This window comes from Callithrix jacchus, chromosome 8 (genome assembly GCF_049354715.1).
Source record: "Callithrix jacchus isolate 240 chromosome 8, calJac240_pri, whole genome shotgun sequence".
Lineage (NCBI taxonomy): Eukaryota > Metazoa > Chordata > Mammalia > Primates > Cebidae > Callithrix > Callithrix jacchus.
In genome coordinates, this window is record NC_133509.1 from 79108512 (window position 1) to 80261944 (window position 1153433).

The window sequence follows — 1153433 nt, forward strand, 5'->3', positions numbered from 1 at the left end:
ATTTATTTCCTGTCTCTCACTGTGATTTGATGTCCCACCACCAGCTTTTCCCATTCTAATTTACCAAACAGAAATTCCAAAGAAAGAAAATACCTGCATCTGGAACCGAGTTTTAGACTCACCTAAGCGGCTCACCTGCAGGTTAATTGTTTTATAATCACCACATGAAGAATACATAATAAATAAAACCATATACCCTCTTACAGAGATACACGCTCACATGAGACAGCACACAGCATCTGCTGCTTTTTCACATATATATTCTCAGACATTCCTCTGCTTTCCCTCAGTGAGTCTATCAAAGGCTCAAATTTTCTGCAAAGAAACAATTCTCTAGACACACATACATAGGAATATTATTTTGAATACAAAGTATAAAAATTGGAAAAAGGTACATAGCTCTTCATGTGTAACATTTAGGTAAATTTTAAAATATGCACAACACAATAAATCATACTTTTTAAGGATACATACATACTCAAGGGCATACAAAAAACACATCAGAACGAGTGCCTACAGGGAAGAATGTATTGGAAACATGAATCAGAAATTAAAAGAAAAAAATAAAACAGAAGAGTAGACTTGCATAGATGAATTATGGCAAATTCCATTAAGTGGAACTATTTTAACTACAGGGACTTAAGAAAGATAATTCAAGCAAATGTATTATTGTATTAGAAACGTTAGGCTAAGCTCTGCTGTCATAAGACACAAACTCTGAAGATAAAAGTATTACTTTTATTATTATTACAAAGCCAATATTCTTGAATATGATTTAACTCTGAAAGCTTTCAGGCTCCTTAAAACCTGAACCAGAGAACTAGATAGGCTTAGTCATTGATAGCATTGAATCCATCAGACTTTCTGACATTAGAGACTACAACTATAAAACAATGCAGAGGAGTAGGTCTGAATGTGTGCCTCCTTTCTGTGGGCAGCTAGCTCCCAAAGAGAACGGGGAGAGAAAGAGGGTTTAATCTTTATACGTTGTTTGCCCTTCCACATTCAACAAATTGCCATTTGTTTCCCTTTATGGAAGGGAGGAAGGGAGTGTGGACAGGACAAAAATGTTATTTAGTGGAACTCTCTTTACATGGGACGAAGCATCAAGAATAGAGAAGTTTCCCATCGTACCCTCAGCACTGACTAAACCACAGTGAAAGTTTAAATAAATCTTTTGCCACATTTTTGGTCAGCGTAAAAAATCATACTACCACTATTGAATTAAGACCCTTAAATACAGTCAGGCATTGTTTAGCAACAGTGATATATTCTGAGAAATGCATCATTAGGCAGCTTCGCCACTGTGTGGGCATCCCAGAGTGTACTCACACAAATCTAAATGGTCTACCTACTGCACGTTTAGGCTATATGATACAGCCTATGGCTCCTAACTACAAAGCTATATGCATGTTACCGTACTGAGTGCTGTAGGTAAGTGCAACACAATGTTAAGCAATTGCATATCTAATCATATCTAAACATAGAAAGTACAGTAAAAATACGACTTAGGAGATTTTTTAAAGTTACACCTGTTTAGGGCATTTACCATAAATGGGGCTTGCAAGGCTGGAAGTTGCTTTGTATGAGTCAGTGAGTGAGTAAGCGGTGAGTGAATGCAATGGCTTAGGATACCACTGTCTGCAGCTGCAGACTACAAGCGCTGTACACATACTCTACACTGAATTTATTTATTTAAAATTCTTCCCTCAGTACTAAATTAATCTTAGCTTGCTGTAACTATTTTACTTTACAAACTTTTGACTTTATTTAACTTTTTGACTCTTTTGTAATAACACTTAGCTTAAAACACAAACGCATCCTAAAAATGTGCAAAAATATTTTCTTTCTTCACATCCTTATTCCATCAGCTTTTTTCTATTTAATTTTTGTTTGATTTTTTTTTTTTGCTTTTTAATTTTTTATTGGATTATAGGTTTTGGGGTACATGAGCAGAGCATGCAAGACAGTTGCGTAGGTACACACATGGCAGTGTGCTTTCTTCTCTTCTCCCCTTCACCCACATTTGGCATTTCTCCCCAGGCTATCCCTCCCCACCTCCCCCTCCCACTGGCCCTCCCCTTTTCCCCCCAATAGACCCCAGTGTTTAGTACTCCCCTTTCTGTGTCCATGTGTTCTCATTTTTCATCACCCACCTATGAGTGAGGATATGCGGTGTTTCATTTTCTGTTCTTGTGTCAGTTTGCTGAGGATGATGTTCTCCAGATTCATCCATGTCCCTACAAACGACACAAACTCATCATTTCTGATTGCTGCATAATATTCCATGGTGTATATGTGCCACATTTTTCCAATCCAGTCTATTATCAATGGGCATTTGGGTTGATTCCAGGTCTTTGCTATTGTAAACAGTGCTGCAATGAACATTCGTGTACATGTGTCCTTATAGTAGAACGATTTATAGTCTTTTGGATATATACCCAGTAATGGGATTGCTGGGTCAAATGGAATTTCTATTTCTAAGTTTGATTTTTTAAATCTTATTGTTAAAAACTAAAACACGGCCGGCGCGGTGCTCAAGCCTGTAATCCCAGCACTTTGGGAGGCCAAGGCGGGTGGATGACGAGGTCAAAAGATCGAGACCATCCTGGTCAACATGGTGAAACCCCGTCTCTACTAAAAATACAAAAAATTTGCTGGGCGTGGTGGTGCGTGCCTGTAATCCCAGCTACTCAGGAGGCTGAGGCAGGAGAATTGAACCCAGGAGGCGGAGGTTGCAGTGAGCCAAGATTGCACCATTGCACTCCAGCCTGGGTAACAAGAGCGAAACTCTGTCTCAAAAAAAAAAAAAAAAAACTAAAACACAGGCCAGGTGCAGTGGCTTATGCCTGTAATCCTAGCACTGTGGGAGGCCAACAAGGATAGATCATTTGAGGCAAGAGTTCAAGAGCATGCTGTAAACTAACAATTAAAAATATGATACAGTACATGTACCGGTAACATATTAAGAATATTTATGGTCATTATCAAGTATTATGTCCTATACAGTAATTGCACCTGCTATACTCTTGCATGCCTGACAGCACATATTTGTTTACACCAGCATCACCCCAAACATGTGAGTAATGTCTTGCACTATGATGTCATTACAGCTACTGTGTCACTAGCCAATAGGAATTTTTCAGTTCCATTATAATTTTATAAGACTGCCATCATATACACAGTCCATCATTGACTGGAATACTGTTGTATAGTATCTGGTTATAGCTAATTTTATGTGAACAAACTTCAGATTTTCTTGCTTCTAAATAACATTCTTTGTATTCTACCAATATTATAGCTTATATGAAATTAATTTTTTCTCTTGTTTACTGAAATGTGAAAACCAGTTCAGGACACCATTACTAGTCCTCTAATAGCTTACTAAGTCATGTAATTCATTCCTGTATGATGAAATAGAAAATAATTTAGGCTATCATGAGGTCAATAATTGGTTACTTCTAATGCTGTTTTAAGCTATACCAGATTCAACACATCTTATGGAAAATATTGAACAATATCCTAAATTCAGACATCTTTTTGAACTATTTTGATTTCTATTCACTTGTCTTTTCAAAAAAGAAATTGAATCTCTTCTCATAGGGCATATTATCTAAAGGAATAACTAATAAAAACATTTTTAGATATGTTTTGGGCAAGAAATATAGGATGTGAATTAAAATAAAACCCTTTAGACAGTATACAGCATACATTTTCTGACCACTATATAGTTTAGATTGCTTAAATTCACAAACATCTTTTTAAAAATCTGTACGTACTCTGCTACATATATCAAACCATCTTTTATCATTAGTTCTTGTTCTCTTTAAGAAAGATACTATGACAAATTTGGCATTATTGTCAGGTACTTCTGAAGCTGAAGAAGCCAATGATTATAGTGCGAATTTGATGTGTTATGAATGCACAATTTATATTTAAAAGGGAGAATTCTGTTCCTTTACATTTATTTAGTGGGTATCACCATGGTAACCGAGCACTTTCACAAAGCCTAATTTATGACACAAAAAAAAACATAAAGAAGAAAAAGAGCTTATACTTTCCGTATTTTGCATATTGACAGAAAAACTTTTTGGTTGACACATATTTGGGGAGGAAAGAAAGAGATGCAGAAAATGATATGGACAAAAGCAATCTCTTACTATATGTAAAGATTCTGGCTTCTCAAACCTATGTTATAAGGGAAATTACTGCAGGAAAAAGCTTTTTCACAAAGAATAATTCAATCTCACAACAAAAATGGCCACAGAAATAATCTCCCCTAACCCTCTTGTTTTAAAGATGAGATCCCTGAAGCTTAGTCTATTGGTGTGAACTCTTCAAGATCACACACCCAATTTGTAACAGAACTCAGTTTCAACCACAGGCCAGTTGCCTTCCAGTCTATGTTCTCTCTATACAATTGCATTTCACATATTCCATTTCTACCACTTGTCATTAAAACACAACTACTTAGAGAAGTCTGATCTGATCAGAACACATTATTATTTTCTTTAATAGCTAGTTTTTAAAAAGCTTATGTTGCCAATCAAAAAAGTGATAAATTATAGTATAAAAACACATAGAAAGTTAGGACGTATTCTTTTTAAAATTTGTTTATGATAAACGTCAAGAACCATGAAGTGTCAGATTTTATCCTAGTTGCAAGCTAACAAATTAGCTCATTAGAGACAAAAGATAGATTTCTCACAGCAATAGCAGTAGCTAGAGTATCAGTATTGCAACATGTTTCCAAACCTCAATTCCCAAGAGTGATGCAAAGAGGGCCAGTGATGTCCTAAACTTAAGAGAGTAGAAATTTTTTATTACAGATGGTGAGCCTACCTGATCTTTCCATAGAAGGAAGACTACTGTTATACTGGATAGTAAGCAAATATGACCTTTACTCTAGAGAAAAATATTATCTCTATTTTTCAAGGCTATTTTTATATAAATATCCTTAAATAAATAGTCCAGAAAAAAAAATCAGCCTCTATTTGCAGAAGCACAAGAGATCTTTTGAGAATTGTTTTACACTAACCCCCTCTCATTCTTATATTTTCTTAGCCTCTGAAAATTTTTCACATGAGTACAACACTCCATCAGTTATAATGATTAATCTGAACAATGGAGGTCAAATCCTGCCTGCCACCAATTCTTTAAAAAGTGTTATTAAAACACAGCCATTCATGTATGTATTGTCTATGGCTGTTTTCACTCTTTAATAGGAGAGTTCACTATACCTTGACTATCAGCCTATTGTTGAGTGCCTTTTGTGATGAAAAGCACATCACTGTCAGACTTCAAATGGTCTAGAAAAACACATATTAATATATAACACAAAATGTTTTCAAAGGCCACAATAGTATGACCAGAGTCAGCTAATCAGACAGGAAAAGCAATTTTATAATCTGAAAAAGTATTAACAGCAGGAGGCAACATTATATACCTTCAAGATGCAGTCAGCCTGCCAGACATGGGTGAGGGCTCTAATCCCATGTGATGTGTCTTCCCTTACTAAAGGACAAATTGGTTTCTTTTGGCAGGAGTTACACATCTTCTATGCAGAAATAGCCTCTGCATCAGAAGCACAGGGTTCTTTACTTTGTGCCCAATATATGATGGTGAATGTGTTGCCATGCCCAGGGTAATGATGGATCCAGGAAACACTGAAAACAATCTGGGCAGAGCAAACTTGATCAATAGTGTATTCCAGCTGTTCATATCAGAGAATGAGCCCTTATCATGGGCAGCTAGTGAGTGATCCAGACAGTTTTATCAGCAGCTACAATTTGTTTCCATAATTTCCCAGGCCCAAAGAGGTGTGTCTTGAATTTACCAGCCATAATTTTTCCATACCAGCAGCTGGGACATTGATTACAACCTACAGCTGATAAATATATAACAAGGTTAGTCAAAGGGAGTATTAGCCAGAGGCAAGAGAAAAGCCTTGAGTTCTGCCCACTGTGCAGAATATTCACGTCCATTTCCAGTTCTATTTTAGCTGGTGCTCAGGCTGAGCAGCTGAGGGTCCATCCCAAAAAGGGATAGCTGGCACTCTTTCACATAAAGCCAAGATGTTATTCAGACCGCTCTGACTGCAGTCTTGAAAATACAACTTCCTTTAGACAAATTAGACTCATGAAACCCTTCTCACCTTAATATTGTTGAATCTGAGTTCATTCACTCCAAAATAAGAGTATCAGGATAGCAAGTCAAAAGTCCTCCAAGGGTCAGACCTTCAGTTTCAATAAGAGCCTAGTAGCAAGCCAATAAGTGCTTTCAAAAAGAGTGTTCATGGTGTCAATATAAGGGAAGTGATGCACCTGAAGTAAAGCCCCGAGTTGCCTCAGGTGGAAGCTGCCTCCCTTTGCCAGAGGCTGAAGATGAAAAAGTCATTAGTCACTGAGACTATAGTTTGAGGAGGTCATCCAGTTTGTGGGATCCCAAAAGTATTATTACCTTCCAACGGATAGCTCTTTCTGATCAGAATTCCCTTTGGTACTGATGGAATGGAAGGTACCAGCATATTGACATCAATTTCAACTGTATATTCAAATATAGAAGCAACAAAAGCAGTTCACTGAATTTTTCCAAAGGGCTCTACCAACTACAAACTTACATTAGTGTCTCTTCCCCACTGTGAAATTTGCCCAATCAGATAAGTTTAACCTGGGCTTCCTTCCCAACTCAAGATCAGGTGGGGTAATAGTATGGACACCCGCATACAATAGGGTCATACAAGTTAGAGTCTTTCTTCCTGAAGTTCTCCAGCATACTTCACTGGGTAAGCCCTTTGATCCCTCTTAAGGATGGGGAGACCTCAGCCTCACTCCTATTCATCTTTCTTCATAAAGAAGCTATGGAGGAGGCAGCTATGGAGGGGGCAAGGAGTGAAGTAGTGACTTTATGAAAGATGCAAAGGGAAAAAGTGGAGTAGCACAGCTCATAGCTCATGACTCAACCAAATGAACTTCTAATGTTTTCAATCTGACTAATATTCTATATTGATTGGCAAGATTTAGATGGCTAGCAGCATCAATTTCAGTATTAGAGACCCCTGGATCTAACAGCCACAGCCACACTGCATTCTCACTAAGGGTGCAAGGGTTATGCCTTTTGTCCAACTCAAGCCTGACACGACGGCAACTTCTTTAAGGAATTCACCTAAATCCAGAGCATCTGCAGAACCCCTACCAAAATAACATTCTCTTAAATTCTTTCAAGTTTCAATATAAAAACTAGGGGGTGTTCCAGGGTTGCAGGACTAACCATAAAATTTATCTAAGAATTTGGTTTAGTTTCTCATTCTCCAGTGGGTCACCTTTATCAGCATCTTAAACCCAATTTAAATCAGTAAAATCCTTAAATACTTGTTAATCCCTCATCTATGATTTTCCACAGGAGTCTGTCTCCAAATAATCTCTCAAAGAAGCTCAAGAATCTCTTATAATAACCATGAATCACTTTTTAAAAAAGAAAGAAAAGTCGGAAGACTTTATTTTCATCTCTAAATGGGTCTAAGATTCACATCATAGACTGCAGGAGGCATGAAGTCATATGATGGCATTTTTATTTTCATTCTTTTTAAAAAAGTGTTTTATATATATACCCTAGCCCCTCATCTCTTGAGTAAATCAAGCAAATGCCAGCCATTTGCCTGGTTTCTGTCCATGGGGTTTCCAATTTTCCTCCTTGACACTCAATAGTAGTGTTTTTCTATAAATATTATCAAAGAGAGGTAAGAACCTTCTGGTCTCCCCAGGGCAAATTTTAATATTTGTTACAATGGAATGAATGTGGGCCTGACCACCAGATTGACAAGACAGTCCTCCTGCCCAGAGGAGAATTAGATACAAACAGGGCACCATTCAGACAGCTGCCTTTGAACCTACTTCTGAATTCTCAGGCTGTAACACCCTCCCAAATTCCTCTTCATTAACAGCCATTAAAGTGGAAGATTATTAATTGTCCTGTTGACCATCTGGTTTGGTCAAATGTGTCTGCTATCAATGCATGACGTTGCCTTAAATCGGCCATAAGGACCTCATTCTTCCTCTTCCAGAAAGTCATGTCTCTTTCAGCATCCCATTCTCATCATCAAAACTATCAAGAACTTAAAATGGTCTGAAATTTTACCATATATAAAAGCTAACAAGAAAGACAGCCATAGTTCTATGGACACTGATGAAAGACATGAGACTCCTGCCTCAGAGACAAAGGTCAATCTATTCCTCAAAGCTATTGCAGCTATTGAAGTATGTAGAGTATAAGCATTTGTATCACATTCCTAAATCTCAGTTCTTAAGGATATTGTCAAGAAGGCACATGCTATGAGTTTCATTTTGCGTTATAGGAGAGAAACACAAGCTTAGGAAACCCAGATCTTTTAAAATGGGTAAGCCTGTCCCAAAAACAGACATTATCTTTTTCATACCAGACAGTAAATAAATCTCTATCTTCCAAGGCTTTTCACTATATAATGATCATTGATAAGATAGCCCGGAATAAAGGCAGTTAGGGCCTCTGCTCAGAAAATGTGCAGAAATGTGAAAGACCCATCAACTGTACCCCAATTATGTAAACAATGAGTGATGTAGTATTAAAAGATATATCTCTATATAAGCTTGCTATTGTTATGCTAATATTTTTATTCTTAACACATTTATTGAGGTATTACTGTCATGTAAGAAACTGCACATATTTAGGGTAGAAATTTTGCTAAGTTTTCATGTGTATATGTATGTATATATCCATGAAACAACGGGGTGGACCTGAGCCTGACCACCGGATTGACAGGATAGTCTTTCTGCTCAAAAGAGAGTTAGCAACTAGGGCACTAGGAGCATAATCAAGTTAATGAACATAGCCATCATCTTAAAGAGTTTCCTTATGTCCCTTTTTTAAAAATTCTTTTTCTAAAGACATCAGATGACTTTTATCTAAAGCAGATGAAACTAGTTGAATTACCAATATCTCCTTTAAGGTAAAAATTATATTTCTGCCAGACAAGGTGTGATAAATGATTCCTGGTGGAGGTAAGGATATGTTTTAGGGCATAGTTGAAGCTAAATTATTGCACTAAAAGAAATCATGAAAGTTTTCTATCATTACTCTCAATGTCATGCAGATAAGACATTTAAAATTGTCACTGAGTTTCACTTTAGTCAATGGAGATTTTCATTCTGAAAACTTATCCATCAAGCATGAACTTCTTGCAGGATTTAAAAAATTGCTGAAATATAATGCTTTGATTTTCTTTCAACAGGTTTCCTGCCTACTTCTTTCCTTAGAGTTAAAATCTAAAAAAGATAAGTGCTTCCATTATATTATTCTGGATGTAAATGAGGATAATTTAAATGTTCTTCTCATCTTTTAAAGAAAGATGCCCTCATGTTTTTGAGTTTTCCAAAGTAAAGATTTTATTTCCATAGTCTTTGGAATATGGAAATAAATTATATGGAGCATTATTACAGTTATATGTTACATTAAGATAGTATGAAACCATAGATAAACAAAATAAATTTTTTATATGCATGTTTCATCATATTATAAATCAAGTTTTACTTTACTTAAATGTAAAGAACTAATAGGCTATACCTTGGATCATTCACCATGAAGTAAAGCAGATCTTACCAAAAAATGGATGCCTAAAAATTATTTGAAGTGGAATTTCATTTGCAATCATCCTTGAAATAAATTACTATATAAGAGAAAAACTTCAGTAGCAATATGTAAACATCTTCATCCTGGTGCCCCGATGGGAATCAATAGGATAATAATTAGAGAATAATAAAGATCACACAAATTATATATTGTAACATCTCATTTTCTGTAACATGTAAACCACATGGCAAATAAAATCTATTTCTTACATTCATATTTATCACAGAGTTAATATTTTGTTGGTATTTTGGAGGAATCATAAAACAAGGTAATTTTAAAACATTAGATGTTTTTTAAGTATACCTTAAAAGTTAGAGATATATTCTAGGAACTTGGACCTCACTGCCCTTGAAATATACCACAAAGATGCATTACAAAAGGTGAGGGATAACATGGGGAGAAATGCCAGATGTAGGTGACGGGGGGATGGAAGCAGCAAACCACATTGCCATGTGTGTACCTATACAACAATCCTGAATGATCTGCACATGTACACCAAAACCTAAAGCACAATTTAAAAATAAAGAAACAATACATTTTTACACAGTGGCCTGAAAAAAAGGTTGGAAATGCAGGAAATAAATGATAAATATTCATTATTTTGCTATCTTAAGCAATGAAAGTTTGATAAGAAAAACTGAAAGATTTTCTGAAATTAGAATAATATTTCAATATGTTAGATGAATATCACTATCCAGAATGTGTCTGAGCAGGCATAAAAATATTTTATTGGCCATAGAAAATTTAATGAAATTCACATGCTTAAAAACTAGCAATTTGTAAGCAGGTCATCATGGAAGAGGATATTGGGGATAACCAAAATCTTCCCATAATACTCTGGCATTCTGAGCACCTTTTAAATCACATGCTTTTTCCTCTCCTCTTTCTTTGCTATCTGTATTAATCCATTTTCACACACTTTTAGAAAGAACTACCTGAGACTGGGTAATTTATAAATAAAAGAGGTTTAGTTGATGCACAGTTCCTCATGGCCAGGAAGACCTCAGGAAACTTACAATCATGGCAGAAGGTGAAAGGAAACAAGGTGGCAGGAGAGAGAAAATGAGGAGGGAACTGCCAACCACTTTTAAACCATCAACCATCAGATCTCCTGAGAACTCACTCACTATCATGAGACCAGCATGGCGGAAACCACCCCCATGATTCAATCACCTCCAACCAGGTTCCTCCCTCAACACCTGGGGATTACAACTCAAAATGTGATTTGGGTGGGGTCACAGAGCCAAACCATATCACTCTCTTAATTAAGAGCAGTACATGTTAATTAAACACTATGAGAAATTTTTAAACTTCTTGGTGCAATTTGTGCCATTACTCACTCTATGCCCATGTATTTTGTGGGTCTGCCCATACATTACATTCTTCTGACATCTCTATTACCATTATTGTTCTACTTATAAATTCTCAGCAGACACTAATATAATCATGAGAGTTGGGCTTATTCCCCCAATCAGTCCTTTTCCATCCTCTTATTTATCCCACCCAATTTAAGTCCCACAGTTTGATCTTTAAACTAGGACTCAGCACAGAATGTTGAACCAGTAAAATACTCCTTTAAGGAAATAAGTCTGGAGATACATTTCCCTACCTGTATCCTGACTATGAATTTGGAAATCAGAGAGATAAAAAGGGACTGAAACAGGAAGTAGACAGTGGTGATGGTTATATAACATTATAAATATATTTAATACCTCTGAACTATACACTTAAAATATTTAATATAGTAAATTTTATGTTATATATATATATCACCACAATAAAAATAAATTGAAAAAATTATGGCAGGGACATTGGATTTGTATTCAATCAGAATTTAATACAAATTCTTGGCTCTATCCATTTCTGATTTATATAGCAAATTACTTAACTTCACTGGGCACAATATTTCTCAACTATAAAATAGAGATAATAATTGTATCTACCCCACATGGTTCTTGTGGGAATTAAATTATAAAATGCAAGTTATGAAACTCGTTCATAGTAAATATCAAATAAATGTTAGTTATTAATCCAAACTTAAATCCATATTATTGATCATTAATTGTTGCCTATGTTTGGTGAGTTTTGGGATTTTGAAAGCTTTTTTTCTTAATCTGAGGACAAGGTTTCTCTAGCATGCAAATGTTATACAGTTGTAAAGGTGGTCTTTCTAAACCAGAATCATTACCACATTCAAAGCTCTTTAGTGGTTTTCTGTTTCCATCCTTTCTAACCTCATTTCCCAGCTCCCAGTGTTACATGTATGCTAGGCTCCAACAAAGCCAGACTGGGACTAAGATCAACAAGCAATATCCTGAAAAAGCCTCATCTTTCTCCCCTCCCCATTTTGAGGCAGTGTCGTCCCTGATCAGACTGCCTCCTTGGCCCTCTTTCTTTTCTACTTGAACAAGTCTTATTCATCCCCCAAGCTTCAGCTCAATGACCCTACCTTAGAAAGCCTTCCAGGACCTCTGCAAATGTCAGTGTTCCTGTAGCATTCAATTCACAGGGCTCTTACAGGGTCAGTCTAGTTGTATTTCTTTAAGTGTCTGCATGTACACTGGGCTGTGGTCCACTGGTAGACAAAAAGCTATTGATTTCTTTGTTTCCATACTACCTGACATATATTTGGCATTCAACAAATGAAAAATGAAAGAGTGAAAGGATTGGATTCTATTGGGAACATGAACAAATAAACCTGTAAGTGATAACCACAACCACACATAGAAGATATTGCCCAACAAATTTTCCACTTTTGAACTGACATAGATTAAGACACATTCTCCAAAAAACCTCCATTCAAAGGTAAATGCCTTACATTGGAGGAAAAATATACTAAACTATTACTATATTTAAATGAATTTGTTTAACCAACCAGCGAGTCTTAGAATAGGATTCTAAGGGTTTGAAACAAAACTTTTTATGGGACATATGTTGCCACAGAAGAATCCAAAGCAGACACTGGTGCTGAGGGAGAGAAAGAAGAAACGCAGGTGGACAATTATAATGGGTGGCTCTAGATAGGTTCTATCTGATTGGATGTAAAATTAGAAATGACAAGAGGGGAAATCTGAGAAAAAACTGTTCAGTCAACAATTTGTCATGGAACAGACCTGCACCTACAACAGCACACAGCCTCCTCTGGAAAGACAAACTAATTTTAACTCTAGTAACATCAAATTTTATTAAGAAAGTAAATGCACTAAAGATAAAAATCATTTGGAAGATTAAATATAAATGATGCTTTGGATTTTCCATGCTATTGCCTCCCATATGTAGTGTGAATAGCTCAGAGCTAGTACAGAACCTATCACACAAAATAAAAAGCTGAGATTCTCAGCAAACTGACACAAGAACAGAAAATCAAACACCACACGTTCTCACTCATAGGCGGGTGTTGAACAATGAGAACACATGGACCCAGGGAGGGGAGCATCACACACTGGGGTCTGTTGGGGGGAAATAGGGGAGGGACAGCGGGGAGTGGGGAGTTGGGGAGAGATAGCATGGGGAGAAATGCCAGATATAGGTGAAGGGGAGGAAAGCAGCAAATCACACTGCATGTGTGTACCTATGCAACAATCTAGCATGTTCTTCACATGTACCCCAAAACCTAAAATGCAATTAAAACAAAAAAAGAAAGAAAAACTAAGAAACCAGCCAAGTCCTGAGAGAACCGCAGCTAAGTAATGTGTCAAGCACTCTTTCACTGCTCTTACTGAAAACACATACAAAAAAAGGTTAGTCCCATATGTAAAAAGAGAATTCTTACAGAAAGAAAACTGCATGAAAAGTGGACTATTTTACATTAAACCAGTGTTATTCATCTTCATTGCTCACAGTAAGAGCTGGGTTAGGACAAAGGAACTGAGACGAATAAGACCCAGTGACCTCACAGGCAGAGATATATTGGCACTGCTACCCCGCAGCACTCAGGGAGGGAGGCTGGGAAGTTAACTCTGACACCAGTGCAAAAAGGGAGTCACTGAGAGGAGCAGACCCAGACAAGCAGTAAGGAATTACACTGCTCCCACAACCATACGTGAGGGAAATCGCTTTACAAAAGAGTGCAGACATATTTCTCAGAGCATGGGTTTCTTTTCCATCATTGTTTTGATATAACTTTATGTAAGTAAAATGCCTGACTCTCAGCTTTAAAATATTCCTCCAAAGAATGTTTATGAAAAATGTAACAGTTTTGATGCTGTGGTAGATTGTATAACCTCACAAAAAGGTACGGCCCTTCCTGTAGGGAATTAAACATTCTCACCCTGTTAAATGAATGGGCAGCATGAGACATGCTTTGGGCAATGAAACATGGGAAGGAAAAGGTATTCAAGCCGAACCTTTAGGAGCAATGCATGCTTTGGCATTCTGTCTCTCCTGTTCCCTCAACAATTGCCAATTTTCAAGTGAAAAGTTTCTCCATTAGCCTAAGTCCTGGGGTGAAGGTGACACAGAACAGAGCTGTGGCCAACTAATAATGACATGCAGCATGAATAAGAGATACGTTTTTGGTTTTTCTTTAAGATGCTGAGACTTGGAGGATTGAGATTACTGCATAACCCAGCTCATCCTGTCTAGTAGAGCCATTTCTCAGACTGCAATGTGGCAGGTCAAAGGGAAGACTGCTTGGTTTATAAGTTTGTAATACTCTACTGCCATATGGGTGACAGTACTATCAGGCAATGGAATCATTAAGAATGGAGAGATGTGTACTTTGTCCTGAAATAGCTAGAATTCCTAAAACTAAAGCTGATACCTATTTAAATTCTCAAAATAAAAACAAGTTGTATACTGAAAGATAATTTTAGGTCAGAATGCCTCTCACCAAGGAACCTGTTATAAATGGAAATTAAAATCCTATGCTAGTCCTTTATTACTTAGTTTCTAAAAGTTAATATTATTTCAGTTGCTTTATGTATTAAAAATATAAGTCTAAGTCTTAGTCTCCATAATCATGTGAGCCAATTCCTTACATCTCTTTATTATATAAAGAGATTACTATATAATAAATAAAGATTATTTATAATAATTTCTTTATAATAGATTATATAATATATAAGAAATTATTATATAATAATTACACAAGGTTTATATCATGTTTAACCAAATAATTATGATATATTATTATGTAATAATTTTTTTTATTATAAAGATCTCTTTATTACAATAAAGAGATGTATTGTAAGGAATTAGGAACATGATTATAGAAGCTAAGTCTAAGGCCCACAATCAGCAAGCTGGAAACGTAGGAATACTGATGGTATAAGTTCCAGTCTAAGTCTGAGTTCAAGTTTGAAGACAGGAGATCTATGTTCCAGCTCAAACACAGTCAGGCAAAGAAAAAGAATTCTTTCTTACTCAGCCTTTTACTCTATTCAGGCCTTCAATAGATTGGCTCAGGCCACTCACATTGGAGAGGGCTATCTGTTTTACTCAGTCTACGAATTCAAATGTTAATCTCACTCAGAAAAGTGCTCACTACAACCCAAAAATCATGTTTAACCAAATATCTGGGCACCCCATGGCTCAGCCAAGTCAACATATAAAATGAACCTTCACGACTTGTAACATTGTTTCTTGAGATCAACTAGAAATTACAGCTTAAAGGCCAGAACACCCACGCGTACCTCCCAAATGTCACCAGGCCAGTAACAGGAAACATGTTTTTGTTTGTTTGTTTATAGGTCTTATTTTATATTGTTATAGGTATTTATACTGTTTATGTATTTCATTTTATATTCTATTCTGTCTGCCCTGGAACAAGAGCAGAGACTCCTTGTGTACAAATCATCACCTGCTCATGGGACTATCAACAGTTTTGGTTTCATGGATTCTAATAGTGTCAGCAAGCAGTGACAATTTAATTGGAAAAGTAAAGAGGAATAGAAAGTATCTCTGATAACACTGCATTAGTTATCTATTTCTATATAACAAATTACCCCAAAACTTAACAGCATACAATGATAAACATGTATTATCTCACACAGTTTCCTGAGTCAATAATCCATTTTATCTGGGTGGTTTTTTGCTCAGAATCTTTCATGAAGTTGCAGTCAACTTGTCAGCCCAGGTTACTATCATGTGAAGGATTGACTGGGCTGGCGGATCCACTTTCAAGGGAATTCACTCACATGCCTGACAAATTAGTGCTGGTCATTTGATCCTTTTTTTTTTTTTTGGTCACATGGTTCTCTTCACAGGGATCCTTGAGTGTCCTCACTCAAGCTGGCTTGAGTAGCTGGCTTTCCTCACAAGTAATACAAGATCAAGCCATGATTTTTATGACTTTGCCTCTAAACTCACATACTGTCATTCCCACATTGTCTTGTTAATTACACAGCTCAGAGCCGTTTAGTATGGACTAGATGACACCAAATGTGAATATCAGGATGCAGAGATTCTTAGAAGTCATCTTGAAGGGTAGCTACCATATTTATATTTTCCCCACAACTTATGGAATATCCTAGTCACTGGCTTTCATCGTTTATTAAATTCAAGTGTATAAGCTTTAGCTCATATAAAATTCTGACCAACATAATTCCATATTTTACAGATGTGAAGAGACATCTGCAAAATCAAATAGAGAGATCATATTTTAAAATTCAGTAACATTTAAAAGACAGGTAATAGAATAATTACTATAATTTATCTAATATATTTAGCTTTGTCATTTTCCCTGTGGTATGAATCACTTAGTACCAAAAATAAATATCCAAAAGGTATTATCATCATGTAAATCTTCTCTTCTTAATTTCAATATATTGTTCTTATTTGTATCTAGTAGGATCATACAGGTAAGGCTTAAGAGTAACACAAGGGCAGTGTAAAAAAAAGTCTATTAGTTTAATGCCAACAAAACAGATGTTATTACATTGAAAATGTGATCCTAGAAAAATTTTAAGAATAAGCTCTTGTTCAAAAGTCTAAAGAAAACTTTCAAATATTTAATTCCAAGTGCTAAGGTTTATTTGCAGATTTTCACATTGTCTTTTATATTAATTGTTTCAAGTCTTGACAAACCTAATTGAGAAGTATTTGCTAACATCCTTCACACCATTCTTTCAGTCAACAAGTACTACCAACCATGTCAAGTAAGATATAGTCTCTACATTCAGGATTGTACAGTCTAATAGACGGAGACAGATATATAAGTAAATATGCTTCAAATGCATCCCAAGCATGATCAAAAGTTTGAGTGTCACACTAGCATTAATATATAAATCTTGCTAGTTCCAAGTCCCACTTGTTCACAAAGAAAATCTAGTTCCTTCAGAATCCCTTCCTCCATCCTCACCAGCAACAAAACTTGCTGTTGAAACCTGGGAGTTTGCTTCATGTGCTAATGAGTATGTGGAGGTTCTTCCTGTCACAGGACTCTGCTACTCTTAGCTATTTCATCTGGGTTGTCCTTAAGTGCTACAAATTCTGATCTGCCACTTCCTCTAGCCTTCCCTCTTCTGAGTTTCACCCACCACCCCATGTTCACTCAGAGCTCTCACTCCTCACAGATCTCTGTGCCTAAGGCATAGATCCATCTCAATTTACCCCAGTCCCCATGGTATCCAACCTTTTGGCAATTTCATGTAAAGCGGGGGGTAGTTTGCAACTTGTGTTACTCTGTATTATTCTTAATAAAAGACTCCATTTCCAAGTCCCTCTAGTCCAAAGCACCACAGGCCTCTTCTCAGGACCTTGCTATGTCACGCCTCAGTCTGTGCTACCTCAGCCCACCTTTTGAACCTTTCCACCACTCCCTCTATACCAGCCCCTTTCATTCGCATATAGGCAGCCAAAGCCTCTTCAGTGTTTCCTGCACCTGACACTGTATGGGAGAAGCATAGTCTATATTTCTTGAGAAAGATATCTACACTCAGTATGCCTAGCTCCTCCTTTTACCCTCAGTTACCCTCCCATTCTATTCTGGTACTTGCATCTGCAATTCCATGAAACTATCTAAGGTTAAGTTTATCAATAGACTCCTTGTTGTTAAATCCAATGGAAACATACTTCTCATTGTCCAGTGATTCTGCGTCCAGCGCTTTCTCACCCACTCAATGCCCTGGGCCTCTGTTCCAAACCAAGTCTTCCAATGACCTATTGTGATATGGAGATATGGCCATGCAGTCAGGAAAGCTGTGGGGGACTTGGTTTAGTTGCTTGCTGCAAAGCAGGAATTTTGATCATTTTCTCATAAGGCATCCTGCTTGTATCATAAGCCATAGATTCAAGCAGCAATTGAAGTCTTTTGGGTTTTTTGGCCATCTGCATATTTTAGCTTCTGTGAGCAGAATGCTGTACTCCAGTCCCTGGTTTTATGCTGTGAGCCTGCTTTTAGTCCTCTATCTCACATGAAAACATGTAACACTATTCTCAACAGAGGCCAAGTCCCTGCTGCCGCTTCTCTGTTACTGGGTTCATAGCCCAGCAACCCTATGGCATTTTCCCCATGTTGTATATGCAGTCTGTGCTGGTCTGTAAAAATATCCATCTCCTTTTTGACCTGAGCCTTGGCTTTTTGGTATTGTCCTTTAATCTATCATTAGCATTAGTGGATAATTTTATCAGAAAGGGGGTGGAAGCATGATATATTGTGAACACATCTCTCACCATTTCTTAACGTCACAGGCCTGTAGGGTGGATAAAACCCTACAAAGAAGGAGAAATTGTTTGTGAGCAGTAAGGTCTATACAGATGTTATTTAGTCATAATAAGCACAAATACTCAAGGAAGCAGGAAGACAGTTTATTAAAATATACTGGTTTCTCCCTTTCACACCTGATTTAAGAACCACGAAGGAGATCCTAGAGGAAGGGGTACCCTGGCACTGAGAGGCTGCCTAAGGGAAAGCCTGATGGAGAATCATCAGAGTTCACCTAGTATCAGATATTTTTAAAGCTCTTTACAAATAATACCTCATTTAATTCATTATTATTCTTCCCATTTTACAGATTATACAGAATAGTTAAGCTATTTGCTCAGGATGCCCTAGCTAATAAGAATCAGATTGCTGGAATGTGGCGTCCTAGCTCATACAAGAAGTTGCTTCTGCAGCAAGAAGGAGTAGGCCTTAGGTAATCATGGGTGGGGAATTAAACACTGTATTTTCTTTTCAAAGAGCCCTTTCAATTGGCCCCTTCTCTTAAAATATCCCTGGGTGCTTGAGAAGCAAGCAGAATCAGCTTACTTGGCAAACTTTTGTTATCAGCGAAGAAGGTAAGTTTGATGGTAATTCTATAGTGATGGGGATCAAAAGAGTTTCCTTTGTTTTTAATAATTGCTAATTTACCCTAGTACAGATAACTGAGTCAACCATTCTCATTTGCTCGAACTCCTTTAAAACATCCTATGAGCTGTTTTTGAATGAAAAAGAGAATACTGAAAAGTAAACCATTCTCTTTCCTACTTAAAGAGCTGAAGCCTAGAGTATAGTCGGGGAAAATGAAAACTGTGAAATCACACGACGGTTTGAACAGCCACTCCAATTAAAAAGCACCCTGGGATGGGTGCAGATCTGGTCAGCATGCACGGCGGACATAAGAGCTCTGCTGGGAGTGCCTATAGAGTCATTTTGGCAAGGCCTCCTCCCACAGCCAACTGATCAATAGGCATTTCTCACCTTTTTCAAAGTACGGCGGGAACTGAAGACACTGAAAAACAGCATCCTCCTCAACAAGACCACATTAACCCAAACCGCAGCACTACAGGTGCCAGCTCCAAGGAAGGAGGCCCTCCTGAGGGGACATCAGTGATGAGCAGTGTGATGGAGAGGTTTATTGCCTCAGCCACAATCTAGAGGTGCACTTCAGGGGCCTGTCGGCCCAGCCATTGTCTCTGTTTTTCAGAGATCCTTTATGTGGCTCAGTGGGTCATCAGACACATCTCATGCCCAGGTATAAACAAAAGGAGCAGAAGTATAAGGGAGGAAGAGACTTTACAAAGTGCCCAGCATTACATCAAAGCTCAGTCCTCCGGTAGAGGGCTAAATCAAATGCTTTCGAGTAAAGCTAATATGTGAAACCTTCATTTAACAAAAGTGCAAAATTGAAAGAAAAAAGCTAGAAAAGAATCAAAAGTTAAACACAGAGAGTAGAGGGAGGAATAATGAGGGGGCATACGCCACTCAAAAGTAGTGGCTGTCAATATAAGACATGACTTAGTAGCTCCCTCTTTTTTTTTTTTTTTTTCTGAGCTAGCTGAGATTTTATTTTGGACCAAAAAAAAAAAAAGCAATTGAATTGTTTTGCAACTGGCGGCATGGGCAAGGGGGGTCCCCAGGCAGTAAACTCCCCGCCGGTGGGCTGAGGGCTAGGGCTGAGCGTCAGGTGGGTCTCCTGTTCCCTGCGCTCCCCTGCACAGCAACCTCCCTCCTGGGCTCTGGGGCAGCCTCAGGAGGGGCAGGCTGGGAGGGGCTGTTGCAGCTGTTCACTTGGGCAGGATGTCAGAGGACTCGGACACCAGCCTCCCATCGCGGATCTCAATCTTCTTCACACCCACAGCCTTGGTGGAGCTGGTGCGGCTGATGGAGCTGGAGCCCGTGACAGAGCCAAAGCTGGAGCCCAGGCCGTAGCTGAGGCCAGGGCTTGTGAGGCCCCCATAGGCAGAGCTCAGACCACCTGCATAGCCGCTGGTGGTCTTCGTGTGGATACTCATGTTCTGCATCCCGGACTCCAGCCGGCTCTCCTCGCCCTCCAGTAGCTTGCGGTAGGTGGAGATCTCGATGTCCAGGGCCAGTTTGACATTCATCAGCTCCTGGTACTCACGCAGCTGCTTTGCCATGTCCTGCTTGGCCCGCTGCAGGGCGGACTCCAGCTCCTGCTGCTTGGTATGAGCATCCTTGCGTGCCTGCTCCCCGCAATGCTTAGCATCGCTAATGGCGGCCTCCAGGGAAGCCATCTGGCCTTTGAGGCCCTCGATCTCAGCCTGGAGCTGGCTGATGTTCCGGTTCATCTCGGAGATCTCAGTCCTCGTACGCCGCAGGTCATCCCCGTGCTTCCCAGCCAGCATCTGCAACTCCTCATACTTGATCTGGTATATGCTCTCCGCCTCAGCCCGGCTGCGGTTGGCGATCTCCTCGTACTGCGCCTTGACCTTGGCAATGATGCTGTCCATGTCCAGAGAGCGGCTGTTGTCCATGGACAGCACCACAGACGTGTCGGAGATCTGGGACTGCAACTCCTAGATCTCCTCTTCATACAGCTGCCTCCCTCTTAAGAAGAGATTAAACTTTGCCTCCTCTCAAACCATGGAGAGAATGACATTCCCCTACCTCCATTCTCTGTCCTGTTCTTTTCTCCTCCTCATTCCACATCATTTCTAAGCTACAAGTCCCCCACATTTCCACCTGCAACACATTCAAGCACCACATTTTTTAAAGGGTAGTAACCTTCACATTCACTTACTAAGTGCTTGAAGTATCCCAACACCAACCAACCAACATAAAAAATACTAACGCCATGTAAGATGTTGGTGGGAAGAGAGGGTAGTCTGTATTTACAACAGTTCCTAGACAAGTGGGGCTAAGTAAATATTTACCAAATTCACTTTAATTTGTTTGCTCTCTCATACACATACCCCCACAATGCCCACTTGGCCGGAATAATGTTTTGAATTACTGATCTGCTACTACTTTTTCTTCCTGTACTTTTCTCTTTGTTCTCTCCTGAATTCAAGCAGGCAACTAGACTGTGCCCTTTACTAGAGATAAATATGGAACAAAAAGGAAAGTAGCTTACAATTTTTCTATTATCTTCCAAAGCCTGATCTCGGGAGTTTTATAGAGGGGATTAAAAGTAGAGGATCCCCAAACATTGACAGTGTTTCTGACAGTCAGAAATGTAAAAAAGAAAAAGATTTCCTCCCTGGGGTTAAAAACACAACGGATTTCTTCCAGGTGAAGAAAAGAGAGACAGAGAGAGGGAAATGAAGAAAGAGAGAAAATTCTGTGGGTCTACAAAATATGGAGGGCCAACAACTAAAACCAACAGGTTAGGCAGCAAAGCCCCCGAGAAGTAAGAACCATGTACAGTAGGGAGGCAGACAGGAACATAGAGAGACTTGCTGAAGATCATGGAGGCTCATCTAAGGCTCCGGACTGACAAGCCCTGTAAACAAGGATGATAAATATCTCATTGACAAGCAAGGTAAGAAAAGGCTGCGGATCCTGGAGGCTCACTCCTTCCTACCCTCTGTGATGTGGCTGGAACTATGGCAGACACTGGAGGACTCTCTCTGTCTCTCTACTTTGAAGTGAACTCCTGCTCTCCTTCTTCTTGGATAAGACACTTTGTCTATATCTGCAAATCCTCTCTGCACTCCAGGATTAAATCTTGAGGAACTAAGTGAAAGGAAATGTTAGGCATGTGACTTTCTGCTGATTGTTCTGCTACATCCATCCCCTGAGACTGTAAACACAAAAGAGCATATTATCCATTTGACACCTTGGAAAGAAAAATGGAAAATATAAGAAGAATAAAAGATAAATATCTCCTGTGTTATCTCAGCCATATTCTTTTCTAAATAAATATCTTACGTCTTTCCACATCAAATGTGCTTTTCCTAAATGTTACTCCTGCCAGCTCCAGTAATCTAAGCCTCTGCTTCCTGCATCCTCAGTATCTGGGGTAGGGGAATATCTGCTCCAGGCTCCCTAAGATCAGGTAGGTGAGTCTAATGTAGCACACTTCTCTCCTTTCGAGAATGTGTATGCATATGTGTGTGTGTGTGTGTGTGTGTGTGTGTGTTGGGGATGGAGAGGGGACCCTGTGACCCCTACTCTGGAGATTCTTCTCCCTGCCAGTACTGATTCCATACAACAGAGAGTTCAGTCACAGGTAATGGAGGCCAAGATCCTGACTGCATATTCCTCTCATGGATAAATTAAGCACTGAGCAGCTATCTTTGGCAAAAGCCTGTTCAGATTGGTCAGAGACGGGGAGCTGATTCCCGAACTCAAGTATCTTCTTTACCACTGGGGCCATCTTCCCCTCTACTTTTGCCTCTATGATGTGGTAGAGTGGTAATAAATAAATGAAGAAAATCTTCCCCTATCTAACCTCACCACCCTACTAAAAATGCTGGAGGTCTCTGTAGGAAGTAATCCCCTTAGGTTCATTTGGAATCTCACCGGGTGTCAGAGGAGGAAATTCCTGACTAATTCAGATTCCTTCAAAGTCCAAAATATACCCATTTCTTCAATGCCTGCCTTAATAGAAAAATTATCCATCTTCTCCAGTGTCTCTTATAACAAATCTCATGCAATTAAATGTATGATTAACATTAAATTCACCCACTATTAAGTTCAAAAGACATCAGAATCATAAATATGCTATCTAGAGTGTTTAGTTGTCATTAATCTTTATGATTATAAAGGAAAAATATTCTTAAGTGATATTTTAGACTCAGACTGCCAGATAGTTTCAAACTAGTGCTTTAAAGTCAAAAAAGTCTGATTTAGAGCTAAAGCTGAAAAGGCGGAAAAAAGAAAAAGGAAAATCTTCCTCAGACATTCCCCAACCTTCTCTCCCCAAGCTTCTACTTTAATTGCAAACACTGCTGTGAGAACTATCAATTTTAAACTTTCTTTCTCAACCAAAAACACTTTTAAGCCAAAGTAAAGTTAACTCAAGGGAGGGGGGGAAAGGTTAAAAACATTCCTTCTAATATTAAGAGTCGTGTTGAGGACATACTTTCAAAACAACTCCTACCCAAATTCACTTGTCTCAACCAACAGAAAAAAAAATAACGTTTGATTCTGAAGTGCTACAAGCAAAATGCACTTCCTCTCATGTTTCTTGTTTGTATGTGTGCACACATACCCTGCCTTATACCAGCACAAATGTGGAGACGTTCCACAAAAATTTATTCAGTTCAAGTCCACAAAATGTAGTAAAACCAAATTCCAAAATAGGAATAAATTGAGGGGAAAAGAAACATGAAAGTAAGAAATATAAGATGGATCCATGAATGAGATTAGCCTTAAAAGAAAAAAAGGCATATCAAAAGCCTGTTCATTTGTAAAAAATAAGCCAAACATTGGGAATTATAAAAGTCACACCAAATGGGAAAGCATGAACAATTACTGTACATGTTTCTCAGTGTTCAGAAGATGAAATGCACCAATTCCACAGAAGAACAAAAAAGATACTTTCATGTAGAGCTGAGAGATAGTAAATTGTGTGAGATAGTAAACAGCACCGTTAACAGCAGCCTAAGAATAGACTTGGCAATGTGTCGCATAGGACTATTTCCTTTAACACCTTCAATGTAGTCCAGTGATGTAATATCAAAGTGTAACTTAGCAAAAGCATTCCTACAGGGGCGACCAGAAACAGAATGAGGTTCCTGGCTCTCTGCTTACCTGGTATGAGCCAGTGACTGATTTTTGGAATAAACAGTAAATTGTTTGGCCAAACCTGCATATATACTCTTCCTCTCAACCAAGTTTTCACTAGGTATTGAGCAACGGTGAGCTCAGATAATGCCTCTTTCAAGTACCCATATTGTTATTTTTCTATGTTACAGGCTAAATACAGCTCCTTCTGCTTTAACAGCCAGTCTCCTAATGGAATTGAGGTGCTTAAAGCAGACTTGACCCGAAGGCAATGCCACATCTGCACAGATGCTGCCAAAGGAGTAGCTAAGTGACCTCTGTTTCAACCAGGAGTATTGGAGCCTCTAATGATATCATAACTAAATTATCCTACAGCAAAGTTGAACTATCATCTTTATTTATAAGTTTGAAGAAAACAAAATCCTTTTAGAAATATAAACATATATAAAAAGGAGGAGGAAGGGGGAAGATGGCACTATAGGAGCAACTCAGGATTGCAGCTCTCAGTGAAAGCACAGAGGGTGAGTGTACACTGCATTTACAGATGGATCTTTATTTCCCACAGACCAGGAAATTCCCAGCTGTAGGAGTCCCACGGGATACCAGCACAGCTGTTTCAGCTGGCGCGGCCATTTTGGCTGGAGCCGCAGCGCAGTGGCACTCCGTGCAAAATACACTGGTCTGGTTGCCCTGTTAAACCAGCAATTTGAGATTTGGGAAGGCAATTTAGCACATTTGTCTGATTAAACGGGACTTAAACAGTAAGCCAGGACATGAGATTCCTGGGCAGTGATGTTTGAGCCGGCGCAGTGGGTCACTGCATGGGAAATCAAACAGACCCTGGTGCCCTTTCAGCAGGCGACGAAAACACCTGGGAGAGAGTCAACCATTCAACTTAAAAAAAAAACAAAAGGGCTCTGGGGCAGGGAGCCAGTGGATCAGGCTTGGCGGGTCCCACCCCCACAAAAACAAAGAAGACAGCCATTGGAAACGCTTGGGGTTGAGAGTTTCACAGCAAGCACAGCTGAACCCAGGACAGTGCAGCTCGGTGGGGGAGGGGCGTCTGCCATTACCGAGGCATTCTGCCCCTATGGAGGTACTCTCCAATTGCTGACATAGCCTGCCATTGGTGAGGCAACCCGCCATAACAGAGAGAGTATGCCAATACAGAGGTGGGCAACAATCACCATGCTAGTTCCAACCACACCCATAGAAACAGGACTACAAGGAAATACACTTGGCAGCAGGGCAGAGCCCATGGCAACAGGGCAGAGCCATAGCAGCAGGGCGAAGCCCATGGCAGAAGGGCAGAGCCTCAGCAGGTAGGTAGTGACTAGACTGCCTCTTGCTGGGCAGGACAGTGCAATGAATACTCATAAATAAAGCCCTAACCCCCCGAGACAGAGCACCTGAGGAAAAAAAAGGGGCTTTATGAGGACTTAAACATACCTGCCTAGCAGCGCTGAATGAACAACGGAGCTCACAGCTCAGCACTTGAGCTCCTATAAAGTACAGACCGTCTCCTCAAGCAGCTCCCTGACCCCTGTATATCCAAAGAGTCACCTCAAAAAGGACTGATCAGACTGACATTTGGCGGGCATCATTCTGGGACAAAGATAGCAGAAGAAGAAACTGGTAGCATCCCTCACTGTTCCGCAGCTGCTACAGGTATACCCCAGGCAAGCAATGCCTGGAGTGGACCTCAGCAGTCCTACAGCAGAGGGGCTAGACTGTTAGAAGAAAAACTAAGAAACAGAAATAATTCATCATCAACAATCTGGGTGTCCACTCAGAGACCCAATTGAAAAGTCAGCAACTACTCAGACGACAGGAGGATAAATCCACAAAGATGGGACGAAACCAGCACAAAAAAGGAGGAAAACACCCGAAACTGAAACACCTCGCCTCCTACAAAGGACCACAATCCCTCACAAGCAAGGAACAAAGCTGGACAAAGAATGAGTGTGATGAAAGGTCAGAATCAGACTTCAGAAGGTGGGTAAACTTGTGTGAGCTAAAAGAACATGCCCTAACTCAATGTAAAGAAATTAAGAACCTTGAAAAAATATTTGAGGAAATGATAACAAGAATGGACAATGTAGAGAGAAATGAGAGTGAATTGATGGAGCTAAAAATCACAACAAGAGAACTTGGTGAAGCGTGCACAAGTCTCAACAGCGGAATTAACCAAGCAGAAGAAAGGATATCAGAGGTCGAAGATCAACTCAATGAAATAAAATGAGAAGCCAAGATTAGAGAAAAAAGTGCAAAAAAGAATGAACAAAGTCTACAAGAAATGTGGGACTATGTGAAGAGACTTAATCTACATTTGATAGGTGTACCTGAATGTGATGAAGAGAATGAAGCCAAGCTGGAAAATACTCTTCAGGATATTATCCAGGAAAATTTCCCCAACCTAGCAAGGCAGGCCATATTCAAGTCCAGGAAATACAGAGAACACCACAAAGATATTCTGCATGAACAGCAAACCCAAGGCACATAATCAACAGATTCACCAGGGTTGAAATGAGGAGAAAATGCTAAGGGCAGCCAGAGAGAAAGGTCGAGTCACCCACAAAGGGAAGCCCATCAGACTCACAGCAGATCTCTTGGCAGAAATCCTACAAGCCAGAAGAGAGTGGGGGCCAATATTCAACATCCTTAAAGAAGAAACTTTCAACCCAGAATTTCATATCCAGCCTAACTGAGCTTCATAAGTGAAGGAAAAATAAAATCCTTTGCAAACAAGCAAGTACTCAGAGATTTTGTCACCACCAGGCCTGCTTTACAAGAGCTCCTGAAAGAGGCACTACACATAGAAAGGAATAACCAGTACCAGGCATTCCAAAAACATACCAAATGCGAAAAAGCATAAACAAAATGAAGAATCTGCATCAACTAATGGGCAAAACAGCCAGCTAGCATCAAAATGGCAGTATCAAATTCACACATAACAATATTAACCCTAAATGTAAATGGGCTAAATGCATCAATCAAAAGACATAGACTGGCAAATTGGATAAAAAACTAAAACCCATCAGTGTGCTCTATCCAGGAAACCCATCACACATGCAAACATACATAAAGGCTCAAAATAAAGGGATGGAGTAAGATTTACCAAGCAAATGGAGAGCAAAAAAAGCAGGAGTTGCAATTCTCGTCTCTGATAAAATAGACTTTAAAGCAACAAAGATCAAAAGAGACAAAGAAGGACATTACATAATGGTAAAAGGATCGATACAACAAGAAGAGCTAATGATCCTAAATATATATGGACCCAATACAGGAGCACCCAGATACATAAGGCAAGTTCTTAAAGACTTACAAAGAGACTTAGACTCCCACACAATAATAGTGGGAGACTTTAACACTCCACGGTCAATATTAGACAGATCGACCAGACAAAAAATTAACAAGGATATTCAGGACTTGAACTCAGACCTGGAATGAGCAAATCTGATAGACATTTACAGAACTCTCCACCCCAAATCCACAGAATATACATTCTTCTCAGCACCACATCACACCTACTCTAAAATTGACAACATAATTGGAAGTAAATCACTCTTCAGCAAATGCAAAACAACTGAAATCATAAGAAACAGTCTCTCAGACCACAGTGCAATCAAGTTAGAACTCAGAATTCAGAACCTAAGTCAGAACCACACAGCTTCATGGAAACTGAACAACTAGCTCTTGAATGTTGACTGGATAAACAATGAAATGAAGGTAGAAATAAAGTAGTTCTTCGAAACTTATGAGAAAAAAGACACAACATACCAGAATCTCTGGGACACATTTAAAGCAGTCTCTAGAGGAAAATATATAGCAATAAGTGCCCACATGAGAAGAGTGGAGAGTTCCAAAATTGACACCCTATCATCAAAATTGAAAGAGCTAGAGGAGCAAGATCAAAAAAACTCAAAACCTAGCAGAAGACAAGAAATAACTAAGATCAGAGCAAAACTGAAGGAGATAGAGACACGAAAAACCCTTCAAATAATCAATAAATCCAAGAGCTGGTTTTTTGAAAAGATCGACAAAATAGACAGACCACTAGCCAGACTGATCAAAAAGATAAGAGAAAATAACCAAATAACACAATAAAAAACGATATAGGGGAAATTACCAAAAATTGCACAGAAATTCAAACCATCATCAGAGAATATTACAAACAACTCTATGCACATAAACTAGTAAACCTGGAAGAAATGGATAAATTCCTGGACTCCTGTGTCCTCCCAAGCCTAAACCAGGAGGAAGCTGAAACTATGAATAGACCAATAACAAGGTCAGAAGTCAAGGCAGCAATTAAGAGCCTACCACACAAAAAAAAAGCCCAGGTCAAGACAGGTTCACAGCCGAATTCTACCAGACACACAAAGAGGAGCTGGTACCATTCCTTCTGAAACTATTCCAAATAATTCAAAAAGAGGGAATCCTTCCCAAATCATTTTGTGAGACCAACATCATCCTGATACCAAAACCCGGCAGAGACTCAACAAGAAAAGAAAACTTCAGGCCAATATCCATGATGAACATAGACGCAAAAATCTTCAATAAAATACTGGCAGGCATTTTGCAACAGCACATCAACAAGCTTATCCACCATGATCAAGTAGGATTCATCCCAGGGATGCAAGGCTGGTTCAACATACGCAACTCTATAAACGTAATTCACCACATAAACAAAAACAAAAACAAAAACCACATGATTATCTCAATTGATGCAGAGAAGGCCTTTGACAAAATTCAACAGCCCTTTATGCTAAAAACCCTCAACAAACTCAGTTTTGATGGAATGTATCTCAAAATAATAAAAGCTCTTTATGACAAACCAACAGCCAATATCATACTGAATGGGCAAAAACTGGAAGCATTCCCTTTGAAATCTGGCACTAGACAAGGATGCCCTCTCTCACCACTCCTATTCAATATAGTACTGGAAGTCCTAGCCAGAGCAATCAGGCAAGAAAAAGAAATAAAGGGTATTCAAATAGGAAAGGGGGAAACCAAATTATCTCTATTTGCAGATGACATGATAGTATACCTAGAAGACCCCATTGCCTCAGCCCAAAAACTCCTGAAACTGATAAGCAACTTCAGCAAAGTCTCAGGATATAAATTCAACGTGCAAAAATCACAAGCATTCCTATACACCAATAACAGACTTAAAAAGAGTCAAATCAAGAACGAACTGCCATTCACAATTGCTACAAAAAGAATAAAATACCTAGGAATACAACTCACAAGGAACGTAAGGGACCTCTTCAAGGAAAACTACAAATCACTGCTCAACAAAATCAGAGAGGACACAAACAGATGGAGAAACATTCCATGTTCATGGTTAGGAAGAATTATTATCGTGAAAATGGCTATACTGCCCAAAGTAATTTACAGAATCAGCGCTATCCCCATTAAGCTATCATTGACTTTCTTCACAGAACTGGAAAAAACCACCATGAACTTCATATGGAACCAAAAGAGAGCCTGCATAGCCAAGTCAATTCTAAGCAAAAAGAACACATCAGGAGGCATCACACTACCGGACTTCAAACTATACTACAAGGCTACAGTAATCAAAACAGCATGGTACTGGTACCAAAACAGAGATATAGACCAATGGAACAGTACAGAGGCATTGGAGGCAACACAACATACCTACTACCATATAATCTTTGATAAACCTGACAAAAACAAGCAATGGTGAAAGAACTCCCTGTTTAACAAATGGTGTTGGAAAAACTGGCTAGCCATGTGCATAAAGCAGAAACTGGACCCCTTCCTGAGACCTTACACTAAAATTAACTCCAGATGGACTAAAGACTTAAACATAAGACCTGGCACCATAAAAACCCTAGAAGAAAATCTAGGCAAAACCATTCAGGACATAGGAGTAGGCAAGGACTTCATGACCAAAACACCAAAAGCATTGGCAACAGAAGCCCAAATAAACAAATGGGACCTGATCAAACTCCACAGCTTCTGCACAGCAAAAGAAACAGTCATTAAGGTGAATCAGCAACCACAGAATGGGAAAAAATTTTTGTAGTTTTCCCATCTGACAAAGGGCTGATATCCAGAATTTACAAAGAACTAAAACAGATTTACAAGAAAAAAACAAACAAGCCCATTTAAAAATGGGCAAAGGATATGAACAGACACTTTACAAAAGAAGACATACATGAGGCCAACAAACATATCAAAAAATGCTCATCATCACTGGTCCTTGGAGAAATGCAAATCAAAACTACATTGAGATACCATCTCATGCCAGTTAGAATGGCGATCATTAAAAAATCTGGAGACAACAGATGCTGGAGAGGATGTGGAGACATAAGAACACTTTTACACTGCTGGTGGGAGTGTAAATTAGTTCAACCATTGTGGAAGACAGTGTGGTGATTCCTCAAGGACCTAGCAATAGAAATTCAATTTGACCCAGCAATCCCATTACTGGGTATATATCCAAAGGGCTATAAATCGTTCTAGTATAAGGACACATGCACATGAATGTTCATTGCAGCACTATTTACAATAGCAAAGACCTGGAACCAACCCAAATGCCCATCGATGATAGACCGGATTGGGAAAATGTGGCACATATACACCATGGAATATTATGCAGCAATAAAAAACGATGAGTTCATGTCGTTTGTAGGGACATGGATGAATCTGGAGAACATCATTCTCAGCAAACTGACACAAGAACCGAAAATGAAATACCACATGTTCTCACTCATAGACGGGTGGTGAACAGCGAGAACACATGGACACAGGGAGGGGAGCACTACACACTGGGGTCTATTGGGGGGAATAGGGGAGGGACAGCGGGGGGAGGCTGGGGAGGGATAGCAGGGGGAGAAATGCCAGATGTGGGTGAAGGGGAGGAAGACAGCAAATCACACTGCCATGTGTGTACCTATGCAACTATCTTGCATGTCCTGCACATGTACCCCAAAACTTAAAATGCAATAAAAAGGGAAAAAAATGAACACTGCTGTCCATCTACAAAGAAAGAAGTTAACACACATATACAAAAATTATGAAATACTTAGTGAATATCACGATTCCAATATCGATGACTCAGTGCAATGAACTGGCCAGGGAGCCTAAATTAAACTGAGGATCATCTTAGGTGTCAGTCTTCCAAAAAGCCTGCTCTGAACCCAAATGGCAAGACTATCCTAAGATGTTCAAAATAGCACTTGTAAATACCCTATCACAGCATTTATTACCCTGTACATAATTGCCCACTTACTCTTTGTAACAGTTAGGATGCATTCAACTTGAAGTAACAAAGACTTTAACCAATAGTGATTCAAGTAACAGAGTTTATTTTTCTCACATAAAAGTCAGTTTGCAGATAAGAGACTGCAGGTATTAGTTCAGTAACTCTGTGGTGTCTCCAATTCCTTGGCCATTTCCTCCATGGTCACTAGGTGCCTGCCAATGATTTATGACTACATTGAAGACAAAAACAAATGGATAAAAGAGAGGAGAATGGATGGTGCTATCAATGCCTGTTTAATTTACCAGTGCAACAAAATGTTTCCACCAATCCTCCCAGAAATTCATTTCATCTTATTTCTTATTGGCCATTATTGAGTCAGGTGGCCAGCACTCACTTCAAGGAAGGCTGGAGAAGTAGGTGACAACATGACCATAAATGGCTTACAGTCTCAGTCTTACACTAATCATGATACACCATCTGGGACTGGGCACACTACAGGGCAAGAAAGAAGTGTAAATACTGACTTTAAAAGATTTATTATGTTTATTTCTTAAATGTAAGCTTCTTGGGATTTTATCTATTGCACTATATTATTCCCTCAGAGCCTGGCATAGTGCCTAGCTCACAGCAAGCACTCAGTGAGTAATAAAAGAGAAAAAGAAGGAAGGGACAGAGGAATGAAATTTTAACTTCCTAACTATCTGTCAACACAGTTCACAGTTGTATAAGGATATGAGATCAATATTTATGCAGTCTGAACACAGCTACATTCTGAAATAGAAAATATTCTATTCCTCTTTATGCCCAATTTAGGCATTCAGTAAACAGTGATGATGATATTGCTAAAGTCTCTACAAGGCACTTTTTTTGCAGAAAATAACAATGTTGGCACCAAAATATTAATAAATGTTAAAAGTACATAGATTTATTGGCTCCATGAATACACAAAGGCTTATCCATTAAGCAGGAAACTAACAAGAAGAACCTTGTCTTCTGAACCTAAAGAGGCATATGATAATTAAGGTTCATGTAAACAGGCCTTATAAACTCAATTCTCTAAATAAATTGTTTAGGAAAAACTCCAAACAGAAGAATGATCATTTGTCTCAGAAAAAGTGGAGGAAAAAAAAAAGTACGACTGTGAGGCACATAATTTGTAGAAGCAATCAACAAATGCAAGCTTTATATTGGATTTAAACAAGAGCTTGCATCAAAGTTAAAGAAGCGTTCTTTATGGATTTAATTAAAATGCTGCATTTGAGACCTTTCTAATCTTAGTGTGCTGCAACTGTATTAAGACACTCACATCAAAATATTTACATTTAAATATTTTATAATGTCATGCTTTAAAATATTAATGATGCCACAAATAATCAGTGACATTTCTATAGCCTTTTCTGTAGTAACTTTGCAAGAAAATAGCAGTCTAACCGTGTTATATCTAGTCAGCCATTTGAAATTCAGCTTAGCGAAAACACCAGCTTGCCCATTTCTACAATTCTAATGAAAACTCCTCTAAGAACTTAACTTCTTGCTATTACAATTTGTTCTTATTCTGGTCTAGATAGTGGCACCAAAGGGAAGAAAAAGGACTGTTCTTGCGCTGTTAAGTGCCACTACTGGGTTTAAATGCACTCCTTTTCAAAGAGATAGTTTAATTGAAAGATTTCATTAAAAATATGAGAAAGGTAACTATAAAACATAACAAGTGAACCAGTCAATGTTATTGGTGTGTTCTTTACAGAGAAGAGATCTTTACAGAGACCTAAGAGCTATTTGGAGACAGATGTGTTGCAAAATATTGCATTTGTATATAATAATAGCCTTTGTCATTATAAGATTCATTTCTTAATTTTTTTTTTACTTGAAGGTATCAGAGAACTGCTACTGTTCTGCACTCACAGCTATAACCCTTTTTCTCTGCTTTCTTTTTTTCTTGTCACTGGCCAAAAAAGGCAACTGAGGAAGATATGACTCAAACTCTCATCTCTATAAAAAGTCAAGCACAAGTCTTGCAGTGATGATAAATATAGTGCAGACAGTAAATGTTGGCAGCATCACCTTCAAATATGAAAGATGATTATTTCATTCTTTGTTCCTTAGAGAAGCTAATTATTAGGGCTAATCATAAAGGAAGTTAATGACTAGAGGGATGGCAGCCAGGTGACAGAGACTCCAAAACCTGCCAACTCCAGCATAAATTTGCTAAGGAATTTCAGATGCATCCAGCTATCAATTTCTCTACTGAAAAAAAATCATATAATACTTTGAGAAGTACTGAAAACACATTTTGCTGCCCTAATTTGGAGTTAATTAGGGAGGGTTAAAATAGTGATAGTCCTAGGTTTGGGGTTGAGATAGGAAACATACAGTTACGTGATGAAATAAATTCCTTGTGGCAGGGGATTTTCTGACTTGCAAATAAAGATCATAGAAAATAATGATGACTCACTCAGAGATACTTTTTTAAAAACTGTAATCTCAGGAGAATCACTTGAACCCAGGAGGCAGTGGTTGCAGTGAGCCAAGATCACTCATTGCATACCAGCCTAGTGACAGAGTGAGACCCTGTCTCAAAAAGAAAAATTAAAATCTCTTCTGAACAATTTATACCAATGATGGAGCAGAACATTATCTTTCTGATCATTCTAAGTCAGTTCTCAATGCTGTTTCTAATTGCTTACTGAATTAACCCTTCTGATACTTCTGTTCATGTACTATAAGTTTTTTCTCTTTTTCTTCTTGAAGAATATGTTTCTTAAAGAAAATTTCTTTTTCCTTTCTTGGAATTCAATACTTTTATCATGCAGCTAACCTTCCTGATACCAGAGGTCAGGTCAGCATTCATTCACATGTTCCTTCCTGTAGAAGAAAAATGTCTACTGTATTTCTTTAAAATATACTTAATTCATATTTAATATATTTCATATGGTTTGGCTCTGTGTCCCCACCCAAATCTCAGGCCAAATTGTAATTTCCAGTGTTGGAGGAGGGGCTTGGCAGGAGGTGATTAGATCATGGGGGCAGTTTCTATTGTTTTAGCGCCATCCCCCTAGTGCTGCATGTTTAAAAGTGTATAGCACCTCCCCCTTCTCTGTCTCTTCCTCCTTCTCTGGCCATGAGAAGATATGTTTTGCTTCCCCTTCATCTTCAGCCACAGCTGTAGGTTACCTGAGGCCTCCTCAGTCATGTAGAACCATGAGACAATTAAGCTTCTTTTCTTCATAAATTTCCCAGTCTCAGGTAGTTCTTTATAGCAATGTGAGAATGAACTGATACAATATTTGAAGTGTATTAAAACATATTTTACTGTACTTAAAGTAGCATGATTTTTAGCTTTTTTCTAAACATTTATATCATTCAAAAAAATTGGAAAGATAGGGTTGACTTTTTGAATTAGATAGTATAGACTAGTAAGATAAAAGGTAGAGACACCAATATGATCAAACACATAAACATGAGATCTTTTACCCCAATCCACCTTTATTCATTGAACCCAACAGTAGATGACATTTTACAAAACATGTATGACTTTCTTCTCTGGATTTCAGAAATTTGCATTCTAAAGCCCAATGTCCCACAGCAATCGCTGTCAAAGCACTAAAGCAAATTGCCTGAAATAACTGGACAGGTTAGCTGCATCAGTGTGAATGCTTCTAGACAGTTGAGTGACATTTCACTTAGCTTTAGATCTGGAGATCCAAATTTAATAAATAAAAAGCTTTCAAGACAACAGCCACATTTTATTCTTCTCCTTCCACCAAAAAGCAATTTAATTCAAGAAGTATTTAACGAAAATGTACTCTTATAAATGCAGTGGGGAGCTTTAACAAAGTAGGAGATGACATCCTATCTTCAAGTGGCTTACAATCAATTTGTATGGAGAAAGTATACCTATTCATGAAATCGCTAAATAACAATAATGGCAGTTTGATAGGCAGACTTCTGAGATGACCTCTCTTACCTCCCATACCTGATTAAGAAGGAGATAAGTTTAGCAATTAGTGTGACAGGGAAATAAATAACCTTCATTTGGTTTAAGTAAGGTGAATACAAAAATTCACAAATTTCATGCAACTGTTTCTCTACAGAGTATTCAAGGCATATTTTAATCAGTCAGATGTTTGATATTAATTTGCACTTGGGGAAGACAAATAGAGAATTGAGATTATAGGCTTAGACGTTGAGAGGGGAGAATACATAAAACAATGAAATTACTGAGAAAATTTTCAGAAATAACCCCTATAATGCTATCTCTTGTCAATAGTAGTTCACTGACAAGAGATATATAAAGTAAGGATGTTAAGAAAGCTTCTGTGAAGATGTGGGTCTTGTTTAAATTCATTGTTAATAGAGAAAGTGAAGGCAAGAAGAATAGAATGTCTGAAGGCACTGGAGGTAAGTACAACACTTGCTGCAAACTAGGACGGCCCTGCCCATTTTAGCCATATTCATCTTTCCTTCCTTTAAGTTTTCATATGCTTTCTCATTCCTGTTACTAATTTGAAGCTAATTATACACTGTTATACTGGTTTTCTATTGCTGTGTAACAAATAACCACAAATTTAGCAGCTTCAAACAACATCACTTAAAACAAAATAGTTCTGTAGTTCAGAAGTCCAAGTGGGCTCAATAGTGTTCTCTAGTTACAGTTGAACTATAGCAGGGTGCTATTTTTAGCACTGCTATTATTACTCCTTGGGAATTATTTCAGCAGCCCTTAGGTCTCAGAATATAAAGGCCTTAATGTAAAAATATTAAATTTATATACTGCTGACATGCTGCTGGTTGGGCAGCAATCCGTTTCTTTGTGGTCATCTGAAATTGTTGCTTGCCCTGAAAAACATTTTTGCTTCTCCCTTCGCTGCAGCTCTGTCCTGAAATGATTATTTGGTTTTCCCTTTTAGTTCTTCACAAGATAAATATCTGCAGAAAACAATTGTCTCAAAAGAATGGTTGTTGCTACAAAGCAAAGAATAGTTAAAATATAACAATTAATATTCTTTCAAAAATCTTCAGAAGTTTAGACTTATATGACATAAATACATTCTTGAAAATTTGGGTGTGCCTCCGAAAGACCTCTACTCATTTCCCTAAAAGTTCTTTTTAAGGCTATTTTTTCTGTTTTATTTCTTTGCTATCCTCTGCCATCTTTCTTCTAGGAAGTTAAGGCTACTCCAAAAGAATTTTCAGTAGTTGACATATTCATAACTATAAATCAGTAAGAACAATCAGGAATAGGCGACTTCAGTGTATATTTACAGAGGGAAACCATGGCTCATTAAAAATTTAGGTTTTAGTTCAATTCTTCCACTTCCTGACAGTTCCATCTTTTCTCTTTCCTAATCCCCAATTACCATATCTATCAAATGGAGGTAATCACCTACCCAGCAAAGTCAAAGAATCAAATTATGCAAAATGCATTAAAGTTACTTTAAAAGCAGCAACGTGCTTTATAAATGCAATGCACTTAACTATTAGCAAGTTGAGATGATAAATTATATACTATAGGCCGGGCGTGGTGGCTGAAGCCTGTAATCCCAGCACTTTGGGAGGCCGAGGCAGGTGGATCACAAGGTCAAGAGATCGAGACCACACTGGTCAACATGGTGCAACCCCATCTCTATTAAAAAAATACAAAAAATTAGCTGGGCATGGTGGTGTGTGCCTGTAATCCCAGCTACTTAGGAGGCTGAGGCAGGAGAATTGCCTGAACCCAGGAGGCGGAGGTTGCGGTGAGCCAGATCACGCCATTGCACTCCAGCCTGGGTAACAAGAGCGAAACTCTGTCTCAAAAAAAGTAAAATAAAATAAAATAAATTATATACTATATGGTTGAATAACAGGAGCTCAAAATCTTATATTACTGCAGAGTCTAAGTCAAAGTTGATTTCAAATCAATAAGCATTTATTGACTAACCAAATATAATGTATCTGACTCAATATGATTAGCCTAAGATAAAAATTTACTTTTTCACTTTAAATCTATTATGATTAATTGCATATAGTATTAATAATATATGTGCTAATTAGCATTAAGTCGCTATGATAGGGGCTTCAAATGTACTATGTCATTTAATTCCCAAACAACATAACCATAAGAGCTAGAAATCATTATCTTCATTCTACAGATGAGTCAGGAATCCAAGGTTCAGAGAATGCCAATTATCTGTCAAAGTTACACAACTTATAAGTAGAGAGTCCGAGATTCACACATAGTTGTACGGTCTCCAAAGTCCCTGTAATTTACTCCCTAGATACATTAGAATACAATAAAGAATAGTATATAACAAAACAAAGTGATGTGGTGCCTTACCAACTGCAATAAGAGAAAGGATCTGGACCAAGAAGGAAAGGCTACATGGAAGCAGTGATGTCAAGTTGAAATATGAAATGTGAACTTTTAGCCTGATGATTATTCCATGAAGCACTGAGTATAGACAATGTACAGAATGAACACTTAATAAATGCTTTTGAATAAATAAAATAAAAGCATTTTCCTAGCCCCGATACAAAGCATTTAATTTCAGAAGTCTACCTTCTAAGTTCATTGTTCTACCTTTTCCTTGATGAAATAAACTATCTTCTTCTCTAATTTACGTGCTCTGCTTGACATTTAGTTTGCATCACCTAGACATACATAGGGACAGACACTCTGAGGTCTTATTGATGTTATCATCACCCTGAACCATGTTCGTATCGAGAATCCATTTGAAAATCAGCCATGTAAAACTCTCTAAATGAAGATTTATTAAATAGTTACAAGTTCCTAAAATACTCAGAATATGCAAAAGGATTTACTCTAAAGGAATACTTTCAAAACAAGACTTCATAAATAATAAAGAGAAGTTTCAAACTGGTTAAATGACAAACAATTAGCCCTTTAATGTTGACTATTATATTCTTCCATCTGGCAAGCTATTCATTTTTGCCTTTTAATTTGAACTAAAAGACCATTGGGCAAGATTTTATTTCCTTCATTCAGTGTATTGTTGAGGTTATCATGCAAAATGAAAGTTTTATATTTTATTCTTTGCTAAATATTAAAATTGAGCAATAAAAATAATTAAAGCCATTACTTTCTACAATCCTTCCAAAACTACCATTCTGTATCAGCCTAGACTCCTAATTTTATAAGTAATGGGAAACTCAATTCAAACTGGTTTGGAACTATAAAGAGGATTTATTGACTCTTGTAACTGGATGGTTCAGAGGAATGGAAGACATCAGTGTGGTTTGATTTATCAACTTGAAAATAATATCAAAGCCCTGATTTCTTTCCCTTTCCCCTGCCTTTATTTCAATCAGCACCATCCAATGTCTTTTATTCTCTGGCGGTGACAAAAAAATACTTTCTGTATCATTTCCACATATTGAAATCACACTATCTGGAAGGAGTGAAAGTACTGATTTTTCAGATCCCAGCATGCATCCTTTTCCAGCAAATACCCCAAATTTCCTAAGCCATTGTAGAAAGCACTGACTGATTAGCTTACACTTTTATTCTCTGAACACAGGGGCAAGATGATGGGGTTCACATGTTAGGGTTTAAAAAATTAGAACGCACTCTGGAATTCTTGATACAGTCATTCTCTAGCCCTCTCACTACTATTCTACTGCCCTTAACTGCACGAATAATACAAAATGAGAGCAAGAAATAAGAGATAGTGAGGACACAACCACAATATCCACTATACAAGCCTGTCTGGTCATTTCAACAAACTGTTCTAAGTCTACATCATTCTTTCATCCACAAAATGTTCTAGAATCTTCTCAGCAGCTACTGCCCCAGATTCCTCCTTTACATTCCATGAACATAAGCAGACTTGTATTCCTTTCTCATGTTTCATGGAGTAAGCAGACTGGGAAAGCAGGCTTCAAACTGTAAATCAAAGTTAAAGTAAGAAAAGGCACCACCAATTATAACCAAGTATTTCATATACTGGCTTGTCAAACGTAGATTCCTGGACTCACACACTGACGTGCTACGACACTGGCATTCCAAAAGGGAAACACAGATAGCAAGAGAGGTAAAAATAAGTGGCTCCACACTTCTGAGCACAGCAACCTGTCTAGCCCTGTGAGCACTTTCCTCAGGGGCAGGAACCTAAGTATCAGGACATAATCCCACCTTCGTCATAAACTGGTAGTAATATTGATCTGTATGGTACCGACCTGTCCAGATAACATGCTCAGTGGAAGACTATGACCCTAATGATTATCACATTAATCAACACAACAAAATGCTTTGGCTCAATCCCTCAAGGAGACATTATTTTCCAGAAAAGGACAAATTAATAGTATATATTTTAGTTGCTATGTATCTAAGGTACATTTTGCCAACTAAAACAAACTGCATAAAAACCCTACCCTCAAAACAAAAAGATCTGTAAAGGAAGAAAACAAAGAAAAAATGCCTATGCAAGAACAGAATATGGTTCAGTTTGAGCAATTTATTTTGAAGAGAGAAAATCAGCATCAAAATAAGCAGTCGTCTTACACACATAAACATGACAAACATTCAACTAAATATCCTTTAATCTCTGTTTATGTGACAACACTTGTTATCACTTTCAAATGGACTTCTGTGTTCTGAACCCTGATTTAGAAATGATATACACAGCAAAGTTTCATAAAATTCATTAAACAGAAAAGCAAAGCTTTTAAAATCTCATTTAAACATGATTTGTTTATCTAGTAACCAAAATACATTTTGTAATTTAAACTCAAAAAAGCTTAATTAATTTAAATGCCACCTTGATTACCTCTACTATTGATCCAATGAAAGAATTTACTAACATGCTGAAACAGTTGAATGCTAGTCTCTTTGCTTTTTCTTTATTTAGCACACTATAAAAATCACAGGATAATGTAAGAATCGTGGTTTTCTGCTCCAAGTTAGGAAATTTCTCACACAGCCATTATTACTGGGTAGAACTATAGAATCTTGTCTACTTTCATTCACAAATTTTACTAACAAATATGTTGTCTTTTAAGAAGAAATTGTTTTCACTCCCAACTATGTTCCCTATCGTCTCCCTTGCAAAGGACAAAGAAAAGTCTTAAATGAAAGAGGCAACAGCTTGGAAGTCTTAGTATATTATCTCTAGCAAACCTCTTTCTTTGTTCTCGTTTCTTACGAGAACCTATACTTTCAGTGAAAACATGCTTTTCAAAAATGAATTTTGCTAAATGGTGCAAAGTCATAGTTTGAGTAAATTTGTTTTCTAATTACGAAAGGCAACTGAGGCTTTTTATTAATAGAGGTTTTTTTATTAATCTTGCTATTACTATTAGCACTTTAGTAAACATATTTCTTTGAGAAATGAAAATGTGTTTTAATTACCATAAATAATGGCTGATATTTCAAGTACTTGATTGTTAATCTGAGTTGGAGACTGGAGGCCTAGGCCAGCCTGAAAGTAGAGTGTACTGACCAGAGGACCAGAGTGCAGTCACAAGGTTTTTCAAGACACTATGTCTAGGCAGTCTAGTGGAGGCATTACAACATGGGGACTAGGCATAGAGACAGAGGCCAAGTGTGAGCTGGAAATGTTAGACCAGAATATATGGCAGACTTGAAGAGAATCTGAAATGGAATGGTCCCCTAAGCCTCATTACAATACCAAGATGCCCTTTTAAGAACACCTGAGACTGCTGGCAGTAGATAGGGAAGGCCTATTTAGAGTGACAAGCTGCCACAGACATACATGAGGAGCTCACAGGAGTCTCTGCTTGGATTACTGGTTGAGTATCTGTTGTTCAAAATGCTTGGGGCCAAAGGTGTTTTGAATTTCAGATTTTTTGGGAATTTTGGAATATGTCCATTATACTTACTGGATCAGCATCCCTAATCCAAAAATCTGAAATCTGAAATGCTCCTGTGAGCATTTCCTTTGAGTGGCATATCAACACTCAAAACGTTTTGGATTTTGGAGCATTTGGAATTTGGGATTTTGAGAATGTGATGGCTGTAGGGTGTCTTGACTAGAGAGAGAGAGAGTCTAGGAACAGTTACTGGAATCCCAATCCCTATCTGCAAATTCAGAAATAGGTGCTTTCAGTTTGAATCTCTTTAAAAAGAAAAAAAAAAAAAAACTTAGATTGGTCACGTTCATCCTCTGGGAAAGGTGCTTTTCATGATCTCATAAGGAAGCCTCTAACAAAGTTCACTTTCCTCTTATCAGATCTTTGGAAAAACATATTGAGCATATAACAATAAAGACTTATTCTTTAAAGAAAATTTATCATTTTGACAAAGGTTTTCAACTCTTTCAGTGAAAACAAAGTTGCCTTAGGCATGGATTCACAAGATTGGGAAAAAAAAATTCAAAGTTCAGGTTGAGTATCCCTACTTTATGGTTTTTCTACAGATTCAAGCAAAAATGACTCTACCCTTTTAAATAGAACCAACTCTTTCCCTGTAGCCCCAAGTAGGTAAATAAATAATAATAGTTTATCATCATTATTTCTTTTTTAAAAAATATAACCTAGGACGATCCAAGATGGCCGAATAGAACAGCTCTGGATTGCAGTTCCCAGAGAAAATGCAGAGGGTGAGTGATCACTGCATTACCAAATGAATTTTTACTGCCCATAGACCAGCAGATTCCCTGGCAAAAAAGCACCAAGAGTCTCCAGTGCTGCTGTTTCAGCTGGCTCAGCAGGTCTCTGCACAAAAACTCACACAAATCCAGGCACCACTTCAACCAGCAACCAGAATGCCTGGGAGACAGAGTTACCCATTCAAATGAAAACAAAGGGGACTGAAACAGGGAGCCAGGTGATTCTGGCTCAGCCAGTCCCATGCCCACAAAGACCAGCAATCCGAAACACTCTGGATTGAGAGTTTCACAGCAAACACAGCTGGACCCAGGACAGTCCAGCTCTGTGGGAGAAGGGCATCTGCCATTACCAAGGCAGTCTGCCATTACAGAGACAATCCACCATTACTGAGACAGACTGCCATTACCGAGGCAGATCTAACTATATCCCTATAAAGAGAACTGCAAGGAAGTTCACACAACAGCAGAGTAGAGCCCACAGCAGCTTAGCAACACCTCTGCTGGCAGACTGTGCCTAGGTTACCTTCTCACTGCACAAGCCATCTCTGAAAAAAGGCAGAAGCATGACAGAAACTTATAAATAAAGCCCCACCTTCCCAGGACAGAGCACCTTGGTAAAAAAGGCAGTTATGAGTTCCACTACAACAGACTTAAACATAGGTGCCCAGCAGCTCTAAATGGAACAATGGAGCTCACAGCTCAGTACTTGACCTCCTATAAGGCACAGACTGTCTCCTCAAGCAGCTCCCTGACCCCCATATATCCAGAGATACCTCATAAAGGAGAGCTCAGGCTCACATCTTGTGGGTATCCTTCTGGGAAAAAGATAACAGAATAAGACACTGCCAGCAACCCTTACAGTTTTGCAGCCCCTGCAGGTGATCCCCAGGCAAGCAGGGTCTGGAGTAGACATCCAGCAGTCCTACAGCAGAGGGGCCTGACTGTTAGAAGGAAAACTAAAAAACAGAAAGAAATAACTTCAACATCAACAAAAAGGATGTCCACTCAGAGACCCCATCCAAAAGTCACCAACTACAAAGACCACAGGTAGATAAAGCCACTAAGATGGGAAGAAACCAGTGCAAAAAGGATGAAAACACCAAAAACCAGAACGCCTCTCCTCCTCCAAAGGGTCACAACTCCTTACCAGCTAGGGATCAAAGATGGATGGAGAAAGAATCTGATGAGTTGACAGAAACAGGCCTCAGAAGTTGGGTAATAATGAACTTTCCAGAGCTAAAAGAATGTGTGCTAACCCAATACAAAGAAACTAAGCACTTAGAAAAAAAGGTTAGATGAGATGCTAACTAGAATAAACAGCTTAGAGAAGAATACAAATGACCTGATGGAGCTGAAAAACACAGCATGAGAACTTTGCGAGGCATACACAAGTTTCAATAGCCAAATCAACCAAACAGACAAAACGACATCAGAGATTGAAGAGCAACTCAATGAAGTAAAACAAGAAGGCAAGAATAAAGAGCAAAGAGTGAAAAGAAATGAACAAAACCTCCAAGAAATATGGCATTATGTGAAAAGACCTAATCTATGTTTGATAGGTGTACCTGAATGTGACAGAGAGAATGAATCCAAACTGGAAAACACTCTTCAGGATATTATCCAGGAAAACATCCCCAGCCTAGCAAGCCAGGCCACCATTCAAGTCCAGGAAATACAGAGAACACCAAAAAGATATTCCTCATAACCCCAAGGCACATAATCATCAGATTCACCAGGGTTGAAATGAAAGAGAAAATGCTAAGGGCAGCCAGAGAGAAAGGTCAGGTTACCCACAAAGGGAAGCCCATCAGACTCACAGAGGATCTCTTGGCAGAAACCCTACATGCCAGAAGAGAGTGGGAACCAATATTAAACATCCTTAAAGAAAGAACTTTCAATGTAGAATTTCATATCAAGCCAAACTAAGCTTCATAAGCAAAGAAGAAAGAAAATTCTTTATGGGCAAGCAATTGCTGAGAGATTTTATCACCAACAGGCCTGACTCACAGGAGCTCTTGAAAGAAGCACTAAACAAGGTAAGGAATAACCAGTACCAGCCACTCCAAGAACATACCAAATAGTAAACAGCATTGACAGAATGAAGAAACTGCATCAACTAGCAGGCAAAACACCCACCTACCAACAAAATGGCAGGATCAAATTCACACATAACAATATTAACCTTAAATGTAAATGGGCTAAATGCCCCAATCAAAAGACACAGATTGGCAAATTGGATAAAAAGTCAAACCCATCAGTGTGCTGTATTCAGAAAACCTATCTCACATGCAAGGATACACATAGGCTCAAAATAAAGGCATGGAGGAGGATTTACCAAGCGAATGGAGAGCAAAAAAAAAGGAATTGCAATCCTAGTCTCTGATAAAATAGACTCTAAAACAACAAAGATCAAAAGAGACAAAGAAGGCCATTACATAATCGTAAAAGGATCAATGCAACAAGAAGAGTTAACGATCCTAAATATATACTCACCCAATACAGGAGGACCCAGATACATAAAAGCAAGTTCTTAACGACTTACAAAGAGACTTAGACTCCCACACAATATTAGTGGGAGACTTTAACACTCCACTGTCAATATTAGACAGATGAATGAGACAGAAAATTAACAAGGATATCCGGGACTTGAACTCAGACCTGGACCAAGCAAACCTAATAGACATTTATAGACCTTTCCACCCCAAATCAACGGAATATACATTCTTTTCAGCGCCACATCGCACCTACTCTAAAATTGACCGCATAATTGGAAATAAATCACTCCTCAGCAAATGCAAAATAACGGATATCAAAACAGTCTCTCAGATCACAGTGCAATCAAATTAGAACTCAGAATTCAGAAACTAACTCAGTACCAAACAGCTTCATGGAAACTGAACAATTGGCTCTTGAATGTTGACTGAATAAACAATGAAATCAAGGCAGAAATAAAGATGTTCTTCAAAACCAATGGGAATGAAGACACAACATACCAGAATCTCTGGGACACATTAGAACAGTGTCTAGAGGAAAATTTACAGCAATAAACGCCCACATGAGAAGCAAGGAAACATCTAAAATCGACATCCTATCATCATAATTGAAAGAACTAGGAAAGCAAGATCAAAAAAACTCAAAACCTAGCAGAAGACAAGAAATAATGAAGATCAGAGCAGAGCTAAAGGAGATAGAGACACAAAAACCCTTCAAAAAATTAATAAATCCAGGAGTTGGTTTTTTGAAAAGTTCAACAAAAGAGACCACTAGCCAGATTAATAAAAAAGAAAAAAAAATCAAATAGATGCAATAAAAAAAGGTAAAGGGGATATCACCACAGATTCCACAGAAATACAAACCACCATGAGAGATTCCTACAAACAACTTTATGCACATAAACTAATAAGACTGGAAAAAATAGATAAATTCCTGGACACTTGCATCCTCCCAAGCCTAAACCAGGAAGAGGTTGAAACCTTGAATAGATCAATAACAAGGGCTGAAGTTGAGGCAGTAACTAATAGCCTACCAACCAAAAAAAGCCCAGGTTCAGATGCGGTCACAACTGAATTCTACCAGACATACAAAGAGGAGCTGGTACCAATTCTTTTTAAACTATTCCAAACAATCCAAAAAGAGGGAATGTTCCCAAATCATTTTATGAAACCAGCATAATCCTAACACCAAAACCCGGCAGAGACTCAACAAGAAAAGAAAACTTCAGGCCAATATCCGTGATGAACATAGACGCAAAAATCTTCAATAAAATACTGGCAAACAGATTGCAACAGCACATAAAAAAGCATATTTATCCATCACGATCAAGTAGGCTTCATGTCAGGGATGCAAGGCTGGTTCAACAAATGCAAGTCTACAAACATAATTCACCACATAAACAGAACGAAGACAAAAAACACATAATTATCTCAATAGATGCATAGAAGGCCTTTGAAAAAATTCAACAGCCATTTATGCTAAAAACTCTGAATAAACTAGGTATCAACAGAAGATATCTCAAAATAATAAAAGCTATTTATGACAAACCCACAGCTAATATCATACTGAATGGGCAAAAATTGGAAGCATTCCCTTTGAAATCTGGCACTAGACAAGGATGCCCTCTCTCACCCCTCCTGTTCAATATAGGATTGAAAGTTATAGCCAGAGCAATCAGGCAAGAAAAAGAAACAAAGGGTATCCACTTAGGAAAGGAGGAAGTCAAATTGTCTCCATTTACAGAGGACATGATTGTATATTTGGAAGACCTCATCATCTCGGCCCAAAATCTCCTAAAACTGATAAGCAACTTCAGCAAAGTCTCAGGATACAAAATCAATGTGCAAATATCACAGGCATTCTTATACTCCAATAACAGACTTAAAGAGAGCCAAATCAAGAACGAACTGCCATTCACAATTGCTACAAAGAGAATAAAATACCTAGGAATACAACTAACAAGGTATGTAAAGGACTTCTTCAAGGAGAACCACAAACCACTGCTCAATGAAATAAGAGAGGACACAAACAGATAAACATTCCATGTTCATGGTTAGGAAGAAGCAATATTATGAAAATGGCCATACTGCCCAAAGTAATTCATAGATTCAATGCTATCCCCATCAAGCTACCAATGACCTTCTTCACAGAACTGGAAAAAAACACCTTAAACTTCATATAGAACCAAAAGAGAGCCCACATAGCCAAGTCAATTCTAAACAAAAAGAACAAAGATGGAGGCATCATGCTACCTGACTTCAAATTATACTACAAGGATACAGTAATCAAAACAGCATGATACTGGTACCAAAACAGAGACATAGACCAATGGAACAGAACAGAGGCATCAGAGGCAACACCACAAATCTACAACCATCTGATCTCGACAAACCTGACAAAAACTAGCAATGGGGAAAGGATTCCCTGTTTCATAAATGGTGTTGGGAAAATTGGCTAGCCATGGGCAGAAAGCAGAAACTGGACCCCTTCCTGACACCTTACACTAAAATTAACACCAGATGGATCGAAGACTTAAACATAAGACCCAAGAGCATAAAAACCCTAGAAGAAAACCTAGGCAAAACCATTGAGAACATAGGCATAGGCAAGGACTTTATGACTAAAACACAAAAAGCATTGGCAACAAAAGCCAAAATAGACAAATGGCATCTAATTAAACTCCAGAGCTTCTACACAGCAAAAGAAACAATCATTAGAGTGAACTGGCAACCAACATAATGGGAAAAAATTTTTGCAATCTACCCATTTCACAAAGGACTTATATCCAAAATCTACAAAGAACTGAAACACATTTACAAGAAAACAAAACAAACAAACCCATTCAAAAGTGGGCGAAGGATATGAACAGATACTTTTGAAAGAAGACATATATGAGGCCAACAAACATATGAAAAAAATGCTCATCATCACTGGTCCTTGGAGAAATGCAAATCAAAACTACATTGAGATACCATCTCACACCAGTTAGAATGGTGATCATTAAAAAATCTGGAGACAACAGATGCTGGAGAGGATGTGGAGAAATAGGAACACTTTTACACTGTTGTTTGGAGTGTAAATTAGTTCAACCATTGTGGAAGACAGTGTGGTGATTCCTCAGGGATCTAGAAATAGAAATTCCATTTGACCCAGAAATCCCATTACTGGGTATATATCCCAAGGATTATAAATTGTTCTATTATAAAGACACACGTACACATATGTTCATTGCAGCACCATTTACAATAGCAAAGACCTGGAACCAACCCAAATGCCCATCGATGATAGACTGGACAGGGAAAATGTGGCACGTATACACCATAGAATACTATGCGGCCATAAAAAACGATGAGTTCGTGTCCTTTGTAGGGACATGGATGAACCTGGAAACCAACGTTCTCAGCAAACTGACACAAGAACAGAAAATCAAACACCGCATGTTCTCACTCATAAGCAGGTGTTGAACAATGAGAACACATGGACACAGGGAGTGGAGCATCACACACTGAAGTCTGTGGGTGGGGACAGACTAGGGGAGGGACAGTGTGGGGTAAAAACGATGAGTTCGTGTCCTTTGTAGGGACATGGATGAACCTGGAAACCAACGTTCTCAGCAAACTGACACAAGAACAGAAAATCAAACACCGCATGTTCTCACTCATAAGCGGGTGTTGAACAATGAGAACACATGGACACAGGGAGTGGAGCATCACACACTGAAGTCTGTGGGTGGGGACAGACTAGGGGAGGGACAGTGTGGGGTAGGGAGTTGGGGAGGGATGTAATGGGGAGTAATGCCAAATATAGGTGATGGGGATGGAGGCAGCAAACCACATTGCCATGTATGTACCTATGTAACAATCCTGTATATTCTTCACATGTACCCCAGATCCTAAAGTACAATTATATATATATATATATAAAACATAGTATTTATGAAATCAAATAGCTTTTTCTTCAAGTTTCAAAGACCTTTGAAAACATAGTTACGCTTGATGATCACATTCTCTTTGAAATACAAACCAGCTTTTTAAAATCCCTTCCTTTTGAAATGCAATAAAAATCTGAAAATGAATTTTTCATCAGAAAGAAATTTTCATTAAAAGTACAGAACATTAGCATTTCTGGAAAAAATCTAGGAAATACAGACATCTATGCTGACTGACTTTATTCATAAAATTCAAAGACGTAGAACATTGAGGTGATCCTAGATCTTTCAGCTAAAAGGGAAGAAATGATTTACTCAGATTCCTGACTTTAGCAAATTAGTTACTATCCCAATTTAGAGATGAGCAACGGAGAACTAAAGAAATGGACTCTCTCAAGGTCACAGTTAGTAAATTGAGAAAATACCATTCGAATCCAAAGTCTATGCCTCCTATCAATTTCTTCTAAAATGTTACTTTTAAATTGGTTGATGAATGAAAATAAAGTTTATGATCACCACAAGTACTTTTGAATTATTTATTTTAGAGAGTTGTCTGTTTCAAATCAAATAATATTTATTATACTCAAAAAAAGTTGTAATTATATCTGTGGGACTTCCAAAATTAAAGAAAAAGGGGTTGCTAAGGAGTCATTCTACTTATATCACATCCCCTTTCTGCTACTTTCCTGCAGAATGAAATGCATATCAATGAAATGTGTATCAGTAGACCAAAATGAATTAAATTCAAAAATTTAAGATAAAAGATGGCTGAGGCAAAAGAAAAAAGAAGACAAGGAAAAAAATTGGAAAGTAGAATGAATACAAGAAATGGCCACCTCCATGATGTAAGATAGCAAGAATTAACAACACAGGCATACCTAGGAGATACTGCAGGTTGGGTTCCAGATCACTGCAGTGAAGTGAATATCACAGTGAAATAATTTGCATGAATTTTCTGCCTTCCCAGTACATATAAAATTTATGTTTACTCTCTGTAATATGAAATAGCATAATGTCTAAAAAATATACACATACCTTAATTTAAAAATGTGTTATTCCTTAAAAATGCTAACAATCACCTGAGTCTTCAGCAAGTCATCTATTTGCTTGTAGAGGATCCTGTCTCCATGTTGATGACTGCTGACTGATGAGAATGGTAGTTGCTAAAGATTGCTGTGGCAATTTTAAAAAATAAGACAAAACTAATAGGTAAAATATTTCAAGGTGTCAACTCGAGATATGAAAGAATTATCAGGGCCTCCTTTTGACTACTCCTAAATATCTATTTTTGTCGTTTCTCTGGGAAACTATCAAAACTGCTGCCTCATCCATCTCTTCCTGAATAACCGAAGGCCCCTTAGGGGGAAAGTTGCCCCAGATCACTTACTTGCCTATCTGGGTTTCCATCTTCCTGCAGTTCTTAGTCTCGTAATTAATTCTTCACAATCTCTGTTAGCTATTAAGTATACATATAAAACTGGGGAGCAGGGCAGATACTTTACTATTCCCCAGTGGGTGGGCTCTTTCAGAGAACCAGGTCTACCATAACTGGAACTAGAAGTCAACAGAAAAATTTCTTAAAATTTCATTTCCCTAGACCTCATGCCCTCCTGGCTACAAACAGCAGTTTCCCTCAAAGTCTCTTTCCCATCCACCCTGTAAACTTTTCAGCAAAACATTTTCAAATTCTTCTGGAAACAGGCTAGTTTTCCCTTCTTTCACAAATCATATTTTTCCTTACCAACATCTCTGTTTGTTTAAATAAACTAGCCTCTCTATTTCCTTGAGATCATCCTCTCAACCATCACTCTGATTTTCATGGAAAACAAGAACAAGAAGCAGATTCTGTGGTTGATGGGAATATGGGTAGTTTTTATATCTTTAGTGTTATCCATATTTTCTAAAGTTTCTACAACAAATGTGATTTTTAAAAATAATCATTTTTAATGTTGTAATGCCTAACAGATCTCAGAGCATATGCTAGTATTTCATACCTAAGCATCATTTGATATTTACCTCTGCAAAATCAAATCACCATGATCTATTTGCACCAGTGAATTCCCTGTTCCTTAGGACTTTAAAACTTTGCAGCTGCTATCATGCAGAAAATGAATTCCCACACAGGTATCCTTGCTTTAACAACAGACTCACAATTCTGTTTCCAGGCTTCCCTTTCAGCTTTCAGTTTTATTTATTTGGCATTCCTTTCCCCTTTTCTCAGTAGTATAATGGGGATACCATTTTTTGAAATATTTTCAGATGCATTTTCTTATCATGTAAATAACTTTGTCCTATGATTCACTGACCACTCCTTACCCAAGAAAGGACTGACAGCAACTAGAACAGTATAATTACTGCTCAGTACTGACTGAGAAATTAGATTTTTTTAAATCCCTAACAAGATAATGGTCTAGAAAGCAAGCCCTGATAGAAAAAGAAACTTTTTTTTTGAGACAGTGTCCTGCTCTGTTGCCCAGGCTGAAGTGCATCATGGCTCCCCACAGCCTATAACTCCTGAACTCATGCAATCTGTCTGCCTCAGCCTCCCCAGTAACTGAGATTAGATGCAGGTCCCACCACACCTGGCTAATTTTTAAATTTTTCTTCTCTAGAGATGGGGCCATGATATCTTGCCCAGGATGGTCTCAAACTCTTGGCCTCATGCAGTCCTCCTACTTAGGCATCCCAAGTGCTGGGATTACAGGCATGATCCACTCTGCACCTGGCTTTTTACACTTATTTACTTTTAGAGACAGCCTCTCACTCTGTCACCCAGAAGTACAGTGGTACGATTATGATTCAGTACAGCCTTGAACTTCTGGGCTCAAGTGATCCTCCTACTTCAGCCTCCTGAGCAGCTACAACTAAAGGTGTGCACTACATAGCCATGCTAGCTTTTATAAGTTTTTTAGAGACGAAGTCTTGCTCTATTATCCAGGCTGGTCACAAATTCCCAGCCTCAAACGATCCTCCTGCCTAGGCCTCCTAAAATGCTGGGATTATTGTCATAAGCCACCCCACCTGGACTGTCTTATAAATTCTTAAAGCTACAATTAATATATCAAGAGCTAAGCCTCAGTCTCTGGACATCAGGAGAGAGAGCTCAGGCTGTGATATAAAGCTCTCCCTGCCATGCCAAAAGCAGGAAACCCTGCCCATTGAGGCCCCATAGACTGCAGAAGGGAGAGGGAGACAGAAACAAAACATAAAGACATACACCTGGTATAAAATTCCAGGGAGGAGATATATAAAAGAAATTGAGGGATCTTGTGTGATGTACCTAAACTCTAGGAAACTAGAATACAGGATAGCCCATCACAAATGCAAAATGCTACATGAAAGCGCTGTCAGCAATATGACATAAACAGATAGAGAGAGGACTAGAGTAAGCACTCCTTAGCCTCCCTTGGATGCTAAGATAAGGTGGTGTAGAAGGATCCTTAAAGTCACTGAAAGCCTGGGGAAAGGAGCTGAGCTGAAGGCATGGAACTCTTATAGAACCATACTGATGATGAGCAGCAGTAAACTTGATAGCCACAGGCTAGGTGAAGAGCATGGTTCAGACTCACAGAGGACTATAGTTCAGTGAGAACTATTGTAAGGTACATGGATGTGCTTTGTTCAAAGAATAGGCCCACATAAACATCCTACATGACTCAGCAAGTTTGTAACACAGGCACACAATTCCAAGTATAATGTAAACACAGCTATCTAGCTATAACATGGGAAGGCCATCACTTGGCTCTATACCATTATTGTCTATAAAAGGTATGAGTGCCCTGCTGACACTGTATAGACATGCTCACACCCAAAGAGAGAAAGAGAGAGAAACAAAACTGCCATCTTTGCTGACCTTTGCAGCTGACCCTGAAGGCAAGGAAAAGCCAGCTGTGCAGTTGTGCATGGGAGCAGCTGGAGCAGGTAGCAACAGAGACAGGGACAGAGAGTGTAAAAGAGCTACTGAATAAAGCCATGGTTCACCTACCTATGGACCCCTGAGTGTTCTTTCAGCTAGCAGTCATTCATCTACCCACTCCCTTCAGACCTCAGCATGAGCTGAAACCTGACCCTGGGCCTGACAACCGTGGCGGTGCCAAATCTACGAGGGTGACCAAGCTCTGCCTGATGCAAGAAAATAAAGTGCAATTTTGTGCGCCACACATTGGCAGACAAGTGGCCAAAACCTATATCATGATGTGTATACTGCAGTAGGAATCAAAAGGCACAAAGAAAAACAGAGGACCTCCTGGCAGATTCAAGGTCCTTTACCCAGCTCCACAAAGTGCTTTCATTGTCACCATATACCAGGCACCATCCATCTCAAAGTGGTATCTACACCCCCATGTTAATTACAGCATTATTCATGATAGCCAAGATGTGGAAACAACCTAAATGACTGTTGAATGAAAGAATAAAGAAAATGTGGTATATACATACAATGGAATATTATTCAGCCTTAAAGGAGGGAGAAAAGAGGAATAAGAATATGAATCTCTGAGCCTTTACTAAAAGAGAATGGATTTTCTGAAAGACACTATTTAAATAGGCAGACTCAGACTCAGTTGATTCAAAAGTTGGTTTCTTCCTTTTTATCTCCGCCAGCCAGGATAATGGGATTCATGAGAAAAACTAGATACATTATAGAAAATAAGCATTTATTAAACCCAGAAATATACCTACTCATAAACATTTGATTTATGACAAAGATGGCACTGCAGAGCGGTAGAAAAAGATCTTCTTTTCAATTTATATAGCTGAAACAATTAGATTATCATATGGGGAAAAACAAAACTTGACTTCTACATTGCTCCATACACACATATCAATTTTAGATGGTGAAAAAAGATGTCTTTTAGAAATGGCCTGCTCAATTTGATAGCCGCTAGACCCACGTGGCTATTGAACACTTGAAATTGACAGGTATGAATACTACTGCAGCTGTGTCAAATCCACACCAGATTTCAAAGTCTTAGTATGATTTATAAAATGTAAAATACAGATAATTTTTACATTGAATAAATAATTGAAATGCTTATATTTAGGGTACATTGGGTAAAATGAAATATATTGTTAATATTAAATTCACTTGCTTTTACTTTTTTAAATATGGAAAATTTTCAGTTAAATATGTGGCTCTCTTTATATTTCTTTTGGACAGCTCTAAGATAGAAGATATTATTAGAGAATATCTTCTTAACCCAAGTTAGGAAAAGATTATTTAAATGGAACAGATAATTACTAATCATAAAGAAAAAGAATGATAAATTGTACCACACTAAAATTAAAACTTCTGTTCATCAAGATGCACTATTAGGAAAATTAAAGGTAAGCCACAGAGTGGCAGAATATTTTGGCAGCACAAAAAACTAACAAAGGGTCAGTAGACAAAACATGTTTTTTAAAAAGTCTGGGGCTGAGCGCGGTGGCTCACGCCTATAATCCCAGCACTTTGGGAGGCCGAGGTGGGTGGATCATGAGGTCAAGAGATCGAGACCATCCTGGTCAACATGGTCAAACCCCGTCTCTACTAAAAATACAAAAAATTAGCTGGGCATGGTGTCCCGTGCCTGTAATCCCAGCTACTCAGGAGGCTGAGGCAGGAGAATTGCCTGAACTCAGGAGGTGAAGGTTGCGGTGAGCCGAGATCGCAATGTTTGCAATCCAGCAACATTCCAGCCTGGGTAACAAGAGCACTCCAGCCTGGGTAACAAGAGCGAAACTCCGTCTCAAAAAAACAAAAAAAAAAGTCTGCTACAATTCAATAAGAAAAAGAAAGACAACACAATTTTTTAATGGACAAGAGAATTTAATAGAAAATTTATAAAGAGGAAATCTAAATAGCCAATAAGCATATGGAAAAAAATACTCAGCCATATTATAATCATAAGAATACAAATGTAAACCACAGTGAAATATAACTACACATCTACCAGATATACATAAAATGGAAAAGCTTAACAATGCCACATTTTGGCCAAGATATTAAATCACAGGAAGTCTTCATACAAATTTCAGATTGGTGCAACCAATTCAAAAATTAATTGGACATTATCAACCAAAAGTTGAAGAAAAACACTAAGCAATTTCCTCACCTAAGTATACACTGTTGGTGAGAATGTTGAATAGTGTAGTCACTATGGAAAATAGTATGGAAATTTCTAAGAATGTTGAAAATAAAACTACTACATGATCCAGCATTCCACTTCTGAATATATATCCAAGAAAATTGAAATCAGGATCCCAAAGAGCTGTCTACACCCCATGTTCATCACAGCATTATTCACAATAGCCAAATTAGGGAAACAACCTGAGTGTCTATTGGATGAATGGATAAAGCAAACTTACATATACTTACAATGAAATATTACTTAGACTTAAGAAAGAAAGTTCTGCCATTTCTGGAGGACATTACAATAAATGAGATAAGCCAGGCCAGTCGCCGAAGGACAAATATTCATGATTCCACTTTTAGGACGTCTCAGAAATAGTCAAAGTTAGAGGAAGAAAATATGATGGTGATTTCCAGGGACTGAAGAAAGGAGAAATGTGGAATTTCTGCTCAATGAGTATAAAGTTTTAGTTATATACAATACAGTGCCTAAAGTTAAAAATATGGTACTGGGTACTTTAACAGACATTAAAAGGATAGATCTCACGTCAGCTGTTCTTACCACAAACACACACACACACACACACATACACGAAAAGTTTTGGAATTGACAGACATGTTTAGTGCCGTGATTGTGGCAATGGCATCACATGTGCATGCATATGTCCAAATGCATCAAAATGTGTACACCAAATGTGTGCAGTTTTATGTAAACCAATTATATTTCAATAAAGCTTTAAAATGCTATTGCATACTTACTAGATTTGGAAGTTTTCTTTACAGCAAGAATTTTTTTACAAATTTTATTTGTCTTAACCATTACTTAAAGGCTATTCCACAGTCATATTTATAAAGTTTCTCTCTAGTTTTATTTTCTAATGAGAAATAAGAATTTAGTATTTGCTAAAGGACCTCCCAAATTTATTCCATTTTAAAATTTTCTATTAAATATGAATCTTAAGATGTTGAATAAGGCTTGAACTATCCAGAGTACTTGTTAGTCTTATAAGATTTACCTCTGGTATGATTTTCTGCTGTTTGATATATAAGTATTGCTTAAAGTTCATGACAATGCTAACCTAATTTGTTAAGCTGTTATCTACATTTACTACATTTTTCTGTATTTGTTATAGTTTATAACTAAAACCATGAGAAAAAAAGAGTTACCAGTTTCCTTGCATATTTAAGTAATCGCGTGTTAATTTTGCCACCCTGCTGTAAGTAATTTATTACATTGCCTACTTCTTTCTTGTGACCATTTCAGCTATGACATCCTGCTCCTTTTACTCTAGAACAAGCTTTCAAGAGATACAAATTTTTGTTATCACTATGTCCATCCAAGTATTTCTCAATAATCTAGCGCAACTGTATGTTAATATTTAAATACCTAGATATAACCATAATGTTATCAATTAATTTTTAGTGTCTGCATATACAAGCAGTATTTTCTCTCCATTCAGGTTGAATATTGCTAATTGAAAGAATAAAATTAAAATACTACCTTGAGAATGCCATTAAAAAAAGAAGTTTTAAACTCTCTAAAACTCATACAAATGTTTGGCATTCGGTTAAATTTTGTATCAGTAAAATATATCACAGAGGAATTACTGTCAACCAAAAACCTTAGATTAGGCTCTCACCTGTTGTATTACCGTCCTAAGGCTGCATTAAAACAGTACTACAAACTTAGTGACTTAAAGTAGCAGAAACTTATTCTCTCACAGTTCTGGAGGCCAGAAGTCCAAAAGCAAGGTGTTGGCAGAACCACAATCCCTCCAGAGGATCTAGAGGAGAAAACTTCCTTGCCTCTTCCGGGTTCTAGTGGCCATGGCAATTCTTGGCTTTTTTGGTTTGTGGCCACATCACTGCAATCTCTGCCTTCATCTTTACATAGTATTTTCCTTTATATGGCTATGGTTTCTCCTCACCTGTCTCTTATAAGGACATTTGTCATTAGAATTAGGGCCCACTCGAGTCATCTAAGATGATTTCATCACAAAATCTTTAACTTAATTACATCTGCAAAGACATTTTTTCCAAATAAGGTCAAATTCACAGTTCGAGAAGGAGGTCACTGATTCAATGCTGTTATGCCTGTTATGAAGGAAAAAAGAAAAAGAAGGAAAGAAGGGAAAAGGGAGGGAAGGAGGGAAAAAGGAAAGAAAGACTATAGGAAATTAAAGGGATACAAGTATAATAGGAGTAATGACATCGTTTTGCATGGGCATCCATAGTTAAGTTTCTAACAAAACTATATTATGTATATATATATGTACATACACATTGTCATATCCTACACACATTACCAACTCTTAGGAGAACAGTATCTAGGTTTTAATTAACTTTGAATCCCAACCCCTAACCTAGTTATGCTTGACATAGTAAACAAGCAGGAAATAATGCAAAAACACTTAATACATATTATATAAAATAAGTCAATAGCTACTTACGAATATAAAATCATTCTGTAGCTACTTACCACTAGTTTTGTCTGGGCTCAGAACTGGCTTCAGCAACATCAGTCTTAATTAGTTACAACTGGGCTCAGACTGGCTTCTGTAATTCGTTTGCCTGGGCTCAGAACTGGCTTCAGTGACATCAGTTGTAATTAGTTACAACTGATGTTGCTGACTGACGTTCCTGCTTTATTTTGCTCAGCTGCCTGATGTTTTTAAAAATATATTATTTTCCTATAAGATACCTGAAAACCAATCATTGTGTTAAGCACTGACAACAAAAACAACAGAAAATGCAAAGCTGGGGAGAGAAAGGAAAAACTGAAGTAAATGATAAAATAGATGTGGGTGTTTTTGCCATGGGAAATGTAAAGGAAAATCAGAAAGGTAAAGAGAGAAATTGACACAGTGCTAGTCAAAGCATTCTGACACATCCTAGAGGATTTTATAGAAATCCACATGAATAGCACAAAGCCATGAATGGTAGAGAAAAGAGAAGAGACCCTCAAGGAATTGACCACAAGACGGAAAAAAAAATTCTCTTACATAAAGGTAGAATTGGAATGGTTTATCTTAGAAAGAGAAAAAATAGTCCACCTTAAGACAATATCTCAATGGAAAAAGAAATTGTAATGTCAGAAATACAAAATCAGGCCAGCCCAGTGGCTCACGCCCGCAATCCCCACACTTTGGGAGGCTGCAGCCGGTTTCGAGACCAGCCTGGCCAACACGATGAAACCCCCGTCTCTACCAAAAATATAAAAAGTAGCTGGGCTTGGGCACACCTGTAATCCCAGCTACTCAAGAGGCTAAGGCAGGAGAATCCCTTGAACCCGGGAGGCAGAGGTTGCAGTGAGCTGAGATCGTGCCACTGCCCTCCAGCCTATCAACCGAGCGAGAATTAGTCCCAAAAAAACAAAAAAAATGCCCTCGTGGTGGCTCACACCTGTAATCCCAGCACTTTGGGATGCCAAGGTGGGCAGATCTCCTGATGTCTGGAGTTTAAGACCAGCCTGGTCAACATGGTGAAACACCATTTCTACTAAAAAATACAAAATATTAGCTGGGTGTGGTGGCGTGCAAGAGTAATCCAAGCTACTTGGGAGGCTGAGGCAGGAGAATAGCTTGAACACAGGAGGTGGAAGTTGCTGTGAGCCAAGATCGTGCCATTGCACTCCAGCCTGGGTGATAGAGCAACTCTGTCTCAAAAAAATTAAAGAAATATAAAATCACTATCAAAGGTATGTAAAGCCAAAGCCAACTCTGTAAGTTGTAACATAAGTCATAAATCTATCCTTAGACATGATAAAAAGTACACTTCTTTGAATAAAAATTTAAAACATGATCATTTTGTTATCACTCAAGTGCCAATAACTATCCAGCTAGTATTATGCCTGCTCATTTGTTCCCAGAAATGTGTGTTTGTGCATGTGTACATATGTGTGGGTAGTGAGTGAACAAAATGATTTCACTCTGTTTCAGTTGAGATTTCAGTCAGGAACAACTGTAGTTTCTTTCTTGGGGTGCGTGATTATCTGTAAAGTATATCAATACACAACTTATCATTTTTGGAAAAATTCCTGAGCGATTATCCAGTGAGTTAAGAAGGATAAAATTTGCATAAGAATATTGTCACCATTAAAATATTTAATATTCTGGTAACAATCAAAAGCCAAATGTACTTAACTACCTCCTAATAGCCAAAATTCCTAGCGAAGAGGTAGCAAAAAACGTAAAAGCAGTAATTACAGGAAAAGGAACATTCACTGAGCAGAGGCCTTCATGATATTTTCAGAAAGGTGGAAAGGAAGCAGCAAACTATTATATAAAACTCCCAGCAAGGCCTGATGTGTAGGTCATGGCTGGTCCATCTAATTGGCCCAGAAGAAGCCCAAGAGTCAAGATAGGAGTTAGAAAGAATAGTAATGGAAAGAGGAGCTGAAATCGGTAAGACTTATAAAAGTCTGCCTATGGAATTATACCCTTCCCATTTCCCCTCTTTGCCCCCACTCTGGCTCTCCACTAAGAGGCACTGTGTTTACTTCCTTTCACAAGTCATGCCTTCTGCTTTGAAGAAATTGATCTTCTACCTCTGGCCCATCAGATTAAACCCCTTATCCTTTTAAAAATGATTCCTGCAGCTTCCCTGAAGGCTGCTCCTCCCTGCCTAATACAAAAAGTTCATAGTCCGCACTTCTAGATGCAACACCTTCTCCAGGAATATGAATAGAAAATTGAAACTCTTTAATATTTCGGAGAAAGACACACAAAATTGAAAAACTAAGGCAAACAAATGGGATGCACCCACAAACATTGATAATTCAGAAAAAGAGAGAACAATAATTTTTGTCTTAATGAGGATGTTTAGTATGGAAAATATACTGTAACAATAAATTACAAGAGGATTCTATGCCAATGGAGCAGTTACAGAACTTTTAATATTGCCTTGGAAGGTTAAAATGTGTTTGCTGAAAATTAGGAGATAAAAAACAGAAAAGCTAAAAAGAAAGTTGAAAAAATGAGAATTAAAATGTGAAGGAAAAAATGGGAGACAGACCAGTGCTTCTCAAATATTAATGTGAATACAAATTACCTAGAGATCATGTTAAAATGCGAATTCTGATTTCATAGATGTGAGATGCTGCATTTCTAACAAGCTCCCGAGTGATGCCATTTCTGTCGGTCCACCGGCCACATTTCAAGTAGTAAAGGCTTCAAAGATAGGTGCTTGTGAAATTTCAGAACAGTCAAAGAAAATTTTTAAAAAGAAGGAAATACTAAGAGTAGAGTCCAGTATCAGTCTCAAACCATTATTTGAAGGAATTAAAAAGGAACTCAAAGTGGTCCCATCAGTGACCTAGGTTCAGTCTTCATAATGCATTCCCTCCTGGCCTCTCTCCAGCAACTACAAGCCTATAGCATTTCAAAACAGGATTTGTTCCTATTCAGCTTGTTTGCTCTTCAGACCAATTTGGAGAATCATGATTAATTCAGTGCTTTGTCTTTTAGAAAGACAAAATTTAATAATGGTAGAATTAAGACTAGGTCATATTAACCTGTACCAAATTACCTCTAATTTATTATTCAATTTAGACAAGGGAATACTTGGTTTCTACACCTAAACCTCTTGAATATAGTTCTCATATTAAAACAGAGACAATCGTAGCAATATTCTGATACATATAGTCCTTTCCTTGTTCTCAAGGTAATATAATCACAAGCAAATTTTTTAAATCTTCTAAACAAGAGCAAAGTCACTCTATGTATGAAGCTACATAGGTTGAATTTATAGATTTTGAACTATATCTTGTGCGTTAGCTGTGATTTTAAAAGTTAGGAAGAGTAAGGAACCATTACATACTTTAGTAAATGATACTTAAATACATTCAGGTAGCAGAAGAATAAAGAGACTTGCTAACCTTGTTTTCCAAATTTGAATTTATCTTTTGTTTAAAACATCTTTATTACATACTAATTGCTTCAGGAATTTGAATTTATCTCTTATTTAAAAGTCCTTTATCACATACTAATTGTTCAAAGAAATTATTTCTTGAGAGCTTCAAAGGGAAACTACTATTTTCTTTTTCTTCTACTGTAAAATCAGTGTAATACTTTCATTTATCATTGAGAGAAACAATTAGTGTTTATAAGACCATTTGGGAAAGAATGTTGGATTTAAGTCAAAAATTGTCTCTAACTATTTCTAAGGTTTTTTTGTTGCCATCTTTTTGGAGGAAAATATAAATTTTGATCCTCAAAATAGTTCCTGGCAGCTCTAAACATAGATCATATAAACAATATTTATGAGATGAACACTATGATATTAGAAATGCTTAGAGGTAATTATAGCAGTTTGTATAATACAATAGTAAATTTAAAGTCACACTTTTGGGAGTTTGGCTAACAAACAGCAAAGTGAGAGGAAATCCAGAAATTTTTAAATGGAGTGAACCACTATATGGAGGAATAGCCTAACATGTGGAAAGTTTTAAAGACTTGACATAAACTTTTGCTAGAATTTTTATTTTAGTAGAAATAGTGAAAAATTCAAGGTTCTCTATGATCCTATCAACTTCATCCATCTTAGCTACTCATTTATCCAGCATGCTATTACAATACTGCCTCTTGTTTAACAGAACAGTATATGTCTATACTACATAGTTCTTTCATCTAGTCACTCACTATAGTAAGTGCTGAAAGTTTCTTATCTATTTTAAAACAAAAAGGAACCACAGTGGCCTAAGAGCCTATGAAGAATTCAGAAATATTTGTGGATTATTTTTACATTAGCTAAAAAATGGACACTGCCTTACTGATTGAATCTTACCTATTAGAATATCATAGTTTGATGAATGTGATATCTTTTGCCCTTTTAAATATACAGGCACTAAATCTTTTTGCTAAAGATATAACTGGACATTGTAGCAGACATTGTCAGTGCATTGGTCATATCTCTTTGCCCTTCCTACTTAAGCACACATCAATGCAATTTCCAACTGAAGACCTAAAGTCTTCTCCTGACATGAATGTCTACTCTGCCAACCCATGCAGCAGGCCAGAAATGCTGAAAAATTTATTATCAACTGTCTCTGGAAACTCTCAATCAATGACTGAAAGCATTGGGTTTAGCTCCTCCGGTGAAATAATCCAGATGTATGTGCCAACACTGGCCCCAGAGTTTCCCCAAGGGAGTTAAGTTCAGTTACCCCACTGGTAACTGGCTTGCTGATGTGCACTTTATTGGCAGCTGTCCCTTTCCTGTTTCAGTATTTCCTTCATCTTCCAAATAAATCACCTACACAAGGATTCCTGTCTTGGCATGTGCTTCTGATAGAACCCAATCAAGAAAATGGTCCTAGGAAGCAATCTTCAGGATGTCATTCTGGAATCCAGCTGCTTGCCTGCCTAATGGCAACAACGACTGCATTTCTAAGCCTAAGTAAGGTGGCGATAATCTTTGACATAACCACATCTGTGGTTCTAGAGCAAGGCTATGTCATGTGCAACAGAAAATATTTCTCTATTTGAAAGGTAGTTCCCAGCATGATAAAGAACCCTCATATACTCTGAGTGTCTGAGTAGCATATATCAAGCCACTATGCAATTAGAGATGCTTATAATAAACCAGATGGATATTGTCAGCCACCAAGTGATCAGGCTGCAACATAACCTTTACTGGGGCTCTGACTCCTGTTGAATTGGAAGGAAGAAGGTAAAAAGGAAGACCAGTCCCAACACTTTGGGAGGCGGAGTCGGGTGGATCACAAAGTCAGGAGTTTAAGACCAGCCTCACCAACATGGTGAAACCTCATCTCTGCTAAAAAAAAAAACAAAAAAAAAAACAAAAAAAGACAAACAAAAAAAAACTAGCTGGGCATGGTGGCACACGCCTGTAAGTAATCCCAGCTACTCAGGAGGCTGAGGCAGGAGAATTGCCTGAACCTCAGAGGCAGAGGTTGCAGTGAGCCAAGATCATACCACTGCACTCCAGGCTGGGAGAGACTTTGTCTCCAGAATGAGACTTTGTCTGAAAAAAAAAAGGAAGACCAGGTCCATTTGAGGAAGAACCCTGAACAAGTATACAAGAAATACATAAAATGGCAAAGGATAAGTAACAAAGCAATTAGTTATAGCATCTTTCTTCCTTGTCACTAAGAAAGAAGCACAGAATTTAGTATATATTATATATCTTTAGATTTTTTTTTTTTTTTTTAGCTACTGGGGATCTCACTATGTTACTCAGGCTGGACTTTGACTTCTGGGCTCCAGGGATCCTCCCAAATCAGCCTCCTTAGTAGTTGGGATTACAGGCACGTACCATTGCACCTGGTTTATATCTTTAGCATTTAGAGACTACATCACACACTTAACAGAATTGTTCCAAATACTTATCTAGGAGGGAGCCAATTTTGAGTAGTCCCAAAGCAATAGTTGGCTCTGTTGTAGATTCAAATTATGGTACAAGCAGCCCTGCTGCTTGGGCTATGTTACTCAGAAGAGCCAAAAGTGCTAGAGCTATCCATGATCTACGAAGATGCCCTGTGGATTTCTGGTCAATTTCAAAAAGAGAAACACAGTGCAGACACCTTGGTTCTAGAGCAAGCTTATGATCTCTGCAGCAGAAAATCATTCTCTATTTGAAAGATAATTCCCAGCGTAATGAACCATAATATACTGCAAGTGCCTGAGTAGCGTACATCAAGCCACTACACAATTGGAGTTGTTCATGATAAACTGGATATTGTCAGCCACCAAGTGATCAGGTTGAAATGTCACAGCAACAGTCATATGAAAAAAACCCGTTTCTCAATAGCAGACCTGAGCAGGCCCAAAAGGCACGAGTAAGTTATACAGATAGGCCCAGACCTTCCTGTTGCCTAGCTCCACCGCCGTGATTACAACTGCTCAACTCATTCCTGTGGCTTTTTAGGGGTTCTTTAGATGAGATTATAAAGAAGGGAAAAACCTGAGCCTGATTCAAAAATTTAATCAATCCTGATTCATTAGTTTTTGCTGAAGACATTGCTGCCGTAATACAGTCTCACTCAAGAATAATTCTGAAAAGAGTGGTGAGGGGAAATCCCTGCAGCTGGCTCAAATTGGTGGATGGGTTTTCACAAAAATACCAGGAAGATTTGGTTTCAGTGAGAGGAACACCGGGAAGGCTGAAAAACTGAAAATAAACTGTAGCTCTTTATAATTTCTCCTACAGCCAGGCCAAACTGTCTAACCCAAGAACTATGGATCTAAGAGACACATTACAAAAACTAGGATCTGAACACAGACATTTTCTAGGGGCCACAACATTCCATCACCTATTCAGGAAAATACTTATCAGAGACTTAATTACAAACAGCAAAGAGTATAAAATTAGGTCTCTCTTAAAAACACAATCCTTGCCCATGAAGAACTCCCTTGTCCTCCATTATCTAACACTAAGTATGAATGCATTATTCTGGAAAAGCTTGTTTTCTGGATTCACTTTAGGGACTGGAACTTTCAGAACTATAAGGTGTAGGTAGATGTAAACACACACATACAGACAAGCACACACATCCATATACAGAAAACCTGTTCAAACTTCCAGCTTAGCATTTCTGGATTTCTCCTAAAAGGTCCAGAATTTAGATTTTAGAGACTCCATCACACACTTAACAAAATTGTTTAAATACTTATCTAGGAGGCTGCTAGGCTCCAATCTTCTAAGACATCTAAGACGATTGGAGTACATGACGTAAAATCCTTGCCACTGTCATTGTTATCACCACCCTTACTTATGGTTTATTCCCTACTTTTCTTACCTCTTTCTTTTCTTCTACCTCCTGTCACTTCTCCTGTGACAGATTTCACACAGGGAAATCTGCACTGTCTATTAATATCTTTATGCTCTATAGTCCCCCTCGCTTTCTGTTTAGACGGAGAATGGACTAATCATTAGAGTGGCAAGGTTTCAGTTTCCTTACTCATTGCATAAATGGGTTTAGAATATTTTTCCAAACAAAGACACATTCATCTTTTATTTTTCTTACTTCTGGGCTCAGTGCCACTCAGATGCTTGAGAGTACAAGATAACAAAAGTTGTTTATAAGTGAATGTAATAATTCCAAATGTGTTTATCATAGTTCCAACACTGATACATTTGCAAATCTTTGCTTTTATTTAGAGTAGATATAAGAAATGGTTTTTGATGAACATGTCCTACTTCTGCAGAATCATTTTTCTAGACACTGCTGCTATTCGTGTTGCTAATAAGACACTTTGATTTACTCATATATTTAATGAGCATTTGCCAAGTTCCTATTACCTTTGGATAATAGGAAATATAAAGGTAAGTAAGCTATAGTTTTGTCTCCTCAGGAAACCCACAGTCTGTGGAGGAAAGATACAAGTACACAAGTAATTTTTACATGATTCAGCAAATGCTATAGCAGAAACAAACAGAAAGACCAATTGAAACAGCGGAAGGCAGATCTAACTCTCCCTTGTCAGGTCTGGAAAGTTCTCAGAAATGTGACATCTGAGCCACATCTTGAAGAATGAATATAAGTTTGCCAAGCTGAAAATCTATGAAATAGAGAGAAAAACTATGTGTACCATGGCATGGAAGTACAGCTTAGCAATATATCTAGAGAACAAGGTGCACATAATTAAGTGAAGGAAATAAGGTTCAGAAGAAGTGCAAGAATGCAAACCATAATGATCTTGTATGCCATACTAGAGATTGGCCTTTAGCCTGAGGGGTAAATGGAAATCACTGAAGCATGAGAATACACATGCTTCAGTGATTCTTAGGCATGAGAGTAGCATGATCAGATTTGCACTTAACAAAATCACTTTGATCATACTAGAGGAAAAATTGGGAAAAGATAACATAAGAAACCAGATGATCAACTAAAAGAAATAAGGAGAACCTAATCCTAGTAGAGGCCAGAGGGTGATGGTAGAGGAAACAGACTAGAGAGACATTTAGGAGATAAGATAAATAGAATCAGGTGATTGATTTGTATGTGAAGGAGGAGGAAGAGCAGAGGGGAAGGTAACATAAAAGGAAAGAGTCAAGCATAATGCCCAGATTTCCAACATGAAAAGCTGGATGATGGCTTTGGCTTCACTGAGTTAAACAATTTAGGGGTAGGAGAGTTTGGAGGTCAAGATGAAGAGTTGTTTTGGAAATGCTGAATTTGAATAGTCTATGAGCTAGCCTGATACAGATAAACAGATGGTTGTTATACATGAGTCAGGATCTCAGGAGAAAGGCTAGACAGGTAAGACATCAGGGCTGGACAGACAAGACATATGGGTAGCACTTTTTTGTTTGTTTTACTTTTTATTGTATACATTTAAGGTGTTTAGCAGAATGTTTTAATATATAAAAACACCTAGTAAAGTGGTTACTACAATCAAGTTAATTATATAGGGTGAAATGGAAACCAAACCCAAAAGGATAAGACCTAGAAATTAATATGCAGAAACCCTGCCCAAATAGACCAACGTTAAAAATCACTTAGTTGGTCAGGAGTGGCTCACTCCTGTAATCCCAGCACTTTGGGAGGCCGAGGCAGGTGGATCACAAGGTCAGGAGTTCAAAGACCAGCCTGGCCAACATGGTAAAACCCTGTCTCTAAAAAAAAAGAAAAAAAATCACTTAGTCACTCAGGCAGTTGGCTTTACCTTCTAAGACTAACCAATACAATTCCTTCAAGAAAAACTGTATTTGTGATTTTTGCACATTGATTTTGTATTCTGAGACTTTGCTGAAGTTGCTTATCAGCTCAAGGAGATTTGGGGCTGAGATGATGGGGTCTGCAAATAGAGACAATTTGACTTCCTCTTTTCCTAATTGAATACTTTTATTTCTTTTTCTTGCCTGATTGTCCTGGCCAGAACCTCCAATACAAACATATGAAAAAAAGCTCATCACGGTTATTAGAGAAATGAAAATCAAAACCACATTGAGGCCACTTGGTCCATTAGCTGGTGCAGCCAAGACCACTACTCAGCATTTTCATACTGTCACAAGATTGCTCCTGTAATGGAATAATGCCCTAGTTTCTCTTGAGATGCGGTAAGTGGCATGTTACCTAAGGCATAGGCTTAGCTTGATTGCTGGGCTCACTGTGTTCTTAAGATGCCAACCTGTTGCTCTTTTTTCCCCCCCATTTAAAAAGATAGTACCTGTTCCCTCTAACCACCTCACCCCATTCCTGAATGACATTTTATCATTTGGAAAGAACAAGGCTGTGATGAACTGACTATTGTCTGTGTCTCCTGTGTGTGTCTGTTCTTGTCACAAATGTATTTGGAGACGTTGGATGCATTCATTTTTCTGTAATAAAGTTTCTTAATCACTCTTCCAAAAAAAAAAAAAAAACACATTGAGATACCATCTCACGCCAGTTAGGATGGCGATCATTAAAAAATCAGGAGAGAGAGGAGGACTCAAGATGGCGCTGTGAGAACAACCCAGGATTGGAGCTCTTCTTGTTGAATCCGCAAATGGTGAGTCAGAGCGGCATTTCCAGACTGATCTTTGTTGCCCACAGAACGGGGAAACTCCCAAGTATAAAAAAGACACGGGACACCAGGCAGTAGGTCTGCCTGGCGAAGCCGGCAGCCGGGGCGGCGGCGGCTGGCCCTACCCAGCAATCCCCACAGGGCGCGCTTGTCTGGGTGCCCTGTTGAACCGGCAACCTGAGACTTGAGAGGGCTGGACTTGAGACTGAACGAGACTTGGACAGTAGGCCAGCCCAGGGGATTGCAGGGACTGGGATACCCAGTGGGACGAACAAAACCGCGATTTCAAACTATCCCGAGCAGACGGTCCGAGACGCTCTGTGGGGGAGGGGCGTCCACCACTACAGAGGCAACCTGCCCCAACTGAGATACACGCCCACTGCTGACGCAGCCAGCCATTGCCGAGGCAACCCGCCCCAACTGAGATACACGCCCACTGCTGATGCAGCCAGCCGTTGCCGAGGCAACCCGCCCCAACTGAGATACACGCCCACTGCTGACGCAGCCAGCCGTTGCCGAGGCAACCTGCCCCAACTGAGATACACGCCCATTGCTGACACAGCCAGCCATTGCCGAGGCAACCCGTCCCTACTGAGATACACGCCCACTGCTGACGCAGCCTGCCGTTGCTGAGGCAACACGCTACAACTAAGAGACTCCGCCGCAGGGCGTGGCGGAGACCACAGCAGAGCTGGCAAGAACAGCATGAATCACACAATAGCAGGGCGGAGCCTCGGCAGCCAAACAGTGGCTAGTCTGCCTTCTAGCTGGGCAGGAATCACCTGATCGGACATCCAAAAATAAAGCCCAAACCCCTCAACACAGAGCATTTGAGAAAAAAAAAAAGGGTTTTTTAATGAGCTCTGTTGCAGCAGAATCAAACATAGCAGCCTAACAGCCCTGAATGAACAACAGAGTGCACAGCTCAGCAATTAAACCCCTATAAAGTACAAACTGTCTCCTCAAGCAGCTCCCTGACCCCTCTATATCCAAAAGACTGACATTAGGCAGGCATCATCCTGGGACAAAGAGAGCAGAAAAAGAAACTGGTAGCATCCCTCGCTGTGCCACAGCTAGTAGAGGTGCACCCCAGATAAGCAGGGTCTGGAGCGGACCTCAGCAGTCGTACAGCGAAGGGGCTAGACTGGTAGAAGGAAAACCAAGCAACAGAAATACTTCATCATCAACATTCTGGGTGTCCACTCAGAGGCCCAAACGAAAAGTCAGCAACTACGCAGACGACCAGCAGACAAATCCACAAAGATGGGAAGAAACCAGCGCAAAAAGGAGGAAAACACCCAAAACCAGAACACCTCGCCTCCTAGAAAGGACCAAAACTCCTCACCAGCAAGGGAGCAAAGCTGGACGGAGAATGACTGTGACGAAATGACGGAATTAGACTTCAGAAGATGGATAATGAGAAACTTCTGTGAGCTAAAAGATCATGTATTAAATCCATGGAAAGAAACTAAGAACCTTGAAAAAAGATTTGAAAAAAGATTCGAGGAAATGATAACAAGAATGGATACCTTAGAGAGGAATATGAATGAATTAAAGGAGCTGAAAAACACAATACGAGAACTTCGCGAAACAAATGCAAGTTTCAATAGCCGAATTGACCAAGCAGAAGAAAGAATATCTGAAGTCGAAGACCAACTCAATGAAATAAAACGAGAAACCAAGATCAGAGAAAAAAGCGCAAAAAGGAATGAACAAAGTCTCCAAGAAATGTGGGACTATGTGAAAAGACCTAACCTACGTTTGATAGGTGTACCAGAAGGGGACGAAGAGAATGAATCCAAGCTGGAAAATACTCTTCAGGACATCATCCAGGAAAATTTCCCCCACCTAGCAAGACAAGCCAACACTCAATTGCAGGAAATACAGAGAACACCACAAAGATATTCCGCAAGAAGAGCAACCCCAAGGCACATAATCGTCAGATTCAACAGGGTTGAAATAAAGGAGAGAATACTAAGGGCAGCCAGAGAGAAAGTTCGGGTCACCCACAAAGGGAAGCCCATCAGACTCACAGCAGATCTCTCGGCAGAAACACTACAAGCCAGAAGAGAGTGGGGGCCAATATTCAACATTCTTAAAGAAAAGAACTTTCAACCCAGAATTTCATATCCAGCCAAACTGAGCTTCAGAAGTAAAGGAAGAATAAAATCCTTTGCGAACAAGCAAGTACTCAGAGATTTTGTCACCACCAGGCCTGCTTTACAAGAGCTCCTAAAAGAGGCACTACACATAAAAAGGATCAATCAGTACCAGCCATTCCAAAATCACACTGAATGCTAAAGAGCTTCAACATAATGAAGAATCTACAACAACTAACAGGCAAAACAGCCACTTAGCATCAAAATGGCAGTATCAAATTCACACATAACAATATTAACCCTAAATGTAAATGGACTAAATGCACCAATCAAAAGACACAGACTGGCAAATTGGATAAAAATCCAAAACCCATCAGTGTGCTGTATCCAGGAAACCCATCTCACATGCAAGGATACACAAAGGCTCAAAATAAAGGGATGGAGGAAGATTTACCAAGCTAATGGAAAGCAAAAAAAAGCAGGAGTTGCAATTCTCATCTCTGATAAAATAGACTTAAAGCAACAAAGATCAAAAGAGACAAAGAAGGCCATTACATAATGATAAAAGGATCGATACAACAGGAAGAGCTAACGATCCTAAACATATATGAACCCAACACAGGAGCACCCAGATACATAAGGCAAGTTCTTAATGACTTACAAAAGGACTTAGACTCCCACACAATAATAGTGGGAGACTTTAACACTCCACTGTCAATACTAGACAGATCAACCAGACAGAAAATCAACAAGGATACCCAGGGCTTGAACTCAGACCTGGAGCAAGCCAACCTGGTGGACATTTACAGAACTCTCCACCCCAAATCCACAGAATACACATTCTTCTCAGCACCACATCACACCTACTCTAAAATTGACCACATAATTGGAAGTAAAGCACTGCTCAACAAATGCAAAACAACTGAAATCATAACAAACAGCCTCTCAGACCATAGTGCAATCAAGTTAGAACTCAGAATTCAGAAACCGACCCAGAACCACACAGCTTCATGGAAACTGAACAACTGGCTCTTGAATGTTGACTGGGTAAACAACGAAATGAAGGCAGAAATAAAGAAGTTCTTCGAAACCAATGAGAACGAAGACACAACGTGCCAGAACCTCTGGGACACATTTAAAGCAGTCTCTAGAGGAAAGTATATAGCAATAAGTGCCCATATGAGGAGAACGGAGAGATCCAAAATTGACACCCTATCGTCAAAATTGAAAGAGCTAGAGGAGCATGATCAAAAAAACTCAAAACCCAGCAGAAGACAAGAAATTACTAAGATCAGAGCTGAGCTGAAGGAGATTGAGACACAAAAAACCCTTCAAAAAATCAATAAATCCAAGAGCTGGTTTTTTGAAAAGATCAACAAAATAGACAGACCACTAGCCAGATTGATTAAAAATAAAAGAGAGAACAACCAAATAGATGCAATAAAAAATGATAAAGGGGAAATCACCACAGATTCCACAGAAATTCAAACCATCATCAGAGAATATTACAAACAACTCTATGCGCATAAACTAGTAAACCTGGAAGAAATGGATAAATTCCTGGACTCCTGTGTCCTCCCAAGCCTAAACCAGGAGGAAGCTGAAACTATGAATAGACCAATAACAAGGTCTGAAGTCGAGGCAGCAATTAAGAGCCTACCTCACAAAAAAAGCCCAGGTCCAGACGGGTTCACAGCCAAATTCTACCAGACACACAAGGAGGAGCTGGTACCATTCCTTCTAAAACTATTTCAAACAATCCAAAAAGAGGGAATCCTTCCCAAATCATTTTATGAGACCAACATCATCCTGATACCAAAACCCGGCAGAGACCCAACGAGAAAAGAAAACTTCAGGCCAATATTCATGATGAACATAGATGCAAAAATCTTCAATAAAATATTGGCAAGCCGATTGCAACAGCAAATCAAAAAACTTATTCATCATGATCAAGTAGGATTCATCCTGGGGATGCAAGGCTGGTTCAACATACGCAAGTCTATCAACGTAATTCACCACATAAACAGAACCAAAAACAAAAATCACATGATTATCTCAATTGACGCAGAGAAGGCATTTGACAAAATTCAACAGCCCTTTATGCTAAAAACCCTCAATAAACTCGGTATCGATGGAACATATCTCAAAGTAATAAAAGCTATTTATGACAAACCAACAGCCAATATCATACTGAATGGGCAAAAACTGGAAGCATTCCCTTTGAAATCTGGCACTAGACAAGGATGCCCTCTCTCACCACTCCTATTCAATATAGTACTGGAAGTTCTAGCCAGAGCAATCAGGCAAGAAAAAGAAATAAAGGGTATTCAAATAGGAAAGGTGGAAGCCAAATTGTCTCTATTTGCAGACGACATCATAGTATACCTAGAAGACCCCATTGCCTCAGCCCAAAAACTCCTGAAACTGATAAACAACTTCAGCAAAGTCTCAGGATATAAAATCAATGTGCAAAAATCACAAGCATTCGTCTACACCAATAACAGACTTAAAGAAAGCCAAATCAAGAGTGAACTGCCATTCGCAATTGCTACAAAAAGAATAAAATACCTTGGAATACAACTCACAAGGAACGTAAGGGACCTCTTCAAGGAGAACTACAAACCACTGCTCAACGAAATCAGAGAGGACACAAACAGATGGAGAAACATTCCATGTTCATGGTTAGGAAGAATTAATATCATGAAAATGGCTATACTGCCCAAAGTAATTTACAGAATAAACGCTATCCCCATCAAGCTACCATTGACTTTCTTCACAGAACTGGAAAAAACCACCATGAACTTCATATGGAACCAAAAGAGAGCCCGCATAGCCAAGTCAATTCTAAGCAAAAAGAACACAGCAGGGGGCATCACACTACTGGATTTCAAACTATACTCCAAGGCTACAGTAATCAAAACAGCATGGTACTGGTACCAAAACAGAGATATAGACCAATGGAACAAAACAGAGGCACCGGAGGCAACACAACATACATACAACTATACAATCTTTGATAAACCTGACAAAAACAAGCAATGGGGCAAGGATTCCATGTTTAACAAATGGTGTTGGGAAAACTGGCTAGCCATGTGCAGAAAGCAGAAACTGGACCCCTTCCTGACACCTTACACTAAAATTAACTCCAGATGGATTAAAGACTTAAACATAAGACCTGGCACCATAAAAACCCTAGAAGGAAATCTAGGCAAAACTATCCAGGACATAGGAGTAGGCAAGGACTTCATGAACAAAACACCAAAAGCATTGGCAACAAAAGCCAAAATAGACAAATGGGACCTAATCAAACTCCACAGCTTCTGCACGGCAAAACAAACAGTCACTAGAGTGGATCGGCAACCAACAGAATGGGAAAAAATTTTCGCAGTCTACCCATCTGACAAAGGGCTGATATCCAGAATTTACAAAGAACTCAAGCAGATTAACAGGAAAAAAACAAACAAGCCCATTCAAAAGTGGGCAAAGGATATGAACAGACACTTTACGAAAGAAGACATATATGAGGCCAACAATCATATGAAAAAATGCTCATCGTCACTGGTCATCAGAGAGATGCAAATCAAAACCACATTGAGATACCATCTCACGCCAGTTAGAATGGCGATCATTAAAAAATCTGGAGACAACAGATGCTGGAGAGGATGTGGAGAAAAAGGAACACTTTTACACTGTTGGTGGGAGTGTAAATTAGTTCAACCATTGTGGAAGACAGTGTGGAGATTCCTCAAGGCCTTAGAAATAGAAATTCCATTTGACCCAGCAATCCCATTACTGGGTATATATCCAAAAGACTATAAATCATTCTACTATAAGGACACATGTACACGAATGTTCATTGCAGCACTGTTTACAATAGCAAAGACCTGGAATCAACCCAAATGCCCATTGATAATAGACTGGATTGGAAAAATGTGGCACATATACACCATGGAATATTATGCAGCAATCAGAAATGATGAGTTCGTGTCGTTTGTAGGGACATGGATAAATCTGGAGAACATCATCCTCAGCAAACTGACACAAGAACAGAAAATGAAACACCTCATATTCTCACTCATAGGTGGGTGATGAAAAATGAGAACACATGGACACAGAAAGGGGAGTACTAAACACTGGGGTCTATTGGGGGGAAAAGGGGAGGGCCAGTGGGAGGGGGAGGTGGGGAGGGATAGCCTGGGGAGAAATGCCAAATGTGGGTGAAGGGGAGAAGAAAAGCAAAGCACACTGCCATGTGTGTACCTACGCAACTGTCTTGCATGCTCTGCTCATGTACCCCAAAACCTATAATCCAATAAAAAATTAAAAAAAAAAATTGGGCTAACAAAAAAAAAAAAAAAAATCAGGAGAGAACAGATAGTGGAGAGGATGTGGAGAAACAAGAGAGCTTTTACACTGTTGGTGGGAGTGTAAATTAGTTCAACCATTCTGAAAGACAGTGTGGCAATTCCTCAAGGATCTAGAAATAGAAATACCATTTGATACAACAATCCCATTACTGGATATATAATCAAAATCTATAAATCATTCTATTATAAAGACACATGCACACATGTTTATTGCAGCACTGTTTACAATAGCAAAGACCTGGAACTAACCCAAATGCCCATCAGTGATAGACTGAATAAAGAAAATGTGGCACATATACACCATGGAATACTATGCAACCATTAAAAAGGATGAGTTCATGTCCTTTGCAGGGACATAGATGAAGCTGGAAACCATAATTCTCAGCAAACTAACACAGGAACAGAAAACCAAACACTGCATGTTCTCACTCATAAGTGGATGTTGAACAATGAGAACACAGGGAGGGGAACATCACACACCAGGGCCTGTCAGGAGGTGGGGGGCTAGGGGAGGGATAGCAGGGAATGGGGGGACTGGGGAGGAATAGCATTAGGAGAAATATCTAATGTAGATGACCGGGGGATGAATGCAGCAAACCACCATGGCACGTGTATACCTATGTAACAAGCCTGCACAACCCACACATGTACCCCAGAACTTAAAGTACAATTTAAAAAAAAAAGAAAAACTCTGTTATCTTTCTTAACCTTGCCATTTATCAAAACCAAACTCTCTTCTCTTAGGTTTTAGAATTTGTGCATTATACTTACTGTGTATTTTCAAATTAATGTAATCAATGGCCTCATGTATTTATTTCTAACCTTACTCTTGGGATGCTGCACAAGAGAGATCTTGCACAGATCTGAGGTATCTCTTTTCAGTCTAATGTGTGTTGTTCTAGTCCAGATTTGTTTTAATTGCTTACTAGAAATGAAAGAATTATGTCAAGCATTGAAAGAAATAATATTAAAACTTTATAGTCATTCCAACTTTTAAAGTATTCTAAATATTTCCTTCAAACAATAAATTCTGACCTCTTAAAAAATCAGCACAGTGGCCTCCTGATATGGTCAGCTTCCTACTTCATAAGGTAGTCATCATCATCTCATTCAAATTCTGTGGTTCAAAGAATTCCTTTTAAAAGCAAGAACAAAAAATAATTTAGTAAAAGTTAAACATTATTCCTGAATCTCACTTCAGTATAGTCAGATTTTGCAGCATAATAAGGTTCTAATCACACCCTGATTGGTACAGATTTATGCAAAGAGTTTATACAAGAATTAGCGGACATTAAGAAAATCACTCCATGCATACTGATATGTGATTATGCCTGAAGACATGTAAAGCCACCCACAGCTGGAAACATGCTAAAATAATAAGGCTACAGTTAGAAATGCTATTTTAATTATGAATTTCTTTTCTATTTTTAAATAGTACTGATCTCCACTTATATTAGAAATACATTATTTTTGCTTAAAATTTTGTTCCTTACAGGTCCTATATATAGAAAATTTAAAAATATATATTACTGACATATATCCAGAAAATTCCTGAGGAGTTTTTATGTTCAGTTTAAAGAGAAAAAAATAATAATAAATTCACAAATAAATATATGAACCTAATTAAATTAGAGAAGTGAGGTTTAAGATAAGTTTGTATGATACAAGTATTGCTATCATGAACATAGGAAGGAAAAAGACATACTTCAAGGCCACTCAAAAGAATTACACTTTCCTGTTATTCATCTCTTAGCTTTGCGATTATCTCTGAATTAACGAGGAAGAGAATTATTATTTATTGAGCAGTCACCTAACCATTATATATTAATGCACACTTTACCAAATTTACTTTTCAATGTATAACTTCTTTTTCTTTTATGAAATGGAGCCAATATTACTGGAAAGTATTATCATTTCCATATCATAAAGGAAAAAGAAGTTTATATAAAGCCCTTGTGATGGTTTTAAATATGGTCAAATCCATTGCAAAGGTGAAGTCTAATTGTTTTCTCCTTAACTGTGGGTGGATTTAATGACCTGGAATATGGCAGAAGTATCAGCTTGTGTCTCCTGAGACTGAATCATAAAAGACACTGAGCCCTCCTACTTGTTCCCTCTCTTTCATGGATGGCTCATTCAGAGGAACACTAACTGCCACGTCATGAAAATACTCAAGCAGCCTGTATTAATCAGCTTGGTCTCTCACACCATAGACTGTTTGACTTAAACAACAAATTGATTTCTCACAGTTCTGGAGACCGGCAAGTTCAAGATCAAGGTGCTAACCTATTCAGTTCCTGGCGAGAGCTCTTTTCCTGGCTTACAGGTAGCCACCTTCTTGCTGTGTCCTCTCATGGCAGAAAGACAGAGCTCTAGTGTTTCTTTCTTTTTTTATAAGTGCACCAGCCTGATCAGATTAGGGACCCACCCATAAGACTTCATTTAACTTTTTTTAACCTCCTCACAGGCCCTGTCTCTAAATAGTCATATTTGGGGTTATAATTTCAACATACAAATTTTGGGAGAACACAAACATGCAGTCTATAACACAGCCCTGTGGAAGGGTTAATGTGGTAAGAAACTAAGGCCCCCTGCCAACAGCCATATGAGTGAGCTAGCTTGCAGGCACTTCTTCTAGCTCCAGTCAAGCTTTCAGATTACTGAATCCATGGTCAATATCTTGAATGCAACTCCATAAGAAATCTTGGGGCAGAGTCATCCAGTTAAGGTGATCCCATGTATCTTACTCTAAGTATGTAAATATCTTACAGTGTGAGAAAATAAACATTTATTGTTTAAGTTGCTATTTGGGGGGACAATCTGGCAGCAATAGATAGTAAGTGGTAAAACCGGAATTAGAAACCAGGTTTTTCTAATTGTTGAAGTGTTTATGCTCTTTCCACTACCCATACTTCTTCTCCAATATTTATTTAAAAAAGCTTATTCATGTATTGTGAGAGTTCACACATACTAATTCAGTTAATCCTTATAACAACTTTGAGATAATGTTTTATAATACTACACAAAAAGTATATTTTTATAATTAAAAATAATTTTTAAATAAAGTAAATTACTGTGATATTATGAAATTGTTTGTACCTCTAAAGAATGTTCCAATCAATCTACTTCTCTCCATCTCCACTATGACTACTCTGATCTATGCCACATCATCTATAGCCTGGATGACCTCAGTGGCCTAACTAGTTCCTTGCTTTTATGATTTTCTTCCCCAAATTGTTCTTTACACAGCAGGAGTGAATACTAAAGATGTAAATCAAACTATGATAATCTCCTACTTAAAATCTTTCCATAACTTCATGTGATTCGTTTTGCTGGTTACACGTAAAATATCTAAATAACAGTGAATAGTACTAATATGGTTACTTAATACCATGGTAACCATAATGATGGCAAATCATTGCAACTACAACGTAATACATATGCGTGATGTTTCCTCATTCATTTCTTTTCATTTCCCCACACTGATCTTTCTTCTGTCCCATGACCCATTCAGTCCTCAATCTGGATTCATGATCTTTGCAACTTACAACCAAGAAAGAAGATGAGCTCATTCTCCTTGGGGAAAGTGAAGAGAACTTTGTCTTGCAACTTGATACCAGCTCATTTACAGTAGAATAGTGCACTATGCAGAGACCCCTTTCTAGGCCCTACCACCCAGGAAACATTTCTAGACACAGCCTGGGGTAAGAGGGAACCTGCTGCCTTGAAGGGAAAGACCCAGTTTGGGCAGGATTCATCACCTGTTGACTAAAGAGCCTGTGGGCCTTGCATAAAAACAAGTGGTACCCAGGGAATACACACATGGGCCTTGGACGAGACCCAGGCCAGTGTTGCCTTCACGTGTGACCCAGTGCATTTCCAGCTGAGATAGCCACAAGGAGAGACTCCTGCTTGAGGAAAGGAGAGGGAAGAATAAAGGGACTTTATCTTGCAGCTTAGGCACCAGCTGAGTCAGAGAGCGATAGACAATTCTGTTCCTTAGCTCCATATAGCATTTACGGACCCACCCTTGGCCAGAGGGGAGCTTGTTGCTCTGAAGAGAGAGACCTATGCCTGGCAGAATTCACCACAAGCGGACTGAAATGCCCTTGGACCTTGAGTGAACATCAATGGAGGTCAAGATTCACCACAGGTATCACGTGGTGGTGGCCACAGGGAGAGACTTCTTCTGCATGAGGAAAGGAGAGATAAGAGTGGGGAGAAATTTGTCTTGGGGCTTGGGTGCCAGGTCAGCTGCAGTAAAATACAGACCCAGACAAATTCCTAAGGTTTCTGACTCCAGGCCCTGGCTCCTGGATGACATTTGTGGACCTGCCTGGGGCTGAGGTGTGGCTCACTGTCCTGAAGGGAAGGGCATAAGCCTGGCTGAATTCATCACCTGCTCTCTGAAGAGCCCTTGGGCACTGGGCCAGGCAGTGGTCACTGTGGGACTCAGATGAGACCCAGGGCTACACTGATTTCAGGCCTTACCCAGTATAGTCCCAGTGGTGGTGGCCAGAGGGGTGCTTGTGTCCTCTATCCCCAAGTTCCAAGCAGCTTAGCACAGAGCTACTCTGGTATTTTGGAGGAAAGTAAAGGAAGAGAACAAGAGTCTCTGCCTGGTAATCCAGCAAATTCTCTTGGATCTTACCCAGGACCACAAAGCAGTACCTCTACAAGTCTGAAAGAGCCATAGTGTTACTGGGCTCGGGGTGCCCACTAATGTATACATGACCTCAGTGATCAATGATTTAGATCACAACACTCAATTCCTTTTGAAAACTCAGAAGGCCTTCCCAAGAAATATAGATACAAACAAACTCACACTGGAAAGACCCACAATAAATACTTAACTCTTCAATGCCCAGACATCAAATGAACATCACAAGCATTTAGACCATTTGGGAAAACGTGACTTCACCAAACAAACTAAATAAAGCACAGTGACCAATCTCAAAGTGATAGGGATAGGTGACATTTCATATAGAAAATTCAAAATAGCTGTTTTGTGGAAGCTCAGTGAAACCACAAAAGACCCATAATAGCCAAAGCTATCCTAAGCAAAAAGCACAAAACTGAAAGAAACACATTATCTGACTTCAAATTATACTACAGAGCTCTAGTAACCAAAACAGCATGGTACTGGAATAAAAACAGACCCACAGAAGAATGGAACAGAATAAGGAATCCAGAGATAAATCTATACATCAACAGTGAACTCATTTTCAACAAAGGTGCCAAGAACATACATTTGGGAAATACCAGTCTCTTCAATAAATGGTGCTGTGAAAACTGGATTTCCATGAAGAATAAAAGTAGATTCCTCTCTCTCACTATATACAAAAATCAAATCAAAATGGATTAAAGACTTAAATCTAAGACCTCAAACTATGAAACTACTAAACAAAAACATTGAGGAAACTCTCTGGGACATTGGTCTGAGCAAAGATTTATTGAATAACACCCCAAAGACACAAGTAACCAAAACAAAAATGCACAAATATGATTATATCAAGTTAAAAACCTTCTGCACAAAAAAGAAAACAATCAACAATGTGAAGACAAAATCCACAAGTGGGGAGAAAATATTTGCAAACTAACCATCTGACAAGGAATTAATAACCAGAACAATTTAATAGGAAAAAAATCTAACAATCTGATTTTAAAATGGGCAAAATGTCTGAATTGTCATTTCTCAAGAGAAAACATATGAATAACAAACATATAAAAAGGTGCTCTTCATCACTGATGATCAGAGAAATGCAAATCAAGACTACAATGAGATATCATCTCACCCTAGTAAAAAATAGTTTATGTCCAAAAAAACAGGCAATAACAAATGCTGGTAAGGAGGTAGAGGAAAGAGAATCCTCATGCACTGTTGAAAGGAATGTAAATTAGTACAACCACTTTGGAGAACAGCATGGAGGTTTCTCAAAAAATTAAAATAGAACTACCATATGATCCAGCAATCGCACTGCTGGGTATGTTCCCAAAAGAAAGGACATCAGTATGTTGAAGCAATATCTGAACTCTATGTTTACTGTAGCACTAGTCCTAATAGCCACGATTTGGAAGCAACCTAAGGGTTCATCAACAGATGAATGGATAAAGAAAATGTGGTAAACCATATAAAAAAATGAGATCCTGTCATTTGCAACAACATAGAAGGAACTGGAGTCAGTATATTAAATGAAATAATCCAGGCATAGAAAGACAAGCATCACATGTTCTCACTTACTTGTAGGAGCTAAATATCAAGATAATTGAACTAATGGAGATAGACAGTAGAAGGATGGTTACCAGAGACTGAGAAGGATGGGGTGGGGGAAGGTAGGAATGGCTAACAGGTATAATAATATAGTCAGATGGAATGATTAAGATCTAGCATTTATAGCACATCAGTGTGACTACAGTCAACAATAATGTATTACACATTTAAAAATAACTAAAAGTGGTCAGGTGCGGTGGCTCATGCCTGTAATCCCAGCACTTGGAAGCTGAGGCAGGCAGATCACAAGGTCAAGAGATCAAGACCATCCTGGCCAATATGATAAAACCCCATCTCTACTAAAAATGCAAAAAGTAGCTGGGTGTGGTGGCACACACCTTTAGTCCCAGCTACTCAGTAGGCTGAGGCAGGAGAATTGCTTGCACCCAGGAGACAGAGGTTGCAGTGAACCAAGATCCGCCACTGCACTCCAGACTGGGCGACAGAGCAAGACTCCATCTCAAAAAAAAAAAAAAAGAACTAAAAGTATAAATCAATCGTTTATAACAGAAAAATGATAAATGCTTGAGGTGATGTATTCTACAAATTTGGCCTAAATTAAATCCCAGATGATGTGACTCCAGAGCATTTATATAAGACCACTACCTGCCCTGGCTGAATGATGGCTGCCAGGAGATGTGGGGAAACACCCTGTCCTTGCTTTTAGCCATATCTCGTCCCTACACACGCCTTACTCTAGGTTACAAAGGGTGACCACTGAATCAGAAAACACAAATACAGAATAAATAGTTTATTAACAACACACTATAATATACATTAAAATAATAGTATCTGTATTCCCGAATGCTGTGGCCACCCTATACACAAAACAGTGTGAACAATTATAGTCCCTACTCTCTGAGAGTTGATAAACTAAAATAAACAAATAAATGCTACTGATAAAAGCACAAAATTGGCAAGAAAATTTAGCCAAAATAACCATGTCAAACTCATAACTAAAAATTTAAAAGAAAAAGTTATGCGTCAGCAAACATGTCCAGTTTTTCTTCAACTGGTAAGGAAGAAGATATTCTCATGACACAGAATTTTGTCTTGGTTTCTGTCCTTAAAACTGTTGCATTACACTTACACACCCAGCCAATCAAGAAATTAAAAATACATGATTGAATCATTTACCCACTACTTAGTAGATTTTTGAACAAAACCTTTCTATTTTCTTAGTTTTTTTAATTGACAAACAACAATTATATATATATATTTATTTATTGTGTACAACATATTTTGAAATATGTATACATGGTGTATTGACTAAATTGAGCTAATCAACATATGAATTATCTCACACAGTTATCATATTCGTGGTGAGAACACATAAAATCTACTCCCTTAGCATTTTTCAATACATCATACAAAACCTTTCTTTACAAACTCCAAGCCAATGTCTAAAAAGTAAAATTTGGATAAACTTTCTACCTGTTAGTTTTAGCAAACTTCACTTTCTCCTTGGAAGAAAAGCAAATATATGTTAATTGGAAGGTTAGAAGGAAAGCCTGCTGACTTCCAGGCAAACTGGATGTATTGGATGAGAAAAATGATTGATTTAGATTGGATACCTGGTAAGTCCTTTAGAAGAATCTGTACCTTTCTCAGAAAAGAGCAATATGGGCCCAAAATGACCAACCAGATATACAGAATCATGTTCATTTCATTTTCTGCCAAGAGTTTTGTAAAAACTACAGGCATATAAAATAAAAGGTTTTATTGCAGGACAGATGGGCATGCATGCTGGGAAGCCACATAGCTGGCCCACACAAAACGGATGAACAATCCCTGATTTTCATAACACTTCACTTGAAGACACAGCATATTTCCTGCCTGAGCAATGAAGCCAAGGGAATAAGAAAGACTCCTTTCTAATATTTTTCCAGATAGTTAAATGTGATTGTCTAGAGAATTTCCATTTGCAGTTAACTTGGCATGCATTTTACCAGAATTCATTATTCCACTCAGTTTTAGAAGCCTAGGGGTGGTGGGGAAGAAGGGTTCTGTCCACATGGTCTTGATCTCTGCTATCTGTTAATCCTACCTAACTAGGGCAGCTGCTGAGTTACATGATTTCTTCTCTGGGGCTATTTATATTTAACACAAGATTCAAGTAATGGTCTCCAAACCCTAGTCTGGGAAACATTAAAAAGACAGATTCTTTTATACAATTTAGCAAGTTTGGATGGGAGGAGGTGTTGTTAGAAAACAGTATTTTGACCAGTATTCCCAACAAACAGACTCCCATTTGCTAATCACTACTTACAAGATCAAAAACTATTAGAACTCAAACTAATAAATCTCTAAAGTAGAATTTAATGCATGCGCAATGGAAATACACATTTTGAAAGGAAATCATACACTAGCAGCTGCCTATTAACCTTTGCATAAATTTAACTGGATTGAGCTGTTCTAAGTTTTCATCTAGCCAATATCTGAATACAGAAAGTTTAGATGAAATGACTTCCACTTCAGTTCAAGAACTGTATGCAGTGATGAGCTTCTAAATGTGTAATCACATCTCTAGGAAAAGATGTATGCATATATATATATATCTATATATATGTCTATATATGTCTATATATATATAGATATATCATATACATAATATGTGCACACGTTTATTAGAAATTCTGCTGATGTAAAACATGTAACATAGAATTCATAAAAATAATAAAATATACAATATTTATTGTAAACTTCATATATATTTAACTTCATTGTGACTTGCTATTTCTTACAAATCCATTATCAATTTTTATAATTATATGCCAACAATAGTGTCACAAAATTAGACGATGAATATATGCTTGATTAGATCCAATTCAGCACAGAAATCACTCACATCATTAAGAAATGAGTGTAGTTATTACAAAATGTTGGTTGATAATTTTGTTTACATTAAGGAATAAGATGAAAGTGAAATAAGGAAGCTGTGTGCTGGAACTTCACTCATTCATCAATAAAGTGAGTGACTTCTTTGCTAAATTAGGTAACAGTTTGTAAATACTGGCAGAAATTTCTTCATGTTTTTTTATGCTAGTCACAATACCAGAACCACAGACAAGACACACTTTAAGTTTATTCAGCATTTAACATTTTCTCCATCACTTCTAAAATTTAGGCAATCAACAAAACATTAAATCAAGCCCTGATTTGCATCATTTGTTGATTGCTGTAGTATGAAGACTCCCACCTGGCCAATTTCAAGCTACCGACATGAAGTCTCTGAGGGCCAACTTTGGAAGAGATACAAAGAAGTGTCTCTTTCACCAGACAATTTATATATAACCTCAAGAGCAGAGATAATAGCTAAAAGTGATAAAGGAATTAGGAAGTAATTAGTTTTGAATATTGAATTATTTTAATATAAATTAATCGTGTTTATATAATTTAATTTTTAATAATGATTGTGTTGGCCAGGCACGGTGGCTTACACCTGTAATCCCAGCACTTTGGGAGGCTGAGGGAGGTGGATCACCTGAGGTCGAGAGTTCGAGACCAGCCTGACCAACATGGAGAAACCCCAACCCAACTAAAAATATAAAATTATCCAGGTGTGGTGGTGCATGCCTGTAATCCCAACTAGTCGAGAGGCTGAGGCAGGAGAATTGCTTGAACCCAGGAGGCGGAGGTTACAATGAGCCAAGATCATGCCATTGCACTCCAGCCTGGGCAACAAGAGTGAAACTCTGTCTCAAAAAAAAAAAAAAAAAAATAGTAACAACAGTAATGATTGTGTTTAACAACTGAAATTCTGAAAATTTTACCATTGTTTCTCTCAAGCCAGTTAGCACCACTTAGAGCCATTGTTGTATGTTTGCTTGCAAATAAATATACAGATGGGAAGAGGCAAGGCTAAATAGATCAGTTAGCCAGTGTTATGGGAGGAGGTTAGAAGAGGAAGAATATAAAAAATACAGAAAAAAATGTTTTTACCTATTTGCAGCTTTAACTCCTACATATTACCATTTCAATTATGTAATAGCAACTCACCAGCAGGATCCTCCACAGAAGAATGGAAATCAACCAATGGATAGTGGACCATCATCTCTGGCCATGGCACAGTCTCTAAAAGCAATGGTTCAGTAGTTTTCAATTCTGGTGCCCATCAGAATCACCTATGTTGTTGTTGTTGTTTTTAAACAGGCATCAGGGCCACCTAAACCAGAATTTCCTACAGTGATTCCACATTCCAGTCTACTTTGAAATTTTAACCTAGAATGTTCACTGTTAATGCCATCTATTTGGCTTAAGTTTACAGTGGGGAGAGTCCATTTCTAAAAGCTCATCCTGAAACTAGGTAACTACCAATGTCAGTTTCAACAATTACATCAAATAATTAATTTGTGTTTAAATGGGAAATTATATGCAGTGTGTTCTTTTTAGAATCAGCTATAATAAAAAGAGACATCTCATTTATAAAATTTCTTACAATTTTTTTCTAATAACCAGTCATAAATTCCCCACGAGTGAAAAGTTTCAGTTCACAATATTCTGTTGCCTTTCTGTATTTTCAAAATTGAAAGATGAAGAAGCAACAAACTTTAATCTGACTGACATTATGATGACAGGAACAGAGAGAGACATTTTTAGAACATATTTTCAAAACTGTGCACATGAAATGACATTTAAAGTTTGGGAAATCGTATTACTTTAAATGGGATTTACATGGTTGCATTCCAAAGTACTTTGAAATTTTAACAAAGAATGTTCACTTTTGATGGTGTCTATTTGACTTAAGCTCATGCTGGATAACTTAAAAGTTGCCATTTCAACACTCAAGTATTTCACATTTTTGAAATAGCCATCTAACATTTGTAAGCTTCTAACCAACTTTAACAAAAAATAATTAGCAAGCTAGGTAAAAATTATTTTAAAAACAAAATTTAGAAATATTTCCACGAAAATGTTTATGTAATCAAAACAGTATAGAGACGAGATTTAAAAGGATTGCAGTTCTGAACGCGAATTTAGAAATATTAGTAATCATCCGATGTTCTAACGCTTAGCATTAAAACAAAAGCATCATACCTAGCTATTTATTTTCACTGCTTACATTGCTAACCTCAAATGTTGTCGTATTTTAAACATTTTTCTGGACGATGCTCTCTCATTTAGAAGTCAGTATTCTCCTAACATAGAGGCAGTTTGCCAAAACCCCTCCCTAAGTCTCTATTTTTTCCATTTACATTTGTCTTCTCCTCCACCTCCACACCTCACAGTAGTAGTGTCAGTATTGGTAACAGTGTTTCCAAGAATATGAATCATTTTGCATGATAATCACTTAAAGTTAGTAACACAACTACAAGCTAATAAATGAGCCAGTTTGGAATTCAATTATCCATTTGCCCCTAAATTAACACCAAATTTTACAGATTAATTCATCGTCAGAGTATAGGTAGAAAATTCTGGTTGCAAACCATAAAGTATCTCTATCCACAGTGCTAACTTTCCAAGTCATTTCATCTTTGTTCATTTTTCTCCATGTTTATTGCTGACAAACTCTTCTAGTGTATGTATTAGTCAGATACCACCTAATGTTCTTTGGCATTTATTACATTTCCCATTAAGCTAAAATCCTAAAATAGCTTTTTAAATACTGAATTTGTATCTCTGCCAACGAATGTGAAATTGTGAAACCTTCCTTATCCATTTACTGCATCAAATACTTGATTTCCCCAGATGCTAAATCATTAATCTTGTCTGGATGTATTTGAAGATCGAAGCTCCCATTTTAATAAATTTACATGACAACCAAAAATAAATCTTCAGAGGCCCATCTTTCTGGCTCATGACCTGTCTAAATCCTCTCTCTGAAGCTGATACCTATACTGCTTCTAGACTGGGAAACAAAGAACATATTTAGGAGATTACATTTAGACAGAGGCAGCAAGAATCTTCCTTTTATACATTTTTCTCCTTTCCAAGCACATGCAATAAATGTAAACCTCTGCAGGTTAACAGAAAACATGGATGTTATTATACATACTGCTTTGTTCCCTCCAGCTTTCTTCAAAATATCTAAGACCAGGGCCTCAAACAATTTTCTGTAACAGAACTTTGCTGCCACCAACTGAACACATTCACCCAATGCAAGTAGGTTTTGTTTTTTTGGTTTTGGGGTTTTTTGACAAATTAGTGATGGAAAAGGAGATAAAGGGAAGACACATATTCTCTTGGCCCACATCCCAAACCCTAGCCATAACTCCATTTCTAATTAGTAATACAATGCAAGAATGGAAAGAGAACTAAGAATTCATATCTTGACATTAGCAATGGCAGCCCTCCCTTTGCAACTCTAACCCACCTTATATTAATAGAAAATTCCTCCTTTATTTGTAAGCAAAGGGCACCTGTTTTATTCATACAAAGAAGCATAAATCAAAGACGTTGTGCCAGGAGTGGCATGTCATGAAATGGTAATGTTGACCTGGCCATTGAGCTGGGCTAAGTGAAAGTCTTTGAATCAATAATAGTTACCAGGTCAGAAAAGCAAACTCCTCTAATCTCATTCTCACCAGGTAATTCTTGCAAAAAAATTCAAAGTAGTCTTCACAGGTGGCCCTCATTTTTTATTCCCAGTCCAAATCCACTTCGATCTTTTAAAGGGGTAAGAGACCAGTTAGTCAGTTTGTCGTAGACCTTTGCAGCACATTAGAATCACCTGGTAAAATACAAACTTTAAGTCCCTTCCTCAGAACTCTCAATTACAGCCTCTCAGAAGTGGATTTGGACAACAGCATATTTTTTAGTCCACAAGAAATCCTGAAACACAGTCAGAGTTGAGGAGCACTAGCTTAGCCCTATTCTCTCATTTCCTAAATGCGGAAACATGCTCAGAAGAGTAAAGGCAATCTATAAAAATGTATGCACACACCCTTACAGAACACCTTGAAAAGGCCTAGAACGTTGGGTTTGGAAAATGTGATGCCTGGCTTCACTAGGGAGGCCGAACCAAAAGGAAGCACATCCTAGCATGTTGATCTTTGTCACATTCCTTTGTTCTCTTGAACAATTCAACATAAGTAGGATAAAATGCTCAAGTGGTCAAAAAAAAAAAAAAAAACAGTCTTTGGAAGATACTAAGAAAAAATAACCTCACTATATTTTCATTTCATACTTGCCCCATTTAGCTTGAAATTGTTGCCCTCTTGTACCTTATGAGTGCCGAAAATATCTTTACTGTGAGTCACATATGACCTAACTTGTTAATTCTCATGACCCTGATATTTTTCTTTAACATAGACAGCCCAAACATGAAAAGTTTTAAGTAAAATTAACATATACTTGAAGTTTTTTATTTTTTCAACTTAATGTTTACAGTATATAGAAGGAAACAATTTAATACATGGTATGCTGATTTTTTTTCTACAATTTTCTAATTTTCTTACCTCCTTCTTTGGAACATTCATTTTAGATTTCTTCTAGTGCCTTATCAAAAAGATCTACCCACCATCACTACCAAGAAAGCAAGATAATGCTTAATGTTTCTCTCAATTCTTAGACTTTCCCAATACTCCCAGCTCCAGCCCCATCCAAACATAGCCCCGGCTCACCCAGTGGTAACTTTGCTGCAAGTCAAACTCTGATTCATCTACCTTTTTGCTTAGTAGTGTCTTTAACTTGCTCTCCTAGTAAGCACTCAAGAATCTTTGACATTAAATTGATACTGCACCCTCAGCTGATTGAAATGGCTTTGATCTTGACAATAAAAAGCTGATTTCACCCAATAGGGCTCCCTATTTTTGGAAATTCAATTCACATTGACTTGTTGGTGGTGAAGGGGAGAGAAGCAAGCAAGACAGAGGTTGGTGGTGGAATTAACTTCAGTTCAAGACAGAGAGTTATAGCTCTATACAGGGCAAGACACCTACTAGAAATCTGTTGGGATGAAGAAATGATACACCTTCTGTGAGTAGTTAGGCCAAAGTAATAAAGTGGTCAGGCAAGCAAGCTTCTTTCAGCTCCAAATCCTCAGTAGTTGGAGCAGCATAGGGGCACAAGCAAGACCGCGTTTGTACCCCATGTGGGAAAGTGTAAAGCTAAAAGCAAGAGCATGTTTTCTTCCTGCTTGTTAACAACACAGAATGAAATTGGGAGTTCTGAGGACACTGGAGAAAACAAATATGATTTTGACCCCCAAGGACTTGAGATTATCAATGAAAGACAGAGAAATCCAACGAATATGGTTACCCAAATGCCAGAGGGCAGATCAAAAGAAAGAGGCCAAATCAAGGAGGAGGAGGAGGAAGAGGAGGAGGAGTAGAAAAAGAAAGAAAGAGAAAGGAAGGAAGGGAAGAAAAGAGAGGAAAGAAAGGAAGAAGGAAGGAAGAGAGGAAGGAAGGAAAATGAAAGAAAATAAAAATATTGGGGTTTATGCTGTCTATGCTGTCATTGGAAGAAGTGCTCAGTAGTATACTCAAAATATTTCTGCAAGTTTCCAATAACTAACTTAGGATCCATTTTATAGGGGGATAAAGGTGCTGAAATCACAGAAGAAACTACTACTGACCACCTCCTAGGTTTCACGTGCTAGTGATAGAAATTAGCCGGTTCTACCCCTAAGATGTTCACTTCCCCATGTCCCACCTGTCCAGATATTGCTTGTCTTGGAAATAACTCTATGCCTTCTCCTCAGTACTGATGTATTCTTATCCCAAATGAGAAGTTCCCAGAAGTGGCTAGCTGGGGAATGGCAGAGGGAAGGGGGGTAGGCAATATCTTGGCGAATTATTGTCATAAAATAAACAAACTAAACCTAAATGTATTACATTTGTCAGACATTATCCTCTAATTAAATAAACACAACCAAAATAATTATATCCAATAATTCTACTCTTACAAGAACTAATTTCACAGTTAACTCATTCTAGTAGTGCCAATGATATAGAATTTTTATAAAAATTCAATCATCTACAGAGATCATACTAAAGTTCTACTATGGCAAGGCAATTCTTGACCTTGAATATTTTCAGGCTGAGATAATACATCTGATGCTCTAAGGTGTAAAAATTCTGTGCTCACAACCAAAAACTTATCTAAGTTCTGAAAGATATAAAACTTCTTTTTTATATAAAAACGTTGTTCTTCTCATCAGTGCCTTAGAGCTGACACTTGAAAAGGTTAACAATTACATTCCATCGAAAAATAGCACTAAGAAATATTTAGTCATGTTCATATGGACAGTAAATGACTATATGTAACATCAGCAATGACTCCTCAGAGTCTCTCAAGTCCCGTGGTGATATACTTGGCCAACAGACCCTGATGGCAGCGGTCTGCCTAAAGTGGGTCTTGATGAATCTGTGAGACCTGCCATTGTAGCTCTCCTACCCTATCTTTTATAGTCGGCTGCCATTTGTTATTATGTGGGAAAGTCTGCTGGCCACAGACTACTGTATCATTGTACCAGGGCACTTCTCTGCTGTTTTAAAAATTCTCATGCACCTTTGCTCTGGAAAGGAAGTACATTGGAAGTGTCTTAGAAGTACTTATTCTGGACCTCCACTATGTGTCCCTAGGACCAACTCTCAGGGTCCCTATGACCCACCCTCACAGTAAAATGAGAAATCTCACAGTAGGAAAAAAATATAATCACCAAAATGTTCGAAGTGAAATGCCAGTTTTACTATCTGAAATATTTTAATTACAAATTTATTATCAAAGTTTTGAGAATTTTATGGAAACTATTTGATATAATCTAACACTACCACACAGGACTGGTGGTATACAGTTACACCCGTTCCACAAAGATAAAGAACATAAAACTCAAACTCAAAGCATTCACATTCAGTGATTGTCAATGATTCACTGCTACATAAAAGCTACTTTAAATTACATGGGGTATATACCAAGTAATGGCGCAGTGGAGGAGACTCTTCATCATACTCCCACTGTTGTATTCCTACTATTGTAAAATATATCCCACAGTCCCAACATCTGAGATATATTCCAGTGAAAGACTAGTGGCCACAGACATTTAGCTGTATCATTTATATTCTTATAAACATATGATATGCCAGCTGGTAGCTGCTGAATGGTGAGCTAGCCTTTTGTGTAAAGAGTGGTAATCACCTGTTTTGAGATTTGAGGTCTCCAGAAAATTCTTAGTATCAAAAACTGTCTCTCTGACTTAAAAACCTCAATCTCTGGGAATTCACCCTCTTGAACATTTTTAAATGGAAAATATTTCCCCCAAATGCAATCTGTCATTATGCCATACTAAAAAGGTAACTATTTATCAGAGCTAACTTTTCAGTTAGACTTGAGACACCATGGCCTGAAACAGGAAAGACCATTATAAAAGAGGGAACTAGCAAAGAAATGGCAGGTAGAGCCCTGAAAAGAACTTGCCTGCTTTCTAAGCTGAGTAGTTTCCATACCAATATACTTCTTTGATCTCAAAGGTGGCAGAAATGGAAAGCTGGCACTGGAGGTGAGACAGAACCATGGGAAAACCTGGCAATAATAGATGCTATTTCATATGAAGTGTCAACAATGAGAAGACAGAAAATTGTAATAGAAAGGGAGACAAATAGATTACATTGCTGAACCTCAGTTTCCTTACCTGTAAAGTGCTGGAAATACACCAACCACAGCCCACCTTGATCCCAGTGAGGCTTAGATGAGAAAATGAAAACAAAAGCACTTTAAATATCCTAAGTATTATACAGAGGTAAAATATATTGCACATATCAGATCTTTTTCACATTTAACAACAAATAAGGGAAATTTTTCTGAATTTCTGATTGGTTGTCAAAATGTGAGCACCTGTTGAGTTTTTGTGGCCCAAAGACTGACTTGAACAAATTCTTAGTATCTCCTCTTCTTCTTCCCTTCAGGTTGGTATAAAGAAGAAAAATGGGGAAGAAAGGATGCTGCCTATTTCTGATTTCTCAGTTTCTCTGAAGCTGCCATTATAGAGATTGCTTTTGTTTCTGAGATGAAGCAAGAAACCCACTTAGGGGCCTGTGCCTCATCGCCAAAGCATGGAAATAAAGAAAAATCTTGAGTTCTTTCAAGGGAAACTCCAGGTACCTAGATAGCTATGAGAAGTAAATGATCAACTTGATGTGTCATAAGCAAGAATGTACTAGTAGCTTAAAACAATAGCTAAGAAAGAGTCGTGAGATGTATGATTCCTATGGAAACTATAAATAATATGTTAACATATGTCCCTGAGTTGTTTTTCAAAACTCAGACCCCCACCAAACAAATCTGCTGGCTCATAGACCTCAGATAAGGAGGAACTGAGGGCTACACTGTGACCAATGTTCGTTGTTCTGAAGTTCTTCCTTGGAGGCATAGAGGAAGTCATACCCATAAGCCAGAACTAACGTTATTTTCTACTGATCCCAAATTTTCAACCAAGTTTCTCTTCCTTAACCAACTATAACTCAAAAAACAAGTTTAATCTACCTATGACCTGAAAGCCCCTGGTTTAAGATATCTTGTCTTTTTAAGCCAAACCAATGTATAACTTTCATGTACTGATTTACAATTTTGCCTATAACTTCTGGTTTCCTAAAATTTTCTTCTGCCTTTAAAAACTCTTATTTACAAGCTGTCAGAGAGGTCAGGACTTAAGTGTGAGCTGCCTGATTCTCCTTGGTTGGTGCCTTACAAATAAACATACTCCTTTCTCCCACTACAAGCTTCTATGTGGCTGTTTTCCCTTACTACACCAGACAAGTGGACCCCAGTTCAGTTCAGTGACATGTTTTGATTGTTGTTCCTGTCTCTTCTATCAGCACATCTTTAATTGAAACTGCAGAAGCTCTGGATACCAAAATACTATGTGAAGAAAATGAATTCAGAGAGAAAACATCCATAGAAAAATAATCCTTAACATGAAAGTTGCTAGAAGCTGCATTTAAAAATAACTTTTGGCCGGGAGCGGTGGCTCAAGCCTGTAATCCCAGCACTTTGGGAGGCCAAGGCGGGTGGATCACGAGGTCAAGAGATCGAGACCATCCTGGTCAACATGGTGAAACCCCGTCTCTACTAAAAATACAAAAAAAAAATCAGCTGGGCATGGTGGCGAGTGCCTGTAATCCCAGCTACTCAGGAGGCTGAGGCAGGAGAATTGCCCGAACCCAGGAGATGGCAGTTGCGGTGAGCCGAGATCACGGCATTGCACTCCAGCCTGGGTAACGAGCAAAACTCTGTCTCAAAAAAAAAAAAACAATAACTTTCATAGAGCAACTGTTAACCATTCATTTAACAGAGTAATACACTATATTGAATAGACTAGTGAGTGCAGACAACAAACAACTCTATGAATATGCAAAGAATCTGAGGAACTTATTCTGGGAAGTGGTTGGTATGATAAAGCAAAATGAGGAAGGCAGACCCTTAAAAAAAATAGGTAAGATAGACAAAAATCCTATTGAATCCACACCATTTCCTTTAGGAACATTGACTATTAAATTAGTGGTCATGATAGACACTAAATTTGTTCTAGGGTACAAGTTCTGGAAGTGAATATTGACCAAGGCTTCTAAGTGATTTTTATTTTCTTTCAAATGTAGATCAATGGAGTAGAATAGTTATTTTATTCCATCTCTTTGACTAATAATGGACATAGATTCTGATAATCACCACCACGTTAGTCAATAATTACAGTGAAACTGAAATATGGCTCCAGGTTTATATAGTGTAGCATAAATTTGAAAACAATATGAAGTAAGACATTCAGAAGAAGAAAGGCAGAATACAATAAACCAGGAAAAGGAATCATTAAAAAAAAGAATTAAAGAAATATTTAGGGAACACTTACTATATTCAAAAGCTAAATGATAACATTTTAAGTATATTACTTACATTATTCCTTTCAACATTGTAAGAGAGGTGGCATTAGTCTTACCTCATTGGAAGAAAAAAAAAAGCTTAGAGACATTTTCCATTGTTATTCAGCTAGAAAATTAGGTACTAGGCAATTAAACTGACTCTAATTTCAAGTTCTTTTAATATAACAACTTACCTTTAATGTATTAGTTTTCTTATTCTATTTAATATAGAAACAATGGGTTCAACAATTATAGCCCAGAGTTCCTGTGATGGTTAATACTGAGTACAATTTGATTGAATTGAAGGATGATGGTTAATACTGAGTAAAATTTGATTGAATTGAAGGATGCAAAGCATTGTTCCTGGATGTGTCTGTAAGGGTATTGCCAAAGGAGGTTAACATTTGAGTCAGTGGAGTAGAAGAGGCAGACCTACCTGCAATCTGGGTGGTCAGCGGGACCTAGACCAAACTCCTGGTGTTTCAGTAACATCCTCTTGCTCTCTTGTTTTCGCACTCTCTTGTCCTTATGCTTCCTGCCATGGGATGATGCAACATGAAGGCCTTCTTCAGATGCTAGTGTCATGCTCTTGGACTTCTCAGCCTCCAGACTGTGAGCCAAAAAAATTCTATCCATTATAAATTGTTGAATTTGTGGTATTCTGTTATAGCAGTACAAAATGGACTAATATAACTGCCTTTAGTCTTGAGAAACTGTGAAACTGGGAAGTCAAGTGACTTCAAATTGGACGGACACTAATACCCAGTCACTATCAGAGAATAAGATAATTTAATTTGTTTTTTACTGAGTGCTTCTGTTTATCAGTGCCGAGTTGAATATTAATATTAAGGAAAATAATTTTATATTAAAAGAGAGCACCATGGATCTCTGACTGCTTTGTTAATATGAAGGATCACAGATACTTAGATTTGGCTCTTCTCCTTGACACTTTAAATAGTTTTCAATTTTCTCCATGGCAGCATTCAAACTGATTCCTATTTCACTGCTTTTATAATATTCTTATTTCATATTCCAGACAAAATTAAGTGCAGACACTATAAACCTTAATAACTCACCAAGAGAAAGATAAAGGGAGGGAGTAAAGGAATCAAAGGATTGTCTTTAATCCTGCAATCCCTACATTGTGTGCTTAAAGGGTGAAGGGTATAGGCCTTCTTGACCCATAGACAGCTGACAATCAGGTTTCCCTCCTTTGCTCAGGACTAAAAGCCAGAGACAGAAAGATGAATAATATTTTATGTACATTTTGAAATATTTTAAATTATCCATTCTCTTTACTATTTTTTTCCTTCTATACAATGCGCTATTAGAAAATGTGCTCACCGCACAGAAAGCCAATCACTGAGGCAACAAATATTGCCCAGGAAGAAGGCTTTAATCGGGTGCTGCCACTGAGGAGATGGGAGTTCAGTCTCAAATTCATATTCCTGACTGACTAAAATTAGTGGTTTACATGGCAGGGAAGAAATGTCACAATGTGTAAGAAGACAGGAACTAGAGAGGGGCAATGAGACATCTGGTACCATGATCTGGTGAGTTTCAGTTCTTTGGAACTTTTTTTGAGAGGCTTTGAAGGTCATTCCCTGAGAAAGGAGCTCAGATAAAACAAATACAAGTTTTGATCTTTAACAGTAGAATTGTCAGAATAGTCTCTGGGACTATTTCTAGACCTGTTTCAAGGGGACTGAACTATCTTTTTATTTTTTGAGTATCACTCTTTTGTTGTGGCTGGAGTGCAGTGGTTCAATCTTGGCTCACTGTAAGCTCCTCCTCCTTTGTTCAAGTGATCCTCCCATCTCAGCCTCCCAGGTAGCTGGAACTATATGTGCATGCCACCATGCCCAGCATATTTTTTTATTTTTTGTAGAAACTGGGTTTTGCCATGTTGGCCAGGCTGGTCTCAAACCCCTGGCCTCAAGTGATCCTCCTGCCTCAGCCTCTCAAAATGCTAGGATTACAGGTATGAGCCATCATGCCTGGCCTAAACTACCTTTTATAACAAATCTACTAACAATAACTAATTCATTCTTGTAATAACAATATTAATCCATTCATGAGAGTAGAGTCCTCATGATCTGATCACCTCTTACTAGGACCTACCTCCCAACATTGCTGCATTGGAGATTAGGTTTCCAACACATGAACTTGTGGGTGACACATTCAAACCATAGCAGTAGTGTTACAATATACTTCTCACAGAAAGCATGCCTGATTCTTCCAATTAATGGATGTGAAGAGACTAAATCAACATATTTATCCCAGAATCAAATTTGATATGTCACCAGCACATTTTATTAAAATAGAGTATTTTATTTTTATCCATTTAAGTAATAATTTTTGACAATTTTTAGTATTTATACTATTCCAAACTTGTTCCCCAGTTAATAGCTTAAGAGATGCAAATGCTTAATTTGGACATTAATATTCTATGATATAATGCTTTAAAAGGCAAAATATTGTGGTCAGGGAAGAAGAAAGATTTACATCACTGAACCTTAAAGGGTACTCTCAATTTATTCTCTCCATTTCTCATCTTCTGCTTGAGCTGTTCACTCACAATTCCCAAATCATTGAAATTATAATAGAATCAATTCCATTTATAATTCTATAGTTGTTCTGTAAGAAATTCTCCTATCATTTTTTTAAAGTAAGTCCTCTTAAGAGTATAATTGAAAAAAACAGAGACTATTTCAGCAATGATACTTAAAAGACACATTGGTTCATAAAGTCTTAGGAAAAAAAGCAATGGTTAATCTCAAAGCATTAGATTTTGTTAGGGAGACCCCACACGTCTTCCCTTTGATTTCTTTCTTTTTTTCTTTATGATGTGGCATCCACCTATTTATTCAAGTTCACTTTCTTTCCACAAGCTCTGAAGGTGGGTTATCATAATACTCTCTTTGCTTTGCCTATTGAACATGGTAGAGAAAGGGTAGAGAAAGGAGAAAACAAATTTATATTATCTTATTTGATCTCAACAGCAGAACTCTGAGGAAAGAACGGAAGGAAGGAGAGCATTGTGATCACTTCCTTTTCACATGAGAGGAGAGTTTAGAGATCAAGAGACTTGCCCAGAGCTAGAAAGTTTCTGTCAGAGCCAAGACTAGATTCAGTATTTTCTGAGCTGTAGTTTTTGTTCTTTCCACATCACCATGGATCTTCTCTATTTCCAGGATGATTAACGTATTTCCAGGAGGATTAATGTCCATTACTAAATTTCTTATCCTTCTTCTCATCACAAAGAAAGGGGAAAATATTGTTTGAATAGAAATATGCAGAAATTGAAATATTTCCTAAAATTTGAGGGCACACACTTTCTGTAAGTTTCCAAAATTAGTTATGTTAGAATAATTTGTATATGCAAGAGAGGTCAATCTACTTTCACTGTTATTACTTAAATTTGTACAAAATTATTTTTTATTTTCTGCTCAGATATCTTTTAAAACATTTGGGTTAATGATATTTTAGTAGTTATGTTGTGTTCTTCACCCAAAACTGGCCATTCCTAACACAACACCACCCAGTTTTCTTTGTCTTATCATTTATCTCATGATTGTGAACAATGCATCATGAGCTAACCCTGGATATAATGTTGTCTTTTATGTTTCACGTAAAGTAGCTACTACATTGTGAAGCATTCTTTACTTATTCAACATTATTCAATAATATTAAAGGTTTATGTGCATACAGGTCTTTATTTGGGTGCATATCAAGCATTTGAAGTACACGTGAAATTTACTTTATTTTTAATAATGATAAGCATGAACAACCTAAAGCCATGAAATCCTTGAGAAATTTAATCTGTGGCACTGAACAGACACATTTACATGCTGGCACTACCACCAATAAGCAGAGTCTCAAACCCATAACATCAAGTATTTCTTCTTTTTATTGTAATTCACGGCTTGCTCATCCAGAGAAATGTTATGTGCACATTATTATTCAGCACAATTTCATCAACTTTATCCTTTAGCAGTGACCTTATGAAAAGAAATTAAGCCATTTTGATATAGCATTTGTAATTATTCTATTTTCATAAGATTAACATGTCAAATATCACAAGAATACATGTAACAGTCTTTTGAAGCTTAAAACCCCCGTTCAGATTTCACTTAAAACCATGAAAAGCATTACCACAATGTAATCAGTAGAATATAAATTGCTAGGTGGCCCCTGTATTTGGTGTTCATTCCTTTATTCATTCATTCAACAAATATGTATTAATATGTCAGTTTTCCAGGCATTACAGTGACAGGGCTAAAAGAAACAGAGAAATAAGGTTAAGTCCTGGTTCTGAAGGCATTGACAATCTAGAGGGCAAGACAGACTTATTTGAAAAATAAATAAATAAAAGTTATTCTGATAGACTATAAGAGACATGATTAGCATTAGAAGTCTTAAAAGCATAGCATGAGGAACACCACCATAACACAAAAAACAAAGAAGATTTCAATAAAGGATATAATGTGCCCCACACAGTGGCATTAAAAAAAATGATGGCATGTTCTAAGACTTATGAACAATTCAGGTGAAACCTGTGAAACACTATCTAACATTTCATCCCTTCTTCTAAAGTAATGGCAAAGGTGAGACTTTGTTCAAGAGGTCGGCAGAAAAGAGGTTAGAAAAGCAGATCTGGCACAGATTATGTAGGGCCTTGTAACTACACCAAGGAGTTTGGAGGAGATTTGGGCTTTATCCAGATGATGAGAAGACACTCAAAGTTTCTAAGCAGAGAAGGCACATGATAAGGCTCATGTTTAGAAAGAGGAATATTGTGACTGATGTGGAAAATGGACTGTATGAAAAGATACTGGAGCTAGAGAAACAATTAAACTAGCCCTAATAAAGCCTTGAATAAAAATAGCAGTTGTTGCCAAGACAATGTAGGAGGAAAACTGGGGACAAATTCAAAAGACATTTCAGTATAGATTTCAAAGTAATAATGAGTTAGTGAGTAACTAAGCATAGATAACAAGGGAGAGAATGATACCATGCTTTTCGACTTAAACAGCTACATGAATGAACTACCTTTTAGATGGGGATGCCAGAAGCAAAATTGGAAAAAATTGTATATCTTGAAGGATAGTAATTGTAGAGACATCAGTTGATGAAACATCAGGATATTCAATGAAGGAATTGTAAACTCAGGGGATAGATGTGGAAAGCTGAAAAAATGGAGGGAGTATGGCTAGAAATAGAGATCGTGGAGACCCTGGCAAATACAGGACACTTGCAGTCACATAACTGAATAACATAGCCTAGGAAGAGCATTTAAAGGATAAATCAAATATTAAATAATCTTTTAGTTTCTCTTAAAATATCTAGGATACTTGCCATGTGAAAGATGTGAATCAAACAGGAAGATATCCAATATTAATACCTTCCCCTGGCTAAAGCAATGGCAAAATTAAGTAAAAATGTATAAAATGCTACTGACATTAGCCACTTTACTATTTAATTCATTTATTGTTGAGGTAGGTAGTGGAGAATAAGATACCAAAAGAAGAAGATTATTAATATAAATAAGTAAACAAAAGTCCCCAGGACAGGATAATTCTAGAAAATATAGAAAGATGATATTGTTAATACCTTGATTGTTTTCAGAAGTTATATAGTAGGATAATAATAATAGTGGATTACATTTATTTAATGATTGGAGTAACATTAGACACTCTGCTAAACACTTAATATATATTAGTTCACTGAAATCTGTGAGGTAGATATTATTATAATTCCCTTATTATACATGAGATAAGTAAGGTTTATAGCAATAAGTAGCTTCTCTTAACCACTGCACTATACTGCCCAGTGTGTCTGTATCAAATACTTCCTGATTGTAGATTCAGTTTTTCTCACTGAACAAAAGAGGCTAACTCCACTATCACCACTTCTATTCAATATTGTACTAGAACTTGAAGTCAGAGCAATTAAACAAATAAAAGATAAAAGCCATCCAGATTTGAAAGAAAGAAGTAAACCTCTTTATTCAAAGACAATATGGTTTGTATATAGAAAATCCTGTCAACGTGTGGTACACACACTTGTAATCCCAGCTACTCAGAGACTGAGATGGAAGGACAGCCTGAGGCCAGGAGTTCAAGAATAGTCTGGGCAACTTAGTGAGACCCACATCTCTTAAAAAAAGTTTTTTTAAAAACAAGCATGATGGCACACACCTATAGTTCAGCTACTTGGGAGGCTGAGGTGGGAAAATCACTTGAGCCAGAAGTTGAGTGCTGCAGTGAGCTATGATTGCACCACTGCACTCTAGCCTGGATGACAGAGCAAGACCCTATCTCCAAAAAGAGAGAGAAGAAGAAAAATCCTAATGAATTCACTAGAATTAGTAAATGACTTGATCAAAATCACAGTGCATAACCACACAAAAATCAGTTGCATTTCTATACACTGCCAATGAAGAATCTGAAAATGAAACTAAGGAAATAATTCCATTCTCAATAGCATCAGAAAGAACATAATGCTTAGTATTAAATTTAACCAAAAATATGTAAGACTTGTACATCAAAAAACATAAAACAACATTGAACAACATTTTTTAAATCCTAAACAAATGGAAAGACAACTTTTGTTCATGACTCAGGAAACACATTGTTAGAATATCAATACTCTTTACCGATTCAACACAATTTATCAAATCCCTGCTGGCTTACATGCAGATATTGACAAACTGATCCAAAAATTCATGTGGAAATACAAAGAACCCAAAATAAACAATCTTGAAAAATAAGAACAAAGTTGGAAGACTCATACTTCTGATTTCAAAACTTACTATAAAGTAGCCAAGAAAGTGTGGTACTGGCAGAAGGACAGACATATAGATCAATGTAATATGATTGAGAACCCAGAAATAAACCCTTACTTCTTTGGTTAATTGTTTTTTAACAAAGATACCAAAAATTCAATGAAAAAAGGACAGTCTTTTCAATACATGGTGCTTGGACAATTGGATATGCATATGCAAAATAATAATAGTGATAACTTAAACTTCTAACTCACACCATGTGCAAAAATTACTAAAATGAATTGTAGAACTAAATGTAAGTGCTAATACTTTGTAAGTCCTAGACGAAAACATTGGAGTACATATTTGCGACCTAGCATTAGATAATGGTTTCTTAGATATGACAAATGGCAAAATCATTAAGAAAATGAGAAGACAACCCAAAAAAATTGTAGAAAATACTTGCAAGTCACACATATATCCAATAAAAGTCATACACCTAGAATATGAGAATATATAAAGAATACTAACAACTTAATAAGAAAAAAGGGTCAAACTATTTGAATAACATTTCTCCGAAGAAGTTATACAACTAACCAAGAAGCAAATTACAAAATGTTCAAGATAATTATTCATTATGGAAATGCAAACAAAAAAACGTTAAGATACTACTTCACACACAGTAGAAGTGAAAACACCCACACAAAGACTTGTACAGAGATGTTCATAGCAACATTATTCACAATCAAGAAAAAGTAGAAACAACTTAAGTGTTCATCAGCTGATAGATAAACAAAATAAGACACATTTGTATAAAATAAATTATTTATCCTAAAAAGGAATAAGTACTGAGGGCTAGAGGGTAGGGCCAAATGCCCTTCCTCAAAAAAAAAAAAGGAATAAAGTATTGATTCATGGTGCAACATGAATGAATCTTGAAAACCTGCTAAGTGAAAGAAGCCAAGCATAAATGGTCACATAGTGAATGATTCCATTTATATGAAATGCGTAGAATAGGCAAACCTTTAGAGATAGAAAGTAGATTAGTGGCTGCCAGAGGCTGAAGAAAGAGACAATGGAGAGTGACTGCCAATGTGTATAGACAAAGGTTCTTTTTTATTATTGCAATAAAATATAAGTATATAAAATTTACCATCTTAACCATTTTCAAGTCTACAGTTCAATAGTATTAAATATATTTACATTGTTGTGCAGGCATCACCAACATCCACCTCAGAACTCATTTGGTCTTAAAAAACTAAAACTCCATGTACAACTTATAGATCTGTGAGCCAATTAAACCCCTTTTCTTCATAAAAAAAAAAAACTAAACTAAAACTCTGATCCCATTTAATGCTAACTTCCAACTTCTGCCTCTCATCAGCCCCTGGCAACCACCATTGAACTTTTTGTCCCTATGAATTTATTCTTCCTACCTGATATAAGTGAGATCTCAGTGTATTTTTTGTGAGATGTCTTATTTCATTTGGCATAATTTCCTCAAAGTTCATCTGTGCTTTAGCATATGTGAGAAATTCCTTCCTTTCTAAGGTGGAATAATATTTTACTGTATTATATACCACATTTAGCATATCCATTCATCTAACAATGGACACTTGGGTGGCTTCCATCTTTTGGCTATTGTGAATAATGCTACTGTAAATAAGGGTACACAAATATTTCTTCAAGACCCTGTTTTCAGTTATGTTGGATATGACCTGAAGTGAAATTACTGAATATCAGACAGAATTTCTTTTTAAGGTGATGAAAATGTTCAGGAATTAAATAATGGCAATGGTTGCACAACTCTGTAAATACACAAAAATCCACTGAACTACACAGTCTTTTAGAAAGAGAAATTACATTTTTCTTTTGAGAAAGACAAATAGGTCTTCATGAATTTTCTGTTTAACTATAATTCAATAGTTAATTCAATATAATTCAATTATAATTCAATAGTGAGGCAGTTTATCCATTAAATTGATTAACAAAAAAAGTTTTAGTTTGTAAGTAATAGGATAGAGGGAAGAAGAAAATTGAGACAAAAAGAACAGAGTAAAAAATAAAGGAAGGACAAGAAAAACAATTTGATAGGTTAAAAACAATGAAAATGGACTTGGACCCATATAAATATTTGCATTAATGTGTAAACAATCAAAATCCTCTCAACCTTTTCTGAATCTCATCTCATTAAGATACCTTTACCCTAACTACATTAACCCTCTTTCTCATCTCAAATTTCCTACTAACATGAGCATATAAATGTGAGCTAACATGTTCATGCTATAACCTCCAAATCACTTAACTTATGGGGATCAAAGTAAATTATCATCTATTAAGTAGAACTGTTCGCTGGAATGAAACCTGATTTAGGAGTCAGAAAACTTGGGTTTAATTCAATTCATCTATTTTCTAATCTCACATGCTGTCAAGTTGAAGTTCTGAGTATAGTAGTTGTGGTTGAAAACTCGGAATTTCTCATCATATCAGTAGCAATTGATTTAAAGATCTAATAAAATGCACTGAGAATTCAAAATACCCTCTATGGTTCATGTCAAGATGTGCCAGTTGCAAAATGCTATGAAATCAATATAACCTTGGAAGTAAAACTGCAATTTGCTAAGTAAATTTCAAGAGATTTTCACAACAGAGGTCACAAATTTAGTGACGTTTTTGACACAAAATAAAAGACATGAACCACTTTTCCTTAATACACGATGGATTTTAAACTCATTGTTTGGAAATATCATGAATACTTCATCTGTATTGATATTTTCATTAAACAAACATGGAACTTTCTGAGTTTTATTGTTTACATTCTAAGCATATTCCTAAAGACTGGAAAGAAATGTGAGGAATATATTAACCAAAACAATTGTTTAAAATTTCTTTAAATATGTTCTAATAATTGAAGATCTTCATATGCTATTGTTATTGATTCTGTAGAATTTATGTGGCTTTTACACACATCAAAAAAAGGAAAAAAAAATAAGCGAATGAAAATGAATAACTGGCCAGACACTCCTGATTTTCCTTTCTCTCATAAGTTTTCATTCTTATAATCATTATCACTCAGTATTCACATTTCAACATTTCCAGAGAAACTCTATGCAAAAAGCTGACTAGTTTTGGGGATTCATTTAAGAATTCAAAATCTTACTTTTGAATCTGAGAAGATGATATTGCTTCCCAGAAAGCATTAATTCGTGGCATATACAGTGATTATTTAAGATCATTATTATCTGTGATAGTTGAAGTACTTTGTGAAAGAGGTGGTCCTTGGAGGTTAAAACTTAAATAAACTGAAAAAATTAGGGAATGAATTCCAAATTGCATGAATAGTATGAGCAAAGGAAAAATTGCACGTGGCATGTCCAGAAATGGCAACATTTATACAAGTGCATTTAGAGCTGAGATTTCCTAAAATGATGTTTCAGTGCGTGGTCTCACTGGTTTGAGTTCAGCTCAATCTCTGCCATCTTCGGTGATTTCTAATCTTACTGAGCCTCAGAATTCTTATCTGTGCTTTCATCAAAACATAATGAATAGTAAACTAGATCACTTAGCAAAATGCCTTGCATAAAATGTGTTCTCAATAAGTATTAACTATGATTGTCTCATGAGGGAAGTGTCAGCCAAGATTGGAGACATGGTTAAGAGGCATATTGCAGAAGATCTGAAGGTGGAAGCATGCCTGGAATAAGCAAAGTCACCCTCAATAAATCTGTATTCATATAACCTCTAATTCCACAATGTAAATAAACAACCACTGTCTTATATGTAGCAATTAAATATACAGCTTCTTGTACTCAAACAGATATTTAATGAATCAGATTCTCCAGAGCTAGGACATGAGAAATTTATCTTTGTTTAAATGATTATAATGAATAGCCAGGTTTGGAAAATACTGCCTCAGATCACAAAGCCCAAGACAAATGTAGCCAAGACATGAAAATGAAGAACTAGAGGGGGAAAGCCTTTAGTAATAGCCACAGATATTTTATTCTACTAAATTCTGAATATTAATAGAACCAGTCCTCCCCACAGTCACGCCTTGTATCATGTCATCACAGAAACTGCACTACTTCTACAAGCAAATCAAATGTCCCTATTGCTCACCATGACTCCCTCCCATCCATTGTGCATGTCCATCTACTATGACTGTTTGGGAGTTATATATGTGTGCTCAGGCTGTTGTAACAAAAATGTCACAGTCTGGTTGGCCTAAACAATAGACATTATTTTCCCACAGGTCTGGAGTTTTTCATCCACAATCCCCTCTCCAAACTTATTTCCGTAATTAACCCTTCTCATTTATGGATTTTGGCTTAAGCACCATACACTCAGTAGGCCTTCAAGACCCAGTCTAGGTCTTTGCTGTTGCTCTAACAAAAATACATGTCCTCACTTATAAATACTTTTTGGAGTGGTTGTGTGGTTAATGTCAACCTCCTGTGCTAAGCAAAAGTTCCATCTATTTAACAGTATTAACTCCTTGACAGCAGGGATGAAGTATATTTTTGATCACCCTTGATTTCTGTTAACTAGTTTCTGGCACTTTTTAGGCACTCAGTGCGTATTTATTGAATACATGAAAGCAAACATGGATTTCTAAATAAAATGGCCTTGCCCATAGCCACTGAGAAACTGGCAACCATATTTTACACCATAATGCCAGCAAAATACTTAGCATGGCTGATTTAACCAAAAGTAGTAGATTAGTGCCTTAAAACTTAGTGCTTTAAGACAGCAGCCATTAATTTAGCTCACGATTATACGGGGCAGCAATTATTCGTGCTGGACTAACAGGTTGACCTGACTGATCTGGGACAGAGTTAACTGATCTTGGTTAGGTTCACTCATGCATTTTACAATCAGCTGCCAGGTGTCTAGGGGCTACCTAGTCTAAGACGGCTCAGCAGGGACTGCTTAGCTCTGTTCATTTGGTCTCTCCAAGAAGCCTAGCCCAAGCATATTCACATAGCCTGTTTCCAAGTGCTCAAAGCCTCCAGAGGACCAAGCAACAACTGCACATCACCTCTGCTCCATTACATTGACCAAAGTGAGTCATTAAGCTGGCCCAGATTCAAGGATAGAAAAATAGACTCCATCTCTTGGTGAGAAGAGCTGCAAAGTCACATTGCAAAGATGTGGCTACAGGGAGGGATGGGGAATTGTGACTCTTTGCAATCTACCATACCATGAACTGGAAAGCCAATGACTTATGGCATGATATGAAATACAAAGGTGAGCTCAGAAAGATTCTTACTCTCCAGAATCTGAAGAACGCAGAAACGCGAGGAGATGGCACAACCTGTGAGAGCTGAAGCTAAAAGCAGGCAGGCAGGATGACGTCAATGAGCTCTATGTCATCCAGAATGATAAAGGAATTCAAGATCTGAATATGCAAAGGAAATTGGCAGAGAAAGAATGGCTCAGACACAGAACCAATTCGGAGATGCTATGGGAGACACCCTGAAAAAGATGGAGAAAGCAACTGGAAATTTGAGCTGTTTAGTTCCTCCTCACCTTTCAGTCTGATACACAGTTCCCATAATTGATCCCAATTTTATTCAGGCTGAATTTTTCACAACCATAAGTCTAACCAAATCAGTATATGATAAGTATATATGCAATCTTCTCTTTTTCCTTTTCATTCCTTCTAAATGGAACTATCTCATACACACACACACACACACACACACACACACAAAGCTGTTTTATTGAAAGCATAAATTGTATGACTAGGAGAAGCAAAAGTTTAACAGCACAACCTTCAAAACAACACAGTACAGTAAATAGAAGCAAGTGACAAAATAAGGTTAATTTCCATGAAAGAAAATATTCAACTTTCACACTGGAAAAGGTCAACGTTCATACATAGGTGTGCCAGAGATACCCCTTTTAAGTTCATCTGGCATTTCTCCAATGTTTTCCACTTGAGAATTGCTGATATAAAGAAACATGGGTTTCACTACAAGATGTAAACACTGCAATCTGCATGAAGAAAATCATATTACAAGCTAAATATTACCCATTTGGATTTGCAGCCAAGTTACAGTCCACTAAATCCTAAGTACATTTTTTCTCAACCAAAGCTATATTGCATTCCAACTCTCTTGTTAGAAACTGATGCTAGGAATTGACAAGATAATAGGATGGAGAAAGTTTTCAGATCTCATTTATAGGAGATCGGAGAAGGGTCAGTTTCTCAGGTAATGAAGCATTGTCTGGTTGCCCCTAAATCACTCTATACTATTCCCAGTCCCCAGAGCCTTAGACATCACCTGCATTATCACTGTCCTTCAGAGAATTATTCTAATACCACAAAAAAGAAAAGGTTTAATAAATGATCTGGTATTTGAGAGACACAAATGCCAGACTTCAGATTTGAATTAAAAAATAATAATCTACAATCCTTCTAAGAGAGCAGAAGACACTTAAAATTTATAGAAACAGCTTTTAATTCATATCTGACACTAAAGCTTTTTGTCTGGTTTGTTCTTTCTAAAACTAATATTTCTTGAAAGCTCCCCTTGACAACTTGTTGCTAACAAAACGCAGAGAAAAATAAAGGTTCACTACCTCTGCCTCGCATTGCAATTTTATTCTCATGACTCCAGGCCCCAATCCGTACATATTTTCCACTACTCTTACCTTATAAAATAGTGCCTGACCCTGTGAGGGATGTGTTTGGCTTCCCTGAGAATGCAGGGAACACGATATTGAAGATTAATAAAGGAGAAAAATAGTCCTTAATATTTCTGTCAATTTTAGTATCAAATAGGTGTCTTTAGCCTCATGTTTAATTCAGTTAATCCCACACAGAATCTCCTGACATTTTGAGGGACATAAGACTTTTATAGAGCCCCCCCGGATTTCAAGAATGACATTTGGAATACTATGATAGGTACATAGATAAGGGACTCACTTGTCAGGCTCACTAGCATTCACAAATGGAAGGAGAAGCAGTATTTATCTGCAAACATCATTATATTCCAGAAAGAATGTTCTAGTAGAAGCCATTATGAATTAGTCCAGAAACTTCCACTCAGCAAAAATTCATGCAGGTTCAAACCTCTTTACCCAGCCCTTCCAGGCCTTTATATCATAAAATCATGATATAAAATCAGGATCCAAACAAATATCATACATACTACCATTGTGGACTATATTTTATATGCTATTAAATTTCTGATTATATCAGCTTGATTTATTTGAGTCCTAGTCTATGAGCCTGTGCTAACTTACAGTAATCAATTCATCATTTATTTCCTCATTGATTCCAAAAACCTATCACCACTTCCTGATACTTTACTCCACACCAGCTTGCATGAACTTCTCTTCAGACAAGTGTTCTTTCAGATTTCTGTGCAGATTTGTGTGCACGATCAGAGGAAAGGAAAATAATTTTAAGACAGAATGATCATGATAAGGTTGTGAAAAAGACATATATATTCATACATACAGGTAAGGTATTTTATAAAAGGTATTCAGCACACAAGGGAGAATATTCATTCTCTCTTTCTTTCTTAAAAGAAATAGTTTAGGCCAAGCCACTGTGATGCATGCCTGTAATCCCAGCACTTTTGGAAGACGAAGATGGGAGAATTGCTTCAAGCTAGGAACTTAAGACCAGCCTAAGCAACATAGCAAGACCCTGTCTCTACCAAAAATAATATATAAAAATTAGCCAGATGGGGTGGCATGCCTGTAGTCCCAGCTATTCTGGAGCCTAAGATGGAAGGATCCCTTACAGTCAGGAGTTGGAGGCTGTGTCATCAAGCCACTGCACTCCAGCCCAGGCAACCGAGCAAGACCCTGTCTCAAAAAAAAAAGAAAAATCTGTGAATCAGATTCCAATTTAACTCTTTAAAATTATTGCTATTTTACAATAGAATAGAATTAGTGGCATTACTATTACTAGGAACATCTGGAGCCTGACCAGGAGGACCCACGATGGGGCAGAGAAGGGGCTCTGGGACTAAAATAGAAAGGTCTGTGGGATGTTCACTTGATATTTACAACCTTCTTTTCACAATTATATTAGAACCAAAAACACTGTTCAGAGGTTCTTCTGAGAAGAAAACTATAATGAATGTATTCTATAGATGGACAGTAACAATTAGAATGGTTCAATTGAGGATTATTTATTTTGTTTGGCTTTTGATTTTGGCTTAATTTGGTTTGGGCAGCTTTAATTCTGTCCTTCTGCTTCAAATAATGTACAAGCAACTCTATGATATAGCTTCCAATTTTTCTGCAATCTTATCTATATTTTCCTTTTTTTTTTTAAGATTGAGTCCTATTCTGTCACTCAGGCTGGAATGCAGTGGCTCAATCTCAAGTCACTGCAATCTCTATTTCCCGGGTTCAAGTGATGCTCCTGCCTCAGCCTCCCAAGTAGCTGAGACTATAGACATGTGCCACCACACTTGGCTAATTTTGTACTTTTAGTAGAGACAGGGTTTCACCATGTTGGCCAGGCTGGTCTTGAACTCCTGACCTCAAGTGATCTGCCCTCCTCAGCCTCCCAAACTGCTGGAATTACAGGTGTGAACCACTGTGCCCAGCCTTTTTCTTTACTTTTACTTGCCTATCGTCTTCAATAAACTCTGAAAATCTGCTATGATTATAAATATACCTTATATTTATGTATCATTTAGTATACAAGTACTCATATATCATATTAATATAACTCTTATAAGTCCATGCAGTGTATATTACTGTTACTACTCTAAAAATAAAGAAAAGGGGATTAAAATAAATGATTTCTTTTTAGTCCTAGTAACAGCTAACATTTATTGACTACCTGTAATGAGCAAGGCTTTGTGCTAGGTGCTATATCAGCACTGTTTCTTAGTTCTCACAATAACCCAGTGAGGTAGATATTATTAACCTTCCTTATGCTACAGATGAGAAAACACAAGCTCTAGCAAGCTTAAGTAACTTACCCACCATCACACAGCTAGTAATTGGCATAGTCAAGATTTTCCTGAGGTTATATAACCACCAAACAGCAGGCCCGGCACTAGAACCTAGGTTTTCTGATTCTGAATCTGGGGCAAATCTATTACTGGTCTTTTCTTTCCACTTCAAGCTCTGTATTATGGCAAAAAACATTTGGTTGCCTTCTTTGGTTCAAACAGTCTAAATAAAAAGTGTTGGAAGGCATCCTAATAAATGGAAGTATTTTCTCTAGCAGTTATGCGTCACACACAAGAAGGCCGAGCAGAAAGAGTTAAAAGACACCACTGAACGGATTTATCCTGCAATTTATCTGGTGCTATAAAAATGAACGACTTCTTCAGTTTCCTGACGGCTTTGCTGTCTTAAAGGTGAAATGCCCTCTGGGTTCATAAATAGGTTTTGTTCTTTTAAAGTGCTCAATGTTCCAAAGCGTTTTTTATCTTTAAAATATTAAGTAAACACTGCATAGTACTTAAATGGGCTCTGGGGATATTTCTGGTTTGATTCTGGCCCTTCAGCAAAGCTACTCAAGTATAGATCTGGAGAACTAATCAAAAGAAAACTAAATTCACAGCTGTCTCTAAATATTTTATAGCATAACGTTTCAGTGTTTCACCTGCCTGCCGCCTCTGCTGATTTGTGAGCAGCTGCCCTGTGACCATGGACTGTGCTGCCTGCATGGATACTGCATCCACAGAAGTGAGACCCAGCAGCTAGAGACTGGCTAAAGAGATGAACGTGTCAGCACCTGTCTGCTGCAGCCTCCTTTTTCTTTTTTGACTTCTCCTCTGTAGGAAAGCACATTAGGAGCTGCTTGAGATGAACAATAATTTGCCAGGTTTTCGTAATTCCTGTGGCAGCAGCGTCCACAAGGAGCACTTAACATTGCACAGAGAAAATGGTTCCCAGCCATTGACTTCCTCCCCGGAAGCAGCCAACCATTTCACAAATGGGGACCTGGAAAGTAGCAGGTTTGCTCTGGCTCAAACCCTACCCTACTGCTGAGAAGAACAAAAACAGCCACTAAACAGTTTGCCCACAGAATGTGTCAATAGCATCAGCCTCTATACACAAAGGCCTTTTAATAGCAATTCTAGATGAAACTCCAACACATTTCCCGCCTATCTGAACTCTCAAAGTTCCAAGAGCAACATCAGTCAGGGGATTTATTTTTAAGGCATGTCCTACAGTCAGTAAAAGAAAAAAAACCTGAAAACCTTTTTCGAGACTAGCAAGCAGTCATGCATGTGTGCACACACACACACCTCTAAAGACAGACATTGTAATTTTTTTTTCTGGGCCCCAGCTATACATGCCATCAATTTAAGCCACTAAAGTGGGTTCTTGTGGTGGTTTAGAGCAGCAGTTTCCAACCTTTTTGGCACCAGTGACTAGTTCCATGGAAGGCAATTTTTCCATGGACTAGGGGTGGGAGGATGATTTTGAAATGATTCGAGCACATTATATTTATTGTGCACTTTATTTCTATTATTATTATATTATAATATGTAATGAAATAATTCTAAAACTCACCGAAATGTAGAATCAGTGGGAGCCCTGAGCTAATTTTCATGCAACCAGATGGTCCCATCTGAGGGTGATGGGAGACAGTGGTCAATCATCAGGCACTAGATTCTCATAAGGAGCATGCAACCTAGATCCCTCATGTGTGCAGTTCACAGTAGAGTTCGCATTCGTATGAGCATCTCATGCTGCCACTGATCTGACAGGAGGTGGAGCTCAGGCGGGAATGCAAGCGACGGGGAGCAGCTGTAAAGACAGATGAAGCTTCTCTTACTTGCCGGCCACTCACCTCCTGCTGTGCATCCTGGTTGCTAGCAGGCCACAGACCAGTGTCTGTCTGTGGCCCAGGGGTTGGGTACCCCTGGTTTAGAGAATGTGAACTTCATTTCTCTACCTGTTTCTCCAAAGACCTGAGCTACTAAAGCATAGATAAAGGGGAAAAAAACACAGAGACCTCATATTCCCAGCATTTCTTCTTTTCTCCAAAATCCAAATATGCACTATCCATCTGACATGTGCAGTTGAGCCACACCCACTAGGATTTCTTTATATTCAGACTTACAGAAAGAATGAGACACCTCAGAAGCAAGGAACTCAAATGTGGCTCAGGATTGGAATCCAGACATAAATGGCATATGCAACATTAAAAGGGGATGCGGGTAGCGGGTGGGGAGAGAGGAGGAGAAGAATGTGGTAAATTGCCTGGGAGCTAGGCAGTGTCCTTGTGAAAGAGATTATTCCAAGTGAAAAGGTATCTGACATGATGAACCAGACTCAGCAACAGAGTCTACCGTTTAGAGGAAAGTGGCAATTGTGGGTACTTAGAAGGAGCTGTTTAACCCCACCCCTACCCAGAAGAAAGGTGAGACTTGGCCACCTAGAGTTGCAGCAGAGTGTCATGGCCATCTAGGGCAGCGTAGATGGAGTGGCACCCAGTAGAGCAGTGACAGCAGCCACTTACCCATGCGTATGTGTGGACACCTCCTAGAAATGCACTGAGAAGCTGAGTCTGAGGGAACTCCAGGGAATAAAGTCATCATCCTGCCTTGAGGTCTCTGTTTTGAGAGGCATTCAGCCAGAAAAACCATGGAACGACATATGAGTGGATCATATTTATACCTTCAGGATGCCTCAGGTTACCAAAGCACAATTATTCAATTTTCAGATATGTATTTTTAAGAGGTTATAAGCTACCCACTCTACAGGTCTACCAGCTGTTTGTATTCCCAGTATAAATTTCATACGGGAGCCTTGCTATATGTTTAGTTAGCTTCTCTATGTTCTCATTGAATCTCAATAGCCATCATTTCAGACAGGTGGTGTCTGAATATCAATACATACAAATAATATCCGAAGCCCAAGTTAGTATATGCCAAGGCATCTACACAGACATCTCCACTTAGAGTACTGTGGAGATTTCTAATGTATGAAGTGGTCAAAACTTTTGGAACCTATATTTGCAATTCTTTTACTTTTATCTTCAATGTTATCCTAATTTTCAGAAATCAATGTAAATTATAAAGAACACATGGTTTTTGCTTTGAATAGAAAGTATATTTGGCCCAGTGTGGTGGCTCATGCCTGTAATCCCAACACTTTGGAAGGCCAAGGCAGGCAGATTGCCTGAGCTTAGGAGTTCGAAACCAGCCTGGGCAACATGGTGAAACCCTGTCTCTACTAAAAATACAAAAAAATAGCTAGGCATGGTGGTGTGTGCCTGTAATCCCAGCTACTCAGGAGGCTGAGGCACGAGAATCACTTGAACCCGGGGTCAGATGTTGCAGCAACCCAAGATCATGCCACTGCACTCCAGCCTGGGTGGCAGAGCAAGGCTCTGTCTCAAAAAAACAAAATAAAACAAAAGTGTATTTGAGCTGACTTCTTTCTTGACAAAGTCTTTTGAGATGTGATAGTGGAGAATTTTAATGTAACTTGCAGTCCAAATATTTTATTGCTATATCTTTCAAATGAATTATTTTTAAAGTAATTGAAAAAGGTTTCAAACTTATATGAAAAAGTAGCAGTCATCCTGTTTTTCTGGCCCTCTTTACAGCAAAACTCCTTGAAAGAACTGCCTTCACTTTTTCTCCTCTCATTCTTTCCTGAATGCATTCCAATCTGTTCTGTCTCACAAGCACTATGTTGACAAATGCAATGTCAACACTTAGTCTTTATTTTACTCAATCTATGAACAGCAGTTGACACTTCTGTACACTCCCTTTTTTTTAACTCTCAAATATATTTCTCTGGTCTGGACCTCTCTTTTGAACTCCAGACTTATATATCCAACTGCTTATTTCACTTCTTCACTCAATAGCTATTTCAAACCTAACATAGAAAACCTAAGTCTTCATTTCTTCTCACTCTACCCAGTTCTTCCTCCTAATTCAGTAAATGACAATTCCATTCCTTCATAGCCAAAAACCCCTGAGGTCACCCTTAACTACCCTCTTTCACTCTCACTCCATGATCAAATTTGTCACAAATTGTGTAAGATTAATCTTCAAAATATATCCCAGTTCTAACTACTCACCACCTCCATCACTGCTACCCTCGTCTGAGTTTCCATCATTTCTCATCTGGATAATTGTAATGGTCTCCTAACTGGTCTTCCTGTTTCCACCCCCTTGTTTCCAACAGTCTTTCTGCACACAGCAGTCAGTCACAATGTCTCTGTTAAAACATAATCAGATTGTCTGCTCTAATACCTTGCTATCTGTCACATAGTGAAATCTAAATTTCCTACCAGGTCTACAAGACCTGACCTAATTTAAAGCTCACCACCTCTTTAATGTCATCTCCTACTACTCACCACCTAGTTTCTTCCACACAGCCAGGCTGACCTACTTGCTCTTCCTTCAACACCTTAAACGTGTTTCCATCTAAAAGCCTCTGCACTCGCTGTCCCCAGTGCCTGGAGTTATCTTCTCCCATCTTAATAGCTCATTCCTTCCCTTCCCTGTGGTCTCTGCTTAAACACACCTTTACCAGAGAAGCCATCCCTGTTGCCCCGACTGCTCTATATAAAGAGAACACTTCCCACTTCCACTCATCACTCTTCTTCCTCTTTCCTGAATTTGTTTCCCCTTAAGAGCATTAATGGTTACTTGACATAATCATTTACCCCCTGCCATTAGAATATGAGTTCCATGAGAAGAGAGACATATCTGCTTTGATCCCTGCTGCAACCTTCGTCACCCAGAACATTATCTTACACATCTAATATGTTAGCTCTTCCAAGAAGTATTTTTATATGTTTTAACATCTCTAAATTGGGCTCCATCTTATAACATGCAACATTTTGTCTTTCTTGGTAGTCCATAAAACAGTGGTCTGTATCATAATTGAGATCTTAGACACGACAAAATATGGCAGTTTGCATTCAAAACATATTTCAAAAGACCAAATAAATCCCATTTATTATATTTTAAGAAGTATGGGGCTCCGGTTCTTGTGAGAGAGCCCAATCATGATCAATCAATACATTAATTACCCCAGGCAAGACAAAAGGAAACACCAAGTTCTTGCCACTAAATTATAATGCAATATACAATTAGTCTACTGGTTTTTAACGTTTATCTGATTGATATTTAAATAGCAGTTGTAGAACAAAATATAGATTAAAAGTCTCAAGAAAAGGGCACTGTTAAATGAAAGAACCTAGAGTAAGGAAGACATAATAAAGACAAGAGAATCACCAGAACTTATTTAAAAATCTAAGGTAATTACTGAAGCAGACCTATATCACTCTGTAGCCCCTTTGAGAAATATTGGATTAACATATAAAACAAAAATTATTCATAATGAAAACCAGAGACCTAGTCAGCAAAAAAGGAATAAAATATGTAGTATGCTTAGTTCAAAAGGCATGAAAGTAGCACATTTGTGTTAGGTTTCCTTCAAAGAAATGGTTAAGACATACATAATTAACTTGGCTTTTAAAAGTGATAACATTTAATAATCTGGAACATCCATTTCTGTGGCACACTTTTGGCTCTTTTAATAGTGACATCCTCATCACAGTGGTTCTCAGAGAAGTTCTATTGGTATTCACAGTGCATTTGAACCAAATTTCATTAAGACCCAAGACGATCTCATATAAGAAGAAAACATGGGGAATCATAGCATTATAAAACCGTTTTATAGGAATTCTAATCTTACTTCTTATTTTGGTAGATGCTCTGAATTGAAATGTGTTGGAATATCACTGATCATTTTCTTGTGCTTTTATATTTTATGCTTCCACAAATGAACTTAATTTTTACCCACCTTGTATACTTCCTGCAAGATGATTAAAAAATTTTCATAATTTTCCAATTATAATCTTGTTACTGTGTTGTTTTTACACACTTTTAAGTTCTGCATACCATCATAAATTAAGAAAATTTTGTATCAAAATAAGAAAAAATGTGAAAATAAAGTCAACAGGCAAACCATGTGGTAAAGGGGATGGAGGTTGTAATGGGGGCAGAGTTAGAATATCTGTTTTCAGCTCCAAATACATCCAGTCTGTTAATGTAAGCTTGTTTTGTTCGTGTAAAGGCATTATCAATAAAGCAAATTTCCCACGTCTCAGTTATTAAAATGTTACATTCTTTTAACTTTAATTCCCCAGCTGTTACATAGGAATAGCAATTTCTAAAAAAGTAATTATGAGGACTAAATAATACCATAATTCTGGTGAAGAAATCTGAATGATGTGTGTTACATAGAAAGAATTTAATCATTATTATTACCATGAATCATTTTATTGTTGTAATTACTAAGGAATTAGAAATTTAGGCTAAAACTTACTCAATCTAGGGATCAAATCTAGATTCAACAAATGTCCCTCTTTGGGTTGTTTCTGTGAAGACTGTGGGTGTGAAAATGGGGTGAAAGGTAACCCCTCACTTAAGTACTCCAGGAAATGAGAAGAAAAGACTGTGGAGGGTTGCCTGCGTTAATTCTTCACCTTCTTATACGCATGCCTTTGTCCTGCAACTTTGTAGACCTCTCCCTCTCTGGGCATGGCACTCTATCCCACTCCTGGTTTCCTAGCTCAACCAAGTGACTTGCTTCAGCCAACGGGATGTTAGCAAGCAAATGCATAAAAAAACACTCACACAATTTCACTTATTCTTTCTCTCATCTGTCTGTGCCACAAAAATAAGGTCAGGCTAGACTGCTGGGGAATGAGATCTAGAAGACAGTCAAGAGACCCCAGTCGTCGCTGCCAAGGCTTTTCTAAACTACACAACCACAATCCAATACCCAAATAATGTGAGAGAGCCCAATCATGATCAATCAATAAATTAATTACCCCAGCCAAGACCAAAGGAAACACCCAACTCTCCTGAAAACTCAAGAGGTACATAGATTGTCTTTTGCCACAGAGTATTGGATGGTTTTCACACAGCATTGTGTGGCAATAGGCAACTGATAGGAAAACTGACATAGGGCTGAATGGAGACAGCCCAAAGAATGATGCATCAGCTCCTTGGTGAAAAAGACTACAGCAATATTCAGTAAAACTGTTACAAATATCAAGGGCTTGGTGTTTGCTTTCCAAGGCAGTAAAAAACTAAAAACTCTGTCCCACTCCAAGTCAATCTTGGAAAATCAAAGGGTAGAATTGAGTGGTGTCAGCTTGAAAGAGGAAAGGAAACTGGGCAGAAGTCTTAGGTGTGCAAAAAGTCGGAGACAATGGGAGAAGCTGGCCTGGCCCTGAGGAGGACCGTGCAACCTAACCACCTTCTCGCTTACTCTTTTCCACAGGTGAGAGCTCCTGTAATAACAGTAAGAGAAAGGGTGATAATTTAGCTGCCACTAGGAGAAAATTGTTGGTGCCCATGTGGCTTGCAATGGGAGAAAGCTTAAAAAAAGAAAATTGATTGGATGGAGAAGGCCAACCTACCTCAGTCATATGAAAATGACTTACTTAGCACATCCAGGAGCTATCTGTCCACACAGACCATATTTTGGTTGCCCCTATTATTGCTTCATGCAAATACTGCAAATTTGAGCATCAACATAAGCAGCTGAATTCTACTTAAAGATACATCTTAAAACATGATTTCTCAGTGATTTTAATGACAACCTGTGGTTTCTGATTAGATAATAAGCAACTTTTCACAGGAAAAGACTATCCATTCTTTCCCCAGACCATGTCATCCCCCAAAGGGATAAACTTCAACAATTGAATAGTTATTACAAGCACTGGCTCCAGTTTTGTGCGGAATCTTTGTCCTGCAACTTTGTAGTCTGATCTGTTTGTCTTGTGTGGTTTTTTAAATTCAATTTATCCATTCAATTTTCCCACCAGACCCACCTGGCATTAACCCCAATTCTTTTTGCAAAGGAATTGGATCGTACTATCATAATCATTGTGTAGACACTGAGTGAACGTTATGTGGACACTGTGTGGACATGGTGTGGAAATTGTGGTTTGTTAGTCCCTCACCTCTAATGCTTCATGTGGCCCTGTGAAGCTCAGGCTGCTGCTGTCTGAGCCAACCTTTTTGTACAGCTGCCAAAGGTATCTGCTTTGTTGGAAGTTTATTGTATCTTCTATCTCTAATGGATGACAGAAAAGATTATTTTTTCAACTAATTATAGATGGCCTTTGATCTATGTGATTACAGACCCTTTTGTCCTAAAAGACAGCCCTGCTCTTATAATTTCTATAAAACCTTCTGTGCAAGAACTAACAACACCAAGTTCCTAGGAGGCTGGGCCAAGGGTTGAGTCAGGTGATGCTCCCACTGTGTCACACTCTCAACCCTCCTATAGTTGTAAACTCACTCCTTCAAATCTTTTCATACCTCAAAGTGGATGAGGTTTGTTTCCCGGGATGCTCCATCAATATTTAGAGCAACCTCTTTTTTTCCTTTCTTATTAAACAATTATAAATCTAGTGCCTAGGAGCAAAATCATCAGGTCCAAGATCCCCACAGCCACCTCTTAGGATTCTTTGGAGCCCTCCAGGAATTGGAATACCTAATGCCTAACAGAGTGCCCAGAATTTATGAGATGGTTAGGCAAATTCATGTGTACCTGAACCTCATGCTGTAACCATCGGTTTCAAGATTATATGAACAATTAGTCAACTGTAGGTTAATATGATCATACACATACATTTAAAACTATTTTGATACTGTGATGTTTAGTCTTCTTTGTTCTAAATATTTGACCCATGACATCTTTGACCTTTTCTTAAGCTGAAACACTCACATAGATTTTTTTTGTACAGTTTACAATTTCCTCTAGGACATTCAAGTTTACTGTGCTATGTAGAGTAGTCCTAACAAAATAGAAAAGAGACGAAAAAAGACCCACAACAAGACAGTCCTTTATTACAGTAACACAATTCTGATTTCAACCTATTCTTTTAAAAAATCACTGCAGTTTGCCACTGGAAAGCACCAGCGAAGCATAAAATGTTAACTGTAACTCACAGTGCCCCTAGGCATACATAGCAGTCCTCCTTCCCCATAACAGTGTTGTGAGCCAATTCCTTCCTAACAGACTTCTGAATCATTCTGATAAATAAGAACATCTCCCTGGAGGAGTCACCCAAAGTATTCACTAGACAGCTCTAGTTATCACCTATGTTGTTCTTGCACCTTGAAAAAAGTACAGTCAGCTCAACTTCCTCAGTGAAAAAACTGTGGAAAGAGCTTTACTAATTACTGCTGAGTTGCAACCAGAATTACCTTTCATTTTGTATACATATTTTTTTATTTAAAGTATCACTGTTAATACCACAGCATCTCATGCCACTTTTGTGGAAACTTCTGAATATCCTATAGCTCCTAAATTTACCATTGTGAATGATATGGTTTGGCTGTGTCCCCACTCAAATCTCATATTGAATTCTCATGTGTTGTGGGAGGGGCCCAGTAGGAGGTAATTGAATCATGGGGAAAAGTCTTTCCTGTGCTGTTCTCATGATACTGAGTAAGTCTAATGAGATGTGATGGTTGTTCTGACAGGGGTAGTTTTCCTGCACAAGCTCTCTCTTTGCCTGCTGTCATTTATGTAAGATGTGACTGGTTACTCCTTGCCTTTTGCCATAATTGTGCAACTTCCCCAGCCATGTGGAACTGTAAGTCCAATTAAACCTCTTTCTTTTGTAAACTGCCCAGTCTCAGGTATGCCTTTATCAGCAGCATGAAAACAAACTAATACAGTAAATTCATACCAGGAGTGGGGTGTTACTGAAAAGATACCTGAAAATATGGAAGTGACTTTGGAACTGGGTAACAGACAGAGGTTGGAACAGTTTGGAGGGCTCAGAAGACAGAAAACTGTGGGAAACTTTAGAACTCTCTAGAGACTAGTTGAATGGCTTTGACCAAAATCCTAGTAATGTTATGGACAATGAAATCTGGGCTGAGGTATTCTCAGAGGGAGATGAAGAACTTGTTTGGGCACTGGAGTAAAGGTGACTCTTGCTATGTTTTAGCAAAAAGACTGGCAGTGTTTTGCCCCTGCCCTAGGGATTGTGGGACTTTGAACTTGAGATTATTTAGGGTATCTGGTGAAGGAAATTTCTCCACCAGATAAAGCATTCAAGAGGTGACTTGGTGCTGTTAAAGGCATTCAGTTTTATAAGGGAAACAGAGCATAAAAGTTCAAAAAATTTGCAGCTTGACAATGTGATAGAAAAGAAAAAAACCCATGGGGAGGACGGCAGCACATCACACTGCCATGTGTGTACCTATGCAACAATCTTGCATGTTCTTCACATGTACCCCAAAACCTAAAATGCAATTTTAAAAAATCGAAGAAAGAAAAGAAAAAGCCTATTTTCAAGGAAAAATTGAAGCAGGCTGCAGAAATTTGCATAATTAACAAGGAGCCAAATGTTAATCCCCAAGACAATGGGGAAAATATCTCCAGGGTGTGTCAGAGGTCTTCACAGCAGCCCCTCCCATCACAGGCCCAGAGGCTTAGGAGAAAATAGTTTTGTGTGAGGCCCAGGGTCTCCATGTTGTGTGCAGTCTAGGGACTTGGTACCCTGCATCCCAGCCACTCCAGCTGTGACTAAAAGAGACTAAGATACAACTTGGGCTGTTGCTTCAGAGGGTGGAAGTCCCAAACCTTGGCAGCTTTCACGTGGTGCTGAGCCTGCAGGTGCACAGAAGTCAGGAATTGATGTTTGGGAATCTTCACCCAGATTTCAGAAACTGTATGGAAATGCCTAGATGCCCAGGCAGAAGTTTGCTAAGGGGCAGGGCCCTCATGAAGAACCTCTGCTAGGACAGTACAGAAGGGAAATGTGGGGTTGGAGCCCCCACACAGAGTCCCTACTGGAGCACCACCTCATGGAGCTGTGAGAAAAGGGCCACCATCCTCCAGACCCCAGAAAGATAGGTCCACTGACAGCTTTCACTGTGCACCTGGAAAAGCCACAGGCACTCAACACCAGCCTGTGAAAGCAGCCAGGAGGGAGGTTGAACCCTGCAAAGCCACAGAGGTGGAGCTGCCCAAGACCATGGGAACCCACTTCTTGCATCAATGTGATGTGGATGTGAGACATGGAGTCAAATGAGATCATTTTGGGGCTTTAAGATTTGACTGTTCTGCTGGATTTTGGACTTGCATGGGGCATGTAGTCCCTTTGTTTTGGCCAGTGTCTCCCATTTGGAATGGCTGTATTTATCCAATGTCTGTACCCCCATTGTATCTAGGAAGTAACTAATTTTCTTTCAATTTTACAGGCTTATGGATGGAAGGGACTTGCCTTGTCTCAGATGAGACTTTGGACTGTGGATGTTTGAATTAATGCTGACATGAGTTAAGACTTAGGGGGACGGTTGGGAAGGCATGATTGGTTTTGAAACGTGAGGACATGATATTTGGGAGAGGTCAGGGGTGAAATAATATGGTTTGGATGAATTGGAGCCATATTAGAAGTTGACTACCCCTGTCTGCCCTCTGATCCACTATGATTCATGTCTTCCCCACAGGCAAAATTTCCTCATCCTCTCTCAAGGCCCCAAGAGTTTCAACTCATTATAGCATCAGCTCAAGGAATCCTGTCATCTAAATTAGCATTGATGAAGTTTCTCAGGTGAAGTTCCTTAAGCATACCTCTCAAATACAATTCCTCTTGATCTATAGACCTGAAATTTAAAAAAAAAAAAACTTTTACCTATCCCACCCCTACACACACACACACACACACACACACACACACACACACACATGCTTATACACACTCAACAAACAATGGAGACAGGCATTGGAACATGTCTGTGTACAACCTTGTTAAAAAAAAAGAGAGAGAAAATTGAGTACAAAAAGGAGTCACTGATCCATGGCAGTTCTGAAATTCAGCTGGGTAAATGATGAAAGTTCCTTGATTAGGTTTCTGTGTCTTAGAATAATTTTTCCTCACTTAACTCTACCTTCTCAAATTCATGTTTCTACCCTCTGTGTTTTCCTTCCTTGTTGTATAGGGCAGCATGTGCTGATGGCTAAAGAGCTATCACAGTCTCATTCCCTAGCAGGTCCAAAGGTCACTGCTAATGCTGTACTGTCTGCTTCCCTGGGTCTAAGCTGGGAGTATTCCTGCATATATAACTCTTTTAAGAATGTCAAACTAGAGAAAACAAGATGGCGCAGTAGGAACAACTCAGAATTGCGGCTCTCAGTGAAGGCACAGAGGGTGAGTGCAAGCTGCATTTCCAGACAGATCTTTGTTGCCCACAGAACGGGAAAATTCCCAGATGTGGGAGAGACATGGGACACCAGCACAGCCCTTTCGGCTGGCGCAGCCATTTTGGCTGGCGCCACAGCACAGCGGCACTCCGCACAAAACACACTGGTCTGGGTGCCCTGTTAAACCGGCAATCTGAGATTTGGGAGGGCAGATTAGCATATCCATCTGATTAAACGGGACTTGGACAGTGAGCCAGACCAGGAGATTCACAGGAAGCGACATTTGAGCTGGCGCAGTGGGTCGCTGCACGAGAAATCACACAGATCCTGGTGCCCTATCAGCAGGTGACTGAAACACCTGGGAGAGAGTCAACCATTCAACTTTAAAAAAAAAAAAGAGAAAAAGGGCTCTGAGGCAGGGAGCCAGGTGATCAGGCTCAGCAGGTCCCACCCCCACAGGGACAAACAAAATGGTGATTCGAAATGCTTGGGGTTGAGAGTTTCACTGCAGGCACAGCTGAATCCAGGATGGTGCAGCTCAGTGGGGGAGGGGCATCCGCCATTACCGAGGCATTCGGCCCTTACTGAGGTACACTCCCATTACTGATGCAGCCTGCTGTTGCCAAGGTAACCCACCATAACAGAGAGACTCTGCCAACAGGGCGGAGCTCACAACAGCAGGGCGGAGCCCATGGCAACAGGGCAGACCCCACGGTAGCAGGACAGAGCCTTGGCAGGCAAATAGTGACTAGACTGCCTCCTAGCTGGGCAGGACAGTGCAACAGACACTCATAAAGAAAGCCTTAACTCCCCGAGACAGAGCATCTGAGGAAAAAAAGGGGTTTTATAAGTTCTGCTACAGTAGACTTAAACACACCTGCCTAACAGCCTTAAATGAACAATGGAGCTCACAGCTCAGCACTTGAGCTCCTATAAAGTACAGACTGTCTCCTCAAGCAGCTCGCTGACCCCTGTATATCCAAAGAGTCACCTCAAAAAGGACTGATCAGACTGACATTTGGCAGGCATCATTCTGGGACAAAGATAGCAGAAGAAGAAACTGGTAGCATCCCTCACTGTTCCGCAGCTGCTCCAGGTGTACCCCAGACAAGCAGGGCCTGGAGTGGACCTCAGCAGTCGTACAGCAGAGGGGCTAGACTGTTAGAAGGAAAACTAAGTAACAGAAATACTTCATCATCAACAATCCGGGCATCCATTCAGAGACCCAATCGAAAACTTAGCAACTACTCAGATGACAGGTGGATAAATCCACAAAGATGGGAAGAAACTAGCGCATAAAAGGAGGAAAACACCCGAAACCAAAACACCTCACCTCCTACAAAGGACCAAAACTCCTCACCAGCAAGGGAACAAAGCTGGATGGAGAATGAGTGTGACAAAATGACGGAATCAGACGTTAGAAGGTGGATAATAAGAAACTTCCATGAGCTAAAAGAACATGTGCTAAATCAATGCAAAGAAACTAAGTACCTTGAAAAAATATTTGAGGAAATGATAACAAGAATGGACAACATAGAGAGGAATATCAATGAATTGAAGGAGCTGAAAAACACAACACGAGAACTTCACGAAGCATGCACAAGTTTCAACGGCCGAATTGACCAAGCAGAAGAAAGAATATCAGAGGTCAAAGATCAACTCAATGAAATAAAACGAGAAGGCAAGATTAGAGAAAAAAAGAACAAAAAGGAATGAACAAAGTCTCCAAGAAATGTGGGACTATGTGAAGAGACCTAACCTACATTTGATAGGCGTACCAGAATGTGACAAAGAGAATGAAGCCAAGCTGGAAAATACTCTTCAGGATATTATCCAGGAAAATCTCCCCCACCTAGCAAGGCAGGCCAATATTCAAGTCCAGGAAATACAGAGAACACCACAAAGATATTCTGCAAGAAGAGCAACCCCAAGGCACATAATCGTCAGATTCAACAAGGTTGAAATGAAGGAGAAAATACTAAGGGCAGCCAGAGAGAAAGGTCGGGTCACCCACAAAGGGAAGCCCATCTGACTCACAGCAGATCTCTCGGCAGAAAAACTACAAGCCAGAAGAGAGTGGGGACCAATATTCAACATCCTTAAAGAAAAGAACTTTCAACGCAGAATTTCATATCCAGCCAAACTGAGCTTCAGAAGTGAAGGAAGAATAAAATCCTTTGCGAACAAGCAAGTACTCAGAGATTTTGTCACCACCAGGCCTGCTTTACAAGAGCTCCTGAAAGAGGCGCTACACATAGAAAGGAACAACCAGTACCAGCCATTCCAAAAACATACCAAATGCAAAAGAGCATCAACAAAATGAAGAATCTGCATCAACTAACGGGCAAAACAGCCAGCTAGCATCAAAATGGCAATATCAAATTCACACATAACAATATTAACCCTAAATGTAAATGGGCTAAATGCACCAATCAAAAGACACAGACTGGCAAATTGGATAAAAAGCCAAAACCCATCAGTGTGCTGTATCCAGGAAATCCATCTCACAGGCAAGGATACACAAAAGCTCAAAAGAAAGGGCTGGAGGAAGATTTACCAAGCAAATGGAGAGCAAAAAAAAAGCAGGAGTTGCAATTCTCATCTCTGATAAACTAGACGTTAAAGCAACAAAGATCAAAAGAGACAAAGAAGGTCATTACATGATGGTAAAATGATCGATACAACAAGAAGAGCTAATGATCCTAAATATATATGGACCCAATAAAGGAGCACCCAGATACATAAGGCAAGTTCTTAACGACTTACAAAGAGACTTAGACTCCCATACAATAATAGTGGGAGACTTTAACACTCCACTCTCAATATTAGACAGATCAACCAGACAGAAAATTAACAAGGATATCCAGGACTTGAACTCAGACCTGGAACAAGCAAACCTGATAGGCGTTTACAGAACTCTCCACCCCAACTCCACAGAATATACATTCTTCTCAGCACCACATCAAACCTACTCTAAAATTGACCACATAATTGGAAGTAAAGCAGTCCTCAGCAAATGCAAAACAATGGAAATCATAACAAACAGTCTCTCAGACCATAGTGCAATCAAGTTAGAACTCAGAATTCAGAAACTAACTCAGAACCACACAGCTTCATGGAAACTGAACAACTGGCTCTTGAATGTTGATTGGATAAACAATGAAATAAAAGCAGAAATAAGAAGTTCTTCCAAACTAACAAGAATGAAGTCACAACATGCCAGAATCTCTGGGACACATTTAAAGCAGTCTCTAGAGGAAAATATATAGAAATAAGTGCCCACATGAGAAGAGTGGAGAGATCCAAAATTGACACCCTATCATCAAAATAGAAAGAGCTAGAGGAGCAAGATAAAAAAAAACTCAAAACCTAGCAGAAGACAAGAAATAACTAATATTATAACAGAACTGAAGAAGATAGAGACACAAAAAAATCCTTCAAAAAAATCAATAAATCGAAGAGCTGGTTTTTTGAAAAGATCAACAAAATAGACCACTAGCCAGACTGATAAAAAAGAAAAGAGAGAACAACCAAATAGATGCAATAAAAAGCAATAAAGGGGAAATCACCACAGATTCCACAGAAATTCAAACCAGCATCACAGAATATTACAAACAATTCTATGCACATAAACTAGTAAACCTGGAAGAAATGGATAAATTCCTGGACACCTGTGTCCTCCCAAGCCTAAACCAGGAGGAAGCTGAAACTATGAATAGACCAATAACAAGGTCTGAAGTTGAGGCAGCAATTAAGTGCCTACCACACAAAAAAAGCCCAGGTCCAGATGGGTTCACAGCCAAATTCTACAAGACACTCAAAAAGGAGCTGGTACCATTCCTTCTGAAACTATTCCAAATAATCCAAAAAGCGAGAATCCTTCCCAAATCATTTTATGAGACCAACATCATCCTGATACCAAAACCTGGCAGAGACTCAACAAGAAAAGAAAACTTCAGGCCAATAACCATGATGAAGGTAGATGCAAAAATCTTCAATGAAATACTGGGAAATCGATTGCAATAGCACATCAAAAAACTTATCCATCATGATCAAGTAGGATTCATCCCGGGGATGCAAGGCTGGTCAACATACACAAGTCTATAAATGTAATTCACCACATAAACAGAACCAAAAACAAAACCACATGATTATCTCAATTGACGCAAAGAAGGCATTTGACAAAATTCAACAGCCCTTTATGCTAAAAACCCTCAATAAACTCGGTATTGATGGAACATATCTCAAAGTAATAAAAGCTATTTATGACAAACCAACAGCCAATATCATACTGAATGGGCAAAAACTGGAAACATTCCCTTTGAAGTCCGGCACCAGACAAGGATGCCCTCTTTCACCACTCCTATTCAATATAGTACTGGAAGTTCTAGCCACAGCAATCAGGCAAGAAAAAGAAATAAAGGGTATTCAAATAGGAAAGGTGGAAGCCAAATTTTCTCTATTTGCAGACGACATGATAGTATAGCTACAAGACCCCATCGCCTCAGCCCAAAAAATCCTGAAACTGATAAGCAACTTCAGCAAAGTCTCAGGATATAAAATCAATGTGCAAAAATCACAAGCACTCCTATACACCAATAATAGACTTAAAGAGAGCCAAATCAAGAACGAACTGCCATTCACAATTGCTACAAAAACAATAAAATACCTAGGAATACAATTTACAAGGAATGTAAGGAACCTCTTCAAGGAGAACTACAAACCACTGCTCAACGAAATCAGAGAGGACACAAACAGATGGAGAAACATTCCATGTTCCTGGTTAGGAAGAATCAATATCGTGAAAATGGCTATACTGCCCAAAGTAATTTACAGAATCAACGCTATTCCCATCAAGCTACCATTGACTTTCTTCACAGAACTGGAAAAAACCACCATGAACTTCATATGAAACCAAAAGAGAGCCCGCATAGCCAAGTCAATTCTAAGCAAAAAGAACACAGCGGGAGGCATCACACTACACAATAGCAAAGACCTGGAACCAACCCAAATACCCATCGATGATAGACTGGACTGGGAAAACGTGGCACATAAACACCATGGAATATTATGCAGCAATCAAAAATGATGAGTTCGTGTCCTTTGTAGGGACATGGATGAATCTAGAGAACATCATTCTCAGCAAATTGACACAAGAACAGAAAATGAAATACCACATATTCTCACTCATAGGCAGGTGAGGAAAAATGAGAACAAATGGACACAGGGATGGGAGTACTACACACTGTGGTTTATTGGGGGGAATAGGGGAGGGACAGCAGGGGGCAGAGCTGGGGAGAGATAGCCTGGGGAGAAATGCCAAATGTGGGTGAAGGGGAGGAAGGCAGCAAATCACACTGTCATATGTGTACCTATGCAACTATCTTGCATGTTCTGCACATGTACCCCAAAACATAAAATGCAATAATAAATAAATAAATAAAGAATTTCACAGACCTCCTATAAATCATCTTGGGGTTGACTTCATTTAACAAAAGCCACACTTGCAAATCACAAGATAAGCTCTTCTCTCTCTTGAGCCTTGGCTGAGATAGCTGAGACAGAACTTATTAAAACAAACAGACAAAAGAGCACTAAAGCTTTCTAGAAGCAGTATTGTTTTATTCATAGGATCTGTGAGACATACCATTTATGTTTATAAGGGACTCTTTGGATGACTGAAAGTATCCTGGGGCATGAAGTGGATCCTTCTATAATCTTAACAGAAGTGTTGATAGTCACATCCCTTGCTTCATCTTGAGACTGTGATTCTCCTATAAGTGCACTGGATCTGATCTTTAGTCAAAAGCTTTTTTTAAAAATGTGGCACCATTTTCCATCTGGAAAGACTGAAAAGTTTCAAAACTAGCACATTTTGATCCCTTTTTAATTATCAGTTCTTATATCAATTCCTTCTTTCCTCTCCTATTTTACTATAAGCAGCAAGAAGAAACCAGGCAGCACTTTCAACACTGCATTTGGAAATCTCCTAAGTTAGATCACTCCATCCATGAAGCACATTTTCTACTTTCCAAATTACTATAGGCAAAGTGTTGCTAAGTGTTTTGCTACTACCAAGGACTCCTCCTTCCTTGACTGCCGGTATTTACCCTAAGCCTTATAGAAGACCAAATGGCTTCTATTTAGAGCTTCTTAAAGACATTTTATAGTTTCAATAACACTTTGCTGAAAACCCAGGGCCCAGTTCCAAAGCCATTTCTACATTTTAGGTATTCATCATGACAGCACCCTACTTCCAGGCCCTAAAATCCGTATTCATTATCTTTTGATGCACAATAAATTACAACAAAAAATAGCGGTTTAAAACAATAAATATTATTATCACTCTGTTTCTGTGAGTCAGGAATCAAAAGCATTTTGGCTAGGTAATTTTGGCTCAGGATGTCTTATAAGGTTATAGTCCCAACTCTCAGCTGGGACTGTAACCATCTCAAAGCTCAACAACTCAGCTATGAATGACAGATACACTTCCAAGTTCACATGTTTATTGGCAGGCTATAATTACTCAGGGGCTTTCAGATTGAGGATCTTAGTTTCTCAGAGGCTGCTGGACTAAGAACCTCAGTTCTTCCCCACACGATGTAGCCCTCTGCATATTGCTGCTCAAAACATGGCATCATGCTTCCTGAAACACAGGTGTTCTGAGACAGTCAAAGTGCACACACTCAAGATTGAAGTCACAATCTTTTTTAACATAATCTCAAAAGTGACATCTCATTGCATCCACCTTTAAAAATGGTTCGATAAATACAACCAACACTGAAAGCAAGAATATTATATAAGGACATGAATACCAGGAGTGGTTGGTCATTATGGACCATCTTAGAAGACCCTGAGATGATAGGTAAAGATCACGCAGCAGGACAGAAAAAAAAAGACTACCTGATGAACCTCCAGTCTCAGGAGACCTGGCTATTTCCTTGATTGTATTCTATAATACTGTGAGGTTTCTCTGAACAATGAAAATAAATGCACCCATTCTTAAGTAAGCTTGAGAAAATTTCTGCTCCTTATGAAAAAATTATTCCTAAAACTATATTCCATCTTCCTCCTGAGTCTGTACTCCACCTTCATGAGACAGAAAGCAAATACAATGTTCCTCTCTGCAACCTAAAGAAGACTGAGGAGAGTATCTGAGCTGACCTGCAGATATTGTAGAGCAAGCATGTTCTGTATTCTGCTGACCCTGTCAGCAAAAATTTCTCTGCCAGCACATTAAGGACAGCACATTTCTATTAGAAGCTGTGCTTTAATTTCTGTGACATGTAATGAGGCGGTCTCACTAGCCAGAATATTTTATTAGGTTATAATGTGTTAAATGTGGTTTAATCAAGAGGTCCCAGTAGATAGCTTCCAAATGAACTTCAGATGTAAGGTGATCACACAACAAATCATCTATGGAACCCCTCTGAACTAATGTTAACAAAGATGAGTCAGCTCTACAATATAAGTATTTATATCCTCATAACTAATAATAATAATTAAAATAGCTAACATTTATTAAGTGCACACATAAGATTCTCTTATAACTCAAGATGGCTATACTAGGAATGCTTATGTTTTTTACTTTCCATACACCATACACCCTTTTTTAGAAAACTTACAATGAGAAAAGAGAGCCTGCCTATATTGGTTATCTGAAATAAAACACTTAACATTTACAACTCTAAAAGGCAATTGTCATTATTATCTGCATTTCAAAGCTAAAGGAGGTAAAGTTTAGCAGTATTAAGCAACCAGTCCAAAATCAAATATCTTGCCTCCAAATCGTCATACCCTTGGGTAGTTCCTTCTCACATTATATTAGAGATGGTCTGTGTCATCAGTCATCATGGCAAACATGACGGTGTGTGACTTCTGGTGCTAGGTCACAGAAAAGCACTGTAGCTTCTCTTGTATCACTCATTCTGAAGGAAGCCAGATGCCATACTCTGAGAATATTCAAGAAGTCATAGAAAGAGGGCCATGTGGCAAATAACTAAGACTCATACTATCAACTTGCTAGCAATATCAGGGAGCTGTTTTGGAAGTGAATCCTCCAACTCTGGTCAACTCCTGAGGTGACAGTAGCCCCAACTAGCATCTTGACTGTACCTCATGAGAGACCCCAAGCCAGAATCATCCAGGTAAAGCGCCTTCAAATTCCTGTCACCTGGAAACTGTAAGATAATAAATATTATTGTTTTTTCAAGCCATTAAATTTCTAGGTAGTTTATTACTCAGCAATACACAGATGATGTAGCAATAAAGTTCAGTGCCTCTGCCCTAAGTTCTCTTATAGACTGTAGTCAGGATGTTGGCCAAATGCTATAGTTTGTATGTTTGTCACCCTCAAACCTCATGTTGAAACTTGATCCCCAGTGTTGGAGATGGGGCCTAATTGGGGATATTTGGTTCATGGAGTTGGATCCATCATAAATAGTTTGATGATGTCCTTGTGGTAATGAGTGATTTCTCACTTTATTAGTTCTCAAGAGAGCTGGTTGTTAAAAAGAGCCTGGCACCTCCCCCACCCTCACTGCCTCTCTCACCATGCAATCTCTGTAGATTCTGTCTCCCCTTCACCTTCTGCCATGAATGGAAACAGAGTGAGGTTTTCACCAGATGCCCAGTCTTCTACCCAGCAGACTAGAAGAGCCAAATAAACCTCCTTTTTTTAACGTAACTTCAGATATTCCTTTATAGCAACACGAAAGGCCGCTCTTCATGTAGCTGTTGGCAGGATTCTGTTACTGGCTGTTTATTTGTCAGAGATCTCCCTCAGTTTCTTGCCTTGTGGGCCTCTCCATAAAGCAACTCAAAACATGGCAGCTATCTGACTTACTTAGAGCAATCAAAAGAGAGAAAATAGGGAGCATCCAAGAAGAAAGTCGTTGTTTTTTGGAACCTACTCTCAGAAGTAACAGTATATCAAATATGCTGTATTCTATTTCCTAGAAGGAAGTCACTATACCACTTCACACTCAAGGGGAGAAGATTACACTGGGGATAATTAGAGGCTATCAAGAATGTCATATACCACACTGGGATATGACTTCAGTGGTCTGAATTAGTACTCTTCATCATTATACTCTAGGCCTCCCTTGAGTATATCTACATATATTATGAATTCTATTTTATATAAATCTAACCCAATAATTACTCTTCCCTGTAATCAAAGCACACCTCTCCAGGATATTTGGGGAGAAGGTGGTTAGTCTCAAGACCATTCCTGAGTCATCCCCATGTTACAGCTTTCTCCACGTTCCCAGTCATATTTCTACCACAGATTACTGTTTGATCAACTGTCCTCAAACTCAATTTCTTTATTTCTCAAAGTACCACCAACTCAAGAATTCATTCATAGACAAATTTACTGATGGTTCCAGAGAAACTGAAATGATTATGTTGTCTCTCAGCAGATGACTTTAAAATTAGGCATTAGCCAGTCCTGTCTACAATTATTCCAGCACCATAGGAATCGGTAACTTCTCAGAGATCATCTTTCAGAAAGGCCCCATCTGCTATATTATTCAGCCCTCCTCAGGGTTGCCACATAGAGCTGTGCAGGTTGTTTACTGCACATGGATGTTTGGCTAAAGGGGTGAGTGAGAAGCTGATATTCAGCTCATGCTCTGCTTCACAGTCTTAGGAGGCACATGTCCTAGGACTACTACCATATGGGTTAGTTGAAGTTCTGTGCCCTTTTCATACTGCTTTTCAGGGCCCCCCCCCTCTCATTTCTAAGACATTTGGGAAACTCCTAAGATTAAAAAAAAAAAGGAAGAAAACTCTCTTATTATTTATAATTTATTCATCTAAAAGATGAATCCTAGGAATTAAAAGAACTCTATGCTTATTGAGCACAGTATTTTAATGTAATAACCTACATACTTGAAGATGAGTTCAGTGAAGATGCAAAATTAGAAAAACCTAAGCAAAGCTAAAGTGTTTTACTTATGAAAAGGGATATGGGGGAGATGCCATCATCAAGATGGTAGTATAGAAAGCTGTAGATACTCTTTCCTTCGTGAATTAACAACAATACACAGACCAATTGCCTTTGTGAAAAATTCAGGAAGCAGTTCAGGTCCGTAAGAAACCCTGAACCCCTGTTTTTTGTCTCTGGGGAGGGAAGGGATTAAAATGTACATTCAGTGTTCTGACTTTTCAAACAGACTATCAGGAGATAGGTCTTGCCTAATGCAAGCACTAACAAGAACATGATGCCACCAGGTTGGGGGCATGCTCCCATGTCAGCAGTACCAAAGGTACAAGATATATCTTCGCAAAAGATTTGAAATGTCTTTAGAATATCTCGCCAAGATGAGTGGAGAAAGTCCTTGCTGTATAAAACCAGACCGTAAAGTATAGGAGAGTTGGCTGATTTTTAAATTGCCAAAATCCCAACAGAAGATAACAAGATACACAAAGAAAGAGAAACAAGGTTAATTTAAAGGATTAAATTAAATCACCAGAAACTTACACCAAAGAAACAGGAACATATGAAAAGCTCACAGACAACTTCATACTGAATGAAATCTTTTCCTGTAAGATCAGGAACAAGAGAGGGATGCCTAGTTCCACCACTACTGTTCAACATAGTACGAAAATTCTGCCCAGAACTGTCAGACCAAAAACAAGGGGAAAAGGTGGCATCCAAATTAGAAAAGAAGTCAAATTATCTCTGTTTGCAGATGATATGCTGTTACATGTAGAAAACTCTGAAGACAACACAAACACACAAAATATACAACTAATAAATTATTTCTGCAATGTTGAAGAATACAAAAGCAATAAACAAAAATCAATTGTGTTTATATACACTAACAATAATCAATCTGAAAATAAAATTAAGAAAAGCATCCCATTTACTATAGCATCATTCTTAAATTCATATGGAATCTTAAAGGACCCTGAAATAGCCAAAACAATCTGGAAAAATAACAAAGTTGGAGATCTCACACTTTCCTGATTTCAAAACATATGGCAAAGCAAAAGTAATTAAGACAGTGTTGTACTTGCATGAAGACATATATACAGACTAATTGAGCAGAAAAGGAGCCCAAAAATAAACTCTTGCATATATGACCAAATGGTTTTTGACAAAGGTGTCAAGATTACATCATGAGGAAAAGACAGCATCTTCAACAAATTGTCTCGGGAAGACTAGATACTACATGTAAAAGAATGAAGTTGGAACCTGATTTTATAGGACATGCAAAAATAACTCAAAATAGATTAAAGACCTGAATGTAAGTAAGACCTAAAACTATAAAACTCCTAGAAGAAAACACAGAGAAAAAGATTCAGGACATTAGATTTGGCAGTGATTTCTTGATTATGACACCAAAAGTACAGGCAACAAAAGGAAAAATAGGCAAATGGGACTACATTACATTTTTAAACTTCTGCACATCAAAGGAAACAATCAACAGAGTGAAAAGGTAGCCTACAGAATGGGAGAAAATATTTGCAAATCATATATGTGATAAGGTATTAATATCTCAAATGTATAAGGAATTTTAAAACTCTATGACTTAAAAAAAGCAAATAACCTGACTTACACATGGACGAAGAACTTGAATACTCCAAAGAAGACATACAGATGGCCAAGAAGAATATGAAAAGATGCTGAACATCACTAATCATCAGGGAAATGCAAATCAAAACCACCACAAAATACCACTTTATACACAGCAGGATGGCCACTATCAAAAGAAGCGAAAACAAGTGTTGAGGAGGATGTAGAGAAATTGGAGCCCTGTACCCTCTCAGGGGAAATGTAAAATGCTGCAGCCATTATGGAAAACAGTATGAGACTCCCTACAAAGTAAAAAATAAAATTACCATTTCATCCAGCAATCTCACTTCTGCATATATATATATTCAAAATAATTGAAAATAGTATCTCAAAAAGATATCTAGACACTTCAGTTCATCATAGATTGTTCACAATAGCCAAACGATGGAAACGCCCCCCATATCGAGTGACAGATGAACAAACAAAATGTGGTATACAATGGAATAATATGCAGCCTTGAGAAAGAAGAAAATCCTGTCACACACTACAACATAGAAGGAACTTGAAAACATTAAACATTATACTAAGCAAAAGAACCCAGTCACAAAAGACAAATAATATATTACTTCACTCACATGAAGTAACTAAAGTATCAAAATCATAAGAACAGAAAGTAGAAAGGTGGTTGCCAAGGCTAAGAGTAGAAAACAGGCAGAATTAGTGTTTAGTGGGTATAGAGTTTCAGTGTTGCAAGATGAGAATTTAAAGTTCAGAAAGGTCAGGTAACTGCCACAAGGTAATAAAGTAAAAAGCAAACAGAAATTTTATCCATATCTCTCTGATATTGGAGCCCTGTTTTTGTTCCCTACAGCATATTATCTCCATACAGGTAGTTTGGTCTCAGGTAAAGTAATATAAAATGCTTAAACTCCTGAAACCAACATGTAATAAGCATACTTTTGATCAACGTCCCTATTTATGTGCTTGAAAATAGAGTGAAAGCTTAGAAGAATATTATCAAGAAGCACTCATCGGCATCCAAATTCTGTTCGCCTCTTAGGGAACTCAAAAAGACCAATATTTTAACACACTCAATCCCTGTGCCCCATGGCATTAGCACTCACTATGATAATTTACTTGAAACAGAACGTTTAATTTGGGTATTTCAGCTAAGGTGCTAAGATAGGAAAGATATCAGATATCAAGTGATTTTTGAGAAAAAAAAAAAGCATGTGTTGATTTTCAAGACGTTATCCAAAGACCAGATCAAAATCTGAAATTGGTTTGTACCCATAGAGAGGTACAAAAGACTTGAGAAAGTAGATCTATGAAGCAAGGCACAGTGGCTCACACCTGTAATCCCACCACTTTGGGAGGCCAAGGTGGGCAGATCACCTGAGGTCAGGAGTTCAAGACCAACCTGGCTAACTTGGTGAAACCCTGTTTCTACTACAAAACTTAGCTGGGCATGGTGGTGGCCACCTGTAATCCCAACTACTTGGGAGGCTGAGGCAGGAGAATCACTTGAACCTGGGAGGCAGAGGTTGAAGTGAGCCAAGATCACACCACTGCACTCCAGCCTGGGCAATAGAGCGAGACTGTAAAAAAAAAAAAAAAAAAGGAAATAAAGAAGAAAGAACAAAAGAATGAAAGAAAGAAAGATCTAGGGAGAGGACTTAGGAATATGAGGATACTGTGTTGTGACCTTCTCTAACTATGAGATTTCAAAGAAAATAATTGAAAGCTTGCTGCTTTTTCACCTCCAGCCTAGAGGCAGGCTGCTTCATTGGGACCATCTAGAGAGCCAACAAAAATTGGCTGTCTCTGCAGGAAAACTGGGGAGCTTCTCTGATGGCAAAGCAAGTACTGGTAGTTTCTCCATGAAGGAAGTAGCTGCATTTGCAGCAAACCATGCATGATGAGAATAGACTATAGACCAGATGTGGACCTCACAGGAGTCAACTAAACGTCTGGCTAATTCATCCCCCTGGAGGGATCAACAGGACTCCAAATTGCATTCAAGATCAGCATGCAACCTGTGCAGTGTCATGGAACTCTGCACTCAGAAGGGCCCACCCCGACCTGATGCTTGGTTTAATGTTCTGGGTATTAAAATTCTTAATAACTGTATGAACTTGTGTTCTGTAAGTCCAATATAACAATGTGTGCCGGCCATTACTTGTTGCCCCATTTGCATACAGCATTTGTGATGTCCCATGACACTGAATTCTAGCAGGCCTGCAATGCCTGGGAGTTCAGCAAGACTCAAAGCGAGTATGAGGCAAATACATCATATCTTTAACCTGGTAAGCAGTGCCTGCTTACAGGACCCACAGGACACATTATGCATGTGAATCAGAATTTGCTTTCAATAAAAAGAAGACAATAGCATTCTAAAAAACACAAATAACCAAGGAACTCTATCATATGTGTTGTAATTGTTCCTTCTTACTCATTTCACTTTTCTGAATCAGCTAACCATTTACACTAAAAATGATAACACAGAAGGAAAAAGAAAGACAGAGTAAGTCATAATTCCTTTTTCTTTCAATCTTTCCTTACTCATTAGTAAGCCCAAGGTACAGAGTGTTGGTAGGATGTACATATATCAAGAAGTGAAATAAAACAGTAAAGTTAGTTTTGGACACTGTTTCCAAGGTTCTGTACATGTATGTCCCAGATGTAAAATGCAAGCTGTATAGTTTCAGTAACTGTGCATACAAGTCAAATGCTTTTCTATTTGCTTTGAAAAGAGGCAGTACAAAATATAAAGATGAACAGTAAAATAACACTAATTTAACTTTTTCTCAGGATGACATTAAATAGCAAATAAAAATACCATATCGTTGAGGCATAATGTGATACACAGGAAAAAGCTTTATATTTGAGTACTTTTAGGAATCTATTTTTCCTGCTTTTTGAACAAAGGACCCTACATTTCATGTTTGTACTGGGCCTGAAAATTATGTAGCCAGTTCTGACTGCGTGCACCACTTAAAACTGTATTCCTTCCTCTTAATTCCCTCTAACCCTGGAAAGGTCAACACACAGCAAGCTGGGAAAAGAGAAGAAGTATCATGGGGTGGAAGGACAAGGCCCTTCCCATCCCAAAAAACAGGACCCAATGGGAAAGAAGAGAAAATTTAACATTTATGTTTTGATGGCTGAGAAATGGACATTCTAACATTTGAATTGAGGCTGGTTTTGACCTAAAGTGATATTGGTACGGTCTCTTACCTAAATGTGAGCAAAATATTAATGGAACCAGCCCTCCACCCAGGGGAAAAGGGATTTATTCCACTAAATAAATTTTAAAGGAGCAATAGGGGACAAAAGTAAAGTTGCCTTTTTAGCATATCTCATGAGTCATGCTTGTTCAATACCTTAGTTACAAATGAAACATAAAGTTCAAAGAAGTCTGATCAGACTTTTGTATTTGGGGAAAAAAAAAAGAAAACTTATCTTGGTTTCAAATGCTCCAGTCACAAAAATCACATTGAAAATGATTAGATTCCATAGCTGACTTTACCTCACAAATTACCCATATGTTCCAGCTCATGTTACAATTTCTTTCGGGAGCATTAAAATGATTTTTCAATTTTCTCACTCAATTTCTTCTATCTCTGCTGAAAATAAGAGACGACATTGTATGATAAGAGCAAGTCTCTTTAAATTAGACCAACTTGACTTTTGTCTTGCAGTCAAAGAGAGATCAAATGTGTTTTTCTCCAAACCCCCAAACGTGAAAAATTCATAAAGTGCTTCTGGGAGGATCCAAGATGGCCGAATAGGAACAGCTCCAGCGTGCAGTTCCCAGCAAGAACAACACAGAGGGTGAGTGCCTACCACATTTCCAAACAAATTTTCACTGCCCATAGACCAGCAGATTCCTGGGCTGAAAAGCACCATGAGTTTTCAGCACAGTGGTTTCAGCTGGTGCCAGGTTGGTGCACAGAAACTCACACAAATCTGGTTGGCCATTTCAATTGGCACCTGGAATGCTAGGGAGACACAGCTGCCCATTAAACTGAAAGGGAGGGGGCAGAGACAGGGAGCCAGGGGATCTGGCTTGGCAGGTACCAGCCCCACAAAACAAGCAATCTGAAAGACTCTGAAATGAGAGTTTTGCAGCAAGTGCAGCTGGATCCAGGACAGTCCAGCTCAGTACGGGGAAGGGCAACCACCACTACAGAGGCAGTTCACACAGCAGCTGGGCAGAGCCTGTGGCAGCTCAGCAACACCTCTGCTGGCAGACTGTGACTACACTACTCCATGTGGGGGAAGGGCATCTATGAAAAAAGGCAGCAGCATGACAGGAACTTATAAATAAAGCAGACCTTCCTAGGACAGAGCACCCGGGAAAAGAGGCGGTTATGAGTTCCACTGCAGCAGACTTAAAAGTACCTGCCCAGCATCTCTGCATGGAAGAACAGAACTCCCAGAACAGCACTTGAGCTCCTATAAGGAACAGACTGTCTCCTCAAGCAGCTCCCCAACCCCAGTATACCCAAAGAGACACCTCATAATGGAGAGCTCAGGTCGACATCTGGCAGGTATCCTTCTGGGACGAAGATAACAAAAGAAGAAACAGACATGTTTTGCAGCCCCACAGGTGATCCCTAGGCAAGCGGGGTCTGGAATGGACCTCCAGCAGTCCTGCAGCAGAGGGGCCTGACTGTTAGAAGGAAAACTAAGAAACAGAAATAACTTCATCAGCAACAAAAAGGACATCCACTCAGAAACTCCATTTGAAAGCCACCAACTACAACGACCACAGGTAGATAAAGCCACTAAGATGGGAAGAAACCAGTGCAAAAAGGATGAAAACACCAAAAACCAGAACGCTTCTCCTCCTCCAAAGGATCACTCCTCATCAGCTAGGGATCAAAGATGGATGGAGAATGAATCTGATAAACTGACAGAAACAGACTTCAGAAGGTGGGTAATAACAAACTTCTCAGTGCTAAAAGAACATGTGCTAACCCAATGCAAAGAAACTAAGAACCTAGAAAAAAGGTTAGATGAAATGCTAACTAGAATAAACAGCTTAGAGAAGAATATAAATGACTTGGTGGTGCGGAAAAACACAGCATGAGAACTTTGTGAAGCACACACAAGTTTCTTTTTTTTTTTTATTTAAAAGGAAACTTTATTTCTACAATAAATGGGAAACAAGCATCTCTTATAATGAAAATAAGATCATTTCAAAAACATATACAAAAGAAAGAAAATATTATAACATTAAAGCCAGATACTATTACCTGCTGAGGCCCTCTCTTTGTTCAAAATGGAGATTAGAAAACCTTGGAGATGTGTTAAAAATATAATACAGCTGGCGAAGTAGCTTACGCCTGTAATTCCAGCACTTTGAGGGGTTGAGGTGGGTGGATCACCTGAGGTCAGGAGTTCGAGACCAGCCTGGCCAACATGACAAAACCTCAACTCTACTAAAAATACAAAAATGAACAAGGTATGATGGCTTGCACCTGTAATCCCAGCTACTTAGAAGGCTGAGGCAGTAGGATCACTTGAACTTGGGAGATGGAGGTCACAGTGGGCTGGAGTACCCACAGCACTTCAGTCTGAGTAACAGAGGAGACTTTGTCTCAAAAACAAAACAAAATATGTTCAAAAGAAACAAAATACATTTAGGCCAGATATTATTACCTACTTAGGCCCTCTGTGTTCAAAATGAAAATTAGAAAATCTTGGAGATGTGTTAAAGATATAATAGACAATGAGATGGCTTGTGCCTGTAGTCCCAGCTACTTGAAAGCCTGAGGCAGTGAGCTATGATGGCACCACTGTACTCCAGCCTAGGGAACATAGTGAGATCCTGTTTCACAAATAAATAAATAAGCAGGATGCAGTAGCTCACATCTGCAATCTCAGCACTTTGGGAAACTGGGGTGCGTGGATCACTTGAGGCCAGGAGTTTGAGACCAGCCTAACCACCAAGGTAAAACCCCATCTCTACTAAAAATACAAAAAAAAAAACAGCCAGATGCAGTGATGTCTGCCTGCAATCCCTGCTACTCAGGAGGCTGAAGCAGGAGAATCACTTGAACCCAGGAGGTGGATGCTTCAGTGAGCCAAGATCACTCCAATGCACTCCAGCCTGGGTGACAGAGTGAGACTCTCTCTCAGACAAACAAACAAATGAAAACTGGAATCCTGCAGAGCACAGGGAATGCAAAAGGCCCTAGACTGAGATAGCCTGAGGGGGAAGGGCAGCTATGCCCTCTCCTCCTTCCACTCAGCCCATGGGTTCTGTGGTCTTACAAAGTGGAGGGCAGAAACCCATGCATTATTTAAAGGGTTTTTCTCTCTATCTAATTTCTGTCTCTTTATTTCTTTCTCTGCCTCTCTCATATTCAAACATTCATAGTTGCATTTACCAAGTTAAATACAGGGATACTCTGACTCCACTGTGGCATACACAAGTTTCAATAGACAAATCTACCAAGCAGAACAAAGGATATCAGAGATTAAAGATCAACTCAACAAAATGAAATGATAAGGCAAGAATAGAGAGAAAAGAGTGAAAAGAAATGAACAAAGCCTACGAGAAATATGGGACTATGTGAAAAGATCTAATCTACACCTGAACGTGACGAAGAGAATGAATCCAAGCTGGAAAACACTCTTCAGGATATTATCCAGGAAAACGTCCCCAACCTAGCAAGGCAAGCCACCATTCAAGTCCAGGAAACACAGAGAACACCACAAAGGTATTCCTCAAGAAGAGCAACCCCAAGGCACAGAATCGTCAGATTCACCAGGGTTGAAATGAAGGAAAAAATGCTTAAGGGCATCCAGAGAGAAAGGTCAGGTTACCCACAAAGAGAAGCCCATCAGACTCACAGCAGATCTCTCAGCAGAAACCTTACAAGTCAGAAGAGAGTGGGGGCCAATATTCAACATCGTTAAAGAAAAGAACATTCAACCTAGAATTTCATATCCAGCCAAACTAAGCTTCATAAGCAAAGGAGAAAGAAAAACCTTTATGGAAAAGCAAATGCTGAGAGATTTTGTCACCATCAGGCCTGCCTTACAAGAGCTCCTGAAAGAAGCACTAAACAAGGAAAGGAACAACCAGTACCAACCACTCCAAAAATGTACCAAATGGTAAATACCAACAATGCAATCAAAAAAATGCGTCAACTAACAGGTAAAACATCCAGCTAGCATGAAAATGGCAGGAGCAAACTCACACATAACAACACCAACCTTAAATGCAAATGGGCTAAATGCCCCAATCAAAAGACACAGACTGGCAAATTGGATAAAAAGTCAAGCCCCATCGATGTGCTGTATTCAGGAAACCCATCTCAAATGCAAGGACACATACAGGCTCAAAATTAAGGGATGGAGGAAGATTTATCAAGCAAATGGAGAGCTTAAAAAGGCCAGAGTTGCAAACCTAGTCTCTGATAAAATGGGCTTTAAACCAACAAAGATCAAAAGAGACAAAGAAGGGCATTACATAATGGTAAAAGGATCAAATGCATCAAGAAGAGCTAACAATCCTAAATATATATCCACCCAATAGAGGAGATACATAAAGCAAGTTCTTAATGACCTACAATGAGACTTAGACTCCCACACAATATTAATGGGAGACTTTAACATTTCACTGTCAATATTAGACAGATCAACGAGACAGAAAATTAACAAGGATATCTAGAACTTGACCTCAAATCTGGACCAAGCAAACCTAATAGACATTTACAGAAATCTCCACCCCAAATCCACAGAATATACATCCTTCTCAGCATCCCATTGCACCTACTCTAAAATTGACCACATAATCAGATGTAAATCACTCCTCAGCAAATGCAGAAGAATGGAAACCATAACATACAGTCTCTCAGACCACAGGGCAATGAAATTAGAACTCAGAATTAAGAAACTAACTCAGAACTGCACAGCTTCATGGAAACTGAACAACTGGTTTCTTAATGTCGACTGGATAAACAATTAAATGAAGGCAGAAACAAAGATGTTCTTTGAAACCAATGAGAATGAAGGCACAGTGTACCAGAATTTCTGGGACAAATTTAAAACAGTGTCTAGAGGGAAATCTATAGCAATAAATGCCCACCAGAGAAGCCAGAAGGATCTAAAATTGACGTCGTATCATCAAAATTGAAAGAGCTAGAAGAACAAGATCAAAAAATCTCAAAAGCTAGCAGAAGACAAGAAGTAACTAAGATCAGAGCACAACTGAAGGAGATAGAGACACAAAAACCCTTCAAAAAAATCAATAAATCCAGTAGCTGGTTTGTTGAAAAGATCAACAAAATAGAACGACGGCCAGATTAATGAAAAAGAAAAGGGAGAATAATCAAATAGATGCAATTAAAAAAAAACCATAAAGGGGATATCACCACTGATTCCACAGAAATACAAAATACCATCAGAGATTATTACAAACAGCTCTATGCACATAAACCAGTAAACCTTGAAGAAATGGATAAATTCCTGGACACTTGCACCCTCCCATGCCTAAACCAGGAAGAAGTTGAAACCTTGAATAGACCAATAACAAGGGCTGAAGTTGAGGCAGCAATTAATAGTCTACCATTCAAAAAGAGTCCAGGTCCAGACAGGTTCACAGCTGAATTCTACCAGATGTACAAAGAGGAGCTGGTACCATTGCTTCTAAAACTATTCCATACAATCCAAAAAGAGGGAATCCTTCCCAAATCATTTTATGAGACCAACATCATCCTGATAACAAAATCCAACAGAGACTCAACAAAAAAAGAAAGCTTCAGGCCAATATTCATGATGAACATAGATGCAAAAATCTTCAATAAAATACTGGCAAACCGATTGCAACAGCACATCGAAAAACTTATCCATCATGATCAAGTAGGCTTCATTCCAGGGATGCAAAGCTGGTTCAACATACACAAGTCTATAAATGTAATACAACACATAAACAGAACCAAAGACCAAAACCACACGATTATCTCAATAGATGCAGAGAAGGTCTTTAACAAAATTCAACAGCCATTTATGCTAAAAACCCTCAATAAACTAGGTATCGAAGGAACATATCTCAAAACAATAAAAGCTATTTACAGCAAACCAACAGCCAATTTTGAATGGGCAAAAAACAGTTTTGAATGGGCAAAAACTGGAAGCATTCCCTTTGAAATCTGGCACCAAACAAGGATGCCTCTCTCACCACTCCTATTCAGTATAGTATTGGATGTTCTAGCCAGAGCAATTAGGCAAGAAAAAAAAAATAAAGCATATTCATTTAGGAAAAGAGGTAGTCAAATTGTCTTTATTTGCAGACAACATGGCTGTATATTTAGAAGACCCCATCGTCTCAGCCCAAAATCTCCTTAAACTGATAAGCAACTTCAGCAAAGTCTCAGGATACAAAATAAATGTGCAGAAATCACAAGCATTTCTATACACCAATAACAGACTAACAGAGAGCTAAATCATGAGTGAACTCCCATTCACAATTGCTACAAAGAGAATAAAATACCTAGGAATACAACTAACAAAGGATGTAAAGGACCTCTTGAAGGAGAACTATAAACCACTGCTCAAGGAAATAAGAGAGGACACAAACAGATGGAGAGACATTCCATGCTCATGGTTGGGAAAAATTAATATTGTGAAAATGGCCATACTGCCCAAAGTTATTTATAGACTCAATGCTATCCCCATCAAGCTACCAATGACCCTCTTCATAGAACTGGAAAAAAACACTTTAAACTTCACATGAAACCAAAAGAGAGCCCACATAGTCAAGACAATCCTAAAAAAAAACAAAGCCAGAGGCATCATGCTACCTATTTCAAACTGTACTGCAAGGCTACAGTAATCAAAACAGCATGGTACTGGTACAAAAACAGAAATATAGACCAATGGAACAGACCAGAGGCCTCAGAGGCAATGCCACACATCTATAACTATCTGATATTTGACAAACCTAACAAGAACAAGCAATGGGGAAAGAATTCCCTGTTTAATAAATGGTGTTGGGGAAACTGGCTAGCAGTGTGCAGAAAGCAGAAACTGGACCCCTTCCTGACACCTTACACTAAAATTAACTCCAGATGGGTTAAAGACTTAAACATAAGACCTAACACCATAAAAATGCTAGAAGAAAACCTAGGCAAAACCATTTAGGACATAGGCATAGGCAAGGATTTCATGACTAAAACACCAAAAGCATTGGCAACAAAAGCCAAAATAGACAAATGGGACCTAATCAAACTCCACAGCTTCTGTACAGCAAAAGAAATAATCCTTAGAGTGAACTGGCAACCCACAGAATGGGAAAAAATTTTTGCAGTTTACCCATCTGACAAAGGGCTACTATCCAGAATCTACAAAGAACTTTAACAGATTTACAAGAAAGAAAACAAGCAAACCCATCCAAAAGTGGGCGAAGGATATGAACAGACTTTTTCAAAGGAAGACATATATGAGGCCAACAAATATATGAAAAAATGCTCGTCATCACTGGTTATTAGAGACATGCAAATCAAAACCACATTTAGATATCACCTCAGGCCAGTTAAAATGGTGATCATTAAAAAACCTGGAGACAACAGATGCTGGAGAGGATGTGGAGAAATAGGAACACTTTTACACTATTGGTGGGAGGGTAAACTAGTTCAACCATTGTGGAAGACAGTGTGGCACTTCCTCAAGGACCTAGAAATAGAAATTCCATTTGACCCAGCAATCCCATTACTGGGTATATACCCAAAGGATTGTAAATTATTCTATTATAAAGACACATGCACACGTATGTTCATAGCAGCACTGTTTACAATAGCAACAAGAAGAGCTAACGATCCTAAATATGTACACACCCAATACAGGAACACCCAGATACATAAGACCTATAAAGAGACTTAGACTCTCTAGACTCCCACACAATAATAGTGGGAGACTTCAACATCAATATAAGATAGATCAATGAGACAGAAAATTAATAAAGATATTCAAGACTTGAACTCAGATCTGGAACAAGTAAAGTTAATTAACATTTATAGAACTCTCCACTTTGAATACATAAACTATACATTCTTATCAGTATCACATCATATTAACTCATAGCTTTAAATGAAATATTTATCAGCCATTATTAAGCACAATTATTGGCATAAAAGAGGTTTTCAATACCCATTTTTAGAATAAAACAACATTCCTGTCCTCTCTCCCTCTTCTTCCTCTGTCTTCCTCTTTCTTTCTCTAACTTCCAAATCCAATAGCAAACTTTTCAATGGCAAAGCACAAATGCTTTTAAATTATTTTGAGAAAACTAATCAATACAGGAAATTCTATTTTCAACTGAAATTCTAAAAATAAAATTCAATTTTACAAAATTATAAAACATAACCATTAGAGTTAGACCAAATAATGAACACAACAGATTATGGACTCAGTGTGTTGAAGGATTTGCTGATGAAGTAAAATGTCATGAATAAACAAATATGAAGTTTATGAGATCTGTCAAATCATGCTCTGTTTCTGAAATTAGACAGAAGCAAGAAACGGTTAGAAATTCTGAGTCCCATCTATGGGCATACCATCCTGAACGTGACCGATCTTGTCTGATCTCCGAAGCAAAGCAGGGTCGGGCCTGGTTAGTACTTGGATGGGAGAAATTCTGAGTCCCTCAAGAGTGCGTTAAAGTTTCTTGATTTGGGATATTTTTCTTAATTCTTTATCATCCTTACAGGGCAGAAGTATTCTGGATGATATTTCACTAACTACTTAAAGACTTCCTCTTATGTGCCAGGTATTGTGCCAGGTGCTAAGAAACACAAAAATCCGTGCCTTCAGACTAACTGGGGTTGTCAGATAGAGTGTAGCGCTCCCTCTTTGAATTTCAGATAGAAATTTTTTTAGTGTAAGCATGTCTCAAATGTTTTATGGGATATATTTTTATTTGTCGAAGCTGGCGAGACTAGACTAGGGGAACTAAAGGTTTTGTTTCTGTGCTACCAAATTAGTACTTGACAATCCATACATTGCCAGCTGAGCTTTGACCCTGCTGACCCTCTACTGGTGCCCTCCCTTCATCTCTCTCCTAGTTTTATAAAAAATGTAGCCTATTTTTCCTAAGGTTTATCTCTTCCTCCTTTTTGGAATAACACTTTTCTTTCATGAAATATATTTTCAAATAACTTCCATAAGTAATGATGTGTGGGAGGTAAAACTTTCTGAGCTCGTAGAGGTTTGACAGTGCCTTTATTCTGCCATCACATTTGATTGATACTTAATCTGAGTACAGAATTCAGGATTAAAAATGATTTTTCCTCAGACTTGAAAACATCACTCTGTTGTCTTACAGCACCCAGTATCTCTAATGAGAAATCCAAGGTCAGCCTGATTCTCCTTCTTTTGTAGGTAATTTGCTTTGTTCCTGTTTTCTGTAAGTATTTAAGAATTTCTCTTCCTTCTTGGTTGTATTTGTTTGCTAGGGCTGCCATAACAAAATATCACAGACTGGGTGGTTTAAGCAGTACAAATCTATTTTCTTACAATTCTGGATGCCCAAAGCCCAAGAGCAAGATGTCAGCAGGTTGACAGTTTCTCCTGAGGCCTCTCTCCTTGGCTTGCCGACAGCCACCACCTCACTGTGTTCTTGCAAGGTTATCTTTATGTCTGCATTTTCTGTGTTTTGATTTCCTCTTCTTTTAAGAACACCAGTCATATTGGATTGGGTCCCAACCCAGTGACTCTATTTTAACTTAATTACCTCTTTAAAAGCCTTTTCTTCAAATACAGTCACATTCTGAGGTACTAGGTGTTAAGACTTCAACATATGAAGTTTCGGGGACACCGTTCAGCCTGTGACATTGGTATTTTGAAAGTTCACAGTGGTATCTCTGGGCATGAGCCGTAGTTTTCATTTACGTTGTTGGTATCTCACTAGACTCTCTCAATATAAAGATTTGTGACTTTCAACTCTGGAAAATTCTCTCCTATTATCTGTTTAAAATTTTTCCCTGTCTTTTTGGAACTCATTTATCAGTAGCTGTACTAGCAAGATAGGCTAAATGCTATAGCAAGCAATGTCAAAATCTTAGTAATGTAATAATACAAAGGATTTTTTTCTCACAGATAAAACAATGTAATGTGTGTGTTGGTGAAGGTTATCTCCTCCATGCTACAGGGGAGGGTCTGCCCCAGTTCGTGACTCAAGGACTATTTTTGATAGCCCTAATAATTTTCAATCCAACCAGTAGTGGTTACTTTGACCTAGTGGCTGTGTGTCACGCAGAGCCTTGGAGTCATTTTACTGTGTTCTCTGCACGCACCTACTATATGGAAGAGGATGAAGGATTTCACAGAACATGTTTGGGTTCCATTATAAGAAGGAGCCTGTATCACTTCTACCAGAACTCAGAACAGTAATGAAGGCTGGGAAATATAGTAGTGCAATAAGCCAAGGGAGGAGAGGACTTTACAGTTATTGGTGAGAACTACCAATCTCTGCCACAGCCAACCATATGGAGCCTTTCTGCCTCTTCTTTCCAATCATTTGTTTTCTTTTGAGAGGAAGTCTCACTCTGCTGCCCAGGCTGAAGTGCAATGGCACAATCTCAGCTCACTGTAACCTCCACCTCCCGGGTTCAAGCGATTCTCCCACCTCAGCTTCTTGAGTAGCTGGAACTACAGGCAAATGTCACCACGCCCGGCTAATTTTGTGCCCGGCTAATTTTAGTAGAGATGGGGTTTCACCATGTTGGCCAGGTTGGTCTCGATCTCCTGACCTCAGGTGATATGCCCACCTCATCCTCCCAAAGTGCTGGAATTACAGGCATGAGTCACCGCGCCTGGTCCTCTCTAATAGTTTCTATCCCTTTGTCTTTTGTTCCATTATTTAGGAGATTCCTTCCATTTCATATTCTAATTGTATATTTTATGTTTTTATTTTTTATTTTTTCTTTTCTTTTCCTTGAGATGGAATTTTGCTCTTCTTACCCAGGCTGGAGTGCAATGGCGCGATCTCAACTCACCGCAACCTCCGCCTCCTGGGTTCAGGCAATTCTCCTGCCTCAGCCTCCCGAGCAGCTGGGACCACAGGCGCATGCCACCATGCCCAGCCAATTTTTGCATTTCTAGTAGAGACAGGGTTTCACCATGCTGACCAGGATGGTCTCGACCTCCTGACCTCGTGATCCACCCGCCTCGGCCTCCCAAAGTGCTGGGATTACAGGCGTGATCCACCGCGCCCGGCCTATGTTTTTATTTTTATGTATCATTTTCAACTTCCAGGGTTTCCCCTACTCTATTGTTTCTTACTAGCATCCTCTTCCTGTTTGATGGGAGGGTCATTTTTCCAAGTCTTCAGCAATACTAACTGTAGTGTATTATATACTTTTTTAAAAAAAAATTTCAGTGCCTTGCTCTGTTTCCTTCAAAATATGTTGCTATTTATATGCCCTGGTAATTTCCCCTCAGTTTGCCAGCTTCCCATAAATTTCTGGTGATCCTTAGATACCCATAGTTATTTATGAATGGGTCAAGAGAAAAGCTGGCTGTGAGCACTGAGTAGCCAGAGAGTGTGAATATGGGGGGCCTTGCTAACTGCCTTAATTTTTCTCCAATGTGTTCAATTTCTATAAATAAATAAGGAAAAAAGATCTCCTTGTTTTTCGCAGTATGCTGGACTGGAGAGAAGCATCTATTCTGCTGGTAGAGTTTCAGTCAAGCCTCTTGTTTTAAATTCTGCATTGCAATTCCACCCTCTATTGAACTTGGCATTTCTAGGTCCCTGGTCTCTCAGTTCTGGGAGCAAATCTTTCCCTCCTTGGCTGCACTTCCTTTTATCTAATGTCTGGGTGGAGCTTCCTCATCTCTGCTCAGCAGGCAGTGTGGTCAGTCTGCCTTCATTGAATTCTCTTACCACTAATCGCCCCTCCTCTCCTAACCCTTTTGTTTTTGTGGCTTGTACATTTTCTTCTTTCTTTTCTATTACCTTAATGTAGTCCAAGGAAGGACTCAAAAAGAAATTTAACAATTTCACTTTAGGGTAAAAGAACAATGAAATAATGTCTTGCTAAAGTGCCAGAAAATCCTTAATAATCTTTATTTTATTTTTGCTGTTGTTGAATTCTATATTTGAAGTTAATCTATGGCAGTGAACATTGGGGGATTATATATAGATTTGGTACTGTAAGAGTTAACCGAAGTTCTTATCAAAAAAAAAACTAGGTAACTAGGAACTAGCCGAATTTTTTAAAGTACTGATATGGTTGCAGAAGTGTGTTTTGCATGTAGAAATATGAATCACAACAGTGAAAATATGAAAAAAAGTGTTGATTGTTAACGAATGTTTCCATGAGGAATACTGAACCTAAGAACATTTTTCTTTCTTTTCATTTGGCTTCCTCCTTGGATGATTTTTTAGGATTTCTGTTAGTAGGCTCATTCCACTTCAGCAAAATGCAGCAACTTCTTCCAAATCAGTTTTCTCAACCAGAGAGTACATCAGATCACCAGGAAAGCTCATTCAAAATACACATCCCCACCATAGCCCACCAAGGCTTATCAGGCTTTCTCAGAAGGGGTGCCAAGCACGTATATTTGAAAAGGCTTTTAAAGGGATCACAGTATTCTCTTTTTCATGTCCCATCAAGCCCCCACCTTTTACATACTGTACACACATGTAACTACAAACCACTGTTCTAGAGGGCAGATTGTTCCCAGCAGAATCATTCAAAACATTCATCCTACATAAAATGAATAATGTGATCATTAAAAACTGAGGTTCTGGAGTAAAGTCGGGCTTGCACTCAAGATTTTGTATGTGTGACCTCGGCCAATTCACTCTAATTCTACTGGGTATAGTAGTAGATACAAGTAACACTGAGTATTTCCTATGTTCCAGGCACTCTGCTAAACACTACACATGGATTAACTCACCTAATTCTGCAACAAACCTATGAAGTAGGTGCTGTTCAAGGAAATTAAGGCTTAGAGAGGGAATAAGTAATCGTTAACTTGGTTAAAATTATACAGCCAATCAGCAGTGCAGCTAGAGTAACACCTAGGTCATCTAATTCTGAAGACTATGCACTTGGCTACTCTCTGAGAAATACAAAGAGAGGGAAAGAGAAGAATCTACAAAGAAAAAACAGGAATTAATGCATCTAAGATAGAAATGATTCAAAATGAAAATCTGTGAAAGGTATTAGCCTGACAATGTGCTAGAAACTAGCAATCAACTGAAAAACAGGAACGGGGATAATGTTCCAAGGAAGACCACAAGGGGGCAGCCCATAAAAGCGCTGTGTAGCTACAAAAGGGATTCCCATAGATCAGCTTTTCCCCAACAACCAACTTGTTAAATGAAGAATAACAGATATGATGTCATTGTCACACTGGCCTTTTAATAAACTTCTCCTGAAAGCACCTAATGGAAGCCTCGGTATGCCAGCTGTTCAGCAGGAATAGAAACTTTCAGGTTCAGCTTTTGCACAGTCAGTGGGAATGTGAATTAGCTCAACCATTGTGGCAACAGTGTGGCAATTCCTCAAGGATCTAGAAATAGAGGTGCCATTTGACCTAGCAATCCCATTATTGGGTACATACCCAAAGGATTGTAAATCGTTCTATTATAAAGACACATGCACACGTATATTCATTGCAGCACTGTTTACAGTAACAAAGACTTGGAACCAACCGAAATGCCCATCAATGATAGACTGGTTAAAGAAAATATGGCACATATACACCATGGAATACTATGCAGCCATAAAAAAGAATGAGTTCATGTCCTTTGCGGGGACATGGATGAATCTGGAATGAAAACTGACCCAAGAACAGAAAACCAAACACCTCATGTTCTCACTCATAAGTGGGTATTGAACAATTAGAACACATGAACACAGGAAGGGGAACATCCCACATTGGGGCCTGTTGGGGAGTGGGGGGGCTAGGAGAGGGATAGCAGGGGGTGGTGAGATTGGGGATGGATAACATTAGGAGAAATACTTAATGTAGATGATGGGGGGATGGATGCAGCAAACCACCATGGCATATGTATATCTATGTAACAATCCTGCAAGATCTGCACATGGACCCCAGAACTTAAAGTAAAATAAAATTTAAAAAAAAAAAAAAGAAACTTTCAGGTTCAAACTGGAACAGGAAGACACAGGGCTCTACAAGGAAAGCTTCCAGAGGAGATGAAACAAAGGGGGACTAACAAAACATCATGTTTTTGGAGAATTTGGGGGTAAGATTGAGACAAAATATATAGACTAATTTTGAAGATAATACACAAAGGAAAGTATATCTTCTTGGCTTTGTGGTGAACAATATTTGCCCAATTATAATCATGTGAACACTATTGATGGCTTCCAGCTTTTCCAGTCAACCTGTAGACTAAGCATAGAAGACCTAATTTTTGTTGCAATTGCTCTTGTTGCAATAACTATTATTTTAGATTTGGTTTAACTGTAAAACCAAATAACTTTCCCTTAGACATGACAGAAGCATATTGCCCTTTGATGTGAACAGAGTCTGCAGTAAGTGGTCTGGGGCTGGTGTACTGCCTCTCATCCAAAAGCATCTAAGCTGCTTCCCGACAAGACGTCCACCTCAGGACCCAGGATGGCTGTTCAAGCACTAGCTATAACATCGCATTGCAGACAGCAGGAAAGAGGAAGATATGGAGAAAAATGTGTCCTCTCCCTTTAGGGACATTTTCTGGAATTTATACTCAACACTTTGCTTACATCCTCTTGGCCAACCACACAGCCACGTCTAGTCACAGAAACATTGGGAAAGGTAGATTTTATCCTGGGCAACTATATGTCCAACTAAAATAGAGATTCTATTACTACGGAAGAGGGAGGAATGAATGTTGAATGACAACAATCAGTCTTTGCCACAGTTATCATCCTTAACAATGTAAAAGAATAGATAGCAGAAATCGAAGATGAAAATAAGGAATAGCGCTGAAGAAAAGAGTATAAGCCATTACAAAGCAAGGAGTTAAGAAATACTATGTTTACAAAAAAATTAAAGTGCAAGTAAGAAATTTAAAATACAGTAGTGATACAGCTATTTGGCAGAGAAAACAATGGAGAACTAGTACAAGGAAAGTTTAATGACAACTGTCTTGCTTGCCCAGGAAAACAGATCTAGGGAGGGAAGAAAAGGGAGGGAAAGGGGGTATAGGATAAAGATAAAGAGATACAATGAGATTCAACTTACGGAGATAAAAGAGTCCATGGATACAAAATATAATGAATCCAAAAATTAATAGAGAAAACTTCCTTTAGGGTTATAGGGAATGTCATTGGTTTCTGACTTAGAGACTTGGGGGTTTATTCCATTTATGAACACCTCACCTCTCACCAAAAAAGTTCATTTAGCCATGGTTCATATTCATAGAAGAAGTAATAATGATATATATTAAGAAGTGAAAATTGAAGTTGAATTATACATAGAAAAGATGTGGTACATTTTACCTCTAAATTTTTTAAAACTGCCAAAAAAGTCCCTTTCCGAATCTCCTCAGGCTTCTTTATCCATCTCTTCATCTTCTTGTCAAACCTGCTTTTCCATAGGAAGTACTATTTGGAAAAAAGTTTAAACTACTTTTTTCCTTTTACATATCTACTTCACTTTCAGTATTAAAGTATTATCCCAATTTAACATATAAATTTTATGAGTATGTACAATCTATGATACTTAAAAAGTGATGTCACAATGTTGTCTTGTATTTTATTTAATATTCTTGGAATTTCAGCTGCATTATAGGTTAATGTAATTTTGGCCAATGAAATTTTAGGTTTACAAAAGCACCTGAAAAGTTGATGTCATGGTGATGAAAGTGTGAACTGATAAATAAGATGACAACTCACGCCAAATGTGACTGTTTTATTGGATAACTTTGACGTACATGTATTTCTAAGAAAAATAGCATGTATTTCTGGAACAATGCCATGTCTGAAATCCTTTTGTTTTGTGTAACATCAGCAGAATATAGCCTAATGTCAGCAATGTTTTCTTAGGCTAGTCATATCTCATGGAGGGAGGATGTCAGCTTGCCAAAGAGAATATTATATGCCAAGCACTGAAATATAATCTACTGAATCTTGCCATTCAACAATATGGTACAACATTCATTCATGAGAGGTGTTGACAAAAAGAAGTTATCAATCTCATGGGTGATCTAACAAAGTTTATCTGTTAATTATGAAAGATTGGCTTTCTGTGGAATTAATTTAGCAAATAGCTTTTGTCCATCCAACAGACCTCTAAACTTTAAGCATGAATATTAAAATATATGAAAACATGCATATACCCTATTGCACTGAGTTTCCCAAAAAATTAAATTTTTTTCCCAGTTAAAATGCCCTGTGTGACAGATGCCTCTAAGTGAGAAATTCTAGAAAACTCAGGATTACAGTAGCAAAGCTTTTAGTTGACTCTTGACTTGGTAATGACTAAACTTCTTTGTTCACGCAAAAGGTCAGACTTCTTCAGTAAGTACAGACATGCAAAGTGTTTACTTCGGGAAAGGATTTCTCTTTTTCCTGGGTGACAGAGCACAGACAGGAAGTTGCTCTGTCACCCAGGCTAAAGTACAGTGGAGTGATCATAGCTCAATATAACCTCAAACTCCTGGGCCCAAACAGTCTTCCACCTCCGCCTCCTGAGTATGAATAACTGAGACTATAGGCACATGCCACCATGCCTGGCCAGCTTTTAAATTTTTTGTAGTGGCCAGGCACAGTGGCTGGCCCAGACCTGTAATCCCAACACTATAAGAGGCCAAAGTGGGCAAATTGCTTGAGCCCAGGAGTTCAAGATGACCCTGGGCAACATGGCAAAACCCCTTCTCTGCAAAAAAAATGCAAAAATTAGCCAGACGTGGTGGCACTGCTTGTAGTCCTGGCTACTGGGGAAGCTGAGGTGAGAGGACACTTGAGCCAAGGAAGTGGAAGTTGCAGTGAGTCATGATCATACCACTGTGTCTAGCCTGGGTGACAGAGGCAGATTCTGTCTCAAGTAAATAAATAAACACACACATACATACACACTTTTTTTGTACAGCTATATTGCCCAGTCTGGTCTTGAACTCCTGACCTCAAAAGTTCCTCCCACCTCAGCTTTCCAAAGTGTTGGGATTACCGTGAGCCGCTGTGCCCAGGCAGAAGAATTTTTATCAAACAGCAAAGGACTAAAGAGAATTTCCACAAACAACTCTCCTAAGGAAAACTTTGTTATTTTTAGTTTCTCTTCATTATATATACTTTGTTCTGCTATAATCAACGGGAAGAAGTCTGCCCTTCAGAATAGCTAGGCTTATTCAGAATTGCTGACTTTAGAATATTTCATGATATCCCTTGATTGTTAGAACAAAACATTTTAAGGAGTGAGTTTATTCTGTAGAATTCTCTGAACTTTGACTGTTCCTCTTTGGTATATTTATCTACAATTTAGACATTTATCTACAGTTTAGAATTGTTCTGACTCTACTGGGTAAAATTGCTCTCAAAAGAAACATGGTCCTTGAAGAGACTTATATATTTATATTACACCTAATTCATTACTTTTTGCTTTTTCCTTATTTCTAAGTTGCAATTTATAGATCATGTGTGAGGTCAAAGTAAGCCCAGTATTGTGTGTATATATAGTCTCTTCTATAAGAAATCAAGACTGTCTTGTGGTTTTGTTTGTTTGTTTTTGTTTTTGTTTTGTTTTTTGTTTGTTTGTTTTTTGAGATGGAGTTTCGCTCTTGTTACCCAGGCTGGAGTGCAATGGCGCGATATTGACTCACCGCAATCTCCGCCTCCTGGGTTCAGGCAATTCTCCTGCCTCAGCCTCCTGAGTAGCTGGGATTACAGGCACACGCCACCGTGCCCAGCTAATTTTTTGTACTTTTAGTAGAGACGGGATTTCACCATGTTGACTGGGATGGTCTCGAACTCTCGACCTCGTGATCCACCCACCTCAGCCTCCCAAAGTGCTGGGATTACTGAGCCACCGTGCCCGGCCTTGTTTTTGTTTTTTTGAGACTGTCTTGGTCTGCCACTCATGCTGGAGTGTAGCAGCACAATCTCAGCTCACTGCAACCTCCATCCCCTGAGGTTCAAGCAATTCTCATGCCTCAGCCTCCCGAGTAGCTGGGATTACAGACATGCACTACCACACCTGGCTAACTTTCACCCACATTTGGCATTTCTCCCCAGGCTATCCATCCCCAGCTCCGCCCCCTGCTGGCCCTCCCCTCTTCCCCCCAATAGACCCCAGTGTTTGGTACTCCCCTCCCTGTGTCCATATGTTCTCTTTTTTCATCACTCATCTATGAGTGAGAATATGCGGTATTTCATTTTCTGTTCTTGTGTCAGTTTGCTGAGAATGATGTTCTCCAGATTCATCCATGTTCCTACAAATGACATGAACTCATCATTTCTGATTGCTGCATAATATTCCATGGTGTATATGTGCCACATTTTCCCAACCCAGTCTATCATCGATGGGCATTTGGGTTGGTTCCAGGTCTTTGCTATTGTGAACAGTGCTGCAATGAACATTCATTTGTGCATGTGTCCTTATAGTAGAATGATTTATAGTCCTTTGGATATACCCAGTAATAGGATTGCTGGGTCAATTGGAATTTCTATTTCTAAGGCCTTGAGGAATTGCCACACAGTCTTCCACAATGATCGAACTAATTTACACTCCCACCAACAGTGTAAAAGTGTTCCTATTTCTCCACGTCCTCTCCAGTGTCTGTTGTCTCCAGATTTTTTAATGATCACCATTCTAACTGCTGTGAGATGGTATCTCAATGTCGTTTTGATTTGCATCTCTCTAATGACCAGTGATGATGAGCGCTTTTTCATATGTTTGTTGGCCTCATGTATGTCTTCTTTTGTAAAGTGTCTGTTCATGTCCTTTGCCCATTTTTGAATGGGCTTGTTTGTTTTTTTACTGTAAATCTGTTTGAGTTCTTTGTAAATTCTGGATATCAGCCCTTTGTCAGATGGGTAGACTGCAAAAATTTTTTCCCATTCTGTTGGTTGCTGATTCACGCTAGTGACTGTTTCTTTTGCCGTGCAGAAGCTGTGGAGTTTGATTAGGTCCCATTTGTCTATTTTGGCTTTTGTTTTTAAATGAGCAAAGATGTGCATAAACATTTCTCAAAAGAAGACATATAAATAGCCTGGGGAGAAATGCCAAATGTGGGTGAAGGAGAGGAAGGCAGTAAAACACACTGCCATGTGTGTATCTATGCAACTATCTTGCATGTTCTGCACATGTACCCCAAAACCTAAAATGCAATAAAAAAAGGAAGGTAATAAAGAGCAGGAATCGCTGAAGTAAAACAGAAAAGCATTAGAAAATGTAAATAAATCAATGAACTTGTTCCTTGAAAAGATCAATGAAATTGACAAATTCATAGCAAAAAAAAAAAAAGAAGAAGACATATAAATAGCAAACGGGCATGTGAAAAGGGGCCCAAGATCATTGACCATTAGAGAAATTCAAATTGAAACTTCAATGAGATATCATCTCACCTTAGTTAAAATGGCTTATATCAAAAAGTCAGACATTAACAAGTGTTGGCAGGGATGTGGAGAAAAGGAAACCCTTGTACACTGTTGGTGGGAATGAATTAGTACAACCACTCTAGAGAACAGTTTGGAGATTCCTTCAAGAAACTAAAAATTGAACTACCATATGATCCAGCAATTCCATTGCTGGGTATAAACCCAAAAGAAAAGAAATTAGTATATTGAAGAGATATCTGCACTCCCATGTTTGTTGCAGTGCTGTTCACAACAGCCAAACATTGGAAGCAACCTAAGTGTCCATCGATAGATAAATAGATAAAGAAAATGTGGTAGTTACATACAATGGAGTACTATTCAGCCATAAAAGAAAGAATGAGATCTTGTCATTTGCTACAACATAGATGGAACTGGAGGTCATTATGTTAAATGAAATAAGCCAGGCACAGAAAAGCAAACAGCATGTTCTCACTTATTTGTAGTATCTAAAAATCAAAACATTTGAACCCATGGACACAGAGAATTAGAAGTATGGATACCAGAGGCTGAGAAGGGTAGTGGAGGAGGTGGTGTGGGATGAGGATCAACACTCTGTTAACAAAAAAATAATTAGAAAGAATAAGACCTCATATTTGATAGCACAGCAGGGTGACTTTAGTCAATAATAATTTAATTGTACATTTTAAAATAACTAAAGGAGTATAACTGAATTGTTTGCAACACAAAGGATAAATGCTTGAGGTGATGGATATCCCATTTTCTATGATGTGATTATTATGGATTGCATGCCTAGATCAAAACATCTCATGTACTCCATAAATATATGCACCTAGTATGTACCCAGAGAAATTAAAAATTAAAAAAGAGTAACTTCCAAAGAAAAAGAAAGGCTTATCCTAATGTTGCAGTTTGTCTCATTCCCCAAACATCCAAGCAGAAAATGAATCTTGTGCATTTGTTATATAATAATGGCCCCAGCAGAACCCAGAGGAAATATGATATGAGGAGCTGAAGATGTCTTCAATCACATCTCCATTGTCTCACCTCCTACACATAGGGGAATCTATTTTTCTTAAGCTTCAGAGAGGGTTTTGACTGACAGAGGGAGGACGCGGGTCCCAGGACTCACAAGAGATAGTGAGGTAGTCTGCAAATGAGGGAGGTATCTATTTGTCACCCAATTCAAAGAGCTAATCCAGAATCTTGATAGAGAATGGGATACAAGCAAAAGCCAAAAAGCAGGTGCTGTTTTGATGAGGGTGATAATAAGACATTCAATAGTTCTGATCTCATCCCTTCACCCCTGGATAACCTGCATTTGCCGATTACCTGGTTTTTCTCTATCTCATGACACCCCTTCAACTGACCCTCCACAAAGCTACCAGAGTAGTCTTTCCAAAGAATCAATTTAATAATTTCAGTCTCCTGTTTATGAGACGTCAAACGCTGTCCATACCTTTCCTGGCATATCCAATTTACCATCCTACTCTTCCTGTCAGTCCCAATGCTTGACTACAACAAATAGTAGTTACTTGAATATACTCTACTATTTCATGCCACCATCATTTCACATAGCTATCCCGTTTTCTGGAGTCCCACCATTTTTTCTTTCCTACATACCAATATGCTAACATTTATTTGTTCTTTAAAATTATTCAGGCATTGCCCTGCAAGGAAAGCTTCTCCTGTTCCCTAGAATGATTTATATATCCACCATCTGTGTCCCCAAAGCACTCTGCATTTACTTCCACCATTCATCCACTGTTACCTTGCTCTCACTCCCATGAGAATGTAAGACTGTCGAGGTCTTTGAGAAAGTATTAGTCATCTTTCTTTAATCCCTATACTGTCTGCTACATAACAGATACACAATAAATTTTTCTGCATAAACAATATAACATTGTTTTCATAGAAACATATTTTCCTAGTTCCAAACAAATTGATATACAAATATATTTTGTGAACTCAATCTGTTCATAAGTTTTATGGGCTCTATTATGGGAAATTGAAAGTCACTTCATACACCACACATGAATAATCAGTTGTCAAACAGAATACAATCAAATACACCAACCCCAAAACTGAGGCAAATATAATTTAACTTTTATTAATTTGGCATTTTCTTCATAACTTGGGATGCCTCATAGGCATAATCATGAATATCAATTTCTATTGTATTATACATAAAATATGCTTACATAATGATAAAGATTTTTAGCTTTGATGCCAGACATTTGGTGTATTAACATTTATTATTTTTCCAAAATTAATGCTAAGTTGCATGCTGTACATTTCACCAGGAATGATCTTAGCTATCTATAGCTGCTACCAAAGTAAACTTCCAAGAATCTTAAAACAAATGCATGGTGATATCACCGACACCAACACAAACTCATTGGAACTGCAGTGAAAGTCACCTTTCTTTGTCAACTTTTAATTTTGATAAATATGTGTCCAATGTGAAAAACGTCTGTGCTATAAAGCACATAGGAATTTCATAAAACACCCTCCAGGTCTAAACTTTCTAAAAGTGCACAACATATCTACTTGTTGAAGATTATTTGTTCAACTTGCTAATGGCTAATTATTTTTAAAAATTAATATGCAGCTCCAAAGGGAAAAAATAGCCCTTTCTCTGCCTTGCTAGGCATCTCCTATTTTCAGAAATATTTTATATGTATTTTTCCAAATAGGTGTAAAAGGGTTCTTCCTAAACATTGTGCTAGACACACAACATCTAGTAAAAAAAATTATAATTATAGAAAAATCCTTTATTTCAATAAATTGTGTGTGCCCTGTGCACGATCAACTGTCTCTTCAAATTATGATTTGAAATGCCTTTCACATTAAGGCATGTGTTATTTTTGTGTATGAAAATGAGGCTATTGAGCTGCCAACAGTGTGACTTGCATTTTGAGCTACTTTTCTAAACAAGAATAATAGGTTTTCTCTTAGCCACCCATGTTTTCGTCAATGACAAGTATGTGTGAGATGGCTACCTGGAATTCTAGTATTGTTTATAGCCACATAATTGAGATTTATTCTGCATAATACAATGGATTTGAGAAGACAGAATATTTTCAAAGAACAGATCTCAGGAGAACTCACTCACTATCCAAGGACAGTACCAAGGGGAACGGTGCTAAACAATTCAAACTGGATCTCAGGAGATCCAGGAAGTCCTTTCAAAGCAGACCTCAACCAAGAGAGCTGACCTTAGAGATACACTAACTGTCTTAGTCCATTTCGGCTGTTATAACAAAAATACCATAGATTTGGTGGCTTACACAACAAACATTTATTTCTTACATTTCTGGAGGCTGTGCTGACAGATTGGGCATCTGGTGAGAGCTCTATTCCTGGTTCATAGACAGCAGTCTTCTTGCCGCATCCTCACATAGTGGGAGGGATGAGGGAGCTATCTGGGGTCTCTTTTATAAGGACACTAATATGGTTGTGATCTGTGTCCCCACCAAACCTCATGTTGAATTGTAATTCCCAGTGTTGGAGGTGGGGCCTGATGGGAGGTGATGGGGTCATGGGGGCAGAATTCTCATGAATGATTGAGCACCATTCTCCTTGGTATTGTCCTCAGATAGTGAGTTCTCCTGAGACCTGGGCCTTTAGAAGTATGTCACGAAAGTATGCCTGGTCCTCCACCCTCTCTTGCTCCTGCTTCGCCCACATAAGATGTGCCATGCAAGACTTCCCCTTCTCCTTCCACCATTATTGTAAGTTTCCTGATGCCTCCCCAGAAGCAGAAACCACTTTGCTTCCTGTACAGCCTGCTGAACCATGAGCCAATGAAAACCTCTTTTGTTTGTAAATTACCCAGTCTCAGACATTTCTTTGTAGCAATGTAAGAATGAACAAATATAGTCACTAATCCCAGTCACAAGAGCTTGACCTTCATGATTTAATCACTTCTAAAGGTCCTACCTCTAAATACCATAACACCAGGAATTCAGTTTCAGTATGTGAATTTTGGGGAGGACATACACATTCAATCTATAGCACTAACCATAACTCAACAAAGCAAATTGTGCATTGAAAATGTACACTTCTGAATATGATATGAATCCCATATCACAGTGATGTCAGTATCATGATCATGGTTGTTCTTACCTAAAACTTAAATTCCAAAGCTCTAGTCATTGGTAAATGCTGACAACTTCTAAAAGAGCAAAGCCAAAAGAACCATTAAATTAGCACATACTTCTATAATATGAACACTAGCCCTTTGATACATATAAAAACTTGGACAATATTTGTCACCATTTAACATTATTTCCTCCCTTTTCAGGCTGTTTTTTCCAGATAAGCCTTTTTTCACACTCCAAAATTTTTTTATTAGCGCTTCTCCATGAAATGGGCCTTTTTATTTTTAGCTTTGCCTAGATTAAATTCCCTTTGATGTATATTTCAAGCTTCCCCTTTTGACTAGCTCAGCATTATAGACCTCACTAAATCCTTATTCAAATGGCAGGCACGACACTGCTCCCTTCTCTAATCACAGCGGCCATCCTCTAACAGAAGCTATTCCAAGACTCCTGGGAAAAATATTATGTTTAATCTGTGAGGAGAAATTTAAGGTGGCAGGATTTCATTTCTCTAATGCACATACATGTGTATAAGATACAAGAAACACAAAAAGTGCTGTTTGAAGCTTTTTGTTTTGTTACAAAAGCAATACATAGAACCTATGTATTGAATTACAATTGTTTCTGGCTTAATTTGACTACTATGGGACATTGAATGTAATGTCTAAGGAACACCTACAAAATGAAGTTCGAATGAAGGACTCAGATCTCAGACAAACACAAATTGGGAGGTAATGATATAGCAAAATTGGTAAGATTACCCCAGCCTTCATCCTCTCTATCAATAGAGAGACCTTTATTTACTTAACTTGCTATTTTCAAAGGAAGCATTATGAGAGAAAATTAAAGAGCTATAAATCTATAAAAAAGGAATTTTCATCCAGATAAAGGAAATAGAAGCACCTAAGCCCCAGGAGTTTGAATAAGCATTTCTTCAAACATATGCTTTATGCATAGCTGATAATAAAAACTCAGTCTAATATATTTACCAAAAAAATGTTTTCTTAGTCCTCTTCATGCTATGTCTTATTTCCAAGTCGAAAATTAGTAGTTCTACTGGGGGCTTAGGTTTTACCTCAGCTCATCTCTAATGTATCCAAATTTACTCTTCAATTAAACATTATAAACTTAGCCCTCAACTATCTCAAGGGCTGGCAATAGATGCCTTAGGGAGAATGAGTATGTATAAAATAGTGGTTGCTGACTGTTAGATCCTATGACTTAGATAGCAGTCACTGATTTCATTTATAGCTTAATGAATGAATGAGACGTATACATCAGTATACATAAAGGCAGAAGAATAGGAGCTAGATTGGAGGTATAAAGGGCTGTAAGAGCCAAAGTCGAAAGAAATTTCAACAGATTAGGGAAATGTTAAGATTTTCCTGAAAAAAAACAGAGTAATTGAGATGTATCTTAAAAGGTGACTATGAATTGTAAAGACAGGCAGACAGACATAAGGAATCTATAAGATATAAGGAAGTTGAACTAAAAAGAAAAGAATTTCAGTGGCATGAGGTACAGAGAGACCAATAATAGCAATCTGATTTGATTGAACTGTAAAGTTCAGGAGAAAATAGAGAATGGGAAAATAAGTTAGAAAGAGGTAAGCCAAGGTAATTTCATGGGAAGCAAAAGAAGGAATTTGTACTTTGATAGAAGTATGGAATTTTATAGTTGAAAGGAACTATGGAGCCATCTAGAACAACCTGCTGATTTTTCAGTGGTAAAAACGGAGACCCAGACAGAGAACATGAATGACACCACTCAATAGTGGCAAAGCCATGATATGAATAAATGTGTCCAGACTCCCGATCCAATGTTCCTTCTACTCCCGCTTCTGGGTAGACAGGAGACAGGCTTAGAAATATGTTAGGCAAAGATCACCCCAGCAGCATCTGAAGAAGAGATTTAAAATGAGAAGGAAAAGAAGCAGAGATTCTATTCAGAAGACTCTAATAGGCTAGTCTAGGTGGGAGATAATAAGAGCCTGAGCCAAAGTGAGAGTAATGAAAATAGAAAGGAGCAGACGGATTTGAGTAGCATTTCTCAAGCCGATAATTATGTGGGGTTAATGAGTGACGAGAGGGGGAAAAATAGTTCTTGTTCATTTAATTTTGAAAGTGCTAGGTTAAGCCAAGATAAATATCTTCACAATAGGATTTCGAAAAGCCTTTACTATGCTAACATGGACTAAGAACCTGCCACAGTGAGAGAAAACAGTGTTGCCCAAAGTGTTTTAAAAAGAATTTTTAATCAAATAACTATTAACATGAGTTTTCAGTGACAACCCAGTTTGTGAAATACCATCAATATATGATAAATATGGAGGGTTTTGTGAATGATCATACCATTGTGGAAAAAAAAAGCAGTCAGAATTGACTCTTCAGATTCAAAAGCCTAAGTGCAGAAGGGAGCTGGTTTGTTTTAACATCTCTCTTATTGACTATAAATCAAAGGAATATATCCCACCAGTGTCTACAACAAGAACCCAGTTTGTCTTAGCCAAAATTTCTTGTTGTTATACAATTTCATAATGTAGTTACACAATTGTTATACAAATTCTTGTTGTTACACAGTTGGAAGGTAGGCTTTCAAAATTGTCTGGGAAAACAGTTGTTTCCTAAATGCGTGAATGGTTTTTGGTCCCAGAAAGATTTTAATATTAGTATGGAAATATTGAAAAGAACTAAGACTGTAGTATTAATATTTGTTTGCACATTGGTTTATATACACTTGTCATTGAAGAATATTTGGTCTATTTAAATAACAGTTAAGACTTGTAATCCCAACTTAAAATATTGAGATAAATAATTACAGACTGGTGGTTTTAGTTGGCATAAACTCAAGAGAAATTAAATTTCACTGTATTAATGTCTACTAGGTTTTTTTTTAATTTATAAGCATTAAGAGCCTGAGAACCTTTTTATAGAAATGAATGATTGTAGTGTTTGAGACAAATCAAAAATATTAAATTTCTAAATACCAGTTGAAATGTTTAAGTGAGTTCAATTAACTGAATTTGTAAATGTTCCCAAATATTTAATACTGATTAAAAGCTCCTTAAGTAACTAAAATGTGTTGATTTATAAACAGAATAAAACTTGTGAGCTGAACCTGAGAGGTAAAGAAAGAATTGTTGTTTTGTTTGTTGTTTGTATTTTTTATTTGTAACTTCAACAAATTCTATAGTAATTTTAAATATCAAAGTTCATACTGATGAACTTTGCATAGTGTTTTCTGCAGAGAAAGCTCCCTAAAGACAGTAAATCTCACATTAAACACAATTACAAAGAAGTCAGTGAATTGTCGGCTGATGGGCAGATTACACCTTTGAGAGAGCAGGTTGGGCTCAGCTGTCAGAGCAGAGGGTGAAAGATGCTGATGGTGAACATATGGAGACAGAGTCACAGACCATTGTGTTAGTTTCCTAATGGCTGCTATACAAGTTACTGCAAACTTAGTGGCTTAAAATGACACAATTTTATTCTCCTATAGTTCTGGAGTTCAAATATCCAAAATGGGCTTATAGGGCTAAAATCAAGGAGACAGAGTTCGGTATCTCCTAGTCTGTACAGGCTGCTTTAACAAAATACCATAAACTAGGTGACCAATAACAGAAATTTATTTCTCCCAGTTCTGGAGGCTGGGAAGATCAAGGTGATAGTAGATTCATGTCTGGTGAGGGCCTGCTTCCTCATAGATGGCCAACCGCTCCCTGTGTTTAGCCACTACTGTTCTCTACCTTCTGCCACGGCAATGTTCCACATAGTGACCACCAGTCAGCCTGGGTCCCAGACGAAGTGATACAAAGTCCCCAAAGCTGCCCCATGATATACACATACTGTGAGTGAGAAATAAACGTTGGTGATTTTAAGCCACTGAGATTTGGAAGTTGTTGAAGGAGCATGAAGCAGCCTCTTGTTACAAGGGTACTAAAGAGTTTCTACACATCCAGAAAACATTTCGCCTAAACTATAGGTCTTAAACTCCTACGTGGAAGATGCAGATTACGTATTCAGAAACATTTTCTCAGTGACACAAAAATCACAGAATGTGGTGCAAAGCTGTAGAATTGTCTTTGCAGGCAGTGTTTGAGAAAAGGGTCTAATCTGGTTTAGGTTTCAAGCTGCCTAATGATAAGGCAGTAGATTATATAACCACTCAAATTTCCTCTGAGCCTTATGGCTTTACACTCTTTTGTATAATACCATGCTGGCAAGAAGTAGGTCACAGAAAAGAAACAATGTGGTTCATATTCTAGGTTAGTCAGCAGTTTCTATAGAATATGTCAGTTATTTTAAGATTCTCAGTGAATTCAATGCTAACACTAATGAACTGCAATAAGGCCTTATATACATTACTTGGGAAAATGAAAGACCACAGCAGTGGCCAAAATGTACACGGTCAGAGTAAATTAAACACTTTTTACTTCACTCAAAAACATATATTTATCACTACCCCATGTACTAGGCTAGACCCACAGAGAGAAAGATAAATAGGAAATAGTCCCTGTCCTTCAGGGCTTACAGAGGTGCAGTAAAAAACTAATCACAGGGCAGTGTGTTAAGTGCTATAATAGAGGGATAAATAAAGCTTTCAGTGATCACAGAGGAGTAAGTAGTAATTAACAAAATATGTCAGAGAAAGCCTCTAGGAAGAAAAAAAATTCCATGCTATTAATTGTTGCTGAAATTACATATACATACATAGTAACAGAGTTAGGATATACATACATACACACATATATATGTATATACATATACAGATTTTAGCTACTTTAAATGCATTATTTATGCCCCCATTTACCTAAAACATGAAAATAAATTGAATATTTTGGAACAGAAATAGTAAGGCGTAGGTAAAATACTTAGGTTTATCCACTTTTAAAAGCCATTCTAAATATAATGACCTCTATCTTTGATGATTCAAAGAGACTTACAGGATATTAAAAGGCCTTGAGTTGTTACCTATGGCAATTGACCTTAACCTCTCAGCCTCAATTTCTCATCTATGAATGGGGATAAAGCCTTCCTGCAGAACTATTCTGAAGACCAGAAATAACACAAAAATAGCACCTGCCACGTAGCCGGCAAATAATTTGTCTGCAATAAATAGTAGTTGTTACGGTTAAAACGTATTTGTTAGCACTAGAATTAGGAAGCTAAACAGAACCTGCTCTGACCCTAAAACATGCTGTGGAAGTTATGCTTTTGATGTCCTATTAAGATTTTGTTATGCATTGTTTTTCTGTTTTGATTTTTTTTTTGTAAAATTGTAATATAACCCTAACTCCCCCAAAAAAATATCAGCAGATGGGCTTTTTGATTATTTGAATTCAGAATCAATAGGAGTCCATAGGTTTTGAGGAAATGAAAGGAAGAGAAACAAAAACATTTTAAAGTGGAAAATGTATAAGGGAATAAAGGATTTAAAGATATCTGGCAACCCCAGTTATCAAAGCAAAATATTCATTAAGCTATAGTTGCTGCTGGAGGATTATTTCAGGCCTAAAATATTACCAGTCATCTTTAACATTTCTTCTATACCATACAAGCAAAGCGAACTATGCCATAGCTAAATACATGCCTGGGTGGTAATTATTTACCTCTTGGTTACATAAATTACTCAAAAACAGTGCCCATGTTTGCTAAATATCTATGCAATACTTTAAATAGTAGGCATATAATATAATATGAAGAAACAAGATCAGATATAATGTCTAACAAACTCTTACATGCATTTCTTTCTGGAGAGTAAACAAATAATACAGTCAAATGATAAAAATAAACTTTCTTTAGTCTGTGATCACAACTGTCTGGGAAATGAAGATTTAGCAATTAGATAACTAATGTTACACATAAAACTACATTTAAACTTAGAAACTCAAATCTATATTACATAAACATTTTGGGAGAAAACTTTTCATGGATCTCTCATGTTTTTGCATGTCTTACAAGCAGTAGCACTGAGAGTTTTGGTCCAGATTCCTTTCTTTTACAGTTTTCTGTAAAATGATTTATCTCTTTTGCGATACTTTCTCTCTTTTTCCATCTTTATTGTGGCATAATTAACAACTAAAAATTATATGTACTTGAGGCAGACAAGTTAATGTTTTGATATACATATAAATTGTGAAATAATACCACAATCAAGTTAATTAACATATCTATCATCGGACATGGTTACTTTTTTTTTTTTGGTATGTGTGGTGAAAACACTGAAAATCTACACTCTTAGCAAATTTCAAGTATACAATACAGTATTGGTAACTATATTCCCATTGCTGTCCATTAGATTTTCAGAACTTACTCATCATGGGTAACAGTTTCACTTTTGGATACATCCAAATAAATGAAAGCATTATCTAAAGGAGATATCTACATGCCCCTGTTCATTACAATATTACTTACAATAGTCAAAAGACCAAAATAACCTAAATGCCCACTGATAGATGAAAGGATAAAGAAAATGTGGTATATATACATAGTGGGATATTATTCAGTCTTTTAAAAAATTTCTGCTGCTGGCGACAATGTGAATGAAACTGGAGGGCATTATGCTAAATGAAATAAGCCAGACACAGAAATACAAATACCGCATGATCTCACTTATATGTAAAACCTAAAATAGTCAAACATAGAAATGGAAAGTAGAACAGTGGTTGCCAGGAACTAGGGGGAGGCGGAAATGGGAAGATACTGATTAAGTGGTGCAGTTTCAGTTATGCAGACTACTTTTTCAAGGCTATTTTTATTACAGCTTTGATAAATGGATGTAAGTCTCCCTTGGGAACAGTGGACAGATTTATTTGCGTCCAATATAAGAATGTCTCCTTCCAAGGTAAAGACTGGGCAGTTTTGTTTGCAGCTCATTGCGAAAGACTGGCATTCCCTAAGCTCAGAGTTCCTTAGCTGAGATGCACACTGTGATAGTTAATTTTATATATCAACTTGACTGGGATAATGGATGCCCAGATAGCTGGAAAAACAGTATTGCTGTGTACATCTGTGAGGTGTTTCAGGAAGACGTTAGCATTTGAACTGGTAGACTAAGTAAAAAATATCTCACTCACCAGTGTGGGTAACCATCATCCAATCCATTAAGGGCCCAAACAGAACAAAATTATGGAGTACGGGAAAATTTATTCTCCTTCCTGACATCTTCCTATCCATCTTCTTCTGCCCCTGGACAGTGGCCTTCGTTGGTTGTCAGGCCTTCAAACTCAGATTGGAACTTACACTACCGGCTCCCCTAGTCGTCAGGTCTTTGGGCTTGGGCTGGAACAGTACCACCAGCTTTCCTGGGCTCCCAGCTTGCGGATATAGGATAGCAGAACTTCTCAGCCTCCATAATCCCATGAGAAAACTCTTTATAATAACACTCTTATAATATATCTGTCTATTTTCTACAGGTTCCTATTGTGCCATGAGTAATAGTTGTTTTGTTTTGTTTTGTTTTGTTTTGTTTTGTTTTCTGGCCCAGAAGTTTCATGACTTTGGTCAGCATCCGTGAAACTACGACAGGTTAACTTGTCAACTTGTTAGTAAGGTCAGCTCTCAAACCCTTCACAGTTCTTGATAAGGCATAGCTTAAAGGTTAATCATTCAGTGACTTATGAACACACTTTAGAAAAAGGGTAACTTTCAACTCAACAGATATTTATTGAGAACCTAGAGTGTACAAGGTCTGCTGCCTCAATTCTCAAGTTCCAAATTATATTTATGTCAATATGAGCATTGAGCAGGAATGCAGACATCAGGTTCTTTCAGCAAAAATAAAAGTTGTTTTTTCTTTTTTTTTTTTGAGACGGAGTTTCGCTCTTGTTACCCAGGCTGGAGTGCAATGGCGCGATCTCGGCTCACTGCAACCTCCGCCTCCTGGGTTCAGGCAATTCTTCTGCCTCAGCCTCCTGAGTAGCTGGGATTACAGGCACGTGCCACCATGCCCAGCTAATTTTTTGTATCTTTAGTAGAGACGGGGTTTCACCATGTTGACCAGGATGGTCTCGATATCTTGACCTCGTGATCCACCCGCCTCGGCCTCCCAGAGTGCTGGGATTACAGGCTTGAGCCACCGCGCCCGGCCAAAAATAAAAGTTTTTAAGACTTCAAGAGACTTAAGTAATAACAAAATTCCATTGACATGTAATTGCAGTGCAGTGGGCCTAAAGCAGCCCTGTTCTAGGTGTGTCTCACAAAAACTTTAAATCCTTACATGCGTGGATCTTCAAATGTCAAGTCTATAAAAATCTAAAGTCTAAGTTCTTACTGATAGACTTGAACCCTGCCCTCAGGATTCAGAGGGAGGAACTGGCTCAATATTTCATGTCCCTTAACCAGTACTAAACCTAATAGTATTACAGCTAATCTATCCTAAGCTTATCTAAGAACACGTACTTTTTTAAAGAGAGAAATATCTTTAACTTCAGGGTTCACTGTCGTTAACAGGACCATATAATTGTCATTCAACCAGGGACACTTTTGGGAAGTAAAAAGGGATGCTATTAATAATTATACTGAGGCAACAGACGTAAACCAGGACTGACTGAGGCAAACTGAGACATATCATTAGGCTGAATATACCACCTACATTCCAAGGAGTCCAAAAAACCATTCCATTAGCAAAGCCATTCAGTGAGTTTGGAAGGAAATGCTTTTGTATGCAGCTCTAGACACTAAGCTTCTCTCACTTTCAGGTTGGTTATAAACTTATAATTAGAGCAAAGCTAACCAAAATCTAACACATGCAAACAAGGGAGCTTTGCAAGCTATTTTTTAAAGCAGTTTCTGTGACTGGTACTCAGCACACATTTACTTCTCACAGAGAGTTATTTTATTTTGAAATGACTTGCAAGATTTCATTCAGTGTCATCCCTGCAGGGGACACAAACTCCAACTAGCATCAAGAGTTGTACTCCTAATTCCCTGAATACCACACTGTTAATTAATCTCGGTGAATAAAAGGATTTCTAATGTTAATTATTCTGATGTCATCCATTGCCTAAAGGTGTTTCTGATTATGAGAAGTGTCAAAAGATATGCTTTAGTCACCATGTGATAGAGAATTTGGACAAACAAGCAAGAAAATTTGGTTGAACTGAAGTCAGTGGTAGCTAGGTCAACAGAAGCCTGTTAAAGAACTTGAAAGAATTTCATTTTCCCAGGAGTCGTTTTCTCTTCCTAAAGAGCAACTACAACGAAATCAGAACATGAAACTTCATTAGGAAGTGACTATGAGGGACGATGAGTAATGTAAAACAACTCAGGCCATTTCCCTTCAAGGCACATTTCCAGAGAGATTCAATTTCTTGTTTCTTAATCATCGCAGGTAGTTGCTGAGGAATTCATGTTGGTGTTGTCTTTGCCATTTGAGCATTCTGAAGAAAATGACTTGTACTGTATATAATCAATATTTAACGATCAAGACATTGCTGTTATTGCCTCTCAATTTTCTGCTTTCTTTCCATGTTGTCCGTCATTGCTATATAGAAACTATAAATCAAAAACTTACAACAGTGGGCAAGATGCTTATATCCTCCTCATCTGGTTGATTCTTCCAGGAAAGAATGTCAAGTTCTTTGACATTCTTTGATTTCTTCAATTCTCAACATCTATTTACTTTAAAAAGTGCAGTCTAGAAATCAACATAAAACTTTGGTGGCTTTGAAGCTACATATTTGTGATAAAGACAGTTAATTGCCCTTCAATATCCATTATCCCTTTCTTTCTTTCTCTTTCTTCTTTTTCTTTCTTTCTTCCTTCCTTCCTTCCCTTTCTTCCTTTCTTTCTTTTTTTTTTAAATTTTTTTTTTTTAATTTTTTATTGAATTTTAGGTTTTGGGGTACATGAGCAGAGCATGTAAGACAGTTGCGTAGGAACACACATGGCAGTGTGCTTTTCTTTCCTTCTCCCCTTCACCCACATTTGGCATTTCTCCCCAGGCTATCCCTCCCCACCTCCCCCTCCCACTGGCCCTCCCCTTTTCCCCCCAATAGACCCCAGTGTTTAGTACTCCCCTTTCTGTGTCCATGTGTTCTCATTTTTCATCACCCGCCTATGAGTGAGGATATGCGGTGTTTCATTTTCTGTTCTTGTGTCAGTTTGCTGAAGATGACGTTCTCCAGATTCATCCATGTCCCTACAAACGACACAAACTCATCATTTCTGATTGCTGCATAATATTCCATGGTGTATATGTGCCATATTTTTCCAATCCAGTCTGTTATCAATGGGCATTTTGGTTGATTCCAGGTCTTTGCTATTGTAAACAGTGCTGCAATGAACATTCTTGTACATGTGTCCTTATAGTAGAACGATTTATAGTCTTTTGGATATATACCCAGTAATGGGATTGCTGGGCCAAATGGGATTTCTATTTCTAAGGCCTTGAGGAATCGCCACACTGTCTTCCACAATGGTTGAACTAATTTATACTCCCACCAACAGTGTAAAAGTGTTCCTTTTTCTCCACATCCTCTCCAGCATCTGTTGTCTCCAGATTTTTTAATGATCGCCATTCTAACTGGCGTGAGATGGTATCTCAGTGTGGTTTTGATTTGCATCTCTCTGATGACCAGTGACGATGAGCATTTTTTCATATGATTGTTGGCCTCATATATGTCTTCTTTCGTAAAGTGTCTGTTCATATCCTTTGCCCACTTTTGAATGGGCTTGTTTGTTTTTTTTCCTGTAAATCTGTTTGAGTTCTTTGTAAATTCTGGATATCAGCCCTTTGTCAGATGGGTAAACTGCAAAAATTTTTTCCCATTCTGTTGGTTGCCGATCCACTCTAGTGACTGTTTCTTTTGCCGTGCAGAAGCTGTGGAGTTTGATTAGGTCCCATTTGTCTATTTTGGCTTTTGTTGCCAATGCTTTTGGTGTTTTGTTCATGAAGTCCTTGCCTACTCCTATGTCCTGGATGGTTTTGCCTAGATTTTCTTCTAGGGTTTTTATGGTGCCGGGTCTTATGTTTAAGTCTTTAATCCATCTGGAGTTAATTTTGGTGTAAGGTGTCAGGAAGGGGTCCAGTTTCTGCTTTCTACACATGGCTAGCCAGTTTTCCCAGCACCATTTGTTGAACAGGGAATCCTTTCCCCATTGCTTGTTTTTGTCAGGTTTATCAAAGATTGTATGGTTGTAGCTATGTTGTGTTGCCTCTGATGCCTCTGTTCTGTTCCATTGATCTATATCTCTGTTTTGGTACCAGTACCATGCTGTTTTGATTACTGTAGCCTTATAGTATAGTTTGAAATCCAGTAGTGTGATGCCCCCCGCTGTGTTCTTTTTGCTTAGAATTGACTTGGCTATGCAGGCTCTCTTTTGGTTCCATATTAAGTTCAAGGTGGTTTTTTCCAGTTCTGTGAAGAAAGTCAATGGTAGCTTGAAGGGGATAGCGTTGATTCTGTAAATTACTTTGGGCAGTATAGCCATTTTCACGATATTAATTCTTCCTAACCATGAACATGGAATGTTTCTCCATCTGTTTGTGTCCTCTCTTATTTTGTTGAGCAGTGGTTTGCAGTTCTCCTTAAAGAGGTCCTTTACATTCCTTGTGAGTTGTATTCCAAGGTATTTTATTCTTTTTGTAGCAATTGTGAATGGCAGTTCGTTCTTGATTTGGCTCTCTTTAAGTCTGTTATTGGTGTAGAGGAAGGCTTGTGATTTTTGCACATTAATTTTATATCCTGAGACTTTGCTGAAGTTGTTTATCAGTTTCAGGAGTTTTTGGGCTGAGGCGATGGGGTCTTCTAGGTATACTATCATGTCGTCTGCAAATAGAGACAATTTGGCTTCCACCTTTCCTATTTGAATACCCTTTATTTCTTTTTCTTGCCTGATTGCTCTGGCTAGAACTTCCAGTACTATATTGAATAGGAGTGGTGACAGAGGGCATCCTTGTCTAGTGCCGGATTTCAAAGGGAATGCTTCCAGTTTTTGCCCATTCAGTATGATATTGGCTGTTGGTTTGTCATAAATAGCTTTTATTGCTTTGAGATACGTTCCATTGATACCGAGTTTATTGAGGGTTTTTGGCATAAAGGGCTGTTGAATTTTGTCAAATGCCTTCTCTGCATCAATTGAGATAATCATGTGGTTTTTGATTTTGTTTCTGTTTATGTGGTGAATTATGTTGATAGACTTGCGTATGTTGAACCAGCCTTGCATCCCTGGGATGAATCCTACTTGATCATGATGAATAAGTTTTTTGATTTGCTGTTGCAATCGGCTTGCCAATATTTTATTGAAGATTTTTGCATCTATGTTCATCATGGATATTGGCCTGAAGTTTTCTTTTGTGTTGGGTCTCTGCCAGGTTTTGGTATCAGGATGATATTGGTCTCGTAGAATGACTTGGGTAGGATTCCTTCTTTTTGGATTATTTGGAATAGTTTCAGAAGGAATGGTACCAGCTCCTCTTTGTGTGTCTGGTAGAATTCGGCTGTGAACCCGTCTGGACCTGGGCTTTTTTTGTGTGGTAGGCTCTTAATTGCTGCCTCGACTTCTACCCTTGTTATTGGTCTATTCATAGTTTCAGCTTCCTCCTGGTTTAGGCTTGGGAGGACACAGGAGTCCAGGAATTTATCCATTTCTTCCAGGTTTACTAGTTGATGTGCATGGAGTTGTTTGTAATATTCTCTGATGATGGTTTGAATTTCTGTGGAATCTGTGGTGATTTCCCCTTTATCATTTTTTATTGCATCTATTTGATTGTTCTCTCTTTTATTTTTAATCAATCTGGCTAGCAGTCTGTCTATTTTGCTGATCTTTTCAAAAAACCAGCTCTTGGATTTATTGATTTTTTGAAGGGTTTTTCGTGTCTCAATCTCCTTCAGTTCAGCTCTGATCTTAGTTATTTCTTGTCTTCTGCTGGGTTTTGAGTTTTTTTGATCTTGCTCCTCTAGCTCTTTCAATTTTGACGATAGGGTGTCAATTTTGGATCTCTCCATTCTTCTCATATGGGCACTTATTGCTATATCCTTTCCTCTAGAGAATGCTTTAAATGTGTCCCAGAGATTCTGGTATGTTGTGTCTTCGTTCTCATTGGTTTTGAAGAACTTCTTGATTTCTGCCTTCATTTCGTTTTTTATCCAGTCAACATTCAGGAGCCAGTTGTTCATTTTCCATGAAGCTGTGCGGTTCTGGGTTGGTTTCTGAATTCTGAGTTCTAACTTGATTGCACTATGGTCTGAGAGGCTGTTTGTTATGATTTCAGTTGTTTTGCATTTGCTGAGCAGTGCTTTACTTCCAATTATGTGATCAATTTTAGAGTAGTTATGATGTGGTGCTGAGAAGAATGTATATTCTGTGGATTTGGTGTGGAGAGTTCTGTAAATGTTTATCAGGTTTGCTTGCTCCAGGTCTGAGTTCAAGCCCTGGATATCCTTGTTGATTTTCTGTCTGGTTGATCTGTCTAATATTGACAGTGCAGTGTTAAAGTCTCCCACTATTATTGTGTGGGAGTCTAAGTCTCTTTGTAAGTCATTAAGAACTTGCCTTATGTATCTGGGTGCTCCTGCATTGGGTCCATATATGTTTAGGATCGTTAGCTCTTCTTGTTGTATCGATCCTTTTACCATTATGTAATGGCCTTCTTTGTCTCTTTTGATCTTTGTTGCTTTAAAGTCTATTTTATCAGAGATGAGAATTGCAACTCCTGCTTTCTTTTGCTCTCAATTTGCTTGATAAATCTTCCTCCATCCATTTATTTTGAACCTTTGTGTATCCTTGCATGTGAGATGGGTTTCCTGGATACAGCACACTGATGGGTTTTGGATTTTTATCCAATTTGCCAGTCTGTGTCTTTTGATTGGTGCATTTAGTCCATTTACATTTAGGGTTAATATTGTTATGTGTGAATTTGATACTGCCATTTTGATGCTAGCTGGCTGTTTTGCCAGTTAGTTGTTGTAGATTCTTCATTATGTTGATGCTCTTTAGCATTTAGTGTGATTTTGGAATGGCTGGTACTGGTTGTTCCTTTCTATGTGTAGTGCCTCTTTCAGGAGCTCTTGTAAAGCAGGGCTGGTGGTGACAAAAATCTCTGAGTCCTTGCTTGTTCGCAAAGGATTTTATTTTTCCTTCACTTCTGAAGCTCAGTTTGGCTGGATATGAAATTCTGGGTTGAAAGTTCTTTTCTTTAAGGATGTTGAATATTGGCCCCCACTCTCTTCTGGCTTGTAGAGTTTCTGCCGAGAGATCTGCTGTGACTCTGATGGGCTTCGCTTTGTGGGTGACCCGACCTTTCTCTCTGGCTGCCCTTAGTATTTTCTCCTTTATTTCAACCTTGTTGAATCTGATGATTATGTGCCTTGGGGTTGCTTTTCTTGCGGAATATCTCTGTGGTGTTCTCTGTATTTTCTGCAATAGAGTGTTGGCCTGTCTTGCTAGGTGGGGGAAATTTTCCTGGATAATGTCCTGAAGAGTATTTGCCAGCTTGGATTCATTCTCTTCATCACATTCTGGTACGCCTATCAAACGTAGGTTCGGTCTCTTCACATAGTCCCACATTTCTTGGAGACTTTGTTCATTCCTTTTTGCGCTTTTTTCTCTGATCTTGGTTTCTCGTTTTATTTCATTCAGTTGATCCTCGACTTCTGATATTCTTTCTTCTGCTTGGTCAATTCGGCTATTGAAACTTGTGCATGTTTCGCAAAGTTCCCGTATTGTGTTTTTCAGCTCCTTTAATTCATTCATATTCCTCTCTAAGGTATCCATTCTTATCATTTCCTCAAATCTTTTTTCAAGGTTCTTAGTTTCTTTGCATTGATTTAATACATGATCTTTTAGCTCACAAAAGTTTCTCATTATCCATCTTCTCAAGTCTAATTCCGTCATTTTCGTCACAGTCATTCTCCGTCCAGCTTTGCTCCCTTGCTGGTGAGGAGTTTTGGTCCTTTCTAGGAGGTGAGGTGTTCTGGTTTCGGGTGTTTTCCTCCTTTTTGCGCTGGTTTCTTCCCATCTTTGTGGATTTATCCACCTGTCGTCTGTGTAGTTGCTGACTTTTTGATTGGATCTCTGAGTGGACACCCAGATTGTTGATGATGGAGTATTTCTGTTACTTAGTTTTCCTTCTACCAGTCTAGCCCCTTCGCTGTACGACTGCTGAGGTCCACTCCAGGCCCTGCTTGTCTGGGGTGCACCTTTAGTGGCTGCGGAACAGCGAGGGATGCTACCAGTTTCTTTCTCTGCTATCTTTGTCCCAGGATGATGTCTGCCGAATGTCAGTCTTATGGATATAGAGGGGTCAGGGAGTTGCTTGAGGAGACAGTCTGTAGGAGCTCAAGTGCTGAGCTGTGAGCTCTGTTGTTCATTCAGGGCTGCTAGGCTGCTATGTTTAGTTCTGCTGCAACCTAACTCGTAAGAAAACCCCTTTTTTTTCCTCAGATGCTCTGTCTGGTGGAGGGTTGGGGCTTTCCTTGTGAGTGTCCGCCTCACTGTCCTGCCCAGCTAGGAGGCAGTCTAGTCACTTTTTGCCTGCCGAGGCTCCACCCTACTGGTGTGAGGTTCACCCTTTTCCTGCAGGCTCCGCCCTTCTGCTGTGGTCTCCACCCTGTTGCCTTGGGCTACGCCCTGCGGTGGAGTCTCTCTGTTGTAGCGGGTTGCCTCAGCAGCGGCAGGCTGCATCAGCAATGGGCGTGTACCTCAGTAGGGGCTGATTGCCTCGGTAATGGCTGACGCCCCTCCCCCGCGGAGCTGCACTTTAAAAAAAAACCTATTCACCGGGAGCATTTGGAATCCCCATTTTGTTTGTCGCACTGCGCTCCCCCAAACGCTGAGTCCCTGGGATTTCCTGGGCTGGGTCACAGTTCAAGACCCGTTCAGTCTCAAGTTCAGCCCTCTCGGGTCTTAGTTTGCCGGTTCAACAGGGCACCCGTAACAGTGCGCTTTTGTATGGAGCGCTGTGGAGCGCCTCTGCGCTCCGGCGCGGGCCGGAGCCGCACCGGCTGCCGGCTACCGGCTACGCCAGCGGAGACCTCTGCCTGGCATCCCGCGTCTCTTTTTTACCTGGGAATTTCCCCGTTCTGTGGGCAACTAAGATCCGTCTGGAAATGCTTCCCTGACTCACCCTCCCCGTGCGTCCAGCGAGAGCTTCAATCCTGGGTTGTTCTCACAGCGCCATCTTGAGTCCTCCCCCCAGCCTTTTTTTAAATTTTTTATTGAATTTTAGGTTTTGGGGTACATGAGCAGAGTCTTTTTTTTTTTTTTTTGACAGAGTTTTGCTCTGTGGCCAGTCAGGAGTGCAGTGGCCAGGGTGACATGCAGTGGTGCAATCTCGGCTCACTGCAACCTCCACCTCTCAGGTTCAAGTGATTCTCCTGCCTCAGCATCCTGAGTAGCTAGGGCTACAGGCACATGCCACCATGCCCAGCTAATTTAGTAGAGATGGGGTTTCATCATGTTGGCCTGGATGGTCTTGATCTCTTGAACTTGTGATCCCCCCACCTCAGCCTCCCAAAATACTGGGATTACAGGCATGAGCCATGACGCCCAGCCTTCCCTTTCTTTCTTTTAGCATTACCATTCCTCAAATGTTAGGGCAGTTGTGTACTGCTACCCACCTTGCAGCTAGGTGTAGGGTACGTTCCCCACCATCTCCTGCAGTCAATAGGAGGACCTAAAGTAATGTGAGAGCCACTTAAGCCAGTTGCCTTCTTCTTTCCTCCTTTCGTAGGTCTGAAACTCAGGTATGTTGGTGATGAACCAGCTTAGAACAGGCAGCCAAGGTTAACACTCTCTACATTGTGGAACAGTGAGTCAGAAGATGCCTGAGTCCCTGAGATGTCCTGTGGAGTGGTCCCACCTTGACACACTAGACTGCCTTCCAACTCAGACTTTTATATCAGAGAACAATTTCCAATCTTATTTAAGCCATTTGTAATTTGATGTCAAAGTAGCCAACTAATATCCTAATCAGCAAAATATTACAAACTGATTTATTTTAAGACCGTCCTGCTTTTTATTTACCTCAGATCACTTAAAATGTCAGCATGTGACTGGTAAATGTCTCTGTTAAAATATAAAATCTACTTCAGGGATACATCAGAGAAAAATTTTGGAAAACTCATTTGGTAATTGCATTTCCACTGCCCATCAGTTAACCTGCTTATAAATTCATGTATCCTGAGAGACAATTTACTGAATTAAATCCTTGAAGCTCAAATTCAGTTATTTAAAAACAAAATGTAATTTTTTCTAAGCAACAACTTGAAATTAAAATTTTAGGCCTCCCAATTTTGACTTTATCTATTTATTGTTAGTGTTACATAAAAAATAAAATTATTTTATTAACACAATAGTATAGCAAGCATACAAGGTATTGATCAGCTATAAACACTAATGAAACAGCAAAATGTCTATTTGTTGGGAATTTTACCTCAACCATGTCAAGAACTCACAGTGCATGGCATGATTCCTTTAGTCTTCATTATTCAGTGTTCACTATAACGTCATCAGTGAAGTACAAGCAAGGCTTATAACTCTATACTAGGAAGATTCACTTTATTGACTAGTTTTTGTTGTTTATTTTTCTCTTGTGTTTCTCACTGGGAGTGAAATAAAAAAGAAATTTCACAGGAACCCCTGGAAAACAAATGTGGTTACCAGTGTTCAAAGTGGGGTTGGGGGTGAAACAAGATGATGTTGGTCAGAGTACAAATTTGCAGATGAGGTAAGTTCTAGAGACTTACTGTACAGCATGATGACTAAGTTAATCATAATGTATTGTATACTTAAAATTTGCTGAGAAAGGAAATCTTAAGTATTCTCAACACACACAAAAAAGGTAATTATGTGAGGTAAGGACATGCTAATTAGTTCAATTGTGGTAATCATTTAACAATGTGTATGTATATCAAAACATCTTGTTGGACACCTTGAATATATATAATTTTTATATGTCAGTTATACGTCAATAAAGCTGGAGGGGAAAAAATAGAAAAAAATGATCTTGAATTATGACATAACATTGTCATTTTCCTCGTGGCTTTTCTTTGTTCATTTAATCTTGCATCTATTTATTGTTTCATTAAACAAATCTTTATTGAGCGATGTGTGAGCCTGGAAGATATAATAATAAACATTTTGCATTCCCTCCACCCACAAGGATGCTAATAGACTCAGAGAAATAGATAAAGAAGTGGACAAAGAAAATGCTAATCCCCAGAATTTCTTTGGGGAAGGGCAGTGTTTTGGGGGGAAGAAAAACATTGTTATGCCACATTTGGGTGATGGGTATGACTCCCAAATTTCATGCTTCAATTTTTTTTTGGTCATAAAGAGTATGTGTCCTGCTTACTGATTAAATTAGTAAAGCAAATATGGAACTGCCAGCAGGGCTGGTTTTTTATGTGTAACAGAGAGGACAAGCAAAAAAGTGGTTGCTTTGGACTATCAGATCTCTTTAGCAGGCCTCTTCTGGAATATAGTGAAGTTCACACTGGAAGGTAGAAATCAAAGTGAGGGGCAGGGAGTAAAAAGAAATCAAGAAGTCCGGTAGGTTGGGCCTAAATTGTGAAGAGTCTTCTGTGCTATGTCCAGCAGTTTACTTTTATCCTAGAGAGAATAGAATTTTGAGAATGTTACAGGGTTTTCTGCAGTGACAGCAATCAAATGAGATTACAAAGTAGACTAAACGTAAGCAGCACACTTTGGATGTCACTGTCTCCCATCACCCTCAGATGGGACTGTCTAGTTGCAGGAAAACAAGCTCAGGGCTCCTACTGATTCTACTTATGGAGTTGTATAACTATTTTGTTACATATTACCATGCAATAATAATAATGGAAGTAAAGTGCACAATAAATGTAATGTGCTTGATTTATCCCCAATCCATTCCTCCAACCCCCCACCCACCCTGGTCTGTGGAAAAACTGTCTTCCGTGAAACTGGTCCCTGGTGCCAAAAAGGCTGGGGACTGCTGCTCTGAATCACTGTGGTGTATTACCTCATATATAATACGTAAACACAAGCTTTTCCTGAAACTCTTCCATGAAAGATTTAGAGTGAAATAATTTAGAATTGGTAACAGAAAAAATGAAAATTATAAATAAACAAACTAAATTGATTTATTTGTCAGAGTCAGATGAGTTTCAATCTTGTTAGCCACGACACAGTTTTAGTCTTATCTAGGAAAATCATTTTCATTTGTCACAGGTTCTAAAATACAAACAATATGCATATATAATTGAGTAGTATTATTGCTACCAATATTAATTTTGCTTAAAATACCTTTTACGGATTCTATCATAATTACAACTTAATTTTTTAGTATAAAAGAACTTTATAATTACTATAAATTTTGCTTTATGTTGGAAGTCATTTATGTATTTGCAATTGTTTTATTTATGGAATTGTTTAAATTTTAAAGAAGTAGTAGGTAGTATGGATATCTTTTAGCAATAAGGATACAATTGTAACTATAATGCATAAAAATGGGAATTTTTAATTAGTGAAAGCAATATTTTCAAGTTAAACTCTGAAATACAGCATGATTTTTTTTTTAGCTGCAGAATCTTATAAAATGAGTCATAAAAACCTTGTAAAACATGAGGAAGGACAATGGTGTTTCCAAATCATATTCAGTTACTAGTGAGCTGTTCCAATTTTATAATTCCAGTCTCAAGAAATGAGCTCATCAGTCTGAAGTTACCAGATTAGCTATATGCACATCAGGTACCTGTGAAAACAGGATTCAATGCAGCTTCCCTGAGCATGCTCCCATCCTAAGCAGGGAGGAAAAAAAAAACTAACATGATAAGTTATGTTGATTCAGATTACCTACAGAAAAAAAAAAAAAATGCTTCATTTTGTTTTGAGAGGCCCCTGCATCAGGCAGATCTCCCAGACTTCTCCATTCCTATTGGTTTTCTCCCCCTTAATTTCTTGTTTTTGCCTTTTTTTCTGACTGGCTCATCTCTCTTCACAAGCAAAAGTAGCAGAAAAAGGACATCAAAAGCATTCACTAACAGCCTGATCTTTGAGGTGCACTGTGCCCCCAGCTTCAGAAATCCAGAGACCTGGTAAATCCATTTTCCCTGACACCCACCTCCTCTAGAGTTGCCAGGTGATAGCTTTTAGACCATCTCCTGGCAGAAATCAGTGGGACAGGGCAACCAAAGAGAGCTGAAAATAAAAAAGAGCAAAAGGCCTTCACTTAAGTGAAGGATTACATTTTACCAAATCCCTTTTTGTTAGCTTTTTATGGCATTTTTGTGTCATGGAATGGGTGCTCAAATGCTGTGAAGTCCAACAGTATCCCACCTTCTTTCCATGCTCCCTCTTTCTCTTGGCAGCTACTGTCCTTGGCTGTCACTCCAAGGGCTTTGTTTTAGACCTGGGGTGCAAAGACACACTTGCTGACTTGGAATTGGGGAAAACTGGAAAAGAAATTCCTTGACACTTGCACCCTCCCACGCCTAAACCAGGAAGAAGTTGAAACCCTGAATAGACCAATAACAAGGACTAAAGTTGAGGCAGCAATTAATAGCCTACCACCCAAAAAAGCTCAGGTCCAGATGGGTTCACAGCCGAATTCTACCAGACATACAAAGAGGAGCTGGTACCACTCCTTCTGAAACTATTCTAAACAATTCAAAAAGAGGGAATCCTTCCCAAATCATTTTATGAGACCAACATCATCCTGATACCAAAACCTGGCAGAGACTCAACAGGAAAAGAAAACTTCATGCCTTCATGCCAATATCCACGATGAGCATAGGTACAAAAATCTTCAATAAAAAACTGGCAAACTTATTGCAACAGCACATCAAAAAACCTTATCCGTCATGATCCAGTACTCTTCATCCCAGGGATGCAAGGTTGGTTCATCCAGCAAGTCTATAAACATAATTTTTTATAACAACATAAAAAATATGCTAGTCTATAAACATAATTCACCACAAAAACAGAAACAAAGACAAAAAACACATGATTATCTCAATAGATGCAGAGAAGGCCTTTGACAAAATTCAGCAGCCATTTATGCTAAAAACTCAATAAACTAGGTATCAATGGAACATATCTCAGAATATAAAGGCTATTTATGACAAACCCACAGCCAATGTCATACAAAATGGGCAAAAACTGGTAGTATTCCCTTTGAAATCTGGCACTAGACAAGGATGCCCTCTCTCACCACTCCTATTCAATATACTTTTGTAAGTTCTAGCCGGAGCAATCAGGCAAGAAAAAGAAATAAAGGGTATTCAATTAGGAAAGGAGGAAGTCAAATTGTCTCTATTTGCAGATGACATGATTGTATATTTAGAAGACTCTATCAACTCAGTCCAAAATCTCCTGAAACTGATAAGCAACTTCAGCAAAGTCTCAGGATACAACATCAATGTGCAGAAATCACAAGCATTCCTATACACCAATAACAGACTTAAAGAGAGTCAAACCAAGAACGAACTGCCATTCACAATTGCTACAAAGAGAATAAAATGCCTAGGAATACAACTAACAAAGGATGCAAAGGACCTCTTCAAGGAGAACTACAAACCACTGCTCAAAGAAATAAGAGAGGACACAAACAGATGGAGAAAAATTCCATGCTCATGGTTAGGAAGAATCAATATTGTGAAAATGGCCATACTGTCCAAAGTAACTTATAAATTCAATGCTATCCCCATCAAGCTACCAATGACCTTCTTCACAGAACTGGAACAAACTACCTTAAACTTCATATGGAACCACAAGACAGCCCACATAGCCAAGTCAATTCTAAGCAAAAAGAGCAAAGCTGGAGGCATCATGCTACTTGACTTCAAACTATACTACAAGGCTACAGTAATCAAAACAGCATGGTACTGGTACCAAAACAGAGACATGGACTAATGGAAAAGAACAGAGACCTCAGAAGCAACCCGACACATCTACAATCATCTGACCTTTGACAAACCTGACAACAAGCAATGGGGAAAGGATTCCCTGTTTAATAAATGGTGTTGGGAAAACTGGCTAGCCATGGGCAGAAAGCAGAAACTGGATCCCTTCCTCACAAGTTACACTAAACTTAACTCCAGTGGGTTAAAGACTTAAACATAAGACCTAACACCATAAAAACCCTAGAAGAAAACCTAGGCAAAACCATTCAGGACATAGGCATAGGCAAGAACTTCATGACTAAAACACCAAAAGCATTGGCAACAAAAGCCAAAATAGGCAAATGGGATCTAATCAAACTCAAGAGCTTCTGCACAGCAAAAGAAACAAGCATTAGAGTGAACCAGCAACCAACATAATAGAAAAAAATTTTGCAATCTACCCATCTGAGAAAGGACTTATATCCAAAATCTTCAAAGAACTAAAACAGATGTGCAAGAAGAAAACAAACAAACCCATTCAAAAGTGGGCAAAGGATATGAACAGACACTTTTCAAATAAGACATATATGAGGCCAACAAACATATGAAAAAATACTCACCATCATCGGTCATTAGAGAAATGCAAATCAAAGCTACATTGAGATACCATCTCATGCCAATTAGAATGGCAACCATTAAAAAATCTGGAGACAACAGATGCTGGAGAGGATGTGGATAAATAGGAACACTTTCACACTGTTGGTGGGAGTGTAAATTAGTTCAACCATTGTGGAAGACAGTGTAGCGATTCCTCAAGGACCTAGAAATAGAAATTCCATTTGACCCAGCCATCCTATTACTGGGTATATATCCAAAGGATTATAAATCATTCTATTATAAGGACATATGCACAAGAATGTTCATTGTATCACTGTGTACAATAGCAAAGGCCTGGAACCAACCCAAATGCCCATCAATGATAGATTGGACAGGGAAAATATGGCATATATACACCATGGAATACTATGCAGCCATAAAAAACAATGACTTCATGTCCTTTGTAGGGACACGGATGAACCTGGAAACCATCATTCTCACCAAACTGATACAAGAAAAGAAAATCAAACACCACATGTTCTCACTCGTAGACAAGTGTTGAACAATTAGAACACATGAATATAGGGAGGGGAGCATCACTCACTGAGGTCTGTTGAGGGGGTCTAGGGAAGGGATAGTGGGGGTTAGGGAGTTGGAGAGGGATAACATGGGGATAAATGCCAGATATTGGTGATGGGGATGGAGGCAGCCAACCACACTGCCACATATGTACCTATGCAACAATGCTGCATGTTCTTCACATGTACCCCAGAACCTAAAATGCAATAATATATACGTGTGTGTTTATATATACATATATATGTATATATGTGTGTGTATATATATATATGTGTGTGTGTGTATATATATATATATATATATATGTATATATATATGAAGAAGAAATACCTAATATAGATGATGAGGAATGGATGCAGCAAACCACCATGGCATGTGTATACCTATGTAACAATCCTACACAACCTGCACATATACCCAGAACTTAAAGTATAATTTTAAAAAAGAATACATTTTATCAGACACCTATTAGAATAGCTTAAAACCATTGCCTTTTACTTGAGAGTTTGTGTCTCCTGATCCTTGTGACTAAGGACCGTATGTACCCTTGACTAGTTTCATAAGGATGCTGCTTACTACACTGTGTAACTTAAAGACATGTTCAGCTTGGTTCCCTGACCCAAAATATCAGTCCTATCAAGGAAAAGCAAGTGGTTAGTGATTATCAGCCAAGACCCTCGTTCTTTGAGATGAGCAGTCACTACTGCTCTCTGAAACAATGAAACTTAATATTAACTGACTCTGAAGGAAAGACCAGATCAATATCTTAAAGTTTTGTAGGCAGTGAGCTGTGACTCTGCACTGGGAACCAGAGAAGTCAGTGGCAGATACCCTCTGTAAAAGGCATAAGGCCATTCTTAGGACAAAACTATATCAGGAATGAAATATGCCACCAAATATCAAAAGTAAGGGAAGGGGATCAAGTTCAGAACAGAGCAGAAGCTGCCACTACTGGTTTTGTTGACTCAGCTCTGCAAGGAGAGGCTTTCACCCCGGGAAGTTGATTGTAATCTGGAAACCAAAGAGAGGGATATGCTGATAGGAAAGAAGTATGCTCCATGATTTTGCCTAGGGTTGACCTTCAAATTACATATTTTCTTTAAAGAGGGAGAAGAGCAGAGCCTTAGCCCCTAAATAACACTTCGAGCTTTTAAAAGTGATCTAATAAATTATGTCTGGCCTTGGTGACTCATGCCTGTAATCCCAGCACTTTGGAAAACTGAGGCAGGCAGATCCCTTGAGCCTGGGATTTCAAGATCGGCTTGGGCAACATGGCAAAACCTCATCTCTAAAATGGTTTAAAAAAAAAAGTGATCTAATTGTGACACAGAGTCAAAACTAGGTAAACCAAATGCACAAACTTTCCATTCTTAAAATATATCCAAACAGATCTGTAGATCTTAAAATATATCCAAACTGTAGAAGTTAAAAATAAAGTCAGAGAGATTATCCAGGATCAACTGTAAAAAAAAAATTGTACTGAGCCACTTAAACAGTCAAGGAAGATGATTGCAGTAGGAGAGAGACTATTCAAACAGGGGAGAAAAATTGGACTCAACTCCACTGAAACAAAAGGCAGGAGGATTGTAAATGCTGGAGTAAGCTAATGGAAAATTCCGACAGACATTAGTGGAACTGTTGGTCAACATGATTAGGCCATCTGTGTTTACTAATTGTTGCTTATAAAAGTTAGGCTCCTACCCTCCCACAGCTAGACAAGAATTCTAGCTTTCTTAATGATAATATTTCAAAGGGTCGGTCCTAGGTACTTGAGAAAAATATATCCAGATTGTAGATTTACGTCTCAAAGGGACAGAGAAAGAATTTACAGTTAGAAGTTTTCTAAGTCAATGTTTTAAGAATAAAGAGATCAGCAAAGACTTGGAACCAACCCAAATGCCCATCGATGATAGACTGGACAGGGAAAATGTGGCACATATACACCATGGAATACTATGCAGCCATAAAAAACAGTGAGTTCATGTCCTTTGTAGGGACATGGATAAACCTGGAAACCATCATCTCAGCAAACTGACACAAGAACAGAAAATCAAACACCACATGTTCTCACTCTTAGGTGGATGTTGAACAATGAGAACACATGGACCCAGGGAGGGGAGCATCACACACTGAGGTTTGTAGGGGGGAACTAGGGGAGGGACAGCGCGGGGAGGGGTGTTGGAGAGGGATAACATGGGGAGAAATGCCAGATATCGGTGATGGGGATGGAGGCAGGACACCACATTGCCATGTATGTACCTGTGCAACAATGCTGCATGTTCTTCACATATACCCCAGAACCTAAAATGCAATAAAAAATATATATAAATAATTAAAAATAAAAAAAAGAATAGAGAGATCAAGAACCTATAGTAAGAAGCCTGTTTAAAGTTTAGTCAAGCTGAGGGAATGTTAAGGTAGGGAAGGAACATGCTTAGAACTATTTGCATCTGATGTAATAAAGGTCACCCCTCTTTTTCCTGGTTCAGATTCTATTTTGCAGGTTAATTGCTTCAATGAAAGGTTATTCATAAGGCAAACGGCAATCATATAAAACTCCTCTTAGCAAATGCTATTTTCCACTTTCAATCTAAATCTTCCCTGGGGGCTTGCTGCTCCCCAAACACACATTTGATGTTTAAACTGATAGTACTCTCCCACCTAAGTTAATCTTTCACAAGCAGAAGATTCCAAGTTTAATTGTCCACAATTGGTCACTGAAAAGTCTTTTCTTCAAAAGATATTATATGTAAGAAGCTTTTGACTCAACTGGCATCTCAACTTAAAACTTACACTTCCTTCACATGTGTATCAGTCACTTGTCACGCAATGGGTCTAGAAAGAAGGAGTGAAAGATTTCTGACAACTGTTCTAACAAAAACTTAATGAAATTCTTCTGATGAATTCCATTTTAACAGGTCATGGCATCAGATTGACGGGTCCAGCAATGCATTTGACTACTGGAGCTTTGCAGGGGAAAATGAGGTCTGAGAAAACCAGCTGATAAAAAAGCACAGCAAAGGTCAAACAAATCAGAGAAATCATCAGCCAAATGAGCCGCAAAATTATTTATTTGCTTGTAAAAAAGAAATTAGCCATACTTCACCATATATAACCAATACCTGTCCTACTTGACGGAAGACATGATTGCTCAGACAAAAAGAAACAGGGTAGGGGTATTCATGTGTGCAGCTTCTGGGGGGACTATTGGATTTTTAACAATTTGAAAACATTGGAGACATATGGAGAGTCAAAATAATTAGGAAATCATTGTTGATTGAATCCATTATCTTGTCTTCTTGTCTGATGGGGCTTCCAGCTTGTTAAGGTGGTTACTACATAACAGGGAATGAAAGAACTCAGTCCAAGTTCATTTGGTTATTAGGCTTCTACTTATAGTTCATGTCCATCAGAATGTGCCTATGCTTACCTTGTTATTTCATCCTCCTGCTTTCAGAATAATCCCTTTTCCCCTCTAAAATAAAATATTCTGACAACGAACGTTAAAGACCTGCTTGTTTCTCTTGGTTAACTATTTTCTTACATGTTTCCTTCCCCTACAATACAGATTGCCATTTAGACTCTTGTTCTTTTTCTATGCACAAATCACCAATGTTCTAAACACAGGACATTAATATTCTATGTGCTGTGTTCCATCCACAGAACAAAAGAGTACATATACCTACTCCTTCCACTAATCCAGTATGGTACAGATGCAAGATGCAGCTTTATAGAGCCTAGTGAAGAGATATGCTTCACCTCCTCTCCTCGGTGTGGTGCTTACCCTATGTTTCAGTTCAGCATCCTTGTGACATCTTGAGTTGGTGCTGTTAACCAGTGGCATTTTTCTCACATAATTACAAGTGACTATAATCCTCCAAAAGAGGGCAAAATACATTGTAAATGACCAAAGACATACTAAGTGTGTATACTATAGACAGAGGGAGACCTTAGGCAAGCATCATTAAAACAGAAACAAACCGGGTTTTTTTGTTTTTTACTTTTCATGTTAAAATAACAAAAAGGAAGTTATAAAACTTGTACATAAGCTCCCTTGCACCCTTAACCTAATTTCCCCCAAAAGTGACATCTTATAAAACTGTACTTATGAAAACCAGGAAACTGACATTGGTAAAATGCTGTCTGTTACACTATTAACTAGACTACAGAATTTATTTTATTTTCACCATTTTTACATGCATGTTTATATGTGTTTGTGTGAGTATATATAATTCTATATAACTTTATCCGACATATACATTCATGAAACCACTGCTGCAATCAAGATACAAATCTGTTCCATCAGCACAAAGGAACTGCTTCTTGATACCCCTTTATATCCATCACACTCTCCCAATCCTATTCCCTGAAACAACTAGTCTGTTCTCCATCTCCATAGTTATATAAATTGTAATTATATCATATGTAACCTTTTGAGATTGGCCTTTTTCACTAAGAATAATACCCTTGATAGCCATGCAGATTTTTCCCTGTATCCGTAGTCTGTTCCTTTCATTGCTGAGTGGTATTCCATTGTATGGATATGCCTGAGTTTGCTTAACCATTCAATCACTGAAGGATATTTGGATCGTTTCCATTTTTTACTATTACAAATAAAACTGCTATGAAAATTCATCAATACATTTTTGTGTAAACATAGGTTTTCATTTCCCTGGGACAAATGCCCAAAAGTGGAATTGCTGGACCATACGGTAACGGAATGTGTAGCTTTGTAAGAAACTGTCATATTATTTTCCAGAGTGAATGTACTATTTTACATTCCACCAACAATATATGAGAGATCTAGTTTCTCCACATTATTACCTATATTTGGTAGTATCACTATTTTTTATTTTTGCTGTTCTAATAGGTTTATAGTGCCATCCCATGTGGTCATAATGTATTTTTATACAATATGTTCCCATTAATAAGTTACAGCCTTCTAAATTTCTCCATTTCTCATCGTTATAGATGCACTTCACATCTATAAGCCTAAGTTTTCTCTTCTCTCTCCTACACAACCTTCTCACTTCTATAGACACACAACTTAACACATACTCTATAAAATAGCCTTCGATTTTGTTCTTACCTTTAATCTAAACTCTAGAATGTTGTTAGACTAACTAGAAAAGTGAAACTGGGTTGGCTTGCATTTAGGAATGAGAAAGCAAAATTAAGTGCCTGAAGACTCCATAAAATATGCACCTTATGGGTCTGATTTCTTTACTGAAATACAGGATTTCAGATGAATCTTTTTTTAATGAAATACAGGATTTCAAAGAAACTGTAGAGACTCATTTCCATAGTCAGGCTAGTAGCTATGAATTCTATGTCCTATCAAAAAAGTGAGGGTCATTATGTTTCAGGAGCTAATTTGGAACTGAGAAATTGAACTAATTTGATTTGTTCAGATAAAGGACTAATGAAAATATGAGATCTAGCTGTGGTGAAATCAAAGCAGACACAAAGAGTTGATTCTCATGGCTCCTGAGTAACCCAGGAAATCAATTACCTGCTGTGCTATCAAGGAGAACTTTGTAGCTACAGCAGACCCAATTACTGGTACTTGAGCTCATACCATATATCTTAAATGAGAAGTCTTCAGTACAATCTAACCATTTGTTTATACTGTCTTAACTATGTATCATCACGGGATCAGTAAGGTTGCAGAACTAGTTTTGATTGAAAAAATAATTTTAACATACAGAAGAACTGGCATCTATTTTCCATATCATATATAAATACTTTTATAATATTCAACACACTGCTCAAAATTCCAGATAAATCTATCCAGTTTAAAAAAATTTGTAAATCTGTGCTGAATTTCCTCAAGGTTTTATTATTCAGAAAGAAGGCAGGGAAAAGAGCACATCCATAAGTGGTTATAAGTCAGAAAAGTAATGACTCTTATGCTGAGTGCCACCCTAGCCAAATTAAAAAGAAAAAAAAAAGGCATGAAGAAAAGGTGATAAGGAAGGTACCACTTCAAATCAGGAACAACTAAAAGAAAGATTTTTAGATCTGAAAAAAACAAAACTGGATCAAAATATTTACATCAAAGAAAAATTCTTAGGTCAATGAGTTAATATCTGCTTGTCTAAGAATAGAGCTTAAAACTTACGGGTTGTCAATATAGAGTTTGCTGTGTAACAAACAGCAACATGATCTCATTTGAAACTTGATAGTCAAAATCAATTCAAACAGATTGAGAACAATTTTGTTACTTTTTAAATTATGTGTGAGTGTTTGCATATGCACTCATTACTGATCTTACAGCCAATCTCAAGTCTTACTTGACACATCACATCTGGCAACGAGGAAACTTGTGAAGTGTATTACCCTGTATCACTATATTATAAACAAGCAAGGATAAACTTTAGAACTTCAAGAATATAATTGTTAGAGAAGGAGAAATTTTGCGCATTGGTGGGAGAGTAGGAGACAGTTTCAAAAAATAAGAAAAAACATTGTGTCTTCAAGGAAGATATGCTCTTTTCTCCAAAGTTATAAAATATGCTGATCCCAAGAGGGTAAACTCCAAAGTTATTATATGATCCCATCTTAACTAACCAACATCATCCATCTTGCTGTTATTAGACTATCACCATGCTCAAGCTGAGGTCTTTTCAATAGCATTTAATAGTCTTAAAATTACAGAATTAAGAATTAAAGCTCAGTGACACTTAAAAATTGGAGCTCATTTACATTTTAATACAAATTCTAAAAAGAGACTTTTGATATATATCTTAAGATATTTGGTTACAATTATAAAACATGATTTGAGTACTGACATATTTCCCTAAAGTATAAAGTTAGGAAAAACCAAATTTCATAGAGAAAGAAAAGAAAATTTCCTTCAGTGGCTTGGCTGAATTCTACTATTCATGTGTCTAAGGCAGCATGACACCACTTGGATCATTTTTCTTCCAGTAGTAGAGTTGTGAAAGTTTGAAGATAAGAAGAAAGCCATAGAGGCCCTCAAGACCCAAATGTTTCACATTGTTCATTGACAGTAAACTTCAGAGATACACAATATCACTGATAACTCTGGGAAAAGAGTGGTTCAGTTATCTATTTCTGGTTTGTTTGGCCTTTCTGAGGAATGTGCAGAAAGATTCAATGTGATCATGTGCTCGGACTTATTAAAGTGGAAATTCATGCTTCCTATTTCTATACATTTTGTTACTCTGAAGCGATGGGTTTCTATATCGACTGAAAAGTTTCTTCACATAATTATCCTAAACCATAAGTGACACCTTAACCTTTACAGTCAGAATGTTAAGAGATATTGAAAACTTGTCCTAAAAAATAGTGCTGGTGAGGCAAGTAGAACAGCTTGCAATTAATGTGATTTTTCACTCCCTTCAGATAGGATGTTAATAGTAAAATTAAGAGAACCATTAACTTGTTATGATGATGACTTTATTAGAAAAGAAAAATGGCATTAAACTGATATTTAAAGCATTATCATAGAAGACGACTTTATTACAAATATATATACCCCTTTAGGCGTTGTTCTTTTAGCTGTCCTAGGCTATTGCTCAGCCAAACTAATAAGTCTGAACTGTTTACTAATTCCTGTGTAAAGATGAAGGTATTAAAAACTTAGCATGAATACTAAAGAAGAAATATATGCACTAGGGAAAATGCACCTGTGCATTGCTATTCTCTGTCTGACTCTCTAACTGCCACCATTAATATTTTTTGTGTTTCTCACAGCTGTCAGGACGTGCTGGCTTCTGCTTTATTCTCAGCTCTTAAACACATCTTTGTAAGTTACATGGTTTGCATGCTAATGCTTAACCAAAGCATATTATTCACTCGAATTTTGAACTTATCAAACATAGGACAAGGATTTTAAATGTAAGAACCATTTATACTAATTAAAAGAACTATTTAACAGCCAGTCTTAGGCTTCTGAAAGACTCAGGCAAAAATTAAAAATGAGCCTCAAAATTAAAATAACAGCAATAGCATAGAAATTCTTTAAATGTTCACGTGTTTGTTTTTTGTTTTAAATCCAATTGAGTGCTATTTTCAAATAATCAGAAATCTGAGGATATACGATTTATACAAGATAAGATCAAAGAGTTTCAAATCAAATACTATCTTTGAAATCATTTGGCATAACTCCATAATTTCATGAATGAAGAATCCTGGAGAGCATGAAGAAGTTTGCGATCTTACCCAAAGTCACATTGCGACCTAACGACAGAGTCAAGACTTAAAATCATACTGCTCTGTCTCCCAGCATAAAAGATAAGCTGAGATCAAACAGAAAAAAAAATGCCAAAGCATTTTTAGAATCGAACACTTAAGAGATATTTTTAAATTGCTTGTTTGATGTAAAATTTCTATTCAAGACAAAATGATCAAATTTCCTTACAAGTCTTTTAGTTCTACTTTTTAATCAGAGGTGATCCCATCACCTCTCCTAGATGCTACAGTGGGAGCTGTAACATTTATGCTGTCAGAAGAGCTGCCATTGATCAACATGCCACTTCTCAAAATCTTACACTATTCTGATGTGGCCTTTTACCACTTTATTTGGAATATTGATTGACTCAATGCATAAGAGGCATAGCTTTCCAAACCAACCCTCCTCAGGAGACACAGCTTGACTCACTCAAATGAATATTTGGACTATTAATTAGCTCACCACTATTTAAATGATTTAGCCTACCCATAGGCTATTCAAAGAAAGTACATATTCAGGCTGGGCATGGTTGCTCATGCCTATAATCCCAGCACTTTGGGAGGCCAAATTGGGGTGGATCGCCTGAGGTCGGGAGCTCAAGGCCAGCCTGGCCAACATGGTGAAACCTTGTCTCTACTAAAAATACAAAAATTAGCTGGGCATGGTGGCCAGTGCCTGTAATCTCAGCTACTAGAGAGGCTGAGGCAGGAGAGTCACTTGAACCTGGGAGGCAGAGGCTGCAGTGAGCCGAGATTGCACCACTGCACTCCATCGTGGGTGACAGAGCAAGATCCTTTCTCAAAAAAGGACTCTATAAAGTACACATTTGGGTTTCCAAGTGCACAGTCCTCTACAATCTTGAAACCCATTTCTCACTTACAAGTGGGAGCTAAATAATATGTACACATGGACATAGAAAGTGGGATAATAGACTCTAGAGATTTGAAAACGTGGGGGGAGGAGAAAAGTGAGGGATGAGAAAGTACCAAATACAGTGTACACAATTCAGGTGATGGTTACACTAAAAGCCCAGACTTTGCCCCTAAGCATATATCCATGTAACAAATCTGAACTTGCACCACCTAAATCTATAAAAACTATGTAAATTTTAAAATAATCAAATCTGAAGGCTGTACTGAGCATACCTGCTGCTTTCATCATATGGAAGAGTCTGTATGCACAAGAGAAGGGAACAGATGAGGTAGAACTGCTTTGAAAAAGTTCCCAAAGATGTTCAAATTCGTGATTTTATGTGTTGAATATGCTAAGTAGATTGTTAGTAAGACAGACTGATGAGAATTTGTGAATTTTCCACAAGATATGGAGAAAATGTATAACTAAGTATTGTTAACCAGAAATTTTTTCAGCTATGAAGACAGAGTGAACCTGTCAAACTAAAGGGATAAATTTTTAATTACTCATACCTTATATTAACTGGAAGTCTGAAGTTAGTAAAACACTGTCAAATTAGTAGAAGTCACAAGATGTCTTATGTTAGTAAACTGGTGCATGACACGATTTTTGAGACTATGTCACTAACTTCACTATATCAAACTACTTAGAGTTAGTTATATATGAAAATATAGGAATGTGGTAGAGAAAAATAAAACTTGGGGGGAAAATACAGAAAAGAGGAAGGACAGTGAGTAAAATACTCATTGGGTAATTGACCATCATATACCTAATAGATATGAGAATCAATATATTTTGTGTTTGCCTTTTGGTCTGATACCTGTGAAGCATGAAAAGAAGTAGAACTTTCACCTGCATTTCAAAGGAAACGTAGAGAAACAGAAGGGGTATAATTTTCCTGTTCTTAGACTAAATTGTATTCTCAGATATCAAGCTTCTTGAGAAACAGAATGAAAATATCTTGAGAACCTTTTATATTATACATTCACCCCTATAATCTCTGTTTCTTAATAGTCAATAAACAGCAAAAATCAACACAGTCTCCTGTTTGGGGAAAGAAGGCAATATGTAGATATCTTTAATTGGGAGAGAACCATGGCCTACACATTCAAACATCTTTTGTACATTAATCTCTCCCTTCTTAATCATCACACTAATCTTGTAAAGAATCACACAGATCTAGAAATGTCAAAAGATTTAATTGCCATATTTTGTAATTGTTGAGGATTATATCCTGAACACAAAGACAGATGGGAAAAGGCTTCTGGCTCCATTTCTATTGGGTGCTTGGGGGACAATCATAAGATAAGCAGAAGCCTGTTTGCAAATAGAGTAGCAAAGAATAACATACCCTTTGAATGAAATGCTCATTTAATGATATGGCATTTCCTTTAGTGATCTGGAAATCAATTAGTTTTAACCCATTTCACTGTACTGACTACTAAAATGAACACAAAAGACTCAATGAGACTTCTTTGGCTTATACCAATGTCCCCTCCCTTCAAAAAAATTCAGTTGGAGAAACTCAAGATGCTATAATGTGAAATTTTACAAAAGACTTTTTTTCTCATATAATGGAAACCGTTTGTTGTATTATGCAGTGCACTTTATGTTTTCCGAGGCATATTTCCGTGGTTCTGCTTCACAGCACCCACATCTCCGTGGCAAGCAATGAAGTCTGTGTTTCTGTTATGACTGTCACTGTTATTTTGACTGCCTTTAACCTGCTTGGCAACTTGAGAATCATTTTGTCAAGATCTGCACCCATAAAGTGGCCATGGCATGGCCTTTGTTGATAAACTGTTCTCGCTTCACTGGCAGATATTTTCTGATGTCTTGAATATAGCCACAGTGATCCCACAGTGACAGCTAACACTAGAAAAATTCTACAATGCAATTTTAACTACAAGATGTAGAAGAAAACACAGAAGACATAGGTGAATGGAATTGGACAGGTCAAAGGGTACAAAAACAAACTCCTTCCAGGAATGTTTCAGAGTGCCTGGTTATGTACATCCTTGCCAATATTAGGTATTATGATGCTTCAAAATCTTTGTCGATTGATTTAATTAAAAATAATATCTTGTTACAATTTGTATTTTTCTTATGAATGCAGCTTAATATTTTCACATCTTAATTTGCCATTGCTGTCTTTCCCTGTTCACTTTGTCTGCCTGTTTTTTCAATCGAGGGCATTGTCTTTACTGAATTGGAAGACCACTTTATGTACAGAATACCAATTCTAAAATTGAGAATATATTATAGCTAAATGACCAATATCTCTTTGATCTGAAATGGCTGCAACAGGATAGTGAAAATGTTATTCATTGAAATTCCAGAAGAGTTGGTGGGGAGGAAGTATATTTCTTTGCAGTCTCTACATGAAGAAAGAGTTGTTTTTGGAGCTTTGATTTTCAGAAGCTTGAGGCATACAAGAGGCATGAGAAAGGCAGTGGGAAGTGTGGGTGTATGATGTGAATGGAAGCAATCTGAATGTCAGCAATAGAAGATTATTAAGTAAATTATAATATGATACACATAATGAGATGCTATGCAATTGTGGTAGGCAGCTTCTAAAATCATTCACAGTGATACCCAGCCCCTGATATGTATGTCTTTGTATTAGCTCTTGAATGGATCTAGTGACTTGCTTCTAACAAACAGTATATGACAAGAGCCATGGGATATTGCCTCTGAGATGAGGTTACAAAAAGACTCTTGCTTCTGTCTCGGTCATCCTTTCTTGCTCTCTCACTTCCTCTGATTGTATCCAGCTGCTCTGCTATGAGCTGTCCTATCAAGAGGCTCATGTGGCAAGGAATTAAGGGAGATTCAGTCCAGTGACATACAAGGAATGCAGTTCTCGCAGCACCATATGTGTGAGGTTGTAAGCAAACCCTCCCCCAGTTGTGCCCTGAGATTTCTACAGCCCCAACCCACATAAATGTTTATTGTTTTAAGACCCTAATCTTCAGGGTAATTTGCTATGCAACAATAAATAATGAATGCAGCAGCCATTAAAAATGATCATGCCGATGTCTGGTTGTATGTACAATGGGGGGATGGATGTGTGAGTATGTGCACATGTTGTCTGTTCTGCTGAAACACGTTTCTGTATATACACAATTAGTAAATAGGGGAATTACGGCAGTATAAGTTGGAGTTGTGCTGGTTTATATGTGACATTTTCTGAATGAGCAAAGCCGGAATAGGAGGACTGGACTTTTAGCCATAAGCAGGAAAGGAAAAACCCTCTGCTCAGCAGCTGCTCTGACAGTAGGAGCCCCTTGCCTGTTTTAAGAAATTTATAACAAGTACTTAAGAATATAAAATATGGACAAGGCTATTTATTAAAGCACGACTTGCAAGATTCATAGTAAGAAAAGACTGAAAAAAGAAACCCCCAATTCCATCCAGTATAAGAAATCAGAAATCTGTTTCTATCTGTATTGTGATTATGTAAACTATGGTATACCGACCAATGCAGGACCATGCAGATATAATAGCTGATGAAAATTCATTATGGTAATGTAGAGTGATCTACAGGATTTAGCTATTAACTGAAAGACAGCAAGGAACTGAACAATGAACCTTATAAAAGAGGAGAAATATCAAAATGTATAATGTTTGCTAAGATTTTCAAAAAGAAACTTAGATACCCAAAAAATAGTTAAAAACATAACACCAAATTCAACTAACACATTTTCCTTGAATTCTGATTTGAAGAAAGGAATGACAAAAAGATTTCTTTTTTAAGACAGAGTCTCGCTCTATCACCAGGCTGGAGTGCAGTGGCACAATCCCAGCTCACTGCAACCTCTGCCTCCGGGTTCAAGTGATTGTTCTACCTCAGCATCCCGAGTAGCTGGGACTACAGGCACTCCATACTCAGCTAATTTCTTTGTGTGTGTGTATTTTTAGTATACACTGGGTTTCACCATGTTGGCAAGGATGGTCTCAATCTCTTGACCTCATGATCTGTCCACCTCGGCCTCCAAAGTACTGAGATTACAGCCATGAGCCACCACACCCAGCTGATTTTTTAACTGGAAAAACTTGAACATGAATTTGGTATTAGATGATATCAAAAATTTTGATGAATTTTGTTAGGTGGGAAAGTGGCATTATGTTTACAGGTTTTTAAAGTTTTTATCTGGTAGGAATATATACTGAGTTATTAGCAGGTAAAAATATAGATAGATGCAACAGGATTGGAAAAATATAATTTTTGAAGCTAGATTTTGAATGCATTATATATTTTTTTACCTCAAGATATGCTTAAAATTTATCATAATAAAAAGTTGAAAAACAAAAAAATTTTTTAAAAAGGTTTGTTCACAGACCTTTTTACTTAGGGAGACACAGCCCCAGAGAGGTGAGAAAGGTACGGCTCTCAGCTTATGGCAGATTCCACAGCTGCCAATGCCTACCTTGACGGTAGCCCCAGTGGCTCAGAAATCTTTCTATCTATACTGTGTATACTTTCGCAGAGCATGCTCCTTTCTGTTCTGATTAAAGGGTTGATGGCATTACCACTCTATTGTCCTGGCATTTTTTAAATCTCTCACATACCAGCCTGCAGTAATGTTGAATTGTCTGTCTGGCAGTCTATATTATCTACCCAGGTACTAGTAATTGTTTTTGCTGGTTCCCTGGCTGCAAGTTCACTTGGACTTTGAATACTCTGCCCTAACCTTATTTTCCAATTAATCCCTGTCATTTTTAGTGTACAATTTTGCCAAATATAAGGTTTCTTGGAAATGTATACACTCCATTTTAGCAGAAATACCTATACCTGCAAAAAAATGTACAGATAAGAGCAACTTCACAAGTAATTTTTATATAGTGCAATTTGAATTGTGTTGAAACACATACATATATATGCATAAAAAAAGAATTTTGTAGTTGTTTCTATGAGTTCTCTAACTTTTCTAGAAGCATTTTTGTAGGTTTATAAAAGAAATGATAACAGTTTTTTAAATAAAACAAGCAACTGATAGCCCAGAGCCTGACCATTTATACAACTAGAAAGGTCAGATTCAAGGGCAAAGAAGTGGAGGTGGAGTAAATTTTGTAATTGCCTGTGGCTTAGAGAAGTCTCAACACTCTGTTCTGAGTGTCTCTGGAAGAGATCACTTCACAAACCTCACACCAGCAAACGTTTAATTGTCCTGTGCCACGGTGAAAAACAGAATGGGCTGGGGGATTTGGAAGGATGGGGTTGACGATTCCGAATCTTATTTTGGCAAAGGCTGCTGAAAAGCCAAAAATCTGACAGTTACAAAGATGACATCTTAAATTGAAAGATATTTTTGAAACTCACTTTATCAAAAACCACCTTCTACTGTGATAGTCTTCTTTAATGTATCATCTTCACAAAATTTTTGATATATGTATAGCTCTCTTCACTTTACAGAGTAGGAAACAGAGACTTAACTAATATGATGAGGTTATGAACATGGTAAGAATAGAGAAGGGAATTCATTCTTACCTCTCTCCTGAATGTTTGTATTTCAGAGAAAATCACACATATTGTTACTAATCAACTTACTTTATGAGCAAGTTAGTTTCTCAAGATTGGACTAACTGGATGACTTTCCAAAATATCAGTTAATATTATCATGGTAAAGTAATCCCTAATATCATAATTCAGTTCCATCATTCTGATTACAACTAAATGCAAACATTTGCCCAGAGATATGTAGTTAATTGTTGATTATCTTTGTCCCTAGAACTGGAGGAAGGGGAGTTTATGTGAATAAGGAAGCCCACTTGCCCAAAGGCACACACAAAACTGGAAGCCAGGAGTTAAGTGTTCCTGTCCCTTCCTGAGAATGGACACTGGGGCAGTGCCTCTTAGCCCAGGCTCTCTGCAGGATCCCATAGAGCATAGCACATACCGTGGCCTGTCTTCCAATCTTTCTCTGTCCCTCTTCTTTCTCACCTGGGCCATAAATATAGTTAGCATATCCTCCTGAATAAATCCATACAAATTATGCCATCAATAGAATAATTTTTAGTTCAGGTTTAATTTTTCTTTAACTTGTTAGAAATCTTAATCAATGTCTTATATGGCGTTGCAAAGGTAACACTCTAAGGACCTCATAAGAGCCCTTTCTCCAGCCTTTTTATTGTTTTCACTTTCTATCTCTTCCAAATTGCCAACTTTCACATTTGCATCCCCTTCTGATCCTTGGAACACTCCGGTGAATACACCCTGATTTGCTGTAGCTGCTGAACTACTTTCTGCTCTTTTGATTCTGCTCCAAACATTCATTCCCCTTGAAACTCTCCTTGCTGTCTATTTCACCTTCTCCTAAGGTCAGTCTTGAGCACTCGAGAGAAGTAAGGGGCACTGAAAACACTAGAATTCTGTCTACCAGCCCTTTCAAATACCTATAACACAGATCACTGGCATTCCTGATGGAAGCTCTGAAGTCCTCCCATCACCGAATACCTACTAGATTATCCAAAAAAATCTGTTATGGAAAGATAATTTTAATATTGAGTAATGTGATTCTATTCAGGCATTTACAAATTAATAATACTCACCTCAGACCAGGATTTCGAGACTAGTCTGGGCAACATAGCGAGACCCACATCTCTACAAAAGATTTTTAAAAAATAGCCAGGCATGGTGGTGCACACCTGTAGTTTCAGCTACTCGGAAGACTGAGGAGGAGGACACTTGAGCCTAGGAGTTCAAGGCTACAGTGAGCTATGACCGCCACTGCTCTCCAGCCTGGCTAGCAGAACAACATCCTATGTCTAAATATATATATATATATATATATATATATATATATATATATATATATATATATATATATGTATGTATACACAGACACACACATATAATACTGGCATAAGTGTTAAATCTCAGCACTTCTTTTGCATTTTTTATTGTACTTTAGGTTCTGGGGTACATGTGCAGATTATGCAGGATTGTTGCATAGCTACATACATGGCAATGTGGTCTGTTGCTTCCATCTGCCCATCACCTACATCTGGCATTTCTCCCCATTTATTCCTCACCGACCTCCCCAATCCCTGCCACCTATCCCTCCCTTGGCACCCCCCAACAAACCCCAGTGTGTGATGCTCCCCTCCCTGTGCCCATGTGTTCTCATTGTTCATCACCCGCCTATGAGTGAGAACATGCAGTGTTTGATTTTCTGTTCTTGTGTCAGTTTGCTGTGAATGATGGCTTCCAGATTCATCTATGTCCCTACAAAGGACGCAAACTCATCAATTTTATGGCTGCATACTATTCCATGGTGTATATATGCCACATTTTCCTTGTCCAGTCTATAGTTGATGGGCATTTGGGTTGGTTGAAGGTCTTTACTATTGTAAACAGTGCCGTTATGAACATACATGTGCATGTGTCTTTATAATAGAAGGATTTATAATCCTTTGGGTATATACCCAGTAATGGGATTGCTAGGTAAAATGGAATATCTATTTCTAGATCCTTGAGGAAGCACCACACTGTCTTCCACAATGGCTGAACTAGTTTACACTCCCACCAACAGTGTAAAAGTGTTCCTATTTCTCCACATCCTCTCCAGCATGCGTTGTCTCCAGATTTTTTAATGATCACCATTCTAACTGGCATGAAATGGCATCTCAATATGGTTTTGATTTGCATTTCTCTCATGATCAATGATGACGAGAATTTTTTTCATATGTTTGTTGGCCTCATATATATTTTCTTTTAAAAAGTCTCTGTTTATACCCTTTGCCGACTTTTGGTTGGGTTTGTTTGTTTTTTTCTTGTAAATCTGTTTTAGTTCTTTGTAGATTCTGGATATTAGCCCTTTGTCAAATGGGGAGATTGCAAAATTTTTTTCCCATTCTGTTGGTTTCCAGTTCATTCTAATGATTGTTTCTTTTGCTGTACAGAAGCTCTGGAGTTTAGTTAGATCCCATTTGCCTATTTTGTTTTTGTTGCCAATGCTTTTGGCATTTTAGTCATGAAGTCCTTGCCTATGCCTATGTCCTGAATGGTTTTGCCTAGGTTTTCTTCTAGCATTTTTATGGTGTTAGGTCTTATGTTTAAGTCTTTAATCCATCTGAGTTAATTTTAGTGTAAGGTGTCAGGAAGGGTTCTAGTTTCTGCTTTCTGCACACTGCTAGCCAGTTTTCCCAACACCATTTATTAAACAAGGAATCCTTTCCCCATTGCTTGTGTTTGTCAGGTTTGTCAAAGATCAGATGGTTGTAGATGTGTGGCATTGCCTCTGAGGCCTCTGTTCTGTTCCATTGGTCCATGTCTCTGTTTTGGTACAAGTACCATGCTGTTTTGATTACTGTAACCTTGTATTATAGTTTGAAATCAGGTAGCATGATGCCACTGGCTTTGTTCTTTTTGCTTAGGATTGTCTTGGCTATGCAGGCTCTCTTTTGGTTCCATATGAAGTTTAAGGTAGTTTGTTCCAGTTCTGTGAAGAAGGCCATTGGTAGCTTGATGGGGATAGCATTGAATCTATAAATTACTTTGGCAGTGTGGCCACTTTCTCAATATTGATTCTTCCTAACCATGAGCATGAATGTTTCTCTATCTGTTTGTGTCCTTCCTTATTTCCTTGAGCAGTGGTTTGTAGTTCTCCTTCAAGAGGTCCTTTATATCCTTTGTTAGTTGTATTCCTAGGAATTTTATTCTCTTTGTAGCAATTGTGAATGGGAGTTCACTCATGATTTGGCACTCTGTTAGTCTGTTAGTGGTGTATAGAAATGCCTGTGATTTCTGAACATTGATTTTGTATCCTGAGACTTTGCTGAAGTTGCTTATCAGTTTAAGGAGATTTTGGGTTGAGATGGTAGGGTCTTCTAAATACACAATCATGTCATCTACTAATAGAGATAATTTGACTTCCTCTTTTCCTAATTGAATATGCTTTTTTCTTTTTCTTTTTTTTTTTTTTTTTTTTTTGCCTAATTGCTATGTCTAGAACTTCCAATACTATACTGAATAGGAGTGGTGAGAGAGGGCATTCTTGTCTAGTGCCAGATTTCAAAGGGAATGCTTCCAGTTTTTGCCCATTCAGTATGATACTGGCTTTAGGTTTGCTGTGAATAGCTTTTATTGTTTGGAGATATGTTCCTTCGATATCTAGTTTATTGAAAGTTTTTAGCACAAATGGCTGTTGAATTTTGTTGAAGGCCTTCTCTGCATCTATTGAAATAATCGTGTGGTTTTGGTCTTTGGTTCTGTTTATATGCTCTATTACGTTTATAGACTTGCATATGTTGGACCAGCCTTGCATCCCTGGAATGAAGCCTATTTGATCATGATGCATAAGCTTTTTGATGTGCTGTTGCAATCAGTTTGCTAGTATTTTATTGAAGATTTTTGCATCTATGTACACCATGGATATTGGCCTGAAGTTTTCTGTTTTTGTTGAGTCTTTGCCAGGTTTTGGTATCAGGATGATGTTGGTCTCATAAAATGATTTGGAAAGGATTCCCGTTTTTTTGATTGCTTGGAATAGTTTCAGAAGTAATGGTACAAACTCCTCTTTGTATGTCTGGTAGATTTCTGCTATGAACCCATCTGGACCCTGACTTTCTTTGGATGGTAGGCTATTAATTGCTGCCTCAACTTCAGCCCTTGTTATTGGTCTATTCAAGGTTTCAACTTCTTCCTGGTTTAGGCTTGGGAGGGTGCAACTGTCCAGGAATTTATCCATTTCTTCCAGGTTTACTGGTTTATGTGAATAGAGTTGTTTGTTGTAATCTCTGACTGTAGTCGTATTTCTGCGGAATCAGTGGTTATACCCCTTTATCATTTTTTATTACATCTATTTGTTTCTTCTCCCTTTTCTTTTTTATTAATCTGGCTAGCAGTCTGTCTATTTTGTTGATCTTTTCAAAAAACCAACTCCTGAATTTATAGATTTTTTTGAAGGGTTTTTGTGTCTCTGTCTCCTTCAGTTCTGCTCTGATCTTAGTTATTCCTTGTCTTCTGCTAGCTTTTGTTTTTTTGATCTTGCTGCTCTAGCTCTTTCAATTTTGATAATATGATGTTGATTTTAGATCTTTTCTTGCTTCTCATATGGGCATTTATTGCTATAAATTTTCCTCTAGACACTGCTTTAAATTTGTCCCAGAGATTCTGGTACCTTGTGTCTTCATTCTCGTTGGTTTCAAAGAACATCTTTATTTCTGCCTTCATTTCATTGTTTATCCAGTTGACATTCAGGAGTCAGTTGCTTAGTTTCCATGAAGTTGTGTGGTTCTGAGTTAGTTTCTTAATTCTGTGTTCTAATTTCATTGCCCTGTGGTCTAAGAGACTGTTATAATTTCTGTTCTTTTGCATTTGCTGAGGGGTGACTTACTTCCAATTATGTGGTCAATTTTAGAGTACGTGCAAGGTGGTGCTGAGAAGAATGTCTATTCTGTGGATCTGGGGTTGAGATTTCTGTAAATGTCTATTAGGTTTGCTTGGTCCAGGTTTGGGTTCAAGTCCTAGATATTCTTGTTAATTTTCTGTCTGGTTGATCTATCTAATATTGATGATAGAGTGTTAAAGTCTCCCACTATTATTGTGTGGGAGTCTAAGTATCTTTGTAGTTCATTAAGAACTTGCTTTATGTACCTGGGTGGTTCTGTACTGAGTGCATATATATTTAGGATCGTTAGCTCTTCCTGATGCATTGATCCTTTTACCATTATGTAATGCCCTTCTTTGTCTGTTTTGATCTTTGTTGGTTTAAAATCCATTTTATCAGAGACTAGGATTGAAACTCCTGCTTGTTTTTGCTCTGCATTTGCTTGATAAATCTTCCTCCATCCCTTTATTTTGAGCCTATATGTGTCCTTGCATGTGAGCTGGGTTTCCAGAGTACAGCACACCCGTGGGTCTTGACTTTTTATCCAATTTGTCAGTCTGTGTCTTTTGATTGGGGCATTTAGCCCATTTACATTGAAGGTGAATATTGTTGTGTGTAAATTTGCTCCTGCCATTTTTATGCTAGCTGGATGTTTGACTCGTTAGTTGATATATTTTTTTCATTGTGTCAATGGTCTTTATCATTTGGTACATTTTTTGAGTGGCTGGTACTGATTCTTCCTTTCCTTGTTTAGTGCTTCTTTCAGGAGCTCTTGTAAAACAGGCCTGGTGGTGACAAAATCTCTCAGCATTTGCTTGCCTATAAAGGATTTTCTTTCTCCTTCACTTATGAAGCTTAGTTTGGCTGGATATGAAATTCTCTGTTGAAAATTCTTTTCTTTAAGGATGTTGAATATTGGCCCCCACCCTCTTCTGGCTTGTAGGGTTTCTGCTGAGAGATCTGCTGTGAGTCTGATGGGCTTCCCTTTGTGGGTAACCCGACCTTTCTCTCTGGCTGCTCTTAGGATTTTTTCCTTCATTTCAACCCTGGTGAATCTGATGATTATGTGCCTTGGGCTTGCCCTTCTTGAGGAATATCTTTGTGGTGTTCTCTGTATTTCCTGGACTTGAATGGTGGCCTGCCTTGCTAGGTTGGGGAAGTTTTCCTGGATAATATCCTGAAGAGTATTTTCCAGCGTGGATTCATTCTCTCTGTCACATTCAGGTACGCCTATCAAACTTAGATTAGGTCTTTTCACATAATCCCATATTTCTTAGAGGCTTTGTTCATTTCTTTTCACTCTTTTCTCTCTATTCTTGCCTTATCCTTTTACTTCATTGAGTTGATCTTTGATCTCTGATATCCTTTCTTCTGCTTGGTCGATTTGGCTATTGAAACTTGTGTATGCTTTGGGAAGTCCTCGTGCTGTGTTTTTTCACTCCATCAAGTCATTTATATTCTTCTCTAAGCTGTTTATTCTAGTTAGCATCTCATCTAATATTTTTCCTAGGTGCTTAGTTTCTTTGCATTGGGTTAGCACATGTTATTTTAGCTCTGAGAAGTTTGTTATTATCGACCTTTTGAAGCCTGTTTCTGTCAATTCATCAGGTTCATTCTCCATCCATCTTTGATCCCTAGCTGGTGAGAAGTTGTGATCCTTCAGAGGAGGAGAGGCATTCTGGTTTTTGGTGTTTTCATCCTTTTTGCACTGGTACTGGTTCTTACTTTCCTTGTTTAGTGCTTCTTTCAGGATCTCTTGTAAGGCAGGCCTGCTGGTAACAAAATCTCTCAGCATTTGCTTGCCTATAAAGGTTTCTTCCCATCTTACTGGCTTTATCTACCTGTGGTCTTTGTAGTTGGTGACTTTCAGATGGGGTCTCTGAGTGGACATCCTTTTTGTTGCTGATGAAATTATTTATTTCTGTTTCTTAGTTTTCCTTCTAACAGTAGCCCCTCTGCTGCAGGACTGCTGGAGGTCCACTCCAGACCTGCTCACCTGAGGATCACCCGCAGGGGCTGCAGAACAGTAAGGGTTGCTGCCGGTTTCTTCTTCTGTTATCTTTATCCCAGAAGGGTACCTGCCAGATGTCAGCCTGAGCTCTCCTTTATGAAGTGTCTCTTTGGATCTACAGGGGTTGGGAGCCCCTTGAAGAAACAGTCTGTCCCTTATAGGAGCTCAAGTGCTGCGCTGGGAGCTCCATTTTCTGTGCAGAGATGCTGGGCAGGTACATTTAGGTCTGCTACAGCAGAACTCATAACCTCCTCTTTTCCCAGGTGCTCTGTCCTAGGAAGGTTGGCTTTATTTATAAGTTCCTGCAGTGTTGCTGGCTTTTTTCATAGATGCACTGCCCCACACAGAGTAGTATAGTCACAGTCTGCCAGCAGAGGTGTTGCTGAGCTGCCACAGGTTCTGCCCAGCTGCTATGTGAACTGCCTTGGTAGTGGTGGTCACCCTTCCCGCACTGAGCTGGACCGTCCTGGGTCCAGCTGCTCTTGCTGTGAAACTCTCAATCCAGGGTGTTTCAGATAGCTTGTTTTGTGGGGTTGGTACCCACCAAGCCAGATCGCCTGGCTCCCTGTCTCTGCCCCCTCCCTTTCAGTTGAATGGGTGGCTCTGTCTCCTAGGCATTCCAGGCGCCAGTTGTAATGGCTGCCCAGATTTGTGTGAGTTTCTGTGCACCAAGCCAGCACAGGCTGAAACTGGCAGGCTGAACCCTCATGGCACTTTTCAGCCCAGGAATCTCCTGGTCTGTGGGCTGTGAAAATTTGTTTGGAAATGCAGTGGGCACTCACCCTCTGCATTGTTTTTGCTGGGAACTGCACTCCAGAGCTGTTCCTATTCAGCCATCTTGGATCAAATCTCAGCTTTTCATAATTACATAATCCATTTCCCCAGCAGGCCATCTAGAACAATGGTCTTCATTGCACTGAGTTGAAAATATGCTTATGGAACAACATAGCCAAGCTCTATCCCCTGCAGAGTATGTGTATAAGATTCCATGGTAGCCAAAAAGGCTTCACATGGAGCCAAAAAGCATTTAACTTGTTAAAAGCATTACCGGGAAAGAAAAAATTCTCATCCTGTGGAATTAGTCAGATCACTTTAACACCTGCTTCTCCTATTCTTATTTCCCACAATCTTGGCTATATCCCCAGTTGCCAGGCTGTCTTGCAACTACAGCTCTGGCTTGATTGTTCAGCTTTCCCTATTTTCTGATGACTCATACCTTCAACCTTGACTGCTCACACAATCCTATCTATTGTCTCCCAGCTTCAATCTGATGCCTACTTGGTGCTTTCTGGTTTTGACCCATGTTTGAACTCTGAGCCCTGGGTAGTAAGGGTGTCATACTAGACATATAGAAAGCTGTCTAATTACTGAACCTCTTAGAATATTAATAGGTACAGTCATATTCAGGTCCTGTTAAAGAAAAACAATTATTTTAACACTTTTTGAAATGGTAAAGAAGACTTTATTCAAGACTATTACAATAGGTGTCAAGACTATTACAATAAAAGAGAGAAATTACGCTCAATTCCAAACATAGTAAAAGTAGTTGGGAATTTATAGCCGAGGATCAGGAAGTGAGGGGTGTCAATGGATAGAAAATTACTAAGAAGAAGCATCAAGTGTAGGGGAATTCTTGCTAAACCATCTTAACACAATTTCTGCTGAAGTTAGTTCAGGATGATCAGATATCAAGGGTAGCAGATGAGGAATGTGATCAGATATCAAGAGCGATCAGATACCAAGAGTGGAGGTAAACTGCCTTAACAGGACTCTTGCTAAGACCAGACTTAGCAGGCTGGAAGAGAGAACCCCAGTTGAAAGGTGGTTCAGAAAAGCCTGTCTAAAGTGTGGTCAAAGAGACACTTTGTCAACACAGAACAGCATTTGTAAACAAAAAAAGGAAAGGGGGAGGAAAATTAACACTCTTTTAATAACTGTCTGATTGTGACCCTGTGTCACTGCATGGTACTGCATATACATATTAGATTATTTAATTATAAGTATTATGAGGAAATATCATTATCCTCATTTTACATGTAAAGAAACTGAGGGTCAAAAAAATTAAATAACTGGCCAGGGTATCAGAGGACCCGGATTAGATGTTGACTTTTTAACCTATTATCTCTGGTGACCTTAAACAAGTCTCTAACCTCTCTCAGTCTCACTTTATGTGCAAAACTGAGATAAGACACCTTCCTCCCAGAGCTTTAAAAATTACCTTTGTGAGAATAACTCCAGAATCTCTCTCTCTCTCTCAACTCTTATTTCCAAATTCATATCTCCAACTGTCTCCTATACAGATACTTCTAAAAAATAATGTTACAAATTGGACTTATTATCTTGCTTCAAAATAACTGCATTTCTTTCTAAATTCTTAAACTCATTAGATAATACCTATATCATTTTCCAAGCTAGAAACATCAGGGTTATACTCAACTCTAAGTACTCATGACCCCCGCACCCAAACACACATACTTCCACAAGCAGATACCTAGTTCTAAGAGAAATATTGCCCAAAACCACCTTCTCAATTATGTCTTTATGACTATTTCTTCTGTTTGTGCTCCAATCATCACATCTGGGCTGCTACAAAAGCCTCCTGGTGGTCTCCTTATCAGCAATCATATCTGTCCCAGTACACCCTCTTTTTTTTTCTTTTCTTTTTTTTTTTTTGAGACGAAGTTTTGCTCTTGTTACCCAGGCTGGAGTGCAATGGCGCGATCTCGGCTCACGGCAACCTCTGCCTCCTGGGTTCAGGCAATTCTTCTGTCTCAGCCTCCTGAGCAGCTGGGGTTACAGGCATGCGCCACCATGCCCAGCTAACTTTTTGTATTTTTAGTAGAGACGGGGTTTCACCATGTTGACCAGGATGGTCTCGATCTCTTGATGTCGTGATCCACCCGCCTCGGCCTCCTAAAGTGCTGGGATTGTAGACATGAGCCACCACGCCCGGCGCCACTCTCTTAATTGTCGTTAGAATTATATCCATGAAAACAGAATTTGGTCCTATCATTGTGCCACCTAAAAACCTCTGTAAGTCCTTCACTGCCTATGAGTAAGATCCAAAATCCATAGCAAGACAAACAAGGCCCTTCACAGTCAGCCTCAACTTATTTTCAAGCACCACCTTTAACTGTCCCTCCCCACTGAGGGTCCATTCAGGGAACTCTCCCTCTGTATTACTTGTTCCCTCCCCAAATGTCTATCCCTTAATTTTTAATCTGGTAAAACATCTTCAAGATCCGGGTCAAGTGTCCTCTTCTTCCCTCAATCTCCTTGGCACCATCTGCCCTCCTCTAGACCCCCACAGCTCTTTGTTCATACCTCTAGCATAAACCCTATGGTCTTAATGTTTGTGTCCCCCTAAAATGTTTATGTTAAAATCTTAACCTCCAAAGTGATGGTTTTAGGAGTTGGGGCTTTTGGGATGTGGTCAGGGCTCTGTCCTCATAAATGGGATCAATGTCCTTATAAAAGAGAGCCCAGAGAACTCCCTTGCCGCTTCTGCCATGCAACGACACAGCAAGATTACAGCAGTCTATGAAAAAAGAAGTGAGCCCTCACTAGACATAGAATCTACCAGCACCTTGATCTTGGACTTCTCAGCCTTCAGAACTGTGAGAAATGAATGTTTGTGGTTTACATGCTACCCAGTTTATGATATTCTGTAGCTTTACAGAAAGGAGCTCTCTTTGTCCGGAAAGGACGAAGACAGCCCTTAGCTACTAAGGAAGTAAATGTCTCAGACATGTTTCTCCTGTCAAACTAGATGCTTCTTGAACACAAAAACGATGTGTGAGTCACACTTATGTCCCCTGAGCCTTACTTAATCTAAAATATCATTATACATACAATTCGTTTTCTAAACCACAAGATTATAGAAAATAAGACAGCTCTCTTTAACCATCATTTAAAATAAAGAAAAATGAAGACAACTGCAATTCAATGCGCAATGTTAATTTAAACTCAGTAAGGTTCCCATTCATTTAAAATTAAGGAAGAATAAGATCCAAAATACTTTTCCCCTAGGATTAAAACACATTATTGTATAATTATAGACAATATTTTTAAAACTGAAGTGTGTTGCTTCTTTAGGGACTTGATTTATTTCATTCCATTTACTATTTTTATGCCTTATGATAAGCCCCCTAAAGTCATTTCCTAACTTGTTACAAGAATAAAAGAAACTTAAATTAAATACCTTAAAGTTTTTCCTAAAAAATAATTCATCCCTGCCAATGACTTCCCAACCAATTTCCTGAGTTACTACAATTTTAAATTAAAGAATTAAATTCTGAGATAGAAAAAAATTTTAAATTACTCTGCCTTTAAGTAATTATAAATGAATCAATAACAACTTAAGGCATATAAGCTCATTATTTCAGATATTTTTATCTGTTTTAGTTATCAAACAGATGAGCTACAAATATTCTAAATTGTTCATGTTTACAAAATATAATTGTTTCAATTACTACAGAATCTACCTTTCCAAATACTAATTGTAAATATTAAATAACAAAGCTTAAATAATTATATTTCTAAATAATTATTATATATGATCATATTTTATAGTCTATATGATCCACACTGACCTGTCTAGAATTACTGTGAATTATAATTTAAATCTTACAGTTAGAACTATTTCTGGGCAATGTCTTTCAACAGATAGAACCACATGGATGTCATATAAATTGTCTTTAGTGTAGAACTTAAGCTGTCTTCTTTGCTTTACCCTATATTTGCACAATATTATAAAGAACATTTTACATCCACGCTTTCTAAAAACTTGAAACATAATTTTCTGTAGATAATTTTCCAAACACTACCTCCAGGTGATGTGGCCTAGTCAATTTCATTTCTAAAAAAGGCAGATAAAAATTTTATTCACCTTTTAGGTATATTTTACTCTGTCAGAGACCGCTGGTTGCCTCCTCTATATCTATTCTACCCTTCTACACTAATGGAATTCCAATTTTGTTGGCTCCAAAGGAAGAAAAAGCAACCTCCCTTGCAGATAGGGGTGGCCCTGGGATATGGAGCAGGCCAATGCTTAGAAGTGAAAGTTAGGGTGTTTGGAGAAACTTCAGAGAAAGGGAATTTGACTCAGCTGACAGTCATTTTTGTCCTTTTTTTCCCCTCCACTTTCCTTCTTTAATCTTAAGAAAAGGGCTGAAAGAATTGCAGAAATCACAGTCCTGACACCCTCAGCCATCAAGCTAATACCAGCAACTTTTCATTACATAAGAAAAATAAGCCCCTACCTTGTTTAAGCCACTATTATTTGGGTTTTCTGTTTCATGCAGCAGAACTGAGTACCTAACAGAAATTTGTACCAACACAGTAGTGTCTTTTACTACAATCACTCAGTGTACCTAACTGCATAAAAGAACAGCATGCTTTCAACACATGGATTTTGTTAAATTTTAAATTACAGCACCCTATTAAAAGTCATTAAACAAATCCAATTTTATCTATATATGAAAACCTTTCGAGAGACTGAGTCCCAAAGGAAGAGCACAGTGTAAAATAAAAAGCAAGACAATGATGGAAAAGAAGGTCAGCATCCTCAAAGACAGATTCCTGTACAATAGAGCCCTGAACAAAAATTAGGCAGAGTCCAACAGAGCTGTTTCTGAAAATAATGGCTATGTTAAAATTAAAAAAAAGAAAGAAAAAAAGCCTAAAGAAGGAAAAAACCAGAACAGCATAGCCTTTGAAATGCACAGAATGTTATAAAAATAATGATTTGTTCTATATATCTGTTATTTAAATGGTGGCTTCATTAATTTTTTTGAAATGCATTTATTTCCAGGATATCAGACATACTCATAAGTACAAAGACATATACAAAAGTTTTTGGACTCATTTTCTCGTTCACTGAGTATTTACTAAATGCCTACTATGTGCCAGACACTATTCTAGGCCCTATAGATATGGCTGTTAACTAGATCTTCAAAGCTTCTGTCCTTAAGGAACTTACAGTTTGAAGGGGAGGAAGACCCATGTAAACAAGTTTAAGAGTCACAAGCACTGAAGAAAAGGAGGGAAAGAATGTGAGGTGAAAGGAATAGGTGCAATTTTAGAAAGGATAGTGAGGAAGCCTCACTGAGAAGATGACGTTTAGTTAAGGTCTAAAGGAGAGAAGGAAACAACTATTTTGGTATTTAAGGGAAGAACTTCCCAGGTAGGTGGGAGTGGGGTAGCAGGAGGGAGATGACAAAGTATAACTGTGGGACTGGGGCACTTCCCTAGCGTGCAGTTGGAGTGATTTGGAACAAACAGTTTAGGCACCACTTGTCCATTTGTTCATCAACATTCATCTATAACATAAAAACTTATATTTGACCCTCATAGTTTCTAATGACATTTGGTGGAGAGCAGAGTGAAAATTGTTTCAAATAAAATATAAACATCCAATTTTCTTGCCAAATAACTGAAAGACTAAAGTTCTCAGCTATGTATGTTTTTTAAGACAAAAGTTATCTATTGAGTAATAGTCTGGTTATCACAGAGTCAGCTACTACAGATCATTACATTAAATGTGGTTACTCAGCATAAACTCTTTTCACAATGCTTACTTACATTTTAAAACCTATATTTACCAAGCTTCTAAATGGGCAGTGTAACAACATTTTTAGAAGGAAGTTTCTTATATGTAATGTTTTCTAAAACAATAGCAATAGAAGTATTGACATAACATAAGAAAGTTTGCTTTTAAATAATTGATTATAAGGAACTGTGTTTTCATGTTGTTACTAATTTCTTCAAGTGATACCAGTCATATATTTCCAGCACTTTTTAAATCTCACATTTTCAAAAATGTGCTACACATATAAAGTACCAGTTTCAACTTTTAGAAGATTTTTATCCTGTAATGTGAGTAATCTTCTGAAAGAGTATTGCTTATGTAAAGAAAATTAAGCACCTGTCTCAATTTCAGAGTATGTCTGAAAGAGCATACCTTAAAAGGGTTATATTCTTAGGGGTCAGAAATAGTGGATTGAGGTTTGTAATGTGTATCAAAATGGAAATTTTATTTTGATAGACTTTATATCACTCCAATTGCCCCACTGAAATGTCTATACGAAAACACTAAAATCTACTGAATTAAAATGTTAAACTTGTTGCTCTAAAACGAATGTATCTTGACTACCTATGAGCTTGGGGTGAGTTATTTATCCTCTTATCTTCCCACAGGGAATTTGATTGCATTCAAACTACCCAGTTGGAGAATTCAGCTGCCTTTGGGAAAGTTACTAACAAAGAAGGAAAAGGAGCTCTCCTATCCTGCACAGGAGTTTGAATATGCTCTGCAGTGACCATCATCAACTCCTCACAGTCAAGAATGCCAGAGTAGATGTGGTGCAAACCTTCTTCAGATACTTTTAGCATTTGTGAATTTACCATTGCAGAAGATGAAAGAATGGATTTTAGCATGTTCACGTTTGTTTTCAAAGTAAAACCATTTGATTTAACCTACTTTATAGGTCCACAGTATTTTAAGTAAGTAAATGATAACAGTTATCTCTTTTATAGACCTTTATCTAAAAAAAAATATGTGTCTACCATATATATATATATATATATATATATATATATATATATATATAGCAGATACTGTTTCAAATACCCTAAAACTATTAATTAATTCAATCTTCCCACCAATCCTATCAGGTAATTGCCATTATCACTTTACAAGAAAACTAAGCAACACGAAGCTAAGTAACTTGTCCAGCATCACATAACTGGTAAGTAGTAAGGCCAAGATTCAGACTTGACACTGTGGGGTCCAGACCCTGGACTTTTAACCATGATGTTATGCTGTTTAACCCAAGTTCTCCATGCTATAATCTCTTCAAATGAATCATGGCTACAAAATGTGAATCTGTTATTCTACAGATACGTAACTGTACATAAGCAAGGCACTGCCGATGACAGGTAACCAAGGTACTTACCCCATGATAGGAAATGAAAGACATAAATCTACAGAAACCATATTTAGCACTACTGACTTGTAAACAATAGTTAAATATGCCAAATGTATAGAACAAAAACTCCATGAATTAAAAAGAAAAACTTCTAAACTAAGGTTATTATCAAAGTATTCAAAGTGAGAGGGACATTTGAGGTATCCACGAAAAAAGATGAATAGGATTTGAGAAAAAGAAAAGCACAGAAGGGTCAGCTTGAACCAGGCATGTGAAGAAAGAAAGCAAAGTTTTGTAAACAGAACAGCCAATCACATCAACTGCTGTAGAAGCAGATTCACCAGCATCAACAGATGGTCTAAGCATTTATTTCTTTAAATATATAATGTTCTCAGAATATCATGGAAAAAGTAAGTATTTAAATTAAGCCTGAAAACAGAGTAAAATGGAAATCCATCCTACTTTTATTTTTCATTTGCCTCATCAGATATCAAGGCTTTTCCTGGTCCTTTTAATTCTATAATCTCCAAAATTTTACACAAGCAGTCTCTGTATAACAAAGGATATCTGCATTATTATTTTGGTTCCCTTTATGTACTTAAACATTAAAATGAAAGCTTATAGTTTTAATCCTCTGTTTTGTTTTATAAGCGATTATTATACAAGTGTCATTTTCAGATGAGTACTGGGCTTATTCCATCAGAAGTGGCTCAGAAAGTATCAAAATGTGGTTATCCTAAATTTGTAATTTAAGATAACAACTAAGAAAACTAAATGAATTTAGATGGCTAAGAAGTTTTTGCCTATGAACAAGCTGTGCAATCACATGCTACAGACTAAAAAATCTAGTAATATTTTGTGGCAAACTCCCTCTTCTCACGTATGTATAGATATTATAACCCCTGTGCAGGAAATGGGAGTCACTGTAACTGTAGATGTGCTAGTATCCATGCTGAGTGAGAGGTACTAATATCCATGGTGAGTGAGAATACTATCAGTTAGATAGGCACATGTCAAGCATGTGGGACCCTGATGTGTGTGAGCTGAGTCGTTGATAGGCTATAAAGGGAAGAGGAAGCTTTAAGAAAGGCTGGAAGTTGAGAAAAATAAGAATATTAAGGTCTCCAAAACCTATTTTGCACAAAACGTGAAAGCAAAGAAAATACTTTAGAGGCATTGGGTGGCTTCAGCATGAGCCTTGAGTCACTTTTGTCTGTATCGGCTTGGGCACTTTAATTAGGGACAAGCAGAAGTGCTATGCTAAACTTTATGCACTACACACAGAATTCAGAAGTCAAACAGTCTTGGCTCTGTCCCTTAGCTGTGCAGGTTATTTAATTGCCTTACTCTCAATTTCCTAATCTATAAGAAATTGGAGGATATATCTCAGATTAAAAAGGCAACTAAGTGCTCAATGTTAGGAACAAGCCATACACATACACCCCAAGACTCATCATTGTGAAATTCAAAACACTGATGGAAAGATTATAAAAGGACAGAAAGAGAAATATAGATATACATATCACAGGAGAGATGATGGCTCCATGCATGTTATTGTCCCTGAAGACAGACCTTCCAGTGGGACAAGATGTGAGGGTGGAAGACATTGGTGTTGATTATTGTGATCCTGTGTATGTGTATTAGTCCATTTTCATACTGCTATGAAGAAATACATGAGACTTGGTAATTTATAAAGAAAAAGGGGTTTAATGGACTCACAGTTCCACATGGCTGGGGAGGCCTCACAATCATGGCAGAAGTTGAAGGAGGACCAAAGGCACATCTTACATAGCAGCAGGCAAGGGAGCATGTGCAAGGGAACTGCCCTTTATAAAGCCATCAGATCTCATGAAATTAATTCACTATCACAAGAACAATATGGGGAAAACCCAACCCTGGGGTTCAATTACCTCCCATAGAGTCCTGCCATGACACCTGAGGATTATGGAAGCTACAATTCAAGATGAGATTTGTGTGGGGACACAGCTGAACCTTATCAGAATGCCAAGTCTAATGTGTGTGTTTGTATTATTTTTGTTTTAATTTTTAACAAAAAAGAAAGTTTTTTTAAAAAGTAGTTAATAAGGGGAGAGAGATCCAAGATGGTCGTCTAGCAGCAGCTCAGGGTTGCAGCTCCCAGTGAAGGCGCAGAGAGTGAGTGAACGCCAGAATTCCAGATGAATTTTGTTGCTTACGGACCAGGAGATTCCCAGTGGAGGAGCCCCACGGGTCACCAGTGTGACTCTTTTGGCCGGCACGGCTGTTTTGCCAGCATCCCAGCATGGCGGTTCTCAGTGCAGAGTATGTGGGACTGGGTGCCCTTTTAGTTGACATTTGGAGCTCCAAGAAGGCAGAGTCACCCATTCAGCTGATTGAGAGGGGGACTGAAGCCGGGGGCCAAACCGGGAGATTCCCTAGCAGAAAAGCGCCATGAATCTCAGCACCAGTTTCAGCTTGCGTGGTCGCCACATGGGAAATTGTATAGATCGTGGTGCCTTTTCAGCGGGCGACTGGGGCACCTGGGAGAGAATCAACCATTCAATTAGAAAAAGAGAAAAAGGGGGCTCTGAGGCAGGGAGCCAGGTGATCGGGCTCGGCTGGTCCCACCCCCACAAAAAAAAAAGCAATTGGAAACGCTGATGGTTGAGAGCTTCACAGCAAGCACAGCTGAACCTGGGAAGGTCCAGCTCTGTTGGGGAGGGGCATCTGCTGAAGGAAAACAAAGAAACAGAAATAACATCACCACCAACAAAATGGACGTCCACTCAGAGACCCAAACTAAAAGTCAGCAATTACAAAGACGACAGGTGAATAAATCCACAAAGATGGGAAGAAACCAGCACAAAAAGGCTGAAAACATCTGAAATCAGAATGACTCTCCTTCAGGGGAGAGTCATCAGCAAGGGAACAAGGCCTGATGGAGAATGACTGTCAGGAATTGTCAGAATCAGGCTTCAGAAGGTGGATAATAAGAAATTTCGGTGATCTAAAAGAACATGTTCTAACCCAATACAAATAAACTAAGAACCTTGAAAAAAGGTTTGACAAAATGCTAATGAGAATAGACAATTTAGAAAGGAATATTAGTGAATTAATGGAGCTGAAAAACACAACACTAGAACTTCATGAAGTATGCACAAGTTTTAGCAGTCAAATTGATCAAGCAGAAGAAAGGATATCAGAGGTCGAAGACCAACTCAATGAAATAAAACGAGAAGACAAGATTAGAGAAAAAAGGATAAAAAGGAATGAGCAAAGTCTCCAAGAAATACGGGACTATGTGAAAAGACCTAATCTACATTTGATAGGTGTACCTGAATGTGACAAAGAGAATGAATCCAAGCTGAAAAATATTCTTCAGGATATTATTCAGGAAAACTTTCCCAACCTAGCAAGGCAGGACAATATTCAATTCCAGGAAATACAGAGAACACCACAAAGATATTCCTCAAGAACAGCAACCCCAAGGCACATAATCATCAGATTCACCAGGGTTGAAACGAAGGAGAAAATGCTAAGGGCAGCCAGAGAGAAAGGTCAGGTTACCCACAAAGGGAAGCCTACTAGACTCACAGCAGATCTCTCAGCAGAAACTCTACAAGCCAGAAGAGAGTGGGGGCCAATATTCAACATCCTTAAAGAAAAGAACTTTCAACCCAGAATTTTATATCCAGCCAAACTAAGCCTCATAAGTGAAGGAAAAATAAAATCTTTTGTGAACAAGCAAGTACTCAGAGATTTCATCACCACCAGGCCTGCTTTACAAGAACTTCTGAAAGAAGCACTACACATAGAAAGGAACAACCAGTATCAGCCTTTCCAAAAATATACCAAAAGTTAAAGAGCATCAACATAATGAAGAATTTACATCAACTAATGGGCAAAAGAGCCAGCTAGCAACAAATGGCAGTATTAAACTCACATATATTATTATTAATCCCAAACTTAAATTGACTAAATCCCCCAATGAAAAGACACAGGCAAATTGGATAAAAAGCCAAAACCCATCGGTATGCTGCATCCAGACCCATCTCACATGCAAGGATACACCAAGACTCAAAACAAAGGGCTGGAGGAAGATTTACCAACCAAATGGACAGCAAAAATAAATAAATAAATAAATAAATAAAAAGCAGGAGTTGCAATTCTCACCTCTGATGAAATAGACTTTAAAGTAACAAAGATCAAAAGAGGCAAAGAAGGACATTACATAATGGTAAAAGGATCAATGCAACAAGAAGAGCTAACTAACCTAAATATATATGCACCCAACACAGGAGCACCCAGATACATAAGACAAGTTTTTTATGACTTATAAAGAGACTCAGACTCCCACACAATAATAGTGGGAGACTTTAACATCACATTGTCAATATTAGATCAACAAGACAGAAAATTAACAAGGATATCCAGGACTTGAACTCAGACTCGGAACAAGTAAACTTAATAAACATTTATAGAACTGTCCACCCCAAATACACAAAACATACATTCTTATCAGTATCACACCACACCTACTCTAAAAGTGACTATATAATTGGAAGTAAATCACTCCTCAGCAATTGCATAGCATTTCACAGGTTTAAATGAAATATTGGTTGGCTGCTTGTTTGTTATTTTCCTCCCTTATTCCTTCCTGTCTCCATTGTTAAGCACAATTATTGGCATAAAAGAGGTTTTCAGTACCCATTTTTAGACTGCATTCTAGCCTGGGCAATAAAGCAAGACTCCCGTTCTCTCTCCCTCTTTCTCTTCCTCTTTTTCTATTTTATTCTTTTTTTTATTTTTCTTTCTTTCTTTTCTTTTTTCTTTTTTCTTAAAAAAAGTAGCAAATGATGTTAAAATGGAAAAAGCTTATGAATAAGCATATAAAGAAAATATTTTTGTATAGCTGTACAGTATTTCTGTATACCTGAACAATGTGTTTTAAACTGTTATTACAAAACAGTCAAAAAGGTTTTTTTTAATATTTTAAATTTTTTAATGTAAAAAAGTTATATTAAGCTAAGGTTAATTTATTGTTGACGAGAGAAATTTTTTCTGTAAATTTAGAATAGCCTAACTGTACAGTATTTATAAATTCCACAGACATGCACAGTAATGTCCTAGGCCTTTACATTCATTCACCACCCACGGACTCACCCAGAGAAACTTCTAATCCTGCAAGCACCATTCATAAGTGTCCTATACAGAGGTACCATTTTTTATCTTTTCTACCATATGTTTACTATACCTTTCCTATGTGTAAATGTACAGATACTTACCATTGTCTTCCAATTGCTTATGATATTCAGTATAGTAACATGTTATATAGGTTTGTAGTCTAGGAGCACTAGGCATCATATTGCCTACATGTGTAGTAGGCTATGCCATCTAGGCTTGTGTACTATGTACACCCTATGATCACATATGAAAAAATCATCTAACGATTAATTTCTCAGAAGGCAACACATGACTGCATGGATATGTCACATATAAGGCATAGGAAACAGAATGACATGTTTCACCAGCAATGCTGGAATCTATAAGGAATCAATGTCTTCAATATTCTGAGGGAGATACATTTTTAATACAGAATGCTACATTGAACAAAACTATTAACCAAATTGAGGGTGAAAGAAATTTTCAGACATGCAAAGAAGCATAAAAACTTATTTCGCAAATATCCTTTCTTAAGCAGCTACTGAAGAAGTTTTTCTCTTCAGAAATGCAAACAATACCACCAAAGGAAGTCATGGGATCCAGAATCATCAGAATGGCAGCAACAGAAAGTAATTTCCAAGCCATAATTCAGAAATTTTTATTTAAAAATAGAAAAGATATATACACTAAGTATAAAATAATTCATTCAAAAAAAGTCTTTGTCAAAGTTGGAGAAATCAAAACAATTTACCTATTTCTTATTCTCTATTTCCTCCACTAAAACATCTTTGTCTTGTCAACCCTTCTTGAAGGCAGTTGAATAATAGACAATACAAAATGTGTTTTCAAATATGAAAGAATCTTGGAATCTCTGAACAAGAAAAATTGATGGCTTATTGTTTGCTCCAATAATTTGAACTTTTTAAAATTCATCTTTCACATATTTTCTGGCTTCTAAAATTGGTATGTGAGACCAGGGATTCTAATTCATTATTCACTGTAATTTCAAAAGTCCTCAACATCTGGTAAGTGCTCAATAAATAGCTGTATAACCTAAATGATATTACATGCATAACAATTAAAGTGTAATTAATCTACATGAACTGCCACTTCAGGTATGAAGATTGTTAATGGTGCTACAGAAGAAGCTATTTTTAAAAACTGCACAATAAAGACAAAAGAAGAGTAAATGAATTAAGTAGGGCACCAGCATTTTGAAGAAAGCAGACCCTCCCTAAATATGCAGTGACAGAGACTCTTTACTATACTGTGAGCAAATACTAAGCAAAGACTATAAAAGGTCTGTGATTCTTATTAGGGTTCTAAAACAAGAAACTGACAATCCAGAACAGGTGGCATGAGAAATGTAGAAGTGTGTCCCTGGAATGAACAGAATAATGTGAAATTATAGGAAAGAAAGGTCATTTGAAGAGAGGAAAGGAGGGAGAACTAAAGAAGGGAAGGAAGGGAAGAGGAAGGCAGGGGAGGCGAAGGGAGAGAAGGAAAGGGAAGGGAAGACAGGTAAGGGAAAGAGGGAAGGGAGGGAGAGTGGAGGGAGATTCAAATGAAATAAACTCAAAACTATTCTCTTAGCGATAGCAAATTAAAGTCATTATTAGGACTCACAGAAATTTTCAGACTTCACTTTTTCATTCATTTATTTAACAAACATTTAACCCCATGTCAAATATTCTGCTAAGAATTAAGGATTCAACAGTATACAATATACCCTGTTAACTCTTTACGTGGAGGTTACAATTTGTGTATAGACATATGTATGCCTAACAAAATGTATACTTCTCATGTTATTGTCTTTATAACTCTCAACATATCCTTTTATGTTTTCATTAAAATTCAGAATAAATAAACCATTAGGCCCTAACTGGATTGGTCTCATCTAACCACAGTCAGTATTTGGGGGAGAGGAAGATGTTAGAGCTATAAATAAGCAACACTCTACAGAATCATATTTTACTGAGACTCATTTTTTCCTGGGTATACGACATAATACAGTTGCTGATTTGTTTGTATTGCAGCTGTTGATGCTAAAGGGGACATTCGGAAACTAGGGATTAAAAGTCTTTAGCTCCACATGAGCTCAGGGTTATAGCCCAGACCTTACACAAGTAACCCTAATCAGTTTTGCCAAGATTCTCATTAATAGAGTCCATAGGATCAAGACGTGTGTCAAGGGTCTCGTGTACTAAGATATATTTTTAAAGCTACAGTCTTTGGCATTCTCCCCCGCAGCCCACTAAACCACTGGGATACACTGAAGCAGAATTTCAATAAAGAATACCTTTGTATTTTACATGCAGAATTGAAACCAGACAGAAAAGACCTGGAATTCAGTCATAAGCAAGTGTTCAGACAAGTTACTTTATGCGTCTTTTCTACACACAGACTACAATCTATATCTCTAAAATGAATCCCACTGGGGTCTGAGGCAAAACATTTTTCAGGGCGAATACATTACGCTAATTGCTTTACTCTATCCATTGGTTCCTCATCCTTTCCTGGTTTCCACTTTTCTCCTTACCTTTGCCCTTCAATAATCTCTCATGAGAGGGAAGTTATCTTTTTTTTTCCTTTACAGTATGTAAAGGAAATACTCATAAGCAAGTGGTCATCTGAAGTAAGAACTAAGACAAAGAATACATTCAAGAACAGAATCCTTTTCTTAAAAATTCTTTGTATTTTTCATTCACTAGCTTATGCAGCTGAATCCTTGTAGGGGATCAGAAAAAGAAGCACCCCAGTTCTTCTACAGAAGGCCAAGCATAAATAAGGTCATTCACCCCTTTGCCTCTCCCTCTCTGTTACTTAAGCCATTCTAATAAAGAAGTGAATTTCCCTCTCCTCTATTTTCACAGTGTGTGTCACAGCCTCAGATGCACATTTTGTTATTCTGTAGTCCTTATGGACAAAGATATTTGAGATGTGAGGGGCATGTTCAGAAACCATTTATAGCTTTTACAACAGAGCTTTAAAAAGCCCAGGGTCAGCACAGCAGTGCCCATTTCACCTTAAAGCCAAATTTTTAAGCCAAGGGAAAAAGAGAAATAGTGCTTTGAGTTTTATTTACCACATACTGATAATTCAAAAAAAAAACAAACAAAAACAGAAATAGCAGAGACTACTATTGATTCTTTAATACAGAACAAATGATTTTTAAATGTACAAAATGAAAAAATTTTAAATTATAATGCTTAGAAATTATTCTTTGACAATATTTTTGTGTCCTGTCCTCAATTTAGAAACATCTCTGGAGCCAGAACTTTTCCAAAATAATATACACTTCTTTATCCTGAAGAACTGGGTTTCTAAACATCTTAATGATTATTATAAAAATTTACTTTCAAAAGTTTTAATCTTTAGCCAAAGGACAACAGAATGAAAAAAACAGCATTTGGTTGTTACTAACTTGAGGTGCAATGCTGTAGGTTGCCTACACAATCTTTGATACTCAGCCTTTAAGAGATTGAAACAGCGGTTTAAGGGCTTAAAAACATTCTCTTACATTCTATTAATCCTTACCTTAAAAGAATCTGTTTACTGGCTGCCTTTGGGCAAACTAGGAACCCAAAAGCTAACCAATTGTAAAAGTTTCCATAGAATCACATTCAAAAATAGGTAGCTAAGTAAGTGATGTGCCAGAGTATGGCATCTGGGTGGGAACTAATGCATAACCAGGTTTGAGGAAGGAAGACAAAAAGATCAGAGTGGAAGAGGGAAACTGATTGGCAGTAGAATAAGGATGAGTCAGAGTAGGACAGGTGGATTTCTAGGAGACTGAGTGACTGACGAAGCCACTTCTGTAACTGGTAAATACAGCTTCAGTCCCTTTTCAAAGAAACATTTTGTGCCTTCCAAGGAAATTGGGGTCAGAAAAAGAGAGAAAACCCACCACATATGAAATATTGCCACGCTTTTATTCACTTCTTTAACTTCCACTCCTCCATCTATTTTGGAAGAAATCCTCCCCATGCTGCTCCCAAGACATAAAGAGTTCTTTTGGGCCTAGCATGGTGGCTCACACCTGTAATCCCAGCACTCTGGGAGGCCAAGGTGGGTGGATCACATGGTCAGGAGTTCGAGACCAGCCTGACCAACATGGTGAAACACTGTCTCTACTAAAAACACACACACAAAAAAAATAGCTGCACCTGGTGGCACGTGCCTGTAATCCCAGCTACTCAGGAGGCTGAAGCAGGAGAATTGCTTGAACCCAAAAGAAGGTTACAGTGAGCCAAGATCGCACCACTGCACTCCAGCCTGAGTGACAGAGTGAGACTCCATCTCAAAAAAAAAAGTTATATTGTTGAATTAACCTAAAAGAATCTTCTTCCTAGAAGAGCTGCTGACCACAGTGGCCATTAGGTTTGGGAGTGCAGTCATCCTATTTTGCAACCTCTGAGCCAAGTCTAGTGAGCAGCACCTGTAGGCTCCTCCTCCTCCAAACAGGGGCTCTGGCAACAGTCACCAGTACTAGAGAGGCAAAGGGATGGCTGGCGGACTTGAGTCACCTTGCTGGGCTTGAATTCCAGCTCTGCTAACTGCTAGCTATTTCAACATGAGCAAGTACCCATCTGTAAAATGGGGTTGCTGATAATATCAGTATTCAGTATTATTATGAGGTTTAAGTAAGTGAATATTCATAAAATGCCAAAGTGCCTAATTAGTGCCTGGCTTGCAGGCTATGATAAATAGCTTGTCAAATAAAGCTTAGGCATATTAAAATGAATTCATTTTAAAATTTTTATTGTGATTGTGTATCACCTCCATACTTTACTTTTTTGATTTTTACATTTCTAGAATTGAAATCCCTGGGCCCCCATTCTTCTACTTTATACAACATAAAAAAAAACTCAAAATTGTGTTTTAGGTAAGCATCTTGTCTCTTTTTTTTCCCCTAAACACTATAGTACCTATCAATAGAACTTAAACTTGAGTGAATTATTACAAAAATCAACACTTTCTTAATAACATCCTTTCTTGTTCTCAATGACATAGGGAAGCCTGTACAGTAAAGGTTATTCCCTTATGGTTTTGTCACTTGCAGGCAGTGCTTTCCAAGCATGAATACAACAAAGCAGAAAAAGAAAGAAGAAAAAAATACATTTCAGTCACTGAATCCTGTAAGCCAGTACAAAAAGATGCAGCTAAAGGTGTCATTTTCCATCCAAACAGGTATCTTGAATGCAGTTCTTTGTGATACTTCCAATTTTGGTTGGTATTTTAATGGAAGAAAATGGAAAATAAGGCCAGTCTGAGCAGCACTATATTATATGCTACTGCCATGACTCAGTGTAATTTGATTTAACCACGTTCAATACTAGTTTCACAATGCATTCCATCATGAACTTCCAATTTTTCTTTGCAGTAAAACTCTTCTGAATCTTGATATCCGGCCAACATTCACATCACCTGTTGTTATTCTTAATTAGAGCAGTTTGACAAAAATGCTAAGGGCCTAAATTTTATACCTATTCAGAAGAAAGTCAGTCCAGTGCTCTCACTTAGGAAGGAAGTACAGAGCAAGCACTCAAAAGGGAAAAAAATGTGTATTATTTACTGATACCAAAAATGAAGACTCCTGGAAACAAGACATTTAAATTTTTCAGCTCAATATGAGTTTAGAGTCAGAGTTGCAAAACTCAGGACAGAAACTAATCTATTTAGCCACAACTGTCATCAGCAGCATTTGTAAGTTTGAGACCGGAAGATCAAAGGTTTGCCACAACAGATTTATCACTTCTTAAGTCATGTTTCTGTCCATCATCCTCTGCTCAAATTCAAGCTGTGATCAATAAAAGGATGTCCACCTACAGCCCTGAGATTTGATATATGGATGCTCTATAAAATTCAGCACTTTAAAGACATGTATTGACTGATATAATTCCAATATAAAGGAATAATTTGATGGTAGAGCCTTCACAAAACTTGAAAGCTACTTTAAAGGCAGATGAATATATTTATAAAGAAATCACTAGGTAAAATCTTCAAAAGAAAACTTTGAGATTATAATGTAGAAATTGTTTAATTGAATATTCACTGTCTAATTAGAATTATGTGATTTCGGTAATGTTTAACATTTATAAAATAAACCAGAATCCTTGGACTATGCAACCTCACATTAAAAAAAGATAAACAAATCTAAAAGAATGAATCAAAATGGTAAAGATGAAGATGTAGAATTAAAAGCAGCAGCAGATTCTACAATATTCCATATGCCACTTTGCTTTCATGGTTAACAAGAAAACAGATTAAATATGAACAAAACCTGACAAGCTGTTTTCAACTATGAAGAGGGTAAAGACAGTGCCTCCAAATATGTTGACCCATACAAAACTCAATGCCCTTTTTTAGAAACACTAAGTCAGAACTCTTTTGAGAAACACTTGGCCAAAGCCTTACTGATCATCCTCAAATTGCATAAGACAGTAACCAAGATTTCTTTTAATCATCTTACCTTTCCTTTAGAGATAAAACTTTATCTTTTCAGCTCCCTCCTGCCCCTGACACAGATACAGACACCATGAATTCTTAACAAAACTGAAGATATGTGAAAACAGATGGCAATAATTAGATTTCCTTAATAATAAACATAAGCATTGAACCTAGTTTTTAAAATAATGTGTAAAATTCTTAAAAATATAAATGGCTTGTGAGATTTTTTCTAATTTATAAATAATATACAATACTGACATGTTAAAAAAGAAAAATAAAAGCACAAAGAAAGAAAACAAAAGTCATCTATTACCCTATCACCTAAAAAAGAAACTACTAACTTTTTGATGTATTCTTCAGTCATATATAACAAAAGAAATCATTGCAGTTAGTTTTATAATGCAGCTATTCTAAATAAAATGTGGTATATTGATTACTTTTAGACGTTAAAAAATAAAACAGAACTACCTACCCAGAAATCTCATTAAAGGGTATATGTTCAAAAGAAAATAAATCATTCCACCAAGAAGACACATATAGTCCTATATTCATTGCAACACTATTTACAATCGTGAATGTAATGCAAAGACATTAGGTGTCCATCAACCTAGGTGCCCATGGACAGTAGATTAGATAAAGAAAATGTGGTATATGAAAAAGTGTCAGAGAGGACTCAAGATGGCGCTGTGAGAACAACCCAGGATTGGAGCTCTTCTCATTGAATCCGCAAACGGTGAGTCAGAGCGGTATTTCCAGACTGATCTTTGTTGCCCACAGAATGGGGAAACTCCCAAGTATAAAAAAGACACAGGACGCCAGGCAGTAGGTCTGCCTGGCGAAGCCGGCAGCCGGGGCGGCGGCGGCCGGCCCTACCCAGCAATCCCCACAGGGTGCGCTTGTCCGGGTGCCCTGTTGAACCGGCAACCTGAGACTTGAGAGGGCTGGACTTGAGACTGAACGAGACTTGGACAGTAGGCCAGCCCAGGGGATTGCAGGGATTGGGATACCCAGTGGGACAAACAAAACCGCGATTTCAAACTATCCCGAGTAGACGGTCCGAGATGCTCTGTGGGGGAGGGGCGTCCACCACTACCGAGGCAACCCGCCCCAACTGAGATACACGCCCACTGCTGACGCAGCCAGCCGTTGCCGAGGCAACCCGCCCCAACTGAGATACATGCCCACTGCTGACGCAGCCAGCCGTTGCCGAGGCAACCCATCCCTATTGAGATACACGCCCACTGCTGACGCAGCCTGCCGTTGCCGAGGCAACACGCTACAACGAAGAGACTCCGCCGCAGGGCGTGGCGGAGACCACAGCAGAGCTGGCAGGAACAGCGCGAATCACACAACAGCAGGGTGGAGCCTCGACAGCCAAACAGTGGCTAGTCTGCCTCCTAGCTGGGCAGGACACCTGATCGGACATCCAAAAATAAAGCCCAAACCCCTCAACACAGAGCATTTGAGGAAAAAAAAAAAAGGGTTTTTTAATGAGCTCTGTTGCAGCAGAATCAAACATAGCAGCCTAACAGCCCTGAATGAACAACAGAGTGACCAACTCAGCAATTAAACCCCTATAAAGTACAAACTGTCTCCTCAAGCAGTGCCCTGACCCCTCTATATCCAAAAGACTGACATTAGGCAGGCATCATCATGGGACAAAGAGAGCAGAAAAAGAAACTGGTAGCATCCCTCGCTGTGCCACAGCTAGTAGAGGTGCACCCCAGACAAGCAGGGTCTGGAGCGGACCTCAGCAGTCGTACAGCGAAGGGGCTAGACTGGTAGAAGGAAAACCAAGCAACAGAAATACTTCATCATCAACATTCTGGGTGTCCACTCAGAGACCCAAACGAAAAGTCAGCAACTACGCAGACGACCAGCGGACAAATCCACAAAGATGGGAAGAAACCAGCGCAAAAAGGAGGAAAACACCCGAAACCAGAACACCTCGCCTCCTAGAAAGGACCAAAACTCCTCACCAGCAAGGGAGCAAAGCTGGACGGAGAATGACTGTGACGAAATGACGGAATTAGACTTCAGAAGATGGATAATGAGAAACTTTTGTGAGCTAAAAGATCATGTATTAAATCAATGCAAAGAAACTAAGAACCTTGAAAAAAGATTTGAAAAAAGATTCGAGGAAATGATAACAAGAATGGATACCTTAGAGAGGAATATGAATGAATTAAAGGAGCTGAAAAACACAATACGAGAACTTTGCGAAGCAAACACAAGTTTCAATAGCCGAATTGACCAAGCAGAAGAAAGAATATCTGAAGTCGAAGACCAACTCAATGAAATAAAACGAGAAACCAAGATCAGAGAAAAAAGCGCAAAAAGGAATGAACGAAGTCTCCAAGAAATGTGGGACTATGTGAAAAGACCGAACCTACGTTTGATAGGTGTACCAGAAGGGGACGAAGAGAATGAATCCAAGCTGGAAAATACTCTTCAGGACATCATCCAGGAAAATTTCCCCCACCTAGCAAGACAAGCAAACACTCAATTGCAGGAAATACAGAGAACACCACAAAGATATTCCGCAAGAAGAGCAACCCCAAGGCACATAATCGTCAGATTCAACAGGGTTGAAATAAAGGAGAGAATACTAAGGGCAGCCAGAGAGAAAGGTTGGGTCACCCACAGAGGGAAGCCCATCAGACTCACAGCAGATCTCTCGGCAGAAACTCTACAAGCCAGAAGAGAGTGGGGGCCAATATTCAACATTCTTAAAGAAAAGAACTTTCAACCCAGAATTTCATATCCAGCCAAACTGAGCTTCAGAAGTGAAGGAAGAATAAAATCCTTTGCGAACAAGCAAGTACTCAGAGAATTTGTCACCACCAGGCCTGCTTTACAAGAGCTCCTAAATGAGGCACTACACATAGAAGGGATCAATCAGTACCAGCCATTCCAAAATCACACTGAATGCTAAAGAGCTTCAACATAATGAAGAATCTACAACAACTAACAGGCAAAACATCCACTTAGCATCAAAATGGCAGTATCAAATTCACACATAACAATATTAACCCTAAATGTAAATGGACTAAATGCACCAATCAAAAGACACAGACTGGCAAATTGGATAAAAATCCAAAACCCATCAGTGTGCTGTAGCCAGGAAACCCATCTCACATGCAAGGATACACAAAGGCTCAAAATAAAGGGATGGAGGAAGATTTACCAAGCTAATGGAAAGCAAAAAAAAGCAGGAGTTGCAATTCTCATCTCTGATAAAATAGACTTTAAAGCAACAAAGATCAAAAGAGACAAAGAAGGCCATTACATAATGGTAAAAGGATCGATACAACAAGAAGAGCTAACGATCCTAAACATATATGGACCCAACACAGGAGCACCCAGATACATAAGGCAAGTTCTTAATGACTTACAAAAGGACTTAGACTCCCACACAATAATAGTGGGAGACTTTAACACTCCACTGTCAATACTAGACAGATCAACCAGACAGAAAATCAACAAGAATATCCAGGGCTTGAACTCAGACCTGGAGCAAGCAAAGCTGGTGGACATTTACAGAACTCTCCACCCCAAATCCACAGAATACACATTCTTCTCAGCACCACATCACACCTACTCTAAAATTGACCACATAATTGGAAGTAAAGCACTGCTCAACAAATGCAAAACAACTGAAATCATAACAAACAGCCTCTCAGACCATAGTGCAATCAAGTTAGAACTCAGAATTCAGAAACCGACCCAGAACCGTACAGCTTCATGGAAACTGAACAACTGGCTCTTGAATGTTGACTGGGTAAACAACGAAATGAAGGCAGAAATCAAGAAGTTCTTCGAAACCAATGAGAACGAAGACACAACGTGCCAGAACCTCTGGGACACATTTAAAGCAGTCTCTAGAGGAAAGTATATAGCAATAAGTGCCCATATGAGGAGAATGGAGAGATCCAAAATTGACACCCTATCATCAAAATTGAAAGAGCTAGAGGAGCAAGATCAAAAAAACTCAAAACCCAGCAGAAGACAAGAAATTACTAAGATCAGAGCTGAGCTGAAGGAGATTGAGACACGAAAAACCCTTCAAAAAATCAATAAATCCAAGAGCTGGTTTTTTGAAAAGATCAACAAAATAGACAGACCACTAGCCAGATTGATTAAAAATAAAAGAGAGAACAACCAAATAGATGCAATAAAAAATGATAAAGGGGAAATCACCACAGATTCCACAGAAATTCAAACCATCATCAGAGAATATTACAAACAACTCTATGCGCATAAACTAGTAAACCTGGAAGAAATGGATAAATTCCTGGACTCCTGTGTCCTCCCAAGCCTAAACCAGGAGGAAGCTGAAACTATGAATAGACCAATAACAAGGTCCGAAGTCGAGGCAGCAATTAAGAGCCTACCTCACAAAAAAAGCCCAGGTCCAGACGGGTTCACAGCCGAATTCTACCAGACACACAAGGAGGAGCTGGTACCATTCCTTCTAAAACTATTTCAAACAATCCAAAAAGAGGGAATCCTTCCCAAATCATTTTATGAGACCAACATCATCCTGATACCAAAACCCGGCAGAGACCCAACGAGAAAAGAAAACTTCAGGCCAATATCCATGATGAACATAGATGCAAAAATCTTCAATAAAATATTGGCAAGCCGATTGCAACAGCAAATCAAAAAACTTATTCATCATGATCAAGTAGGATTCATCCCGGGGATGCAAGGCTGGTTCAACATACGCAAGTCTATAAACGTAATTCACCACATAAACAGAACCAAAAACAAAAACCACATGATTATCTCAATTGACGCAGAGAAGGCATTTGACAAAATTCAACAGCCCTTTATGCTAAAAACCCTCAATAAACTCGGTATCGATGGAACGTATCTCAAAGTAATAAAAGCTATTTACGACAAACCAACAGCCAATATCATACTGAATGGGCAAAAACTGGAAGCATTCCCTTTGAAATCTGGCACTAGACAAGGATGTCCTCTCTCACCACTCCTATTCAATATAGTACTGGAAGTTCTAGCCAGAGCAATCAGGCAAGAAAAAGAAATAAAGGGTATTCAAATAGGAAAGGTGGAAGCCAAATTGTCTCTATTTGCAGACGACATGATAGTATACCTAGAAGACCCCATTGCCTCAGCCCAAAAACTCCTGAAACTGATAAACAACTTCAGCAAAGTCTCAGGATATAAAATCAATGTGCAAAAATCACAAGCATTCGTCTACACCAATAACAGACTTAAAGAAAGCCAAATCAAGAGCAAACTGCCATTCGCAATTGCTACAAAAAGAATAAAATACCTTGGAATACAACTCACAAGGAACGTAAGGGACCTCTTCAAGGAGAACTACAAACCACTGCTCAACGAAATCAGAGAGGACACAAACAGATGGAGAAACATTCCATGTTCATGGTTAGGAAGAATTAATATCGTGAAAATGGCTATACTGCCCAAAGTAATTTACAGAATCAACGCTATCCCCATCAAGCTACCGTTGACTTTCTTCACAGAACTGGAAAAAACCACCATGAACTTCATATGGAACCAAAAGAGAGCCCGCATAGCCAAGTCAATTCTAAGCAAAAAGAACACAGCGGGGGGCATCACACTACCGGATTTCAAACTATACTACAAGGCTACAGTAATCAAAACAGCATGGTACTGGTACCAAAACAGAGATATAGACCAATGGAACAAAACAGAGGCACCGGAGGCAACACAACATACATACAACTATACAATCTTTGATAAACCTGACAAAAACAAGCAATGGGGCAAGGATTCCATGTTTAACAAATGGTGTTGGGAAAACTGGCTAGCCATGTGCAGAAAGCAGAAACTGGACCCCTTCCTGACACCTTACACTAAAATTAACTCCAGATGGATTAAAGACTTAAACATAAGACCTGGCACCATAAAAACCCTAGAAGGAAATCTAGGCAAAACTATCCAGGACATAGGAGTAGGCAAGGACTTCATGAACAAAACACCAAGAGCATTGGCAACAAAAGCCAAAATAGACAAGTGGGACCTAATGAAACTCCACAGCTTCTGCACGGCAAAAGAAACAGTCACTAGAGTGGATCGGCAACCAACAGAATGGGAAAAAATTTTCGCAGTCTACCCATCTGACAAAGGGCTGATATCCAGAATTTACAATGAACTCAAGCAGATTTACAGGAAAAAAACAAACAAGCCCATTCAAAAGTGGGCAAAGGATATGAACAGATACTTTACGAAAGAAGACATATATGAGGCCAACAATCATATGAAAAAATGCTCATCGTCACTGGTCATCAGAGAGATGCAAATCAAAACCACATTGAGATACCATCTCACGCCAGTTAGAATGGCGATCATTAAAAAATCTGGAGACAACAGATGCTGGAGAGGATGTGGAGAAAAAGGAACACTTTTACACTGTTGGTGGGAGTGTAAATTAGTTCAACCATTGTGGAAGACAGTGTGGTGATTCCTCAAGGCCTTAGAAATAGAAATTCCATTTGACCCAGCAATCCCATTACTGGGTATATATCCAAAAGACTATAAATCGTTCTACTATAAGGACACATGTACACGAATGTTCATTGCAGCACTGTTTACAATAGCAAAGACATGGAATCAACCCAAATGCCCATTGATAATAGACTGGATTGGAAAAATGTGGCACATATACACCATGGAGTATTATGCAGCAATCAGAAATGATGAGTTCGTGTCGTTTGTAGGGACATGGATGAATCTGGAGAACATCATCCTCAGCAAACTGACACAAGAACAGAAAATGAAACACCGCATATTCTCACTCATAGGTGGGTGATGAAAAATGAGAACACATGGACACAGAAAGGGGAGTACTAAACACTGGGGTCTATTGGGGGGAAAAGGGGAGGGCCAGTGGGAGGGGGAGGTGGGGAGGGATAACCTGGGAAAAATGCCAAATGTGGGTGAAGGGGAGAAGAAAAGCAAAGCACACTGCCATGTGTGTACCTATGCAACTGTCTTGCATGCTCTGCTCATGTACCCCAAAACCTATAATCCAATAAAAAATTTAAAAAAATAAAAAATAAAAAGTGTCAAAAAAAAAAAGAAAGAAAATGTGGTATATATATATATACAATGGGACATTATATAGCCATTAAAAAGAATGAAATTGTCCTTTACAGCATCATGAATGCATCTGGAGGCCATTATCCTCAGTGAATTAATTGCAAGAACAGAAAGCCAAATACCACATGTTCTCAATTATAGGTGAGAGAGCTAAATGTTGGGTTCTCACAGACATAAAGATGGCAACAATAGACAATGGGGACTACTAGAGTGGGGAGAGAGGGAAGGAGACAAGGGATGAAAAATTAACTATTGGGTACTATGCTCAATATCTGAGTGATGGAATCATTCATATCAAAACCTCAGCATCACACAATATACCTATATAACAAACCTGAAAATGTACCCCTGAATCTAAAATAAAAGTTAAATTATTTTTAAAGGTTTATGGAAACATGTATTATGAAAAAACCATGCTGGAGTTTGAATACTTTCGCACCAAAATAAACTTAGAGCAACTTCTTATAACATGTCTGAACAGGATGTAGTTTGAGGCACTAAAAAGGATAAGACATCAGTTTGAATAGAGCCCCTATCATAGCAACATGAATTCTGCTAAAATTAAAGTAAGAACAGACATCAAATTTATGGTGAACTTTGTGTGGAAAATAAGTGAAATCATTGTTGCTGTATAAAAACTTTATGGGGATAATGCTCCAAAGAAATCAGCAGTTTGCAAATGGATAATTAATTTCAAAATGGGATGAGATCATGTTGAAGATAAAACCCACAGTCACAGATTACCCACATCAATTTGTGAGAAAAAAAAATCTTGTTCACGTCTTTCTTTTTTTTTTTTTTTTTTTTTTGGAAACAGGTCTCAGTGTGTCACCCAGGCTAGAGTATAATGGTGTTATCCTACTCAGTGCATCCTCAGTCTCCCAGGCTCAAGCAATCCTCCCACCTCGGCCTCCTGAGTAGCTGGGACTCCTGGCTAATTCTTTTTGTTTTGTTTTAAGTAGAGACTGGGTCTCACTCTGTTGCCCAGGCTCTTCTTTTTGTTTTAATTGAAGAGGACTGATGATGAAAAGCAGAAACAACAGCCAATGCTATCAACATTTCAACTTGTCCAGCTTATATAATTCTGACTGACAAACTAAAGTTGAGCAAACTTTCTACCTGATGGATGCCAAAATTATTGCACCCAGATCAGCTGCAGACAATAGCAGAGCTTTCAAAGGAAATTTTAAGTAAGTGGTATCAAGACCCCGGAGCATTGCTTGGAAGAACTGTAACGGAAGATGAAACATGGCTTTACCAGTACAGTCCTGAAGATAAAACATGATCAAAGCAATAGCTACAAAGAGGTAGAAATGGACCAGCCAAAGCAGAAACAGACAAGTCAAGAGCAAATATTATGGCAACAGTTTTTAAGGTTGCTTAAGGTATTTTGCTTGTTGACTTTCTGGAGGGCCAATGAATAATAATAACTGCTTAGTTTAAGAACGTTATCGGATGTTAGCCAAAGCTTTAGCATAAAAACAGCCAAGAAATCTTCACCAGAGTTCTTCTCCACCATGACAATACTCCTGCTCATCCTTCTCATCAAACGGTAATTTTGGAAGAGTTTTGATGGGAAATCACTAGACATCTACCTTATAATCTAGATTTGACTCTTTCTAACATCTTTTTGTTTCATAATCCTAAAAAATCTTAAATGGCATGCATTTTTCTTCAGTTAATAATGTAAAAAAAACTGCATCGACATGGTTAAATTCCTATGACTCAGTTCTTTAGGGATGCTCTAAATGGCTGGTGTCATCACTTACAAAAGTATCTTGAACTTTATATAGCATATGTTGAGAAATACAGTTTATAATTTTTACTATTATCTTTTAATTCTATTTTTCCATGAACTTTTTGAAATCTCTACATGTGTGTGTGTGTATGAGTTTTTACGAAATTGGGATCCTACTAAAAATAGTTTTGCAAACTTAACATTTTCTAAACTTAACAATACATTATCAACATTTTCACATCATTAATAGTCTACTAATTACTTTAGTAACTATATTTTATTTAGCCATTTTATTCCTCTACATTTAATTTCCTTGATTTGAAATTACAGGTGGTTTAATTTTTTCATTATTATAAATGCTGCTTTGATAAATATACAAGTTGATACATCTAAAACTGTTTTCTTGGGAAATACTTCTAGAAGCAAATTATGTTAAATTATACATATTTTTTTATGTTTTGACTCATACTGCCAGACTACCTTCTAAGAGGAACTTTTTAAAGTGTTCTATATTTTATTTAATTGACTGCGTCATTAGCTAGATTAGCAAAAATTCATAGTCACCTAGACTCTTTTCAAGGTTCATTCAACAGGGCTTTATAATGCTGTCCTCCATTATACCAAAGAGGCATCAGTTAGAGCTCCGCCATCACTGCCTGTAGCTAGAGAGGCCGCCATGAAGGAAAGTCTGGGCAAATATCTCTAACATCAGCCACAACTTCCTCAAGTGGTTGTTTAGTTAACATCCTCTCTTTGTGATTGGGCAGCAGTAAAAAAGAAAATAAAAGTGCCTACATTTTTTCAAAATGTTCAGAAATTAGGATTTCATATTTCAGGAAATTTTATACTAAGTCACAATATACAATTTATACTTATAGTAATTCCTAAATGAGTTTCAAAATAACTGTTTTATGCAGTTTTTAACAGATTCTTCTTTTTGTGATTAAAGGCCACATAGTACTACTGTATTGTAGTTAAAGGCAAAGGTAAGCTCAGCAATTGGCTTCATTGTGTTTGAATCATTTTTTCATCACTTGCTGGTTCTGTAGTCCTGAGCAAATTATTTAACCTCTCTGAACCTCAATTTCTTCACATGTGACATGTGAGTAAAATAAGAATAAAATGTTTTCTGCAGTTATTCTAAGCAAGCATTAAATAAGAGGGTCTGTGTAAAATACTTAACACCATGCCTCACACACAATGAGCATTCAATATATCTTGGTAGTTGTTATTGTTAAGCAAAAATTACCTTTGGCTCTTGAAACTTGTTGTCCTTCATTCTTCATTCGCCTAATACAATAATATACATTCTGTGCAGCTTGTACAGAAGTAAGGTCTCTTTCTGCTCTGTGATGCTATAAGAACTTTGGTAACTCTTAGAAGCCACCCAGTAAACGTGCGGAGTGTTGATTAGTAATCATACAAAATCCTCTTGGGCTCCTCCAGAGCCACAATCTGTTTGCAGTGAAACAACACTGACATCTCGTGATTAAAAAGATGAACTACATATTCTGACAAATATAAAAGCCTGTGTTCTTGGCCCAACTAGTTTTCCTATGGTTTCAGGGAAAATCCTAGGTAGATTTATGCATATGCTTTTTATGTTAGCTATATCTAATCCTTGGGTTGTCTGAATAACTGATGTCCATATTGCCATATCTATTACATCAACCTTCCCTTTCAATTGACTTGTGTACCTTAAAAATGTGAAAAAGAGAAATGTGGTTGAAAAGAAATATTAAAGTTTGTTCATTTCGCTTTCAAGACAAGAATAAAAGTCTAGGAAACTAATGTAAATTATTTCAATGTGATATAGCAGGGATAAAAATACAATAATGGGCCTTGAATATTATATATTAATTTATGAACGACATTTTACACAATTTTATAATGCAGATTACAGAACTGAAATGATGGTGTCAGATAAAATATAACCAGTCAAGGGTTTTTCTGTTTTGTGTATTTTTTTAAGAGCAAAAAGGAGTCGAAAAATATTTCAGAAACGAGTTTACATGTTCAATCACAAAACAAGCTTCAAGAGAATTTCTTTTTTTATTATTTTTGAGACAGAATTTTGCTCTGTTGCCCAGGCTGGAGTGCAGTGGAATGATCTCGGCTCAGTGCAATCTTGGCCTCCCAGGTTCAAGTGATTCTCCTGTCTCAGCCTCCAAAGCAGCTGGGATTACAGGTGTGCACCACCACATTGGACTAATTTTTGTATTTTTAGTAGAGACAGGGTTTTGCCATGTTGGCCAAGCTGGTCTCAAACTCCTGACCTCAAGTGATCTGCCTGCCTCAGCTTCCCAAAGTGCTGGGATTACAGGTGTGAGCCACAGTGCCCAGTCCGATCAGGAGAATTTCTTACATGAAGGTTAGACAGTAACAGAAAATCCACAATTATTAGTCTATATTTACTGAAGCTGTGCTAGTTCTGGTTTGCCTTGTGTTCTAGTCATATGATTAAGCCCTTACAAGGAAACCTAAAGATTCAAACCAGCTGCTCAGAAGTAAATGCTAACAGCAGCAACTACATCATGAGAACAAAATTGAGAGAGATCCCCTGAGTCAGCTGAACCTTCTGTTTATCGCCATCATTATTAATACCATCTAACATTTGCAGAACATTTATTATGTATTACACTCTGCGAGGCTCTTCTAATTCGTAATTGTTCATTTATGCAACAAACAGACCACCTGCAGTCCTGCCAGACCATATAATAACTATGGTGGTTCACACCAGACAAAATCACTATCCTTGTTGAGATTCTAAGCTACTGGAGAAGGCAGTAATAATTACAAAATGGAATATAAACTATAAGTGTATGTTATGGATTGAGTTGTGTTCCCCCACTCCACTGCAAAAAAAAATTATATGTTACAGCTTCTAGTATCTCAGAATGCAAGTGTATTTGGTGATACAGTCTTTAGAGAGGTAATTAAGTTAACGGAGGCCAAACAGGATGGGCCCTAATACAATCTAACTGTTGTCCTTATAAAAAGAGGAAATTTGGACATGCAAAGAAACATCCGGGAAGCATGCACACAAAGAAAAGATCATGTGAAGACTAGCAGGCAGGTAGCCACCAGTAAGCCAAGAAGAGAAGCCTTAGAAAAAAAATCAAACCTGCCAACACCTTGACCTTGGACTTCCAGCTTCAGAATTTTGAGAAGAAAATTTCCTAATCTTAAGCCACCCAGTCTGTGGTGTTTTGTTATGGGAGACAGCAAATAATAAACTGTGATAAAATGACAAAGAGAGTTCACATAATTAAGAGCTCATGTGAGAGAGCATTAGGCCTAATCAAAGCATTAGAGAAGAATGAACTCTAAAGAATAAGTCAGAAAGAGAGAAGCAGTGTGTTTCAGGCTGAAGGGAGAGTTCATGCAGAGCCCTGTAGGAGGAGGAAGCAGGGCATATTTCCAGGAACTGAAGGAAAATCGATATGGCTGGAAGACAGACTGTGAGGGGGAGCATGCTGTGGAACAAAGCTGGAAAAGGAAGCAGACACCAAATCATGCAGATTCTTGCAGGCCAAGAGTTAAATATTTTGGTCTTTATCCTGAGAAAATTGGATGTCATTGGTGTGTTTTAAGCAGGAAATAATATGTTTGAATTTTAAGAGCATTCCAGCTGAAGTAGGGAGAACGGATTGGAGGGCAGCAAGAAAAATGGGGAGACCAGTTAGGAAGCTATTTCAGTTGTCTAGGGTAGAAAAGTGATATCCTAAACGTGGGTGATAGCAGTGAAGGTGGAAAGATGTAGATATTTAAGAGTGTGACTATTATAGCTTCCTCATACAAATGGAATCATTCAGCATTTGTCCTTCCGTGACTGGATTATTTCCCTTGGCATAATATCCTCCATGTTCATCTATGTTGTCACAAATGATAGGATTTCCTTTTTTAAGGGTGAATAATATTCTATTACATGTATATATACCACACTTCCTTTAACCATTCATCTATCAATGGACACAACAGTTGGCCATATCTTGGCTATTGTGAATAATGCTTTAATGAACATGGGACTGCAGATATCCCTTTGAGATCCTGATTTCAATTTTTTAAATATATTCCATAAGATAATAGTGGACATCATGAGCTGGAGGTAAAATGAGGCACTGTTTTTCCATGGGGATAAAGTTTCAGTTTTGCTAGATAAATAAATTCTAGAGATCTACTCTGCAACAGAGTAGAATACATATAGTTAACAATAAGGTATTGTGCATGTCAAAATTTCTTAATAGGGAACACCTTTTGTTATGTGCTCTTACCACACACACACACAAAGGAGCAAAAGAAAACGTTGGGAGTTGTTAGATATGTCTAACACTTTGATTGTAGTGATGGTATCACAGATGTTTGCATATGTCCAAACTCATCTAATTGTATACATTAAATATCTGTAGTTCTTTGTCAATTATACTTCAATAAAGCTGTTTTTAAAAGAGAGATTTAAGAGATTAGGGTAAAGAGACATGGCAATGATTTGGCTATGCAGAGTGACAAAGTTCTTTCCAGATTCCTGCCTTGTAAAGTGGATAGATAAAAACATTATCATGGCCAGGCACAGTGGCTCACATCTGTAATCCCAGCAGTTTGGGAGGCCAAGGCAGGTGGATCATTTGAGGTCAGGAGTCCAATACCAGCCTGGCCAACATGGTGAAACCCTGTCTCTACTAAAAAAACAAAAATTAGCCAGGTGTGGTGGTGGGTGCCTATAATTCCAGCTACTTGGGAAGCTGAGGCAGGAGAATAGCTTGAGCCTAGGAGGCCAAGGTGCAGTGAGCCAAGATTGTGCCACTGCATCCTAGTCTGAACGACAGAGTGAGACCCTGTCTCAAAAGAAAAAAAGGAAAGAAGGAAAAAAGAAAAGAAAAGAAAAATGCTACTATACTCTAAGAGAGGGAAACAAATGTGAGCAAGATTTGGGGAAGAAAAATTTTAGCTCTATGTCGAATTCTTTTAGTCTGATGTTGAGTCTGAATTTGCCTTTTGAGACTTCCAAGAAGAAATGTCAACAAATTCATTAGACAGGTGTGAAGCCCAGATAAAAGATCTGGGCTACAGATAAGTCTGGGAGTCATTCGCACTTAAGTAAGAAATGAAGCCAAGGATATAAGTGAGAAGATCTAGGGGATGAATGCAAAGTGAGAAGAGGACAGCCTAGAACTAAGTCTTAGAAACTCCAAAGGCAAAGAAATTGACATGAGAGGCAGAATGAAACTGAGGGGAGTGCAGTGTCACAGAGTCTAGGAAAGAGGGGCATTATCACCAAAGTAGAATGCTGCTAAGACATTAGGATCAATTTAGGAATATGTGAGAGTTGTTTCAAGATTGATCTGAGAAGTGCATGCAAGGTGAGAAAATGGAAGCAGTGAAAATAGATAAGTATTTTAAGATAGTTCTCTAGGAGAGAAATAGCTGTAAGGTTGACAAAAAGTATGGGATATAGATTTGGGGATTTTGTGGGTATTACAGACTGAATATTTGCATACCCCTAAAATTTATATGTTAAAGTCCTAACCCCCAATGTGATGGTATTAGGAGATTGTATTGGAAGATAACATTTTACAATAGAAAATATCCCCCTGAGAATCCCCTCATGCCTGGGAAGTAATTGGGTTTGGAGAAGGTCATGAGGGTGGAGCGCAAATTATAGGATTAGTTCTCTTATAGGAAGAGGAACAGACAGAGCTTCCTCTCTGCCATGTGGGTGGCCGTATACAAGCAGGAAGAGGGCTTTCATCCAGAGCCAAATACACAGATACGTTGATCTTGTACTTCCCAGCCTCCAGGACTGCAAGAAATAAATATTGTTTAAGCCACTAGGTGTATAGTATTTTGTTATGGTAGCCCTGTCAGAATAAAACCATTGCAGGGTCAGGGGAGAGGCTGTTATGTTTTATTGGGTTGGGTTGGGTTGGGTTGGGTTTGGTGAGAGAAAATAGAAATATGTTTTGAAGCTGATGGGAATCACACCATCTTTGAGGGAAAGATATTTTGGTACACAGGTTATAGATCAGAAACCAGAGAATCATAAGGATTTAATAACTAGTCCTAAATAATATAGCTAAGAAGTGGTTGAATGAGGTCCCAAATATAGATCTGTCTGACTCCACCTAGCCATTTTGCTCTCAATAAATATTTACTGCACACCCACTATATATAAGACCAGATGATATCAATTCAAATTCAGCTAGGACTGGGGACAGATTCAGTACATAATGTGATGATCACACTCCATAGAAAAAGAATCTGTTCTCGAGTCTGGTACGTACCAGAAAGACTCTCACCCCTAGAATTGCTAACTTTGTATAGTGACAACACAAAATTTTAGAGTTGTCTAAAAACTTAGAGCTGCCTAGGACAATTAGGAATCAAGGAAAAGGATGGAAAGATGGTGTGTAAGAGAGTAGAAAAGAGGGAATAAAGGCATGATTTGAGCCTAAGTTATATAATTATCCCATTTTTGGCAATCTATGAAGAAAAAAAATGGGATCTCTATGCATTATCATAAATACTTCTATAGTACTGATGGTGTCATCTCATTTCATTTCTAATACACATATACCTCTCTTAGGGGATTTTTAATAGGTTGGCATGGATGATTGTCAAGATCGAATAGTTTCAAGGAACACACTGTCTTTCTTGGAGAGGGAATCCCTAACTGCTGCCCAAATTCCAGGAAGAAATATCCCCCCTGAGAATCCTAACCACCAACCATTCTTAAGACCTAACACCACTGGATATTTTCTCCATGTTTTTTGTACTTCCCCAGGAAATATTTTTAAAAGAAAAAGAATTGAGAAAGTTCTCAACTTGGGCTGTACACTGTAATTACCTGAAAAGTTTTTTAAATTCTGCTTTTGAAAGCACTGGTGCCTGGGTGCTTACCCAGAGATTCAGATATAACAAGTCTTGAGTGTGGCCTATGCAATGGAATTTTTAAATTTCCCCCAGGGGAACCAAATGGGGATCCCTGGCCCCTACCACCCATACAAGTGCACTCTGGGGAAGTTCATTCTTGCATCCTTGCAACAGCCAATGTTCACTTCAAAATAGATACCATGCTAGACACAGGGGCACAAAGATAAGTAAGACAAGATCCCTGTCCTAAAGGAGTTTGCTTCCTCATGGAGGGGTCAGATATAAAACAATTACAGTATCTTCAATACATCCTCAGATACCAACCCCACCACCACCCCTTCTACTTTGGAGAATTTCATTTGTTAATTGGCAGAGTATTCAGAACATTTGTTTTATTTTTCTACATAGCAGGGGAATTTTTCTTCAGGACATCCAGAGTTGTGGTTCTCTAGACTATGCTGCCACTGAAAGCAAACAGACACTGTCCTTTACAGTCCACTCTAAAGGTGAGTGCCCCCTTCCTTCCTGGGATCAAGGAAGAAAAGAGAAACAGCAAAACATCTTGTAGCAGATGTTGTTCTTTACCTACCACAGACATACTCCCACCCACCATCACCATATCTTCCCTCTGTGCAACAAGAATACCAATTTTGTGTTCAGTCAGATAGGGAAGCTGGGCTTCCCCTTAGGTTCAGGAATTGATCAGGATCAACTGGAACCAGTTATGGCAGTGCCTTTCCACTTTGCCAGATATGTTACTTCCCAGCCTCCTTTGCTACTAAAGGTGTCATAAAACACAATTTCAGCCAATAAAGTAAAAATAGAAGTTTGAGTATGAGTTTCAGGGAAAATTTCTCCACAATAGGACAAAGCCCTTTTTTTTCTGTATTCAAACAGATGTAATGTCTGATGCTGGAACAGATATCTCGAGACCATGAAGCAAAGCACAACAAACCAACATGCTGAGAACCAGTAGTTAGAAAGAGAAAAGAAACCTGAGTCCTCTAGGACCTTATTGAGCCCCTGCTCCAGCCTTAGACTTCATTCAGACTTCTTACCCTGTACAAAAAGTTAATCCCTATTTGGTTAAGTTACTCTTGGTCAGGTCTGCTGCTACTAAAAACATCATAACTAATACACAGCCCTTCTTCCCTGCTACTTTGCCCACCTGGCCTCCAGAAGACTAACATATTAGATGGCAATGTAATGATGAAGTTATTTTGGAGGGAAGTTCAGAAGAGAAATAGAATATGAGATGGACAAAGTTAATATTCTGGCTAATCTGGACTTTTCCATCCACTATTTAAGCAAAGCATCTCCAGACTTTGGTCTTCATCCTTCACAACGAAGGTGACCACCTCAAAGCTTTCTCTATTTTGGATCCGACCCGTTTCTCTCCAGTTCACAGCTGTGCTGTGGAGGTTTTCAGTGTCAAATTAGGGAACCACATTTCCTAGGATCTCCTTTCCTGGATGGCCTGAGGCAGATTGACCAAAAGAAGAATTTGCACGAGATTTGAAAGACAGAAGTAAAGCAGGGACCATTCTTCTCTGGAGTTCATTGTTGACAGACATAGAGATGGACAGATGCAAAAATAACCAGCAGGTTTCATTTCATCCTCAATTTCCACTGTTCTTCTTCCCAAAAGCTGACCTAGTTGACCCCAGGCTCACCACAGGTAGTAACCACATAGAGGCAAGAACTTGCCACGATCTTTCCATGTGCTTCACCTTTGCAGCCCCATTTTACTGGTTGGACAGGCTTGGCTTCTCAGATAGACTGTTAGTACAGCCATTATGGAAAATAATATGGAGTTATCTCAAAAAGTCATTTATTTTCTGATCCTAAAACTCCCCTTTCAGATCACCACTTTCCCAGCACCTCAACTGTGTAAGATCTAGTTCCGATAATAAACCCCTTATCTCATAACATTCATATATACTCTGTCCCCCTGACTGATACACCTGCTCACCCACTCCCTTCCTTGCTATACTCCACCCAACAGGTGAAAAGACCATATTCTCAATTTCTTCCTCAGATCAGATGGCGAGCAGTGATATTATCCCCACCCTATTGCAGTTTATTAATCAGAGTGAACATGTGTCCCCCAGTCTAATTCCAGCTTTCCTCCTGCGATAGTGACAAGCCTGCTGATTCTTTTACTAGGAGACCAATTAAATAGGCACTTTTCTCAGTGACAAACATTAGCTTTCCTTGGAGATAAATAAGTCTCCATGTAGAAGAAAGAACATTTTCCCAGTAACAGGGCTCTGTCTTGCCATGGAGAAATAATGGGCAACACATTTCAGCTCAGAAACACTGGGGTTTCATTCAACTGGGCAGAGACCAGACAGGTACACAAGAATCGCACAGTGGCATCGTGTTTCCCAGGTAATGGCCCCCGCTCAGGTCATATCATGTTGAGTTTTATCTCCTTTGATGAAAAGGTTAGGGAGTTGGGGTTATTTGGCAATTCCTCCCACCATGGACTGTGAAGTAAGAGCTATGAAAACACCAAATATGAAGTGATAATGGAGCTGGAGAGCAAAGAGCTTTCCATTTTGGCTGGAACCTCTCTTGTTAGAAAAGGGGGAGATTATTTTTCTAAGCTGAGTATCCCTCACTATCTGAATATATTCTATTCCTGGGTCCACACATTAAGAGCTGGAATAAAAAGGAGACAGAGCATTAACAGAGCCTATTCCAGTTCCTCAAACAAACTGAAACACGTTAGCACCTCCTCGCAAGGAAAGAGGAGGGAGAAAAGTTTTCACAGCATTTCAGTAAAATATCACCCTTGTTTTATTAGCAATATTTCTAGTCACAGGTTTTTAAACACAGAATCCAATGAATCATAACCCATAATCATTTTGGTAAAATAGCAAATGTTAGCACAGAAACCTCTTTGCAACCATTTTTTCTGAGAGGGAGACAAGAATTGTCATTTCGACCTTTCTTTCTCAGATTTCAAAGCTGCCAAAAAATGAGTATACCTTGACCTCCTAGAATAAGAAATGTCATCAGTAGCACTCTATCTCTCCATAGTCTTTTCAAAAGAAGCAGTAATTGCTTAAAAGTTAAGCCTTAAATTTAGATTTCCTTAAAGACAGGTAGCACTTTAACATGTAAAATAGATCATAAAGTTCATCTGTAAAATTAACTTTTACCCCAGTGAACTTTTCTTAAGCTGCTGAAATATTGCCATAAAAGGTCAAATTCCTGGTAAACTCCAGAGAGCAAGATTGCTCAAATAATGTTCAGACTGAAGCAGGCAAATAAATGTGCTAATCATTTGAGCAGGATGAGACTGGAGTACGTAGAAGTAGATGATTTGCAGCTTGGAAAAGTCTTTTAAATACAGCCAATACGAATTTTAGTCAACAAACTCACATATGAAATAAAAATTGCTTTTATTTACTATAAATCAGTACTTTGGGCCAGCAGAAAATTCAACCTGAGGCATTCTTGGTGCTCCCACATACCCTCCCCAGGGTTAAACCAGGATTCCAGGGTTTGCCTAACAAGAATTCAAATGGAAAACCACTCTGGCCACTGGCCTGTCCAAACAGACCATGCCTGTAAGCTGGTCTTCAAAGTACACTTCAAAGCCAACAGCCCTCTTCAGCTTCCTTGCCACCAGTGGTACATGAGAGTCTGCAGAGGCTGGAAACCCAGCTTTGGGGAAGCTGCATTCCTGGTCAGACAAACTCCCCTTGGGAGTCTGGCTGCTTCTATGGGATGCAGCCACAGGCAGTACACCTACATGCAGTGCCCACAGATCTCCTTCTCCTTTCAGACCCGGAAGGTGCCCACATATTCCTCCCAGCTTCCCCAGGACTCTGCCTGTAATCTCAAATCTTGTCATTCTTCTTTTTTAGCAAAACCCTTTGGTGGCTGAGTAAACCCATTATCTGAAATAGTCTCCTCCTCCTCTTCCTTCTCCTCCTCCTCCTCCTCCCAGGAACCTTTATTTCCTTACTTGTTTTATTTTTTTGTCTTACCACTTTTTTGAAATCAGATACTTGCATTTTTAATTGTATTGCTCTATATATATAAACGTTTCTCTCTCTACATCTCCCTATACATTTACATAAAAAGCAAACTAGTACCCAGAATAATGGGTACTAGTAATAGATGCTCAATAAAGCATTACTGAATAATAAGTGTTGAACACACAATTTAGCCACCAACTAGTTACGCTGTCCTCATGATCAGGGAGGGTTTCATCATCAGACCTTCCTAGGAAGCAGGTGAAAATATTTGTCTCACATCCATCTAGTACAATGAATTCAAGAAAAAAAAAGTTATGTTTCTATATTTCAACGAGTCTGAATGTTCTTATCTTGCCATATATGTTTTCAAGTTAAATGACTATTATGCTGCCTTGGGTCTCCCCAAGGCAGCCACGTTGTCCAGAAGCTAATCTGTGCTGGGACTGGTGACCTACAGTTTTCTCCACATGCAGTGCAGTGAGAGAAACCTGTGACACCTGAGAGGAAGAAAGAGAAGGAGGGCAGAATGGACTCCTGATCCTGCTGTTTGTGCTCTACTTCTGTGGCATTTCAATCATTAAATTATATCATGAGGTTCTAGGAAATTGTATGAAACCTTTTTATTCAGAACAATGAAAACTAGTCACCTAACGGGAGAAAATGTATAGGAATTAAATAAAACATTGTAACTGGCTAATGAAAAAGTAATTGTTAAAAGGAAGATGCCTGTTAATACAGCCTCCTCAGTTTAGTTTCATCTAACTATAGAAGAAAAAAACAAAAATCAAATTCACAAAAAAAAAAAGCCAGGTGTCACATCTCTTTACCACTGTGCAATTGCACTTATAATGCATTCACAGGACCTGTTGACTCAAGTTATTACATTCTAATATAGATTAGCTAAATTGTTGAAACACAGATAGACACTCAAAGAGAACATGAACTTTAAAATCCAATTTTATATTACATTTCTTGAGAAGTTTTAGTATGGTTTGAAATCCATCCTGGAAGAGCTTAGTAGAATATTCTGCCCATTTGTATTTTATGTGAGAAAACCAAGAGGTTCACCATTTATTTCTAACTAAAATTGAATTGTCTGAGGATTGCAATAACTGTCAGCCTCTAAAGAGCTTATCTCACATCTCACAGTTTAATTGGATTGTTTTCTGAGGCAGCCTTTCCTTTTCAATTTCATAAAGACCATAAATGCTTCTAGTATTGTTCTTTTGTTCTCTTTCTTCAGAATTTTGCTCATTTTAATTTTTAGTTACAGTGGCCTAAAATGACCCTGTTTTCTCTTCTAACTCAAAACTCAAGTGAACTGCAGCGATGGGTCCATTTGACATCTTTCACTCTATAATTACATTGATAAGATAACTAGGAGCTTACTAAGGAAGGCGATGAGTCATTTATAATATTTGCAAGTGATCAAAATCATAAAGGAGCAATGCAAATTTCATTCTACAAATGAATAATTTTTAAGTCATGTACCCAGAGATAGTCCAGTTATCAAGAAATCAAACCAGAAAATGACAGAAGACATTATTTTGTCATGCCAAATTTCCAGCTGTGAGTTCTCTAATAAGAGATAGCCCTTGGGTAACAAGGTACTCAACAAAACGTACTACAAAGCAAATTTGCAAAACAATATAAAAGTTTGTTGGCATTAAAAACTGAAATAGAGGCCGGGCATGGTGGTTCACACCTATAATCCCAACACTTTAGGATATTGAGGCAGGAGGATTGCTAAGGAGTTGGAGACCAGACTGGGCAATAAAAGGAGACCCCATCTTGACAAAGAAAAATTAAAAAATTAGCCAGGCATGGTGGCACCTGTATTTCCAGCTACTTGGGAGGCTGAGATGGGGGGATCAATTGAGCCCAGGAGACAGAGGTTGCAGTGAGCTAAGATCATGCCAGTACACTCCAGCCCAGATGACGGAGTAAGACACCATCTCAAAGAAAAAAAAAAAACTAAAATAGGATTATACTGAAAAAAATGTCACCCATAAATACATCACAATGTATTGAACTCCTAACCATTCTTAGCACTATATTAGGCACTAGAGTAATATAAAAATTTTACATCTCAATTTAAAATATAATTATAGCACAGATGTAAAAATAAAGCAAAATGGCAAGAAATTTTTTTTAATTCTTGGATAATTTTTTTAAAGTAAAATACAGAAGGAAATCTAGGCAGTACTCCACAGCCTCTTCTAGACACATACATAGCTACATATATGATTTCAATTATATATATAAATAAACATACACACACACCACTCCACACCCCCATACACATACACACATTAATTAATAGCAGCTATCTCTTGGTGGTGGATTAATAAATAATTTTTTCTTCTTTAGATATTGAAAAAAGTTTTATAATAACTAACTGTATATTACCTTGGTAATCAAATACTGAATGACCTTGGTAATTATACATGCATATTTGAAATCAACTTGGCTCCCTAAATGATACTTACTTGCTCCAATATACTTATATTTTAAGTACAAAAGAATGCTCTATATATGTTGAATAAATAGTGAATCAGGGACATGAACAATATAATCCTATCACAGCTTCTTTGGAAATACAGTCTATCCCCTACTCTATTATAGTAGTCTGTTTTCACACTGCTATAAAGATACTACCCAAGATTGGGTAATTTATAAAAGAAAGAGGTTTTATTGACCCACAGTTCTGCATGGCTTACAACCATGGTGGAAGGAAACTTACAAGCATGGCAGAAGGCAAAGGGGAAGCAAGGCACCTTCTTCATGAGACTGCAGGAGAGTGAAAAGCCCCAGTCCAGGGCAAGTGCCCTTTATAAAACCAACAGATATCATGAGACTTACTCACTGTCATGAGAAGACCATGGAAAAACTGCCCCATGATCCAATCACCTCCCACTAGTTTCCTCCCTCTACATGTGGGGATTATAGAGATTACAATTCAAGATGGGATTTGGATGGGAACATAGAGCCAAACCGTATTATCTGTTTATATTCTCATAAGAATCAGAACTTCCCCGCCCAATCTCCCATGCCCTCCTCCACACACACACACACACACCAGAACCATGGTATATAAACCCTCCATTTCTTACTTGCATGTCACAGAGAATTTTGGAAGACAATGTTTGAGCCTTGAAGTCTTTATTAGATATTTTCAGGTAGGATACTGTTGAGATCCCTTCATATTTCACTATGTGGGACTACATCTATCAATCAAGGGCCAGATTAGACACTTCAGAGGCCTAGACATGGAAAAGATGAAACCCTTCATATGGAATTTTTCAAAGTGACACCAAAAAATTACATACCTACTAAAATCAAAATAGCCTCTGTCTAACTGTTGTACCTTCAAAGTTCAGGTTTAGAATTCCCTTTTCAGTAGTGGAGGCAGGTGGTTCTTTGCTGGTCCCCTAGGCTTGCCAATATTCCATTCACTGACTAATCCAGCCATGCACCTAGACGGACAACTCCGCCCACCTCCGCGGTTCTGCAGTAAATCTTTGACTGCAGAGGGAATTGAATTACCAGCACATACTCTATTTGAATAAATTTCCCACTTCACAAAATCAAGACCTTTCCAAATTAACAATAATAACATAATTTCTAAACTGCTGCTTTCTATCTTTTGAGTTTCTTTTTCTTCCTGTCTGAAGCACACAAAGCCATGCCTACAAGATCAGATATCAGTTCATACCTCACTCCTCTCATCTCCATCTCTTACCAAACCATTCTTCTCTTCACAAAGCAAGCTAAACAAAAGACTAAGTTGAGTGCAGTGCAGTTAGAATAATTTATTCCTATCTAGCTATATAAACACATAAGTAATGAAATTCAAATATATATGTATGTATACATTTTGACATTTTAAGACTTGACTTTGAATTAAGAAAGATGCTGTCAAAAGAGAGCTTGTGTACTGCAGGAAGCAGTTTGGTCAATACTCAAACTCCACAGAATGAAAATGAAGACTGAATCCAGCTGTCCAAGTAATCAGTTATCAACAGCTAGCAGTGGGTTTGTGTTTTGCTCAGAGTTTAAGTGTTAGCAATTATAAATTCACAAGTGTCACTAGCATCTAAAGTGAAAAAGAGAGCTTTTAATGCTACTATTCAAACTTAGTTGACAATAAAGAAAAGGGGGAAAGAAGCTTCATTTGTAGTCTGAAAAACCACACATGCACAAAAGAATACATTTCTACTATTATTCTTCAATAGTAGCAGTAAGCGAAGAATTCAGAACCAAATGATTCAGGAATTTAAGTGTCCACTAAACAGAGGGAAGAATTAGATCTCCAGTGCACTGTCTTCCCTTCCATTTCAAGTGGGTGTTTGTTACTTGTTCTATTTGATATGAAGTGACTAAGACCCAATAATGCTTCAGGTCACCCAGGGAGTGTCCCCAGCTGACACTCTCAATTGTCTGACCTTAGCAATGAGGCAGGACTGCCAGGCAATTTTTACTTTATGGCTCTAAGAGATTTCTAAGCTGTACCTCCAGAAGGAACTGATGGGAAAATTGCCTCTAACCCAATTCTCTTTCATCATCAAATGCATTTCAGAATATAGTTCAGGCTTTTCTTTTAATTTAATCCAACAAAACCACTTGCAGAAAAGCATTAGTATACAACATAAATGTACCTTATTAATGTTTAATTGTGACAGCTCAGCCTTTCATGCATATGTTTATATAGTTGCTATTAGATTGAGTCCATAAAGAGGTTGATTTTATACTTAGGTAAAAATCCAGGGTCACCACCTGGCATAAAGTTAGCTGCATGCTAAACAGCTCAGCCTTTCAAAATTACTCCTCTTGCCATGAGGGTTGGAAATTTCCACCATTTAAAACTCACTGATTCTAGCAACCTCTTTGGAATACCCTTGGATACTATTATAATTATTTAATAATGAATTAACAAGAATTAGTAATTAAACAATATAAAGTCAGTCATTTATAAAAATAATGTCCCACATAGAAGTTCTAAAATATTTGATTTGATTATGTAATGAAACCATAACAGACTATATCTTAGCAGGTTACTACTATGGTTTGAATGGTTGTGCCCCTCCAAATTTATGTTGGAACTTAATCCCAAATGCAACAATATTAAGAGGCAAGGCCTTTAAAAGGTGTTTAGGCCATGAGGGCTCTGCCCTCTGGATTTGTGCATTATAAAGGGGCTTGAGGGATTGAGCTTGCCCCTTTCATCAAGCGAGCCAGAGGTTGCACAACTGGTTCACAGTTCCTTTCTTTCGGCCCTGGCTGCTGACTGGCTTCTGGTGCTGGTGCATCCAGCTGCTGGTTCCATTTTATGGCAAATTGGGTAGTCTTTGAGCATCCTGCTGGTCAGTTTTTCCATAACCTCTTTGTGTCAGGAGAAAAGTGGAACAGACCATTACCTGGGAGTTTGTCACCACAACTCCCAGGTAATGGTCTGTTCCATAGCCTGTGCAGGGTCTCAAAGCCTTGGAGGTAGCAAACCAGTCTTAAGCACAGATGCTTTCTAAAGCCCACTCTGTACCTTGAGGAAACCTGTTAATATCAACTATGACAGGCTCAGCTCCACAGGACACTAGGGCATATCTTTGCCTTCTTCTGACAGGTTATGGACTCTGCTCATTTTCTGCTGCCCTCCTACCAATTCCTGGGATCGATTATGCCTATAAGTTCTGCCTTTCAGAGAGCTCCAAACAAGAAACTAGCACCAGGGCCTATATTAAATACCTCCAATTCCAAAAGAGAATTTCTTTGCAACCCTAACTTCAGGACAGGATGAGGCACATAGAACATTTCTCTCTCTGTGCATGAGGTGGTGGAAAGGCACAAGGCACCTACAACTAATATTCCATAACCTCTTCTGCCCCACAGAAAATTCCCTCTTCCATCCAGCTTGCCTTATATATCCGCTTTTTATTTGCTCTGTCATATTTTCTTACACCTGTCAAGATCTATATTCCACCTAGACACTGCTAATCTACTGCCTTTGTTCTCAGGCATGCTAAGTGGAAAGTGACTCTAAAGAAAGGAGAAACAAGCTCTTATTTTACTTTCTAAAGTTAGCATCTTGAGTAAATACTTTATGCCTTCCTTATTCTACAGTCCTTCAGTGATCCTATGAGTGCACTTGTCTCATGTCCCTTGTCAAAGATTGAGACCACATTTAAGCACACAGATGAACCTGATGCTTAAGTCATAAAGAGCTATGCAGTCAGGAAGAGCAAACTTCTTATCTTTTAGAGGATTCTTGGGAAATATTTATTGATTACAGAGGTAAAAAAGGGTTGAGATCAGCTTGAAGAGCACATTTTGTGTTGATTACACAGACAGACATTTTTAATGTCAGCTTGAGAAGCAGGTTCATTGGAATGAGAACACTGCCCATTACTGATCATTATTACTAATTAGACAATTAAACAAGTTGAAAATCGGTGCTAACCCTAACACTAACCATGGCTGTGCAATTATCAATATTTTTCTAGTAGTCTGAAGACTATTATTCTCTACCCTCAATCATGTTTTTTATATTCTCTCAGCCAAAGTTGCAGGAAATATCATCAGTATTGTCCAGATCTTCCCCTTCGATTCTATTGGAAGCTCACTATGCTCTTGGAAGTTCATTTGCAGAGGCCTCGTTTCAAGTCTGAGTGTTCTTCAGCCTATTTTTACCTCTTTTATTTTGGATCATCTGTCAGGAGAGTGGCATTGTAGAAACATTTAAGACTCTTGATAATAAACATGATATGACTGAAGAAAACAGGAACAACTAAGGTACCAAAATAAGGCACTGCAGGGGAGGGGCCAAGGTGGCCAACTAGAAATGGCTGCGGTCAGAGGCTCCCACTGAGAAGAATGAAAACGGCAAGTGAATCCTGCACTGGCAACTGAGGTATCCAGGTTCTCTCATTGGGACTGACTAGGCAGTTGGTGTGACCCATGGAGAGCAAAGAAAAGCAGGGTGATGGAACGGCCTATCTGGAAGCCACACAGGGCAAGGGGAGCTCCCACCTTCAGGCAAGGGAGGCAATGAGTGATCGTGCTACCCTGATCAGGAAATTACACTTTTTATATGAATCTGTGCAACTTGCAGATCAGGAGATATCCTTCATGAGCCCACACCACCAGTGCCTTGGGTCTCAAGCACAGAGCAGTGCAGATTCCCAGCAGCCACTCAGCTGGAGACTGCCTCAGACTGCAGGGTTTCCGTGGGGAAGGACAGCCACCATTACCAAGGCTGCCTGCTGCCAAAGATGACTGAGCTCCTCAGGGGACAGGCAGCAGCCAGCACTGCAACTCCAGTTTGCCATTTTTCTCCTGCCAGTGCTGGGGAGACTGGACAGTTTGGACCTAGGAGGAATTCCCCACAGCACAGCACAGCAACTGGGGCAGATTGTGGCCAGACTGCCTCGTTAGGCCAGACCCTGACCTATCCCTCCTCACTGGGCAGGGCCTCCCTGCAAGGATTTCAGCAACTCCAGCCAGGGGTTTAGGAACGATCTCTGATCTCCCTGGGACTGAGCCCCTGTAGGGAGGGACGGCCAGGGTCTCTGTAGATCAGCAGACTTAGTCTTTCCCCCTGCTGGCTCTGAGGAATCGGGCAGTCAGAACAAGTGGGATTCCCACCCAGCACAGCACACCTGCTCTGCCAAGGGGCAGCCAGAGTGCTTTGCTAAGCAGGTCCCAGATCCTGTACCTCTTGACTGGGTAAGACCCCCTAACAGAGGTCACCAGATACGTTATACAGGACTGTTTCCACTGGCCTGTTCCCGCTGGCATTAGGTTGGTGCCTCTCTGGGACAGAGATCCCAGAGGAAGGAGCAGACAGCCATCTTTGCTGTTCTGCAGCCTCCACTGGTGATACCTCCAAGCTTGGGAGGGACCCAGGTAAATACAGTCTGGAGTGAACCCCCAGCAAAACAGAGCAGCCCTGAGGAAGAGGGGCCTGACTGTTAAAAGAAAAACAGAAAACAACAACACCATCAACCAAAAATGTCCCCACAAAAACCCCATCCAAAGGTCAGCAGCCTCAAAGATCAAAGCTAGATAAACTCACAAAAATGAGAAGGAATCAATGAAAAAACACAGAAAATTCAAAAAGCCAGAGTGCCTCTTCTCCAAATGATCACAACACGTCTCCAGCAAGGGCACAGTACTGAGTGGAGGCTAAGATGGATTTATTGACAGAAGTAGGCTGCAGAAGGTGAGTAATAACAAATTTAGCTAAAGGAGCACATTCTAACCCAATTCAAAGAAGCAAAGGACCATTATAAATCATTAAAGCATCCGTTAACCAGAATAGCCAGTTTAGAGAAGAACACAAATGACCGGATGGAGCTGAAAAGTACAACCCAAGAACTTCACAATGCAACCACAAGTATCAATAATCGAAGAGACCAAGCAAGAAAAGCCTTCAGAGCTTGAAGACTATCTTGCTGAAATAAGACAGGCAGACAAGATTAGAGAAAAAAAGAATTAAAAGAAATGAGCAAAATCTCCAAGAACTAGGGAATTATGTAAAAAGACCAAACCTATGACTGATTGGGGCACCTGAAAGATACAGGGAGAATGGGACCAAGTTGAAAAACGTACTGCAGTATATCATCCAGGAGATATAGGTCCTTCCCAAACCTAGCAAGACAGGCCAACATTCAAATTCAGAAACTGCAGAGAACCCCAGTAAGATATTCCATGAGAAGATCAGCCCCAAGACACATAATCATCAGATTCTCCAAGGACAAAATAAAGGAAAAAATATTAAGGGCAGCCAGACAGAAGGACCAGGTCACCTACAAAGGAAAGCTCATCAGACTTACAGCGGACCTCTAAGCAGAAACCCTGCAAGCCCGAAGAGACTGAAAGCCAATATTCAACTCTATTTTTAAAAAACAAAAGCAATTTCAACTCAGAATTTCATATCCAGCCAAACTAAGCTTCATAAATGAAGGAGAAATAAAAATTTTTTCAGATAAGCAAATGTTGGGGAATTTGTCACCACCAAGCCTGCCTCACAAGAGCTCCTGAAGGAAGCACTAAATATGGAAAGGGAAAACCGTTACCAGCTACCACAAAAAAAACACTGAAGTACAAAGAGCAGTGACATCAACAAGTCTGCAAAATAACCAGCTAGCATCATGATGACAGGATCAAATTCACACATAATAATATTAACCTTAAATGTAAATGGGCTAGATGTCACAATTAAAAGACCCAGAATGGCAAGCTGGATAGAGTCAAGACCTATTGGTGTGCTATATTCGAGAGACCTATCTCACATGCAAAGACACATATAGGCTCAAAATAAATGAATGGAGAAAAACTTACTAAGCAAATGCAAAGCAGAAAAAAGCTGGATTATCCAAGAGCTTATGTGATACTTATGAAACCTTTGTTGAACTGTAGGCTTATTTCCTTTGTTTGTCACAACAGTTGCTATTATATTCCAAGAATATCTACAGTCCCCTATGCTAGCATAAGCACAGTTTTCTTTATTTACATATTGTCTTAAAAAGAGGATAATTATTGGTAACACACCTTTCTATCATTCTTTAAATTGGCTTCACTAGCAATAGCTTAGGAGAGCTGAGTTACAGTTATGGTAATAATCACCCCTACATTTCTACACATCATCATTATTGTAAGAGAATTATAATAAATTAAGTTAGAAATGTGTAAACATAAACCAGCAAAGGAGAAATAGCATGACAGAATTGATCAAATAGAAGTAACAACAGAAATGCATATAATCTCTGTGCCAGCTCCGCCCTTGGCAATTTATACTGTACTCAGCAACAAAGGGGAAAAAATTTAGAATGCTCAAGGGGAAACAAGTTAGAATGTTTCAAGATAAGGTAGTGTGACTGACAGCCTGAGCCACGACCATGCTAAGCTTTATCCTCAGCAGCCATGAACTGTGTAAAACCAAAATGCCATCCTTGCCTCATATGTGAAGGGAGCAATTCTCATTGGAAAGAACCTTAATGGTTAAAGCCTTTCTGCAAAGGCATTTGGGCTCATCTCCAGAAATAGCAAATATTATCATGAATGAATGGAAGAAATCATTGAGTATTTTGAATATATGTTAATGAATGGACTATAAAACATTTGGTCCTGCCTCAGAAACACCAACCCAGTGTACATTCGTATCTGCATAGATTCTCTCCCTCTTCTACTACTCTTTTCCACCAGAGGCATTATTTAACCAAAAGTAGAAAAACTCTGAAAATGTGTTTTCAAATCATTCCTGCTTAGGCCATCAACTTTTCTTTAGCCTAATAATGATGTGTTTACAGCCTGTGTTTCTGGGTGACCCATGTCTGTCTGAGAGGACCAGGGGAGGGAAAAGATCTTTAGGTCACAAGTGAAATAATTTGATGGATGATCCTGGGGTGCATTGATTAATACCTTGAAATGCTTTCCCATCACACACACACTGCCACTTCACTCTATTTCCTGATGTTATACTCAATGACCTCTGTTTCAGAAAATGTGTCAAAGAGCCAGAGCAGTGCAACCTCATGCAAGCAGCTTATAAGACAGCTATCACAGCAGCTCAATATAAATATGAGAGAGAAAAAAATGGCACCTAGGAGCAGGACTAAGAGATGAAGACTAGAAATTGGTTCTTGCCGCAGGATTAGATAAAATGGATTAGGATATTGAGTGAGGACCTGACATTTGGAGGTTCATCAGTTGGAATCCCTTCCAGTTTCCAAAGTACAGCCAAAAGTGTGGGCCAGTCTGTCAAGGTTATGCTTTGCAATACTCTTCTAACCTTTGCGGAGCTGATGTAAATGATTTTACTCCATAAAATTGGGTTCTCGGTTTACATAGCAAGAGGCACAGAAACTAAGCTGAATCAAGGCGATGAAGCAGAGAAACACAACTATAACTTCCCAAGGCCCACCAAAGTTCAAAACTGGGACACAGGACCTTCTTTCCCACAATACCCAATACAGGATTAATTAGTCTGCTTTAAACTGAATGTTTGTGTCCCTCTAAAATTTGTATGTTGAAACCTAATCCCTAATATGATGGTATTTGGAGGCAAGGCCTTCAGGAGGTGCTTAAGTCATAAGAGTAGAACTCATAAACAGGATTACTGCCTATATAAAAGAGACCCCAGAGAGCTCCCTTACCCCTTCTGTCATGTGAGAATACAGTGATAAGAGGGGCATTTATGAACCAGCAAGGGTGCCCTCACCAGACACAGAATCAACCAGTGCCTTAATCTTGGACTTCCCAGCCTCAGAACTGTGAGAAATAAGTGTTTGTTATTGTTAAGTGATCCAATCCATGATATTCTGTTATAGCAACCAAGAAGGACTAAGACAGTCAAAATCTAAGGATGATCAAAGGAGACACATTCAAGCTCACATTCGGGAATAAAAAGTAAGAAGGAAAGGTGTGAAAGAATAACAGACCCTTTGAAATGGAAGACCAGATCTATATGGGCATGTATAATCTCTTTATAAAGAGACGGTGGGCACCCCTCAACAGTCCCTAATCCAGTGCAGCAGTGGCATTTGCACACAGACCCAGCCAAGAGCACCAGGGGAAAGCGAGAAGACTAAGTCTGCAATAAGTACTGCCCAGCACAAAGAGGAATAGCTTTTAAAATGAAAGAGAAGGGTCCAGGAGAAGACATTTCTGCCAAATTTCAGGGTTGGCCCCAGGCCCTCAAACAAGTTACATAACACAGAGAAGCTATATTCTCAGAAAAAACAGCTAATGCCTCCTGGGCTTAATACCTAGGTATTGGGTCAATAGTTGCAGCAAATCACCATGGCACACATTTACCTATGTAACAAACCTGCACATCTTGCACATGTACCCCAGAACTTAAAATAAAAAATAAAGAGAGAAGCTATGCTCTTTCTGCCACACACTGACCTGTGAATGGTATGGAATATACTGCCTTAGCCTGAACTGAATGTGATTCCAGGTGTCCTTGAACCACTCTCAGCGAATCTGCCTCTTGCACAGCACACTCCCTTCCCTGGACATGAAGGTGGTGCGTGGCCATTACAGACAAGAAAAGATACTAAAAACTACAATAAGTAAAAACAAGGGCATTTTTTTATCCCTTATAGACTGGAGCCTTGACAAGCTTTCTTACTTCTTGAGTACACTATAAAGCACATTTTCTTCTTTCCATAAACAACAATCAAAGAGAAAGAGAGAGAAAGTAAGTACTTTGTTTATAAAAGTCGATTTTTTTTTTAATTTAACAAACACTGAGCACCTATTTTTGCCAGGCATTTTAGGAAACATCTTAAAAAATAGCATAAATCTAAAAATCAGATGGTACTTCCAGCTAAAGCCTTCCAGAATTTTGTTGTTTTCGAATTGGAAGTGCTAGAGAATGTTAGGAACAGATGGTCTCCAAAGGATATCAGAAAATGGGAGCCCCAGGAATGAGAATGTGATTGCTCTTACCGTCTCTTGCCTAAAACATCACAGTAAATTCCACATTGGTGCCTCTGCATCCTTTCCATTATCTCCTCTCAAATCCATTCTTCTCATGCTATCAAATCTCTCTCTCAAAAAAAAAAAAATCAGTCTTAGCATTTCATTTCCTCCTCTTTTCTTTTCTGAATAATCCCACATAAAGCCCAAATTTCTTGTCATTCCATCCCAACCCATTTCTCATCTGGCTTTGACTCATCTTTTCAGTTTCATCCCCTCCTCTGCAGAGGCCAACAGATCTCCCCCAGTCTACAAACTAGAAGTCTGAAAGATGCTATTAATATTGTTATAACTTCATAATGTCTGTAGCAGCTGAGACAATAATATAGTTGCCTTTTCCCAAAAACGTCCTGTCAAAACCCCAAAGGAACCAATAGCTGAACTCATCCAAAATATCGTCCTTAAATTAAGAAGCATTCTCACCACTATGAGCAGTGGGATTTTTAGGAAAGCTACTTAGAATATTATTTGTGCTGCAATGAAGGAGATTAAGGCCAGGAGTTTAATGAGCATCATAAAATCTGCTGAGAATAAGCAGTGACCCAAATCCCTAACCTATTCCTACTCTGGGTTGTGACAATGCAATGGTTCAAAACAGACCCCAGGGTCTTAAACCACCATTGTTCTCTCTGAGTGTCCCCCTTCATTGCTGGGATAGCCTTAAATAAAGTTGCAAAATAGACAGTCCTCCTTGGGCTCAGAAAAAAGGAGTGAGAGAAAAGTTGCTTTCCTTTGTAGCTTGCCCACCCTCTGACCTGAGCCCCTCATGCCTCTGTCCCAGACTTTTCACACTACGTACCACGCATCATAGTTAATTTTCTCTCTCAACGTACCCTCCCCTCCACCAATACAATTCACATTCTTTCAGCGTCCCACTCACATCTAGAAGTTGATTGAACGTTGGCCCCAAACGTTCCCCATAATAGGATTAAACACCCATGCCCTTTGCTATGTCACTTGCTAGTGCCCTCCCACTGTGATTGAAAAATACTTTCCTGCCCCTTTGATATTGGCTGTTTTGACATTGAATGTCAGCAAATGTGAAATAAGCAGATATCTTAAATGTACTTTTGTAGTTTGGCTTGTGCTTTTGTGCTGCTGTGATTTGTCATGAGAAAAATAACACCCCTAGGTAGCTGCTGGTCCAAGGAGAAATGAGAAAATGGAAGATAGCAGACATAAACACAACTAATCCCAGCCAAGCGCATCAGAGCCACAGCCTACCCACAGTTCCATGACCAAAAAGATATAAATGCTTGGCTTTGGAAGACACTGAGTTTTTAAGATGGTTTATTACACAGAATTATTGTACAATAACTGAATTATACACTTAATAAATTAATTTGTATCAAGGCAATAATAATCAATACCACCCTCTATATGCCAGGTTTTGGGGTTTTTTTCATTCTTTCTCATACCTGTTCATCTGACATATGCCAGTTAATCTGTGAAATGAAAATAAGAATAACCTAACTCAAATAGTTATAGCAAGAAATAAGTAAGATAACAATTACAAAGCTCTTGGACAGGAGTTGGCCCACAGAAAAACACAATATAGTTATTTTGAGATTGTGGTCATTATTTTTTAAAGACCTTATTTTTTGGAGTAGTTTTAGTTCACAGCAAAGTTGAGAGGAAAGTAGAGAGATACCCAACATACCCTCTGCCTCAAACATTTATAGCCTTCCCTATTCCATTATCAACATCCCCCACCAGTGGGACATTAGTTGCACTTGATGAGCCTACCTTGACACATTATTATTGCCCAGAGTCCATAGTTTGCATTAGGGTTCACTCTTAGAGTCTACAGGTTTGGACAAATACAAAATGTATCCGCCACTAGATTATTGTACAGAGTATTTTCTATGTTCTAAAAATCCTCTGCTGCACCTATTTGTCCCTCCCCACTGCTGGTAACCACTGACCTTACTGTCTCCATAGTTTTTATTTTCCAGAATGTTATATAGCTGAGATTACAGTACATAGCCTTCTCAGTCTGATTTCCTTCACTTAGTGATATGTATTTCTTTTCCTCTATGTCTTTTCATAGCTTCATAGCTCATCTTTTTTATTGCAGAATAAAATTCTATTGTCTAAATGTACCTCAGTTTATTTATTCCCTACTAAAAAAGATCTTGATTACATCCAAGTTTGGCAATTATTAATTAAGTTTCTGTAAACATTCATGTGCAGGATTTTGTGTGAACATAAGTTTTCAACTCCTTTGGATAAATACCAAGGAGTATGATTGCTGGCTCATATGGTAAGAGTATGTTTAGTTTCACAGGAAACTGCCAATGTGTCTTCCAAACTGACTGTACCATCTTGCATTCTCACCAGCAGTGAAGCTTCTGTTGTTCCACATTCCCACCAGCATTTGGTGTTGTCAGTGTTCTGGATTTTGGTCATTCTAATAGGTATATAGTGGTAACTCATTTTAATTTGCATTTCCCTAATGATTATGATATGGAGCAGGTTTTTACATGCGTATTTTCCATCCATATGTCTTCCTTGATGAGGTGTCTATTAAGGTCTTTGACCCATTTTTATTCATATTTGTTTTCTTACTATTGAGTTTTAAGATTTATTTGTATATTTTGAATAACAGTCCTTGATATGTTTTTTGCAAATATTTTCTCCCAGCCTGTGGCTTGTCTTTTCGTTCTCTTGACAGTAGCTTTCACAGAGTAGAAATTTGTTTTAAAGAAGTTCAGTATGCCAATTCTTCTTTTATGGAAAATACATTTAATGTCATATCTAAAAAGTCATTGCCAAACCCAAGGTCATCTAAAATTTTTCCTATGTTAACTTCTAGTTTTATAGTTTCGTGCTTTACGTTTAGGTTTATGATCTGTCTTGATTAATTTTTGTGAAGGGTATAAGATTTGTCTGTATTCATTTTTTGCACATGGATGTCCAGTGATCATTATTTAACCTATTGTCTTTCCAAGTTTATTTGTATTTTCAGATGTTTTTCCTAAATCGTATGATTGAATTTACAAGTATGGCTTCTAGTTGAGACCTTCTAGGTACTCTCTAATCAATAATAACCTGCTATGCAGTGGGGCCTGTTTGAGAAGGCTCAAAAAGTAGAAAAATGTAGAGATGAATAACTGAAAGAAAGGAGAGAAAACACAAGAGAATTTACACTGAGAATTCAGAAGAAGATAAGAATAAGTTGACCGGCCAATATCTTATAACTGGTAGGCTCCTTTCTAACCTCCCTTGACTTACATAACAAAAAGAAGACTTAATAAATTCTTCCTGGCATTAACCCTTTGCCTTCAACAATGTCTCTGACTCACAAATCCTCAAAGTTGACCTTTGAGGGAAGAATTACTCCATCCTAGGAAGACAGAGGGACTCGGTCAGAATTATCACTGATTTCTCCAAGTCATTTCCTAAAGGAATCTATTTATTTGACTAAATGCTGACTAAATATGACTGTCAAAGCTGAAACGATTCCCAAAGGAACCTTGCCCTTTTCTTTTTCTAAACACTTTAAGTGACTGGACTGAAACCACTTCATGCTCAGTTACACAGTAGTTTTATTTGCAGTGTTTTAAAATAGGACAGCGCTTTCATCCAAAGAAATAAATTTCTAATGGTGAACTTGGAAGCAGTGTGGCAAATGAATAATGGAGAGACATTTGAGGGGGAGAGGAAGCTTTATAAGGCCCTGAAAACCACAAAAACATCCATCCTCTTATTTCATCTGCTCACCAAACCAATCATGGTGGCTACATTAGAACAAAAGTACAAAAAGATTTAAATTGGTCTCTGATGAACCTGAAAAGCTGTAATTGCTTCTCTTAGAAAAAGTAATAGGTCAATGTGAATAGTTTTCATCACTCCTTGGGCCTCAAGATTCAGTCCTACCCTCATGTATGTCTACTCCAAAGGAATCTAATGTTTTCTGAAAGAAAATGGAAGGACATTGAAAATAATCACCTATCATGTCCTCTGCTAGGAGATTTACAGTGTTATAAAGTAGGCACAGGGCCAGCTTCATGGGCAGGTGACAAGTGCAATCACATTAAAACCCTGCTCTCAAAAGGGTCCTGAACTTGGTTGAAAGCTCTGCTGTTAATAATCGTGAATCTGAGTGTGTGTTTTTTAAGTAAATTTCCATAAAGCAATAGACCATGCATACCGCACAGTAGGTGTTATATACTCTGCTCATGCCAGCTATAACTTGCCACCCCATCTGCATATAGATTTCATGGCTTCCATAACATGCTTCTTTCACTTCCAGTCTCACTTAAATACAGTGCGTAGTGGATCCACCACAATTCTGTTCACGTTCCATACTTCACATCTAAAACTGAGTAAGTGATGTCACTGACAGATCGGAGAGTTTATGCTTTTCCTTTGAACAGAGACTTTGCTTGGAATGTAGAAGAGGGTAACGGTGTTCTAAGAAACACAAATGACCAAGGAACCCTATTACATCCTTTTTTATTCATGTCACTTCCGAGTACCACTACTGCTGAAAATGATGACTTAGAAAAAAAGAGAAAGATAAAACAACCAACAGCTCCTTTTCATTTCAATCTTTCCTTACACGACAGTAAGCTGAAGTAAAGAGTATTGGTAGAATATGTGCATATAAAGAAGTAAAATAAAAGTTAGTTTTGTGCCATTTTTTTTCCTACTGTTCTGTTAAGAATGAAATATATATGCATGTATGACCTATAAAATGTTGTTCATTCCATATGAGTTAAATGCCCTTATATTTACACTTATAATATATATTATAAACATATATTGGCACTATACAGTATAGAGAATGGTGAAATTCATGCCAATAATTTGACATTTTAATTTTTCTCTACTTAACAATTATACCATTAGGCTTTAAAATATTTTTAAATTTTCACTTAAAATATATCTAAAAGCTTTATAAATTTAATGCATCTAAAATATATTTTAAAACTTTATACATCAGTACTTTTAACAGCACTTTCTTCCTGCTTTTTGAACAAGAGGGCTAGCATTTTCTTTTTGCTCTCAGTCCCACAAATTATATAGCCAACCCTGAGTAGATACTACTATTCCTTATTTGTAGATAAGAAAACTGTGACTCACTGAGATTAAGTAGCTTTCCTGAGATAATAGAACTAGCAAGAGGTAGACACCAGATTCAAACATAAATTGACACCAAAGATATTTCTCCTCTACTATCCAATACTGCATCCAATCTGCAGTTGGGAAAAGGTCCAAAGGAAACTATAACACATGCTTGGGACTGAATCTGTTGCTTCAACTCCTCCCTAAGTACACTTAATTCAACTAAAGATTTGGGTTAAGACCCATCCCAGATATTGCAATGTGGCTGTTAAGAAGCCTATTTTAGGAAATTTCTACTAATACTATTTTCACTACTCTGTGAGCTGGTTTCTCAGCTTTGCCATCCATAAAGTTGAGGTCATCAACTAAAATATAAGTTTATTATGCTTAGTTGTCAGTTGTCAAGACTTTCAATTCTCTCTCAAACCCTCTTTTTTCCTAAATTCTAAGTATTTCTTTCTCTTTTTTTTTCAGATAGGGTCTTGGTCTTGTTGCCCAGGATGGAGTGTAGTGGCATAATCATATAACTTTCTCGTTTTTTGTTATTATAATTTAAGTTCTGGGGTACATGTACAGAATGTGCAGGTTTGTTACACAGGTATACACGTGTCATGGTGGTTTGCTGCATCCATCACCCGTCATCTCCATTAGGTATTTCTCCTAATGCTATCCCTCCCCTATCCTCCCACCCCCTGCTATCCCTCTTCTAGCCCCCCACCCCCTGGCAGGCCCCGGTGTGTGATGTTCCCCTCCCAGTGTCCATGTGTTCTCATTGTTCAACTCCCACTTGAGTGAGAACATGTGGTGTTTGGTTTTCTGTTCTTATGTCAGTTTGCTGAGAATGATGATTTCCAGCTTTATTCATGTCCCTGCAAAGGACATGAACTCATCCTTTTTATGGCTGCATAGTATTCCATGATGATGTATATGTGCCACATTTTCTTTATCTAGTCTATCACTGATGGGCATTTGTGTTGATTCCAAGTCTTTGCTATTATGAACAGAATCATTGTAACTTTCTACTCCCTGAGCTGAAGGAATCTGCCTACTTCAGCCTTTCAAAGGGCTGGGATTACAGGCATGAGCCATTGCACCTGGCCAAATATTACATATTTCTAAATACCAAAGATTGAGTCACATGAAAGTATTCATTTAATTTTCTTATGCTATATCATAATAATCAACTAGATGGGTACAAGGAATTGTGCTAATATGACTTCAATCCCCATTCTTCTAATGACTTTTGCCAAGTTCTTTTTACCTGGTACTTCGTAAGCATCCTGTTGTTGATGGAACAATTTATCTTCTGGTTTCAGAAGGCATTTTCCTAAATCCATAGCAATAGCTTCTAAGGCCCTCTCTCTAAACTTTCCCAGCCACATCTGTAAAATCGAAGTCAGCAATCTTATAGACTGATAGTTAAGGGAACATAATTTTTTGTAACCTGTAAATGGTTAGTGAAAAAGTTATACTGTCACCACAACTGCAGGGGGAAATGCTTTTCTTTTTTTTTTTTTTTTTAATTTTTTATTGGATTATAGGTTTTGGGGTACATGAGCAGAGCATGCAAGACAGTTGCGTAGGTACACACATAGCAGTGTGCTTTGCTTTTCTTCTCCCCTTCACCCACATTTGGCATTTCTCCCCAGGCTATCCCTCCCCACCTCCCCCTCCCACTGGCCCTCCCCTTTTCCCCCCAATAGACCCCAGTGTTTAGTACTCCCCTTTCTGTGTCCATGTGTTCTCATTTTTCATCACCCACCTATGAGTGAGAATATGCGGTGTTTCATTTTCTGTTCTTGTGTCAGTTTGCTGAGGATGATGTTTTCCAGATTCATCCATGTCCCTACAAACGACACGAACTCATCATTTCTGATTGCTGCATAATATTCCATGGTGTATATGTGCCACATTTTTCCAATCCAGTCTATTATCAATGGGCATTTGGGTTGATTCCAGGTCTTTGCTATTGTAAACAGTGCTGCAATGAACATTCGTGTACATGTGTCCTTATAGTAGAACGATTTATAGTCTTTTGGATATATACCCAGTAATGGGATTGCTGGGTCAAATGGAATTTCTATTTCTAAGGCCTTGAGGAATCGCCACACTGTCTTCCACAATGGTTGAACTAATTTACACTCCCACCAACAGTGTAAAAGTGTTCCTTTTTCTCCACATCCTCTCCAGCATCTGTTGTCTCCAGATTTTTTAATGATCGCCATTCTAACTGGCGTGAGATGGTATCTCAATGTGGTTTTGATTTGCATCTCTCTGATGACCAGTGACGATGAGCATTTTTTCATATGATTGTTGGCCTCATATATGTCTTCTTTCGTAAAGTATCTGTTCATATCCTTTGCCCACTTTTGAATGGGCTTGTTTGTTTTTTTCCTGTAAATCTGCTTGAGTTGTTTGTAAATTCTGGATATCAGCCCTTTGTCAGATGGGTAGACTGCGAAAATTTTTTCCCATTCTGTTGGTTGCCGATCCACTCTAGTGACTGTTTCTTTTGCCGTGCAGAAGCTGTGGAGTTTCATTAGGTCCCACTTGTCTATTTTGGCTTTTGTTGCCAATGCTCTTGGTGTTTTGTTCATGAAGTCCTTGCCTACTCCTATGTCCTGGATAGTTTTGCCTAGATTTCCTTCTAGGGTTTTTATGGTGCCAGGTCTTATGTTTAAGTCTTTAATCCATCTGGAGTTAATTTTAGTGTAAGGTGTCAGGAAGGGGTCCAGTTTCTGCTTTCTGCACATGGCTAGCCAGTTTTCCCAACACCATTTGTTAAACATGGAATCCTTGCCCCATTGCTTGTTTTTGTCAGGTTTATCAAAGATTGTATAGTTGTATGTATGTTGTGTTGCCTCCGGTGCCTCTGTTTTGTTCCATTGGTCTATATCTCTGTTTTGGTACCAGTACCATGCTGTTTTGATTACTGTAGCCTTGTAGTATAGTTTGAAATCCGGTAGTGTGATGCCCCCCGCTGTGTTCTTTTTGCTTAGAATTGACTTGGCTATGCGGGCTCTCTTTTGGTTCCATATGAAGTTCATGGTGGTTTTTTCCAGTTCTGTGAAGAAAGTCAATGGTAGCTTGATGGGGATAGCGTTGATTCTGTAAATTACTTTGGGCAGTATAGCCATTTTCACGATATTAATTCTTCCTAACCATGAACATGGAATGTTTCTCCATCTGTTTGTGTCCTCTCTGATTTCGTTGAGCAGTGGTTTGTAGTTCTCCTTGAAGAGGTCCCTTACGTTCCTTGTGAGTTGTATTCCAAGGTATTTTATTCTTTTTGTAGCAATTGCGAATGGCAGTTCGCTCTTGATTTGGCTTTCTTTAAGTCTGTTATTTGTGTAGACGAATGCTTGTGATTTTTGCACATTGATTTTATATCCTGAGACTTTGCTGAAGTTGTTTATCAGTTTCAGGAGTTTTTGGGCTGAGGCGATGGGGTCTTCTAGGTATACTATCATGTCGTCTGCAAATAGAGACAATTTGGCTTCCACCTTTCCTATTTGAATACACTTTATTTCTTTTTCTTGCCTGATTGCTCTGGCTAGAACTTCCAGTACTATATTGAATAGGAGTGGTGAGAGAGGGCATCCTTGTCTACTACCAGATTTCAAAGGGAATGCTTCCAGTTTTTGCCCATTCAGTATGATATTGGCTGTTGGTTTGTCATAAATAGCTTTTATTACTTTGAGATACGTTCCATCGATACCGAGTTTATTGAGGGTTTTTAGCATAAAGGGCTGTTGAATTTTGTCAAATGCCTTCTCTGCGTCAATTGAGATAATCATGTGGTTTTTGTTTTTGGTTCTGTTTATGTGGTGAATTACGTTGATAGACTTGCGTATGTTGAACCAGCCTCGCATCCCCAGGATGAATCCTACTTGATCATGATGAATAAGTTTTTTGATTTGCTGTTGCAATCGACTTGCCAATATTTTATTGAAGATTTTTGCATCTATGTTCATCATGGATATTGGCCTGAAGTTTTCTTTTCTCGTTGGGTCTCTGCCGGGTTTTGGTATCAGGATGATGTTGGTCTCGTAAAATGATTTGGGAAGTATTCCCTCTTTTTGGATTGTTTGAAATAGTTTTAGAAGGAATGGTACCAGCTCCTCCTTGTGTGTCTGGTAGAATTTGGCTGTGAACCCATCTGGACCTGGGCTTTTTTTGTTAGGTAGGCTCTTAATTGCTGCCTCAACTTCAGACCTTGTTATTGGTCTATTCATAGTTTCAGCTTCCTCCTGGTTTAGGCTTGGGAGGACACAGGAGTCCAGGAATTTATCCATTTCTTCCAGGTTTACTAGTTTATGTGCATAGAGTTGTTTGTAATATTCTCTGATGATGGTTTGAATTTCTGTGGAATCTGTGGTGATTTCCCCTTTATCATTTTTTATTGCATCTATTTGGTTGTTCTCTCTTTGATTTTTAATCAATCTGGCTAGTTGTCTGTCTATTTTGTTGATCTTTTCAAAAAACCAGCTCTTGGATTTATTGATTTTTTGAAGGGTTTTTCGTGTCTCAATCTCCTTTAGCTCAGCTCTGATCTTAGTAATTTCTTGTCTTCTGCTGGGTTTTGAGTTTTTTTGAGCTTGCTCCTCTAGCTCTTTCAATTTTGACGATAGGGTGTCAATTTTGGATCTCTCCATTCTCCTCATATGGGCACTTATTGCTATATACTTTCCTCTAGAGACTGCTTTAAATGTGTCCCAGAGGTTCTGGCACGTTGTGTCTTCGTTCTCATTGGTTTCGAAGAACTTCTTTATTTCTGCCTTCATTTCGTTGTTTACCCAGTCAACATTCAAGAGCCAGTTGTTCAGTTTCCATGAAGCTGTGCGGTTCTGGGTCGGTTTCTGAATTCTGAGTTCTAACTTGATTGCACTATGGTCTGAGAGGCTGTTTGTTATGATTTCAGTTGTTTTGCATTTGTAGAGCAGTGCTTTACTTCCAATTATGTGGTCAATTTTAGAGTAGGTGTGATGTGGTGCTGAGAAGAATGTGTATTCTGTGGATTTGGGGTGGAGAGTTCTGTAAATGTCCACCAGCTTTGCTTGCTCCAGGTCTGAGTTCAAGCCCTGGGTATCCTTGTTGATTTTCTGTCTGGTTGATCTGTCTAGTATTGACAGTGGAGTGTTAAAGTCTCCCACTATTATTGTGTGGGAGTCTAAGTCCTTCTGTAAGTCATTAAGAACTTGCCTTATGTATCTGGGTGCTCCTGTGTTGGGTCCATATATGTTTAGGATCGTTAGCTCTTCTTGTTGTATCGATCCTTTTACCATTATGTAATGGCCTTCTTTGTCTCTTTTGATCTTTGTTGCTTTAAAGTCTATTTTATCAGAGATGAGAATTGCAACTCCTGCTTTTTTTTGCTTTCCATTAGCTTGGTAAATCTTCCTCCATCCCTTTATTTTGAGCCTTTGTGTATCCTTGCATGTGAGATGGGTTTCCTGGATACAGCACACTGATGGGTTTTGGATTTTTATCCAATTTGCCAGTCTGTGTCTTTTGATTGGTGCATTTAGTCCATTTACATTTAGGGTTAATATTGTTATGTGTGAATTTGATACTGCCATTTTGATGCTAAGTGGCTGTTTTGCCTGTTAGTTGTTGTAGATTCTTCATTATGTTGAAGCTCTTTAGCATTCAGTGTGATTTTGGAATGGCTGGTACTGGTTGATCCTTTCTATGTGTAGTGCCTCTTTTAGGAGCTCTTGTAAAGCAGGCCTGGTGGTGACAAAATCTCTGAGTACTTGCTTGTTCGCAAAGGATTTTATTCTTCCTTCACTTCTGAAGCTCAGTTTGGCTGGATATGAAATTCTGGGTTGAAAGTTCTTTTCTTTAAGAATGTTGAATATTGGCCCCCACTCTCTTCTGGCTTGTAGAGTTTCTGCCGAGAGATCTGCTGTGAGTCTGATGGGCTTCCCTTTGTGGGTGACCCGACCTTTCTCTCTGGCTGCCCTTAGTATTCTCTCCTTTATTTCAACCCTGTTGAATCTGACGATTATGTGCCTTGGGGTTGCTCTTCTTGCGGAATATCTTTGTGGTGTTCTCTGTATTTCCTGCAATTGAGTGTTGGCTTGTCTTGCTAGGTGGGGGAAATTTTCCTGGATGATGTCCTGAAGAGTATTTTCCAGCTGACTTTTCGTTTGGGTCTCTGAGTGGACACCCAGAATGTTGATGATGAAGTATTTCTGTTGCTTGGTTTTCCTTCTACCAGTCTAGCCCCTTCGCTGTACGACTGTTGAGGTCCGCTCCAGACCCTGCTTGTCTGGGGTGCACCTCTAGTAGCCGTGGCACAGCGAGGGATGCTACCAGTTTCTTTTTCTGCTCTCTTTGTCCCAGGATGATGCCTGCCTAATGACAGTCTTTTGGATATAGAGGGGTCAGGGAGCTGCTTGAGGAGACAGTTTGTACTTTATAGGGGTTTAATTACTGAGCTGTGCACTCTGTTGTTCATTCAGGGCTGTTAGGCTGCTATGATTGATTCTGCTGCAACACAGCTCATTAAACAACCCTTTTTTTTTTTCTCAAATGCTCTGTGTTGAGGGGTTTGGGCTTTATTTTTGGATGTCCGATCAGGTGTCCTGCCCAGCTCAAAGGCAGACTAGCCACTGTTTGGCTGCCGAGGCTCCGCCCTGCTGTTGTGTGATTCGCGCTGTTCCTGCCGGCTCTGCTGTGGTCTCCGCCACGCCCTGCGGCGGAGTCTCTTCGTTGTAGCGTGTTGCCTCAGCAATGGCAGGCTGCGTCAGCAGTGGGCGTGTATCTCAGTAGGGACGGGTTGCCTCGGCAACGGCTGGCTGCATCAGCAGTGGGCGTGTATCTCAGTTGGGGCGGGTTGCCTCGGCAACGGCTGGCTGCCTCAGCAGTGGGCGTGTATATCAGTTGGGGCGGGTTGCCTCCGTAGTGGTGGACGCCCCTCCCCCACAGAGCGTCTCGGACCATCTGCCCGCGATAGTTTGAAATCGCGGTTTTGTTCGTCCCACTGGGTATCCCAAACGATCTGTCCCTGCAATCCCCTGGGCTGGGCTACTGTGCAAGTCTCGTTCAGTCTCAAGTCCAGCCCTCTCAAGTCTCAGGTTGCCAGTTCAACAAGGCACCCGGACAAGCGCGCCCTGTGGGGATTGCTGGGTAGGGCCGGCCGCCGCCGCCCCGGCTGCTGGCTTCGCCAGGCAGACCTACTGCCTGGCGTCCCGTGTCTTTTTATACTTGGGAGTTTCCCCGTTCTGTGGGCAACAAAGATCAGTCTGGAAATGCAGCACTGACTCACCGTTTGCGAATTCAACGCGGGCTCCAATCCTGGGTTGTTCTCACAGCGCCATCTTGAGTCCCCCTCGGGAAATGCTTTTCTAAAGCCAGAATAGATCTTGCCTTTTGCCTTCTAGAAAGAGAAATCATCAACTATATATACAAATACATACATACACGTGCACACACACACACACACACACACACCCTATCTAGAGAGAGGTATATAATATATGTGATGTACTTTTTAATATATATGTGTGCTTCTATTTGCTTCCTCCCCTAGAATTATGGAGTTACTGCCAAAGCCAAAAATGTGAAATATTTGAATCAAAAATTTTATTACAGCAACTCTTCCTTTGAGATCTTCAGAGAATTGAATATATTTTATAGATATTTCCAGACATAAAACACAAATACTGCTGTCAAGAAAATTCCCCATAAGAATGATGCGACAAAGATGCTACTGTCAGAAATACAATGAATTTTTCAATGATAATAATTTCTGTAATACATTCCTGAGAGTGTAGGAATAACATTGCATAAATATTCTTATTCGAACAACTTGAGAAGACATGCATAAACATAAACTGTATTTATAGGTTTAAAAATTATACTACATGAAGTCCTAAAAATATTCCTTTTGGTTTTTTAAATCCATGGATTCTTACTGCTACAAAGAAAGAATAAATTGACAAATGGAAGATGGAAAGACACACAACCAGGGACAGGGACTTTTAGACAAAACCCAAGGGTACTATATCATCACAAAATGTTTTTAAATACGAGAGAAATTATAATTCTCCTTATACCAAAAACTTATTTATCTGGTCTCAATAGCACAAGAGCCAGAAAAGAAATTCCTATAGGGAAATAAATTAAAAGCCACTGTATAAGAAGACACTAAAAACAAATGATGTTCTTATTTAGAAGATGGAACCTGAGAAACGATGATTCCAACTTAGAGTAAAACATACTTATTCAATATAAAGAATATAAGTATAGTTATACAAAAAAATTGATTGTGATATCCAGCCTTCCAAGATTGCCCCCATAATCACTGCCTCCTGGTCCTCCTCATATCTATGTCCTTAGGTAATCTTCTCCCATGTTGAATCATGGCTCACTTGTGTAATAAAAAGAATACTGCAGAAAGAAAAAATATCACCATTTCCGAGTTATTCTGTCCAGATTACTAGCTATGGGGGATGTCATTTTCCATGTCATGAGGTTATTGTTGAAAGTCCCAAGTGAGAAGGAACTAAGTCCCACCATGAGTTATCAGGACCAACTTGCCAGCATGTGAGCAAACTCCTTTGGAAGCAAATCCTCCAGACTCCATCAAGCTTTTCAATGACTGTAGCCCTGGCTTACATTTTGATTGCAACCTCTTGAGAGACCTCAAGATAGAATCACTCAGCCAAACTGCTTTGGAATTTCTGACCCACCGAAACTGTAATCTAATAAATGTTTATTGTTTAAAGTGAATGTTTGGAGTCACTTATTACACAGCAGTAGATAACTAATACAATGGCCTCCTCAACCTGATAGGTAGATGTCCTGACATGATATTTACATCTTGGTGAGACTGAAAGGAATATATCCTTTGCTTTCCAAGTTAATAAACTCAATTTTATCAGGTCACCCAGAAGTGATGAGTCTCTAGGAAGTCAATCACCCCACTAGATGTCAAACTCAGAACTGCATTACTTTTAACCCAAAAAGTCAATTTATTAATTTAAAATGGGAAGTAGACCTGCCACTGCTCAGAGTGTTAAGTGCTTTCAAGAGACTAAGTTAAAATCCAACCATAGTTTCATGAGAGTAGAATCAGATGGCATGTCACTAGATATTCTTACAGAATATGTCCATAAAACATTAAGAGCTAAATTTAAAAATCTTTCTCCTTTCTAGGAATATTTCTGCCAAAAGAACTAGTCACTAGAAAAAGAGCACACTCTACTTAGGCCATGCTACATAGACTAAAAAATTCTTTGCCATTAAACTCCTCTGTTCTAATATTTATGGTATCAAGAAAAATTTTAGTCGTTAAAATTTTATCTCAAGACAAATGTTACAGTCAATCAGCATGCAATTTAATTTACAAATTCTTCCCTGTGAAATATTAGGTCAAATCCTTATATGTCAGCTATTTGCCAAATCTTATGGTAACAACCGCACAAATAATTGATTCTTCAGGTTTATACTAATTTCTTCAACTTTAAAGAGGAACATTCCTACTGGCACAAAATTCTGGGAATATAAGCTCTCGGGATATTTCAAACTTCTGCAGATTCCCTGGTAATAAGTGACTTCATCAAATTGTAGCAAGATTATCTAGAGGTCACACTTTTAAGAGAGACACAAGGAAGAGATGCTTTCTGTAGCTAGTGACTTGTAGGAATCCATTTTCACATTGCTAATAGACATACCTGAGACTGGACAATTTACAAAAGAAAGAGGTTTAATGGACTTACAGTTATACATGACTGGGGAGGGCTCACAATCATGGCAGAATGTAAAAGCCACATCTCACGTGGTGGCAGACAAGAGAAGAGAGTTTGTTCAGGGAAATTCCCTTTTTTAAAACCATCAGGTCTCACAAGAATTCATTCACTATCATGAGCAGCAAAGGAAATACCCATCCCCATGATTCAATCACCTTCCACATGGTTCCTTCCACAACACATGCATATTGTGGGAGTTACAGTTCAAGATGAGATTTGGGTGGGAACACAGCCAAACCATATCATTCTGTCCCTGGCCCCTCCCAAATCTCATGTCCTCACATTTCAAAACCAGTCATGCATTTCCAAATGTCTGCCAAAGTCTTAACTCATTTTTCAGCATTAATTCAAAAGTCCACAGTCCAACACCTCATCTGAGACAAGACAAGTTACTTTTGCTTATGAGCCTGTAAAATCAAAAGCAAGTTTGTTACTTCCTAGATACAATAGGGGTACAGGCATTAGGTAAATATAACCATTCCAAATGGAAGGAATTGGCCAAAACAAATGGGATACACGTCGCATGGAAGTCCAAAATCCAGCAGAACAGTCAAATTTTAAAACTCCAAAATGATCTCCTTTGACTCCCTGTCTTATATCCAGGTTACACTGATATAAGAGGTGGGTTCTCATAGTCTTGGGCAGCTCTAACCCTGTGGGTCAGCAGGGTACAGCCTCCCTCCTGGCTGCTTTCACAGGCTGGTGTTGAGTGTCTGCAGCTTTTCCAGACACACAGTGCAAGCTGTAGGTGAATCTATCATTCTGGGGTCTGGAGGACAGTGGCCCTCTTCTCACAGCTCCACTAGGTGATGCCATAGTAGAGACTCTGCGTGGGCACTTGAACCCCACAATTCTCTTCTGCACTGCCCTAGCAGAGGTTCTTCATGAGAGCCCTGCCCCTGCAGCAAACTTCAAGTCCCTAGGCTACACAGAGCATGTGGACCAAAGGTCCAGTCTATAAAACCACTTTTTCCTTCTAGGCCTTCTAGCCTGTGATGGGAGGGGCTGCCACAAACATCTCTACCATGTCCTAGAGACATTTTTTCCATTGTCTTGAGGATTAACATTCAGCTCCTCATTACTTATGCAATCTTCTGCAGCCAGCTTGAATTTAACCTCAGAAAATGGGATTTTCTTTTCACTCACATTGTCAGGCTGCAAATTTTCCAAACTTGTATACCCTGTTTCTGTTTTAAAACTGAATGCCTTAAACAGAACCCAAGTCACCTCTTGAATGCTTTGCTGCTTAGAAATTTTTTCCACCAGAAACCCTAAATAACCTCTCTCAAGTTCAAAGTTCCACAAATCTCTAGTGCAGGGGCTAAATGATGCCAGTCTCTTTGCTAAAACACAATAAGGGTCACCTTTGCTCTAATTCCCAACAAGTTCCTCATATCCATCTGAGACCATGTCAGCCTGGATTTCATTGTCCATTTTATTATCAGCATTTTGAGCAAAGCCATTCAACAAGTTTCTAGGGAGTTCCAAACTTTCCCACATTTTTCTGTCTTTCTCCGAGTCCTCCAAATTGTTCCAGCCTCTGGCTGTTACCCAGTTCCAAAGTCACTTCAATATTTTTGGGTATCTTTTCAGCAGTGTGCCACTCTTCCGGTACCAATTTACCATATTGGTCCATTTCACATTGCTGATAAAGACATACCTAAGACTGGGCAATTTATAAAACAAAAAAGCTTAATGGACTTCCACATGGCTGGGAGGCCCCACAACCATGGAAGAAGGTGAAAGCCACATCTCACATGGTGGCAGACAAGAGAAGAGAGCTTGTGCAGGGCAACACCCTTTTTTAAAACCATCAGATCTCATGAGGCTCATTACTATCATGAGAACAGCACAAGAAGGCCCCACCCCCATAATTTAGTTACCTCCCACTGGGTTCCTCCCACAACATGTAGAAATTAAGGGAGTTACAATTCAAGATGAGATTTGGATGGAGACACAGCCAAATCATTTCATGACTCCTGAAGGTGTGTCCAGTAGTTTCCAGAGGTATTTAAATTAATCAAAATAGAGCTATAACAGTTATTAATGGACTGTAAGAAACACTGAAATACATTCCTAAGTTTTCAGAGAGAGCATTGATAGATAATCTTCCTAAAACATTTCTTCACTTTACTTCAGAAACAGCCTGCAGATCTGTCTGTCATTCCAGTATGTTTCTGTGTTGAAGGTGCTGCTGGAACAAAGCCTTCCATTTTTCTATCCCTTTGAATGCTTCTCCTCCATATAAATGTAAATTCACACTTGGGTATTTCCAATCAGGAAAGTTTCTTTGCCTTTGCTTTTCACTTTTTTCGTACTCCTACTCCTCCGCCTCCAATTCTTATCTCAGCTGCTTTTTCCTCCAGAGAGCTAATTCATTTACTGTCTGATAACCTGTTTAATGTGTTAACCTGTCTAGACATATTTCAGGCTTCAGAAGCTTCTAATAAGGTCATGAGTTTTAAACTTCAGTATGCATAAGGCTCATTAAGAGCTTATTTAAAGGCTGGGAATGGTGGCTAATACCTGTAATCCCAGTACTTTGGGAGGCCAAGGCAGGCAGATCATTTGAGATCAGGAGTTTGAGACCAGCCTGGCCAATATGTTGAAACCTCATCTCTATTAAGAATAAAAAAATTAGCTGGGTGTGGTGATACATGCCAGTAATCCCAGCTACTCATGAGGCTGAGGCAGAAGAATCACTTGAACCCAGGAGACAGAGGTTGCACTGAGCCAAGATGGCACCACTGCACTCCAGCCTGGGCAACAGAGTAAGACACTGTCTCAAAAAAAAAAAGAGAGAGATTATTTAAAACGCTATTCCCTGGTTTCACTCCTGTATATTTTTAGTCCATAAATCTAAGGTAGGGCCCAGAAACCTGCATTTATAGCAAACAACCTCCCACCCCCATTCCCCATGTTGCTTATAGAAACGATCCAAAAACCACTCATTGAGGAAATGCAATAAAGGAAGATAATTTAGAACTAAGGGAGTCTAGGTTATCAGAAACTACTAGCAACTATATTTCCCTACTTCTATCTTCAACCTGTTTCTTACAACTATACTTGCAATTACAGGTTTTCATTTCTAAACAGTTGCATAATCCTGTTGTTCGCCCTGCAAATCCAGATGCACAACAGTCCACCTTTTCAACAGGCATATAAGTTGCATCTTGGTTCACATGGCTTTCATTTTAAGGTCAGATTTTTGTTCTCAAGTCCTGAGAGTTATTCTAGTGGCATAATTGATCTAAATGCCATAATTCCTGACTTGAGGCTTTTACCTATTCTGTCCTTTCAGTATTGGCTTCCCACCAGGATTTCCCAGCTCGAAAAGCTATCCTTCTCTGAGACCATAGACCTTACTCACTGACCCATTCTGCTGACCCAGAACCTTGAGGATGACCCTCCTGAGTCACTGTTTTTCCTGGGGTGGTTAAGGGACCACTTATATCTTAAAATCTGAGAATTTGGGAATGAAACCATGAAACACACATGTTTAATAAATTCTCCAGGTATACTTGATATAAAAATCATTAGTGTTGAGGAGTTTCTCAAAATTGCCTAATGATATAAGTCACCTAGACACTGGGTGGAAAAGATAGTTTCTCAGACATCACTGTCTGGCTAATATGAATGGGGAGGGATGGGCTTTGTTTTTGACAAGTACTCCAAATAATTCTAATAATTGGGCAGTTTGCGAAACTCTGGCATAAAGTATCCATATAAGGCTTTAACATAAAGATATCTTTCTAAGTTCAGTTTTATGCTAGATTGAACATTAGAGCTAGGAGAATGAAGATAGACAGTATTAGAGAAGTAATCCTCAGAAGATAACAAGTATCTTATTAAGAAGTCTTGCCCTTACATTTTATCTTTCACATGGAAATATCTTAAGTGGTAATGAAGGAATTTTTTTAAGTGGGTCCTTATAACAAGAGTGAGTTCAGTGCCCTTTTAAAACATGAATCATTCCATTCTTTAACTCATGCTTCAAATGATTCCATGGGTGTTCCAACCAAAGCTGCACACTCATTCAAAGAGGACAACCATCCCTGATAGAGGAGAACTGGTCTTTGGTCAAGGGTATACAAGTAGCTGCACTCCCTTGCTAGGACCTCCAAACAGGCTTGCAGTTGCCTCAACCAGAAAAAAAAAAAAACTCTTGCCTATTTCTACCATAAAAGTTGTTCTGAAATAATGTTTTTAAAATGAGAAATAAATTATTTATTAAAATCTGCATAAATAACAAACTGTTATACAAACACATTATTTTTCGGCTCTGCTTTATTTAATAGTATAATTTGTTGTTGTTGTTGTTGTTGTTGTTGTTGTTGTTGTTGTTGTTATATGGATGAGCAGTTTCTGTATTTCCCAGGCTGGCCTTGAACACCTAGCCTCGCCTCTTTATGTGCCAGGACAACAGGCCTAAACCACTGCAGCTCCCTTAATAGTATAATTTTATAAAACACAAACATATTTTTTACAGGATATTTTTACCCTTTCTCCCTTAGTTCTATTGCAGCAATCAAAGCTTTTTCACCAATATGACTGCCAAGTTGAGATCTTTAGCCTCATTTGATCTTTGATACAGCCAATCTAGTGCAAACTATTGGTGCAGGGAATGGGAAGGATCGGGACGCATAGAACCCTTGGGCTGACCAAGCCCCTGAAACACTCTCCATGTAAAGTATATGGCCAGCCTTGGGCCCAGAGTATTGCTGCTACATCCTCTTCTCACTTGCTGTGCTGGCTTCCTGTTGCTGCTGTAACAAATTGCCACAAACTGAATGACTTAAAACAACACCAACTTATCCTATTACAGTTCTAGAGGTTAAAGGTTCTAAATGAGATTTACTGAGTGTCATAAATGATCAAGGTGTTTGCCAAGCTGTGTTGCCTCTGGTAGCTCTAGAAGAAAATCTGTTTCCTTACCTTTTCCAACTTCTAGAAGCCACCTGCATTTCTTAGCTCGTGGTCCCTTCCTCATCTTCAAAGCCAGTAGCATAGCATCGTTAAATCTCTCTCTCTGGGGAGGCATTATTCTGTCTACACTTGCTCTAGCTACTCTATCATTTATGGATATCTCCACTGCAAAGTGTGATTCCATCTGCCCAGATTCTCACTATATTCCTCCCAATAAGAAAAAGAATAACCTTTTGTTTTAAAGCTTGCTAATGCTACTGACTAGGAGGAGTTAACAGGGGCAACAAAATTACTAAATAAGGAGCACTATAAAGAGCTGATATTGGGGGCATTGGGAAGAAGAGCTGGGAAATCTTACAAAGTTGAAGAGCGATGACAGTGGATGAGAGCTTCGACTTTAGCATTGATAGTACCTAAGTCAGAGTCCCACATACCAGCTTTTGAATTAACAACATCTCAACTGGTTCATGTTGCTTATTAGTTGCAATCAGTCTGATTGCAGATATGTTTCTGTATGTATTAGTCTCATTTGGAAGAAGACAAGTAGACAGTTTTATCTTGAGGATTGAAAAGGGATAACAAGAATGTGTGTCAAGAACCTAAAACATTCTGGTTGAGGCATAAAGCCTGGATGCCTGACCAATTACTTAAACTCTCAGTGCATGTAAAGCATTTAGAAGAGTACCTACCATGTAGGAAAAGCTATAAGAGTGTTAGCTTTCCTGAAATGGTTATGATGGTTAATTTTAATGTGTCAACTTGACTGGGCTAAGAGATGCCCAGATAGCTGGTAAAACAGTATTTCTGTGTATGTCTGTGAGGCTGTTTCCAGAAGGGATTAGCATTTGAATCAGTAGACGGAGTAAAGATCTACCTTCACCAATGGATTGTGTAGGCATCAGACAATCCATTGAGGGCCTAAATAGAACAAAAACGCAGAGGAAGTGTAAATTCTCTCTTTTTCTCTCTCTCTCTCTCTCTCTCTCTCCCCCTCCCCCCCCCCACCCCCTCTTGATCAGTAACATCCATCTTATCTTGCCCTCAGACAAAAGATCTCCTGGTTCTCAGGTCCTTAAACTCTATATCTTATACCAATACAACCCCCATTCCTTCTCTTAGCCTCCCACACCCATTCTTGGGCCTTCAGACTCTAACTGGGAATTTGCGGACAACATATCATGGGACTACTTAGCCTCCATAATTTTCTGAGCATGATCCAATCCCATAATAAAAAGTAAAATTCAGCCCAGATGCGGTGGCTCACACCTGTAATCCCAGCACTTTGGATGGCCAAGGTGGGCGGATCACTGAGGTCAGGAGTTCAAGACCAGCCTGGCCAACATAGTAAAACCCCATCTCTACTAAAAGTACAAAAATTAGCCAGGTATGGTGGTGGGCACCTGCAGTCCCAGCTACTGGGGAGGCTGAGGCAGGAAAATCACTTGAAACTGAAAGGCGAAAGTCAAAATGAGCTCTGATAATGCCACTCTACTCCAGCCTGGGCAACAAAGCAAGACTCTCTCTCAATAATTAATTAATTAATTAAATGTAATAAAATTTTAGAGTTCCCCAAAGAAACAGAACCAACAGGATGTATATATTGCTTATACAGCATATAGATATGTATACATATTGGTTATACAGGATATGTGTGTGTGTGTGTGTGTGTGTGTGTGTGTGTGTGTGTGTGTGTTCTATTGGTTCTGTTTCTTTGGAGAACGCTAACTAATACAATGGTCTAAAAGACAGCTAGGTCTAATTCTGCTAACATATAAACAAAGAATGGGGAAAAATACAATGTGGATTACAGTGAAAATTATAGCTAAAGTTCAGTGCCAAGTGCCACGTATTTTTCTGGACAATTCATATTATCTCATCTAATCTTTACATCCTCACAATAGCCCTATAAAGTGGTGCTATTATAATTCCTATTTAAGTGTGAGGTTATTATCCTCATCTTTCCTATCTCCACATCCCGGAAAATGTTGCCTCTTACCTCCCTGCTCAACCCCTCTCGCCTCCTCTTTTACTCACCATGCATACTCTTTGTCTTACCACTTGCCCACAACTCCCCATGCCCTCCCAAGTTGGGTTAGGAATGCTTCCTGTTTCCCTATAATATCCTGTTCCTATTGCTCAGAACAGGATACATATGATCATGTATATCATATGCTCATATATATCCTATATATGTGATCAAATATATCCTATATATATCATGTATATCATATGATCATATATATATCCTATATCCTACATATATGATCATATATCATATGATCTATAATATCCTGTTAGACAAAAATTTATGACATGGGACTATCCATATCACAAGTTGGAACTAACTTAAATGTTCAGCAATATTGATTAAATGCAGTTAAATGCATTTCATTTCATCCATAATTAATATTCCATATTTTTCAAGATATTTAAAGTCGTGGAAGAGTGCCACTTTAAACAAGCAGGACACAAAATTGTATAGATAATATTATTGCAATTGTGTTTTGAAAATAGCCATACGAAGGGCCAGGTGCAGTGGCTCAGGCCTGTAATCCCAGCACTTAGGGAGGCCAAGGAGGGCAGAACACGAGGTCAAAAGGTCAAGACCATCCTAGTCAACATAGTGAAACCCAGTCTCTACTAAAATACAAAAATTAGCTGGGCCTGGTGGCACGCACCTGTAATCCCAGCTACTCAGGAGGTTGAGGCAGGAGAATCACTTGAACCCTGGAGGCGGAGGTTGCAATGAGCCGAGATTGGACACTGCACTCTAGCCTGGTGCCTGGTGACAAAGTGAGACTCTGTCTCAAAAAAAAAAAAAGAAAGAAAAAGAAAAGAAAATAGCCATATGAACAGAAAATACAAGCAAAAATACTAAAATATCAATAGTAGTTTTATATGGATGGGTATTTGTGAGCAATTTTTATTTTCTTCTAGAACTCTTCTAGTTTTCAATTTTTCTATTAAAAATCATTGTTGTAAGTATCTTTATATAATACACACCCATTTTAGAAAATTTACACAAACAAATATAAAATTTTAAGTTACATGTAATCCTATGATCTAACTAACTGAGCAATAGACAGATAATACATGTAAGGTTTTATTGAAAGAGACAAACATAGTAGCACACAATCAGGGAACAGCTTTTTTTTTCCATGCCACCTCCTTCAAACTGGTTCTAATAGCTCTCCTTTCACTTTGCTTGGTATGTCCTGAGTGGGTCCCATGTTTTACTAGTCATTTGTTGGCTGCAAGAACATTTCATCCTTTCCCCCATCTCAGAACTTACACAAGGATTGAAGTCCTGTGACAGTGTGGAACTGGAGGGAGGAGAATGTGGCTCTTCTTTCACATGCCTTGCTCCACCTCCTCCTACTTCTTCTGTCCCTGACAAAAGGATTAGATCCAACAAGCAGGAGGGATAAGAAGAAATGGCCTTTTTACTTAGTCGATGCCCTTGTAAAAAGCACCCACTGTCATGGCAATGATCAAATTCCAGTTCTCTCCTGGGGAGGAGAGCATTATTTTCAACCTGTTCTGGAAATACTTCTCACCTCTATGGGCAACTCCACCTGTACCCTGATACTAAAAATACTTTCTATGATACAAGCACTCCCCATGGCATCTGCCACCTGACAGTTCACCCACAGCCTCTTTTTGCTGGAGGCCCTTTCTAGGGCAAGTAGCCCACTTAGGTAAGACACTTTCAAGACCCTTAACACCCTCCTCAGTGGCTATGTGGCCCATGGAATTTACAAATCTTTTCTCCCACCCATCCTGACTGCTGCCCTCTCACAAACAGCCTCCCAAAGCCAAGATTTTCCAAGCAAGAGGCAGTCAAAAGTTTTGATCTTCCTTACATTTGACCTGAAGTTCTGGGCACAGGTATCCAGCTCTGTTGTAAAATGTCTCATGCGCCACACCTACGCACCTATGCAGCGCTCTGTAATAAATGTCCAGGCTTGACTTAAATAAGCGGCTGGGGTTATTAAGGGGCTATTTTGACCCACTATATCATAGCAAGTCCTCTGGGATGTGCTTACACCTCTTTTGAAAATTAGTGTGTACTTATTGTCCATTGTCCTCAGCTTTGACGAGTTAGTCAGAATTCCATGACAAAGGAAAAGTCTCATTTAACATCCGTTGTGTCATGTATTGTACTTTTACAAAACTGGGAATATATGTATATATTGATAAGCATTATCCCTCAAAATGTACTGCTTGTCTATTATGGCCCTGGTATTGAGAGAAATAAAAATATGAATATGATAAAAATCCCCTGTCTTTTAAAAAGCCTACAATCAAGCAGGGAAGATAAGACATATGAACGAATAACTGTAATAAAAAGCATTACAAATTCCATAAATGTAAAAAAAAACAACAAAAAAAAGCATTTTCAGTGATAAAGAAAAGGAGGGTTACTCCTAGTGTGGAGTGATTATTTGTTAGGAGGGGTTAAATATTCAGCCAAATTCTAAAGAATTGGTAAGATCCCAATAGTATTAAATGGAGGTGGGGGAACACATATAGGAAGGAAATAGCAAGGACAGGAGATAGCATGAATAAAAGCACAGAGACTAAAAAACATAACTTTTTTTCAGAGCAGATTAAATAGTCCAATTTTTTAGGAATACAATATTCCTCAAAGAACTTGGCAGTTTTACAGTAATAACAACAAGGCAGCCTATATTCCTTGTCATGCACTTACACATTATTAGGGCACTATGAAAAATTTGGGGGACTATGTCATGAGCGGTATCTAGAGAATTTGGATTGTTAATTTGGCAGTGAGGAAGCACTGAGGAATTACAAATTATAAAGAAACACCAGGCTATGCAAGGGCCAAAGTCAAGAAGGAAAGTATCTAGAAGGCATGTGCAGTAATCGCTGCCTGAACTAGGACGGTGGCAACAGAAATGCAAAGAGCATGCCAATTCAGATGACAATCCAAAACCTTTTGAGCATTCAGTCCATCAGTCAACCTAATAACACCAATAAAGCCTTGCAGGAGAGGCTGTTCACTAGTGATGAAGGATTTGCACTGAGAATACAAATTCCCACTTCTTAACCTTCTCAAGGCCCAGGTAATGCATTTTCAAAGAGCCTTTCTAGTGTTAAGGGGCCAGGCTGAAGTCACAGAAAGAAGCAAAGTTAACTAGCTCGTAAGGGAATGCAACTCACCAATAGAAACAAAGGGTCACAGGTGCATTTCAGGGGGTTTAAATGGCTCAACAGAGGAAAGGGATAGCAAATTCCTAGCATCTTCTTGAACCTGCCAATAATAGCAAAACATCATGATGCTCAGGGTAAAATGATGTGTATTAATTAAGAAATAACGATAAATGCTACCTGGGGATGGTTAATATTTTGACATACAGTGTTAATTTAAAGTACTATTCAGAACTCAGTTTCTATTCTAGGTGCCTCAACAATGGTCAGTCCAAGATCAGGAATTCTTAATATTCTAGGGTGCCTTTATTGTTATCATAAAAATACAAAACGTAATGGCTACTAAGACTTTGTAGTACTCAGGACCTGATCCAGCACCATGTAGCTACTTTAATGTATTACAAATTTCACTTTGATGTCAGATATAATTAGTAATCGAATGTCTCAAGAATGGGTCAAGGGGGAAATAATAAAAAGGGAAGACATTTTCATTGGCAAATGAAGGTCATCTTTATAGAAACAGAAACACCAATTGTGCATTACCAGCAGAAAATGCCATGTTTCTTTAATGATGCTGTACTGCCCTCTAGAGGCAAGCCTATGACATGCAGCTCTAGCTAAAAGCAAACTGAAAATCTAAAATAAATCCAAGCACAATTCAGGCAAAATGGAAAACATAGGCAATTCAAGACTAATATTATCAAAGAACTCCTAATTTAACAGGAAATAAAAATCGCTTCTAAGTCAAATATTAAGGTAAGGATGTTTTGACGTAAAAGATATGCATTTTCCCAAAAAATCTGAAATATGAGAGTAAATGAATTGACTATGGAACTTACAGCAGTTTAAAGATCAAGCTATCGACCAGGCACAGTGGCTCATGCCTGTAATCCCAGCACTTTGGGAGGCCAAGGTGGCAGATCACCTAAGTTCAGGAGTTTGAGACCAGCCTGGCCAACATGGTGAAACCCTGTCTCTGCTAAAAATACAAAAATTAGCCAGGCATGGTGGCAGGCGCCTGTAATACTAGCTACTTGGGAGGCTAAGGCAGGAGAATCACTTGAACCCTGAAGGCGGAGATTGCCCTCCAGCCTGGGCAACAGAGCAAGACGTCTCAAAAAAAAATCAAGCTATAAATAGATAAAAAGAAATTGGGACTGGAGACAATAAAAGGAAAAGTTTACTTGGAAAGCCAGAGCAATTAATGACTTGAATAGCAAAGGATGGTCCAGAAGTGTTACAGAGACAATTAAGTTTACTCAATAACAAGTAGCTAGATTAGTCAAATTATGAATCGTTTGCACTTTAAAACATTGTTTGTAAAAATTACCATTAATAGCACTTCATTTTAACCTGAAACAATATTATATATAATACTACAACCAGGCCTCCTAATCAGCCCTTCAGAAAAGACTGCATCTAAATATTGGTGTTAATTGCCAGAGGCTGAAAGCCCCTGACCCTCCCTATGGTCAGAGTTCTGAGCTCTGGGCTCCACTCACCTAAACTAACTCCTGTGTCAGAAATGACAGAAGGTTTAGGGACACAGAAGGAAAGAGAGTGTCAACTAGATGTCATTCAAGGTCACTCTAATCTCTGAAATGTATAAGAACTCTTTTCAACTCTTACCCCAGGTACACAGGGAAAGCCACTGCTTCCTAGGACTCCTGAAAATTCCTGGGGGCTCATAATCTCATAACTGCCTTGCACTCGATATCCTAACTCACTTAATTCTTAGCTCTCCAGTCACTCCCTGATAAGGAACTATCCCTTTTTTTTACTTTTTTCAAAATACCGCTGGCACAAGGATGAGGAAGAGTCATATTTAATCAAAGGTCTGGGAGACAAAGAACCACAGAGCTAATAAACTAACACTGATAGTAGATAACCCTATTCTTTAAAGCCTAACATGGGAAAACGTGTGCTGTTACCGCAGGGCAGAAGAAGACCCAGTCAGACAGTCAGTAGCAGTTTTAATTAAACAATTTTATTTCTGATTAAGAGTCAATTAACTCATTCCTTCTTGGCCCAAGGGCATGTTAACAACCACCTTCACCTATGTCTTCCAATTCCTTTACATGATATATTGAAAAAACATTATATTTGTATACTGTCATTTTTTTAACATGCTATTGTAGCCCAATGAAGTGATTAAAAAGAAAAAACCACACAGTTAATCAGAAACTCCCAAACTGTTAAAAGGCATGCAAGGTACCATGGTTGTTAGTCATGCAATGCCAAACACATCCCAGAGTCATTTTCTTCTGGACATTTTATACCTTCTTATACCCTACTTAACCTTGACATTTCTGTCTTTCTGCTTACATAACCTCTCAGCCACCACCAAACTGCAGAATAGGGATCACAGCAAGCATGAGAAAAAAAGTTTCCATGGTAAAAGATGACATGTTAAGCATGGATTTGCTAAGATTGAGAAAGTAAAGTTGATTTATTTTACTGTAACAGATATGGAGTAAATAAAAAAAAAATCTTGTCTCCTTCAGATGTCACATATATGATCAGATTTTCTCTTGATAGCTGTGTACCTGTGGCAAATCCCAACATAAAGAGTTTTATGGATATTAGGCCAGGAAAGGTGGCTCATACCTATAATCTCAGCACTTTGAAAGACTGAGGCAGAAGGATAACTTGAGCCCAAAGTTCAAGACCAGCGTGGGCAATCTAGTGAGACCCCACCTCTACAAAAAATAAAAACTTAACGTGATATTGCGGCACATGCTACTTGAAAGGCTGAAGCAGGGGGATCATTTAAGTCCAGGAGATTGAGGATGCAATGAGCTATGATCCACCAATGTACTCCAGCCTGGGTGACAGAGCAAGATCCTGTGTCAAAAAGCAAAAAACAAAACAAAACAAAAAACAAGGCTGCATGGGGATTCCACTGTTTGTGATAGCTTCAGGTTCAAATTGGGTCACTTTTTAAATTATTCCTCTTTTTTCTTTCCTTTTTTGGTAAAGTACAACTTATCTGGTATTTATATTACTTAGTTTCAGCTTATGGCTTTATCTCATAATATCTATTTTACCACACAAAAATAATCTTCAGATGGGAGGCAGAACAAGGTCTTTTGTATTCCAGGAAGCTCAACGCCTGGACTTGTCTTCACAGAACCCACATGCAGGGTTCTCATGACCTCTAATTAACATCTTACCTTCAGCTCCCGTGGGTACCTTGTGTTTTTCCCTTTACTCAAGCACGTTGGCCTTCACCTTTGAGATCATCAGACAGTGAAGGCTTCCAAGAGATACTAGCTTCATTGTTTTTCATGTCCTGGAAAGCAGCATCACCTTTGCTCATGTCAGGCCATCTCCTATAGCTCACATTCTCAAAAACATGCTGATTTTGAGACAAAGATTTTGAAGTATTCATTGTGAATAATGACTCATTTTGTAACTGTCACACTGAACAAGAAGGACTCTTGGAGTAAAATCAGGAAGTAACTTTACTCTTTAAGCAGTAGTCCTTGAAATACAATCTGTGAAGCTAGATCAACCTCCTTCTCCAGTCAAAAATTAAGGCAGTCTTCACACCTTTCCTGTCTTTTGAATAATACCAAGAGTTCTTCCCTGTAGCAAATGCCTCTGAAACCTGGGTCACATTCCCTGAGCCTATCCCTGACTTTCTTTTTTGTGTGTTTCCCAAGTTTTGGTATCAGAATGATGCTAGCTTCATAAAAGGAGTCAAGGAAGAGTCCCTCCTACTCAATTTTTGGAATAGTTTCAATAGAATTGGTATTAGTTCTTCTTTGTGTGTCTGGTGGAATTCAGCTGTGAATACATGTGGTCTGGGGCTTTTTCTTTTTTCTTTTTCCTTTTTTTATTTATTTATTTTATTTTTTATTTATTTATTTTTTTTTTTTTTTGGTTGTTAGGGTTTTTGTTACTGCTTTCATTTTGGAATTCAGCACTGGTCTGTTCAGAGTTTCAATTTCTTCCTGATTCAATCTTGGGAGACTGTACGTTTCCAGGAATTTATTCATTTCCTCTAGATTTGCTAATGTGTGTGCATAGAGGTGTTCATAATAGTCTCTGAGGCTCTTTTGTAGGATCAATTATAATGTCATCTTTGTCATTTCTTGTTGGGGTCACCACCTGAGGGGGTCTGTCCTGCAGACCCTGACTCAACAATGGATGAATAACAAACACTCAAACACAGAATATGCTGAATGAGTGGGCTGAGGTGTCTAGGCCACTCACAGACACTCGAAGAGAGTGCTGTCAATAGATAGCAACCGCCAGCCCCAACCAGCCAGTGAGACTCTCATTTATTCAGTAAAGATTAATTGACAAAGGCTTGAGTCAACACCATTAGTGTAGAGAGATTAAAGGACAGGTTCTGAGGCCTAAGCAAACACCATAAGTGGATAATATCCTTGGTCAACCTCCCCACAAAAGAGTCAGCCAGAATGATCAAAGGTGAGTTTATAGGACAACATGAGTAAACAAGTTATTCAGATAAATTGCCCCACATTTCTCAGCTATATGCTTTTCTTAGCAACTAAAGGTAAAGTGGATAAGGCTGCCTTCAACCAAAACTTCTACTGAAACCATGCAAACTTCTTGGCTTTCCAAGAGGTTTGTGACTATATTCTATAACTTTCTCTAATATTTTTCCCTTAATATTTTTGCCACCACCCTAACTGAACTCCCACAATTTCTGATTGTGCTTATTTGAATCTTCTGTTTCTTTGTTAAATCTATCTAGTGCTCTGTTGATCTTGTTTATCCTTTCAAAGAACCACCTTTTAGTTTCATTAATTTTTTGTATAATATGTATATTTCAATCTAAATTTTGTTCAGCTCTGCTATAATTTTAGTTATATCTTTTCCTCTGCTAGATTTGGGGTTACTTTGTTCTTGTTTTTCTAGTACCTGTAGGTGTCATATTAGATTGCTAATTTTCTAACTTTTTAAGGTAGGTGTTTTGCACTATAAACCTTACCCTTATTACTGCTTTGCTGCATCTCAGGTATTTTGATATGTTGTGTCACTATTTTTATTTACTTCAAAGCATTTCTTGATTTCTGCCTTAGTTTTGTCATGTACTCAAAAGTCATTCAGGAGCAAGTTGTTCAATTTCCATGTAATTGTGCAGTTTTGAGAGGTCCTCTTGGTATTGATTTCTATTTTATTCCACTGTAATCCAAGAGTATGGTTGGTATGATTTCAATTTTTTAAAAAAATTTATTGAGACGTTTGCTTTATGACTAAGTATGTGGTCAGTCTTAGAGTATGTCCTATATGCAGATGAGAAGAATGTATATTCTGTGGTTGATGGGTAGAATGTTCTGTAGGTGTCTATTAGTTCCAATTGGTCAAGTATAGAATCTAAATCCAGAATTTCTATTCGTTTTCTGCCTTAATAATCTGCCTAACACTATTAATGGGGTGTAGAAGCCCCTTACTATTATTGTGTGGCTAGTTAAGTTTTTTTGTAGGCCTAGAAATACTTGTTATTTGAATCTGGGTGCTCCAGTATTGGGTGCAAATACATTTAGAATAGTTAAATCTTCTTGTTAAGTTGAACCTTTTATCATTATGTAATGCCCTTCTTTGTACTTTTTAACTGTTGTTAATTTAAAGTAGGCTTTATCTGATATAACAATATTGACCTCAATCTTTGTTGTTTTCTGTTTGTGTGGTAGATATTTTTCCAACCCTTCACTTTGAGTTGATGAATGTCAATACATGTGAAATGGGTCTCTTGAAGATAGCAGATAAATGGGTTATTTTTTATCCAATTTGCACTCTGTGCCTTTTAAGTGGGTCATTTATGTTCTACTTTTTACTTCTATAAGATCTACTTCTTTTTAGCTTCCACGTTTAAGTGAGAACATGTGGTGTCTAACTTTCTGGTCTTGTCTCATTTCACTTAACACAATGTCCTCCAGTTCCATCCATGTTGCTGTGAATGACAGAATTTCATTCTTTTTTGAGGCAGAATAGTAGTCTATTGTGTAAGTGTAGCACATTTTCTTCATCCATTCATCTGTTGTTAGACACCTAGGTTGATTTCATATTTTGACTATTGTGAAGAGTGGTGCAATAAACATTTGTGTGAAGATAACTCTGATATACCTGAGTTCCATTCCTCTGGATAAATGCCCAGACGTGCTTTGCCCACATTTTAATCAGGTTGGTTTTTTAGCTATTGAGTTATTTGAGTTCCTTATATATTTCAGATATAAACTCTTTGTCAGTTGTGTGGCTTGCAAAGGATGTTTCTTCACTCTGTTGATTTTCTTTGAAGCATTTTAGTTTGATGTAGTCCCATTTGTCTATTTTTGCTTTTCCTGCCTATGCTTTTGATGTCTTATCCAGAACAAACAGTACCCAGAGCAGTGTGAAGATATTTTCTCATATGTTCTCTTCTAGCAGTTCTTATGTCTTATATTCTTTGTCTTTAATATATTTTAGTTAGTTCCTGTATATGATGTAAGATAAGGGTCCAATTTTATTTTCTTCATATGAATATCCAGTTTTCTAAACACCACTTATTGAAGAGACTGATCTTTTCCAATTACACAATGTCATTGGCATCTTTGTCAAAGATTTATCTGACCATAATATTTTCACTTACTTCTGGGCTTTGTGTTCCCTTGGTCTACATATCTGTTTTTGTGCTACTATCATACTGTTTAGGTTACCATAGCTATGTAATATATTTTGAAATCAGGTAGGGTGATACTTCCAGCTTTATTCTTCTTTTCTAAAATTGCTATGGCTATTCAGAGTCTTCTGTAATTTAATAAAAAGTTTTAGTGTTTTTGTTCTATCTCTGTGAAATACATCATTGGAATTTTGACAGGGAATGCAATGAATCTATAGATTACTTTGGGTAGTATAAACATTTTAATAATATCAATTCCTCCAATTCATTAAGATGGAATATCTTTCCATTTATTTATGTCTTCTTTAATTTATTTAACCAGTGTTTTATAGTTTTCAGTGTAAGAATCTTACACCTTCTTGGTGAAATTTATTCCTAAGATTGCATTTTTTGTAGCTATTACAAATAGGATTGTTTTCTTGGCTTCTTTTTCGGATAGTACATTGTTAGTGTATTAAAATGCTACTGATTTTTGTATATTGCATTTGTATCCTGCAACTTTATTGAATTTGTTCATTAGTTCTACCAGTTCTTTGTTTGAGTCTATAGGGTTTTCTATATATCAGATCATGCCATCTGCAAACAGAAAATTTTATCTCATTCCCCATTTGGGATGACTTTTTTCTTTTTCTTGACTAATTACTCTGGCTAGGACTTCCAATACTATTTTAAATAGAAGTGCTGGCTGGGCATGGTGGCTCATGCCTATAATCCCAGCATTTTGAGAGGCTGAGGTGAGTGGATTACCTGAGGTCAGGAGTTCAAGACCAGCCTGACCAACATGGCAAAACTCTGTCTCTACTAAAAATACAAAAATTAGCCAAATATGGTGGCACACACCTGTAGTCCCAGCTACTTGAAAGGCTGAGTCAGGAGAATAGTTTGAACCCAGGAGGCAGAGTTTGCAGTGAGCTGAGATCATGCCATGGCATTCCAGACTGGGCAACAGAGCAAGACTCCATCTCAAAAATAAATAAATAAGGTGAGAGTTGACTTCCTTGTCTTGTTCCTGAACGTTAAGAAAGAGCTTTCAGCTTTTCACTATTAAGTATAATGTTAACTGTAGGTTTGTCATATATGGTCTTTCATATGTTGAGGTCCATTCCATCTATACCTAACTTGTTGAGTGATTTTATCATGGAAGATGTTGACTTTTTTCAGATGCTTTCTTCTGCATCTATTGAGATGATTGTAAGATTTTTATTCATCATTTTGTTAATATAGCATATCACATTTACTGATTTGCATATATTAAAGCATCCTCATATCCCAGAGATAAATTATACTTGATCATGATGTATAGCTTTTTTTAATACACTGTTGAATTTGGTTTGCTAGTACTTTGTTGAGGATTTTCATATCCATGTTATTTAAAGACATTGGCTTATAATTTTCTTCTTTTTATAGTGTCTTTGTCTGGCTTTGGTATTAGATAATGCTGGCCTCAAGAGTTTGGAAATATTTCTTCCTCTTCAGTTTTTTGAAAGAGTTTGAGAAGAATCGGCAATATTTTTTTAATGTTTTACAGAGCCAGCACATCCCTCCAGAGGGACACAAGTCTTCGTGTTCAATGACCCTGGAAAACACATGTGCCAGGGAAGAAGAGGTGCAGAAGCAGCCTCCAGAGTGGATGAGAGGACTCATCAAACATCTAAATGTGCTCAAGCCTGTAATCCCAGCACTTTGGGAGGCTGAGGCGGGTTGATCACGAGGTCAACAGATCGAGATCAACCTGATCAACATGATGAAACCCCGTCTCTACTAAAAATTACAAAACATTAGCTGGGCATGGTGGCACGTGCCTGTAATCCCAGCTACTCAGGAGGCTGAGGCAGGAGAATTGCCTGAACCCAGGGGGCGGAGGTTGCGGTGAGCCGAGATCGCGCCATTGCACTCCAGCCTGGGTAACAAGAGTGAAACTCCATCTCAAAAAAAAAAAAAAAACATCTAAATGTGCCATTGTTGATGGACTAAAGCTGCTGTAGGTGAGCTAGAGAACTACTTCATTTGTAAACCTAGCATGACATCATTTAGCTTTCACTTGACAGAAATAAGAAATTTATGGCCCACTCCTGCTTCTAGAACACAGAGAAGGCACCAGACCTGTACATGCCAGTACCCCACCCCTTAGCCAATACCACCTCCAGTGCAATGGCACATATAGTCACCCACAGGACACCCCTGCTGCTCCCAGTTGCATTGCCTCCACCATTGTGGTGAATACTCACAAGAGGCAGGCACCCCAGCATCCACTAGCTCTCTGCCACAGCTGCCACTACAAGGATGGATCTTGTTGTCACTGTACCATGAAATGCTGAGACCACTGATTAGAGTGCAGTAAGTGGTCTGGAAGCACCTCACCCCTGACCCCAGCACAGTGGATTCCTAACCTCAAGGAGACAGAGAAGAAAGTTGGGACTCAATACAAGTCCCCAAGAGTTAGACCATACAGTCCAGGAATTGGGAGCTGAGTATTGGCCCCCTAAAATCTCCCAGAAATGAAGTCAGTTGGCTGAATTCACCTTATACCACAATCAAACCCTCAAGGTCATTAAATAGGATAAAAGAAAAAAAAATCCAAAGGTCAGCAACCCAAAAGATTGAAGGTGGCTAAGCTCACAAAGATGAGAAAGAATCAGCACAAGAACTCTGACAACAAAAAAAAGCCAGAGTGCCTTCTTTCCTCCAAACAACCACATCACTATTCCAGCAAGGGTTATAAAACAGGCTCAGATGACTGAAATGACAGAAATAGAATTCAGTATATGGATAGGAATGAAGATCACTGAGCTACAGTAGTACCTTGAAACCCAATCCAAGAAAGCTAAAAATCACATTAAAACAATGCAGATTTGGAACTGCAGTAAAGATTTTTTAGAGGAGGACTCAAGATGGCGCTGTGAGAACAACCCAGGATTGAAGCTCTCGCTGGATGTACGGAGAGGGTGAGTCGGGGATGCATTTCCAGACGGATCTTAGTTGCCCACAGAACGGGGAAATTCCCAGGTATAAAAGAGACGCGGGACGCCAGGCAAAGGTTTTGGCTGGTGTAGCCGGCAGCCGGTGTGACTGCGGCCTGCGCCGGAGGACAGAGGCGCTCCACAGCGCTCCATACAAAAGCGCACTGTTACGGGTGCCCTGTTGAACTGGCAAACTGAGACCTGAGAGGGCTGAACTTGAGACTGAATGGGACTTGGACAGTGAGCCAGCCCAGGAAATCCCAGGGACACAGCGTTTGGGGTAGCGCAGCGCGACAAACAAAACGGCGATTCCAAACACTCCCGGTAAGGAGGTTTTCTTAAAGCGCAGCTACGTGGGAAAAAGGCGTCTGCCATTACCGAGGCAATCAGCCCCTACTGAGGTACACGCCCATTGCTGATGCAGCCTGCCATTGCCGAGGCAACCCGGTACAACAGAGAGACTTCGCTGCAGGGCATAGCCCATGGCAGCAGGGCGGAGACCTTAGCAGAAGGGCAGAGCCTGCAGCAACAGGGCAAACCTCACATCAGCAGGGCGGAGCCTCGGCAGGCAAATAGTGACTAGACTGCCTCCTAGCTGGGCAGGGCAGCACAGCAGACACTCAAAAACAAAGCCCCAACCCCTTCAGAAAGAGCAGGTGGGAAAAAAAGGGTTTTTTTATGAGTTCTGTTGCAGCAGAATTAAACATAGCAGCCTAACAGCCCTGAATGAACAATAGAGCTGACAGCTCAGCAATTAAACTCCTATAAAGTACAGCTCCCTGACCCCTCTATATCCAAAAGACTGACATTTGGCAGGCATCATTCTAGGACAAAGATAGCAGAAAAAGAAACTGGTAGCACCCCTCACTGTTCCGCAGCTACTAATGGTGCACCCCAGACAAGCAGGGCCTGGAGTGGACTTCAGCAGTCATACAGCGAAGGGGCTAGACTGGTAGAAGAAAAACCAAGTAACAGAAATACTTCATCATCAACAATCTGGCTGTCCATTCAGAGACCCAATCGAAAAGTCAGCAACTACACAGACGACAGGTGGATAAATCCACAAAGATGGGAAGAAACCAGAGCAAAAAGGAGGAAAACACCCGAAACCAGAACACCTCACCGCCTAGAAAGGACCAAAACTCCTCACCAGCAAGGGAACAAAGCTGGACGGAGAATGACTGTGACGAAATGACAGAATTAGACTTCAGAAGGTGGATAATGAGAAACTTTTGTGAGCTAAAAGAACATGTTTTAAATCAATGCAAAGAAACTAAGAACCTTGAAAAAAGATATGAAAAAAGATTCGAGGAAATGATAACAAGAATGGATAACTTAGAGAGGAATATGAATGAATTAAAGGAGCTGAAAAACACAATACAAGAACTTCGTGAAGCATGCACAAGTTTCAATAGCCAAATTGACCAAGCAGAAGAAAGAATACAGAAGTCGAAGATCAACTCAATGAAATAAAACGAGAAACCAAGATCAGAGAAAAAAGCACAAAAAGGATTGAAAAAGTCTTCAAGAAATGTGGGACTATGTGAAAAGACCTAACCTACGTTTCACAGGTGTACCAGAATGTGACAAAGAGAATGAATCCCAGCTGGAAAATACTCTTCAGGACATTATCCAGGAAAATTTCCCCCACCTAGCAAGACAGGCCAGCACTCAATTACAGGAAATACAGAGAACACCACAAAGACATTCCGCAAGAAGAGCAACCCCAAGGCACATAATCATCAGATTCAACAAGGTTGAAATAAAGGAGAAAATACTAAGGGCAGCCAGAGAGAAAGGTCGGGTCACCCACAAAGGGAAGCCCATCAGACTCACAGCAGATCTCTCGGCAGAAACTCTACAAGCCAGAAGAGAGTGGGGGCCAATATTCAACATCCTTAAAGAAAAGAATTTTCAACCCAGAATTTCATATCCAGCCAAACTGAGCTTCAGAAGTGAAGGAAAAATAAAATCCTTTGTGAACAAGCAAGTACTCAGAGATTTTGTCACCACCAGGCCTGCTTTACAAGAGCTCCTAAAAGAGGCACTACACATAGAAAGGAATAACCAGTACCAGCCATTCCAAAATCACACTAAACGCTAAAGAGCATCAACATAATGAAGAATCTACAACAGCTAATGGGCAAAACAGCCAGCTAGCATCAAAATGGCAGTATCAAATTCACACATAACAATATTAACCCTAAATGTAAATGGACTAAATGCACCAATCAAAAGACACAGACTGGCAAATTGGATAAAAATCCAAAACCCATCAGTGTGCTGTAGCCAGGAAACCCATCTCACATGCAAGGATACACAAAGGCTCAAAATAAAGGGATGGAGGAAGATTTACCAAGCAAATGGAGAGCAAAAAAAAAGCAGGAGTTGCAATTCTCGTCTCTGATAAAATAGACTTTAAAGCAACAAAGATCAAAAGAGACAAAGAAGGCCATTACATAATGGTAAAAGGATCGATACAACAAGAAGAACTAACAATCCTAAACATATATGGACCCAATACAGAAGCACCAAGATACATAAGGCAAGTTCTTAATGACTTACAGATAGACTTAGACTCCCACACAATAATAGTGGGAGACTTTAACACTCCACTGTCAATATTAGACAGATCAACCAGACAGAAAATCAACAAGGATATCCAGGGCTTGAACTCAGACCTGGAACAAGCAAACCTGATAGACATTTACAGAACTCTCTACCCCAAATCCACAGAATATACATTCTTCTCAGCACCACATCACACCTACTCTAAAATTGACCACATAATTGGAAGTAAAGCACTGCTCAGCAAATGCAAAACAACTGAAATCATAACAAACAGCCTCTCAGACCATAGTGCAATCAAGTTAGAACTCAGAATTCAGAAACCGACCCAGAACTGCACAGCTTCATGGAAACTGAACAACTGGCTCTTGAATGTTGACTGGATAAACAACGAAATGAAGGCAGAAATAAAGAAGTTCTTCGAAACCAATGAGAACGAAGACACAACATGCCAGAATCTCTGGGACACATTTAAAGCAGTCTCTAGAGGAAAGTATATAGCAATAAGTGCCCATATGAGGAGAATGGAGAGATCCAAAATTGGCACCCTATCATCAAAATTGAAAGAGCTAGAGGAGCAAGATCAAAAAAACTCAAAACCCAGCAGAAGACAAGAAATAACTAAGATCAGAGCTGAACTGAAGGAGATTGAGACACGAAAAACCCTTCAAAAAATCAATAAATCCAAGAGCTGGTTTTTTGAAAAGATCAACAAAATAGACAGACCGCTAGCCAGATTGATTCAAAAGAAAAGAGAGAACAACCAAATAGATGCAATAAAAAATGATAAAGGGGAAATCACCACAGATTCCACAGAAATTCAAACCATCATCAGAGAATATTACAAACAACTCTATGCACATAAACTAGTAAACCTGGAGGAAATGGATAAATTCCTGGACACCTGTGTCCTCCCAAGCCTAAACCAGGAGGAAGCCGAAACTATGAATAGACCAATAACAAGGGTAGAAGTCGAGGCAGCAGTTATGAGCCTACCACACAAAAAAAGCCCAGGTCCAGAGGGGTTCACAGCCAAATTCTACCAGACACGCAAAGAGGAGCTGGTACCATTTCTTCTGAAACTATTCCAAATAATCCAAAAAGAAAAAATCCTTCCCAAATCATTCCATGAGACCAATATCATCCTGATACCAAAACCCAGCAGAGACCCAACGAGAAAAGAAAACTTCAGGCCAATATCCATGATGAACATAGATGCAAATATCTTCAATAAAATATTGGAAAGCCGATTGCAACAGCAAATCAAAAAACTTATTCATCATGATCAAGTAGGATTCATCCCGGGGACGCAAGACTGGTTCAACATACGCAAGTCTATAAACGTAATTCACCACATAAACAGAACCAAAAACAAAAACCACATGATTATCTCAATTGACGCAGAGAAGGGATTTGACAAAATTCAACAGCCCTTTATGCTAAAAACCCTCAGTAAACTCAGTATCAATGGAACGTATCTCAAAGCAATAAAAGCTATTTATGACAAACCAACAGCCAATATCATACTGAATGGGCAAAAACTGGAAGCATTCCCTTTGAAATCTGGCACTAGACAAGGATGCCCTCTGTCACCACTCCTATTCAATATAGTACTGGAAGTTCTAGCCACAGCAATCAGGCAAGAAAAAGAAATAAAGGGTATTCAAATAGGAAAGGTGGAAGCCAAATTGTCTCTATTTGCAGACGACATGATAGTATACCTAGAAGACCCCATCGCCTCAGCCCAAAAACTCCTGAAACTGATAAGCAACTTCAGCAAAGTCTCAGGATATAAAATCAATGTGCAAAAATTACAAGCCTTCCTCTACACCAGTAACAGACTTAAAGAGAGCCAAATCAAGAACAAACTGCCATTCACAATTGCTACAAAAAGATAAAATACCTTGGAATACAACTCACAAGGAACGTAAGGGACCACTTCAAGGAAAACTACAAACCACTGCTCAACGAAATCAGAGAGGACACAAACAGATGGAGAAACATTCCATGTTCATGGTTAGGAAGAATTAATATCATAAAAATGGCTATACTGCCCAAAGTAATTTACAGAATCAATGCTATCCCCATCAAGCTACCATTGACTTTCTTCACAGAACTGGAAAAAACCACCATGAACTTCATATGGAACCAAAAGAGAGCCCGCATAGCCAAGTCAATTCTAAGCAAAAAGAACACAGCGGGGGGCATCACACTACCGGATTTCAAACTATACTACAAGGCTACAGTAATCAAAACAGCATGGTACTGGTACCAAAACAGAGATATAGACCAATGGAACAGAACAGAGGCATCAGAGGCAACACAGCAAAGCTACAACTATACAATCTTTGATAAACCCGACAAAAACAAGCAATGGGGAAAGGATTCCCTGTTCAACAAATGGTGCTGGGAAAACTGGCTAGCCATGTGCAGAAAGCAGAAACTGGACGCCTTCCTGACACCTTACACCAAAATTAACTCCAGATGGATTAAAGACTTAAACATAAGACCTGGCACCATAAAAACCCTAGAAGGAAATCTAGGCAAAACCATCCAGGACATAGGAGTAGGCAAGGACTTCATGAACAAAACACCAAAAGCATTGGCAACAAAAGCCAAAATAGACAAATGGGACCTAATGAAACTTCACAGCTTCTGCACGGCAAAAGAAACAGTCTCTAGAGTGAATCGTCAACCAACAGAATGGGAAAAAATTTTCGCAGTTTACCCATCTGACAAAGGGCTGATATCCAGAATTTACAATGAACTCAAACAGATTTACAGGAAAAAAACAAACAAGCCCATTCAAAAGTGGGCAAAGGACATGAACAGACACTTTACGAAAGAAGACATATATGAGGCCAACAATCATATGAAAAAATGCTCATCGTCACTGGTCATCAGAGAGATGCAAATCAAAACCACATTGAGATACCATCTCACGCCAGTTAGAATGGCGATCATTAAAAAATCTGGAGACAACAGATGCTGGAGAGTATGTGGAGAAATAGGAACACTTTTACACTGTTGGTGGGAGTGTAAATTAGTCCAACCATTGTGGAAGAAAGTGTGGCGATTCCTCAAGGCCTTAGAAATAGAAATTCCATTTGACCCAGCAATCCCATTACTGGGTACATATCCAAAGGACTATAAATCATTCTACTATAAGGACACATGCACACGTATGTTCATTGCAGCACTGTTTACAATAGCAAAGACCTGGAATCAACCCAAATGTCCATTGATGATAGACTGGATTGGGAAAATGTGGCACATATACACCATGGAATATTATGCAGCCATCAGAAATGATGAGCTCGTGTCGTTTGTAGGGACATGGATGAATCTGGAGAACATCATTCTTAGCAAACTGACACAAGAACAGAAAATGAAACACCACATATTCTCACTCATAGGCGGGTGATGAAAAATGAGAACACATGGACACAGAGAGGGGAGTACTAAACACTGGGGTCTATTGGGGGGAAAGGAGAGGGTCAGTGGGAGGGGAAGGTGGGGAGGGATAGCCTGGGGAGAAATGCCAAATGCGGGTGAAGGGGAGAAAGCAAACAAAACACACTGCCATGTGTGTACCTATGCAACTGTATTGCATGCTCTGCACATGTACCCCAAAATCTAAAATGCAATAAAAAATAAAAATTATTTTAAAAAAAAGATTTTTTCTGATTGCTGCATAATATTCCATGGTGTATATGTGCCACATTTTTCCAATCCAGTCTATTATCAATGGGCATTTGGGTTGATTCCAGGTCTTTGCTATTGTAAACAGTGCTGCAATGAACATTCGTGTACATGTGTCCTTATGGTAGAACGATAGGGACATGTATGAATCTGGAGAACATCATCCTCAGCAAACTGACACAAGAACAGAAAATGAAACACCACATATTCTCACTCATAGGCGGGTGATGAAAAATGAGAACACATGGACACAGAGAGGGGAGTACTAAACACTGGGGTCTATTGGGGGGAAAGGAGAGGGTCAGTGGGAGGGGGAGGTGGGGAGGGATAGCCTGGGGAGAAATGCCAAATGCGGGTGAAGGGGAGAAAGCAAACAAAACACACTGCCATGTGTGTACCTATGCAACTGTATTGCATGCTCTGCACATGTACCCCAAAATCTAAAATGCAATAAAAAATAAAAATTATTTTAAAAAAAAGATTTTTTCTGATTGCTGCATAATATTCCATGGTGTATATGTGCCACATTTTTCCAATCCAGTCTATTATCAATGGGCATTTGGGTTGATTCCAGGTCTTTGCTATTGTAAACAGTGCTGCAATGAACATTCGTGTACATGTGTCCTTATGGTAGAACGATAGGGACATGTATGAATCTGGAGAACATCATCCTCAGCAAACTGACACAAGAACAGAAAATGAAACACCGCATATTCTCACTCATAGGCGGGTGATGAAAAATGAGAACACATGGACACAGAAAGGGGAGTACTAAACACTGGGGTCTATTGGGGGGCAAAGGGGAGGGCCAGTGGGAGGGGGTGGTGGGGAGGGATAGCCTGGGGAGAAATGCCAAATGTGGGTGAAGGGGTGAAGAAAAGCAAAGCACACTGCCATGTGTGTACCTACACAACTGTCCTGCATGCTCTGCTCATGTACCACAAAACCTAAAATCCAATAAAAAAATTTAAAAATAAATAAATAAAGTTGGATACCAACCACACACACACAAAAAAAGATTTTTTTAAACCAAAAATAAAAATTTTTTTTAAATGCTGGAGCTGAAGACAAAATAGCCAGTAGAAAAAAGAATATAACTGACCTGATGGAGCTGAAAAATAGACTATAAGAACTTTATAATGTAATCACAAGTATTGATAGCAGAATAGACCAAGTGGAGAAAAGAATATCAGAGCTGGAAGACTGGCTTTCTGAAATAAGATAATCAGATAAGAATAGAGAAAAAAGAATAAAAAGGAATTTTTTTAAAACCTCCAAGAAATATGGGATTATGTAAAGGAGCAAATCTAACTCATTGGTGTTCCTGAAAGAGAACCAACTTGAGGAGAATGGAACCAACTTGGAAAACATATTTTCAGTATACCATCCATGAGAACCCCCCACAGCTAGAGGGGCCAACATTCAAATTCAAGAAATGCAGAGAACACCAGTAAAATACTTCACAAGAAAATTATTCCCAAGACAAATAATTATCAGATTCTCCAAGGTCAAAATGAAAGAAAAAAGGTTAAAGGCAGCTAGAGAGAAAGGTCACCTAAAAAGGGAAGCCCATCAGACTACAGCAGACCTCTCAGCAGAAATCTTACAAGCCAAAAGAGACTGGTGGCCAGCATTCAACATTCTTAAAAAAAAAAAAAAAAAAGGAAATTCCAACACAGAATTTCATATCTGGTCAAACTAAGTTTCATAAGCAAAAGAGAAATAAGATCCTTTTTGGACAACCAAATGCTGAGGAAATTTATTACCACCAGACCTGCCTTGTAAGAACTCCTGAAGGAAGTGCTAAATATGGAAAGGAAAGACCATTATGAGCCACTACAAAAACACACTGAAGTACACAGACCAGTGACACTATAAAGCAACTACATAGATAATATGCAAAATAACCAGCTAATATCATGTTACATCATGCACACATATCAAACAACTAACTTTAAAAGTACATGGGCTAAATACCCCAATTAAAAGACACAGAGTGGCAAGCTGGACAAAGAACCAAGACCTGTTGGTATGCTGTTCTCAAGAGACCCATCTGACATGCAATGACACACATAGCCTTAAATTAAAGGGATAGAGGAAGATCTACCAAGCAAATAGAAAACTGGAAAAAAAAAAGCAGAGGTTGCAATCCTAGTTTCTGACACAACATACTTTAAATCAACAAAGATCAACTAGACAAAGAAGGCCATTACATAACAGTAAAGGCCTTCAACAAGAATATTCAACTGTCCTAAATATATATACACCCAACACAGGAGCACATAGATTCCTAAAACAAGTTCTAAGAGACTTAGACTCCCACACGATAGTAGTAGGACACTTTAACAGTAGTAGGAGATTTTAATATTAGACAGATTATCAAGATAGAAAATTAATAGATACACATAACCTCCACTCAGTACTGAATTAAATGGACCCAATAGACTTCTATCAAACTCTCTGCCCCAAGAGTTATTCACTATTCTCACTAAAACATAAGACATACTCTAAAATTAGTCACATAATTAGAAGTAAAATGCTCCTCAGCAAAAGAACTGAAATCATAACAAACAATCTCTCAGACCACAATGCAATCAAATTAGAAATAAAGACTAAGAAATTAACTAAAAACCATACAATTACATGGAAGTTGAATAACCTGCTCCTGAGTGATTTTAGGGTAAATAATGAAATTAAGGCAGAAATCAAGAAGTTCTTTGAAACTGTTGAGAACAAAGATACAATATACCAGAATCTCTGGGACACAGCTAAGGCAGCATTAAGAGGGAAATTTATAGCACTGAATGCCCACATCAAAAAGTTAGAAAGATCTCAACTTAACAAACTAACATCACAACTAAAAGAACTAGAGAACCAAGAGCAAACAAATTCCAAAGCTAGAAGAAAATAAGAAATATAACCAAAATCGTAACTGAACTGAAGAAGATTGAGACATTAAAAAAAAAAAAGCATTCAAAAGATCAATGAATCCAGGAGCTGAGTTTTTTTTAAATAATAATAATAATAAAATGGATAGACCGTTAGCTAGATTAATAAAGAAGAAAATAGTTCTCTCTTTAATAACACAATCAGAAATGACAAGGGTAATATTACCACTGAACCTACAAAAATACAAACAACCAACAGAGGGTAATATGAACACCTCTATGCACATAGAAAATCTAGAAGAAATGGATAAATTCCTGGACACATACAACTTCCCAAGACTGAACCAGGAATAAGTTGAATTCATGAAAAGATCAAAAACAGGGTCTGAAATTTAGTCAGTAAAAAAGAGCCTACCAACCAAAAGGAAGTCCAGGACCAGAAGAATTCAGAGCTGAATTCCACTAGATGTACAAAGAAGAGCTGATACCATTCTTGCTGAAACAATTCCAAAAACTTGAGGAGAAGGTACCCCTCCCTAACTCATTCTATGAGGCCAGCACAATTGTGATACCAAAACCTGGCAGAGACACAACAAAAAAAGAAAATTTCAGGCCAATATCTTGATGACTATTGATGTAAAAAATTCTCAACAGAATACTGGCAATTTGAATCCAGCAGCATATCAAAAAGCTTGTCTACCATAATCAAGTAGGTTTTATCCCTGGAATGCAAGGATGGTTCAACATACACAAATCAAAAATGTGATTCATTACATAAACAGGACTAAAGACAAAAACCACATGATTATTTCAACAGATGTTGAAAAGGCTTTCAATAAAATTCAACATCCATTCATGTTAAAAACTGTCAACAGGCTGGATGTTGTGACTCGTGCCTGTAATCAGAGCACTTTGGAAGGTCAATTCAGGTGGATCTCTTGACATCAAGAGTTCAAGACCAGCCTGGCCAACATGGTGAAACTCCATCTTTACTAAAAATTAAAAAATTAGCCAGGCATGGTGGCATGTATCTGTAATCCTAGCCACTTGGGAGGCTGAAGCAGCAAAATTGCTTGAACCCAGGAGGCAGAGGTTGCAGTGAGCAAAGATCACACCAATGCACTCCAGCCTGGTGACAGAGTGAGACTCTGTCTCAAAAAAAAAAAGGGTCAATAAACTAGGTATTGAAGGAACATACCTCAAAATAATAAGAGCCATGTATGAAAAACCCACAGTCAATATCATACTGAATGGGAAAAAGCTGGAAGCATTCCCCCTTGAAAACTGGCATAAAACAAGTTCTCTCACCATTCCTATTCAACACAGTAGTGTAAGTCCCTGCCAGGGCAATCAGGAAAGAGAGAAAAATAAAAAGCATCCAAATAAAAAGAAGTTAGTTAAACTATTCCTGTTTGCATACAACATAATCCTATATCTAGGAAGCTCCATGGTGTCATCTCAAGAGCTCCTTAAGCTGATAAACAACTTCAGCAAAGTCTCAGGATACAAAATCAATGTGCAAAAACCACTAACATTCCTCTAAACCAACAACAGTCAAACCAACAGCCAACTGTGGAGTGCAATCCAATTCACAGCTGCCACAAAAAGAATACAATACCTAGGAATACACTAACCAGGGATGTGAAAGTTCTCTACAAGGAGAACTACAAAACACTGCTCAAAGAAATCAGAGATTACTGGCCATGTATGATGGCTCACACCTGTAATCCTAGAACTTTGGGAGGCTGAGGTGGGCAAATCATTTGAGGTTTGAAGTTCAAGACTAGCCTGGCCAATATGGTGAAACCCATCTCTACTAAAAATACAAAAATTAACTGGGCATGGTGGTGCATGCCTGTAATCCCAGCTACTTGGGAGGCTGAGGCAGGAAAACCACCTGAATGCAGGAGGCGGAGGTTGCAGTGAGCTGGGATCACACTACTGCACTCCAGCCTGGGTGACAGAGTGAGACTTCTCCTCAAAAAAAAAGGAAAAAGAAATCACAGATTACACAAATGAATAGAAAAACATTAAAACATTCCATGTTTATGAATAGGAAGAGTCAATATCATTAAAATAGCTATACTACCCAAGAAATTTATAGATTCAAGGCTATTCCCATTAAATTACCATTGACATTCTTCACAGAACTAGGAAAAAAAAACTATTTTAAAATTCATGTGGAAACTAAAAAAGACCCCTAGTAGCCTAGGCAATTCTAAGCAAAAAGAACACAGCTGGAGGCATCATGCTACTTGATTTAAACTATACTACACAGCTAGAGTAATCAAAACAGCATGGTACTACTACAAGAATAGATACATAGACCAACAGAACAGAATAGAGAATTGAGAAATAAGCCTGCACACCTACAACTATCTGATGTTCAACAAATCTGACAAAAAAACAAGCAAGGGGAGAATAATTCCCTATTCAATAAATGGTACTGGAATAACTGGCTAGCCATATGCAGATTGAAGCTGGACCCCTTCCTTACCCCATATACAAAAATTAACTCAAGATGGATTAAAGACTTAAATGTAAAACCCAAAACTATTTTTTAAAATCCTGAAAAACAATCTAGACAATATGATTCTGGTCATAGAAATGGGCAAAGATTTCATGAGAAAGGTGCCAAACAATTGCAACAAAGGCAAAAAATTGACAAATAGAATCTAATTTAAAGAGCATCTGCACAGCAAAGGAAACAATCAACAGAATGAAGAGACAACCTACAGAATTAGAGAAAAATTTTGCAAACTAGGCATCTGCAAAAGTCTAATATCCAGCATCTATAAACAACTTAAATTTACAAGAAAATTACAAACAACTCCAATAAAAGGTGGGCAAAGGACATGAACAGAGACTTTTCAAAGAAAGGTATACATATGGCCAACAATCATATGAAAAAAAGCTTAACATCACTGATCATTAGAAAAATGCAAATCAAAACCACAATGGGATACCATCTCACACCAGTCAGAATGGCTATTAAATAGTCAAAAAAAAACAGATCCTGGCAAGGTTGTGGAGAAATATAAATGGTTATACACTGTTGGTGGGAGTGTAAATTAGTTCAACCATTGTGGAAGACAGTGTGGCAATTCCTCAAAGACCTAGATACAGAAATATCATTAAACCCAGCAAGCCCATTACTGAACATAAATGAAATATAAAAGAAATATAAATAGTTCTATTATAAAAACACATGCACATGTATGTTCATTGCAGCACTATTCACAATAGCAAAGACATGTAATCAACCTAAATGCCCATCAATGGTATACTAAATTGTGAAAATGTGGTACATATACACCATGGAATACTAGGCAGCCATAAAAAAGAAAGAGATCACGTCACTTGCAGGAACATGGATGAAGCTGGAGGCTATTATCCTTAAACTAATGCAGGAACAGAAAATCAGCCATATGTTCTTGCTTATAGGTGGGAGCTAACTGATGAGACCACCTGTAGACACAGAGGGGAACAACAAACACTGAGGCCTTTTGGTGGGTGGCAGGTGAAAGGAGGGAGATGATCCAGAGAAATAACTAATGGGGATTAGTCTTAATACCTGGGTAATGAAATATTCTGTACAAGAAACCCCTATGACACAACTTAACCTATGTAACAAATGTACCTACACATGTACCCCTGAACTGAAAATAAAAGTTTAATAAAATAAAAAAATGTTTTACAGAATTCTCCAGAGAAGCCATCAGGTTCCAAGCTTTTCTTTGTTGGGTGATTTTTGATTACTGATTCAATATCCTTATTTATTAGTTGATTAAAATGTTCTATTTCTTCATGATTCAGTCTTAATAGTTTATATATTTAGAGAAATTTATCTGTTATTCTAGGTTATTCAATTTGTTGGCATGTAGTTATTTTTTGTAGTCTCTGATGATCATTTGTATTTCTGAGTTATTAGTTGTAATGCCTCTTCTTTCATGTACAGTTTTATTTGAGTCTTACTTCTCTTAGTGTAGCTAAAGATAATGTCAATTTTGTTACTTTTTTCAAAAAATCAACTCAATTGATTTTTAGTCGTAGACCTTTATAGTCTTAGTCAGATCTATTTTATTGTTTTTCTTCTCTTGATTTCATTTATTTCTGCTCTGATTTTCATTATTTCCTTCCTTTTTCTGACTTTGGGCTTAATTTGTTATTTTTTCTAGTTATTTGAGGTATAAAGTTGTATATTTGAGATCTTTCTTTATTCTTAATACATTTATATCTATAACCTTTCCTCTTAGATGTAGTTTGCTGCATCCAATAAGTTTGGGTATGTTTTCTTTCTGTTTTCTCAATATATTATTTTCCTTCTGATTTCTTCTTTAACCCACTGCTTGTTCAAGATGATGTTGTCTAATTTCCACATATTTGTGAATTTCCCAATTTTTTTTCATGTTATTGGCTTCTATTTTTATATCATTATGGTCAGAAAAAAATACTTGATATAATTTCAATCTTCTGGAATTTGCTAAGACTTGTTTATGGCCTAATATATTATCTATCCTGAAGAATGTTTCATGTACCCTTGAAAAGGATGTGGATTCTGCTGCTATATCATGACATGTTACAGAACACACAGTGTCTATTATGTTCATTTAGTCTATATTATTGTTCAAATTTGCTGTTTTTAATTGATTTTATTTATAGATAATCCACCCATTGCTGCAAGTGGGGCATTGGGTGCCCTACTATTATTATATTGCTATTTCTCCCTTCAGGTTTGTTATTATTTGCTTTATATATTTACATGCTCCAGTGTTGGGTGCATATATATTTACAATTATAACATCCTCTAGATAAATTGACCCTAATCTTCTTTGTCTCTGTTGACAGCTTTTGACCTAAACTCTATTTTGTTTGATATTAGTCACCTTGTGCTGTTTTGGTTACCGTTTGCATGAAAATCTTTCCCTTTCTTCACTTTCAATCAGTGTGGGCTCTTAAAGCTAAAGTGAGTCTCTTGTAGGCAGCATATAGTTGGATCTTTGGTTTTTATCTAGCCAACCACTTTGTGTTTTGATTAAAGAATTTAATTCATTTAAGTCTAAAGTATTAATAGGTTTAACACTTACTAATACCATTGTGTTAATTGTTTTCTGGTTGTTGTTTTTTAGCTCCTTTATTTCTTTCTTCCTCTCTTGCTGTCTTCCTTTGTGATTTTATTATATTTTTTGTAGTATGCTTTGATTCTTTTCTCTTTATTTTTTGTGTATCTACCACAGGTTTTTTTTCTTTGTGGTTTCTATGAGGTTTACATAAAATAACTTACAGTTATAACAGTCTATTTTAAGCTGATAACAACTTAACTTTGACCACATAGAAAAACTATTTTTTAACTTCTCATTCTCCTATGTTTTGTTATTGATGTCACAATTTACATCTTTTATATATCATGCATCTATTAACAAATTATTGTAACTATATTTATTTTTAATATATCACTTAATTTTTCTATTAGTTAAAAGTGAGCTGGCTCTGTTCTTTGGTCAGCAAGTAGGCAGTCCTGCAGTCTAAGTCCACAGGGGCCAGCCTGCTGCCTATGTCTACTGGAATAGTCCTGGGGACTGAGCCTGCACAGATGTGCCTGGTACCTGAGTCTGCAGTGGTAAGCCTAGAACCTGGGTCTGTGGGGCTAGCTTGGCCCTGGGACCTAAAGGGGCAGGTGTGGAGTCTGGGATCACAAAGGCCAGCCTGAAGCCAGGGTCCACACAGACTAACCTGATACTACGGCAGGGCTGATGTCTGGATTTGTGAGCATGGGCCTGTTCCTGAGTCCTCAGGAGCTGGCTGAGTGCCAGAGTTTACCCAGGGTATCTTGGGGTAGGCTTGGCACTTGAATTTATAGGAACAGGCCTGGTACCTGGGATTATGAGAGCAGGCCTGGAGACTAGGTTTTGGAGGATAGGCCTGGAGCCAGGGTCTATTGGAGCTAGCCTTATAAACTAGGTCTATTGGAGCATATGGCTTTAGGGATGATCTGGAGCCTACAGCCCATGGGCCTCCCTGGTTCTGTGGCAGGTCTGGAGCCCTCAACCACAGGAATGGGCCTAGAGCTTGGGACCACAGATACCAGACAGATGTTTGGAGCTGACTTACAGCCTGAGTCCATGGGGGCTGGCCTGGAGCCTGGGGCTATAGAGGCAGTCTGGCACTGGGGAAGACTTGGAGCCTGGGTCTGCATAAGTAGGCCTGATGGGTCATGCCTGGAGCCAGGGGCTGCAAGGACTGATCTGAAGCCTAGACTGTGTGGGCTGGCCTTGTGCCTGTGTTCACTGGAACAGGCCTGGTGCTGTGATCCACAGTAAAGTCTGCTCACTACGCTCTCCTTCCCTCATGTGGTGGGTCTCTTTCTATACTGCGCTGATTAGGTTTGGGGGAACAGTGACGCTGGCAACATGAAACTGTCCTTCCCACCCTGTTAAATGTGTCTTTTCTTATTTCTATGTTTTACCCAAGTGTGGTCATCTCTCATCTGGATTCCTTGGCTTTTACAAAGGTATTTTTGTACATGAATAGCTGTTCAAATTGATGTTTTTTCAAGGGGATGAGGGCTAGAAACTCATATTCTGCCATCTTGCTGATGTCAACTCCTCTAACACCCAAGACAGCAAAGGAACAAGTGTTTTTATCAGAACTCTGGACTTGAGGTTCTTCTTAAACAGAGACTTCATACAAAAGATCTCCAGTCTGTCTACATTTTCAAACATAGAATGTATAATTCAGTGACTCTCAGATTCTCAAAAAACTATGCATTCTTTATCCATAAATCCCAGAAGATTCCTTAATTAGGGAATAATTGAGATATATCACCAGGCTAGGGGCTCTCTAACATCAATAAACAAAAGAGGAGGTATAGTCCCAGCATTTCTCCTTTCATCTCTGTATCCTCTCCTCCCTAGGTGATTCTATTCACTCCAAGGCTGAATATGGAGAAAGATATTAAAAACAAAACTGTATAGTCTGGATAAGACAAATCAAGGGAAAGATGGGTTGCGATGCTTTCCTACATCATTAACCTACTTTAAATAGAATGTTCAACCTTAAATATGCTCTGATTACTCTGGAATTAAGCTTAGAACCCTCTTTCTAAAGAAGGAAATGTGGCTTAGAAAATGAACAAATTTATAACCAATCATTGTAGGCACCTGCTGGACTTGGAAAACCATGGATGCACAGGAACACTTTGTACTATTTTTGCAACTTTCCTAGAAGTCTGAAATTATCTCAAAATAAAAAGTTTTAGAAAATAATTCATAGGTCTGTGGTTGTCAAAGTTCTCCTAGGAAAGGAGAATGACTAGTGTTTAATTAGAACTTGTTGCATTGCTAACATATAAATCCCTCTGAATCCTTCCCAATTTTTGAGCAAACTCAAATATACATAAAAATGACAATGAGAGTGAGCAGTTGAGTCTCATCCCTGGGTAACTGACATGAAGGAAAGAACACATGTGAAATAGCAAGATAATCCATGAATTGTTCTAATTCAGCAGAAACTGTAGAGGATATAAAGAACCACAAGAATCTACAAACATGGGAACCACTTTGTGTTTCCACATAATATAAGATAAAGATGTGAGACAACATTATATAGATATTCAGGAATCAGGCCCCCACTGTGGTTGGCATTTGGTTAGAAATGTTTAGTTCAGGGTAGTATTTGGTAAATGTTATCTATTAACAGTATTGCTTAAAATTGGAGCACAGGTAAGAAGGTTCATCTGTGGCAAATAGAAAGGAAAAAGAGCCAGGACATGACAAGTGATCTGCCCAGTAGATTCCAGGGGAAATAACTGGGAGAAGGAGAAACTGTAAAACTCAAAGGATCATGCAGCAACCTCAGGTAAAATTCCAGAGTCAGTTTTTACCAAGATGAGCCTAAAATGAAATATAGAATCTCAAAAATAGATAAAACTCAGTATCTTAAAATCCATGCTTAAAACTTCAGATAGGCAAGTAAGGAGTTTTTCTCCAGGATACCTGCCCTAGGTTTTCAAGGCTATGAGTGAGTTATCAGTCTATTTTAAAGAGATTCAGTAACGCCTGAATCCTACCATTTACCTCTTTGACATGTGTGGTTCTCAACTAGGGTACCAATGCACATAGGACTCACAGCCAAGTAAGAAATAAAATACCAAATTACTAATGCTTGGGCAAGCACATGATACTCCCTGTAGCTGGGATTTTCAGTTAAATTGAAAGAATATTCTCTTCAAAAAATTGTGTTGGAAGAAGTACATATCCACATGCAAAAGAATCAAGTTGTACTCCTGTCTCACACTATACACAAAATTAACTCAAAAAGATCAAAGACTTAAATTTGAGAGCTAAAACGTAATAGAGTCTAATTCCATTTTTTGGATGTTTGACTGCAAGTAACTTTTAAGCCTCATCTGTGAATTTTCCCTTCTTCTACACATCTTGGAATGCTGATAAAGCTCAGATGCTCCCACCTTTGGTCCCATCAGGGGATTGAAACACATAAGCTCCTGCTTGCGTGCAGGAGCCCTCACCCTGGCTCCAATTCCCCACAATAGAAATCTCCAGCCAGTCTCATTTCCTTGCCTCTCAACCCATTTTCAGACAAGCTTGAGAAGCCTACCCTGCTTTCATCAAAAATCCTCATAAGTAATAAAACTTTTCACTCTGGTGGGGTGTGTGTGTGTGTGTGTGTGCACACGTGTGTGCTTGCATGCATGTGTGTGTGAGTGATCATCAATCTTGACATCCAAATCAAATTTTGAGTGGTAATCTAGCCTGTATCTATGGAGTGGTCACAAAAGTTGATGTTGTGAGCCAGACTGTGTAGATGCTGGCCACCACCACTGGGAATCTTCCTTCTCTTGCTCTTGTCATCGCTAGGTACAAACCACTGCACATAGCACATAGGATATGTCCTCTGCTTGCTGGCAAGCAAGTTGTGCCATACTGCACAACATGTGTCAAGTCCTACGAGACCCCTGTTATAAATTTAGCTGAAATAGGTCAGAAGTTTTTATATTTGGCATTTGGGGATTAAAGCATAGTATTGGGGCCCTCCATAAAGTGGTCTTGGCTCATGTATCTCAGGCTGGACCTATCTGTGTATCTTAGAACACAGTTGTACCAGGTGCTACGTTCTGGGAAAAGACTCTTACCCTGTAACCAGTTGGTTGTATCTCAACTTGGCACTGTCCCCTGGTCTATAAAATGCTTTTGGGAAAGACTATATTCTATGCAAAATATGAGTCCATTAGTGGTTGCTCATAAAAGAACAACCATTAGGGAGACATTTTTTAAAAGAAAAAAGCATTCATTATGTGGTGGGCTGAGATTCACACTCTAAAGAACTAAGGGCTCACCAGAATACTTAAGTATCTTGGTTGCTATGCTGTGTATCCCTCTGTCACAACTAAGATCCTAATCTTCAAGGTAGTATGAAAAAAACACCCATGGCACCCTTGTGGCTCAGCAAAAGGGTTAGTTCAAGCCTGACTTAAGCCCGGGATCCTTTAATCCTATAAAACATCATTGCCATGGGGCAGGTCCCGAACTTTGATGATATGTATTTGAGGCTCTCTGGTAAAAGAAATTTATGAATACGACCATGTTGGAAGTCTCTCTCCCTTATGTCTTCTTGGAACATGTCTAGTAACACCACATAAACACACACACACACACACAAACACACACACACACACAGTCCCTAGAGAGCACGCAAGAGTGAGAGCAAGAGCAAAAGTGAGAGTGAGAGAGAAAGAGAAGAAGGAAGGCTGGATACAAGAGGAAGAAACAAACAAATTAGAAACTAACACAAAAGTCCACAGTTTGACCCAGTTGGAAATCCAAAATGTAATAAAAGTATGTATGTAACAAAAGATAAAAGAGCATTGACTAGCTTCTGTGCCTATATAACATAGGTTCTGAATTAACTTTAATATCAGCTAAAATGCACCTATTGGCAGAGTTGTATGAATTTAATCAATACTAGGGATCCCACTATATTTAAATAAGGTACCCCCTACACTCTTACGAGAGTTACTAAACACAAAATAGAAGACAAATAGATATGCCTTACCTTTGCCATTGGAACTATCACCTTGCCTAAATTATCCATAGCCATCACATTGCCCTAAAATATACCATAGTGGGTATAGCTGCTCCTACCCAGGGAGTAACAAATTAAAATTAATTTAAGCCTTTGGGGCCGGGCATGATGGTTCACACCTGTAATCCCAGCATTTTGAGAGGCCAAGGCAGGTGGATCACATGAGGCCAGGAGTTCGAGACCAGCCTGGCCAACATGGTGAAACCCCATCTCTACTAAAAATACAAAATTAGCCCAGCATGATGGCAGGTGCCTGTAATACCAGCTACCTGGAAAACTGAGGCAGAAAAAGATGCTTTAACCCAGGAAGCAGAGGTTACAGTGAGCCAAAATTGTGCCACTGCACTCACTCCAGCCTCAGCAACAGACCAAGATTCTATCTCCAAAATACATAAATAAATAAGCCATTGGTACTTGACAAAATGTGACCTCATAGATCTTCTCCTCCAGTTAAAATAATTAATATGATGAAATGTAAATTAAAATATTTAATGATTGAAACCTATTATATAAGATACATAGAGAAGGGGTGATTATTCTCACTGCTTCATTTAACTGCCTAGTTTGGCCTGTATTTGAACTTGGAAAGAATGACTGGTATTGGCATATCATGGTGGATTACCACAACATTTAAACACCATTTGATGGATTCCCCCTCCCATCAAATCTCCTATGCCCATTAATATTGAAATAATTGACTCTATCCAATCAATAAATATTTTGCTATTATAGATTTGACCAATATGTTCTGTTTAGCGACTACTTTGAGAGTCTCTCAGCTGCAGTTTCTTTTCACCTCCAAAGAGACACAATACACTTTTACCGATGGGGTACCTTAACAGCCTTAACATCACACACAATCTTGGTAGGCAAATCTTAACTGCATCCAATTTTCTCTAGGGTCACAGTATGAAATTACATTGACGTCATTCTCCTCCAAGGAGATTTATTAAAAACACTCACTTGAGATATATACTCATAAAGAAGCTCAAAAAGCCAGGTGAGACATTATCTCACACATAATGTAAAGCCTCAAGACTTGGGTAAAATTCCTAAAATGTATTTGGTAAACCAAGGGCCACTCCATCTCTGACACTCATCATCTTGAGCCATCAAAGGTGATAAACAACAAACATCTCTTGAGCCTTGCAGTGCCCACGTCTTTTAGTTCTTTATGGGTTCTGAAGACAATATATTCCTTATTTACAAACTTTACATAAGCCTACTTATGCCATTACTTGAAAAGTAGCCTACTTTAAATGGTCCCCCTCCAACAAAAGGCTCTAGAATCTGTCTAAATTGTACTACAACAGGTATTCTTACTAATGCCCCAGACTCACTGTAGAAGCTATAGCAGTCTCCTCTCATGTTCTGGAGTCTCTGGAACACCCATGGGTTTCTTATGCAAGAAACTGCACTCCTCAGTCCTGTGCTGTACACCATTAGAGCAGCAAATTCTGGCCACATACTGGGCTCTCCTATAAATAGAGGCTGTCACAGGACCTGAGCCCATGAACCTTCATAGCCACCTGCCCATTATGCCTTGGGTTATGGAAGCAGCACTCTGTAAGCTCAGCAGAGCTACAGAGACCTCCTTGCTACAGAATGAAACTAAGCCTGAACATTCTGACATATTTCATCTGTAAAAGAAGGTAGCCTCCTCTGTCCTCAATTTCTTACAAGATACTATAGTGCTGGAGGGGCCCAAATCTCTGTTGGACCCCTCGGTAATCTGGAAAACTCCAGAGGATCAACTGAGTGAACAGCAATGGATGCTTGTACACTTTGCAGTATTCTTTAGGCACAAGAAAAATGATTCCGGATGGAATGGCAGAGGGTTGGAAGGAATAAAAAGCAATGAAAATGCTAAATATGTGGGTGAATCTAAGTTAACAGTGATCAAGCAAATCAATTATAATAATATTTTATGGGGTTTCAAATATATATTGAATTACAACAGAAATAACAAAACAATAACATATAACTTAAGGGGAATTAAAATGTTCCAAGATCCTTCCATCATTTAGATGAAAAGTAAAAGAATAAATCAACATTAGACTTTGATTACCAAATGCATGTTGTAGTTTATAGGTTAACTACTAAAAGAATAGTGAAAGAATGTATACCTTCTAAACAATCAGAGGAAAAACTGGAACAATAAGCATTTAAAATTCAAAACATCAAAGTGGAGAAAAAAGACATAGACTGGATGGGACAAAAAGAAAAATGTAGAAAATAAACTTAAAGATACATCAATAATTGTAGTAACTAAATATTCCTTATTAAAAGACAAAATTTGTTAGGCCAGGTTAAAGAAAGAAAACTCAACTATGTGCTGTTTACAAGAAATACATCTAAAATACAAAATACAGAAAGATCAAAAGTAAAACACAACACAAAAAGATATGCCACCAAACCCTAAAGAAACCTGATATAGTAATTATATTAATATCAAATAACCATAAAGCAAAAGGTATCACCAGAAATACAGATCACTTTATCACATTTGATGGCTCAATTTACCAAGAAGTTAAAACAATTCTAAATGTGTATATCCCTAACTCCCACCCCTCATTGATTAAATTCCCATGGATAAATTAAAGTTTCTACGAAGTTAGAGCCCATAGTTCTCTCCTTTCAAACTCTTATTCTGCTCAGTGTCCGCCCAAAGCTAAATACAGAGGTCCTGTGAGATCTGGCTGCCATCTTCAGCAGCAGCCTGAATGGTCTTCCACTAAAATGAGTGTCATTCCTTCAGAACCACCAAAGTTAAATTGACACTACCCTCATTTCTCGCATGTCTACTTTTTCAACTTGAAAATATCAGTAAGTCATATGAGTATCTACGCCACTCCCAAAGCCCTCAAAATTTAGAACAAATGTGACAGCTTCCCCAGTGGCATTTTGCAAGACAAAGTGAAGATCCTACATTGCTGTTGCCAGCCATGTACTATAGCAGAGATTTGGTGTTCTCTGAGAGCAGGAAGGTGGACAGAAAAAGCAAAAGAAAAATTGAGAAATTCTTTGTGGTTCTATCTTGCCAGTATACCAGTCACATCAGGCTAAACATTTGAGGCTCCAGTTTATGAAATTAAACATACCTTAATTCAGTTAAACTCAAGGCTTACAGAAACTCAAGGAATTGGTAACCTGAGAGGCTGTAGTCTTCCTTTATCCCCAGAGACCCAAGGAGAAGCAACAATCTCTTCCAATGGCTTTTCACCAAAACGTTGTTTTCCTCTGCTGTTGAATTCCTGAGAGTTTGGTTAATTTTCACCATGCCAAGGGCAGCATCCAAAAATAAAAATCCAAGCAAATAAAAATTCCTTGTTACTCTCTGGTTTCCTACTGAAAATTACCTGATCTTCCCTGAAGAACAAAACAATCTGTTGGTCCTTGCTGAAAGATCTGAAAGGAAAAGCAGAGAAGAAAGGGGGCTAGTGCTGCATAATATCGAAATGCATCTCTAAAAAGCCTGAGCACCAAAGCTGTGCCATTTTGAAGTTAGTTGTCTCTGGCCCTAGCAAGACTTCACCCTTTTCCTGTGCACTCTGCTCACAATATTTGAAGCTGCTTCTGTAAGTCTACAGCCACCTTAGAGGTTCTTCTTGCCTCAAGGAAGTACTTCTTTCCCCTCTCAAGACAAGATCCCTGCTTGTTCTGGCTGCAGTCTCAGTCAAGCCTGCTTTGACCCCAAAATGAACCCTTTTTCTTGCCAAATCCAGCCAGGGTCCCGTTCCAGCAATACCATCTGCTGCAGCTGGGCTGCCACAATTTAGGCCAGCTGCTGCACACCACACAAAAGTCAAAGTCTTCCCACACAGCACTTTGACTCCAAATTTGAGGCCCCCTATTTATGTACACTCAGCCCCACAATAAACAGCAATATTTAGGAATGCAAGGTGGGGTCTGGATGGCATTAGTCTACTCTTAAGTTCAAAATGTGCCCTACCACTCACCTCTCCTGCCTGTATGCTTTCCAACCAAGAGAGGTATATTTAGGAAACAATAACTAGTGGGAAAATTACCACTTTATTAACAGCCAGATTAGCCTCCAGTAACTTTGAATGTTGAGGGCTGACAGAAGCTGGATTATGGAACATGGCTTAGTCCTGAAGGCCTAAATGGGGCTTCGCATATTCTCCCCTAAATCTAAAATGGAAAGGCCTGCAGAAGAAAACAGACTCTGGCATTATGCCACCAACCAGTTATAGACCTGGAATGGGGAAAAGGGAAAGCACAGATCTGTCTAGACAGTTCAACACAGCAATTAAAGATACAAAAGAAGAGAAAGATGTCTGGCTTGCTCTAAAAGGGCAGGACCTGCTTGGGTGTGCTTACCATGGGAAGGTAGGAAGAACAAAATAGAACACCATGCATAAGTATTGACATTTAAAGAACAGTGACCTGCCATCTTAGTTTGGGCTTCTTTAACATAGTACCACACACTGGGGGGCTTATAAACAATAGAAATTTTTCTCACTGTTCTGGAGGCTGAAAGCTCAAGATTAGGGTGGTGGCATGATCAGGTTCTGGTGAAGGCCCTCTTTCAGATTATAGACTTCTGACTTCTTGTGGCATTCTCCCTTGGTCCTATTTTCTTTATTTTCTTTTCTCCCCCCCAAGACGAAGTCTCACTCTGTTACTCAGGCTGGAGTGCAGTGGCACAATCTCAGTTCACTGCAACCTCCACCTCCCAGGTTCAAGAAATTCCCCTGCCTCAGCCTTCCAAGTAGCTAGGCTTACAGGCACACACCACCACACCCGGCTAATTTTTGTATCTTTTTAGTAGAGACAGGGTTTCACCATATTGACAAGGCTGGTCTGGATCTCCTGACCTCATGATCTGCTCACCTCAGCCCACCAAGATCCCAAAATGCTGGGCTTATACAAGTGAGTCACCGGGTTCCTCCCTCGTGACCTAATCACCTTCCAAAATGATCCATCTCCTAATATCATCACTTGGGGATTATTATTTCAACATATGAATTTGGGGGGGGTGAAAAATATTCAGTCCATAATATCTTCCTAAAAGTAATGCAGGTGCCAATAAATGCCTTGGGCCCTAGCCAACCAGAATATCCACTTTTCTTCACATGGGTAGGGGATACATAGAAAAGGATGAGCAGAAGGCAGAAAATATAGGAAAATTAATGTACATGAACACACACCTGCCACACACAGACATGAACACACTAGGTAGATATACACAAGTGATGTCTACCTACACTTGTGTACAGAACAAAACTGAATTTCTAGAGGAGCATTCGGACAGCATCACAGATAGATAACTTCACAAGAGTATGAGTCAAGTCACAAAACCAGCTCTATTTTGACTGAATCAGGGACAGGAATAGGGGGAGCTAAGGGAGACACCAGTGGCCTCCTTATATTTTGCAGCCTAAGCTCTCTTGCCTCACCCTAGTTCTGGCATAAGACTGAATTAATGGCGCTTCTGGTCCTAGGAGTTTCCGGAACCACAGCTTAGGTGCAGACATGGCCAAGTCCAAGACCACACCACAAACAACCAGTCCTGAAAATGGCACAGAAATGGTATCAAGAAACCCAGATCACAAAGATATGAATCTCTTAAGGGGGTGGACCCCAAGTTCCTGAGGAACATTCACTTTGCCAAGAAGCACAACAAGAAGGTCCTAAAGAAGATGCAGGCCAACAATGCCAAGGCCATGAGTGTACGTGTTGAGGCCAAGGCCCTTGTAAAGCCAAAGGAGGTTAAGCCCAAGATCCCAAAGAGTGTCAGCCACAAGCTCAATCGACATGCCTACATTGCCCACCCCAAGCTTGGGAAGCGTGCTCATGCACGCATTGCCAAGGGGCACAGGCTCTGCTGGCCAAAGGTCAAGAGCAAGACCAAGGATCAAACCAAGGCCCAGGCTGTAGCTCCAGCTTCAGTTCCAGCTCAGGCTCTCAAAGGTGCCCAGGCCCCTACAAAGGCTTCAGAGTAGATATCTCTGTCTGCCAACGTGAGGACAGAAGGACTGGTGCAACCCCCCCGGGGCTGCCATCTACATGGGGCTGGGGTCCTCCTGTGCTATTTGTACAAATAAACCAGAGGCAGGAAAAAAAAAGACTGAATTAACATATATGCAGTAAGAAGCAATATAACTCAGAACACAGGAAAGCACTTTTCTGCACAAAGGAAGCAGAGAAATCCAGGTCTGGCTAACAAAGGAGACTCAGGAGGAAGATGCAACTCAAGAGTCATCACTGGATAAAGGGAACTCAGGTCTAAGAGAGTAAGTGCATTCCACCATGTCATAATAATCCATGAAGTATATTATTAGACTATCAAAATTTTTATTTTAAAACTCTTATCCTGAGGGGAGGACTCAAGATGGTGCTGTGAGAACAACCCAGGATTGAAGCTCTCGGTGAATGCGTGGAGAGGTGAGTCAGGTCCGCATTTCCAGACTGATCTTTGTTGCCCACAGAAGGGGGAAATTCCCAGGTATAAAGGAGACGCAGGACGCCAGGCAGAGGTTTTGGCTAGGTGCAGCCAGCAGCCGGGGTGGCAGCAGCCTGCCATACACAGCGCTCCACACAGGGCGCGCTTGTCCGGGAGCCCTGTTGAACCAGCAACCTGAGACTTGAGAGGGCTGAACTTGAGACTGAACAGGACTTGGACAGTGGGCCAGCCCAGGGGATTGCAGAGACAAAGCGTTTGTGGTAGTGCAGTGGGACAGACAAAAAGGCGATTCCAAACGCTCCCGGTGGAGACGGTTCCTGAAAGCGCAGCTCCGTGGGGGAGGGGCGTCCACCACTACCGAGGCAATCACCCCTACTGAGATACACGCCCATTGCTGATGCAGCCTGCCATTGCCGAGGCAACCCGATACAACAGAGAGACTCCGCCGCAGGGCATAGCCCGTGGCAGCAAGGCAGAGACCGCAGCAGAAGGGCAGAGCCTGCAGCAACAGGGCAAACCTCACACGATCAGGGCAGAGCCTCGGCAGGCAAATACTGACTAGACTGCCTCCTAGCTGGGCAGGACAGTGCAACAGACATTCAAAAGCCCCACCCCCCAGACAGAGCATCTGATAAAAAAAAATGGTTTTTTTATGAGTTCTGTTGCAACAGAATTAAACATAGCAGCCTAACAGCCCTGAAAGAACAATAGAGCTCGCAGCACAGCAATTGAGCTCCTATAAAGTACAGACTGTCACCTCAAGCAGCTCCCTGACCCCTCTATATCCAAAAGACTGACATTTGGCAGGTATCATCCTGGGACAAAGATAGCAGAAAAAGAAACTGGTAGCATCCCTCACTGTTCCGCAGCTGCTATAGGTGCACCCCAGACAAGCAGGGCCTGGAGTGCACCTCAGCAGTCGTACAGTGAAGGGGCTAGACTGGTAGAAGGAAAACCAAGTAACAGAAATACTTCATCATCAACAATCTGGGTGTCTACTCAGAGACCCAATCAAAAAGTCAGCAACTACACAGACGACAGGTGGATAAATCCACAAAGATGGGAAGAAACCAGAGCAAAAAGGAGGAAAACACCCGAAACCAGAACACCTCGCCTCCTAGAAAGGACCAGAACTCCTCACCAGCATGGAACAAAGCTGGATGGAGAATGACTGTGACGAAATGACGGAATTAGACTTCAGAAGGTGGATAATGAGAAACTTTTGTGAGCTAAAAGAACATGTTTTAAATTAATGCATAGAAACTAACAACCTTGAAAAAAGATATGAAAAAAGATTTGAGGAAATGATAACAAGAATGGATAACTTAGAGAGGAATATGAATGAATTAAAGGAGCTGAAAAACACAACACTAGAACTTCGCGAAACGTGCACAAGTTTCAATAGCCGAATTGACCAAGCAGAAGAAAGAATATCTGAAGTCCAAGATCAACTCAATGAAATAAAACGAGAAACCAAGATCAGAGAAAAAAGCGCAAAAAGGAATAAACAAAGTCTCCAAGAAATGTGGGACTATGTGAAGAGACCTAACCTACATTTGATAGGTGTACCAGAAGGGGACGAAGAGAATGAATCCAAGCTGGAAAATACTCTTCAGGACATTATCCAGGAAAATTTCCCCCACCTAGCAAGAAAGGACAACACTAAAATGCAGGAAATACAGAGAACACCACAAAGATATTCCGCAAGAAGAGCAACCCCAAGGCACGTAATCGTCAGATTCAACAAGGTTGAAATAAAGGAGAAAATACTAAGGGCAGCCAGAGAGAAAGGTCGGGTCACCCACAAAGGGAAGCCCATCAGACTCACAGCAGATCTCTCGGCAGAAACACTACAAGCCAGAAGAGAGTGGGGGCCAATATTCAACATTCTTAAAGAAAAGAACTTTCAACCCAGAATTTCATATCCAGCCAAACTAAGCTTCAGAAGTGAAGGAAAAATAAAATCCTTTGTGAACAAGCAAGTACTCAGAGATTTTGTCACCACCAGGCCTGCTTTACAAGAGCTCCTGAAAGAGGCACTACACATAGAAAGGAACAACCAGTACCAGCCATTCCAAAATCACACTAAATGCTAAAGAGCATCAACACAATGAAGAATCTACAACAACTAACGGGCAAAACAGCCAGCTAGCATCAAAATGGCAGTATCAAATTCACACATAACAATATTAACTCTAAATGTAAATGGACTTAATGCACCAATCAAAAGACACAGACTGGCAAATTGGATAAAAATCCAAAATCCATCAGTGTGCTGTAGCCAGGAAACCCATCTCACATGCAAGGATACACAAAGGCTCAAAATAAAGGGATGGAGGAAGATTTACCAAGCAAATGGAAAGCAAAAAAAAGCAGGAGTTTCAATCTCATCTCTGATAAAATAGACTTTAAAGCAACAAAGATCAAAAGAGACAAAGAAGGCCATTACATAATGATAAAAGGATCGATACAACAAGAAGAGCTAACAATCCTAAACATATATGGACCCAATACAGGAGCACCCAGATACATAAGGCAAGTTCTTAATGACTTACAGACAGCCTTAGACTCCCACACAATAATAGTGGGAGATTTTAACACTCCACTGTCAATATTAGACAGATCAACCAGACAGAAAATCAACAAGGATATCCAGGGCTTGAACTCAGACATGGAGCAAGCAAACCTGATAGACATTTACAGAACCCTCTACCCCAAATCCACAGAATATACATTCTTCTCAGCACCACATCATACCTACTCTAAAATTGACCACATAATTGGAAGTAAAGCACTACTCAGCAAATGCAAAACAACTGAAATCATAACAAACAGCCTCTCAGACCATAGTGCAATCAAGTTAGAAATCAGAATTCAGAAACCAACCCAGAACCGCACAGCTTCATGGAAACTGAACAACTGGCTCTTGAATGTTGACTGGATAAACAATGAAATGAAGGCAGAAATAAAGAATTTCCTTGAAACCAATGAGAACGAAGACACAACATGCCAGAACCTCTGGGACACATTTAAAGCAGTCTCTAGAGGAAAGTATTTAGCAATAAGTGCCCATATGAGGAGAATGGAGAGATCCAAAATTGACACCCTATCATCAAAATTGAAAGAGCTAGAGGAGCAAGATCAAAAAAACTCAAAACCCAGCAGAAGACAAGAAATAACTAAGATCAGAGCTGAACTGAAGGAGATTGAGACACGAAAAACCCTTCAAAAAATCAATAAATCCAAGAGCTGGATTTTTGAAAAGATCAACAAAATAGACAGACCACTAGCCAGATTGATTCAAAAGAAAAGAGAGAACAACCAAATAGATGCAATAAAAAATGATAAAGGGGAAATCACCACAGATTCCACAGAAATTCAGACCATCATCAGAGAATATTACAAATAACTCTATGCACATAAACTAGTAAACATGGAAGAAATGGATAAATTCCTGGACTCCTGTGTCCTCACAAGCCTAAACCAGGAGGAAGCTGAAACTATGAATAGACCAATAACAAGGTCTGAAGTTGAGGCAGCAATTAAGAGCCTACCACACAATAAAAGCCCAGGTCCAGAAGGGTTCACAGCCAAATTCTACCAGTCACACAAAGAGGAGCTGGGACCATTCCTTCTAAAACTATTTCAAACAATCCAAAAAGAGGGAATCCTTCCCAAATCATTTTATGAAACCAACATCATTCTGATACCAAAACCCGGCAGAGACCCAACGAGAAAAGAAAACTTCAGGCCAATATCCATGATGAACATAGATGCAAAAATCTTCAATAAAATATTGGCAAGGCGATTGCAACAGCAAATCAAAAAACTTATTCATTATGACCAAGTAGGATTCATCCCGGGGATGCAAGGCTGGTTCAACATACGCAAGTCTATCAATGTAATTCACCACATAAACAGAACCAAAAAAAAAAACCACATGATTATCTCAATTGACGCAGAGAAGGCATTTGACAAAATTCAACAGCCCTTTATGCTAAAAACCCTCAATAAACTCAGTAACGATGGAACGTATCTCAAAGTAATAAAAGCTATTTATGACAAACCAACAGCCAATATCATGCTGAATGGGCAAAAACTGGAAGCATTCCCTTTGAAATCTGGCATTAGACAAGGATGCCCTCTGTCACCACTCCTATTCAATATAGTACTGGAAGTTCTAGCCACAGCAATCAGGCAAGAAAAAGAAATAAAGGATATTCAAATAGGAAAGGAGGAAGCCAAATTGTCTCTATTTGCAGACGACATGATAGTATACCTAGAAGACCCCATCACCTCAGCCCAAAAACTCCTGAAACTGATAAGCAACTTCAGCAAAGTCTCAGGATATAAAATCAATGTGCAAAAATCACAAGCATTCGTCTACACCAATAACAGACTTAAAGAAAGCCAAATCAAGAACAAACTGCCATTCACAATTGCTACAAAAAGAATAAAATACCTTGGAATACAACTCACAAGTAACATAAGAGACCTCTTCAAGGAGAACTACAAACCACTGCTAAACGAAATCAGAGAGGACACAAACAGATGGAGAAACATTCCATGTTCATGGTTAGGAAGAATTAACATCGTGAAAATGGCTATACTGCCAAAACTAATTTACAGAATCAACGCTATCCCCATCAAGCTACCATTGACTTTCTTCACAGAACTGGAAAAAAACCACCATGAACTTCATATGGAACCAAAAGAGAGCCCGCATAGCCAAGTCAATTCTAAGCAAAAAGAACACAGCGGGGGGCATCACACTACCGGATTTCAAACTATACTACAAGGCTACAGTAATCAAAACAGCATGGTACTGGTACCAAAACAGAGATATAGACCAATGGAACAAAACAGAGACACCAGAGGCAACACAACATATCTACAACTATACAATCTTTGATAAACCTGACAAAAACAAGCAATGGGGAAAGGATTTCCTGTTTAACAAATAGTGTTGGGAAAACTGGCTAGCCATGTGCAGAAAGCAGAAACTGGACCCCTTCCTGACACCTTACACTAAAATTAACTCCAGATGGATTAAAGACTTAAACATAAGACCTGGCACGATAAAAACCCTAGAAGGAAATCTAGGCAAAACTATGCAGGACATAGGAGTAGGCAAGGACTTCATGAACAAAACACCAAAAGCATTGGCAACAAAAGCCAAAATAGACAAATGGGACCTAATCAAACTCCACAGCTTCTACACGGCAAAAGAAACAGTCACTAGAGTGGATCGGCAACCAACAGAATGGGAAGAAATTTTCGCAGTCTACCCATCTGACAAAGGGCTGATATCCAGAATTTACAAAGAACTCAAACAGATTTACAGGAAAAAAACAAACAAGCCCATTCAAAAGTGGGCAAAGGATATCAACAGACACTTTATGAAAGAAGACATATATGAGGCCAACAATCATATGAAAAAATGCTCATCGTCACTGGTCATCAGAGAGATGCAAATCAAAACCACATTGAGATACCATCTCACGCCAGTTAGAATGGCGATCATTAAAAAATCTGGAGACAACAGATGCTGGAGAGGATGTGGAGAAAAAGGAACACTTTTACACTGTTGGTGGGAGTGTAAATTAGTTCAACCATTGTGGAAGACAGTGTGGCGATTCCTCAAGGCCTTAGAAATAGAAATTCCATTTGACCCAGCAATCCCTTTACTGGGTATATATCCAAAAGACTATAAATCGTTCTACTATAAGGACACATGTACACGAATGTTCATTGCAGCACTGTTTACAATAGCAAAGACCTGGAATCAACCAAAATGCCCATTGATAATAGACTGGATTGGAAAAATGTGGCACATATACACCATGGAATATTATGCAGCAATCAGAAATGATGAGTTCGTGTCGTTTGTAGGGACATGGATGAATCTGGAGAACGTCATCCTCAGCAAACTGACACAAGAACAGAAAATGAAACACCGCATATTCTCACTCATAGGCGGGTGATGAAAAATGAGAACACATGGACACAGAAAGGGGAGTACTAAACACTGGGGTCTATTGGGGGGAAAAGGGGAGGGCCAGTGGGAGGGGGAGGTGGGGAGGGATAGCCTGGGGAGAAACGCCAAATGTGGGTCAAGGGGAGAAGCAAAGCAAAGCACACTGCCATGTGCGTACCTACGCAACTGTCTTGCACGCTCTGCTCATGTACCCCAAAACCTAAAATCCAATAAAAAATTTAAAAAAAAAGAAAGAAATGAAAAAAATAAATAAATAAAAAATAAAATCAAGAAATAGGCTTAATATTATTCCTATCAAAACTTCAGTAAGATTTTTATAGACATAGATAAGGTTATTCTAAAATTTATATGGAAAGACACAGAACCCTAAATAGCTAAAACAATTTTGAAAAAGAAATAAAATGTGAGGAATCACTCTACCCAATGTTAAGATTTTCTTTGTTTGGAGCCCCCAAGACCATCTCCAGATTAGATTATTTGCTAGGAGGACTCACAGACTTAGCATACACTCATATTCATGGCTATGATTTATTACAGCATAGGAAAAAGGTATATTGAGCAAAATTTAGAAAAAGGCAGGCACAAGTTTCCAAGAGTCCTTTCCTATTGGAGTCATAGGACATACATACTTCCTCCAGCAATTATTTCTGATAACACATATGAAGTGTTGTCTCCCAGGGGCTCTGTCTGATAAGACTCAGTCTTTTCAGGAATTTTACTCTGGGCTGGTCTCACAGGCACACTCTGCATAGCACATACTAAAATTCCAGACTCCCAGAAGCAAAGTAGGTGTTCACCATAATCATTATTGTTCGCACAAACGGTTTGGGCATAGTGAGTCACTATTATCAGTTACGAAATTATAGAAACCTTCTGGATTAGCCACACTAATCAAGACAGTGTGGTAGAGGCAGAAGGACAGATGTATAAATCAATGGAACAGAATAGAGAAACCAGAAGTGAACCCACACAAATATGCCCAAGTAATTTTTGACAATGATACAAAGACAATCCAATGAAGTAAGTATAGTTTTTTCAACAAATGGTGTCAGAACAATTGGACATATATACAGAAAAACATAAACCACAACCTAAACCTAACACCTAATGCAAATATTAAAATGAGTCTTGAACTTATATTTAAAATATAATATTATAAAGATTTTTGAAAATGCAGGAAAAAATATTTGGGACAAAAGACTACAGAAAGAGCTCTTAGACCAAAAGAAAAGCTCAACATCACTGATCAATTGAAAACCGCAATTCAAAACCACAATGAGATACTATCTCACACAAATCAGAATGGCTATTACTAAAAAGTCAAAGAATAACAGGTGCTGGCGAGGTTGTGGGAAAAAAGAAATGCTTATACGCTATTGGTGGGAGTGTAAATTAGTTCATCCATTGTGGAAGACAGTGTGGGGATTCTTTCAAAGACCTAGAAACAGAAATACCACTGGATCCAGCAATCCCATTATTGAGTATATGCCCAAAGAAATACAAATTGTTCTATTGTAAAGACCCATGCACTCACATGTTCATTGCAGCACTGTGCACAATAGCAAAGACTTGGAATCAACCTAAATATCCACCAATGGCTGACTAGATAAAGAATGTGGTACATATACATCATGGAATACTATGCAGCCATAAAAAAAGATCGAGAGCATGTCGTTTGTTAAAGACAATGGAGACCATTATCCCAAGCAAACCAATGAAGGAACAGAAACAAAATAGTGCACGTTATCACTTATAAGTGAGAACTAAATGATGACAGCACATAAACACAGAAAGAAAAAACAAATACTGGGGCCTATTGGAGGGTAGAGGGTGGGAGGAGGGAGAGGATTCAGGAAAAATAACTAATGGGTACTAGGTTTAATACCTGGCTGACAAAATAGTCTGTACCACAAACCCCATGACACAAGTTTACTTATATAGCTAACAAGCACTTGTACCCTTGAACTTTGAAGATTTTTTAAAAGTTCTTAGACTTGGTACCAAAAGCATTATTTACAACATAAAAAGTTAATATATTGGACCACACCAAAATTTTAAAATGTTTCCCTCTGAAAGACCCTGTTAAGAGGATGAAAAGACAATCTAAGGACTGGGAGAAAATATTTTGAAACCACAAATCCAGCAAAGGCTTGTATCTGTTTCATCTGGAATACATGAAGAACTCTCAAAAACAGTAAAGAAAAAAAGTCCAACTAGAAAATGGGTAACAGATATGACCATATATTTTACTGAACAGAATATACAGATGGCAAAGAAGCACATGAAAAGATGTTCAATATCCCTAGTCACTAGGGAAATGCAAATGAAAACCACAGTGAGATAGCACTATACACTTATCACTGAAATAAAAAATAATAATAACACCAAATCCAAGTGAGCATGTGGCAAACTGGATTATTCATATATTGCTGTTGGTATAGGTACTCTGAAAAAAAGTACAGCAGTTTCTTACAAAACTATACATGGATTTGCCATATGGCCTAAGAATTGTACTCTTAGGCATTTTCCCCAGAGAAATGGAAACTGTTCCCTGAAAAACAGGTACACAAGTGTTTATAGAAATGTTATTCACATTTACAGAAACCTGAAACAACTCAAATATCAATCAACAGATGAATGGGTAAATAAACTGTAGTATGTAGTCTATTCATAACAGAGAATGAATATACTACACTCAGCCAAAAAAAAGAGGTAATGAATTTTTGACACACACAAGAACTTAAATAGATCTCAAGGCAAATAAGCTGAATGAAAACCCACTAAGGCTGTAGAAGTGTATCACAAAAGATTCTTTTTTGATACTGCAAACAAGCACTTTGATGCCAAACAGTATCAAAACTGTTTGGTATCGTGATTATCTTGGTGGTCCACAAATATAAATGTTATAAAATTGGATGAAACTAATTGTGCACACATGCAGGCACACAGATAAGTGGATGTAAAATTGGTGAAATCTAAGTAAGTCCTCTGGGTTGTACAGATGTAAATTTCATGGCTGTAATGTTGTATCATTGTCATGTAAGGTATTACCATTGAGGAAACCTAGGTAAAGTGCACACAGGACTCTGTGTTTCTTCCAAGTACATGCAAATGTATAATTATCTCAAAACGAATGTTCAAAAAAAACACTTGAGGTCAGGCCTATAATCCCAGCACTTTGGAAGAGCAAGGCAGGTTGATCACCTGAGGTCAGGTGTTCAAGACCAGCCTGGCCAACATGGTGAAACCCTGTCTTTATTAAAAACACAAAAATTAGCTGCACATGGCGGTACACACCTGTAATCCCAGCTACTTGGGAGGCTGAGGCAGGAGAATTGCTTGAACCCAGGAGGCAGAGGTTGCCGTGAGCCAAGATCATGCCCCTGCACTCCAGCCTGGGCAACAGAAAAAGACTCCATCTAAAAAAAAAAAAAAATTGAAAAGAGTCAAACTAATAGGGGAAGTTAATTAAATGCCTTCCAAAAGAAAACACTCCATTAAGGACAACAAAATGTAGACTTAGAACAACATAGCATTCATTATGGAGAGCATATGTTAAACATTACCAGGAATGTAAAGAAGCAGGAAAATACAGTCCATAACAACAACAAAATCAGCCAGTTGAAACTGACTTAGAAATGACTGCAATAATGAAATTAGTAGACAAGAACTTTGTAAGAACTATTATAAATATGATTTAAAAGGAAGCATTCATGAAATTAAGGAAAAATAGAGTATCTCAAAATAGAAAATTGAAAGAAAACATTTTTAAAAATTTTTAAATGATATCATACAACTGAAAAAAATACATCTGAAATGAAAAAAATTACCTGAATGGACTTTGAAGCAGATTACACTCTACTGAAAAGAGGATAAGTAAATTTGAAGATGGGAAATTTAAATGATCATGAGAGAATAACAGCTAAAAATAAAAACCTCAGTGGAGTATCAAGTTTCTATCATATGTGTAGTTGAGAAGGAGAGAGATGTTGATGTAAAAAAAAAAATTCTCAAGACAATGGGAATTTTCTTTTTCAAATTTGCTGAAAACCACAAAATCAAAGAAAGCTTAACAAAGCAAGGCAAGATAAGGAAATAAATGTGGACGGCCATGGTGGCTCATGCCTGTAATCCTAACACTTAGAGAGACAAAGGGAGGCAGATTGCCTGAGCACAGAAGTTCAAGACCAGCCTAAGCAACATACTGAAACTCCATCTCTACAAAAAAATTAGCTGGTTTGGTGGCCTGAGCCTATAGTCCCAGCTACTTGGGAGCCTAAGGTGAAAGGATCACTGGAGCCCAGATAGGTTGAGGCTGCAGTGAGCCATGATCATACCATTGCACTCCAGCCTGGACAACAGAGTGAGACCCTGTCTCAAAAAATAAAATAAAAATTTTTTAAAGAAATGCACACTATAGGTCGGGCGTGGTGGCTCAAGCCTGTAATCCCAGCACTTTGGGAGGCCGAGGCGGGTGGATCACGAGGTCAAGAGATCGAGACCATCCTGGTCAACATGGTGAAACCCCATCTCTACTCAAAATACAAAAAATTAGCTGGGCATGGTGGCGCACGCCTGTAATCCTAGCTACTCAGGAGGCTGAGGCAGGAGAATTGCCTGAACCCAGGAGGCCAAGGTTGCGGTGAGCCGAGATCGCACCATTGCACTCCAGTCTGGGTAACAAGAGCGAAACTCCATCTCAAAAAAAAAAAGAAATGCACACTATAATCAAATTACTGAAGACCCAAAACATGGGCATCGCCTTTGGAACAAGATGTAAGGAAGAATTATTATCATTATTATTATTATTTTGAGATGGAGTTTCGTTCTTGTTACCCAGGCTGGAGTGCAATGGCGTGATCTAGGCTAACTGCAACCTCTGCCTCCTGGGTTCAGGCAATTCTCCTGCCTCAGCCTCCTGAGGAGCTGGGATTACAGGCACACGCCACCATGCCCAGCTAATTTTTTGTATTTTTAGTAGAGTCGGGGTTTCACCATGTTGACAAGGATGGTCTCGATCTCTTGACCTCGTGATCCACCCGCCTCCGCCTCCCAAAGTGCTGGCATTACAGGCTTGAGCCACCGCGCCTGGCCAGGAAGAATTATTATATATATATTTCAAAATCACAAAAGCAGAGAGTATTCATCCACAGATACTCCAGTTATATAATGCTTGGTAACAAACTACCCTAAAACTCTGACTTGAAACAACAAACATTTGATTACATTTCACAAAATTTTTAATTGCTAACATGTTTATTATTGAAGCCAAAGAAGTTATAAATGCATTTTAGTAATTTGCTGATAAAATAGTAACGTTCTATTTTTGCAATCTGATAAGGCATATGGGAAGATATTGGTAAAAGCTTTGATGTACATTTCTATTATAATCAGGTAATCAGAACACATCAAATCACCGACTTTAGTGGTATATCATACCAACTTTTCAGAAAGGTGATCTTGAAACTCTACTGAATATCATCCAATGTTTAAAGACTGGGGAATAAGAAAGAAAGAGATGGAAGTAGTAAGCAGCACACATTTCAAAGCCCACTTTTAGGCCCACAATATTATGAACATTAAAAAATATATATGCTCCCCAAAAAAGGCAATTTAGCATTTTCAGAAAGAGCATTTGGCAATATTCAATGCATAAAGAGACTGTGCTTGGGGCCATCCACTCTCCAGATTTTCAGTGGTTCCTAGTTTTTCAAATGCTGATCAGAGCAGCTATAGAAGGCATCTACGGATCTGACAATAACCATCACCTAGATGTTTGATGTGAAGATGTGAATGAATGCAGTGAAGATGTCAAGGAATGCAATGAAGTTAGAATTTGTAACTTCCATGCTCCAGAAAGAAGGGACCAATTTACTTCAGCTCAGCTGAACTGCTTAATGGTGTTGCTGATCTTCTCAAACCTGTGGCCCTCATGATGGTAATGGGACATAACCGAGAATATAGCTCTTTCAAACAGCAGAACTTCATCAACTTCTGCACATGTACCCCAAAACCTAAAATGCAATTAAAAAATAAAAATTTAAAATTTAAAAAAAAAAGAATTTGGGCAAAATGCCTTAGGTTCATCTTCAGCTGCTGATCATTGGGAATCAGCTGATAGGCAATACTAGACCAGGCTTTGAAGAGCTTTTCACCCCAGGTGAATGTTTGCAAATAATCACACTCTAGTGGGTGAGACAAACAAATCAAGTTCAGGTATGAATGAGGCTCTGTCCATACTGTTCAGATACTCTTGATATGAAAACCTGTGAACCTAGTGTTCTCATTTCCCCAAATAATAAGGCTATGAGTTCTACTGAATTGAGTTATAGAAAATAGATTTTCATGCCTTTCCTAGTTGTTATTGTTCTTTATATAGCTTACATATTTTCAAAAGCAGGAACCTTCTTCAAGATCCTCAGGGACTCAAAGTTCATGATGGGAACTCAGCAAATGTACCAGGATAGACAGATAAATGGTATTTGCTCATGTCAAACTTGATCTAAAGACTACTTTACCAAGAACATGAGACCCAACAGAAAAAATAAGACTTAAAACAAATTTTTTAAAGGATAAGTTTCAAAAAATATATAAAATGGGGTATATTTTAAATTTTAAAGACTGGTAGCAAGGTAATATAAATTATTTTTACATTTGGCTGGGCACAGTGGCTCATCCCTATAGTCCCAACACTTTGGGAGGCCAAGTTGGGTGTATCACTTGAGTCCAGGAGTTCAACACCAGCCTGGGAAATTGGGTGAATCTCTGTCTCCACAAAAAATATACAAAAAAAATTAGCCGGACATGGTGGCATACACCTGTAGTCCAAGCTACATGAAAGGCTGAGGTGGGAGGAGCCCTTGAGCCTGGGAGGATGAGGCTCCAGTGAGTTGAGATTGCGCCGCTACTACACTCCAGCCTGGGCAAGAGAGACTCTGTTTCAAAAAGTAAATAAATAAATACTTTTAAATTATTTCATAAATTCCCATATAGCAGTAAAAATGTACAACAAGCCCAGCACAAAAGACAGGAGTAAAATAGATCTAACTTTATGCACTGCAGAATCACTTGTTTTGTCAACCAGCATGAGAAACTGTCAGAACTGTCAATCAACGATGCAAGGGAGCTAGAAAAGGTGCCACTTTCAAACAGTACAATAACAGAAATAATGACAACATCATTTTATCAGAGGGAGGAGAAAAGTGATATCAGGATATTTATTTCTCCAGGCCTCTCATTAAGGGGTAATTATGGGCTGGTTTTGTCTGTAACACAGAGCCTGTGACCTTAAGTTCAGATATCAATGTCCTCCTCTCATCTTTTCAGATATTTTTACATCCCAGGGTAATCACTGGATTATCTGTTGTGGTGGACTCTGGACCTTTTTAAATATCTACCAAGAAAGTTTATAGATTCAAAGCAAAAATTCAGCTTTTGGAAAAATGAGATGGAAAATACTTTACTAATAATGTAAGTTAGCATTATAATTTGAATTCTAAAGAGGACTTACTAACACCAGTAGAAGGCCGGGAGCAGTGGCTCACGCCTGTAATCCTAGCACTTGGGAAGGCCGACATCGGTGAATTACCTGAAGTCAGGAGCTCGAGACCAGCTTGGCCAACATGATAAAACCCCGTCTCTACTAAAAATATAAAAAGTAGCCAGGCATGGAAGCAGGTGCCCATAATCCCAGTTACTTGGGAGGCTGAAGCAGGAGAATTGCTTGAACGTGGCCGGGTGGGGGTTGCAGTGAGCCAATATCACACCACTTAACTCCAGCCTAGGAGAAAGAGCAAGACTCTGTCTCAAAAAAAAAAGACTAATAGAGTAATATCTGTGTTTGTTTAACGGAAAACATCATGATTGTTTTGAAGTAGTCGACATGAAAATTTGAATGGATAGTTAAACTCATTATCATTATTACAAAGAATTTCAACCTTAAACTGCTCAGTGAAGGTGCTATTATATTTAGAGTAAAAAAAAATTTTTGAGACAGTCTCGCTTCGTCACCCAGGCCAGAGTGCAGTGGCACCATCTAGGCTCAGTGCAACCTCTGCCTCCCACGTTCAAGCAATTCTTATGCCTCAGCCTCCCAAGTAGCTGGGACTACAGGTGTGTGCCATCAAGCCTGTCTAATTTTTGCATTTTTAGTAGAGATGGGGTTTCACCATGTTGGCCAGGCTGATCTCAAATTCCTGACTTCAGGTGATCTGCCCGCCTTGACATCCCAAAGTGCTGGGATTATAGGTGTGAGCCACCGTGACTGGCCTGAATTCTTATTAATGACAATAAAAGATTATCTGACAATTGAAGAAAAAGTAACAAACTATTTTCTGCTATTTGCCAATATCTACTTATGGGTATGAAGACTGGGCTAGCCTTCAAAGTTAAGTCATAAAGGGGCATGCAGTGTCTGGTCTTGTTCACTGAAATACTTGCTCTGTTAGAGCCCTGAGCTTCTGTGTAAGACAACCATGCTGAGGAAGCCACATTCTACCAACAGAGCCAACAGAGCCCAGTCTTACTGTCAATGGTAACTTTCAAGAATTTAAGGAGATTATCATGAATACATATTAAAAGGGGGTTGTGTCAGTCATTTCAAGCATAAAACCTGGCATTAAGAAATCCTGTTCATGATCTCTCACTGCAGATGGCATAGTTTGAAAACCTGCTTAGCAGTGTCTTCTAAAGTTGAACATGTAATACCATAAACTCAGTAATTTCACTTCTGCATGAACCTCAGCATATACATGTATGTGTATTACATATATAAAAGTACTAAAAACATGTCCCAGAAATACATACATATGTATATGTTATATAAATAATACCAGAAGACATGTATTAGAATTTCAAATCAGAACTCTTCATATCAGCCAAAAACTAGAAACTACCCAAACACCTATCAAGAAAAAATTAGACAGATACATTTTGTGCTATTTACAAAACAGAATAGTAATAAGGACAATCACATAAAGCGACATAAAGAAATCTCACAAACAATGTTGAGGAAAAGAAATAAGACTCATAAAAGCATGTTTCATTATTCCATTTATATAAAATACAAAAACAGGCAACAGTAATCTCTGCTGTTAGAAATCAGCATAATGGTTACTCTTGGGGTGGGGGGTAATGAAAGGAAAGGGTGGTTGGGGTGCTGGTAATGTTCTGCTTTTTGATCTGGGAGCTTATTACATACGTGTGGTGGTTTTAAAACATATCCACAGATTCTCTGACACTCTGCCTATCAAAAGGTGAAGCCAAATCCCTCCCCTTGAATATAGACTGGCCTTAGTGACTCGCCTCTAGCAAACAGAATGCAGCAGAACTGACACGGCATGACTTTGGTTACTAGGTTAGTGACAGGGTTTCGATTTGCATTCCTGCCCATATCTCATGTCAAATTGTAATCCCCAGTGTTGGAGGTGGCGCCTGGTGGGAGGTGACTGGATCATGGGGGCAAATTTCTCCCTTTGGTGCTATTCTCATGACAGAATTCTCTGAAGATCTGGTTGTTTAGAAGTGTGTAGCACCGCCCCCTGCTCTCTTGTTCTGTTCTGGCCATGTAAGACATGCTGGCTTCCCCTTCTCGCTTCCACCATGACTGTATGTTTCCTGAGGCCTCCCTAGAAGCAAAGCAGATGCCAGAATCATACAGCTTGTAGAACTATAAGCCAATTTAACCTCTTTTCCTTATAAATTATCCAGTCTCAGCTATTTCTTTATAGCAATGTGAGAACAAACTAATACAGTTAGAAAAGGCAATACAGGCTGTGCACGATGGCTCATGCCTATAATCCCAGCACTTTGGGAGGCCGAGGTTAGTGGATCATGAGGTTAGGAGATTGAGACCATCCTGGCTAACATGGTAAAACCCCGTCTCTACTAAAATACAAAAAATTAGCCTGGTGCAGAGGTGCATGCCTGTAGTCCCAGCTACTTGGGAGGCTGAGATACTTGAATCTCTTGAACCCAGGAGGTGGAGGTTGCAGTGAGCCGAGATCACACCACTGCACTTCAGCCTGGCAACAGAGCAAGACTCCATCTCAAAAAAAAAAAAAAAAAGGAAAAAGAAAATGCAATAGAGCTTCCACCTGGCTCTCTTTCTTGGGACATTCACCTTAGTACCCAGTCACCATGCTGTGAGAAAGTCACAGAGCCACATGGAAAGGCCATTTGTAAGTATTCTGGTCATAGAGACAGCAAAAGTCTCAGAAAACAGGTAGTACAAACAGCCAAAGAGTGAAGGTGATATAGTTTGGATTTGTGTCCCCTTCCAAATCCCATGTCCAGTGTTAATCCCAGTGCTGGAGGAGGGGCCTGGTAGAAGGTGATTGGATCATAAGGCAGACTTTCCCCTTGCTACTCTTGTGTGAGTTCTCACAAGGTCTGGTTGTTTAAAAGTGTGTAGCACCTCCTCCTTCACGCTCTTCTTCCTGCTCCAGCCATGTAGGATGTACCTGCTCCCACCTTGCCTTCTGCCATGATTGTGTTTTTTTAAGACCTCCCCAGCCAAGCTTCCTGTACAGCCTGCAAAACTGTGAGCCAATTAAACCTCTTTTCTTTATATATTACCCAGTCTCAGGTAGTTCCTTATGGCAATGTAAGAACAAACTAATACAGAAGAAGACTTCAGATTCCAGGCTCCCAGCCTTCAAGCTATTTCAGCCTTGCCTAATTTCAAATTCATCAGTAAAATAAACATTGCTATTTTAAGCCACTACCTTGTGGGATGATTTGTTATGCAGGTATACTTAACTGGAATACACATCACGTGTGCTCACTGTGAAAATTCATTGAGCTGTATAATCATAATATATACACTTTTCCTTAGGTATATAATATTATAATTAGGTTTGAGTAAAGATTTGAAATTAAAATCATGTCATGGAAATAAGCTCATATTTATCAAATTTGGGATGGATTTTATTGAGAAGTTTTATATAAATTCAGCATTCCATATAATTCCTAATACTTTGCTTGTTCTTACAATGACATAAAGAAAATGTAATAAATTTTTTTGCCACACCTCATATAGACACTTTCTCATACCCATCAATTTAGCCTCACACATTGCCTAATTCTCATCATTTACCATGTATTGATTTTTTAAAAGTTTGGACACACTGCCGTAGCAGACTTCTCCCTAGCACTATTTCTTCTTCTTCTGTTAATAGGCCCTCATTGTCCTTTGGGAAACTACCTCCCCATTTATCAATTAAGGTCATGTCTTTTGTCTTCTCTTGTCTTTTCTACTTTTTTCTTTGAGACAGTCTCATTCTGTTGTCCAAGCTGGAGTGCAGTAGCTTGATTAAAGCTTACTATAGCTTTGACCTCCTGGTCTCAAGCCATCAACCCACCCTAGCCCTGAAGTTGCTGGAACCACAGGCACATGCCATGACACCCAGCTAATATTTTTGATTTTTGGTAGAAATGAAGTCTCACACAGGCTGGTCTGTAAGTCCTGGGTTCAAGCAGTCCTCTTGTCTCAGCCTCCCAAAGTGCTATGATTACAGGCATAAGCCACCATGCCCCGCCATTTTTTCTTTTCTTCAATTTTCTTTAAATTAATTCTATTATATCTCACATCCTTCCAATAAATTTTAACTTTCTTGAATTCTATTATATCTCCCCTCCTTCTGATAAATTTCCTATTTAAATTAACAATATTTGGTCTCTAGTCCTTGCAACCAAAGAACACTTATTGATACAGATCTCCAAGTGCTAGCATACTGTCTGACATATGGTTGATGATTGACAAAAAGAAAAGTGTTTATAAATGGTATTGGGCAACTAATTTTTGACAAAAGCACAAAAGCAATCCAGTGGAAAAAGTACAATGATTTGGAATCCATACAACAAATATGAACTTGGATACATGCCTCGAACTATATAAGAAAGTTAACAAAAATGCATCATCGATCTAAATGTACAGCCTGAAAATGTAAAACTTCTATAAGAAAGTTTTTATTTTATAAGAAAAGTTTCTTATTTTATAAGAAAACTTTTATTTCTTTGTGAGCTTGGGGTGGGCAAAAATGTCTTAGAAATAACACTAAAAATGCAATCTATAAAATAAAAAATTAATTAAACTTTATTAAAAGTTAAAACTTCTCTTCAAAATACAGTGTCAAGAGAACGAGGGCCAGGTGCGGTGGCTGAAGTCTGTAATCCCAGCACTTTGGGAGGCTGAGGTGGGCAGATCACCTGAGGCCAGGAGTTCAAAACCAGCCTGGTCAACATGGTGAAACTCGGCCTCTACTAAAAATACAAAAATTAGGCTGAGCATTGTGGTTCACACCTGTAATCCCAGCACTTTCGGAGGCCAAGGTGGGTGGATCACCTGAGGTCAGGAGGTTGAGACTAGCCTGACCAACAAAGTAAAACCCCGTTTCTACTAAAAATACAAAAATTGGCCGGGTGTGGTGGCACACGCCTGTAGTCCCAGCTACTCGGGAGGCTGAGAGAGGAGAATCACTTAAACCTGGGGAGGTGGAAGTTGCAATGAGTCAAGATCATGCCACTGCACTCCTGCCTTGGCAATACATCAAGACTCTATTTCAAAAAAAAAAAAAAAAATAGCCAAGCATACTGATCTGCAATCCCAGCTACTTGGGAGGCTGAGATTCCAGAATATCTTAAACCCAGGAGGCAGAGGTTGCAGTGAACCGAGACTGCACTCCAACCTGGGTGACAGATAAGGATTATGTCTCTAAAAAAAAAAACGGTGGGGTTGGGGGCATTAGGCAAGTAGAAACTTAAGGGTGATGGGCATACTCATTTGATCATAGTGATGGTTTCAAGGGGGTATACATATGTCAAAACTGATAAAAATTATACACTGTAAATATACTCTATGCCAATTATACTCCAATTAACCTATCTTAAAAAACCCTGCAACTCACATGTCAGATTTTGAAGAGAGTGGAAAAGATGCAGAATGAAAATTTCAATTAAAAGCCTCAGTGAAGTTTGTGCATTATCCAAGTATTCAAGGAATTCATGCTTCCTCCAGCTAGCTGAGACTTGCAGAGTTTAATGAGCAATCTCAATACTATTCTTCCAGAAATGGTATCATCCACCATATTATGGCTGTTTTCAGGAAGACAATGACCTAATCAGTATAAAATGAACTCCATGTCTTGTGAGAGATTTATAATTAAACACACAATTCACATTTGCAAACATTTTTAAAGGGCTTTTCTACCTGTAGGATAGGCTTAATATTGAGAGTGAACTTTTTTCTGAAGTTTAGAGCTAACTTTCCAGACCCTCATTATTTGTTGAAAGGCCAGATGGGGAAAATCTCAACCAGATCTCCATGCCTACTTGGAAGTAGAGGTAGTTTTGCAGGGTGGCCTGTGTTCTCCAGATGCAGAGCCATATGGGGGCTTGCCTCTTTATGGGAGATGCAAAACCTAGGCCCTAATGAACAGAAATGGTGTTTGAGCCCACAAACTAGCATTAAGTTGTTCTAACTTTAATTTCCAGCTCTGTCACTTGCTGTGTGGGACCTTATTATTTCCAAAACTCAACTTTTTCAACTTTACAATGTAATTAAAGCAATCTAATTATTCAAAAATGGGATTAACTTCCACTGTAAATTACAGTATATTGGCCAATAATTAACTTGAACACTAAAGCTGGCATTTAATAGGAATTCAACTGCTTGCTAAGTATATACTTAAAAGCTTTTAAAACTGTAATTTATTGGGAAAACAAAGCTTTCTTTCTGGTTAAGAATTTGAGAAAACAAGACCCAGAAGCAAACTAAAAATCAAGTCCTAAAATGGTACAAACCTCAAAAAACTCATCAGGTTTGCCAATAAAGCTCCGCCTCCGTGCAAACCCTGCCCACTTCCGGCTTCCCCACCCACCTCCTTACACTGGAACACCGCCCCTCTCTGCGAGGTCCCGCCCCCTACACCTGATCCTGGTTCCCATTGGACGAATGTGGATGCTGTATACACACCGACACACGCACGTTAGGCTGAGGCGTCTTCGCGCCTGCGCAGCAGCGCTGTCAGGCGGCTGGAAACGGGGGGGTTTGGGGGAGGGGGGCGGAGGTCATGCCTAATCTTCCTCCATAATAAGAAGCGACGTGTCCCGCTGTCCTGGCTCCGTGGGTCCAGCGGGATTGGGCCTGGGCGCTGGAGCTGCCGTGGCTCCCTCCACGGCGGATACCATGGACGCTGTGCCAGAGACCAGAACTCAGCCAGGGGAGGCCGAGACAGCCGGCGATGCTCGTAGATGAGGCGGCGGCGGCGGCGGCGGCGGCGGTGGCAGCAGCCCGGGCTCTCCATGAGCAAGCGGCGGCGGCGACGGGTGCGGCGGCACCGGCGGTTTTCGGTCCCCGGGGAGGTACGAGGAGTTGGCTTCCTGGTGGAGGGAGACTGACCAGTGTGGGAACGCTCCGCGGCCCGGCTCTCCAGCCCATTTGCCCGCAGTCCTGGGCACTCTGCGGGGCACTGCCCTGATAGAGGCGGGGGCGCCCAGACGACTCGCGGGCCCCTGACTTGGGGACCTGTCCGCCTCGAGTGCCAGGCCTTCCGGGCGCGACCGCCCAGGGCCAGGGTGGGCGTGGCCGGAGCGTGGGGGCTCCCCGGGGGCGCACGCCTGGCGCCCGCCTGGTCCCAGTCCCGAAGCCCTGCGCTGCTGGGAGCGGGAGCGCGTGGCTGTTTTTTGGAGGTGTATTTAGGGCGCTGATTTGAGGGGATCTTTAGAACCCATGAGTTCTTAGGGAGTCCGGCGTTCAATGCCCTGGGCAGGTGGTGGGGTCCTCACTGCCAGCTTGAGGTACCAATTGCCTCCGTTAGAAGTCACCACAAAAGAAAGATGTTTGCCAGAGAAATAGAGGTCAGTTTTCCAAGTTTATTCAAATTGGAGGGCCTGTTGAGTCTAGAAAATAAAGCCACTGGAATAATCCTCTAGTCTTTCCAATACAGATCCTAGCTAAACAGCGAAGACAATTTTAAGTAAAGCTCGTTACAGCTATCTTTCCATTATTTCTCCCCACCCCACCCCCTCCATTTTTATTGCAATTTACTTTGGAACAAATCACCAAGTTCATGCTGAAACTAGTATCCTCTAGTTCTTCCAAATTTTCCCTCTTCCTGTTTTTCCCAGAGAAAGACTAAAGTAAGTTGCCATATATATCATTATAGTTTAATTATCTTAAGAGTGTGACTATTGCTTTACAGAGCTAGTTACACTTCATTTGGTCGTGTCTAAAGATAAGTTGAAGAAAATATCTTAGAGATTTATGCTTCCTTTCCAATGCAATATTTTAGGAATCTGACCTCAGGCTCTTAAATCAATCTTAAACCTTGCTACAGAGTTCTTTATAAGTTAATGGAAGTAAACCATAAAGTTATTTTCGTTTTTAAAGTATTCGAATGCCTAATCGTTTTTTGTTTTTTAATTTTTGTTAGCAAAACGTGTCAGTTTCTATTAAGAAACTGAGTTTCCGTTTTCCTAGGTTACAGATTTGCCACACCCTCTTATTCCTAAGTGGTTGACTAGAATCAACGTGTTGGCCAAGTAGATATAAACATCCACACTTCATACTAAATATAGTTACTGGATATTTTAGAGTGCACAGTATCTTGCTTCAAGCTGAAAACTGTGTTCATGTGTGTTTAATATATTGCAGAAGTGAAATTATACTCGTGTTGCAGAATGTTTTGGACTTAGTTTCTTTACGCAAATAAAACCATAGGACTGCAGCATTATTAAGGGTTGAGTTCATGTTGTGTTTGGGAGGATGCAGCACTTGAAAAAATGGTCAAAACAAGACACTGATCTCAATCACTCATTTCTCTGTTTGCCTTCCTCGGATGCATTTTTTCATAACATAACTTCTCTATAAAAGTAATGTTGGAAAACAATATGATGTTTTGAGTTTATTTGCTTGTCCCCAGTAAGGCGAAGCAATTTTTTCAATACAATTGAAAAAGAACTCATTTCATTCAAAAACATGTGCGCTATATAACATAAATGTAACACAACATATTTATTTAAATACTCTCCATGGCTTTAAAAACAAAATGCCTAGGAGTACTCAAGGTTGGGGGAAGAGTGCCAGTTTCAAAAGGGCAGATGCTTTGGTTCATTCTCAAAACATGCATAGGGAATAATCAGGATATTTATCAAGTTCTGAATCAGATAGTATACCCTCTAAAGTTAAAAATTATAGTATAAATTGCACATTTAATAGCACAATTCTGAGTTGCAAATAAAAATCCCAAAGCAAAGAGCAATATTAGCTATGCTACTATTCACTTAAGATTTCGTGATGACTCCTCACGCTGTCTTTTGAAGGTAAGCATCAGAATTAGTCATAGCCTATATAGCAACAGTTCTCTTTTTTTTTACATAGTTTTTCTATACAACAGATAAAATATGTAGTATCGTTAATATAAAGGTTACAGAATGGCTATTATTCTGTACCCCTAATTAAGGATCTCATTGTAAATTTCTTAAGTGGAAACACCCATATTAACAAGAAAATGAAGCACACCCTGTATTGGCAGAAGGAGGAGGTTTACATCAGGAATATGCCTACTCAAATTTAGTTTATGTTTTTAGTATCTTTATTTTCATTTAAGATTTTTTTATTACAGGGTTTTCCTCTATCACAGATAAAATCTGCAATGCAATAAAGTCTATAAAATGGCCACCTATGTCTCAAAAAAAGACTGCAGTTTCCTAAATGGCCTTTCCAGAAAGCATGCATAGTGCCTGAAAAGTGGCTCATTTAAATTTTTTGGCTACTTTAAGAAGCCTAATAACCACATTTGATTTGAGTCTTTACATATATTATTTTCATTTAAATATATTATGCTTTTAATATACAAAGTCACAAGTTTATGAGTTCTGTTTTAAACTTTAAAATGTAGGATGAAGACACTGTTTGAAGAGATCAAAGCATCAATTAAAAATAACTATAACCAAGATCGATCATTTTGGAGGCCTGTTCTTCCTTGGGGGGGTGTTTTTACTATAAAAGCTGGCCGCAAAGCAGTATCCTGTACACCACTCTATGTTGAAATAAGACTGAAAAATACCTGCACCATAGATGGATTCTTGATGTTATTATATGTCATTCTTAATGAAAATGAAAATTTCCCCAGAGAACTCTCTCTTCATTTTGGTAGAGAGTTTGTAGACTGTTTTCTTTATTTAATGGACACCTACAGTTTTACAACTGTGAAGCTACTTTGGATTTGGGACAAGATGGAAAAACAGCAATACAAATCTGAAGTTCATAAAGCTTCATTAATAATTGATTTGTTTGGGAATGAGCATGATAATTTTACAAAAAATCTTGAAAATCTCATGTCTACCATTCAAGAGAGTTACTGTTCCAACTGGCGATGCCCAACTCGAGTGCAGGAAGATCAGCAGCGCACAATTAATATAAAGTAAGTTGGTCTAACGGCTGTTTCGTCACTTTTACTTTTTTTAATGAATGTTGCTTTAGATACGTAATTGTGTACCCCGAAATGACATTTGGGCAAACAGAGGACCACATATGCCATGCTGTTTTGTAAGACAGTGTGTATTTATTGTACCCTTCTGTGTTTAGGTACACACAGACTTACCATTTTGTTAAAATTGCCTACAAGATTAAGTATAATAACGTGCTGTACAGATTTGTAACCTAGAAGTAATAGGCTTTACCATATAGCCTAGGAGTGTAAAAGGTTATACCATCTAGGTTTATGTAAGCACACTCTATGATGTTTACACACTATGAAATCATCTAAGGATACGTTTCTCAAAATATGTCCCCATTGGATGACAAATGACAGTATTGCCAAAGTACTTGTTAAAGTATAGAGCCTTTGTAATTACTTACACATGAAGCAATCACACAAATGCAAGACTCTTCTGCAGGTCCCCTGAAAACAGTGTTGCAGCCTATTACCTCCAAACATCTTAGAATTACTTTACAAAACCAACTGATAACCTTGTCAGTAGCAAAGTAATGAATTACTCCATATGAAAAATGTATTACTTTTACTTGAGTTAACTAATATGACTATAGATGATACTTAGTGTAACAAATTTAACCTCTCTAAGAGCACTTAATACTGTTTTGGAATGTTTCACCCTTTGAATAGGTCTCTGTCAAAAGGTCTAGTTCCACGTGAATAAGAAAATTAAAAGTATTCTTTCTTATCATGGCCAAGACATAATTATAGACAGAAACCTAGAACTTGGCATCTCACATGTAGATGTGGATGTAAGCAGCTTTTATTTTGACTAGGAAAGGTGCAAAGACCCAGGTGAGTGTTTTTGGCTTTCAGAGAAAAGGCAGATCTCCAGCTCAGTAAATGATAGGGACAGAATCCAAACTGGCAAGCCCTAGTGGAGTGTTGGGAAACATTAAAGCCTCCAAGGGACATGAGCTGGAAAGGGGATAATTGCCAGTGGAAGAAAAACAGACCCAAACACATTGTTGGCAGAAAGGTATCTGGCCCCACGTCCAGAAAAACAGCCTGATAGATTGTTCCCATTTGGAAATGTACATTACATACCCTAATTCGTTAAACTCACATTTCTCTGAAATATACTTTGTCTGTTTTCCTGTATTGCTAATTTGAAATACCTATTAATGTAAATGATTTTCAAGTCATAAAGACAACTCAGAAGTGTTGCAATGATCACAGCTCACTACAGCCTTGAACTCCTGAGCTCAGGTGATCCTCCTACCTCATACCTCGCCGCTTCAGCCTTTCCAGTAGCTGGGACTACAGACATATGCCACCATGCCCAGCTAACTTACTTATTTATTTTTTGAGACAGAGTCTCACTCCATCTCCCAGGCTGAAGTGTAGTGGTGCATTCACGGATCACTGCAGTGTCGACTTCCTGGATTCAAGTCATCGTCCTGTCTCAGCACTCCCAAGTAGCTGGGACTAGAGGCATGCACCACCACAGCCAGCTAATTTTTGTGTTTTTTGTAGAGACGGGGTCTTGCTTTGTTGCCCAGGTCTGTCTCGAACTCCTGATTCACCTGCCTCACCTTTCCAAAGTACTGGGATTATAGGCGTGAGCTACCAGACCCATCCTAATACCTTGTTTTTTTAAAAACTAGTTTCTTTTCATCTGTAAATGTTTTGAAACTATAATGAAATATTTATAATTCTATATTTTATACTATTTAATAAAATATTTTTCATCATACTCTATAACTTTTTAATTTCTGCCTACTTTTTAAAAATCCTATATTTAAAACAACCTCTGAAGTAATGTAGGAAAAAAAATTTTTTTAACAGATCAGGTACCTGAGGCCAAGAATGATTATAACTTACATTTAGTCAGGTAACTAGTCAGCTGCTCTCCTGATTCTGGGTCCTAGTTCCTTCCACCAGACCAGATTCCCTCATTTGAATCCTCTCACAAATGTTTTAGATTAACGTAGCAGCAACTGGATATATCAGGATGGTTTATACAAGAATGTTTCCTTGAAAATTTCATACATTAGTGTTTATGGAGTTCAACTAATTTCTATACTGTCTGGAAGAAATTCCAAAATGTGTAATAGAGGCTGTACTTGGGATAATTGGTTTTGCTAATAATGGATTGAGCTGTAAAATGTGTTATAACAATATATTAAGATGTAAAATGTTGAAGCAGCTCTTACATGCATTTTATAATTATTATAGTCCTCCTCAAGAAATTCCACATGGAAACTTGATAAGACTGGCTGTGGATGAGTTATTCTGTTCCAAGATTGAACTGTGTGAAGAGCATGGGTGAGTATATGACATGACAGACGTTTAAAATGACAGTATGTATGTGTTTATAAGGAAACCTGGGCAGATGTGCTCCTTGAAGTAATTTATGGATCTTATTAGCAAACCTAGTTTACTGTGACATTTTATAGTGTTTATTATGGAGTATCACTACATAGAATATGGTACTACCACTGATTGATGAATACAAAGCAAATACCTTTTCTTTTTTTTTTCCTTACTGCTGAGTAGGTACAATAAAACCTTGGTTAACCGGAACCCAGCTAATCGGGACCCTCAGTTATCTGGATTTTTTTTCTGCATTCCTCATTTAGGAGAAAGAGGTAAATGACAACTAAAAAACTTGACCTAGTAAAAAAAGAGTTCAGAGAAGCAGAACATATTCATCCCAATTTCTTAACAATTTCTGTTAGTACATTATTGTATAATGAGAATTAATATTTAGAAGGATGATAGTATAGCTAATTAATTACAAAAGAAGATAAAATTATGTTCTGTTAATTGTACCTATTAAGTCTAGAAAGTGAACTAATATATTGTAGCAACAAATACTGAAACAGATGGTTTTCTGGTTAATTTGGTTTAGTTAATAATGTCTGTTAACCAGAATACTATACCCTGAGCATTCCGGTTAATCAAGATTTTACTGTATAATTGAATTTGTTATATTCTGATCCATATACATAATACCTCTATGAGGAAGCAGAATTTGTTCATGCTTATAAAAGAGTCTAATGACAAAAGGAAGCAATTAGAGTCATATTATTTACCCTTTCTGCCATTATTTGAAACTAGCATAGAAAGAGAAATACAAAAGCATTCCTATCAGTTCTGTAGAGTTACGCTTTCATAAACTTATATAGAAATAGCTAGCATTTCCTGGAGTTTTAATACGTCATTTCTAGTATAAGGAACACAGCTTATAAACTTCTAGAGCTATTAGGTAATATAAGGTACTAATATAACCATACTGTTACCTATACCTATAATAGATGATTATAAGAAAATTAAAGTCATAAAGACAACTCAGAAGTGTTAAAAGGCAACTTTGTCCCAAGTATAATAATGTTCATACCTGTTTTCTATTTTAGGTGTGGTGGCTTAAGAGAATTTTCCCAACGAATTTTCTGCCATGGAGCACCCCCTTTTGTTGTCTTAAATATGCAGCATTGGAAATCTGAAGATCTGGCATATGTACCCTATTACTTGGATTTGTCTGATCACAAGTGGGTGTTATTTTGTTGTTTCTTTGTAAAACTAATAAAAACAATTATCCTATTATGAAAATTTATCCCATTATTCTATTATGATTTTGACTAGCCCTTAAGAGATGTTGTTGAGGCTGGGCATGGTGGTTCACACCTGTAATCGAAGCATTTTGGGATGCCGAGGTGGGCGGAGCACGAGGTCAGGAGTTCAAGACCAGCCTGACCAACGTGGTGAAACCCCGACTCTACTAAAAATACAAAAATTAGCCAGGCGGGGTGGCACACACCTGTAGTACCACCTACTCAGGAGGCTGAGGCAGGAGAATTGCTTGAACCCAGGAGGTGGAGGTTGTGGTGAGCTGAGATTGCACCATTGCAATCTAGCCTGAGCAACAAGAGCAAAACTCCATCTCAAAAATATATATATATTTGAAAACAATCATATCTATCTCTAAATTTACATATTCTGAATAGAATCAGAATCTATTACAGGGAGTCAGTTACTAGCAGTGCACATAGTGGGCAGGTATGTGGACTATAGAATAGACAGAATTGGGTTCAAATCCTAGCCCCATCTTTTATAAGTTAACCTTGGGCCAGCAACTTAACCAGTCTACATGTCATTTTTCTTATCTATGAAACAGATGATGGTATCAACCTAGTGCAGTTATTGTAAAGATTTCATACATACTGAGCGTTTAAGATAGTTCCTGATACATAATACTGGATAGTATAATAATACCACAGTATTTTGTTCCTGACACATACTGGCTAATACTTGTATTTAAAGTCAGAAAAGTGTGTAGTAGTATGCAGGTGGTCATCATTTAATCATAAAATGTTATTTGTCAATATAAATAAAAATATCTGCATACATACCAGGAAATAAAGGTTTCTTTTAACATTTTCCCTTTAAAAGTTTTCTTATGTATATGTTTACATGTTTTTAAAAGAACCGTGCAGGTTATAAGTTCATCTGTTAAAATATGTTTTTAAAAAATTCTGGCCAATTGTGGTGGTTCACGCCTGTAATCCCAGAACTTTGGAAGGCTGAGGCGGGCAGATCATGAAGTCAGGAGATTGAGATCATCCTGACCAACATGGTGAAACCCCGTCTCCACTAAAAATACAAAAAATTAGCCGGGTATGGTGACACACGCCTGTAGTCCCAGCTACTCAGGAGACTGAGGCAGGAGAATTGCTTGAACCCAGGGAGACAGAGGTTGCAGTGAGCCAAGATGGCACCACTGCACTCCAGGCTGGTTGATAGAGTGAGACTCCATCTCAAAAAAAAAAAAAAAATTCTTAATTTCCACATTTCCAATTATATTACATGATTTATAGAGATGGATATCTTTTTCAGGTAACAGAATACAATGTCAATTTTATTCCTTAGTTAAGAATTTAAGGAATATCTATCTTAAAAACAAAGTATTATAATTTTCTCCTATACTATGTTATTTAATTTGCAGGTATTTATTGGAAGGTGCCACATTATTTAACAAAGAGGAACATCATTATTCTGCAGCTTTTCAGATTGATGGACATTGGATGCACTATGATGGGCTCAGAAATGTGAATTTAATTTTGTTAAATAAACCCCCAGAGTTTCTTCTCTTGTCATCATTGGTTTATATTCGAGCAACAGAGAAATAAATATAGACTGTTGGCCAAAAGTTGTTTTCCCTCCTGCCCATGCTCCCCCAGATGAAGGGCTTATTTTGTGTATTCTTGGTATCCAAGGAAACAGTTCAACTATACTAGTTTCAGAGGTGTATTTTCAGTGTTTAACCCCAGGTAAATGTTTTATATAGAGGATCTATGCAAAAATGTTTGTATTTCTTTTTTTTATATTTCCTGAGTTATTTTTATATGAACATATTTTATGTTGAAATAAAATATATCTTGTGGCCTTTGTATTTTTTATTTATATGTACCTCAAAGATTTTTACAATTCTGTCCTTGAATTCAAGAAATATTTTGTCATCTGAATTCAAAATTTTTCTTTTTGGATATCCAAGTAAAACCTAGGTAAAAGTCAGTATTTCAGTTTATATAATTTAATAGTTTAAAATATAGCTAACTATATTTCTTTGCCCTACCTCACTATAATCCAAAGTGCACTATTTGAACTAGTATGGATTTGAATGTACAATTTATGGATGGCTTAGTTTATTAATTTGATTTGCCCAATGTCCCTGCAGCAATTTTTAAAAAATGTATGAGAAATTTTTTGAGCTTAACGTGTTTATTTATAATGGCAAATTACTTTACTTCCTAAAGTATTATAAACCTACCAGTGGATTTTAAGTGATAAGCTAAGTTTCCAAGATTAATTCAAGTTATTACAAACAGATTATATAACTATTCTAAATGTTTCTCTTAAATGTAATTTGAAATTCTGTAATATATTTTGCAGATAAAACAACTGTAAATGTTATTAGGCAACTGGATGTTCACTAGTGTTGGACTAACAATAGAAATGCACTTTAAATATATATTTAAGAAGAAATGGGTGCCTGGAAGTATTTCTTTTCCTAGTGAAGTTTTATATTGACACAGAGAAAAGAATACTTAAATTTTTGGAGTGATGTCTGCTGGCTTCCTTATAAGTAGTGATTGATAACGTGAAGCTTTGATTTGCAATACAAATCATTAGGATTTTATAGTTATGAGTACATTATGTTTCTTTATAAAGACCTTAAGATCACTCTTCTTTTTACAACTTACGGGAAAAATAAAGATTTTCAAGGGAAAATACTTTTTGAAATTTATCAACACTTATTTTAGTGTTTACATTTTGAGATTAATTGCAGTATATTTGGAAACTTCTACATGACAGCACAGATCACTGCCATCTGCTGAGTTGCTAAAGCGCTTGGTGCCATGTTCAGAAAACTTACCCAAGAATGAATGAATATGGGTGAAACATTACTGAGAATGCCTCACTTTAGCAAATACTATGAAAGTTCTTTTTTATATATCAAACTGATTTACAGAAAGAATTTTATCCCAAGATTTATTTAAATAGTTTCCCAAGTATAATTGAATAGGATTTAATTTAGAGTAAACTTTTCTGGGGACACCTGATTGCATGAATTGAAGTATACAAAAACACAAATATTAGAGTAAACATAAATGGTGTTAAAATTATTTCTAATGCAGATTTATTGCACTTTATTTGGAATACTAGTTTATCATGAAACAAGGACTTACCTACCTCACAGGGTTGTTGTGAGGATTAATATGTTTGTTAAAATCTTGACTACCTTGAACATGCTAATAAACATTTTTCTACCTCCTTTATTTGCAGGCAAGACTCCCAGATTTTCTCTTACTGTGAACTTTGCAGATTTTTAAAAATTATTTAGGCTGTAGTTTATATCACTAATTAGCGTGTAATTGAAATTGAGTATGCCTTCTTAACCCCATGCTGGGGTTAAGGAGAACAGATAGTTTATTTTTATGGTAGCCATTAATTTATAGAAATAAGAAATCATCCCCTGCTGACCAAACAGTGAATAGAAAAAGAGTCCAAAAGAATTAACTAGATTATCTACTGAATGTGAAGGTAAAGGTATGGAAAATTCTTTGTAATTCTATAAACACCCTTAGGAAAATCAGAATAAGCTACTGGTTGGGGAGGAGCTAAAGATATGAGAGAATAGTTCGAATATATATACACATATTTTTGAGACAGTCTCTTGTCACCTCGGCTGGAATGCAGTGGTTCGATCTTGGCTCACTGCAGCCTCTGCCTCCCGGATTCAAGCAATTCTCCCAACTCAGCCTCCCGAGTAGCCTGGATTACAGGCCCACAGCCACGACGCCTGGCTAATTTTTGTATTTTGAGTAGAGAAGGGGTTTCACCATGTTGGCTAGCCTGGTCTGGAACTCCTGACCTTAGGTGATCCGCCCACCTGGGCCTCCCAAAGTGCTGGTATTACAGGCGTGAGCCACCGTGCCCAGTCCTAGGATATATTTTTAATCAAAATACCACAAACTACTACTACACCTATGGGGACAACAAAAATAATTTTAAAACCTTTTCTACAGTCTGGCATAAAGAACAAAGAACATTTAAGGAGTCTTCAACTACCTTCTCTTCAGCAAATGAAACCATTTCTTCTCTAATTTCTGCAAATAGTTTTACTGAGATTATTCCTTCAAAGTAGTTTATAATAATTTATAAATTATTAGAGTTTGTTTAAATTGTCACTAGATCTAATCCAATGAAAGAGGAAGATAAAAGAAAAACTGACTACCACAGGCATGCTTACTAGGGTAAGTCCCATGTTCTGTTTCTTTCCTAAAGTATGAGCAAATAATTATGTAATCAGATGTCCACTATGACACATAAAAAGCTATACATGGCAGGACATGTGGCTCATGCCTATAATCCCAGCACTTTGGGAGGTTCAGGTGAGAGGATCATTTGAACTCAGGAGTTCCCTGGGCAACACAGGGAGACCCCATCTCTACTAAAAATACAAAAATCAGTCGGGTGTGGTGGTATTTACCTGGTGCCTATAGTGCCAGTTACTCAGGAAGCTGAGGTGGGAGGATGGCTTGAGCCTAAGAGGCGGAGGTTGCAGTGACCAGAGATCACTGGAGCAGCCTGGGCAATGGACGAGACCTGCATCCAAAATAAGGAAAAAATAAATAACTGTACAAGTTGAGCATATGAAAAATTTAGTTTTATAATGATTCAGTGATGTTTAATTATTAGAAAGTAACTGTAATGAACTATAAGGCAGAAAGGGTAAGAAATTCATGTAAAATGACTAATTAATATTACTAAACTACAGCCAAAGCAAACATTTAAATTTTTAAATTTTTCAGGGCCGGGCGCGGTGGCTCACGCCTGTAATCCCAGCACTTTGGGAGGCCAAGGCGGGTGGATCACGAGGTCAAGAGATCGAGACCATCCTGGTCAACATGGTGAAACCCCGTCTCTACTAAAAAAAATACAAAAAATTAGCTGGGCATGGTGCCGTGTGCCTGTAATCCCAGCTACTCAGGAGGCTGAGGCAGGAGAATTGCCTGAACCCAAGAGGCGGAGGTTGCAGTGAGCCGAGATCTCGCCATTGCACTCCAGCCTGGGTAACAAGAGTGAAACTCCATCTCAAAAAAAAAAATTTTTTTTTAATTTTTCTCATTTTCCTTTGCCGACACCCTAGCATTTACAATCGGCATCAAATTCTTCTGCCTTAAATTACATGGCTTTAAAAGTTCATTTTATTGCCGGGCATGGTGGCTCACCCCTGTAATCCCAGCACTTTGGGAGGCCAAGGCAGGCAGATCACGAGGTCAGAAGTTTGAGACCAGTCTGGCCAACATGGTGAAACACTGTCCTTCCTAAAAATACAAAAATTAGTGGTGGCAGACACCTGTAATCCCAGCAACTCGGAAGGCTAAGGCAGGAGAATCACTTGAACCCTGGAGGCAGAGGTTGCAGTGAGCCAAGATCGTACCACTGCACTCCAGCCTGGGTGACAGAGCAAGACTCCATTTCAAAAAAGAAAAAGTTTATCTTATTGAGACAGTTATACAAAGGACTTAAATTCAGTATCCTACTAACAGTGGTTCCTGTATCCTACCTTACTGGCCCAAACTTCACTCTCTGGTTACCTGGACAGCCTCCTTGCTGTGGTCTGAATGATGGTGTCCCTTTCAAAATTTACATTGAACTTAATCCCTGTGGTGGTGGTACTGAGAGCTGGGGGCTTTTGTGAGGTGATTAAATTATGAGGGCTTTGCCCCCCTGAGTGAGATGAGTTGCCCTTATACATGGACCTTTTTTTTTTTTTTTTTTTTGAGACAGCGTTTCACTGTGTCACCCAGGCTGGAGTGCCATGGCACAATCATGGCTTACTGCAGCCTCAACCTGCTGGGCTTAAGCGATCCTCCCATCTCAACCTCCCAAGTTGCTGGGACTACAGGCATGCACCACCACACCCGGCTAATTTTTTTGTAGAGACGGGGTCTCTCTATGTTTCCCAGGCTGGTGTCAAACTCAGCTCAAGCAATCCTCCTGCCTCAGCCTCCCAAAGTGCTGGAATTATAGACATGAGCCACTGTGCCCAGTCAGAAATAAGCTTGAGAGACTGAATTTGGCCCTTTTGCTTTTCTGCCTCCTGCTATGTGATGATGCAGCAAGAAAGCCCACATCAGATGCTGGCCACCTCCATCTTGATTTTTCAAACTTCCAGAACTGTAAGAAATAAATTTCTGTTCTCTATAAATTGTGGGATCTCAGGTGTTTTGTTATAGCAGCATAAATGGACTAAGACACTCCTTTAACCTCAAATTTAATTTGATCCTGGGGAGAAAACAGCCTTTTACTCTATCCCTTGGAAGTTGAGAAGAAGGAAGTTAGTAAAAAGCCATTTGTAGCTAGATAATATATTTATATGCTGAGGCAATTCGTTCCATAGTTCATTCACTGTTTTCTCAATAAGATCTTCTGCAAGGTATCAGAAGGAATATTGCTAAAAAATGAAAAGGTAAGCTGCTTTGGCAGGAACCTCAAAGGGATATGGAATGCAATAGGAGCTTCGAGAGCAAGTTCACTGTCTAGACAAGTTAGCCATAGTAGAATCAGCAACTTGCTACTTATATACTTGGATGGATTTTCATTACTTGTTTTATATTTGAATTTTATTTTATTTTATTTATTTATTTTTGAGATGGAATTTTGCTCTGTTGCCCAGGCTGGAGTGCAGTGGCATGATCTTGGCTCACTGCAACCTCCGCCTCCCAGGTTCAACCAATTCTCCTGCCTCAGCCTCCTGAATAGCTGGGATTACAGGCATGAGTCACAACGCCTGGCTAATTTTTGTATTTTTCATAGAGACAGGGTTTCACCATGTTGGCCAGGTTGGTCTTGAATCCTGACTTCAGGTGAGCCACCTGCCTAGGTATCCCAAAGTGCTGGGATTACAGGCTTGAGCCACCGTGCCCAGCCTATCTTTGAATTTTATAAAGACTCATTTCATAATATGAATATAAAATGATATGTAAATCAGTAATACAAAAGAAGTTTGAAGAAGAAAATAAAGGGCATCCATAACTTCTCCACCATCATTTCTTCCATCCATAATTTATACAAGTATCATTGGATAATGCAATGATTGCCTCACATTGGTAAAGACTTTTTACCAATGATGAGAACAAATCTTGATGTGTGTGATGGATTATATTGTTTACTAAGACAGACAGAAAGGATCACTGAGCCATTCCCAGGTGAGGAACTGCTCAGGGCATTCCAAAACAGTAAACAATATTTAGGTGTCATGCACTAAACAGTTCTTAAAACACAGGATATGTGACTTTGCCCCCGTTGCTTCCTCATAAAGAATGCTTTCTAGTTTATCTTTAATTAGTAGTGAACAGGCACTAGCTGCCTGCCTAGCTTATCTTTATTCTATGAAAAAACATAGAACACCTGCTCGTTAAAAATAATCACCTGTGGCCGGGCGCGGTGGCTCAAGCCTGTAATCCCAGCACTTTGGGAGGCCGAGGCAGGTGGATCACGAGGTCAAGATATCGAGACCATCCTAGTCAACATGGTGAAACCCCGTCTCTACTAAAGATACAAAAAAAAAAAAAAATTAGCTGGGCATGGTGGCGCGTGCCTGTAATCCCAGCTACTCAGGAGGCTGAAGCAGGAGAATTGCCTGAACCCAGGAGGCGGAGGTTGCGGTGAGCCGAGATCGCGCCATTGCACTCCAGCCTGGGTAACAAGAACGAAACTCCGTCTCAAAAAAAATAAAAAATAATAAAAAAGTAAAAATAAAAATAATCACCTGTTCACAAAGAATAAATACATGGATCAGAGTCTGCTCTGGGCTCTCAGCTCAGAATGCTGTCAGCCCCCTAATTCCCACTTTGCACTCTATTTCTTAATTCCTTCAGCACCACTGGATTGGAGTCTCTAAGACTGAGCTGGTCTCGGCATGGAAAGTCTAGCATGGCTCTGCAATACCGAAGAGAACCAAGAACCAAGGAGTTAGGGCTTGGAAGGGAGAAGTATATACTCCTCGAGGCCAACATAGTGATGATACAGAAAATCAACATGAGAAAACTCCAAGAGGAAAGTAAGACTCAGAAAAACAGCTGTGGCCACTTGTTCAGGCATTTCTTTCCATCTGGACACTTGCCTTCAGAAACATTTGTCTTCTTAAACCTTCAATAACTCATTCTTTTATTTTACAAAGGATATCATTCCTTTACACTTCTTTACCTACATCTCAATCATAATATCCCAGGTGCTGAAGTCTGGAAGCAAGACCAGGATGGTATAAATTGTCCCTAAATAGATAGAACCAAATAGACTTTCTGTTTTCCTATTAATCTAACACAGCAGTATAACAAAGATTAAAATACACTCAACATAATTAGCTTTAAGGGTAGGGTGGCCAAAATCTGAGGGAGTTTTTGAAGACGAGGGAAGCAGATATAATAAGTATCTCTGTATACCCAACATATGAGAAGTTCATGGCAGTGGAAAGGAAGGGAGCGGGGAAGGAGAAAAGACACAGGAGAGCTGACTTGTGCTCAAGTTAAGAAGAGACGAAGTGCAGTGGCTCATGCCTGTAATCCCAGCACTTTGGGAGGCTGAGGCAGGCAGATCAACTGAGGTCAGGAGTTTGAGGCCAGCCTGGCCAATATGGTGAAACCCCGTCTCTACTAAAAATACAGAAATTAGTTGGGCATGTTGACAGGTGCCTGTAATCCCAGCTACTTGGGAGGCTGAAGCAAGAGAATCACTTGAACCAGGAGGCGAAGGTTGCGGTGAGCTGAGATGGTGCCATTGCTCTCCAGCCTGAGAGATAAGAGCCAGACTCCGTCTCAAAAAAAAAAAAAAACAAAACAGAAGTCATGTTAAGGCTTTGGAAAAATGAAGAAAATGGCCAGCCAGCTAGGAAAATCCTTTCCCAAGCAGGCTGTTTGATTGGAGGCTCCAAGCTAGAACAAGGTAATATCGGACATATTTTCTCTGCAGCATTCATTTAATGTATACTTCCTGAGTATTTATATTTGCTAGCTGAATTAGATATGCTTTCTGCCCTGAAAGTGTGTACCTGCTTAGAGAGGGAGAAAAATGAGTAAAGCAATGATGATGGTATAAAGGGAAGTACTATGGCAAGTACCTGGGGCTTTGAAGAGTACACAGGAGGAACACTCTGCAAACAACTGCTGAGACGTTTTTGAATCAGGCCTTTCACAGTTGCTGCCTACCACTCCTGGAGGAGGTCTGTAAAGAAAAAAGACTGCAGATTGTTCAGCTTGTGATTTCAAAAACAATTATAAAGTACTATTTCCTCTACCTCTACCCACAAAGCCTAACTGCCATTATTTCTGCTAGAATGCTATAAGCCTTATATTTAAAAACAAAAGATTTTCAAACACCTTCAAAAATTTTTTGAAAATGTGTCATAGCTAAAGTCATCCACACACATTAATTTCATTTTTTTTCTCTTTCTGATAAAAGGGAAGATATGTGAGGAAAGTGAGAGGGTCACTTGGGATGGGCCTTCTTTAGTAGTAGTAGCAGTAGTAGTAGTGTTTTTGAGACAGTCTTGCTCTGTGGCCCAGGCTGCAGTGCAGTGGCGCAATCTCAGTTCACTGCAACCTCCACTTCCTGGGCTCGGTAAATTCTCAGACTCAAGCAATTCTCCAGCTCTAAGCCTTCTGAGTAGGTGGGACTACAGGGGCGCTCCACCATGGCCGGCTAATTTTTTTGTGTTTTAGTAGAGATGGGCTTTCACCATGTTGGCCAAGCTGGTCTCGAAATCGTGGCCTCCAGTTGATTCGCCCGCCCTGAGTTAAAAAGTGTTGAGATTATACAGGCGTGAGCCACCACGCCCGGCCTGGCCTTTGAACTCTTCGTAAATATGTTGTCCGCTGGAGTTGAAGGAAAAGGGCTGATTCCCAACTCCTGCAGTATTCTTCAAAAACACTAGGTGGCAGGAGCTCCACGGCAAAGAATGTAAAGGACCTGGAGCGAAAAAAATACCTGATCTTTTTTGGCTTTAAAAGTATTAATCTACTTTTTTTTTTTTTTTTTTTGTCCAGGCTGGAGCTATGTTGTCCAGGCTGGAGTGCAATGGCGCGATCTCTGCTCACTGCAACCTCTGTCTCCCGGGTTAAGCCATTCCGCAGCCTCAGCCTCCTGAGAACCGGGGACTACAGGGGCGCGCCAATAAACCTGGCTAATTTTTGAATTTTTATTAGAGACGGAATTTCGACATGTTGGCTAGGCTGGTTTCGAAATTCTGACCTCAAGTGATCTGCTCGCCCCAGCCTCCCAAAGTGCTGGGATTACAGGCGTGAGTCACTGGGCCCAGCCACTAACCTACTTTATAATTTGGGTGAAGCAAGCAAATTTTCCTTCTGTTCTATGACACTATTTACTCATAAGTCGGAGGAAACATACAACCAAGGCGCTTTTGATAAAGTTGGCTGTGCTCTCTGCCAGCACTCCCGCTAAAGTATGATTTGTAAGCTGGCCCTGGGGTTTCTTCACCTATTTCCTCCCAACCCTCATGGCTTCTGAAATTCTCCCCTCTTCTTTCACCTCTCATTTTGAGAAGGCTTTGGAATTTCTATTTTTAGCAAGCTAATAAAATGCCAGAAGACCTAATTCAGGACTGCCTTTTTTCACCCAGGAAAAAAATTGGAGTTGCAGACCAAGTGAATCATGCTGTATGATCAATGGATTATCTCTATTATTATTATTTCTTGATTGATTTCTGGTTTTCAGGCTGTCGAGGAAAGGCAAGAATATGGCAGTTAAATCTGGACTCTGAAATTAGATTGCCTGGATTCAACCAGGCTCAGTCATAGGCTGTGTGGCTTTGGCCTGTGACTTAACCTATTTCTGTTTCCTCACTGATAATACTATAATATATCTATATCTCATAAGGTTGTAGTGAGGATTAAATGAATTACTATATATAGCACTTACTGCCTGACACCATAATACTCACTATGAAAGTGCTAGCTACTAAGGCAGGAGAATAGAGAATTAGGGTAACGAAGGGTTAAGGCATAAGCAAAAGAACAGCAGGTGCAGAGAGTTCTAGGTAAGATTAGGCAGCATACAGGCCACATCTGGCTCCTGTAAACAAGACAGAAGTTTTCACTTCAACCTCTGATTGCTAGCCAAGCCTCCACTTCAGCCTTTGATTGGCCATAGGCCAATCCTTCATAGGGTGTAACCAATTAGAGACCTTCAAAGGGCACATAGGGGTGTTGCCCAAGTTATTTTTGGCTTTTATGAAAACCCCAGGGGAACATTTCAATCGAGGGGCTTTTGAGCTGCTTCTTGAAGCCTATTCCCAGTCTGCGAAATGTACTTTCACTACGTTTTCGTGATGTTACTCCATTCTTTTGTTGCTTTGTCCTTTGTGGTTTCCTTCTGTTGTTACTTTGCGTATTTTGTTCAATTCTTTGTTCAACACGCCAAGGACCTGGACAATTCACTACCATTATTGATTCCTCTTTCGATTTTTTTAATCAGGAAGCTACAGTAAATTAGTGCGTAGTGTTGTTGCAGAAAATGAAGTAAATTCTATGCAAATATTTCCACTTCGTTGGCTGAAAACCATTGCTGGTATTTCTGTCGAAATTAAGCTCACAGAACAAATTACATTGTAAAAATAGTTTTTACAAAGTTAAATACATAAATTAGTTGAAAATGCAAGAACAAAGCAAAAGCAAAAATGTGAAGAGAAAGTGAATGAGAGCTGGTAGAAGTGGGCAAGATCTAGCAATGTTGATGTCATCCACCCTGGCCCAGCAATTCCACTTCTGAAAAGCTATTCCCTAAATACAAACTGACAAATGCACAAGACTGTTTATCACATTACTAGTAAAGGCAAAGGTCTGAAAACAACCGAAATGTCCATCAGTAGACTAGTTAAAAACCTGTGGTATATCCACACAGCAAAGTGCTGTGCAACTGTAAAAGAGTAAGAATGATCTCAATATATTGATATGGAAAAATCTCCAGAATATATTAAGTGAAAAAAAGTCAAAAAAAGTGTTTTTGTAGTATGCTATCCTTTTTGCAAGGAAATGGCGAAAATGGCATTTTATTTATTTATTTATTTTGAGACGGAGTTTCGCTCTTGTTAACCAGACTGGAGTGAAATGTCAGGATCTTGGCTCACCGCAACCTCTGCCTTCTGGGTCCAAGCAACTCTCCTGCCTCAGCCTCCCAAGTAGCTGGGACTACAGGCGTGCACCACCATGCCCAGCTAATTTTTGTATTTTTAGTAGAGACGGGGTTTCACCTTGTCGACCAGGATGGTCTCGATCTCTTGACCTCGTGATCCACCCGCCTCTGCCTTCCAAAGGGCTGGGATTATAGGCATGAGCCACCGTGCTCAGCCCGGCATTTTATTTTTAAAGTGAAACAATGAAACCAATGTCTAATAAAAGTTATTACCTATAGAGAAATAAATTGAACAGGGTAGAAAAGATGAAAATGCAGACAAAATTTCCGTGACTGCATCTTCTTGTATAGTTTCTACTCTAGAGTCAAGTAAATATTATATATAATTAAAAATTAAATCAAAAAGTATGTCCCTAAAAATTAAAAGCTGGATCAAAGTAGCCTAACTGTATATTCATTAGGTTATTAACCAAAGAAAAGTATTACTTTATTTGACTCTAAAGCCAGCGTTTATATCATACATCCCTGTAAAATATAATCTAAAGATGGAAGAATAACAGTCTTAACTTTCGGTCTTATTATTTATTGGTCTTAGTATTTATAGCTATATCAGTATTGTTATTTTGAAACTATTATACATACATTGTAAAGTAAAGGAAATAGGTAATTATGTCAATGTTGCTAGACCAAGATTTTCAGGCTACAAAAAAGTATCTTAGAATGAAAGCATGTAAGTAGAAGCCTTTTTTCTCTCTCTAAAAAATAAATAAATAAAGTATTTCCTGACTCTGCCTACTGAATAGCCTATAAGCAAGGACAAATCAGAAAGCACCTCTAGCACCCATATTGGGATCTCTAAATGCCATTTCCTAGTGAAAGGTCCCATAGGCCCTTAAAGGAAAAGGTGATTCTGGATCTGGGAAAGAAAATATAAAAGAAAACTAAAACACAAGAGCGCCTGAATCTGATACCTGAATTGTGGTTACAGAAGAGACTATTCTTATTCTTAGGATACATACACTGAAGTATTAAAGGATAAAAGGACACAACGTATGCAACTGACTTTCAAATGGCTTGAAAGAAATGAGAAAACATAAAAACGAATAAAGCCAAATGCTAAACATTGGTTAATCTTGGAAAAAGTATAGAAGTGTTCTAACAACTTTTCTGTAAATTTGACAATCTTTTAAATTATTTTAGATAATTTCATAATTTTCTGGTACTTAAAAAAAAAAAAGAAAGGAAACTTTCAAAGGAACTTAGTGGGTATCCACAGGACTAGGATGGACAATTAATTGAAATGCATATATTGAAACAGATATGTAAAAATTTTTGGTTTCATGATACTTAATCATCTTTGGATGTTGCTAGGTCACCAGTTCATTACTCTGAAGATTGAGAGAGGAATGAATGAGACATTTTCCCCTGCCATTCTTGTATATTATGTATCTCAGAGTAACCAGATAAGTGACAAGGAAGTGTTTTACTTTAAAGTATTCCAGCTAATAAATGCAGAAGAAATGACAGAATTGGAAAAAATCACTGTTTTGTAACTCCTAATGTAGTATTAGGTTTGGTGCAAAAGTAACTGCCGTCTTTGCCGTTACTTTAAAAAGCAAAAAACAGAATTACTTTGGCACCAACCTAATAACAGATCCAGCTGTGGCCATCAAGAGCAGCTAAAGTCATCAGGAGAGAGTTTCATAGGAAACTTGATAATGGAAGGATCAGGTTAACTAGAAGTGAAATAACCAGACATAACATACCTTATGATGCAATGCAGTAGTAAGTATATACCACGTCAATTATGCTTGACAGAAAAAAAAAGAACTAATCAAGACTCTACATCCAGCCGGGCTGGTGGCTCATGCCTGTAATCCCAGCACTTTGGGAAGCTGAGGTGGGCGGATCACCTGAGGTCAGGAGTTCGATACCAGCCTGACCAACATGGAGAACCCCTATCTTAAAAAAAAAAATAAAGACTCTACATCCACCTAAACCAGTTAAAAGAAAACTTGAGGGGAGGACTCAAGATGGCGCTGTGAGAACAACCCAGGATTGGAGCTCTCGTTCAATCCGCAAAGAGGTGAGTCGGAGTTGCATTTCCAGACTGATCTTTGTAGCCCACAGAAAGGGGAAACTCCCAAGTGTAAGGGAGACACGGGACGCCAGGCAGTAAGTCTGCCTGGCAAAGCCGGCAGCCGGGGCGGCGGTGGCCGGCCCTACCCAGCAATCCCCACAGGGCGCGCTTGTCCGGGTGCCCTGTTGAACCGGCAACCTGAGACTTGAGAGGGCAGGACTTGAGACTGAACGAGACTTGGACAGTAGGCCAGCCCAGGGGATTGCAGGGACAGAGAGTTTGGGGTACCCAGTGGGACGAACAAAACCGCGATTTTAAACTATCCCGAGCAGACGGTCCGAGACACTCTGTGGGGGAGGGGCGTCCACCACTACCGAGGCAACCTGCCCCAACTGAGATACACGCCCACTGCTGACGCAGCCAGCCGTTGCCGAGGCAACCCGTCCCTACTGAGATACACGCCCACTGCTGACGCAGCCTCCTGTTGCCGAGGCAACCCGTCCCTACTGAGATACACGCCCACTGATGACGCAGCCTGCCGTTGCCGAGGCAACACGCTACAACGAAGAGACTCCGCCGCAGGCCGTGGCGGAGACCACAGCAGAGCCTGCAGGAACAGGGCGAATCACACAACAGCAGGGCGGAGCCTCGGCAGGCAAACAGTGGCTAGTCTGCCTCCTAGCTGGGCAGGACACCTCAACGGACATCGAAAAATAAAGCCCGAACCCCCCTACACAGAGCATTTGAGAAAAAAAGGGTTTTTTTTAATGAGCTCTGTTGCAGCAGAATCAAACATAGCAGCCTAACAGCCCTGAATGAACAACAGAGCTCACAGCTCAGAAATTGAGCTCCTAAAAAGAACAGACTGTCTCCTCAAGCAGCTCCCTGACTCCTCTATATCCAAAAGACTGACATTTGGCAGGCATCATCCTGGGACAAAGATAGCAGAAAAAGAAACGGGTAGCATCCCTCACTGTGCCACAGCTGCTAGAGGTGCACCCCAGACAAGCAGGGCCTGGAGTGGACCTCAGCAGTTGTACAGCAAAGGGGCTAGGCTGGTAGAAGGAAAACCAAGTAACAGAAATACTTCATCATCAACAATCTGGGTGTCCACTCAGAGACCCAATCGAAAAGTCAGCAACTACGCAGACGACAAGTGGATAAACCCACAAAGATGGGAAGAAACCAGCGAAAAAAGGAGAAAAACACCCGAAACCAGAACACCTCGCCTCCTAGAAAGGACCAAAACTCCACACCAGCAAGGGAACAAAGCTGGACGGAGAATGACTGTGACGAAATGACGGAATTAGACTTCAGAAGGTGGATAATGAGAAACTTTTGTGAGCTAAAAGAACATGTATTAAATCAATGCAAAGAAACTAAGGAACTTAAAAAAAGATATGAGGAAATGATAACAAGAATGGATAACTTAGAAAGGAATATGAATGAATTAAAGGAGCTGAAAAACACAATACGAGAACTTCACGAAGCATGCACAAGTTTCAATAGCCGAACTGACCAAGCAGAAGAAAGAATATCTGAAGTTGAAGACCAACTCAATGAAATAAAACGAGAAACCAAGATTAGAGAAAAAAGCGCAAAAAGGAATGAACAAAGTCTCCAAGAAATGTGGGACTATGTGAAAAGACCTAACCTACGTTTGATAGGTGTACCAGAAGGGGACGAAGAGAATGAATCCAAGCTGGAAAATACTCTTCAGGACATCATCCAGGAAAACTTCCCCCACCTAGCAAGACAGGCCAACACTCAAATGCAGGAAATACAGAGAACACCACAAAGATATTCTGCAAGAAGAGCAACCCCAAGGCACATAATCGTCAGATTCAACAAGGTTGAAATAAAGGAGAAAATACTAAGGGCAGCCAGAGAGAAAGGTCGAGTTACCCACAAAGGGAAGCCCATCAGACTCACAGCAGATCTCTCGGCAGAAACACTACAAGCCAGAAGAGAGTGGGGGCCAATATTCAACATTCTTAAAGAAAAGAACTTTCAACCCAGAATTTCATATCCAGCCAAACTGAGCTTCAGAAGTGAAGGAAAAATAAAATCCTTTGCAGACAAGCAGGTACTCAGAGATTTTGTCACCACCAGGCCTGCTTTACAAGAGCTCCTAAAAGAGGCACTACACATAGAAAGAAACAACCAGTACCAGCCATTCCAAAATCACACTAAATGCTAAAGAGCATCAACATAATGAAGAATTGACAACAACTAACAGGCAAAACAGCCACTTAGCATCAAAATGGCAGTATCAAATTCACACATAACAATATTAACCCTAAATGTAAATGGACTAAATGCACCAATCAAAAGACACAGACTGGCAAATTGGATAAAAATCCAAAACCCATCAGTGTGCTGCATCCAGGAAACCCATCTCACATGCAAGGATACACAAAGGCTCAAAATAAAGGGATGGAGGAAGATTTACCAAGCAAATGGAGAGCAAAAAAAAGCAGGAATTGCAATTCTCATCTCTGATAAAATAGACTTTAAAGCAACAAAGATCAAAAGAGACAAAGAAGGCCATTACATAATGGTAAAAGGATCGATAAAACAAGAAGAGCTAACGATCCTAAACATATATGGACCCAACGCAGGAGCACCCAGATACATAAGGCAAGTTCTTAATGACTTACAAAGAGACTTAGACTCCCACACAATAATAGTGGGAGACTTTAACACTCCACTGTCAATATTAGACAGATCAACCAGACAGAAAATCAACAAGGATATCCAGGGCTTGAACTCAGACCTGGAGCAAGCAAACCTGATAGACATTTACAGAACTCTCCACCCCAAATCCACAGAATATACATTCTTCTCAGCACCACATCACACCTACTCAAAAGTTGACCACATAATTGGAAGTAAAGCACTGCTCAACAAATGCAAAACAACTGAAATCATAACAAACAGCCTCTCAGACCATAGTGCAATCAAGTTAGAACTCAGAATACAGAAACCAACCCAGAACCGCACAGCTTCATGGAAACTGAACAACTGGCTCTTGAATGTTGACTGGGTGAACAATGATATGAAGTCAGAAACAAAGAAGTTCTTCGAAACCAATGAGAACGAAGACACAACATGCCAGAATCTCTGGGACACATTTAAAGCAGTCTCTAGAGGAAAGTATATAGCAATAAGTGCCCATATGAGGAGAATGGAGAGATCCAAAATTGACACCCTATCGTCAAAATTGAAAGAGCTAGAGGAGCAAGATCAAAAAAACTCAAAACCCAGCAGAAGACAAGAAATAACTAAGATCAGAGCTGAACTGAAGGAGATTGAGACACGAAAAACCCTTCAAAAAATCAATAAATCCAAGAGCTGGTTTTTTGAAAAGATCAACAAAATAGACCACTAGCCAGATTGATTAAAAATAAAAGAGAGAACAACCAAATATATGCAATAAAAAATGATAAAGGGGAAATCACCACAGATTCCACAGAAATTCAAACCATCATCAGAGAATATTACAAACAACTCTATGCACATAAACTAGTAAACCTGGAAGAAATGGATAAATTCCTGGACTCCTGCATCCTCCCAAGCCTAAACCAGGAGGAAGCTGAAACTATGAATAGACCAATAACAAGGTCAGAAGTCGAGGCAGCAATTAAGAGCCTACCACACAAAAAAAGCCCAGGTCCAGACGGGTTCACAGCCGAATTCTACCAGACACACAAAGAGGAGCTGGTACCATTCCTTCTAAAACTATTTCAAACAATCCAAAAAGAGGGAATATTTCCCAAATCATTTTACGAGACCAACATCATTCTGATACCAAAACCCGGCAGAGACCCAACAAGAAAAGAAAACTTCAGGCCAATATCCATGATTAACATAGATGCAAAAATCTTCAATAAAATATTGGCAAGGCGAATGCAACAGCAAATCAAAAAACTTATTCACCATGATCAAGTAGGATTCATCCCGGGGATGCAAGGCTGGTTCAACATACGCAAGTCTATAAACGTAATTCGCCACATAAACAGAACCAAAAACAAAAACCACATGATTATCTCAATTGACGCAGAGAAGGCATTTGACAAAATTCAACAGCCCTTTATGCTAAAAACCCTCAATAAACTCGGTATCGATGGAACGTATCTCAAAGTAATAAAAGCTATTTATGACAAACCAACAGCCAATATCATACTGAATGGGCAAAAACTGGAAGCCTTCCCTTTGAAATATGGCACTAGACAAGGATGCCCTCTTTCACCACTCCTATTCAATATAATTCTGGAAGTTCTAGCCAGAGCAATCAGGCAAGAAAAATAAATAAAGTGTATTTAAATAGGAAAGGAGGAAGCCAAATTGTCTCTATTTGCAGACGACATGATAGTATACCTAGAAGACCCCATCACCTCAGCCCAAAAACTCCTGAAACTGATAAGCAACTTCAGCAAAGTCTCAGGATATAAAATCAATGTGCAAAAATCACAAGCATTCGTCTACACCAATAACAGACTTAAAGAAAGCCAAATCAAGAACGAACTGCCATTCACAATTGCTACAAAAAGAATAAAATACCTTGGAATACAACTCACAAGGAATGTAAGGGACCTCTTCAAGGAGAACTACAAACCACTGCTCAACGAAATCAGAGAGGACACAAACAGATGGAGAAACATTCCATGTTCATGGTTAGGAAGAATTAACATCGTGAAAATGGCTATACTGCCCAAAGTAATTTACAGAATCAACGCTATCCCCATCAAGCTACCATTGACTTTCTTCACAGAACTGGAAAAAACCACCACGAACTTCATATGGAACCAAAAGAGAGCCCGCATAGCCAAGTCAATTCTAAGCAAAAAGAACACAGCGGGGGGCATCACACTACTGGATTTCAAACTATACTACAAGGCTACAGTAATCAAAACAGCATGGTACTGGTACCAAAACAGAGATATAGACCAATGGAACAGAACAGAGGCACTGGAGGCAACACAACATATCTACAACTATACAATCTTTGATAATCCTGACAAAAACAAGCAAGGGGGAAAGGATTCCCTGTTTAACAAATGGTGTTGGGAAAACTGGCTAGCCATGTGCAGAAAGCAGAAACTGGACCCCTTCCTGACACCTTACACTAAAATTAACTCCAGATGGATTAGAGACTTAAACATAAGACCTGGCACGATAAAAACCCTAGAAGGAAATCTAGGCAAAACTATCCAGGACATAGGAGTTGGCAAGGACTTCATGAACAAGACACCAAAAGCATTGGCAACAAAAGCCAAAATAGACAAATGGGACCTAATGAAACTCCACAGCTTCTGCACGGCAAAAGAAACAGTCACTAGAGTGGATCGGCAACCAACAGAATGGGAAAAAATTTTCGCAGTTTACCCATCTGACAAAGGGCTGATATCCAGAATTTACAAAGAACTCAAATGGATTTACAGGAAAAAAACAAACAAGCCCATTCAAAAGTGGGCAAAGGATATCAACAGACACTTTACGAAAGAAGACATATATGAGGCCAACAATCATATGAAAAAATGCTCATCGTCACTGGTCATCAGAGAGATGCAAATCAAAACCACATTGAGATACCATCTCACGCCAGTTAGAATGGCGATCATTAAAAAATCTGGAGACAACAGATGCTGGAGAGGATGTGGAGAAAAAGGAACACTTTTACACTGTTGGTGGGAGTGTAAATTAGTTCAACCATTGTTGAAGACAGTGTGGCGATTCCTCAAGGCCTTAGAAATAGAAATTCCATTTGACCCAGCAATCCCATTACTGGGTATATATTCAAAAGACTATAAATCGTTCTACTACAAGGACACATGTACACGAATGTTCATTGCAGCACTGTTTACAATAGCAAAGACCTGGAATCAACCAAAATGCCCATTGATAATAGACTGGATTGGAAAAATGTGGCACATATACACCATGGAATATTATGCAGCCATCAGAAATGATGAGTTTGTGTCGTTTGTAGGGACATGGATGAATCTGGAGAACGTCATCCTCAGCAAACTGACACAAGAACAGAAAATGAAACACCGCATATTCTCACTCATAGGCGGGTGATGAAAAATGAGAACACATGGACACCGGGAGGGGAGTACTAAACACTGGGGTCTACTGGGGGGAAAAGGGGAGGGCCAGTGGGAGGGGGAGGTGGGGAGGGATAGCCTGGGGAGAAATGCCAAATGTGGGTGAAGGGGAGAAGGAAAGAAAAGCACACTGCCATGTGTGTTCCTATGCAACTGTCTTACATGCTCCGCTCATGTACCCCAAAACCTAAAATCCAATAAAAAATTAAAAAAAGAAAAAGAAAACTTGAAGAATGGGACAATAAGATAAACGATACCACAAAAAAGTAATTAGCTAAATCCAGCATGTGGGGCAATCTACTAGACTAATGGCCTCATTTCCTCAACAAATACATGGCATGAATAAAAGGGGTGGGAGATAGTGACTGGTAGAGATTAAAAGAGATTTAAGAGACATAACAGTCAAATACAATGAATAAACCTCGTTTAAACTCAAAATTAAAGCAACCAATGGGAATAAAAAAATTTTTTTGAGACAATCATGGAAGTTTGTATATAGACGGTACTAAATATAGTATCAAACTAATAAAATAAATACTAAGTAAAGTAATATAAAAGTAATAACTTTTCAGTGTGTGTATATCAATGTGGCTTATGGCAAAAAATTTTTTTTGAGACAGAGTTTCACTCTTGTTGCCCAGGCTGTAGTGCAATAGCACAATCTTGGCTCACCACAACATCCGCCTCCTGGGTTCAAGCAATTATCCTGCCTCAGCATACTGAGTAGCTGGTATTATAGGCATGAGCCACCACGCTCACCTAAGTTGGCATTTTTAGTAGAGACAGGGTTTCCCCATGTTGGTCAGGCTGGTCTTGAACTCCCAACCTCAGGTGATCAGCCCGCCTTGGCCTCCCAAAGTGCTGGGATTACAGGCATGAGCCACCACACCCAGTCTAGAAAACTTTTATTGTTGTTTTTTAGAATAAAATTTTAAGGTGTCCTTATGAGTTAGAGATCCAGTTTCATTTATTTACTGATTATATCATATGATGTCTGGGATTTTCTTTCAAATATTCCAGCAAAAACAAAAGTGAAGTGAATAGGTGAAATAGGATTCGCAAAATATGTTTAATAGGTGACGCTGGGGGCCACTTGCAGTGGCTTACACTTGTAATCCCAGCATGTTGGGAGGCCGAGGTGGGTGGATCACAAGGTCAGGAGTTCAAGACCAGCCTGTCCAAAATGGTGAAACCCTGTTTCTACTAAAAAAAATACAAAAATTAGTTGGGCCTAGTGGCACATGCCTGTAGTCCCAGCTACTTGGGAGGCTGAAGCAGAAAAATTGCTTGAACGCAAAAGAAGGAGAGGAGGTTGCATTGAGCCAAGATCGTGCCACTGCACTGCAGCCTGGGCAACAGAGTGAGACTCCATCTTAAAAAAAAAAAAATTGACACTGGGAAATGGGTATGTGGAAGTTCAATTTCTATTAAAAAGAACAAAAATAAAAAGCCTGGAAGACATATCAAAACTCACTTGAGCTGTTCTAATATGCATTGTCTTTTCATCACAGCACTAAATTTTACTCCTGGACTTGAGTTCTGGCTCTGCACTGGAAGGGTTTTTTTGTATTCCATTACAAGTCTATTGCTGATTCCTAAAATCTTCTCATCATAATCTTTCATATTAGAGTTGAAACTTCCACTCCCATTACTGCTGCAAAGGAAAGGACTATCTAGTAATTTTATGAAAGGACCCAAGAGGGTTCTTTCTAGACCTCTGCCAGACATACTTTTCTCTAGTCTCCCTTCTAGGAAGAAAAAAATCTGAGGTAACTTTTTACATTCCTCAAGTGGATTGTGGGATATGTCTTATATTACACCTTTACACCTTCCACCAAGTCTTGCACATACTAAGCCTCAATAACTGTCAGCTGACCAATTTTACTATGAATTCTGGGTAATGTGAAAGCTATCTCAGCATGTGTTAGAATAAAAAGGCAGAACTAAAAAAGCATCTATGTAGCCAATAAATCTCAAGTTCAATATTTTAATGTGTACTCCATTTATAATGTATTATTTAATTTTCTGTGTCATCTATAATACCCTTTAAACACTTCAAGATACGTCTGTTAAGTTCCAGCTTCAATTCTAGAAGATGTCCTCATCAAGAACACAGTTGAGATCTTTAATATCAAAAGAAAGGAATTCAGTGTATCAGATATCTGCACTTCCATGTTGATTACAGCATTAGTCATAATAGCCAAGATACAGAATCAATCTAAGTGTCCATCAATGGTTGAATGGATAAATAAAATGTGGTACATATATACAACGGACTATTCAGCCATAAAAAGAATAAAATCCTGTCATTTGAAACAAGATGGATAGAAATTGAGGATATTATGTTAAGTGAAATAAGCCAGACAAATGTTGCATGCCCTCACTCGTGTAGGAGCAATAAAAAAATTGAACTCATGGAGGTAAAGACTAGAAAGATGATTACCAGAAACTGGGAAGGATAGTAGCGAAAGGGGAAAAGAAGGGATGGTTAAAGGTACAAAAATACAGGTAAATAGAAGGAATACGATCTAGTGTTTGGCAACACACACAGGGCCTGTCGGGGGGACAAGAGAAGGGAAAGCATCAGGATAAACAGCTAATGCATGTGGGACCTAATACCTAGGTGATGGGATAATAGGTACAGCAAAGCACCATGGCACATACATGTTTATCAATGCAACAAACCTGAGGTCCTACAAATCTATCCTGGAACTTAAACTAAATTTTTTTTTTAAAAAGATCTAGTGTTCGGTAGCATAATAGGGCAACTACAGTTTTGTTTTTGCTTTTTTGAGACAACGTTTCACTCTTGTTGTCCAGGCTGGAGTGCAATGGCAAAATCTCTGCTCACTGCAACCTCTGCCTCCCAGGCTCAAGAAATTCTCCTGCCTCAGCCTCCCGAGTAGCTGGGATTACAGGCATGTGCCACCACACAAAGCTAATTTTGTATTTTTAGTAGAGACAGGGTTTCAACATTTTGGTCAGGCTGGTCTTGAATTCCTGACCTCAAGTGATCCAGGCCAACTACAGTTAACATTAATTTATTGCATATTTCAAAATAACTAAAAGCATAGAATTGGAATGTTCCTAACACAAATTATAAACGTTTGGAATGATGGATACCCCAATTACCCTGATTTAATCATTGCATGTTATATGCTTGTATCAAAATACCATATGTACTGCATAAGTATGTACAACTATTATGTATCATAACAAATTATTTTGATAATTTTTTTTAAAAGAATGGATTTAAGGGGTGGCTAGCTAGCATTCTAACTAGAAAACCCATGCTCAAAGCAAGTTCAAGTATTCTTATCTCGACATAATCTAATCAGTATCCAATGCTTTGCTAATTAGCATATTAAATGTCAGGAACATTTCTTGGGGAAGTGGCTCATCGACTACAATGATACCAGAAAGTTGCTCTTGACCTGGCATGGTGGCTCATGCCTGTAAATCCAGAAATCCAGCACTTTCTGAGGCTGAGGTGGGAGGATGGCTTGAGGCCAAGAGTTTGAGAACACCCTGGCCAATTATTTTGCAAGACTTCATCTCTACAAAATAAAAATTTTAAGAATTAGCCAGGCAGTGGCCCACACCTGTACTTCCAGCTACTCACGAGGTTGAAGAAGGTAGGATCATCTGAGCCAAAAAATGAAGGCTTCAGTGAGCCAAGACTGTCATTGCACTGCACTCTGGCAACAAAGTGAGACCCTATCTCAAAAAAAAAAAAAAAAAAAAAAAAAAAAAAAGAAAAAGAAAAGAAAGGAAAAGAAAAAAAAGAAAATTACTTTTACTCATAAAGACTGAATCCATTCAGGCCTGTAATTTACAACTTCCTAAAAATGGCACCCAAGTCTCAATGGCTTATTTCTTTAGGATTGTGTGTTACCTGTGCTGACTATAAAAGTAATGGAATCCTCTTGCATATTACCGTGTCTGCATCAAGTAAATTTTTTTTTTTAAGATGGAGTCTCCCTCTGTTGCCCAGGCTGGAGTGCAATGGCGAGATCTTGGCTCACTGCAACCTCCGCCTCCTGAGTTCAAGTGATTCTCCTACCTCAGCCTCCCGAGTAGCTGGGACTACAGGCGCATGCCACGACGCCGAGCTAATTTTTTAAGTAGAGACGGGGTTTCACCATGTTAGCCAGGATGGTCTCAATCTCCTGACCTTGTGATCCGCCCGCTTCGGCCTCCCAAAGTGCTGGGATTACAAGGCGTTAGCCACCTCCCCTGGACTAAACCTTTCTTAAAAGGCTGGGTAGAGTAGAGATTCTAAAAAAGACAGAAATCTGGGATTACAATGGGCTTACTGAAGTCTTTTGCTCCTGTTTTACTTATGAATGTTTCTTTGAAAAGTCATAAGACATTTACTTATGAATGTAAACGTATGAATGTGTGGCAGAATTTGGCCTAAGACGTGTTTTTACTGTAACCTGAAAAAGAGGATGTAAAGGAGTGACTACTCTATGGCTACTACCTATCTATGCAAAAAAATCTAAGAGTTGAGCATGACTAAGTTAGCTTGGTTCAGTTCACAATTATGACATACACAAAGTAAGATTTTTCATTTTTATTGAAACATTTTACATTAAATGAAATTTAACCATAATCATTATAGAACATTACCACAATAATAGACACAAAATAACCTTTAAAATAAAAAAAAAATACAACTCTCAACTACTTAAATGCCACTTTACTATGTAAACATAAATAAAATAAAACCCTGATGCTAAAAAGGTACATGTCCAGAGGTAAAATACATATACAAAAACATTTAAAGTAACATAATCCACAACTAGATCACATTCTTTGCAAGAGAGTACAAATATTAGTACTCTACAGCTACAAAATTTCAGAATCCTGTTAAAATCAAAACCACTGCTGGTTTATTATACACAGCACAATTCATAAGGCAAAAATATAGGCGTTATCATCCAGTTCTTTAATTTCACTTGTATTTTAAGGCAAACTTGGAACTTTTTGCTTAGTATTAAAATAAATGGGACTTACACATGATAACTTGACAAAATTAACAATAAATTATCTCTAGTTGAAGATGTACACTATAAAAGACATACTGATAACAATTTTTCTCTCTGCAGAGATGTAAACTGGATTTTTATTTGACTCCATAGTCACACCAGTAGGAAAATTTGTAAACCTATTGTATTAAAAATGTATTGTATTCCTCACTCTTTTCAAATGTGCATCAACACCAAATCAATGTATTGTAAGTGAAAATCCAGTACATATCCAGCCATAGAATAATTGTTATCTAATTAAATCATGTCTAATTAAAGTGCTGTTTACAAAGGGAAAAAATGGTTAAGAAATAGAACTGGATGTTAACTTGACATCTGACATCTTATAATTTCTTAACTTTTAGACTACAGAGGTTATGAGGTTATCACAAGTTTACTGAACTTTAAGCAGTGTTTATTGTAGAATCTGATTTTCCTGAAAATGAGCACTTAGGTGACAATACCAGGAATCCAACACCAAAACTGAAAACAAACACATATTCATATATTTCTCTCAATGTCAGCCAGAGCCTTGATACTATAGGAAACACATATTTTTAAATTTTCTATAGTTTTCCTACTAGAAAATACATTATCCAATTCTAGGAGATTTGGAGTTCCATAAATATTAGGTTTTTAAATATTTCTTTTTCATGCCAATAAAACCTAATTGGACACTAAGAAATTGCTTATGCATAAACTAAGTCTCTAATCACATCTTATGACATCAGAGATAAGGAATTAGATTCATCCTTCTATATAATAGTTATTAGGATCTCTCCCACTATATTTTACTCTCTTTGAATGAAAGAGTGTATCTTACTTATCTCTCTAGCTCCCACAGTATCTAACAGAATATCTCATACATAAGGTAAACCCTCCATATGTGTCAGATTATCTAAATAAAATTTCAAAACCTAATGCCATTTTCCTATCACTTGATACCACTTCCTGTATTTTAATATTCACTCATATTTAAAACAATAATAGCAATAACATGGAATTTATAAATATCTTTGGAGCTACATTAAAAGCCACTTTCATTCTATTACAACATCCAATGAATATTGAATAGCCAAGGATGTCTAACAGATTAACTCATTATAATTACAGGAGGCAATTATCTTGCAACTGATTATATTAGTTTCTATTTCCCAGTGCTGCTCTTTTCCAAAATATTTCTGGGAAATCTTAAATAGCTTTTCTTTTCTTGCCTGAATATGTGTAATTATTTCTAATACTTTGAATCCTGAGGATTTATAACTAAATATTTTGATCCTTTTAACATTAGAAACACGTGGCTTTAAATTAATTTGTTAGCAGTGTTCATAATGAAACTTCTCACGAATTTGTAAAAGAAGGCTCTAATGTAAACATATTAGTTGTCAGGACAGATGAGTAGCTCTGGTTGTTATGAATAGTACAGTAGGTTAAGCAGTTCTAAAAGAAATATACCTGTACATTTTGAACATTTTTTCTCTTCCCTTCACAGATTTTCATGATCTGTTCACTGGTGTATGGCTCCTACTACTGCCCAAGGTGTTTCACATTTAGTCTTCCTCAAAATGAAATTTAGATTTTTTTTCAAAAACAATGACCAGTACATGTTTTTGATCTAATTTATCAAATGATTATACAATAATTTGATAGTGGAGATGTTACATGAGTAAAACATTATTAAAATACAATGTATAGAATAGATGTGTTTATAATTAAAATCATTTTCTATAGTCTTTCAAATTCCCTTATCTTTAGGGAATAGGGGATTAAAAATAGTATAATAGGATATATTTAGTAATTAGATTGTGATATAAACAAAGAAAATGAAATTGGGAAAATAAAACTAAATATGTGATGAATCTATTTTAAACTGCTTTTCTTTAAATAAAATCTGGGCCAACCACAATAGTGCACCTATTTCTATGTAATAGATTTATTCAAATCAATGAAAAAGTTATTGCTATATATTATTATGTTATTCAAACAAGCAACATAGAAAATACTCAGACTATCAATTGTATTAGTTGCTCCTGTTGAGTTCTAAATTAGAAGAGACTAAAAATCACTTGCAAGGTTTTATAATATGTGCAAATATTCATAAAGCATGATACATTTATGATTAAAAATGATTTTACATAGTTTCGTAGTATATATTTAAATCTACAACTGGTAGTTTACGGAAGAACAAAGAACTGTAAATTGCCCGGCTATAGTATTCAAGAAATAAACATATATACTAACAAATGAACCTATGTTTCATCATTACAAATGGCTTCTTAACAATAGTCTAGAACATCATGGCACTTAAGAATATAGTATGAATTTTTTTCTTAGGAAAAGTTATACATTGGTCTTGCAGAAACTTTATAAGGAGATTGCAGACAGGTTAAAAAAAATCAAGGAAAAGAAAACCAAATGGCGACAGTACCAAAATACAAGTACCAACATCATAATAAAATGCAAGTGAATATATTTAAGACTAACAGACATTTACTAAAACATGCTAAAATAAAGTAAGTTAACCACTTCCTTTAAATAAGCTGTCAGTGGCTATAGCAAACAATTTTGCTTTAAAGATCATTTCTTTAATCAAAGTAGAACTCAACTTAGAACCATTACTCAAGTAAACATTGAGTTCCAGTTTTCCTCAATAACATTAAAATATTCAGTTACCTAAAGAAATGTACAAAGTAATACATAACTGCCTAGTGCTTTATATTTAATGCATATATTTCTGTTTTCAAGGACATGTAATATCTACCATAAGAAGAAAGAAGATCAAAAATGTAACTTTCTTTAAATCACTATTCAGAAACCATGTAAAGCATAGCACAGGCCATTTTGATGATTTTTGGATGTTAACATTAGTGTAATCACTAACATTTTAATAAGCACAAATGAATCAAGCCATTAAAAATGCAAAAGACTATCAAAACATGTCATGCATATCTCATACTGAACATCCAAAAGGACATCAGTTATAGCCTTGTTATAAATCCTACAATTAGCACCATTTTTTTTATCTGAACACTTTGAAAAAGCAAAGTTCTTAAAAAACTAAAATTACTGTAAGGATATATGAAAAAAATTAATTTGCACTAAGAATGGTACTAAACACTGCTCAAATATTTACATCAGCACTGAGAGGCCTGCTGTACTACTGAAGAAAAACTGAAACAACTGATATACTTAACTCCTATCCATGCTAACTATAGCATAGATAGGTAATTAAATTCATCCAATGTTAACCTGCCCATACACAAAAGGCATAAACAACAAATTTATCTGACTTCCTAAAATAGGGCCCCAAATATCATGATAATAAAAGCAATTATCTTAAAAATTTATTACATCCCTAGCCCTAAAACCATTTAGCAGGAAGAGTATTCAGATGACTCCCTATGGCATGTTATTTACAACCTTTAAAAGTACCAAAATAAAAAGCAGCCCTTTATTTGTTTTAAAACAAATAAAAAATGTGAAGCATAAGAATTTACATTTCAGAAGCAGTATCAGCACTCTTTCCATTCATTCAATATACTCCAGCACCTAAAGCATCACTCATCCTAGTAAATCATGGTAACAGGGAAAAAGAGCTAAAATTTAAAAAAAAGAAAAAAATGCAGCAACGTTTTCTCTACACGGACACTTATGAATATAAAACTAGTATATCTCAGGCTCAGGGGGAAGTGCACAATTCAATTGGCAAGGTCTTTACTTATTTTTTCTTTTTGATTATTGATTTACTGTGTAATCAAGAGCAACCAAAACTACTTGTCAATTAAAAGTACCCAGCAAAACTTTGAGTCTTCATGCTACTTCAAGTGAAAAAGAAAGCAATGCAGCTTGTGGGTTTCAGAAAACTGGGCCATCCGTTCATGCAGTACAAGTTTCACCATCTTATTTCCAAGAGTTCACACTTGTCAAAGTGCAGTTAACCCAAAGTTGCAGCGACAGTATATCATGCCAGCTGCATCCAGCCACGTATCTGAGATAGGATCATATTTCTGCACTGTATTCAGATAGGAAGACCCTGAGTGACCACCGACTACATAAAGGTAGTTATCGATTACAGCAGCACCAACTCCTAGGAAAGGTTGATAAAAAGAAGAAAGAAACATGTTAACCACGAAGTAGACTTTTTCTCACTAAAAATAAATTTGTATTTTAATGTTTTCTTGAAATACATTTTAACAATTATTAATTATACAAGCAATATACAGCAGTCCCCTTATCTGAGTTTTTGCTTTCCATGCTTTGCTGCAGTCAACCATGACTAGAAAATAGGGAGTAATGTACAGTAAGGTATTTTGAGGGAGACCACATCCACATAACTTTTATTACAGTATATTGTTACAATTGTTCTATTCTGTTATTGTTGTTAATCTTACTGTGCCTAACTCACAAACTAAATTTTGCCATAAATATATATGTATAGGAAAAAACATTACATATATTGTGTTTGGTATTATCTGCAGTTTTAGTCCACTGGGGGTCTTGGAACATATCCCTGTGGGTATGGGGGGCCTACTGTAGCAATATGTGTTTGCTGGAAAAACACAATCCTTAAAATAAAAGTAAGAGTTACTGAGGTGGGAGGATCACTGGAGGCCAAAAGTTTAGAGGCTGCAGTGAGCTATGACTCTTTCACTGAACTCCTGTCTGGCTCATCAGAGTAGGACCCTGGCTAAAAATGAAAATAAAATCAAGTTAAGAGTTGAAATCCTCCTTTACCTTTCCTCTCTAATCCTACTCTTCCATTCCCTTCACTACAGGAAAATGGAGTCTATCTTTCCATAGGCTTTCTTCCTTTTTTCTTTAAATTTCCTTTCATTCTGGAAGAATCATTTTATGAGGTTTTCAAATACACTAAAATATTTAAAATATATTAAATAATTTATGCTTCTAAAAATTCTACTTTAGATATTATCAGATATCATTCTAAAAAGAAACAGTTTACTACAAATTTTTAAATTCTCATTGTTTCTATGACTTTCCCTCTCAAGGATACCAAAGACACAAATTATAATAAACACTAAAATAGCTCATTTCAGTTTGTCCTTTCAGTTTCTCTTGCATGTTTGTTTCAAGAGTTTCTTTCATCATAAATACAGGTTGAATATCCAATATCCAAAAATATGAAATCCAAAGTGCTCTGATATCTGAAACTTTTTTTTTTTTGAGATACAGTCTTGCTCTATCTCCCAGGCTAGGGTGCAGTGGCATGACCTCGGTTCAAGCGATTCTTGTGCCTCCGTCTCCTGAGTAGCTGACACTACAGCATGTGCCACATTTGAGGCTAGTTTTGTCTTTTTAGTACAGACGGGATTTCACCATGTTGCCCAGGCTGGTCTCAAACTCCTGACCTCAAGTGATCCTCCCACCTCGGCCTCCCAAAGCGCTAGGATTATAGGTGTGAGCCACCGTGCCTGGCCCAACATCTGAAACTTTTTGTTGCTCAAAGGAAGTGTTCAATTAAGCATTTCACACTTTAGATTTTTGAACTCGACATGCTCAACCTGGTAAGTATAATGCAAATATTCCAAAATCCCAAATCCAAAGTCTGAAACACTTCTGGTCCTAAGCATTTTGGATAGGATAGCCAACCTGTATGAGGAGTGCTCCCTAAAGCATTTCTATCAGTAACTTAAAATCTTTCCCGTAAAATGATGTGATGAGTTTAAGTTCAAGGATAACAATTTCTCCTGAACCACAAAGGTGGATTTGTTTTTTTTTTCTAGGAACTCTGAAATGCAACCCTTTTTGATCAACTATACTCCTTGGGGAAGACAGAACATTTGAAAGTGAACATACAGATTACTGATATACAATAGAAAACAAAACAGAACAATCCAAAGATTGTTATGTATGTAACATGTGAAGAGATGACCTCTGATATATGGACAAAAATAGCTTCCATAAGCATACGCTCTAGCATAAGCATTTCCCAAAATGCATTCACCAAGTTTGAAAAACAATAATCTGCATATTGGCATATACAAGTCACAATAAAGAAATCTATATAATTTTGTCTAGCTAATTGTCTTTCAAGTTTACCACACACAAGTTTTTATTTTTTCTGGACAAGTAATATCCCTGCTGTTATATTCCAAGGAACTATTACTCCAATCACATCATTATAGAAAAAACTACCTTATATGTTTAGAAATTAATAAATTATTATTACCTGTTCTAGGTTCTTTCATCGGTCTACACACAGTCCACTGATTTTGATGAGGATCATATCTTTCAATGCTTGACAAATGTGAGACTCCATTATGTCCACCCACCACAAAAATAAAGCCTAGCATGACACCCACGCCAAAGTGAATCCTTTTATCTGCCATGGATGCAACCATCTCCCAGGAGTCCTTACTTGGATCATAACGCTCCACACTGCAAATATTTTTTAAAAAAATAATTAATTTACAGATCTTTTGTATCATTCTTCCTGACAAAGCAGAACTAAAACCCACTATAGCTTTAAAAGTTCACATAATAGATATTGAACAAGAGTAGTTTGCCACATATGCTTAGGTTTTGCTTATAAGATTACAAGGATAAAATCTTACCTTGTAAACAGGGTACAATTTCACATGCTATTCCATTATATTGTACAAGTAGCAAAGTTTATTAAGAGCATAGAACTTAAGAGTCAGAAGACCTGGGTTCAAGTACTAATTCTGTATACCTAAGGTTGAACAAACCTTAGCCCTACTACTGTGGATCTGTGTAATCCTGAACAAGTCATTTCCTCTTAACCTGCAAAAACGAGGATAGTACAACTTCAAGGGATTCATGTAAGAATAAAGTCAAATGAGTATGCACGTGACTTCGAAAACCAGTAATTGAATACAGATTTGGTTTTTGTTTCTAAATTTTATTTATTTATTTTAGAGACAGGTTTTGCTCTGTCATCTAGGCTGGAGTGCAGTGACACAATCATAGCTCACTGCAACCTCAAATTCCAGGGCTAACGTGATCTTTCTGTCTCAGCCTCCTGAGAGTGATCTTTCTGTCTCAGCCTCCTGAGTAGCTAGGACTAAAGGTACAAGTGACCATGCCTGGATAGAATACATAGGTTTTTAGGATCTTCTATACAGTTAAGGGAAAAGGAAGTGGAAGAGAAGGGGGAAAAGAAAAAAACATTTTTTATTTCTCACAGAATAATTCATGTGGTTTATTGCAAAGCAATTACTGTAGATTGCCTAGTATAAACTGGTTAATCATAATTATCTCAGGGTGATTTAGGAGTACTCAGGAATTTCATAACTTAATCAAGAGAGTTAAAAAAAAAGAATTTTTAAAAAAAGGAGTACTCAGGAAATTCAGTCAAGACTGTGTTCCAGAGAACCTGTGGCATATCCAAGCTGTATTATGGAATCCAAATTAAATTAGAATTTTCAAAAAGCCTTCCCTAGAAAATTCTAGCAGCTGTTTAAGACTATGGTTTGCCCTGAAGGGGCACAAAGGTACAGAGGTGAGATTGTTGGGCTTGTTCTGGCCGTAACCTAATTTCCTGAAAAAAACCTTAAGCATTTGAGAAGCTGTTGCACCATTCTGGAGTTCATAATAGAGACTGGGTAACAATCCTGAAGAAACTCCAGGATAGAATCCATTAGACCAAAATTACTGAAGAGTTGATGAACTGCAGCAAGAACTTCAAGAGCATCAAAGTTAAAATACTTAACCTTTTAGCTTATAAATTTTGGCCAGAAGTTTTTCAAATAATAGAAATGCATGTCTATGTCCCAAATATTTTTCCTTTAACTAAGGCCAAAAAAAAAAAAAAAAAAAGGAGGAAAACTTTGGCTTAAATAGAAGTAAAAATTTACAGATAAAATGCTGTTGTGCCATCACTGTCTCAGTTAACAAACCTCGGCAGTTGTAGATGATTGGTTCCAGGATCCACCCCATCCCAAGGATACCAAAATCTGCAGTTGCTCAATTTCCTTATATAAAATAGTGCAATATTTGCATATAACCTACATATATCTTCTTGTATACTGTAAATCTATGTCTAGATTACTTATAATACGATGCAAATAGCTATCATACTGTATTATTTTTCATTTGTTTATTATTGTAAATTTTTTCAAATATTTTCTTATCCACAGTTGGTTGAATCTGTGGATATGGAACTTGTGGATATGGAGGGCTGACCTATGCTCGCTCATTAAAATACTCACAATCAAAATAACACAAACCACTCTAATTACTATTTAAAATAAAATCTTTTTTCTTTTTGAGACAGGGTTTCATTCTGTTGCCCAGGCTGAAGTGTAGCGGTGCAATCAAGGCTCAAGCCATCTTCCCATGTCAACCTCCCAAAGTGTTGGGATTACAGGCATAAGCCACCACACCTGGCCAAAGATAAAATCTCTGGAACATCAATTTTCAATAAAGGTTCAGAATTATGATTAATTTCCCATATAACCAGTTACTTCACTTTTATTTTTTCCTTTATTCAGATAATACTACAGAATACAGATATCACAAATTTAAACTTCAGCACAAGTCAAATACCTAATGATACATGTATGATTACAGAATAAGAATTCAGAAAGGAATATTTAAATGAGGTTTTAAGTATATGATGGGTTATAGTATTGTACAGACATATAGGAATTAAATTTCCACTTCTTTATTCTATTAAGCAATACAATAAAAGTTTATACACTGTGCACATATATATATGTATATGTAATCTATAATATATATTATAATTATATAATATACACATGTATATATAATATATATACATACATATATATAATATATATACATACATATATATATACACACACACATACACGCAGACATACACACCACACAAAATCTAAAGTTGTCTAACTTCATCTTATTTTTAGGTTTCTGAGTTTTAAAATCTAGTCCATTTACACTGAAAGAATGTAAAATTTAATGAGAGGGATTTGTTAGGTTTGTATTAAATTCCCATGTAAAATAATTACAATTATATCCTATAGAGCAGATTAAGTTTCCTAAATGCCGGAAGTTAATTCATTCATATACACAAATTGTTTAAAACGCAGAAATCACTGCTAATGAGACTTTTAAAAATCCACAAACATATATGATTATTAAATTAAAATACCTGTTCATGTGGGCAGGACCATACCCACCAATGGCATATATCATTCCATCCAATACAGCTGCAGCAAAACAACTTCTTGTTGTAGTCATTGGTGCCACAGGTTGCCATTTTCTTATTTTGGGAATATATTTCTCTACAGATTGTAAATAAGATTGTCCATCATAACCACCTAAGGCATAAAGTTCTCCTGCAAGTACTACTACTCCAAGAGTACTTCGGCTTTCATTCATTCTCTCTAGAGAAGTCCAAGTATTTGTATCAGGATTCCAGCATTCTACTGAATTTTCATGTTTTCTGATAGTGACACCAGGACGCACATTAGTTTCAATACCACCTATAACATATACTTTTTGGTCTAAAACGCATATTCCAAATTCATAGCGAGGAATGTTTAAGGGTGCCAAACCAATCCAAGAGTCATTTTGAGGAAAGTACATCTCCACACTAAGGAATAAGCAGAAAAAAATTAAAATTAAAAAACCGAAGTGGCCCATAAAGACAGATGTGTTTAATCTTATTAGTAATCAGGGACACAAAAATTAAAACCACAATAAACCATGACTTATCTTCCAAAGTGGCAAAAAATGTAAAGTCAGATAATAACTATTGACAAGAATGTGTAGCAAGAAAGGCATACTCCATTGGTGAGAGTGTAAGCTTGTATAAATTACTCTGGAAAACAATTTTACCTTAACTAAAATTGTTGAAGATACATGTTTCCTGACTCAGCAATTACATTCCTATGTATCTACTTTTCTGAATGTCTATTACAGTCAGTTTTGCATCTAGACACATATACAGAAATGTTCACAGCAGCACAACACAATCATCCACCAAAGGAGAACAGTCAAATAAAGTGTACTTTATGTGTCCTGTATGAGCAACTCTACTGAAGAGAAAGCATGCATACGTATATGTACAAGAGTGTTTACTACAGTATTATTTGTAACAGCTCCAAAGTGGAAACAATTCAAATGTTCATTCATTATAAAATGGATAAATTGTGCCGTATCATACAAGAGAATACTATATGGCAATGAAAAGGAACAAACTACAGCTACCTGTCGCTGGGGGAATATTACACACATAGTGTAGAGAGAAAAAAAGCCAAACTCAAAAGGATACCAATTAAGTTAAAAAACAGGTAAAACGAATCTCTGGATTAGGAATAAGGATAGTGGTCACCTTTAGGGAGGATAAGAAGGGAGCTCAAGGGTGGCTTCTGAGTGTTGGTCATACTCTATTTCTTGAATTGGTTTGTAATGTTTACTTTGTGGTAATTCACTGAGCTCTATATTTGGAATTTGTAGATTTTTCTGTGTGCATGTAACACTTTTTTAAAATTAAAATGTTTATCGTAGAAAGATAAAGTGTATTATGCTCGTACACGATATGACATCACATTTCAATTAAGTGAACCATTTCCTCATGTAGTCTCACAGATGAATTTCACAAACATTGTTCAGTGAAAAAACATCTGTGAAAAACATCTATTACTGCATTTATATTAAAATGTGTAAAACCTAACAATATATCAGGGCACATTTGATATGTGGCAAAATTATGTGAAAAGCAAGGGAATAGTTGATAAAAATTCAGGGCAGTGGTTATTTCCAGAAGAAGGGAGGTGGTAGCAAGGAGGGACACAGGGGGACTTCAAAAGTATTGTTAATAGTCTGTGAAGCTGGCTGATACGTACTTGAGTATTTATTCTTGACACCTTGCACCTACACCTATATACTAATCTTTTGCATGTATATACACACACACACACACGTATACACACACACACATATACACACATATATATGCATGTAAATAGTTCTGTTAATAACCCACTGTTTCACATTTGGTATATCTGTGTCTGCTAAGACAGTTAGCTTTCTCACTTCTCTGCTTGTTTGTTGAGGCTGAATTAAAATTAGACTTTAAAAAAAAAAAGGGATTTCCCTCTCTGAGTTCCCCTCCCACAACAGCGTGGGTGCTGCCTTCTCTCTCTCTCTCTATCTAATAAATTGCTCTTCCACAAAACTCTTTGGGTCCATGATTTTGTTTGGACAGTAAATTCGCCGGTCTCTGGGCCCCTTTCCCCATTTTTCGGGGTTAGAGAGGCCAAGAACCTACGAGCTGGGTACTCCCCCAGTAACGTCTGTCGGCAAGTCAGCCAGAAGACATCAGACTTCAGAGTGAATTGATGCCATAAGGCTACAAATGGTCCTGCAAATGGAACCCCAGATGTCCCTGGCTCATAAGTTCTATTGTGCACCTCTGGGTTGATCTGCACCACTGGAAGACCCCCTCTGGAGGAAACCTCAACTGCAGGGCCCCTTCTATGCCCCAATTCAGCAGGAAGTAGTTAGAGAGGTATCGAGGCCTGTGTTCAACAGCAGTTGCACTTTCCTGTTCAGAGGGGGACTGAGGGACCGTGTTAAAGAAACGTCTCTCCCTGGGTCTGCTACGGGGAGGGGTTTCAAATGCAGGAATTTCCCGGCTCCCTCCTGAGGCAGCTGGGGCATCTTGAGCATCTCCTCCAAGTGGGCCGGGTAACATTCTTTGTCCGATCTTCCCGTTTGCTTGCGGGGAAAGCCAGATGGGGCTCTTTTGTCCCAAATTCCCACAGAAAGCTCTGGGAGGAAGGGACTCTGTCAGGGCTGTAGAACAAGTAGCCAATCCGGTATCACAGTCAAAGATCAATCACTCCAGAGGAAGTTTGAAAGACGAGAACATGAATGGAGGGGAAACAACTCAAGGGTTAAAACTTCAGCTGATTTTCCTCTCTGGGTTCCCCTCCCACAACAGCGGAGAGCTGTCTTTTCTCTCTCTTGCTGTCTAATAAATCGCTCTTCCACAAACATCAACAACATATATATGCTTCTTTATCCTCCAACAGTTGGGAGAAAGTAGCTAATGTCCCCCAACTCAATAAGGTAACAGCCTTTAAAAAAGTCCTCTATCCAGTATAATCAAGATATATTCATTCACTCAATAGTTATTGAATTCCTGTTTATGGTCAGTTGTTATAATATTTGTTTTAAAAAATATGAATTTGATGAAATGATATATCATGGAATACTCTGACCCTAACAAGGTCTAAAAGAGAATCAGAGATAAGGAAGTGAAAACAGGGGGTATAGACAATTTTCCAATGATTTTTACTATAATGAGTAAAATAAATATGAGGAGATAGCTACAAAGTGGAGCAGAGAAAGACCATGGGGACCAGAAAGGATTAATTTAATCTAGAAGCTTAAGCTAGAATGCGTTTGCATGCAGATGGTAATGATACATAGAGAGGGAGAGAGATAGGATAAATGGAAGAGCAGAGTCTGTCATGGAGAGTGAGTGAAATCTAGTGAAATAAGTAGAGAAGTGGAAGGGTTGGTCTTAGAAATAAGTAGAGAAGTGGAAATGTTGGTCTTAGAAATAAGTCGAGAAGTGGAAGGGTTGGTCTTAGAAATAAGTCGAGAAGTGGAAGGGTTGGTCTTAGAAAGAAGTCAGTGGATTTGGTGTTGGGAAGATGAGGTAGTTCTCTTCTGGTTGCTTCCATCTTTTCAGTAGAATAACAGGTAAGGGAAATGGGTTTTGGATGTTTTTAGGAGAGCAGAAAGTGTGAGACATGAGGGAGTCAAATAATAAATTGATTAGAGAAAAGTAGAGGGGAGTGCTGGGGAGTGCTTAAGGCCCCACATGAGACCACTTAAAATGAGTATGTAGGTTTCTCTAGTCATAGTCTGCTGCTCAGATGCAGCCATGGCATAAGCGGAGAATTGAATTTAACTAGAGGAGTATGATGAGGAACTGAAAGGCAAAGGTGCCATGGTGTATTTAAAGAATGATGTTGTGATGTTCCTCCAATCTAAGCTAGGTAAGCTGGGAAAATAAGAATATGTGGTAGTTAAAGAACGATCAGTTCTTCTAACTGATTATGGGGCCAATGGATGAAGAATCCTGAAAGGAACAAAGTCTCATTGGAGGGTGTGTACTGAAATAAATAAGCTGGCAAAAGAAAACCACAGTCAAAAAGTGGAATGTGTGAACCAAGATTTCTGAATGTGCTGAAGTTACCAATAATGACGAAGGCTGCCATGTTGTGTGTATTTAGCTAAATCATCTTCAGAAATCCGTAACTTCTAGATAATCCATCATCATAACCTTTAGTCTTACTATCATTTTTATTTACTCTCATATAAGTAAAGACTCTCATAAAAATAAATATATGGTCGGGCACCATACATACGCATTTTTGAGACAGACTCTTGCTCTGTTGCCCAAGCTGGAGTGCTATGGTGCGGTCCTGGCTCACTGCAACCTCTGCCTCCTGGGCTCATTCGATTCTCCTGCCTCAGCCTCTTGAGTAGCTATAATTATAGGTGCCTGCCACCACACCTGGCTAGTTTTTTGTATTTTTAGTAGAGATGGGTTTCACCATTTGGCCAGCTGGTCTTGAACTCCTGAACTTATGATTCTCACCCCTCGGCCTCCTAAAGTGCTGGGATTACAAGCGTGAACCACTGTGCCTGGGCATATATTTATTTTTATGAGAGTAAGACTCTCATATATTTCTTTATATGAGAGTAAATAAAAATGATAGTAAGACTAAAGGTTATAATGATGGATTATCTAGAAGTTATGGAATTCTGGAGATGATTTAGCTAAATACATACAACATATAATGTCATTAGTCCTAATGGTCATTTGAGGGTGTCTTAGTTCATTTTCTGCTGATAGAATGCTATAGACTGGGTAATTTATAAAGAACAGGAGTTTATTTGGCTTATGGTACCAGAGTCTGGGAAGTCCAAGAATATGTTGCTGGCATTGGGAAAGGTTCATCTCATGGTAGAAGACATCACATGAGTTGCTAGCAAGCCTATGCATAAGACAGAGAAAATGGCAGCCGAACTTATCCTTTTATCAAGAGCCCACTCCCACAATAATTTATTCAACCCCACAATCATGGTATTAATCCCTTCAAGAGGGCAGAGCCTTCAGGGTCTAGTCACCTCTTAAAGGCCCCGCCTCCTAATATTGTTCAATGGCAATTAAGTTTCCAAAATAGAACTTTTGGGGAACACTTTCAAACCATAGAATTTTACCCCTAGCCCTCAAAATTCATAGCCTACTCACATGCAAAATATATTTATTCCATCCCAATAGCCCCAAAAGTCTTAACTTATTCTGGCATCACCTCAAAAGTCCAAAGTCCAAAGTCTATCTAAATCATATATGAGCGAAATTCAAGGCATGATACATCCTGAGGCAAACTCCCTTCCAGCTGTGAGCCTGTGAAATCAAAACAAATTATTTACTTCCAAAATAAATGGAAGAGGCATAGGATAGATATTTCTCACCATTTATTCCAAAATAAATGGTGAGAGGCATAGGATAGATATTCTCCTTCCAAAAGGCAGAAAGAGGAAAGACAAGGAGTAGGAGGCTTCAAGTAAGTCCAGAACCCAACAAAGAAAACATTAAGTGTTAAAGCTGGTGAATAATCTCCTTTGACTCCATGTCCTGCTTCCTGGATATACTGGGGCAGGAGTTGGGCCCCTACGACCTCTGGCAGCCCTGCCCCCATGCCTTTGCTGGGCTTAGCCCATGCAGCTCTCACAGGCTGGAATCTCGTGCCTACAGTTCTGACAAGCTGACATTGCACACTGCTTGCACTACACTTCTGTGGCCCCATTCCCATGACTCCCCTAGCCATTGCCCTAGTGAGGGTGCTCTGCAGTGGTTTTGGCCTTGGGAAGCCTTGGCTTCCCAAAGTGCTGGGATTACAGGTGTAAGCCACCACACCTGGCCAGGTACCATCTCTTAATATTGTTCCAACAACAATTAAGTTTTCAACACATGAATTTTGGAGGGACACATCTAAACTATAGAAGAAAGCAAATAATAATCAGTTCTAATGAGAGTTTCATTCTTGGAATTAGACCTGTAGTTTATCGTATTGAGTGATGTGGCTGAATATTCATTCAACATTTAACATATTTGCACAACTATTCAAAAAATGCTTTCAATGTATTGCCATCCTTATGTGTAAGTAGAAACAATACAGTTCTCAGAGCTTCCCCAATTTTCTTAAGCTGCCTACCCAATCCCCACTTTCTTCTCTAGCAGGCCTCTTCTCTTAATTAAAGAAAACAACTAAAGCCATTGGACAAGATCTGTTTTAAACCCTTGCTTTTGCCCTCCCCTCTACCAGTAAACCTAAATTGTCTTGAGGCATAAAGAGTCTCTCTTTCTCCTATTCAAAACTTTCTGTCCTTGCTTTTGATATCAATCTCTGCTATTTCCTCTAAGATCTTGCTTCATCAATGAACATTCTTCTACCTTGTATCTTTACCCTATTCCTCTTTACTTAACTCTTTACTCATCTAAGTATAAAAATACTCATGTGTCTCTCTTCAAGAACAAAATGAAACCAAACAAAACTTCCCCTGATGCTATCAGTTACTGCCTTAATTCTGTCCTCTCTGTCTCTGGCAAGATTCTTAAAAGAATAGTTTTAATTCATAGTTCATTTCCTTAATTAGTATTCACTTCTCAACCCACTGAAATGTATCTGCAGCATTTCTACAACTCTGTTTGAAACTACCCACCAAAAGTCATCAAAGATCTCCATAAAGCCAAGTTTAAGAGCCACCTTTCCGTTTTTATCTTTCTGGATCTTTCCAGTGCATTTTACATAGTTTATCACATTCCTTCCTTCTCCACACACAAATTCCTTGTTTTTTTATGGCACTATTCTCTTGATTCTCCTACCTCTAAAATTTTTCCTGCTGCCCTCATCCTAAATATTAATGTTCCCCAACTTTTCATTCACAATCCTTTTTCCTCTCTATATTTTCTCACCAGGCAAAGAAGGGAATAAACTGTAAATAAGTCCATCAAAGACTTCACAGTTTGAATTTATACCTTTAATTTACACTATATGCAGCTGACTTCCAAATTTCCAGCCCTGAGCTCTTCTCTGAGCTGTGTACTCAAATCCAGCTACCATAGAATATCCTTTACCTGGATATTTCATAAGCACTTCAAACTCAATGTGCCCAAAACGTTTCCCCTTCCTATATTCTCCATCTCTCTCTATCTATATACATATATCAAGCATCCATGTAATCATCTAATCGAAACAGCTCATTCATCTCAGATTCCTCCCTCTTCCTCACCATCCCTCCCTCATATCCATTTAAACACCAAATCCTGTCAATTTACTCTCTTAAAACTTTTTTTAAATGAATGCCCCATTCTCTATCTTTACTACTTCTACTCTAATTTAGGATCTCATCATCTCTTGCCTATATTAGATAAGAGGTTCTAAAATAACAACTTATTTAATCAATCTGATATTATTTCTGGCCTCTCAATTTTTCCCATAATACAGTCAGAATGATCTAATATACAAATCTGATCATTTTACTAACCTCTTTAGAATGGTTTTGCAACCCACATAAAAGCCTTTATTTTTTATCATGCATACAATAACTTCTTTGACTTAGTTCAAAGACCACTGCCTGACACTTCTTTGTTAAATCCCTATACTTCTGAATGCCAATCAGTTTTTAGTTTCCCGAATATTCCATACTGTATCATGCCATTGTGTCTTTGCACATTCCCTGTGACCTTTCCTCTTTCTATGCTTGATTCATGCTTAACATTCAACACTCAACTTGTACATGAACTTCTCTACAATTTCTCTTCCCTAAATCTGCCAGATAGGATAAATGGCTCTCTTTAATCTTTCTATAAAATTATCTTGATCACTGCATTAACGTTATGTGTTATTATTTTCTAGATGTCTCCTTTACTAAATCATGAACTTGTTGAAGGCCAATTATCTAGCAGTGTATCTGATGCACAGCTGTTTAATATTTTTTATAGAGTTAAATTTAATGATCATTCAGGTTGGTTTTAATTTTTCCAAAGTTATAATAAGGCTTCAATATACAGCTTTGTGCAAATAATACTTTTAATTTTTAAAATTTTATTATGATGGATTATATAAGATTACTGTGTCTAAAGATATGAACAGTTATTATTCTTCAACAATTTGTTATTTTTAATAGTTGAGGAAATAAGAGACAATTGCTCAAAAATTTTTACAATATAAATGCATATTTGAAAATTTTTGTCATAATACTAATATAATTTACTTTATGCCAGTTACCAGTGCATTTAAGAATAAGAGTTAAACAATAAATGTGTAGGTAACATAACTATCTATGTGTAGCCCAGTCTCAACAATACTAGTTTTAGATTACAGTTAAAAATGTATTATGAGGCTGTGTGCGGTAGCTCATGCCTATAATCTCAGCACTTTGGGAGGCCGATGTGGGTGGATCAGCTGATGTCAGGAGTTCTAGACCAGCCAGACCAACATGGTGAAACCCCGTATCTACTAAAAATACAATATTAGCTGGGTGTGATAATGCATGCTTGTAATCTCAACTACTTGGGAGGCCAAGGCAGGTGAACTGCTCAAACCTGAAAGGCGGAGGTTGTAGTGAACCCAGATCGTACCACTGCACTGTGGTCTGGGCAACAAGAGTCAAACTCTGTCTCAATAAATGAATGCATACATACATACATACATCAAATGTATTATCAGACCTTTTTTTTTGTTTCCAAGACAGGTCCTCATTCTATCACCCAGGTTGGTGTGCAATGGTGCATTCATAGCTCACTGCAACTTCAAACTCCCGGGCCTAAGCAATCCTCCGGCCTCAGCCTCCCCAGTAACTGGGACTACAGAAGTGTGACACCATGCCAGTTAATATTTTAAGTTTTTTGTAGGAAGGGGATCTCGTTATATTGCCCAGGCTTGTCTCGAACTCCTGCCTCAAGTGATCCTCCTGTCTTGGCTTCCCAAAGTGCTGGGATTACAGGTATTGTGAGACTTGTTAAAAAATGCAGAATTTATCAGTTGCCATTGATGAAACACCAAGTTTCCTAACATTAGAAAGGGAAAGCAATCTACCAGATTTTTGGAAATGGTCAGAAAGAAATCCATAGTATTAAAAAAAATATTAAACACAAAGGTTTTCATGAAGTAATCCTATTAAGAAAAAGCAAAAATAACTTCAAGCTATATTTTCAACATATAAAAGTTACTAATGTAATGTACCAAATTAAGGGTTGACAAACTATTACCATGGGCCAGATTTAGCTCACTAGCTATTTTTATAAATAAAGTTTTATTGAAACACACCTAGGTTCATTCATTTATGTATTATCATGGCTGCTCTCAGACTACAATGACAGAGTTAAGTAGATGCACAAAGATCATATGGCTCACGAAGTCTTGAATATTTACTATTTGGTCCTTTATAGAAAAAGCCTGACAATTCCTGCTCTAAGTTATTAGGGGGAAAAAAACACACACGCTTCTTAATGCTGTCTTTTAAAAATACTTACACTGAAGAAAACAAATTGCACTTAAAATACCTAATTTATATCAGTATCCTATTTTTTCTCATTTCTTTGGTAGCACTTCTAATGACCTGTTTTCATTCAAACCCATTCCTGTTCCCACTCTGTCCTCACCACATGTTCCCAGCTCTCTTCTTTGATATCTTCCAATATACCCGACAATAATAAATCTCTTCTGATGTAGTCTGACTCAAATAAAGATGTACATGGTTCCAGGAAAAAAAAAAAGAAATAAAGACATAAAATGGAGGAAAAGTTAATGAGTAACCAGGTAGATAAAATGTATACTTGGGGGAGTGGTGAATAACTGAGAGTATTGTAGAGAATGACAATATAATAAAAAAAAAAATCACATACATATTTTAGGAAGAAGAAAAAAAACTAAAAAGAAGAAAAGAAAATCAAACTATTTTTAAAATATAGAAAATCTACACATTTAAAAAGCATAAAATGAAAAATGATACAGTTTCAGTATCATTCATTTTGGAAAGACTTCTATTTACCTATCCAAACAGGCAAAGAGTCCAGATTTCCCTCCTACTGCACAAAGTACTTTGGGAGCACAGCGAGGTCGTGTCATCAAGACTGTCTGATGAGACAGTCTATGTTCAGGCATAAAGTGGTACTTTAGGGCTTCATTCAAAAGATGTTTACAAGTGCGATCATCACGAATAAGATGATTTGCTTCATATAGTCTAGTGAGAAACTTAACACTTAACAATGGTAATCGTACACTGTTCAGTAACTGTGCTAAGTATTTCTGGCGTTCTTGTACATCATACTTGATCCATGACTCTAATGCATAAAAAACTGTCTCTTCGGTAGCTACGTTCAAACAGTCATTGGAAACAATTTCATCCAAGTCAGCATGTGTAAGCTCAAAAAACTCTTCAGTCTGGCAAACAGCTTCAAAATTCTGGCATATGTATTTAGTGGCTGCCAAATAAAGGTCATGGCAACCATACGTTTCTGCAAAACGAGAAATTCCAATACAATTACCAGGATCAAGTTGGCTTTCAAGAAATGCACAACATTCTTTCAGGACAAGTTTTATCTGAAGTAGGTTTGCTGCTGGCAGGAGAGATTCAACTGTGTCCTGAGAAATAAAAACAGTCCCTGTGTAGGCATACTCCACAATGGCCTGGAGAGCAGTTTCATCAATGCACTGAAACTCAACCTCACTGTTCTCTTTTTCAGAAAGGTTTCCAGTGAACATAGCTTTGAAATACGGGCTGACGCTGGCAAGTACCACTTTGTGAGCATGAATTTTAACATCACCTACTCGAAGAACGATGTCACAGAGTTCGTGATGTTGGCGAAGAATATTTAAGCCCTGCAGAAGTTGTTCAGAATGCAAGTGGGTTAAGTTAGCAAGCATGTAGGTCGGGGATGTGTGGTCCATCTACAGAAAAATAAAAAAGCATGGACAGTTATTTCAAAGTAATCTTGTCAATGATACTGCTTTTCAAATAGTATAGAATAATCAGATTTGTAATTTATTTGCCTGTTCATTGGCTTTTAAATACTTCATAGTAAATACTACAACTAGAGGCTTTCAGAGTTAGACGGGATTTAACGACCACATAATTCAACTTATTTATTATAGATATTAGGAAATGGAAGCCCAAAAGGTTACATGAAATGCCCCAAATCATAAAAATCTCTGACAATGGACTTTTGGATCAAAACTCTACCAATTTTTTCATTTTGTTTCCCTTGCATTAAATTCAGGTCTGAGCTATCACTGAAACAAAATGAAAATATGAGTGGAAAAACCTGCTAAAAGTAGAATTAGATGTAGAACAAACAACACTTTTTGCCAACCAACAGATGCTTTCATTGGACAGAAATTTCATGTTAACACACTTTACCCAAAATTTAAATAATTGCTTTGATAGATGGTGTTGAATTTAATGAAGGTACCATTACAACCAAATAATTTAATTAATTATGAACAGAATTCAAAGTTCTATATCAAGGGCAATAAGACTCACTTACTGATCTATACCATAACCACTCAACTTTTTTTTTTTTTTTTTTTGAGATGGAGTCTCACTCTGTCACTCAGGCTGGAGTGCAGGGACACGATTTTGGCTCACTGCAACCTCCACCTCCCAGGTTAAGCCATTCTCCTGCCTCAGCCTCCCGAGTAGCTGGGATTACAGGTGCCTGCTACCACGCCAGGCTAATTTTTATATTTTTAATAAAGACGGGCTTTCACCATGTTAGCAAGGCTGGTCTCTAACTCTCAATCTCATGTGATCCGCCTGCCTCAGCTTCCCAAAGTGCTGAAAATACAGGCATGAGCCACTACACCCGGCCTCAACTCTTGATCATTAACTTGGATCATGACCAATCAATGTACTTACCACTTTGTGCTTCTGGAAGATGAAAAAGAATAAAAATACGAGGGAAGAAAAGGGATGAGAAAGAAAAGAAAATGGAAAGACAATAAAGACTATGGTAGGCAGAATAATGGCTCCCCAAATGACATTCACATTCCAATCCCTGGAACCTGTGAATATTACTTTATATGGCAAAAAGGAACTTTGGAAAGGATTAAAACTTTTAAGATGGGGAGGTGATCCTGGCTTATTCAACTAGGCCCAAAATGCAATCAACATGTACCTTATAAGGAGGCAGAGGGAGATGTGACACAGACAGAAGAGGAGGTCATGTGACCAAAGAGGCAGAGACTGGAGTGCTGCAGCCACAAAGCCAGGAATGTTGACAGTCACCAGAAGCTAGAAGAGGCAAGAATAGATTCTCCCGTAGAGCTTCCGGAGGGAACATGGTCCTGCCACCTTAATTTCAGTCCACTGACACTAATTTCAGACTTCTGGCGTCCAAAACTTTGAGAGAATACATTTCTTTTGTTTTAAGCAACTGAATTTGTGTAATTTGTTACAGCAACCTTAAGAATTAATACATGGATATTTCAGAATGGACTATAGCAGTTGCTTAGACTAGACAAAACAAATACAGGGACTGTATACGATATAAGATATTTCCTCTCTGTCTCACTCACATTTGAAACACAACTTATGGCAATAACAAAAAAGTATTTCGGTTTACATCTTAAAACCATCAATTCCATCAATTCAAACATTTTGAACACTATTAAATAATATAAATGTCAGCAGAATTGAGAGAGTATAGCACTTCGTTCCTGTACATTTTTAAGTGGAAAAAATCCAACAATTGAAATTTTTATCTTTGTCAAGTACTTAATTGTTTCATACCATTTCACGCTGAATTTTAATTCAGTTAATAAATTACATTAAGATGGCCACTTTACAGCTGATAACAGCCTCTACTTCCGATCTCTGCAAAAAAGCTCATAGTTATCTACCAGAAAAATTCTCAAATATTATTGCAGTCATGTATAAACAAGTCCCGAGAAGCTTCTGGGTCTTCCAGTAGGTACTTTTTCCCCCCATAGTATAATACATACTACTAAGAAGATAGCAATCAGAAGGCATAAGTTTAGATCTGTATATGTTCTGTTAGTGACTCCACTGTTGACCTTTTTAACCTATGTAACTTCTTTTAGCCTCAGTTTGATGATAAAGTTAAAATCTAGACTCAAAAGTGAAGAATGAACAACAGTAAAGGCAAGTAGATAGAAAAAAATAGGTAATGAAATTAATAAAGCAGTCCTCGTTAACTTTACCTTCTCAATATTTGTTTTCCTTATTTGCAGAATGAGATCATAATAATACCTGAACTAGGCCGGGCAAGGTGACTCACACCTGTAATCCCAGCATTTTGGGAGGCTGAGGCGGGTGGATCACGAGGTCAAGAGATTGAGACCATCCTGGTCAACATGGTGAAACCCCATCTCTACTAGAAATATAAAAAATTAGCTGGGCATAGTGGTGCATGCCTGTAATCCCAGCTACTCAGGAGGCTGAGGCAGGAGAATTGCCTGAACCCAGGAGGCCAAGGTTGCAGTGAGCCGAGATTGCGCCATTGCACTCCAGCCTGGGTAACAAGAGGGAAACTCCGTCTCAAATAATAATAATAATAATAATACCAGAACTAGATTATTCAGGTAATAATGTAGCTGAGGTTTCTGAAAATCAATTAGACAATGTACATGAAAACATGATAAACTATAAGAATAAGTGATACTGTACTACAATAGTACTATGGTAGTAGTGAGGCAATAGAGGTATAAAAATATCAGTGAAGAGCACAGACTTTGGAAATATAAGGGAATGAGTTTTAGTCCCATCTGTGTCTTGAACTATATTAGGTGAAATTGGTACCTTTCATAATCTAAGTATTAATCTTTTCATTCATAAAATTAGAATACCCTGGCAAGGCATGGTGGCTCATGCCTGAAATCCCAGCACTTTGGGAGGCTGAGGTGGGCGGATCACCTGAAGTCAGGAGTTCAAGATCAGCCTGACCAACATGGTGAAACACCATCTCTACTAAATACAAAAATCAGCCAGGTGTGGTGGTGCATGCCTGCAATCCCAGCTACTCAGGAGGCTGAGGCAGGAGAATTACTTGTACCTGGGAGGCGGAGGCTGCGGTGAGCCACGATTATGCCACTGCACTCCAGCCTGGGCAACAAGAGTGAAACTCTGTCTCAAGAAAAAAAAAAAAAAAAGAATACCCCATTTATCTCAGAAGTTTACCTGAAAGTGATTCTCTAAAGTTCTACACAATATACAACTTGAGGTGTTTAGAATATTTATGTCTCTCTGTATTAAACTGCCGTTTCCCAATATCCCCACTTTCACTAATTCTCATTCCTTCTCAAATTCCCATTCTTTCCCACATTGACCTTTTACTCTTATAATCCTCACGTAAATGACTACAGCTCTATTTAAAACTTGCTATGGGGGGTGGTGAGTTGGGGAGAGAGAGCATGGGGAGAAATGCCAGATACAGGTGATGGGGAGGAAGGCAGCAAATCACACTGCCATGTGTGTACCTATGCAACAATCTTGCATGTTCTTCACATGTACCCCAAAACCTAAAATGAAATAAAAAAAGAAAAAAGAAAAAAACTTGCTATCTCCCAAATATTTTCTTAATCACACGTTAGATTTTGTCTATAACCTTTCTCCTCTCATCTTTCTTTCCTCCAATTCAAATTCTCCAGGTCAAAAATTAACTTTGCCTGGGTGTCTATAAACATTTATTTACCATATTCCTTTACATGCAATTAATTTAATTATGTGTTGCTCTGTGAAACATACCCCCTTCAACTTTCATTTTCTGATTTAACTAGGAGAACGATAGACTAAAAAAGTGAAGGATGAACAACAGAAAAGGAAAATGGATATGAAAAATAAGAGAATGAATTAAAAAAGGAGATCTAGTTACTTTGTAAATTCATCTCTCTCAGACTAAACAATAATGTTTCAAGGTATTTAAAAGAATCTGAAAATGAGATTCTTGAATCATTACTAGTACCACAGGAATAGAGACTATTTTCAAAAATAAGACAGGTTAATAAATAAATTCTACAATACGGTAAGATTTCTGTTCATTTCAGTTAACAATCTAAAACAGATTATTAAAGATTTGTCTGTGAATACCAATAAGAAGATATAAAGATCTTTAGGATTAGGATATATGAGCTAAAAATAGTAAGACATGTCACAGGCTAGATTTGTTTGTTTTTAAAGTTGTATTTAGAAGACTTGTAGATCAGAAAAGTACACTTGATATTTAACTAGATAACAGTAAGTAATTTTATAATGTCCTTCATGATTTTTCAAAGAACAAAAGTAAAAACAATGATAAGCTAGATTAGGTAGCTAAATTAGCAACTGGTGGAACAAATACCCCCTAGAGTACACCACTTAATGAGATGAGGCCTAGGGGGATGTTTCCAGTGGTATTGTATAAGGCCAAGATGAAGGTATTTTATGTCCTGAACTTTGAAGACGACATGAAGCTGCAAAGGACAGCAAAAGCATTGACTAACACAATAAAGATCCCGAAAGACCTGATATCTAACTAGAAGAAATTTAAAAGGGATAAATGTAAATATTCTACAGCAGATTCCAAACCAAGTACCCAAGTATAGAATAAGAGAGAAAAGACTCATCTAGAGAACATGTTTAACAGGTTTAGGGATTTTAATTGCAGTACTATTTTAACACCATAAGCTTATGTGGGTTTAAGCTGCATTAACTGAACTATAATACACAGCACTACAGGGGAGAAATTTTCGCTTTGCTCTGCATATATCAGCCCGTATCTGTAGTACAGATTTTGGGTATCATCCTTTGAAAGGGATCTAAACAAACTGTAACACCTGATGAAGAGAAGAAATTCAAATCATGTCTTACAGGCAATGGAACCAAGGTACTGAGTCTGGGAAAAAAGGAGATCTGAGTTATCACATGAAAAACCAAGGAATGAAAGTTACTCAAACAACAACAGGAATAGTAATTATAACACAGGATTGCTTTCAGGATTAAATGAGTTTATACATAAAAAGGGCTCAGAATAGTGCCTATCACTTTGTAGGCTCTTAATAAATATGAGTTGTTACTAGTGACAATCTTTGAGTTGTCCCTTGAGAGGTGTTCAACTTTCTATGTTGCACTACCTCTTACTATTAGATAAGAAATCTACTTTGTCTTCTCTGATACCCTGGGCAACACCAAGTATCGCAGAATTATTGATTCTCAAATCAAGGTGATGAAATATTGACTAGATTAATTTTTAATGTAAGTAGGAATCATATAGTGATAGATCCTTTATTGATTACCTAATTTTTGTGTGCCCAATTCAAAATTGGTGAATTACCATCAACATATGACATGCATGACATATGACATGACATATGACAACATATGACATGACAACATATGACACGAAATAGGTCTATAAATATATACACACACACATGTACAGACGCAACACATAACTATACATACATGCGTATATTTGTATGATATGCAGTATAGTTTTAAGAGACTGGGCTTTGGTATCAGGTTGCCCAGCTTACAATATGGTCTGTATTGTTTAACAGCTATGTGATCTTGGGAAACTCAGCCAAAAGTCTCAGTTTTCCCATTTGTTAAAAAAAAGACAAAACTATAAATATCAGTTGTAAACATGCCTTTCTATGTGCTGGTACATAAGCACTCAATAATTGGTAGATGTTATTTATTTTTATCGTTTATCAACGTTTAAAAAGCTTGGTTATTGCCAACTATACCCATGCAATGCCTTTGCATGCATACCAAAAAAGGAAGGAAGTTTGCTTACTGTCAAGGGAACAAATATGACCAAAGCCAGGCCATAAGCCTCACTAATTCTATCAGTAAAGGGACATATGAGCCGTTTTAAAATTTAGATGGTTTATTAGATTTAGATAGTTTATTACTTAGAGAGTAAAAAGATTAGCCAAAGAGCAAACTGCCTAGATCCTTGTCCCACACATCAAAAATTGTAACACAAAAAAGGGGCAGGCCCAATGTAAACTATGGCTAAGCAGTTTTCTATTCTGAGCTCTATTCTAAGGGTGTGGGGTGGGGTCAAAATTCAAATACCTAATCACAACCAGGGAAGTGAAGAGAAATTGTCTCATGACACACTTCTAGGGGAAATAGAGAAGTGAGTGGGAAATTGGGAGACGACCTCATAGCAGCTCCTTAGAGGTCTCTCACCCTCTTATATTCCAAGAGAATCGCAAGGTGTGTCAAGCCACAGAAAAGCTGCAGTCCTAAGGTCCAAGTCTTTGCCTATTCGAAAACATGCCAGGTCTCCAGAGTGCCATGACAAAGTTGTTCCCCTATACCTATACCCCTGTAATACTTCTTTATCTCATTTTCCTAGATCTCTGTTGTTAAAACTTTTTAAATATTTTCTGAACATTCCAACTGGTGAGGAAAACATTCTGTTCATTTGAACCAGCATGATTCATTTTACTCTAAAATAATAAAAATTATCAAAGTGTTTAAAATGGGCCAAAGGAAAGGCACTGATAAAGGTAACTTCATAAAAGAAAGCCCATGCATATTTTTATCATCATATTAGATGCATATGACATACTTTCATTCCTTTTAAGAACTACTGAGAATAAAATTTATTTTTTAAAATTATAGTTTTAATGCTTAATCCAAACAATGTCAACCAGTAATTTCAAAAAGGCAAGGTAAAAATAGGGAACTTAAAATGAATTACATGGCCAGGCCTGGTGGCTCACTCCTGGAATCTCAGTTGCTCAGGAGGCTGAGGCTGGAGAATCACTTGAACCTAGGAGGTGGAGGATGCAGTGAGCCAAGATCACACCATTGCACTCTAGCCTGGGTGACAGAGCGAAACTCCATCTCGAAAATAAGTAATAAATAAATAAAATGAATTACACTAGCAGTTTGTTATAACATAATTCTTTTTTGTTTTGTTTTTGTTTTTAAGATAGGGTCTCACCCCTGTTGCCCAGACTGGAGTATGATGGTGAGATCTTAGCTTACTCACTGCTGCCTCAACCTTCTGGGCTCAAGTGTTTCTCCCACTTCAGCCTCCCATGTAGCTGGGACTACAGACACACACCACCAAGCCTGGCTAGTTTTTCTATTGTTTTGTAGAGACAGGGTTTCACTATGTTAACTAGGCTAGTCTCGAACTCCTGGATGCAAGCGATTGCCAGCCCTGGCCTCCTCAAGTGCTGGTATTACAGGTGTGAACCACTGGGCATGGCCAAATTCATTCTTAAAATTGTTAAACTGATCCATCTCCTCTCTCAAAAAAATATGACTTTAGAAAAATGTATAGAACTCTAACTTTTTCAAATATAGAGTTTTTAAAGCATTGGGTTTCAAAATATGATCCTTGTACCAGCAGTATTAGCAACATTTGGGAACCTGCTACAAATGTAAATCCTTGAGCCCCATCACAGATGTAAGCAATCAGAAACGACATAGGACAGGAGGGCTACAGGAAATGGACAAACTGTGTTTTAAGTCCTCCAGGTTATTCTTAGGTATCTTAAAGTTTCAGAACCAGTTAAAATATTTACAGCTTGAGTTAAACGGCTTAAAAATTACTGAAAATTATTTTAAAGAAATATTTAAAATTTTTTTTAGAGACAGGGTCTCAGTACATTGCCCAGGCTGGAGTCCAGTGGCTATTCAAAGGCATGCTCACGGCACAGTGGAACCTCAAACTCTTAGGCTCAAGTGATCCACTTGCCTTAGCCTCATCAGTAGCTGAGACTACAGTTGCACACCACTGCGTTTGGCTCGAACACTATAATGCCTTCAAAATTACGAATGACAACTGTGACCAGATTTGGTTCTCAGTGATTTACCCATAAATGGCTAAACATAATTCAAAGAAATAATACTTCCCACTCATCAAAGCCTACATTTGTCAGTTTTACACTGGCAGTTTCATTTATCTCAGTAACCACTTTATGCAAAAGGAAGGGTAACTACCTAAAAAACAGGAAAGAACAGTGAGTAAAAGCACTAATTTTAGAGACAGAGAGATTTGGATTCAAGTCTACATTTTACTACTTAATAGCTGGGCTACTTGATCTTGGGCAAATTACTTATGCTAAGCTTAAACATTTTCATTTGTAAAATTTGTTGTGGATTAATGGGATTAAATGAGAAGTATGTAAGGAAAAATAGATCAATGGAGAATAGAAAATATAAAAGTAGATCATTTAGATATGCATGTTTAGTATATGATAAAGGTGGCATCTCAGCAAGGGAAAAGAGAAACGTTTAAATAAACGTGCTGAGATAACTGAAGAGTCATATGCAAACAGGTAAAATTAGATTTCTGCTACATACCCACACCAACAGGATAAATTCCAAATGAATCTGAGGTATACATATGAAAAATGTAGCCGGGCGCAGTGGCTCATGCCTGTAATCTCAGCACTTTGGGACCCCAAGGTGGGAGGATCACGAGGTCAGGAGTTTTGAGACCAGCCTGACCAACATGGTGAACTCCTGTCTATACTAAAAATACGAAAATTAGCCGGGTGTGGTGGTGGGTGCCTGTAATCCTAGCTACTCAGGAGGCTGAGGCAGGAGAATTGCTTGAACCAGGAGGTGGAGGTTGCAGTGAATGGAGATAGCACCCCTGCACTCCAGCCTGGGTGACAGAGTGAGACTCAATACCAAAAAAACAGAAAAACAAACAAACAAAAAATGCAGTTAGCTAGATATTAGAATGAAATGGGGTGAAAACTCATGTTGAAATTTACTCCTCAATGTGGTAGTACTGAGAGGTAGGGCTTTTAAGAGGTGACTGGCAGAGTCCTCACAAATGGATTAATCCACTTAATGGATTAATGAAGTAACATGTTAGCAAATTAAAGTGTTATCACAGTAGTGGGACCAGTGGCTTTATAAGAAGAGGAAGAGAGAGCTGAGCTAGCACACTCAGCCCCCCTCACCATGTGAGGCCTTGTGCTGCCTCGGGACTCTGCAAAGGTCCCATCAGCAAGAAGGCTCCCACCAGATGCACCCCCAAGAAAGCTCTCACCAGATATGGCCCCCTCAACCTTGGACTCTCAACCTCCATAACTGTAAGAAATAAATTCCTTTTATTTATAAATTACCCAGTTTCAGATATTTTGTTATAAGTAACGGAAAACAAACTAAGACAACCTGAAATTAGGGAACAGTTTCCTAACTACAATACAAAATCGAGAAGACATCAGTGAAAAAAAAAGATAAAATTGATTATATTTAAAAAATATGGAATAAAGAAATCATAAGTAAAAATATAAATGATATTGAGAAAAATATTTGTAGCATCTATAAAACATATATATCAGTAATATATGAAACGTTTCTAAAATTCTCTAGCCCTATCAAAAAGATTGGTTAAAGAAATGAACAGATGGTTAAAAATATAAATGGTTTTAACCATACAAAAATTGCTCGACCTCACTTAAAAAATCAAATAAATTAAAACTACATGAAATTAACAATTCTCTCTTGACAGTATACTCTATTGATGAGGATGTGAGAAACAGGAAATCTCACTCATCGCTGTGGAAACAGAAAATGATACAAAACCTGTGGAGATAAATCTGTCAAAATCTAGCAAAATTACATTTTGATTTAGCCTTTGACCCAAAAACCCTACCTCTAAGAATCTATCCAAAAAGTATTAACTGCAAAAAGATATAAAGACAAATCCATAAGGCTAATAATAATTGCAGGTCTATTTATAAAAACAAAAGAATATACTCCAGTTTCTTATTCCTCATATTATTTTATTTTTATTTATTTATTTATTTATTTATTTTAAAAATAGAGACGGGGTTTCACCATGTTGACCAGGCTGGTCTCGGACTCCTGACCTCAGGTGATCCGCCCACCTTGGCCTCCCAAAGTGCTGGGATTACAGATGTGAGCCACCGCGCTCGGCTTATTCCTCATATTTAAGAGACCAAAAGGCAACTGACCAAGAATTTTAAAACAACTCTAATGTTCACCAACAAAAGAATGGTTGTGAAAACTATAGAGCATCCACACAATAGAGTACTATACAGCAATGAAAAGTAATGGGGATTCTCTGTATAGAATACTCTGCAGTGATCTCCCTGATCTAAGCAAAATGTGTATTTGGTGTGTCACTTTATCTATGAAAGGGAACATTACACATATACATAATCATTTCTATTAAAAAACAAAGGAAATATTAAACAATATATACTTTTAAAGGTTATCTAATAGGAGGAGGTATGGAACAAACTAGAGAGGATAGAGACAGAAGGTAAACATCTTTAAATATACTCTGTTTTATAGATTTGACTGTGGGATCAGAAAAGTATTTTACATAATTACAAAGGAAAATTAAATCTTAAAAACATGATCCATAAGAATTTTGAAAATACAAAGGAAGCAAATATGTACCTAGTCAGTGACCTTATCATACCATTCCAAATAACTTTAAAACAGTAATTTGACAGTCTCTATTGTGATATGCCCTAAAATATGTATCTTATGCTGTTTTCAGTAATCACATCACATTGTTGATGAAGACATTGTTTATTTGTATTCTGACACTATTAATGTGTGTACTGTGCTATAAGGCAAATGAGTAATGATATCCTAACATCCCTAGAGTCACTGTGATCTAGGATTCTGGGTATGGGAAAATGAAGATCAAGATGTAACACTGAGATGTTAATTATGAACCTCATAGTCTGTATTTGAATGAAAAGTATCAGAATAAATATATGTATATAAATAACAGTAAATATTCACATATACTAATATATAATTTATATATAATATATAAAATACATGTGAGATATACATACATATTAAATATACGTAATATTATTTTAAGGAAAAAAATTAATTATATTTCCTAGCTCTGTCTACTTAGAAAAGGTCTAGAAACTGACCATCCTAGCAGCAAAGAACATTTCTAGCATTCAGATGTGGTCCCTAAATACCACTTCTCTCAAAGAGAACAGAGAACTCCTTGGACAAATGGCCGATTCCATGTTTGGGTCAGAAAATGTCAAGATAAATTTGGAATCTAAATCCCAGGTAGAGTAATCCTAATACTTTGGGAGGCTGGGGTGGGAGGATTGCTTGAGCCCAGAAGTTTGAGACCAGACTGGCAACACGGTGAAACTCCATCTCTACAAAGAAAAAAAAAAAAATTAGCTGGGAGTGTTGGCACATGCCTGCAGTCTCCGCTACTTGAGGGCTGAGCTAGGAGAATTGCTTGTGCCCAGGAGGTTGAGGCTGTAGCGAGCAGTGATCACACAACCGTACTTCAGCCTGGGAGACAGAGTGAGACCATGTCTCAAAATAAATAAATCAATCCTAGGTAGCAAGAAAGCTAACAAGTACTGCAAGAGTCATATAAAAAATATTGAAGGACAAAACTGAATAGACTTTCACTAGTCAAAGACAGGACAACTGACCATCAATAGTAATAACTGCAATTGATTAAAAGACATCTGATCCTTTAAATATATGAGTTAATATGATACTTAAAAAAAGTCCTAATGGTCACCACTGGAGGATGCTAATGAACAAACTCACTATTTGAAACTGAGTAAACAAAGAAAAAGAATCAAACATTTATCATGCCTTTCCTATGCTAACTATACTACTGGGTTTCCAAATAGTTGAGGTTTTTTGTTGTTGTTTTTTTTTTTGAAAAGATAGGGTCTTACTACCTTGCCTGCCCACCTTGGCCTCCCAAAGTGCTGGGGTTACAGGCATGAGCCACTACACCTGGCCAAGTTTCAATTTTTAAAAGCATTCCTGGCCAGGCACGGTGGCTCACACCTGTAATCCCAGCACTTTGGGAGGCTGAGGCAGGTGGATCATGAGGTAAAGAGATTGAGATCATTGTTGCAAACATGGTGAAACCCTGTCTCTACTAAAAATACAAAAATTAGCTGGGTGTGGTGGCAACTACATTTTGTATTTAGTCCCAGATACTCAGGAGGCTGAGGCAGGAGAATCGTTTGAACCCAGGAGGCGGAGGGTGCAGTGAGCCGAGATGGCTCCACTGCACTCCAGACTGGTAAAAGAGCGAGATTCTGTCTAAAAGAAAAAAAAAAAGGTGTTCCTGTTAATAAACAAAGAAGGAATAATGGAATATTACCATTTTGCATCCTTCATAAATACTGAACATTGATTATAAAGGACTGTTTATATCACAAAAAGAGAGACAGCCTTCTGATGGAGGAACATAACACCCATGAGTATTCTCAGATCCCATCCCAACACACACCAAAATCAAGCAAATTAAACTACAGTCAATTCTCTACCTCTATTAATTTACATAAAATATAGAAAATAGAAAAATCATGTTAAACAATACCAGAAAGATGCAAAAACATAGTGACTGTGAAAAATCTTGTAAACTAAACTAAATTCCTCAACAAACTGCAAGGAATAAAGAGAATGAACCTATAAAGTAAATTTAAAAGACATAACAACCAAATAAAACCTGTGAACCATACACTTGTGTGTGCACCCACGTATTTAGAAAACAGCTGGAAATTTACAAACTGACTGGATTATTAATATATTAACCAAACACTTATTTTTTGTTGCTGAATAGTGTTTGTGTTTGTAAGAGCTTTTATCTTTTACAAATACATACTGAAATTGGTATCCAATGGTGCAATCATAGCTCACTATTACCTTGAACTCCTGGGCTCAAGGGATTCTCCTTTCTCAGCCTCCTGAGTAGCCAGAACTACAAGTGCATGCTACTGTACCTGGCTAATATTTTTTATTTTTATTTTTTGTAGAGATGGGATTCACTATGTTGTCCAGGCTGGTCTTGAACTTTTGGCCTCAAGCAATCCTCTTGCGTTTGCCTCCCAAAGAGCTGGGATTACAGGTGTGAGCCCCCACAACCAGCTGTATTGAAATATTTGCAGATGAAATAATATACTGTTAGGATTTGCTTCAAAATCATAGGGAATGAAGGAGTGGAAGGGGGTATAGATGTTGTCATGAGTTGATAATAATTGAAGATGTGTGATAGGTAAATGGATGGTCATCATATTGTTCTGCTTTTACATGTTTTTAAAATTTCACACAGTAAGAAAATTTTTTCTTAAAAACAGAAAATATAAGGCATTTTGAATAAGACCTACAGTTTTAGAATCCTAAGTTCAGAGAGTTTAAATGAATTAGCAAGATCACATCATTAGTAAAAGACATTACTGAGACTAGAATGTTTGCTTAATCTTAGAACAATGCTCTCTACACATTATATTCAAAAAATTAAATGCCAAACAATGTTGAGCTGCTTAAAATATTTTCTGAATCTATTTATAATTGTTGTCATTTCTCAAAAAATGAAATTATTCTACAAAAGAGCATCTAGAATACCTTTGATGATCATAATGGACCAGTTAATGTTCTAAGCTTTTTACATTTATTAATTCCCTTCATTCTCAGAGCAACAATATAATAGGACCTGTTATTGTTACTACCATTTTACATATAAAGAAATTTGAGGCAAAAAGAAATTAAGTCCAAGGCAAGGTTTAAACCTTGGCACTCTGTCTACATAATTCCTAAATATTCTATTATTCTGCCTCATTTATGAAATAAGCTCAGAATTTCTTAATCTTATTAAAATTTTAACTCAAATAAGAAACTAAAAATGTACAGAACAGAAATCCAAAGAGGATAGATCAGTCATATAAAATATTTATAAAACATATACACATTAGATACAAAAATACATCAGGGCTTTAAAATGAAATAAAGAGGGATCTATGAAACAATCATTGCCTTCTAGTATTTGTCTAAAAGCAGATTTGGTATAGCAGGTTCCTCCATATCCCTGCCACAGTATTCTGAATCTTGGTAACTGCACTAGTCAATATTGAATAAAAAGTATCTACTTGAGGCCGGGCGCGGTGGCTCACGCCTGTAATCCCAGAACTTTGGGAGGCCGAGGCGGGTAGATTACGAGGTCAAGAGATCGAGACCATCCTGGTCACCATGGTTGAAACCCCGTCTCTACTAAAAATACAAAAAATTAGCTGGGCATGGTGGTGCGTGCCTGTAATCCCAGCTACTCAGGAGGCTGAGAGGCGGAGGTTGCTGTGAGCCGAGATCGCGCCATTGCACTCCGGCCTGGGTAACAAGAGCAAAACTCCGTCTAAAAAAAAAAAAAAATCTACTTGAAATTAAAACAAAAACCAACTTTTCATAGTCTACAGTAACTTTAGGCTCTCAAACTAAGTTAATAAAGGTTAAGTTGTGAGTTGAGTTCCTACCAACTTAATTGACACCTAAGCCACAAAACAGTGGTGCTGAAATCAGCTGGGAGGCAATTATCTGCCACCCTATATAGATCACAACCAGAGTAAATAAATGGGGAAGAGAAATCAAGAGTATGCTAAAAAAAAAAAAAAAATCAGTTTTCTGTAATAGGAGAATATTTTATTCCATCTGCTCTTTTCTTAAATTTCTTTTCCACAGTTCAACTTTCCTGATAGGAGAATTCAACTAAGAATGGTATATAATTTATCAGTGAGCCTGTGGAATAAATTGGGATTTTTCCATTTCTCTAAGATTTGCCTTTATTATTACTTGACTAAGATTATTATTAGAAGCCTGTCAGAGCCTTACTGGATGTGGTAATGGCTTTAGGAACTTGCTTTCTTCTGTGTTATTTCTGAATCCATGTTATGACAGGTGTCTAAGTTACATAATTAACCTATCCACTGAAAAAGTGTTTGCAACAGACGTGAAATTACGTTAACCTATACATAGTAATTAATATGCAATACAAGTTGGATTTTTGTTTAAAATTATGGTTTTGACTGAAGAAAGAAATATGTAATGGCTTTGGAAGATAAACCTAAGTAGATGAAAATATATCACTCATATACATCAAGAAAACTGTCAATCCTGTATAAAATAAGCTCATAATTTCTTATTAAAGTGTTACCTCAAAAAAGAAACTAAAAAGATTTTGAATAGTAATTCAAAAAAGATAAATTAAAATATAATCTTCAAGCAAACAAGGATTAAAAAAATGAAAAAATATATAATCCAATGATATATAATAAAATGTATGAATAATTAATAATGGAAAAAAATCTAATTTTATCCTAAAGTTTCAACACTGACCTCAAACAAAACTTTCTCCAAGCTCTAAGCAAATGTGAGTTTTACTTTCTTCCTCTGTCCAATTACTCTTTTGTGGAACACCCATCAAATGTGTCATAGTCCAAATGTAGAAGATGTAACCTCAAAAAATTCTTGTGAGGATTAAATGAGTTAATATTTACTAAGTACCTAGTATGGTGCATGGCACATAACAAATACTCAAAACATGGTTTTTTGTTTGTTTGTTTGTTTTTTGAGGTGGAGTTTCGCTCTTGTTACCCAGGCCGGAGTGCAATGGCGCGATCTCGGCTCAACGCAACCTCCGCCTCTTGGGTTCAGGCAATTCTCCTGCCTCAGCCTCCTGAGTAGCTGGGATTACAGGCACGCACCACTGTGCCCAGCTAATTTTTTGTATTTTTAGTAGAGACGGGGTTTCACCATGTTGGCCAGGATGGTCTCAATCTCTTGACCTTGTGATCCACCCGCCTCGGCCTCCCAAAGTGCTGGGATTACAGGCGTGAGCCACCGTGCCCGGCCAAAACATGGTATTATTGTAATTATTTGTTAATATTAACAGCAACTTTTATTTGCATAGCATTTCTTCACAATAACTTCTCAAACTATACAAAATTCTTTATAGTTTGCAGAATTCACACTGACGTTCAATATTCCTGGATGTCTGTAAAATCTGAGTAAGAGCACAGAAAAATCATAGTGACTCGCCCAGGGAACTAATGTGTTATCTCTGATTCTAGAAACAAAGGAAGTTTTAAGGCAATTGTGTTTATCCTTAAGTTCAGCGAAGAAAATTAACATATGTAGCACAAACATTCCTATAATTCACTAATTTAACTACACTCTTAAAGTTACTAAAATTTTAAATTTGTTTTACCTGAATTTGCAATTTTCAATGTATCCTTAACCATGTCCTTTTAACTTTCCGAGGTGTATTACTAATAAAACACCTACTAGTGTATTCTACTATTCTAAAAACTGATTAAAACTTGTACTCTATATAAATATGATTAAATACAAAAGGCTTAAGTCAATATATGAGGAATTCCTAGATTTCCAAAGTAAGATTCTTTTTTTTTCTGAAATGCAGTCTCACTCTGTTGCCCAGGGTGGAGTGCAGTGGCACAATCTTGGCTCACTGCAACCTCCATCTCCAGGGTTCAAGCAATTCTTCAGCCTCAGCCTCCTAAGAAGCTCGGACTACAGGTGCCCACCACCCCACTGGCTAATTTCTGTATGTTTAGTAGAGGTGGGGTTTCACCATGTTGGTCAGGTTGGTCTTGAACTCTTGACCTCGTGATCTACCCTCCTTGGCCCCACCAAAGTGCTGGGATTACAGGTGTGAGTCACAGTGCCTGGCCTCCAAAGTAAGATTTTTTAAAAAATCTGCTTCGTAGTAAACAGAATACACATTAAACGGATGAGATTCATGTTCCACAAAATAACTCTAAAAGATAATCAGTAAGACGTGATGCTGATGAATATCCACCACGGAGACTAATGCATCTTCTAAGTCTTCAATCAAAGAGACAAAATATAACAGATATAAAATAAATAGCAATCTGCAATGTATCCACAGGGACATAAAAAAACGAGTCAAAAGGAAGACTCATCTTGCTTTGTCCCCAGGAACAGGGCATGATAACTGCTTAAGTATCCACGTCTTTCATTTAAGACTTTTGAAGTTCCTTTTCTGTGATTCCATGATCACTACACAACCTCTAGTTATTAACTTGGCTTCCCAAGTTCTTGGGTACAAGAGAGGGTGTACTGGATTTTCAACCTGAAAATTCCGATCCAACATAAACTGGCATTGTAATGTGTCCATCATTCTCCAGGTTAGTTTGAACTGGGTTCCTCAAGTATGGGCAATACGTGAGCAGAAGTCTATGCATTTAAGCTTCTTAGGTTAAATATGAGAACCAAATACTTTCTCATCGGCAACTGCTACAATCATTTATTGTTTTTCACCTTCTTATCTTTAATCTGTCCCTAAAATCAAACATGCTAGCCAATCCTAATTTAGGCAGATTCATTTAAACACGAAAATGGCCATCAAAACCAAAGTAACAACCTAGAATTTAAACCAAAACACAGAATGCATATTTACACAGCCTCATTTACATTAATAGTCTATTCCCCTCCAATCCCCGCAAAAAAATCTGTGATATTCAAATTGTGCTTTAAGGCAAAAATCCAGAAATTATTTTTGCACTTGCATCAGCTGGAAGCATTATTTATAAAGCTGTTTGGCATATGTGACTCAATCACTCCAAGGCTTTAAAAAGTATTTAAGAGAAATCCCACCTGGTACAGAGCAGAGTAGGAAAACTTGCATCTGAAGTGCATAAATTTGGGTCTTCAAATGATAACTTAGACTTTTCGCACGGGTCATTCAAAAGTAATTGTATTACTCCTTCAAAAAAAACATCTCTCTTCCACACTCCAAAGCATTCAGGCTCACACTAGACATTCCAGCTCTTTCGGTCTGTCCGTTTAAGTATCATTTACGAGAAGAAAAATGCACACCAAATTCTCAGTTCGCCTAAAATAAAGAAATGTCTACTATCATTCCTAAATCCACAGGGCAGAATTCCCTGAGAACCGTGATGCCAAGAACTTCCACCGCAACTGAAATTGTCTTCGCAATCTGTCTCTAGGAGACTGAAAGGCTGCAGAGACGCTTGAGGATCCTGCAGGGAAGCTAGGGCGGCAGACGGAGGGGGCGGAGGGAAGGGGAGAGTCCCAAAGAGGAACTGCATTAGAAGGAAAGACTTTGATAACGGCTAGGGGAGAGGCGGTTAGCTACAGGAAAACAAAAACAAAAACAAAAACAAAACAGACCTATTTCCAGATTGTGTGCGTTTTATAGAGAACGCAAAGTGATGGAGATAAGGAAACAAGGCCGCCGCCCCCCTCCCTACCCCCGAAAAATTAACCCTCCACGGCCGGAGGGTTAAGAGAAGTCAACAAAAGGAGAAGGGGTAGGAGGGCGGGGAGAATAAAGGCCCCAAAGACCAGGAATTGAAAAAAAGTACCCGATTTGTGAGCTTGGCCGTGGTCCGGATCTTCTGTCCTGACAAGCAGATGACAAGAGGAAAGGATCGCTGTTACTCAGGGCTGTAGAGAGTAACGCGTTTACAAGGGTAACGAGCCCTGCACAAGAAGATGTCGCCTCTCTTTCCACCTGCTCCGTTCATTCCTTTGCCTCTTACTCTAGCACCAGTGGCATTCAGGCAAAACACTGCCAAAGCCTGCACCGCTGGAGGACAGCAAAAGGAAAATACCTGAGTCCCAGTAATCACGCTGGCAGCGACAGGAGGAGGAGTCGCGGACAACTCGGACCTGGACTGGATCCTCACTAGCTCCGGTCAAACCCCAACTCTTACGGGTGGGGCGGGCAATTTCCGCCCAGAGCAAGGAGAGCGTCACATCCGTCTAAAGTCTTCACCCCTCCTCCCTTCTCCGCTCTAGCTACGTTTACAGCGTTGTGACTTCCTCTTCCAGGAGACCTTGGCCTAGTCTTAATATCTGACGTAAACTACGTAACCCAGCATTCATCACGGCAAGTGGACTTCCGGGTTAAGAGGTCCGCGCTGGGTACATCACCATGGAAGCGATCGGTTTGGTCACGTGGTGCCCCTGGTTACGCCCGGCGGCAGCTGTGGGGTCTAGGGCGCAGACGGGGGCCATTTTCCCAGAGGCTGCCTCCCGGAGTTGGGGGCGGCCTGGCGGCAGGTTGAAGCTGTCCTTTTTCCTCTTCTGCAGTTTGGGCCTTGGAGAGGATCTGGAAGTCTGGGCTCCATTGAGCCCATCCGAGACAGCAATGGTTTCTTCCAGCCACAGCCACCTGACGACCCTGCATGGCGGCTGCGCCCACCGCGCTGCTTCTGCTGCCGCCCTTTCCAGTCCTCTGTGCCTATCAGCTCCAGAGCCGCAGTCGTCCTTCCGCCTCAGAGACTGATGATAGTCGAGTTGGGGACATTATGAGAGGAGAGAAAAATTGCTACTGCCGTGGAGCTGCTGGGGACCACGGTTCCTGCCCCACTGCCACCTCGCCTCTGGCCTCGGCCCTCTTGTTGCCCTCGGAGGCAGTCTCTAGCAGCTGGTCTGGGTCTGGAGGCAGTTTGTCTGGGGGAGATGAAGAGGAGACTCGGCTCCTTCAACTCCTTCGCACCGCGCCGGATCCTTCTGAGGCCTTTCAGGCTTTGCAAGCTGCTTTGCCGAGGCGGGGCGGTCGACTTGGCTTCCCCCGACGCAAGGAAGCTTTGTATCGGGCACTGGGCCGAGTGCTTGTGGAAGGAGGTAGTGATGAGAAGCGACTCTGCTTGCAATTTCTCTCAGACGTTCTCCGGGGTCAGGGGGAGGCAGGCCAGCTGGAAGAGGCCTTTAGCTTAGCACTTTTGCCTCAACTAGTAGTCTCGTTACGGGAAGAGAATCCAGCCTTGCGGAAAGATGCGCTGCAGATTCTGCATATATGTCTGAAACGTAGTTCTGGAGAGGTGCTGAGAACGCTTATACAGCAAGGACTGGAAAGTACCGATGCCCGACTTAGAGCTTCCACAGCACTGCTGCTCCCCATCTTGCTTACTACTGAGGACTTGTTACTTGGTTTGGATCTCACCGAGGTGATAATATCCCTAGCCCGAAAGCTTGGTGATCAGGAGACAGAAGAAGAATCTGAGACAGCTTTCTCCGCACTTCAACAAATTGGGGAGCGACTTGGCCAAGACAGATTTCAGTCTTATATTTCTCGTCTGCCCTCTGCCCTGAGGAGACACTACAATCGGCGCCTGGAGTCCCAGTTTGGTGGTGAGGTTCCTTATTATTTGGAACTTGAAGCCTCTGGATTTCCTCAAGATCCCCTTCCCTGTCCAGTGACTCTTTCCAACAGCAATCTTAAATTTGGGATTATTCCTCAGGAGCTGCATTCACGGTTGTTGGATCAGGAAGACTATAAGAACCGGACTCAGGCCGTCGAAGAACTAAAGCAGGTGCTGGGAAAATTTAACCCTAGTTCTACTCCTCATTCTAGTCTTGTTGGCTTCATTAGTTTGCTATATAATTTGTTAGATGATTCTAACTTCAGAGTGGTCCATGGCACACTTCAAGTCTTACATTTACTGGTTACTCGCCTTGGAAAGCAGGTACAGCAGTTTTTGGGACCGGTTATAGCAGCTTCAGTCAAAGTGCTGGCAGACAACAAGTTGGTGATCAAACAAGAATACATGAAAATCTTTCTCAAGCTAATGAAGGAAGTAGGACCTCAGCAGGTGCTTTGTTTACTCCTGGAACATCTCAAACATAAGCATTCCAGAGTGAGAGAGGAGGTGGTGAACATATGCATCTGCTCCCTGCTGACCTATCCTAGTGAGGATTTTGACTTGCCCAAACTGTCCTTTGATCTTGCCCCAGCTCTTGTAGATAGCAAACGCAGGGTACGCCAAGCAGCTTTAGAAGCTTTTGCTGTATTGGCATCATCAATGGGCTCAGGTAAAACCAGCATCCTTTTTAAAGCTGTGGATACTGTTGAACTGCAAGATAATGGAGATGGAGTGATGAATGCTGTGCAGGCCAGACTGGCTAGGAAAACCTTACCAAGGCTAACAGAGCAGGGATTTGTGGAATATGCAGTACTCATGCCATCTTCTGCCCAGGGTAGGTCAAACCATTTGGCATATGGAGCAGATACGGACTGGCTTCTGGCTGGTAACAGAACTCAGAGTGCACACTGCCACTGTGGTGACCACATGAGGGATAGCATGCAAATTTATGGATCTTACAGTCCAACTATCTGTACCCGAAGGGTATTAAGTGCAGGAAAAGGAAAAAATAAATTACCATGGGAAAATGAGCAGTCCGGAATCATGGGAGAAAACCAGACCTCCACTTCCAAGGATATAGAGCAGGTATGCTTCTCTAATTTTCTTGAGTCGAAAATGTGAAGAATTTAAAATGAAAATATGCCTGTGATGACTTAAGGGTGAGCCTCCTTGAGGGAAACATGTTATGCTTTGTTTTAAATCAATCTGAATGTTAATGTGGGTACAATTCACAAAGGACCATTTCATAGGGTTCCTGCTTGATAAATTTGATTAAATTTGAGACTGGTGATATAGACAATGTCAAGATTCAGTTTTAGCTTGTTAGTGTGGCATTTCAGTTATCTCATTCATACAACAAACATTGAATACCTAGTAGGTGCCAGATAAAGAGCTAAATTCTGGGAATGAGGATGAGGCCAGTTTCACACACTATAGGGAAAAGCTCAGACCTAGGAATTAGCAATTAACAAATGTGTTAAGTGCTAAAGTCTAAATATAAACAGAATCCTGAAGGAATACTGAAGATAGATAAAAATAATTCCACTAGAAAAGTACAAAAAAAAGCCTCCACAGAAGATATGACATTTGAACTGAGATTTCCCCCCTGAAGCTTTTATTTTTAAAAAATCCAAATCTACAGATAAGTTAAGAGTACAATGAATACCCATGTACTTCATCTATATTTACCAGTTGTAACATCTTGATGTATTTTCTCCATATTTGCTGAACCATTTGAAAGTAAATTGTGGATATCTTGAGATTCACTCCTAAATATCTCGGCATGTATCTCCTAAGAATTACATTCTCCTTTATAACCATATATCATTGTTTCACCTCAGACTATCAGTAGTAATTCAGTAATACATGACAGACAACCTGTATTTAAATATCTCCAATTGTCTCCAAGAGCATTTTATATTTCTTGTTTTACTTTTATCATCCAGGATCCAGTCAAGGTTCATGTGGTTAATGTCCCTTTTAATTTTATCTAGAAAAATATCCTTCTTGTTGTTTGTTTCTTTGTTTTTTTTTCACGGCATTGGTTTTTTTAAAAAAGAGTTTGGGGTATTTTTATAGAATGTCCCAAGTTTTAAATTTATCTGATTGTTTCCTTGATTAGATTCAAAATACGTATTTTTAGGAAAATATTGCATAGAAGATATATATATACGTATACACACACACACACACACATATATGAAGTAGAAGATAAGTAGTGTGAACTTCACAGTACATTACATTATGAGGCAAATGATGTGAGATGAGGTTGCCCCATCACTAATGATGCTTAATTTTGCTGTTTGGAGGGGAGGTTGGGGAGGGATAACATGGGGAGAAATGCCAGATATAGGTGATGGGGGGAGGAGAAGGGGGGGTGGCGGAGGGGTTGGAGGCAGCAAACCACTTTGCCATGTATGTACAACATTCCTGCATGATCTCCACATGTACTCCAGAACCTAACGTACAATTTTTAAAAAAAGTAAAAAAAAAATTGCTGTTTGGATAAGGTAGTAATAGCTAGATCTCTCCCTTGTAAAGGTGTATTTTCCTCTTTAAAATTAGCATATAATCAGTAAAATGATACTTTGAGACCCTAAAAATACCCTAACAACTTTTCACCCACTGTGTTTAGCATCCACCAGTGGTCTTTACCTGTATCATTTATAACGCTAGGGGCTTACAAAGTAATTTTTAAATTACAAAGGCCGGGCATGGTGGCTCATGCCTGTAATCCCAGCACTTTGGGAGGCTAAGCAGGCGGATCATCTGAGGTCAGCAGTTCAAGACCGGCCTGAGTAACATGGTAAAACCCTGTCTCTACTAAAAATAGAAAAATTAGCCAGGTGTGGTGGCATGCACCTGTAATCTCAGCCACTTGGGAAGCTGAGGCAAGAGAATCTCTTGAACCAGGAAGCACTTACAGTGAACTGAGATTGCGCCATTGCACTCCAGCCTAGACAACAGAACGAGACTTCATCTCAAAAATAATAATAATAATAACAAAATAAATAAATTACAAAAAGTAATTTAAAATATTGTAACATGTCTTCTCTATTTTCTACCTGCATTTTTTTCTTCTATTTGTAATAATTAAGTGCCTATTATTTTCTGTTACTAAAAATTTTTTGACTTTTTTATGCTAAAACTGTTACAAATTTGACTAGTGGCTGGCTCCCGTGTCCTTTTAACATCACTGTTCTTTAAGTCTGAGTACTTCCTTAACATAACACTCAGGACAATTTCTTGAGGCCAGGAGTTTCAGACCAGCCTGGGTAACATATTGAGATCCCGATCTCTACAAAAATAAAAAAACTTACCTAGACATGATGGTGCATGCCTGTAGTCCAGGCTACTTTGGAGGCTGAAGTGGGAGGATTGCTTGAGCCAAGGAGTTCCAGGCTGCAAAAGTGAGCCATTATTGTGCCATGGCACTCCAGCCTGCTCAACAGAGGGAGACCCAGATTCAGAAACAAAATGAAACAAGAGTAGCATGATTCCTAGCCTTACTTTGTTTTTTTCTTGCTCCAGACCTGGAATCAGCTATTTTTTCAGAAGTCCTAGTACTGCCTATTTAGTGGACAGTGGTATTTTTTTTTTAAATTTATTTATTTTACTTTAGGTCCATACTATATCTGGCATTTCTCCCCATGTTATCCCTTTCCCCTCCCTTCCCATTCCCCATTGTCTCTCCCCTACCCCCTCAACTGTCCCCTGTGTGTGATGCTCCTCTCCCTGAGTCCATGTGTTCTCGTTGTTCAACACCCACCTATGAGTGAGAACATACAGTGCTTGGCTTTCTGTTCTTGGGTCAGTTTGCTGAGAATGATGGTTTCCAGATTCATCCAAGTCCCTACAAAGGACACAAACTCATTGTTTTTTATGGCTGCGTAGTCTTTCGTGGTGTATATGTACCACATTTTCTTTGTCCAGTCTATCGTTGATGGGCATTTGGGTTGGTTCCAGGTCTTTGCTGTTGTACACAGGGCTGCAGTGAACATACGTGTGCATGTGTCTTTATAGTAGAATGATTTATAGTTCTTTGGGTATATACCCAATAGTGGGATTGTGGGGTCAAATGGAATTTCTATTTCTAGATCCTTGAGAAATCTCCACACTGTCTTCCACAATGGTTGAACTAATTTACACTCCCACCAACTGTGTAAGAGTGTTCCTATTTCTCCACATCCTCTCCAGCATCTGTTGTCTGCAGATTTTTTAATGATCGCCATTCTAACTGGCGTGAGATGATATCTCAGCGTGGTTTTGATTTGCGTTTCTCTAATGACCAGTGATGATGAGCATTTTTTCATATGTTTGTTGGCCTCATATATGCCCTCTTTTGAAAAGTGTCTGTTCACATCCTTCACCCACTTTTGAATGGGGTTGTTTGTTTTTTTCTTGTATATCTGTTTTAGTTCTTTGTAGATTCTGGATATTAGCCCTTTGTCAGATGGGTAGATTGCAAAAATTTTTTTCCCATTCTTTTGGTTGCTGGCTGATTCACTCTAATGATGGTTTCTTTTGCTGTACAGAAGCTCTGGAGTTTAATTGGATCCCATTTGTCTATCCTGGCTGGACAGTGGTATTTGAAAACAAAAGTCTGAGTAGAGAATTGCTCATTGCTATTTCTTGTCATTGTGGTTTGACCCTTTCAGTGGACAGAACAAGTATAAGGAGTACCTGTTTTTTGTTTGTTTTTTAATGAATTTATACTGATAGCTCCAATTCAAACTAGTACTACAGGGTTCTTCCTCATCTTCCTTTCTTCCATATTTGAGTCTCCCTTCATTCACAATAAAACTGCTGCTTCTCAACATCAGTCATATTTATTCATATGGTGTATCCTACAATAACCCCCTCCCCACTAAAAAATTGCTAGGCCAGTAACAGCAACCAACTACCTACTAAATAAAGTTCAAGATTTCATTACAGTTCTTTTTGTATTTAAAACTATTCCATAGTCAGAATTTTATGGTCAAACTTTTCTTAAATTAAGTATTTCATCTTCCTAATTATTGTTTAAACACTGATGAAAGATGAATAGGAGTTTGCTAAGTGTGGATAGGTCCCAGTGAATTTCAGACTAAAGAAGTAGCATGTTTAGAGACACTGATTATATGAAAGAACTTAGCAAATTAATAAGAGAATGGGAGTTTTTGCACAGTAGACACAAGGGGTCTAGAGGAATGGAAAGTAGCAGATGATACTGGAGATGTAGAAGAGGTAAAGTATGGAGAAAATATCTTACAAATAATGATTTTGGACCATCTGCAGTAGACCTCAAATGGAAATAGATGAATAGATGGTTCCTTCCAATTCCAGAATTTATAGATTTTTTGGAAATAATTTTCAGATTTATATAATCTGGTTATATGGTTATTTCCATGTATTATAAGCATTATCTGGCAGTGATTTTTTTTGAAGCATTAATCTTAAGACTGCTTATCATGTGTCATGCCTAACATGTCAGTGTATATGTTATTATAAAGATTCTGGTGCTGGCCAGAGCAACAAGAATCTGAAGATAAATGCATTTCTGAAATGCCAGCATAGACATATTTTGTATTTTAGTAGAGAAGAGGTTTCACCAGGTTGGCCATGATGGTATTAATATCCTGACCTTGTGATCTGCCTGCCGCTGGCTCCCAAAGTGCTGGGATCACAGGTGTGAGCCATCACGCCCAGCCTTGGACTTTATTTTTTAGAGCAGTTTTGGTTCTCAGCAAATTTGAACAGAAAATAGGTATAGTTCCCATATACCCCTGTCCACCAAGAACAACCTAATCCACTACATTCTGCATCTTAGGGTTTGTTAGAATCAGTGAACCCATATTAGCATATAATTATCACCCAAAGCCCATAGTTTACATTAAGGTTCACTCGTGTGTGTACATTCTATGGGCTTTTGACAAATGTATTTATGTCTTGTGTCCACCATTATATAATAACAATAGTTTCACTGCCCTAAAAATTTTTTGTTCTCAGGGCCAGGCGTGGTGGCTCATGCCTGTAATCCTAGCACTTAGGGAAGCCAAGGTGGGTGGATCACCTGAGGTCAGGAGTTCAAGACCAGCCTGGCCATAATGGTGAAACCCCATCTTTAAAAAAAAAAAGTTTTGTTCTCTGCATGTTCATTCTTATTCTTCCCTTCCTGACCCCATTCCCATCCCTTAGCAACGAATGATCTTTTTTTCTTTCTCTCTAGTTTTGTCATTTCCAGAGTGTCACATAGTTGCAATTATACAGTATCTTGTGTTTTCACATTGGTTTCTTTTTTTTTTTTTTTTTTTTTTTGAGATGGAGTTTCCGCTCTTGTTACCCAGGCTGGAGTGCAATGGCGCGATCTCGGCTCACTGCAACCTCCGCCTCCTGGGTTCAGGCAATTCTCCTGCCTCAGCCTCCTGAGTAGCTGGGATTACAGGCATGTGCCACCGTGCCTGACTAATTTTTGTACTTTTAGTAGAGACGGGGTTTCACCATGTTGACCAAGATAGTCTCGATCTCTTGACCTCGTGACCCACATTGGTTTCTTTCATTTAATAATATGTATTTAAGTTTCCTTTATATCTTTTCATGGCTGGATAGCTAATTTCTTTTTTTTGTTTGTTTTATTGTACTTTAGGTTCTGGGGTACTTGTGCAGATCATGCAGGATTGTTGCATAGGTACATACATGACAAGGTGATTTGCTGTCTCCATTCCCCATCACCTGTATCTGGCATTTCTCCCCATGTTCTCTCTCCCAAACCTCCCTGCCTCACCCCTGCTGTCCCTCCCCAGCCCCCACCAACAGACCCCAGTGTGTGATGCTCCCCTCCCTGTGTCCATGCTCAGTGTTCAAAATCCACCTATGAGTGAGAACATGTGGTGTTTGATTTTCCATTCTTGTGTCAGGTTGCCGAGAATGATGGTTTCCAGATTCATCCATGTCCCTAGAAAGGACACGAATGCATCACTTTTTTATTGCTACATAGTATTCCATGGTATATATGTGCCATATTTTCCTTGTCTAGTCTCATCAATGGGCATTTGGGTTGTTTCCAGGTCTTTGCTATTGTAAACAGTGCTGGAATGAACATATGTGTGCATGTGTCTTTATAATAGAAGGATTTATAATCCTTTGAGTGTATACCCAGTAATGGGATTGCTGGGTCAAATGGTATTTCTATTTCTAGGTCCTTGAGGAATCACCACACTGTCTTCCACAATGGCTGAACTAATTTACACTCCCACCAACAGTGTAAAAGTGGTCCTATTTCTCCACATCCTCTCCAGCATGTGTTGTCTCTAGATTTTTAATAATCACCATTCTAACTGGCATGAGATGGTATCTCAATGTGATTTTGATTTGCATTTCTCTAATGACCAGTGATGATGAGCATTTTTCATGTTTGTTGGCTTCATGCATGTCTTCTTTTGAAAGGTGTCAGGTCGTGTCCTTCACCCACTTTTGAATTGATTTTTTTTCTTGTAAATCTGTTTTAGTTGTTTGTAGATTCTGGATATTAACCCTTTGTCTGATGGATAGATTGCAAAAATTTTTCCCATTCTGTTGGTTGCTGGTTCACTCTAACAATTGTTTCTTTTGCTGTACAGAAGCTCTGGAGTTTAGTTAGGTCTCATTTGTCTATTTTGGCTTTTGTTGCCAATGCTTTTGGTGTTTTAGTCATGAAATCCTTGCCCATGCCTGTGTCCTGAATGGTATTGCCTAGGTTTTCTTCTAGGGTTTTTATGGTGTTAGGTCTTATGTTTAAGTCTTTAATCCATCTGGAGTTAATTTTAGTGTAAGTTGTCAGGAAGGGGTCCAGTTTCTGCTTTCTGCACATGGCTAGCCAGTTTTCCCAACACCATTTATTAAACAGGGAATCCTTTCCCCATTGCTTGTTTTTGTCAGGTCTGTCAAAGACCAGATGGTTATAGATGTGTGGCATTGCCTCCGAGGCCTCCGTTCTGTTCCATTGGTCTATATATCTGTTTTGGTACCAGTAGCATGCTGTTTTCATTACTGTAGCCTTGTAGAATAGTTTGAAGTCAGTTAGCATGATGACTCCAGCTTTGTTCTTTTTGGCAAGCATTGTTTTGGCTCTCCAGGCTCTCTACTGGTTCCATATGAAGTGTAAGGTGATTTTTTCAGTTCTGTAAAGAAGGTCATTGGTAATTGATGGGGATAGCATTGAATCTATAAATTACTTGGGGCAGTATGGCCATTTTCATGATATTGATTCTTCCTAACCACGAACATGGAATTTTTTCCATCTGTGTCATCTCTTATTTCCTTTAACAGTGGTTTGTAGTTCTCCTTGAAGAGGTCCTTTCCATCCTTTGCTAGTTGTATTTCTAGGTATTTTATTCTCTTTATAGCAATTGTGAATGGGAGTTCACTCTTGATTTGGCTCTCTGTTAGTCTGTTATTGGTGTATAGGAATGCTTGTGATTTATGCACATTGATTTTGTATCCTGAGACTTTGCTAAGTTGCTTATCAGTTAAAGAAGATTTTCGGCTGAGACGATGGGATCTTATAAATATACAATCATGTCATCTGCAAACAAAGACAGTTTGGCTTCCTCCTTTCCTATTTGAATACCCTTTGTTTCTTTTTCTTGCCTGATTGCTCTGGCTAGAACTTCCATTACTATACTGAATAGGAGATGTGAGAGAGCGCATCCTTGACTAGTGCTAGATTTCAAAGGGAATGCTTCCAGTTTTTGCCGATTCAGTATGATAGTGGCTGTGGGTTTATTGTAAATAGCTTTTATTATTTTGAGATCTGTTCCATCAATACCTAGTTTATTGAGAATTTTTAGCATAAAGGGCTGTTGAATTTTGTCCAAGGCCTTCTCTGCATCGAGATAATCGTGGTTTTTGTCTTTGGTTCTGTTTATGTGTTGGATTACATTTATAGACTTGAGTATTTTGAACCAGACTTGTATCCATGGGATGAAGCCTACTTGATCATGATGGATAGGCTTTTCGATGTGCTATTGCAGTCAGTTTGCCAGTATTTAATTGAGGATTTTTGCTATGTTCATCATGGAGATTGGCCTGAAGTTTTCTTTTTTTGTTGAGTCTTTGCCGGGTTTTGATATCAGGATAATGTTGGTCTCATAACATGATTTGGGGAGGATTCCCTCTTTTTGTATTGTTTGGAATCATTTCAGAAGGAGTGGTACCAGCTCCTCTTTGTATGACTGCTAGAATTTGGCTGTGAACATGTATGGATCTGGGCTTTTTTTGGTTGGTAGGCTATTAATTGCTGTCTCAACTTCAGCCCTTGTTATTTTGATGCTAGCTGGTTGTTTTGCCCGTGACTTGACTCAGATTCCTCATTGTGTCGATGGTCTTTACCATTTGGTACATTTTTGGAGTGGCTGGTACTGGTTGTTTGTTTCCATGTTTAGTACTTCTCTCAGGAGCTCTTGTGAGGCAGGCCTGGTGGTGGCAAAATCTCTCAGCAATTGCTTGTCCATAAAGGATTTTATTTTTCCTTCACTTATGAAGCTTAGTTTGGCCGGACGTGAAATTCTAGACTGAAAGTTCTTTAAGGATGTTGAATATTGGCCCCACTTTATTCTGGCATGTAGAGTTTCTGCTGAGAGATCTGCTGTGAGTCTGATGGGCTTCCCTTTGTGGGTAACACAACCTTTCTCCCTGGCTGCCCTTAGCACTTTTTTTCCTTCATTTCAGCCTTGGTGAATCTGACAATTTTGTGCTTTGGAGTTGCTCTTCTTGAGGAATATGTCTGTGGTGTTCTCTGTCTTTCCTGGACTTGAATGGTGGACTGCCTTGCTAGGTTGAGGAAGTTCTCCTGGATAATATTCTGAAGAGTGTTTTCCAGCTTGGATTCATTCTTTCCGTCATATTCCAGTACACCTATCAAATGTAGATTAGGTCTTTTCACATCATCGCATATTTGTTGGAGGCTTTGTTCATTGCTTTTCACTCTTTTTTCTCTAATCTTGCCTTCTTATTTTATTTCATTGAGTTGATCTTCAATCTCTGATATCCCTTCTTCTACTTGGTCGATTCGGCTATGGAAACTTGTGTATGCTTTGCGAAGTTCTCATGTTGTGTTTTTCAGCTCCGTTAAGTCATTTATGTTCTCTTCATAGTTATTCTAGTTAGCATTTCATCTAATCTTTTTTTCATGGTTCCTAGTTTCTTAGCATTAGGTTAGAACATGTTCTTTTAGCTCAGAGAAGTTTGTTATTAACAACCTTCTTAAGCCTGCTTCTCTGTCAATTCATCAGACTCATTCTCCATCTGGCTTTGTTCCCTTGCTGGTGAGGAGTTGTGATCCCTTGGAGGAGGAGAGGCATTCTGGGCTGGTTTCTTTACATCTTCGTTGATTTATCTACCTTTGGTCTTTGCAGTTGGTGACTTTCAGATGGAGTCTCTGAGTGTTATGTCCTTTTTGTTGATGTTCAAGCTATTTCTTTTTGTTTTTTAGTTTTCCTTCTAACAGTCAGGCCTCTTTGCTGCAGGACTGCTGGAGGTCCACACCAGACCCTACTTCCCTGGGAATCATCTGTGGGGGCTGCAGAAGTATAAGTATTGCTGCCAGTTTCTTCTTCTGTTATCTTCGTCCCAGAAGGGTACCCGCCAGGTGTCAGCTAGAGCTCTGCTTTATGAGGTTCCTCTTTGGATCTGCGGGGGTTGGGAGCCCGTTGAGCAGGCTCTCTCCCTTATCAGAACTCAAGTGCTGTGCTGGGAGCTGTGTTGTTCCCTTCAGAGCTGCTGGCAGGTACATTTAAGTCTGCTGCAGCGGAACTCATAAACACCTCTTTTCCCAGGTGCTCTATCCTGGGAAGATGGGGCTTTATTTGTAAGTTTCTGATGTGTTGCTGCCTTTTTTCAGAGATGCTCTGCCCAGCAAGGAAGTAGTCTAGTCACAATCAGCCAGCAGACGTATTGCTGAGCTGCTGCAGCCTCTGCCCAGTTACTGTGTAAGCTTCCTTGCAGTTTTGCTTACAGAGGTACAGTTAGAACTGCCTCAGTAATGGCAGACTGCCTTGGTAATGGCGATTGCCTTGGTAATGGCGGGATGCCTGGGTAATGGCGGGGCTGCCGCGGTAGTGGTGGACACTCTTCCCTTGACAGACCTGGACCTTCTCAGGACCGGCTGGGCTTGCTGCAAAACTCTGATTCCAGAGTGTTTCAGATTGCTGGTCTTTGTGGTGTTGGGATCCACTGAGCCAGAGCACCTGGCTCCCTGTTTCAGCCCCCTCTTTTTCAGTTGAATGGGTGGCTCTGTCTCCCAGGCGTTCCAGGTGCCAATTAAAGTGGCCACCCAGATTTATGTGAGTTTTTGTGTGGAAACCCGTGGTGCTGGCTGAAACAGGTGTGCTGGAAACTCGTGGTGCTTTTTGGCCTGGGAATCTCCTGGTCTGTGGGTGGTAAAAACTGCAGGAGAAGCAGCAGTATCTGAACCGGAGTGCTAGAGTGGATGGAAAAGCCCCCAATGGCTTCTGTTGGAGAGGGAGGGTGGTCCTCCGGGAATTGCACTTCCTGGGTGAGGCAGTGCCTTTCCCTGCCTCTGCTCGCCCTTCTTTGGCTACACCCACTGTGCAAACAGTCCCATTGAGATGCACCTGGTACCTCGTTTGTAAATGCAGTGATAACTCATCCTCTCTGTTGCTCTTGGTGGGAACTGCACTCCAGAGCTGTTTCTATTGGGCCATCTTGGATCTCCATTCCTTTTCTTTGAGACAGAGTGTTGCTTTGTTGCTCAGGCTGGAGTGCATTGCGATCTCGGCTCACTACAACCTCTGCCTCTCAGGATCAAGCAGTTCTTCTGCCTCCTGAGTAGCTGAGACCACAGGCATGCACCACCACACCCGCTAATTTTTTTGTATTTTTAGTAGAGACAGGATTTCACCATTCTTGGCCAGGCAGGTCTCGAACTCCTGGACTCAAGTGATTGCCTACCCTGGCCTCCTAAAGTGCTGGATTATAGGAATGAGCTACCACACCTCACCTATTTTCTCCCAATTTGTGTCTTGTTATCTCATTCTCTTTTTGAGATGGAGTTTTTGCTCATTGCCCAGGCTGGAATGCAGTGGTGCAATCTCCACTCACTAAAGCCTCTGCCTCCTGGGTTCAAGCAATACTCCTGCCTCAGCCTCCCAAGTAGCTGGGATTACAGGTGCTTGCCAGCATGCCCAGCTAATTTTTTGTATTTTTAGTAGAGACAGTTTCACCATGATGGTCAGGCTGGTGTTAAACTCTTGACCTCAGGTGATTCACCCACCTTGGCCTCCCAAAGTGCTGGGATTACAGGCATGAGCCACTGTGCCTGGCTATTGCCTCATTCTCTTGACATTAACTTTCTCAGAGCATAAGTTTTAAAATTTAATAAAGTCCACTTTATCCATTTTTTTTTTTTCTTCATGGATCATGCCTTTGGTATCATATCTAAGAAGTCATCACCATACCCAAGGTCATCTAAGTTTTATCCTGTATTATCTTGTAGGCATTTTATAGTTTTACAATTTACATTTAAGTCTGTGATCCATTTGGAGTTAATTTTTATGAAGGGTGTAAAGTCTGTTTCTAGATTCATTTTTTTTTTGGATGTGCATGTCCAGTTGTTGCAGCATCATTTGTTGAAAACACTGCCTTGACTCCATTGCCTTTACTTCTTTGTCAAAGATCAGCTGAGTATATTCATTTGGGTCTTTTACTGGTCTCTTTGCTCTGCTCCATTACTTGGTCTATTTTTGCCCATAGCACATTGTCTTGATTATTGTAGCTTTATAGTAAATCTTGAAGTTCCCTAGTGTCAGGCTTCTGACTTTGTTTTTTTCCTTCTGTGTTGAGTTCACTCTTCTGGGGTTTTTTTGCCTCTCTGTATAAACTTTAGAATCAGTTTGTTGATGTCCACAAAATAACTTGCTGAGAATTTGATTGGGATTGCATTGAATCTACAGATCAAGTTATGGAAAACTAACAGTTGACAATACTGAGTGCTCCTATCCACAAACATGGATTATCTCTTCATTTATTTAGCTGTCCTTTGATATCTTGCATTGGAGGTCTATACATTCCTCATATAGATGTTGTACATATTTTGCTCAATTTATATTGAAGTATCCTACTTTTGTATGCTAATGTAAAAGGTTTTTTTTTTTAATTTCAAATTCCACTTGTTCATTGCTAGTATAGAGGAAAGTGTTTGACATTTGCACATTAACTTTGTCCTGCAAGCTTGCTATAATATAATCACATATTAGTCACAGGAGGATTTTTTTTTTGTTGTTAATTCTTTGAGACTTTCAATGCAAACAGTCATGTCATCTGTGAACAAAGACAATTTTATTTCTTCCCAGTCTGTATACTTATTATTTCTTTTCTTGTCTTATTGCATTAGTTCGGACTTCTAGTATGATAGCATGCTACTGAAAAGCAGTGATGAGAGAGGACATCCTTGCCTTGTTTCTAAACTTAGTGGGAAAGTTTTGAGTTTCTCGTAAATAGGATGTTATCTGTACACTTTTTTGTAGTGTTCTTTATAAAGTTGAGAAAGTCCCCCTGTATTTCTAGTTTGCTGAGAGTTTACATCATATGTAGCCATTGGATTTTATCTAATGCTTTTTCTTCATCCATTGATAATAATTATGTGATTTTTCTTCTTAAACCTGATGATGTGATGGGTTATATTAATTGATTTTCAAATGTTGAGCCAGCCTTGCATACCTGGGATAAATCCCACTTGGTTGTGGTGTATTATTCATTTTACATATTGTTGGATTGAATTTACTAGTATTTTGTTGAGGATTTTCACGTTTGTTTGTGGGAGATATTGGTCTCTGGGTTTTTGTTTGTTTGGTTGGTTTTGTTTTTGTATTTTTTTTTTTTTGTAAGGTCTTTGCTGGTTTTGGTATTAGGGTAGTGCTGGCCTTGTAGAATGAGTCAGAAAGAATTCTCCCTGCTCCTATACTCTGAAAGTAAGTGTAGAGAATTGGTATGATTTTTTTTCTTTAAATGTTTAATAGAATTCACCAGTAAACCCATCTGAATCTGGTGCTTTCTGTTTTGGAAGGTTATTATTCAGTTTATTTACAGATACAGACCTAGTCAGATTATCCATATCTTCTTTTTCTTTTCTTTTTCTTTTTTTGAGACGGAGTTTTGCTCTTGTTACCCAGGCTGGAGTGCAATGGCGCGGCTCACCGCAACCTCTGCCTCCTGGGTTTAGGCAATTCTCTTGCCTCAGCCTCCTGAGTAGCTGGGATTACAGGCACGCGGCACCATGCCCAGCTAATTTTTTGTATTTTTAGTAGAGGCGGGCTTTCACCATGTTGACCAGAATGGTCTTGATCTGTTGACCTCGTGATCCACCTGCCTCGGCCTCCCAAAATTCTGGGATTACAGGTTTGAGCCACCACGCCTGGCCTCCATATCTTCTTATATATGTTTTTGCACATTGTGTCTTTCAAGGAATCGATCCATTTTATCTAGGTTACCCAATTTATGAAAATAGTTGTTAATGGTATTCCTTTATTATCTTTTTAATGTTTTTGTGATTTATAATGATAGTCTGTCTTCCATTTCTGATACTAGTAATTTGCTTCTCTTGTTTTTCTTAGTGATTCTGATCAGAGGCTTATCAATTTCATTGATCTTTTCCAAGAACCAGCTTTTGGTTTTGTTGATTTTCTATTGATTTCGTGTTTTCAGTGTCACTGATTTCTATGACAAATTTTTTTTTTTTTTTTTTTTTGTGATGGAGTTTCACTCTTCTTGCCCAGGCTGGAGTGCAATGGTACAATTTTGGCTCATTGCAACCTCTGCCTCCCATGTACAAGCAATTCTTCTGCCTCAGCCTCCTAGGTAGCAGTAGCTGGGATTACAGGCACCTGCCCCCACACCTGTATTTTTAGTAGAGACAGGGTTTCACCATGTTGGCCAGGCTGGTCTGAAACTCCTGATGTCAGGTGATCTGCTCGCCTTGGCCTCCCAAAGTGCTAGGATTACAGCCATGAGCTATTGTGCCTGGCCTCTATGCTAATTTTTTATTTTTATTTTTCTCCTACTTACTTTGGATTTAATTTGCTCTTCCGTTGCTAGTTTTCTAAGATGTACACTTAGATTATTGATTTTAGATCTTTCTTCTTTTCTGATATATACATTCAATGCCATAAATTTTCCTCTGCACACCGCTTTCACTGCATACCACAAATTTTGATACATTGTATTTTCATTTAATTCAAAATATTTAAAAATTTCACTTGGGATTTCTTCTTTGACTTATATGTAACTTAGAAGTATGTTTGATCTACAAGTATTCTGGGGTTTTCCATCTGCATTATTCTGTTCGCACATTGGTATAAAGAGCTATCTGAGATGAGGTAATTTACAAAGAAAAGAAGTTTAATTGACTCACAGTTGGCCTCAGAAACTTACATTCATGGCAGAAAATGAAGAGAAAAGAGTCATGTCTTACATGGCTGGAGAAGGAGGAAGAGAGGGCAGGGGCAGGTGCTACACACTTCTAAACAACCAGATCCCTTAAGAACTCACTGTTATGAGAACAGCAAGGAGGATATACAACCCCATGATCCAGTCATCCCCCAGCAGCCCTTCTTCCAACATTGAGAATTACAGTTTGAAATGAGATTTGGGCCTGGACACAAACCCAAACCGTATCACCATCTTAATTTTGTCTGAGAGCAGATATTATATGATTTCTGTTCTTATAAATTTATTAAAGTGTGTTTTTTTGAGCTAGAAGATGAAGTTTCTTTGTTAGTGTTTCGTGTGAATTTGAGAAGAATGTGCAGTGTGTTGTTGGATGAAGTAATCTATAGACGTCGATCATATCTAGTTGATTGATGGTGTTGTTGAGTTTAACTGACTTTATTGGTTTTTCTGCCTGCTGAATCTGTCCATTTCTGATGAGGGATAATGAAGTCTCCAGTGAAAATAGTGGGTTTGTCTATTTTTTCTTGTAATTCTATTAATCCTTGCCTCATTTAATTTGACACCATTGTTGGGCACACATTAAGAATTATTTTGTTTTCTTGGAATATTAATCCTATTACTATTATGTTATGCTCCTCTTTATCCCTGATAACTTTTCTTGTTCTGAAGTCTGCTTTGTCTGAAATTAATGTAGCTACTCTTGCATTCTCTTGATTAGTGTTATCATGGTTTACCTTTCTCCATCTCTTTAATTTTAATTTATATCTTTATATTTAAAATGCATTCTTGTAGACAGCATGTATAGTAATTACTCATTTTAAGTTCTTCCGTAGGCTCTTGGAAACTGTGACTTTCAGTGAAATGATATACACTAGGTCCTCAAATAATGTTATTTTGTTCAACATCATTTTGCTGTAATGTTGATGAGAAAGACAAATTGGTTTTGTTATACATTGTGCTTAAAGTGGCAGTCTTGAATAACTTATCAGTGATGTTAAGTGAGAAATTACTGTAGTTGGGTCTTGGTTTTTTGATCACTCTGACAATGTCTTTTAATTATTTAACATTTATAGTGTTTATGATATAGTTGGATTAATATCTACCATAATTGTTGTTTTCTATTTGTTGCTCATGTTCTTTGTTCCTGTTTTTTGGCATCTTGTGACTTTTATTGAGAATTTAACATGATTTGGTTTTCTATTCTTTCTTAGCATATCAATTATGCTTCTTTTATTTGTTATTACTTTTTTTAGTAGTTTCCTTAGAGTGTGCAATACTCATTTGCAACTAACTAATCCAAGTTCACTTTCAGGTAACAATATTACTACTTCACAGGTAATTCAGGTACCTTATAATAACAGAATATTCCTTATTTCCTCCACTTGTTTCATGTTGTCATCCATTTCATTTATACATAAACACACAGACACACACACATAAGCATGTGTGTTATAGATATAGTTCCAGGTTTCTGACCTATATAATTTTTCTTTTCTTGGAAAAACTTCAACATTTCTTGCAAGGCAGGTCTTACTAGCAACAAATTCTCTCAATTTCTGTTTGTCTGAGAATGTCTTTATTTTTCTTCACTTGTTAAAGATTATTTCCCAAGGTATAGAATTCTAAGTTGAAAGTTTTCTCTCTCTCTCTCTCTCTCAATACTTTAAATATTCCACTCCACTTTTTTCTTGTTTGTATGGTTTCTGAGAAGTTAAATGTAATTCTTACCTTTGCTCCCCTATGGGTAAGGTTTTTTTTTCCCCTTTAGCTTCTTTCAAGATTTTTCTTTATCTTTGATTTTCTATAGTTTGAAGATGATATGCCTAGGCGTAGTTTTTTTGACATTTCTCCTTGTTGGTGTTCTTTGAGTTTCCTAGATCTGTGGTTAGGTTTCTGACATTAATTGGGGGAAATTCTCAGTAATTATTGCCTCAAATATTTCCTCTGTTCTTTAATATATTCTTTTTCTAATAATCCCATTAAACATATGTTACACCTTTTGTAGTTTACCCACACTTCTTGTATATTCTGTTCTTTTTTTTTTTTTCAGGCTATTTTCTTTCACTTTTGGAAGTTTCTATTGTTATATCCTCAAGCTGAGAGATACATTCCCCAGCTATGTCCAGTTTACTAATGAGTGCATCAAAGACATTCTTTGTTTCTGTTACAGTGTTTTTGATCTCTAGGTTTCTTTTTTTGTACTTTCTTAGAAGCTACACTTGGTGGCTTACATTATTATTTTGTTCTTGCATGTTGTCTACTTTTTTCATTATAGCCCTTAGCATATTAATTGTAGTTTTAGAAAATTCTTGGTATGTTAACACCAATATTTGTGCCATATCCAATGCTAGTTCTGATGCTTGTTCTGTCTCTTCAGACTTTGTTTTTGCCTTTTACTGTGCTTTATTATTTTTTTATTGATAGGTAGACATAATATATTAAGTAAGAGGAACTGTGGTAAATAGTTCTTTAGTAATGTATTATTAAGGTGTGAGAGGTGCGGAAGTGATCTATACTGCTTTAATTACACTTTCGAAGAGTGTAATGTTATGGTTGGCATAAAATATCTTAGCATTTTAACAAAGAGAATTCCTGATACCTTTATCCCTTTCTGTGTGTGTGTCTGGAAAAAAAAGTTACTGCCAACATTCCTGCCTTATCCGACGCTGGTTCTGATGCTTGTTCTGTCTCTTCAGACTTTGTTTTTGCCTTTTACTGTGCCTTATAACTTTTTGTTGACTGGTAGACAAGGTATACTAAATAAAAGGAATTGTGGTAAATATAATGTACTATTAAGGTGAGAGGAGGGGTAGTGTTCTATAATGTTTTAATTACACTTTTGATGAGTATAATTTTATGGTTGGCTCCCCCAATTTCTTTAGCATTTTAACAAAGAGAATTATTGCTTCCTTTATCCCTTTCTGTGTATGTGTTTTAAATACCAGGAAGCAGTAATTTTGGTCAAAATTGCTAGATGATTGAAAACAGAATTTTTGCCCCTTTCTGTGTATGTTTTTATTAGCCAGTCTCACATAAATCAACTGAAAACATCCAATAACTACATTGTACTGGAATGAATGAACTCAATAGGTGCCCTACTAGGTGAAAGCCTAAACATAATGTAAAAATAAATACTAAGTTGAAGCAAGTTTTATTTTCTGTTGGAGGGAATAGCTATATCATAGATATTATTAGTTTTAGTGTCTTTGAAGGGCTTAGTGAACATCTTGTTAGAGGACTTAGTTTCCATATTCTCTATTACCTAAACTTCCTACACCTCTTTTTTTTTTTTTTCTGGACTGTGTTTTACTCTTGTTGCCCAGGCTGGAGTATAGTGGTGAGATTTCAGCTCACTGCAACCTCCATCCCCCATGTTCAAGCCATTCTCCCACCTCAGCCTCCAGAGTAACTGGGATTACAGTTGCATACCACCATTCCCGGCTAATTTTTTTATTTTTAGTAGAGATAGGGTTTCACCATGTTGGCCAGTCTGGTCTTGAACTACTGACCTTAGGTGATGTGCCCATCTGAGCTTCCCAAAGTGCTGGGATTACAGGTGTGAGCTACCGCACCCAGCCTCCTTTGCCTTTTTATCCATGAAGTGAGTTTGAACAATTTTTTTTTCAAGTGACTCAAAAAGACACAGCTTTGGTATGAGGATAACTCCCTTGTTAACAATATAAGAACATTGGATATAATATTTTGGTAGTATTGAGAGTGTCATGACTTATGAAATCTTCTTAGTGAAGTCAACTGGGGACTATATTTAGTAGTTTTCCAGCCTTGTTTATAGATTTTTAAAAAATTATTGTGAGATATGGTAAAGGTAAAATGATTCCTAGATTAACTGGACTGACTTAAGAACTGGTCTAAGAACGAATCTGATCTTGTAATCCAACTTTTAGAGTTTTCAAATCTGATCTTGATTACACTCACTGATTAAAATCCTCACTGGCTCCAACAGTCTTCAAGATAAAATACAGAATTCATTAATATCCCCCTTTCCCCATACTTCTTTCACAAAAATTGCCCTATCCTTGTTCCTTGCCTATCTACATTTAACCTATTGAGTTTTACGGCCTTGCATATGCTGGTCACTCCCTAGATTGCCCTTCCATATCCATCCTCTGACCCCCTTTTCTGGACAACAACTAATCCTTTGTTGTCTTATCTTAGGTCTTCTTTCACCACATGCCCCATCTCATCTTAAGCTTCCCCCATCACAGTGCTTATTATTATAATGAATGGAAATTTATTCTTCACAAGTCTTGTTTCCAACTATACTCTGAGCACATTGAAAACAGATTATTTCAGTCTTAGCATCCAGTATCTTTAGCACAGTGCTTGGCACACAGGAGGTACTTGAAGATGTTTGTTGAGTGAATTAAAGTTCTCTAGAGTGTAGATCATTTATTTAATCAAGCTTTACCTCTTAAGAAAAAAACTCTTAAAATCATACCTGAAATGTGATGTTAAACTTTTAGCTACCACTCATCTTGTGTATAGTCAATAAAACCAGCATGTGATACTATGTGATACTGGGTTTCTTATGTCTTATGTGGAAATCAGTGGTGAACATTTTGTTCTTAACAGTAAATTTAAGAATATTAAAGTGCTTCTTTGGTCTTATATTCTTACAGTTTCCTTCAGAAATGGTTTCGATATCAGTTACTACCAGAAGTGTCTCTCCTTGTTAACTAGATTGGTGTACTAGCCCTCTACTTCAAAACCTAAAAATTAGTATTTTAAAAATACCAGAAAGCAATAATTTTGCTCAAAATTGCTAAACAATTATAAACAGTACATTAAGAATACAATTATGTTAAATTGTTTTATTTCTTTAAAAAAATTTTTTTTATTGCATTTTAGGTGTTGGGGGTACATGTGAAGAACATGCAAGATTGTTGCATAGGTACACACATGGCAGTGTGATTTGCTGCCTTCCTCCCCATCATGTATATCTGGCATTTCTCCCCATGCTATCTCTCCCCAACTCCCCACCCCCTGCTGTCCCTCCCCTATTTCCCCCCCCGGCAGACCCCAGTGTGTGATGCTCCCCTCCCTGTGTCCATGTGTTCTCATTGTTCAACTGCCACCTATGAGTGAGAACATGCATTGTTTGATTTTCTGTTCTTTTGTCAGTTTGCTGAGAATGATGGTTTCCAGGTTCATCCATGTCCCTACAAAGGACACAAACTCATTGATTTCTATGGCTGCATAATATTCCATGGTGTTTATGTGCCACATTTTCCCTGTCCTGTCTATCATCGCTGGGCATTTGGGTTGGTTCCAGGTTTTAGCTATGGTAAACTGTGCTGCAGTGAACATTCGTGTGCATGTTTCCTTGTAGTAGAACTATTTATAATCCTTTGGGGGGCCGGGCGTGGTGGCTCAAGCCTGTAATCCCAGCACTTTGGGAGGCTGAGGAGGGTGGATCACGAGTTCAAGAGATCAAGACCATCCTGGTCAGCATGGTGAAACCCCGTCTCTACTAAAAATACAAAAAATTAGCTGGGCATGGTGGCGCGTGCCTGTAGTCCCAGCTACTCGGGAGGCTGAGGCAGGAGAATTGCCTGAACCCAGGAGGCGGAGGTTGCAGTTAGCCAAGATCGCGCCATTGCACTCCAGCCTGGGTAACAAGAGCGAAACTCCGTCTCAAAAAAAAAAAAAATCCTTTGGATATATACCCAGTAATGGGATTGCTGGGTCAAATGGAATTTCTATTTCTAGGTCCTTGAGGAATCGTCACACTGTCTTCCACAATGGTTGACTAATTTACACTCCCACCAACAGTGTAAAAGTGTTCCTATTTCTCCACATCTTCTCCAGCATCTGTTGTCTCCAATTTTTTAATGATCGCCATTCTAACTGGCATGAGATGGTATCTCAATGTAGTTTTGATTTGCATTTCTCTAATGACCAGTGATGATGAGCATTTTTTCATGTTTGTTGGCCTCATGTATGTCTTCTTTTGTAAAGTGTCTGTTCATATTTTTTGCCCACTTTTGAATGGGCTTGTTTGTTTTTTTCTTGTAAATCTGTTTTAGTTCTTTGTAAATTCTGAATATCAGCCCTTTGTCAGATGGGAAAACTGCAAAAATATTTTCCCATTCTGTTGGTTGCTGATTCACTCTAATGACTGTTTCTTTTGCTGTGCAGAAGCTGTGGAGTTTGATTAGGTAGGTCCCATTTGTCTATTTTGGCTTTTGTTGCCAATGCTTTTGGTGTTTTGTTCATGAAGTCCTTGCCTACTCCTATGTCATGAATGGTTTTGCCTAGATTTTATTTCTAGCGTTTTTATGGTGTTAGGTCTTACTTATGTTTAAGTCTTTAATCCATCTGGAGTTAATTTTAGTGTAAGGTGTCAGGAAGCGGTCCAGTTTCTGCTTTCTGTACATGGCTAGCCAGTTTTCCCAACACTATTTATTAAAGAGGGACTCTTTTCCCCATTGCTTGTTTTTGTCAGGTTTGTCAAAGATCGGATGGTTGTAGATGTGTTGTGTTGCCTCCGAGGCCTTTGTTCTGTTCCATTGGTCTGTATCTCTGTTTTGGTACCAGTACCATGCTGTTTTAATTACTGTAGGCTTGTAGTATAGTTTGAAGTCCAGTAGTGTGATGCCTCCTGCTTTGTTCTTTTTGCCTAGAATTGACTTGGTTATGCAGGCTCTCTTTTGGTTCCTTATGAAGTTTAAGGTGTTTTTTTCCAGTTCTGTGAAGAAGGTCATTGGTAGCATGATGAGGATAGCGTTGATTCTGTAAATTACTTTGGGCAGTATGGCCATTTTCACGATATTGATTCTTTCTAACCATGAACATGGAATGTTTCTCCATCTGTTTGTGTCCTCTCTTATTTCCTTGAGCAGTGGTTTGTAGTTCTCCTTGAAGAGGGCCTTTACATTCCTTGTTAGTTGTATTCCTAGGTATTTTATTCTCTTTGTAGCAATTGTGAATGGCAGTTCTTGATTTGGCTCTCTTTAAGTCTGTTATTGGTGTATAGGAATGCTTGTGATTTTTGCCCATTGATTTATATTCTGAGACTTTGCTGAAGTTGCTTATCAGTTTCAGGAGATTTTGGGCTGAGACGATGGGCTCTAAATTGTTTTATTTCTAATAATTGAGTGAAATTATGTGATTTCATTTCTAAACATATTTTTCTAGGACAAAGTGAAGTCAAATTGATCAATGTAGCCATCAAATGCATCTAACTCTTCATATTCTACTTTTTATATGTGATTGATTGACTAGAAATAAAGTAATAATTTGGGGCTTCTGAAGCCTTGGGGTAAATTGAAGAAAATTAGACTGATTTTTAAAATAGAAAAATTTATAGTTAATGAAGTGAGTTTGAACTACTTTTTTTCATAGTTCTTCCTAAGAGACCCACACAGAAAAATTTTAAATATGTTGGTCTTCTTAAAGGTGTGAAATATATGACATGCTTTAATCTTCTTTTTTTGAAACAGGGTCTCACTCTGTCACCCAGGCTGGAGTGCAGTGGCACAATCTGAGCTCACTGCAACCTCTACTTCCCTGGCTCAAGCAGTTCTTCTGCCTCAACCTCCCAAGTAGCTGGGACTACAGCCATGTGCCACCATGCCTGGCTAATTTTTTTTTGTAGCTTTTGGTAGAGACAGGGTTTCACTATGTTGGCCAGGCTAATCTGGGATTGCAGGAGTGAGCCACCATGCCTGGCCTAACCTTCTTTTTGAAGAGGACTGGACAGCACCACATGAGCTGATTTAAGACAAATATAAATGGTTTCTGTTTTTATAATTACTAACACAAGAATTTGAGGATAATTTATGTGTTTTAAAACTGTAAATGCAACATTCACAAAATCATTACAAGCTTTTAAAGATGTGTGTATGGGCATGTGCTTTCTGGAAAAGAGGGCACTGTTAAAAGTAGATTGAGAATCATGAAGAGTTAAGTTACCTATTGGAGCAAAATATGAGGTAAAGTTAGTTTTCTCCTCTTCACTCAAATTCTACTCTACCGTCCAAAAAGGGGGGAGCAGATTACAAAGAAAAGCTGGCTGTTCAGACAAAAAAAATGTTTAGCTGATATGATCATTTAGCCTTCCTCAGTGAATACTAACCATACAAGTCTCACATAAAAATGAGATTTTAGGCTGGGCACAGTGGCTCACGCCTATAATCCCAGCACCTTGGGAGGCCGAGGTGGGCGGATCACCTAAGGTTGGGAGTTTGAGACCAGCCTGACCAACATGGAGAAACCCTGTCTCTACTAAACCTACAAAATTAGTCACGCCTGGTGGTAGGCACCTGTAATCCCAGCTACTCAGGAGGCCGAAGCGGGAGAATCACTTGAATCTGGGAGGCGGAAGTTGTGAGCTGAGATCGTGCTGTTGCCCTCCAGCCTGGGCTTTAAGAGCAAAACTCTGTCTCAAAAAAAAAAAACAACATATTTTTGTGCCTAAATGTTTCTAGTTTACTTTGGGAGACAAAAATGTGAAGATTAAAAGATAATATAGCAAATTGGAGAGTTCAACATAAATTATTGATAGAAGCAGTAGTTACTAAAAGAAGGTCAAAGCCTGGAGCTGTGGTTTCTGCCTATAATATCAGCACTTTGGGAGGCCAAGGCAGGAGGATTGCTTGAGCCCAGGAGTTTGAGACCAGCCTGGACAATATAGTAAGACCCTGTCTCTAAAAAAATACAAAAATTAGCCAGGCATGGTGGCACATTCCTATAGTCCCAGCTACTTGGGAGGCTCAGGTGGAGGATCACTTGAGCCTGGGAAGTTGAGGCTGCAGTTAGCTGAGATCATAGGGTCACTACACACTAGCCTGGAGGGCAAAGTAAGACCCTGTCTCAAAAATTAAAGTAAAAAATCAAGAGCCAGGCATGGTAGCATACACCTGTAGGTCTGTAGTCTCAACTACTCAAGAGTATGAGGCAGGAGGATCATTTGAGCCTAGGAGTTCAAGGCCAGACTAGTCAATATAGCAAGATCCTGTCTCTCTCTCTCTTTTTTCTTTTTAAAAAAAAAAGATTAGAGGAGAAAGTAACATGAATTTTCATATAACAGTTAGGAGTCAAAATACTGGTTTATATTACCAGTTTAGCTTTGTGATTGTGGACTTGACGTAAACTTTGTATCCCTAATTTGCTTACCATAAATCACCATTAATAATAATATTAATATTTTTAAAGGAGCTAATTCTTAATTCCTGCTGCAAAATGTCTTTGGGTAATTTATAAACAATAGAAATTGATTCGTCCCTAGTTCTGATGACTGGGAAATCCAAGATCAAAACATTGGCTAATTTAGTGTCTCGTAAGGGCTCTCTGCTTCATAGATCGCACCTTCTTGCTGTGTCCTGGTGAGGTAGAAGGGACAAACAAGCTCCCTTAGGCCTTTTTCATAACGGCACTAATCCCATACTTGAGGGTGGAGTCCTCATGACCTAATCACCTTCCAAAGGTCCTACCTCTTAATACTGTCACATTGGGGATTAGATTTCAACATGATTTTTAAGGGGACACTTATTCAGACTGTGGCAGCAGCTAACTCTTTAGTAGTGCTTACTTTATGCCAGACATTATTCTAGATACAAAGATTAAATAACTTCCTTAAGGTCTCTTAGCTAGCTTGGCAGAGCTGATTTAAATTTAGGCAAAATGACTCCAGAGTTGGTGTCTTAACCATTTCACTATCAAATGATCTATAACTAACCTCTTTTCTCTGTACAGATTTTTTCATTTTAGCACCTTGGGAAACTAGCAGAGAGGTCCTGAAAAAGGTGAATTTGACCTGTTCCTTAACAGAAGCTAAGGCTTTAAATGGTCAGGAAGGTAAAATGCATTCCTGGCAAGGGAGATGGCATGAACAAGAGATGGCATAAGGCATGATACAAGAATGTGCTTAATATGTATTACCTTTCAGCTCCTAATGAACCACTGAGCCTCAGAGCAAAATATATTAGTGCTATAATATTGGGAAAAAAACAAATTTAGACTACAGATAACCTTATTTAGTAGCTGAAGCTGGCTTCCTCTGTAGTCTTAAGACCACATAGCACAGCAGTCTCAGTACTTCCTTTTTTGTATGTCACATATTCAGGTGTCCTCCACCCCCAGTTACAGGGCTGGCTCCTGGTCTGATTTGTGCTGGCTCTTGGCCAGGCTCTCTAACATTTGCAGTCCACTGTTTGTCTGTTACTTCTATTTTATCTACATGTAGGATTGGTTAGTGACATTAAATATGAAATTTCCAGAAAAAAATCATGAATATTTCAATTACATACTCCTGTAGCTCATTTCAGAGATAAATAGACCAGTTTGTTTTTAGAAGAATGATTTCTTTAAATGTAGTAGTAGGCAGGGTACTGTGGCTCACACTTGTAGAGGAGTGGCTCACACTTTGATAGGTCGGTGGGGAGTGGATCACTTGAGGTCAGGAATTCGAGACCAGCCTGGCCAACATGGTAAAAGCCCATCTCTAGTAAAAATGCAAAAATTAGCTTGGCATGGAGGCACGCACCTGTAATCCCAGCTACCTAGGAGGCTGAATTAGGAGATTGGATTGAACGCAGGAGGTAGAGGTTGCAATGAGATGGCACCACTGCACTCCAGCCTTGGCAACAGAGCAAGACTCTGTCTCCATCCCCCCATCCCCCCCAAAAAAGTAGTAGTGGTGGGAATAAGATTATAAGAGAGAGATAGGGGCTAGACTGGAGACTCTTGAATACCATGCTAAGAAATTGAACCCATTATTTTGACGGTAATTTGAGATTGCTGGAGGATTTTTATTTGTTTCTCTTTTGGGAGAGGGTTTTTTTTTTTTTTTTTTTTTAAATAAAAGCAGTGTTTAGAAAAATTAATCACAAAAGCAGCAATGTGTAGGGTTTTTGTTTGTTTTTAGAAAAGCTAGAGATTGGAGTCTGGAAAACCAGTTAGATACTTATTGGACTGATATAGATGTGAGTTGTTCAGTTTTCTGAGAATTAGCAAGGTATCAGCATTAGGCAAAAAGGGATGGATGCAAGAGTTATTTCAAAGGATTTAGTGACTAAGTGTTGGAGGAGAGGGAGAGAAAGAAGAATAACTCTAAAATTTGAACAAGGGAACTAAATGCATCATAGATCTACAAAAAGACCTAAGAAAGCCTAGAAGGAGGTAGTTAATTTGTTGGGAAGTAAGAATTTTTGGTAAAGGAAGATAGAATATTCTACTTGAATTAGAAGACTGTATTTAAAAGACATGAATATAACTGGAGATGTAGATACTGAAAGTCATGTGCTGAAGTAATTGCTGAGAATGGACGGTCTCTTTAGTGAATGAAATACAGAGCAAGAGAAAGGGTAGGATCAAATCTTGTTATACAATCCCATTTAGGGAATAGCAGCAGGAGATATAACCAAATAAAGCAAAGGGAAATATGCCTACAAGTTGGAAGAGAGCCAAGAAAGAAAGTGGTGAGGGAATTTTAAGGAATCATCAGTAGTGTTAAATGCAGCACAGAGCTTGGGGAGAATGAAAATTGGAAAGCACCATTTGTTCTTATATATCACAGCCTACTGCTTGGAAAATTATTTTTGAAAGTACTTTTCTCTTAATTGTATCTTTCATAATGTCCTCTTAAGTTTTCTGATTCTAAAAAGATTATACATGCTCCTTATAGAATATTTGAAAAATATGAAAAAGCACAAAGGATAATTTTTTGCCTTTTTATATTTCAAAACATTTATCTTACTCCCAGAGGTCTACAATTAATATTTTGTTGCCTATGCTTGATTTTTCTTTTTTTTTTTTCTTTTTTTGGGTTATTATTTATTTATTCAAGACGGGGTTTCACCATGTTGGTCAGGCTGGTCTTGAACTCCCAACCTCAGGTGATCCACCCACTTTAGCCTCCAAAGTACTTGGATTACAGGCGTGAGCCACCGTGCCCTGCCTATTTTTAATTTTTTTTAAAAAGTGATCCTTGATGCTAATTGTTGCCTATGCTTTCATTATCATTTCAATTTATGTATACAGGTATAGACTCTTTTTTCCATCAATGAAAATTTCTCCTTTTTGACTTAACTTTTTTTTTTTTTTTTTTGAGATGGAGTCTCCCTCTGTCAGCCAGGCTGGAACTCAGTGGTACCACCTCAGCCCACTGCAAACTCCACCTCTTGGGTTCACGCCATTTTCTTGCCTCAGCCTTCCTAATAGCTGGGATTGCAGCTGCGTACCACCACGTGTGGTTAATTTTTGTATTTTCAGTAGAGATGGGGTTTCACCATGATGGCCAGGCTGGTCTTGAACTCTTGGCCTCAGTGTGATCCTCCTGCCTTGGGCTCCTGGAGTGCTGGGATTATAGGCATGAACCACTGCACCTAGCCTGAACATTATTTTCTTTTAACATCAAATAATCTGTAGTGGGATCTTTGATAGCTACTCAATATTATATCATGTAATATTGTGGTGTGTTTAACTGATCTCTTACTTTGGAATATTTAGACTTTTAATTCTGTTTTTGTTTCTACTATTCAGTGGATTTTTTTTTGTGCTCTGATGTATTACAGATAACCAGATAACTATGATATTCCAAGTTTGTGTCTCTTTCTATTAGGAGTATTTTATGGGTTAATGGGGTCAAGTAATCAGATATCACTAGCTGGCTACCATTTAGCTTTATTTTTCCTAACAGATTTCACTATAATGTGGTAGGAATCATAGTCATCAGTAACCTAGACTAAAAAGTAAGGAGTATATTTGCTTCATGTGTATATGGGTACTAGGTCTGTAGTTTGTTCAAGGTGGAGGAATTGATTATTCTATGTCACTGGGATATAGAAAAGGGCAGTTTTACTAGAATGTTATAGGCGGGGACCAAATTTAAAAGTTTATGAGGTAGATTGATGAGGAAACAGCAGTAAGCAGTTATTCAGCATCTATCTTTTTAATCTAATTTGTGCAGAGCTGAGTAGGAGTTTATAAACTACTCTTCGTTGCACTGCCCTAGGATTTTTGTCTCTGTTAGTATTTAGCACATGTGAGTCATTTATTCCTTCTCCTCAATGATGGTAAGCAGTATGATGGTAGGGACTTTTATTTTTTGTTTAGTTAGTTTTTGTTTTTGTAACAACACTAACTACAGTGCTCTTCTCGCAAGTGTCAACAAATATCTGTTAAATGAGAAAACCTCTAAGGGTTCCACAGTGAAAGAAAAGACCAAGCAATATAATAGCACAAGGGTATGGCAGGATAAGTTATTACTGTGTTTTGTTTTTAAATAGGGAACACCTGATTTGGAAGAGTCAGAAAGGAGCCATCTGTGAATTAAATATACCTACACTGTGTCTTTGTTATGGTAGATGTTAGACATACAAAGTGCAGGAGATTCAATCCCTGCAGTCATACTGGAGAGGGAAAGGAAAAGGAGGTAGGTTTTTAAGTAAAGATTGAATGGATCAAGAATACAAGTATAGAGAGAGGTTAGCTTTGGGACAGAGGAAGAAATCTTTTTCTCTGAAGCTAAAGGAAAAACAAAGAGAAGATGACATAAAATATTAAAAAATTTTCAGGTAGCAGGAAACGGTGTGTGTTTTAAGTTAAAAGAAAGAAAGATACGAGTTCTAGTGCAGTGTTTATCCAATATTAATGTGCATATGAATTGCCTCAGGATCTTGTTAAAATACAGATTCTGATTCAGTTTGTGTAAACTGGGGCCTGAGCCTACATGTTGAATAAGGTCTTACTTAGGTGTTGCTGATGCCGGTGATCTGTGAACCATATTGTGAGAACAAGGCTTCCAGATTCTGTTAAATTAAGAGGCAAGTACGAATGAAAAATAGGGATTAGGGATTTAAAGAATGTGGGATTTAGAATAGTTAATATAACAAATTTGATAAGAAAGTAGAAAAACTAAAATTATTAAATTGTACTAATGTGTTTGGAATGCATAAATTCTAAAACTTGAGATTTTCCTTGGATGTTGGATTGTTTTTGATAAGGTTTAATTTTCTTTTTAAAATTTTATTGTGATGCCTGAAGAATTAAAAAAAATTTATCATGCTTGTAAAAATCATGAACACAAAAGCATGTCTACTCTTAGTATCCATGTTGCTTATGTCAGAGCTATGTCTACATAGCTGGTGGTAACAATAATTTACAGCAGAAAATTTCGAAGCTACTACTAGTATGTAAGTCTTTTGAGGCATTTGTTTTAGTCACCTTGTAGGAATAGTGGGTAAACTAATTAAAATTTGGTGTGCACTAAGAATATTAATTTCCATTTTATTTTTCATGTGGAAATTGAATTTTTTTTTTTTTAATTTTTTATTGGATTATAGGTTTTGGGGTACATGAGCAGAGCATGCGAGACAGTTGCGTAGGTACACACATGGCAGTGTGCTTTGCTTTTCTTCTCCCCTTCACCCACATTTGGCATTTCTCCCCAGGCTATCCCTCCCCACCTCCCCCTCCCACTGGCCCTCCCCTTTTCCCCCCAATAGACCCCAGTGTTTAGTACTCCCCTTTCTGTGTCCATGTGTTCTCATTTTTCATCACCCACCTATGAGTGAGAATATGCGGTGTTTCATTTTCTGTTCTTGTGTCAGTTTGCTGAGGATGATGTTTTCCAGATTCATCCATGTCCCTACAAACGACACGAACTCATCATTTCTGATTGCTGCATAATATTCCATGGTGTATATGTGCCACATTTTTCCAATCCAGTCTATTATCAATGGGCATTTGGGTTGATTCCAGGTCTTTGCTATTGTAAACAGTGCTGCAATGAACATTCGTGTACATGTGTCCTTATAGTAGAACGATTTATAGTCTTTTGGATATATACCCAGTAATGGGATTGCTGGGTCAAATGGAATTTCTATTTCTAAGGCCTTGAGGAATCGCCACACCGTCTTCCACAATGGTTGAACTAATTTACACTCCCACCAACAGTGTAAAAGTGTTCCTTTTTCTCCACATCCTCTCCAGCATCTGTTGTCTCCAGATTTTTTAATGATCGCCATTCTAACTGGCGTGAGATGGTATCTCAATGTGGTTTTGATTTGCATCTCTCTGATGACCAGTGACGATGAGCATTTTTTCATATGATTGTTGGCCTCATATATGTCTTCTTTCGTAAAGTATCTGTTCATATCCTTTGCCCACTTTTGGGAAATTGAATTTTAAAAAGTTTATAAGAGAAAACTTATTACCTTAACATATGATTACGAGATATGTGTCTATAGATAAATGTTACAATATTTACTAAGAGTAACAATATATAAAGCAAGTAAGAAAGTGAGAATATCCATATCTTTTAGAAGAAATAAACTGGTTAAAGTGATTTAAAACAGACTAAAAACATGGAAAATATTTTAGTAGTGTACAATATTAAAAATATATCCATTTTTGGAAAATCTTTTATCATTTCTGTGATGTTAATATATCTTTAGACACATACAAACATGGAATTAAATGATACCATTTAAAATTTCAAAAATTTTGAATAAATTTAAACAAAACCTTAAAAGTGTATTAAATAAGACAATGTATATATTATATTTATTTTTATCATCTTCAAAAAGCTGTAACAGCTGGATGCGGTGGCTTGTGCCTGGAATCTCAACAATTTTTGAGGCTGAGGCTGGAGGATCACTTGAGGCCTGGGCAATGTACAAGACCCTGTCTCTAAAAAAAATAAATACAAAGAAATTAGCTGGGCATGGTGGTGAGTGTCTGTAGTCCCAGCTACTTGGGAGGCTGAGATGGAAGGATCGATTGAGCCCAGGAGTTAAGGTATGCAGTGAGCTATCATTGTGCCACTGCACTCCAGCCTGGGTGACAAAGTAAGACCTCATCTCTAAAGATATATAAAAATAATAATTAGAAAAAAAAATTGAAAACAAAGCTATACCAGTTCCCTTAATAATGAACAAAGCATATCAATTATCTTGTATACATATTTCTCTTTCCCTGTAACTTTTGTAACTAGAATATTGTCAGCTGTATATGTTAAATACAGTCTTACCCAAAGAAACCATCTTTTGTTTCCTCTCAGACACAGACAAAAAGTCATGTAACCCAGAACTATCTTTTTATCTATGAATATACATTCAGATCCTTTTTAACTGGCAAAAACAAGCATGTATGTTAACATCATTCAAAAGCGTGTGTGTGTAGATATAGATATATACTTTAACCCAGCAGTCTCCATTCCTTTTGGGACCAGGGACCAGTTTCGTGGAAGACAATTTTTCCATAGACTAGGGGACAGGGGATGGTTTCAGGATGAACCTGTTCCACCGCAAATCATCAGGCATTAGATTCTTAGAAGGAGTGTGCAACCTAGATTCCTTGATGTGCAGTTCACAATAGATTTGTGCTCCTATGAGAATCTAATAACACCGCTGATCTGACAGGAGACAGAGCTCAGGCAGCAATCCCAGTGATAGGCAGCTGCTGTAAATACATTTGAAGCTTTGCTCACTTGCCTGCTGCTCACCTCCTGCTGTGGCCCGGTTCCTAACAGGCCAGGACCAGTATCAGTCCATGGCCCTGGGGTTAAGGACCCCTGCTTTAACCTATTCATTGGTTATTCTATGATGTAGAAATGTAAGACACAAGTGTAAATTATAAAAACAAGTTTGATGATCAGTGATTTGTGTTTTTATCTTAATTAGAAATTGTTCAGAATCTAAAAGAGTTTTCATTAATTCAATTTTAGTCTAAAATCTTAAAGTTAGCTAGGGTCTAAAAATTACAATAGAAGCTGATATATTTAGCATTATAAGATTTATGATATTATAAGAATTTACCTCTTTTTATAAAAGTATTATCTTAAAAAACTTAGTTGAACACATGATTTTACAATTTTATATTTTGAAAGTAGTGATGTTAATGTATACAACCTGTGAAACCATTAGAGGAAATTTGAGAAATTTAAGTTAATTAGGTTTTCAGGTAAAAATTATGATAGGTTCTGCACAACTATATCATACTAATGTATATGATAGTTTGCAGAACTATATGATACTAATGTTATTCTTACATGGTGTAAAATCCAGATAAATAGCTGTATTTAAACAAGGCTAATTTGTCCAAATAGCTAACTTAATTAGATTTATTATGTGATCTTTTTTGTTGTTAGAGACACAGCCTTGCTGTGTTGCCCAGCCTGGAGAGTAGTGGCATAATCATAGCTCACTGCAACCTCAAACTCTTGGGTTAAAGTGATCCTCCCTCCCGCTTCAGCCTCTTGGGTAGCTAGGACTAAAGGCTGCGGCCACCACTCCCAGCTAATTTTTAATTTTTTCATAGAGACAGGATCTTGCTCTGTTGTCTGTTACCTAGGCTAGTGATGAACTACTGGCCTCAAGTGATCCTTCTGCCTTGGCCTTCCAAAGTACTGGGATTACAGGCATGAGCCACCATTTCTGGCCCAACTTTTTCTAAGCAATTATATATTGGATACTACAGATACTAAACCTTTCAAGTGTGTTAAGAATTTTTCTTTTTTTTGCTTGTTCTTTAACCAAGTAACTAAGGTAATTAAACTCACAACTAACCTGTATTTTCACCTCAATTTACATTTTGGCAACAACATTTTTTTCTTAAAGAGACAATACATTTAAATACATAAAAACAAAAAACGTTAAAAACTTTTGAATATTATTAGTCCAATATGATATAAGCACCTAAAATATTAATATGATGTTTATGAGCCAGTTGAAACAGGAGCTAGTTCCAACTGATTTTATCCTGATTTATTAATACTGCCCATAGGGTAGACAGCATATATCAATTTGTATGCTCAAAAATATACCCATGAAATGACACATTTTTTCCTTTTTTATAATATAGATAACCTAATTTTGATAAAGCAGCAGAATTTAAGATGGAAGCAGGTGCCAAACTATTAATGATGTTGATCAGCTACAGAAACAAAAACATATTCCTTGCAGCAGAAACATCATTGTTGAGTGGTAGTTGCAAGTAGGTTTTCACAAATTCTTCCTTTGAAGAGTTGGAGTCTAATTCCCCTCTGAGTGTGTTTGGATTTAATAGTTCATTTCTAACAAATAAAATTAGAAGTAATAGTATGTGATTTCAGAAACTAGGTCATAAAAAGGAACCGCAGCTTCCATGTCAGTTGTTCTCGCTCACTTGACTTGCTCTGAAGGAAGCCAGTTGCCAGGTCTTGAGAAGCCCCTTGGGAGGCCCAAATGGCAGAAAAGAGGCCTCCTGACAGTAGTCACATGAGTAAACTTCAGTGATTCTCAAGTATCATCAAGCCTTCAGTTGACAACAGCCTAGCTAACATTTCGACTGCCGCCTTAGAGTAACCTGAACCATCCAACTAAGCCACTTATCCAGAATTATCCAGCTAAGCTACTTCCAAATTCCTGTTCTACTGAAAAAGAGAAAACAAGTTCTACTGAAAAAGAGATAACAAGTGTTTATTGTTTTAACCTACTGTTTTGGGATAACACATTAAAAACAATATATAATGAGAATTGTAATTCTCAGAAAAGACACTTTTTTTTCAATGTCCATATCCTATACAATGACATTGAATTTTCTTTGTTTTTAAAATGGTAAACTTGCCTAAGATTTGGAAAACTATTAAATACCACTTTATTTGGCTTTTGGAAAACATTTTTCTGACTCACTTCATCTAATTTATAATTAAATAAATGTTTCACCATCCTTTCTTTAGCTTTATAGTTCTGAAGTAATGCTAATTTGTAGTTATTTAATTATTTGTGGAAATCAAAGAAAACTGATCATAGAATGTTATAAATTTTGTTTCTTTTCTTCTGTGGTATTGAATTCCATTTTTGTTGATAGTGACAGGTATTAGGTCTATAATAAGCAAACATAAAAAGGCCTTGAGTTTTGAATGGAAAAGAAGAGTAAAGGAGCAGCCTGTATCAGTACATTAAAAAAATATATATATAAACTGTATTAGTCTGTTATCACACTGCTATAAAGAATCAGCACTTTGGTCAAAACCATTGGTCAACAAGTCTCTAGGAAGTTCCAAGCTTTACTACATCGTTCTGTTTTCTTCTGAGCCCTCCAAACTGTTCTAGCCTCTGCCTGTTATCCAGTTTCAAAGTCACTTCCACATTTCCAAGTATTTTTATAGCAGTACCCCACTACCTCAGTACCAATAAACTATGATAGTCCGTTCTTACACTGCTATAAAGAACTGCCCAAGACTGGGTAGTTTATAAAGAAAAGAGGTTTCATTGACTCACAGCTGTGCATGGCTGGGGAGACCTCAGGAAACTTAACAATCATGGTGAAAGAGGAAAAAGCACATCTTACATGGCAACAGGTGAAAGAGTGAGTCTGTGAAGGAAGAACTGTCAGAGACTTACAAGACCATCAGATCTCATTTGAATTCACTATCATGAGAACAGCATGGGGGACATGGTCCCCATGATCTAATCACCTCCTACCAGGTCTCTCCCTTGACATGTGGGGATGATGAGGATTACAATTCAAGATGAGATTTGAGTGGGGACACAAAGTCTAACAATATTGTAAACATACACCAAAAGACCAATAAGGAAACCAGATTCCAGATTCCCTGCCAGGTGCCATGTGACTAAGAATACTATCATCCAGCAGAAATCACTAAACAGACTGCAAAATCAAAACCAGTTTTACCCACTGCTGCCATCTGTGTGAACACAATTGTCCATGTGCTCAGTCAGAATCAGAAGCAGAATCAGGCTTTGCCAAGAATACAGTTGCACACTTATCTTTGTATATTGTATTGTGGTATATGAGCCACATTGCTCAGTCACTTATGTGAGGAAAGTTTAATTGAGAACTCAAGACTCTAGGTCTCAGAAAGAATGCACTTTCAGGCCACATGTTTAACTCTCCTGTTTGGACTCAGTGGGATAACTATTAGTGAAACCTACAGAAATAAATGTCAAACAAGGAATCAGAGATGTTTAGTTGGTTATTTCATACACTAGTTATTTTACATGCAGTTTGCAATATTTTTTCCTCTCTTTGATCATTCGTGGTTCTTCCTTGATTCAGCTGATTACCTTACTTTTTAGCATGTATGAAAACAAACTACACACAAAATAAGTAGTATATATTTTGTTTGCACATTTTATGGGTAAACTGGTTAGCTGACAGCTACAGAGAATTCAGTGTGGGTATTCTACCCTTGTGTAGAGAGTCTATGGATATTAAAAAAAAAATACTTTAGGCTTTTTTTTTTCTTTCCTTTTTGAGATGGGGCCTTGCTATGTTGCCCAGCCTGATCTTGAACTCGGGTTCAAGTGACCCTTCCTCCTCTGCCTCCCCAAGTGCTAAGCCACTACACCCAGCTGAGACTTTTTTTTTTTTTGAGACAGGGTCTCCCGCTGGAGACCAAACTGGAGTGCAGTGGCACAGTTAATGGCTCACTGCAGCCTTGACCTCCCAAGGTCAAGCGATCCTCCCACCTCAGCCTCGTAAGGTGCTGGGACTACAGGAACACAACACTAGGCCTGGTTAATTTTTTATCTTTTGTAGAGGTGGGGTCTTGCCATGTTGCCCAGGCTTGTCTCAAAACTCCTGAGCTCAAGCAATCCTCTCACCTCAGCCTCTCAAAGTGCTAAAAATTAAAAGAATGAACCACTGTACTCAGCCTTGGTTTTTTGTTTTTTTGTTTTGTTTTGTTTTAATTTTAGCTATGTAGCCTATGTAACAGTCTTTCTAAAGTCTACCAGTCTCATCTGTCAGCACGGCTACCTTAAACCATGTATATAGCATTTCCCTCAATGGAACTTTTCCTTTTTAATATGAAAAAAAACTGGGGAGCAATCTGAATGTTCTATCAAAGGAGAATGGCACATCTAGTCAATGGAATATTATGCAGACATTAGAAATAATTTGATGTCCTTGGACTCAACAGTTCCATTTTTAGGACTTTTATACTATAGGAATATAATACACAAAGATATGTGTGTAATAATGTTCACTGCAATGTTGTGGCAGAGAAAATGTCCATCAGTAAGGAACTATGAGTCTAAAATAAGAAGATATGTATGGTCTTACATGGAAAAATGTCTCCATATTTACCGTGTGCCAGAGTATCATGTGATCTATTTTTGTTTTTTAAAAAGAGCTTATTGAAGAATGGTTATATATAGAAAAAGACCTGTTAACAGGATTTATCAATAGGATTTCAGTGAGACGGGTCCCAAAGAATAAGTTTATATCTTATTTCTAAGTTTATATTTTTTAAATTTAATTTTTTTGATAACTTTGATATTTTTGTATTTTTTACAAGAAGCAATTATTATTTTTATAACTAAAGTTTATAGCCAGGCATGGTGGTGTGATCCTATAGTCCCACATACTTCGGAAGCTGATATAGGTGAAGCACTTGAGCCCATGAGTCGTAGGCCAGCCTAAGCAACATAGTGAGACCCTGTATCTTAAAAATAATAATAATAATAATAATAATAATAATTGTATAGCACTTATAAGGGGTTTTAACAGCATGGGAATTACTTTTACTATAATGTGAAGTGCAAAAAGCCGAATACAAAGTTTACATATAGTATTTTTTTATTATTATTTTTTTAGAGACAGAGTGTTGCTTTGTTGCCAGGCGGCAGGCTGGAGTGCAGTGGTAATCTTGACTCACTGCAACCTCCACCTCCCAGGTTCAAGCAATTCTCCTGCCTCAGCCTCCCTAGTAGCTGGGACTACAGGCACGTGCCACCAGGCCCAGCTAATTTTTGTATTTTAATAGAGATGGGGTTTCACTGTGTTGGCCTGGATGGTCTCGATTTTTTGACCTCATGATCCGCTCATCTTGGCTTCCCAAAGTGTTGGGATTACAGGCCTGAGCCACCGTGACCGGCATTTTTTTTTTTTTCTGAGTCTTGCTGTCACCAGGCTAGAGTACAGTGGCACGATCTCAACTCACTGCAGCCTCCACCTCCCAGATTTAAGCAATTCCCCTGTCTCAGCCTCCAGAGTAGCTGGGAATACAGGCACCCACCACCATGCCCGGCTAATTTTTTGTATTATAGTCGAGATGGGATTTCACCATGTTGTTCAGGATGGTCTCAATCTCCTGACCTTGTGATCTGCCTGCCTCAGCTTCCCAAAGTGCTGGGATTACAGGCATGACTATTTTTTCTAAAGTGTACATAGGAAAATAATTTGAAAGATGAATACAATGATCTTTACAGAAGGTGACTGTGGTTAGTGGGAATAAACTTGTTTAATGCCAGAAAGAACTGGTAAAAGGTGAACAGTTCAAAAACTGGAGGTCAAGATAAAGTGTAGTACAAGTTCAGTAAAGCCAGGAGTATAGGTGATTTCTGAGAGAATGAGATATTAAAAGGTGTTTTTCTGGCAATTTGCTACCAAAATAAAATTAAAACTATTTTTGAGATGCTTTAATACTCCCTGCCAAAAGCTAAAATAAGATACATTCGGTCAAAGTATTAAACAACAAGAGTAAATTTTTGTAGACTTTTTATGAAAAATATGCAGGGATTCAAATACAAAGGTAATAGGCTGTGTGTAATGGCTCACACCTGTAATCTCAGCACTTTGGGAGGCCAAGATGGGCAGATCACTTGGGCCCAACAGTTTGAGATCAGCCTGGGCAACATGGCAAAAACCGGTCTCTACAAAAAGTACAAAAAATTAGCTGGGCATGGTGGCAAGTGCCTGTAGTCCTAGCTACTTGGGAGGCTGAGGTGGGAAAATTCACCTGAGCTGGGGAAGGTCAGAGCTGCAGTGAGCTGTGATCATGCTACTGCATTCCAGCCCGAGTGACAGACTAAGACCTTATTTTAAAAAATAAAACAGAACAACAACAACAACAACAACAAAAGATTGAAACCGTAAACAACACTATAAAAATTTCAAACCATTATTAATATTAAGTGTGAAACTTTCTTTTTTATATTGATTTCATTTACTATAACTTGAAGGAATTAAATAAATGTTTAGGTATTAATTGCAAAGACTGAAAATTCAGTTCCATATTCCTGAGAGTCATCAGGTGCTTTCAATAGACTGCTTCACATTTTGTAACATTAACTCACAACTCTTTCAAGATTTATGAATTCTATTTTATTTTACTCTGAAAACTTTTTCTTCATTCATTGTTTTGTCCCATCAAAACTTACCGTAATGAAAATCATTTGCTTTTAAGAGAGACCTAAACAGATCTTTTACGTTAATAAAATTGGTATGTCCTATAGTCTGCCTTCAGATGCATAATCTGCTGTAGCAAAACTTAATATCTGCCTGACTTCTCAAGATTTCTGAAAATGCCACATTCACATACACACACATACAAATACATCACCACCCTCATCAACATTACCACCCCCACCAGTTGTTGTATGTATCTGGCCTATATACTAATATCTGTTTGCTAAACAGAAATTAATCACAAAGTAAATCTAACATAAAATGTATCCCTTACTGAGGAATTATTTTTGGATTACTCACTATTTTAGCTGTGTTAATACGTCGTCTTTTTAATATATCTAATCAGAATTTGATTATAATTGGTTTCATTTTTATTCTATTATATCCTTTCAGTACTGACTACTGTATAATCAATCATGGAAGTTAACTAGGTTTTGAGAAAATAAAGTCAATCCTTTTTTATCTGGTCATTCTTCTTACTTTTTTTTTTTTTTTTTTGAGACAGAGTCTCACTGTGTTGCCCAGCCTGGAGTGCAGTGGCATGATCTTGGCTCACTGCCAACTCTGTCTCCCGGATTCAAGCAATTTTTCTGCCTCAGACTCCTGAGTAGCTGGGACCACAGGTGTGCACTACCATGCTTGGCTGATTTTTGTATTTTTACTAGAGACGGGGTTTCACTGTGTTAGCCAGACTGGTCTTGAACCCTTGACCTCAAGTGTTCCACCCACCTTGGCCTCTCAAAGTGCTGGGATTATAGGCATGAGTCACCACACCCAGCTGAGGGCATTCTTTTTTTTGAGACAGGGTCTCAGTCTCTCAGGCTGGAGTGCAGTGGCACAGTCTCAGCTCACTGCAGTCTCTACCTTCTAGGCTCAAGTAATCCTCCTACCTCAGCCTCCCAATTAGTTGGAACCACAGGCACATGCCACCATGCCTGGCTAATTTTTATAGAGACAGGATTTCACTATGTTGCCAAGGCTGGTCTCGAATTCCTGGGCCCAAGGGATCCACCTGCCTCCATCTTCCAAAGTGCTGAGATTACAGGTGTGAGTCACCACACCTGGCCTCATCTGGGCATTCTTAATTTTGTTACTTATCATTTCTGGGTTAATTTTTGAAGGAGGTAATGGGTTTTTCACAAAATTTGATGATGAATAACGTGTACCTGAAGCATAATAGACATATCTTTAATTTTATTGTGCTATTTTGTACTTGGCAAAGTTTACAAAGAAACATACTGACAAGGTTTACAGTTCACCACATGTCTAGATTTGAGTCTGTCTATAAGTTCCAAATAAATACATAGGAAGTATAATGTTCTGTCAATTCATTCAGTTTTTTAAATGTTTTATAGCCATGTTGAATGTCAGGTGATCCAGGACACTTGAGGTCATCATTGGTGAAGAAGAATCATGCTGTCATATAGTTCTTTAACTGATTATATATAACTTTAAAATTGTATTCTGGCACCTTTGTTCCTTAATGATCATCTGGGGTTTATGGGAAAGGACTTGGAAACCATGAAGTACTAGACATATAAAAAGTATTATTTACTGGTTTTAACTAAGAGACCTAGTGTAAGACAGTCTCCTGAAGGGAACTTGACATAGGTTGCCAGGTCATTTACACTGACATCTGGGCTATAGATATGGCTAAAAGTTTGCCTCAGTAAGAACAGTATAGTAGAATGCTTGCTTGTTCAGTGACCTCCAATTAGCACTTATTGTCTAGTACTCAAACAAAAATAGCATAGTTTGAGGGGTTATGCTGCTCAGTCAGATCATTCTGGTTGTCATTTCATCCTTTTTGTCATTTGTATTCTCTCCTTCCTTGTTGCCAGATGTACACTGTAGGATGGTAAGGAACAGTAAAGGGTTGGGGGGAAGTAGTAGAAAAAAAATTAGCATTTCTGTTCTGGAATGAAAAGTACTATTGGTATACCATACTAAATATGGATGTATAATTATATATTTAATAAAGTAAAATTTATTCTAATCTGAATTTCTTAATTGTATCTAGTTATTTTGTCATATTTATTACCAGGTAGAGTTAACACAAATTTGCTAATTTATGATTCTGTTCTTATAGTTCTCAACATACGATTTCATCCCATCTCCAAAATTAAAGCCCTCTCAAGGAAAGCCAGTCAATGATGATTTATGTTTTAGCAGAAAAAGAGTATCAAGAAACTTATTTCATAATAGTCGTGATTTTAACCCAGATTCTCTTCCTGTCTGTCCTGCCGGTAAGTACCAGTTGTTGATGATGGACATACTGAACTAAGTTAGAGACTTCTCTTGACTTCATAGTGCATTCAAGGACTCACAGAACTTTTAACCTAGTAGGCAATTCAGATTCAATAAGTTATTTATTGAAGATCTGATAAGAATGGACACTTACACATTATTATCTCATAAAACCCTGGAGAGTTTCTCATTGAAATTGTTTAAGTATTAATGTAGGGCAATATTTGCTTCATACATCATCTGTATTTATTGAGTATCTTCTATGTGTCAGGTGCTTTTCTAAGTACTGGGGGTCTGCCTAATAGAGCTTGCATTCTGCTTGGGAATGACAGCAGACATTACATAGATACAAGACACAGTAAGTTAGCTGATGATAAATGCTATGAAGGAAAACAAAGCAGAAAGAAGACCTTATTCAGGAAAGAATATTTAAAGCAAACCACTCTATGTATCAGGAGTAAAGAATAAATAATTTCAGGAAGAGGCACAGCACAGAGTAAGAGAGAAGTGTGTGGAACATGTTTGAGAAATATCAAAGAAACTAGTATGTCTGGAATGAATTGAGAAAGGGGAAAATAAGTGGAAAATTAAAGACTAATAGGGGTCCTTATTTAAGGCCTAGTGGACTTATAAGTGAACTTCACCTTTTACTCTGAATGAGGAGCATTTTGAAGAAAGATTTAACATCACTTGTTGCCAGGCTCATTTGGATTTTATTATTAAAATAGATGGAAGGAGAGTGTATTAGTCTGTTCTCACACTGCTATAAAGACATACCGGACACCGGATAGTTTATAAAGAAAAGAGGTTCAATTGGCTCATGGTGCTACGGGCCGTATAGGCTTCTGCTTCTGGGGAAGCCTCAAGAAATTTACAATCATGACATAAGGTGAAGGGGAAAGAAATATGTCTTACATGGTGGGAGCAGGAGGAAGAGAGTAAGGGGGAGGTGCTACACACTTTTAAACAACCAGATCTTGTGAGAACTCTATCATGAGAACAGCTCCAAAAGGGGAAATCTGCCCCCATGATCTAGTCACTTCCCACCAGGCCCCACCTACCTCCAACATTGGGGATTACCAATTCAACATGAGATTCAGGTGGGGGCACAGAGCCAAACTAGATCAGAGAGCAAGATCAAAACAGGAAGACTGATTAAGAATCTGTTGTTGGAACGATCCAAGATGGCCGATCGCTAACATCCCGGGATTGCAGCTCTCAGGGAAGGCGCGGAGAACTAGAGAATGCCACACTTTCAGACAAAGTCTGGTCGCTCACGAAGCAGAAGATCCCCCAGAGGTGGAAACACACGAGTCGCCAGCGCGACTCTCGTGGTCGGTGCAGCGGTTCCGCCAGCACCTCGGCGCTCGGCGCAGAGTAAACGGGACCGGTTCCCCTTCTGACCGAGGTTTGGAGCCCCGGGAAGGCAGAGTCACTTACTAAGGAAACAAGAAGGAAGCCCGACAGGAGAATCCTGGGCAGAAAAGCACCATCAGTTTTAACGCTGCTGCTCTGGCCCTGGGAACTAACAACCTGGACGTCCCCTCAAGAGACCTAATCTGAAAGTTGGTAATTTCAAAGACGACAGGAGGAGAAATTTACAATGACGAGAAGAAACCAGCATAAAAAAGCTGAGAATACTCAAGTCAGAACGCCTCTCCCTCTAAAGATGATCACAGTTCCACATCAACAATGGAACAAGGCTTGATGGAGAACGAGCGCCTCCTGATGACAGAATCAATCTTCAAGGAATGGATAATAACAAACTTCGGTGAGTTAAAAGAACATGTTGTAGCCCAACGTAAAGAAACTAGGAACTTTGAAAAAAGGTTTGATGAAATCCTATTGAGAATAGACAACTTAGAGAGGAGTATGAGTGAATTAATGGAACTGAAGAATACAATACAGGAACTCCGAGAAGTATGCACAGCTTTAAACACTCGAATTGTTCAAGCAGAAGAAGGGATATCAGAGGTCAAAGTCCAACTTAATGAAATAAAACGTGAAGAAAAGATTAGAGAAAAAAGGATAAAAAGGAATGAGCAAAGTCTCCAAGAAATGTGGGACTATGTGAAAAGACCAAATTTACGTTTGATAGGTGTACCTGAATGCGACGGAGAGAATGAATCCAAGCTGGAAAATACCCTTCAGGATATTATTCAGGAAAATTTTCCGAAACTAGCAAAGCAGGTCAACATTCAACCCCAGATAATACAGAGAACACCACAAAGATATTCCTCAAGAAGAGCAACCCCAAGGCACATAATCATTAGATTCACCAGGGTTGAAACGAAGGAGAGGATACTAAGGGCAGCCAGAGAGAAAGGTCAGATTACCCACAAAGGCAAGCCTATCAGACTTACAGCAGATCTCTCGGCAGAAACTCTACAGGCCAGAAGAGAGTGGGGGCCAATATTCAACATCCTCAAAGAACAGAACCTTCAGCCCAGAATTTCATATCCAGCCAAACTAAGCTTCACAACTGAAGGAAAAATAAAATCTTTTATGAACAAGCAAGAACTCAGAGATTTTATTACCACCAGGCCTGCTTTTTACAAGAGCTTCTGAAAGAAGCATTACACACAGAAAGAAACAACCAGTATTAGCCTTTCTAAAAATACACCAAAAAGTAAAGAGCACCAACATAAAGAAGAATTTACACCAACAAATGGATAAAACAGCCAGTCAACATCAAATGGCAGTAACCCTAAATTTAAATTGACTGAATTCCCAATCAAAAGACACAGCCAAAACCCAACGGCATGTTACATCCAGACCTGTTTCACATGCAAGGATACACAAAGACTCAAAACAAAGGGATGGAGAAAGATTTACCAACCAAATGGAGAGCAAAAATAAATAATAAATAAATAAAAAGCAGGAGTTGCAATTCTTGTATTGGATAAAATAGATTTTAAAGCAACGACGATTTAGTGGTAAAAGGATCAATGCAACAACAAGAGCTAACGATCCTAACACCCAGATAGGAGACTTAGATTCAATGAGACAGAAAATTAATAAGGATATCAAGGACTCAAACTCAGATCCAGAACAAGTAAACTTAATAAATATTTATAGAGCTCTCCACTTCAAATACACAAAATATACATTCTTGTCAATACCACATCACACCTACCCATAAGTTTAAATGAAACATTGATTGGCCATTATTAATACCCAATTTTTTTCAAAATAAAGCAATATTTCCATTTACTCTCCCTCTTTCTCTTCCTCTTTCTTCATCTCCTTTACTTATTTTTTTTTTCTTTCCTTCTCTCAAAAAAAAAGAAATCAACTTGTAAACCTCTAGATCCAGGTCGGCAATGTCTCTTTCATTGCTTGATTTCCTTTCTTCCCTTCCCTCCCTCCCTCCCTCCCTCCCTTCCCGCTTCCTCCCTTCCTTCCTCCCTACCGTCCTTATTCCCTTCCTTCATGCCTTCCTCCCCCCCCAAAAAAAAAAAAAAAAAAAAAAAAGAATCTGTTGTTGTCATCATGGCTAGAGTTAATGGAGGCTTTAACCAGGATAGCAAGAATGTAGTAAGAAGTGATTAGATTCTAATTATATGTCAAAGGTAAAGTTGATATAATTTGCTGGTAGATTGGGTATAGAGTGAGAAAGAAGTGTCAAGAATGCCATAAGGATTTTTGGTCAGAGCAACTGAAAACATTTAATTGACTAAGTATTATAGAAAGTAAATATTATGGCACTTCAGAGGAAATGGTCAATGTCATTGACTGTAATCTTTTAGAAGAAAAAGGAGAGTGTAGGAAGGAACTGCCTTTGTGGATATTCAATATACTAAATGACCAGATCATTTAGAAAGAGGTTGAGGCCGGGTGCTGTGGCTCATGCCTGTAATCCTCGCACTTTGGGAGGCTGAGGTGGGTGGATCACCTGAGGTCAGGAGTTCGAGACAAGCCTGACCAACATGGTGAAACCCTGTCTCTACTAAAAATTTATAAAAAATTAGCCAGGCATGGTGGCACACACCTCTAATCGGGGGCTGAGGCAGGAGAATCGCTTGAACCTGGGAAGTGGAGGTTGTTGTAAGCTGAGATCAAGCCATTATACTCCAGCCTGGGCTACAAGAGTGAGACTCTGTCTCAAAAAAAAAAAAAAAAAAGGAGGTTGAGCTTGAGTTCTAAATAATCATTTAGGATTTCAAGATATAGCACCCAGGTAATTAGAAAAATTGTAGTGTTTTGACAAAGCGATACCCCTTAGAAGGGAAAATGATTTAGAAGGTAAAGATTTGACTATGTTATAGATTTAAAAATTTATTTAACACCTAAATGATAACAGTTTTCAAAATGTGTTGGCTATGAGTTGAGATATATTATTCAGTAAATGTTGTTCTCTAGAAGAATTTATAGACCTTTATGCAGTGAAATTCTGAAGTATTTTCATACAAAAATGAAATGTTATAATGACTGCATAGTTTATTTTATTGTTTAATAGAGAAGGAGAAATACAAGAATAATCCCAGTTAGGTTTATAGCATTTTTAATTTTGATTTTTATTTATCTGTACCATTGAGAAGCTCATTTTCTAGTTGTACAGATTTTAAATACCTGGAGAATAAGATGATATACAATCTAATGCTTGATGGGATGATATGAATTACAAATATTATAAGAATTCAAGAGAGGAAGACATAAGTATTGAAGTGGTTTCAGAAAACTTCAGTAAAAGGTTGAGCTTGACTTTAAAGAAGGGAGGGGCTGGGCGCTGTGGCTCACGCCTGTAATCTCGGCACTTTGTGGGGCTGAGGCAGGCAGATCACCTGAGATCAGGAGTTTAAGACCAGCCTTGGTTAGCTGAGGCAGGAGGATCACCTGAGCCCAGGGAGGTCAAGGCTGCATTGACAAGGTCCAGCCTCGGTGACAAGAATGAGACCCTGTCTTAAAAGAAAAGGCATCCAGGACATGAAAGGTAAAGAGGCTTGATATGACAGGGAGAGAATGTTTTTTTAAATTATACAATTTTGGAACTACAAAGGATAGGCTCATTTAATAGAGGAATAAACTAAACGCCGGAGGAGTCATTATCACCTTTTTTTCTTTAGATTTATTCACCTTCCCAGGAATAACCTCAGTCAGACACAGACGGGGAAACAGGAAGCATGCCTGGATAAGCTTAGAATCTACATGAATAGTGCAAAGTATATTAGGGAAGAAAATAAAAGAGGTTGCAGTGGTTGCAGTGAGCCGAGATCCCACCACTGCACAAAAAAAGTAAAAGAAAAGAGTTTGGTGATAGGGCTTTTTGGGTAGTACATGTAATGCAAATACTGGAAAGAAGGAAAGCCCAGGTGTGGAGAAACATTCCATGGTGAGAAAAAGGAGAGTATAGGAAGAAATTGCCTTTGCGGATATTCTTCAATACACCTCTCTTTTTCCTGTTCTTTGCTAGTCTTTCTTCTTTCCTTTAACTGCTTCCACTAATCCAATTTGCTAATGTCAAAACCTTTATCCCTTTCTTGCTTGCCTAGCTCATTGCACTTATACACTTCTATCTTTCCACCCAAATTACTCCAACATTTATGAAATAAGATGTGTTCATGAAATAAAGTTAACTTTTGCTTTCATGTTTTCTCCCCTCCTTTTTTCAAAAGATACTACTGGGACTCATCAAACAAGTCTTTCTGGGAAATGTGCACAACTTGGGTTTTCACAAATATGTGGTAAAACTGGCAGTGTGGATTCTGACTTACAGTTCTTAGGGACAACTAGCAGTCATCAAGATAAAGGTAAAAGTTTCAAGTTTACTTGGAAACAAATGATTTATAAATATTATTTGGGGATTCCAACACTAACTTACATAATATTTTGTATAATCATACTCATCACAAAAAAGAAAAGGATTTTGTTATATTTTTAATAACATTTTTTATAATTGTTACCCTAAAGTATTAGGTTTCATAATCTTCATATAAATGTGATTGATTAAAATTAGAGTTTAGATACTCATGGTGGAGATGAGTATTGCATTTGCTTTCATATATTCATAATAGTGGTACATATTTGTGGGTTACATATTTGTGGTGATACATTTTGGGGTATCAAAGGTACCTATTACATTTGATATATAATAGGTAATGATCAAATCAGGGTATTTGGGATATGCATCACCTGAAACATTTGTCATTTCTTTGTGTTGGGAACATTAAAAATCTACTCCTTTAGTTATTTTGAAATACGTAATAACTTATTGTTAACTATAGTCACTCTATTATGCTATACTGAGCACTAGATCTTATTCCTTCTAATTTTATTTTATTCTATTTATTTATTTATTTTAATTTATTTTGCGATAGAGTCTTCCTCTGTCGCCCAGGCTGGAGTGCAGTGGCAGGATCTCAGCTCACTGCAACCTCCACCTCCTGGGTTCAAGCAATTCTTCTGCTGTCTCAGCCTCCCAAGTAGGTGGGAATATAGGTGCACGCCACCACACCCTGGCTACTTTTTGTATTTCTAGTAGAAACAGGGTTTCACCATATTTACCAGGCTGGTCTCAAACTCCTGACCTCAGGTCATCCACCTGCCTCAGCCTCCCCAAACACTGGGATTACAGATGTGAGTCACTGCCCGCAGTGTCTAATTTTATGTTTGTACACATTAACCATCTTCTCTTCATTACCCACTTCTCACTGCCCTTGCCAGCCTCTGGAAACCATCATTATTCTCTCTACCTCCATTTTTTTTGTGTTTTGGCTCCCACATAGGAGTGAGAACACGAAATATTTGTCTTTCTGTGCCTGACTTATTTCAGTTAAGATAATGTCCTCCATTTTTATCTAGGTTGTTGCAAATGACAGGATTTCATTCTTTCTATGGCTCAACAGTACTCCATTGTGTATATGTACCATATTTTCTTTATCCGTTTCTTCTGCTGATGGACACTTAGGTTGATTCCATATCTTGGCTTTGTGAATAGTGCTGCAATAAACAAGAAAGTGCAAATACCTCTTTGATATACTGATTTCCTTCTTTCAGATATACGCCCAGCAGTGGAATTGCTGGATCATATGGTAGTTGTATTTTTAGTTTTTTGAGAAAGGGTGTTGCTCTGTGGCCTAGGCTGGAGGGCAGTGGCATGCGTGATCATGGTTCACTGCAGCCTTGACCTCCCGGGCTCAAGTGATTCTCCCACCTCAGTTTCCCAAGTCGCTGAGACTACAGGTATGCACAACTGTGTCTGGTTAATTTTTAATTTTTTTGCAGAATTGAGGTTCCACTATGTTGCCCAGGCTAGTCTCCATCTCCTGGGCTCACGCAATCCTGCCTCAGCCTCCCAGAGGGCTGGGATTACAGGTACGAGCCACCATGCTCAGCACATTTTTAGTTTTTTGAGGAACTTCCTTACTATTCTCCATAATGGCTGTACTAATTTACCCTCCCACGACCAGTGTACAAGCATTCCTTTTTGTCACCATCCTTGCCACCATTTGTTATTTTTTATCTGTTTGATAAAATCTATTTAATTGGAGTGACATGATACCTCATTGTGGTTTTGATTTGCACTAGACTTCTACCTTTCACCATATACATATATCAAATCAAAATGTATTGAAGACTTAAATATAATACCTGAAGTTATAAAACTGCTAGAAGAAAACATTAGTGAAATGCTTCATAACATTGGTCTGGACAAAGGTTTCTTGAGTAAGACGTCAAAAGCACAGGCGACCAAAGCCAAAATGAACAAATGGGATCACAATAAGCTAAAAAGCTTCTGCATGGCAAAGGAAACAATCAGCAAAGTGGAGCTGCAGCTTACAGAACTGGAAAAAATGTTTGCAAACTATTCCACTGATGAGGGATTAATAACCAGAATATATAAGGAACTCAAACAACTCAATAGTAAAGAACCAAAATGGGCAAAAGATCTGAATAGACATTTCTCGAAAGAAGACATAGAAATGTCTAACAGGTATATGATAAAATGCTCAACATCACTAATCATCAGAGAGATGAGTATTTTAATACCAAGTCATTGAAAATAACATCCATTAAAGAGTGTTGTGTTAGCAGATGACAATGATTATCCATGCAGTTTTAAATTTTAAGGCTATGTAGAATGTATTATGTCTCTTGTTAGGAACCATAACTTACTAAAAGTGATTCCTTCATGTAAGACATAAGATACAGAAGAAAAGGAAGGATTTGAGGCTGGTTGTCAGCCAGGAATTTGGGGATTGAAGGTGTTCTTAAATTTCTTGCTATTTAATAGCTTCAACAATTATTAGATAGAGGTAGGATCAAATTAAATATTTCTTTAGGTATTTTAAATTTTATTATATGTCCTTCACTAAAATTTTTTCTAGTGATAGGGATATAATTCTCTATTTGTTACAAAAAATAATGATCATTTGAAATTACTAAAGAGGATTGAGTATATATTGCACTAATATTTTAACTACCCTTTTCTTCCCTCACCCCAAAGACCCACATAACCCCTTAAAGTTATTCTTTGTGGTATTATCTACACTACAATAAAAGAATCCATCTTTTTTAATAATGTGGCTGTTTCCTAAATTCTTGAATATCTTTGGGATTCCTAATTGGTATAATCAAAGATAGCTTGATGTGCCACTTAACCTGTTCCTGTTAGGCTATCCCTGAATGATTCCATTGCCTTTGAGGATTATCCACTCTTAGTGTTTAATCATATCTGCCTAGTGGCTCTGGTTTTCTTTAATCTATTGTAATAGCTATTAGAGAAACTGGTATAAAGGGATATCATGTTTTTCTAAACCTAATAGAATTTAACTTTAATACTTGGTTATACATTAAAATTCCATCAGGACCACTACCATCTCAACTAATACTCCCCTTGTGATCTCTGAAAGACCTGTGGTATGGATGACAAACAATATGGATGTTTGCATCCTAATTTACATGTTGTAGTGATCCACACCAAGTGTTGGAAATTTTGGTGTATGTTGTATTGCATTGTTTTTAAATATATGCATAATAAGATAGGATGTTTGATTTCTTCATACAAAAAAAAAGAAATATTTTAAAATCTTTAGGAATACATGAGACACTCATTAAGCACCAGAACCTGTTAATAGAACACTGTAATTGAAATGAGGAAACTGAAAGTTTTAATTCTTTATGTATATCTATAACTAAGTCTCCTATAGTGTCTCTACCCAGATGAGATTTTGGTATGAGTAGAGGTTTTAACCATGTCAGTTATGAATTAAAAATAAAGCATATAATATATACAGTTGTTTAAGTCTTCAGAAGAATGTTTGCTTTGTTAATATACATAAGCTAGGTATTTTGTCATGGAAAACCTTTTTAAAAATATTAAAGGAAAATTTAAGGGAACCCCTAAAAGATTACAAATAGACTTTTTATATTAGTTGAAGAATAATAAGATCAATAAGAGACAAAAAAGAAGTAATAAAAAAGCAATAAACAGAAAGCATAAAACAAGAGGGTAAAATTAAAATTAAATATATGAATAGTTCCCACAATATAAATTGCCAGAACTTACAACTTAAATGACAGAGGTGATCAGGTCTTATTTTTTATTTTTTCATTGAAGTGATTTTTTTAAGAGTATTACCTAAAATACATCAAAATAGATTGAGAGAAAGTAAAGCATGGAAAAGATACACTAGGCAAATATTCAGAGAAAAGCAAATAGAAACATGTTGATGATAGGGAAAATGTGCACATCAAAATTAGAAACATTTTTAATTTTAAAGAGGGTCATTGTAATGAGAAAAAGAATAATTCACTGAAAAGATGAGACTTTTTGACATATAAGTATAGATATATGCATTTATATATGTATGCAATTTAGTAAAATTACAAGGGGAAAATTAATTATAAAAGTAGAAAATTTTAATGGAATAAAGAAGTTTTGAATTAGAAGACACAGAATATTTGAATAACACAAATTAGTTCCTTACCTCAAACATACAAAAATATAAATACCAATTGGGATGAAAACTTGAATGGGAAAAGCAAAAAGCAAAACACTTTAAGCTTTTAGAACTGTGTATACATAAATAACATATCATCTTTTGTTTTATTACAGTGTATGCTAGCCTCAGTTTTGGCAGTAAGACACAGCAAACATTTGGTAGTCAAACTGACTGTACGTCCTCAAACGGGCAAAATCTAAGTCCAGGAGCCTACATCCTTCCATCCTATCCTCTCTCATCACCTCGAACTAGTCCAAAGCACACATCTCCTCTTAGTATATCTCCAAAGAAGTCTCAAGATAATTCGGTTAATTTCTCAAATTCCTGGCCTCTTAAAAGCTTTGAAGGACTATCAAAGCCAAGTCCACAGAAGAAGCTTGTCAGCCAGAAATCGTCTGATCCTACAGGTAGAAATGAAGGTAAAAGTCAGTATTTTGTTCAAATTTATTTGTATTTGAATTAGTACTTTGAAGTTAATGCATAGGGTTGTTAGATCTTTAAAAGCTAGTAAATTACATTTTATCTGTCTGAATTTAGGAAATATTTAGGAAAATACTTAGTGGTGTGTTAAATAGATCAAATGTATAACATTCAATTGAAATTCTCATTTCTTACATTACCACTTCAAAATCCTTTTTGAAACCAGGAAAATAATAATGCTTCTTTTTTTGGAACTAGAGAGGGAGTCTTACTATATTGACCAGGCTGTTCTTGAACTCCTAATCTGAAATGATCCTCCCATCCCGTCCTCCTAAAGTGCTGGGATTACACACTTGAGCCACTGTGCTGGGTCAGAAAGTAATAATGTTGTATAATAAACATGAACAGCATATGTTGTTTAAGAGCCTGCTAACAAATTTTAGCATTACAAATATAAAATGTCATTCATATGCTTATTGCAATTAATGCCTAGTATTCATTTATTCAACATTTATTGAGTGTTTAATATATATTAAAGTTAATTTGAAACATTTTTTATTATTCGTTACAAACTAAAACGTTCTTTTCTTAATAACCCACTCTAAAATCATGAAATTAGCATATGTAAGTTCATTCAGGACAAATTCGGTCTTAAAGAGTTGGCTGAGCATAGTGGGTCACACCTGTAATATCAGCACTTTGGGAGGCCAAAGTGGTCAGATCATTTCAGGTCAGGAGTTCAGACTGGCCTGGCCAGCATGGTAAAACACTGTCTCTACCAAAAATACAAAAATTAGCCCAGCTGGTGGCACATGCCTGTAATCCTAGCTACTTGGGAGGCTGAGGCACGAGAATCATTTGAACCTGGGAGGTAAAGGTTGTAGTGAGCCAAGATCGCACCACTGCACTCCAGCCTGGGCTACAAGAGCAAGACTCCACCTCAATAAATAAATAAATAAAAATTAAAGGTATAATAAAGAAATCCCCTGCATCCCTCATGATCTTCTTTCCCCAGCCATTGATGTAAGATATTTCACCTTTAGGCTATCCTACAAGTCCAGTATTCAATTTATAGCATATTCAGTCAATTGTATTATTTTCCTTAGCACTTTACTTTGACTCTCTTCTATTAATTTCTTTCTATATTTGTTTATTGTACAAAATCAAATATTATATTGAAAGTCAAGTCTTTATTCAGCTTGTTCTCCCCAGTGGCCAGCTATAATGTGCTTTTTAAATTTTAAAACATTGTATTTTAAATACTTGTGATTATAACTCCCTCTTCTCCTCTAAAATTAAAAAAAAAGAAAAAGTAAAATATTTATTTTTTATGCAGGAGAAAATTCTCAAGAAAAACCTTCAGTTCAGCTTACACCTGCTTTGGTGAGATCACCATCTTCCCGACGAGGCCTAAATGGAACAAAGCCTGTTCCTCCTATACCAAGGGGAATAAGCCTGTTGCCTGATAAAGCTGATTTAAGCACAGTGGGACACAAAAAGAAAGAGCCTGATGATATTTGGAAGTGTGAAAAAGATAGTCTTCCAGTTGATCTTTCTGAATTAAATTTCAAGGATAAAGATTTTAATCAAGAAGAGGTAATGACTTAAAAATATTTGCAGTTTTCTATAATATTATAGTTGCTATTTAAGGAAAAATCAAGTTCTTTTTATCCTATAACATCTTATTTCTAAAAATATGTTCTTTATAGAAAATGTGGAAAATACCATCAATTATTAGGAAGGGAATTTATCACACCAGTTCCCACTACCCAGAATAGCTTACTGTTAACATTCTACTGTATTTTTTTCAAGGATTTTTTTCTATACATACATTATTCCTTTTTAAATTAAAAGTATGAATAATAATATAGCAAATACACTCATGTACTGACCCCTTCCAGTGAACAATTTGTCATATTTGTTTCCTATATTTAAATAAATGAAACAGCATAGTTCTTTTCCCAGTTCAGAGTCTCTTCCTTCTTCACCAGGGGCAACCACTATTACCATTTATTTATGTTTTATGTATTTTTGTACTTTTTATATTGATATATTATTTTGTCTATTAATTTACTTATGGTACATTTATACCATTGATTACGGCTTATGATCAGTCTTTTGCTATTGCAAACAGTGAACTGCAGTGAACATATTGGAACTTGTCCTTTGTTCATATGTGCAAACTTACCTATCTTTATGAAATTGAGATCATATTGAATACTCATCTTTGAATCCTAGATCACTTTGTGCTATAAAAATGTGTTACCAATACGATAACTGTACATAATAATTATGTCAGAGAAGGAATGTGGTTGCTGTATTATTTTTTTCAGACTACTGTTTCCATAGATAGTGCCTTTTTATCATTTCAGTTTGCCTCATGTCAGGTTAAAAAAAACTTTTATATTAAATATATAAATGAAAATACTCAATTATGATATTTTACAGTCTCTAGTCTGTTTTTAAGGTATAAGCATCAATCATGTAATGATAATTTGCTCAATAAAATAGTTAATATTACTGTATATTCATTTATGAAGTATGTCTTTACTGTTAAACACATATAAAACCAACCAATAAAGTACCAAAGTTGGTTGTTAATGATTTAAAGTAATCACCCCAATTTCTAACTGCTTGTGAAATCTTTCCTTTTTTTTTTCTAACTCATTTGTATTTTGGTAGTGCTAGGAAGGGAATTAATTTGAAGGGAAGAAACATATAGAAAAGACTTTTCCTATATAACTTACAAATTTCACCTGATCCTACATGATTTTGATTTGTTTTTATAATAACTTAAAAATAGTTCTTTTTTTTTAGTGGGTAATTGAAAGGTGAGTTTCTTTTACGTAATTATTAGTAAAAACAGGAGGATACCATTGCTTTTAGATATTCAGCGTTTCAAGCTTTTAATAGAGAAGTGGCCTTAGTATTGAATCAACTAGTATAGTTGTTGAAAATTACTTATCCTCCCTTATAGTTGCTAATATGACACTTTTTATTTGCTATTTTGAATGGGTCACTGTTTAAATTCCTTGGTAGAGTTGACTTTTAACAAAGGCCTAAGTTTTTATAGCGTTTAATGTGCTTAATAATGTATCAAACACTTTCATTTTCCTTACTTTATTTAATCTTTAAAGTAACTCCCTAAGTTAATAAACAAGGCCACGTCTATTATGTTTTTTGTTTGTGTGTGTGTTTGGTTTTACAGAAGGGGCTCAGTGATGTTACATGTCTTGTTCAAAGTCAGAAAGTAAGTGGTAGGACTAGGATTCAAGCCCTGTTCACCTAACTTTATGTTCACTATGTTTTTCATTGTACTACATTGGTATAAATCCATTAAAGCGTTTTTTGTTGTTGTTGAATTTGCCTTCCAACTATAAAGATTTAAGAAATTTATGGATGTTGCATTAATTGAAAACAGATACTTTCATTAAATGATTAATCTTATGAATCAGATGTAAACAAAAGTTTATGTATGTTTCTGTGTTCTTTATTTTGTTCAAAGTTATGTTGACAGCCTTAATATAGCAGTTTGTCATAATAATTTCTACTCTGCTTTTGCTTTTTTTTTTTTTTTGGAGACACAGTTTCACTCTGTTGCCCAGCCTGAAGTGCAGTGGCACAATCTTGGCTCATTGCAATCTCTGCCTCTCGGATTCAAGTGATTCTCATGCCTCAGCCTCACGGGTAGCCGGGACTACAGGTGTCTACCACCATGCCCAGCTGCATTTCTTTTATTTTCCTTTCTTTTTTTTTTTTTTTTTTTGAGCTGGAGTCTTGCTCTGTCACAAGGCCAGAGTGCAGTGGTGCGATCTCGGCTCACTCTAATCTCTGCCTCTCAGTTTCAAGCAATTCTCCTGCCTCAGCCTGCCGAGTAGCTGGGATTACAGGTGCATGCCACCACAACCAGCTAATTTTTGTATTTTTAGTAGAGACCAGATTTTATCATGTTGGCCAGGATGCTTTCGATCTCCTGACCTCGTGATCTGCCTGCCTCAGCCTCCCAAAGTGCTGGGATTAGAGGCATGAGCCACTGCTCCCGGCCACCCAGCTGCATTTCTAAAAATACATGGCTTCAGAAGTTACGTACAGTGATCTGTAATTTTTTAAACACTTGCAAGCTTGATGTAAATGTCAAATTTTAGAAAACTGATTTTTGTTAACCACCTCCCAGAGCTAGCATCTAAGCCACATCAGCACACCAGGTGTACCTCTGTAACGTCAACTCTGATATCTACCATTTGATTTAATGATTCATTTATTAAATAATTGAATTAATATAATATATTTAGTTCTTGTGCCCAGTGCTAAAGATACCCATGAAGAATAATCACTAAGATTCTTCCTCTCAAGGAGCTTCTAACCTAGTAGGTTGTTTTAAATACCCAAGTGATAAATCTGTATATTCATACTATATACATACATGTTAGCATTCATCTTGTTTTAGTAGAGGATTGGGAAGTGGTTAGCTAGGTATAGCTAATGGAGTTTAAAATTTAAGGATAACTTTTACCAATATAAGGAATTTATGTTATAAAGTTTATTGTTTTCATTTTTTCTTAGATGCATAGCTCTCTTAGGTCCCTTCGTAATAGTGCAGCTAAGAAAAGAGCAAAACTGAGTGGCAGTACTTCAGATCTTGAAAGTCCTGATTCTGCAATGAAGCTCGACTTGACAGTGGACTCCCCGTCTCGGTCTTCCTCTCCAAACATCAGTTCTTACAGTGAAAGTGGAGTTTACAGCCAAGAATCATTGACTTCTTCTCTGTCTACAACTCCCCAGGGGAAGAGAATAATGTATTTTATTTTTTGGCATGATAAATGAATGCTCCTCTGTAACTAGTGATTTAGAGTTTTTAAAATGTTAAAATATATTTAAAAGACACGAAACATTTACAGATATTACTTTGCTTGGCCTTGGTTTCTAGTGTGAATGGAAAGGGAACACAACCCCAACTATAAACACAGCATTTAAATTAGTAAAGACCCTGTTCATAAAGCCCAAATTGTTATTTCTGTCTAAGATTTATCCTGATGTTTTCTATCCTTTAGCTCTTTTCTGGATCATTGACTCTTTTGCCAGTTAAACTATAGCTGATATTACTGCTTTTATTTATTTATTTTTTTGAGACAGAGTTTCACTTTTGTTTACCCAGGCTGGAGTGCAATGGTGCAATCTCGGCTCACCGCAACCTCCGCCTCTTGGGTTCAGGCAGTTCTCCTGCCTCAGCCTCCTGAGTAGCTGGGATTACAGGCACGCGCCACCATGCCCAGCTAATTTTTTGTATTTTTAGTAGAGACGGGGTTTCACCATGTTGATCAGGATGGTCTTGATCTCTTGACCTCGGGATCCACCCGCCTAGGCCTCCCAAAGTGCTGGGATTATAGGCATGAGCCACCGCGCCCGGCCTATTATTGCTTTTATTTTAAGCTTAGCACCAATTTCCTTTAATTTATGGGTAAGTTTCACACAGCTGTTATTTTCTTAGATTTTATTTCTATTATCTTGTAGAAGCTCAGGACTTCATGCCATAGTTCTCATATCCTTCTTAGGAGTCTCCCTACAGCAATAGTGCTGCACTTAAAGTCCTGGCCACCCCCTACCAACAGAAAATTATCTTTCAGCATAGCAGTTGGACTAACTTTTTCAGATTACTTCTATAACCTCTAAGTCTTAAACCTTAACTTCACTTAACTGATAAGGCGTCTCAAACTGCTTTCTGAGCATCTCTGTGACCATACTGTAGGATTTTGGGGAATCCCTTCCTCTTTTATTGTGGACAAAACCCTAGTAACAGAACTAATAGGACATAGAGTAGATGTATATTTAACTTTTTAAGAAACTGCTAAACAGTTTTCCAAAATGATTGTGTAACTTTACACTCCTACCAGCAATGTGTGAGTTACACTTGTTTCACATTTTTGCTAACATTTAGTGTTGTCAGTCTTAAATTTTTTTTCTTTGATTTCATCCTGAACCAGAAATAAACATTTAAAATTAAAATTAATTTTACTTTAGTGAATTGGAACTTCTAAGAAATGTAGGTAAATAGAGATTGCATAAGCAAAGGAGAGGTAGTGTTCTAAATAGAAAATAATGTTTTATTCTAGTAGTTCATAGAATTAAACTGAATTTTTGTGTCCCATTCTTAGAAGTTTGTCTCACCTCATTATTTTTTTTTTAATATACATTTTTAACTTAAATAGCACCTTGTTTTGTACTTGGAAATTTTATCTTCCAACAGTTCATTTATTATAATTACTTAGGTAGAATAATATGCATATTGACAAAGTGAATTTGGAATGACAACATGGTCCAGTGTTTACATTAAGTTATAAGACAAAATATGTTTTTAGCTTTTAGAACTAAAGTCCTTTCATGATCTTCTATGAAGATGAAAATTTTATCTTATATAATCCTGCAGTTGCAAGGTTGTGTAAATAATTTGAAACATACTTAGGAAGAAAAGTTCATTTTATATGATTTAGAATACATAATATCCTATGTTTTCTCACTGAGTTAATTTCTTCAGATACAGAATTCTGTGAGAAGGTAGTTCAGCACACCCTCATTTATGGACTGAATTGTCTTTAATGAATCTGAGATTTCCACATTTAAGATTGGTGGCTTTAGAACAATTATTCTTAACCAGCTTGCATTCTACCTTAAGATTCATGGCCAAAGAAAGCCACTACTGCCTGATTCAAAGATTTATCCTTAGGTGGGTTAGGGAAGAAAAATTGTTGAAAACCACCATCCTAGAGACTGAAATTTCTTCTTTCATCCAAGTCAACTACATTTAGTATAAAAATAAATTTATAGTAATTTATTCTAGAGAAATTGCTCTTTCAAAATATTTAACAATGATTTCTCCATTGACAAATGTATTAATATCCAGTTACTAAGATTTGTACTTCTTTGTAAAATGTCTTCTTTTTAATATTCATCACTAAGTTAGTGACATTACAACACTTACTGATTTAAAACAGTTCCCTTAAACTCAGATTTAACATTCTTCAGTTGACTTTCTTAATGAAACAAGGCCTAGCAAAGAATAGTCTAAGAAGAAAGTGGCATTTGCCAAACTCACTTGTTCCCGATCTCTTTTTTATAATTTAGCCAAGTCTCTATTTTTGTGTTATCATATATGAAGTTAAATTGTATGTTAGATAATTAAGAATGATTTGATTTGTTTATTTTTATTTTTATTTTTTTGAGACAGTATCTCACTCTGTCACCCAGGCTGGAGTGCAGTGGTGCAATCTCAGCTCACTGCAACTTTTGCCTCCTGGGCTCAGATGATCCTCCCACCTCAGTCTCTGTAGTAGCTGGGACTACAGGTGAACACTACCATGCCCAATTAACTTTAGAGTGTTTTGTAGAGATGCAGTTTTGCCATGATGGCAAGCTGGTCTTCAACTCCTGGGCTCAAGTGATCATCCTGTCTTGGCCTCCCAAAATGCTAGGATTTCAGGCATGAGCCACCACACTTGGCCTTGATTTAGTTTTGGAATGGATTCTTGGATCAGTTGTTTTGTTTTGTTTTTTTCCCCTTAGGGATTGTACAGCATAAGTCAGAGAGTCATTTTCTATGGGGTTCCTATTATGAGCAATTAAGAACTGGCCATATGTTAAAAAGGTTGGAAATCTAAAAGGTGAATTAAGAATAGCAAAAAAAAAAAAAAAAAAAATACTATTAGCCATATTTTTTCAAGTGTCATACCTATTGCTCCCTTATTATCTAAAAGTTCAGTGAGTTAATAAGAATAGAGAGTATGTCATGTTAGTATTGAACAGCACTAAATCTTAGTGTTTATTGAAATTACTTTGTTTCATTGTAGGTCAGACATATTTCCAACATTTGCGTCAAAACCATGTCCAACAAGACTTTCTTCTGCAAAGAAAAAAACCTCTCATATTGCTGAACAAAGCCCCAGCACAGGTATTCTATGACTGTTTATGAAAATAATTTATAAAAAGTATGATTTTCAAATGATATAAAAAAATGATAGCAAGTGCATTTCAGATTTCAAGTTGTGTGGATACCAGTAGGACTAATCAGTTTTTCACTCCTTAAAAGGTCCATTTGACTAGAATAAATATTTTATTGTTTTTGGAAGAAAAAGTATTTTTTTACCTGAATCATCGATCTCTTTTAAAGCTCATTGGCATACCTATTCTTGTCTCCTATACCCAGATATTTTTCTGAAGTTGGTGTGTAGTGTTATTTAGTTGGTGTTGGCTGTCAGAGTTTAGAAAACCCCTCATATGACTCTAATATGCAGCATAGTTTGGGAACCACTGGGCATTCTGGAAGACAGTTTTCTTTAAAAACAATATTTAACTATTGATAGTAGTTAAATTCATGTGTATCTTGTGTTAAGAATTTTTGTGAACTAACCTGTAAGTCTCTGGTTTTATAACATCACTTCTCAGATAATAGATTTAGTAATTAGTAGTCAATTAACAAAAGATTTGCATTATGGTCTATTTAGGGTGAGAACTGCATGTGATTCTTCATTATAATTAGTAAAACTATGTTGACTTGTGAATAAATTGTAACAAATTGGGATATGATGTTTAGTTTCACATGATCTAATGTAAAAGTCCTAACAACTTTAAGGCTGCTTTACATTATAACTACCTTCCTAAAAAAACATATATTTATTTGATTATTTGCTAAGATTTTCAATTAATGGCTCTTAAATATGTCTTAATCTCAACCCCTCTTTTTAATCCCCACTACCATGGCTTGAGTTCACATTTTTCCTCATTTATTACCTACTTAGCCTCCTAAGTTTTCTCCCAGCTTCAATCTCACTCACTTTGAAACTGTTCCTCACAATGCAAATCTGACTATACTGGCTAGCCTGAATTCATTCAGGACATCCTTTCATGATCTGGTCCCTGCCTATCTCTCCAGCCTCATTTTTCACTCCCTTCTTTGTATCTTGTGTATTACCTGTTTGTATCCAGTTAAATCAGACCACCATCAGTACCGTTTCCTATCTCTGCAATTGCACATATGATTTTATCTGGATGAAATCTGGAATCCATACCACACCCTCTTTACCGGTGAAAACAGCGCAGTTGCTTTCTCTAGGAAGCCTTCCCTAATTCACAAACAAGATTATTACCTCTTTTGTTAGACCATTACATCTTGTACTAACACCTTTTATAATGATACTACTTTACTTTTCTTCAACTCTCAGATTCTTGATCCCCAAAGATTATTTCCCTCTGATTATCTACCAAGTGCTTGTCATAATCATGAATGTGTGACTTAACCAGGTGTGCTTAGTATACTGGCTTGCATAATACTGGTGTTAACAAGGCATAGAAAGACAGTATATATGTGCTTTGTATGTTTCTAGGCATACAAAGATAGTATATATGTGCTTTGGAGTCCAAAACGTGAGCTGGCACCACAGTCTGATGTCTAATAATAGTATTCATTTGCTTTGGAACTTAGTTCCCTCTCCGACAACATAAACCTTGAGAAGAGTAGTGCAAATCTAAGTTAATGATGTATATAAAGCAGCTAGTGCATAGTAGGCACTCAGTATGTACTTTGTCCTCTAAAGGGAGAGAGTGACCCAAAGAAATACATACATTTATCCTTAATCCTTTTTAAGGCTAATCATCCTAATAAATCTATAATTTTTCAAGTATTTATATAAAATTGAAGAGACATCTGATTGCCAGGTTGTATCTACTTTGTACAAATGAAACACACTTTTGGAAGAATATATATTAGGTATTTCTAGGATCAAGTTTTAGAAATACTACTATTAGTGAATTCATTATATTAAATTTAACCTTTTCTCAAAATAAGTTGCTAATGTTTTTGGATTTTATATATTTCAGTTTGCTTTATTTTCAGTAAACAAGTGATTCCTACAAATTTATTGTGATTTAATTGCTAAAATATAAAAATGATAATGCTCAGAATAAAGACTATTGTAAGATAAACACAAAAATAACAATTATGTAAAAATTTCACCTATATTCTACCACCATCTATTAAAGCAAATTGTGCTAAATTTTCTGAATAATGTTATAATAATCTTTTCTCCTATAGTATTAGATTAGTGTTGCCTATTAATAGAAAACATTTCCACCCAAAGCCAGTATGCTTGAATCTTACTTTATGAATTAACTATCAAGACTAAGAATTTATAAAGATACCTGTGTTACTTCCACAAATTCTCTATGATTCAATTATCAGATATTCTTGAATATTTTCTCTACAAACTTACTTAGTGCCCTTTATTCTATAGTCCTTTCTAGCCAGTTGCCACCAGCTGCCTCCTCTTCTCACCATCCTGTTTTTATTCAAATAAAAAATTATTTTTTTTAAGTATATTTCCATTTCACTGGGCACAGTGGCTTACACCTGTAGTCACAGTACTTTGGGAGGCTGAGGAAGGTGGATTACTTGAGCCCAAGAGCTTGGTACCAGCCTGGGCAATATAGCAAAACCCCATCTCTATCAAAAAAATAAAAAATAAAATAGCCAAGTATGGTGGCATGCACCTGTAGTCCCAGCTATTTGGGAGGCTGAGGCAGGAGAACTGCTTGAGCCCAGGAGGCTGAGCCTGCAATGAGCCAATATAGAGCCATTGCACTCCAGCCTGGGTGGAGTGACAAAGCAAGACCCTGTCTAAAAGAAAAGAATATATACACACACACACACACACACACACACACACACACACACACACACACACACATGCATATACACATCAGTATTGCTTAATGATTTATTTATAAGCTATATATAAAAATGAACCATGACTCATATATTGCCTAGAATTTTGCATTTAGTGTAAGTTTTACAGTTGTAATAGCTGCAGAGTATTCATAAAGAGTTTAAACATTCAAATGTAAATTAAAAGCTTTATTATTCATTAGAAGGAGGCCTACATTAGGGTTTGCTTTTGTTTTTAGTTATGGATCTAATAACATTTGGGTACTTGAAATGTGTTAGGCACTGCACTGAGGACTTTACATGTATTTTCTTCATTTAATCCTGACAAAAGTTGTAGAAGAAGTACTATTCTCTCTATTTCATAAATAAGGTTAAGTGACTTATCCAAGTCTTCTCAGCAGTTTGAATGGCAGTACTATAATTTAAAACCAGGAAGCATGATTCCAGATACTGAGCTCTTTATCTCTATGTAGTTTACTGCCTCACTAGTGAACCAGTGTATGAGGATAAATTTCATGGTGAGTTAATTTTTAAGATTGAAGATCTCTAAATCAGAATCGTCTGTAAGCATACCAATAAAGAAAAATTACTGAGTTTTCCCCATTTTCAAGTTTTTCATTTTTCCTGGGAATAGGAGAAAAGAGAAATGGGGAAATAGGTACCTTTTAGGCCACAGTTTTTAAATTCTGGATTTTAAAAAAATTTTTTAAGTGTAAAGTTAAAGATGTCATTTAAAAAGTACTTGTCAGGCCGGGCAGAGTGGCTCACACGTATAATCCCAGCACTTTGGTAGGCTGAAGTGGGCGGATCCTCGAGCTCAGTAGTTCGAGACCAGCCTGAACAACATGGTAAGATCCTGTCTCTACAAAAATTGCAAAAAAATAAGCTGGAGGTGGTGGTGTGCACCTTTGGTCCCAGCTACTAGGGAGGCAGAGGTGAGAGGATCGCTTGAGTCTGCAAGACAGAGGTTGCAGTGATCTGTGATCGTGCCACTGCACTCTAGACTGGGGAGACTCTGTCTTAAAAAAGAAAAAAACTTGCCATATTTTTAAAACACATACAGTATATTTAATTATCTCTTTTTAACATTGCATTAGATACCTACCTTTTTTCTTTTTTTCCAAGAGACAGGGTTTCACTCTGTCACCGTGGCAGAGTGCAGTGGTATATTCGTAGCTCACCGTAGCCCTGACTTCGGCGCTCAGGCAATCCTTCTGCCTCAGTTTCCTGAGTAGCTGGTACCACAGGCATGCACCATCACAAACAGTGAATTGGTTTTTTTTTGAGATAGAGTCTTGCATTTTCACCCAGGCTGGAGTGCAGTGGTGTGATCTTGGCTCACTGCAACCTCCACCTCTCAGGTTCAAGCAATTCTTTTCCTCAGCCTCCCAAATAGCTGGGATTACAGGTGCCTGCCACCACACCCGGCTAATTTTTTTGTATTTTAGTAGAGACCGAGTTTCACCATCTTGGCCAGGCTGGTCTTGAACTCCTGACCTCGGGATCCACCCACCTCAGCCTCCTGAAATGCTGGGATTATAGGCATGAGCCACCCCACCTGGCCCCCAGTGAATTTTTTAATTTTACTTTTTGATGGAGACAGGGGCTTGCTATGTTGCCCAGGCTGGTCTTGAACTCCTGGGCTCAAGCAATTTTCCTGCCTTAGCCTCCTGAAGTGCTGGGATTACAGGTGTGATCTACCACATCTGGCCTCATTGTAATTTTAAAGCCTATTTTATGAAATGTTGTAATATAGCGTATAATAAATGTTCTTAGCAGTTAGGAAAAGTATTACATACTTTAAAATAGTACAAAACTTTAAAAAGTACTATAATGTTAGAGTTTCTAAATACTATGTTACTGACCTTTTTAAAAGGTTAGAAGTTGAGATAGGTTTCGAGGGGAGATATGTACATTATGTATAATATTACTTGAATCATTCAAATATTTTATAGGGATTACAACATCCAATGTAAGTGTAACTGGTCAACACATGAACTATAGGTTTGGATGTGGTGATTTTGAAGATGATAGTTCACATGATACTTCATCTAGCGCTTTAGAAATACAAAATAAGGAATACCCAAGACATTGTAAGCATACAAAAGATTCGTAAATTTCATGACAAGTTAATTTTTAAGATTGAATATTTAAATCAAAATTCTTCTGAAGTATACCAATAAAGAAAAATTAATGAGAATTCTCCATTTTGAGATTTTTCATCTTACTCTGCTGCTGATGTGTTGTTGCTCAAATAATGTTGCCAAACAGGAGAACTCAAGGCTTTGTATATGATTTATGGGCTTCCCTGAGGAGCCAGTGCAAGGAAGCAGCTGCTCATGATATTAACACTAGGGAATTTCTGCTGACTTTTGCCCCCAGGACGTGCACCAGATACATGTACATAAATCTCACACACACACACACACACACACACACACACACATACACCACATACACACACAATTTTTAGAAGATATTTTGCCATTAATATGGGATGGAAGATGTGATGTGGACTGATGACTCCCAGATGTCCAGTTAGGTTGTAACCATGGAGTAAAGTTGGGACAACAGGAATGTAATATTCCTCTGGTAGAACATGGGAAAGCTTTGCTGTTATCATTAACCACTGTTAAGAATTACTTTTTTTTTTCTAACTTAGTAGCAAGTAATACCTCTGTGACTGCTCTGCCTATTGCTTAAGAGATCCTATTACAGCTGCAATTTTAAAATTTCCCTTACAATAAAAAAAAGTAGTTTTGAAGGATATAAATATTTAAATAAATACAAGGTTGGTGCCAAAGTATTTGCGACTTTTGCCATTTTTAATTGCAAACTACATTTGTACCAACCTAATAATTAGAAGGTGCACCTGTAATCTAAAATATATTAGTAAATAAAAAGCTGTTATTTTTACATGCTTAGCAGTTGTGGTCATGATAAGGTCAACTTCTGTACTGTGTGTTTTTTTTTGTTTTTTTGTTTTGAGACAGTCTTGCTCTGTTGCTCAGGCTAGAGTGCAGTGGCTTGATCTCAGCTCACTGCAACCTCCACCTCTTGGGTTCAAGTGATTCTTGTACCTCAGCCACTCTAGTAACTGCGATTATAGGTGCATGCCACCACGCCTGGTTAATAGCTTGTATTTTTTAGTAGGGACAGGGTCTCACCATGTAGGCCAGACTGATCTCGACTCCTGGCCTCAAGTGATCTACCTGCCTTGGCCTCCCAAAGTCCTGGGACTACAGACGTGAGCCACTGCACCCGGCCTGCTAGTTCTGATTATCTTAAATTATATATGAGCAGGCAATCAGGCATTTTAGGACATGAATATTTTTTGTGCATGTAACTTAAATCGAGTAAGATGGAATTTGATTAGAAACTTCTTTTTTTAATTTCTTAAAATTTAGTCTGTGATATAATTTAATGTCTGTTCTATTTGGCAGCAATAAGTTGTTTATTGTTTTACAAAAAAGAATAAGATTTTTTCATATTTATTTATATGTTTTAGTTCTCATGTAAAGAAAATCAAGGACAAAAATGCTTTTCATCTTAAAAGTAACTCATAACCTAATATAATTTTTTTAATTCTTTTTTTTTAAAGATATTTTTATTATTTTTTTTTTTAATTTTTTATTGCATTTTAAGTTTTGGGGTACATGTGCAGAACATGCAAGACAGTTGCACAGGTACACACATGGCAGTGTGTTTTGCTTCCTTTCTCCCCTTCACCCACATTTGGCATTTCTCCCCAGGCTATCCCTCCCCAGCTCCCCCCCCCACTGGCCCTCCCCTTTTGCCCCAGTAGACCCCAGTGGTTAGTACTCCCCTCCCTGTGTCCATGTGTTCTCATTTTTCATCACCCGCCTATTTCTTTTTTTAAAAATTGCTTTGAAATAACTGTTGAATATGTTAATTCACTGCCAGTAGCTTCCTTTTCTAGACAGCAGAATCATAAACATATTTACATCTTTTAGCCAGCAATTAATTCTACTTCATAAAATTAACTTTCTTCCTAGGCCTATTTCTCTTTCTTTCATGTCCATTTTTGTTAGTAGCATTACCATTTTCCCAGTTATGAAGGCTTAACCCTTTAGAGTCATTTTTGTCTATTTCTCTTTTACCTTCCACATTTAGGAAGTGGCTCATCCTATCATTTACTCTTAGTAACTTAATGTATCTGCTGCCACAGTTATAATTTGGGCCCTCATTACCACTTCCCTGGATAATTACAAAAGCTTTCTGGTATGGCTGCCCTCTTATTTTCATTCCTTTTAAATCCAGGCTACATAATCTTCCAGAATTGTCTTTCTAAAATACAGTCATCATCTTTTCCATCCTCAAAACCTTCATTGACACATAAAACAAAACCTGGGGAAAAAAAACAAAAACCTTGAGTGGTTCTCTGTTTTCTACAGAACAAAGTTCTACTCCATAGCATAACTTTTTTTCTGTTTTTAGACAGAATCTCACTCTTGTCACCCAGGCTGTAGTGCAGTGGTGATGCGATCTCCGCTCACTGCAATCTCTGCCTCCTGAGTTCAAGCGATTCTTCTGCCTCAGCCTCATGAGTGGTTGAGATTACAAGTGTGTGCCACGTGTTTTTAGTAGAGACGGTTTCACCATGTTGGTCAGGCTGGTCTCAAACTCCTGACCTCAGGTGATCTGTCTGCTTGACCTCCCAAAGTGCTGGGATTACAGACATGAGCCACCATGCGTGGCCCTGTAGCATAACTTTTAAGACCCTTAATAATCTTGCATCAGCTTAATTTTTTTTTTATTTCTCTCTTCGTCCCCCATGCTCTCGCACTTTTAACACTACTTTTCTTAGTTTGTAGGTGCAGAACCTAGGGGTCCTTTCCTAGTTGTAATGGTCTAGATCATGTCTGCTGTGTCAATTAATGACTTGAGAAAGTGGAGCATGCTTGAAGTATTAGTACATTAGAGCCCATGATATACTATTTACTCTTTCTGTATTTGAATTAGATGGAAGTAGTATAACAAAGAAAAATTATATAATGATATTTGTGTGTAAAGAAGCCTTTAAACATGTTTTTCTACATATTTTAGAACTGAGACTTAGTGAACAATGTTTCTTTCAACATTTCTTTAAGAAAAAAATACAGCATAAAAAATAAAAGTACAGGCCGGGCGCGGTGGCTCACGCCTGTAATCCCAGCACTCTGGGAGGCCGAGGCGGGTGGATCACGAGGTCAAGAGATCGAGACCATCCTGGTCAACAAGGTGAAACCCTGTCTCTACTAAAAATACAAAAAATTAGCTGGGCACGGTGGTGCGTGCCTGTAATCCCAGCTACTCGGGAGGCTGAGGCAGGAGAATTGCCTGAACCCAGGAGGCGGAGGTTGCGGTGAGCTGAGATGGCGCCATGCACTCCAGCCTGGGTAACAAGAGTGAAACTCCGCCTCAAAAAATAAATAAATAAATAAAAATAAAAAATAAAATAAAAGTACATTAAAAATGATTCTTATGAATGAAGTTAAACTACTTGGAAATGACATGTCCTTTACATTTTTTCTGATGAGATTTGTCTAATCATTCATTCATCTCTTGATAGTCTATAGATTTTATGTTTGTGTGGACTGTTGAGCAAATTGTTCCATTTACTGAGATTGGTTTCCCTTTGTCACAGAACACATTTTTGGGCTACTCGGTGTTTCTGTTAGTTAATGTGTGCTATAAAAGTGTGTCCTAATTTTGATTATTCCATAATATAAGAAGAAATATGAAAAATGGTCACTTACATGGATTTCTTTTTTTAATCTCTGCCATTTTCACATAAAGCCAGGTTACTATTAGCACTAGCAGTTAACAAAAGAATCTATCTAATGCTTAATTTTTAAAATTCAGTTATATGATTGAATTTTCCATTGTTTCATGGCTTTTCTTTCATAAAACCTGAAGTAATATATATTTCTCTTTTTTTTTTGCCTCGATACATTCATTTAACATTTATTTATTGAGTACCTAGTATGTGCCAAACACTGTTCTAGGCTCTGGGAAAGAATAATCATCAAAACTAGACATACATCCTATCCCCATGGAACTTACAGCCTAGTGCAGTTATAAAGAATCAGAAACAAAGATAAAAGTTAACCTAGAAAAGTACAGGTTGCTGTGAGATTTGACCTGATTTGTTTTCTGATGTCAGCGGATTTCCTTTTTGATGACCCTTTTGTTGCCTGATTATCATGCTGTGGTAATTCACTTGTGTGCCTCTCACACCTCACTGTGACATGTGTAAACTCCTTAAGGAAAAGAAGGTTTATTTTCTCTCTAGTGCCTAGTCCATTCTAGTATTCTAGTTATATTTATAGTGAAGTAATAACTTAACGTGTGAATAAACTGTCAATTCTTGGTTCAAAATAAATTTTCAGTTTTAAAAGACCATATTACAATATCCTAAGATACTACGTAGTCAAATATTTTTAAATATTTGTTTTGGGTTTTTTCTTTTTTTTTTTAGGATTTACAGGGTCGTCATCAAATACACAGCAAATTTCCAGTTTTGACTTCACATCCACAAAGACTTTATCAGAAAACTCAGTAGTAGTTGTTGGAAAAGGTATTTCAAAGTTATTTCACTCTTAATTATATGTATTCATCATAGATACGCAAAGCCTATCAATAAGGAATAGAAAAGAATGTAATTCAAGTGTTGAGTGGAGCTTCTTTTTAAAAATGTATTACATTATCTTCATTAAAAGCATTAGAAGTGATTACTTACCTTCACATTTCTATTTTCTAATGAAACTATAGTAAACTCATGTCATTAATTTTCAGAGAGATATATTATGATATAGTTTAGCTTAGATACTTTTAGCATTAGTTTAAATTCAAATAGCCCTTATTTATCAGCTTAATAATCAATATAAATTAATAAAATTATCTTCCATACAAAATCTAGACAAGTGAAAATTAAACTCCTGTTATATATTTTAAGAGGGCTAAGGGAACAAGTTAATTGCAAGTATCCTTTAAAGCTATTTTCTATTTTAATTGAAAACTAGAATGTGGTGATATACATTGAGTGTATGTATCTGATTTTTGTTCAGTATAATGAAATAGAATAAACATCTTAAAATCTTTCCTAACTTCTTTGCTTGATAGTCTTAAAACCCTCCTCAGATTGGCTACAGCTTACTCTTGTAAACTTACTTCCTGTTATTCATTTGCCCAAGCAATGCTTTATTTGCTTCACATAAATGCTTTATAAACTTTCAACTCTACATGTAAACATCCCCATCTCAGGATTTCCCCTCTCCTTCTTTACTTTATACAGATCCCTCTCCTGTCTTCAAATCCCAGCTCAAATCCTTGCTCCTTGAAACCATCTTAAACACCCAGCTCTGCCAGGCACAGTGGCTCACTCCTGTAATCCCTGTACTTTGGGAGGCTCATGTGGGCAGATCTCGAGCTCAGGAGTTCAAGACCAGCCTGGACAACATGGCAAAACCCCATCTCTACAAAAAAATCCAAAAAATTAGGCAGACCTGGTACTGTGCATCTGTAGTCCTAGCTATTCAGGAGGCTGAAGTGGGAGAATTGCTTGAGCCTGGGATGTGGAGGTTGCAGTGAGTGGAGATTATGCCATTGCACTCCAGCCTGGGTGACAGAGCGAGACTATCTCAAATAAAAACAGCTCACAGCAATGTTTTCTTTATATGTTCTTACCACTTATAATATACAGCTCTCACTTATTATGATAAGTGGCACCTCTTATATTATTGCCCTGTTAGGGTATTTGTTTTTATATTTTATACTTATTTTATATTTTATAATTATTTAGCATGTTTTTCTTACTGTGGTGTTTGATTCTTGAAGGCAAGAGCCTTGCCTTAAACTTTGTTATCTAGAGTATCATCACATAATTAGTTAATGACTGTTTGGTGGTTGGTTGATTTCAGGCGTATTTGGAAGTTTAAGTTCAGCACCAGCAACCTGCAGCCAATCAATGATATCTTCTTTGGAAAATGGGGATGCATTTTCAATTAAACAAAGTATTGAACCACCATCAGGGATTTATGGAAGATCAGTCCAGCAAAGTATTTCATCATATCTTGATGTTGAGAATGACAAAGATGTAAGATTATTTGCTAATTATTAGAATAAATTTAAGCTTACAATAGGTCATTGTTTTGTGTATATCAGATGTGGGGTGGTGAAAGTATTTTGATTAAAATTTTTTACATCTTGGCACAATTGAAATTTTGAGCCTTGGCAATGTGGCAAAGCCCTGTCACTAGGAAAATTACCAAAATTAGTCAGGTGTGGTGGTGTGTTGCCTGTGGTCCCAGCCACTTGGGAGGCTGAGGTAGGAGGATCACTTGCGCTCAGATGGTCAAGGCTGCAGTGAGCTGTGATCATGCCACTGTATTCCAGCCTGGGCAACACAGTGAAACTGTCTCAAGGAAAAAAAAAGAAATTTTGATCCTTAATCATTTAAATAATAGATTATTCACCCTTCCCACTTAATAAAGGCATTCTCATTCTGGGGATAAAGTATATAATATACTTTATACTCTCCGTATACTTTATATTTTACTGTATTATATATACATATATATGTATGTATATATTCTGTTTTCTAGGATATACTCAAGTGGTGACAGACTAATATCCTCAGACACAAATAGGTTATCTGAGATGAAGATATTTTAAATATCAAACTCCCTGAATATTTTCAGACTTTCAACTTTTTCATTCAGGCTAAAGTTTGTATTTCAAAATCTACTTATAACAAGATGAGACAAAAGAGAAAAGAAGAGAAAGAACTGTTTCACAGTAAAGATTGTGAAAAGAAGGAACAAAATTCCTGGGAACGAATGAAACATACAGGAACTGAGAAAATGGCATCTGAAAGTAAGTGGAATTTAAGTTTTGTCTTGTTTGTTTGTTTTTGAGATGGAGTCTCACTCTTGTGCCCAGGCTGAAGTGCAATGGCGTGATAATTCACTATTTGTTATTGTCATAATATTCAGGGAGAGAAAAACCCACAAACTTCCTACCTAACTTAGTCAGTATGAAAAATAAAACTAAAAATACAAATATTACAAATAGTAATATATCATAAATTTGGGGCATTCATTCTTGATGGAGACATCAACTAATTTTGTGATTTCTGACTATAATGTAGGCTTTAAGGATTAGGTTTCTGAGAAGTATAAGGAGAGTACTTTGAAGTCACCCTGATATTATTTGAAAATAAGAATATGCTTACACAGTTTGTTTGTTGATCAGCTCAGAGTATAGTTGTTCAGCTCTATGGTTATGAACATATTAGCAGAAATAATTTTTAATAGCTAAATTCTTATTGGATATGTCTCTACTTAAGAAACTTTCTATCCATTAGATCACTGCTACTCAAAGTGCGTTTCATAGACTTTATGAACTGTTTATTACTTATCTATGATAACATAAATGCAAACAATATTTTGCTTCTAGAAATTATTTTAATAATTTGACAGTGCCACAACACTTTCATTGTACTTTATAAAAGTATCGGTCTACAACAAAGTAGAAGTTTAAAAAAAAACTTTATGTGAGCATCACTACTTTCAGTTGATATTCTATATACCTCCTTTTCCAAAATAGCATTCTTCTGGTGAACACAAAACAAAGATAGGTGTCAGTACTTGATATTGTTATAATCTCAAGGTTGAAAACTTGGTGTTTATCTGTATCTCTTTCTAATGAGTTATTGTTTCATGAGAGTGGGAATGCATTAGATATATTAAGGGAATTCTTAAAACTTCCACATTGGTTTCTTCATCTGTAACGTAGGAATAATAATTATTACATAGAGTTGTTGAACAAATTAAATTAGGTAGTATAAATGAAGCACTTAGCACAATACTAGGGAAGATAATAAATGATAATTGTGCTATTTTTTAATATGCTATTATTTTAGGATTGGGATATTCTGAAGTTGGAGGATTCTGTTTATACATGTCAGTCTTATATGTGAAGCCTAATGAGGGCACACCTGAACCATTAAAAAAAAAGTGAAAGGGGTCTGTTATATTCTTTAAGTCATACATCATCTTTCTCATATAACAAAATCTGGTACTGATTTATCACTGTAGTAATTCAAAGCATCATATTTACCTTTTTACATTTTTTTGTTAGATATGTGATAAATTTTTTGAAAGTGAGATTCTTATATTTGTGATTTCCTGTAACATTTTATCACAGATAACATGGTTAATAAATAATTTTTGATGATAGTTACTTTATAGTGACTAACATTTCCTTTTTAAAAATATTTCTTGGCGTGGCATGGTGGCTCACACCTATAATCCCAGCACTTTGGGAGGCCAAGGCAGGAAGATCACAAGGTTAGGAGTTCGAGACCAGCCTGCCCAGCATGGCCAACATGGGGAAACCCCATCACTACTAAAAATACAAAAATTAGCCAGGTGTGGTGGCAGGTACCTGTAATCCCACTACGTGGGAGGCTGAGGCCGGAGAATTGCTTGAACCTGGGAGGCGGAGCTTGCAGTGAGTCTAGACTGCACCATTGCACTCCAGCCTGGGCAACAGAGCAAGACTCCATTGAAAAAAAATAAATCTCTTAATATGGAAAAAGAGCCAGTAAATCTATTCTATTTGACTCTTTACTTTATCATACCTCCACTGCATGTGTCTCGAATTATACAGTGCTCTCAAGGGCACTATCCTGAGCATTGAGAATGATTTGTTTCTGCAACTTCTAGTGCAGTGCCTTACATCTGGAAAATGCTTGGTCAATGTCTTACTATAGAGGAAACATCATTCTTATTGCTACACATGGTCTTAGAATTTGTAATAGGCCACTAATTCTATATCAATAGAGAAAATCAACTAGAATTCTACATATAGATCCATGAAACTTCATCTTCAATTCTCAGTTGTAAAACAGGTATATATCCACATTGTTACAAAATGGGATCATACTGCTTCTTTTGCTTTTAGCTATTAAAATAAAGCTAGACTTTGTTATGACTCATGACTGAAACTACTTACATATTTATATTAAATATAATTTGTTAATTTATATATAAAAAGTAAAGTTTTCAATAGTTTTGGTTTCTGGGTAGTGTAATTTTCCTCAAGACTAAACTAATAGTACTATTTTAGCTATAGTCAGAATAATGTTTGTATCCTTTGTATAAAGAGAACTTGCTGGGTATAGTGGCTCTTGCCTGTAATCCCAGTATTTTGGGAGGCTGAAGAGGATGGATTGCTTGAGGCCAGGAGTTCAAGACCAGCCTGACCAACATGGTAAAATCCCCATCTCTACTAAAAATACAAAAATTAGCTGGGCATGGTGGTGCATGTCTGTAGTCCCAGCTACTTGGGGGACTGAAGCAGGAGAATAGCTTGAACCTGAGAGGTGGAGGTTGTAGTGAGCCAAGACTGTACCACTGCACTCTAGCCTGGGCAACAGAGTGAGACTCCATCTCAAAAAGATGAAAATTTAAAAAAAAAAAGATTCTCTTATAGTTTAATATATTTTGTTTTAGGTGAAACATCTACTGGAGCCATTTTGCAGTATAAAGAAAGGATGCCTCCTGTCACTCATAGTCCAGAAATAATGGATTTATCAGAACTACGGCCATTCTGTAAACCAGAAATAGCACTGACAGAAGCTCTGAGGCTTTTAGCTGATGAAGACTGGTAAGTTCGCCATCCTTAACTTAAAACTGAGCAGAGTTCAAAAGCTTTCTATAAATATTTAATTAAAAATCTTGAAACACATTTTCTATTAAAATAATCTTAGTAACAATTATTTAGTTCTTAGGCAGGAGAGTCTTTTCAGCTTATTAATGTAGCAGAACTCTGGCCTTAATAGTACTGTATTACAAGTTGTATTATAACTTACATGCCATAAGCATATAATTTAGCTTTATTATAGATTACGTAAAACTCTTTGATATTAGGATACAAATTTCACCATTTCTCAAAGTATTTCTCTGTGAAATATAATTTTTAATAGTCCTGGAAATACTTATCTGCCCTTATTGCAGTTATAGCAGCCACCCAGCCAGCCCAGCCAATAACTCAAAGGAGACAAAAAGACAGTGGCAGTGTGCATCCAATGTGTTTCCGCAGGAGCATCCACTTACTGCCTTTGTTTCATTTCCTACCTTGTTCCTTTAATATCTCTCATTGTCCCTATCTTATACCGCCTCCCTCCTCATCAGTTTTGCCTCTCTCCTAGAGCATATTCGTCAACTTTAAAATGTACCATAATATCTCCTATTCTTTAAAAACCTCCAGGCCAGGTGTGGTGGTTCATACCTGTAATCCCAGCACTCGGGGAGGCCGAGGCAGCAGCGGATCACAAGGTCAGGAGTTCAAGACCAGCCTGGCCAACATAGTGAAAAACCCGTCTCTACTAAAAATACCAAAAAAAATTAGTTGAGCGTGGTGGCATGCACCTGTAGTTTCAGCTACTTGGGAGCCGAGGCAGGAGAATATCTTGAACCTGGGAAGTGGAGGTTGCAGTGAGCTGCGATCGTGCCATTGCACTCCAGCCTGGGTGACGGCGAGACTCTGTCTCAAAAACAACAACAAAAAAACCTTGCTAAACTGCATATCTTCTTCCTATTTCATCCCCCACCTACCCTTTTTTCACTAAGAGTCCTCAGAAGAGCTGACTTGTTCTCTCTACTTTTTTTTACCTCATATTCTCTTCTCAACCTTCTTTAATTGGCTTTCAGCCATCACCACCAGGACCACCACTTCACTAAAAATGAAAAAGTGACCATTTCCCTAAAAAAACAGTGGTCATTTATTAGTCCTCATCTTACTTCACCTTTCAGTAACATTTGACATCTTAAATTTAACATATCTGGAAAACATTTAAGGGTCAAATCCAGAAAAGAAATCCTGAACTTCTACTTCCTGTCAACATGGATTAATAGGTACTGTATTTGCCCTCATACGTGAAAGATCTAACAAAATTATACAAAATAGATTAAAAAATAGTTTTCAAGGACCAGGCATGGTCGCTCTTGCCTGTAATTCCAGCACTTTGGGAGGCCAGATCACTTGAGACCAGGAGTTTGAGACCAGCCTGGCCAACATGGTAAAACCTTGTCTCTACTAAAAAATACATAAAATCAGCTGGGCGTGGTGTTGCATGCCTGCCACTTGGGAGGCTGAGGCATGAGAATCATGAACCTGGGAGGCAGAGGTTGCAGTAAGCCAAGACTGTGTCATTGCACACCAGCCTGGATGACAGAGCAAGATTCCATCTCAAAAAAAAAAAAAAATAGTTTTCAAGATATTGTTCACCAGGCTATAGAAAGATTTTGATCTCTGAAAGACAGGAAATAAACCAGGTGAGCCCTACAATTACCCAGCTTGCTTTGTGGAGAGAGTTTCCAGATTACAGCTAAAGGAGGGAAAAACATGTAGTTATCAGCAGAAATGGACATGGTGCTAGAAGTTTGAGGAGGCCATGGTGACTTGACCTTGCAGGACAATATGCCAGATAGAGCTCCATGGAGAACTCCAGGGATCATAAGAGGATTTTACTCAAATGTTTAGCAGACAACTGGTCAGGGAATGCATGTAAATAAATTTCCTGAGGCCAAAACAAGAACCACTCAAAACAGTTATAAGGAACAATTTCTGGAGCATAAACAATGTTAGTAATACTTCCTGTTCCCACCAGCAGAGTGGACAGGTTCATAATTCACAGGGCATTGGGTAGACTACTCGGAGAGTTTTGCTCCATAATGTAGTTAAGTAAACCATAGACTGAATGTTACTTAGGTTCCCACCTCATGAAGTTTAAAAGCAATTTTATAGTTATAAAGCAATTAATTCATCAAGAGAATTAATTATTTATTAATACACCAAACTTTGGATCCTTATTTGAAATAAGTTTTCAAATAACTATATCCCAGAACAAAGCTGAAGAATATTTTTAGGAATATAAAAATAGCTAAAGTAAAATTTTTAATGGCTGCCATACTATAAAAAATTACCAGGCATGTGGAGAAGCAGGAAAATATAGCCAATAGTGAAAAGAAAAAAAAACTAAGTAAAACCAATGCAAAAATGACATATACAATAGAATTAGTAGACAAAGACACTGTAACTGTAACTATCCCATGCATTAAAGAGGCTGGAGGAAAGGTTGAGCAAATAAAGACATATAATGTATTTAAGAAACCCAAACCTAATGTCTACAGATGAAAAGCTATAATGTCTGAGATCAGAAATACACTGGATGAGACAGATTAGACATTCTAGAAGATTAGTGAAGTTGAGGTGGTAACCATTGAAACCATTCAAAATGAAACAGTGAAGCCTGGCCAATATGGCCAAACCCTGTCTCTACCAAAAATACAAAAATTAACTGGATTTGTTGGTGTACACCTGTAGTCCAGGCAACTGGGGCAGGAGAATCGCTTAAACCCAGGAGGCAGAGGTTGCAATGAGCTGAGATTGCACCATTGTACCCCAACTTGGGCAACAGAGTGAAACTCTGTCTCAAGAAAAAAAAAAAAATTTCAAAATGAAACAATGAGAGAAAAAAGACTGAAGAAAAAGTCCAGAAAATCTGTCAATTGTGGGAGAACTTCAAGTTATGTGTAATTGGAGTTACCAGACTGAGAATGGGACAGAAAAGAATATCTGCAGAAAAAAATGGATAAAATTTGTTCAAGTTTGATGAAAACTATAAACCCAGAGATCTAAGAAGTTCAACAAACACCAGACACAAGAAACATTAAAGAAATATTTCAAAAGCGATGTAATCAAATGGCCTAAAATTAGGGATGGAGAAAATCTTAAAAATAGCTAAGGGTAAGACATTATATACAGAACAAAGATCAGACTACTCATCAAATACACTGCAAACAAAAAAACAGTTCAGTGAGATCTTCAGAGTACTGAAAGAAAAAACAATCAATCTAGAATTCTATATCCAATGCAAATATCTTTCAAAAATAAAAGTAGTGGGCTGGGCATGGTGGCTCACACCTGTAATCCCTGCACTTTTTGAGGCCAAGCCAGAGGATTGCTTGAGCCCAGAGGTTCAAGACAAGCCTTTGCAATATAGCAAGACCCCATCTCTAGAAAAAAATTTAAAAATCTGAATGCAGTGATGTGCTTCTGCAGTCCCAGCTACTCAGGAATCTGAGGCAAAAGGATCACCTGAATCCAGGGGTTCAAAGCTTCAGTGAGCTGTGCTTGTGCCACGACACTCCAGCCTGGGCAACAGAGTGGGAATTTCTCTCTTAAAAAAAAAAAAATTATATTAAAAGAAGCAAAATATCTGACATTTTGATACAAAGGCCCAAAGGGGAGACATGGGAGTATTGTTTTACCATTCTTATATGTGAAATGATTTATGCTACTTCAAGGTAGTTATTACTGTAAGTAAACAGTAAAATAACACAAAAGTTTTGTTGGTAAGGCAACAAAGGAGATAAAATTTAACTATAAAAATAATTACAAAGAAAAGATGGGACAAATAGAAAACAAGTAAGATGATAGACTTAAACCCAGTCATCTAATCACATGAAATACAGATGAACCAAACATCATAGTTAGATTAGATTAAAAAGCAAGACCCAACTATGTGCTACCTATAAGAAATTCAGTTTAACTATATAGGTACAAATAAGTTAAAAGTAGAGATGCAAAAAGATGTTTACCGTGCTAACAGTAATCAAAAGATAGATTACATGGCTATATTAATGTCAAGTATATTTCAAAGCAAAGAATATTAATCAGAGTATTTATTTTATATTGTTATGTAACAAATTGCCACACACTCAGTAGTTCAAATCACACATATTGATTAACACTCAGTTTTCTGGGTTAAGAGATCAGATACAAGTTAACTCAGTTCTTTGCTCAAGATATCACTAGGCTGAAATCGAAGTATCAACCAGGGATGCGATCTCATCTCCCAATTTTCTTCCACTTATTGTTTGGAAGAATTGTCTTCCTTGTGGATGTGAAACTGAGGTTTTCATTTTTGTATTAGTCCGTTCTCATGCTGCTGATAAAGACATACCCAAGACTGGGAAGAAAAAGAGGCTTAATTGGACTTATAATTCCACTTGACTGGGGAGACCTCAGAATCATGGTGGGAGGTGAAGGCTTGGGCCACCACACCTAGCCTCAACAATAGTATTAACCAGTGTTCTCACAGGATCCTTAGGGTGTTAATTTGCCAGCCAGAGACCTCTGTGGCCAGTGGTGCCTTTGCCCAAGTTTTGCTCAGATTCACTTGGGCTCGTTCTGGCCACGTGTCCTCACAGGCTGTGCTCAGCTTTTGCTACCAGCTCAAATCCCATGCCTGCAAAGGGTTAGCCAGGTAGAGAGCAGCAAGGGGTGCATGAGCATGGGGTCCAGCCACTACACACAGCCAGGCATATTGGCTGTGGCAGGATAGGCAGTTCCAGGCATTGGCACAACTGCTGACTTGCTGCTGCTACAGCTGGAGCAGACCTACCACAAGCAGCTTCCACTGCAGGTACCAGGGAATGTGGTGACACCTGGAAGCTTGGAGATGCCAGCAACTGCAGAGCCCCAAAGAGAGTGTCAGAGCCCTGGCTTGGGAAGCTCCTAAGTCTGGGTTCCCCAAAGGGCCACAGCTCTTTTTTCCTCTCTTCTCTCTTCCTCGTTGCCTGCAATGTGATGAGTGGTAGGGTGTGGGGAGGGTCAGGGTTAAGCGTTGTTTCAGCCCTGTTTGTGTTACAGATTTTTCAGTCCCACCATTTGGTGTGCCCTAATTCTTGTCCTGCATCCAGGAAGAATGAGGTATGTGAACAACTGGAACATACCTCCAGTTGTGGAGCAAGGTCAGAGGTGCTTTATTGAGCAACAGTATAGCTCTCAGAAGAACCAAAGTGGGTAGCTCCTTTCTGCAGGCAGGTCATCCCGACACCTCTGCAGCCCTCAGTGGAGAGGAGACTTGCACTGGGTAGCTCCTATCCACAGTCAGGTCATCCTGATGTCTGTGTATCCCTAAGTGGAGAGGAGACTGGAAGTGGATAGCTCCTATCTGCAGACAGGTCATCATGACACCTCTGCAGCCCTCAGCAGAGAGGAGTCCCAGAGTGGGTAGCTTCTATCCACAGGCAGGTTGTGCTGATGAGTGTACAGCTCTCAGCAGAGAAGAGACACACAGAGGGTACTTTTCTCCACAGGCAGGTTGTCCATCTGCCAGAGTCTGGCTGAGTACAGGATTTTTATGAGCTTCAGATGGGAGGAAGTGTGTGTTGATTGGCCCATGGGCAGGCCTGGAAAAAGCACCCTAAGTTCTCACTCTAGTCTGTGGAACTGGCAGTCCAGACCCACAAGCTTCAGGCTGTCTCTGGCTTGAAGTTGGGGTTTCACCTGCCCCTTTCTGCCTAGGAGCCTGTCTGCCTCCTGCTGCCATCAACCTGTTGTCCATAACACCCAGGCTGTTCATGCTGAGGGGTGCCTGCAGGCCCACACCAGGCTGCCCTCAGCACCCTCCCAGCTTCTCTCCCATGCTTGCAGTGCCCAAAGTCCAGAGGGGACCCAGACAGCAGGGGGCTGGCATGTCAGCACCACCACAAGTGCATGCACACCTGGCCAGGTCCTGACAACACCTGGGGTCAGCTGCAACTATACTCCAAAACTGGAGGTTTTGCTGGGAGTGGGGAGAAGCCAGGCAGTGGGAGAAGGTACTTCTGAGCCTGTGGGGACAGGGAGGCTTTCAGGGCCTGTGAGAGCATAGGGATGCCCAGGTCTGCAGCTGCAGGTGTGTGGCTGCAGCTGCACCCAGGAGGGCGGGGCTCCCACCTCTTCTACTCAGAAAGGAGCATAGCTTCCACCTGTTTCTGGCTCCTGCTGGCTCCACGGAGCACACAATCTCAGCTGCACCTCCCCTACTGCAGCCAGTGTCTTTGCAGCAGCCACTAAAGATGGGCCTCAACTGCTATCAGTGTGCCTAATTAACATATATAATATATCCCATCTACAGCAGCAGAATTCACATTCTGTTCAAGTTCACAAGATATATTTACCAAGAAAGACCTTATTTTAGGCTATAAAACAAGTAATTTAAAAGGAATCACATTTTACAAATTTTGTTCTCTGGAATTAAATTGGGAATTAATGATGAGTATTTGGAAAATGCTCAAATATTTAGAAACTACATAACATACTTATATGTGTAACCTGTGGGTCTAAGAAGAAATCAAAAGGAAAATTAGAAATTATTTTAAATTTGATGAAATAAAGAATAAAACATCAAAATTTGTGGGATTTAGCCAAAATAAAGAGGAATATGTCACACTATGACACCCATATTAGAAAAGAAGAAGAAAAGTTCTATATCAAGGAAATAAGCTTTCACCTTAAGAAACTAGAAACAGAAGAGCAACTGAAGCTCAAAGTAAGCAAAGAAAGGTAATAATAAAGATCTGTGTGAAAGTCATTGCAGTGGAAAACAATAGAGAAAACCAGTGAAAGCAAAAGCAGGTTCTTGGAGAAGATCAATAAAATGGATAAGCCTCTAGTCAGATTGATCATGGAAAAGAAGAGGAAAATTGCTAACATCAAGAATGAGAGAAGAAACATCACTACTGATCATACAGCTGTTAAACAGATAATATAGAAATATGATAAACAGCATGATGCCCCAAAATTCAACAACTTAGGTGAATGGACAAACTATTTGAAAGAACCAAACTACTAAAACTCATTCGTAAGGAAATAGATAACTTGTGGCTGGGCACGATGTCTCACACCTGTAATTCCAGCACATTGGGAGGCTGAGGCAGGTGGATCATTGAGGCCAGGAGTTTGAAACCAGCCTGGCTAACATGGTGAAACCCTATCACTACTAAAAAAAAACAAAAACTAGCCTGGTATTGTGGCTCGTGCCTGTAATCACAGCTATTCAGGAGGCTTAGACATGAAAATTGCTTGAACCCAGGAGAAGGTTGCAGTGAGCTGAGATTGTGCCACTGCACTCCAGCGTGGGCAACACATCAGGACACTGTCTCAAAAAAAAACAAAAACAAACAAATAAACTTGTATAACCCAGTATCTATGAATGAAATTGAATTTTTGTTTAAATTTTCCCACAAAGAGGTTGGGAGCAGTGGCTCACGCCTATAATCCCAGCAGTTTGGGAGGCCAAGGCAGGCAGATCACTTGAGGTCAGGAGTTCAAGACCACCTGGCCAACATGGTGAAACCTCTTCTCTACTAAAATTACAAAAATTAGCTAGATATGATGTCATATGCCTGTAACCCCAGCTACTCAGGAGGCTGAGACAGGAGAATCACTTGAACCTGGGAGGCAGAGGTTTCAGTAAGCCAAGATCGCACCACTGTACTCCAGCCTGGGTGACAGGGCAAGACTCCCTTTCAAAAAAAAAAAAAGGAAACCTTCATTTTCTGATAGTTTATACCAAACATTTTAGGAAGAAACCAGTTCTACATATACTTCTAGAACATTGAATAAGATGGAGTTCTCATCTCATTGACTGAGGCCACCATTACTCTGATATCAAAATCATACAAAGACTGGAAAACTACAGACCAATTCCTAATATAGCACAAGAACATAGAGATAAAATTTCTTAACATAGAACTTTTTATTTCCTCTCTTCCTAATCTGAAATATACTTCTCCCTCAGTGTTCACTATCTTAGTTAATAGCCCTGCCATATACATTTGAGTTTTTTCCAAGTCAGGGTTGATTTTTTTTTTGTCTTTCTTTGTTTGAGACAAAGTTTCACTGAGTCACTCAGGGTGAAGTGCAGTAGCATGATCATGGCTTACTGCAACCGTGACCTCTGTGGGCTCAGGTGATCCTCCCACCTCAGCCACCCAAGTAGCTGGGACTACATGTACACATCACCATGCCTGGCTACTTTTGGTATTGTTTGTAAAGAGATAGAGTTTCAACCAAGCTGATCTTGAACTACTGGTCTCAAGCAATCTGCCCACCTCACCCTCCCAAAGTATTAAGATTATATGCATGAGCCACTGCACCTGGCCTCTCATTTCTGTACATTCCATCAATTCTTATATTTTCAGAACATATCCTGAAACCAATTACTTACTGCAGCCTCTGCTGCCATTCCTCTAGTTCATGCCATAATTATCTCCCACATGGCTATCGTAGTTTCATCACTGGTTTTCATGCTTGTATTATTACTCCATCTCATGTAATAGCCGTTGCTACTGTTAAAATATAAACCAGACCGTGGGACTTCTCCACAGAAAGCACTTTGGTAGCTCCATAGAACACTAGTGAAAAAAATTTAAAATCCTTACCAAAAATTGTAACTCTTTATTACCAAGGGTCAGATAACAAAGGACCAGCTAACAAGTCCTATTGTTAAACCATGAAAGTGTCTATTCATCAGAAAGACGTATTAGTCCTAGCACACACACACGTACACATAGAGACAGCACGCATACATGAAGAAAAAAACTGATAGAAATTTAAGGATAAATAAATCTACAATTATATCTACACTATAATTGTATAAGGTACACAATTATAGATTGTTTAATTATCTTTTGAATCTAAAAGATATAAAAGTTGTATTTACACTATAATGTAGTCTAAGAAGTGAACAGTAGCATTATGCCTAAAAAAATCAATATGCCTTAATTAAAAAATACTTAGTTGCTAAAAAAAATACTACTGATCACTTGAACCCTCAGTGAGTTGTAATCTTTTTGCTAGTGGAGGATCTTACCTTGATGTTGATGACTGCTGACTAATTAGGGTGGTAGTGGCTGGCCATGGCAATTTCAGCAATTACAGCAAATACTACTGCTCATTGACAGTGTACCTGGTCACTCATGAGCTGTGATGGAGACATACAAGGATATTAATGTTGTTTTCATACATTCTAATATAAATTCATTTCTGAAAATTTAGCATGTAAGAATCATATTGATTTTGAAAGTCCAAGATGGCATCTTCTTCTAATAGGAGGCTGTTTCCTTTACATTGAATATCTGTTGCTTTGTGTAGCTACATATATCTATTACCCTACCTGGATAACTTGCTGCTGCTTCCACATTAGCACCTACTGCTTCACATTGCACTTTTTTCCCCCCGGAGATGGAGTCTTGCTCTGAAGCCCAGGCTGGAGTGCAGTGACACCATTTCGGCTCACTGCAACCTCTGCCACCTGGGTTCAAGTGATTCTCCTGCCTCAGCCTCCCAAGTAGACAGGATTACAGGTATGCACTACCATGCCTAGCTAATTTTTGTATTTTCAGTAGAGACAGGGCTTTGCCAGGTTGGCCAGGGTGTTCTTGAACTCCTGACCTCATGATCCACCCATTTTGGCCTCCCAAAGTGCTGGGATTACAGGCGTGAGCCACCTCACCCAGCCCACATTGCACTTTTATATTACGGAGATGGCATCTTTCCCTCAACTTCATGAACCAACTTTTGCTAAACTCAAACTTTTCTTCTAAACCTTTCTTACCTTTCTGAACCTCTTCCTTGACAATATTCCATACACAGAAAAGAAGACATCTGTGATCCTGTTTCAGTTGAGTCCCATTTAACGAATGATTTTGTCATTTCTTTTTCCCATAGGGAGAAGAAAATTGAGGGACTGAATTTTATTAGATGCTTAGCTGCTTTCCATCCTGAGATACTGAACACAAAATTGCATGAAATAAATTTTGCAGTTGTTCAAGAGGTAAACTTATTTTTTTGATAAGTATTATTAGAATAACAAGGAAAAAATATGCTCTGTTTATTTGACCTTTAAAATTTTTAAGCACCTCTGTACTATACGATATAAAAGGCTTGTATTTAATTAAAGTAGACCTTGTCTTAATTTGCAACATTAAAAGAAATTTAATGGATGTTAATTCTTAGGACAAAAGATAACGTATATTAAGATATGGGGCTTTGTTTTTGAGATGGAGTCTTGCTCTGCTCCCCAGGCTGGAGTGCAGTGATGCAATCTTGCCTCACTGCAACCTTCTCCTCCTAGGTTCAAGCAATTCTCCTGCCTCAGTCTTCCAAGTAGCTAGCATTATAGGCACACACCACCATGCCTGGCTAATTTTTGTATTTTGAGTAGAGATAGGGTTTTACCATGTTGGCCAGGCTGGTCTTAAACTCGTGACCTCAGGTAATACACCCAATTCGGCCCCCTAAAGTGCTAGGATTACAGGCGTGAGCCACCGCACCCGGGCAAAGGTATGTTACTTGAAGACAGGAGTTCGAGACCAGCCTTCCCAGTATGGTAAAACCCCATTTTGACTAAAAAGACAAAAATTAACCAGGCATGGTGGTTTGCACCTGTAATTCCGGCTACTCAGGTGGCTGAGACGGAAGAATCACTGGAACCCAGGAGGTGGACATTGCAGTAAGCTGAGATCACACTACTGCACTCTAGCCTGTGCAACAGAGTGAGACCCTAACTCAAAAAAAAAAAAAGTAAATTTCCTTTCCAAGTTATTACTGATTTTCTTGCAGAATATCAGCAAAATGTACATCTTGAAATTTTTTTTAGGTGAAAAATTTACGTTCTGGAGTTTCTCGTGCTGCTGTGGTCTGTTTAAGTGATCTTTTCACTTATTTGAAAAAGAGCATGGATCAAGAATTAGATACCACAGTAAAAGCTTTGTTGCACAAGGCTGGTGAATCAAACACATTTATAAGAGAAGATGTTGACAAAGCATTGAGAGCTATGGTTAATAATGTAACTCCTGCACGTGCAGTTGTTTCTCTTATCAATGGCGGACAAAGGTAATGTTTAAAATAATCTTGAAATGTCTTTAAACTAAAGATGAAATGTTGCAATCGGGTGTAGAAAAGAAACCAGCAAATCTTAGTATTATATCGATCAAAAAGCTAGTATTATATCGATCAAAAAATATTTATTAAAAAGTTCCTATGAGATAAACATTATACTACATGCTGAATATGAAAAGAATAATGTTATTAGTTTTCTCATAAAATATTTATATTTCTTGTGTCCCTAGGGCACCTAGCAAAGTGTCTGCCACACAAAATCATCTAGGCAATTTGGTTTTAGACTTACAATTATTATTTTTATTAATTTTTATTTCAATAGCTTTTGGGATACAAGTGTTTTTTTGTTACATGGGTGAATTATATAATAGTGAATTCTGAGATTTTTGTGCACCCATCACTTGAGTAGTGTACCTTGTATCTAATGTGTAGTTTTGATCTCTAGCCCCCCTCCTGCTCTTCTTCTTTCTCTAAAGATAATTATATATATCACCCTGTATGGCTTTGCATACTCATAACTTAGCTGCCACTTATAGGAAAGAACATATGGTTTTTGGTATTCCACTCCTGTGTTACTTCACTTAGAATAATGGCCTCCAGCTCCATCCAAGTTGTTACAAAAGACATTATTTAATTCCCTTTAATGGCTGGGTAGCATTCCGTGGTATATGTATGTATGTATGTATGTATGTGTGTGTATATACATGTGTATATGTATGTGTGTGTGTGTGTGTGTGTGTGTGTGTGTATATATATATATACCACATTTTCTCTCTTTCTTTTTTTTTGAGACAGAGTTTTGCTCTTGTTGCCCAGGCTGGAGTGCAATGGTGAGATCTTGGCTCACTGTAACCTCTGCCACCCAGATTCAAGCGATTCTCCTGCCTCAGCCTCCCGAGTAGCTGGGATTACAGGCATGGGCCTCCATGCCCGGCTAATTTTGTATTTTTAGTAGAGACAGGGTTTCTCCATGTTGGTCAGGCTGGTCACAAACTCTCAACCTCAGGTGATCCACCCACCTTGGCCTCCCAAAATGCTGGGATTCCAGGCGTGAGCCCTCGCACCTGGCCCACCACATTTTCTTTATGCACTGATTAGTCAGTGGGCACTTAGGTTGGTTCCACATCTTTGTAATTTTGAATTTTGCTGCAATAAGCACGTGCAAGTGTCTTTTTCACATAATGACTTCTTTTCATTTTGGTAGGTACCAAGCAGTGGAATTGCTAGATCAAATGGTAGATCTACTTTTAGCTCAATAAAAGTTATTTTAATAACCTTACTCTGTTGTTATTTCAATAATGTTATTTACATTCATAGATCTATAAGTAAATGTCAGTTTTGTTTTGCTTTTAACTTTTTGGGAAGTAATAAGTAATGCAAATAATTTGTTATTTTAGCCTCCCAGGATGATTGTTGAGGAGCTGTTAAATCATTTAACTTTAAGATAGGTCTTTGGCTTTGCATGGTGGCTCATACCTCTAATCCCAGCACTTTGGGAGGCCAAGGTGGGAAGATCCCTTGAGCCCAGGAGTTTGAGATCAGCTTGGGCAACATAGTGAGACCTCATCTGTACTAAAACTAAAAACAAATTAGCTGGGTGTCTTGGCACATGCCTGTGGCCTCAGCTACTTGGGAGGCTGAGGCAGGAGGATCACTTGAACCCAGGAGGTTGAAACTGCAGTAAGCCATCATTGCATCTGGATTCAGTGATAGAGCAAAACCCTGTCCCAAAAAACAAAACCAAAAACACCCCATAGATACAGATCTTCAGAGAATAGTTTATATAACAACTCTGTTTTAATTGATCATGTCTCTTTGTAGCCATTTACACATTGCCGTAAGAAGGTGTACAGCCCAGCATTTATCAGATGTATTGGAATTTATGGAACCAGAACGTATTTTATCTGCAACAAAGGATATGGCTGAACGTATACTACCAGCTGCTGCTAAGTTTGCTCAAGACAGTTCACAAGAAACCAGGTGAATATCTGTTAATGTTTGCTAAATCTGTTATTAATAAGGGCTTAAAAGTAGGAAAAGAGAAAGATTAAAGAAAAATGAACATTTTCTAAATGGAGAAGTGGGGTCCCCAGGGATTGGTGCTTAGGGATGGTCTTATTTAACCAGTTTGTAAATATTCTTGAGGGAGTGCACAGTGAATTCTCCAAATTTACAGATGACACTACATACTTCTGGGTAGTGAGATGCCAAGTCACAGGGATGAACTTCATGAAAACAGCACAAGACTGTATGAGTGGGCAGAAAAGTGGCAGAAGAACTTCATTATGAGCAAATGTAAGGTAATGCATTTAGGGGAAAATGATTTATTCTCCAAGCAATCAGGTAAAATCAAGGAAATAGGTACACATGAAAAATACAGGAATACTACATAACAATATATTATCCCATGAAACATGAGATATCTGCAATCTGAAAACTACACAAATTTCTGATGGTTGTACTTGAAAAATAATTTTATGAAGTTTAAGAACAGTCAGAGATACCTGAGAATTATAAGTAAAAACAAAGAATAGTCAGAGAAACACATACAGGGTGATATGTATATTACACATACAATAATTAAGATGTTGATAGCATTATGGTTGTGGTGGTGACAGAAATTTTGGATGTAGTCAAATACTTATGTTAAATTTCTTGTCCCTGTCATTGTTTGTTCTTAAGCAAGTTACTTAATTTCTGTTAGTCTCTGTTTCCTTATCTATAAAATTAGGAAGGGTGGACTAGGGGACCAACAATGTCCCATATAAAATATAAAATTTTTATAGCAGTAATATGTGGCCAGGCGCAGTGGCTCATGCCTATAATCCCGGCACTTTGGGAGGCCAAGGAAGGCAGATCACCTGAGGTCCAGAGTTCGAGACCAGCCTGGCCAATATTGTGAAACCCCGTCTCTACTCGAAATACAAAAATTAGCCAGGCATGGTGGCACGTGCATGTAATCCCAGCTATCATTGAACCCGGGAGCCAGAGGTTTCACCGAGCTGAGATTCAGCCACTGCACTCCAGCCTGGGAAACAGAGAGAGACTCCATCTAAAAAAAAAAAAAAAAAAAAAAAGATTAATTTTTAAAAAGGATCTGGGTCATAAGGATTAAAGTAAAAAAGGATATAAAATTTTTAACATTTTGATCCTTTGTAGTTCATGAGCATAATGATTGGGTGTTCACATGCTTCTGTGAGATGTGCCACCCTTGAACCTTGTTACAATGTCGGCACATTACCCATCTGACCTGAAAAAAAAAAATTTAACATTTTAAGACAAAGATGTTCATTATTTTAGGTAACTGCTGGAGTTAATATTATGGAACTCATTATACCTAAATATAATAGAAAGTAAATGTATTAGTTTTTCATTGCTGTGTAACAGATTAACACAAATGTAGCAGCTTAAGGCAACTCACATTGTTTGGCTTAGAGTTCTTTAGGTTAGAAGTCTGCCATGGCTCACCTCAGTTCACTGCCTTTGATTTCAGAAGGACAAAATCAAGGTGATAGCAGTGCTTGGCTTTGCCAAATTCAGTTCCTTGTGGTTTTAATACTCAGGACGGCCGAGCATGGTGACTTGTGCCTAAAATCCCAGAACTTTGGGAGGCCAAGGCAGGCAGATCACCTGAGGTCAGGAGTTCAAGACCAGCCTGGACAACATGGTGAAACCCCATCTCTATTAAAAATGCAAAAATTGGCCGGGCGCGGTGGCTCAAGCCTGTAATCCCAGCACTTTGGGGGGCCGAGGCGGGTGGATCACGAGGTCAAGAGATTGAGACCGTCTCAGTCAACATGGTGAAACCCCGTCTCTACTAAAAATACAAAAAATTAGCTGGGCGTGGTGGCGCATGCCTATAATCCCAGCTACTCGGAAGGCTGAGGCAGGAGAATTGCCTGAACCCAGGAGGCGGAGGTTGCAGTGAGCCGAGATCGCGCCATTGCACTTTAGCCTGGGTAACAAGAGCGAAACTTCGTCTCAAAAAAAAAAAAAAAAAAAAAAGCAAAAATTAGCTGGCCATGGTGGCAAGAGTTTGTAATCCCAGCTACTCAGGAGGCTGAAGCGGGAGAATCACTTGAACCCAGGAGGTGGAGGTTACAGTGAGTTGAGATCCACTGTTGGAGTTGCACTCCAACCTCAAAAAAAATAGAGACCGAGGTCTGCATTTCCTCGCTGGCTGTCAGTGAGGGTCCTTGCTTAGCTCCTTAACACTACTCACATTTCTTTGCATGCAGCCCTCCTCTGGGTTTAAGCCTGCAATGACATGTTGAGCTCTTCTTCATAGGATCTTTCAGACTTCCTCTTTTTCTACCAGCCACAGAAAGCCCTCTGCTTTTAAGGGCTTGACTGATTAGATTAATTCCACCAGATCATGTCATTATTATTATTATTATTTTTTTTTTTAAAGATGGGGTTTCACCATGTCGGTCAGGCTGGTCTTGAACTCCCAACCTCAGGTGATCTGCCTGCCTTGGCCTCCAAAGTGCTTGAATTACAGGTGTGAGACACCATGCCCGGCTCATGTCATTATTTTAAAGTTAACTGTGTTATATGACATAACATAATCTTGGGAGTGATATCTTTTTTTCTTTTTTTTAAAATTATACTTTAAGTTCTGGAGTACATGTGCAGAACATTCAGGTTTGTTAAATAGGTATACAGTGTGCCATGGTGGTTTGTTGCATCTATGCCCCATCATCTACATTAGATATTTCTCCTAATGTTACCCCTCCCCAATACCCCAACCCCGTGCTATCCCTCCCCTAGACCCCCCACCCCCCGACAAGCCCCGGTGTGTGATGTTCCCCTCCCTGTGTCCATGTGTTCTCATTGTTCAACACCCACTTATGAGTCAGAACATGTGGTGTTTGGTTTTCTTTTCTTGTGTCAGTTTGCTCAGAATGATGGTTTCCAGCTTTATCTATGTCCCTGCAAAAGATATGAACTCATCCTTTTTTATGGCTGCATAGTATTCCGTGGTGTATATGTGCCACATTTTCTTTATCCAGTCTATCACTGATGGGCGTTTGGGTTGATTCCAAGTCTTTGGTATTGTAAACAGTGTCGCAATAAACATATGTGTGCATGTATCTTTATAATTGAATGTTGTAATCCTTTGGTATATACCCAGTAATGGGATTGCTGGGTCAAATGGTATTTCTAGTTCTAGATCCTTGAGGAATAGCCACACTGTCTTCCACAATGGTTGAACTAATTTACACTCACAGCAACAGTGTAAAGGTGTTCCTATTTCTCCACATCCTCCCTAGCATCTGTTGTCTCCAGATTTTTTAATGATCACCATTCTAACTGGCGTGAGATTGTCAAGGGATGTGAAGGACCTCTTCAAGGAGAACTACAAATCACTGCTCAAGGAAATAAGAGAGGACACAAACAGATGGAAAAACATTCCATGCTCATGGTTAGGAAGAATTAATAGAAAGAAAATGGCCATGCTGCTCAAAGTAATTGATAGATTCAATGCTATCCCCATCAAGCTACCATTGACTTTCTTCACAAAATTGGAAAAAAACCACCTTAAACTTCATATGGAACCAAAAGAGAGCCCACATAGCCAAGACAATCCTAAGCAAAAACAACAAAGCTGGAGGTATCATGCTATCTGACTTCAAACTATTCTACAAGGCTACAGTAATCAAAACAGCATGCTACTGGTATCAAAACAGAGATACAGACCAATGGAACAGAACAGAGGCCTCAGAAGTAATACCACCCATCTACAACCATCTGATCTTTGACAAACCTGACAAAAACAAGCAATGGGGAAAGGATTTAATAAATGGTATTGTGAAAACTGGCTAGCCATATGCAGAAAGCTGAAACTGGATCCCTTCCTCATACCTTATACAAAAATTAACTCCAGATGCATTAAAGATTTAAACATAAGACATAACACCATAAAAACCCTAGAAGAAAACCTAGGCAATACCATTCAGGGCATAGGCATGGACAAGGACTTCATAACTAAAACACCAAAAGCAATGGCAACAAAAGCCAAAATAGACAAATGGGATCTAAACTTAAGAGCTTCTGCACAGCAAAAGAAACAATCTTTAGAGTGAACTGGCAACCAACAGAATGGGAAAATATTTTTGTGGTCTACCCATCTGACAAAGGGCTAATAACCAGTCTACAAAGAACTGAAAAAAATTTACGAAAAAAATAACCCCATCAAAAAGTGGGCGAAGGATATGAATAGACGCTTCTCAAAAGAAGAAATTTATGCAGTCAATAAACATGAAAAAAGGCTCATCATCACTGGTCATTAGAGAAATGCAAATCAAAACCACATTGGGAGTGATATCTTATATTCACAAATTATAGGGATTGGAGCAGGACATCTTTGGGGAATCATTTTAAAGTTCTGCATATCACATTAATGTTCAAAAAATTCAAGAGAGTTAGATCATGATAGGCTAGTTGGAAACAGAAGATGTTCTTTTCTCTGTGTCTATCACCTTGTTATTAAAAAAAGATTTCTTAATGGCTATCTTGTGTTCTTCTTTACTTAACCATTCCTTAATGGCGTAGTAATTCTTTCTAGCCCATTTTGTCATATCTTAGATTCTTACTTAAAGCTATAAAATTATAAAATGGTTACAGTTAATATTTGAGTTTTATATTTCTCATATTTTGTGTCCCTGTTGTTTGCTTACTTGTTCATATCATTGGGCCCTATAATAGACCTACAGTCCTTAACATTGCAGGCTAAACCTTAGAATTGCCCTTGAAAATATAACTGATTAGAAGCTGCTTATCTGGATATAGACCTTATTCTGGTTGTGGAGAGAGAAAGGTAATATTTTTGACTTCGCTTCTCTCTCTGCAATTTCATTACATTTGAATGCATCTGGTTGAGATACATGATCCTTTTCTTTTTGGAGATAGGGTCTTGCTCTTTCACCCAGGCTAGAGTACAGTGGCATCATCTCAGCTCACTGCTACTTCTGCCTCTTGAACTCAAGTGATCCTCCCACCGCAGCCTCCTGAGTAGTTGTGACTACAGGCACGTGCCACCATGCCTAAGTTTTGTATTTTTTTGTAGAGATGGGTTTTGTGATGTTGCTGAAGCTTGTCTTGAACTCTTAGGCTCAAGCAATCCACCCAACTTAGCCTCTCAGAGTGCTGGGATTATAGATGTGAACCACTGCGCCTGGCCAAGACAGGTGATCTTAAGATCATCCTGTATCCCCCTACCTATAAAACCCCACAAAAGCCTGTCCTTCTCTTGTTTCTTTCTTTTTTTTTGAGATAGAGTCTTACTCTGTCACCCAGGCTGGAGTGCGGTGGTGCAATCTCAGTTCACTGAAACCTCCACCTCTCATGTTTAAGCGATTCTTGTGCCCCAGCCTCCTGAGTAGCTGGGATTACAGGCATGTGCCACCATGCCTTTTTATATTTTTAGTAGAGATGGTTTCACCATGTTGGCCAGGCTGGTCTCGAACTCCTGGCCTCAGGTGATCCACCCACCTTGGCCTCCCAAGGTGCTAGGATTACAGTTGTGAGCCACTATGCCCAGCCTCTTCTCGTTTCTTTTTGTGCATATATTCCAAGTTGTGAGCAAAAGTGTAACTAATTTATTTTAGGTCTCGGCCTCCTTGAAGATGAATAGTGTGGTACTATTTTGAAATAGTATAAGAAACCTACATGCTAAAATGCCTCCAGTATGCACTGCTGTGATATCTGAATTTCCATCATTAGAATCACTGAGCTTAAAGTATTATGCTAAGATGATTATTTTAAATTCTATATATTCATATTTAAAAAACTTAGTTTTTAAGATTATTACCTTTATTAACATATCAGCCACAATTTATCAACTAACCTTGGGTGTATTTTAGGTAGTAAAGAATAGGATTTTGAAGAATCAGAACTCTGGTAAGTTTTGGCTAAGGAAAGGGAGGGTTGATTCAGGCCAGAACATCTGGCCAGTAGGTGGACCGTAAATGATCAATGGGCAAGGAGCCCAAGACAGAGACAAACTTCTCTGACTCACAATTCTGCCTGATGCCAGTATTGATATGTACCCTGGGGTGCCTGAAAAACAGAATCAAAGCTTTTGTCTCTCCATCTGACACAAGGCAGAAGGATTTGAACAGTGACTTTCAGAGGGAATTTCAGATGGGAGCATCCCAACAGATGTTTTTGTTTGTTTGTTTTTGTTTGAGACGGAGTTTCTCTCTGTTGCCCAGGCTGGAGTGCAATGGTGTGATCTTGGCTCACTGCAACCTCTGCCTCCCAGGTTCATGCAATTCTCCTGCCTCAGCCTCCTGAGTAGCTGGGATTACAGGTTTATGCCACCACATCCGGCTAATTTTTGTATTTTCTTTCTAGAAGAAACGGGGTTTCACCGTGTTGGCCAGGCTGGTCTCAAACTCCTGACCTCATGATCCACTTGCCCCGGCCTCCCAAAGTGCTGGGATTACAGGCATGAGCCACTGCCCCCAGCCACAGATGCTTCTTAACTTACAATGAGGTTATATCCCAGTAAACTCATCATGAATAGGAAATATCATAAGCCAAAAGTGCATTTAATACACCTAACCTACCAAACTTTATAACTTAGTCAAATAATCATAACTTAACCAAGCCTTACCTTAAACATTCTGAGAACACTTTCATTAGCCTGCGCTTGGACAGAATCTTCTGGCAACACAGTACGTTGTAGAGTATCATGATCACATGGCTGACTAAGAGCTGTGGCTCACTGCTGCTGTCCAGTATATCAAGAGAGTGCCATACTGCATATCACTAGGTATGAAAAGATCAAAATTCAAAGTATGGCTTCCACAGAATGCATATCTCTTTCACACTATTATAACGTTGAAAAATTACAAGTCGAATTATTGTAAGTCAAGAACCATCTATACCCTCTAGGGTATCCTGTACAGTTAGGATATCTGTATTTTGGTGATTATTTAAAATAGGAATGGTAATCTTGATGTTTAATAGTTTTTCTTTTCCTCTATTAAAAACAATGCATCTAAGGAGAGAAACTGAGCTTGTTAATGTCTAAAATGTAATATACCTATTTTTCAAATATTCATAGGTTTTATGGTCGAAAGATGCTGTTCTTCATGATGTGTCATCCTAACTTTGAAAAAATGCTTGAAAAGTATGTCCCATCTAAAGATTTGCCATATGTTAAGGAATCTGTTAGAAACCTACGACAAAAGGTATATGGAAAAAGTTTGTTTTATAAATGACTTTAAAAGCAAAGTTTATTTTTACATCAAGGTAAAGGATAGAAATAATTACTTCTTTGATTATTTCTCTGTTAATCATTTGGAAAAATCTACAATAGCATTTCAACAACTACAGTACTAAGACATACATATTGTCAAGCCTTGGAAGTAAATGTTTATTGAATAGAAGTTTGATGTTTGGTGGAATATAATTTGGCTTATTGGAGTTATGGACATGGGTTTGAATCACAGCTCTAACAACTGTGTAACTTACACATTTCTTCATTTCTTTTTTTTTTTGAGACGGAGTTTCACTCTTATTACCCAGGCTGGAGTGCAATGGCGCAATCTCGGCTCACCGTTTCTCCGCCTCCTGGGTTCAGGCAATTCTCCTGCCTCAGCCTCCTGAGTAGCTGGGATTACAGACACGCGACACCGTGCCCAGCTAATTTTTTGTATTTTTAGTAGAGACGGGGTTTCACCATGCTGACCAGGATGGTCTCGATCTGTTGACTTCGTGATCCACCCGCCTCGGCCTCCCAAAGTGCTGGGATTACAGGCTTGAGCCACCGCGCCCGGCCCTCTTCATTTCTTTAACTAGAATTTTCACTTTATAAAATGAGGATAGTAATGTTTACCATTTTTAGTCCCTGCTTTATTTACCTTGTGTGTTCCACTATTAGAGCTATTACCACACTGCAGAACATTTATAAGTAGCTCCTTGAGGGTAAGTGCCATGTCTTATTTGTCCTGGTAGATAATGGGAATTCAGTAATATCCATGAAATGAGTAACTGAGAGAATATCAAATGAAATAAAATATAAAAAGTAATCTATTTACATATTATTTTAAAAATATGTTTAATAATGTAAATGCTTTCTATTGTAATTTATGTCATTTCTCTCTGATAACCTTGGGCTAAGGACTCACTTATAAAGGAATAACAAAGATATGTAACAATAGACATTTTGGAGCACTTTTTTCCTGCCCATTGAGCTTGAAGATTTAAGCTTAGTTATCTTAGAGCTTATTAAAATAACCATGCAAAAAAAAATTATCTGACTAAAATGAAGCAGATTGTATTTGTGAGTCTTTCTAATACAGGAAAGGTTTAAAGTAGTTCTTACCAAAATGTTTATTCTCACACTCCTAACGTTGCACAGGAACAACAGTGTTCAGTGTTTATGGACTGTGTCCATATGTTCTGTATAGATTTTAAGCTTTAAGAAGAGTGGTTACAAAATACAGCGTATTATTATTATTATTTTATTTTATTTATTCATTTTTTGAGACGGAGTTTCACTCTTGTGCCCAGGCTGGAATGCAATGCTGCGACCTCAGCTCACCGAAACCTCTACCTCCCAGGTTCAAGTGATTCTCCTGCTTCAGCCTCCCAAGTAGTTGGGATTACAGGCATGTGCCACCATGCCCAGCTAATTTTGTATTTTTATTAGAGATGGGGTTTCTCCATGTTGACGTGATCTTAGCTCACTGCAACCTTCACCTCCAGGTTCAAGTGATTCTCCTGCCTCACCCTACAGAGTAGCTAGGATTACACTACCACAGCCAGCTAATTTTTGTACTTTTAGTAGAGACAGGGTTTTCCCATCTTGGCCAGGCTGGTCTTGAACTCCTGAGCTCAGATGATCCACCCATCTCGGCCTCCCAGAGTGCTGGGATTACAGGCATGAGCCACCGCACCTGGCCCAAAATGCAGCATATTTTGAGTTTTTAACTAGTTTTCATAAGTCAATATATAATTTCCCATTAGTCACATATTTTGTTAATTTACTGCTAACTACAAGGTGTTTTATGTATCTCATACTCTTTAAAGCATAAGTATACCAGATTATTAAAATACTTTCCATCTTAAAAAATCAGTGATGGCTGCTTTGAAAATTACATTGTGTAAGTTATTTCACTACTAGATTTAAAACCTGTTTTATACTAATTTTATATTTTTTTGCAGGGTTTGGGAGAGATACCATTGGATACTCCTTCAGCAAAAGGAAGACGATCTCATACTAGCAGTGTTGGAAATACAAAATCATCATCTGTTTCCAGAGATGCTTTCAATTCAGCTGAAAAGTATGACGATTTGATAGTCCTTATCATTAGAAAAATTAGTCCCTAGTTATAGTAGTCTCATTTGGATGTTTTCATAAACTATCCCAGGGGTATTTGTCAAAATGGAATAGAGTTTTAAAAGTTTGGTAAGGATCTAGAAAGTGTGAAGTAATTAGATTTAATAAGGGAATTATATTTACAGCAACTTGCTTTTTTTTTTTATCCTGAGACAGAGTTTCATTCTTGTTGCTCGGGCTGGAGTACAATGGCGTGATCTCAGGTCACTGCAACCTCTGCCTCCTGGGTTCAAGTGATTCTCCTGCCTCAGCCTCCTGAGTAGCTGGGATTACAGGCATGTGCCACCACACCCAGATAATTTTTGTATTTTTAGTAGAGACGGGGTTTCACCATGTTGGCCAGGCTGGTCTCAAACTCCTGACCTCATGATCTGCCCACCTCGGCCTCCCAAAGAGTAATTTGCTTTTAGATGCACTAAACATTAGTAAAGCTGCAGTGTTATTGAACTTGTAAATGTTAGGCCTATTTTGGACAACTCATTAAAAAATATATATATAGCCCTTATTTTTTCCCCTGATTGTAAAAGTAATACATAATTATAGTTAAAGGAAAAAAAATCCTTAGAAAATGAAAACATTGGCCGGGCGCGGTGGCTCAAGCCTGTAATCCCAGTACTTTGGGAGGCCGAGGTGGGTGGATCACGAGGTCAAGATATTGAGACCATCCTAGTCAACATGGTGAAACCCCGTCTCTACTAAAGATTTATACTAATTTTATATTTTTTTGCAGGGTTTGGGAAAAAACAAAATTAGCTGGGCATGGTGGCACGTGCCTGTAATCCCAGCTACTCAGGAGGCTGAGGCAGGAGAATTGCCTGAACCCAGGAGGCGGAGATTGCGGTGAGCCGAGATCGCGCCATTGCACTCCAGCCTGGGTAACAAGAGCGAAACTCTGTCTCAAAAAAAAAAGAAAATGAAAACATTACAGGGATTTAGAAAGCTAGGCATGGTAGCTCACACCTGTAATCTCAGTACTTTGGGAGGCTGAGGCAGGCAAAATTGCTTGAGCTCAGAAGTTCAAGAGAAGCCTGGGCAACATGGCGAAACCCTGTTGTCTACCAAAAAAAATACAAAAATTAGCCGGGCCTGGTGGTTTTTGTTACCTGTGCTTTCAGGGTCTTAGTCATGAATTATTTACCTAGACCAGTGTCCAGAAGGATACTGCCTAGGTTTTCCTCCTGTAGTTTTGTAAATGTAGGTCCTACATTTAATCCATTTAGTTGATTTTTATATATGGTGAGATACTGTGTTTAATTCTGTTTAAGGCAAGTCTAATTTTTCCAGCACTGTTTATTGAAAAGGGTGCTCTTTCCTCCATGTATGTTCTTGTCATCTTTGTCAAAGATCAGTTGGTTATGGATAAGTGGCTTTATTTCTGGGTTCTCTATTCTGTTCCATTGATTTATGTGTCTGTTTTCAGACCAGTACCATGGTGAGATACTGTGTTTAATTCTGCTTATGGCAGTCTAATTTTTCCAGCACTGTTTATTGAAAAGGGTGCTCTTTCCTCCAAGTATGTTCTTGTCATCTTTGTCAAAGATCAGTTGGTTGTAGATAAGTGGCTTTATTTCCAGGTTCTCTATTCTGTTCCATTGATTTATGTATTTGTTTTTAGACCAGTACCATGCTATTTGGGTTTTATAGCCTTGTAATGTAATTTGAAACCAGGTAATATGATGCCTGTAGCATTGTTGGTTTTGCTTAAGATTGCTTTGGCTACTTGGGCTCTTTTTTTCTTCCAAAAAAAAAGGTACAGTAAGCCACAAATTTTAGTATTGTTTTTTCTAATTCTGTGATAAATGATGTTGGTATTTTGATAGGGATTGCATTCAAACTGTAGACTGCTTTCAGCAGTATGGTCATGTTAATTATTCTGATCCATGAACCTGGGATATTTTTCCATTCGTTTGTGTCATCTACAACTTCTTTCATCAGCATTTTTAGTTTTCGTTGTAGAGATCTTTCACGTCCTTGGTTAAAAGTATACTTCCAGGTATTTTATTTCTTTTTTAGCTGTTGTAAGTGGGATTGCCTTCTTGATTTGTCTCTCTGCTTATTCATTATTGGAGTATAGAAATGCTACTGATTTTTTAAAGTTGATTTTGTATCCTGACACTTTACTGAATTGATTTATCAAATCTAAGAGTCTTTTGGTGGAGTCTTTGGAGTACTCTAAATATATCGTATTATCAGCAAACAGGGATAAGTTGACTTTTGCAGTTTGTGTGCCTTTTATTTTTTTCTCTTGCATGATTGCTTTGTCTAAGACTTCAGTATTGTGTTGAATAGAAGTGGTGAAAGTGGGCATCTTTGACTTGTTCCAGTTCTTAGAGGGAATGCTTTCAACTTTCTCCTGTTTGATATGATGTCGGCTGTGGATTTATATATATAGCCTCTATTATGTTGAGGTACGTTCCTTCTATGCCTAGTTTGTTGAGGATTTTTACCATGAAGTGATGATGAATTTTATCAAATGCTTTTTCTGCTTCCCTTGAGATAATTATATGGTTTTTGTCCTTAGCTCTGTTCATGTGATGTATCATATTTTTTTATTTGTGTGTGTTGAACCATCCTTGCATCCCTGGTATAAAACCCATTTGATCCTGACATTTTATCTTTTTGATGGGCTGTTGTTGCTATTATTTGGTTGAGGATTTTTACATCTATATTTATAGGGGATGTTAGTCTGTAGCTTTCATCTTTTGTTGTGTCTTTGCCTTGTTTTGGTATCAGGGTGATACTGGCCTTATAGAATAATTTAGGGCATATTTTCTCTCTTCATTTTTTGGAAAGTTTCAGGATGATTGGTGTAAGTTTTTGATTGATTGATCATACATTTGATAGAATTGTGAATCCATCTAGTCCTGTGGGGTTTTTTTGCTTACTGATTCATTTTCACTACTCATTATCAGTCTGTTCAGGATTTCTGTTTCTTCTTGGTTCAATCTTGGGAGGTTGTATGTTTCCAAGAATTTGTTGATTTCCTCTAGCTTTTCTAGTTAGTGGAAATGTAGTTGATCATAGTAGTCTCTAATGATCCTTTGTTTATTCTATCATATCAGTTGTAATGTCTCCTTTCTGATTTTGTTTATTTGGATCTTCTCCCTTCTTTGTTAAGCTAGCTAGTGATTTATTGATTTTATGTTTTTGAAGAACCAGTTTTTCAATTCATTAATCCTTTATATTTTGAGGGGTTGGAGGTTATTTCATTTAGTTCTCATGTGATCTTTGTTACTTACTTTCTTTGGCTAACCTTGGGAGTTTGGTTTATGGTTTTTCTAGTTCCTTAAAGTGTGATGATCTTTTTACCTTTTTTTTTTTTTTTAATAGAGACAGGGTCTCACTCTGTTGCCTGGGCTGAATGAAGTGTAGTGGAATCATTATATCCCTCTGTAGCCTCAAACTCTGGGGCTCAAGCAATCCTCCCGCCTCAGCCTCACAAAGTGCTTCCTACTTTTTTCATGTAGGCATTTAATGCTATAAACGTCCCTCTTAGCACTGCTTTTGCTGTATCCCACAGGTTTTGGTATGTTGTGTTTCCATATTCATTTACTTCAAACAATGTTTTAAATTTTTGTCATTGACTCTATGATCATTCAGGAATATGTTGTTTATTTTCCATGTATTTCTTTAGTTTATAAACTTATTTTGGTATTGATTTATAGTTTTATTCTGTTGTGGTCTAAGAAGATACTTGATATGATTTCAGTTTTTAAAAATGTGTTAAGACTTACTTTGTGACTTAACATATGGTCTGTGTTGGAGAATGTTCCATGTGCTGATAAGAAAGATGTATATTCTCAGTTTTGGGGTAGAATGTTCTGTAAATGTTAAGTCCTTTTGGTCCAAAGTCCAATTTAAGGCAGTGTTTCTTTGTTAATTTTCTGTCTCAATAATCTGTCTAGTACTGTGAGTGGAGTGTTGAAGTCCACACTTGAGAACAGGATTGTTTTTCAGTCTTATCTTTCTATAGGTCTAGCAGATATTCGTTTTGTGAAACTGGGTGCTCCAGTGTTGGGTGCATATATATTTAGAATTGTTATAACCTCTAGCTGAATTCATCCCTTATCATTATATAATTACATTTTTTTGTCTTTTTTTTTTTACTATTTTTTCTTTAAAGGTTATGTTCTCTGATGTAAGCACAGCTACACCTGATCGCTTTTGGCTTCTGTTTGTGTAGAATATATATATATTTTTTGGACAAGGTCTCACTCTGTTGCCCAAGCTGGAGTGCAGTGGTATGATCTCATCTCACTGCAACTTCCACCTCCCTGGTTCAGTGTCCCAAGTAGCGATTCTCCTGCCTCAGTGTCCTGAATAGCTGGGACTACAAGCACGTGCCAGCACCCCCAGCTAATTTTTGCATTTTTAGTAGAGATGGGGTTTCACCGTGTTGGCCAGGCTGGTCTTGAACTCCGCTCTCCTTGGCCTCCCAAAGTGCTGATATTACAGATGTGAGCCACTGTGCCCAGCCCAGAATATCTTTTTCTACCATTTTAATTTTAGTGTGTATGTGTCTTTCAAGCTAGGGTGAGTTTTTTATAAGCAGCACATAGTTAGATCATGTTTTTTATCTCATTGGCCAATCTGTAACTTTTAAGTAGAGCATTTAATCCATTTGCCTTCCTGGTTAATACTGATATGTGAGTGTTTTTCCTGCCATATTGTTAACTATTATCTACCTGTTTTATAAATTATTTCTTTTTCTCCGTTTTCATGGTTTGGTGGAATTCCGTCATGTTGCCATTCGATTCCTTTCTCTTCCTCCTTTATATGATTGCTTTATAAGACCTGTGAGTTTATATTTTCATGTTTTTATGATGGCAAATATCGACCTTTGCTTCCATGTTTAGGACCCATATGAGTATTTCTTATAGGGCCAGTCTAGTGATGACAAAGTCCATCAGCATTAGCTTATTTCAAAATTAGCACTATGACCTCTTTGCTCTTTTATAAAATATATTTTATTTTATTTTTGAGACAAGGTTTCACTCACTGTGTTGCCCAGGCTGAAGTTGAGTGGTGTGATCACATCTCACCACAACCCTGACCTCCTGGGTTTACTCAATCCTTCTATTTCAGCCACTGGAGTAGCTGGGACCACAGGTACACACCACTATGCCTGGCTAATATGTTTCTTTTGTCGAGATGGTATTTCACCATGTTGCCCAGGATGGAGATAAACTGCTGGGCTTGAGGGATCCTCCCACCTTAGCTTTCCAAACTGCTGGGATTATAGGCATGAGCCACCACATCTGGCTTTAAATATATTTTAAACACTATTGGCCAGGGGCAGTGGTGTGCACCTGATATCCTAGCACTTTGGAAGGCCAAGGTAGATGGATTGCTTGAGCTCAAGACTTTGAGACCAGTCTATGCAACATGGAGAAACCCTGTCTCTAATAAAAATAGAAAAAATTAGCCTGGCGTGGTGGTACATGCCTGTAATCCCAGCTACTTGGGAGGCTGAGGCAGGAGAATCCCTTGAACCCGGGAGGCAGAGGTTGCAGTAAGCTTGAGATTGCTCCATTGCACTCCAGCCTGGGCAACAGAACCAGACTTTCTGTCTCTTTTTTCTTTCTTTCTCACTTTGTTGCCAGGCTGGAGTGCAGTGGTGCCATCTTAGCTCACCGCAACCTCTGCCTCCCGGGTTCAAGTGATTCTCCTGCCTCATCCTCCCAAGTAGTTGGGACTACAAGTATACACCACCATGCCCTATTTTTTTTTCTTTTTTGTATTTTTCTTTTTTGTACAAACCATGTTTGCCAGGATGCTCTCGATCTCTGGACCTCATGCTCTGCCTGCATCCGGCCTCCCAAAGTGCTGGGATTACAGGTATATGCCACCGCGCCTGGCCAGATTCTTTGTCAACAAAACAAAACAAAAGAAACAAAAAAAAAACAGTATTGAAAAACTATACGAATACATAGTATTCATAGTATACATAGGTATCTCTCATATTTTCTGTATTTGTATATCTTTGAAATAATTCATAAACTAATGACTTTTATAAAAAATAATGATGTATGTGAAAGTATATGCTTTGGGACTTGATATTTTAAGTACAGCCGACAAAGCAGCAACATTGGCATTACCAAGGAGCTTTTTAGAAATGCAAAATTTTTTTTTTTTTGTGACAGAGTCTTACTCTGTTGCCCAGGCTGGAGTACAGTGCAGGATCTTGGCTCACTGCAACCTCTGCCTCCTGGATTAAAGAGATCCTTCTGCCTTAGCCTCCTAAGTAGCCAGGACTACTTAGTGGCATGTGCCACTACACCCTGCTAATATTTGTATTTTTAGTAGAAACAGGATTTCACCATGTTAGCCAGACTGGTCTTGAACCCCTGACCTCAGGTGAACCACCCACCTCGACCTCCAAAAGTGCTGGGATTATAAGTGTGAGCCACTGCGCCCAGCCAGAAATGTAAAATCTTATACTCCTTCCAGGCCTACTAAATAAGAATCAGCCATTTTTCTACCTTGATATTATATAATCTCATAAGATGTTGGATCAGATATCTTGGTCAAAAACTGTTTTCTGGAATCCATTAAAATATGCTTTCTTAAAATTTATTCAGCGTATACTGTATGGGAGGCTTTTTCTAAACATTTATTTCATAGATATTTCTCAAGTTGGGCTTATCTGATATTTTGTCACAATTAGATGGAAGTTATGCAATTCGGCAAGAACACCACAGAAAGTGATGTTATACCCTTCTCACTGCATTACATCACGACGTACATGATGTTGTTACGTCTTAATACCAGTAACATTAACTTTCATCATGAGCTTATGGTGGTTTCTGCTAGGCACTGTACTATTTTTCCCTTTATAATTAATAGATATCTTGGAAACTTTGAGACTGTGTAAATATCCTATTTCTTACCATACATATGCCCGCTAGTTTTAGCCACCACTGAGAGATTTTGCCTATAGCAATTAGTGCTGGTGTTTTGCCTAATAATGATCTGCTAGTTTCTTGATTTCCTCTACATTTATTGGTTGATTTTTTTTCTTTACAGAAAACTGTTCCATTTCCTTTATATGTTTATTTATGCAAATGTTCATTTATCTTCACGAAGACTAATGGATTTCTATTTTATTCTGTTGGCTATAATCGAATACTGCCATTATTTCCCTCTTCAAATGGTTCCACCTTTAGGAGCTCCCTCGGGTTGGCCGCTGTGCTTTGACAACATGCCCCATCCGTTTACTTTCTGTCAACACATGATTCTCCAGGATCTTCTTATATTTTATTTCCTCCTTTCAAGTTTGTATGCTCCTAATTTATTTTTCCTACCTTAATACTATACTGGTTAGAATATCAAATGTAATTTAAAATAGAAGTAATAACATCTTTACCTTGTTCCTGATCTTTGGGTCAAAATGTTCAGCATTTCACCATTGTGTATGATACTACCTGTAGGTTTCATAGAAAGCTCTTTATCAGATTAATGAAGTTCCCTTCTAGTTTGTGAGTTTTAAATCATGAATGCATGTTGATTTTTTTTTCTCAAATGCCCTTACAGCATCTATTAAGATAATTATATTTTTTGCTTATTTGTAATTATTGTGAATTATGTTAATTGTTAAATGTTAAAAATGGTAACTTGCATTCCTTGGATTAGCTTCACTTGGTGATGATGATGTATCATATTTTTAATGTTACTGGGCTTAATTTACTAAAATTATTTGAGTATTTTTGTGTCTAATCATGAGGTCTTTAGTTTTCTTGTCTTAGAATGTTTTGGATTTGGTATTGGGATAATGCTGAATAATGATACCTTTGTGGTTTCTCCTTTATTACAGGGGCTACTTAGAAGTGTTTAATTTTAAAATGTTTGGAGATTTACATATCATTTTATTAATGATTTTAAATTTAGTTTTGTTCTGTCAATGAACATGCTGCCTGATTCTAATTCTTTTAAAGTTCTTGAGACTTGCTTTATGACCCAGCATGTGTTCTGGATTAGTGACTATTTTACATTTACTTGGAAGAATGTACATTCTGCTCTTGTTGAATGTAGTATTCTATAAAATGTCAGTCAGCTTAAGTCGATTGTCATTCCAGTGCTCTATAATCTTACTGATTTTTTTTCTACTTGTTCTATCAGTTGCTGAGATAGCAGTATTGACATCCCCAGCGTATTTGTGGATTTATTTATACTTTCACTTGTATCACTTTTTGCTTCATATATTTTGACCTACGGTGATTACGTTTAAATACATCGAGGATTGTTGTGACTTTCTGATAAATTGGTCCTTTTGTCATTATGAAGTACGTCTATTTCTGGTAATATTCTTTGTCCTGAAGTCTACACTGGTAGAGTATCTTAGTTTATTAACCAGTTTTCTTTTGATTGAAGATTTGCATGGTGTGTCTTTCTTTAAATTACAGTGTTAGGAAGGTGTAAATCGCCTACTATATAATTTATCTATTTAAGGCATGCAATTCAATGTTTTTTAATACAGATGGTCCCCAACTTAGGATGGTTCAACTTATGATTTCTCAATTTTACAATGGTGCAAAAGCAATATGCATTTAGTACAGCAGAAACTGTACTTTGAGTATCCATAGAATCATTCTGTTTTTTACTTTCAATATAATAATAAATTATTTATTATAAAATAGGCTTTGTGCTAGATTATTTATCTCAGTATAGGCTAATGTAAGTGTTCTGAACATGTTTGAGGTAGACTAGACTAAGCTATGGTGTTTAGTAGGTTAGATGTATTGAATTTTTTGACTTAAGGTGGCTCACGCCTGTAATACCAGCACTTTGGGAGGCTGAGGTGGGTGGATCACGAGGTCAAGAGATCGAGACCATCCTGGTCAACATGGTGAAACCCTGTCTCTACTAAAAATACAAAAAATTAGCTGGGCATGGTGGCACGTGGTGCCTGTAATTCCAGCTATGCAGGAGGCTGAGGCAGGAGAATTCCCTGAACCCAGGAGGCAGAGGTTGCGATGAGCCGAGATTGCGCCATTGCACTCCAGCCTGGGTAACAAGAGCGAAACTCCATCTCAAAAAAAAAAAAAAAAGATATTTTCAATATACAATGGGTTTATCGGGATGTAACTCTATTGCAAATTGAGGGGCATCTCTGTATTCAATGAGTGTCATCACAATTTTAGAACATTTTTGTTACCTTAAATCTCATATTTTTTTTCAATGTCATGAAGATTTATTTCCCAGTTTTCATCTAATATTTGTACAGTTTTAGTTTTTATATTTAGGTCTTTGATATATTTTGAGTTAGTTTTTGTACATAATGTTAGGTAAAGGTCCAACTTGATTCTTTTGTATGTGGATATCCAGTTTTCCCAGAATCATTTGTTGAAGAGATTGTTCTTTCTTCATTGTATGGTTTTGGCATCCTGGTTGAAAATCAGTTATGCATATATGTTTGGGTTTATTTCTGGATTCTCAATTCCATTCCATTGATTATAGATGCCATTGTCAATCCTTATGCCAGTACCACGTTTCATTGTTTGGATTACTGTAGTGTTATAATAAGTTTTGAAATTGGAAAGCATGAGTCTTACAACTTTTATATATATATATAGGATTGTTCAACTTATGATTTCTCAATTTACAATGGTGCAAAAGCAATATTGATAGCAGTATTGACATCCCCAGCGTATTTGTGGATTTATTTATACTTTCAGTTGTATCACACGAACTGACCATTTTTTATGGCTGCATAGTATTCCATGGTGTATATGTGCCACATTTTCCTTGTCTAGTCTATCATCAATGGGCATATGGGTTGGTTCCAGGTCTTTGCGATTGTAAACAGTGCTGCAATGAACATACATGTGTATGTATCTTTATAATAGAATGATTTGGCTGGGCGCGGTGGCTCACGCCTATAATCCCAGCACTTTGGGAGGCTGAGGCAGGTGGATCACGAGGGCAAGAGATCGAGACCATCCTGGTCAACATGGTGAAACCCCGTCTCTACTAAAAATTAGCTGGCCATGGTGGTGCGCGCCTGTAGTCCCAGCTACTCGGGAGGCTGAGGCAGGAGAATTGCTTGAACCCAGGAGGCGGAGGTTGTGGTGAGCCGAGATCGCGCCATTGCACTCCAGCCTGGGTAACAAGAGTGAAACTCCATCTCAAAAAAAAAAAAATAGAATGATTTAGAATCCTTTGGGTATATACCCAGTAACGGGATTGCTGGGTCAAATGGAATTTCTGTTTCTAGGTCCTTGAGGAATTGCCACACTGTCTTCCACAATGGTTGAACTAATTTACACTCCCACCACAGTGTAAAAAAGTGTGCCTATTTCTCCACATCCTCTCCAACATCTGTTGTCTCCAGATTTTTTAATGATCACCATTCTAACTGGTGTGAGGTGGTATCTCAATGTGGTTTTGATTTGCATTTCTCTAATAAACAGTGATGATGAGCATTTTTTCATATGTTTGTTGGCCTCATACATATCTTCTTTTGAAAAATGTCTGTTCATATCCTTCGGCAACTTTTGGATGGGTTTGTTTGTTTTTTTCTTGTAAATCTGTTTAAGTTCTTTGTAGATTCTGGATATTAGCCCTTTGTCAGATGGGTAGGTTGCAAAATTTTTTTCCCATTCTGTGGGTTGCTGGTTATTCTAACGATTGTTTCTTTTGCTGTACAGAAGCTCTGGAGTTTAGTTAGGTCCCATTTGTCTATTTTGGCTTTTGTTGCCAATGCTTTTGGTGTTTTAATCATGAAGTCTTTGCCTATGCCTTTGTCCTGAATGGTTTTGCCTAGGTTTTCTTCTAGAGTTTTTATGGTATTAGGTCTTATGTTTAAGTCTTTAATCCATCTGGAGTTAAGTTTAGTGTAAGGTATCAGGAAGGGGTCCAGTTTCTGCTTTCTGCACATGGCTAGCCAGTTTTCCCAACACCATTTATTAAACAGGGAATCTTTTCCCCATTGCTTTTTTTGGTTCAGGTTTGTCAAATATCAGATGGCTGTAGATATGTGGCGTTGCCTCTGAGGCCTCTGTTCTGTTCCATTGTTCTAGATCTCTGTTTTGGTACCATACCATGCTGTTTTGATTATGGTAGCCTTATAGTACAGTTTGAAGTCAGGCCCAGCTTTGTCCTTTTTGCTTAGGATTGTCTTGACTATGCAGGCTCTCTTTTGGTTCCATATGAAGTTTAAGGTGGTTTTTTCCAGTTCTGTGAAGAAGGTCATTGGTAATTGATAGGGATAGCATTAAATCTATAAATTACTTTGGGCAGTATTGATTTTTCACGATATTGATTCTTCCTAACCATGAATATGGAATGTTTCTCCGTTTGTGTCCTGTCTTATATCCTTGAGCAGTGGTTTGTAGTTCTCCTTGAAGAAGTCCTTTACATTCTTTGTTAGTTGTATTCCTAGGTATTTTATTCTCTTTGTAGCAATTGTGAATGGGAGTTCACTCATGATTTGGCTCTCTGTTAGTCTGTCTGTTGTTGGTGTATATGAATGCTTGTGATTTCTGCACAGTGATTTTGTATCCTGAGACTTTGCTGAAGTTGCTTATCACTTTAAGGAGATTTTGGGCTAAGATGATGGGATTTTCTAAATATACAATCATGTTGTCTGCAAATAGAGACAATTTGACTTACTCCTTTCCTAACTGAAAACACCTTATTTCTTTTTCTTACCTGATTGTTCTGGCTAGAACTTCCAATACTATATTGAATAGGAGTGGTGAGAGAGGGCATCCTTGTCTAGTGCCAGATTTCAAAGGGAATGCTTCCAGTTTTTGCCCATTCAGTAATGATATTGGCTGTGGGTTTGTCCTAAATAGCTTTTATTATTTTGAGATACATTCCTTTGATACCTAGTTTATTGAGAGTTTTTAGCATAAGTGGCTGCTGAATTTTGTCAAAGGCCTTCTCTGCATCTATTAAGATAATCATGTAGTTCTTGTGTTTGGTTCTGTTTATGTGGTGAATTACGTTTATATAGACTTGGGTATGTTGAACCACCCTTGCAACCAGGGGATGAAGCCTATTTGATCGTGATGGATATGCTTTTTTGATGTGCTTTTGCAATCGGTTTGCCAGTATTTTATTGAAGATTTTTGCATCTATGTTCATCATGGATATTGGCCTGAAGTTTTCTTTTTTCATTGACTGTCTGCTGGGTTTTGGTATCAGGATGATGTTGGTCCCTTCAAGGTTTCAAATTCTTCCTGGTTTAGGCTTGGGAGGTTGTGAGTGTCCAGGAATTTATCCATTTCTTCCAGGTTTACTGGTTTATGTGCACAGAGTTGTTTGTAGTAATCTCTGACAGTAGTTTTTAATTTCTGTGGAATCAGTGGTGATATCCCCTTTATTGTTTTTTATTGCATCTATTTGATTCTTCTCCATTTTCTTTTTTATTAATCTGGCTAGCAGTCTTTTTTTTTTTTTTTTTTTTTTTAGGAAGGGAGGGATGAAGGAAGGAAGGAAGTAGGGAGGGAGGGAGGAACGGAGGGAAGGGAAGGAAGGAATTCAAGCAATGAGAGAGACATTGCTGACCTGGATCTAGAGGTTTAGAAGTTGATTTCTTTTTTTTTTGAGTGAAGGAAAGAAGAAAAAAATGAGTAAAGGAGAGGAAGAAAGAGGAAGAGAAAGAGGGAGAGTGAGTGGAAATATTGCTTTATTCTTAAAAAAAAATGGGTATTAATAATGGCCAATCAATGTTTCATTTAAACCTATGAGTACGTGTGATGTGGTATTGACTAGAATGTTTATTTTGTGTATTTGAAGTGGAGAGATCTATAAATATTTATTAAGTTTACTTGTTCCGGATCTGAGTTCGAGTCCTTGATATCCTTATTAATTTTCTGTCTCATTGTGTCTAAGTCTCTATGTATCTGGGTGTTAGGATCATTACCTCTTGTTGCATTGATCCTTTTACCACTATATCTTTGTTGCTTTAAAATCTATTTTATCTGATACGAGATTTACAACTCCTGCTTTTTATTTATTTATTTTTGCTCTCCATTTGGTTGGTAAATCTTTCTCCTTCCCTTTGTTTTTGAGTCTTTGTGTATCCTTGCCTGTGAAACAGGTCTGGATGTAACATGCCGTTGGGTTTTGGCTGTGTCTTTTAATTGGGGGATTTAGTCGATTTAAATTTAGAGTTACTGCCCTTTTATGTTAACTGGCTGTTTTATCCATTCGTTGGTGTAAATTCTTCTTTATGTTGGTGCTCTTTACTTTTTGGTATATTTTTAGAAGGGCTGATACTGGTTGTTTCTTTCTGTGTGTAATGCTTCTTTCAGAAGCTCTTGTAAAGCAGGCCTGGTGGTAATAAAATCTCTGAGTACTTGCTTGTTCATAAAAGATTTTATTTTTCCTTCAGTTGTGAAGCTTAGTTTGGCTGGATATGAAATTCTGGGCTGAAGGTTCTGTTCTTTAAGGATGTTGAATATTGGCCCCCACTCTCTTCTGGCTTATAGAGTTTCTGCTGAGAGATCTGCTGTAAGTCTGATTGGCTTGCCTTTGTGGGTAACCTGACCTTTCTCTCTGGCTGCCCTTAGTATTTTCTCCTTCGTTTCAGCCCTGGTGAATCTAACAATTATGTGCCTTGGGGTTGCTCTTCTTGAGGAATATCTTTGTGGTGTTCTCTGTATTACCTGGGGTTGAATATTGACCTGCTTTGCTAGTTTAGGAAAATTTTCCTGAATAATTTCCTGAAGGGTATTTTCCATCTTGGATTCATTCTCTCCGCTGCATTCAGGTACACCTATCAAACGTAGATTTGGTCTTTTCACATAGTCCCACATTTCTTGGAGACTTTGCTCATTCCTTTTTATCCTTTTTTCTCTAATCTTGTTTTCTCGTTTTATTTCATTAAGTTGGACTTTGACCTCTGATATCCCTTTTCTGCTTGAACAATTTGAGTGTTTAAACCTGTGCAAACTTCTCGGAGTTCCTGTATTGTATTCTTCAGTTCCATTATTTCACTTATACTCCTCTCTAAGTTGTCTATTTTCAATAGGATTTCATCAAACATTTTTTCAAAGTTACTAGTTTCTTTACGTTGGGCTACAATATGTTCTTTTAACTCACTGAAATTTGTTATTATCCATTCCTTGAAGAGTGATTCTGTCATCAGGAGGCGCTCGTTCTCCATCAAGCCTTGTTCCATTGTTGATGTGGAACTGTGATCATCTTTAGAGGGAGAGGCCTTCTGACTTTGAGTATTCTCAGCTTTTTTACGCTGGTTTCCTCCTGTCATTGTAAATTTATCCTCCTGTTGTCTTTGAATTTACCAACTTTCAGATTAGGTCTCTTGAGTGGGCGTCCAGGTTGTTAGTTGCCAGGGCCAGAGCAGCAGTGTTAAAACTGATGGTGCTTTTCTGCCCAGGATTCTCTTGTCTGGCTTCCTTCTTGTGTCCGTAGTGGGCGACTCTGCCTTCCGGGGGCTCCAAACCTGTCAGAAGGGGAGCCAGTCCCGTTTACTCTGCGCCGGGCTCTGGTGTCGTGCTGGGGGTCCTTGTGGGTCCTCCGAACCTGTTTACTGTGCTCCGAGAGCTGCCTCGCCGAGGCGCCGGCCACGAAAGTCACGTTGGCGACCCGTGTGATTCCTCCACTGGGGATCTTCTGCTCCGTGAGCGACCAGAATTTGTCTGAAAGTGTGACGTCGTCTAGTTCTCCGCGCCTTCACTGAGAGCTGCAGTCCCGAGATGTTAGCGATTGGCCATCTTGGATCGGTCTCTGCTAGCAGTCTATTTTGTTGATCTTTTCAAAAAACTAGCTCCTGGATTTATTGATTCTCTCTCTCCTTCAGTTCTGCTCTGATCTTAGTTATTTCTTGTCTTCTCCTAGCTTTTGAGTTTTTTTTATCTTGCACCTCTAGCTCTTTCAATTTTGATGTTAGGGTGTTGATTTTAGATCTTTTCTTGCTTCTCATGTGGGCATTTATTGGTATAAATTTACCTCTAAAATTACTGCTTTAAATGTGTCCCAGAGATTCTGGTACGTTGTGTCTTCATTCTTGTTGGTTTTGAAGAACATCTTTATTTCTGCCTTCATTTCATTGTTTATACAGTCGACATTGAGGAGCTAGTTGTTCAGTTTCCATGAAATTGTGTGGTTCTGAGTTAGCTTCTTAATCTTAAGTTCTAATTTCATTGCCCTGTGGTGTAAGAGATTGTCCTGATTTCTGTTCTTTTCATTTGCTGAGGAATGATTTATTTCCAATTATGTGGTCAATTTTAGAGTAGGTGCAATGTGGTGCTGAGAAGAATGTATATTCTGTGGATTTGGGGTGGAGATTTCTGTAGATGTCTATTAGGTCCACTTGGTCCAGATCTGAGTTCAAGTCCTGGATATCCTTGTTAATTTTCTGTCTTGTTGATCTGTCTGATATTGACAGCGGAGTGTTAAAGTTTCTCACTATTATTGTGTGGGAATCTAAGTTTCTTTGTAGGTCATTAAGGACTTGCTTTATGTATCTGGGTGCTCCTGTATTAGGTGTGAACATATTTAGGATCATTAGCTCCTTTCGCTGCATTGATCCTTTTACCAATATGTAATGCCTTTCTTTGTGTCTCTTGATCTTTGTTGGTTTAAAGTTCATTTTATCAGAGACTAGGATTGCAACTCCTGCTTTTTCTTTTGTTCTCCATTTGCTTGATAAATCTTCCTCCATCCCTTTATTTTGAGCCCATGTGTGTCCTTGCACATGAAATGGGTTTCTTGAATATAGCACACTGATGGGTCTTGACTTTTTATCCAGTTTGCCAGTCTGTGTCTTTTGATTGGGGCATTTAGCCCATTTACATTGAAGGTTAATATTGTTATGAGTGAATTTGATCCTGCCATTTTGATGCTAGCTGGATGTTTTGCCAATTAGTTGATGCATTTGCTTCATTGTGTCAATGGTCTTTACCATTTGGTATGTTTTTGGAGTGGCTGGTACTGGTTGTTCGTTTCCTTGTTTAGTGCTTCTTTCAGGAGCTCTTGTGAGGCAGGCCTGGTGGTGACGAAATCATTCAGCAATTGCTTGTCCATAAAGAATTTTATTTCTCCTTCACTTATGAAGCTTAGTTTGGCTGGATATGAAATTCTAGGTTGAAAGTTCTTTCCTTTAAGGATGTTGAATATTGGCCCCCACTCTCTTCTGGCTTGTAGGGTTCCTGCTGAGAGATCCTCTGTGTGTCTGATGGGCTACCCTTTGTGGGTAACCCAACCTTTATCCCTGGCTGCCCTTTGTATTTTTTTCCTTCATTTCAACCCTGGTGAATCTGACGATTATGTGCCTTGGGGTTGCTCTTCTTGAGGAATATGTATGTGGTGTTCTCTGTATTTCCTGGACTTGAATGGTGGCCTGCCTTGCTAGGTTGGGGAAGTTCTCCTGGATAATATCCTCAAGAGTGTTTTCCAGCTTGGATTCATTCTCTCCATCACATTCAGGCACACGTATCAAACGTAGATTAGGTCTTTTCACATCATCCCATATTTCATGGAGGCTTTGTTCATTTCTTTTCACTCTTTTTTCTCTCATCTTCTCATTTTATTTCTTTGAGTCAATCGTCAATCTCTGATATCCTTTCTTCTGCTTGGTCAATTCGGCTATTGAAATTTGCGTGTGCTTCGCGAAGTTCTTGTGCTATGCTTTTCAGCTCCATCACATCATTTATATTCTTCTCTAAGCTGTTTATTCTAGTTAGCATTTTATCTAACTTTTTTTCAAGGTTCTTAGTTTCTTCGCATTGGGTTAGTGCATGATTTTTAGCTCTGAGAAGTTTGTTATTATCCACCTTGTGAAGCCTGTTTCTGTCAGTTCATCAGATTCATTCTCCATCCAGCTTTGTTCTCTAGTAGGTGAGGATTTGTGATCCCTTGGAGGAGGAAAGGTGTTCTGGTCTTTGGTGTTTTCATCTTTGTTGCACTGGCTTCTTCCCATATTTGAGGCTTTATCTACCTGTCGTCTTTGTAGTTGGTGACTTTCAGATGGGGTCTCTGAGTGGACATCCTTTTTGTTGATGTTGAAGCTATTTCTTTGTGTATTTTGGTTTTCCTCTAACAGGCCCCTCTGCTGCAGGACTGCTGGAGGTCCACTCCAGACCCTGCTTGCTTTGGGATCACCCACAGGAGCTGCAGAACCTTAAGAATTGCTGCCAGTTTCTTCTGTTATCATAGTCCCAGAAGGGTACCTGCCAGATGTCGGCCTGAACTCTCCTTTATGAGGTGTCTCTTTGGGTATACCAAACCAGATCACCTGGCTCCCTGTCTCAACCCCTCCCTTTCAGTTGAATGGGCAGCTCTGTCTCCCGGGCATTCCAGGTGCCAATTGAAACAGCTGCCCAGATTTCTGTGAGTTTTTGTGTGCCATCCCGCAGCACTGGCTGAAACAGCCATACTGGAAACATGGCGCTTTTTGGCCTGCTAATCTCCTGGTCTGTGGGCAGTGAAAACTCATTTGGAAATGTGGTGATCACTCACCCTCTGCATTGTTCTTGCTGGGAACTGCACTCCAGAGCTTTTCCTATTTGGCCATCTTGGATCCTCCTCCTTTTCTTCTTTTTGTGCTTGTTATAAGATTGAATGAGAGGTAGGGGTATGAGTGTATATGTATTTTGGTATTTCATTTATTTCCTTCATAGCTCTATCTTTTTGTTAAAGTGGTTGATCTAGACTTTGTAATATTCTAATGTGCATCTTTACTGTCTCACAGTATACTTTCAGATGGTATTAGACCACTTTAAGTATAAGAACTTTACAATACACTTGCATTCCTTTACTCCCTTTTCATCTTTTGTTCTATATTTGTCATGCATATTATAACCCCCAATGCATTATTATATTTACTTTGAATAGTCAGTGTATTATAAACAATGCTGTCATGAACTGTGTTTATTCTTGATATCTTATTTTATCTACATTTTATATGCCTAGTGAATCTCTCTAGTTTGTTGCTACTTTATCTTTTTCTTACTAAGATATGTTAATTGTATTTTACTATCAACTCCATCCTGATTTGAACCAACAAAAGCAATCTCTGAATGCCAGTTTGTTTCAATAATTAGATGGCTTTTTGAGGTGTTTTTTCTGTTTTACTCTTTTCATTTATTCACATTTTATGTGTCATATCAACTTACATATTTCTAATTGTGTTTCTCATTGCATAGGATTAATCATTTCACAAATTAACTCCAGATTAATTTACTTTAAAAATTAAAACTAATGATAAATAAATCTGTACTTTAGATCACAATCCCGTGTCCATTTTCAGGATGATTCTGAGTCATTCATTAATTACTGCCCTTAAGACAACCTAGTGCTTATTTTAATAGTGCTAGTCATATGCATGGTAGTGATGTAATTGTTACCATTTTATTGGAGACTTGGCAGTCTGGCCAGGCACAGTGGCTCACACTGATAGTCCCAGTGCTTACAGAAGCTGAGGCAGGGGGATCACTTGACTCTTAAGAATTCAAGGCCAGCCTGGGCAACATAGAGAGACCTCATCTCTACAGAAAATTGTTTAAATTAGCTGGTTGTGGATATGTGCCTGTAGTCTTAGCTGCTCAGGGGTCTGAGGTCGACGAATCACTTGAACCCAAGAGTTCAAGGCCAGAGTTGTGATTGTGCTACTACACTGCAGCCTGGGCAACAGAGTAACTATGCATCTAAAATACAGAGAGAGAGAGAGAGACTCTAAAATACATAGATAGTCCAGGTACTGTGACTCACACCTGTAATCCAGCATTTTGGGACGCCGAAGCAGGCAGATCACTTGAGGTCGTGAATTTAAGACTAGCCTGGCTAACATGGCAAAACCTTGTCTCTATTAAAAATACAAAAAAAAAAAAATATTACCCAGGTGTAGTAGCATGTGCGTATAATCCCAGCTGGGAGGCTGAAGCAGGAGAATTGCTTGAACCTAGGAGGCAGAAGTTGCAGTGAGCCGAGATCATGCCACTGCACTCCAGCCTGGGCAACAAAGTGTGACTCTGTCTCAAAAATAAAAATAAATACAGAAATAGATAGACAGACGGACAGATCAATTGACCAACTGACCTAACTGTCACTTTGCATGACTCTTTAGTTTCAAAGGGCTGATAATCTAAACAGGAGTTTCCAATCTTCTGCTTCCCTTGCCACAGTAGAAGAATAATTGTCTTGGCCACAGTAAAATATACTAACACTAATGATACCTGATGAAACACACACATACACACACACACACAATCTCATAATGTTTTTAGAAAATTTACAAATTTATGGGCCGGGCGCAGTGGCTCAAGCCTGTAATCCCAGCACTTTGGGAGGCCGAGACGGGTGGATCACGAGGTCAAGAGATCGAGACCATCCTGGTCAACATGGTGAAACCCCGTCTCTACTAAAAATACAAAAAATTAGCTGGGCACGGTGGTGCGTGCCTGTAATCCCAGCTACTCAGGAGGCTGAGGCAGGAGAATTGCCTGAACCCAGGAGGCGGAGGTTGCAGTGAGCCGAGATCGCGCCATTGCACTCCAGCCTGGGTAACAAGAGCGAAACTCCGTCTCAAAAAAAAAAGAAAATTTACAAATTTATGTTAGGGCCCATTCAAAGCTGTCCTGGGCCACATGTGTCCTGCAGACTGTGGGATGGACAAGCTGGATCTACCACATTGAGTTACCCCTTTATAGCTACGATGCTACGGATAGTATCATTGCCATAATAATTCCTGCTGGTCTCTAGTTTCTCATTGTCCCATGCATGTTCACATGGAAACTTTGTAGCAAACAGTTAACATAGCAGGCCTGAGACTGCTGTTCTTTAAAGGGCCTGCTTAGAAAGATTGCCCATTGGAGGCTGAGGCGGGTGGATCACGAGGTCAAGAGATCGAGACCATCCTGGTCAACATGGTGAAACCCCATCTCTACTAAAAATACAAAAAACATTAGCTGGACATGGTGGCGCATGCCTGTAATCCCAGCTACTCGGGAGGGTGAGGCAGGAGAATTGCCTGAACCCAGGAGGCGGAGGTTGCGGTGAGCTGAGATCGCACCATTGCACTCCAGCCTGGGTAATAAGTAAGAGCAAAACTCCATCTCAAAAAAAAAAAAAACAGATTGCCCATTGATTGACATCTGGGAACTTGAGTTTTAGAAAGATTTCAACTTTTCCTCATAAGAGTGGTTCACTTAATCTTCTATGGAGAATGGGTTTGAGAAAGAGATTCAAGGTAATTTATCTAGTTCTCATTGAGCAAGGAGCCTGTTCAGAAAAAAGTTAACATTGTAGTCCTGTGACTGTTGTCCCTAAAAAACGCTGCTTACATGGTTAGCTCTTCACTGGCATGGGAACCTAGGATTTGAAGGAGATTCCCACCATGCCCTAACTGATAAGGTACTTTACTGTGCCTAAATTGTTTCGGCAAACAATATGGTTTATGCTGAAAGCCCAGTTTTCTTCTGGGAGTCTGGAATTTTGGTATGTCCTAGGCAGACAGTCTCTACATGACCAGCTCCCAGTAAAAACTCTGGACATAAGGCCTCTAATAAGCTTCATTGGTAGATAACATTTCACATGTTTTGTCATAATTCACTGCTGAAGGAATTGTGTCCTGTGTGACTCTACTGGGAAAGGACTCTTAGAAGCTTAGATCTGGTTACCTCTGGTCTTTGACCTATGTACCTTTTCTCTCTGCTGATTTTATTTGGTGTCCTGCTGTAATAAATTTTAGGCATGAGTAAAACTATATGCTAACTCTTATGAAATTTCCTAGCAAATATCTAAATCTGGGGAGATCGTAGGGACCCCCAACACAGATACTGTGGCTATGGGTTAAGTCATTTTATGCATTTTGGAACAATGATTATTTTATGTATTACTTTATGCATTCGGAATGCATAAAATCATTTTATTTTTCATTTTTGGGAAATGAATGCATAATGAGATTTTTAAATTATGTTTGAATAATAGTTTTTATAGGAAAGTACAAATGAAATTACATTCACCTTTCTTTCATTTTAGAGAGGTAACTGAAGTTCGTGAAGTCACCAGAAAATCAGTCCCTCGTAATTCCCTAGAAAGTGCTGAGTACCTTAAAGTCATAACTGGTTTATTAAATGCAAAAGACTTTCGTGATCGTATTAACGGGATTAAACAGCTTTTATCAGATACCGAAAATAATCAAGAGCTTGTCGTTGGAAACATTGTGAAGGTAAGGACTTGTCAAAATTAATTTTCAGACCAGGTATGGTGGCTTACGCCTGTAATCCAAGCACTTTGGGAAGCCAAGGTGGAAAGATCTCTTGAGGCTAGGAGTTCAACATTCAAGTCTAGCCTGGGCAACATAGCAAGACCCTGTCTCTACAAAAAAGAAAATAAAAACGTATTTTTATTTGATATCTATATCAAATAAAGTTCATTTTAAAAAAATGCACTAAAGCTTAGTGTTTTATATACTCTCTATATATACATATATACAAATTCCACAAATTTAAAATAGAATTTAATTAATAAATTACTAATATATGTATCATATATATTATTTTAAAGTGTTAAAATAAGCTTAGTGAAGAGAATGGATTGCCTGGGTTTTGCTATGTTAAAAGCATACTGGAACAACTCAAAGTAACCAAAACAAAATAAGAAGATAGCTATTTATTTGTCTGAATCCTGCCACAAATGGTAAGCTCCTTGAAACTTCTGTATTCTCAGAGCTCTCAGAACCTGTCATTTAATAAATATATGTTGAATTAATCAATAAATATTTTTTTAAAAAACAAAGACAAATAAGAGAGTTGATATTATTTTAGAATAGATATTAAAACTTTTCATATGTGGGTTAGAAATCTCTATATACTGATTTATGTAGTTATCTTTAGGAAGACAAGCAAAAGAAAGGAAAATATTAATAAATATTTATCATATCAGAGCATGGATTATTTTTGCTTCATCAGAATTTAGTTAATTTTATTAATAATTTGTTAATTAAATTTCATTTTAAATTTGTATAATGTGCATTATACTTGGCAAACATACCATAACTACTCTTCACTTCTAGTAATATTGTCTCAGTTTTCAGAAGAAAAGTACCATATTATATTACCATGTCATGAGAGCCAGAAAGTTGTATTTTCTGATATCTATTGAGTAAAACAGATCTCTTGGGAAAATTATTCTTAACATGAAAAATGATAAATAAGTATTGGAAATTATTAGTGAATAGTCTCAGCTCATAGAGAGCTCTTCACTCATCTGACATGATTAAAGAATTGTTTAGCATTCACTTTATTATATTTCATGAAAGTTAAGGATTCTGAAGAGCAAGGAATTATTGTTAAGGTTATTAGGTTAAGAGATAATAATACAAATGTAACTCTTGAAATTGCATCTAAAATTTTCACGATAAACCTAAACTGAAACTAGGTTAAATCTCCACAGTAAAACTTATATTTCTACTTCCAGTGTGAAAAGAGATTAAAAACAGAAACTTTTCTTAAGTTCTTACAGTTACCTTAGCTAACCTGCACCTTCCAGAAAACAGGATGTTTATCATATTTACAGTCAGTCATCATCTGCCTGCTGAGCCACATTTTTCACCCTTTATTAGGTTGTCTTTTGGGGTGATTTTTGAGGCCTTCTCTTTTTGTTACAAGAAGATTTGACACTTAGATTTAGTACCTAAAATTTTACAAAGTTTCTGTTATTCAAGTTCAGGCAAAATAGGATGTTGACTATGTATTTAAACTGAGTAAAGTCTGAGAAATATTATGAAATGCCAAGAGAATTATAAATACAGTAGCTGTAAACATTATTTTATTTTAAATATTTTACCAATTTACTTTCAGATTTTTGATGCTTTTAAATCTCGACTTCATGATTCTAATAGTAAAGTAAATCTGGTGGCTCTGGAAACAATGCACAAAATGATTCCTTTACTTAGAGACCACTTATCTCCTATAATCAACATGCTAATTCCAGCAATAGTGGATAACAATCTGAATTCCAAGAATCCAGGCATCTACACTGCTGCTACGAATGTTGTTCAGGCACTGAGTCAGCATGTAGGTAAGAAATCTTACTTTGGCACTCAAATTATTTTGACTTTCTTTTCATGTTTTTGTAATGCTGAAATCCTACTTATTCAGGTTTTAAAATTTAATACTATCATAAAACTTTCTATTTTCTCAATAGTTTTAAAATTACTTTTAGTGATTGAATTCTGTTCCATTAAATTGACTTTCTTTTCCTATATCTTTGACTTTTATTTCTTTTTCTTCCTCAACCTCATATCTGATACAAAAGTAACTCAATACTTTGGCATCAGATGATGTGGAAATAAAGAAAAAATACAAAAATAAGAAAATAATAAATGTACAACTTATATGTAAAACTTTTAGAAGATAATGTGAGAAAATCAGAACTTGGTGAAAAGTTTTACATATGGCACTAAAAGCACGATCCTGTAATCCCAGCACTTTGGGAAGCCGAGGTGGGCAGATCATCTGAAATCAGGAGCTCGAGACCAGCCTGGCCAACATGGTGAAACACTGTCTCTACCAAAAATACAAAAATTAGCTGGATGTGGTGGTGCACTCCTGTAATCCCAGCTACTCTGGAAGCTGAGGCAGGAGAATCACTTGAATCCAGGAAGTAGAGGTTGCAATGAGCCGAGATTGCACCACTGCACTGCAGCCTGGGCAACAGAGTAAGACTCTGTATCAAAAAATAAAAAATAAAAATAAATGGATAAAGAGACAAGCTACAGACTGGGAAAAATATTTTCAAACCACGTATTACAAAGAAGTCGTATCTAGAATATATAAAGAAATCTCAAAGCTCAACATCAAAGAAACAATCAAATAAGAAAATAGACAAAAGACCTGAAGAAGTATTTAAACCATGAGGCTATATGGATGGAAAATAAGGGAGGATATGTGACTGGCCAAATAAGCACGTGAAAAGATGTTCAACATCACTAGCCATCTGGGAAATGCATATGCAAGTGAAGGCCGTGATCACCACACAAGCACTGAAACAGCCAAAATAAAAAATAGTGACATTACAAAATGCTGGTAAGATTACATAGAAAGTACATCTCATACACTGCTAAATATAGCATGGAATACTACTTAATAAAAAAGAACTATTAAGAACATGGGACAATTTGCTATAAAAACATTATTCATCATGACCAAGTGGAATTTATCCCAGGGATGCAAGAATGGCTTAACATATGCAAATTAATGGTTCTTAAGTATTTTTCATCAGGTTTAGTATAATATCATAAACTTTAAGTGACACCATCAGATCTATATGAAGTGCCACTAGTGATGCTGGAAGGTGATCCCAATAAGCAAGGGAAAGTCATGACATGATAAATTTGAATTGCTCAATATCTAAGTAGCTTGAGGTCTGCAGCCATGGTCGCCCACCATTTCAGACAGATGACTAATCGTGTAAACAGATGACATGAATTTATATTATTGACAACTATAATACTGTAAATGTATTTTTCATCTCTTTCCTAATATGATTTTCTTTTTTCTAGCTTACTTTTTTGTAAGAATACAGTATATTATACATATAACATCCAAAATATGTGTTAATTGACAGTTACTGTATTGGTAAGGTTTCTGATTAACAGTAAGTTATTAGTAGTTAAGTTTTGGGAGAGTGATAAGTTAAACATGGATTTTCAACTGTATCGGGGTTGGCCCCTCTAACCCCTTTGTTGTCCACAGGTCAGTTGTAGTTATTTAAGATGAAACCTTTGGGTGGAAGGTACACAGGACCTCTATATAATCTTTGTAACTTTCTCTGTATCTATTATTATTTCAAAATTAAAACTTAAATTCAATAAATGTAAAAACTGCTTCCCTTTTTCTGTTTTTTGATAAAACTATGCTATCTATCATTTGGAATAAGATGACTAGGAGATTAAAGCACTTTTTTTTGTTTTTTTTAAATACCACTTGATAGCTCCTTTAAAACTTTGTGAGGTATTTTTTCTTCTCATTTGCTTTAAGGATAGTACTCTGTTAAGATTGTGTTTGGTTTGGTTTTTTTTTTTTTTTTTTTTTTTTGAGACAGAGTGTCACTGTCACCCAGGCTGGAGTGCAGTGGCGCAATCATAGCTCACTGCAGACTCGGACTCCTGGGCTCAAGTGATCCTCTTATCTCAGCCTCCCAAGAAGCTGGAATTACAGGTGCTAGCCACCATGCCTGGCCTGTTAAGGTTTTATAGAAAATTTTAAATAGTGATTAACTCTGTAGATTTTTAAAGTGTTACACATTTGCATCCTAGAAATGAATTTTGTTCTGTTCAATGCTATGTAATGGAAAATAAGAGCTCATTACTCTTTAAACATATGTCTCTGTGTTCTTTTTGTTTAGACAATTACTTACTTCTACAGCCATTTTGCACAAAAGCTCAGTTTTTAAATGGAAAAGCAAAGCAGGATATGACGGAAAAGCTTGCTGGTAAATACTTTGTAATTTCTAAACAGATATTTTATTAGCTAAAGATAAACTGATAGACTATTTCAATTTAATTTTAGGGTAGCTACCAACTTAATATAACTACCCACAAAGTAAAAATAAATTGTGTAATGATCCACAAAAGAACCTTTTAATATTTTTATCCCAACAGTTTTCTCCAAAAGAATTTTATCCCTTTTTTTCCAGTAAATGTTCAGTCTTCCTATAGCGTAACCAAATGCAGGTTCTGCCGATTGCCACTTGCAAAATTGAATTATAAGGATGAGGTGCAGTGGAAGGAAAGTGACTTTATTTTCCAAAGTTAGCAGTTGGCACATGGTTCAGCTTCAGAATTTTCAGGCAAAATGCTAGGGTTTAAGAAGGAGAAGTTTTGCAGCGAGGCACGCAGTGGGCCAGGCAGTACAGTTCTACATGATTTGTTCCTATGACTTATCTTGAGTTATTGCCCCATATGGTGAATGGGCTAGTGCTATCTCAGGCTGGACTGGGTTGTAAATTAGCATCACAGTCCTGAGGTAATCTCTTGGTAGGGGAGAATTCCACAGGCACCTGAATTGTTTCAAGATGCAGATTCAGTCTCTGGAAACTCTTTTTTGACAGGGAATCTCGTTCCGTTGCACAGGCGAGAGTGCAGGGGTGTGATCTCAGCTCACTGCAACCTCTGCCTTCTGGGTTCAAGCGATTCCCCTGCCTCAGCCTCCTGAGTAGCTGGGACTACAGGTACCTGCCACCATGCCCAGCTAATTTTTGTATTTTAGTAGAGACTGGTTTTCACCATGTTGGTCAGGCTGGTCCTGAACTTCTGACCTCAAGTGATCCCCCTGCCTCAGCCTCCCAAAGTGCTGGGATTACAGGCCTGAGCCACCGTGCCCACCCTGGTCTCTCGAACTGCTAAGCAAACATAATTAGATAGGCTAGCAATGCAAAGCAGTGTCTAGTAGAAAGGAGGAGAGCAGAATTTATTATTTCATTACTAAAATGTTAATACAAAGGGCCACAAAAGGAGAAGGAAAAAAAAAAAAACTTAAAAATAGGGTACTTGGTTACATTTGTAGAAGTAATATAGAAAAAAAGACATTAAAATCAAATTTTGGTTCTTATAGAAAACTGCTATTTCAAAATCATGTTTGATAAAAGGTCCATGGGTTACAAATGTGTACATTTTTGTTTCACTACATTTGGAAAACATTGAGATGAATTTGGATTCATTTTCTCTCTTTACTATTTTGCCTGAACTAACTGTTCTATATGGGAGTCTAATATCATACTTGAAGATCCCAGTCTTTGAGAGAAAGGTTTCTTACATTACTTCTTTTAAGAAGCCTACCTTTTCAGGACAAATGGCATAGGAAGAAGCTTAATATATTTTAGTTGCTTCTTATTTAGCAGAGCTTGGGCTTATTTATTTTAAAAAAAAAACTCCTTACTGTTTTTTATGTTTCAGATATTGTTATGGAACTTTATCAAAGGAAGCCGCATGCCACAGAACAGAAAGTATTGGTTGTTTTATGGCATCTTTTAGGAAACATGACAAATAGTGGCTCTCTGCCTGGAGCTGGAGGAAATATACGAACAGCCACAGCTAAATTATCAAAAGCACTCTTTGCACAGATGGGTCAGAATCTGTTAAATCAGGCTGCATCTCAACCACCACATATCAAAAAGAGTTTAGAGGAATTGCTCAATATGACAATTTTAAATGAATTATGAATCTTTGATAAAATATGGTATGATGAACGAAAGTGTTTACATGATGACAAATGGAGCTTTCTAAAAGTTACATTATCAGTGCCTGCAGTTCACATTCCAGTAAATTAAGTCAATGGCTATTTTTATTTGCAGCCTATGAGTACAAAGCTGTCTTATATCAACCCTACCACGTGTAGCCATCACATAAAAACCTAAAGTATATCATTCATGAATGAGAATTCATGAAATCTGAGGCACGTGGGATGAATTCAATTTTAATATTTTTGAGAAAAGTCCTGCTCATTTGCACTATTCTATACAAACTACAATTTGTTGCCCTATATATACAGTTAGAATTATAATTAAAAATACACTTTTTATTATGTAATCATGTTCTGCTATGTCTCATTACTCAGCCTTATTTTATAACATGGAAGTCACTGAACTATGTTATCACAAACTAAGTTTTGTATATTATTTGTGAAAAACATGTATTTCTGAATCAGTCTGCTAATATGATTGTGCAGTATTGGCTCGCTTTTGCTGCTGTGTTAATATATTTGCTTACCTTTTGGGTTTAATTATCTACACAATTGTGAAATTTAACAAGATATAATAAAGCATGACAACCAAAGTTTTAGAAAACATTAAACATTTTAAATGCACGTTTAAAATACGTGTTGAATGTAACCGCCCTATTTTTGTGTGCAAACACTAAATTTTATTTCTTTATGTTTTCACATTTTTAAAGGTGTTATTTTGCTGCTCAGTTGTGTAATTTTCAAAAATAGTGCCAGGTCTTCTATAGCTTTTTTCAGAATTCTTGGGCTTACAAGTACTGTATGCATCTTTAAAAAGAAAAGGAGTGTTATAAAATAAAAGGATTTATTTCTGTAGATGTGTGAGAGATATTCTATTTTTCCAACTTCCATACATGTTAAAATGGAAAAAAAGTGTATATATATATATATATATATATATATATATATATATGTAGTATTAACCTATCAGTTTCACTTGATCTACTTGTTATGATATTGACCTACAAATAAACCTGGGTTATCATTCTAACTTTATAGGAAATTAGCTGTGTGACCTTGGACAAGTCACTTGCTGGGTCTGGGCCTCAGTTTCCTCATCTCTAAAATGTAAGAGCGCCGGGTATGGTGGCTCATGCCTGCAATCCCAGCACTTTGGGAGGCTGAGGCGGGCAGATCACTTGAGCTCAGGAGTTCGAGACCAGCCTTGCCAACATGGTGAAACCCCATCTTTAAAAGAAATTTTAAAAAATTAAAAAATTAAATGTAAGAGCTAGACTAGACGATTTTAAAGGTACTATCCTATTCTAAAATTCTTTTATTCTATGTTCATTCTTTTTTGCTTCTGAGTCACTGACCAGTTTTCAGTTTTCTAATGTATATGGCTGCCTTTTTTTTTTTTTTTTTTTTTGGAGACAGAGTCAGTCTCTGTCGCCCAGACTGGAGTGCAGTGGCACCATCTCTACTCACTGCAACCTCTGCCTCCCAGGTTCAAGTGATTCTCCTGCCTCAGCCTCCCTAGTAGCTGGGACTATAGGTGTGTGCCACCACAACCAGCTAATTTTTTGTAGTTTTAGTAGAGACAGAATTTCACCTTGTTAGCCAGGATGGTCTTGATCTTGTGACCTTGTGATCTGCTCGCCATGGCCTCCCAAAGTACTAGGATTACAGGTATGAGCACCATGCCCAGCCTGGCTGCTTTTACAATTGTTATTTTTAAAAAATTTACTCTTAGCTTCTGAGAAAAAAACAAACAAACAAGAAAAGGCAAGCAGGTTGCTTCTATTTCAACTAAGCTAGAAGAAGAGTAAAGAATTGGCTACTGGCCGGGCATGGTGGCTTAAGCCTGTAATCCCAGCACTTTGGGACGCCGAGGCGGGTGGATCACGGGGTCAAGATATCGAGACCATCCTGGTCAACATGGTGAAACCCCATCTCTACTAAAAATACAAAAAATTAGCTGGGCATTGTGCCTGTAATCTCAGCTACTCAGGAGGCTGAGGCAGAATTGTCTGAACCGAAGAGGCGGAGATTGTGGTGAGCCGAGATTGCACCATTGCACTCCAGCTTGGGTAACAAGAGCGAAACTCTGTCTCAAAAAAAAAAAAAAAAGAATTGGCTACTATTTATATAAACTTATATTTAATTATATACTCTAAAAATACTTTATATTTTCCTCTAAGTATTTTATTATAGTCTTCTAGTTTGGCATACTTTATGTATAGGGTCATAGAGTAAATATTTTTGGATCTGTAAACCCTTATTTTTTAGCACTTAAAAAATGTAAAAAGTATTCTTAGCACAGGCCTCTGAAAAAAAAAGAAATGCTAAATTTGCTTGATCTTAAAAAAAAGAAAGAAAAATAGGCCTCAGTCAGATTCATTTTATCTCAGTTGTAAACTGAGATCATCATTACATTTTGCTTCAACCATACTTGATATCCATCATTGAAACAATGTTACAGATTTTAAGTTTTATTAATTATGACTTCTGCCTTTGTACCTTTGCACTGGTGCTAGCTAAATTTGCATCAGTTGATTGTTAGATACATTGAAGGTAGGTTTTACATTTTAAAGGAAAAAGAACACTTTATATATAAGCCTAATTATTCCTTAGTTTGAATTTTGCATTGAACAAAAGTACGTATTTGATCAGTCTAGGGAGAAAAAAAAGTACAGTAAATATAATCTCTACTAATAATTTGGCAGCTTTACTTCACATGATATGTGAGCTACCTTTTTTTTTTAATAAAGAAAATAGCTATTAATATAACAAGAGTCCCAAGCCTAAAGAATTTCTGTGTTTTAATAACTTGTTGATATTGAGGACTCAAAAGTCTAGCATTCTTATCAAGTTATCAACAAAGAATTACAGACTGATCACTGATTGAAATAACTAAAGCAAAGCTGAACGCCTGGATAAACAAACGCATTTACCTGGAGTTTACTAGCAGTGATAATTATTAAAGTCCACCCTCACCCAGCAATGCAACAAAAAAAAAAGTTAAATAACATATTTACCCAATGGAATACATATCATATAGTCATTAAAAATAATGCCAAATGCTAATCACAGGTCAATGTTCACAGTATGTTAAAGGAAAAACTTGGTACAGTATCTCTATCAATATATGTGCACATAGAAAACGGAAGTAGTATACACCAACATCTTAATGGTGGTAATCTGTGGGCAGGGAATTTAATTTTTTTTCAATGTACTTTTCTGTAATTTCTATTTTTTCAGAAATGAAAAAGACATTGCTTATAGTATTTAAATTTCCATAAGTGAAGAGAATCTGAAAAGTAATGTGAAGAGGAAAAATATATAACACAGGAGAGTAGCAAACATGAGAAAAGTGCTAAGAGAGGTGACAGTGATGTGACTCAAAGGGAGATGACAGGGGAGACAAGTATTATTCAGATAAAGAGTGTAAGACTTTGATTCAGAAAGCGTGAATTTGGGAACCCAGTTTTATAATTACTTGCTAAACCTTACATACAACCTGGGGTTATTGGGAAGTCCAAAATTTAAAAGGGATTATGTGTAAGAAAGGATTTATGGGGCCAGGTGCGGTGGCTTATGCCTTTAATCCCAGCACTTTGGGAGGCCGAGGTGGTTGAATCACCTGAGGTCAGGAGTTCTCGACCAGCCTGGGCAACATGGTAAAACTCTGTCTCTACTAAAAATACAAAAATTAGCCAGGCATGGTGGTGGACAACTGTAATCCCAGCTACTGGGAGGCAGGATAATTGGTTGAACTCAGGAGGCAGAGGTTGTAGTGAGCTGAGATCACACCATTGCACTCCATTCCGGGTGACAAGAGCAAGACTGTCTCAAAAAAAAAAAAAGTTTTTATAAACCTCAAATGCTATGTAAAGGTAACATTCCCAACAGAAGGAAGACCCAACTGGCATGAGCAAAAAGGAATTATTTTATTGTGTATATTTATGAAGTAAAACTTCATGTTTTCATACATTGTGGATCATTAAGTTATTAACATACCCATCACCTTACAGACTTGACTTTTTTTTTTGTGGTGATAACATTAAAATCCACTCTCAGCAGTTTTCAAAGACACATTATTATAAACTATAGTTACTGTATTATACTGTAGGTTTTCAGAACTTATTCTTTTATTTTTCTTTTTTATTTTTTTAAATTTATTTTTAATGAAAAAAAGAAAGAGAAAGGGGGAGAGAGAACAGGAGTCTTGCTCTATTGCCCAGGCTGGAATGCAATCTAAAAACAGGTATGAAAAACCTCTTTTATGCCGATAATTGTGCTTAACAGCGGAGACAGGAAGGAATAATGAAAGAAAAAAACAGCCAACCAATATTTCATTTAAATCTGTGAAATGCTATGCAAATGCTGAAGAGTGCTTTGCTTCTGTTTCTGTGGTCACTTTTAAAATAGGTATAATGTGATACTGAAAAAAACGTATGATCTGGGGTGAAGAATTCTATAAATATTCACTGAGTTTACTTGTTCCAGGTCTGAGTTCAAATCATAAATGTCCCTGTTAACTTTCTATCTCATTGATCCATCGAATATTAACAATGTGGTGTCAAAGTCTCCTGCTATTATTGTGCAGGAGTCCAAGTCTCTTTCCAAGTCATTGAAAACTTGTCTTATGTAACTGGGTGCTCCTATATTGAGTGTATATATATTTATGATCATTGACTCCTATTGTTGCATTGATCCCTTTACCATTATGTAATGTCCTTCTTTGTTTCTTTTAGTCTTTATTACTATTAAAGTCTATTTTGCCAGAGATGAAAGTTACAACTCCTGTTTTTTTTTTTCCGCTCCATTTGATTGGTGAGTCTTCCTCCAACCTTTTGTTTTGAGTCTTTGTGTGTCCTTGCTTATGAGATGGATCTGGATACAGCGTGCTGATGTATTTTGACTTTTTATTCAGTTTGCGTGTCTGTGTCTTTGATTGGGGCGTTTAATCCATTTAAATTTAGGATTAATATTGATATTTGTGAGTTTAATATTATCATTTAATGCTAGCTGGCTATTTTGCCCATTAGTTGATATAGATTCTTCATTATGAAGATACTCTACCTTTTGGTAAGTTTTTGGGATGACTGATACTGGTTGTTCCTTTCTGTGTGTAGTCTCTTGTAAAGCAGGCCTGGTGGTGATGAAATCTCTGAGTGCTTGCTTGTTCATGAAAAATTTTATTTTTCCTTCATTTATGAAGCTTAATTTGACTGGATATGAGATTCTGGGTTGAAAATTCTTTTCTTTGAGGATATTGAATATCGACCCCCACTCTCTTCTAGTTTGTAGGGTTTCTGCTGAGAGATCTGCTGTAAGTCTGATAGGCTTCCCTTTATAAGTAACCTGACTTTTCTCTCTAGCTGCCCTTAGAATTTTCTCCTTTATTTCAACCCTGGTGAATCTAACGATTATGTGTCTTGGGGTTGCTCTACTTGAGGAATATCTTTGTGGTGTTCTCTGTATTACCTGGAGTTGAGTATTGTCCTGCCTTACTAGGTTAGGAAAGTTTTCCTGAATAATATCCTGAAGAATATTTTCCAGCTTGCATTCATTCTCTTCATGACATTTAGGTACACCTATCAAACGTAAATTAGGTCTTTTCACATAGTCCCATATTTCTTGGAGACTTTGCTCATTCCTTTTTACTTTTTCTTCTCTAATCTTGTCTTCCCGTTTCATTTCATTAAGTTGGTCTTCGACCTCTGATATCCTTTCTTCTGCTTGATCAATTCAACTGTTAAAACCTGTGCATACTTCGTGGAGTTCTCATGTTGTATTCTTCAGTTCCATTAATTCACTTATATTCCTCTCTAAATTGTCTGTTCTCGTTAGAATTTTGTCAAACCTGTTTCCAACGTTCTTAGTTTCTTTACACTGGGCTAGAACATGTTCTTTTAACTCACAGAAGTGTCTTATTATCCACCTTCTGAAGCCTAATTCTGTTATCGGAAGGCACTCGTTCTCCATCAGGCCTTGTTCCCTTGTTGATGAGGAACTGTGTGATCCTCTGTAGAGGGAGAGGCATTCTGATTTTGAGTATTCTCAGCCTTTTTATGATGGTTTCTTCCCGTCATTATAAATTTATCCACCTGTCGTCTTTGTAATTACCGTCTTTCAAATTAGGTCTCTGAGTGGATGTCCACCTTGTTGATTCCCACTGTGCTGGCTAAAACAGTGGCATCAAGATTCTTGGTGCTTTTCTGCCTGGGAATCTCCAATCTGGCTTCCCTCCTGAATCCCTTCTTCAATCAGCTGAATGGGCGACTCTGCCTTCCCGGAGCTCCAAATGTTGACCAAAAGGGGACGCTGTCCTGTTTACTCTGCACTGAGAACCGCTGCGCCGGCCACAAGAGTCGCACTGGCAACCCATGGGGCTCCTCCGCTGGGAATCTCCTGGTCCTTGAGCAACAAAAATTCGTCTGAAAGTGTGGCGTCCTCATTCTCTGCACTTTCACTGGGAGCTACAATCCTGAGCTGCTAGTGATTGGCCATCTTGGATCTCTCTCCCTTATTTATTTATTTTGAGGAAGAGTATCACTCTATCACCAGGGCTGGAGTGCAGTGGTGCAATCTTGGCTCACTGTGACCTCTGTCTCCCAGATTCAAGCGATTCTCCTGCCTCACCTTCCCAAGTAGCTGGGACTACAGGTGCTTGCTACCATGCCTAGCTAATTTTTGTATTTTTAGTAGAGATGGAGTTTCACCATGTTGGCCAAGCTGGTCTTGAACTCCTGACCTTGTGATTCACCTGCCTCTGCATCCCAAAGCTAGCCACTGTGCCTAGCCTTATTTATTTATTTTATAAGGCCTCACCTCAGGTGATCTGCTCACCTTGGCCTCCCAAATTGCTGAGATTACAGGCATGAGCCACCACTTTGGCCTTCTTTTTTTTATTTTTAAAAAGTTTTAGGCCAGGCACATTGGCTTACGCCTGTAATCCCAACACTTTTGGAGGCCAAGGTGGGTAGAACATGAGGTCAGATCGAGACCATCTGGCCAATATGGTGAAACCCCGTCTATTAAAATACAAAAACCTAGCCACGCGTTGTGGTGCGGGCCTGTAGTCTCAAACTTGAGAGGCTGAGGCAGGGGAATCACTTGAACCTGGGAGGCAGAGCTTGCAGTGAACCGAGATCACGCCACTGCACTCCAGCCTGGCAAGACTCCTTCTCAAAAAAAGGAAATAGTTTTAGAGATGGGATCTTGCTGTATTGCTCAGGTTGGACTTGAACTCTTGGGCTCAAGAGATCCTCCAACCTCAGCCTTCCAAAGTGCTGAGATTGCAGGCATGATCCACTTTGCCTGGCCATAATTCTTCCTTTCTAAAAGAAACTTTGGACCCTTTGACCATCCATTTTTCCCTTTCCCCACCCCAAGCCTGCCAGTTCCTGCCAACCACCATCCTGTTTTCTACTTCTTGGAGTTCAACTGTCTTAAATTCCACATATGAGATCATGTAGTATTTTCTTTCTGTGCTTGGCTTACTTCACGTAGTGTAATGTCCTCCAGGTTTATCCATGTTGTTGCAAATGACAGAGGCCGAATAGTATTTCACAGTGTATAAATACTGCATTTTCTTTATTCATTCATCTATTGATGAACACTTGATCAAGACTTCAAGGCACTCATCTCTATGATTCCCTCAGAGAATTGTGTTGCCTTTTGTTTCATATACTCTTAAGAGATATTTGATAAGAAAGGTCCTCTAAGTTTTATTATAGCTTTTAAAACTGTTGTTATCAATTGGAATGCTTTTGATTGAATAGCAAACCCAACTAACAATATCTTAAACCAATTGATATATTATTTGTCTCATACTCCAACAAGTGTAGAAATATGTCACTGCTAAGAATTGTGCCAATGGCTTGATGATATCAGAGCTGATTATAAGATGGCAGCTTCCTCTCGAAATATCATAATTGTGCTTCAGACAAAAACAAAAAGTAAAAGGGATAACAAGCACAGGAGTTTCTCTAGTAAGGCTTTGCTTTTTCATTTAGGAAAGGAGGCCCTTCCTATGTACTTCTACCTACATCTCATTGGCCACCCTTAGGTTCAAAGGAGGCTAGGAAATTGAGTATTTCATTTCCCAGTCTCAATAATACAGGGAGATAATAGAGAAGATAGTGAGCATGGATACAATTGAGCCAACCTACAATATCTGCCGTATTCCATGAGCCCCACTCTGATGAACCACAGTGGCATTCTATGCCCCAGGAATTGGTATTGATTCAGATCCAATGTTTAATAAATTCCAAGAAGCCAGCATGTTTTCTGTTTTCTGGTGTGAAGTCACCTTAGTAAGTAGCCATAAGTCTCTGAGGAAATAGGAGGAATGTACAGAGTGTTATTACTATAGCGTTCTTAAGTTTATCCAGAAACAGGAGTAACACTGAGAACTCTCAGGAAGACTGAATTGAGGAGATATTAATACCATTTGAGCTAAATTTGAAAGATCATGTAGTAAAGAGGAAATGAGCTTCATTTTCTGTTTGGATTTAAATCTCCTGGAGCTACAGCTTTAAGTTTACTTGCTTTACCAGTAAGGAGAAACACTAAATACAGGAGTCTGAATTTTTCTAATAGAAGAGCCACGATAGGCTGGATGCAGTGGCTCACGCCTGTAATCCCAGCACTTTGGGAGGCCAACCTGGGTGGATCACCTGAGGTCAGGAGTTCAAGACCAACCTGACCAACATGAATAAACCTCATCTCTACTAAAATACAAAATTAGCCAGGCGTGGTGGCACATGTCTATAATCCCAGGTACTCAAAAGGCTAAGGCAAGAGAATGGTTTGAACCTGGGAGGTGGAGGTTGTGGTCAGCCGAGATCAAGCCACTGCACTCTAGCCTGGGCAACAAGAGCGAGACTCCGTCTCAGAAAAAAAAAAATGCCAGCCGGGCGCGGTGGCTCAAGCCTGTAATCCCAGCACTTTGGGAGGCCAAGGCGGGTGGATCACGAGGTGGTGAAACCCCGTCTCTACTAAAAATACCAAAAATTAGCTGGGCATGGTGGCGCGTGCCTGTAATCCCAGCTACTCAGGAGGCTGAGGCAGGAGAATTGCCTGAACCCAGGAGGCGGAGGCTGCGGTGACCCGAGATCGTGCCATTGCACTCCAGCCTGGGTAACAAGAGCGAAACTCCGTCTCAAAAAAAAAAAAAAAAAAAAAAAAAAAAGCCACCACAATTTATTTAATGATGGATTATTTATAATAACAAATTTCATTCCCTAGAGCAATATAATCTGTAAATTAAATGATCCATGAGGTATTTTACTCATTTTTTCATGGCATGTTAACATTTTGAAGAGAATAAACAGGAATAATACTGAATAGCTTAGAAACTGTGATTAACACTGGGTATTACAAGCTATATTTTGCTCTTTCATCAATCAGGACCCAGAAGGAAATAGATGGCAAATACAAATCAGCATAATTTGGGAAGTAGTTAATAAGAGACTATGTATAAAGGCAGGACTTAGGGAAACCTGGAACTTAGAAGAAGGAAATTATATGGAGAGGACTACTTTGATCAGAGCTGAGATTACTCACATAGAAGGAGCTGGATGAATAAATACCCTGACCTCACTTCCATTCTGCCAGAACTTTCTCTTGGCCACATTCAACCAGAAACCAGGAAGCAAAAGCACCTATTGATAAGGTCTGTAAGGGTCAATCGCCAATGAATGGAGAAGGGTGGATAGGAAAGACAGTGATCTGGAGGGGCAAATGGAAGAAATACATTAATAAATAACATCATTTCCCATTTGTCTGATTTTTTTTGTTCTGTTTCAGAGATTCCATGACCTTAAACATTGTTTTTTTAGAACCCACCACCCTCTAAACTACAGCATTTGGTATAATATTTTTTTCTTCCCAAAGCTTATAATTGTGACACTTAATTTTTAAAAAGTCAACTAAGGCTAAATCAATTTTTTTTTTTGAGATGGAATCTCCCTCTGTTGCCCAGGCTGGAGTGCAGTGGCATGATCTTGGCTCACTGCAACCTCTGCCTCCTGGGTTCAAGTGATTCTTCTGCCTCAGCCTCCTGAATATTTGGGATTACAGGCTTGTGCCACCATACCCAGCTAATTTTTGTGTTATTTTTAGTAGAGATGGGGTTACACCACATTGGTCAGGCTGGTCTCGAACTCCCGACCTTGTGATGTGTCTGCCTTGGCCTCCCAAAGTGCTGAGATTACAGGCATGAGCCATCATGCCCAGCCGGCTAAATCAATTTTTAAAATAATGTGTGTTTCTGCCAGTGCGGATCACATTTTAGACAAACAGAAGAGCCCATGTAAAGGTTTAGACACATAAAAGCACTGTGGGAACAGTAGGTTCTTTGGAGTTATGGGGAGGCATAAACAGTGAGAAGGCTGGCATGATTATGAAACACTGCATTTTCCATTCTAAAAGTTTAGGTTTTTAAGCAGGGGAGTGAGAGCAATAGCACTGGCTTGAAAGGTAAAATGTAAAAACTAGATAAAGAAAAACAATGAATCCACAGTGAATAAAGTTGAAGAAGCAAGTAGATTTTTAGAAAATGGCTATTTGAGTGAACGATATCTCAGAGATAATGTTATTTACTGATGAAGAAGTTGCGGCCACCTTAGGAAAGACCAAAGAACCAGAAAAGGAGTGAAGGTCTTGCCAGTCACTGTGTAACAGTGCTACCAGCAAACTCCGGCCTGTCTTCCCAACATACCACTCCCTCCCCACAGGAAACATTTTAAAAGTGCTGTTTAAACCTGTAAAAAATAAACCTGGCCACACTGTCAGATAATTCAAAAAAGTTAGCTTGGAGTGTTGAGGAGGCAAATGGGAAGGGAAAGCTTCAACTAGGTGCAGTTTGATGAAAGTAAAAGGTAGAACAAAAGACTGAATTTGCTATTTGGAAGGGAAGGTGCTGGTGACAGGAAACATCGTCTTGCAGATAATTATTTCCAAAGGAGACAGATACCAGGTGAGGAACTTGGAGCTCAGTAGTAATACTACTGCACCTTGAACAAGAGATTACATGGTAAATGATGGGTGAATGCAGGGGCACAAGTGTAACAGAATCTTAAAGGGTGAGAGGTCAGATTTGAAAGAAATTTTCTTAAAGTGGCGATGGCTGAAAGAAATTTTTTTAAATTAAAGTGAAGATGGCGGTACAACTGAAGAGGACTGCTAAGATTGTCAACACACAGCTTCTTTCAATTTGTCCAGAGAATAACCCTTTAAAGTTTTTTTGTTTTGTTTTTGTTTGGCCAAACTTTAGTCAGGCATCTTCTGCTAGGCATTTCTGTACACTTTTTTGGTAAAATCCAGTTTTAGCAAAGAAGTGTGCTAAGTCAGATTAGCAATAAACCCCTACCCTTGATAGCTGATCATCCTCAACACCTGTTCAGATTCCTCAGCCTCCACCATCCCCAGGTGGTGTCTGATTGATTATCTTGGCCTATCTTCAGCAAAAATTCTATTAGGTGGTTTAGCCAAAATTCCCCTTACCCTGATGTTTCCTTTTAGTAATTTTCCATTCACTTAATACTTCTCCTTGGCCACAAATCTCCATGTCTGATTGATTATCTTGGCCTATCTTCAGCAAAAATTCTATTAGGTGGTTTAGTCAAAATTCCCCTTACCCTGATGTTTCCTTTTAGTAATTTTCCATTCACTTAATACTTCTCCTTGGCTACAAATCTCCACTTGTCCATGCTGTACCGGGAGTTGAGCCCAGTATCTCTTCCCCACTCGTAAGTCTCCACTACAGTTAGTGGTCCCTATACCTACTGAGATGGTCCTGAATAAAGTTCTCGTGTGTGTGTGTGTGTGTGTGTGTGTGTGTGTGTGTGTGTGTTGAGACGGAGTTTCGCTCTTGTTATCCAGGCGGGACTGCAATGGCGCTATCTCGGCTCACCACAACCTCCGCCTTCTGGGTTCAAGCAATTCTTCAGCCTCAGCCTCCCGAGTAGCTGGGAGTATAGGTGCGCGCCACCATGGCCAGCTGAATTTTGTATTTTTAGTAGAGACGGGGTTTCACCATGTTGACCAGGATGGTCTCGATCTCTTGACCTCGTGATCCACCCGCCTCAGCCTCCCAAAGTGCTGGGATTACAGGCGTGAGCCACCGCGACCGGCCCATTTTTATGTTTTAAGGAGTATCACTAAATGCTTTTTTCTTTAACAATAGCGCGTTCTCCAAACCCCTAAGTCCACAGTTTCGTTTTTAGGAAAAGAGTGGGCCCAGGGTCTATCTACATCATGTTGAGATTTGTGGGTTTAACTCTGAATTTCTGCCCGTTTTTAGGTACATTTTTTAGTGTGAAAGCTTGAACAATTGTTGGGAAAACCTCAGATTTGCCCCCAAACATGACATTTTACCTTTTTTGGAGGGGAGGCGTCAGGGCGCTGTGTTTCAGATCAGGTGTGTGAAAGGCCCGAAACAGCCTTCTTTCCTTTGGGAAATCCCTACCACAGGGAAAAAAGCAGGTGGGAGCAGCTGTCCCCGCCCTTGCTGGGGGCGGGGCTGATTCCAGAGAGGGCCAGGCCTGCGCGCTGCAGACTCACGTGACGTTTTCGCCTCCCGGGACACCGACGCATGCGCATCGTGCTCTGGACCAGGCGGCCGTGGCGCGGGTGGTGGCTGCTGTGGTGGCTGTGGGGACTGAGGCGGTGTAGTACCTTCTTCAGTGAGGGTCGTCCCAGGCTTCGGCTCATGGCATCGAGTGGCATCCTTCATAAGGTCTGCTGGGGCGGGCTCCTTGAAATTAGCTGGGGGCGGAGAGTGGTTCTTGGGACAGAAAGGGGCCTGACGGGTTTCAGGCCGCGCTGTGGCCGCGGCCTCCCTCTCCCGCCCTGTTTAAGGCCTGGCTCGGTCTCAGCGCCCAGCTGTCCATTCCTTTCTCCTTCCCACCTGTTGGGTGGAGTGGTGCAAGGTATTTTTTTCTTAGATCACACGTTTCACTTGTGGGGTGCGTTAGGTAGGGTGGGCAAGTGTTGGGCCTCCTTCATCTGGATTTAGGAAGAGATTTGGGGGTAATTCTAAAGCCCTTGCTTCCCCGGAGCTGGAACACAGTGAGGCTGGGATGGCTGGAAGTACAAGGAGCAGATTCGCAGCCTCCAGAGGATTGGGAAGATACAATATACATTTTATTGCTAAGGCATTTGAACGCCTTGTAGGGCGCGTTCGGCCGTCTGACTACACGAGCAACACTTTAGCGACCCCAAGTCACAGCACCCTAAGCTTTTGGCAGAATAGGGTAGAACAGAAAAAACAGACATCAAATATCTTGGTAAGATATTTAAAGGGAATTTGTTTAAGAATGTTCAACTTTGGTAATTAGAGACCAGCACTGGTATTTTTCTCACTCTAAAATCACATCTTTATGTTAATTAATACTTGGAAGTTAATAAATAATACTCTTCAGTGTATTGTTGATGATGCCATAATACCATGTAAATTTATGCCGATTCAAATGTTATTTTTTCGTGTGATACTCATATGGCCTTCTGTTTGAGGACTTCAGATTATTTCTTTAGCAACTGATTTAATCTGTTCAGAAATAAAATTTGCTACAGCTGAGGAAGTGTGAGACTTGAGAAATAAGTTTCGGACAGGGAAGTATAGAGTTCCTGTTGGAATTTAAGTGTTTTTGGCTCTATGGGAGCTTAAATAATGGAGTGAAAAGAACAAGCGTCTACTGTCAGGTTTCCCTCCTCCCTCTAGATTTATAATCTCATTCTACAGTTGCAAAAGTTGGAACTTTCCACTGTTCACACTCTAGCAAGGGATAAAGTAATGGAAAGGAGTTCTGTTAAAGAAGACTAGTACTTAGATTGCGAGCTCTGGTAGGGATTGAGCATAGATGTCTAAAAGTAGATGGTAGGAGAAACCATTTGTTTAAAGTCTCAGAATATTTTTACTTGCTTATCTTATAATTGAATAAGAAAGATGATGTTTAAAAGTCAAATGATAAAAATTGTGTGTGCTGTTTTCTGTGGTATGTTTTAACAAATCTCCATGGAAGATAAGACTTTTTTAAAAAATTGAAAGTAGCCAAAGGAGGAAGAAAGTAGTATAGTTCCAGCCCAGTGGTAAGTTTTCCAAAGATCCAAAGATGAGGTAGACATTTATGTAAATATATATGCAAAGTCTAGTTTCTAGAACACAGTGCTTAATATGTGGAGACTTTAAAAAGTCAGCCTGTGACTACTTAGCCTACTTTGCCCCTAAAAACAGCCGCCAAAACCGTTGGTTATGATAGTCTCTTTTCTTCTTACATCCCAGATCTCTAGATGGCCTTATTTGTGAACGAGACAAAAAGTGATTTGTGTATTGCAAGGCTACTTGATTTGCTCTACCCAAAACTCCTTTCGGTCTTTAGTGATGACTTCAGATTTTTATACATTGCTCTGTTTGTGAAAAAGAATAGTCAGTAGTATAATTTTTAAGTACCTCTACAGGGATAAGGGGCATATAGATAATAAAAAGAAATGAGGTATTAGGTCAAATGTCCCATTTTTAAGTAAGTGTTGGTAATTGAAGTCATCCTCGAAAAGACCTTTTAAATTTTAAGATGGTATAATTGCCACTGAAATGTTTAAGGTATGTCATAACTATACTAAATGTGAAAGGTATGATAAATGTATTTTTTATATACTGCATAATCACTTTATGTTTCCTTTTATACTCGTGTACTTTGTTTCTATCATGCGATTTTATAATAAAGTGTAATGTGAAAAGGAATCAACTGGTTTGGTGAGTTGAAAAAAAAGAGGACTTTTGTTAGTCTGGGGGAACAGCTTGTGTCAACGCTCAGAAAGAAAGAATCTAAGGGGTTCTGGAAATGGCAATGAGGAGGAGTATTGTAAGATTTTGGAAAGTTAAGTTGGGACTGGATATATCATTCAGAGAGGTTATGCTGTTACATAGCAAGTATTATTTTAAGTTCTAGGGGGATAGCAGAGCACAAAACTGATAAGGCCTCTTTCTCAATGAATTTATTTATTTTCCTTTTACTCCTGTTGAGCTGTCATCAGGGAATTTAATTTTCAAGTAATATTAGTTTATCTGTAGCAGTAGTGCAGCAGTGTTTCTCAAAATTTTTTACCGCAGTCCACAGTAAGATGTTCATGGACGTCACTAACTCAGTAAACAGTTAAATTGTGTGTGCTTCAACAGTATGCCCTTAATGTGTGCATGTACTCTGGTATATATATTTTTCTATATTTAAAAAATGAGGGGCCAGGCGCGGTGGCTCACGCCTATAATCCCAGCACTTTGGGAGGCCGAGGCGGGTGGATCATGAGGTCAAGAGATCAAGACCATCCTAGTCAACATGGTGAAACCCTGAAAAATTAGCTGGGCATGGTGGCGCACACCTATAGTCAGTCCCAGCTACTCGGGAGGCTGAGGCAGGAGAATTGCTTGAACCCAGGAGGCGGACGTTGGGGTGAGCCGAGATCGCACCATTGCACTCCAGCCTGGGTAACAAGAACGAAACTCCGTCTCAAAAAAAAAAAAATGATAACATTAGTAGTGTGAATGGAAAGAAGGGGATAGTTAATTTTTTAAGGTGTATTATCTTGCTCTGTTGCCCAGGTTGGAGTGCACTGACACGGTCAGCTCACTATAGCCTGTGCCTGCCTGGGCTCAGATAATCTTCCTGCCTCAGCTTCCCAAGTTGCTGGGACCACAGGCATGTGCCACCATACCCAGATAGTTTTTTGATTTTTTTGTGGAGACAGAGTTTCCCTCTGATGCCCAGGTTGATCTTGAGTGCATGAACTCAAGCAGTCCTCTCACCTCGACTTCACAGAGTGCTAGGTGATTATATGTGTGAGCCACTGCATGCATGGCCCAGAGTGTATTATTATTTTTGATTGACAGATCATAATTGTATACATTTGGGGGTAGGAGATCATTCATTTTTATACCAAGATACATTTGATTATTTTGTGAAGGAGGCTTAGAGAGGTTATGTAATTGGCTCACAGTTCCCTAATGTGTAGCCAGAAGTCTGTTCTTTGGCCTCTAAAGCCCAAACACTTACCATTTTCCATTTGGTTGTGAAAGCAGTATACTGGGTTTTAGTATGGGTGACTGAACGCTATTTGTTTAGTGTTCAATGAATTGAGTGTATACTAGGCCTCCAGGTGTACTATATCCCTATGTATGGGTAGATCTTGTCCTTACTCTCAAGAAACATGTAATCTGGTAGAGAATATGCACATAGAACAGGTATCACAAATGTGTTATGTGCTGTGGAGAAAAAGAATGCTGTGGGGGCGTGATTGGGGGCAACCTAACTTATTTGACGGTATGAGGACACTTTTCAGGAAGTGATATTAAACTTGCCCACTGTGATGATGGCATTTCTTATGACAATTTTGGATTCATTATGAAAACAAGTACTCTCTGAGCAATTGTTGAAAAAAAATTAAAAAGTAAACTTTGCCCAGAAGATTAGGCTTTAGTTATTTTGAAGGCACTGAGTCAGAGTGTGGGGTGGGGTAAAGGCATAAGAAAGCATCCAGGTAGAAGAAACTGCGTTTACTAAGATTCTGAAGCTGAAAGGAGTGGAATTGGAAAAAAACAGAAAGTAAAACTCAACAGAAATAAAATCTCTGTGCTGTACAATTTAGTAGAGAAGAGGCAAGAGTTTTGGTGTTAGGATGAGGTTGAATTTTGGCTCTGTTTCTTACTATTAGTATAAATTTAGACAAGTTATCTAACCTTAATGAATTTTGGTTTTGTCATCCTTAAAAGGGAAGGTAACAGTTAACAAAATATTTGCTCAGTAAGTATCATCTCTGATTATCATTAATAGCTAGTAATTGAAGTTAGAGCAGTGCAGATTATATTCTTCATTCATTCATTCTTAAGTAATGAGTGTCTTTGTTTGCCAGGCAACTCAGCATACAATAGCTGAATTACGTGTGTATGTGTATTATTACATTAAACTATCATAAAACAATATACTTTCACTATGCAAAGCGCTGTGCTAAATTTTTTTCTATTTTCCATTTGAAGAAGGGAAAAGAAACTGGTCTGAAGCAATCTTCAATTTAAAAATTACTGATAGACAGTGGAGAGATGATGATTACTTAGCCCTTTATTAAAGATATGATATGCAGATATTTTCTCCCATTCTGTAGGTTGCCTTTCCACTCTGCTGATTGTGTCCTTTGATGGACAAAAACTTTTAAGTTTGATATAGTCCTATTTGTCTATTTTTGGTTTTGTTTGCCTGTGCTTTTGGCATTATCCAAGAATTCATTGCCAAACCCAGTATCATTAAGCTTTCCCCTATGTTTTCTTCTAGGAGTTTTTTTTTTTTGAGATGGAATTTCACTCTTGTTACCCAGGCTGGAGTGCAATGGTGCGATCTTGGCTCACCGCAACCTCTGCCTCCTGGGTTCAAGCAATTCTCCTGCCTCAGCCTCCCGAGTAGCTGGGATTACAGGCACGCGCCACCATGCCCAGCTAATTTTTGTATTTTTAGTAGAGACGGGGTTTCACCATGTTGACCAGGATGGTCGTGATCTCTTGACCTCGTGATCCACCCGCTTCAGCCTCCCAAAGTGCTGGGATTATAGGCGTGAGACACCGTGCCCAGCCACTCTTGTAGGAGTTTTATAGTTTTAGGTTTTACATTTAGGTCTTTACTCCATCTTGACTTAATTTTTACGTGTAGTGTAAGATGAGGGTCTAACTTCATTCTGTTACACATGGATATCCAGTTTTCCAAGCACCATTTGAAGAGATGATCCCTTCCTCATTGAATAGTCTTAGCACTTTGTTGAGGGCCATTTGACAAGAGAGTTTATTTCTGGGTTCTCTATTCCATTGGTCTATTTGGCTGTTTTTATGTCAGTATCACACTTGTTTTCTTTCTTTCTTTTGAGGTAGGGTCTGACTCTGTCGCCCAAGCTGGAGTATAGTGGCACAATCAAACTCACTGCAGCCTTGACTCCCCAGGCTCAATCCTCCCACTTCAACCTCTGGCTCACTTTTTTATTTTTTGTAGAGAATGGGTTTTGACATGTTGCCTAGGCTGGTTTGGAACTCATGGGTGATCTGCCTGCTCGCCCTCCCAAAGTGCTGAGATGACAGACAGGAGCCACCAGGCCTGGCCCATTTTCTTTCTTTTAATAGCTATTCTGTACCCTTTCCCATTTTATGTTGCTAGTTGAAAGTTGTTGTTTGTTGTTGAGAGTAAACTGGTAATAATTGACATATAAAGAATATGTCGGAATAACTCATTAAAAAATAACTTTATTATTTTGGCTCTGTAATTTATGAAGTAATTATCAAAATGATCTCTATAAGTATAAGGCTGATGTTCTTAAATCTTTTTACAACACTGTGATTGCAGGGTGTGGAGTAATTGACAGTCTCTGAAGATGCAGGGGTGTGGTAAATTTGCTGATTCCAGAAGAAACCCTTATGTCTCAAGTATGAAGTTAGATTAAGGTAGCTAGCTAATGACTCAGAATATATCAGTCTATAGTGTTTTTTGTTTTTAAACTGAGCTCTGAAATATAAAACCACATACTGGTGACTAATTTGCATGTGGAAAATTAATCTTGAAATGTATCTTTTTCTTTAAAGGAAGAGAGGGGGGAAAGCAAAATAAATTTATAAGTTACTTTGCCTTTTCCTAGGGCCAGAAGTGGTTAAACTTGGAAAAGTTGTGACATTAAGCATTCATTCAACTAGAAGGGAACTTAGTTTTTCTGGTAGTCTAATACTTTGGATTCTCTTTTATTATGCACTGACTAGATTTGCATTTTGTATAATTTCTTCTCAAATTCTTGTGTCCATAATCTGGCTCTTATGCTACTTATTCTGCTTTTACCTTTCTACTTTTCAGTACCAACCACTTCATTCTGGTCATTCTGTCTCTCACCTTTCCAGTCATCATTTCTACCTTCTTGTCTGCTGTCAAGAAGAGTTGTTTAATGGGTTGTTCCACATTCTAGAATAGTTTACCATTCTTTATCCATGATTCCATGATTTTTCAAAGTTAATTATATTTTATGAAGGTTTTCATCTATAGATTACTGTCATTTTCAAATCAGTTTTTTCTAATCTTTGACCTTGCTTCATTTGAAAACTTATCTCCAAATGTACGCGTGGTGTGTTTTGTGAGCTTGCTCTTTCTCTACATGGTCAATAGACCTTAGTGAGTGAGAACTTTATCTTACATTTATATGTCACTACAGGGAATGTAATATAATGCTGGACCTCCATCAGGCATTGAAAATTTTTCGTCTACATCTCCCCCTCCCCCTGTTTCCCAGTTTTTCCGTTCATATTTTCGTATATTCCCTAGAGTTACCTGGTTATAGCTGTTTCTTCCAGTGGCATTCAGATTCAAAAGGTCTTTTGATTTAACATTTAAAATGTATTCTTTCGTAGGAAAAAAAAAAAGGCTTCATACTGTTTTGTTCTTTTTCTTTTGTTCTTGTTTTTAGTAGAATCTTACTCTGTCTCCAAGGCTGGAGTGCAGTGGTGTGATTGTAGCTCACTGCAGCCTTGAACTGCTGCAGTCAAGTAATTCTCCCACCTCAACCTCCTCAGCTAGGACTGTAGGCACGCGCCACTGCGCCTAGCTAATTTTTAAATTTTTTTGTAGTGACAGAATCTCACTTTGTTGCCCAGGATGGTCTGGAACACTTGGCTTCAAGCGATCCCCCCACCCTGGCCTCTCAGAGTTTTGGGATTATAGGCGTGAGCCACCTTGTCTAAGCATGCTATATTTTGAAATGGTGAAAATATTTTAAAATCTCGATTTTGTATCTGTGTGACAGTTTCAGAGAGGTCACACACGGACACGCTCCCAAATGTAAAACTAATATGACAAACTTTTAATAACACTTTACAATGTATTTCACAAATATCTGATTTTCTTAGTTTACAAAGAGTGTATACAGACTGCTAAGAAAAAATTTAGTAATGAACAAAAAATATGGATAAAAAATGTGAAAAGACAGTATAAAAAAAGAAATAAAAATTTTACTTCACTCGTGAAGAAATGAAAATCAAAATGAGGTGCTACTTTGTTTAAAAAAATTAGATGAGCAAGTGATACCTAGTGTTGATGAGGATATAAAGCGATGGACAGTCTCATGCACTATTAATAGGTGAATTGGTTAGGAATTCATTTTGTCTCCAAGTTCCAGAAAACTTGTATATTGTTAGGAGTTTAAACAAATAGGAATTTATTTCCTCACACAATAGGAAGGTGGCATTTTGTTAGCAGCTTGATCATGTCAGGGTTGGTATTTCTTAATTGTCTTGGTCAATCCCTTATAGACTATTTTATGTACATGAGTTGTTTCAGATATGGTGAAATCTAAGGTAAGAATACATTGGTAGAAGGAAGAACCACATTAGTTGTGATTGCCCTTTCTTATCAAAAAAGCAGAATCTTTCTCAGAGCTCTGCAGCAGATGTTCTTTTCAGTTTTCTGGTCACTTATATGAGATAAAGTATATTGCTGCTTTGAATGAAATCAGTCTTTTGTTAGTAAGGAAATTACTAATAGTGAGAGGGGATATTGGGTAGGCAACTAAAAGTGTCTGCCAGATGACTAGTGCAACTTTTCCAGAGATAAATTGTCAGCATCTTCCCAAATTTAATACATGCTTATTATTTGATCCAGAATTACACTGTTCAGAGTTTACCCACAAATAAATAAGTTTCTGCTTTTTAGAATTATTTAGATAATTTGGTAGAAATATAACTTTCTTGACCCTTCCCTAGACCTCAGAATCACTGGAGTAGGTAAGGAATCTATATTAGTTTTAAACAGCTTACTAGTTGACTTGTTTGGAGCTAGATTTGCAAATTTTTGCATAGATGATAATGAAACCCAAATTTTTAAAGTTTGGTAGTCATAAAATTGTAAAAAAAAAAAAAAAAAGTATCCAGTCAAGCTATAGCTGGCTTTTTAAAAAAATAGCAGAAAAGTTCTCCACCCAATTCAGTTAAATAATTGCAGATAAGCAAAAGGAATAAATCACACATCTCACTTTTGTATGGAAAACAACTGTTAACACCAGCTGACAGTTTTATTGTATTTTATTTGGTGTAAATCCTTACAAATCTTTGAGTGCATGTATGTATGCATATATATGTATTTTTAAAATACTGGCTGGGTGAGGTGGCTCATGCCTATAATCCCAGCACTCTGGGAGGCCAAGGCAGGTGGACCACCTGAGCTCAGGAGTTCGAGACCAGCCTGGACCACATAGTGAAACCCTGTCTCTACTAAAAAAAATTAGCTGGGCATGGTGGTATGTGCCTGTAATCCCAGCTAGAGTAGCTGAGGCTGGAGGATCACTTGATCCTGGGAGGCAAAGGTTGCTGTAAGCCAAGATTGTGCCACTACACTCCAGCCTGGGCTACAGAGCAAGACTCCATTTTAAAAAATAAGAATTATACACACACACACACACACACACACACACAAACAAACAAACAAACACACGTATATATATGTATGTGTAGTGGATATTTTTCTGTATCAATGCAGATATACATATTTCCTTTTTAGTTCTTATTCCATTATATGAGTATACCATTTATTAAAGCTGTCTGTTTCTTAATATACCCTCCGTTTTTGCTGTACCACAGTGCTGGTAATGAATGCCCTGAAACAAATATATGACCTTTTCTGATTATTCCCATAGTATAAAATATGCTCAGTTGACAGTTGGTATGTGGTACACTCATCATTTTGGTTTATATCTTTATTAGTAAAGATATAATCCTAGGCCAGGCGCAGTGGCTCAAGCCTGTAATCCCAGCACTTTGGGAGGCCGAGACGGGTGGATCCCGAGGTCAAGAGATCGAGACCATCCTGGTCAACATGGTGAAACCCTGTCTCTACTAAAAAAATACAAAAAAATTAGCTGGGCATGGTGGTGCGTGCCTGTAATCCAGCTACTCAGGAGGCTGAGGCAGGAGAATTGCCTGAACCCAGGAGGCGGAGGTTGCGGTGAGCCGAGATCGTGCCATTGCACTCCAGCCTGGGTAACAAGAGCGAAACTCCGTCTCAAAAAAAAAAAAAAAAAAGGTATAATCCTGTTATATATTTATTGGTCATTTGCATTTCTTCCTTTGCATTATTGTCTTTACAGTTTTAATCATCTTTTTAATGAACTGTACTATTAATATATTTAGTAGTAGTATATTTCAGGTATATTTTAAGAGTAAATCAGTTTTATGGTCTGCTTAATTTTGAGAATAATTCCTCATTTAAAAAAAAACCAGACATGCTCTATAATTTAATGATTTGGTTGTCATTTAAGCTGTTAGTGAAAGAGATAGATGAAAGTAATTATGGAAAATATGTTGTGATACTACCTTAAGTGATAATTCCTTATCTTATAGCCTTAAAATTAGATGACATAATTTTAAATATGTTGTGCAGTTATTATCCAGACTGTAAGCCTTTCTCAAATATGTTTTTTAGAGGTAGGGTGGTGGTCTGTTGCCCAGGCTGGAGTACTGTAGTATGGTGAAAGCTTAGGCAGCCTCAAACTCCTGGGCTCAAGTGATGCTCCTGACTCAGCATCTCCTGAGTAGCTGGGACTACAGCTGTGTGTCACCACGCCTGGCCCTTTAAATGTGATTTTTATTCACTTTAAAAATTACTTTTTATTTTTAAAACCATAATTTGTATCTTTTATAATAAAATTGAAACCTAGCTGTCAGGACTTAAAATTCATAAGTATATAAATATATTTAAGCAATATGATTTTCTCTTTTCTAAAACGTTATCCCGCTAAGTGATGAAATTCCTTTTGAAATGTTTATAACCATGACCAGAATTTTTGTCAGTTTTACTTTTAGCCTGCCTAATAGTTATTAGAGATAGGCTGTTTTCCAGTGATGGATAGCAAGGTAGTATTCAGGCACTGAATCAGATTCTTACCTAAATAAGAAACATTGAATTTTATTTTATTTATTTATTTTTTTTGTGACGGAGTTTCGCTCTTGTTTCCCAGGCTGGAGTGCAATGGCGCGATCTCGGCTCACCGCAACCTCCGCCTCCTGGGTTCAGGCAATTCTCCTGCCTCAGCATCCCGAGCAGCTGGGACTACAGGCACGCGCCACCACGCCCAGCTAATTTTTTTTTTGTATTTTCAGTAGAGACGGGGTTTCACCATGTTGACCAGGATGGTATCGATCTCTTGACCTCGTGATCCACCCGCCTCGGCCTCCCAAAGTGCTGGGATTACAGGCTTGAGCCACCATACCCAGCTGAAACATTGAATTTTAAACAGTATTTTTTCATTAAGTGGCAGGCAGGGTTCTTTTTTTTTTTTTTTTTTTTTTAATGAATGAGGTAACAAATCCATAGTTATCTGGATTTTATTCAGATACCAACAACTAAATGGTAGTTTTGTCAATAATTTATAATTTTATTTATAATATAAAAGTTAATGAACCTTCTGATTCTGACTTGTAGGGGAGATTAAGAATCAAATTCATGTTTCTTTAATACTAAATTAGGGCTTTTTAAAGGGTTGTTGAGGCCAAATAATTTTATTGGCGTTTGAAAGATATTTCTCTTTTTGTGTTTCCACAGATCATTAACTGAAGACAAAATAAGTAGCTATGCAAAATTCTCACATGGATGAATACAGAAATTCTAGTAATGGCAGCACGGGCAGCAGTTCAGAGGTAGTGGTAGAACATCCTGCTGATTTCAGTACTGAGATTATGAATGTTACAGAAATGGAACAGTCACCCGATGACTCTCCCAATGTGAATGCATCTACAGAAGAAAGTGAAATGGCAAGTGCTGTGGACCTTCCAGTGACACTGACAGAAACAGAAGCAAATTTCCCTCCAGAATATGAAAAATTTTGGAAAACCGTAGAAAATAATCCTCAGGATTTTACAGGCTGGGTATATTTGCTTCAATATGTAGAACAGGAGGTTAGTAACTATTTAAATGGTATCAGAAGGAACAAATAAGTCCTATTAATTTATAATGAAACAATAGTCCTTATTTTATGATTAAAATCTACTCATAATTTTTCAGATGTTACTGAATAACATTAGGTAGATACATTTTTAGCTGTGAAAATAGCTTATAGCTTTTTTATGTTGTGGAGAGTCAGTGGTTTCAAAGCTTAATGTTTTGTAACAATCGAAGTATATGTGTGTGTGGAAAATTGCTGAAATACAAAGTTGACAAAATTAGTTCCTTTTGTTTCAATTGCATTTAGAAGGAAAAGGGAGCTGCTGCCTCTGTAGGTTTTTTTTGTGTGTTTTGTTTTGTTTTCCCAAGTGAAGTCAAGTTTATTAAGAAAGTAAAGGAGTAAAAGAATGACTTCTCCATTGGCAGAGCAGTCTGTGTATGTAGTTTTTAAGCCTGCCATTTATTTATATTTTTTAGATAATAACATTTGAAAGGAATAATAAATATTTTTTTGACAGAAATTTCCACAGTATTTAAATATGGTTTTATTTTTATCAGAATCACTTGATGGCTGCCAGGAAGGCATTTGACAAATTTTTCATACACTATCCATATTGCTATGGTTACTGGAAAAAGTATGCAGACCTTGAAAAGCGGCATGACAACATTAAACAATCAGATGAGGTGCGTACATCACTGAATAAAGTTATCTCCAATAGGTACTGTAAGCCAATTAATAACAAAACAAAGATTTTTTTTTTGGCTGGCAGTACCTACCTTTTGTGGTCAAACAATTTTTATAGGGTATTTATTTGCATTTGTCACTCTTGTGGCATTTGTAGCTAATATTTTCTCTCTTTGTTGGCAGGTGCGTTAAACCTCTACAGTTTGTCAAGCTTTGCAGTGCAAGCCTCTGTATTACACTGCAGCTTAACAAGTAGGGCAGGGCTTTTCTCTCACTTACATTTATTTCTCATTTTCCAAACAATATAGTTGGTTTGCTAGTCACATTTGCTACGTCTTATTGCATTTTTGGTCAGACGCTGTCATTGATGCTCTAATGGGTCTGTGCCCTATGGTCTGTAACCCAAAGCCTGCCCACACAACCCGGTCAGAATGCAGGGACTGCTGCGCTTTGAAGATCAAGACTCTGCACGTGGGGATCAGAACATTGCCATGTTCTATCCAACCTCCACCCAAATGGTAATGGTAGATTATTTAAACAAAATTCCAGTAATTAGTATTTCTAAGGTTCACCGGATAACACAGTGTTGCCTCTCTGTTAAGAAATAAATAAATATTTGAAGTACAGTTTACTGTTTTCTTCTTAGGTTTATCGGCGGGGGCTTCAGGCAATACCTCTTAGTGTTGACCTCTGGATACATTATATAAACTTCTTAAAAGAAACATTGGACCCTGGTGATCCTGAGACAAACAATACAATAAGAGGGTATGTGGAACATTGATACTCAAATGTATTTTAAGATACAAATAATTTTTCTGATGTTGATAATAGAGCGCATGAAAGCTAAGCTGGAAGTTTTAACTTTTCCATTGTTAAAAAAATAATACATGTAATAAACTTATGCTTTATGATTTGAAAATGTAGATGATAAAGCCCTCCTACCTTCCATACCCCTTTCCTTATGTCCCCAATTCCACTCATGGTTAATATCTTGGTGTGTGTTCTTTCAGATATAGGTATATGTACATATTTGTATGTGTATTTTCATATTGCTGTTTGACTTTTTAAATTTAACAATGTTTGGGAATCCCTTCCTGCTATATTTTTAACCATTGCAAAAAGTATTTTATAATGCCAAAGTACTATACTTTATTTCACTAAATCCTTATTTATAGGAAATAATCAGTGCTACAGTGAACATTGCTGTACAAGTCAATATTTTTGTAGAATGTACTAGAAATGGAGCTTCTGTCAAAGGGAATATACAGCTAAGTTTTATCAAATGTTCCTTCAAAAATGGTATCAATTCTTAACTCCCACAGTGTATGAAAATAATCATTTTCCCACAGCTGTGCCACATTTTTTTTTGTTTTACCTCCAGTAGCATCTCTGTTTTAGTTTGTTTGTATCTTGATTACTCATCCTGGTTTACCATCTTCTCATAAGCCATTTTTTAATTGCCTGTTGATAGCATTTGCTCATTATTCTTTTATATTATCTTTTTCTTATTGATGACAGTAATTTGTTAATGTATTTGTTTTTGGTTTTCAAAAAAGCATGTGCATATAGTTTAAGAACTTAGCTAATGTTAAACTGTAACAAAAAGTAACCCCTCCACCTCCCTTCAAGTATTTTAGCCCTTCTGGCATTTTCCACCGTGTGTATAACGGTAGATCTATATTGCTTTCTTTCTCTTTCTCTGTTAGTTGTAGACATTAGGTATCTGTTATGGTAAATGAGAATTTTAACCCACTTATACTCTGTTTTTCCATTCCTTATCTTTCCAGTTTAGCTACAGGATAGGTTTCAATAATCAGCTTCAGTATTTTTTTTAATCATTCTAAATCCATAAATAAGGATGAGCACAATGGCTTACACCTGTAATCCCAGTCCTTTGGGAGGCTGAGGTGGGAGGATTGCTTGAGCCTGGGAGGTTGAGGCTGCAGTGAGCTGTGATTACACCATTGCACTCCAACCTGGGTGATAGAGTGCAACCTTGACTCAAAAACAAACATTAGCTGGGCATGGTGGTATGTCTGTAGTCCTAGCTACTTGAGGCAAGAGAACTGTTTGAACCCAGGAGGCGGAGGTTGTGGTAAGCCAAGATTGTGCCACTGCACTTGAGCCTAGGTGACACAGAGAGACCCTGTCTCAAAAAATAGATTAAAACCTGTAAATATTTTTCATTATACTGCCCTTTCGTTTTATAACCTTTTGGTTTTTTTGTGGAGTTAATTACTCCTCCCCTCCCCGTCTGTTTTCATACCTCCAATAGCTTTGTAAAAGGCTTTAAGTTTAGCTTTCTATACAATCAGACCTGTATAAGTGCCATTTTTTTCTCTCCTTTGAGTTGTGTCTCCTGGAAACCTTTCTACTATAATCAGAACTGATCTTCTAATCTCCTGTACAAGAGTTGTCTTGGGATTTTCTTAATTATCATGCTTCTAGGAGTTACCTTTACCTCACTCCTGGGTGAGTTTATAAATAGATCTTACTCTTTCTTGGTTTCATGTCCAGCTTTTAGAAGAGTGTGTCCTGTAACTTCTTGTTAAAGGATGCTTGGATGAAAAAATAATTTTAAGGTTTGGTAAGGTATAGAATTTGGAGCTGAAAATTATTTTCTCTTTAGAACTTTGAAGGCATTGTTTTTTTTTTATAGCTCCTGCTATTGCTTTTGAGAAGTCCAGTACCATTCTTCTAGAATAGATTCTCTTTCTATAACATGTTTTCCTGTGGAAGCTTTTAGGATGTTCTCTTTGGGTTTGAGGTAAATACAGTTTTATAATGATGAGCTTTGATGTGGATTTTCTTTTTCTTACTGGGATTCTTGGTGGGTCTTTTTGATCTTAGGTTCTAATCTCCTTCTATTCTTAGAAATACTCTTATTATGGATATTCTTATTTTGACAATTTCTTTGCCTTGATTTTCTCTGTTGTTTTTAATAGTTGGCTATAGGACCTCTTCTTAATTATTATTTTCTTCTTCCTATTTTTCATCTCTTAGACCTTGTCTAGCTTTTTGAGGTATTTCTTGACCCTTGTATTGGATTTTAAACATCTTCTATCAGATTCTTAATATCCAAGAATCTTTCTTGTTCTCTAAATGTTCCTTTTTCAATACCCTCCAATTCTCATTTCGTGGCTGCATATCTTTTCGTTGTTTCTTTGACGATACGAAAGACAGTTGAGGTTTTCTTCTGTTCCCAGCACTGTTTCCTATGAAATTTTTCTGTTTACTCATTTTAATCTCTGAGATAATCTGATCTCTGGATTTCTGTTCCTATTACAGATTAGTAATTTTCTTAGATGAAGTTAGCTGGAAGATCCAGTAGATTTTATGCTTCTTAAGAAACATCAAGCAGGCTGGGCACGGTAACTCAGGCTTGTAATCCCAGCACTTAGAGAGGCCGAGGGAGGCAGATCACCTGAGGTCAGGAGTTTGAGACCAGCCTGGCCAATATGGTGAAACCCTGTGTCTACTCAAAATACAGAACAGCTGGGCATGGTCGCAGGAGTCTAATCTCAGCTACTCAGGAAACTTGAGGAAGGAGGATTGCTTGAACCTGGAAGGTGTAGGTTGCAGTTAGCTGAGATTGTGATACTGCACTCCAGCCTGGGTGACAGAGTGAGACTCTGTCTAAAATTAAAAAAAAAAGCTATATGGAAGCACTGTGTGTTTTGTATGGGGCATTGTCAGTTGGTCTGTAGGGTTTCACAGTAGCATAATCATGTGGCCACTCTGGTTTTTGCTGGTAGCCCAGTGATAGTAACCTTATATCTTATTCCTGAGCCAAGCAGTTTCTTTAGAAAAAGATAATTTGATTTATCTGGGGAAGGGAAACCTAGCTTCTGAAATCCCCACAGCTGGGCAGGAAAGTTGAAGATTTCTCACCATTCATTAAGCAGACCTTCTAAACATTCTGTCTTTATTTCATTACCTCCTTCTTCCCCTTTCCTCCATACTTTTTTCAGTGTCTGGTTAATTTTTGAATCCTTTGGGGTTCTGTAGGGACAGTAACATCTATTTCATTCTTTTGAAAACCCCAAATATGCACATGCATACATGCACAGACATATATAACATGCTCTTCTTTCATTTCTAAATTAAACATATCATTTATCGCTATATTAAACATATTTCCTCCAGTATTGGTATGTCCTTAACTTTGTTTATGGTGTCTTTTATCATATGGAGTTTTATTTTTCCTTAATATGCTGCTGTTTTAATTCTTACTGGTTTCTGAGTTTTGTGCCTATTTAGCCAAAAATGTATAAATCCTGTATTTTGTTCTAATTTTTTTATAGTTTTTTGCTTGTTCATTTATCTGACTTTAATTTCTGTCTGTCTCGAGATAGACGTTAAACTTTCATATTTTTCCGCTGTTGAATTAAAATATCTCCATATTATACACTAAATACTCAAACACATTGATCTCTTTTTGTTTTCTCTGCCTCTGTACTACTGAACCATTTTTCTGTTAACCTGGCGAGTGCCAAATGTGTAATTACTATAGCTTCCTAGTTTCTTATATTATCTTTCAGGAAAATGCCTGCTGCATTGTCCTTTTACAAAGACATTTTGCATTTTTGTATACTATATGAACAGAATTTGATTTTTCTTGTTCCACTCAAAATTTTTTAGAGCTTTTTTAAAATTGTGGTTTAACTTAGGATATTTTTATACTTAAAAAAAAAACTCTCTTGATTTTAAGGTACTTATCTTGAAAGTATGTATCTAAAACCTTTATTCCATTGGAGTATTAAATCCAGTGATTAAAATTGCATATAGAAATCTCTTGACATGACTAGGTATTTTAAAGTACTTTGTAACAAACCTTTTTTTTTTTTTCTTGGAGACAGAGTATTGCTATTGTCAGCCAGGCTGGAGTGCAATGGTGTGGTTTCAGCTCACTGCAACCCCACCTCCCAGATTCAAGTGATTCTTGTGCCTCAGACGCCGGAGTAGCTGGGATTACAGACGTACCACAACACCCAGCTAATTTTTGTGTTTTTAGTAGAGATGGGGTTTCACCATGCTGGCAAGGCTGGTCTCAAACTCCTGGCCTCATGTGCTGGGATTACGGGTATGATTCATTGTGCCCAGCCTGTGATAAACTTTAATGATAGAATTTTAGAATTGAGAAGGTCTTTTGAGAGGTTTAAAATGTATAGTTATTATCTTACAAGGCAGCTGGATTCCTTGATGAAAAGTTATTTTTGCTTGAAAGTATTTTTTTTTTTGAGACGGGGTCTCTGTCACCCAATCTGGAGTGCAATCATGAGATCTCGGCTCACTGCAACCTCTGCCTCCCAGGTTCACGTGTTTCTCCCGCCTCAGCCTCCCAAGTAGTTGGGATTACAGGCATCTGCCATCATGCCTAACTAATTTTTGTAGAGACAGGATTTCACCATGTTGGTCAGGCTGTCTTGAACTCCTGACCTCAGGTGATCCGCCCACCTTGGCCTCCCAAAGTGCTGGAATTACAGGTATGAGCCAGTGTGCCTGGTGAAAATATTCTTAAATTGAGGCGAAATTTGCCTCTCTGGAACTTCCTACTTGTTTTAGTTTTGTCTTCTGTTATAAATAAATCTATACAACAGACATTTCAGATTTAACAAATACTTAAATGTCTATTCCTACCTGTTTGCAATGTGTATATTTTGTATTTAATTTTATATAAAATAACATAAAAAGTACGTTTATCTATTCCCTTTGTTTTCTCATTCTTTTTAAGCAGCTGTTATATGCTTTCCATTATTCTACCTTTTAATCCCTACTTGCATAGGAAGCAGTTGAATATAATTTTGAAGTTAGCATTATCTTCTAAATTTAGAAATATTTTAAAAATGATTTTATCTTGGAAAGGTAACTTAAGAGTAATTTAATTTTTCAGAACTTTTGAGCATGCTGTTCTAGCTGCAGGAACAGATTTCCGTTCTGACAGACTGTGGGAAATGTACATAAACTGGGAAAATGAGCAGGGAAACCTGAGAGAAGTTACAGCTATATATGATCGTATTCTTGGTATTCCAACACAGTTGTATAGTCATCATTTTCAGAGGTAGGTGGGAAATTCTAATTATTGAAGCATCTTTGATTACTCAAATAATTAATTGGTAGTATTGAGAGTTATAATTCTCTTGAAATGTTATGTAAGCTTTTATTTGGTGGAAAGATGAATAAATTTTGTTGCTAATTATAACCTGCATGCTTGCTTTTGACATTTTTTCATATACCTAATGAAGTGTTTAGAAAATTTACTGTTTTTAGATAGAAGTTTCTCTTTATACATTTTAATAGATAAAGAAACGCAGGACTTCTGTCTTACCTAAGGTATTTCAGAATAGTGAAGGAATAATAAAATAGGACCTAATTGTTTATTTATGGCATTAGATTGACACAGTGCCTGGCACATGATAGATGTTTAATTTTTTTAAACTTAATGATTTGCTAAATATACATTCTTGGGATTGCTGTAACACCTTATATCCAAAACAGTGAAGGATGCCTCTTATATGGTAAATAATATCTATTTTCAAACAATCAGGTATCATTCCATTTTAATTTTCCACCCTGATTTTTCTGTTACAATTGGTATCCTTGTATTGATTACTGTTAAAACAACTAATTCTGTGTGTAATAATTGTGTCTGTTTTCTGCTTTATGCAGAATATCCCATCAGTAAGGATCCAGAAAGTCTTTCTGAACAAGTGGGAGGACTGTGTCTTTGCTTTTTTTTTTAAATTGGCGTGTTCTTTATTTTTGTTACATTTTTTATGAATAATATCATATAAACCTAGGTACTTTTTAAGTGAGTAATTTTCTAAATTTTTCTTTACTACCAAAAGTAGAAGACTTTGATGAAGCATTTGTAAAGTACTAAGGATCAATTTGCTAGAGGTAGAAGTTATACGAAGTTAGTTTAGAAACAGGAAGCATGTGGATATGAATATACTCTCTGCTTTTGATGAAATAGAGGAAGCAGACAGGTTTCTAAGGTATAATGACCTAGGAAGACATTTGCTGAAAGACATTAACACAAGCAAGAACTGGCATATGGAAATGTTTGGTAAATAATTACTGAACCCATAAGTACTTAAATTACATAAAGTACTTAAATAATTACTGAACACATAATTACTTAAATTTGATGGGCCAAAGAGGGTGTCTTTTCATAGGCTAGTTCTTCTATAATTTAAAGTATAGGAAAAATCTGTGACTTCAAGAACTTTACTGATGATGAAAAAAAAATATGTGTAGGAAACACACATAGCATTTTCTTTATCACAGACACTGTGCTGAGTGCTTTGTAACTCACTTTATAATTCTCTCAATAACCCAGTGAGGCAAGTACTGTTGTTCCCATTTAATGAAAGTGGAGACACAGAGAGATTAGCATATTTATCTAAGGCCACAGAGTTTGTAAGTGATTGGACACTATTTGGAACCTAGACAGTGTGGACCCCAAGTTTTTGATAGGTTCTCCTACAAGTCTTTTTTATTTCTAAATGAATAGCCTGCTAGGCTTTTATTTATTTTGCTTTAAGTTGTCAGTTACCCTATGCTTTTAAAAATGCATATATTCTTATAATAGATATTAGTGGGATTATATTACACATACTGATCTATAATCTGCTTTCACTTAATGCATTTAGAACCACTTTCCTATCTGTAGTAAACCCACAAGTAGTCTTTATGCATGCAATTCTTATAGTTTGTATAAGCTAACTAATTCAAATGACTAACTGCTTTGAGAACCACTGCTCTTTTTTTTTTTTTTTTTGGCCTAACACACGCCTCTTTCTTAAAGTCATTCATTTACCATTTGCTATGTACCTGTTGATAGGCTATTTAAGTTGTAGGAATGAAGGCCCAAAGCTGTGCGTAAATGGTGTTGCCTGTGAATTGGTCAGAAGGGTAGAGGAGGAGGTGTGTGTTAAAAAAAAATATATATTCTAAGTGCTATACAATAATAATGGAAATAATTTTATTGTGCTTGTGCATTAGGGTTTTATACTGGATATACCCTGCAAATTGTCTCTGAGATAGTCTAATTTTAAATCTTTAGCAAGAAGACTTTGTGATCTGGTCTAACATCCAAGTCCAATCCCTAGTAGTTCCTGAGCTCCAGACACACCTAAGTGATAACACTTCCCAAATGGCAGTGTTGTTTTACATCTTTTTTTTTTTTAAGAGACAGGGTTTCACTATGTTGACCAGGATGGTCTCGATCTCTTGACCTTGTGATCCACCCGCCTCGGCCTCCCAAAGTGCTGGGATTATAGGCGTGTGCCACCGCGCCCGGCCTTGTTTTACATCTTTATGACTGTTAATACCTTTTCCTCTTTCCACTTGTCTGGTAAACTCATATTCCTTGAGACCACACAGTTTTGTGTCTTCTCTGAAATTTTCTCTGGTTCACCTACATTGAGATATCTAGTCTGTCATTTGTGCCACCACTTTACCTATCTATTTACATTTATATTAGCACTAGTAACACTGCTTTGAATTTATGTCTCGTATATTCAACATGCCTGTCAGTTTCTGAGGCTTAATTCTTTGTATCTCTAGTATCTAGGAATAGAACTCAATATATATTAGACACTCAGCCAGTCTTTACTGAAAAATTATTAGCTTTATAATACAAAAGACTGCTAAAAATTACTGCTAAAAATTACTGCTTAATATGCATGTTTTGTCACTGTTTTAAAGAAGTTTCTGCGTGATGTAGCAATCAAGTCATTTTAAATTTATGTACTGTATTATTTTTATGTACTGTATGTATTTTTAAATTTTACCTTATTTTTTTAATTAATATGTTGACAATTTTGAGTTTTAATATTAATCTGTAATTAAATCTGTTTTTTCGTACTACATATTTGAGAGTTACTTTCTCATTTTTAATTTTTTAACATAATGTAACTTATGTTAATTTATTTCCTCCTGGTGCTGAAATGGGCCATTAGCCTCTGTATCCATTGACTCTGGAAAATTTAAATTAGATTCCAATGTTATTTACATTTTTTTTTTTTGAGGTGGAGTTTCGCTTTTGTTGTTCAGGCTGGAGTACAGTGGCTCGATCTTGGCTCACTGCAACCTCTGCCTCCCAGGTTCAAGCGATTCTCCTGCCTCAGATTCACAAGTAGCTGGGATTGCAGGTGCCTGCCACCACGCCCAGCCAATTTTTTGTATTTTTAGTAGAGATGGGGTTTTACCGTGTTGGCCAGGCTGGTCTCGAACTCTTGACCTCAGGTGATCTGCCCACCTCAGCCTCCCAAGGTGCTGGAATTACAGGTGTTAGTCACTGTACCTGGCCTTACATATATTTTTGAAAGTCTTAATTTAAGAAACTTGGAAAAAAATCTGTAAGGTTGGAACATATGGGACATAGGCAGCCAGTCTAATAATTAGGTTGAAGAGGTAGGCCTGGGTCAGAATATGAAAGACTGCCTAACGAACTATCAAGAGAGGGATGTTTGTTTGTTTGCATACTTTCTTTTTGTGTGTGTGTGCAGTGGAGAGATCTTGGCTCACTGCAATCTCCGTCTTCCCAGGTTCAAGCAATTCTCCTGCCTTGGCCTCCCAAGTAGCTGGGATTACAGGCAAGCACCACCACACCCAGCTAAGTTTTTGTATTTTTAGTGGAGATGGTGTTTCACCATGTTGACCAGGGGCTGGTCTTGAACTCCTGGCCTCAGGTGGTCTGCCCACGTCAGCCTCCTAAAGTGCTGGGATTACCGGGGTAAGCCACCATGCCTGGCCTTTTTTTTTTTTTGAGACAGAGTCTCTCTCTGTCATCCAGGCTGGAGTGCAGTGGCTCAATCTCAGCTCACTGCAACCTCCACCTCCCAGGTTCAAGTGATTCTCCTGCCTCAGCCTCCTGAGTAGGTGCGATTACAGGTGCATGCCACCATGCCCAGCTAATGTTTGTGTTTTTAGTAGAGATGGAGTTTCACCATGTTGGCCAAGCTGGTCCCAAACTCCTGACCTCAGGTGATCTGCCCAGCTCAGACTCCCAAAGTGCTGGGATTACAGGTGTGAGCCACTGCGCCTGGCCTGTTTGCTTACTTTTTAATAACATTTCTGATAGTAGTATTGAGGTGTGAATGGGAATTGTGCGACTAGAGGCTGTGAGGCTGTTTTAGGTTTATCCAGCTAAAAAGTGAGGAGGTGATGAAGATGTATTTAAAAGGTACAGTCAGTAGGGCCTGGTATCTAATGTAAATGTAAAGCTAGGTGGAAGAGATTGAGAAATTTAGTGGTTGACAGTACCATTAATCAATATTAGAAATGATGAGGGTATTCCTTTTCAGATGTCGATGACACACTTACTTTAAGACATTTCATATTTGAGGTTCCAAAGGTATGTTCATATTGTGATGGTGTACTTTAGCTCCTCAACCTGGTGTTTTTGATTAAAGTTTGTGTGTATACAAATTATTGCATGTTTTTTTATAAAATAGCAAAATGATATTTTCTTCAAAAATCTCTTTATAGATTAGCTTTAAACTAATCTGTATTTCTTTGTGCAGAGTATTGGCAGTTGGATATGCTAATCTGGATTAGGAGAAAGGTTTGGACTTGTTATAGTTTTGAGAGTCATCATGGTATAGGTATTTCAAGCTGTATTAATGGGATTGGCCAGAAGTATATCTTATTAAAAGTAGTTCAGAACCAATCGGAGAGTGGAATTCTTGGGAATACTAGCATTTGGGGCAGGTAAGAAGGGGAATAGACAAAGAGCAGCAGTCAGAGGCTTGGAGGACCATACTACAAAACAAGTGTCCATTTAATTTTATGTATGAGGTAATTGATAATCTTAATTGGGCAGTTTCATTGGGTTTTTGTGAACCCACATGTGGACTGAGGAGTATTTGGGAGGTGGGAAAGAACTGGTAATACTTGTTAATTATTTACAAGTGATCGTTTAGAATTTAAATATGGATTTAAATATTTAATTTTACTGTAACTTTTGTGCCTTCTAGTAAAATAGATTCTATGAGACATAAAGAATAGGTATTGTCATCCCATTTTACAGTTGAAGAAACTAAGATTTAGAGAAAGGAAAATCTTTCCTTAAGTCAGATAACTAGTAACAGACAGAACTGAGGTTTTAATTTATGCTCATCCATGCCTTCTCTATTCTACTGCAAAGGAAGGAAGAAATTGAAGATGTCTATAGACTTGTTTTATCATATGGTAGTGTTTTATCATATGGTAGGGTTTCACTATAGAAAAGAAGGAGAAAGGGTATGATATTTTGCTTTCTTTCTTTAAATCAAATCCTTTGAAAAAGCAGTGCATAGTAGGAATCTCAATATGAGATCCAATATGATTCAAATATAGAGTACGTATTTTTATTGTCTTCCTTTAGATTTAAAGAACATGTACAGAATAACTTGCCTAGAGATCTTTTAACTGGTGAACAGTTTATTCAGTTTCGAAGGGAATTAGCTTCTGTAAATGGACATAGTGGTGATGATGGTCCTCCTGGTGATGATCTACCATCAGGAATTGAAGACATAACTGATCCTGCAAAGGTAACCAGTCTTATTCTAAAGTTCTTCAGTGGCCAGGTGTGGTGGCTCACACCTGTAATCCCAGCACTTTGGGAGGCCAAGTTAGGCTGAACACCTGAGGTCAGGAGTTCAAGACCAGTCTGGGCAACATGGTGAAACCCCGTCTATACTAAACATGCAAAAATCAGCCAGGTATGATGGCACATGACTGTAGTCCCAGCTACTTGGGAGGTTGAGGTGGGAAGATTGCTTGAACCTGGGAGGCGGAGGTTGCAGTGAGCTGAGATGGCAACACTGCAGCCTGGGCCACAAAGCAAGACTCTATCTCGGCAAAAAAAAAAAGTCTTTAGTATAGCAGAAACTGGACCTGTTATCCCTTGACTCCTTGAGTGGCACAGTGATCACAGTGGCATAGCTGGCCATTTACCCAGTGATTTGTAGCTTGTTTGAAGTTAATTTCTGATTAAGGCAAATGGGGATTCAGTAGCTGGTATGTATAGATTTAAGATAGAGAATCTATTTTACTACAAGACACCCCCAAAAAAAACTTAGTTTAGAAGGAATATTTTGCCTAGGTTATGAATCTACTAGCCCAATTTATGAAAAAAAGAAAAAAAATGTATGAAAGTAGTTACTTAGGAGGTTGTTTGATATATTTTAGTCTTGTTAATTGTATTTTGCACATAATTGCCAATAGTTAAAAATCTACCACTATCCTAAGACTAAAATATCTGTGAATACTTAAATGTAAGCAGTGATATGGAAAATTTTCAGTATATAGCTTATAAGACTTACTTTTTCCCTTTTTCTTCCCAAGCTAATTACAGAAATAGAAAACATGAGACATAGAATCATTGAGATTCATCAAGAAATGTTTAATTATAATGAGCATGAAGTTAGTAAAAGGTGGACATTTGAAGAAGGTGTAAGTGTTTTTGTTTTTTAGTCTTTAAAATATAAAGATAGGAATAATTTATCTTTCAATTTTGATAGTAATAGCTCTATTATAACTTTATTTTTGCATATTTAAGTCGTAACTTTAAGATGCTTGTCTCATTTATTGTTATCATTCTCAGTTTTTCCATTTTCCCTGATCACTTTTAGAATGTTTGATTTGAGATTTACTTGAATTGCAAGATACATGCTTAATCTGAACAATTTTATTCTAATTGTTCGGTTTTTAAAAGTCAGCTTCTTGGAGTCATACTTTACGTAGAGTACAATTGACCCATTTTAGGTATAGAGTAAAATGAGGTAATTTCCCACAATTTTAATTCTTTACTTTTTTTTTCTGATTGCGTTTACTGAGATATAATTCAAATGCCATATAATTCATCCATTTAAAGTATACAGTTCAGTAGTTCTTAGTATATTCACAGATATGTACAACCATCACCACAGTTAGAATATGATCACCACCTCAAAAAATAACCCCTTAACTTTTAGCTGTCACTACCCCTACCTTCTCAGCTGCAATCCTCTACCCCCAACGCTAAGGTACCACTAACTGCTTTTTGTTACTGTAGATTTCCCTATAATGGCCTTTCATATGAATGGAAACTTAGAATATGCAATCATTTCACAGATGTATATATATTGTAGTCATCACAGCAATCAGAATACAGAACTCTTTCAGCACTGCAAAAGGTGCTTGGCCCCTTTCCAGCCAGTGTTCCTTTCCCCACTCCTAGCCCTAGGCAGCCATTGATCTGTTTTCTGTCACTATGGTTGTTCAATTTTAAAATATTCAACAAAGTATAAAATGTTCTATACATTAAAAAGCATGTCATTGGCAAAATGGCAGAGTAAATAGAAAATGTATTATTTCATTTGTTTGTAAAGCTTAAGAAATTTAAGGGATTTTAAGTTTTTTTAAATTATAAGTTATTAAAAATTTTTAATTATCAACTATACTTATATTTAAAATAATTTGTATTAACACTGTACTTGTGCATATTTTGGTGATATTGGTTTACTTTCATTGTTATGTTACAATTTCATTACAGATTAAAAGACCTTACTTTCATGTGAAACCTTTGGAAAAGGCACAACTGAAAAACTGGAAAGAATACTTAGAATTTGAAATTGAAAATGGGACACATGAACGAGTTGTGGTTCTCTTCGAAAGATGTGTCATATCATGTGCCCTCTATGAGGAGTTTTGGATTAAGGTAAGAAAATCATGCGCTCTTAAACTTATGTATTATAAACATTGATCTAGTGACTAACCTTTTTTGTACTTCTGTTGAATGTTGTTCATATAACTATATCTGTTGCATTAGGAGATGGTCTGCTTGCAACCAGATTTGACTGCTGCATATGCCAACCTCGTTGCCTCTCTTCGTCCTTCCTTACAGAAACTAGTCTAGTGGTTCAATAAAGGTGCTGAATGGGTTTAAAAATAGAATTTTATCGTTCTGTCACAAATTTAATGGCTTGTTCAACTGTAAATTATTCAGTATTTCCTCTTTTCTGTATATAGTATGCCAAGTACATGGAAAACCATAGCATTGAAGGAGTGAGGCATGTCTTCAGCAGAGCTTGTACTATACATCTCCCAAAGAAACCCATGGTGCATATGCTTTGGGCAGCTTTTGAGGAACAGCAGGGTAAGAGTAGAGAAATTCAGTTGATATTTTTGAGATCTCTAAATTATTTCAGGATACAGTGAGGAATTGGGTGGTAAGGGATGGTATAAAGCAGTGTGTGGCAAACTTTTTCTCTCAAAAGCCAGATAGTAAATATTTTAGGCTTTGTAAGCCATGTGTTCTTTTAGGCTTTGTAAGCCATTGTTGCCTCTGCGTCAGAGCAGTCGTAGACATTATGTGAATATGCATGGTTGTTTCCCATTAGTTGCTGAGTTTAGCCCATGGGTGATTGTATGCCAGTATCTGGTATAAACATTATTTTATAAGTTTAAACAGAAGCATGAACATGTTAATTACTGTTTCTAGGTAATATTAATGAAGCCAGGAATATCTTAAGAACATTTGAAGAATGTGTTCTAGGATTGGCAATGGTTCGTTTACGAAGAGTAAGTTTAGAACGACGGCATGGAAATCTGGAAGAAGCTGAACATTTGCTTCAGGATGCCATTAAGAATGCCAAATCAAATAATGAATCTTCATTTTATGCTGTCAAACTAGCCCGGCATCTATTCAAAATACAGAAAAACCTTCCAAAATCAAGAAAGGTACTTTTGGAAGCAATTGAAAGAGACAAAGTATGTATTTGTTTTTTTAAAGTATCTTGTAAAAAAAACCAGTGGTCAGTTTATTTTCACTGTGGCAACTGTGATGAAAGATTTGGTCTGCATGTAATGTATTTTATTACTAAATGAGGACAACAGTCCCTCTAAACTGATGTTGCCATTAAAAAAATTTTTTTTAAATTGTTTTGAATTAAAAGTTTGAGACATTAAGATTATTGGGTAAAAAAGTGTTATAGACATTGTGATGCTTTCTATTTTCTCTTTAGAAATTAACAAATTTACTGTTTATTAAGTAGAACAGAGGGCTTAGGAGAGTACTTTATAAACATAAAGCATAGGTGTTTCCTGTATTGTAAGCACATTTAGCAGTGAGATGATTTTGCTTCTCCATGGAATACTTTTTATATATCAATTGGTAAAAGGCAATGTATAGGTAATAGATAATTTCTCAAGTTTTAGAATTTTAGGTTTTGCTTTGTTTTGAGATGGAGTCTCACTCTGTCACCAGACTGGAGTGCAGTGGCTTGATCTCGGCTCACTGCAAACTCTGCCTCCCGGGTTCAGGCGATTCTCCTGCCTCAGCCTCTTGAGTAGCTGGGACTGCAGGCATGCACCACCACACCCAGCTAATTTTTGTATTTTTAGTAGAGACAGGGTTTTACCATGATCTGCCCGCCTTGGCCTCCCAAAGTGCTGGGATTACAGGCATGAGCCACCACACCTGGCCAGTATTTTAGTTATTGCCAGATCTGTTTAACATACAGATATATATCAGTTTGCTTCTAGCTGCAGTTTAAGATGTTTATCTTTTATTTTTTGAGACGCTGTCTCGCTTTGATGCCTAGGCTGGAATGCAGTGGCTCATCTTGGCCCACTTCAACCTCCACCTTCTAGGTTCAAGCAATTCTCCAGCCTCAGCCTCCAGAGTAGCTGGGGATTTCAGGCATGCACCACCACGTAGAGCTAATTTTTCTATTTTTAGTGATCTGGTTTCACCAGGTTGGCCAGGCTGATTTCGAACTCCTTGACCTCAGGCAATCCTTCTGCCTTGGCCTCCCAAAGTGCTGGGATTACAAGCATGAACCACTGTGCCTGGCCTTTTTTTTTTCTTTTTTCTTTGAGATATAGTCTCACTGTCACCTAGGCTGGAGTCAAGTGGAGTGATCTCAGCTCACTGCAGCCTCCGCCTCCTGGGTTCAAGCCATTCTGCCTCAGCCTCCCGAGTAGCTGGGATTAAAGGTTTGCATCAGCCAGACTCAGTGGCTCACGCCTGTAATCCCAGCACTTGAGGAGGCTGAGGTGGGCTGATCAGGAGGTCTGGAGTTAGAGATCAGCCTGGCCAACATGGTGAAACCCTGTTTCTACTAAAAGTAACAAAAATCAGCCAGGCGTGGTGGTGGACACCTGTAATCCCAGCTATCCAGGAGGCCAAGGCAGGAGAATCGTTTGAAACTGGAAGGTGGAGGTTTGCAGTGAGCAGAGATCGCATCACTGTACTCCAACCTGGGCGACACAGCGAGACTCCCTTTTTTTTTTTTTTTAAAGGTTTGCACTATCACTCCAGCTAGTTTTTGTATTTTTAGTACAATATTTTTGTATTTTGTTTTACCACATTGGCTGGGCTGGTCTTGACCATAAGTCATTCTCCTGCCTTGGTGCCTCCCAAGGTGCTGGGATTACGGGCATAAGCCACCATGCCCAGTTAAGATGTTAATCTCTAGTTGTAGTAAAGATTTAAATTATCTGAAGCATAGGGATAATTTTTTTATGTTTTATTTTCTAATTGTCATGGTAGGTCAAGTTATATTAAACCCAAGATAGGATATAGAGTTTCAATTTATTGGCATTTAACAATTTGCATAGTTTAGAGGGTACTAGGATGATTGACTGGTTGAAAAATTCATCAATGTGTTAATAAATTTTTTTACCCCTTTAGATATATGCTGAAAATAATTAGCATGAGTTGTATTTTAATATAATTTTCAATTTTTTTCAAATTGAGATATAAAAATTGAGGCATTTTTAACTATCTTTGCTCTAATAAACATATTTTAGTAATATTAATTGATGCTGCTTTTTACACAGGAGAACACAAAATTATACCTCAATTTACTTGAAATGGAATACAGTGGTGACCTCAAACAAAATGAAGAAAATATCCTAAGTTGTTTTGACAAAGCTGTACATGGTTCATTACCTATTAAAATGAGAATCACATTTTCTCAGAGAAAAGTGGAATTTCTTGAAGATTTTGGTTCCGATGTCAATAAGTAAGATCTTAATTATATTATCTATTTGAATGATAAATGAGCATTGATATTTTTGGATGGGGATTTGATGATTAGTACAGATTAATACATTGTTAAATTTTAAAATGTTCACTTAGTTTACTTTTTCCTCAGATATATATGGGGAAATTCAGTTTTGTAAATGTGTATGTACTTGACAGGAAGGCATATGGTTTGTTTTTCCTTCCAATATTTTTCCCAATTTTAGAATGTCAATTTAAACCATGACTGAATGAGAGAAGACAGCAAGGAGCAATCCTGTGAAAAGGGAAATGGGGATAAGGATTGAATCCTGCAACCCAAACATTTAATATATAGGTCAATAAGGATGGATGGGACATTTCCAGTAGGAGTGCTATTTTCTGAGATTGGAGATGAGAATGCATATGGTTGCACAGAACATGCCTAGTGGTCTCATCTTCCTTCATTGTAAAAGGCTAAAAGTTGAGGATGTTCAAAGGGAATGCTCCAGTGGGTTTTAGTTTACTAAGAGTACAAATACTAGCTAGAGCATTTCTGAGGTTGCAGTCTTACCTGATTGTAGTAAGGAAATATACCAGTCCCTGTTAGGAATGTGCCTTCTCTGATTATTCTCATTTAGATTTCTGTTGAAACCACTGTAGATAAACTGAGTATTAGTTGTATCTGAATGTTTGTATATGTACGTATATATTTTTGATGGCTGTGTAAAATTTCAGTGAAACGGATTTAACAGGTAATGTTTTTATTAGTGTATTTTAATATATTAATGTATTATTTGTGTGCTTGGCATGATGCCGAGTTTTATATTAGCTATCTTACAGAAAATTTATAGCAGTAGAATGAGGGTAAGGGTTCTATTCTCCCAATAGTTGAGAGGATTTAAGAAAGATTAGACGACTTTTGTGAGGTCACGTAGCTATTACTACATTGTGGAGCTAGGACTGAACCTACTTCAGAGTTTCTGCTCTTAACTACTTGTGTGCTGTATATTTATTGTCTTATGTTTACACTGAAGAAGGTACAAGATATGTAATTTTAGCTTCTAGTCAAGTTAAATGATATGAGTAAAAAAGGAAGTAAGTGTATGAGGTAACAAATAACTGCTAGGAGGGCTGTGATCTCTCTGTGGATCAGAATGGATTTATCATGCTTCATAGAGAAGGCTGGGCTTTGTTTAGCTATCTGGATTCTGACAAGCTGAGCAGAGGATACAGTGGCAGAAGCAAGTTGAAGTTTATATAAAAATAACATCTGCTTGATTGCAGGTTTTTGTGAAGTAGTGGAAGTATGATCTTGACTGTGTTGTGCATTGAAAGCTAGACTGAATTGAGAGCACATAGAGTAGGCAGTTGACAGTAGAATTTTGGAATATTGGAATTTTGACCAGTGAAATTAAATGACATTATTTTAATTTGGCAAAAATAGGCAGACAAATTGGAGATTCAACACAGTGTGTTATTTAATCTATTGTAAGTATAAGGAATGGGGTGTCTGAGTATCAGGACTATGATTTTAGTAGTAGAAATTTTGAAAATAAAGGAGCCACTTAGAAATTATCTTGGGCAGTTTCCGAAGGAAAAACAACTTTAAATATTAAATAATAGGTTAGTTTTTGTTCATTCCAGAGGATTTTTTTTTCTTCCCTTTCAGGCTTCTGAATGCTTATGATGAACATCAGACACTCTTAAAAGAACAGGATTCTTTAAAAAGGAAAGCAGAAAATGGGTAAGTTTTTGCTAAATTAAGAAGGGGTGCTTCATTATGGAAATGCCTTCAAAGACAAATGTTTTCAAGTCTTATTTTTATGTTGTAATTTACATACTTTATTTTCATAATTTGAAAAAGTCATGAGTGGTTTAAAATTTCAGTAAAACAGATAACATTCATCTATTCGTTAAAGTTCTTATCTGTCGGAGTTTTGAAAGTTTCCATTTTGACATTTTATATAGATCAGAAGAACCAGAGGAAAAGAAAGCACATACAGAAGATACAACTTCATCATCTACACAGATGATTGATGGTGATTTACAGGCAAATCAAGCTGTATATAATTATAGTGCCTGGTATCAAGTGAGTCTGCATAATTATAATTTTTTGTTCATAGATGTTATTAGCATAAATTAGGATAGTTTCTTTTTTTTTAGAAAACGTTTTTGTTCCAATTCATTAATACATTCTTTGGTGGTGAAGAACTAGAATTTTAGCAGTGAACACTTGTTTTCTTAAACATACCTGCTTTAATTATACTTTTACACATGGAACTGCCGCAGTTCTAATATGCTAACATATACTTACTTTTTCCTTTCAGTACAATTATCAGAATCCTTGGAATTATGGACAGTATTATCCTCCCCCTCCAACCTGAAGGGAATATAAATTTCAAACGGAGTGTGTGAAAAATATGAAATTGTTATTTTTTTTAATGAGGGATGTAAACAGTATAAGCTTGTTGTATTTGATGACTTGTCTTCCTTGTTTCTGTGTAACACGATTTGTTTAGTAATAGGGGAAAAATGTCAATTAGTAGCTTACCACAGATACTATTTCCTACCATTTATAAAATTTACTTTTTATCGAAGAACTATTTTTTGATTTTTGCATTAAGTGGTCTAGAATTCTTTTGCAATGCATTTGCAACAGAATTTTGTAGCCTTAAGGGGTAGGAAGAAAAGCCTGACTGCAAATCATGTCAGTGTAGTACAAAATTCTGAAAACACATAAGGGCTGGTTATTAAGGATTTACCTCCTTTAAAAAAAAAAAAGGATTTTTCACCTTTGCTGACAGGTTTTGTCTGTTTCAGTTATACTTGTGAACTGTGATCTAACTGCAGAAAGGATACATTATTAAAATTCTATGCCTTGGAATAGAGATTATAAATGAGAAAATGGAATGTTTGCATCCCTTTAAAAAATGAAAATCATATCAAAAGTAATGTTGTTTCAGGAGACTTTGTATTTAGAATATTCATGTCAGACTTGTGAACAAGCTTTCATTTTGATCAAACTGATCATCTTCATTTTTGTAATAAAACTGAAGACTCATCCAGTAATCGTTTATGAATTTATTTTGGGGGAATAAATTAGTAATATTAATTTTATGTTCACCTTTATTAGTGGCTCATAGATTTTTGAAGTACACTTCTCCTAAATTCAGGTATTATCTTCCTGCCATGATTTTTTAGACTTTACAGCATTTTGTTTCCCCTCAAGCCCTATGCTTTTGCCTTATATTATACAGACAGTCTGTCCAGATAATTTTATTGGGAGTTACTCCCTGGTTTGATGAGGTCCGTAGTTTCAGCTACTTAATCAGAACAATTAATATACTAACACCAAACAAATCAGTCAAATCAAGACACTGGATAAATTTTTACTGAGCCACTTAGTTTACAACATGAGGTAAAAGGAGTTTTCCTTGACCAGTATTTTACATAGCTATAGGGAGGTATTTTAGACTTCAGGGATTCATAAGGGATTACATCTCTCAAAAGTTGGGGTCAAGTAAACAACTTTTATTAACTCCTTGAATTTTCCAGTTGACTCTTCGCTTAACAATAGTAACAAGTTCTAACTAGTTATATAAGTTTCTTCAAGGCCAAGTTTTGTCATTGCTGCTGATATCCTTAGAGCTGAAGCAATGCTATTTCAATCAATATCTACTAGTTCCACTTCAAAAATGAGTTTTGCATTTGGTGGAATTCTGTTGAAGAAGTCAAGGTACATTTGATAAAAAGTGCCTTTCCCTTACCCCCAAAACCTTAGTGTAAAATTACAATTATGTATTCTGGATATTAGTAATTAATCCCAAACAGAAAAACTTTGAAGCTGATTCAGCAGCTAATACATAACTAGCCTAGAGGTTCCTAAGTTTTTTTGTTTTTTTTTTTGGTTGAGACAGTCTTGCTCTGTCACCAGGCTGGAGTGCACTGGCACAATCTCTGCTCACTGCAGCCTCTGCCTCCTGGGTTCTAGCAATTCTTCCGCCTCAGCCTCCGGAGTAGGGACCACAGGCGCGTGCCACCACACCCAGCTAATTTTTTTGTATTTTTAGTAGAGACAGGGTGATCCACCCACCTTGGCCTCCCAAAGTGCTGGGATTACAGGTGTGAGCCACCACGTCTGGCCCCTAAAAGTATTTTTCATGATAAATGGGGATCATAATCTATCAGAATAGGCTGATTAGATAGGCTCACTAGATAAATTTAGCTAGGACTAGGATCATCCTTACCTGGATGCTTTATAAGTACTCCTAAATTAGCTACCACTTAATTAAGACTATTAAGTACTCAAAAAAAAAAGTAATACCATTCTAGCTGGGAAAAAAATATGCTGTATTAAAATTTTTATGAGGTAGTATGTAACTTTTACTGTGCATTTTAAGATGCTAAATTCAAGGCTAGGTGCGGTGGCTCATGCCTGTAATCCTAACACTTTAGGAGACTGAAGTGGGTAGATCACCTGAGGTTAGGAGTTTGTGACCAGCCTGGCTAACACAGTGAAACCTCATCTCTACTAAAAATACAAAAATGAGCCAGGCGTGGTGGTGCATGCCTGTAGTCCCTAAGCTACTAGGGAGGCTGAGGCAGAACTGTTTGGGAGGTGGAGGTTGCAGCAAGCCGAAATTGTGCTGCTGCACTCCAGCCTGGATGAGTCAGACCCCTGGCTCAAAAAACAAACAAAGAAAAAAACTGCTAACCTCAGAGTTACATAATTTATATGTGCATCAGATTGGTCTTCAAATCCTTCTTCACATGGGAGAGGGAGCTGCAGCTGGCCATTTGATTTTTTTTTTTTTTTTGAGACAGAGTCTCACTCTTGCGCTCAAGCTGGAGTGCAGTCACGCAATCATATCTCACTGCAACCTCCGCTTCCCAGGTTCAAGCGATTCTCCTGCTTCAGCCTCCAGGGTAGCTAGGATTACAGGCATGTGCCACCACGTCTGGCTGATTTTTGTATTTTTAGTAGAGACTGGGTTTCACCATGTTGCCCAGACTGGTCTCAAACTCCTAACCTCAGGTGATCCACCCTCGCAAAGTGCTGGGATTACAGGTGTGAGCTACCTCGCCCATCCTGGCCATTTGATTTTGAAAAGCTAAGGGAGCTATTATATTCCCAAATGTGTTTATCTGATAAGATGATAGAATGCTGCCAATAGAATTTTTTCAAACTTAAACCGGGTCCAAGGGGAATGGAACCAACAAAAGCCATCAACCACCTTCCCTCTTAGCTATTGGATTGGTCTGGTCTTAATGGTCTGGAGTCACTCCTTGTTTTTTTTTTAATGTTCAAACTGGACTTCTCAGTGAGTATTGTCATTAGTAGTAATAATAAATGCTTACACTAACACTGTGTTGATTCTGTGATCTCCTTCAGTTCACAATTGGTAATCTTCCACATCTATTCCATTTCTAAGCTTTGAATTTAATTGCCTGAAATTATACTGTACCATAAAATTAACTATGAACCATATTTGCACCCTAGTTTGCTACAGTTTGTACTGGCATTGTAACTTCTTAAACTCTTCAAAACATTAGTAATTGCCTTTTAAGTATAAACTTCACAGTTAAGGTCTTGAAAGTTAAGATTTTGAATAAGAGGGAAAAAAAAAGATTCTAGCTGAAGTTTGAACTTTATCCCAATAGAAAATACTGTTGTCTGTTGGAGGTGCTGATACATACACATCTAAATAGTCTGGACAGGATTCTTCACCTAGAAGTTCACCTAGACAGCGTCTTTCACATCTTCATGTGATCCTGAGATTATTTTTTTTTCCTTTAATTATGAAGGGAAAAAAGGATACTTGGCATCAGGCTGTCCTTTCTTTCCATAAGCCCATTCTGGTTCAATCTCCAGTCGAGCTTTTTCTCCTTTACTCATAGTCAAGAGAGCTTCATCCCACTAAAGGCAAGAACAAAATAAAAACTAATGGTATTTTGCAAAAAGCACATGCAATACTACGGCAGTCAAGACAAGATTATATGTTAAAACAAACACAGAATCTATTACTGGATTTCACTATATTCTAAGGTAATGTACTTCAGTGAATCCCTAAATCTTTGTCTTCCATTTCTTCAATAGAAAAAAATAAGGGTATTTTAAGGAGGGCTTTTTAAATATTAAAAGAACTTTTTGGGGCCGACTGTGGTGGCTCACACCTATAATCTCAGCACTTTGGGAGGCTGAGGCAGGCAGATCACTTGAGGTCAAGAGTTCAAGACCAGCCTAACTAACATAGTGAAACCCCATCTCTACTAAAATTACAAAAATTAGCAGGGTGTGTGTGTGGGGGGGTGCCTGTAATCCCAGCTACTTGGGAGGCTGAGGCAGGAGAATCACTTGAACCCAGGTGGCAGAGGTTGCAGGGAGCTGGGATTGTGCCACTGCACTCCAGCCTGGGCAACAGAGTGAGACTGTCTCACAAAAAAAAAAAAAAAAAAAAAAAAACTTTTTGTAAACCTTAACATGCCATACATTATTAAAACCAGTTTGTTATTGGCATCATCATAAAAAAATCTGCTACACTTTTACATTACAGGGCAAACTTGAGAGTTTATTTTTACTGGAATATACTGGCAAGTATTCAACTAAAATTGTCTTAAGATTACCACATTGTAATAGATTCATGTTGCTACATAAAATACAATTTTTAAAATGTTATGGCACTAGGGTCTTTTGCAAAAGGTAAAACTAACTTTTCAAAGAAATTCAGTAAAAGGCTTCTGGGTAGGCCTCCCCATATTTTTCAAATTTGGATTTTAAAGTTAGTTGCCAAAAAAACAGTTAAAGCGACATGACCACAAGGGTAATATTCCTAATATTACACTGTTGAAATGCAACAATCATTTAAAGCTCAAGGGACAAAGTTAGGCTGGTCACATTTGGACATTAAGTATATGGTAGACTAGCTGGGCATAGTGGCTCATGCCTGTAATCCCAGCACTTTGGGAAGCTGATGTGGGTGGATCACTTGAGGTCAGGAGTTCAAGACCAGCCTGACCAACATGGTAAAACCCTGTCTCTACTAGGAATACAAAATTAGGTGAGGTGGCGCATGCCTACAATCCCTGCTACTGGAAAGGCTGAGGCAGGAAAATCGCTTGAACCCAGAAGATGATTGCAGTGAGCCAAGTTCGCGCCACTGCACTTCAGCCTGGGCAACAAGAGCGAAACTCCATCTCAAAATAAAAAGAATATGGAAGACTAGAAGAAATTTACCAATATGCAAGTAAGTTACAGAAATAGAAAAATGGCCCAATTAGATATATACTTGCTATCAACTTGGTAAAGGAAGATACAATTATGTTTTTATTTTTTTGAGACAGAGTCTTGCTCCCTTGCCCAGGCTGGAGTACAGTGGCGTGATCTCAGCTCATTGCAACCTCTGCCTACCAGGTTCAGGCAGGCATTTCTCCTGTCTCAGGCTCCCGAGTAGCTGGGGCTACAGGTGCCTGCCACCATGCCTGGCTAATTTTTGTATTTATAGTAGAGACAAGGTTTCATCTTGTTGGTCACACTGGTCTTGAACTCCTGACTTCAGGTGATCCACCCGCCTCAGCTTCCCTGTGAGCCGTGGTGCCTGGCTAAGATGTTTTATATTCTGTATATGATTGTCTGAACCATATCTTAGGACCTACCGATAGTACAGAGAGTAATATATTGAAGGTTCTTATAACTGCATTTAAATAGGCATTTCAATTATTGATGTCTGATGTTCTGAGAATAACAATTTAAAGCAAACAATGGGCCTAGCATGAAAGCCTGATTCATAGAAGGTGACAGTCAGTCTGCTCTTTTATCTTCTTCTGTACACTATAATGGTCAATACAGGTCAAGCCTAACTTCCCCTTTTCTGAGTTTCCTTCTGTTATCTATCACTTATAAGTTAGATAAAAGCATGTAAGTTAGGTTAAAGCATGCTTATGTTTGAACAATTGTCTGGTATTGCAGTCTATGCTGTATGAAGTGAACAGGCTTCAGAAACAAACTCTGCTTCTATGAGTACTAAAATGGAACATATTTTACCTTCCCCAATTATATGTAAATGGTACAATAGTTATAAAACATTATATAGGAATCTTAAAGACAAATTTAGAGGGCCAAACACTGTGACAAAGACTGACTGTATGAAGGAAAACAATAAAAGGGGTACACATGGAAGGGACTAACATTTAAGCCCCTACTGTATTAGTTGCTTAAGTTACACTCATTTAATCTTCTAACAACCTTGAGGTAGGCAGTACTGTCCTCACTTTATAGGTAGCAAAAACAGACCCAGACAACTTGTACAAGATCAGCTAGCAGTGATTATACCCAGTCTGTCAGACTCCAAGGTCTGTTTCCTTTTTATTATATCCCCAAGCCTAATTCTTTATGGCATCATACCACAAACAACATGTGCCAGAATATCTACTGATTCATTGGCATTCTTTACTTACTCCTCTGATAACTTTGCCTACTCCGACCTTAAAACTTAAAGGCTTGGCATTTTTCTTCTTCTTTGCACCTGTAAAACAGATTTTCCTTATAATTAATGATATACTCTATTATTAAGAAATGGAGTTCCAATGGAAAAAATATACTGGTTTGATTTCAGAATTACAATACTATGTATTTTGAAAGAAAGAAAAATTTACAAAGCCAGGTCATCCATCAATAACATTCTAGCTGAAAAATAATTATATTCTTATCAAAGGGTAGAGGGTTAGGACCTATGCTTATATCACAAAACAGCATACTATCCTGCCTTTTCTATTCAAATACTAAAGCCTTACTTTGGGACATTAACCAGGTTTAGACTGAAATTCCTTATTTTTTGCTTTCCAATGAACAAGAGGTCTTTAGCCAGCCAATAATCAGTGAACTGAAGACCTCTTCCAAGTAGTTCTTGGGGAAAAGTACATCTTGATAAAAGTAGCTGACAGTTAAGAAAAAGGCTAACTACTCATCTATCTGCCACCCAAGTATTTTGTAATGTCTTTAAGCTAAAAACTAAGATTACATTTAGACTTACTTGTTTGAATATTAGTATCAAAAACAGTCCCATCTTGTAGTGTTCCTGTATACCAGCAGTGAACAACATCTCCCTTTTTGGGAAAATTGGTTTTATCTCCCTTTTTCAGAACAGATTTTGTATATTTTGGTGGACCCTAAAAACAAAAAACAACATACACACAGTTGTTAATTTGTGTCTTTTAGAAGAATGACAAACAATAGCCAACAATGACCAAAGTCAGTTTAAAAAGTTTGATAGATTTGGTAATAAACTGTTTTCCATCTAGTCCACCTCTATGACTTAAAAAAACAAAACACTTCAGTGTCTCATTTCAAGGCTGTGATATGAATATCATGTAACTTAAACATCTATAATTTAATTACAAAAAACTTCCAGCTTCTTTGGAAGCCAAAATTCTTCTAACAAGATTGTTAATTATTCAGCAAACCAAAAAATGATTTCAGTTATTTCCTAAAGTTTTTTTTTTAATTACTATTTAATTTTTATAAAATCATAAGGCATTACAATAAGGGATGGTAACTTTCCCCCACAAAGATTTTAACTGTTTTAGCAGCAATAATTGATATTACTAGGTGTTTTTATTATATCCAATTAGAATGAATACAGTGATATTGCCTGTGTCCCTGATTTGAAAAATAAGTTCACACAATGGATGAAATTACCTAATGAAATTGCCCTAACAGGCATATTTCCTAGAACAAAGCAAAATTATCAGGGTCTTCTAAAAAAAAAAGTTACAGATTAATTTTATCAATAGTAATTCATATATGAGAGGAAAGCAGAGAGATTAACTGTCAAGAATCTAAGGAAGTTAAAGAAAAAAAGAGATGGACCGAATTTAAAAGTATCCTCTTTACCTAAATCTATTTGGTTTCTGAATTCAGACCAAATTCAGAGAGATCTGCATTATCCAAATCTGTATGTGGTTTCTAAATTTCATAAAATAACAAAGGTGTGGTTGGATATCAAATATTTCAAATCTATTAGTTCCCGAGTTTGAAAAGCAAGAGGAACAGTATTTTCTTTATTTCTGATCTATTTCTAATTGGGCAAGTCATGCAAACTTTTATTCACTTTCACTTCCCTACCTAGGATTTTTATCCTTTTCCAAAACTTGTAAGTAAAAAAAATCCATACTGGGTACAGTGGCTTACGCCTGTAATCTCAGCACTTTGGAGGCCAAGGCAGGCAGATCACTTGAGGTCAGGAGTTCGAGACCAAGCTGGCCAACATGGTAAAATCCCATCTCTCTTAAAAATACAGAAATTATCCAGGTGTGGTGGCATGCGCCTGTAATCTCAGGTGCTTGGGAGGCTGAGGCAGGAGAATCACTTAAATCTAGGAGGCAGAGGTTGCAGTGAGCCAAGATGGTGCCACTGGTAACAGTGAGAATCCATCTCAAAAAAAAGTCTGATCTTGCAAAATAGTCTACCTCTTGACAAAAGATTCTCTCCCTCACCAAACTCTAGCTAGGCTCCTCTGAGCCCTCTTCTTCACAAGGCCTCAACCTTGGCCTATAAAGATGTGAACAAACACACAAGTTTCAAATAGCTCAAGGCCTTATTCCTAGGAGGACCCGATCCCTCCTTAAAGTGCCCACCTAAGGCTGCCAAAAAAATTTACTGTTTTTGTTTCAGGCAACACCTGAAGATGAAGAAAGGACCCGTCTCTCAGTCTGTGGGAGCCTAACTCTGATAAGCACCAGTTAGCAAACTCAGATAGGTTTCGTATGGATCAACTCCCACTTCCTGCTTTTTGTAATTTTTCACTTCCCTAACTTAAATCCCTCCCTATTCCCTCATTGTTTCAAAAGACCCAGTTACCTCTCCATACATGAGATAGGAGTTCAGCTCTTTCCCCTACTGTCAATAGACTGAAAAAAAAAATGTTTTTACCACTTTAATGTCCAATTGTGTTTATCTCTGACACCTTCAGTCGTCTACTCAATTGCTAGAGTGATGTTAATAATTACTGCTTATAGTTCTATATCCAAAGGCCTAAACCATGCAGGATCTTAATCTATCACTCCCTGAAGCTCCAGAATTCTACTGCCCTATGAACTCCTGTCTCTTCCATGACCTTCTCAGTAGAACAGGTGCACATAGCATAGAAATATTTCAATCGGCAAGGCGCACTGGCTCACACCCGTAATCTCAGCACTTTGGGAGGTCCAGGTGGGTGGATCACCTGAGGTCAGGAGTTCGAGGTCAGCCTGGCCAACATGGTGAAACCCCGTCTCTACAGAAAATACAAAAATTGACTGGGTGTCGTGGTGGGTACCTGTAATCCCAGCTACTTAGGAGGCTGAAGCAGGAGAATTGCTTGAACCCTGGAGGCAGAGGTTACAATGAGCCAAAATCTTGCCACTGCATTCTAGCCTGGGCGACAAGAGTAAAACGGTCTCAAAAAAAAAAAAAAATTATTTTTAATAATTTTTTTCCCTTTATTTTTTTGAGATGGAGTCTTGCTCTGTTGCCCAGGCGGGAGTGCAATGGCATGCTCTTGGCTCACCACAACCTCTGCCTCCCGGGTTCAAGCAATTCTCCTGCCTTGGCCTCCGAAGTAGCTGGGATTATAGGTGTACACCAACACATCCAGTGAATTTTTGTATTTTTAAGTAGAGACCAGGTTTCGTCATGTTGGTCAGGTTGGTCTTGAATCCCTGACCTCTTGATCCGCACGCCTCTGCCTCCCAAAGTGCTGGGATTACAGGCGTGAGCCACCGCACCCAGCATTTTTTTTTTTCCTTTTTTAAGAGACAGGGTCTTGTTGCCGAGGCTGGAGTGATCACATCACTGTAAAATATCTCAATATTTCGTGGCTCACTTAGAGGCTCAGGCAACCCACCTGCCTCAGTCTCCCAAAGTGCTGGGATAATAGGCGTTAGCCACTGCACCAGGCCAAGAATACATCTATAGAAACATGGAATATGGAATTTAGCAGTGGCCACGTTTTGGAAGGCTTTGAATGCCAAGAATAAAATATTTGGATATATATATATTGAAGACCAGTGGTGACTAATTAAAATGTAACGTTTCTAACCTTCCAGGTCTGAGGTCTTGCTTAGAATGCTTGAAAATCGAAAAAAAAAAATGAACAGTTAAAATAAAAGATGATGTTTGATAGCGTTAGTCCTGAAGGAGACATGAGAAAGGAAAAGTGAGACAAAGATTCAGAGAACTTTTAAGCTGGGAAGAAGGGAATGGCAATAGCTAGACGTTCACATTTTGGTAAAAGAGAACACAGGAACATATAATGAGAAGGGAAGCCAGGCACAGTGATTCACGCTTGGAATCCCAGTACTTTGGAAGGCTGAGGTGGGCACGTAACTTGAGGTCAAGAGTTCAAGACCAGCTCAGCCAACATGGAGAAACCTGTCTCTATTAAAAATACCAAAATCAGCCAGGCGTGCTGGCACATGCCTGTAGTCCCAGCTACTAGGGAGGCTGACGCAGGATAATCACTTGATCCCAGGGGGTGGAGGCTGCAGTGAGCCTAGATGGCACTATTGCACTCTAGCCTGGGCAACAGAGCAAAACTGTCTCCAAAAAAAAAAAAAAAAAAAAGGTGAGTAAAAATTTGTGAAAAAATGTCACATACCTTATGTAAGCAATGAGCAATGTGATAGAGAATAGGGAAAGGATAGCATAAATGTTGTTGAGTAGCAATGAAACTAGAAAACATGCTTGGCTAATATTAAGCATGAGTTTATACCAGGCTCAATAAAAGGTTTTATGATTATATGTTTATAATGCCTGCTCTCTAGTCCCAAAGCATGAAGACAAAATAGACAATAAGGGTTAGTAAGGGAATAGACAAGAGGCTTTTGAATCTAGGGTGTTAGGAAAACAGACACAGTACATAATTGGGCTCAAGCTGGCCAGTTAAATGAAGAGGTTTTAAATAAAATGATATAGTTTAGGACCCTCATAAGATCTCTCTAGATTGTCTCTAGCTCTTATGAACTTGCCATTTAGTTTATTTGTAACTTTTTAGCTCCTTAATGAAATACTGTCTCCTAAAACCACCCTCATTCTAATTTTCTGGAAGGCAAACTATGTTACCAGTTGCTTCTGAAACCCTTCAATAATAATTGCTCAATTTACCTTAGTAGCTAGTCATTAGATATAATATTTATCAAATATTAATTGTGATAAACTTTTAAAAACTTTTTTAAATTTTTTTTTTTTTTTTTTTTTAGAGACAGAGTTTTGCTCTTGTTGCCCAGGCCTGGCTCACTGCAACCTCCACCTCCGGCTACAAGCGATTCTCCTGCCTCAGCCTCCCTAGAGCTGGGATCACAGGCAGGCACCACTGTGCACAGCAAATTTTGTATTTTTAGTAGGGCTTTCTCCACATTGGTCAGGCTGGTCTCGAACTCCTGACCTCAGATGATCCACCCACCTCAACTTCCCAAAGTGCTGGGATTACAGGCCTGAGTCACCACGCCTGGCAATTGTGATAAACTTTAAAATTGCTTTATATGCACATATACCCACAATCATTTAATTTGTGCTTTTTAGCCAATAGGAAAAAAATCATGCAAAATTAACTAGCTTTAATAAAATAAGCATCTATAACTGTATAATTGAACTTATACTTTCCACAAATATCCAAAAACAACACTGTCATCAATTGTCAAGAGTTGTAAAGAGGCTACAACTCTTTACAAGAACTAATAGATTATTATCACTGATACTAAGACTGCTAGCAATGAGTGAGCCAATGAGTGAGCTTAGTTACATATGATCAGAAATGACAAGATTATAATCTATTCAGTTCTGCTAAGTTAGTTCTTAGCAGCTGATCTTAGCTCTACTAAGGCTGTCAATTTGCAGAAATGAATGAATCTGCTTCTTTAAACCTTTGTACCAAAATATAAAACCTGAGTTGGGAAAGCTGAGACAGATGAACCCACATCCTGCAGCCAAGCCTGGATTATTTCTATTGCCAGGGACATCACGTACATTAGAAACAGCTAAAAATAATCAAAAGAAAGTTTATTCCACTTAGTCCAACTTGGCTATAGAATCAAGTCTTAAAATAGCTTCAAAAGCTCAGAAGGTCTGCCACCTATGGCAGCAATAATAAATACAATGTCAGAAGTATTTCACAGGATAGGCTAATAACTGTAAAGCACTAGTTCTTAGGATTATTTCTGTCCCTAAGGGAAATGGCACACTCCAACTAACTGTTTGGCTCATTGAAAGTGGTCATACTCAACCACCCTTCACTATGAGAAATTAGTGCAAATAATAAAGAAATAAATACAATTTTTAGAATCCACATGATAAAATAAGAAAATAGTATATACAGACCTCATCCAGAGTCTCTTCAGACTTGGTTTCTTTGGGTTTATCTTCATTAAGCTTCACATTTTTTACTTGCTCAGACACTTTACTTATACTTTCAGTACCCTTAAAACGCTGTAAGGAAAATGTTCTAACATCATATTCAGGACAGGCTAAAGCCAAGGAATAACATCAAGATTTTCAGCCTCTCAATTAAATGAACATCTGCACAATAAATATAGGTTATATAATACAATTGTGAATAAATGGTCTAAGGAAAATTAAGAACAAAGAAAAATTTTTTTTCATAATTTATTTTAAACATAAATTATTACTTTCAAACCAGCTTACAATATAAATTCTGAAATGAGAACCATGACATTAGAAAGGCCAACTCATACCCAGAGATATAAATACTATTCAAATAACTACTGAATAAAGATTTTTTTCCTATGGAAGATACTCATTTCATAGTGAACAAATATGGGAGAATATCTTAAAATTTATTTTTGTAAATGCTCAGCTTAAATCTAAACCAGACTTTAAATTCATTAGTGAAATGGAAACATTTTCTGTATAACATTTTATATAATAAAACAAAAAATTTAATATATACCATATGCTAAAGTATGGAAATACCACTGCCCTAATGAATATATAACTAGTGGCCTTAAGAATTTGTTGTCTCAATTTAAGCTACAAAATCCAAACCCTTTGAAAATAACGAAACATTCTGCCATATTCCTGATTAGCCTTGCTAGATTTGACAGCTAGTCCATTTATGATAATGGTTCAAAAAAACTGCAGGTGAAGAAGCTCCAACACATTCAGCAAATAAATGCATTCTAAACATCTTTTAGGAAGTACAATTTCAAAAGTTCTGTTATTCTGTTAACAGAATCTAACAATACTCACCTTAGTTTCAAAAAGATGGTTATAGGCTGTAACCAAGTGGTCCTTGTTAGCGGTCTTGGCCACATTTTTAATGTTTCCTAATAATTTATGTTCTGCAAGAAACTATAAGGGAAAAAGCTGGGTAATCAAGATAACTTATCTCAAGCAAGAAATGTCTAAAATTAGAAAATGTGACCTTTTTATGTTAGCAGTTGTATTTTCAATAGTACTAGTATCGAAGAAGAAAAAAACCTATAGTTTATACTCTATTTCATTACAAAAAAATGTAAGATAGATTTTTTAAAAATTGGATATTTATAAGAATTATTCACAAGACTGGAATGCAGTGTTATGTACTGGACAGAGTGGTTCGTCTTAACCTTTTCCCAGTCACGCAGCCACAAAAAATAACATTTATACAGCAAACACACTGTGGTGACTTGAGGCAGCTGCTCACTGCAGGAGGATACTTGGGTGCAGCCTTTGAGAGCCTCCAGCCAGGTTGGGCATAGCTATCCTGAGGCATCTGTAACCTATTCTTGGGAGACTAGGAAGACTCACTGTTATACAAGCAGGTAACACAGATATGTTGAGATAACCATACCTAACATTACACACACACACACACACACACACACACACACACAATTGCTAGGTGTATGGGCTGTGGAATCATATTACCTAGGTTAAAATCCTACCTCTTTGGGCCAGGTACGGTGGCTCACACCTGTAATCCCAGTACTTTGGGAGGGAGGCCAAGGCTGGTAGATCGCCTGAGGTCAGGAGTTTGAGACCTGTCTGGCCAATATGACGAAACCCCAACTCTACTAAAAATACAATTAGCCGGGCATGGTGACGTATGCCTGTAGTCCTAGCTTGGAAGGCTGAGGCAAGAGAATTGCTTGAACCTCGGAGGCAAGAGGTTGCAGTGAGCCAAGATTGCGCCACTGTACTCCGGCCTGGGTGACAGAGTGAGACTCTGTCTCAAAAAAAAAAAAAAAAAAAAAAATCCTAGCTGTCTGATACTACAAAGGGGACTAAGCCTGTCTAAGGACTCAGCCTCGCCCTGAGGCTGAGGAGGGTGGATCACCGGAGCTCCGAAGTTTGCGAGTAGCCTGGCCAACATGGTGAAACCCTGTCTCTACTAACATGCAAAACATCAGATGGACATGGCAGTGTGCGCCTGTAATCTCAGCTACTAGGGAGGCTGAGGCAGGAGAATCGCTCGAACCTGGGAGGCAGAAGTTGCAGTGAGCGGAGATTGTGCCACTGCACTCCAGCCTGGGCGACAGAGTGTGACTCCCTCTCCCAGAAAAACAAAACAAAACAAAAAAACCACAAGACTCAGCCATATCTGTAATGGAAGATTAATAATAGCATCTATGTCAAACAGTTGCTCTAAGAATAAAAATGTAACAATCCATTTGATGCATTTAGCATAGAGTCTGTCACACAGTAAGAGTCTCCACCTCTTGGGTTCAAACAATTCTCCTGCCTCAGCCTCCCGAATAGCTGACATTAGAGGCGCCCACCACCATGCCCAGCTAATTTTTTGTGTTTTTAGTAGAAATGAAGTTTTGCCACGTTGGCCAGGCTGGTCTGGAATGCCTGGCCTCAAGTGATCTGCTCCCTTTGGCCTCCCAAAGTGCTAGGATTACAGAAACGAGCCACCACGCCTGGCCAAGGCTGTGGGTTTAAAAGATTACTATGTTATAAAAACATTTTGGGCCGGCGCGGTGGCTCAAGCCTGTAACCCCAGGATTTTGGGAGGCCTAGGCGGATGGATCACGAGGTCAAGAGATCGAGACCATCCTGGTCAACATGGTGAAACCCCGTCTCTACTAAAAATACAAAAAATTAGCTGGGCATGGTGGCGCGTGCCTGTAATCCCAGCTACTCAGGAGGCTGAGAGAGGAGAATTGCCTGAACCCTGGAGGCGGAGGTTGCGGTGAGCCGAGATTGCACCATTGCACTCCAGCCTGGGTAACAAGAGCGAAACTCCGTCTCAAAAAAAAAAAAAAATTTTTTTTTTGATAATCCAAGTCTGTTTAAATTGTCCCAAGTGGCCCAGTTTTACATTCGATTCCACATTGGCATGATTTGTTTCATAAGACTATGATGAAGTACAGGACAAAGGGATTAATAAATGTTAATGATATGTCTATTCTATTGTTTCAGATGAAATATTAATTAGCTTAAGAAAAAATAGCTTAAAATGGGGTAAGCTCCCCGATGCATGTTCTTTCTTTTTCGCTCTTGTACCTCCAAACATTGAGAATAGGTTTTGTTACAGATGTTGTATTAATATTTACTACATTAATCTAAGATGCAACTGCCAGGATAATGATTCAGGAAGAAGGAACTGGAAGTTGGAGAGTTCTTATATCGCCCTGTCAAGACACCCTTCCAAAATGAAATAAAATATAATCTCCTCACGGTGGCTCACGCCTGTAATCCCAGCACTTTGGGAAGCCAAGGCGGGTGAATCACGAGGTCAGGAGTTCGAGACCACCTTGGCCAATATGGTGAAACCCTGTCTCTACTAAAAATACAAAAAACTTAAGGCCAGGCGTGGTGGCTCAAGCCTGAATCCCAGCACTTCGGGAGGCCGAGGCCTGCGGATCACGAGGTCAAGAGATCGACCATTCTGGCCAACATGGTGAAACCCCGTCTCTATTAAAAAAAAAAAAAATACAAAAAAGTTAGCTGGGCGTGGTGGCGCGCACCTGTAGTCCCAGCTGCTTGGGAGGCTAAGGAAGGAGAATCGCTTGAACCCAGGAGGCTGAGGTTGCAGTGAGCCGAGATCACTCCACTGCACTCCAGCCTGGGTAACAGCTCGACTCCAGCTCAAAAATAAAACCCAGAAACAATTTTTCTAAATTAAAGTTTAGGAATTTTTAAAATTGTATAGAAAACACAAGCAGTCTGCCACTTGTCAGAGGAGAATGCGGCGTGCACAACTATCTCAGCAATTTAAGAGACACATGAATGATCTTAATTTCCAAAGGAAAAAAAAAAAACAAAAATAACTTCACTATAGACATATGGTTAAGATGGAGACTATGCTGACAATGGAGAGCATACAGTATAAAGAATTTCAAATAAATTTCTTAATCTGTTTATAACAATGGGAGACCACTGCACAAGAGAAATGTGCACGTACCTCCCTGAAAGTATAAAGGTGAGAAGGTCATTAAAGGGTCGGTATGTTAAACCAAAACGTAAACCACAACCTACGGATTTTTAAAAAATCACTCGCATTAATATTAAGTATTTAGTAAATTGTTGAGAAAAGTTAAGTTGGATAACCGTTCCCATAGAAATCTTCACATCCCTTTTTCCCTAGTAGCCGACGCCCCGCTCCCAGGAGTCTCATCCACACCACTATTCCTCGGCTTCCCCGCCCTAATCCCCAATATCTTCGGGTCCCTTTTTTTCTGGCCTCCACCCCTACTCAAGGATCCCAATGAGGTCCTAACTCCACAGTTGCCAACCCGTGTGCCCCAAGAAATAAAGCTGCTCCGCCGCCCCAGTAGGGCACGCCGAGGGGCGGGAGCTAGGCTCTGAGGCGCACACTGGGCCGCTGCGGCCTGCCCGGCCACCGGCCGCGGGAAGACGAGGGCGGAGGCACAGAGGAATACGGAATGTATGGGCATCTCCAGGGGGGTGAGGCGTCCCTCAGCCGCACCAGCCCGGCCGCCCCTCCGCCTCCGGTACCGAATCTGAGCCGTGGTCCTGCAGAAACTTGATAATGTCCTTCTTGGGCAGCTGCTCACTGCGCAGCTGCTCCACGGTCCACGCCCGCTGTGGAACAGCCGCCGCCATCTTCCCCCGCCGCCTCTGCTTTACTGAGCCAGCCCGCCGCAGTTCGGCATCGCCCCGCCCCCTGAGGCGTGGCGTGGCCCCTGACGGAAGTCGAGGGGCGGGTCACTGCTCTAGCAGTCGGGACTGGGACCTGTCTTTGAGTGACGTCAAGGTTGTGCTATGTGGGCTTCTTTGTTGGGTCCGGGTTAAAAAACCTACCGCAGTGGTCTCAGCAGTTCACCGAATTGAAGACCGCTAGTGGTCCTTAATTCTGAATTATATCCGCTGTGAAGCGGCCGATGATGGTAGCGACATTTATCAGCCATTACTCACTGTTATTGCTTATGGCAACTATGGCTTTAAAGCTCAGTCTATTACCTGTTAAAAGAAAGCCCCTGAATGGGCTCCTCATCTCGTTTTATCTAGTTCTATTCTAAAAATTCACACCTAAACTGGCTCAGTCCTTGTCGATCAGGAAACACACCATCTCTCCTCCCCTTTTGTTTTTTTGAGACGGAGTTTCGCACCGTTGCCAGGGCTTGAGTGCAATGGCGTGATCTCGGCTCACTGCAACCTCCACCTCCCGGTTCAAGCGATTCTCCTGCCTCAGCCTCCTAAGTTGCTGCGACCACAGGCACACGCCACCACACCTGGTTAATTTTTGTATTTTTAGTAGAGACGGGGTTTCACTATGTTGGCTAGCTGGTCTCTAACTCCTGACCTCGTGATCCGCCCGCCTCAGCATCCCAAAGTGCTGGGATTACAGGCGTGAGACACCGTGCCCGGCCTTTTAAAGATCACACAACTGCCTGGCGCGGTGGCTCACGCCTGTAATCCTAGCACTTTAGGAGGCCGTGGCGAGTGGATCATGAGGTCAAGAAATTGAGACCATCCTGGTCAACATGGTGAAACCCGTCTTTACTAAAAATACAAAAAATTAGCTGGCATGGTGGCGTGTGCCTGTAATCCCAGCTACTCAGGAGGCTGAGGCGAGAGAATTGCTTGAACCGAGGAGGCGGAGGCTGCGGTGAGCCGAGATCGCGCCATTGCACTCCAGCCTGGGTAACAAGAGCGAAACTCCGTCTCAAAAAAAAAAAAAAAGATCACACAACTGAAACTTAAATACAAACTGCTCATCCCCTTCCCCACATACAGACACGAGAAAGTTTGTATAAAACGAAGTTCAGAAACTTGAACAAAACAATTTCTAAAGAAGCTGCACTCAGGATGTCACTTGCTAATGAAAATGACATTATTAATGCTCGTAACTCTGTGATGTATATATATTTTTTCAGTACGCAAGGAAACATTTACAGCTGTTACTCAAAGTTGTCAGGTTTAGAGAGAAGAAGTTAGGAATTGACTGAGATCGAAATCTTCGTTAGAGTGGAGTAATTGCACACCGACGTTTATTATAATGCTCTTATGTGTAATAAAGATTTAATAGTTGAACATCAGGACTCCTTACATAAGAAAAAAAATTCTGGCCGGGCCTGTAATCCCAGCACTTTGAGAGGCCTAGGAGGGAGGATCACCAGGTCAGGAATTCGAGACCAGCCTGGCCAACATGGTGAAACCCAGTCTCTACTAATAGAAAAATTAGCTGGGCGTGATGGGGCGCACCTGTAATCCCAGCTGCTCAGGAGGCTAAGGCAGGAGAATCGCTCGAACCTGGAAGGCGGAGGTTGCAGTGAGCCGAGATGTGCTACTTACTGCACTCCAGCCTGGGCAACAGAGCAAGACTCCGTCTCAAAAAAAAAAAAAAAAAAATTAGGCTTACTCTGGGCATGCTGCTTATGAGTTACCCCTGCTCTGCAAGAAGCTTTTTTTTTTTTTTTAAATTCTGGGCCGGGCGAGGTGGCTCAAGCCTATAATCCCAGCACTTTGGGAGGTCGAGGCGGGTGGATCACAAGGTCAAGAAATCGAGACCATCCTGGTCAACAAGGTGAAACCCTGTCTCTATTAAAAATACAAAAATTAGCTGGGCATGGTGGTGCGCGCCTGTAATCCCAGCTACTAGGGAGGCTGAGGCAGGAGAATTGCTTGAACCCAGAAGGCGGAGGTTGTGGTGAGCCGAGATCGTGCCATTGCACTCCAGTCTGGGCAACAAGAGCGAAACTCCGTCTCAAAAAAAAAAAAAAAAAAAAAATTCTGACGAATAGCTGGACCAGATCAAGTTCACTTCCCTTTAAACAATGAAAATATAAAAATAGGCCGGCATGGTGGCTCACGCCTGTAATCTTAGCACTTTGGTAGGCCGATCACCTGAGCTCAGGAGGTCGAGACCAGCCTGACCAACACGGTGAAACCCGTCTCTACTAAAAACATAAAATTAGCCAGGCGTGGTGGCACATGCCTGTAATCCCAGCTACTTGGGAGGCAGTTGCGGTAAACTGAGATCGCGCCATTGCATTCCAGCCTGTGTAACAAGGGCGAAAGAAACGACGTCTCAAAAGACAAAACAAAAACAGAAAAAATAAAATAACGGGTTGCCACTCCTAGCATGGTGAAAAAGAGACTTGGCATTTTTTTCTCATCCCAGATAGAGATATAAGACAAATTATTCTATCTACACACTTCTGCTTTTTACCTTATATCCGATTTCAAAGTACAAGGATTGGGAGGCCGAGGCAGGTGGATCACAAGGTTAGGAGTTTGAGACCAGCCTGGCCAACATGGTGAAACCCCCTCTGTACCAAAAATACAAAAATTAGTCAGGCGCCGTGGCACGCTCCTGTAATCCCGGTTACTCGGGAGGCTGATGCAGGAGAATCGCTTGATCCCGGGAGGCGGAGGCTGCAGTGAGCCGAGATCGCGCCATTGCACTCCAGCCTGGGCGACAGAGTGAGACTGTCTGAAAAAAAAAAAAGTGCAAGGAATGAGACACGTTAGAGGCTCAATAACATTAAATTCACAAATTGATGAGTATTTCATGGTACCCTGGTATATAATATATAATAAATCTCTTTTATAACATTTTAAGTGATTTATCACCTTAGCGGTGACTCCCAGACACCTAACCATTGGAAACGGAACTTAAATTTAGAGCCTGTTAAAACAAAACAAAACACCGGAACTTCAAGGGAGCATATTTGAGTAACGCCTTATAATGCGCATGCGTCTCCGGAAGAAAGGAGAGAGTTTCCGGGAAGCCAGCCAATCATATTTCCAACGCAAACTCTGTGGCGGTATTTACAACTGGATAAACTGGCCTTAGTCCCTCCTCGTTCGGTTTTTGTGCGAAGGAAACTGATGGGGATCCGAACCGTAGCGGTTGAGCTGCTGCTGCCACGGGTATCTGAGTGAAGCCTTTGGGTGTTGTCGGCCTAATGAGCGGAGGACAAAGAACGCTTTTTCAGACTTGGGGCTCAAGCATCTCCCGATCATCTGGGGCTCCGGGTTGCAGCTCCGGAACTGAGCGACCTCAGAGCCCTGGCAGCTCCAAGGCGCCTTTGCCAGCAGCAGCGGAGGCTGAGCCGGAGTCGGACGATGATGTGTTGCTTGTTGCGGTGTACGAGGCTGAGCAGCAGCTAAGTCTAGAGAATGGCGGGTTCTGCACTTCCTCGGGCGCCCTGTGGATTTACCCTACCAATTGTCCAGTGCGGGACTACCAGCTGCACATCTCCCGGGCTGCTCTGTTCTGCAACACGCTGGTGTGTCTGCCCACCGGACTGGGAAAGACCTTTATCGCCGCCGTGGTCATGTATAATTTTTACCGCTGGTTCCCTTCAGGAAAGGTGGTCTTCATGGCCCCAACGAAACCCTTGGTGACACAGCAGATCGAGGCTTGCTACCAGGTGATGGGTATCCCGCAATCCCACATGGCCGAAATGACAGGTATCTTAAACTGGACTAATTTGAAGTAAGAGCTGGGTTTCCAGGGAAAACATACATTTCCGTGGACATAGAGCTAAAGGAATTCCTGTCCCATGTGGAATAGTTCCCAAGCTATACAATACATGCATCTTATGCCCCCCTCTTAAAACATTCTCTACTTGTAGCAAGCGCAACACTGCTGAATAGGATTGCTTTATTCAATCTTCCGAGAGTATCTGCAGCTTGTTATAGTGTTTTGAAGCTATTATGTGTGTATACCTCATGAGTAACTGACCATGATGTTTCCTGGCATTCTTCCTGAAAAAAGATTTCTCAGTTGAAGAGAGTTTGCGTCTCTTCAAACATTATGCCATTTTGTAGGAATTCTCTAAAGACAATTTGGCTGTAGTCCTAGATAAGTGCCTGCTTTGATATTTGTAGCATTCCCATAGATTGTCAAATTGTTTTCCTCTTAAGATTACCAAAGCGTGTTTGCATTTTGAAAAGGCTAGGCTATTTATGTTTTATGGATAACAGTCTGAAGTTTAGAATGTAGAATGTCACTTTTATTTCCAGGGTCTACACAAGCTTTCACCAGGAAGGAAATATGGTGCAGTAAGAGAGTCCTTTTTCTTACACCTCAGGTCATGGTAAATGACCTTTCTAGAGGAGCTTGTCCCGCTGCTGAAATAAAATGTCTAGTTATTGATGAAGCTCATAAAGCTCTTGGAAACTATGCTTATTGCCAGGTAATAATTTTGTTAAACGCTGTTTTGTAGTGTAACATATTGTTAAAGAGTATTTTGGTGAATAGTTACTAGTGATGGAAGTTATTGACAATATTATTATTTAAAGTCTTTATATCTATTATCTCAGAACATATGGTGACAAAGAATACCTGAACTTTCTGTCATCCATTCTAATCAGTGTCTCCGTTGCCTTTTGCTGCTATTATTGTTTTCTTTTTCTTTCTTTTTGTTTTTCAAGCCTACGCAGATAATTAATGTCAGATACAGATCAAGAGAGCCTAGTCATGGTTGGGACAGTGATCTAAAATAGGGTATGAATGGAGTTTTGGAACTAATAAAGATTGGTAGTGGATATGCAGTGTCTTTTTTTGTGAGCTAGGTAAAATAATGACATAATGTATGCCACATACCTAACACAGTGCCTTCCAGTTGAATATGACAGGAATATAAAATAAGATGAAGTAGTGGGATGTAGTTGTAGATATCATTTGTATCTTTGCACTGAATGAAATTGACTTTGTTTCCCTTTTCTATAAGGGTGACTTTGCTGCTTCTACTTAAGGGCCAGGTCATTAATATTTTATGCTTAACAGTTTGAAAGCACTTTATAGGCCATAGGGGATAAAGCTGGTGGGGACTCATTAAAAAATGTTTAGCTGGGATGACAAGATTTGAAAGAGATTAGAGAGAAGAAGGCTAAAGGCAGGGTATCTAATGAGGGGAAGAAGGGATGTAAGATGACTCCCAGATTTCTGACTTGGAAAACTGTGAAGATTGTGAGTTCTGGATGAAAAGCAGGTTTAGGGGAACATGGAAAGATGGCTTAGATGTGTTCAGTTTGAGGTGTCTATGAGGAATTCAGCTGTAGATATTCATTAGGTGATACTTGATAGAAGTATGGATCTTGCTGGAGAGTTCTGAGGTAGAGATACAGATTTGCAAATTATAAGCATATAGATGGTAGTTAAAACTATAGTAGCTGATGATGACAGGAGGAGATTATAGAGCAAGAATAAAAGGGAAAAGATAGGGAAAGTTAATTTCATTTAGGGCATAGACAGGAATTTCACTTCCAATTTGTGAATTTGTGTAGCCATTTCTTTGGGGACTCTAAATATTTGTGTATTATATCTCTGTATTAGGGAGAATTGTCATCTTTTTTAATAGTTGATCTTCCTAATTATATTCATGAAATTGATATATTTTTCAACTTATTTGTATTATTCCAAATTAAATTAGTTCACAGCATATTAAAAATTTCCACCTGAGAGGGGCATTTAAAAAAATTTTAGCTTGAGCCGGGCGCCGTGGCTCAGGCCTCTAGTCCCAGCACTTTGGGAGGCCAGGGTGGGTGGATCATGAGGTCAAGAGATGGAGACCATCCTGGCCAACATGGTGAAACCCCATCTCTACTAAAAATACAAAAATTAGCTAGGCGTGGTGGCGTGCACCTGTAGCCTCAGCTACTTGGGAGGCTGAGGCAGAAGAATTAATTGCCTGAGCCTGGGAGGCGGAGGTTGCAGTGAGCCAAGATCGCGCAACTGCACTCCAGCCTGGCGCCTGGCAACGGAGTGAGACTTTGTCTCAAAAAAGAAGAAAAAAATTTTAGCTTGAGGCCAGGAGTTTGAGATCAGCCTGTTCAACATAGTGAGACCCTGTGTCTCTAAAAATGAAATGAAATAAAAAAACACAGTTTTTTAAAAAATTCAGACGGTATGGAATACATGAAGATTTAGCTTGTAATTAACTTATTTTATTTTTAAAAAATTTCTAGACATTTGATGATTTTTTTAACAGCAAGACATCATGAATATAATAAAGCATGCATTGACTTCATTAGTAACCAGACAGCCCTGAGAGTTTACACTACATTTAATATTCCAGATATACATTTCAACAGGTACACCTGCTCCATGAAGCACACAACATCATTTCTTCTTCTACAAGATGCTTGAGAATTTTTCCTGAAAAGAAGTAATATATTTGGCTTATTTTTCTTTTTCTTTTCTTTTTTTTTTTTTTTTTTTGAGACAGACTCTTGCTTCATCACCAGGCGCCAGGCTGGAGTGCAGTGGCGCAATCTCGGCTCACTGCAACCTCTGCCTCCCAGGCTCAAGCAATTATCCTGCCTCAGCCTCCCGAGTAGCTGGGACCACAGACTCAGGCAATGACGCCCAGCTAATTTTTGTATTTTTGGTAGAGATGGGGTTTCACCATGTTGGCCAGGATGGTCTTGATCTCTTGACCTCGTGATCCGCCCGCCTCAGCCTCCCAAACTGCTGAGATTACAGGCGTGAGCCACCGACTTCTCATATGTAATAGTTCTGGAAGGCATATTGATACATGTGCCATATAACAATAAAATGATTTCACTCAGAATTGCCAAAACTCCTTCACAATCTGAAAGAACACTTTGAATTTTGGCTATCATACAAAACAGATTTATTATTATTATTATTAATTAATTAATTTATTTATTTTTTGAGACGGAGTTTTGCCCTTGTTACCCAGGCTGGAGTGCAATAGTGCGATCTCGGCTCACTGCAACCTCTGCCGCCTGGGTTCAGGGAATTCTTCTGCCTCAGCCTCCTGAGTAGCTGGGATTACAGGCATGCACCACCATGCCCAGCTAATTTTTTGTATTTTTAGTAGAGACAGGGTTTCACTATGTTGACCAGGATGGTCTTGATCTCTTGACCTCGTGATCCACCCGGCTCGGGATCCCAAAGTGCTGGGATTACAGGCTTGAGCCACTGCGCCCGGCCCAACAGATTTTTTAAAAAGCATCAATCAAGTAAGCAATCTTTTTGTCTTCCTTGATTCACTCATGACTTTTTAAAAATCCTTCTATGATATATAAGGATCATCACTTCCAGCATTAAGCTAAACTGAAAATCGTCACTAGGGATATTTTGTCTTGCATTGGTTTTTACTTACAATAATTTTACTTGTTTCTGAAGAACAGTAAGTGTAATGTTATGTCTTCATATGCAATTTGTACCATATTTTTTAAAACTCTATGAATAATATTTTTTCAGTATTATTCAAGATTCAGTGTTAGTCTCATTGAATTTCTTTTTGTCTTGGATTGAAATTGGAGTGATTTTTGGATAATCTGATTTTCTTGTTTAATTCCTGTGTTTAATTTGGGAACTATGGTATACTGAGAGCTATTTCTGCAAATCAGTCTACTTGGAAGTACATTTTCCTCTGTATTGGGGCTTCACATGAAGTGGCATATGGGAATCTGGAAAATTACCAGTATTAATCATTACTAGAAATGGGTGTTGAGTTCAAATCAGAAAGTGCAGATGGTGCTTTGGTGCTACTGAGGAAAGGTTTTAGGATTTAAAAGGAAATTTTAACTTAAAAATTTTGTCAAATTACTATCTGTCTCTGTCTCCTCTGTCTCTCTCTCTCTCTCCATATATATATATATATATATATATATATATATATATATATATATATATATTTTTTTTTTTTTTTTTTTTTTTTGAAACGGAGTCTCCCTCTGTTGCCCGGCTGTAGTGCAGTGGTGCGATCTCAGCCCACTGCAACCTCTGACTCCCTGGTTCAAGCGATTCTCCTGCCTCCGCCTCCAGAGTAGCTGGGATTACAGGCATGCGCAACCAAGCCTGGCTAATTTTTGTATTTTTTGTAGAGATGGGGTTTCACCATGTTGACCAGGATGGTTTCAATCTCCTGACCTTGTGATCCACCCACCTCGGCCTCCCAAAGTGCTGGGAGTACAGGCGTGAGCCACCGCGCCTGGCCAAATTACTATATTTTTTAATGAATATACTTAATTTAAAAACTGTGAGCTGGGTGCAATGGCATGAACCTGTAATCCCAGCACTTTGGCAGGGCAATGCTGGGGATCAGTTGAGGCCAGGAGTTCAAGACCAACCTGAGCAATGTAGGGTGACCCTGCCTCTACAAAAAGTGAAAAAATTAGCCAGGCCTGGTGGCACATACCTGTAGCCCAAGCTGCTTGGGAGGCCGAGGCAGAGTTTCACTTGAGCCCCAGAGTTTGAGGCTGCAGTGAGCTATGATGGATGGCATCACTGTGCCCCAGCTTGGGTGACAGAGTAAGACCCTGTCTCTAAACAGTTATTTTTTTAAATTGTGAGCTTTGCACATAAAACCTAACTTTTAAAAAATCTTTCCCAAAATTTCAAATATAATTTCATATTGCTGTTTACAATTTTTTTTGCAGTTTTATCTGTTAAGGTTTATCTTAATCTCTCAAGTGTGCATATGGATATAGCTATAAGGTTAAACTTTGGCCCAGACAATGGAGATTGAACTTTCTTCCTCTTCCATTTGACCTTGAAGCAGCCCTTTGAGGTTTTTTTTTTCTCTTTTTCTTTTGTAGAGACCAGGTTTCACCATGTTGCCCAGGCCGGCCTTGAACTCCTGAGCTCAAGTGATCCATCCACCTTGGCCTCCCAAAGTGCTGGGATTACAGGCATGAGCCACCATGCCCAGCCCCTTTATTTTGATTTGCCTTTGTATTTGTTTTTGATGTTACAGCTTTTTCTATAGAAGAAGCCTTACTGTGTTATTAATTAGCATTGAGTTTAAATCTAAATCCTTTGCTCTTCAGATACTATAACTGGTGGTAGTTTACTCACTGGACGGTCAATACACTGATTAAAGAATAATGATAAGGGACCATGTATAATAGGTTGTTTAACAGAATCACTGTTATTTTTGCATTGAACAGATGAAACTAAATAACTTTTTATTTCCTTAAGGTTGTAAGAGAACTAGTCAAATTTACAAACCACTTTAGAATCTTGGCTCTAAGTGCCACACCAGGTAGTGATATAAAGGTAAGTAAAATGTTTTTCTATTTATTAATAGTTAAGAAATAAAGCTTTTGGCCAGGTGCAGTGGGATATACCTGTAATCCTAGTGCTTTGAGAGGTGGAGGTGGGAGGACTACTTGAGGCCAGGAGTTCCAGACCATCCTGAGCAACATGGTGAGACCTTTACAAAAAATTTAAAAAATATTGGAGCATAGTGGCACACACCTGTAGTCCCAGCTACTCGGGAGGCTGAGGCAGGAAGATCACTTAAGTTTAGGAGATCCAGGCTGCAGTTAGCTATGATTGCCACTGTGCTACAGACTACGTGACAGAGCAAGACCCTGTCTTAAAAAATAAAGACATAAATGAATAATCCAAATAATAAGAAATTTTATATGGGGCCAGATCAGTTTTCAATTGTAGTATTTGTCTAGTTTGATATGAGAACTACAGTATTTCCTACAACCTGTGTAGCTTTTTTTCAGTGGTTGCAGGACTTTCTTTTCTTTTTTCTTTGTCTTTATTTCTTTTTGTTTGTTTTTGATGGAGTTTCACTCTCGTTGCCCAGGCTGGAGTACAATGGTATGACCCTCAGCTCACTGCGACCTCTGCCTCCTGGATTCAAGCCATTCTCCTGCCTCAGCCTCCTGAGTAGCTGAGATTATGGCGCCTGCCACTATGCCTGGCTAAGTTTTGTATTTTTATTAGACATGGGGTTTCACCATCTTGCCCAGGCTGGGCTTGAACTCCTGACCTCAGGTGATCTGCCTACCTTATCATCCCAAAGTGCTGGAATTACAGGCATGAGCTGCTGCATCCAGCCCAGGAGTTTCTTTCTTTATGTTTTTCTTTTTTCGAGCTGGAGTTTTGCTCTTGTTGCCCAGGCTAGAGTGCAATGGCATGATCTTGGCTCATTGCACCTTCACCTCCCAAGTTCAAGTGATTCTCCTACCTCAGCCTCCCAAGTGGCTGGGACTACAGGCGTGAGCCAACACTCCTGGCTTTTTTTTTTTTTTTTTGTATTTTTAGTAGAGACGGGGTTTCACCATGTTGGTCAGGCTGGTCTTGAACTCCTGAACTCAGGTAATCCACCCACCCTGGCCTCCCAAAGTGTTTGGATTACAGGCGTAAGCCACTGTGCCCGGCCAGAAGTTTGTTCAATTAGTAGTTTTCAGACTTCAATGTGTATAAGAATCCCCAAAACCTGTTAAAAAATACTCAAATTTTTTTAATAGTAAAAACGATTTTTAAAAGTTGTTACTGTTTTCACTTTCTTAAAAGTTTTATTTTGAAATAACTTTAGACTTCCAGAAAAATTGCAAAAATTGAAGTCTTTGTTTGATCCTCTCCCATCTTTCTCTAATGTTAACGTATCATATAGCTGTAACAAAATTATCAAAGCTGGAAAATTAACATTGATATACCAGTCACTAATCTGCAGATCTTCTCTGAATTTTGCCAGTTTTCCCACTGATTGCTTTTTTGCTCCAGAGTCTAGTCTATGATCTCATGTTGTGTTGTCCTGGCTTCTTAGTCGCTCCTACTCTGTGACAGTTCCTCCTTTTTCTTGTTTTCTATGACCTTGATGCTTTTGAAGAGTAAGGGCCAGATATTTTGTAGAATATCCCTCAATTTGGGTTTGTCTGATGTTTTCTCATGACATGGTGATATTATGCATTTGCTAACAATAATCCAGAAGTGATGCTGTACCTTTCTTAGCACATCCTATCAGGGAATATGTGATGCTGATTTGCTTTTTACTTGTGTTGTTAATCTTGACTTAGTTAAGATGATGTCTTCTTGGTTTCTTCATTGTAAAATTACTGTAATTCCCTTTGTAATTAATAACTATCTTGTGGGGGAAATACTTTGAGACTATGTAAATATCCTGTTTTAGCATCCAGTGGTGGTTCTTGCTTGCAGCAGTTATTGCTGTGATATTTGCCTGTTCATTCTTTCTCTCTTTTACATTCATTAATTTGAATTCTTCTGCAATGAAGAGCTGTCTTTTTTCCCCCTATGGGCCGCAGTCCAATACTATTTTTATCAATTTTGTTACAATTGTTCCAGCTTTGGCCATTAGGAGGGCCTTCAAGCTCCTGTGTCCCTTAGACCTACACTTTTTTTCTTTTTTTTAAACAGGATTTCACTGAGTCTTCCAGGCTGGAGGGCAGTGCACAATAATATTTGCTGCAGCTACATTTCCCAGGCGTAGGTGATTCTCCCACATCAGCCTCCTGAGGAGCTGGGGCTGCAGGTGTGCACCACCACACCTGGAATATTTTTGTATCTTTTGTAGAGACAGAGTCTCCCAATGTTGTCGTGGCTGGTTTCGAACTCCTGGGCTCAAGTGATCCACCTGCCTTGGCCTCCAAAAGTGCTGGGATTATAGGCATTAGCCACCACACCTTGCCACCTTTTTTTTTTTTTAACGCTTCTGTAACTTACTGACATCATAAGATACATTATGCTCTTTTAATATTTTTTCTGTCCAGCCATGGAATCAACTATTTCTCTGGGGAATTCTTATTTCCTTTATTAAAGAATGGTAGAAATGCAGATTTTGAGACCTATTCCATAACTTTTTAATTTTAATAGCTCTGAATGGTCTTCTGTATTGAGTAAGGATTCTGTATTGAATATTGGATATATTCTGTGACAGCTTTTTAAAAATTATTTTTATGAGTACATAAATAGGTGTATATATTCATGGTATTCATGTGATATTTTGATACAGGCATGCAACACATAATAATCATATCAGGGTAAAGGGGTATCCATCACCTTAAGCATTTATTCTTTGTGTTACAAACAATCCAGTTATATTCTTTAAGTTATTTTAAAATGTACACTTATTATTGACTATAGTCACATTATTGTGCTATCAAATATTAGATCTTCTTTATTCTATTTGTTTGTACCCATTAATGTAGGTTCCTCCCTCCTGCCCACCTCCCCCTCTACCCTTCCCAGCCTATAGTAGCCATCCTTCTACTCTCTATCTCTATGAGTTCAATGACTTTAATTTTTAGTGCCCACTAGAAAGTTAGAACATGTAAGGTTTGTCTTTCTGTGCCTGGCTTATTTCACTTAACGTCATGATCTCCAGTTCATCCATGCTGTTGCAAATGACAGGATCTCTTTTTTTCTTTTCTTTTTTTGAGATAGAATCTTGCTCTTTCACCAGGCTGGAGTGCAATGGCATGATCTTGGCTCACTGCCACATCCGCCTTCTGGTGATTCTCCTGCCTCACAGCCTCCCGAGTAGCTGGGACTAAAGGCAGTCCCACCATGCCCAGCTAATTTTTGTATTTTTAGTAGAGATGGGGTTTCACCATGTTGGCCACGATGATCTTGATCTCTTGACCTCATGATCCGCCTGCCTCGGCCTCCCAAAGTGTTGAGATTATAGGAGTGAGCCACGGTGCCTGGCCCTCATTTTTTTTTTTTCTTTTTGAGACAAAGTCTGACTCTGTCGCCCAGGCTGGATGTTCTGATGAGTTCTTGGCTCACTGCAATCTCCGCCTCCCAGATCCAATCAATCCTCCTGCCTCAGCCTCTTGAGTAACCACCATGCCCAGCTAATTTTTTTTGTATTTTTAGTAGAGATGGGGTTACACCATGTTGGTGAGGCTGGTCTGGAAATCCTGACCTCGTGATCCACCTGCCTCAGCCTCCCAAAGTGCTGGGGTTACAGGCGTGAGCCACTGTGCCTGGCCTCTTTTTTTTTAAATGGCTATTACTTCATTGGGTATATGTACCACAGTTTCTTTATCTATTCCATCTGTTAATGGGGACTTAGGTTGCTTTCAAATCTTGACTATTGTGAATAATGCTGTAGTAAACATGGGAGTGCAAATATCTTTTTGATATACTGATTTCCTTTATTTTGGGTATATACCAAACAGTGGGATTGCTGGATCCTGTGGTAGCTCTACTTTTAGTTTTCTGAGGAACCTCCAAACTGTTCTCCATAGTGATCATACTAATTTACATTCCCACCAACAGTGTATGAGGCTTCCCTTTTCTCTACATCCTCACCAGCATTTGTTATTGCATGTCTTCTTGATAAAAGCCATTTTAAATGGGGTGAGGTGATATCTCTTTGTAGTTTTGATTTGTATTTCTCTGATGATCGGTGATATTGAGCACCTTTTCATATACCTGTCTGCCATTTGTATATCTTCTTTTGAGAAGAGTCTATTCAGATATCTTGCCCATTTTTTAGTCAGATCATTAAGTTTTTTCCTATAGAGTTACTTGAGCTCCTTACATATTCTGGCTATTTATTTATTTGCTTTTGAGACAGGGTCTCATTCTTTAGCCCAGGCTGGAGTGCAGTGGCACAGTCATGACTCACTGCAGCCTCAACCTCTGGGCTCAGTCAGTCCTCCTGACTCAGCCTCCCAAGTAGCTGGGACTACAGGTCTGCAGCACCACACTTGGCTAAATTTTTTTGTTTTTTGTTTTCTGTAGAGATGGATTTTCGTCATGTTCCCCAGGCTGCTCTCCAACTCCTGGGCTCAAACAATTCACCTGCCTCACCCTCCTAAAGTGCTGGAAATGCAAGCATGAGCTACCACACCCGGCCTTCATATACATTTTAGGATTGTTTTTCCTATTTCTGTGAGGAATGTCATTGGGATTTTGATAGATTTAACATTAGAAAAAGAGAGAGAAAGATTACATTGAATCTTTAGATTGCTTTGAGTAGTATCGACATTTTTAACAATACTGATTCTTCCAGTCCATGAACATGGAATGTCTTTCCATTTTCTTGTGTCCTCTTCAATTTCTTGCAGCAGTGTTTTTTAGTTTTCATTGCAGAGATTTGTCACTTTGGGTAAGTTAATTCTTAGGTATTTTCTTTTATTTGTGGCTATTGTAAATCAAATCACTTCCTTGATTTCTTTTTCAGATTGTTCACTGTTAGGATGTAGAAATGCTATTGATTTTTGTTGATTTTGTATGCTGCATCTTTACTGAATTTGCTTATTAGTTTTAATAATTTTTTGATGGAGTCTTTAGGTTTTTCCAAATATAAGATCATATGATCAAGCAAGGATAATTTGACTTCTTTATTTTCAGTTTGGTTTCCCTGTATTTCTTTCTCTTGTCTGATTGCTCTAGCTAGGACTTCCAGCACTGTATTAAATAACTGTTTTGAAAGTGGACATCTTTGTCCTGTTGAAGATTGTAGAGAAAAGACTTCAGTTTTTCCCCATTTGGTATGATACTAGCTATGAGTTTGTCATATATTGCTTTTATTATGTTGAGATGTGTTCCTTCTGCCCCCAATATTCTGAGCGTTCTTATCATGAAGGGTCAGCATCAATTGAAATGATTATATGTTTTTTTGTCCTTCATTTTGTTGCTATGATGTATCACATTGAATGATTTTTGTATGTTGATCTATCCTTCCTTCCCTGGGACAAATCCCACTTGGTCATAATGACTTTTTTTTTTTTTAACACATTGTTGACTATGATTTGTTGATTTTTTTTTTTTTAACATCAATATTCATCTGGGATATTGGCCTGTAATATTCTCTTTTTGATGTTTCTTCGTCTAGTTTCGGTATCGGGGTAACACTGGCCTTGTACAATGAGTTTGGAAGTATTAACTTTTGCATCTATTTTTTATAATAGTTTGAGTAAGATTGGTATTATATTGGTATAATATTTAATAGAATTCATCAGTGAAGCCATAGGGTCCCAGACTTTACTTTGCTAGGTGACTTTTTATTATGGCCCTTGATCTTGTTATTTGTAATTGATTTGTTCAGATTTTAGATTTCTTCATGGTTCAGTCTTAGTAGGTTGTATGTGTCTAGAAATTTATCCATGTCTTCTAAGTTTTCCAATTTATTGGCATATAATTGCTCATAGTAGCCACTAATGATCCAATGATCCTTTGAGTTTCTGTGGTATAGATTGTAATGTGTCCTTTTTTGTCTCTGATTTTAGTTGGGTCTTCTCCGCTTTTTTTTTTTGTTAATAGTCTGGCTAAAGGTTTGTCAATTTTATTTTATTTTTTCCAAAAAAACCAACATTTTGTTTTATTATTATTTTATATTCTTCATTTTAAATTCATTTATTTCTGCCCTGATTTTTATTATTTATTTTCTTCTACTAATTTTGGTTTTGGTTTGCTCTTGCTTTTTTACCTCTTTAAGATACACTGTTATTTATTTGATGTTTTTCTTCTTTTTTGATGTGGGCACTTATAGCTATAAACTTGCCCCTTAAAACTAATTTCATTGTCTCCTGTAGGTTTTGGTATGTTGTGTTTCTATTTGGTATTCATCTGTTTCAAGAAATTTGTCAATTTCCTTCCTAATTTCTTCATTGACCCACTGGTCATTCCGGAATGTATTGTTTGATTTTCATGTGTTTGTATAGTTTCTAAAATTCCTCTTGTTATTTTGTTTGATTTCTAGTTTTATTCCATTGTGGTTAGAAAAGATGCTTAATATTATTTCATTGTTTTGGAATGTTTTAAGTCTTGTTTTGGAATGTTTTAAGTCTTGTTTTGTGATCTAACATATATGTAGTTTATTCTTCAGAATGATACAAATATTGAGGAGAATATATGTTCTGCAGCTGTAAATATCTATTAGGTCTATTTAGTCTGTGGTGCAGATTAAGTCTGATGTTCCTTTGTTGATTTTCTGTCTGGAAGATCTGTTCAGTGTTGAAAGCGGAGAGTGAAGTCTCCAGCTATTATTGTATTGAGGTCTATGCCTCTCTTTAGCTCTAATAATATTTGTTTTATGTATCTCGGTACTCCAATGTTGGGTGCATATATTTTTAAAACTGTTATATCCTCTTGATGAAGTGACCCCTTTATCATTATATAATTATCTTCTTTCTCTGTATGGGTTTTGTCTTGAAATAAATCTATTTTGTCTGATGTATGTATTGCTACTTCTGCTCTTTTTTGGTTTCTATTTCCATGGAATATTTTTTTCATCCCTTTATTTTCGGTCTGCTGGTATCTTTATAAGTAAAGTGTGTTTCTAATATGCAACAAATCATTATGTCTTGTTTTTTCATCTGCTCAGCCACTAGATCTTTTGTTTGGAGAATTTAGTTTATTTACATTCAATGTTTTTATTGATAACTAAGCTCTTCTGCCATTTTGTTTTTTGTTTTCTGGTTGTATTGTGGTTTTGTCTTCCTTCTTTCCTTCCTTCCTGTTTCCCTTTTAGTGAAGGTCATTTTCTCCCATGGTATCATTTAGTTTCTTGCTTTTATTTTTTGTGTATCTGTTGTATGTTTTTAGATTTTAGGTTATCATGAGGTTTGCAAATAATATCTGTAACAGTTTAATTATTTTAAACTGATGACAACCATGATTGCTTATACAAAAAACAAGCAAGCAAAAAGAAACTAAAAAAAAATCTACACCTTAACTTTTTCTCCCTGCTTTTTAATTTTTTGTTGTCAGTATTTTTATCTTACTATACTGTTTGTTTTGAAAAGATGTCGTAGTTATTTTTGACCAGTTCATCTGTCCTTCTCCTAAAGACATGAGTTGTTTACACATAACAGTTACAGTGTTATAATAGTCTGTGTTTTTAAAATGTATTTACTAGTAACAGTGAGTTTTGTACCTTCAGATGATTTCTTATTACTCATTAATGTCCCTTTCTTTCCTGATTTAAGGTACTCCGTTTAGCATTTTTTTTTTTTTTTTAATGACAGGTCTAGTGTTGATGAAACCCCTCAGCTTTTGTTTATCTGGTACAGTGTTTATTTCCTCTCATATTTGAGGGATATATTTGCTGGATATACTATTCTTGGGTACAATTTTTTTCCTTCAGCACTTTAAATATCATGCTGCTCTCTCCTGGCCTGGAAGGTTTCTGTTGAAAAGTCTGCTGCCAGGTGTACTGGAGCTCCATTGTATGTTGTTTCTTTTTTCTTCCGTTCTTTTTTTTTTTTTTTTTTTTTTTTAGGATCTCTTCTTTATCCTTGACCTTTATCAAATTTTATTTAAGTTTGAGTATTAAATGCCTTGAGGTAGATTTATTTGGGTTAAATCTTCCTGGTGATCTATATCCTTCTTGTACTTAAATAATGATATCTTTCTCTAAGTTTGGGAAGTTCTCCCTTATTATCCCTTTCAGTAAACTTCCTACCCCATGTCTCTCTCTACTACCTCTTTAAGGCCAATTACACTTAGATTTGTTTTTTTGAGGCTATTTTCTACATTTTACAGGCATTCTTCATTCTTTTCTATTCTTTTTTCTTTGGTCTCTTTTGTACATTTCATATAGCCTGCCTTCAGGCTCGGTAATTCTTTCTTCTGCTTGATGAATTCTGCTTTTAAGAGACTATGCATTCATCTCCAGAATTTGTACTTGATTCTTTTTAATTATTTCCATCTCTTTGTTAAATTTATCTGAAAAAATTCTGAATTTCTTCTCTGTTTTATCTTGAATTTCCTTGAGTTTTCTCAAAACAGCTATTTTGCATTCACTGTCTGAAAGGTCCCATGTCTCCTGGTACCTCGTTAAATTCATTTGAAAAGGTCATATTTTCCTGGATGGTCTTGATGTTTTTGGATGTTCATTTGTGTCTGGATGTTAAAGAGTTAGGTATTTATTGTCTTTGCAGACTGGGCTTGTTTGTACCTGTCTTTTTTGGGGGAAGGATTTCCCCCAAAGGGACTTGTGTGTTGCCTGTATTCAAAGGGGCTTGTGTGTTGTGATCTAAGCCATATTTCCATTAACTGCACTCCAAGTGCAGTCAACACTTTAGTTCTTGCAGACACAGTGGTATTGCCTTGATAGTCTGAGATGAGATCCGAAAAAATTCTCTGGATTACTAGGCAGAGATTCTTGTTCTCTTCTCTTACTCTCTCTCTCTCTCTCTCTCTCAAACAAATGGAGTTTCTTTCTCTGTGCTCAGCTACCTGGAGCTGAAGTGTGGTGACACAAGCCCCCACTATGATCACCAGCACTGGGACTGCACTGGGAACACTGGAAGCTACCACAGCACTGAGTCTCCTTCATGGCTCACTGTTACCACTACCTGCCTACTGCCTATGTTTATCCAAGGCTCTACAATCAGCAAGTATTGAAGCCAGCCAGGCTTCTGACCTTTTTTTCAGGGCACCAAGTTCCCCCAGGTCCCAGGCTAGTCCAGAGATGCCTTCTGGGAGCCAGGAACTAGAGTCAAAAACCTTGGAAATCTACCTCATGCTCTATACTACTGCAGCTAAGCTTGCACTCAAAGTGCAAGATGAAGTCCTTCTCATTCTTTCTTTCCACAGGCAGAGGAGCCTCTCCCCATGGCCACCACCACAATAGGCCCATGGGGTGAACTGCCAGTCTACTGCTGATTTTCACTTAAGGCCCAAGGACTCTTCAGTCAGCTTCTGGTGAATGCTGCCAGGTCTGGGATTCATCCTTCAGGGAAGTGGACCCCCCTCTGGCCTGGGACAGTTTCAGAAATGCTGTTTAAGCCTGGCACAGTGGCACATGCCTGTAGTCCCAGCTACTCGGGAGTCTGAGGTGGGAGGATCACTTGAGCCCAGGATTTCTGGGCTGTAGTGTGTGTGCTATGCCAATCGGGTGTGTGCACTAAGTTCGGCATCAATATGGTGACCTCCCAGGAGTGGGGGACCACCAGCTTGCCTAAGGAGGGGTGAACCGGCCCAGGTCAGAAATGGAGCAGGTCAAAACCCCAGTGCTGATCAGTAGTGGGATTGTACCTGTGAATAGTCACTGCGCTCCAGCCTGGGCAACATAGCAAGACCACGTCTCTTTAAAAAAGAAAAAAGAAAAGAAATGCTATTTAAGAGTCAAGGCCTGGAATCAGGTACCCAAGAGCCCATTTGTTGCTTTACCCTACTGTGGCCGAGCTGGTACCTAAGGTGTAAGACAAAGTCTCTTACTTTTCCCTCTGCTTTTCTCAAGTAGAAGTAGTCTCTCACCAGAGCCATCATTGCTGGAGATATGCTGGGTCTCACCTGAAGCCGGCATGTCTCAGAGTCTCACCCAAAGCCCATGGCATATTACTGGGGTATTGCTGATGGTTATTTAGGGCCCAGGGGCTCTTTAGTCAGTAGGTGATGAATCTTGCCAGGACTGGGTCCTTCCCTTCAAGGCAGTGGGTTTCCTTCTGGCCCAGTGTATGTCTAGAAAGGTTATCAGGGAGCTAGTGTCTGGAATGGGGACCTCATGATTCTGCCCTATCCTCTTGTGGCAGAGCTGATAGCGAGGTTGCAAGGGAAAGGCCTCTGTTCTCTTCCCTCTTTTTTTTCTCAAGCAGAAGGAATGAATCACTTTCATTTCTTTAAGCTGCACGGCTTGGGGTTGAATGAAGGTGGTGCAAGCACTCCTTTAACTGCCCCAGCTGGTGTCTCCCTAGGTTATGTGCCCCCCATGTTCATTGTCTCCAGAGCACTTGCCATAACTTAAGTTCTGGCCACCAGGATGGGCAATTCCGTTCTGGCTACGGCTAGTCTAAATGCTCCCTCTGGAGGTGGGTTTTGACTGAGTTCCACTTAGTTTTGCTTTTCACTGTGACAGAGCAACTCTTAGTTCAATGCATGGTCCCACAGAAACTGCACTCTCCCTCACCCAAGTTCTCAGATTCTTTCTCCATACCACAGGGCCACTGGGGGATGAGGGAGGGGTGGTGTCGATGATTCAAGATCATCTTTTCTACCCTCTTCATTGCCTCTTTCAGCAATATGAAGGTAATACCAGGTACTGTGATTACTCACCTGAATTTTGGTTCTTATGGAGGTGCTTTTTTTGTGTAGATAGTTGTCAAATTTGATGTTCTATGTGGGCGATTATCTGTAGAGGCTTGTTTTCTATCTTGCTCCATGCCTCCAATGATAGCTTTTAGCTCTCCCAAGATGCAAGACTTTTTCATCTATTCTTTTTTTGATAAGCTTAGAAATTTCTATCCTGTCTCTGGTTTTCTCCCTGACTTGTTTAAACATTCATGTTTTTCAGTCAACTTAAATGTTACCCCTTCAGAAAGATCCATTCTATCTAAGCTATCCTGTCAGTGTTCCCTGTCTAATTATTTTCTTCTTAACATTCATGATAATCTTTCATTCTTTTGCATATTGATTATTTATTTGTTGTCTTTCTGCACCACTAAAATATCAGCTACATAAATGTATGGATTATGCCTATTTTGGTCATTCCTCTATCATTAACTCAATGCCTGACATGTGGGAGTTACTCATGTATTTCTTTCATGAATGAACTATTAAAAACAATAAGCTTAATTTTATAAAATGGTCATAAATGTACTCTAGATTTTGAATACATATAGGCCTCCAGTGATTACAGTGTGCTATATTGGGCACTGTGCCAAGTATTAGGAATACTAAGAAATTAAGCCCTCAAAGCTTTCTGTCTTTTTTTTTTTTTTTTTTTTCTGAGACAGGGTCTTGCTTCATCATCCAGGCTGGAATGTAGTGACAACTGTAGCTCACTCACAGCAGCCTAGAACTCCTGAGTTCAAGCGATACTCCAGCAGGTGCTTGCCACTTCGCCAGCAATTGTTCTCATTTTTTGTAGATATGGGGTCTCAGCATGTTGTCCAGGCTGGTTTCAAATTCCTAGCTTCAAGCAGTCTTCCCAGTTTGGCCTCCCACAGCCCTGGGATGAGCCTTAGGCATGAGCTGTTGCCTGGCCTAAACCCACAAGGCTTTCTAGTTTTTTTAAGAAAGCTTTTGTTTGGGCACCACGGCTCATACCTGTAATCCCAGCACTTTAGGAGGCCAAAGAGGGTGGATCACAGAGATCAGGAGTTGGAGACCAGTCTGGCCAACGTGGTGAAACCTTGTCTGTATTGAAAATACAAAAATTAGCTGGGCGTGGTGATGCATGCCTGTAGTCCCAGTTACTCAAGAGGCTGAGGCAGGAGAATCGCTTAAACTTAGGAGTCAGAGGTTGCAGTATGCTGAGAATGATTGCACCATTGCACTCCAGCCTGGACGACAGAGGGAAATTCCATCTCAAAAAAAAAAAAAAAAAAAAAAGCTTTTAATTTTTAGATACTCTCAGGATCCCCATTCTTTTTTTTTTTTCTTTTTAATTGTTTTGTTTTTTGTTTTTTTTGAGATGGAGTTTCGCTCTTGTTACCCAGGCTGGAGTGCAATGGCACGATCTCGGCTCACCGCAACCTCTGTCTCCTGGGTTCAAGCAATTCTCCTGCCTCAGCCTCCCAAGTAACTGGTACTAAAGGCATGCACCACCATGCCCAGCTAATTTTTGTATTTTTAGTAGAGACGGTTTCACCATATTTACCAGGATGGTCTCGATCTCTTGACCTCATGATTCACCCGCCTCGGCCTCCCAATCTGCTGGGATTATAGGCTTGAGCCACCACGCCCGGCCTCTTTTTAATTGTTAATCACGCTGTCAGTACCATAGTCTTCTAGTACAGTAGTTGTTTACTTCAACAGATTATATGTTTTTGCTCCTGTTTCCTAATTTTACAATGAAGTCTTTTTATAAGCTTTGCGTAAATGCAATTTAGCCCTGGAAATATATTTACATAATATATGTTGATTTAAATGGAAAATATTCTACTAATTTATCAATAACTGATTTAGTATTGCTAATCTGAAACTTTCGTTTTGTTTGAGTCTGTATAAAGATTCTATTTGGAAAGTACAAAACTACATTTGAGGAACTTTTAGAAACTTTGCAAATATTCTTATTTCTGGAATGCTTAGCTTGAAGGTCTGTGTGGGGAAAAGATGTTTCAGAAGCATTTTTGACCTATTGTGTTACTTCTGATGTACTTTTTTAATGGGCTTGTCTTCTTTCATTTTTTGATATTTAATAATATGAATTTTTGGAGCTACTTTCAAAATTTTACTGCTATTTTATTTCTGTTGTGACTTAAAATTTTTTAACATGTAATTTATAATCATACTTAATTGATTTTGAATAGGCTGTGCAACAAGTTATTACTAACCTGCTAATTGGGCAGATAGAGCTTCGTTCTGAAGATTCTCCAGATATATTGGCATATTCTCATGAACGAAAAGTTGAAAAGCTTATTGTTCCCCTTGGTGAAGAACTTGCAGCCATCCAAAAGACCTATATCCAGGTAAGCCATTTTTATGACATTCAGGGATTTCATAAATAAACTGGTAATTTAATTACTTTAACTAACAGGATTTGGATGTGATAATATAGTTATCTTATTTTTATATAATTGATATGTTGAAAAAATTCTTTGAAGTTAAAATTTTTGGAATGAGCACCATGTTTTATATGTACTAGCAAAGTATTATTTAAAGGGAAACTACAAAAGATGGACCATTTGTAAAGCAAATAATAGCCTTACATGGTTTTGTATGTTTTTAAGTAACCCTTTTAACTGTAATATAGAACACACACACACACACACACACACACACACACACACCAAAATAGACAAAGCATAAGTGTATAGCTCAGTGAATTTTCACAAAGTGCACATGCCTGTAACATGAACACATACCAAGATTCAGCCAGAATTTTCTTAGTTTTCTTTTTTTTGTTTTTTGTTCAGCTCACTGCAGCCTCTTCCTCCCAAGTTCAAGCTATTCTTCTTACCCTCCCAAGTAGCTGGGATTACAGGTGCATGCTACCGCATCTGGCTAATTTTTGTATTTTTTAATAGAGGTGTGGTTTCACTGTGTTGGCCAAGCTGGTCTTGAACTCCTGACCTCAAGTGATTCTCTTGCCTCCACCTCCCAAAGTGCTGGGATTACAGGCATGAGCCACCATGCACCTGGCCCCCAGAAGTTTCTTTGTAATGAAATAAATTTTCCTCCCTGATCCTTTACACGTTTTCAACTGGAAATTATTTCACCCACCTGGCAACATTTGGCAATAACTTGACACATTTTTGGTTCTTACAACAAAAACAAAAAAAGGCAGGAAAGAAGGGGAGGTGAGAGGTGAAATATGGAGTTATCATTGGCATCTATATATGAAGGCCAGGGAGCTGCTAAACATTCTATAGTGGATAGGACAGCAGCCCCACAACAAAGAATTATCTGGCCAAAGGTCTGTATTATCGCTGTTAAGGACCTGCTTAGACGATTGTCATTTTCAGTGGGAGAAATGCGAGATAACACATTGTTTTTCTACAGTTCATAATTAGTGTCATGGTAAAACAACATGTTTTCACATTTTCATTGCCATGGATTAAAGAAGGTTACAGGAATAGATAACCAAAAAGTTATCTATCACTTAATCTATAATAAGCCTTTCTTAAAGGGACATTTTCTAGGAATAAAGCCTGTTTTCTATTTTTAAATTATTTGTAACAAAATTCTAAGCATTATTGAGTTAAGGTATGGCAAAGTCTTTTTTGTAATCATCCCTTTGATACTAATGCATTTTTAATTGAAAATCATTCCATTAATAACAATGTAAAAATGATAATTCTTATAATCATATGAAAATATAATTTAATTTTGTTGGTATTTTTAGGGTGGCTTATTAGGCTGTATGATCAGCAAAGCTGGAAGGAAGGGAAAAAATGTACTAAACTAGCCATAGTTTAGAAAATACAAATTAGGCAAAAATTTAAACAATTACATATTGCTGGAGTAGGTCTTCATCTACAGGTCTCTTTTTGTGTCTTTAAGCTCATTTCTGCCCCAGGACCTTTTTGTTTGCTGTCTCCTCTCTCTAGAGTCCTTTGTCCTTAGAACCTAACATGGTAGACATACCTCGTCATTCACATGTGAACTCATACCTCATCACATGGTAGACCTCATGATTCACATGTGAACTCAGATGTTCCCACCTCAAAGAGAAAGTCTTTGTTTACCTTTTTTAATGGTGGTCCCTTTCCTCTCAGACTCTACAGCATTATTGTGTTTTAGATTCTTAAATGCATGTATCATAATCAAAATGATCTACTTTTTCTCTGTTCACTTTATTCTTTGCTTCCCTTCACTGGAATCTAAACTATTTGAGAACAGTGACTTTATTTGTCTTAGCCACACTATCCCCAACATTTAGAACAGTGCTTGTTACGTAGTAGATGCTTAATAAATATTTGTTGAAAAAAATGAATCAGTGAGTAAAATTAAATATACTCAAAACATTTCAATTTATTCAGTACTTTACAAATTACTGTACAAATATCTACTGAGAACCTAAGTGCCAAACTATTCTAGGTACTGAGGATGTAACAGTGAAGAAATCAAAGGTCTTTTTTCATAGTGCTTAGATTACGGTGCATATAGGTTGAGGGAGAGAGGAGTTAAGCAATAAACAGATAAACAAATGTGTTCTTAAATTATAGTTATATATAATAATTGCTTATATTGATTTTTATATGGGTGTTATTTGGGAATAGGTGTCAAGTTTGAAATTCTGTTATCACTGCTGAGTTTAGTTAAATATTCATTTTTAAGACAGACTTTATTAAATACATAATTTCCATTTTAATATGTGAGAAAACTACTGTACTTGAAAAAGAACTTTAAAGCAAGCTTAAACTGGATTGCTTTTAAATTTGTAGATTTTGGAAGCATTTGCTCATTCTTTGATTCAGAGGAATGTTTTGATGAGAAAGGATATCTCAAATCTCACAAAATACCAGATAATTCTGGCAAGAGATCAATTTAGGAAAAACCCATCTCCGAATATTGTGGTAGGTATTTTTAAATAAATTTTGATGACAGATTAAATTTTCACTCAAAGCCAGGATAAAATGTAGATAAAACATAGGTAATGATTTTTTGGGTACTTATTGGTTCATCAAGAATTCAAAAATGAGGCCAAACACAGTGGCTGATGCCTGTAATCCCAACACTTTGGGAGGCTGAGGTTGGAGGATCACTTGAGCCCAGGAGTTTAAGACCAGGGAGGAAACTTAGTGAGTCCCTGTCTCTACAAATGTTTAAAAATTAGCTAAGCATGGTGCTATATACCTACTTCTCTAGGGGAGGATTACTTGAGCCTGGGTGGTGGAGGCTGCAGTGAGCTGTGATTGTAGCATTGCATTCCAGCCTAGGCTAGGTGACAGAGTTAAAAAAAAAATTCAAAAGTGTTTATATAGTTTATAAAAGCATGACAAAAATCTAGCAAGAATACAGTTTAATGATCTGCATTAAGATCAATTTTATTGTTGAACTTTTTTTTCTTTTTTTTTGTTTTTGAGACAGAGTCTTGCTCTATTTTTCAAGCTGGAGTGTAGTGGTACGGCCTTGGCTTACTGTAACCTCTGCCTCTCAGTTTCAAGCAACTCTTGTGCCTTTGCCTCCCTAGTAGCTGGGACTACCGGCATGCATCACCATGCCTGGGTAACTTTTGTATCTTTAATAGAGATAGGGTTTCCTAGCCGTGTTGGCCAGACTGGTCTCCACCTCAGGTGATTCGCCCATCTTGGCCTCCCAGAGTGTAATCCCAAAGATTACAGACATGAGCCACAGTGCCCAGCCTTTCTTTTTAACTTTTAATGAAGAATTTGTCTTTTAGTCCATTTGTATTTTGTAAAGTCACAAGGCCATGAGAAGGTAGATTGTAACTGAATTTTAGACACAGAACATTTATTCTTGCTGTCAATACCAGAGTTTGAAGAAAGCATCAGAGCAAGATTCTTTTTTTTTTTTTTCCTCTGGAGACGGAGTTTCACTCTTATTACCCAGGCTGGAGTGCAATGGCACGATCTCAGCTCACCGCAACCTCCGCCTCCTACGTTCAAGCAATTCTCCTGCCTCAGCCTCCTGAGTAGCTGGGATTACAGGCACGTGCCACCACGCCCAGCTAATTTTTGTATTTTTTTAGTAGAGACGGGGTTTCACCATGTTGACCAGGATGGTCTCGATCTCTTGACCTCATGATCCACCTGCCTTGGCCTCCCAAAGTGCTGGGATTACAGGCATGAACCACCGTGCCTGGCCCAAGATTCTTTTTTTTTTTTCTGAGACGGAGTTTCGCTGTTGTTACCCAGACTGGAGTGCAATGGCACGATCTCGGCTCATGGCAGCCTCCGCCTCCTGGGTTCAAGCAATTCTCCTGCCTCAGCCTCCCGAGTAGCTGGGACTACAGGCGCGCACCACCATGCCCAGCTAATTTTTGTATTTTTAGTAGAGATGGGGTTTCACCTTGTTGACCAGGATGGTCTTGATCTCTTGACCTCATGATCCACCTGCCTCAGCTTCCCAAATTGCTGGGATTATAGGCGTGAGCCACTGCGCCCGGCCAAGATTCTTATTTCTAACCTTCACTGGAAAATAAATGGATAGGAAATTATCAGACTGGGTCCAAAGTTAGAGAAGACACTGACAAACACGAAAAAAGGCACTGAGTCATTCTCCGAGCTGATAGGGAATGCCTGTGCAAAAGAACAGAAAGGCAATTGAATGAAAGTCTGTGGGAGACAGTGAGCAAACCAATTTGGCTGAGGATATGGAAACCAGATATGATAATATAGGTTGTGACTACATGAGACTAGACCACATTATTCCACGAAATGTGGTCTTTATTGTATAGTGTCTGGGGAACCACTGAAGGAGTGTTTTCTGTAAAATTATAGTATATTATTATTTATAACTTTTTTGATTTCAGCTAGGTAATAGTAAATCTAAACCTGTTTAACTAGATCTTAACTGGAACTGGTGAGAGGAAATTAGGGTACCATTTTAGGGCATTTATTAGTATCCTGGAAATATTTAAAATCACTAATACTGATGTTAAATACTACTAAAAATGTTAGATAAAAAATGGTAGTCTTCATCTCAAAGGAAAATAATTAGAATATGTTCTTCATGGTCTCCTTGAAAACGATCTTATCAGACAGATACACATTCCATGTACTCCTATAATGGAATGTGTCCCTCATTTTTCCATGAGGGTAGTGGTTGAAAGCACAAGGGATCTTAACCAAAATTCCTGGGTCTAAATAGTGGTTCTACTACTTAATGCCTGTATGAGCTTCCTCATCTGTAAAATGGGCATAACAACAGTAGCTACCTACTAGATACTAAGATTAAGCGAATTTGTGCAAATAATGTGCTTAGAATAGTTTCTGGGGCTCAGTGTCAGATATTATCATGGCGTGAATACTTGGTATTAAATTTTGGCATTAAAACAGTCTGATTGAATATTTGTCCTCTTGCCAGTAACATTCATGAGGACAGGTCATATGTAACTTACTTTCCATTTCCATTGTATCTAGCTCAGTGCTCCACATGTAGTAGATGCTTACTATATAGTTTTGAAAGAACAAATGTATCTGTATACTGCCAATTAATTTACCTGTAAAGAGAAACAGTATATTATAGTTTTTTCTCCTTTACTTATCTTTTTAAAATGTGAATTTCCTGTTTCATTAAAGAAAAAAGGGAAAGATTTTACATAGAAAATACACTGATACCTTTCCAAAGCAACATCCTATAAGACAACATTTAATAACCAATCCATTATAGCAGTGTAGAAGGGAATGATTATTATGATCACTTGGATTATATTATAAATGTTACACTGCCTATATGGCCTGTCAACTTGGGCATGGAACATGTATGTTCATTTACTTCTCTGGTTAAATTTGACATATGTTGTTTTTCTAGGGAATACAACAAGGCATAATCGAGGGAGAGTTTGCTATTTGTATTAGTTTATATCATGGTTATGAATTATTGCAGCAAATGGGAATGAGATCATTATATTTCTTCCTTTGTGGAATTATGGATGGAACTAAAGGTAAATTATATCAAATTATTTAAAGAAATAATGACATTTATTATTTTGGTTAAAGACATATTGAAGGGCCGGGCACAGTGGCTCACACCTGTAATCCCAGCACTTTGGGAAGCGGAGGTGGGTAGATTACAGACCACCCAGGCAGGTCAGGAGTACAAGACCAGCCTAGCCAACATGGTGAAATCTCATCTCTACTAAAAATACAAAAAGTAGCTGGGCATGGTTGCGCGTGCCCATAGTCCCAGCTACTTGGGAGGATGAGGAAGGAGAATTGCTTGAACCTGGGAGGCAGAGGTTGCAGTGAGCCGAGATCATGCCATTGCACTCCAGCCTGGGCAACAAGAATGAAACAGCTCTGTCTCCAAAAAAAAAAAAAAAAATTAGCTGGCTGTGGTGGTGCATGACTGTAATCCCAGCTACCCAGGAGACTGAGGTGGGAGAATCACTTCAACCTGGGAGGTGGAGGTTGCCTTGAGTGAGATCACGCTGCTGCTGCACTTCAGCCTAGTCAACTGAGCAAGACTGTCTCAAAAAAAAAAAAAAAAAAAGAATTTGGATTACTTAAAAATGATTTTTTTTTAAAAAAAAAAAGCATTGGAATAATTAACAAATGGCCATGTTTCTTTGTTTTTAACAAATTGCTAGAAAAAAGGAAATTATTCATTAATACATTTTTGAATGTAGAACTGGAAAAAGTTGCTGGTTTTCATGTTTACACTTGAAAAACTTTTTTTTTTTTTTAATTAAAAAAAATTTTTTTTATCATTTTTAAAGATGGGGTTTCACCATGATGGCCAGGCTGGTCTTGAACTCCTGACCTCACGTGATCCACCCATCTCAGCCTCCCAAAGTGCTAGGATTACAGGCGTGAGCCACTGCGCCTGGCTCGAAAAACTTATATTCATTGCTAAAGTTTAATTTTGTTTTAATAAATAATACATTTCATCAGGTTTATTATTATTTATTTGGAAAACTTTTTCTTAATTTCTGAAGGAATGACACGGTCAAAAAATGAACTTAGCCGAAATGAAGACTTCATGAAACTCTATAAACATCTAGAGTGCATGTTTGCACATACACGTAGTACTTCAGCAAATGGTATTTCTGCTATCCAACAAGGTCTGGTGTTTCTTTTAAAATTATATATTCTGTTGTTTTGCTTAATCATAGTTAATTTTGAAATTTTGCTCTATTAATGCAAATGTCTACAATTATTTGAAGCAACAGATCTATTAAATGCATATATATTTCATTTTTAAAGTTAGGATTAATATATATATATATATTCAAGTTTAAAGTTTATATACTTTAAACAATGTTTAAACTTCTTTAAACAAGTTTACAAACTGTAGTTGTTAGTGGTAGTGATAATTCTCAGAACTATCAAAACCTGACTTATAGTTTAATATATATTTTTGCTTTCTTTGCTGCTGATTCCTATTGGGGTTCTCTCAGAATGAAATGTTTATAAAAGTTCAAATTTCATTTTACAGTAAGACTTATATGCTACCTAGATGTTACTCCTGGTTTAAATTTTTAAAAATCCCAATATATGCATTTGAAATTTACTGTAATTGACTATGAAAAAAAAAAAGAAAAATTTTTTGATATTTTTGTTTTTTTCTAGGAGATAAAAAATTTGTTTATGGTCATCCAAAATTAAAGAAATTAGAAGAAGTTGTAATTGAACACTTTAAGTCATGGAACGGTAGGTCATGTAGGTCATGTTTAGTAGCTTTAAAGGAAGACAAAGTTACTGCAAGAAGTAAGACTTCAACTTATGGCTGGGCACAGTGGTTCATGCCTGTAGTCCCAGCATTTTGGGAGGCCAAAGCGGGTGGATCATGGGAAGTCAGGAGTTCAGGACCAGCCTGGCCAACATGGTGAAACTCCGTCTCTACTAAAAAATACAAAAATTAGCCAGGCATGGTGTTGCATGCCTGTAATCCCAGCTATTTGGGAGGCTGAGGTAGGAGAATCGCTTGAACCCAGGAGGTGGAGGTTGCAGTGAGCCAAGGTTGTGACATTGTACTCCAGCCTGGGCAACAAGAGTAAAACTCCATCTTGAAAATAAAAAAAAGAAAAACAACACACTTTGGGAGGCCAAGGCGGGTGGATCACGAAGTCAAGAGATTGAGACCATCCTGGTCAACAAGATGAAACCCCGTCTCTACTAAAAAAATACAAAAATTAGCTGGGCATGGTGGTGCATGCTTGTAGTCCCAGCTACTTGGGAGGCTGAGGCAGGAGAATTGCTTGAACCCAGGAGGCGGAGGTTGTGGTGAGCCGAGATTGTGCCATTTACTCCAGTCTGGGTAACAACAGTGAAACTCCATCTCAAAAAAGAAAAACAACAAAAAAACTTCAACTTACTAGTTTATGCTAACACTTCTTGTGGAGAAGGTGGGCTTTTAGTTCCTCTGGATAATGAATATTAAAAATCTCTGAGAAATTTTGGAGGGGTTAGGGCAAGGGTAGTGGTGGGAATGTTAAGAATAAGGTACTCTATATATTAGCTTGGGGCAATATAAGGGAAGTGGACAGTAAAACAATACATAGTACAGTAGAAGGGTAAAGTAGGTAAGGAGAGAGAGTTAGGGAGGAGTGCTGTTTTATATAGGATGGTTATAGAAGGCTTCTCTGTAGAGGGATATTTAAAGTGATATCTGATGGAGATAAGGGACCAAGGCTTGTGAGTTTTTGAGGTTGGGGGAGAGAGAATTCCAAGCAGTAAAAATAGCAGATTCAAAGGCCCTGAGGTGGCAGTAGGACGCTTGGTATGATTAAATAGACCAATGTGGTTAGATTAGTGTGACTGAGGCTACAAGTGGTATGGATGAGAGGTAGCCAGATAATATAGGACTTTGGTTTTTAATTTTTGAATATTTGTGCTTTGCAAAACCAAACAGAGATACTTGTAGCAGTGGAATGACTTCAGATTTTAAAAGGATCACTCTGGAAGTTTTGTGGAGCATAGACATTGATAACTTAGAAGACTATTATAATAGTCTTAGATGATGACACATAATGGTGGTGTGCATCAAGGCAGTAGTGGTCAAGGTGCTAGGAAATAGAGTCTAGATATATGTTCATATTGGAGCCAACTTATTTGTTGATGGATTTGACATAGGATATAAGAAAAAAAAGAATCATATGGCTGTGTATATATGTTTATGTGTACATGTTTGCAAATGATTATATAAGCAAAGTAAAAAATGAAGAATAGAGATAAGTATGTGAGGTAATGCATATGTTAATTAGCTTGATTTAGCCATTCCACAATGTATATATACATCTCAAAACATATCGTACAATATAAATATATACAACTTTTATTTGTCAAACAGATAACAAAAGGAAAAGGAAACATGTTAAGATGTTTTGAGACATCTAAGTGTCAAGTAGGCATTAGATAAGCAAATCTGGATCTCAGAAGAATGGTTGGTGCTGTTTTTTATTTATTTATATATATGTGAATATATTTCAGAGTTATCAGCAAAAAGGTAATATTTAAGGTTTCAGGAATAGATGTGATTATCGGTAGAGATAGACAGAAGAGGGTCCAGAATGGAGTCCTGAAGAATATCAACATTTAGAGTTTGGAAGAGAAAAAGCCACTAAGGAGCTTGGGGAGGAAACCAGACAAGTAAAGTGTCAAAGAAGCTGAAGAAAGACGCTATTTCAGAAGGAAAGAGTAAAGTGTGTAAAGTAAAAAATGTCCGTCGAACTTGGTAGTGGGGAAGTTACTGATTATTTTGCTGGAAGGAGCTTTAGTGGAATGAGGGTAAAAAGGCAGGCCACGACAGATTGAAGGAGATGTAGTCTTGTGATAAAAACAGCAATTCATTCAGGAGGTGGTTGTATACAGGGGCTTAATGCTTAATGCAATGATGATTCAAAAGAAGTTTACTTAGAATAATCTTTTTTTTCTTTTTTTTTTTGAGACAGAGTCTCGCTGTTGTTATCCAGACTGGAGTGCAATGACACGATCTTGGCTCACCGCCTCCTGGGTTCAAGCAATTCTCCTGCCTCAGCCTCCCGAGTAGCTGGGACTACAGGCGCACACCACCATGCCCAGCTAATTTTTGCATTTTTAGTAGAGACAGGGTTTCACCTTGTTGACCAGGATGGTCTCGATCTCTTGACCTCATGATCCACCCACCTCGGCCTCCCAAAGTGCTGGAATTATAGGCATGAGCCACCACGCACGGCCAGTTTAGAATAATCTTACTTGGAACAGCTGCTTCTTCAGGTCCTATGTTTGATTTTGTATTGTACATTAACTTTATTTTTTTTGATACGGAGTTTCAGTCCTGTTGCCCAGGCTGGAGTGCAGTGGTGCCATCTTGGCTCACTGTAACCTCCGCCTCCCGGGTCCTGTCTCAGCCTCCTGAGTAGCTGGGAGTACAGGCATGTGCCACCACGCCTGGCTAATTTTTTGTATTTTTAGTAGAGACGGGATTTCACCATGTTGGCCAGAATGGTCTCCATCTCTTGACCTTGTGATCTGCCCGCTCGGCCTCCCAAAGTGCTTGGATTACAGGCGTGAGCCACCGTGCCCAGCCTAACTTTACATTTCATTAGTCATTTATTCCTTAGAGTTGTTGTGAAGATTAAATGAGTTAACATATATAAAATGCTTAATGCTTATAATGATTCCTGTAATAAAAATCATTAGAGGCTGGATGTGGTGGCTCATGGCTGTAATCCCAGCACTTTGGGAGGCTGAAGTGGGTAGATCTCTTGAGCCTAGGAGTTTGAGACCAGCCTGGACAACACGGCAAAACCCTGTCTCTACAAAGAAATTTTAAAATGTAGCTGGGCATGGTGACATGTGCCTGTAGTTCCAGCTACTCAGAGCGTGAGGTGGGAGGATCACCTGAGTCCAAGAGGTAGAAGCTGTAGTGAGCCATGATGGGGCCACTGCACTCCAGCCTAGGTGACCAAGCATGACCCTGTCTCAAAAATAAATAAAAACGAATAACCAGAAACCCCACACAATGTGTAATAATTAACCAATTACTGTGTGTGCAAAACTATATACCTTGTATTTACTGTTTCATTTATACATCAATCCATATTAGATATGAAGAAACTAAACCTTAAAGAGCTTAAATAAGTACCATGATCACCAGTCACCCAGTGGATTAAGTGCCCTGCCACAAAGATCATGTTCTTATGAGTACATTCTACTGCCTGCCACCCCTATACCCCACCGGCTCCCCCCAGCACAGAGATATCAAGAGAAGCTTTGGAATTGACTGTAGGATATATTCTGCAGTTGTCTTTGGAGAATTTGAAAGTATTGTAGATTTGGGGACAGAATGCATCGCTTGGATTAAGACAGTGCTTTTAGTGAACAGAAAGGAAAGGGACAATTTATGAAATGAGGGGGAGCTACATAGTTCTGTGCTTCTGGCTATCTTAGAAGGTAAAGGGAAATAACAGTCATTATGCCTGAATTAAAGAACTAGTCAAAAGTGATTCAGGGAGTAATTCATATTTGATTTGCTTAGGACAGTATAACAGTGAATGAGAAATAACAAGCTAAGATTATTAAAATTAATAGCAAGCGTAGTTTTAAAAATCAGCAAAATTTCAAGATGTTTGAAATTATTTATTTATTTGTTCATTAGAGACTGGGTCTTGCTATATTTCCCAGGCTGGTCTTGAACTCCTGGACTCACATGATTTCCCCATCTCAGCCTACCAAGCTGGAACTACAGTGTATGCTACCACATACAGCTAAATTATTTTTTTTGAAAGAATTATCTTCATTAGCATAATACTTTCAGGTTTGTCTTTTGAACTAGTTCTTGTCTAAATGCTTTGTGAAAAGTTATAATTAAAGTTTTTATATTTACAGCTGAAAACACTTCTGGAAAGAAACGTGATAAGACCAGAGTTATGATCTTCTCTTCATTTCGAGATAGTGTTCAAGAAATTGCAGAAATGCTTTCACAGCATCAGCCAATTATTAGAGTAATGACTTTTGTTGGTCATGCCTCAGGGAAAAGCACGAAGGGTTTTACCCAGAAGGAGCAACTGGAGGTAATTATTTTTAGAGTTGATGAAAATAAAAATAAGATTGATTAGCTTTGCACTTGTTCTTTGTTGGTTTTAACTCATTGGTCGATTGGGTACTTAAAAATAATGTTATAGTAAACATGTAAATAAAAATAAGCATGTTTTGAAAGACCATAACAAATGTTTTATGTGGTTTTGGAACTTTTTTTGTTTGTTTTTAAAGTAATGTAAAGTGTAAAAGTTAAGCAGAAAAGCTCTGGAATCATACTACCTGGGTTGGAATCCTGACTCTACCACTTAAAAGTTTCTTCTTGTTCCTCAGTTTTCCTTATCTGTAAACATACATCACATGGTTGTTGTAAGCATTAAAAGAGATCTTATTGTAGAGCCATCAATACATGTTTACTGTTTATGTTAAGTCCCATTAACAATTTATTCTAAATAAATAATGAGCCTATCTCTTTTTATTTAAAAATCTTATTTTAAAAGTGTGGTCAGAAGAAACCATAATAGTAGTTAGGGTAGCCTCATGCTTTGAGTAAGAGGACATTAAGTTTTCTAGTGCTGTGATGTTTTGACGGATATTTTACATTATTGATTTTTATAAAATCTTTGCAGCTTTTTATAAATTATATAAGTCTATACTAATGACTGACAATTAGATATGTCTTTAATGTCTAATTCATTTTGACAGATCCATTTTGATTCTGCAGACATTAGAAGATGAGGTATCCTTTTTTTTTTTTTTAAATGGAGTCTCACTCTGTTGCCAGGCTGGAGTGCAGTAGTATGATTATGGCTCTCTGCAACTTCTGCCTCCCAGGTTCAAGAGATTCTCCTGCCTCAGCCTCCAGATAACTAGGATTACAGGTACCCATGCCTGACTAATTGTTATAGTTTTAGTAGAGATGGGATTTCACCATGTTGGCCAGGCTGGTCTCCAACTCCTGACCTCAGGTGCTTATCTGCCTGCCTCAGCCTCCCAAGATGCTGATATTACAGCCATGAGTCACCGTTCCTGGCCAAGTTATTCTTATTTTTGTTTTGTTTTGAAATGGAGTCTTGTTCTGTTGCCCAGGCTGGAGTACAATGGCAATATCGGCTCACTGCAACCTTCGCCTCCCAGGTTCAAGTGATTTTCTTGGGTCAGCTTCTCGAGTAGCTGGGACTACAGGCGTGTGCCACCATGCCCGGCTAATTTTTTTTGTATTTTTAGTAGAGACGGGGTTTTACCATGTTGGTCAGGTATTCTTTAAATAAATACCTTTTATACCAGCCCTCACTACATTGAGAAGAGTCTGTTTAAGCTGACTGGATATGGTAGGGAGTGTCTTCCTAAATCTGCAAATAATACCTTTACCCATCATCAAGTCAGATTATACATATTTTAAAGGGTTCAGACAGCTAGTCAGTGATTACTACTCTTAAACATTTATGTATGAGGGAAAAATTAATTGGATTTTTGCATTGGAGGTCAAGAATTTTTATTATTTGAAATACCCAATCTGGTCAATTTCAGTATTATGTAAAGTCATTATTTCCTGAGCTTGTCAGGCACCATAAAGAACCTTACTGATTTTACTGACTTTACCATTTACTCATTTATATTAATAATATTTTTATGTATGCCAAGTAAAAACTTTTTTTTTATTACTCTTATACGTTCTTGCTTTCATAACAGCTGTTTTATTTTGAAACGAGCTTTCAGGCAAATAATTGTACATTGCCCATTTATTTAGAAACAGGATATTAAGTCAGAAAAGAAATGGGGGTAGGATCCTTTAGGGCTCTGTATGTCATTTCTGTTTTAATGACTTTCTCTTTTACTCTGATTGCTTTGAGAAGTTCTTGGAAATTTTGGGGCAGAGGATGGTCTTGACCTGATTTATATTTTAAAAGAATCAGCTGGGCACTGTGGCTCATGCTTGTAATCCCAGCACTTTGGGAGGCTAAATTAGGCAGATTGCTTGAGGCCAGGAGTTTGAGACCAACTGGGGCAAAATGGTGAAAACCCTGTCTGTACTAAAAATACAAAAATTAGTTAAGTGTGTTGACATGCTCTTGTAGCCTCAGCTCCTTGGGGGCTGAGGTGGGAGTATGCTTGGGGTGGGAGGATGCTTGAGCCTGGAGGTCAAAGCTGCAGTGAGCCAAGACCACACCACTATACTTTAGCTTGGGCAACACAGTGAGACTCTGTCTGGAGAAAAGAAAAAAAAAAAGAATCATACTGGTTATTGTCTGAAGAATAAACTTTAGGGGGCTAGGGATGGAAGTGGAGAGACCAGTTGGGAGACTAACAAAAATTTAAGCTGAAGATGATGGTAATAAGGCGACTTGGGCTAGGGTGGTAACAAGGAAGTTGGTGAGAAGTGGTCAGGCTGAAAGGGTGTATTGACAAATTAGAGTGGGATATGAGATAAAGGCATGTGAAGTCTGACTGTAGGATGACTCCAAGGTTTTTGGCCTGAGCAACTGAAAGGAGCTGGTATTAACAAAAATGGGTAAGACTGCAGGAAAGGCCAGGTGTGGTGCCTCATGCTTGTAATCCTAACACTTTGGGAGGCTGAGGCAGATGGATCACTTGAGGTCAAGAATTTGAGACCAGCCTGCCAACTTGCTGAAACCCTGTCTACTAAAAATACAAAAATTAGCCAGGATATCAAGCTCCTGACATTCTCTAATTCTCCTGCCTCAGGCTCCCAAGTAGCTGAAATCACAGGCACCTGCCACCATGCTTGGCTAATTTAGATAAGTTAACTTTGACAAGCCTCTCAGATTAATGCTTTTCAAACTATCAAAACTGATGGAGGACCAGTTTATTTCCCCTACTACATCAGTACTGATACTTTGAACAGGATAATAAAAATGAATTACTAGAAAGTAAAATGGTTGAAAAAGTTGAAGTCCAATTTATCTTGTTGTCAGCCAGTAATAAAAAGTTTGTGGACAGGCACCAGTAATAAACAGTTCATGGAGCACACTTTCAGCAGTACTCTTTTAAACATCAAGCAGAGATACTGGGTAAGCAGTTGAATATATGTCTTGAGTTTGTGGAAAGAGTTCATGGAAGTGTATATTCAGTGGCAAATTAATATCAATCTTAAGCATGGAAGTAACAGTTTTGTTTATACATGTTAACTACAAAGGAAATTGACTGTTAATTAAGAATTTCAAAAAATGTGTCTCTAGCAATGTGGCCCTTTTTTTTTCTTTATCTGGGCAAAAGGACATCTGTTTTACTATGCTATATGCAGGTTGACTTAATGTCATTACAAATTCCAAAGGAGGTGAATTACTCTTTGTTTGTTTGTTTTTTTGAGATGGAGTTTCATTCTTTTTGCTCAGGCTGGAGTGTAATGGTGTGATCTCGGCTCACTACAACCTCTGCCTCCTGGGTTCAAGTGATTCTCCTTTCTCTGCTTCCCAAGTAACTGGTATTATAGGCATGCACCACCACGCTGGCTAATTTTGTAGATGGGGTTTCTCCATATTGGTCAGGCTGGTCTCGAACTTATGACCTCAGGTGATCCACTCACCTTGGCCTCCCAAAGTGCTGGGATTATAGGTAAGAACCACTGCACAGAATCAGGAAGTGAATTACTCTTAATGTTTAATCATGATCATTGTTTCTCCCTATACTCTAAAGGATTTTCATATTGAAGGAAAATCGTTTGACCAGTGCGACTGAAATGTTTATAAGAAGACTTAACATGATACATTTGTATTTATTGTCCTACTTTTAAAGTTGTCGTTTTTAACAATAAAACCAGCTTACAGATTAAGATAGGTTTTTGGAGTCAGCGACACCAGCATTCAAATGCTGATGTTCATTAGTGAGACATTAGACAAATAGCTTAACTTTTCAGATTTTCAGATTGTTTAATAAAATGCATTGATAATATCTACTTCTTAGGGTCGTTGGCAATAAAAACTAATATACACTTAGTATGGTACCTGGCACATAGTGTGCCCTTCCACACAGTAGCTATCATTATTTATCAGCGAATTCAGCTTTTGATGTTGCATTATCTCATTTAATTACCACCGCCACCACACCACTGTACAGAAACCTGCAATGTTGGTATTGATGTATATAGAGAAACTGAGGCTCAGAGCAGTTGAGAACTAAGTTTATAAGGCTTAGAGACTTTTAGAAAATGATTCATTAACTTTTTCATTAACTCTTTCTTACGCTATTGTGGTTTCATTAAACCAATCAGAAAAATCCTAGAATGGTAGTATAAAAGCTATGATATGACTTCTAGGAGTAATAACATTCTTATTTATAAATATTATGAGAAATATTTATAAACCTATTTCAGATAAAACTATACATTTAGATCTAAGATATGATAAATAGGAGTAATTGCTATAGGCCATTTTCCTGCCCTATTCCCCTTTCTGTGGTGCTAAAAATAAACTTTGGGGTTTTTCATTCATTGAGAATCTGTTAAATTGTTGACAGATCCTTTTGACATTGCAACTGTTACTAAAGCAAAATAATTAGAACTGTTTATTTTACCATAATCTCTTTCAGCTTATATTGCCAGTTGGTTGCTACTTTTCCTATTCTATACTATTTTTGATGCTGATTTTTTTGTTTTTTTTTTTGTTGAAACAAGGTCTTACTCTGTTGCCTAGGCCAGAGTGTGGTGTCACAGTCATATCTCACTGCAGCCTCCAACTCCTTGGCTCAGGAGATCCTCCTACCTCAGCCTCCCAAGTAGTTAATACTATAGGCATGCACCATCATGCTGGGCTAGTTTTTTCTTTTTTTTTCCGTAGAGGCAGGGTTTTTCTATGTTCCCAGGCTGAGCTCAAACTCTTGGACTCAAGCAATTCTTCTGCCTTATCCTTCCAAAGTGTTATAGGCATGAGCTGTGGCCAACTTTGAGACTGATTTTTAATCTGATTTCACTATTTTTCAGGTGAGTGGGAAACAGTATGCTTTGATCTTCAGTTCTCTTATATTTGCATGTAATTATTTTTCAATCATTTTTATTTTAGGTAGTGAAACAATTTCGTGATGGTGGTTACAACACATTGGTTTCTACCTGTGTGGGTGAAGAAGGTTTGGATATAGGAGAAGTTGATCTTATAATATGTTTTGATTCTCAGAAGAGCCCAATTCGTCTTGTACAACGAATGGGTAGAACTGGCCGAAAACGTCAAGGCAGGATAGTTGTTATCCTTTCTGAAGGACGAGAGGAACGTGTAAGTAGAGCTGCAGAAACAGTTTGTCACTTGAAATTTGAGAAATAAAGGCCAAAGGTGAATATCAACATTTTAGCATTCCAAGTCCAAACACTCTGGACAGTTGTGGTTTATTTTTCCCACCTTTGTATTGGATTCTATGTTGTAACTAGGCAAATTTTTGACTGGATTCAGTTTCCTAATTTTTATCCATCTAAAGAAACACATTTTGATACTTAAGTAGTAATTCAGAGATACCTAGATCCAGAAACCAATATGTATTACTTTGTTTTACTATATCCCTGTGCTTCTAAAGAAGGCCTATGCTTTGTGTTTAGTTTACTTTTATTTTTGAATTATAGTAAATTGAGAATTGTTTTTTCCTTTTCAAGGGATGTCAAAATAATTAAATAAGAAACAAGGAAAATATATCAGACAATACGTAGCCTGCAAAACCAAAATATTTACTTTCAGGCCCTTTATGGAAGTTTGCTGATGCCTATTTTAAGTGATAAGTAACTTGAATTATATTCATATTTTGCTACAGTCTTGAGTGACAGGCCTTTCTAAATAAGATGTTATATAAAATATTATTTTATATTTGTTATACTAAAGTATTAATTAACTTTTGTGACTCATTGAGACTAGTTCAGTGGCCACATATACAGGATCACATTAAAGATTGCCTTAACAACTATGATAGTTTTTAAAAATTGATTTTAGGCTGGGTGCTGTGGCTCATGCCTGTAATCCCATCATCTTAGGAGGCTGAGGTACGCAGATCACTTGAGGGTCAGGAATCTGAGACCAGCCGGGCCAACATGGTAAAACCCCGTCTATACTAAAGAAATAAAAAAATGAGCCACGTGTGGTGGCGTGTGTCTGTAACCTCAGCTACATGGGAGTCTGAGGCAGGAGAATTGCTTGAACCTGGGAGGAGGAGGTTGCAGTGAGCCAAGATCCCGCCACTGCACTCCAGCCAGGGTAACAGAGTGCAGTGGCGGGATCTTATCCATAAAATGATCCTAATGAAATGTTTGGTAGCTTGTAAAAGGCCATATATTATCAGTGAGTGAAAATGGGTTCTAATTGTATTCCCTAGCCAAGTTACTTAACCTTTCCATTCACATGTTAGGTTTCTTATCTGTAAAATTGTAACAGTGGCCACATTTACTCAGTATTTACATTATGCTATGTAATGTTCCAAGTTTCAAATTCAGTATTTTATGTAATCCTGTCAGCAGGATTACATAAGATAATCCTGGGGAGTAAAGCTTTTGTTGTATACAGTGAAGGAATAGAAGTATAGAGAGATGAACAAACTGAAATAAAGGAATAGTTTTTAAAAAACACAAGACAATCATACACTTCTATGTAAATATCAGCCTTTTTATAAAACAGCAAGATAACAAAGAATAGGTTTACTTTATGCAATATAACTGCTAGGGTGGGCTTTTGTAATAATGGACTTTGAAATGATTTTCATTGGAGATTAATCTAACAGTTTACTGATGATGGGTTTTAAAATTCAAGACAGCTGGGCTCAATGACTCACACCTGTAATTTTAGCACTTTGGGAGCCTAAAGCTGGAGGATTACTTGAGCCATGGAGTTCAAGACCAGCCTGGGCAACACACAGCCTAACTCTACAAAATATTTTAAAGATTAGCTGGGTGTGGTAGCTCACGCCTATAGTCTGAGCTACTCAGGAGGCTAAAGTTGGAGGATTGCTTGAGCCCAGGAGGTTGAGGCTGCAGTAAGCTTTGATCACACCACTGCACTCCAGAGCCTGGGTGACAGAGTAAGACTCTGTCTCAAAAACAGACAAACAAACAAACAAAATCAAGGGAACAGAAGCCCTATTCCCTCTTTTATTTTTTGAGATGGAGGGCAAAAAGGCTGGAGTGCAGTGGCACAATCTTCTGCCTCCCAGGTTCAAGTGATTATCCTGCCTCAGCCTCCTGAGTATCCAGGACTAAAGGTGCACACCACCATGCCTGGCTAATTTTTGTAGTTTTAGTAGAGACAGGGTTTCACCATGTTGGCCAGGATGGTCTCAATCTCCTGGCCTTGTGACCCACCTGCCTTGGCCTTCCAAAGTGCTGAGATTACAGGCATGAGCCACCTCGTCTGGCCCAGAAGCTTTATTCTCTAAGTATTTAAGTAGCTTGGGGTTCAGTTTTATGTTTACCGTAAATCCAAACTAATAATTGCCTGTTGTGGATAAATTGTTATTTACAGAAATAATCTGAAATTTTATATTTGTTTTTACAGATTTATAATCAAAGTCAGTCCAACAAAAGAAACATATATAAAGCTATTTCAAGTAACAGGCAGATCCTTCATTTTTACCAAGGAAGTCCACGAATGGTTCCTGATGGAATCAACCCAAAATTACACAAAATGTTCATCACACGTGGTGTCTATGAACCAGAGAAGCCTTCTCGGAACTTGAAGCGAAAGTCATCTGTCTTTTCCTTTAAGGATGGTAAATAAATTTTGCATTTGACACATGCATTTTTCCCCTGTTCTTACTTAGCAGGTCCTATGTTGATATAATATTTCTTGTTTGTAAAACTGAATCTATGTTCTAGGATATTTATAGGCATTCTCTTTGGAAAGGCTATAAGAGATTATTCTTGTGGCAAATGGAGAGACATTCGTAGTATAGAGTGACAGAAACTCAGTGTTAAAAATATCCTACCAACCCAGAGAACGTTCTCCATAAAGTTTAGAAAAGAAAGAAAACAGTTTTATTTTTGAATAAGCATTAAACCAGATTACAGTATGTGCTGAAGACAATCTACTAAGATAATACCAAGACAGAGAGAAATTCCTTATATGTACTCCCAAGCACTTATAATCCTTTACATACATGTTGTCAAGACTAATAGTGATTTGTCCTCATATAAGAAGGCACCATTTGCTATATATTCCTTCATAGTTTATAACCTATTCACCTGGAAATTGAGGTAGCCATTTGCATTAGCTGGTTGCCTTTATCTGAAGGAATAATGAAAACTTCTCTTATATCTATAACAAGCAGAAATTAATAGATCTTAGAGAAATGCCTAAACACTCATGATGATGGCAGATAGGGACACTATCTTCCTTGACGTTTGTATTTCAAAGAAATAACCCCCAAACACTTAAAAAAACACATTTCTTGTTTGGAAAGTTGGATAGAGGCTTGCTTGGTCTTTACACAGATTTACATAGATATCAGAGGATTAAAGAAAGGATTTTTGGGCCGGGCGCAGTGGCTTAAGCCTGTAATCCAGCACTTTGGGAGGCCGAGGCAGGTGGATCACGAGGTCAAGAGATTGAGACCATCCTGGCCAACATGGTGAAACCCCGTCTCTCCTAAAAATACAAAAAATTAGCTGGGCATGGTGGTGCATGCCTGTAATCCCAGCTACTCGGGAGGCTGAGGCAGGAGAATTGAACCCAGGAGGCGGAGGTTGCGGTGAGCCGAGATTGCGCCATTGCACTCCAGCCTGGGTAACAAGAGCAAAACTCTGTCTTAAAAAAAAAAAAAAAGAAAGGATTTCTAATTTTTTTGAGACAGAGTCTTGCTCTGTTGCTTAGGCTGGAGTTCAGTTGTGTGATCTCATCTTACTACAAACCACCTCCGGGGTTCAAGGGATTCTCCGCCTCAGCCTCCCTAGTAGCTGGGATCACAGGCATGTGCCACCACACCCAACTAATTTTTGTACTTTTAGTAGAGACAGAGTTTCACCATGTTGGCCAGGCTGGTCTCAAACTTCTGACCTCAGATGATCCGTCCGCCTTGGCCTCCCAAAGTGCTGGGATTACAGGCATGAGCCACCATGCCCAGCCTAAAGGATTTAGAAGCCGTTTGTGTTTCTGCAAATGCTCCTAGAAAGGGAGGGGCGTGGGTCTCTTTCCCTTTTCAAAAAGGAGAAGAAAATTAAAAAAACAATTCACTTCTATGCAAGATAATGGTAAAGTTAGATGAAATTATTGGTAATATTGAGACAGTAAGAAACATATACTTTGGTGCCAGAAGCATTGTTAGTAAGGAGAGAGAGTACTCCTAGCTTAACAACTGCAGAGACATAATACCAAGAAAGTATCTTGAGATATTTGCACTATGAAAGTAAGAAAAAAAAGTTTATGTTTTGGATTTTACTTTATTCAAATGCGGGTTTTAAATAATCAGGTATCATATATTTTAACATTTGGAAGGAACCTTGGGAGTCATGTGGTCCAATTACTTATCAAGGTGGGAATGCTTCCTGCAGGATTCTGGTTAAATACATAGCCAGCCTCAACTTGAATACCTCTGTTAATGTAAATTATATTTCTTTGGAGAATGATCCAAGATGGCCGATCGCTAACATCCCGGGATTGCAGCTCTCAGGGAAGGAGCGGAGAACTAGAGGACGCCACACTTTCAGACAAATTCTGGTCGCTCACGGAGCAGAAGATCCCCCAGTGGAGGAAACACACGGGTGGCCAGCGCGACTCTCGTGGCCGGCGCAGCGGTTCCGCGGGCACCTCAGCGCGGCAGCTCTCGGAGCAGAGTAAACAGGTTCGGAGAACCCACAAGGGCCCCCAGCACGACACCAGAGCCCGGCGCAGCGACTGTGACGGCACCTCGGTGCGGCAGCGCTCGGCTCAGAGTAAACGGACCGGTTCCCCTTCTGACCGAGGTTTGGAGCCCCGGGAAGGCAGAGTCGCCTACTACGGAAACAAGAAGGAAGCCCTACAGGAGAATCCTGGGCAGAAAAGCACCATCAGTTTTAAGGCGGCTGCTCTGGCCCTGGGAACTAACAACCTGGACGCCCACTCAAGAGACCTAATCTGAAAGTTGGTAAATTCAAAGACGGCAGGAGGATAAATTTACAATGACGGGAAGAAACCAGCGTAAAAAAGTCGAGAATACTCAAAGTCAGAACGCCTCTCCCTCTAAAGATGATCACAGTTCCACATCAACAATGGAACAAGGCTTGATGGAGAACGAGCGCCTCCTGATGACAGAATCACTCTTCAAGGAATGGATAATAACAAACTTCGGTGAGTTAAAAGAACACGTTGTAGCCCAAGGTAAAGAAACTAGGAACTTTGAAAAAAGGTTTGATGAAATCCTATTGAGAATAGACAACTTAGAGAGGAGTATGAGTGAATTAATGGAACTGAAGAATACAATACAGGAACTCCGAGAAGTATGCACAGGTTTAAACACTCGAATTGTTCAAGCAGAAGAAGGGATATCAGAGGTCAAAGTCCAACTTAATGAAATAAAACGTGAAGAAAAGATTAGAGAAAAAAGGATAAAAAGGAATGAGCAAAGTCTCCAAGAAATGTGGGACTATGTGAAAAGACCAAATTTACGTTTGATAGGTGTACCTGAATGCGACGGAGAGAATGAATCCAAGCTGGAAAATACCCTTCAGGATATTATTCAGGAAAATTTTCCTAAACTAGCAAAGCAGGTCAACATTCAACCCCAGGTAATACAGAGAACACCACAAAGATATTCCTCAAGAAGAGCAACCCCAAGGCACATAATCGTTAGATTCACCAGGGTTGAAACGAAGGAGAAAATACTAAGGGCAGCCAGAGAGAAGGGTCATGTTACCCACAAAGGCAAGCCTATCAGACTTACAGCAGATCTCTCAGCAGAAACTCTACAAACCAGAAGAGAGTGGGGGCCAATATTCAACATCCTCAAAGAACAGAACCTTCAGCCCAGAATTTCATATCCAGCCAAACTAAGCTTCCCAACTGAAGGAAAAATAAAATCTTTTATGAACAAGCAAGAACTCAGAGATTTTATTACCACCAGGCCTGCTTTACAAGAGCTTCTGAAAGAAGCATTACACACAGAAAGAAACAACCAGTATTAGCCTTTCTAAAAATACACCAAAAAGTAAAGAGCACCAACATAAAGAAGAATTTACACCAACGAATGGATAAAATAGCCAGTCAACATCAAATGGCAGTAACCCTAAATTTAAATTGACTAAATCTCCCAATCAAAAGACACAGCCAAAACCCAATGGCATGTTACATCCAGACCTGTTTCACATGCAAGGATACACAAAGACTCAAAACAAAGGGATGGAGAAAGATTTACCAACCAAATAGAGAGCAAAAATAAATAATAAATAAATAAAAAGCAGGAGTTGCAAATCTCGTAGCGGATAAAATAGATTTTAAAGCAACAACGATATAGTGGTAAAAGGATCAATGCAACAACAAGAGCTAACGATCCTAACACCCAGATACATAGAGACTTAGACTCAATGAGACAGAAAATTAATAAGGATATCAAGGACTTGAACTCAGATCCAGAACAAGTAAACTTAATAAATATTTATAGAGCTCTCCACTTCAAATACACAAAATATACATTCTTGTCAATACCACATCACACCTACCCATAAGTTTAAATGAAACTGATTGGTCATTAATAATACCCAATTTTTTTCAAAATAAAGCAATATTTCCATGTACTCTCCCTCTTTCTCTTCCTCTTTCTTCCTCTCCTTTACTTATTTTTTTTTTTCCTTCTCTCAAAAAAAAAAAAGAAATCAACTTGTAAACCTCTAGATCCAGGTCGGCAATGTCTCTCTCATTGCTTGATTTCCTTCCTTCCCTTCCCTCCCTCCCTCCCGCTTCCTCCCTTCTTTCCTTCCTTCATCCCTTCCTTCCTCCCTACCATCCTTCTTCCCTCCCTTCCTGCCTTCCTCCCCCCCCAAAAAAAAAAAAAATTATATTTCTTTATGAGGGTTCATTCCATTGCTGAATGACCCTATATAGTAGAAGACTCTTATGTAGAAAAATCTGTGTCTTTGTACCTTTATCTCATTGATCTAGTTTTGCAGATAAAAAGTACAGTTTTCATCTTTGGTTTACCTTTATAACAGTTCTTTATGTAGTTGAAGGCCATATCTTTCAAGTTTGTTCAACTGTTTGTTCCACTGATTTTCATACCATGCATTTTTTACGTCTTTACCCTCCTACTATTTGCTCTGGATTCAAATTTGCTAATGTTCTTTCCCTTAACTCAGAGCTGTCAATCAGTGTTTTTTTGGCTATGTCTATTAAACCTAATACAAATCCACTAAATAGGAACATACCTGTCATTTTTCAAGATTTTGCCAGTTATTTGCTTAAAATAAAAACATAGCATGTCTTTTTAGTTTTCTTGAATTTGATAAATTAATAAAAGCATCAAAACTTGATTAGGTTGGATAAATCATTTTTAGTCATTATATTTTTTATAGTTGCTAATTAATCTTATGTTTAACAATTATTTCTAAAATATTACTTGGGTGGATAGCAAATTCTTTATTGAATATCTGGAACCTATCCTTTTAAGAAATTGGGATAATATAAACTTAACGTTCATTTTTCTATACTTGTTTCCTTCCATTTTCTTTGATTTTTCAAGTGTCAAAGATTTATCTTGCTAAGATTATGTGATTTATGTATGGAATTATTCTATAATTCTATAATGGTGTATCAATATACTAGTATATTTATACTAATCTATAAAATATATACTAGTGTATATACTATGTATTTACTAGTGTATGTAAATTATACACTAGTGTATATACATAGTACATATTATATACACTAGTATGTAATTCATTTGAGCTTAAAGCTCTGAATTTATTTCATTACATTTCATTTCAGAAAGAGTCTCATGCTGTTGCCCAGGCTGGAGCTCAGTGGCATGATCTTAGCTCACTGCTGCCTCCACCTCCCAGTTTCAAGCAATTATCCTGCCTCAGCCTCATGAGTAGCTGGGATTACAAGTGTGTGCCACTACACCTGGCTCATTTTTACATTTGTACATCTGTGTTGGCCAGGCTAGTCTGGAACTTCTGACCTCAGGTGGTCTGCCCACCTTGGCCTCCCAAAGTGCTGGGATTACAAGTGTGAGCCACTGCACCCAGCAACTCTGAATTTATTTTAAGGGACTAGTTTCCTTCCATGGCTATTTCAAAATCTTAGAGCCTCTACATGTCAGGTCTGAAAGAGGCCTGAGAGATTGTTTAGTTCAAACCCCCTTATTTTACAGATGAGGAAACATATGCAAAGAAGATATTTTTTTTAAACATTTTAAAAAAGCTTCTTACACTATATTTTGGAATACCTGAGTCATGATCCTAGCTCACTGAAGCCTCAACTCCTGGGCTTAAGAGATCCTCCTGCCTCAGCCTCCTCTGTAGCTAAGATGACAGGGATGCAACATCATGCCCAGCTAATTTTATTATTTTTTAAACTTGGGGTCTTGATGTATTGCCCAGGCTGTTCTCAAACTCCTGACCTCAACTGATCCTTTCTCCTCGGCCTCCCACAGAGGGTGTGTGAGCCACTGTACCCAGCCAGTTTTCTGAATTTTAATTCAGTAGCTCCTCAATTTTTCTGCTCTCCTATGTATTAGCCAGAGGTCCTGCTTTGTACTGTTAAGGCTTTTCAGTTTGGTGATTGTTAGAGATTATAGAAGCTGAAAAGAATTAATGTGTTATACATATTTTTTAAAGTCTATTATTATGTCCTTTTTTAAAGCAACAAGTCTGTTCCCCCAACCCTTTACTCCTTTTGCCCCCAACCCCCATTTAAGACTTAAGATACATACCCTTTTCAAAGTCTTGGCCTTTCCTGCCCACTTTCAACACCCCACCAAGCGTCAGATGGACTTTCCAATAGCTACCTGGCTCTGTTCTGTTAATTCATTACCAAAGGTTAGCTTCCAGACAAATAGGTACATTCAGAGAGGTGAGAGAAGTTTAGGAGGCATTTAGAAGCACGAAGTGATAAACTAAGTGGTTTTATATGAAGAATACTAGTTTTAAGAAATAGAATCAAGGCTGAAGTGGGAATCACTTGAGCCCAGGAGTTTGAGCTGAATCTGGGCAACATAGCAAGACTTGGTATCTACAAAAAATAAGACAATTAGATAGGCCTGGTGGCATGAGTGTATTCCAGCTACTGTGGAGGGTGAGGCAGGAGGATTGCTTGAACCCAGGAGTTCGAGGTTACAGTGAGTTCTGAATGTGCTGCTGCACTCCAGCCTGGGTGACAGAGTTTGAATTGATATTGTGGATTTTTTTGCCTTGCAGATTTTTAAAAAATCTCTCTTCCATTATTTTTTCAACTTATAGGAACAAGGCAAAGTAACCTAAAGAAAGATTGGTTCTTATCAGAAGAAGAATTTAAATTATGGAACAAACTCTATAGATTAAGAGATAGTGATGAAATTAAAGAGATAACATTGCCTCAAGTTCAGTTTTCTTCTTTACAAAATGAGGAAAACAGACGAGTAAGTTGAATATATTTTCAGATGTTCCCGCCCGCCCCCCCCACTTGAATGCTAAAACCCCTCAGATGTTTTTTATAATGATCAAGCAATAGCTTTGGGAGTAATGAGATAAATGTCATTGGATTATAAGAAATTAAGAATGTAATCATTATTTTAAAAATGATTAAAGTCTAAGTTTACAAAACTACTAATTTTCTTATTTATTGTATATATTTAAGCAACTGTGATATTTTTACATAAGTTCTGCCTTTCTTTCGTTACTGTAATTTAAATATTTCTATATAGGCATAATATTACATGGTTAAGGTAAGAATCCCAGAACACAATAGGTATAGCTGCAATATACCATATTTTGCTTGACTATATACCTATTGTGATTTGGGATTCTTTTCAACTTTTTTTTTTTTTTAAGACAGAGTTTCGCTCTTGTTACCCAGGCTGGAGTGCAATGGCACGATCTTGGCTCACCACAACCTCCGCTTCCTGGGTTCAGGCAATTCTCCTGCCTCAGCCTCCCGAGTAGCTGTGATTACAGGCACACGCCACCAGGCCCAGCTAATTTTTCTTATATATTTAGTAGAGACGGGTTTTCACCATGTTGACCTGGATGGTCTCAATCTCTTGACCTCGTGATCCACCTGCCTCAGCCTCCCAAAGTGCTGGGATTACAGGCTTGAGCCACCGCGCCCGGCCAACTTTTTTTTTTTTTTAAAGAGATGAGGTCTTGCTCTGTTGTTTAGGCTTGCTATCAGCTCTTGAACTCAAGCTACCTCAGCCTCCCAAGTAGCTGGGACTAAAAGTGTGCACCACTGCATCTGGCTTTTTCTGTATATATATATATATATATATATATATATATATATATATATATATATATATATATTTTGAGGCAGAGTCTTGCTCTGTCTCCCAGGCTGGAGTGCAGTGGCCCAATCTCGGCTCACTGCAACCTCCACCTTCTGGGTTCAAGTGATTCTTCTGCCTCCACCTCTTGGGTAGCTGGGACTACAGGTGCCCACCACCATGCCTTGCTAACTTTTTGTGTTTTTAGTAGAGACATGGTTTCACTGTGTTACCCAGGATGGTCTCAGTCTCCTGACCTTGTGATCTGCCTGCCTCGGCTTCCCAAAATGCTGGGATTACAGGTGTGAACTACAGCACCCGGCCTTCAATATTCTGCTAACATAAATTATGCTTTCATAAGCATCCTTGTAAACAGTTTTTTTTTTTTTTAATTTTTAATAGTTTTTGGGGAACAGGTGGTGTTTTGTTACATGGATTAGTTCTTAGTGGTGATTTCTGAGATTTTGGTGCACCCATCATCTAAGCAGTGTACACTGCACCCAGTGTATAGTCTTTTATCCCTTGCCTCCCCCCAATCCTTCCCCCCGAGTCCCCAGAGTCCATTATGTAATTCTTATGCCTTTGTGTCCTCATAGCTTAGTTCTTACTTCTAAATGAGAACATACGATGTTTGGTTTCCATTCCTGAGTTATTTCACTTAGAATAATAGTCCCCAACTCCATCCAAGTTGCTGGGAATACCATTATTTCATTCTTTTTTTTTATGGTTGAGTAGTCCATGGTATATACATATATACACACCACATTTTCTTTTTTTTCCTCCTTTTTTTTTTTTGAGACAAAGTCTCACTCAGTTGCCAGGCTGGAGTGCAATGGTGCCATCTCGGCTCACTGAAACCTCTACCTCCTGGGTTCAAGCGATTCTTCTGCTTCAGCCTCCTGAGTAGCTGGGACTACAGGCCTGTGCCACCACGCCTGGCTAATTTTTTGTATTTTTAGTAGGGATGGGGTTTCACCATGTTGACCGGGATGGTCTCCATCTCTTGTCCTCGTGATCCGCCCACCTTGGCCTCCCAAACTGCTGGGATCACAGGTATGAACCACCACGCCCAGCCTATATACACCACGTTTTTTTTTTATCCACTCATTGGTAGATGGGCATTTAGGCTGGTTTCATATTTTTGCAGTTGTGAATTGTGCTGCTATAAATATACATGTGTGAGTATCTTTTTAATATAATGACTTCTTTTCCTCTGTATAGACAACCAGTAGTGGAATTGCTGGATCAGATGGTAATTCTGCTTTTAGTTCTTTAAGAAATCTCCATATTGTTTTCTGTAGTGGTCGTACTACTTTACATTCCCACAAGCAGTGCAAAAGTGTTCTTTTCACCACATCCATACCACTATCTATTATTTTTTTATTTTTTAATTATGGCCATTCTTGCAGGAGTAAGGTGGTATTGTATTGTGGTTTTGGTTTGTATTTCCCTGATAATTAGTGATATTGAACATTTTTTATATGTTTGTTGGCCATTTGAGTTCCTTAAAGATTCTCAGTGTTAGTCCTTTGCTCGATGCATAGTTTACAAAGATTTTCTCCCACTCTGTGGCATGGTTCTCCGTTTACTCTGCTGTGTAAAAGCATTTAGTTTAATTAAGTCCCATCTATCATTTTTTGTTGCATTTGTTTTTGGGTTCTTTGTCCTGAAGTCTTTGCCTAAGCCAATGTCTGGAAAAGTTTTTTGAATATTTTACAGAATTTTTTTGGTTTCACGACTTAGATTTATGGCTTTGATCCATCTGGAGTTGATTTTTGTATAAGGTGAGAGATAAAGATCCACTTTTATTATTCTGCTTGTGGCTTGCCAGTTATCAGCACCATTTGTTGAATATCGTGTCCTTCCCCCCACTTTATGTTTTTGTTTGCTTTGTTGAAGATCAGTTGGCTGTAAACAAAGTTATGCTTTCATAAGCATCCTTGTAAACCAGTTTTCACTTTTTGTTTTGAAGTTATAGGTAATACTTTAAATTTGATCTTATTGTTCATTTATTATTAACAAATTATTGGTTAATTTTATGAAAGTCAAGAGAACTGATCAAAGGTTGCATATGTGCCTGGAGAGCTAGGAAAACAACCTCAGGAAAGATTTCTTTTAGAATATTTAACTATTTGCTCTTAAAATGGAAATATGTAAACAGGAATATTGTCAACTTGTACGTCATCTAACAGTTATTTAACAAATATATTTTAAAGGTCATCTTTCTGCTTCATGAAATTATTTTCATTTTTTCTTCTCAGATTTTAGTTGGGAGTACCTAAATGGATCCAGATTATGTTAAGCTGATTACATGTATATTGAGTGTTTTTTAAAAATTTGTGAAATTTCAGTATGTTTTCATCATTTTTATTACTTTTCAAATAATTAAGACTCACGAACCAACACCTGGAATTCATCAACTCTCTCTCTCTGAATGGAGAGTGTGGCAGGATCATCCTTTGCCTACGTATCAAGTTGATCACTCAGATCGATGCCGCCATTTTATAGGCCTTGTGCAAATGATAGAAGGAATGAGACACGAAGAGGTAGGGTTTTATTTTAATTTTCTCTTCTGGTGTGGTAGTAAAAGTAGAGTAGTTAGATTTTATTTTTCTTAATTTGAATTAATAAGAAATATTTTGTTTTTCTGTATAGTTCCTTGTGACCTCAATAAGGAATGAGTTTCTGCCTTAAGAGAAGAAACTGATTTAATTAATTAGAAGAAGAATATCATCTGTAAATATTGATAGGCCAGAGTAGAATTTAATATACTTAATGATTTATGTAAACTGCTTATAAAGCTAATTTAGGATTCTTTTGGATTGGGATTTATTGAAATATTCTGTATCATCTAGCTTATTTGATATTTTTCTTGTATCCTGGTCCTAGTTTAGAGAATTGTAGAGTCCTTGAGCAGTTCCTTAATTATTCTTCCTAGAGTCAGCATAGTGAACCAGTTATGAGTGTGAAACCCATAATGCCTGGGTTAGAATCCAAACTCTGTCTCCTACTGCTTGTACGCTTGTAAGTTATTGTGTGCTTGAAGTTAACTCTCAGTGTTTCGGTTTTTTCTGTTAAATAAGTATAGTGATAATACTTATTTTATAAGATTGTTGTGAGGATTAAATGACCTAATACATATAACGCACTTAGTAACTGGCATATAATAAGTACTCAGTAAATTGTAGCTCCTATTTTTATTATTAGCCTTTGGTCATGCATACATGTAAATTGTAGGGAACCAGCCCCTCCACATCACCTGTTGGTACCCTGAGTTCAGTGGCGACAAACGAATGAGAAAAAGACTAAGAATGCAAAAAGTGGGACCAGCGGGCCATCATTGTCATGGAGGCAGTGAAGGCCCCTAAGTGTGATCTCTCACACTATCTTGTTGGTTACAGTCACTTTGATCTACAGGGGTGGAGCAATGGTGGGGAGAGGGTGACCTGATGCTGGAGTGAATCAGTGAGCTGGAAATCAATCAGTGAGCCCTAACTGGTATGTCATTCTAAAGATTGATAACAGTGGCAGTTTGGGAGTTTCACAAAACAAGAACATGTGGTTATCTTTAGTCTATTATCTATGTACAGCTGATGGAACCTCTGGCCTTACAAGGAGCCTACAAGTCTGGTTACATCATAGTGCTACGAAGGGGTTTTACCTCCTTAAACACAGTGTTTATGGTAACACAGCTTAGGTCACCCTGCACCAGGACATGAGGCATGGAAAAGTTTGCCTCCGCAGAGGCCTCCTGCAGTTTGCTGCAGTTTGTTGTTCCCAGTTTATATGTTACTCATAACCAGTTTATGTAGGCGCTCTGTAAGTCCTTTCTCCTTTGCTGCTTCCCCCAACATAAATAAAGTAGTTAGATGTGGATCCCAGCAAAATGTGTGCAATCAAAGTAACGTATGTTTATTGAGTGCCTTCTATATGCCACACTCTGTTCCCTCCTTTATGGCTAACACTATGAGCAAACCAGAGAAAATATCCTGTTTAAGAGGAGTATATAAACTAGCAGGGAGACACCTTGGCTCACATTAATGCTTGTTATATTTATTATTCATAAAAGCAGAGAAGGCCGGGCGCTGTGGCTCATGCCTGTAATCCCAGCACTATAGGAGGCTGAGGCAGGCGGATCACTTGAGGTCAGGAGTTCGATACCAGCCTGGCCAACATGGCGAAATCCCTTCTCTACTAAAAATACAAAAAATTAGCCAGGTGTGGTGGCACATGCCTGTAATCCCAGCTACTCAGAAGGCTGAAGCAGAAGAATCACTTGAACCCAGGAAGCGGAGGTTGCAGTGAGCTGAGATCAAGTCACTGTCCTTTAGCCTGGATGACAGAGTGAGACTGCTCTCAAAAAAAAGAAAAAAGCAGAGAGGTAACTGCTCAAAAGTCTAAGAGTACTAGAGGAATCCTGATTAAAGTAGCATTCTTGGGGGAAATGAGGAATGGTGGAGATTTTAGTTTTAGCTAATAACTTAGAGATAAGTAACACTTAGAAATTTACTATACAAGTTCTTGATTAGGAACTTGTTAAAAATAGAAATATATTCCAGGATACAACCTAGTACACATATAGTTACTATTAAGTTGGATGTTCTAAAAGCTATTCTTAGTTTACTGCCATTGAAAGAGTAAATTTAACAAATGTATGTGTTTTTTATTAATATACATGATTTTTAAAATACCTATTTTTAGAAAATTGGAATAATTCTGTAAAGTGTTAGAAGTACAAAACTCAGTATTTATGTTCTTACATATTCATTAAATTTGTCCTTCCTACAAATAGTCATCAAGGGTCTTTTGGGTATTAAGTACTGGGGATATGACAAAGTCAGCTGATTAATGATAACTTGATAGTTTCGCAATAGTGTACTTTATAATTTTGATTTATCAGAATAACTGTTAATGTATAAAAGAATATCATTGGAATAATGTAATAAGGGAAATTTTAATATAGTGAAACTCCTCTCATATTTGGCTTTCTGTTTTATTTTCCTGTGGCTTTTAAAATTTTCTTTCTTTATAGGGAGACTGCAGCTATGAATTGGAAATTGAATCTTATTTACAAATGGAAGATGTCAACTCAACATTTATTGCTCCCAGGAATGAATCTAATAATCTTGCCAATGACACCTTTATCACTCACAAGAAATCATCATTTATAAGGAAGATACATCAAGACAGTTCATCCTCAGTGATAGAATCTGATGAATATGCTGACATTTTGAAACAAACTCACATCAAACCTACTAAAATTGTTTCTTTAAAGAAAAAGGTGTCTAAAGAAATCAAAGATCAGCTTAAAAAAGAAAATAATCATAGTATTATAGATTCTTTAGATACTGACAGAAATTCTATTGTTGAAAATATTTTTCAAGTAGACCTACCAAATGATGAAAGGACATCAGATACAGATGAAGTTGCTGCCACATGTACTATTAATGAAAACCTTATTAAAGAGCCATGTGTATTATTAACAGAGTGTCAGTTTAAAAATAAATCTAATTCATTTGCTGGAAATGTTTTAGATTCTGGTTATAACAGTTTCAGTGATGAAAAATCTGTTTCATCTAACTTATTTCTTCCATTTGAAGAAGAGCTGTATATTGTTAGAACAGATGATCAATTTTCTAATTGTCACTCACTGACAAAAGAGGTACTAGCTAATGTAGAGAGTTTTTTATCTCATTCTCCTCCGCCTCTTAGTGGACTCTCAGACTTAGAATATGAATTTGCTAAGAGTTCTGCACTTGAGAATTTGCTTTTCTTACCCTATGCAGAGCATTTACAAAGTGATAAATGCACCTGTTTGATGTCACATTCAGCTGTGAATTCTCAGCAGAATTTAGAATTGAATTCACTTAAATGTATTAATTATCCATCTGAAAAAAAATGCTTTTCTGATATACCTAATGATAATATTTCTGATGTGACAAGCTTCTGTGACCATGATGTACATAAACATAATCAAAATGAAAATTTAGTACCTAACAATCGTGTCCAAATACACAGAGTCCCCACACAGAATTTAGTTGGAGAGAATAATCACGATGATGATAACAGTGACCTCCCAGTATTGTCCACTGACCAAGATGAAAGTTTACTATTATTTGAAGATGTTAATACAGACTTTAATGATGTGAGTCTTTCACCCTTGAACAGTAAAAGCAAATCTTTGCATGAGTCAGATAAGATTGCTATTAATGAAAAGCCTCTGGTCTCTCAGTTCTTAATTTCTGATGAACTTTTGTTGGACAATAATTCTGAACCCCAAGATCAAATCATCTGTGATGCTAATAATTTTGAGTCTCATAATGATTTGAGAGGTATACAGAAAGAAACAGTGAAGAATAATGAGGATATTTTTGATTGCTCTAGGGATTTATTTTCTGTTACCTTTGATTTAGGATTCTGTAGTCCAGATTCCGATGATGGAATATTGGAACATGCATCAGATAGCAGTAGACCTCTAGATCATCTATCTGGAAGGAATTTGGAAATTAAGGAGATAAGTGATGCAAATTCTGTTTCGAATCCACCACTGATACCAACAGATTATAGCAAAAATTTTACAAGTGGAACTGTTGTCTCATCAAATGAAGATATACAGAATCCAAAATGTGTAAATTTTCCACTAAGTACAGCAAAAAATGAAGAATTGTTATCTCCTGGTTATTCTCAGTTTTCTTTACCAGTGGGAGAAAAAGTTATGAGTACCCCACTCTCTAAATCAAACACACTGAACTCATTTTATAATAGAAGAAAGGAAATACTTAAGACACCAGATTCTAATAAGGAAAAAGTGAATCTACAAAGATTCAAAGAAGCATTGAATTCAACTTTTGATTATTCAGAATTTTCTCTAGAAAAGTCTAACAGCAGTGGTCAGATATATCTGCATAAATCCTGTCATTCTGTTGAAGGTAAGATTCCATCTTTATAAAGTCTATAACTCTTTCTAGAATAATTACTCTACAAATACTTTGGTAATTTTTCCAAATGGAATTTTTTAGTATATGGTACAATATAAATATTGAATTAGATAATTGGTTTGTTATATTTTTCTTAAGCTGATCTTACTAATATTAGATTTATTTTATTTATATGTACTATGGCATGCATGGTATGGAAAAGGTTATTATTGCTAGACATTATGAAATATATGAAGATATATAAGATCTCACATTAGGTCTTGGTTGTAAAACATAATTATGTGACATATGTATTTAAAAAGATGCCAGTAAAATGTGGAAATAACTACCAAATGAATAATCAGAGAGTGGCTGTTGAATGTTGAAAAGGTTTAGAGGATGATGAAATTTTGAGTTTGATTAGATTGGAAAGATTTTTTTTTTTTTTTTTTTCCAAGACGGTGTTTTGCTCTTGGCCAGGCTGGAGTGCAGTGGCGCAGTCCTGGCTGGCTTACTGCAACCTCCACCCCCCGAGTTCAGGTGATTTTCCTGCCTCAGCCTTTCAAGTCGTTGGGATTACAGGCACCCATCACTGCACTTAGCTAATTTTTGTTTTTGTTTTTGTTTTTTTTTTTGAGACGGAGTTTCGCTCTTTTTTACCCAGGCTGGAGTGCAACCTCCTCCTGCTGGGTTCAGGCAACCTCTGCCTCCTGGGTTCAGGCAATTCTTCTGCCTCAGCCTCCTGAGTAGCTGGGATTACAGACACGCGCCACCATGCCCAGCTAATTTTTTGTATTTTTAGTAGAGACGGGGTTTCACCATGTTGACCAGGATGGTCTCGATCTCTTGACCTCGTGATCCACCCACCTCGGCCTCCCAAAGTTCTGGGATTACAGGCTTGAGCCACTGCGCCTGGCTAATTTTTGTATTTTTAATAGAGACAGGGTTTTACCATGTTGGCCAAGATGGTCCTGAACTCCTGACCTCAGGTAATCCGCCTGTCTCAGTCTCCCAAAGTGCTGCGATTACAGGCGTGAGCCACTGCATCTGACCAAGATTTTATATATAGTGTAGGTTTTCATTTTGGTTCCTTGGGAATATTTATGCTTTTAGTATGTTGAAGATACTAAAGACATAATTTGGATGTTATAAAATGATGAAAGCAAGGAGAAAGAAGGAAAGTATGATTTTGGGAGAAAGTCTGAAGTAAGAGTTGTAGGTAGCAAAATGTTTGAGAAATAAAAACTATTCAGAAGATTGAGACCAGACCACAAAAAGTCAGAGAAATCTCTGGATTTCTCTAATTTAACCATTACACTTACAGAAAAACTAGAAGATATAGTGATAGATGTTTGATATGAAGTCCTGCTGTATAATACAGCTCCACAGATTATTATATCAAGCCGTTTATGAATTTTACTCCTTCTGTTAAAAGCTGAATAAAAAGTAGCTGTAGGATAAAAGGAGAGTTTCCTCTGTAAATCTTTTCCATATGTTATTCTCGTTAGCATGGAGGACATGGTTCGTGAATGTTCTATTTAAGATGAAAGCATGTTGGAAGTAAATTCTGGAAATAGGTTTAATTTTCAAAACCTGGCTGTTCTATATAGTCTGGGGTTGTGCCATGACATATATATGTATTTTACAAAGTGTATGTTGCTTATGAGGGTTCAGTATTTGCTTGAAAACCTCTATATGAAGTCCATGTTAATGAGTGAGATCATTTTTCTGGTTTTGTGTCAGATTTGCACTAAAACATTTTTTCTAGGATTGTACTTAACTATTAATCATGGGCAAAATAATTATTAGCACATATCAGGGAAATTATTTATTGGAAAATGTTTAGGTATTTTTTATTCTATTTAATTCAAAGAAAGAATTTAAGCTCATTTTCCATATTATATATGAAAAACATGGTTCATTAAAACATCATGAAAGCACCTAAAAAGAAACCTTACTGGAATGAGTTGGTTACTATACCTGAGTCCTGCATTTAACTCTGGCTTCCTTAGAAGATAATGAAAAAGAAAAACTAGGTGATTTATATATCGCTCATCCGCAAAAAGGAAATCACTCAAGTTTATCTGTCTGGGTAGATGTTTTATTAGCAGAATGCGAGGATAAATTTATTGTGTGGGTTTGTATTTCTTATCTATTGCTATTTAACAAAGTACCCCCAAAACCTCAGTGGCTTAAAATAATTAGTAAAATAAAAAAAGCTTCTTAGAAGGCCTGTTGTTTGAGAGGATCTGTGAGGAGTTTCATTAAAATCCTTAATGATCCTGGCACAGTGGCTCATGCCTGTAATCCCAGCATTGTGAGGGGCTGAGTCAGGCAGATCACCTGAGGTCAGGGGTTCAAGACCAGCCTGGCCAACATGGTGAAACCCTGTCTCTGTTTAAAATACAGAAATTAGCTGGGTGTGGTGGCATGCGCCTGTAGTCCCAGCTATTCGGGAGGCTGAGGCAGGAGGATTGCTTGAACCCAGGAGACAGAGGTTGCAGTGAGCTGAGATTGTACCATTGTACTCCAGCCTGGGCAACAACGTGAGACTCTGTCTCTAAATAAATAAATAAGATAAAATCCTTACTGCTTGACTGAATGGTACTCTGAGGTACAACCTTTGATTTTTATGGAGGTCTTAAAGCATTTAAACTACAACCTCAGCTTCATAATATTTTCCTGGCAGTCCTCTGGGTTTGATCTTTGCCTAGAAATTTTAATTAATTAATTAAATAATTTTGGCCAGTTGCAGTGGCTTACATCTGTAATCCCAGCACTTTGGGAGGCCAAGGCGGGCAGATCGCCTGAAGTCAGGAGACCAGCCTGTCCAATGTGGTGAAACCCCGTCCTACTAAAAATTACCGGGGCATGGTGGCAGGTACTTGTAATCCCAGCTACTTGGGAGGCTGAGGTAGGAGAATTACTTGAATCTGGGAGGCAGAGGTTTCAGTGAGCCGAGGTCCGGCCACTGCACTCCAGCCTGAGTGACAGAGCGAGACTCAATCTCAAGAAAAAGAAAAAATAAAGAAAATTTCTCATTTTTAGTATTGTTTTCCATCAGGAGAGGCTGGGAGTTTTCAAAATCAGCAAATGTGAACTGTTTCATGTTTGTCCTTAATGTCTTTCCTTTTGCATTTTGCTGTTAAAGCAAAAAGCAACATTTTGTCTATGGGTCACCCCATAAATTAGGTACATTTATTCCTTTTTGTGCCAATTGCAATCTTGCTAAACTTTCTGGTCCTACATAAAGGATTTAAGATTTTTCCTACTTTTCTTTAAGCCCTCACCCACCATTTTCTCAATGACCAACTAATCTTCCTACAATTTCTTTGAGGCTCTTCAGGCCTTCCTTCACTAAAACTCTCAAAGTTCTTTCAGCATCCCACTATCTAGTTCCAAAGCAACTTTCCCAGTTTAGATTTTTGTTATGGCAACTCCCTATTTCCAGGTACCAAAATCTGTATTATTTATCTATTGCTGCAGTACAATCTACGTGCAAAACTTAATGATGTAAAATAACAGACATGTTACTTCAAGGTTTCCTTGCAACAGGAACTTAAGTGTGGCTTAGCTGAATAGTTCTAGTTTAGGATATTTCATGAGGTTATAGTCCAGACATTGGCCAGGGCTGCAGTTATCTGAAAGCTTGAATAGCTTTGGAGGATCTCCCCTTGCCCTTTTTTTTTTTGACAGAGTCTTGTTCTGCCACCAGGCTGGAGTGCAGTGGCATGATCTCTGCTCACCGCAACCTCCGCCTCCTGGGTTCAGGCAATTCTCCTGCCTCAGCCTCCTGAATAGCTGGGACTACAGGCAAGTGCCACCAAGCCCAGCTAATTTTTTGTATTTTTAGTAGAGACGGGGTTTCCCCATGTTGCCCAGGATGGTCTCGATCTCCTGACCTCGTGATCCACCCACCTCGGCCTCCCAAAGTGCTGGGATTACAGGCTTGAGCCACCACACCCAACTGGATCTGCTTTTAAGGTGGCTCAGTCATATTGCTGTTAGTAGGAGACCTTGGTTTCTTGCCATGTGGACCTTTTCATAAGATAGTTGGATAAGTGTGGGTTTTTTGTTTGTTTTTTTCAGACAGGGTCTCACTTTGTCACTCAGGCTAGAATGTATGGTGCAATCATGACTCACTGCCACCTGTCTCTTGGGCTCAAGCAGTCCTCCTGACTCAGCCACTGGAATTACAGACATGTGCCACTATGCTCAGCTAAATATTGTATTTTTTGTAGAGATAGGGTTCTGCCATGTTGTCCAGGCTGGTTTCGAACTCCTGCCTCCTTCGGCCTTCCAAAATGCTGGGATTACAAGTGCGAGCCACCATTCCAGGCCTGATACGGTCATAAAACATAGCATCTGACTTCTCCCAGTGCAAGTGATGCAAGACACAAAGCAAAAATAAGGCCACAATACCTTTTATAAACTAGACTCATAAGTCATACACCTTCATTTTCATGTTATCCTTTTGTTGGAAGTGAGTTATTAAGTCTGGCCTGCACAGTTTTAGTTACAACATTTTATCGTATTTATATATATTGTGTTGTATCTTACCAATTTTTATTTCATGCACGCACAAACACACATGGAAAACACATACATAACAAAGAATCTTTTCATATATTGTTTTGTTGCTTGCATTTTTTTTTTTGAGTGGATTTTCACTCTTTTTGCCCAGGCTGGAGTGTGATGGCACGACCTTGGCTCATGGCAACCCCTGCCTCCTAGGTTCAAGTGATTCTCCTGCCTCAGCCTCCTGAGTAGCTGGAATTACAGGCATGCACCACCATGCCCAGCTATTTTTGTATTTTTAGTAGAGGAGGGGTTTCTTTGTTTTGGTCCAGCTGGTCTCGAGCTCCTGACCTCAAGTGATTCGCCCGCCGCAGCCTCCCAAAGTGCTGGGATTACAGGCGTGAGCCACTGTGCCTGGCATTTTTATGCTTTAACTCTTTCAGGTAGAAATAAGACACAGAGGGCAGAAAGACTACAGATTTTAAAGATAAATTCTATTAAGGGAAACAGTGACTAATGAAATTACATTTTTGTATTTTTCTGGCCTCATTTCAATTAATGTATAAAATTGAACTTCATTCAAAAGTGTTTATTAACAAAAGATATTGTCTTATTTTATTCACTGGCATTTTAAGGTTTTTCTCTTCTTGTTGAGGTTTTTTGTCCAAAGTTCTCAAAGACTATCTTTTTTTTGAAAGTGAATAAATGTTGAGATCGCCTGAAAGAATTCTTAATGTAGAAAAACAGTCAATAAAATAGATTGTTATGATTGGGTAAACTTAAATCTACTAACCATTCATTATTTTTCAAATATAGATGGACAATTATTAACAAGTAATGAAAGCGAAGATGATGAGATTTTCCAAAGAAAAGTTAAAAAAGCAAAAGGAAATGTTTTAAACTCTCCTGAGGTGAGTCTTCCAGTAATTGCAATAGTGTAATCATATCAAAGGCTCTTTTCCTTCTATACTTGGACTTCTGCTGAGACTTTTGTTACCTTTTACTTTATTTACTTGCTTTAGGATCAGAAAAATAGTGAAGTTGATTCTCCGCTTCATGCTGTCAAAAAGCGCAGATTTTCTATAAATAGAGTAAGTAAATAACAGATAATGTATAATAATGCAAATTCCTTTGGGATAAAAATTACAAGAAAAATATATGTATAGATAAATGTAGGTATTTTTAATCCTTAATAGAAAGGTTGATATTCTATTGTATGTGATTGGAATTTCTAGCTTCTGTTAGTTTTCAAAGATGTATTCACTGTAAACTTTCCTAAGCACAATAAATATAATTATTAAACAATTTTAGACTCTCTGAAAACCATCCTGTTTTTGTCAGTATACGTTAGCAGTTCAGCAAGTAGGTATCATTAAATACCTAGTATGTGTCTATTGTGTAAGTTGCTGGGGATTCTCTAAGGAATATATCCTGGTACTATACTTACCTGGCAGGGAAGTTACCATGATCACAAAGGTGGTTTTCCCAGGGCGAGGCTAACCCATTGCACTCCGGATGTGCTGTGACCCCTGCGATTTCCCCAAATGTGGGAAACTCGACTGCATAATTTGTGGTAGTGGGGGACTGCATTCGCACTTTCCCCTGGTAAAAGAAAAAAAAAAGTAAAGAAAAGAAAAGAAATAATATATCCTGATAGTGTCTTAAGTCACCCAGTAGGAGAGATAAAGGAGTAAACAGATAATCTCAGCATAATTTTTAAAGTTGAATGATGGGAAGTTAAGCCCTTAACTTTGATCTTGGGATCTTCTGGCAAGCTTCTTGAAAGTCATACCTTAATTAAATCTTAAACTGAATGTGGCAGCTAGCCAAAGAAAGGAGAAGACAAGGCATTGTTAACAAAATGAACAGCTTAAAGAAAGACCCAAAGGTGAGAAATGACATGTCTATGTTATTAGATTGTAAAGACAAAAGAGTTTCAAGAAGTAAAATTGGAGAAAAATTGAAGTCAGGTATTAGAAGTGCTTATTCTTTCATTTGATCACTGAATGAGTTTGAAAGAAGGAAAGGAAGGAGTCCAAGATGACTCTGGTTGCCTTGAGCTGTTTGGCAAGTGTGTTACAGATTTAGGCAAAACAAGAAAGAGATGGTAAGCTAAGTGTTGTGCAGATTAGAGTGTGAGGTTCCTGTGGGATAGTAGAGTCATAGTGTCTGGCAGGCATTGGTGACTGAATCTGAAGTTTGAGTAGATGGGCAGATGATGTATAATAATGCAAATTCCTTTGGGATAAGGTTAATGATAATCATCAGTTTATAGCTGATAGCTAAATTTTGAGACTAGCAAATCTTGTCTGTTTTAATTCTCTAATACAGTCTAGGATAATTTATGTAAAATTACAGATGCTCCTCAACTTAGAATAGAGTTGGATCCTGCTACACATCATAAATTGAAAACATATGTTGAAAATGCATTTAATGCGCCTAATCTACTGAATATCATAGCTTATCTTAGCCTACCTTAAATGTGTTCAAAACACTTATATTTTGGCACACTTACCTAACACAAAGCTTATTTTATAATAAAGTGTTGCACTTTGGTGAAGTCTAAAAATCGTAAGGTTTAAGTTCCCATTGTAAGTTGGGAACCATATGTAATTAAAAATGCAACCGGTCCGTATTAACCTTTTGTACTCATAAGACCTCACGAGAAGAACAACTTGCTACCTTAACTAGAAGAAATGAATTAAAATATTAATAATACTGATGATCAATCTGTTTTAAACTAAATTTATTCCTGTTAATTGAAATGATATTGATAAACTTTTGATTCTTTTGACTGGTTTTATATTATTCTGTAAGAGATATGGTGGTAGGCCTCATAATCAAAACTCGTTATTGTTATATTGGTTTCAAAGGATTCCTATGTTTGGACTGCTTTTGATGGCCGATGGCCAAATTTATAGACTTGTTCTTTGTGAAGTTTTTGAAGATCTTCTGAAGGAAATACTGTTAAACTAAAAGTATCAGTTTTCTAAGTCACCATAGTGTTTGCAGAAAAAAATAAAAATAAAAACTAAAAGTGTGTTTTCATCAAATATATTTGATGTGATACTATATTGAATGAATACCTATACTAGTATTACTTATAACCTAATTTAGTATTTTAGCATTTTAATATTACCTATTTACTTTTTCATTCTTAAGTATTTATAACATAAATAATATATATTTATAACATCACTCTGAGTTGTGAGAGTAATTTTAATTGATCTAGGAAGAAAATACTGGGCCAGATATTTTAAAAGAAAAAAATGAAAAAAGAAACAACCCTTGAGAAATGCACTAAAATAAAAAAAATTCAACTATTTTTTCTTATGCAAGATTTATGTTGAATTATTATAGTCAGAATTATCATCTAGTGATGAGAGTGAGAATTTTTACAACCCATATTCACAATTAGAAGACTTCAAGGTTTGTAACAGGAATGCCAGAAGAGGCATCAAAGTCCGAAAGAGACAGAGTCACCTAAAGGTAATCTTTTTTTTTTTTAGCTTATTTTATATATATATATGTGTGTGTTTATCAGTAAAGATCATTGGTTTTACATCAAAGTAGATTTCTCTATGAATTCTCTTTATAGAAAAAACTGTTACATATTTTGACACCCATTTAGTTTTTCTACTAGAATTAAATTCAAAGTATAGTTTTTTTGTTTTTCTTTGTGTTTTGATACTTTATCTTGCAGTGTTATATTACTTTGAATGAATATCAAAAAACTCAAGTGTACTGAGAATTTATGTTTCAAATTGAACAATATAGAGTTAGAAATTTGAGTTTTAACATATTTGCTTTTATGATCATCATATTGTTTTTCTTATTTCTGTCCAATTTTCAAATACTTGAAAAAGTGTTCTCAGTACCTTTCCTTTCTGATTACATTCTTGTGGTGCAGTAATTTTTTTGAAAGAACTAAGCCTGAAGACTCAGGAGATTTTATGCTTATTAAGAAACATCAAGCAGGCTGGACATGATGGCTCACGCCTCTAATCCCAGCAGTTTGGGAGGCCGAGGCAGGTGGATCACCTGAGGTCAGGAGTTCGAGACCAGCCTGGCCAACATGGTGAAACTCTGTCTCTACTAAAAATACAAAAATTAGCTGGGTGTAGTGGCACATGCCTGTAATCCCAGCTACTCGGGAGGCTGAGGCAGGAGAATCACTTGAACCTGGGAGGCGGAGGTTGCAGTGAGCCGAGATTGTGCTACTGCATTAAAGCCTGAGCAACAAAGTAAGACTTTGTCTCAAAAAAAAAAAAAAAAATTCCCCAGGTGTGGTGGCTCACGCCTGTAATCCCAGCATTTTGCAAGGCCGAGACAGGCAGATCACCTGAGGTCAGGAGTTTGAGACCAGCCTGGCCAACACGGCGAAACCCGTCTCTACTAAAATATACAATATTTTCTCTGGAGGCTGAGACAGAAGAATTGCTTGAACCTGGCAAAAGTAGGTTGTAGTGAGCCGAGATTGTGCCATTGCATTCCAGCCTGGGAGACAGAACAAGACTGTCTCAAAAAAAAAAAACAAGCAGATATGCTGATTTTTACTTTATTTTACTTATGACAGAATTATCAGAATTTTAAAATGGAAATGTAACTTTGTCATTTCTTCTTGGAATTTTTTTCACGCCTGTAATCCCAGCACTTTGGGAGGCCGAGGCTGGTGGATCACGAGGTCAAGAGATCGAGACCATCCTGGTCAACATGGTGAAACCCCGTCTCTACTAAAAATACAAAAATTTAGCTGGGCATGGTGGCGCGTGTGTGTAATCCCAGCTACTCGGGAGGCTGAGGCAGGAGAATTGCCTGAACCCAGGAGGCGGAGGTTGCGGTGAGCCGAGATGGCGCCATTGCACTCCAGCCTGGGTAACGAGAGTGAAACTCTGTCTCAAAAAAAAAAAAAGATGGACTTTTGCTCTTGTTGCCCTGGCTAGAGTGCAATGGCGCCATCTCAGCTCACTGCAACCTCCGCCTCCCGGGTTCAAGTGATTCTCCTGCCTCAGCCTCCTGAGTAGCTGAGATTACAGGCATTTGCATCACACTTGGCTAATTTTCTTTTGTATTTAGTAGAGAGAGGGTTTCACTATGGTAGGCTGGTCTTGAACTCCTGATCTCAGGAGATACACCCACCTTGGCCTCTCAGAGTGCTGGAATTACAGCTGTGCACCACCATGCCCAGCGTAGACATTTTCTATTTTTATTATTTTATTAATCTAGAAAGCATTGATAAGAAATCAGTTTACCAGAATTATTTCCAATCATGAAAGAAAATTATTTCCTCAATAGTATCTTCATGTTTTCTAATTTGTCTTAGCATGTAGCTAGGAAGTTTTTAGATGATGAAGCAGAACTTTCTGAAGAAGATGCAGAATGTGTTTCATCAGATGAAAATGATGAGTCTGAAAATGAACAGGATTCCTCATTACTTGACTTTTTAAATGATGAAACTCAGCTTTCACAGGCTATTAATGGTAAATGTTATAATGATGCTTAAAGTTTTTAAAAATGTTTTTATGTGCTTATGTTTAAACTTTTAATCAGTGTTTAATGAAACTGGACCTTAAAGGCAATTAAATGTGGTATGTGCAAAATATTTATTTGGTCATTTTCATTTGAATTCTTTAATACTTGCTTTATTTTAGACTTGGTTGTTTATAGACTTCTGCTAATTTGAGTATTTCAAGTGTTTAGTGCCTGCTATTGCCTGGTACTATGTAAGGCATTTAAGAACGATATATCAATGAACAAAATAGACAAAGAATTCCTTCTTATGGAGCCTACATTCAAATGGAAAGAGACAATATACATACTAACTAAATTACTTAGTTTACTGTAAGATAAAAAAATCATAGAAAAATAAAAAAGTTGGACAAGATAAGAAAGATTTGGAGTAGCTGGGGATGAGGGTATAAGTAATAGACAAGTTGTAATTTTATTATTTTTAAATTTAATTTTTTAGAGACAGAGTCTCACTCTGTTACCCAGACTAGGGTGCAGTGGCACAGTTATAGTTCACTGTAGCCTTGAACTCATAGGCTCAGGAGATCCTCCTGCCTCAGCCTCCAATAGGACTACAGGCATGTGCAACATGACCGTTAATGTTTTTGGCCTTTTTTAGAGATTTAGTCTCACTTTGTTGCCCAGGTTGGTCTCCAACTCCTGACCTCAAGCAATCCTCTCACCTTGGTGTCCCAGAGTACTGGGTTATAGCTGTGAGCTACTGCACTCTGCCTAGTTGTGATTTTAAATAAGGCAATTAGGAATAGACCTTATTGAGAAGGTGACATTTCATCAAAGACTAGAAGAAGAGAAGTTTAGTGATGTAGATTGTTAAAACCAACTAAAATGCAAAGCTAAATTTATTAAATGTGCCAAGTAAGGGTAGTTTACTTTCAGAAAATGATGTGTTTAAATAATGCTTGAACAGATCTTACATAAAATACATTTAGAGGAAGGTGATTCAGATTGGCTATAACAGAAGTGAGAAATATTCAGATTATCTCTTCAGTAATCTTTCACAGATCTCACCATTTATTCTGTTTTTGCAGTCTCTGATATTATTTAGTGGCAAAATTTCCCAAAGTTCATGATTGTAAAGAAAAAAGTGTTTAATGACAGTGTTCTTAGTATTGCCCTTAATGCTGATATAATTTGCAGGATAAGATTTTATGCCCTTGATATTCATTAATAGAAGTGGCTTTTGCAGGTTTACAATACAATCCAGTGGAAGAATGTTGATACAAAGACAACAGCCAGTGCAAAGGCCCTGAGTCAGTAATATATCTGGCCTGTTGAAGGACTGGAATGAGGGAAAAGGGAAGGTAGTAGGCAGATCAGATAAATAGCAGCCAGTTCATAATCTGACATAATTTAGTAGAATCCCTCTAACTTTTGTGTTGAGAATGACTTACGGGGGGAACAGAGGTAGATTGAGACCAGTTAGGAGACTGTTGGCAGTTCTCCAATCAAGGAATGGTAGTGGCTTCTACCAAGATGGTAGCACTGAGGAGAGTGAGAACGATTGGATTCTGGGGCTGGGCGCGGTAGCTCATGCCTATAATCCCAGCACTTTGGAAGGCTGAGGCTGGTGGATCACGAGGTCAAGAGATCGAGACCATTCTGGTCAACATGGTGAAACTCCGTCTCTACTAAAAATACAAAAAATTAGCTGGGCATAGTGGTGCTTGCCTGTAATCCCAGCTACTCAGGAGGCTGAGGCAGGAGAATTGCCTGAACCCAGGAGATGGAGGTTGTGGTGAGTGAAGATCGCACCATTGCACTCCAGCCTGGGTAAACAAGAGCGAAACTCCGTCTCAAAAAGAAAAAAAGAAAGATTGGATTCTGGATACATAAAGCTGACAGGATTTTCTGATGGATTAGAAAGAAAGGAGACAGTAAGCTTGAACAACAAGAAGGACATTGTCCCTATTATCTGATACTGGGAAGGCTGCAGATGCAACAGTTTAGATGGTGATTAGAGGAGAGATCTGAAATTAATTCCATTTGAGACACAGTATGTTTGAACTATGTACAGTTTCAAAGCTTTTTTTAAAAAAGAACCTCGAAATTCACATGAACTTTTGTTTTTATGTATCATGTCTCAAGTACCATTCATTACATTAAAACTTTAAAAAATGATACGCATAAAAAAACCAGTGTTTCCCGGGTTTCACTTAACTGAAAATTATGAAACATACTTTTTGTTGGCTATGTCTTTTAATATCTTTAGTGCATATTTGCTTTTCAGTCTGGATTTCTTATTTTTCTTGAAACTTCTGTAAATCTGGTACAGTTTTAAGGTCTTTGTATACTTTTATTTTGAGTGAAGAGGTGCTATTTGAATCCTCATTTTCAGAGAGATAGCTAAAGCAGGGAGCTTAAGTTGTCCATGATCACTCAGCTAGATGATCTGATTTCAAAGACAAAACTCCTAACTTTATAGTTTTGAATAATTATTTATAGACATCTTTTAATATATATTATCTTGTGTGTAAAATATTTGTACAAGGTTTGAATCATGTAAATTTGAAATAAATTGAAGTTAAATACCTTGCTGGTTTTCATTTAAATAATTTTGCTACTTTATCTTAAATTCTTATCTTTACACAGATTCTGAAATGAGAGCTGTTTACATGAAATCTTTGCGTAGTCCAATGATGAACAATAAGTACAAAATGGTTCATAAGACACATAAAAACATAAACATTTTCTCACAGGTATGAACTATAGAAATATAATGGAGAATTCCTGGATGGTGATGTTGAAATATGTTCTTGTTACTGACGCCTCCATTTTGTTTCTAAAAGTGGGCTCTCAGAGCTATTTGAGGTAATATCTGCCTAAGGTAAGGAAGGTGGACTAAATGAATTCTTAAGATCCCTTTTTGGTTGGGCCTGGTGGCTCACACCTATAATCCCAGCACTTTGGGAGGCCAAGACTGGTGAATCACCTTAGGTCAGGAGTTCGAGACCAGCTTGGCCAACATGTTGAAACCTTGTTTCTTCTGATAGAAAAATTAGCCAGGCGTGGTGGTACACACACCTGTAATCCCAGCTACTTGGGAGGCTGAGGCAAGAGAATCACTTCAACCGGGGAAGTGGAGGTTGCAGTGAGCCGAGATTGTGCCATTGTACTCCAGCCTGGGCGACGAGCAAAACTCTATCTCAAAAAATAAAAAAGAGGGCCAGGCGTGGTGGCTCACGCCTGTAATCCCAGCACTTTGGGAGGCCGAGGTGGGTGGATCACAAGGTCAAGAAATTGAGACCATCCTGGTCAACATAGTGAAGCCCTGTCTCTACTAAAAATACAAAAAATTAGCTGGGCATGGTGGCGCATGCCTGTAATCCCAGCTACTCAGGAGGCTGAGGCAGGAGAATTGCCTGAACCCAGGAGGTGGAGGTTGTGGTGAGCCAAGATCATGCCATTGCACTCCAGCCTGTGTAACAAGAGCGAAACTCCATCTCAAAAAAAAAAAAACCAAATAAATAAATAAAAAAGATCCTGTTTTTGTTTTTGGTTGATTAAAATTTATTGTTTTCATAAAAATTTTATATTCTGAAAATTATAGGTAATGTCATTTATGGATAACATTTTCATATTAGTCTTGTTTGTTTATAAATTGCCATGTTCAGCTAGGTTATGTGTACTCCCTGTATTTTTATTGTGCTTATTATGTAGCATTTATCTATTATTAGTTACTTTCTACCTGCCTGTTACTAGACCTTACATATCTAGATGGTAAATTACTCTTCCTTTATCCTCAGACTTCTCATTTTCCTCCATAAAGAATGTGCTTAATATATGTTAGTTAAGTGGCTGAATTAATAAAGTAAATGAAACAAATATTAATGAAGATTTCATGAGCTTAGAAGCATATTTTAAATACCTGTTAATTGTCTGAAATAAATGTAAAATATTCTTGTGTTTTTATTGTAGATTCCTGAACAAGATGAAACCTATTTAGAAGATAGTTTTTGTGTTAATGAAGAGGAGTCTTGCAAAAGCCAATCAAGTGAAGAAGAAGTTTGTGTTGATTTTAACTTAATAGCTGATGATTCCTTTGCAAATAGGAGTAAAAGATATAAGACTCGACGTGCAGTAATGCTAAAACAAATGATGGAACAAAATTGTGCACGTTCAAAAAAGAAGTTATCCAGAATTATTTTACGAGATGATTCAAGTGAGGAGGAGAATAATGTAAACGATAAAAGAAAATCTGATATTGCGGTTCACCCAAGCACTGTTAAGAACAAACAACAGGACCCTTGTTTCAATTCAGTGCCTTCTGGACCTTCACCGCAGTCCAAGGAGCATTCTACTCCAATAGTTCATCAATCACCAAAGCACAGAAAACAGCCATCACTTAATTTAAAGGATACAATTTCTGAAGTCTCAGACTTCAAACCTCAGAATCATAATAAAGGGCAGTCTACCACACCACCATTCACTACTGTTGATTCACAGAAAGAATGTAGAAAATTTCCAGTTCCACAAAAGGTATGGATCAAAGAAAGGAAAAATGTCTTCAGATGTTTACCAGAAGTTCTTCTTTTTCTTTCTTATGTGTATGTTTTGTATTAAATAACTAGGTCAAAGAAAAATTAACAAAAAAATGGTAAAGAAAATGTCTTCAAGCAAGAAATCAATACACAAAATTATATGGGCAATTCACAGGATGCTTAGGCTTTAATTTTTTAGATAATGTTATTTCTTTTCTTTATAACACTATGTAAGAGAACTTGATAATTTTATTAAAAGGATGTGGGAAAATAGGACTTTCTGCAAGGTAAAATTAACTGAAATTATGTGTTCAGAACTAGTTCCCTGGCCAGGCGCAGTGGTTCATGCCTGTAATCCCAGTACTCTGGGAGGCCGAGGTGGGTGGATCACTTGAGGTCAGGACTTCAAGACCAGCCTGGCCAATATGGTGAAACTCCATCTCTACTAAAAACTCAAAAATTAGCCGGTGTGGTGGCGCATCCATGTAGTCCCACCTACTCAGGAGGCTGAGGCAGGAGAATTGCTTGAACCGGCGAGGCAGAGGTTGCAGTGAGCCAAAATCGTGCCATTGCACTCCAGCCTAAGTGACAGAGCAAGACTGTGTCTGGGAAAAAAAAAAAAAAAAAGAACTAGAACTAGTTCCCAGATTAACTTTTCACGAAAGTTTTGGGTATGTAAGTCTCTTTTTATTGGGTAAAGGAATTTAGGAGTACCAACTGGTTTCCTTAAAGTTTTTTTCCATTTCCTTTCAGAATGGCTACTAAGTAGTCCAGTTTTGCCTTCTTCCTGTTGTACAATTTCAGAAGAATCACTGTAAAACCGTTTTCCGTTTTTAATAGTTTATAGTTACAGTAATTTTGCTAAGTAGGGGTTAAAGTGATAATAGGAACTGTATATATTGAATCATTTCTTTAAATTGGAGTGAGACTGAAAATAGACTTACCAAAAATTAACAATTTAAAAAATTGACATAAAAATTATATATCTTTATTAAGTATAACATGATGTTTTGAAATATGTATACAATGTGAAATGATTAGATCAAGCTAATTAATACAGTATTACCTCAAGTATTCGTCATTTTTTGTGTTGAGAGCACTTAAAATTTATTCTTGCAGTGATTTTTATAAAATACCTTATAATTAAGTAGAATCACCATGTTGTACATTCAACCTCTTGAACTTACTCTTCCTATCTGAGATTTTGTATCATTTGACCAACACCCCCCGTCCCCATCTTAACCCCCTGCTAACCACTATTCCACTCTCTGCTTCTACTTCTCTTTATCCCCAATGTGTTTCACCACACGCTGCCTTAGCCACAAGCTCAACAGTATCCACACAATGCTCCTCATATTTGTGTTTCCAGTCTTAAATTATCCCCAGCCTTTTTTCCTTTTATTTTGGCATAGTTACTTCCTGAAGGCATTATTAGGAAAAGATTGACTGTATTAAGTATTTGTAATAGACTGGAGAACAAGAAAGTACTTAATTTCTTTGAGCTTCAGTATCCTCATCTATAGTATAAAGTGTATGATGTGTCCTTATGTTGATTTCTACACATCTGGTGGGACATTCACCTCATCCAGTTTTATGGAGTTGATTTCTCAGGGAAAGACTTATTTGTATGAATGGGTCTTAGGGTGTCAGTTTGGTGGGGTGTGTTGGCCTTTGTTCTAGGTGGATACAGTAGTGTAGTCTCTGTCTAGTTTCTTCAGCTATAATTTACAATAGTAGCATTTGCAAGTGTCTCAGTATCCTAAGATTTCTTCACAAGGCAAAGTCCCTCCTGACCCTGGGCTAAGCCTAAACAGTGGAGATGAGGCTACAGAGGCTGGGTGCTTCCACACTGCCCTTTGGGCTTCTAATAACTGTAGGTGCCTATTCACCCCCACACCACACTCCAATGCTCTGTACTTTGAAAAGAGAAGTAAGCACTAGTTAGCACTAACACTTGCAGCAGTATTTCTACTTTGGTATGTCCTAACTAAAAAATAGATAAGGGCAAGTGATACTTTGAAGAAGACTATGAAAAAGGATTAGTAGATTTTAATGGAAACAGGTTTTAAGTTTTCTACTATTATTGAATAAAATTACATATAGTATACTTCTTATTACTTGAAATCAGGAGGGGAAAGAATTTGAGGTAAATTTGAAAAGACATAAAATAGACTCAATACCCTGACAAAAATCTTCGCAGATTAAAAATACTAACATTTGCATTGTCACGTGTATTATAAACAGTATTCCTCGTGTTTTATTTGCTTTTCTGTTTTGTGTTTAGTGTTTCTCGCTAATAAAATATAACTTATTTATGCAGTCTATATATTTTTTTCTGTACTTCCTGACCTTGTTGTCATGTTTAGAAAGCCATACTCTAAGATAACTAAGTACTTCCAGTATTTTCTTCTAGATCTTTAGTGGCCATTTCCTCCTTCATTACATATATTAATTATTTTTTAATGATTTAATAAATGTAAGTGATAATTTCTGAATAATTAAGATGTCGATCATAGGTTAGCATGTTAAAAGGTGTAAAGTTCATCTTTGATGTAGAAAGGTGAAAGGAGTGTTGCTCCCATCTTTACTATAATAAAAAGCCAGTCATCTGCAAAATCATGTTTTCTTGAAACCATTACAGAGCTAAGGTTGTAGGGCAAACAATTAGACTGATATTTAAGGAAAAACAGGCCCCTCCAAAGAAAAACTTGCTGATTCATGGCAATCACTGGACAGTATACAATCTAGTAAAAATAATTCAGCTGGCCAGGCGCAGTGGCTCATGTGTATAATCCCAGCACTTTGGGAGGTCAATGCCGGCAGGTCACTTGAGGTCAGGAGTTTGAGACCAGCCTGGCCAACATGGTGAAATCCTGTCTCTACTAAAAATGCAAAAATACTTAGACAGACGTGGTAGCACATACCTGTAGTCCCAGATATTCAGGAAGCTGAGGCAGGAGAATTCCTTGGAGCAGGGAGGTAGGGGTTACAGGGGCTACAGTGAGGTAGGGGCTGCACTCCATCTCAACAACAACAACAAACTAAACAACCAAAAAAATTAGCCTGGCATGCTGGTGCACACCTGTAGTCCCCGGTGCTCGGCAGGCTAAGGTGGATCACCTGAGCTTGGGAGGTTGAGGCTGCAGTGAGCTGTGATCGCGCCACTGTGCTCCAGATTGGGCAACAAAGTGAGACTCTGTCTAAAAAAAAGAATTTAGCTATTTTTGAATTGCAAAAGGCATTGGACTAATTTAGAACCCCTGGGAGTTGTAGACAGAAGGGGAATTTAAAACCACTTAATGGGCTCTTCTCCACACACTTATCAGTCATTCACAAAAAAGACTGAGAATGAGAAAAATCCATTTTCCTAGTACAGTCCTTGGAGAAGAGACAAGCAATTACTGTGGAAAAGGAACCATGCCCCACCTTATTCCTTCTGTGTTTTCCCAATGGGACAAAAAGCTTTAAACCACTAGGGAATATCAGCAAACTCTATTGCCCTCAGGGCTTAGGTGAAGACTGAAGATCAGGAAGGAAACAAGAAAAATGCCTTCTCTACCTGAGAGAAGGGCAGGAAAACATCTTATGCCTAGACAATTAGAGATCTGTAATTGCTGGGAGGGAGAATGGGATCCCTGAGAAATTCCTATCCTCCAAACCTAGGAACACAGGTCCTGCCCAATACTATGGCTGAACCAGGACACAGAAAACACAAATTCCACACTCCTGGTTCTCCCTCCCACCATCCTAGCAAACACCAAGTAACTAGAGCAATCTGCTAACACAAGTTTGGGAAGAGACTATCTTGCCAAATCCAAAGTCATGAAGATTTTTCTTTATGTTTCCTTGTAGGAGTTTTATAGTTTTAATTCTTCATTGTAGACCTTTGATCCATTTTGAGTTAACTTTTGTTAATGTTATAAAGTAAAATCCAACTTTTGTTGGTGGTGGTGCATGGCTATCTTGCTTAAAATCAGTTGACCATATATGTGAGGGTTTATTTCCAGGCTGTCAATTCTTTGGCATATAAGTCTTTCTGTGCCACTACCACACTGTCTTGATTCCTGTAGCTTTATAGTAAGTTTTGAAATTAGTAAGTCAGAGTTTTCTTTGTTCTTTTTTAAGATTGTTTTAGATATTCAGAGTCCCTTAAAATATATGAAATTTAGTATGGGTTTTCCCATTTATATAGCTCTTAAGAGCCAATGGCATCTCTTTTTGGAGAGCACATTTATTACTTGTTTAAGGTTTTTGAGGTTCACACAGGTATTGTGTATTCTGGCTACAAGCCTACATGAGGGCTGGAGGGCCAGTGTGTACATACCAATTCTGAGATTTTCCCTCTATACCAGATATCAAGATTGGGAACTACTTTTTGCTTTTATGGAGTAGATTTATTTTGTATTTGCACTTACAATAAATGTTTAACCGTTTTTGGGGACAGAGGTTTGGATATCTAGTACTAATGTTTCCCACACCCTGTGCCTCTGCAAAAAGAGGAGCTCATGGTTCACGGGATTTGGCAGATTACTTTGGAAAGGAAAGCTGGGTATATTCGGCTTAATTAACTTCCAGAATTCTCACTTAATTAACTTCCAGAATTCTCACTTCCATGTTGTTTTTCTTTCTCTTGTCAGAGAAAGTAAGCAATGAACCGAGGTCAGAAACAACATGTCAGTTATGCATTTTTAAGTATTTTTTAAAAACTAAACAGGTTAAGTTGTTTTTAGCTGGTGATACTTTCTGGTTATCGAATCTTCCTATTATTTTTCAAAAATGTCTTCTCTAGTTTCCTTATTCTTCAAGATGAACTCTAATCTGCTGGTTATATTACCTTCTATTCTGTAGGCTAAAAATTGTAATTTTCTTTTTTAACACTTATTTCCTTTCCTGTTCATTTTTAGACTTTCTCCTATTTCTTTACATACTACTGTTCTTAGCTTCTGTTGTTAATTATAGCTTTACAGTTTTTTGAGGTATAAGAGTAGTGACTTATTTATTCCTTCATTTATTGTCACTTTGGTCAAGTTAAAGGAGGAAAACTGGACATTATCAGGGAGGAAAATCAACTTTGGGTGTGAGATGTTTTTAATGTATTTAACCTGATTTTATGTATTTTATGTATTTAACCTGATTGTGACCAGTGTTTTCCACTTTTTCAGGATGGTAATGCTTTGGAGGATTCTAACACTTCAGGGGCATTCTGTTCCAATTCAAGACGACATTTAGCTGGGACACATACTTCCCTTAGACTTCTACAGGAAGGAAAAGGAACCTGTATTCTTGTAGGTGGTCATGAAATCACTTCTGGATTAGAAGTAATTTCTTCCCTAAGAGCAATTCATGGCTTACAAGTAGAAGTTTGTCCTCTTAATGGCTGTGATTACATCGTGAGTAACCGCATGGTGGTGGAAAGGAGGTCTCAATCTGAGATGTTAAATAGTGTCAATAAGAACAAGCTCCTTGAGCAGATCCGGCACCTGCAGAGCATGTTTGAAAGAATATGTGTGATTGTGGAAAAGGACAGAGAAAAAACAGGTTTGTATTTTTAAATATCTTTGTTTATAAGACTGTAAAGGAAGTTGAGGGTTAACTTAGTTTATTCTTCTATTATTAGCATGTGGGAAACTCTTAAAATAGAAACACCTGACTGGTGAATGTCATTTCATATTTTCACACAGCCATAATGGTTTTCGTTAGTCAGTGTATTTAAATGCAGCTTATCAGAACTGAAGGATCAGAAATTGAAGGCAAGTCTGCCAAACCTAAGACTTTTTCAGGAACCCTTGAAGAATGAGGACCTTAAATAAGGCAGCAGCGGGGAGAAGTATTTGGGAGATGTTTAGGATTAGCAAGAGTTGGTGGAAGGGGTTGAGAATTACTAAGTTGACCAAATTCTTGGTTATTGGGCAGTTAAGTAGTGGTGCTGTTTATTGCAATTATGAACAGATATGAGGGGCAAGGGAAGTTCAGTTCTGAACATGTTAAGATCAAGTTCTCAGCGGGTCACTGAAGAGGGTGCCTAGGATGCATTTGGACATGCAGGATTGGAGCTTAGGTAGAGAATTTCTGCAGTTGTGGCAAGCCCTCAAGAACACTGAAAAGATCATGAGATGTGGAATCAGAAGACACTGGCTTCTCTGTGTGATTTCTGGTTTCTCTGTGACATTGCATTGACAAATCTCTCCCTCTGGGGAACTGATAATACACTTGTCCTACTCATCTTGTGATATTACGAGGACTAAGTAAAATCATGTAAGTGAAAACTACTGTGGAGCAATTGAAGAATTATACTTTCGGTAATAGTGTAGTTTATGTAAAATATCGGTGTGGGAATTGGGCAGCTTTTTCATCCCTGTGCTGTCATTGGTGAACCATGTGGCCTTAGATAAGTCATTTTATCTTTTGGTTAGCCAATTTTTTTTTTCTTTTTCCCCCCTTTTTTTGAGACAGAGTCTCGCCCAAGCTGGTGGGCAGTGGTGCCATCTTGGCTCACTGCAACTTCCACCTCCCAGATTCAAGCAATTCTCCTGCCTCAACCTCCCTAGTAGCTGAGATTACAGGTGCCAAACACCACACCCAGCTAATTTTTGTATTTTTAATAGAAATGGAGTTTCACCATGTTGGCCAGGCTGGTCTCAAACTCCTGACCTCAGGAGATCCGCCTGCCTCAGCTTCCAAAGTGCTGGGATTACAGATGTGAGCCACCACACCTAGGCTTCTTTTTAATTTGAAAAGTCAGGGTTAAAGGAAATAGATTTGGAATACACAGGAAGGTAACATGGCAAAAGTTATAGAAAAGTATTAGGGGCCAAAATAGGGAGCACCAATAGAAGTGTTTAAGTAGAATATGGAATAGAAAATGAACAAGAAAGGGTAGGGAAGTAATTGTCAAGATGATATTAAAATGGGTGTACAGGGTATTTGTTGAGTTATTCTTTGGAATAAATAAAATAATTTTATATCAGTTAAACCAATACTTAATGCACCCTTCATCAGAGCTAGCATGAAAAATTAGAGATGAGTACAGTGTTGGCCTTCTGGAGTGAATTATCTAGGAATGTAAGCTCTTCCTTATTCACTCTTTTTTTCTTTTTCTTTTTCTTTTTTTTTGAGATGGAGTTTTGCTCTTGTTACCCAGGCTGGAGTGCAATGGCACGATCTCGGCTCACCGTAACCTCCGCCTCCTGGGTTCAGGCAATTCTCCTGCCTCAGCCTCCTGAGTAGCAGGGATTACAGGCACGCGCCACCATGCCCAGCTAATTTTTTGTATTTTTAGTAGAGACGGGGTTTCACCATGTTGACCAGGATGGTCTCGATCTCTTGACCTCGTGATCCACCTGCCTTGGCCTCCCAAAGTGCTAGGATTACAGGCTTGAGCCATCGTGCCCAGCTTTTTTTATTTTTAAATCGTTGCCTCCAAATCAACTCGCTCTTCTTTGTTGATTCCGGCTCAAGGCATTCATAGTTGTTCCTATTTTCTTTCTCAGATATTTGAGAAACATCAGTTTTAGGGTTTCTCATTAGCAGAATGTGGCACTAGTTTGCTCAATGGTGTAGATCTTGGGATTTTAATAATATAAAGTATATTAATGTTTCTACTTAATATTATTTACTTAAGTTTGCCTTTCCCTAAATGTAAATATTTAGGAGACATATCAAGGATGTTTAGGAGAACAAAGAGCTATGACAGCCTGCTGACTACCTTAATTGGCGCTGGAATCCGAATTCTTTTCAGTTCCTGCCAAGAAGAAACTGCAGATTTGCTAAAGGAACTGTCCTTAGTGGAACAAAGAAAGAATGTTGGTATTCATTTTCCAACAGTAATGAATAGTAGTAAAAGTGAGGCACTCCAGTTTTATTTAAGTATTCCCAATATAAGTTACATTACTGCATTAAATATGTGTCACCAGTTTTCATCTGTGAAAAAGATGGCTAACAGGTATGTCTGTTGTAATATTTTAAATGATCACTTTAAAAAGATTCTTAAAAGCATTTCATAGAATTTTAATGTTAAAAAAATTTAAGAATAGTGCCTGTTGGATTATTTTATTCAGTAAACATTTTTTGCCTGCCAACATATATTAGTTACTGTATGAAGCTGAGGGACATTAATTGAAAAAAAAGAAAATAGGTGTAGGCATTCCTTTGAGAAGCTTAGAGCTCTGTGGAGAGACAATAAATAGAAGTTACATTTGACCTTGCAATCTAACATTTCTGGGTTGTTCAGTTCTGTATGTAACTAGAAAAATGTTTGAGCATTTTACTAGTTTTGATCATTATATTTCTTGAAGAGGGAGATTTTAGAATATAATTCGTTTTAATTAAAGGCCTACATCAAATGTTGTCTTAGCTTATGCTGCTAAGCTATAAAATACCATAAACTGGGTAATTTATAAACCATAGAAATTTATTTATCCCAGTTCTGGACACTGGAAGTCTGAGATCAGGGTGCCAGCATGCCTGGGTTCTAGAGAGAGCCTTCTACAGAGTCATAGACTACCAACTTCTCATTGTATCCTATCATGGCCGAAACAGAGCTAGCTATCTTTTTACTTCTTCTTATAAGAGCACTAGGATATCCTCCTGCATCACCGAATTCTCTTCTCAAAGTTGCCACTTCCACATACCATCATATTGGGATTAAGGCTTCAACATACAAATTCCGGGGAACACAAAAACATTCAGTTCATTGAAGATACTGAAATTGTTATTGCAGATAATTTTAAGGAAAGGAAACAAGTAACTGTTTTATCCAAACTAATGTTAAAGATGTATCAGCTCAATGGATAATGTTTGAGATGATTTTTTTAAAGGCTACTGTGTTTATTATTAGCTAATATTAAATTTTGTAAAAGCCAAAAGTCCTAGTGTAATGATTTTGTCTCATTTACTTTTCAGCTCACCTCAAGAAATATCCATCTGTGCACAAGTAACTCATCAGAAGGCTGAGGAGATCTACAGATACATTCACTATGTATTTGACATACAAATGTTACCAAATGATATTAACCAAGATAGACTGAAATCTGATGCATGATCAAGCTGCTAAAGATGGGGTTATCAAATAACTCACAATATTAAACATACTTCAGTAATCATTGCTGTTTTGTGATTATCAGTTTAAAATCTGGAAATAAGAGTATTTCCTTATCATTTAAGTATATTATTTTGTATACATTTTTATTTATATAGATTATATAATTTTAAAAAATCTGATGTTCAGTGATCATTTTGACTAGATTATGAAACTAATTTTTTAATTAAATAAAACAAGGTTTATTCAAAGTATTACTACTAAGGATAGTTTAAGAAAGTAAAAGCTGAGTTAGAGATGCACTTTGGAATGTTCCTAAGATTGAAGTATGTACTAATGTGATAAACAGTAAAGTTGATATGTCTATGACTGCAGCTAACTTGTTGATTTTCCCCATGGGTAGGTAGCGTACTTTAAATTTTCTATGTGTAGATGGTATACTTTAAATGTACTGATTCTAAATATATGTACTTGGTAAGCTGTGGGTGATAGGTGGGTTGTGAGATAAATGACCCAGTAACTAGGAAAGTAGAAAACTTAACTGAATGTTTGTCTGACCAAAGGTGTATCCCAGTTAGGTATTGTCAAATCTATTACTATGAACTCTGATATGGTTTGTCTACATCCCCAACCAAAAATCTCATCTTGCATTGTAATGGGAATGATAATCCCCATGTGTTGGGAAGGGACCTCGTGGGAGGTGATTAGATCATAGGGGTGTTTTCCCGAAGCTGTTCTGGTGATGGTGAGTTTTATAAAGAGCTTTTCCTGTTATCTCTGCTGTTCTCTCTCCTATGGCCATGTGAAAAAGGACATGTTTGTTTTCCCTTCCACCATGATTATAAGAAGTTTCCTGAGGCCTCCCAAGCCATGTGGGACTGTGAGTCAAATATCTTTTCCTTATAAATTACCCAGTCTTGGGTATTTTTTTCATAGCAGTATGAGAATGGACTAATACAAACTCCCAGCTCCATTACTCTTTTTGTTGCTGAAATATACTCAAGGAAGTGGTATATTGGTTTAGACTTAGAAAGCTTAATATAAATTACCAAATACAGGCCCATTATATTGACCCCCTTACATTTACCATTTTGATCCATTCTATTGTTTGTGATGGCATTGAGAAGGCTTCACTTCTATCTGCAATATATACAACATCTTCTAGTCAGTGTAGTACTGAAGCTGCCTTTAATTATGTTAAGTCTTATTCTTGGCCTCATTTTTACCCCTATTACATTGTTGAGTAGTTGAACCAGCCTCACCCCAGAGAGCTTTCCTTACCTTAAACCTGGCAAGGACTTAAGAGTGCATGTAATTCAAATCGTTTCTCTTTCCTTCCCTACCAAATGATCAAGTGAGGCCCAGAAACAAGTGACTTATTCAGGTTTTGACTGGCAAATCTAGAAGAACCCAGCAACTAGGTATCATTCTCTTTCACTCTATGGTGTTGAAAAAGGAGACAAGTTACTCTTGTATAGCTCTTTGAGATAGTATCAACTCTCAATTCAGCTGAAAGCAGCTGACTTCCTATGTCTGCTATTGAATAATTCTGTCAAAACCAGAGAGAGGAAGCACTACAAGTTATTGCCTAGTGTGCAGTTATCAATTTATTATAACTGGACTTTTTGAGTATTTCTCCTCTAGTAGTGAGCACAATGCTAAGCTTTGACAGGAGGAAAGGAGCCTTTTTTTCTGGTTCCACTGTGCTACATCTTCATGCATCAAGCTCCTGCTACACTGTCAGCAGGACCTGTGGGTAGGGACATCGGGTGGTGCTTTGCCCCAGCTGCATACCAGATGCATGCAGTCCCGCAACAATCTCACACAGAGGCTGGCTGGCTGACCTTGCAGCACCTCCCACACAGGTACTACCACACGCTGACTCATCTGTGTGTGTCTCCATCAGACAAAAGAACTACATAAATTGTTACAGACATAACCTAGAGGATTTTATTTATGTATGCTTGCTGTGTGGAGAGCTCTATCCATATTTAGGTTTATTAACAGCCTCCTCCTATACTCTCATTGGTAGCCATTATGGTTAACTACTACTAACCATTGATTATCAGTCCAAGTTATTATTTAAGTCTGTATTTTTCTTTTCCACTTTTAAGTCTCCTTTAAGGGTTATTTACCTTAAACCTTATTATTAGTTCATCTTACAACCTGATGGAAAGAAATGGGACAAACCAGGTACCTGGCAGGTGACATACCTTAGAATAGGGAAGGTGCTGAAGGAGTTCTGATAGGACACAGGGAACATATGAGCAGTAGGAGGTCAGACTCTTGGTTTGAGTCAAGCTTATGACATTTCAAGTACCTTTTTACTGTTAAGGGACTTAACCACCTTCTTAACTCCTAAAATGCTATCCATTAACTTCAGGCAGTATAGCAGTAGATCAAGTTCTACAACAGTATTTTTTTGGGCCAATACAAAATAACCCTTTGTTTTGATCCATCCTGTATTTACCAAGGGTCTTTATGTCAGGAATAATCATGGTAGTTTAAAGAATTATCTTGAGCTTTGCAGGACCATTTCAAAATATGGCAAAGAAATATTTTGGGTTGCGCGTAAACTTCAAAAGAGAAAAGTGTACAATGAGGCACATCTGACCTCTATCTCCTGTCATGGTAAAGCAGCTTCATTGTCTGGGATTTTGCAATAATGAAGACACCTGTCCATAACCAACTAAGAAAATGACCTTTTCAAAATGACGGAATACATATATTTTTTAAGGCTAATACACAAAAACTTTGGAAAAGATACAGAATATGAAGACATTTTTACTCTAGTGTGATCCAACGGATGAGAGCCAGTGGGTTCTACAATGGATTTTTCAATATGTGATCATGTGAAAAAATTAAAAAAACCCAGATCCAGTGGCATAAGGCTGCAGGTGACCTTAAAATCTACTATTTTGAGGCTTTCCATGTTGATTTTATACCTTTCAGACTTCTCCTCCTTCAGTTCAAATGCATCGTTATATTTGTATTCCTAGTAACTGATATACTGCTTTTTGCTCACTAAATATCTAGTGAATACAGACTACAGACTAAATAGCTGGTAAACACCGTGTCTCAGGCAAAGTAGGTGGATGTGTTGCATATCAGAGTTCAAATTGGTGTTATCTAAAGTTTGAGGGGCAACTAACAATCCGGAGAAATAAGGCATCAAACCTGCTTTATTTGGAATATGGGAGAAAAGGGGGACATTTTAATGTCCTGATTCTAATAATAAATACAGCACAATTGAATGGGATAGGGAAAAAAGATATTGAATGGTACTTACATCACAAAGCTCAGTGTAGAGTGTTGTAAACAAAAATTTAAAAACTATGATTTGCATTGATAATATTTGTGATAATAGTTATGATACATGGGAGTACTGAAGAGGGAATTATTAATTGTGTTCAAGTGATAGCATCAATCATTTAAAAACAATGTCCCAAATTCATGTTTGAGTGAGCATGTCTATTAATTACCCACCACTTTAAAAATATTAATTTGTTGTTGACAGAATCTTAAGCCAAGCTATACATTTTAAAACATTAAAAAAATTATCTGATTGCCTTATGACTTTCATTATGGTTGATTAGAAATCAGCTGCATATCTAGCAATTGTTCTTTGTAACTGTATTAGTCCATCTTCACACTGCTATAAAGAACTTCCTGAGACTGGGTAAGAAAAGAGGCATAGCTGACTCACAGTTTCACATGGCTGGGGAAGCCTCAGGAAACTAACAACCATGGTAGAAGGAAAAGCAGGTATGTTTTACATGGTGGGAGGCAGGAGGAAGCATGTGTAAGAGGAACTGTCAGACACTTGTAAAACCATTAGATCTCATGACAACCACTCACTAGCAAGAGAACAGCATGGGGGGAACCCCACCCCCATGACCCAAGCACTACTCACCAGATCCCTCTCTCAATACTTGTGAATTATGGGGATTACAATTCAAGATGAGATTTGAGTGGAGACAGAGCCAAAGTGTGTCAGTAAGCCATCTCTCTTTTCTCTCTTACTGTGTTTAGTATGCTTCTCTTTTACTTTGGAATACTCTATTTTCATTACGTTCTGCTAGATAGGTCTCTTTTTTAACTATTCTGGTGGATTGTTGGGGGCTGATTTATAGGAAGATTCATAATTTCCATTATTTTTGAGACACTGACATTATCTTCAAGAGCATATTTCACCCCTATGTCCTCTCTCCATTCTTAAAAGACTAAAATTAAACAGATCCAACAAAATAAAAACAAAGAAGTAAGAATCAAGGAAATATTCTTTACTCATGAGACAAATTATTTAACATGATTTTATGTTTATAGATGGTACAAATATTAATGCATTCTGAAGCCTTACGATATGTAAAAAAAATGGACATTGTAGGAGACAGACAAGTTACCAAGAATAATACATTTATTTGAACTACAATTCACATGCAATGTATCAGAAGTGTTGACAAATGTTAATTCTTTCTCTTATTTATTTAATAACTTCAACCACAAACCTATATTTTCATGACTTCAATTTTATATTTAAATATTTTAAATTTTAATACTATTAAATTCATCTCAACATCTACCTATATTTTAGGTGATTTTTAGTTCTATATTCTAATTTGTAAAAACTTTATTAACCTATTTCTAATCTACCTTAAAATCTATTAGGTATTGAAAATTATATATTCTTTATATTCAGTATTATTCTTTATCTTAGCATATTCTTTTTTACTTTAACTGACAGTAATTGTATATTCTTATCATGTATATGTTGTTTTGAAATATGCATACACTGTGAAATATGCATTTCTTCACATATTTTTCTATTTTTGTGGTAAAATGTTTAAAATCACCTCTCGGCAATTTTCAAGAATATAATATGTTGTTATTAACTATAGTGTCCATACTGTACAAAAGATCTCTTGAATTTGTTCTTTCTAACTGAAATTTTGTATCCTTTGACTAACATCTCAATCTCCTCCCTGCCCTCAGCTCCTGTAACCAACCATTCTACTCTCTACTTCTATGAGTTTACTTTTTTAGATTCCACATGTGAGATCATACAGCATTGGTCTTTCTGTGTGGGTCTCATTTTATTAATATGTCATCCAGGTTCATTGTCACAAATGACAAAATTTCCTTGAAGTCTGAATAATGTTTTGGTATGTGCATGTGTGGTGGGGGGGAATGTAATTACATTTTCTTCATTCATCATTGAAGGACACATGGATCGATTCCATTTCTTCACTATTATAAATAAGGCTACAATAAGCACAGGAGTGTAGGTATTTCATCGATATAATTGATTTTATTTCCTTTGAATATATGCATAGTAGTGAGATTGCCAATTATATTGTAGTTTTATTTTTGATTTTGGGGGGAACCTTTGTACTGTTTTCCAAAATGGCTACACTAATTCACAATCCCACCCTCGGTACACAAAGCAAACCTTTTCTCCATATCCTCACCAACACTGGTTATTTTTCATCATTTAGATAGTAGCCATTCTGACAGGTATCTGTGGTTTTAATTTGCATTTCCTGATGATTAGTGGTGCTGGGCATTTTTTCGTATACCTGTTGGCCATTTGTATGCTATCTTTAGAGTAACGCCTATTCATAACCTTTGCCCGTATTTTAATCAGGTCATTTGGTTTCTTTCCATCAAGTTGCTTATCTTATATACTTTGGATATTAAGCCCTAGATGTGCTGTTTGCAAATATTTTCTCTAATACCATAGGTTGTCCTTTTATTCTGCTGTTTCCTTTGCTATGCAGAAGCTTTTAAGTTTAATATAATTAAATTTGTCTATCTTTGCCTTTAAAAAAAAAAAAAAAAAGAATTATCTTAGTCCAATTGCACTGTTCTTTTTACATCCTGTGTTTCTATACATCTTATAATTATGTAACTGCTGATTGTTACATCTAAAAATTTTTTTTTTAAGAGAAGGAGTCTTTCTCTGTTGCCCAGGCTACAGTGCAGTGGCTAGATGCAGGCATGCTCATAGCACACTTCAGTCTTGAACACCTACACTCAAGCAATCCTCCTTCCTCAGCCTCCAAGGTAGTTGGGACTACAGCTATATGACACCATGCCCGCTCTGACTAAAATACTTAAGAAACAAGAAAACGTTATTACCTTTGTATCTGTTCTTGAGGAAACTTAAACAGGACCAGTAACAAAATGTGATTTGTTTTTATATCTATCATCCAGTAATTAATAACAAAAAACAAGAAACAAATACCATAAAAGGAAACTAATTTTATTTGAACAGTCCAACTAGAGAACAAGTTGTAGGTGAATATGTAGTCAGAGGGAAAATCTCCTATGTCAAGTTTCCTAACAAATGAAAATTTATTTCTAAAAGAAATTTCACATATTAATTTGACTCCTAATGGTGAACCTATTAACTGAATGTATAATCTAGTCAAAATATTTAAGCTGTATCTGCATATGTAAATAAAGGAGCCATTTTGTTCTCTAATTTTACCTAGTAAAATAATGGCAAAGTAATAAACTAAATTTACATAGGTTTCATAGACATACCAATCACAAGTTAAAAAAAATCAGGAGACAAGCATGTCAGTTTCAACAATGTGTAATTTAAACATCAGGCTTGGACAACAACTGGTAACAAATCCTACTCTGGCTTGGATATGAACTGGTAACAAATGCTAACTTAAAAGTTTTCATGAATTCAGTAGCTGCCAATACAACCTCTGTTATCCTTTCACCTTCCCTTACTTAAATGGTAGCAAAATTTTCTTGAAATTAAAAGAAAAAATGGGAAACGATTTTCTTAAAGTAAACAGACTGATTCTCATTTAAAAAGTATCTATATATATTTTAATGTACAAAAACAGAAATTTGCAGATATCTACACAATCAAAAGCAATTTTCTTTAAATTTTTAGTAAGCTGCAGCAATGAGGATATTTTACTTTGAATACAAACACACAACGAGACCTTCAAAAAAGTCCACATTTTCTTTTCTTTTCTTTTTTTTGAGACGGAGTTTTGCTGTTACCCAGGCTGGAATGCAATGGCACGATCTTGGCTCACCGCAACCTCCGCCTTCTGGGTTCAAGCAATTATCCTGCCTTACCCTCCCGAGTAGCTGGGATTATAGGCACGCACCACCATGTCCAGCTAATTTTTGTATTTTTAGACCTCATTGACCAGGATGGTCTCGATCTCTTGACTTCGTGATCCACCCGCCTCGGCCTCCCAAAGTGCTGGGATTATAGGCGTGAGCCACTGTGCCCAGCAAAGGTCCACATTTTCATAAGCTACTTTCTTTACAAAGAAAATACATGTACTTCAATTGAAAATACAAATACACTGTCTGCTTCATGGTAAAACCCCCAGGAATCATATTTTCTCATTTATTCTGCAGAATCAGAGTTTGAAAAATAATAATCTTTCTCTTCTTCATCTAAAGATTCCATAGCATTAGTGAAAAGTTTTCCAATACCGGAGTTTTCTCCTAAATCTGTAAAGAGAAGTTTAATAAAAAGATCAATAAATTTCTAAAAGTACTTTTGATAAAACTGAAAACAACTATAAGGAACAAAATGCTAAGTCTGTCCACTTGAGAGCAATTAATTTTAACATCATTTAAATAAAGAACCTACCTTATAATAGAACTGAGCCACAAAAGAAAGATACATTACCTGGGTTAAATGGTGTTTTCTTTCTTGATGTTGGAGCTGAGAAATCAGTTTCAACCTATAAAAGAGTTAATATTATTAGCTAAATGGTACCTCCTGGTGAAGCCTACCTCAAACCTAGACAATGAGCATGCTTATCCCCAGAGTACTTTGAACATATGCCTATAACCACACTTTATCACATTAAAATTATCTGTGAAATGCCTAGTTCTCTTGGGTTTATTCAGGGCAAGAACTATGACTTAATGTTGTTTCCCACTGCTGGCAAACACAGCTCTAAGAAATTATAAACAAATCATGTTGCGATTAAAGGATATAGTCTATGGGCCTCCAAAAGTTACCAGATGTACTAAGTAATTAAGTAACGAATATAGTCATTTAGTAAACAAAATATAAACACAATTTATTATAGTAATTATAATCACCATACTATACTGTCCTATTACAGTGATTACTATATACAATAGGGAAGAGTAAATACAGTACTATTTTTACCTATAGTCCGTTATTATATAGTACAATGTTTTATACTAGCAAAGTTAATTCTCTGTACTTGAAATTCTTGGCTAAAATGGTAATAATGTATATGGCAAGTTTGAAGTGCACACTCACACACATTACAATGCTTATCAAACTATTGGCCATGGCTGGCAATCTTTAAAAAAATTAAAAAACAATAAAAAATATGATAGCCCTTACACTGAGAGTAATACTAAGAGTAGGTAGTTTTTGTTTTTTTTTTTTTTTTTTTTTTTTTTTTGAGTCAGAGTCTCTCTCTGTCTCCAGGCTGGAGTGCAGTGGCGTGATCTCGGCCCACTGCAACCTCTGCCTCCTGGGTTTAAGCAATTCTCCTGCCTCAGCCTCATGAGTCGCTGGGACTACAGGCACGAACCACCACTCCTAGGTAAATTTTTTATATTTTTACTAGAGACGGGGTTTCACCATGTAGGTCAGGATGGTCTTGATCTCTTGACCTTGTGATCCACCTGTTTTGGCCTCCCAAAGTGCTGGGATTACAGGTGTGAGCCACTGCGCCTAGCCAGTACTGTTTTAAGAAATTTTTGGATACAAATTCATGCTCACAGACTGTGATATAGATGTAATTTTGTTTCTGAGATGAGGCAAAACACATATATCACTTAGCCCTAAAAATCATTGGGTGGAGAACGATCCAAGATGGCCGATCGCTAACATCCCGGGATTGCAGCTCTCAGGGAAGGCGCGGAGAACTAGAGGACGCCACACTTTCAGACAAATTCTGGTCGCTCACGGAGCAGAAGATCCCCCAGTGGTGGAAACACACGAGTCGCCAGCGCGACTCTCGTGGTCGGCGCAGCGGTTCCGCCGGCACCTCCACACGGCAGCACTCGGCGCAGAGTAAACAGGACCAGTTCCCCTTCTGACCGAGGTTTGGAGCCCCGGGAAGGCAGAGTCAAGGAAGCCCGACAAGAGAATTCTGGGCAGAAAAGCACCATCAGTTTTAATGCCGCTTCTCTGGCCCCGGGAACTAACAACCTGGACGTCCACTCAAGAGACCTAATCTGAAAGTTGGTAATTTCAAAGACGACAGGAGGATAAATTTACAATGACAGGAAGAAACCAGCGTAAAAAAGCTGAGAATACTCTAAGTCAGAACACCTCTCCCTCTAAAGATGATTACAGTTCCACATCAACAATGGAACAAGGCTTGATGGAGAACGAGCGCCTCCTGATGACAGAATCACTCTTCAAGGAATGGATAATAACAAACTTCGGTGAGTTAAAAGAACATGTTGTAGCCCAACGTAAAGAAACTAGGAACTTTGAAAAAAGGCTTGATGAAATCCTATTGAGAATAGACAACTTAGAGAGGAGTATGAGTGAATTAATGGAACTGAAGAATACAATACAGGAACTCCGAGAAGTATGCACAGGTTTAAACACTCGAATTGTTCAAGCAGAAGAAGGGATATCAGAGGTCAAAGTCCAACTTAATGAAATAAAACGTGAAGAAAAGATTAGAGAAAAAAGGATAAAAAGGAATGAGCAAAGTCTCCAAGAAATGTGGGACTATGTGAAAAGACCAAATTTACGTTTGATAGGTGTACCTGAATGCGATGGAGAGAATGAATCCAAGCTGGAAAATACCCTTCAGGATATTATTCAGGAAAATTTTCCTAAACTAGCAAAGCAGGTCAACATTCAACCCCAGGTAATACAGAGAACACCACAAAGATATTCCTCAAGAAGACCAACCCCAAGGCACATAATCGTTAGATTCACCAGGGTTGAAACGAAGGAGAGGATACTAAGGGCAGCCAGAGAGAAAGGTCAGATTACCCACAAAGGCAAGCCTATCAGACTTACAGCAGATCTCTCGGCAGAAACTACAGGCCAGAAGAGAGTGGGGGCCAATATTCAACATCCTCAAAGAACAGAACCTTCAGCCCAGAATTTCATATCCAGCCAAACTAAGCTTCACAACTGAAGGAAAAATAAAATCTTTTATGAACAAGCAAGAACTCAGAGATTTTATTACCACCAGGCCTGCTTTACAAGAGCTTCTGAAAGAAGCATTACACACAGAAAGAAACAACCAGTATTAGCCTTTCTAAAAATACACCAAAAAGTAAAGAGCACCAACATAAAGAAGAATTTACACCAACAAATGGATAAAACAGCCAGTCAACATCAAATGGCAGTAACCCTAAATTTAAATTGACTGAATTCCCAATCAAAAGACACAGCCAAAACCCAACGGCATGTTACATCCAGACCTGTTTCACATGCAAGGATACACAAAGACTCAAAACAAAGGGATGGAGAAAGATACACCAACCAAATGGAGAGCAAAAATAATAAATAAATAAATAAAAAGCAGGAGTTGCAATTCTTGTATCGGATAAAATAGATTTTAAAGCAACAACGATATAGTGGTAAAAGTATCAATGCAACAACAAGAGCTAACGATCCTAACACCCAGATAGGAGACTTAAGATTCAATGAGACAGAAAATTAATAAGGATATCAAGGACTCGAACTCAGATCCAGAACAAGTAAACTTAATAATTATTTATAGAGCTCTCCACTTCAAATACACAAAATATACATTCTTGTCAATACCACATCACACCTACCCATTAGTTTAAATGAAACATTGATTGGCCATTATTAGTACCCGATTTTTTTCAAAATAAAGCAATATTTCCATTTACTCTCCCTCTTTCTCTTCCTCTTTCTTCCTCTCCTTTACTTATTTTTTTTTCTTTCCTTCTCTCAAAAAAAAAAAATAAAAAATCATTTGGTAACATAAACCAATATAATAGTGATCCCCTTTGTCGTACCACACATGAATAAAATATTAGAAAGCTCAAGTAACTTGTTCATTGTCATAAAGCAAGGGACTCAAGGGGGTTCCCATAAGTTACCATTCTCTAAGATTAGCTACTTCCTTTAAGGAAATTTAAGATGAAATAGGTTTTCCAGAATACTAGTACTTATATCTGGTAATCTGTTATTGAAATTAAAATCAGAAAACTAAAAATTTAAAAAGTAATTCAAGGGGATAAGGGATTGTCCTAAACTCTTCTCTAAAGGACATAGATCATTTTATTAAGGCATGTTTCAGTTAAAAATTTTTCTGTAGTTGGATTTGAAATGTTAGAATATGAAAAAAAAGTAGCTAAATCTGAAAAACATTTGAAACCATTTTAAAGCTGATAGGATTTGATAAAATTTCTTACTATTTTTTCCACCCTTCCTCATTTCCCAAATCAAAGTTTTTACCCATTTTCCCCTTGCAACAATGTTTCAGTCTATGTGATGCCATCTGTAATCCTACAGTACTGATGTGCTTACCTCATTCATGGCTTATTATAACTTGTTCGGTTATAAGCACCTCAGGGACAGGGACTGTTACATAACTTGTAAAAGTTGTTTCAGAGATATGTGTTGGGTAAAGAAAAATACTTACTAATTTTTTCTTGATGTTGCCCCAGACAACACCACCATTACCTTTATGAAATTTTTGCATACGAAAAACATATTTATCACAGTCATTCCTGTTTGGATACAAAACAATTTTAAGTCAACATTAGCTGTCACACTTTTATCCACAGGTTGAACAGCAATTGCCTAAATTAATTTCAATGTATTTCTTTTTTTAAAACAGGGTCTCATTCTGTCCCCCAGGGTGGAATGCACTGACAATGATAATGGCTCACTGCAGCCTCAACCTCCTGGGTTCAGGTGATCCTCCCAACACAGCCTCCTAAGTAGCGTGGACTACAGGCACAATGCCAGCACGCCTGGCTACCTTTTGTATATATATTTTTTTTGAGACAGGGTTTTGCCACATTGCCCAGGCTGGTCTCAAACTCCTGAGCTCATCAAGCAATCTGCCCTTCTGGGCCTCCCAAGAGGCATGAGCCACCTCACCTGACCTCAAACATATTTCCATCTTTAAAAATTACATTCTGTATTTTAAAGACAATAAAATGTGCCCATGGTGATGGATAAAACAATTAAAAGACAATAAAATGTGCCTAGCCATGGATAAAATGCTTAAATCAAAGATTTTAAAGGAAACACTGAATAAGACTATTTTGGGAAATTGTGCTTTGCTTACTTTTCACTGTACCATCTACAATCTTTCCAGTATCTTGCTGCTTCTCTTTTCCAAAACTCTGAGACTTCTTGTCCTTGGACTCGCTTTTGCTATACCATTATCTCTCCTGTTCACTTCCTACCCTATCCTAATTGAATCTCAGTTTATTCACTTTAAAGATATGCCTGATTACTGAACACCCTCAAGTTTTCTAACTGTGTTGGTTTCCAATCCAGCTCATCAAGCCTTTTACTTGTGCACAATTATATCTTTCTTGTATTGCCCATACCAACCACCAAGTTTTGTTTTTGTTTTTCATTTCTTTTACCTTATCTCTTCCCTTATGTGTAAATAGGCTTGACTCATGACTTAAGAGATTAAAAGCCAAGTAGAATGGTTGGTTGAATTCCCCAACCCCACAATTTCTAATCCCAGTTATGACAGTAAATACCAGCTGAACACCCATTTCCATCCTCTCCCTTGGCTCCAAGATCTTACATACCTGAGTATCCTCTGTCCTTTATGACTATTTGGAAACAACCTTAAAGGCATGACATGTAGAAATTTGTAAATGTGACTGTATTGAGATATTTATCTGAATCAAATACTGCTGTTTAGCAATGAATAATCATGGTTAATTGTTAGCAAGTTGTTTTAACAAATGAACAGGCCGATCCCAGCACTTTGGGAGGTAGAGGCTGGTGGGTCACCTGAGGTCAGAAGTTCAAGACCAACCTGGGCAACATGGTGAAACCCTATCTCTATTAAAAATACAAAAATTAGCCAGGCATGGTGGCATGCGCCTATAATCCGAGCTACTTGGGAGGCTGAGGCACAAGAATTGCTTCAACGCGATAGATAAAGGTTGCAGTGAGCCAAGACTATGCCCCTGCACTCCAGCTGGACCACTCCATCTCAAAAATGAACAAAAAACACAACTACCAATGAACAGGCCTAGCCAGTTGTTCATGGTCAGCACGTGATAAAGTCTGTTATCAAAGAGATCTCTCTAAAGACACAGAGTTTTTCACTTCTGAATTGATACAACTGTTTCATTACTTAAAACTGTTATGGGGCCCGGAGCGGTGGCTCAAGCCTGTAATCCCAGCACTTTGGGAGGCCGAGGCGGGTGGATCACAAGGTCAAGAGATCGAGACCATCCTGGTCAACATTGTGAAACCCCGTCTCTACTAAAAATACAAAAAATTAGCTGGGCATGGTGGCGCGTGCCTGTTATCCCAGCTACTCGGGAGGCTGAGGCAGGAGAATTGCCTGAACCCAGGAGGCAGAGATTGCGCCACTGCACTCCAGCCTGGGTAACAAGAGCAAAACTCCGTCTCAAAAAAAAAAAAACTGCTATGAAAAGTAAGTCAATTACTACCTCTAGTGAAGAAGCCTAAGAAAATCAATTTTTAACAGACAAGTTTTGGATAATATAGATTCATGACATAAGTGAGTCTGATTTTTATTAAAAAAGTGATATAAACTGACAGAAAAACCCCCAAAACAAAAACCAAAAACTTCCAACCCACACTGGTGTCATTCTACAACCTAGAAATAATAGCTGGTAATATATAATTTAAAAAATTTCCTTCCTTATGAATTTGTTATATAAAATTGGGATCATACTGAATGTAGTTTTCCTAGCTTTTAGAAACTACTATCCACTGGACATTTTTCTGTCATTAAAAATTTTTCTCCAGCCTGGACAACAAGAGCAAAACCCTGACTCAAAAAAAAAAAAAAAAAAAATTCTTGAAGACACAGTTTTTTAGTTGTTTCATATTCCATTATACGGACAAATCTCAATTTATTATTTCTTTATTTTTGGATGTTTAGGTCATTCTCAAACTTTCAGTACTATGTTTGTGATGAACATCTTTGTTCATACAAATATGTGCTTGTCCAAATCTCATATTTCCTTAGTGTTTAATAAAATTCAACAGCCAAAAGAATGAATATTTTAAAACCTTTGATGATTTGGCCAAAGTGCTTATCAGTAAGTTTGTCCAAAATTGTACTCTCAATATGCTTTCACCTGCACTAAATACCAAATTTGTACTCTCAATATGCTTTTACCTGCACTGAATACCAAATTTGTACTCTCAATATGCTTTCACCTGCACTAAATACCAAAATTGTACTCTCAATATGCTTTCACCTGCACTAAATACTAAAAAAACATTTGTAGATGTCCAGGAAAATTATATTTTTATCCAACAAATGCAAATTAAACTTTGCTTGCTTCCTGAGATTACTGAATAGTTTTTTTCTCAGTCATTATCATCTTGCTTCTGCCTCTCATTTACTGGAAACTGCTCTAAGATCAGCAATGGCCTCTTACTTGCCAAATGGAATAGCCTATTTTCAGGCCTCATTCTTACTACTTTCCCTCTTTTTTTCTTTGACATTTTACTGTTGGTCACTCTTACTTTTTTCTTGATTTTATTTTTATATTTCAAATTGTTCCTGTAATCACATGGTTCAAAATTCAAAATCCCCCCTCCTCTCCTTCCTCTAGCTTTTTAGTTCATCTCCCAGGAGATCACCAGCGTTTTGGTTTCTTACGTATCCTTTGAGATGAAAGCAATTACACACACACAAATATATATGCATACACATAGCTTCTATTTGCACAAACAGTAGTGTGTTATTCACTGCATCTACCTTTGTTTCATTTAATATATCTTAGGCATTTTATCATAATAGCAATAAAAAAATCTTCATTAATTTTTTTATGAGACAGGATCTCGCTCTGTTGCCCAGGCTGGGGTATAATTGCCACAATCATAGTTCACTGCAGCCTAGACCTCTGGGACTCAAGCAATCCTTCTACATCACCCTCCCAGTAGCTGGGATCACAGGCTTGCACCACTGCATTCTGCTAACTTTTTTCTTTTTGTAGAAATGGGGTCTTCCTATGTTACCCATGCTAGTTTTAAACTCCTGGGATCAAATTATCCTCCCACCTTAGCCTCCCAAAGTGCTGGGATTACAAGCTTCAGCCACTGTGTCTGGCTCGTCATTAATTTCTATGACTACATAAAGGACCAGAATTCATTTAATTAGTCCTTATTTGATGGATTTTTTGAGGTTTTGCTATTATAAACAATGCTACAATGAGTAAGCTATGCATTCATAATTCTACAAGTAAAATTCCTAAGTCAAAGGGCATGTGTTATTTATAATTTGGATACTTACAGATTGTTGCCGCAAAGATCACACTAATTTACCTTCTCACTAGCAATGCATGAAAATTAACAATGCATTTCTTGTTAATTTGTAGGAATGCTGTATATATTAGGGAAATCAGCCTTTTGCCTGTGACAAGTTGCATATACTTTTCTCAGGTTGTCTTTTGTTTGTAGTGGTTGGTTCCAGGTAAAATTTGTTAGAACATTTTTATACAGTTGACTTTATTCTTCTTTTCATTAATGGCTAATAGGTTTTATATCATAGTTAGAAGGACCATCATTAATCTGGTATTATAAAATAATTCTCCAAGGTTTCTTTTGGTTGTGTGTGTGTCTGTCTGTATTTACTTTAGTTTTTACAGGTAAAACCTTGATCCATTTCAGATTTATCCAGCTGTAAATGTGAGTTATATTACAATGCTATTTACTGAAAAGCACCTTGATTTGATGAAACTGTCCATCCTTAATTTCTAGGAATTATACATTCTTGATTTTTTTTTTTTTAATAATAATGACTCTTCCCATTACTGGCATCTATGGTCCTCATGAAATGTTTAAATGTTCCTCACTACTCTGATGCAGAGAATTAACATATCATATGCATGCATGTTTACCTATTTATGGAAGCTAGCATTCCAGGACTGACGTGCTGACACTGAGGAGTTTTTGCCAATGGAAAGACAACAGATGATGGCGTTGCTGGATTTTTGTCCATATTTGGTAGAATATCATCATCATCTTCACTGTCCTGGAAACTTGGCAACTGGAAAACAAGTACTTATTATCAGCAGGCACCCATAAAAATGTATTTTCTCATGATCACAAAATAGTTTTTGGTGGGCTGATAAGTTGGTTTTCCTTCTTATAACATTTAAAAACAGTAGTAGACAATTAAAAACACTGGTAGTAGCTGGAGGAGTAGAGGCTAGAGGAACTCCATTTTAGATGCTAATCCACCATGCTAACTTCTGATTAACCCCAGTTCTGGAAATGCCTCTAAGATTTCTACTTCCATGTACTTATCAGAAATCTTGTCCTTAGGTCAAAACAACCTTTATGTTATCATATGTACACACATACTTAACATAAATCCTGCCCTTAGGAAAATTCCCCATGGTATATAAACCCTGGGTCTGGGGGAATAACAGTGTACACATCCACCATCTTGAGGCCACCCAAGAGATGGCTTCTGCTCAAAAGTCTCTATTAAATGTTTCTGAGAAACTGGATTTGTTACCTTCTTTATTCAGCCTGTAACCTTGTAGCATGGCTTCAAACCATGTTCTAAACTTTTTTCTTCCTTTCTTCCCAATTTTAAGATATAACTTTGAGATAAATTGCATATGTGTTTCCATTCATCTTGAAATACAGCCTCAAAATGTGCTGTGAACCTTCATTCCCTTTCTTTGCCTGTTCTATGCTCCCATGCCCTATGCACATGTATTTACCTAGATGCTTTTAAAGCATATACCTTAGAAGCTTCAGGGGCCGGATCTTGGCACAAAATGGATACCTCCAGAATTCTCTCCCCAGTCAAGGCCAAAACTCACTCCCATCTAGAAATTCACTGCAAGATTTACTACAATTACTTTGTAACCTGGTTGGGCCCAGGATGGTGCTGGCCCCTTCACCAAATGGAATATTTCAAGATAAGCTGTTGGAGAAGATTGAGCCACCTGACACCTCCTGCATTCCAAACCCTCTTTCTTTATAAACCCCTATGTTCAACTCTACAAATTGAAGGCTGGAACTTTTGGAATTCCACCCACACTTCCCTTTGCTGGTACAGATAATGAAACTTTATCATATCTTGCTCTTGTTATATTGGCTTCTTTTGACAAGTGGTGAGTAGTTGGATCCCTATGCTAGTTATAATTTTTGGTGGCCCATATAGGGAGCCCTGTGTATTCATTCACAGGAGGCTGCAGACCCACCTATCTGATCTTCTGTTGGATGGTGCCATGGCCTATGAGTGCCAGCTGCTCATGGCTAGCTGACCCCGTGGCCAGAACATTAGGGGAGCTTCCAGCAGCTGCCACGGTGCCTTTGTCTCAGGCAACCTTCCCTTCCTTTCTCTTTCTGCTACAGCATGTGCTGCTTCCAAAGCTTTGCTGACACAAAGAGTGTGATATTCTGAAGACATCAAACACTGGAACTGGGTGCACCCAACCTCCCTCTGCCTCTTTTAGGGTGTTGCTGGGGCTCTGCTCTGTTTAGACTTAGCTGTTAGTGTCACCATTTGGCCATTTTTATACATTTGTATTTGTGTGTGGCACCCTCAGGGCTTTGCTGGCATTGGACTCAGTCCCCTGGGGAGGGCCATTTGAAACCAAGGCAAGGAGTTTGGAACTCTACCCAGCCCCCCCTTAACTGGGGATTTGTTTGGAGTGGTACACCATTTGTTTGTCCATGTGTATGGCCCCTAATCTCTCTCTTTATCTTTTCTATTTCTCCCAGCTCCATCCTCCTGACTACTTTGGAAACAAGCTACCTACAGCCTAAACTCCCCTGGGCCAAAAACACCGTTAGCTCTTTCTAGCTAGAAACATCTCACCTTGACTGGTGACTTGTGGAGGTGGGAATGTTACAGCAGGTAAGCTAGTCGGGCATAAGCAGGAAATAAGCAGGCCTCCCCACCCCTCACCAGGAATGTTAGGTGACCATTCCATGGTCAAGCTATTGTTAACCGTGTCTCTAAAATAATAATTGCAGCCAGCACCAGAGAAAGGCAATCTCCCAATAAATAAAACACCTAAAACTGGTGATCAGCAGCTTCCTGATAAGATCTCTGGAGCTTGGCAAGTGGGCTCAAGCATGTGCTTTAAGAGGCAAAAGGGAGGAGTTGAACTGGTACATAAGTTTCTAGGAACATTCTACTGGTAAGCAAAGAAAACCTCAAGTGAGCCTGTGTACGAATCCGGTAAGCACACGCAAATGCTAGCAGGCCACTGGGGACGCGGACAGCCACCTCAAGGTTAGAATTGGGAGAAGAAACACAAGACCTCCAGGAGCATGCCAACGTGTAAACCTCCAACTCACAAGGTTAGACCACACACTTGTCCTTCAAGTCATCTGCTTGGCCCTCTTCTGAGAGTACTTTCCTTCCTTTTGTTTCTGCTCTAAAGTTTTTAAATAAACTTCCATTCCTGCACTACAACTTGCCTTGGTTTCTCCTTCTGCCTTAGGTTTCCTTGGTCAAATTCTCTTTTTAAAAAATTTTTATAATTATTATTTTTTAAAAACTAAGAATTCAAAAGGGATTATATTCATTTTTGAAAAGATGTTTAGGCCAGGCACAATGGCTCACGCCTGTAATCCCAGCACTTTAGGAGGCCGAGACAGGGAAATCACTTGAGGTCAGGAGTTCAAGACCAGCCTGGCCAACATGGTGAAACGCCATGTCTACTAAAGACAAAAAAATTAGTGGGGCATGGTGGCACGCACCTGTAATTCCGGCTACTTGGGAGGCTAAGGCAGGAAAATTGCTTGAACCTAGGAGGTAGAGGTTGCAGTGAGCTGACATCGTGCCAGTGCATTCCAGCCTGGGCAAAAAGAGCAAACTCCATCTCAACAGTAACGCCTGTAATCCAGGCTACTCGCAAGGCTGGGACAGGAAAGACACTTGGACCTGGGAGGCAGAGGTTGCAGTGAGACAAGATCATGCCATTGCACTCCAGCCTGGGCAACAGAGCAAGAATCCGTCTCAAAAACAAAAAATAAATAAAAATGTCTTAATTACAACACCATCTAAGGTTGGGTGGACCAAAGGGAGTCCCTGTTGGTCCCTCAACATTAAAAAAAGTTCTAAATCAGTATACTGTATTTTCCCCAATTTGGAGAAAACTTAAAAGCCAGAAAGTAAAGATTATAATGAGAAAGCCCACCTGTAATTGCCTGGGTCAATGGTTAGACTAATTAAGACAGGGAGAAGGGACCAAGTCACTTGGCTCAACCCCCGGCTAGGAACCTAAAACCTTTTTCACAAGAAGGGGCAAAATGGCCTAGGGGTGGAAAAGCAATGTTCCTGGGACTAGAACATAAAATATAAGGATCAGCAGGATTATGAAAGTTAAATTCTGTTTATACAAGTTTTATGTAAAGTAGTTGTGTCCCCTTTACCTAAAGGTTTTATGGAAAAAAAACATTGCATCTCACTGGTGAATGTTTCCCCTATCTCATACTGTAAAAGAGAAAATATGTAAATCTGCTCTTCAAGCAATATTAATTGGACATGCTAAGTGGGAACCAGTTAAGACTGCCCGAGCCCACAGAGTGTACAGAAGAAGCTGCAGTACTGGTAGGGATAAATTCATCACTTGATAGCCCTTTGTGGAAAACTCACTGGGGCTTACAGCAAAAGTCCGTGAGTACCTCCCAGCAGAGACTACTGGGACTTTAGACTGGAGAATTTCACTTGAGGGACTTTTACTGCCTTGCTATGGGGTTATTAACTGAAGCTATCCCTATGACTCAAGGACATAAAATGATCCTGACACTTGAAATACCTCTGCCGTGTGAGGTTATGTCAAAGAAACACTGTAATGGGAACATCAGTGCCCAGAAGCGTGCCATAATGCAATGGAAACAATTTCTACAGGGTCATGCTACCAAGAGAGTACGAGGCAGTATGAGCAGCAAGCCTTTTTTCCCACTAAGACTGACTCTGGAACTGTGTGAAGAGCTGCTGGATTCCACAGTACCTAATAAACAGCTCTCACATGATTAACAACTGCTTGGTTTGTAGATGGCAATTCCAACATGTTGTCCAAACCTTGTTTTGAAGGCCTTAGCTCTTTCCACTCTGATTAAAGAAAAGTCTGATTAAAGAAGAGTCAAGAACACCTTTTTTTCTTTTAAGCTATTTAGAGCTTACGGGAATTGAATAAAGTATACTTTTATAAGCAAAATTTACCTTTCTGAGTTCTCCAAAATTTGGAAACTTACATATTTTTATTTTGTAGCAACAATATGGTGATTTTCAATAAGAATATGTTTTCCTTTGTACTAGGACACATTGGAGACATGGGTTATTTTATATGCCGGCTTTGACTGAAAATGGCCTATTTTCAAATATGACCATACTGCTTTGAGAAATTGTGTTTAGCTTTATAGAGCTGTTAAAAAGCCCCTCGGAAAGATTGGTCTGGTATTTTGACTACACAGGTTCCTTTACAAGGTTCCTAATCCATGCTAAGTTAAGCATGTCACTATCTGACAGGCCTAGGAATCTCAAGTTATTTTTATACCTTGAGAAGAGGAACTCACCCATTTCAACTATGGTATTTAAGCCCTGAGTCTGTGGGTAACAGTGCAGGGATCCATCATTCTGAAGCCACCTGAGATATAGCTTGTATTTATAGCTCTCCATTAAACGTTTTTCTCTGAGAAACTGAATTTGTCAGCCTCTTTCTTCAGCCTCTCAGCTCCCTTAGCCTTTGGGGATAGGTTTGCATATACCTACTCACCTTGGAACAAGGACAGAGCCTTAGCCTTTGAAGACTTAATTTATCTTGTGTAAAACAGAGATAATAACACCTACTTCTAAAGGTTATGTAGACCAGAGGTCAGCAAATGTTTTCTGTAAAGAATCAGACAGTAACTATTTTAGGTTTTGTAGTCCAATCTCTGTCTTAACTACTCAACTCTGCACTGTAGCATGGAAGTAGCCATAGACAATATGCAAACCAATGGGCATGGTTGTGTTCCAATAAAATTTTGTTTACAAAAAAAGGTGGTAGGCTGGATTTGGTCCACGGGGCCATAGTTTGCTGCCCCTTCATATCAACAGAACAAAACAAAACTATAATTCACTTACTATTATACTTAGCACTTAGTAGGGACTCAAGCTATGTTATAGAAAACGAGATAATTTGTTGCTGTCTATTTCTACTTTAGTTCTATTCTTTATGATGCTACTATTAGATTTAGGCTAAAATCTATATATATAGAACCTGAAATGATGGTGGGATAACATAAAGGGTACAACCCCTAGTGGACCACAGTGTTGTGAAGAAAACATTATCAGGGCCTCTGATGGCTCTCTGAAAAGACTTCCCTCTGTAACCTGTATAAGCAAAAGGGGGGCCCAGCTAATGATGTTACTAAACTCTGTAAAGCATAGTATAGCCTTTTTAAATTGAAGATGATTTAATGACAACAAGAAATTGGTAGATGAAAAAATTACCTTTATGTCTAGCTCGCTAACACAACTATTTGAATTTTTATACTCCATAGTCCAGTTGTCTATTATCCACACATTATTTAATTACTTAAATCTTAATATTCTTAACATTTATATTTAAATTCTAGAAAGTCTTAAATGTACATTTAATATCTGTATTGTATTTCACTGTGTTTATGAAAAACATCTTTATTGGATATACAGATTGTTTTCCAGTTTTTTGCTGTAAAGATAAAACTGCAATAAATATCTTTGCAAAGATTTTGGGCTTTTGGATTTCTTAGAATAACTCAAGAATAGAATAAATCTTTATGGCTTTTTGTAATATATTGCCATAATGCTTTCTTACTAAAAGGTAAGATTCAATTTATATACCCACTGATGTATGACTGTATAAGTATCACCATTGCTTCTGTTAGCAGTGAATATTTTAACTTCTTTTTAAATATTCTATAATTTAGAAAGTATACATATAATTCATTTTACTTTCTCGGATTACTAGATAAAATGAAGGCTGTTTATTCAGCCTTTTGAATTTCTTCTTAGTCACACTTTTCCTGTGATCCTGGTACTTTTTGTTATTCCAGTAACATTTGAATGAGTTCTTAGTATTACATATACTAGCTTGGTTGCATTTGCTGTGAATATTTTACTCCAATCACTGAAATTTTTAGTTATGCTACTCTTCACATACAAAAATTCTTTCACACATTCAAATCTTTCAATACTGTGCTACTATCACTTAATCCCTTCTTTCAATTACTACACAGTAGACAATAACCTTTCATCACCTTTAAAAAAAAGTTAGCTTGGTAGTATATTAAACTTTAAATATATATGTTTGGCCTATTTCTAGGTTTACTTTACTGTTTGATTCTACAAACATTACCTTTGAACCAACGAAAGTGCAGACTCTGGAAACGAGTAAGAACGGCATGTATCAGCAGATCATTTGCCATAAGACTACGATCACGTCTAGGGAAGGTACTGATCCTTGGCCTATGAATGATGAACACTGACCATACAAAAAAAATGAAAGACGCAAAAGTCAATACAGATAAAGAAAATGATTTCACGCCTCTTACCAGTATTCTTTGATGTTGTAAAGGTGCTGTACTGAAAAAATCATCATGGTCATCTTTTGGCAACTGTTCCAGAAAATCCCTCATCTGTTGCTTCCTTTTAAGAGTTCCCACTTTGGCAGTTATCTTAATAGTTTGTTTCTGATCAGCATCACCTCTCTTGCCTTGAATAGCAAAACATTTTGATAAGGATTTGGTTATTTATAGTAACTGCTCTATGAAGTTAACAGCCTTTGCAAGGTCTAAATTGTGCATTCGTGTTAAAAAAGAAAAACACTCAGCCTCGCCAGTGGCTCATGCCTGTAACCCCAGCACTTCGGAAGGCCAAGGCAGGAGGAATGCTTGAGCCCAGGAGTTCGAGACCTGCCTGGGCAATATAGGGAGACCCTGTATCTATAAAAAATATAAAGAAAGGAGAAAAAAAAAAAAAAAAAAGAAAACTTAACCTCTTATTTTACAAGTCTCCTATAGAACAAATGATTATTTCTAAACTGGGATCTGAGATTTGTGCAATATGATTAGCCCACATGATACTATGCCTAATTTGATTTTGCTAAAATATATAAACCTTACTGAATTACAACAGGCATACTGGGTGCTCACTAATGATTATTATAGAAATTCTCTAGCATAATATACCTTTTTACTTGTAATCACTATACCTTTTTACTTGTAATCACGAACAGGAGTATACAATCCTGGGACTATGACATTTTTTCTGAGCTTTCTCATAAATTACTTGGGGAATCTGACCCAAGTGGCCTTTTTAATTAAATCCTTAGAACAATAATTCAGATATTGAAATCTCTGGATCTAACTGCAGAATTCCTAAAACTCAAAGCACAAGGCTACTATACTACTACTGATGAAAGTAGCAAACTAGGTAAGAATTAAAAATTAAACAGAGGAACGATCCAAGATGGCCGATCGCTAACATCCCGGGGTTGCAGCTCTCAGGGAAGGCGCCGAGAACTAGAGGACGCCACACTTTCAGACAAAGTCTGGTCGCTCACGGAGCAGAAGATCCCCCAGTGGTGGAAACACACGGGTCGCCAGCGTGACTCTCGTGGTCGGCGCAGCGGTTCCGCCGGCACCTCAGCGCGGCAGCTCTCGGAGCAGAGTAAACGGGACCGGTTCCCCTTCTGACCGAGGTTTGGAGCCCCGGGAAGGCAGAGTCGCCTACTACGGAAACAAGAAGGAAGCCCGACAGGAGAATCCTGGGCAGAAAAGCACCATCAGTTTTAACGCCGCTGCTCTGGCCCCGGGAACTAACAACCTGGACGTCCACTCAAGAGACCTAATCTGAAAGTTGGTAATTTCAAAGACGAGAGGAGGATAAATTTACAATGACGGGAAGAAACCAGCGTAAAAAAGCTGAGAATACTCTAAGTCAGAACGTCTCTCCCTCTAAAGATGATCACAGTTCCACATCAACAATGGAACAAGGCTTGATGGAGAACGAGCGCCTCCTGATGACAGAATCACTCTTCAAGGAATGGATAATGACAAACTTCGGTGAGTTAAAAGAACATGTTGTAGCCCAACGTAAAGAAACTAGGAACTTTGAAAAAAGGCTTGATGAAATCCTATTGAGAATAGACAACTTAGAGAGGAGTATGAGTGAATTAATGGAACTGAAGAATACAATACAGGAACTCCGAGAAGTATGCACAGGTTTAAACACTCGAATTGTTCAAGCAGAAGAAGGGATATCAGAGGTCAAAGTCCAACTTAATGAAATAAAACGTGAAGAAAAGATTAGAGAAAAAAGGATAAAAAGGAATGAGCAAAGTCTCCAAGAAATGTGGGACTATGTGAAAAGACCAAATTTACGTTTGATAGGTGTACCTGAATGCGATGGAGAGAATGAATCCAAGCTGGAAAATACCCTTCAGGATATTATTCAGGAAAATTTTCCTAAACTAGCAAAGCAGGTCAACATTCAACCCCAGGTAATACAGAGAACACCACAAAGATATTCCTCAAGAAGACCAACCCCAAGGCACATAATCGTTAGATTCACCAGGGTTGAAACGAAGGAGAGGATACTAAGGGCAGCCAGAGAGAAAGGTCGGATAACCCACAAAGGCAAGCCTATCAGACTTACAGCAGATCTCTCGGCAGAAACTCTACAGGCCAGAAGAGAGTGGGGGCCAATATTCAACATCCTCAAAGAACAGAACCTTCAGCCCAGAATTTCATATCCAGCCAAACTAAGCTTCACAACTGAAGGAAAAATAAAATCTTTTATGAACAAGCAAGAACTCAGAGATTTTATTACCACCAGGCCTGCTTTACAAGAGCTTCTGAAAGAAGCATTACACACAGAAAGAAACAACCAGTATTAGCCTTTCTAAAAATACACCAAAAAGTAAAGAGCACCAACATAAAGAAGAATTTACACCAACACATGGATAAAACAGCCAGTCAACATCAAATGGCAGTAACCCTAAATTTAAATTGACTAAATTCCCAATCAAAAGACACAGCCAAAACCCAACGGCATGTTACATCCAGACCTGTTTCACATGCAAGGATACACAAAGACTCAAAACAAAGGGATGGAGAAAGATTTACCAACCAAATGGAGAGCAAAAATAAATAATAAATAAATAAAAAGCAGGAGTTGCAATTCTTGTATCGGATAAAATAGATTTTAAAGCAACAAAGATATAGTGGTAAAAGGATCAATGCAACAACAAGAGCTAACGATCCTAACACCCAGATAGGAGACTTAGATTCAATGAGACAGAAAATTAATAAGGATATCAAGGACTCGAATTCAGATCCAGAACAAGTAAACTTAATAAATATTCATAGAGCTCTCCACTTCAAATACACAAAATAGACATTCTTGTCAATACCACATCACACCTACCCATTAGTTTAAATGAAACATTGATTGGCCATTATTAATACCCAATTTTTTTCAAAATAAAGCAATATTTCCATTTACTCTCCCTCTTTCTTCCTCTCCTTTACTTATTTTTTTTTTTTTTTCTTTCCTTCTCTCAAAAAAAAAGAAATCAACTTGTAAACCTCTAGATCCAGGTCGGCAATGTCTCTTTCATTGCTTGATTTCCTTTCTTCCCTTCCCTCCCTCCCTCCCTCCCTCCCCGCTTCCTCCCTTCCTTCCTTCCTTCATCCCTTCCTTCCTCCCTACCGTCCTTCTTCCCTTCCTTCCTGCCTTCCTCCCCCCCTAAAAAAAAAAAAAAAAATTAAACAAATGATTTCTGAAGTTCTTTCTAGCTTTAATATTTTAAGAAAATATACCTATAAACAATATACATGGATAAATATAAAATACATCTGATTTCAGTGATCAGACATCAACATTGAGCACTAGGAAATAACTGCTATAAAGATTACCATTTTGGTCTTTGGAATTGGCTGGCTTTTTCTTAGTGACATGTTTCTGGGATCGTTTTCCTCTGGGATTTTCCATGTATTTCCTCTGGCATTCTTCAGCAGATCGAGAACCGACAGCTGCAGCTACATTTGACCAGAAACCAGGTTTGTGCTTTGGAAGAGATGCAAACGCACTATGGAAGATCAAAACCAATTAAAGCATAAGAAAATCAAACCAGTGACAATAACCTCTTAAAAGCATACCACTGAATTAATGAGATTTACTGGGATGAAGGAATTAGTTTTATGAAAACCATTCTGGATGAAATTAGGAAAGATATTCGCTTCCCCCAATAACTTACTCTAGTGCTTAAAATATGAAGATGTAATTTTGCATATCTAGTAGATGTCTAAGTATTTTGATGTGTTCTATTAAACCTGCAAAATAACCCCTCAGTCTTTCAACATTTTTTTTTCCTAAGTACAACTAATCGAAGATATGGTTTTTTGGGATATTATGGCATGACCAAATTTTCTACCCTGTTACCTTAAATCTTACTGGTGATAAGTATATTGGACAATAAGCTTTTAGTTCTCTTATATAGTCTAGGTTATAAAGTATTAAAAAGTTTTATGCTTGCTTTCATTCTGCTATACTTTGTAGAACTCAGTATTTTAGATACATGCTCTCTTAAGGAAAATGAAAACTGAAACAGAGAAAACTGTAAGGAAGTCCCTAATTTAACATCTGAGTTACATTCTACAAGTTCCTCTGTAAATGATTTAGAACCTGATATACACATTACCAGCCCCACTCTCCCCAGAAAAAGATTTTACGTATCGTGGTTAGATTGACAATTTGGCCAGAAAACATCTACGTAACTCATCAATTAGCCTAAAGGTGATATTAACAATGTTATTTCAACTATACCAAGTCTTTATTTTTAATGTTTCTTTGACAAAATTTTTTATTTTTACTTGGATTCCAATTAGTAGATATTGGTTTCCTGTAGCAGTATGCAAGAAAATTTTTAATCAGCTCTCTGGGGTTAAACAGCCCTGATTTATAGTCTGACGATTTCCACAGGGTTAATACTCCCACTGTGGTTGATATCAAGCTACCAACATGTCACTGACTGTGGAATTGATAAAAAAATATGTGATAGCACACAGTTATATATATCGTATTTCCACCATACAAGAAAGGTGAAGAGCCTCAAGAGCATACATAATAAAATGTAAAATAATTAGGAAGTAATGAGTTTTGAGCATTATGTTTTGAATAATTTAATTACAAGTTTATATAATTTAATTTTTAATGACTTTAACACTCAATTTGTAAAATTCCCCAAAATGTAACAATCAGCTCTTATGAACAGCTACGTTTGACCACAGCATACTATTCCATGCAGAGAAGAATACTTATGAGCATTAAATACTTGTTAATGAATCTTACATAATTAATCATTCCACAGATATTCTAAAGTGAAAACTAGAAGGACTTGGGAACTAAAGCTTCCCTATTTGTGTGTGTAGCTAATTTCTAAGTCTAGGACTATTACAGCTCAATGTGGCCTCCAGCTTCCAGGCTCAGGCAATCCTCCTGACTCTGCCTCCTTAGTGGCTGGCACTACGGGCACATACCCCACACCCATTCTTTCAGTACTTCTAAATAAGGCCTTTTCATTTCTACTTTTGTGTATGCTATTGTAAGATCCATTTGTCTTGAATCTTTGGCTTAAATGATTATTTATTGATATAGGTTAAATATGTGTCCCTACCCAAGTCTCATACCTAAATGTAATCCCTAGGGGAAGGTGACTGGATCATGGAGGCAGATTCCTCATGAATTATTTAACACCATCCCTCCTGGTACTGTACTCGTGATAATGAGTTCTCCTGTAATCTGGTCATTTAAAAGCGTGTAGCACCTCCCCCTCGCTCTCTTGCTTCTGCTTTGGCCATGTGATATGCCTGTCCTCCCTTCACCTTCTGCCATGACTGTGTTTGCTGAGGCCTCTGCAGGAGCTAAACAGATACCAGCATTATGCTTTCTGTACAGTCAGTAGAATCATGAGCCAATTAAAACTCTTTGCTTTTTTTTTTTTTAAGATAGTCTCGCTCCATTGCCTAAGCTGGAGTGCAGTGGTACGATCTTGGCTCACTGCAACCTCTGCCTCCTGAGTTCAAGTGATTCTCCAGCCTCAGTGTCCCAAGTAGCTGGGATTTCAGGCATGCACCACGATGCCCAGCTAATTTTTTTGTATTTTTAGTAGAGACAGGGTTTCACCATGCTGCCCAGGCTGGTCTCGAACTGACCTCGTGATCTGCCCGCCTCAGCCTCCCAACGTGTTGGGATTACAGGCGTTAGCCACCACATCTGGCCAACCTCTTTTAAGTTACCCAGTCTCAGGTATTTCTTTATAGCAATGCAAGAATGGACTAATACACGGCTGGCACTACAGGTGCACACCTCCACCCCCATCCTTTTGGTATTTCTAAATATGCCCATTTAATTCCTACTTTTAAGTACATTGTTCTGTCTAAGGTGGCTTAAATAATTCTTATTTATCCTTCAGATCTTAGTTCAAGTACCAGGCATAAATTAGATGAGACTTCCCTGATAAATGTATTATTTTTATAAATTTCCTACAATGATTATGTGCTAAATATCTGTCTACCCTATTCAGTTACAATCATGATGAGGGGTACAAGGCAGTGGACTGTAACTGAGAATCATTTGAGGAGCCTACAACAAAAATGCAAACAAGCAAATGAGTAAGTAACATAAGCAGATAGACTCTACCCCTGAAGATTTCAATTTAGCAAGTCTGAGATGTCAGTAATTTGCATTTCTTCAAAAGGACCTGCCTGTGATTATTTTGCTGTGTAGGCAGGATTGAAATTGCTTTTATGTTGTTCATAAGAAAGAGAATCATGGCCAGGTGCGGTGGCTCACGCCTATAATCCCAACACTTTGGGAGACCGAGGTGGGTGGATCATGAGGTCAAGAGATCGAGACCATCCTGGTCAACAAGGTGAAACCCCGTCTCTACTACAAAATACAAAAATTAGCTGGGCATGGTCGTGCGTGCCTGTAGTCCCAGCTACTCGGGAGGCTGAGGCAGGAGAATTGCTTGAACCCAGAAGGCGGAGGTTGCGGTGAGTTGAGATCGTGCCATTGCACTCCAGTCTGGGTCTGGGTAACAACAGTGAAACTCCATCTCAAAGGAAAAAAAAAGAAAGAGAATCACATATAACTGAGTGGTTAACAAAAACAGGTAATGATGGGGAAAGGCTTCAAGAAGTAGGTAGCACGTGAGATACAATTTGAAGAATAGATAAAAATATAACAACAGGTGGACAATGAGGCAATAACATTGGCAAACAAATGAAGATAAGGAACAATGACATTTGGTTAGGGAATGGCAAACAGTTCATATTCATAGCATGATAAATTTGAAAGTAATGGCTGCAAATCAGAACTTTGAAAAAAAACTAGAAAAGCATACTTAAACCCAGGCAGCCCATATCTGAATATCTTAACAGTATGCACTTCTAACATGAATTTTTAAAATTAACATCCAGTAAAGTTGACTTTTTGGTATATGGTTCTATGAATCTTCACATACAGACCTGCATAACCGTTATCACAAGTGGTTACCCAGAACAGTTCTGCCACAAGGAAAGAAATCCATCATGCTACCTTTTTGTTGTCACACCTTCCCACAATATTAACCACTGCAATTCCTAATCTGTTTTCTTCCTCTCAAGTTTGTCTTTTCCAGAATGTCCTATAAATGAAATCATATAGTATATAGCCCTTTGAGTTGGCTTCTCTCATTCAATATGCCTTTGAAATTCAACCAGGTTGTTATATGTATCAATAGTTCTTCCTGCTTACTGCTTAGTAGTCCACTGAAAGAATGTATCATAATTTGTTTATGCAGAAAGTATGACAGAAACCAGAGAAAGGGAGGAGATTGGCACAGCAACCCTTTAAAGTTGTTGATGAACTCCTAGGCCCATCCTGCAAATTTTGATGTATTTTCATTTTTGTTCAGTTAAGAATATCTGGCCAGGCTGGTGGCTCACACCTTTAATCCTAGCATTTTGGGAGGCTGAGGAAGGTGAATCACTTGAGGTCAGGAGTTTGAGACCAGCCTGGCCAACATGGTGAAACCCCAACTGCACTAACAATACAAATTAGCTGGGCATGGTGGTGCACACCTGTAATCCCAGCTACCTGGGAGGCTGAGGCAGAAGAACTGCTTGAACCCAGGAAGTAGAGGGTCCAGTGAACCGAGACTGCACCACTGCACTCCAGTCTGGGTGACAGACCAAGTCTCTGTCTCAAAAAAAAAAAAAGAGAGAATTTTTTACTTTTCCTTGAGCCTTCTTCATTGACTTACAGATTATTTATATGTATTTATAAGTTATTTAATTTTCAACCATTTGGAAATTTTCCTTTTATTGATTTATAGTTTAATTCAATTATGAGAGAACATGCTTTGTATGATTTCAGCTATTTTAAATTTGTGAAGATGTTTTATGATCTGGTATATGTTCTATCTTGATGAATTATCAAACCTATCCTTGGAAATAATGTATTCTTTTTCTTATTATTGGGTGAAATATTCTGTAAATGTGAATCAAATACAAATGACTGATGGTGTTACTCAGTTCTATATCCTTGCTAATTTTCTGTCAACAAGTCCTATCTAATACCAAGAGATGAGTAGATTTGACTATCCTTGTAGTTTAGTCTGCTGCTTTCAGTTGTCAGTTTTTAACTCATGTATTTTGAGGTTTTATTGTTAGGTGCATATACACTTAGGAATTTTATGGCTTCCTTGTGACTGACCCTTCTATCATTTGTAATGTCTTTCTTTACTCCTGATAATTTTCTTCCTACTAAAATCTATTTTGACAGAAATTAATACAGCCACTCAAGCTTTCTCTTGATTTGTGTTTATATGATACTTTTCAATCCTTGTAACCTACCTACATCATTATATTTAAAGTGAATTTCTTGTATACAGCTTATAGTTAGATCAAGTTTTTAAATTCATTGTGACAATGTGCCTTTTAATTGGTATATTAGACCGTTTAATTTAATTATGCTGGATTTAGGTCAATCATTTTATTATTTGTTTTCCGCTTGTTCCACATAAAAACTTCCTCCATTTCTCTTCTTTTTTGCCTTCTTTTGGGCTATTTGATTTTCTGGTATTTTAATTTATATGTTTGAATTTATCTCTTTGAATAGTTTTTTTTAGAAGTTGCTCTAGGGATGACATTAAATATATTTAACTTCAACAGTCTGCTTAGAATCAGTATTTTACAGCTTCAAGGGAAATGTTAATATTTTTCTTTTAGTAGGTCATCAAACTGCTTATATCCCAAGCTATCCATTCAGTCTACTATCATTGTTGTTTCAGTGTCAGTTTCATTTTTCAAAGCTCTTCAGTGCTATTAGGATCTATCCTGTGTTTGGATATACTGAGTAGCAAGCCTTGAAACTAGGTATGGTCTAATTTCAGTTAGCTCAGTTTAGTTCAGTTCTCAAAGACTATATGCTGTTTAGGACCACGTCCACATATGTACAACTCCTGGGTGGGCACAGAAGTTCATAAACAATTTTATGGGGTTGCCAGTTTCTCTCTCTCTCTCTGTGATTTCTGGTTCCTAGGAGTTTCCCTTGTCAGTTCACTGGCCAGAAAGCTTGGGCTTTCATTACTCTGCTCTGCTATATGCTTCACACAACTGAATTTTTGTCCAGTACCAAGCAACAGCCAACAGAAAGAGAACAGAAGCAACAGGTACTTGCCTCACTATTTTGAGACAACCAATCCTAATTGTAGAGGAGGTTCTCATCTCTGAGTTTTAGATATACCTCAGCCTCAGCTGATAATGTGATTGTAGCCCCTGCAGGATTGCATGGGAACTGAGCTAAGAAAAAAGATAAAAGAAAACAACGAATTTCCTCTATTGTTTCTTAGTGTTAGAAGTCCTCCTTCCTGCTCCTTAACCCAGAACTGGAGAACTAGAAACTCATTGATGATTTAGTGGTACTTAAAATTCCAGTCTACAATCGACCTGCGATTATTTACTTTTTTAAGTCAACAAAAAGCCACATCATGCATTCTGTCTAGGTGTCTTTCTTTCTTTCTTTCTTTTTTTTTTTTGAGACAAAGTTTCGCTCTTGTTGCCCAAGCTGGAGTGCAATGGTGCAATCTTGGCTCACTGTAACCTCTGCCTCCTGGGCTAAAGCTATTCTCCTGCCTCAGCCTCCAGAGTAGCTGGGATTACAGGCATGTGCCACTATGACCTGCTAATTTTTGTATCTTTAGTAGAGACGGGGTTTCACTACATTGACAGAGCTGGTCTCAAACTTCTGACTTCAGATGATCCACCTGCCTCGGCCTTCCAAAGTGCCGGGATTACAGGCATGGGCCACCGCACTGGCCTCTAGGTTTTACAGGTGCACAGAAAGAATAGAGTGGAGTGTACTTATTCCACTTTACTGGGAACTGGAATCTCTACAGTTCAGGTATTGTAAAATCTCCTCAGATGATATGAATATACAGTAAAGGTTAAGAAGCATTATTATAAGGAAAAAATAGGGGATATAGCTGGAAAGGATAATCAAGACTATAATATGGATTGCTCTCAATGCAAGGCAGAAGAATCTTTACATAATCTGAAGATTAGTAAGAATGCAATGAAAGTTTTTGATCGGAACCACAACTATGTATAAAGACTAACCTGGAGATGTATAAAAAAGGTTACACAGGCAAAAAGAAGAAACTACAAATAAGATTACTTCCATAGTTCAGATAAAATACATCATAGATCTAAAAGGGTAGTGTCAAGAAAAGAGGATGCAGACAGAACGACTCTGTGGAATAGCTTTTTGGCAACGAATTGAATGTTTTAAAAAATCAATGACAAAGAATTTAAAAGAGTTGGTGGAAAGAATTACATTGCCAAAAAACGAACAAACAAACAAAAATTACATTTCCAGAAAAAGAAATGTTAGCAAAGTAGGCAAGCAGGGGAAAATACGTTTGCTTTTGACATACTATGTCAGACCCATAGGTGAGGTGTATATAGTAATGCCCATCAGGCAACAGGAAATACAAATCTAAATACAAAAATTCAGGGCTAGAGACACACACTGGGGACTCATTGTACAAAAAAAGAATTTTGTGAGGACAAAAGATCACTGAGGGTATTCTACAGCAAGAAAGCAGACAAGAAAAAAATCTGGGGGGAATAAGAAGGAAGATTACCTTTTCTGCCTGAAATTAAGACAGAGAAGGAATATTTAGAAAATTATAAAAGGAAGAGTACAATTTCACAGAGATGCTCTAGGAACAGTATTTCAAAAGGCAAATACAAAATGAATTATAATTGTTGTAAGGCTGAGGTGTATACAAGGCAGTAGAACACTAGATGTGGTACAGTTTTGTGTTCTCTTCCTCGCCTTTATCGATCATATCTACCTTTCTTTTCACTAGATCACTTCTATCAGCATACCATCATACTCTTGCAACAGCCATCTTAACAAACAAATAAGCAAGTAAGCAACCAAACATCTTCCTTTATCTTCACATTCTCTTCTATTATCTGCATTTTCTTATTCCCCATCATTGCCAAATTTCTTATGTGGTCTATCTAGGCTGTCTCTTTACCCTTCAATTCACTTTTAATGACTCAACTATGATCTGGTTTCCAATACTACCAGACCACTGAAATGTAAATTTATGTAGCCATACCCAATTCTTTTTTTTTTTTTTTGAGACGGAGTCTCACTCTTTCGCCAGGCTGGAGTGCAGTGGCATGACCTGGGCTCACTGCAACCTCTGATTCCCTGGTTCAAGCAATTCTCCTGCTTCAGCCTCCCAAGTAGCTGGGACTACAGGCATATGCCACCATGCCCAGCCAATTTTTGTATTTTTAGTAGAGACAGAGTTTCACCATGTTGGCCAACATGATCTTGATCTACTGACCTTGTGATCTGTCCACACCTTGGCCTCCTAAAGTGCTGGGATTACAGGTGTGACCCAGTGCGCCCAGCCACCATATCCAATTCTTAATATACCTGATTTAACAGCAGCAATGGGCACCACAAATCACTCCGACACTTTTGAAAGACTCTCACGATGCGTCTCCACAATACAACTTGGTCCTGGGTTTTCCCCACTTATTGGCCTGCTGCTCCTCTCCCTCCTTTAAATACTTTTCTCAGATCTCAAGATTATGCCCTATTCTCTAATTTTTTTTTTTTTTTTTTGAGATGGAGTCTTGCTCTGTCACCCAGTCTGGGGTGTAGTGGTACGATCTCAATGCTCTGCAACCTCCGCCTCCAGAGTTCAAGTTCTTCTCCTGCCTCAGCCTCCTGAGCAGCTGGGACTACAGGTGCATGCCACCACACTGAGCTAATTTTTGTATTTTTAGTGGAGACAGGGTTTCACCATATTGGCAAGGCTGGTCTCAAACTCCTAACCTCGTGATCCACCCGCCTCGGCCTCCAAAGTGCTGTGCTGGGATTACAGGCATGAGCCATAGCACCCAGCCTATGTCCTTGTTCTCTTTACACCATCTCCTTATATTTTCTCATCATTTCAATCTACTGGATTCAAATACCATCTTTATGCTTACTAAAGTTATATTGTAGCCTAGAACTCACTGAAACCTGCCTCTTAACAGCCAATCCAAATAGAACATGTCTAAAAAGAAATTCAATTCCCAATCTCAACTTATCCTTTCCTCAAATATTTCCCACACCACCATCTACCAAGTTATTTAGGTCAGGTGCCATACAATTGGTAGAATTTGTATTTGATACTGTACAAATATTGCTAGATTTAAACTGATTTTCTCCATCTTTACAGCTCCCATATCAGTGCAGATCACAATGGATTACTCCAACAACCCCACAATTACTGCCTTGTCTACCTCCCCAAAGGAATCTTCTTAAACTGTATCATGCCTTCCTTAAACGTCTTTTTATTACAACTAAAATCAAAAGAAAAACTCTTAAGCATGACCTAGAAGGTTGTGCCCAATATAGTCACAGCCTCTTTCTGCTCACACCTCAAGCCATTCCCCTACAACTCATTATGCTCAAAAACAGTCATCTTATTCTAGTTCCTCCCATATCAACATTTTCCTAGCATTAGGACCTTTGTTTAGGTTGTTCTCTGTTCCTGGAATGCGGTTTCCCCAGTTCTTCATACGGGTGACACCATGTAATCCTTTATCTCCATTTAAGTAACATCGACCAAAAGAAAGCTTTCCCTATAATACTACCTACAGTTCCCCGTATCAGCTTCATGTCTGCTTCCTTCAAAGAATGTATCACAATTTATTAGTTATTTTTATTTACTGGCTTGCTTTTCTATTATCTATCTTCCCTATTAAATTGCTCCTTGAAGAAAAGAACCCTGTCTATTTTATTTCTGTATCTCCAAACATTCCAAACTAATTGGTATATAGTAACTACCCAATAAGTCAATGTTGAATGAATGAATGAAAGAGTAGGTTCTTTTTTTTTCCTTAAGGCACAGAGCTAATGGAGTTGGAGAAAGAGCAGGTTCTTAACTGAGCTTTACTTGAATTTCTGTTCTAAGTATAAAATCTGGGGAAAAAAACATCAATTTGAAACTCCGTTTTATTCCCTATAAATGAAAGGAAAAAGATTACATTAAGTAACCTGCAAATCTGAATTCAGCTTTATGGTTTTATAATAGTAAAGTTAATTATAAACCATTTCTTAAACTATGAAGCTATGTGACAGAGTACCATCTGGCTACCTTGAAATATTACATGGGAATGAAAAGAAAGTCACTTTTGCTTTCTTCATATATAGGCTTTCCTCACACTTTCCTCATATTAGAGATGACCACAAAATACCACGAGAAGTTATCTGTATTCTATCACCATTCCCTGTACAAACTGTAATTTCTCCCATTTTTCTGGGTGACATCTTCCATGTTACTTGTCAGAAGTCATTAATTCAACCCCTTCCATGTTACTTGTCAGAAGTCATTAATTCAACAATCAGGGGTTGTTTTATGGCTGCTCTTTAGATATTTCAGAATCAAATCTAAATACTTACCAATGAAGCTTCTGTAACTCCTCCTCATTCCATTCCTTATCCTGAATTAAACCAGGTAAACATTCTAAGGAATGCATATTTGACTTCTCAGCTCCTATTGCCTCAGTAATTGGAAACTCTTTCCTAACACAAGACTTCTGAAGAGTTTCTTTGACAACAGGTCTAGCTTTCTTTTGTTTGACATAAAATTCATTTTCATTTTCTTCAGTTGCAGGTTCTGAAATCATTGGAATATTACTTGTGGTATTTCTTGTGCTCTTTCTCAGGTGAACCACCAGTTCTTTGGTATTTCTTGCTTTGGTTTTCTTAACAACTCCAGCTTTCCTTTTAATTTCCTTTTCTGTTTCACTTTCTTCACTTGATAAATCTGGTGAGGACTGATGCTTATAAAATGACATAGCTACCTGATTTTCTATTTTCTTTAATTTTGGTAACAACTTGGCATTTTTCTTAGAGTCAGAGGTGAGCATTTGTTCCTTTTCAAGGTTAGATATTTTTATTTTCTTGCTGACACTAAGTAAATCACGTTCATTGCAATCTTCCTTGTTTTTACTTTTACAATCTTCAAATGTATTTTCTGAAGTCCCCATGGACTTGTTGACAGGACTTTCTTTTTGATGCTCTGGCGTTACAAAATCTGTTACTGCTTTAATGGTGTCAGAGGACAGATTATATCTCATGCATCTTTGCTCTATCACTTTTCTAGATTTAAGTGGTGTTACTAAAATACAAGCTTTTCTCTGATTGATGGTGATGTATTTTCTTTCTTCATCTGGGACAAACTGTTCCCTTGAGGTTAGAATGTCAATGGATATATCCGATTCTTCAGTTGTCTCTTTAATTTTGTTAGACAAAAACCAAAGACCAAAATCTCAAATTAGTTATAAACAAATATAAGCAAAGAAAATATATTTTCACAATATACCATTTTTATCCCCGCGCTACACTATATACCCTCCTGTCATGTTAATCTTTCTCATGCCCAGGTCTATTCAGACCACTGTCCCTTCAATTATAAACATATACTATTGTTAATACAAACCTGTCAGTGACTTCTCACAGTGTTCTAGTAGACATATAAGTAAGCTCCTTTGCCTGGCCTTCTACATAGTTCTGATCTCTCAGTGTTCTCAAAACCTCAACTATATTCTATGTTTAGAACTACACCACTTGCTATTTCTCAGATTTTCTTGGTTTGTAACTTTCATTAATGTTGTTCACTCTGCTTTGAAAATGTTCTGGCCAGGCGCGGTGGCTCACGCCTGTAATCCCCGCATTTTGGGAGGCTGAGGCAGGTGTATCACGAGGTCAGGAGATTGAGACCATCCTGGCTAACACGGTGAAACACCATCTCTACTAAAAAGTACAAAATATTAGCTGGATGTGGTGGCAAGTGCCTCTGGTCCCAACTACTCAGGAGGCTGAGGCAGGAGAATCGCTTGAACCTGGGAGGCAGAGGTTGCAGCGAGCCGAGATTGTGCCCCTGTACTCCAGACTGGGTGACAGAGCAAGACTCCATCAGAGAGAAGAGAGGAGAGAGAAGAGAGAAGAGAAGAGGAAGGGGAGGGCAGAAGAGGGGAGAGAAGAAAAGAATGTTCTTCACTCAGCTATAAACAAAATCACTACTTACTTCAGTTTTATTCTCTAACCCACCTAGTGTACAAACTTGTACACATTCCCTATACTGAATGAAAGCTCTCCTGCAAGTTTCCAGAATACTTTAAAATAATGCCATGTTTGACAGTGAGTCCGGTACTATAATTGCACACCTGTCTTTCAATCAGACTGAAAAAGATTATTAATGGTTAGAACTTTATCTTTATGGTTTGATTTTTTTTTTGCTGGAGTTAGTACAGAGCCTTTCACATATACAGTAAACAATAAGTAAATACTTGTTAAATCAATGCCCTGGAGGTAAAATATTCAGAAGATGCAAGAAATCCAGCAGTCATTGAAACCTTACTAAGTATGTATTATATGAGCTGTGCTAGTTAGGAAAACATGGAACTCCATCTGCATGGCTCCACTTTCATTGCCAATGATGTGTCAAAGAAACATACCAAAACTGAATGCCCCCAAACGCCATGAAGTACAGAACAAGAAAAACAGAACCTGAGAATCTTATACCTCGTCACTAAAGAAAGCAAATTAAAATGAGAACAATTTACCAATTCAAAACCTAAGTCATGAGAAGTCAAACTAACTGAAACTGACCTATCCAACTGTAATCAGAAATACATGTAAACTGCAAATCATCCCACCAATTGTCATAGAAACATACTATAACCTCCACATATTATGTGCCATTGTTTACAAGATGACTGACAAAATGAGACTGATGGATAATACTGAATGCTGGGGAGAAAAGAAGCCTCTAAATTATAATCCATGGAAAAAGGTACTAATCAAAATAATTTAGAAAATTTCTATAAGATTTTCCACTGGCATCATGTATCTTCAAATTACGAGAGAAGTATTTTCTTCTAATTCCTCATACAAATCTAATTCAAATGTTCAACTGGGAATTTGAAAAATTTCAACATTCTAATTCTGAACAATACTTCCATTCAGAATATTTGTTAATTTTAATAAATCATTTAATAAAGATCCAGCTGTCTTGGATACTGTAACCCAATTTGCATAAACGAATCTAAGTAGCAGCGCCTTCCTATCTTCTTCTTCAAACAAATAAATGTTCTTCACTTTCACTTTTCACTTACAAGAAATAAAACTGAAAAAATGCTATAAAACTAATGGCTTTAGCTCAACATGAGACTGTAAACTTCCTAATGTTAGAGGAAAGGCTCTAAATTATGGCCTGCAGGATTCCAATTAAATCACTCTAAAAATCCACACTTAAACAAAACAAAATTATTGTATTAAAGTCATAAAAGGATTCAGTCTTTACACATTCCTGTAAGCATATTTTAAATGATAATTTTGTGATCTAAACAAATCTTTTAGTACCCAGATTAAAGAGCGCAAACCTGTAAATATAGGTGGCATTTAAATGGGTTATTTTATTATGCAAATCATCTTATGTAAAAATAACAAAACCAAACATTTAAAACCATTAAATAATTTGCCATTTTACACTAGGAGATTACAAGATCACTTTTATCATATAAAAACATTTCTAATAGTAGCTTTCTGCTTATCATTAAAAAACCATGAAAAATATATTACCTTGCTTCTGACTTTTTATTAACTTTTCATTTGTTCTTTCACCATTTTTTAGTTTCTTTGAAGACATTTTATATTCTTTTTTTCCAATTAATTCCTTCAAAACAAAAACATAATTAGGTTTTATTTCAAAACTACTACCTAAACATGATCTGAAGGATTTTCATAGTATGTATCAAGCATACAAATTTCTAGGTACTTACAGTTCCACAAATTTCACTAGTGGACACATTCAGAAACTCATTTGCCAGAGCTTGAGCGCTATGAGCAACATATGGTTATCCATTATCCTATGTATTTTCTTTATTAATTTAATTTTTTGTGGTGTTTCAAGTGCTTTTAAAAATATACTTTATTTAATTGAAGCTTTTTCTCTAAAAGCTAAAACTTTTATTGTTGCCTGCATTCTGTCAATGAGAGACAGGGAAAATAAATATCAAGACATTCAGTCCCCAAGTTAATGAAAAGCTGAGCGCAGCTCATGTCTATAATCCCAGCATTTCAGGAGGCTGAGGCGGGTGGATCACAAGGTACGGAGTTCTAGACCAGCCTGGCCAATATAGTAAAACCCCGTCTCTACTAAAACTACAAAAATTAGCCAGGCGTGCTGGCGCGCACCTATAGTCCCAGCTACTCAGGAAGCTGAGGCAGAGGTTGCAGTTAGCAGAGATCACGCCACTACACTACACCCTAGGCAACAGAGGGAAATGTGTCTCATAAACACACACACACACAGAACTCATGTCCCTGATATGGTCCCAAACCCCACACACACAGACACACACAGAACTCATGTCCCTGATATGGTCCCAACCCCCCCCAACACACAGAACTTATGTCCCTGATATGGTCCCAAACCACACACACACACACACACACACACACACACAGAGAGAGAGAGAGAGAGAGAGAGAGAGAGAGAGAGAGAGAGAGAGAGAGAGAGAGAGGAGAGAGAGAGAGAGAGAGAGGAGAGAGAGGAGAGAGAGAGAGAGAGAGAGAGAGAGAGAGAGAGAGAGAGAGACAGAGAGAAACTCATGTCCGTGATATGGTCCCAAACCTTTTCCGTAGTAAATCACCCCTCTAAATATCAACTTGTACTATGCAGTGTACAATAATGCCTTACCTGATTAGATAAGTCATATCCTCTTTCATTTTGAATGGTATTATTTATTTGGTCATCTGGGAACCTTAATGATGGCTTACTTTGGCAATTACTGTGGCACATATTTAATTCTGTAGCCCCTGGCAACTCACTGTGCTTATTATTCTTTAGTTCTATGAATACAAAGATGGAGATCTCAATCAATGATTATATAAAAGGTAAGCTGCTTTTCTACATGAAGAATTAACTTTGAGGCTAGGTGTGGTGGCTCACGGCATGAAGAATTAACTTTGAGGCTAGGTGTGGTGGCTCACGGCTGTAATCCCAGCACTTTCAGCGGCGAGAGAGGAGGACTGCTTGAGCCCAGTAGTTCAAGACTAGCCTAGGCAAAATAGTGATACACTGATTCTACAAAAAATAAAAGGTTGGTGCATGCCTATGGTCCCAAATACTTGGAAGCTTGAAGTGGGAGGATCACTTGAGCCAGGAAGGTCAAGGCTGCAGTGAGCTATGATTGTGCCACTGCACTCCAGTCTGGGTGACAGAGCAACACTCTCAGAAATAATGATAATTTTGAAAGAAAATCTGTCTAATTAATGTCATAAATATTTGTTATTAATTTGACTATGATATAAAGCAATTGTATTTGGACAGAATAATTTTATATAGGGCTATACTTTGTTCAAATCACTTTTCTTCAAAAATAAAAATTAAAAAAATTAAAAAACCTAGACAGCCATATTATTCATGACCCTTTGTTTTGAATCTCCTTTGTCACATCTAAAGATAAGGTTAATCCATTTTGTAAGTAAAAATTCATCCTAATTGCACATCAACAAAAGAGAAAGCTAATAATTGTTCCTTTCCTATTTCTTCACGTATGTAGAATTATGTTTCAACTAGTTTATGTATTCCCGTGTATAATTAAATTTCTGCTAATTAAAATTTTGAGCAAAACTAAATTATACAGTATATATGTTCAACAAACAGTTACACAGCTGGAATTCTAGATAAGTTAAAACAAATTCATAAAAAGCATAAAAACATTTTTTTGTTATTCTTCTGGAATCTATACTTTAAAGATGTATTGACTAGTCCTTGCTCTTGAAAATATTACCATATAACGAAGGAGGCTTCTATTATGATAGGTCATTTATCGTATATTTTGGTAAGTGTAATTAACAGAGATAAAGTGCTCTATGAGCAACACTATGATACACAAGTTCTTTTTAGGCAAATCATTAAAACGCATACATACAATTACATTATCTTAAATTAACATGGATTGGTATCTTTACATAACCTTAGCTATTTAATGTTAGATGTGGTTTTGTCTTTTTCATGCAAAGAGTAATGATACTAAAATTATTAACAGCTCCAATCACCACTCAAAATTTATGTGATATGAAGATAGAGTCTAACAGTTTCATTAAACAAAGATTTAATGAATCATACTAGAAAAATGACGCAACCATAACAGAATACAGTAATATCTGCCCCTAAACTAAGATCCCTGGGGGAAAGGGGTTTCCTGTCGTATTCATCTCTAAGTTCCTACAACTTTACATAGACCAGAGTTCATGGAAAGCATTTTTAAAATGTTGAGGCCCGGTGCAATGGTTCATGTCTATAATCCCAGCACTTTGGGAGGCTAAGAGGGGAGGGCTACTTGAGGCCAGGAGTAGGAGACTAGCCTGGGCAACATAGTAGGCTCCCATCTCTACGAGAAATAAAAAGCCAGGTGCAGTACTGTATCCCTGTAGTCCCAGCTACTTTGGAGGCTGAGGTGGGAGGATCACTTCAACCAAGGAGGCCGAGGCTGCAGTGTACCATGTACTACAGCCTGGGACAGAGAGCAAGATCCTGTCTCAAAAAAAAAAAGCTGAGTGATTTTCCTAAGGACACAGCTGATATGTAAAATAATTTACCAAACTTTAGTCTTTTAAATTTGTATTAATTTCTCTTGCCACTAGTTTTCTTAAATACTTTACTGATAATATTCACAATTAAGCTCAAATCCCTAATAAGTGCTGGCGCTAAGTGAAATGGGGTAGATGAAGACATAAGAACTAGACTAAAGACTAACAAATAATTAAAAGTGAACGACACTTTTAAAGATTTTCTTGTTTTAGTTGTAAAAAAGTAGATCACAAGTGCTGAATCCCCAAGGTTCCAGCATACTCAAGATGTTCCAGCAATAACAATAAGCAATATGCCTCATTTAGGGAAAATAGAATGACTTTTGATAAAAAGAGGAAGGACTGAGAAGGAACTAGAGCAATGATAAGTGACTTTTTGCTAGCTCTCGGGAGGCAGTCATCTACATATTTAAGTTATTCCTTAAATAGTGTTCTCTGCATTAGAAAGGATAAGCAGTTTCAAGGGCTGAAGTTCAAATGGGGGCTGGGGAGTGGTTAGAATAGGATAGAGGTACATTTATATCCAGTATTGTGCTATCTATTTGGTAGAAGGATTCCTGAACTCTTTTTTAAGTTTTTCTAAGTTCTGTAAAGCTCTTGGTTACAAGGTCAAGGTAAAATCAGCAGAAATGTTTACAACATATTTCTGTAACTTTGACTCATCTATACTGTTCACAAAGAGCTGTAAGTTAATATTAAGGTTCATACCTTTTTTTGTTTTTTGAGACAGTCTCACTGTTGCCCAGGCTGGAGTGCAGTGGTGCAATCTCAGCTCCCTACAACCTCTGCTTCCCCGGTTCAAGTGATTCTCCTGCCTCAGCCTCCCAAGTAGCTGGGATTACAGGCACCTGCCACCATGCCCAGCTAATTTTTGCATTTTTTTAGTAGAGAAGGGGTTTCACCATGTTGGCCAGGCTAGCCTCAAACTCTTGACCTCAGGTGATCCACCACCTTAGCCTCCCAAAGTGCTAGGATTATAGGTGTGAGCCACAGCACCTGGCCATGTTCATACATTTTTATACATGTGAAGCAGATTATAGTGTTGGCAAAGACCTGATACAGAACAGTTCTGCTCTGGCTAGTTGGTCTCCTTATGAAAAAAAAAAAAAAAAAGAGGAAAGCCGGACGTGGAGGCTCACGCCTGTAATCCCAGCACTTTGAGAAGCTGAGGTGGGCAGATCATGAGGTCAAGAGATCGAGACCATCCTGGCCAATGCGGTGAAACCCTGTCTCTACTAAAAATTCAAAAATTAGCCAGGCTTATTGCCAGACGCCTGTAGTCCCAGCACTCAGGAGGCTGAGGCAGGAGAATCACTTGAACCCAGGAGGTGGAGGCTGCAGTGAGCCAAGATGGCATCACTGCACTCCTGCCTGGCGACAGAGCAAGACTCCATGTCAAAAAAAAAAAAGAGGGGTAAAAAAAAGAATAGTTCTGCAATTTATTCCTGTAAAACAGTCATTCAAGGAAACCATTTTCTTGAATTTCATTTCCTCCACAAAAGGAAGCAGATTTTGCCTATTTGGAGGAATGAAATTTGGCACAAAAATGTGTCTTTACAATAGGTTTGAGGTAGGTTGGCAGTTTAAACACTTTGGGTCAAGGTAACTGAAAGAACAATCATCTTTCATTAATATGTTTATCAGTGTTCTTGGTATTCTGATTAATAAAAAGATGATTATTAACATTACTGAGTCAGGGCCTCACTCTGATGCCCAAACTGGAGAGTCAAGTAGCGCAAACAAGGTTCACTGCAGCCTCAACCATCTGACCTCAAGCGGTCCTCCAACTTTAGCCAAGAAGATGGGAACACAGGCATGTGCTACCATGTGTGGCTAATTTTCTTGACTTTTAGCAGACAGGGTCTCGTCATGTTGCCCAGGCTGGTCTCGAACTCTTGGGCTCAAGCAATCCTCATACCTCAGCCTCTCAAAGTGTTAGATTACATGCTTAAGTCACTGGGCCCAGCCATAGGTGACATTTAATGAAGCAAGGTGAATGCTGACTATGATCAATCTGCATTGTAGTTATTTCTCATTTTGTAGTGAAGGAGCAAGAATTTTGGGGCAGTATAAGTCAAAGAATATAATACTATACACATTATAAACAATAAACAATGTAGATCATGGAAGAATTTACCACTGTACCAACAGAGAAGTAAAGACAAAACATACCTGAGTTATCATAATCAAGACTGTAAGTGGTGGTGGCTCTTTGAATGGTATCTCTTTGGTTTTCTTGTGCACCATTTTTCATTGATTTTCTTATGTCAGGGACAGATCTTCGAGTTTTCTGTTTTTTTCTGGCCTTTTCCCTGTTCTTTTCACCAGCCCTAAAAGCAATTATTTTTCCTTAATACTGATTCTCAAAAAAAAAAAAAAAAAAAACCCTTTCATAAACAAATAAATATCCTTCACAGAAAGCTCTTTCCACCCAGACAGGGTATCTTTAATCTTACATTATAATCCTTCATGGCTCCCACTTCCTCCTTCACAAAGAACTGAAGTGTAACAACTTAAGTCAAAGGACTCAAATATGATCTCCTAACTGCTTTCTACTATATGCTCTTATAATTCCTACTTAAACTGATGATACAGGAAAACTACCAGACAACTGCCAGTTGCTGCTTTTATAAATAAAGTTTATTAAAACACTGCCATGCTCACTCACGTATATATTATCTATGGCTGCTTTTCTGCTAAAAAGGCAGAGTTGAATAGCTGCAATAGAGGCAATATGCCTGCAAGAATATTATTTTTGCAGAATATTTCCTTTACAGAAAAAACCTGCCAGCTCCTGTTATCAATTACTACATTTGTGCTGTGATTAAGTTTAAACTCTGTCTCCCCTATGTGCTCCATAAGGGCAAGAAGTAATCAAATTCTTCTTTGTTTCGCCAGCATCAACTACAGTGGAAGGAGCAAGAACTGTACACTAGTATTTAATAACTGCACGCATTTTGAAGAGCAGAAGATTAAGAATTACTCCTTGACATATGTCAAAAGTTTTATTTTCCTTTGAGATTTACTGATTATGACAGACGTTCTAGTAAAATGTTACTACTGCGGAAATGCTTCCCAGACCAAAGCAACTTCAAAATTGGCATTTCAAACAAATACCTAAAACAGGTACATTTAGTTAAATGTAAATTATACCTCAGGCCAGGCACAGTGGCACACACCTGTAATCCCAATACTTTGGGAGGATGAGGTGGGCAGATCACTTGCAACCAAGAGTTTGAGAACAGCCTGGCCAACATAGCAAAACTCCATTTCTATTAAAAATACAAAAATTAGCTGAACGTGGTGGCACGCGTATAATTAAATGTAAATTATACCTCAATAAAGTTGACTTCTAAAAACATAAAACAACATTTTACCTTAATTGTTCTAGAAAATTATCAATGTGCTCTTTCCAATTTTCTGGAAATCCAAACATAAATTTCCTTATGAGATAGTTTGGATACCCTATTTAACGATAAACAACAACAACAAAAAAGTATTAAAAAGTCTCAAATTTTAAAGAGATACCATTAATTCATTAAATCATTTAAGAAATATGTACTTATTGCTTAATATATGCCAGACACTATAATAGATATTCGGAATTCAGCAGTAAACAAAGCAGACAAAAACTCCCATCCTCATGGAACTTGCCTTATAGTGTGGATAAAGAAAGCTAACCAACAAGTACAATATCTTATTTGTTAGATGGTTACACAGGGAAGGTAGATACGGATATCAGTACGTTCATGGAGGAGTAGAGGGGTGAACAGATATTTAAAAAAGGATAATCAGGGAAGTCTTTAATGAAATAGCATCATTTGAACAAAGTGACTGAACTATGTGGCAATATAGGGTTAGAATGCTGGAAACAGAAAACAGAAAGTGAAAAACAATAGTATACCTGACCTGTCTGAAACAATCAGGAGGCTAGTATACTTGACTTGGCATAAGGAGGGGTTAGGACTTAGGAGGCCATTCAGATGAGTAACAGAGGCAGTAGGAAGTGTGAGAGATTATAATACAAGACTATTAGAGTCATTTTATAGAACTGGCCATTTACTTTGGACAAGATGAAAAGCTATGGAAAGATTCCAAGCAGAGGAGATACAGGATCTAGTTTACTTTAATAGGACTGCTAAAGTAAACTGCTATTTTGAGAAGAGCCTGTGGAAGAGCAAGGGGAGAAAGAATGAGACCAGTCAGAAGGCCATTGTAATGATCCAGATGAAAAGATGAGGAAAGTCTGGACTATAATGAGGCTGCAGAGGTCTGAGTTTGGGATATATTTTGGAGATATATTAATAGGACGCACTGACACACACGCACACACACACTGATGTGGATATGAGAGAAACTGAGAATTTAAAGATGCCTCCAAGAATTCTGGCTAACCACTGGACTAATGGAAAGATGGGGAAGTCTATCAGTTTAGCAAATTTAATGGAAAAGATCAGGTTTTAGATACATTAAGTTCAAAATGCCTACAGACATCCTAGTGGAGATGTCAAATAAACAGGTGGAAAATGAACTGGTACTAAGGGGAGAGGTCTTGGTTTGAGACATAAAACTGCTGTTCATCATCATACAAATTATTTTTAAAAGCCTAAAGGAATCAGCACACCATGGTGTATATTAATAGAAAGAGCCCCAAGCTACCACATTATGCAGAGGTAAAGAAGAAACAGAGAAACACACAAAGAAAGTAAGAAGGAACAGGCAGTGAGGCAGCATAAAAATTGGAATATGGTATTAGAGAAGCTAAATAAAGTATTTCAAGAAGTTAAGCATGATGAGCTCTGTTAAATGTATACCGGATGTAGCAATATGGAGGCCACTGGTGACCTTGATATGGGTGGTTTTGGTGAATAACTGGAGATTAAAGAGTTCAAGAAAAAAAAGAAAATTCAAGAAAAATTAGATTTACAGTAGTAAATATAAACAAACTATGAGTTGTTTTGCTATAAATGAGAACAATAGTGGCCAAAAGGAGAAATGCAATTAAAAGATGGATTTTTTTAAAAGAAATAGAGAAGGGAGAATTACTAGAATAATGTCCTTGCGTAAAAGAGAAAATGAGAGCTAGTGTACAAATGGAGAGGCTGACATAGACAGTAATGTGTTAGTTCATTCATAATAAAACCAGGTGCTGATCCAAGCAGGTGAGCGGATATGGTATTAAAAAAAAAAAAATTCTTCTAATTGTTCCTATTGCTCAGGTGCTTTGCTCTCTCCCCTACTCTGCCCACCTGAGAGAGGGTAAAGGAGGAGGTATTAGAGACTTCTCAAAATATGGAGTCATCATGAAGGATGGGAGAGAGAATAAATTAGAGAAATATGGTAGGATACCAAGCAGCACCAAGAAATCACTAAGGGACTATGACTTCTTGCTAGTAAACATAAATTTAAAGTAGACTACTTGGATGTGTTTTTCTCCAGTTATATTCAGCTGTGTACAAAGCATAGGTAGAAAATCAGGTTACACCAGGAATGGGGTTGTGCCAGGTAGTTTCAACAAAGAGAGGAATTAAGGAGTTAAGTTATATTCTTATAACCTAATTCTTTATAAATAGGAGTACTGAATTTGATTTTTAAATAATCACCCAATTTAGACTGGGCGCGGTGGCTCACACCGATAATCCCAGCACTTTGGGAGGCTGAGGCAGGCAGAACACCTGAGGTCACAAATTCAAGACCAGTATGGCCAACATGGTGACACCCTGTCTCAAAAATCAGGTGGGCACTGTGGCACAGTGGAGGTTGCAGTGAGCTGAGATTGACCACTGCACTCCAGCCTGGATGACAGAGCAAGACTGTCTCAAAAAAAAAAAAAAAAAAAAAAAAAAAATAAATCCCAAGTCTCTTACACTTCTGTATCCATTCCCTGGGGGCATAGGTGGATAATGTGCATGAAAAGGACTGGCCTTATGGAACCAGGGTGATGCTCCATACTTAATTATCCACAACTGCTGCAGTTGCTATTGCATTATTTTTTTGTGCCATGTTGGAAGTGGTCATGAGCAGGAACAGCCTGGTGAAACGCCATCTCCACTAAAAATACAAAAATTAGCAGGGCATTGTGGCAGGCACCTGTAGTCCTGGCTATTTAGGAGGCTGAGGCAGAACAATCACTTGAACCCTGGAGGCAGAGGTTGCAGTAAACCGAGATTATGCCACTGCACTCCAGACTGGGTGACAGAGCGAGGCTCTGTCTTAAAACACACACACACACAAATCACATAACTTATTTAAAATTGTCAATAAGAGTAATAAAAGTCAGAAAAAATTATCAATTTAATAAAAGTTTTACATAGTATCAGTTATGTTTTAATTTTTAGTTCAGATTTATTCATAATTTAAAAATACCTAATTAAAAAGTTAAAGTATATTACTGTGAGAAATATAGTTAATTGCTTTACTTCTTAAAACAACTTATCAATAAAGACATTTACCTGCTTCTTTCATGGAAAATCGGTCTATCATGCCTTTTAATATATAAATGTTGCCTGATAAAGTCCTAAGTTTGTTGTGCTCAATCCGCTCTATAATTACATTACTGTGCCAGTATATATTAGTGATATCTCTAAAGAAAAAAATAGTTTTGGTAAGGTTAAAATATTCACATACAAATTTGTAACAGAAAATAATTTTACACTCTAGCTACAGCAACACTAACAATGCTATTTGTCTAATTACAAAATATTTGAGGGCCAAACATTACAGCAGAACTCAACTGCTTGGCTATTGTAATCCTCAGATTGTGTACCAAAAAAACTATACTGTGGCCAAACCATGTTCCTCCTATAAAATATTATTGTAAGGGAGCAAGGGCCTTGTCTAAATATCTGATGCTGGCAATAAATACTTGAAGCTTCAGCTTAATTGATGCTGAGCTTCCAAAGAATGATCTCCTTGCCCCTCTCTTTCAGGATCTATACTTTGTTAGCTTTTATGCAGAGAAGTAGATTGGATCCAGCTAATCTTGTGTTTTCTTCATATTTCTTTAAAGAATATGAAATAATACATATGAAGATGTATAAAATAAATGATGAACACCGTCCCATTCATCAGATAACTAATAATAATAAACATACAAATGATAAGCATGACAAATAAGGAAGTCAAGTTACTTTACTTTGGTCAATTGGAATTAAACTCATACAGTATACCTTAATACAGTGTTACTTCTCTTCGGTTCTTTTTCTGCTTTATTTACTTATTTAAGAAACACTTAAATAACACTCTGAAAGCACGGTTCTCTAGACTTTCATTGAATCCTTAACAAAACTAACAAGGTCTAAGTAATACAATTATCCACATTGTGCAGATGAAGAAACAGATTGACAGGGGATAAGTGTAACTTTCCCAGGTAATACAAATAGTAAGCAGCAGCAACGTAATTCCAACAAAGGCAATCTACACTGCATCATCTTGAAGAGTAAGGAAATGGGCACAAGGCAGACAGATAAAGAATGGACTATACAAGTACCTTAAATAGTTACAACTTTTTTTTTTTTTTTTGAGATGAGTCTCGCTCTGTCACCCAGGCCGAAGAAGTTATAAGCTTTTATTACAAATATTTGCAGCACTAAGAAACTGGTCTTGAAGAATAGGAAATGGTGCTAAGACAGTAGCAGAATTAGGTAAAGCCTTCTTACCTGATAATGCTCTCACTTTAGGGAGAACCAGACAGTGCCAATCATTACTTAATATGTAGCTTTATGGAAAAGTTTTAAGTAATTTTGATTCCTTTTCTGGATCAGTAATTTATATCTGGTTGTCCCAATTTAGGTATGAGAATCTGGACTGAAATGCATGTAGTAAATATTAAGTTATCATATATAATTAAGCAGATAATACCAGCCCACTTATTAGCACTTCAGAAAAAAATGAAGCACTATACAAATTTGAACTGTCACTATTTTTAAAAAACTTGAGTAAACATGCAAAAACAAGAAAGCTGGTAGCAATGAATGTGGCTAGGACCTGCAGAGTAATTTTACTTGTTTGCCTTCAGTTCATAACCCCATCATGTCTTTGTTTTGTGGAAGGTACTATTTCTCATGCATCACCTTTTAAGTGCTTACATATAACTAAAGTTTTATTAAAAGAATATTGAAATATTATACTTACATCAATTTTCCTTCCACACATATAGCAGTATTATTATTGATGCTTTTAATCATCCATTCCTGTAGTTGAACTACCTAACCAAGTACAAAACAAAGAACATATTTCCTGTATTACTTGTAGCACAAGCTTTACAAAATTAACTTACATTAAAAGAAAAAACTTGTCTAAGTAATCCAAATATTCCTTAGTGCCCATTTATATAGGATTCACATTCTATTCTAGATATCAATAGGTAAAATTCTTATATATAATTAAACAGATAAGACTGAATTCAGGTTGTATTGCATTTGCTCTAAACAATTGTACTTCATTCCATTATCAAATCTCAACTGATGGGGGGAAAAAAATCATCTAAAATCCCAAGGTAGAGATTAAAACACCAAGTCTTGGCCGGGTGCGTGGCTCACACCTGTAATCCCAGCACTTTGGGAGGCCGAGGCGGGCAGATCACAAGGTCAGGAGTTTGAGACCAGCCTAACCAACATGGTGAAACCCTGTCTCTACTAAAAATACAAAAATTAGCTGGGTGTGGTGGTGCGCACCTGTAATCTCACCTACTCAGGCAGGAGAATCGCTTGTACCTGGGAGGCTGAAGTTGCAGTGAGCCAAGATCTGTCCACTGCACTCCAGCCTGGGTGACAGAGTAAGACTCTGTCTCCACACAAAAAAAAAAAAAAAGAGTCCTATAAAAAGCCCAATAACGTAGAGTGAAAAGAAGTCAGCTATGTTTCGTAACTAAAAAATTAGAGCTTTTTTTTTTTTCTAAAGTTTAGAGCTGCATCCCAATTTTCTACCAACTAAAAAGGTGACTGCTGGTAATCTACATTTAATGGCAATTTTTTCTAAAGTGAACATGTGAATAGCTCAGAGAACTCTTTTATTATTTTAAGTAAAAGATCATTCTACTGGAAAAAATTTGACCATCTGTGCAAAGAAATTCTTGTATATATTTCCCATAAAATCTAAGATTGAACTACAATGAGAAAAAAGGTCAAAATTTATGGAATAATTTGAGTGCAATTTACTTTATATATAAAGTTATACATTTACAAATACTAGTTGTAGTTTTATACTGAGTCAGGAAAAGACATTAAAATGTGACAGTCTTTGTTATGACACGTGTCAATTATGTTCATTTAAAAAATTATAAGTAATGGCCAGGGACAGTTGCTCAAACGTGTAATCCCAGAACTTTGGAAGGTCAAGTCAGGAGAACTGTTTGAGACTAGGAGTTCAAGACCAGCCTGGGCAATAGTAAGATTCCATAAAAAATTTAAAAATTTAGCTGGGTGTCATGGTACACACCTGTAGATCCAGCTACTGGGGAGGCTGAGGTGGGAGGATCAATTGAGCTTGGGAGGTCAAGGCTGCAGTGAGCCTCGACAGGTGATGGAACAAGACCCCGTCTCAAAAAGTAAATACATAAAAATAAAAAATTATAGGTAGGATGGTTTATAAGCCGTGGGTCTCAGTAGTAATGGCTGACAAGGGATCCACCATCTTGTCTCACTCTCACCCAAGACACAGACATGGCTTCTGTTTTTAAGCCCCTATTAAATATTTCTTTCTGAAAATAAAAAATTATAGGTAGGACTTGGGGAAGGAACAGTAAATAACACTCCCTTTTTACCTTCTTCCACATTTGGAACTACGTAAGATATATCAATGCATCGGTCAGATGTAGATAATCCTGTACCATACTATTATACTGCTTATATAAGATATCAAAACATTCATTATTCATTCAACAAATATTTGTTGAGTTCTACACAGTTTTAGATAGCGGATTCAGTGAGAAACTAAACAGCTGCCCTCTTAGGTCCAACATTCTTGTGTGTGTGTTGAGGTGCGGGGTGGAGGCAAGCAGGATGGTGGCACTAAACAAATATGAAAATGTCAGGTAGTGATAATTACTATGAAAAATAAATATAAATGGAGTACTTTTTTAGACAAAACAGTCAAGGTATGCCTTAGAAGAGAGAAGTGAATAAAGTGACGGATAAGTCACATGGATATTAAGACGAAGATTCTTCCAAGCACAGAGAGTTAGACAAAGACCGAGGTAGGCACACGGAAAGGCATACTAATTTGAAAGGAGTATGTGACAGGGAATAAGTGGTGAGGCTTGAGATCTCCAGGATTAACTAAGTACAGCTCCATAAACCATGGTAAAGGCTTAGTGTTTTCTACTGAGATGAATAAAAATAGTTACTGGAGGACTCTGAACAGAATAACAACATTTAATATTTTAAAAAGGGGTTGTTGTGTAGAGATGAGACTATATAAAGATTCTAGCTTCTGTCTGGAAAACAAGACTGAAAAGGAGAAAAGCAATACTGGAAGCGGGGAGACCACTAGGCTATGACAGTTAACCCTAGACTAGGAGGTAGTGGTTGAACAGTGAGAAGAGGCCACATTCAGGAGAGTAGAGCCAATGGGATTTCTTCATGGTTTGGATGTGGAGCATGAGAGAAAAACAAGTCTGAGATTAATCTAAAATTCTGCCTAAATACTAGGGCCAATGATACTACAATGTACTAACACAGGACAATGGAGGCGAAGGTGCAGTAAAAACATCAAGAATAAGAATCTCACATTTTCTCACATTTTAAATTTGAGATGCCTATTTGATATCAATAGGAAAGTCATACAGACAACTGCACAGAGAGTAGAGTTTAGAAGAATATACTGGGCTAGAAACATTTGAGAGCTATCAGCATAGAGATGACATTTAAAGCTATGGCACTGGAGATACAGTCTAGAGAGAACATGTAGGTAGAGAAACATAGGACTGATTTGTAGTAATTCCAACATTTCTAGGAGTGATTCTGGGGAAAGAAAGAGTAAAGAGCAAGGGGGACTGAGAATGGATGGCCAGCCATGTAGTAGAAAATCAGGAGAGATCCTGGAATACAAAAGACAAAGCATAACATTTTTTTTAGAAAGACATTTTGATTCACTACATTAAACCTTCATGAGAAACAGAATAAGAAATAAAAGGCCAAGCACGGTGGCTCATACCTGTAATCCCAGCACTTTGGGAGGCCGAGGTGGGCAGATCAAGAGGTCAGGAGATAAAGACCATCCTAGCCAATGTGGTGAAAACCTCGTCTCTACTAAACAAAAAATTATCTGGGTGTGGTGGCATGTGCCTGTAGTTCCAGCTATTCGGGAGGTTGAGGCAGGAGAATCACTTGAACCCAGGAGGCGGAGGTTGCAGTGAGCGGAGATCATTCCACTGCACTCCGGCCTGGGGGACAGAGCAAGACTTCACTTAAAAAAAAAAAAAAAAAAAAAATCAGTCTGCCAGCTGTGGGGGCTCATGCCTGTAATTCCATCACTTTAGAAGTCTGAGGTGGGCGGATCACTTGCAGTCAAAAGTTCGAGACCAGCCTGGCTAACATGGTGAAAATCTGTCTCTGCTAAAAATACAAAAATTAGACAGGTGTCATGGCGCATGCCTGTAATCCCAGCTACTCAGGAAGCTAAAGCAGGAGAATTACTTGAACCCGGGAGATGAAGACTGCAGTGAGCCAAGATTGCACCACTGGACTCCAGCCTAGGAGACAAGTGTGAGACTCTGTCTCAAGAAAAAAAATAAAATCTGTCACTGGATTTGGTGTTATCGAGATGACTGATGAACTTGGAAAGGGCAATATTCATAATAGTAGATATTTTATGCATAGTCCAAAGTGAAACATGTTCAAGAAGGAATGAAGAACTTAAAACCATGAATACATAAGACCTCTTTCAAAGTATTTTGCTATAAAAGGGAAACAACAAATGTTGTAGCAGTTGGAGTTGGATAAGGGAGAAAGGAAAGACGGACTTTTGTTCGCATGTTTTTAAAAAACTGCAGGCCGGCCGGGCGCGGTGGCTCAAGCCTGTAATCCCAGCACTTTGGGAGGCCGAGACAGGTGGATCACGAGGTCGAGAGATCGAGACCATCCTGGTCAACATGGTGAAACCCCGTCTCCACTAAAAATATAAAAAATTAGCTGGACATGGTGGTGCTTGCCTGTAATCCCAGCTACTCGGGAGGCTGAGGCAGGAGAATTGCCTGAACCCAGGAGGCGGAGGGTGCAGTGAGCCGAGATCGCGCCATTGCACTCCAGCCTGGGTAACCAGAGCGAAACTCCATCTCAAAAAAAAAAAAAAAAAGAAAAGAAAAAAATGCAGGCCATGTTTCAACATGTATATATGCTAAAGAGAATGATCTAGAAAAAAAAAATTGAGGGGGCAATTGAAAAGGCAATGTCCTTTAGATGGTAAGAGGAAATGAATGGGTCCTGAAAAGGAACACAAATAGTTCATCCATTTTTAACAGGAGGGAATGCTGTATGTGAAAACAGCAGCAGTTAGATTCTGTGATGGGATTATGAAGTTTTCAATGAAATGGGAATAAAGAGAAGGTCTGGAGGTTTTTGGAGAGAAAAAGTGAGTTACTCTTCCAGGAAAGTCAGAGTAGATTGACAAGTGAAATTACCAGGAGTAATGGGGCAATACTGAGAGGCCATTTAAGGTTTGTTGTCAAATTTAAATGAGATGAGTCAGCACAGTTGTGTGGTTTTGCTACAGCCATTTTCAGCTGTCTGGTACAGGAATGTAGAGTTAAATTTAAAACAAGGGTTGAGATTTTGCCAGTGGAAGACAAAGAGAAAAAAAGAGTTGAGACTTATAACCTATAATCGTTATAGTGATGGACTAGGGAAATGAGGACATGAGAGTTGATGGATGAATGCTGTCTTAGTGGGGTCAGAACATTAATGGGGAGGAGTAGGAGAACAGCTAGAGGGGAATGATCAGAACTATAGAAGTTGTCAGTGAGAGAGTGGCACGTCTGAAAGAAAATTCAGTGCATGTTTATTTGGTAATGAGAAGGAATGGGATGTCTATGGTAGAGGGTAAAGGTAGGAGAGAGGTCACTATCAAAAAAAGAAGGTTGGACGGATCATCTGAACGAGTGCAGATGTAACCAGAGATTATGACAGAAGTAGTACAGGGAAAACTAATAGGTGTCAAACACTTAAAAACGCAAGGTCATAACTAGGAGGTTGTATTACAGATGTATACAACTGATAAAGTTTTATGGCATGTGCTTCAAAGAAGCTTTAGAAAAAAGGAAGAAAAAACTGTCTCAAATAGCAATAAGGAGAAAGAGAAACACATCTTATGTCATCTCTAGGTCCAGCAGAATTTTGGATATGAGAAAAAAGGAGCCACCACTTGAGTCGGTTGTTTGTAGAAGACGTATTTTAGTTAGAGCAAGATTAAGAAATCTTCATAGAAGACAGGGAATAAAACATTTTGTTTATGACATAACTGTAGTTCAAAAGGACACAATGTAATGTATGTAGAATTAGGTCTGAGTGAGAAATTGAGACAAAATTAGTGATGTACAGAACTAAATAGGGATAAGAGTCTTGGGAAGCTTGGACTTCTTGTGGAAACTGAAATAAACAGCACTATAGAGATGATGGAATTAGTACTATGGGGCCTCTTAAAACAGTTGCCTTCAAACTTTTCTGCTTAACCCACTCACACATTTTTAAGTCAACATCCAAAACCTTTCATCAAAAGTTTAAATACTTTCAGGCCGGGCACAGTGGCTCACAACTATAATTGCACTTTGGGAGGCCAAAGGAAGACGAATGACCTGAGCTCAGGAGTTCAAGACCAGCCCAGGCAACATGGGGAAACCCGATCTCTACTAAAATACAAAAATGAAAATAAAAAACTTAGCCGGACATGGCAGTGCATACCTGTAGTCCCAGCTACTAGGGAGGCTGAGGCAAGAGAATTGCATGAACCCAGGAGGCAGAGGTTGCAGTGAGCCAAGATTGTGTCACTGCCCTCCATCCTGGGTGACAGAGCGAGACTCCGTCTCCAAAAAAAAAAATAAATAAAAGTTTAAATATTTTCAAATAATGTGATTTCCAGTGAATATACTGAGATATAAAACCATAACTGGCATGTCGCACTTTAAAATTTAGATGGCGAGAGGGGACTGCCAAGATGGCGCGGTAGGAGCAAATCAGGATTGCAGCTGTCAGTGAAGATGCAGAGGGTGAGTTCAATCCGCATTTCCAGACTGATCTTTGTTGCCCACAGAACGGAGAAATTCCCAGGTGTAGGAGAGACACGGGACCCCAGTACAGCTGTTAAGGCTTGCGCGGCCGCTTTGGCCAGCGCCTCAGCGCAGCAGCACTCTGCACAGAATGCACTGGTCTGGATGCCCTGTTAAACCAGCAATCTGAGATGTGGGAGGGGAGATTAGCATATCCATCTGATTAAATGGGACTTGGACAGCGAGCCAGACTAGGAGATTACCGGGAAGAGAAGTGTGAGCCGGCGCGGTGGGTCACTGCATGGGAAATCACACAGATCCCCGTGCCGTATCAGCAGCCGACTGAAACACCTGGAAGAGAGTCAACCTTTCTACTTAAAAAAACAAAACAAAACAGAACAAAACAAAAAAAAAAACAGGGCTCTGAGGCAGGGAGCCAGATGATCAGGCTCCGCGGGTCCCACCCCCACAGGGACAAAAAAAACCGTGATTCAAAACGCTTGGGGTTGAGAGTTTCACTGTGGGCACAGCTGAACCCAGGATGGTGCAGCTCGCAACGGTACAGCTCGGTGGGGGAGGGGCATCCGCCATTACCGAGGAATACCGCCCCTACTGAGGTACATTCCCATTGCTGACGCAGTCTGCCGTTGCCGAGGCAACCCGCCATAACAGAGAGACTCTGCCAAAAAGAGGGAGCCTGTGGCAGCAGGGCAGAGCCTCGACAGGCAAATAGTGACTAGACTGCCTCCTAGCTGGGCAGGAAGGTGCAACGGATACTCACAAAGAAAGCCTAACTCCCCGAGACAGAGCATCTGAGGAAAAAAAGGGGTTTTATGAGTTCTGCTGCAGCAGACTTAAACGTACTGGCCTAACCGCCCTGAATGATCAACAGAGCTCATACCTCAGCACTTGAGCTCCTATAAAGTACAGACCGACTCCTCAAGTAGCTCCCTGACCCCTGTATATCCAAAGAGTCACCTCAAAAAGGACTGATCAGACTGACATTTGGCAGGCATCATTCTGGAAAAAAGATAGCAGAAGAAGAAACTGGTAGCACCCCTCACTGTTCCACAGCTGCTATAGGTGTACCCCAGACAAGCAGGGCCTGGAGTAAACCTCAGCAGTCCTACAGCACAGGGGCTAGACTGTTAGAAGAAAAACTAAGTAACAGAAATACTTCATCATCAACAATCTGGGCACCCACTCAGAGACCCAATCGAAAAGTCAGCAACTACTCAGACGACAGGTGGATAAACCCGCAAAGATGGGAAGAAACCAGCACAAAAAGAAAAAAAACACCTGAAACCAAAACACCTCACCTCCTACCAAGGACCAAAACTCCTCACCAGCAAGGGAACAAAACTGGATGGAGAATGAGTGTGATGAAATGACGGAATCAGACTTCAGAAGGTGGGTAATGAGAAACTTCCATGAGCTAAAAGAACATGTTCTAAATCAATGAAAAGAAACTAAGAACCTTGAAAAAAGATTTGAAAACAGATTTGAAAAAAGATTCGAGAAAATGATAACAAGAATGAACAACTAAGAGAGGAATATGAATGAATTGAAGGAGCTGAAAAACACAACACGAGAACTTCACGAAGCATGCACAAGTTTCAACAGCCGAATTGACCAAGCAGAAGAAAGAATATCAGAAGTCGAAGATCAACTCAATGAAATAAAACGAGAAACCAAGATTAGAGAAAAAAGCGCAAAAAGGAATGAACAAAGTCTCCAAGAAATGTGGGACTATGTGAAGAGACTTAACCTACGTTTGATAGGTGTACCAGAATGTGGCGAAGGGAATGAATCCAAGCTGGAAAGTACTCTTCAGGACATTATCCAGAAAAATTTCCCCAACCTAGCAAGGCGGGCCAATAGTCAAGTCCAGGAAATACATACAACACCTCAAAGATATTCCACAAGAAGAGCAACCCCAAGGCACATAATCATCAGATTCACCAGGGCTGAAATGAAGGAGAAAATACTAAGGGCAGCCAGAGAGAAAGGTTGGGTCACCCACAAAGGGAAGCCCATCAGACTCACAGCAGATCTCTCGGCAGAAACACTACAAGCCAGAAGAGAGTGGGGGCCAATATTCAACATCCTTAAAGAAAAGAACTTTCAACCCAGAATTTCATATCCAGCCAAACTGAGCTTCAGAAGTGAAGGAAAAATAAAATCCTTCGCAAACAAGCAAGTACTCAGAGATTTTGTCACCACCAGGCCTGCTTTACAAGAGCTCCTGAAAGAGGCACTACACATAGAAAGGAACAACCAGTACCAGCCATTCCAAAAACATACCAAATGCTAAAGAGCATCAACAAAATGAAGAATCTGCATCAACTAACGGGCAAAACAGTCAGCTAGCATCAAAATGGCAGTATCAAATTCACAAATAACAATATTAACCCTTAATGTAAATGGACTAAATGCACCAATCAAAAGACACAGACTGACAAATTGGATAAAAAACCAAAACCCATCGGTGTGCTGTATCCAGGAAACCCATCTCACATGCAAGGATACACAAAGACTCAAAATAAAGGAATGGAGGAAGATTTACCAAGCAGATGGAGAGCAAAAAAAGAGCAGGAGTTGCAATTCTCATCTCTGATAAAATAGACTTTAAAGCAACGAAGATCAAAAGAGACAAAGAAGGTCATTACATAATGGTAAAAGGATCGATACAACAAGAAGAGCTAACGATCCTAAATATATATGGACCCAATACAGGAGCACCCAGATATACAAGGCAAGTTCTTAACGACTTACAAAAAGACTTAGACTCCCACACAATAACAGTGGGAGACTTTAACACTCCACTGTCAATATTAGACAGATCAACCAGACAGAAAATTAACAAGGATATCCAGGGCTTGAACTCAGACTTGGAACAAGCAAACTTGATAGACATTTACAGAACTCTCCACCCCAAATCCACAGAATATACATTCTTCTCAGCACCACATCACACCTACTCTAAAATTGACCACATAATTGGAAGTAAAGCAATCCTCAGCAAATGCAAAACAACTGAAATCATAACAAACAGTCTCTCAGACCACAGTGCAATCCAGTTAGAACTCAGAATTCAGAAACTAACTCAGAACCGCACAGCTTCATAGAAACTGAACAACTGGATCTTGAATGTTGACTGGATAAACAATGAAATGAAGGCAGAAATAAAGAAGTTCTTCGAAACCAACGAGAATGAACACACAACATACCATAATCTCTGGGACACATTTAAAGCAGTCTCCAGAGGAAAATATATAGCAATAAGTGCCCATATGAGAAGAGTGGAGAGATCCAAAATTGACACCCTGTCGTCAAAATTGAAAGAGCTAGAGGAGCAATATCAAAAAAACTCAAAACCTAGCAGAAGACAAGAAATAACTAAGATCAGAGCAGAACTGAAGAAGATAGAGACACGAAAAATGCTTCAAAAAAATCAATAAATCCAAGAGCTGGTTTTTTGAAAAGATCAACAAAATAGACAGACCACTAGCCAAACTGATAAAAAAGAAAAGAGAGAACAACCAAATAGATGTAATAATAAACAATAAAGGGGAAATCACCACAGATTCCACAGACATTCAAACCATCATCAGAGAATATTATAAACAACTCTATGCACATAAGTTAGTAAACCTGGAAGAAATGGATAAATTCCTAGACACCTGCATCCTCCCAAGCCTAAACCAGGAGGAAGCCAAAACTATGAACAGACCAATAACAAGGTCTGAAGTCGAGGCAGCAATTAAGAGCCTATCACTCAAACAAAGCCCAGGTCCAGATGGGTTCACAGCTGAATTCTATCAGACATACAAAGAGGAGCTGGTACCATTCCTTCTGAAACTATTCCAAATAATCCAAAAAGAGGGAATCCTTCCCAAATCATTTTATGAGACCAACATCATCCTGATACCAAAACCCGGCAGAGACTCAACAAGAAAAGAAAACTTCAGGCCAATATCCATGATGAACATAGATGCAAAAATCTTCAATAAAATACTGACAAACCGATTGCAACAGCACATCAAAAAACTTATCCATCATAATCAAGTAGAATTCATACGGGGGATGCAAGGCTGGTTCAACATATGAAAGTCTATAAACGTAATTCACCACATAAACAGAACCAAAAACAAAACCCACATGATTATCTCAATTGATGCAAAGAAGACGTTCGAGAAAATTCAACAGCCCTTTATGCTAAAAACCCTCAATAAACTCGGTATCGATGGAACGTATCTCAAAGTAATAAAAGCTATTTATGACAAACCAACAGCCAATATCATACTGAATGAGCAAAAACTGGAAGCATTCCCTTTGAAATCCGGCACTAGACAAGGATGCCCTCTTTCACCACTCCTATTCAATATAGTGCAGGAAGTTCTAGCCAGAGCAATCAGGCAAGAAAAAGAAATTAAGGGTATTCAAATAGAAAAGGTGGAAGCCAAATTGTCTCCATTTGCAGACGACATGATAGTATACCTAGAAGACCCCATCGCCTCAGCCCAAAAACTCCTGAAACTGATAAGCAACTTCAGCAAAGTCTCAGGATATAAAATCAATGTGCAAAAATCACAAGCATTCCTCTACACCAATAACAGACTTAAAGACAGCCAAATCAAGGACGAACTGCCATTCACAATTGCTACAAAAAAAAAATACCTAGGAATACAACTTACAAGGAATGTAAGGGACCTCTTCAAGGAAAACTACAAACAACTGCTCAACGAAATCAGAGAAGACACAAACAGATGGAGAAACATTCCATGTTCATGGTTAGGAAGAATCAATATCGTGAAAATGCCTATACTGCCCAAAGTAATTTACAGAATCAACGCTATCCCCATCAAGCTACCAATGACCTTCTTCACAGAACTGGAAAAGCACACCATGAACTTCATATGGAACCAAAAGAGAGCCCACATAGCCAAGTCAATTCTAAGCAAAAAGAACACAGCGGGAGGCATCACACTACTGGACTTCAAACTATACTACAAGGCTACAGTAATCAAAACAGCATGGTACTGGTACCAAAACAGAGATACAGACCAATGGAACAGAACAGAGGCACCGGAGGCAACACAACATATCTACAACCATACAATCTTTGATAAACCTGACAAAAACAAGCAATGGAGAAAGGATTCCCTGTTTAATACATGGTGTTGGGAAAACTGGCTAGCCATGTGCAGAAAGCAGAAACTGGACCCCTTCCTGACACCTTACACTAAAATTAACTCCCAATAAATTAAAGACTTAAACATAAGACCAGGAACCATAAAAACCCTAGAAGAAAATCTAGGCAAAACCATCCAGGACATAGGAGTAGGCAAGGACTTCAGGAACAAAACACCAAAAGCATTGGCAACAAAAGCCAAAATAGACAAATGGGACCTAATCAAACTCCACAGCTTCTGCACGGCAAAAGAAACAGTCACTAGAGTGACTCAGCAACCAACAGAATGGGAAAAATTTTTGCAGTTTACCCATCTGACAAAAGGCTGATATCCAGAATTTACAAAGAACGCAGATTTACAGGAAAAAAACAAACAAGCCCATCCAAAAATGGGCAAAGGATATGAACAGACACTTTATAAAAGAAGACATACATGAGGCCAACAATCATATGAAAAAATGCTCATCAAATTAAAACCACATTGAGATACCATCTCACGCCAGTTAGAATGGCGATCATTAAAAAATCTGGAGACAACAGATGCTGGAGAGGATGCAGAGAAATAGGAACACTTTTACACTGCTGGTGGGAGTGTAAATTAGTTCAACCATTGTGGAAGACAGTGTGGCGATTCCTCAAGGCCTTAGAAATAGAAATTCCATTTGACCCAGCAATCCCATTACTTGGTATATATCCCAAAGACTATAAATCGTTTTACTATAAGGACACATGCACACGAATGTTCATTGCAGCACTGTTTACAATAGCAAAAACCTGGAACCAACCCATATGCCCATTGATGATAGACTGGACTGGGAAAATGTGGCATATATACACTATGTAATATTATGCAGCAATCAAAAATGATGAGTTCGTGTCCTTTGTAGGGACATGGATGAATCTGGAGAACATCATTCTCAGCAAACTGATACAAGAACAGAAAATGAAATACCGCATATTCTCACTCATAGGCGGGTGATGAAAAATGAGAACACATGGACACAGGGAGGGGAGTACTACACACTGGGGTCTATTGGGGGAAATAGGGGAGGGACAGTGGTGGGGGGAGCTGGGAAGGGATAGCCTGGGGAGAAATGCCAAATGTGGGTGAAGGGGAGGAAGACAGCAGAACACACTGCCATGTGTGTACCTATGCAACTATCTTGCATGTTCTGCACATGTACCCCAAAACCTAAAATGCAATAAAATTAATAATAATAATTTAGATGGCTACCACAGAGGCTTAGATGCCCAAGAAGCCAGCCTGGGAAACAGAGTAGGGCCTCATTTAAAAAATTGATTAATTAAAATTTAGATAGAATTTATACACCATCTCAATTTTATAACCTCCATCATCCATTTAAGAATTAATGGCTGGATGCAGTGGCTCACACCTTTAATCCCAACACTTTGGAACGCTGAGACAGGAGGATAGCTTGAGGTCAGGAGTTAGGAGACCAGCTTGGCCAACATGGTCTCAAAATATAAATAAATAAATAAATAATGGGCAAACCTTTAACAATTGGAGATTTTTCACTCCATCTTCCTCCTTAAGTCTGTATTTCCTTTCCACTTTCTTCAGAGAATTCACCCTAATGTAACCGTTTGATGCTTTAATGTCTTTTATTGATTACTCTATATTTAATTCGGAAAAAATTCTCAAATCTTCAGATACTACAATTCCTTTCTATCTTAAGTGATCTAATTGTTTTAACAGCACCCTAAGTATCAGAAAAAAAGGGCAGATATGAATTCAGTGTTCATTACCAAAGGGAACAAGCAAATTACTGAAGACTACACAACTAGTAATACAGCAAGGTAAGACTTAACGCCTGGGTCTTGTTACATTCAGCTCACTGTTCTTTTCACTAGGTCACTATAGTATATAATAAAACAAACATGATAATGAAGACACTGTTAATAATGAAGCATACAGGTCCAAATCCTAGCTAGGAAAAAAAAAATAACGAGAGAACATTAAAAGCTCTTGAAGAATGGGGTAAAAATATATCTGCCTTAAAAGTTTTCCCACCTGATTTTTTTTAACTTCATTTGTTATAGTTTGAAATATTCTTGGAGAAAGCTTTGAAACATTTCTTTTTGACCTCCGAGGTATTGTTATATGAAGTCTTGGTGTTGCAAGTACAATTTTACATGTATCTTTCGTGGAACCTGGTAGACCAGTGACCCCAGGCACTGCTTTTTCATCTCCTTCCTTAACTTCCTGTTGCGAAGTGCCTTCTGTCCTCCTCTCACTCTCAGAAACCGTTAACAGACTGCCAATAGGAACACAATTAGTATTGAGAGTCTCAGCGTTAGTATTTTGAAACTTTTCATCAGCAGAATCTATGCCTTCTAAAACAAATGTGTCCTTTTTAGACCCAGTGGTTGCAACTGTATTTTCCTTTGAGTGAAGAATTTGTTTAGCCAACTGAGCTCTAGTTAATGCCTTGTTTGGGGCTTCTGCAGCCAAAAAATTTTCCTGTTCTTGATTCAGAGTTGGAAGTTCTGCAAAAAACACGAAACAAAACAAAATTTATAGAAGGATGACATAAAATTAAAAGAGAAATTTAGGTTAGGAATGTTCCACCCGCCTGCCCAGTCTTTCTCCGAGTGTCTCTTTTACGATTCAAGCTTTTGTCCACAGCCAAAGTTTAATGCCCACACAGGGAAAATAATTACCTAGGACATGTAATAATATACTTAAGTAACAAACAAAAAACAGACAAAAAATAGTTTACCGTAAGTTAAATTGTGCAGTGGTACTTTCTTTTCCTGCTGGCACTGAATCTTTTGTTGGACCAGGAGGAAAGTATCATTATTTGATGATTCTAGAGAAACTTCTTGGACTGAGGTTAAGGTTTTGTCTTTTAAAGAAAGAAGAAGTTGAATTGTATTAGTCACAAAGAAAAAAACAGTTTTTAAAATTCTTGAAACAAAGACACTTAGATTTAGTAATGATCAAACCAGTATAGTACTTTTGCAATATATGATAGTTACATACATTTTTCACTGTACTATCTTTTCATACCTTTACCCCGTTCTCTATACCAACATTATGATGAGGAAGAATTTTTTAAAACCTTCTCCAAGACAACCTGCCAGCTTTAGACAAAAGTATTAGACTTAGAAACCTAGAGATCTGGAATTCTGGTGCTGCCACAGATTGGATACGTGTATGTTAAGCTTACAATATAAAGTGTCACCCAGTCTTGAAAACTCTGATTCTTCTCTGCTTGCTGTAAAGTTCAAAAGCATAAAAGACAGTCAAAGAGTTCCAACTTATTCATTAAAAATTAAAATGTTGAGATGCAACAGCAGACTCAACCATAATTAATGTTCTTTAGACAGCTCTTTAGTAGGCCTCCAGACACTCAGAAGTCAAAGGTTTCTCAACTAAAACAAATAAAGACTAATAGCACAGCTTACATTTTATTATGCTTTACCTCCTAGATCTTTGAAGCTTAAGGTTCTCAAATGTAGTTTCTTTCACACAAAAAGGCGGTGATAAAAGACTTAAAATTTGATCCCGAGAATAATTATCTTATATGTTTAATTTTAAATCTTATACTTGAAAAAACTGGTAGTGACTATGCTTTAATTAAGTATGCCACTTTGATCTCAGAAATCGTTAATATAAAGATTGTTATAACAACATGTCACAAAAAGAAATGATAAATTTCTGTATCTTTAACTCATTCTACTGAAAATGGCAAGACAATTCAGTAGTAATTCAATCAAATGCAACAAGTTATATTTATTCACTTATTTGGGAATCCAAGGTTCATGCAGACTCTCTAAAAGGTTTCTAAAACTATATATAAAATTTGTGTTTGTATTTGTGTGTATATTTTCTGGGGGAAAGGGGTCACCAAATTCTCAAAACAGGTATTTCTTACTCTCAAACGCTACCTTATTGTATTTAAACAATTTAATCTGCATTACTTCATTTGCTTCTTCCTTTTATCCTAGGCTATATGCCAAATAGATGACTTTGTGAGTCTCCCCACTTCTACCCCCAAACTCCCTTAGAAAACTATGTTGGAATATGTCACTGTCTTGGAAATTCAACAACATACCTACAACCTACTGTATAGTGGTTAAGAACATGGGCTTTCTAAGAGATAGCTATATTCAGTTCTCAGCCTATCACTTGTTACCTATGAGACATACAGCAAGCAGACTTACTCTCTCTATAAACCCCATTTACAGACTTCTAATGGGTGTTTGTTGAAAGGATTAAAAGAGATAATAAGCCCAGGCTTGGTGGCTCATGCCTGTAATCCCAGCACTCTGGGAAGCAATAGCAGGCAGATCACCTGAGGTCAGGAGTTCGAGACCAGCCTGACCAACATGGAAAAAACCATCTCTACTAAAAATACAAAATTAGTCAGGCATGGTGGTGCATGCCTGTAATCCCAGCTGCTCAGGAATGCTGAGGCAGGAGACACGCTTGTATCTCGGCGGCAGAGGTTGCGGTGAGCCGAGATCATGCCATTGCATTCCAGCCTGGGCAACAAAACTGAAACTCCATCTCAAAAAAGAGAGAGATAATACATGTAAAATACCTTTCATTATCAATGACTGAAACTCAGTAAAATCTCGATTTCAACTGTTATAGTGTCTATCTTTCCAGATAATTCTCTCAAATCCAGTGACTATCCAAACAAAACGTTTACTTCTTCACAATCCCTCATCTCCTTCAGATCCTTTGCCCTCATTGATCAACTTAAATTTCACCATGACTCCTTCACATACACCCTTAACTCCTCTGTCCTCTGTCACTTTATTCTATTTGGCAAAATTACAACCCAGTTAAATCCAATTCCCTCCCTATTCTATACCAGCACCTTAGCAGCTACACAGGGTTAAAGGAAAACTCATAGCCATATTTAGTGGTTCCAGTTTAAATTCATGTCCATATATCTTAAACAGCTCTTCTGTGTTACCCAGGAAATCAAATTTAGGCCTCTTCCAAACTATTCAAACCTCTACCTCCTCAAACTGCTTTCCACATTCGCTCAGCTGATGACTTTACTTCTTATTTCAGATTATTTGTGAAGTCATACAATAATGACCCACCAAAGTCTGTGTAAACGGCTTTCTTTTCTGTTAACAATTGGTCTGCTGTGTTCTGGTCAAACCTCTAATGATGCATTAGATGATATTTCCTCTCAATCAATTACTAAAGGGCATCATACTAGCAATTTCAATTTTTTTCTTCCTACCTCATTATTCCCAACAGCATACAAAAATGCTGCATTTCACCAAGTATTAAAAATGATAAAACTTTAAACTACACTTGCCATTATTTCTTTGCCCCCCTCAAAAAGACCTGTCTATGTTCACTACTGCCAATTCCTCTTGTCATGTTCTCTCCTGAACCCTTTCAAATGTTTTCATTGCTATCATTCCTCCAAAACCACCCTTAAAAAGTCAACAACGACTTCCTATTGCTGAATCGACCAGTAGAATCTCAGCCTACTTGACCAATTAGAAGCAGTAGACAGCTGACAACTCCCAACTTAAAGTACTTCGTTCTCTTGGCTTTCACTGTATCACTCTCCTGGTATTCTCAGTGGCCTTTCTACTCTTTTTTTTTTGTTTGTTTGTTTTCCCCTTAGAGCTCTGCTCTTGTTGCCCAGGCTGGAATGCAATAGCACGATCTCGGCTCACTACAACCTCCGCCTGCCAGATTCAAGATTCTCCTGCCTCAGCCTCCTGAGTAGCTGGGATTACAGGCATGTACCACCACGCCTGGCTAATTTTGTATTTTTAGTAGAGAAAGGGTTTCTCCATGTTGGTCTGGCTGGTCTCCAACTCTCAACCTCAGGTCATCTGCCCGCCTCGGCCTTCCAAAGTGCTGGGATTACAGGCGTGAGCCACAACACTCAGTTGGCCTTTCTACTCTATTCTACCTTGTAAAGCTGGAGTACCCAAGGGTGCAGGTCTTGAATGTTTTTTCTTTCTACACTTACTCCTTGATGACTTCATCTAATCTCATTGCTTTTGAAATACCATTTAGGTGCTAGAAATTCCCAAATGTACTTTTGTCGCCTTAATCATTTCCTTATATTCCCATTAGTTTTTTCCAACACCCTAATTATACCTAAACTTAGATCTTTAATAGACATTATCAAAATTAACATGACAAAAATCTTAACTATTGAGCCCGCACTTCATTCCTCCTTCAGTCTGTCCCATTTCAGTTAAATCATCTTCTTGGTTGCTTAGGCCACAATCAAATAACAAAACAAAAAACACCCTGAGCTGTCCTTTATATCTTTTTGTCTTATATTCTACACCCAATCTATGAGCTAATCCTATTGGCTATCCCTTCAAAACACAGCCAGAGTCCAGCCACCTAGTATCTTCACTACTAACACATGAACCAAGCCAACACTGGCTGTCATCTGGCTTACTGTAGTAACTATTTCAGAACAGCCAGAGTGGTATTTTAAAAACTTAAGTCATTGTACTCAATGGTTAATCAACAAACCAAAAAAAACCCTCATAATTCAGATCTTGTCATTCACATGCTCAAAACCCTCCAATGCCTTATTCTGCTCACAGTAAAAGGCAAAACTCTTATATTTACCTATAAGGCCCTTACATTATCTGACCCACCCTTATTTCTCCCTCCTCAGCTCTATCTAATCACTCCATGATACACTAACTTCTTAGCTAGTCATTCAACATGTCAGGCATGCTCCTATTTCAAGGCGTTTATAACAGCTGTTACCTGCCTAGATCATCCTTCCCCATTCCTCAAGATACGTATATCTATTATCTCATTCAATTTTGTGGGCTCAAATTTCCATCTTCTTATTGAAGCTTCACTGACCACTTCACTGAAAATTACATCCCCCTCCAACTCTTCCCCAGCATCCTAATTCTCCTTTTTCTTCTTTTTCTTTTCTATTATGCCATAAAAAATTACTTGTTTAATATGTTCATTATGTCTTCCCACCACATGAATGTGAGTTACACAAAGGCAAGGATTTTTGTCCATTTTACTCACAGCTATATTCTAGCACCTAAAACAGTGTCTGACACATTAAACACTTAAGACATTACAGCTTTTTAGCTAACACATAAAACTAACCTCTTAGTGAACTGTTATCTGACTGGAATAATTTGTTGTTTTCCTTTTCTTCACAGAGGTAGGTATGCTGCAGTAGATTTTTGCCAACTCTGTTAGGAGTGAAGGTTTCACTACTTCCACTTTTCTGTGGTTCCAACAAACTATTGTTTCTTGATGGCTGTTCTTGCTTGTCATGCAGTACTTTTTCTTTCATTCTTTGAAATATTTTTCCTGGTGATTCATAGTTTGCTTTATTTTTTAATCCATCCTTGTTGGGCTTTATAACACTGATATCAAGAGAACTGTTAGAGATGGCAGCCTCTGCCAGCATGGTTGATTGAAATATATTTTTATTGTTAAAAGTTGTCATTTCTAGGAACTGATTCTTTTTATGGTCATTCAACTTTAAAGAGGAGTTCTGATATTTCACCAAATCTTTTACAGGAGTAAGTGTGCCTGAAGGTATGCTGTCAAAAAAGATTGCATCCATGGGTAGATCTTTCCTTTGAGACGATGTCTCTGAAGGTAAGTAAATTCTTGGATGTTTCACAGGTGTTGCAATCATCTTGACAGGACAGTAGCAAGCAAGTTCTTCTAACAGAAAATTCACTTCAGCACAATTTTCAGACAGAACTTCAGCAGCGATCCACAGAAACCTGTAGTTCAATGTAAAATCAGCCTTTATCATGCTTAGATGCAGAAAAGGTTTAAAGTTTATATGCTTTCCACAACACTATATTAATTAAAATGTTAAACTGGTTCATAACAATGCTAGATAATCTATAGCTCACAAATCAGACTAAGATTTTATTTTTGTTAAAGTCTACTTAAAAAAAGAGCTGGGTTGGGGCCGCAGTGGCTCTGGCCAGATGTCCTGGTGCTTGAGGAGGTGAGGCCATGAGTTCAAGGCCAACCTGAGCAACGTTACAAGCTCTCATTGATTAACAAACAAATAAAAAAAGAGCTGGGTGTGATGGTGCACACGCCTGCAGTCCTAGCTACTTGGGAGGCTGAGCAGAGAGGATCACTTGAGCCTAGGAAGTCAAGGCTGCAGTGAGCCATGATTGTGCCACTGTACTCCAGCCTGGGTGACAAAGAAAGACCCTGTCTCAAAAAAAAAATAATAAATAAATGATACATGCACATGGCAATACATTAGGTTACAAAAGATAAAGTTTTACAAATATAATTTTTCTCTTTAGACACTTAAATTTTAAGGCAGCAACTACAATGATCTATTCTAATAAAAGCTAAAAAAAAAAAAACTATTCAATTATTTAATAATACCCAATCCTGATTTTTTATGCTCTAGAGCATTTACATTTTAAAGTCTTAGTTGAAAAATCCTCAAATGGTAGATTATTTTCATTCTGATTTTTGTAATACTATTTAAAATTTTTAGCAGAAACATTGTACTTAAGTTTACACAGTTTTAGCCTTGCTTTAACTTGTTTCTTATGTATAAGTTTTATTATTCACACCTGGAAATTAAGGTTCTAGGCGAGGAACCATACAGTTACATTAACTAATATTTGGTAAATAAATATTTCAGTCCAAGGATCCTGGAACTTACTAGTCTAGATTTACAGCATCTCTTACTGCTGAATTTATAACTATTCCAATTAGTTAATATCATATAAACATAAAAAAACCTATGACAGAAAATTCTAACATAGCCAGACAAAAGATATCAATTATCTTTATCTACAGGAACATCTGTAAGAAATAAGCAATTAATATAAAAAGTATTATCTAATCCAATAATTTATGTTAATAGAGAAAAAAAAGGAAAATATTCCTATATTATAACAGCCAACAAAGAGGGGTATCTTTGAAGTCTGGAGCTCTAAAAACTGCTATAATTCTTCCACATAATATGAATACTGCAAATACGTATTAATGCATGCATGTATATGTTTACTATGTGCTAGTTCCATGAGTTCTTGTGCTGGATGTTATATTAACCATTCGCTTCATTTCTGTTTTGTTTTTGAGACAGTGTCTCTTTCACCCAGGCTGGAGTGCAATGATGTGATCAGGGATCCTTGCAACCTCGAAATCCAGGGCTCAATCAAGTCTCTTACCTCAGCCTCCAGAGTAGCTGGGACCATAGGCGCACATCACCACAGCCAGCTAATTTTTGTAGTAGTGTGTGCCTCTGCACCTGAGCTATGTTTTGTTTTTGTTTTTTGAGAGGGAGTCTCACTCTGTTGCCCGGGCTGGAGTAAAATGGCTCAATCTCGGCTCACCGCAACCTCCACCTCACGAGTTCAAGCAATTCTCCTGTCTCAGCCTCCTGAGTAGCTGGGATCACAGGCGCACATCACCACACCCAGTTATTTTTTGTATTTTTAGTTAGAGATGGGTTTTCACCATATTGGTCAGGGGGAGTCTCTAACTCCTGACCTCGGGTGATCCACTTGCCTCGGACTCCCAAATTGCTGGGATTATAGGCGGGATTACAGCCTGTTGCCCAGACTGGTCTCGAACTCCTGGCTCAAGTGATTCTCCTGACTTGGCCTTCCACAAGTGCTGGAAGGAGTGAACCACCATGTCCGGCTTAGCTGTTCATTTCAAAGAAAGACAATAAAGCTGTATAATCACTCAAAATCACAAATGAATAAACTCGGCTGGTTGTGGTGGCGCACACCTGTAATCCCATCACTTTGGGAGGACAAGACAGGAGGATCACTTGAGGTTAGGAGTTCAAGACCAGGCTGACCAACACGGCAAAACTCTATCTCTACTAAAAATACAAAAATTAGCCAGGTGTGGTGGCACATGCCTGTAGTCACAGCTACTCAGGAGGCTGAATCAGAAGAATCACTTGATTCTGGGAGGCGGAGGTTGCAGTGAGCTGAGATCACACCACTGCACTCCAGCCTGGGCAACAAAGTGAGGCTCCATCTCAAAAAATAAAATAAATAAATAAATAAAATAAACTGGAAAACTGCAAAGCAAAATGGCAAAGAATGTTCAGGTTTACACAGTCTCAATTCCTCAGAGCCTAATGAAATGCTAAGCAGAAAGTAAAAACTGCAAATAAGCTAAGAGCACTGAAAACAGATCCAATCTGTAATGGACATGTAGAAGTGTATCCATTTAAAGGCAGATAATAGTGGTCACATAGAAAGGCTCAAAGAACCAGCACAAAGATTTCTGTTGCCTAACATCTTTGCCCCCAATTCACGCAAGTAGTAGGATAAAGATTGGGTAGCCAAGATTCTGAAAAGCCTTCAAATTCCACTTCCCCTCCCAAAGATGCAGAAAGTTGCTCTAAGATACCTTTTTCCCACCATGTGATAAATAGCAACTCAATGTAAGTCAAAAAAAAAAAAAAAAAAGCAGCCAATATTTGCCAGGGGTTTGTTAAAGACAGAATAAAGAGAAAAAAAATAGTCTACAATTTCCACTGACCACAGAGGCTTTGCAGAGTAAATAAATTAAAAAAAAAAAAACACTGGGTCTAGATAAACCAAGACAGATCTGAAGCTCCATTTCCTTCCTAGTTAAAAGAACAAAATAAATCAGCCTCTGATGAAACACAGACATTAGTGGAGACTAAATAACTGGTATCCCTCAAGTGAAGGAAAGAATAGTTTGTCCTGAAGCCAACCAAGCACATTTGTTGACCTGACAGACGGAGGTCACTCATTGTCAGTTCCCTCTAAGACTGGATAAAGTATGTTTCTCTTTTCATCAACTGCTTAAAGTTGTTTGGAAAATCTAATCCTTAAAACTTATTCTAAAAGCTGACAAATGCTGATGTACTAGGAAAAAAAAAATGTTTTCAACATGAAGACAAAGGAATGGGAAAACCATGTAGGAAAGGGCTGGCCATAGCATTTATAGTACAGTCATGTACTGCATAATGATGTCAGATCACACATATGGAGGTCCCATAGGATACCTTATTTTTACTGAACCTTTTCTATATTTTGATATGTTTAGATACACAAATACTTATCACCATGTTACAACTGCCAACAATATTCAGTAAAGTAACATGCTGTGTTACAGGTTTGGCGCCTAGGAGCAATAGAATATAACATATAGCCTGGGTTTTTATAAGTACACTCTATGATACAGGCACAGTGACAAAAATCACCTGAATGTATTTCTCAGAACATATCCCAGGCAGTTATAAGTGACACATATAAACACAGAACTGAAGCTAAACAATTGTTATGTATATGATCCTGAATATAACTACTCCTCCTCCTCCTCCCAAAAGATGGAACGTTCTTGTAAGAATTTACTGTATTGGTAACAATAGTAATAGCTATTACTATGAAGGGGTCAAAAACCCCAGAGCACACTAACCAAAACTGGGAGACAGAATTCGGCATAAAAATAGAATTTTAGGGGTCCAAAGTGGCTCCCGCCGGAGGTCGTGGTGCTTGCGAAGGCGAATTCATCAGTTCAAAGCTAACCTGAGCAACCTTATAAGCTCAAACTGATTGGCAAAAAAAAAAAAAAAAAATAGAATTTTAAGTTAAGAGGTAAATGATACACTTGAAATAAGTACTCAGCACCTATGACAAAGGATTAATTTACATAACATTCAGAGACCTACTGAATCAATTAAAAAAAAAATGTTCAAAACAGAAAATGGTCACAGGACATGAAAGACAATTAATAGAAGAAATAGAAAAGGTCAATAAACAAGTAACACCTGATTTTACTAATAAACGGAGATGCAAACTGTAACAGTGAGACTTCTTTTACATATCATATTGGTAAAGATTAATTTCAAAATGCAAGTCTGTATGCCACTGACACGGAAATTCCACTTCTAACTTGTTTTTTTCTTACAGAAACACCTACATAAGAATGCAAATATATATGCATCATAATAGCCGATATTCACTGAATATTGACATGCCAGTCACTATATAATCTAACAGCAACTCTAAAGAGTTAAGTACTGTGGTTATTCCCAGTTTGAAAAGAGAGAAATTAAGGTATAGGTGGTTAAATAACCCGACCAAGGTTTACTTAACAGTAAGTGAGAAAGATGATCTAATTCTACCTCCAAAGTCTAAGTTCTTTACCAACAGGCAACATAGCGTACACAACCACTACACAGGGAAGTTCATGCTGCAGTACCTGCACCATAAAATGAAATTAAACAACCCAGATGTCCACCAATAAAGGACAAAATAAATTCCGCCACATCCATACAATTTACTCCATGTATTCAACAAAAAGATATATATGTACTTACATGGAAAAAATCCAAGAAATATTAAATTGAAAAAATGTAGCAGAACAGAACATATAATTGCATTTCTGTAAAAATAAATAAATAAATGAAACACATATAAGCATAGAGAAAAACTCTGGAAGCAAGTGAACCAAATTGTGAACAGTATTATCTCTGAAGGACAGGGTGAGGTGACCTATCATTTTTTTGAACTCCTGACTTTAAATGATCCACCTGCCTCGGCCTCCCAAAGTGCTGGGATTACAGGTGTGAGCCACCGCGCCGGACCATTTTCTAAGTAATTTTATTAATATCTAAAGCTGTGTTTTAGAAGAAAACATAAACTGAATGGATGAACTTCTTCTGTAGCCCTGGGTCCCCAAGGGGAAGAGTTGGGTACTAGGGCACACAATTTTCCTACTTGGTATTCTTTTTTTTTTTAAGTGACTTTAGAACAAAGACCTAGAACGCTCACCATAGAAATAAATGTGAGCAATCGTGTTCTACTCTGCAGTAGACACGCAACAAATAAACATCGAGTGCGCAGCTGTAAAATCAGTACCAAAGCTAGAAATCTACGAAAATTAATAATAAAACGGCGTGGGCCGAGGTGCTGAAAGGACAGGCCGCCCACCACCGGCGGGGACTCGCGACGGGAGGCGAGCGAAGGACGCGAGGAGGACGTACCTTGGGTGAAGGGCCTGGTAGGGCGAGACTGTGGTAGTGCAGGCTTGGCTCCGCGCGGAGGGAGGGCCGGACGCCGCGGGGCTCTCGTCTCAGGCCCACGGTGGCCCCTGCCCGCGACGGCCGGGCCCCAAGCGACGCTTACCTACTCCGCGAGGTTCTCTAACACCCACAACACTTCCGCAATTCAAATTTGAAAAGCCCGCCCTCCAGTCAGCCTGGGATTGGTAGGGTCGGAATTGCGCCACCGTGCGTCTTACTGGGACGCAGGCAAATTTCTGGCTGCCTCCGCACTCGTGGACCGTAGTGTTTCCACAAAAAGTAGGCGACCATAAGCTGTCACAGACAGGGGCGAGCTAATTCGTTTCGTCTTCGCAGCGCACGCGCCCAACTTGAATGCCCTCATTCCTCAGGTGATGCTCTGTCGCTGCAAGGCTGACGTCGGAGACGCCGCAAGCCGCGCGCGCGCTGCTGCGGTGAAGTTTGGCCCTTTCTAGCTGCCGTCCTCCCCTACGGGCTGTGCGCAGTAAAGGCTGCTATCCCTCCCTTCTATCGCCGGAAATCTGCGTGCTCCGTGGGTTTGAGAGAACTTATGTTTTTCTCAGTCCTCCATGTTTGAGGCGGATAAAGAACATTTTGTTTTTGAGGGAATGATGGATTGAATGTAAAGTTACGCACAAAGTGGGATGTTTAGTTTGAACGGTTTCCACAAGAAGTGTGATTTGTGGGGGTGGGGGTGGGGTGTGGGGGACAGGGTCTCTCTGTGTCGCCCAGGCCTGAGTGCATTAGTGCAATAATGGTTCTACTGCAGCCTGAAACTCCAAGGGATCTTCCCACCTCAGCCTCCCAGTATCTTTAACTACAGGCGCGCGCGACGAGGTTTCGCTGATTTTAATTTTTTTTTTGTAGAGAGCAGGTCTCACCATGTTGCCCAGGCTAGTCTCGAACTCGTGGGTTCAAGCGATCTTCCCATCTCGGCCTCCCAGAGTGCTGGGATTACACAGGCAAGCAACTGCACCGTGCCAGGAAGTGATTAAAAAGATTTTTTTTAATCACCTCTCATTCTAGAAACATTAATCTTGACAACTCTAGGTTGCAGTATGCAGTTTCTAACAGTGGCTTCCAGGCTGCGTCCCTCGTTAGACTGCGCCCAATGAATCTGCACTCTTAACCACCGCAGGTGTATCTTTTGCCTTGTATAGAACTCGTTGGTTCAGTCTTGAAAGTAGAGAAGTGGAAGCCAGGGTAATAAGGCGTGTTTTCAGCCCCAAATTCTGTCCGCTTCCAATCCTGCATGAAATGTGCCCTCTTCCACCGCTCATCCGCATTTGTGACAAGTGAGTTTCTTTTTATTTTATCGTTCATCTAAGAAAATTGGTCAGCTTCCTGGTCATATATCACATTTTCCTGTTAAGACTTAGAGTCCTATACTGAAAAGATTGTAATGGATTAATTTTTTTAAAGTGACTTGCAATCCCTCCTAAGTCGTCCTATATCTACACCGAATAATCAGAATCCAAAATATAAGTATAAAACATCCACATGACTGCAAGTAATGAAAAACAACAGTTGGAGGTAGGGGAAAGGAAGCAAATTTACTTGAATAAAATGAAGTTTCTTGCTTGTACATCATAATGAGAAAATGGTTGGACATGGATTTCCACTAGGTTTGTGGGAAAAGCCCGCCTTAAAACAGGTTAAATGGCGTGTATGAAATATACTTTGATAGAGGAAGTTTGAAGGGATTGGCATTCCGATTTCAAAAGCATCTGAAATTGAGGTTTCTGTGCCCGATGAAGATGGTCGTGGCTCACACCTTTAGACAAAATAGGAACCCTGAAATATTAATGGCAGGCACTTAGAAATGCACATTTTTAAAAATTAGTCACTTCTCATGTGAGAAGGAAGTAGCATATATTATGCTCCAACATGAATGGTCACAGGAATTTACATAAGATGACTAATAATTTTCCAAGCAAAACTGAATTAAACAGTTTGTGGATAGCAAAGTGTGATGAGGAGGCCTAGTGGCCAAGGGAAAGTGTTCATCTGTCCATTAATGTCAACATGCTGTAACTGCCCAAGGGGTTCACCTTGCCTGCTGCCTACACAGAGCTGATTCATCAAGAGAAGGTAATTGCCATAGAGAAAGAGTAACATGCAGAGCTGGCTGTGTGGGAGACTAGTTTCATTATTACTAAAATCAGTCTCCCTTGAGCATTATGGGATCAGTTTTTAAGGATAACTTAGTGGGTGGTGGGGAGCAAGTGAACTAGAGTGCTGATTAGTCAGGGATGAAATCATAGGATGTGGAAGCTGTGTTCTTGCTCAGTCAGTTCCTGGGTTTCGGGGTGGGAGGTCACAAGATTAAATGAGCCAGTTTATTGCTCTGGGTGGTGTCAGCTGATCCCTTAAGTGCTGGGTCTGCAAAATATCTCAAGCACTGATCTTAGGAGCAGATTAGGGAGGGTCAGAATCTTGTAACCTCCAGCTGCAAACCATAATTTCTGATATTGTGACTAATGTTAGTTCTACAAAGGCAATCTAGTCTCCAGGCAAGAAGGAGATCTCCTTTGGGAAAGGGTTGTTACCGTCTTTGTTTAAACTATAAACTACAAACTTAAGTTTCTCCCAAAGTTACTTCAGCGTGGAGGTTAGAAGCAAGATGGAGTCGGTTAAGTTAGATCTCTTTCACCGTCTCAGTCATAATTTTGCAAAGGTGGTTTCAATGTTGCCCTGGGTTGGTCCTCCTTTAAGTTTCTGTCTGCTTGGAGGGGAGACTATAATGAGAAGATGATTGGATGTGGTTTTGCAGTTCACAGTCAGCCACTTGGGATAATCTGTCCCATCCTAGGCCTGTAACACATGGAAACACATGCAGACCCATGTCGGGTCTAAAAAAAATGAAGGTAAAAGAGACTGAAAGTTTCACACTGTGTGCCAGTTCCTACCAAGGAATCTGGGCCTGCTTAGCCTGGAGGAATATTCCCAGGACTGTGATAAGTTCTAGCAGGACTACTAACTGACCGTATGACACTTTTGGAGAAAGTAGGAAAATGCTGTTTCATCAAAGCTAAAGGTTCTCAAGCAGGAACAGTTTTTCCCCCCTGGGGACAATTGGCAATGCCTGGAGACATTTATAAATGTCACAATTAGGGAGAGTACCGGTGGCAAGGACAGATAATACTACCAAACATCATAATGTTCACAGGACAGCCCCCCACCACTACAAAGGATTAACTATTTTAAAATGTCAGTAGTGCCATGGTTGAGAAATTCTGCTCTTGGCAGATGTAGCCCTGAAACAGGATTTCAGCCCCCTCTTACTCTCTTAGCAGGATGCCTTTATGGAAGGCACAAAGTAAAACCATTACTCCCCTGTACAGGCTACAGGAGGGAGGCAATGAGGAAGTTATCCAGGTTTTGTGAGAGGAGGACCCTTCAGTAAAAAAGGCAGCTGAGGAAATTGCTATGTGATGGAGGCAATATATAAACTCATATCATATTACAAATTGTGATAAGAGCTATAAGGTTATATCAGTTTGCATTACCCCGGAAGCTAATGCCAAGTTGGAAGTAGGATTTTGGGAAGTATATCTTGTGAAATACTAAAGGGAAGGAAGAAGAATTGGACCTGGTAAATCTTCAGATCTTGATACAGATCTGACATTTGTAAAAGGAAAGATTGATGCAAGTGGAATTGGGTAGGGGCAGTCTAAGATTGCAATAGAGATTTGACAGAGTCTTGGCTAACCCAATAGGAAGAGAAGTCCTGCAGTGGGCAGACAAGGCCAGGCCCTGGTATCTGCCAGGGTGGAGGCTGCCTGGGAAGATGGTTTTAGCACAAAGGCTTTAACAGATGTCAAAGGCTTTGCAGCCAGAGGCTGTTAGTTAACTTGTAAGTCCTTTCTCCTTTGATGCTTTTCCCAACAAACTGCACTCCTCACAGCTCAGTGACTTTTTTTTTAAACGAAAGATCAGAGTTGCACGCTTCCATGCCTGTCACAGAAGAATAATTAAAAGAGTGTAGCAGTAAGATTTTATTTTCAGGCACTTTCCATTTTTTTTGTTGCAATCCACAATAAAAAATATTGTACATTATAACCTAATAATTATACAAAACTACACTTAACTAAAACAAAAGCTTTAAAAGCATTATACTTAACATTACTCTATGCAGTGCATGCTATTATTTTCTGTTTCCTCTTTAAAAAAAGAACTGCCTGTGGTATGCAATTGTAATACAGTATGAATATTTTCATGTTTCTGCATGGTCAGGGCTTTTAATTTTTAAAAAATCCTAAGGTCAAATTCTCTTAAAGTAACCATTTTAAAGTGTACAATTCAGTGACATTTAGTGCATTCACAATATTCTACAACCATCACCTGTAAAACATTTTTTATCATCCTAAAAGGAAATCCCATAACTCTTAAGCACTCTCTCTTCTCCCCTTCCCACAGTATTGAATCATACAATATTACAATATGGACCTTTAATGTCTAGCTTCCTTCACAGTTTTTTTTTCCTGAGGTTTATATACCTAAAAAATTATACATTGTAGATCAGAACTTTATTCCTTTTTATGGCTGAATATATTCCATATTGTGTGTATACCACATTTTATTTACCTGTTCCTCCATTGACATTTGGGTTGTTTCCACCTAAATCTATAATAACCGCATTTGAAATTATACCAACTTAGTTTCAATAGCATACAGAAACTCTGCTCCTAAGCAGCTGAGTCCTCTCCTTTATGTTTCTTTTATTACCAATTACATCTATATACATTGTGTGTCTATTAACATAGATTTGTAATTATTTTATGCACTTGTCTTTGTTCTTTTTTTTTTGAGATGGAGTTTTGCTCTTCTTACCCAGGCTGGAGTGCAATGGCGTGATCTCGGCTCACTGCAACCTCTGCCTCCTGGGTTCAGGCAATTCTCCTGCCTCAGCTTCCTGAGTAGCTGGGATTACAGTCACACGCCACCATGTCCAGCTAATTTTTTGTATTTTTAGTAGAGACGGGGTTTCACCATGTTGACCAGGATGGTCTCGATCTCTTGACCTCATGATCCACCCTCCTCGGCCTCCCAAAGTGCTGGGATTACAGGCTTGAGCCACCGCACCTGGCAACATAGATTTGTAATTATTTTATGCACTTGCCTTTTAAATCATATAAACAAAGAGAAACTACACACCAAAAACATATCAGTCCTGGCTTTTGTATTTAAAGATGTAGTTATATCTATCTAATGTCTTGATTTCTTCTTATAGCTTTGAGTTGCTGTTTAGTTTTCTTTTATTTAAGTCTGAAGAACTCCTTTTAGTATTTCTTATAGTAAAGGTCTACTTGTGACAGACTTCTTCAGCTTTTATTTACATGCTAATATATTAATTTCTCTGTTGTTTTTGAAGGACAGTTTAATGAATATACAATTCTTGGTAGATAGTCTTTTTCTTTCAGCATTTTGAATATGTTATCCCACTGCCTTCTTGCCTACATAGTTTCTGATGAGAAATCAGATGTGCTTATGATTGAGAATCACTTGTATGTGACAAATCATTTCTCTCACTGCTTTTAAGATTCTTTTATTTGTCTTTGTCTTTTGACAATTTGATTATTATGTGTCTCAGTGTGGAACTGTTTTATCTTTATTGGAGTTTGTTGAGATTCTTGGGTTCTTCCAAAATCTGGGATGTTTTTGGTTATTTATTCAACATTTTTTCCCACTGTTTTATTTTTCCTCTCCTTCTGGGACTCTTGTAATATGTATGGTGATACTCTCGATTATTCCCATAGATTTTTAAAGACTCCAGTAATTATTCTTTATTTTATTTTACTTTTGTTTAAGACAGAGTCTGGCTCTGTCACTCAGGCTAACAGGCACAATTATGGCTGGCTCACTGCATACCTGAACTCCTGGGCTCAAGAGGTCTTCCCACTTCAGCCTTCCAAGTAGCTCAAACTACAGACTTGCACCACTATACCTAGCAAACATTTTTTTTGGTTTTAATTTTTGTAAAGACAGAGTCTTGCTGTGTTGCCCAGGCTGGTCTTGAACTACTGGGTTCAAGCAATCCTCTTGCCTCATCCTCCCACAGTGCAGAGATTACAAATGTGAGCCATGGCACCCAGCCATTCTTTTTTCTTTATGCTTCTCAGTCTGGATAATTTTGATTTTTATTGACAGTTTTAAGTTCACTCATTCTTTATTCTGCCTGCTCAAATCTGCTATTGCAACCCTCTGAATTTTTATTTCAGCTATTGTACTTTTCAGCTTCACAATTTCTACTTGGTTTCTTTTGATAATTTCTGTCTTTGTTGATATTTTCTATTGTTAAGGCATCATTCTCCTGGTTTCCTTTAACTCTTTGTGGTTTCCTTTAGCTGTCTGAGCATATTTAAGACAGGTGATTTTAGGCCAGGTGTGGTGGCTCACACCTGTAATCCAAGCACTTTGGAGGCCAAGCAGGCAGATCACCTGAGGTTGGGAGTTCAAGACCAGCCTGACCAACATGGTGAAACCCTGTCTTTATTAAAAAAAAAAGACAGGTGATTTTAAATTATTGTCTAATAAGTTCAGTGTTTGTTCTTCCTTAGAGCTCATATTAACTTCTTCTGTAAATAGGCCATACTATTTAGTTTCTTTGCATGCTTCCTAACATTTTTGCTGGAAACTGGACATTTGAATATTAAAATATGCTAACTCTGGACATCGTATTTTTCTCTCTCCTCAGGATTTGTTGTTGTTGTTGCTTCCTGTGGAATATGGTCATTTGTTTGTTTCATGTCTTTTCTACATGATCTTTGTCCTCTGTGTAGCTGCTTTTTTTTTTCATGCTGAATAGGTTTCAAGTTACGTAAAACAAAGTCAGGTTCCTTGGGTCGTTGTTTCAGGTAGTACTCTGTGATGGTAAATTGTAAGTGTCTATTTTACTGCACCATGGATTTAATCTCTAATTTTGTCCTTTCAAGAAAGTTGTATAAGCAGAATCATCATACATGTAACCTTTTGAGATGGGTGCTTTTTCCCCCACTTAGTATAATACACTTGCATCCAAGTTGTGTATATCAATAGTTTGTTCATTTTATTTACAGATGTACTCACAAGTTGTTTAACCCTTCATCTATTGATTGGCATTTTGATTATTTCCAGTTTTTTGCTATTACAAATAAAACTATTATGAAAAATCATATGTAAGTTTTTATGTAGACTAAATTTTCATTTTTGAGGTAAATGCCCAGGATGGCTGTTTCTGGGTGACATGAGAAGTATTTAGTGCTTTAAAGAAACTGTTAAATTATTTTCCAGAGTGGCTATACCATTTTGCTTTCCCACCAGCAGCAGTATGGGAGTGATCCAGGTGGTCTACATTCTCACCAACATTTGAGCTTGAGAATAATCACTTTGACAGTCTGTGGAGAATTGATTAGAAGGGGATGACACTGTGGATGAGAATTCCGTCTCAGAAATTTTCATAGTTGTCATGACAAGACATGATCAGGGCCTCATCCAAAGCTCGGAAAGTGGAGACAGGCAGATTGGAGAGAAGTTAAGGTAATGTAGTTGACAGAATTAAATGATCAGTTTGATGTAGGACTTGAAAGATGGAAAATTTTTGAAGAAAATCTTCTTGTTTCTGATTTGGGCAATTTGATGGATAATGGTATCATTTAGAGAAGTAGGTAATACTGGAGAAAGGTTTGTTTGGGGTTAAGAAGATAGCTTTAGTTTTAGGCTTGGTCATTCTGAATTTCCCTTGAAACATCTAAGAGGGACTGGCCAGTAGGCAGCATGCTACATAGGTCTGAAAATAGCATAGTCATTAAGGGAATGGATTTTAAAGTCAGCCCTGATTCAAAAACAGTTCTTTGTCTCACTCTCTGTATATCTATTGGCAAGTTTCTTTATCTCTATTTTCTCATTAGTGAGATCGAATCATTGTGAGGCTTAAATAAGGCAACATGTATAAAACACTTAGCACTTATCAGGTACTTTGTACATGGTAGTTGTTATTGTTATTATTACAGATCTGCGATTTGAAACTATTTTTTCTCTAATGTCAAATGCTGCCCAAAACGCAAATGTAATAAAGGTTAAAGTATATTCTTTGGATTTAGCAATCATGGGACCTTGGGGACAGCAGGTTCATAGGGCAGAAGCTTGGTTATGGTAGTCACAGTGTAATCAAGAGGTGAGCACCTGGAGACAGACACAAAGATATTTGTTCCCCAAGAAATATGTAAAAGGAAGGAGAGAGAAAGAGGTTAGACCAGCTGGAACTAAGGAAATATTTATCTCCAGAGTTAGAAGGACTTGCCTTTGACTTAGCTGAGATTATTTTTTTTCTTTGAGCAAAGATTAATGAATTGTTAGCCTTTTTTTTTTTTTGAGGGGGAGTCTTGCTCTTTTGCCCCGGCTGGAGTGCAGTGTCATAGTCTCGGCTCCCAGGTTCAAGTGATTCTCCTGCCTCAACCTCCTGAGTATCTAGGATTACAGGCATGTGCCACCACGCCCAGCTAATTTTTTGTCTTTTTAGTAGAGACAGGGTTTCACCATGTTGGCCAGGCTGGTCTCAAATTCCTGACCTCCCGGTCCACCCGCCTCAGCCTCCCAAAGTGGTGGGATTATAGTGTGAGCCACCGCCCCTGGTCAGCCTATTACAAACAGAGGGACATTTGTTTAGAATGACTAGCTGGGAGGAACTATTGGTAGAGATGCACATGAGTGTTTTAGGTAGAGAAAAGTCTTCATGTTAAACTCTTTTCATGGCCTATGTTTTTGTCAGTGAAGTAAGGAAGGGAGATCATTGGCTAAAATTAAGTTAGCAGGTATTGAAGTACTTAATCCTCACGATTGCTTGGTGACAAATTTCGGAACAGTTATTAGAAAATGGGAGAGAATTCTCTTGAAAGAAACAGATAGATTGCTATAGTATATTGAGAATCGAGCTAAAGTTGGAGTTGGGATTTGCATTTGCACCAGTTTACAGGATTGACTATTTTTGTTTCTAATAAATTTTGTAAGGGAAAATATTAATCCAGGCCTAGAGTTATTTTGGAATGGATATAGCAGAATGAAAAGAATACATAGGAGTTATAAAGATATACTTAGGTGAGTTTAAATGACAGACTTTTAAAAATTTTTGGATGAATGGCGATAAAAAATAAAGGCAAGGGAAGGCTATTAGGAGTATTATTATAGAAGGATCAAGAGACAAGAAGTTTTGAGGAACCTGAAGACAGTAAGAATTAAGCAAAAAGAACTGGAAGGTTTGGAGGTAGCCATGTGAGATTTAGAGTATAAATGATTCAGAGATATAGCCCATTTCTAGGCAACTTGAAAATTGATGAAATAGTTATTGATAGTTCAACTGCATGTAGGCTGAGGTTAGGGTGATATGGGAGGCCTGGTGTTATTAACAGTAACTATGTCTGTAATGCCGATTATAACTAATATTTTAGTTACAGCTAAAAATTAAGTGAGCTGGGAATGTGGGGGCATCTATGATTTATTTGATGTAGCTTCATAAAATTTGTGTTTTCCCGTGTCAATTCATACTAATGGTACAAAAGGCATACTGAAACTAGCTTGAATTCAAATAAATGGAACTCTTTTATTAAAGAGTCTTAAATTATTAGGAAATACATAGGAGATGGCTTGATTTTTGTAGTTCCTGCTTTTGAATGTGGTATGTCAAATACCTCTCTCTCTCTAAGTAGTGACTACTTTGAAAATATATTGGCCTAATCTGCCCCTGAAGGGTCCTGACTCTCAAAGAAATCACAATATTCTACCCCCTTCCCAATCTCGGGGGGAAATGACACAGTCTCACTCTACTCCTGCTGCTTCTAGCTCCTCTCCATGCTGAGATGACTCCTAGGACATATAATTTTGGGGAAGAAGGAATGAGATGCCAACAGTGACATGGTATTTTTCTTGCTAACTCATCTAGTTCCACAGTGAGTGACTGAACTGCAGTGTTTGCAGGGGTATTTATTAACGGCCAAGAGGGCAGAATGCCTATGTCTAATCTGATATTTGACCTGAGGATACCTGGGCCTTTTCAACAACCACCTGGGGTGAGGCTTGAGGTCATGCCTGGTGATACATAAACCTGCTAGTGTTTTTGTTCTTGTTTCTGATTGTTATATCAATTGACCTAATTTCTGGATCACCTTTCTTTTCTTTTTCTTTTTTTTTTTTTTGAGATGGAGTTTCGCTGTTGTTACCCGGACTGGAGTGCAATGGCACGATCTTGGCTCACTGCAACCTCCGCCTTCTGGGTTCAAGCAATTCTCCTGCCTCAGCCTCCCGAGTAGCTGGGACTACAGGCACGCACCACCATGCCCAGCTAATTTTTGTATTTTTAGTAAAGACGGGGTTTCACTTTGTTGACCAGGATGGTCTCGATCTCTTACCTCATGATCTACCTGCCTCAGCCTCCCAAAATCTGGATCACCTTTCATACCTTGTATTTTTTTTTTTTTTTTTTTGAGATGGAGTCTTGCTCTGTTGCCCAAGCTGGAGTGCAGTGGTGGGATCTTGGCTCACTGCAACCTCTGCCACCCACGTTCAAGCGATTCTCTTGCCTCAACCTCCTGAGTAGCTGGCATTACAGGTACCTGCCACTATGCCTAAATTTTTTTTTTTTTTGTATTTTTAGTGGAGATGGGGTTTCACCATGTTGGCCAGGCTGGTCTTGAACTCCTGACCTCACGTGATCCACCCACCTCGGGCTCTCAAAGTGCTGGGATTATCAGTGTAAGCCACTGTGCCCAGCTGACTTTGTGGTTTATATTGAAGTTGTCTGCTTATGTGATACCTGCTCTCCCATAGCCCTTGATGTCCAATTTAACAAGCACCTGCTTGACTATTTATTTTTTTATTGCATTTTAGGTTTTGGGGTACATGTGAAGAACATGTAAGATTGTTGCATAGGTACACACATGACAGTGTGGTTTGCTGCCTTCCTCTCCATCACCTATATCTGGCATTTCTCCCCATGTTATCCCTCCCCAACTCCCTACCTTCTGCTGTCCCTCCCCTATTTCACCCCTACAGACCCTAGTGTGTGATGCACCTGCTTAAATCTTGAGTCTTCTCATCACGTGCCATCCTCCCAGCTCCTAGACCATACTGTATAGTCTGTATAATTTGTTTTAGAATATTCCAAATGTCTCTTTTCAGCCATGGTTTTTGCCAGTGAATAGCCCTTCCTTGCTAACAAACAAAAACAGTTAAGCTGAGGTAGGTTCTGAGGTAGGGCTTTCCTGCAACTTAGCTCTGATGCCATCTTGTGGTCAAATGGGTATCTGCACAGGGAACTTTTTATTCTGGTCTTGCCTGTTGCCTACTACTATGCTAAGGATCAAAGGCAAATTTGCTCGGTTTTTGTTTGTTTGTTTGTTTTTGTTTTTATTTCGCTGTGGATCCGGATTTGGTTTCCCTCACTGAGGTAGGGGAAGACTCAAGAGTTCAATGTTCTCTACACTGACAGTGGGTTGAAGGGAAGTTCTTTCCTTGCGCCTCATGGACAATTTTGCCTGCATTTCTTCTGCAGTTTATCTCAGTGAAAGGCTGTTTATCCATTGCTAAGTCAGAGGCCCAAAAACCAGTTTGGACTGTTTCCCCCCATTCCCTCATTCACCTATTCTGCCCCCAATAGCCACTAATTTTTTGTCCATTTCCTCCATTCCTTCACCACTGTCTGAATCATGGCCTCCAATATTTCTCATTGAAACCATTGCAGTTGTTTGTCTCTGTCATGTCGTCGTGTCTTTCATCTTCTAGCCTTGCCTACATCAACATTTTCCTTCATTTTTATTCCAGCATTGATTGAAGCTCAAACGAAATCCTTCAGTGCCTCTGCAGAGCCTACAGTGTAAACGCCAAGATCCTTGATGTGAGTTACAAGATACTCTTTGAGTTGGCATTTGTCTTTTTCTGGGCCTACTCTGCGTTCACTGCCCACTTTACTACATGGAACACCCAGTAGCACTTATAGTTCCCAGAACACAATTAACTGCTTCATGCCTATGATCATTCATGCCCCTTTTGCTTAGAAATAAACATCTTGTAGGCCTTTCTCGGGCTTGTTCAGGCCGGTTCAGCAGAGGCATCCTGCAAAGTTGCTAGAGGGTATGTGACTCTGTGGGCCTGTAAGAAAAAGATGGATCACTCAAAGAGGAAATTGCAAAGAGCAATGAAAGAATTCCTTGAAGAGAGTTTAATGAGGAAAACATTGCAAACCTTCACAAACAGGAACAATCAAGAGATGGTAAAATACTCCAGGACTAAAAACAGCTGGAAGCCTTTACCTTTCCTAGGCCTAACAGTGTAATGGACTTGGAGTGATCTGTAGTTGTATGTGAAAGGTCATCTAACAGTTGCTGTGTCTGAAAGTAGAAAAATGTAGTAACTGCCAAAAATGGCAGGGGAAGAGGAGAAAGAGAATAAAAGCCCAAACCCATCTCTCCTTTTACCCTCGATCTTATGCTGGTGGCTTTCATTGGCTGAATCCAAATGAAAGCCAGAGGCTAAGAGAGCCTGGGTGATACAGTCCACAGAAGTCAGTTTCTCAGAGCCAGGGAGAAAATGACAGAGAAAGGACCAGGAGAGGCAAACAGAGAGCAGTCAGCACTGAGTATAAACCTGTCTGCTGGTGTTCTGTGAGACAAACTGGGGAAGAGGGTTAGGGGTGTCACATTTTAGTATAAAGACTCAATTAATAACCTCTTCTCAGATGACAACTAATCCCTCAGCTGCAAAAGTGCCTTCAAATTATGGGCTAAGAAAAGAGGACTGAGAAATGACTGTTTTAAAAATACAGACTTTTAACCATTTCTTCTGTTTTCTGCTCACCTCTATACTTTGCCTTCAGATGTATCTGGAGCCTCCAATTCCTGAAACTTTCTGGGATTTGTAAAACAAATCAGCTTGTTTATTACCTTCCTTGCTCCTAAAAGTGAGGACTATGATATCTCTTTTCTATTAGGTCAGTTTTCAAGAAAATATTTCATTAGAGACACATTTACTATCTTGGTCAGGAAACAAATATATGCTTTGCTCTAGAGGGAGACTCAACTTTTTATCTTCTAAGACTGTTTTCCATACATACATCCTTGAAAAGGTAGTCCGAAACAAAAGCTGTCAGTGCCTCTTCATGAGATATACAGAAACACAAGAGACCATTGGAGAATTGTCTTTCAACTTAGGGAGGAGAGACACAGTCAACACATGGACTGGCCCTTTTTAAAAAGAAGAATAGCATTCTAAATTTCTGTTTGGTGGAGATGCCGTACAGAAACAGAAAGCAGGAAAGGATGCATTATTTTCTTACTACTTGTCAGGCAATCTCTGTTTCATGAAGCAGAGTTTAAGTGCTTTTCACAGAAAAATTCCATCTGTCTTAGAGTAAGGATTATTTCTTTCAGATTCAGCATTGGAATATCTATTAGTCTTAGTTTTTGATATTGATGTGAGTTTTCACCTTCTTTAGTGGCTTCAAGGGTGTTTAATGGAATGTTAGGAAAGGGTACATAGAAAGAATAAGTGGGCTGGATGCAGTGGCTCACGCCTGTAATCCCAACACTTTGGGAGGCCGAGGCGGGTGGATCACGAGGTTAGGAGTTTGAGACCAGCCTGGCCAACATAGTGAAACCTCATCTCTACTAAAAATATAAAAAAATTAGCCAGGTGTGGTGGCAGGCACATGTAATCCCACCTACTTGGGAGGCTGAGACAGGGTAATTGCTTGAACTCGGGAGGCAGAGGTTGCAGTGAGCTGAGATTGTGCCAGTACACTCCAGTTCAGGCAATGGTGTGAGACTCTATCTCAAAAAAAAAAAAAAAATGAGTGAAGGTTAGCAAAACTTTTTCTCTTTCTGTGTGGACAAAATTTAACTTAGATTAACTTTCTAATTACATTTCCCTAGAAACCTGTAAATGGCAGAATGTCAACTATGTAACTAGCAATGTTGTTTATAGTAAAAGTAACTCTGATTGATAAATTTACCTTGACTAGTTGTGAAGAACTACAAATTCCTGATGTGAGCCCAAAACTTTGGGCTTTCCTAAATAACTCGATAGCCTTTTGTGGGTAATAGGAAGTTATGCCCATGAATGTTGGTTCTTATCTGGGACATGGAGCATCTAATCCAAGATGATGATTGCACGTGCCCAGGAGGATCTCATTCTCTTCCACTTCAGTTGTTATATGGGAATGGTCAATGAAGACAAGCCTATGGACTTGCGGATTGCTTTGAGAACCTGTATAGTGAGACCTATTCTGGTCTTGTGATTCCAAAGATAGACTCAGGGATGAGCAACAGGAGCAATGCTGAATATTAAAAAAAAAATTTTTTTAGAGCAGTTTTAGGTTCATGGCAAAATAGAGAGGGAAGTAAAGAGATTAGCCATTTGCCCCTGTCCTCAGACGTGCATAGTGTCTCCCATTATCAGCATCCCCCAGCAGAGGGTGCTGATATGCTAAAGTCTGATACGCTGAAGTCTACAGTTGACATGCTGAAGTCAGCTGTTAGAGTACATGGTCCAAGCTATTTTGAGGTGTCAAAGTATCCCCATATAATTGCGGGTGCTGCTTTCTTCTTCTCTCCTTCCTTCCTTCCTTCCTTCCTTCCTTCCTTCCTTCCTTCCTTCCTTCCTTCCTCCTCCTCCTCCTCCTCCTCCTCCTCCTCCTCCTCCTTCTTCTTCTTCCTTCATCTTCTTTCTTCTTTTTAAATCCCAGGTCTCTTACACTTCTGTATCCATTCCCTGGACATATGTGGATCCTGTGCATTTTGAAAAGGACTGGTCATAGGAAACCACGGGTATTGTTCCAGGCGTATTTATCCACGGCTGCCTGCAATTGCTATTCCAACATTTTTCTGTGTGTTTTGGAAGTGGTCATGTGCAGGACTTTTTTAAGGGCATATGAATAGAAAAATGTAGCTCAACATATATTTTTGGAAGTATTTGTGTTTTATTTTATGAATATAAAAACATTCTAAGAATGGATCCATATACTTTTATCAGACTTCCTAAGGTGGTCCATGGTAGAAAAAAATGTGAGAATTCTTGTTTTCAGCCTTCTTCTAATATATGGTATTCTCATTATTCTTGAGTTTTTCATTTCCATACCTATCTGGATGTTCAAGATTTGGATACAGGGCATGGGGGGGGGTAGAGAGAGAGAGAGAGAGAGAGAGAGAGAGAGAGGGAGGGAGGGAGAGAGGGAGAGAGAGAGAGAGAGAAAAAAAAAAAAAGAGAGAGAGGAGAGAGAGGAAAATCCAAGTATCTTTCTTCTATAACACTTTGTACCTGGATGGGATGGACTTTCTGCTTCTATGTTAGTGATTCACCTCTTTGTTTCATGACTCCTTTATACTCTCAAAAATTTTCAAGGACCCCAAAGAAATTTGATTTGTTTGGGTTATAGTTATCAGTATTTGCCATATAAGAAATTAAAGCAGAAATTTTAATGAAAATATTTAATTATAATATTTTATGAATGATGATTGTATTTTTCAAAATAAAACACCATTGATGAAAAAAGGGACATTATTTTATATTTAGTGTTCCCTTTAGTGTCTGGCTAAGTAGAAGATAGCTTAAATAGTAACTCATATTTGCTTCTGTATTCAATTATTTGGAATTTCATATAAAATGTAGCCCCTGGAAAACTCCATTTTCCATTCATGACAGTTTGAGAGTGAAAAAAGCACAAAATGTTTTAGTACATTATGAAAATAGTTTTGACCTCACAGATGTCCTGAAAAGGTCATGAGGATCCCCATGGGTCCTCTGGACTGCACTTTGAGAACTGCTATTCTGTGCCTTATACAGCAAGCTTCAGGGCCTAGCCATTTTAGTCAAAAGGAGTGCATCGTCCATGCCCTCTCTGCCCTATGGTCTGAGCCCTCGAGATTTTTTCCTGACGTGTTCTTGGAAGTAAATCAATTTAGAAAATACTAAGTCTAGCTTTCAAGACTTGCTTTAAGATCCTATTTTGAGTGGCGATTCCTCAAGGCCTTAGAAATAGAAATTCCATTTGACCCAGCAATCCCATTACTGGGTATATATCCAAAAGACTATAAATCGTTTTACTATAAGGACACATGTACACGAATGTTCATTGCAGCACTGTTTACAATAGCAAAGACCTGGAATCAACCCAAATGCCCATTGATAATAGACTGGATTGGAAAAATGTGGCACATATACACCATGGAATATTATGCAGCAATCAGAAATGATGAGTTTGTGTCGTTTGTAGGGACATGGATGAATCTGGAGAACATCATCCTCAGCAAACTGACACAAGAGCAGAAAATGAAACACCGCATATTCTCACTCATAGGTGGGTGATGAAAAATGAGAACACATGGACACAGAAAGGGGAGTACTAAACACCGGGGTCTATTGGGGGGAAAAGGGGAGGGCCAGTGGGAGGGGGAGGTGGGGAGGGATAGCCTGGGGAGAAATGCCAAATGTGGGTGAAGGGGAGAAGAAAAGCAAAGCACACTGCCATGTGTGTACCTACGCAACTGTCTTGCATGCTCTGCTCATGTACCCCAAAACCTATAATCCAATAAAAAATTAAAAAAAAATAAATAAATAAAAAATAAAAAATATGTTCCATAAAAAAAAAAAAAAAAGATCCTATTTTGACTCCCAGTAGGTGAATATGAACTTTTCCTTTCATTTGCATAATTGCTATAATACACTTAAATGTTCTCAAGGCACATGGATATCCCTGGCAGAATGTGGTGTGATTTATCACAAAGAAATGCAAAAAGTGGAAAGTAGAAAAACGAAAGTTCTGGTTATTTTGTTCTAGTAAAGCAATCCAGTTTGCTTTGCTTGCTTTGTTTCAAAATTGCTTTTCTGGGCTCACCTGGAACTCCCACTTCTTTTTAATTTTTAAATTAAGTTACTAATTAACTGTTATTTTCTTTTATTATTTATTTACTTATCTTGAGATGGAGTCTTGCTCTGTCAGGTAGTCTGGAGTGCAGTAGTAGGATCTCAGCTCACTGCAACCTCCGCCTCCTGGGTTCAAGTGATTCTCCTTCCTCAGCCTCCTTAGTAGCTGGGATTACAGGTACTTACCATCATGCCCAGCTAATTTTTGTATTTTCACCAGAGGCGGGGTTTCACCATGTTGGCCAGGCTGGTCTTGAACTCCTGACTTAAGGTGATCCAACCTCCTTGGCCTCCCAGAATGCTGGGATTACAGGCATGAGCCACTGTGTCTGCGATAGCCAGAGCTCAGCAATCTTCCTGGTTCATGAGATGACTTTGAGAATGAAAGCTACTTTCTATGGATGATGGAGAAGATAGAATGAGCCGGTGTCACTAATGCTTTTGTGGAGCCACCATTCTATCTCTGCAAGGAGAGAATAAAGTCTTGTGAGTTTAAAGTTTTTTTTTTTTTTTTTAAAGTCTGTTTATACAGTTCCTGATACAGTAAGTTTTTCTGTGTACCATTATGTATGATCTCCTTTGAAATCAATTATTGTATTGAGAGTAAGGATAATTTGTAGGGTGAAAGAATGAAAGTATGGCACAAAAGATCCTATTCCCTCAAAATCACTTAATTTGCTTCCCGGGAGTAATCTTAGGCATGAGGGATAGCTTAGCTATAGCGATGGCTACTGTGTGTTCTGTGTTTATTCAAGACACTGCTGAAAGCATTTTATTTGAATTGACATATTTAATCCAGACTTATGAGACAACTATTTACTCATTTTGTATATGAAGAAACTGAGTCATAAGAAGTTAAGTATGCTTGAAATAAATCACACAGCTGATACAGCTGGACATGTAGCTCTAGGGCTCATGCTCTTAACCATTGTGCTGCACTTTCTACAACAGAACTCTCATATAGAGCATTCTGAAAGTAAATAATTCTATCATACCTCTTTCCTAGGACCCTAAGTCCATGAGATACTTTGTACCTGAAAAATTAAAGATAACTTGAGTTGTTAATGTGTCAATAAAAGTATGACATGGAATGTACAATTTTAGTGATTGTTGTATGCAGAGTAAAATCATCCAAATGTGTCATGTAGCCTAAATGGTAATGACTTTAATTTTTTGGCTATCTTTTATATATAGAAAGAAAAACTTATTTTTACATAATGTGTATACCTTAAAGTATATTTGGATTATTTTCCTATCAAATAGCTCTTTTTATTTTCCTTTGTTTGCTCTTTTAAGTTATATGAGATATTTATGTTTGGTTAAAGCGATTTTTAGAAACTGTTTTTTTTTTAAATTTTTCGAGATGGAGTCTTGCTCTGTTGCCCAAGCTGGAATGCAGTGGCACAATCTCGGCTCACTGCAACCTCTGCCTTCTGGGTTCAAGTGATTCTCTTGCCTCAGCTTCCTGAATAGCTGGGATTACAGGCGTGTTTTACCATGCCTGGCTAATTTTTATATTATCATTAGAGATGGGGTTTCACCATGTTGGCCAGGCTGGTCTGGAACTCCTGACCTCAGGTGATCACGCACCTTGTGCTGGGATTACAGGCGTGAGCCACCTTGCCTGGGAAACTGCTTATATTTTAAATTCATACTATAGTTTTTGTAGCACTCATTTATCTCTGGTTAGTATGATGTCACATATGTGAGTTGGATTTAGTTGTCATCCTAAAATATTTAAGTGATTTTCCAAAAATGGATATAACTACTTTGCCATAAAATATTATGACTTGCAACAAAGTATCTAGTTAAAACCTAATATTGGGCCAGGCACGGTTGGGAGGCCAAAATGTGGGGATCACCTGAGGTAAGGAGTTCGAGGCCAGCCTAGCCAACATGGTGAAACTCCAATTATACTAAAAATATAAAAATTAGCCAGGCATGGTGGCACACCTATAATCCCAGCTATTAGGGTGGCTGAGGCAGGAGAATCGCTGGAACTCGGGCAGTGGAGGCTGCAGTGAGCTGAGATTGCACGGCTGTACTCCAGCTGGGTGACAGAGTGAGACTCCATCTCAAAAACAAAAACAAAAACCAACCTAATTTTCAAAGTAATGTAGGCATTCAGAGAAAAGTTGTGACTTGTTGCTTGAATGAAGCAGAGTAGGTAGGACAATTCTGATAATTGACTAAAATAATGTAAGGATATCAGAATGCTCTGTTAGAGATTTAACTTGTTTCTGCTCTGGTGAGAGGTAGCAACTCAATGTGGAGACATGTGCATCATGTCTGGCCAACACCATCGAATTTGGGATGACACTCCCCAGTGACATCTCTTAGAAGGTTCTTAGAGAAATGGGACATGGGTTGTTTTACTGGTTATTCATGGGTAAGACACTTAAGTGCTGGGCTGATAATTCTGCTTCCCTGCCTACTCTTCTCCAGATTTATTTTCCACCATTCCCTGTCCTCCTTTTTTCTCCTGGTGTTGGACCCCAATAAACTGTGTTATATAGACTTTCTTATATTGCACTGTACTTTCTTATACTCTTCTACTCGAGTTCCCGTTGGTTCAGGCGATAACAAACACCAACGAGGGGTTGCAGGAAGTGGGGAGAGAGGAGAGATTAGGGTATTTCTTTCTTTTCTCCATCTCTGTCGTGGACCTGTGTTCTGGTTGTGGCTGCAGCTCTGCAACTACTGGCTTCCACTCCCCTAACTTCTCCATTACTCCATTATGTGGTTTGGCTCTGTGTCTCCACCGAAATCTCATCTCCAAAGTAATCCCTGCGTGTGGAAGGAGGGGCCTGTAATCCCTGTAGATTGAGGGAGGGAAGTGATTGGATTCTGGTGGTGGTTTCCCCCATGCTGTTCTCGTGATACTGAGTGAATTCTCACGAGATGTGTTTTGTTTTATAAATGGTAGTTTATTCCTGTGTTCTCACTTCCCTCTCACCTGCTGCCACATAAAATGTATCTGCTTTCCCTTCTGCCATGATTGTTAAATTTCCTGAGGCCTCCTCAGCCATACAGAGCTGTGAGTCAATTAAACCTCCCCTACCCCCTCCTCCCTCCCTCCCTTCCTCCCTTTGTCCCTTCCTTCCTTCCTTCCTCTCTCTCTTTCTTTCATTCTCTCTCTCCCCGCCACTTTCTTTCTTCTTTCTCTCTCTCTCTCTTTCTCTCTTTCTTTCTTTCTTTGAGTCTCACTCTGTCACACAGCCTGGAGTGCAGTGGCAGGATCTCGGCTCACTGCAACCTTTGCCTCCTGGGTTCAAACAATTCTTCTGCCTTGGCCTCCCAAGTAGCTGGGATTACAGGTGCCGCCACCATGCCCAGTTATTTTTTTTTTTTTCTGTATTTTTTAATAGAGTTGGAGTTTCACCATATTGTCCAGGCTGCTCTCGGAACTCCTGGCCAAAAGTGATCTGCCCGTTTCTGCCTCCCAAAGTCCTGAGATTACAAATGTGGGCCATTGTGTCCTAAACCTCCTTTCTTTATAAATTACCCAGTCTCTGGCATTTCTTTATAGAGCGTGAGAATGGACTAATGCACTCCAGCTCCACTTTACCGCTTCAGGCCTAGGGGTGGTAAAAGTTTCAAAGTGCTCAGCATCCCTGTAACATCTCTTAACCCTATTCACACATCTGTAGATAGTTTATTTATTAAGTTATCTACAAACCTCAGCTGAGTGTCCTGTTTTTTGCTGAGAACCATACTCTGGGAATGAACTAAGGCAGGTTAGTCTACTCTTTCTTAGTGACATAAAAAGTGGATACTCTTATTTAAAAAAAGGGTCCTTAACAGATGAAAAAAAAGAAACATTTTTTCATTTGGAAGTCTTTAAAAGTAAGAGAAATGTCTTTTTTTGGAATGGTTTCTGTTTAATAGATAAGGCTAGAATATTAATTGTCATATATATGTGTGCCCAAGAATTGTTCAGCACAGTCCTCCTCAGCCATTTCAGTGCTTTTGTACAGGTTTTTCTTTAAAATTTATCTTTTGCTGTTTTACTTTTTAAATAAAAACTATATCTTGGCTGGATGTGGTGGCTCACACCTGTAATCCCAGCACTTTGGGAGACCAAGACGGGTGGATCAGGAGGTCAGGAGTTCAAGACCGGCCTGGCCAACATGGAATACAAAAATTAGCTGGGCACGGTGGCAGGTGCCTGTAATCCCAGCTACTCAGGAGGCTGAGGCAGAGAATTGCTGCAACCTGGGAGGTGGAGTTTGCAGTGAGCCGAGATCATGCCACTGCACTCTAGCCTGGGTGATAGAATAAGACTCCAACTCTAAAAAAACCACAAAACTGTAGCTGTATCTATATATATCTGGTTTAAATAAAAAATATTCTGTCATAATTTAGTGTTTTAGTTTTTAAGTAAAACCTAAAACATTACTCTGCCTCCCCCCATTTATTATTGTTATTTTTTTACCTGAGTCATCTTAAAGAGGAGTTTTTATAGAAGAAATGTCTTGGGTTTTGTTTATGATTATCTAAACTTGAGAGTTAAAAATAGAATTTACAAAAATGTAAAATTTATTCCAGCTGTATTTCGGAAATTTTTTTCTGCAGATGTTTTTCTTCCTTTGGATAATAGAAGCCAAGGCCGTACTAATGTCCAAGGCTCAATAGTGGTTATGATTTGGTTGGAAGCATGTTATAAAGATTAATTTTACTCTTATCAACATAACATAGAGATGAATGTGGCAATTTTTAAAACTGGTATTTGAACCAATAGTAATTTCTCATATTTTTGCCTCTGTTTTAGGAGAGGCAGTGAGAGAGAAACTCTCTGCCTGTATGAAACAATTTTGAATTTTTTTTCCTCTGCAAGAATAAGTTTATTGATAAGCAACAAAAAGCTCAAAACTCTATTAGGAGTTTGGGGTTCCTAGAGTTAGCCTTACATCCATTTTGTTAGGATGACTTCCTCAGAGTCAGAACTATTTTTCTGAGGCCCTTAAAGATGGTAAAGATGCAAAACAGTGGAATAAGCTTAAGGTCTTCCATATGTCACATCCGTTGAAAGGGAACACATGACAGGTACATGAGCTTTTGTTACCTGGCAAGCAGGATTAATTGGGGTCTCTTCTCAATTCTACATTTGCCAAGTTTAACTAACTATGATGCTAGTTAATCTCAACTAACTAGGGTTTCATTAAACTTGGTTACCGGCCTCCAATATCTGTGATTCTTGGTTGAGTTTTACCTTCTGGACCAACATACCCTAAATATATAGGGCATAGTAGAATATGAACCTTGGGGAACTCCCCTGATGAAGTTGTACTATTGTAGTCTTGTAGAATACCCAATTCCCGTGATTGCCGAAGTCTTTGACATCGGTTTTTCCTGACTTGGTGTTACATGAAGCATAAGGTAAAGGATCTTTAGATGATCTCATCAGTAGGTGATATTTCTGGATATTAACCAATCTTTCATTTTCCTGTACTCTCTTAGAATCTAAGATTTAAGCTGGTTTCATTTGGAGTTCCTTACATTTTAGTCTGGCTGCCACTGCCCAAGACTAGTATTGTCTTCTATCTCCAGATGCTTACTAGTGCCCCCTACTGATAAATGAAAAACTGATCCCTTATGACTTACACAACATATTAAATGTTTAATCTCACAAATCCTATTTCCTGCCAGCTTCCTTTTCTTTCTTCCAGTAAAATGGCTTCTTGGATACAGGTATTGTAGTGGAGTTTATATATCTTCTATGAGATCCAAGACAGACTTGAAGGGTTAAAATTGTGTGGTCAACATACACCAACTAGATTTCTAGCTGTAACAGTTTCTTATGGCTCCTATAACAAATTACCACAGGCATGATAGTGTAAAACAACACAAATCTGTTTTCTTGCAGTTCTGAAGGATAGAAGTCCAAAATCAGTCTCACTGGGCTAAGGATAAGGTCAGAAAATGTGTTCTTTTCTAATTAAATAAGAGAATAAGAAAGTTTATATTCATATAGAATGGACAATAATTTTGTTTATAGATTTGTCCAAGGCTGTTTTTCATCCTCTTGTCTTCTGTCATAATACGGGTTTGAAGAGATCTGGACCATCTTGACATTTGGCATTACTCTGATCAATTATTTTCATGACATTATTTTGTTTGAGTTGGATTTGCAGGAGAGGGCTAGCACAGTAGAGGCATTGGCAAGATGTGCTCTAGTGTGTGAGAGACAGACCCTATGAAGATATAAGTGCTTGCTATGTCTGTAAATACTTTAGGGATTTATGGATCAGGCTGTGCCTATATTTGTCTAATGTAAAAGACAAATTTGTGCGTCTTGTACCTCCTGCATTAAAAAAGAAGCACAGCATCTGGTGGGCCTCTGAGTTCTGGAGGCAGCCACAGTTCTGCAACTAGGGACGCTTCTCCAGCCAACATACTGGGTGACATGGAATGCTGCCAACTTTAAATCAGATCTCAGCAACAGGTCCAGGGCGGGGTGCAAGCAGCCCTGCCACTTGAGTCATACAATTTAGCAGAACTTATGATTATAAATGTATAAATGGTAAGACAAGATGCTGTGTGGAGTTTGTTGCAAGTCCCAGTGGACAAATTATAATGTTAGTCTCTTGGTTTCTGGAGCAAGATAATGCTGGTTTTGGTAGAGAATTATAAACCTTTTGCTGTGCTACTGAGCCCTGGTGGAGATAGGCTGCCTGACCATGGAGTATCAAACAACCATGTATATATTATAGAAATTCCCATCATAAGCTGGGTTCTATCAGACTAACCAAATAGAAAGGTCAGACAGGCCAAGCAACAGTACTTCACAAGATGGAGTTGGTACATTTGAGAGCAAGTATAATCATAACCAGATGGCTCAAACAAGCTTCACGAGTAGGTATTACAGAACCCCATGGCACCTATCACTGTTTTAACAGTGCCCTTCATTCAACTCATGCCTTTGGTTCTATGGAGGATTCTACCTGAAGGACAAAGAAAAAAACTTAAGCTTGGTTGATGGATGGATCAGCTCAGTATGTAGATGAAAGTCAAAAATAGCCTCACTCAAAGGTTGCTTTGAAAAGACAGAAGGTCCTTGGAACCGTTGTTTACTACATGCTTTGCACAGTTGCGTTTATCTCCCTGGTATCACTGATACATTTTTTTCCCTCCTAACAATAGCTCTTGCCTCATTATATTTTAAAATTATTAACCTTTCAAATATTTAATAAAATCCCCTTACTTACCTCTTTTAAGAATTATCACCCATAACGTTGTCAAGTTTCTACCTTTTTATAGGAGGACCTTATTCCACATGTAGATTGGTTACCTTTTTGACCCAAGAATTCTACATCATTGCCACAGCTCATGACCCTGCCAGTGTAATTTATTTCTTGAGATATGGAGTAGTTTCATAAGACTTGCTACTTTAGGTTTTCGTCTCTGTGATGATTAAAGAAATAATATTTAATCCAGAAATACTTATTAAACCTGACAATCTGTTAAAAAAAGAACATTGTTTAGGATATTTTTTGATAGTAAAAGGAAATGGTTTAGGAGGACAAAATAGGTTAGAATTTTCTGATCAGGCTTTTATCCACAAAAAGATAAATGCAGGGAGGAGAAAAGGAGGTTGCTCATGGGAACAAAGAAATTGGGCCTTAAAAATCAGAAAGAGACCTGGGAGCATGAGGCCACTTATGTTCGTGACCTTTCTACATGAGCACTGTGGAAGAAATTCTGGCGTATCTTACACTAAGTATGTCTTTTCTATCATTAATTACTTTCTGGAGTTTTCTTTCAAGTCTGACTTGAGAATGCTGTGAAATATATGGTATCATGTAAAGCCAATCCCATTCAATCAGAGGACAGTTCAAGTTGGTTATTATTACTGTTAGTATTATTATTTCGTTCTACCGCAGAACATTTCCCTCCTGTAAATGTGCACAAGCATGGTACATAAAGGAAGTTTCTCTCGAACATATTACAATAAACAATTTACTTTAATCTGTGAATTCGGCAGACTTAGAAGAGGCATTGGAATTTAACAGGTTTCCACTAGATGGCAGGCCTCCTCTTTGAATTTCTCAGTGGCTAAAAAATCGCTGCTGTTTAAAACTTACATCTTTGCATGAGACAGCTGCACTTGTATCAAAATGATAAAGGCACCGATTCACAGATTTAGCCAAATTTAGAATCAAGCTATTCAAACTGAAACTGAAAATATATTGTGTTGTTTAAAGTTTTATTTGGAGAATATGTATTCATTTATTCATTTAACAAACATGAAGTGCCTCCTACGTGTTTTTCATACTTTGTTTCATTTGCTCCCCCTAACAATGAGATTGGGTGTTTTTATTAATCCCAATTTAGAGACTGGGAAACTGAGGCTTAGAAAGATTAAATGATTTAGTAGTCCAAGATATACAGGTTTAAACCTATACAGTTTGTCCCAGGGCCTGCTCTCCTAACCACTACATCTTAGTGCCCCCCCATAAATAAATTTTGTAGTAAATCAGTGTATCATGGCACTGTGTCATGTTTAAAATAATTATTTATTATTTTCTTCTTATAGACATTAGCAGGGTTCAATCTTCTGGTATGACCTTTATGGAAGACTGAGCACAAACAAGTAAAAATGATTGCAAAACACACTATATTATAGCAAATAGTGTCTGTACAGTGTTGCCTATATAAGCATATGCAAGATGAAAGGAAATGGCATAAAACTCTGCAAAAGTACTACAGAAAAAGACAAATATAAATAGACAGAAAGAGAGAGAGACTGAGAGAAACATACATGTGAAAGAAAAATGAGGAACCCATCTGTAAGAAATCATAATTTCTGGCTTGGTGCAGTGGTTTATGCCTGTAATCTCGGCATATTGGGAGGTCAAGGTGGAAGGATAGCTTGAGCTCAGGGGTTCAAGATCAGCCTGGAAAACATTGCAAAACCCCATCTGTACCAGAAAGTACAAAAATTAGCTGGAGGAGATGATGCATGTTTGTAGTTCCAGCTACTTGGGAGGCTGAGGTAGGATCACTTGAGCCCAGGTGGTGGAGGCTATAGTGAGCTGTGAGTATGCTACTGCACTTCACACTGGATGACATAGTGAGACCCTGCCTCCAAAAAAAGGAAAGAAAAGAAAGGCCAGGCGTGTGATGACTTACACCTGTAATCCCAGAACTTTGGGAGGCTGAGGCAGGTCAATCACCTGAGGTCAGGAGTTTGAGACCAGCCTGGCCAACATGTTAAACCCTGTCTCTACTAAAAATACAGAAAATTAGCCAGGTATGGTGGTGGGGTGGAGGGGAGCCTGTAATCCCAGCTACTTGGGAGGCTGAGGCGGGAGAATCATTTGAATCTGGGAGGCAGAGGTTGCAGTGAGCCAAGATTGCACCACTGCACTCTAGCCTAGGAAACAAGAGTGAAACCCTGTCACACACACACACACACACACACACACACACACAAAGGCAGAAAAGAAATGATAATTTCTGTAACAAACTGTTTCCTGTGAATGTCTCTTGCTGTAGAAGAATTTTACACAAATAGAAATTCAATGAAATGAAAGTTTGAAGACGAGTATAAAACAACAGAATGAAATAAAAGATAAGTGCAAGGTCAAGGAAACTAAGATGTAAAGCAGAATTTTAAATCTAATATATTAAAATAAGTGGAAGAGACATAGTTAAAATTTAAATTAGTGTGATGAAAAAAAGGCATGAGTTACAGTGAATGAGAAGCAAGATGGAGGTGAAAGCAATTAGGAAGAGGCTGTAGACATGGACCACTGACAAAACAACAGATGTCCTGGAAGTAGAAAACAGATGGTGAGAAAAAGTATTCAGAGATATAATAATGGAAAATCTCTTTAACAATAAAGCACACACATCTAATAGGAAAAATGGATACTGAATTATCAACATGACAAGTGTACTGTATGTTACTGAGTGTCAGGATGTTAACAACAGCAAAAAATTCTTCAGACATCAAGTAGAAAAAGCAATTTACTTAACAAAAGGAAATTCAAGCTTGTGTCAGACTTTTTACAAAAACATTTAGTGGTGGAAGAAATAGAGCTGTCCGCCACCTTCTTAGAAAAAATATTATATTCATCTATGTTATAATTCCAGTATAAAGTAGTCAGGGCATAAACATTTAAGAGTTTTTTTTTTTTTTTTTTATTTAACTCTCATCAAATGAAGTCCAGCTAATCCAAAAACTAATACGAAAATAGAGAACCTAACATAGAAACACACATCTAGTGAGAGTAGCAGTAAATTGGCTGGGCACAGTAGCTCATGCTTGTAATCCCAAAACTTTGGGAGGCTGAGGCAGGAGGATTGTTTGAGTTCAGGAGTTTGAGATCATCCTAGGCAACATAGACCCAGTCACTAAAAAATAAAGCCAAAACAAAAACCTAGCTGGGCATGGTGGCACATGCCTGTTGTCTCAGCTACTAGGGAGGCTGAAGTAGGAGGACTGCTTGGGCTTGGGAGATTGAGGCTGGAGTGAGCCATGATAGTGACATTGCACTCCAGCCTGGGTGACAGAATAAGACTATCTCCAAGTGGAAAAAAAAAGAGTGGTGGTAAGTGCTTGGCAGTGTACCAAGTGATAGGGTTACAAAGATGACTAAGGGTGTAGCTGAATAGAAGATTCAGAGATGTTAATCACAGTACAATGTATTAAGTGCTACTACATTGGTAGAACAGATAAAAGACTAATTTTATATAGAGTGACTGATGTCTATGGCCGTATGATTCTGTACACGCCCAATCTCATCTATGTAGGGTAACTGAAACCTGAGACTTGGACAATGAGCATCCAGAAGCTAAAGGGCCAGAGAGACCATTCTAGGAAGCGGTAACGAAGTCCAAAGGTTTAGCAGCATGAGTTTGCTGTGTGGAATGGCTATATGCTAGGTCATGTCTAAGTGGAAGGATATGAGCCTGGAAAGTCATTAGCAGCTTATGAAGGGATCTGTGTATAAATGGTCCCCGATTTACATTAGTTTGACTTAACAATTTTTTTTGGCTTTATGATGGTGCAAAAGTGATATGTGTTCAGTAGAAACCGAACTGACAGTACCCATACAACAATTCTGTTTTTCATGTTCAGTATAATATTCAATGAATTACATGAGATATTCAACACTTTATTTTAAAATAGGGTTTGTGTTAGATGATTTTGCCTAAATGAAGACTACTGTAAGTGTTCTGAGCATGTTTACAGTAGGCTAGGCTGAGCTATGATGTTCATTAGGTTAGGTATATTAAATGCATTTTCATTTTCAGCAATGATATTTTCAGCTTGTGATGGGTTTATGGAGGCCTATCTCTATTGTAAGTTAAAAAGCATCTGTACTTGCTGAGGGGCTTGGTCTTAATCCTGTTGACACTGAAGGGTTTTAATGTAGGAAAGGACTCCTTTTTCCATTTAAAAAATAATTGCTAGGGGCTGGGATGGTGGAGGGGAAATGGAGAGTTGTTGCTCCATTGGCATAAAGTTTCAGTTATGCTAATTATCTGCTGTACAGCATGTTTTTTTTTTTCCTTAATTTTAATTTTATTTTGTTATTTTATTTTTTTGGAGAAAGAATCTTACTTTTGTCTTCCAAACTGGAGTGCAGTTTCACTGCAGCCTCTAACTCCTGGGCACAAGTAATCTGCTTGCATCTGCCTCCCAAGTAGCTGTAATTAAAAGTGTGCACCACCATGCCCAGCTAATTAAAAATTTGTTGTTGTTGTTGTTGTTGTTGTAGAGATAGGATCTTGATATGTTGCCTAGGCTAGTGTCAAACTCCTGGGCTCAAGAGATCCTCCCGTCTTAGCCTCCCAAAGTGTTGGGATTACTGACATAAGTCACTTTGGCTGACCCAACATGGTTTCTTTAGTTAACAATGCAGTATTGTGTATTTAAAAATGTGTTAAGAGGGTAGAACTCATGCCAAGTGTTCTTATCATAAAATGAAACAAAATAAACCATGCAAAGGGGCACAATCAAACTTTGGGAGGTGATGGATATGTTTACTACTTTGATTGTGGTGATGGTATCATGGGGTGTATGGATATGTCTAAACTCATCAAATTGTATACATCACATAGGTGATTTTTTTTTGTGTGTGTGTATCAATGACACCTCAATAAAGCTGTTAAAAAATGACTCTGGCAATAGCCTACCAACTGAAAAAAACCCAGGACCGACAGATTTATGGCTAAATTCTACCAGATGTCCATAGAAAATCTGGTACCATTCCTACTGAAACTATTCCAAAAATTGAAGAGAAAGGACTCCTCCTTAACTCATTATGTAAGGCTAGCATCAACAACAACAAACAACTTCCAGCCAATATCCATTTTTCTTTCTTTCTTTCTTTCTTTCGTTTTCTTTTTGAGAGGGGGTCTCACTCTGTCACCCACACTGGAAGGCGACCTTGGCTCACTGCAACCTCTGCCTCCTGAGCTCAAGTGATCCTCCTGCCTCAGCCTCCTGAGTAGCTGGGCCCGTAGGCACATGTCATCACACTCAGCTAATTTTTTTTGTATTTTTGGTAGAAACAAGGTCTCTCCAGGTTGCCCCGGCTGGTCTTGAACTCCTGAGCTTAAGTGATCCACCTGCCTTGGCCTCCCAAAGTGCTAGGATTACAGGCATTAGCCACTGCACCTGGCCGAATAGCCTTGATGAACATCAATGCAAAAGCCTCTATAAAATACTGACAAATCAAATCCAGCAGCACATCAAAATACTTATAAACTACAATCAAGTAGGCTTTATTCCTTGGATGCAAGGTTGATTCAACATACACAAATCAATAAATGTGTCATCACATAAACAGAACTAAAGATGAAAATAACCACAAGATTATCTCAATAGATGCAGAAAAGGCTTTTGATAAAATTCAACATTCATTCACATTAAAAACACTCAATAAACTAGGTGTTGAATGAACGTATCTCAAAATAAGAGCCATCTATGACAAACCCATAGCCAACATCAAACTGAATAGAAAAAACCTTTGAAAATTTGCACAAGACAAGAATGCCCACTCTCACCACTCCTATTCAACATAGTATTAGAAATCCTGGCCAGGGCAATCAGTCAAGAGAAAGAAATAAAGGACATCCAAATAAGAAGAGAGGAAGTCAAACAATCCTTGTTTGCAGATGATATGATTCTATGTCTAGAAGACCCCAAAGTCTCAGCCCAAAGCTACTTCAGCTCATAAACTAGTTCAGTAAAGTCTTAGGATACAAAATCAATGGGCAATAGTCACTAGCATTCCTACACGCCAGCAACAGTCAAGCTGAGAGCTAAATCAGGAACAAACTTCCATTCACAATTGCCACAAAAATGAAAAAATACCTAGGAATACAGCTAACTAGAGAGACAAAAGATCTCTATCAGGAGAACTACAGAGCACTGCTCCAAGAAATCAGAGATGACACAAAGAAATGAAAAAACATTCCATGCTTATGGGTAGGAAGAATCAATATTGTTAAAATGGCCATACTGCCCAAAGCAGTTTATAGATTCAATGCTATTCCTGTTAAACTATAATTGACACTCTTCACAGAACGAGAGAAAACAATTTTAAAATTCATATGGGACAAAAAAGAGATCGAATTACCAAGGCAATCCTAAGCAAAAGAATAAAGCTGGAGGCATCACACTACCCAACTTCAAACTATAATACAAGGCTACAATAACCAAAACACCACTGTACTGGTACAAAAATAGACACATAGACCAACAGAATACAAAAGAGAACCTAGAAATAAGGCCATACACCTACAGCTATCTGATCGTAGGCAAACCTGACAAAAACAAGAAATGGGGAAAAGATTCCCTATTCAGTAAATGGTGCTAGGATAACTGGCTAGCCATATGCAGAAGATTGAAATTGGACTCCTTCTTTACACCATATACAAAAATTAACTCAAAATGGAAAATACTTAAATATGAAACCCAAAACTATACAAACTCTAGAAGAAAACCTAGGCAACACCATTCAGGACATAGATATGGGCAAAGATTTTATGATGACTCCAAAAGCAAGTGCAACAGAAGCAAAAATTGACAAATGGGATCTAATTAAACTGAAGAGCTTCTTTGGCACAGCCAAAGAAACTATGAACAGGGTAGACAACCCATAGAAGGGGAGAAAGTTTTACAAACTATGCATCCAACAAAGGTTTAATATCCAGCATCCATAAAAAAACTTAAACAAATTTACAAGAAAAAAATACAAACCCCATTAATAGTGGGCAATGGAGTTTGAGAACTAAATTCCAATTTTTTGTTTTGCCCAAATTCCTATCTAAGGAGTCTAGGGAGTCATGCCCTACAAACCATAAATTCTCATCAGATGGGTTTTATTTAACCCTATATATTGTAACTTACTTTTCAACCTGACTGGCATAACATTATGAGAAAAAGAAGAAAATCAAAATATTTTACCCCAAAACATGTTTCTTTGCCATATCTTTAAATGACCCTGCAAAGCTGTCCTTTTTGGGGGGAAATTTGCATTTGTAAAGAATCTCTATTATCATAGCTAGATCTTTTTCTTCCAGGCCCTCCCAATCCTAAAGAGATTAACTAAAAGTCTATCATCTTTTAAAGATCTGAATAGAAAACATTTGCCATCTATTGTCTCTAAGGGTAGCCACTATAAAACTTCAAAAGAACTTTGGTTTCCACAATTTTTTATCTTAACCTGAACATTTCATTTCTATGATCCCAGGTCTTTAGATAACCAATTGTCAATCAGAAAATGTTTAAATTTACCTATAGCCTGAAAGCCCCCCACCCCAACTTTGAGCTGTAAATGTATTTGATTGATGTCTCAGGCCTCCCTAAAATGTATAAAACCAAGCTGTGTTCTGCCCACTTCGGCACATGTTCTGAAGCCCTCCTGAGGGCTATGTCATGGGCCCGGATCACTCATATTTGGCTCAGAATAAATCTCTTCAACTATTTTACAGAGTTTGACTTTTTGTCAACAGCTTGAACATGCATGTTTCAAAAGAAGGCATGCATGTGGCAAAAAAAAAAAAAAATGACAAAAAGCTCAACATCACTGATCATTGAAGAAATGCAAATCAAAACCACAATGAAATACCATCTCACAGCAGTCAGAATAGCTATTACAAAAATTCAGAAAATAACAGCAGCTAGAAAGGTTGTGTAGAAAAAGGAATGCTTATACGCTGTTGGTCTGAGTATAAATTAGTTCAACCATTATGGAAGACAGTGTGACAATTCCTCAAAGACCTAAAGACAGAAATACTATTTGATCCAATAATCCCACTTCTGGGTATATACCCCCCAAAACATAAATCATTCTGTTATAAAGACATGTGCATATGTATGTTCATTGCAGCATTGTTCACAATAGCAAAGACATGGAATCAACCTAAATGCCCATCAATGTTTGACTGGATTATAAAAGGTGGTACATATACATGATGGAATATTATGCAGCCATAAAAACGAACAAGATTGTGTCCTTTGCAGGGACATGGATGGAGCTGGAGGCAAACTTGGCAAACTAATGCAGGAACAGAAAAATCAAATACTTTATGTTCTCTCTTGTAAGTGGGAGCTAAATGATGAGACCACATGGACACATAGAGGGCAACAACACACACTGGGGCCTATCAGAGGGTAGAGGTTAGGAGGAGGGAGAGGATCAGGAAAGATAACTAATGGGTACTGGGCTTAGTACCTAGGTAATGAAATAATCTGTACAGCAAATCCCCATGACACAAGTTTACGTTTGTAACAAACTTGCAGATGTACCCTGAACTTAAAAGTTAGAAAAGCTAGAAGAAACAAAAACTAAAACAAAACAACAAGATGTTGAAGTGGTTAATTGTTTGTGGTTGTTTAGGAGCAGTTTGCCCAGGAATAGGACATAGGGCTTCTCCCCACAACATATAGGAAGGGTGACAGACCAGAGAAGGACCTGCCTCATGATTATCTATTACACTGTCATGTCCATGCACTCTTCTGCACAACAATTCCTATTTCAAATGAAATTTTGCTTTGGGCATTACAGTTTTCTTTGTGCCTTTGTCTTAGATGTGCTTCTTTGATTTCTGTATAGCTGTGTCATTTTGTCTTATTTAGTAGCATCATTTGCAATCTGACCAGCAGTTAGCATACTAAAAGAATGAATGATGTTATTTGTTTTCCCTGGCCAAAGACAATTTTTATGTAACCCTCATTCCTGCCACCATAGTCAGTTATTTGTTCAATATTTGACAAGTTCATACAATTTTTTATTCCAGCTAATTTAAAAGGAAGGCAGGATTCAATGAGACATCTATTATTGATGTGTTTTGGTTATTTAGATGGGAGTACAGGATTCTGGCTGTGGAGGATCAGAGCTAGAAGAGACTTTAAAAGTGTATTATGATAATGTTTCTCAAACTTTAATGTGCATATGAATCAATTGGGGTTGTATTTAAAATGCAGGTTCTGACTCAGGAGTTGGCATGGGCCTGAGTTCTGCATTTTTAACAAGCTTCTAAGTAAGGTCAATGGGACTGGTCTACAAACCACACTTGGTACAATGATGCAAGGTACAATGATACAAATAAAATATCCAAATATCCTATTTCTACAATTATATAGTATATACAACTTAAAAATTCTCTGTTTGACTGTATCTTACACATGGGCCATGAATCCATCAGGAAATTTGGCAAATGCCACTGCTATAGTGTGACATTTAAGTTAAAAATAGATCATTCATTGGGCTGTGCATGGTGGCTCATGCTTACAATTCCAACATTTTGGGAGGTTGAGATGGAAGGATGGCTTGAGGCCAGAAGTTTGAAACCAGCCTGGGCAACAAAATGAGACTCTGTTTCTATTAAAAATAAAATTAGCTGAGCATGGTGCCACATACCTATAGTCCTAGCTATTTGGGAGGCTGAGGTGGGAGGATCCTTAGAGCCCAGAAGTTTGAGTTTGCTGTGAGCTATGATTGTACCACTGCATTCCAGCCTGGATGACAGCTAAACCCTGTCTCCAAACAAACAAACCCAATTAATTTCAAAATATTATGTTTGTTTTATATGAGCTACAATCCTACAGAGTGATATTTTTTATCTCATGATATCCTGAGGTGGTGTCACTCTCTGGTGGCTGGGGTTGTCATTTCTGTAGTCAGTCCCCATCACTAATTAGCCTATGTAGTCACTTACTTTCTCAAGGTAAAGAAAAAACAGTATTTGTTACTGAGCTATAGTTATCTTGGCACACTTGCAGAAAAACAGTCAGTGTATTATAAAAATAAGGCCTGGCCAGGTGTAGTGGCTCAAGCCTGTCATCGCAGTACTTTGGGAAGCTGAGGTGGGAGGATCACTCGAGGCCAAGAATTCAAAATCAGCCCGGGCAACAGAGTGAGGCCTTGTCTGTACAAAAATTAAAAAAAAAAATTAGGCATAGCATGTGCCTGTTGTCCTACTATAGGACTATTTACTCTGCAGGCTGGGATGGGAGGACTGTTCAAAGTTGCAGTGAACTATGATCATGCCAGTGCACTCCAACCTGGGTGACAGAGTGACTATCTCTTAAAAAATAAATACATACATATTAAGGCCTGATGTTATGTGATTTCATTAATTTAAAATTCATGTGGAGGAAAAGAAACACTTGAATGGCATAATAATATTCTTTTTTTTTTTTTTTTTGAGATGGAGTCTTTCTCTGTCACCCAGGCTGTAGTGCAGTGGCACGATCTCAGTTCATGGCATCCTTCACTGCCAGGTTCAAGCAGTTCCCCTGCCTCAGCCTCCTGAGTAGCTGGGACTATAGGCATGCACCACCATACCTGGCCAATTTTTTTGTATTTTAGTAGAGATAGGGTTTCACCATGTTTGCCAGGATGGTCTTGATCTCCTGACCTTGTGATCTGCCCACCTCAGCCTCCCAAAGTGCTGGGATTACAGCCGTGAGCCACTGTGCCCGGCCCAGTATAGTAATATTCTAAGATCAGATTTAGTTTATATTGAATTCCTATAGCACTCTGGGTTAAATATAAAACTTTTATTTTTATTTTTTTTCAGCCTCCTGAGTAGCTGGATTACAGGCACGCGCCACCATGCCCAGCTAACTTTTGTATTTTTAGTAGAGACGGGGTTTCACCATGTTGACCAGGATGGTCTCTATCTCTTGACCTTGTGATCCACCCACCTCGGCCTCCCAAAGTGCTGGGATGATAGGTGTGAGCCACCGCGCCTGGCCAATATAAAACTTTTAAAAGCAAATAGAAAGCAGGAAAAGTAGAATTAATTATATTGGCAGACATTTTATTATCCAAAGGAGTGGCTACTTTGCTGAAAAACATCTTTAGAGTGATGTTTGGAACCCATTTTTTTAACTTGCTTGTAATTCAGCATAATTTCAGCAGACTTTTTCATTTCCGATAAAAAGGGCTTCTTTTCTCTGGAAAGTAACCACCCCTGGTTCCCATTTTTCTCATGCATTTCAGACACAGCCTGTGTGTAATAGTAATAAAGTTGTGTGGTAGATGTCTAACCTGGGTCATGAATGGGTATTCCTCCTTTGCCATTTGTGTATTTTCTCTGAAACTGAAAAAGTCACCAGAAAAGTACAGAGAGAGTGCACAGTTTCTCCTGAAAGTGTTAGAGCTGCCCCATCTCTGTTGACATCTAATAAGATTCGGGTAACAGGAGATCCTCACTTTAAGGTGCAAGGCAGTGTTATTTTGGCTTTATACAAGGTAGTGGTGGTTGTTTTTGTCTCTGAACATCTGCAACTCTCTTAGGATTGTGCTGTGTACTAAAAATAAAGCAACTATAGCTTGTGATTCACGTTGTTTTCACTGAGTCATGGCTGTAGAGTCCTGGGAAGATTCAATGACATAGGAGAGTTGTAGAAATGGAAATAAAAAAGCTGAAACTGAAATGAAGATGATCATAGTAACTTGTGCATGCTAAAAATCAAGCCTAATATCTGGAAGCTCTGAATTCTTCTAGATTTTACATGAGGAAATAATTTTGATATTGTATTGTTACAGTGCTTGTGATTACCCGCAACCCTTTGGGACTTTTTATATGGAGCTGTTCACCACAGATATTTGCATGAGAAATGATATATATTAGAGTTTATGCTTAAAAGAAATCAGTAGATCATATCTCTCCAAATCAATTTCACTCAAGGCAATACTTTTAATAAATTCTCAGCACAATTCAATCACCATTGTGGAAAGAAGAAATTAAAAACCTAGGTAAGAATGTGATTAGCCCGTATAGGCTTATGAACAGACAGACACCTACAATAGAACTGTCCTGTAAGACCACTTTCTCTCACAACTCAAACATTTCATCTTTAGAAATTAATTTCTATTGGCCTTGCAGGTTTTTGATCTTTTAAAGCTCTCACACTAAAATATAAACATGCTTTCAAGGCACAGTACATTAAAAATTCAGGAATTGGATTTGTAACTGGTTTGAAGGCAGTGTTCAAATAGTGCCTAAGGTATCTCTCTAGTAATGTGCCTTTGAAAAGTTGGGTTCAACATTTTCAATTTAATGAGTATGTCATTTTAACAAAATTTTAACAAAATTACATACTCATTAAATTGGCAAATGATGAAGCTAGGAGACATAGATAATGTGTCAGATGATAGAATTAAAATCGAAGCGATCCTGATTAGCTGGAACAGGAGATAGAAGGCTAAATTTAAGAAAATGAAATTTTCTGACACTAAACTTAAAGTAACTGCTTTCTTTTCTTCCTTCCTTCCTTCCTTCCTTCTTTCCTTCCTTCTTTCCTTCCTTCCTTTCTTTTTTAATGTGACTGAACAACAACCATCAACAAACCCAGGCATAATGTATAAAGTAGCACATATGGTAACATCTTAAGGGTATTACTGACTGTAAACTTAAAATAGTTGACAGTGTGGTGTATTTGCAAAAACAAACAAAACACCCAGAAACAGAAAACCCTCAAACTCATAATGCAGACATTGATCACATCACAAAAGAAGTGATATCCTCTCTTCCCTGTAAAACATCTGGTGGATTGTGTTTAATTCTGGGTGTCCCATTTTGAAAATGACTGATAAACTGGAGTATATTCAGAGAAGAGTGAATTGAAGCTGTATCGCATGAGGTGTAGTTGAGAATAGAAAGTGTTTAAAATGGAAGAGAGAAATTGAATGGACCTGATTCTATCATTAAATAATTAAAAGATTGTCATGTGGAAGAATTTATTCCGGAACACCCCAGAGGCTGACTTAGAAGCATGCAGGTGTTAGAGAGACAAAAAAGTATATTTTGGTTAAAGAGTTATCTGTAAATGGATGCTTTTCTTTAGAGGAATTTTGCCATAACTAGAAGTTCAAGTATTTGAGCAGAGACTTTTCAACTATTTGTCAAGGATCATGTGGAAGACATTTTATGTTTAATGCTTTCTGCTCTTCTTAATGAGCATCTTAAAGGACATCAAGGTGCAGTCCAATAGTAGGACAAAAATTAGGTGCCTGGAGTTAGGGAGCAGCAGTACAAGAAGTAGAAGTAATCTTAAAAGGAGAGAATACCAAGTCAGATTTCATTTTTTTAAACACTTAGTGGGTACATGTGCAGGTTTGTTACATGCATATATTGCATGATGCTGAGGTTTGAGCTTCAGTTGAATCCATCACCCAAATTGTGAGCATAGTATCCAATAGGTGGTTTTCAACCATTTCCCATGTCCCTCTCTCCCTTTTTAGAGTTCCCAGGGCGTATCGCTCTCATTTTTATGTCCATGCCTACGTAATGTTTAGCTCCCACTTGTAAGCGAGAACATGTGGTATTTGGTTTTCTGCTTCTCTGTTAATTTGCTTAACATAATGACCTGTTGCTGCCTCCATGTTGCCACAAAGTGCATAATTTTGTTCTTCTTTTATGGCGGTGTAGTATTCCATGGAATATGTGTATCACATTTTCTTTATCTAATCCACTGTTGATAGGCTCCTGTATCGATTCCATGTCTTTGCAATTGTAAATTGTGCTGCAGTAAACATGTTAATACAGGTGGTGTTTTGGTAGAGTGATTTATTTTTCTTTGGTTATATATCCAGTAATGGGATTGCTGGGTCTAATAACAATTCTATTTTTAGTTATTTGAGACCTCTCCAAACTGCTTTCCACATGTGCTGAACTAATTTACAATCCCACCAACAGTATCTGAGTGTTCCCTTACTTAGCAACCTTACCAATATCTGCTATTTTTTTTACTTTTTCACAGTAGAATTCTGACTGGTGTGAGAAGGTATCTCATTGTGGTTTTGATTCGCATTTCTCTGATTATTAGTGATGTTGAGCATTTTTTTTTTGATTTCTTGGTCACTTGTGTGTTTTCTTTTGAGAAATGTCTGTTCATATCCTTTACCCACTTTTTAATGGGGTTGCTCTTTTTATTTCTTGTTGATTTGTTTAAGTTTCTTAAAGATTCTGGATATTACTTCTTTGTCAGATGCATAGTTTGCAAACATTTTCTTCCATTCTGGTTGTCCATTTACTCTGTTGATTGTTTCTTTTGCTGTGGAAAAGTTTCTTAGTTTAGTTAGATCCCAGTTGTCAATTTTTGTTTTGTGGAATTTGTTTTTAAGGACCTAGTCCTTAAATCATTTCTGTGAACCAATGCCCAGAAGAGTATTTCCTAGGTTTTCTTTATAATTTTTGTAGTTTGAAATCTTACATTTAAGTCTTTAATCCATTTTGGTTAGTTTCTGTAAGTGGTGAGTGGTGGGGGTCAAGTTTCATTCTTCTGCATGTCATTAGTTTTCCCAGCACCATTTATTGAATAGGAGATCTTTTCACCATTGTCTATTTTTGATGACTTTGTCAAAGAACAATTGGTTGTAGGTGTGCAGCTTTATTTCTGGGTTCTTTATTCTGTTTCATTGGTCCATGTGTCTATTTTTGTACCAGTACCATTCTGCTTTGGTTATTATAGCCTTGTAGTATAGTTTGAAGTTGAGTAATGTGATGCCTCTGACTTTGTTCTTTTCAGGATTGCTCTGGCAATTTGGGCTCTTTTTGGTTTTCTATGAATTTTAGAGTAATTTTTTCTAATTCTGTGAAGAATAATGTTGGTAATTTGATAGAAATAACTTTGAATCAGTAAACTGCTTTGGGAAGTATGGACATTTTAACAATATTAATTATTCCATGTGTAAGCATAGACTGTTTTTTCATTTGTTTGTGTCATCTGTGATTTCTTTCAGCAATGTTTTGTAATTCTCCTAGTAGAGACCTTTCACCCCCTTGGTTAGCTGTAATCCTAGGTATTTTATTGTTTTTGTGTGGCTATTGTGAATGGAATTGTGTTTGGTTCTCAGCTTGAATGTTATTGGTGTATAGAAATGTTACTTATTTTCGAATGTTGATTTTGTATTCTGAAACTTTATTAAAGTAGTTTATCAGGTATAGTAGTTTTCTGACAGAATCTTTATGATTTTTTAGGTATGGAATCATATCATCAACAGAGATATAACTTGACTTCCTCTTTTCCTATTAGTATGCCTTTTATTTTTTCTGTTGCTCTGGCTGGGAATTTCAGTACTATGTTGAATAGGAGTGGTAAGAATAGATATCCTTGCCTTGTTCTTGTTCAAGTTAAGGGAAATGCTTTCAACTTTTTTAAAATTTTGAGTTGGACTTGTGCTCTTATTGCCCAGGCTACAGTGCAATGGTGTGACCTCAGCTCACTGCAACCTCTACCTCTTGGGTTCAAGCTATTCTCCTGACTCAGCCTCCCAAGTAGCTGGGATTATAGGCATCCACCATCATGTCCAGCTAAGTTTTTATATTTTTAGTAGAGATGGGGTTTCACCATGTTGGCAAGGCTGGTCTTGAACTCCTGACCCCAGGTGATCCACCTGCCTTGGCCTTCCAAAGAGCTGGGATTATAGGTCTACCCACTGTGCCCAACCAATGCTTTTAACTTTTGACCATTTAGTATAATATTGGTTATAAGTTTGTTGTAGATGGCAATTTTTTTTTTATTTTGAGATGGTGTCTCACTCTGTTGCCCAGGCTGGAGTGCAGTGGCACAATCTCAGCTCACTGCAACCTCCGCCTCCCAGCTTCAAACGATTCTCCTCACTAAGCCTTCTAAGTAGCTGGTATTATTAGGCACACACTACCATGCCCAGCTAATTTTTGTATTATTAGTAGAGATGGGGTTTCATCATGTTGGTCAGGCTGGTCCTAAATTCCTCACTTTGTGATCTGCCCACCTTGGCCTCCCAAAGTGCTGGGATTACAAGTGTGAGCCACTGCACATGGCCAGAGGACAATTTTTATATTGAGGTGTATTCCTACGATGCCTAGATTGTTGATGCCTAGATTTTTTTTTTTAAATCATTAAGGATGTTGGATTTTATTTAGTGCCTTTTCTGCAACTATTGAGATAATCATGTGGTTTTTGTTTTTAATTCTGTTTATGTGATGACACATTTATTGATTTTCACATGTTGAACCATCCTTGCATCTCAGGAATAATGCCCATTTCATCATGATGGATTATCTTTTTGATGTGCTGCTAGATTTGGTTTGTTAGGGTTTCGTTGAAGATTTTTGCGTCTATATGCATCAAGGATACTGGTCTGTAGTTTTCATTTTTCATTGTGTCTTTGTGAGAGTTTAAGACCAGGAATGGTACTGGCTTCATAGAATGAGTAAGGGAGGAATCCCTTCTGCTTGATTTTTTGGAATAGGTTCAGTAGATTTGGTACTAGCTTTTCTTTGTATGTCTGATAGAATTAGATTGTGAACTCATCTAGTACACAACTTTTTTTGGTCGTATGTTTTTATTTAATTATTACTGATTCAATTTTATAATTCATTTTTGGTTTGTTCAGTGTTTCTATTTTTTTCCTGGTTCAATCATGGGAGGTTGTGTGTTTCTAGGAATGTATCCATTTCCTCTGGATTTTCTGATGGTGCACATAAAGGTGTTTATGTAGTTTCTGAGGATCTTTTATATTTCTGTGGGATTGGTTGTAACATCACCTTTGTCATTTCTGATTGTGCTATTTTGGATATTTTCTCTCTTTTTCTCTGTTAAACTACCTAGCTGTGTATTGATCTTGTTTATCTTTTCAAAAGACAAACTTTTTCATTTGTTGATTCATTATATGTTTTTTGTGGTCTCAATTTTGCTTAGTTCTGATATGATCTTAATTATCTCTTTTCTTCTGCTAGCTTTGTGTTCAGTGCATTCTTACTTTTCCAGTTCCTTTAGGTGTGAGACATTAGGTTGTTAACTTGAGATCTCTCTATCTTCTTGATATGGGTGTTTACCATTATAAACTTTCCTCTTAATGCGGCTGTTGCCACATCCCAGAGGTTCTGGTATATTTTCATTTGTTTTGAATAATTTTTTGATTTCTGCTTTAATTTTATTGTTTACCCAAAAGTCATTCAGGAGCAAGTTGTTTAGTTTCCATATATTTGTTGGTTTTGAGAGTTCCTCTTGGTATTAATTTATATTTGTATTTCACTGTGGTCCAAGAAAATGCTTGGTATGCTTTTAGTATTTTGAATTTAATAAATCTCTATTTATAAAACAATTATGCTCTATTGTTGGGTGCATATGTATTTAAAATAGTTAAATCTTCTTGTTGAATTGAATCATTTATCATTATGTAATTAATGCCCTTCTTTGTCCTTTTGTTGTTGTTGTTTTTCACTTTTTTTTTTTTTTTTTTTTTGTGAGACAGGGTGTTGCTCTGTTGCCAGGTACCAGGCTGGAGTGCAGTGGCATGATCTCAGCTCACTGCAACCTCCGCCTCCTGGGTTCAAGCAATTCTCCTGCCTCAGCCTCCTGAGTAGCTGGGAGTACAGGTGCACACCATCACACCCAGCTAATTTTTGTATTTTAATAGAGATGGGGTTTCACCATGTTGGCCGGATGGTCTTGATCTCTTGACCTTGTGATCCACCCACCTCGGCCTCCCAAAGTGCTGGGATTACAGGTGTGAGCCACTGCTCCTGGCCCTCTTTGTCCTTTTTTACTGCTGTTGGTTTAAAGTTTGTTTTATCTGATACAAGAATAGCAATCTCTGCCCTTTTTTGTTTTCCATTTTTATAACAGATCTTTCTCTATTTCTTTATCTGATCCTGTAGGGTTTATTACATGTGATATGGGTCTCTTGAGGACAGCAGAAAACTAGCCCTTGTTTTTTAATCCAATTTGCCACTCTATGTATTTTAAGTGGAATACTTAGGCAATTTACATTCAAGGTTAATATTTACATGTGAGGTTTTATTCCTGTCATGGTGTTTCTAGTTAGTTATTTTGTATTCTTGATGTGTAGTTGCTTTATAGAAACTGTAGGCTATGTACTTACATATGCTTTTGTAGTAGCAAGTATTGTTCTTTCATTTCCATGTTTAGAACTCTCTTAAGCATCTGTTGTAAGGTCATTCTGTTGGTGACAAATTCCCTTAGTGATTACTTGTCTGGGAAAGACTTTATTTCTTCTTTGTTAATAAAACTTAGCTTGGAAGGATGTGAAATTTTTTGTTGTAATTTCTTTCCTTTAAGAATGTTAAAAATAGGCCCTCAATGCCTTCTGGCTTGTAAGGTTTCTGCTGAAAAGCCCACCATTAGTCTGACTGAATTCCCTTTATAGCTAATAGGGCCCTTTTCTCTAGCTTCCTTTGAGATGTTTTCCTTTGTGTTGACCTTGAAATGTCTGATGACTGTGTGCCTTGGTGATGGATATTTTCTGTAGTATCTTATAGGAGTTCCTTGGATTTCTTGTATATTAATTTATGTTAATAAATTAATAAAATATAATTAGTAAATTAGTATTTCTGCATATTAATCTCTGGTGAGATTGGGAAAATTTCCTGGATTATATCCTCAAATATGTTTCCCCAATTGCTTACTTACTCCTCTTCTCTGTCAGGAATGCTAATGAGTCTTAGGTTTGGTCACTTTACATAATCCTGTATTTTTTGGAGGCCTTGTTCATTTAAAAAAAATTCTTAAAATTTTTTTTTTTATTGGATTGAGTCAAAGGACCAATCTTCATGCTTTGAAATTCTTTCTTCTGCTTTTGTCTAGTCTGTTGTTAAAGCTTCCAACAGGATTTTGAAATTCCTGTAGTGACTTTTTTCCATTCCAAAAGTTATGTTTGGTTTTTTCTTAATATAGCCATCTCATCTGTTCAATCTTGGATTGTTTTTCTGGCTTCATTGGATTGGATTTCAACTTTCTCTTGGATCTCATTGAGTTTTCTTGCCATCCAGATTCTGAGTTCTATATCTGTCATTACATACATTTCAATCTGATTAAGATCTATTGCTAGGGAGCTAGTGTGATCCTTTGGAGGTAAATAAACACTCTTGCTTTTTGTATTTTCGGAGTTCTTGCACTTACTATTTCTCATTTGTGGGACTGATGCTTCTTTTTCTTTTTGAATTTGCTGTGATATGGATGAAGCTTTCTGGAGTTTTTATTATGTTTCCCTTGTGGGTATGACTGTGGTCTATGTTGGGTATGATCAATTGGCTTTGTTTCTGCGTGCTTCAGAAAGTTAAGGCTCTGTATGGGTTCTTTGGTTTTAGATAGATTCCTGTGGTGGGTTTTACAGGCATTGCTTGTTGTAGCAGTATATATTTTTTTTTTTTTGGTGTTATGATACAGGCTGCAGTCTAATAGATAATGCTCAAAAGAAGGAGTTGACATATAAGCTCTTATATTCAGCCCAGTTGTCTTCAGTGGGGGCAGAGGTGGCAGAGAAATTTGAAAAGTGTGTGCCCCCTGCTTGTACTCATCCCTTTTGTATTTCAGTATGTCTGCAACAGTGCACTGGGGAAAGGATGTGGGTCAGGAGGAAGAGAAGACTACCTCTCCAAGTCTGTTCCTGGGCCTTGGTGGTGCCCTCTTCAGCTGTGTGTGCTGTGCCCATGTTTCTTTTGTATGAAGAGGGACTTTGGTGGCCTGCAATCCCCACTCTCTCAGGGGTGGTTCATGCTGAGGGTAAGATCACCAGGTGACCTGCAATTTACCTGGGAACCTACTGGTTGTCTGTGCTTGCCAAAGTCAGAGTGGGTTGTAGGATCTGGATGGTCTGGTGGTGCAGTAGATCAAGGGTGGAGGATTCCCAGGCAAGGCAGTGGCACTGCTGATATACAACTGATATGGTGCCTATGGCCTGGGGTTTTCAGACCACCAGGTGGCTGTGGGTGTTGCCCAGCTCATGTTCCCCTGACCCAGCCGGTTGCTGGCATTTACCCTGGCAGGAGGCCCGAATGGCTAGGTCCTCCTGCCAGGGTGAATGCCAGAGACACCTCTTCAACCATGGTGTCTGTGTCACCTCTCTGTTGATTTTTAGTATTTTCCCTAAAATAATCTGACTGAGGTGTGAAGCCATCTTTGCCAAGATTGCTGAGCTGTTCCAGGCATTCCAGGCTGTGAGACTCCCTGGGGAAGAATCCATGGCTATCAGGCCATGCCCTTCCCAGTCCAGTTTTACTAGGGGAGGTGCACCCAACTTCTGTGCTGGCACATGAACCTATATCACACTCTTGTCTGTGTTCTGACAGCAGGAGCTTCTCCCCAACTTGAAATCAGACCACAAATCTCAGCTCGATATCCCAGGGCAGTGTGTTTGAGTCCTGAGGAGTTGGGACCAGGTCCATGGACTTTTCTGCTAGTGTCTTAGGGTCAAGCACCAGCTGGGATGGGGGTGGTGAACTGCTCCCAGCCTGCCAATACAACTCTAAGGTGGGGCAGTGAAGCCTGTGCTGTGGGTAGAAACGGCCAGGTAGGTGGCCTTGAGAGGGGCCAGCAGGCAAGAACGCACATGGATCAGATGCACCTCAGTCCTGTGGCAATGGCAACAGGACCCGTCTTGAGCATGTACCCAGGCCCTGCTTCCTCCCAGCTGAGCAGACAGCAGGTGCTGCAACCTCTCAGTGCAAGAAGGAGAACTTTGGCAGATGGGCTCCTATGACTACATTTTGCTTCCCACAGTGAAGCCTTCTGGGCTCTGCATGAGTTCAAACTGTGTTTCTATTTGCTCTCTGTGCAGCTTCCCCTGCCAGTCCAGAGATCTGTGAGGAGCATGGGAACTCCCGTAGCTAGGATCTCAGAGGCCCATGGTGGGAATGCAGTGGCCCAGAGTTCCTTCACTCACCTCCTCCTTAGGTCTGGTCCAGGTTCTTGGGCTGGTCCTGGCACTCAGGGACTCTAAGCAAGTTGCCCTCGTTCCTCCCTCTTCAACCATGGTGTCTGTGTCACCTCTGTTGACTTTTAATATTTTCCCTCAAAAAATCTGATTGAAGTGTGAAGGTTTACTCGATATTTTGGTTCCTCTCTAGGGAAGAGTCGCTTCTAGCTGCCATTTTGTCCCTTTCTCCAAAGTCATACTTTTTCCCCCCTTTTATAAGAGATGGGGTCTTGCTGTGTTGACAAGGTTGGTCTTGAATGCCTAGCCTCAAGTAATCCTCCCATCTCAGCCTCCCAAAGTACTGGGATTACAAGCCTGAGCAACTGCGCCAGCCTCTAAGTCATACTTTTACCTATCAAGTTGTTGCTAGGAGTCAACCTGAGTGGCTGCTGGAGGTGAAGTGAAAAGGAGGAGGTTGATGCAGGGTGCTGCAGAATGCTTCCATTTATTTGCTTAGTCAAAAAAATGCCATGTATGAGAACTTATGCTAGGCACTGGAGATAAAAATCAAACAAAAAGTAATTCTTGCCCTCTGGAGCTCACAGTCTGGTAGAGGAAACAGATATGTAGACGAATAATTCAAAACAAAACATGATAAGTAGATTGTCAATAGGTGGTAGGACTACATTGGATGGATCCCTGTGCCATCTGGAGACCTGAAAAGACAGTTTGTCTGGAAAAGCAGCACAAGAAGTTTCCTTGAGACAGGAAATGTGCACTTAAGATTTGCTTAAGCAATCATTTTGTTGACATATGTCCAAGAAATTGCATTATTATTTGAAAATTAAAAGTAGTTCAATTGCATTGCAAATCTAGTAGGGGAAAGCAAACTTTCCCCTATCTCTTTCTGGGAAGTGTGAGTATGTGGTGTGTGTGTTTCAAACTTGGAATGTGAAGGAGAGAATGCAGCTCAATAATTTAACCGAAAACATAGTTTTTCCTTCTTTGGGATTTTTCACATGCTGAGAGTGTTACATGCTTCTGAAAGTTCTTATTCTCATCCTTCACACAGCAGAATGAGCAGAGCAAACCCAAACCAAAAGAGAAGGTCATTCACCATAGCTCCTTTCTGTAGGGAGAACACTCACAACCTGGAAATGAGTGATGTCATTTGGGATAAGGCAACGTTTGAGTGTTTTCTTCCTGTTTTCATTAATTTTGTGGTTATATCTATTTTTCTTCAAAAATGTTATTATTTTCATTATCAGCGATTTAATTCTTTGCTCCAGCATGTACTCTCATTTCTTCCATTATTATGGCCAAAGGAAATAAATGCTAAGAGCTGACAGTTCCAATTTCAGTGTCATTTAATTGGTTATTCACCATGTTTCCTACAGCAAGAAAAATAGTTGCTTGTGCATTTATTTTATATTATGCAGTTTTATTCAATGGACAGTTAAGACTCTCCGATATTAATCTACTACTCTTCTAATCTATCACTACTTTCCCACCTAGCCAAAGTTTTGAAGTGTGTAAGATTTATTTGGAACTTAATTTGTTCCTTTTTAAGTATCCCAGTGATGCCACAACACCCTATAAATATCTGTTGGAGAAAGAATTCTGCTATGAAAAATTTAGATCCTAATGTGAAGATAAATCAGTAGTTTTCTTCTCATAGGGGTATTAGAATTTTCCAGTGCTTCTAATTGCTAAATCAAATATTTTTGCCCTATTAAAGTAATTTGGAAATCAGTGAGTACCTGGATTAAAGGAGATAAAATTAGATAATCGATAAGAAAGCACTTTGAAATTGAAAAGCCTTTAGAAATATAAGGAACTAGGTAAGGATACCCTCCCCTGCAAACTGGTTCTGGTGTCCCTGTAACCAGGAAATATATTCCCAGAAACACAGCATTGTACTAGAGTTCTTCAGACATTGACTTGATTTACCTGTCAGGACTACTCAACATTATCCGTATTTGGGAGGAGGTTGGAGCTGATAATCTCAAATTGCCCTTTCAACTCTTAAGTTTATAAGCTTACATAAACCACCTCTGATGGAAGCACAGTAAGTCCAAATCCATTCTTTAATGCAGGAAGTCCTAATAAAGCTGGTTTTACAGGACCAAAATGTATCATTAAAGCAATTGACTAGGGACTAGCATTTGGGATACACTGATCAATTAGTTTATAAAATAGCAACAAAAATCCTGGCGAAGTCATACTGATTCATTGTGAACTAAAGCATATACTCGGGAAAGTATGTGATTGGGTTGTTCTATGAGAAATTATAGTCAGAGGAGCTTACTTCAATAATACTCCATGCAAAACACTTGGGCCTTTTATCTACAAGCCCAGTGTGAGTTTACAATGTGATATGGCAGCAAAAAAGCCTATACTATTTTTTAAATGCTATAATAGATGTATAGTACCTAGAATAATGTAGGTAACATTAGGCCTCATCTGACATATATAAAGTACCATGATTTAAGGGAAACATTGACAGTAAAAGCAAGATCATTTCTCAAGTTATACAAAGTACAATAGAAGGGATTGATTTTCTTTTTAGCTTGCAGAAGATAGGATTTATGAGGAACATAATTAAATATTTTAATGGCACTTAATGTCATGTAGAAGAATGATTAGACTTACACAGTTGTGGCTCCAGAGAATTAACTAGAAGAAACCACAGAAGTTTAAGGGAGGGATGGTTTGGCTTAGCCCCAAGCATATCTGTCTAATAATTGTAAAGGACTGCCTTTTGATCTAGTCCACTCTGTGTATGATGGCAATGAAAACCTAACTCTTTCACCACTCCCTGCATCCATGTCCTTTTCCATGTAATTTTGTAGTGCCTCCTGCTATGGGAAGGGTTGTCTATCCTGCCCCTTAATTCTGGGCTGAATTACGTGAATTGCTTGGCCAGTAGGACATTAGCAGATATGACACAAGCAGAGGATTGAAGTAGGCTTGCACATTGGGGTTTCTTTTCTCTTGCATCTTTGACAGTACAATGTGAATATTTTGGGGCAAGATGATTGGACAGTAAGATGTACAATACTTACAGTTGAAGTCACTGTGTTTTGAGGTCCTTGTTATGCAGTATTACTGTGCCAATAGATAACTGACACATTCCCTGTTGTTTGATCATGTTTAAGAAAGAAATGGATAGCCATTAGTTAAGACTGTTTTAGAAATGGACACTTGAATTAGGTGGACATAGACTAGATGAGTTCCAAAGATGGTTTCTGCTTCAGGGACTACCAAGGTAATATTCATATAATAATTCACACTTAATGAGCAGTTACTATCTGCCAGGCATTGTTTTAAAACTTTAGACATAAATGTTAGTATTCACACCTAGGAAGTAGTTACTCTCATTATTCGCATGATATTAATTGGTAAGGAAACAAGCACAGATCACACAAGTAGTAAGTGGTAGATCTAGGACTAAATGTAGGTATCTGGCTCTAGAAATCACACTCTATCAGCACACCATGCTCAGACTGGCCCATGAGCTATGTTCAGTATTTCTTTTCTTTCTTTTCTTTTCTTTTTTTTTTGGGAGGGTGGGTGGGAGCTTGTTGCACAAGCTGGAGTGTAGCAGTGTAATCACAGCTCACTGCAGCCTTGACCACCTGGGCTCAAGCGATCCTCCTGCCTAAGCCTCTCAAGTACTTGGGACTATAGGTATTTACCACCATACCCAGCTAATTTTTTATTTTTTATAGAGATGAGATCTTACTATATTGATCAGACTGGTTTCAAACTCTTGGCCGCAAGCAATTCTCCTACCTTGGCTTTCCAATGTGCTGGTGTTATAGGCATGAGCCACTGTGTCCAGCCTATTTGGTATTCCTAAAACCCACTGGAAAGTGGGCATTTATGTCTGCATATATTGAATGGAAAAATTAATCATTATTTTTCTAAATACATTGTTTGGATATAGGAAAGATTTCCCCCCCCCTTATTTAGTTGATACATTAAAATTGTACATATTTATAGGCTACAGAGTGATATTTTGTTACATGTATGCAATATACAAGGATCAAGTCAGGCAATTAACATATCCATTACCTTAAACATTTATTATTTATTTGTGCTGTGAACATTCAAAATCCTTTTAGCTTTTTGAAAATACACACTACCTTGTTAACAATATTCTCTCTTCAGTGCTACAGTACACTAGAACTTATTCTATCTAGCTGTAATTTAATTTTATTTTTTTGAGACAGAGTCTCACTCTGTTGCCCATGCTGGAGTGCAGTGGCACTATCTTGGGTTACTGTAGCCTCTGCTACCTGGGTTCATGCAATCTTCCTGCCTCAGCCTGCCAAGTAGCTGGGACTACAGACGTGCACTACCATGCCCAATTAATTTTTGTACTTTTTTTTAGGAGAATCAGGGTGTTACCATGCTGGCCAGGCTGATGTTGAACTCCTGACTTCCAGTGATTCACCTGCCTTTGCATCCCAGAGTGCTGGGATTATAGGACTGAGCCACCAAGACTGGCCTATCTAAGCTGTAATTTTTAAATCATTGATTAGCCTCACCCTATCCTCTCCTCACTCCCCTTCTTAAACCCTAACAACCTCTATTCTACTCTCTACTTCTGTGAGCTCCTTTTTATTTTTTATTTTAGCTCCCACACGTGATTTAGAATTTGTGGTATTTATCTTTCTGTGCCTGACACAGAAAGATAATATAATATTCTCTAGGCTCATCCATGCAAATGCTCATAATATTCTCTAGGATCATCCATGTTGCTGCAAATGACAAGATTTTCCTCTCTTTTTATTTTGTTAATGAGTGAATAGTATGCCATTTGTATACATATCATGTTTTCTTTATACATTCATCTGTTGATGGACATTTGGACTGATTCCATATCTTGGCTATTGTGATTAGAGCTTCAGTAAACATAGGGGTGCAGGTATCTCTTCAATATACTGATTTCCTTTTCTTTGGATAAATACTCAGTAGTGGAATTGCTGGATTGTATGGTAGTTCTATTTTTCGTTTTTTGAGAAATCTCCATACTGTTTTCCACAATGGCTGTACTAATTTACATTCCCATTCCCACCAACAGTGTATGAATTTTTTATTTGTCTTCTCCACTTGATATAGAAAAGCATAAGTCATTTTAGATAAAATTAAAAAGAGGTCCTTACTGGCTAAAACCTTGGTAGCTACTGCTTTAAGCAATCTTCAGTCTTTTACATCCTACGATTTTTAGATACACCTTATTCTTTTTTTGAGATAGAGTTTTAAAGCCTATCTCCCAGACTGGAGTGCAGTGGCTTGACCTTGACTCATTGCAACCTCCACCTCCTGAGTACAAACGATTCTCATGCCTCAGCCTCCCAAGTAACTGGGATTATAGGCACCCGCCACCATGCCTAGCTAAGTTTTGTATTTTTAAGTAGAGATGGGGTTTTACTATGTTGGCCAGGCTGGTTTCAAACTCCTGACCTCAGGTGATCTGCTGGCCTTGGCCTCCCAAAGTGCTGGGATTACAGGTGTGAGCCATTGTGCCTGGCCTAGGATATACCCTATTCTAATACTAAAATATGAAGGTTTCTTTTTTCTTCAAAATACTAATCTAGTGAAAAGCATTGCATACAAATTGCATTAGACCACTTGTTTTACAGTAAATTCTTCATAAGGCCATTCCTGAAGGAAATACAAATTTATAGGTAATAGTTGAATATTCTGCTTATCTATCAAGGAAGTTGAGCTATAGCATGAGAAGAATTAAATAGAAAATTCATATTAGCCAAACTATGGGTGGTAGCATTGTGTTGCAGTAAGACCCCTGTAATTACACTACATGTGGTGACAATTAGCAATAACTTTAAGTCTGTAAATTAAACATGTTGGCTATGTTAATATTTTGGGAAACATGAGTAAACCTTTTATGTCTCAGTGGATGCTGTAATTAGCTATGCCACTTTAGTGCTAACAAATCCATACTTGGATACATTCTCTGTAGCAGAGGATAAATATTGAATAAGAGTCAGTTTGAATTGTTGAAAAACATCTTTTATAAATCTACTAAATTTATATAACATGAATTTAGCAGATGAGCTGTTTTAAAATTATTTTTAAAATTATATTCTCTTCTGCACTACTTGCTTTCTAAAATCATACCTATTTTTAAACTAGGGAAGTTGACAGCAATGCGGTAAAATGTAGAGCTTGTGACTGATCTCTTTTGAATGTTTATTTCATTTCTTAAAAAAAAACACTACTTTTTAAAAACCGTCTAATGCATGTGATCTTCAGCATTCCTCATACATTGTAAAAAGGAATCTACACATTGTTCAATATGCAAAAATATTGCACCTAATGTTTATCCATAATGTATTTATTTTAAAATGTAAGCATTTATTGTGATGATCCATCGAATGTTCTTGGCAGTATTGCATTGGGAATTAGGGAATTAGATTTGAATTAGGGAATCCTGGACTAAAACTGATTTATTAATTTTCTGTAGATTTGCTCACATAGTTGCCCTTTCACATCTATGAGTGGATTTTCCTGTTCACACAAAGGCTAAACTAAGTGGAAAACAATTTCTTTACACAGAAAATATTACTTACATGACAACAAATACATACCTCTACCAGGGATGGAAAACTTGCTATTAAACTGTTTTGTGCCCGCAGTAGAGAACACTAATTGATAATGCTTTTCCCCTGAGTCCAGATTTAGATTTGGAAAACCTTATTGATTTTAAAATTTTGTAAGAAGTTGTTCTGACACATTAAAAAATACAACTCCACTTTTATTGAGTAAATATTGTATTTTCTTGGTCTCATTGGTTATTTCATTGCTCTAGGCAGCTGCTGCCAATTGACTGGAGCTATAGACATGTTTGAACCTGTTTATTATCCTGGAGTTACACTGAACATAGAAATGCCCATATGATTGATCAGAATTTTAATGTAATAAAAATTAAACATCTAATGATTACTCTGTAGGTACCAGGCACTGAGTTCAATGTTATACCTGTATTTACTCACAATTCTGATAGCATCCCTATGAAATAGGTATTATCATTATTCATATTTTATAGAAAAGGAAACTGAGGCTTAAATGAATTAAGTAAACTTGCCCCAAATCATAGAATTAGTAAATTAATGGTGCTAATATTCAAATTATTTCTTTTGACTTCATAGCCCTGGTTACTTCTTTTTATTGAAGTCGTTGGTGGCGGTCAACATTCTGTTTCAGGCTTCCTCCATTCTGTGCTGATGGCACAATTGGGCAGAGCTGACTTGTTCCCTGGAAGTGGAGTGGAGGACCTGTTTTTGTGTGTGTGGGAAGGAAAGGAATGAGCCAAAAAGCACATTTTGAAAAAAATGTATTATAGCATAGCACTGGGAATCTGGAACATCTTATTGATTTTGAAATCATGTAAGATGGCCTGATATCTTAAAAATAATCTTCCTTTTAAATTAAGGAAATATAGTATTTTCTTGGTTTGAAATGATGCTTGGTTATTATGTGAAAAGTAGCTTATTCGGAATTCAACACTACCTTTTAACATGAGTTGAGAATGAAACCAAAACCTTAAATTGCACACTAAAGTGCTTTTATAGAACTGACAGTGTATACAGTCCTGGAAAATCCTAATTCATAAAGAATAATAGATGTTAATGCTCTGGTTAGCATTTCAATGTCACAATTAAAAATTCTACAGGATAGTTAATTGAATATTTTATGCCTCTAGAAAGGAACTTGATCCTCAGAATTGCATACTAATTTTCAAATTCCTTTCATATAATGCAGAATTCCTTTAAGGAATTAAAAATTTCTTTATATTTCACATGAGTGCATTATATAGTTTTATCAACTTTTTAAATGAAAGAAATGTCTAGAATTAATGTGTTAACTTTACATTTTTTGGCTAAGTTAGACTTCTGAAGCATAAAATATCCATGCAGATGATCATGATTCCCCTATGTAATCCTGCACCCTTTATGTGAGTAATTATAATTATTTTTCCAACTGTAATGTTACTGAGTTGTCAGATGAGGTTGAAAAACATTTCATGGCCTGATTTTCCCAATTTTTATGCATTAATAATCTTATTTGGCCTTTTCTCTTTTCTGTTTTGTAAGTTGAGCTTTTCAGCCTACCCTTTATTTTTCTCTTGATGCTAATTTATGAAATTCTAGTACTAGCAAGAAAACTGTAGGGATTTCTAACTACTGATGAAAATCTCAGCATGATAAGAAAGATAAAATATTCCCTCTTCCTCTATATTTGCAGAAACATGGACACAATTTTATTTTTGTCATAAAACCATTCTTGGAAATTTTATTTTTAACAAAGGAGTCATGTAAGATGCCTGAATTTTATGCATTGTTGCCATGCTCTGGGAAGGTAACCTGTAACCTCTAAAAAATTTGCAATTCTTTTGCTCATCTTAAACAATAATTTGTTGTTCTGAAAATAATATTTAAATAAACATTCCCTTTTTTCTGAAAGATAAATAAACTTGGAAGTTGAAAACCTTAACAAAAATTAAGTGAGAAGGGAATTATTGCTAGTTCCCTTACCTCTCACATGCAGAGAGGAAAAAAATAAAACCTGTTGAATTTTTTATTTGAATTAAAATTTTAGGAGCCTATGTATTTGATAGAACTGTTTGTTACATTTATGATTATGTTTTACTGAAAAAAGAAAGGTTGAAGGGCTCTCATGAAATTATTTTGGTGTATACCACACCGTTAGGGCAGGGAGAAAAGATGTCTGTCATTTATTTTGTGTCTGTGATTTAGGCTTCAATGCCAGATTTTTCTCATTTGAATAACTGAGGCTGTTACTTAGTAAAACACATCAACCCAGGTTCAGGTGAATGGGAGGCACATAGTTGTGGCTGATGAGGCAAGGACGGGCCCAAGTTAGGGCCCCAGTAGGGCTGTTGCTTCATTGCTGGCCTAGTGGACTTTGCCTTTGCCACAAGCTTAAGTGGAGTTGGACAATTGGACAATTGGAGGAGTATGGATATTCTTCTTTGGAGTTATTCTCTTCCTTTTCTTTTCTTTTTCTTCAGCACTAGCTCTCCTCCCTTTCCAGTGTGAAGTAACTTTGTATTATCCGACGTTGACCAGAGGTAGGAAACTTTTGAGGGATTAAGAATTTTCCATTCTTCTCTTGAGAGTCTTCCTCTCATGCTGATTTACTTTCTACTTTCTGGTGGGCCACTGGGTAAGCATAATTTAAAGCATAAATACCAGACTCTTCTAGACCACTGAGGACCTTCCCCAAAGGAGATATTGATAACTAATTATTTTTTGCATTTATTGTCTCTCATATCCCTTCCTGGAAAAATTCAGGAAAAAAAATGAGTGGTTGTTTTGAGACTTTTGGTTAATAAGGTGTGGATAGATTTTAGTTTACCCAAGCCTGGTGAGAGTAACTATAAATTGAGCTTTCTAAATCAGAAAAATTTTAATGCACATTATTACTGCATGTGCTGTTCTAGAACTGCTAAGCAATTTTCAATATGCATAAATCTCAGTCTTGGTTAGCTTATGGTAACATTATGTTATTGGATGATAGATTGAGGTCAGAAAGAAAGAGCAGTATCTCAGACCATTAGGTTGTATCTTTTCACACCAACTTAGGTTGTCATTTTTAATTTTTCTTATGAGGTTTCCTATCAATACGAACCAGACACTAGAGTTGTTGAAGTCCTTCTTGTATCTGAAATGCATGACTGGGCCACTTAATATGAGAAATGTGAGATTGTAGATTAAAACAGTTATGTGGTGTTTCTAGCCTGTTAACATTGAACGTTGATGGATATACAGTCAATCTTATTTTCAAAACATCACTTCATTGTGATTATAGAATTTCAGAATGACCTGTGTTAGTTTTGAACAAAGCCAGTGTGAAACCCAATATATACAATTTCAACTTTATGTATTAGAATAAATATTAACTTTACATTTTTAATAATTAAAATAGAAGATTTGTATGGAATGCACAATTAAAACTGTTTTCAAACACAAGTACACAATTCCTTCTATCTCTTGATGAATAAATGGTATTACAAGATAATCACTAATATAAAAAATCAATATGGTAAAAAAAAGATAAAGCATATATTAATTGCAGTGACAAGTATATTTTACTCTGATGCTTCTGTGATATCTTTTCTTTTATATCCTAATTTTTTTTTTTTTGAAATGAAGTTTTGCTCTTGCTGCCTAGGCTAGAATGCAATGGCATAATCTCGGCTCACTGGAACCTCCACTTCCTGGGTTCAAGTGATTCTCCTGCTTCAGCCTCCCAAGTAGCCGGGATTACAGGCATTCGCTACCACACCTGGCTAATTTTGTATTTTTAATAGACATGGGGTTTTGCCAGGCTGGTCTCAAATTCCTGGCTTCAAGTGATCTGCCCATCTCGGCCTCCAAAAGTGCTAGGATTTACAGGCATGAGCCACCATGCCTGGCTGATTCTGATTCTTTTGAATTTGGATTTGGATTATATAATATGTACACATGCAAGCATGTGTGTTGTATGTAATCTCATTATGTTATTCTTGTGAATTTCACTAATAAATCCTCTCATATGAGATATAATTACAAAAAAAACCCCAAATAATTGTATCAAAACCAACTGAACACAAATCAAAGCAAAAGAGGAAAACCACTCACTCCTCCAAAACAACACACCGATGGGATTACTGAACATAATTTTAAAATTCTTTTGAGATGTTACCTTTTTTATTGTGGGAGACTGGAGTTTTACTATTACTCAAATGAGTCTTCTTGAGCATTCGAGGATCAGAGTCTTTAAGGTGGGTGGCGGGGCCAGTGAGTCAGGTGTGCTGAGTGGTTGGGTCAGAGATGAAATCATAGGAAGTCTAAGCTTTCCTCCTGTGCTGAGTCAGTTCCTGCCTGGTGCGAGGGCACAAGATCTGATGAGTCAGTTTATTGATTTGGCTAATGCCAGCTGATCCATCAAGTGCATGGTCTGCAAACTATCTCAGGCACTGATCTTAGGTTTTATAATAGTGATGTTGTCCCCAGGAACAATTTGGGAAGAGTCAGAATCTTGTAGCCTCCAGCTTCATGACTCCTAAACCATAATTTCTAAGCATTTACTTAATTTGTTAATCTACAAAGGCAGCCTAGTCCCCAGACAAGAGGGGGCTTCTTTTGGGGAAAGGGCTGTTGTCCTCTTTTGTTTTACACTATAAACTACAAACTAAGTTCTTCTCTAAGTTAGTTCAGCCTATGCCCAGGAATGAACAAGGACAGCTTGGAGGTCAGAGGCAAGATGGATTTGGTTACATTATATCTCTTTCACTGTCTCAATTATAACTGAACTGCAATGGCAGTTTCAATCCCTCCCTTTGGGTTTTGTAAAATCTTAATTTTAAGGTGTGGGCTAATTAAGATGGATAAAGGATGAAGGCCACTCTAACTTCTTCCTGCTTACCAGTGGCATAGTAGGGTAGGTGTTGACCCCAAAGTAAGAAAAGTGGAACCGTTTGCAGTTGTCTTGTGTGTACTCCAGCAGGCTGGGCTGGGGTCCCAAGGCTTGCACAACAAAGGTGTTTGTATTCTCGTCTGTAGTTTAAGTACCACATTTAAGTAAACAGCTTACTACAGGGTAAATAATGAGTTCTAAAATAAGGAGTGCAGTTTCCAGTTTTTAAAGTAAAGATTTGAAAGCATTAGTTTGGGGACTTGCAGCCCACAAATAATTTAGGATTTAGTTTAAATTGCAGCAAAAAACTCAGGAACAACTAACAGTTGTACTACAGTTTTTTTTTGAAGCATAGTTTTTCTGTCTTCAATACCCATTTTTATTAAAAATAAATCGTAGTAAGTCAAATTTACTTGTGAAATAAATTTTAGTGTTACTGTGCTCTGGCTGATTATTTGCATAAAGTGCAATAGAAAAATTATTTGCCATATGGGCTCTTTTAAATATTGGCTTTGCTGAAACTTTGTTCTCTAAGAAATCTCAGATTGTACTTTTTAAAGCCTTGAAGCCCAGTCATGGATTTATCTCTTTCACTATGCCTGAATTTTCCTCCTTTCAAGGTCTCAAGATAACCTGGGGCTCATGGGCTGGTCTGAAAGTGACATGCTTTACTTACCACAGGTCAGGAATTCTGTACAGGAAGTGCATAGACAAGGTATAAGGCCAGCTTTCCCAAGGGACTTTTATTGACTCTGTAGGTCAAATTTACTTCCCTAAAGCAGTGTGTTAAAATCTGAAAGTATGCCACTCCAGTCAAAGGCCTGATAAAATAACCATTTTCTCTGATTGTGTTGTGTTATAAAAGAAAACAGATTCTCATTGCACTTATCCAAATAACTATACTGCCATAAGTTGAGAACACTCACATATAGTTCTGGGGAAATCAGGTAGAGAGAAAGCAATGTACTTCAAATTTTGCTAACAGGAGTAATATTTTACTCAATTGCTAAAAGTTGTAGTAGCTCAAAAGGAAAAAGTTTGACTCTGAAAAACAAAAGAATTAGCAATGTTTAATACATCAGCTCTTTATGAGAGTCTAGAAGTTTGTTTTTTTCTTCTATTCCAATAGCATAATTTCTAAAGTTATCCGAGACCTGCATTTTAAGAGTGCTGTCAGAGTCCTATATCTGATTATAAATTCTCTTTTGAAAAGATCAAAGCAAGACAACAATTGTCTGTGAATGATGAAAGTCTTAGGATAGCTACTATTAAAGCCACAGTTGACTAGAAATTTTGGTTACTTCTGTGGCATACAACAATTTTACATAATGCTCATAATTATTAATAATGTATACTAAGTCATATCAAATTACAGGAGTTTCCCATAATTTTGGAACATATACCAATAACATATATTTTAAAAATACAGCCTAAAGAAAGCCAAACACCATTTCATATTTGATAAAGCTTCCTATATGATTTTTTTCTACCAAATAGGCCAAATATGCCATTTTTGGACTTTAGGGGACCTAATACCTGAAAGGTCAATTTAGGTCAGAAAGAGACATAATTTATAATTTGATTTTGGAAAGTTTGTCAAATATCAAAGTGTAAAACACTGGCTATCACAAAATAGGATTACAGGTTGTTTATTTAGCTGAAGTGGTGACTCAAAAAATTTTTTTAAATGGCGAAACCTCATATTCCTTGATAGAGGAGAGAATCAGCATTCTAAACAAGACCCAATAAAGACAGCATGAGGTCACCTGAATCTGACTCTTTTCTCTCTCTTCTTCCTTTTTTTTGCCATTAACCCAAAGGGGCAAAGAAAAATCTTTCATTATTTAATATTACATGAAAAATGGCCAGGCGCAGGTGGCTCACGCCTGTAATCCCAGCACTTTGGGAGGCCGAGGCTGGCGGATCACGAGGTCAAGAGATTGAGACCATCCTGGCCAACATGGTGAAACCCCATCTCTACTAAAAATACAAAAAAAAATTAGCTGGGTGTGGTGGCCCGTGCCTGTAGTCCCAGCTACTCGGAAGGCTGAGGCAGGAGAATTGCTTAAACCCAGGAGGCGGAGGTTGCAGTGAGCCGAGGTTGTGCCACTGCACTCCAGCCTGGCACCTGGTGATGGCGTGAAACTCTGTCTCAAAAAAAAAACAACAAAAAAACAAAAAAAAAACCCCATATATATATATTTATATATATTATATGAAAATCTCGTTCAAAAGAGAAAGCCAAATTTTACCTTTGTATTAGTGTTCTATTAAGTTAAACATAATTCTTAATACAACCTTGTAGACATATTTAAATAATCTTAATTAGTTTAACCATAAGGTAAAATCCTCATAAACTTTTTTTATAACCCCTTACAATTTTTTTGTAAAAGAGCAAAACAATGCTCTAAGAAGACCCTGTTGTACTTTTATTACTATGTTCAATTTATGGGATGTTACCTACTATTATATCAAGGAAGGGGGTAATTTAGAGTTGTTTTCTCTGTGATACTATGTGAATATGAGCGGTCCCAATTAGAAACTTAGTTCCGAGTCAAATTTATAGGCTAATGTTATGGGGGAGAAAGCAGGAGAGTGATAAAAAGTGGAGCATTAAGACAGGACATAAAGAGAAGTAATTGCCCATTTCCCAAGGGACTGGACCCCAGGGTCTCTGAAGCTCTACCATTATCACTCTTTTTGTGATGATTGTGGCAGGCACTGCCTTGCACATTAGCTACGCATATATATAGCTAATGTGCAAGGCAGCCAGTTAGAGATATATATATATAAATGTGTGACATATAGATATAGACATACATTTATATATATAGCGATATGTATATAGACACACCCACTATATATTGTGTATATATATATATATCAGGATGTATATGTAGACACACCCACATATTTAAATATAATGCTAACTTAATCAAAGTGCTCTAACTTCCCTTTTTAATAGTTTAAAATCTTTTCTATCATTATATTAGATGTAGGAGATCAGGAAAGATTGAATTTTGAGGGAAGCTTTTTTTTTTCACATTGACACAGATTTTCCCACTAAACACACCCATATAAGTGAGCAAATGTCCTAGGACTACTCTTACTTGAGTTCATTGGTTACCTTGTAGCTATATTTTACACATAGAATTAACATGACAGTATTTCCTGATTTTGACCATGCATTTTGAAATTTATGTCTAATTAATTGTGAGGTTCAAATAGAGAAATTAGTTTTGCCATGAGAAGATGGGCACAGTTGGAGTATTTGCTCAGTTCTGGACAGTTAGTGCTAGTGCTTTTAATGGCTGTGAGCCATAATAATTAATAGCAGCAGAGAGCTGTGACAAGAGCAGATATTTATGAGACCTATGCAGCATTGTATAGAATTACAATTATAGGTAAGGTCAAAAGGAGTTGGGATTATATGCCACACTACAGGTTTTGTTTGTTTGTTTGTTTTCAGAGTTTCAATTCATCCTGTTTGAAGAAGCCCCAATCATCTTGGGCCAATAGAGGGGCAGTGTGGTATATGGAAGAAACTGATGGACAGTGTTTGAGTCTTGGCTTTGTTTTTACCTTTCTGAGCCTCCATTCTTTACTTGAAAAATAAGGATAAGTAATATTGTTTACTGCATCACAATGTAATCTGGATTAAATGTTATAATGTATATTTAAGTGCTTTTGTAAAATTGCTAAAAGCTATAAAAATGGCACTAAATAAGTACTTCTACCAGCCTCCCCTCATCTATGCATTTATTTCTCCTATTTATGTCAGCTCTAAGTAGTATAATGACCATATCTGGGGATAAAGAGCTAGACTAAAGTGAAGTGAATTTATTTTGCTCTGTGGGAAGTTTTGTATGCTTTCCTTAGCCTTTCTACTTCTTTTAGATTGAGTTTGTGCAGATGAGAAAAAACGTTTTCTTAGGAAGATGTTATTTGAATAACTTTATACACAAAATGTAGCAAACAACCTATATTGTGAATTTGTTATTTTAGCACATATAACATATAATGCACATCATCTAAAGGAGAGAAGAAAAAGAAACGATAAAATAACGAGCATTTATGGTGACGAAAGCAATTTGCTTCACCTGCTCCTGGATTATTAATATTCAAAGCTGTTTGGCACCAGTTGGGCTGAACTTTCTATGGTGCATAAGGGAGAAACAGCAGGATAAAAATGAGCAAGGAAGCCATTTCACACATACAGTGGTCTGTCTTCCTTGTTAGCTGTCCTTTTGGACACCCAGTTGAGGGCTTTTATCCAGTACTTACAGACACAGCTTATCATAACTTGCGGCTTGTTTCTTTAGGGCATTCTTCCCCACACCCTACAAGGTAATGGTCTATGCTGCATGTATTCTATCTGATAAAACCTACTTAACAAACTTAATTATTACAGACAGGTCCAGTAATGCCCATATTAACAAAAAAATGACCTTTTGCACTTATGTATTCTATACATAGACATATAACTTTTACACTTTTATATTTCTATATAGAAACACATGAATTATTCAGCACCCATAGGCATTTGCCTTTATTTACAGACCTGGGGAGACAACAGCCATTACATTTTAAATGGCCAAGGAGGATGAACCCAAAATGTGTGAAGTTTTCTTCAGATCCTTCCATAAGAGGAAGTAAGCTGTGCTATCCTATTAATATAACACTGTTCAGACATTAATTATAAGGAGGTCTAACAAATCAGATGACTTATGTTCTCTCGCTGAAAATGATGTTAATACAACTTTGCATACTTGTCAATATGTTGAATTTCCTTTGTTGATCTCTTCCCTGTTAACAAATGAGACTAGTGTTTTTCAAACATTTTGACTTGTGACCCATAGTAAGAATGCATTTTGTGTCATGATTCAACATATGTATACCTATATACATATATATTACATAATTAAAATAATATCATTTTTCACTAAACAGTTGCAAAGCATAGCTTGAAAATATTTTACTATTTGAAAGCCAGATAGCTGAGTTCTGGAGACTCATTTTCTGAGGATCAGTTACAACTACTTCATAAAACAAGACTCAAGTTGGAATGGTTAAGACTGATATCTTTCACTATATATACCTTTAAGATTTTTGAGGCTTCTCTTCTGGCATCAAGGAGTGTCACTATGGCCTATTTGAGAGATCAAAGACTAAGATAACAACATTGATAGATTTAGAAACCTTTTGGGAGAAAGACAGCAAGCTTTCCTGACAAAACTCCGTTTCCTTCTTCCTCTCCTCTTCTTTCCTTACTAAATGGACATAGATGTATATTGAGACAGGGGAGGACCTGGATAAAACTTACAAAGTCATTTTAATATGGAGGCTTAGAAGATCTTCATGAAAGCTTCAATGTAAGGCTGAGATCCTCTTTGATCTTCATAATATAAATGAAATATGATATGTTACAAATAAAATCTTAGAATCTGCCAGTCAAATTATGTTTGATTTAAATTTGATACTCCAGGACCTTAGGAGCCATTGCTACTGGGGAGTGTTGTGTGGAGCAGGGGATACGAATTCTTGTAGCCTCTATAATGTGATTTGTCTATTCTATCTTTAAACTGCTGTGGCATTTACTGTTTATTCCAGACAATATAGTTCTTTGCTATATGCTGCTCTCAGATGATAATGTCAATTTTTTCATGCATGTGAATTGTGTCTCTTCTAGTGAATTTCTTGAGAACATCTTTTATTTACTTTTTGTATCATTTGCATAGCTCTAGATAACTCCTCCCAAACATCTATTATTTTATTTAGTGGAAGGGAAGGAAGAATATTACATCTTTCTGTTCCATATTTAGGTCGATGAACTCACTTCAAGCATTGCACAGACTCCATCTAGATTGAACTGAGGCAGAAATGTCAATTACATTGTTTACTTTCAACACTCCTTAGTTACTAAATTTATTCAAGTATTTCATTCCACAAATAATTAGTGAGACTTGTTATGTGTTAGACACTATGCAAGGAATATAACTGTGAGCAAAATATTGTGGATCTTGCAGTATTTTCTCTTTCTCTCTCTTACTCTCTTTCTTCTCTTCTTTCCTTTCTCTTTTTTTGACTGGGGTTCAGTGGTGCAATCTTGGCTCACTGCAGACTCCACCTCCCAAGTTCAGGTGATTCTCCTGCTTCAGCCTCCCAACTAGCTTGGATTACAGGTGTGTGCCACCACCTGAAGCTAATTTTTGTGTTTTTAGTAGAGGCAGGTTTTCGCCATGTTGGCCAGGCTGGTCACAAAGTCCTGTCCTCAAATGATCTGTCTGCCTCGGCCTCCTAAAATGTTAGGATTACAGGCATGAGCCACCACACCCAGCCATTACAGTATATTCTAACATTCATTTTCTTTTCTTTTTATTTTTTTACAAACTTAGTACTCCTATGTTTTCCTAAATCTTCACTATTGAATCCTTATATTCTCTTCTAAATCCACCCTCAGATCTTTTCTTTACACTGTAGCATAAATAATCAATAATAAATTAAAGTGTTATCTCAAGAGGCATTGATACTTTTTCAAACTAACAAGATTCCTTTAAGCTAAAGGAAGAAATTTAATCAGTCACATATAATGGCCAAGATTTAATAAGCATTTACCACGTTCCTTGTGCTTCTCTAATCACTATGGATTAACTCATTTAATTTTCACAGTAGCACAATCATGTAGCTACCATTATTATGTTAGCTTTATAGATGAGAAAACTAAAACACAAAGAATTTAAGTAACTTGCCTAAAGCCACTAGGGCCTTATATGGTGGAGCAAGGATTTGAAAGTAGATAATTTGAATGTGAATTGTGTCTCTTCTAGTGAGTTTCCTGAGAATGACTTTTACTTAGTTTGGCTACATACATTTTGGCTTCACCATTCATATAGTCAAACACAACCTTTTGTTACCTATGTTACCATTGAGTTATTTCTTTAGAAGATTGATCATTCCAGGTCCATGAAATCATATATTGAGTAAAAATAATTTCAAGCAGGCTCAATTTCCAACTCAAGGCAAGTCCTTTCACTGCATTGAAACCCACAATAGTACTCCTGCCTTTGTTCCATGCCCTTTTCTAGCTGGGAGTTGAGATTCTGCTCTTTGTCAGAATTTATTTTTATATACAATTTGATTAAAAGAAAAATGGTTATATTATTCCTAGGGAAGTTTTAGTTGATGGGTGTGCCAGTTATTAAGCCATTATTTTCCATCTCCAAGTTGACCTTCTATAATTGGTAATGCTGCTCTATAATTGGTAATGCCTGGTCTGGGACTGCCAACTATTTGTTCTTGGCTAGTTTTCTGTTAGTATCTGCCAGGAGCAGTAGAGGGAGATTGGAAGACAGGAGGTGAAAGAAGGGACTGGTCATTCCTGATTGTTTGCTATTACCATCAGCATCATCCCAGCAATGCAAGTTTATCTGGGTATCCAGGATATTATTTTGGGCATGAAATTTAAGGAGGCTGACCTTGCATTGATTATATCCTTAAATTTTGTGTCCTAAGAGCCTCACTTGCATTACCCTCTAGTCCCTGCCATGAAAACTACTATTAACAATTTGGTATATTTCATTAGAGTCTTTTGTAAAATGTACTTTTTATGTAACTTTATTCGTATTGTTGAACATTTGCATATTTAAAAAGATTTTATTTATTTAAATTTATTTTGAGACTAGAGTCTCACTCTGTCTTCCAAGTAGGAGTGCGGTGGCATGATCATAGTTCAGTGCAGCCTTGACCTCTCAGGCTTAAATGACCCTCCCACTTCAGCCTCCTAAGTAGCTGGGACCATAGGCATGCACAACTATATTGGCTAATTTTTTTTTTGTAAAGATGAAGTCTTTCTATGCTGCCCAGGCTGGTCTTAAACTCCTGGGGTCAAGTGATCCATCTGCCTTGGTCTCCTCCTAAATGAGATTAAAGGCATGAGCACTGTGCCCAGCTTACTTAAAAAAATTAATATATAATAATTATGTATTTATTGGGTACCCGTTGATATTTTACTACATGTAACATATAGTGATCAGATAAGGGTAATTAGCATATCCATAATCTCAAACATTTATAATTTCTTTAAGTTGAGAATGTTCAACATCCTTCTTCTAGTTATTGGAAACTATATAATATATTATTATTAACTATACTCATCCTACAGTGATACAGAATACTAGAACCGATTCTTCCTTTCCAGTATCCTATTGGGGTCACCACCTGTGCTGTGGGGGTCTGTCCTGCAGACCCTGACTCAGCGACAGATGAATGAAGTACACTGACACACAGATACTATGCTTTGCCAGTTCAGCTGAGGGTCTGGGCAGCTTACAGATTCCCTGGTGAGTCCTGTAAACAGTTATGACCACCAGCTCTCCCCAGCCAGTGAGACTCACATTTATTTAGTAAAGTTTAATTGACAAAGGCTTGAGTCAACACTACTAGAGGTTAAAGATTAAAGGATAGATTCTGATGCCCAAAGCAAACACCATTAGTGGGTAATATCCCTGGTCCACCTCCTCCCAAGAAGGCCATCTGGCTCAAAGATTAGTTTTAAGACCACATGAGTAAACAAGCTAGCTAGGTAAACTACTCACATTCTTTTGTATTTGGCACCTGCAGAGAGAATCTGGCTGCCTTCAGCCAAGAACTATAGAAAAAACCCTTAGGCTCCAAAAGGGTTTGAGACTATATTCTATAACCCTCTCTAATATTTTTTTCTTAATATTTTTGCCACCACTCTAAGTGAATTCCCACAGTATACTCTGTTCTACTTTTTACTTCTATGAGATCAACTTATTTTTAACTTCCACATATGAATGAGAACATGCAGTGTTTAACTTTCTGTTACTGGCTTACTTCACTTAACACAGTGTCCTCCAGTTCCATCCATGATGCCAGAAATAACAGATTTTATTGTTTTTTTATGGCTGAATAGTATTCCATTGTGTACCATATTTCCTTTATCCATTCATCTCTTATTGGACACCTAGACTGACTCCATATATTGGCTGTTGTGAGTAATGCTTTGATAAATACGAAGGTATAGATGTCTCTTCAATGTGCTGATTTCCTTTCCTCTGGATAAATGCCCAGTAGTGGGATTACTGGATTATATGGCAATTCTATTGGTAGTTATATGAGGAACCCCCATATTGTTTTCTGTAGGGGTTCTACTAGTTTATGCTTTTATCAACAGTATATAAGAGTTCCCTTTTCTCCATATCCTCACAAGAATTTCTTATTTTTTGTCTTGTTGATAATAGCCATTTTGACTGGGTGTGGTGGCTCATGCCTGTAATCCCAATACTTTGGGAGGCTGAGTTGGGTGGATCACATGAAATCAGAAATTTGAGACTAGCCTGACCAACATGGTGAAACCCCATCTCTACTAAAAACACAAAATTAGCTGAGTGTGTTGATGCATATCTGTAATCCCAGCTACTTGGGAGGCTGAGATAGGAGAATCACTTGAACTCAGGAGGCAGTGGTTGCAGTGAGGTTGCATCCAGGCTGGAATGCAGTGGTGCAATCTTGGCTCACTGCAACCTCTGCCTCTTGGGTTCAAGCAATTTTCCTGCCTCAGCCTCCATGTAGGCATGGACTAAAGGTACATGCCACGAGGCCCAGCTAATTTTTGTATTTTTAGTAGAAATTGGGTTTCATCATGTTGGCCAGGCAGGTCTCGAACTCCTGACAAGTGATCTTCCTGCCTCTGCCTCCCAAAGTGCGAGGATTACAGGCATGAGCCACCACACACAGCTAACAAGCCCTTTTAAACAATGAGATATCATGTGAATTCAGTCACTACCGTGAGGACAGCACCACGAAGATGGTGCTAAACCATTCATGAGACACTTGTCCCAGTGATCCAGTAACTTTCCACTGGGCCCCACCTCCAACATTGAGGATTACATTTCAACAAGAGATTTGGGACAAACATCCAAACTATATCACGTACCTTATATATTCTGGATATTAAAGTATCCTCTGTCAGATGACTAGTTGGAAAATATTTTCTTCCATTTTCTGGGTGGTCTTTTCACCTTGTTGATTGTTTCTTTGCAATGCAGTAGCTTTTTAGTTTGATATAATCCCATTTGTTTACTTTTGCTTTTTTCTAAACCTGTGCTTTGAGGTCTTATTTACAAAATCTTTCCAGACCAATATCCTGAAATGTTTCCCATATGTTTTATTCTAGTAGTTTTACAGTTTGGGGTCTTATATTTAGGTGTTTGATTCATTTTCATATAGGGTGATAGGCAGGGTCTAATTTGGTTCTTCTGCATACAGATATCTAGTTTCTCCAGCACCATTTATTAAAGAGACTATCATTTCCCCAGTGAATATTCTTGGCACCTTTGTCAAAGAATAGTTGATTGTAGATATGTGGATTAGTTTCTAGAAGCTCTACTCTGTTTCATTCATATCTGTCTGTTTTTGTGCCAGTACCATGATAATTTGGTTACTATAGCTTTAGAGCATACTTTGAAGCTGGTAGTGTGATTTCTCTAGCTTTGTTCCTTTTGCTCAGGATTGCCTTGGCTATTCAGTATCTTTTGTGGTTTTGTCTTATATTAGTAGAGCTACTCTGGCTCACGTTTGGTTTTTAAGGGCATGGAATATCTTTTTTTCATCCCTTTATGTTCAGTCTGTATATATTTACTGGTGATATGAGTTTCTTGTGGGCAGCATGTAGTTGGGTCTTGTTTTTTAAAAAAATATATCCAGCCAGTCTATATCTTTTTAATGGGGAAATTAATCTAGTTACATTCAAGGTAATTATTGATAGGTGAGGACTTACTCTGTCACTTTATTGATTGTTTTCTAGTTGTTTTATATATCCTTCGTTCCTTACTTTCTCTCTTATTGTTTATTTTGAGGCTGGTTTGTTGGTGATGAATTACCTTAGTTTTTGCTTATCTGGGAATGATTTTTTTTCCTGCTTCATTTCTGAAGGATAGTTTTGCTGGCTATAATATTCTGGCCTGACAGTATTTTTCTTTCAGGACTTGGAATATATCATCCCACTCTGTCCTGGCCTGAAAAGTTTCTGCTGAAATTCACTGTTAATCTATTGGAGATTGACATATACTTGATTTGAAGCTTTTCTCTTTCTGTTTTTAGAATTGTTTCTTTGTCATTGACTTTTGACAATTTGATACAATGTGTCTTGGAGAGGACCTGTTTGGTTTGAATTGACTTGAGGTTTTTTGAGTTTTCTGAACCTGGATATCAGTTTATCTTCTAAGATTTTAGAAGCCTTTAGATATTATTTCATTAAGTATGTTTTCTATGCCTTTCTCCTCTCTCCTTCTGAAACACGCTTGATTGAATATTTGTTTGCTTCATTTTAAAAAATTATTATTTTTTCTTTTTTTTGTCTGTCTGTTATTTTAAAATATATGCCTTCAAGTTTATTCTGCTCAGTCTAATCCATTGTTGAGGCTCTCAGTTACTTTTTTATTTCATTTCTTGAAATCTTCAGTTCTCAGATTTCTGTTTGGCTCTTTTTTATATCTATCTTTTTGCTGAGTTTCTCATTCAAATCATAAATTGTTTTTTTGATTTTGTTACATTATCTGTCTGTATTCTCTTGTATCTCACTAAGTGTCCTTAAGAAAGATGATGATTTTGAAATCTTTTTCTGGTATTTTATATATGTCCTTATAATTGTGATATGTTACTACAGAATTATTATTTTTAAGTGTCATGATCACTTGCTTTTTCATGTTTGATGTGGCATTCCTACATTTGTTTCTATGCGTCTGGTGAGAAAGTTGCTTTTCCAATTTTATAGATAAGGTTTCATGGGAAAGCTTTATTTGTATGAATAGTTGGCCTTTGTTCTAGATAGATACAGTAGTGTCATCTCTACAGTAATGTCATCTACAGTAGTTTTTTCAGCTGTAATATACACGAATGACATTTGTTAGTGTCTTAGTGGCCTAGGCTGAGGGAGGTTGTGGCAGTGGTGGTGTGCTTTTGCTGGGAATGGGCTCTCTAGGCTGTTTCTCAAGTCAGAAGCATATGCATGTACACCTTGGGTCAGCCTACTTGAGGTCTACCTGGCTGGGATTGAAGCCGTGGGTCTGTTTCTCTGGCTGGAAGCATGGGCATGTGGATGCTTGGTTGGTCTGTGGTATATTTGTCAGGGGTGATTCACAGGGCTGTGTCTTAGGCCTGGTATATGGGTGCATAGCTCCTTGCTTGGCCTGGGTGCTTGTCTGCTGAGGGTGGCCTGTGAGGCTCCTTCACAGGCATGGGATATTGATACAAGGCTACTTGACTGGCTTAGGGGCTTTTCTGCTGTTAGTAACCCATGGTGCTGTTTCTCAGGCCCAGTATGGAATCATATGCCTGCTTAGCAGTCCCAAGTATGTGCCTGCTGGGTGGCCTATGAGGCTGTTTCTCAGGCCCAGGACATGGACACACAGCTGATTGACTTGCCTAGGGGAATGTCTGGCAGGGGTGTATTGCAAAGCTGATTCTCAGGCTTGGGATTTGGGCACAAGGCTTCTTGGTTGGTCTGGGTTCATTTTTGCATGAGCTGGCCTATGTGGTTGTTTTTAAGGCCTGGGACACAGGTGTTTAGCTGATTGCCTGTCCTGGGGATATATTTTTCTCAGTTCATTTGATGTTAGAACATAAGCATTTTCCTACATTACTAAAATATTTTATGAATATATTTAATTACTCTCAGGATTATTGACTCAAAATTATGAGATCTATTAGGTTCGATACCGCAAAAGCTGAAACAGCACACAAAGTTGCTTAGTGTGCAGCCTTGTAAACTAGTCAGAACCATTTGTGATTGGTGGTCATTTATCAGGAAGGATGCTTTGTGAAACTGGTCAGCTGCCACGTTGAAACCACAGAAATGGAGGAGAGTCTGGTTGCAGTGTCAGGCAGTTGGTTGAAGTCAGTGGAGGAGTGTGTCTTTTGTTCTTTGTTTTATGGGGCTGGCTTCTGTTTAACTTTTAGTAAAAGAAAACAAAAGTCTGAGAACAGTTAGCAATAAAGAGAGTGTACTGAGGTATGACTAACCTCCCATCATATCGTGGCTCAAAAATTTAGTTTTTAAAGTTTTTCTGGAGTCTCCTTGGCCAAGGAGGGTTCATTCTGTTGGTTGGGGGTGCTTAGGATTTATTTTTATTTCACAGAATCTATCATGTAGATATTTGTATAATCTTTACAAATGCTATTACTCTCATAGTCTTACTTCAATTCTCACAATTTTAAGAGGTCAGTAGGACAGATGTTATTCATTTTATACATAGGGAAACTGAGGTTCTGGTAGATCAAATGTCTTGCTCAAGATCATAAAGGTACTAAATAGTAGAATCAGGATTTAATAGTCATTTATTACTATTGTCATTAGTAATAATAATCTGTACTCTTTGTTGAGGGTCTGATACAAAGTCACAGAGTTAAAGAGTGTCAGAGCTGGGTTTTCAACACTTGTTTCATCTTAAGGACTAAGCTCTTTATTATACCACTTTGCCTTGTTAAATCAAGACATGTTGGGATTGTGTATTACAGACTTTCCTTCAGAGGAATTCAAAAGAGAGAAGTGCTCAGGAAAGGTTTTCAGCAGGTTGTCAGATATGAATTAGACCTGAAATTGGAAGGGAAAGAGGAAGCAGAGAGGAAAGGTGGGAGAAAAGCAGAGAAGAGGAAGGAGAGGAGAGGAATGTGGGAAATGTGAGAGGAGGGGGAGTTCATCTGAAACAAAAGAGACATCATAAATAAAAACATGGAAGAATAAATATAAGAGACTATAAAACCCAACTAGATTAATATGACTGATGTGTGGTTAGGGTGTGAGGACAAGTTAGATTATTGAAGCTGTTTTTGTGGCCCTTAGAAAATTGGCAAGCAAGTTTAAATTTATAACCTACCAGAATGATCTTTTAGAAAGTTTACTTCCACATAAAACTATATCTGTTCATGATTGTGTGGAAGCTGAGGGTGTGAAGTAACTTTTTACATTGAATTTAATTTTTCTTGTGTATTCAGAAATTATCACCCGGAACAGACTAGGAGTCTTACAGAGTGGGGTGAAATTCCTCAGTAGTTCACTTGATCGTATTTGTAGTACTGTTCCTTAAGGGGTGTGGGGGAAAAATCTCATTTCAATCCCAGCTAGCAGTCAGCTTATCCACTAACGCCTCAGGATTGAGACCCATTGTATAATTTTAAGAAAAAAGTATGTGGTAACAAACTATCACGTCTTGGAAAAAGTACCAATCAAACAGGCCTTTTCCATCTTTTACATCCATAAAGCTCTTTTCACAGTGACATATTGACACACGCAATTTTATTCCTAGTATGTCTTTTATGTTTGACTTTTTCAAAAAATTGCTTGTGAACAAATAGCAAACTTCGATAAATTAAATAGGAAATATTTGTTTAGTATACTATGTGCTCGGGGAAGGCTTTTTTTGTACAATTGAATGGCAGAACTCTTCACAGATTTGCTATTATTTTTTAAATTCTGTTTTGAGGGGGAGTTTTGCTCCTGTTTCCCAGGTTGGAGTGCAATGGCATGGTCTCTGCTCACTGCAACCTCTGTCTTCGGGGTTCTAATGACTCTCCCATCTCAGCCTTCCAAGTAGTTGGAATTACAGGCACCTGCCACCATGCCAAGCTAATTTTTTTGTATTTTTAGTAGAGATGGGGTTTCACCATGTTGGCCAGGCTGCTCTTGAACTCCTGACCTCAGGTGATTCACCCGCCTTGGCTTCCCAAAGTGCTGAGATTACAGGTGTGAGCCACCACACCTAGCCTGTTTTTAAAATAATCTTGAATCACATTAATTATATGCATATTTAAAATTCCCACAAATAGATAACTATGTATATTAGATAGAATTCTGTGGCCTGCAAGTAACAGAAGCCCTAACTTAACGAATTTAAACAAGGACATTTGTTTTCTCAAATAACAGAGCATCTAGATCTTCTTTCTGTTTTCTATTATGCCATCTGCATTGTCAGATTTCAAACTAAGGCTGATTCCCTTTGTGACTTTTTTTTTTTTTTGAGACGGAGTTTCACTGTTGTTACCCAGACTGGAGTGCAATGGCATGATCTCGGCTCACTGCAACCTCCTCCTTCTGGGTTCAAGCAATAGGGGGGCACCACCATGCCCAGCTAATTTTTTTGTATTTTTACTAGAGACGGGGTTTCACCTCATTGACCAGGATGGTCTCTATCTCTTGACCTCGTGATCCACCTGCCTCGGCCTCCCAAAGTGCTGGGATTATAGGCGTGAGCCACCGCGCCCAGCCCCCTTTGTGATTTTAAGTGGTTGCAACTGAGCTACATGTTTTCTTGTTCATGTGTAGCTAGCTGTCCAGCTGTAGGAGACACCAGTTTTTTTCTTACTGTGTTTTATAAACAAAGAATAATATTTCTAGAGATTCCTAGCATTTCTCTTTTCATATCTAATTGATAATAATTATGCCACTACAAGCATATCTCAGAGATTTGCAGGTTTAGTTCCAAAGCACCACAATAAAGTGAATATTGAAATAAAGTGAGTCACGTCAATTTTTTGGCTTCCCCATGCATAAAAAGTTATGTTTACCCTGTACTGCTGTCTATTAAGTATAAAATAGCATTATGTCTAAAAAAGATGTACATAACATAATTTAAATATACTTGATTGCTAAAAAATGCTAATGATCATCTGAACTTCAGTGAGTCATAATCCTTCTGCTTGTGGAGGCTCTTGCCTTGACGTTGATGATGCTGATTGATCAGAGTGGTGGTTGCCGAAGATTGGGGTGGCTGCAGCAATATGAGGATAATAAAGTTTGCCTCATTGATCGACTCTATTTCATGAAAGATTTTCTCTGTAGTGGGCAAAGCTATTCGCTAGCATTTTACCTATAGTGGTACTTCTTTTAAAACTGGAGTCAATCCTCTCAGACCCTGCTGCTGCTTTATCAACTGTCTATATGCAATATTCTAAATCCTTTCTGTCATTTCAACAGTGTTCACAGCATCTTCACCGGGAGTAGATTTCATCTCAAGAAACCACTTTCATTGCTCCTCCATAAGAAGCAACTCCTCATCTGTTCAAATTTTACCATGAGATTGCAGCAATTCAGTTCCATCTTCAGGGTCCATTTCTAGTTTTCTTGCTATTTTCACCACAACTGCACTTACTTCCTCTAGTGAAGTTTTGAACCCCTCAAAGTCATCCAAGAGGGTTGGCATCGACTTCTTCCAAATTCTTGTTAACCTTTAAATTGTCCATTTTGCATTGCTACAAAGAAGTGCTGGATGCTAGGTAATTTATAAAGAGGTTTATTTGGCTTACAGCTCTGCAGGCTATAAAAGAAGTATTGCACCAGAATTGACTTCTGTGAGACCTCAGAAATTTTACAATCATGGCAGAAGGTGAAGGGAACTGGTGTGCTACATGGTGAGAGAGGGAGCAAGAAGGGGATGCCAGGCTCTTTTAAACAACCAGCTTTCATGTGAACTAATAGAGCAAGACTTCACTTATTATCACGAGGAGGTCACTAAGCCATTCATGAAGGATCCACCCCACTGACCCAAATACCTCCCACCAGGCCCCACCTCCAACATTGGGGATCACATTTCCTCATTAGATTAGAAGTGGACAAATGTCCAAACTATTTCAATGCTGATATTTCAGTCTCCTCACATGAGTCACAAAGGTTGTTAATGCCATTTAGAATGGTATTTTTTTTTCCAGAATATTTTCAATGTACTTTGCTCAGATCCATGACAGCAATTACTCTCTAGGGCAGTGATAGCTTTACAAAATATATTCCTTATATAATAATACTTGAAAGTTCAAATGACTTCTTGATTCATGTGCTGCAGAATGGATGTTGTATTAGCAGGCATGAAAATAACATTACTTCCCTTGTACATCTCCATCTGAGCTCTTGGATGACCAGGTGAATGAATAGTCAATGAGCAGTAATATTTTGAAAGAAATTTTTCTTCTGAGCATTGGGTTTCAACAGTGGGCTTAAGATATTCAGTAAACCATGTTGTCAACAGATGTGCATCATCTAGGCTTTGTTCTTCCATCTCTAGAACACAGGTAGAGTAGATTTAGCACAATTCTTAAGGGCCCTGGTATTGTTGGATTGGTAAAGAGCATTAGCTTCAACCAAAAGACATGAGCTGCATTATTCCCTAACAATAAAGTCAACCTGTCCTTTGAAGCTTTGAAGCTAGGCATTGACTTTTCCTCTTTAGCTATGACAGTCTAGATGGCATCTGCCTCCAATAGAAGACTGTTTTGTTGACATTGAAAATCTATTGTTTAGTGTGGCCACTTTCATCAATGGTGTTAGCTAGATTTTTTGAGATAACTTGTTGTAGCTTCTACATTAGCACTTGCTGCTTTGCCTTTCAGTTTTGTGTTATGGAGATGGCTTGTTTCCTTAAACCCCGTGAACTTACCTCTGCCAGTTTCTAACTTTTCTTCTGCAACTTCCTCACATCTCTCAGCCTTGATGGAATGAAAGAGAATTGTTAGGGCCTTGCTCTGAATTAGGCTTTGGCTTAGGGAAATCTTGTGGCTGGTTTGATCTTCTATGTAAACCACTAAAACTTTCTCATTATCAATAAGGAGGCTGTTTTGCTTTCCTGTTATTTATGTGTTCACTGGAGTAATACCTTTAATTTCCTTGAAGAATTTTTTCTTTGCCATCACAACTTGGCTAACTGGTGCTAGGGGCCTGGCCTCTTGCCTACTTTGCTTTTGACTTTCTCACTAAGCTTAATCTTTTCTAGCTTTTGATTTAAAGTGAGAGATATGCAACTCTGTCTTTCACTTGAACACTTACAGGCTATTATAGGGTTATAATGACCTAATTTCAGTAGTGTTGTGTCTCAGGGAGACTTAAGGAGAGGGAGGCTTAAGGAGAGGGAGAGAGATGGAGTTCTAAAAACACACATTATATTTATATATTAAAATTGCCATCTCCTATTGGAGTGGTTCTTGGTGCCCCCAAAACATTATAATAGTAACATCAAAGATCACTGATCACATATCTCTGTAACAGATATAACAGTAATGAAAAAGTTTGAAATATTGTGGGAATTACCAAATGTGACCCAGAGACAGAAGTAAGCATATGCTGTTTGGAAAATGGTGCCAGTAGCCTTGTTCCATGTAAGGGTTGTCACAAACCTTCAATTTTTAAAAAATACATCACCTGAGAAGCACTCTAAAGTGAAGCACACTTAAATGAGGTATGTTTCTACTCGTTCTTGGACCAGTTATTAACAAATGTACACTTAGATAAGATTCTGAAACCATATTTTTATTACTCAATGGAACAATGGTATAAGTAAATATTGAGCATCTTTCTTTTTTTTTAAATTTTTTATTGCATTTTAGGATTTGGGGTACATGTGCAGAACGTGCAAGACAGTTGCATAGGTACACACATGGCAGTGTGTTTTGCTTCCTTTCTCCCCTTCACCCACATTTGGTATTTCTCCCCAGGCTATCCCTCCCCGGCTCCCCCCAACCCCGATGCCTCTGTTTTGTTCCATTGGTCTATATCTCTGTTTTGGTACCAGTACCATGCTGTTTTGATTACTGTAGCCTTGTAGTATAGTTTGAAATCCGGTAGTGTGATGCCCCCCCCCCCCGCTGTGTTCTTTTTGCTTAGAATTGACTTGGCTATGCAGGCTCTCTTTTGGTTCCATATGAAGTTCATGGTGGTTTTTTCAAGTTCTGTGAAGAAAGTCAATGGTAGCTTGATGGGAATAGCGTTGATTCTGTAAATTACTTTGGGCATTATAGCCATTTTCATGATATTAATTCTTCCTAACCATGAACATGGAATGTTTCTCCATCTGTTTGTGTCCTCTCTTATTTCGTTGAGCAGTGTTTTGTAGTTTTCCTTGAAGAGGTCCCTTACGTTCCTTGTGAGTTGTATTCCTAGGTATTTTATTCTTTTTGTAGCAATTGTGAATGGCAGTTCGTTCTTGATTTGGCTTTCTTTAAGTCTGTTATTGGTGTAGAGGAATGCTTGTGATTTTTGCACATTGATTTTATATCCTGAGACTTTGCTGAAGTTGTTTATCAGTTTCAGGAGTTTTTGGGCTGAGGCGATGGGGTCTTGTAGGTATACTATCATGTCGTCTGCAAATAGAGACAATTTGGCTTCTGCCTTCCCTATTTGAATACCCTTTATTTCTTTTTCTTGCCTGATTGCTCTGGCTAGAACTTCCAGTACTATATTGAATAGGAGTGGTGAAAGAGGGCATCCTTGTCTAGTGCCAGATTTCAAAGGGAATGCTTCCAGCTTTTGCCCATTCAGTATGATATTGGCTGTTGGTTTGTCGTAAATAGCTTTTATTACTTTGAGATACGTTCCATTGAAACCGAGTTTATTGAGGGTTTTTAGCATAAAGGGCTGTTGAATTTGTCAAAGGCCTTCTCTGCGTCAATTGAGATAATCATGTGGTTTTTGTTTTTGGTTCTGTTTATGTGGTGAATTACGTTTATAGACTTTCATATGTTGAACCAGCCTTGCATCCCTGGGATGAATCCTATTTGATCATGATGGATGAGTTTTTTGATTTGCTGTTGCAATCGGCTTGCCAATATTTTATTGAAGATTTTTGCATCTATGTTCATCATGGATATTGGCCTGAAGTTTTCTTTTCTTGTTGGGTCTCTGCCAGGTTTTGGTATCAGGATGATGTTGGTCTCATAAAATGATTTGGGAAGGATTCCCTCTTTTTGGATTATTTGGAATAGTTTTAGAAGGAATGGTACCAGCTCCTCTTTGTGTGTCTGGTGGAATTTGGCTGTGAACCCATCTGGACCTGGGCTTTTCTTGTGTGGTAGGCTCTTAATTGCTGCCTCGACTTCAGACCTTGTTATTGGTCTATTCATATTTTCAGCGTCCTCCTGGTTTAGGCTTGGGAGGACACAGGAGTCCAGGAATTTATCCATTTCTTCCAGGTTTACTAGTTTATGTGCATAGAGTTGTTTGTAATATTCTCTGATGATGGTTTGAATTTCTGTGGAATCTGGTGATTTCCCCTTTATCATTTTTTATTGCATCTATTTGGTTATTCTCTCTTTTCTTTTTTATCAATCTGGTAGTGGTTTGTCTACTTTGTTGATCTTTTCAAAAAACCAGCTCTTGGAATTATTGATTTTTTGAAGGGTTTTTCATGTCTCTATCTCCTTCAGTTCTGCTCTGATCTTAGTTATTTCTTGTCTCCTGGGTTTTGAGTTTTTTTGATCTTGCTCCTCTAGCTCTTTCAATTTTGACGATAGGGTGTCAATTTTGGAACTCTTCATTCTCCTCATACAGGCACTTATTGCTATATACTTTCCTCTAGAGACTGCTTTAAATGTGTCCCAGAGATTCTGGCATGTTATGTCTTCGTTCTCATTGGTTTCGAAGAACTTCTTTATTTCCGTCTTCATTTCATTGTTTATCCAGTCAACATTTAAGAGCCAGTTGTTCAGTTTCCATGAAGCTGTGCGGTTCTGAGTTAGTTTCTGAATTCTGAGTTCTAGCTTGATTGCACTATGGTCTGAGAGACTGTTTGTTATGATTTCAGTTGTTTTGCATTTGCTGAGGCGTGCTTTACTTCCAATTATGTGGTCAATTTTAGAGTAGGTGTGATGTGGTGCTGAGAAGAATGTATATTCTGTGGATTTGGGGTGGAGAGTTCTGTAAATGTCTATCAGGTTTGCTTGCTCCAGGTCTGAGTTCAAGCCCTGGATATCCTTGTTGATTTTCTGTCTGGTTGATCTGTCTAATATTGACAGTGGAGTGTTAAAGTCTCCCACTATTATTGTGTGGGAGTCTAAGTCTCTTTGTAAGTCATTAAGAACTTGCCTTATGTATCTGGGTGCTCCTGTATTGGATCCATATATGTTTAGGATCGTTAGCTCTTCTTGTTGTATCGATCCTTTTACCATTATGTAATGACCTTCTTTGTCTCTTTTGATCTTCGTTGCTTTAAAGTCTATTTTATCAGAGATGAGAATTGCAACTCCTGCTTTTTTTTGCTCTCCATCTGCTTGGTAAATCTTCCTCCATCCCTTTATTTTGAGCCTTTGTGTATCCTTGCATGTGAGATGGGTTTCCTGGATACAGCACACTGATGGGTTTTGGATTTTTATGCAATTTGCCAGTCTGTGTCTTTTGATTGGTGCATTTAGTCCATTTACATTTAGGGTTAATATTGTTATGTGTGAATTTGATACTGCCGTTTTGATGCTAGCTGGCTGTTTTGCCCATTAGTTGATGTAGATTCTTCATTATGTTGATGCTCTTTAGCATCTAGTGTGATTTTGGAATGGCTGGTACTGGTTGTTCCTTTCTATGTGTAGTGCCTCTTTCAGGAGCTCTTGTAAAGCGGGCCTGGTGGTGACAAAAATCTCTGAGTACTTGCTTGTTCACAAAGGATTTTATTTTTCCTTCAAAGGAAAAAACTTACGAAGCTCTGTTTGGCTGGATATGAAATTCTGGGTTGAAAGTTCTTTTCTTTATGGATGTTGAATATTGGCCCCCACTCTCTTCTGGCTTGTAGTGTTTCTGTTGAGAGATCTGCTGTGAGTCTGATGGCCTTCTCTTTGTGGGTGACCTGACCTTTTTCTCTGGCTGCCCTTAGTATTTTCTCCTTTATTTCAACCCTATTGAATCTGATGATTATGTGCCTTGGGGTTGCTCTTCTTGTGGAATATCTTTGTGGTGTTCTCTGTATTTCCTGAACTGAGAGTTGGCCTGCCTTGCTAGGTGGGGGAAATTTTCCTGGATAATATCCTGAAGAGTATTTTCCAGCTTGGAATCTTTCTCTTGATCCCCTTCTGGTACACCTATCAAACGTAAGTTAGGTCTCTTCACATAGTCCCACATTTCTTGGAGAGTTTGTTCATTCCTTTTTGCGCTTTTTTCTCTAATCTTGGTTTCTCGTTTTATTTCATTGAGTTGATCTTCAACTTCTGATATTCTTTCTTCTGCTTGGTCAATTCGGCTGTTGAAACTTGTGCATGCTTCGCGAAGTTCTTGTATTGTTGTTATCAGCTCCTTCAATTCATTCATATTCCTCTCTAAGTTATCCATTCTTGTTATCATTTCCTCGATACTTTTTTCAAATCTTTTTTCAATGTTCTTAGTTTCTTTGCATTGATTTAGAACATGTTCTTTTAGCTCACAGAAGTTTCTCATTACCCACCTTCTGAAGTCTGATTCCGTCATTTTTTCACAGTCATTCTTCGTCCTGCTGTGTTCCCTTGCTGGTGAGGAGTTTTTGTCCTTTGTCGGAGGCGAGGTGTTCTGGTTTTGGGTGTTTTCCTCCTTTTTGCGCTGTTTTTTTTCCCATCTTTATTGATTTATCCACCTGTCGTCTGAGTAGTTGCTAACTTTTCGATTGGGTCTCTGAGTGGACGCCCAGATTGTTGATGATGAGGTCTTTCTGTTACTTGTTTTCCTTCTACCAGTCTATCCCCTCTGCTGTATGATTGCTGAGGTCCACTCCAGGCCCTGCTTGTCTGTGGTACAACTGTAGCAGCTGCAGAATGGTGAGGGATGCTACCAGTTTCTTCTTCTGCTATCTTTGTCCCAGAATGGTGCCCGGCTAATGTCAGTCTGATCAGTCCTTTTGAGGTGACTCTGGATATACAGGGGTCGGGGAGCTGCTTGAGGAGACAGTCTGTACTTTATAGGAGCTCAAGTGCTGAGCTGTGAGCTCCATTGTTCATTCAGGGCTGTTAGGCAGGTGTGTTTAATTCTGCTGCAGCACAACTCTTATAACCCCTTTTTTTCCTCAGATGCTCTGTCTTGCGGGGGTTGGGGCTTTCTTTATGAGTGTCCGTGGCACTATCCTGACCAGCTAGGAGGCAGTCTAGTCACTATTTGCCTGCCGAGGCTCTGCCCTGCTGATGTGGTGTGGGCCCTGTTGCTGCGGGCTCTGTGGCAGGCTCTGCCTTGCTGCCACCAGCTCTGCCCTGCAGTGGAGTGTCTCTCTTATGGCGTGTTGCCTCGGCAATGGCAGGCTGCGTCAGCAATGAGAGTGTACCTCCGTAGGGGCGGATATCCTCGGTAATGGCGAATGCCCTTCCCCCACCGAGCTGCACTGTCCTGGGTTCAGCTGTGCTTGGAGTGAAAGTCTCCACCTGGAGCGTTTCGAGTTGCCGTTTTGTTTGTCCCTGTGGGGGTGAAACCCGCCAAGCCCGCTCGCCTGGCTCCCTGCCTCAGAGCGCCTTTCTTTCTTTCTTTTTTTTTTTTTAAGTTGAATGGATGGCTCTCTTTCAGGTGTTTTGGTTGCCCACTGTTAGAGCACCGGGATCTGTGTGATTTCCTGTGCAGCTAGTCACTGCGCTGGCTCAAACGCCACTTCCCAGGAATCTCCTGGTCTGGCTCACTGTCCAAGTCCCGTTTAATCAGATGGATATGCTAATCTGCCCTCCCAAATCTCAGATTGCCAGTTTAGCAGGGCACCCGGGCACGTGTGTTTTGTGCGGATTGTTGGGGTGTGCCTGCACTGCAGCGCCGGCCAAAGCGGCAGCAACAGCCGAACCGGCTGCACTTGCATCCCGTATCTTTCCTACACCTGGGACTTTCCCCGTTCTGTGGGCCACAAAGATCCGTCTGGAAATGCGGCTTTGACTCACCCTCTGAGCATTTGCTGAGAGCTGCGATCCCGAGTTGTTCTTACTGCGCCATCTTGAAAACCTATTGAGCATCTTTTATAAGGTTCACCACTATTAAATGGTTCTGGACTTATCTGCTATACTTTATAGTTTACATTATAATCTTTATTAAATGGTTCTGGGCTTATCTGCTATACTTGATAGTTTATATTATAATCTTTCATATTGAATTATTATACAAAGCACAATATGGTAGAAATCATTTGTCACAGAGACATTTATTAGATATAAACATTATAAATATATATTTTTTAAATTTTTTGAGTCATTATAAGAATCTGCTTTAATACATTTCAGATATTCAGGAAACCAAAACTTAAAATGCTTTCCCCTCACTACCACTGTTATTCTAAATCAGGAAGAATTTTTGAGGGTAGTAACAGAATGTTAATCTTCAATTATTAGAGAAAATGCTAAAATTCCATAGGGCAGAGGTTCAGACAAAGGGAACAAGATAGACTGGTGGCAGGTATAAAGTTGGCAGAAGCTTTAGAATAGTCTCTTCTAGAATATTCCATGATTTAAACCTTTTCTTAGTGTGTATAGTTTTTAAGTTTATGATTTGAGAAGGGATATAGGCTTAAGTGTGCATATATGCTCATGTCTGTATATTGGAAGAGGGAGAGAATTTATTGTTTTGTAATAGGATTACTATCAAAACAAATAGCCAGCTGCTTATTCAGAATGCTAGACCTAAGCCTAGCTACTCAGAGCAATAGAAAAACAAACTTTCAATACTTGCTGTACCATAAACTTTGAAAAATATATTGTTCTGATAGTTTGGTGAGAAAACCAAACACTAAGATATTTGTTATTGAATGTAATGACTCTTTAGTTTTTGTCAGTAGTTTAGGGCTTTCACTATTCCAGACTTTTGCTGTGTCAAACGTTGTGTTAAAGAAGAAACACATTTGGGATTGATATTGTATTTTTCAATTGTTCTAGGTTAATTCATTTACTCAATAAATATATGTTGAAATACTCCAATGCCATGCTAGGTGCTGAGGATACACTGGTATACAAAACATCTCTCTGCATTCATGATTCTTACAATTTAGTAGAATATGGTTGGAAGCTAGAAAATTGGTTTGTTGGTGATGTAGATTGCTGAAAATGAAGACCAGAAGGAGCCTCATAGTTATTCCTGTCCATTGTCTCATGTGAAAGAGTTAGGGAAGAAAATCTAGACAAGTTTCATTACTTAGCTGAGGTCAAATCAAGTCAATGGCAGATCCAGAAATAGAACCTGTCTCTCAGCTCACTGAACTCCCAGGATCCTTTCTGATGACACTGAATTCCTTCATCTTGGTGAAGTGCTGGATCAGGAATGCAATACAGTATCTCCGAGAATCACAGGGTGTTCCATCTTACCCTTGGAGGTTCATTCAGTTCCCTCCTAAATCAGGTCCTGAGTGTGAAGCAGACATCATTCGGACATTATCTCATTTTTAAACTCCAGTAAGGTACATTTGCATCACAGTAGCTTACAAAAGCAAACATTTAGAATACAAAGTAGCTGTGAGATTAGTATTATTATTTAAATAAATGAGCTAGTTTAATAGATAAGATATATATCCCAGTAACACAGATGATACATTTTGTAATCATTCTGCATTGTTTCATGTGGCTGTGAGAGTACTGCCAAGAATACAGGAAAAATTGGGCTTCATGAATTATTCATTGAATTCAGTTTAACACTCTCATTATTTATAGTGCTTCAGGTTAGTCTGTGGTGCTATTTGCCTTAATAAGGATGGGAATAATGACTTGGCAGTGTATCTGTTTATATTATTTTGTGTTATTGTTTACTGAAATAAAGCCCAAGGTATTTTTAGAAATATATCTCTTTAAAAGTCATGGCTAAAAAACACTACATTCCATACTTTGGGGCCTAAAATTTTTCATTTGTATGAAATATTTTATTCTTTAATGAATATGATTAATATAAGGGAGCAGCATTCACATTTAAGGTATTATTTCTTGTTTGGCTAATGCATGGTGGGACTGTATACATATTTCTAAGCCTGGTTTATCTTGGAATTAACAAAGTAGTATTTAAAGAGACAAACTAGAAAAAGCTTGATTGAAAGTGGTTTATATACTGCTGTTCTGACATTTGAATTCCAATCATGGATATTTATTTTAGAGAGAAAAATTTATATCTTAGATCATAGCAATTATTTCTTGAGTTATTTGTTGTATTAAATTTTTGTAAATGTTGCATTTAATGGATAAACATATTTGATGGGCTAGTTCTGAAGAATGCAATTTATTAAATCTAAGCATGAAAGGAGGTATAAGCATTTCTTTAGCCATATACTTTTCTATTTCTTTTGGATGTAAAGCACCATGCTTCTCTTCAATCACATCTGCCATTTTTAATTGTCAAGCTGTGATTAGACCACAGTGCAGGCAACTTTGTCTTAATTTGAAGTGTGATTCAAAGCTGCTTTGTGAGGATTTGCCAGTAAGAACTCCTGTAGTTCACCTCTATTTTGGAGAAAATTCACAGATTGGTTATATAAAAAAATTCATGATCTCTGACATCAACTGAGATCTCAAAGCTACTGAGAAATTCGTTTATGGTTCCTTAGTCATGTCTTTACTGTTTTCCACAGCAACTACTTAAAATTTCTTTATCCTTTTCAAGTTAAACCCTTCCACTTCTTCCATCATTAATTACAGATAACTCCAATTTCTACTTTTCAGAGAAAACAGAACATTGGATGCATACTTCCTCATTCCCTGGTACTGACAAACAACTTGACCTATGCAGCATCCTTTTATTTTCCTCCTATGAAATGAAAGAGGTGCTCTTTCTTCCATTTAAGGCTGTTCATTTCACTCAGAGAACACTTCCTTCTTCTGTCTCCAGATATGTTGCATATCAATGATTTCCTCCTTTTAAAAATATTTTTAACTTCTTTCCTTTAATACTATAACCTTTAGTATTAGTTATCTATTGCTGCATAACAATTTACCAGCTTAAAACAACACACATCTATTATCTCACAGTCTCTGTGCATCAGAAATTCCATAGTGACTAAGCTGGGTGATTTTGGCTCAGAGTGTCTCAGGAGGTTGCAGTCAAGATGTCTGCTGAGGCTGACAATTACCTGAAAGCTTGATTAGGGATAGAAAATCCACTTCCAGGATGTGTCACTTAGAGGACTATTAGTAGAAAGCCTTAGTTTCTTGAAACATGGACCTCTTTAGAGGGCTACTTGAATGTCCTCACAACATGACAACTGGCTTCCTCCAGAGCTAGCCATCCAAGAGAACAAGGAAGAAATTACAATGTCTTGGCCAGGTGCAGTGGCTCATGCCTATAATCCCAGCACTTTGAGAGGCCAAGGTGGGTGGATCACCTGAGCTCAGGAGTTTGAGACCCACCTGGCCCACATGGTGAGACCCTGTCTCTACTAATAATGCAAAAATTAGCCAGGGGTGGTGGCACATGCCTGTAATCCCAGTTACTCGGGAGGTTGAGGCAGACAATTGCTTGAACCCAAGTGGCAGAGGTTGTAAGCTAAGATCATGCCATTGCACTCCAGCCTGGGTGCAAGAGTGAAACTCTTGCAAAAAAAAAAAAAAAAAAGGAAATTACAATTCCTTTTATGACTTAGCTTCAGGAATCATACACCATCATTTCCATATTATCCTATTGTTTATATAGATCTGTCCTATTAAATGTGAGGGTTGGGGAGTTGTAAGGTGGAGAGAAAACTACACAAAGCCATGAATACCAGGAGGCAGGAATCATGGAGGTGATTTTGGAGGCTGACTCCCATACCTTCCCATAAGCATTTAAACATATTCAATTTTCTCCTATTTTAAAACAAACAAAACAACAGCAAAAAGTTACTACTCAAACAACTAAATAATCAAATCAATAAAATCTCTAGCAACAACTCTTACTAATCCTGCCTTATTTTTCTTCTTTACCTTTTTCCATTTTACATTTGAGTCTCTTGGAAATGTTGTTCATGTGCTCTGTTGCTGTTTCATTACCTGCATTTATTTTTCAGTCTGTTTGGAGATAGCATCCTTTCACTTCCCTGAAGTACTTCTGTCAATGTCCTCACTTTCTTGTAGCTGAGTCCAGTGGGAATTTTTTAGTTCCTTTTACTATTACTTGACATCAGTGGCATTTGATGCTGCTGACCCAGTCACACTCATTTATCCTGAAAAATCCCTCTTCTAGTAGTTGCTCTGGTATGTTACTCTTCCATTTTTCATCCAGTTTCTCTGTCTGGCTCCTTGTCAGTCCCCTTTGCAGAATCCTTTCTTGCTGTCCATTCTTTACTATTCTTTAGGTAATCCTCAAAGTTTTGCCATACTTTTTTTCTCACTTGGGTACTATTCAGCACTATCATGGCTTTAAGAATAACCTCTATGGTGCTGAGTCCCAAATCTACATCTCCAGGTCACAATTATCTCTCTCTCTCTCTCTCTCTCTTTTTTTTTTTTTTTGCTGGGGGAGGGTGGTGGATGGGACAGGCTCTCACTCTGTCTTCCAGGCTGGAGTGCAGTGACAAGATCTTAGCTCACTGCAACCTCTGCCTTCCAGGTTCAAGCAATTCTTCTGACTCCGCCTCCTGAGTAGCTGGAATTACAGGTGCCTGTCACCACACCCGGCTAATTTTTATATTTTTGGTGGAGACAGGGTTTCACCATGTTGGTCAGGCTGCCCTCAAACTCCTGACCTCAAGCAGTCTGCTTGCTTCAGCCTCCCAAAGTGCTGGGATTACAGGTGTGAGCCGCTATGCCTGGCCTCACAAATATCTTTTAACTTAAACCCAACAACTTTTTGTTATCTCTATTTGTTTTTCAGCCAGATATCTTACATTAGTAATATCCAAAATCCCATTTAATATCTTCCTTCCAAACTTTCTTCCCCTATTATGTTTCCCATCTCTGTGAAAGGCACCTTTATCCATGTCAACCTAAAATAATCAAAAGGCTCAGGATCCAGTTAAAAGGGTTTATTCAAGTGCAAAGTATAAGGGCAGCTGTTTGGAAAGCATTAAGGCTTAACTTTTCCCCTTGGCATAATAAATTTGAAAGGTCCTTACATTTCATTTTCTTTTCACATCCACCAGGTAGTAAATTCAAGAAACTCAGCATCATTCACACCTATTCTTTCTCTCTCACCTCCATCATCTTATCAACCAGCAAGTTGTGATGACTGTAATTTTTAAAATATTTTTTGAATCAGTCAATTTATCTCCATCTCCTTTTCCATTTCCATTTGTTCAAGCCCTATTTATTTCCTCCTTGGAGGACTGTAAGACTTCTAAACTGTTTTCTTAGTATCTACTCTTGTCCTCTGGTAACCTATTCTCCACATTCTCTTTCAAAATGCAAATCTGAATGTGTCATTCTCCTACTTAAAATGCTTCCATTCCATTTCTCTGTCTGGCAATGCCATATTTAACAATTGTTATAGTTTTAAAATATGTTTTAATATTTAAAGCTTCATTAATTTTCCCTTTTGAAAATTTTGGCTATTCCTAAATCTGTCAAAATGAATGGTTCTGTGGAAATAAAGTTGTGCACCAAAGATTCATTCCACCCTTTTGTTTGTAGGGAACAATACCAGAAAAAGGGATATGATTTTTTTTAACCTGAGATTTGACTCAAACTCCCAGGGAAGTCCCGAATGCTAGTGAATTAGGTTGGTTCTGAAGGACTTTTTTTTTTTTTTTTTTTGAGATTGTTGCCCAGGCTGGAGTGCAGTGGCACGATCTAAGCTCACTGGAACCTCCATCTCCCAGGCTCAAGTGATTCCTCTGCCTCAGCCTTCTGAGTAGCTGGGACTATAGGTGCATGCCCCCATACCCAGCGAATTTTTGTATTTTTAGTAGAGACAGTGTTTCAACACACTGGCCAGGATGGTCATGATCTCTTGACCTTGTGATACACCTGCCTCAGCCTCCCAAAGTGCTGGGATTACAGGCTTGAGCCACCAGGTCCAGCCAACTTTTTTTTTTTCTAGAAGAGGCGGATCAAAATGCACTCCTTTCCCTCAGGCTTTCTCTGTTTCCCACATGGCATTTAAGGAGGAAGAAGGCAAAGAGGTATAGGTGGCAAGAGAGTGCCTTTTCCCTAAAAAGTGAAATACTTGAGTTCTATCTTATGTCTCCAGCATCATGGAAGTTAGACATTCCCAAAAGATACCTAGTACTGTAGCCTAAAGATTACCTTGTAATTTTTCTAATTTAGAAGAAGATTTTTCCTTCTTAGGGGCATAGTGAAAGGGGACAGGGAGGGATGAGGAATTTTCCTTCGGATTTTTCCTCTAGAATTGATAGTGGTTTGTTTTACTACTTTTCTTCAAGACACTGGCATTGAATTTGTGCTAACACCAAATTCAAAAATATATTTCTTTGTTAGATGCTGATTATTGAAGAAGAAAATTTTATTAACAGTCAGTTTACTGAAAACTTGGGAGTGAATTTCTTGTGTCTGTTTCTGGCTTTTTAAAATTAAAGCTAGAGGCTTAGCACAAAGATCAACTCGATAGAAGTGATTTCAAGACCATCGTGCTTTGTATAACTCCAGGGGACGCTAGTCAAACAGACTATAAAGTATGTGTGTGTGCCTTTCAAACAAAATTCTGAGTGCATAGTGCCCATGGAGTTTTCAAATGTAGTAGTGGCCCAGGTGAGTCTTTGGGGGACTAAACTAATATGGTCCAACTATGTAGACTTTTGGTGGTCCAACTTGATTCTTATCTTTATTTCATAGTAATGTGAAATTTTCTTCTTCTTAGACTTTATAAATTGTTTAGATCATGTGGAAAAAAAAGGCACATCATTTTCTTTTGGGGAAATTTGTTTCAAATTTTCTTGGCTAAGTCTATAAAGAAAGAGGAAAACAGACAATTTGAGGTTGTAGTTTTTGACGAGAGCATAGAATCCTTTCTGTGAATGATGGCGGACAGGTCCACATGGGATAAAAACAGATAAGAAGGTAACAAAGTCAGCATTCTATTCTGAAATGTCAGGAGCCTAATCAGTGTGTTGTACCGGCCCGAGCATAGAATGTCAACATCAAGCCAAAAGTATGACAAATTGCAGGGTCTTTATTGCTGGTGGCCATGGAAGACTCATGTCTCTCCAACCGGTGGCCCCGAAAGGAGGGTGTCAAGACCTTTTATACCCATAAAACCACCTCGGGAGTGATGGTGCAGGGCGGGGGTGGGGTGAGGGGCTTCAGACATTCTGAGGGCTAGTGGATTCTGTAAATCACATACTGGGCGGAGATGAGGGTGAGGGGCTACGGACATTCCGAGGGCCAGGGTACTTTTGACATTCCAGTCGTTACTTAAGTGGTTCACAAAAGTCAAGATAAACATTTGTTTACACATTGTCTGGGTAGGGTGGAAATTACAGTCCTTAATTACTTATTCACATTTGGGTTATAGATAACAGTTTCAACAGAAAGCCGAGGTATGGTTGAGGTATGCAGTTTTATGGGGCTTTTACCATGTCACAGTGAATGGAAGTCTGGACCATTTTTATAATCATTCATTAATTTATTCAACAAATATTTATTCATCAAAACTGTATGCACTATGATGAACATGACAAATATGTTCCTTATCCTGATGGAGACTTAATAGGGTCTAGGGACAAGTAAATGGGCAACTAAAAAAGTGTAATAAATGCTGTGTTAGATAAAATAGAGAAAGATACTAGACCTAGACTTAGATGGCTAGTACCACAGAAGACGTCCTAGAGGAATGGCATTTAGGCTGAGCTGTGAAGGATGAATAGGAATTAGTGAGACGAAGGGGATATGGATGAATTCTCTAAGCACAGCAATATGGGATAGATTGGACTCAACTCTGTTGTAGCAAAAGTTGAGTTTTATAAGCATTAGAGTGAGCTATTGGAAAGTATTGGAGGATATTAGGGGTCAGTGCGGTTAGGCCAACTGTGTTCTGGTGCTTACTGAAGTTAGACTTCTACCTTCCCGCAGACACTGGGAGAGAGAAGCTATCTTTCTTGATGATTACATTTCAGAAAGATGGCTCTTAAGTTCTTGAGAAAGACTTTCTCAGATTGTATTTACATCTCAAAGGGGCAGAAAAAAAAAGAATTCACAATTGAAAGTTTTCTGAAAGTGAATGCTATAAGAAAAAAGAGATTGGGGGCTTGTATTGAGGAGAAACTTGTTTAAAGTTGACTTAAATAGAAGAGAATGCTAAGGCTGTTTGATCATGTTAAAAATAAAGTTAGAAATTAACTGTTGATAATTTTGAGACTAAGTTTTAAATTTTTAAGGAGCAAGGGTTACTGAATTTTTGTAACTATTTGAATTGCAAAGGTATTGCATAGTATTTGAAACATCTCTAGACAGTCTGCTTAAATGTACATTATTCTTTTTACATTTGTAGTAATATGAAATTGTCTTCTATATTAGGAATTGCTTTTAGATTTAATGGAAATTTTTTTTTCTTCAAATTCATCTTCCATATCACTGCCAAGATAGTTTTTCTAAATAAGATATTTGATGTCACAATCTTTTGTGATCCTTTCTGCAGGGTTCTTTGAACTGGCTGCACCATAGGCCATATCCTAAGTAGAGCCATGGAGACCCTTATGACCCATACCTATACCTCTGGATGGCCTGGAATTAGAAAATCTGAAGTAACGGGAAGACCATGAAAAGGAAAAGAATGATCAACCCTTGTGGCACCTAATTAACTTGGGACATTCTTCTATTGTTCCTTATTCCCACCTCAATTGGTAAGGCAATTGGACTTTGTAACTGACCTTGGTCAACCTTGTGACTCCGACCCTACGACCCCCTCCTACCTTACAAAAACTACCCTAAACTGTAATTTCTGTTAACTTTCCATTGCCTACCCCAAACCTATAAAACTGACTCTATCCCACCGTCCTGCGCTGACTCTCTTTTGGGACTCAGCACACTGCACCCAGGTGAATAAAAAGCCATGTCTGGGAGATCACACAAAGCCTGTTTGGGAGGTCTCTTCATTCAGAGTGCATGTTTAACATTTTCTCTTCAACTTCAGAATAAAATCCAAAATCTCCAGCATGACATTCAAGGTCTTTCTTAACATAGGAAAGTCTACATTTGATTTTTCTTAACAAAGATTCTACTCACTTCTCTAGCCTTTACTTTCATCCTTTATAGTTTCTACAGCCCTTTATTTTTCAAAGTTTCATGCAGTTTCCTCAGCCTAAGTTGCTGCTGTCTCTGTTTTTGAAGATAACTCTTTTACCTGGAATGACAAAAATGTGCCTTGGCATTTATCAAGCTATATTAGTTTTCTTTCTCCCTGATTAGCCTATCAGCTCCTTGAAGGCAGGAACTATAATTTTTGTCTCTTTTTTCCCTAGTCAAGTAGAGTGGCTGACAAATAATTAATACAAGCCTTTGTTGTATAAATGAATGGACAAAGGTGGGCAACTAATTTCTTTGAGAACATTATGGTTAGCTATTTAGTGACTTACTGAGTTGTTGTTAATAAAATAAAGGAATTTTCTTGTTAATTCTTTTTTTTGTTTTTTGAGGTAGAGTCTTGCTGTGTCCCCCAGGCTGGAGTGAAGTGACATGATCTTGGCTGACTGCGACTTCCGGCCCCCAGGTTCAAGCGATTCTCCTGCCTCAGCCTCCCAAGTAGCTGGCATTACAGGCATGTGCCACCACGCCTAGCTAATTTTTGTATTTTTAGTAGAAACAGGGTTTCACCATGTTGGCCCAGCTGGTCTTGAACTCCTGATCTCAAGTGATCCACCTGCCTCGGCTTCCCAAAGTGCTGGAATTACAGGCATGAGCCACCATGCCTGGCCTTCCTGTTAACTCTTTATTGGTAATTTTCTTCTTTGTTCTTGCTACTCATCTAAAAGGATAAGATGTAATAGCACTTAAACATTCCATAGTTCATTAAACTAAAACATTAATCATTATTTTTCTGTAGATACCATCTGATTTGTAATGGGTTAAGGAAGTAAATATGTTAGCAAATTAGAATCTCTATTTTCAGTAAAAGAGTGAAAAATTATGTATCTTCCTTGAATATTTTCTAATAGATAAGCTGCTCTGTGGGTAGAAAAACTTTAGAAAGATTGGAGAGTGTCCAATTCAAATAAAGCAATGTTCAGTCTGTTTAATTAAAAAAACAGATGGATTATCTGGTCTGCTGATGGCTAGAAGCTTTATGAAGATGACATCTCTCTTTATTCAGAAGGAAATAGAAGAGGAGACTACCTATTGAAAAAGTTTTATATTTTTATCAACCTCCTCAGTGTCTGTTCTCAGCATACTGCTGACTTTTAAAAAGATCAGATAGGAATCAGAGAGGATTAAGGGTGAGTCCCTTAAAACATGGTAAGAATCTGTTGCATTTTTTAGATGACAGAAGGTCTTAAGTATGCCATTTAGAAACTCACTTCCAAATATATCTTATGCTTATTTGTATATTTTGTATATTTCTTCTTTTATTTCAGGACAGCTTGTCCATTTAGATAGTATTCATGGCATTAGAGAGCTACTTCTTCTGGAATTTTTGCTATATAAGAAAGAATTTTCTATTGTTCCCTAAGGCTTTTAAAAATTTTTTTTGGTAGGTTTCATTAAGTTCATATTATTCATTCATGAACTAAACAAATAGAGATTGATATACATTTAGTTCTTGCTCACATTGAACTTACAGTCAAGAAGGGAGATAGAGTTTAATCAGATAATCTTACAAATGAATTTGAACTTATGATCAGTACCATAAAGAACATATGCGTGGTATCCTGAGGGTAGTCATTTGAAGGATGAGTAGATATTATCAGATAAATGTGAAAGTGGTGGTGAAAGTGGTGGGAGGTACTGGGAGAGAGTATTTGAGTTGAGGGAGCATTATGTGCAAAAGACAAATGATGGAGGGGACATGTAAGATTCAAATTATGAAAGAAAGCCATTGTAACTGGAGGACAGACATAGCTCTGAGTCGTGTGGGGACATGATGGAGTTATGGTTAGACCTGACCTTGCAGAATTTTGAGGACCCTGGTAAAGATATTGGTCTTTATCGAGAGAAATGGAAAGTCACTGAAGTATTCTGAATAGCAGGGTTGACATAGTAATATTTGTATTTTGATGAGATCATTCTGGCTGCAAGTGAAGAATGGAAGGAAAAGTTACCCTAGGGACTAGTTAGGAAGCTCTTGTGAGATTACAGGTAAGAGATAGTGGGAATTTGGACTTAGATGGACAAGTTTGCCCCATATAGTTGTGTAGCTAATGCACTGCAAAAAAGCTCCCAGCTGTACTTACTCACAAGACTACATCTATTCAAAAGGAGTGTCAGTTGATGATGGGTGAGAAATGTGAATTAAAAGATAAGGAATGTGAAGGATGGCTCCTGAGTTATGGACTAAGCCATCAGTTGGACGGCGATGTTATTCAATATACATGGTTAAATTTGTGACATGAAAAATATCTTTCTGTGGGTTGATGTGTTTTTTTTGCAATGTACCCCCAAGTACTCTCTCTAGCACCATTGTCTACTACTTGTCTGGATGTACAGCACTGCCTAGCCATAGTAATGATGCAGAGTTCCTGAGAACTGAAAGGCAATTTCATGCTTCCATGCCTTTGCTAATGCTATTTTCCCTGACTAGATTAGAATAGCTTTCCCCTCTTACTAGACTGAAAAACTCCTGATTGAAAATTTAAGGTCTATCCAAAGAAGACCTAATCGATGCAGCATCTCACCACCTCGAACTGCCCAAGGAAGAATGAATTGTACCTTCTTATGTTGTCTCTGAACATCTTATACATGCCTTTCATACCACTTAACCAATTACCAGTTGATGTCATCCATGAATTCATAGACACCTTGAGAGCAACAACTTTTTCCTTCTCTCTTTCCCTCTCTCTTTTTAAAGAGATTAGTTTTCTTTTCTTCTTCTTTTTTTTAATCACACAGTTTAAAGAGTCATATAATAAACCAAAACTTGTTTCAAAAACCAACAGACTCCCTTATCTTCTTGCTTCCCATTTTCAGAGGCAACCATTTTTAACAATTTAACCATTTGCTTTTGATCATGTATTACCAAATATTTGAACATCAAACTGGTACTGTTACTTTTTTTTTTCAGTTTTAGGTATTACCTATTGACTCCCTTCTATGGGGGATAATAGCTTTCTTTTATTTTTCTTTTTTTTAAATGAAGGGTTTAATGTTTTTCCTTACACTCTACCTCAAGCACACACATTCAGTAGTGTATGTATACACTTTCATAGAATTCAGGTCCCTCATCCTCTCCAGAGGGTTATATTACGGTTTTGGTTAGATAAAAATTAAATGTTTACATTGCTATGACTTTGTATATGCTCTTGAAATCTGAACCATGCAGTAGGCATGTATGCACAGCTTTTTGTTTTCCTTGAGGTTAATAATATTCTTTTTTTTAATTTTTCTTATATTTTTATTGCATTTTAGGTTTTGGGGTACATGTGCAGAGCATGCAATACAGTTGCATAGGTACACACATGGCAGTGTGTTCTGTTTGCTTTCACCCTTTCACCCACATTTGGCGTTTCTCCCCAGGCTATCCCTCCCCACCTCCCCCTCCCACTGGCCCTCCCCTTTTCCCCCCAATAGACCCCAGTGTTTAGTACTCCCCTCCCTGTGTCCATGTGTTCTCATTTTTCATCACCCGCCTATGAGTGAGAATATGCGGTGTTTCATTTTCTGTTCTTGTGTCAGTTTGCTGAGAATGCTGTTCTCCAGATTCATCCATGTCCCTACAAACGACACGAACTCATCATTTCTGATTGCTGCATAATATTCCATGGTGTATATGTGCCACATTTTCCCAATCCAGTCTATCATCAATGGGCATTTGGGTTGATTCCAGGTCTTTGCTATTGTAAACAGTGCTGCAATTAACATTCGTGTGCATGTGTCCTTATAGTAGAATGATTTATAGTCCTTTGGGTATATACCCAGTAATGGGATTGCTGGGTCAAATGGAATTTCTATTTCTAAGGCCTTGAGGAATCGCCACACTGTCTTCCACAATGGTTGGACTAATTTACACTCCCACCAACAGTGTAAAAGTGTTCCTTTTTCTCCACATCCTCTCCAGCATCTGTTGTCTCCAGATTTTTAAATGATCGCCATTCTAACTGGCATGAGATGGTATCTCAATGTGGTTTTGATTTGCATCTCTCTGATGACCAGTGATGATGAGCATTTTTTCATATGATTGTTGGCCTCATATATGTCTTCTTTCGTAAAGTGTCTGTTCATATCCTTTGCCCACTTTTGAATGGGCTTGTTTGTTTTTTTCCTGTAAATCTGTTTGAGTTCTTTGTAAATTCTGAATATCAGCCCTTTGTCAGATGGGTAGACTGCAAAAATTTTTTCCCATTCTGTTGGTTGCTGATTCACTCTAGTGACTGTTTCTTTTGCCGTGCAGAAGCTGTGGAGTTTGATTAGGTCCCATTTGTCTATTTTGGCTTTTGTTGCCAATGCTTTTGGTGTTTTGTTCATGAAGTCCTTGCCTACTCCTATGTCCTGGATAGTTTTGCCTAGATTTCCTTCTAGGGTTTTTATGGTGCCAGGTCTTATGTTTAAGTCTTTAATCCATCTGGAGTTAATTTTAGTGTAAGGTGTCAGGAAGGGGTCCAGTTTCTGCTTTCTGCACATGGCTAGCCAGTTTTCCCAACACCATTTGTTAAATAGGGAATCCTTTCCCCATTGCTTGTTTTTGTCAGGTTTATCAAAGATTGTATAGTTGTAGATATGTTGTGTTGCCTCTGGTACCTCTGTTTTGTTCCATTGGTCTATATCTCTGTTTTGGTACCAGTACCATGCTGTTTTGATTACTGTAGCCTTGTAGTATAGTTTGAAATCCGGTAGTGTGATGCCCCCTGCTGTGTTCTTTTTGCTTAGAATTGATTTGGCTATGCGGGCTCTCTTTTGGTTCCATATGAAGTTCATGATGGTTTTTTCCAGTTCTGTGAAGAAAGTCAATGGTAGCTTGATGGGGATAGCGTTGATTCTGTAAATTACTTTGGGCAGTATAGCCATTTTCACGATATTGATCCTTCCTAACCATGAACATGGAATGTTTCTCCATCTGTTTGTGTCCTCTCTGATTTCGTTGAGCAGTGGCTTGTAGTTCTCCTTGAAGAGGTCTCTTACGTTCCTTGTGAGTTGTATTTCAAGGTATTTTATTCTTTTTGTAGCAATTGTGAATGGCAGTTTGTTCTTGATTTGGCTTTCTTTAAGTGTGTTATTGGTGTAGACGAATGCTTGTGATTTTTGCACACTGATTTTATATCCTGAGACTTTGCTGAAGTTGCTTATCAGTTTCAGGAGTTTTTGGGCTGAGGCGATGTGGTCTTCTAGGTATACTATCATGTCGTCTGCAAATGGAGACAATTTGGCTTCCACCTTTCCTATTTGAATACCCTTTATTTCTTTTTCTTGCCTGATTGCTCTGGCTAGAATTTCCAGTACTATATTGAATAGGAGTGGTGAGAGAGGGCATCCTTGTCTAGTGCCGGATTTCAAAGGGAATGCTTCCAGTTTTTGCCCATTCAGTATCATATTGGCTGTTGGTTTGTCATAAACAGCTTTTATTACTTTGAGTTATGTTCCATCGATACCGAGTTTATTGAGGGTTTTTAGCATAAAGGGCTGATGTATTTTGTCAAATGCCTTCTCTGCGTCAGTTGAGATAATCATGTGGTTTTTGTTTTTGGTTCTGTTTATGTGGTGAATTACATTTATGAAGTATTTCTGTTACTTGGTTTTCCTTCTACCAGTCTAGCCCCTTTGCTGTATGACTGCTGAGGTCCACTCCAGGCCCTGCTTGTCTGGGGTACACCTATAGCAGCTGCAGAACAGTGAGGTATGCTACCAGTTTCTTTTTCTGCTATCTTTGTCCCAGGATTATGCCTGCCAAATGTCAGTCTTTTGGATATAGAGGGGTCAGGGAGCTGCTTGAGGAGACAGTCTGTACTTTATAGGAGCTCAATTGCTGAGCTGTGATCTCTGTTGTTCATTCAGGGCTGTTAGGCTGCTATGTTTGATTCTGCTGCAACAGAGCTAATTAAAAAACCCCTTTTTTTCTCAAATGCTCTGTCTTGGGGGGTTGGGGCTTTGTTTTTGGATGTCTGTTGAGGTGTCCTGCCCAGTTAGGAGGCAGTCTAATCACTATTTGACTGCCGAGGCTCCGCCCTGCTGTTGTGAGGCTCGCCCTGTTGCTGCAGGCTCTTGCTCTTCTGCTGTGTTCTCCACCACGGGCTACGCCCTGCAGCGGAGTCTCTCTGTTGTAGCGGGTTGCCTCGGCAACGGCAGGCTGCATCAGCAGTGGGCGTGTATCTCAGTAGGGGCGGGTTGCCTCGGCAACTGCAGGCTGCGTCAGCAGTGGGCGTGTGTCTCAGTCGGGGCGGGTTGCCTCGGTAATGGTGGACGCCCCTCCCCCACGGAGCGCCTCAGGGATGGTCTCCACGGCGAGCGTTTGGAATCGCCGTTTTGTCTGTCCCACTGTGCTATCCCACACGCTGTGTCCCTGCAATCTCCTGGGCTGGCCCACTGCCCAAGTCCCTTTCAGTCTCGAGTTCAGCCCTCTCAAGTCTCAGGTTGCTGTTTCAACAGGGCACCCGGACAAGCGCACCCTGTGGGGATCACTGGGTAGGGCCGGCTGCCGCTAACCCGGCTGCCGGCTTCTCCAGGCAGAGCCCCTGCCTGGTGTCCCGTGTCTCCTTTATACTTGGGAATTTCCCCGTTCTGTGGGCAACAAAGATCAGTCTGAAAATGCAGCTTTGACTCACCTCTCTGCGGATTAACCGAGAGCTTAAATCCTGGGTTGCTGTCACAGCGCCATCTTGAGTTCCTCCGGTTAATAATATTCTTTGTTGTTTGTTTTGCTTTCTATGTACTTATTAGTTTATCTCTTCTCAATATGTTCAAACATATCAGATATTTCACCAATTTCATCTTCTTTAGAAGCTGCACAAAAAGTGTTGAAAATGCCCTTATTCTATTTTTACATATAACTGTTAGTTTGGCTATTATAGAATTCTAGCTCTGGGAAATAATAAAATCTAGGAAATGATTTTCAAGTCATTGTGCCCCTGACCTTCAGCTTCCAGTGTGGCACTTGAGAAGTCTGACTTTATTTTGATTCTTGATCCTTTGTATGAAACTTCCCTTGGGATTCTCATGAAAGATGGGCCTGCAGTAGTCAGAGAAATTCTTACATTGAATTTCAATACACAAATAAGCATGTTGGCATTCTGGGGAGAACATGAGTTAGACATACTTTGTTCACATCTTGCCTCTGCCTGTAACTGGTTTAGCGACAGTGGGGAAGTGCTTTCATTTCCCTGAGCCTCAGTTTCCTCAGCTGAAAATGGGAGAAATGATATCTGTCACATGGCGTTAAGTAAAGATTGGAGCTAATGGGACCTATAGACAATATTTTACCAAATATCATTATTATTATTCTTTTTGTATTACCACAAATAGAATTAGCAACTATTTCTGAAGACATTAATATTTTACTGAATTTCAAGTAACTGCACAAAGATAAACCATGACCTTTCAATTAGGCAAGATTTTGTCTTTACTTTCTTTTTTTTCTTATATAATGTGAGTCCTTCTCCAAAGTCCTTAGAATTACATTTTAAATTCCTTTAAAGTTTTTTTGTGACTATAAAATATATTCATTGTAAAATATTTAGCAAATATAGAAGCAGAAGGAATTAGGAGCTCAGATGTTAATTTATTGGTTTCTTTCTACTTAATACTGATAGAATAGGAAGATGAGTTGGGAGGTAAATGGCTGCATATGCAGATGTTCCTCATGAATATGAGTTGTATTTATGTCCTATGGATTAAAATACTAGTTGATTGAACCCTTAGTTAATGCATTTCATAAAATAGGAGAAGATATAAAACCAAATTAATTTGATAAATGTATACTAAATCAAATACAATGAAAGAAAGAGAAACTCATATAAACCAGTGAAAACAGTAGCTAATAATGATCTCATGTATGACTTGGAGCAAAGAGTGAAGAAGATGCATTCTATAGATGACACAGCAATTGCAGAGAGATCAAGACTGTTACTTGTGTCCCCAGATTTCTCCTTAGCATATTAAAAATGAGTAATCAACAAAGGAAACTTAAGAAACATTGATGATTTCAAACTAAGAACTGGAATATAGTAAAGTAACAGAATACGTTATCCAAAAGAATTGACATGTTAATGCAGGGGCAGAAAGGGTATGATACCTTTACTCTGCTACATATGTTTTAAGGGCCACAGCACTCATAGCAAAAGACAGGTTAGCAAGGGAAATCCTTAATGTATTTATTTAATCAAAGTTGTACATGACATGAGAGTCTTCAAAAATGAAGAGCCAAAGACTCTGGGAAAATTGTCAGTTTTTATGCTTAGGTTCAATTAAGAATAGACGACTCATGTAGAAATGTGATTAGTCACAAATGTGAAAGACACTATGCTCTGGCCAAGCATAGTGGCTCATTCCTGTAATCCCAGCACTTTCGGAGGCTGAGCAGGGAGGATCACTTGAGCCAAGGAGGTCGAGACCAATCTGGGCAACATTGTAAGACATCTTCTTTATTAACAAAATTAAAAGGATATGGTCTAATGGTAATAGACTAACGCAGAAAAGGCAAGGCCTATTTGTTCAGATTCTTCTTGACCACTTTGTGTAGGATTTCTTCCTCCTGGGTCTAGGGCAGGACCTCTTTTGGAATGAGGGTCTTATGACCTACTATCTGGCAAGATAGGTCAGAGGATTTCTCTTTGCCAGCTCTTACTCATAAAGGTGGGGGAAGTTTAGAGCAATATTTCTAGTTTCTGTGATCCACTATGAGGAAGAGGAGTTCTAGGTTTTATGGCCTGCCTTTGGAGAAAAGGGAGCAGGAGACAGGAGAACGGGAGAAGGTTAGAGAGGGGCTTTTGAGCCCCTTCCAATGTCCTTCAGTTCCAAGTAGTAAGCATGCCAAACACCATGCTTGGGGGTATTGTTTCCTGAGCCCCAACATTAGGAAGGAGCAGGTGAATGCTGCTGTGAGCAATTATAAATATGTCTGTGAGCAATTACAAATATGCCTATGCATGTAACTATGAAAATCTCTAGTTAAAGACAGAGAAGAAGAGAAACAATTGTATAATGTAATTTTACTATTGGTCACATTGCCAAATGGCAGACTGGATGGTAAGTTTGTATTATCAGATCACAAAACTCCATAATGGTGAGCTATGGTAGTGATGGGTATTTTCAGCTGTTGGAAACATTCTAAACCTCTCATAAACCAAGAACATTTGACATTTCTTGACTGGCTTTAGTGATAATTTCAGCTAACTAAATAAGAGATCCACTAGCTGGAACTTAATTCTGAACAGAGAGAGTTGTTTTCTGGTGATGGGTAAGGTAAGATATTTATCAAGCACCTTCAACATGGCAGCCACTTTATATACATTATATTTCTTAATTCTCCTAGTAATTTTATGAGGTATCTAGTAGAATATTAGCTTCACTTTTCAGATGATAAAATCTGGGCTCAGAGAAGTAATGTAACTTGCTAATGGCCAAGTTATGAGTAGAATACAAAATTATAATCCATGACTCAGCCTATTGTCTGTGACTGCATGACTGCAGACTTAATGACAACCAGTGAGAGAAGACTTGGCATGATAAACAGTGTAGATTTTAGGAAGGCAGATTCTACAAAGTTGAGAGGCAAAAAATAGGCATAATTGCATGGCATGAGTCCCTGAAAGAAAAATGAACTAAAGATTTATATATCAAAGAATCAACTCTTGCCGTATGATTAAAATGTGAAGGAAGCAGAAGAACCCAAAGAAATCAACATGAAGACACTGAAGATTCTCTAATGAGCTCCGATTTTTAAATTCATAAACAAAAAGAGGGAAAGAAAGCACATGACTAAGGATGAATGAGAGACTGCCAGAGACTTTTAAGAATAGAATCAGAAGGACTTTATCTTCAAATGAGTTGAGTCTTGTATGATGAGGCTAAAAAGACCTTTTAAAAATTTAGGGTATAGTCGAGTCAAAGAAGTGACAAGTCCTGCTCAGGACTCATGGAAAAGCAGATGGGTGAGAAAGAGAAGAAAGAATTCACAAATCTAATTTTGCCTTTATCTCCTCTGTAAGGAAAATGATCTTAAGATGATCTTATAATTAATAAGGATAAAACAGTATTTAAAAAAGAACAGTAGGCATCCTCTTACAATCTCTTCACTTTCTTTGGGCTCTTCACTTTCTTAAAGGGCCTCTAAGGCCTAAGAGGATACCTACTGTCTCCAAGTGAATTCAGCCTTCATAATGACCTCTGAGAGGACTTAGAACTGAACTCTGTCAGTGTCTCGGTGTCTTAGCTCAATAGTGCTGGTTGCCCTGCAGCCAGGAACACTGACCCAACAAGTTAAGGTGGAATTACCACTGCAGTATAAACAAGCAAGTGGACCGTGTTTTGAGCTAAGATTGGGAAGTTGGTAGATTTGGTCATCAGCACCGAGCAAGGGACAGAAAGGAATAACAGGGATAAAGACTAGGATCAAATGATCTGGTAGTGATGACAATCATGAGTGTACAGTATTAGCCCTGGAAATTTTGTGATTTTGAAGGCAGGATAGTGAATGGGAAAATAAGCTGACATTGAACAGCATTAGTAGATACTGAGATTTACTGAAAACTACAGGCATGAAGGGAACTGAAAAGAAGTTAAGGTTGTCAAGGTTCAGGGAGGTTGGACTGGGGCAGTAAATGTGGGACCAATTCAAATAATTCTCTAGGATTGTTTTAAAAGCGGATCCTTTTTGGCCCAATGGCAACATATTTTATTTATCACAATTTTTAGCACAGTTTAAAAAACTATTTGTAATGTACCATTTTACAATGTTCATTATTAGAATAAATGAACTCTTTTTAAAAAACACATTTCAAGTCTCAAAAAGCTTAAAATTAGAATTTCTAGAGCTGAAATGTAAGCAACTTCATTCTGCAAACCATATGAAAAAAAGGAAGTATCTGTCAAAAATAGTTCAATGATACTCTCAAATAAAGATATCAGAAACAATGACTTGCCTTTCTCTGCTTCAGATGACCCTGTGATATGAATTCTTAGCTTGCTATAGTGAATTTCAAATATAGCAGTGTCAACTTGGTAATATACAGTCATGTGTTGCTTAATGACAGGGATATGTCCTGAGAAATGCATTCTTAGATGATGTCACCATTGTGCGAACATCATAGAGAGTACTTACACAAACCTAAATGGTATAGCTTACTATCCACCTAGGCTGTATGGCATAGCCTATTGTTTTTAGGCTACAAACTTGTGTAGCATGTTACTATACTGAACACTGTAGGCAGTTGTAAACAATGGTAAGTATGTGTATATCCAAACATATCTAAACATTGAAAAGATACAGTAAAAATACAGTATTATAATCTTAACGAGACCACCATCATACACAAGGACCATTGTCGACCCAAACATTATGTGATGCATGACTGTTTTTTAACTTCTCTGGGTCTCACTCTCCGTAGCTATATAATAAGGGATATAGAATTGATGAGTTCTCTCTCTGTCTCTTTTTTAGAAAAAACATTACATTCTATGGTTTTTCTGAGGTAGCCAAGAAATCAATGTCTTATCAAAACAAGTGCGAACCACATAAACTGGCAAAAGGAGTGTATTGACCCTGTGACATCTTAAGTTCTTGCTGGCAGTTGACGGTTTCAAAGCATCCAGGTGTGAGAGTAAGCCTAGAAGGAATGTCAGGTTACAGAGAGAAACTAGGGCCTATGGAGGTTAGGAAAATATTGAGATTCAAAAGAAAAAAGGTAACAAGTATGCCTGGAGATTAATGAGTCTAATTTATCTCAGATTTTTCTAAGTTCAAGAATTTATTATTTATTTCCCTCCTTCCATGAGCTACTGCTTTTTCCTTTGTCAGCTAATTTTAGTATATGTTACATTCTTGGCTCTCCAACCCAACATTACTCTTTAAGCTTTAAAGTCTAAATTTCCTTTTACTCCTTCATTTTTGAATCTTGGCTCCAGCATTCTGGAAATGATTCCAAAGACATCTTGTCAGCAGCATTCAAGCCTAAACTATCTGAAGTAATAATAAACAAATTCTATCTTTTCTCCAGGGGAACACAAGAGAAGCTTCAAAGTACAGTGTACTCTGTATTAAGAACCGTGAAGGGTCTAAGGTTTCACCTGTTTGCAAATTCACAGGTTAGCCCATACAGTTTCACAAAGATCTGACCAAGATTCTTTAGTCAGATACAAAAGACCTGTTACTTATAGATCAGCTGTTACTCAGAGCACAAGTGTCAGCCTGAGCTTCATGTTCCCCTTCATTTCCCATGTCCTACGGTGGTTATATGGACACGGGCCCAGGTGGTTGCTGCACAGTGCTTTTGCATCAGAGTTGAGGAATCTGAGTTTAGAAACCCTAATTTTTTATAAGGGACTGTAAGCAAATCTTCTCAAACTTATTGCCCTAGGGGGAGATCTTTTTATTACACTGAACAATGATAGAAGCATCCTTTAAAAGATAGTCAGATCAATGCCCCAGCTTGCAAGAAACTCTATAGAGACCAAGGAGAATTGTCTCTCACCAGCCAGTTTCACAGAGTTCTTACAATCTTAATAAAAAATAATAAAAAAAGGCAAAATAAGACAAGCACTGGCTTTCAAGATTTCTTTAAAATCTTTTCCCAGTTTTCCATTTGTACTCCATTATTTAAATCTATTTTTTGAACAAAATATATAATATCTGTATTATATATGTATATAATTTTAACTGTCATATCCCCAATTGTATATTCTGTGGCAATTTCATGCTTACCAAGTGAAAGAAAGGCAGAAAATATTCATAGGATGAAAGTCCATAAAAGAGTTTAATATAATAACATTTTTATTCAACCTAAGTTTGGAGCATAGGGTAAAAGAATCTCATCGGTAAAATGTTTTGCCTTCTTTATTGGATCTTGCATTCTTTAGTAAAAGATTTTAATGTTAAAGGGTTCCAAGAAGAAAAAGTTTCCAATTTGTGCTTGTAATTCTCTTCAATAAATCTCTCTTTATTTTAAAATTTTATTCATTTTTTTTTTTTTTTTTTTTTTTTTACAAATCATTCTTTATTAAAGAAGGGCTGTGGAAGTGGCGAGTGGTGGTGTTGATGTGCTCAGAAGCCAGGACCTCATGCTAACATTCTAAAATGACATAACACAGAGTATTAGAAAATATGCTTCACAAGTCCTAGCCTCTGGGAAAAACATTTTTATAACCCTCATTGTAGGGATATGTTAAATTGTAACCCCCACATCTCTGTGTGTGGGTTGTAATTCAGTCCCAAGTAAAAACAACTTATCCCTGAAATAGAGATGTTAATAATCTAAAACAATATTTATACCAACAGCACTCAAGACCATTGTGATTTAGTGTAGATGGGAATGTATGCCATCCTGGAAAGGATTAAATGTTGAGGTTTTCACATTCCCACATACACCTAGATGAAACATTGCATCAGTCCATCTAGTCAGGCCCCACATACACCACACAGTCGTGCTTCTAGAAGAAATTTCAAAAAAAGTTATGCTAATTTTATCAGCGAAAATGTGTATTTCTCATGAAGCTAATTTTGAAACCCCTGGACTCATGTTAAAAAAGTAGTTTTCAGTACAATCACAGAGATTCAGGGAGAAAGTTTGATGCCTGCATTTTAATACAGAGTTACTCATGGATAAGAACATTAAATTGGAAACTTCATTTATGATTAGCCTCCTTTTCAGAAAAGGCCAGTGAAAAAATATAAGGGACATTACCATTCCTGGCAGAGTGATTTAACAACCTTGTGCCAGTAGCCAGGTATAACTGGAAGCCCCTGGGGACCTCACCTAGCGATCTGCCCCTGTCATGCCAGCATCCCTATTGCTCACAGTCACCTTCTCTGGGCAGAAGGAGGAGGGAAGAAGCCCCATCTCATTTTGTCCTCCTTGTTTCTCCTTGAGGTCTGGCACAATTCCTTTTCCAACACTGTTAGCTGTTGCTTTCTTACTCCTGCTGTCAAAAATAGTTTGGGCTGAGAGTGCACAGGGATTGTCTGTCCCAGCTTCATTACATTCAGGCTTTCTACACATGCTCGAATTCTTTAGCTATCCTGGCTCCAACCATTACCAAGCCTTGCAGAAGTACTCCTTGTTCTCTGTTTTCCAAGTTTTTATACTGTTGGCCAGCACCATGGACCTTGCAAAAAGGTCTTGCAAAAGGAACTTTGTGTTTTGGACATCTGGAAGTTGAGCCTTTCTTCTTTCCTTGCCCCGAGGAAATTTCTTGCAGTTTCATCATTTGAACATCTCTGCAAGTTTCCTCAGGGACCTGAGAAGGTTTCCTTCTCCATCGCTCCAGCCCCCACCATTTTTTCAAATGGATCAGATATAAACAAGACTATAATTAGCATCTATCTTCTTGAGAAAGTCCATCCCAGAGACTGTACCAGGCCCAGTTCCAGTTCTGCACCCTCCCCTCAGTTCAGGCCAGTGAGCTCTGTTACCTGGCTTGACAGAGTGATTCATCTCCCCATCCTCCCTTGGAGGTTGGAAGGACAGGCTGGGCAAATCAAACATCTATCTGCCTAGGTTTCTTGGAATCCTTACACAGGAGTAAGCTGGTTAATAGCCCCCTTCCTTCTAGGGGGGATTCCAGGTACTTGGTGTTTCCTTCTAAGCAGTGATGCTAACAAGTAGAGCAGGAAAGACAATTTGGGCCTTAACTATGTAATTTGTCATTCAATTTTGGCTTGCCCAGAGTTAGTGGGAGAAGTAGGGTTATCAGTTGGACCTACAGAGCTTTTGTAAGAATTTTAAAAGCTCTTTCCACTAGGCTGATGCTGGCCTGATGAGTTCTGTGCCCAGTGCTTAGCCTGGCAAATGGATTTCAGCCCCCACACAACCACTTGGTCATGCATCCCTGGGCAAGGCCTCATTTAAGCTGGAGGAATGTAGAGATTCAGTTAATTTTGTGTTACATTTCTATAGTAATGACATAATGTAATGTAATAGTGAGTTTATTTCAGAGGCAGAATTCATTTTAATAGTTTTACAAATGACGCTAGTCTTCTATTTATGGAATCAGTAAGGGTCTGAAGTAATCACCTCAGTTTTTCAGTTGTACCTCATTGAATTTTATGAAGGGAATATATGCTTTTGTATAGTCACCGATTTGGGATTCATCAAGGTCTTAGAACATACTCTTGCATATAACAGTCCTGTGGTATTTTCAAAGCATTTGAATGACTCTGTATTCCTTTCTTTATTGTAAGGCTACTCTACATAATGTAAGAGTGGGTCTATTTTATTTTTTCATTTTCATTTGTTTTTTGGATGAAATCTTGCTCTGTCATCCAGGTTGGAGTGCAGTGGCATGATTGTGGCTCACTGTAGCCTCAGCCTTTCAGGAACACTTGAGCGATCCTCCCACCTCAGCCTCCCAAGTAGTTGGGACTACAGGTATGTACCACTAAAAAAATGGTAGATTTGTTTTTTTACTGGCTATTTTTTTTTTACTTTTACTTTTTGTAGAAACAGGGCCTCCCTATGTTGCCAGGGTTGGTCTTGAACCCCTGGGCTCAAATGATCCTCTTGCCTCTACCTCCCAAATTGTTGGGATTGCAGGTGTGAGTCACTGCACCCAGCCAGATTGGGTCTGTTTTAATACTATTTTACTTAAAACATTACATATCTTCTTTTTTTGCATTCAAAACATCTAGAGAGACCTGATTTATAAATATATGAGGTTAAACCAGTAGGGGTAGCAAATTTCTGCTTTGTTTTCTATAAAACCATGAAAATTAAATGTGCTGTTATTAATCATTAATATAGTAGGCACATTTATAATAGAAAAGTATCATGTATTTTATACAAATATGAAAACTAACAGGCTATATCTTACCTCAGACAATTGTACAATGAAATAATAAATCATAGAGTATTAAAATACATGATTTCTGAATATTTTGGGGAAAATTTCCAAAATACATTGTCTGGACTCAGAACATAATACCCCAAAGCATGGCATTTTGGTATACCAAGTATTTTGAACTGAAGGAGACTGGAAGAGCCTTGGAAGCAGAGACTCTGAACTTCTCTTGCCCTCTTGTCTCCTACCCTTTTTACTCCCCCTAAATGAGGCATGGGAAGCTGAATTCCTCTTTTCCGAGGTGTGTTACAGACACTTGAACTTATATTTTCCAAAGCAAGCCATAAAACCTAGAATGGTCACTCTCTGACTTTGTCTTTTCTCCCTTGAAGACCTTCATTCCAGAGGCGTTCTGCCCCATAATTTAGGGGAAGTAATGTTACACAAAGAGGCCAAGAAGAATCTGAATAAATCCACCTCGCGAAGTTCACCTAGTTTATTACTGTTGCATCATACTGTTTTTTTGTCCGGTAACGTTTCTACATGGCTGTGCATTCTTCATTGAATACAAGCACAGAAATATAGTTTTCCTTGGGTCTTTGGGTCTTCATTTCTGAAGATTCTTGTGTCATGTAAAACTTTAATTAGATAAATTTATGATTTTCTCTTTAAGAAATTATTATTATTATTATTATTGTTTTTGAGACAGGGTCTCACTCTGTTACCCAGACTGGAGTGCTGTATCACAGTCACAGTTCACTGCAGCCTTAGCCTCCCAGGTTCAAGCAGTCTTCCTGCCTCAGCTTTTTGAGTAGCCAGGACTACAGGCATGCCACTGTGCCTGCCTAATTTTTAAAATTTTTTATAGAGTCAGGGTCTCACTATGTTGCCCAAGTTGGTGTTGAACTCCTGGTCTTAAGCAATCCTTGATCTCCCAAAACTCTGGGATTACACCACACCAAGCCCTCTTCTCTGGTTAATCTGTCTTTCCTTATAAGGGTATCAGCCTTGGACCCTGAGATGAGTGAGGAAAAGGTATTAGACCTTTTTGCCCCTATACTATCTAACATAAAGCTCGCTCTTTATTGAAGAAATCTGTTGACATACATGATCTGTAGTTCTAAGGAATTGAGTGTGTATTAAAAACAAAAATGGAAGCAATTATCCTGGAGTCATTTTGCTTTTTAAACAGTATACATGGTAATAATTGAGTAATTAAGGAATTTAATGCAGGTGAATTGTAAACTAATTTAGCTATGAGCATCAACATCTTAAAACACGACAACAGGAAATGCTTTTTAAATTAAGCACCTTTTGATAACTTGAACTGCCTTTGTAATTCGTTATTCTTCACTTACCATTTTAAAAAAATCTTTAAAAGTGGACAACATACTGTGATGCCATAAAATTTCTCTTTTAATCAGTCAATAAGGGTACGGGTCACATTTCAATACCTGCAGTATAAAAGTAGTGCACTCAAGAGCTTGAGTTTAATGTTTTACCAGCATAGCATGGGGTAACAGTTAATGTTTTTATTTTAAATAAAGGATGGGAATTAACTTTTTATAAAAGTGCTAGACTCCTGGCTATGAATATATACTAATTGATGAAGTAAAAAAAGAATGTTTTGTTGTGATTAAGAGCTAGAGATGAAGGCAGTTTAAATTAGTTTTTAGAATAGTTTAGATATGTGCATAGCAGTGATCAATAATGAGCAACGATGTAGTCACAGGCCACTGTGTTCCTGATGCCACTGTATTCTCAACAATGGGAATGTATTATTACCAGCAGGGCATATGACATGGGCAAGTGGGGGCAAAGGGTGTGACGTAACAGCTTCACTCTAGTATTGAAAGAGGATGGGAGAAGCATCTGGGGGCAATAGTACAAAAGGGCAAAGCAACAGAAGAGAAATAATCTGGGAAGCACAGCACCCTTGGGCATGCAACAATGCTTTCTATTTTATTATTTATTATCCTGGAGCTATGCAGGATTTCTATTTGCTAGGAGAGGTATCCGTAATAGGAATTTCTTTCAGTGCTTTGGAGGTGAACAAATGTTTTCTGCCCTCTGAGCTGCAGTGGTTACTCCTCTGAATTTTGAGAGACTGACAAACCACCCTCTTCTCATCCATTTACTTTAAAGAAGAAAGAAGGCTTTTAAAAATCAACTTATGGTCTAACATCAGAGATGAGCAATTCATGAGCCTTTTTCTTTTCTTTCCTTTTTTTGAGACAGGGTCTTGCTCTGTTGTCCAGGCTGAAGTGCAGTGGTGCCATCACGGCTCACTGCAGCCTCAACCTCCTGGGCTCAAGCGATCCTCCCACTTCAACATCCCAAGTAGCTGGGACTCTGCCAGGCTAATTTTTGTATTTTTAGTAGAGACAGAGTTTTGCCATGCTCCCCCGGCTGATCTTGGACTCCTGGGCTCAAGCAATCTGGCTGCCTCTGTCTTCTGAAGTGTTGTGATTACAGGTGTGAACCATCACACCTGGCCAGGATGCTTTTTCTGTTTTGCTTCTGAGATACAATGAACTGTATCTTAAGAATTCATAAGGCTCTAAAAAGTAAATATTTACAAGCTGAAATCTTTCTGACAAAGAAACAAGATTACTCAAAGTAAGTGATAGTTTAGGCTCCCTGGAAAAAACCCAGAACTTAAGTGTCAGGAAATGTGGATAGTTTTGAATGTGCCTCTGGCTGGTTGATGACTCTGGGCAGTTCATACAGTACCTCTAACTTATGGTTTACTTATCTAAAAAATAAGGGGGTTGGCTATGTCTGTGGTTTGAAAGGTGATCAGGGATGTCCCAGAGTTCTCATCAGTGCCTCATTGGCTGTTTTGGAGGCTGTCAGGGGTACAGGTTGCTGCTCTCCACTGAGCCTGCTTTTAACAGAGACTTTCAGCTTGTATTTCTTGTATATATAAAGTAATATTAAATTTAAAAAAAGATATAATCCAGCTATGAGAGTTTGAAAATACTGGATTGAGATTCAAAATAAAATAAACCAAATATTTCAGAAATTATATTAGTCTGGAAAGATAGGACTGTGTCTCTCTCTCTCTCTTTTTTTTTTTTTAGTATTTAGCACATACTAGGTACTTCATAGATATTTATCATATGAATACAATGGTTGTAATGAACAACTGGGAAGGAAATGTGAAAGCAGGAGCCACCATATTTGTGTTCCTATTCCTGGGTGTCATTTCTATGCAGCTTGTGATAACCAGTAGTAAAGAATAACATGGACTATGTTTGATGGACAGCAACTAATTTTATTGGGTTTGTGTACATAATCAGAAATTTAGTTTCAAGACAAGCTATATTACTATAAATTCCAGGAAATCTAAGCAGAAAAACTGGGCAATTGAGAACAAGCCTAGAAGAGTAACTCTTTCTGTTTGTATGGAAAACACATACTAAGGAATAAGGTCAGTTTGCAGTTTCTTTCAAATAGAATTGATGACTCTTGGATGCAGTTTATAAACACATAAAACATTTTTCTTGCATGGAAACATCTATTCTATGACCTCTTCTAAATGAAGACAAGATTTGAAATTTTCTTCTGCATTAAATAATGTTTTGTGTACATGTTGCGAAAACAAGAGAGAAGCAAGAATAACTCTAGCAGATGCTTAAAGGTTTAAGATTAAAGACACATGTAAATGTGATTCATGGTGGGTGTTCTGTGCACTTGAATGAATATTCCCAAATCACAGCTAGAAAAATTTAGGAGTAAATTGACTTAACTTATGGTAAATCAATAGTGGTCCCTGAACTGGAGGGAAATTGATGAGCAAGAAAAAAATTATTTGACAGGACTCCACTAAGGAAAACAACATTCAAGTAACAGATGAGGTATTCTACTGCCTAGAGGAATTACCCAGCCTTTAGCAAGGCAAAGTCAGCGTCAACTGGCAGGAGGTTTGTTTTAAAATTGAAATGAGAAAAAGGATCTGGGCTTACAAATGATGGGAAGATATATTATCAACAGGGGGGAAAAATCCTAGAAAAAAGCAACTAACTTGTTTCCCCAGCACAACTGAAAGGATGAAGAAGGAAAGCAATTTAAAGTACCCTGGTCATGCAGTTCCTTCCTTTATCCTTCTTAACAGGACTTGTCAAGATAGTTCTGGAGATGGAATAAATGTAAGTAATGAATCATGATAGACATAGGTGAAATACTTTATCTCTATTTCTCTGGGTTCATTGTTCCTTGTTTGACTTTCATGGGAAGTTTACAGTTGTTTTCATTCTTTGCAAGTCAGTTCCTGACTTCTCTGGTCAAGAGTGTGAACACACAATTAAGAGAAGGGAGGTATAGTCTGTTAGTTCTCTCTCTGTCTTTTTTGTTTTCCCTCTCCCCCAGCCTCTCTCTCCAATACATCAACATATCAATAGCACTGAATCATGCATGGACTCTCAGATTTTAAGCTTGACATTCAGATTACCACTCTGACTGTAATATGATAATAGCTATTGCACTATTTGAGACAGTCACTATATTCTCCAATTTTAATGAACTTTCCTCTGAGCAGATGGTCTTATATAATACGCACAGGGTAAAAACAAATAGTTTCAGATTTTCTACTTATGATTCCAGTGTCCATGATTCTTTATGGTTGTTGTCTTTACTTTAATGGTTATTAGAAATGAAGGATTGTTTTTCTGACTTAATTGGTTTACTTAACTCGATTCTTATAAATGATACTATATTACCATGCACTATTATTCTTTTTTATCCGATATCAGGGTATAGGTAGATATGCTTAATATCTAGTATATTCAGAACAAAAGAGAATTAACTACCCCTAATAACCAAACCTTTTAATCCAGATACGTTGCCTTTGCTTTAGTTCTTGTTCTTACAGACTGAGAAGGTGAGTTGGAGTTGGCTTTAGCACCATGGCCAAGTTCATTTGGAAGTGATTATGATGGCACATGGTCAAGTTAGCTGTTGAAAGCAAAATGCCTGGAGTTGAGAGTACCAATAATTATGAGCAAATCCTTTTTAAGTTTTAGTGCTTTTCTCTGCCAGTGCATTGACCTGTCACAGAAAATACCATGATTGTAATTCCAAGGGTCATCTTACTGAGATTTATTTAAATCAGAAAGGACTGAAGTTTTAATATTATCAATGTTTTTCAGGGTTTTAAAGCATTTATCATTCACGAACCTCCCAGATTGATGTGGATGTTTCGGGGCCTTGGTGTAATTGTGAGGGACAAAGAGAAGCAACAGTCTAGTATTTGCTGTGGAAGAAAAGAGCCAGTTGAGAAGCTACTACTTGTTGACTGCTGTTGTCTTCCACAGCAATGTCATAGAGTGATTTGATGGGAGTGAGTAGGACAGAGTCATGGCAGTTATTCATATCATGGATTTCTAGGGACTTAGTTGTAGAATTAAATACTTTCAGAGGTAGAAAATGACTTCCTGATATGCTAAATACAAATCAAGGCATAGGGACTGTCTTCATTTATGCCTGCTGTCCTGGCATAATAATTAACACCTGTGGTAGCCAGCCTCCAAGATGGTGCCTCATGATTCCACCTCCCAGCATGCACAATGTATGTAATCCCTTGCCACACTGTATCACAGTTGGTCTATTTAACCATAGAGTAAGGCAAAAGTGAGAGTATAACCCTTCTGAGATTAGATGATAAAAACGCTGTGGTTCCATCTTGCTCTTGCACTGTCTTTCTCTTTCCTTTCTGTCTCTGTCATCATTCACTTTAGGGGAAGCTAGATGCCTTGCCAAGAGCAGCCTTATGGTGAGGAACTGACGCCTTCTGCTAGCAGACATGTGAGCCAGCTTGGAAGCATATCCTCCAGCCCAGTTAAGCCTTCAGATGGTTAGGGTATGGGCCTGTATCTTGACTGCAGATTCATGAGAGACCCTGAAACAGAACTAAGAGCTAAGCCCCTCCCAAGTTCATGTCTCTGAGAAAGTATGTGAGATGAGGTGCGTGTGTTTTAAGCTGCTAAATTTAGGGGTAATTGGTTATAAAGCAATATATAATGAATACAGCACCCCCTTTAATCCCAAAAGTGTCTTGATTTGGATGAAAAACTATAAAGTCACCCCATGTTAACAGAAGTCTAAATCATGAATTTATTAGGGCTTTTTCTTTTTTATTGACAGAGCTTTCACTATGACATTAGTATGAAGACACTTATGAAAGTTGTCAGGCAGAGGCATTTAATAAGGTCAGAAGTCTAAATCTCTAGACTCAGAATCATGACAAACAGTATGATAAAGTAGATAAGAATGGTTAAATAAAATTCTGTATCTGACACCACCATTCCCTGGCATTAAAGAGGCATTTAATTTCTCTCTGCCTCAATTTTATCATATAAAAAATAAGGATAATAATAGTACCTTCTTCATAGAATTTTTTGAGGATTAAATATGTGTAAAGCACTTACAATGATGCCAGTGTTCAATAGGAATTTTTATATTACAATGAGGAATTAAGTTGATCTCTTTCCTTTGTTTCATTTATATACGAATAGATAGTCCCTATCCAGTGGTATTCTCATAGGTATATTCCTTAAATATTTGTGTGTTTCTACTATATGCTAGAGATATAAGATAGAAATATGTCACCCCTCAGGGAAATTACAAAGTAGTTAAGAAAATTCCCATATGAGTTTATATATATTATTTACATTATATAATATCTATTCATATATATGTATAAATGTATGTATTATATATGTGTGCATTAACTATAAAAATTATTAAAGTCAAGGACTAGATGATAGATAAGGTATGCGTTGGATACAAGAGAAAATGGGAACAAGGTGGAAAAAAATATGGGGTTTTAGAATTAGAATAGAATGGGTTTCTGGGCATGGCAAGGCCCTTTGAAAGAAATGAAATGCAGGAACTGGAAAGCCTACATAATGTGTCTAGTTGATTACTGTATCTCTAGTTTCTTGAGCAGTGCCCAGCACATAGTATTCAGCAAATACTTGTCAAGTAAATATGTAGACCTACTATGTATTCATAAAAATTAAAATAAAAAATTGAAAGAAGATTATGTCATTTGCAAGCAAGGCTAATTTGACTTCTTTCTTTGCAATTTGGATGCCCTTCCTTTCTTTCTTTCTCTCATCTAATTGCTCTTGCCTGGACTTCCAGTGTTGTGTTGAATAAAAGTGGTAAAATTCAGCCCCAGGGCAGGTTGCACTTCTGCAGTGGCTCCTTTCTCAAAATGGCCCTGTGCTGTAGAAGTTTTGGTCCATGCAGCTCCCTAAACTGACATAAGGCCTTCTGTAGCTAGGATCGCAGGTATTCATGGTGGTTATAGGTATTGCTGGGGATCTCTCACTTAGTTTTTCCCCATAATAAGAAATTCCCTTGTCTATGGGACAATCCCAGCTGGGTGCTTTATTTCCCTTTCTATACTGCTATCCCGAGTTTCCCTGTCTCAGAGGATATTTGTCATTTCCTTGCTGAGTTGCAGTGTTCTCCCTTAGACACTCTACCGAAAGTACAGTTATCTATTTGTTGTTTTGGTCCTTCTTTGTGGAGATCAATATTGGGCACTTCAGATCAGCCCTCTTAATGATGTTTGTCCCTTGTATCTTGCATTTTATGGGAATTATATTATTGTATTAACACAAACTATTACGTTATATAGATTTTGTGCAAAGGGAGTAATAAATTTATTTAGTATGGGTTTTTCACTTCTTTTAAAATTGTACATAAGAGTGAGAAAATCCAATAAACAAACATCTTAAGGTCATCTGCCTCTGTACACTTTCCTTTTGTGTACAGTATGGAAAGTCAGTTGCTAGAGATTTAACTGTGAAACTCTTCAGAGGTTTAAGTTCTGCATTTTATTAACAAGAAAAGAAATAGGATGGATTTTTTTTAATCTGTCACAGATCTTAGGCTAGAAAAAATGTTGTGGAATTTTACTGGGGGCTGTACTATTCTAACCTTAGAGTGATTAATGACACCTATCAATACCCTAAAAATCATATGTCTATGTATTCATTTCTTTCCCCTGTAAATTAATTTGTGTCTTAAAAAAATTGACATTAAAGAAGTTTTATGTTATGAAGCGATAGTGAGCTACATCAAGTAAGCTTGATATAGAAAAAAATTTAGATAAAAATTTAATAACCATCCAGTGTATTCTCTGAAACAGTTTTATTTTCCATGAATAAAGGCCTCCTGTGGATCCCTTTTAAAGCTATCATAAACACATAGAAACCATGTAAAATTGAACTCATTATTTTCCTCTGGAAGAATTAAAAATAACTCAAATGATGAATTCTACATCTAAAAAGAAATATACAAACTTTAGAGAAGAGATAATTTCTATTTAAATTATTTTATTCTTAAGAATTATAATTTATTACTGTTTCACTAGCTGAAGTTATATAAGTTTGTGAAAAGAAGGATGTTAGTGTGATGAGGGTCTTATTTCCTTGTAAAATTTCCCTGTCTTTGTTTTTCAGTCTTATTAACTAACTTCTAAAAGCTTTATATAATCATTTGAAAAATACATCATATCAACTTCAGCCTAGGTGAGCTATACCCCTTTCTCTTTAAAGTTGGTGTATGCTTTTGGTACAAATTCTTCAAGGCAGTAGTGTCAATGGGGTGATGTTTTGGAACCTGACTAATTCTGATTGCTTTTCAGGTTGTTATGACTTTGTCCTAAAGCCTGGGAGAAATAAGGAAGTCCTAGAGTTTGAGTAGGGTATTTGCTGACACACCTAAGGAGAACCTGGAAGGTTGAGGTATATCTGCTTTTCTGAGTGCTTGTGCACTTAAAATAAATTGCCTTCTAGGCTAAAGGAGACTAATGTGGAGGCCCAGGTACTCCCTAACAGTGCAGTTATCTTTGGCATCTATTCTGAAGACCATACTTGGGTTTGAATAAAGCTTTAAAATCTCATTCCCTTTATCCCACAGAGAAAGACTATGGCTTTCTTTTTTTTTGAGACAGAGTCTTGCTTTGTTGCACAGGCTGGAGTGTAGAGGTGTGATCTTGGCTCGCTGCAACCTCCGCCTCCTGGGTTCAAGTGATTCTCCAGGCTCAGTCTCTTGAGCAGCTGGGACCACAGGCATGCATCTCCATTCCTGGCTAATTTTTTGTTGTTCTTGTATTTTTATTGGAGATGGGCTTTACCATGTTGGCCAGGCTGGTCTCAAGCTCCTGACCTCAGGTGACCCGCCCACCTCGGCCTCCCAAAGTGCTGGGTTAACAGGCATGAGACACCACGCTCAGCCAGCATTTGCAATAAAACTTTTGTGCCAGTTTCACAATTTTTGTGGCCAAAGTCTGTAATTGATCCTACTTTTTATTGACGATGGAAACCTTTGTCCTATTCACTGTAGATAATGACAGTCCATTGAATTTTATATAATTTACATAGGATGTTGGAACTTGAACTTTATTATCTTTAAGAATATGCAGAGCTTTGATATTCTATTAGCATTCACACTTGTCTCTTCTATTTAATATTTTTTATTCACTAGCTATTAAAAAGCAAAGTAATATTTAAATACTATGGCTGAAATCTTTATTTGACAAAAATGAATAATTAGTAGGTTTTCAAAGTGACATAATCATTTGTGAAAACAGGAAGAATACAGTGTCATGTGTTGATGGAAGATAAATTGCCTGTGTGAAGAGATATGTATTTTGGGGTAAGAAACTGACATCTCTATTTAAATGAAAGGAGGGCCTTACCTGGAAATGTCTTTCATACTAACTGAGTGACATAATGCATAATTATCTGTTACAGTTGTTGATGTGGTTTGTGTGTAGGTTAGAATGTTCATTTGAAGAACATCCTACTTACAAGGTTCACATAATACAAGAAATAAAGAAACTTGGTGCCTCAGAGTTTTAAAAGCCATTAATCATAGTGAATTAAGACAGTTAATCAAGCCTGAGACACTGATAAAAGATTGTCCCTGAGGATTTTTACCTTGAAAATATTTAGAAAATGATGGTTTCTGCTTTCTGCTTGACAGCTTTAGTAAGCCAATTCATTTTCTTCAGGAGAAGCTCAAGGTCAATGATATGACCATGTCATCTTTAAGCGATGTTTTCCCTCACTCATGTAAGCCACTTCAACAGTTATGACTGATGCTGAGGGTGGTACTGTCAAGAAATCATCAGACTGCCTGGCAAGAAGTTAGGTAAAGAGAAAAACCAATAACATTGCAGATTTCAATTTGACTTAAAATAAATATATTTAATATTTTATTGTATATTTGTACCTTAAGATGCAGTTAACTTTTTTATTTTACAATAAATGGTCAGTATTGCTTTATTATAAGAGTATGCAGAAGAATTGAGCTAAGAAGAATTGAGCTAGGCCATGGTATATTGCCCTGAAAAAAAACTCAAAGAAAATGTTTAACTGGGTTAATTTTTTACAAATCATATAATTTCTGTAATGAATTTTAAATAGAATTTCTTAATCAGTTTTTCCCGTTTGATTCCCAAGGCTTTCTATGGTAGCAAATTATTTCAGCACTAAATCATGAAGGCTGGATTCTTGAAGTCTGGCAGAGGCGAATGTCTCATTAATGCTGATCAGAGAGACATCTGTGATGATCCTGAACATCAGGCCAATCTGCAGAGCTGATCAGTGGCTGATGAGTGGTCCTGAAGTGAGTCATGCTGGGAATGAAGACTCCACGAGAATGAGGTGATTACATCACCGTTTTCAGAAAATGACCTCATAACCCCAGACTGACATGTTGAATTTCTCAAGGCTTAAGTTTACATACTTCCAATATATCGCCCCATACAATTTGAATGTGATTAAAGAATTGAGTCAACTTTCAGGAGAATTCAAGCTCCTTAAATCCACTTTGTCTTGAATACACTGGAATTTAGATAACTTGAAATTTGTTTAAACCCTTTATTTACTTTTGTAGAGACTTTCTGGCCTCTGATGTAACAGTGGCAAATTCTTCTTTCCTAAATTGTGCTTTTTCTTTCAAGAGGAAGAAAGAATGCCTAGGATTTATGGTAACAAATCATATTGAAAGAGGAATTTAAACAAATAACCACCTTTCTCTAGCAATATATGTCTGGCCTAGAGCTTATTGCTGGAATATACTTTATAGGAAATTGCAAAGTAATAAAAGAAAAAAGCTATTGGAAGTAGGTGACATTATAAATAGTAATATTTTCTGTAGTCCCAGCTACTCAGGAGGCTGGAGAATTGCTTGAAGCCAGGTGATCGAGGCTGCAGTTAGATATGACTGTATCTGTGAATTGCCACTGCACTCCAGCCAGTGCAACAGAGTGAGGCCCCATCTCAAAAAAAAAAAAAAAAAAGTAATATTTTGCTTTCACGGTCCTCCTTGGTAAAGAATGATGGCTAAAAGAAAATTGTGTCACTTAAAAATGAACTTGAAACATTAAGCTGAAAAATAAAAGTTAGAAATTATTATAGCAACACAAAATGGTACTTCTGAAGAATTGGAACTATCTGTTATGTACTTTCTAGCCATTAACTTGTTTTTCTCTCCTTGTCACTAAACCCTACCATTTCTTATGCATAAATCCATGCTGATTTTTACTCATGTATCAATGACAAGGATAACATGTATTGAAAACTATTTGAAATAAATTTGAAAATTGGTAAATAGATAATGAACATTGATGCTTAATGAATAATGTAAATTAAAATGGATAGTAGGTTGGTTTTCTTGGCTTTTCTACTTTCAACTTTTAAATATTAAAATTAATGTATATAGAGAGAAATAAACATTTTGATATTTAGTTATCAACAGACAGGATCCAAAAGGGTAATAATTTAAACCAAGAATTCATACAATAATATTTAGAACTCTTTCTACTTTGAATATGAAGCAAGATAATTCATCTTATAAATTAGTAATTTATTGCAACAGTGCTAATTATACTTATGCTGCTATAATTAAGCCATGCCATGATTAAGAGTCTGCCTTTCCAATTACAAATAAATATTTTAAGGCATTATCTCAGGATTCCATGCTGTTTTCAGGGAAAAATTTTTCTTCATCAAATACAAATCAAAGAAATTACATGAAGAAAATTGTGCTATCTTTTGCAGGTTTCATTGTAGTGATATGTGGCAATTAAGACAAGAGTTCATAGTCTTAATTATCTTGTGTTAAGCAGAATGGAGACTAAAGCAATAAACGTTTAAAATAATTAAAGAAAGCCTGGGAAGAAATAGCTTTTGGGACTAAAAGAGTTTCCTGTAATGCTTTATTCCACTTCCTGTTTAGCTAGACTTCTTTGCCTACTTTTTGAACTTAGCTGTAAGAGAGAGCTGCGAATATATCCAAACAAGAGCTTATTCATAAGGGTGTATAGTTACCATGTGCTATATACAATACCTCCATATAGACCAGGTCAATATAATTGCTAGCACTTAATTCAACTGGGATTGAATAATCTAACCCAAATAACCTTATAGGGCACAGTAGGTCAACCATTTAATCCCACGGAGTCATCAAAAATATTTACATTTACCACACTCATGGTACTCTATTAGGCAGTATTTCTTTTCTCAGTGATCATTTATTGAGCACAACATACCTGCTATGCAGGTGGCTAGGTTATGGGGTAAAATGCATAGCTCCTTTTCTTATTGAACTTATAGTCTAATGCAAGAGCTAGGCATGTAAACAGACACATGCTCTGAATAATATTTACTATAGGAGAAACAGCATACGGAACTTTGAGAACAGTGAAAAAGAAGAGTACTACTTGACCACAAGCGGTGGAGGAGGTCAGGGCAGAGTCTGAGATGAGAAAACAGCCTGCTTAAGTTTTAAAAGAAGTCAAGGTATTAGTTTAAAAAATGAAGGCAGGCCATCCTGGGGAGGGGACTCACCAGACAGAGGGAAGATTTGAGCAAAATGATAGGATAATATATATATATATATTTTAGGATGGAGTCTCACTCTGTCGTCCAGGCTGGAGTGCAGTGGCGTGATCTCAGCTCACTGCAACCTCCACCTTCTGGTTTAAGCAATTCTCTGTCTCAGCCTCCTGAATAGCTGGGATTACAGGCGTGTGCCACCATGCCTGGCTAATTTTTTGTATTTTTAGTAGAGATAGGGTTTCACCATCTTGGCCAGGCTGGTCTTGAACTCCTGACCTCATGATCCACCCACCTTCCAAAGTGCTGAGATTACAGGTATGAGCCACCACGTCCAGCTTGGATAATAATGTTCACAACTAATATGTATTTAAGTCTTTGCTTTATGCCAGTTGTCTCCTGGTTTCTTTTTACACATTTCCTCCATTTATTTAATCCTGAGAACTGAATGAGGTAGTAGTATTATTTTTATTTTACAGATGAGGAAACTGAAATTTTAAGATGCTAACTTGTTAAGGACAAACAACTTACGCTGTATTAAGCAGAGAACTTAAACCTATATTTATATGACTCCAAAGTCCATGCTCTCAATGCTCTCAAGTGTCAGCTGCACAAAAATGATGTAGTACAGACACTGTATGTTGTTATGAATTCATTTGTTCATTTATTCAAGAAATATTTGCTGATCCAGGCACTATGCTAGCTAGATCCCAGAGATACAAAGTAAATTCAGAAATGGTCTCTTTCTAGAGGAATATTTTGGCTTAATAGTTTGGATATGGCCTATAGATAGGACAGGCAAACAATCCCATGAGTTAATAGTGTCTTAAAAATTATAGTGTCTTAATATTATAAGTGCTTTGTTAGGGTATATATGAAATTCAATAGGAGGGTTATGTTTTGGTGGGCATGGGGAATCAGTAGTGGGTTGAGAAAATATTAATTAAGAAAATGACATTATCAGAGTCCCCCAAAACAGGAAAAATGAGGACATTTCAGATAATAAAGCAAACTGAGAAAAGCTCTAGAAATATAAAATAGCCTGGATTTAGAGGCAATATCCAGTAATTCTGTGTGATCTGGGTGCAGAGAGTGACATGATCAAATTTCGAGGGGATGGATAAGAAAAAATGTTTTTGAAGTAGAATAAATGATATTTGATTATCTTTGGATATTGGGCTTTTCACATAGTCCCACATTTCTTGGAGTCTTTGCTCATTCCTTTTTATCCTTTTTTCTCTAATCTTGTCTTCTTGTTTTATTTCATTAAGTTGGACCTTGACCTCTGATATCCTTTCTTCTGCTTGAACAATTTGAGTGTTTAAACCTGTGCATACTTCTCAGAGTTCCTATATTGTATTCTTCGGTTCCATTAATTCACTTATATTCCTCTCTAAGTTGTCTATTCTCAATAGGATTTCATCAAACCTTTTTTAAAAGTTCTTAGTTTCTTTATGTTGGGCTACAACATGTTCTTTTAACTCACAGAAGTTTCTTATTATCCATTCCTTGAAGAGTGATTCTGTTATTGGGATGCACTCGTTCTCCATCAAGCCTTGTTCCATTGTTGATGTGGAACTGTGATCATCTTTAGAGGGAGAGGCATTCTGATTTTGAGTATTCTCAGCCTTTTGAGTATTCTCAGCCTTTTTATGCTGGTTTCTTCCCATCATTGTAAATTTATCCTCCAGTCATCTTTGAAATTACCAACTTTCAGATTAGGTCTCTTGAGTGGACGTCCAAGTTGTTATTTCCCAGGGCCAGAACGGCGGCGTTAAGACTGATGGTGCTTTTCTGCCCAGGATTCTCTTGTCTGGCTTCCTTCTTGTGTCTGTAATAGGCAACTCTGCCTTCCCAGGGCTCCAAACCTCGGTCAGAAGGGGAACCAGTCTCGTTTACTCTGCGCCGAGAGCTGCTGTACCGAGGTGCCCTCACAGCCGCTGTGCCGGCCTCAGGAGTCGTGCTAGGGACCCGTGTGGGTCCTCCAAACCTTGGTCAGAAGGGGAGCCAGCCCTGTTTACTCTGCTCTGAGAGCTGCCGCGCTGAGGTGCTGGCGAAACTGCTGCGCCGGCCACAAGAGTTGCACTGGAGACCCATGTGACTTCTCCACTGGGGATCTTCTGCTCTGTGAGTGACCAGAATCTGTCTGAAAGTGTGGCATCCTCTAGTTCTCTGCGCTTTCACAGAGAGCTGCAATCCCGAGATGTTAGTGATTGACCATCTTGGATCATTCCCCCCAGATTTCATAACATTTTATCGGTGAAATGAAGTCATTTGATTACCTAGTTTTTAAATTCTTTTGCTTGGCTTGCAAAGTTTTGTAACCTGACACCATCCTACCTATTCACCATTCCTGTATACCTCAATGTGACCTGCCAGGTTAATCTACAAGGTATCTTAAGAGTATACACTGCTCATTTTGATTTTAATACGTTTGTTAGGTATTTAGAAGGTATTTGGGTTACCAGTGGCAAATCTGTATGGATCTGTAACAACCTCATTTCTTGCTTCCCCCGAAGAAAAAAATTGACTGATGGGTCTAGGGCAGAAAAAGAGACCAAGGCAAGTTTCAGAGCAGGAGTGGAAGTTGATTTAAAAAAGACTATTAGAGGAGGAAAGAAAGGAAAGTACATTTGGAAGAGACCCCAGTGGCCAAGCTGAAGGACAAATGTGGCATTTATACTTGATCCTAGGACTTTGCATATTGCCCACTCTTGGGGTTTTGTGGCCCTTTCCTGTGGTAGGGCCCTTTCTTGTGGCCCTTTCCTTGTGGCCCTTCCCTTAGGGCAGGCTGCCCACATGTGCAGTGCCCTCATTACACTTGGGAAGTGAGCATGTGCAGTGTGCTTCGGAAGTTGTACACATGCCCATCTGAGGCTTTCTTCCCTTTTCTGATATAATCCCATTTTGTCTCTTACTGTGCATGCCTTGGACTTACTCACCCAATACCTGAGATTTCATTATCAATCTCAAGTGTTTTTATCTGTTTGGGAAGTTGCTTTTCTTTGGTGCCTGCTCTGAATTAACACTTTACTGTGACACTGTTGACCATCAGGAGATTGTCTATACCTGGCTCAGCTGCCATATTATCATTTTTAGAGAGACAATGTTGGTATGGACAGGAGGCAGGGAAATACTGGGTAGAAGAGGATGGTTCCCTGGCTGAGGCTCCACCCTCAAACCTGGAAACCTGTGGCCCTTAATGGAAACTGGCATTCCTGTTTTTGCACCCAAGTCTTGCCTTTTGGCCCACCATGCCCCCCTGTCCTATACCCATATAAACTCCAAACTCCAGGCTCCATGAGTAGATGAGCAGAGGAGCAGTGTGGTATGGTAGAGAAGGAGAAAAGAGAAAGAGTATCTGAATTTCAAGAGGAATTTTGCTGGGGACAGTCAGAGAGATTGGCTGCAGGACAACCAAACTTTAGAGGAAGATAATCTTTCTACTCCATCCCCTTTCCAGCTCCCCATCCATCCTGCTGAGAGCCACCTCCACCACTCAAAAAAAAAAATCCCTGCATACACCATTCTTCAAGTTAGTGTGTGACCTGATTCTTCCTGAATGCCAGATGTGCACCTGGGTACCAAGAAGGCAGGGTGTAAAAGGCTGTCACCCTGACTCTCTGCTAAGCTGGTTTAACACTTAGCTATCTGTGGATGGCAACTGCTAAAAGAATATTAATTGTAACATATTCCTAGATGCCACTGTGGTTCTGGAGCCCAAAAGGGCTTGCCCTGGCTCCTGTACCTGCTCTTCTGCATGCTCTCCCTCCCACAAAGGGTTTGAGCAGCAGCTGCTGCAAATGAGCCACACCCCTGTCACAAGTGGTGCCAGGGGGTCAGATAACTCTCCTGTTTCAATGTGATAATTGCCCAACCATCACCTGATATTCCTGTTTAATAAGGGGAGAGTTTTCTCCTGCCCCATCATGCCTGTTTAACTACCTGTAACACTTTCATTCATTGTTTTCTTTTCTTGGAATACCCTACACGTGCCTATACATTTATTTAAGGCCCAATGTAAGTTCCCTTTTTCTATAAAGTCTTCCCTGCCTTCACCAGTGCTCATTCCTGGCTATCTCTTCTGAATGTCAGCAGCTCTGAAGATCTATTCCAGTACAGTTCAGCACTTACCCTCTTATACTGTTCAGTGTTTGATGGAATTTTAGGCAGTAAAATAAAATTCCCTATTCTGGAAGCTAGGAGCTTAGAGATTTAGTTTCTGTTGTAACGAATACTGTACTCTTGTACGAGGGGTTTCCTATCTTCAAAATGAAAGGATTTGACTGGAGAATAGTTTTCTTAGTTCAGGTATTATCTAAAAGCAGAGCCAAAGAAAGAGTTTGTGTGTAGGTGACTTATTTTGGCCAGTCATCCCCAAAAGGAGGAAAGACCTGGGTAAAGTGGAACAAGAAAGGAGGAAGAACTACTATAAGAGAATATTACTGAAACTACTGATGGGGAAATGGGATTCCATCTGTTGGGACCTCGCGAGAAGCATAAAGAGCACCTCCAAGAATTGCTTTCCAGAAGAAGGGAGATGGAACAATCAGCTCCATCCCCCATAAGCCCAGAGTTGCTCTTGGGATGCTTCCTCTCCTGAGTTTCTGAGGTACACATTAGCTACTGATCTGAGCTACCTGGGGGCAGAAAGCCAGGAGGCATAGCACATCTCTGAGGTGAGATACTTCACTGTGAAGTCCAACCACTCTGGATATATCCATTCACCTGTAGCTGAAATCAGAGGAGAGGCTGAGAGGGAGTGAATCTGGGTACTGCCAATTTTAGAATTCTATGAAACAATGACACATTCTTAGATAAACTTTGCAAAGCTGAGACACAATTTAGTAAATATGGGGTATGCAAAACTCCTATTGTCTCTGAAGAGGGATATTTTAATCAATTCTAATAGTGGTAGCCCAAAAACTATTATAAGGAAAAAGTTAAACAAAATCTTTATAGGTTGTTTAAAGTGATCAAATGAATGACTTTTGGAGAGACTGAAATAATGTCTCAGAATGACCTATTCTAAACATGGCAAAGTCTCTAGGAAGATTATTTAGAGATAAAATAAAGAGATTTGGAACTGACATATAATTAGTAATTACTTAAGCTACAGGACCTACACATTATATAATTTCAAGGGAAATTTCAGAATTAGAGAGAACATCAGATGCTATTTCATGATAAATAAGTGCATCTTGGAGAGCTCCAGGAATGAAAGATGACCCAGAGGAAACAATTCCTGAGCAAGAAGCCACCACATAGAAACCTCAATATTGATATTGCTCCAAGACTTGAGACAACACTTTTCTGATTGCCCTTCTTTGAAGATTCTATTGTGATTGAATTTTCACAAACCCACCTGAAGATTTTTAATTTGGGGGGATTTCAATTGCTGAAAAGCATAGGGCTATGAAAAAAATCTTAATTTCTTGGTCATGTTAGCCTATTGGCTCTCTTGAAGTCTTGCTCCATTGGGTACCTTTTCTTGGTATAGAAGGGCTTGTAAAGTACTTCTCAGAGGAGGATATAATGCTCAAGACCAACTTCTGTTCTTTCTGGTGAGTTTCGGATTTCCACCTGGACTCAATTTCTCTATATTTTGCTCCCACATATACCAGTACCCTAGAGAAATTTCCATGTCCTTCATCTAACTTCTCTCATGATAATTATAATCTCCAGGTCTTTACAGGTATCATTAGTGGAGTAAGTGAAGGGAGAGAGAAAATAATCTGCTATCTATTTTTCTAAACCTCTTGGTTTCTGTTCGCTGTCAAGCTAGACTTGAGTCATGTTCTTAGCTGAAGCTGAGCTGCCACTGCTATTTTTCTGCTGTGTAGTGGCCAGTGGTCAAAAATTAGACAGGGTTGCGTCTTTGGTAGTAGCCATCCTCCCAGTTGCCACACCAGAAATCTAAAGGTCATCCCTAAAAACTCTGCCACCAACCCTCTGTATTATTTATATCCAATAATCACAAAATCCTTCGGATTCCACCTTTTTAACATTTGTCTACTACTTTCCTCTATTCGTATTGCCTTTTACTTTGCTGTTCTCTTCTCTGGATTCTGGAAATTGCCTTCTACTATCTACTTAACTAACACCTTGCTCCCTTTAATCTTTTACTGACCAGGTAAAGTAATGTTTTCAAAAGACCAATCCAATAGACTTTCTTTCTTGTTTAAAATTCCTTCAGTAGTTCTTTCATTTACCCCAGAAGAATACAGAAGACTCAGTTTATTCCTCCAGACTCCTCCATTGCCACTCCACACTTTTCATTCTATGCTACATCTCTAGTGTATTACTTGCAGTTCCCCATGCAGTCTGGACACTCAGTTACACTCATGTTTTAATAGTATCAGGAGTGCTACTAAAAATATTTATCACCTGCTGTGGCATTGGCACCAGGCAATCAAAACAGAGAATAGTCCATTCAGAATGGATATTGGCTATGAAAAGCTGTCTAAATATCCACCCAGAGGAATCCCCATGTATATCCACCTAGCATTTATTACACTGTATTGCTAGCTTGCTTATTAGAGTAATCCCCATGTATATCCACCTAGCATTTATTACACTGTATTGCTAGCTTGCTTATTAGAGTAAAAGTTTCTTGTACACAGAGGAAGTATCTTGTTTCTGTTGTATTTCTGACTATGTTATAGGAACTCAAATTTTTAAAGTTAATTTAATGAATGAATTTTGCAACTAAATTCCAGCTTAGGGATCTGTTTGTCAAATCCTGTTCTTCATCATGTTATACTGAATTTTAGATAATGGAGAAAATGGAAAAGTAGATCATCCTTTGATGAAATAAATCATTATCTATACTTTAGGTACCCAAAGATTTGTCTCTCCCTTAACCCTTCCCACAAGCACTCCTAGAGTGAGAAGATGATGGATAACATTACTACCTTGAGAATAATTCATAATATAGTCACTTTTTGTGATTTTTGGCTTTGCATTTTTTCCTAAATTGATGAATTTTTATTCTTAGCTAAACCTTTGGATAATCAATTTTGCAGGACATGATGAGGCTGCAAAATGATAATGAAACCTGTTTATCAGTAAAGTTCCTGTGTAAGTTGTTAGGTGGGACTATAATGGTAAACTCTTATTTCTCTATCTTAGGCAATATCTCTCATCTTACACACTTTCCTAGAACCTTGGCATTTCCCTATCAAGAGATGGATTTATGCCCCTTACCTTTGAAGGTGGATTGGGCTTTGTGACTGCCCCAATATGAGAAGTGAAGGCTAGGCACGGTGGCTCATGCCTGTAATTCCAGCACGTTGGAAGGCCAAGGCAGGCAGATCATCTCAGGTCAGGATTTCAAGACTAGCCTGGCCAAGATGGTGAAACCCCATCTCTACTAAAAATATAAAAATTAGGTGGATCCAAGATGGCCAAATAGGAATAGCTTTGGAGTGTAGTTCCCAGCAAGAAAACATAGAGGCTGAGTGAACACTGCATTTCCAAACAAGTTATTACTGCCCACAGACCAGGAGATTCCTGGGCTGAAAAGCACCACGAGTTTCCAGCATGGCTGTTTCAGCTGGCGCAGAGGGTCTCTGAAAAAAAAAGTCACAGAAAATATGGGCGGCCGTTTCAACTGGTGCCTGGAATGCCTTGGAGAGAGAGCTGCCTGTTCAACTGAAAAAAAGGGGGCTGAAACAGGGAGCCAGGTAATCTGGCTTGGTGGGTCCCACCCCTACAAAGACCAGCAATATGAAATGCTCTGGATTGAGAGTTTCACATCAAGTGCAGCTGGACCTGGGACAGTCAAGCTCTGTCCCAGCTTGACTGGGAAGGGGGAAGGGGGTCCATCATTACCAAGGCAGTCTGCCACTACTGAGGCAGTCTGCCATTACTGAGGCAGTCCGCCATTATTGAGGCAGTCCATCATTACTAAGACAGTCTGCCATTACTGAGGCAATCCACCATTACTGAGGCAGTTTGCCATTACAGAGGCAGTCTGCCATTACTGAGGCAGTTCTAACTATACCTCTATAAACAAAACTGCAAGGAAGTTCACACAGCAGCTAGGCAGAGCCCACAGCAGCTCAGCAATGCTTCTGCTGGCAGACCATAACTAGGCTACATCCTTAATGGGTAGAGCAGCTCTGAAAAAAGGCAGCAGCACATTAGGAGCTTATAAATAAAGCCCCACCTTCCCAGCACAGAGCACCTGGGCAAAAAGGCAGTTATGAGTTTCTCTGTAGCAGACTTAAACATACCTTCCCAGCAGCTCTGGACAGAACAATGGAGCTCACAGCTCAGCACTTGAGCTCCTATAAGGGACAGACAGTCTCCTCAAGCAGCTCCCTGACCTCTGTATATCCAAAGAGTCACCTAATAAAGGAGACCTCAGGCTGACATCTGGTGATCGTTCTGGGATGAAGATAACAGAAGAAGAAAGTGGCAGCAACACTTCCTGTTTTGCAGCTGCCTCAGGTGGTCCCAGGCAAGCAGGGCCTGGAGTGGACCTCCAGCAGACCTACAACAGAGGGGCCTGTTAGAAGGAAAACTAAAAGACAGAAAGAAATAACTTCATCATCAACAAAAAGGATGTCCACTCAGATATCCCATCTGAAAGTCACCAACTACAAAGACCACAGGGAGATAAATCCACAAAGATGGGAAAAAACCAGCACAAAAAGGATGAAAATACCCCAAATCAGAATGCCTCTCCTCCTCCAAGGGATCACAACTCATCACCAGCAAAGGAACAAAGCTGGATGGAGAAAGAGTCTGATGAATTGACAGAAACAGGATTCAGAAGGTGGGTAATAACAAACTTCTCTGGGCTAAAAGAACATGTTCTAACCCAATGCAAAGAAACTAAGAACCTTGAAAAAAGGATTGATGAAATGCTAACAAGAACAAACAGCTTAGAGACGAATATAAATGACACAAGAACTTCACGAAACATACACAAGATTCAGTAGCTGAATCGACCAAACAAGAAAGGATATCAGAGATAGAAGATCAACTCAATGAAATAAAATGAGAAGCCAAGATTAGACAAAAAAGAGTGAAAAGAAATGAACAAGCCTCTGAGAAATATGGGATGATGTGAAAACCTAATTGACATTTTATAGGTGTACTTGAATCTGATGGGGAGAATGAATCCAAGTTGGAAAGCACTTTTCAGAACATTATCCAGGAAAACTTCCCCAACCTAGCAAGGCAGGCCAATATTCAAGTCTAGGAAGTACAGAGAACATCACAAAGTTATTCCTCAAGAAAAGCAACCAAAAGGCACATAATCATCAGATTCACCAGGGTTGAAATGAAGGAAAAAAAGCTAAGGGCAGCCAAAGAGAAAGGTCAGGTTACTCACAAAGGGAATTCCATCAGACTCACAGTGGATCTCTCCGCAGAAACCCTACAAGCTGGGAGAGAGTGGGGGCAAATATTCAATATCCTTAAAGAAAAGAACTTTCAATCTAGAATTTGAATATCCAGATATCTAGAAACTTCCAGCCAAACTAAGCTTCATAAGTGAAGGACAAATAAAATCCTTTGTGAACAAGCAATTGCTGAGAGATATCGTCACCACCAGGCCTGCCTTACAAGAGCTCCTGAAAGAAGCACTAAACATAGAAAGGAACAGCCAGTACCATTCACTCCAAAAATATGCCAAATGGTAAAAAGCATTGACACTGTGAAGAAACTACATCAAGTAATGGGCAAAACATCCAGCTAGCATCAAAATGGCAGGATCAAATTCACACATAACAATATTAACCTTAAATGTAAATGGGCTAAATGCCCCATCAAAAGACACAGATTGGCAAATTAGATAAAAAGTCAAAAACCATCAGTGTGCTGTATCCAGAAAACCCATCTCCCATACACGGACACACATAAGCTCAAAGTAAAGTGATGGAGGAAGATTTACCAAGCAAAAGGAGAGGAAAATAGAGCAGGAGTTGCAATCCTAGTCTCTGATAAAATAAACTTTAAACCAACGAAGATCAAAAGAGGCAAAGAATGGCATTTCATAATGGTAAAAGGATCAATGCAACAAGAAGAGCTAACGTTCCTAAATATATACACACCCAATACAGGAGCACCAGGATACATAAAGCAAGTTCTTAATGACCTACAAAGAGACTTAGACTCCCACACAATAATAGTGGGAGACTTTAACACTCCACTGTCAATATTAGACACATCAACTAGACAGAAAATTAACAAGGATATCCAGGCCTTGAACTCAGATCTGGAGCAAGCAAACTTAATAGATACATATAGAATGCTCTACCCCAAATCCACAGAATATAGAATATTCTCAGCAACACATCATACTTGCTCTAAAATTGACCACATAATTGGAAGTAAATCACTCATCAGCAAATGCAAAAGAATGGAAATCATAACAAACAGTCTCTCAGACCACAGTGCAATCAAATTAGAACTCAGAATTAAGAAACTAACTCAGAACTGCACAACTTCATGGAAACTGAACAACTGACTCTTGAATGTTGACTGGATAAACAACGAAATGAAGGCAGAATTAAAGATGTTCTTAGAAACTGAGAATGAAGACACAATGTACCAGAATCTCTGGGACACATTTAAAGCAGTGTCCAGAGGAAAATATATAGCAAGAAATGCCCACATGAGAAGCAAGGAAAGATTTAAAGTTGACCCACTATTATCAAAATTGAAAGAGCTAGAGGAGCAAGATCAAAAAAACTCAAAACCTAGCAGAAGACAAGAAATAACTAAGATCAGAGCAGAACTGAAGGAGAGAGAGACACGAAAAACCCTTCAAAATATCAATAGATCCAAGAGCTGGTTTTTTGAAAAGATTAACAAAATAGACAGACCCCTAGCCAGACTGATAAAAAAGAAAAGAGAGAACAACAAAATAGATGCAATAAAAAATGATAAAGGGGAAATCACCACAGATTCCACAGAAATTCAAACCATCATCAGAGAATATTACAAACAACTCTATGCACATAAACTAGTAACCTGAAAGAAATGGATAAGTTCCTGGACACCTGTGTCCACCCAAGCCTAAACCAGGAGGAAGCCAAAACTATGAACAGACCAATAACAAGATCTGAAGTCAAGGCAGCAATTAAGAGCCTACCACACACAAAAAGCCCAGGTCCAGATGGGTTCACAGCCGAATTCTACCAGATACACAAAGAGGAGCTGGTACCATTCCTTCTGAAACTATTCCAAACAATCCAAAAAGAGGGAATCCTTCCCAAATCATTTTATGACACCAACTGATGTTGATCCTGATACCAAAACCCGGCAGAGACTCAACAAGAAAAGAAAACTTCAGGCCAATATCCATGATGAACACAGACACAAAAATCTTCAATAAAATACTGGCAAGCCAGTTGCAACAGCACGTCAAAAAACTTATCCATCATGATCAAGTAGGATTCATCCTGGGGATGCAAGGCTGGTTCAACATACGCAAGTCTATAAATGTAATTCACCACATAAACAGAACCAAAAACAAAAACCACATGATTATCTCAATTGACACAGAGAAGGCATTTGACAAAATTCAACAGCCCTTTATGCTAAAAACCCTCAATAAACTCGGTATTGATGGAACATATCTCAAAGTAATAAAAGCTATTTATGACAAACCAACAGCCAATATCATACTGAGTGGGCAAAAACTGGAAGCATTCCCTTTGAAATCCGGCACTAGACAAGGATGCCCTCTTTCACCACTCCTATTCAATATAGTGCTGGAAGTTCTAGCCAGAGCAATCAGGCAAGAAAAAGAAATAAAGGGTATTCAAATAGGAAAGGTGGAAGCCAAATTGTCTCTATTTGCAGACGACATGATAGTATACCTAGAAGACCCCATCGCCTCAGCCCAAAAACTCCTGAAACTGGTAAGCAATTTCAGCAAAGTCTCAGGATATAAAAGCAATGTGCAAAAATTACAAGCATTTCTCTACACCAATAACAGACTTAAAGAGAGCCAAATCAAGAATGAACTGCCATTCACAATTGCTACAAAAAGAATAAAATACCTAGGAATACAACTTACAAGGATCATAAGGGACCTCTTCAAGGAAAACTACAAACAACTGCTCAATGAAATAAGAGAGGACACAAACAGATGGAGAAACATTCCATGTTCATGCTTAGGAAGGATCAATATCGTGAAAATGGCTATACTGCCCAAAGTAAGTTACAGAATCAATGCTATCCCCATCAAACTACCATTGACTTTCTTCACAGAACTGGAAAAAACCATCATGAACTTCATATGGAACCAAAAGAGAGCCCGCATAGCCAAGTCAATTCTAAGCAAAAAGAACACAGCGGGGGGCATCACACTACCGGATTTCAAACTATACTACAAGGCTACAGTAATCAAAACAGCATGGTACTGGTACCAAAACAGAGATACAGACCAATGGAACAGAACAGAGGCATCGGAGGCAACACAACATATCTACAACCATACAATCTTTGATAAACCTGACAAAAACAAGCAATGGGGAAAGGAATCCCTGTTTAACAAATGGTGTTGGGAAAACTGGCTAGCCATGTGCAGAAAGCAGAAACTGGACCCCTTACTGACACCTTACACTAAAATTAACTCCAAATGGATTAAAGACTTAAACATAAGACCTGGCACCATAAAAACCCTAGAAGAAAATCTAGGCAAAACCATCCAGGACATAGGAGTAGGCAAGGACTTCATGACCAAAACACCAAAAGCATTGGCAACAAAAGCCAAAGTAGACAAATGGGACCTAATGAAACTCCACAGCTTCTGCACGGCAAAAGAAACAGTCACTAGAGTGAATCGGCAACCAACAGAATGGGAAAAAATTTTTGCAGTTTACCCATCTGACAAAGGGCTGATATCCAGAATTTACAAAGAACTCAAACAGATTTACAAGAAAAAAACAAACAAGCCCATTCAAAAATGGGCAAAGGATATGAACAGACACTTTACAAAAGAAGACATACATGAGGCCAACAAACATGAAAAAATGCTCATCCTCACTGGTCATTAGAGAGATACAAATCAAAACTACATTGAGATACCATCTCACGCCAGTTAGAATGGTGATCATTAAAAAATCTGGAGACAACAGATGCTGGAGAGGATGCAGAGAAATAGGAACACTTTTACACTGCTGGTGGGAGTGTAAATTAGTTCAACCATTGTGGAAGACAGTGTGGCGATTCCTCAAGGCCTTAGAAATAGAAATTTCATTTGACCCAGCAATCCCATTACTGGGTATATATCCAAAGGACTATAAATCGTTCTACTATAAGGACGCATGCACACGAATGTTCATTGCAGCACTGTTTCCAATAGCAAAGACCTGGAACCAACCCAAATGCCCATAGATGATAGACTGGACTGGGAAAATGTGGCACATATACACCATGGAATATTATGCAGCAATCAGAAATGATGAGTTTGTGTCGTTTGTAGGGACATGGATGAATCTGAAGAACATCATTCTCAGCAAACTGACACAAGAACAGAAAATGAAATACCACATATTCTCACTCATAGGCGGGTGATGAAAAATGAGAACACATGGACACAGGGAAGGGAGTACTAAACACTGGGGTCTATTGGGGGGAAAAGGGGAGGGCCAGTGGGAGGGGGAGGTGGAGAGGGATAGCCTGGGGAGAAATGCCAAATGTGGGTGAAGGGGAGAAAGGAAGCAAAACACACTGCCATGTGTGTACCAATGCAACTGTCTTGCATGTTCTGCTCATGTACCCCAAAACCTAAAATGCAATAAAAAATTAAAAAAAAAATAACTAAAAGATTATAATTCGATTGTCACACAAAGGATAAATGCTCAAAGTGACGGATATCCCACTTATCCTGGTGTGATTACCATTGCATGCCTGTATCAAAATATCTCATGTCACCTATAAATATATACATTTACTATGTACCCACAAAAAAAAACTATAAAAAAAGATACACCGCTTTTAAAGATGTGAGCAGCTGAATGACTTCCTGCTGAGTATTCAAATGTCCCCCACCCTCTTGCAGTTAGATGGAGTCATGTAGCTGTTTGTAGCCAATGGGGTGTGAAGGAAAGTGATACGGTCTCTGTTCTGTGGTGACCACAGACGCTGTGTTTTGGTGTGAAGGAACTACAATCTCGAAGCAGCCTAGATGGCTGAGCTACCATGAGAAGTATACCTGCCCTAAAGAGCCACTATAATTTGTACTGCACACACTGCCCTGTGGGTTGAATCACTACTTTTTTTTTTTTGGTTGGGCATAGCCTATCCTGATGAATAGGCAGGATGGGACTGGCAGCTGGCAGTCCAACTGGCAGTTGGGATGACCATCAATATGGCCAATTATTGCCAGATTGTGCTCTGTGACATCCTTAGTGGGCAGACTCTACCCATGCATACACAGCCTTTCAATTCTAACTTTTAAGCATAAATGGACAGCAAAATATCACCAGATGCTGAAATAAATGTTCCCCTATCAGAGAGATTGACTATCAAAGGCAGACAAAAACAGATCTCAAAGGAAATAGAAACAAAGCAGTGAGCAAAGGAAAATTTCAAAAAAAATGTGTAGCTTAAAACCTTAAAGGAATGTGAGGAAACATTTTATTCCTGAAACAAAACCAAGTTGCTACAAAAAAAAAAAAAAAAGGAATAATAAAAGGAATAATAATCGAAAAGAAATCAAGGAAGAGCCTTTGGGAATAAAAATTAAAGCAGCTGCAATTAAATTTCAATGAAAGCGTTGGAAAAGAAGTTAGAAAAATCTTCCAGAAAGAAATGGATAACAGGGAAGAAAAGAAGGTCAAGTCAGAAGAAGGTGAAAGAGTGAAATGTTAAAAGAGTGCTAAATCATCTCATTGCAAAATAAAGTACAATAATAATAATATCTAAATTTGCTTAAATCAAGAAGTTTTGGTGTAAGTATATACTTTAGAAATAAAGGGTAGCCAGATGAAATAATGTAAAGTTTGAAAAGGAAAATGCTAGATGGGAAAATGCAATTCAGAGGACTGCTATTTTTTTCATGAGAGGTTCTGTTAGTGCTATTTAACTTTTAATATTAGTTAATCCATTAATTTGATAAAATAATAAAAAAATAAAAATTTCTTATTTCTATTTTCCTCTAAACCTGGTTTTCTCACCCATGCATGGCACTATTGACATGATAAGCCAGATATTTCTTTGTTGTGAGTGCTGTCCTGTGCGTTGGAGGATGTTCAGCAGCATTCCTGGTCACTAAGGACTAGTCTGTGGCACCTCTCTCCTCCCTCCAGTTACATAAATAATAACTAAAATTGTCTTCAGACACTGTCAAATTCCCTGGGGGAACAGAACTGACCCCTGGTTGGGAACCTCTGCTTTGAATCTACACAATACTGACACTAAAAAAAAAAACAGAGGTGCAAAAGCTCTCCAAATGTCCACCAACATGTCAAAAACATTTAGAATTCACTTCGAATTGTAAAATAATTTGAGTCCATAGGCTTTGAAACATATTTCTCAGCATCCATGTATTTAAATTTGTGATGTATTGTGTTACAGGGGTAACACTGTTTGACTAAAAAAAATTTTTGTTTTTTTTTCTTTTTTGAGATGGAGTCTCACTCTATCACCCAGGCTAGAGCACAGTGGCGCGATCTCCGCTCACTGCAACCTCCACCTTCTGGGTTCAAGTGATTCTCCTACCTCAGCCTCCTGAGTAGCTGAGATACAGGTGCCTGCCACCACACCTGGCTAATTTTTATATTTTTAGTATACTTTGGCCAGGCTGGTCTAAAACGCCTGACCTCATGATCCACCCGCCTCGGCCTCCCAAAGTCCTGGGATTACAGGTGTGAGCCACCATACCTGGCCTGACTAAAATTAAGATCTTAATCCACTGTGTACTTTGACTTTCATTTTAGCTATGTGAATTGATGAGCAAATCTAACATAGGAGGCATCCTCTTGACTCCCTGCTGGATAGTATGTACACCCCTCTCATTCAAATGTTGTTGAATAATAATTCAGTGTTCCAAAGGAAAGATCTAACTATGGATGGGATATAATTAAAAATAACAAGGCTGGGCGCGGTGGCTCACGCCTGTAATCCAGCACTTTGGGAGGCCGAGGCGGGTGGATCATGAGGTCAAGAGATCGAGACCATCCTGGTCAACAAGGTGAAACCCAGTCTCTACTAAAAATACAAAAAAATAGCTGGGCATAGTGGCGTGCCAGCTACTTGGGAGGCTGAGGCAGGAGAATTCCTTGATCCCAGGAGGCGGAGGTTGCGGTGAGCCGAGATGGCGCCATTGCACTCCAGCCTGGGTAACAAGAGCGAAACTATGTCTCAAAAAAACAAAAAAACAAAAAAAAAAACAAGCTGCGTATTCTGGTTACAACAGTAGCAAGTTTGGCTTTGGGTGGCTGAGCTGTTTGGAGGAAGATTCTGCAGTTTTAACAAGACTGCTTTTGTGTCCATATTAATCAATGCTCTTGTGGTCAGTCAGAAGTTTGATTGATGCTTTCATGAGGATAGAGTAACTCTGCCAGCTATGAATAGAATAATAACACAGAGAAGGTATAATAATAGACAGTTGGCAGTTTTAATGGCCACAGCCTCCCTTCTGGAGAGCTTGTCAACATTGGTTAAGGAATCTCTAGGCTGATTTCTTTTTAATTTGGGGATATGACACCCAGGATTTCATTTCTTCGCATGGTATAATGACCTAGTCGAGGAACCAGATATCAAGTAGTGCATTTGCATTCATGAAATTGAAAATAATGTTTTCTCACTGTATGTGGGTGTATTTTCTTGTTCCACCCTCATAAAGTGATTTTCATAGCAAAGCAAGGGAGAGAGAGCCCTTATAAAGAAGTGTTCCTAGTGATTAACTTATTATTTTAGGTTTTAAACATTACACCAATTTAGAAGTTCTTTGTACTGTATTTTGTTTTATTTTCCCGTGTTTGGGTAACTGACCCATCTTTTCCTATGAAAATGCTGACAGACTTTGCCTATTCCCTTAGCAGCTAAACTCTTGGATTTGATTAGCTCCAGGCACTTAAAAAAAACAAACAAACAGAGAAATTTTCTTTCTATACCTGTTTTTTACTTTCCTTCGGCCTGTGGCATCTCTGGAGTGCTGTGCAGCAGATGGAGAAACAAAGCCTTCTGTTTCGCTCATGAAAAGCTTACCTCAGTGATTCAAACTGGAGATCAAAGAACTTCACCAGTTCATAAGACAGACATATCAAGATCCAATCTTTTAGAATTGCCAATTCTTCATAAATCAACACAAAGGCAGCCTAGTCAAAGGCAATATATGCATCTTTTTCCATTAAAGAAGTAACAGAATGTAATTTTCAGGAGCATAAAGACTGTCCATTTTCATAAATGTAGATTTGTGCTCAGAGATGGAATTATAAACTTATTCAAGAGCTTAAGAAAGTAAGGCTACATTTGGTTACATGAAAGCTAGTGGAGAACAATATTTTTGAAACATGTTATTCTTTCAGCTAACATGAGTAACTAAGGAGTAGAAATAACAATTCTGCCTATGTATCAAATAAGCAAGCTTCTTAGGACATAAAGAGGTTAGGAGCTGAGATAAAAAGAAACTGATTTGGAAAACTGGAGAAATTCACAGATAAGTAGTTAATTGGTAACTATTCCTGCTGCTAGCTTCTTCTGTAAGGAAAACTACTACCTTCTATAAGGTAGCATTCTATACCATATTAGCTCTTCTGGACTGACCATGCATGTGAGAGGTGTTGAATGAACTAACTATTTATAAAAAAGCTCACCGCATTTACATATGATCGTCCTTGAAATGGAGATTATTAAACTATGGGATTTGTTCAAAATGATCAAAACTCTGAGAAGAATCCACCTTTTGTAGTGATTCATCGAGTTCTTCAGGGAGTTAATGGGTAAAATGGGTATTCCCAACCAGTCATGCACTGGAGGATATGTACTGCTTCATCTTTATGTTCCTGGTTCCTACATTCAGCAAATATTTATTGACCATTTATTATGTTTCAGGTCTCATGGCTGGTACTAGGAATACAGAGACTCAAATACACAGTTGTTGATCTCAAGGAACTAGTATTATAGCAGAATGAAAGACATATTAACCGATATTTATGTTACTATGGTAAGTGCTAACATGGAGCCATACCTAAGTGAGGCCGAAGATGCTTTGAGTCAGACAAAGCATTTCAGAGAAGAAACTGCTGAGGAAGAGGAATCAGCATTTCAGGAATTTGGGTCTAAGCTCATCTCTACTTTGTTGCTGCTTGGAGCGGAATGTAGGTTGGGGTTGAAGAAGAGTTATGAGATGTATTTCTATTGGTTTTTGAGGAAGGGTTCTTGTCTTAGTCTGTTTTATGTTACTTATAATGGAATACCTAAAGCTAATTTATAAGATATGAAATTTGTTTTTTTACAGTTATGGAAGCTGGGAAGTCCAAGGTCAAGTGAATACATTTGGCTTTGACCTATGCCATTAGTTTATATTCGTCTCAGGATTCTCTTCCTTGTATTACAGACTGAGAGTTTTTTGCATTCTTTTTGATTTGTTTCAGAAAGAACAATTTCATATGATATACTTTCAAGGCAGTGAGGAAAAATTGTGTTGAAAGAATGACACAGCTAATTTGTTTGATGAAGCAGTCAGAAAGATTAATGATTATTAGGTGCCACTTAATGCATGTGTTGACTGCTGCTTGCTCGTCTATTTGAAACTGGTGTTTAATCATAGATAAAAACTGGATTTGGGTACAGTTTCTAGTTGCTCTTCAATCATGGTGGTGAGAGGCAACTAGGACATGGGTTGAAATACAAAACACTCTTGACTTTTTCTAGATGGGCTATCTTTATCGGCTAAACAGATTTCAAATAATTCATGGAAGAATCACAATACAAGTAACCTGCTAGAGAACTACAGATAAAATTAGCTTTTATAAGCTTTTACCTCCAATCTTTTTAAATCAAAAGAATAAAAAGTAACAGGATCCAAATTTGTTTTGTCTAAAGCTAGCATAAATTTTTAGTACCAAAACAAAAATGCATGCATTATCATAGCTTTTCTTCTATTATTACAAAACAACTTTGTCACAAAGCCCAGATAAATTATAAGACCAAAACATTAAATGCCATTAGATGTTAAAGGCTTGCCAATTAAGGGTTTATCTTTGCAATAGAAGCAGCAGACACACAACAAAACATGCTATTTCCATTTCCTATAATCTGAGGAACTAGCTGGCAGCAAATCAACTATATGAATGAAATTGTATATCTCTATCAGCAAATCGTTCACTCAAACCTGGCCTTCCTACATAGGCCTTCTTCATGTTTTGCTGTTTTGCATATTTACTAATAACAAGTATGGGAATGTAGTAAGTCAGTTGGAGAAAGGCCTTTGCCTTCCTTATGTGAGAAATGTGTATGACAAAAGTGGTTGAACTCTGGACAAAGGACTTTAGACTTCAGAGTGCTTACTAACTCAGAAAAGTTGGACTGGAACTTTAAAATAAAATGACAACTAAGTATGTGGCTTGAGTCAAGCCTCTAAAGAATCTGAGAACAGCTGAGCTGTCATGGTCCCATTAGTATACAGATTTTTGTTTTCTGCTGTAAGTTACATTATTCACATCAGCTCTAGCATGTAGGTCCGTGGCTGAGGTCTGACAAGTGGATATGGCCTCTGCATTACTGGGAAACACCTGGGGAAGGAACGATGCAGTAACTCATGTAGAAGGGGAAACTCTGCTTTCAAATAGGGCTTCGGTGTCTGATGCTGCCTTTGTGTGACTTTTTAAAGATGTCTTCTCTGGGTAGGGCAGATTTTGGAGAGTGGAGTGCAAGTTAAATTTCAGGCATTATTCATCCCATCAACCAGGCACCCTACCTGGTCGGTAATGCTGCTTAAGTGGTTGGTGTTTTAAGAAGCTGTGAAGAGAAGCTTCCACAGTAGTTGCAGACGATCTGCAGAAAGCACTTGCCCTAGACTCATAAGTGTAAGGTTTATGTCTGTTTTTTCCTCTGTTTAACCTTGTGCCTAGTATAAAACCCAGCTCAATAATTATTTGATCTGCAAATGTGACTGATCAGCTGACAAATGGGTTAGAAGAATTGTTACTTGGTGGTATCTCCCAGATACATTTAAGGAATGGTGATGTTGTGATAAGGCAATGGAGTTTTCTCTGTAGGTCTAGACCTACAGTTTTACTCATTAGCTAGTCATAGTAAAATGTCCCTCATTAACATGGGTGACTTGCTACCCAACTGTTTCCTTTATTAGGAGAGGCTACATTAAGTACTTCAGTCTGTTCTTTATCATAGTATGGCCACATCTCTATGGAGACATGAATATTCATCAAAAGTTCAAAGAGATGACGAAGTGTAAAAACAGAGAGGGGCAGTGAGAAACAAAGAGAAGCAAAGAGGGGAAAAAAGTATTTGCAGAGATAGTGAGTCAGAGGTAACTGGCTCAGTAAATATTTTTCTTCTTTGCATATTCTTTTCCTTTCCATCCATGGGAGAATACATTTTCTGAGTGGCATAAGGCTTTCTCCCCCAATTTTCAGCGAAGATGTTCCCTGATAGCTTAGTACCTGGTTCATCAGAACAGACACCCTGATGAAACAGGGCTCTTCTGTTTGGACAGATTACATTAACTACAAACATATGCTTACCTGTGAAGGGTTTCCTAGGTATAGCCTAAAACATCTTTTGAACATTTTTACTTAGCATTCAAACTGTGTTCTGATTTTGTGCCAAAAAATATCTTGCAATTCCTTTCTTACCAGAAACCAGAGGTAACATTAGTTTGGAACCGCGTGTCCCTTCTCGTCTTGTGCTTCTTGTTATCAGCTGTACTCAATGTCGTGACTCCACAGGTGAATCAGATGCACAAGAAATTTAATGCTCAGCTTCCTCCACCTCTACCACTGATTCAGAAACTATTCTTTTTGCCATGAAGACAGAGATGAAATGCCAGCAGTGTTTTCACTTTCCTCCATGATCCACCTCTGTTTCTAAGACATTTCTAAGTGTTGACTTCCAAATTTTCGGGCCTTCCTGGCAGTTATTTTTGTCCATGTGGAAACTGAACAGGAGCTGGAAATTTAGTAAATTTCATCATGTGAAATGATTTTTCTTAAGGGCCACAATTGCATTCTTTCAGAATTTTACACGGTTGTGGTGGTGGCAGGGGATAGTGAGGCAAACAAGGGAAAGAAATGCTTTTAAATATGCTTTAGGCTCTGTATGATCTTCATGAAAACAGTATTTATTCAGCTTAATCTGGGAATAGACAGCATGTTCTGCAAAGAGCAGGACACACTGAAAGCTGGTTTATTTTTCTTTGCCAAGTATTTTCTCATTCTTGAATGTGACCTCAATTATGAAAGAGTTACAAATTAATGGCTCAGCCTGTCATCATCTTCATTTCTTGGTGTAGGGCTGTAGAGAGGTGATGGTTCCTGTGAAAGAAACTGCTCAAAAGTACTTGAGGGGGTGAGTGGCACATAGCTTGGGAACCCTATATACTAGACCAGTGAAGGGAGGCTTTAGTCCCATTTGGCTAATCAGCAATTTCTTTTCAAAGCAGAAGGGATTCTAGCAAACTGTGTTTAGGCAAAGAAATAATAATGGCTTGGGGTGAGGCTATTAAGTCTCCAGCTATAACATTTGAGATTTAATAATGACTCTTGGCACTTTTCTATAGTAAAACACCATGCTGACTAGCTTACATCAGCATGGATGTTTGCCTTCATTAGCTTCATGGCTGTCAAGACTGTGACTTGTAAATTTTCACCCTTCGCCTTCATGTAAAAGGCCATGCACTCATGGTTACAAAGAGCACAGGAAAGCATTTTTTTCCCAGATGATTTAAGTGATTGGAATATTGGACTCAATATTTTTCTTTTGAACTATGTCTGTTCTTCTGACTGTGTAACTAGATACGAAGATAAAGAAGAGGAGAAGGTTGAATGAGCTTTACCTGAGGCAAAAATGGTAAATTTAAGCAGTAATTAGCATAGAAAAAGAGTGATTAGAAGCTAAAAAGCTAAGATCCAGAGCAAAGGGACAACTGGATTTCAGACATTTATTTTATTATTTTTAATTCAAGTATAATGAAATCAACTTTATTCTCATACATTAGATACAATATTTGTTCTTAGCCAAAAGACTGAGAAGAAGTTAATCTTATATATTAGAAAGCCACTCATATTTATGGGAAGCTGGTTTAGAAATATATAAGAATATTATTTTCCTCTTGTGTGAGGACTCTCATTTCAGAAGAGGTTGACCAACAAATATCAGAAAATAAATATCAATGAGATATTTCTGAGATTTTTTTTGCCTTAGCTTTGTGTGTACAACACACAGATATTAGCAAAATTTTGTTCTTTTGATTCTTTCTCTAGGAAAGCATTTATAATTATACCATTTGCAATATGCAAATGAATAGTTGTGTTTGAAGAATTTTTTTCTTTGAAGCAAGAACTGTGACTTATTAAGAAAAATACACCTAGGATTGTAATCATAAACTCGTAAGAACAAAATCATAGTATACACAAAGCTAGGATGTATTCAGAACAGGATGGGAATGGGAATACGTGTGGGAACATGCCTGGGTGCTCAGCACTTCATCAAATGAATAAAACAATAGCAAATGTGATTTGGCAGTACATGGTCCAATAACTGCAGGGCTCAAAAACAGTGTGAAACATTGCCTAATGATGAAAACTTCATTAGAAGTCAAGCTTTGTTGATTACAAATTAAGTGTTATCCCATTCTGCAAACTTAAGTTTAGGACCTTGGCCAAGAGTTACTGTAATTTTCTTTGAAACTTGGTCTCGCTCCACTAGCCCAATCTGCTTTTTCTGCTGAAAATATTCTACAGAGAAGTTAGGTACAGTGGCATTACATGGAAAGGATACTGGGCTGCAAATTTAAAAAGCTTGTCTTCTAGTTTTCAATGTGTCACTAATTAGGTATGTCAAACTCGACATATAAACACTCCCTTTGTGTTTCAGTTTACTAAATGGTAAAGTGATCAGTGTCCTTCCAGCAATAAAACTCTGAGTGGATAGCCTGTAGTCTCTCAAATCTTGGTGCAAAGGGAGGAGATTCATCTGAGCCCTGCTAACATGAACACTTTGCCTCAGGATCTAGTATTAGGAGCTACCTACTCATAGCTCAGAGCTACCCAGACCTACTCATAGCTCAGAGATAAAAACTACCTTTTTTATCTGTGATATTACTGGTATTGGTGAGGAAGGGGAAAGAGGTTATTTTATTTTAACTTATTTGGGGTGTGTAGGATTCTTACATGCATATATTGTGTACTGGTGAAGCCTAGGCTTTTAGTGTACTCATCACTGAATAGTGAATGTTGTACCCCATGGATAAGTTTTCAACCTTCGTGCCCTTCACATTGTCTTATTTTCTCACCCTTTGTAGTCTTCAATGTCTATTTTTCCCTTCTGTATGTCCATATATACCCACTATTTAGCTCCCACTTATAAGTGAGAACATGTGGCTTTTGACTTTCTGTTTCTCCATCAATTCGCTTAGGATAATGGTCTCCAGTTCCCTCTATGTTGCTGCAAAAGACATTCTTTTATTCTTTTTTATACAAATGATGATAGGCATTTAGGTTGATTTCATATTTTTTCTATTGTGAATAGTGCTATGATAAACATATGAGAGCAGAAATCTTTTTGATATGATTTCTTTCCCTGTGGGTAGATATCAATAGTGGGATTGCTGGGAGAATTTTAATTCTTTGGGAAATCTCCACACTGTTTTCCATAAAGGTTGTACTAATATAAATTCCCACCAATGATGTATAAGCATTCCATTTTCTCTTCATTCTTGGCAACATCTATTGTTTTTAGACTTTATCATAATGACCACTTTGACTAGTGTAGGTTGGTATTTCATTGTGATTTTAATTTGTATTTTTCTGATTAGTGATTTTAAGCATTTTTTCATATGCTTACCAGCTCCTTGTATGTCTTCATTCAAAAATGTCCATGTTCTTTGCTCACTTTTTAATGGGGTTACTTGCTTTTTTTTTCCATTTCGAGTTGAGTTCCTTGGAGATTCTCAACATTAGCCCTTTGTCAGATGTATAGTTTGCAAATATTTTCTCTTATTCTGTAGATTGTCTGTTTACTCTGTTGATTGTTTCTTTTGCTGTACCTAAGCATTTTAGTTTAATTAAGTCCCATTTATCTATTTTTTCTTTTTGTTGTGTTTGCTTTTGAGAATTTGGTCATAAATTATTTGCTTAGGCTAATGTCTAGAAGAGTTTGTCCTAGGTTTTTTCTAGGCTTTTTATTCTTGTAGGTCTCATGTTTAGGTCTTTAATCCATCTCGAGTTAATTTTTTATATGGTAAAAGGTATGGGTCCAGTTTCACTCTTCTGTATATAGGTATTGATATAGTTTGGCTGTGTCCCTACTCAAATCTCATTTTGAATTGTAACTCCCACAATTCCCATGTGTTGTAGGAGGGACCCAGCGGGAGGTAATTGAACCAGGGAGTCGTTCTTTCTCCTAATAGTGAATAATTCTCCCAAGATCTGATGGTTTTAAAAAGAGGTGTTCCTCTGCACAAGCTCGCTCTCTCTTTGCCTGCCACTGTCCATGTAAGATGTGACTTGTTCCTCCTTGCCTCCCACCATGACTGTGAGGCCTCTCCAGTTATGTGGAACTGTAAGTCCATTAAACCTCTCTTTCTTCTGAGTCTCGGGTATGTCTTTATCAAGCAGTTTCCTTAGCACCACTTATTGAATACAGTGACATTTTCCCAGTGTATATTTTTGTTGGCTTTGTGGAAGATTTGCTGGTTGTAGGTATGTGACTTTATCTTTGGGCACACTATTCTGTTACATTGATCTGTGTATCAGTTTTGATACCAGCATGATGTTGTTTTGGTTATTATAGCCCGGTAATATCATTTAAAGTCACGTAATGCGACGCCTCCAGCTTTGTTCTTTTTGCTTAGGATTGCTTTGGCTTTTTGTGTTTTTGATTCTGTATAAACTTTAGGATTGTTTTTTCTAATTCTGTGAAAACTGATGTTGGTAATTTGATAGGAATTACATTGAGTCTGTGGATTGCTTTGGGCAGTATGCTCATTTAAAAAATATTGATTCTTCCAATCCATGAGTATGGAATGTTTATCCATTTGGCCTGAGGAGGACTCTGTACTTCTATGTTTAAGTCCTTGTGGACAGGCTGTAACCTAACTTAATAGGTAGACGAGATTGAAGACCTAACTTAGGAGTATACACCTGTAACAATAGCTGAGTCTTGGCCCCTCCCGGCAGTCATACTTCCACCACTCATACACTGCTGAGTGTTCAAACTGTGTTCAGATAAGGCAAATGCCGAGATGTAATCATTTCAGTTGTTTCTGTACCTCTCTTCTGATTTCTTGACACTTCTCTTTTTTTGTCTATAAATTTGTTCTTAATACAAGGCATCTCTGAAGCCTCTCTGAATCTGCTGTGATGCTGGGGGCTGCTTGATTCATGTACTGTTCTTTACTCAATTAAACTCCTTTAAATTTAATTCAGCTGAAGTTTTTCTTTTAACACATGGTGTCAAAAGTTGGGTCGGAAGTGGAGCCTCTAATGAACTTCAGGAGTGCTGAGTGAACAAGCAAGGTATCTGCTGGAGCTACTTGTGCTTTTGATCTCTCAGCAGCTGGGGATCATGGTAAGTTCTCTCAGATTTCAGAGCTCTATAGATTTGTGTTTTGAGCTCTCCAAGTTTCTTTGAGCAAATTTCTGTTCCAAACTAGGTTTGGAAGTTGTGGCAGATATTGGACTAGGTTCAGGATGGGATTTAATCCAGTAATTAACTGGTTTCGATCCAGTTAGAGGCCTCTTACATCTGACTGGGTCAGAGAGAGACTGGCAGTAAGTGGTAATATTGTAGGGGCTTTAAAATTTAGCTTTTGAAAATTACGGGGATTTTTATGTTCTCCCCCTTTGTTTCATTTTTCTTGCATGCTTAGATAGAAAAAAATCATTGGCTAAGTTCACCAAGGGAACCTAAAAGCAAAGCCAATATTTTAGGTAAAAATGGAGTCCTTAATTTCTGGAAAATTGAGTTCCTTCTGGCTTATATGTTAGGCCTGGGAGGCAGCAAAATCTTGAAGAAATGGCAAAATGTTACTCAAGGTAGCTTATAGTGGAATGTTCTGAATGAACAACAGTGCATTAAAAAAAAAATGAGGGCTCCTAAATTAGTCTCATCTAGGGATGCCAATTTGTATGCAGAAGCTTCTAAAAAGATTTCAATATTTTTATTTAAAGCACACATACTTTGCTCTGGCCAGAATGGAAAATGTTAGTTTGGTTACCCCATGCAATCCCTCGGGTAGCATCTTGCAAAATTGAGAGGATTTGCCTGTGGTTCTGTGATTTTCCTTTGTGATACAGCCTGGCCCCCAGTGGTTGCTAAGTCCACTCAGGAAAAAGGAACCCCAAAACCTGACATGCTGGCAAAAAAGTAAGAATGTCTTATCAGTTAAGACTTCTGGCCTCTCCGTTTTTGTGCAAACTTGTGGAATGAATGATAAAGATCACTGTTTATATGCCCTGTAAAATTTTGATTAATTGAAGAAAAGCACTTGTGAGGCTAGCCTCAAGCTGTAGCTAATCTGGTTTGCTTTGTGCATCCTTCTATATGGTTCTGTCATAAGAAAAGAATACCTTAAGCTAGAATATGGGCTTAGGATCCCATAAACCTGCTGTTAAGTCAGCCTGGCAAACTGCTCAGTTACAAACTGCTACAGGTCTCTGAAAACACACACACACACACGCACGCACACACACACACAAAACTGGATAGGCCTCCATTTTTTTTTTTTTAACGTCCTTGGGAGCCTTAATTATGTGGCAGTACTTTCTTTTGTTCTTGGCCATTTTACAGCAGCGGCCCAGGTTCAATTCTGACTTAGGGAATGAATGCTTTCTGGTTGATATCTGTGTGACCTTTACCATTTGCAGATTCTTTTCCCCTCCATGAACAACTTCTAGTTTCTTGTCTTAAATCTTCCTTTCTCTGAGCTACCTTTAAGGATTCTAGATTTTGTAAAAATGACTTACTACTGTTTTGGAAATACCTTGTACACTTGTTGTTAAGTCATAAGCTTAATTGAGGCTTCACTTGTGAGGTTACTTTTGGTAAAGTTTAAAAGTGAGAAATATTGTACACTTGGTGTGGTTAAAGTCGGGTCATAGAGATTTAAAAAGACTTTTTAGTGCTATTGTTAAAAGTCAGCTTAATTAAAAGTGGATGTTTAACAGCCTGGGACTCCTTGGGAAAAGCAGAGGAGGCACCACAGACCTTTTTTAAAAAAAAAAAAAGAAAGAAAGAAAAAAAAACTCTGTTTTCCTCATGAAAACTTAGGAATTAAAAGTGGATATATCTCTTTCAAAATTGAAGGCTCTGCTCTATTTTGCATTGCATTATCTGGTGTTTTTGACTTTTGGGGGTATAGAAATTACTTTGCATTATGAGAGCTTTGGTGTGTAGTAACCAGGTAGGAGATACACTTTTAAGGAAAGGCTAGTTGCAAAATGGGCTAATTGGCTTTGGGTTGCCGTGCAATAAAATGCACAGTAAAAGTATTCCACTCTCTTGGTGCATAAAATTTTCATCCTTTTTGTGTTACAGGATGTGATGTAAAAACAGGAACCTTAATTTTTGAGATTTGTTTTTGTCTTCCAGCTGTGCCTGCTTATTAGGCTATAAAAACTGTGTGCTTTAAAGAGAAACTTAGAAACTGGCAAATGAAAAAAAATATCACTACTGGATCTTCTTCTGTCTGAGTAATTATGTATGTGTTGTGTGTGTAATGTTTATATAAATGAGCTCTAATTAATTGGCCTAAAAAAAGTGCTTAGGTCAAATATTTTGTAAGAAAAATAAAAACTGGGCTGTGCATGGTGGCTTATGCCTATAAACCTAGCACTGTAGGAGGCTGTGGTGGGTGGATTGCCTGAGGTCAGGTGTTTGGGACCAACCTGGACAACATGGTGAAACCCCATCTCTACTAAAATATCAAAAATTAGCCAGGCATGTTGGCATGTGCCTGTAATCCCAGCTACTAGGGGATTGAGACAGGAGAGTCACTTGAACCTGTGAGGCAGAGGTTGCAGTGAGCTGAAATCACGCCACTGCACTCCAGCCTGGGTGACAAAGTGATAGTCTCAAAAAAAAAAAAACCTAAATAAAATAAAATAAGAAAACTGTAATGCTTTGTAGTTCCTGTGACTTTAGTAATCTTTGGGAATTAAAAAGTTTTAAAGATTATTGGCAAAAATAAAGACATTGGTCTAAATGAGGCAGGTCAGATATTAAGTTTACTAGATGCTTTAAGATCATAAACTGCTTCTTTTACTTTTAAAAATTGTTCAATTTACCTACATTGGAGAATTAGATTCTAGCTAAGGCTTTGGGACATGTGGAAAGTCATGGTCCCAGCTATGCTGGAAAAAGTCAGACCTTACCTGGTATCCTAGGCTCCACGTCTAGTACATAATTAAAATTCTTTACTTACCAAGATTTTTCATCAAAATTAAAAATTGCTAACAGTTATCATTATAATATGTAATTGAGACCACTGAAAAATTAGTTTTACATGCAAGGTGTGTGAAGAGAGTGAAATGTGTTTTTTGGTAAAGATTATAAGAAGGCATGGGAATGTAAACTTTTGCTCAGTTTGGAGGATTAAAGGATTGTTTTAAACTAGTTAAGATAAAGTTAAAGGTTTGAACACGTTGTGGAAGGTTTGTAAAGATCATTCTTGTAAAGAAACAATGTGAACATATTGACTAAATTTAAAGGGGTATTAATTTGGTTTTTCTGTAAATTGTACATTAAAATAAAAGCACAATAGGGTTTTTCTAGAGCACTAATCTTCTTTTTAACAAAAATTTATAAATGTTTATAAAAGATTTATGAGAATCTCACCTTATGGTCAAAATGATTAAGATTGAATCGATTAGTTTATAAGGTTTTATTAAGAATTGGAGTAGATGTTAGTGATACACTAATGCAAGGCTGAAATTTAGCTTTCTCTCTCGAACAAAATTTTCATGTGGTATTAAAGTATAATAAAAAATTTTTGTTTGCCTTTTGAATAAACTGAAAAAAGAAGGGAAAGAAAAGACACCGTTTGGAAGGCTAAGTCTTTCCTCTTTCAATGAGTAAAAGTTTTTGCCTTTTAAAAAATGTTTAGGTCATCATTTTGGCTAAATGAATGACTTATGGTAACCTGGAATTCTATTTCATAGTGTCAAGTGTTTTAAACCTTTAATATATTTGAAATGCTTTCCAAAATCAAATTTCAGCTTCAAAATTGTCTTTTCTGACCTCTAACTTTGAGATCCTACAGAAGGCCCCTGAAGGATCCAAAAGAGAGGTAAACAGGGCTATTTGATCTGTTAAGTTCCATGAGGCATTGTCAAAATAAAAGGTAATGGTTAACCTTCTTCAGGTTGTATTTTAGTGTATTTCATCAATATGTTCCAAAATTGTATGTGATTTCTAAAATTCTAATATGCCTGATTATATGCTGTAATTATGGTTATTGTGTTAACATAAACCACAAAAATAACCAAATTTCCTTATCAATTATATTTTTGACTATTACTATTTAAAGTCATTTCCATAGTTAATTGATTAATACTGATGCAGTTTCTGAAAACCTCACAAGCACACAAAATTCTTGAATATGGTATCTTTTAGGAGATTCATGAAAGGCTGGAAGGACCCTGAAAATCACTCTTGAATACAGGTTTCTAATAACTTTAGAATCATATCATTTGAACTGGGTAATGGAAAGTCTGACTGAGTTATAAAACTGCTAACCCAAGTAGAACAAAACTTAATTAAATACCAAGATAATACCTGGCCAGATTTTTATGCTAAATCAGCTAATACTAAAATTATTTAGATATTTGGTTTGAATGAACTCCATGGTCTAAGTCAAATTATCTACATAACCCATCAGTTTTCAGTGCTATGTGCCTAATTTAGAGAAGCAACCAATATCCAAGAGGATATAAGTCTAATGTTAATTAAGCATGGACTCATGCAGAATCAGTGTGGCCACCTTGTCCTTCCTGAGTCCTTAAAGCTTTTGTTGTTAAAGGTTCTGTGTTCCATGACTCACCATGGGAAAGATAAAATGATCCAAATTAAATATATATTGATGTGGTGACTTCTAAATTGCTAAAATAGTTTATAATCAGTTTGGTTTGTCAAACTCGTATTGTGGGAAGACAATCAAAACTTCAGGTACATTTAGCTATCAAATGGGCCCTTTAAACATTTATAAAGGGATTTCATTCAATTGTCATTTTCAATGAATTTTTTTCCTGTTTGTATAAACACTTTCCCATGCAAGAGAGCTGATATTATGAAGTAACTTATTATGCAAAAGTGTATTTTCATCAGGTAAAGAAAGCTTTTTATGATTCAATGACTGAGGACAATCATCCCCTTCACAGTCTAGAACTTGAAGATCGAATCTTCTGATAACATCAGAAAAAGACCGCCCTTGCTATCTACACTATAGCAAAACTTTGGATCTTGAACGATGGGTTCATAATCTCATAACTGAGAAGGGGGGCATCCCTCCATTCTCTTGGAACTGTACACCCATTGGAACCCTTAAGGTAAAGCTAACCAGGGAAATTTCTGCCCGGAAGAATATGGCATCCTTGATGTAAACAGCTTTTTCCAAGATCATGGGTCAAGACTTCTCCTACTATGAGACACTTATCTTTGGATATATTTTCCTTGCTTATGCCTTTATGAACAACAGATGTGAAAAAGGGGTCTGTTATGTGCACTTATGGGATTCGCTTTTATTTGTAAATGATTTTGCAGCCAGCCTTATACATGGATAACCTTATAGTTTGACAAAGATGAAGGCCCAATGTAGGTGAGAAACTTTAATGGTACATACATTGCCTTATAATCAGTCAGAAACAACACTGGTTCACTTCTCTTAAGCAGTATTATGGGTTAGAGAGAACATTGCCAGGAGGCCTTCACTCTTCTAGAAGGGCATTGTTTTTTTCCCCATAGTTGGAGTAAAAGAGGCAATGATTAGAAATGTCTCCCTTACAATAGGAACTATAGTAGATTCTACTGTAAATGCTATAGTTACACCACAGACTTTAAATTCTCTTGTGAAAATTATGCTAAATAATAGAATTGGCTAAATAGAGAAGTATCTGTGAAACTGCTGGCACTTATGGTCTAAGGAGAAGACATTGGGTATTATAGAGAGTTATAGGGGATTAATGAAAAGACTACTTAGTTAAGCAAGTAGACTCTTTAGCTCATTCTTTGATCAATTTGATTTTAGGTGATTTGGTTTATGGGAACCCATGATAAGGAGCATACTCCAAACTCTCAGTATTATCCTCCTTATAGTCATGATAGTAGTCTCCTTGGTACACTGTATTCTCTCAAATGTTTTAAATGTTGGCATGTGGCCATCTCTAGGATGTCAAATGATCTCTTTTTAACTGGAGTGACAAGAACTGAAAGAAATGTGTAACCATGAGGACACTGTAACCTATGAATGACATCCTGAGAACAGAAACCCAAAATGATGGTAACTGAGAGAGGCACTAAGGCCCTAAATTTTGGTCACATTCTCACCTAATTGAGAACCTGATGAAAAAGGGGGATTTTTTTTTTTTTTTTCTGATAGAGTCTCTAGAGTCTCAATCTGTTACCCAGGCTAGGGTGCAGTGGCATGATCTCCATTCACTATAACCTCTGCCTCCAGGGTTCAAGCAATTCTCCTGCCTCAGCCTCCCGAGTAGCTGGGACTCCATGCATGTGCCACCATGTCCGGTTAATTTTTGTATTTTTAGTAGAGACAGGGTTTGCCATGTTGACCAGGCTGGTCTGGAACACTTGATCTCAGGTGATCTGCCACCTTGGTCTCCCAAAGTGCTGAGATTATAGGCATGAGACACCATGCCCAGCCAGATATTATTTTTTAAACAAAATTATGGAAGTGCATTGGCTAGGACTGAGCTCAAGCACTAGGTCCCAAGAGACCAGACCAAACAAAAATGGAGTTGCTTGTGCTAAATGCGACATAATCAAACTGACACTTTAAGTAAACTCGTAGATCCTAGAACAAACCAGGTTTTGTTTTCCTCCTGTAAACAGAATGCTTCAGCATAAGGAGGTACCCTCTATTCAGTCCTTATTTCTATCTTTGCAAAATTCACTGTTCTACTGTTTCTAAGTGGGTTTCAAAACCAAAAAGTACATTTAGGATGGTGATAGAACATCAATAAAGTTTTGGTCAATCTCTCAAAATTGAAAAAAATGACCAAAATGAGAATTACCGAAGCAAACTAAATGTGGCCTGAGAAGGATTTCATACTTCTGTATTTGAGTCCTTGTGGATGAACTGCAAACTAACTCAATTGGTAGACAAGATTGAAAACCTAACTTAGGAGTATGTACCTGTACCAAAGCTGAGTCTTGGCCAGTCCCAGCAGACATATTTCCACCACTCATACACTGCTGAGTGTTCAAACTGTGTTCAAATAAGGCAAATGCTGACCCGAGACCAATCCAGTTGTTTCTGTATCTCACTTCTGATTTCTGTATGTCACTTCCCCTTTTTTGTCTGTAAATTTGTTCTTACCATGAGGCATCTCTGCAGTCTCTCTGAATCTGTTGTGATTCTGGGGGCTGCATGATTCACAAATTGTCCTTTCTTCAATTAAACTCCTATATATTTAATTTGGCTGAAGTTTTTTTTTTTTTTTAACAAGGGAATGCTTTTGATTTTTTCCCATTAAGTATGATGTTGTCTGTGGGTTTGTTGTATACCTGTATTATGTTGAGTGAGGTATGTTCCTTCTATGCCCAGCTTGTCGAGAATTTTTATCATGAAGGTGTGCTGAATTTAATCAAATGCTTTTTCTCTATTGAGACGATCATATGGTTTTTGTTCTTAATTCTGTTGATATAATATATAATGTTTATTGATTTGCATATGTTGAACCTTCCTTGCATTCCTGTGATGAATCCCGCCTGTTCATGGTGTGATATGTTTTTGATGTGATGCTGGATTTGGTTTGCTAGCATTCTGTTGAGGAATTTTGCATCTATGTTCATCAGGGATATTGGTCTGTAGTTTTCTTTTTTTATTGTGTCCTTATTTGGTTTTGGCATCAGGGAGGTACTGACATAGTAGAATGAGTTAAGGATAATTCACTCCTTGATTTTTTGGAATAGTTTCAAGAGAATTGGTATTCTTTGTATGTTTGATAAAAGTTGGCTATGAATTCATCTGGTTCTGAGCTGTGTTTTTTTTTTTTTGATTGGGAGATTTTATATTACTGATTCAACCTCTCTATTCATTATTGGTCTTTTTGGTAGTTCTGTTTCTTCCTGTTTCAATCTTGGTAGGTTGTGTGTTTCCAGGAGTTTATCCATTTCATCTAGATTTTCTAGTTTGTGAGCTTATAATTGTTCATAATAGGAGGAGAAGATTCTTACTGATAAAGTTGGATATTGAAGGTGAAAGAATGTTAGGAATAAAATAAAATTGAGGGATATAAATGGTACAACGTTAAAAGAAGTCAGAGGAAACTTATGGGTGATAGAGTCTAACACTTGAACAGGATGAAAATCAGACTTGGTGCCCGGCTGCCAAGCTGTGGTATTTTCCAGAAAGCAGCTCTGTTTTTCTGAGTGAAACGTGGAAATGTACCAGGGCGCATTTCCTTGATGGAAACACGTGGAAATGTACTTAGGAACCAACCTCCTTACTGCTCAGATTTCACTGACAAACCCAAACCTCAGAATTATTTCAATATGACCACTAGGTGGTACTAATGGTGCATTCTCTACATAAAGCTGCTATCAACTTGAAGGATCTCTTTCCTGTTGCTGAATTTGCTCGGGTCACGGTAGGGGATCCTAGTTCTAGTACCTCCTGGCTATATCAAGAGCAAATGATTTAATACCAATATAACCTGTATGTTCTTAGAGGAAATAACTTTTATTCTGAGTCTTCCCAGAGATTGTGACTTAAAAATTTATTGAGCACACTTCCCCTGTATTTGTAAAATAATAATGTAACTTTAAGTCAAGATTGGTCTGCTAGCAACTTGCTATTTTTGTAAGTGCTTTCAGATGGATAAGTATTAGGGTTTTTTTTTTTCTTTTTTGCCTGCAGTATCTCCACAGGAGAAGATACTTAATTTCTCAGGGGCACATTTCTTGGTGTTTAGCTGATTTTTTTAAAAAATATATTTTATTGCACCTTAGGTTCTGGGGTACATGTGAAGAACATGCAGGATCGTTACATAGGTACATACATAGCAATGTAGTCTGCTGCCTCCATCCTCATCACCTATATCTGGCATTTCTCCCCATGTCATCCCTCCCAACTCCCTACTCCCCACTGTCCCCTAGTCCCCCGCAATAGACCTCAGTGTGTGATGCTCCCCTCCCTATGTCCATGTGTTCTCAATGTGCAATACCGGCCTATGAGTGAGAACATGCAGTGTTTGATTTTCTGTTCTTGTGTCAGTTTGCTGAAAATGATTGTTTCCAGGTTCATCCATGTTCCTACAAAGGACATGAACTCATCATTTTTTTTATGTCTGCATAGTACTCCATGGTGTATATGTGACACATTTTCCTGTCCAGTATATCTTCGATGGGCATTTGGGTTGGTTTCAGGTCTTTGCTTTTGTAAACAGTACTGCAATGAACATACGTGTGCATGTGTCCTTATAATAGAATGATTTATAATCTTTTGGATATATACCCAGTAATGGGATTGCTGGGTCAAATGAAATTTCTATTTCTAGGTCCTTGAGGAATCGCCACACTATCTTCCACAATGGTTGAACTAATTTACACTACCACCAATAGTGTGAAAGTGTTCCTATTTCTCCACATCCTCTCCAGCATCTGTTGTCTCCAGATTTTTTGACTGGCAGTTAGAATGCTGAGATGGTATACAAGGACTTGACTGAACACCTTTTAAAGTATTATGGCTGGCATTATCCTTGAAACAATTTTTCCATATTTTTTCTGAATTTTCAGCTCACTGCTTCAGAGAAGGGATGTGGCAGGACGAAAAATAGACACATTATGACTCTCTCTGAGTATTGTGTTTCAGAATTCTAAGTCTTAATGTGAAGAGGATATATGGATATAGAACAAATGTTAATCAGAAGGTGAGAAGACATCAAGGTTGTATACCATGTTCCAGGTTAGAAAGAACTTTCTTCAGGATGGGAAGTGGAAGGGGATAGAGGCCAACGAGACCAGGGAAAAGAAGGACCTGGGACAAGAAGGACCTAGGATTTGCTTACAGTGCCATTAGGGTGGCTGCAAAACCCGACAGAGAAGGTGGGAATCCTCTGGCATTATATAACATTTCTCTCCCAAAATTGTTTATGGAAATGGCAGAGAGCCATAAGAACTGAAGAGGCTATGTCATCAGAGATAATGGATGTCGCAGTAACAACCCACTTGTGTAGACTGGACCACTCCTTATTAATCATCATCCCCACAAACTTCAGTGCCTTGGCACTTCATATACATTTGGGAAAGGGTAAGACTAACATCAAGTGTTTTGTTGTTTTGTTAGTCCACATCCTGGGGGCTTGGGATAAAAGTTGTAGAAAAGAAATATATATTTCTTTTACATCTGAATATGTGGACTGGGCTTTATTCTTCCTTTGCTGGGAGGTCTTTTCTCTGTTTAGTTTAGTATTCTGAAATTCTGATTTTTCCCAGCTTGGCTGAGACACCATCACGTCCTTTGAATGCTTTTGCTCAGTAGGGTTGGAAGTGACCTTTTCTTTGGAACTTTTGAAACGTGTAAATTCTGTTACAGGATACTTTTCCATCCTAAGTTGAATTGTAGTTATTCAAGAACATGGCATCACAGCAAGGATCATAGTATATGCATGGTTGAAATTGCCATGACATTTAATATAATATGTACAGAATTGATATTTGCTAATGTCAGGGAGTAAGTACAATAGTATAGTCATATCAATAGTAGTTTGAAGTGAAGCAGCAGATTCACAGGGAGCTACAATGGGCCAAAATCTCATGCATTTAAATATTCTTCAGTGGATTGCTAGGGTCTGGGAGATTTTCTTTTTTTTTTCTGCTCTTTGATGATCTAACTACAAATATAAATGCCACTGCAATTAAGGTCATGAATATTTATCTTGATATCATGCTCTGTTATCATTGAGAAATTATGGTTGCATAGGAATCTATCTAGTACCTGAAAGACATCATTTTATTTTCTTGATAAATGTTGATCAATTATATAATGTTGCAGGATTGTTGAAAAAATAATATAAAACAAGATAGCAAGAAATGTAAAAATTGCCTGAAATCATTTCAAAAAAGGCAATTACTATTAACATTTATGTTGACCCTTCCATATCTCTCTCTCTGTTTATGTTTACATATGCAATTAATTCACATAAATAAGACTCTATCATATACGTTATGAAGTAACTGCTTTTGTCTACTTATCAATATATGGCTTTCTATGTCAATAAATATGAATTTCTAAGTAACTTCTAATGGCTGCATAATTTTTCATCGTATATATGTACTCTGATTTATTTAAATCATGTCCTTTTCATAGGCTACACGCTAACTAGATTACATTGGCAAATCCCAATATGTGCATAAATACAAGTTAACCTCAAATAGAGATAGAAATATATACACTTTAAGAATCCAGATGAAATATTTTAGTTTCTTTAAAAAATATTGAATTGGTTACACAAACACTTGAAAGCTGTTATTTTTAAATGATTCTTTACTACTTGAACTCATCATGCAACTTCAATATCAGTGTCACTGTTGTTTGCAGGGGTCTGTTTTGAGTCATTGATCATAGATATCCTGCAAAAAAAGAAAATTAAAAAAGTCTCCTTTTTTAAAAGATCAAAACTGTTTTATTTACAGCACTTTTTGAATTACTGTATGCAGCAGTCATTGAAAAGTTTACTGCAGCTTAAAGGACCTGTTTGCTGTTTGTGATCTCTGTATGTTATTGTTCACTTTATTGCTTTTTTTTTGCATTACTTTAAAATTTTTTTCTATTTTAAATTTGAAATATATTACACATGTTGAGAAGAGCAGAAAAATGTATTACATTGAAAAAATATTTATAGTATCAATAACAATAAAACAGATTTTTCTGGGTAGCAGATACATAATTTGCAGCCTTTTTTTTGGGAGAAGATCAGAGTCCCTTTCAGTGTCTAATGCATGCTACAAACCTAATCAGGTTAAGTGGCAGAGTTTATTGAAGGAAGGTAAAGTACATTTCTTTTAATTTGAAATTTCCAACTTTTATGATAAGTTCAGGGGTACCTTTGCAGGATGTGCAGGTTTGTGACATAGGTAAATGTGTACCATGGTGATTTGCTGTACAGATCATCTCATTACTTAAGTATTAAGCCCAGCATCCATTGGCTATTTTTCCTGATGCTCTCCCTCCTCCCACCCCCACCCTCGGACAAGCCTCAGTGTATGTTGTTTTCCCTCACATATTCATATGTTCTCATCATTTAGCACCCACATATAAATGAGAACACATGTGTTTGGTTTTCTGTTCCTGCATTAGTTTGCCAAGAATAAGGACCTCAAGCTCCATCCATGTCCCTTAAAATGACATAATCTCATTCTTTTTTATGGCTGTGTAGTATTCCATGGTATATATGTACCACATTTTCTTTATTCAGTTTATTATTGATGGACATTTAAGTTGGTTCCATGTCTTTGCTATTGTGAACAGTGCTGCAATGATCATACATGTATGCATATCTTTATAATAGAATGATATATGTATAAATATAATTTATTTATTTCTATTTATTTACTTGAGATAGAGTTTTGCTCTGGTCACCCAGGCTGGAGTGCAATGGCAAGATCTTGGCTCACTGCATCCTTTGTCTTCTGGGTTGAAGCAATTCTTCTGTCTCAGCCTCCTGAATAGCTGGGAAAACAGGCACCCATCACCACACTCAGCTAGTTTTTGTCTTTTGAGTCAAGACAGGGTTTTACCATGTTGACCAGGCTGGCCTTGAACTCCTGATCTCAGGTGATCCACATGCCTTGGCCTCTCAAAGTGCTGGGATTACAGGCGTGAGTCATGGCAGTTGGTCAGAATGATTTATATTCTTTTATGTATATGCCCAGTAATGAGATGGCTAGGTCGAATGGTATTTTTGCCTCTAGCTCTTTGAGGAATTGCACAGTATCTTCCACAATGGTTGAAACAATTTACAAATGAGCAATCCTTTTTCTCCAGAACTTCACCAGCATCTTTTCTGTTTTGTTTTGTTTTGACTTGCTAATAGTAAGTGTGAAATAGTATCTCATTGTGGTTTTGATTTGCATTTATCTAATGATCAGTGTGAAATAGTATCTCATTGTGGTTTTGATTTGCATTTATCTAATGATCAGTGATGATGAGCTTTTCTCATATAATTGTTGGCCACATATATTTCTTCTTTTAAATTATGCCTGTTCATGTTCTTTCCCTTCTTTTAATGGGGTTTGTATGTTTTCTGGTAAATTTGTTTAAGTTTTTTATAAATGCTTGATATTAGACCTTTGCTGAATGCATACTTTGCAAAATTTTTCTCCCATTCTCTAAGCTGTTTACTCTGTTGATAGTTTCTTTTGCTGTGCAGAAGCTCTTTAGTTTAAATAGATCCTGTTCATCAGTTTTTGCTTTTGTTGCAGTTTCTATTGCTGTCTTGCCCTTGCCCATAAAATCTTTGCCCATGCCTGTATCCTGAATGGTATTGCCTATGTTTTCTTCTAGAGTTTTTATAGTTTGAGGTTTAGGTTTTACATTTATGTCTTTAATCCATCTTGAGTTAATTTTTGTTTATGGTGTAAGGATGGGGTCCAGTTTCAGTTTTTTGAATCTGGCTAGCCAGTTTTCCCATCACCATTTATTAAATAGGGAATCCTTTTCCCATTGCTTTTGTCTGGTTTGTTGAAGATCAAATAGTTGTAGGTGTGTGATCTTATTCCTGACTTCTCTATTTTGTTCCATTGGTCTATGTGTCTGTTGTTGTACCAGTACCATGATGTTTTGGTTACTGTAATCTGATAGTATAGTTTGAAGTTGGGTAGCATGATTGCTTAGAATTGTCTTGGCTCTTTTTTGTTCCCATATGAATCCTAAAGTAGTTTTTTCTAATTCTGTGAAGAATGTCAATGGTAGTTTAACGGGAATAGCATTGAATCTATAAATTACTTTGGGCAGTATGGCCATTTTAAAGACATTGATTCTTCCTATCTATGAACATGGAAAGCTTTTCCATTTGTTTGTGTCCTCTCTGATTTCTTTGAGCAGCTGTTTGTAGTTCTTGAAAAGGTCCTTCACTTTTCTTGTTAGCTGTATTCCTAGATATCTTATTCTTTCTGTAGCAATTGTGAATGGGAGTTCATTTCTGATTTGGCTTTCTGCTTGCCTGTTGTTGGTGTATAGGAATGCTGGCAATTTTTGCCTATTGACTTTTGTACCCTGAGACTTTGCTGAAATTGCTTATCAGCTTAAGAAGCTTTGGGGCCGAGACTATGGGGTTTTCTAGATACAGGATTATGTTTTCTGCAAACAAAGATAATTTGACTTCCTCTCTTCCTATGTGAATACATTTTATTTCTTTCTCTTTAGCTGACTGTCCTGGCCAGAACTTCCAATACTGTGTTAAATAAGAGTAGTGAGGGAGGGTATTTTTGTCTTGTGCTGGTTTTCAAGGGGAATGCTTCTAGCTTTTGCCCATTCAGGATGATATTATCTATGGATTTGGCACATAGGGCTCTTAATTATTTTGAGGTATATCCCTTCAATATCTAGTTTATTGGGAGTTTTAAAAATGAAGGTAAGTTGAATTTTATTGATGGCCTTTTCAGCATCTATTGAGATAATCATATTTTTTGTCTTTAGTTCTGTTTATGTAATGAATCACATTTATTTATTTGTGTATGTTGAATCAACCTTGCATCCTGGGCATGAAACCAACTTGGTCATGTGGATAAGCTTTTTGATGTGCTTCTGGATTCAGTTTGCCAGTATTTTATTGAGGATTTTTGCATTGATGTTTGTCAGGGATATTGGCCTGAAGTTTTCTTTCTCTTTTGTATCTGTACCAGGTTTTGGTAGCAGGCTGATGCTGGCCTCATAGAATGAGTTATGGCGAAGTCCCTGTTTTTCCATTTTTTGGAATCATTTCAATAGAAATGATATCAGCTCTATTTTGTACCCCTTGTAGAATTCAGCTGTAAATCTGTCTGGTCCAGGGCTTTTTTTGGTTGGTAGGCTATTGATTACTGCCTCAGTTTTGGAATTCTTTATTAGTCTATTTAGGGATTTAATTTATTCCTAGTTCAGTCTTGGGAAGGTGTATGTGTCTAGAAATCTATCAATTTCTTCTTGATTTTCTAGTTTATATGCATAGAGATGTTTATAATATTCTCCAATGGTTCATATTTCTGTGGGATCAGTGCTGATATGCTACTTATCATTTTTGATTGCATTTATTTGAATCTTCTCACTTTTTTTTTTTTTTGAGATGGAAATTAGCTCTTGTTGCCCAGGCTGAGGTGCAATGGCATGATCTCAGCTCACTGCAACCTCCACCTCCTGGGTTCAAGTGATTCTCCTGCTTCAACCTCCCAAGTAGTTGGGATTACAGGCATATGCCTCCAGGCCTGGCTAATTTTTTGTATTTGTAGTAGAGACCGGGTTTCTTCATGTTGATCAGGCTGGTCTTGACCTCAGGTGATCTACCTGCCTTGGCCTCCCAAAGTGCTGGAATTAACAGGCTTGAGCCACCATGCCAGGCCTCTTTTCTTCTTTATTAGTCTAGCTAGCAGTCTGTTATTATTATTTAAAAAAATGGTTCCTGGATTTGTGATTTTTTTTTGAAAAGGGTTTTTTTTTATGTCTCCATCTCTTTCAGTTCAGCTCTGATGTTGATTATTTCTTGTATTCTCTTAGCTTTGGGCTTTGTTTGCTCTTGGTTCTCTAGTTCTTTTCATTGTGATGTTGGGTTGTTAACTTGAGATCTTTCTACCTTCTTGATGTTGGCATTTAGTCCTATAAACCCTCCTAACACTGCATTAGCTGCCTCCCAGAGATTCTGGTCTATTTTATCTTTATTTTGAAACTAAAAACTTCATGATTTTGGCCTTTATTTCATTATTTAACCCCAAAGTGACTCAGGAGTAGGTTGTTTAATTTCCATGTAGTTGTATGATTTTGAGTGAATTTCTTAATCTTGAGTTCTAATTTGATTGTGCTATGGTCCATAGTGTTACAATTTCAGTTCTTTTACATTTGTTGAAAAGTGTTTTACTTCTTATTATTTGATAAATTTAGAGTAAGTGCCATGTGGCAGTGAGAGGAATGTATATTCTGTTGTTTTTGGGTGGAGAGTTCTGTAGATGTTGATCAGGTCCACTTGTTCCAAAGCTGAGTTCAGGTCCTGAATATCTGTTAATTTTCTGTCTTGATGATCTGTCTAATATTGTCAGTGGGGTATTAAAGTTCCTTCCTATTATTGTGTGTGAGTTGAAGTCTCTTAGAGAGTCAGTAAGAATATGCTTTATGAATCTGGGTGCTCCTCTATTGGGTGCATATATATTTAGGATAGTTAGCTCTTCTTGTTGGATTGAACCCTTTACCATTATTTAATGCCCTTTGTCTTTTTTGATCTTTGTTGGTTTAAAGACTGTTTTGTTAGAAACTAGGTTTGCAGCCCCTGCTTTTTTTGTTTTCCATTTGGTTGGTAGGTTGTCCCTCATCCCTTTATTTTGAGCCTTTGTGTGTCCTTGCATGTGAGATGGGTCTCTTGAACACAGCATACCAATGGGTCTTGGTTCTTTATGCAGATTGCAATTCTGTATCCTTTAACTGTGGAATTTAGCTCATTTACACTTAAGGTTACTATTGTTTTATGTAGATTTCAAGAGAAGAGTGGGCTGGCCTGACTGAAAAGTAGCAGCAATAGCAGGGTTTAAAGAGACAGTATACTCTGAAAGATGAGTCAGATTGCGTTGCTTGAGAGAGTGAGCTAGGAGCAGTTAGTGCTGGGTGACTCTTTATGAGAATCTTAATGATTAGTTATGAAGGGGCATGGAAGGTGTCACTTGTAATCATGTTTTAGGTGGTCTCCTTGGACCTGCTTGTCTTGTGATTGTACATTCCAGTACACACGTTGTATTTCTCATTTGTACTTAAAATCTTCACCCAGGGTGTGTTTTTTATGATTATTATGAGGAAAAGCCTACTTTAGGGTGAGTTAATGGGGGAGTGAGTATCCTTATCAGTAGAGAAAATCTCTACAATGGTTGTCACTGGCTAAGGCCTGATAATTTCCCTTCAGATCCAGAGGAGCCCAAACACAAGGTCAAAAGTAGCTAGGGTAGGCATTGTCTTTTTCATTGACAGTCAGTGCTGCCCAGCTGACAATCAGTGAGAGGTGTCTCCAAGACTCCTCCTCAGGGACTCTCGTCTGTTTATTTCTGGCTGTCTGGCTTCTCTAACAATGCTACAATATAAAATTCAAAATGTAAGATAGACCAATCAATTTTAGTATAACAGAAGTTTATTGTTATGGTTTCAGATTCCATATTGTAATTAATGTTTAAGGAACTTCTACTTGTGAGTCTTGGTGTAGAATTGAGGAATATATGCAATTTTCTGAAAAGACTTTTAAAATACTCTGCCCTTTTCCAACTATATGGATTTTATTCACATAGGCTAGATTTTATTAATATGGTTTAACATTAAACAACAGTTTACAACTGATTGAATGCAGAAGAAAGTATGAGAATCCAGCTGTTTTTATGAAGCCACATGTTAAAGACATTTTTGAAAATGTGAAATAAATGCCACTACTTTCACTCAATATGTTTGTTTTGGAAAATAAAGTTATTTCTCATAAAAATATGTTATGACTTTGCTGTAAGTAAATTATTTAAAATGAATCAACAAACATGTACTTTCAAAACATCGTAATGTTCATTTCTAAATTATATATTAATATATATAATATACATAAATAAATAAAGTATCTTTAAAGTTCTCAATAGTTATTAAGAGTATAAAAGTGTCCTGAAACCATAAAGTTTGGGACAACTGAGATCGAGAGAGATGAAACTTAACTGCATTATCAGGAAAGGCTTATCTTTGCAGGTGACATTTGAGTTGAGAATTGAATGGTGAGAAAGAAGCCTAGTAAAGATTTAGGAGAAGAGCATTCCAGGCAATGAGTGGAGGTGGGGAACAGCCAGCAGAAAAACTCTGAGGAGAGAAAGAGTTTAGAGTGCTCCCAGGATAAAGAAGCCAGCAGGACATCAGGTGAGAGTGCTGGGCTAGGATTAGGTCTTATGACTCACAATAAGACTGAATATGTAATGGGATTCTATTTGAGAGTTATAGGTAAAATAGTGATAAAATCTGACTTTTGCCTTTAAAAGATCACCTTTTTTTTTTTTAAAAACCATATAAAGAATAGACTGTAGGTATTGAGAGTAGAAAACATATTTAAGTGTTAGAAAGCAGTTGCAGGCTGGGTGCAGTGGTTCATATCTGTAATACTAGCTTTGGAAGGCTGAAGCAGGTGTATTGCTTGAGTCCACTAGTTCAAGACATGCTTGGGCAACATAGCAAAACCTCATCACAAAAAACACAAAAATTAGCCAGTCTGAGGAGACTGTCTAAAACACAATTAAAAGTGACTATGGTAGCCCATGCCATAGTCCCAGCTACTTGGGAGGCTAAACAAAGATCATACCTCACTCCAGGTTGGGTGACAGAAGGACTCTGTCAAAAAAACAAGTTGTTGCAGTAGATAGGAGAGAGGTAATGAGAACCTGTACTGTTTTAACAATGGAGATCATATTTAGAATATACTTTTTTGAAGGTAGAAATGACATAATTAAATGTATTATGTGAGGGAAAATGATAAGGTAGAGTTTGGTCAGAGCAACTAGATGGATGATGGTGTCATTTAGTGAAATCAGGAAGACTGAGAGAGGTACAGTTTTAGCAAGGGACGAGAGGGGGAATCAAGAACTCTGTTTTGTACTAGGAAGTACAGATTTCATAAGCACTATTATTTTCTACATTTAAAAAATGAGGATGCTGTGGTTGAAAGAGGATATTGAACTTGCCAAAAGTCACAGGTTTATAAATGGGGGTGGCAGGATTTGACTCTAGGCAGTCCAAGTTTAGAGGCCGCTCTCTTATCCACTAAGATAAAAAAAGATACTTTGGCTGTGGGAAGGTGAACTTGAGTGATCTTACATGAGTGATAAAATATAAATCAGATATTCCCTCCCTTTCCTAACCCATTACATTTCTCCCTGACTTTCCACTGGCAGAGAGAAGAAAATTCAGACTTCCAAGGTTTGGCTTCTGCTTGTCTTTCCAACCTCACTTCGTATCACTCATCCTTTTGCAATGCTCCAACACAATGGCTTCCCTTCTCTTCCTGGAACATGGCAAGCCCCTTCCTGGGGTAAGGCCTATGCATATGCTGTTCCCTCTGCCTGAAATGCTTTTTCCCCAGCAGCTTGCCTGGCTGGCTCATTCTCACCCTTTAGATCTCAGGTCAAATCTTTTCAGAGAGAACTTCCTTGACCACTTTTTCTCAAGGAGACTCTTGCAGGCAAAATCTATCTTAACAACTTATTTCCTTACAAATCTTTTTATAATATGAAATTATCTTATTTACTTATTTCTTCACTTTATACCAAGGGTTTTTACCTCCAGACTGTGGGTTCCACAAGGGAAGGCTAAGTGTTCTTCTTTCACTAGTGTACTGTTAGGGCCCACAATAATATCTGGAACAGGGTATGCCTCTGACAAACATTTGAGTGTTGAATGAAGAAATGAAATACTTTACAAATGGCAAATAAAGAAACAGATATTTATAGGGTGCTAAAGAAATCGAGGGAACAATTAACTCTACTTATTTATTAACCTGGAACAGGATTAATGCTGTTGGAATGAGGGTGGCTTAGGAAGTCGTTCAGTCCGATATTTTCTGCCCTACATATACTGCTTGAAGTTCTTCATTTTGATGTATTAACACATCCTGAATTACCACAACATAAGACTGTTTACTAAACATTAACAACTGTTCCTCTTTTTTCTTTTTCATTTGCTCTTGAAAGACAGATACTCCTGGGAGAGTAAACAAAACAACAGTTACATTTTAGTGGAAATCAGTCCAAATAGCTCCTTTTCTAATAATCTGGACCCTGGAGTGCAGTCACTGGACATTCAGATAATGGCCCAGGTACCAGGCACCTGAAGTGAATGGGAGTATAGAAGTGAGTGAAGGACAGAGACAAGGACATAAGACAATTCCAAAGGCAAGTCCCCCTTTTTTCCTTCAGTTTTGGTCAGGACTGAACTTGGTGGTTGAATGATGTTTCAACCTCATTCAGAGTGCCTGTAACTTCGTTCATGAAATCTCAAAGTCAGTTGTTTAAACCACTCCACATGAATTCAGCTGTTAAAACACTTTACTCCCAGAGATTTAACTGATGGAGCCTTTGCAGGAGAATTATATGAATTATTGAAATGGTAGAAGCAGCAGCAAGCAGTTACTAATTTGCCTTTGATGATGAATGGCAGGGATTTAGAGATTAATCTCTTTCTTTGAGAATTATTTTTTGTTAAATGAAGATGTAGACACTATCATTTGAGTTAGACTAGAGTGGAAAATATCTTTCCCAAGTTTATTCGCTTTCCAGCTGTGAATGTAATAGACAGTTTTTTGCAAATTAATGTTTGTTTTCATTCTTACGGTTTTAGCAATTGTTTTCTATTCTGTGGGATAGAAGTGAAGGTGTTGACTTGGGAATAAATTACCTCTGTTGTCTGTGGTTTCAGGCATTAATATGTAGACATTTTCTGTAAAGTGGAAAAAAATCATGACTTCTTGGGGGCATCTATTACTTATGCTATTTTGTGATTACCTATCAAGAGAAAATTTAATTCCTTAAACTCAGAGCAATATTTTCTTCTTTTAAATAAATTCTCCTTTATTTGAATTTAACATGCAGTAATATAAAATAAAACATTTTCTCTATTAAGGACCGAAGGTCAATATAGCTTTGGAATATTTTTAAAAATTAGGCTAAAGGAATTATTATAAATTATGAGTAGTTTAAAATTATAATAAGAATCTTAAAATTTTAAAGTATAGCCAAAGGTATGGTCTTACAACTGGCTAATCTAAACCCAGAACTTTCTTCCTCTGTTGTTTATTCTTTCATCTCTGAGGTCTGCAACAGGACTGGCAGATAATAGATGTTTTATAAATACGTGATGAATGGATGTGGCTGAGTGAACTTTAAAAGATCTGTTTATTGATATTGAAGTATGGTTGTCTTGGTAGTGTGCACGTTGGTAGAATTATCATAGAGAAATCAAAGTCAATCCCTGAAATCCTTTTGGTTAGTCTCTTTCCCCAATGAGTTTGGAAGATGATAATTATTAGTATAATGTCCAAAAATTAAGCAACATAAAATATCAATAAAGAAATAGAAAGCAAGTGTTAAATATTATGGTACATATATTCCTAAAGAAGTAATTATGTTGTAATTCTTATCAGCAGTAGGAATTATCATGAGTAAGAAAACAGTATAAAGGCAGTTACTATTCTATTGGTTGTAGCGTTTGTTGTATCAGCAATTCATCATTGCCACATTCTCTGCATTTGTATTCCTATCACACAGCCGTACACCCAACACCAGCTTTCCCTAGCTATTTTTTGATTCCTGAACCAGGAAGCATGAAAATAGAATGACTATTTCTAAATACAAAAGGAGTATCATGATTTTAACTTATTATGAGCAAGTGAGCCAATGTGTTGAAAACAGTGGCAGTAAATCAAGACCTTATGAGCTCAGAACTTGGTCTTTCTTACTAGCCAGAGGGGACTTGGAAATATTTTATAGTATGCTTTTATAGTATTATTGACAGTGAAAGACTCAGTCTATATGCTAAGTCAGTCTTGCCCTCTCTCTTGTGCTTGACACCTAGAGATGTTTCTAAAGTCTGTTCCAGAGACATTGCAATGCTTTCATTGGAGGTTAGTTGAAGAGTAATAAATCATTGAGTCCCTTAAGCCAAATATACTCCTTTGGCTATAATCTACACAAGGGCCCTGGCTAATATTTCATCTTGCTTTGTAGTCCTTTGTGGTTTCTCTGTAGTTACACTTCTAAAGACCCAAAGCATTTGGAGTCTTAGATCTTCAGAGACACATCATGTACCTTAACATTTCCTTTGATTTGGAAGCAGAGAAAATTTTAAATGGAAGTTAGTGAACTGGAGAACTATAGGGCAGATAGGTGTCCTCTTAGAAAAGATAATTAACTTTGATCTGAAGAATAATGTACTAAGTGGAGATAATAAAGCTTTCATTGAATTTTAGCATTGCCTTTTTAAAAGTGGCTTTATTGTATTTTTGCACTTTTCTTGAAAAATAAAAGATGGCTATGGTAACTTAAATACATACATCTGAAATGCATAAGGTTGAACATATTCAGCATGGCTTAATGTGAGTAATAAGTGTTCTGCATTTTGGCATGATATGATCCTGCGTACAGTTTGTTTTTTTCTGCATCTTTTTACTGTGAGACAGAATGTGCCTGTTTGTTCTATGATTTATAATTCTTTGACTCACAAGTCTGGAGGTTCTGTTTATGCTTTTGAATTTAAATTCAACAATATCAAAGTGCCAATGTGGTCTAATGATTAACAGGCGAGATGGAGAATTGGGAGAGTTTAACTGCAGGTCCTGAATATGTTGTTTATTTTCTTTCTTACAATCCTCCTCATTATTTAAGTGTATGTTATTATGAATCATTGGTATAGCAGTAACTCAGTTTTTGAAAATATTTTCAATTTTTTGCTTGTCTCTATACACAATTTGGGTAAATATATATATTGCCACTGTTAGTTTATATTAGCAATTTAAATTTAAATTTTGAAAGGGAAAGGGAGACTAAAAGATCCTCATGCCATTTACTTTTCAGAATGCTAGAGAAAGCTTCAGAGTATAACACAAGAACCCACTCCCAAAACTGAGAGCTACTTTTATGCAATGAATATTAACCAGAATTGTTCCGGTAATTTCAGTTCAATGTTGATTGCAATGGCTTGCTTAAAGGTTAAAATCAAGGTCAATTAAAATAGTTAAGTAGATGGATTTAAAATTTTAAAATAAATAGTTTCTATTAAAAGTAAGAATATTTATTGTGAAACATTTGAAAATAACAGATCATAGAAAAAAGTCCCACAATGACCTGACATAATCCTTATTTATATTTCTAGATACTAAAATACTAGTCATAGGTGGAGTTATACACATGTAATTATTGTTGAAGTCTCAGTGTATTATCAGAAAATCTGTTAATATAGTAAAGCTAAACTAAAACTCATTGTAAGAAAGTCACCAGCTTGACAGAGAGTTTGATGTGGCTCAAAATGGAGAAATTAGAGAAGGGTATTTAAAGTTTTTAGGCCTGAATATTTTGTTTTTTAGTATTTCTAACTATTTGAATTAGACATTTTTATTTGAGTTTTATTATGTTTATGGACACATCATATATTATAATTGCTTTTATCCATTTTTGGTACTTTACACAGACAAATTAGAAAGTAATTTTTAGTAAGTAAAAATTTTATATTTACCTCTACTTAAACCAGTTTTTCCTAATGGTGGGTCTGCCAGATGTTTAATTAATTTTTTTTTAATCTGATTCTCATTGGATTGTGAATAAACCTCACTATTGTGATTAAACTCTTAGGGGCAATATCAGTATAGCGTATTGATATTGACTAACAAATGAATTGTGAACACTTACCTCTCAAAAGGCAAGGTCAAAGAAATGTAATCCTGATATCAACTGTATTATGCTTATATGAATAAAAGGCAACCTCAGAAATGACATTCATAAGTACTCCACCCCTAAGCATTTTTTCTTTCTTTTGCTACATCATGGTAACAATTCTCCCTGTTTGTATGCTGACTGTAGTGCACTAGGAAATCAGACATATTTTGCAGTTGTGTTAAAAGACCATTTTTTGGTTTATATGTATATAAAGACTATGTACTAACTAAGCAAACTACATCTCATAAAGTAGCAATAAAAAATGTTCAACATTTACAGGTCTTAAAAAACAAGTTCATTTCAAAATGACAATTCTGGTGAGATGCAAAATAATGTAGAAATACAGTGCAGGGTTATAAATGTTTGTCTGCAGGAAAGAGCTTTGTTTTTATTTTATTTCACCGTCAACAGAATGTAAGCACACTTGTAATACTTGATATCTCTGTTTTTATAATTAAAAATATGGAACATTTTAATCGTTCTCATAACTTTGACTAGTTTATCCAATATTTTTGATCAAAGCATTCATATTCTAACTGATTGTTGATACGGTTTGGCTCTGTGTTCCCACTAAAATCTCATCTTGAATTGTAATCCCCACATACTGAGGGAGGAACCTGGTGAGAGGTGATTGAGTCATGGAGATGGTTTCTCCCATCATGTTCTCATGATAGTGAGTGAGTTCTCATGAGACCTGATGATTTAAAATGTGGCATTCCCTCGCATGCTCTCTCTCTCTCCTGCTGCCTTGTGAAGAAGGTGCTTACTTCTTTTTCACCTCTGCCATGACTGTAAGTTTCCTGAGGCTTCCCCAGCCATGTAAAACTGTGAGTAAACTAAACTTTATATATTACCCAGTCTTAGGTAGTTCTTTATAGCAGTCTGAAAATTGACTAATACAGAAAATTGACTAATACAGAAAATTGGTACCAAGAGTGGGATATTGCTATAAAGATACCTAAAACTGTGGAAGTGACTCTGGAAATGGGTAACAGCCAGAACATGGAACAGTTTGTAGGGCTTGGAAGAAGACAGAAAGATGTAGGAAAGTTTGAAACTTCCTAGAGACTAGTTGAATGGTTTTGACCAAAATACTAATTATGATAAGGACGGTGAAGTCCAGGCTGAGGTGATCTCAGATGGAGATGAGGAACTTACTGAGAAATAAAGCAAAGGTTACTCTTACTATGCTTTAGCAAAGAGACTGGTGGCATTTTGCCCCTGTCCTAGAGATCTATGGAACTTTGAATTTGAGAAAGATGATTTAGGGTATATGGCAGAAGAAATTTCTAAGCAGCAAAGAATTCAAGAGGTGACCTGTTTTTTTTCTGAAAGTTTATAGTCATACATGTTCATAAAGAGAGGATTTGAAATTGAAACTTATGTTTAAAAGGGAAGTGGAACATAAAAGTTTGAAAAACTTGTTGCCTGACCATATGGTTGCAAAGAAAAACCATTTTTTCTGGAGAGAAAGTCAAACCAGCTGCAGAAGTTTGCACAAGTAATGAGGACCTAATTGTTAATAGCCAAGGCCAAGATAATGGAGAAAATGTCTCCAGAGCATTTCAGAGATCTTCATGGAAGCTCCTCACATCACAAGTTTGGAGGCCTAGCAAGGAAGAATGGTTTCGTTGGTAAGTCGTGGAGCCCTGCTGCTCTCTGCAGCCTTGGGACATGGCTTCTTGTGTCTTGGCCACTACAGCTCTAGCCATGGCTAAAGGAGCCAAGGTATAGCTCAGGCTCTTGCTCCAGAGGGTGCCAGCCCCAAGTATTGGTGGCTTCTATGTGGTGTTATGTCTGTGGGTATGTAGAAGAGAAGAGTTGAGGATTGGGAACTTGCACCCAGATTTCAGATGATGTATGAAAATGCCTAGATGTCCAGGTAAAGTCTGATGCAGGAATAGAGCCCTCATGGAGAACCTCTACTTAGGCAATGCAAAGGAAAATATGGGTTGGGGACCACACAAATAGTCCCCACACTGGAGCACTGCCTAGTGGATCTGTAAGAAGAGGGCCACCATTCTTCAGACCCAGAATGGTAGATTAACTGACAGCTTGCACTATGCACCTGGAAAAGCTGCAGGTACTCAATGCCAGCCTGTGAAAACAGCTATGGCCGGGGGGCGGGGGGTGTGGTGTACCATGCAGAGCCACAGAAGCAGAGCTGCTCAAGATCTTGGGATCCACCACTTGCATCAGCATGACTTGATGTGAGACATGGTGTTAAAGGAGATTATTTTGGAGCTTTAAGATTTAATGACTGCCCTGCTGGGTTTTAGACTTGCATGTGGCCTATAGCCCCTGGGTTTTGTCCAGTTTCTCTTTTTGAAATGGGAACATTTACCCAAAGCCTGTACTCCAATTGTATCTTGGAAGTAACTAACTTGTTTTGGATTTTACAAGCTCATAGGTGGGAGAAACTTACCTTGTCTCAGATGAGACTTTGAACTTGGACTTTTGGGTTAATATTGGAATGAGTTAAGATTTTTGGGGATGGTTGGGAAAGCATGACTGTGTTTTGAAATGTGGGAAGGACATGAGATTTTGGAGGGTCCAAGGGTGATATGATATGGTTTGGTTCTGTGTTCCCACCCAGATCTAATCTCAATTTTTTTTTTTTAAATTTTCATTGCATTTTAGGTTTTGGGGTACGTGTGCAGAACATGCAAGACAGTTGCATAGGTAAACACATGGCAGTGTGTTTTGCTTCCTTTCTCCCCTTCATCCATTTCGCATTTCTCCCCAGGCTATCCCTCCCCAGCTCCCCCACCGCTGGCCCTCCCCTTTTCCCCCAGTATACACCAGTGATTAGTACTCCCCTCACTGGGTCCATGTGTTCTCATTTTTCATCACCTGCCTATGAGTGAGAATATGCGGTATTTCATTTTCTGTTCTTGTGTCAGTTTGCTGAGAATGATGTTCTCCAGACTCATCCATGTCCCTACAAATGACACGAACTCATCATTTCTGATTGCTGCATAATATTCCATGGTGTATATGTGCCATATTTTCCCAATCCAGTCTATCATCGATAGGCATTTGGGTTGATTCCAGGTCTTTGCTATTGTAAACAGTGCTGCAATGAACATTCGTGTACATGTGTCCTTATAGTAGAACTATTTATAGTCCTTTGGATATATATCCAGTAATGGGATTGCTGGGTCAAATGGAATTTCTATTTCTAAGGCCTTGAGGAATAGCCACACTGTCTTCCACAATGGTTGAACTAATTTACACTCCCACCAACAGTGTAAAAGTGTTCCTTTTTCTCCACATCCTCTCCAGCATCTGTTGTCTCCAGATTTTTTAATGATTGCCATTCTAACTGGTGTGAGATGGTATCTCAGTGTGGTTTTGATTTGCATCTCTCTGATGACCAGTGATGATGAGCATTTTTTCATATGATTGTTGGCCTCATATATGTCTTCTTTCATAAAGTGTCTGTTCATATCCTTTGCCCACTTTTGAATGGGCTTGTTTGATTTTTTTCTTGAAAATCTGTTTGAGTTCTTTGTAAATTCTGGATATCAGCCCTTTGTCAGATGGGTAAACTGCAAAAGTTTTTTCCCATTCTGTTGGTTGCCGATTCACTCTAGTGACTGTTTCTTTTGCCATGCAGAAGCTGTGGAGTTTGACTAGGTCCCATTTGTCTATTTTGGCTTTTGTTGCCAATGCTTTTGGTGTTTTGGTCATGAAGTCCTTGCCTACTCCTATGTCCTGGATGGTTTTGCCTAGATTTCCTTCTAGGGTTTTTATGGTGCCAGGTCTTATGTTTAAGTCTTTAATCCACCTGGAGTTAATTTTAGTGTAAGGTGTCAGGAAGGGGTCCAGTTTCTGCTTTCTGCACATGGCTAGCCAGTTTTCCCAACACCATTTGTTAAACAGGGATTCCTTTCCCCATTGCTTGTTTTTGTCAGGTTTATCAAAGATTGTATGGTTGTAGATATGTTGTGTTGCCTCCGATGCCTCTGTTCTGTTCCATTGGTTTGTATCTCTGTTTTGGTACCAGTACCATGCTGTTTTGATTACTGTAGCCTTGTAGTATAGTTTGAAATCCGGTAGTGTGATGCCCCCCGTTGTGTTCTTTTTGCTTAGAATTGACTTGGCTATGCGGGCTCTCTTTTGGTTCCATATGAAGTTCATGGTGTTTTTTTCCAGTTCTGTGAAGAAAGTCAATGGTAGCTTGATGGGGATAGCGTTGATTCTGTAAATTACTTTGGGCAGTATAGCCATTTTCATGATATTAATTCTTCCTAACCATGAACATGGAATGTTTCTCCATCTGTTTGTGTCCTCTCTGATTTCATTGAGCAGTGGTTTGTAGTTCTCCTTGAAGAGGTCCCTTACGTTCCTTGTGAGTTGTATTCCAAGGTATTTTATTCTTTTTGTAGCAATTGTGAATGGCAGTTCGTCCTTGATTTGACTCTAAGTCTGTTATTGGTGTAGAGGAATGCTTGTGATTTTTGCACATTGATTTTATATCCTGAGACTTTGCTGAAGTTGCTTATCATTTTCAGGAGTTTTTGGGCTGAGGCGATGGGGTCTTCTAGGTATACTATCATGTCGTCTGCAAATAGAGACAATTTGGCTTCCTCCTTTCCTATTTGAATACCCTTTATTTCTTTTTCTTGCCTGATTGCTTTGGCTAGATCTTCCAGTACTATATTGAATAGGAGTGGTGAAAGAGGGCATCCTTGTCTAGTGCCGGATTTCAAAGGGAATGCTTTCAGTTTTTGCCCATTCAGTATGATATTGGCTGTTGGGTGTGTCGTAAATAGCTTTTATTACTTTGAGATACATTTCATTGATACCGACTTTCTTGAGGGTTTTTAGCATAAAGGGCTATTGAATTTTGTTGAATGCCTTCTCTGCATCAATTGAGATAATCATGTGGTTTTTGTTTTTGGTTCTGTTTATGTGGTGAATTACGTTTATAGACTTGCGTATGTTGAATAAGCCTTGCATCCCCGGGATGAATCCTACTTGATTATGATGGATACATTTTTTGACGTGCTGTTGCAACTGGCTTGCCAGTATTTTATTGAAGATTTTTGCATCTATGTTCATCATGGATATTGGCCCGATGTTTTCTTTTCTTGTTGAGTCTCTACCGGGTTTTGGTATCAGGATCAACATCAGTTGGTGTCATAAAATGATTTGGGAAGGATTCCCTCTTTTTGGATTGTTTGGAATAGTTTCAGAAGGAATGGTACCAGCTCCTCTTTGTGTGTCTGGTTGAATTTGGCTGTGAACCCATCTGGACCTGGGATTTTTTTGTGTGGTAGGCTCTTAATTGCTGCCTCGACTTCTGACCTTGTTATTGGTCTATTCATAGTTTCAGCTTCCTCCTGGTTTAGGCTTGGGAGGACACAGGAGTCCAGGAATTTATCCATTTCTTCCAGGTTTCCTAGTTTATGTGCATAGAGTTGTTTGTAATATTCTCTGATGATGGTTTGAATTTCTGTGGAAATTGTGGTGATTTCCCCTTTATCATTTTTTATTGCATCTATTTGGTTGGTCTCTCTTATCTTTTTAATCAATCTGGCTAGTGGTCTATTTTGTTGATCTTTTCAAAAAACCGGCTCTTGGATTTATTGATATTTTGAAGGGTTTTTCGTGTCTCAATCTCCTTCAGTTCAGCTCTGATCTTAGTTATTTCTTGTCTTCTGCTGGGTTTTGAGTTTTTTTGATCTTGCTCCTCTAGCTCTTTCAATTTTGACGATAGGGTGTCAATTTTGGATCTCTCCATTCTCCTCATATGGGCACTTATTGCTATATACTTTCCTCTAGAGACTGCTTTAAATGTGTCTCAGAGATTCTGGCATGTTCTGTCTTCGTTCTCATTGGTTTCAAAGAACTTCTTTATTTCTGCCTTCATTTCATTGTTTATCCAGTCAACATTCAAGAGCCAGTTGTTCAGTTTCCATGAAGCTGTGCAGTTCTGGGTTGGTTTCTGAATTCTGAGTTCTAGCTTGATTGCACTATGGTCTGAGAGACTGTTTGTTATGATTTCAGTTGTTCTGCATTTGCTGAGCAGTGCTTTACTTCCAATTATGTTGTCAATTTTAGAGTAGGTGTGATGTGGTGCTGAGAAGAATGTATATTCTGTGGATTTGGGGTGGAGAGTTCTGTAAATGTCTATCAGGTTTGCTTGCTCCAGGTCTGAGTTCAAGCCCTGGATATCATTGTTGATTTTCTGTCTGGTTGATCTGTCTAATATTGACAGTGGAGTGTTAAAGTCTCCCACTGTTATTGTGTGGGAGTCTAAGTCTCTTTGTAAGTCATTAAGAACTTGCCTTATATATCTGGGTGCTCCTGTATTGGGTCCATATATGTTTAGGATCGTTAGCTTTTCTTGTTGTATCGATCCTTTTACCATTATGTAATGGCCTTCTTTGTCTCTTTTGATATTTTTTGCTTTAAAGTCTATTTTATCAGAGATGAGAATTGCAACTCCTGCTTTTTTTCGCTGTCCATTTGCTTGGTAAATCTTCCTCCATCCCTTTATTTTGAGCCTTTTTGTATCCTTGCATGTGAGATGGGTTTCCTGAATACAGCACACTGATGGGTTTTGGATTTTTATCCAATTTCCCAGTCTGTGCCTTTTGATTGGTGCATTTAGTCCATTTATATTTAGGGTTAATATTGTTATGTGTGAATTTGATACTTCCATTTTGATGCTAGCTGGCTGTTTCGCCTGTTAGTTTTTGTAGATTCTTCATTATGTTGATGCTCTTTAGCATTTAGTGTGATTTTGGAATGGCTGGTACTAGTTGTTCCTTTCTATGTGTAATGCCTCTTTCAGGAGCTCTTGTAAAGCAGGCCTGGTGGTGACAAAATCTCTGAGTACTTGCTTGTTTGTAAAGGATTTTATTTCTTTTCACCTATGAAGCTCAGTTTGGCTGGATATGAAATTCTGGGTTGAAAGTTCTTTTCTTTAAGGATGTTGAATATTGGCCCCCAGTCTCTTCTGGCTTGTAGAGTTTCTGCCGAGAGATCTGCTGTGAGTCTGATGGGCTTCCCTTTGTGGGTGACCCGACGTTTCTCCCTGGCCGCCCTTAGTATTTTCTCCTTTATTTCAATCTTGTTGAATCTGACGATTATGTGCCTTGGGGTTGCTCTTCTTGCAGAATATCTTTGTGGTGTTCTCTGTATTTCCTGCAATTGAGTGTTGGCCTGTCTTGCTAGGTGGGGGAAACTTTCCTGGATAATGTCCTAAAGAGTATTTTCCAGCTTGGATTCATTCTCTTCATCACATTCTGGTACGCCTATCAAATGTAGGTTAGGTTTCTTCACATAGTCCCACATTTCTTGGAGACTTTGTTCATTCCTTTTTGCGCCTTTTTCTCTGATCTTGGTTTCTCATTTTATTTCATTGAGTTGATCTTCGACTTCTGATATTCTTTCTTCTGCTTGGTCAATTCGGCTGTTGAAACTTGTGCATGCTTCGCGAAGTTCTCGTATTGTGTTTTTCATCTCCTTTAATTCATTCATATTCCTCTCTAAGTTATCCATTCTTGTTATCATTTCCTCGAATCTTTTTTCAAGGTTCTTAGTTTCTTTGCATTGATTTAAAACATGTTCTTTTAGCTCACAAAAGTTTCTCATTACCTACCTTCTGAAGTCTGATTCCGTCATTTTTTCACAGTCATTCTCCGTCCAGCTTTGTTCCCTTGCTGGTGAGGAGTTTTGGTCCTTTCTAGGAGGCGAGGTGTTCTGGTTTTGGGTGTTTTCCTGTTTTTTGCACTGGTTTCTTCCCATCTTTGTGGATTTATCCACCTGTCGTCTGTGTAGTTGCTGACTTTTTGATTGGGTCTCTGAGTGGACACCCAGATTGTTGATGCTGAAGTATTTCTGTTACTTGGTTTTCCTTCTACCAGTCTAGCCCTTCCACTGTACAACTGCTGAAGTCCCCTCCAGGCCCTGCTTGTCTGGGGTGCACCTATAGCAGTTGCAGAACAGTGAGGGATGCTACCAGTTTCTTTTTCTGCTATCTTTGTCTCAGAATGATACTTGCCAAATGTTAGTCTTTTGGATATAGAGGGGTCAGGGAGCTGCTTGAGGAGACAGTCTGTACTTTATAGGAGCTCAAGTGCTGAGCTGTGAGCTCTGTTGTTCATTCAGGGCTGTTAGGTTGCTACGTTTAATTCTGCTGCAGCTGAAGTCATAAAAAAACGCTTTTTTTTCTCAGATGCTCTGTTTCGCTGGGGGAGGGGTTGGGGCTTTCTTTGTGAGTGTCCGTTGTGCTGTCCTGCCCAGCTAGGAGGTAGTCTAGTCACTATTTGCCTGCCGAGGCTCTGCTCTGCTGGTGTGAGGTTCGCCCTGTTGCTGCAGTCTCTGCCGTGCTGCTGCTGTCTCCGCCCTGCGGCCACAGGCTATGCCCTGTGGTGGAGTCTCTCTGTTGTAGCGGGTTGCCTCGGCAATGGCAGGCTGTGTCAGCAATGGGCGTGTACCTCAGTAGGGGCTGATTGCCTTGAGGAGACAGTCTGTACTTTATAGGAGCTCAAGTGCTGAGCTGTGAGCTCTGTTGTTCATTCAGCGCTGTTAGGTTGCTACGTTTAATTCTGCTGCAGCTGAAGTCATAAAAAAAACGCTTTTTTTTCTCAGATGCTCTGTTTCACTGGGGGAGGGGTTGGGGCTTTCTTTGTGAGTGTCCATTGTGCTGTCCTGCCCAGCTAGGAGGTAGTCTAGTCACTATTTGCCTGCCGAGGCTCTGCCCTGCTTGTGTGAGGTTTGCCCTGTTGCTGCAGGCTCTGCCGTGCTGCTGCTGTCTCCACCCTGCTGCCACAGGCTACGCCCTGTGGTGGAGTCTCTCTGTTGTAGCGGGTTGCCTCGGCAATGGCAGGCTGTGTCAGCAATGGGCGTGTACCTCAGTAGGGGCTGATTGCCTCGGTAATGGTGGCCGCTCCTCCCCCACGGAGCTGCACCATCCTGGGTTCAGCTGTGCCCGCGCCTGGAGCGTTTGGAATCGCCGTTTTATTTGTCCCACTATGCTACCCCAAACGCCGCTTCCCTGGAATCTCCTGGGCTGGCTCACTGTTCAATCTCATTCAGTCTCAAGTTCAGCCCTCTCAAGTCTCAGATTGCCGGTTTAACAGGGCACCCGGACCAGTGTTCTTTGTGCGGAGTGCTGTGTAGCGCCGCTGAGCTACAGCACCGGCCAAAACCTCTCCCTGGCGTCCCGCATCTCTTTTATACCTGGGAATTTCCCCGTTTGGTGGGCAACAAAGATCCATTTGGAAATGCGGCCCTGACTCACCCTCTTCATGCATTCACCAAGAGCTTCAATCCTGGGTTGTTCTCACCGCGCCATCTTGAGTCCCCCCTTAATCTCAAATTTTAATCCCACATGTTGAGGTTGGGACCTGGTGGGAGGTGATTGGACCATAGGGGCAGTTTCTTCCATGCTGTTCTTATGTTAGTGAGTGACTTCTCATGAGAGCTGATAGTTTAGAAGTGTGGCACTTCCTTGCATGCTCTCTCTCTCTCCTGTTGCCTTATGAAGAAGAAGCTTCTCCTATGCCTTCTGCCATGAATATAAGTTTTTTGAGGCCTCCCAGCCATGTGGAACTTTGAGTCAATTAAACTTACTTTCTTTAAAAATTACCTAATTTCAGGTAGTCCTTTACAGAAGTGTGAAAATGGACTAACAGAATGTATATATAAGGATGTCAAACAAACCAAAGGAAAAATATGCGTTAATTGATAGTTTGTAGACACACTACCTCAGTGCTTGGGATAAGTGATTTTTAGTTTTTTTAAGTCAGTTTTATAAAGGTAGGTGGCATGATTTTAAAGTGAGCCTTGCAAAGTGGAAACATTGATTAGGCAAGTTTTATAGCTTAATAGCTTTGGATTGATTAACAGAGCTTAGTATAGGTGTTGAATGAAGATTTGTTAAGTAAACTCTACTTGGTAAATGAGTGGTTTGCTCAGGTGAAAAGAGTATTGCCTCATAAATCAATTTTCAGGGATTTCCAGGGCAGAAAGTATTTGTTGGTTTATAGTCTTAATTTTCCTGGGCAAATAACTGAGTCATGTTGATGATATAGTCTTACTTCTTAGTCATCTTAATATAGGTGGTCACAGTTCTCACTGTTTCATAGAAACTTTTTCTTATTTAACATACATATCCTGAAAGTTAATAGAAAAAAGGCATGAATCCCAGGCAGGCATAATCACCTCTTCTTGGAGAGCATCTTAAAGTATATACACAAAAAACAGTGCTAAGTGGGAAAAACTTTATATATTTTTATTTAAGCAAATGCCTCGCAAGTTGTACACAGATAATTTAAATCTGATTTATGCTTCAGATTTAAACAGAGCTTCTCTTTCCTAAGTTCATCTTAACCCCAGTTAGCTGCCAAGCCTGAAATAATAACTCAGTCAGGTGTTTGTGTGGGCAAAGTAGAGGGACTGTGCTGGCCAGATACCAAGTGGGCCTGGATCCATTTGGTATCTAGCAGCTTGGAATAAAAGTAAGAGATGAAAAAACAATTCAAGTATGATGGCCTTTCATATACCCAAGAAGCATCCAGGAATCTACTTAAACTAATTAACGACTCCTAAGGGCATGAGTGTGAAAAGAGAAAATCAAGATGGAAAGTGAGTAGAAAGTAAGCTTTCCTTTATCCCTAGGTGAAACCCTACCCTTCTCTAAGAGCACAGAAGATTCTACTGTGTCATTCAAAATTTAAGAAAACATATTTTCTAATTGTTCAAACTCTATACATTTGTTGAACTTTGGAATGAGCATCCTTTTTATTTGTTATTTTGCATATCCTTAATATTTCTTTAGCTTTAGTTTCTAATGGTAGAATTAGAGGGTAAAAGGAATGCATATTTTTGGGGGCTCTTAATCTGTAATGCCACACTGTCCTAAGCTATATGTATTTAATGTTTTTTAATCATTCATAGCAGTGGGTGTCCGTCACCTGAGTATAATATATTTAAGTCTAGTCATCCTGCTCTGCTATCACATGTTGAATTTATCTTTTATTTTACTGTTTGTTTGTACCCTTTAACCCATTTTTCTACATCCTCCTTCCTTTCCCTGTGCACCTTCTCCTGTGTTTGTACCCTTTAACCCATTTTTCTACATCCTCCTTCCTTTCCCTGTGCACCTTCTCCTGTCTCTATTATCTATTTTCCACTCTCTACATCCATGGATTCAAATTTTTTGGCTCTTACATATAGGTGAGAACTGGCAATACTTATCATTTTGTGCCTGGTGTATTTCACTTAAGATAATGACCTCCTGTTCCATCCATGTTGCTTCAAATGACACGGTTTTATTCTTTTTATGGTTGAATAGTATTCCATTGCTTATATATACACTACATTTTCTTTATTCATTCTTCTGTTGTTTAACACTTAGGTTGATTCCATATCTTTGCTATCGTGAGTAGTGCTGTTAGATTGGTGCAAAAGTAGTTGTGTGTGTGTGTGTATGTTTTTTTTACATTTGCAATGATATTTATACCAACCTAATACAATAAACATGTGTCCCTTTTAAACATTAATTTTTTTTTCTTTGGGTAGCCAGTAGTGCAATTGCTGAATCAAATGGTAGTTCTACTTTTAGTTTTTGAGAAATTTCCACACTTTTTTTTAGTAGTGGCTGTACTAGTTTACATTCCTAACAATAGTGTATAAGAGTCTCTATTTGTCTGCAACTTACCAACATCTGTTATTTTTTTTGTCTTATGATAATAGCCATTATAACTGAAGTAAGATAATATGTCATTGAGGTTTTGTTTCGCAGTTCTCTGATGATTAGTAATGTTGAGCATTTCTTCATTTACCTGTTGGCCATTTATATGTCTTATTTTAAGAAATGCCTGTTCATGTACTTTGCCCACTTTTACATGGGACTACTTGTATTTTTTTCCTTCTGAGTTGTGTTCCTTGTATATTCTGGATATTTGTACTCTGTCAGGTGAACAGTTTGCATACATTTTCTCCCATTCAACAGGTTGTCTGTTTACTCTGTTGATTACTTTGTTTGCTATGCACAAGCTTTTTGGTCTAATTATCTCATTTGTTTATTTTTGATTTTGTGTATGCTTTTGAGGTCTCAGTCATAAATTATTTGCCTAGACTAATGTCCAAGAATTTTTCCTAGATTTTCTTCCAGTATTTTTATAGTTTTGGGCCTTATATTTAAGTCTTTATTTTGGATTGATTTTTTTATGTGGTGTGAGACAGCAGTCTGGTTTCATTCTTCTTCATGTAGCTGTCCAATTTTCTTAGCACTATTTATTAAAGAAGGCATCTTTTCCCTAATGTAACTTCTTGTCAACTTTGTGGAAGCTCAGTTGGCTATAAATATGTGGCTGTATTTTTGGGTTCTCTATCTTGTTCCATTGGTTCATGTATCTATTTTCATATCAATACCATATTGTTTTATTTACTATAACCTTTTAATGTATTTTTAAGTCAGATAATGTTATACCTAAAGCTTTGTTCTTTTTGCTCCTAATTGCTTTGGCTATTTTGGCTCTATTTGATTATGTATGAATTTTAGGATTGTTTGTTCTCATTCTTTAAAGAATAATGTTGGTATTTTGGTGCAATTACATTGAATCTGTAGATTGCTTTGGGTGGTATGGTAATTTTTTCTTTCTTTCTTTCTTTTTTTTGAGACGGAATTTTGCTCGTCACCCAGGCTGGAGTGCAATGGTGTTGTTTTGGCTCACTGCAACCTCTGCCTCCTGGGTTCAAGCTATTCTCCTGACTCAGCCTCCTGGGTAGCTGGGATTACAGGTGTGTGTCACCATGCCCAGGTAACTTTTATATTGTTAGTAGACATAGGGTTTCCTCATGTTGACCAGGCTGCTCTCGAACTCCTGACCTCAGGTGATCTGCTTGTGTCTGCCTCCCAAACTGCTGGATTACAGGTGTGAGTCACCATGCCTGGCCCAGTATGGTCATTTTAACAATATTAATTCTTCTGATGTATTAGTATGGAACGTTTTTCCATTTGTTCATAAAATCTATCATTTTTCTCATTAGTGTTTTGTAGTTTTCCTTGTAGAGATCTTTCACCTCCTTGATTAAAGTTATTTCTGTTTTTTTTTAAGCTAATGAAAATGGGATTGCCTTCTCGATTTCTTTCTTATCTGGATCATTATTGGTTTATAGAAATGCTACTGATTTTGTACATTTATTTTGTATTCTGAAATATCACTGAATTCACTGATCAAATCTAAGAGTTTTTTGGTAGAGTCTTTATGTTTTCCTAGGTATAATATTATGTCATTAGCAAAGAGGGACAATTTAACTTCCTTTTTTTCCAGTTTGGATGCCTTTTATTTCCTTATCTTGCCTGATTGCTCTGGGTAGGAATTCCAGTACTATGTCAAATGAGAGTGGTGAAAGTGAGTATCCTTGTCTTGTTCCAGTTCTTAGAGAAAAGGCTCTCAGGTCACCAGCTAGTATGATGTTTGTTGTGGGTTTGTCATATGTGGCTTTTATGAGTATGTTACTTCTGTGTCTGGTTTGTTGAGAGTTATTATGATGAAGGGATTGAATTTTATCAAATGAGTTTTCTGCTTCTATTGAAATGATCATATGGTTCTTTTTTCATTCTGTTGATGTGATGTATCACAGTTACTGCTTTGCATTTGTTGAAACATTCTTGCGGTCCAGGGATAAATCTCACCTCATTGTGATATGTTATCTTTTTGATGTGCTGTTGGATTTGGGGTGCTAGTATTTTGTTGCGGATATTTGCATCTATATATATCAGGTATACTGGCCTTTAGTTTTCGTGTGTGTGTGTGTGTGTGTGTGTGTGTGTGTGTCTTTATCTGGTTTTGGTATCAGAGTAATGCTGACCTCAAAGAGTGAAATAGGGAAAAATCCTTCCTCTTCCTTTTTTTTTTTTGAAATAGTTTCAGGAAGATTGATATTAGTTCTTCTTTGTATGTATTTTTGGTAGAATTTTTGAACTTTTCTTTGTTGGGAGACTTTTTATTAGTGCATAAATCTCACTACTCATTATTGTTCTGTTTAGGTTTTCTATTTCTGTGTGATGACTTTTTTGGTTAATCTTAAGAGGTTTGTATATTCATTGTATACAAATAAACTTGCATACTAGATTATTCACTTCCTCAAGGTTTTCCAGTTTGTCAGCATATAGTTGTTTCAATAGTCTCTAATGATCTTTTGTATTTCTATGGTATAAATTATAATGTCTTCTTTTTCATTTCTTAATGTTTTAATTTGGATCTTCTCTCTTCTTGGCTATTCTAGCTAGAAGTTTGTCAATTTTCTTTATGTCTTTGAAGAACCATTTTTTTTGTTTTGTTGATGTTTTGTGTGTTTTAGTTTCTATTTCATTTAGTTCTGCTATAATCTTTATTATTTCTTTCTTTCTTTTTTTTTTTTTTTTTTTTTTTTTTACTAATTTTGGGTTTGGTTTGATCTTACTTTTCTAGTTTCTTGAGGTTCATTGTTAGGTTGTACTTCATAATCTTTCTACTTTTTTGATATAGGCATTTATTGCTATAAACTTTTCTTTTAGCACTGCTTTTACTGTGTTTCACAGGTTTTGGTATGTTGTTTTATCTATTTCTTATTCCTTTTTTTTCTCTCATAGTTTGTCATTGGAATTGGTAGATTTCTGTAGTGGTACCATTTAAGTCCATTTTCTTTCTTCTTTGCATGATTGCTTTACCAGTGAGTTTTATACTTTCATATGTTTTATAATGGTTAATGTTATCCTATCCTTTTACTTCCAGATTTAGTACTCCTTTGAACATTTATTGTAGTACTGGCCTAGTGGTAACAAATTCCCTCAGCCCTTCTTTATCTAGGAAGTACTTTATGGCCACTTTCCTGTCATTCCCAAATTATAAATGTTTTCTCATAGTTGAGAAATATATTTCACTCATATATTTGAATATAACATCTTTTATTTTAGTATATTTTAGTTGTTTCTAATATTTTTTAGATTGTAATAGTTTGATAATAAACATATTTATTCATAAACTTTGCTATATTTCAGTTTGTATTCTTGGTTTAGATACCTGTAAATGGAATTGCAGGGACAAATGTTCTAAACATAATCAGGCTCTTTGTATATATATTACAAAACCATACTACCAGTTTAGCTCTCACCTATATTGGCCTATTTTTAGTTCCTTAAGTGGTTCATGCTATTATTATGGTTATTTTGCAAAATTTGACCTGAGTTATTTCTCTTAATATGCAACAACTTAAAAAGGAGGTACTTTTTACAAATAATGAGAGTCTTGATTGTGCCCAATATCATAGACTGCATAAGTTAAAAAAAACCAGGCTTTTACATAACTTACCTGAGCTTGGCCTTTCTGACTCCAGAGTTCACGCTGTTTCCTCTACTGGGAATGATTTTGAATTCAGGTATTGAATATTGCCAAGTTTTTTCTTATGTTTTTTTTAAACGACAAAGCTCTATTTGAACATTAAAGATTTTTTTGTAGGTCTTTTTTCTACTTTTAAGTTTAAACAATTTTATCAAAGTTATTTTGACAGTTTTAATTCTCTGAGAGGCAGGCATCAAGGTGGGATTCAATAAGCAAGAGATTTCTTCAGGGAGATTCCTGTGAACCATAAAGGAATGGTAACAGCAGTAGACAGGGAAAGCATTCAGAATGTGTTACAGATTGGATACCTGCAAAAGGAAAGAAGGAAAGAAGAATCAGGTAGAAAGAGCCTCAGAGCTCAGCACAGTTCTTATGAGGTTTCAGCCAGGCCAGTGGGATTCCCTGAGTCAAAACTGCCCATTAGGGGAGTTGTATTTCAGGCAGAATTGACTGGCACTAGAACCCCACTATGCTCATGGGAGCAGCAGCTAGTGCTGTCAGTCAGGTAGACTTTTCATGGCAGTTTCTCTTGAAAGATATCTCAGTGGTGCACCTTCAGGACTGCTATGCTTATGCATGCACATAGTTTAAAAATAAAATGGAACTACAATCTTACAATGAAAAAAGCAGTCCTATATCTATTCTTACCCTTATCTAATTCTTTTTTCCCATAGTCAAGCACTTTTAAGTCTCTCAGCAAATTCTTTTGGGATTTACGTATTTTAAAATGACATTCATATACTGCTATTTTTAGATTTTGTTCACTGTAAATTTTAGCCTCTGTTTTCCTATTATGGAAGGTAAAATTTTAGCTCATTTACATATTCCCCAACAACCCCTCTTTTACAACAATTTTTCCTCCTTGATGATGTTACCATATTTACATAAGCTTTGGTCATTTAGTCAGGGTTTATATTATTATAACTTTGTAAATATTATTCATAACTGAGCCAAGTAGTGTATTTTAGGTACTTATTTTCCTTAAAAAACTTAATTCTCACTAGAATTAATTATTATTATTTTTTTTAGACAAGAGTCTCTATCTGTCACCCAGGGTGGATTGCAGTGGTATACTCTTGGCTCACTGCAACTTCTGCCTCCTGGGTTCAAACAATTCTCATGCTTCAGGCTTCCTAGTTGCTGGGACTCCAGGCATGCACCACCATGCCTCACTAGGTTTTTAATTTTTTTAATAGAGACAGGGTTTTACCAATAAGGCCTGGCTGGTCTCGACCTCTTGACCTCAAGTGTTCTGCTCACCTTGGCCTCTCAAATTCCTGGGATTACAGGCATAAGCCGCCACACCCAGCCAAGTTAATTATCCTTTTTAGTGATGTGTTTTATTACTTACTCATCCTGAAGCTTTTTACTACAGAGTGTCTGTACGTGGTTGTCTTCAACTGGGAAGGCTCTTATCCTTGCTTAAAAAAAAATCTGGTTAGCTCGTACTCATCCATCAGGTCTCAAAGAGGCTCATTTGCTCAAGGAAAACTTCTGTGACTCTCTATAGCTGGGTAAAATTCCTATGTTATATACTCTTATAGAATTCTATTTTTTAACCTTCATGAACCATTATTTCAGTTGCAAATTATGTATGTATGAAATCAATGGTTGAAAATACAAAGTGAGTAAGAATCTTTTCTGGTTTTGGTTACCATAATATTCTTAGCCCTTAGTACTGGGTCTGAAAAACAACAAGAAAAACTTGCTAGTTACTATTGTGTACCACTTGTTGTAAGTACATCAGGTATATTAACTCACTTAATTCTTGAAACAATCTTATGAAGTAGATAATGTTGCCACCCCTACTTTATAAATAAGAAACTTGAAGCACAGAGAAGTTATGTAACTTGACTCATGGATATGCAGCTAGTAATTAGTAGAGCTAACACTGGAACCCATTCTAGCACCCACTAATAGTATTTATATGAGAAGATAGAATGAAAATTGCAAAAAGTTCTTTAGGACCCTTTTGATGAAAAGGGTAATGTAGTGTGCTGTTCTTGGTCCCCTGTAGCTAGAATATTCATGAGTAGTAAGTACACCCTGCATTATTATGACATTTTAAAGTAAACTGAAAGAAAGACAGCAATGGAAACATTAAATCAAGCACTTAATTCACTTAGGGCTATGTAAAAAAAGCTGTGCAGATGGAATCTTAACCTTCTAAATCTCCCAAAAGTTAACTGCCAAAGCTCTCCAAGAAAAAGGAAGTACCTTTGTTTAGCTGATGAACTAGTTGGGTGCTTCTCCTACTTTCCCTTTCTTTTTTGATGGTTTATGCAATGAATACCTTGTTGAATATTCTAATCTGTTACCTAATATGTTGAGATACAGCATTTTTGTAAAATGAATCAGATTTGAAAAATTCTAGCTTTCCATTTTGGGCTCTGAGTTATTCATTTTTAATGTTTTCAAGTATTTAGTTTTCTAAGAATAAATTTAAAAACAAAGTATGCCCAATTGTTTTTCTATCTATGATCTTAATATTTCTCTTTCTTTAGCATACCAAGTTTCAACCTTTAATGTATAACAAAAACCTTATCAACTCCTCAAACCCCTATTCTTGGTAAATGTGTACAAGATCTTTTGTTATGTTAGAAATGTTGAAGGTAAATGTTAGGGCAAAGTATTCTTTCCCTGTAACATGTCTGGATTTGTTTCCCACTTCAATTAGCTCAGGACGTTGTTTAGTGGATGTTGCCTTATCTTATTAAGAACATTAGCTAGCATCTAAAATTGTATTGACAGGATTAATTGCGCAGAAATTGCATCCACTGGTTTGTTATAGATAATTTATAAGTCGATGTCACTTCTCTAATATTTAATTTTTTGAAATGGAATTGGGTATGCTTTTTAAAAAATTATGCTACAGTGTTTCACTGGAGTGGAAAGTTTCATTTGATATTTGCATTTTTACAAGACAGACTGTGGTATAAACGTAACAGTGAAAGACACTAAAAATTACTATATTAGAGAAATATAGTTGCAAATCAGAATGGAAGTTAATCAGAAATTGGTAGGCCGGGCGCGGTGGCTCAAGCCTGTAATCCCAGCACTTTGGGAGGCCGACGGGTGGATCACGAGGTTGAGAGATGGAGACCATCCTGGTCAACATGGTGAAACCCCATCTCTACTAAAAATACAAAAACATTAGCTGGGCGTGGTGACGCGTGCCTGTAATCCCAGCTAGTCGGGAGGCTGAGGCAGGAGAATTGCCTGAACCCAGGAGGCGGAGATTGCGGTGAGCCGAGATCGCGCCATTGCACTCCAGCCTGGGTAACGAGAGCGAAACTCCGTCTCAAAAAAAAAAAAAAAAAAAAAGAAATTGATAAGATAATTTCCTATGTCCTTTTTTTTTTTTTTTTTTTTTTTTTTTACAGTAGTCTAGTTACTTTTTGTCAGAATACTTGTGCTGTACTTGGATAAGCTTAAGTAGAAAAGATCTAGTAAGAGGCTTAGCGTTATGTAAAAGGGGGAAATATGTGACCTTATTGGTGTAGTTTGAAGGATACTAAAATTAATGTAAAATTTAGGAAAGTTACGGGCATGGGGTAACCTTTAAGCATGGATAAGATGTTGCACTGGTTTAGGCAACCGAGGAATGGTTTGATGATCGTTTTCTAATGATGGGATGAGGATGTAGGTAGAATAACATCAAAGATAAATACGACCTGCTTTATAATTTTGCACAGGTGTTTGACTTGTCCATTTGCTTTCACTAAGAATGAGAAAAAGAGCAGTAGCAACCTAGATTCTGCTGAGGACCAAAGCCAATCAGAAGAGGCAGCTTTAAACATTGAGATGTTTATGAAAGGCACTTCATATCCCGAGTGCCTTTCACACAATAGATACTATGTTGAATGAATGAATGAAATCGTATATAAAAGGGAGAGGCTGGGAGAAGAAGAGGAATGCAGAATTATTTCGTTTTAGAGGGTGGTAGCCATGATCATTTTGTTTCTTTTGTAGATTACCTTCTTTTCTAACTTGCTACATACTTGAAAAAATGGCTACCTATGAGAGGTTAAACCTTGAAATAGGCTTACATTTGAACAGAGACCTGGATGCAGTGAGGAAGGTAGCCAAGTAGTTACCTGGTAAGAGCATTCCAGAGGGAAATGAAAAGGCAGCTGCTGCAAATGATTTGGTCTGCGTCATACCTCACTATCTGTTTGCTAGCAAGCTGCCTTGAGTTTCTAGGACCTTTCCAGTATATCCCATCTTTCTGTCTTCTTGGGGAAACTCCAGTGATGTTCCTCTTTAGTGCTCACCTGTTAAGAATAGTATCTCTCATTTACTGAGTTCCAGCCAAGCCCCCAGACGTGGGTTATTTAATTCTCTCAACAACTATGCAAAACAGGCTTTGCTAGCTCTGTTTTAAAGATGAGAAAGCTGAGTGCCCAAGAGTTCATGTAATTTGGTAGCAGTGGCAGATCTGGCATTGAATGGAGGTTTTATAATTATGAAGCTCATTTATTCCCCCATTTTACATGGTTTTAAAATATTAATTTGGCATATCTGTATTATATTATAGTTGTGTACAATTGTTGCTTTCAGGTAAGAGTGTGTGTATCTAATACCCCAAATCGTTTAGTGGTTATTTTTCAAAATGTTAAATGTTTTATTTTGAGATAATTTCAGATTCACATGTGGTTGTAAGGAAAAATACAGAGGAGATCTTGTATACCCTTTACCCTACTTTTCATAATGATAACATCTTGAAAAACTATGGTACATTTAGGAAGAGAAAAATTGAGGCAAGTCCTAATGATTGCACCCAACTGTAACATAACACAAAGATTTAACATTGACATAACTCATTGATCTTATTCTAATTTCCTTTGCTTTGCTTGTACTTGTGTATATGTATGTGTGTGTGTGTGCATGCACATGTGTATATGTATTTAGTTCTGTGCAATTTTATCACATGTGAAGGTTTGTGTATCTAATACCACAGTCAAGATATAGAACAGTTTCATCACACAAAAAACCTTCATGTTGCCTTTTTACAGCTACACTCATTTCTCTCTGCCTCCAAATGCCTTGCATTCTCCTGACAATCACTAATGTGTTCTCCATTTATATAATTTTGTCATTTCAAAAATGTCATATAAATGGGATCATACAGTATATATCTTTGGGATTGTTTCTCCCCTCCCCATTCTTCATAATTCTGTATAGATTCATTCAAGATGCGTCTGTCAATACTCCAGTCCTTTTTATTGCTGAGTACCGTTCCATGTTATGGGTGTACTACAGTTTGATTAACCGTTGAATGGGTTGATATTTTATTCCTCTTAAGAAATATGTGCATTTTAATAATGGCTACCAGCAGACAATGTCCTAAATAAAAAGTAGGGATTTTAATGTTGAGAACATCCTTTGATATAGACTATAGGATTTAAGGAAAGGTATGATCTTAAGTTACTTCTTGGTTACACCATGTAAGTATATGATAGTAGGAAACCTACATTTCCGTTTTATGCTTGATCTCACAGACAGTGTTTCAGATGATGCTGCCATGGTATTTCCTGTAATTGGATGAGACACAGTGCTTTACAGGAAAAAAACGCTTTCATCCCATGTACATTGCCTTGGATTTTAAGAAGTGTTCCTAGGTAAACAAGCATGGTTCAGTTTTACAAAATAAAGACAGACAGTAATGAGAAATATCATGTTTATCTTTTATATCTTATGAATGAATTTCAAATGCTTTTTTTCTTGGCTCCTGATTCCCAAGTCTAACCAAGTGTGACCACTTATCTGCTGTAAACTACAGTTAGGCCAAATTCGTGACTTTCCTCCTATTGACCCAGGAAGCTTATGAGATTTTTTTTGCTTAATGCAAGTGGTTGGTTTTATTAAAACAGAAAAAGGATATATTCTTTATGTGTTGGTTGGCCTCAGTTTGCTTTACAGGTGTTAATTACTAATCCTCTTACTATGTTTGATTGTAGCTATCCAAGTTGCCTCACTGGTTTCCTCCTGTCCTGACGGTACTAATCTTGAGACCTACCCACATTTTAACTTTATTCTCCTCTCTGTTATTGCTTTCTACTGCATCAAAGCCCATTTAAATTCACTGGCCAGTGAGGTTTAAAACTAAAATCTGTGTAACGCTCTGATGTATTTGACCGAGAAACATGCACATTTTCTTTTAAGCTATGAGCCTGAGGTTTTATCAAGAGAAGAGTGAAGAGCACTTCAATTTCTATATTAATTCAATTAGTATTTATGGGGCACCTATATTACTTAAGCCACCATGCCAGATGTTGTGATGGCCACAGAGATGAGCTGGCCTTCAAGGAACATGTTGTAACAGCAAAGGTAAGACACGGTTATCTTATCTAAGGCTAATGGAAACCTGAAAAGATCATAAAGATTTGTTGACCTTAAGTTTTTGTTTTGTAATATCAGTCTAATGACTCTGTCATCTGCTATACTTTGCAGAATGCACCCACTTACATAGATATTCTTATTTAATGTTTATGATTCTTATCTATAGATTAAGACAGTAAGGCTTAGTCATGTGGAGACAGAGTTCAAAGAAAAACCCGAGACTTTGAATGTGGCGTTTATGAGGCTTTACCAAGAGTATTTACATTAATATATTTTGTTTTAGTAAGGATCTTAGGTTTTAAAATTTCACCTAAGGTTGCATAGACTGTCTTGCAACTGAATGATATAGAGGTGATGAATTCACAAGTTAATTAAATTTGTTTTGTTTTCCTTTAAATAATAATCCTCAAAATAAATACATTTTTCTCCTATAAAATATGTGAATTAACTCTCTCCTTGGATATAATTTTGAATTATGTTGATTGGAGGATAAATCAGGAGAGCTGCCTATGAGAATATGAATGTTTAAATAATTATCGTTAATTTAAGTGTCCTTAAGAGCTTTAGCTGCTCAAGTAAGCATTTGCTTAATTTAAATTGAATTAAAAAAGATCTTTGGGAGAAACAGTTTCTAAAGTACAATTAGAGTTTCATGAAAATGAGAGGAATCAGAGATGTTGTGTTGCAAAGATCTAACATTGCAAGGATGGAATTTTGGGCCACACTGATGTAGATGTTCCTAAGTATTATATTGGTACAAATTGCAATGTCAAATACTGCTCTATAGAGGAGGGAACTTAATGTCGAAAGTTTCTTTCCTGTGGCCACAGAACCCTATGAAAGGTTCATTTCTTGCTTTTAAGTTTAGGAGCATCAAGGAAATTCCTTGAAGGATAATTTTCTGTAGAATATATTAAAATATTCCAATCTTCTTTCATCTTCTGGAAGGCTGACCAGAACTCATAAGGGAAGAACAATACATAAGGCTCATAAGTAATATTGAATAGGTGCAACCTTCTTTTAGTTGCACCTATTTAATATCACGTATGAGCCCTGATGTTTTAGATATGTATCTTTAGGGAATTGCATAAGTAAACCAGTATGTATGGCATGGCTATTGGCTCCTTGATGGGAATCACTTGGGCATAGTTTGAATCTTAAAATCATCCTGTCTGGCTTGGCACTTCTATTTCAATGGGAAAAGCGGTACGAGAAGTGAGAGTAGAAAGTGATGAGGACAGCAGCTCTAGAAAAGAGCTAGGGAAAATGAACATACTGTCACAAATGTGGGTAGGCTCTTGTGTACTTGGTCACTGCCATCATTGCACTTTGAATAGTGATAAAAGAAGGGGCACAAGACTGCCTCTCTTTGATTATCAAGTAGGTGAGGTCGGGCAGTTGAGGCAAAACAAGCGACTGAAAAATCTGCCTAGACCTTAAGACACGGCCTTGGGAAGTTTAAAAAAAAATGTTAAATGGGCTTAATCTTCCAGAGTGTATGAGATTGGGAAAGGAGTTCAAGTCAAACTTATCTAGACCTCTGGTGGCAGGAAACCTATGCAGAAAAGAGCTAACATATCTGGACTGAGAATATTTTAAACCTGGTTGCAGGGTTAGCCTTGGCTGGCATCTGGGTACTTAGATTTTTGCCATGTTTCCCACCATTTTCTGACTTATAAGAGTAGTTTATTGTGCTTAAACTGTTTGTGCAAAGAATGTGCCTTATGTTAAATACCTGACTTCATCCTGAGAATCTGGAATTTAGGTATTTCTGAGGTAGAGGTTCTTATATAGCCAGCTCCCAGTAAGACCTTGGGCACTAAGTCTCTAATGAGATTTCCTAGGAGGCAACATTTTACAAGTGTCACAATTCAATGCTGGAGTGATTTAAGTTGCCTTATGTGACCTCAACAGGGACAAGATCCTTAGAAATATGTACCTGGTTTTCCTGACTCTGTCCCATGTATTTTTTCCCTTTACTGATTTTGCTTGTACACTTTTGCTGTAGTAGATCATACGTGAGTCCTGTGAGTCTGCCTAGCACATCACCAAATCTGGGGATGGGCTTGGGGACTCCAGGCACAGAACCATAACTGTAATCGATTTACAGATGAAATAAAAGTAGTAATGTGGGACATGGTTCATTCTGGAACTTAAACTAGGGATGTTTGCAATAACTCTTTACTAGTATTTAAACTCTTGACAACTGTATCCAGAAATTAATGTGTGTGGACTGAGGTCCTTCTAACATAAGAACAATAAAATCTGATTAAGATAAGTAGAATCCATATAATCTTCCCCTGCTCCCCATATAATTGGAATCTTGTGAATCTACTAGAGGAATAGTTTATAATATGTTAATGGAAAATCCCTAAATGGACATTTTGGTGGAAAACTCCTAGTTCTAGCAGTGCAGGCACAGATAAGGGAGAAGGCCCCACTGACAGCATGACAAGAACTTTATGGCTTGGTGTTGGACATCCAGAGTTAATATGATACTTTTTCTTAGTTAAATGCAAACCAAGTTCCTTTCACCTTTCTTTGCTGAACTTCTTTTAAATGTTAGAGTTTGACAGCAAACTCTGTTAGAAACCAAAACAGAATGCCCTTACGTCTAAGAGAAAGCACTAACAGAATTGTAAATACAAGCAATTTAGTGTTAGCACGTAGTCTGGCTTGTTCAACGTGTCCAAGTGGGACAAAGGCTCCATTTGGGGAAACAAATGCCTTTGCTTAAAAAAGTTGCAACAAAAAAATGTCAGGCTTTTCAAGGACTATATAAAAGAATGTTTGACTTTTATTTTACTATATAAAAGAATGTTTGACTTTCATTTTAGGTACTCATTCTCAAAAGTCAAGTGGGAAAATCTGCCTTTGAAACTGTTTATTTTTTTTTTATAGGCAGTTTATTTATATAGCCCTTTTTGGTGTTTTGACACTCAAAGGTTTATGAAAGCATGGAGAGGCTGCTACTCTGCCCTATTCAGAACTCTATAAAAATTAACCTTGAAGGCGATGATTTCCTACATAGACAAACAAAGCTGCCCTGTTGTAGCACCTGTTATACACTGTTATACCCTGTTATACACTGCCCTGTTGTAGCACCTAAATTAAGGGAGAATCTTGAAGTCATGTGGTTTTGGTTCTGCCTGGTTCTTACCATTGACTACTGGTTGTCATCTTCACATACCGATAAGGTAACTGGCATGTTGCTTAAAAAGTATATGCATTTGGAATATGTGATATAGTTGATTAATTTGAATATTTTAGATTAAGATGAATTATTTTGGAGAGAGATGAGGGTGTTAATTTCCCTTTTTGTGTATAGATAGGTCTTTGGATTAGATCAAATAGGATGATCATATAATTTATCATTCAACAGGACATTTTTGAGAGTGAGAGGGGGAAGTATTAATAATGACATTGGGATAACATATATAAACTGGGATTATTCCTGGGAGAACCAAGATATGTGGTCATCTCAACAATGAACACTTATTTTCTACTCTTTTTCCTTTCGTGGGTATTATGGGTATTTGTGAGATTGTGAAGTATTTTAAATGTTGTGGGAGAAAATAATCAGCAAACCTGTATTTGTGGCTATTACAATTATTTGTCACATAATCCTTTGGGAGCTGGGGTATTATTCTCTCTATGACACCACCCCTTGAATCTGAGTGGGCCTATTACTTCTTTGACCAACATAGTATGATGGAGGTGACACTATGGTTTACAAGCCTGAGTTAATAGGTGATCTAGCTTTTGCCTTACTCTCTGGGGCACTCTTATTTGGAGCCCTGAGCTGCCACATAGGAAATCTAGTTACCCTGGGACCATCAAGCCGTGAGGAAGCAAAGTCATAAATATGACAAATCATATGCTGGTGCTCTGGTCAGCAGTCCTAGTCTTCAGGTCATCCCAGAGTAGATGTATATGAGTACATGAGCCTTTAGATGACCCCAACGTGTAGGCTTTAATTTCCCAGTTGAGACCAGTGTCATTGTGGAGCAGAGATGAGCCATATCTGTGTTACTCTTTCTAAATTTTCTGACCCATCAAATCCATAAGCATAATAAAATGGTTGTTTTAAGCCACTAAGTTTTAGGGAAATTTGTTATACAGTAATAGTAATGAGAATACTGTGCTTTCTATTTTTGCATTTATCTGTTTCAAGGTACTCCTGGACTTTCCCTAGTACTCTTGGCTCTGAGCAGGGAAATCTCACTGTTCTACAAACACACTGTTGGTCCTCTCTGAGCTGGACCCCTATGTCTGAGTCACTCTATCCACATGTTAGCTTTCCTGAGACACATTTATTTTCTTGAAACTTACTGTGGACTCTGATACACACTGACATTCTTCTCCAAATCATGACATTATCCACTATAATATCAATAGTGTATCAATAGTGTATCAATACAGCTTTAGTCTATGCTATTTGTATTGCTCACTGCTATTTTATATGTGTCTTTTCTCCTCAGGTAGGTGGTAATATAAGTTCCTTGAGGATAGGAAGCATGCTGTGTATTTTATATTGTGTAGCATAATATAGTGGTAAACACAGGGGAAAGATTATTTTCCTGGTACTTCCTGAGACCATATTTATATTTTCAATATTTCTCTTTGATCCAAAAGTGTGATAAATCCCTGATATTGGCATTTAAAAGCCATTATCAAGAATAATTTTGAATTGTAAAGAAAGAGCAGAAGAGATTATTTTAGATATGCTTGTACAAGATAAGTTAATGAGATACTGGGAAATGAAAGCACAAAATGAATAGCTTTATTTGTGGGATAAACAAGGCTCTCAGAATGTGCCAATACAAAATTCTTTATTATTAGGTGGATTTAGATTCTTTTAAAGGTTTTGATCATGTTTTACAGGCTAATAAAGTTTCTTCAGATAAAAGTACAGTCTAAAATCTTTCCCATAAATTAGCTGATGCTTTTATTTTTCCTAAATCCACGATCATGTTCAAATAAGAAAAGCTTTAAGGGAGGTTCCTTAGCAATGGATAAAAAGACATTCTCAAAGAATTAGAAACATGCTAAGGAGGTGCAGAAGAACATTCGAAAGTTAATTGCCTCGGTGGGTTTTCAGGTTCCAGGGCTATGAAGATAGGGTCGTCTTGATAAAATGTGAAACTCCTGTAGTGTCTTGTGGGCTAACAGTGATACCATTTATTACCTCTTCCTCATCCTTACTCAGTGCTGAAATCTGTAGCAGAAGATTGGGGTAAAAGCTTCTAAGTTCTCCATTTCATCTTTTGGGAGTAGCATAAAGTAGCAAGGAATGTATAAATATGGAAAAAATATGTGAACTGTAGATAATGTTGTCAGAGAACATTCAAATAAACAAAGAGTAAAGACACCATTTTACAGAACTAATCAACTGAGAGTGCTCTCCTGCTTGGTAGTTTTAAGAAAGAGTACAAGCCCCAAATGTAAGTTTTAAGTTGCTATAGATTTTTGGTTATGCATAATGATCCTTCAGTTTCTGCTTCTCAGGATTTTATTCTATCTCAGAAGTTGCCTTCTTCCAGGTCTCCAGATCAACACAGTATCTTTGATCCCATAAAATTTTTTTTACATTCTACTATTTTGAGGCTGTGATAAAGGGTTTGAGAGGTTTTAGTAATTAATGACTTTTTTCAAAGGGCCTTTGACTTTACCAGTTGTGGCTCCTGATTAACCTTAGCTTTGAGCACTAGGAGTAATGGTTGACCCAGAAAGTGTTCTCTTTTTAGACTCGACACAGGAAGACTGTTCAGGATCTCTCTGCCACACTATTCTTGGAATAAGTTCAGGAACCTAATGATATATGTTGATGGGCTCAGAAACCAATATTAATCAGGTGATTTAGAAAACATTTCAAAGACATCAGTCAGTGAATGCCCACAGGACAATAAATAATGGATACATAGCTTAGTTCTAAAGTATAGGGACATGAGCAGAGAGAGGTTGGCACAACATGCCCTGTGGCTTCTACATCTGAGGACTTGGTTGCTCAGAGGTAAAGTGAATTGGGTCTGTTGATTCTTGTTTTATAATTAAGCATCTCTTGGTTTATGAAATAAACAGCAGAGATACAAGAATGTGCCTTGTAGAATCATGTACATTTCAAAAGTATGCAGGTCCAAGTCATTAGAGAAAGGGTAGATGCTGGAGCACATATCTGTGTTCTAGTTGGTAGAGTCAGTGGTAGTCATCCTCTGCTTTTTTGTTGGCTGGGTATATATGAACATAGAAAAAGGCAGGTGGACGCATTTTTCTATGTTCTGAATGAAATTTTAGAGAGTTCTATATCATGCATTCAACTCGAAACGAGAGGTTTACAGTGAGCAAACATTAAGAAAGGGAAGAAAAAAAAACTCAAGTCTATGGGCAGGGAAGCATTCGTATCAAGAAAGGACAATAATAAAATTTACAAATTAGCTTTTTGCTTACTTTTAATAAAAAAGCTACTTTTAATAGGGTTGACTAGGCAAACTTTTTTATTAAAAGTAGTTTTTGCTTACTTTTAATAAAGAAGACTTTTAATAGGGTTGACTAGGCATCCCTATTAAGAGTCTTCAGGTCATCCCAGAGCAGATGTATGTGAATGACTGAGCTTCTAGATGATCCCAACATATAGGCTCAAAAAATAGAATACATTTTATGAACGCACAACACTCCTTTAGGTTTATACCAGTTATGATCAAATTCAGCAATAGGAACAGCAGGTCTACCATACCTAAGACATTCCCAAGCATCCAGCCACAGTGACACCCCTGAAATATAAAACCCACATTTATTCTCCTTGTGATTTAGAACCTTTTACTCCATTAGTTCAGTGGGCCCCTCTCAGAACATTCTTTAAGATAAACTAACTAGGACATTTTGTTTTACTTCTAGTTAGCAGTTACTATATATATATATATTTGGAATTTTATCAAAATATAGATAGCATAATGAGAAGAAGCAATCTTAGGACAACAGAAAAAGATATATTTTCAACTCCATTTTTGCTTACATCTTAGCTCTACTAGGTTAAACTCCCACAGAGGTGTTGGCAAACCTCAGTTCTGTAATTTTAACAGTGTAAATTTTCTGATGAGTTTTTCTTGTTTCATTTGATTTTGCGTAGGGTTCACTTATTATTATATTCTACCCTGAATTTACTGACTGATGGTTTCTTTTGTTTCTGTAATACTTAATAACAATTTCTCCTCCAGTATTGGTATCTCTGATCAATACCAGTAACACATTACCTAATACATTCCAGTGTATGAAAATACTCTAATTTTCTAACGTTGTGTAATATGAGCATCCTTGAATTTCTTTTTTTGGTGTGTGTTGGCATTAGTTCTTAGGATATATTTCCTGAAATAAAATTACTAGATCAAAATTTGTCAGAGCTTTGTGCAGTGGCACATGTCTGTATTCCCATTTATTCAAGAGGCTGAGGTGGAAGGAAGAATTGCTTGAGCTTAGTTTGTGATCAGCCTGGGCAACATAACAAGACCTCAAGGCCCCATCTCAAAATTTTTAAAAAATGAATGTTTTAAAGTTCTTAATATATATTTCCAAAGTTCTTTCCACTGTAACAGCATATGGTATACATATAGTATATGTATGAGGCAATTACTGGTAATGATAGCAAGATTGTTACTGTGCTTATTAGGAAGCATCTATTTGATATAAATGTACTTTAATGTATATTTATGATGATCCGTCTATGAAACATTTTTAATTTGAAGCCTTATAATGAAACAATAAAGACTACCCTTCCCAACATACAAATGAGTGATAGTACATTTACTCTTTAATTAATTTAAGCATATATTAAATATAGAAATCATGAATGCTATAAATATTGTTGTAATATCCATTTCCAGTTGTTACTTTCTAAGGAATCAGGAAACATCCTTTGTTTATCATACCAGGAGAATAGTTGCTGTTTCAGTGTGAGCTCTCTCTAAAATTGCCAATGACCAAAATACTCTTTTCTGTCTTCCATCCTCTTTCCTAACTCCCTCTCAGCAGTTGGTCATTTTATTATTGAAGGGTTCTTCTTACTATTTGCAAAAATTTCTTGTTTTTGTCATTTCTAAATGCCAAAAAATTTCTTAAAGTCATAGATGTTTGTTGACACATTAGTTAAGAAGTGTTGTTTTTGCCAGCATACTTTACTCATTCCTTGGAAATTGCTTCTTCCTGCTTTCTCTTTGTCTTATGCATTTTCTTACTTGCACAGTAACTCACCTGCTCACATTCTGAATGGTAATCTCTAGCTATTGTTTATATCACTTATTTTTATTGTTATTAAAATAACTCCCAAATTTTCAACTTCTTCCCTGGTCTCTCCCAACTCCAGATTTGCCCAGATGTCTCCCCACTCCATATTTGTATATCCAGCTGCCTAACTGATGTTTTCCCTGAGATGTTGAATAAACATTTTAAATTTTATACACAAAACTGAACTTCCAAACTCCTAATTCTTACACCAAAGATACTGAAACATTTGTTAGCAGATTTTTTTTTTTCTCAGTTGATGGCAATTCATTCCTTCTAGATTGTTCAGGCCCAAAGCTTGAACTGATCATTGACTTCTGTCTTTCATGTTTTATTTTTAATCTACTCATCAATCCCGTTAGTCTATCTTTAAGATAGAATAAAAATCTAACACTTCTTACCACCTCTACTCCTAACAAACCATTTTGAAGCACCGTTAATTTTTATTAATGAATTATTTCAGTCACTTCCTAAGAGGTCTTCTTGCTTATATCCTTGACTTACTATACTAGGTTGAATTGCGTTCCTCCCCCCAAAAATTCATATTCACTTAGAACCTCAGAACGTGACCTTATTTGGAAATAGGTTCTTTGCTGAGACAATTAAGATGAGGTCATACTGGATTAGGATGGGTTCTAATCCAAGGGCTCGCATTCTTTTTTTTTTATGATTTATTTATTTATTTTTATTTTTAATTTTTTAATTTTTATTTTTTAGGAAGGGAGGAAGGGAGGAAAGGAGGAGGGGAAGGAGGAAGGGAGGGAGGGAGGGAGGGAGGGAGGAAGGGAAGGGAAGGAAGGAAGGAAGGAAATCAAGCAATGAGAGAGACATTGCCGACCTGGATCTAGAGGTCTACAAGTTGATTTCTTTTTTTTTCTTTTTTTGAGAGAAGGAAAAAATAAAAGGAGTGAAGGAGAGGAAGAAAGAGGAAGAAAAAGAGGGAGAGAGAACGGAAATGTTGCTTTATTCTAAAAAAAATGGGTATTAATAATGGCCAATCAATGTTTCATTTAAACCTATGAGTAGATGTGATGTGGTATTGACAAGAATGTATATTTTGTGTATTTAAAGTGGAGAGTGCTATAAATATTTATTAAGTTTACTTGCTCTGGATCTGAGTTTGAGTCCTTGATATCCTTATTAATTTTCTGTCTCATTGAGTCTAAGTCTCTATGTATCTGGGTGTTAGGATTGTTAGCTCTTGTTGTTGCATTGATCCTTTTACCACTATATCATTGTTGCTTTAAAATCTATTTTATCAGATATGAGAATTGCAACTCCTGCTTTTTATTTATTTATTTATTTTTACTCTCCATTTGGTTAGTATATCTTTCTCCATTACTTTGTTTTGAGTCTTTGTGTATCCTTGCATGTGAAACAGGTCTGGATGTAACATGCCTTTGGGTTTTGGCTATATCTTTTGATTGGGGGATCTAGTTGATTTAAATTTAGGATTACTGCCATTTGATGTTAACTGGCTGTTTTATCCATTCGTTGATGTAAATTCTTCTTTATGTTGATGCTCTTTACTTTTTGGTATATTTTTAGAAAGGCTAATACTGGTTGTTTCTTTCTATGTGTAATGCTTCTTTCAGAAGCTCTTGTAAAGCAGGCCTGGTGGTAATAAAATCTCTGAGTACTTGCTTGTTCATAAAAGATTTTATTTTTCCTTCAATTGTGAAGGTTAGTTTGGCTGGATATGAAATTCTGGGCTGAAGGTTCTGTTCTTTAAGGATGTTGAATATTGACCCCACTCTCTTCTGGCTTGTAGAGATCTTTCTGCTGAGAGATCTGCTGTAAGTCTGATAGGCTTCCCTTTGTAATTAACCTGACCTTTCTCTCTGGCTGCCCTTAGTAATTTCTCCTTCGTTTCAACCCTGGTGAATCTAACCATTATGTGCCTTGGGGTTGCTCTTCTTGAGGGATATCTTTGTGGTGTTCTCTGTATTACCTGGGGTTGAATATTGACCTGCTTTGCTAGTTTAGGAAAATTTTCCTGAATAATATCCTGAAGAATATTTTCCAACTTGGAATGATTCTCTCTGTCGCATTCAGGTACACCTATCAAACGTAAATTTGGTCTTTTCACATAGCCCCACATTTCTTGGAGACTTTGCTCATTCCTTTTTATCCTTTTTTCTCTATTCTTATCTTCTCATTTTATTTCATTAAGTTGGACTTTGACCTCTAATATCCTTTATTCTGCTTGAACAATTCGAGTGTTTAAACCTGTGCATACTTCTCGGAGTTCCTGCATTGTATTCTTCAGTGCCATTAATTCACTTATATTCCTCTCTAAGTTGTCTATTCTCATTAGGATTTCATCAAACCTTTTTTCAAAGTTCTTAGTTTCTTTACATTGGGCTACAACATGTTCTTTTAACTCACAGAAGTTTCTTATTATCCATCTTCTGAAGCCTGATTCTGTTAATGGGATGTGCTCATTCTCCATCAAGTCTTGTTCCCTTGTTGATGAGGAACTGTGATCCTCTTTAGAGGGAGAAGCGCTCTGATTTTGAGTATTCTCAGCCTTTTTATGCTGGTTTCTTCCCATCATTGTAAATTTATCCACTGTCATCTTTGTAATTACCAACTTTCAAATTAGGTCTCTGAGTGGACGTCCAAGTTGTTAATTCCCAGGGCTGAAATATGAGCCACCCACTGTGCCAGCCAAAACAGTGGCGTTAAGACTGATGGTGCTTTTCTGCCCGGGAATCTCCAGTCTGGCTTCCTTCTTGAGTCCGTAATGGGCGACTCTGCCTTCCCGGAGCTCCAAACCTCAGTCAGAAGGGGAACCAGTCCCGTTTACTCTGCACCAAGAGCTGCCGCGCCGTGGTGCTGGCACAACCGCTGCACTGGCCACAAAAGTCGCACTGGCAACCTGTGTGGCTCCTCCAAGCCTCGGTCAGAAGGGGAACCAGTTCCGTTTACTCTGCACCAAGAGCTGCCATGCCGAGGTGCCGGCGAAACCACTGCGCCAGCCACAAGAGTCGCGCTGGCGACCCATGGAGCTCCTCCGCTGGTAATCTTCTACTCCGTTAGCAACCGAAATTTGTCTGAAAGTGTGGCGTCCTCTTGTTCTCTGAGCTTTCACTGGGAGCTGCAATCCCGAGTTGTTAGCGATCAGCCATCTTGTATCATTCTGCGGGCTCGCATTCTTATAAGATGAGTAAGCAGCGACACACAGAGACACACAGTGGGGGAGAAAGCTGTGGTTCTAATCCAATGGCTGGCATCCTTATAAGATAAGTAAGCAGTGACACAGAGACACACAGTGGGGGAGAAAGCTGTGGTTCTAATCCAATGGCTGGCATCCTTATAAGATAAGTAAGCAGAGACACAGAGACACACAGTGGGGGCGAACGCTGTGGGAGAATGGAGGTGAAAAGAAACTCTACCTAGTGTAAGCCAAGGAATGCCAAGGACTGCCAGGAACTACCATAAGCTAGAAGAGTTAAGAATGAATATTCTTGAGCTTGTAGAGAGAGTGTCCCTACCAACACTGATTTTGTACTTCTAGTCTCCAAAACTATGAGAGAATAAATTTTTGTTGTTTTAAGCCACCCAGTTTGTGGTGCTTTATTATGAAATCCCTAAGAAGTTAATACACTGACTATGGTTGATTTTCAATAGAGCAGCCAAATGGCTGAAGAGTTAACTCTTTCCTTCCTTTACAGTCATTGCACGAATGTCACTTTGTTAATGAGGTCCAGCCTGACCACTTATTTAAAATCATAACCTGCTTCCTGTTCTGACCCAACTCCTGATCTTTTTAAAAAAGTTACTTATTTTTAATTTCTGTGGGCATATAATAGGTGTGTATATTCATAGGGTAAATGAGATATTTGGTACAGGCATGCAATGTGTAATAATCATATCATGGAACATGAAGTATTCATCCCTCAAGTATTTATTCTTTGTATTAAAAAATCAAGTATTTATTCTTTGTATTAAAAATTATATGCTTTTAGTTATTTAAAAATGTACAATTAAATTATTGACCATAGTAACCCTGTTGTATTATCAAATAGTAGATCTTACTCATCCTTTCTATTTTTTTGTAACCATTAACCGTCCCCACCTTCCCTAACCCCAACTGCCCACTACCCTTCCCAGCCTCCGGTAACCATCCTTCTACTTCCTATCTCTATGAGTTCAATTATTTTGATTTTGAGATCCCACATTAAGTGAGAACATGTGATTTTCGTCTTTGTGTGCCTTGCTTATTTAGCATAACATAATGATCTCCAGTTCCATCCATGTTGCAAATGATAGAATCTCATTAATTTTTATGGCTGAATAGTACTTAATTGTGTATATGTACCATATTTTCTTTATTCACATGTTGATGGACACTTAGGTTGCTTCCAAATCTTGGGTATTGTGAACGGTGCTGCAACAAACATGAGAATGGAGATATCTCTTTGATATACTTACCAATTTCCTTTATTTAGGGTATATATCCAGCAGTGGGTTTACTGAATCATATGATAACTCTATTTTAATTTTTTTGAGAAACCTCCTAATTGTTCTCCATAGTGGTTGTACTGATTTACATTTCCAGAGGTAGTGTACACATTCTCATATCCCTTCAGCCTATGTGCTCCACATCCTCACCAGCCTGTCATTGGATATAAGCCATTTTAACTGGGGTGAGACAATATCTCATTGTGGTTTTGATTTGCATTTCTCTGATGATCAACAATGTTGATTTTGAAGTTGATCATATGCCTTTTTGTCATTTGTATGTCTTCTTTTGAGAAATACCTAGTCAGGTCTTTTGCCTATTTTGTAAAAAATATATTTTGTTGCACTTTTGGTTCTGGGATACATGTGCAGAACGTGCACGATTGTTGCGTAGGTACATGGCAATGTAGTTTGTGGCCTCCATCCCTGTCACCTGTATTTGGCATTTCTCCCCATGTTATCCCTCCTCAACTCCCCCCTTCTGTCCCTCCTCTAATCCCCCCCAAAAGACCCCAATGTGTGATGGTCCACTCCCTGTGTCCATGTGTTCTCATTGTTCAACACCCGCCTATGAGTGAGAACATGCGGTGTTTGTTTTTCTGTTCTTCTGCCAGTTTGCTGAGAATGATGGTTTCCAGGTTCATCCATGTCCCTACAATGGACATGAACTCATCGTTTTTTTTTTTGTGGCTACATAGTACTCCATGGTGTATATGTGCCACATTTGCCTTGTCAAGTCTATCATCAGTGGGCATTTGGGTTGGTTCCAGGACTTTGCTATTGTAAATAGTGCTGCAAGGAACATACATGTGCATGTGTCTTTATAACAGAATGATTTATAATCCTTTGGATATGTACCCAGTAATGGGAATGCTGGGTCAAATGGAATTTCTATTTCTAGGTCCTTGAGGAATCGCCACACTGTCTTCCACAATGGTTGAATTAATTTACACTCCCACCAACAGTGTAAAAGTGTTCCTATTTCTCCACATCCTCTCCAGAATCTGTTGTCTCCATACTTTTTAATGATCGCCATTCTAACTGGCATGAGATGGTATCTCAATGTGGTTTGATTTGCATTTCTCTAATGACCAGTGATGATGAGCATTTTTTCCTATGTTTGTTGGCCTCATGTGTGTCTTCTTTTGAAAAGTATCTGTTCATATCCTTTGCCCACTTTTGAATGGGTTTGTTTGTTTTCTTGTAAATCTGTTTTAGTTCTTTGTAGATTCTGGATATTAGTCCTTTGTCAGATGGGTAGACTGCAAAAATTTTTTCCCATTCTGTTGGTTGCTGGTTCACTCTAATGATTGCTTCTTTTGCTGTGTAGAAGCTCTGGAGTTTAATTAGACCCCATTTGTTTATTTTGGCTCTTGTTGCTGATGCTTTTGGTGTTTTAGTCATGAAGTCCTTTGCCTATGCCTATGTCCTGAATGGTTTTGCCTAGGTTTTCTTCTAGGGTTTTTATGGTGTTAGGCCTAATGTTTAAGTCTTTAATCCATCTGGAGTTAATTTTAGTGTAAGGTGTCAGGAAGGGGTCCAGTTTCTGCTTTCTGCACATGGCTAGCCAGTTTTCCCAACACCATTTATTAAACAGGGAATCCTTTTCCCATTTCTTGTTTTTGTCTGGTTTGTCAAAGATCAGATGGCTGTAGATGTGTGGTGTTGCTTCTGAGGTCTCTGTTCTGTTCCATTGATTGGTCTATATCTCTGTTTTGGTACCAATAGCGTGCTGTTTTAATTACTGTAGACTTGTAGTGTAGTTTAAAGTAAGGTAGTGTGATGCCTCCAGCTTTGTTCTTTTTGTTTAAAATTGAGTTGGCCATGCAGGTTCTCTTTTGGTTCCATATGAAGTTTAAGGTGGTTTTTTCCAGTTCTGTGAAGAGGGTTATAGGTTGAATCTATAAATTATTTTGGGCATAATGGCCATTTTCACAATATTGATTCTTCCTAACCATGAGCATGAAGTGATTTTAAATCTGTTTGTGTCCTCTCTTATTTCCTTGAGCAGTGGTAATTCTCCTTGAAGATGTCCTTTACATCCTTTTCTAGTTGTATTCCTAGGTATTTTATACTCTTTGTGGCAATTGTGAATGGTGGTTTGTTCTTGATTTGGCTCTCTTTAAGTCTGTTATTGGTGTATAGGAATGCTTGTGATTTCTGCACATTGATTTTCTATCCTAAGACTGTGCTGAAGTTGCTTATCAGTTCCAGGAGATTTTGGGCTGAGATGATGGGGTCTTCTAAATATACAAGCATGTCATCTGCTAATAGAGTCAATTTGACCTCCTCCTTGCCTAATTGAATACCCTTTATTTCTTTTTCTTGCCTGGTTGCTCTGGCTAGAACTTCCAGTACTATATTAAATAGGAGTAGTGAGAGAGGGCATCCTTGTCTAGTGCCAGATTTCAAAGGGAATGCTTCCAGTTTTTGCCCATCAGTATAATGTTGGCTGTGGGTTTGTCGTAAATAGATTTTATGGTTTTGAGATACGTTCCATTGATGCCTAGTTTATTGAGAGTTTTCAGCATAAAGTGCTGTAGAATTTTGTCAAAGACCTTCTCTGCATCAATTGAGATAATCATGTGCTTTTTGTCTTTGGTTTTGTTTATGTGGTGACTTACATTTATAGACTTGCGTATGTTGAACTAGCCTTGCATCCCCAGGATGAAGCCTACTTGATTGTATGGATAAGCTTTTTGATGTGCTGTTGCTATTGGCTTGCCAGTGTTTTATGGAAAATTTTTGCATCTATGTTCATCATGGAGTTTGGCCTGAAGTTTTCTTTTCTTGTTGAGTCTCTGCCAGGTTTTGGTATCATGATGATGTTGGTCTCATAAAATGATTTGGGAAGGATTCCCTCTTTTTGGATTGTTTGGAATAGTTTCAGAAGGAGTCGTACCAGCTCCTCTTTGTATTTCTGGCAGAATTCAGCTGTGAACTCATCTGGACTTGGGCTTTTTTTGTTTAGTAGGCTATTAATTGCTGCCTCAACTTCAGCCCTTGCTATTGGTCTATTCAGGGTTTCAACTTCTTCCTGGTTGAGGCTTGGGAGGATGCAAATGTCCAGGAATTTATCCATTTCTTCTAGGTTTACTGGTTGATGTGCAGAGAGTTGTTTGTAGTAATCTCTGACAGTAGGTTGTATTTCTGTGGAATCTGTGGTGATATCCCTTTATCATTTTTTATTACATCTGATTCTTCTCTTTTTTTAAGTTAACCTGGCTAGTGGTCTGTCTATTTTGTTGATCTTTTCAAAAAACCAGCTCCTGGATTTATTAATTTTTTGAAGGGGTTTTTTGTGTCTCTATCTCCTTTAGTTCTGCTCTGATCCTAGGTATTTTTTGTCTTCTGCTAGCTTTTGAGTTTTTGGATCTTGCTCCTTTAGCTCTCTCAATTTTGATGATAAGGTGTCGATTTTTGATCTTTCCTTGATTATCATGTGGGCATTTACTGCTATAAATATTCCTCTAGACACTGCTTTAAATGTGTCCCAGAGATTCTGGTATATAGTTCTTTGTTCTTGTTGGCTTTGAAGAACATCTTTATTTCTGCCTTCTTTCATTGTTTATCCAGTCAACACTCAAGAACCAGTTGTTCAGTTTCCATGAAGTTGTGCAGTTCTGAGTTTGTTTTTTAATCCTGAGTTCTAATTTGATGGCATTGTTGTCTGAGAGACTGTTTGTTATGATTTCCATTCCTTTGCATTTGCTGAGGAGTGATTTACTTCCAATTATGTGGTCAGTTTTAGAGTAGGTGTGATGTGATGCTGAGAAGAATGTATATTCTATGGATTTGGGGTGGAGAGTTCTGTAGATGTCTATTAGGTTTGCTTGGTCCAGATCTGAGTTCAAGTCCTGGATTTACTTGTTAATTTTCTTTCTCATTGATATGTCTAATTTAACAGTGGAGTGGTAACATCTCCCACTATTATTGCATGGGATTCTGTCTCTTTGTAAGTCATTAAGAACTTGCTTTATATGTGTTGGTAGTATAGTTAGCTCTTCTTGTTGCATTGGTTCTTTTACCATTATGTAATATCCTTCTTTGTCTCTTTTGATCTTTGTTGCTTTAAGGTGTATTTTATCAGAGACTAGTATTGCAACTCCTGCTTTTCTTTGCTCTCCATTTGCTTGGGAAGTCTTCCTCCATCCCTTTATCTTGAGCCTATGTTTGTCCTTGCATGAGAGATGGGTTTCCTGGATACAGCACACCAGTGGGTTTTGATTTTTTTATCCAAATTGACAGTCTGTGTCTATTGATTGGGGTGTTTAGCCCATTTACATTTAAGGTTAATATTGTTATGTGTGAATTTGATTCTGCCATTTTGATGCTAGCTGAATGTTTTGCCCATTAGTTGACACAGTTTCTTCATTGTGTCAGTGCTCTTTACCATTTGGTATATTTTTGGAGTGGGCTGGTACTGGTTGTTCCTTTCTATGTTTAGTGCTTCTTTCAGGAGCTCTTGCAAGGCAGTCCTGGTGGTGATGAAATCTCTGAGCAATTGCTTGTTTGTAAAGGATTTTATTTCTCCTTCACTTATGAAGCTTAGTATAGCTGTATATGAAATTCTAGGTTGAAAGTTCTTTTCTTTAAGGATGTTGAATATTGGCCCCCACTCTCTTCTGGTTTGTAGGGTTTCTGCTGAGAGATCCACTGTGATCTGATGGACTTCCTTTGTGGGTCACCTGACCTTTCTCTTTGGCTGCCCTTAGCATTTTTTCCTTCATTTCAACCCTGGTGAATCTGACGATTATGTGCATTGGGGTTACTCTTCTTGCAGATTATCTTTGTGGTGTTCTCTGTATTTCCTGGACCTGAATATTGGCCTGCCGTGCTAGGTTGGGGAAGTTCTCCTGGGTAATATCCTGGAGAGTGTTTTCCAGCTTGGATTCATTCTCTCCATCACATTCAGGTACACCTATCAAATGTAGATTAGGTCTTTTCACATAATCTCATATTTCTTGGAGGCTTTGTTTGTTTCTTTTCACTCTTTTTTCTCTAATCTTGCTTTTTCATTTTGTTTCATTGGGTTGATATTCAGTCTCTGATATCCTTTCTTCTGCTTGGTTGATTCAGCTATTGAAGCTTGTGTATGCTTCATGAAATTCTCATGTTGTGTTTTTCAGCTCCATCAAGTCATTTATATTCTTCTCTAAGCTGTTTATTCTCATTAGCCTTTCGTCAAACCTTTTTCCAAGGTTCTTAGTTTCATTGCATTGTTTTAGAACATGTTCTTTTATCTCAGAGAAGTCTGTTATTACCCACTTTCTGAAGCCTGTTTCTGTCAATTTATCATATTCATTGTCCATATAAATTACTTTGGGCAGTATGGCCATTTTCACAATATTGACTCTTCCCAAACATGAGCATGAAGTGATTTTTTATCTGTTTGTGTCTTCTCTTATTTCCTTAAGCAACAGTAGTTCTCCTTGAAGAGGTCCTGTACATCCTTTGTTAGTTGTATTCCTAGGTATTTTACTATCTTTGTGGCAATTGTGAATCACAGTTCATTCTTGATTTGTCTCTCTTTAAGTCTGTTATTGGTGTATAGGAATGCTTGTGATTTCTGCACATTGATTTTGTATCCTGAGACTTTGCCTTGTTCCCTTGCTGGTGAGGAGTTGTGATTCCTTGGAGGAGGATAGGCTCCCCAGTTTTGTGTGTTTTCATCTGTTTTGTGTTGGTTTCTTCCCATCTTTATGGATTCATCTACCTGTGGTCTTCATAGTTGGTAGCTTTTGGGTGGGGTCTTTCAGTGGATGTCCTTTTTGTTGATAATGAAGTTATTTCTTCCCATTTTTTTAGTTTTCCTTCTAACAGTCAGGCCCCTCTGCTGTAGGACTGCTGGAGGTCTGCTCCAGACCCTGCTTGCCTTGGGATCACCTGCAGTGACTGCAGAACAGTAAGGGTTGCTGCCAGTTTCTTCTTCTATCTTTGTCCCAGGATACCCACCAGATGTCAGCCTGATCTCTCCTTAATGAGGTGACTCTTTGGCTATATGGGGGTTGGGGAGATGCTTGAGGAGACAGTCTGTCCCTTATAGGAGCTCAAGTGTTGAGCTGTGAGCTCCATTGTTCCATTCAGAGCTGCTGGGCAGGTACATTTAAGTCTGCTGCAGTGGAACTCATAACTGCCTTTTTTTCCCAGGTGCTCTGTCCTGGGAAGGTGGGGCTTTATAAGTTCCTGATGTGCTGCTGCCTTTTTTTAGAGATGCTCTGACCAGTGAGGAGGTAGCCTAGTCACAGTCTGCCAGCAGAGCCATTCCTGAGCTACCATAGGCTCTGTCCAGCTGCTGTGTGAACTTCCTTGCCATTTTGTTTATAGAAATATAGTTAGAACTGCCTGGCAATTGTGGACTGCCTCAGTAATGGCGAACTGCCTTGGTAATGGTGAACTGTCTCAGTAATGGTGGACTCCCTCTATAATGGTGGACTGCCTTGGTAATGGTGGATGCCCTTCCCCCCACAGAGCTGGACCATCCTGGGTCCAGCTGTGCTTGCTGTGAAACTCTCAATTCAGAGCATTTCAGATTGTTGGTCTTTGTCGGGGTGGAACCTGTCTAGCCAGATCACTTGGCTCCCTGTTTCAGCCCCCTTTTTTCCAGTTGAATGGGCTACTCTGTCTCCCAGGTGTTCCAAGTGCCAGTTGAAATAGCCACCCAGATTTGTGAATTTTTGTGTAGAGACCCACTGTGCCAGCTGAGACAGCCATGCTGGAGAATCATGGTGCTTTTCTGCCTGGGAATCTCCTGGTCTGTGGGCAGCAAAAACTCATTTGGAAATGCGATAATCACTCACCCTTTGTGTTCTTGCTGGGAGCTGCACTCCAGAGCTGTTCCTATTAGGCCATCTTGCATCCAGGACCTCTCTTTGGCCCAATTTTTAATTGGAGTATTTTATCTCTTTCCTATAGAGTTGTTTGAACTCTTTATAGATTTTGAATATGAATCCCTTGTTAGATTGGGGGGCAATATTTGCAAACTACCATTCTGTAGGTTATCTCTTCACTTTGTTGATTGTTTTCTTTTAAAAGAAAACAATTGTTTTTTTCTTAAAATTGTTGATTGTTTTCTTAAAAGCTGTGTAGAAGCTTTTAAACTTCATGTATTCCATTTTTTTTGCTTTGTGCTTTTGTTGCCTATGTTTGTGAAGCATGACTCAAGACATTTTTGCCCAAACCAGTGTCCTGGAGATTTCTCCTAATGTTTTCTTGTAGTAGTTTTATAGTTTGAGGTTTTAGATTTAAATCTGTAGTTCATTTTTATTTAATTTTTGAATATGGTGAGAGATAGGGATCTAGTTCCATTTTTCTGCATACAGATTTCCAGTTTTCCCAGTGCTATTTATTGAAGAGATAATCCTTTCCCCAGTGTATGTTCTTGGCACCTTTGTTGAAAACAAATTTGCTAAACAACAGATATTGGTGAGTTGGAGAAAAATCGGAAAGCTTTTACACTGTTGGTTAGTTCAACCAGTGTGGAAGGTGGTGTGCTGATTCCTCAGAGATCTAGAACCAGAAATACCATTTGACCCAGCAATGCCATTCCTGAATACATATCCAGAGGAATATAAATCATTCTGTTACAAAGATACATGCACTCAGATGTTCATTGCAGCACTATTTACAATAGCAAAGACCTGGGATCAACCCAAATGCCTATCAGTGATAAACTGAAAAAGAAAATGTGGTACATATATACCACACCATGGAATACTATGCCACCATAAAAAGGAACAAGATGATGTTCTTTGCAGGGACTTGAAGCTGGAAGCCATTATCCTCAGCAAACTAATGCAGGAAAAAAACCCCAAACACCACATGTTCTCACTTATAAGTGGGAGCTGAACAATAAGAATTCATGGCATTGGGAGGGAAACAACACACACTGCGACCTGTTGGGGGCTGGGGTGGGAGGAGCGAAAGCATTAGGAAAAATAGCTAATGCATGTTGGGCTTATTACCTAGGTGGTGGGTTGATACGTGCAGCAATCCTCCATGGCATACATGTATCTATGTAACAAACCTGCATATCCTGCACACATACCCCAGAACTTAAAAGAAAAAGAAAATGAATTTAGTATAGGTGTGTGGATCTGTTTCCGAGTCCTCTATTCTATTCCATTGGTCTATGTCTGTTTATAACATAACAATGCTCTTTTAGTTAATATAGCTTTTTAGCATAATTTGAAGTCAAATAATGTGATTCCTCCAGTGTTATTCTTTTGCTTAGGATAGTTTTGGCTATTCTGGGTCTTTTGTGGTTTTATATAAGTTTTAGGATTTTTTTTTTTCCTATTTCTGTGAAGAATCTCCTCGGTATTTGATAGGGATTGAATTAAATCTCCAGATTGCTTTGGGTAGTATGGAGATTTTTACAATATTGAATCTCATAATCCATGAACATGGAACATATTTTTATTTTTTGGTATCCTCATCAATTTCTTTTATCAGTATTTTTTAGTTTTTCCTGTAAATGTCATTCACTTCTTTGGTTAATTCTCAAGTATTTAATTTTACTTGTGGCTATTTTAAATGAGATTATTTTTAGGATTTCTTTTTCAGATTGTTTGCTGTTGCCATATAGAAATGCTACTGATTTTTAATGTTCATTTTGTATCCTGCAACTTTCCTGAATTTGTTTATCAATTCTTATAAACTGATACTGGCATCAGTTTTCTGGTGGAGTCCTCAGGTTTTTCCAAATATGAGATCATATCATCTGCAAATAAGGATAATTTAACTTTTTTCTTTCCCATTTGATGTACTTTATTATTTCTTTTGTCTGATTGCTCTAGCTAGGACTTCCAATACTATGTTGAATAACAGTGGTAAAAGTGAACATCCTTACAAAATCAACATAGAAAATCACTAGCATTTCTATATACCAACAACAGTGAATCCAAGAGCCAAATCAGGAATGCAATCCTATTTAGTTTCCACAAAAGGAATAAAATACCTAGGGATATAGCTAATCAGGGAAGTGAACAATGTTTACCATGAGAACTATAGAACACTACTCAAAGAAATCAGAGATGACACAAACATAGGAAAATATTACATTCTCATTGATAGGAAGAATCAATATTATTCAAATGGCCACTGCCCAAAGGAATTTATAGATTCAATTCTGTTTTAGACAACTACCAATGACATTCTTCATAGTACTAGAAAAAAACTTTAAAAATTCATATGGAAGCAAAAAGAGCCCAAATAGCTGAGGCAATCCTAAGCAAAGAGAACAAAGCTGGAGGCGTTTCTTCTCCGTGTGATTCTGAATTTCTCTGAGTTTCCTCACAAAAGCTATTTTGAATTATTTGTCTGAACAGTAACATATCTCTGTGTTTCCAAAATTAGTCCCTGGTGCCTTATTAGCTCATTTGGTGAGGTCATGTTTTTTTTTTTTATTTGTTTACTTTTATTTATTTATTTTTTTATTGCATTTTAGGTTTGGGAGTACATGTGAAGAACATGCAAGATTGTTGCATAGGTACACACATGGCAGCGTGATTTGCTGCCTTCCTCCTCTTGACCTATGTCTGGCATTTCTTCCCATGCTATCTCTTCCCAACTTTCTACCGTCAACTGTCCCTCCCCTATTTCCCCTCAACAGACCCCATTGTGTGATGCTCCCCTCCCTGTGTCCATGTGTTCTCATTGTTCAACACTCACCTATGAATGAGAAGCAGTGTTTGATTTTCTGTTCTTGTGTCAGTTTGCTGAGAATGATGGTTTTCAGGTTCATCCATGTCCCTACAAAGGATATGAACTCATCGTTTTTGATGGCTGCATAATATTTCATGGTGTATATGTGCCACATTTTCCATGTCCAGCAGCCAGAGTAATCAGGCAAGAAAAAGAAATAAAGGGTATTCAAATAGGAAAGGAGGAAGTCAAATTGTCCCTATTTGCAGATGACATGATTTTATATCTAGAAGACCCCGTCATCTCAGCTCAAAATCTCCTGAAACTGATAAGCAATTTCAGCAAAGTCTCAGGATACAAAATCTTCATGAGGTCATGTTTTCCTGGCTTGTCTTCATGCTTGTAGATGTTTGTCTGTGTCTGGATACTGAAGAGTTATTTACTGTAGTCGTCACTGTCTGGGCATGTTTGTACCTGTCCTTCTTGGAAAGGTGCTCCCAGATATTCAAAAGGACTTGGGTGTTGTGATCTAAGCTGTATCTACTTTAAGGGCACCCCAAACCTAGTAAACCTTTTGTTCTTCCAGATTCAGAGAGGTAGCACCTTGATGGTCTTGGACAAGATCTGGGAGAATTCTCAGAATCAACAGGCAGAGACTCTTGTTCTCTTCCCATTCCTTTCTCCAAATCAAATAGAATTTCTTTCTTTGCTCTGAGCTACCTGAAGCTGGGGGTGGAATGTCACAAGCAACCTGTGACCACCACCATTGTGACTGTGCTATGTTAGACCTGAAGCCAGCACAATACTGGTCTTGCCCAAGGACTGCTCAAACCAACTCCCTGGCTGCTGTTTATGTTTGCTCAAGAGTCTGAGATTTTACAATCAGCAGGTGACAAAGCCAGCTATCCTTGTGTCCTTTCCTTCAGGGTCACAAGTTCCCTCAGGCCCTGGATAAGTCCAGAGGTGCTGTTCAGGAGACAGAGACTAGAGGAAAAATCCTTAGATGTCAACCTTGTGTTCTATTGCACTGCAGCTGAACTGGCAGTCAAACCACCAGATGCAGTCCTTCCCATTCTTCCCTCCCCTTTCCAAAGACAAAGAAACCTCAGCCTGTGGCCGTCACTTCCACAGCCCCAAAGGGAATACTGCCAGACTACCACTCATGTTCCTTTAAGGCTCAAGAGCTCTTCAGTCTGCTTCTGGTGAGTGCTGCCTGGCCTGGGATGCACCCTTCACGGCAGGTCCAGAAATGTCATCCAAGAGCCAAGTCTTATAATTGGAGATCCCAATAATCCACGTGGTGCTCTACCGCTCTATGCCCAAGCTGGTACCTAAGGTGCAAGACAAAGTCCCCTTTACTTTTCCCTCTACTTTTATTAAGCAGAAGTAGTTTTCCTCCCACTTTAATTAAGTAGAAGGAAAAGACTCTTTTTCTTCTTTTCCCATAGCCACAACATCTGGGAATCTGTTGTCTCACCTGAGGGCAGTAAGTCCCCAAATCTCATTCAAGTTCTTCAACATAATACCTGGGTATCACTGCTTATTATTCAGGGCCCAAGGGCTCTTCAGTTAGCAGGCGATGAATGGTGCCAGGACTCAGTCCTTCTATTTAAGGTAGCAGGTTTCCTTCTGGCCCAAAGTGTGTCTAGGAATGTTATCAAGCAGTTTGGGAATGTAAAGTGGGCCTCATACCTCTGACTGGTGCCCTATCCTTGTGGCTGAGCTGGCATTCAGGATGCAAGACAAAGTCCTACCTACTATTCCCACTCCTCTCCTCAAGCAGAAGAAATGGGTCTCTTTTGGAGCTATGAGCTGTGCAGCCTGGGGTTAGGGGAGGGATGATGCCAACAATCCCTTAGCCTCCTTGGCTGAGATATGTCAAGTGTCCCGCAGTCCTCTGACTCTTGGCCCAGTTTGTCACTAGGACTCACATAGGTGTTGCAGCCTAGACTGCCTTTCAAATTTATTTACAGCCCAGAGAGCACTTTAGCCCATGGTGATGAGGCTTGTGGGAACTCAAGTACTGTCCGCTGGATTAACAATTTTCCCCCAGCTAAGGCTTGTTTAAATACTCCCTCCACAGGTGGGCGTAGGCTGAGTTTGGTCCACTTTTCATTTCTTTTCTGTTATAACAGGACAGCACTGAGTTCAATGCCTCATGATTGCTGTGCTTTCTCTACCTCAGTACACAGAAACCTCTCTGGACCACTCTGGCGCTGCTGCCAGGGGATGGGAAAAGGATGGTGTCAGTGATTCAAGACTGTTTTTCTACCTTTTCTGTGCCTGCTTCAGCAATATGAAGTTAAAATCAGATACCGTGAGTGTTCCCCTAATTTTGGACTCTAATGAAGGTGCTGTGTATGTGTGTGTGTGTGTGGATGTGTGTACATAGTTGTTAAATTGGTGTCCTCGCAGGGGAAATGATTGGCAGACCCTTCTGTGTCACCACCTTGTTCCACCTCCCCACTCCTCATCTTTATCTTTCCTTGTTTATTTTTCATAGCAAAATTATCTTCTAATATACCAAATAATTTCCTTACTTTTAAGTATTCTATATTTCCACTCACCTGTCACAAGCATTACAAATGTAGCAATGTTTGTATGTTTTGTATAACAGAACGGTGTCTGGCCTGTAGGAAGTTTTCAGATATTTTCTAATGGATTCATTCATTTATTCCAAAATATTTTACTGGATGCAGTGTGTTATGCAGTGCTCTTACTGTATTTTCATGTGCTGCATTTTCTGTAGTGCTATAGCTCATGTAAGTATTTACAATTATTTTAATAGTGATCTTTCAGGATTATTATGTGTAGTCTGTGAGTTGTTAGATATAATGTACATAGGACAATCTTGGTACATACCAAGTGATATATAAATGTGAATTTTACTTTTGGAGGGAAAAGGAATTGCTTTCTATAATAAATATGGTCTAGGTTGGAAATAGGTTTTCTAGGCTGGAAAGAAATGTAAATACTATTATTCCTTGGCTTTTTTGAATACAGAAGCTCAGAAGTGCTCTTTTAAAATAATTTCACATGCACCATTTTATGGAATATAGTAGAATATATGTAATGTAACCATTGCTATATTATATGATTAAAAAAAGGCTTTATGTGAGACAAATGGGAGTGGGTTGGTAGAAGAATAAATACACTTAGTGGGGTCATTTAATTTTCAAGTAAGTGTATTTTTAGATTTCGGTACATTTTAAATTTCTTTCTGAAGGACCAGCATTAGTATATTTATCCTACAGCATTGTATTTACAAATAGAGAGTACATTCTTTTAAAAATTAGAGAGATTTGATCTTCACTTGAAAATTCAGTGTAGCCTATACTAATCCAAATAAAATAAGGAATATGATTATTAATGGGATTGCAAATAAAAATCATTTCTTAAATTTCTGCTGAGATTTAAATAAACTCTAGGACAGAATAAAAGCTGATACAAAATTAAATTAAAACTATCAGTGAGTGTATACATGTAAGTATATGAGCATATATATATTTCCATTTTCTTATTTTTATAAGTCTATGTATGTATCTGTTTATTTACTTGTGTATTATTGCTTAGGTATTTCCTTAGTCTTCTGTTTCTACTTGACCAGTGTGTTGTTAATAACTTTTTTCAAAAGCCATCTTTATTTTCTCACAATTTTTAAAATTTGGTACATTTTGACTTTCATTACTTTTTACCTTATGTTTTATGTATATCAAGCTCAAATTATTTTCACCCCTTCAACTTGCCACAAGTGAATTTTTAATGTTTCATTATTTCTACTTGGAATTCTTAATAATGCTTTATTTATTTATTATGTTTTCTATTTCTCTCACCATTTTTCATCTCTACCAAAGTAAAGGTTACTTCATTTTGTCTCACTTTTGCAGTGATCTTTTGTTTGACTGGTATACCCTTTCTTCTCTTCTTCATCCAGCAAACCTCTACTTGTCCTTCATAACTCACCTCAGGTAAATGCCACCTTCCCTGGGGGGTCCTTATTGACCAGATAGGAATAGGTGGTCCTTCTCTCTGCTTCTGCACCAACCAGTGCATATGCCTATATTCACATTTATTTTTTATCTGCTTGTCTTTTACTTGACATCCTTGACAGTGGGATTCTTTTGTTTGCCTCTGATTTATAAAATCTCTGTGCATCTCCTGGAGCAAAGTAGATAACTCCATACCTTTATTTTGAAGATCCTTGATAAAAAAATTTGCATTAAAAAAACTTATAGGTGGGAAAATGCTTTCTTTTGAAGATACTTAAATTCAAATTGTTTAGAAGTATTTGAAATCATCCTGAAATCTTAAAAAATGCCAAGCATTACAAAACAAGCATTTGGCCAAAGTGTATTTTTTACAGATATCAAAGTAATTTCAAGACGTTAACAAGAAGTTTTTGTATGCCAGTAAGGCACTGTGTCATGTGATTTTCCCAAATGTATTCTCATTTTTGTTCTTACAACAACCTTGCCAATATAATTCTCATGTTTATAGAAATAGATACTGAGTAAAAAATAATATCCTTCTTTACCTCTTTAGAAACTAATAATGATTTTCCATCACTTATCTGTTCCTCTTTGGTATTTACATTCTTAGTGAATGGCACCTGTCTTCAGCTGGTTGTTTCAGTTAGGAACCACGGTGCCATTAGTGACTGACAGTCTTCTCTCTCCCCACCTACAGCCCATCATAAAGTCCTGTTGACATACCTTCCTCACAATAGAATCCATATACTTGTCTCTATTAATGTGGCTTCTCAATTAGTCCAGGATGCTTTCATTGCTGACCTGAGCCTACCAGTTTCCTACCGGGCCTCCTTGCCTCCAGCCTACCTGCAATTCAATTTGATTTCTACCAATCCTCTTGCAATGAGAGGAATCTTTGTGTAGTTGTGCCACTGTCCCTCTAAAAATATTTCCATTACTTTCATATGTTCTCAGAATAAAATAAAAATTCCTTCCTTATCTGGATCTTTCTTTTTCTCCTTCTTCATGAATCACTGTTCTGCAGTTCGCTCAGTTCTCCACTCAGATGGATGTTTTGTTCTCCTGAGCTCTCTTGCTCTCCTCCCTCCTCGCTTCTTTCCAGGACTGTATGTGTTTTATGTGGCCACAGAACATTTTGTCTGCACACCTTCCTGTTGTTATCTCATGTTTCTGAGACCTGCTCATCCTCTTAGTCCTTATTCTAGAGATTCTGCCCCTGTAAGACACTTTCATGCTCAATGCTTATTTTGCTCTCAACACATTCATTTTCATGCAGATGAGATGTGCTTCCTCTGTGCTTCTTTGGCATCTTTTGCTTTATCTATAATAATACTTACCACAGTAAATTGCTTCTGCTTATTTCTCTGTGTCCCAAGGGCTGGGCCAGTGTCTCGTGCATTGTTATAGTACAATTATTTAATGCTGGGCTTGCTACACATTAGGAGGCATGCAAATAAAGATTTGCTAGATTAATGAACAAGATTTCAATCCCATCTGAAAAAAAGACATTGCCGTATCGCTGTAAACGTTTTTGTTTGAGTATCTCTTGGGACAAAATTCAAATGTTAATGTCAAATATTTTAATAAAATTATTAAAGCTAATATGTTTGTTTCTATTTTTCTTTAAAAAGGGGTTGTTAGCTTTGTATTGCTCCCATGGACTTAATAGTTGGGCATTTCAGGAACCAAGACTTTAGTGTAGTATACTAAGGAATGTATAAAGAAGAATAGTAGCCTTAATTATACAGAGTCTAGGTCAGTTTCTTACATTGAAGTAGAGAGGAGTAACTCCATGGAATTTTTATAAATTAAAAGTTAAAAAGGGTATCTAAAACACATATGAGACACAGTGACTGCGAGACTCAGATTTGCTTAAAAACATAGGAAGAGTAGAATAAGCTAAAAAATAATTATAAATCTGGCAGTCCTAAGAGAAACAAAGAAATAAGGAAAGAAAAGGAAGGATGACACGTCCTTTAGCTGAAGGAGGAAAGGAATTCTTTTGGGGAGAAGGATTAAGATACATGTTCATGTACTTAGGTACATAGGGCGAAGAAAATATATTATCCTTAGACCCAGAGTTTGCCCAGGACCATGAAAAAATAGAGGAATGTCTTAAAAGTTGCAGATAGGGAGTCAATACAAGAGCACTTATGGAGTCGTCTTTAGCTGACTGGAAAGGCTCCACTAGTGATTATAGAAAATTTGGACAGGCTTGAGATGGCTAAGCTGGAAATTTCAGCACCAACCTGGGACATTATTTGATGAATTTCGGGGTGACTACAGTAATTGCAGGTAGGGGAGTGTATATTTTTAAGTCTGTTGGGGAAACATTGCCATGACCTTACTAGATATTTGACTCTGTGAGAATGCATATGAATTATGAGGCACATTAAAAGTGAGTCAGGCGAGATCAGTATAGACAAATAAAGCATTAGATTACAAATTATACTGATGGAAGGCTATTTACTGTGTGGAATCATCCTGCTCAAGAAGTTGAAGGAAGCTACAATGTATTTGAACAATACATTGTAGCTCATAGCATACTTGATGATTTTTTATATCTCACGGTTGTAGAGGACTCCATAAGGCAGAATCTAGAGTTAAAAAGAACAAATTTGAGAGCTAGAAATAATGAAAAGGATATTAAACCAGTATCAACCAGAAAAGAGTATTATTGTTACTACTTCTTGGGATAGAGAGGAAACAGGTACAACTTAAGGATCATGTGAATTGTTGAAACTAGCTTAAAAAAAATGAGGGGACTGTAGAGAGAGGTGGAATGCTGGAGATACATGCCATTGTTACAGGAAACAAGATAGTAGAAAGAGGAATTTCTGCTTCCAAATCTGGGAGTGTTCTTTGTGAGGGTGAAATGGACTTTGTGACAGGGAGCTAGATGAAGGAGTCTTGAGAAGCTGATGTTCAGGAGTTGTCACAGGGCCTAGTAAGCTCACTTTAATATCTGGTGTCTGTAGTGTTGAAAAGGCATTTGAGTTTGCAATGACATGTAGGGGGTCAATGTACTCTTGCATCACCACGATGAACTGACACCAATACTCCAGGGACAAGGAAAGCAGGTGCTCAACCACCTTAGGTTGATGCTTAATGTTTTGTAACATTGTCACTGCGTCTGGATTGGGCACAACAGGGGCCACTATTGTAGGGCCAGAGACTTTAGCCTGATTGGCAACATTCATTGTAGTATGTGGACTCTGAGCCACTCTCTGAATCAACCTAGGATGACAAGGCAACTTTTTTGCTTCTCCAATGCTCAAGTAGTCATATATGCCTGTTACTTCCCAGCATTGACTGACTATAAGAAAGGACACACCTGTACTCTTTTCAGCCTCCTGTATTCATTACTATTTTTAGCATTCTCCAGGCTTTTAATCAAATTTAATTGTGTATGAGGGTTTTATTAAAACTATATATATCTCCCCTTCCTTCTCCTCAAGTCATATAATATCAGTACCTTGTGCTGGTCATTGTTGGGAGCTTTTAGATGAGAGATCTTTCCAGGGATAGAAGGATTAGTAGTGATTCTTTTTGGGGAAGGGAGTTATTATCCCTTTGGCTTAAAGACAAATGCTGCTCATGAAATGAATGATCTGTCTCTAGTTTCATTTAGAACTAATTTCCATGAGACGATGACAGAAAGCCTGCCTATCTGAAAAGATTGGCTTGTCTCAGGGTGGGAAGTGGAAGGGCCAGGCAAAGAAAGGACTAGACCAGAGAATTTATGATGCCTCCTTCTAAGTTCTCAGTCCCCATTATGAACTGAGCTATAACATGGAGCTTTCATGAAAATGGGTTACATTGAGGACAGAACTAATGATAGGAGTGTGAGTAGCTTTCATTTGAATATTTAGGTCTTAATGGTGTTGAGTGGCACAACCTTGTAAATGTGAAAGTACAACTTGTATTTATCTCTAATGTGCCGCCGGCTGAACTTTGGGCTCATTTGGGGTCAAGGCCACTTTTTCTTTTAAAATTGAATTCATTCTGATGCTTGACCCCCATACCCCAAACCTTGTCCAGTGGAGCCCAACTTCTAAAAGTCAATATGTCATCCTTAGGCATCCCAACTAACTATAAAGAGTCAGCTATAAGGGAAGGTTGTGAATGTTTTAGGTGGTAAGAAAAGCCGCAGTCATTTTTCTTTCCACTTTGGATGCTGAAATTTTCCCATGGAACATAGCCACATCTAGATAGATGTGAGCTTTTTCTTCTCTTAAAATTATTCTTAATTCCTGTAAAAATGGTTTTCGTCTATGGAATGTTTGACTTCATATTGACCTCTATCTGTAAAACACCTATTTGGGATAATATTTGGAAAACAGTAAATAACTTTTTCCAAAAAAAAAAAAAAAGAGTTTTTTACTGCAAATGAGTTGGGACAGGTTAAAAGAAGTTTGGGAAGTTAAAACTAATGAAAAACAAATAAACTAATGAAAAACTTTGGGGACAAAAATATATCAGATGTGAAACACAGACAGTCTTATGTGGTCAGAAGATTTTAAAACATAGAAATTCGAGATGATTATCTAGTGGTGCAAATGTGGGGATCACGGATAACATTTGGCTTTGAATGAGGATTAGTAGGCTCAAGGATTTCTAGACCAGGAAGTAGTAACATCTGCTGTTTTGATGCAGGAGTCTTTCTGAGGATATGACGCCAAGAAAAACAGATGACTTAGAATGTGGGAAATGCAAGATATGCAATTCGCTTGGAGGAAAGTGGAAGGTACTCTATTTGCAACAGAGAGTGGAAGCTGCTAATGTGCCAAGAAATTTATAACTTACAAGTTAAGTTGTCCATATATGAAGTAGACATCAAAGGATACAATAAAGCTGTGGTGTATATTTTGAATTCTATCATTGTCAACCTTGTGAATTTCTAAAATTTAACTAAGATACAAATGTTTAGATTCTATTCCTCCAGAGAAGACGAAAGATGGTTGGAGGATTTTCTCCCTTTGGATGTGGAGCACCAGTGTCACAATTACTTTCTTGAGAGGATACTTCTCCCAACTGTGTTTACATCACAGGTCGTGGGCATTATATACTGACAAGAATTCACCAGCCTCTTGGCAAGACATAAAAAAAATCATTTTTTCTTTTATGCTCTGTTGTATCTTTCTACACTTAGTAACAACTATCCTCCAATAACACGAGGTTTCTGCTCTCTGATTTACTTGACCAGCAAAGCAATGTGGGTCTCATTGTAATACATGCTTTGTTCTAACAGTATTATTTTTGTGGGGTAGATGTGTTAGCATTAAGATACTGATTTTTCTTAGACTAGGGTTTAATGTTATAGTAAAAGGCAAAGGAATGCTGGATTGATGAAACTTGTTTCTTGGAGTATAGGGAAAATTAAAAAATAAACTATTAGGAAAAATAAGTACAATCTTGCGGTCTATGATTCTAAAAGCAAATTGTTGCTATGAGGGATAAGAGATTCAAAAAATAAGTTTCTACTTTAAATTCCTGAAAAAATATCAATCACTGTAAAAAGAGAGGGCCTGTAGAAGTTATTTATAACTATAGTAGATAATCTTTGATAAATCTAATAGACACGTGTGCACATGGAAGAAAGGCCTATGAATAAAGATGAAAGATATAAATGCTGTTTTTTAGAGTAGTTAGAGCTGAGGATAAACTAAAATTCACACAGTTGCTAGAGAAATATTAAACTTCTAAGTTGTATTTTGAAGAGCATGGGGCAGACAACTCTTCTGCTGAACATTACGGAATACTCATAGATGAGTTAGAATAGAGAACTTTAATTTTACATGAAGAAGAGAAATACTAAAATTGGAAAGGGCAGGTCATAGTGTGTTATGGAGAAACTGAAATCTCAGGAAGGAGAGGAGGGAGCATCTACTTTCTTTCAGTAACTTCAGGTCTGCAGGCCCCAAGGAAGTACATTCCAGAGATCTGAAAAGATTTTAAGATGATGACTCACCCCAATTAGCAATTCTCTGTTGTTTTTCAGTTTGTGAGAAACAGAATAGGAAACAAATTATGAATAAATGTTTTCCTGTCTTTCTAAAAGAGGAACACTAGATTTTGTAAGATAGGTGAGCTTGACATGGATTGTTATCATGATAAAATTATTAAAATAATTGGTTTGAACAATTAGAAGGAAGTGATGAAGAGTCATGAGTTTTCCAACAACAATTTATTTTACAAATTTGTTTAGTTTTTTGTTCATTTATTCTCAGCACATGGTTATTGAACATCAGACTGTCTCAGGCATTGTTTTGAATGTTTTTGGGAGAGCAGGGAAGAGACAAGTGGGGAAACGCGATAAACAGATAAAATAATGTTTTAGGTTACTTTATCTGTTTATCGCGTTTCCCCACTTGTCATAATATGTACTTCTTATGAAGAAAATAAGCTGGGTAGAGAATACATTGGTGAGAGGATAAGATAGGGTGGTTAGATAATGACCTTTTTTTTTTTTTTTTTTTTTTTGAGATGGATTCTTGCTCTGTTGCCCAGGTTGGAGTACAGTGGCTCCATCTCGGCTCATTGCAATCTCTCCTTCCTGGGTTCAAGTGATTCTCCTGCCTCAGCCTCCCAAGTACCTGGGACTACAGGTGAGCACCACCACGTCTGGCTTATTTTTGTATTTTTACTAGAGACAGGGTTTCACCATGTTGGCCAGGCTGGTATTGAACTTCTCTTTTTTTTTTTTGAGGTGGAGTGTCACTCTGTTGCCCAGGATGGAGTGCAGTGGTGCAATCTTGGTTCACTGTAACCTCTGCATTTCCATTTCAAGTGATCTGCCCACCTCTGCCTCCCAAAATGCTGGGATTACAGGTGTGAGCTACCACACCTGTCCCAGGAAATGATTTCCTGAGGAGATAAATTTGAGCTGATCTAAGAGAATGAGAAGGAGCAAGCCATGTAATGACAAAGGGAATTTGAATTTTATTCCAAGAGGTTTGAGAAGTCATGAATGTTTCAAGTAAGAAAGTAATATGACATGATTTATATAACATTTTGTACAGAATAAGTTCCGGGGTAGGGCTGGAGAAGAATGGAGGCAGGAAAACCAGATAGAAGGTCATTATAAAGGCTTATGTGAGAAGTAATGGTTGTTTAGACTAAGGTAATGGCATGTACAAAAAGAAAAGTGATGGCTTAAACATATATATTGGAGATAGAACAAAGAAGTTCAGGTGAGTGATAGGAAACAAAGACATCAGGGGTAGCTTTTAGTCTTTTGGCCTGAGGAACTAATTGAACAATGACACAATTTCTTATGATGGAGGAAGACAGGGAGAATCAGGTTTGTTGGGAACAGGAGGCAGGAGAGGACTCAAGAGTTGGATAATGTAAATTAGAGAAGTCCATTAGATATTTGGGTAGAGATATCAAGTGGGCAGTTGTATGTAAGAGTCTGAAACTCAGGAGAAAGCTCATGACTAAAGATGCACATTTGGAATACAAATGAAACATATATTTGGGAGCACATTTGTTTCCCATTTTGTTTCTTACAAAATGAAGAACAACAGAGAATTGATAATTGGGGTGAGTCATCATATTAAAATCTTTTCAGATCTCTTGGGGCCTGCAGACCCAAATTTACTGAAAGAAAGTAGATGCTCCCTATCTCCTCACCTTCCTCAGCTTTCAGTTTCTCCACAACACACTATGATCTGCCCTTTCTAATTTTAGTATTTCTCTTCTTCTTGTAAAATTGAAGTTCGATTAGAATTGAGTCTGAGATGTGTTTATGGAAATGACTGTGACAAGTTAGACAGGAGAGCTCAGGATGTATCCAGTTTTTGGAAGTTGGGGAATAAGGACACTAAAAAGGTATGGCTGGGAAGAAAAAGGCAAATCAGGAAAGGTGGAGGCATGGAAGCTAAGCGAAGGGTGTTTATCAAGAGGAAGGCATAGTCAGTTGTCAACGGCTGCTGATATATTGAGTAAGAAGACAGGGAAAAATCCATCATTGTTTGCACTTAGGCTGTGGAACTCATCTCCTTTTGCTCTTCAGGGACCTCTCTTATGCATTATGAATTTCTGTCAGAATCCTCAGCATTCAAACATGCCATAATATCACTCACCAAGAAGAAAAAATAACCCTTAAATGTTTGTTCTTCTCAGCTACTTCCATTTATCATTGATTATTTTTTATAGCATATTTTATTAGAATTAATTGCACAATTGGTCCTTCATTCCCACCATTCTGTTGAACTGGCTATCATTATGGTCTCAAATGACTTACACTTTGGCATATAGATTGAAGAATTCTCTGTCGTTAAAGTCAACAACAATATTTAATATTCTTAAAACATTTCTCTTTGCTTTCTTAATACCATGTTATCCAGGTTTTTCTCCGATCTCATTGGTTTTTCCTCTTTGCATCTTTTGCTGGTATCTTCTCATCTTTCTCATCTCTAAATTTGGAGTGCTTAAGCTAAGTCCTGGGCCTTTGTCCTTATATATCACCTGTAATGCAGCCTAAATATGTATTTTTAACCCTAACTTTTTTTGCTAAACTCCACAATCAATTTTCTTCAACACTTAAACCTAGATTTCCAACCATCATCTCAAAATTATCATGTCTAAAACAGAACACTTAACTTCCTGACTTTCCAAATCTGCATAAAATCTTGGCCTCATTGGACTTTCCCATTTCAATTAAAATCTCCACCATTCATCTCTTTGATTAAGCCAAAAATTTTCGAGTTGTTTCTAAGTCACCAGTAAGGTATCTTGGCTTTTCTTCAAAATATTCCCTGAATTTTATTATTTATAAATGATTTATATTTTACAAATTTGTCCAAGCTAAGTTCATGTTCTCATGTAACTAGACCATAATGTCTTCCTGTTTTATCATTTTTTCTCTTCTATCGCTATTCTCTATTTCTCATAAAGTAGCTGGACTGGACTTATAAAAGGAAAAACTGAGTCATGTAACTTTCTTGGTCTAACACTAGGACAACCATATGTTCTGTTTGCTCCATACAGTCCCAGTTTATCGCTATTATTCTGGTGTAATTACCAATAGTGTTATTTTTACTCTTAAAATAATCATATGGTTAATCAGATATATGGTTTCCCTACCTAAAACCATCTAATAATGGCTGTGCATTACAAATAGGATAAAACCCACCCTTCTTACCATGGCCCATAAGATCATATATGTCCTCGCATGCCTTTTTGTGCTCTCCTGTTACAGTTTCCTGTGTGGTTCACTGTGTTTACATTTCTTCTATTAATAACATTTGGGTTTTTTCCTAGTTGTTTTCTCTGCCTTAGATGTTCTTCCTCAGGTGGACATCATCAGGTAGACAACTCCTCATCAGTTTGGGCTCTCTTTATTTTTTGAGACGGAGATTCGCTCTTGTTACCGAGGCTGGAGGGCAATGGCATGATCTCGGCTCACCGCAACCTCCGCCTCCTGGGTTCAGGCAATTCTCCTGCCTCAACCTCCTGAGTAACTGGGATTACAGGAACGCGCCACCATGCCCAGCTAATTTTTGTATTTTTAGTAGAGACGGGGTTTCACCTTGTTGACCAGCATGGTCTCAATCTCTTGACCTCGTGATCCACCCTCCTCGGCCTCCCAAAGTGCTGGGATTACAGGCGTGAGCCACCGCACCCGGCCAGTTTGGGCTCTCTTAATTTCTTCTCTTCAAAGAGAATTTCTGTGATCATTTAATCTAAATTAGTGTCCTCCATTTACTTTCTATTCCCACACTGTTTTTATTTTTTCTCATAGTACTTAGAATTGCACAAAATGATTTGCTTACACTTAAACTCTTATCTCCCTCACTAGAATGTAAGTTCCATAAAGACAGTGACTTTGCTTTGTTCACTGCTGTATTCCCAGTTCTTAGAATAGTTCTTAGAATATTGCCCACTTGATAGGTATGCAGTACATTTTAAAATAAATGAATAAACACAGAAGTTATTAGAGACCTTGATAAAAGTAGTTCAAATGGTGTAAGAGGGAAAACTTTTCACTGTAAAGTGAATGAGAGGCAAGGAATTGAATGCATTGAGTTTAGAGAATTCTTTCTACAAGTATTGTGAGTCCCAGTTTTAATCAAGTCACCATGTTAGGAGCTTTTGGGGATGAAAGCAATTGATAATATGTTTCTTGTACTCAGGATTTTTTTTGTTAGGAATTAGAGGATGAATAGACATAAGTACAGGGTAAGTCACATCAAACTAGTATCTTTTCACTATTAATATGCTTATGACATTGATAATGCCTAATAATAGATGTACTATACCTTTACGTGATTAGGACATTTGACAGAGTATCTTATGATCTTTGTGCCAATAAAATGGCAACATGTAGGCTGAATGAGAGGGCAAGATTAAGAGGTAGCTGAAAGCTTGTCCTCAGAAGATTGGTTAGCCAGAGTGATGTCAATTTTAATCCAATTTTTAAGTAGAGCAGGCATTGGTTATGCCTGAATTTATCTTAGTGAATAATTATATGCTGCAAAGTGAGAGTAACCAGCAATATTTTGGAATACAGAGAGTTTATGCACTATGCTTTTCTCCCTGAAGGCACAGGAAACATTTCCATACCCAAGAGTTATATATACAGGCTTTTAAAAGTCATCCTCTTCCATCATGGATCTAACTCTTAAATTTTTCACTGACATAGCACCTACTATCAATAACTGGGAGATAAACTGTAATTATTGCTTTCATTTAATTAACACCTACTCCCAACAGAGCTTGTTATTTTCTCATGACACTTAAATTTACTATGGTATAGAACAATTCATGTCTGGTATGTTTTTCAGCCTAGAGGTTGAAGAAATGTGGAAATGGGAAGTTAATGAAGAAAATGGATGGGCATCAAGATAAAATGAAAATGCTCATTTTTATAAATAGGGTTTTACTTTAGGGCCATGGTTCTTAACCAGGAAAGACTGTGCTTCCTAGGGGAATTTTGACAATATGTGGAGATATTTTTGATTGGCATGACAGGTGATGGATTTCTACTGTCATCTCATGGGTAGAGCTGGGGATACTGTTAAATCTTCTGCAATGTATAAGATAATTTCATAAGACAAAGAGCTATCTGGTCCAAAATGTTAATAGTACCAAGGTGGAGAAATCTTTCTTTAGAAAGAGTTTTTTACATTTTGGTGTGCATCAGAATCACCTGGAAGAGTCTGTTAAAACATATTTCTATGTGGGGGGTCTAGAGTTAGAGTTTCTGATTCAGGATGTCTGGATGGGACCTGAGAATATAACACATCCTAGAAACACGGATGTTGCTGCTCTGAAGATCACACTTTTAAAACCACTACTCTAGGGCTAGTATTTTTATTTTATTTATTTATTTATTTTTAGATGGAGTTTTACTCTTTTTGCCCAGGCTGAAGTACAATGGTACTATCAGCTCACTGCAACCTCTGCCTCCCAGACTTAAGTGATTCTCCTGCCTCAGCCTCCCAAGTAGCTGGGACTACAGGCATGTACCACTACACCCAGCTGATTTTTGTATTTTTAGTAGAGATGGGAGTTCACCATGTTGGCCAGACTGGTCTCAAACTGCTGACCTCAGGTGATCCATCCACCTTGGCCTCCCAAAGTGCTGGGATTATGGGTGTGAGCCACCATGCCTGGCAAGCTAGTATTTTTTTAAAGCAATTTTTAAAACTGCTAAAATAAAAAATAAAAATAAAAACAATCAATATTCTCATGATATAGAACAGTTTCATCACTACGAAAATCTTTCTTGAGTAATCCGTTTGTAGTCACGTCTTCCTTCTACCCCTAATCTCTGGCCAATCACTGGTTTATTTACTGTCACTCTCTGTCTTCCTGAGATTGTTATATAAATGGAAGCATGCAGCGTGAAATATTTTGAGAAATCTTTGGTTTCTTCCACTTAGTCTTATGCCTTTGCGGGTCCGTCAAGTTATTTTGTGAATCAGTAGTTTTTTTAAATTGTAGAATAGCATTCCATTGTATGGATATATGACAGGTGTTTTCTTTATTGCTTTGTTTAATCCAGTCACCTGATGATGGGCATTTGGTTTGTTTCCAGATTTCTGTGGTTATAGAGTTGCTATAAGCATTCCAGTGGTACAGGTTTTTGCGTGAACATAAATTTTTATTTCTCTAAGGTAAATAATCAACAGAAGTATTGTTGAGCCCATGAAAAATATTTATTTATTAGAATCTGCAAAACTGTTTCAAGAGTGGCTATACCACTTAACATCCCCAAAAGCTATTTATGAGAATTCCAATTGTTTTGGATCCACCTCAGCACTTGGTATTTTAGCTATTCTAATATATGAGTAGTGATGTCTCTGCATGGTTTTAATTTGCATTTTACAAGTGGCTAATGCTGTTGAACATTTTTTTTGTGTTTATTTTCCATCTGTGTGTCCTTTTCTGTGACATGCCTGTTTAAGTTTTTTTTGCCCATTTTAAAGACTGGATTATTTGTTTTCTTACAGTTGAGCTGTGAGAACTTTTTATGTATGTTTCGAATCATACATATGTGTGTCCTTTGTTGGACATGTGATTTGCAAATATATTCTCTAGTTTGTTGTTGCCTTTTCATTAACTTAATTGTGTCTTTTGCAGATAAAAATTTTTAAGTTTTTTTCAGTGAATTGTGTTTTCGGTATAATGTCTAAGAGCTTACTAGTTGTTTCCTATTTGTTCCAACTGTTCCTTTTCTTCACCCTCCTTTCCTGTCTACTCATGGATTATTTGAGTACTTTTTATGCTTTAATTTTATCTTCATTATTGACTTACTAGTTATACCTCTATTCCTAATTTTTAGTTCGATGCCCCAGGGTTTAAAACATACATTGTTAATTTATTACCTTTTCGCTTTATCATAGACTAATATACCATTTCATGAGAAGTATAAAAATCTTATAGCAGTGTACTTTCCATTTGTTTCTGTCATTCTTTGTACTATAATTATCATTTATTTTACAAATAAATATGTGACAAATTCAGAATATATTGTCTAAAGCACAATATAGTAACTGTTATCCATTAAAGTGATTGAGAGTAAGAAAAAAATCTTTTAAAATTGTCCTTTATTTTTGCTAATTTGGGAACTCTTCATTTTTTTTAGTTCCTTCAAGTTTCAATCATTTCTTTTAAAAAAATCAATATTCTGAAAAACATAGGAGGAGGGAATACATCCAAACTCATTCTACAAAGCCAGTACTAACCTGATACCAAAACCAGACAAAGACACGTCATGAAAATAAAACTATAGGCTAATATTCCTTATGAAGACTGATGTAAAATTCTCAACAAAATACTAGTAAACTGATTTCAACAACACATTAAAAAGATTATTCATCATGGCAAAGTGGGATTTGTCCCTGGGATGCAAGGATGGTTCAACAGTCACAAATAAATTAATGTGATACATTATATCAACAGAATGAAGGTCAAAAACCATATTATCATTTCAGTTGGTTCTGAGAAAGCATTTGATGAAAATCAATATCCCTTCATTATAAAAAACAAACCCTTTAAAAACTGGAGGTAGAAGGATCATACCTCAGTACATTAAAAGCCATATGGGATAGAGCCAGAGCTAGTATTATACTGAATGAGGAAAAACTGAAAGCCTTTCCTCTAAGATTTGGACTACAGTAAGGATGCCCATTTTTACTGCTGTTATTCAACATAGTACCAGAAGTTCTAGCTAGAGCAATCAGACAAAAGAAGGAAGTAAAGGGAATCCAAATAGGAATGAAAGAAGTCAAATTATCCTTGTTTTCATATGATATCGTCTTACAGTTAGAAAAATCTTAAGACTCCAAAAAAAAGAACTCCTGATAAAAAAATTCAGTGAAGTTGCAGGCTACAAAATCAACATATGAAAATCAATAACATTTCCACACTCCAACAGTGAAATATCTAAAAAAGAAATCAAGAAGGTAATCCCATTTACAAAAGTTCAAATAAAATAAAATAAATACCTAAGAATAAACTTACCCAAAGAAGTGAATGATCTCTATAATGAAAACTAACATTGATGCAAGAAATTGAAGAGGACACAGAATAAAATGGAAAGATATTCCATGTTCTTGAATTGGAGAAATCAATATTGTTAAAATCTCCATACTATCTAAAGCAGCCTACAAATTTAATGCAATGCATATCAAAATAGCAATGAAATTCTTCACAAAAATAGAAAAATTACTTCTAAAATGTGTATGGAACAACAATAGCCCCAGAATAGCGAAAGGTAATCTTGAGCAAAAGGAATAAAACTAGAAGGATTACACTACCTGACTTTAAATTGTACTACAGAGTTATAGTAACCAAAATGGCACTCTACTGGCATAAAAACAGATACATAGAACAGTTGAACAAAATAGACAACCAAGAGGTAAATTCATACATCTACAGTGAACTCATTTTTGATAAAAGGGCCAAGAATACACACTGGGGGAAGGACAGTCTCTTAAATAAATGGTGCTGGGGAAGCTGAATATCCATATGAGAAGAATAAAACTAGACCCCTCTCGCTCACCATATACAAAAATCAAATAATAATGGGTTAAAGACTGAAATCTAAGACCTCAAGCTATGAAATGTCTAAATGAAAACATTGAGGAAACTCTCCAGGACATTGAACTGGGCAAAGATTTCTTGAGTAATACCCCACAAACACGGGCAACCAAAGCAAAAATTGACAAAATCACATCAAGCTAAAAAGCTTCTGTGCAGCAACATAAATAATTAACAAAGTAAAGAGACAACCTGAAGAATTAGAGAAAATTTTGTGAACTACCCATCTGACAAGGGATTAAGAACCAGAATATATAAGAAGCACAAACCAACTCTATAGGAAAAAGTCTAATAATTCAATTAAAAAATGGACTGAAGATCTGAATAGACCTTTCTCAAAAGAAGACATAAAAATGGCAAACAGGTATATACAAAGGTGTACAAATCATTGAGCATCAGAGGAATATAAATCAAAACTACAACAAGATATCCTCTTACCCCAGTTAAAATGGCTTATATTCAAAAACAGGCACTAACAAATGCCGGAGAGGATGTGGAGCAAAGGGAACCCTTGTACACTGTTGGTAGGAATGTAAACTAGTACCTCCACTGTGGAGTACACTTTGGAAGTTCCTACAAAAACTGAAAATACAGCTACCATACGTCCCAGCAATCCCACCCCTAGATTTATACCCAAAAGAAACGAAATCAATATATCAAAGAGATATCTGCACTACTATGTTTGTTGCAGCATTATTTACAGTAGCCGAGATTTGGAAGCAACCTAAGTGTCCATCAACAGAAGGATGAATAAAGAAAATGCAGTACTTTTATAAAATACAAGGGAATACTTTTCAGCCACAAAATGGAATGAGATTCTGTCATTGGCAACAGCATAGAAGTAACTGGAGATCATTATGTAAAGTGAAATAAGCCAGCCATAGAAAGATAAACATTGCATGTTCTCACTTATTTGTGGGAGCTAAAAATTAAAACAATTGAAGTCATAGAGATAGAGTTGGGAGGATGGCTACCAGAGGCTGGGAAGGGTAGCTAGGGGAAGGAGGAAAATCTTGCAGACAGTTCTTGGGAAAACTACTCACTATTGCCCAGCGTGTCAGGGGTAGCTTTCTAGCAGAAAGGTTTTTTTATTAAGCTGAGTCCTAAAGGAAGAAGATAATTAGGCCAGGTGAAAGGTAGATGTGAATAAAGAGAAGAGTGTTTTGAGGCAGAGAAAACAGTATATATACAATCCAAAAGGCAAATGCAATGACTTCAGAGAATTGAAGACAACTCAGAATTGCTGAAATATGGATTGTGGAGTAGCAAAGTGGTGAGACAAGTAAGAAAAGGTCAGCGACAGCCTGATGGGCCTTATAGAACATCAATTATCTGATTATTTGATAATTATGTTTTCGTATTAAAAGTTACTATAGGTATTGATTAGTAAATAGATTGGATTGGGGTGAGATTAGAGTTAGTATACAATTAGCACACCAATTCAGTCAAGAGATGGTGGTGGCATGAAAAAAGAACAGTGGAAATGGAAAACATTAGATGAATTTGAAGGGTCATTTTAAATTTATAGTAACTACATTAGGATGATGAAAGACAACAAGGTAGGAAAGATGGCACCTTCAGTCCCTAGATTAGGGAACTGCAAGGAAATTCGTTTGAGTTATTGAAACGGGTAAACTGAAGCAGCAGATTTTTGAGGAGATGATTTCATGTGGGACTTTCTGTACGTGAAGTGCAAATAGCCCAGTGAAATGTAGATGTATATGGTATAGGGGTCTGAGCCCAAGAGCTAGATGTGGGTAGAGTTGTAAATATAAAAAAAGTAAGTACATATGTAGGAATCAAAGTCACAGAAGGGAGCTTTGGACTGGTGTCTCAGGAAATACTGTCATCCAGGAGAGATCCAGAGGCTGAGGAGCCAGGAAAGCAGATGGAGATGGAATGGGCAGACACCAGAGGAGCAACAGGGAGAAAGATCTATGAGGAGAAATGCTCAGGGTGGCAGAGAACATGGAAAGAGTCTTCAGATCAACATGTAGATCTGATAGCTATGCTGGCGAGAGGAAAGGAAGCATTTTAAAAAAGACAACCACAGTAGTCTAAAATATTAGCTACTTGAATCATGTGAAATTGCCAATACTTTACTCTATTTGATGAAATAACAAGTAATTTCACATTACTCAAATTAATACATAACATTAGAGACCATCACATTTGGCAAGGCTTAATGGTGCTTTGTTAAACCCTTGTTTTATTCTAGATTAAAAAACAAACAAAAAAAAACCTATGCTTGATGACCAGAAGAATTTGAAACTCCCTGTGCCAGACTGTCATTCTCTTGCTGAGTTACACCACCGTGTTCTAGAGCACATACCTGTGTGTTAGGGGACAAAACCTAGGTACACAGTCTAAGGCTGGTCAGTAATCCAGACTTCAACTGCATTTGTTTTTTTACATTTATTCAGCCTAAGACTTATACATTGTATTGTTTTCTTTATTCTCTCCTTTTCTTCCTAATTACCTTCTTCTTTCTCTTCTCCTCTTCCTGTTTCTCTTCCTTCTACACTTTGTTCCTTTGCTGGTTGACTTACTTTAAAGTAAATGAAATAATCACAGCGTGCTATGGAGTGATTAGTTTCTTTTTCTGGTTACTGAAATTGTCAGACATCTTGCTTATTTCATTTTTAGTTACTCTTATTTGTTTTTGTTCCTTCTTACAGTTGGACACTTTGGGAAATATTTCTGAGTTCATCGTTTGTAAAAGTGTATTAGAATATTGGGAAAGTTGAGCTGGTACTATATCACATATTTATTATTTCAATTAAATTTTACTTTTGGATGGTAGGAAATGTTTTCATTTGTGGATGAGGAAACTGAAGTGCAGAATGAGGACATGAATCTACTTCACTTTTTGCTAGGTGAGAAATGTGGCAGTGTCTCTTTTGTATTAAACAGATCTCCCTGTACTAATGATGGTGAATGGTATTAAGTTGAAAATGCGTTTGACTCCTTCTGGAAAAGCTTTTAGGACTGTCTCTGTGGATGCGGATACCAATGATTCCACCCAACCTATATTCTTCTTAGTCTCTTAGTCTTTTCACCTTGATTTTATACCCAAATATCATCTTTACTTCAAAACCAAAATATCCCAATGAACTGCATAACAATTTGAGTTTTATTTATTTGTTTATATATTAGTTAGGATAATTTGTCTCCATTCATCAGTCATTTACATATCTTATCATGAGCTTTTTACACTATGAAATGGAATGCTCAAGCAGATGCTTTTAGAAAGCTGCTTGTTGCAGACTACGTGCCTTTATATCTCTTTAACAGCTCGACATGAATTGCTGCCACTGGGCATTAAAGCAGCTACAATATTGCCTGTCATTAATAGTCTCTGTTACTCTACCATCATGATCGCTGACCTTAGCTTGGCCCTCTGCTGTGAATTAGAATTTCTGTTGAGAGAGAATATTAATGAAACAAAGTTAAATTCCTCAGCAGTTTTCAATTGGAATTGAAGTCTCCGTTTAATTCTTGAAAGAAAATGGCTTTGCATCTATAAATATTGCTATTATAACTTCAAAATGAAGGCAAGATGCATGAAAATCATTATGCACAGAAGCCTTTCTTTTTGAGGATGTTGATGTAGGTATTTTGCTCACTTTACAAACCTCTTTGAAGATTGAAACACTTACTCTGAAGTACTGCTATAAATGTAAAGTGTAATTTACTCAAAGTAGGTATCAGCTAAAGAATTACTTAGTGAAAGCCACAAGGAGAAGTGCATTCTAAATCACCAGGTATGCTGCTAATTTAAATTACAACCTAGGCCAGACCATTATTTCTTTAGGTGCATGAACACTGAAGCAAAGAGCATATTCTATGCTATATTTCAATGTGGGATTTTATGTTTTACTCAATTTCCCAAAGATGCCTTGTGCATATATATAATATCAACTTATATTTTTATAGTGGAAATGTAATAAGGGTTGAGTGACATGTTAATTGAACTGGGTCATACATCAGGACAATCATAGAAATGACTGCCATACTGATAGAAATAAGACAGGCTTTGGAGACTTAATAGTTGTGATAATTAAAAAGTACTCTGTAACCATTTTTAGGGCCATATATAAATGTAGACGCTAAACTTTTACCTTTTACTCTTATTACACTGTGTGGTACCTGACACTGTGGTTAGGTATCTAGACCATCATCATTGAATCTAAAAACTAAATAAAATCTTCTCAATGATATATTCTAATCACTTCATTTCAAAAAATGAGAACCCTTTTGGAAATTTTGGCAAATTGCTAGCTATTTAATTTGATAATTCTTTAATTTATTGCTTCAAATATAAGTTTTGCTTTTGAGATTATTTCCTTGTATTAAATCTTCCTGCTGCTGTATTTCCTAGGTTTGAAGGATATTACTTGTTCACTTATCTTCTTGCTAAGGATATTTACTAGGGTAACGAAGGTTAGTAGCAAGAGGCATTATGCAACTCATCTGACATTCTGACTCTCATTTAGTACCTCAATATGACTTTATTACTTCTGAACACTGTCATGGAATGGAATTTTCTTAGAACTTTTTCAAATGGCATTCGGGTTCTTTGTCTCTGTGAATTATTCATATATATCTCTATGAGATGATAGATAAAAAATTGACTGGTATCATTATGCCTGTTCAAATGATAAAAAGATGACAAGATTAATATTTATGTGCACTGAAGGAATTTGTACAAAATAACACAGTTAACACCTATGCCTACAATGTGATACTAGTTTTCACCTAGTAGAGCTGTTGCCCCAATGAGCTATAATCCTAAACATTGTATTAAAGCTGAATTTGACCAGGGGATCCAAAAGCTTCCCTTGTCACTGCATTGCCTTACTTCTGTTCTTTTTTTCAAAGTGGAGAACTTATTTGTGAGTAGAATAAAATTTCTCTCCATAGTTGTGGGATAAAGAAATAGGCTTAAATATGAGATAGTGGGGAATAGAGGATTTTTAAATGAAGAGAACTTGGTTAGAAGATTTGATTTGACTGTCTACCATAATTCATTCTCTTAGAAGTCTACTGGAATAAAGTTTCAGAAACATTCATCTAGGTCAATTAGTCTGATATCTGTATTTACTTTTCTGGCAAGAAAACTCCCATTCTCAACCTAGTTAAAAGGATTGTGGCTTCAGAAAAATATAATATAAAAATGAATACTACAAGATAAAAAATTAAAAGATATGACATGTCAAGCTACATAATTATCAGAGCAGCTCAAATAATTTGGCAATCATTTTGTAATCACAGAACTATTTTCCGCCCCTCAATCTGACAGCTGTAAGGAGAGCCAAGGGAAAAATTAAAGAAACTCTAGCAAGGTTATTTAATGTCTAACCTTCTTACTCAGACTCTACAAAAACCCCTTAGAAATTAGATTATCACAAGAACTTCTCTTCTGGGTAGATAGTCAAGGTAGCCGTAGTTCAGTTTTGTTTAATTTCCTGTTAAGATGAGAGTCAAGTTAGGCAGTTTCAGTAAAACATTTCATTTGGTTTCAAGGTATAAGCACTTTTGATATAAACTTTGCTTTATGAAAAAGATGCACATTTATCACTAACAAGATTATTGTAAGCTTAAAAAATGTGGAATATTCATACATAAACTAAACTGAAATTTATTTTTTAATTATCTGAAAGTTCAAATAAACAAATTAGTATAAATAAACATGTAGGGAATTTTTTATCATATCTTTTAAGATGTACACATGTGGTTTTGATATACATATACACAGTGAAATAATGCTATTGTTGAGCAAACGAATCAATCCATCACCTTCTATAGTTACCTTTCGCATGTGTGGTAAGAGCATCTAAAATCTACTCTCTTATCAAATTTTCAGTATATAATAGAATGTTATGAACTATAGTCCTCATGCTGTCCATTAAATATCTAGACTTATTTTTCCTACATAATTGATAATTTGGACCTTTGACCTATTTATCCCTGTTTCCTCCTTTTCCATTCTACTGTTTCTATGTGTTCAACTTTTAAAACATTCTACACATAAGTGGGATCATGCAGTAGTTTTCTTTCTCTATGTGGTTTATTTCATTTGGCATGATGCCCTCCAGGCTCATCCATGTTGTCATACATGGCAGTATCTGCTTCTTTTTAAAAGCTGAATAACAATTCATATATCTCAATTTCCTTATCCATTTATCCATTTCATTGGTGGATACTTAAGGTGTTTCTATATCTTAGCTATTATGAGTAGTGCTGCAATGAAGATGGGAGTGCAGATATCTCTATGGCATGCTGATTTTATTTTCTTGGGTATATACCCAGCAGAGGCATTATGGGGTCATATGATAGTTCTAATTTTAGTTTTTTTTTTGTAGAAACTCCATACTGTTTTCTATAATGGGTATAACAATTTACATTCTCACTAATAGTGCACAAGAGTTCCATTTTCTCCACAACCTTGCTGACACTTATCTTGTCTTTTTAGTGATACCCATTCTAACAGGTGTGCGGTGATATATCATTGTGGTTTTTATTTACCTTTGTCTAATGATTAGCGATGTTGAGCACCTTTTTATAAACCTGAGGCCTATTTTGTATCTTCCGTAGAGATATATCTATTTGGGTACTTAGCCCATTTTTAATAGAGTTAATTGTTTTATGCTGTTGTGTGAATTCTTTATATGATTTGGATATCATGCCTTATTAGATACATGGCTTGCAAATATTCTCTTACAATCTGAAAGCTGCCTTTTCTTTTCATTGTTTCCTTTGCTGTGCAGAAGCTTTTTAGTTTCATATAATCTCACTTGTTTATTTTTGTTATGATTGCCTGGGATCTTGGTGTGATTTCTAAAAAATTATTGCCAAGGCCAGTAGCAAGGAGCTTTTTCCATTATGTTTTCTTCTAGGAGTTTTAGGGTTTCAGGTTTTATATTTAGGTCTTTAATCTGTTTTTGAGTTGATTTTTGTGTATAGTGTAAGATAAAGTCTAGTTTCATTCTTTTGCGTCTGGAAATCCAATTTCTCCAATATCATTTACTGAAGAGACTGTCCTTTCCCCATTGTGTCTTCTTGGTGGCCTTGTCAAAAATTAGTTGACTGTATGTGCTTGGGTTCATTTCTAAACTCCGTCTCATTCCATTAATCTATATCTTTGTTTTTAAGCCAGTACCATAATGTTTTGATTACTATAGTTTTGTAATACAATTTGAAATTAGGAAGTGTGATGCCTCCAACTTAGTTTTTCTTAAGATTGTTCTGGATATTCTGGGACTTTTATGGTTCCATACAAATTTTAGGATTTTTTTTTCTATTTCTGTAAAAGGTTATTGAAATTTTGATGGGGTACAGGGATTGCATTGAATCTATAGATTGCTTCAGGTAATATGAGCATTTTGACAATATTAATTTTCCCAATCTATACATGAGACAGCTTTCCATTTATTTGTTTCTTCTTTAATTTCTTTTATTAGAATTTTATAGTTTTCAGTACACAGATCTTTCAATTCCTTGCTTAAACTTACTTCCTACATTTCTTTTTTTTTTAAAAAATTATTTCCTACATTCTTTAATCTTTTTGATGCTATTGTAAATAAGATTGTTTTCTTGATTGCTTCCTCAGGCAGAATAATACTGATGTAAACAAATGTAAAAATTTTTTGGTGTTAATTTTGTATGCTGCTACTTTACTGAATTCATTTATTCCAAAATTTTTACTGTGGGTGGCATCTTTAGGGTTTTCTTTATAAGTTTACTTCTTTCTGATTTGAATTTCTATTATTTCTTTTTCTTTTTTTTTTTTTTTTTTTTTAATTTTTTATTGGATTATAGGTTTTGGGGTACATGAGCAGAGCATGCAAGACAGTTGCGTAGGTACACACATGGCAGTGTGCTTTGTTTTTCTTCTCCCCTTCACCCACATTTGGCATTTCTCCCCAGGCTATCCCTCCCCACCTCCCCCTCCCACTGGCCCTCCCCTTTTCCCCCCAATAGACCCCAGTGTTTAGTACTCCCCTCCCTGTGTCCATGTGTTCTCATTTTTCATCACCCGCCTATGAGTGAGAATATGCGGTGTTTCATTTTCTGTTCTTGTGTCAGTTTGCTGAGGATGATGTTTTCCAGATTCATCCATGTCCCTACAAACGACACAAACTCATCATTTCTGATTGCTGCATAATATTCCATGGTGTATATGTGCCACATTTTTCCAATCCAGTCTATTATCAATGGGCATTTGGGTTGATTCCAGGTCTTTGCTATTGTAAACAGTGCTGCAATGAACATTCGTGTACATGTGTCCTTATAGTAGAACGATTTATAGTCTTTTGGATATATACCCAGTAATGGGATTGCTGGGTCAAATGGAATTTCTATTTCTAAGGCCTTGAGGAATCGCCACACTGTCTTCCACAATGGTTGAACTAATTTACACTCCCACCAACAGTGTAAAAGTGTTCCTTTTTCTCCACATCCTCTCCAGCATCTGTTGTCTCCAGATTTTTTAATGATCGCCATTCTAACTGGCGTGAGATGGTATCTCAATGTGGTTTTGATTTGCATCTCTCTGATGACCAGTGACGATGAGCATTTTTTCATATGATTGTTGGCCTCATATATGTCTTCTTTCGTAAAGTATCTGTTCATATCCTTTGCCCACTTTTGAATGGGCTTGTTTGTTTTTTTCCTGTAAATCTGCTTGAGTTGTTTGTAAATTCTGGATATCAGCCCTTTGTCAGATGGGTAGACTGCGAAAATTTTTTCCCATTCTGTTGGTTGCCGATCCACTCTAGTGACTGTTTCTTTTGCCGTGCAGAAGCTGTGGAGTTTGATTAGGTCCCATTTGTCTATTTTGGCTTTTGTTGCCAATGCTCTTGGTGTTTTGTTCATGAAGTCCTTGCCTACTCCTATGTCCTGGATAGTTTTGCCTAGATTTCCTTCTAGGGTTTTTATGGTGCCAGGTCTTATGTTTAAGTCTTTAATCCATCTGGAGTTAATTTTAGTGTAAGGTGTCAGGAAGGGGTCCAGTTTCTGCTTTCTGCACATGGCTAGCCAGTTTTCCCAACACCATTTGTTAAACATGGAATCCTTGCCCCATTGCTTGTTTTTGTCAGGTTTATCAAAGATTGAATAGTTGTATGTATGTTGTGTTGCCTCCGGTGCCTCTGTTTTGTTCCATTGGTCTATATCTCTGTTTTGGTACCAGTACCATGCTGTTTTGATTACTGTAGCCTTGTAGTATAGTTTGAAATCCGGTAGTGTGATGCCCCCCGCTGTGTTCTTTTTGCTTAGAATTGACTTGGCTATGCGGGCTCTCTTTTGGTTCCATATGAAGTTCATGGTGGTTTTTTCCAGTTCTGTGAAGAAAGTCAATGGTAGCTTGATGGGGATAGCGTTGATTCTGTAAATTACTTTGGGCAGTATAGCCATTTTCACGATGTTAATTCTTCCTAACCATGAACATGGAATGTTTCTCCATCTGTTTGTGTCCTCTCTGATTTCGTTGAGCAGTGGTTTGTAGTTCTCCTTGAAGAGGTCCCTTACGTTCCTTGTGAGTTGTATTCCAAGGTATTTTATTCTTTTTGTAGCAATTGTGAATGGCAGTTCGCTCTTGATTTGGCTTTCTTTAAGTCTGTTATTGGTGTAGACGAATGCTTGTGATTTTTGCACATTGATTTTATATCCTGAGACTTTGCTGAAGTTGTTTATCAGTTTCAGGAGTTTTTGGGCTGAGGCGATGGGGTCTTCTAGGTATACTATCATGTCGTCTGCAAATAGAGACAATTTGGCTTCCACCTTTCCTATTTGAATACCCTTTATTTCTTTTTCTTGCCTGATTGCTCTGGCTAGAACTTCCAGTACTATATTGAATAGGAGTGGTGAGAGAGGGCATCCTTGTCTAGTACCAGATTTCAAAGGGAATGCTTCCAGTTTTTGCCCATTCAGTATGATATTGGCTGTTGGTTTGTCATAAATAGCTTTTATTACTTTGAGATACGTTCCATCGATACCGAGTTTATTGAGGGTTTTTAGCATAAAGGGCTGTTGAATTTTGTCAAATGCCTTCTCTGCGTCAATTGAGATAATCATGTGGTTTTTGTTTTTGGTTCTGTTTATGTGGTGAATTACGTTGATAGACTTGCGTATGTTGAACCAGGCTTGCATCCCTGGGATGAATCCTACTTGATCATGATGAATAAGTTTTTTGATTTGCTGTTGCAATCGGCTTGCCAATATTTTATTGAAGATTTTTGCATCTATGTTCATCATGGATATTGGCCTGAAGTTTTCTTTTCTCGTTGGGTCTCTGCCGGGTTTTGGTATCAGGATGATGTTGGTCTCATAAAATGATTTGGGAAGGATTCCCTCTTTTTGGATTGTTTGAAATCGTTTTAGAAGGAATGGTACCAGCTCCTCCTTGTGTGTCTGGTAGAATTCGGCTGTGAACCCATCTGGACCTGGGCTTTTTTTGTGAGGTAGGCTCTTAATTGCTGCCTCAACTTCAGACCTTGTTATTGGTCTATTCATAGTTTCAGCTTCCTCCTGGTTTAGGCTTGGGAGGACACAGGAGCCCAGGAATTTATCCATTTCTTCCAGGTTTACTAGTTTATGTGCATAGAGTTGTTTGTAATATTCTCTGATGATGGTTTGAATTTCTGTGGAATCTGTGGTGATTTCCCCTTTATCATTTTTTTATTGCATCTATTTGGTTGTTCTCTCTTTTCTTTTTAATCAATCTGGCTAGTGGTCTGTCTATTTTGTTGATCTTTTCAAAAAACCAGCTCTTGGATTTATTGATTTTTTGAAGGGTTTTTCGTGTCTCAATCTCCTTCAGCTCAGCTCTGATCTTAGTAATTTCTTGTCTTCTGCTGGGTTTTGAGTTTTTTTGATCTTGCTCCTCTAGCTCTTTCAATTTTGATGATAGGGTGTCAATTTTGGATCTCTCCATTCTCCTCATATGGGCACTTATTGCTATATACTTTCCTCTAGAGACTGCTTTAAATGTGTCCCAGAGGTTCTGGCACGTTGTGTCTTCGTTCTCATTGGTTTCGAAGAACTTCTTTATTTCTGCCTTCATTTCGTTGTTTACCCAGTCAACATTCAAGAGCCAGTTGTTCAGTTTCCATGAAGCTGTGCGGTTCTGGGTTGGTTTCTGAATTCTGAGTTCTAACTTGATTGCACTATGGTCTGAGAGGCTGTTTGTTATGATTTCAGTTGTTTTGCATTTGTTGAGCAGTGCTTTACTTCCAATTATGTGGTCAATTTTAGAGTAGGTGTGATGTGGTGCTGAGAAGAATGTATATTCTGTGGATTTGGGGTGGAGAGTTCTGTAAATGTCCACCAGGTTTGCTTGCTCCAGGTCTGAGTTCAAGCCCTGGGTATCCTTGTTGATTTTCTGTCTGGTTGATCTGTCTAGTATTGACAGTGGAGTGTTAAAGTCTCCCACTATTATTGTGTGGGAGTCTAAGTCCTTCTGTAAGTCATTAAGAACTTGCCTTATGTATCTGGGTGCTCCTGTGTTGGGTCCATATATGTTTAGGATCGTTAGCTCTTCTTGTTGTATCGAATCTTTTACCATTATGTAATGGCCTTCTTTGTCTCTTTTGATCTTTGTTGCTTTAAAGTCTATTTTATCAGAGATGAGAATTGCAACTCCTGCTTTTTTTTGCTTTCCATTAGCTTGGTAAATCTTCCTCCATCCCTTTAGTTTGAGCCTTTGTGTATCCTTGCATGTGAGATGGGTTTCCTGGATACAGCACACTGATGGGTTTTGGATTTTTATCCAATTTGCCAGTCTGTGTCTTTTGATTGGTGCATTTAGTCCATTTACATTTAGGGTTAATATTGCTATGTGTGAATTTGATACTGCCATTTTGATTCTAAGTGGCTGTTTTGCCTGTTAGTTGTTGTAGATTCTTCATTATGTTGAAGCTCTTTAGCATTTAGTGTGATTTTGGAATGGCTGGTACTGATTGATCCTTTCTATGTGTAGTGCCTCTTTTAGGAGCTCTTGTAAAGCAGGCCTGGTGGTGACAAAATCTCTGAGTACTTGCTTGTTCGCAAAGGATTTTATTCTTCCTTCACTTCTGAAGCTCAGTTTGGCTGGATATGAAATTCTGGGTTGAAAATTCTTTTCTTTAAGAATGTTGAATATTGGCCCCCACTCTCTTCTGGCTTGTAGTGTTTCTGCCGAGAGATCTGCTGTGAGTCTGATGGGCTTCCCTTTGTGGGTGACCCGACCTTTCTCTCTGGCTGCCCTTAGTATTCTCTCCTTTATTTCAACCCTGTTGAATCTGATGATTATGTGCCTTGGGGTTGCTCTTCTTGCGGAATATCTTTGTGGTGTTCTCTGTATTTTCTGCAATTGAGTGTTGGCTTGTCTTGCTAGGTGGGGGAAATTTTCCTGGATGATGTCCTGAAGAGTATTTTCCAGCTGGGATTCATTCTCTTCATCCCCTTCTGGTACACCTATCAAACGTAGGTTAGGTCTTTTCACATAGTCCCACATTTCTTGGAGACTTTGTTCATTCCTTTTTGCGCTTTTTTCTCTGATCTTGGTTTCTCGTTTTATTTCATTGAGTTGGTCTTCGACTTCAGATATTCTTTCTTCTGCTTGGTCAATTCGGCTATTGAAACTTGCGTTTGCTTCGCGAAGTTCTCGTATTGTGTTTTTCAGCTTCTTTAATTCATTCATATTCCTCTCTAAGGTATCCATTCTTGTTATCATTTCCTCGAATCTTTTTTCAAATCTTTTTTCAAGGTTCTTAGTTTCTTTGCATTCATTTAATACATGATCTTTTAGCTCACAAAAGTTTCTCATTATCCATCTTCTGAAGTCTAATTCCGTCATTTCGTCACATTCATTCTCCGTCCAGCTTTGTTCCCTTGCTGGTGAGGAGTTTTGGTCCTTTCTAGGAGGCGATGTGTTCTGGTTTCGGGTGTTTTCCTCCTTTTTGCGCTGGTTTCTTCCCATCTTTGTGGATTTGTCCGCTGGTCGTCTGCGTAGTTGCTGACTTTTCGTTTGGGTCTCTGAGTGGACACCCAGAATGTTGATGATGAAGTATTTCTGTTGCTTGGTTTTCCTTCTACCAGTCTAGCCCCTTCGCTGTACGACTGTTGAGGTCCGCTCCAGACCCTGCTTGTCTGGGGTGCACCTCTAGTAGCCGTGGCACAGCGAGGGATGCTACCAGTTTCTTTTTCTGCTCTCTTTGTCCCAGGATGATGCCTGCCTAATGACAGTCTTTTGGATATAGAGGGGTCAGGGAGCTGCTTGAGGAGACAGTTTGTACTTTATAGGGGTTTAATTGCTGAGCTGTGCACTCTGTTGTTCATTCAGGGCTGTTAGGCTGCTATGTTTGATTCTGCTGCAACACAGTTCATTAAACAACCCTTTTTTTTTTCTCAAATGCTCTGTGTTGAGGGGTTTGGGCTTTATTTTTGGATGTCCGATCAGGTGTCCTGCCCAGCTCAAAGGCAGACTAGCCACTGTTTGGCTGCCAAGGCTCCGCCCTGCTGTTGTGTGATTCGCGCTGTTCCTGCCGGCTCTGCTGTGGTCTCCTCCACGCCCTGCGGCGGAGTCTCTTCGTTGTAGCGTGTTGCCTCAGCAATGGCAGGCTGCGTCAGCAGTGGGCGTGTATCTCAGTAGGGACGGGTTGCCTTGGCAACGGCTGGCTGCGTCAGCAGTGGGCGTGTATCTCAGTTGGGGCGGGTTGCCTCGGCAACGGCTGGCTGCCTCAGCAGTGGGCGTGTATATCAGTTGGGGCAGGTTGCCTCCGTAGTGGTGGACGCCCCTCCCCCACAGAGCGTCTCGGACCGTCTGCCCGGGATAGTTTGAAATCGTGGTTTTGTTCGTCCCACTGGGTATCCCAAACGATCTGTCCCTGCAATCCCCTGGGCTGGGCTACTGTGCAAGTCTCGTTCAGTCTCAAGTCCAGCCCTCTCAAGTCTCAGGTTGCCGGTTCAACAAGGCACCCGGATAAGCGCGCCCTGTGGGGATTGCTGGGTAGGGCCGGCCGCCGCCGCCCCGGCTGCCGGCTTCGCCAGGCAGACCTACTGCCTGGCGTCCCGTGTCTTTTTATACTTGGGAGTTTCCCCGTTCTGTGGGCAACAAAGATCAGTCTGGAAATGCAGCACTGACTCACCGTTTGCGAATTCAACGCGGGCTCCAATCCTGGGTTGTTCTCACAGCGCCATCTTGAGTCCCTCCTCTCTATTATTTCTTTTTCTTGTCTAATTGTTCTTGCTAGTTCTTCCAGTACTATATTGAATAGAAGTGGCAAGAGAGACATTCTTGCCTTGTACTGGGTCTTAGAGGAAGAGCTTTCAGTTTTTCCCATTGATTATGTTGTTAGCTGTAAGATCCTTATTAATGACCTTTATTAGGTTGAAGCAATTTCCTTCTATACCTATTTGGTTGAGAGTTTTTAACATGAAGGTATGTTGGACTTTGTCAAATGCTTTTTCTGCATCTAGTCAGATGATCATGTGGTTTTTATCTTTCTTTTTGTTAATATGGTATATCACATTGATTGATTTGCATATGTTAAATCAACCTTGCATCTTATGGAAATCTCGTTTGATCATGTATATAATTTTTTTGATGTGTTGTTGAATTTAGTTGGCTAGTATTTTTTTGAGGATTTTTGCGTCAATGTTCATCAGAGATATTGGCCTGAAGGTTTTTTCTTGTGGCATCTTTTCCTGTCTTTAGTTTTAGAGTGATGCTGCCTTCATAAAATGTATTTGGAAGTGTAACCTCTACTTCTATTTTTCGAAGAGTTTAAGAAGTATTGGTATTAATTCTTCCTTGAATTTTGGTAGAATTCAGCTGTGAAGCCATCTGGCCCTGGGCTTTTCTTTGTTGAGAGTCTGTTGATTGCTACTTCATCTCAATTTGTTATTAGTCTGTTGATTGCTACTTCATCTCAATTTGTTATTAGTCTGTTAATGCTTTCTGTTTCTCCTTGGTTTAGTCTTGATGGGTTGTATGCTTCTAGGAATTTATCCATTTCCTATATGTTACCCAATTTGTTGGCATATAATTGTTCATAATAGTCCCTTATGATGCTATTTATTTCTAAAGCATCTGTTGTGATGTCTCCTCTCTCAGTTATGATTTTACTTATTTGAGTTGTCTCTCTTTTTCTTTTTTTTTTTTTAGTCTATCTAAGGGTTTGTTGATTTAGTATATATACATATGTTTTAAAAACTCACTTTGGTTAACTTTTTTCTGTAGTGTTTGTTTTCTCTATTTGTTTTGTTTCTTCTCTATTACTATTTCCTTCCTTTTGCTTAATTTGTGTTTAATGTTTTGTTTGCTTTTTAGTTCCTTGAGGTATAAAATTATTTAGTTTCTTTGAAATGTTTTCCTTTTAAGAGGTAGGCATTTATTGGTATAAATCTTTCTTTCTTTTTTTTTTTATGTTGAGATGGAGTCTTGCCCTGTTGCCAGACTGGAGCCCAGTGGTGCAGTCTCGGCTCACTGGAACCTCTGCCTCCCTGGTTCAAATGATTCTTCCGCCTCAGCCTCCCAAGTATTTGGGACTACTGGTGCATGCCAAACGCCCAGCTAATTTTTGTATTTTTAGTAGAGACGGGGTTTCACCATGTTGGCCAGTATGGTCTTGATCTCTTGACCTCATGATCCACCTGCCTCGGCCACCCAAAGTGTTGGGATTACAGGCCTGAGCCACCGCGCCTGGCCTAATCTTTCTCTAATAACTGCTTTTGCTGCATCCCCCAAATTTTGGAAAGTTGCATTTTTGTTTTGGTTTGACTACAGATATTTTTTAAATTCCCCAGTTGATTTCCTCATTGACTCAATGGTTGTTTGAATGTCTTCTTAGTTTTCATATATTTGTCAATTTTCTTGCTGTTACAATTTCTAGTTTCGTTCCATTGTGGTAGGAAAAGATACTTGGTGTAATTTTAATCTTAGATTTGTTAAGACTGTTCTATGTCCTCTGATCCAGGAGGCCTGAGGTAACTTTCCTGCAGCCTCTGTTGCCCTGTGACCTGCAGATACTGGAAGATCCATAAGGAGAATGATAGGACACCTGGAAGTTGGGAAATGGTACTGAGAGATTCATACTATGAAGTCAAGACACCTCAAAAGGCCAACTAGATGTAGCAAGGAAATGCTGCTCCTACAGAGAGAGAACACAATTTCAACTCACCAACGTAATTTGAACAGATCTTTGGTTGGGTACCTCAGGTGGAGTGCCTGAATGCTATGGCTGGTCCTCCGACCTGAAAAAAACCTGGGAGAAGGGGTGAGTGAAGGAACTGGGGGTCTGCTCATTCCTATCATTGACCTCTGGGGTTCTAGCTGCAAGGGACTCCACACCCACACTTACTGTGAGCTGGCAGGGGCATCTCCCTGGAGATTAGACAGAGGTGAAGCTGTAGTAGGTACAGAGCCAGGAACATTAGAACATGGGTCAGCTCTAGTAAAGCCTGGACATAAGTGCCCAACCTCAGGACTGCCAGTCTCTCTCAGAGAGGGTGTGGCTCCAGCTAACTGCTGTGGACAAAGCAAAACCTGCTTCCCTGCAAGATTGGGACACATCTATCCTGCAGGTCAGTCTCCAGCCAGCCCTTCCCAGGGCCCCTGCCTTTCTGTGGCATGGGATCATGTACACAATGCAGTCTCCTGCCCAGCCTTGGTGCTTTGCTCCACCTGAGTGCATTCCGGCAGCCTGGGAGCCCTTCAGATCCCACGCCGCACCTGAAACTCAACGCTGTGCATCTGGAGGAAGGAGTTCAAGTGGGTCCTGTAGCCTCAGGACTTCAGCATGTTGTTCAGGAGTGCCAAGCTGAGATCCACATTTGGCAGTCGAATGGGGGAAGAGCCTACACTCTCAGAAATCTGAGATGTCTGAGTCACACAGGTTTGTAAACTGGTGTTGGATGTAGCCATGCTTCCCTCCACAGGGTTGGTATGGTAAGGGTATTGCCTCTTTTTCTACCAGACCTCTGCCCAAGGGAGACCAGTGGCCCCAAAGACATAAGAACAACAGCAGCAAAATCACGGGTATAGTGCCAGTGATTGGAAGTGGCTGCCCTAAGTCCCCAGAGTAGACCTGGTGAGGGAGTGACCTCTCTCCCTTTCAAATTGCAGAACGCAGCTACAAACACCAAAGGAGTCGAGTGGCTGAATGGGAGCCTGTCTATTGTCCATTGCTCTCAAGCATCATCTACTGGATTGCAGCACAAACTACAACACACAAAAAAATCACTTTACTAATTCTCCCTCCTACAAAACCAAGAGCATGAATTCCACCACAAAGACCCCATATAGAGTCTTAGTTCTCTGAAAACGTCCACAAATAAAGCCAACAGACTATCCGCAATTTACATCACAATTAAAGAAATACCAGCCCTCCAAATGAGAAAGAATCAGTGTAAGAACTTTAGCAACAGCTGGACACAGTGGCTCACACCTGTAATCCCAGCACTTTGGGAGGCTGAGGCGGGTAGATCACCTGGGGTCAGGAGTTTGAGGCCCAGCCTGGCCAACATGGTGAAACCCCTGTCTCTAGAAAAATACAAAAAATCAGTTGGACCTTGTGGCAGGGGCCTGTAATCCCAGCTACTCAGGAGGCTGAGGCAGGAGCATCATTTGAACCTGGGAGTTGGAGGTTGCATTGAGCCAAGATTGTGCCATTGCACTCCTACCTGGGTGACAAGAGTGAAACTTCAGCTCAAAAAAAAAGAAAGAAAAAGAAAAGAAAAGAACTTTAGCAACTTAAAAAGCCAGAGTATCCCCTTACCTCCAAAGGAGTCTGTTAGCTCTCAAACAGTAGTTTTTAACCAGACTAAATTGTCTGAAATGACAAACATGTAATTCAGAACATGGAGGGCAAAGAATCTCATTGAGATCAAAGGGAAAGTTGAAACTCAATCCAAGGAAACCAAGTAATCCAATAAAACAATTCAAGAGCTGAAAGGCAAACTTCCCATTTTAAGAGAGACACAATTGTACTTACCGAGTGGAAAAATTCACTACAAAAATTAAAATTTCATAATACAATAAGAAGTATCAGAAGAATAGACCAAGCTGAGGAAAGAAGCTCAGAGCTCAAAGACCAGTTCTTCAAATCAACCCAGTCAGACAAAAATTATAAAAATTAAGAAAAATGAGTAAAACTTCCATGAAATTTGAAATTATGTAAAAAGACCAAATCTACAAGTCATTGGCTTTTCTGAGGAAGAAGGAGAGAGAATAAGCAACTTGGAAAATATATTTGAGAATATAGTCCATGAAAATTTTCTAATCTTATAAGAGAGATCAACATGCAAATCCAAGAAATACAGAGAACCAGAATCCCTGAGATGGAGCCAAAGCAGTGTTAAGAGAAATGTTTATAGCCCTACATGCCTTCATAAAGACATTAGAAGTGTTTCAAATTAACAATCAAACTTTTCACCTAAAGAAACTGTGGAAAAAAGAACAAAACAATTCAATAGCTAACAGAAGTAAAGAAATAACTAAAATTAGAGAAGACCTTAATGAAATTGAGATACAAAAATTCATACAAAAGGTCAGTAAAACCAAGAGTTGGTATCTGGAAAAAATAATTCCAATTGATAGACCCCTGGCTAGATTAACAAAGGAAAAGAAAGAGTAGATCCAAATGAACACAATGAGAAATGACAAAGATTATATTAAAATGGACCCTTCAGAAACACAAAATATCCTCAGAGACTATTGTAAACAACTTTATGCACACATCTCATTAATAGAAAATCTAGAAGAAATAAATAAATTGCTTGAGGTGCACAATCTCCCTAAATTGAATCAGGAAGAGATTGACATCCAAATAGTCCTTTTGAAATTGAATCAGTAACAAAGAACATACCAACCAAAAGAAGCCCAGGACTAGATGGATGGATTCACAGTTAAATTCTATCACACCTACAAAGAACTGAAACCAAATTGCTGAAACTATTCAAAAAATTAAGAATGAGTAGTTCCCTCCTAAATTATTCTATGAAACCAGCATCATACCAAGGTCTGGCAGAGGTGCAATGAAGAAAGAAAACTTCAGACCCATTTTCCTCATGAACACAGATGCAAAAATCCTTAGCTAAATTCTGGCAAATGAAATCCAGCAGCACATCAAAAGGTTAATACAACACGATCAAGCAGGCTTTATTCCTGGAATGCAAGACTTGGTCTACATCACCACATAAAGAGAACTAAGAGCAAAAACCATATGATCATATCAGTAGATGTAGAAAAAGCCTTTGATAAAATCCAGTATTCCTCCATGATAAAAGGGAACATACCTCAAAATAATAGGAGCTATCTATGACAAATCCACAGCCAACCAGCATCATACTGAATGGGCGAAAGCTTGAACCATTTTCCTTGAGAAATGGAAAAAGAAAAGAATGTCCACTTTCACCATTTGTATTCAACACAGCACTGAAAGTCCTAGCCAGAGCAATCAGGCAAGAAAAAGAAATGAAAGGGATCCAAATAGGAATAGAGGAAGTTAAGAGATCTGTATTCACAGATGATAGAATTCTATACCTAGAAAACCCCATAGATTCAGTCAAGAGGCTCCAAGAAGATGTAAAGGCTCCTAAATGATTATTTACTCATTGAAATACATGATTTTAATAGAATTTTAGGATACAAAATCAATGTACAAAATTAAGCAGCATATCTATACACTGAAAACATCCAAGCTGAGAGTTAATCAAGAACCCAATCCCACTCACAACTTCTACTAAGAAAATCAAATTCCCAGGAATACAACTAACCTAGAAGGTGAAAGATCTATACAAAGACAACTATAAAACACTGTTGAAAGAAATGAGAGATGATGCAAGTTAATTAAAAAACATCCCATGCTCATGGATTGGGAGAATTTGTTTTGTAAAAATTGCCATACTACCCAAAGCAATTTACAGATTCAATGTTATTTCTGTCACGGTCGATCTACTAATGTCATTCTTCACAGAATTAAAAAAACTGTTCTACAATGCATATGGAACCAAAAAATAGCCTGAATAGCCAAAGCAATCCTAAGCAAAAGAACAAAGCTGGAGGCATCATACCTGCTTTTAAACCATATCATAAAGCTACAGAAACACAAATAGATTGGTGCAGGTCCAAAAACAGACATATAGACCAATGGAGCAGAATAGAAAACTCAGAAATAAAGGCAAACATATACAACCATGTGATCTTTGACACAGTTGACAAAAACGAGCAAAGGGAAAAGGAATCCCTATTCAACAAATTGTACTGGGATAACTGGCTAGCCATATTTAGAATTTTGAAGCTGTACCCCTACATTTCAACATATATAAAAATTAACTGAAATGGCTTAAAGTTGTAAGTGCAAGGCCTCAAACTATAAAAATCCTAGAAGAAAATTTAGGAAATACTCTTCTTGACATCAGCCTTCACAAGGAAATTTTGGTTAAGTCCCCAAAATCAATTTCAACAAAACTAAAAATAGGTAGAACCTAATTAAATTAAATTGCTTCGGTTCACAAAAGAAACAGATGATCTACAGAATGAGAAGATATTTGCAAACTATGCATCTGACAAAGGCATAGGAATCTATAAGGAACTTAAACAAATTAACAAGCAAAAAACAGATAACCCCATTAAAAAGTGAGCAAAGGATATCAACAGACACTTCTCAAAGAAGACATATATGTGGCCAACAAACATATGAAAAAATATTCAGCATAACTAATCATCAGAGAAATGCCAATCAAAACCATAATGGGATACCATCTCATGTTAGTCAGATGGCTACTATTAAAAAGTAAAAAAAAAATAACAGATGCTGGTGAGGTTGTGGAGAAAAAGTAACACTTACACACGGTTGATGGGAATATGAATTAGTCCTTTCACTGTGGAAAGCAGTCTGAAGGTTCCTCAAAGAACTTAAAACAGTCACCATTTTACCAACAATCCCATTACTAGATATATATCTAAAAGAAAATAAATTATTCTACTAAAAAGACACATGCACTCATATGCTTATTTCTTCACTATTCACAATAGCAAGGACATGAAATCAACCCAGGCGCCTATCAGTGATAGATTGGATAAAGGATATGTGGTAGATATACACTATGAACTACTGTGTAGCCATAAAAAAGAAGGAAATCATGTCCTTTTCAGCAACATAGATGGAGCTGGGGGCCATAAATCATAATCAAATTAATGCAGAAACAGAAAACCAAATGCTGCATGTTCTCACTTGAAAGTAGGAGCTAAGCATTCAGCACATGTGACATAAATATGAGAACAATAGACACTATGAACTACTAGAGGGTGGGTTAAAAAACTACCTATTTGGCACTTTGCTCACCATCAGCAAATGGGATTTGTCCTTCAAACCTCAGGATTCTGCAATATTCTGATGTAACAAATCTGCATATGCAACCCTTATTTAAAATAAGAGTTGAAGTAAAAAGATTTATTAAGGCTTGAATTTTGTTCTAGCATGTGATCTATCCTGGAAAATTTTCTGTGTGTGCTGGAAAAGAATGTTTACTCTTTTGCTCTTTGTAAAAAGTTCTGTATATGTCTGTTAGATAAGTTTAGTGTATAGTGTTAAATCTGCTGTTTTTTAAATTGATGTTGTCTCGATGTTCTGTCTGTTATTGGAAGTGGGGTATTGGAGTCTCCAACTATCATTGTATTGATGTCAATTTCTCCTTTTAGATTTGTCTATACTTGCTTTCTATACTTAGGTGTTCTGAAGTTGGGTGCATATATATTTATAATCACCATGGCTTCCTATTAAATTGACCCTTATATCAGTATGTAATTATTATATAATTATCATTATATCTTCTTTGTCTCTACAGAGTTTTTTTTGAGTTAGTCTTCTTCGTCTAAATATAGCCACTCTTGCTTCTTTCATTACCATTTGCATGGAATATCATTTTCATCCTTCCACTTTCAGCCCATGTGTGTCCTTGAATCTAAAGTGTGTTTCTTAGAGAAATTATTAATAAACACAATGAAATAACTATTTTTCTCCAAAATTTTCAGCATAAATTATATATCAATAATTTTTGGAATTAGAAATTAGTTTTGACTTTTTATTTAAAGATTTGGATGTATTAACATTTATATTTTTACTGAAAATTAGTAAGCTTTCAAGTACTTAACATATTTTAAAAAATAAATTTCAGTAATTCTTATTGTTCTTTCTCTCAGTCTGAATTATGAAGTTGTGGTATATTATGTAATTACTTTTGAGGTGTATTGGCTGTTTTAAATTCACAAATAACTTCCTGTAATCCTTTGTTGGTAGCAGAGAGATAGTTAGGACATACACAGAGATATCCTAGACATAAGTAAATAAAGGATAATGTGACATGAAGGTGTCAAAATGCATCCCAGCTGTCAACATGATGATCCCAGTAATATATTACTACTTTAGGTTAAAATACAAAATACCTCTGATACTCCCAACTGTATCAAACTACTCTTAGCCAATGATGTTAACCAGAATGAATGTCTCAATACATGTATTTGTTTACTCTTAAATTGCCATCAAAGTGGGGAGAGGATAGGATCTAGAGGGCGGCATTCAGATAATAAGAAAGGCATTACATTTCTACTGAAGTAGGAAAAAGAACAGGTAAATGCAATGTTCACCAAGGGAGGACATTGAGAGTAAAGTTTTGCATTTTGGCTTAAAGTTTGTGTGTGTTGATTATGTGGGGGATGTGGTAGAACGTGGTATAAAATTATACTCTGCCAGGTTTTGTAATCAGGGTGATGCTGGCCTCATAGAATAAGTTATGGAAGAGTCTCTCCTTTTCAATTTTTTGGAATAGTTTCAATAGGAATAATACCAGCTCTTTATTGCATCTCTGGTAGAATTGAGCTCTGAATCCATCTGGTCCTGGGCTCTTTTTTGGTTGGTAAGCTATTGATTTCAGAACTTGTTATTGGTCTATTCAGGGATGGGATTCAATTTCTTCCTGGTTCAGTGTTGGGAAGGTGTATGTGTCCAGGAATTTATCTATTTCCTTTAGATTTTTTTGATAGAAGAATTCATAATATTCTCTGACAGTTGTTTGTATTTCTGTGGGGTCAGTGGTGATATCTCTTTAGTCACTTCTGATTCTGTTTATTTGAATCTTCTCTCTTCTTTATTAGTTTAGCTAGCAGTCTATCTATTTTATTAACTTTTTTTCTAAAAATCAGCTCCTATATTTGTTGATCTTTTGAAGGATTTTTTTGTGTCTCTGTTGCCTTCAGTTTATCTCTGATATTGGTTATTTCTTGTCTTCTGCTGGCTTTGGGGTTTGTTTACTCTTGTTTCTTTGGTTCCTTTACTTGTGATGTTAGTTGTTAACTTGAGATTTTTCTAGCATTTTGATGTGGGCATTTAGTGCTATAAATTTCCCTCTTAGTACTGCCTTGGCTGCGTCCCAGAGATTCTGGTATGTTATATCTTTGTTCTCGTTAGTTCCAAGAACGTATTGATTTCTCAATAGCAAAGACCTGGAATCAACCCAAATGCCCATTGATGATAGACTGGATTGGGAAAATGTGGCACATATACACCATGGAATATTATGCAGCAATCAGAAATGATGAGTTCGTGTCGTTTGTAGGCACATGGATGAATCTGGAGAACATTATTCTCAGCAAACTGACACAAGAACAGAAAATGAAACACCGCATATTCTCACTCATAGGCGGGTGATGAAAAATGAGAACACATGGACACAGAGAGGGGAGTACTAAACACTGGGGTCTATTGGGGGGAAAAGGGGAGGACCAGTGGGAGGGGGAGGTGGGGAGGGATAGCCTGGGGAGAAATGCCAAATGTGGGTGAAGGGGAGAAAGCAAACAAAACACACTGCCATGTGTGTACCTATGCAACTGTATTGCATGCTCTGCACATGTACCCCAAAACCTAAAATGCAATAAAAAAATAAAAATAGAAAAAAAAGAAAAAAAAAAAGAACTTATTGATTTTTTCCTTAATTTCATTTTTTACCCAAAAGTCATTCAAGAGCAGGCTGTTAAATTTCTATGTAGTTGTACAGTTATGAGCAACTTTCTTAATCTTGATTTCTAATTTGATTGCACTGTGGTCTGAGAGACTGTCATAATTTCAGTTCTTTTGCATTTGCTGAGGAGTACATTACTTCTGATTATGTGATTAATTTTAAAGTAAGTGCCATGTGGCAAGGAGAAGAATGTATATTCTGTTGCTTTTGGGTGGAGAGTTCTGTAGATATATATTTTATTAGTCCAGTCTCAAACTGCTCTAACCATGCTACCTGAGACTGAGTAATTTATAAACAAAGGAGGTTTAATCGACTTACAGTTCTGCATGTCTGGGAAGACCTCAGGAAACTTACAATTATGGCAGAAAATAAAGGAAAAGGAAGAATTTTCTTCACATGGCAGCAGGAGAGAGAAGCGTGAGCAAAGAAGAAACTCACCAAACACTTAGCAAATGATCAGATCTCATGAAAACTCACTCACTATCATGAGAACACCATGGGGAAAACTACCCCCATAATCCAATCAACTCCCACCAGGTTCTTCATTCAACACCTGGGGATTATAATGCAAGATGAGATTTGGTTGGAGACAGAAAGCCAAACCATATCATCTATCAAGTCCACTTGATCCAAAGCTCAGTTCAGGTCCTAAATGTCTTTGTTTATTGTCAGTGGGGTGTTAAGTCTTCCACTATTATTTTGTGGGAGTCTATGTCTCTTGGAAGATTTCTAAGAACTTGCTTTATGAATCTGGGTGTTTCTGTGGTGGGTGTGTATATATTTAGGCTAGTTAGCTTTTTTTTAAATTGAATTGAACCCTTTACCATTATGTAATGCCTTTCTTTGTCTTTTTTGATCTTTGTTGGTTTAAAGTGTTTTGTCAAAAACTAGGACTGCCACCCCTGCTTTTTGCTGTTTTCCTTTTGCTCTGGAAATATTCTTCCATCTGTTTATTGTGAGCCTACGTTTGTCCTAGCATGTGACATGGGTCTTTCAAAGACAACATACCATCGGTTGTTGGTTCTTTATTCAGCTTCTAATTCTGTGTCTTTTAATTGTGATATTTAGCTGATTTACACTAAGGTTAATATTGTTGTATATGGATTTAATCTTGTCATTGGGTTATCTTACAGACTATGTGGTTGCTTTATAGTATCACGTTTGTGTACCTCAGTGTATTTTTGTAGTGGCCAGTAATGGTTTTTTCTTTCCATAGTTAGTGCTTCCTTCAGGAGCTCTTGCAATGTAGGTCTGATGGTAACAAATTCCTTCAGTATTTGCTGTCTGAAAGGGACCTTATTACTCTTTCATTTATGAAGTTTAGTTTGGTAGATATAAAATTCTGGGTTGGACATTGTTTTTTTTAAAGAATGTTTAATATTGGTCCTTAATCTCTTCTGGATTGTAGGGTTTTCACTGAAAGGGCCACAGTGAGTCTGATGGGCTTCCCTTTTTAGGTGTCCTTGCTTTTCTCTCTGACTGTCCTTAACATTTTTTCTTCCATTTTTACCTTAGGGAATCTGATGATTATGTGTCTTGAGGATGATCTTGTGGAGTATCTTACCAGGGTTCTCTGTATCATCTGGAGTTGAATGTTGGCCTGTCTAGCTAGGGTGAGGAGGTTCTCCTGGATGATGTATTGAAATATATTTTCCAAATTTGTTCCATTCTTCCCATCTCTTTTATGTACCCCAATCAGTTGTAGATTCAATCTCTTTAAATAATCCCATATTTCTTATAGGTTTTATTTATTCCTTTGCATTTTTTTCTCTATTCTTGTCTTCCTGTCTTATTTCAGAAATATAGTCTTCAAGCTCTGATATTCTTTGCTTGGTCTGTTCTGCTATTAATATAAGTGATTACATTATAAAGTTCTTATAGTGTGTTTTTCAGCTCTATCAGGTAGATTATGCTCCTCTTTCTACTGCCTATTTTGGTTGTTAGCTCCTGCACTGCTTTATCATGTTTTTTTTTTTTTTTTAAAGCTTTGCATTGGGTTACAATATGCTCCTTTAGCTCAGCAAAGTTTTTCCTTATCCACATTATGATGCCTACTTCTGTCTGTTTAGCCATCTCAGCCTCACCCCATTTCTGAACGCTTGTTGGAGAGGTGTTTTAGTCATTTGGAGCACAGGTAGCACTCTAGTTTTTCATTTTTAGCATTTTTGCTCTGATTCTTTCTCATATTTTGGGGCTTATCTACCTTGGATCTCTGAAGTTGCTGACCTTTGGGTGGGGTTTTTGTGTTTGTTCTTATTGTTATTTGTTTGTTTTTCTTTTAACAATAGTCTAGCCACTCTTCTGTAGGGCTGCTGTATTTTTCTGAGAGTCCCCTCCAGACCCAAGTCACCTCAGTTTTTCTGTTACCTGGAGATATCAGCAATAAAGGCTGTGAAACAGCAAGATTGGCAGCCTGCCCCTTCCTCTGGAAGCTCTGTCCCAGAGGGATATTGATCTATTGATGGCCTGAACATGTATGTAGGAGGTAGCTGGAGATCCCAGTTGGAAGGGCTCATCCAGTCTGGAGGGACAGCATTAGGGACTTGCTTAAAGGAGCAACCTGGCTGCATTTTGGTAGAGCAGCTGTGCAGTGTTGAGGAACCCTTCAGCTTCTGATCAGTTTGGACTCTCTAAGACCCACATGATAGACTGGCTGAGGTGCTGAAACAGCTAAGGAGGTAGCCTGCCCTCTACTCCCCAGAAGCAGCGTGGCCATGCCTTGACAAAGCAGTTGTGCTATGCTAGGTAACTGCATTTACCCTGGTTGGCTTGGACTTTCCAAAGCTCACACGCTAGAATGGCTGAGTGGTCCAAATAACCAAGGTTGTAGCCTGTGCTGCCCCCTGGGAGCTCTATTCAGGGAGAGATCAGAGCTCCATCCATAGAATATGGGCAAATGGGGTAGCTAATGGCTATGGCTGGGAGGTCCCACCCAGTAAGGAAGAATGGATCAAGGTCCACTCAAAGAAGCAGTCTAGTCATGTTCTGGCAAAGCAGCTGTGCTGTGTTGGGGGGACCCTTCCTCCTCTGGACCATTTGGACTGGAATGGCTGAGTTGACTAACCAGCAGAGATGGCAGCCTGCCTCTACCTCCAGGCACTCTGTCCGATCTCAGGCAGGCTCCACTGTTGACAGTGGCTGGTTGGATTTCCAAGCCAGTGGGTCTAACCTTGTGAGGTTCTATAGAAGTGGGGCCCACAGACTGATGCTGCTTGACCTTCTGGATTCAGTCTCTTTCCTAGGGGCATGTGTGGACCTCCCACCTTGCCAGGGATCCTGGGGCTGGAGTATGTAAAGCTCCTGACTCTCTGTGCATGCCTGAGCAGCTGATCTACTGAGACTCCACAGCTCTGTGTGTTGGATCCAAGGCCCTGGTGGGATGGGCTCATGAGGGTATCTCCTGATCTGAGGGTTACAAAGATCCATGGGAGAAGTACGGTTTCCCAGGCTTACACATTCTCTCACTGCTTCCATTCACTGGGAGTTGGGGTTCCCTTGACTCTGTGTCACTCCTGGGTAGGCTGTCACTCCACCCTGTTTTTCTTAATTCACCATGGGTTTAGTTGTTTTCCTGATCAGTCCCATGTGAATACCTGGATATCTCAGTTGAAGGTGCTGTATTCACTCTCTTCTTTGGTTTATCTCTGAGAGAGCCACATACCACTGCTTCCAGTTGGCCATTTTGACCCCTTCCAAATCATATTCGTAACTTTCAAATCTGCCAGTGTTACATTGTTGCCATCAAGGATATTTTTCTTTTAAGTGACTGTTTAACACTAATTCTATCATATAGTAATTCTGAAACTGTGATAAAGGTACAAAATATCTGTTGCCTTTTTCAGAAAATTGTGTCTCAGGGCAAACCAGGATTAGATGAAATCAAAGTTGGTCCTTTGGATCCTTATTTTGTGACAGACCGACTATGTGACTTAAATTAAACCCATTCTTTCTATTCATAATCTACTGAAGAAGCAGACTAATTTAGTCCAACTTGACAAACAAAGGTTGTTATTTGTGAGTGACCTTTATTATCTAATACAAATTTAGCACACAGAGAAATTAATTAATGAAATAAAACACGTAGATAAGTCATAAAAAATGAAATAAAGAATTGAGAAAATTATCTGCAGTAATTCAGACCTAGAGTAACTTTCACCTAAATTTTGAAATAATGGGCAAAAATATTATGTGGACTTTTTGTTTTGCTTACACTTTCTGTTCAATTGTCTTGCCTACTGTATGTATAAGGAAATCATCCACTCATCCGTCCTCTAGTCTACAAATGTTTATTGAATGCCTTGTCTGGCTAAGAACTGGGAATGTTTGGTGAGATGAATAATACCATCCTTCCAGAACCTTGTTGTATTGTTGAACTCTTAGTCTTTTAGTAACTGGTTTTATTACTTTGTAAAATATCAACATGATACAGCTAAATCTAAGCAGTTATAAGGCCCATGCTTGAGATGTTAGCCATCAAGAACAAAACCAGATCAATTGCCGAAGTTTCTGAAAAGCATTAAAATATCACTTGAGTCTCTTGAAGCAAGCCAATTAGGATTGAAATAATAAAGCTCAGCTAAATCTCCCACTCCCACCACTTCTCACACAAACAAACTCTGTCTCTTAAATCTCTGAGCTCTCTCTCTCTGAATACCCTAAAAATATCTTCAGCTCTTGATTTCTCCCTTCCATATCTCCATATTCTTTTTCCTAGTAACTCTGACAAGTCTTCCCTTGCTGAATCCATTGACTTGAGACAAAAGAAGACATGTCAGAGAAATAGAATTTTCCTTTAGCGAGGAACACACACATCCTTTTCTCCCATACTGTCACTCCCTACATACTTTGTTTTTCTGTGGCGTGATTTTTTTTTTTTTTTAATTTTGGAGAGGGAGGTTGAAGAAAAATCTTTCTGCTCTGTCTTTTAAAAAAAATTATATATATACTTATTATATATATTTTTTATTGTACTTTAGATTCTAGGGTAATGTGCAGATCATGTAGAATTGTGGCATAGGTACATAAATGGCAATGTGGTTTTCTGCCTCCATCCCTCCATCATGTATATCTGGCATTTCTACCCATGTTATTCCTCCCCAAACTCCCTACCCTCTGTCCCTCCCCTAGCCCCCCCGACAACAGACCCCAGTGAGTGATGTTCCCCTCCCTGTGTCCATGTGTTCTCATTGTTCAACACCCAATTATGAGTGAGAACATGTGGTAGATTTTCTGTTCTTGTGTCAGTTTGCTGAGAATGATGGTTTTCAGATTCATCCATGTTTCTACAAAGGACACCAACTCATCATTTTTTTTCTGGCTGCATAGTATTCCATGGTGTATATATGCCACATTTTCCTTATCCTGTTTATCATTGATGGGCATTTTGGTTGGTTCCAGGCCTTTGCTATTGTAAACAGTGCCTCAGTGAACACACATGTGCATGTGTCTTTGTAATAGAATGATTTTAATATTTTGGATATATACCCAGTAATGGGATTTCTGGGTCAAGTGGAATTTCTATTTCTAGATCTTTGAGAAATCATCACACTGTGTTCTGCAATGGTTGAACTAATTTACACTCTCATCAACAGTGTAGAAGTGTTCCTATTTCTCCACATCCTCTCCAGCATCTGTTGTCTCCAGATTTTTTAATGATTGCCATTCTAACTGGCGTGAGATGCTATTTCAATGTAGCTTTGAATTGTATTTCTCTAATGACCAGTGATGATGAGGATTTTTTGTGTGTTTGTTGGCCTCATAAATGTCTTCCTTTGAAAAGTGTCTGTTCATATCCTTCACCCACTTTTAAATGGGTTTGTTACTTTTCTTGTAAATCTTTTAGTTCTTTGTAGATTCTGAATATTAGCCCTTCGTCAGATTTGCAAAAATTTTTTCCCATTCTGTTGGTTGCCAGTTCACTCTGATGATTGTTTCTTTTGCTCTACAGAAGCTCTGGAGTTTAATTAGATCTCATTTGTCTATTTTGGCTTTTGTTGCCAATGTTTTTGGTGTTTTAGTCATGAAGTCCTTGTCTATGCCTATATCCTGAATGGTTTTGCCTAGGTTTTCTTCTAGGGTTTTTATGGTTTTAGGTCTTATGTTTAAGTCTTTAATCCATCTGGAATTAATTTTAGTGTAAGCTGTCAGGAAGGGGTCCAGTTTCTGCTTTCTGCACATGGCTAGCCAGTTATCCCAACATCATTTATTAACCAAGGAGTCCTTTCCCCATTTCTTGTTTTTGTCTGGTTTTTCAAAGATCAGATGGTTGTAGATGTGTGGTATTGCCTCTGAGGCCTCTGTTCTGTTTTGGTACCAGTACCATGCTGCTTTGATTACTGTAGCCTTGTAGTACAGTTTGAAGTTAGGTAGAGTGATGCCTCCAGCTTTGTTATTTTTGCTTAGGATTGTCTTGTCTATGTGGGCTCTCTTTTGTTTCCATATAACGTTTAAGGTGATTTTTTTCCAGTTCTGTGAAGAGGGTCATAGGTAGCTTGATGGGGATAGCATTGAATCTATAAATTACTTTGGACAGTATGGCCATTTTCACAATATTGATTCTTCCTAACCATAAGCATGGAAGGTTTTCCCATTTGTTTGTGTCCTCTCTTGTTTTCTTGAACAGTGGTTTGTAGTTCTCCTCAAAGAGGTCCTTTACATCCTCTGTTAGTTGTATTCCTAGTTATTTTATTCTCTTTGTAGCAATCGTGAATGGGAGTTCGCTCTTGATTTTTCTCTCTTTAAGTCTGTTATTCGTCTATAGGAATGCTTATGATTTCTGCAAATTGATTTTGTATTCTGAGACTTTGCTGAAGTTGCTAATCAGTTTCAGGAGATTTTGGGCTGAGATGATGTGGTCTTCTAAATATACAATCATGTCATCTGCAAATAGAGACAATGTGACTTCCTCCTTTCCTAATTGGATACCCTTTATTTCTTTTTCTTGCCTAATTGCTCTGGCTAGAACTTCCAATACCATATTGAATAGGAGTGATGAGCGAGGGCATCCTTGTCTAGTGCTAGATTTCAAAGAGAATGTTTCCAGTTTTTGCCCATTCCCTAGTATGATATTGGCAGTGGGTTTGTCATAAATAGCTTTTATTATTTTGAGATAAGTTCCATGGATACCTAGTTTATTGAGGATTTCTAGCAAAAAGTCCTGTTGAATTTTGTCGAAGGCCTTCTCTGCATCTATTGAGATAATCATGTGGTTTTTGTCTTTGGTTCTGTTTATGTGATGGATTACATTTACAGAGTTGTGTATGTTGAACCAGCCTTGCATCCCCAGGAGGAAGTCTACTTGATTGTGGTGGATAAGCTTTTTGATGTGATGTTGCAATTGGTTTGCCAGTATTTTAATGAAGATTTTTGCATCTATGTTCATCATGGAGATTGGCCTAAAGTTTTCTTTTTTTGTTGAGTCTCTGCCAGGTTTTGGTATCGGGATGATATTGGTCTTATAAAATGATTTAGGAAGGATTCCGTCTTTTTTGATTGTTTGGAATAGTTTCAAAATGAGTGATACCAGCTCCTCTTTGTACATCTGGCAGTGAATTTGGCAGTGAACCCATCTGGACCTGGGCTTTTTTTGTTGGTAGGCTATTAATTGCTGCCTCAACTTCAGCCCTTTTTATTGGTCTATTCAGGGTTTCAGCTTCTTCCTGGTTTAGGTTTGGGAGGGTCAAGTATTCAGAAATTTTATCCATTACTTCTAGGTTTACTGGTTGATGTGCAGAGAGTTGTTTGTAGCAATCTCTGATGGTAGTTTATATTTCTGTGGAATTGGTGGTGGTATCCCCTTTATTGTTTTTTGTTACATCTATTTGATTCTTCTCTCTTTTCTTTTTTATTCTTCTGGCTAGTGGTCTATTTTGTTGATCTTTTCAGAAAACCAGCTCCTGGATTTATTGATTTTTTTGAAGGGTTTTTTGTGTCTCTATCTCCTTCAGTTCTGCTCTGATCTTTGTTATTTCTTGTCTTCTGCTAGTTTTTGAGTTTTTTTGATCTTCCTCCTCTAGCTTTTTCAATTTTGATGATAGGGTGTCATTTTTAGATCTTTCCTTGCTTCTCCTGTGGCATTAACTGCTGTAAATTTCCCTCTAGACACTGCGTTAAATGTGTCCCAGAGATTCTGGTATGTTGTGTCTTCATTCTCATTGGTTTCAAAGAACATCTTTATTTCTGCATTTATTTCATTATTTATCCAGTCAACACTCAAGAGCCAGTTGTTCAGTTTCCATGAAGTTGTGGGCTTCTGAGTTAGTTTCTGAATCCTGAGTTCTAATTTGTTTGCACCGTGGTCTGAGAGACTGTTCATTACGATTTCTGTTCTTTTCCATTTGCTGAAGTCTGATTTACTTCCAATTATGTGGTCAATTTTAGAGTAGGTGTGATGTGGTGCAGAGAAGAATGTATATTCTGTGGATTCGGGGTGGAGAGTTCTGTAGATGTCCATTAGGTTTGCTTGGTCCAGATCTGAGCTTAAGGCCTGGATATCCTTGTTAATTTTCTGTCTTGTTGATGTGTCTAATATTGACAGTGGAGTGTTAAAGTCTCCCACTATTTTTGTGTGGGAGTCTAAGTCTCTTTGCAGGTTGTTAAGAACTTGCTTTATGTATCTGGGTAGTATAGTTAGCTCTTCTTGTTGCATTAATCATTTTACAATTATGTAATGCCCTTCGTTGTCTCTTTTGATCTTTGTTGGTTTAAGGTGTATTTTATCAGAGACTAGGATTGCAACTCCTGCTTTATTTGCTCTCCATTTGCTTGGTAAATCTTCCTCCATCACTTTATTTTTAGCCTATGTGTGTTCTTGCAAGTGAAATGGGTTTCCTGAATACAGAACACTGATGGGTTTTGACGTTTTATCCAATTTGCCAGTCTGTGTCTTTTGATTGGAATATTTAGCCCATTTACATTTAAGGTTAATATTGTTATGTGTGAATTTGATTCTGCCATTTTGATGCTAGCTGGTTGTTTTGCCCATTAGTTGATGTAGTTCTTCATTTTGTTGGTGGTCTTTACCATTTGGTACATTTTTGGAGTGGCTGGTACTGGTTGTTCATTTCTATGTTTAGTGCTTCTTTCAGGAGCTTTTGTAAGGGAGGCCTGGTGGTGACCAAATCTCTGGGTTACTGCTTTTTCATAAAGGATTTTATTTGTTCTTCACTTATTAAGCTTAGTTTGGCTAGATATGAAATTCTAGATTGAAAGTTATTTTCTTTAAGGATGTTGAATATTGGTCCCCACTCTCTTCTGGCTTGTAGTATTTTTGCCAAGAGATCCACTATGAGTTTGATGGGCTTCCCTTTGTGAGTAACCCGACCCTTCTCTCTGGCTACCCTTTGTATTTTTTCCTTGATTGCAACCCTGGTAAGTCTGATGATTATGTGCCTTGTGGTTGCACTTCTTGAGGATTATCTTTGTGGTGTTCTCTGTATTTCCTGGACTTGAATGTTGGCGTGCCTTGCTAGGTTGGGGGAAGTTCTCCTGGATAATATCCTGAAGAGTATTTTCCAGCTTGGATTCATTCTCTCCATCACATTCAGGGACCACCTATCAAATGTAGATTAGGTCTTTTCACATAATCCCATATTTCTTGGAGGCTTTGTTCATTTCTTTTCATTCTTTTTTCTCTAATGCTGCCTTCTCATTTTATTTCATTTGGTTGATCTTCAATCTCTGATAGCCTTTCTTCTGTTTGGTCGATTTGGCTATTGAAACTTGTATATGCTTTATGAAGTCCTCATGTTGTGTTTTTTGGCTGCATCAAGTCATTTATATTCTCCTCTAAGCTGTTTATTCTTGTTAGCATTTCATAAAACCTTTTTCCAAGGTTCTTAATTTTTTTGCATTGGGTTAGAACATGTTCTTTTAGCTCAGAGAAGTTTGTAATTACCCACCTTCTGAAGCCTGTTTCTGTCATTTCATCAGACTCATTCTCCATCCAGCTTTGTTCCCTTGCTGATGAGGAGTTTTGATCCCTTGGAAAAGAAGTGGTGTTCTGGTTTTTGGTGTTTTCACCCTTTTTGCACTGGTTTCTTCCCATATTTGTGGATTTATCTATCTGTGGTCTTTGTAGTTGGTGACTTTTGGGTGGTGTCCTTGAGTGGATGTCCTTTTTGTTGATGTTGAAGTTACTTATTTCTGTTTTTTAGTTTTCCTTCTATTAGTCAGGCCCCTCTGCTGTAGGACTGCTGGAGGTCCACTCTAGACCATGCTTGCCTAGGGATAGCCTCCAGCTGCTGCAGAGCAGTAAGCATTGTTTCTAGTTTCTTATTCTGTTATCTTCATCCCAGAAGGGTACTCGCCAGATGTCAGCCTGAGCTCTCCTTTATGAGGTATCTCTTTGCACATACAGGGGTTTGAGAGCTGCTTGAGGAGACAGTCTTTCTCTTATAGGAGCTCAAGTGCTGAGCTGGGAATTCCATTGTTCCATTCAGTGCTGCTGGGTAGGTATGTTTCAGTCTACTGCAGTGGAACTCATAACTGCCTTTTCCCCAGGTGCTCTGTCCTGGGAAGGTGGGGCTCTGTTTATAAGTTCCTGATATGCTGCTACCTTTTTTCAGAGATGCCCTGCCCAGCAAGGAGGTAGTGTAATCACAGTCTGCTGGTGGAGGCGTTCTGAGCTGCCACGGGCTCTGTCTGGCTGCTGTGTGAATTTTCTTGCTGTTTTGTTTACAGAGGTACAGTTAGAATTGCACCACCTCAGTAATGGTGGTCTGCCTCAGTAATAGCAGACTGTCTTGGTATTGGCAGACTGCCTTAGTAAAGACAGATTGCCTCAGTAATGGCGGACTGCCTCAGTAATGTCGGACTGCCTCAGTAGTGGTGGACTGCTTTGGTAATGGCTGATGCCCTTCCCCACACTGAGCTGTACTGTCTCATGTCCAGCTGTGCTTGCTGTGAAACTCTCAATCTAGAGCATTTCAGATTGCTGGTCTTTGTGGGGGTGGAACCTGCTCAGCCAGATCACTTGGCTCCCTGTTTCCATTGAATGGGTGACTCTCTTTCCCAGGCATTCCAGGTGCCGGTTGAAACGGCCACCCAGATTTGTGTGAGTTTTTGTGCAGAGACCCACAGTGTTGGGTGAAATAGCTGTGCTGGAAACTCATGGCACTTTTTTGCTCAGGAATCTCCTGGTCTGTGGGTAGTAAAAACTTGTTTTTTTACAGTGCAGTGATCGCTCACCCTCTGCGTTGTTCTTGCTGGAATTATACTCCAGAGCTGTTCCTGTTTGGCCATCTTGGATCTCTGTGGCATGAAATTTATGAAAAAGTATTTGAGTTAGATTTCTAGGATATCTGAATGTCTGAGAAAAACATATGAACAAATCTAAAGCATCAATTAGTTTATTGTTCCTGTCACTTAATGAGTTGATATAATACTTTTCTTTTGGTTTAGAACTTCATAATCTTGGACCAAATCAGTATGCCTAGGCTGAACCATTTTGCAGTTGTGAAATAGACTATGACGTCTGTATTATGTTTATTTCATAAACAAAGTTATTTTGTTTTATTTTTAAATAACATATTTTTAATTACTGTGAGCATGTAATAGGTGCATGTATGCATGGGGTATATATATATATATATATATATATATATATATATATATATATACTGATAAAGGCATATCATGTATAAGCATAATAATCATATCAGGGTAATTGGGATATCCATCATCTCAAGCATTTATCACTTCTTTGTGTTAGAGACATTTTAATTCCACTCTTTTAGTTATTTAAAAATATAATAATTATTGTTGACTATAGTCACCTTGTGCTATCAAACACTAGATCTTATTCATTCTATTTAACTATATTTTTGGACCCATTAACCATTCCCACTTTTTTTTTCTTCTCCCTCCCTCTACTCTTCCCAGCCACTAGTAAGCATCATTCTAGTCTCTATCTGCCTGAGATCAATTGTTTCAATTTTTATATTCCACATATCAGTGAGAACATGAGAAATTTGTCTTTCTTTGCCTCATTTATTTTACTTAATATCATGTTCTCCAGTTCTATCACGTTGTTGCAAATAATAGGATTGTATTTTATTTAATGGCTGAATCTAGTATAGCAACTGGACTTTCCTAAGAATTCAGTCTTTACTGCCACGCTGCCTTTCAAATTTATTCAAGACCCCAGAGCTCTTTAGTTAGTTGGTGTTGGGCAGCAGAACTTGGGTTCCTGCTGCTGTGACAGAGGAGTCCCTTTAGCTGGGGCTACTTTAAATGCTCCCTCTGTGGGTACCAACAGAATTCTTCCCTGTGTTGTGTTCTGCTGTGAGAGGGCTATACTGAGCTCCAATGCCAAGTCCCAGGATCACTTCACTCTCCTTCCCCTGTGCACACAGATTTTCTCTTCATGCAGTGTAGTGCTGCTGGGAGATGTGGGAAAAGTGGTATAGTTAATACAAGGCTTTCTTTCCTACCCTCTTCAGTGCCTCTTTCCTTGATACAATGTTAAAACCAGGTACTGTGATAACTTATCTGATTTTTCATTCTTATGAAGGTATTTTTTTGTGTGTAGATAATTGTTCAATATGGTGTTCCTGTTGGGGGACACCTGTTGGAGGGCTCTATTCAGCCATCTTGCATCACCCCCCAGCTAAAAAAAATGAAGTAAGATATTTTCTTTCTATACTGGCAACATAGTCTGGTGTATGTCAATAGCTCTTAGTCTTTTAAATCCAAAATATTTTAAAAATACTCAACTATTTATGTTGGGAAAAACTGCTGCTTTGTGCAGTAGCTTGAGTATGTGCCATAAAAATTTTATCTCTAGTGCCACTATACCTATAAGATGTTATGGAGTCATTTCAATCATAATAGTTCTGTTGATATCATAATTGCTCTGAATGCCCATTACAATGTAAATGTGCAAGTGCTTCTGATAAGCTGTGCTGTTAAATTAAACTACTTCAAACAAACTAAATGTAATAATGCGGATATAACAAACTGCTTAGGAAGTGGTGTTAAAGACACTGCCTTCCTTCTTAGCTAAATGAGTAGGGAATAAAGAAGCAAATTGTTTGCATTTTAGTTTAAGAATTAAGGTAGAACCACAAAACTAGAAGGGCCAAAATAGTCATTTAGCTCATCCCTTTTACTTTTGAGAAGACAGCAAGAGACACAGGTAGGTTAAATTATTTATTTGAGGTTTCATAGTTAATGGCTTAACCAGAACTAGAATTTGAGGCTTGACTTCTGTTGAGAATTTCTTACACAAGATAGTTCCCATTCAGCAACAAAGTAACTCCAAGTAAACATACCTGTTCTAAAATACATGTTTTTTCCCTCCATTTTGGGGAAAGTCTTGTTCCCTGCCCTATTATAAAATTTTAATCATTGTATCAGTCTGTTCTCACATTGCTATAAAGAAATATCTCAAACTGGGTAATTTATAAAGAAAAGAGGTTTAATTGGCTCATGGTTCTGCAGGTCGTACAGGAAACATGGCTAACAAGGCCTCAGGAAACTTACAATCATGGTGGAAGGTGAAGAGGAAGGGGGTGTGTCTTACAGGGTGAGAGGAGAGGAAGAAAGAGTGGGGAGAGGTGCCACACACTTTTTAACAACCAGATCTTGTGAGAACTCACTCACTATTAAGACAACATCAAGGTGGAAATAGGCCCCATGATACACTTTCTTCCCACCAAGCCCCTCCTCCAACACTGGGGATTCAGTTTGACATGAGATTTGGGTGAGAACACAAATCCAAACCATACCAATTACCATGTACCTTGTTCTTCAAATGAGAGTGAAGTGTTAATTACTTTTTTGTTTTTTGTCAAAACTAACCCAAGTGAACAGTAGAATGCTCTTCTCATATAAATAAAAATATTTTGGAGGGATAGAAGGAAATGACTTCTGAAACAGGATTGGGCTATTCCTCTTCCGGAAAGATAATCAGGTGACTGCCTGGGAACATGTTCTTTCTGACCATGCAGGATAGAGTCCAGGAAAGCTTGGGGCAGTGGATTAGTGGGGTCAGCAGAGGCCTGCTAGCCTGGATGTTTAACTAATCTTGGTATTTGGGGGTGGGCGGCTTGTTGGTCCTGGATGAGCTTGGCATTGAAAGAGCTAAAGAGTTTGAAATGTTAAATTTTATCTTGTAGAGCATTATACATTTCAGTGAAAAATTTCCTTTGGAAACTTTTGATGTAAGTGTCATTGCTCATGTCTCCTGTCTCCTTTCCATAAAATTAAGTGTATGTACAAGTAAGCAACTCTAAGAGAAGGCAGAACATCTAAATTTAGTCATTAATTAATTAATTATATATATTTTGAAAAGGGGGTCCTGCTCTGTTTCCCAGGCTGGAGTGCAGTGGCATGGTTATAGCTCACTGCAGCCTCAGACTCCTGGGCTCAAGCATTCCTCCAGTGTCAGCCTTCTAGGTAGCTGGCAATTTGGTGATTCTTCATTAGTAATTTAAACTAGTGATTCTTTAGAGATAGCTGTTAAGCAACTATTGACAATTATTTGAAAAGTTACAGTTATGTGTACTTTGTAGGAGAATCCTGGAGTGCCATGAGAGGACAAAACCACAGTTGGCTTCCTTCACAAAGTGGCACTTGAGCTAACCTTAAACTGAGAATGTAGTAGGAAATAAAAAGGCACAGAATAGAGGAAGACCTTTCTGGCAAAGGGCAAAGACCTCAAAGTATAAAGGAATATGGCTTATCTAAGAAACAGAAAGTTATTAAAGCTGGGAAGCGGAAAAAAGAACAGGAATGTCCAGAAAAGGGGCTCATGAGAGTGAAGATCAGATGATGCTTAGTAATCAGATGTTTAATAAACTATAGATGTATATGTATTTAAGGCAATTTGAATTTTAAATAATAAAGTGGAATGACATTATAAATTAAAGATTTTGTACTTCCAAATATTTCACTGAAGAGAGATTAACTGAGAGAATAATTAGTAAAGAATATGTTCATGTGTGAAGTTAATAGACTTAATAAATTAGTGAATTAGTTGATATTTTATAAATGAGTATATTTCATATTCAAGAAAGATCAGTTATTTTATTTAGAAGCAAATGTAACACATGCCTAACTTAAAATGGAGTGAATTATATAATGAAATAGATTGATTTTAGCTGCTATGGTCCTTTCTCCAAGATGAGACATACTTGTTTTGTTTTCTAATTATTCATTATTATTAACTTAGCTTTGTTTAGTCAGTCAGCATTTTCCTCATTTTTCTTCCTCTTGGTTGATTATATTCAACCAAGATTGCAACTTGTGAGTCTGAAAATAATTTTAAAAGTTATTTAACTCTAAATTGGTTGATTCATTCTTCATATCTCAGGTTAGTTTGCCATAGGTGCTGCTGGGAAATATATGCTAACTCTGGCTACTGGGGAAATGACAGGTGATGATCAAGCAAACATAATAAGTAAAACTTGTGACCGAAACGTTTAAATATGATTTTCTGATGAAAAGTCAGCCATTAAAAATAGTTTAGCTCTTTTTTTCTTTCTCTATTTTAAATCTCTGTTTTAATTTTTTTCTCTATTTTTAATGACATATAATTACTAATGTATTTTATTTGCAAACTTAATAATATTAAATAAAAATTTCTGTGTTGCCCAGACTTAAGTAGTGATATTATGGTTACTTTTAACAGGTTTTTATTAAGACTTTTTTTTTTAAAAACTATGATAGTCATATGGTAACACATCCCATGTACCAGTGTAAGAGTCTAATTGAATATTTATTACTTTTTATACTTCCTGTATATATTTAGGTATACACATGTTTCTAGTATGGGGTCACATCTCAAACAGGTACATAGATGCAGATGGACTTTGTAGTGAGCTTCAATCAAAGGCCAGGTGCTGTGTTGGGCCCTACAGTACAGTCAGGAGCTTATCAAGACAGGAATGGTATTTATGCTCATGAGACCTCTAGTCTGGGTGGAGAGAAAGAAATTTTAATGAATTATTTTAAATACAGTATCAAGCTTACAAGAGCACATGAAGAAAGGGAGCTAGCCTTATTTGATGTGGTTCTGAGGTGCGTGAGGGTACCCAGAAAAATCTTCCTTACGTAAACTACATTTAAGCAGAAAGCTGCAGATAATTACAAAAGAAAGATGGGTAAAGTGGGAGGAGCCCTCGAGGAAAGGCCTTGAAATGGAGGGAGGAGGGATCAGGTCAAGGGACTAAAGTTTCTAGGCAGAGGCCAGTGAATGAGAACCACCAAAAGTCAAGTATTGCCACCTCCACCGCTCTACCTGCAGAGAAGGAATCTTATTATTAAATTTGTTAAGATTTTTTTTGTAGGTCCTTTTTACTTAACAGATTGAGAAAAAAAAATCACTGTTTTCACTGCCTTTTCTTCTCTTATGCCAAACTTTGAAGATCATGAAAATTTGTTTGCTTCCAAAGAATCATGAAAAACTGGAATTTAAACTGGGCTGTTTCACAAGAATGAAATATAAAAAGCTTTCCAGGAAAAGATGAAAATAGAAGAAATTATACAAGGGGGAGTGGGAATTATCTTTTTGTATTTTTTAAAATTGAAGTCAGTGAAGACATCACAAAATATGAACCAGGATTTTCAAAGGTTATGCTTTTAGGTATAGATTCTAATTAGCCCACAGACTTAAATTTGCAGAAAAAAAAGGCAGACTAAACAGCGTTTGCCTCAGGCCAGATCTGCTGTATTGTACCTGCAGAGTCTGCTTTAGTTTTGGGCAGGACCATTTAAAAATATGTCAGAAAATAGAGTAGGTTCTCTTTTTAAAAACTGAAAAAAATTTCATGCTGTGTAAACTTCAATTTATTGTCAGAGAATTGTGATTAAATTTAATTTCCATTATGCTTCCTGCTTCTCACAGGCTAGGCAGAGACAGAGGCAATATAGCTTACAGGTTAGAACAGACTCTGACCATAGATTGCTGGGGCTCCTATCTTGGCTCCTTCAGTTACTGGCTGTGTGCCCTTGGGCAAGCTTCTTGAATCCTTTTCGTTTAAAAGGGATAAATATTATATCGACATCATGGAGTCAGTGATGAGGATTAAATGAGATATTATGTAATGCACTTAGAGGATTGCCTGGCATATAGTAAGCAAAAAGTAAACATTGACTGCAAAAAGACCTTAGACTTCCTGTGTCTGCTCAGGCCATAGGCTAGTACAGTGTAAGTCTGGTAGGATGAACCAGGGAGGAGAAAGAGGTTCCTCTTACATCCTTGAGAGTTGACATAAACTTAATAGTGGTCATATGAAAGGCTGATAATGCTACTATTGCTTCATTTTTTAAAAGAAACTGTAATTAATGCTCCCCTGCCTTGGAATATTTTATGAAATAAAAACATTCAGATTATGCCTTGCTAATTTTACAAACTCAAGTTCAGTGAATCAGGCAATGTGAAACGTTGCTCAGGATTGATCTGTAGAGGTGACTTACACTTGTTCCTTATTTTATGTCTTACTGTAGGATATGTTGATCCCACAAGAGGCCATGATTTCTTTGAATTTAGGCTTAGATAAAATAACAAAAGGTGAGATATGTTGAGCCTACCTCTACTGAATCCCTCCACTTTTTCATTTTCTTTTAAAAAAATCTTAAAAACATTTAAAAATAAAACCATGATGTACTATTTGTCATCCCCTCCCTATTTACTTTCCTCCTTTTTATGCCTTTCTCAAACCTTTCCTCTCGTCCTTGCTCCTTGACTGCCTTCTTAGATCTCTATACTTTCTGATCATCTTAATCTGTGTCCTCCTTTGTCTGAATCCTGCCCATATTTCTTTGTATTGAAGAGAGAAATGGGAAATGTTAGCTTGGGAAGGAAGTAAGGAGAGAGAAGGAAAAGAGGAAAATGTAGCAAAAAGGAAGAGGTGGTCCTAAAAGATACATTAAATAATATCTGGCTTATGCACGGATCCTCAGCTCCGGCTTTGGCTGTGCGTTTCTTGGACATAGACACATTTAATCTTCTATTTGTTCAAGATGACTTGTGTATTATCATTCAGTATTTCTATCTAACTGGGTTATGTATTCTAATTTTTGTCTCTTTCTCTCTCTTTTTTTTCATTTTCTTTTCAGTAAGATCATAGAAGAAAAGGGACAGAATAAGAGCCGAAAAAAAGGAAATAAGATCTCTGGAAGAGTCTCTCCCCTGTTTGTGTGCTTATTTTATAGTTTTATGCTTATTTAGCTGATTAATTACTATTGCACTCCTAGAGTTCAGATTTGTTCCATCACAGGATCATTTACCTTTCATGCTGGGAGACCATTTACCTGACCTGCTTTCCCTGGTTTGCAGTGGTCCTACTGAGCTTCTGTCTGACTCTGGCTGTTTAGACCTTTGCCACCACATATCGTCCCAGCCCGGCAGTGAAGATCCATCTCACAATGCTGTGACTCAGTGTCTGGCAGCCTCCTGAGCTGCAGGCCTGCAGCTCACTTCACTGAACCTTTTTGTGCTAAGACTCCTCCTGAGCCCTGTTGAAAAATGTCAGACAAATTCATGGACTATGTGTATTAGCGTGTTATCAGAGAGGACTAGAATCTAAGTTACCGTGTCCCCCTGTTGCTAAGCAGTGGCCTCAAGGAGGCCTTAAGCCCCTACTGGTGTCTCAGGGGAAGAGCAGTTCATAAAAAGTTTTCACATCCTGGTAGCCACACAGGTGGCTCTCCATGGGCACTAACTTTCTCTGCCAGTCTTTGGTGTTGGTCCCCTCTCTATCAGGAACACCTTTCTTGTCCTGGTCTAATTGTCAGTACCTAATCTACATATCTTTCCTGACACTGTGCTGGGTCAGTTGCATGTGATTTATGTGGCAGAGGACCATGTACACTCTTCCTATCACGGGGATTTGTGCATTTGGATCTAATTTTGTACACACTGAACTCCTATGTTCCCACCATTGTTGAAGCTCCTTCGGTGAATGCCCATATTCTCTTTATTCTGAATTACTGTCACTTTGCACATCACTTGGAACCTTGTTCCAGTATCAATCCAGTATTAACATGTTACAAGAACATGCTCTCTGTGTTGGGAAGACTAATAGAGGAAATTTTGGGCCAGGTGACACAGGTTTTGAGGGGGAGGCAAAGAGCCACATGTGGACTATGTAGTAGTATTCCCAGATGGTGTCATTTAAGGTGTTGTTTCCAGGATCTTTTCCTAAGCTCAGATAATTATTCTTTGAAGGCATTATTTTGTACATATCTGCAAATAACCTGAATGATTTATTTTTATGTGTGGCAAAAGAGGCAATGTGATTGATTTCCTGAGAATAGGCATTTTAAATCTTACATCCCCAATTTTTAAAATTTCTTCCCTAAAATATCAGTTTTGTGTTAAACAGCTTAGGCTTTTATTTTTATAAGTTAATATATTTTCTCAAAGTTTCAATCTTGACTTTTCATCATTTTCTCTCATTATTTTAGCTTGCTTTTAGTATTGTGGATGAAGAAGGGTCATGTAGAGAGGTCATTTCTTTGTCCCCTTGCCCCAGGTGAGACAGCTGTGTGAGTCAGACAGTTGGCCAGAATCTTGTAGAGGAACATGATGAAAACTTGTCAATCTGTTTGTCAGTCTGTGTTTTGAAGAAAATGGCTAGTTTAGAAATCCTTACAGTAAAAGTCACTGAAATACTAATCCCTTGTTGCTTTATCTCTGTTCTGTACTTCACAGAAATGATTTTAAACACTGTTAATTATACATTGGTGCAAGAAAGAAAATGTAGCCCCTTAAAATGTAGATTCTAAAAGATGTGCACATTTGTATTACTATTTCTCTTTGAAATATTACAGTTTCTTTCATTTATTCCAAGTAGGAAAAGAACTAGGAATAAACAGATTAATGGATTCTCTCTATCATATATAGATATTTGAGACACATGATTGATTAAAAATGCTACTAACAATATCACTATTGTTTTGAGGAAAAAGCCAAAAATAAAAACATACCAAATAGGGCATGTTAAGAAAAATTAAGATCTAACATATCTACTCACCTAGATTCTAATGTTCATTTTCTTTGTAGTTTGATCTTGGATAAAAATCAGTTTTCAATGTTACATCCAGACAACTCTTTGCTTTTTGCATTTTTAAAATGTTTAATCAAACACATGTTGGTAACATTTCTGTTAATTGTCTCTGAATATACTGAAAAATTGCTGTGAGTATAGAATTGTTACTTAAGTAGGGTTGGGGGCCTGCAGAGCAGATTGCAAACTTTGCAATTGCATTTTAGAGCTGGCTTAACCTAGCCTATAACTATTTTCTTGGCTTTTATTCATGTAATGGATATGGGTGGTTTCTGTGAGCACCAGATTGAAATGAATATTGAAGTTCGTATTTCTTTACTTGAGAAGGCTGACTTTTCTAGTTAGGCCTAAAACACAGAGCTCTTTATCGACAAAAATAAACAGAACATTTTCCAAAAAGTGTATTTCAAGCCCTTCATCATATGAACAATAGAATGAATGTTGAGAACTGTTCCTTGAAAAAGTGATTCTTAGTTTCGATGTGAATTTCTCACATATAAAAATGTGGCATAATTGCTTTTTCCTCCTCCTCCCTCCTCTGTCCTATATACCTCCTTTCCTTCCCTGCCTTTAGTGAAGTTCAGCAACTTCAATGCATATGTAAAAAGTAAAACTTAAACTTTGTTTTCCTTAGTTTACATTAATTTATTTTCTGAGTAACTATATAGTATATGAATTCCAGTGTAAGTACCAAGTTGTATCCTATAAACTCAGTGTGATTTGTACACATACTTCCAACATACATTTTTTTTTTTTTTTTTGAGACGGAGTTTCGCTTTTGTTTCCCAGGCTGGAGTGCAATGATGTGATCTCGGCTCACCGCAACCTCCACCTCCTGGGTTCAGGCAACTCTCCTGCCTCAGCCTCCTGAGTAGCTGGGACTACAGGCACGCGCCACCATGCCCAGCTAATTTTTTGTATTTTTAGAAGAGACGGGGTTTCACCAGGTTGACCAAGATGGTCTCGATCTTTTGACCTCGTGATCCACCCGCCTCGTCCTCCCAAAGTGCTGGGATTACAGGCTTGAGCCACCATGCCCGGCCCCAACATACATATTTAAAATGTTTATTCATGTAAAAAAAGACTATTTTTAGAGCAGTTTTAAGTTCACATCAACATTGAGGAGAAAGCACAGAGAATTCCTGCATACCTCTGCCTCCACGCTAGCACGATGCCCTTCACCATCAACATCTCACACCAGAGTAAATTATCACCCGCCATTATTTACATTGGCTCACTCTTGATGTTGTAATTCTACAGTTTAGACAAATGTATAATGACATATCTTCAATATTATAATGTCATGTTAGAATAATTTCACTGATCAGCAAATCCCCTGAAATGTGTGTTTTTAATAATTCTATAGTATTCCATGGTGTGTGTGTGTGTGTGTGGGTGTGTGAGCCATATCCCTATTTGTTGACATATGAATCATTTTCAACATTTACAAAAATTATAACTTTAAAAAAATGTTGAAAATGATCCATATGTCAACGAATAGGGATGTGGCTAACATTCATTGGAGAAGGGAATTTTTTCTGTTTTTGGAGGATATCTTTAAGTCACAGTGTGCAAGGAAGAATTGGATTAGAGCACAGAAGAAATGTTATAATACTTGTTTCTTTCATCCAATAAGCATTTGCTGAATACCATCTGCGCCTAGTCACTAAGGTTATAGATGTAAATAAAGTACAGTTCCAGGTAATTCTAGAAGATTTCAAGGTTTGAGAACCACTGATGCATATGTGACAGCCATTGTATGGCTCACTTCAACAGCAAAGAAACTTAATTTCACAGAAAAATTAGAACAAGACAATTTAAGTATTTAAGGAATTCATTAAAATAACACAAATTAGATATATAAAAGTAGACACATAAAATTTAAGTATTTAACAAAGTCATTAAAATAACACAAAGTAGATATATAACATTTCAGTACCTATAACCATTCATAACATTCATCCTGCTTTCTCCAGCTCTTTTTATGTACTTACATGAGTGGTAATATAAACTCTTTATGCTTTGGTTTCCCTAGTGTACCTTCCTCGTAGCCTTGTTAGAGTGAGTAAAAGAGTGAATATACACAAATCCTTAGAGTTGTACCTGGCACATAGTAAGGTTCAAAATATCTCAAATTTGTTTTCGCTAAACTCCCACCCTCCCCACTTTCTCCCACCAGTTTCCTTAGCTCTGGAATTTTCCATGCTTCATCTCTCACTTTCTTAACTGATTCTAGTTTTTGTTTTGTTTTCTTTTCCTGCCAGTTGCTGTATGTTCTGTTTGGTGTAAAGCTTACAAGACTCACTGGCCTCTCTCAGGCTTCTAGCTTTCATAGTTAGCCCCCTTTAATACCACAAAAGGCTTAAGACTTTTTCCCTTTAAATGGAGAAGGTAAGAAAGTATTTTTTATTGTTGTTTTGTGTGTGTGTGTGTGTGTGTGTGTGTGTGTGTTTTGAGACGGAGTCTTGCTCTGTCACCCAGGCTGGAGTGCAGTGGTTCAATCACAGCTCACTGCAACCTCAAATTCCTGGGTTCAAGTAATCCTCGTGTCTAACCTACTGAGTAACTAGGAGTACAGGTGTATGCCACCATGTCTGGCTAATCTTTAAATTATTTTTGTAGAGATGGGGTCTCACCAGCCCAGGCTGGTCTTGAACTTCTGGCTTCAAGGGATCTTCCTGCCTCAACTTTCCAAAGTGCTGGGATACAGGCATGAGCCACCAACACCTGGCCCAAAGATTTTAATTGAAACATTTCTCTTTTGCCTAAAATTATATCAAAAGAATCTTTGATAATGAGTTCTTCACTCAATTAGATTCCTTTCTCTGATAGAGTTTCTGACGGCTCACATACTCTATGATGGTCCTTAAAGCCCCACTCCCATCATGTAGTTCAATTTTAATGTCTCTTTGACATGAACCCATACTGATGTTGACACTGATGTTTGGTCAGTAATAAAGATGATAATTATTACTATTAATATTTATGGCATGAGTATTATATGTAGTACACTAAGACTTTGACATGCATTAAAGATGCAAAAAGCACCACATTATTCTAACCCCCTTTTAAAGATTTCATTCATCCTTACAACTCTTCAGTGAGACAGGTCCTTCTGTGACCCAGTTTGGTGAAAGAAGTCAGGTAACTTACAAGCTTACCCAGCAAGTGAGCAAAAGACCTGAGTCTAGATTTGAGCTCCCACCCAACCAATCTTGAGTACCTCTCACACTTCCTATAACTATCCTGCTTTCTGCTAAGTGTATTCTTAATAATTAAAAGTAGAATATGTTTCATGTAATTCCCAGACCACCCTATTCAGCAGGTATATTGTTGTTCCTATTATGGGTGAGGAAAAATGAGTCTTGGAGAGACTGCTTTGACCAGCTCTGTCAAACGATTAAGTGGCAGAGCCCACATTAAAACATGGGTATTAATAATATGATCTTAATCCCTGTATGTTTAACCAGTATGATAAATAATTCTCTTCCTTTTCTTCAAATCCAAACTTCTCCAATCATTTCAGCTCCATCTGCTTTACTGGATTCTCAGCCTCTGCTTCTCTCCTTAAAGTTGACGTTTCTTCAGACACCTGTCCAAAGCTCCCTCCTATGGCTTCAATAGCTATCTATGTACCCATTCTTTCTGTATCTACAACTCTGCCCACATCTTGCTCTTGTGTTCAGACCCATATACCATATACAGCTACATCTCACTGGGCTATTTAATCTCACATACAGAATATCCCACATAAAGTCATCTCAGAAACCTGCTGCAGCTTCAGGTTTTCTCCGTCTCAGTGATTCATACCACTTTCCTCACAGTTGCCTAATGCAGAAGCCGGAAGATCATCTTTAAGACTTTGTTCTCTTGCATTGCCCAAATCCGCTTGTTATAAACCTCAGATTTATACTCCCAAATCCATCTAATTTTCTCCATTTCCACTCTACTATCTTTGTTTGTGCTGCCACCATCTCTTGACTGGATTACTGCAATAGCCTCCTAACTAGTCTCCTAACTCTAATCTTGTCCCAATCTAATATATTCATTGAGTCACCAACAGTGAATTTTAATATATGCAAACATAATTATCAAATAATCAAATAACTAATGGTTTATAGGGCTCACCATCATGATGCTGTCACTTACCTTTTCTTACTTATCACTCATCACTTTCCCATCCTATGATCTGTGTTTCAGCAATACCGAGTTGTCTTCAGTTCCCGGAAGTCATTGCATTCCCTTTCTCTGGAAAAGATAACATCTTGTTCTCCCTGTCTCAAAATACTCTTTTCCCTATTCATCTCTCCTCACCTTTCACCTTGCTAAATTATCCTTATCCCTTAGAGCTCATCTTAGAAAATCCTTCTCCTGGAATATTATGCCTGGTACCTAGAACAATTGTGGGTATTTTTCTAAGTATTGTCTGTGAGATTTTTCAGACAAACAGATGACTCTCTTTTGTTCGGCCAAAGCATCTTGGGACAGTAGCTATTTGGATATTTAGTAGTTGTTTTTCTTGGGGCAATGCATAGGAACAAAAGTTGGATTGCAGTCTGTGCAAGGATTATGTTACTTCTCTTTCTTTCTTTTTTAATCACTGAAACAAACATTAATATGGGCTCCATCCCATTGTGGATTCTGGCTTCTAACTCCAGGCTTTCAAAAGTACTGCCTACCTTCTCATCCATCTCTTCTGGAATTGGCAAATGCCTTCAGGGGTCAAGCAACCACAAATAATAGGTTTAATTTTCTGGATATGTCTGTTGTAGATCATGGCTATAATTCTTCACTACAAAATTAGCTCTTTCATGCATTTGTATAGATAATTTTAACTTAATTTATATTTTGCAGCTCTTCTAATTGATCCAAGAAAGAGACTTGATCTGAACTTACTGATTTGTCATTTCTGGATGTCGAAGTTCAATTTTGCTTTCTTTTATTTTCTATTTAAGTATGGTTTTAATAATAAGATGATTCTTAAAGAGTGTTGAAGATAGACTGGAGGAGGGGAAGAACATATAGTTACCACCAAATTGTTTTCAAAGCAGATTTACCCATTGGCACTTCCACTAGCATTAAGTGAAAGTTATAGTTCTTCCTTGTGTGTTTCTTTAACCTTGTTTGCCTGGCTAGGAATCCCTGAAAACTATCTTGTGTGTAAAACAATGAATTCCATCTTTCTTATAGGAGCTGAACTTCTGATGTGTGGGTGGGAGGGGAGGTGGCATATAGCCTGGTGAAACAGGTAAGTAGCTTTTTTGGTGGGGTAGTCATGGAAGCTTCTGGTTTACATTAACAGCTATAAAAATACTGGCTGCTCTTCTGGTGCCAAGTGCCTACTCAAAATGTATCATCAGTTAGAACGTCATCTTCAGAACTTATTTAGAATATTATCTTGGGGATAAATGCTAAGTATTAGCCTCAAATATTCTGCTCTTCAATAATTACGTGGTAGAATCCCATGGCCGTCTCCTTTCTTTGGCTCCACTAGTCTATGTCTGTTTCATTCTCACCATTTCTTTTTTTTTTTTTTTAAATTTTTTATTGGATTATAGGTTTTGGGGTACATGAGCAGAGCATGCAAGACAGTTGCGTAGGTACACACATGGCAGTGTGCTTTGCTTTTCTTCTCCCCTTCACCCACATTTGGCATTTCTCCCCAGGCTATCCCTCCCCACCTCCCCCTCCCACTGGCCCTCCCCTTTTCCCCCAAATAGACCCCAGTGTTTAGTACTCCCCTTTCTATGTCCATGTGTTCTCATTTTTCATCACCCGCCTATGAGTGAGAATATGCGGTGTTTCATTTTCTGTTCTTGTGTCAGTTTGCTGAGGATGATGTTTTCCAGATTCATCCATGTCCCTACAAACGACACAAACTCATCATTTCTGATTGCTGCATAATATTCCATGGTGTATATGTGCCACATTTTTCCAATCCAGTCTATTATCAATGGGCATTTGGGTTGATTCCAGGTCTTTGCTATTGTAAACAGTGCTGCAGTGAACATTCGTGTACATGTGTCCTTATAGTAGAACGATTTATAGTCTTTTGGATATATACCCAGTAATGGGATTGCTGGGTCAAATGGAATTTCTATTTCTAAGGCCTTGAGGAATCGCCACACTGTCTTCCACAATGGTTGAACTAATTTACACTCCCACCAACAGTGTAAAAGTGTTCCTTTTTCTCCACATCCTCTCCAGCATCTGTTGTCTCCAGATTTTTTAATGATCGCCATTCTAACTGGCGTGAGATGGTATCTCAATGTGGTTTTGATTTGCATCTCTCTGATGACCAGTGACGATGAGCATTTTTTCATATGATTGTTGGCCTCATATATGTCTTCTTTCGTAAAGTATCTGTTCATATCCTTTGCCCACTTTTGAATGGGATTGTTTGTTTTTTTCCTGTAAATCTGTTTGAGTTCTTTGTAAATTCTGGATATCAGCCCTTTGTCAGATGGGTAGACTGCGAAAATTTTTTCCCATTCTGTTGGTTGCCGATCCACTCTAGTGACTGTTTCTTTTGCTGTGCAGAAGCTGTGGAGTTTGATTAGGTCCCATTTGTCTATTTTGGCTTTTGTTGCCAATGCTTTTGGTGTTTTGTTCATGAAGTCCTTGCCTACTCCTATGTCCTGGATGGTTTTGCCTAGATTTCCTTCTAGGGTTTTTATGGTGCCAGGTCTTATGTTTAAGTCTTTAATCCATCTGGAGTTAATTTTAGTGTAAGGTGTCAGGAAGGGGTCCAGTTTCTGCTTTCTGCACATGGCTAGCCAGTTTTCCCAACACCATTTGTTAAACATGGAATCCTTTCCCCATTGCTTGTTTTTGTCAGGTTTATCAAAGATTGTATAGTTGTATTTATGTTGTGTTGCCTCCGGTGCCTCTGTTTTGTTCTATTGGTCTATATCTCTGTTTTGGTACCAGTACCATGCTGTTTTGATTACTGTAGCCTTGTAGTATAGTTTGAAATCCGGTAGTGTGATGCCCCCCGCTGTGTTCTTTTTGCTTAGAATTGACTTGGCTATGCGGGCTCTCTTTTGGTTCCATATGAAGTTCATGGTGGTTTTTTCCAGTTCTGTGAAGAAAGTCAATGGTAGCTTGATGGGGATAGCGTTGATTCTGTAAATTACTTTGGGCAGTATAGCCATTTTCATGATATTAATTCTTCCTAACCATGAACATGGAATGTTTCTCCATCTGTTTGTGTCCTCTCTGATTTCGTTGAGCAGTGGTTTGTAGTTCTCCTTGAAGAGGTCTCTTACGTTCCTTGTGAGTTGTATTCCAAGGTATTTTATTCTTTTTGTCGCAATTGCGAATGGCAGTTCGCTCTTGATTTGGCTTTCTTTAAGTCTGTTATTGGTGTAGAGGAATGCTTGTGATTTTTGCAGATTGATTTTATATCCTGAGACTTTGCTGAAGTTGCTTATCAGTTTCAGGAGTTTTTGGGCTGAGGCAATGGGGTCTTCTAGGTATACTATCATGTCGTCTGCAAATAGAGACAATTTTGCTTCCACCTTTCCTATTTGAATACCCTTTATTTCTTTTTCTTGCCTGATTGCTCTGGCTAGAACTTCCAGTACTATATTGAATAGGAGTGGTGAGAGAGGGCATCCTTGTCTAGTGCCAGATTTCAAAGGGAATGCTTCCAGTTTTTGTCCATTCAGTATGATATTGGCTGTTGGTTTGTCATAAATAGCTTTTATTACTTTGAGTTATGTTCCATCGATACTGAGTTTATTGAGGGTTTTTAGCATAAAGGGCTGTTGAATTTTGTCAAATGCCTTCTCTGCGTCAATTGAGATAATCGTGGTTTTTGTTTTTGGTTCTGTTTATGTGGTGAATTACATTTATAGACTTGCGTATGTTGAACCAGCCTTGCATCCCTGGGATGAATCCTACTTGATCATGATGAATAAGTTTTTTGATTTGCTGTTGCAATCGGCTTGCCAATATTTTATTGAAGATTTTTGCATCTATGTTCATCATGGATATTGGCCTGATGTTTTCTTTTATCGTTGGGTCTCTGCCGGGTTTTGGTATCAGGATGATGTTGGTCTCATAAAATGATTTGGGAAGGATTCCCTCTTTTTGGATTGTTTGAAATCGTTTTAGAAGGAATGGTACCAGCTCCTCCTTGTGTGTCTGGTAGAATTCGGCTGTGAACCCGTCTGGACCGGGGCTTTTTTTGTGTGGTAGGCTCTTAATTGCTGCCTCAACTTCAGACCTTGTTATTGGTCTATTCATAGTTTCAGCTTCCTCCTGGTTTAGGCTTGGGAGGACACAGGAATCCAGGAATTTGTCCATTTCTTCCAGGTTTACTAGTTTATGCGCATATAGTTGTTTGTAATATTCTCTGATGATGGTTTGAATTTCTGTGGAATCTGTGGTGATTTCCCCTTTATCATTTTTTATTGCATCTATTTGGTTGTTCTCTCTTTTATTTTTAATCAATCTGGCTAGTGGTCTGTCTATTTTGTTGATCTTTTCAAAAAACCAGCTCTTGGATTTATTGATTTTTTGAAGGGTTTTTCGTGTCTCAATCTCCTTCAGCTCAGCTCTGATCTTAGTTATTTCTTGTCTTCTGCTGGGTTTTGAGTTTTTTTGATCTTGCTCCTCTAGCTCTTTCAATTTTGATGATAGGGTGTCAATTTTGGATCTCTCCATTCTCCTCATATGGGCACTTATTGCTATATACTTTCCTCTAGAGACTGCTTTAAATGTGTCCCAGAGGTTCTGGCACGTTGTGTCTTCGTTCTCATTGGTTTCGAAGAACTTCTTTATTTCTGCCTTCATTTCGTTGTTTACCCAGTCAACATTCAAGAGCCAGTTGTTCAGTTTCCATGAAGCTGTGCGGTTCTGGGTGGGTTTCTGAGTTCTGAGTTCTAACTTGATTGCACTATGGTCTGAGAGGCTGTTTGTTATGATTTCAGTTCTCACCATTTCTATGGTCTGCTGGGAAAACATCCTTGATTGGAAGTTCCCTTTGTCAGTTGTGTGTAGTCATGGGTTTTTAGTCATTGGATTTGTCCATTAATTTATTCTCATTTGTTACATATTTTTCAGAAATTCTCCATTGCTTTTTCTAGCATTCATCCTTATTATTTCTAATGTTTTATAAATAAAATATTTGTCACAAACAAATGAAAAACTGTTTCATGCTCATGGATATGAAGACTCAATGTTGTAAAAATGACCATACTGCCCAAAGTAACTCATAGATTCAATGCTATTCTCATCAAGCTACCACTGTTTTTCTTCACAGAATTAGAAAAAACTACTTTAAATTTCATATGGAACCGAAAAGAGCCTGTATAGCCAAGACAATCCTAAGCAAAAAGAACAAAGCTAGAGCATCATGCTATCTGACTTCAAACTATACTACAAGTCTACAGTAACCAAAACAGCATGGTACTGGTACCAAAACAGATACATAGACCAGTGGAACAGAACAGAGGCTTCAGAAATACACACACACACACACACACACACACACACACACACACACAGAGAGAGAGAGAGAGAAGGAAAATGAGCACCCATAAATATTTAACTGTGTCCTTATTAAAAAATTTTAAAAAATATTTTTCAGGGCAAGGTAAATTTTTATAATCAATGTATTAATATTTAGTTTTCTTAACCTGGAATTCTATAAAATAATATGTATACATTTCATGACTAATTTCATTTTACTTATACTATAATTTGATGATTTAAAAATTTTCTGTATTATAAATGGTGACAGTATGAATAATTTTGTAAAAAAAAAATGCTTTTTAAAAACTTCTTCATAGATGTAAAAAAATATCAGAAAATCCTTAATGTTATTGTGAATTTTTAATCTTTTGGTATGACTGATTTTATTCAGAAGTAACTTCTTATTAATGTTGTTATTTCAATCTTATGGGGGATGCTGTTATTTTAGAAGAATTTATTTTCTAGTTGGGTGAGTTATTTTTAAAATATTTATTTTACTTTTGGGGGTACAGGTAAAGGTTTGTTACATAGATAAACACATGTCACAAGGGATTTTGTACTTATTATTACATTACCCAGGTATGAAGCTTAGTAGCTAGTAGTTTTCTGCTCCTCTACCTCCTTCCATCCTCTCTCCTAAAGTAGACCCTAGTGTCTATTGTTTCTTTCTTTGTGTGTGAGTTCTTATCATTTAGCTCCTACTTACATGTGAAAACATGCAGTATTTCATTTTCTGTTCCTGTGTTAGTTTGCTAAGGATGATGATAGAGTGTAGTTCCATCCATGTACCTGCAAAAGACATAATTTTGTTCTTTTTCATGACTATATAACATTCCATGGTATATATGTACCACATTTTCTTTATCCAGTCTGTCATTGATGGGCATTTAGGTTGATTTCATGTCTTTGGTATTGTAAAGAGTGCTGCAATGAACATTCACATGCATGTGTCTCTATGGTAGAATGCTTTATATTCTTCTGGGTATATACCCAGTAATGGGGTTCCTGGGTTGAATGGTAGTTGTGCTCTTAGCTCTTTGAGGAATCATCATACTGCTTTCCATAGTTATTGAACTAATTTAAACTCCCATCAACAGTATATAAGGGCTCCCTTTTCTCCACAGCTTTGCCAGCATCTGTTTTCTTGACTTTTTAATAGTAGGGATTCTGAATGATGTGAGATGATATTTCTTTGTGGTTTTTATTTGCATTTCTCTAATGATCAGTGATATTGAGCTTTTTTCCATATGCTTTATGGCAACATATCTGTCTTCTGAGAAGTGTCTGTTTGTGTCCTTTGCCTGCTTTTAAATGGGGTGGTTTGTTTTTCTCTTATAAATTTGTTTAAGTTCTTTATAGAAGCTGTATATTAGACCTTTGTCAGATGCATAGTTGCAAAAATGTTTTCCCATTCTGTAGGTCATTTGTTTACCCTGTTGATACTTTTTTTTTCTTTGCTGTGTACAAGTGCTTAAGTTTGATTAGATCCCATTTGTCAATTTTTGCTTTTGTTGGGATTGCTTTTGGTGTCTTTGTCATGAAATCTTTGCTCGTTCCTTTGTCCAGAATGGTATGGACAATTGAGTTCTAAAATAATTATAGAAATATACACAATTTGTGTTCCTCTTAAACTTCTACATAGTATTTTTTCAAAGTAATAACTTGAATATAAAAAAATCAACCAATTAAGAGTATTTACTTATTGATGAAGGAAAAAAACACTAACTTAATCTTAACAATTCTGCCTTTTCTCTTGTATGAAATTCCTCTTTTACTTTCAAGAACAGACTCCCACCATGTGTAATTATTGGGGCTGATCCCACCCCACTGCTCCAGGGATTGACACATGAATCAGACTCTGCACTTTGTAGCTGAAAGAATCTGTTAATAATAATATTGCCATTGTCAAACTATTGTTGTGTGTTAGGAACTGGGCAAAGGAAAATGACTGTATCTGAGGGATGGGTTATGCTAACTTATGACAAAAAAATCTAAATCACAGAGGTCATTTTGTTTCTACATATGTCTACATAACTATTAACTTGTGATTGTCAAAATATAAACAATAATGAATCTAATTCTGAATGATTGTAAGTTTAATTGCATTATATTAGGAAACTCATCTATGTAAAATTTTCCCAGTATCTTATAGAATCAGTCTTTACGACCAATCTTATATTAATTTGGTTTTCAAAATAATATTCTGTTTTTCTACCTGGAAAATATTCATAAGCTTTGTCTTTTCATTCCCCTATGGGCTATTGTTTTTCAACAAAGATTGCTTGGTTTAGACTTAGTTTGAAGGAATCCATCATATTGACTTCACTTGTGATCTACCTTTTATTTTCACTTAAATCTCCAGAGCAGGAAACCTACCAGTTGCACTACCTCTTCTCTTAGTGAGAATTCTGGATGGAGCAGAGAATAAATTGCCAAAGGCAAATAAAATATACTGTTGAAAAATGTTCTTTTTCTCTGTGCACCTCAGAAAAATTCAAATGTGATTATTTCCTCAAGCGGCTGTTTAAAATAAGTAGTTTATCGAAAGGAAGCATTTGCTTAGACTTCAGCCATTAACTATGCGGAGTCTTAGCATTCAAAATTCATGTCGTATTTTTATTCAAGCAAGTCTAAACATTCAAATCATGTTTCTCTTTTCATAGGAAATAGAAAAGAAAACTAAACAATAGGTTTGTTCCTAAGGTTTGAAGAGATTGTTTCTTGATCTATTTAGAAGCTAAGAAAAGTTACAAACTTAAGTTTGTTAGTGTCAAGTTATTCATTCAGAAACATTTTTACATTTTATTTGTGTGGGCACATAGTATATATATTTATGGGGTAAATGAGATATTTTGATAAAGGCATACAATGCATAATATGAGGATAATTGGGATATCCGTCACCTCGGGCATTTATCATTTCTTTTATGAACATTCCAATTATCCTCCTTTAGTTATTTTAAAATGTATAATAAATTATCGTTGACTGTAGTCACCCTATTTTGTTGACCATGACTTTTGAATGGCCTATAGTAGAGGGTCTTCTGCTTACCTTTTACCCACAAGGGGAAGCCCTACTCAGCTCTGAGCCGATCTTGTTGGGGGAGTTGGGTTGCCAGAGGCAGGGTGCCTCACTCCTCTCTTTGTGCTGCCATCCTGGGCCTGTGTGTTCTGCAGGGACCTCGCCACTCCCTTGCTCTACTCTAGCACTCTTCCTCAGACACTTCAGTTGAAGTTTAGTTGTTTCTTTATTGCCTTTTGGTTTTGCAAGAGAGACGAATGCCAGGTGCCTGTAGTTAGCCGTCTTCTCAGCTTTTTCTAGTCATGAATCTAACCTTGTGTTTTATTGCTCTCCTTCTGCTCACTCTCATCCCATTTCCATTCCTCTGGGGTCAGCCAATGATGAGTATTCTTGAGGAAGCTCTGGAAAGACATGCTGGCTCTGTCTGCAATTCCCTTTCCCTGGCAGTCTGTGTAAGTAATCAGGGATGCACCTGTCTCATTACAGAAAAGAGTAGAGAGAAATAATGAGTGCATGAGTTTTGGATTTTAGGAGCAAAATCTATTTTGCAGATTGGTCCTGCTAAGGACAGACCACAGAGAGCTTAAGGTAATGTGAATAAATTTGCTGCAAGAAATGACACATGGCAGTAGTTTGTCTGAGTGAGTCTTCCTATGCTTTTCCAAGATCTGGAATATTCAATTATCCCACAAAACTCCGAAGCCCAATTCACATTGAGTCCATGACAGAAGTCCAAATATGTAGGAAGGATGTAACAAATGGTTGGTTTTCTAAATCAATTCTTGGTCCTAAAAGTAGCTTACATTTTTGTATTTCTATGAGCTTGCCTTATATTAATCTGATTTCATTGTTCAAAGGAGGTTAAAGAGTAAACATTATGCAGCTGAAAAGTACCAGATGATCACTTGAGCCCAGGATTTCAAAACCAGCAACATAATGAGTCCCTGTCTCTACAAATAAGCAAAAAAATTAGTTGGGTGTGATGGCACACACATACTTGTAGTCCCAGATATTTGGGAGGCTGAGGTGTGAGAATCACTTGAGCCCAGGAAGTTGAGACTATATTGAGCTATGATCATACCACTGCACTCTAGCACTCCAGCCTGGGTAACAGAATAAGTCCTTGTCACACACACACACAAACACACACACACACACACACACACACTCATACTCATACACACACACACAAAGAAGAGGAAAAAGAGGAAATTGAATGATTATACACTTTCACCAAATTTGTTACACTAACATTTTTGAGAGTGAATTTGCAAGTATTAAAATTGCCAATACTATAAGTGGTGTTATTAGTAAAGATGTCCCAACTTCAGTTCTGTTGTTTTAGGTTTTCCATTGTGAACTTTAGCAGGAGCTACTTTAGGCACTAAGGCTCTATACCATTTGGACTGGTCTTGTCTTTACTGCCTTTGACCAAAAATTTCCTATTATTGGACTTAGTGTGAGGTGTTTAGTTCTGTTTTCATTGAGTCAGAAAGAGTGTTCCTAAAATGGTACAGCATAACTTTGCTTCAGCCTGAGTTAATTTTTCTTCTCTACCATCAAAAAAATCACAAAATTTTGAGTAGTAGTATGAAAACTTCTTATTGACATAAAATTATTAAGATATGAATCATAGAGGACAAAATTCTTCAGATCACTTTGATTGGTATTGGGCATTCTAATGGAGGTAACTGGTGAAGGTTAAGAAAAATGGGATAGTGACTGGGAGCGGTGGCTCATGCCAGTAATCCTAACACTTTGGGAGGCTGAGGTAGATGGATCACTTGAGTCCAAGAGTTTGAGACCAGCCTGGGCAACATGGTGAAACCCCATCTTTACAAAAGGTACAAAAAATTAGCTGGGTGTAGTATGGCACACACCTGTAGTCCCAGCTACTCAGGAGGCTGAAGTGGGAGGATCATGTGAGTCTGGGAGGTGGAAGTTCCAGTGAGCTGAGATCACACCAATGCACTCCAGCCTGAATGATAGAGAGAGAACCTGTCTCAAAAACAAAATTGGATGGTATATGCCAGAAATAAATGTTGCTGAAAACATAATCTAGTTCATGTATTTAAAAACTGTATTTCCTTTGAATAGTGTCCAAGTGTTTTAAAGGTACTTAACATGTAGCTATTTGATGTAGAGTTATTTCAAGTCAGCTACTCGTACTTCTTTTATACATGTTCTATGGCTATCTCCAAAATTAGCCAAGTTCCTTATATTTAAGATTATACACTTTCTGAAGCCTGTTTTTTCTTTTTCCTTGTATTTGTAGAATTGGTATATCCTCTCCAGATGAAATAATTTTTTCAGGAGCCAAAAAGGAAAACCCAAAAGAAAATTTTAGATCTGAAGGAAAGAGCCCTTGTAATCATCAGGGAGATATGTAGCTATAGCATGCTTCTGTGAAACAGCCCCATCTTATTTTTACTCTTTTGATGTCATTTTTAGAAGAGATGTCCTGTTGTGACATAGAATGAGCTGACATCAGAAATTCCGGTACTTTTAACCTAAAGGTAAAAATGTCTATCTTGAAGCTTTAGCAACATTTAAACAGTAACTTGAGGCTGTTTCAACCATTTAATACACAAATCAACCATATCTCAGAGCTCTGGCTGAAGAACAACAATCGAAAAAAAAAAGAACAAAAATTTCACCAGCTTAAATACTTTACTACTTGTATAATCTGTTTTGAACCAAAATGTAGAAGCAATGCCTGGGCCCTTAAAAAGGTAAATTTTGACTATTATTTCACGTTAATAAACTTCAGGGTAAAATTATTCCAAACTGGGTCTTTTAAAACTTAATTTTCTACTATTGCTTTTGGTAAACTTTAGGGTAAAAAATTATTTAAAGTCATTATATTTAAAAATGGCTACTTGAAGTATCTGGGGCCTTTTGTACAAAATCTAGAAGATTATCTTCGTATCTGAGCAGTCAGTCACCAGAGCAGTTCAATCTGACTAGCAGTGTTCTGGTCTGGGGGTGCTGCTAGGCTTAGTTCCAGGAGACAGTTTTTGGTACATTTAATAAATCTTTGTGCCATTTTCCCCGCCACAACAGGTCTCTGTTTAAAATGATTTCAACTTGATCCCAGTGTCTTAGGCCAACTTTCATGAGACCCTCTTGAGTTTGTTTTGAACATACTGGATTTGAGCTGACTAGAGTGTATGCAAATGGAAATGTCTAAAAGACTACATCAGACCAAGTTCTCTGGGAAGCAATCACCAAGACAGAATTTGAAGTATAAGAGAATCATTAAGACAATGCCTATGAAAGATACAGGGGGAGGGAGTAGGAGTCCATACGGAATCTAACAGGTGCAGATGTGATACCTGTAAAAAGAGAAGGGGAAAAGAAGCAGATTGATAGGAACAGCCTGACTACAGTGCTGTTTTGAACAAGTTTTGGACAGGCCAATGAGAGCCCCAGAGAAAAGATTGTCCACCAGAGGAGTCCTGCATTCAGCGTGCATGTCCTAGAACTAGTATTCCCATTGTGTTTGGTCACTGGCAGGGAGCAACCAGGGGAGATGTGGCTTCTGCATGAATGCTGTTTGGTGAGTCCTAAAGGTGAAGGTCATGAGCTACCATATTCTTTGTAGCTGGTTTTTACTTGAATTGGAATCTGAGCCATACTCCTCCATGGCCTCCACAAAGGAGGCATGTGGAACGTGGCCTAAAGATGTGGGAAAGTTGTTTTCTTAAAAGCTGGCAAAGCATTCATTTGAGGGAGTTGATTTGGGAAAACAATTTAGTAAACCAATTGATGTAGAGGATGTCTGTAGAAACCATATCACCACAAATAATAGCTAAGATGCTGTCTGTGAAAAAAACTCATTTTATAGTTTACTTAATGAATATTTATTGAGGACATATGGTATTTCAGAGTTTCTGAAGATAGAGTGTAATCAAAATAGACTATAGTTCCTTCTTTCATGAGGTTTACATTCTAGATGGTAGGGAAAGTAAGCAAATATATAAACAAGTTATGTAGACTGTCAGAAGGTAAGTATTCTGCAGAGAAACAAAGCGGGAAAGTAGAGTGATTCGGAGGTGAAGCGTTGCTATTATAAAAATGGTGTCTAGGTCAATAACAGGTTTTGAAATTGAGTTGTAATTAATAGACTACCAAACAAAAAAAGCCCAGGACCAAACAGATTCACAGCTGAATTCTACCAGAGGTAGAAAGAGTACCTTGTACTATTCCTTCTGAAATTATTCCAAAAAATTTAAAAGGAGGCACTCCTCCCTAAATAATTCTATGAGTCCAGCATCATCCTAGTAAAATAACCTGACCAAGACAAAACAAAAAAAGAAAACTTCAGGCCAATATCCTTGATGAACATCAATGCAAAAATCCTCAATATAATGCTGGCAAACCAAATGCAGCAGCACATCAAACAAAGCTCATTCACCACCATCCAGTTGGCTTCATCCTTGGTATGCAAGGCTGGGTTCAAAATACACAAAGCAATACATATAATCCATTACATAAACAGAACCAATGACAAAACCACATAATTATCTCAATATATGTAAAAAAGGTCTTTGATAAAATTCAACATCCCTTCATGTAAAAAGCTGTCAAAAAACTAGGTATTGATGGAACATATCTCAAAATAATAAGCACTATTTATGACAGACCCATAGCCAATATCATACTGAATGGGCAAAAGCCAGAAGAATTCCCTTTGAAAACTGGCAGAGGACAAGGATGACCTCTCTCATCACTCCTGTTCAACATAGTATTGAAAGTTCTGGCACAGACAATCAGGCAAGAGACAGAAAGAAAGTATATTCTACTAGGAAGAGAGGAAGTCAAACTGTCACTGCAGATGACATGATTCTATATCTAGAAACCCCATCATCTCAGCCCAAAAACTCCTTAAGTTGATAAGCAACTTTAGTAAAGTCTCAGGATACAAAATCAATGTGCAAAAATCACAAGCATTCCTATACACAAACAATGGACAAGCAGAGAGCCAAATCATGAATGAACTATCATTCACAGTTGCTACAAAGAGAATAAAATATCTAAGCATACAGCTTACAAGGGATGTGAAGGACCTCTTCAAGGAGAACTACAACCCACTGCTCAAGGAAATAAAAGAGGTCACAAACAAATGGAAAAATATTCCATGCTCATGGATAGGAAGAATCAATATCGTGAAAATGGCCATGCTGCCCAAAGTAATTTATAGATTCAATGCTTTTCCCATCAAGCTACCATTGACTTTCTTCACAGAATTGGAAAAAACTGCTTTAAATTTCATATGGAACAAAAAAGAGTTGGTATAGACAAGACAAACCTAAGCAAAAAGAACAAAACTATAGGCATCACACTACCTGACTTCCAACTATACTACTAGGCTACAGTAACCAAAACAGCATAGTACTAATATCAAACAGACACATAGACCAATGGAACAGAACAGAGACCTCAGAAATAGCACCACATATCTAGAACCATCTGATCTTCACAAACCTGACAAAAACAAGCAATGGGGAAATGATTCCCTATTTAGTAAATGGTGCTGGGAAAACTGGCTAGCCATATGCAGAAAATAGAAACTGGACCCCTTCTTTACACCTATACAGAAATTAACTCAAGATGGATTAAAGACTTAAATGTAAAACCCCAAACCATAAAAACTCTAGAAGAAAACCTAGACATTACCATTCAGGACACAGGCATGGGCAAAGACTTCATGATGAAAACGCCAAAAGCAATTGTCACAAAAGCAAAGAAATGAACCTTAATTAGAAATGGGATCTAATTAAGGAGCTTCTACACAGCAAAATAAGATATCATCAGTGTGAACAGGCAACCTACAGAATGGGAGAACATTTTTGCAATCTACCCATGTGACAAATGTCTAATATCCAGAATTTACAAGAAAAAAATAGCCCCATCAAAAAGTGGGCAAAAGATATGAACAGACACTTCTCAGAAAAATATACCTATGTAACAAACATGCACATTCTGCACATGTATCCCAAAACTTAAAGTATAATAAAAAACAGTGTCTAGGAAGGTATCATGAGGTGGCAATTGAGCAGAAACCTGAAGAAAGGTTGAGAACTAGGCAGATTGATACTTGAGGGAAAAGTTTTGTAAGCAGAGAGGAAGACAACTCGGGAGGAGTGTCTTTGAGTAAGGAGGCCTTTGTGGCTGAAGCTGGTGAATAAGGCAGGAGTGGTAACTATTATATTAAATATTTCATTTGAAAGTTTCAAGGGGACCAGGTCATGTAGGACAAACTGTAAATACTTTGGCATTTACTCATAATGTGATCAGACTCTATTAAAAGATTCTAAGAGGCCAGGCGCGGTGGCTCACGCCTGTAATCCCAGCACTTTGGGAGGCCAAGGTGGATGAATCATGAAGTCAAGAGATCGAGACCATCCTGGTCAACATGGTGAAACCCCATCTCTACTAAAAATACAAAAAATTAGCTGGGCATGGTGGCACATGCCTGTAATCCCAGCTACTCAGGAGGCTGAGGCAGAATTGCCTGAACCCAGGAGGCAGAGGTTGCGGTGAGCCGAGATCACGCAGTTGCATTCCAGCCTGGGTAAGAAGAGTGAAACTCCTTCTCAAAGAAAAGATTCTAAGAGAAGAGTAATGTGAACTAATGAGTTTTCAAAGGATCCTTCTGCTGCTATGATGGAAGTGAAGAGCAGGAGGGCAAAGTGAAAGCAGAGAGACCAGTTAGGAGGTTATCTCAATAATCCAGGGAAAAAATGAGATGAATTCATTTTTCTTCCAAGATGAAAAGGTTAGAGATAAGAGAGGAAAGGGCAGTAGAAAGAGGAGCTATATGGAAAGGGGCTGTAATGGTGACATGGCTAGTGGAGGTTTCTCATTGTGGGGTGAATAATGGACATTTTAAGAAGATGAATGTGAAATGTTACCTCTGAAATTGTTGTCATGTTTCTGGTTTTTCTGCAGATTTCTAGTCATACCTATTTTTGCTTTCAAATATATTGCATGAGAGAGTAGACAGGTAGTTAGAGCTATATCAACATCAGTAGATCTATCTGTCTGTCTATCCGTCTGTCTATCTACCTACCTGTCATTTTTTTCATCAAAAAAGATTCTGGGTGTTACAACTGGGTTGGAATAGTTAAGAAAACAGGGTATTCAGGGTAACAGAAGCTTGAAATCAAACATCATCCAGAGAATAGAAGCCATGGAAGTTGGCAGAAGTCTTGGATAAGGCTTTGAATCTTGAAATTGGGATTTGAACAAATCTTTTTTTTTTTTTTTTTTTTTTTAGACAGAGTCTTGCTCTATTGCCAGGCTGGAGTGCAGTGGCGCAATCCCGGCTCACTGCAACTTCCATTTTCCAGTTTCAAGCAATTCTCCTGCCTCAGTGGGTTTCACTATGTTGGCCAGCATGGTCTCCATCTCTTGACCTCATGATCTGCCCGCCTCAGCCTCCCAAAGTGCTGGGGTTACAGGCTTGATGAACAAATCTTATCTAGATTGCAAGAGTCTTGAAACATTCATCTGACTTCTGACTTGAGAGATTTACATTTTTGAACCACCCCTCACAGGGATAATAGAGGGGTCCTTGGAGGAAAAACACAAGGGAGAAAAGGTTTGTACTTTATGAATTCTTCCAGATAGAAGAAAGAGATGGTCAATTTAGTAAAGGCAGTGAAAGACTGAATGATAAGTGAGAATCAATGTAGCATATTGTGGCAGATTCTGCTTGTTTCCTATCAAATCCACATTTCTACTTCATTTTTACACAACTCTAATTTTGATTGGACATCTAAAATACTATATTCCCTATCCTCCCTTTGCAACAAGACTTGACTCAGCTCTGGCCAATGAGATGTAAGTAGATGTTGGATGAAAGTTGTTACAGAATGGGAAGGAGCCTGAAAAGTGAGCAGACATTTGGGAGTAGTTCTTTTTGTTTTTTTGCCTTGTTTTCCATCTCCAGGAAGTTGAATATACTATGATGGTTGGGGCTTCTGTAGTCATTTTGGACTAAATTCCTTTGAAGATGAATTATAACTGCTCAGACGATGGAACAAAAAATAGGAAGAGTCCTGGGCTTCCCATCTCAACACTTATTTTATATGGAAGAAAAATAAATTTATTTTTTATTTAAGTCACAATGAATTTAGGTTTTCTGTCTATACTAATATCTGCTATGTGATAACTATTGCCACTATTGAGCCCTATTACATTTCAGGCATAGTGTTAAGAAATTTATATTATCAGCTTAATTAATAATCACAGCATCGTGAAGGCCCGCAGAGGGTGTTGATGCGTTGTGATTTCTGCCCAGTGCTCTGAATGTCAAAGTGAAGAAATTCAATGAAGCGTGGGTAAATGGCGGGAGAAACAATGACTATGACTTGCTTAAGGTAGCCAAATGCCTTGTCATCTAATTAGTGACGCGCATGAATGGAGGAAGGTAATTCCCACTGTCCCTACCTACTATCCAGTGAAACCATAGCCAAGGGAACAGACTTGGTAGAATCAGTGAGGAATGAAGACCCTGTTGAGCTTGACTCTAGTCTGGCATGGTGAAGAGACATGAGAAGTATAGAATAAGTGGGAGGCCCCCTGTCCCCCATCCCCGAGAGGGGGTGGGGTGGGGTCCACTGGCTTTGCTGGCTGCCAGTGAAATACCACTACTCTGATCCTTTGTTCACTGACCCGGTGAGCTTTGTAGGGACATGGGTGAATCTGGAAACCATCATTCTCAGCAAACTGACACAAGAACAGAAAATCAGACACCGCATGTTCTCACTCATATGTGGGTGTTGAACAATGAGAACACATGGACACAGGGAGGGGAGCATCACACACTGGGGTCTGTTGGGGGAGACTAGGGGAGGGATAGTAGGGGGTAGGGAGTTTGGGGAGGAATAACATGGGGAGAAATGCCAGATACAGGTGACGGGATGGAGGCAGGAGCCACATTGCCATGTATGTACCTATGCAACAATCCTGCATGTCCTGCACATGTACCCTAGAACCTAAAGTGCAATAAAATATAGATATATAAAATAATAAAAAAGCAATTAAATATGGAAACGTATTTAAAACTCACTGAAAATAATAGAGACTGCCAGAAGTGATAATTAGTGTAACAGACCATATAACTGGTATCTCAAATTTCATGTACATTATCCACCAAAAATGAATTGAAAATTCTAAATATGTTCAAAGATAAAGACTAACACTCTGGCAAAACAAAGGCATTAAAAGGAATTTGAAATGACTGCAGAGGGATAGATACCAGGGAACTTTGGGGGCTGATGGAAATGTTCTGTCTTGGTTGTACTGATGATTAAATGGGTGCATACATTTATAAAATTTAATCTGTACTTATTCTTAACATGGGTATGTTTTATTGTATGTAAGTCATACCAAGAGAAAGTTGTTTTTTAGAAGAATTTTGGAAAATCATTCTAAAATTCCTAAAAAAAGAAAATCACAGCAATCCTACGCCATAGGTGCTATTATCTCCACCAATTTAAATAAGAGAAAAAGAAAACATAGATGATGTACATAAATTGCCCAAAATCACATAGTTGGAATGTAGCAGAAATGAGCTTCAAACTTGTTTGATTTTAGTGCTTGAGTCTTACCAACTACGGCATGCTGTCAGGTGGAGATAAAACTTAATTGAAGTTCTGAGAGTCTTATTTGAAACTACTATGTTTCTCTAAGCTTAACAACTTTATCATTGACCAAGTGTACTTCTCAGGCTTATCTTCTCTCAATACTGTTTTGACAAATCCCTGTTCTACCCAAGACCTCATTTCACTACAGGTATGCTACATCCAATTATGACTTTTAAATCTTGCCAAAATCAGTTTCATATAGTTCTCTCTGATAACAATTCCTAGATTGAGGGAGAGCTATGCTCTCAGAGGGTAGGTCTTTGTTCAAAATCAAAAGAAGGTAGCAGCTGGCCTAAAATTATGACTAGCATCTGGTCTCAGACTCATTATGGTTGACCTGACGCTCTCTCAGATTCTCTGAAATGTTTTTCCTCTGAGATCAAAGCTTCCAGGAACCTAAAACACCTGTATTAACTGGTGACCTAAAAGGAAAACTTACCTGCTAACTTCCTGGCTAGTTTTCAGGAAGTAGCTAAGACAGCAGGGTGCATTAGCTCATTTAGATGTTTTTGTTTTAGAATTAACATAGATTGCGGAGATAAAAGACCATGAAATCTTTTTATTCATGTGTGTGATTGGGAGTGGATTATGAGAGGGTAGGTATAAATGGAAAGGGTTACTTAATTATTCTATTCCAAATTACGTTGATATTTACCATTTATTGAATTCCTATCAGGTGCCAAATGCCACATGAGATACTTCGCTTCTCTCATTTAAGACGATCCTTGCACCAGCTCCCATGAGGTAGAGAACAATTTGTAAATATGATGATGTTCAAGACATTGATTGAATTGCCAAAGTTCACACAGTGGGAATTTATGTACAGATCTGTCTCCAAACTGCAGGCTGTTTCATTTTTGTAATTTCATGACAAAAGTGTTTGGTGCTTTGGAGTATTTTGAATGGAAATCTGTTTTATAGAACTTCAGGGATATTAAAAACTGAAGTCTCACTTGTAAACAACTCTGGATCACTGACTGTGGTCTGTTTTGACATGTCCAGGTACCACATCCTTTTCTTTTTTGCTGCTACCCTTTGACTATTTCATATATGGTAGAAGAAAGAATACAGCTAATTAATATTTTTATTATTAATTGCCTTGGTAAAAATTTTGGTGTGGAAGAAAATGGAAATTACTGATTAAAATGAACTTTGTTTATTATCTTTCCATTTCATTTAATGGTACATTACCATTTTTCATCTCCATGATTTCTTGAATTGACTTAGTTAAAAAAGAAAAAAACCTTGAAATTGCTCTCATTTAAGCAAGCGAATACAATATTGTTTTTACAAATAAGAACTTTTGCTTATAATAGTTTATAATTACCTTAATGGTCACACAAAGAAATAAAGTAGAGTCATGTGCTGCAGAATGGCATTTTGTTCAATGACGGACCAACCACACATACGACAGTGGTCCCATGAGATTATAATATCATATTTTAACTGAACATTTTCTATGTTTAGATGCACAAATACTTACATTACACACAATTGCCTGCAGCGGTCCCTACAGAATTCAGTACAGTAGTTTGCTGCACAGATTTATAACCTAGGAGCAATATATGCCATATACCCTAGATGTGTAGAAGGTAATACTACCCAGGTTTGTGTAAGTATACTCTATGACGTTTGCATAATAAAAAAATTGCCTAACAATGCATTTCTCAGAATGTGTCCCCATTGTAAAATGACACGTGACTGTAAGTCTTTAAAGTAACCAGCTCTGTTGCTAGATGAAGAGGGCCAATAGCCATAAAATAGTAGACTTTGTTCTGGGAGAGCTAAGTGTGGCAGAGTCTCAATTGAAGGTCATTGTCATCTTGGTACACATGATGGCTGACCTGGCTCTGTATACATTTGATGCTTAAGATCCTTAGCAGTATTCATAAGATTCTATCACCATTAATAGTAACACACATACTGTACTATACTCTAGTTTCTACTTAAAAGAAATCTGTCATTTTCTAAATTTTATATAAAGGCAAAGCAGCAGTAACTATTTTAGTAGCTATAAAAAATGTATGCCCTTATTGGCTATCCTCTATGGAAATTTTGAATCAACAATTAATATTAATATTTGAATTTCATTTATTATATTGTTCTAGCTAATGGAGTTTGAAGAAAGCAATAATCAAAGTGTTGAGTTTTTTCTCTCTTTATATTAAACTAATATAAGTGTTTTTCAGTTTTCTTTATGAATTGTACCTTGACTACGGGTTATTACTGACTTATGAAATTATACAGTAAATTGATTGTTATATGTGTAGAATATTTGTTTCTTTGAAAACATAAGGGAAAGAGTAAGTATTTACAAAGTCTTTGACAAGATTAAATAATTCTATTATCACTAATTTGTTTCTGGTGGAATTTGTGGGTAAATATGTAAGAAAAAGAGAGTTGATCTCCAGATTCAGCCTCTTGGGCCTATGGTCTGGCATTTTCACACAGTACAAAAGCTTTCCTAGAGTTGGAGGACAAGTGGGAATCATGTACTTCCATTGCAAAAAACAACAAAAACAAAACATTGTGTGAGGGTATAATTTTGCCTGGATTTTCTTTGATTTATAAAGGATTACTTTCCTGGCCTTCCTTGTTATACAAACATAGGTGACATTTGTAGCCTCTGTTGTAGGATTTGGCTGCAACAAATTTTGGGAGGGACTTAACTAAGTGGTGATTCCCTGACACACCGGGTTTGAAGAGGGCAATTGCAGGAGAGAAAATAGTTGCTTGAATAATGAGTTTTTCTCATTCCTTCTCCCCAGGATTTGAAACTGGAGAATATTAGGGTAGCCTCAGTCAAGGTTCAGGAGCAAAGACAGGAAATAGGACTTAAGAAATAAAAATGACTTTTAAGAAAGAAAGAGTCCTGGTTGGGCAGACCTAACATAAAAGACCAAAGGTCTGTGAAAGACGACTGATTTTCTAACAGTTTGTGTGTGGCTGAGACCAGTTACCCTAGTGTGGTGGTTCGCAAATTTTGGCATGTGTAGGACTCTCCTGGAGGGACTGGTAAACACCGATGTTTGAGCCTCACACCCAGACTTTCCCACAGAAAATACAACATTAATCTGTCTTGGTTTTTGACATGCCTTCCCCATTGAGCTTAATTATTTCTAGCTTTGATTTAAGGTGAGAGATGTGCAACTCTCCCTTTCAAATGAACACTTAGGGACTATTGTAGGGTTATTAATCGGCCTAATTTCAATAGTGTTGTGTTCCAGAAAATAGAGAGGGCTGAGGAAAGAGAGATGGATGGGGGAATAGCTGGTTAGTGGAACAGCCAGAACACACACAACTATAGCTTTACAAAATGTATTTCTTAAATTATAATACTTGAAATCAAAATTACACCTGGATTCATCGGCTGAATGATAGATATTGTATTTACAGTTATGAAAACAACATTAATCTTCTCGTACCCCTCCATCAGAACTCTTGGGTAACAAGATGCATTGTCAATGAGCAGGAATATTTTGAAAAAAATCTTTTTTTTAAGGAGTAAGCCTCCATAATGGGCTTGAAAAATATTCAGAAAACCATCCTGTAATCAAATGTGTGGTCACCTGGGCTTTGCTTTTCTATTTACAGAGCACACGCAGAGTAGATTTAGGCTAATATTTAAGGGTACTAGGATTTTCAGAATGGTAAATAAGCATTGCATCAACCTCCGGTTACCAGCAGCATTAGCCCCTAGCAATAGAGTCAGCCTGTTCTTTGACGCTTTAAGTCCAGGCATTGACTTCTCTTCTTTGGCCATGAAAGCCCTAGATGACATCTTCTTCATATTGAAGGCTATTTTGTCTACATTAAAAATCTACTGTTTAGTTTAGCCACCTTTATCAATTATCTTAGCTAGATTTTTTGGGATAACTTGCTGCAACTTCCGCATCAGCACCTGTTGCTTCGCCTCGCACCTGGATGAGACGAAGATGGCTTCTTTAACCTCAAGAACTAACCTATGCTACCTTCACACTTTTCTTTTGCACCTTCTTTACCTCTCAGCCTTGATGGAATTGAAGAGGGTTAGAGACTGGCGCTGGATTGGGCTTTGGCTTAAGAAAATGTTGCGGCTGGTTTGGTCTTTCACCCAGACCACTAAAACTTTCTTCATATCAGTAAAAAGGTTGTTTTGCTCTTTCTTTAAATATTTGTGTTCACTGGAGTAGCACTTTGAATTTATTTTAAGAACTTTTTCTTTGCATTCACAGTTTGGCTGTTTGATGCAAGAGGCCTAGCTTTCTGCCTATCATGGTTTTCTTTTCTTTTTTTTTTTAAGGACCAGACATAGCCTTTACTTCCAAATGTCAAAACACAATTCTGTCTTCTAAATCACAACTAAAAATTAATCATAAGGTTAAATAGTTTGAGTTATAAAATTTATCCACTTTAAATAAGGATACCTTTTATAAAGTACTTTATTATGGTTTCACAAATTTCAAGGTGCTTCTACATGGCAAACCCTCAGTGAGTCAGGGTCCTCTAAGATTGAAATATTGAAAAGTAAAGTGAGGTACAGTGAGATTAAGGCTCAGTGGCAAATGTTAAAAAGGCTCACACACCACACCACAATCAGAGCCCAGGTCAAATTCCTGTTGCCTACCTCCACACCACCCCAAGAAGAAATGTATTTTTATTTGTTTTTATTTTTAGAAACAGAGTCTCCCCCGGTCACCCAGGATGGAGTGCTATGTCATGATCATAGCTCACTGTAACCTCAAACTCCTGTACTCAAGCAATCCTCCTGCCTTAGCCTCCCAAGTACCTAGGACTACAAGCATGTGCCACCACATTTGGCTAATTTTTAAATTTTTCGTAGAGATGGGAGTCTCACTATGCTGTCCAGGCTGGTCCTGCCAGAACACCTGGCCTCAAGGAGACATTAGATTGAATGACAACAGCTGCGGCATTTCTTATTAAACTTAAGCCTTGAAATAACAAAACCCACCGATCAAAATAGATGCTAAAATCTTTACCACAAATGAATAATTAACCCTGTGCTCAAACTGCTGCAAAAATATAAGATTCAAATGTTGGAGCCAGTGATGTTTATGGAGAGTTTTTGCCTGTGGGATGTGGCAGTGCCACTCTCCTTACATCTTGGCTGTCTGCCCTTTGGCTTGGTCCTGCAGCTCCATTGTTGCAATTGCTGAGAGGTAAACTTTGTCAGGTCCGTCTGCTAAATGCAAAACTTGGGTTAAAGCATATATGTTGGCCAGAAGGTAATCCTGGGAAACACCAGCACCTCCGAACACCTAGATGGCTCGGTCAGTGATTTTGCAGTCAGCCCGTGGGGCAGCCACTTTGATCACTGCAATCTCCTTCCTAGCACCAGCACTGCCCAGAGTGTCTATGCTGTGAGTGGCTTTCAGAGTCAACAAGTGAATCTTCTCAATGGCAATGCGGCTTTCAGCAATCCAGTGAGCCACAACCTCATGTGCAAACAACTTCTTAAAGGCTACCCTTTGTGTTGCCTGCTAACACATGATCTGCAAAGCATGCTCCACCAAACCTATTGTTCTCATACATTGGTGGATTCTGCCAGGTCCAAGGCAGCTTTGGGAAATTTCATATCCACTGCCTTCACCTTGTATTAGATTTGTGTCAGGAACTCGCAGTTGATTTAAATGGATCTCAAAATGTCCTCCATGAAAATTATCTGTGTAGACAAAAACTGACCAAGGTCTTATTAATTCTACTCCAGGTGTGTTCATGGGAACAAGAATCATGCTGTGCTTTTTGTGTCTGGAGCCAGAAGTATTTTGAGTTCTCAAAACAATTGCAATTTTGCACTTGGAACAATTGCAATTTTGCACTTGGGAATCCCAGCTTCACTGCTCCACCATTTCTTGCCATTAATTACATAGCTCTCTCCATCTTGTTGGATGCTGCATTCAATATTTGTGGCATCACTTGAAGCTACATCAGGTTCTGTCATACAGAAGCAGGAGGTAATGTCCCGTTGAAGAAGAGGCTCAAGCCACTGTTTCTTCTGTTCCTCACTTCCATACAGGTGCAGAACCTCCATGTTCCCCATGTCTGGTGCTTGGCAGTTAAAGACATTTGGAGCAAAAAAGCATTTTCCTGTTTCTTTAGCAATCAAGGCATAGTCCACCTGGCTGAGACCGCTGACAGGTGGCAAAAAAAAGTTCCAGGGACCCTCTGCTTTGGCCATTTCCTTGAGTTTATTAATCACTAAAGGTTTTCCCCACTTGTCCACTGAATTTTCATTTTGAACATAGAAATCAATTACCTAATTGTAGAGGAAGAAAACGAGGCCACACAAGAACACATAACACCCTGCCTATCATAGTTTTTGACATGCCTTTCCCATTGAGCTTAATTATTTCTAGCTTCAATTTAAGGTGAGAGATGTGCAACTCTCCCTTTCATTTGAACACTTAGGGGCTATTGTAGGTTTATTAATCCACCTAATTTCAGTAGTATTATGTTTCAGGGAATAGAGAAGTCTGAGGAGAAGGAGACAGATGGAGGAACAGCCAGCAAATGAAACAGTCAGAATACACACAACATTTATTAAGTCCCTCATCTTATATGGACATCATTCATGGCTTCCACAAACAATTGTAATAGTATCAACAAAGATCACTGCCCACAGGTCACCATAACAGACATAATAATAATGAAAATATTGCAATTATTGTGAGAATTACCACAATGTGACATAGAGACAGGAAGTGAGCACATGTTGAAAAAATGGCACTGATCGGCTTTGCTTAATGCTGAGTTGCCATAAGCCTTCAATTTGTAAAATAACTCTATATCTGTGAAATGCAATGAAAAGAGGTATGCCTGTAAATCATAGCTGATATAATCTGTTTAGAGTAAATAAACTTATGCATATTAAAATTCTTTTCTAATTTTCTGCATTTGTCTACATAAAATGTAGTGTGCTGTTTGTTTAATTGACTAATTACTATTGCATTATCTTCAGCCTTTGTATTTTTTCCTCTTTTATTTGGTGAGTCATTTTACTCCTCCCATTATTTTATCTGTTAATTATGATTTTGTTTTCTAGTCAGGTGTTCACTCAGTTAGCAATATAATGCCTTTCTTATATATTTTTGGTCATTTGACTATCTATGATTTAGCTGGATAATACAAAGTTGAAGACTTCACCTTTCTGAAGCTTTCATTGCTTCTCTTAACTTTCACATAGTTTAATTTTGACCCACCTATTATTAGTCTCTGTAGAGTTTGTCTCATGAAAGAACAACACCGATGCATTTGTGGCATAGTTTTTTCTTTATTGCTGGGACATAGTATTCTCAGTAGCAGATTGACTTTGTTTTAGTAACTACTAGCGAAGTTCTACATAACTACATAATTTAAAAAACTTTTAAGCATTGAAATCTGTGGACATGTTGATCTTGTGACATCACAGAACATTTACATATTAAGGTCCCAATAAAGATTTTGTCCAAATATGTTTCTAAGCCTCTTATGGGCTTTATATCTGCCTGTATTTGTAATCTTCTTTGGAAATAGAATCAGGGAAAAAGCTCTTCTAAAGACTCTTTGGGTTAAACTACCTTAAAAGAGAAGCACTCCTGTGGACCTGACAAAAAAAAAAATCGCAAAATTTGAATTTTGCAAATTTTTGCATTTTATAGAAGGCAAGGAATTTAGAAAGAAGAACCACAGAAGAAACAATTGCTTTGAATTTCTGGATTAGGCAGAAAATGTGTTCATAGTGGCTCTGGTTTTTGTAAATTTAGAACAAATTAAAGAACTAGTAATGTAGTTAATTAATTATGCTATGAGAGAACATTTCTCATTAATTTTTCTGTGACTCAGAAGTTCACACTAAAGTTGGTAGCTATGCAGCCCTGCCAAGCCCATTTCTTTTATATTGCCTGCTACTTGTTGGAGTGCTTATCTCCGCTTGGTCAAAAGAGCATCAAGCTGAGTCTTCACCCCAACAGTATTTAATTAGCCAGGCAAACTTCCATGATTGATCATACAGCTGAAAAGTTTAATAGTGAATTAGATACATTATCATTGCCCATCTGTTTGCAACCAAACATAATATAGAAAACACTCTCCTAGCTCCTTCACCTCACTGATCAAGGTCAGAAAAACGTTTGAATGGAAGCACCACAAAGGCTTTTCTGTGAGAGAATTGATTACATATGAAAGGGTAAATTCTGGTTCTGTTCTTGCTAGTTTATTTTATAGTCTTCAACTTTCTGTGGGAGAATAAAAGTCACTTGAAGGAAAGAAGCATTGAGGAGGAGGTGAGGAACTGCCGCTAGAGGAGAAGGCACAAGGGATCCTTTTCCAGGGACATAACATTGGAGCTAGGTCTTGAAGAATAAGTTATTTAAGGGTAGAATGAATGTTTTAGGGAGAGGGTGCAGTGTGTACAAGGGCAGAAATCATCAGGGCAGGGTGTGTGATGCTTGTGTGCATGCACATATATGAGTGTAGGGAACAGGAGAGCTGGAAAGGCAGGTCAGAAATGAAATAAGAAAGGTCTTTTTATCTGTGCAGAGCAACTTGTACACTGACCTAGGCCTGTGGTTTCAGACAGTGTTCCAAGAGCCCTTTCAGGCATCTTTGTGGTAATGGGAGGGAATTGGGGCTTTGAAATCCTTATCTTCCTTTCAGCCAGGGTTAATCTACATATTGTATAAATTTTGTTTCTTCCTATCCTCTGTGTTAAACAAAGTGCTTTGCAGCTTTCATATTTACCTTTGGTGATATTTGTCTTTGTTCTTAGTTCTGGGATATTTTAATTTTTATCATGTGGTCATTAAAACCATGTGTTGTTGTCTTAGTCTATGACTTGTTTGGACCACTTTTACTTTGCTACTTCTCATTCTTCTCTCCTAATAAAATAATTTGTGATTGAATAATCAGAATGATTCCTGGGGAGGCTCTAGTCCTTTTGGTCTATCTTCCCTTTTAGGATGGCATGCCATAGACTTATATCAAGCCGTCTCATTCAACCTTTCCCTTGTTGGCTATCATAAGCCTCTGTGTGTCATGGCCCTTCAACCCTTGGATTCATGTCACTTTTGCTTCACCAACCCATTCATTTTTTTGACCTTAAGTCTCTAAACACTTTCTAGACCTTCTTGATACTCAAACTATGAAGACCAGTCCCAAGCTTTGTTTCCACTGAATGAGAGACAAGAGCTATTGAGATCCTCTCTACAACTGTGTCTATTTTGTGTCCTGTCTCAGTAATGCATTCTAGAATGGGCTCAGGAATATTATGATATCATCACAGTACTTTTCATTTCTTTCCTTCCTTCCACAAATTTTTAGTAAAATATTATTCTCTGGTAATTTACTTCTATTGCACTTACCTTATACCTGACCAGTGAGTTCTTTTGTTTGCTTGTTTATTTTTTTAATAGGGTAACTGATTTTATTGTTATATTTGAAACATAGGCTTATTCTAGCAATGATCAATAATACCTATCTTGTCATAGTCATTAGCCTATATTACAAATGTAAGCTTGATTATTTCGAGGTCAATCTTGATTTTCAGGACTATATACATAGTTCTGTAGCTGCTATGTTAACTTCAGCAACTGTAAGTAGCACCTGTGATCTTTAAAATTGTTTCCTCATGGCGATTGTTAAGATACATACTCTCTAGTTAGATTTTCTGGTAGACTGATGTGAGAGATGTGTCGGGCAGGGTAGAATTTTCAGGATTTCTCAGTAGATGCAGAAATGATTTTCTACTCTATGTGCAAAGTTAAGGATTCATAATGTAAAAACTCACTTGAGAGGCCTCTTTTAAAAAGAGTGGCAGAAAATATGAGAAAAACGTGGGAAAGTTTAGTCTTGCACACCCTTGGGGGTTTGGCAAGCTTCACATGTGATAAAACTTGACTAAATTTTCTCCTCTGTGGATCACAGTTGAGGACCCCACCAGACTGAGGTACACAATTGTATTCATCCATTGTAAAACAAAACTAAAACTGTAATGAATGTATTTGAAGAGAAATAAATATGAAAGAAATGAAGTGTAGTATTACTTGATAATTTTGGTATGGAGTTAGGCAATTTGCTTTTGCTTATATAAGTAGTTTCAATTAGAGCAGTTCTGCTGCAGATGACCATTAATTACTATTTAATTCGTTGGTAGTTTAAAAACCCGATTTATTTGAGCAAGTGGAATTATTTAGATTATTCTTGAAAAACATTAGTTCAGTATTATAATTAATGCATTTGAAGATCATGACCAGTTATCTTTAGAAATAGATGCTATCTCAGCAGATGCTTTTCTTCTCTTCTTTCCTCCTTGTTGAGATGATTTAAATGTTAGTGCTCACATGCACAGAATGTTCACTCTCATGATTTCATTGCTCTTGATTTTGTCCTAAGCAGTGATGTTGGCCCTTTTAAAAATCATTCTTTGAGGTTATTTGTTCATTTCTAGTGTTATTGGGGAATGAATGAACTAGATTTCTCTAGTTCAGCTGTTATGATTTCTTATATTTTAACATTACCTTCTCCATCCACCAAGAAAAATGGTTGGAAACCTTCCATAGTAGGTGAGCTCTGCAATGATTTTCATCAGGTGACAGCATGACAAAACCTTCTGATGAGACTGAAGAGAAATACATAAATAAAAACATAACTGCTGCTTGAGCTCTTCCTGCAGATGGCACTGGTGCTACTTGGATAAAGAACATTTTTGTGCTCAGCAGCTTGTAGTTCATTGTTCACACTGGAAAGGCTCATACGTACCAGGAAACTAAGTAGATGTTTTGTAATAAGTACTCACTTACCTGTGCATGATTGAACCCCAGCATGGTTCAACCAGTCCTTTCGGAGGTCTGCTTTTCAATTAATGCCTCCACATGGACAATAAAATCTGATGCAGTACTCTTTTTGACTAGGGAAGAGACCTACCACTAAAATCACATGAAAAAGTAAAGCTCCAGGACCATTCTCCCAGTTGCATCTGCTTGAAAAATCCAGCCTAGTCTGAGAATGCATAAATGTTACAGGGGTTTGGAGGGAGATATCATGATTTTTTAAAGTAAAAAACATGTTATTCTGCTAAAATCCTGGGGAGATTTATTCTGATAATCTTAAAAGTGAATTTCAAAAGATTTATTGAACACTTATATGAGGCAATGCATTGTGCCAGATTGCTATGAAAGGTTCAAAGATTAAAAACAGAAAACAAACACGATCTGTATCTCCGCAGATCTCTCAAGCTAATTGCAAAAACAGACACGCATAAACATGTGAGATGCATGTTGGTTTGGTAAATGTTATAAAAATTACCAGTAAGATGTTATTGGAGTAAGGGAGGGGTATCAAAGAAGATTTGAGATGGGCTGTGAAGGAAGGGAATATTCAGTGGAATATGAAGTCGGGAAGAGACCAAGTAGAATTTCCAATAAGGAAACTGTATGAGCAAAGCTGTAGTAGAGAACAGTCTTCTGCTTGGGTTTAATGATTTATTTAAGGACTGATACACTCAAGGCTACCTGTAAGTTGCTGTAAAATATGACTGTATACCACTTCCTAATTTTGGACTCTTGGGCATGTTAGTTAACCTCATTGTGCCTGTATTTCCTCATTTCTGATGGAGGGTAGTGAGACTACCTCTCTGTACAGGTTCTGAGAGATTGAATGAGCTAACATATATATAGTGCCTGGCCATAGTAACAAATATTACTGTTATTATTAAAAAAAATTAGATGGGCATATTTTATGCCAGTCATTCTACAAGGAGAATTCTATCAGGAGACTAAGAATTAGGTATCAACACAATCGTACAAATAAAAATATTTAGTTTAGATAAGTTAACTTGCTAAAGATGATACAGAACAGATTTGTACTTAGGCCAAGTCAAGCCTGTTTTTTGCTTCACTGTTCATCTCTTATATAATTAAGTTGATTGTAATCAGTCTGTGTGGTGAGTGGATGGCAAGACGCTACAGTGACTTAAAGATGATAGGGGTCCAGAGCAGAAGCCTTCTGATGCTTGGTCAAGGGTTTAATCTTTATTTGTTAAGAAATAGAAAATTATTTAAGGGTTATCATGAACACCGCCCGTCTCCTGTGGCAAAGAGTGAAAGATAGTTTTGACCCAGAGAAGACAATTAATAGGTGTGATTGAAGGCTAACTAAAAAAATTCAAGTATTAACTGAGGGGTTTCTTTTAGTATAGAGGAGGGAACTCAGTAGTTTGAAGAATTATAGTCTGCAAAGGAGAGCAAAAAGAAACAGATGGAGGAATAGAGAAAGCAAAAGGGTATTTTGGGATGGGCACAGATGATGGCTGAGTGAACTCAAAGGAGTGATTAGCAATGACAAGTGCAGAAAAGAAATTGAATAGAATGTGGACCACTGTCAGGGAGTGTCAGTGGAGGAGAGGGAGTAGACACTGTGGCAGTAGGTTGAAGAGTGACTGTGAGGTGCGTTGTGCGAGAGGGAATTTAGACTGTTTCTTTGAGGAGTTGACATTCATCGTTATGCAGAGAGAGAAGAGAGGCAACCCTAAAGGTGTCATCATAATCATTTTTATTGTGTGTATATGCATGTGTTTTTCTCTTAGGCATGGAAGTGCATTGATCGTTATTGAGGAAGCTGCCAATAGAGCTGAAGCTGGAGAAAGACACCTGAGTAATGGTCAGGGAGGTGATAATAGTGAATGGAGTTAGGGGCTAAAAGTGACTAGTCATCCAGTGCCATGAAGATTGGAAAGTAGGAAAGAGACATGAGTATGACATTGTGGGTGTACAGTATTCAAGGAGCACTTTTTGCTTTACAGAAAAAAATAGTATGGCCAGAGGCTATTAAATACACTCTAAATTCTCATATATGACACATAAATCCCTTAACTAATTCCTCAGTTTTAATCCCCTACTCCTCCACCATTTTAGAACTGTACCAAATGCTATTCATACCATGTATCTTGCTGTAATATGCCCTCTATATTAAAAGGTTTTCTTTTTTCCAGAGCCTCTATGGTTCAAGTATAATTTAATATCTCTCTTCTGAGGTCCACTGGGTCTTGAATTCTATAAATTCTTTCCAAGTAGACGTCATTAGATTGAGAGCACCTTAACAAAGACCATTTTATATTCTTACCACTTAGCACACCGTAGTTGTCCAATAAAATTTGTTGAATCTAATTTTATTTTCCAAAATAAGACTTTTTTGTGTGTTTTTAAGTTTTTGTAGCAATTTAAGATTACAGACTTTCCATTCATAAAGCTGAAGTAGAAGCAAAATTGATTTTAAAACTGGTAGAAATGATACTTTACTTGCTAAATCACACTCTTAAACGCACACTACCTTTGCTAGTTTGATTTGGTGTGCGTGTCTGTGTGTGTGTGTGAATTATGGGTCACCAACAAGTGTTAAATATATGAAGGGTAGAATTTTAGTTTTAATTTTTGAATCTACAACAAAGTCTTGCTAGACCCATGATCTATAAATGCCTGACAAACAACTCGTAAACGTTTATGTTTATACTCTGTTATGTACTATGTATGGGCCCAGTATCTTCTTGCAGGATTCATCTTATATCCCTGTGTCTTAGTTACTTCTCTGTGAAATGACTTCTTTCACTGACTTCTACACCGTTATAGTTCTGAATTAAGGAGGCTATATTTGATTAATAATTTTTGCTCATAGAAGAAAAGCACTAGGTAGATGATTATTCAACCAGGGATAAGAACTTATGTTCCTAGTCATAAGCTGGTCTATTCAGTGGATGAATAAAATGAGTAATATAATCTGTCCAACCATCTTCATACACAAAGTTTAGTAATAAATCATGGAGGATTTTGCTTTTATTTAAATGAGCATAGACCTATTGCCTTTGTTCTTTAAAAGTTCAGTTCTCTATGAGAACAGAAATGTCAAAAAAAGAAAAAAAAAAAGAAAAAACATTCAGTTCTCTTTTATTTAGAACACTTTTTATTTACAACTTTCCTCTTCCATGGTTTGCTATACTTCTCATCTCAGTCCAAGATATTGCTCCCTGATTTCTTTCTTTTTTCTTTTTTTAGCCCACAGGGTTTCTCACCACCTGAACTGCAAACACTGTCAGAGTGTATTGATGGCTTTCATATTATATGTTGACAATGCTACTACTCGGGAGTGGAAATGTGGTCAAAAAGACAGATATGACTGTCCATCTTTCCAGAGAGTAGTGCTGTGGTAAGAAACATTCACATTATTTGTTTTAGCTCCCAAGGTTACTTTGGTGTGTACATCTTGCTTTTTATTTCCAAACATATTGTTGCTAAGTTTCTGAACGTTTTGTTTAACGTCACATCCTAGGGTTTTTGCTTCTGTGAGTTTTGCTTAGCATGCATACAAAGAATTATGGTGTTGACATTCTCTTATTTGGAATATTTTATCCAGGGCCCGCTGTACTGTGTAATTTAATTTTAAATAATAAATTGAATACAAATGGAAATAGTGTGCTGCCTTTCGAAATGTACTTCCTAGATCTAGCCCTTTTCTTGAGATTGTTGAGAGGACAGTGTTACAGAAGCATTACCTCATTTACTGACCCATGTTTGAATGTGCTTTTGAAGGGCAATGACTCAAGACAGTGGGTATTTACATTGTATTTTAAGTCTTTCAGAAATTAAAAATTTCAATGTATTTTTTATTTTTTGAGACAGGTCCTCCTTTGTCACTCAGGCTGGAATGCAGTGATGAACATGGCTCACTGTAGCCTTTATCTCCCAGGCTCAAGTAATCCTCTTGCCTCAGGTGTGCCACTGCACCTTGCTAATTTAAAAAAAAATTTTTTTTGTGGGTTTTGCCAAGTTGCCCAGATTGGTCTCAAACTCCTGAGCTCAAGCAGTCCACCTGCCTTGGACCCTCAAAGTGCTGAGATTACAGGTGTGAGCCACTGTGCCTGGCCTGGAATATGATATTCTATAAAATTCATCTCATGCTGTTACATATGAACCAATTTTGTAATTGATGAATATTGATAAAATTAGTTTCATTTAGACTCTTGACATTATAATCAAGAAGAATAGACTAAATTTAGTAAAAATGAATAAAATAGAAGCATATAGTTTGAGGAGGATGAAGGAGAATCTGTTTTTAACCCATGGTGGGAATGATTATAAGTTTAGACACAAAATGTAGAATATTTAGTAGAGGTGATTGATCAATGTATTCATATCCAACTTTAAAACTTTTACTTAAATTTGATACTATAAAATCAAGTTAAGGAGTACAATGGAAAATGTTTACAATCTCTTTATTCATATGCTTATTCATTCTTTCCATAAACATTTATCAAGCACATACTATGTACCATGTGCTCTTTTAGGCCCTAGGGAATAGTAGTGAGCAAAACAGATAAAAATCTCTGCTTTCATAAAGATTACAGTGGATTAGTGTGCAGAAGATATTTAAAAAACTCCTTCAAATTAAAAAAAAAAAAAAGCAAAAGTCCAATAGGAAAATTAGCAGAGAAAATGATCAGGTAATTAAAAAAAGAGAACATACAAATGGCCAATAAATATTGTTTCTCTTTTAAAACTTCAGTAGTAATTGGAAGATGCAAATTAAAATGAGATAGCACATTTTTCTCAAAAATTAAGGAAAAGACTACCATTGCCATGTGATCACACAGCAAAAAGGCCGTCAATAGATGCCAATGCCTTGATCTTGAACTCTCCAGACTTCAGAACTATGAAACAATAAATTTCCATTCATTATAAATTACCTAGTCTCAGGTATTCTGTTATAATGCCACAAAATGGACTAAAACAAACTGTATTAGCTTGTGTTGCTATAACAAAATACCAGAAACTGGGTGGCTTAAACAAGAGAAATTTATTTTTCACAGTACTGGAGGCTGAAAGTTTCAGGCCAGGTGCCAGGGATAGGATAGGTGGTAGTGATGATACAGGATAATGGGTAGTTTCAAGCACTTAGGTGAGCATGTAAATTGAGATAGTCTTTCAGGAGACAATCTGATAGAACTTTCCATTCTGAAACTCCTTTCTTAGGCATATATCTGCTACAGACTGAATGTGTGTCCCCAAAATTCATATGTTAAAACCCTAATCCCCAATGTGATGGTATTTGGAGATGGTGCTTTTGAGAATTAATTAGTTTTGAATTAGGTCATGAAAGTGGGAACCTCATGATGGGATTAGATATCTGCAAGCCAGGTAGAGGGACCTTACCAAGAACCCAACCATGCCGTCACCCTGATCTTGGACTTCCAGTCTCCAGAACTGTGAAAAATAATTTTCTCTTGTTTAAGCCACCCAGTTTGTGGTATTTTTGGGAAGGCAGCTCAAGCTAATAAAACTTCTGGGTAATTTATAATGAATGAAAATTTATTCGTTCACAGTTCTGGAGGCTGAGAAGTCTAAGATCAAGGCACAGACATCTGGTGGGGCTCTTTTTGCTGTCATCACATGACAAAATGTGGAAAAGCAAGAGCACACGAGAGCAAACCCACTCAGGAGGGCCCTTTTCATAATGGCATTAATCAATTCATGGGGGAAGAGCCCTCATAATCTAAACACCTCTTTTTAGGCCCCACCTTCCAGCACTATTGCATTAGAGATTAAATTTCCAACAGGTGAATTCTGGCACACACATTCAAAACACAGCATTCTGCCCAGGTACCCAAAATTCATGTTCTTATATAAAAAAATCCATTAATTCCTTCCCAACAGCCTTAAAAGATTCAATGTCTTTTAGCACCAACTTTAAAATGTAAGCCCAAAGTCTCAAATCTAAGCATTATATGACTGAGACCGGTACAATTCATCCTGATGCAAATTATCTTCTAGCTGTAAACCTGTGAAATCAAAACAAGTTATGTACTTTCAAAATACAATGGTGAGACAGGCATAGGACATATTTTTGCATTCCAAAGGGAGAAATAGGCAAGAAGAAGGCAGTAACAGGTTTCAAACATGTTCAAAAACCAACAGGGTAGACAATCCTAAATCCTAAGGCTTAAACTTTGACTTTGTGTCCTGTCTTCTAGGCACATTAAAACAGGAGTTGGGCCCCCAAGGCCTCAGGCAGCTCTAACCCTGTAGCTTTGCTGAACTCATCTCACTTAGCAGCTCTCGTGGGTTGGAGCCTCATGCCTGCACCTGTCCCAGGCTGATGTGGCATGCTAGTGGCTCTACAGTTCAAAGGCTTAGGAATGGCCCTGCTCTTATGGCTCTACAAGGCATTACCTTAGTCGGAACTCTTTGCAGTGGCTCTGCCCAAGCAGCAGGACTCTGCAGCATCCGTTGAAATCTAGGTGGAGGCATCCATGCCTCCACAGGGCCAGAGTTACACCTGGGCCTGCTTGAGCTACAGTTGAGGTAGGTATCTGAGGATAGCAGCACCAGGGACCTGAGACAGCTCTGGGCAATGAACCCCAAATTCTTAAGGTTTTCCTAGGTCCTTCCCTCAAAACCTTTCTTCCCTCAAGGCTGTTGCACTTTGAACCTATGATGGGAGTGGCAGCCTTGAAGATCTCTGAAATGCTTTTAGGATAATTCTCCCATTGTCTTGATAAATGGCAGGGCTTTCTGCTCTCTGTGGTAATCTTACCAAACAGTCACTGCTCACACCCTTGATTTTTCTCTTCTAAACATGCCTTCTCATTGTTTACATGTCCGTGCTTGGGATTTTCCAAATTGGTATGTTCTGCCCTTTTAATTGTTAATTCCATCTTTAAATTATTTCTGTTTACTCATAGTTTACTATATGCAGTAAAGAGAAGCCGCAGAGTCCCTTCCATATTTGCTGCTTAAAGATTTCTTCTGCCAGATATCCTAGTTCAATTCTCTTAAATTCTGCCTTCCATAAACCCATGGCATGGACATAATTCAGCCAAGTGCTTTGCCACTTTATAACAAGCATGACCTTCGGTTTCTGATACGTTCTTCCTTCTTTCTATCCAAGGCCTCATCAGAATAGCCCCTACTGTCCACATTTCTACCAATATTCTATTTATAATTCTGTTTATAACCACTTAAGTAATTTTTAAGACATTTTATACTTTTCCTATATTTCTCCTCTTTTTCTAAAACCTCACCAGAATTACCATTATTGCTATGTTCATGGTAATACAGGCATTTTCTAGCCTGCTTCTTTAAATTCTTCCAGCCTTTATCCATTATATGTAGTTTCATAGCTGCTTCCACATTTTCAAGTATTTATTATAGCAACACTCCACTTCTCTGGTACCAGTTTCTATCTTAGTCTGTTTTGTGCTGCTATAACAGGATACCTGAGACTAGGCAAGTTATGATGAAAAGACATTTACTGGCTCCAATTTTGGGGGCTAGAAATCGAAATCAAGGCACTAGTGTGTATCAGACAAGAACTTTCTTGTGACATCATCACATGGTGGAAAGCAAAAGGGCAAGAGGGCAGGAGTGCAGCAGAGCTAAGATTATGCACATCCGGGCTTAATACCTAGGTGATGAGTTGACAGGTGCATTGAACCATGATGACACATGTTTACCTATGTAACAAACCTGCACATCCTGCACATGTATCCCAGTACTTAATAATAATGAAAAGGAGTGAGCCCATCGCCACAAAACCTTTTTATAATTACATTAATCTATTCATGAAGGCACAACCCTCATGACTCAAACACTTCCCCCAGGCCCCACCTCTCAACACTGCCTCATTGAAGATTAAGTTTTTAACACATAAACTCTGGGGACACATTAAAACTAGAGCAGTATCTTAGAAAATATAGTGCACAGTCACGTTTATTGGATTTTTGTAGCATTTTTTTTCAATGACAAAAATGAAAGTAATCTAAACATCTACTAGGGGTAAATGGTAAAATAAAGCATGGCATAATCACTTGGAAGATTATAGCAAAGTTTTATTTATTTATTCATTTTTAATATTTCAGCATTTATTTTAGATACAGGGGGTACGTTCATAAAATTTTTACATGAGTGTATTGAAGCTAGGTAGTGAGCACAGTCCCCAATAGGTAGTTTTTTATTTTTAACCCACAACTCCCTCCCTCTTTCTCTCTCTCTAGGAGTTCACAGTGACTAATGTTCTCCCTGTTTATGTATATATGTGCTTAATGTTTAGCTTACATTTATAAGTGAGAGCATGTGACATTTGGTTTTCTATTCCTGTGCTAATTTTCTTAGGATTATAGCCTCGAGCTCCATCCATGTTGCTAAAAAGGACATGAATTTCCTCATTTTTTTTAATGTCTGTGTAGTATTCCTAAGTGTATGTTTACCACATTTTCTTTATTCAATTCACCATTGATGGATGCCTAGGTTGATTCTATGTCTTCGCTATTGTGAATAGCCTGGTGATAAACATATGAGTGTGTGTGTCTTTTGGTATAATGATGTGTATTCCCTTGTGTATATACCCGGTAATGGGATTGTTGGGTCTTATGTTAGTTATAAGTTTCTGAGAAATCTCCAAACTACTTTCCACAGTAGCTGAACAAATTTACACTTCCACCAACAGCATATAAATAAATATTCCTTTTCCTCTGCAGGCTTATGGGCATCTGTTGTTTTTTGACTTTTTAATAATAGACATTCTGTTTGGTGTGAGATGGTATCTTACTGTTTTTTGATTTGTATTTTTCTGATGTTTCATGATGAGCATTTTTGAAACATTTGTTGACTGCTGATATGTCTTCTTTTGATCAGTATTTGTTCATGTGTTTTGCCCATTTTTAATGGGGTTATTTGTGTTTTGCTTGTTGATTAGTTTAAGTTCTCTATAGATTCTGGATAGTGGACCTTTGTCAGATGCATAGTTTGTGATTTTTTTTCCCCATTCTGTAGGTTAGTCTGTTGATGATTTCTTTTGTGGTGGAGAAGCTCTTTCATTAAATTAAGTTCCATCTGTCTATATTCGTTGTTGTTGCAATTGCTTATAAAGACTTGGCCATAAATTCTTTGCCAAGGCTGATATTGAGAAGGTTATTTCCTAGAATTTCTTCTGGAATTTTCATAGTTTGACATATGACATTTAAACTCCATCTTGAGTTGGTTTTTTAATATGGTAAAAGGCAACGGTCTAGTTTCATTCTTCCATATATAGCTAGCCAGTTGTCCCTGCAACATTTATAGAATATGGAATTGTTCCTCCATTGCTTGTTTTTGATGGTCTTATGGAAGATAAGCTGGTTATAGGTGCACAGCTTTTTTTCTGACTTTTCTTTTCTGTTCCATTAGTCTCTGTGTCTATTTTTGTATCAGTACCATGCTGTTTGTATATGTAGCTATATATTTTGTAGTTTTATAGTATAGTTTGCTGTCAGGGGGTATGATGACTGGCTCGTTTCTTTTTGCTAATGATTGCTTTACCTATTCAGTTTCTTTTTTGGTTCCATAAGAATTTTAGAATAATTTTTTTCTAATTCTGTGAAGAATGGTGTTGGTAGTTTGCTAGAAATATCATCAAATCTGTAAATTGCTTTTGGCAGTGTGATGATTTTCATGATATTGATTGTTTCAATTCCATGAGCATGGGATGTTTTTCCATGTATTTGTTTCATCTCTGATTTCTGTCAGCAGAGTTTTATGATTCTTATAGAGATCTTTCACTTTCTTGGTTAGCTGCATTCCTAGGTATTTTATTTTCTTTATGTCTATTCTAATTGAGATTGTGTGCTTTATTTGACTCTCAGCCTGGATGTTATTGGTGTACAGAAATGCTACTGATTTTTATACATTGATTTTGTATACTGAAACTTTGATCATAGGAAATCTTTATTACTGATGTAAAAAGATCCTTAGGAAAATGGATAAGAAAAAATTTAAATGGTATTGGTGTATGATATTATTTATGTAAAACAAAAATATAATCATACGAAAGTCATATATTTTGTGAGTATATATGAAATGTAGTTACATATTTTACACATATTTATGTCAATGCATGTATAAGAGTATGCAACCATGGTTGCCCATCTGGAAAAAGAAGAGGAATTGGGCAGAAGTCCAGAGGAAATTTATCATCACCCAACTTATTTGAAATTCTATTCAAAAATGTATTCATTTAATAATTGTATACTGAAGTTGTTTTAAGTGCAGACAATTGCAGGAAATATCAAGAAGTAAATGAGCAGTTCATTGAGCAGCTGAGAGTATTACAGAAACTGAGTTTTTCACTGTCTTCAAAGCACAAAACATAGTGTCTAGTCGGGTTTGTTTGAAGCACAAATCATTGTCTGAGAATTGAGGGAAAAAATGGGACAAACTTAATTGGAAGTGTTTGCTAATGGTTTTTAAAGTTGGATTAAATTTTGTGATTAAATTTTAAGCAGAGATATGAGATTACTGGATCTATATTTTATAAAGTTGTATTTGTTGTACAGGATGAATTGGAAAGAAAGACAAAAGAGTTAGTTTGTATGTGTGTATGTTTGTGTGTGTGTGTGTATGTGTTGTGTATGTGTACATGGGGGAGAGAGAACGAGACTATTTCAGGAAGAAGGCATGTGTTAAGATATTATGTCTCATAAAACCAACTTATAAATATACTACTAGCAGTCAGATAGTAGAAAAAACTTTGAGTATACTACACAGTATATAAATACATCTCATATCTTCTATATAAAACTTATAGTGTAGATGTAAGCATACACATTTCCCATCTTAATTACTGCTATCTCTTGTATACGCTTAGAGAAATATAAAGATCTCAAGATGATTAGGAGTCAGCAAAAAATTTTAATCTGATCTTTGAGAACAGCTATTCTGCTTTTTCAATTCCCTTGACTTCAGATTCTTAAGAAATCATGAACCTTATATCAAGCCAAAAAGACAGATGATACCTACTGCACCATCTGTCTCAAGGTGTATTTCTAACTTCTTTAAATAAAAAAGATGGATATTGGGAAAGTCATTAGTCACCACTGCCTTTCCATTTTCTGGTCATAGAGATGAAGTCAATCAACCTGAGCATCTGCCTGGGTCAGCAGACCAGAAGAGACTTTTGACACGGGAATATATAGCTCTCCCTCCAGAATGCTTTCTGATTTCAACTTTGGACTCCTCTTATTGTTTTTAAGAAGGAAGTTTGATGTTCTTATCTCAGGTAAACTGTCTACATTCTCTTATGCTGTTTTTCATCACCAAGGCATTTTAAGATGATCCATCTCATAATTTTAACACAAAACACATTTTCTGATTGCATTCTTACTTCTTAGAGCCTGATTTTAAAAAGTTAAAAGGGGGAAATGAAATCTGCCTTCTGCAAGACACAGAACACATTACTGTTGTGTATTTGTCAGGTTTCCAAAAGTAAAATTAAAATGGGAATGATAAATGAAGGTGGTGTTCCCATGTTTCCTTCTCTTTTTAAGTCCACTTAATTCTCCTCCTCTCTTCCATGATCAATATCTTACCCTTAACAACACCAGTTCCTGTTGTTCACATTCTATTTAATTACACAGATGTCTGTCCAGTTCTTATTAAGTTCAAGTCCTAGAATGATAGAGCAGTCTTGTCTTATGTGTGGATAGGAATGCACATCGAAAAGAAGTGGAATATAGTGATCATGATTTATTAAAGCTATAATTATTTTACTCAACAAATATTAAACACCGGGTACACAAAGATGGTTTAGATGCCAATTCTGCCCAGGTTATTAGAGAAGGACTATTATAAACATGTCATTATAATAGAATGTGCTAAGTGTTATAATTGAAGCACATACAAAATTCTGCATAAGTTCGGAACAAGAATTCATGCAGAATAAGAACTATTAACTCATGGAGAGAGAGGTCAAGGAAGGTGTCATAAAGAAGTGGTACTCAGAAACAGAGGAGTAGTGCAGCAAAAAGAGAGTATAATTGCTATTCCAGGCAGTGTGTGTGCCATGTGTCACGAAATAGATGAGGAATACATTTATTATTTGGGGAAAGGTAAATTGTTCCCTGTAGCTAAAGAACAGGGTAAGTAGGAGAAAATCTGGTAAAGAACTGGGGGCGGGGAAGAACTGGATGAAGTCTAGCATTGGCAGAAATGACCAATCAGTGTTTTATGTTTTTTTTCACATTTACTCCTCACAAAAAATCTGAGTCAAGTGCTAGTATCTTTATTTTGCAAAAAAGCCATCAGCCCAGGTAAGGTAAAAAGAAAAATAAAATTTTTCTAAATTTATATAGGTAGAAAATGGCAGAGGCAGTAATTAAATTCAAGTCTAATAGGTTTTAATCTGTGTTCTGATTCATAGAAGAATGGATGGTCAGGGGAAGACTACTTGTGAAGACCTTGAATGTAATGGGAATTTGAATTTTATGTGTATGCAGAAAGAATTGAAAGAAATATTTTAAGCAACAGAAAAGGAATGTTCATTATATCGATAAAGAAAGACTAGTGCTTTCGGGACTTCCTTTGCTAACATTAGTAATGTGCAGTCATTATTATTAGTAAAAGATTTGCTTCAAGTCAGTGATTGGACAAGAACAAAATATAATTAAATTGTCCCATGGTACTGGATATGCTCATCTACATAGACTTAAAACTAAAATATAATTTAATTTGATGAAACACCCTGAAAAGGACAAAAAGCTAAGGCATGATTTTCAGTATATTTTCAGCTCATTGATATTTAAATGAACTCAGAACTCAGTGACCAGCACAGATACATCTGCAAAAGCACTGCTTTTAGGCTGATGTCAACACAGGATTCAAACAGAAAGCTAGTATGACACAATGACTATCTTAGCCAGGCTTTTCAGACTTGGCAATACATTTAAAATCTGTATAAATTTGAAGCAAAAGTATTAGCATCAGGTGGAGGTCAGTACAACCCTATTTTATATGTCCCGAGTTTATCTGAAACAAAGGCATACCGTAATCTTTGTTCTACGGGAAATAAAGTATAAATCAAGAAGGGGCTCTATATCAGGCCCTATGTTGTCCTTGAACTACGTGCATAGAAACTGAATTGACAATCAAAGCACAGTGCCCTGCTATGTGGCAAGTGACTGCATTTATTTCCTTTCCTTTTTTTTTCAATGAGTGAAATCAGTAATAAGCCAGGCAACTCGATGCATTAATCTGTTACATTGTCTTTTATTGCCAAGTATGTGTGTATTGTAAACAAAATCCTAATGTATAAATTACCTTGAAGAGAGATTTTTTTTCAAAGTATAGAAGTAAAGAAATGATACTTTTCATCTGAATTCCATATTTAAAGATGACAGTTGTAGGTTGAGTGAACTAATTTGAGATGATTCTTGTACTTTAACTTCTGATTCTTCCATTTATTGATCTGAACAATTTACTTAGCACTTCTGAGCCTACTTTCCTCAGCTCAATTGGAAAATAGAAATAAAACTCTCCTCTCTTCCAGGACCTGTATGAAGATTAAATATGATAATATATAGGGTGCAGGTAGGTGCTGGGTTCATGGCAGCTTCTGTCTGCCCTGCCTACAAAATGCCATATTTGAATGGTTTTGGTTTCAACATTTGGTTTTCTGCCGGAGTAGATAGTCCTAGAGAGAAATATCTTTTGTTTGTCAAAACATGAAAAGATGATTGTAGGTCTTAAATTTTATCTGAATTTTAGACTTTTTCTGAGTATTCAAATGTTTTATATTCATAATAATTATTTATTAGAAAGTTAAGAGTTTTGATGCTTTTGCCTTCATGGAAGCAGTTGCTGGCCATAAGAAGATATGTAAAAGTAGCTAACAGTAGGACAGGTTGGCCTGTTCATGAAGAGACCCTCATCTGGTGCATGACTTATGAAAATACTTTCTTTCCTCCCTAAGTCTTGTATTAGGTTTTTGCTTAACAGAAGACAGCTCTAATTGCTAATTTGCAGGAGAAAGCACAATCTCAATGTCTCCCTTACGGCAGAGGTGGTTTTGAAACCAAACCAAAAAGCCATCAGCAATATCCAGGATAATTCTGCCAAGAACTAAGGCAAGGGTCTTTTTTAAAAAAAAATTATTTTCTTTTTTCCTTGCAACTGACTTTGGGACCTGTAATTTACAGGTTGTCATGGAAACAAGTCACATGTGTTAGTTCCCTTGGCAAAAGTGGCAGTCTGTGAATGGTGAATATTCAAGGTGGCACCAGGCTCATCTATGCTAAGAGTAAGTTCAATTCCAAAACATCAAAAAAATCTTACTAGACATAGTCACAACAAAGAGGGTACCATTTCAGACAATTGCCTAATACATGTCTTACTGACTCAAATGTGCTTGCTTAGAAATAAATAGTAAGTTCCCCAGTGTGAGTGTATCAGTGTGCATGTTTACATGTTGATCAGGACACATTGATTTCTTCCCCACAAATAATGAATACAATATTAATAAGAATATTGGGGCTGGGCGCGGTGGCTCACGCCTGTTATCCCAGCACTTTGAAAGGCCGAGGCAGGTGGATCATGAGGTCAAGAGATTGAGACCATCCTGGTCAACATGGTGAAACCCTGTCTCTACTAAAAATACAAAAATTAGCTGGGCATGGTGGCGTGTGCCTGTAGTTCCAGCTACTTGGGAGGCTGAGGCAGGAGAATTGCTTGAACCCAGGAGGCGGAGGTTGCGGTGAGCCAAGATCGTGCCATTGCACTCCAGCCTGGGTAACAAGAGCTAAACTCCATCTCAAAAAAAAAAAAGAATATTGATTTGATATTTTAGTGTTAATTAGCTTTACTCTGGCAAAAGACACCTTTGGTAGCTTTAAAGCTATCTTGAAAAATAACTCCTGTTAGTATTCTACTTAGAAACCAATACTCATGAAACTGCTAAGAAAACAAATAACTATATATTGATACTGTTGATTGCTAGTCTAGTTGTCAGTGGAGCTGATAGCATAAAACCTCACCATAAAATAAGGTTAAGATTGACTGATAGTGTATTCTTATGGTCCTTTGAGTTGTATGTGCTTTACAAAGGGAAACTGTTTTATTTTTAGGTGTATTTTTCTGACCCTCATTCTATTCACCTATTTTACCACCTCCTTCACTTATGAAAAGAGATAGCAAACCATAGAATAGATCAAATAGATACAGAAATTTTCATTGGTATGTGTTCTGAATATGTCAGACAATTTCAGAGGTCAGGACACTGGAGATGTCACCTCTATGCACAATCAGTATTTTCATCTTGTTTTCATATACTTTGATCCTGGAAGCCCCTGACGTGACTGGTAAAATAGATTTATTTTAACGACTAAGGAGTTCTAGTTGCAAAAACATAATGAGACTATTTCTGATGTTTTGACTAGCACAAAAATAAAATTTTAGCTTACTGTTCATATGTACGGTTGCAATTCCCATTCTAATTCTGTTTTCATAACTCGGGTCTCAATTCAACACTTCTTCCATGATTTATTTATTTATTTTTATTTTGTTTTGTCTTAGTTTTCAGTATTTTGAATCTAGATTGATTTTTTTTTCTCTGCTGTGATCACATTGAATAAGTATACCTATATGCTTTATCCTTTATATAGAGTTTGCACAAGGATAACTCCTTGTATATATAGCACATATATAGGTATATCAATATTTTATTACCCTCCAAACTTTACATAGGAACCAAACTTTTTATTCTTTATTTATAGCTGCCTTCATCACAGAAGATCCAAGGATTTTATATGAAGCTTACAGAATTTGTCTGAAGTAGGTGTCAGAAACAAGTGCTAAAATGGAAAATGTGAAATCACTAGGCTTCAATGATAACATTCCGAATATTTCATACTAACCTGTGAGGAAGCTCCATTCCCTAGCTCTCCCACCACTTGGTATGTGTTGAAAAGGTGCCATGGTGAACAATACACAGGCTTTTGTCAGATTTAGTTTGCCATATTGCATGTACATGAAGCCAAAGAGTGACTGGGAAGAATCCCAGCAGAGCACGAAAGAGCAACAAACTGTAAAAGGAAAAATGAGAATGGAAAGAGGGGAAAAGGTGAGAACTCAAGAGAAAACGCTAAAATGAAGCCAGAGGGAAATGTTGAAAAGGGAGAGAAACACTACAGAGGAGGAAAAAAGAAAAAGAAAAGTTAACAGATTGCAGGCAGAATCATTGTAGAACTGAACGTATATATCCAAAGTGTCAGGCAATATATCTCTAAAAATGTAATTGGGAGGGCAGCCATTTCTTTTTAATAGTGAGCTATTTTCAAGTGTTATGAAAGTCATGTGAGATTTGATGTCAATTTTATTCTTGGCATTCAGTCTTTCTTTATGAACACAAAAGGAAACCATGAGGTTAGACAAAAAGGTAAAAGGAAGTTTTCATAGAAGGAGAAGAAGGAAACAATACATTGACATTGAAAAAGACATTTTAGAAATACTACTCTTCTAATTGTTTACACATCTGTGCTGTTAATTGCAGGCAGATATTGAAGTGCTATTGTTGCTAAACATTGATTTGAAATCAAATGCTTTGCATTCTTAACATTTCAATATACTATCTTATATTTTAAAATGCTCTCCAATAAAATACCCTGGGGAAATGTGAAGTCAGCTTTTCTCCATAGGAGTTGTAAAATTCATTTAGAGTGGTGAAAGTTTCACAATTTTTAAACTATTAACATTCCTCTAAGTAGAACGTATCAAAACCTTTGAAAACCTCAATAATTATAAAATTTTGAATAGTACAAGTGAGCTTTTGAACTTCTTAGCTATTTTTTGTTATGGAAATTTTCTTTAGGTTTGACAACAATGATTTCTTTCAACTGCACATTTCCCTTCCACTAGACATGAGGATAAAAAGAAGGTATTTTATAAAAAGTGATTGATGTAACATACCTGTTTAGGATTTATTCTCTCTCACATAATCACAGCACAATTGAACTGAATTCAGAATCTTATGGTGGACAGAGACATAAAGTAGACTTCTGAATGCCTTATAGACAATTAGAACAAATTACTGTTTGGCAATGCGATAAGGATAAATAACTTGTAAACATATAAAAATAAATTATTAGGAGACTTCATTGCTGAGTTTGTTTCTATAATTCTTAACAGTTCTTTGGCATTACCAGACTGAGAAAGACAACTAAACATCTCATGCTAAGTATACAGCCTGTGTTGCGTGATGTTTGTAACTAGATTATACTCAAGTTAACTTAAATGAGGGCTAAGAGTCCTCAAATTTATCCAATTTTTGTGAGCTTTTCTCTTCTGGATAGGGAAATACATAACATTAGCTAATATTAGCTATTCACAAAACATTTCCTTCCAACTCCATTCTAAGTACCTAAGATGTCAATATAAATCATAAAAAACATTGAAAATTTCAATTATTCCTAACTGTGATGATAATAGGAGTTGCTGGGAAATGAATCATTAATTTTTAGACTAAAGATTTTAATTTTGCCATAATTTTTCCTTTAAAAAGGAAGATTATAATTCTTTTAAATGTGATGAAATTTACTTAAAATAGCAGTCATTTCTCAAATATTGTTTGGTAGGAAAATTAATAATGAACTCATCAGTTTAGGACTAGATAAAATATTTAAAATTTTAGCACATGTAACTAATTTCATAGAAAACTTAAAAAGCTTATAATAAGTTTCGAATATACATATCCTTGAATAAAAAACAGATATGTTTATATATGTGCATGCACACACCCAAATATGTGCATATATGGTAATTAAGATTTAGTACTAAAATTGTTTCTCCAAATTTCAATTTCAGGATTCTATTCCATTCTTACATTCTTTTCCTTCTTTGACCCAAGTGTTCCAAATACTGTCTCAAAGGGAAAGTATATTTTAGAGTTTTTTTTTGATGTGTCACTGTCTCCTTGCAAAAAGTGCTCAAAGAGCTAAAAAATATTTTTAGTTTAAAAAAGATGGTTTGAAAAATTTTTTCACTTTTGGATTAATCAATTTGACTATTTAGAGAGCTAAACTGAAATAAAAAGAAACTTCTATATAAGGAAGATTAAGTATTGGCTGGGTGTGGTGGCTCATGCCTGTAATCCCAACACTTTGGGAGGCCGAGGTGGACAGATCACAAGGTCAGGAGTTCAAGACCATCCTGGCTAACATGGTGAAACCCTGCCTCTACTAAAAATACAAAAAAGTAGCCAGGTATGGTGGCACGTGCCCGTAGTCTCTGAGCCAGGAGAATCGCTTGAACCCAAGAGGTAGAGGTTGCCATGAACCAAGATTGCTGCACTCCAGCCTGGGTGACAGAGCGAGACTATGTCTTATAATAATAATAATAATAAAAAAATTCTGTAAATGAAACTGTAATTCAGTGTCTCTCATGAGCATAGACACAGAATCTTTTTTTATTTTCGATAGCCTTTCGCTCTGTCACTCAGGCTGGAGTACAATGGCATGATCTCGGCTAACTGCAACTGCTGCCTCTCTGGATCAAGCAATTCTTGTGCCTCAGCCTCCCAAGAAGTTGGGACTACAGGGTGCTGCCATCACACTCAGCTAATTTTTTTGTATTTTTAGTAGAGATGGGGTTTCATCATGTTGGCCAGATTGGTCTTGATCTGCCTGTCTCAGCCTCCCAAAGTGTTGAAATTACAGGGGTGAGCCATTGTGCGCAGCCAGACACAAACTCTTCAACAAAACCAACAAAATATTAGTAAACAAAATCTGACAAGATATGAAAAGAATAATATATCCTGAACAAAAGAGATTTGTTCCAGGTGTACCAGGCTTGTTCAACATTTGAAAATTAGTCCATGTAAAGCATCATATTGATCGACACAATACAAACATTTGACAAAATCCAATTCCCATTCATAAAAACTCTTAGCAAACAAAATTAAGGAAAATTTTCTCAAGTTCATAAAGAAATCTACAAAAGACCAACATATAACATAATACTTACTGGTGATACACTGCATGCTTTTCTCCATAGATCAGGAACATGGCAAGAATGTCTTAACTGCTATTAATATCTTACTGAAAGTTCTAGCTAATGCAATAAGACAGGAAAAAATAAATAGAAAATATACAGATCGGAAAAGAAGTAAAACCATCTTCAATTGCAGATGACATGATTTTCTATATAGAAAAATACCAAACAATTTACCAGAAATCTCTCAGAATTAATAAATAAGCAGATTAAGGTAGAATGTATACAAAATGACCATTATCACTTTGAAAAAATATTTATGTATTAGAGCAATTAAGAATAATAATAAAAGGTTTTATTTTACCTTCAATTATTTTCTCTTTGATGTTTTTTCTGTTTTAAAAGTTTAGATCTGATTTTCTGACATATTTCCCTTCTCTCTGAAGAACTTCTTTTCATACTTCTTTGCTGGAAGGTCTGCTGGCTATGAATTCCCTCAGTTTTTGTCTTTGAGAGTGTATTTCTTTTTCAATTTTGAAATCAATTCAATTTTTTTTCCTGCCTTTTGGAATACCTTACAAGTTTTTGTTGCAATCTGTATTGAGGTTAATAGGACATTAGTGTGAAATTTATCTGAATCTGACTAGCAATTGGACTATATTCAACATTTGTTGTAGCTGTAGGTGTCAGAGACTAAATTTCACTAATGCCCTGTTTTTGTTTCTCTGTTGGCTTCAGGTTTTCTTAAGATCTTTCATAGAACCTGAGCTTTGCAGCTTTTTCAGCTGTAATCTACTTTTTACTGTTAATGTGATGAAAAAGAGTTGGGGAGGAAAATGCTTTATAATCTTATAATCAAATATTATTCTTTCAGTGGGCCTATGTCCCTGGAGTGATCTTCACCAGTAATTCTTACATTCATATTCTCCCACACTTAGATGAAAGGGTAGAGAGACCTGGAGTTGCATACTACTCTCCTGCCTATTGAAGACACAACTTTCGTAATGGCTTCTTCACTGGAGAGTAGCCTATTGTTTTGGCATTCCAAAGTGATCACTTTCCCCATCTATTCATCAAAGATATGAGGTAATTTTTTTTTTTTATCGTGAGAACCTGGTGGCATCTTTGTGGGTAAAACCTGTACAATTGTGAGCTACAAGCTTGATATACAAAAGTCAGTTGTTTTCCTGTATAGCAGCAATAACAATTAGAATTTGAAAGTTAAAATAACAGACCATATACAATAGCACAAAAACATTTTACTTAGATATATATCTAAGAAAGTATGTACAGGTTGTGTATGCAGAAAACTGTAAAATGTTGATGAAAGAAATCAAAGAAAATTCAAATAAATGGAGAGATATTTGTAGTTTATGGATTGGAAAATCAAATATTGATTAAATGGCCATTCTTCCCATCTTCATCTATATATATTCAAAGCTAATATACAGCTATATATATATGTTTTCTTGCTGCTTCAGCTGAGAGAGCCTAGAAACAATGACATACTTGTAGTGATAAGCACAGCTAGCACCGAGATCTTTGTTTCTAATACTATTGTCCAATAAAATAAACCAGTGCTTCATGGCTTGTTTTAGTACTGGGGTAGGAAATATATAAGATGAGCCTGGAACATATTATAGTACCAAAAAGAAAAGGAGAACTAAAAAAGTCCACCTTGTTCCTAACAAAAAAACAGCCTCACAATAATGAGGGTATTTCAAAAGGACACAGGAGTCAGGTGAAAGAGCTCCCAATTATGAAAGCTGGAACAATTTGAGCAACAAAATAGAGTTGTATTGGATTATAATCTAAAGTAAAAAAATAAATTTCTGTGAGTTTTTACTGATTAAATAACTACATAAATATCTTCTTTTCCAAAATTCATAATCCCATTTTAATCATGAGAAAAATATCAGAAAATCCCAATCAAAGAACATTCTGTAAAATATCTGACCAGAACTCTTCAAAACTGTTAAATCATCGAAAACAAGGAAAGTCTGAAAACTGTGACAGTCAAGAGCAACCTAAGAAGAAATGGCTACTAAATCTAATGTAGGATTCCAGATGGACTCCTGGAACAGACAAAAAGAGCACTAGGTATAAACTAAGGAGACCTGAATAGGTCATGGACTTTAGTTAATAATGTTATGTCAATATTGGCTCATTAATTATGACAAATGTAAGATGTTAATGAGAGGAGAAACTGGGAGGGGGTTATATAGAAACCCTTTTTACTCTCCTCTCTAATTTTTTGTAATCTAAAAATAATAATACAAATAATTTATTAAAAACGCATTGTAAAGAGTACTTTTACCTGCTTTAATCTACTCTGAGCACTAGAATATGAAAGGAACACCTGGACTAGATATTATTGATGTTGCAAACAGTATGTCTGTCATTCATTTTGGCTGTCCAGCTTATGCACTTTAAATACCTGAATGGATTTTTTTTAAATAAAATCTTTATTAAAAAGTAGAAGTTATTGAGAATGCCTAAACATTTTTGCTGAAATGAGAATTACATACTTTTTATTGACTAAAGTATAAATTTATATTACAGTCTATACAATAATACGGAGGGAAATTCTGATATTGACCTCTACGTCATTGGGGAGTTGATAAGGTTTTTAGGCAGATATGACCAAGATAAGTATTTCTGTTCTAGATCTGAGTTTCTCTTCTTCTGGTCTTCAATTCCTGGTACTTTCTGAGTGTACATTGAGTTTCCTGGAAAGGACTAGTCCATTTTGAGATAATAGTTATCTCAAATTGAATTAAGTTTGGTCTAAAGCTTTCTCCATACATATTTTAGGTCTGGCCTAAAGGTTTACCCATACAGAGTAAATTGTAACGTACCTTGATGTATAAACAGACGATAACCTACTCTAGTAACATGTAGCTGTTTGAGCCAGTCACAGCAGCTGAATTTCAGCCAATCACAGGTGATCAACTGTTCAAACCATGTTCATATAAGATAAATGCTGAACTCTAACCAATTCAGCTGTTTTTATGTCTCACTTCTGTTTCTGTACATTACTTTTTTTTTTTTCTGTCTATTAATGTTGTCTGATGATGTGACAGTCTTAGGGTCACTTTGAACCTATTCTGATTCTGGGGCCTGCCTGATTCGTGCATTAATTTTTGCTCAATTAAACTCTTAAAATTAATTTGTCTAAAGTTTTCCTATCAATAATATCAAATGATTATACAGCCCTCATTACAGGCCCAGTCTCCTTCTAGGTGTTTTATAGTTTTTAACTCACCTAATACAACGATTCTATTGGATGGCCTCTGTTATTAATGTCCCTGATAACAAATGAGGAAAATAAGCCTCACACCCTATAAGGGGCAGAGTAGGGACTATGAACTTTCCTACATTATTAGTAGTTAGCCATAAATATATGGCCTATGGTTTTAGAGTCCATATACCTAAATTACCACAGTTTTAGTTCATATGTAAAAAGTGCTCGAACTCAGGTTTTGAATAACAACTAGTAAACTATACTTGGCACCAGGTTGCCTTCATACCTTCAGTTCCTGTGCAAGGAATGCAACCTAATTTAGCACATAAACAAACTGAGAGTCTAATTTAGAATGTCTTAGCCAATTACAGCAGCTACGTTTCAGCAAATCATAGGCTACCAACTGATTAGAGCTTGTTCGAATAAGGCAAACACTAGGCTGTAACCAATTAAACTGTTCCAGTACCTCTTTTCTGTTCATAACTGCTATCAACCCACACTGCAGGGTCGAGCTTTCTGAACAGTTTCTGGTTCTGAGGGTTGACCGATTTGCAAATCATTCCTGCTGAGTTTGTTACATTTAATTGTCTATGTTTTGATTTTTTTTCACACTTACGTTCAAAGGAGAGTTTTGTTTCCTCCCAAAATGCTCAAAGGAATGCTTCCTGTGTGCTTCACATAACATTGTGAGGGATCATCAACTTCTGCTTGATGCTGCTTCTTTGCTCTCTAACCTCAGCTTTCAGTATTCCTTAACGTTCTGCCCTGTAGGTGTTCTGCCCCAGCTGCCATCATGGAAAGTAGTTCTAACGTGTTTTGTGTAATTGGAGAAATATGTTCTTGATTGGGATACAAGAGGAAAATAATTTTCAAACCACTCCCCACCCCAGGCCAACTGACATCAGTGATCTTTAGTTGTGACCTTGGTACAGTTTTTGAACTTAAAACTTTTGACCTACTTAATGAAAAGTATTGAAACACAGATTCTAAGATATCAAATGCTAATAAGAACCATAAAATACCTAATAATGGTTTTCTTTGCTTGATCAAAGATCTCCACAGGAAGGAGATTGGCAATTCAGTAGGTGACACTTTTTCTACTGAGCCAGAACTAAAGCAAAACCTCAGGAATTCAACCTGCCCCAAGAATAGGTATCTTTCCACTGAGAAATGGGACCAAGGAGATATTTATTTGTGGCATTAAAAAATATTTTTTTGAAGTGCTCAGGTGTGTTGGTTAAAATCCAGTTTGGATAATTACATTCTTCTCACAGAAATTCCACCTACAATTTTAACTGCCACCTCTAATTTCATCAACAGTTTGAATTCTAAATAGTCTCTTTTTGACACATATATTTTTTAGTTCCGCTGCAATGGCTGGCCAGTAGTCCCCTTCCTCATTGTAGCTGACAGTAATGAAGTAGCACAGGAAACTATTTTTGGGTATAATTAAGTGATTGTAAATGAATGGCACTATATTAAAATGATGTAATATTTATTATAAAATGATATGAAAATGTAAACTCTCATAGATTTTGGAATTCCTTTGGTGAAAAATGTTTGGCACTTTCTTTGTGATTGCTGCTAACCTAAAGATATACATGCTTTATGATGCTTCGAAAAAATATGTGAGTGTGTCACCTGCCTGATGAAGACATATTAATGCTTTGGTATTCATTTCACATAGTATGACATAATGTAGTTGAGAGATAAAGCACTTTACATGGAAAACAGAATACTGAAGTAACGTGTTAAATCCCTTGCTTTAACTGGGAAATGTATAAAATAATAAAAACTTTTTGTGTTCTCAAAGAGCTTATGATTTTTAAATTGAAAGAGCCAAAAATTAATAAAAGTTTACCCTAAACTTAGTATTCAGAAGTAGTAAGTTATATCCCAGGGTCAAGCAGTTTTTCTAACTAATCTCATTAATATCCGTTGCTTTCCTCCCTTCCTCTATCCTTTCACACCAGCATTCTTATCCCCAAATCTCAGAGAAATACATTTTTAGTTTCTCATTATTCCTTTCTACTAGTTCCTTTTGCATTACTGTTTTATGTCTTTCCTCTAAACATTGAGCATGAATAACGAATTCACATTTTCATTAATGCTTATATGATACATAATAATCACTATCCAGTCAGACAAAACAAAATCTTTTCGAAACACTGAGAACTTAAAAACACTGATACTAGTGTAAAGCATTAGTCATTCAGTGAACAATTATGGTACATTTATTGTAAGATAGACATTAAAAAATGTAAGATACAATGATTATTTTATTTTACCAAATCAAGATCTGAGTCAAATCTCAGGGCTTCACAGCACATCTTGAGTAAAGCCTGGCTGATACATCTGTTCATTTTTTTCTGCATCTTGTTTTTAGTTATCTAATGCCAAAATACCTCTTATATACTGTTGCAATCAGCATCAACAACCATACAGGAGCCTCCTCAATAGTCTGGTATATCTCCCTCAAAATATGTCAGCCTAGCTAGGTGTGGTGGCTCGTGTCTGGAGTCCTAGCACGTTGGGAGGCCAAAGAGGAATGATCACTTTAATTCAGGAGTTTGAGACCAACCTGTGCAATATAGTGAGACCCCAACTTCACAAAAGATTTTAAAAAACTTAGCTAGGCATGGTAGCATGTACCTGTAGTTCCAGCTACTCTGGAAGCTGGGGTGGCAGCATCATTTTTTTCTGGGAGGTTGAAGCTGCAGTGAGCTGTTACTGTGCCACTGCACTCAAGACTGGGTGACAGAGCGAGACCTCATCTCTAAAAATAAAGAAATAAATAAATAAAATAAAAGGAGTCAGCCACTCCTTTTCATTTAGTAAAGTAGGAGAACAAGTGTTAAAGAAAAATTAGAGCTTGACAGTAGCTGAAATGGTTAAAAACTTATACTATTGAGGAAAAACTGCAATAGGGAAGAAGAGACCTGAGTTAAGGACTGGGCTCAGTTCTAACTACAACAGGGAAGAGGAGATTTATAGCTAAGGATTAGATTAATGGGATTGGTGGATAAAAAATTATTGAGAAGATGGGGTGATTCTTGCTAAATTGGTTTAACATAATTCTTCCTGAAGGAAGGCCAGTCTAATCCAATATCACATGGGGATGGTAGGGATGAGAAATTCAGTCAGTTATTCAGGGTGATCAGATACTGAGGGTGGGAGATGCTTGATAAAATGACCTTCTACTTATAAATAGTAAATCTATCTTCCTGATGATTTTCTCAATAATTTTTTCTTTCTTTAGCTTACTTTATTGTAAGAATATAGTATATGATAGATATATCATAGAAAATATGTATTAATTGAGTATATATGTTATTTGTAAGGCTTCTGATTAACAGTAGGCTATTAATAGTTAAGTTTTTACAAGTCAGACATTATTTGTGGATTTTTAAATGTGTTGGGGACAGCAGTCCTAATCCCTATGTCCTTTGGGGGTCAATCCTTTACCTCATTTATAAATGAGACACACCCAGAGAAATGAAGAAATCTCAGAGATGGCTTTGAATGCCATGATCCACTGAAACATAGAAAAAGAGAGTTGGGGAAAGGACAGTCATGGGGAGATGCCTGGGAAAAGCAAGATAAACAAATATAAGGCCTGTTATACAGATTTAAGTTATGCCTTCTCCATTGATAAGCATTTCTGCTGATTCAGTCATCCTTTTCTACCTGGTACCGAGCCGGAGATGCCCTTACAAATAATTTCCTATATAGGTGTACATTTCCCTTCAAAAGGGTAACTTCTCTGTTTTCAGAGCTTCTTCTGTGTCTGTGGTTTTTAAAAATAATCAGCTTGAAATAACCCTTTGGAGTGGTGTATTCTGGTCTTTTACAGTATACTGCTATTATTATAGGATATGCCCTTTAGCTTGATTTTCAAGGATAGGTGAAATATTTGCAGCGAGCTACACACATTCCTTTCCCTTATCACCTTTAACACTAAGAGCATGTATTGAAAACAGTTAGCTTGTTTTTTTTTTATGGTAACCTTTAACAGAGAAGAAAAACAATCTAATTGGCTTGCAAAGGTCTTGAACCCATGACCTTGACCAAGTTCAGGTCTATAGCAAAACAAAAGCATTGAGAAAGACAGTTATTTCTATCATTTTTATCAGAGACCATGGCTTTGAACACATTTTACAGAATCCATACCACTCTCTACGGATCATAGTATTATTTCTCCAAAGAGATAATATGAACTATGAACACTGAAAATACCAGTCTGAAAGCCTTAGAAACAACTGTTTTTTTTTTTTGTTGTTGTTGTTCTGCTTAGGGAATAGTTATCCTCATTTTTATAAGAGTCTTCTGATTCTAGTCATCATTTACAATGTGTGGTCCTTAGAAGAAGGGACGCTGCTCTTTAATAAACTTGGATTGATTGGTGAATTTTTTTTCTCAATATGTTTACAAGAATATAGTCTCTATGATACTTGATTTAACGAAAATAATGATTTCATTTAGTTATTCAATTTATTTTAATGTGAATAATACTAACCTACTCAAAATAGTAGGGGAGAAAACCCCTGAAAAATAGTATTAAATATAGAAATGCAAGTAAATAAAAATATAACAAGAAAAAGATGAACATTGTTTTCAAATTCTAGCAGTATATTTGTTTTGGCAGAAACAAACTGATTTTTATGCACTGAATTTTAGCTTAGATTCTGTGAGTATCTGCATTAGAATCAAAAGCTGCTTTCATGGCTCCTCCCTTTAAATTCAAGGGATATTGTCTCAATGCATCAAATTCATCATAAGCTGCCAATTCCAACAAAGAATCTGATGAGATTCAGATCATTTGAAGGTAATTAAAATGGAACAGTAAACACAAAGCTCTTCTACTTCTACAGCAGAATGTTACTTTTCCAAATGTAAAGTGAGTACAACGAACAATCGTGTTATACTGAAGTATCAACAGAGTCAGGAAGTCACCACTGACGCTCCCGTCGGCTCAGCATATCAGAGAACACACAATCAGACTCTGCAGGCATGTGGTTAAGAGTGACACTGAAAAAGGCTAAAACACTCCCTATTTTCACAGCACATGTCTGAATGAACACAATTATCATGTGAGTCTTTCCGCTTTACAACAAAAGTTTTTTTAGCCCATATGTAGCATAGTTAACAACTGTGCAGCTAACTAATGCAGTCTGATTCTTTGATGTACAAGTTCTCCTTTTTTGCACCCACAAACTCGACAGCCCAACCCAAACAGGAGTTTTTTGGTGGGTTGCCATCTTGCTCCAGTTGTCAGACCTGTGAAACTGCTTTAACAGATTTTCGAGAAGCCTATTGATCCACTCAGATTCATCTGCTGGAACATGTATGGCTTCTGCCTGCTCTGCCATCTTTCCTTCAATATGTCTTCGCTTCATTTTCCCTTTCCCCAAAATGTTCACTGTAAAAATGACCTTTGATAAATCCATTTCAGCACATTTCCATTATTCCACAAAAGTCCATTCTTCATAGCTCCAGAAATCAGAGTTGAATCTTCATTAAAGTTCCAATCACTTCAAAGCATGGCTATCTTTGTTTCCCCATTTATATGTTGTCATGTGGTTTAAAAAATATTTTTACCTTTCATGTTATTCACTTTATTTTATTCCTTAAAATGGAAAATGTTCTCTGATAAAATAACTCAAAATAATTTTGAGTTTAACCTTCATTTTTTTCATGCTGTCATTTGTCTTCTGAATGAATATATGCTACTCTCCTCTGTTTAGCCAAATCCTGTCAAATCCAATACTTAGAAATGCCACCTAAGGCCAGGTGTGGTGGCTCACACCTGTAATCTCAGCACTTTGGGAGGCTAAGGAGGGCAGATCACAAGGTCAGGAGTTCGTGACCAGCCTGGCCAACATGGTGAAACCCCATCTCAACTAAAACAAAAATTAGCCGGACATGGTGGCGTGTGCCTGTAGTCTAAGCTACTTGGGAGGCTGAGGCAGGAGAACTGCTTGAACCTGGAAGGCAGAGGTTGCAATGAGCCGAAATTGTGCCACTGCACTCCAACCTGGGTGACAGGACGAGACTCTGTCTCAAAGAAAAAAAAAATCCACCTAAAATATTACCATAATCTAATAATGTTAGCAGTTTTTATTTTTTCAAGTTTAATCCAGGATAAGACTTTTATATTCCCAATATTCATTTAAACTAAATTCAAAATAAAGCTTCCAAAGTTTTCCTAACTTTTGACATTGTGGCACTGTTTTAAAATATGGCTTCAGTCACAGAATAAGGAATGCTTTTTGTACAATGTTTCATAATAGTTTGATAATACTGTGCGTATATATAGTTCATAGACTTGCAACTACAGAAAAGATGTACATGAGCTATCTCAAACACACACGTACAGATAGATTTATGCCTACATATATCACATGTAATTATCATGTATGCATACACGCATAATCAAACACTAAAAGGCAGTAAATAACCCATGTATTCTATTTAAAGTGAAAAACTAAAAAATAATTTTCTGGCTCCTCATTGTTTACAGTTCTCAAGAGAAAAAAACGAAATTTAGACTAAATGTCAAACTTCTCTGCAGTATATCTAAAATGCCATTCTTTCCTTAAACCATACACAATCACCTACCTGCCATCCCAGACAACTGCTTGTATTTTCTACTTTGACTTCTCAAAGCAGTGTGAATCTCAGTTATTTATCCATCATCCATTTATCCTTCCGTTTTCATATTCAGTTTATAATAAGTGTTCACCTTGTTACTGAAACTATATTAGGAATCCAGGAAAACATGCATTATCCCTGCTCTTAAAGTACTCGTGATCTTGTCAGAGATGGACAGCAATTTCACTAAAACCACATTTCTAATTGTACATTTTGACATTACTTCTTCTGTTCCCTTGATATGAGGACACTAAGGGTAAGGCTGTATTTTCTTTGTCTCTCTGTCCTCTTATGGTGTTGGCAATATTACTTGCAATAGCTATTCAGTTATAGATTTAAAATGGACAAGGCTTTGTATGCAATTCCAACTTAATTTTATCTCCCTTTTAGTCTTCTTGGCAATTACTCTAATGAGAATTCCAGCTGTTAGGAATTTCTGTTGTTAGAATTTATCTTGTTCTAAGTTCACACTAAAATATAAAAGATTTCTAATGATAACTATAGATATCAGCCAAGAAATTCTCCGAACTGTAAAGTTTCAAGCCTTATATTTTCTGGGAAGAATTTTAAAAAATACTTTTGTTTTATTAGAGAATACAAATACATACAGATTTCTCCTGGCATAAGCATGTAACTCTATGATAAAATGTCCACAAAGCAAACACCTGAGTGAACACCCAGAATTGAAAATGGACTATTACAAGCCTCCAAGAAGCCCCCTCATGGTACTTACCAGTCAGGGCCTCCACCCATTCTCATCCCAGAGATGACCACTATACAGAGTGCTAATACTATGGCTTAGCTTTGCATCTTTTTGACTTTTAATTTATTTTTAAAAGCACGTGCATTTGATTACTTCACTGTTTTCAACATAGTGCTCAAATAGTATTCTTGAAAAACTCTTTTTCACATGTGTATTTAAACACGTGCCTTCCAGTATGGGTCACAACATTCATTTTCTGAAATAACACTGTTTTTGAACTTTATTTAAATAGTATTAACTATTTTGTGTTTAACTTTTTTTATTCATTATGTCTGTGAGATTAGTCCACACATTTGTTTACAGCAGTAGTTCATTGTTGTTTTTTTTGAGATGGAGTTTCACTCTTGGTGCCCAGTGCAATGGTGTAATCTGGGCTCACTGCAACATCTGCCTCCCAGGTTCCAGTGGTTCTCCTGCCTCAGCCTCCCAAGCAGTTGGGATTACAGGCACCTGCCACCATGCCGGCTAATTTTTGTACTATTAGTAGAAATGGGGTTTCACCATGTTGGCCAGGTTGCTCTTGAACTCCTGACCTCAGATGATCCACCTGCCTTGGCCTCCCAAAAGGCTGGGATTACAGATGTGAGTCACCATGCCTGGCCAGTTCATGAATTTTAATCAATACTTGGTATTCCATTCAATTAATATTATTTATTTGATTATTGATAGGCTTTTGAGTGATTTACACTTTAGAATTTTAATCCTTCCAGGAACATTCCTATACATGTCATTTGGTAAACATATGTGTGCATTCATGTTTAGTATAAACCTAAGAATTGGTGTGTATATACACCAATGTATACACACACACACACCATATATTTATACACACATGTATATATATATGTGTATATATATATATATGGTGCTTACTTATTTCCCTATAATTTATCCTGAACAGCTGATGTTTTTAATTTGAATAAAGTCTACTTTATAGTCTTGTTTAAGGAATATTCCCCAGTGCCAAGAGTATAAAGATAGTCTCCTATATTATTCTCTGAAAACATTATTGTTTCATCTTTCAACATCTAGATGTTTACCTGAAATTAGTTTTTATTTTTGATTTGGGGTAAGGGTTGCTATGGTCTGAATGTTTGTGTATTTCTGACATTTATATATTACAACCTAATCACCAAGATGATGGAACTAGAAGGAGTTGGGAATTGGAAGGTAATCAGGTCATGAGGACAAAGCTCTCATAAATGGAATTAGTGCCCTTATAAAATAAGTGTGAAGGAGCTTGTTAGTCCCCTTTGGTCTTCTATCTTGTGAAGATGCAGAAAGAATATGCTGCCTTTAAGGCAGATAACAACACCTCACCAGATACTGAATCTGCTGGTGCTTTGATCTTGGACTTCCCAGTTTTTAGAAATGTGAGCAATAAATTTCTGTTTGTAAACTACCCAGACTAATGTATTTTGTTACACAGCAGCAGGAACAGACAAAGAGAGGACTCAAGTTTCCTTTTTTTTTTTCTTTAAGGGTATTCCATTGAGCTAAAAGTATTTATTAAGAAGATCTTCAGTGAAGTATTTAGTTCACCTTTCAGGGTGAATATGAATTCACTTTTTAAGGTGGATATTTTCTTTATTTTCAGAAAAAGGTACTACAGTGAAACTTTTAGATATATGAAGATCTCAATATCCGCCAAAATGCAGGTGTAGAGACATTGTGGCTTTTGTAACCTGGGAGAACATTGCTTTTAAGAAAGTTGGCATCTGTAATCAACTAGATTGTTTTATGGAAGATGAGTTAGACACAGATGAGAGGGAAAAATAGAGAAGGTGATTTGAAACTAGATCTTTTTACTGGTACTGGATATGTACTTATTTGATTAGAGGGTTATGAACAAGGATGAGAAGCTGACAGAATTATTCACATGAGACTTCTTGAGAGTCTGATTAAAGATTAGTTACTTTGTGATCCAGGTGGCAGTGTGTTACACAGAGCTATATTAGAGCTTATGTTCCTGGTTCTTGCCTAGGCGTCAGCATTGCTATGGTTCTAATTAGTACTGGCAGCATTGGGAATATCTGAAGATAGTACACTTCCTAGGAATTTGAGTGTTCTCACAGTGGGCACTGATAGGAGTAGCTATGGGTAATGAAAGTGGACAAGTGCGAGGCACAATCAGAGAGAATGAGCCTGGCTGGTGGCAAATGATAGCTGCAGGCTGGTTTGTTGGCATGAAAGGTACCACTTTGGGAATATGTTAAGGTAAATGCTGTGTCTGGCTATTATGTGAATGGGCCTATCAAATCAGCCTTCCTTTAGGTTATACTACCTTACAGTTGTAAGAATTCAGTAAATGTTACAAAAGTGCTTTGTGAACTATAAAGGCCTATACAAATACAAAATCATGTTAAAACTCACTTTATGCCGTTGCCTTAGTACAGATTAGAATTTAATGTTTTACAAAAATGATAAATAATTTTTATAAAGCCTGGCTGGATTTGTTCTAGGTAAAGGGGCTATGCTTGTTTTTATACTTGTTCCATTAAGTAGTGTAAAAAAGCACACACTTTTCCATAAATACATGCCAGGTGGGCATTCCCATCCCCCCTGGCATCTTTGTCCTTTTGGCCTTCTGTTGCTCCTGCTTTGATGGCTCCCATGCTTGAATGAGTCTCATTCTCTGCTTCTGCTCTCACTGTTGCCGGATCCATTACAAATTCTCACTTCTCACTATTACGGGATCCATTACAAATTTATGCTGGATAGTCACTTGTCCTTAGAAATCATTTGATTAATCTCTTGCGGACTTTTATTATTTTTCTAGAGGTGGCAGTTCCAATTGGTTTGGAATCTGCTTCTACTCTTAACTTTTTTGTAATTGATTTCCTTTGTATTTACTGAGAAGTGTGAACATTTCAAATTTCATAATTTCATCCTTACTTTGTTTTCTTGTCATTGCTAATGTCCTACCTGGCCTTTTTATTGTCCCATTGCTCAATAATGTTCTTTGCTCAGTCCTAATTCTTCTCAACTCTATGCAGCATTCTACATTGTTTATGCCTCTATAAGACCTGGATGTTTTAGGTAAAAAGGAAATGCTCCATTTGATCATCTCCTCTAGGCTTATAGTTTTCTCTTTTCTTGGCTTCCATCACACTTTATATGTCCTGGCTTCTTTGCTAATCATTGTATATATTCATAGCTAAGTTTTCTTCTCCTGTCCAGACTAAAACGTTTGAAGGAATTGACTTTTAAACTCCCTGAAGCAAGTATTTTTGGCTTAATAAATCTGCTGAAATTCTCTTACTTTTTTTTCTATTGATCTTCTTTTTATTACTTCATTCATTTATTTTTCTCTCCCTTCTCTATTTTTAATAACAATTTCTCTTTTTTTTGGCAACTTTCCCAAGACCTGTATATAGGCATAAGTTACCTTAATTAAGCACATAGACACAGAATAAACTTGTAACTTTTTTACTTGCAAACAATGGAAACCAATATGTTAAATTAACATAAAAGTTATTTATTGTGAGTCTTGGGAAAGCTTATGAAAACAATGGGAAGGATAGAAGGCTGGGATCTGGTTAGAAGCTGGACATATTTATATTTTCAAAAAAGTAGTACAAAACATTAAAACAAGTAACATAAAACAACTTTCTTCAAGTATCTAAAATACATATTTATGTCTTGCTTAATTCTCAATACTCTCCTCTCTAATGTTCTCCCAAGGGAAGTAAGCAAATGTCACTCCATCCACAGGCAATTTCAGACTGGCTTATAATCAGCTTCTCTTCAGGTCTTTTGTGATTCTGTCTTGATACTCTGCAACCTATAGACTAAATTGTAAGGTTACATACAACATAATACTTTATAAAAAGTGGCAAGGAAAAGAAAAAAGTAAAGGGAAATTATGCATATAAAATTATTTAAACACATGTGCACACACATTCACATACATGTATGACCCACTGGTAGAGGAATCACAATAAGCTTCAGCCTTCATTTCTGTAACTAGTCATGAGGTTACATTGCTTTTGTGATTTCATCCTCCAGTACTCCTTTGATGTTTCCAGTGATTCCCTTAGGAAGGTTTATGGCCTCTGTATTATATTGTGGTGGGAAAAAGAAGCTCCGGGGGCTTCCACTTGGTTCTATTGTAACTGCTGGTAGAAGCATAGCAATATAAGAGCATAAATTTCACTCAGGTGTGAATATTGGACTTTGGAGCTTATTAGCTTTGTGACTTTGGGCTACTTACCTAACCCATTTGTGCCTTAGATTCTTTACTTGTAAAATTTGTAAAACAAGAGTAATAATAGTACAGGTTTGCCATAAGGAACAAATAAGTAAATGCATGTAAAGAATTTCTAACGATGTCTGACACATAGCTATTTTCAAGTGATTTTACTGTTATTATTATTACTAGCAGTACTATGAGAAATGTGTGTTGGGTCTGAGAATTGGATGATTCTCAAATATTATGAATCAGAATGTATTTTAGTAAGCTAAACCTCTGTTTTGTTCCTAGGGGTCTTATGTCACCAAACATTCCTGTGGTCAAAATAGTCTGCTTACCACACCAGCTACACTTCCTGTTATAGTAAACAGTCTCATCTTGCATCTTCTGACTAAGGGTCACAACAGGGTTCTCACCACCACAAAAATCCTTCCTACCATACTGAAGTCATTTTGTGTACTTATATCCCAGACCATTACTGTTTTCACTAACTGTCACTCATTTACTTTTCTTTTTTGAGACGGAGTCTTGCACTGTCACCTGGGCTGGAGTGTAATGGCATGATCTTGGCTCCCTGAAACCTCCGCCTCCCAGGTTCAAGCGATTCTTCTGCCTCAGCCTCCTGAGTAGCTGGGATTACAGGCACCCGCCACCACACCTGGCTAATTTTTTGTAATTTTAGTAGACATGGGGTTTCACTGTGTTGGCCAGGCTGATCTCAAATTCCTAACCTCATGATCCACCCCCCTTGGCCTCCCAAAGTGCTAGGATTACAGGCTTGAGCCACCATGCCTGGCCTGTTCTGAGCATTTCTTCAGAATGTCAAATTATTCCTATAATTTTCTTTTGGTTTTCTATAATGTATTACTTTCAGGCTTCTGCTGTCCTTCTGAGTCTTCATGTTTCATGATGAGCTTTTTTACTTTGTTTTCCACCTTGTTTTTTACATTTTAAAAAAGAAATAGCTAGGCATGCTGGTTCACTCCCATAATCCCAGCACTTTCGGAGGCTCAGTTGGAAGAATCTCTTGGGGCCAGGAGTTTGAGACCAGCCTAGTCAATATAATGAGACCCCCATCTCTACAAAATACAAAAAGTGAAAAAGGAATAATTTCTCCAGACACAGTATTTGTGAAATGTTTTTGATTTTTCTGATCACATGGATGGTGGTCAATCTCCTTCTGGCTCTTCAGTGGGGTGTACTTCATAACCAAGTTCCAGTATCTACAAAGTTTAATGTCTTGTCATTCTGTTGGTCTATGATGCTGACAACTGCCTGAATTCAACATGAAATGACAGTCTTCACTACCCAGTTTTTCAAAGCTTTTTTCTTTTTGATATTCATTCCCTACCTACTAAGTTTTTCATAGGCAACAGACCTACTACAATGTGAAATATCTCTTCTAGTCGTTTCTTCATTCCTTTTTCCAGCCAATTTTCTGGAAGATCTATCTCCTCCTGGGCATATAAAGATAAACATTTATTAGGATTGTGAGTACAATTCAGTATGACTTCAAAAGCTGCAGTAATGGATGGTTGGTAAATTTCCTGTCCTTTTGGATTCTGACATTAGGCTGTTCTTGCACTGCTATAAAGAAATACCCAAGACAGGGTAATTTATAAAGAAAGGAGGTTTAATTGTACAGGAAGCATGGCTCTGGCATCTGATCAGCTTCTAGCAAGGCCTCGGGGAGCTTTTACTCATGGTGGAAGGTGAAGCAGAAACAGTCATCTCACATGGCAAAGGAAGGAGCAAGAGAGAGATTCGGGGAGAGGTGCCACACTTTTAAACAACCAAATCTCCTGGGAACTTACTCACTATGGCAAGGTCAGCACCAAGCCCTGAGGGATCCTTTCCCATGACCCAAACACCTACCAGGCCCCCGGTCCCAGATTGGGGATTGCATTTCAACATGAGATTTGAGTGGGGACAAATATTCAAACTATATCAGCTGTCAGCTAGTACTCCTAATTTGTATGGATAGTGTGAATTTCCATTTCTTTTTTTTTTTTGTTCTTCATAGTGTCTTAGTGAGATTATATGAAAGGCTGCATCAAACACAAACGTGTCTTTGTATCAGAAGCTTTCAGGCATAGAAACTCTTGGTAAGAATTTCCCAGAGTGTATTTTAAAAATACTATTTCAAAAAATTACATTAAAAATGTTTCCTAAGACAATCCTGGACCTTTGGACTATATTGAAATAAAGAAAGTTAAACATATTTATTTAAACTAGGGCTTCTGAAAGCTTTTCATACGTGTATCAATAATGGTTAGTGTTAGAGGATGCTGTGTTGCCCAGACTTATTTGGAAACAAATCCCTCCAGCTGTTATTTTCCATAAATTATTTGTTGAGACTAGTATTTCATGGAACATATTTGGGGAAAAGGCAGGTTATAGGCCATTTATTATTTTATGAAAGATGCTGAGATCTTACTGGAGGTATTCACTTTGTCATTGATTATCACTGAGAGGAGAGAGAGATGGGACTGGAGGGCATACATTCTCAGAGCTTTTTCTTTTCTTTGGGACTAGTACTTCAAAGAGTTTGTCAAAAAGTGGCATAAATATCTAAACAGTTCAGGTCCAGCAAAAAGTTATACATATTTTACATTTGCAAATAAATTTACTTCTCAGGTGGTTGACTGTGAAGGAAGTTCACACACGTATGGTTCACTTCATATCACCTTGTTTGCTTCTATTCTGACCTCTATTCAATCTTCCCTGCTGATTTAACTCAGCTGCTGGGATAGGATGAAATTTTGACCTCTGAGGGAAAAGGAGCAAAATGTAGAAAGATTACTATCACTGTGTTTTGTTTTCTGATCCTGTTTTTTTTCAGAGTTGGAGCAGCTCGTTTTTGATCATGAGTAGATTGGGTAGGCCTGGTTTTAGGAGATCTAAACAGGATCTCAGCTCTACTGTGTTTGGAGGCTGTTAATCCTGAGTATCAGGAAGGACTCGTTGTCTAGAATAGTGTATTTCTACATAAGCTATACTGTAGACTGGTAGCCACATTAGTCAGGGGTTGCAAACTTCAGGGAGCATGCAGTTAATAACACTTAATGTGAAACGGGCTGTTTGTTCTATGACAAAGCATAATGCTTGTGTAGATACATTGCCTTTTAAAGCGTTGTGAGGTACAACAAAATGCTGTCAATGCCCTCCTGCCATGTCCATCACTAGAACCTAAAAGTCACCAGCTGATAATCCTTAGTCTGAACACACAACAGTGAGATTCTGAGAACAAGGAGAGAGGAGGAACTGGATAGCACTAACATAGCTATAAAGTATAAAGGGAAAGAAAAATGAGGTGGTTTATGGTGGCAAACATTTACTTCACCAGTGTTTGGGAACTTCCCTTGTTGAATGTCCATGGCAACTGTGTACCTGCCAGCCCCATCATAGCTGGAGCTTGTTGAATCTGAGTCTGTGTTTTTGGGAACTTTGCCAAGATTGTAATAACTATGAAACTAACAAATATTTACCATAGGGGTGACCCCATTACTGTGGTGTTAAAAAGCTTGCCAAATGCCAGTAAGTTATGCTTGAAATCTGTATCTCAGATGAAATAACTATCCCTAATGTGTCAAAGGTGGTCAAATGTTTTTCATAGTTTCTAACAAGATCACCAACAGCAAATATTCCATATGGTGTTTATCCAGCAGTTACAATTAATTTGTAAGTTTCTTGATAGAAAGGACTGTGTTAAAGATTGCTGACTGAGAGCAAAAATTCAAAACGGTTTTAGTTCAACTAAGAGATGTATTTGAAAAGTACTGGCTGGATCACTGTGTTAAAGGAAAAGCTGCTAAAATCCAGGAAAGTTTTAGTAGGTGTGGTGGGTAATATTGAGTGTCAACTTGATTGGATTGAGGGATACAAAGTATTAATCCTGGGTGTATCTGTGTGGGTGTTGCCAAAAGAGAATAATGTTTGAGTCAGCGGGCTGGGGAAGGCAGATCTACCCCAGATCTAGATTATGGCACAATCTTGTTGGTTTCCAGTGAATTTAAAGCAGGCAGAAAAACATGAAAAATAGAGATGGTCCTTGTCTCCCAGCCTACATTTTTCTCCTGTGCTAGATGCTTCCCACCCTCAAACATTGGACTCCAAGTTCTTCAGTTTTGGGAGTCTACTGGCTCTCCTTGGTCCTCAGCTTGCAGACAGCCTATTGTGTGACATTGTAACTTAGTACTTAATAAACTTCCCCTTAAATATATCTATCTATCTATCCTATTAGTTATCTCCCTCTACAGAACTAATAGAGTAGGCTACCTGTGGATATTTGATTGCTTTTAGGACTCTCTGTCTCCATATCTCTATCTTTTCTGCTTTTTTCCAGATTTTGATTTTATTGCCCCTTTCGTGTAGGTGAGATGTTTCTTTTGAAAGAAAAACCTCGTTGAGGCTATGTTAAATTTTGGCACTGGTTCTGGAAGAATTCTGGAAAAATGCAGGTGATCTTAGGATATCTGATGACTGGGTACTGAGTTGAGAATGATTTTAACCTCTGTCATTCTGGAAGCATGGCTTATGTTTAGATGAGATTAATCGCTAACACTGACATAGAGTTAGATGAATCACTTGGCAGGGGAAGGGAGGAATTTGGCACCTAATCTCACTATGGTACCCATGAACTTAATGATTAATTTCTACCTAAATGCTTCTAGAAATAGGGATTCCTTGTTTCAAAGAAGTACACTTTATTAGCTATATCATTACATTATTTCTGTATATTGAGATGTATTATTACCTCTTAGATTTAGAGAGACTCTATAATCAAACATTCTTACACGATGCAGTTCTTCATTATCTGAATACTGTTTCAGGTCCTTGGAAGTCATCTCCTCAGGGTTATTTATCTTCTGTTCTTCCTGTCACATTGCTGGTAAATGACACTTTAAAACTGCTGCAACTATTTAGCAGTACAAATCAAAATCCTGCTAATGTTTTACCTTATTAGTCCTACTTCTAAAAGTTTATTAAAAAGCAATAATTATGTATATAAAGCTATGACTTAAGATATGTTGTGTGGGAAAAGGAGAGTAATTTATATTAGTTGAAAGTTATAATGGCTTAAATTTCCAATAATAATAAATTGGCTACATTTTGATCTGTTCATATGATGGGATATTGTGCTGCCATTAAAATACTGCATAAATTTATCAGTTGACAGAAATTATGTTCATTCTAAAATGTTTCAGCTTTTTTTTTTTTTTTTTGCTGTATAATGAATCTCCCAGATATTAACACTTAGTTTTTGTCGCAAGAAATTAGTGGCTTAAAACAGAAACAATTTCTTTCTCATGATACTGTGGGTCAGCAGTCTGGGGGGTTTTGCTTGTCTCTTCTGGGAGCACTTACATAGCTGCAGTTACAAAAGAGATTTGTTTGAAAAGTACATGGCTTTAGCAGATGCCAGAGAGCTCAAGATAGTTTCAGTTATCTGAATGGTGGTTGGTGATGCTGAGTGGAATACCTCTGTTATTTGAGGCTCCACAACTCACACAATGTTACTTTTGCCACATAGGTCAGTGCAGGTCACATATTCAGACCAGATCTCAGTGATGAGGAAATAGCCTACCTTTGGATGTGATGAATAGTGCTACAAATAATTTGTGGCTATGTTTAAGATCTACTAAAAATATCTAGTAAAAACAGCAGGTTGTAAGAATTTTACTCATTTTTTATAATATTGTTAAACACACAGATAAATTTCTGGAAAGGTAAATGCACCAATGTTAAAAGTGACTTTTTTATGGGTGATAGGATTATAATTATTTTGTGGGATTATTTTTATCAGTGGTTTACTTATGATAAATTTTTCACAACTAATCAATTTTGTCTTTAATGTAAGACCTCTCAAAATAGAAATCTCTATTTTTTTTTTATGTACATCCCTACTCCTCTGCCCTCTCACAGGTGCCCTGAAGGTCACTTTTCTCTTCCCTAGCTTAAAAAGCTTTGAAAAAGTTTTGCAAAGGAGGAGATTCAGATATAATTTATCAATAAGAATAGGAAGAAGAGGCGGCATAGGGGCAACTTGGAGTATAGAGAAAAAGTGGAGGAACTCCATATGCGGAAGGGGAATGAGGGCTGTCTTTCCTCCACCAGGAACACCTAAGCAACCTTGAAGGTGGCCCCTTAATGAATCTGTGATCTACAGACAGCTCTCCATCCAACATTCAATTACCTGAGACACCTGCAAAAACTCAAGGAATAGAATATAGTGGAAAGGAGAGAGAAGGTTCAACTGCTCCTGACAAAGGGATCAGGAAATAAAAAAATTTCACAATTTCCCTGTGAATGGGCAAAAGAAGGGGAAAGAGGACACACTGTTGTTATTAAATTTAAACTTAAAACAAAAACAAAACTTTAAAATATTTGAAAAAAATCCTGGACCAAGCAGACTTTCTAGTAATCAGATGGGAAGAAATCATTAGACTAGCTTCTTTTTCTTGTTCCAATTTCTTGTACAGTTTCTTTCTCTAGAATAGACTAACACTTCAGCAGAAGGTTGAGAAGATGATACATTTTGAATTTTTAAGTCTGATATCCAGAATTTAAAAATTAACTTAGTTTCTTATTTATTTATATCAGCATTCAGGAACTCAGTGCAAGGGATAGCAGTATATCTTTTTTTAAGTACTCAAGAGCAATATGCTGAGAAATAGTATTATTTGAATTAAAGTAAGACTGTACTTGAAGTATCACTTCAAGTTTTAGAGTGTCTATTATGTTTCCTTCTTTTTTAAGACTTTGATTTTCTAAGAGCAGTTATAGATTCACAGTAAAATTAAGAGAAAAACGGGGAGATTTCCTATATATTCCCTTTCCCGCACATACATAGTCTTCCCATCATTAACATCCACCACGAGAGTGGTACATTTATTACAACTCATGAAGCTACACAGACACATCATAATCACTCAAAGTTCATTATATTAGGGTTCTTTTTTGGTGTTGTGCATTCTATGGGTTTGCAAAAAATGTATAATGACATGTATCTGTAATTAATTATAGTATCACACAGAGAATTTTTATTGCCCTCAAGATCCTCTGTGCTCCGCTTATTCCTCCTTTCTTCCTCCAACTCTTGGACACTATTGGTTTTTTATCTCCACAATTTTACCTGTTTTAGAATGTTAAATGTTAGAATCATGCGGTATGTAATCTTTTAAGATTGGATTCTTTCACTTAGTACTATGCATTTAAGTTTCCTCAATATCTTTTCATGGCTTTATAGCTAATTTCCTTTTAGTTCTGTGTAACACTCCACAGCTTAAAGGTACCACAGTTTATCCATTCATCTACTGAAGGACATCTTGGCTGCTTCTAAGTTTTGGCAATTAGGAATAAGGCTGCTGTCAGTACCCATATATAGGTTTTTGTGTGAATATGTTTTCAACTCCTTTGGATAAATACCAAGGAACACCATTATTGAATAATATGATAAGAGTATGTTTAATTTTGTAAGAAAATGGAAAGCTTTCTTTCAAAGTGGATATGCCATTTTACATTCCTAAAGCAATGAATGAGAGTTCCTGTTACTTCACATCTTCACCAGCATTTGGTATTATCAGTACTCCATATGTTGGCCATTCTATTAGATATATAGTAGCATCTCATTTTTTTGGTATTTTCATTTCTCTGATGACATGATTAGAAACATGTTTTCATATATTTATTTGCCATCTGTATAGCTTCTTTGATGGGGTGTCTGTTAAGATCTTTGGCTCATTTTTAAATTGGGTTGTTGTTTTCATATTGTTGAGTTTTTACAGTTATTTATATATTTTGGATCACAATTTTTTTAATCAGATTTGTCTTTTGCAAGTATTTTCTCCCCTTCTATGGCATGTCTTTGCATTTTGTTAACATTGTTTTTCACAGAGAAGTTTTTAATAGAGTTCAGCTTACCAGTGATTAGTTTTATGGATTATGCCTTTGGTGTTATATCCAAGAAGTCAGTGCCATACCCCCAGGTCATCTAGATTGTCTGCTGTTATCATCCAGGCTTTTTGTAGTTTTGCACTTTACATTTGGGTCAGTGAGTCACTTTAAGGTAATTTTTATCAAGCGTGGAGGGTCTGTGTCTAGATTCATTTTTTTTTTTTTGCATGTGAATGTCCAGTTATTGTAGCTCCATTTGTTGAAACATCTGTTTTTCTCCACTATATAGCCCTTATGACTTTGTCCAAGATCTATTGACTATATTTATGTCTATTTCTGAGCTCTCTATTCTGTCCCCTTGATCTCTTTGTCTGTTCATTTACCAATACCCCACTGTCTTGATTACTGTGGCTTTATAGTAAGTCTTAAAGTTAGGTAGGGACAGTCCTCCAACTTTGTTCTCTTCCTTCAACATTGTGTAGCTATTCTGGGTCTTTTGCCTTTACAGAGAAACTGTAGTATCAGTTCATTGGTATTCTCAAAATAACTTTCTGGGATTTTTTTCTGGGGAAGCATTGAATCTATAGATCAAGTTGGAAAGAACTTGATAATATGTATATATTATCTATGTATTGGTAATAGTGAATCTTCCTATGCATGAACATGAAATATTTCTTCATTTATTCAGTTCTTTTATTTTGTTCATCAGAGTATTATAGCTTTTCTTTTACATATTTTGCTAAATTTATACATAAGTATTTAATTTTCTTGGGTGCTAATGTAAATGGTATTGTATTTTTAGTTTCGAACACTCTTTAATTTGCAAATTCAAATTAAAATCACAATGAAATACCACCTCACACCTGTTAGAATGACTATTGTCAAAAAGACAAAAGGTAACAGGTGTGGGCAAAGATATGGAGGAAAGGAAACCTTGTATGCTGTTAGTGAGAATGTAAATTAGTGCAATCATGTTGGAAAATAGTTATGGAGATTCTTCAAAAAAACTAAAAAAAATTAATTACCATATGATATAGCAATCCCACTACTGTGTATCTGTCCAAAGAAAAATAAAATTGTTACGTAGAAGAGATGTTTACATTCCCATGTTTATTGCAGCATTGTTCACATTTGCTTTTATATATTAACCTTGTATCCTACAATCCTGCTGTAATTGCTTATTTGTTCCAGAAGTTTTTTTTTTTTAATTTTCTACGTAGATGATCATGCCATCTGCAAATGAAGACAGTTTTATTTCTTCCTCTCCCTTCTGTACACCTTTTATTTCCTTTTATTGCCTTTCTGAATGTTAGTACTTTCAGCACAATGTTGAAAAGGAGGTAATCAGAGAAGGCAATCTTGCCTTGTTCTTGATATTAGTGTGAAAATTTTGAGTTTCTCACCATTAACTATGATGTTAGCTGTGTGCTTGTTGTAGATATTCTTAAGAAAATTCTCCTCTATTCCTAATTTGCAAGAGGTTTTATCATCAATGAGTGTTGCATTTTCTCAAATGCTTTCTCTGCATTTATAGGTATGATCATGTGATTTTTCTTTTTTAGCTTGTTGATATGATAAATTATATAATTGATATTAAAATGTTGAGTGAGCCTTGCATACCTGGTATAAATCTCAGTTGGTTGCAGTGTATAATTTCTTTATATAATGTTGGATTCAATTTGCTAATATTTTGCTGAGTATTTTTGCATCTGTGTTTATAAAAGGTATTAGTTTGTAGTTTTCTTTTTTTAATTTTAATTTTAGGTTTGGGAGTCTGTGTGAAGGTTTTTTACATACATAAATACACGTCATCGGGTCTCGTTGAACATATTATTGCATCACCCAGGTATTAAGCCCAGTACCCAGTCGTTATCTTTTCTGCTTCTCTGCCTCCTCCTACCTTTCATCCTCAAGTAGACACCAGTGTCTGTTGTTTCCTTCTTTGTGTTTATAAGTTCTTATCATTTAGCTCCCACTTATAAATGAGAACATGCAGTGTTTGGTTTTCCATTCCTGAGTTAGTTTGGTGAGAATAATGACTTCCAACTTCATCCTTGTCCCTGCAAAGGACATGATCTAATTTCCTTTTTTGGCTGCATAGTATTCTATGGTGTATATGTACCACATTTTCCTTATGCATTATATCATTGATAGGCATTTAGGTTGATTACATGACTTTGCTATTGTAAATAGTGCTGCAATGAACATACATGTGCATTATAATAGAATAATTTATATTCCTTTGGGTATATACCCAGTAATAGGATTGCTGGATCAAATGGTAATTCTGCCTCTAGGTCTTTGAGAAATCACCACACTGTCTTCCACAATGACTGAACTAATTTACACTCCTGCTAACAGTGTATAAGATTCCTTTTTCTCTACAACCTTGCCAGCATCTGTTGTTTTTTGACTTTTTAATAACAACCATTCTGATTGGCATGAGATGGTATCTCATTGTGGTTTTGATTTGTGGTTTTCTAACCATCAGTGACACTGAGCTTTTTTCTTCATATGTTTATTGATTGCATGTATGTTTTCTTTTTAGAAGTATCTGTTTATGTCCTTTGTTCACTTTCAATGGGGTTGTTTGTTTTTCTCTTGTAAGTTTAAGTTCCGTATACATGCTGGATCTTAGATATTTGTCAGATGCATAGTTTGTATTTTCTCACATTCTGTAAGTTGTCTGGTTACTGTGTTGATAGTTTCTTTTGCTGTGCAGAGGCTCTTAAGTTTAATTAGATCCCATTTGTCAACTTTTGCTTTTGTTGTGATTGCTTTTGGTGTCTTTGTCATGAAATCTTCACTCGTTCCTATGTCCAGATGGTATTGCCTATGTTACCGTCCAAGGTTTTTATGGACTGCTGTGGCACCATCTCTGCTCACTGCAGTCTCTGCCTCTTGGATTCAAGCAATTCTCATGGCTCAACCTCTTGAGTCACTGGGACTGCAGGTGTGCACCATCACATCCAGCTAATTTTTTTAGTATTTTTAGTAAAGACAGGGTTTCACCATGTTGGCCAAGCTGGTCTTGACTTCCTGGCCTCAAGCAATTCACTCACCTCAGCCTCCCAAAGTGCTGGGATTACAGGCATGAACCACCACTCCCATTTTTAATACATCTTGAGTTGACGTTTGTATATGTTGTAAGGAAGGGGCCAGCATATGGCTAGCCAGTTATCCCAACATCATTTATTGAATAAGGAGTCTTTTTTCCCCATTGCACATTTTTGTCAACTTTGTCAAAGATAAGATGGTTGTAGATGTACAGTCTTAGCTCTGGGCTCTCTAGTCTGTTCCATTGGTCTATGTACCTGTTTTTGTGGCAGTACCATACTGTTTTGGTCACTGTAGCCTTGTAGTACCATTTGAAGTTGGGTAACATGATTCTTCCAGTGTTATTCTTTTTGCTAAGGATTGCCTTGGCTATTTGGCTCTCTTTTGGTTCCATATACATTTTTAAATAATGTTATAGGTCTGTGAAGAATGTCATTGGTAGGAATAACATTGAATCTGTAAATTGCTTGGGACAGTATAGCCATTTAATGGTATTGATTATTCTTATTAATGAACATAGGGTATTTTTTCATTTATTCATGTTTTCTCTGATTTTTTTGGGCATTGTTTTGTAATTTTATTGTAGAGATCTTTTACCTTCCTGGTTACCTGTATTCCTAGGTATTCTATTTTTTTCCATGGCAATTGTGAATGAAATTGCCTTTGTGATTTGCCTCTCAGTTTGGTTGTTGTTGACATATAGGAATGCTAGTGACTTTTGTACATTGATTTTGTATCCTGCAACTTTGCTGAAGTTGTTTATCAGCTGAAGGAGCTTTTGGGCTAAGACTATGGGATTTTCTAGATATAGAATCATGTCATCTGCAAACAGAGACAGTTTGACTTTCTCTCTTCCAATCTGGATGTCCTGTATTTATTTATCTTGCCTAATTGCTCTGGCTAGGACTTCCAATACTATGTTGAATATAAGGGGTGAGAGGGGACATCCTTGTCTTGTGCCAGTTCTCAAGGAGAATACTTTCAGGTTTTGCCCACTCAACATACTGTTGGTAGTGGGTTTCTCATATGTGGCTCTTATTATTTTGAGGTATGTTTCTTCAATACCTTATTTATTGAAAGTTTTTTTTTTTAACATGAAGTGATATTAAATTTTACCAAGTCTTTTCTGCATCTATTGAGATGATAATGTGGGTTTTGTCTGTAGTTCTTTTTATGTGATGAATCACATTTATTGATTTGCGTATGCTGCACCAATCTTGCATCCTGGAAGTGATGCCTACTTGATCATGGTGGATTAGATTTTTGATGTGCTGCCGGATTTGGTTTGCAAGTATTTTGTTGAGGATTTTTGCATTGATGTTCATCAAGGATACTGGCCTAAGTTCTCTTTTTTATTGTATATCTGCCAGGTTTTGGTATCAAGATGATGCTGGCCTCATAGAATCAGTTGAAGAGAAGTCTCTTCTCAGTTTTTGTGGAATATTTCAGTAGGAATGGTACCAGCTCTTCTTTGTACATCTGGTAGAATTCAGCTGTGAATCAAACAGGTCTTGGGCTTTTCTTGATTGGTAGGATCATTTATTACTGATTCACTTTTGGAGCTCATTATTGGTCTGTTCAGGCAATCAGTTTCTTTCTGGGTCAGTCTTGGGAGGGTGCAGGTGTCCAGGAATTTATCCATCTTCTCTAGGCTTTCTAGTTTGTGTGTGTAGAGTTGTTGACAGTGGTTTCTGATGGTCGTTTTTATTTCACTGGGGTCAGTAGCAACATTCCCTTCCTTTTTTTTTTGAATGATATAATAGTAATAATCATAATCTCATTATTATTTTTTTGTCATAAAAATCTTTTATTAGGGAAAACTATATACTATAAGAATGCTTTAAAATGCAGCAGGAGGAGATAATAATAATCTTATTATTATTATGCTTTAAGTTCTGGGATACATGTGCAGAATGTGCAGGCTTGTTACATAGGTATACAGGTGCCATGGTGGTTTGCTGCACCTGTCAACCCATCATCTACATTAGATATTTCTCCTAACACTATCCCTCCCCTAGCCCCCCACACCCTTGACAGGCCCCATTGTGTGATGTTCCCCTCCCTGTGTCCATGTATTCTCATGGTTCAACTCCCACTTATGAGTGAGAACATATGGTGGTTGGTTTTCTGTTCCTGTCTTAGTTTGCTGAGAATGATAGTTTCCAGATTCTTCCATGTCCCGGAAAAGGATATAAACTCATCTTTTTATGGCTACATAGTATTCTATGGTGTACATGATATTTTCTTTATCCAGTCTATCATTGATGAATTTTTGGGTTGACTCCAAGTCTTTGCTTTGGGGAACAGTGCTGCAATAAACATATGTTTGCATGTGTCTTATAATTTACAATCCTTTGGGCATATACCTAGTAATGGGATTGCTGGGTCAAATGGTATTTCTAGTTCTAGATCCTTGAGGAATCAACAAACTGTCTTCCACAATGTTTGAGCTAATTTACACTTCCACCAACAGTGTAAAAGTGTTCCTATTTCTCCATATCCTCTGCAGCATCTGTTTTCCTGACTTTTGAATGATCACCATTCTAACATGCATGAGATGGTATCTCAATGTGGTTTTGATTTGCCTTTCTCTAATGACCAGCAATGATGAGCTTTTTTTTCTTTTAGTTTTTCTGAGCAAGGCAACTTTACTTTCTGCAGAAAGGGTGCTCCCATCAGCCATCTTGCCACAAGAGGACACTGAACAAAAGAGGCAGGGCCATTTATATCTAATGCATCCACCCTACTGCTGTGTCCTGATTCTACTGGTTAGAACTGGACTTCACAGTCTAGGGTGCACCTGGTTGGCTAACAATTTAAAACTTTTCTAAAGAGGTAAATGCAGAGAACAAAGGAAAAGAAGTACCTTGAGGACCTTGAGGAATGCTTAGAGAAGCAATAATATTTCCAGATAAGGAAGGGAAATAAGCTATGACCTAACACTTGCCTGGGCTTGGCCAGGCATGTCAGGGTAAATATCTAGATTAAAGTGTAAGAACTAAGAACACAGGATACACTTATTTCCTTATTATGAATGACAGCTACTTTAAGATTATTAGCAAAAGCTTTAAATTAAATTAACCTTTGAAGAAATGATTATTTATTCATAATGAACTAAGAAGAAAGATTTGAGGAGGAACCTTTTATTTATTCTTATTTCCTACAATTCCTCCTTTTTTCTAATTCTCCTTTAAACTTATTTAACATGTCTTGACTCATTTGTTATGTTTGTTCTTCTAAAAATATAATCTATCTGAATAGGGCGGAGGAGGGATTGGGGATATTTTAGTAAGAGTTGTGTCTACTAGCCTCTGCATGCATCCTCGGATGCATGGTATGACACAACATCGAATGAGAAGAGATATACTTATCACAGTTGCTAGAGAGGTAAGAGTTGAGGTTATGATTTCTTTCCATTGACCAAACCACCTTTTGAGCCAATTTGAAATAGGGTTATTGGTGCCAGAAATTTTAGCTAGCTCACTGACACAGCAGTAGGTCCTTAGAGGGCTTTTGTTATGCTCCCATCAGGAGCAGTGTTGTTTGGAATAAAGGTGCAACACTGGGTTTTAATCATAACACAAACACCACCTTTGTCTGCTAAGGGTTATTCTGTTTTCTTAGACCATTTGGCTAGTGGATCCTAGTTGTTCAGCTATTTCTTTGATAGCATATTTAGTATAGTTAACAAACCTCTGTTGCTTGTAATAAATGTAGTTTATCTAATCTACATTTGTAATTAATCGTTACTTACCAAAATAACATTGACTTTAATTTTGCAGCTATCTGATCATGGGCTTTGAATTTACCTGGTACTCCTCAAGGAACTTCAATTGCATCTAAATAAACATGAGAATCAAAAGACCTATAAGAAGCTTCTCTTATTTGCTGATGTTGTAATTTCTCTTTCTCTGTTGATGAAATGCCAGGGTGAAAGGGATAACCAATTGGACTAGAGCACTAGTGTTGCTCCAATTATTTGGCAGAGTGTCCAGCAAAGGTCCTCTGCAATATCACCATATATCAGCTTGGGGATGAGTAAGGGCAAAATGATGATGAGCTTTTTTTCAGATGTTTCTTGGCCACACAGATGTCTTGTTTTGACACATATCTGTCCATATCCTTTGTCCACTTTTGATGGGGTTGTCTTTTTCTTGTAAATTTGTTTAAGTTCTTTGTAGATTGAATATTAGTGCTTTGTCAGATAGATAGATTGCAAAATTTTTCTCCCACTCTATAGGTTGCCTGTTGACTCTGATGATAGTTTCTTTTGTTGTGAAGAAGCTTTTTAATTTAATTAGATCCCATTTGTCTATTTCAGCTTGTGTTGCCATTGCTTTTGGTGTTTTAGTCATGAAGTCTTTGCCCATGCCTATGTCCTGAATGATATTGCCTGTTTTCTTCTAGGGTTTTTGTGGTTTTAGGTCTTACATTTAGGCCAGCATTATTCTGATACCTGGCAGAAACACACGAGAAAAAGAATATTTCAGGCCAATATCCCTGATTAAACAATGCGAAAATCCTAAATAAAATACTGACAAACTGAATCCAGCAGCACATCAAAAAGCTTATGCATCATGTTCTATTTGGCTTCATCCATGGGATGCAAGGCTGATTCAACATATGCAAATTAATAAACATAATTTATCACATAAATAGAATCAATGACAAAAACCATAAGATTATCTCAATTGATGCAGAAAAGGCCTTCAGTAAAATTCAACACCCCTTCATGCTAAAAACTCAATAAACTAGGTATTGATGGAACGTATCTCTAAATAATAAAAGCTATTTATGACAAACTCCCAGCCAATATCATACTGAATGGACAAAAGCTGGACACATTCCCTTTGAAAACCAGCACAAGATAAGTGATACCCTCTCTCAGCACTCCTATTCCACATAGCATTGGAAGTTCTGGCCGGGAAATCAGGCAAGAGAAAGAAATAAAGGATATTCAAATAGGAAGAGAGGAAGTCAAATTGTCTCTGCTTGTGGATGACATGATTGTATATTTAGATTCTGTATCTAGAAACCCCATCATCTCAGCCCAAAATCTCCTTAAGCTGATAAGCAACTTCAGCAAAGTGTCAGGATACAAAACCAATGTGCAAAAATTACAAGCATTTTTATACATCAAAAATAGAGAGCCAAATCATTAGTGAACTCCCATTCACAATTGCTACAAAGGAAAGAAAATATCTAGAAATACAACTTACAAGGGATGTGAAGGACCTCTTCAGAAAGAACTACAAACCACTGCTCAAAGAATTAAGACAGAACACAAACAAATGGAAAAACATTTCATGCTCATGGATAGGAAAAATCAATATCGTAAAAGTGGCCATACTCCCCTAACTAATTTATAGATTCAGTGCTATCCCCATGAAGCTACCATTGAATTTCTTCACAGAATTAGAAAAAAAGAACACTTTAAATTCTATATGGAACCAAAAAAGAGCCTGTATGGCCAAGATAATCCTCAGCAAAAAGAACAAAGCTAGAGGCATCATCCTACCTGACTTTAAACTATGCTAAAAGGCTACAGTAACCAAAACAGCATAATACTGGTACCAAAACAGAGATAAAGACCAATGGAAAAGAACAGAGGCCTCTAAAATAACACCACATATCTACAACCATCTTATCTTTGACAAACCTGATAAAACAAGCAATTGGGAAAGGATTCTCTATTTAATAAATCATGTTGAGAAAACTGGCTAGCCATATGCAGAAAACTGAAGCTGGATCCCTTCCTTACACCTTATACAAAAATTAACTCAAGATTGATTAAAGGCATTCCCTTCATTTCTAATTGTGTTGATATCTTCTCTGTTTTCTTGTTAATTTGTCTAGCTAGTAGCTTATGTATTTTATTAATTAAAAAAATCAACTCCTGGATTTGTTGATCTTCTGAATGTTTTTTTCATGTCTCAGTTTCCTTAGTTCAGATATGATTTTTGTTATTTCTCATCTTCTGCTAGCTTTGGGGGTGATTTGTTCTTTTTATCAAATTGTTTCAGTTGTGAGTTTAGCCTGTTAATTTGAGATCTTTCTACCTTTTTGATGTGGGCACTTAGTGCTATGAATTTCCCTCTTAACACTTCCTTAGCTGTGTCCCACAGATTCTAAGAGTTTGTATCTTTTTCTCATTATTTTCAAATAATTTATTGATTTTTACTTTAATTTCATTCAGAGGTATGTTGTTTAATTTCCATGTAATTGTATGTTTTTGAGCTATTTTCATTGTGTTGACTTATATTTTGAGTGCACTGTGGCCCAAGCATGTGTTTGGCATGATTTTGGTTGCTTTACATTGGTTGAAGATGGTTTTATGTCCGATTATGTAGTTGATTTTAGAGGATGTACCATGTAGTGATGAGAAGAATATATATTCTGTTGGTTTTGGGTTGAGGACTTCTGTAAAGGTCTGTCAGATCCATTTTGTCCAATGCTGAGTTTAGGTCCTGAATATCTTTGTTAATTTTCTGCATCAGTGATCTGTCTAATACTGTCAGTGGAGTGTTGAAGTCTCCCACTGTTACTGTGTGGGAGCCTATGTCTCTGTAGGTCCCTAAGCATGTGCTTCATGAATCTGAGTGCTCCTGTGTTGGGTTTATATATATTTAGGATAGATTTTCTTCTTGAATTGAACCTTTTACCATTATGAAATACCCTTCCTTGTCTTTTTTGATCATTGTTGGTTTGAAATCTTCTTTGTCTGAAATTAGGGTTGCAACCCCTGTTTTTTTCTGTCTTCCATTTTCTTTGTAGATTTTTCTTCATCCTTTTATTTTTAGTATATAGGTGCCATTACATGTGGGATGGGTCTTCTCAAGACAGCATATAATTAGGTCTTGCTTTTTTTTTTTATCCAGCTTGCCACTGTGTGCCTTTTAAGTGGGGGCATTTAGCCCATTTACATTCAAGGTTAGTATGGATGTGTATGGATTTGATCCTGTCATTGTGCTGGTAGCTGGTGATTGTGTTGGCTTGTTTGTGTAATTGCTTTATAGTGACACTGGTCTGGGTTTTTAACTGTGTTTTTGTGTAAGCTGGTCGCAGTCTTAGCACCCTTTCCTCTCTATTTTTAGTGCTCCTTTCAAGATCTCTTTTAAGGCATATCAGGTGGTAATGAAATTCCTTAACATTTGGTTATCTTTAGAGGATCATATTTCTCCTTAACTTAGGAAGCTTAGTTTGGGTGTATATAACATTACTGGTTGAAGATTTCTCTCTCTCTCTTTCTTTCTTCTTTCTTTCTTTTTCTCTCTCTTTCTTTCATCTTTCTTTCTCTCTCTCTCCTTCTGCTGAAACAGAGTCTTATTCTGTCACCCAGGCTGAAGTGCAGTAGCCTGATCTCAGCTCACTGCAACCTCTGCCTGTCAGGTTCAAGCAATTCTCCTGCCTCAGCCTCTGGAGTAGCTGGGACTGCAGGTGTGCACCACCATGTCTGGCTAATTTTTCTATGTTGTATTTTTTTATTTTTTAGTAGAGATGGGGTTTCACCAAGTTGGCCAATCTGGTCTTACACTCCTGATCTCATGATCTGCCCCCCTTGACCTTTCAAAGTGTTGGTATTACAGGCATGAGTCACTGTGCCAGGCCAATTTTTTTTTCTTTAAGAATGTTGAATATAGGCCCTCAATCTCTTCTGACTTGCAGTGTTTCAGCCAAGAGATCTGCTGTAAGCCTGTTGGGGTCTCATTGTAGGTGACCTTCCTTTTCTCTCTATTTGCCTTTAAAGTGTTTTTCTTTCATTTTAATCTTGAAAAATCTGATGATTATGTGTCTTAGGGATGATCTTCTTATGTAGAATTTGCAGAATTTCTCTGGATTTCCTGAATTTAATTATTGGCCTCTCTAGCAAGGTTGGGGAACTTTTCATGAATTATATTCTGAAATATATTTTCCAAGTAATTTTCTTTCTCCCTCTCCCTTTCAGGGCTGCCAATGATTCATAGATTCATCCTCTTTACACAATCCCATATGTCTCAGAGGTTTTTTTATTATTACTTTTTATTCTTTTTTCTTTATTTTTTCTGCCTTATTTCAGATAACCAGTCTTCAAGTTCTGAGATTCTTTTCTCAACTTGATTTATTCTGTTGTTAATTCTTGTGATTGCATTATAAAATTCTTGCACTGTGTTATTCAGCTCTGTCAGACTTGTTAGATTCTTGTTTTATATTGATTATTTTGCCTTTCAGTCAATTTATATTGAATTGCCAGGCAGAAACTTTTCTTCTCTTTTCTACCTTTCCCCAAACAGTTTCTTTCTTTGTTCTAAGCCACCCAAAGCTGGAGGTCAAGTGCCACAAGCACCTCTGTGACCTCCACAACTGTGACTACAGTGGGTCAGACCCAAATCCAGCACAGCACTGAGTCTTCCCTAAGGCCTACTGTAGCCATCCTCTGGCTACTGCTTATGTTCACTCAAGGCCCTGGGGCTCTACCTACAATCAGCAGGTGGCAAAGCCAATCAGGCCTGTATGCTTCCCTTCAGGGTGGTGAGGTCCTTCAGGCCCCAGGTGGGTCCAGAGGGACTAGAGTCAGAAACCTTAGAAGTCTACTCAGTGATCTGTTTTATTGTGGCTGAGCTGACACTCAAACCACAAGACATAGTCCTTCTCACTCTTCCCTTCCCTTTCCAAAGGCAGAGAAGCTTCACTCTGTCGCTAATGGGGAGTACCCCAGGCCACAGGGAGTACTGCCAGCCTATTGGCTAGTGTTTTGTTTGTTCTTTTTTTACCTTAAACACAAGGATTTTATTTTTTATTTTTTAAAAATATATATTTTATTGCATTTTAGGTTTTGGGGTGCATGTGAAGAACATATAAGATTGTTGCATAGGTACATACATGGCAGTGTGGTTTGCTGCCTTCCTCTCCATCACCTATATCTGGCATCCCTCCCCAACTCCCCACCCCCTGCTGTCCCTCCCTTAGTTCCCCCCGCTACAGACCCCAGTGTGTGATGCTCCCCTCCCTGTGTCCATGTATTCTCATTGTTTAGCACCTGCCTATGAGTGAGAACATGATAGTGTTTCGTTAAGGCCAAGGTTTCTTTAAGGCTTTTAAGTCATCTTGCCAAGAATGCTGCCTGGCTGATGACTCACCCTTCAAGGCAGTAGATTCCCTTCTGACCCAGAGCAGGTCTAAAAAACGTCATCCAAGAGTCAAGTCCTGGAATCCCAAGTGCCCTCTTGGTGCTCTGCCATGCTGGTACCTAAGGTGCAAGACAAAATGCCCTTTACTTTTCTCAAGCAGAAGTTTTGTCCTGTGGTTATCACCACTGGTAATGCACTGAGTCTCACCTGAAGTCTACAAGTCTCAGAGGCTCATCTAAGGCCGTCAATGTAGTACCTGGGTATCATTGCTGGTTATTCAGCGTTCAAAAGCTCTTCAGTTAGCAGGTGATAAATGCTGCCAGGACTGCATCCTTTTTTTCATGGTGTCTCAGTAAGTTGCATGCCTCCCAAGACTACTTTCTCTGTGCCTAGTTCTGCCCTAGGATTTGCCTGAGAGTTGCAGTCCTTATGACCTAGAGACATTGATTACTTTTGCCCTCAGTGCAAGGTTTGTGGGCACTCAAGTTTGGGCTGCTGGGATTGGCAATTCCCCTCTTGCTAGAGCTGGTTTAAATGCTTCCTCTGTGGGCAGGCATCAGCTGAGTTTGATCTGGTTTTCCTTTCTGCTTCAGCAGAGCAGCACTGAGTTCAATGCCCCACAATTGCTGTGTTCTTTCTCCCCATGTGCCTAGAGATACTCTCTGTAGCACATTGCGGAGAGGTGGCATCAGCAATTCAGGACTTCAAAAAATCTCTTCAGTGCCTCTTTCAGTGATATGAAGTTAAAACCAGTTATTATGAGTGCTCACCTTACTTTTGGTTGTTATGAAGTGTTTTTTCTGTGTTGATATATTTGTTGGTGTCCTTGTGATCGGGGTATCATCGGTGAGCCTTCTTTTCAGCCATCTTGCTCCACCTTTTACATTCACAAAATTTGTAAAGCTCACCCAGGTATTAAGCCTAGTATCTATTAGTTATTTTTCCTGACCCTCTCCTTGCTCCTACCCTCCATTCTTTAATAGACCCCAATGTGTGTTGTTCCCCTCTATGTGTTCATGTGTTCTCATCATTTAGCTCCCTCTTTTAAGTGACAGCAGTGATATTTGGTTTTCTGTTCCTGCATTAGTTTCCTAAGGATTGTGGCCTCCAGCTCCATCCATGTCCCTGCAAAAGACATGATCTTGTTCTCTTTATGGCTGTATAGTATTCTATGACGTATGTGTACCACATCTTCTTAATCCAGTTTAATACCTGGGTGATGGAATAATCTGTATGACAAATTCCCATGACACAAGTTTACCTATGAAACAAACCTACATGTGTATCCCTGAACTTAAAATAAAAGTTAAAAAAAGTATAGATAAAATCAGTGTAATTGAGATATCTGTCATCTAAATATTTGTCTATTTTTCTACGAGAAACATTCAAATTATTCTCCTCTTGGCATTTAAAAATATACCATGATTATTGTAAACTATAGTCACCCTGCTAATTGATCAAACACTAGGTCTTATCTCTTCCATCAAACTGTGTCTTTGTATCCATTAATCAACCTCTTTTACTCCTCCCTCACCCCTGTACTTTCTGTCCTCTACAGCCATCAATCTACCCTCTACCTTTATTAAATCCACATTTTGTGTTCCCACGTATAAGTGAGAATATGCAATGTTTGTCTTTCTGTGCCTGCCTTATTTAGATGAACAAAAATGACTTCTGGTTCCATTTATATTGCTGGAAATGAATTTTTTTTTTATAGCTGAGTAGTATTCCATAGTATATACCACATTTTCCTTATCTGTTCTTCAGCAGAAGTTTAAGAACCAGGGACAAATTCAGTATCCATAAAAAATGACACTAGGCCCATTGCAAGAGGGCAAGCCTGGTTCTGGCTTCTGCAGTTCCTTGGGACATCTGGCATTCCTTTTACCTACCATTAATTTCCAACAGCCCCACATGCTTACACAGATTCCTGTTACCATGTTGCTTGGACATGAGAGGGGCACTACAGCCCTAACTAGTACACTGTTAAAATATAATATTTTTAATTCTTATGAAGATGAAACTACCTTGAAATCGTGTACATTAAATTTTCAAATATTTTATTTAAATATATATATTCAGAAAAATAGGAGATTGCCTACATTTTGTTCTCAGACCATAGATTTTATCTCTATTACTAATGATAACCATGAAATTTTCTAGAGAAAACTTTAAATTAACTCAGTGCAATATTATCATTTGGTTCTTCATAAAATTTTAAATTTGCTGATGCATTATGAATCTAGTGAGTCTAACAATGATTAACATGACTTTACCATCCTATTAAATTATATGTTGTAACATATATTCACTTACTTATGCTGAGAGATTCATTCTGTAGAAATATCCTTCTGTTTAAAAATGTCGCTAACATAATGATGTATATTTCTAAAGAAAGATATAATGGGTGGCCTGAGAGGAGTGGCAGATGGTTCAGCACTGCACAGAGATGTAAAGCCATGTATGATGCCTAATGGTGCTTACTAAGATCAAAGTGGGGTATGAGTGAATGAAATATATAATAAATTATGTTGACTATAGTCCCTATACAGTGATATCAAACACTGCAACTGATTTCTTTTATCTAAGTGTATGTTTGTACCCATTAAACCACCTCTCTTTGTTCCTCTCCTACCCTTCCCAGCCTCTAGTAATTGTTTTTCTTCTTTCTACCTTCATAAGATACACTTTTTAAGGTCTCATTTGAGGGAGATCATGCAATATTTGTCTTGATTATTTCAGTTAACATATTGTCCTCCAGTTCAATTCCTGTTGCTGCACAGGACAGGATTTCATTCTGGGTTTTATTTAATGGCTAAATAGTATTTCATTGTGTAAATATATCATATTTTCTTTATCCATTCATCTATTGATAGATGATTCCATATCTTGGCTAGTGTTAATAGTGCTGCAGTAAACATGGGAGGGCAGGTATCCCTTTGGTATTTTGATTTCCTTTCCTTTGGATGAATACCCATTATTAAAATCTCTGTATCATATAGCAGTTCCATTATTAGTTTTTTGAGAAACTTCCATACTGCCTCCTATAATGAGTATATTAATTTGTGTTCCAAATAACAATATATAAGTCTTTTTCTCAGCATCCTTACAAGCATCTCCTATTTTTTGTCTTTTTGATAATAGCCATTTTAACTAGAGTGAAATGATACCACATTGTGGTTTTAATTTCCATTTTCTTGAAGATTAGTGATGTTGAGCATTTAAAAAATATATCTGTTGGTCATTTGTATGTCTTCTTTTGAGAAATGTCTACTTAGATCCTTTGCCCACTTTACAAAGGGATTATTTGTTTTATTGGTGGTTTTTTTTTTTGCTATTGAGTTGTGGGATTTCTTATATATTATGGATATTAGTCTTATATTAAATGAATACTTTGGAAATATTTTCTCACATTCTACAGGTTGTCTTTTTGCTCTGTTGATTGTATACTTTGCTGTACAGAAGCTTTTTAGTTTGACATAGACTCATTTGTCTATTTTATTTTTTGTTTTGTGTACTTTTGAAGTCATAGTCATAAAATCTTTGCCTGAAGTGTTCCCCCACGTAATCTTCTAATATTTTTATACTTTCTAACTTAATGCACATATAGTTTAGGTATTTAATTCATTCTGAGTTGCTTTTTCTATATGCAGAGAGATAGGCCAGAGAGTCTAGTTCCATTCTTTTGCATATGAATATCTAATTTTCCCAGCATTATTTATTGAAGAGGATCACCTTTCCCCAATATGTTCTTGGCAACTCTGTCAAAAATCAGTTGGCTCTAAATATGTGGATTTATTTCTGAGCTGTCTGTTCTGTTCAATTGATTTGTGTGTCTGTTTTTATGCCAGTACCATGCTGTTTTGCTTACTATTGCTTTTTAGTGAAATTTGAAGTCAGATAATGTGATGCCTTTAGATTTGTTCTTTTGCTTAGAACTGCTTTGACTATTCAGGTTTTTCTGTGATTCCATATACATTTTAGGTTATTTTTCTATATCTGTGAAGAATGGCATTGGTATTTTGATAGTGATTGCATTGACTCTGTACATTGCTTTCGGTAGTATGGACATTTTAGCAATATTGATTCTTGCAAGCCATGAATATGGAATATCTATTTTTTTTCTTTGGTGTCCTCTTTGGTTTATTTCATCAATGTTTTACAGTTTTCTTATAGTGAGCTTTCACTTCTTTGTATACATTTATTCCTAGGTATTTATTTCATTTGTGTCTATTGTAAATGAAATTACTTTATTGGTTTCTTTTTCAAATTGTTTGCTGTTGGTATAGAGAGATGCTACTGAGTTTTGTATGTCAATTTTCTATCCTGCAGCTTTAATGAATTTGTTCATGAGTTCTAATACGTTTTTGGTAGAGTCCTTGGTTTTTCTATATGTGAAATTATTTTATCTGCAAAGAGTAACAGTTTGACTTCCTTATTTCCAGTATGGATGTCTTTTATTATTTTCTTTATCCTGATTGCTCTGGCTAGAATTTCCAGTACTATGTTGAAGGAAAATAGTGAAAATTGGCATCCTTGTCTTGTTTCAGTTCTTAGTGGAAAGGCTATCAACTTTTTCCCATTCAGTATGATATTAGCTATGGGTTTGTGATATATGGTCTTTATTATGTTGAGGTATGTTCCTTCTATGTCTAATATGTTGAGGTTTTTTTTTTAATCATGAATGGATATTGAATGGTATAAAATACTTTTTCTGCATCTATTGAGGTAAATACATTTTGTCCTTTATTTTGTTGATGTGATGTATCACTTATTGACTTGTGTATGTTGAGCTAGTCTTGTATGCATAGGATAAATCCCCCTTGATCATGGTATATTATTGGTGAGTAACTTTTGTGTCTGTTTGTTAGGGATATTAGCCTGTAGGTCTGTTTGTTTTTGGTCATATCTTTGGTTTTGGTATCAGGGTCATGTTGACCTCCTAAAATGAATAAGGAAAAATTCCTTTTAATTTTTGGAAGAGTTTCAGGAGAAGTGGTGTTAATTTTTCTTTATAAACTTGGTAGAATTCAGTAGTAAGGCCATCTGGTCTTGTGATTTTCTTTGTTGGGAGAATTTGTATTACTGATACAACCTTGTTACTCATTTTTGTTCTGTTCAGGTTTTCTATTTCTTCCTGGTTCAATCTTGATAGATTGTGTATGTCCAGGGATTTATCTGTTTCCTCTAGCTTTTCCAATTTGTTAATGTATAACTGTTCATAAGTCTCTAATGATCTTTTGTATTTCTGTGGTATCAATAGTAATTTCTCCCTTTTCATTTCTGATTTTATTTGGGTTTTCTTTTAGCTAGTGGAGTACCAACTTGTTTATTTTCTTTAAAAAATCAACTTTTCATTTATTGAAACTTTGTAATTTTTAGACTATTGTGTTTAGTTCTGCTCTCTTCATTATTTTATTTCTTCTACTTTTTGAGTTTTTGTTTCTTTGCTTTGTAGTTCCTTGAGGTGTATCATTTTATTGTTTATTTGAAATTATTCTACCGTTTTTCACATTGATTTTTTTTGATATACACTTCCTTTTAGCATTGCTTTTGATGTATTCCATAGATTTTGGTATATTGTGTTTCCACTTTCATTTGTTTCAAAAAACTTTATTTCTTAATTTCTTCATTGACCTTATGATTATTCAGGAGACTATTTAATTTTCCAAGCAATGTATGTTTACAGTGTCCAGAGTTCCTCGTGTTATTGATTTTTAGTTGTATATCATTGTGTTTTAAAAAGATACTTGATATGATTTTAATTTTTAAAAATTTTTCAAGACTCGTTTTTTTTTTGCCTAACATATAGTCTATCCAAGGGAATATTGCATGTTCTCAGGAGAGGAATGTGTGTCCTTAAGTTGTAGGATGAACTGTTCTTTAAATATTAGGTGCATTTGGTTTCAAGCTCATTTAAATACAATGTTTCTTCATCGATTCTCTTTCTAGATGATCTGTCTAATGCTGAGAGTGAAGAGTTAAAGTCCCCAAAGTTATGTATCAGAGTGCTGTTGCATTGTGTGCATATATAGAATTGTTATATCCTTTTGTTTAATGGATCCTGTATTTGTCTTTTGTTTTTAAACTGCAGTTTTTGACTTAGTCTATCTTTTTCTCTGAAGTAAGTATAGCTACTTCTGCTCATTTTTGGTTTCCATTTTCACGAACTATCTTTTTCCATGCCTTCATTTTTAGTCTACATGTAACTTTGCAGATAAAATGAATTTCTTATGGGCAGTATATAATTGGGTCATGTTTTCTTATTATTCACCCAGTCTATATCTTTTAAGTGGGGGTATTTAATACATTTGCATTAAAGGCTATTATTGACGGGTGAAGACATTCCTGTCATTTTGCTAACTGTGATCTGCTTGTTTTATATATCCTTTGTTCCTTTCTTCTTCTTTTACTGTTACCTTTATAGTTTGATTGTTTTCTGTATTGGTAATGTTTGACTCCTTTCTCATTCTCATTTTTGTATTTGCTTTAACAGTGAGTTTTTATTTTTGTGTTTTTTAATGATAGTAAATATCATTCTTTTGTTTTCATATATAAGACTACCTAAAGCATATCTTGTAAGGCCAGTCCAGTGGTGATAAATTCCTACAGTTTTTGATTTTCTAGGAAAATATTTTGTTAAACTTATTTTTTTTGCATAAAATGAAATCATCATTGTGTTTCTAATTCTCAGATTCCAAAATTGATCATCCAGCCTTATTGTCTTTTATTCATATTAACAATCATCAAATAACATGCTAGAAGATTTATTTATTTATTCATTTTGAGATGAAGTCTTCCTCTGTTGCCAAGGCTGGAGTGCAGTGGCCAGATCTTGGCTTACTGCAACCTCTGCCTTCCAGGTTCAAATAATTCTCCCACCTCACCCTCCCAAGCAACTGGGACTACAGGCTTATGCCACCATGCCCAGCTAATTTTTGCATTTTTAGTAGAGACAGGGTTTCACCATATTGGCTGGGCTGGCCTCAAACTCCTGACCTCGTGATTCGCCCACTCTGGCCTCCCAAAGTGCTAGGATTATAGGCACTGTGTTTCAGATTATAGGCCACTGTGCCTAGCCAAGTTTTATTTATAGTACACATAAATAGGAAATGATGCTGTTTGTATATTAATATACTCTGAAATTTAAAGATCTTCCAAACTAAACAAAAATTATCATTTTGTATAATTTTAATATACTTATTTTTTGTCTTTTATTCCTAAACAAGTGTTTGATCTAATAATATTAGATAATAAAATATGTATTAAATTTTATTTTTCTTCTTTAACCCTAATAATATTAGCATGCTTATTAAATTTATTTTGTCTTTCTTTAAGCCCTTATTATAATACTCAAACAATGTTTACTTTTGTTACTCTATTTACCAGTTAGATTAGTTTTTAAAATGTTTAGATTAAATATGAAATAAGAACCTTATTTGTAATTTACATTTTTCTTTCTTTGGTTCACTGAAGAAATTCTTTCTTTATTAAGATGCCACTTCAGCATCATGTTGAAATAGAACATTTTTAATGAATAGTTAATTATAGTTGTTAAGCTTGATAGTATCTTTAGAAAAACATGCCTCTGGCCAAATATTCAATGTTGGAAATGAGTGTTACCGATGCAAATAGCATAAATTACACTCAGACTGTCTCCATTAGGGAGGGATGGACAAGAATCTCTTGTACATAGATGTAATTTGAATTTATGTGAAAATTAATTTTATAACTAATGCACTTGTCTACGCTAAGAAATAGACTCATCAGTCTAAAATATCAGTTTTCAGTGAGGTCAATTGAATGTCTTTTTGAAAAAAGTATACAAAATAACAGTTCCCTTGAATGAAATGATCTCCTCTTTTTGACAAAAATAAAATGAAATTTTCTCTGTAAGACAAGATAAGCCAAGCCAATCTTCTACAATAATCTTGCTAAAGAATGGAAGCAACTCATTTTGATTGACTTTAGGTTTGTTTCTAAGAAAGGAGAAGTGCTCTGGTTTAGTGCACTTACTGAACTATAAACTCAAAGCTACTTGTAGCCTCTTTCTTTGTTCCTATGCTGAAATTGGAGTGCTTAAAATTTATAAGGATGACTTAAATTTTAAAATTAAGTGTATGTAGAAATGCTTAAAGATCTAGGCAAATATCCAGTTCAGGGACTGGAATAACATTTTTGTTGGCAGTATTTTCATTCTATTAACACCCTTGGGTGGTTTAATTCCCTGGAGGCTACCTTAATGATGTGTTTATGGAAAGCTGGCAGTCCTAGAATCTCAACTTTATGGTACAACTGATATTGATGGGAAATTACACGGAAGAAACATCCCTGTTCTATATGGCTAAGCTCTGGTAGACAAATATTTTTAAGTTCCAGGAAATATTAATAATTAGTACTACTTAATATTAAAAAATAGTACTACTATTGCAGATACAGAATATAGAAATATGGGTATATATACATATACATATATATCTGTCAATAGCTGAGCATTTTTGAAAGGACACAATGAAAAAAATAAACATTGAGGGTATATTATTTTCTTTTCTCCTGACTAATTTGAACTCAAAGGTAATGCTCTCTTTTCTGTATCAGCATTCCTCTGAATACAAAAATTGTTCAGTGGATGTGCACAAGACCAGCATATGTAACATTTTCCTACACAGTTGAGAAAATCATGATGTAGAGAATCAAACAGACCTTTTCTTCTAATTTGTATCTTTGACTTTTGTTAAATTCTTATTCCTAATAATTTCCAGGACCTGTGAGATAAAGTCAAATTTAATATTTCTATTTGATATAGATGCTTTTAACCAGAATGTTAATTTCTGATGAAAAGAATCTACTGTGTATATACTTCAATTCAAATATACAGTTGATTTTTAAGACAAAGATTCTAGAAACTTTTGTTTGGACTTAAAAATCTCCATCAAATGGATCCAGTAAGTTAACAACTGGTATAAAAATTTCATAAAATGAATTTTCATTACACTAGTAAGTAAAAATAATTGGAAGAATTTATCCAATTATCACATGCTCACAATAGCTATTTTTCTCTACTTTTAATTTGGGGAATACTTTTTTATTAATGGAATATATGATAAAGTAGTAATGAGATGATGATGAATTCTTCAATTTTCAGTGTTGTTGTTTGCTAAAAGAATTTAATCTAAATTCTTTATCATTTGTTTTCTGATTGGTTACATTCATAGCTCTCACTCTAGCTTTTAAAGATTGTATTTTATTTTTAATTTCTCATAGTGCCTGGCATAGGGCCTTGAATATAGAATAAGTATTATTGGAGTGAATTAATATGACAGTCATGTTCATCTAAAAAATCTGTTGCACTTTTGATAAGGGAAACATTTAGAAGAGAACAATGGGTTCAACTTGTGTCATCATACCTGGCTTTTCTACAAAATTTCCAAGACTTCTATGCAGATCCTTATTTGAAGTTAACAGCTGAAGGTACTCCATCCTATATTACATGTTGGCTACAATATGGGAGATCACCTAGTATTTGAGGTATTTATATAAAGAACTGATGTGTGTTTTGGATATATAATGGTCTGGACTGCATTCATTCTTCTGCCATTTTAGGATAGGGACAAGTCCAAAGAATAGTCTGATAACATATTAAACCACTAAATGCCTATTTTTGTTGTGTTTGTTGACTTGGAAATTGCAATTAAAATGACTTACATGCAGTTAGATAATTATCCTCTTAGCATTCTGTTTACTTGCATGTGTGTACCATAGCTCTCTTACATATTGTAATAGTTTTCCATGTGGAATGTGAGAAGACCAAGTATTATTACTTTAAACAAATATAGGATTAAATGTCTGGGCATTTACTGTATTCAACGTGGCAAATACCATCTTGTCTTTATCCTGTCTGAATTTGACGTATTTCCAGGTCATTGTAAGAAGTGTTTTCGTCATACTTTCTCACTCCTTTTGTTTTTTTCTCAGTTGTTTAGGCAGGTTGGCTTAAAAATAATAAATAGGTAAATCCTTTAAATAATTAAAATATGGGGAAAGAGAATTTTTTCGTTTTAACCCCAATGATTGCTAAATCAATAACAAAGCACAGAAATTAGAGCATAGACTTGTTTAAATGAATGAAACCACTTCTTGCTGAATAGGAAGAGTCCTATAAATTTGGTATTGGTTGTTTAAGATTTTTGTTTTGGTTTTAGGTATGCATTTTGCTTCTTTGTCTTAATGCAATCACTTTGCTGGGGAGACGGAAAATTGTAATAAACCCTAAAAGAGATTTATAAAGGAAAATTTATCCCAGACAATAGTCAGCCAGTTGAATTCTGTTCCATTAGCACAGAATTAGTACAGTGGAAGGGACAGGGTTATATGTTTTGCCTTTCATACAAAAATACTTTGTTTCTTCAAGCATCATGGAGCCAGTGGGATTTGGTTTTTGCATATAGGTAGATCAGCTGTAATGCCTGCTGTACACAGCTTGCTCATGCTTCCTCAAGCCTTACAGTCAGCAATAAATGCCTTGCGGCCAAATATAAATGCAGTCCATGAATTAAAAAAATATAAACCATTAAATGGCACAAGCTTAGAGATGGTGTTCAAGTTTCATTCAGGCTCTGGTATCTGAAAGTCTCTTATGACTTTCCTATTTCCTTTTGCTTCAGGACATTGAAGTGAATGACTCAGAGACAAGATATGCATATTTATATATGTTTTATAAGAACAACTAACCTTGAAAAAATGCAGGATAACTTGGAGAGGGCTGAATTATGCTTACTTTTCAAATTCCTAATAGTCCCTTTTTTTTAGAGCAGTGATTTAAAATCCTTGTGAGTGAAGAACTTTTGAAAGAGGCATTTATTAATGTCCTCAATATATTTATTTATGACCAAATATATTTTAAAAACAGCATGTGTCCTAGATTTGGAAAATGTGGTTAGGCCTTTTTCTTTCAGTGTCATTTTACTTGCTTTGGAAAGCTTATATTCTCAGAAAGTATTTAAATTTTGACTGGAGAAAAGACAGAAAAAGGAAATATACTAAAGTATTTTTAGTATGCAGTTGTTTATTCAGAATTACCTTTATCAGACTTCTCAGATAGTATTTCTGTAAATCATACATCCAGTAATCATTGATTTTTATAATGATGAGTTTTAGTTATTGCTACATATTGAAGAGCCTCTGAATCATTAAAGAGATATTATGATTAGATTCTTTTTAGTGTTAAGTGTTTAACATTTTATTTTCTTTCAGGGTACAATACATTATTCATAGAGATGACTTTCAAATTGTCTTGTGCCTGGGAAAGCTGGGCAAGGCTGGTTGAACATCCCTTATGTTAGAACATGTTATAATCGATTAAAAGGGGCTTTTTTTGCTTTCTCTGTCTCTCTCTCTCTCTTTCTCTCTCTCTCTCTCTCTGTAATGGCTTTGTCTGTGTCAAGAGTATTTTAGAAATGGGTCTGGATAGTGGCTAAGTCCATTCTAATCATGTCTGATTTTATGAGTCCCAGTCTTTGGATTAATTTGGGCTATCTTTTGCATTGGCTGTCTTATACTGTCTTGTGTTGTTATAAAGGAATACCTGAGGCTGGAAAATTTATAAATGTAAAAGGGTTTATTTGGCTCATGATTCTGCTGAATGGAAAGTACGAGATTGGGTATATAGTGAGAGCCTCCGACTGCTTTTGCTTATGGCGAAGGCACAGGGGAGCTGGGTATGCAGAGATCACATAGTGACAGAGGAGGTGAGAGAGAGAAGGCAGGTGCCAGGCTCTTTTTAACAACCAGCTCTTGCAGGAACTAATACAGTGAAAATTCACTAAACTCCTTCCTAGGAAGAGCATTGAGATCTGCTTTAATGACCCAAACACTTCTTATCGAGTCCTGTCTCCAACACTGGGGATCAGTATGAGATTTGGTGGAGACAACTGTACCCAACCTACAGCACTGGTCTTTTCATGTGTCTGTCTCTTGACTGTTTCTGCAATCCATGCTTCACAATTTTAGAAAGATAATGATGCTAAAATATACTTTAATTTGTGCCACACTTATAATCCTACCATTTATTCCTTTGTCCATCCATTCTTCCTTTTTAATCTTTTTTCTGGTTGATGTTCAAAGTTTGAAACAGTGGTCAATGAATGAAAGAGGAGAGTGTCTGGAGGAAAAAAACTGAGATGGAAAAGTGAAGACAAAACAATTATAGATAAATTTTGGTTACTGGACACTCAGGACAAATTATTTGCATTTTAGTTAATTGGTATCATGCTGCAGTTGGAGGTATTGTTTTGTAATCCTGGAGCTGTTTTTATTACTTACAGTGATGACCTGGTGTTGATTTCCTTTGTTAGAAATTATGATTTAGTTTGCTTACTTGGAAACCAGTGTGTAACACTTCTGTTGATAGTTTTCAGAACACATTTGGTTTGAAATTCCTAGACACATACAGCCATGAAGACTAAACCATGAAGAAAACTGAAATCTGAATAAACCAATAACAAGTAATCAAATAAAGGCAGTAATAAAAAATCTTCCAGCAAAGAAAACCCAGAACCTGTAGACTATATTGCTAAAATCTATCAAATATTTAAAAAACGGATACCAATCTTACTCATATTATTCCCAAAATAATAATAATAAGGAGGAAGGAATACTTTCTTTTCCTTTTATTTTTTTTCGAGGCAGTCTTGCTCTGTCGCTCAGGCTGCAGTGCAATGGCATGATTTCGGCTCACTGCAACCTCTGCCTCCTGGGTTCAAGCGATTCTCCTGCCTCAGCCTCCCAAGTAGCTGGGACTACAGGTGCCCCCCAATGCCTGGCTAATTTTTGTATTTTTGGTCGAGATGGGGTTTTACCATGTTGGCCAGGCTGGTCTCGAACTCCTGACCTCAAGTGATCGGCCTGCCTCGGTTTCCCAAAGTGCTAGAATTACAGCTGTGAGCAACCACACCTAGCCAAGCAGGGAATACTTTAAAACTCAGTCAATGAGATCAGATTACCCTGATACCAAAACTAGACAAAGATACAACAACAGCAAAACTACAGACCAATATCTCCAATGAACATAGACATAGAAACAAAAGTCCTCAAAAATTCTAGCAAAGCAATATCAACCACACATTGAAAAGGTCATTCAGCTGGGTGCAGTGGCACTTTGGGAGGCTGAGGCAGGTGGATGGCAGGATCTCAGGAGTTTGAGACCAGCCTGGGCAACATGGCAATACCTCATCCCTACAAAAAATACAAAAAATTAGTCAGACATGGTGGTGTATGCCAGAAGCCAGCTCCTCAGCAGGCTGAGGTGGGAGGATCACTGGAACCTGGGAAGCGGAGGTTGCAGTGAGCCAAGATCACACCACTTAACTCCAGTTTGGGTGCCATAGTCAAAACCCTGTCTCAAAAAAAATAAAATCATTCATTATAATCAAATGGGGTTCATCCCATGTATGTAAGAATAGTTCAGGAAATCAATAAATCAACATAAGTGTCATAACACATCAACAGAATATAGAACAAACTATATGATCATTTCTTTCTAGTTGTTTTGGTTGTTGTTGTTTTTGAGATGGAGTTTTGCTCTGTTGCCCAGGCTGGAGTGCAGTGTTGCTATCTTGGCTCACTGCAACCTCCACTTTCCAGGTTCAAGCACTTCTCTTGCCTCAGCGTACCCAGTACCTGGGATTATAGGCACATGCCACCAGTCCCAGCTATTTTTTGTATTTTCAGTAGAGATGGGGTTTCACTATGTTGGCCAGGCTGGTCTTTAACTCCTCACCTCAAGTGATCTTCCTGCCTCGGCCTCTCAAAGTGCTGAGATTACAGCCATGAACCACTGCACATGGGCATGATCATTTCAATCCAATGCCAAACAAGCATTTGATAAAAATTCAACATCCCTACATGATAAAAACACTCAAAAAACTGCCTATAGAAGGAACTTACCTTATCACAATGAGTCATATGTGACAAACACATGGCTACTGTCATACTCAATAAAGAGAAACTGAAAGGTATTTCTCTAGGATCTAGAACAAGACAATGATTTTGTCTTTCAACACTTTTGTTCAATATAGTATGAGAAATTCTAGCCAGAGAAATGAGGCTAAAGTAATAAATAAAGGGCATCAGAATTGAAAATGAGGAAGTCAAATTATCCCTGTTTGCAGAAAATATAATCTCATATTTAGAAAAATCTAAAAGTCACCAAAAAAACCTATTAAAAGTGATAAATTTAGTAAAGCTGAAAGATACAAAATCAACATAGAAAAATCAGTAGCATTTTTATATGCCAACAGCAAAGAATCTGAAAAAGAAACCAAGAAAATAATCCTGTTTACAATAGATACAAATAAAATAAAATACCTAGGAAGAAACTTAACCAATCAAGTAAAAGATCTTTATAATGAAAACTATGGAACATTATGCAAGAAACTGAAGAGGTCACAAACAAATGGAAAGATACTCCATGTTTATGGACTGGAAGAATAAATATTGTTAAAATATTACTACTATGCAAAGTAATCTACAGATTCAATACAATTCCTATCAATATACCAGTACCATTCTTTACAGAAAGAAGATAATATCCTAAAATTTATACGGGACTACAAAATAAATAAATAAATAAAACTTTGAATAGCCAAAACAATCTTGAGGGAAAAAAAATCTAGAGTTACCACATTATCTGACTTCAAATTATACTACAAAGCTATAATAACCAAAGCAGTATGGTACTGGCATAAAAACAGACACATAGGACAATGAAATGGAATGAAGAACCCAGATACAAATCTATGTATTTACAGCAAACTCATCTTCAACAAAAGTGCCAAGAACATATGATAGGGAAAGGACAGTCTTCAATAGGTGGTGCTGGGAAAATCTGATATCCATTGGACACATTTCTCACAATATACAAAATTAAAATAAAAATGAATTAAAGACTTATATCTAAGACTTTAACCTATGAAACTACTAGAAGAAAATATTGGGGAAACATACCAGGACATTGGTCTGGGCAAAGATTTCTTGAGTAAGACCTCAAATGCCCAGACAATCAAGGCACAAATGAACAAATGGAATCATATCAAGCTAAAATTCTTCCGCACAGCAAAGGAAACAATCAACAAGGTCAAGAGATAACCCACAGAATGGAAGAAAGTATTTGCAAACCACCCATCTGATGGAGAATTAACAACCAGAATATATAAGATTAACAACTCAGAAGGAAAAAAAAATCCAATTTAAAAATTGATAATAGATGTGAATAGAGATTTATCAAAAGAAGACATACAAATGCCCATCAACTATATTTTTAAAATGTTCAACATCACAAATCATTAGAGAATTATAAAACAAAGCTGTAGTGAGATATCATCTCACCCCAATTAAAATGACTTTTATCAAAAAGGCAAGCAATAACCAATGCTGATGAGGCTATGGGGAAAGAAGAACCATTATACCTTGCTGGTGGGACTGTAAATTAGTACAGCTACTCGGAAGAACAGTGTGTAGGTTCTTCAAGAAATAAAAATAGAACTACCATACAATCCAGCAATCCCACCACTGGGTATCTATCCAAAGGAAAAGAAATCAGTATACGGAGACACCTACACTCCCATGTTTACTGCTGCACTATTCATAATAGACAAGATATAAAATTAACATGGGCGTCCATCAACAGGTGAATGGACAAAGATAATGTGGTACATACACACAGAAAAATATCATAGAGCTATGAAAAAGAAAGTTGTCCTGTCATTTGCAACAAGATGCATGGAACTCATATATGGAAGCCTAAAAAATTGAACTCATGGCAACAGAGAGTAGAATGATGGTTACCAGAGGCTATGAAGGGTAATGGGGAGAGGGAGAGATTGAGGGGAAGAGCAGAGGGTTAATAGGCACAAAAATGAAGTTATGAGGAATAAAATTTAGTGCATAGTAGCACAATAATACTATGGTTAACAATAACGTACTGCATATTTCAAAATGACTACCAGAGTGGAATTGGAATGTTCCTAACATGAAGAAATGTTAAATGCTTGAGGTAATAGATATTCCAGTGATCCTGATTTGATCATTACGCATTATATGCTTGTATCAAAATCACATGTACCTATAAATATGTATAACTTGTGTATTTATAAATGTAAATAATCTGTATTAAAATGTAAATAAATAATAAACAAAAAAGTATAAATTTATTTTTCTATATATAAAATTTTGGAAGGGTGTTTACTAAAGTGTTATAGTGATTATGTTGGGTGATGAGAATATGACTTACATTTATTTTGTTTAAATGCTTTTTTATATTTTCAGATTTATTTTATGGTGACCATTTTCTTATAATAATAAAGTCACCTACTGTCTGCAAGAGGAAATAGAAAAGAAAAAAGAACAAAATTTATTTTTATAAAACTTAGTTACTGAAGAAGGCATCCCTAGGTAGGTAATAAAATCTATCTGGTCACATAAAAATTAAAAAAAAGTTAATCATATAGTAGGTGAGCTTCAACAATGATAAAAATTGCAATAAATTGCAATCCATTAAGTATGTTTAAATTTATAAATTCATAATATTTTTAAGAATTATCTCCTTTTGGTGACATGGAACTAGTTGTTATCTTAAAAACTAGTAAATAAAGGAAAAGAATAAAGCATGCATTCAACTTTTCCTATATAAACTACACTACTAGGTAATCAAGTAGGAGAAGGGAAATGTCAGTTTATAAAAGGTATTCTAATTTATAAATTAGAAATAAATGCCACAATTAGGAAACATCATTTACAATGGCCATTGATATTTAATGGAATTAATTGTAAATGATGGTCACAAAAAGAGAGAAAACTAGACATCATATATCTAAATCATCCCAAATACTATGTATGGTCTTGTCAAAGGGATCAAGCCTGAGTCAGATCAACTGCTGTCTGGATGTGCAAGAAATACCCATGAGAAAGAAACGTGTTGAACTGTACAAGGATAGCATCTTCAAAACTCCAAACTGTGGGAAACTCTACCTATCAAATTTTCTAGTTCTTCAATAGACATGATAAAGAAATGAAAGGCATGGAAGAGAAAGACATATATTTTAAAATGACTTAAAAGACATGTCAAAAATTTATAAATGTAGACTAGAATGTCTATATTTGAGTAATAGAACTGGAAAAAGGAATATACAAGGAAGTCATTACCATAAAATCCAGGATAATGGCAGGATGGAGGATGTTTTCTAGTAATAGAACTAGAAAAAGGAATATAAAAGGAAGTCATTACCATAAAATCCAGGAAAATGGGAAGTGGCAAATTAAAAGGGCTTCTTATGTGGCTGGAAAAGTTATTATTCTTGGCATGGGTGATGTTTTCCTTATAGTAATTCATCAAGCCATATATTTGACTTGGGTGAATTTCTGTATCTGTGTTTTATTTTGCAATAAACATGGTTTACAATGCAAGCAGGTTTGACATATAGTAGGGTTCAAAAATGTTTAACTTTTTCTCTTTGGGAGGAGAGGCCCCAGTAGGGTAAAGGTGAAAGGCAAAAAACTGCCTGAGATAACAAGATGCTACAAGGAGGACAGAAAGTGAAACACCATATGGGGAAATGAATGGTGGTGAGAATTTCTCCAACTTTGTAATTTTGTCTTGCCCAGTTCATATCTCTTTTCAGATTATTAGAGGAATGCAAATTGAAAACCACAATGCAAAATAAGCCAATCAGAATGGCTATAACTAAAAAGTCAAAAAACAACAGATGCTGGCTAGGTTGTGCAAAAAAAAAGGAATACTTTTACACTTTTGGTGGGGGTATAAATTGGTTCAACCATTGTTGAACAGTGTAGTGGTTTTTCAAAGACCTAGAAGCAGAATTACAATTTGATCCTATTACTGGGTATATACCCAAAAAAATATAAATCATTCTGTTACAAAGACACAGACATGTGTATGTTCATGGCAGCACTATTAATTGCAACAAAGTTATGTAGTCAACCTAAAGGCCCATCAATGATGAAGTGGATAAAGAAAATGTGGTACATATACACCATGGAATACTATGCAGTCACAAAAAGGAATAAGATCATGTCCTTTGCAGGGACATGTATGTAGTTGGAAGCCATTATTCTCACCAAACTGTCTCAGGAACAGAAAACCAAACACTGCATGTCCTCACTGTTATGTGGGAACTGATTGATGAGAGCACATGGACACATGGAGGGAAATAACACACAATGGACACATGTTGGGTGGTGTGGGGAAGGGAGTGCCTCAGGAAGAATAGCTAATGGATGCTGGGCTTAATACCTGGGTGATGGGATGATCTGTGTAGTGAACCACCATGGTACAAGTTTATCTATGTAACAAACCTGCACATCCTGCCCAGGTACCCCCCAAACTTAAAATAAAAGTTGAAGAAAAAGATGATTGTATGATACATTGAAATTACAGTATTAGAGTAGTCTGAGTTTTTTTATGTACTTACTTTTACCGGTGAGTTGTATGCCTTTAGATACTTCCTCCTTGCTTGTTAATGTTTGAAATTCCTTTAGCATTTCTTGTAAGATAGGTCTGATGTTGCCCAAATCCCTTAGCTTTTTGCCCAAAAAATTTTTGTTTCTCATTCAGATTTGAAAGGTGATTTTTCTGGATACAATATTCTAGGTTGAAACTTTCTCCTACAGCACTTTTAAAATGTCATCCCACTCCCTCTGTTCAAAGATTTCCATTGAGAAGTCTTCTGCCAGATGTATCAGAGCTCCTTTATATGTTATTTGCTTTCTTTTGCTGCTTTTATGATCCTTTCTTTATCTTTGTCCTTTGAGGATTTGATTAGTAAATGCCTTGAGGTATCTTTCTTATTTAGGTTGAATAGGCTTTGTGTTCTTTGACTTTCTTGTCCCTGGATATTCACATCTCTTTCTAGGTTTGAAAAGTTCTGCTATTATTTTTTAAATAACCTTTCTTTTCTGATCGCTCTCTCTCTCTCACCATCCTCTTTAAGGCCAATAATTCTTAGATTTTCCCTTTTGAGGCTATATTATAGATTTTCTATGCATGTGTCATTCTATTTCTTTCTCTTTTTTCCCCTCTGATTGTGTATTTTCATATAGCTTGTCTTTGAGTTTACTAATTATTTTGCTAGATCAATTGTGATATTGAGAGACTGATTCATTTTCAGTTTGTTGGTTGAATTTGTCAGCTCCAAAATTTCTGCTTGGTTTTTAAAAATTAAGTTAGTATCTTTGTTAAATTTATCTAATAGAATTCTAAATTTTTCTCTGTGTTGTCTTGAAGTTCACTGAGATTCCTCAAGACAGCTATTTTGAATTCCCTGTCTGAGAGGTCACATATCTTCATCCCTCTGAGACTGGTCACTGGTATCTTACTTAGTCCACTAGATGTGGTCATGCTTTCCTGGATGTTTTTGATGCTTGTGGACATTTGTCAATGTCTAGTCATTTCCTCCTTAAAATCTTACTCTTTGCTTTATGTCTTTAAAAAAATCCAAATACATATAATAAATATATTTTCATATTAATAAATATATCTGTATTGTCACTTTTAATATGTGGACAGGAATGAAGAGATATTTAGTTTCTATTATTACACTTAATGCTACTAAATAGTTACTGAAAATAATGCTCCAATAAATAATCCCTTTTGTATTAGAAATGCAAAACATTGCCTGACCCATCCATATTTTCTTATGAATTTCAAATGGGCAGTGGAATACAGGACATGGCATTCACCATTCCCTCCACAAATGGAAGATTAATTTAGGCTTTTACAACTTTTGGCCTGGCTCAAAAAGATGAGATGAATACTAGCAGATTTCTGGCTCAACAATTTGGAACTATAAAACTAAAAATAAAACTAAAAATGTGCTGGCTGGGAGCAGTGGCTCACGCTTATAATCCCAGCACTTTGAGAGGCCAAGGCGGGTGGATCACAAGGTCAAGAGATGGAAACCATTCTGGTCAACATGGTGAAACCCAGTATCTACTAAAAATACAAAAAATTAGCTGGGCATGGTGTCGTGAGCCTGTAGTCCCAACTACTTGAGAGGCTGAGGCGGGAGAATTGCTTGAGCCCCAGAGGCAGAGGATGCGGTGAGCCAAGATCATGCCATTGCACTCCAACCTTCCAACCTGGGTAACAAGAGCGAAACTCCATCTCAAAAAAAAAAAAAAATTGTGCTAACCACTGATAGTTGTTGCAAAAATCCTTAATAAAATACTAGCAAACTGAATCCAGCAGCATGTGAAAAAGCTTATCCACCACAATCAAGCCATATATGACAGAATTAAAAATAAATTTAAAATCTATAGAAAGACAAAAAATGGAGCAGACATATGACACCTACTATGTGTCACTTAGTGTTCTAGCTCTAGCTGCTTGGGATACATAAGGGAATAAAACAAAGTTTTTTGCTTTCACATAGCAAACACTAGAGAAGGGAGACAATAAACTATTCACATTTTAAATGAGTGAGATAGCATATTGGAGTGCTATGGAAAGAAAAGAAAGGAGAGCAGAAAAAGGGGGACTGGGAGAACAGGTAGTGAGGCTACATGATGTGGTTCTAGTGAGGTGGATGGAGAAAGCTGCTGCCTTGGTTTTGACAACTCTCTAGTTAGTAAATTAAGTTTGCATGAATTCTTCCCAGCTGTACTTATTTACAGTACTTTGCTTTTGTGACTTTTAGGTATCCTTCAATATGTCTTTTTCTTATTTGAAATAGTTTCAATTTGTTTCTGTTGTTTTAAACTTTGATAAAAATATTCTTATGCATTAATTTTTGGGCACTTATCCAATAATTCTTGTAGGATAATTACCTATTAGAGGATTACCAAATTAATGAATATGCATATTAAAATTTCTCATTTAGTTTTTAACTGAATTTATGTTTTAAGTTTATAACTCTCATAATATTGAGATGCATAAATATTCATGTGACATATTTCCAAACATAAAGTATATCAGAGAGGGTCCAGTCATAAGACAGAAACCATGCCAGTAATTTGAGCAGGGAAAATTTTCGAATTTGCCATGTGTGTACCTATGCAACAATCCTGCATGATCTGCACATATACCCCAGAACCTAAAGTACAATAAAAAAAAATAAAGGAATTTAGAGAAAGAATCTATAGGGCTGAGATTTAGACTTCTGAGGAGAAGGTGTGGCTGCCACTGGAAGATGCTCCTCACTACTACAGTGATCAAGGAACTTGATGGAGACTGCTTGCCTTGATAACTTGCCCTTTGTTGCAGGGCATCTGCTGCTGAACTGCCAGGACAGTCACTAGCTGCTGGGACTTCTGCAAATCCCTTCTTTCTCCTCTAACCTGGCAGAGACCCTCCAGGACTCTTGGTTGGCTGTGCCTAACAATGATCCAATTAGCAAAGAGGAAATGTAGTCTGTGTAGGAAAACAAGGTGGATTTGGAGTTGAGAGAGGGAATATATTAATACACCTGCAAATGTGGCCATCATATTCTTTAAATCCATAAGCAGAGTGGCTTTTACCTAGTAGTAAATAAGACAGAAAAGCAAAGAATCCTTACACTTTTCTCTACACCAAATAGTGTATTTGGGTACAATCTTATTAGATTTTGTACCCAAATACACTATTTTGAGCATAAAAAAAGTTTCTAATATTTTTCAAAATTCCATCTTCAGGCCATAATTGTATGCTGCTACATGGAAAAATGATGAAGTTGTTTGTTTCATCATTCGGTTTTATCACCCAAGTGAAGACCAGATAGTACTTGAGGCCAGAGAGAATTTTATTGATTTAAATTTAATACTGTATATTAATCTTGCTTTGAGCAGTCCTTTCTACTCATCGGATTCCCTATATACTGCTTGCAATTATTTTCCATATGTTACCTGCAAGCCTTTCAAATGCATTTGTCTCATGGGAATTCAAAAGCTCTGGAAACAATTTTTTAGTATTTATTTGACTGGTTGCAATTTCAAGGAGCAGCAGCACCTGGTAAGATTATCACCACTCATCTGCTATCTCTTACAGAATGCAGTAAGTTGTCCAATGAACTAGATACTTTTTTGTATCTATCTCCTTTTTTTCATATTGCATCTGTTCAGCAAATTATACTAAGATAAAGAAAGAAAAATATTCTACATGACTACAAGTTTTATATACATGGAATAATCATCACTGCTGATTTTCTAATGGGCAAAAGGCATCCTTTTGTTATCACTCCATATTATACAACCTAAATTCAAACTCCCATCGTGACTATTGGGCTAGGCCACTAAATTGTCTCCTGTGCTCTATTCTTACCTGCCTCACTTCTATTCTTCGTACTATTTTTATTTTTTAGGTCTGTGAAGTCTTTCAAAAAGTCTTAATCTTGTTGAAAATCAGCCCTTCTCCAGAATTAAAAGCCCCAATTGCTTCCCAGTGACCAAGTTCCATTGCAAGACAGACAAGGCTACATCTCGAGCTGCTCTCCCCTCTTACTCTGTATTTGAGTTTCCTGAGCCACTAGCTATTATGCACAACCACATGCTGTTTCCTCCCTGGTGAGTTCCTACTCATCCTTCCAGACTCAGATCAAGGGTTGTCATGAAGATGCCCCTCAGTCTTGGGAAAAATGGTTTGATCTTTGCCACCATTGTTTTCTTACAGCATTCATTCAGATGTTTCAAATATTTGAATACCTACTCTGGGCAGAAGAGAACAGAGAGGGGTAAGATAAAAGATGGGAGATTTTAGATGGAATGACTTACTTTTCTGAGATAACATTGAACAGGGTATTGAATGAACTGATAAAGTGAGCCATGTGGTTCTCTGGGCAAAGGACTTTTCAGACATGGGGTATAGTAAATGCAAAGGCCCTGAGCCAGGGATATGTTTTGGTATAGAAGGAATAGCAAGGAGACATGACTGGCAGAGGAAAAGCAAACCAGGGGGAATATGGCTTGATATTGGGGTAGAGTGAAGGCAGATCATGTAAGGCCTTGTGGGCCATGGTAAGAATTTTGGTTTTTATTCTGAATGAGATGGGAAGAGAAATACTATATAAAAATATATGGGATTGAGTCCCCCTGTTTGCTTTTATAGCAGAGAGAAAACTAATCCTTTAGAATATAGGGACATGACATTTCCTAATTACAAATCTCGTTACTTTTACAGCAAAACCTGAAGTGCAACAATGGGTAAATCTACTGTTTTGCCTTTTGTAGGTAGGAGACACATTTAAATAAAATGAAATTATGATTCTTGGAAAATTCAATTTCTTCTTATCAAATCTCTGAAAATGAGAGGCTCACAATTTGTGCAACTCCTTGCAAAGTGGTCTTCCAGCCAGTGCTGGTTTTGATTGCGTATTAACCCATACTGCAAATTAAACTATTGCAACGGCACATTGGATTTTTTTGATCACTTTGTGTCTGAATATATGAACTATATTTGTAATTTAAATTATTTTTAAAAATTCATGGTAAAATCTTGACAGAGGTAACACAAATAACACAGAAGTATATAATTGTTTTCAGTACAGAAAGGACTTTTTAAAGGAGATGATATCTTTATTATTTTATAGAATGAATTAATGTGCAATTTCCTAACTTTTGCAATTTAATAAGAATTCTAAAAGTAATGAAAGTACATAGGCTGTAATAAATATTGACTTTTAACTGATTTTTAGAAATAAAACAGGTATTTGAAAATCATAGACATGCTTAGAATTAAAACCACAGTCTATGTTAGAAATTGTATGAAAATTAGGGATGTGGAGAGTTTCAACAGTGCTGTAGTTTATACAACCAAAAGTGATAAAGTTATAACATTCTCTTTATATTATGTGGTCCATTTCACCATCTAGTTTCTAGATGTATTTCAGAAGTGCAATGCACTGTGATACTGAATGTAATTGATCTCTGAAGAACTATATTAACTCCTTTTTAATAACTGAGGATGTTACATGACTAACATCTAAGCCTACCACACAAATTGATCAAAATGGTTTCAGCTACATAAAACTGTCCCAAAGTGATTTGGAGTGACGTAGAATCCAATGGCAGCACAGATTTTAATCCACACTCATGTTTCTGCTATCAAAAATCTTATATGCAGTGTAAGAAGGTGATGAAGGTCAAGTTGGTTTTCCTGTCTGTATGCTTAGAAGCAGTCACTCCAGAGGAATAGGAGGAGGATGAACCAGAATGAAACTTTTCCAGAAAAGGAAATATTTTTCTCAAACTCTTATTATATATTATGTTTATGTTATTCAGTTTTGAATGCTTGATATTTTGACAAAAATTAGGTATTTCTTTTCTGCCAAAGTCACATGCCTACTCCAAACATTTCCCTGTTTCCCAGAATTTCATTTGAGTTCTAAGAGATACTCAGTGTAGAACTAGATAAAGAAAATAGATGAATAAACAGCCTTTCTATTCATCTGCACGTTTAGACTAAGCCCACATAATCCAACAAACACCATTTCACTGACAGTTCTTTCCTGGCATTCTTTGATTTACATATTTTCTCAGAATGACAAAAGAATTTAATATTTTACAAGTGAGAATGATTTGTGTAATGTTACTAATATGGTTTGGGTGTTCGTTCTCTCCAAATGTTGAAATGTGATTCTCATTTTTGGAGGTGGGGCCTGGTGGGAGGTGATTGGATCATTTTGGTGGATTCCTCATGAATGATTTAGCATCATCTCCTTGGTGATCAGTAAGTTTTCACTTAATGTGAGATTTGGTTGTTTAAAAGAATTTGAGAACTCTCTCTTCTCTCTCTTGTTTCTGTTGTCATGTGACATGCTGGCTTCCCATCTTGGCCTTCTGCCATTACTGTAAGCTCCCTGAGACCCTCATCTGAAGCTGAACAGATGTTGGTGCCCTACTTCTTATATAGCCTACAGAACCAGGAGCTAATTAAGCCTCTTATCTTTATGTATTACCCAGCCTTAGGTATTTCCTCATAGCTACACAAGAATGGACTAACACAGTTACATAGCTGATGTATTTATAGAAATAACTTTTGAATAGGATAGTAAATTTGGCCGGAGAGGAGAATTGACAGAGCAAACGAATTTTGTGCTCAGTAATCTTTGAAGTGGCCCAACTCCCTGGTCAAGCTGCATGCAGGAATCCCAGCAGTCCCAGATTCTTACTTTACTAGCAGTCAAAATATCCTCATGCAAATTAGGCTGCCTAAATGCTTTTGTTATGATGTGTTCTAATCCTGGTGTATCTGATCCTGGATATTCTGGCCATGAAGTACCTGGCAAAATTTCAGAAAGGACTTGGAAACAGAAATTACCTTGTTGGTGGAGAGATGGTGGTAGACAGGGTTTGTCTGGTACTTATTTATCCTAGAGGACATGTTTTTCCTATTTCTATTCAGTCTGCAATCTCCATATTGCAGGCAAGAAATAGTGAGGCAAAATATCTAGAAAAAAATGAATGCACAAATGTTCTAACAAAGATAAAGTAGAAGTTAAAATCTGCGGAACCCAATAATGGGAAATCACTTGAAAAGGAAATTACAGTAGTCTTAGAACAAATAAGATGTAGGAATCAAATTTATCAAAGACCAAATAAAAAGGGAGAAATACTGAAAAGGAAATAGAGAAGGTAGATGAACGAATGTTTCATTTATCTTTCCATTAAATAAAGCTCACTTAGTCACTTCCCACAATTCATTAATATAATGTGATTTTCTAACAAGAATATTTGCTTCTGATGCTAGAAGACCTAACATGAGAAATGTTCAGATTTTCCCTTTCTGCATTTTCTGAACATTGACAGTTTCTCTCACATGGTTTGGCCCTTTAGCAATGTTCTTGTAACCGCCTTTCTTCTGCTAATCAACCCGGCAGGCCTTGGAGGTTATTAACACTGGCCTACTTTCAAAGTCCTGAGTTGAAGCCCCAGGGTATCCATTTGTGAAGAGAAACACAGACAAGAGAAATGGCACCGTTTCTGTCTTTTTACAGGGAAGAAATCATTCCTGTTAATTAAATGAAGAGTTTGAGAGCTGTTTGGAGAATTGTTTGTTGCTCTCCTGCCGAGTTTTCTTTGTCTTGTCTTCGGAAGGAAGTCGAGCCTCCAGTTCAAGCTTTTCCTATGTGAATTAGAGTTTGAACTCTTTTTCTTAGGAAAAATTTAATCTTTGCAATCAAACCACTAATTATAAATAAAAACCATAGATTACCAATGTAGTTTTAAACCAGCTGCCCCTCTACTTTTAGTTTTAGAATCAAAGTGGTGAAATATATCATAGACAGCAGCTCAACTTTTTTTTTAAATTTTTTATTGCATTTTAGGTTTTGGGGTACATGTGCAGAACATGCAAGACAGTTGCATAGGTACACACATGGCAGTGTGTTTTGCTTCCTTTCTCCCCTTCACCCACATTTGGCATTTCTCCCCAGGCTATCCCTCCCCACCTCCCCCTCCCGCTGGCCCTCCCCTTTTCCCCCCAATAGACCCCAGTGTTTAATACTCCCCTCCCTGTGTCCATGTGTTCTCATTTTTCATCACCCGCCTATGAGTGAGAATATGCGGTGTTTCATTTTCTGTTCTTGTGTCAGTTTGCTGAGAATGATGTTCTCCAGATTCATCCATGTCCCTACAAACGACACAAACTCATCATTTCTGATTGCTGCATAATATTCCATAGTGTATATGTGCCACATTTTCCCAATCCAGTCTATCATCAACTTTTAACTGATTTTAAGCTGCCATTTGTCTCATCTCTCTTTGTTTAATATCTGTTATGAACACTGGGGCTTGAAAATGGCATCTGAAGGCAGCTAGGGGTCCAGACTCTGAACCTTGAACTTCTTTAGGCTATGTGTTGCTGTGAAGTTGCTGGCTTGTTTAAAATGCATTGTTACTTTGCACATTAAGGAACATGGAATGACAGATGTGTGATATTGAAACAAGTCTTACTCTCTTTGCCAAAATAGGGGAAAAAGCTTGAAATTTGGAGCCAAAACTGGGTTCACATGTCTGCCTTACCTGTTTATAGGTATGTAACCCTAAGAAGGTTACTTCTTTTTTCAATCCTTATATAGATGAGAACTTTGTACACTGTGTCACCTGAGACATTGCCAGCACCTGATAGACAGCTGATAGCTATTTATTATTTAGGCATTGAGTATTTGTTGTGCCACCCGGACTCATTTCTTAGAGTCTGAATTCGTCTAATGTTCATACACAGCTCCATTCTTGATTTAGGTACTTAAGGATTCAGGCATTTGGAAGAGATGGTTTTACTTTTTCTTCAAATTATTTGCATGCACGTTTTCATAGGGAAGGCATTACCATTGCATTTTGAGCATCTATTACCTCCAATATTGTCGCATTTTCCTCCCTTTTATCCACTTTTTATTAGGGGGAACTGCATTTTGTTGCATTTTAATGTTCTCTGTACTATTGTGGCTATTATAAGAAAGCCTACTGATTTCTTTTTCTTAATCTTCTACCCTAAAACTCAAGGGAAACATATATATAACCTTTCCCCACTGCCGTTTCATACAGTAGATTGATAACTTTCTCCTTCATAGTCTCTTTCTAATGAAGTCCACATTTACATCTAGAAACCCTAAATTAAACTCACTCTTCCCTGGACTTAGTCACCTGCACTGGTATAAATGGTAATTGTGCAAGGTCACTTAAGAGGACATCTTTCAGCTGCTTTATAACTTGGATTCCTCAGAGACTTTTAAAGGGCCAGGTTTCCTTTAGTCTGAAGATTTAAAATTAGAACCAAAAATTCTAACAGAATTTTACTGACGATCCTTCACACCAAAGTCATTTGTTTCTGTGTTGCAATCATGCTTCTCCAAAGCATTATGTAAATAACGTTGCTTAATTTTGTAATGCTGCAAGAAACAAAATACGATTAACAAGAAAACTGATTTTAGTTCAGCAGAAGATGGTAAGTTATAGCTCTGGTCACATACAGCTCACTGTCTTTATGTGGCTTTCTATTTAAGAATAGCTTTTACATTTGTAAATGGTTGGAAAACATTAAAAGAACAGTAATAGGTCATGATACATGAAAATTATATGAAACTTAAATAACTGTGTCATAAATAATATTTTATTGGAATGGAGCCACTCTGATTTGTTTGCGTATTCTCTGTGGTTGCTCTTGTGCTACAATAGCAGAGTTGAATAGTCGTGATAGGTATCTTATGGTCTGCAAACCCTAAAATATTTACTCTCTGGCCCTTTACAGAAAGAACTCACTGACCCCAGATTTAAAACCTTCCTTGTAGGGAATGTTGCTTACCTTCTTTATGATTTATATAATATTAGACTCTCCTAAGGGGCTCAGCTTCTTCCATGTTATTAAAAATTTACCTAAGATCACAATGTTAGTGGCAGAGTTTGAGTTTCACTTATTGTCTCACCAAGCCTGACATTTTAAATTTAATTTAATAAAAATATTCAAAGACTGTTCATAGTGGAAGAAAAGTCTATATTATAAAAATACAATAATTTTTATTTTCATTTGATAAGGATTTCTTCATCTCCAAGAGATTTTCCAAATTATGAGTAATTTATTGGATTTTTAAATAATATAATTGAATAGGGAATGAATAGATTTATGAAATGGCTAGTGATTAAATATAGGGTAAGTCCAAGATTGTACTAAAGATTTTGTACACACATCTATAGTGAATTTAGCAAAGGAAAAATGTCATGAAAAGCAGTTAACTTGGGAAAGAGTTAAAGAGTATCATTCATTCTTTTAAACTCTGTGATGTGTGATTTAAAATTTATTATAAAGATTCAATGTAATATGTCTAACATAAAATAAAACTGTTAGATAAACTAGAATAAGCCAGTTTTATTGTCTTTTGCACTGATTTCTCAATAAATGATAATCCCGTAAGTGGTAGTTATTACTCTATGATATTTTTTGGTGAAAAACTGATGGATTGAAATTCTCTAGATATAAAAAGAATATTTGAAGAGTAAATGACTGACTGATTTTATAATCAAATATATAAATAAGAGGTAAACTTTGATCATTTTATAATCAAGAGATGGTTGTCTTTTTTCGGCTTAACCTTAATTTGATGTGGTATAAAAATATGCTACAATTCAGCAACACTCTTTTAAGAATTTTTTATTAAGACAATTTCAAACATATACAAAAATAGAGAGAATAGCATAACAAAACCTCTATATAGCTGCCACCCAGCTCCAATAATTGTTATTTTAGTGTCAATCTTGTTTCGTCTTTAAAACCTCTCATTCAACCCTGGATTATTTTAAATTAAATACATATGAATAGTGCCTGTTTATATCTCTAAAAGTTAACTACTTAAAAAGTAGTAACACTACCATACCTAAAATAATATTGTTAGGATTCAAATAAAATACGCATTTTAAATTCCTTGCTGTGTTTCTTCAATCTGTAATTTCCCTGTCTCTCTTTTCTTCCTCCAGGCAATTTATTTGTTGAAGGAAACCAGAGCAGAGATTCTCATATTGTGAATCTTGCTGATGTCATTTAACTTGCCCCTCTGACTATTATGTTTACTCTAAAGGGTATTTGGAATTAGAGGCTTGTGAGCAAATTCAGGTTCAATTTTAGGGCAGGAATACTTTACAGGTGGTTCCATCAAAGGTAGATGAAAATCCTTGTGTCCCTCTTTTTGAGACTTAGGGGCCCTAGGGATCATTGATCAGATCTATTATTTCATTATGGTGACATTATGATTTTATAATTCCTTCTTCCTCTATGAGTTAGAAAAAACTTTAGTAAGGAGAAACTTACTCTCATTAAATATACGTTTGTTACCTCAGGTATAGGTTATATAGGAAAAGCATAATGTAATTTTTTAACCTAGTGTATTAATTAGTCTTTTCTCAGGCTGCTGTGAAAAAAACACCCAGGACTGGGTAATTTATAATGAAAAGAGGTTTAATTGACTTATAGTTCTGCATGGCTGGGCAGGCCTCAGGAAACTTACGATCGTGGTGGAAGGCACTTCTTCACAGGGCAGTAGGAGAGAGAATGAGAGCAGAGTGAAGGGTGGGAAGCCATCAAATCTCATTAGAACTCACTATCATGAAAACAGCATGGGGGAAACCACCCCTATGATTTAATTATCTCCACTAGGTCCTGCCTTTGAAATGTGGGGATTAGTACATTTCAAGGTGAGATTTGGGTGGTGACACAGAACCAAACCATATCACCTAACATTCTCTTAAAGTGATGATACATTTTTTTGCTAGTGCATCATTGCAAACTCACTGATTTAAACATTTTAAGTTTAAATCAGTTGCAGCTGTTGTTTTTATTGTTGCTCAGAATGTTCCATACTTTTGTGTTGTTTGCCAGTGGGAATTTAGTCCTGAAATTTTAAATGTATTTTTAGAAAGTTCCCTTAATGTATGTCATGAGAGTTCCTGTGTAATTTTATTTAAAATGTAATTTAAGTTGTTTTAATGTATTATCCTTATATATGCAATGAATTTTACTGTGCACCTTTTTATTTAACTAAGAATTAAAACTTTAAATTTCAGTTTTGTTCTAGAGATGCCCTAATTATGAATCTTCTAAGGATAGCAAGAATAGCCTTGGAAGTCCTGTGATCAGCCCACCTTGGATGAGGTTCCCCGCTTATCTCTTCCCCTCTCACTATTTTCTTCTCATTTGAGGTGCTTTGAATGTGTTTCTGTGACCAGAAGGGCCTAAGACAGACATGAGAAGACTTGTTTTTGTTCTAACTCTGCCGTTAACTAAGTTACAGTTTGGTGAATTGGTCTAGCTCAGCATTTTCCCCAATAGTATCCCTCAAGACACTAGCTGCAGGATCTTTTGTAAAAGAGTTTCTTGCTCAAATAAATTTCAGACATATTGCCAATAATTTTGGAGTATAACTAGGTCTATTAGCATAAAAGGCTACCGGAATTTTACAGGAAATAAATGAATTTAACTCGATATAACTGTGTGGTTTCCTTAATCTGTCCTGCCACAGAATCCTTAACAGTACTATCCTGTGCCTCTGGAGTTACAAGGAATACTTGGGAAATGCTGGGTTAGCTAATGTCTAGGTTTCTAGTTCTAACTCTTGATAGTTTGACTGCAATGACAATTTGTGTCAGAATATCAGAGTCCTTTTTCTTTCATGTGAAAACTGCTTTCCCTCTTGTGTCTTCCTCTGCTTAATAATTGACACTGACTTTATCGCATCTTAATGGAAAAAATTTTTTCTGGTTCCCAGACTTCATATTCAATGTGAATTTTTGGTTGCAATAATTTCTAATGAGGACTAGAAAAAATTAGGGCTGGCTTTATCAAAGCAGGTGAAAGTAGATTTGTAGGAAGATTAGTGCAAAGTTGGAGTATTAGATAATTAATTTAAAAGAATGATATTTTGGAGTCATCCATAATAGAGATTAAAATTTAAGCCTGGGTAGTCACAGTGGAAATAGAAAATGGAAGAATGAAGTTACTCCTTATAAACTGGGAGGATTTTTACTCTTCATAACAAACATCAAGCATCATCAGGGCTTTTGGGTTTATGGACCTTTTGGTTTATGGCCACTAAGTGGGTCACCCTCAGCAAACCATAGACCTCTGTGGGCTACAGCTCCTTTATGTGTAAAATGAGAGTGTTTCATGAAATGATTCCCATGTTCCCCTTCTGTTCTAAGTCAGTGATCCCTATGAAATTCACTTAAAAGGCTTCTGTGTTTGGTATACTATTGATCTATGGAGAAACACAGTCAAAAGGACTTTTCTTCTTAAGTGTGTTTATACTCCCAAGAATCAATCTGACTTAAAATATGGGGCTGGAATTTTCCTGAAGATGTTGGTAATGTTCTTGATGGAAAAAACATGGTGTTGGGAAAGGAATTAGTGACAAGGAAATTAGAATTAAAGGGAAGATATAGTAAAACTCTAAAAATTATTTTTCTTTCCAGTACAGAAATGCACAAATAAATTTGAGATAAATATTAGCATCAGAGTAATACAGAAAAAATTCCAAATGTAACTAATTTTGGTTATTTCAATAGATTATTGAAAGCAGAAAACACAAAAATAAGCAATAGTAGTGAAAGAACATAGACTCTGGGACAAGCAGAGCATTCGAGGTAACTCTCTACACGGTGGAAAAGACCTTGTGGGCAGGCTGGGACATCATTTCAGATTTTTATTTTCAATTCCCAGCGTGTTCCTTTACTAACCTTTTTCTTTTTAATTACATTCTCATTTTATCCAAGCCAGCAGCTTCAGAATTACTGTGCTTTTCGTTCATGCAGTCGGTTTACAAATAGAGCATGTCTGGGTTCCTCTGTGGCAAAGAGAATTTTTAAAAGTTAACTTTGATTCTGTGACAAAATGTCTGTAAACACAGCAAAACTTAGTCGTGGTCCCACACAGAGTGGCTTTATTAAGCTATCTGATCCTGACTTCTCCCAAAGTAAAGCTTTAAAACTCCTTGAACATATTTACTAGCTTTAAGCAATCAATGATAAATGACCTTAATGTTTACTTCTAGTGAAGAACACTTCACATCTTGAGGTTACAAAAGTAGTCCAAGCATTCAACGGTTAAATAGAGCAAACAATTTTTTATTTATCACCTCTGGCCTGAAGAACTTTTGCATGTAGTAGTCATAAGCATTGTCCACTTTTAATATGGTATTTGCAACTCAGATGTTTTCTTCTTCAATTTTAATCTGCAGTTGCAAATTCCGTATTCCCTTTTGCTTGTCATATTCTCAGAGCTTTGTTCTAAATTGTTGACTCACCACTTTTCATGGTAATTTATAGAACCCAGTTCACTTTGTGTCACTACAGGTTACAAATGAAAATGAAAACAATTTGCTGTTAAGAAATATTTCTGAAACAAAATGCAAATAACATATTGAAACAAACTACGGCTATTTTAAAATAGAAGTGAAGTATAATTATAGGGATTGTATTATAGTAAATGTCCTTTTTAAAAGCATAGTCTCTCTGTCTCTCTCTCTGAGGGTATTCTTCTGTATTTAAATTAAAATACTTTCTCTTAGGATATTTTCCTCTATTTCTGCTTTTCCCAGTCATTTGGCTTCACTGGACTGTGGTGGGAGTGGGGTTCTTCGAGATTTGTGATATTTAAAACTAGGCCAGGTGCAGTGGCTCATGCCTGTAATCCCAGTACTTTGGGAGGCCAAGGCGGGTGGATCAACTAAGGTCAGAAGTTTGAGACCAGCCAGCCAATATGGTGAAATTCCATCTCTTCTAAAAATTTGCCTGGCATGGTGGTGGTTGTCTGTAATCCTAGTTACTCAGGAGGCTGAGGCAGGAGAATTGTTTGAGTCGGGGAGGCAGAGGTTTCAGTGAGCTGAGATCGTGTCACTACACTCCAGCCTGGACAACAGAGCTTCTCAAAATAAATAAAAATAAGTACATATTTAAAACTAAAAGGAAATTATGGCAGTTTTTTCTGTTGTACATTTTCTTAATCAACAGTTGTCAGATTTCACCTATATCAAATAAATATTTTACATGTAAATCTAACAAGAAGTTTCTCATATTTGTAGTTGTGAACCACTTCCCTATGTAATTTGTTGATTAGTAGTTAGAATTAAGTTGGTCATTAAAAGAATCACCATGAATTGACAGCGTGACTCTTTTAGAGAAGAGTCTCTTAATCATGAGTTCATGAACTTCTGGAAATTACTTGCTAAATTTTATATGTACAAACATATATGTTTATTTTTTTCTGAAGAGAAATGCCATAGCAGTGTTCATACAGTTTTTAGAAGTGTCTGAGCATAACAAGATTGGGAACTACTGTATAAAAAAACTATATGAGCCTGAAAATAGTGAGTAAACTGAATTTTCTTGGAATAATTTATATTTTAAAAAATGAATAAAAATTCTCAAGTCTGCAAGTAAGAAAAGCTTTTGTATGTTGCTTTGTAGTAGAGTGTGGCATATTCCAACAATAAATTGAATATACTCTTGTAATTGCCAGTACATCAGGAAGAACTCAGACTCTTCATTCTTTCAGGGAACTATTACCAATACTAACCTGTGTTTTTATCATTAAGTCACTTTTATTTTGTCCTCTGTATTTGTAAGGAGCTATCGTTTACCAGAAGGAATATTCAGACTAGAAATTGGGAGATTGGTTTTAATTTCTTTTCCGTTGCCTGATCTTTTAGCATTGGGATAACAAATTATGAGTTTTGGGAGGAGCCGGCAAGTTGGCCAAATAGGAACAGCTCTGGTCTGCAGCTCTCAGTGAGATCCACGCAAAAGGTGGGTGATTTCTGCATTTCCAACTGAGGTCCTTTGGTCATCTTACTGAGACTGGTTGGACAGTGGGTGCAGAGAGCCAAAGCAGGGGGGTTGTCACGTCACCTGGGAAGCACATAAGGTTGGGGGATTTCAGTTTCCTAGCCGAGGGAAGCTGTGAGAGACTGTACCAAGAAGAATGGTGCACTCTGGCCCAGAAACTATGCTTTTCCCATGGTCTTTGCAACTGGCTAACCAGGAGACTCCCTCCAGTGCCTGGCTCGGTGGGTCCCACCCCCACGGAGCCCAGCAAGCTAAGATCCACTGCCTTGAAATTCTTGCTACTAGGACAGCAGTCTGGGGTTGACCTGAGATGCTTGAGCTTGGTGTGGGGTGGGTGTCCACCATTGCTGAAGCTTGAGTAGGCAGTTTTACCCTCACTGTGTAAACAAAACCTCCTGGAAGTTTGAACTGGGTAGAGCCCACGACAGCTCAGCAAGGCCTCTGTGGCCTGACTGCCTCTGTGGCCAAATTTCTTTTCTCTAGGCATGGCATCTCTAAAAAAAAAGGCAGCAGCCCCAGTCAGGGACTTATACACAAAACCCCCAACTCCCTGGGACAGAGCACTTGGGTGAAGGGGAAGTTGTGGGTGCAGCTTCAGCAGACGTCACCATCCCTGTATGACAGTTCTGGAGAGAGCAGAGGGTCTCCCAGCACAGAGTTTGAGCTTTGATAAGGAACAGACTGCCTTTTGAAGTGAGTCCCTGACCCCTGTGTATCCTGACTGGGAGAAACCTCCCAGTAGGGGCTGTCAGACATGTCATATAGAAGAGCTCTGGCTGGCATATGGCAGGTGCCCCTCTGGGACAAAGCTTCCAGAGGAAGGAACAGGCAGCAGTCCTTGCTGTTCTGCAGCCTCTGCTGGGGATACCCAGGCAAACAGAGTCTGGAGTGGACCTTCAGCAAACTCCAGCAGACCTGCAGCAGAGTGGCCTGTTAGAAGGAAAACTAACAAACAGAAAGGAATAGTATCAACATCAATAAAAAGGAAGTCCATTCAGAGACCTCATCTGAATGTCACTGATTTAAAAAACAAAAGGTAGATAAATCCATAAAGATGGAAAGAAACCAGTGCAAAAAGGCTGAAAATTCCAAAAACAAGAACACCTCTTCTCCTCCAAAGGATCACAACTCCTCGCCAGCAAGGAAGCAAAACTGGATGGAGAATGAATTTGATGAATTGACAGAAGTAGGCTTCAGAAAGTGGGTAATAACAAACTCTTCTGAGCTAAAGGAGCATGCAAGGAACCTAAGACACAGTGCAAGGAACCTAAGACTCTTGAAAAAAGGTTAGATGAATTTTTAACTAGAATAACCAGTTTAGAGAAGAACATAAATGACCTAATGGAGCTGAAAAATACAGCATGAGAACTTTGTGAAGCATACACAAGTAAAAATAGCTGAATTGATCAAGCAGAAGAAAGGATATCAGAGATTGAAGATCAACTTGAAATGAAGTGAGAAAACAAGATTAGATTACAAAAGAGTGAGAAGTGAATAAAGTCTCCAAGAAATATGGGACTAGGCAAAAAGATCAAATATGCATTTGATCCATGTACCTGAAAGTGACCGGGAGAATGGAACCAATTTGGAAAACACTCTTCAGGATATTATCTGGGATAACTTCCCCAACCTAGCAAGATAGGCCAACATTCAAATTCAGGAAATACAGAGAACACTACAAAAATACTCCTTGAGAGGAGTGACCCCAAGACACAGAATTGTCAGATTCACCAAGGTTGAAATGAAGGAAAAAGTGTTAAGGACAGCCAGACAGAAAGGTTGGGTTACCCACAAAGGGAAGCCCATCCGACTAAACAAATCTCTTGTCAGAAATGCTACAAGCCAGAAGAGAGTGAGGGCCAATATTCAACATTCTTAAAGAAAAAAAAATTGAACCAAGAATTTTATATCCAACCAAACTAAGCTTAATAAGCAAAGGAGAAATAAAATGCTTTACAGACAAGCAAATGCTGAGAAACTTTGTCAACACCAAAGTCTCATGAAGGAATCACTAAACATGGAAAGGAACAACCAGTGCCTGCCACTGCAAAAAATATACCAAATTGTAAAGACCATCAATCCTATGAAGAAACTGCATCAACTAATGGGGAAAATGGCATGCTAGCATCATAATGAGAGGATCAAATTTACACAAAGCAGTATTAACCTTAAATGTAAATGCACTAAATGCCCTAATTAAAAGACACAGATTGGCAAATTGGATAAAGAGCCAAGACCCATCAGTGTGCTGTATTCAGGAGACTGGTCTCATGTGCAAAGACACACATAGGCTGAAAATAGAGGGATGGAGGAATATTTACTGAGCAAATGGAAAGCAAAAAAAAAAAAGCAGGGGTATGCAATCCTAGTCTCCAATAAGACAGACTTTAAACCAGCAAAGATCAAAAGATACAAGGAAGGGCATTACATAATTGTAAGGGGATTGATGCAACAAGAAGAGCTAACTGTCTTAGATATGTATGCACCCAATGCAGGGGCATCCAGATTCATAAAGCATGTTCATAGATACCTACAAAGAGACTTAGACTCCCACACAATAGTGGGAGACTTTAACACCCCACTGTCAATATTAGATCAATGAGACAGAAAATTAACAAGGATATCCAGGACTTGACCTCTGCTCTGTACCATTGGACCTAATAGACATCTACAGAACTCTCCACCCCAAATCAACAGATTATACATTCTTCTTAACACCACATCATACTTATTCTAAAATTGACCACATATTTGGAAGTAAAATACTCCTCAGCAAATGCAAAAGAACATAAAGCATAACAGTCTCTCGGATCACAGTGTGATCAAATTAGAAATCAGGATTAAGAAACTCACTTAAAACTGCACAACTACATGGAAATTGAACAACCTGCTCCTGAATGACTGGGTAAATAACAAAATTAAGGCAAAAATAAAGACTTCCTCGGAAACAAATGAGAGCAAAGACACAATGTCTCAGAATCTCTTTGACATATTTAATGCAGTATGTAAAGAAAAATTCATAGCACTAAATGCCCACAAGAAATAGAAGGAAAGATATAAAAGTGATACCCTAACATTACAATTAAAAGAACTAGAGAAGGAAGAGCAAACAAATTCAAAAGCTAGCAGAAGAAAAGAAATAACTAAGATTAGAGCAGAACTCAAAGAGATAGAGACACAGATAACCCTTCAAAAAACCAATGAATCCAGGGACTGGTTTTTTTGAAAAGATCAACAAAATTGACAGACTGCTAGCCAGAAAATGAAGAAGAAAAGGGAGAAGAAATCAAATAGACACAATAAAAACTGAAAAAGGGAAAAAGGGATATCACCACCAATCCCACAGAAATACAACTACCATCAGAGACTACTACACATACTTCTATGCAAATAAACTAGAAAATCTAGAAGAAATGGACAAATTTCTGAAAACATATACCCTCCCACTACTAAACTAAGACAAACTCAAATCCCTGAATAGATCAAGAATGAGTCCTGAAATTGAGCCAGTAATTAATAGCCTACCAACCAAAAAAAGTCCAGGACCAGACGAATTCACAGCCTAATTTTACCAGAGGTACAAAGAGAAGCTGGTACCATTCATTCTGAATATATTCCAAACCATAGAAAAATAGGGACTCATCCCTAACTCATTTTTTTGAGGCCAACATCATCCTGATCCAAAACCTGGCAGAGACTCACCAGAAAAAGAAAAATTTAAGCCAATATCCCTGTTAAACATCAATGTGAAAATCCTCAATAAAATATTAGAAAACTGAATCCAACAGCACATCAAAAAGCTTATCCATCATGATCAAGTTGGCTTCATCCCTGGGATGCAAGCCTGGTTCAACAAATCAATCAATGTAATACATTACATAAACAGAACCAATGACAAAAACCACGTGAGTATCTCAATAGATGCAGAAAAGGCTTTTGACAAAATTCAGCACCCCTTAATGCTAAAAAGTCTCAATAAACTTAGTATTAATGGAACATATCTCAAAATAATAAGAGCTATTTATGACAAACCCACAGACAATATCATACTGAATGGGCAAAACCTGGAAGCATTCCCTTTGAAAACTAGCACAAGATGAGGATGCCCTCTTGTACCACTTCTATTCAACATAGTATTAGAAATTCTGGCCAGGGCAATTAAGAAAGAGAAATAAATAAAGGGTATTCAGCTAGGAAGACAGGAAGTCAAATTGTCTCTGTTTGCAGATGACATGATTGTATATTTAGAAAATCCCATTGTCTCAGCCCAAAATGTCCTTAAGCTTATAAGCAACTTCAGCAATGTCTCAGGATACAAAATCAATGTGCAATAATCACAAGCATTCCTATACACCAATAGCAGACAAACAGCCAAATCATGAGTGAACTCCCATTCACAATTGCTACAAAGATAGTAAAATACCTAGGAATACAACTTACAAGGAATGTGAAAAACATCTTCAAGGAGGACTACAAACCACTGCTCAGCAAAATAAGAGAAGACACAAATGACAAAAAATTCCATGTTCATGGATAGGAAGAATCAATACCGTGAAAATGACCATACTGCCCAAAGTAATTCATAGATTCATTGCTATCCCCTCAAGCTACTATTGACTTTCATCACAGAATTGGAAAAAACTACTTTAAATTTGATATGGAACCAAAAAAGAGCCCAACATAGCCAAGACCATCCTAAGCAAAAAGAACAAAGCTGGAGGCATCATGCTAGTTGACTTCAAACTATACAAGGCTGCAGTAAAAAAAATAGTGTGATACTGGTACCAAAACAGAAATATAGATCAATGGAATAGAACAGAGGCCTCAGAAATAACATCACACATCTGCAACCATCTGATCTTTGACAAACCTGACATAAACAAACAATAGGGAAGAATCCCCTATTTAATAAATAGTGTTGGGAAAACTGGATAGCCATATGCAGAAAGCTGAATCTGGATCCCTTTCTTACACCTTGTACAAAAATTAACTCAAGATGGATTAAAGATTTAAATGTAAGACCTAAAACCATAAAAACCCTAGAAGAAAACTTTGGCAATATCATTCAGGACATAGGCATGGGTAAGGACTTTATGATGAAAACACCAAGAGCACTGGCAACAAAAGCCAAAATTGACAAATGGCATGTAGTTAAACTAAAGAGCTTCTGCATAGCAAAAGAAACTATTATCAGAGTGAACAGGCAACCTACAGAATGGGAGAAAATTTTTGCAATCTATCCATCTGACAAAGGGCTAATATCCAGAATCTACAAAGAACTTAAATTTCCAAGAAAATAACAAACAATGTTATCAAAAACTGGGCAAATGATATGAACAGACACTTCTCAAAAGAAGACATTTATGCTATGCAGCCAACAAACATATGGAAAAAATGCTCATCATAACTGGTCATTAGAGAAATGCAAATTAAAATCACAATGAGATACCATCTCACACCAGTTAGAATGGTAATCATTAAAAAGTCAGGAAACAACAGATGCTGGAGAGGATGTGGCAAAATATGAACACTTTTACATTGTAGGTGGGAGTGTAAATTAGTTCAACCATTGTGGAAGACAGTGTGGCAATTCTTCAAGGATCTAGAACTAGAAATAACATTTGACCCAGCAATCCCATTAAGGGAATACACCCAAAGGTTTATAAATCATTATATTAAAAAGACACATGCCCACATAAGTTTATTGCATCACTATTCACAACAGCAAAGACTTGGAACTAACTGAAATGCCCACGAATATAGACTGGATAAAGAAAATGTGGCACATATACACCATAGAATACTATGCAGCTGTAAAAATGTGTTTTGCAGGGACATGGATGAAGCTGGAAACCATCATTCTCAGCAAAGACACACAGGAACAGAAAACGAAACACTGCATATTCTCACTCTCATATGTACAAGTTTAACAATGGAACACATGGACGCAGAGAAGGAAACATCACACACTGGAGCCTATCTGGGGTGGGGCCTGGGGAAAAAATAGAATTGGAAAAATATCTAATGTAGATGATGAGATGATGGGTGCAAACCACCATGGCACATGTATACCTATGTTTCAGGCCTGCACATTCTGCACATGTACCCCAGAACTTAAAGTATAATAAAAAAAGATTGTGACTTTTATTCTAAAAAATGACAAATTAATTAAAATAATTGTTTTTTTTTTTAATAATTGTTTTAGTTGTCTGATTTGAACAATCACAATATCAGGCAACTGACTGCTAAAAATGTTTCCTTTGAAACTGGTAACACTGGTATCAAGTAGTCACAAATTTAATTTCCCTTTTCTTCAATATTTGTACCTATGGAACAAATTTAAGTATATATTCCCATTTGCTTACTTGGAATACTCAGAAAAATAGATATTATCTGTAAACTCAGAAAACTGAAATATGATTTGTATTTCCCAGTAAGTTTAGACTTTAGTCATCAGAAAATGCATAATGCACAGATCACACATTTACTGCGTTTTTTACTTTCTTGAATTTCAGACCTATACCTTGATCCCAGGTAAACTGGTAATGTAATTTGGGCAAAGGTGGATTGTTCTTTAGTACCCATATAGTGTTGTCCATTATTAAATATGTACGAACACAACATTTCTTTTTCAAGATTGTGCAATGGGCAGCCAATGCATAAGAGACATTAGGTTTTCAAATATCACAAAATTTTTCCACAATATTCTGTGTATGAGAATGCATATATTTCTAGCTGACACCAGGTAATTTTATTTCAGCAATAACTTTTGATTAGTAAGCTAGACTATATTATATTTTTGAACAATTTATTAAGATCAAATTTACCGACATTGAAATGTGTAAATCTTAAATGTAAAAATCAGTGAGTTTTGACAAATGATCACACAGGTAAATAGCATCTCAATCCAAATATAGACATTTCAATCTCTAGCTAAAGTTTTCTGTACTAACCACTCCCACAGGCAACCACTGTTCTGATTTTTACCACTGTAGACTAGTTTGGATTATACATGAACTTTATGTAAATAAACTAATTTAATATGTACTGTTTTGTATCTGTTTTCTTTCATATGAACTATTTTTAAAACTCTGTCCTATTGCTTTTCTCTACAGTTTTGTCCCGATTTTGGTACCACAATATGTGTCTATGCCTGTCCCGCTAATGGACACTTGGAGTGTTTCCAGATTTTGGCTACTCAAGATAAAGCCACTATATATATATACATATATATATATATTTTTTTTCAAGACAAAATCTCACTCCTGTCATCTAGGCAGGAGTGTAGTGGTGTGATCATGGCTCATTGCATTCTTGAACTCCTGGGCTCATGTGATCCTTCCTCCTTGGCCTCCCAAAGTGCTGGGATTACAGGTGTAAGCCACCATGCCTGGCATATAAACATCTTATAAAAGTCTTTGTGTGGACATTTGTTTCCTTATTTCTTGAGTAAATACCCAGGAACAAATATGCTCACTTATAGGGTAGGTATGATGGTTAAAAGGATGCTTAGTTTATAAAGTATTGCTTCTGGGTTTGTCTGTGAGGGTGTTGTCAGAGGAGATTGACAGTTGAGTCAGTGGACTGAGAGAGGAAGACCCACCCTCAATGTGGATGGGCACCATCCAATCTGCTGCCAGCACAGCCAGTACATAGGCAGAAGAAGGTGGGATAAGCTGGCTTGCTGAGTCTTCTGACTTTCACCTTTCTCCCATGCTGGATGCTTCCATCCATCCCTCCTGCCCTTGGACATCAGACTCCAGGTTCTTTGGCCTTTGGACTCTTGGACTTATACTAGTGGTTTGCCGGGGGCTTTCGGGCCTTTGGCCACAGACTGAAGGCTCCATTGTCAGCTTCCCTACCTTTGAAGATACTGGACTTGGACTGAGCCACTGTTGGCTTCTTTCTTCCTCAGCTTGTAGAGGGGCCTATCAAGGGACTTCACCTTGTGATCATGTGAGCCAATTCTCCCTAATAGACTCCCTTTCATATATACATATATCCTGTTAGTTCTGCCTCTCTGGAGAACCCTGACTAATACAGTAGGCATATATTTATCTTTATTAGAAATTGCCGAGCAGGTTTATAAAATAGTGGTACCATTTTATAATTCCACCAGCAATGTTACAGGAGTTTCAGTGGCTCCATATCTTTACTAGCATTTGGTGTTTTCAGTCTTTTCCAATTTATCTGTACTAGTGGGTGTGAAACAATATTGTCACTGTGGTTTTAATTTGTATTTTCCTGATGGTTAAAGATGCTGAACACTCTTAAAGATGTGTTTTATGTATTTTTTGTTATAGTACGTTCATAATTTTAAAAATTAGACTGTCTATTTAAATTTATTTGTATTTTTTAAATGTTTTCTGGATAGGTGTATGTGTTTGTTTTTCTTCACACTTTTTAAAGAAGCATGGACATTTTAAATTTTGATAAGGTTCAATTTATTTTTATGTTTATTTTATGATTAGTGATATTTTTGTACTCTCTAAGAATCATTACCTCCCCTAAGATTGTGAACATATCCTTCCATGGTTTCTCATAGATTTACAGTTTTAGCTTTTACCATTAGGTCTATGATCTGTCTTGAATTAATTTTTATTATAAATTAAAGTAACTTGCATTTTGGTCACTTGTTCCACCACCATTTGTTGAAAATATTCTACTTTCCCCACTGACTCTAAATGTGGTGGTCTATTTCTGCAACTCTATTCTATTTCATTGATCTATTTTTCCATCCTTATGCCAACACCATGCTATTTTGATAACTGTAATATTATAATAAGTTTTGAAATCAGGTTGTGTTAGTGCTCTAATCTTGCTTTTCTTTTAAGAATCATATTTGGCTACCTAAGCTTCTTTGGGATTTCTTAAACATTTTAGATTTATCTTGTAAATTTGTATAAGAAAACTTGCTGGGGGTTTGATCAGAATAGTGTTAAATCTATATAGAATTTGGAGAGAATCAACATTGTTTTGATGTTGATTCTATTAATTCCTAAACATGGTATGTTTATTTACATAGATCTTCATTAATATCTGTTAAAATATTTGTAATATTTTTATAGCAGATTAAATTATTTTTAAAGTTTACTTTCAATTAGTCATTACTAATATACACAAGTACAGCTTTTTTTCTACATTGACTTCATAGTCTACAACCTTGCTAAATTACTTATTAGTTCTAGTATTTTTTGGTTTATTTGAGATTTTATACACAATGTTTGTATAAGTTTATATACTTTTAAATTTCTGTGTATAAAGACTTAATACTTCCATTCCAATCTTTATGCCTTTTATTTTTATTTTTTTGGTTTTTATCACACTGGATTCCTGAACTCGAGGGACAAAGGATAGTATCTAGTATTTCACCAGTAAATATAGTGTAAGTTACAGGTTTTCACAGATGCCCTTTATCTCTTCCATTCCTGATTCATGAATTTTCATCTTGAATAGTCCCTGTATTTTGCCAGATGCTTTCTCCTCTTTATTCTGTCAACAAGATAAAATGTATTAATTTATCTTCTAATGTAAATTTGACTTGGTTATGACATATTCTTTTAAAAATATATTTCTCCTTTGATAGATATTTTTAAATTTTACATCTATAGTCATGAGGGGTATTTGTAGGGTGGGAAATCTGATTAAGAGAGTTATGCTACAAAGAGAGATTTTTAAAATGGGGCAATAACTTGGAAAGTGTAGTCACTAAGATTTTTCCTTTTAGTGTGGAAGAAATTAGAAGTGATCTTAAACGGATGTTTGTCTTTTATTTATATTTATTTATTATTTGCTCATGTTCACTTTTTTCAGTGTTTTTTTTTTTTTTTTTTTTTTGAGTGGAGTCTCACTCTGTTACCCAGGTGGAAGTACAGTGGCATGATCTCATCTCACCACAATCTCCACTTCCCGGGTTCAAGCAATTCTCCTGTCTCAGCCTCCAGAGTAGCTGGGACCATAGGCACATGTCACCATGCCTGGCTAATTTTTTTGTATTTTTAGTAGAGACAGGGTTTCACCATATTGGTCAGGCTGGTCTTGAACTCCTGACTTCAGGTGATCCTCCCACCTCAGCTTCCCAAAGTGCTGGGATTACAGGTGTGAGCAACCACGTCCAGCATTTTCTCAAGTCTTTAAAAAGGTGGATTACAAAAAAAAAGTAAAATAAAAAGGGAGGCGGTTAGCTTTACTTTTTTATAAGGCCTTAAAATTTATCCCTTCCTAGGAAATACAATGGGCATCATCTCGCATTTTGGAAGAGAAACAGGTATAGTGACTGTATGCCTGTCCAGGTAGACAGAAGAACTCACAATGTGATGTGAATGCTGGTTTTATAACCCTGTGACATATACACCATAGAGCCCTATCCCCAGTTTGTAAATTTCATTTTTGTTGCTAACATTAGAAGTGTATAACTTTGGTATCTATTTTGCCTGACTCCTCCCCAAATCTGATTTTAAGATATTTTTCTTGTTACCCTTAAAATAGCATAATGATACGCTGGTCAAATTGCCTTTTTATTTATGAAATGAGTCCTGAAATGTTATCTGTCTTTACAGGTAGAAACACACTGGCATTTTCCTACTCTTATTTTCACAATTTATTCTCAAGGTTATGCTTATCAATTCTACTTTTACATTTTATAATCTTCATTGGCCACGAATAACACAAGTCTGCTTTTTATTTTTAAAAATTAATTGTAGAAAGGTTTTGCTTCAGAGTAAATTAGCCCTTTTGGCTGGTTAGCTATTACTTACATTTGTAATCCATATTTGCTTTTTAGCTTTCCTGATAGCTGAAAGGACTTACCAAAACAATTTCCTTAGGAATCAGATACCTTCTTATCAGAAAAGTGAAACTATTTTTACTCTCAATTTTCTTGGACTTCTTTTATTTGTCAAAAAAAGATTCACTCAATCTCTCCACCATATATAAATCACCACAAGTAAAGAACCATACTATTCTACTTTCTTCTTAGATTATAAATCCCTTAAAGAAAGGCTCTTTTTCACCCTCACCACCTAGAATAATGTTTGATATGTTGCGAGGCACTCAATAAACATTTAAAGGATCAAATTTGTGGCCTTAAAATTTCTAAATAACATGCCAATCCTTTGCTAGAAAACTCAGTTTCCAAGGTACTTTTGTTTCTAACTATAGTTGCTTCTATAATTTAGATTATTTGGTAGATTTACTTTTGTAAGTAATAAAATCTTTATAAGTTTAGGCCCTATATTGTTTAATCTTCAAATTAAATTTGAAATTTGAAGAACTATTTTAAGAGCTTTGTAATTTATAATTTCTTTAAAGGATTATAAAATATTTTGAAGAATTATAAAATGGATTATTTAATATGCTCTAACTTCCCTTAAAATATTACTTGTTTCTTATAATTTTTTCTTTTGTATTTTGTATTCTGTTCCAAATATGCTCTTCTCTTAATTTTGGCATATCTTTTTTTTCCTATGGTAGTAGCTCTTGAGAGCATCTGGATCTTTTTGGCACTTCTAATAGTGACTTCTGAGGAATTTTGAAATCTGAGATAGCTGACTTCGGAAGCCAAAATAGTGCCTAAGTCTATTTCATGCCCACACTCCCTTTTACTCGTATATCCAAGTTCCTTTCCATGTACTTACAGTCAGTTTGTTTTGAATGTTCTTCCTTTCCCAAAGGACTGATAAACATCCACACTTTGGTTGTTTTCTGGAGATATAAAAAATATTGCTTCCTCAGTTTTATTTTCTAGGATTTACTCATTCACTATTTATTAAAGATGACTATATTAAATTCTTAGTTCATTAATATCATTGCAAGAATTTTTCATAGACAAAAAGTGATTTTAAAATGCACTGAGAAGATGAAATTGTCATGAACTGTAATTTTGCTACCTATGTATCCTCAGTTCTTCTACAGAACCACTTGTTTATAGATCAGAAACATAACCTCATCCAACAGAGCAAAGAATATTTCCTGTTTGGCTTGGAATTCATTGGTATATCAATCCTAGGCACCCTATGAAAGAAATGCACAGGGTTGAAATATAAAGGCACATCCACTGCCGGGAAAAAAAAAGTCATCGAAACCATTATTTACTTGTCTCCATTTTCTGAGTTCAACCCTTAAAAACGTCTAGTGTGGTGAACAGAACGAATGAGAGCAAATTAACTTTCATTTTTCCAGCAGGGGGAGAAGGGAGATATGCGGGAGTGAATCAATCACTCCGCCACTCGCTGCACTGACAGCATTCATCCGCGTGAGCAAACTTCTGTGTGGGCAATGCCAGTGAAATTTATTTCTCGGAGCGAGTTTACTGCTTACATTCAGGGTGTCTCATCTTTCTGGCAATCAGGATAAATTGTGTTTCAGTAATAACATTGTAGCAAGCTATTCTTTACCGTGAGGAGCCTGTAATGACTGTGTCTTACATTTGCATTAATTCTGACAAGATTTACTGGTGCTTGCTGATCTGTAAATTTCAAAATGGCAAACAGCAGCAAAGGTCAACACAGCAATAATATTAATAGCTTTAGAAAAAGGTTGAGAGACTTGGAGATTCCAGATGATAGCTTGGGTGAGAGGGAAATTCAGTGGATGTTTGTTACGTTCACAGGTCCTATTACTTTACCCTTTCTTTTATGAGGTAATTATAGTACCCTAGGAAAGGAAGCATGAGGTCGCAAAGTTCAATAACAGGAAACGTAGTTTAATCATAGGTAATATTTTTCCAGAATAGATTTCTTATTAAAACACTTGGAAAATCTGGTAAGAGATATAGATCCTTAAATATTATAGTTTTTATCTATAGCACATAGTTAAAACCTTTTTGAAGGTTAAGGACAACTCAGTAACATTTACCACTCTTCTTTATAATATATTCCTCATTAAATGGAAAATTCAGGGTTAGAAAAGCATGTTTAAACATAAAGAAATATAGTTTCCTCGACTGTTTAGGTTTCCAGTAGGAGAACATCATCTTGGATTTTCTGTCTTGCTTGAAACATTTCCTGATGCCTCTAGAACAAGTTAACCATTACCCCTTCTGAATCATCTCTTATTCAGAGAGGGCACAGAGCTTCTTGCTGCTGATGCTCTCTTTGCATTGTCCTGTAATTGTTTTGTTTACTTATACTGCCGCTTTCTAT

General features: G+C 37.8%; 8 protein-coding genes, 4 long non-coding RNA genes, 4 other non-coding genes and 2 pseudogenes across 35 annotated transcripts; 12 read left to right on the forward strand and 6 right to left on the reverse strand.

The window, feature by feature from the left end:
• Positions 1 to 19840: 19840 nt before the first annotated feature.
• Positions 19841 to 27280, reverse strand: LOC128928956 (keratin, type II cytoskeletal 8 pseudogene; annotated as a pseudogene).
• A 302495-nt stretch (positions 27281 to 329775) lies between these two features.
• On the reverse strand, positions 329776 to 335807 carry LOC128928958 (uncharacterized). The gene is made up of 3 exons (XM_078333176.1): positions 335784 to 335807; positions 334710 to 335454; positions 329776 to 330363 (listed from the first exon to the last, which is right to left on the reverse strand). The coding sequence occupies exons 1-2, from the start codon at positions 335805 to 335807 to the stop codon at positions 334723 to 334725; spliced, it is 756 nt and encodes a 251-aa protein (XP_078189302.1). The 3' UTR covers positions 329776 to 330363; positions 334710 to 334722.
• Positions 334854 to 345020, forward strand: DORIP1 (dopamine receptor interacting protein 1). Its single transcript, XM_002753856.7, has 5 exons — positions 334854 to 335098; positions 337636 to 338160; positions 340411 to 340500; positions 341592 to 341726; positions 343181 to 345020. The coding sequence occupies exons 2-5, from the start codon at positions 337637 to 337639 to the stop codon at positions 343362 to 343364; spliced, it is 933 nt and encodes a 310-aa protein (XP_002753902.2). The 5' UTR covers positions 334854 to 335098; position 337636; the 3' UTR covers positions 343365 to 345020.
• Positions 345021 to 366643: 21623 nt separating this feature from the next.
• Positions 366644 to 405625, reverse strand: KLHL28 (kelch like family member 28). 7 transcript variants are annotated; one of them, XM_078334836.1, is made up of 7 exons: positions 405524 to 405625; positions 404544 to 404781; positions 388288 to 388403; positions 386163 to 387061; positions 376228 to 376671; positions 373300 to 373508; positions 366644 to 371199 (listed from the first exon to the last, which is right to left on the reverse strand). In XM_078334836.1, exons 4-7 carry the CDS (start codon positions 387059 to 387061, stop codon positions 371036 to 371038), a joined length of 1716 nt encoding a protein of 571 aa, XP_078190962.1. In that variant the 5' UTR covers positions 388288 to 388403; positions 404544 to 404781; positions 405524 to 405625; the 3' UTR covers positions 366644 to 371035. The 7 variants fall into 7 exon arrangements, with proteins under 7 accessions (XP_078190962.1, XP_035116305.1, XP_078190963.1 ...); XM_035260414.3 differs by having other exon boundaries at positions 405275 to 405625; XM_078334837.1 differs by lacking the exon at positions 404544 to 404781.
• Positions 405626 to 405867: 242 nt separating this feature from the next.
• On the forward strand, positions 405868 to 531073 carry TOGARAM1 (TOG array regulator of axonemal microtubules 1). 4 transcript variants are annotated; one of them, XM_035260409.3, is made up of 20 exons: positions 405868 to 408145; positions 447732 to 447888; positions 453505 to 453639; positions 457947 to 458252; positions 459590 to 459849; positions 462817 to 463049; positions 466095 to 466195; positions 475446 to 475544; positions 476887 to 477062; positions 477688 to 477841; positions 480484 to 480637; positions 490538 to 490643; positions 491469 to 491704; positions 493532 to 493690; positions 500784 to 500910; positions 502889 to 503007; positions 524013 to 524202; positions 525836 to 526055; positions 528384 to 528470; positions 529933 to 531073. In XM_035260409.3, exons 1-20 carry the CDS (start codon positions 406100 to 406102, stop codon positions 530196 to 530198), a joined length of 5331 nt encoding a protein of 1776 aa, XP_035116300.2. In that variant the 5' UTR covers positions 405868 to 406099; the 3' UTR covers positions 530199 to 531073. The 4 variants fall into 4 exon arrangements, with proteins under 4 accessions (XP_035116300.2, XP_035116302.2, XP_035116301.2 ...); XM_035260411.3 differs by having other exon boundaries at positions 525836 to 526051; XM_035260410.3 differs by lacking the exon at positions 457947 to 458252.
• Positions 494859 to 494961, forward strand: LOC118145418 (small nucleolar RNA U13). Its single transcript, XR_004730533.1, has one exon. It is a non-coding gene; the product is annotated as a small nucleolar RNA U13 (small nucleolar RNA).
• Positions 531074 to 542815: 11742 nt separating the features above from the next.
• On the forward strand, positions 542816 to 574883 carry PRPF39 (pre-mRNA processing factor 39). Of its 4 annotated transcripts, XM_078334834.1 has the most exons (16): positions 542816 to 542948; positions 553810 to 554162; positions 554707 to 554832; positions 555017 to 555085; positions 555189 to 555351; positions 555480 to 555598; positions 560727 to 560894; positions 566208 to 566373; positions 567170 to 567277; positions 568359 to 568523; positions 568835 to 568961; positions 569307 to 569575; positions 571649 to 571833; positions 573484 to 573558; positions 573783 to 573903; positions 574142 to 574883. In XM_078334834.1, the coding sequence occupies exons 5-16, from the start codon at positions 555265 to 555267 to the stop codon at positions 574196 to 574198; spliced, it is 1647 nt and encodes a 548-aa protein (XP_078190960.1). In that variant the 5' UTR covers positions 542816 to 542948; positions 553810 to 554162; positions 554707 to 554832; positions 555017 to 555085; positions 555189 to 555264; the 3' UTR covers positions 574199 to 574883. The 4 variants fall into 4 exon arrangements, with proteins under 4 accessions (XP_078190960.1, XP_078190959.1, XP_002753900.1 ...); XM_078334833.1 differs by having other exon boundaries at positions 555017 to 555351; XM_002753854.5 differs by lacking the exons at positions 555017 to 555085; positions 555189 to 555351.
• Positions 546567 to 546632, forward strand: LOC118145327 (small nucleolar RNA SNORD58). The gene has a single exon (XR_004730449.1). It is a non-coding gene; the product is annotated as a small nucleolar RNA SNORD58 (small nucleolar RNA).
• On the forward strand, positions 569638 to 569723 carry LOC118145416 (small nucleolar RNA SNORD127). Its single transcript, XR_004730531.1, has one exon. It is a non-coding gene; the product is annotated as a small nucleolar RNA SNORD127 (small nucleolar RNA).
• FKBP3 (FKBP prolyl isomerase 3) lies at positions 573633 to 590881 on the reverse strand. Its single transcript, XM_002753855.7, has 7 exons — positions 590749 to 590881; positions 587053 to 587154; positions 586165 to 586272; positions 580844 to 580979; positions 580269 to 580336; positions 577634 to 577731; positions 573633 to 575533 (listed from the first exon to the last, which is right to left on the reverse strand). Exons 1-7 carry the CDS (start codon positions 590854 to 590856, stop codon positions 575479 to 575481), a joined length of 675 nt encoding a protein of 224 aa, XP_002753901.1. The 5' UTR covers positions 590857 to 590881; the 3' UTR covers positions 573633 to 575478.
• Positions 590882 to 594065: 3184 nt separating this feature from the next.
• FANCM (FA complementation group M) lies at positions 594066 to 675654 on the forward strand. 4 transcript variants are annotated; one of them, XM_035260418.3, is made up of 23 exons: positions 594066 to 594672; positions 595228 to 595400; positions 600161 to 600238; positions 613150 to 613308; positions 615727 to 615858; positions 618779 to 618911; positions 619905 to 620030; positions 620539 to 620619; positions 624778 to 624962; positions 629946 to 630152; positions 632406 to 632619; positions 639278 to 639435; positions 642669 to 642824; positions 645311 to 647207; positions 652530 to 652624; positions 652736 to 652804; positions 655074 to 655202; positions 657037 to 657193; positions 659832 to 659938; positions 661158 to 661718; positions 666883 to 667258; positions 669371 to 669662; positions 670622 to 675654. In XM_035260418.3, exons 1-23 carry the CDS (start codon positions 594165 to 594167, stop codon positions 670758 to 670760), a joined length of 6132 nt encoding a protein of 2043 aa, XP_035116309.3. In that variant the 5' UTR covers positions 594066 to 594164; the 3' UTR covers positions 670761 to 675654. The 4 variants fall into 4 exon arrangements, with proteins under 4 accessions (XP_035116309.3, XP_078190955.1, XP_078190953.1 ...); XM_078334829.1 differs by lacking the exon at positions 618779 to 618911; XM_078334827.1 differs by lacking the exon at positions 600161 to 600238.
• On the forward strand, positions 653153 to 653318 carry LOC118145448 (U1 spliceosomal RNA). The gene has a single exon (XR_004730553.2). It is a non-coding gene; the product is annotated as a U1 spliceosomal RNA (small nuclear RNA).
• A 1344-nt stretch (positions 675655 to 676998) lies between the features above and the next one.
• On the reverse strand, positions 676999 to 745703 carry MIS18BP1 (MIS18 binding protein 1). 4 transcript variants are annotated; one of them, XM_035260419.3, is made up of 18 exons: positions 745518 to 745703; positions 744852 to 744916; positions 739646 to 740280; positions 735282 to 735407; positions 734573 to 735048; positions 721280 to 721353; positions 719599 to 719729; positions 716524 to 716611; positions 715319 to 715476; positions 711249 to 711400; positions 710129 to 710222; positions 706943 to 707777; positions 696838 to 697010; positions 693472 to 693632; positions 686820 to 686968; positions 682379 to 682466; positions 678430 to 678484; positions 676999 to 678248 (listed from the first exon to the last, which is right to left on the reverse strand). In XM_035260419.3, exons 2-18 carry the CDS (start codon positions 744902 to 744904, stop codon positions 678142 to 678144), a joined length of 3555 nt encoding a protein of 1184 aa, XP_035116310.2. In that variant the 5' UTR covers positions 744905 to 744916; positions 745518 to 745703; the 3' UTR covers positions 676999 to 678141. The 4 variants fall into 4 exon arrangements, with proteins under 4 accessions (XP_035116310.2, XP_078190957.1, XP_035116311.2 ...); XM_078334831.1 differs by lacking the exon at positions 744852 to 744916; XM_035260420.3 differs by lacking the exon at positions 682379 to 682466.
• Positions 745704 to 746713: 1010 nt separating this feature from the next.
• On the forward strand, positions 746714 to 834619 carry LOC108593473 (uncharacterized). Of its 2 annotated transcripts, none has more exons than XR_008474389.2 (4): positions 746714 to 746851; positions 757350 to 757422; positions 761794 to 761877; positions 834249 to 834619. It is a non-coding gene; the product is annotated as an uncharacterized LOC108593473 (long non-coding RNA). The 2 variants fall into 2 exon arrangements; XR_013521165.1 differs by lacking the exon at positions 834249 to 834619 and adding an exon at positions 805485 to 805588.
• Positions 834620 to 859060: 24441 nt separating this feature from the next.
• Positions 859061 to 874978, forward strand: LOC118144932 (uncharacterized). The gene is made up of 3 exons (XR_008474393.2): positions 859061 to 860350; positions 860709 to 860848; positions 861160 to 874978. It is a non-coding gene; the product is annotated as an uncharacterized LOC118144932 (long non-coding RNA).
• An 82450-nt stretch (positions 874979 to 957428) lies between these two features.
• On the forward strand, positions 957429 to 966535 carry LOC118144933 (uncharacterized). The gene is made up of 3 exons (XR_004729882.3): positions 957429 to 957817; positions 958801 to 958932; positions 965261 to 966535. It is a non-coding gene; the product is annotated as an uncharacterized LOC118144933 (long non-coding RNA).
• A 79887-nt stretch (positions 966536 to 1046422) lies between these two features.
• On the reverse strand, positions 1046423 to 1047578 carry LOC100392462 (acyl-CoA dehydrogenase family member 11 pseudogene; annotated as a pseudogene).
• A 7617-nt stretch (positions 1047579 to 1055195) lies between these two features.
• LOC118145118 (uncharacterized) lies at positions 1055196 to 1073507 on the forward strand. The gene is made up of 5 exons (XR_004730287.3): positions 1055196 to 1055498; positions 1063223 to 1063379; positions 1066294 to 1066394; positions 1067866 to 1067923; positions 1072015 to 1073507. It is a non-coding gene; the product is annotated as an uncharacterized LOC118145118 (long non-coding RNA).
• The last annotated feature ends 79926 nt before the right edge of the window (positions 1073508 to 1153433 follow it).

Coding starts and splice junctions, on each gene's coding strand:
- LOC128928958 (XM_078333176.1), bottom strand. CDS start 335,807: ATGAACTTGGTGATTTGTTCCAAA. Junction 335,455..335,783: donor ACTTGGTGATTTGTTCCAAA/GTAAATTGCAAT, acceptor TGGGTTCTAAAG/ATCCCCTCAAATCAGCGCCC.
- DORIP1 (XM_002753856.7), top strand. CDS start 337,637: ATGAAGACACTGTTTGAAGAGATCAAAGCATCAATTAAAAATAACTAT. Junction 340,501..341,591: donor GAACTGTGTGAAGAGCATGG/GTGAGTATATGA, acceptor TTTCTATTTTAG/GTGTGGTGGCTTAAGAGAAT. Junction 341,727..343,180: donor TTGGATTTGTCTGATCACAA/GTGGGTGTTATT, acceptor TTTAATTTGCAG/GTATTTATTGGAAGGTGCCA.
- KLHL28 (XM_009005983.5), bottom strand. CDS start 404,585: ATGCACTTCAGATGCAAGTTTTCCTACTCTGCTCTGTACCAG. Junction 376,672..386,162: donor CTCTTTGCCTGTTTGGATAG/GTAAATAGAAGT, acceptor CTTATTCCTTAG/TGTGGAGATGTACTTTCCTC. Junction 373,509..376,227: donor GGTCCTGCCCACATGAACAG/GTATTTTAATTT, acceptor AAATATTTGCAG/TGTGGAGCGTTATGATCCAA.
- TOGARAM1 (XM_035260409.3), top strand. CDS start 406,100: ATGGCGGCTGCGCCCACCGCGCTGCTTCTGCTGCCGCCCTTTCCAGTC. Junction 480,638..490,537: donor CTTTTAGCTGATGAAGACTG/GTAAGTTCGCCA, acceptor TTTTTCCCATAG/GGAGAAGAAAATTGAGGGAC. Junction 526,056..528,383: donor GGCACTGAGTCAGCATGTAG/GTAAGAAATCTT, acceptor CTTTTTGTTTAG/ACAATTACTTACTTCTACAG.
- PRPF39 (XM_002753854.5), top strand. CDS start 553,839: ATGCAAAATTCTCACATGGATGAATACAGAAATTCTAGTAATGGCAGC. Junction 554,833..555,479: donor ACATTAAACAATCAGATGAG/GTGCGTACATCA, acceptor TTTTCTTCTTAG/GTTTATCGGCGGGGGCTTCA. Junction 555,599..560,726: donor ACAAACAATACAATAAGAGG/GTATGTGGAACA, acceptor TTAATTTTTCAG/AACTTTTGAGCATGCTGTTC.
- FKBP3 (XM_002753855.7), bottom strand. CDS start 590,856: ATGGCGGCGGCTGTTCCACAGCGGGCGTGGACCGTGGAGCAGCTGCGC. Junction 586,273..587,052: donor ACCATCTTTTTGAAACTAAG/GTGAGTATTGTT, acceptor TTTTCCTTACAG/CGTTTTAAGGGTACTGAAAG. Junction 575,534..577,633: donor AAAGGACAGCCTGATGCCAA/GTATCCTTTTTT, acceptor CTTCTTCAACAG/AATTCCACCAAATGCAAAAC.
- FANCM (XM_035260418.3), top strand. CDS start 594,165: ATGAGCGGAGGACAAAGAACGCTTTTTCAGACTTGGGGCTCAAGCATC. Junction 600,239..613,149: donor CACCAGGTAGTGATATAAAG/GTAAGTAAAATG, acceptor GATTTTGAATAG/GCTGTGCAACAAGTTATTAC. Junction 667,259..669,370: donor AAAGGACAGAGAAAAAACAG/GTTTGTATTTTT, acceptor GTAAATATTTAG/GAGACATATCAAGGATGTTT.
- MIS18BP1 (XM_035260419.3), bottom strand. CDS start 744,904: ATGTTCTGTTCTGCTACATTTTTTCAATTTAATATTTCTTGGATTTTT. Junction 716,612..719,598: donor ATTTTCCATGAAAGAAGCAG/GTAAATGTCTTT, acceptor ATCGTTAAATAG/GGTATCCAAACTATCTCATA. Junction 711,401..715,318: donor TCTTGATTATGATAACTCAG/GTATGTTTTGTC, acceptor TTGTATTCATAG/AACTAAAGAATAATAAGCAC.